Raw genomic sequence first — 1,153,433 nt, 5'->3', positions numbered from 1 at the left:
AATAGTGCTGGGAAAACTGGAAATCAATATGTAGCAAAATGAAATTAAGCCCCTGTCTTTCACCATGCACAAAACTCAACTCAAAGTGGATCAAGGACCTGGGAATTAAACCAGAGACCCTGCGCCTAATTGAAGAAAGAGTAGGCTAAATCTTCATCATGTTGGATTAGGCCTCAACTTCCTTAACAAAATTCTATAGCACAAGAAATAAAGAATCAATAAATGGGATGGATTCAAAGTGAAAGCTTCTGCTCAGCAAAAGAAACAACCAGGGAGGTGAAGAGAAAGCCTACAGAATAGGAGCAAATTTTTACCACACATACATCAGATAAAGCACCAATCTCCAGGATATAAAAAGAACTAAAAAAAATTAACACCCCCCCAAAAATAACAACCCAATCAATAAATTGGCCAAGGAAATGAACAGACACTTCTCAGAATATGATATACAATCAATCAACAAATATATGAAAAAATGTTTAACGCACATCTCTAGCAATTAGAGAAATGCAATTCAAACCTACTCTAAAATTTCATTTTACCCAGTAGCCTTCTTTACAGGACAAAGAAATGCTAGCTGGATTTTGATAGGGTAATTAGTTTTCCATAGTGAGGTACATCGAATTTATTTCTGGTTAAGCAGGGAGTTCCTAATTCAATCAAGGCATGTGATACATTTGCTTTTGTCAAAAGTTGTTGTTTTTTTTATTATATTCCTTAAGTACATATAACATTTTAAATTTAGCATTTAGGAAAATTCATGTCTTTGATATTACATTTTAAATTACAAGAAATTATATTTCAAAATATTTTTATAGCCAAAGTCAACTTTTTCTATATTCCATAATCCTGTAAATATGTTTTACTTGAAAAATAAAGGTATGCTTCATTGAGTGGCTTTTCAAATTTGAAATCTAAAATTTTGAAACCACCAGGATCAGTAGGCTGTCACTTCACAAATTTATTCTAGTCTGTAAGGCAAAGAAGCCAGACTAAAACTTGAGATGGGAAAGATTATTCATTTCATATATGTATAGAATCTTGCAGTAAGTCACAGTTGTAAATCTTTTCTTTCCTTTTTACAGTCAATTTGGCTGAGTTCAGGTTTGCTTTTTATTTAGCGTCTTTTCCAAGATACTTCAAATGGATAAAGCGAAAGCAAGAGAAGAGATTTATCAACACACATTGCTGTGACTTGTAAAGATGATGATACTCCTTCACAGCAGAATTGAGCCAGAGCTGACTACTCACTCCCCTGACATTGAATCACTGCCATGTTCACCACCCAGCTCCCAAATAAAGTGGCAGATTTTAAAGGGTGGAACAAGAAAATCACAGGTGGTACCACCTACTGTAAATCCTTTAGTTCTTCTTAGCTCAGTAACAGCTGTTGGTCTTTTCACAGTCTGTTAAAAGCAAAACAAGGAATAGAATGTGGGCTATTGACATTGTGCAACAATACCATTTGTTTGCTCAGATCATGACAACCAATCAAGTTGAAAAGGAGGGTTTCCTTTTCAGGCTTTGGGTAAAACTCTTCAGGCTTGACTGCCTACCTTGCAAACAGCACTGTTGATTCTATTGATTGTTTCTGAACATATTGCAAATTATATAACTACCATTTGTCTTAATCTCACCAATCTGAGAGTGTATATTATATATTTTAAAGGAATTTCAAGAATTAATGAGCATCTGTTTCACCCTGTCTAGGCATATGGGGGAGGGAGTTGAAAAGAAAAGAGAACAAACTGTGTTGAGCCTGGTAATGTTGCCTTAAATGCCCCCTTTTAGTGCAGATAGAACTTTTTTTTTTTTTAATCCTCCGCAACATCAAAAAAAAAAAAAAATTAAAAAGCAGGCTTTTTGTTCATAGAATCTTGGTGTATAGAGGGAGATGTGAATGCCATACCTTTTGAAAGAATTGAGCCAGTAAGGTAAAGTCATAGGTATAGTGTAGGCCCTGGTCCTGGATGAAAAGGAATTCTAATTAGAGCAATCTAAAGGAGGTGACCCATTGGGACTTGAGTATTTTCAAGATCCAAGATGCTTCATGTTAGTGTATAAAATACACAATAGGATACTCCATTAATCACACAGGTAAAATTCAGTTTCCATTTTGTCCATTTTAATAGAGGATCCTAATGAAGATATAAAGAGATAGTGAAATGCAGTTGCAAAATAGTGTCTAATGAACAATGCTTATATAAACAATAATTTAATAAATTATGATGTCATTTACAAAACATCAATCTGCTCTGACTGATGAGTCCGAGTATATTAATATATTGAAAACTTATTTAGGATTAGACAGGAAGCTACTTAAGGCTGAGGGTATGTATTGAACATTATTAAGAAAATGGTTTGAGAGAAGTTGGAGAAGATATGAGTGAATGAAAGAAATTAAAAGGATCCCCATAATACTAAGTATCAGTAGGAATGAACTTCAATAGGGCTGGGGATGTGGCTCAAGCAGTAGCGCGCTCGCCTGGCATGTGTACGGCCCGGGTTCAATCCTCAGCACCACATACAAACAAAGATGTTGTGTCCACCGAAAACTAAAAAATAAATATTAAAAATTTCTCTCTCTCTCACTCTTTCTAAAAAAAAAAAGGAATGAACTTCGATATATTATTTAAATGATAATCAAAAGTCACCCTGTGATTCTAGGATCAGTTCCAGGACTGCATTTTAATATTCCAAATTATTCCAGGGCAAATGATAGCGTCCATCCCAAGTCACAATTTTACAAAGTATTTAATGCCTGGAAAGGAAATGGTGAAGCAAGCATAAGAAAAAAAAATGTTAGTATAAGAGAGGTATGAATAGTGTTCTGGGCGTCAAGAAAGGTATTAAGGTTATTTTGAGCTCATTTGTCTTTAAAAATATTCATTGATAAAAGAGAATTGCACACAATGGAGAGTTGAAAGATGTTGTATGGAGAAGACAGGTTAACTTATGTTATATTCATCCTAAATAACTACTCCAGAGGAAATGCAGCTCCTATAAATATAATAGGGTGTCAATATCTGTCAATATCTAAGATAATGCTACTAAAGAGTAAAACTGAGAGATTGCTAGAGATCATCCAATCCATCCATATTACTTACTCTAGAGATGAGAACAAACCTAGAAAGCTGCCTCACTGCATCTTTGGAAATGCTTAATTACTCCTTCATGCCAATAGATAGTAGACTTGATTTTTACTCACTGATCTGGAACCATGCATATTTAGTCTGTTCTGTATTTTAAGAAAGTCTTCAATTAGTCAGACATTTAGAAATCCCACTCTTTTATTTCTAATTCATTCCCATCTCAACAAATTTTATTTTTTGTGTTTATAATTATGCTGAACACTATCCAACAAATGTTTTCCAACAATTTACAGGTTTTCTTTATTTTAAACATTAAAAGTCCACAAGCTCACAAATGAACTGAGAGAAGGAGGGAAAAAGGAAATGAAGGAAATGAATCCTCACTCATCTGGTAAAATAGTTCAATTCCACAAAGTTCTACCTCTTTCAATGTAAAATAGAAATTAGTACTCTTTTTTTACAGAGATTGAGCCTATTAAATATGAAAACTAGTAATTTATAAAGCATTATAGAGTCTATATTATCAATATTATATAAAGTAGAAAATAAAATACAGTGTAATAATCTTAAATTGGTATTTTTCCTCTTTGCAGGCTATTGCTTTGTGTTCAATATGGGATATTTAAGTATACTTTAATAATTTATAGGTCCAAAATTAGGTTAAAAATATAGAAGGATTTTAATATTACGCAGAAAGTCTTTAGTTTTAATGAGAAACCTGTTTTAAGGATTCATAGTATAAAGATTTTATAATGTTATTTACAGAAACACATCATGTTGCAACTGTTTGGTCTCTTGACTTCAGTGAGAAGAGGTATAGTAATCATTTGTTGCTAAATAGGACTGCCGATAAATTAAGTTGTCAAAGTTACATGCTCAAAGGTAAAACAGAGGTTACGTATACATTATTACACTGGTTCTTATTTAATTATCATCTAATTACCACAACGAGGAAAATCTACATTATATTATTTATTTTATTTATTATTTCTTTCTTTCTTTTTTTTTTTTGCCTTTTTTACTTTGTATGGTAAAACATCATCATACTAGCAATGTCCTTCATTGTTTGGAGCTGTGTGTGAATTTCGTGTGTGTGTGTGTGTGTGAACTACGGGCAAAGTTCACGCCATTAAGGCAGGGAAGCCGCTCTTTTGGGAACTCCAGGGTGAAATTCTCCAGTTGGAGAAAGCCCAGATCTTGCTGGCACCCCGACCTAGCTCACAACTCCAAGTTCAAACACAGCTGCCAGAGATGGGCATGATGGGCCAAACACAAACAACCTGTTTATCTCCATTCTTACCCTGTCCCCTCTGAAGGAGATCCCTATGGATCCCCTTTGGTCTACAAGGACATAAATAAAGCAAGCACAGGCTTTTTCTTTGTCAGAAAGTCAGACCCATCTGGTGGGCTCAATTCATAATGCCCCTGCTCCTAAGATAATTCTGGCTTTTGTGTTTATTTCATAATACTAATTCTATAGCTTTAATTTTTCAGCCAGCACACTCCTTGGAGTTACCCATTCCATCACCCACATAGGACACTGGGGAGACTTTATAGTACACGTATATAATGTTTTAATAATATAGATATATCATTCTTGGGATCCACCTGTTAATATATGATTGTCTTAAATGACCAAGGTAGTCCTGATAATGTATTTCTTTATCAAGCCTAATACCTTCCTACTATTATTTGTGTTTATATGATGGGGCGATATTATCAGGATTGAGTTTGCTTGCTATTTCTTATCTTTTACCTAGTGAATTTTTCTTAGTAAATCACATAGATTTCTATTTTATTGTCTATTTATGTATCTACATAAATATATAGAATGCTGTAAAACTAGACACTTGCCTAAAGATCATTCATGGGTATTTAACAAAAGCTATTATCATGGAAATGAACCACTTTTTTCAAATCTACCCACATTCATGGGGGAAAAATCCATAAGAAATGAATAGTTTCCCCTCCATTCTTTATTCTAAACCTAATCAGAACAAGTTAGTCATTTGGAACAAATATTTTGGAGATTATTGATAAACACCTTTGCTTCATTACCTTCATTGTATAATACAGAATTGAAGGGTAGAAGCCCCAGAAAACATAAAAACAGAAAATTCTGCATATGTATCCCTATTATGGTGGCTTTTTTTTTTTTAGTTAATCACCAAACTTATCTGTCATTCTTGACTGATGATTATTTTGCAGAATTTTTCTTAAAGAAACTATTATTACTTTACTTTTTAAATTGCACTGTAATTTTTCTTTTCCATATTCCTTTATTTCCCATATTATATTACACGTTTACTGTCACTTTCTTATGACTAACATTCTTCAATTTGATTAACATGATTGTAAATATTTTTGCATAGTTTTATTAAATTGTAGACAAATTAGCCTATTTAGATTTTACCCAGATGAAGTTTTGTTTTGTCATTTTACTTGCTTACTTTCTAACTATTAATTTTCAATTACCCTTGTTACTAATTTACAATTAGAATTTATAAATCTCATATTAATTTTAATTTTTGTTTATGTTCATATATAATTTAAATCTTATTCTTGTTAAGAAATATCACATAAATCTTTACCTTCAATATTCTATACTCTAAAAATTTTAATGCATCCTTATTGATAGCTCTTCCTATGATACATGATTAATAAAACTTGGTTCTTAATATTTTTATAACCTAATTTTCTCATAATTAGTATTAATTTAATTTTGTTTTTACTGTGATAAATGACAAACATAAAATCAACATATCTATACAAAATATATGTGTAGCATGAAGAATTTTTATAAAGGAAACAGCATTGAAGCATATCATCTAATCAAGAAATGTAATCTTGACAGCCATAGTAGATGCCCTGGTATATGCCTTAGCACCATGATAATCCCCTTCCTTCCTACCAAATGGATCTACTATCCTGAATTTTATAATACTCATTTTCTTTACCTGTAGCTATTCGAGGATCAGAGCCAAACTGCTTCATCTGAAAATTTCCCACACTGTGAGATTTGCCAACTGCATATTCATTGTATATTCGTTATTCAATACACAGCAACATTGTATATTCATTAGCAATACACAACATCCTTCTGTGTTGTGTATTGCCTACAAGGTGTCAGATGGATCTGAAGGCTTCACTAGACCTAGACCTAAGGCCTCTGGCTTGACCAAGGTGGTTCTCTGTACCCTTTCATCACAAGAGTAACTTTGTGTCCTGTGGAGCTGTTCTTAGTATCTACTGTATAGTTAGTTACCACTCTAATTCAGTTTCTATTAAAAAAAAAAAAGTTAAATGTTTTCCAACTTTGAAAATGATAATTGGCTTCTCGTTATTACCCATAAGTGATTAATTAGATTTTAAACAATATTAGCAAAATGATTTAAACAGTTATGGATTTCACTCATTTGCCAATATTATATTTATTGAAGTTCAAAAGGTCTCACCCTTAACTAATGGGGACCTCTTAAACATGGTCCCTAAGTTCTTTTGCTGTAACTCTAGTTTATTTTAGTAGGTTACTTAATATCTGTTTTTATAAGATATTCTGGTTCATTTTAAGTTTTCCAAAAAGTCCAGGTCTCTGTAGTGGGCAGTGGTATTTCAAAATTACAATTCTGAATGGTATAGATAATTCATTTCTACTGAGCTATTGATTTTATTTCCTTATGAAGAACAGAGTTAGGAAATGTGTTTGTATGTATTGTCTTTACCTTCTCTCTTTCCACACAAAGAAGCCTGGTTCTCAGTAACAAAGAGTGACATATTCTGAAATTAATCAATTGCTTTTTATCACATGTTAAACACACAATCATCTCAGTTTAATAATACTAATTCTACAATAAGCAATAAGTCTAATTAAAGCAGTTATAAAATTTTGGACACATGCTTTTTTTCATTTTCCTCACACTTTAGAAATAGATCTACCCTACTTAATAGTCACAACATATAGTTATTATATACTATATACCTTTAAAGCCCTCTGCAGTCTAAATTTACTGATAAATATACCTTTTATGCTTTTAGCTTGATCTTATGTCAAGTTTTCTCTTGTCCATTCGTTTTTCTGAAGCTAGCTTTGAAGGATATTCTTTAAAAAGTTCTTTCAGGAACAATAATCCCTGAATTCTTCGATGTTCATATTGACAACTGTCACTTGTGTGTTCATGTTATTAACTGTCACTTTTCAAACTAAAAATCAGTGTGTGTGCATGTGTGTATTCATGCATATACTTGTTTCCTCATATTTTCTTTTCTGGAATATTTTTAATCTGGAATATTATTAAACTAGAATCACATATGTCTTAATTTGGTATCACCTCTGTGAAATTGATGTTAAAAAGTATAAAAGACTCATGGTAAATTATCTGCCACCATCCCCAAATGTCTTTTTTTATTTTTCATATCTCCTTGCTCTTTTTCAATAGGCAAAGTTTTCTTAGTAATTTTTGACTTTTGTAATCTTGACATGTTTGAAGATTATGTGTTCGTTATTTTTATAGAATGCCCCTAAATTATAGTGACTTTATGCATATTATTTATGGATACATTCAGTTTAATAATTGCTGTTAAGAATATGAACTAGGGCTCTATTCTTCATGTGTCCTATTTGATTTTCCCCAGTATTGGAAAGGCTCAATTTTATCACTTGATCAAAGGAAGATATGCTGGATTTTGTCCAAGTTACTGCTTTCTCATTTAATTTAATAACTATTTCATAGACAGTTACATTGTAAATATACTATTCCTTATAAATATTTACCGTGTATTTTGTTATCTATGGATATTGCTTATCTAAATTCATTATTTCTTTGATGGCTAATGATTGACAATTTTAATGCCATTATTACTTTCATATTTATTTATTGCCATTCTAATTTAAATAGAGCTTTCTCATTTATATATTGGTTTATTTTTATAAGTGTTTGTATTCATGAAATTTTATTTAATTAAATGGATTGCAATCCTTTTCCATCATTATTATTTATTATTTATTTTAATTTTCTGAGATTTAGATACTGAGAACTATTTCAGGCAAGTTTCAGAGCCTATTAAGATTTTTATAGTCCTGCTATCTTATAGTGCAAAATTGTTTTAAAAAAACAAAATTTGGGTATGAATTTTGTAGTTCTGGCATCTTACAGTGAAGAATTGTTTTAGAAAATAAAATTGGGGTATGGGATCATAGTTGTTATTAACTGGTATTTTTTACAGGTATGTTAGTTAACTTTTCATTGTTGTGATTAAAAGAGATGAAAAGAACAACTTAGAAGAGGAAAAGTTTATTGTGAGCTCATGGTTTCAAAGGTTCAGCCCATGATAATTCAACTCCATTACTCTGGGCCCCAGATGATGCAGAACCTCATGGCATGGTGGAAAACAGCTGCTCTAGGTAAGTGGCAGCCAGGAAGCAGAGAGAGAGGATGAGGAGCTATTGACAAAATAAAATCCCTAAGTGCATGCTTCCCAAGACAGCCATGCCCCTCCTGTCTACATTTACCAGTAGAATACATTTTGTTTCTTATTTTACTTAATGATACCTAGTCCCATTAATGTTGTCACAAATGACAGAATTTCATTCTGTTTTATGGCTGAATAATACTGCATTGTACCCTATTTTCCTGTTTTCTTTCTCTCTCTCTCTCTCTTTTTTTTTTGCTATTGTGAATGGTTCAGCAATGGGATTGAAAATGTATTTAAGACATACTGATCATTTTCTTTGGATTTGTGCACAATGGTAGGAATGCTGCATTCTGTGGTAGTTCTGGTTTTTATTTTTTTTAAGAAACTCCATACTGTTTTTCATAATGACTATCATAATTTCCACCACCACTAACCATATGAAAGGGCTCCCTTTTTTCCATATTCTTGCAAGTACTTCTTAGTGTTCTGTCTTTTTGACAATAGCTATTCTTACTGGGTGAGGGTGATGTCTCATTTTGTTCTTATTTGCATTTCTTCTGGTGATTAGGGATGTTGAACATATTGTAATATGCCTATTGGTCATTTGTAAGGTTTCTTTTAATAAAAACCTATTTAAGTCTGTTGTCATTGTTTTATTGGGTCATTTAATCTTTTACTCTTAAGCTTTTGGAGTTCCCTATATCTTCTGAATGTCAACCTCTGGTAAGATGTATAGATTTGCACATTGTTTTTTCTCATTTTCTGTGTTGTCTCTTAGTATTTCTTTCCTTTGTTATGTGGACGATTCTTAACTTGATGTATTCCCGTTTATCTATTTTTGCTCTTGTATCTTATGCTTTGGGATTTAAAAAAAAAAACTTTGTCCCTTATAATGTTCTGAATTTTTTTCCTGTATTTTCATAGTTTCTGTTCTTACATTTAAGCATGTAATCAATTTTGAATTTTTTATTTTCTCTGTTTCCAATTTTTAAAGTGACCAAATTCCTTCCTGAGCTCTCTTATTTCAAAGATTTTCTAAGCCTGATTTATTCTTGTATAAATTTTGTTTCATTATTTTTTATTAAGTGGCACATTGTAGTTTATATTTGTTTTATGGACATGTCTTTCTGGAGTGCTTTGTTTACAGAAAGGTTATTGTATGTCTTTAACTCTTTTTCTCATAGTGAATATGAAGAGGATTTGTCTTAATAGTATTCTGCCGCTCATTTGTTTTCCTAGATTTTTAGAATGAGGTGTGGTTACTATTAGTATTGATACATTTGCAGACAATTCAAGACTTCACAAAGCATAGAGTTTTCCGAATTCTGAGGCCTTATATAGTGGTCTTCCATTCATATGCAGTTCTATATGGAGAAACATCCCAATTCAACTTCTGTTCTCATTTTCATGTAATATGCTCTTCAGTGAATATCTATTGGTTCTTTTTTTAAAATTTGTTCTAATTAGTTATACATTAAAAGTAGGATGCATTTTGACACACCATACATAAGTGCCATATAAATTCTCATTCTTCTGGTTGTACATGATGTAGAATTACACTAGTCATGTAATCATATATGCACATAGGGTAATAATGTCCAATTCATTCTACTATCTTTTCTACCCCTAAATTGCTTCCCCTCCCTTCATTCTCCTCTAATTCAAAGTACCTCTATTCTTCTCTAACCTCACCCACACATACCTTATTATGAATTAGCTTCTGCATATCAGAGAAACCATTGGGCCTTTGGTTCTTTGGGAATAGCTTATTTCACTTAGCATGATATTCTCCAGCTCCATTCATTTACCTGAAAATGCCATAATTTGATTGTTCTTTAAGGCTGAGAAATATTCCATTGTGTATATATACTACATTTTCTTTATCCATTAATCCGTTGAAGGACACCTAGGTTGGTTCCATAGTTTAGCTATTGTGAATTGAGCTGCCATAAAAATCAATGTGGCTGTGTCACTGTAATATGCTGATTTTAAGTCCTTGGGGTATAAAATAACTAGTGGGATAGCTTGGTCAAATGGTGTTTCCATTACAAGTTTCCTGAGGAATCTCTATACTGCTTTCCATAGTTTTTTCTTCAATTTGCAGTCCCACCAGCAATGTATGAATGCACCTTTTTCCCATCATCCTTATCTGTTGACTCTTTGGGGGCTCCATTTATCTAGTTTGTCAGATAATCTTTATTTTCTTCCCTTTAATACTTCATAGATGTTGGTGCCATCTGCATTTTTGCCTGTGGGTTGATTTTCTTTTCAGAGTTATATTTTATTGTTTAATGGGGAACATTTATCCCTAAGTTTTGTTTAAAAAATGTCATCCACACATATTCAGGTCTCCTGTCTTATTGCATTGCATGGTTTTATGTTGATATGGGAAGATGAAAATATAATATGTTACTGCTACCCCAACCATGTTTTCAGAACTCTAAACTGATACTTTTAGAAACTATCTTTCACAATAGAAGTAAAGTTCAATGTTAGTGAGGATGATATTCTTTGTAAAATTTTCAAACTGTTGTAAGCATTTTCCTGTGCCTGAAAGCAAACAAAAGCATTCTCAGCTTTTTCTTATACATCTTTCTATGGGAGAATAAATTTAAAATGAAGGGATTTTTATTAGACCTAAATTGTAAATCTTCCTCCAAATAGAAAAGGATTGAAGAAAATCAAAGTTGCATTTAATCAAAAAGAAAATCGACAAATATGCAGTTTTTAATCTTCAATAACCAATTTACTTTTATTTACTAATAAAGTAATTTTATATTACACATATAAGTTTGAAACCTACTTATGAATATTTTTCATGTCAAATCAGTGTACTCCTAGTTGATGTATTTAATACCTGGTGATTAATATTAGAAGCAAAGTCTCCTTCAGCTTCTTTCATAATGATTCTGAAAATAATGAATTTTTACTAAAAATAGATAATAGCATGCTATATTCTTAATATTTGAAAGTTGAATAAATGTAAGTGTATGAGTAAGAATGAGTAAATTATTGATATGTTTGTTATTTAGTTTGAAATTATCAACTCTGTCCAAAATGTTTGATTTTGCTATGACTTTTAGTGAATTTTCTTTTTGAGAGAATATTGACTATATTTCATCAGAAATAATTCTGTGGTCTATAAGGTTCCTAGCACTTATTTTTGGTTCATGCCATTTCAATGTGCTTTCCAAGCACAAGGTATCTTTTCAGCTCCCCTATTCAACCAGGTATGTTACAAAGTCTAATAGGTAAACTAAACACAAACTGTAATTGATTTCCTCAAGGCAATCAGAAGTGTATCCATTAATAGAACTCAGTAATTAGTAATCTTTGATATGCTTGGCAATATATTATAAAGATGCTTGAAGAAGAAATGATCAGCCAAATAGGTAAAAATTGTTCTCCATAGAGTATGTATATTATTTTAGTAAAAATGATATGAATTACTGGATGTTAGAACGTAATAAATATTTGGAGGCTGAAGAAGAAAATCAATGAAGTGTGAGAGTGGCAACTGTTAAAATTTTAAGCATGATAGAGAAGACTCCCTTGAGAAGGTGACTTTTAAGCAAAGATTTGAAGAATGCCAGTAGGTGAGTCATGAAACTATTTTGAGATAGTATCAGTGTGAACAGAACAAGTGCAGCTCTGAGCATGCTCAGCATATTCAAGGAACAAGGGAGAAGGTTCAGTCAGTAGCTGAGTGTAATTGGGGAAGAACAGCATAGAATAGACAAGGTTAAAGGGAGAGGGGGAGGAATAAATATAGGGTCTTGCAAGCAATTAATTTTGTGGAGGGGGGTACTGGGGATTGGAGTCACTTGTCCACTGAACCATATCCCCAGACCTATTTTCTATTTTATTGAGAGACAGTGTGTCATTGAGTTGCTTAGTGCCTCACTCTTGCTGAGGCTGGCTTTGAACTTATGATCCTCCTGCCTCAGCCTCTTGAGCTGCTATGATTATAGGCATGTGCCACTATGTTCAACTTGCAAGCAAATTTAAATGTCAAATTGTTCTCTGACTGAAATGGATCAGAGAGATAATATATTCCATTTTTAATTGCAGAAAGATCACCCCCATAGTTGTATTGATAATGTAGTTGAAAGAAATGTGTGGGAGGATCTGATTAAAATTACAGAGTCAAATTATTCAAATAGAGGGATAATCCAGGGAAACCAGAACAGATAGCTCACCCCTAGATACAGGAAGGTAAAAATGGGTATATATAGTGTCAGATATGCTAGGTGATATCACAAATTATGAGAACATATTTGTTTTCAATTAATTCTATCTTCTCATAAAACAGAGAAGTTTATCTTGGCCAAGTGAGAATGAGGAGGTGCTGAAGATCTAAGGGGAGAGGAATGAGAATGAGTGCAGTTCCATTGTAACCTCATCAGAGAAGATTCTCCTGTTCCCCTAAAATATTTATACTATGTTACCATCATCTTCTTTTTAATACGATTTTAATTTGTATTTATATATTTAATTTCATAGCTAAACCAAGTCTGGTCCTTCTAGTAGATTGTAAACCCTTTGATGATGGCAATACTGACTTCCTTTTCAAATGCTGTGCCCAGCAGTGTGCTGGACATAGTAGATGATAAGTACACAACTATGGAATTAATTAGTTACAAACTTGTTTCTTGTTTTTAAACTATCTTTCTTTTCAAATTCATTTAATTGACATAAAAAGATGTACATTATTCGCATAAATAACTTGGTCAGTTTGAAAGTAAGTATACACTAAATAAATCATAAAAAAAATCAATGAAATAAACATATTCATCACTTTCAAGTTTTCTTCCACCATATTTATTTATTACTTTTTTATGATTGGGACACTTACTATAAGATATAGAAACCATCTTCCCATGTGGCCAAAATATCAGATGATTTCTAAATGACATTTGATTCCAATTTTAAAGTCTCCTTTCTTGGCATGTCTAATTCTGTTCACAGAATTTCTGAAAACCCAGGTGCTATCATGCTTATGACTATACTTTTGTGTTTTAAAAGAGAAACAGAAATTGTGCCTTTTCAACTCTAAGAGGTATTTTGTTTCTTTCATTCTTGTCTAACACAGGGAAGTAAGGAAACACCTTCTTGATGTCTTATCCTTATAGTCAATGGTAAAGATGCTTTATGCATAGGATGCTTTAATGAAATTATTGGAGAAATGGGCATGGCATTTAAATCATCACAATGAAAACAATTAGAAATAGAGCAGACTAATCCATTATTTCACTGGCCACATTTCTGCTGAGAGCCACAGCTGAGTCGGAATGACCCCTGGCATTTTGCCAATAGTATTGGTTGACAGGCGAGGCATTACTATCCGCCTCGGCGGCTACTTTGGAGTTCTCGTGGGGATTCCTGGAGAGTTCCCATTTGTTGGGGACGTGCAGGAGAAGGGATTTCTGGAGGGGATATTTCCGGTTGCTGGTTCCTGGAGGAGCCGCATGGCGGTCGGCAGATTTCCCTGGAGCGTGTGTGGAGTGTGCTGGTAGAGCACAGAAATAAAGTTTGTTCCTGCTTCAGTGGCTCGTGATTTGTGCCCAGCCAGACTGCAGCATTCATTAGCCCAATGTCTCCCTCTACGGCATTGTGGGCAAATACCCGGTATTCTACTCCTTTGATACCTACCTTTGTTAAACCCTCCTCCTATGGGGCAACTCCTTTTAAAATGTCCTGTTTGTTCATAATTGTAGCATGTTTTTGGCCTGACATCTAAAGCCTGTTGTACTGCAGCTGCCAAGACTTGCCCTTGTTCATTAATGTCTCTACATAATTTAATATATGTGTTTAAATTTCCATGTTTCCATGGTCTAATGACCTCTCTGCACCAACGATTTGCTTGGTCATAAGCTAGTTGTTCAATTAATGGCATTGCTTGTTCTGTATCCCCCAAAACTCTGGTAGCTGTTTGAATAAGCCTATCTACAAATTCAGTGTAAGGTTCATTAGCTCCCTGTATTACCTTAGATAATTGACCTTGTAAATCTCCATGTCCTTGTAAAGTCTTCCATGCCCTAACTGCATCTGCAGCAATTTGTGCATATATAGCAGGATCATATTCAATTTGTTGTCGTTGACCCTCATAAGGTCCTTTTCCTAACAACATATCTAGATTTCTTTGAGGGTAACCGGCTGCTGCATTTCGCCTAGCCGTTTCCATGCAAAATTCCTCATTGGCAACCTTCCATAACAAATATTGTCCTCCATTTAGCACAGATTTACACATGCTAGCCCAATCTGCTGGAGTCATGTTCAAGTTGGTAATGGATTTGACCATGCTTACAGTGAAGGGTGCTTGAGGACCATAGGTTGTTACAGCCTCCTTTAACTGCTTCACTGTTTTGAAATCTAAAGCACGGTGAATTCGCTGCCCTCCTGCCTGCTCAAGTACAGGGCATGCTAATCTTTGAGGTGCTGTCTCAGGATCCCATCTATCAACTACAGGGGTTGAGGGCCACTCACCTGTCTCTATAGGTGGAGCTGTTGGTTGAATTACGCCCTCTGGTGATAGAACGGTGTTAGTAGCAGCCTCCTGTTGTAGCTTTTTCCCTAATAGCTGTTTCTCCTCTAAGCTTTCTTCCTTTAAATTTTCTTCCTCTATCTGACTAGCTCGAGAGACCTTCTCATTTACTTGATCTAAAATGTCTTTCTCTGTTAGAGTCTGTAAACAAGTCAGGATGGCGCCTGGCATTTTGCCAGAGAAATGTTAGAGTCTGTAAACAAGTCTAGATGGCGCCTGGCAAAATGCCAGAGGGAGTGGTTTGTGAAGTAACACCAGCGAGCCATTAAGTGTGGAGATTCCTTATTGGTTGACTGATGTATCTAGTTTATGCTAATTAGATAAGCTGTGTGGAATGTATAAATACTGCTCCTGTCCTGCAATAAACGGCTCCTACTCCTGCTGTATCAACGTACACAAGTTGTTCGTCACCCCTTGGTTATTTTGCTGCAGCCGGACTGCGGCATTTCTCCATGGTCTGAACCTCTAACAATTTACTTAACACTCTGTCGGTTTGTTTTTTACTAATTTCTAATCTACTCTAAAGATAACGCAACCCAATAAGATAACACAAAACAAAACCGAAACAGAATGAAACAAAAATCGTTGTATCAATTTTCCTATTTTCTTGACATGTGCATTTGTGGTCTATTTCTATCTCTTCGTCAGGGGCAAACAACTTCAAACCTTGAGCCAACCATTTTTCCCAGTTTGCCTGAGAAAGTTCTAGGGATAGGCAGCTTGAAACAAAAACAAAACAAATCAAAACAAGAACACATTGTTTTTTGAAATGGTCACCCATTCTCTCGCCTTCCCTTAGGGGCGAGCAATTTCACTTACCCCCGAGCTTCAGGTGTTCCCCGCACGGGCCACCAAATGCCGCAGTGGCTGTGCACAAATCACGAGCCCCTGAAGCAGGAACAAACTTTGTTTCTGAACTCTACCAGCACACTCCACACGCGCTCCCGGGAAATCTGCCGACCGCCACGCGGCTCCTCCAGGAACCAGCAACTGGAAATATCCCCTCCGGAAATCCCTCCTCCTGCACTTCCCGAACCAATGGGAACTCTCCGGGAATCCCTGGGAATCCCCACGAGAACTCCAAAGTAGCCGCCGAGGCAGATAGTAATGCCTCGCCTGTCAACCAATACTATTGGCAAAATGCCAGGGGCCATTTCAACTCAGCTGTGGCTCTCAGCACATTTCCATTATAATTTTCTTATAGAAAATTTTTCTTGAAAAGTATAGTGTCCTTCCTGATTCCTGGCTCTGTTCTCTCTACCTTTTCTAATTCATATCTTTATGATTGTCTTCCAAACTCCAAATCTGATTAACTCTTTTTTTATTATCATAGTTTGTCAGGCACTTCAAAAATCTAAATATCTTATTAAAGCAATTTCTGCACTTAAAATAATTTCTATCATTCATGTTCTGTAGCTCCTGTTAACCAAATTGTTTTCTTTTACTATGCTAGCACAGGATAGAATATCAAACCTCTTAATACTATTTTATAAAACTATATCCAATTATTTTATCCTCATTTATCTTTCAAAAATATAGTCTTTAAACACATTTTTTAAAAGCTATGAATAATTAATACATATAACTAGAGTATAAAAATAAAGATTATATCTGTGAGACCATCTCCAAAATATAGGCTATAAAAATGTTTTTATAATCTATACAAGTTTTCTCTAAACTTTTTGTGGGTTTTTTGGTGATAAATACAATTATCATAAAGTATACTGTATTTACAAGTTTTTAAGTATAATATTGCTAAGTATTGGCACCATACTGTTGTATTTGATCTCCAGAACTAATGCATCTTTTATAGTAAACTTTCTACCCTTTTATTAATACCTTCCCATTCTCGCTTTTCAAAATCCTGGCAATCCCTCACCCCCACACCAATTGTCCTCTGTGCTTCTATGAATTTGACTTTTTGAAAAATATTTTGAATTTTTTTTGTTTCTGTTGTTTTTCTTGTCATTTATTGCTAGGAATAAACCCCCAGGCTTTACATATACTAAGCAAGTGCTTTGCTCCTGATCTATTTCTCTAGCTCCTAGTTTGACTGTTTTGAAGTTCACCAAATACAGAGTATAATGTAGTATTTCTCCTTCTGTGTTTGACTTAGTTTTCTTAGTCTAATGCTCTCTGGGTTGATCCATGTTCTTGCAAATGGCAGGCTTTCTTTCTTTTTTGAGGATGAATATCTTTCCATGGTATGTATAAGCCACATTTTAATTGTTTATTCATCCATTGATTGGCATCTAGATTGCTTCCATATCTTGATGAGTACAAACAATGCTACAAATAAATAATGAATTGAGATATAACTTGGAGATCCAGATTTGAATTCCTTTAGACATATGCCCAGAAAAAGAATTAATAGCTCATATGAGAGTTCTTTAAAAAATGTAGGACATCCATTCAGTTTTCTATAATGGTCCTATGAATTTACCTTCCTACCCGTAGTACCATGGCTTCCCTTTGTCCTGTATCCTCACCAGAATATTTTTTCTTGTTTTATTTTTATAATAGTTATTCTAATATATGTAAGATGAGGTCTCATTGTGATTTTAATTTATATTTCCCTGATGATTAGTATTGTTGGACATAGTAGGACCTTTGTAGAAATGTTCATCAGGAACATTATTATGCAATTTTCTTGTGATACCTTTGTCTGCCTTTGTAACAGAGAAATGCTCGCTTCATGAAAACATATTTAAATATTCCTCTTTATTTATTTAAAAAAAATATATATTTTTTTTAATTTGAAGAGTTAAAGGAGGGTTGGAGTTAATTATTCTTTAAATGTTTGATAGAATTCAGTAGAGAATGGATAAATAAATGTGATATATATATATATATATATATATATATATATATATATATATATATATATATATATATATATCTCCCCATTACAGTTGTACTCAGGCATAAAGAAGAATGACATTATGGCACTTGTAGGTAAGTGGATGGACCTGGAGACTGTCAGGCTAAGTGAAATCAGTGTGTCTGAAAAATTCAAAGGTTGAATTGTTTCCCCCCGATATGTGGAAGCTAATCCAAAATAAAAGGATGGAAATTAAAAAAAAAAAAAAAAACAGAAGAAGCATAAGTGAAGTAGATAAAGGGGAATGAAGGGATGGGAGGAAGATTAGGATAGGGAAAGACAGTTGAATAGATCTGGCATAACTTTCTTATATACATATAGAAATATATCACAGTGAATCTCAACATCATGTATATTCACAAGTTTAAAAAAAAAAACTCTAAGTAAATAATAGAAAGTTCACTACAGGGAAGGGGACGTGGTGAATGAGGAGGAGAGGGAAAGGGAAGCACTGGGAACTGAAGTAGAAAAATTATATTCCATGCTTTTATAGTTACATCAAAATGAATCATAATGGTATATATAACTAAAAAGAACAATGAAAAATAAATTTTAGTTAACTTTTGTGCATGGCGAGAGAAAGGGATTCAGTTTCATTTTGTTGCATATGGATTTCCAGTTTTCCCAGCGCCATTTGTTGAAGATGCTATCCTTCCTCCATTGCATGCTTTTAGCCCCTTTATCAAATATAAGATAGTTGTAGTTTTGTGGATTGGTTTCTGTGTCCTCTGTTCTGTACCATTGGTCCACCCGCCTGTTTTGGTACCAGTACCATGCTGTTTTTGTTACTATTGCTCTGTAGTATAGTTTGAGGTCTGGTATCGCTATACCGCCTGATTCACACTTCCTGCTTAGAGTTGTTTTTGCTATTCTGGGTCTTTCATTTTTCCATATGATTTTCATAATTGCTTTATCTATTTCTACAAGAAATGCCGTTGGGATTTTGATTGGCATTGCATTAAACCTATAGAGAACTTTTGGTGATATCGCCATTTTGATGATGTTAGTTCTGCCTATCCATGAACAGGGTATATTTTTCCATCTTCTAAGATCTTCTTCTATTTCTCTCTTTAGGGTTCTGTAGTTTTCATTGTATAAGTCTTTCAACTCTTTTGTTAGGTTGATTCCCAAGTATTTTATTTTATTTTTTTTGAGGATATTGTGAATGGAGTGGTTGTCCTCATTTCCATTTCAGAGGATTTGTCGCTGATATACAGGAATGCCTTTGATTTATGCGTGTTGATTTTATATCCTGCCACTTTGCTGAATTCATTTATTAGCTCTAATAGTTTCTTTGTAGACCCTTTTGGGTCTGCTAGGTATAGAATCATGTCACCTGAAAATAGTGATAATTTAAGTTCTTCTTTTCCTATTTTTATGCCTTTGATTTCTTTCGTCTGTCTAATTGCTCTGGCCAGTGTTTCGAGAACTATGTTGAACAGAAGTGGTGAGAGAGGGCATCCCTGTCTTGTTCCAGATTTTAGAGGGAATGCCTTCAGTTTTTCTCCATTCAGAATGATGCTAGCCTGAGGCTTAGCATAGATTGTTTTTACAATATTGAGGTATGTTCCTGTTATCCCTAGTTTTTCAAAAGTTAACTCAAAATGGATCAAGGAGCTTGATATCAAATCAGAGACACGGTGTCTGATACAAGAAAAAGTTGGCTACGATCTACATACTGTCGGGTCGGGCTCCAAATTCCTCAATAGGACACCCATAGCACAAGAGTTAATAACTAGAATCAACAAATAGGACTTACTCAAACTAAAAAGTTTTTTCTCAGCAAAAGAAACAATAAGAGAGGTAAATAGGGAGCCTACATCCTAGGAACAAATCTTTACTCCTCACACTTCAGATAGAGCCCTAATATCCAGAGTATACAAAGAACTCAAAAAATTAAACAATAAGAAAACAAATAACCCAATCAACAAATGGGCCAAGGACCTGAACAGACACTTCTCAGAGGAGGACATACAATCAATCAATAAGCACATGAAGAAATGCTCACCATCTCTAGCAGTCAGAGAAATGCAAATCAAAACCACCCTAAGATACCATCTCACTCCAGTAAGATTGGCAGCCATTATGAAGTCAAACAACAACAAGTGCTGGCGAGGATGTGGGGAAAAGGGTACACTTGTACATTGCTGGTGGGACTGCAAATTGGTGCAGCCAATTTGGAAAGCAGTATGGAGATTTCTTGGAAAGCTGGGAATGGAACCACCATTTGACCCAGCTATTCCCCTTCTCGGTCTATTCCCTAAAGACCTAAAAAGAGCATGCTACAGGGACACTGCTACATCGATGTTCATAGCAGCTCAATTCACAATAGCAAGACTGTGGAACCAACCCAGATGCCCTTCAATAGACGAATGGATTTAAAAAATGTGGCATTTATACACAATGGAGTATTACTCTACATTAAAAAATGACAAAATCATAGAATTTGCAGGAAAATGGATGGCATTAGAGCAGATTATGCTAAGTGAAGCTAGCCAATCCCTAAAAAACAAATACCAAATGTTTTCTTTGATATAAGGAGAGTAACTAAGAACAGATTTGGGAGGAAGAGCATGAGAAGAAGATTAACATTAAACAGGGGTGAGAGGTGGGAGGGAAAAGGAAAGAGAAGGGAAATTGCATGGAATTGGAAGGAGACCCTCATGGTTATACAAAATTACATACAAGAGGAAGTGAGGGGAAAGGGAAAAAAATACAAGGGGGAGAAATGAATTACAGTAGATGGGGTAGAGAGAGAAGATGGGAGGGGAGGGGATGGGGGATAGTAGAGGATAGGAAAGGCAGCAGAATACAACAGACACTAGTATAGCAATATGTAAAACAGTGGATGTGTAACCGATGTGATGCTGCAATCTGTATACGGGGTAAAAATGGAAGTTCATAACCCACTTGAATCAAAGTGTGAAATATGATTTGTCAAGAACTATGTAATGTTTTGAACAACCAACAATAAAAATTTTAAAAAAAAGAAAAAGAAATTTTAAAAATTTATTCCTAAATACCTTTGATCCTATTAGTTTTTGTTTGCTAATTAAATGTACTTATTTGCCATTCATATTAGTCTTGATATTTTGTAATTAAGTATTGGTAGATTGTTGTTTCTGCAAATTTAAACTTTGCTTTTTGGGATGTCCCATTTATTGGTGTATGATAATCCTGTATAATAGGACTCATAATAGTACTGAATGATTTGTTTCTGCTTCCGTGACATTATGTATAGCTCCTTTATCATTTATGATTTTATTTTAGTCTTCTCTCTTTTTTTAGTTTAGGTAAGATTTGTCAATTTTGTTTATATTTTCAATAAAAAACTGCTACTTTTCCTTATTGTTTCTATAGTTTTTCTACTGTCTCCCATTTACTTTCTTCCACATTTTTTTTTTTTTTTTTGTACAAAGGATTTAACCCAGGAGTGTTTCACCACTGAGCAACATTTCCAGCTCTGTATTTTTTATTTTGAGACAGGGTCTCACTAAATTTATAAGGGCCTCACTAAGTTGCTGAGGTTGGCATTGAACTTGCAATTCTCCTGCCTCAGCCTCCGGAGCTGCTGGGATTATAGGTGTGTGCCACCATGCCTGACAATCTTGCTGCTTCTTGAACACTTATCATTTGTGGACATAAATATTATGTCCACTATTATAAGACTGTAAGGAGAGCACATAGATCTTCTTATGTTAGTGCATTACTGTCTGTTTCTCCTTTCAGATCTGCCACTGTTTCCTTTATAAATTTCAGTATTCTGATATTTTATACAAAATTGGTTGTTATAACTTCTTGTTAAATAGGCCCTTTTGACATTCTCTAACATCTTCCTTTTTCTCTGAAGATTTTTTTTTAACTTAAATGCTATTTCGTCTGATATAAATATGGTCACCACCCCTGCTCTTTTGTTAATTATTTTCACAAGAACATATTTTTCTATATATGCACTTTCAAATTACAGTGTCTTTCAATGAAAAATTCGCCCTTTTTGGACAAAAAAAGAAAATAGTTAAAGCTTTTTGTTGTTGTTTGATAAACTCAAACACTCTGTATCTTTGATTGGATAGTTTAATCCATTTACACTTAAGGTAGTGATTGGTAGATCAGAACTCACTGCTCTGTTCTGTTAATTTCTTTCCAATTGTTTTGTAGTTCTACAGTTTCTTCTTCCCTTTCTTGTCTTCGTCGTGACTGAATGATTTTTTGTGGTGAAATTCTTTGATTCTTTTCTACTTATCTTTTTTTATCTTTTCTTTATGGCTACCAGGAGATTTATGTAAAAAGTGTTATAGCTTTAATAGTCTTTTTAAGCTAATAATAACTTGCCTGGACACAAAAGTGCTGTACTCTATTTCATCATACTTTTTGTTATTGAAGACAGAATTTGCTTCTTTTTATTTTGTAACCATTAACCATTTCTATTGTTATGGTTATTCTTTGTACTTTTTTTTTCTAACTCTTGCACTACGACTAAAAGTGACATACACATCAATGCTATTCCCTTATTCTGTATTTGTTTGTATGCCTACTCTTATTGTTGAGATTTAGACTTTTATGTTGCTGTTAGGCATTCTTTCACCTCAACTGAAGGAACTTCCCAAGCATTCTTTGTAAAGCAGGTTAGTGGTGACAAACTTCCTCACTTTTTTTTTTTTGTCTAGGAAAGGATCTTCCCTTTGCTGTTAAAAGATGCTTTATTGGTGAGTACATTGTGTTTTGAAAGTTTTTATTTTATTCTTTCAGTATTTTGAATATGTCATCTCACTCTCTCCTAGTCTGCAAGATTTCTGTTGAGATATTTGCTAACATTTTGTCAAGTTTCCTTCCTATGTTATGAATCACTCCTCTCTTGCTTATTTCAAAATTCTCTCATTATGCTTATCTTTTTATAGACTTACTGAGGTTAGAACTATTTGGGGTCTTTTTTTAGCTTCATGAACTTTATGGACTTTCCCCCCACCATATTTCAAAAATGCTCAATCACTTATACTTTAAACAAATTTTATACCCTTTTTTCTTTCTTTTATCCATCTAGACTCACATAAGTCAGAGTTGTTTCATGTAATAGTGCTCTATCACTCCCATAACCTTTATTCACTGTTTTATTAATTCTTTTTTTGGTCTGACTGGATGATTTCAAATAGCCCATCTTAAGGTTTGTTAATTCTTTATTCTTCTTGATTAAATATGGTATAGAAAGTCTCCATTAAGCTGGGCATGATAGCATATACCAGTAATCAAAGCAACGTAGGAGGCAGAGGTAGTAGAATTGCAAGTTTGAGGCCAGTCTTAGCAACTTAGTGAGATCTTGTATCCAAAAACTAAAGGGCTGGGGATGTATGTCAGCGATAAAGCACTCTGAGTTCAATCCTTAGTCTCACACACATACACACACACACACACACACACACACACACGGAAAGAAAGAAAGATAAAAAAGGAAATTCCACAATTTTTCAGTTTAGTTATATCCCTCATCTCTAGAGTTTCTGTTGCTGTTGATGTATGCCTTATATTCTTATAATTCATTGAGCCTTTTTAATTGATTGTTTTGAATTAATCAATTAATGGTCCGGCAGTTTATAGAGATATCCATTTCATTAGAAATGGTTATAGGTGCTTTATTTTAATCTTTGGTTGTATCCAGTTTCCCTGGGTTGGGTGATTTTTATATTCCTGTATTGGCAGATGCACATTTTAAGAGATGTCACCTTTTCCATTAAAGACTGGCTTTCATTAAAAATCCCATCCCTAGTTGAGCAAGCCAGAGATTCTTAACGGATTCAGTATTATGTCTGTATGAGGTCTGGCACTGGAGACTATGGATGCATGGGAAGGTGGGTCTGATGTTGGGCCCACTTTGTGCTAGAAGCTTTTCATATGTGGACCCAGTTTCAGTATCCCACAGATAGGGAGAACTAGGGTCTTTGAATGAGTGGCTCTAGTGCCCCTGTTTGCTGAGAGGTGGCCCTACCACTTAGAGTCTGCAGTTGAGCCAACCTGCTGCCCAGATCTGCAATTAGTTTTGGTGCTAAGGTTTACAGACTATGGAACAGTTGCTAGTGTCCATGGTAAACTGACCTGGTTCTGAAGTCCATAAATGGGCCCAGGGCTGGTGTCCACAGGCAAATGGATCTGGCCTTAGGATCCATGTCAAAATCATATGCTCACTTTACTCATTTTTTTGGCTACTGGAATCTCCTGGCCAAAACGGTCTTTTGGCAGTATGCTCTGCAGGTTGAATTCTGTGATCTCATGGAGATATTTTTAGTTCATGGATGATAATTAAATTGGTGTTTCAATGGAAGGATAAAGTCTGAAATATCCTATTCTGTCATCTTGCCTCCATCACTCCTTAAAGTAAATATAGAAATGTCAACAGATTTAGCATTTTTTTTTGTTTTAAATTTAGGCATTCAAATTAATAATGATTCATTCTATATTTTATGATTCTAATGGCAATCTAGAAAGTGTTTGATTAGTCATGATGGTCCTTCTGCCACATCCTGGTATATACTCAAGAAGAAATCTCTTCTTATTCCTGAAAGAGTCATTAAACATATCTAGGCACAATGTAATATACTGTTATTTATAGTGTTATTTTTAAATTCAGTGTTCCTTTGTGAAGTTGCTGCTGTATTATAAGAATTTAATCACTTTTCCAATAATGAAAGTTGCTCCTCACAAATTCTTTATCAGTTACATAATGTGAGTGTTGCTTCTTTTTGTCGATGTCATGCACATCTTCCTTTTTAAGTTATAAGCTTTCCTATATTGTTTTTAATTTTCTTTTTGCCATTTAAAATTTTTCTCTAGCTTGAATTATTTTTCCAAATGTCCTTGGAACTCTTTAACCTTTCAAATGACATGGTAGGTGGAAAGACACTTTTTAAAACTTTCACTGTTTTCCACCTAAAGAAAAGTCAGCTTGCATTTAAAGCACACATAATTGGTGTTCACCTCATGCAGGAATACATACATACCACTCATTTGAAGTTTATTGGAACATTTCCTTCAGTATCTCTACCCAGTACCTCATGGGGAAACTATAGTCTTTTGTTAATCTCCCAAGAATGGTTTCTGAAAATAACTTTTTAGATTGCTCACACTGCTGTTCTTGAGATGCTTTGACTTCATTTCTTTTCATTTTTTACTCCAATAGAGCCTAACACACCAATTTAATGTTGACAATAATGTTTCAAATAGTTAATACACACAATCTCGAACACCCAAAACCAAGTTATCTCATGATTTCTGTAAACAATGCATTGATACAGAGAGAAGAATTTTAAAATAAATTTATCTTTGATACTAGACAAAAAAAACTGAATTCAGAGTATAGAATTTCTTTTTTAAATATGGAAACACTATGTTTACCACATGCTTCTATATTAATCATACCACCTGCTACATTTCCAGAGGAGTTTCCATTCAGCCTTTTAAAATACATTTCTGTACATAAAGAATAAATGTGCCAGAAAAAAAGGTCGGAAAGTAAACAACAGCAGGTTCAATTTGAAATATAATACTTGAAAATTTAGGCATGAAACTTTCAGTGACATTAATGAGGATGGTGGAACTAAATCTCCCTCTGCTTTACCAAGTCTATGTTTATATATAAGTGCACAGTAAAGCCTGAAATATTTGGCCTTAACTGACTCCATTATGATGAAATGTTGCAGTATAAGTGATGGGATATATATTCTTTAATGTGATTTCACATACTACATTGTTGTGTTAAAGTGATTCTTGCAGAGGCCAGCTTTGTTCATATGTGTATGCTCATGTGATATGATCAGTGTAAAGAGCTGCAGAATTTTCTAAAGATCACATAACTCATATCTTCTGGCAAGTAATTTCATGTCTCGGCATGTACTGATGAGGCAGAAGTTGTTTATGTGTAGAAATGGCACAACTAAGCAAATACCTATAGATATAACTAAATTAGGAGATTCCTTTAACTAGAGAAAAATATGATTCCACAAATCAATACACTCACTTTAACTTACTGGTCTCTACATCTTTTTCTCTTTAGTCCCACTTGGTGTAATGAATGTATATTTCATCAAAGTTATGTTAAATTCTTAAAATCTGTATCTCTGAGTAATTTTCTTTCAACTTCTATTTTTTTGTAATATATTGACTGGAGCTGTTTTGTGTTATATGAGGATCTATGGGATGGCATTTTCTGAAATCATGCAGAGAGCCCATATTTTATGTGCATATTTTCTCTGACTGGAGGAGAAAATATAAGCACTGTAAGTTAATTGGTGGAGTGGGCTACCTTCTTTGCCCTGTTTTCCTCAAGTCTGCATTTTCTTTTCCTCCTGAAAAAAAACAAAAAACAAAACAAAAAAACAAAAAACAAAACAAAAAAAAAAAACTTGAGATTGACCACTAGGCGGCACTGAATATATAGTAGCCCATTAGGACCTTGAATTTGACCAAGGGCTTTGCCTAACACAGGCAAAGGAAATAATTTAACAAAACAGAATTTTGTTTTTGGAATGCAGAGTTGATAAGAGTTAGGAGGAAAATAACAAGGTATTTCAGAGATACCACTGAGAAAAAAATTGTTGGAATAGACGAGATTTTGTTTCAGTTCAGAGGTGTCTAAAACAATTTGCCTTTTCCTGGAAGACTGAGTGCATCTTTGGTTATTAAACATTGAAAGGCCTAAGTAGCAGGATCTTATTTTTAGACAAATGACATCAGCAATATTAAGAATTTTTTATTTATTTTGAAAATATTATATGTCTATTACAATCTCTCAGATTTATAAAACATGGAAATATAAATCAATCAGCGATGATGATAAGTTTTGGTTAAGTTATTCTACAAAGTAATGGTTGTATTCATTATTTCTAATCTTTAGACAACTACCTGATAATTAAAAATATAAAAGGGTTTAATTCAAAAGTTCATTTTATCTTTGATATTTTGTTGTTTCCATTATTCAAATGATCTTTGTTCAGATTAGTTTAAATAATTTTAATAAATAGCTATAGTGTAGATATGGTTTACATTACTATTTAGCAAAAAATATCTCTTTAGCAGGTATTTTTACAGCTAGAAGGAGTACTATTATCATTAAATTTGATCAAAACTGCTATAAAAGCTCCAGGCTAATACCACTCTTTTTCTTTAACACTCTCATATTTTTAAATGTCTGAAGACTGAGCAGATTTGTTATATGTAAACATAAACAAAGATAAATTGCCACTTACCAGTAACACAAACAAAATCAAATACAAAATGTAAACTGGAAAATGTTTATAGAACACTATCATAGACATTAATTAGCTGGACTTCTCAACCATAAGAAGATAACCTGTAAAAATTACAACCACATTCTCACAAAATGAAAAATGAATAAGGAACAAAAACACAGAAACAAGGAGATTAAGAAAAAAAAAACATTTAATCATATTAAGATATATCTATTTCTATTTATTAAGACAAATATACATGAAATTATAGTAGATGACTTTTTACATACAAGACTGGCAAAATGTCAGTTAGATCCGACATCCTATTGGAAAAGACATTATAAAATTACTAATTCCCATTTATTCATGTTGAGGGTGAAGGCAAGTTGTTCAGAGTTGTTCATCTTGTACATTATACAGAAAATCCTCTTTTTAAGATTTTGTCCTACATATTGCTTATGGCATTACCTACATAGAAATGACCTGTTTTAATTTATTCTCTCTCTCTCTCTCTCTCTCTCTCTCTCTCTCTCTCTCACAAACACACACACACACACACACACACACACACACACACACATATATATATATTTTTTTTTTTCTGGAGCATAAAATTAGGTAGAGGATTGGAAAATTATTCCACAGAGAAATCACTAAAGTTTTTTGTGGTTAATTTAATGGAATGTCATATAACTATTTAAAAATGTAACATCTTTTTTGTCTGACTTGATTAGATCTGAGATACATACTATTATATGAAAAAAAATTGGTTCAGACAATCTGTCCTGTGAACTCTGGAAAAGGGGAGGAAAAATAATATATGCTTATAAACATAAGAATATTTGAAAGAATAAATAGGAGTTCAATAAAATGATGAAAGGAGAAATAAAATTATAAGGTCATTTTAAGTAATGTCATCAGGACACAGTTCAATTTTCTGAAGTTCATATGTGAGCTATAGATTCTTAAAAACTATTTTTAAAGAAATAAACAAAATAAGAGTGTTTGGTTTATACTGAAAAACTATTTAGGGAGAATCTATTATGTGCTAAGCTCTGGCATTAGCCATTTGGAATATAAAGGTGAACTGCAAACAATTTTTGCCTTCCAGGAACTCAATTCTGAACCTGGGAATGGGGAGAACATGTTCTTAACAGATTCCATACGTTCAGTGTATCAATATGAACCAAGTGTTATGGAAATTAGAAAGATATTTTCTAAATTATGTATCTGAATTTAAATGACACCTGCCTGATAAATGTGTTTTGAAATGAATTGTCACAAACATGAACAAAAGCAACTACTTGGCTTCTAATTTAGTATGTGGGACACAGTTTAATAAAAGATGGTGAATGGGCACATGTGTGTTTTATAAATTCTTCCAAAGTACAAGTGCCTATGGAATGACAGATTTAATTTTATCTTTTAGAGAACCTAGTAAACTTTGTTGTAGGCTGTGGTGAAACAAAGCAATAAGGAAGAAATAAGCCGTGATAGGATGACAAAATAAATTCTTTGGTTAACCTGAAAAGAAAATTTCTCTTAAGGAAGCTTAATTTTTTCTTTGACTGTCCAGTCACATAGAAGTGTATGTGCAATAAAACACCACCCAGCTTAAGAGAAAATGTTCTCAAATTGTGTACTTCAAGCTACTGTCAAATTTGGCCCTACTCTTTATCCTTAGGAAATGACTACAAATGAAAATGTAGTTTATTTTTTTATGATAATTGACTATTGTATAGGTAGACTAGGAAGAAAATTTTCTCACATTTGTTGTTAAATGTCTCTCAACATAATGAATAATTATGTATCTAAGTAATAGAATGTGATGGAGGGATCCAGATTATGCCACAATTCTAGGAAAGGGTGAAACAAACATGACTCTCTTGGGCTGCCATTCTCAATATATATTATCAGCTGTTAGATAACAAGCATCTATCAAGAGTCCAGAAACTTTTGATTATGTTGTCAGCCTTGTGCTGAGCATAGGGAGACAGTGAGCTTTGAATTCAGTAGAAGAACTGGACTGATGAATATGTTTGCCTTTATATTTTCATGGGAAACAACTTCTCATTTCTTCTGGAGGACAAGATGTTTTGAATTATTATTTTATTATTTTTTTGAGATGTATAAGATTCAGTTAGAACGTTCTACTGAAGAAGCCATAGTTGGAACATAAGTCATTTGACTTATGCCTCCTTAACATTAACAATGCATTAGTCAACCAAAGACGGACTTATGAAACAAATCTTCAAGTATATGAACATGCCTGTTTTTGTCAGAGATTTATATTGTGCAGTATGATATATATTAATATACTGGTGGCCCCTCAAAAGGTTATTTATACCTTTCACTCAATTCTGCTGTCAACAACAATCACTTTATATAGTTATTTCTTTTTCAAATTTTGACCTCTTTATACTCTACCAGTCAGCTTTCCATGGTAAATGACATCTTAATTATTTATTAATGCTTACAGAATTGCAATATATAGTATCTTTATTTTTAGAAAAATTAAAACAAAAAGAAAATTTACAGAATTCAGTTTTATGACAATCTTTATTTGTTTTTTGACCACATAGTCTCTACTCACTTTCTCTTGGTAAGGATACCCTGTCTTTGGAATTCATATCTATCATTTTGGGTTATGTGTTTAGTTATATTGGCATCACTATCCTAATTAACATAAATCCATCAGTGATCTCCCACTGTAAAGTGTTCTGTATTCTACACAGTGTTTTATAATTTATTGTGGGAGTCAGACATGAATGTTGCATGTACAACTTATGTATGTTGTAGGAGTAGAGGAGAAGGAAGCAACTATTTTAACATGGGGGTCCAGGAAAAATTATCATTCAGTAGTCATTGCAAGTCATCTCTCTGTTGCTTTGCACAGAGCCTATTCGATAATGTGTCATTGTCTATGGTGATGTTGGAAGTAGCAAGTCTTTCCATATTTGGAGGGACTGAAGGCAGTTCATCTAGATCTTGTTATTGTGAGCTCTAGATCACTAAAATGGCAATTGCCTTACAAATGTTGCATGGATGCATTTCAATGGCCAAGATTGACTAGCAGAGTGTTCACTGAAGTGTATTTTGGAAAACATAGTTTTTAGCTTTCAGATCTTTATGTTTTAGGAAGACATATTTGAGGGAAGTGTGCATGAAATCTGGGGGAAAATCAAACATAGCTAAACTAGAGAAGCATGTAAAACATTCATACCTCATATATTTTGAAGCAAGTCTTAATTCATCTTGCTTTTGAGTACAGCAAGTGAAGAAAAGAGGTGAAGAAAAGAGAGGAGGAAAAGATACTAAGTGGAACAAAGCATAAGGTAGGTGATAATTAGTGCAAGAAGGCTTCATTATTATATGTATCGCTCATCTTGAACATTGAGGATTTTCCCCAAAAAATATGTTCTTTCTCTTTAAATTTGCACATTCTCATAAAATTATATTTGAATGGTTATCACTTATGGTCTTATTTACTGATGTTTTGCAATTCTTTTCATCTGCATCAGTATTTCCATAAAATTTTAGTATGTGCTCTGTGAGAAAAAAAAGTTCTGCATTCAAACAAATTTAGGGCCTCTGATATCTATCTGTATTATCCTGCTTCTCTAAAAATTAATTCATCTCCAACTGCTGCTTCTCCAGTCCCTAAGAGGTAAAAGTCAAGATGTTTTCATAAAGACAATTTCTTGAACCTTTTGTTTTTCTTTTACTATAGTAAATAATCTTTTTTTTAATAGCATCTATCCATTACCAGCACATAGGAATCCCTTTGAACACCTCTGTCACTTTTAGATTTGGTACACCATTTTTTTCTGTGAGTGTGTGTGTGTGTGTGTGTGTGTGTGCGTGTGCGCACACATGTGAGGAGAGCCTTGTCTGCTTGACTAGATGTTACATTCTCTCTCTAGCTGTTTGGCCTAATATTGCTGCTTAATAAAATTTTTGTTAAATTATTAAAGTTAACAAAATATGAGTAAGCATTTTACAGTTTGACTTTTTTTGGAAAAAAAAATCTATTGTATGAGTATTATGTACACATTTGATAAAAAGAAGGTCAAACAAAGTAGACAAAACGTAATGTAATGTCCCCCAGAGTTCAATAGTATTGGGAGATGATTTTCCAAAGATTTCTCCATGTACCCATAGTTCATCTTTTATCAGTGAAGTACGTATTTGGAGACTGAATTGTGCCTTGGAAGCTACAGATAATACAGCCCTCGAGAGATTTGCTGACTGTAAAGCTGTTCTCTTATCCTTCCCTGAAGATTTGTTTACCTTCCTAGAAAATAAGCATAGAGATGCCTTTCCTCTCTCTATTAGAGAACTGCTTAATGAATAAGATCTCTTTCTCCAGTGCCATATAAATTTAGCATCAGGCCATTTAGGGTTTCCTTTTCTGTGGTGCAGCTACTTGCAGGCACAGGTAAAAAACTGGCCCTCTTCCTGCTCTTCTGTAGAAACCAGAGGAAGTTATCTGGCCACAGACTTTGCTGAGAGTAACAAATGGTCTACTCTTCTGGCCTTCTTATTTTCTTCTTTCAGTATAGGAATATGAGATTATAACATGCTAACTGCTAACAGTGTAAAATCTCAGATCTTGCAGAGTCCATATTGCCTCATCACTACAAAAGTTTATTTTGTGCTCTTCATTCTCATTGTAAATGAGCTGGAACATTCTTCTTACTGTCTCCACTCAAGACACATCTTATATAGCTTACACCAGCAACACTCACTTTCGACTCTCACTTTATTTGTCAAAATAACATAGGGAGTGAAATAAATATTCAGGAAGAGGTAGTGCTGGAAAAATTTAGTAAAAAAAAAAAAAAAAACTTTATCATAAAAAAATTAATTCAAGTAAATTCTTCTGTCCAATTATTTAAGGATTCGGGGCTACAAAAGACAAACTATGCTGGGAAATTAAGAAGTCCTCATTCTTAGGTTAAATAAATAATCGAAAGAGTTATAATTTAGCATCCAAACATCAGGATCTTGGTTGCCTGTTCAGTATGCAGAATGCAATTCTAATATCTAAGAAGAAGATGATCCAATATTTAAATAACAACAGCACATTTAAAAAAGGAGAGTGTGAGGGGATATATATTTTAGTTTAGAATATAATTAAATCTATGAATAATCAGAAAACAATGTATTTAGAAAATTCATTTTTCTTGTAACAGCAGCCATCAAGTTACCCCGAATTCTGAGTGACTCTACACATAGAATGATTATGATCACTGATATGAACATTGATTCCCCTCATTCATAGGAACTGCATGTCTTGATACTCAAATTGAGATATAGAACGTCCTCTTCTTTACCGCATTCCCTTTTCACAGGTAGCATGTAGTAAGATTCAGTACATTTGGGTTTGTCTGTTCATTTGTCTCTCTTCCAAGAAGGTTAATTTTGTCATTTTCCAATAAAAATTCCATGCAATGACTGTGTTCCTAGAAAGATTAGCCCTCTATTTGGCATATAAAAGCCTATCTCTCTCTCTCTCCTCTCTCTCTCTCTCTCTCTCTTTCTCATTCATTTTTCCCCCTAGAATTACAGAATGTTACTCTGAATGTCTTTTCAAGTTTTGGTAGCAGTGCCTTAAAGCACAGAAATTTTATACAATATCAGAGCCTGGAAAAGATCTATAGCTATAATTTATCAATAAGACAGTCACTGGCAAAAACCCAGTTAGTGTTTTTATAGAGAACTCTGTATATAAAAATTAGATTGTAAAGGAGTGGAAAGAAATGCTAAAACACAGAGAACATCCTGTTCGTAAATTTTAAATTTACATGCTATAGTTAAAATTAAAAAAAAAATGAGTGAAAATTATATTCTTTTTATGAATATAGACTTAAAAAGGTATGAAGATATAGGTGACCTTTTTAAAGCAATTTGTAAAATTAACTATGAACTAACTCAGCCCCTTCTTTTGCCGTGAGAAAGCTCCCTTGCCACACACAAAATTGCTGTGGCTAAAAATGTTAAACAAAATTAGTAAAATGCTTCAGTTTAAATTTTTAATGACATTGTGTTCAAAAGTGTGAGCTTGACTCCTATGATATTTTCCCACAACCCTTTATGTTATATTACTTTCACTTTCTTTATAACAACTGAACTTCACAGCCATCCTTGAAATATTCTGAAAACTTTGAATTAAACTCTATAGCCACAGCCCATCCCAATGGAAACTTGTGGAACACTGATCATTTGGGAATCTCTGCTCACGGAGAGCATGAAAACAAATCTCTCTTGAAGCTATAGCTATCATTTGAAAGTGTCCCTCAAAAAACATGTACCAGAAACTTTGTCACCAATGTAACTGTGCTAACAGTTGAGACCTTCAGGAGGGTATTAGGTAGGGGGTGTGACCTCATGAGTGGATTAATATTGTCAAGAAGGGACTGAGTGGCTTGTTATCACAGGATTGCTGTAGTATGATAGGAAAAGTGTGCTGCCTTCTCCTCTCCTTCACCTTCTCTTACCACCCTGTCATGTGGTGCCTTCTGCCACGGGTGATGCAGAAAGACAGTTCTCTCCACATGCTAGTCTCTCATTTTTCAACATCGTATCTCCAGAAATGTGATTCAATACACTTCTATCAATTATAAATAACTGGTTCTGTGGCATTGCTACAGTAGCACAAAACCAACTAAGACAGCTATGTATGTTTTTGTTTTCTGAGAGAAAATACAGTTCTAAAAATGTTATTGCTTATTTTTTATTGAAAAAAACACAACATTTAATAATATTAAATAATATTAAAGCACATACAAAATATGTGCTTACAATCCTTTATGGTATATAGTCAGCTCTTATGTAATAATCGGGGGCTCTGCAGGAAATGTAGTGAATAATTAAGCAAAGAAAGTGAAGCAAGTGTAATGTTCAAACTTTTTAAAGAGATTCAGAGATGGCAAGGGAAATAAAAATGAAGTGTTTCATACATTGATGTTATTGACTACAAGATTTTACTCTTTACTACTGAAGATGAATCCAGAGTTTGAGACAAACTCCTTCACTTGCTTCTACTGATGCTTATCAACTCAGAGGGTCACAGCCTGCAAGGACAGATTCTTCACTCCTATGAAGTACCATACTGCAGCTCTAAATGATGGACTATGCTCTCTAGTGTTGCAACAGACCACAGGAGCTCATAGCCATTTCTTTCCAGATTCCTGTATCACAAATCCAAAGAATGAAATTCACAAAAAAATAGAAGGCAAGAGTGAAAGGAGTAGGATTTATTCAAATGTGAAGAATAGAAACAGAACTCTTGCAAAGCCAAGAAGGGATTCTGATAGGGGTTGCTCCTGAGTGTGGTAGTCTAGGGGTTTATATAGCACTTGGGTCAGTGTGATAGATCTAAATTTATGCTAATCAGGGTTTGGAAAAGTACTAACACTACTGGTCAGCTTTAAGTCTGAACTTCCATTCTGGTTCATCCCAATTCCATTCTCTTGCTATTGGTAGGGAAATAGGAGATTGATGTTGGTGGGTTGTGGACACTAAGGGGTTCAGAACTGCAGCACTGTGTAGAGTAGCCATTGGCATGAGGCCTAGGCCAGTCCACCATGGCACAGAAGATTAGTGAAGCATAATTTGCCTTGGTAGCTCTTGGCAGAGGCCCAGCCCACCTGGGCGACCTCTCTCCAGCACCAGGACAAGGGCTTGGCTTAAAAGGGACAGGAAAGTGAGCAAATATAAGAACCCAGAGTATGGGCATTACCCAAGAAAAGTTATACATAAAATAACTCAATTCATGGGGGAAATGCTCTTGGTCTTTGTTCTGCTCTGTCTTGCCGTTTGTGGTGTCTACATGATTTCTTGTACTTTTTTGTCTGTGGGTTTTTTTTTCTTTTCGTCTTTTCCTTTCCAGGCAGGAGAATAAATGTAGTTTCTATTACCTAATCTTGTCAGAAGTAGAAGTCTTCTTGTCACGCTGCATTTGAATTTCTAATTTGGACATGCATTATTTTTTCTAATTTAAAAAAAATATAAAGTACGTAAAATACTTCATATTGAAACCTTATATAATTATAAATAAATATCAGTTTCTCCCATACGAATTTAATAAATTGTGATTTTTTCTTTCAATTAATAGATTTTACACTAAAAATAAAATATAGTCATCCAGAGAAATGGTTGTTGAGCTGGCACCCACAGAGATAATATTCAAATGGCAAATAATCACAGTAAAAATAATTGTCATTAATCATTAGAGTGATAAAATTAAAGTTGAATTGAAAAAAAATATTAAGTACAAACGAGCTTGCTAAAATTTAAAATATTGATATTGTCTATTGTTCTAAAGAATTCAGAGCAACTAGAACTTTCAAGGTCTTCTGTAGATGAAAAAATTGAATCATTAATTTAGTTTGCACTATGAACACATTTCAATGTATTTATACTTTATGATGAGAATGTTCACTGCTATGCATATACCAAGAGAAATATGAATATATGTTCACTAAAAGAAAAGCACATGAATATTCCCAGGTACATTATTTATAATAGTCAGACTAGAAACTATATAAATATCCCTTGGCTTTATAATGATTGAATGAATAAATATTAACCACAATAGAGTGAAATCCTTTAAGGCAATGAGAATTAAAATTCTACTATGAAGCACAGTACATACAAGTTATTTAAAATAAGTAAATTTTAGTGAAATATACCAGATGCAAAAAAGAATTTAGCTATAATTCCATTTCGATGAGTTCCAACAACAGCCAAAAAGAAATCTGTGGTGAGTCAGGGCATTAGGTGAAGTTTTTAGAGAAAATTTTGAAGCTATTATTCCATTGTTTTCTGTATTTCTATATTGCTATTGAGATATCTGTTATAAAGGGTCAGAAAGAAGGGCTTCAGGAAATCATTAATGTCCCCTATTCAGAGCTTTGTGACAGGCAGATGTGTTCTATTTATGAAGATTTATAGAATTAGACACTTAAGATTGGAGTATACTTAAGGCACATCACACTTCATAAATTAAAAAGTATAACCAAATATTTTTAGGAGAATTAAAATAACACTTCTCTTCCTTTTTCATATGTATAGACAGTATTCTGAATTTGGAATTTGTGATTTCCATATAAATTTTTATACTTTTGGTACACATTGACAAAGAGACAGATAAAGATTTAAATATAGTATGCAGTGCTGCTTGGAATCGTTAAAATTTTTTATATAAATGGATGAAAATGCATGTGTAATTTACAAACGTTGTATGGAATACATTTTAAAAGTTATTCATATATATGCATATGTTTTTATTCATTTTAATTACTGTTTATTTTCATTGCAAAAATATACTTAAATAATAATATACCTAAGATAATCATTTTCATCTTTTCTCGTGTATTTAGATGGCTTCCAGGGTTTTCTTATTATTACAGTGTTTTAAGGAATATTCTTTCACATCAGTATTTGTGGACTTCCCACAGTAATCAGACTAAGAGTGGAAATCGTGAGTAAAACTTTTTGAATATTTCAGACTTTACAAATTTTTTTCTAAGAAATTCCAAGTCATATATCTTACAATATTTAAATTGCAATGATTAGGAGCTCCCACCACCTAATATTCATATGCAGATTCTGAATCAGAAACCCTCTTTGCTGAACAACTATTGACTACATAAAGAAAAATTATGTGATTAGTTGATGGATTTTGTTGACTGTAATCCATTCCTGCTGTTGAGTTACTTCTCTAATTGTGCTTTATATCTCTGTCCAGAATACCAGATCCCCATAACTAATCACTAATGAGCAATACTACTATAGTCCATGTTCCTGGTACTTTTCCTTACTGTGCCTATAACCATAATTTCCTGATGTCACTTCATTTAGAACGTATTGTAGGAAATTATTTTTCCTCTCTCTAATTCTCAAAGCCTATATAACTTCCATTTCTAGGAAAAAAATATATTCCAGAAAATTTCATTTACCCTCTTTCTCTAATTTCCCATTAAATCATTGTAGACATATATATTTCCTCTGTCCTGAGATATTATTTTCTATATTTATGTAATATAGATATTTAATGAATTTATGGGAGAATAAATGAGAGGGAAAAAAAAAAAACTCCTCCAAAATGTATTTTTCCTTCTTATTTTAAAGTAAATTATCCTTTCTATCCAATGGCTTCTAATAGTTTTTATTAGTGTGCACTAGTCAGAACAATGTCCCTTCCCCCAAAAAATATCCACACTTTTGTCTTTAGAATTGTGACTACATGATCTTACAAAGCAAAAGGGAGGTTGTACATGAGAATAAATTAAGGATCATAAAACAGGTGATCCTGGGTTACATTGGTGGATCCAAGGTAATCACAAGAGTCCTCATAGGAGAAAGAAAGAGGCAGGAGTGGCAGATTGGGAGAAGCAGAATAGCATAATCACTGACTTTAAAAATTTAAGGATCCAGTTTGTGGTAATTTTGTTACAGCAGCAATAGTAAACAAGTATATTGTGTTTTCTGTTTCCCCAAATAATTTTAATTTAGATTTGTTTTTATTTATTTTGTTTAATGTTATCATATTTATTCAATGTCAGAACATGCTCAGGCATGGCTTCTAATAATACTTGTGGCATTCTAACAATCTACTTCCCATATCATGTATACACTCATACTCATTTTCTTTCACGGATTTGCTTCTTTTAGCTGATATATCTCCTCCTACCTTTTTTTTTCTTTTCTTTTTTGGCATCTCCTTTTCTAACTTCCTCTTCTTTCTCCCTTCTTTATTTCTATTATTTTTTTTTTTTATGTTGGGGTTTGAATCCAGGATCTTAGGCATGCTAAGCACTGTTCTTACCACAAAGTTATAACTCCAACCACTGTTGTATGATTTATATGTCATTGTTGTTTAATTCCACATTATTTCTTAGTTTTATGAGAAAACTTAGTTCATACTTTTACATAAATGAATGACTATAGTTATAGTCTAGATATTCATGGTCCTGAGGATGTTTTTATATATTTTATTTTGCTTTTTACTTTCCTTTCATGATTTCATGTTTCTTCTTTACCCCAATGCTCTGGTAGCCCTATGACACTAACGTATGTTGTTACGTATTTATTCAATGTGCATTTCATCATAAAATGCACAAACACAACCTTGCATAGATATGTAGCTTTTTAAATTTGTATTTTATAAAAATACATTCTGCATCTTGCCATTCTCCACTTCATATAATTATGGTGGTAATTTTTCTTGTTCGGTGATGAAAGGTTGCTTCCATCTGATCACTGAATTCCTCAGTTCAGAACTAGTTTGGACTTCATGACAATTTGGCTCTCTTAGTAATTATACCTAATATTCAGTCTCTAAGGTCAAGGAATAATTTAGTCTTTTTTATGAATCTGTGCATTATACTCCCAATTACTTATTCCCTGGGATGTTATAATATCCATGTCATTTGAAGTATTATTTTTTAGCTCCTTTCTCAGTTGAAAAAACTATTCAGTAGACTCTAAATTCAACCATGAATTCCAGTTCTATTTTACCATACAAAATGGGTCACTTTTAGCCATTCTGATCTAATAGAATCAAACTGTTGGCTACCACCATCTGTTCATACATCCAAAGTTTGTAGTTCTATAAATAGCTTTGCTCTTCACCCCAAATTTTTCTTCCATTTTCTCATCAATGAAATTATAAGTCTGCTTCAAGCCATCTTCAATTTTTGTTGTTGTTGGTGTTCTCTATTTAAAATTGCATTTATCACTGTTCAAAGCAGAGAATTCATTAATTCAAAACAGAGAATGTGAATCAGAGGATAAACTTCTATATGGACAGTACTGGAGCCTTCTATACCTTTTGCATTATTTACTTTTCCCACTCTTTTATAGCAATTAAAATATTTATTCTTATGGTTCTAAAATTCTATAACTATATGTTACAGAATATGTAATTGTTATTCTTTGCACTGGTTATTCTGTGAACTCTTTTAATCTTAAAATACATTTACTATGTTTGGAATAGGATAGTTGGTCTATTAATTCATTTACTTCCCATCATTTTTTCCCCTTTTTCTGGAACTCCTATTAGTTGAAATTTGGATCTCTTTCACTACTAAACTAATGACAAACATTTTTTTTTCACTCTTGATAGTGGCCTATCATTTTCTTTATGTCCTACATTATAGGTGATTTGCATGCCTTGTCCTCAGAATTTTGCATTGCACTTTTGTATTTGGTAATCTTATATTACCTTTCATAAGATAATCTGTATATTGTGAATGCTTTTTTTGTAATATCCTTTTCCTATTTTATATACACACGCCCTTCTCTTATTTTCTAATTAAGTTAATATGTTTAAAACATTTAAAATACTGCCAGCCACAAAGTCAGTAAGATATGTGTTTTTCATATAATGAACATATAAATAAAAATTTGAAAGATTAATTAATTGGTGGCAATTTTAAGATACTTTGTTTTATATGCTCTGGTCATATCCTTCTTATTTAATTTTATTCATATTCTTACTTTCTCCCACCCTTCCTTTCCACCTTCCTGAGTAAAATGACATCCTTCTACACTAATATCTTTAGAGGGAGAACACTGTCTATAATTACACTAATATCCTTAGAGAGAAAACACTGTCTGTAATCTCTTCTACAGATAGAAAAGTGTCCTTTCCTGCTTCCTCTAGAGGAAACTGGTGGCTAGATAGTGTGTTCTTTTTACATAGCCTTTGAAAGAATATTTTGACTATTAATGTCAAGTGCCACTTCCTCTTCTATATCGGACACTCCCATGATTTTGCAGATGACATAGGCCTGGTTTTCTTCAATCATAGGTTTTCTGGTCTGCTCACATTACTCTAGTAGAATTTCATTTTCACAAATGTATTCATATATTCTTCCCACTTTATTTTCTCTCCATTCTCTTTATTTTTATGAGTTTATGTTATTTACTCTTTAATTACTTCTTAACATGAGTTAGAAGGAAGCAGACTTTAATTTATATTCAGTTCGTGAAAAACTACATGTATTCTTTTGGGTTAATAAAAATATTTCTTACTCAGGGTTAGAAGGCCTTATGAGTGGCCTGATGAATATGAAACTATAAAGTTGCTGAGAAACATTTTTGTGTTTCCACTCAGCTAAAATGTACACAACTAATATTATTGTAACATAGAACCTGAAGTAAAAGAGCACTATTTGGACATTTATTTATAACTCTATACGTACCTAGTGTGAAAACATCAGAGAGGTTCACATAACTCAGCAGGTATCTGTTTTTACTGGTGAAAAGGGGGATTTAATATTGGAGGCATCCTAGGTTGTGAAACTGAGAAACGGAGACACTGGTATTATCACCTTTCCTCTGTAGAGATTTATTTATATTTGACATATGCATATGTGTGTATACATGTATATATATATATATATATATATATATATATATATATATATATACATGCATGTATATGTATGTATATGTGTATATATATATATACACATATAATCATATTTATGTTTCAATAGAAATAAGTCTATACACTTACTTATTTATAAATTTGTAAATTTATTTACATTTCAAAGGCCACTTTGGATCCTATCAAGGGGGAAAAGATTATTTTCTCCTTCTTTTAGGAAGTAAGTGGAAGAATAGTTATATAAATATCTGTATTTAAATTTATTTTCTTCTCATTCCTTGCCTACAAACTCCATGTGTGTTAGGTCATATCTTGCCATAACTTTACCACTCTAGGGTAAGAAATTAGGAAATCACACATTTGATATTTGCTGGAAAGTAAATAATATTAATATATATTACATAGATAAAATGTATTACCTTCTCATATATCATGTTTTATACAAATATATATGCATGTATAATCTATCTACTATCTATCTATATAGATATATAAAATTGTGAAGAATTTAGTGATTTACAGTGTTTATTTTAAATACAATATAACTGTCTACTATACTTCTAATGATAGAAATGTAGGTAAAAATGCAGTAAGACTCTTCTTTCATAGTATTTCCCCTGAGGTATTATCCAGTAGGCACTGCAATGCCACAGTGCATTAAAAGCTGAAGAAGCTCCAGGCTAAAGGGGCAATGCAAAATCTTCTTTTACACTTTCAATTGTCCAAGTTTAATAGAAGTGGTCTCCTTTTTCTTTTTGAAAAAAAATATCCAACATGGATATTTTGTATAAGAAATAATAACTTTCAAGGGAAAGAAAAAACAATTGATCATAATAGTACTATGCATCTATTTTTTAAATCATTTTTAGAGTCTCTCCTAATAGCAGTCTCTTTTCTTTTTAAAGGAGAAGGTTTAACCTTATTCATCTTGCGCTTCAGAGTGAACATATAATATGCAAAATAAATTGTGGTAAATAAAATTAATTTAAAAATTTGTCACATTTTTTCATCTGTCTCTCTGTCTCCCTCTTTCCCCTCTCTCCATATATGTATGTGTATGTATATATATACACACATATATATATATATTTATACGTTTTTACATATAAATATATATAAATTATATATAAGTACATAAAATATAATTTATGTATATACATATTAAATATATATAATATATAAGACATACACATTTTGTATATATTTATATATTTACATTTATAAATATTTATATTTAGGAATATATATTTTATGTATATATTATGTATACAGACACTTCATGTGTCTATGTATATTATATATTATACATATATATAATGTGTATATATGTAATACACACACACCATGTATCTATGGGTGTACACATACATATATACATGGAAAGGAGATTACACATATTTTACTATGCACCTATATAGGTATACGTACACATTCATATCATATATGAGAGGGAATATGGGGAAAGAGACACAGACTTCTACATATATATGATACATGTTGATCTAGGGAAACTACACACACAGGTACAAATTATTGATATTTCATAATATTTTCTAGCTTTCTTATTTGTGAAAATAAAAAGTGCCTTTTTTCATGAGAATAAAATAATCAGATCTATATTCCACATTATACCACTACAGGGTTCATGTAGAAGAAACAAGAGAGAGAAATAAGAGATAAATAAGAGATAAAATAAGAGAGAGTTATGGGTGTGTGGATTTCTGATATATTAAAGATTACCAGTACACATTTGTTATCTTCATGGAATTTTTTCTCTCTATTTTAATTTTATTAAGCCAAGTTTAATTACATATCTGAAATCTACTGAGGAATTTAACCCTAGCCCTAAACCCATTGTAGAGATTTGATGTTTCTCATACTACTTTGTAGTTCCACTCATGAGAAGCCTTTCATATGGACTAGAAACAAAAAAAGACCATATTTTTTCTATGCAAAGAAATGTTACAGAGCTAGGGACTTCCAGGAAACTGAGGCAATGTGAAGACCATCCTTCAAACACCAATTCCTGCAATCAAATCAGAAAGATTTCAGACATCTTAATCAGAGTAACAGGAATGAATTTACTGAAGAGAGGATAAAGGGAAAGGGGACACTCTCAAGGGAAAGTGTTGGTCTTCTCAGAAAGGAGAGTAGAGGGACAGTGTTCCCCTCCTGCACTTCAGTTTTATTGGGGAACCCAGGAAAGTTGTCAAAGAGTCTCACCCAGGTCCACCTCTTTATTTTTGAGAAACAGCAGAGTGAGTGACTTTAGACTTTCAATTCCCAATTACCATAACATTTCATCTTGGCCCATGCTGACTGGATATAATTGGTTTTGTAATCATAAATTCTTACAGATTTCATTGATAGGAGGAATTATCCTTAGTTCCCTGGGCTTGGGAATCTGTTCTATGAAAAGACAAACAAAATTCTCTCCTTCCATGTAATTTGGGTTTTTATTGACATCCTTTGGGGCCTGAATTTCTTCTGAAGATAACAGTTAGTTTGCTGAGGAATGTGACCACATGTAAAGGGACACCTGTGTGGGGAGACTTGTAGAGGAGGCACACAAAGGACAGACACAGACACACAGGGAAGGTGCAGACAGACAGAAGGATGGCAGAAAAAAAGGTTCCTTACCCCTCTCTGCCGTCATCCTTAATAACCCAAAAAGTTACATATTACCCACCATTAATGACTACACTTTAGCCAGTATTCCTTTTAATCCTGAGTGCTAGCTTACTGAAATAAGATGCAGGTTAATGCAAATACAGAGCCTCTCTCCTTCAAAGGATGTCACTGTGTAAACCAGGTAGTGCATCCTCATAGTTATCTTCATAGCCTCAGCTGGGATTTGCTGGGCATTTCCATCATGGGAATCAAGGCGCCAGTTACCCCCCACCTCTGGGGGGAGTTGGCTCACCAGGAGAACTCTTCCCTGTCTATTTCCATGGTCAGAATACCTACAACCACATGTTCACTTATACCAGGCAGGACTGCAAGTAGATTACTTATTACAAAAGAAAGCATATGGGGGTCAGCACAATGGGCTCATTTTATAGAATTATTCTCTTAACCTTGTGTTCCCACCCATTGCTTCTGTGTGTCCCCTAACCAAAAGCATTATATGTTTACTTAGAAGAGATTTGAAATAATGTTACATAGCAGAAACTATGACATCAGAATCTTTATTCACACTTTATAATATTCAAGCATTAATTCTGAAGCTGTTTATAGATTTATTTTCTTTATTTGTATCTGCCTTCATTTTCCCTATATAAGAACAACATTATATCTTGTATAAATATGGTTTTGGGGGTCACTCTTTAGGGGGGAATCTTACAACTAATTAAATTTTGTGCAAAATTATGACCTATTTTATAGAAGTAATAAAAAAAGTTAGCCTTAGCACTATTACATCTTCTTCACTCTATCATTTGAAGGTACCATATTGTCATACACTGGCAAAGCATAGGCTGCTTCATCTGGTCACCTGACCATCTTGGTTACCTGAAAATACCTAATGTTCTGCTCTCTAGGTCCAGTAGTTCTCCTAACACTTGTGCCAGGAGTGAAGCCATGATATATTGGCCATATTAAACAGTTTCATGCTTAGGGTCTCGCTTTTCGAGGATACCACTCAGTACTCTGAAGTCCTTATACCTCCCTTCTTCCCAAATAGTGAGTAATTCGCAGCTTTCCAAACTTCGAGTCACTTTCAAATTTGAGAGAATATTTTTCACCTCCATCATGATTCTTTGGGTAAAATATGGCTTTTACTCATTGAAATTCATAGCATATTTCAATTGGGCATTTTAGGATTTTACAAATTGCATGAAGAACCATAATCCTGAACCAATTTCTAACACTAGAACAGTAAAATTCTCCAGACAAATAAATGCAAAGATATGGCTAACTTATCAGAAGGGAGACTCTAAAATATCAAACAATCTGAATAAATTATCTTGTCTCATTTGTATTCACCAAATTAGTCCTTATTTTGTAGTGTTTAAGTTATTTATTTCACAGATTTCTCAAAGAGAAAAATCTGTGCATTTTCTAATAAAGATACTCGAAGCTTTAATGCTTTCAGACAGACAAAGAGTTTCTTTTGTTTTTAATGTTAAGGTTTGTTGTTTTCTTTTATGTTTGGCACATAAAAGGGATGATATTTCATGCCCAAGAGTATTGTATATTTTGAGCAAATACCTCTTGCACTATTGTGCTGCTTCCAGGAACATCGAGGGAGCTGAGAAACTTCTTGGCTGCCCTCTAATCCAATTCTCCTTCATTGCTTCCTGTACTTTAACTTCATGAACCATATTTTTTCAAATAAATGGTATCTATTTCTCTAAAAGGAGAGTCTGTAATTCCATTTGAAAGCTATAACAACTTAGATTTCCTTTCTTTTCACAACTCATATGATTTGAAATAAAGTAACAACTAAACTAGAAAGGAACTCTTTAGAGCTTTTACTCAGCGAGCCCCATTGGAGTCTGCATTTAAAATCCTGAAAATCAATCTGATAACAAAAGTATTATTATTATTAACATTGTTATTATTAGTAGTAGTATTACTACTACTACTACTACTACTACTACTACTTCTACCATTATTGTTATTACGGTGCTGTTGATCCAACTCAGGATCTCGTATATATGCTGGGTAAGTGGCTACTGCTGAGAGTCCTGCCCCAATTAGCTACTGACTATGGAATAAGAACAGAATCATCTTGGATAAAGATTGTTTCTGTAATATATATTATTTGTCACTCAATTTGATCATTTTTTATAATGAAAGAATATGTATTTAAGAGGTAGCTTATTTTAAAATATTTTATAGCATATTGAGGATCTTACTAGCAATCATAAGGAGTATCTAGACTGAAGTAATGTTTCAGATCTACATCTGTTGCTTCTCCCTGACATGGACTTTCATGACATTTCCTCATCTGTTAAGTTATAGCATTTTTTTCTTCTTCCCAGGGAAGGATGAAGAAGGCAATGGAGGGATAGAATGAGAAATCTAGCAGGAAACAAAATTTGAAAATTAATGATACCATAACTCACAAAGCAGATAAACTGAACATGCAAAGGCATGCACTGCAGCACATCTGAGTTCAAAGTATTTAGCAATGAAGTGTAAGGCCATATTATCCAGCATAACATAGACTGACTGACTCTTAACTTGACACAGATTCATGTTCCAAAGATAAATTGACCAACTTTTTCAGCAACTTGTCCATTTTGCCAAGTCACAACAATCCTACAAGCCTTCCCTTTGAGGTATTCCTGCAAAACCAGTGCTCTGCCTCACAAGTTTAATAAAGCCAAACTTCTGTGATAAACAAGTTTTCCCAAAGGTTTTTCTGAGGAAAATTGAACAGGAAGAACAGGTAGAAGTGACAGAAGTATGAGAGTACCATGGACTGATCACAATTCAAGCAAAATATAATTCAGAAGAAATAGAGAGACAGAGCAGAGAAACAGACAAAGACAATTAAAAAAAAAAAACAGCCAGGAAAAAGTATAGTGAAAGTTATATAAGCTGTGGTCATTTTAAAATTTTTTCCTCCAAGTACTGACCATAAGAATGACCTCATAAAAGAAATTTAAAAATGTATCCCTATGGGAGAAGGAGTATGAAGAACCAAAGAAAAAAAGAGAAGAAACAAAAATAAAAACCATTAACAGGAATGAAGAGAAAGTAAATATTTTAATGAATTTATGATTTCTTTCATTGTTTTTTTTTTTTTTTTTTTTTTTTTACTAAAGATTAGAAACATGAAATTTATGGAAGGTAAAAGAAATGTTTAGGCAGATTCTTTGAGGGGGTTAGGGAAACAGGAAACATGAGACTAGTTGTTTAGCAAAAGATAAATAATTAATCCAGTTGAAATAAATGTCAATATTTACACTTGCATGAATCCAAACTCTGGGAAATACAGCATTCAAAATTATGTTCATATCTTTAATACAAAAACACATTGATTTGGAGATTGTATCAGGTACAAAAAGAGTAATTCAGCTGAAAGAGGATCTGAAATTAGTGATAAATACTATTCACTCTGCTTAGGAAGAATAGATATGGAAAATGTTGTCACTTTGATATAAATTTTTTTTTTGCAGTTCTATTAAAAATGGTAAATAGACGTAAGATTAAGACATAATAAAAAGTTAAAAGATATTGACTACTGTATGTCAGGTTATGTTCAATAAACTTTAATATGACACATGTAATCCTACATAACACTATCAGGTAGTATTGTTGCCATGTTTTAGTGTAAGTATTTAGAATTCTGTTAGATTTAAATATTTCTTATGGATTCTATAGTTATTTCAAGTTATTTCATTCTGAGCCAAAGTTGCAGGCATTTTCTTTATTCTGAGCTACTTCAAAAAATGCATGCCTATCAATGAAAGATAATTACACACCTTGTAATTTTTTCTTTAATTTTCAGGAATTAAAACCAATAACAATTTTTGTTAGAATCAAAGTTATAAATTGTCAACAAAATTCTTAGCATGGAAAGAATAGTAATTTTTTTAGAGTATGGAATAAAGCATCCATCATATGGAGACTGCCCTGAAGCACTTCATAATCAATTTGTCATGAGAAAGGACTTGTACTAATACTACATTTTGTGCTAGTTCTCCTACCACCACCAATTAGATCACAACCACTGAAATACACAGCTTACTACACGTTTGCTGTATGTGAAGCTTTGCGTGAAGTGCTTAATGTACATTATCACAGAATCACTCCTATATTTTCTTCTAAGTGTTTCATAGTTTTAGATCTTACATTTAGATCTATGACCCATTTGAGTTAATTTTTATTTGCAGTGAGACTTAAGGTTCTAAATACATTATTGAATTGTGAGTATCTGGTTGAATAAGGACTACATTGTAAGAGATTCTCTTTCCTTATTCAATTGTCTTGGTACTCTTAATACAAATTAATTGGCCATAAATGCATATGATTGTTCTGGACTCCTGGATCTGTTTCACTAATTTATATCCTTTCATAAATATCTAGTCTTGAATACTGTAGTTTTCTACTAGGTTTCAAATTTAGAAAGAATGAATGTTCCAATTATTATGTTTTTCAAGATTATTTTAGCTCTTCTTGGTCCCTGGTATTTTCACATGAACTTTAGGAAATGAGTGTCTATTCTAAATTCAAAGATAACTGGGATTTTGATAGAAATTGTGAATTTCTAAATCAATCTTGGGGATATTTTATCTTAACAATATTGTCTTCCAGTTGATGAAACTAGAATTGCATTTCATTATTTAAATCTTTAAAAAAATTGCAATGATGAATTATAATTTTGTGTGCAACTTTTATACTTTTTGTTAATGTATTTCTATTAAATTATTTTAAATTTCATTTTCAGATAGAATTAAAATTGAGTTTTTATACATTTATAAAATATCCTGCAACTTTGCTAATCTAATTTAATTAGATTTTTTTATTATTTCTAAACTTTGTCTTTTTCTTTCTTTTGTTTTTCATAGTATTTAGTGGATTCCTTGTCATTTTTAACATACAAGAGTAGAGAGTACTTTGCTTTTTCATTAAAAATTTGGATGCCTTCTATTTCCTTTTTTGTCCATTTGTTATGGATAGAACCATCTGTACAATGTTAAATAGATGTGTTGAGAGCAGACCTGCTTGTGATTTTCCAGATGAAAGAGAAAGGCATGTAGCCTTTTAAATATTAAGAATAATGTTAGATGATTTTTTTTTGTTATTAAATGAATGTTATACAATTAAGGAGTTCCATCTGCTATAATCTAAGTTGTGTACCCTACCAAATTCATATGTTGAATTCCTAATCTTTATTGTGACTATATTTGTATATTTGGAATCCAAGGACTTAGGAATTAAAGTTGAATGAGGTTCTAAGGATGGGGCTCTAATCCCATTGGATTGGTGAGGTTGCAAAAACAAGAGGGCTCTTGCACTCCTGTGTCTCCACAAACACATCAAGGAAAAGCTGGGTGAACAAACAGCAAAAAGGCAGGCTTCTGTAAGCCAGGAAGAGTACTGTAACCAGAATCTACCCAAGTGGTACCCTGCTCTAAGGTTTCCATCCTGAAGAACAGTGAGAAAATAAATTTCTGTTGTTGACACCACCCATTTGGAGGTTTTATGTTATGGTAGCCCTAGTTTAATACCTCGTTTTGTTGAATATTTTCATTGTGAAAGAATGTTAGATTTTTGTCAACTTTTCCTTTATATTAAAATATCAATGTGTTATTTTTGTCCTCTATTTATATGGTGTAGTATATTGTTCAGTTTTTATGTTAAAGTAACTTCGCATCGCAACATAAATGTCTCTTAAAGGTGTTCCAAAATTTTGTTTACATTGCATTTGGTTTGGTAATATTTTGTTGAGCTTTTTAATAATTATATCTGTAAGAAATAATCCTCTGGTTTTCTTGTAACATATTTGTCTGGTTTTGGTTTTAGTGTACTACTGGCCTTGTGAAATAAATTTACTAGTATTCTGTGCTTGTCTATTTTCCAAAGAATTTGTGAATGATTAATGTTTTTCTTTAAATGTTTGTCAGAATTCATCAATAAAATTATCTGGACCTAGGATTTCTTTTAAGGAAATTTTAATTTTTTATTTTTTTCATATAGGGGACTGAACCCAGGGGTATTTTATCACTGAGCTATCTCCTGAGCCCTTTTTATTTATTTTTTTTCTTGTGAAATAGGATATGGCTAAGTTGTTTAGGGCCTTGTTGAATTGCTGAGGCTGGCCTTGAACTTGTGATCCTTCTGCCTCAGCCCATAGAGCTGCTGGGATTATAGGCATGTGCCACCACATGTGACTAGAGGAAAATATTTTTCATTACCAATTTTATTGTTTTATTCATAACATGTCTGTTCTAATTTTATTTTTATTTTTTCTTGACTTGATGTTTTAGGTTAAAATAAGAAATTCTTATATGTTCATACTTTGATTGCTGGAACATTTGAATATGTTAGGTGACATAGCAAAAGGGAATGAATGTAATAAATGATTGCTAATCCTATGACGTTTAAATAAATGAATTATTTTGAGTTTTTTAGTTATGCCCAATGTAATAATGAGGTTCCCTCAATGTGGAAAAGAGAGGCAGATAAGTCAGTCTTAGAGTGACTTAATACAAGAAAGATTTGACCAGTCAATGCTGTCTTGGAAGACAAAAGATGAAATTGAACTTTGAGGCAATAGTATGGACTGTGTCCAGAAGTTGGAAAAGGCAAAAACAAACAAATCAAAAACACCAAAAAAATTATTGCTTAGAGCTTTTACAGAGTAATTCAGTGAGACCCAGGTGGAGCTCTGAAGTACAGAATTATCTAGTGTCCATTTCATTACAATTGGTTGGGATATCCTTAGCTTTTCTTGAAGTACAGATATTTCAGAAAAAAAAATCTCAGTTTATGTCTATTTTAGAATAATTGTTTTGATTCTATTGTTTCTAGAAAAAAATTGTAGTATATAGAATTCTTGGTTGACCATCTTTTTTCTTTGAGCACTTTGAATTTCATCTCATTTTCTTTGAGTTTCTGAACTTTTTGATGAGGAATCTGTAGTCATTTTTATTGAGGGTCTTTTTTTTATAAGAGAGAGAGAGAGAGAATTTTAATATTTATTTTTTAGTTTTCAGCAGACACAATATCTTTGTTTGTATGTGGTGCTGAGGATTGAACCCGGGCCTCACGCATGCCAGGCGAGCGCGCTACCGCTTGAGCCACATCTCCAGCCCTATTGAGGGTCTTTTGTATGTGATATTTATTTACTTTTGCTTCTTGCAAGATTTTGTTTCTCTTTACCTTTGAACACTTTACCATGATAGGTATAGATGTGCAACTTTTTGATATTGTCTGTTGAATTAAGTGATCTTCTTCAAAGTGTTGGTTAATATATTTCATCAAATTTGTGAAGTTTGTGTAATTAATTTTTTGAATATACATTCTGCCCCTTTTTCTTATTCTTTCATTTCTGAGACTCTCATTATGCATGTGATAATATTCTTAATGATATGCCAAATGTTTATTCATATTTCCACATTCTTTTTCCTTTCTGTTTCTCAGACTGTATAGTTTCAGTTGACTTATTTCAAAGTTTGTTATTTCTATGTGCTAACAATTTTTAGTTGATGTTGAACCTCTTCAGTAATTCTTTTCAGATATTGTCCTTTCAATTACATAATTCATAGTTGGTGTTTTAAAATTGTCATATATTTAGTATATCTTCCCTGTTTGGTGACATGTAGTGCTAATAATCTTACTTAATTTTAGACATGGTTTGATTCAATTATTTTAACATGTTTTTAAATTAATATAATTCCCAGTAAGTCCAATATCTGGGCTGGTTTTAGAAACAGTTTTTATTGATTGAATTTTTGTATGTGTTTGGGAAACCTGCTTTCCTGTCTCTTTATATGTCTCTTAATGTCTTGATGAAAGCATACTTTTAAACTAGTACAATACAATTTAAAACATCCTGAAGTCAGATTACCTTCTTCCAAAGGTCTGATATTTCTGTTGTTTGTTATTGATGTTAGGTTTTTTTATGTTTGTTTATTTAAAGACTCTCTTGGATTAATTTTTTGAAATTTGTTTTCTTTGTTTATGTGATCATTAATGTCTCTGCTTGATTAATTCAATAGTGAGCTAAGGATTTGAAAAAGATTTACTTAAATACTATAAACCAATAAACATCCCAGCTTCTCAGACCAATGTTCGAAAATTCTATATTACTCTTCACTTTCTGCTTATGCAGACCTCAAGGTCAGCCAGAGGGAGAAGTAAGGGAGGAATCATATTTACTTTGGGCATTCACACAGCAATACCATTCAACCTCTGCAGACTTAGAGGGATATACCAGGGTTGCAAAACCTTCAATGAATATCTCTTCCTCTGAGTTTTCCTTTCATGTTTTCTAGTCAACCACTTTTTAACACCAACTGATTGTGCTGACTCAGGAAGCTGTAATTTTAACATTTGCTACTAATTGTAAAAACTGTCCTAGAATACAAATATTCACCTAGAGCATGCCTTGATTTAGATAAGCAAAAGAAAAACTCTGAGAATAAAGCTTTTCCTTATGCTGCCATAAATGTCTAATAATGACATTTTTCTGGATTGGGACAGATGTCCAAGTTCAAAGAAGTCAGGAGAAATTCCCTCTTATTCATAGGAGAGTCAGCTTTTCTGTTCCATAAGCCTTTGATTAATGAGATGTTTAATGTATCAGAAACATTTTAACTGTTAACATATGCATTAAAGTACTTATATTAGGTATTTAGAATGCTTATTTAAACATATTTTATTACAAACAACTGGCTTATTTTAAAATTATGTAATTTATGACATCAAAATTTTCATAAATGCCATATATTTTTACATGTCTTCATTTGTTTTATAAGTCACCTTACTATGCATATCTTTGAAATCATGATGATGTCTCTTCCATGTATTGCACAGCTCTAATGTACAAATGCTGTTAAGTCTAGAGTATTTAATCATTCAAGAAAAAGAATTAAAACATCTCTAATATTAATTTTATAACAATGTAACAGATCTTATTATAAAATGCAGCTTTCTAAAAATTAACAGTTTAAAATTCACAATTTAAAATTCAATAAAGTCAACTTCCTCAAGATATGAAGAAACCTAAAGGGTACCAAGGCCAATTTGAAAAAGGTTTGCAGAGGGAGCAATGACATATATAAGAATTATTATAGATGTAAATATTGGTGTGCAAAAAAATATTGATGCACTCTCTGGTCTTAGTCTCAGATGCAAGACAAATAGTAATATTTCATTGTTTTTAAAGCACTGTCATAAGGTATACCCATTTTGTCTCTGCTGTGAATCTATAGTCTGCCACCTTTAGAAGTTAACGTGTGGCAGATGTAGCTACTTTGCCAAGCAGAAAAGAAAGCACAACTGCAATACCAAACATAAAAGATGAAATATACCACTGAGATTCGTCAGATAAGGCAACTAAAGAGTACACTGCAGAAAGTGCTCAAATTAAGATGCAAACTTCTATGATAAGAATATCCTCCAACTTTTCAGTTTATTCCATCATCAATGAAACTAAACTTGTATCTTAATCTTTGATTTTACTCATCTACCTATATTCCATTGTTCCAAAAAACAAATTAATTGAAAAAGAAGGTATAAAATATATTATTTTAATATAAATCAAAGCCCACTCACTCTGAAAGGTGGTGAAAGAATTCAAAGTAAAGGGAACATTAGCTGAACATTTGAGCATTTATGCTATATTGGAAATATTATGTAAATAGCTCAGTTCATGAAGATTTTTTTTCTAGTTTTGAATCATAGTTTTTTTGTTATCTGACTTGAGTTCCTTTTAATTTATAATATGAAATCACATAATCATGTACTCTTTTTAGTTATATATTTAGTTATATGTTGTATATGAATTAATTACAAAAATAATATGAAAAATACTTGCTTTATCATTACAGCTTGAATAGCTTTAAGGACAACAGTATATCTAAATAATATATGTAATTGGTCCCCTTGCATAAATACGTCAAAACTTATCAATCACATGCTTTTATGTTTGTGAAATAAAATTATGCAGAGAAACCTTTGAAATAACTTTAAGAAGTCCTTCAAAATTAGTGATATGAGACAGGAGCCATGTTTATCATTCTTTTCTCATAATTTTTCCACTAATTCAGAGAAAAAAATAGCTAGGCTCTAAATACATCAAAATATAATGTGTAGGTTTTAAGGATTAAGCTTAAATGAGCATTGAAAAGGTTTTTGTATTAGGCTTTTTAAAATGGTCATAGTCAATTTGATTTAACTATTTGATCTTGAAATTTATGTTATTTGTGTGAATCAGTTAATTTCAAATCCGTAACACAGTTGAAATTGAAGTGACATTATATGGAATGCACTTTTTGTGTATGTTGGTAGTGATATCTCTTAGTAGGCTATTTTGCAAGTGTGAAAAGAAGCTGGGCATTCTTTAATTTATAGTCACATCTTCATTATTCAGAGTTGACTATGAGGTTATCAATTATCTAGGTCTCTTTCTAATTCATCTTCTTCCTATCATTGTCAGTTGTTTGGAAAGTTTGTTTGTTTATGCTCCCTCATGGAGACTATGCTCTACTTCATTTATCATTGATCTCTTCCTCATTGTCTTTTCTATTTCTCACCTCTCAGTTATTTAAATTATTAAAGAAATTTCCTTTGGCTCTGAAATGCAATAATATTTAAATGGTTCTAAGACCAGCATCATGACCCTCACCAACTTCATCATGGAAAAGCAATAAAGACAACAAATAAATGTTTGGGGGATTTTGTTGTTGTTTGTTTATTGTTTTTGCTTTTGGTCTTAGTCTAATGTACCTTTTCAAGTTTTCCCTTTATAATGAGTCATGTAATAAGTAATAAGACTTTTAAAAATTTTTAAAATTTATTTAGGAACATGTCGAATTACTTTTTAAATTTTATCCTCTTATTTCCTTGAAATTGCTTTGTAAATGTACTATTCCTTTTATTTATTAGTCTACTCTGATTTTATGTTATTATAGAGGAATGACACTTCTCATTTTTAGGAAATCCCCCCAAATTCTTTGTAGTCACATGACTTCAATACCAAAATCAAGTTTAGAAAATTTGAAATCCTTTATCATCGTAGAACCTAAATCCTCTTATCATATTGAGCACATTTTAGAAAAGTGTTTTGGTCATTGAACACCTTCTGGGCCAATTCAAACTCATTATCTTGTATCCCAAAGATATTATTCTCTTTTATTTGATAACCACATACATTATTAAACAAGTCACCAAGGAGAGACATTAAGGACAGTCAATGTAATAATGAATGATTGGGCCAGGAAGATGGGGACTGATTCAAAAGGAGCTAAAATTCTAATAGGTCCATAGAACTTCTCCCTCCTCCAACCTGTTGCCAAGGTAACCAGCCTTCAGGGGATTGTTCCTCCCTGCAAGCAGTTTTAATACGTCCTGGGCTGCTTCCTTCAGGACTGTGCACTCCCCACACATAAGACAGCTTCATTCTTGGCCTTGGATCACCCCATTTGGTCACTGGTTACATAGACACAAAAACAGGTGGAGGGTGCATGAGAACAAAAGAAATCTAAAATCTATATAAAGGGCACTCCCTTTGGCACCAACTTGGAACCACTGTTCTGCAGAGGAATCTCTGTCCCTCTCTCCATTCTGTCCTTTAAATAAAATGTTTTGTTCTTGCCTTAGTGTTTCTCCCATCTTCAATCTTCAACACCTGGGTAGGGAACAGAACTTGGAAACTGATTCTCACCAATGGAATCATCTCCTCATCAATCACTGATCTAAAATCCTTTCTTATTTAAATGAGTATGGAATTTAGAAGGTTGAAATCTAAAATTATATACGTGAGTTAACACAGTGTCACTTAATGTCAACACTCGGTGAGATTACCCAATTAGTGAGTTAGGTAGAGAACAGAAAAACATACAAAGGAGAGGAGAGGGAAGATGAGATAGAGGCTTTAACAGAAAAAAAAAAAAAGGTAGACTGTTGCCTATGAAAATCTGAGTAGTTTTTTTAACATGGAATGGGGAGGCAGAACATATTTAGACATCCCTATAAAGCAATGTGCTGCAAAGGTGAAGAAAAAAATAGACAACAGTGTAATCATTGAAATAATTGTGTTGTGTAAATTTCTTTTTTTCCCAAATAATAACACAGCTGATAATTTTTTTGTAGTGATGAGAAATTTTCAGTAAATTTGTTTTATGAAATTTTGCATATCATAACTTTGTTAAACTCTGTTGTTAGCTCTGTCAGGTCCTTGCTTAGTGTCTGGATGGCCATCTTAAGTGACAGCCACCATTTTAAGAAAAAATTTGCTTTCCCACCCAAGGGCGTTTCTGAGAAAGGTTCACCACTCCCTCATACCAACCTCATCCTTAACTGCCTGCATGAGTACCTGCCAGGCTCTAATCCCTGAGCCTGCCCCATAAAATCCAGAACCCCAAGCCTGTTTTGCCTCCCTCCATCTATAGAGAGACTTGCCTTTATTTGTCAGCTTTGTGTATCTCTGGCTGGTCTCCGTCTTTCATTTCTCACTTGCCCATCTCTTGGTTCCTCCTTTCCTTTCAAGCTGTGTTGCAGAGGAAGTGAGTACTGTGGAGCCAAAGCAGCAGCTGTCCTTCATTAACAGTTCTAGTAATCATACTAGTAAGATTTCAGGTGTGTGGCTAAGAGTAGCAGGCATGAGTTCATTACAAGGGATAGTAGAAGGGAAAGGGGAACACTCTCAAGAAAAAAAAATGTGGGTTTTCACAGACAGAAGAGTACAGTGGGCCTTTTCTCTTGTCCAGTTTTATTGGTGGGGTTCCAGGGAAGTTTCCAGAAAGTCACACCCAGGTCCACATCTTGACTTTTTTTAATTTTTTTTTTTTTTTTTGTACTAGGAATTGAACTCAGGGGCACTTGACCACTGAGCCAGGTTCCCAGCCTTATTTTATCTTTTGTTTAGAGACAGTGTCTCACTGACATTGCTTTGCATCTTGCTTCTGCTGAGGCTGGCTGTGAACTCCTGATCCTCCTGTCTCAACCTGACCAGATGCTGGGATTACAGGTGTGTGCCATTGCACCAGTCACATTTTGACTTGACTGATGGCAGAATTACATCAAACTTCCTTGCCGCCACTGTGCATGGCAGAGATCCAAGGCAACTCTGGGTCACTTTTGCCTATGCTGACCCATTGTAATTATCCTATCTCTCCAAGTTTTGGAATCTGGTCTGTGGAAGGATCACAAAAATCTCACTGTTCAGGGTAACTTGTATTCTTTTTACTGGAATTGAGGAGTCCTTTAGGTTCACATGCGGAGGTCAGCACAGTAGTCTGAATTTATAGAATTATCACCTTAACATCATGATTCTATGACGCATAACTGTTTGCTACCTATCAGTGGCATTATGTGTCCTTAATTTTGTTCTATTATTATGTATAAGCTTATGTATTCTTCAAATAATGTGATATTTCATTTTGATCCTTAGATCTTCTTTTTGTCTTTTTTTCTTTAAATATTTTAAGACTTCTACTAACATAAGCATTAATGAAGAATCGATGAAGTTAAAAATGAAGTAATATTTACGCCTTTACTTTTTGTATAGCTTAAATATTTTTATAAAAAGTATAGCTTAAATGTTTTTATCAAAAAGTCTTTTATTCTAAATTTTCTGTGTCAGGTTCGGCTTCCTTCTTATTAAGGTGGCTTCCTGCTTTTTAAAATATTCATTTTATTTTTTATTTGTAATTGGACACAATAGCTTTATTTATTTTTATGTGGTGCTGAGGATCGAACCCAGGGTCTTGCAAATGCTAGGCGAGGGCTCTACTGCTGAGACACAACCTCAGCCCCAAGGTGGCTTCCTTCTTATTAAGGTGTATTCTATACCAGATAAAAGTTATGCATATAGCAAGGAAAAAAAAAACTTTCAATCTAAAGAAACTCTAAAGGGAAATAATATTGGGAAATATAACTAGGGACAGAGAGAACCCTATGTTTTATAACTGAGGGTATAAAGACTATTTTGTTCAATTATTCACATTTCAGTAATATATCTAATAAATAGGTCTATTTGCAAATTTTAAGACTTGATTTGGAAATGGCAGAAAATTCTAACACTAGCAAACAAACCCCCCAACATTTATTTATTTATTTTTCTTTCCTGTTTATTCTTCTCTGGCTTTCTATAGAATGATTAGTTCTATTACAGAAGATATTGTCCTGTTCTAAAATGTAGTTACCAAGGAAACATGATATATGATGCTTTATTATTTCATTATAAGAGTCCATGTTTTGTTTTGTTTTTTGTTTTTGTTTTTGTCTTACAAAAACCCTTTTCAATGAGAGGTAAAAAATAGTCTTCCAAGAATTTTTGAAATGCTTCAATAAGCATTTCATCCTAACAAGTGTGGTCCTCAAAATTTCACACAAATAGTATCATTTTACTGCAAGACTAATTCAGTCAATCTTGTCCACTCTTCAAGTACCTATGTTAAAATTGGAGACTTAATTTGCTTTCCTTTGTGGAATCACTAGAAAATATATATTTTAATGATCTGAGAATACCAAAATTAGCAGAGCCACTCAATTCTTAACCAGAAAGACAATATCTTTGCCCTCAAAAACAGTATTTTGGTGTCCTCCACTCTTATTTAGTAATGAGGTCTCTGAATAGAAAAAAAAATTGAGTGAATTTTCCCTTCTTTAGCATTCTGCCCTTTTGTACTGTAGTGCTGCAAAAGCCTTTATAAGGCCACCATTGTCATCATTATCTTTGGTGAAAATCCTCTGTTTTTCCACTTCCAGGTCCTTTAGCCTAAGGCAAGAGTGCTTGCATTCATTCATCTCATTTTATAGGGGGCGCTCACCTGTACTTTTCATTTCCTGCCACTTTAGCAATATGCAGGTACCAGCTAAAAAGCCCAGAGAAAACTGTTGCCCTATTTCCATAATTGTTCATTCCTCCAATCATTTGAATACTTTGAGACATCTCACTAGAAATGTTTACAATTAAAGTGGCAATTTTGAGGAACTTTTGGCAAACAAATTTGTTCATTTGAAATGTGCCTTCGGACCAAAATGGTAGAAGCCCTCATGAGAAAAGTGCATAGGCAGATCCATGTAAAAGACGGATTACTCAGAGAAGAGATTTTTTTTTAATTTAAATAAGCTGTAATAACTTTCTTCTTTGTGAGGAGTGAGTCTCTCTCTCTCTCTCTCTCTCTCTCTCTCTCTCTCTCTCTCTCTCTCTCACTGTATGTGTGTGTGAAGCTTTTAAAATAGGCATTCTGTAACTAATCATTCTCTTTTTCTTGCAGAGGAAAAGTAATTAGCTTCTACAATGTCAATTTAATAGACAATTTAATATTTTCTAATGCTTTCTTCCTCTAATTTTCCTTCCTCTGTGCATGTATTTATATGCACATATGTTTCTGTTCTTTTTTTTTTTTTCCCTTCCTCTTGGTATACTTAATAGTAATTGAACAAGTTGTTTGTTATTAGTGATGCAATCTAAGCATAAATATATTTAAAGTAAAATTCGGAGTGTTTAAAAGAATTAAAACATTTGTAACTTTTATTGTGGAAGTTCAAGGCACTGGTTGATTTATAAAAACAAAACCATCAGCGGAAGGTACAAATGAGAAATAGTTGTATTCAGTAGTTACAAGGTGAGAAAAAGAAGTATGATTCTAAATAAGAAGAGTACTTCTAAACATGGTATAAAGACTCACTCTTGATTCAACTTTAAAAAAATATTCCTATGTTGATTTTTAAAATAAAATAAATTCTCATTGCTTCCACAAGTAAGACTTCAAATAGAAAAAAAAAAAGGTTCTGTTTAACTTATAATAATATATGGTATTTAAAAATGGAATATATAATTTAAATATTACAAATAACAAAGGCTTAATCTGTCAATACAAATTATAATTTCTAGATTTTAAGACATTAGAATAATATTAAATTCATTAAATTTTTTTTTGTAACAAAATATTTTCAAAGTAAGAAAAAAGTTGTAACAAGTTATAAATTTTAGCAACTCAACTTTGTTACTTGCCTTTTCCTGTATGTTATACTATGTGTGAATGCATTGTGATGGTTCCATGTTTGTGTATCTTTTTTGTCACTTTAAAATTTGTAAAGCTGTTATGCAATATATGCTCACAAACAAAGAATTGAGGTTAATGCTCATTTCAGCAAAACATAAGCTAAAATTGATATCATACAGAAAAGATTAACATCACTCCTGCATGGGGAAGACATGCAAATTCATGATGTTGTCTACATTTTTTAGAGAAAAGAAGAAAAAAGATCTCATCAAAATGGAAGAGAAACTCCAGAGGGGAGGACAAGTGTGGTATTGAGTAATGAAATTGACCAAATAATGTTATGTGCATGTATGCATATATCATAATGAATATCACTAATATGCATAATTAGTATACATTGATAAAAATTGATAAGTATTATGGAGTTTATTTCCTATCTTCTAGTTTTTCTAACTGTCTCTCATGGAAAAAAATCAAATTGATTACTTCAGATAAAGATGTAATTAGTTAAAAGTATTTTAGATGGCTCTTACTATAACATAAAAAATGTATGAATGCATAAAATAATGGATATGGTTTGTCTATTTCTTAAGAAACTAATTGAAGTTCATTTATATAAAAATTAACATAATTTTTTAAAAAATTTGTTGATAGAGTGCTGTATCTATTAAAGCTATAATTATGATTTACGAATAATATACATTAAAATAATAAAATACTGATATTTAACTAATTGTATTCAATATGAATATATTTACTAACAAGTTTTTTTCTAATTTTTACTATAAAATATTACTAGATAATATTAAAAAGTATAATTCATATTTGTTTCCATGTAATATTATAATTAAAAAGAAAACAAAATTATACTTTTTTAATGTAATTTTTTTTATATGTGACAGCAGAACGCATTACAATTCTTATTATACAGAGAGCACAATTTTTCATATCTCTGGTTGTATACATAATATATTCACACTAATTTGTGTCTTCATACATGTACTTTGGATAGTAATGATCATCACATTTCACCATCATTAATAACCCCATGCCCTCTCCCTTCCCCTCCAACCCCTCTGCCCTATCTAGAGTTCATCTATTCCTCCCATGCTCCTGCTCCCTATCCCACTATGAATCAGCCTCCTTATGTCAAAGAAAACATTCTTCAGCATTTGTTTTTTTGGGAGTTGGCTAACTTCACTTAGCATTATTTTCTCTAACTCCATCCACTTCCCTGCAAATGCCATGATTTTATTCTTAATATTCTTTAAATATTCTTAAAAAAAAAGAAGTTCCCAATAATGTGAGTTCAAAGGTTCTGATTTCCTGATCACTGTTTGTCCTACACAATGCTTTTTTAATTTTACTTTTCCTACATATAAGCTCAATTAAGAAGTATTTGTTAAGAGCCCTTTTATGTTTGATGGTCTCTTTGGGTTTGCTAACATACTCACCCTATAGCAAGATTTGCTTCTTTATCTTTTAAAAGGAAGGATAATAAAAATAATTAATTTGTCATTCTTCAAGTTTTAAGAAACTCCTGTTGTGTATAATTCTATTTTCACTAAATTTAAAAGCAAACAAAAACAAAACAAACCAAAAGAACAGACTATGAAAAAAAATGTTGTCATTTTTTAAAAATGATAAATAAGATATATTAATTATGAATACATGTTTCAATGATTATAAAACTCTCAGGTTACAAGAGATATTCAAGTTCAAGTATATGACCTTGCATAACAATACAAACAGGTACAATAACTGCCTACAAATTAATCTTTATTTATAGATAATAATATTTCATTTAGGAACAATAAGTGACAATTTTTCACATTGTTACATCAAAAGTCCTAAATATTAGTCAATAATGTTTGTTACCAAAGATGTAGTCAAGAAGTCCTGATTTCAGGAATCCTAACAAACCAGTTTTGGGCTACTCACCCCTAATATCAAAAGGAACAACTCAGTGAGACCCTGTCTCTAAATAAAATACAAAATAGGGCTGGGGATGTGGCTTAGTGGTCAAGTGCCCCTGAGCTCAATCCTCAGTACCCACCCTACCCCCCAAAAAATTATAAGTCAGAAAAAAAAATAGTCAATACAGCTATGTCAGGAAGTCAAAGGGCCTGTGTCCTCAATCCTATCTTTGGTGGTATTAACATGAGCTCCTAGATTATATGGGGAAGGGGGATGGAAGTATGCATAGTCAAGCCATCTTTGTCACAGTATGATCTAGATGATCATTATCCCAGGATTGGCCATGGTGAGCCTTGTTAGCAGTAGTGAGAAGTTTCTGTTCCCTGGGTGGTAGTTTCAACTCATCACAATATATATATATATATATATATATATATATATATATATATATATAGAGAGAGAGAGAGAGAGAGAGAGAGAGAGAGAGAGAGAGAGTAATTGAGTATATATATATCTCAGACCTGTAGTTCATGTACTCGCAGACAATTGCAGGAGAGAATGACTCAGAGAAAAGCAAGATGGTGTGAGATTGTTCAGGTTAGGACAATGACTGAAGGCTTTTAAGCACTGCTCTGTAGTCTAAAATAGAATTTTTTAAAAACTGAAAACTTACAATCGATTGATTATGATGTCCCTGAAGATCTTGAAAATATCTTAGTTATTTTTATTTTGGTGCCTTTTTCAACCTTGAAAGGAGAGGATCACCAGCTTTACCCAAGGCTCAAGTGAGAAAGAAACAGATCACAATGAAGGGAAGAAACTAAGCTTTTATCCTGCTTTTAGTTATACATTGGACATCTGCACCCATGTGAATAGTAAGTGCTTTGATCCAGAGCATCCTCTAAATTCGTAGAACACCATCAGCCAAATTTATAACCCTTACAAAATTTTAAAAAGATGGAACATGTAAGGTGATAGACAAAAATTGTCTTCATCCAAAGGATTTGTTTTTCAAGTTAAAACTAGAAACAGTAAGAGTGTATGAAAATATTTCAGGGTATATTAATGGTGCTACTTCATGAGCTCATCGGCATCACTGTACTGCTGTTAATATGCCCAGAATCATAAGTGCTTCTTATACAGCCACAAACTCAAGAGATTATTGCAGTCATTATGGAAAATCAAAGCACCAAATCTCATTCATCCTTCAAGAACCTTAGCTTCTTTCCCACCCACTTATTGGTAAATGCAAATTAGGAAGTCAACTCCTCTTAAACTGAGGTCTTATATTTTCTGTTTCTATATTCTGTCCCTCAATTAATATAATGAATCCCCCACTACTTTCTGAGTATTTGAACAGTGAACAACTCTCAGAATGAAACTAAACTTTGAGTGACCTTCCCCAGTTAGCTGTATAAAATCTTTCAGCTACTTGCTCCCTGTAGAATCCTTATTATAAGCGGCTTCCCTTATTTCTCCATTCTTAATAAATGCTTAAAATATTACCTTTTGGTTCTTTCTCTCTCTTTTTAAACCATACTTCTTATTTAAAAAATATTATAAAGGTAATATATGTATGCAAATCATTTAGCATATCACAGACTTTATACCAGGTCTTCATAAATGGCAGCACTATTGTTGCTACCAATACTTAAAAAATAAATAAAAATCATTGTCTGATTATATTAGAGGAAGAAAAAGAACAGGAGAATAAAACCCCAGAAAGGAAAACAATTGAGTCCTTGGTTCCTAACTCAGAATGATCACAATGGAATAATGAACCTTTTGAGTGTACATTATACTTCTCAAGTAAGGCAACAGTGTGGTCAGTAAATTGAAACCAAAAATAGTAGATTACTTTAGAAGTCTTAAATTATTATTTTCATTAGTAATATCACAGAATGTCACTGATTTCAAGTCCTTTTTTCTTTAGTAATATTTGTATCATCTCCAGATCTCTTTTGCATGAATTTTAAGAGAGTGAACTCAAGATTTATGGTGGAGGTTTCAATGCCAAACCCCTAGAAACCCAACCAGGACTTTCCCTTCCGTAATAAGGCTCTGACATTAGAGCAGGAACAATAACTGCTTTTTTTCTTGTCATTGTTGTTGTTTTTCTTATATATATTTTTTTTACTGTAGGTGGATGAGTCTAATAATGTGTAGTCTTACCCCTTGACAGCAAGTTTTATAGTGTTTAGTAAAGCGATTCCACATTTTTGAGAAAATTCTTAGATTCAGAGAATGCATTCATTTTTAAAAGGCTCAGGGAATCTTACACAAGAAACTCCAAACCACTGAAAGGCCAATCTTGCCTTGAGGGCACAGACCCATTAGTACTTGTTCAGGGTCCTGTTCTCTTCCCAAGAGATCAGGCTTTGAAAATAAGAAATCATTGGCCATTAATTCTTTGCATTTGTAAGAAAAGTTGCTTCTGAACTTTATTCTTAACCTAGTCCACTTGAGAATCAGATATCTTAAGTGAATTGGCCTTTGCTTTTATTGCCAGAATCTTTATAGAACTTTATGCTAGTTCGAGTTTGGAGAGGTTGGATCTGTACTTAATAGAGTTACCTCTCAACTTCTGAAGGTAAATGAGGGTTAAATTTTCCTAAGGCAATCAATTTCTAAAGGATATCTTTTCATACTATGATTGTTCAAAATTTTCTAGGGAACTGTTTCCGCATATTAGAGATTTATATATAAAGGATTGAATTATTTCAAACAAATTATTTGGATATAGTTTTTGCAAATTAACTATTTAAATACATGCTTGTATCATATTAAACAGTAAGGCTTTGACTATTCATATTTTTTTGTATATATATATATATATATACATATATATATATATATACATATATATATATATATATGTATATATATATATATAAATGTATATTAAGTTTTATTAGGTTTTGTGTTGGTTTATGTATTTCATGATTATAATGAATTATACCCTTGTAAATGCAAACTATTCTTTCATTGGGAGTTGGATTTTTTTCCTCCTATGTTTGAATATAAATTGATCTTAGAAACTTGTGAAACTAATAGAATTTAGAAAAAGTGACATTGGAACTAGGTAATGTTTTACAGCTTCTGCTGGATCTGGGATGCATATCATTAAAAAACTTGTGCTAGAATGCATAAGATAGTGTATAACACTTGGAATACTACTTAATTACTACAAGTGAGAAACACAGACCATGTGGAGAAGTATGGGAAGAGGAGATGACATGGAAAGATAGATCAACTAAGAAATACCAAAGCACTAGACCTATGAGATAAAAAACTATCTTTTAAGTGAATTTTTCTAGTTTAGCTATAGCAGTTGATGTCATTTGGATCAGATAAATTACCTATTAGAAACCATCCTTAATTTCTGAGCCACAAGATTATGAGCAAAATAAAGAAGTTCTATTAAACCTCTAAATTTCAGGATAGTTTTGAAGCCAAACCCTTGTTCCAGAGTTGCAGCCAAGCAGACCAGAATGCAGGGCAAGCCACAGCTGTGGGAAGACCACAATGGTGGCATAAGCCTGAGGGACAGTGAGTCACTGCAGAAGCAAGCCAGAGCATGCCAACCTATAGCATTGCTTCAGTCTTGTCCTGGCCCAGCCTCATGTGGAGGTCTACTCTACACATCATAGCTGATAGCTGCGTTCAAGCACCGAACATCCATAATCCACTGTCCTCAACCTCCTGGTTCCCAATGAGCAGCAGGAAAACGGAAATGGAGACAGACCTGAATGGAGATTGCAGGAAAGTTCCTCAAGGGCTAACCAATTGCGTGATGCTTTCCAAGATCCGATTTGTAAAAATTTTAACCAATAACATTGATACTTCCCAAAGCCTGTTCAACATAAGTTGGGACCAATAACATTGATCCAAGAGCTATAAAAATCTCTAGACTAGTACACTAAACCAGCAATTCCTGTTAGGTCTCCTCTCATCTTGTAAGAGATCTCTTTTTTCCTCCTCTAGAATAAATCCTACTCTTTTACACTCACTCACTTACTCTTGTCTGTGGATTTCATTTGTTAAATTTGTAAGACAAAAATCCATAAAGTAATTGGCAGTGAGCTGCTGGGGTCTAGAGTGATACTAGAGGGATGGCTTGCCATTAAGAGCACAAATATGCCATTCATGAAGAATGGTGAAGAAGAATCCTGCTTTACCAGCTGTGACCCTCAGAGTTGACACTGGCAGACAGCCCCTGCCTTGATTATATGCCAACACTAAAATGGGCTTTCTCAGCTGCAAAGGCCTGCAGTTTACACACACCCCAACCCCTAGCGCTAGTGGAGAAACTCAGGTTTCAATTTTAATTGAAAAATTGATAATTGGAAGAGATTTTGATAGTTTTGGTAGTTGGGTTTACTCTGTTTCTATAAATAATACCAAAAACAAGTTGTATTGCTTTGGATTGTATGTGAATCAGAAACTGGAAGTTGGAAAGACTTTTGATAATTATTTCAATGATAAATGGAAAAAATAAGATTAGAACCTAGAGAGAAGGGAATTTTCAAATATAGTAGATAAAATTTTAGCAATCTTGTTACCTATAGTAATGTAGATAATAAAATGGCTAAATAATGGATATTTTTATAGCTTAGAAGATTTGTGGACAATATTAAAAACGTTTTAACTCCTCTTTTTCTAGATACTTTTGATAAAATATTGAGAGAGAATGAAAGAAGGATCTGTTTAGTGTTTTAAACAGAATTTACAGGAACTATAAAGCACTCAAGACTTGCCAGTTTCAGAAATAAAACTAGTTTTAATCTTCATTAGCTCTTAGTAAAGATTCTCAAGAAGTGCTTTCAAGGAGAGAATTAAAGCTGGTGTGGTATCAACAAAGCAAGCTTCAGAGTAAATATAATAATAGATTGTCTCTAAGACCCTATGCAGAGACTTCAGAAAAGTTTAAGAACATATCTATTAACTGTCCCAAGAATCTTGCAATAGTATTCTCAGAATTCTTCTGCCATGAAATAGTTTCTCTGAGAACCGTTAATAACCTACCACATTAACCCTTTTAACTAGAAAAAAACTATACATAAGAAACTTGAAGATAATGTCACATAATACCTTGATTTTTGATCCAAGGTATTAGAGGACTTGTCATGCAAAGAAATGACTATTTTAAAATAATTTTTTTAGTTATAGTTGGACACAATACCTTTGTTTTAAAAAAATTATTTATTAATTTTTATGTGGTGCTGAGAATTGAACCCAGTGCTTCGCACATGCTAGGTAAGCGCTCTACCACTGAGCCATAACCCCAGCCCAAGAAATAAATTTCATACATTGGAGTAAGTTGAAACTTCATATACATAAAATATATCATATGCATAAAACACAAGATTTTAAATATATTTTAACAGCTGAGGCTAACAAGACTAACATGAAATGCAAAGAGGATTTTGAGCCTTAAACTTTTCGAGGCAGAAACCAGGCTGACAAGGTTACTTCATATGAACAGTACTCATTTCTAATGGAAAAGGAAGAACTGAACCAAAAGCTCAGAAGGTGGAATGAAGAGCAATGGGAAATTATTGCCAAAATCCTAAACCAGAAACTGCAGAGTAGACCAGTTTTGAGTAGCTCTGAAAGATAAAGTACCATATGGAGAAAGAGAAAGAGGCTACAGGGAACAGAGAAACCACCAAGTGAAAGAGAAAGTCATCTCAAAAGTGGATTATCTAGCACCAGTCATGCCACCTGAGGCCACATGAATTAGGAACAAACTGTCCAGCTGAGCCCTCTCTGAATGGTTGAACCACAGCATTGTAAGCTAAGTGAACTAGTAGTTTCAGCCCACTAAAACTTGGAAACATTTATTATACATTTGCAGACAAATATGCAATTGAAACTTACTTTTCTTTACTACATTTAGTATAATTAGCTTTTATTGTCAATTAATCTAGGCTTTTCCTCTTGAATTAGAAGTATTTAGGTTGGATAATAAGAGTTACAATCCTTATCTACTTTAGGTCTTCACATTTACAAAATAAATTATAACATTCTCCAGTATGTTATTAAATAAATTGGCTCCTTGCTCTTCCAACTTTAAGAAGACATTCTTGATATATTTGTTGCTTATCATGTCTTATTGTCCTAAGGAAAGGTCCTTTCAAAGGCCATTTTTAAATAAATTAATCACTCATCCTAGAAATTTAGTGATATTATGTTCCAGACACTACTTCAAGTGTTTTGTACATTGAATATAATGTTATCCTCACCAGAAACTTGATTTTAATTATTATTTTTAAGAGTTAGATTTCTTGTGGTAGGAGGTTAACAAAAAGAATGTTTATAGGAGCAATCTCTTGAGGCCAACATCTTTGAAAGGACGAAAAATGAAGCAGAAAAGAACAAAAGGGAGAGTACATGTAATGCCTTTTCATCAATAGTGTTGATCCACCCCATGGAGAGCTCTGGAGCTGGAAGAGTCCTTCAGAGTTGTTCCCAGTTGAGATGTGAGGACTTGGCATCATATTCCCTGTTTAGTTAGTGGAAACAGGCTGTTCTCTGGATGGACTATGATATTAAGCAAGGTGCCTATTTTCAATTGAAGCAACTGCTGATGAGGGTTTATGCAGCTTATCATATTACATAATTATTAACCCCATTTTTCTCATAAAATGGTACATAATATTAATTAGTTTATAAACCATGAATACACACTTCATTGTATAGATAACATTCACACCCAAGCGTTCACACTTCTAATCTAGTCAATAGAATTGTTTCAGAAACAATGAGACTGTATATTACACCTGTTTATGTATTCCACATTAAGTTGATGAAGCCAGCCAGCATAAACCTTCTAAGAAATGCTATTGCATCTATTTTTAAAAAGAAGAAAAAATATCAAAGTATTCTTCAGAAACATAAATGCAAAAGGTTATAACAACATAATAAATCTAGCAATAAATAAAAATGATAGAATGTTAAGATCAAGTTGAGTTTATCTCAAAATATGCAGGTGAAAAGAATAGTAGAATATCAGAGTATTATTTTATGATATTTTAGTATAGTATTTTCCAGTATGTTTCTACTTTTATTTCCAATGAAATTATAGTCTTTAAATTTGTGGTTTATTTATAATAAAATTACAATTTTTTTAATTAATTCTCTTAATATTTTCAACTATATAATTCTAATTTACATGGAAATCTCAGAGAATTGTGCTAAAAGGAAAATATCCTCCATCTTTTTTTTTAATTTTAGGTCATATTTAAGTAGATAAAAATTCATCCCTTAAGTTTTCAGATTTTTTTAATCTTTATTTAGAGAAACTTTCTATAAAAGATACATCTATAACTTCTTGAATAAAATAAATCTTTTAATTTTTACTTTTAAAATTTTGCCAATTTGAGTTTGGCAAATTTTGGACCATTTGAATTGAATTCTATTTCAGTATAGAATGTAAATTCACCCAATAAAAATAGTACTTATATAAAATATTTGTCAAAACATGTATATTAAAAAACAATTATAGAATTTCAGAATTAAGTTTTTTTACTTTATTTAATGTTCATTGATCAATTTGTTAATCTCTTAATTTCACTGTAATATATTTTAATATATTCTGTGAAACTCCACATCACATACAACCACAAGAATGGGTTCCTAATTAGAATAAGTTATATTCTATGTATGTATAATATGTCAAAATACATTCTACTGTCATGTATATCAGAAGAGAACAAATATAAATTTTCTGTAAATAGTATTTTTCATTTTGACATGAGGCACTTTTTATTGTGTTGAAATATACATTACAATGCTTTCTATTTTAACCATTTTTACATGTAAAGTTCTGTAACATTAAGGATGATTCTATTATTGTGCAAACAATACCACAATCCATCTCTAGAACTTTGTAAAGTTTCCCAACCAAAACTCAGTACTCAGGAAACAGCAACTATTTTTGCCTTCCCTGTGGGGCTTTCACAGATTTTGACTTCTCTAAGTACCTCATATGAGTACAGTCATGAAGTTGGTCTTTTTGTGACTGGCTTATTTGACTTACAAAGGTTCATCCATTTTGTAGTATTTGACAAACTTTCTTTTTTATTAAACTTTACTTTTAATTTGTATATAAATATTAAACGTGTTATAATGTGATATTTCAATGTATGTATACTTTGTGTGATATGTATATTAGGTTAAACATATCTTTCATATCATTTATCATTCAATTATCATATAAACATTCAAAATCAGATTTTCAATCTTTTTTAAATATATGGTATATTATTTTTATCTATACTCACTTTACTATGTAGTCATACACAAGAGCATCTTATTCCTATATAACTGTAACTTAGTGCCTGGTGATTAATCTTTCCTCATCCCTGCCTTGCTATGATAGCCACCTGTCTACTATTAATTGCCACGAATTCTATCTTTTTATATTCTGGATTTATTTTCAACTTTAAAAATTCTCTAAACCTTCAAAAGCTGATCCATTTTATCACTAATCAAATTCTTTTATTAAAGAGTTTGAACTGATTGTGAAACAAAGATGACCAAAAGAGAAGGACTGATTCATGAAAGGTAGGAATTATAGCTTACTGAAAGCGATTTATGAAGTATGTTTCTCATAATTTGAAACCTTTCTAAAATTTAACAGATGTTAGGCAACAAAGAGTAAATATACATACTTTTGTATGAAAGAAATTATTATTTAATATTTATTATTATTAAACACCAGCTTCATCACAAAAATTATGTAGTTCAGAGACTCTTGCCTATGCAAATTTTGACACTTATAAAGTCTATTTCAGTAACTAAAATATCACTGCTCATTTAGATGCAATTATAAATGATGTATTTACCCAACCAATTTAATCTGTATTTGGTTTCATAGGGTTCTTCATTTCAAAAACATTTTCTCCAATAATTCTGTGACTCACTAAAATTTATTATGTAGGTATTGATATTATTACTAATATTGTTATATCAATAAAATGAGTTATTTTTCCATATATAACTTTTTAACTGCATTTACAACGCATTAAAGCATTTTAAAGATGAAAATGTGCAAAATGAATATAACAGTGAAACTTTTTATCTAACTAGAATGCCATAATATAGAGTGATATAGAAATGCATTTTCTACAACTGCATATATTGTTGCCATCTCTCAGATTTTCAAAATTAGTAAAAATTCATATTTTTTACCAAATTTGTTTAGAGATGTAATTAAGTTAATTTTTCATTAAAACCACCTTGAATTTTTTGAGAATCACACCCTAAAAATAACAAGAATAATTAAAGAGCAAAATAAATAGTTGAAAATTTGTAATGTGCATGGAATTTATTAAGCTGGTCTTGCAAAAGCATTCAGATTTTTCATTATTTGCTTTATGATACTACTACTCACTCCATGTACCATTTATATTCCATATATATCTAACTGATAATTTGACACATTTCCTACTAGTCATATTAACTTATAGCTTAGGAGTTTCCTGAATATCACAAGCTGAAGTAAATTGATTGGCATATCAAATAGCTTACAGGAGAATCATGGCTGAATAATTTTTCTACAATTACACAAGACTGGAATTAGTTACCCCTATCTTATCCTATTCTGTAGCACTGTGCTTTTATTAGCAACTGGCTTTAGGAAAAGAGTGATGATTCATCTTTGGCCATTTTTCAAATTTAATCACATGCTAAATTGATAACTCTATTACTGAATATATATCACATATACTATTAGATAATACCTTGCCAGGTGATGGGAAAACTAAAGTTTCTTAAACCAGTTCTGGTTTATTTTATACAATTCTTGATAGTACTAATTCATTTTAAAAAATGAAATAATTTGGCACAATTCCTTCAGCAGTCAAATGCTCTTCCTGGACAACAGGCATAAGTTTGGACTTTCCAAGGCAAATGGCACATCTGGGTCCATTATTTGTAAGAAACATCATGAGTATTTAACTATATGTAAAGCTGTAACATTAAAGATAGGTGCTATTTAATATGTACTGAGAAATTGAGTGGGGGGTGAACAAGGAATTAATTGATTTGGTTCAATGAATGAACTATTTTCTAACATGGGGAGAAATCCAAATAAAATATAATATACTGAAAGTTGATATTTTGTTGGCATAAATGTTCTGGAAGATGAGAGAATATCTATGGAGAGTATTACTAATTTGGGTAGAAGTTTGAAATAGATGCCCTCTTGCCTCAGTCTGTCTATTACTGACAGCAATCAGATGTGCATCCCAATGTATCCCACTACAGTGAAATATAGCTTACAATGGGTTCAGTAAGTTACTAAAATTTGCATTTTGCTAAAGGCAATGAAACAATAAAATGAATTTATTCTAGTTTGTACAGTTTATGGAATCACCTTATAGCATAGAAAACCATGGACATAAAAAGAAAAACCAGGTACAAAAAGTAGCACACTTAAAAATGCTAGCAGCTGAATCATTATGAAGTAGAGGATTGAAACTTTTTTAGTGCAGAGCACAATTCAAATTTCATAACTTCTTTTTCAGTGCCAATACGCAGTCATCATTATCTTTGTCAAAATTATTTATTTAGCACCCACAGGTACATGCCACTCTACTAGGTGTTGAATGAAGAAAGTAAGATATACATATTCCATGCTCCTCTAGGCTCTCTGCCAGGGAAGCCTTTTGATTTTTAGATAGAGCTTATGAAATTTAAAGTTTTCTTATTTCCTCAATATGGACACAAGAGAAGATGTAATGTTTTGTTGTTTTAATATAGGTTTTATACACAGAATGCTCCTGGAACTAAGAAAATCCTGTTTTTAAAAAATGCATAATTTGGTTAATTTAACAAATAACATTAAATATTAGAATTGATTTAAGTTATATAAGTGTACTATATTTTAATATATACTTAATATATTTAATATATAAGTATATATACTAAATATATATACTTATATATTTTATATATATACTTTTCAAATCTATAACATAATTATTGTATAGGAATCACTTGTCCCTCTTCCAGTTTTTTTACTTTTTTCCTCCTAAACTATTGGCAGCATATGATCCTAGAAATCATTCTAATATAGGAATATTAAAGTATTTCTTGAATAATCTTATGATTATGATCTCTTGAATAATTTTATATTGTAGATTAAGATTGTAACATTATTTTATAAGTTCATAAAAATGTCTTTCATATATATAAAATAATTTTATATAAACAAACGATACTATAGTGATTTATAATATGCAAATATAGGAAATAATATATTAAGTGAAAACTGAATTCTTAACTCATTTCAATGTTGTTATTCAAATTGTTATGCCATTTCAAGTCAAAGAATTGATATGGGAGGGACAGTCAGAAAATAAAAATTAGTAAATTTTGGACTCAAAATAAAACCTTTAAAAGCAGAATAGAAAAATAAAAGATATTATATCACTAAAATATTTTCTTGAATTCAAAGGGAAAAAAACCCTATTACCTGCTAACTACAGTCTTTCTTAGATCTACTCTTTTCTATTATTCCTGTCACCCTACATTTAACCAGTCAGTCTGAGCTATGTCTCTTAATTGCCATAGCTATACTCTTGAAAATCAGATATATAACTATTCTCATTAAATCTTATTAGTTACAGGAGTCTAATTGTTATAAGTAGATATTTTCCTACTCTTTTACATCTTTGGGAAGAACAAATGATTTCTGCTAAGTGTTTAAATATGAGCTCTCAAATAGACTGTAATGGGTATATTTCATCTGGACATTTGTTGTATTTAGCTCTAGAAGAATAAAATGTTACAATATCAAAGCATATTTTCATACATTAAAAACTTTGACATTATAAAGAAACTGTACCTAAGAACAAAATTGTTCAGAAATCTGATCATTTGAAGTGAAGTACAGTAATTTCGACACTTTTCTTCATATTCTGGTGGAAGAAATATACTTTACTTCTCCACTGACAACCGTGCCATTTGTACAACAAATGATGTCCTCTCCTGTCATGCAAAGAAATGCACATTCTAAAACTCTAGCTTTTCTTCCCTTTCTTTCATTTCTTCTTTCTCTTTATCACATGAATCTACTGAAAACAAAGCAAAATGAGAAAACAAACAACAAAAGACCTGTCATCATAAAAGCATCTTTTCTTCCTGTAACTTAGCTTCCCTTGAGGTAACTGTGCTATCCACCTTCATTTCACAATATTTGTAAAAGCGTGCTCTGAAACCAGTGTTGCCACCTCTCCTACTGCATCCCTCAGTTTTCCCTGTTTTTTGCAATTTGCTTGCTATTCTTTCAGTTTCACTGACAAAATATCTCCAAGTTGATGACTTCTTTTTATTTTTCAATTTCATTAATTGTTCAAATTGCACATTTCTGTGTAAATATTTAATTTTCTATAAATTCTCTTCCATCTATTTTTCCATATCTTTATTTTAAAAATCCATGTGCTGTTTTTAGATATCCATGACAGTTGGGTGTATTTTGACATATTATGCATACATGGAGTATAACTTCCCAGTCTTGTGGTTGTACATGATGTGGCAATTCCTACAAAACCACTTATATCAATTTGGCAAATCTGTGTACTCTGTTCTGTACAACGGAGTTTGATTTGTTGTTGTTTCAACAGTTAGACCCCAATGTACTGAATTAATTCTGTAATCCATTCACGCATTCACTCTATAATTATCTTACAATATATGTACTTAAATTATCGTGGTTTCCACATGTCAGTACCACTTCAAATTATTTTAAGATAAGCATAATTCTTTAAAAATTTTAAGAAAATAAAAAGTATTAAATAAGATCTGAGTCATTATTCCATTTGCCAGTTGGTATAACATAACTTGTCATGGTTAGTCTATTATTTTCTGGATATTTTCCTTATTCTAAATTTAATTAAAATCTAATTTTACTGTTTTCCCCTCCTTTGCTAATTCATATTAGTTGTTACACATTATTACAGTGTTAATAGATTTCTCTTCAGTTTTTCTTAAAATCTATCTTTGGAAATAAGTTGTTTTTATTTTATTATTCAACTTGTTGTTCAAAACCTAAGTTGAACTAGACATGTTCTTTTGCATCCATTTGGGGTTATTCCTGTAATGGAAGCATTCAAAATTTAATAGTTTCAATACCACATTTAGAATTTGACTGCTAATCCTTTTTTTCACGTTTGGACACACTTTCGTATCATTTTAGAGGATTAAGATTCCAATGCCAATATATATGTGTGTATGTGTGTGTGGGGGGGGTCTGTCTGTCTGTCTGTGTGTTATTAGGTATTGAACCCAAGGATGCTGGGATTATACTGTACCTGGTTCAAATGCTATCTCCTGGCTATCTAAAATAAGAAAATGAAACAGGTTTCCATTTAAATTTTCAGAGTGCTTAAAATTTGTATTATTTTATTTTTGTTTTCCTCCTTTCTAGATCTATAAGAAACATTTATTTATTTATTTTTGTCATGAGTTATTAATGGTATTTACCTTTTTAAATCTGTAAAAAATTTACTGAGCTATTTCTTGATTCACCTTGTTAAGTATTTTATGAAAATAAATGTTTGTTTTCTTTCCTGACATGGCTCTTCTTGCTATTGCCTGAATTCAGCCACACTTGGAACAATTCTCAGAGGTTATTTCAAGATTATTCTTAAATTTGCAATTGGTAGTAATATAGTGTGAAAATCAAAATATACTATCACCTTTCTAGAAGAAATTTAAGAAAATACTCAAGGTTTTGGGCAATTTTTCAAATGTATTCTTTCTACTGTTAGAAATACATAACTGGTTGATTAAAGATGTATATATAGTCATATTTTTCTATAGTATTTATTATAATGCTGTAGGTATGAAAGTAAATCAGTCATTAATATATTTATTTAAAATGTCTATATTTTCTTACAAATGTAAAATTATCATAGGAAATTATAATGTTCATCTCTCTCTACTTTCAGAATCATTGTTAATGTAGCTTATGAATATCTTAATCCATAATGATGTTAATGTCTGTTAGTTGAAAACATTATATATCAGTCACTATCTTTGTTTGAATTCATAGGAAATATTTCATATCCAATTATTTCTGGCTGCCTCTTTCATAAAACTCTTACTTAATGTTTATCTAAGTCAATATTTCTACATCAATTGCTATATCCAGCTTGATGCCTCAACACAAAATATTTTGGACATTCTATATCCTGTATTTACAGACATACCTGGTTTTATTCTATGGACGTATAAAGTTACTCAATGCAGGAGGACTTTCTATCTTTCTTATAATACATTATACATGTATTTGTAAGGAATCATCTGTTAAAGAATGCAAGTTTTCTGTGAAACCATTCTCTTGGTGCTACAGAAACGTCTGCAGGCTTGTCAATGTGAGTTCCTGGGAGGGTTGAGAGCTCTGTTAATGATGGTAAGGTCAAAGGTAGCAGGATCCATAATACCAATATCCTGGTATTGTTTGAAAAAAAAATTCAACAAATGAATTATGTGTTGGCTAAATTAACAACTTAGTTTCTTATTTTGGTTCTTATTTCAAACTTTGCTTTCAGGGAACTTTCTGCCTTCCCTCCCAAGTACTTTTCCTTCAAAATAGTGTCACAAAAATCTTCCATAAATACAAAATTATTTTAGTTCAGAATTATATTTAAGTCTCAAGATATGAGTTTAACTAAAATTATTTAATATGTAGAATTACATTGACTTAAGACTTCAAGTTTTGTAGAAGTGGAAGTTTGCAAAGAGGAGCAGAGGATGATTTTTTTAAACTACATAAATTATGAAATTTGACTACAACAAACATAAATAATCAAAGACACCTACTTTTCAATAACTCCTGCTTCCATTTAAATTCACCTTGCATCATAATTGCATATACATAAATTTATTTCAAAATTAGAATTACTTACACATATTTTTGGAAGACTGAACTTTATTGTACAAATATAACATGAACAACATTTTAAGTTTATGTGTACAACATGCATTAGACATTGTTTGAAGGAATATCCACAGATATGAGTCATTATTTATTCTAAAATTAATCTTTTTTAGACATTCTTGGTTCTAGAAGGATAACACATATATCATTCATAAATGCCAAAGTTAGGTAATATTTGAAGTCTTTCAGGAATACTTGGTCAGAAGTATCTGTTGGGTGTCATATTTAATTCAAAAATTGTCTTTTGCTTTAAGGGAAAATCATGATATGCACATAAGAACTGAGTGATTTGAAAATCTATACATGATACAAATATAATATAATCCCCAAATGTGATACAAATGTGTTTACAAGTTTGAGATACAGGTATCTAAGTTTGATAATGAAATATCTTAGGATATACTTCTATGTTTTCTAGTTCATATTCATTACACTAAGATGGCCTCCAATCATTTTAGATTTCAGGTGCCTATTTATGCAAATTAAATTTATTTCTAAGTTGCATTAGAAACCAACTAAGTACCAGTTGGTCTGGCAACGATGTGGGAAAAATCAATCCTTTAGAAATAATGAAAAAGACTATCTTGGAAAAAAAAGAATGTGTAATATCTATATTGCTACCAGGTGTTGCTCTAAAAGATGTTATTTATAGTGAAATATGATTGGGTCACTTCCAGTGATGAGAATTTAGTTTCCTTATTATCTTAGACACTATGGCTCATCTCCTGTTTCAAATGTTGGCTGGATTTTCATGGTAATATCTTCATAATGATCAAAAGCAATGGCTCAGTTAATGGGGTTATCAGTACGACTGTAGATGCTGCCAAAATCTTTTGGCTTGAAATCAACAACTATAACTGTGTCCAATTTCTTTCCATATATATATCATAACATATAAGGGAAGAGAGTAATGCCATTAAGAGCTAGAATTATAAGGAATGTATAATATGATTATACAATCAAAATTTTAATGTGTGATTATTACCAGGGAAATAAATTACTTTTTCTTATTTACACATAGCCACCTGTTTCTTTCAAATGAATCAAGTATCAAAATCCATGAGGGTATTTGATCTTAATCAGATAAAATAGCATTTGCTTAATTTTTATTAAACATTTGTCAGAGACAAATATTTTCTTATTGAGTTAACCAAAAGAAGTTACAATATTAATAGATTCTTTTTTGTTACTCATTTTTAATAAAACGAGAATAAAAGTTAAGCTTCCCTAAGCTTTGTGAAGCATGGGAATTGGAAACAGAGTCACAAAGACTTTCTATGAAAAACATAGGAGGAAATCATTCCTGCATTCATGATTGATGTTTTAGGGACCAATCAAGAAAAAAATTCTTAAGTCCATAAACTATTAGAGCATAGAGCCTTCTCAGAAAATGTAGCAGATGTTTGTTCACTTTGGACAAATAGGAAAGCAAAGTCTTGGGGGAGATATTGATAATAAGTTAGTTATCTTAATTTTATCTTAGATCATTAGGTTTAATCAAGCTAGTTACAAGTAAGGATGCTTTCTTTTTGTGCTTCCTGCTGATCTACTGAATCCTTGTAATATTTTTTTATGCCACAGCTCAGTTGGATTCCTTGTCTGAAGCCATATTACTCGATGCGGGAAAGGGCTTTTGAGAAAATAGGATAATGTTATTCACATCGAATCTTTGAACTTTTTTTTTTTTCCAAGAAGGAATTATTGATTGTGTCAGCATCCTTCACACTGCATTGCAAAGATTCAATGTGGAACAATGATTTATTCTATAAAGGAACACAGGACATGATTGCCCTGCTTCCCACCCTATTAGTACTTTAACATTGGACTGCTTCACACAACCGCTTTGACATACAAATCATCCCTATTGGTTTCTAACCATATGAACTGTATTTGTATGCTGCTGTGATATTATTTTATCCCATTACACTCACAAACCTTATTTAAGTACTGAAGTTTGTGACCAGGTCTCTTGATATAAGGTTAATTGGAAAATTAAGGAAGAAAAAAATCAGTACTTCTCAATGCTCTGGTTCAAAACTAGAACTTATTGTAGCTTATATGAGAGACTACTTTTTTGGTGTTATTGTAAAGTCAGCTGTAGAATTAAAAATAAGATCAAGAAAATCTGCATGCCAGACATAGACACTTTTAAGGGTTATACTTTTCAAGACTTTTAAATGTATAGTGTGATGCATTGAGTAAATGATCATAATAAAATTATATTTTACATTGAAAATTTTATTGTAACAGCTTTCATGCAAAGGAGAGAGTTAATTAAAAGCTATTTATACATATGAAATATACTGGTCAATGATGGCAGTAAAAATAAATTTTACTTTTCCACAAAGTATCTTATATTTATGTATTAGTTATATGTTAACATGATTTTAGAAATTTTAAAACCCCTTAATTTCCAGAATTTAATCATTGTTTTTCAAAGGCCTTCAAATATTTCCTCTTTTAACAACATAAAATTATTTTACCTATATTTTTCAGTTTCATAACAATTCACAATAACATAGTACAATTAATTTTAGTACTATTTTATAAAATGATATTACCATATGAATGTTTGAGATGAGTTAAATAATGATGACTAATAGACATTTCCATTTCCTCATGGACTATTTATGAACTCACAGTCACACAAACGGAATAATAATAATTTGTAAAAATTTCCCAAGGTTTCAAATAATATTTTCACAATTTAATGGCTAGTTTGATTAAGAAGAGGAATAAGGGTAGAGGTATGGAAGCTAAGTCATCTTCTAAGCTTATAAACATGTGTTTGGTCATACAGACTAAGAAATTTAAAGATAGATTTCTTTTCTTCTATATTTCAATTGCATTATGTGCCTTATTCCTGACAAAGACAATATGTCAAATAAAAACATGCTTTTCATTATAGATCCGATATGCATTTCTGGGAAAACAAAATAATTACTTCTAAGAGAACAAAATAATTATTTCTATATTTAAAAGCTTCATCTGAAATTATAACATTTAATTTTTAAAATTTGGAAACATTTAATTTTATACTTATTCAGAAATACAAAATTACATGTGCTGTGGTGATACCTTGTAATATTTTCATATATGTATATATTGTATAATGTTTAAATCAAGTTGAATGTATCTATCTTCTCAAATATTTACCATTTCTTTATTGTCTTTGGTTTTAGTTTTTTAAAATGTACATCTGATTTTACTTAATCAGTTTATGGTTTGGATGTGAGGTGTCCTTGAAAGTTCACTGGTGAGACAATGCAAGAGGGTTCAGAGGGGAAAAGATTGGGCTGTGAGATTCTTAACCTAATCAGTGAATCAATCCCCTAAAGGGATTAACTGAGTGGTAACTAGAGACAGGTAGGGTGTGACTGGAGGAGGGTATTTGATGCATAACTTTGAGGTTTATATTTATATTTGGCAAGTTGAGATTGCTCCACAAAGCATACTACAAAGCAATAGTAGCAAAAACTGCATGGTACTAGCATAAACACACACACATAAAGCAATGGTACAGAATAGAAGTCAGATACAAAGCAACACAAATATAGTAATCTGATCCTTAATGGCATGCCTAAAACATACATTGGAGAAAAGATAGCCTTTTAACCAAATGATGCTGGAAAAACTGATTATTCATATATTGAAGAATGAGACTATATTCTTATCTCTTACCTGGTACAAAAGTCAACTCAAAATGGCTGAAAGACCTAGAATTACATCAGAAAACATGCAATTCTAAAAGAAAACTTAGGGCCAACACAACAACATATAAACACAGGCAATGACTTTCTCAGCAGAACCCTTAAAGCTCAGGAAATGATATGAAAAGTTAATAAATAAGATGTGATCAAATTAAACAGCTTCTGCACAGCAAAGGAAAAAATTAAGAATGTGAAGAGAGAGCCTACAGAACAGGATAAAATCTTTGTTAGCAATAGAGGATTAATAACGAGAATACATAAAGAATTCAAAAAACTTAACAAAAATAAAGCCCAATTAATAAATAGGCAAATGAACTAAACAGACATTTCTCAAAAAAAGAACTACAAATGTCCAACAAATATATGAAAAAAAATCTTAAACATCATTAACAGTGAAATGCAAATAAAAACTACACTAAGATTTCATCTCACTCCAGTAAGAATGGCAGTCATCAATAATACAAACAATAATTATTAAGGAAAAAGATGTGGAGAAAAAGGAACACTTTGACACTGTTGATGGGATTGTAAATTAGTACAAGCCCCTGTGGAAATCAGGATGAAGTTTCCTCAAGAGACTAGTAATGGTACTACTATATGACCAAGGTAGGCCACTCTTCAGCATTTATCTTAAAGGATTAGAATCATCATACTGTAGAAATACATGCATACTCATGTTTATTGCAGCAAAATTCAGAAGAGTCACAGCTATGGAATTAGCCTCAGAAGTCCCTCAATGGATGAATGGATTAAAAAAAGGTGGTATATATAGACACAATGTAGTTTTATTCAGCCACAAACCATGAAAGTCAGTCATTTGCAGGGAAATGGATGGAATTAGAAAACATTATTTTAAGTGAAATAAGCTAAACTCAGAAGTCCAAGGGTCATATATTTTCTCTTATATGTGGGAGATAAAGAAAGAAAGAAAGAAAGAAATAAAGAAAGAAAGAAAGAAAGAAAGAAAGAAAAGGTGGTGGTGGGGCTCTCATGAAAATCAATGGGAGATTAATAGAGTTAGTGGAAATGGACCACAGGGAATGAGGACAGGAGGGAAGCAGAAAATATCGGGAAATGATATTGGCAAATTATTTTGTTATATTTTGTGCATGTCCAATATTTGACAGTGAATTCTACCATTATATACTACTATAATGCACAGTAAAAGGGGAAAAGTAAAATTTAAAATGGTGATTGATACCTCAAAATGTCCCCATATTAATTTTGAATCCCCAAAATTAAAAAATATCCTATGAAGAACCAGAACAACAAAAACAAAATATTATCAGTATTTACCCCTCATTTTTCTCAAGGATGAAGAAAAATAATGTACAATGGTAAAAGTAAAATTAATAAAATTTCTCAGAAAATACAAAAGTACAAAAAAAAATGGTTGCTGTCTTAGACATGCAATTCTAGCTCAAATTCTGCCCATGGTTATGAGATATAACTTAGCAGATTTAATAACATACACAACAAAGAATTTGTTTATATATTTTAACTAGCTTGAAGGCAAAATTATGAAATTTAGTGGTATGGACCACATACAATCTTTGTTCCAGTTCCTCCAAAAGTAGAAAATATTTCACCAAATTGTCAAATCATTCTCAGACATTTTAAATGTTTCTCCCCAAGTTTTTGTGAATCACATATATATTAGTATGTTATATTGAATCATGACTTTTTCTTAAACTGACAAATTTTCTCACCATCTTCTTACAAACTCCTTTCATATTAAATTTTGGCTTAAATCTATGATGTCTGTTTTCCTCATTTAGAATTTTCTTCTCTGATCCCCATCACCTTTCCTTGGGTGTATCTACCACCAACATGATCATTCTTATCAATAGCATCATTATTTTAATCTAGAGTTTATATATATGAATTTGTGTATATCTAAAATAAGATTCAATAGTCAACAAATCCATGAAGACATTTCCTGATCTTCCCCCTTTTGGGTATTCTGAGTCAGAGCTTGAAAACTGGTGTGAACTGTACGGTAACATGAGTCAGTCATGAATGGATTCCAAAGGCAAAGTTACTACTACTTATGACTTCCACATGGAAACTGATACAGCTTGGGATTGATCCAGCTATAAATTGCCTTCTTTTTACCATCTTGTGCCCATAGACATCATCATTTTTTGTGTATGTTGTGTAAAAAAGTTTAGACCATCCTATTATAAATTGTGATATAGTTTTCATTGTGTTCTATTTATTTCACTTAATGTTTCCAAAAAAACCTCTTCTATTTTATGCAATCAATGATTTTTTAAGCCCTACATAAAATACAAATATTTCCAAATATACTTGAAAAGTTCCCAAAATGAACTTTTTCTTTTCTTTTCTTTTTTCTTTTTTTCCATTTTTGTGTTTGTGGGTAGACTATCATAAATTCTACACTGAATAAAGTGTCTAAGTACATTTTTTGTTGAGTGAATGAAGAAATGAAAAAAAAGTAGGTTAGACTACTGAAGGTAAAATATTAACAGAAACCTTTGGATACATTTAATTCTTTACATATTTTGTTGCCTGATATCACATGAGGTGTATCACATTAATTGTTATTCATAATTGAGGGAATGAAAATATACTTCAGTTCAGATTTCTATGTCTTTTTTTGTTCTGTAACTCGATTTACACAGATTTAATTCTGTTTAAGTTTTAATGAGTGGGCATTTTACTTATTTTAGAATCTGAAAACAGTTACCCAATCACAATGTACTTTGATAAATTAAAGAATCAAGGCTTTCCAATTTTCTCTTATTATGTGCTACCAAAACTAATTTACATTCTCGGTACTGGTCTTATCTCCTCTTTATGTATTTTTCTGATGTACTTTTTACTTCTTTTTAAAAATATGATGGGCAATTTAATCATGTGAGAAGACTAATTTCTCAATGATTCTTTAATTTCTATTATTTTCATATTACTGAATACATTTTCAAGATGAAAATGGAAGTCAGCTGTAAAAATTTAAATGTATCAATTCACTTGTTAAATTTAACAACTTTGATGGAAGTTGTTACATTTAACAACTTTTTGGAAATATTAGTAGAGAAGCCTACTATTTAATAGAAATGTAACTGGCATTCTTTTCTTAGCCTGAACTATAAAATCATTTTTGTCCTGCTGGTGTGTTTTTTCATTAATTCACTAAGATAATATCTATATCTATATCTATATATAGATATAGATATTATATTATATTATATATCATATACTATATATGTTATATAATTTTATATAATATTTAAAATTATATATTATTTAATATATAATTTCAATAATATATGATTAATTATAATATATTATAAATATATTACAATCATCTATACTATAATTCTATGTTTATAATATATCATATATAATATATATAATTATTTAAAATATATTAACATATAATATATAATATACATATTACATATATAAAATATATTTTGTATTTATATATAATTATATTATATATAATATAATTATAATTTATTTTCTACTACATAGGATGATATATTATACTAGACATATATAATATATATAATATGATATACTTATATAATATGATATATAGTATATTCATTATACAATGTGTAATATATTATAAATATATATCATATAATTGTATATATAATACATAATATACATATATGTACAACTGATTGTGTGTGTGTGTGTAGATATATATATATATATATCACATGCTAGGTGAGCGTTCTACTGCTGAGCCACAACCCCAGCCCCTAATTCACTAAGAAAAAATTGGTATCAAGTATATTTGAAAGAACAATTGATATACACCTACTGACAACTTAGACAGTTCCATGACTTTGGGTAATTTTGTTTGTGTTATTTAGAATACAAAGGGCTGGGGATGTGGCTCAAGTGGTAGCGCGCTCGCCTGGCATGCTTGCGGCCCGGGTTCCATCCTCAGCACCACATACAAACAAAGATGTTGTGTCTGCAGAAAACTAAAAAATAAATATTAGAAAAACAAATTTTTAAAAAATAGAATACAAAATATTGCATGAATATGGTTTTTAAAACTAACATTGTATTGTTTTTTATCTATAATTTAACAGCTCTTCTTGGTAAGTTCAAGGAAGAATTAGTAGTTAGTTATTAATCTTTTATTAATCTTTTTTAATATTGTACTTAACCACAATATTTACCAAAGTTAAAGAATTTCAAAGTAAGAGTAAAAATCTAAAATTGGTTTAAGATCTCAGGATCTCAACGCTTCTTTGGTGTTGGGTGCGAATTTAAATGTTCTTCCAGAAAAACAAAGCAAAACAAACATGTACCATGAAGTCTTAGTTCATTTTGTCTTCTTATTAGAGAATATATCTGAGATGTGATAATTTATAAATAGAAAGTTTACTTTTGTTTGTGGAGGCTTGGAAGTCCAGGAGCATGGTGCCAAAATCTCCTGATAGAGGATGTTACATAGCAAGGAAGTGGGAGTTTGCAAGATAGGTATCTCTGATCACATAAGAGTATTAATTCCCCAGTGAGGTCCACTCTCATAACCCCAAATAATCCAAATTAACTCCCAAAGGTTTACAGTCCAAACACCATTAAAATTTTAACTTTGGCATAAAATTTCCAACATGAGAACTTTGGCAGAACCGTAACAGATAGATCAGAAGTAACTCAAGGAGATATTCTATGACAGTGATAGGAAGTTTATGTCTCATGAAATAATGGGTTTGGTAATTTATTGATATCTTGATTTTTTAAATCTAATTTTGTTTGATTTTATAATGTTTTTTCTTAATTATTTAAATAAAAATGTCAAATGTATATTTATTTTCTAGTAAATAGGATTATGCATTACTAAACCATTAGTTTCTGGGAAGAAATAGTGAGTGAAGAAAATGAACCAATTGTCTATTTGTAAGTTCTGATCTATGTCCCTTGTTTTTTTCTCATTTATTCTACTTCTCTACTCGCCCTCAATCTTCCATTTGCATTTTTGTGTTCTCTACACAGAACAAGAAATTATTTGGGCTGTTAGAAAAAGGAGTTATGGAGGGAAAGGAACTGAAATTTCACAAGCTACACAGTTGAAACAAAGCATACACTTAAAAATATAGTGGGATGGTGGATGTACTGAATTTATGTAGTTAAAATGGGAAGACATTTTTTTAATCCGTTTTAAAACAATGAGAATTAAATACAGTTGTTTATGGGACTTTGTTATTTTTATTTTTCTATGAAGGATTTTTTTACTTTGTTTATATATTCATTCTCTAATTCAACAAGTTATTTATTTAGTAAATATTTATTAAGAATAGTTATATCCAGGTATATTCATGGTACTGGAGATAGATGATAAATAAGACAAAGGTGTCATAGGAAACTAAATATGAGCAAGCTAAACTAAAAATAAACAGGAAATGAATAATTAAATAAATACATAAATAATAATGATAGCTATAAATGCTATTCACTAAAATATTTCTCCATATCTAAAAATATCATTCACAAAAGCACATATAATATTTTGAAAGATACTATTTTTAATATCACCAAGAATGTTCAATAACTTGGAATAACCTAGGAAACTACATAAGATTATTGAAAGAAAGAATATCTACTTAAAAGGGAAAGTAGCACTTGCTCTTTTATTGAAAAAACATTAATTTAAATGTTAATATAAAATGTGTACATTTTTCCTGTATCACTTATTAGATATAATTCAATCACAATAAAAATCTGACAAAAATTAAATAAAACTGAACAAACTGATTGCAAAATTCACATGGAAGTGAAAATTAGCATGAATCATTAATTTTTAAGAAGGAAACAAAGGATGATTTACTCTACTTGATATCCAAGTGTATGATAAATTTATAACAATTAAAATATACCACATAACAATAGGCAAATAAACCAATGTAATAGAACAGCGACTCATTAACAAATTCACATGTATTGCCCTTCCTTTTTTCTATAGATTATCGGGAAAAAGGAGCATTGTATATCAGTAGCTCAATCTTGAACAATTTATTTTATATATAGGAACAATGAAATTATCTCTACCTTACATTATGCAGAAAAAAATAAATCCAGGTCAACTTATGTTATTTATGTACACAATATATTCATTTATTTATTTAATTTTCTAAAAATTAATATTTAATTATCTATGTTATTTTTATTTAATCAGATCACATTCCTCTTCCTCCTCATCCTCCATTCTTAGTGCTTTACAACAGTCTCTGGTTCACATATGGTGATATTCGTTCTGATATTCTCAGTATTTGCAGATAGCTGTATTCCAAAAGAAATAAAACTCTAACCACTATTACATACATCCATGTATGGACCTGGGCTCTGTTAGTTCTCAGGCTTCAGTCTGGACACTGATTTCATTTTCATCCTGTATTTTGGCCACAATTATATTTAGCTTGTTTCTTGAAATCAATCTCTGTCTCTCTATCTTCCATCCACCCACTTCGGGCTTCATAGTATTAGTTACAAGTTTAGACTATTTTTCTTAATGAATTATCATTTAATTGATTGAATGATAGGTCTCTGTTAGGCAGTGTTCCTGACAACTCTCTATGTCTCCTAACTATTATTTGGTGTAGAATTTTATGTAGACTCTAAAATTTTTACTTTATTCAAATGAAAAACTCTATCTCAGGTCTCTTGAGTATATTAAAAAAATATTTTGGTCATCAATTAAAAATAGCTATAAGTTTTTATGTACTTCAATTTAAAATTCCATGTGTATTTTGATGATGATATTGTTCAGATATCTCAAATTTAAATTGTGGTCTATCAATTATACCTACAAAGAACTTGACTTAGAACTGATGTTACATAGAAAATGTAGAGAAGACTTGAATATTTTTAGTGTTAATTTCAAGACTATTCCAATGAATAGTAAAATAATGTTTAAATATCAGCTTTCCAAAGTATTATTTATACATCTAGTTACTTTGTTAAAATTGACTACATTGCATATTTTTGTGGCAAGATATATTTAACAACAAGTAATGTAAAATTTGAACTGTAGTTATTGTAATTCATTCATTTCATTCTAAAATTAAGATCTAAAATTTTTAACTTCATATTTATTATCCTGCCACAACTTTTCAATTTTTTTGGATTCATTAATTTAGTATAACAGAAAATCTGATTTAAGCTAATATAGTCATTATCTATTTAGGAATTCTAAGTATAGTGTGTGCTTACTTTCCTTCCGAGAATCATTTGCCATTTCAAGTAGAGCCTTTATTTCATTCTTTATTTTCTAGGACTTCATTATCTATGCTAAGTCTGACATTTTCCAGATTGAAGATACTAAATTTGTCTTTTTCGACCATCTGTGTTAATTCTTGTGCTAAAACCATCACTTATCACTTTGCCCTAATTAAATCTAACTGTGGATATCATTCAATGCCCTAATAACTTCTCTGCAGTCTTTCCCTCCCTCCTTGACAAAACCAACTTGTATCAATGCTGATAGTAATTCCAGCTCAGTGTCTCTAAGATAGATGACCACATGCTCTAAAGAGGAACAACCCTGAGAAGGGCCTTCCTACTCTGATTGAGCCTTTCCATTTTTATCCACTATAAAATGTTTAAATTTGGAGCTTCCCCTTCTTGAATTTCTAATGAAAGGCCTACAGCTGTAATTACCTTTCACTTTGCCTTCTTTGCAGTTTATCAGTGTTCTCCATAGTCATCTTTCATGTAATTTTAATTTGTTATTGCTGCTCGCTTTTGTATCTCATCTGTGTGAATCACATGTCCAAAAGGCAGGTAGTGGTTTATATCATCATATTTTTGTGAGATGAGTTACTTGTTCAGTGATTGTGTCTTCATGTTTGTTAAAATTTCTAGACAATTAAATTTCTGTAAATAATAAGCTCTATTATTTATGTTCTACTACATTGGATTTCTAGTACTTTGAGCATTTTGTTGCTGACTGCCTGCTCTAATATGCAAAGAATTATTCCTGTATCACTGCACACTCAAATAACCAAATCCACTGTTTATATCCAGAAAAAAAAACTGTTGTTCTTCAGATTTAAGCAGTTTTGGAACTGCCACATTCTTATATATATGTTATAAATTTTAATTTTACCTTGATAAAGCAAATTTATATCTATGTAGAATGTGAGTCTATATATCCAAACAAGGTCAAATCTTATTTTATTTAAATTTAGTTTTAATAGACATTATCTATTTTTTGAGCACATTTAGGTTTACCATGATTTTTGTGAAGTTACAGTAGTTATCATATATGCTCTCCTCTACTCCTCCCAGTTTCCCTTTTACCAACACCTTCAATTAGTGTGATTCATTTGTTATAATTGATGAATAAATATTGATATAATATTATTAATTAAAGTACACAGATTCCATCAGGTTCACTTTTGGAGGGTCTGGGGGTACCAGGGATTTAACTCAGGGGCACTTGACCACTGAGCCACATTCTTATCCCTATTTTGTATTTTATTTAGAGTTGCTTAGCACCTTGCTTTTGCTGAGGCTGGCTTTGAATTTGCGATCCTCCTGCCTCAGCCTCGTGAGCCGCTGGGATTAAAGGCATGTGCCACAGCACCAGGCCCCTATGTCTGTAAACTTTGGTGTTCATACAGTCATGTATTCAGACAAAACTCAAGATATAAAATTGTTTTTGTGTTGTGTGAGATTCCTCTGGTGTATTATAGACAACTCTCTCACTCCTAACCTTGGCAACCACTAATCTGATATTTCTACCACAATTTTGTCTTTCTGAAACATCACATATATTGAGGAATATAGTATGTAAGTAGTTCAGGTCTGACTTATTTCAGGTAGAATAATCCATTTCAATCTTCTGTGTGAGTGTGTGTATCTTCAGTGTGTTCTATTATTTGTGTGTAAAATACAATTAAATGGATTCTTTTTCAATTTTAACCATTCCCCAATTGAAGGAGTCAAAATTCTTTCCAAGTTTTGGCAATTAAGATGCAAATTGTTGTAAGTATTGATATTCAAGACTTTTTAATAAAATTAAATATTTGGTTCACTTTAGTAAAGGGCTATAAATAGGACACTCACTTCATGTATTAAGAATGTTTAATTTTGTCAAAATCTGCCAAATTGTCTTTCAAGTGGCTGTCATTTAAGATTTCTTTCAACACAAAATATAAGGGTACTAGTCCTACAAATCTTTGCTAGCACTTGATATTATAAGTTTATTATTACTTTTTTAAGTTTTAGAGATTCTAAGATGTATGGAATGATCTCATTGGGGTTTAAATTTTGACTCCTTCAACAAAAATGTTTAGGGTATTTTATTGGTCTTATTTGCCACATGTGTACCATTTTAGTCAAGTATCCAAATCTTTATTCATCTCAGTAGTGCTCCTTTTCTTTCTTATTCTTGACCTTTTTATATATTCTAGATATAAGTACTCTATGGTTTCAATATTGGTCCCCTTAAAAACATATTTTGAAATTCAGTTGCTATCATAACAATGTTAACAGGTGGGACCTTTAATAGTTGATTGGGCCATAAGGAGGGATTGCTGCCATTATGAAAGGATGAGTTCAGTTTTGTCTCATTATTTCATTGTGTATATATACCATATTTTCTTTATCCATTCATTTACTGAAGGGCTTCTAGATTGGTTCCACAGTTTAGCTATTGTGAACTGTGCTGCTGTCATGTAAGTATGCAACAGTCCTCTCATCTCTGGAGGGCGCAGGGAACATGGCACCACTTGAAATCCAAGACAGTAGACCCAAAGTGCTGCTGCTCTGCTTATGGTTACTTTTCCTCATCAATGACCCACTTAAAGCAGCACAAGGCAGATTAAAATAAATAATTCATCAGAAGTTATCTTAGACTGTTGTTTAACTTTTAATCACTGAAGAGTATCATTCAAAAAGAAATCTTATATTAATAAATTTAAAAATTAATTTTGTTCTTTATTTCCATTCAGAAATTTTTGTTGCCAAGACCGTTAAGTTCCTCCTAGGTTGACTTCTAGAATTTTTATAATTTTATATTCTACATTAATTTTTGTTCCATTGATACACAAATATATACATATTATATGTGGCTAAAGTTAATTTTTGCCACATTTTACAATCCTCCATGACCATTTGTATAAAATAATATCTTTTCTCCGTTGAATTCCCTTGGTATTTTGGTCAAAAATTAATTAATCATATCCAAATTACTACTGTAATATATTAACATCATACATAAGATATGTATATGTTTTTACTTAATTCTAGACCCAGTTGTATTTTATTTTGTTCATTATTCTTAATCTTTCTTCCAATAATACACTGTCTTGACACCTATAGTTGATACTATAATTTGAAATCAGGTAGTATGAAGCCACTATCATTTTAATTATTATTTTCACTAAGATGTTTTACTTTCATGTAAACATCTATTTTAACATCTATTTCTGGATATATACAAAAAAATTGTGTTGTTTTCTTTCAGATGTCATTATTCTATGAGTCAAATTTGGGAAGAATTGAAAACTTACCTATATAGAGTCTATATCCATGAATATGTTCTATTTCTAAATTTATTTAGGACTAATGTGATACATTTTTATTATATAATTATTAACATATAATACACATATCACACACAAAAATATATGTGTATATATATGTACATCTATATAATGTTTTTGTTACCATTGTAAATCTTAATATTTTTATTTTCAATTTTTATTTTTCTATAAAAAATGATCGATACAAGAAAATTTTTGCTACATCACTAAACTCACTCATTATTGCTATTTGCTTTCCTCCAGATTATTTGTAATTAATCAGAAAACTGTGTTACACACCAATAGAAACAAGTTTTATGTTTTTCTTTTCAAAGTATATACATTTTGTTTCATGTTTATTCTTGACTTTGTACTGGCTAGAACCCCAGTATGCTTTTAAATAGATATAATTCAAGTAGACTTACTTACCTTTTTTACTGATATTATAAAAATAGCAATTATTCATTGAAGGAACTTTCATTTTTAATAGTTTTCTGAGAGTTTTTTTTTATCATGAGAGTTTATTTAATCATGAATTTTGTTGAATTTTCTGTAGTAATTTTGTGCATCTATTGTGGTGTTATTGTTTAGTGTAACAATATGATGAATTACATTTTTTTTGCTTTATAAATGTGGAACCAAACTTGCATTCATGGGATTAAATTCGCTTACTAATGATATACAATATATTAAATTTTCTAATATTTTGAAGAATTTTGTGAGTATGTTTTTTTACAGATATTCTTTTTTTAGTCTGATAACATATTTGTTTTGGGGGAAATATCAATATAATGATGTCTCAAAAATAATTTGGGGAGAATTTGTTTTAGTTTTCTTTTGAGTTTTTTTTTTTTTAGTGCTGGTGGAGAGTTTCACGTTAATTTAATTTCTTTAATAAATGTAGAATAATTAGGATTATCTATTTGTTCTTGATTGCATTTTGGCATTCTGTGTCTTTCATGGAATTTGTCCATTTCACAAAAGCTGTCAACTGAAGGACCTGCAGATGCTCATATAATTTCTGGATTTTCTATACTAATATGTAGGGTTAGGCAATGATGTCCCCATGTTTGGTTGTGATCTGTTTTTTGTTTTTATTTTATGTTTTTAGATTTAGAGTTTCATTTTATTGTTTAACAGTTAAATGAGCTTTATTTTAGCATTTGAGACACAGAATCATTTTCTTTATTGGAGATTCACCTTCTTCATTGCATTTTATTTCTTTTTGTTTAGTTGGTCTTTTTAGTTTTACATGACAATAGAATCAATTTTGACATATTTATACAAACATGGTGAGTGTAACTTCTTCTAAATAGAATCACAATCTTGTGGATATGCACAATGATGAGATTCACTGCGTTGTATTCATATATGTACACAGGAAAGTTATATTAGATTCATTCCTTTATCTTTCCTACTCCTGCCTGCCATCCCCTTTGTCTAATTCACTGAACTTCTATTTGCCCCCTTTTAAGTCAGCTTTTTTGTTGCTATAAAGAAAGGAGTTGACCAGAACCATTGTAGAGGAGGAAAAGTTTGAGGTCTCAAAGTTTCAGAGTTCTCAATCCATAGAAGTCTGGCCCCATGCCTTGGGGTTCCAGGTGAGGCTGAACATCTCTGCAGAAGAGTGTGGTGGAGGGAAGCATATGCCATGATGATCAGAAAGTAGAAAGAGAAACACTCTCAAGATACAAATATATCCCCAGATACAAATATATGCCCTAAAACCACACCCACAATGCCCCACTCTTCCAGCCACACCCACCTTCAATTACCACTCAGTTAATCCCTCTTAGGGGATTAATTCACTGATTGGATTAAGACTCTAACAACCCAGTCATTTCACCTCTGAACCTTCTTGCATTGTCTCACACATGAGTTTTTGGAAGACACCTGGCATCCAAACAAAAACCTCCTTCCCCCAGCCTTGTGTGGCAGCATTCACATATCAGAGAGAACTTTTGACCTTTGTGGTAGTATGTTTATACCTGGAAAATATCTTATTTTTAATTTAGCCATTCTTGCTAGAAATTTATCAATTATTTATCTTGTCATCTTTGACACCATTTGCTTTGATTCAATATTCATGCGTAGTACATCTGTGTATAAAGTTAACAATACCTTTTTCCCTTTTCATTTTCCCTTTTCGTTTCCCCCTTAATTTGTAGCTTTAGATAATTTTGATTTGAGGTGTCATTTTTTTCTATTATTAATTTTTAGCTAGAATTTCCCTGAAAGCACTGCTTTGGCCACATCTCTTCCATTTTGATATGTTAAATTTACATTTTTACTAAATTCAGTTAAGACAAGAATGATTAATGATGTCAGTAAGATCTTCTGGATTCTTATTGATTATTTTTTTATGCTGTCATTTTAATTTTAATAAAATAGATAATTTCATATTACATAGAGAGCAAGTCCATCCACTCATTGTTGATAAAATTTTAGAAATATTTTCTATAAAAAGTTTAGTATTTGATTGGGAATTAGTCCATTATAACATAACTTCTACAGGTACAGAGTTCCCATCCTCACTCCCATTCTTATTAACTTTGAGAAATTTTAAAAATACAGAAAAGTACAAAAAATAAGACAAGATATCCATATACCACAATCCAGAATTAGCCAGTATCTTCATATATTTACTTGCAGTCTTCAAGAGAAATGGATGTTTATATATAAAAAGCTGAAGCCCCCTCCCCACCCTACCTCCCATACTTATTCCCTACCCCTCTCAATCTTCACAGGCTACCACTATCAAAAGTTTGGCCTGTATTTCTCCATTTCAAAAACGTTAACATACACGTATGTATTCATTACCAATATAAAGTACTAAATTTCATGAAGTTTTAATTCAAATTTACAAAGTCACTATATGTATCATCCTGCAATTTTTTTTTCCCCCTCAATGCAATTTTTTTAGATCCTTCTGTTAATAACATGTGGATCTCATAGTTGCATTTTGCAGACGTATAGTGTCACATCATAAGAACTTCTTTTTGTTCCTGATGAACAATTAAGTTGTTTCCAATATTTGGCTACAAATCAAGCCACAATAAATTTCCTGGTATCTCCTGAGCATATACACTCACAAGTAAAACTGCTAAATATTTTTAAATTTGTTAAGAAGGAAAGTTTCTCTACTCCAAAGGTCACAGCCACTTTAGTGCATGGCTTTTGTATCTTTCAGTCTTCAATTCCCATGAATTTTGCTTGTGTGTTCATGGTCTATTTTCTTTCCCCTTTAGAGAACAAATTACCTCCGAATAATTTTTTAAAATAGTCCCATATTTTCTCACCTGATGGATTTATTTAATATTGTAAGTGCTACTAAATGCATAGGTCTCTTTCTAGAATCTCTTTCCCTCTGCTGAAGCAATACCAGAGTTTTATTACTTATAGATGATCATACCATCTGTTTTTGTCTCTTCCTTTCTAACACAACTTATTACACAGGTGAAGAACTTCACATCTATATTGATGGAGTTAATAGGCCTGTTTTCTGTTCCAATTTTAATGGAAATGTCTATTGTTTCAGCATTACCTTTACCATTGACTGTGGAATATTTTTTTTTTATTGGCAGTCTGTTTATCATACAAATGTCTTCCTCTTCAATATGAATTTTCAGTGTCCTCAAAGTTGTTAACATTTGTGTCTAAGTTCCCTTCATTTGTGGTACACTGCCTCAGAATGACTTTATGATATATAAATTTTTGATGTGTTCCCATCTTGAAGATATTCATAGGGTTTTTAATGAGTATGAATTTTCTGATGTCTAATATGGTGTGACTTCTGGCTGAAAGCTTTCCCACATTCACTGCATTGGTAAGGTTTCTTACCTCTATGTATTCTCAAATGCAGAGCTAGGGTTGAGATTTGAGAGAAAGCTTTTCCACATTCATTACATCCATAGGGTTTCTCACCTGTATGGCTTCTTACATGTACAGTGAGAGATGAACTCTGAGAGAAGGCTTTTCCACATACATTGCATTCATAAGGTTTATCACCTGAATGAATTCTCACATGCACAATAAGTGATTTTCGTTGAGGGAAGGCTTTTCCACATTCATTACATTCATAGGGTTTCTCTCCAGTGTGAATGTTTTGATGCTTTATGAGGTACTTCTTCTGGCCAAAAGCTGTACCACACTCATTACATTTAAAGGGTTTCTCTCCAATATGAATTTTCTCATGCTCAGTAAGATTTGATTTCCCACTAAAGGTTTTCCCACACTCCTTATATAAAGGGCTTCTCTCCTGTATGAGTTCTCTGGTGTCTGATAAGGTTGTACTTCTGAATGAAAGCTTTCCCACAATCTTTGCACTCAAATGGTTTCTCTCCAGTGTGGATTTTCAGATGGGTAAGGAGGTTTTCTTTCTGGCTGAAGCATTTTCCACAATCATTACACTCAAAAAGCTTCTCTCCAGTATGAGTATTCTGATGTTTAATGACATACTGCTTTTGGCTAATAGGCCTTCCCACATTCATTACATTTAAAAGGTTTCTCTCTATTATGAAAAAGCTCATGCTCAGTAAGATTGGATTTGTGGCTGAAGACTTTCCCACATACCTTACAGGCAAAGGGGCTTTCCCCACTATAAATTTTCTGCTGACTGAGGTGTGACATCTGAATGGAAGCTTTCCCACATTCACAAAGTTTCTTTCAGGTATGAATTTCTTGATACACGAGGATTTACTTTTGACTGAAGATATTTCCACATTTCTTACATTTAGAAGGCTTCTCTGTATGACCTCTCAAATGCAGAGGAATGGATAAGATTTGTGATAAAATGTTATCATCTAGCTAAAGGCTTTTCAATACTCTTTAGAAGCACAAGGTTTCCCATTCAGCATGACTTCTACGTTCAATAAATGTGATATATGGGTAAAAGTTTTCCCACCTTCAGTAAACTCATAAGGTTTTCCTCCAGGATGAATGCTCTGCTATCAGATGCTATATCACACTTTTTATACTGAAGGCATTTCACACTGCTTTACACTTATAGGGGGATATTACCATAAGAAATAAGCAGTGGTAGAGAACATGCAGCTAGTAAAATTGGAGACTCAACTACATACCTTCCCTCATGGTTAAGTCTAAACAGTTTCAACCTAAAACTTCAAAAATGTTTCCTTAAAGAAATGAGGTTGAGCAAACAAAGGATTTTTCCAATTTTCTTATATTCACATCCTTTTTTCCTTAGTCTGTAGTTTGATGAACACAACTTGCCTCCCAAGTTGTCTCTTGTTGCTTCTCTATCTGTTCATCATCTTCTCAGGCTTTTTCTGACAAGACTTCTTTTCCACTTTTCCCCCACCATCCAGTGGATCTTCTTGCTTCAGTGGAGGATCATACAGCTTGGTCTCTTTATCACCACTGGGCAATTCCTCTTGAAGAAATCTACTTTAGAGAGAGTCCCGCGCTCCACGTGAACCAAGAGACGGTCCTGACCCGCGGACAAAGACCAAAATGTCCACTCGGTGGGCCGCGCCTCTCTTATTGATTCTTTTCACTTTTCTGTAACTGAGAGATGTGTTGAAGTTTCTAATATTATTTTTATTTTGCATATTTCTCCTTCCATTTTAAACCATTTTTATGTATTTTAACTGAAATTTTCAGTGCTTATACATTTGCAGTTGTTATGTCTTCTGCAGAACTGATTTCATAACAAACCGACTCAATTTCTACTTTGATACCTTATTCAGAACTCTAGTCTGCTATTCATGTAGCTACACCAGCTTTCGTCTGATTATCATTTTCATCATTTCATTTGTATCATTTATGTCTGTGTTTGTATATTACAATCGGGTTTCTACTAGACAGTCTACTGAACGTGCTATATCATAAAATCTGAAAATTTCTGTTCTTTGCTTCTGGTAAACAGATTAAATGAGTTAATTTTAAGTGCTGGTAGAATTTTAAGTAAATCTACTTTCTTAATATTTATTTTCTATCTTCCCCACTTGATATTTTAATTTTTTTCTTTTACTATGTCACTCTCTGAGTTACTTATTTTTCTTTTTTTATGGCCACTATTCAAATAAGAACCATATATCTCTCATACTATGTTCATATATTTTCTATTGCTTGTACTATAAAAAAATATACTTTTATCAAGTGTATATATGGTGTTTTCAACATTGTAAATAGTGTAAAAATTATTTAGCTTACAAAACACACAATAAATGATGATGATGATGTTATGTTGTTTATATTTATTCACACAGTTATATTTTCCAATTCTCAACCCATTTTTGGATACATTCCAAATACTTACTTTGTCTTCTTCCATTTCTTCTTGGGAAAGATATTCCAACATTTCTTGTAGTGAAGTTCTGCTGGTGATGGATTGTCTGAGAAATATTTTTGTATGACTCTGATTTTTCTACCTTCATTTTTAAATAATGTGTTTATTGGGTAAAGAATTATAGGTTGTAATGTTTCTATCTAATCATGATGGTTTGCATGGTTTTGGAAAATATATTTCTCTCTCTTAGATTTGATGCCTTCCTCAAAATTATAATTTTGTTCCTGTCTATTTAAGATTATTATTGGTGCACTGATTTTTAGAATTTTAATCATATATTGCTGTCACATAATTACTTCATGTTTCATTTTATTTGGGGTTAATTGAGCTTCTTAGATCCATGGGTTTAAAGTTTGTATCAATTAAAAAAAAATCCATTAATTCTTAAAATATTTTCCTGCCATCTACTTTTCTTCTGGGAATACAACATGACATGTAGTATTTTTGGAGGTGAATACTAGTCCATTAATGCCCATTTTTTTATGTTTTTCACTTTGAATAATATCTTTGGGTTTGTCAAAACATTCATTCATCTACTTGTCTACTTTCTAATAAGATATTAATACAGGATTTTCTGAATTTTTTCAGTTAAGAAATTTTATTTTCATGTCTGTCTAGACTTTCCATTTAAGTTTTTATTGTAGTTGTTAATTATCTCATAAATGTTTTAATGTCATACTCTGTTAATCTCTATCATCTTTGTCATTTATGGTTTTGTTTATACTCATTAAAATTCATCTCATTCACTGTTTATATTTTATTGCTCTTTTGCTTCCCTCATAATTTTTAATTTAATATTTAACAGGATAAATTTAATGTTCTATTTTTCTATTAAAAACCTAATATACAATTTTGGCATTCTTGTGGAATGAGTATAATTTTTCATGATTTTTTTTCATGATTTTTTCTTTAAGATTTGTTAGTGTAAATTTAGAAGAATCTCAAATGTAGAGCTAATTTACTCTCACCACTGAAGTGATAACTTTGATTATTCTGCCTGGCCCTTTTGTTTATATGACCCTTTTAGTTCAGGGCACTATTTCTAATAAATTATTTCTAACTGCTTAGGTACTCTGAGTTGTTCTACTCTTCCTTTTGGTGATGTTTTCTTCTAATTCATGTAGTCTGTCCTCAGTTAGTTTTGTATTCAGCCAAAATCTTTCTTTTTTTCTCTCCCTTCAGTATGGGGACTGAACTCAGGAATGCACTCCGTTGACCTATATTCCCAACTCTCTGTATTTTATTGAGACAGGTTTGCACCAAGTAGCATAGACTGGACACTAACTTTTGATCCTCTTGCCTCAACCTTCCAAATTACTGGGATTACAGGTGTGTACTAGCAAAACTGGCTTCAGCAAAAATCTTGATGGACCTTTTTTTATTTTTTTGTATATTCAAACTTTCTGTTTGTGCACTTGCTTCCTCTATAGTACTCTGTCTACAAATGCTAGAGGATTTGATTTTTCTAACGATGATCTTTGTCTTCTCAACCTCATGTGATGCAGTGCTCTGTGAACTCCCCCTACTTGTGCTGAATCTTCTAATATGGTTCTAGGAAAAAATGTGTAACAATATAACTTACCTTGTTGGTTTTCCTTCTTTCAGTGTTCAATATTGAATAGTAATTAAAGTTTTCTATATTTTTCTCATTTTTTTAATAGCAGAAAAATAATCTGATATTCTTTCTTCTTTTTTGAATAAAATCAAATTTGTCAATCTTTGCTCTTTACAAATAGTCCATTTTTCTTAATGTATATTTTATAATATGTTCAAGTACACATTCTTATTCATTTTGTATTTTTTTCCTATGTATATTTTATCTGAGGTACTTTTATTTTACTTCTTTTTATAACACATGGGTATTTTTTTAACAAAGTATTCTGTTCTATTACCTGAGTATTTTTGTTTATACTTTTGTTTTTATTATTTGCTTAGTGGCTATATAAGAGATTATAATATGCATTGATGAATTACTACAGCCTACCTTTAAATATTATATTTCTATTACATAAATGATGTGGAAACTATATTAGTATTCAAATTGTAATCATGTAATTTCTTTTTACATTGCCAAAGTTCTTTGAGTGTTTCCAAATATTTCATTTCTACATATGTCTTAAACCCAAATATCAATTTATTATTAATTTTGTTGATATTCTTTTGAAAATATTCAGGTAAAAATAAATATGGGGACTGTGGCTGGGGGTCAGCAGTAGTGCATTTGCCTGACATGTGTGAGGCACTGAGATTGATTCTCAGCACCACGTATAAAAAAATAAAATAAAGGTCTATCAACAACTAAAAAAAATAATAAAAAATATAAACAAATATAAATATAATGATAGTTAAAATATATAGATGGTTGAATAAATAAATGTGTAGTTATAATTTATAAATAAATGTAGAAAATAGGTAAAGAAATGGAATATTTTATTCATTTTTCCTCTATTACTCTATTTAAAGTATTTGTTTAAGGTATATAACATAAATTATAAAATACTCATACATAGTAAAATGGTTACTATAGAAAAACATTAAAATACCCACCATTTCACATGATTAGCCTACATATGTGTGAATGATAAAAGCACCTAAAATGTACTCTTTCATTAAATTTTCAAATATTTGATACAATACGGTAGTTATGGTGACCATTTTGTACACTATATCTCTAGACTTTTTTAGTCTACATATCTGCTACTCTGTATACTACAACCTACTGCAGAAGATGAGCCTAAGAGGTGTAGCCATGACTTACACCCTTAATTGTAGGAGAAACATAGTGCTGACTCTTACCCATGAAACAGTGTGACATTGTGGTAGCTCATATTACAGAGACAAAGGTGTAATGGCAATAAGTATCCAAGGATGGAGGGGCCCAGTAATGACTCAGACGGAAAATTTGGTTGGTTCCCAGGAAGTAGGGCCTGGTTTTGTGACACTGCATAGTGGACTTGAGTCCCTGGGATGTTGGGATACTACAATTGCTAAGTAGGTTTCAGAGTACATGGTATAGCAGCAATTAGGTCTTAGGAATGGTAGGTAGAACAGAGTTGTAATTGAGGCCACCAAAAGCAAATAACTGTGCAGCAGCAATTTCATTCCCTTAGTATGTGTGCTTAGCAATTAAGACCCTGAAGGGCAGAGTGTAATGCAATGATGACATGGTCTCAAGAGTTTCCATCTCCAAAACCATGAGAAAATAAATCACTGATATTTGAGCAGTACCATCCATGATATTTTTGTATGGCAGATCTAGAAAACTTATACTCTTCCAAAATGATTTTTTTAATTATTAAAAAGCAGTGTATTTATTTCATTATCATAACCTCTTTTTTTCCAAAATGATTTTTTTAATTGCATATATCAATTCACTCTTCTTGCCATAAATCTTATGAATTTTGGTGAATTTGTACTATCACATATGTTCCATCACAGACAGCATCATAAAAAACATTTCAACATTTAAAAATTTTTCTCTATGGGTAGCAGTGATGGTTGTACAAGTTAACAACAACAAACTGATAGGCTAAAGCAGGAGGGCTGCAAGTTATTGAGAACCTTAGCAGTTTAGCAAAAACCTGTCTCTAGTGAAATAAGTAGTAAATGAATTAAGTACTAAAGTACTGGGGGTTGTAGCTCATTGGTAAAACACCAGTAGGTTCAGTCCCACGTACCAAAAACAAATAACAACAGCAACAAACTTCCCAGTACAGTGTTTCCCCTCCTTCCTTCCTACAGAACTCCTGTCATAAAGTAGTCCTTTTATTATCTATCTACATTTGCCATACTGTAATATAATTGTAATCTTATGACGTATATTACTTATTTTGGAGGGAGGTGTACCAAATATACAATCCCAGGGTCCTTAACCACTGAGCCACATTCCCAGCCCTTTAAACTTTTTTTTTTTTTTTTTTTTTTGAGAAAGGATCTCACTAAGTTGCTTAGGGCTTTGCTCAATTACTGAAGCTGGCTTTAAACTTGTGATCCTCTGGCCTCAGCTTACCAAGCCACAGGGATTGCAGATATGAATCATGGTACGAGGCTACATTACTTTCTGATGGACTTCTTTCACTTAAAAATAGGCACTTAAATTTTGTTCAAATATTCTTGTTGCTAGGAAGTTCATTCCTTTTTTTTTTTTTTTAATCACTGACTGGTAAACACCTTTAAGGATGTACCACAGATTATTTTTCCATTCGCCTATTAAAAGGCCACCTTGGTTGTTTTCACATATGGTAAATATAAGTGAAACTGATAAGCTTTCTTGTATAAATTTTTGTGTAAACTTTAGTTTTCATATAACTTAGGGATAAGCCTAGAGACATGATTGATAAATTATACAATAGGCTTATGTTTAGTTTTGTATAAAACTGCAAAAACTGTCTTCAAAGGAGTTGTCCATAATGCATTCCAATGAGCAGTGGCTGAGAGTTCCTGTTGTACCACAGCCTCATCTGTGTTATTGTCAGGTTCACTTAAACCACCAATTTTCCTAGTTCTTCCACAAATGGGATATTGTGGGAAGTTTTAGTCTTAAAACCACGTACATATTTGGTTAGATATATACATAAGCACAAGTACTTATTTTGGGAAGGGTAGTAACATTGTAACTTGTTTTATGTTTTTACTTTCAAATTTCTATGTTCCTTGCTAGTATGAAATGATTCAGTTTACTTGGGTCATTTGTATTGTTTAACCTAACAAAAGCCATGTATTTTTTAGATAATTTGCTTGTCTTTTCTTTGGGATTTTCTAGGTAGACCAGCATGTTATCTGAAATATAGAGAACTATATATATTTTTTTCCTTCCCAATCCACACATAACTTTTATATCTTTTTCTTTTTCTTTTTTGTATTTTTTTTTCATTGAGTTAGATGGGAATTCTGGTATCATGTTGAGTATTGGAATTAGTGAGAAGGAAGTTGTTCTCTTGTTTCTGATCTTAGATGAAAGGGATACTGGTCCCTATTATTAAGTAAGATGCTAATAGATTTTATATATATATATATATATATATATATATATATATATATATATGCACACACACATGCACACACACACACACAAACATATGGGAAGTTTCTAATTTGCTGAGAAATTTAACAAGAATTTTTGTTGGATCTTGTCAATTTTTCTGCTTTATTTAACAAATATTTTTTTCTTTATTTGGCTGATGTGATTACATTAATTTATTTATAAATTCTGTACGTACCTGTAATAAACTCATTTGGCCATAATGCATAATTTTCTATATTGTTGAATTTTATTTACTAATATTTTGTGATGACTTTGTAAATATATACATAGGAGATGTGTTTGTCAATAGTTTCCTTTCTATTTTTGGTGTGGGGGTACCTGAGATTGAATTCAGGGACATTCAAACAATGAGCTACATTATGGGCCCTATTTTGCATTTTATTGAGAGACAGGATCTCACTGAGTTACTTAGCGACTGGTTTTCGCTAATGCTGGCTTTGAACTTGCAATCCTCCTGCTTCAGCCTCTCAAGCTGCTGAGTTTACAGGCATGTGCCACTGCATCCAGCAAGTTTCCTTTCTAATAATGTGTCTATGTGCTTTTGGTATTAGAGCAAATTTGGTTTAACAGAGTAAGGAAATTTTACTTTTGTACCTAACTTCCAGAAAATATTATAGATTTTCCGTATCATTTATTACTTAAATGTTCAGCAAAATTCACTAATGAATTTATCTGGACTTGGTGCTTTCTTTTTTGAAACATTATAAATTTTAATATCTTTAATAGACATAGACAAACAAATTATTTATTCTTACTGGGTATGTTTTGATAGATTGTCTCTTTCAATTATTGTTTTAATTCATCTAAATTATCACAACTTGGTAAATATAGTTTATCATATTCTATTATTGTCATTTTAGTGTCCATGGTACTAGTATTGAGGTACTATGATTTTATTTCTGATATTAGTAATTTGTTTTTTCCTCTAATGTTCTTGGTGACTGTGGGAAGATATTGGTCAATTATTCGTAGCTAAAAAAAGAATATTAATGCCACTGATTATGTCTACTATTTTTTTGGTTTTAGTTTTATACATTTCTGCTCTAAATATTATTATTTCCTTTCCTCTCATGTTTTTGGAATAAATTTTCTCTTATGTCTAGTTTCCAATGATATTTTATAAAAATCTCTATTCTAACCTAAGCAGTATATGTGCAATGAATAATTTTCTCTCTAAAACATTTCCAATAAATTCTGATAATTCTCTTCTTGTTTTCATTTAGTTCAGAATTAACTTTTAACTTCTAATAATATATTTTCCTTGAGTCATATGTTCATTGGAAGGAAATTTTTTTATGATTTTTTAAAAATTTTTAATTTCATTATGATTCTTAATACACCGTTATACAATAACTTATCATATCTCTGATTATATATAAGGTATGTTGATACCAAATTCACATCTTCATACATGTATTTTGTATAATGATGAGAGTCTCCTTTCACCATCCATGCTATTCCCCTTCTCCCTCTCTTTCCCTCCCACCCCTATTCCCTATCTAGAGGTAGTCTTCCTCCCTTGCTCTCCCTCCCAACCCCATTTTGAGTCACCCCCTTATATCAGAGAAGACATTCGTCATTTGTTTTTTTGGGGATTGGCTAACTTCACTTAGCATAATCTGCTCTAATGCAATCCATTTCCCTGCAAATGCCATGATCTTATTGTTTTTTTTTTTTTTTTATTGCTGATTAATATCTATTGTGTATACATGGCACATTTTTTTTATCCATTCATCCACTGAAGGACATTTAGGTTGGCTCCACAGTTTAGCTATTGTGAATTGTGCTGCTATTGATGTGGCTGTGTCTCTGTAATATGCTGTTTTTAGGTCCTTTGGGTATAGTCCAAGAAGAGGAATAGCTGGGTCAAATGGTGGTTCCATTCCCAGTTTTCCAAGGAATCTCCATACTGCTTTCCAAATTGGCTGCACCACTTTGCAGTCCCACCAGCAGTGTACAAGTGTACCTTTTCCCCTGCATCCTCACCAGCACTTGTTGTTGTTTGTCTTCATAATGGCTGCCACTCTTACTGGAGTGAGATGGTATCTAAGAGTAGTTTTAATTTGCATTTTTCTGATTGCTAGAGATGATGAGCATTTTTTCATATATTTGTTGATTGACTGTATATCCTCTTCTGAGAAGTGTCTGTTCAGGTCCTTGGCCTATTTATTGATTGGATTATTTGTTTTTTTGGTGCTTATCTTGTTCAGCTCTTTATATAACCTAGAGATTAGAGCTCTATCTGATGTGTAAGGGGTAAAAATTTGTTCCTTCACATATTATTTCTTTTGCTGAGAAAAACTTTTTAGTTTGAATCCATCCCATGTGTTGATTCTTGGTTTTAATTCTTGTGCAATAGGTGTCTTATTAATGAAGTTGCGGCCTAGCCCCATGTGATGGAGATTAGGGCCTACTTTTTCTTCTATTAGACACAGAGTCTCTGGTTTAATCCCTAGATCCTTGATCCATTTTGATTTAACGTTTGTGCATGGTGAGAGATAGGGATTCAATTTCATTTTGTTGCATATGGATTTCCAGTTTTCCCAGCACCATTTGTTGAAGATGCTATCCTTTCTCCAGTGCATGGTTTTGGCACCTTTGTCTAATATAAGGTAGTTGTAATTTTGTGGGTTAGTCTCTGTGACCTCTGTTCTGTACCTTTGGTCTACTAGCCTGTTTTGGTGCCAATACCATGCTGTTTTTATTACTATTGCTCTGTAGTATAATTTAAGGTCTGGTATAGTGATACCACCTATTTCACTCTTCCTGCTTAGAATTGCGTAACTATTCTGGGTCTCTTATTTTTCCAGATGAATTTCATGATTGCTTTTTCTATTTCTATGAGGAATGCCATTGGGATTTTGATCGGAATTGCATTGAACCTGAATGGTGCTTTTGGTAGTATGGTCATTTTAATAATATTAATTCTGCCTATCCATGAGCAAGGTAGATCTTTCCATCTTCTAAGGTCTTTTTCTATTTCTCTCTTAAGGGTTCTATAGTTTTCATTGTAAAAATCTTTCATCTCTTTTTTTTAAGTTGATTCCCAAGTATTTTTTTTTTGAGGATATTGTGAATGGGGTATTTTTCTTCATTTCCTTTTCAGAGGATTTGTCCCTGATATATAGAAATGCCTTTCATTTATGGGTGTTGGTTTTATATCCTGCCACTTTGCTGAATTCATTTACTAGTTCTAGAAATTTCTTGGTAGAGTTTTTTGGGTCTTCTAGGTATAGAATCATATCATCAGCAAATAGTGCTAGTTTAAGTTCTTCTTTTCCTATAGTTATTCCTTTAATTTCTTTAGTCTGTCTAATTGCTCTTGCCAGTGTTTGAAGAACCATATTAAATAGAAGTGGTGAGAGAGGGCATCCCTGTCTTGTTCCAAATTTTAGAGGGAATGCCTTCAGTTTTTCTCTGTTTAGAATGATGCTGGCCTGAGGCTTAACGTAGATAGCTTTTACAATGTTGAGGTAAGTTCCTGTTATCCCTAGTTTTTCTAGTGTTTTGAACATAAAGGGATGCTGTATTTTGTCAAATGCTTTTTCTGCATCTATCTAAATGATCATATGGTTCTTTAAGTCTATTGATGTGATGAATTACATTTATTGATTTCCGTATGTTGAACCAACCTTGCATCCTGGGGATAAATCTCACTTGATCATGGTGCACGATCTTTTTGATATGTTTTGTATCCGATTTGCCAGAATTTTATTGAGAATTTTTGCATCTATATTCATTAGAGATATTGGTCTGAAGTTTTTTTTTTTCTTTGAAGTGTCTCTGTCTGGTTTTGGAATCAGGGTGATATTGGCCTCGTAGAATGAATTTGGAAGTACTCTCTCTTTTTTTATTTCCTGAAATAGATTGTAGAGTATTAGAATTAGTTCTTCTTTAAAGGTCTTGTAAAACTCGGCTGTATATCCGTCTAGTCCTGGGCTTTTCTTGGTTGGTAATATTTTGATGGCTTCTTCTATTTCCTCGCTTGATATTGATCTGGTTAAGTTGTGTATATCTTCCTGACTCAATCTGGGCAGATCATATGAATTAAGGAATTTATCGATGCCTTCACTATCTTCTATTTTATTAGAGTATAAGTTTTCAAATAATTTCTATTTATCTTCTGTATTTCTGTAGTGTCAGTTGTGATATTGCCTTTTTTGTCCCATATGCTAGTAATTTGGGTTCTCTTCTTCTCTTTGTTAGCATGGCTAAGGGTCTGTCAAACTCATTTATTTTTTCAAAGAACCGGCTTTTAGTGTTGTCAATTTTTCAATTGTTTCTTTTGTTTCAATTTCATTGATTTCAGCTCTGATTTTAATTATTTCTTGCCTTCTACTGCATTTGCTGCTGATTTATTCTTCTTTTTCTAGGGCTTTGAGATGTAGTGTGAGGTCATTTATTTGTTGGCTTTTTCTTCTTTTAAGGAATGAACTCCATGCAATGAATTTTCCTCTTAGTACTGCTTTCATACTGTCCCAGAGATTTTGATATGTTGTGTCAGAGTTTTCATTTACCTCTAAGAATTTTTTAATTTCCTCCTTGATGTCTTCTGTAACCCATTGTTCATTCGGTAGCATATTGTTTATTCTCCATGTGATGCAGGAATTTTTCCTCCTTATTTTATTATTGATTTCCAATTTCATTCCATTATGATCAGATAAAATGCATGGTAGTATCTCTACTCCTTTGGATTTGCTAAGAGTTGCACTGTCACATAATATATGGTATATTTTAGAGAAGGATCCATGTGCTGCTGAGAAAAAAAATGTATCTATCCACTTGATGTTGGTTGATACATTCTATATATGTCAATTAAGTCTAAGTTATTGTGTTATTGAGTTCTATAGTTTCTTTATTTAACTTTTGTTCGGAATATCTGTCCAGTGGTGAGAGAGGTATGTTAAAATCACCCATGATTATTGTGTTGTGGTCTATTTGACTCTTGAACTTGAGAAGGGTTTGCTTGATGAACATAGCTGCACCACTGTTTGGGACATATATATTAATGATTGTTATGTCTTGTTGGTGTTGGTTCCCTTGAGCAGTATGTAGTGTCCTTTTTTATCCCTTTTGATTGACTTTGGCTTGAAGTCTATTTTATTTGATATGAGTATGGACACCCCTGCTTGCTTCCGAGGTCAATGTGAGTGGTATGATTTTTCCCAACCTTTCACCTTCAGTCTGTGTATGTCTTTTCCTATCAGATGAGTCTCCTGTAGGCAGCATATTGTTGGATCTTTGTTTTAATTGGAAGGAAATATTTAATCTCAATAATATTGCAAATTTTTAGTTACTTTTGTGTTGTTACTGATTTCTAGATTAATTCCATTGAAATATAAACATGAATGAGGAATTTATGGGTATTATAGGATTAAGAAAACCCTGCACTTTCATGGACTTTATCTTCAATAAGTCTTTCTCATGGTAAAGAGACAAAAGGTATCTTCCTGTGGCTCTCATAGGAAAGATGAAGAAAATTAGAAACCATTGCTACAGAGTGTACTTTTTGTACTTTCTTTGTTTTTGTAGGAAGTTTGTGAAGAGGCAAGTTGACTTAATCTAATCAGTAGCTGAGGCTATTGGAAGCAATGCTTGAGTCTTCATTAAAGGTTGGGTGCTTCAGATTTATCTGTACTCTTATATCATAGCCTTAGGAAGTTCAAAATGGGAAATCCTAGGTATTTTCCAGATCTGCTTCTTATGTTCAAAGAACTCCTAAATATTTCCTCTTACTTGGAGTCTAAGATTTCCTTAGACTTCTGTAAATTTATGTGACATCTTTTGGCTTGGCAAAGCTTAAATAGAAAGAAAAAAATAAAAGAAATACAGAAAAACAAAAGAAAAAAAAAGAAAAAACCCACATTGTTGTCAAATGTCTTGTTCATTTCTCTGGGCCCCACTATAGGTAGTTAAACACTTGCTTTTATTTTTAATTTATTATTTCATTCCATAAGGTAACCAAGTGTCTTATGATATAATAAAATAATACCTGACAGACAAAATAAACTTTTACACTTGTAGTTGAGAAGAAAATCTTTGAAGAAAATTTGATATTGTGTTTGGAAACATACAATACCAGGAAAAGAACTTTGTTTACTTTTATATAGGAAAACAGGAGTGAAATACCAGATATACTTATAAAAAGTTTTGTTTCTTTTTTTTTGTATTAGAATTACTGTCAAACATAAAATCATATTTACTTATATGTAGTTACAGTTCTTAAAGTTCACACTCCATATTTTATTACAATTCGAGAAGAGCCTAGACTTATAAGAAATAAAAGCCTTCTAAAATTACAAGACCACATTCAGTAATATATTCAAGTTAAGAAAAAGAAAACTACCAATTTAACAAATAGGAAGACTGCTTATATAACTAAATCAATAATTTTAAGAATTTTTTCTAGGCTTTTAAGGAAAATGAAAACAATGACACTGAAGCTTAGTACATATGAGAGAGAAATTTAATAAACATATAAGGATATATATATATATATATATACACACACATATATAGTAGATTGGAAAGAAAATAATAGCAGTCGATTGAAATTTTAAAGTATAATTAAATTGAAAATTAGAAAAAAGAATACAAAAATAAAAATTTTATTACAATTTGAGAAGTCACATGTGCAATTGCCTTGATTCTATAAAATTATGATTTAAATTTAATTGTTAGAATTAAATTCATAATAGATGTAGAATTCAATTTAGAAATGGAATATTTAAAGTAGCATTTCCAAATAATTTTATTTTTTTAAATAGCAAACTTCTAGTATTACATTTGAATTTATAATCCAGTTACTAATTGGACAATACCATAAGCTTGTTACATTGTGTATAGAATATTTATTAAATGACTAATTAAGTCACATGTGCAATTGCCTTGATTCTATACAATTATGATCATTTCAAGGACATCCACAATCTTCATCTCCAAATCAGTTTACATATAATAATTCTCAAATAAATTTTTACTCACCTAGTGAAAATGTATGTAGATGAGTAGAGAATAGCACCTAATACACAAATCTATGGAACACTAACAGTCAACCTGTTACTAAGTAAATACTTCATTATTTATTTATAGTGAATATGTTCTAAAATGTATATTATATGCAGTAATAGTATAGAACTAATCAAGCAAATGATAGTACTAGCTTCAAGAATCTTTTTAGTAAAGAATAAAACATATATTTGATTGGAAATGCAATAGAAAATCAAGAGAGTGTGCAGTGTATGACATAAGAGAAAATTGCTTAGTCAGTCATTGTCATGAAAGTTCAAATAAAATAAAGATGGAGATGTCCTTCAGATTTAACAAGCTTCCCACTGTAAAATCAAGTTAAACAGTATTATGCTTTAGCTTTCACTATATGCACAAATCTGTGATGTTCTATAGTTATTATTCACTGCCTTTTAGTAAAATTAGTGAATGATCCATGAATTAATGGTACCTCTTCTTTTTTTTTTAATTTTTTATTGTTGGTTGTTCAAAACATTACATATTTCTTGATATATCATATTTCACACTTTGATTCAAGTGGGTTATGAACTCCCATTTTTACCCCATATACAGATTGCAGAATCACATCAGTTACACATCCATTGATTTACATATTGCCATACTAGTAATGGTACCTCTTCTAAAATAAAAACTCCTGTTATTTTTTGCTTAAAATACGGTTTTTGTTCAGTAATTTACATATTATGTCCAATGTGTTACAAATTAAAATTTAAAAAGTCTCCAAATTTTAGTTGAACCCTGATTATCTCCCTCTCTTTTTGGAGACTGCTTTGAAGAACTAAACTCTAATTTCAGACTCAATGTATGTTGCAACTTATTTTATATATAAATAATATTTATTCTATTTTAATAAACCCTCTGTTTCAATTTCCCTGGAGAATTAAAAAAGAAAATGGCAAAGCCAAAATCATGAATGACTTTTCATAAGAAAACTCTTCATTAACTGATAATAGAAACACAAATAATTGAGTCAATAAGAAAATAGATGTTTTAAGCAATATGATTAAACAATGGCAAGATGGCAGATTAGAGTGTAGCAGCATTTCAGATTGCTTGGCTACCTGCGACTCAAGCAGCAGGAATACTACTTCTCCCTGAGGTTAAAAAAGTAATAAAAATATTTTCACTAATATTCAATATTAGACCAAGAGCTTTAGAAAATAGAAAGTTTGGGTTCATTAAACAAGGAAAAGATATAAAATTAGAGATAAGCTGCTTGCAGGCGTAGTGGAATTAGTGCACAAGGATGGAAAAAGCTGAGAAATAGTAACAGGCTTAGCCCTGAAAATCCTAATACTACAGGGGCAGCCTTCTCTAGTCCATCCAGAAGCTGTTCAACTCATTAAAGGACTCATTAAAGGTCAACTCATAAAAGACCCTTCAAGTTTATCAATCATCCCAAATAGGAGCCATCTCAGGACAACTGTGCCTTGTTTTGTGCCCCTGGTAACTGGGAATGCAGTCCCAAGATTTCAAGATGGGTCCATGAGATCTTATCTGAGCCTACCAAAGATTTAACTGAGGTAGCAAGCCCAGGGAAAATCAGACAGTGAAAGCATTTTGCCTGGGGGAATACAAACTGGAAAGGCCAAAGAGAACCCAGCTACCTTTAACTCTTTGACTCCAGCAGCTTCCAGGGGCTACAAGTCCAGCTATAGCAGGTCAGCAATTTAAATGGTTGGGTGTGTTGGTGAACAGCATTCTACCTGCTATTCGGTCTTCTGCTAGGCACACAGTTCACTGCTCAGCACCTGGTCAGTTGCTCAGATCTCAGCTTCTTCCACTCCAGCACATAGTGCTTGCTGCTAAGCCTACCAGTTGGCCTCTGACCCACAATTCACTGGTGCCTGCTGCTTGGCCTCTGGCCTGCCTCTCACTCTGCAACCACCGCTCGGATTTTGGCCTGCCTCTGGGTGTTCAGTGACTAAACCCTGAAGGACAGAAGGGGCAATATCCTTGTGCAACAAAAACAGTGAAGGTTAAATTCTCCTGTCTCATGAGTGGAACCCTAGGGAGATTCCTGGGGTACAATGTCCCAATGTAGAGGCTCTAGAGGCATGTTGAATCAACACTATTGGACAACTCACCACACAATGAAACACTTGGAGCCTCATGAAACTTAAGCCCCACTCCCAGGAACTCCACCTACAGAAACTCCTCTCTCTCTCTCTCAAAATAAATAAATAAATAAATAAATAGCAACAGAAAACATGACCTGGGAATGGAATGACACTGTGGCAAGAAGCAAAGTTGAGAAGTCTTACACCCCAACATGCATCTTGATGTGCAACGTAGTAAAAAGGAAGGATTCAACAGCCCAAGGCCTATACTCCCAAACTCAGTTCAAACCTCAAGAAGATATGAAATGAAAATCAGTTGGACACAGGCAGGGAGAGTATTCTTATTGACTATTTTGTTCACTCTAATGGAAGTGTAAATGGCTGTTTAAATTTATGCCAAGATTTTTCTATTTTCTTTTTATTTATTTATTTGGTAGATATTTTTCCTTGCTCTCTTTTTTGAGGGTTAGGGTTTAATTAGTATATTTTAATTTTGTTTGACAATATATTGTCAGTATTAAGAGTTCTCTAGAGGAACAGAATCAGCAGGAAGTATAATTATAAAAAGGGGATTTATTAGATTGGCTCACATGACCAGAAACTGGATAGTCCACAATGGCTATCTGCAGGCTGGAGAGCTATAGAAACCAAAGCTGTTAAATACAAGAAGGTGAAGCCTCAGAACAAGAGGGATTAATGATGGTACCATAGTCTAAGACCAAAGCTTCTGGAAAGTCCCTGGAGAATCACTGTCAGAGTACACTTTGGAATAGTGAAGAAGCAAGAGTCTGAGGTCCTCAGGTTATCACAGCAGCAATCAAGAACACATTTAGAAAGAATTGTGCTTGCATCTTCTGTTGCTTCCTTGTTCTTTCAACTTTTATTCCATCCAAATTACCATCCTATTGGATGATGCTGCCACACTTAGGGAGGGTATCCACTTCAGTTGGATATCCCATATTCCAATCAGTCCCTCTTAATCTTTGGCATCTCTTAATCCAACTAAGTTGGCAGTTCAATTAACCATTACATTTTCTGATAAGGGCCACAGACAAGTCAAGATGGCGCCTGGCACTTTGCCAAGAGGAGTGGTTTGAGAAGTAAAGCCAGGGAGCCATTAATATGATGGAGATTCCTTAATGACTGACTGCTGTGTCTAGATTATGTCCATTAAGTTAAACTGTGTGTAATCATTAAGATGATGAGGATTCCTTATTGGTTGACTGCTGTATCTAGTTTATGTTAATTAAGTGAAGCTGTGTGTAATTAGTTGGGTATATATACTTCTCTGTCCCGTAATAAAGTGGCTCCTGCTGTATCAACCTTCACAAGTTGCTTGTCACCCCCCAGTTATTTTCCCCAGCCAGACTGCGGCAATTTTCTATTACACTACTCTGTTTCTCTTTTTTCCCTCTTTCTATTTTCCTTTGATAATAACCACAATCTACTCTTCTCTCTTTCATTTTTCCATTTCACTTCTATTTTCTGCCTTCCTCCTCATAACCAAGACATCCCATGTTACCACTGCATTTGTCCTATTCATCCCTTAATATTGCACATTTCTACCTTCTACCTCTTCTTCTTTCCTCTTAATTGACTCTATTCTTAACACCTCTTTACACTAATGAGTTTATATAAAGCCAGCCCCCACCACACATTCTATTGCAATCACTAATAAGGTGGAAGTCACATAGAACACTTACTGCTTGATCTTATGCCAAATAAAATTTATGATTATGTACTGTTTCTACTGATGGAAATTGCTGATTTTATGATTCCTGCTTATTGTGTCAAAGTTATGATTATATGTGAGGTATCTCACAAAAGCTCATGTGTGAGACAATGCAAATGATGGGATGTCAGGTCTTCATCAGGCTCTCCAGCTAGAGTGCATTCTTGTTTTGGCTGGCTGAATCCCTGTTCATTTGCTCTATTATTTATAGTAAATTTGGTTTTTTTTTTTTTGACCCCCTTTCAATCCTTATAAGCTACACTGGATTTCTCAATGACATCATTTACCCTGGGGTCAGAAACAACTGGTCTGGTGGTCCCCACCCTGATATTCTCACCTTTCCCTCTTATCAGGCCAGGACAGCCTGCAGGGGGCTTCACTCTGTTTATCAGGGTGAGGGGAAGTAACTTGTTTGAGGCCACACTAGAGGGATGGAGAAATGATTATGTAATGAAAACCTTAACACAATCAGTGAATTAATCCCCTGCTGGGATTAACTGAAGGAAGCTAGGGTATGGCTGGAGGGGGTGGGTCATTGGAGGCATGCTTATGGGGTATATACCTTGTACTGATAATTGGATTCTCTCTCTCTCTCTCTCTCTCTCTCTCTCTCTCTCTCTCTCTCTCTCTCTCTCTCTCTCCTGATCATAATGTGAGCTATTTCCCTCCACCACACTCTTCCACTATGGTATTTTGCCTCAGCTCCAGCTTCATGAAGTAGAGCTATCTCTCTGTCTTGAGGGGACAAAATTGCAATGTATGCAGTCGAGGGGAGAAATAAAGAATGTCCATGCACTTCTGCCCCTTTCAATGCCTTATTTACTCAAATTATTCAATACAATTTCACTCTATAGATTCTTAATCAAGAAAACAACAATCCTTAATGCTAGGCACTGCAATAGACAAAATCAACATACAACAGACAATTCTAGATTAATTAATTCACAGCAAACAATTCTAGATTAATTCTAAGCACTGCGAAACACACTTGATCATGATAGGCTAATGACAGACATGTCTTCTGCAAGCTAAGTTCAAAAGTCTTAAGTCTTAGGGTTTCAGTCCAGCAGATGCACACTCACTCAGACTGCAATGACCAGGTCCAGAACCAAGGCAGGCTTTTCCTGGCATGGAGTGGATAACCAGTTGAGGAGAGGGTCATAGGGAGAAGTTGAGGCTCTCACCAAGGTTGAGAGGAGGCAGTAGAGTTTGAAAGCAGTGAGGATCATGCAGAGGCTCAGAAAATGATGACAAGTGATGGGATGTCAGGTCCTCATCAGGCTCTCCAGCTAGAGTGCATCCTTGTTTTGGCTGGCTGAATCCCGGTTCATTTGCTCTATTATTTATAGTAAATTTGGGGGTTTTTGACCCCCTTTCAATCCTTATAAGCTACCACTGGATTTCTCAGTGACATCATTTACCCTGGGGTCAGAAACATCTGGTCTGGTGGTCTCCACCCTGATCTTCTCACCTTTCCCTATTATTAGACCAGGACAGCCTGCAGGTGACTTCACTCTGTTTATCAGGGTGAAGGGAAGTAACTTGTTTGAGGCCATACTGGAGGGATCTGTGGGTGTTGCATGGTGAAACTGTAGGTTTCAAACTGGAGTTTTTAAAATGGAGTTCTTAGGCTCAGGCCTAAGGCCATCCTAACAACATACTAGAAAAAAATGTAGCCTCAACACTTCAATATATTGGCTCAAGAACTGACTTCTTAACAACACTCCTAAAGAGCTGGGGATGTGGCTCAAGCGGTAGTGCGCTTGCCTGGCATGCGTGCGGCCTGGGTTCGATCCTCAGCACCACATACAAACAAAGATGTTGTGTCTGCTAAAAACTGAAAAATAAATATCAAAAGTTCTCTCTCTCTCTCTCTCTCTCTCTCTCTCTCTCTCTCTCTCACCTCGCTCTTTAAAAAAAAAAAAAAAAAAACACTCCTAAAGTGCAGGAAGGAGAATAATAATCAGTAAATGGAATGATATTAAGCTAAAAAGCTTCTTTAGAGCAAAGAAAATAATCAAGAGCATGAAGAAAGCCAACAGGATGGAAAAAAAATCTTTGCCATCTTCACCTCAGACAAGGCATCAATTTCCAGAATATATGAAGAATTCAAGAAATTTAACACCATAAAAGCAAATAACCCTGTCAATAAGTGGGAAAAGGAACTGATTATACCCTTCTCAAAAGATGAAATACAAATGGTCACCAATTATATAAATAATGTTCAATAATGTTCAATATCTCTAGCAATTAGAAAAATGCAAATCCAACTACACTGAGATTTCAACTCCAATGAGAATGGCAACTATGAAGAATACAAGCAAGAATAGATTTTGTCAAGAAAGTGGGGGAAAAGGTACACTCATGTATTGCTGGTGGGTCTCTGAATTGGTGCAACCATTCTGGAAAGCAGTATGAATATTCCTCAAAAAACTAGGAATACCATTTGACCCAGTACTTCTTCACATATATCCAAAGGATTTTAAATCAGCATGCTACAGCAATGCAGCTACACTAATGTTTATAGTAACACAGTTTACAATAGCTAAGTTATAGAAACAACCTAGGTGCCCTTAAACAAATGAATGGGTTAAGAAATTTTGTGTATATACACACAGCAGATATTACTCAACCATAAAAAGAATAATATTATGACAATTCCTAGTAAATGGATAGATCTGGGGATTATCGTGCTAAGTGAAATAAGCCAATTCCAAAAAAATCAAAGATTGGATGTTTTCACTGATATACAGAAAGTAAACCACAATAAAGGGGGAAAGGGGAAGTAATGAAGTTCAGTAGATTATAATAGGGTAATGAAGGGAAGGGAAGGGGAATGGGAATAGGAAAACCAGTAGAACAAATATGACATAATTTTGCTATGTACACAATTTGCTATGTACACATATGAAGAAACATAAGTGAATCCCACCATCATATACATCCACAAGAATGGGGTCCTAATTATAATAAGATATAATCTGTGCAAATATAATTTTTTTCAAAACAAATTCTACTCTCATATATATCTAAAAATAATCAATAATAAACAATATCATTAAAAACATTGACATAAATTATGTGTCAATCACTTCAAAACTACATGTTATGTATTCTTTTCAAATGTCAAAGGATTAATTAACAAAAACAGTCATAATGTGAGGGCCCTAGAGTCAAAAAACTCAAGTATCAGAGCTGAAAATAATACAGGATATATCACTGAATAGATTTTGTAAAATGCTGTAAGAAAAGCATGGCTAGAAAACAACTAATTCTTTGAATATTTAATAATACATGTATAAATAATCCACTAGATCAATCAATAAGAAATGATAGTAGAATTAAAAGTATATTGAATTCAATAAAATATGACATATAAAATTATTTTGTGATGCAGTTATAATCCTTAAAGATCACTTATAGTTTTAAATTTATTATAGTTCCTGGGTTTTTTATATATTTTTAAATTTTAAATGCTGTATTTATGAATGCTTATATTTAAAACATTTTACATTAGAAAAGAAGAAAGTGTTTGCTAATTGAAGTACAACAAAATCAGTTGTATTTTGAATCAATTTTATTTTGAAGAATGAGATCCATAAAAATAAAAATAATTGGTTAGGAAACTAATTTATTAGAGAAAAATATTTAAAAAATCTGAGCAATACAGAAAATTTTCAGAAAACAAACAAAAGAACACCAAATATCTTGAAAAAATTAGAAGAAATTAACTATATAATTCATTATCAATACTGGTTTCATCTCATTTTATAGCATAAAATGTGATTTTTTAATAAAAAGGTCAGTTATTAAATTATGTTTCTGATTAGATATGATAGCCTTCCTTCCTGTTTCATGGAAATCTAATGTTTGTCTACTTCTTTATCTTTATTCTCCTGTTAAAATGATAATATGATAGGTGTCAAATACATTATTAAGCTATGTTGTTGGTAGCACAATTCATTAGTAAAACCCATATAGAACGGTAGGAACTGCACATGAAATGCAAATACCTAATTAGATTTTATGGATTGTTTTCTTATAACCAACATGCCACTTTTGAAGAAAATGGAGCCAGGCCTATGGGATTATTACAAGATATTTTGGCTATTGTACAGCATGAGGTTTTTAACCAATAGTGTTTAAGTTAGGGCATCCCTTGTGGCTGCTTGATGGATAGAACATCTTTGCCCCATCTTTGGATATCTGTATTTTATTTGCTTCTAGTACTATTGAGTAGGAACTCCTGAAATTGTTGTACGAGTATTTGTTTTCTGTCAAAATCCTTCTGAGTAAACTGGTTGCAAGGGTGGTTTGCACTAGAATTATAACTTGGAATGTTTAGTTGAAAAGGAAAAACAACTCTTCTGAGTCGTGCAGGTGAGGAAGCTTGCTGCAGATCAATATTTCAGAAAGAATGAATAAAAAGCTTGATAATTATACCTGTATCTACTTGAAGTTGAATATCTGTTGGACCAAAGATTAAACCAAGGAGACAGATTCAGGATTCTGGCAGATAGAAGATAAAAAACAGTTGGAATAATAGACATGCTTCATTAAGTGGCAGCCCCTTGTGCCAGCTTCAGTCCCCAACCATTTCCACTTAATCTCCCAAGATTTTTACTCGTGAGCACAAACCACACATGCCTGGCAAGCCTCTACCAGGGCATCTGATGTTAAAGGCAGACCCCATGGTTTGACTACATTCCATAGAGTTCTCATATCTGCTTCATGTAGGTGGCAGTGCACCCAAGCTGCCACCACACCCTGAACAAAGGATCTTCTTCATCATTCCCAGGGCTAGTCCGGCAAACATGGCCAGTAACATGCCCAATAGTAATGTATTCCTTGTGGCTTAGCTCCCAAAACTTTTGCCACAGAACTTGCCCCTGGTACACAGCACAATTGTGAGTACATATCACTAAGGGGGATACTTCATTTGCTATCGCCATCCATTAAGTGTGTAGATCAACTCACTGGCTACTTTGTACTGCAGCAGTATCAAACTAGATTGTCTCAGGCTCCACAGTCACTGCCATCTACACAGGCAGTTGTCCATAGCTAGAGTTATCAGAGTACCAAACACTGGACAGTATCGGTGCCTTACCTTCAAGCAATGGACTGTTTCTGGATCAGCTATATAGGTAATAGGCCCTTGCACATTCGGAAGTTTCTTGGTCCCAGCCAGCTCTAACACACTTGCGCTCTTTCTTGGCCCCTGCTGGCTCCTAGCACTCTTGGGTTCTCATGACTCATGCTGGCTCCTGTCATACTTGAGTCCTATTGTTCCTGACAATTCCTGTCATACTTTGGGTCCCTTGGCCCCTACCAGCAGCTCCTGATATGCTTAAACCTTGCAGGCATAACAAAAAGTTGCCAGGGGCTTTCTTGCCCTCTATCCAAATTACTTTCCCAAGTCCACCAACTCCACTTGACTAGTGGAACATGATGAACTTGATTATGTGGTCTGGCACTGCTGGTGGCTACTCATGAAAGTCAATTGCTAATGCTGTTTCATTTTCTGTGTTACCACTGGCCTGGGTTACAGGTGTTAATAGTTTTCCTCCTCCTCTTCTAACTACATAAGTACTACAGGTGTGTGTGGGGGGGTATTTTCAAGGTATGGAGATCCTCCTCCCGCAACCATACCTTGGCTCTCAAAACCTGTCCCTTCTTGCAATTCCATTATCTTGATAGTGTCTGGTAAAGCGGCATCAGTGTTTCCTCTTGAAGCTGTAAGAGACATTCATTTCATGGGCCTAAATGATATTTGTGCAGCTTCTCAGGCTATTTCTCTATCTCCTTTTGGCTCCACTGCTCAGTTCACAGTCTGCTCTGAGCTGGTTCTATGTTCACCACAGAGAAATAGGAAGTTTTATCTATGCTCACAGGGAACCCATCTACCATATCCAAAATCTACACAGGAATGCATGCTAATAGGACATTGGTGACCTAGTGCCACATGCTTCTCAGTGGCCACAGGTCCCTCCTGTCTGCTGGGGTTGCTGCATCTCTCACCTGCAGAATATCCTGTGGACTACACCAGTTGTCAAATGGGGGCTCAGGCCCAGGAAACAGACTCAGGGTCCTGGCAGGTAGAGAAACGAGACACAGTTGAGATAGTAGATATGCTTTACCCAGAGGCAATAATAGCCTTTAGGCAGCCCCCACTTCAGATTTAGGCTCCAGCCATTTCATTTCTCTCTCCAAGTCTTTTCTATAAGCATTTTTTTTTAAATTAATGCAGGCCAGACAAAGAAGGCACACTGCCAACAGGTTACATCAGTGTACGCATGTTCACAATCAAATGCTTATGGCTTTGAGTACACATGCTGAATCAGAGTGTTCATAACTTTGGCTATATTCTAAAAGCAGCCTGCCAGAAGCCTTGCAGAGAGAGGCTAACTGTATGCATTTTTGGCTTTTCCTACAACACCGCAGAGTCACTAAATTAACTATTTTCATTTGGGTGAAGATTTTGAGAAGCTTAAGAACACAGAAAAGTAAAAAAAAAAAAAATGAAAGCTGCATTTTTTCCTCAGATATTTGATGATTTTGGAAATAGACAAAGACATTAAAAATCTGGGTTTTCCTTAGGCAAATGTTTGTTCCTGTAGAAAAGTCAAAAATCAACCTGTGTTCTTTAAATTATCATAAAGATTTAGAATAAATAATATGATGATAAGATAGTCTTCTCACTACAACATATTTTTAGGACATTTCCAAAAGTACGAAAAAGATGTACATATAGGAAGCTAAGCACAGAACATTAAATTACACACACACACACACACACACACACATTCATTCCATAAAACAAAGATAAAAATAAGATCATGCCTAGGCACAACAGAGTAAAGAAATTATTATTTTTTAACCAAAACATATAGAAATATTAAGTCACAGAGAAAAAAAATACATTCTTATCAAAGGTCCAACAATTGGACTTATAGCAGGTTCTTAACAATAATAATGCAAATTATAGAAAACAGACTTTTTAAAAATGCTAAAATTCAATAAGTGGCCACTTTGGAATTTCACCCAGTGAAAATATAACTCATTAAGGAAGAGAAATAAAAAATGTGTTTGTGGAAAAACAAATAATGAGAGCACATACAAAACATACATGCATATGTAATATATATGTCAATATATAAATATGATAATTCCAAACCAAATGATTCCATAGGAATCTCCTAAAAGAAATGAGTTAATTATATATATATATATATATATATATATATATATATATATATACACACATATTTACATATGTATACATATGTATTTTAAAACTTTATTCTTCACCATAAAAATATATTATTATAATTAAATATAAAAAAGAATAAATTAGACTATAAGGAATACATTTTTCAATAAATTTAAATAAAAATATACCATTAAAATAAAAAATAGCAAAGACATGTCAAGTTATATGTAGAATAAGAAAACATAAGATGAAAAGGAGAATTTCAAAGGGTGATAGATACATAAGTTTAATGTGTTCTAAAGGTGCTGGTATAGTAAAATGATTATTTTTACTTAATATCTAAGTAATGAAATTTGCAATGTCTATGGTATCCATTGTAAAAATAATAGAATGATAGAAAACATACAATTTAACAAAGGTGAAAAAATTAAAGGGCACAAATTATTATAAAGAGGGCAAAATATGGAAAAATAATAAAGTGCCAGTAGACAAAATAGTATATATACAGTAATATTGTGAAAATGAACCCAATTGTATCAGCAACTTAACTAAATTAACCAAATATTCAATTACACATGAAATTTGTCACTCTGGCATTATCCCATAATACTCAGTCTTGTAGCAATCAATTCTAAAGAAAAAAAAAATGGTGCTGGTTGTTTGGTAGTGTTGAAACCTCACAGATGTCTCTCAACTCTCTCTCAAAGAATGCTTTGGAACTTATTCTGAGCCTGTCTTAAAATCTATTCCTGAAATATTGTATTGGGGTATCCCTGATGAAAATACACTTTTATGGTACTCAAAAGTATGAGCCTATCAATATTATTATTTTTGGAAGTGGCTGCCTAAAACTAACCAAAAACGAATGAAGGAGGACAAAATCAAAAAGCAAGCAAGGCCACAAACAAACAAACAAACAAAATGCAACAGAGAAAAACAAGCAAGCAAACAAGCAATCAAAAATACAACAGAGAAAACCTAGAATTGTAGAAGACAATAACTCACTGGTATCATGAATATTCCTGAAATTTTCACCTTCAAGCTGTTGGAAAAATGGCTGTCACTTTTATACATTACTGTATTCACAGGAAGATGAGAGCCTATCCCCACTTATTTTATTCCTAAGAGTAAAAAAAAAAATGAAAAGAAATCCATTAATCAAAACCGGTCAAATCCTTCTTATACCTCATTGTCAGGAATTCAAATTAACTTACCTATTTCTGAATAAATAACAAGAAACTCTACTAGGAAATACTGATACATTAGTAAAATTACCATAGCTAATATATACTCAATCAGGTGAAATAGAATATAAATACAATCATGACTATACTTTAAATGGATTTAGTTAGGTAAATTATTTGTATATATAAGTTACATTATAATGTTGTCTTTGCAAATTCTCATTGAAATGATCAATTTGTTATTTGATTCAGCAAAGTTTGTAGGATACATATTATATGGTCTTAACAATAATTTTGTCTCTTCATTCCAAAATTTATACTTTTTATTGATTGAATTAGACAAAAATATTAATTAATAGGAATGATAAGTACTATGAGAACTATGTTTACAACTGAAGTAAATTCGGTTCAAATATACCTCCACTTAAAAGAGAAACAATAAATAAAATGAATAATCTTTTGACTAAAATTCCAGAGGAAGACTGACTTTAGGCATTGAAGCAATAACCTCAAAATATATTCTGAGAGATATTTCTTTTTTTCCATGTCTTTCAAGCCTTACTTATTTGTCTGTTGCCCCAATTCTTTCCTACAATAAATAGATTCTTTCATTCAGCTCAGAAAGATATTAATTATGCCATATAAGATCAATTCTGCTTCTAATCTTTAAGCTGGGGATAAGTCTGTTCTGAGTACCCTGGCAAAAGTGTTAGAGAATGTACTGATTGGCACCACTCAGGTTAATTTTCACTGTCAAATGTTTCATTGTGTCTGGCCTAGATATTGATGGACTTTTACTGATCAATTATGGGTCATAGATTCATCACAGAAGATGAAGAAAACAAACCACATGGAATATAAAAGAGTCCAAATAGGAAGTGTTAAGTAGGCTCTCCTATGTTAGTTAAAAAATAAACAGTTTGTTGTTTTTATATATCAAACCAGTATCATTAATGATGTAATCTTGGATCTGCTTCCTCCAATGTCTCAGGGACTCTGGATCCTTCCAAATTTTGAATTTGGTATTTTCTACAAATTGCTAAACAACTCAAGGTATGTAAGCTCAAAGCCAAAGAGAGAAGGAAAGTGAGGAAAAGGTAAACTTGTCTTGGCACAGACTTGACATGCCACTTATGTTTATATTTTATCTATAAGATCTAATCGCTGGGATCCACATACATTCAATGTAACTTGGAAATGTAGTTTAACTGTGTGCTCAGACAGAGTAAAAAGTGTTCTCTGATGATATTATCAGTCTCTTCCACAGAAGGTGGGAATGCAACTTCATCTGTTCAATACATTACCATACCATTTATTTTCTTTATTCAATTGAGAAATTTGCTGATGCTTCACAGTTAAGTACTACATTATATGTATTTGAAATTATATATTATAGATATTATATATTATATATTATGGGAATAAATCACGTTTTTTATGTCAGTAATTAATTATTGTGTAAACAACTTCAAAACTTAGTAGTTTAGGGCTGGGATTGTGGCTCAGCGGTAGAGCGCTCGCTTAGCACGGGCTGGACCCAGGTTCAATTCTCAGCACCACATAAAAATAAAGGCATTGTGTTGTGTTCATCTACAAAAAAAGATTCTCTCTCTCTCTCAAAAAAAAAAAAAAAAAAAAAACTTAGTTTAAACAGCATGATTTATATTTCCTCACCATTCCCTGCCTTGGCAATCTGGGTGTCTCTTGTCTAAGTCCCCTTTGTGATTGTCTGGTAAAGTGTCATCTCACAGCTTGACTGCAACTCAAGGGTTCCAGCAGGTTCACTCTTGTCTCAGGCAGGTGGAACATGTTAGTTGAGGTGCCCTCCATTTATTTCACCTTTATTATCTGGTAGCCAAAATGATATGCACAAGAAGATAGTCTTGGGGTTGTGGGAGGGTGAAAAGCAGAAGATGCAATACCTATTAAGATGTAGAATCCACAGGTCATATAAAACATTTGCTATATTCTATTGGTGAAGGCAAAATCAAAGGCCAGCACAGATTCAATAAGATAGGAAAAAAAATAGCACCCATTATTTAATGGTAACAGAACTCATATCACATTGCAGAGGAAGGTAAACCCAGGAAAGAGTGGTTCATTGGTATATTTCTGATCTTATTATTTTATTTTGAAATAAATCAGAACTGTTTACCAACTTTCTTTAATAATTAAGTTTGTAGTATTTGAGAATACCTATAATGATGTAAACTCTAAAAATATAATATCTCGGTATTCTTAGTACAAAAAATTATTCTCTTATACAGCTGCGTAGAATAATGTCTGAGAATATTGATTCAGGAGTAAGATAAAATATTTCAGAATCTTTTTTGCCTCATCTAATAACAACAATGTGGAGGGAATTTCTTAATATTTGTAAATCTCATTTCTATCTTATGTAAACTGGTTATTGTTTATTAGGATCTATTTTATGTTACTCATCTCCATATAATAGTTGGAAGGGACAATAAAATAAAAAGATGAATAGCACTTGTTGTTTAATAGAATTAGTAGTACATGCATTTTGCTTACTTTCTTATTCATAGAGACTCCTAGTGTTTAAAGTATCCTTTAGTCTAATCAATAAATGCTTTATAAAATCTAAACATAAATTCAACTTTTCTTCTACATTGTACATATTTTTTGTGGATTCACTTCAGCAGTTGTGATCATTAATCTGTAATGTTTGACAGTGGGTTGCATGTTCTCTGTAATTTAATGTGATTTGCATATGTGTCCTCCAAGCAGTAAAACCATTTCAGTATTCAATGGGAAAAGATGTAGCCCTTGGGAGTCATCCTATTAGCATGCAGAACAATGGTGTCTAGCAAAAGCATGTGTTAAAAGAATAATGTTCTCAGTAATACATTAGAAATCCTTTCCCAGTACACATGCACTTTTGTAAAAAAAAATGAAAAATGAAAAAAATTTTTAAAGTTTTACGATGCTCCATGACACCTTAAGAATTTAAAGAATGACATTTAAGATATTTATTAGTGTGAACATGATTCTAACTCAAATAATTTTATCTTACCTTATAAACCTTCAAACAAAAGTTGTGTGCTAAGTTATATACATAGTATAAATATTAATATACATTAAATTCTAAAGTACTTCTGAATAAGAAATAATATTTTCAGTTACTGTTTGATTTAGTTTGTTCAATTGATTATAGAATACCAAATTTCATGAGGAAAAATTGTGCAATTTTAAAACTTAATAATTTCATTGTTTTTTAAGAATTGTTAAACAGTACATTTATATACACTAATATCAAAAGAGTAGTACATTTTCCATTATTATGGCAATATTAATGTCATTGAAATCTATAAATTGTATAAACACTGGTTTTATTTAAACAATATTTACTATTCCACATACAATTAGTATATATAAAATTATATATACAATTTCATATACAGTTAGTATTTTTAAACTGCATATTATGTAACCACCCTTTTAGTAATGTTTTCTTTACACCCTCAGTTCATAATCTCTACCCATTTAAAATGTTTTATTTCCAAGTTTATCCTCTATTTTACATTCTCACTTCCACAGGCTGAGTGTAATCTTAACCACATGCCAGAGAAAACATTCCAGGTACTGTGCATGAATATTTACATAGAGAGAGTTAATGGATAAATACATGAGTCCTGATAAGTAATGCATCATGTCCTAATCTTTAGATTAAATCTAAACCATATTTTTTAAAAAAAGATGACCAAGTCGATTTTCAGTGAATGATTGAACACAAGTTTTATTCTTATTTCATCCTTAACAATTTAAGTAAACATAACTGAACTTCCTTATACTTCTTAATGTTAGCTTCTGAAGTGTGTAGCTAGTAATAATCTAATGATACTAATTGTATCCAAAATGACAACAACACATCATATAAAAAAGCCAGAAAATATTCAGAATGAAGGATGATGGATGCTAAGCATATGCTTTTGAATTAAGCAAATTGGTTGGATGTGTCCCCTAATGTTCTCATGTTGGAAGTAGCCCTCAATGCTACAGTTATGGAAGGTGAGGCCTGATAGGAAGTGATTAGGTCATAAGGGTATAGAGTCTTCATGATTATGAATAGATTAGTAGTTATCATGAGATTGGACTTGGCAGAAAAATGGATAGAACTGGAGAAAATCATGTTCAGCAAATTAAACCACACATAGAAAGACAAATTATAAATGTTTTCTCTAATATGTAGAAACATATATATAAAGATAAATAAGTGAAAGTCAATCTAAAAGAAGAAGAGGAATTGTTAAGCACTGGGAGGAATGGGTTAGGTAAGGAGGATGTGAAGATAATGTAAAAAGAGATGGACATTATTAATCCATGATATATGCATATATTTAAATATTACACTAAATCCCATTAATATTTGCAATTTTTTAAAAAGTGAATTTTGCCCTTTATTATTCTCACATTGCATGCGTTTTCTGTTTCTCTGTCCTCTCAGTTTTTTGCACTTCTCTCTTCCACCATGGGATACCAAAGAATGAAGGCCACTGTCAGATGTGCCAATCAACCATGGACTAACCAATCTCCAGAAATGTAAGAAATGTATTTAGTCTTTTTATAAATTATTCAGTCTATGCTATTCCTTTATATTAACAAAATGGACTATGACAACAGATGTCATGGGTTTTTATTAGGCTAAATGCGTGTTTATAAAAATAAAGATAACAAATTGTATGTCGTATTGTACATGAAGATAACAGCAACAAAATCAATATTTGTACATAATCTATATAATCTTTGAGAAGAGAGATGCCATTTCGTTAAATCATGATGAAGAAAAAAAAAAGATAAGCAAGAAGCAAACAATTATTGCATATAAAAACATTTCAAATAGACATTTTGACCAATCTTATTTAACAAAATAAGGCATTTCAGAGATCATCTTATTTGAAATATTTCTGTTTTGAACTCTATAGGAACTACAGTTGTTGAAGTAGTAAAATAAAAATACTGTTTTCAAAATTGTGGAATGAGAGTTTAACTATTGTCTTAGTCTTCAGTAGAGTAGCAACTTTTTTCCCTCATATTTTCCTATAGTACAAATGCCTTACATGGACACATTTCATAACTTTTATGTTGATAAAGCAGTTTTGTGTAATACGCTTTTGTAAAATCCTCATAACAATTCTGCAACTTTTTTTTAAACTAGCAGTTTACAGAGAAGGAAACATGCCACTAAAGGATACATAATTTTTTCATTATCACAATCCTGGTAAGTGGCAGATACAGAACTCAAAACAAGACATTTTGATTCTCAGGATAGGACTTTGCACTATACACTACATATTCTATGCTGAGTCACAGAGCAAACATATGCAATCAGAAATTCTCAGGTCCTTTGTAATGTATCTGCACTTAAGTTCATATGACGCACTGTCTATCTAGTTATTGCATATATACTATTTGCTTTGCATCACATGTGCTGAATTTCTGGAAATTCCACAGAAATGATCTAGGAAAGTTCCAAGAAGTTCAATATATTATATTTTTAATGTCTTTTTTTCTAAAAAAAATATCTGACAGATCAACTTATAAACTTTGTCTTTACAAATTTTCGGAGTGTTATATTATCTTTTTTTCCCTCCAAATAATTAAAGATTTTTAAATCTTAAAGATGTTTAAATTTTCAAACCCATTTTAAGCAATTTAAAATAGCTTCTTAGAAAGGTTTGTGATAAAAACACATTGTGTAAACATTTTTGACATGTCTGAAGAGTGGAAAAAGAAAATTATTTATAATAATCACAGATGATAGTACATTAGTTTATAATACTAACTGATAGCAAACCATCATTTAATTGATTTCTATTCTTCATTAACTGATATGAAATAGGAAAGTGGTTTAAAAACTTACAAAGAAATTAGTTAGAATAAAAACTGAGTGATGTACACATTATAACAATAAACACAATAATTTGTTTTAAATGAGTATCAAAAGGGTTTCAGAAATGAAATATATAGTAAGATAAACCTCTCCTAGGAAACTAAAATAAAAATAAATGTAAAAGTATAATCTAAACAATTGTAGCTTCTTTTGAAGACATAACACATTAGTAGATTAGTGGCTTTCATTAAATTGAGAAAGAGTAAATAGAAAGAACCAATGCTTTTTTATTCTTTAAAAAAGGTAAAGATTTTAAAAATTAGGCATCTAAGACGTCAAAATTTTATTATCATAACAAAAATCCATTCACTTGTGAAGTGGCAACGTTCACAAGGTTTAATCAGGGTTAACTTGAAATACTTTTCAATGCTACCCTTCTTCAATATATACTGAAATACTCTGTATATTAATGAGATTCCAAGTGATTAAGCCCATAAAAATACTTCCTCAGATAGGTAATGATGATTCTGAACAATGGGAAGGCACACATATTATTTTGTCAATAAAAAACATTTCACAGTAATGAAATGAATAGCTACTATTTAACCACTGTAAGAGTCAAAACCCATATTATATTTATTAGAGTATCAATGTATTAGGTCATCAAAACAAATTTATGCAACCCAATTAAGGACATGAAAAATGAGTCTTAAAGAGGTTTGGAAATTGGCACAAGGTCAAACAACTACTAAATATCTGAGAATTGGAGGCTATTTAATCTTTATTGCATTATTTTATTATAAGATATAGTGCAATGAACCTTATTTTTTTTCTTGCTTGAAGTATAATTTTAAAAAGTGTGTTTTCAATATTAAAGAATATTTTCCTTCAGGCTCTATATGAAGAGATTTCTTTTGTTTCAGCACTAAAGATCATCTCTCCTGAAAGAATGTAAATGACTTGCTTTTTTGTTCTTTGCACTTTACATTTTAAATCTTGCTGTGTATCAGAGTCACATTTGTAAGGTATATTTTTATTGATAATTTTGAACTTGTTTTGGGGAACTATGTGTTCTAAAATATGCTGTCCATTCTCTATTATAGGTCCAAATATTTATGCATTTTGCCTTTCAAACAAATCACTTTGTTGAGGCAAGAGATATAGTCTGATGGAACTAGTTCAGTGTGTGCTCCCAATTAAGTCAGAATGTATTCTAGCTGTCCAGAATAAGAAATCTGTCTTTTAGAACTCAAAGCTGTCATTTACTTCAGCTTGATCCATCACCCTAAACCATAACATCTATGTGTCCTGATTAAGGAGAGATACTTATAATGTTGTACAAACCACAGGCACTTCTGATATCTTTCTTTTCCTCATGTTATTTTATTTGATTTAAATATAAATTGTAGTATATTCTTCTCAAACCATCATATACTCTATGGTTCTAGTAATAGCTCATCTTTGATTGACTAGGTAGTGACTTGATTTCTGTCTTCAAAAATCCATGTTTACTTGATACCTTAAAATGTAAACCTATTTAGCAATAATAGTATTTTTGCAGATCAGATTAAGTTAAGATGAAACATACTGAATTAGAGTGAGCCCTAAATCCAATTACTGCTACTTTTATAAGAAAAGTAGACATGAATGTCACACAAAACCAGAATCATAATCAGGTATTTAATGAATATAGACTGAGAGCCTGGGAATCACATGTTAATGGAATATATATTTGCAGTAAATAGAAACTATGTACATTAATCAAATATATGATCACATTGTACTATGATGGACAGCTTCACCCATTCCACAAAAGGAGACCCTTGCAAATGGCAAAAGAACATTGGAAAATTTCTGGTTTTAAAATTCCCTTTCTAAAAACAGTGCTAAAACAAAGAGTGCAAAACTTTATCTCTGAATTTCTTTTGTTCTACTTTTTCTAATGTAGCCTAACCAACATTCTAGCCAATATGTTGCGCTTTGGGAAATATTAACACATTTAACAAATAAATTTTTAATCTTGGAGATTCAAATATGTTTTAAATAACCTTGTAGATCTTCATGCTGACCATTTTAATAGAATATATTATTCTTCTAATTACTTAGTTTTAAGGGACTCTCTATGCATTACTTTAAAAATGAAAATAGTCACCTTATATAATAGAAATTATAGAGAACAAGAATTGAAAATTTTATTAAGTTAAGCATAAATCTATCTCAAGAACATTTAGGATTCTAACATAACACCAGTAATTATAATAGTCTTGCTTCTACTTTGTTCAAAGATTCAAAAAAGTCTTTCTGCTTTCTTATCCTTTTCAACTAAATGAGTAGTGTGCTCTAATGCTGTATTCACTAATGCTGTGAAACTATTAAACTTGGAACTTTTCACTTTTGTAAATTTACTACAGTAATAGCAAATTTGAGCTAGTGGCATTTCATACATTCACATTCATAGAAAAAGAAGACTTTGAGTCAGGAGAATGATGACCTATTATCAACAAACACAGTGATGTGCAGTTTTATTTCTGCCATCACAGAAGCCCCTGCTAAATGGCTTTGTGTTCAATACACATTTGTTGGGCTGAATTGTGCTATAATTAGAGCTATCACAAAATCATTATCACATTAGACCACTTTCTAATGCCCTATCTGAAACCTTGTAAGGTAATTCCCTCTTCTCTCCTGGTGGAGAGCCACCATAATACACTGCCAGTCGGTGCTGCTCCGCTTCCTACTTGAAAACTCTGAAAAGTGCTCTCTGAGAGAGGAAAAATTGGGTACTTGAATGTTGGGTTGTTTTCTGATCAAGAAAAAAAGAAAAAGAAAACCTTCAAAGAACTTGAAGCCGTTTGGGGCAATCTTTCATTACTCAGCTGGGAGGGCATTAGCGAGGAGATGAGGAAAGGAAGGTTGATTTTAAGTAATTTTGGAAAGAAATTATAAGAATAAAGAAACTGAGTGGTCTGGTTTTAGAGTGGGAAAGTATTAGTATCCCATGATTGAAAGACTATAAAAATAATATATAATAAATTACTGAGGCACCTTTTTATAGACAATAAGAAAACAGATTATGATTCTGACTGTCCAGTTTACCTATACAACATCTCCCTCATTGATTGTGTTCTTTCAGATTTAAACAGTATTTCTTCCTTTTCATTCTATAATCTACCCTGTCCTTTTTATACTTTTAGTCCCAAACCTTTGAAATTCTCTCCCACTTTAAAGCTCCAGAAATGAGATTTCAGTTGCCATAAGGCAAAGCATTTTATAAATATAAATATAGCATGAGGTGTGAAAATAACATAACATGGTGGAAATAATATTGTGTGGGAATCAGAAAAAAAGGTACCTTGAAACCCACTATCATTACCCAAGAGGACTCAGTTTTCTTATTTTTAAATTAGAGTGCCATAAAGTACAAAAGATCAAGGTAGGAGAAGCCTTCTAAAGTTCAAAATTGCTGTAAAATATAAACATGAGGTGCTATCCTTATTGAGGAAGATGGTTAACTTGTCTATGACCAAGAAAAGCATTTTTAAAAGGATATAAAACTCATCTCTTGATTTAATATGTACTTCTTTATGTGCAATACATTTGGTGAAACGTTTTTGGTTTATTTTCGCCTTTACAGTTTGCAGCTCACCTCTGCATTATGTCCCGCTGAGATTTTCAGTATTTCACTCTAGGAAACAGCAGCATCCTTGCTGAATGGTTGCTATCCTTTCTGTGCAGATGTTGACTCATCTGGAGTGAATGCACTATTAGAAGGAGAATTGGAATTTTAATTTACTAAGCAGGGAGGCAAATTATATAATTAGCTGATAAGCAGTTAAGCAGAAAAGTAACAGAAGTAATCTTGTAGGCAATATGTTGAAATCTCAAAAAGATTTATAAATATTTCTGTGACTTAATCATTAAACATAAGAAATCTATACTGTGCATAGACTCATTGAAATATATTCCATGAAAAATGAACACCAAACTAGAATTTCCCATTATTTAACAGATAGTTCATCTTTATTGTTTATGATCCACTTTTTAACTTTTAAACAAATATTCTACTTTCTATGTAGCTATAGTTTTTAAGAAAAAAATCTTTCATCAAATTATAATAAAAAAACATCTCTTTATAGGACAGAGTTTATATAGAGATGATAGATCAGTTTATAGTAGTTTTACAGTCAACTGGGTAGAAGTTAATATTAGCTATGGGAGTATTATCTTTTGAGGAGATTGGTCCCAGTCCTGGATATGGTTACATGGCCATGTGTGGAAAAGCAATGGCAAGCCCTAGAGATCAGAATTATTACATTTAACATTTACGTAGGGCAGAATTCTTAATGATAAAGTTCAGGAACACATTGAAAAATATGGTCAGTAAAGGGCATAGTAAATAATTTTGCAAATTCATGCTCTATTGTCTTTCCAAAAAGTTAATATGCCTCTGTTAAGAAATATCCAGTATTTTTATAACACTTGAATTCCATTTTGATTATACTTTAAAAACTTAGAATTGAGCTTCATGTTTCCTTTCAAATGAAGATTTGTGGTTGTGGGGTAGTGTTGGTGGTGAATACCATTGGCCTTAAATGTGTCATCATTGTAGAATATGTGCAGTAGATGGAGAGTAGTTAGACATTGAAAAAGAGAACCTGTTTTAACTCAGAACAAACATCAGCAGTTCCTGAAGAATCACTGAAGACTCTGCAAAGGCTTCAAGGGAGACTAGTGCACTCATTCTGATGCTATTTTTATTTAGCCCTACCTCCTCCCAGAGATCATAAAATGATGAGAAATGCAATTGCTTTGGAGCTCAGTGTCACAGAATTCTGACCCTGAGAGCTGAGGGCTCAAGTTCTAATGAATGTGTGTGCCTCTGTGTGTTTTATTAGCATTATTTAGAGCAATGGATATTTTCTAAATAGATAACAATAAGTTAGTGCAGAAAACTCATGATAGCGATTAATTTTGATTTTATACAGCAGATGTTTGCTCAGTGCCAAATAAACCTGTTCAATTTACCCCATGTCTTAATGTACCCTATCTATTATTTACATGTGAGCACATGCACCACTGAGAAAAGGAATAGCAAGGGCATGGCAGGGGTATATCAAGACAGCTGGTGAGGTGATTGCTTACAAAATCAAAATTCTTGGCTGCAACTCAAGATTGAAAATAATTTAGAAACAAGAAATCTTCTCTGTTTTTTTTTCTTTGTTGTCTTGCACTTAAGAACTTAAACTTATTATCAGTGTATATTTTCTTATCAAAGGTATTAGGAAAATTTGAGAGAATAAAATTAATATTTTATTACATAAAATGTTTTGATAAGTTTTATATATATATATATATATATATATATATATATATATATATATATATATATATATCTCACTAATGCTACCAATGCTTGGTAGAATTTATACATAAAATATTAATCATAAATTTAAAAACATATTTAACTTCCAACTATTTGGTAAAAATAGTTTTGTGTCTTCTCTTCTATTTGGAAAGTGATTATAGCATAGGTGTAAACTAGAATCTAGAGTTTACACATTAGAAACTGCAGATGAGTTGAGTGTAAACATTAGTAGGAAATTTTTTTTTTAACAAAACAAAACTGGCCTGGAGGTAATTATAAAGTGATAAAAATTTAATATACTAACCATAGTTATTTGTAACTTTTTTCTTCCAGCTGCTTGCTTTTTTCCCCCATTTCCTACAACTGCCTCAAAGTTCCTCCAAGGTTAAATTTTCTTTCTTTCTTTCCTTATTTCTTTCTCTCTCTCTCTTTTTTTTTTTTATTTTGGCCCTAGATAAAACAGAAGTAGAAATTGAGAAAAAAATGCATTAGGTTTTTCTTTTCTTTTTTTTTTAACATCTTGCATTTAATTAACTTCTAATAACATTTATGGAGCCCACTGAAACTAGAATATTGGGTTATCTTCCTGAATGGTAAGAAGAAAACATTTGAGAATTAGAGTCTGGTGCTGACATCATACTATATGCAAAATGGAAATTATGAATAACAAAAACAAAGCTTTTTTTTTTTTTTTGACAATGGGAAACAGGGATTTGAGAAAAAGAAATTTGCCCATTTAAAATTAGGATGGGATGAATACACCATCATGGTCCTGAATCAAGTGCTGCTTAGAAAATGCAGTCCTGATCTAATGGCACATTAAACTTACCCCAGTCAACTGGATCAACTAATAATAGCTAAACTGAAATATAAAAAGTAAACAGCAATGTCATCTAAAGCCCAAAAGTTTAAAAGTTTTGTCCCAGATCAATTGTCTCATTTGAGTAGAGATTTTTGTTAATTTAATCCTTGCTTTAAAATATTGCTCTGTTGAATTATGAATCATCAAATTAGTCAATTCTGATAGCAAAATTCAGGGGAAAATGCACGTCACTGTTTTTCAGGATTTTTTTTTTTTTTTTTTTTGCCACAGCCATTGGACCTCACAATAGGATTTGAAGTGATTTTACCTGTATGCACTAACTCTTCACTAATGTAGAAAGCATACACATGTATATTAAACTTATGGACTTGAGACCGCATTTTTTTAAAGAGTTAAGACAGCACCTTACTTTTCCATTTCTTTTGAACCTATCATACACACTTAATTCAATCAGAAAATATGAATATTACATCATCTTTCATGTTATATTAGCAAAGTTATATTAGTTTATCCAAAATAGGAATGCAATGCAATATGTCTTAATTTAGTCTAGCCTTTCTAACAGCATACTGACTCTTTAATATGTGGCATTTTGAATATTTTAAATTATAAAATTATATTTTCTTTGTGTAGTCTTGTGATTATTTATTTCACTGAAAATTCATGAAACATTTTTGTGTTTCTATAATTAGGGCACTAAAGGCCAATCTTGACTATCACATACAAATTTGTAAAATGTATTTGGACACAATACAAGTTGTAAGTCTTCTAATTTTTCATTACTATTATTATTTTAATTTCACCAAAGTGACAGGCTAATGGTAGCTGTGAATATAGAAAGAGTGTATCAGTTTAATATTGCTGATGCATTTCATCTTCTGTGTTGTAATTTTTTTGTCTCTCAAAATGTGAAGAGCCTCATTGCATATTTAGTCTAGAAGAAATGACCCTGGAAAGGCTCTATTGGTGAAATTCATGGAGATTTATACTGGCAATAGCATTTCTATTGAAATCTGAAATATAGACAAGAAGCATCAATATACCTATCTTTCCTCATAAAGCCACAATAATCATTACTTTTGAAGTTTGATTTTGATAATTTTGTGTTGTGCTTCATTAAAAATTGAGTACTTTTTTATTTTAGATTTTGTATTATGAAATATAATTTAAAAACCTATAATTCAAAATCATTTTTATCATAAGTTCAATATTAATGTACACATATACAATTATAACTAAGTCATTCTGATTCATGTCTGGTGACAAAATTCATCTTTTTAATCTGTGAAAATATATTTTAATATCATTGTTTGTTAACCAGATCTTTCTTTATTTGTCTTTATGATCTGATTAATATTTTTTTTTAATTTTTAAACTATTATTTTAAGTTAATTTAATAAAAATGGTATTGTACTTCTTTTTTTGTCACTAAAATGTATTTTCACCATTTAAAAGATGGTCATATAGAATCAATAGATGAGTTTTCTCAGCAGCGCTACTGCAAGTATGTTACAACTCATTGGCCTCCAGGCAGCAATAGAGAACTTGAGAATGAAGTTCCCATATGTCAAGAACTACCCTTTTCTCGTGTATTTCTTGATTATAATTCCATATTCTTTTCTTTTTTTCTTCAAGTGCCTCACTTAATATGAAGGAATTCATTTTATTTCAAGAATTTTTTTTAACTCTGTCATATTTAAAACTGTATTTTACTTCATTTGTAAGTCACAATTTTGAGGAAACATTCTCTTTAATTTCAACTTCTATTCTTTTTAAAAATCATGGAGTGTAGGGCTGGGGATGTGGCTCAAGCCGTAGCTCGCTCGCCTGGCATGCATGCAGCCCGGGTCGATCCTCAGCACCCATACAAACAAAGACGTTGTGTCTGCCGAAAAACTAAAACAAATAAAAGTTAAAAATTCTCTCTCTTCTCTCTCTCTCTCTCTCTCTCTCTAAAAAAAAAAAAAAAAAAAAAAGATCATGGAGTATCTTAATATTTTATTTCTATAAAATATTTTAGAACATATTAGAAATGTTTGAAGATAGTAAATTCCTCCTCATAAAACTAATAAATGTTGTTTATTTAAAATTTAGGCAATAGAAAAAAAGTTTTGGAAACAGAGAAAAAATATATCCTAATTTTGTTGTTTTTTTTCCCCCAATTTTCTTGGTGAATTATAATTACATATAATGATGTTATTTATCTTTACATTAAAAACAATAATATAATCATATGATTTACTGAATAAACAGTGAATACACATAAAATATAAAATGGAATCCATTCAGTGGCTATGCTATTTTATATTTTAACCAATGGTGCCAATGGTGCACATAGGGCTCTAATTTCTCCATATCATAACCATTTTTTAAAATTTTTCTGATGTTTTGATAATGGCCATCTGAACTATGTGAAAGGTGATCAATCATTTCCTTGAGGCATTTATATTTGCAAATCCTGATAATTGGTGATGTTCAGCATCTCTTCATAGATTTCTGGTTATTCATGTGTCTCCTCTGGAATACTTTCTTTTCAAATCCCTTGCTCATTGTTTTAATTTGATTATTTGCTTTTGTTTTGTGTAGTTGCTATAGAGATATATTAATTCATTTTATATATTAACCCTTCATCAGATATATGGTTTGCAAATGTTTTCTCCTATTCTTTAGGGGGCTTTTTTTGGTTGTTTGTTTGTTTTTTAATTCTCTTGGTTGTTTGCTATGCAGAAACTTTTTGGTTTAATGTGGTCTCATTGTCTACTTTTGTTTTTGTTGCCTTTGTGTTTAGTGTAATATCCAAGGAATATTTGAAAAGACCAGTGTCATGGAGCTTTTATTCTATGGTTTTTTCAGTAGTTATGCAGTTTCAGGTCTTATGTATAAGGTATTAACCCATTTTGAGTTGGTTTTCTGTGCAGGGTATGGGAAAATGGCCAAAATTCCTTCTTCTACATGTGCATTTCCAGTTTTCCCATCATCATTTATTGAAGAGATTTTTCTTTACTCAATGTGTACACTTGGAATCTAGTCAAAAATCAATTGAATATAACTTCCTGGATTAATTCCAGGCTTTTTGTTCTGTTCCTGTGCTGTCACTTTTGAGTTGTTGTATACTGAATGACTACTGTAGCTTTATACTATAGTTTGAAATCAGGAGGTATTGTGACTCTACTTTTATTCTTTTTAGTTTTTATTTCAGATTGCTTTGACTATTTGGGTTTTTCTGTAGATTCCATTTAAATGTAATTTTTCATTAAATTTCTGTGAAAATGTTATTGAAATTTGTTTAGTAACTAGATTGCACTTGTAAACAAATTTAAATAATATGAGCATTTTAATAATATTAATACATCCAATCCAAGAACAGTATGTCTGCATTTAGGTACATCTTACTTAATTTTCTATAGCAGTGTTTTCAGTGTACAAGTTCCTTTCTCCCATCCTCAAATTTATTTCTAAGTTTTTTATTCTTTCTGATGCTAATGTAAAGGGAATTATTTTTTTAAATTTTTTTTTCAGATAGCTTATGCTTGGTTAGAGAAATTGGTTTTTGTATACATTTTGTATTCTACAACTTTACAGAATTTATCTATATATTCTAAAATTTTAATTCCTGGATCTTTATAGTGTTCTATGTATTAGGTCATGTCCATCTGCAGATGGAGATAATTTTACTAACTAATTCCTAATTTAGATACTTACAATTTTTTTCTTGCCTAATTGTTCTGTCAGGTACTTTCAGTACTTAAAAGAAGTGGTACAAATAGCCTTTCTTGCCTGTTTTTTTACTTTAAGGAAAGTTCATGATTATTTCACCATTGTGTATGACATCATATGTGCATTTTATTATGTTCAAGTATATTCCTTCATTACTCAATATATTGAAAGATTTTATTATGAAAAAATGTTGAATTTTTTCAACTGCATTTTCTGCATCTTTTGAAATGATCATATAATTTCACCCATTGTTCTGTTTCTATGTTGTGCCATGTTTAACGTATTTCTTCTGGCCAATTCAGTTTTTTTTTATTCTTTTGGTATAATATTTAAATTATGTTAGAGCATTTGAAATAAAACCAATATTTTTTGTTTTTTGAAATTTTTTTTGGGGGGAGTTCCAGTATAGTTTGTCTTACTAACATGACTTCAAGTTTGTAGAATTTTAGCCCATTTGCTTTGAATCAACTGATGAAAGAATATGGAAAATATTTTTCAACCTTATGATTACATTTTATTTTTCTTTTATGTCCTTCTAATGCTTTCTTATAATGTTCATATCTCTGCTACAATTCTGTATCTGGTATAGCATATTTTCAATGCAATCATTAACATGTTAACCATACTTATCTTAAATTCTCTGTTAGAAAGTCCCAACATCTGTACCATATGAAAGTATGGTTCAATTGAATGCTCCATCTTTTTACAATGTATTGACTTTCCTGTGTTAAGTACATTTCATAAATGTTTGTTGGAATGGGTATATCTTGTGCCAGAATATAGAGACTGATTCAATTTATTTTGACATTTCCTCTACTATGCCATTGTAAGGGGGTTTCAGTTAATCTAACCAGCATTTAACTATGTATGACTTTGTGATGGCTCAAGTTACTCTAAGTTGACCATAAGATTCAAATGCCTCTAGAAACATCCTCTCAATTTTTCTTTTTTTTTTTTATTGTGGTAACTTTAATTATCTGAAATTTGTTCTGAGTATCTCCTCTACCTACAGATACAAGGCTTTCCATTTCATTTCAACTCAGAGAGAATCTGATTACATCCTTTTAGTACTATCTCAGAAAAGAAGAGTTAATAAATGAGGTCCCCCCTTTTGTAAATAGAGATCCAGTCAGTATTCCATGCTAAAGAAAGTAAAGAAACATTATGTATTATACTAAATAGTATGTGTCCAAGTCACTGGAGAAATATGAGCAGTTTTTTAAATCACCAATATCCACGCCATTTAACACCAGGCTTTATTAAATGTTTTATGCATTTGTACCTATCTCTCCTGTGTTTGTACACAGTTATATAGTACAAGAGGAATGATTCAGTTCCAGATTGGTTTTATTCAAATTGATATCTTCTTTTTAATATCTAATATAAAATCCTGTTTTGACAAATTTAGAAAAACACTGTGGTATATATGACTCTTAGAGGAAGGAATAATGGCATTTCATAAATAGTTTAACTTAGATTTACAAAAAGAAATAAAATCTCAAAAATAATATTGTGTATCACTCTTAATGTATGTAAGAGAAAAAAGCATGAGTATAAGAATTCGAAGCTGGGGCTCGGGTGTAGCTTCATGGTAAAGTGCTTGCCTAGCATATGGGAGTCCCTGAGTTTAAACTCCTGAGTTTAAACCCCAGCCCCACAAAAAATAAAAAAATAAATAGGATTCCAATGTTTTTAAAAGGAAAGATAATTGCACAAAGAAAATCTAAGAAGACAAATATTGGAAAACAAAACAAAACAAAAAAACAATTTAGCACATTTAAAAAATTATATAGCTTTTATAATGTGAAAGACTATATTGTGCTTAATATATAATAAGGAAACACAACTGTCTCTATTGTTAGACCATTAACTACAGAAATATTCTGCTAACAAAATATTGCATAGTTTGTTAGACACAACATTGTTTTTGTTCTGCAAGCATGTTGTATTGCTTGTTATTAATGTTTTTAAGATTTTAACCAGAAAACGTTTTCCCTAATTTAAATATCATTAGTTGATTGCTGTGATATAAAAATTGAATTACTTGTTTTTAAATATATGTTTAAAGAAAAAAGTCATAGGTACATGCTTATAAAGTTGTAGCAGATTAAAAATTGAATTATTTAGATTTATTTTTGGTTTTTGGAAATAACAAAAATCAAGACACATACAAGCACAAATATCTGTGTGTGTGTTTACATATATATATATATATATATATATATATATATATATAAAATATATTATATATATATATATAATATATATATATATAAAGGTTTACATATATAATATATATTATATGTATATATAAAACATATATATATATAAAGGTTTACATATATAATATATATTATATGTATATATAAAACATATATATATATAAAGGTTTACATATATAATATATATTATATGTATATATAAAACATATATATAAAGGGCATATAATATTGGATGTGTTATATAAATAACATTATATAAATTAAATATAATATTCAATATGTAATATATGATGATATTTAAATTATTTTGCAATGTTAATGTATGTGTATCAGGTTCATGATTTCAGATTATTTTGATATTGCTGCCTGTGGGGAGCCACACCTGAGTTATTTGAGCATCTTCATTAGGCCTTGGAGCCAAGGAGATTTTGGTTTGGCATTGCAAGCTATTTTGTGGCTCCTCCCACTTAATGGATTGAACAATGCACATGACCTCTGTCTTCCCTTGTCTAGGAAGACTGATCTCATAGCTCCAGAGTTGGGTATGACCCATTGGGATCTGAACAGCCCACCTCCTACCTTAATTGACTAAGAACATTCTGTAGAAAGCCTTTGAAGTTCATATAAAAGCAAACTCAGGCTCTCGCTCTCTTTCCATCTTGGAAGTTCGACCCTTAATGTTGAAGAGCTGTACTGCCCCATCTTTAAAACTGTTTCCTATGTTTGATTGTTTACCATATTTCTCAGCCTGCCCACTCCACGCAGGGGAACCCAGCGTCTGTCATGGGTGTGGGTCTCAGGCAAGAGCTACCCTTGTATTTGTTCTTTTTTTTTGGATTTGAGAAATGTTTTAATGTTGAAAACAGTAAACATATATTGGCTATTTGAACTATTTTATGAAATATTCTTATAAGCAAAGCATCTTCCTTATTAAATGTGTTGGTATGTATTGTGGTAGATATTGTAGCTATATATGTATATTTGCAATATAAGGTAACCATACATTTAAAGGATTTAAAGGTAAGAATCCAGGATCTCAATAATCTAAAATTAAACAAAATTTATTTTATATTGAGAAATGCATATCTTCAAAAGGCTAGTTGAAAATGAAATTTTATCTAGCTTATGGTGTCACAGTTCTACCCAATGACAAAATATAACTCTTCAGGGATAATGTGAATGGTTATCTTTTTAATTCATTTTTTCTGGATATTATTGCTAAAGCATAGAATTATTGTGGTTCTTAGGAACAATTATCTTATAAATTTGATTTTAAAAAATAAAGTAAAGAGAGATACTCGAAGTACATTTGGAAATACTATACAGTACTTGAACTTTAATCAGTGATGAATATGTGTTCAATATAATTCCTTGCTGTCCTACTACTTTCAGTAAGTTTGAGATACACATATTACTAAATCTGATAACTGCTTAATTAGTCAAAAATCCATAGTTAGCAAAGTATAATATAAATTATATAGTGATGAATTTTAACTACATATAACATTTCATGTTTCTATTTTTATATTTTTCCAAACCCAGCAAAACATATTAAAATATGTTAATGAAATAAATTAAGATTCCCAAAATACCAATTCAACATAACTATTTTTGGATATTAAAAATTTTGGCCTCAATGGTACATGGTTTTATATATATATATATAATAAAAGCCAGGTTTTACATTTTTGTTTCCTAGCAGTAAATAACTTAAAGAAAATTGTCCTAGGTCTAAAAATGTAGTTCAGTCATAACATGAGGTTGAACTATAGCCAATACATTGCACAAGAAAATAAGAACTGGTTTCATTTACATTATAATTTTGCCCCACTCAATGCTTTTTGGAAAATATTGTATAATGAATGGGTAAATGAGAGAATGAAATAGGCAGATATTTTTACTATACTAGTTATAACAAAAATACCTCCCAAATTTATTCCTAGAACTGAGACACCTCTTGTCAACTCTATATATACAATTATTTTACAGCTATACTCACAGATATCTTAAATTTATTATGTAAAGAACTGAGTTCTTTATTTATTTCCAAAATGTGTTTCTCCCCCCAAATCATTTTATCTCAGTAATAAAAATGATTTAAAATAATCTTTCAAATAAAATGTATAATTCTTAAGCAAGGCCAGGAAGTCATGTATACCCTTCGTAGTAAGTTTCATGAAGGCATGGACAGGGTCTGACACACAGCATTTGGTAACAATTACTAAATGAGCAAAAGAACAAATAACTGAAAGATTATTCATCAAAATTACTTTGTACTTCTCATTCAAAAATATAAAACTTCCTTTGAATGTACATCTCTTCTTAGCAAAATTCAATTTCCATTTCTGTTACACACCAAATATTTCTGTTCATGGTTAAATACTTCATAATATCTCCCTGCACTATGCTACTCTGTTTTACCACTAAAATGAGATGAATATTATCCATTTGTCATTGACAACTATATTTCAAAATACTATGGTCACTTGTGGTATGTCTTAGATTAGTTTTAACAATATTATCCTGGTAAAAAATGCCTTCTATTAGCGTTACCAAAACTTTCATAAATATTATATAATTAGGTTTCAAATTCTATATGAGGATTTTTTTCTGAAGATTGTTGGCTTCAATAAAGATAAAAACCCTAAAATTGAGGTCTTAGTTATAAGTAGATAATACTCATATTACCATAATATAATGGACCCCACTGTTAGCTGTGTATAAAAATCTACTTTTCCAAAAACTTAAATAAACTTACTTTACTCCCTTAAGGGAAAAAGACTATCAAAACAGCTTAATGTTAACCTCTTTAATGACACTTTCAAAAGTTATAATGCATACTTTAAATGCAAAATTATGTACTGTTTTCACCAGTGCTCTAGTATATTCAATCCCATCTAAAAACAAATGTAATCTAATCGGATTGCTTCTTTTGAAATCACTCTCTTGAATTTGTGCCTCTTATTTTGAGGCATATGACACTTGTCCTCTTACAAATTATTTTACCTGAGACTTGATCTCATCTCTAAAATAGGTTTAATACTAATATATATTATAATTATATATTATATACTAATTAATACTAATATATATGCATATGTATATGCCTGTTACTTCAGTTCAAAAGAGCTAATGTTGTAAAATGTGAAATAAATTATAAGATTATATATGTATATCTGAATGTGTTTGTACATGTGTACACATGTGCCAATGATATTTTTAGTTGAGTTTACAGTTTAGGGAAGTGAATTTATGCGGGATAAACATATCTTGAGCATTTGTGTTCTCAAGTCTTGGCCATAGAGAGGATATTTTGCTGATTGTCCTGAGTAATAAATGACTCATAATAATGTGACCCACATGGCTTTTTACAAGCTCCAAGAGAAACACAGAATCTTAGGACAAACTAATGTCATTAATAGCAGATTTGAAACCTGAAAATTTTATTCCTGTGTGGTAAAATTATATGTATTATACCCTGTTTATAGTCTAACCTTAAAATAACACAAGTCTTTTAATTCCTAATGCAGCTAGTTCAGTTCAGACCTCCATTATGTTTCTTTTTGATCCCTGAAAAAATCTGTATTTTCACCTTACCCTTTCCTTTTTTATATTATATTTCAAATACTCCTGACAGGAGAAAGGTGTCACTTGAGTTCTATAAAAAGATAACAACAGTTATTTCTATTACATTTATATAATTGAAAGAACATTTAGAGAGAAATATGTATTTGTTAGACTTAACTGAGAAATAGACATAGCAGATGATATAGAAATTAACGTGTGTTTCCCGGAGGTTAACTACAAGTACCATGATTCCAATTGTGTGACAGCAATAGGAAATTGAACAATTTTTTTAAAAAAGCTTTAAGATAATTTTTACTTTTATAATATTAGAGATTAAGCGTTATCTCACAATAAAGTATATATGCAGTTGTTCTAGACTTTGTCACTTTGAGAGATACCATGACTTTCATCACATTTTTATATGGATTTTTGAGAAAGGTTTATAGCAGAATAATTAAAATATAAATTTAATATACTTAAAGTGTCTCATTTGATACTATTTTGACTCATTATAAAGGTTAAGGAAATCATTAATCCACCAATATAATTAAGAACCTGAAATAAATACACTGTGGAAGGGTTTTTGTCATGCCACTTTGTCATCTCTCCTATACATCACTCTCCCCAACACTTACCCTGTGAAGACAAAACCCACCAGTAATACAGAGGAAGCAACTTATTTGCTTTTTTAATTATTAGGCATTAATGTTCATTTTCTACAAATGTGTATATATGGAATCACTCAATATGTATATTTTTTGTCTGAACTTCTACACCTTGCATAATTATTTTGAAATTCCAATCATCTTGTAGTATATATACATGTGCACATCATGCATCGTAAGTTCCTTTTTTTTTTTTTTTTTTTTTTTTTTTTGGTACTGGGAATTGAACCCAGGGGGCATTTAACCACTGAGCCACATCCTCATCACTTTTTGCATTTTATTTTGAGACAGGGTCTCATTAAGTTGCTTAGGGCTTTGCTAAGTTGATGAGTCTGGCTTTGAACTTGCTATCCACCTGCCTCAGCCTCCCAAGCCACTGTGATTACAGGTGTATGCCACTGCATCCAGCTATGAATTTCTTTTTAATGATAAATAGTAAATCAGTGCATGGATATGCCACAGGTTATTTATTCAATTCAAATATATTGATGGACATTTGCGTTATCCTTAGTTTAATGTTTTATTGGATTTTACTTGTTAAATATGAATTTTGCATGTTTGCATTTATATTCATGAGGGATGTTGATATGTAGTTTTCTCTGACTTTTGTATCAGAGTAATGCTAGCCTCAAAGATATAATTGGAAATTATTCAATCTTTTTTTCACTTGTCAGGCAGGATTTGTGTAGAATTTCTATGATTGCTTCCTTAAATGTTTTGTTGAGTTTAATGTGTGAATTCTGTTATTTTGGGTGTTATCTATTTTTAATTGTTAATCAGACCAAGTTGTTTATAATGTTCAAATCTTTGATATTCTTACTCATTTTCTGTATGTATTTATTACAAAATAATTGTTTTGAAAATTAGTTATATTGAGCATCTTTCCACACGTGTGTTGTTCAGTTGTATGTGTTCCTTAGGGAAATTCCTATTCATGCCCTTTGTCCATTTGTTAAATCAAGTTATTTATTTTCTTGTCATTGAATCAAATGAGTTATTTATATATTTTTGATATTAATATTTATCAGGGATATGGTTTGAATTTTTTTCAATCCATTGACAGTTTTTTCTTTTTTTTTTCTTCTTCTTTTCTTATATGCTTCCATTTATTGTGAAAAAGCTTTTTAGGTTGATGTAGTCCCACTTACTTATTTTCAAATTTTAGCATGAGTTTTTAATATGACATCCCCCCCCCAAAATCATTGCCAACATCAATTTCAAGGAATTTTGCCCCTACGTTTTATTGTAGTAGGTTGGTTTCTGACCTGAGATTTTGGTCTTTGATAAATCAAATTTTAAAAATTATTATGTATGGTATGAAGTAAGGGCCTGATTTTATGATTTAAAATGTGAATATCTATTTTTATCAATGATATTTTCTGAAGAGACTGGCCTTTTCCCAACAAACCATCTTTTACCACTGTTCAAAATTATTTGATCATATATGTTTGTCTTAATTTCTGGGCTTTCTATTCCATTTCACTGGTTCCATACATCTTTAAGTTTGTTTTATCACAGCATATAATTTTTCATCCTCCTACGTTCTGTTTTATATTAAAAGTATTCATGATTGTTGCCACATAATTAGATTTAACTTATTCATTCCTCTGTGAATTTGTTCACTTTTGATCAGAGTTTATATTTCCTAATTATAAAAATGTTTTTCTTGTTTACTTGACAAGGTATAATTCTATCATTTTTCAAATTTTCTTTTTAATTCTTTGTTGATATTTATTTTCAATTCTCTTTCCTTGCTTTCTTTTGAGTTAATTAATCTTTCATTCTTTTTAAAAATATTGTTTAATTGTTGCAAGTTTTGTTATTTGAATGTTTTTTATAAAATTTATAGTATAAACTTCATTGCTTTTAATTTTTATAACACACCAAATACTTACACAAATTTGACATGAGTTGTAATTCAGATGTTGTCTTCTAAATGACTGCCATGATAAACCTTTACATGTAATAATGGTTTTCTTATTATTATTGGTCAAATTTATTCAGGAACATCTTCACCTCTCAGAAAATGCTAATTTCCAAAGCAAGTCAGTGTTCATCAGTAATAGTTGAAGTCTTTTTTTTTTTTTTTTCACTTAGGAAGAAACATTAAGTCACCACAAAACTTTACTACTTTCTAAACATCAAAATGCTCTCTGCTAGCCCAAATCAGAGTAATTAACTTCTATTTTTCAGAAACACTTGTGTAATTGATGATGGTCCAGTCCATAAGAACAAATGAAATTCATTATTAACACATCTCATTCAATCAAAATTACACATAATATAATCAAATATTTCTGCAAAGTACTTGATGATAGAAATACACTATTATTTGTACATCTTTGTAAATTTGCTTAGCTAAGTTTTTTTCTTTAATTATGTATGAACATATCTTAGTAGATCACACTTTAGGTTTTACTGAATTGGTATTTACTCAACTACTTTTAACATGTATTGTAGCTATTGACAGATTATTCACAGAGATTGATTTCTTTGTTAGTTTAAACTTTGTATTCACTGTTCAAATATCCAACAACTGAACAATATCAGAAATATTTTCCAAGGGCCAAGGAAACAATTTGAAATAAGGGATCATATTTTTTTTGTAAGGACAATGATATTGCTCCCAGTATCTTAAATAATTCCAAAATGGTTTTCATGGAAAAGCTAATAGTCTTAAAGACTTTTATTTTCTTTGAATGCATTTTTGTGACTTTTTCAAGCTTATATGATTTAATTAACTGAGCACAAGTAAATGACTTTTCTTGTTTAACAAGTTAGACACAGAATAGTATGTTATACTTTCTTTGTAAGATATTTTTGAAGGACTTCTTTGAGAAAATATAACATTTTACTTTAATATTTTCTTTACAGTATTGCTTTCCTGTGATGTGGGAATACAGAAAGACTGGTTTGCCAGTGTCAACTTATATTGCATTAATTTAGCACAGGTATGTTGGTAATGTAAAATCAACAGAAAGTTTTATTTTATTAGGAAAGAATCCACATTTATTTTATCTATAAGAGATTCACGTTCAAAGTACACTTTTCTCTTTCTCTTTTAGTATGATATTAATATTAGTAATAACAATAAAGGAATGGTTCAGTAATATGCATACTAAAATAAATATTATTTAGTTATAACTGTATTACTATACTATGTGCTTGGCAGCAATACAAAGTGGTAAAGACACCATATGTTCTTTGTTACACTGTTCCTCTCTTATTGTCATATGAAAATATCCATAAACAAATAGATATAGTTGTTTTTGAAGAAAGATATTTGTGGACATTGAAATTTAATTTAGGTAATTAAATTAATTAATTACATAGTATGATTTCAATTTCAAGTTAGGTAATTACATTAATTCTCACTCATACAAGAATAACATTCTTCTTTTCATTCTTCTTTTACTTATATGCAAAATGTTAGTACCATTATTAATTTATGACCTATTAAAAATAGGTGGTAGAAGAGTTTTGGCCATCTGATCCCAGTTTATTGAATTCAGCTTGTATTTAAAATAAGTTTTCTTAAACAGCACAAAATAATAAAGTCTATTTTTAAATAGTTACATTGAGTGGTGTAACCATAAAACAGTATGTTTTCAAATCTTCCATCCCATCTTTCAGGGTATTTTGCCACATATTTTCCTTTCATACCTGTTTCAACTTAAAAATATTGCGCATATATATATATATATATATATATATATATATATATATATATATATATTAAGAACAAAACTTAAATTAGCAAATAATCATATGAATCAAGGATCTCATATCACCTGTTTTGGTGTTTACCTAAACTTTAAACACTTATGGAGACCTTCATTTCATTGAGTAAAAACAAATCATCTGTTTAGTGATTTTTTTTGCTTTTGTTTGTCAAAAACTTTCCCTAATATTTGTCATAGTTTCAATTACTGGGTTGTATTTTCCTTTATGTGAATGATTATGGTTTTCTTTTAATATTTTCATCATAATAATTTCAAAGTAGTATCATCATAGTTAAAATATCCAGGGCTTATATGAGTTTGATCCTGTTTATTACTTTTTCTCTTTTCAGTAGATTTTGAGTAGGAGAGTGGGAGAGAATCTGTGTGTGTGAGACAATATTTTGACTGAATGACAGTCACTTTGTTTAGGACTGTGAGATGCATGATGCTATCATGATCCTTCTCTTTGTAAGTATTTATTTTGGAGTTTGCTAGCCATTGAGGTGAGTTTTCTGGTTGTGCTGTGACCTATAGATTTGGTACTGGGCAAGTCTAGTGTCTCCAGCTCTCAAAAGTAGCCCTTTCTCAGTGATCTATCACTGCTGAAATGTTGCAATATCACTAGTGATATGATTCAATGGCTATCTATTGCTATAACCCCAGTAGTTAATTCCTGTCATATACCTCTATTTCAAAAGTTTCCTTACCTCAGCAACTATAGTTCTGTGTTCTTTAGGTGAAATGGTGTTAAGCTTCACATCTATCTTTTATTTTATTTTATTTTTGCCGGGGGTGGGGGGGGGTAAGTTGGGAAGGGCTCTTGCCTTTTTCAAGAAAAACAAAAAACAAAAAAACTCATCTCTCCCAGACCTCTAGCACTGAGAAATGCTATTCATGATTTTTTACCCTGTCTTCCATCTGTTTTCTCTTTCTTGAGTATCTAGTGAAAAATCCATGATAAAGAATCTAAGAATGTTGGAGACATCTAGAATTCTATACTCTCATGAAACAAAACATTTAGCAAGAAAATATTTATAAAAATTCTATTCACTTGCAAGGCAGTCTAATCTTTATTCTTTTGCCATAGTCATGGCACATTTCTCATCCCTTCTTTCTTTAGAGACACCTGTCTTTGCTTAGATGCCAGGCTATTTGGGTAACCTGCAGCCTTACTTCCTGATGTATTCAAAAATATATTTAATTTCAAGATTATCTGGCATTTTCTGATTGTTAGATTTGAAGGAACACGTTTCCTCCTTCCTACATCTTAAGAGTAAGTGATAAGTAACCTTTTAGATATATTTTAATGTCCTTAATTGTAGTTTGCAGATGGCATACATTTGTCATTTGAACTTTGCAGGAACATTTGGAGATTTAAGTGTCTCTTCAGGGCACCAAAAAAGAATTGACATTTATTTAAGGAAGCAGACATCATGAAATCATTCCCAAGAATATTTTTGGTTTGTCTGTATTCTGAATCTGAAAAATCTTTTTCAACTCCATACATTTTACCCCTCAGATAGGCTTAATATCTCTCTACAATTGAGCTAATCATATATTTCAATTACTCCCAAACGGATATTTAAAAAAAAAAAGAAAACAAGTTTCCAATTGTAAACCATAACATTTTTACTGGGAAGCAAAATAAGAGATTATATTTAAGTCTCACTTTTATCAGTTATTATAAGTCAGGTGTCCTGACCTATCTCATGCTCAGAAAATATGGGCAATGATGTTTATTTCCATGGGTGTAAAAATAATAACAATCTAATAACAATGGCTAAGCACTGTAAACCTGTTTGGCTTTTCATCACTGTGATAAAATACCTGAGATACATAAACTTAAATGAGGAAAGGTTTATTTTCACTCACAGTTTTAAGGTTTTTGTCTCTAGTTGCTTGTTCCTGTTGCTTTGGACATGCATTGAAGCAGTACATCATGATAGAAATACATGGCAGAGGAGGTGTGGTCACCTTATGGTGGTCAGTAATCAAAAAGAGAATAAGGAACAAGGATCACAATATCCCCTTCAAGGCCAAACTCTCAATGGCTTTGAGGGTTCTGTCTTCTAGTAAATATTCCACTATCTCCTAACAGGTCTACAGGATGACAACCAAACCTTCAAAACATGGCCTTTGGTGGGGCCATTTAAGATCCAAACCATAACATTTTACTCCTGGTCCATTTCTCAGAGGTGCTCCATCCTCAGGGATGGATCTTACTTACATATTATTTGCAATCACACAGGATGAATTTCAAGTGAATAACACCATGTAATAGGCAGCAGTTTATTAGTAAGACAGAGAATAAAGTACCTTACAAAGTAAAGGGATTTTAAAGACTGAACATGGAAACCCTTGTCCAGTATGAAATTGGAATATGCTGGTGCTGACCCCATAAAATTTCACCCACTTTAGCATGACTTAGTAAGGGTCTGAGACTCAGCAGTTATCTGTGTAACTTCTTGGAAGTGAAAACTTGTTTAAAATCTGTGAAATTTTTTCTTTTGTTCTTCTAATTCTTTCGTTTGCTCTTTTCAAATCTTTTTTTCTCCCAGAAGATTTGGCAATGGATCTTTTAAAACAATAAAGCTTTTCCCATCCTCCCCCAAAGCTTGATTTTTTTTCTACCAATCTGATTTTACATATCTCTGGGACAGCTACCATTGTGGCTTAACTACCTTCCTCCATGGACCAATATTAGAGCTTGGGCCAGGTCAGTAATGGTTTCTTTTGTTTTAACCTGATTTAATAAAGTTTTCTATTATCTCTAATCATGTGACCCATGGACTCCTTTGATGCATATGTTTTATTTCCTCCTTGTAAGTTATCACCCTTTACTTTCCTCCCCTATTCACCTGTCATGAGTGAAAAACATACTTAAGAGTCCCCAAAGTTTGACCAGTACAAGCATTGCTCAAAAGCCTCAATTCAATGTCTGTTTTTCAAATCAAGGCAAACTCTTAGCTGCAAGTCTATGTAAGAATAAAATAATAATAATAGTTATTATTAGTAAACTTCCAAAACAAAATGGCAGGTCAGGTACAGAGGAAATATTCTCATTCTAAAAGAGAGGAATATGGACAAAGAAAGGATGAATGAGACCATAGTCAAATCGAGACTTAGCAGAGAAAACAATTCTATGACTGGAATACAGTAAAGGACAGAGAATGTTGAGATGTGGACATCAAAGGTCTGAACATACCTGTTCTTCTAGCCTTGGTAGCTATAGCCCACATGGCCTCTCTCTTGGGCTGTGTCTCCTGGCTGCTTGTGGCTTGATTTGGCAGGTGTTCCACATTTCCAGCATCTCTATCTTCCTGGGTTCTCCTTTGTAGCTTTGGCTTCACTCTCATACTCTTCATGTTCTTTATGTAGAATCATTGTATCACTGGGATTTGAAATGATATAATTGACATATGGACCCTTCAATGTTGGAGTAATAAATGAAGGACAGAATCGGGGCAAATGATCTAAGAGGTTATAGTGAATTTCCCAGAGACTATCAATAGCCTTAGATCTCTCTAAATTTGAAGTGTTAAAAATCAGAAGCAGCCAGGTGGGTGCACACACCTGGAAACTCAGTGGAGTAGGAGGCTGAGGCAGGAGGATCTGGAGTTCAAAGCCAGCCTCAGTGAGTTAGTGAATCCTTCAGCAACTTAGCAAGACCCTGTCTGTAATAAAATATTTTTTTTAAAAAGGTTGGGTACATGGTGGCTCAGTGGTTAAGCACCCCTGGGTTCAATCCCCAGAAACAGTTATTCCTATCTCTTGAGAATTTTAGTCCTAAAAGAGCAGTCATAATACAAGGGATAGAATTTTTAGTAGATGACTGGGGCCATTTTCAAACTGCAAGCCCTATGCTTCTTCAAAGAATGAACCCACCATCTGTCTCTCTTCTTATTCTTTGACTTCCTGTCAGTGCTCCATTGGCACAAAGTAATGAGACTCCAGAGGTTCACAGACCTTAAGTAAAAGCCTATAGAGATCAGATTCCTGTATTAGAGATGAGACAGAGAAAAGTCAAGAGTGGATCTGAAGAAGAAAATAATATCAAACTCACTAGGTTTATTAATAAGTATTTGTCTTCAATATTAGCTACTGAAAATGCACTGCCAATTCTATGTAAGCACTAGCTACTCTCTCATAAATTTCAAAAATATATATTATTCCATCTATACTGAATACTCATCTCAATATGTAATTAATGGTGTTCATCAGAAACATTTCATCAGAAATTTTATCATGTGAGGTTAAGGAGCAATTCAAAACAAAATTACCACTGTCTCCACTGGTAGCTACATACCTTTCCAATCCACACTAGTTCATTGTTGAGAACACTGAATCACTTATTTGGTCATTGAGACTCCTTTTTTTTTTTTAACAGATCTTCAGTTGTGGGTGTATTAGACAGTATTGAAGAAAGACAAACACCGATTAAGCCCTATCATTTGACTGTGGCTTATTTAAATGACAATCCTACTTACAGAGTACTGATATTAATAAATAACTTTAATGAATGTCCTATCTGATATTTTCACAACAGTTTATGTCCAAAACTATTTAAGAAAAGAGCTAGATATCTCATGGGATTTCTTCTCTGTTGGAAGTTTGTATGCATACCAATCACAGGAGATAATGGGTATAGATGTGAGGGGCATTGTGCCCAATTTGGGGGAATATTTCTGATGCTTCCTTTTTATCCCATGGAACTACATTTGAAAAACAAAAACTGACCCATAAATTTTCAAACATAAATCATAGAAATAAATCAATATAAAATGAATACATCATTTAATTGAAGAATACCACTAATAAGAAAAAGATTGTGTAACTTAAATAATAAAAGGTAGATTGAAATTTGAGAACTAAATGTCTTTCCTATATTTACATTAATATTTTTGAGAGGGCAGTGAATATTCCTAAATGGAGAAAATTAAATGTGACCCTCAAACTTCTGAACACTAAAGTATTTTTTTCTTCCTACCCAAGCAAACTCACTTTGATTATTAATACCATATTTATAAGTACAGTTTAAATTTCTAATTTGGCCTTAAAGCAATAGAGTTGTGAGAATATTTTTTTTGTTAAAATATCTGCTGATATGTAGTCTAATTTGACAATGATATAGTTAATATCAGAGCCCTGCTTATTAAAACTATAAACTGTATCATGAAATCTGTACTTGACAAGAGTTGTGCTTTTAAAAATATTCATGTGGAATATTTCCCAGATTATCCATCTGTGTTTCTAATTTATTCCATGAAGGCTAAGGATGCCAAGATTGTCGGGTGGGGATAATGATGACTGAATTCATGAGCAGTGGTTGGACTATACTTGCTATAAAATAATTATGGTGGATGTCCCTTCAGCAAAATGTCTGGCTGCCAATACATACAGCTATAAATAGAACTTTGGAGTCAAGCTTTCTAGAAGCAAAGCACACAGAGTACTATTTTATGAATTACAGAATAGAATGGGTTGACAGGATCATCATTTGAAGTGACTACTTCTTATAAGTAGCAAAAACTATGTCATCAGTTGGAAGAAATCATAAGTTGCCAGTTTCTACAAAAAAAAATCAAGGTTAATAAAGAATGATAATAAATACTGTAAGGCTTTCATGAATTATAAAACTTAAGTGGGAAAGAAAAGAGATTAAGGCTTATAATTAAAACATAAAGCCTTCTTAACTCAAGCAAAGTATTTGAAAAACTTAGTTTTAATGCTAAAATTTGAAATTTCCATTTGGAAGTGGGAATGAGAGTGGCAAAAAACAAAGCAGTGAAACTTGTTTTAGAGTAAATAATAGTGTTATCTGATTTTGATCAGCTCCATGAATATGATTCAGTCCCCAGAGATTAATTGATTATATTGCTTCACCTGTGATGAAGGCCCACAGTATGGAAGCTAAGCCTCCTGATGTATAATTATTATTAGAGCTCTACTCAGGACAGTCTGATTTCTCTAATTGTGTTTAAGGTTTTAGAACACCTTTGGTGGTCTTTTTTTCCCAAGCATGTTAGATGAAGTAGTACGATTAAAAGTCTCTAAGAATATTGTGGAAATGTATACTTGATTTATATCTTTGGAAACACTTAGTTTAAATTCTACATATTAGAGAAAGAGATACATTATTTTTAAAAACTCATTAACCATGGTACAAGTGAGAACATATAAAGCAATTAAAATACATGTTTAGTTCAGTGCACCTGTAAGTTTCAAGCCTATTCTTATGTGCTTTTGGTGTGATAACAATAGGAGATTCACATTAAATTATCCAATTTTCATTCATGCGTGCCTAGGTAGGAACGGGACTTGAATTAATTGTCCATGGAGTTGCTATTGGATCTAGAAAGGAAATCCTTTACAAATTGGTCCCAAAAGAATCAAAACCACTCTCATAACACCCAATTGATAATTCATTTGAATATACCATATAGAAAGAGCTTTTTTTATGTGAGAAATATTTGCCCATTGAGTCCACTGTTGGCCTCATTACCTCATTATGTTTTACTCAGAGTGAATTTGGAATGTGAAAGATTTTATAAGTTTTCCTGTCTATCATTATTTTATTAGCTAAACATTTTAACTTTAAAGCCCAGTGATTGTTTAAATGTTCAAATGTGACATAAATATGAAGATTAGGAACATATTTCCAGAACATCATCAAATCAATATGACTAAAATAATTCAAGCTTGATGAGCATTCTAAAACCAAATGAATGTGTCACATTGCTTGGGGTTCATGAATTGATTTGCCTGGCCAGAGGAATTTTGTCAGTTACTTTGGTTAAAATAAGGATACAACAAAAAATTGGCATGTAATATAATCTTTAATTTTTAATTAAATGTGGGTTAATATGTATTTAGCGCCTGTGATAATAAAATAATTCTTTAATAAAATTAATGATTAACTACTTTTATGCTAAAATGTCTGGATAAATACAATTGTCAGAAAACAACCTCATCATTAATAAAAAGTCAAAAATATATGAAGTAAGAACTAATGCTATCTATCTTTATATATGATTGAAAGCTCAGTTTTCCCCTAATTCTTCTTAATGTTAAGAAATTGTCATTATATCTTGAGAGAAAGTTATTATTTCCAGAAGAAAATCCTCTGTGGGAGCAGAGCCAGTACAGTGGAGAGGGCAGTGAAAGCAACTGCTCAGAAGATCAATCATCTTTCTGACAATACTTGGTATAATAATGAAAATGTGACTGTGATCAACCTTAGCTGTTGTCTTTGGAGATATCATTTCACTTCTGGAAAAGAATAATTATTCCTTCATAATAATAATCTTAAAATTCAGTAAAGGTTAATTAATTAGAGAAAATAAGGAATTATATACTAGCAGTAGAAAAATTGGAAGTAATTCATTTGACATGCTCTCTTATAGTATCTAGTGAGAAATCTATTAAAGGGAGCATATGGAAATAGTTCAATGACCCAATCTAATAAAAACAACTTTATAAGAAATACATTTACTTTTACCTTATATTTCTGTAAAGTCTTAAGCATGAGCTGAGTCAAGAAAACTACACCAGTCCTTAAAACATCACAAGATAATTAAGTTATTCTATAATATACCTTAAATTTCGTTCTGATAACCTTGTGTATACTTCAAATTTAGTGATACAGTATAGACCAGAATTTAAGATATTTTATCATAAACCTACAGATTCCATAACACAAAAAGAACAAAAATCCACATTTCTAAAATATCTGAGAAAGATGCATGTGGTTATGTAAATAGAAAGATCAAGTGTGTATGCAAGTGGTTGTGATCCAAGTAAACTGTATCCTGAATGTATGTAGAGGACTATGCAAAGCCTAAGGATCTGTGACAGAAGCTATTGAATTTTTAAGCCTACAAGGTTGAGGTTAATATGAAGTGAAAATATAAGGTTATGTAGTATTGGTACTGGAGAAGCTTGATTTATCTGTTTTTACCTCTTTCTTCTGAATCAATGTATCAGAATTAGAATAATCAGCAAATATTCATAAGCTTTCCCATATTTTCTAACATTCATGTGGCTACATGGGATCATGATGGGATAGATTTTGGTAATGGGTACGGACAGACATGATATGCTTCACTTAGAGACTAAAGCGATTATGATCTGGTTTTCCAATCATTTCTTCTCATGACACGTATTTCTAGATGTTCCACATACTATAGTTCAAAGAAGTTGAAGCTGATGTGAGGTTGGTGTTCTGCATGATTTTGTGAAACAGAGTCTCCAGCCAAATTAATGATGATAAGTAGCACAATAAATGGAAACTGGTTTTATTATGCTACTTCAATTTCAGATTAGTTTTTTTATGAGAAATAAAAATATCTAAAACATACATGAAAAAACAGTGATAAGGAGAAGATTATAATTTATCATTATTAATTAAATTAGTAAACCATGAGATAATTAATCAGGAAAAATATGTTTTTTTAAGAAAACCAGTACAACTTATCTACATCAACTCACACTTTATTATTATTTTGAATACTACAATGTTTATATAATAAAATAAGCATCTGTGCTACATATAAATGATGTACTATAATGGATTCTTAGTTTGTGCTTTCAGTATTTGTACCAGGATTCAACTAATTTTTAGTGAGTTATCTTCTAAAGTGGATTAGTTTATGTTTTTATATTAAAATTTTCCTTTATGCAAATTTTTGAAAACAAAACAGGGGAAAATGAATACCCAAACCATAACTTCTATAGGAAATCAGGATGATGTATGTTATTAACACGTGTAGAAACATGAATTGTCTTCCAGTTATTACTTTGAAAATTAATAATATGCATAATCTTTAGGAAAGATGAGACTGTTGAAGATACTCATAGCAACAGCACTGCAGTCAAATGATTTTATAAATATTTGCTATGGTTTTCTACTACACCCAGAATAAATGGCTTTTGGAAAATAATAGTTGATGTGAGGCTAAGGCGTTTAATCATTCTGAAAGCCTTTATTGTGTACGTATCACATAGCAATAGAGATGATTTCTATTATAGCACAAACCAAAACACAATTAAAAACAAATGGATTCTTCTCTATCAAAGTTTGAAATTTTTGCTACCCCTTTATTTCTTGAGACTTCACATGAAGGGGTGAATTTACAGGGCTAGTGTGTGAGAAAAATTACTGGGATCCCTGCTGCCAACAAGTCAAGCAATCTCATATCCTTGAAAACAAAGTGAAAATGAATTCTGTGATAAAACCTATTCCTGGCGATTGGAGTTGACAATTGTAGACTATGCAAATGGTTGTTGCCTTCTTTATTCTGTGTGTCTTCAATGAGAGTTAACCTGCATGTCTACACTTTGTAATGCAAAGTAATACTAAACAGGACCTCATAGTAAAGAATGGGTATAATTTCTATGTAAATTGAATATTGTTGCATGATATTCTCCTCTTGTTATTGACATGTATAACTAAAATATTAGGTATTCAACGATAATGGAAGACTAATCAATAAAAGATGTCTTCTGCCTTATCAAATATTTTCCTATAAATAGACGTAAGTTGAATAGTTAAGTTCTACTCACACATTAAATTTGATGAATACTATGCAGCAATATATACCCCACTTCACTTATGGGCAAGCATTTTGGAGGTGTGCTGCATTGAAGGTATGGTACAAACTTATTTTGAAATATTCTCATAATTATTTCAAGATGTAACAAAATCAAAATCAGCAGATAACTCATACACTTATAGTTTCTTAAAGATTCTAGTTGTGCCTTATGATTGGCAAAATTCAAATTATTCATAAGGATTTCTGTATTCCTCAAAAAGCCTCTAGGCTTGAAAGAAATTAATTTGTAATTTAAATTAAAGATAAGTTTTGATGACTCACAAAATTCTAAATGTTCTTTTTTTTCCAGCTTGCTTGACAGTGAATCAAGATTTAGGTATGTATTTCTTTTTAAACCTTCTGCCTCCAGTATTTTCTCTTTATGTAAGTTACTTCCCTTATATCTTTTGCCAATTTCTGTAGGCATTTTAAAAATGACTCTTACACTGGAATCACAATTGTGGCATTTCTCCACAAAACATTATTAGAAAGCAATAGAGAGAAAAGCGTTCTAGTATTCATAACAATATATTTTTTAATATTGGAAATCAAATCTTCAAGTTTTTACAGTGCAGTGTAGCTATTGAATGATACTCAGCTTCCTATTTTAAAAATATTCAAAACTCATGTTCGTAATTTCTCACTACAAAATACTGTTATGCCCAGGAAACCCGGATAACAGACATGAAAAAACATTGAATATAACCAGGTATCACTTGATCTGGCTACTACGTGCTTATTATTTGACTGCTTATTAGGAAAGAGGTAAATTCTCTCCTTACTATCATCTCTAGATCAAGGTGACACTCTGTCATGGATTAGCCTATTTGCAGAGACAGAATATTGTAATTACATTTCAGTATACTTAGATCAAAATATTCTTCCGTCAAGTATTCCTAATGTCTAAATTTTAATTATTATCCCCCTCTATTTATTCTCTCTAGTATTGTCCTATCTTTTCTGGATTCTTCCACTGACTTCTTCCTAACTACAATTTTTACCTACCCTGCAATAATCTTCCACATTGCTAATCAAGAAATCACACTAAAAATTAAATTTCTGACTGTCTAAAAATGTTAAAACCTTTAAATGACTCATATTCTCCCTAAAGTTAAGACCTGTAGTTAATATGGTATGTGTGATCATTTGAAAAATTGCTCTTTCCAAGGTCTTTCAGCTTTGTTGCTTAGGTGCTGTTGCCTCACTTTTTCTTGGATAGAATCTTTTGTCAAATTCTACAGTACCTGTACTTAGAAACTGTTTATAACATGATCCTACCCCCACAAGCTCAACTTTATTTAAGCATCTCTAGTATCTGCTAGGCAATTTGGTTGAAGGAAATCTGATTAGGTATTATCTCCCCACCCCCTGAAAATAAGTCATACTTTCTTCTTCTGAAACAAGAAGATACCAGTGCTCATGTTACATTTTTACCATTTTTTTTTTTTGCACATTTGAAAAGAAATATAGTATTCAAGTTTCCTAAATCAAAACCTTACAGCTGGATCCACAACAGCTAATCTCTGTGCAGGAAGATTTCAAGTAAAAACTTGGCCACTTTTCAGTGGTAAAGATTAAGAATAAACTTTCAGATTGTGATGAGTCATAGTAGTAACTTTGACACCATATCCTATGGAGAAGTGAAGAATTTAGAGCTGAATGTTCTAAGTGGAAAAGTAGGACCAAACTGTGATAAAGGTTTTGTCATGGGAAATCTGACCGTATCAAAGGCAGTATCAATGAAGTTTGGGCCGCATAAATCCATATCTTCAAATACAATGTTCTCAATGTAAACTAAATCAACTTTGTTTAGGTAAAATATCAGCCCATGGCTAAGATATTTAGACTGTATTATATATCAAAGCAGAACATGAACAAATGGTGAGTCTTCCAGAACAATCAACAATCATTGTCATCTGTAAGGGACTAATGCCATACAAGAACCTAAAAGTAACCAAATATAACAATAATTGCTCTCTTAACAGAGTCTCAAATCTATAGGCATTCACTCTGCTAAGAAAGATGTATTCCCACAGCTTCAACAGAGCAGTTCAAGCACAGAAAGAAAGAGCATTGTAGAATGGAGGCGTCAGAGAGGTTCTTTAAGTTCATTACATGAGATTCCTTGAGCATTATCTACTACAGATAAATGCACTTTTTAGCTACATCTCTTTGCTTGACAGGGATATGATTGTGTAAAAAATATGCTGGTCTACTAAACAAAATATATTGTGAAAAATTTTTATTTTCTAATAACAAGAAGAAACTGGCAATCAAGATCAAAATAGTGTATAAAATTATCATGACCTAATGTGAGTATAAAATTGACAGTAGTATAAATAGTAATATAAACAGTATAAAATTAACATAAGTTTACTGGAAAACATTTACAATCTTGTAGTGTCAAATAACCTCAAGCTTAATAAGTGGCCTGAGCATTTTAAAACTTTTACTGTACTGATAATGCAATGAATTATTGTGGAGTAGAATAATATAGGGGTAGTAAATCATTTTTAGGATTGGTTATGAAGAGAAGACAAATAAAATCTCAAGTCCTTGAGACTGGGGGCATAAAAGGGTGCATGATAAAATTTTGAGGTCTTAACCATTCTTGAAACTATTGATGCTCATAAACCCAAAGTCTCCTCCTGAGTGCCAGGAACCCCAGAGGTAGCTCAGATTATCTACTTCAACAATATCATGTGTTTATCTATAAAATCTATTTTTTATTCATGATTCCATTTATTTGTAATTTTAGAAGGGGTGAAATCATTCTGTAGTGGGAAACAAAATACTCCAAAGTTCAGGCAAAGATTGACTAGAAGAGGTGTGAGGGGCCTCTCTGGGTGTGAATTCTATTTTTAAATTTTATTTTAAAATTATATCTATACATTTTACTTTTGAGATAAAGGAAATTTGTGTGGTGATACCAAACTTCAAACTCCTATGGCAAATTGCGTGACTGAATTAAAAATATTGCCAGATATGTCCTTGAAACGTCTCACCCTTGACCTGGAGTTTGCTCTTCACACCTGGTTTCTCTCTCACACATTGTTTCAGGTGCAGCTTGAAATAAACAGGGAGGAGCAGACATGCAAAACTAGATATACTATCAGATATTAGCTAGAAATTTAGAAAAGTCTTTCTGTATCAAATGGTATTTATCAAAGTAAACAGGAGAAGAAACAGAAGAAAAAATTAACAGAGAAATACTAATTAAGTAATTTTAAAGGAATTTATAGACAGTGTGCATGAGCTTCAGTATGAAATAGAAGCAGGGACCTAGGACATTACCAAATCACGCACTCATTTTTGATGGACAATTCAAAAACAATTGCTCCCTTTACAGAGTCTCAAAGCTATAGGCATTCATTCTTCTATCAAAGCTATATTCCCACTGATTCTCTTCAAAATCTCAGTTCTTGTCACTATTACTCTCTTTTGGTATTCACTTGTATTTGAAGCTATCTAGACCTATAATCTTAAACCAGTTTATCTAAGTTTCCTTATAGTCTAATATGCATATCTGTGGCAAGCACTGAGGACATCCCTTATATGTTCATAAATATGCATGTCATGGTGGCTAGTCACACGGCATATTTTTATCTGCTAGTTGCTTTCTTCTTTTGATGGGTATTATCACATTCAGTCAATCCATGGGCACTGGTTTTGCTTTCTTCTGCGTGTTGACACTTTTCCCTTGCAGAGTCTTTGTATGGTAAGGCTATTTTCCAATCCATCCAAGAATACTAAGAAAACCCTTTTGGCCCTGATATACCATACTGGTAGATATGAATAAAATCAGTATGTGTTCCTGAATTTTAGGGCACCCTCCTGGGAAATGTTTCCTTCAACTTTACCCTTCATTAGGTTCAAATGGTTCTTCGGGGTTGTGAGAGGAAGAATGCTGCTGTTCTTTTATGTGATGTAGACACTTTCAGTGTCCTCAAGCCAAGGGATTTTAAAAATTTGATTATTTCCAGAAATAATCTTCCTTTTCATCAGGTATATTTTATCATATCAGTAGCAAACATAGCTCAGACTCAATTCAGGCTCACTCATGTATAAAATTATGTACATGGCAACTTCATCATGTGTGGTACACACAAGTTTAATGATAATAGTTCTAATCTAGAAGTTATATTCTAAAATGATTAAAAAATTGTCTTATATAATCCAAGCCATTTTCTCTGAAAATAGTAATAATTTGAATTCAAATTATATATTCATGTTTATGTATCAAATAGGTAAATATGTTACATATAACATGTTTTAGTATGTATACACACACACACACACACACACATAAAAGAAAAGCATAGCAAAACCAGTGCCCATGGATTGACTAAGTGTAATAATACCCATCAAAAGAAGAAAGCAACTGGCAGATAAAAAGGGTTAAAAACATCTAATTTGAATATGTTCCCTAAAAGACAGTTCTGAATTTTGGAGAGTATATGGTTGATGTTTCCTAAACTATAATAAAAACAAATTTATTTATGATTTTGTATCTCATATAGTATTAGTGGTTGTGTTTTAGGTTTTGTGAGTTTTACAGATAAATTAATAGTTTCCTTATTTTTGTGTTGTTTTTATCTTATTTTTATAAAATATAACATATGTGGGGAAATTCGGCAAAAAAATTCAATCTAACAAATGGGTTTTAATGATAATGAATATTTTATGCAGTAGAGGGTTGTTCCTGCATATATTTCCACTTCCTACAAGGTAACCCATCTAAACAATAGCTTGAACATTTCCAAATATTTATCATCTATAAAGTAATCCAAATCAGTCTATCATATAAAATTATGTCTTTAAAATACTAATGACAGCCAATGTTATTTTAAAATTAGGTGCTTGTTTATTAAAATACAATAAATTGGGACACTTAACAAAAGCAATAATAGTCTGCTTGAACAGAGAATTAAAAATTAAATAAATTTTGACTTAGTGGTTTTCCTGATTTGATTTGCTTAGGGAATATTCTACTTGTCACGTCCTCAGTTTTTCTTCTCCTGAGAGTCAGACTTAAAATGATTCTGAATAATTTGTTTTTATTTTATGTGATTTTATTTATTTAAAATATGGGAGTATTTTTTGATAAAAGTGAGTAGAGTTAAAATTCTACTTTTGTTGTAAGTTGATGAATTTTTTTTTACTATTATTAAATTTTTTCTCTCTGGGAAAGATTATTTACATTTTACTGTATATATGGAAAAATTAGAGGGTAACATTACCAAAAATGTTATCCATTACCCATAATAAAAAGATATTAGATTATATTCTTCCAGGATTTTATTTCTCCTACTGCTTGCATGAACAGACTATTATGTTTCATTCGAGATTTTATCCTCAAACTTGGGTTACTAGGAAAAGAAACAATTATTAAATCAAATTTTATAAGCTATCTTCACCTATTGATTCTTCCAATAACATGCTGCAATACACATGAGGTACAAAAATTTAAGAATGAAATTCCTAAGATTGTATATCAGGGCTGAACTTGTGTTTCTCTTTGTTTTCCATAAGTACTCTGCTTATATCTCTTCATTATATCTATTCATTTTCTTCCATACATATAGACCTACCAATAGCTGTATACTAGTCTGTTTCTAGGGACAGAAGATGGTGTCCAATTGCAAATACAAAATCTCTTTTTTTTTTAGAGATAAGGGTGTTAGATTATTGGTATAGTATTTCAAATTCTTAGTTCCTAACCACTGTTTATGAAAATACATTTGGATTGTTTTATTAACTGTAGCGCTGATGAAGTTTAGTAGTAACCAATTATATTTTTTCTTTTGGATTTCTTAAAGACCTGACATATGAATGTTCTAAAGCATGACATGAGCAAAATTATAATTTTGGAGAAACATGAGAGTTTTCAAGATATCCATCAAAATATTCATATTCATATTGAGTCATTTGCCTCTCCTGTCTTTATTCCTTCTAAGCTAAGAACTAAGTAAGTTTTTAAAAACAGTGGTAACTAGGTACCTGGTTATCTCTCTCACCAGGTACCTTCATAATCTCCCCCACAAATTCTCATAAACACCAACATAAAGAACTCTAGAAAAGAGAATCAACATGTATAAAAAGTTTCATTCCACCTACTTTCTTACTCTCATGGGTCCTTTTACCTGCTTCTCATTAGACTGCCCTGATTCCTTTGGACGCAAAGTGCATGGTTCAGTGCTTATTTTCATGGCTGAACTAATCCACATATTTCAATGTAATTAACATCAATAAAAGTGGTAGTAGCAAAAAAAAAAATCCCACTAGTAATATATATCAGCAGCAGGCATATGTATATTTAATGAAATTTTAAATACAATTCTTTATTTAAAATCTAAGGTAAGTGTAATATTGTTTAGTGATTCATTTCAAAAGTTAATATAAACTAAGTTGAAGCAAATAGTCTTTGTTGTATGAATTGTACATGTACTTATTCAAAGGAGGGTAACTTTAATCAAAATATTTTTGGTCATTTGACATTAAATACTGGAGTGAAAATGCTAGATTATTCATTTTTTTAATATTTCAGAGCACAGTAGAACTAGGTACTTAAGGAACTGATATTCTAAATGTCATTTCATTATTATTTAAAGATAAGAATATTGTACTATATTAAGTAATATATCATACTTACTTAAATATTAACCTACATGAATTATTTACATTTGCTAGGGAAAGTCTTTACATAGCTAAAATGTGGAAATTAGAAATATTGGTGATAAAATCCTGAGAAATTAAAAATAAGTTTTATTAGATGAGCAACTCTATTATAGAGTTCATGATCTTTACTTCTATTTTCTAGAATAGGTGTAAACTCTCTAAAACTTGATTCTTATTTATGAATCTATCCCGAGTTAAAAAAATACAAAAAAAAAAAAAAAACAGGAAGAAGACTAAGAGGAGGAGAAGCAAGAGAAAAGGAAAGACAAGAAAAAAATACTAATTTTCATAAACAACCATGTTTTCCTTAATATAAAAAATAAATAGAAGTTTATAAGTAATTGTTTCACTTCTTACCTATCACCACTATGATATAATCCTAGGAACACAATATATGATTTTTCACAAAGTTATATCCTCTGTGAGTTCCTCTGAGTCTATTAAATAAGCCCTCCAACCATGAGCCCAACATCCCTTTCCCTACAGTATAAATTGTATTCTAGATGTGGGTGGCAATGATGAGATTTAAGTAAATTAAGAGATCTCCATCTCAGTAGGACCGAAGGGTACTACTATTACATGTCTGGGCTCCAGTCATGTATTTGATTTGTATTTGGTTAAGCCCCCAGGTTAAGCTTGCCCAATATGAAAAAGTGTTTATACTTAAAGATATTTAAAAGGATACTATCCAGTATACTAACTATAAGTTCAAACTGTGAAGCCAAATTATCTAAATTTGAATACTAATCTCTTGCTAACTAGCTGGTTGACCTTAAGCCACACATTAAATGATCACATTTGGATATAGTCTTTTTATATCTCCATGTAATCATTTCTGAAATGGTGGTGACACTAATGATATCTATCTCATTGTGTCCTTGTGAGAAATAACAGATGTTGCCTGACAGAAAATTGGGTTACATCCTAATATATCCATCATAATTAAAAATAGTGAAAGTCAAAAGTGAATTTCATATACCCAACCTACCAAACATCATAAATCAGAACCACAAGAGAACAGTAAAATATTGGTTCTATATTCTTGTGATGGCCTGGCTGACTGGTTTGCTTCCAATGCTCAGGATTGCAGAAGAGTTTCATTCATAGAAGGAAAGAAAATATCAAAATTCAAAAATTGAAACATGGTTTGTAGTGAATGCATATCGTTTTTGGACCATTGTAAAGTTGAAAAATTCACCATCAGGGACTGTCATAAATATAAATTATTATTAAATTATAATAATTATAATGATAACAAGAAATATAATTATATAATAAAATTATTACATATTATATTAAATAATAATTATTTAATAATTGTTATTAAATAATTGCTTATTAAAACAAATGTTATTTTAAGTTTTCTTTACCAAGCTATTTAAAAATGATATAAATATTTTAAACTGAATCCATGTTAAGGTCAGGTGTTCATCTTTGCTTCTTAAAAAATAATGTGCTGACCACAGGACAAACAAATCTTGAATTTTAGGTAAAGTATATAAATTCCTTACTGTATTTGACCAGACATTCTTAAAGGATGCTCTATGCAAATAAATAACAGAACAACAACAAAAAAATTAAAATCCAAAACCTAAATGATTCATATGGGTTCATTGCCTCTATTGAGCCATGGAAATTAATTAAATATTTATTTATAAGAACTAGATGCTAAATATGAGTTTGGATTTTACTAGTGATTTGCATAGTGTCCATATGAACCTAAGTTAGGTTTGCTGATGTTTTGCTATTTAATACATCAATTTATTTTTATCTAGGTTAGAATTAATAATTTTTCCTGTTTTAAATACATCCCAATTTAGCAAAAATTAAGGTTTAAAGTGATGTCCTATTTATTTTTCTCTCATTTTATTAAGGAAGGAATTACAAAGCAACCTTGGACTTTATTCCCAGGGTATCTCATTAGAAACCTTGATATGAGTAAAATAAGGTATGTTTATTTTTATGGTTCATTTACAGCCCTTCAAAATATTTTCAATCTTGTGGAATATTTTTGTATTGACAATATTTTATTAACCTTTAAGATAATTTTACTTGGCAATTATATTTAGAGTTAACATAAATCTAAACTACTTGAGCATTTATTTTACAGCAGATACACCACTGATTTGCATTTATGTATTTATCATTTTGTAGCTACGTGTCACTGTCTTTTAAATAGCAATTTGTTTCACATCTTGTGTTGAAAGTAACTAAAATCCTCAGCTAGAAGTTTTCGTGTTTGATCTTTTAAAATATTTTATATAATTTTCCCGATTTTTTTCAAGTTTGTTTCTCTTTCTGTTCTAGAAACATATGAAGCTGAAAGTCTAAGCGCCCATTTTAATTTTAATTTCATATTTCTTTCTATCATCATTTGTACTGATATATGTCTTTTTCTGATATATTTGTTAATACTATTCTTATTCCCTTTGACCGAAATACCTAACACAGTCTATTAACTGCCCCTATCTTCTTCATGCATGGCAGATTATATTCTTTATTTCTTAGTTCCCTTTACTTATGTACTTCATTTTTGAGCACTTAATTTTTAGATAACATATTTCCAATGCATAAAACCAACTAATGAAATATAAATTAAAAATGTATGTATACATAGATTTGTATGTATGTATATTTATGATAGGAAAAATTATACTATTTCTGTTCTTTTTATTTTTCTCTAAACATAATATATTCTATTTTATTATTCTTATATGAATATTTGCAACACAGTATTATGAAAAAGAATTAATTCCACAAAATTTGACTAAAACTCATAGTTTGTTTTCTGTGAAAAATAAATTAAATCCATATGTAGTCAATAATTGTTATGGGAACAAGCACTCAAAGATGATTCTTGACTAAAAATTACTTTTATTATAATAATTTATTTTATGTTAATAGCTTTGGAAATATAGGAACTATACTAAGTTAGTTACAGTAAAAACAAAAGTCAGTTAAAATGAGGGTATTTATGTCATTTATATTTGTTTTGCTTAAAAAACATTACTCATGTTAAAGTGATACATTAAAGTAAAAATTTTCACTAAAAGAAAAAAAGTACAATTTTGTTTACACTTAAAATAAAGAGATATTATAAAAGAGATATATTTTCTCATTTTTGTAATACCTAGCTTTAAAACAGTAACAGAAGCAGGAATATTTTGTTGGTCTTTTAAAACATGTGATTCAGTAAAATTCACAATAGAAAAGTAAGCAATTACAAATATTAAATGTATCAAGAATCTATGTGCTAAAAAGAATAAAACTGACACATAATAAACAGAATACCATTTTAAACACAGTCATAAACTTGCCATATAATATGGCTTTTTATCTCATGACCTAATATTTTCTTTTGGCAGCCAAATTCATGCATTTTTAATGTTTACATTATAAAATTAAATCTATCCTTAAAATTTGGTAATAAAACATGTAAATAGTGGACATACTTAACGTTTTTCTTTAACTACATTATTTTTAAATTTATATATTTGATTCATGTTTATAACTCCTGTGTAATATTTGGAAAGAATAATTTTTTATTAGATCTTCTTTAGATAAGAAGTATTACCTTCGTTAGATAAGCATTAGATTTAAAAGAATTTTCTTGTTTGCATATGCTGCACATTTCAGACAATGTTAAAGTTTTGCCATTATCTAGGGAAGTATTTCTATTGCAGGATCTCATCAGCATCTGTGGTGTCAGGAGGGGCATTATCATTATAACCGCCCTTCCAGTTCGCCTACCTGGCATCTAACAGTGCTTTGGAGTGTTATTAATAAGAGTTTCTTTTTGTAATTTGCTACTTTTTTTGTTCCCCCCTCTTTTGCAGTTCTGGGAATTGAACCCAGGACCTTGTGCATATCAGGCAATATCTCTAACACTGAGTTACATTTCCAGCCCCAGTAGTAATTTATATTTCACAATGTCTTCAGTCCTATAAAACAACCATATTGTTGCATTGTGATGTCTACAATTACCTGAAAGAAAAAAATAAATTTTTACAACAATAGTAATTTCTAGATACAGTAAAATGCATTTAGCAAGAGGAAATAAATGGGCCATTTCTATCCTACTCAAATTTCTTCTCAGTTTTATTTATTAAGAATATTACTGTAATATAAAACATGACAAATCAACTCTTTCTTTTAGCTGTACCTAGTTCTCCAAAGTATTTGTAAGAATGGTATGTTTTTTCATGACTTAGAATTATACAATATAGGGGCTGGAGATGTGGCTCAAGCAGTAGCGCGCTTACCTGGCATGCGTGAGGCCCGGGTTCGATCCTCAGCACCACATACAAATAAAGATGTTATGTCTGCCGAAAACTAAAAAAAATATATATATATACATATATATATATATATATATATATATATACATATATATATATATATATATGTATATATATATATATAAAGAATTATACAATATATTCTTTCTAATATATAGAGTTAAGACATAATATAATCAGGAAAAATTAATGCTTTCATTATCTTTTTCTTTGCCCTACTATGTGATTGTGTTTCCATTAAATTTTGTCAAAAAGTCACTATATTTCCTAAGGTTCATTAAAAAATATTGAAAAGGTATCATAAGAGGGTCCATAGCCATGTGGGAAACAGTATGTCAAAATTTGATACTTGTAATAGAAAGCATACTTGTAATGAAAGCTGCATAAGTTACATAAATACATGAATTTACTCTGTGTGTTAAATACCTGGAAAAATTCAAATGACTTTTTCATAATACAGTTCATTATATCTCTTAAACACTTGGTTTGCTTTCAATCTTTGATTATTAAAACCAGTGCAGTGGCCAACATTTTGTACATTTTTATGTCTGTACATTTTACAAGTAAAGGCCTTGAAGTTGATTTGACAAGCCCAGTTGTATGTATGCATATTTAAAATCATCCTGTTTATTGTACAATTGAATTTCACATGTTACACCAAATTAAATCCATACATTATTTATAATACCAACAATGGAATTTCTGATATTTTTCCTTTATCTTCATTATAAAGATCACAACTCCAAAAACATATTGAAATATTCATACACTCCTATTTTTAAAGTGATCACCATTTATTCCAACTTCACTTTTACAACCCATATTTTCCTTGCTGATTTAAGAAAATAATTTAATTTTCTATGTATTCCTCTTTCCTTCTTTCCTTCTATGCATTTCCTTCTCTCTTCCTCTCTCTCTCCACCTATCCTCTGCCTATCTTATCCTTTTTTACTTGGCCCAGATGTTTGCTTCTGAATCTATATGGTGCATTGTTGATTATTAGAATACTATTTGATTACTAGAGATCACATTCTTTTGAAGAAATTTTTAACTTTTTTATATATTTTATTATTCTAATAACATTTGCTATACCATTTTTATAATACGTATATTAAAGGAATAAATAGAGTTTTAAAATTTCTTATACAATTAAACTCACACTATTCTCTCTCCCTGTGTGTATAAATATATATAAATTATAATATATGTATGGCTTACACATGTCAACAGAAAACAGTTTGCCTCTTGGTTTATATATATTTACATATATATATATATATATATATATATATATATATATACAGAAAATTTTATATATAATACAGTAATTTTTATATATAATGCAGTAAATTTTATAACTTTCTAGATAATCATTTTATTATTTTGGGGTGGGGTATTAGGAATTGAACTCAGGGGTACTCAACTACTGAGCCACATCCCCAGCCCTATTTTGTGTTTTATTTATAGACAAGGTCTCACTGAGTTGCTTAGTGCCTTGTAGTTGGTGAGGCTGGTTTTGAACTCACAATCCTTTTAAAAAGTTCAGAAGATAACATAATCAGGCCTCAGCCTCCTGAGCTGCTGGGATTACAGGTGTGCCCCACCACGCCTGGCTCATTTTAGTAATTATGTTCAACAGCTTCTTACTTGATCTTGAGATGAAATATCACTTATTTAATCTATAAATGTAGTATTAAATAAGATAATATATAAAATTTTAAAAAGGTAAACTATGTTGGCATTATTATTATCTCAGTTTACCAAATGACAAGGCTAGGACTAAAAGAAGTATATTCTCATAGTATATAGTTGATAAGTAGCAGAGCTGTATATTTTACCCTGGTTTCTAAAAATCCAGTGATTAATTTCTTGAAGCCATGTTGTATTGATTCTTCATATATTTAACTTCATATATTTAACTTTCACCTACTCAATTAACTATTCCTTGTTAATCATTCTATATGCATGTATCTATATTAATTTTCTTATGATTTTCTAATCTACAAATAATTATTTTTCTTCACCTTTTCAAATATTTGTACCAGTTATTTTGTTCTTTAAATATTATTGACTGGAATTTTCAGAATAAGGTAAAAACAATGATGGAAGCAGGCAACCTCTTTTGAATTCTCAGTTTAATAGAAATTCTTTTTACTTTCTCTATGCAACTATATTAATGACAGTTGAATGTGTTGCTACTATATTCATTGTGCTTCTCAGGAATAATATTTGAATTTTCTCAAAAGTCTTTGCTGCATATATTGAATATTTAGATATTTAATATATTTTCCAAATTTGCAATATCATTGCATCTTGTAATATTTCCTGTGTGATTAAGAACTTTATTCCCTATGTGGTTAAGGATTTTATTTTGCTATTAGATTATTTCATTTTAATTATGATTTTTCCATGTTGGAATATTTGAATAAATTTTTGTTGTATAATTACATATTATCCATTAGTTTCATATTCTATCTCTATGAATTCTCAGTCACAACATAATAGGAACTTTACAATTATAAGGAGATTTTCATCTTTATCATTTGAAACAATGTAAATGGTATATGGATCATCTTTATATTTATCATTTTAATAATTATATTTTATACTTATTATCGATCTTAATTGGGGTCCCTTATGATTTATTAAATTGAGGTTTGAAAGCTGTTTCAAGATTTCTTAGCTGTTTCACTTATTATAATCTTCTATAACTATTTTTTCTTCCTTAATAATTTTTTTTATTAAGTTGTTTGCTATATTCAATCTTTAATGGAATTTCTAGTTATTTTCATTTTAAATCACTTATGTTCAGTAACAAATTTTTTAAGTTCATAAATCTTCCTTAGTATGTATTTGGATCATTGTTCTGCAATAATATTTATTGTTCTTGGCATTGCTATACTCGTTTACTTCAAGGGTAGGCAAATGGCTCGCCGGGAATCAAATGATGCCTACTGCCTATTTTTAAAAATAAAATTTTATTTAAATACATCCATACCTTTGTGTTTATATTCCTCTATGGTTGCTTTCCTGTTGCAGTGGCTGAGTGGAGTCACTGGAACAGACATCAAATAGCCCACAAAGCCTGAACTATTTCCTTGCTTTCCTTCATAGAAGTGTATAGAGAGGAAAATTAGACAAGCCAAATGAGGCCTCAACTGTCGACCAACTTCAATCTTGTCCTGCTAATAGGCATGGCAGAGATAATTCCACACTATTGAAAGAGTCCCTGCTTTTTTACCCATATGTCAATCTGCCATTTGAAGTATAAGGTCTTCCTGATGAGAAAAGGGGTTTAATTTCACAGGTAAAGCAACTGCCATTTGTTTACAGAATATACCCTGTAGGGGCGGGGGGCGGGGGCGGTAGAGAATGCTGAGAACCTTCAAAACGCTAAAATGTATAACAGCTACAACTGGATGCACTTGCCTAGAGTGAGCTGGGGGATACCAACATCACCCACAGAACTCCATCCCTTGTTTGTCTTTGATTGGTCACACTTAACTGGAAAATGCATATGATGAAGATCAATTGGATGAACTCTAGTGTAGTTGTTTCTGAAAGTATAACTGATATTTCTTGTCTTTATTCTTGTTGTATATATGAAACATCATTCCCTCAGCACTTTTATAGGTGTAAATAGCTTGTCTGTAGTATTAATCTTGTTATCCCCAGGGAGTACTTACTTTCTGTTTATCTGGTAATTTTAGAAACAAAGGTCATTATATGTGTACCTTCACAGTTAAATGGGGGTAGGGCTGGGGATATAGTTCAGTTGGTAGAATGCTTGCCTTGCATGCAAAAGGCCCTGGGCTCTAATCCCCAGCACCCCCCCCCCCCCACACACACACAAATTATGTACTGAATACAGTTAAATGGGGTAATAGAATCCTAATTGGATAATCTGAGTAGCAAACAAAATTTTGCATATTTATTATCTTTCAGTGGTCCTGTATGTTCATATTGACCTCAGTAAATTACCTCTACCAGTATGACAAACTTTTTCTGTGAATTATTGTTTCCTGGCTTAAGGATTCAATAGTAACCAGTAGAACTGTATGAATGCCTCTTCTTGTGATAATGGTCAGAATTTGCACTTAATCTTTCTGCAAGTAGATGCTCAGTGAGGGAGAGAGAGAAAACCTTATTTATACTCTTATGTTTTGGTTCCATGTGTTTTCCCCACTGGGTCAAATGGTGTAAAATGGCATTTTTTGAAGCTGTCTCAATAGTTTTAAAATATTCCCTATTCTTTCAGAGTGCCATGGTTAAATTGCAATGTCAGTTATGCTCCAGTGATCATATCACTGTTTTAACTGATACCTTCTATGATGATGCAGTATTAATAAGGCTAGCTGACCCTTAGGCTATGCACCGAAACTAATTTGTTTTTCATAAAATAAATTTCGGTCAAAAAAGATGTACAGAAAATCATATTGTACATGTTTATCCCTTTCTCTCATATCTTTTTGGTCAGTACTCTCCTTCTGATTTATATGTTACCTGTACCTGCATGGAAAACCATTCTGGAACTCAGTGGACTGAAAGTTTCAACCTTTATTATTATAGCTTATTATCTTATGGGTATGTTATGGCTCATTTGTTCAGGAATCTCTTTTGTGTCTGTGATTAGATGGAGGGCCAGATGACATCTGGATCAGCTAGCATGGCCTTATGTGTTTGGCAGGCATCCGGATTTTGGCTGGGTCACTGTGGTTGTCCAGCATATGACTTCCTATCCTCCTGTGGATTGATTCTAAAGTTAGAAGAACAGTGAGACCGAAAACCTGCTGCGCAGCTGTTTTCCAAGATCTGCTTACATTACATTTCTTGATATCAAATTTGCCCAAACATGTCTCACTGCCACCACAGATTAAGGGATAAAGGAATACATATCAACTCCTTGTGTATGAGAGTGGAATAATTTGTGGACTGTTGTGTGATCCATTGCAGAGATCCTCCTGTTGATCCCATGTATAGCTTCTGAGGATACCATTGTAACTACTCAAGTAATAAACCCATGGAGACTGAAGACAGGTTTGCTGATAACCCATAATATTGTCCTACTATTTGTTTTACTGGTACTACTTCCATTGCAGTTGATATATCTGGTACCCATTGATGTGCAATATAAATCTTCTCATCCTTTGCATCTATGATTATAATTCCATACATACAATTCTCTAAAATTGTCTCTTTAAGTATGGCCTTTGAATATTGCTACTTTCAAGTTCCCAGTCAGTTGATTCCAATTCCACATTCCATGGTGTTATACCTATCTCTACATTAGGGTACTTCTGTCTATAAACGATGCAAACACCACAATGAATTGTATGCCATTATGTCCATTGGGAAAATTATTCCTTAATGCTGTCATTCAGGGGAAATGCTGAATGAACTTTAAAATAATAGTAGTACATTTTTGAAAAATACTAACTTTCTAAGATGCATCTTTGACGTAGTTTTGGGAATTTTCTTCTCATAGCTGTTTAGATAAACCCTCTCTCCTCCCCATGAAATCATACTGCAACTGAAATAGAGGAGTAGGTGAAATAATAGCATCCATGAGTAATATTGTGTAAATCTTGTATCCTCTTCAGCTCAATCTTGAATAGTCCATGATTTGGGATATCAGTCTCCACAATCCTATTGGAACATTGCAGATATTTCACATGTAAACTATCCCATTGCAGATATCTCTAATACCATAGGATCTGCCAAATCATTTGATCTTGGGCTAGTTAAGAAGCTCATTTTTGCTGTAATCCCATGAAAAAATTAGTAGCCTTCAATAATCCTTGACAAATATAACTGAGAAGCTTTCCTAATTATGGAAGATTACTTTTAAAAATTAGTCTAACAAGCACAATACTTTTTTTTTTTTTTATTAGAGTAAGGTAGTGTAAGGATCAGTATGTTTTCTTCTAAAATGAAGGTATATTCTGGACCACTATTCCCCTACAAATTTTCTGGCATAGAATGATCTTGAATTTTTGTAGCATGCCTTCCATTTTCTAAAGGATAAATGCATTTTCAACTAGTCTAAAGAATTTGTGGATTTGTGTGTGGTATGATGTCATGATAGCATCAATATCATGTATGAATGTAATATTCTATAGAATTTATTGATCACATTCATCTTATCCTTTCTTACTGATTTGTATTTTTAAATAAGCATTTACCAGATCAATTCAGCATAACAGCTAAAATTTGGGTTACTACTTGATTAATTATATTATTACCACGTTCTGCCATTCACTATGATTTATTAGACTTTTTCATGTGAAAGACAGGGAATTGAACCAGCCATTTATCATTTATTCAACAAATATTTGTTGAGACTTTACTATTGTTATATTGTTGTGAACCAATATTTAAATACTACAAAGACAGTGCTTACATTCACATATATTTATGTGTGTGTTACATATACATTTTAAAAACAATTTTTAATTAGGTATAGTCAGTATTCTGATATAGTTTGGTATAAGATATATAGAAATACAAGATAGAGTAACAAATCTAGGTTAAGACATGTAAATAGGTTAGCAAAAGTCTTCTTCTGTAACAAATGTTGAAGGCAAAAACTATAAGTAGGAAATAAGTAGATGAGAGATATGAGACTGTTAGTGATATTGCAGAAAGAAGAAATAGAATATTCAATCCTTGAACATGAAGTTATAAAAAACATTGTGAGTGACCATGATGTAAAGTGCAACGTGTTCAAACCAGGATTGACATGGTAATCTTTTAAAATAAAAATGCACTGAAACTGCAGTGAAATTAATTCAGTCAACTTGTATCATATCTGAAATATAAGCGAGAAATAATAGTAGGCCTAGAGTACATTAGTGAAAGTGACATTAAATATGACAAATTAGTCTAGAACATTTGTGAAATAATTTTGACAAGTACTCGTGATAGAATAGAATGAGTAAAAAACAGAGAGGCATCAAGGTAACCCTGATTTTGATCTTTTCAATGGGTAAAGTATAATGCAATTTCCTAGAATAGGCAGGTCAGAAGAAAATAAACCATGCTATATAAATGTGGTGGAGAAGAGAGATTTGAGAGTGAACAGTCAGAGGTGACCTCCAAAATATTTGAACTGCATTCAGAAAAATAAGGATCTAAGCTATCTTCAAGAGAAAAGAAAGTTCAAGGAAAGAGATGCAGCATTCACACTGATAAGGCAGAAAAGTTCATGATGCCTGTGAAGACAATAGAATCAACGAAATAAGGTAACAGGAAGAAAAGTAGAGATTTGTTTTAGTTAATCTTAGAGAAATAGACTAGGACCACAACATCAAAGGCTTTTTTTAAAAAATGCATTGTGTGTGTGCATATGCTTTATTTGAAGAATCCAACCCTAAACTCAGAATATGAAGATGTTTCTTCACATTTTTTTCTTAAGTATAATTCTACATTACCTCTGAAACTGAATTTTATATATGTAAGGAATTATTTGGCTAAAGGGACATATTTGTTTTTCCTGTATCATTTATTTCATTGTCACATTTTGATATCTAAGGGCAATCTCTATTTTTCTATAATTATTTTTTTCTTCCATGCTATTCACTCATTGCCAAACAATTTGAAGGTATCTCCAAATATTTAGTGTACATATTTCAATAAGCATATGCTCCCAATGAAAACTTTTTTGTAGTGCTAGTATTTTAGTTTACTTTTTTTTCTATTAAAACAGTCCTTATTCAAGTATTAGAAAATACTAATATTATAAAGATTTAAAAATTAACTTCATAGGATTTTCTTTGGATTCCAGTTGCTCTAGAACCCTGAGTTAGATATAAATTTGTACCTGTTTTTAGAGATGAGAGAGATGAAGCTCAGAGAAATTACTGACTTGGAGAAAAATGTAAATATATATATATATATATATATATATATATATATATATATATATATATATAATGTAAGTATATATATATATATATATATATATATAATGTAAGTATATATATATATATATATATATATATATATATCAAGCATAATTGTCTGATATCTATTATTTATCAGAAATAGGATATATTATGCCATCTTATTTACAGAAACAGAGGCACTGGTCTTGGTGAATTATTTCAGGGGGAATAAGTAGATACCATTAAGGTCTTATAATATGAACATAAAATAAATTTATTTTGTTTTGAAAATAAATTAGAAGATAAAATTATCATATCAAAAATATTCTGTTCTTTGGTTTTTACCAAGTAAGGATGTAAAATCCAGTAGTCTTTGTATATTCAGAATATTGTACAACAATAGCCACTATTAAAGTTTAGAATGTTGTCATGATTCAAAAAAAAAAAAAAAAAGAAGCAAACAAAAATACTATACTTATTAAGAAACAGATTTAACATTTTCATTATATTCCTTAATGTTGGATTTTTTTTTTTTAATTTCCCTTGTCATTTTTCACCCTTCTGCCCATTGACTATTCAGGAATATTTTTCATATTTTTTAATATTTTAAATTTCCTTCTGTAATTGATTTCTGATTTGTTTTATCGGGGTTGGCAAATGTGCTTTGTCTGATTTCCAATCTTGTTAAAATTATTGAGACTCCTTTTGTAGTCTAATGCATGGTCTGTCCAGGAGAATATCATATGTGCACTTAACAATATGTATTCTTTTAATAAGTGGAGCATTCCATAAATATCTTTTAGGAAAAGTTGATTAAAGCATTATTTAAGTCTGTTTCCTTCTTTATCTTCTATCTAGTTGTTTTTATTAATTAACAAAAGTGAGGTATTTAAGTGACTATCAATGGTAAACTGCTTATTAACTTGATTTTGTTAGTATTTATTCATTTTTCTTTTTTATTGCTAGGTGCATAAAAGATTATTATTGCTATATTGATTGTATTGACCCTATTATAATTATATAATATTTTTCTTTTAAGTTTTGTAGTACTTTTTAAATTTAAAGCCTATTTGTTCTTTTATTCTAATAGCTAATATAGCTTTCTTTTTTTCCTATTTCTATGAAATATTCTTTCCATCTCTGGTTTTTAAATGTAAAATTAGTTTTGTGAGAAGTTATTTTGTCAATGCCTGCCTTAATATTGGATATTTGTTCAATTCACACTTGATACAATTGCTGACAAGGAACAATTGACTGGTACATATGATATGTTTTTCTTTTCCTCCACTCTTTTCCTTTCTTCCTCCCTCCCTCCCTTCCTTCCTTCCTTCCTATCTCTTGGTACTAGGTAGAACCAAGTAGCACTTTAACACTGAGTGCATCCTTAATCAGTCCTTTTATTTTTTTTTAGACAGGGTATTTATAATTAATGAAGGTCTCAATGAGTTGCTTAGTCTGGCCTCAAACTTGTGATTCTCCACCTCCACGTCTCTGCTTGCTGGGATTTCAGGCATGCAACACTTCACCTGCATCCATATGGCAGTTTCTTTGCTACATATCTTACACATTTTTATTACTCTGTTCCTTCATTTCTGCTTTCTTTTTTGTTAAATAATATTTCTTAGTTACCATTAAAGTTTCTTCTTGTTCTTCAATATATTTTAGAATGATTTTATTAGTAATTGTCCTGGGTATTACTATTAGTATGTTGATTTATATCTATTAGATTAGTGGCAATTTAGTTCCAATACTGCAAAATTTTTACTCCTATAAAGTTCCTCCCTTCACTATATTTACCTGTATGTTTTATAATTTTTTTTAATTCTTCATATTGAATTATTTGACTGCCTAGTGTTATTCATTTAAGCCTAAAGTCTTAATGATTTCCTTTAGCACCTTGCAGCCAGGTCTGTGAAAAAGAAACTCAATTGTTATTTATCTAGAATATTTTATTTTTTCTGTCATTTTTGAAGGATAGTTGTACTGGATATAGAATTTACTAACTTATAGTTTCCATGATAGTGTCAATTTTGATGTTTCCTTTTATATGGTCAACCCTATTTATTGTTCTGTTTTCAACAATTTCTCTTTGGCTTTGGATGTAAAAACAATGATTAAACTGTGTGATTTTGTGTGTGTATCCTATTTGGAGTTTCTCAATCTTTTAGAATATGTGAATTAATATTTTTCATTAATTTGGGAAGTTTAGTTTTTCTTCAAATATTATTTATTTTTCTCCTTTTATTCTTTCTGCAGTTCTATTATGTATGTGTTAGCATATTGGTGAAATTCACATTTCTTACATTTTTCTTCACTTTAATTACTTAAAGTGAATTATTTCTATTGACATCTTCAAATTCACTAACATTTTAGGGAGTGTGGGGAGCTACTGGTCAAATCTCCCATTTAGCCCCTCTAGTGAAATCTCCTTTGTTTGTATTTTCTGTTGATGTCTGTTATAAATGTTTGTTTACTCTTTGACCTAATTTGATAGTATGTATGTTTGGTCATGTTTGGCTTAAGGGTCAGCTACTTGTTGAATAGATATTTCAGCCTGAAAATGGGGTTGATTGTGTAAAAGGAAACATCAATGAGATTAGTACCACCATGGAATCTAGAAGTTAGTGAACTGTTTATTGAAGTACTTAAAGAGAACAACAAATCATTTCAGAAATTTTTCAAGGATTAAAGAATATGGGCAAGATAAGGAAGAAAACAAAACAAAACAAAAATTGCATATGTGAGTTACTTATATGGCCAACTAGGGTTCAACCAAACTGGGAATCTTCTATAAGACCTTGGAACATGTCTTGGAATTATATTGAAGGGTGAGAAGATTGGGGTCTATCTACTAATATCCACCACTCATTTTTGAGATTTTTCTCTGGTGCTTCATTTATCTGCCATCTCTGTGATGTGTGGAGTCCAGGAAGAGCTTACTCCAAATGGCTGATTACACTGTCAGAGAGAATCAGAGGAAGTTACCCATGCATAAAGGGAAGATTCTGTGAATAATTTAGAGAAAGAACAATGGGGAGTATAAACAATTAAAATAGCTTCAACAATAATATTTAAAGCTTTAATATTATAAGATTAGAAACATTCAATATTACAAATAAGAAATGATATAAAATAAAAACTTTCTCTGACAGTTTTCCCCCAGTGGCATCTAAATGGTTATCTAGATTTTTTTAATTTTTAAAAAAAATTAAAATTATAAGAGACTGTGACAACCTAATTAAAGTTCATTTGATTCTACAATAAGACTGATTCAGGAGGTTCTAATAGATAGTCAATTCTGAGGTTCACGATGTAGGAAGAGTGAATACAATTAAAATGAATTGACACTTCAGCTTAATTACACAGCACAAATGCTTCCATCAGATAACACAAAGCTTTCCAGGGATGTACATAATAATTTTAATGTTACTATTTTATAAAGAATGCTTTAAATTGCTTTAGCAAACTAAAATTGGAAGAGTCTTAATTGCAAAATTCAAAAAGCAATATTTTCTTTTATGCTCAATGTAAAAATATTTATTTTGGTCAATAAAATAAAAATATAACTAATATTTAATAAGTCAAGGAAAGAACATAATACATTTTAATGGAAGATATGTTATGTAAATTTAAGGTCAAAAAATTTGCCTTGAAGAGATAATTTATCACATACAAGCTAACATGATATTTCTAAAAGGATTTATTTATCCCTTTTATTCTTCCATTTAATTCTTTTGAGTTTTTTTTTTAAGAAGTTTATATTTTAGTAAAATAAAAAGGCATTAAATTCACCTCAGGAAAATGCCTTAATATTTCAGGAATTGCTTGGAAATAAGAAGAGTAAAAATTATTTTATGTTCTCCTGGTGGTTTTTTTTTTGTTGTTGTTGTTGTTTTGCTTTCTCTTGTCTGTCTTTAAATTCCTGATATACTCTGAAGACTGTAGAGTCCAAGAGAGAATAATGTAGCAATTTTCACTTTACTGCCTTACAAATAGCAGCTTTTATACAAAGAAAATAATCATCAAGATATTATTAAGACCACTTGCTATCCTTTGCAAATAATGTTTGTATATTTTTGTTTTTTATTATTATTTTAATGTACACATTTTATGAGATACACTGTGATTATTTAAGCATATATGCAGGGTGTATTACTCAAAGTAGTTAATATTTCTATCTCCTTAAACTTTAAAAAAATTAGATTAACACATGATAATTACACATATTTCTGGAATGCAATGTAATATTTCAATACATGTTCACAATATATCATAATAAAGTTCGATTGTTTTGTTAAGCAGGTGACACTAGTTCACAGTAACCTATTATGTATTTTATGAATAATGGGCTGTGGGATATAGCTCAGAGATAGAGTGGTTGCCTAGAATGTGTAAGGCCTGGGTTAAATATCCAGTACAAAGGGGGCGGGGGAAGGAGAGGAGAGAGAGAAAATAAAATAGAAGAGAGGAGATTTAAAATTTCCAAGAACATTATATTAATGAATCAGGTATATATTAGTTCCTGAATTTAAGTATTAAATTACCAAGACCTTTTTGTGTGTGTGTGTGTGGTGATACAGGAGACTTAATCCAGGGACACTTAATCACTGAGCCACATCTCCAGCCCTTATTATTATTATTATTTTTTATTTTGAGACAGGTTCTTGCTAAATTGCTTAGGGTCTCTCTGAATTTGTGAGATGGGTCTTTATTTTCCAATCCTCCTGCTTCACTCTCCCAAATTTCTGAGATTACAGGCATGTACTACTGCATCCAACTATTTTTAACATAAAGTTATTGACTTTATATTATGTTTTCTCCATAATTTGTGAAAAATATCCTGATATTTTTCATGCTTGCAAGCAATACTACTTGCAAGCAAATATTTCAATCTTAATGGTGAAAAAAGTGTTATATGTACATTTTTATTTTTCTTACCACATACAATTTATACACACACACACACACACACATGAATTTGACTAATATTTTATTTTTAATGTAACATTGCTTGATGTTCTGTTATTATACTTGAGGACATTCCACAGTTAATGTTCTTATTCTCCCTAAAGAAACTTGAACTATATTCCCATATAAGTAAGGAACACAGCTTGCTTCTTTCCCTATCCCTCTTCTTTATCCAGCTATGTTGCCGAGTATGTGGGTGGTTACTAATTATCTAACATCATGTTGGTTCATGGAGAGTAGAATTTGAATACAGTTGAATTCCTACCACAAAGGAATTTTACATTTTAAAAACAGAAAACACTGATTTTTAACCTATAAGAAGTGAAAAATAAGAATAGCTAGATACAATAAGAAAGGTTAATTTTACCTAGTTTCATATACAATTTGATAAAATTTTCACCATTTTGTACTTATTTCTTAAATATTTGAACTTAGTGATAATTATTTTTTCCCAGCCCATAGTCACAATTCAAAAGCAGCAATCCAGATAAAGTAATGGATTTTGAATTAATTAACATGAAACTAATTTATACATGAAGTTATGAATATATTATTAGCATAAATTAATTGACATCAAATGAGACATTACACACTTATGTTTCTTTTCCTTTTTGCTCTTTTCTTCTGAGAAAGCTATCTATAAATCAAACAATTGCATAACTTTTATTTCATGTGTAATGGATGAATTCCTAAAAATTTCTGCTATTGGAAGAATACTAATTGTATTGTCAATCCATTTTTTAAATGTATTTCTTTTTTTTTTTTTCCAGTACTGGGGATTGAGCCCAAGAGTGCTTAATCACTGAGCCACATTTCCAGCCCTTTTATTTATTTATTTTGAGACAGGGTTTTGCTCAGTTGCTTAGGGTCTTGATAAATTACTGAGACTGTTCCAAAACTTGCAATTCTCCTGCCTCAGTCTCCAGAGCCACTGGGAATTTCTTAAATTTCATATACTTTCAAAAATGACAATTAGATGGAACATGTTCTTTTGTGATTTGTAATACTTTAAATTATCAAAATCTTCAATATTACAAAATAATGGTTTTAAGGAGTAGATCTCTAAGTTCATGAAAAGATACCAGAAAATCTCTATGTAAGAAAAATAAAGTTCATGTTTACAATGAATCTATAGCATTAATTCCATTCTGTGCCAAAAATAAAGTTTCAAGGAACCTATTCCTTTCCTTGTTCGGCTTTATCTATCTTCCATGTCCTAATTCTCCCTCATACATTACACCCCACTTGAAATAAAGTACGACATCACAAAATCTATTCACTTTGATCATGCTTTTTACATTTTTACGACTCTTGGAGATATTACAGAAAATTCATTCATAACGTCTTACAAATCTTGATGAGAGTGATAAAATTATGTCATCCTTAATAGTTTAAGTTTCTGTGTTTTATAAGAAAAATATTAAAGACCATAAAATCAAATTACTTAAAATATTAACCACGAGAAAGCAAATGTGGTAAACGTACAAAATTTCTATATAGAATATAAATTATAGAATAGTTAAATATAGAAAAGTAAAGTTAAATATTTGTTCTGTCTACCTTATCCAGATGAAAGTTTTCTCTTCATGTAGGAAGTTTAAAATGGGATCCCCAGGAATTTCACAATTTAGGGTATCTTGATAGAATGTTTAGAAGAAAATAAATAAACGTATATACACTTTTTATTTATTTATGTATTTATTTATTTTTTATTAGTTGTTCAAAACATTACAAAGCTCTTGATATGTCATATTTCATACATTTGATTCAAGTGGGTTATGAACTCCCATTTTTACCCCGTATACAGATTGCAGAATCACATCAGTTACACATCCACGTTTTGAAATGGATGGCATTAGAGCAGATTATGCTAAGTGAAGCTAGCCAATCCCTAAAAAACAAATGCCAAATGTCTTCTTTGATATAAGGAGAGCAACTAAAAACAGAGCAGGGAGGAAGAGCATAAACGTATATACACTTAATACAACACAATCATGCTTTTAAAGCATCATCATGACAAATAATCTAAATGTCTCTTAGGAAACAATATTTTGAAGAGAAGAAATGTCAGATTTACCATATATGAATGTAAGGTGAAAATTTTTCTAGTATAATCTTGTCTCAAATATTCATAGAACATTCTGATACTGCAATATTACTTGTTGTTTGCATGAAATTTATTTTTTTCTAGAATTCCTACTGAAAAGGTGAGTCAATAGTTTACATTTGAGGAAATGAGTTAAAATAAATGAACTGTGGCCAGAGATTGGAAAGATACATTTTTCATAATGAAAGTAAAACATAATTTTTACCATAGAAATTATTCAGAGTATAGAGCAAAGTGTAGGTTTAGGGGAGCATGAAATTATGGTGGCAGAGACAAATCGAGTACAGATTCTATAAGTAAGCCATGCAAAGAAATCTAAATATTTTGTTTAAAGTGTTAGGATAAGAAATCAGGGGAGATCTGACACTTCCATGAGGAAAAGGTGCGCAGAGATCTGGGTGGAATGGTTGAAGGAGGTTGCTAAGGATGCTCTTCATGTCTCTGCTCTTTCATTTCAGTCTGGTTTTACAACTTTTGTAATGATGAATGGTGCATACTGTATGCAACAGTGTTATAATCAATCAATATACTTATTTATTATTATTATTACTATTATTAGGTACCAGGTATTGAATTCAGGAGCTCTTAACTACTGAGCCACATTCCCAATCTTTTTTTTTTTTTTTTTTTTTTTTTTTGTATTTTGAGGCAGTGTTTCCCTAAGTTACATAGGACCTCTCTAAGTTGCTGACCTGGCTTTGAACTTGATATCCTCCTGCCTCAGCAGCAGGAGTCGCTGGGATTACAGGCATGCAACACCATGTACAGCAATTTACTGATTTATTAATCACAAAATAATAAAAATCTCTAGTTTCCTAAAAAGAAAAAGAAAAAAAAAATGAAAGGAGAAACATACTAGAATTAAAAAAAAAATATCTTTCTGGCCACAATGAGGACAAAGGAATTAAGCAGGTGAAATTGGAAATGGGGTATTCACTTAGGAGCCTGGATTATAGAAAATAAAATGTGTGCAAATATGTAATGGTTTTAAAGATGAATGGAAAGGTGGGAACTGTCTTTTGTTTATTATAGAAATATAAAAAATCTGGACTTACTTGCTAGTGAGATTTAGAGTGGTAAAAGTGAGGGAAACTTGGACTTTTGTCATTTAGGCAACAGAAATCATGACATCATCTGCTGAACTTGGTGCACAGTGAGAACATTGCCAAGGGAGAAGTGGTGACTACAGTCTTGGACATGTTGAATTTGTACAGGTAACACAATATTCAAAAGAAAGAATTGTGAAGTAAGGAGCTGGATATATTGCACAGTAATTTAATAAGATAATAATTGTTCTCTATAAATACTGTGAAATTATTGTCATAAAATTGTCTCTTCAATCATGGGAGAAGGTGTGGTGATTTGGTTATCAATCCTGTACCAGAATTAATTTACAAAACTTCTTTATATCTAATAGAAGAATCAAAGTACCGTGTGTTTAAGGAAATTATCCATAGATAGTATCTTAATACTCTTTTAAAGAACTTCACTAGGTCTATGTTAGGAATCCCAGTTTGAAGATGAAAAAACTCAAATTACGTAGGCAATTTGTTTACTATCGTACAATGAGTAAGAAAGAAAGGGACAGTTTTTTAACATAAGTCAATAAAACTTCAATTCCAAAATTAATGATGTTAATCTCTATTGACACAGCAACATGTATTAGCAAAGTAATATTTTAAAAAATGAAAATAAATTTTAATGTAGTATTTGAGCTTAAAAAATGAAATAAAATACAAATTACAATTTTTAAGGTAATATTTATATGCTATATGTACAAAGTGAGGAATTAGATATTTGGTAAAGTCAGTAAAGCAATAAGGATTCATATTTTCCGAGTAATGACATTTTAGATTGAAAGACTATAACATTACCCAAAATATAAGAATGATGCTAATAAAAATTAAGTTTAGAAGAAATAATCATAATATAAAGTTATTTTAATAGCTAAGCCAATAGAAAAATATTGATTTATCAATTTTATTTTTATCATTGCCAACAATGTAGTTGAAATGTAGAATTTATGATTAAGATGAAAATGTTTTCTGATTTGTAGATTGCCCTACTAACACCTGCTTTTTTGGTGTAGTTATTAATTACACCCACTTTCTCTCCTAAGTATGCCTTATTGGTACATAAATCATATGGTTTCTTCACATGTGAGCTATCCTAATGACATGCCAGAGTTAGAACTAAGGGAGCTAATAAGACACTGTCACAAAGCAATATTAGAGTTCAGTTCTCTTGCATCACATTTCCCCATCTATCAGTATTTATCTCTGACTAGTACCAAAGCAGGGATCCATCCATAAATCTAAAATCTCTCTCTCTTTTAGATGCTTCAGCATATTTATTGTTATTCCCTTTTTTATCTTATAGAGTGTGATCCCAGCACCAGTAATTATATAGTGCTCACATACTATTTTAATTGCTGTGTTTTTTTTAATTCTTACAATAAATATGGATGTTGGCAAAATTTTTATTGAAAGTTCAGATACAGTGAAAATATTCAAATGTTGAATGGATCTATTGCTTTTAGATTTCCTAAGCAGAAACGTAAGGGTTTCAACCTAGGTTTCCAGTCTATATGAGCAACATGCAGGTCATTAAAAGAAGCTTAAGAAATTTAATTGACCTAATTTTACATTTAATGACAATAAAATTAGAAGTGATGCTTTGTAAACTTATTAATAAATAAGATGTAGTTCCGACTAAGTAAGCCCAACCCTATAAAAATATCATAGATACATAGTAACTTGGTTAAAATTCCATTTGTGCAAACCAGAAGAAGAACCAATGATTTATCATTTCTCCATGCTTTTTACGGTGGAACAGACACTGAAGTGATACTTACTTAGAAGTGACATTGGCCCTCAGAAACATTACAAAAATGTGAGGAACATGTTTTGATCCCAGAGATTGTCCTTTGGAATTATATATTGGGATTATATACAGGAAACTGGCATTTAGTACATTGGCAAGTAATGAAATCTGCGACCATTCTTACACAGAAAAGAATCAGCCCTTCTTTCATACATATTTTAATTAGAAATTTATAGATATTAATAACGATGCTTTCATTGTTTCTTCCAGCCATCTTCAAATAAACCTAAAATTTAATTTTATTTACATATGAATTCAATTATGTTACAGATATAATGTACAATAAATTCCAAGAAAATTCAAATGCTCATAAAGTGGTAAGAAGATTTTAATTTGTTTTGTTCTGAAATTTCCTTAGCATCAATTATGAGTACAAGTCATCAATATCAACTCCCCAAAAGACACTGGGGGTATCTGACTCATGAGCTTTATAAATTCTGAGAATTTTATACTGTAACCAAACTTAAAATGGAAATTAAGTTAGGTAGTTTGTTTGGTTCTTAAACACCACACTCACTGTTGATTACCACCTCCGTATTTAAGGAGACAGGATATATTTCTTTGAAAAAGTGGACACCTCAAACATTGTATATATTGAGTCACAGTGCTGCATCCTGCAGAAGCCCTCCTCATGATTAAAGACTTACTCCAAATTTTCAAGAATGTTCTCATCTCACAGTCCTCAGATATCAGACCTTTCAAGAATTGTCTAGGCTCAAGATTATTTTTTCCCAAGATGTGTCTTCTGCTTGGCAGTCTGTGTTCATTTATTTGAAGTCACAGAATATGAAACACTGAGTCTTCAGCCCAATACTTTGAAGAGCTACCCTAGAATCAGCATTCTCTATGTGGTCACCTAAAGTCTTAATATATCTGCATGGGCAGTCCAACTCTGCTCAGTCATGCTATCTTCTTCTTGGGAATATCAATCCCAAATCTACGTTGGCCTCAACTTTCTGAGGAATCCAACCTATAGCATTCAGACTTTTAGGTATACAGGTATGTTTGAGGCAAAGATTATGGCACAGGAATAGATGCTTACATAAATACATAGCTGATAATGGTTAAAGTGATATGAATTGTATTAATTAATCCCTTCCTTTTAGAGATCAGGAGACAACCCCCCAATGTTAGATTACTCATCTAAAGCCACATGGCCAATAATTGAGAGAAGCCCAAGGTCCATGCCTCCAGACACCCAATCAGAGCTTTCTTCCACCCAACAGGATTAAAATATTTACACCCACAAAACCCCTTTATTCTTTTGGTCAAGTATCTGTACTATTTTCCTCTGTTACTTATCTCTTAAGAGTTATGTGAAATTAAAAATATGTATGTGTCTTCAGGTCATTGGGAGTGTGCCCTTGTGAGGCAGAATTTCACCCCTCTCTTCTTTCTCCTCTCTTTTGCATCCTGTCCTTGAGGTGAGCAACTGTGCTGTGTCATGCATTCCTGCCATGATGTGCTGCCTCACCACAAGCCCCAAAGCAAAGGGGCCAATAAACTATGTACCGAAACCTCTAAAACTGTGAACCAAAGCAAACGTTTTCTCTTAAAAAAAAAAAGTATGCATAGGTTTACTTTGAAAAATGATGATCTCCTTCATTGTAAACACATGTAATTATATGTCATATGACACACATTAATATAGTAAAATATACTTTATAAATTTTACAAAGTTATGAAACATTTTATTCCAATTATATGTGACCTACAGCACTTTTCATTTTCACATGAGAGTCTAAAGAAAATATTATTTTTTATCTATTTCCATTTTTATATACTGATTTTGCCTTTATCTCTGCTTTCTTGTTTTGTTTTATTACTTTCAGCCTGGTTCTTTATTTCTCATGTAACAAATAATGATATTAGAGACTGCTCTTCATCTTTTCATTATTCAATAGAAGTAGAAAGATGAAAAACACTACCATAAAAAATTAAAGTGGGTAAATAAAAATAAAAGAAAATATTGTAGATAAAGGTTGCTTCATACTCTATTTTTCAAAGAAGCATTCAAATTCTGTGATTATTAAAGTTTTTAAAAAATTATCTTCTCATTGCAATACAACACCTGTGCTTTGTCATTATGATCTTTTATCATGCTGAGTTATTAGACCTATCATTGGCAATGCCTATTTTATTCTATTTACAACTTTCAATGATGTATTTAGCTAGGCAAATAGAAGTTATTAAAAACAAACTAAAAAAAAAAAACTATCAGTAGAGCAGCAAAAATTATCTGTTGATACACTTATCTTTGGCAAATGCTTATGAATTTTCTTATTATTAAATTATATTATGGGTTTCATTGTGACTTTGACATTTGCACACACACTAATATTGTATGTTGGCGATGTCCAAATTCCCCTCTGCCCTCTTGTCCTCCCATCATTCCTTCCCTCCCCTGCAACCTCTGTCTCCATTGATTCCCTGGTATCCCTGGTAGTTCCTCTTATACTTTAAGGTCATGTTATTTTCTTTACTCTTTAATTTCTTCTTTTTTTTTTAGTTTTCACATATGAGAAAAAAAAATATGATTTCCTTTTCCTATGACTTGTTTAGTGTGCTTAATATGATGTATTTTAGTTACATTATTTTTCATTCCATCTTCTTTATGACTCAGTAATACTTCATTTTATGTGCAGTATTTTCACTATCCATTTTGTATGTTGATTTTGTATCCTGCTACTTTGTTGACATTGATCATCCATTCTGAGTATTTTAAAGGAGACTCCAGGGCTTTTTACATATAGACTCATATCATCTGACATACCTTCACTTTTCCCCATTTAGTATGATGTTGGCAATAGGTTTGTCATATCCTTTATAATTTTGAGGTATATTCCTTCAATACACAATTGACTCAGAATTTTTATGGTGAAGGAATGTTGAATTTTATCAAAGCCTTTTTCTATATCTATTCTGATGATCATGTCATTTTAATCCTTAATTTTATTTATGAGTTGCATTACATTTATTTATTTGGGAAAATTAATCCATCTTTGTATTCCTAAATGAAATGAACCTGATCATAACATATTATATTTTAATGTGTCATTGTGTTTTATTTATAATTATTTTATTGATAATTTTGTATCTATGTTTATCAGGGATATTGGTCTACACTTTTGTCTTTGGTGTGTCCTTAATGACCTTTTTGTGGTGCAATAATACTGGCTTCATAGTATTGGAAAGTTTTTTTTTTTTTTCTTCTTTCAATTTTATGTTGTAGTTTGAGGAAAAGTGAGACTAGAAACACCTGTGTTCAGATTTGTGTTTCTGTTGTGATGAATCCCTCTTCCAATTTAATGATGCTTTTATAGTAAGTAGAACACTTAGTGATGTGTCCTGGGATGTTGGATGTTGGTTTGTTGTGTGAACTTCATAGTGGCTGTTTGTGTGTGTGTGTGTGTGTGTGTGTGTGTGTGTGTGTGTGTTATTGTTGCTGTTGTTATTGGTGGATTTTATTTTCTCAATGTTGAGGACTGAACTTCTAAGGCAATCGGTCAACCACTAAGTCACATCCCAAACCATTATTAGTGAGTTTTAGCATAATGCATACCATGTTGGAAATTCAGGGGCCCATTTTGTCTACAGGTCTCACTATTTTGGGTCCCTCTGGGAGGGACAGCTGTGCTATAGAGAGGAGAATATGTGAAATGCATGTTTTGTGGTTACTCATATAATGAGGACAGAAGCCCACTGTTAGGTATTGGGGTTTCCTCAGGCTTTGTTGATATTAACTCCATTAGTTAAAAGTAGTTCTGCTACTGGCTGTTCCAATCATAGCAATGGGCCTGGAGCTTATACCCTCTGTTGTTAGTGCAGCTCCAGTTGTTTCATGGTGAGAAGGTTAGGTCAGGATCATAGCTCCCTCCCTGGCATACTCACCCCCAGTTTTGTAGCAATGGGCAATTTGACAGTATGGATATGGCCAATGCTAACTTTGCTCACAACTGTTGGGCCTGCAGTAGCTGTGTTATTTCATTCTGTTTTTGATATGGAGTTGAATCCAGTATCAGGACTTTAGACACACTCAGCCATGCCTAATTGGGAATAGATTGTCCACCAGAGGTTTTTATCCATGCCATGTCCTTAAGTTGTAGTGTCTGCCAAGTTCAACTGGGACTAGTTCATGGCTGGCACAAGATAACATTTTGTCGAGCTGGGGTTGTGGCTCAGAGGTAGAGTGCTTGCCTGGCATGTATGAGGCGCTGGGTTCAATCCTCAGCAACACATAATGGTAAAATAAAGATATTGTGTCCACCTATAACTAAAAAATAAATGTGTAAAAAACAAAAAAGATACGGTTTCTCTTAGCTAGGCTGGGAGTGTAGCCCAGTAATAAAGTGCCAGTACAACATGCACAAAATGCATGGCTCCTGATGATCAAAAGGTAAAAGAAAGAAGAGCAAAGTAAAGAAAGAAATATAATCTAAACAGCAAAAGCAAAATCAACAATACAAAGGAAAACAGAAAACATATATAAAATAAGATTAAAACATAACAAATATTAAATTAATAAAAATTGTAAAGTAAAACTAAACAAACAAAAAGCAGAATAGCCAAAAAAAGGAAGTAGGAAAATATTAGAAATTAAACAGTGGGGGAAAAAGAGGGCAAAGAGTAAACCATGGGGGTGGGGGGAAAAGAAAATAAAGAAAAACAAATAAAAATTAAATATTAAAAAGAGAAAACAAACAAAGGAATGCAAAACAGCACTAACAGAACAGAAATAAAGTTTCATTTCTGCCAAGATACTTAAATGAGTAAATTGTACAATTTTCACTCTATGCCAATCAAAGCTTTTCTTTGACTTTTTAGGATCTGTACCCTTGAATAGAGTATTACCCGAGGTTTTCTCCACCCTGTTCTTATAGTTTTGTCAAGTGACCAGTAAGAGTGATTTACAGCAGAACTCAGCTTAGAATACCTTTTAGCTTCTTTGAATGTTCATACAAGCTTGGGAAGATCATAGAACTCCCCAGATGAAGATTCCTTCCAAGCCTATTAGGACTATACACTCCAAGAGCAGCATGGATGCCAATACTGAAGTGTGTCAATGGCCTAGGGCAAAATGTAGAACTCCCCAAATAGTCTGTCTGCAACTCTTTGTGCCGCATGCTAATAGGGTGGCGATAACACCAACTCTGTGACATGACCTCCATATGGCCCTGAAGGCAGAAAGAAGACACATGGTCTCAAAGATATCTGAGGGGGGATAGCAGACAATTTTGCATAGTGTGCCACCCATGGTCCTGGTGTTCCCAACCCCTGCTTCAATGCAGTCACATGCTACTGCTATCTCCCCTGCTGCTATTGTCTGGATCTAGAATTTCACCCAAAGGTTCATTCTTTGAAAACAGGGTCCTCATTGTGGCAAGGTACAGAGGTGAGCTGTTTAGGCAATCAATGGGACTCTGACTTCATCAGGCCATAGGTAAATTGACAATGGAGTGGTAACTGTAGTCAGGTGAGGTGTGACTGAAGGAAATAGTCATTGAGGGTAGGGCCCTGGACAATATCTGCTGTAGTCCAGCTGGGCTGCCTAAGTCAGGCTGGGCAAAATAACCCAGAGGTGACAAGCAACTTGGAGGTTGAAGCAGGAACTACTTTACTGTGAGTGAACTCAGCAGGAACTGAGAACTCAAAGTAACGGGCACCCAAGGTAGCAGGAGCCATTTCTCTGCGGGACAGCAGAGGTACATATACCCAACTAATTACACACAGCTTAACTTAATTAACATCATCTAGATACAGCAGTCAGTCATTAAGGAATCCTCATCATCTTAATGGCTTGCTGGCATTGCTTTACAAACCACTCCTCCTGGCAAAGTGCCAGGTGCCATCTTGACTTGATTTGCATCCCCTACAAATATCTGTCCCTGGACAGATTGTTTTCTCTCTCTTTCTACTCACAGGCTGCCCTGAGGTACCAGCTTTCCATTATCATGCCTTTCTGCCATGATTTTCTACCTCTCCCTATGGACTCTGGCTTTTCCATCTCTAGCCCCATGAAGAGAATACTCCCTTTCCCTCTGCCTTGTTTTCATGTTAAGGGTGATGGAATGTTCTTTTTGATCCTCTCTTCTACTATCCAAAGTTTCTGGGTTTCCCTATGTGTCTGTCCACTATTGAACTCCAGCATTCTCCCATAGTTTCCCATCTCAATAAGCTGCTACAGTCCATTTGTTTTGATTCTATCTTGTAGAAAATAGGTAAGCATTGGATTTCTATAATATGAAATATTTCTACATACAGAGTTATGTCAAATATTGTTTAAGTATTACACAAATGTACTTAAAAGATGAACATTAATAATTTGTAAATTCGTACAAAAATATAAGACAGAAATGATAAAACAATAATTGGAAATATTTTCTTTAATTCAAATTTAGACTCTCATATAACCCCTGTGTATGTTTCCTATTTTATTTTCAAATTGCAGTTTACTTTAATTGTTTTTTTCTCAAGTTTTCTTAATCTTTCATAATTTAATTTATGAATTTTTTTTGTTCTTAATATCCTTCATAATCCATTTTGTAGAATTCTCAGAGGAATAAATAAATTCAAATTCACAGGTGTTTTATTCACAACTTTTAATATTTTCTAATTGTTTACTATACAATAATTTCTCTAACTTCTGGATTTTAGAAGAGTCTGGCCTCAGATTTTGCCCAAAAAAGTTTTAGTCATATGTATTAAGAATATTTAGTGCGCAAGGAAATTGCATTAAACAACTAGAAAAGAGAGAACCTATCTACTCCATATATATATATATATATATATATATATATATATATATATATATATTCATATATATATATATATATGTTCATGCAGTAATCATCAGCCCCAAATTTACCTTTTGTCTTGTTCCTGCTAGTTTAATATCCTTTTCTGGCCACTTGATTTTTTGTTTTATAAAGCAGATCTTCTATTTACAAGTTTCTTTTTTTCTTTTTCTTTCTTTTTTTTCTTTAGAGAGAGAGAGAGAAAGAGAATTTTTTAGTATTTATTTTTTATTTTTATTTTTTTTTTCCGGTGGACACAACATCTTTTTATTTTTATGTGGTGCTGAGGATCAAACCCAGCGCCCCGCACATGCCAGGGGAGCAGGCTACAGCTTGAGCCACATCCCCAGCCCTATTTACAAGTTTCTACCAGCAGAAATGAACTGTACATACTTTGTCATGTATGTTTTTTCAGTTAAAAATGAATTGTGTCCAAGTATCACCCCCCAAAACAACAACAACAACAACAAAGCAGACAGTAACTTTATTGAATCAGGTTTTCTCATATACACATGCATGAACCAATTACTACCATTGCCAATGAGAGCCAATTAGAGTTGACCAATTTAACAGAAACAAGGGTGTATTCCATGTACATGCCATGGCTGAGAATTTGGAAAGATGGAAAAGCACCCCACCAAACAAACAAACAAACAAAAATTAATTATTTTAGCCATTTAAGTATACAATTCAATGCACAATAGGTAGGCATTATTTCCTCTAGTTCCTTTTGGCCCCCTCTCCATGTCAAATACTTCTTCTAGAGGGCTAAGGAAGTATTTTATCCAGATGCTTTGATCACCCTCTAAATCTTTTGAAATTATCCTTTTTACATAGGTTACTGCCAGTCTTTCTGGGATTTTTCAGTTCTCAGGTGGCATATTGCCTTCTGAATGGATGTGATTATTTGATAGTTATGTTGAGTGTATTTTATTGTTACTTAGCTCTGATTTGTAAATAGTACTCTACAATTAAAATTTCAAAACTTCACAAGAGTGAAATTGAACTAATTATTTTGATATCTCCCCAAATATTTAGCTTTATGCAACCCTGTGCCACTTTATATCCAGAAAGACACTATCTAAAGAAAATAGAATATAGATGGCTAAAAATGATAAAATAATTCTCTTTTGGGCTCCATGAGACATGTAAATAAAAATCTTCTCTTTTTGGAAATATTACAAAGAGACTTATTTAAGAGTAATACTTCTCTTAATGCTTTATAAATAATTCTAAAGAGAGAGGCAATGTACTTTTATTTATTGGCCATGCAAAAAGTGAATTATTAATAAATCTGGCATGTAGAAAGAAGTGACTAAAGCACACTCTACAAAATTTAGAACAACAAAATTTAAAACACATGAAGTCATAATACCTTATTATTATTATTTTGTCATTACTGAAAATCATAAATAGCCTAGGATTTAAATAATACTAGCATAACAAAACCATGACAACATTAAAATTAACTGGAATTTTTCATAAAATTTAAAGAAACAAACATTAGTTGTAGGTTTCATGTAAAATAATACCAGGTGGATTAAAAAAATTTAAAAAGAAAATTAAATTTGTAATTAAAATTATTATTCCTTAGATTTGTGAGAAATTATATACTAAATTATATAAATAATATACAGATGCCTACATTACAGTTATATTTTGAATATATGTAAATATTTATAATTTATGCATTCATTTTTCAAATTTCAGTCTTTTGAGTAATTTTTTTTATAACTTTGAAATATGAATTTTATGTAGTAGACTGCTTAACAGTACAACCATTTTCTGTTTTATAGCTAATATCTTTTATAACAATATCTGAAATGTGGAATGAACTAAAGTAAATTAAAAGGAAAACAGTACTGATTATATATGTACTATAGGGATAATATTGCTCCCCAAAAAGTTATATTTCGGAGACAGTCACCCATTAATTGTCTTAGAAAATATTCTTTCATAACAACAAAATATTATCCATATCTCAATACTTGAAATTTAACTTGGGATAAATTCTTAACAAATTAGTTACAGAAGGAATGTATATGGTGTATGGACATAATAAGGTCATATGATAAATCCATTGCTAACTTCATATTAAACAGAGAAATGCTTAAGCATTTCCTCTAAAATTTGGGACAAGATAGACATGCTTATTTTAACCATTTCTATTCAACATAGTACTAGATGTCCTAGCCAGAGTGTTTAGACAAGGAAAAGAAATAGAAGGCATCCAATTTGGAAAGAAGTTAAATTATCCTTGTGTGAGAATGCCATTATTTTATCAATAAAAAAAAATGAAGACTCTACCAAAAAACTGTTAGGATAAACAAAATTAGTTATGTTTTAGGATACAAAATGCACTAACAAAATCACTATCATTTCTGGACTCTAATAACTAATTATCAGAAAAAGAAAATTTAAAAATAATCTAATTTGTAAAAGCAAAAACTAAAAAAGGTGTGGAAATAAATTTAAGCAAGGAGAGGAAAGACCCACACACTGGCAGCTATAAAATCCTGATGAAGAAAATTTGAGAAAATATATATAATTGGCAAGATATCTTATATTGATTATAATAAATAATAGTATTGCAATGTTCACATTACCCAAAGCAATCTAAAGATTCAATGCAATTCCTGTTAAAATACCAATGACATTCTTCGTAAAACTAAGAAATACAACTATAAAACTCATGAAGAAACAAAAAAGACCTGGAAAAACAAAAGCAATCTTGAGCTCAAAGAACAAAATTGGAGACATCACACTACCTGACTTCAAAATACACTACAATCTATAGAAACCAAACCACATGACATGGCCTTAAAAACAGACACACAGATGAGTGGAACAGAATAGAGAGCACATAAATAAATTCAGGACTTTATAGCCTACTGATTTTCCACATAGTTACCAAAAACACACATTGGAAAAAGATTGCTTATTTTTAAAAATGTTGTTAGGAAATCTGGACATTCACATGAAGAAGATAAAATTAGATCATTATCATTTACTACATACAAAATCCAATAAAAATGAATTAAAGATTTATTTGTAAGATTGAAACTATGAAAATACTAGAAGAAAGTGCAGGATAAATGTCTTATTATATTAGTTGGGGCAATGATTTCTTGAATATGACCTCAAAGCAAAGGCAACAAAACGAGACAAACAAACAAACAAAAAATCAATGAAAGTTGTCAAATCAAACCAAGATGCACAACCAAGGGAAATAATAAACAAAATGAAGGGACAACCTACAGAGTGGTAGAAAACCTTTGCCAACTATTTATCTGATAATAGTTAGTAATGAGAATTTATAAAGAACTCAACTCAGTAGCAAGAAGCAAACAAAACTATTTAAAGAGGGGGTTGGGCAAAGTGGAACAAACCTTGATCCCAAAGAATCAGGAGGCTAAGGCAGGAGAATTGCAAATTTCAGGCCATCCTCAGTAATTTAGCAAGACCCTTTCTTATAAATAAATAAGTAAACAAACAAACAAACAAATAGGTCTAAGGTTGTAAGAAGCCTCAAAAGTACACATGGGTTCAATTCCCAGTAATGATCAGGGAAGTGATCTACAGTGAAATTATAGCCTTAGAATGACTCTTAGAATGCTTTCTGTCAAAAAGCCAAAATACAACAGGGAAGCTGCTAGGGAGGATGAGAAAAGGGATCTTTACACACTTTTGATGGGAATGTAAATTAGTAGAGTTATTATGGAACCAGTATGGAGGTTCCTTAAAAAAGCAAAAGTAGAATTACCAGGTGCCTAAGAAATCTCACAACAGAGTCTAAATCCAAAGGAAATGAAATAATAAGCTGAATTAAAATCCATATTCCCATATCCAACATAGAAATATTTATACTAACAAAGATACAGAATCAACCTCAGGGTATTGAACAGAGAACAAATAAGTAGAATGTGGTAAATGCAGACACCATGAAACAGAGTTAGTCATAAAATAATAGGTGATCCTGTTATTTTTAATAATATAGATTAACCCAAGGAATATTATAGTAAATGGAATAAGCCAGGCAAAGAAAGAAAATATCAAATGATCTTGCTCATATATACAATTGCAAAACGTTAATCTCATTGAAGTAGAAAGTAAACTGGTGGTTATCAGGAGCCTGGGTGGTCAGAAGGATGTTGGTCAAGAGCTATGTTATTGCCATGGATAGGACAAATATATAACAAATGTGTTTAGAACAAGCAAAGGAATTATCCATAATGGGAATGAATTTTTATTTTTATGTGAAGACAATATTCTAAAATTGTTGTGATAGTAGTTGCACAACTCAGATATCATATTAAGAATTATTGGCTTGTATATATTAATGGATAAATTGTATGATACAAGAATAATGGCTCATAAAAGCTGTTTTTAAAACAACTAACTTCAAAGGAAAATTTAAAATTCTGAATCAGCACAGGTGTGCATAGTAACAGAGTTCTGTAAATAATTTCTATGGATATTACATAATATTCACATCTACTATTACATGAAATTAGTTACTAATCATAATTATCAGGGCAGTATTCAGACACAGAAAGATTAACCACCAGCACAAAGTTATGTGGCCCACATATTGGAGCATTGAACATAAACTACCAAACTCTGGAAAAGATCCTCTATCTCATGTGTTTATTTCAATACAGAATCAAAGGATCAAAGTTTTCTAGGAGATACACAGCTTTATGAAATGAATAAAACATTTTCTTATCATTCTTTGAATAGAAATATGTCATATTTGTGTAAAGAACTGCTCAAATTATTAATAGTAAGATTTCTCACTTATAAGAGAAAAATTTTCAAATTGTTTGGGTTTTTGTTGTTGTTGTTTGTTTGTTTGTTTGTTTTGTTTTTGTTTGTTTTAAGAGGCTGAATGTTCTGGGGATTGAAACCAGAAGCTTTCCAACACTGAGGTACATCCTCATCACTTTAAAAAAAATTTTCATTTTGAGACAGGGTGTTGCTAAATTGCTAAGGCTATCTTTGAACTTGCAGTCCTCCTTCTTCAGCCTCCTGAGTTTCTGTGATTACCAATGTGCACCACGATGCCTGGTAAATTGTCCCTTTGTACTATTAAAAAAATACTTTGTATAGTTAATGATTTTGTAAAGAAATTTGTTCTACCCTTACTACAAATTATATTATGGTCTTTCAATTTTAATACTATCACAAAGGTTAGATAATATTTATAGAAATGTTATTCAACTGATAATAGCATTAATTATCAACATTATTTTTTACATTATTCAAATTTGGTGATAATTTTTAATGACCTTTAAGAAATTTTTTAATTGTTTTGGTAACTTTATATCACAATTTGAACTTATTGCCTTAGTGGATTGTCTGCATAAACAAAGCAATTTCTTATCATTGTAACAAATTTCTTTGATTTAACATGTTTATGTCTATCACCAAATGCAAAGATTTGATTAAGATGTTTTTGTTGATCAGAGATAACATGTTTTTCAAATTCTCACTTCTTTGTATGACCAGCAGCTGGTAGCCTGTTGCTTCCCTATAACTTTTATAATTCAGTGAAAGTTGGTGGCTGATGTCCATTTTTAAGGATACACATTACTCAGTAAAATGTTTGATGAGATACAAAGTATTTGCCAATGCCCAGTGATTGAAAAAGTGCAAACATTGCTTTATGAGGTATTCTTTCAAAGATGTCTAGTATAAAGTTTGAGATGGAATGGAGATGTGTAATTACTGTCAGTGGTATCAGCTTTTTTAAATGAAAGACAATAGTGAAGATGTTATGAAGTATCATAATTAGAAAACTTCACTCTGGCTCTATTGATAAGCTGTCTTTCGTAAATGGAAACACGATCCTGATAGAAATTGATATGCCTAAATTTTAATTATTTTAGGCAAAAAAGGAAGCTACTGAGAGAGCTATAAAGAACTCAGAAGATAAATAAATGAATGAAGTTAAACTATAATACTAATTTATATGCTTTCAGGACGAACTTTTCAAAGTGTGTTACTTGGATTGAACACAGTTACTTTCAATATTTGGGGACATTTTTAAAACTCATGAGTCCTCTTATAATTACTACAATGTTTACCAAGTCAACTTCATGTCTAGAGAATATATGACTGCATAGAATAATTCACTTAAATCTCTATAATAGAGATGTCTAGTCCAGAAGTTTTATTATATGTCTAGTTCTATCTCATTAGCATATATTGTTTATTAAGTAGTTTTAATATAACTTATTTTATTTTCAACATTATTATATAATTTTGATAGTTCACATGTCTGAGTTTTTGTTTCCTTATCACATCAATATGACAGAAAAACAACAGTGTATTCTCCCATCAAACTCCGGCATTTATGAGAGACTTTAAGGAAATTGAGGAGAGAAAGCAAGTGAAGGTATTTTATAAACTGTGGAATCATAAAAATAATACTACTACACTAATTACATAAGTACAGGTGTAAGAAATAAAAAAAAACAGTATTTTACAGAAATTAGATTATTTAGCCAGGTGTGGTGGAGCATGCCTGTAATCCCAGAGGCTCTGGAGGCTAAGGCAGGAGGATCTCGATTTCAAAGCCAGCCTCAGCAAAAGTGAGGCATTAAGCAACTCAGTGAGAACCTGTCTCTAAATAAAATACAAAATAGGGCTGGGGATGTGGCTCAATGGAGAAGTGACCCTGAGTTCAATCCCTGGCACCCTAATAATAATAATAATAATAATAATAATAATAACAACTTATTACCATAAAGGTGTACAGAAACCTTCTACTCTACCTTTTTTCAAAACATAAATCCAAGAAATAATCACACAGCTTCAGCTTCAAATGCAGTGAATAGAGAGGTTTACTCCTTTTACCTGGAATCTTTAAATTATCAGTCTTATTTTGGACATCTAAAAAAAAACATAATAGATTATTCCTAAATGCTTGCTCTACTAAGTGCCATGTGATATGTTACTTGTGAAAGATTAGGGATGGTGAAGAAAGACACAGAAGCAAGATATGTAATTGTGCCAAAAGCTCCATAGTGTCAGATAAAGGTAGGAAGTCTGTTTCACTCAATTCCAGGTCTATACACAAATTTAATGATCCCCGAAAGATTCATAAAAGCAAATCAAATCTGGTGGCAATTGGAAATTCTAGGCAACTACTTAGGTTTAACTGCACTCCTTTATTTTCTGTAAACTCATTTGTACTTAGTTTCATAACAGGGGATGAAATTACATATATCCCTAACAACACTTCACGAGAAGCACCTCCATCTCAAATATTGGTATAAAATTTATATTAAGAATAGTTGGAAAAAGTCCAATGATTAAAATTACACAAAATTCTGCAATCATTATGTAAATTAGGAAATAATATTTAGAGCTCTGTAACTGTGAGTAATCACAGATTGTTTCAACAAGGCAAAAAAAAAGGGGGGGGGATCCTTTTACTTAATGATCTCTTATAAACCTTAAAATTTTGTCAAATTAAAGCCATACTTGATAATCCTAATTCTTTGCTTCCTAACAGATGAGAACATGGAATTCAAATATTTTGCCTAATGTTTCTGAGAATCATTTATCACCTATTTGGAGGCAATGAATAAAATTGCAATTACTGTGCTCACTGGGTTTATAAAAGGCTATACCCAGGAAGTAAATTCAGGAATATGCTTATGTTTGGCTGAAACTAGAAATGAATGAACAGAAGTTAAAGGGAAGTTCCTGGCAGCAACCAAGGACATTAAATAAGATGCTGTCTGCCTGACTCTGCTTTTTCCTTGAGGGGGATAAGCAGGGAATCCTAGTGAAGTTATGAGATATCCTCACAACTGCCACTATATATAGCAACGCAGGGATCAAGTATTATCAAGAATCTAAATTACTGAAATTATTTTTGCCCTAATACTAGTGAAAGCTGAGAGATGGACTTTTCCTGATAAAAAGCAATAGCCATGGCTCTTGCACTAAATTAAGTGGATTTTCATTCAAACATCGAAGCTCATTGCACTAAAATCTGTACTTTGTAGACTACGAACTTGAATGACATTTTAGAGTATATTTTATCTTTGAGGAATATCAAGGAGGAAATAATTATTTTGCATTTATTAGAGAAATTGATTGATAGAAGCTGAGTTTCCTTTACATTGTGAGTCTTAATGTGATATCTTCCTAAGTTACTGGGTAGGTTTCAAAACCCCTAAAGCAAATGGCTTCAAAAACTGACCATATGAAAATAAGTGGACAATTTGACTCACAAAATTAAAATTGTACACACACATACACACATATGTGTGTATATATATATATATATATATATATATATATATGAATGAAATTTGCTAATTTGAACTAATGTTCAAGGAAAATGTTTCAATAAATATGATTTAATTAAGGGAGTGCCTTTGTCTGCTTACTTTGTGTGGAATTTTCAGTCTGTCTCTAACTTTTCTGTATTCAGCTAAGATAAAGCACTAGAGGGCAAGGGCCATTGTCAATTTGACGTTTTAATGCACTTAATATTTTTCACAATTAAGTGAATTAATATATGAAGACAATAATACATTTGACAATATTGCTTCTCCTGGAAATAAATAGACTAAAGGTAGGCAAATGCTTTATGTATAATATTTGGTTTAGAAGACCATAACATCTCTGACACAACTACCAAAAGCTGTCACTGTGATCAAAAGAAACCAAAGATATTATATTTTTAAAATGAATGACTGTGGTCCAGTAAAACTTCATCTACTTTAACAGGCAGTTACCGGGATTTGTCCATGTGGGTCATAGTTTACCAATATCTTATCTGGACAATAAATTCTATGTTTATATCTGCATATATGTATGCATACATGTGTCTATTGTGAATAAGTATCATTATTCATATATGTTTGAGTGTATATATAGATACATATACACAGTGCATATGTGTATACACACAAAGTATTTATATAGTAAATATTTATACAATAAATATAAACATAATTTAAAAAGTGTTTATATTATATATAATGTAATATATATACAATATATTATATATAAATATATATGTGGGATATATATATATATATATATATATATATATATAATATATACACATACCCACACACCAATGTATACACATTCGACTAAGAATCAATTGTTTGAGCAATAGGTACAAATACAAAAATAAGAAAAATAAATACATAGTTGAGAGATATGACACAGTTGTCTAGCATATTAATTGAAAACTAACATGTGCTAGATAAACAGTGTGAATAAAGAATAGCAGGAAAGAAAAATTAAAGGTTAAGAGAAGATATGGGCTTAGGCAGAATAGAAGGGAAGGGAAGGGAAGAAAAGGAAAAGAATTAGGAACATAATTTTTATAAAAATATGAATAAAGTATGAATAAATATGAAATAGTTTATCATAAATACAATGATAGGTTTTTATAATAACTTTTAATTTAATAAATATTTTATTGTCTTAAAAATAGAAAAGTAAAATGCATTTGTTAAAGCAAGAGATTAGGACAGCAGAACTTCTATAGTGTGCTTATTGGCTTTATCATGATATCTGTTTGTCATATTCTCATAATTATTTAAAAAAATATATCAAAGTAATTGACTTATAAAAGGAAAAGATTAATTTTGGCTAAATGTTTTGGAAGTTCCAGTCCAAGATCTCTGGGGTAGTGGGGCTCAAGGCTGTCAGCCTGTGAGAAGTCAGAAAATCTACCTCATGAGCCAAAGAGCAAAGGGGAAGCTGCAGAGCTGGTGTCCCACAATCTCTTTCAAGGCATGCTGCAGTGGCCTAAGGAGCTCCCACTAGGCTCCACCTGATAAGGCTTCCTTCCCTTTCCAATAGAACCAAGTCTTTACCACAGGGCTTTTGGGAAACATTCAGCATCTACATTGTAACATCATCTGTTGCCAATTATAGCTTTTCACATCACAGATAATAGTGCTTGACATAAACTTCTCCATTTGTAGCAAATAATATCTTTACTACTTTAGGTTTTATTATTTCTTCTTTGGGCTTCTTAACCTTGGCTATGTATTCCTGTAAACTCTGTTGCCCTAGAATTTATTATGGAGGTACACATATTTTTCTTGAACCATACATTAAGATTGTGTATCATTCTTTGTTCTTGGGAATACAGCTTAAAAAGACTCAATGTACCCTTGATTTTCTAGCTGAAAAAAAAAATTTCTATAGAAAGTTTCTTATTTTGCTAGCATAGATTAAATTTAAAGCACTGCCTCGGTGGCTAATCAGAAACTTCTTTGCTCTAAAATCAATAGTGTTGATTATTTTTAGCTCTTTGATATTTACCTTTGGCATTCTCAATGTTGCTCTTATTTTCTTGATTTTCTTTTCATCTTAATGTAGTGTGTTTTTGGGTCATATCCTCTCTACTATTTAATTCTTTTACCTTTTTCTTTCAATTTCCAGGATTCAATTAGACAATGGTGCCAGCATTGTTACTTGATCTCAGGAACTTTATTTTTATATTAGATTTTTTGAAATATGTTTTTGCATTTTGTTTTTGTGCTGACTTTGGTCTAGATTCAAATCCCTATACAAAGCCTATCAATGCAGAATACTGGAATCTTTCAGAAAGATGGCAAAAAGAAAACTTTCTATCCATTTGAGCTTCTGTATTTGTACCTGGGTAAAGTCAACCTAAATCCAGTTATTCAGATTGCCCATGTGCCATTTTTTTTCATAGTTTAAAACAATGCTTAATTGCTGAGGTAGAAGCAGAATAGGATGTAACAGAACATGGAAACTGGGGAATTATCATGGGGAAATAACCTAGAAAGACACTGATTTTTCCTTAGATTGATAGGAAAATATGACACTGAGGATTTAGAGGGAATGAAAATTCAAGATTTCCTTTAATATGCCAGATCCTGACCAAGAGTGGTGATCACTAAGAAGATTGTTGGGTCCTAATTCGTGTGGCTATGAATAAACCTATCATGTATTTCTTGATTTTGAGCAAGGTAGATCAGAATTTTAGATGGCTGTTGAACTAATTCTGCAGGTTTGATTATTCAGTGCCCAAGTTATGAGAAAGTAAAAGATAGGCAAAGTAGAAAAGATTCAAAATTTCTGGGTTTTTATTTCAGTTGATTTCTCATCAAATATAGTGGTAAGAAATCACTTCATAAACTCGGTGGGTAACAGTTATTCCTTCTAATTGTGAAATGATATCTTTGGAGTATATTTGATGTTGATACTGAAGTTCAGGAGGAGTGGTGTGCAGGGTTCCAAAGGTCAAGGCTATTGGTAAAGATTTAATTTTGAACATATAATATTCAAATACTTGAAATATATGCTATTATTTTAAATACTTATATTGTTAGTCACATTGATTAATATTATTTTTTCTTTATGAAATATCGCTTATTTCTCACTTCTAAACAGATTTCTTTGAAGATTCACCTCAGTTATACATGGTTTTATTTTCCATGGAATCTTCTACAATTATTATAGAAGTTTCTACTTTTTCTTTAAGGCCTTATGTGCTCCAGTTTATTAGGTTTAACAGTTTTCTCTTTTTTATTGATTACTTTGTTTTATTTCTCCTATGAATGATATCATATGAATATTAAACATTATGTTGCTTCCCTTAATTTGCTTTTCTTTTCTCCCTTTATTACCCTATGACACTTATTGGGCACATTTATTAAAAGTTAATGTTTAATTCAATAATAATTATCATCAAACCTTATGGTAAACTTTATATTTGAAAATAAAGAATCATTAAAGAGTAACATTATTGAAATTTTTAATACTCCGAAATGATAATAAATATATAAATATTCAAAGCATAGTTTAAGATGATCATTACTGTCTTTTCATTTCCCATATTAATGAACAGAGCAGGATCAGGAAAAAAAATAAGTAAATGTTTCTAGTAATATCTATTTAGAAAATATGTCAACCAAATAATAATCAGAAGAAGAATATTAATAAAATAATGATTATTCTGCTGAATGTTAGCAAGTAGAATCCTGAAACAGACATCCTAACTGGCCTCAATTTATCCTAAAAATGAACTAAAAGCTCTGAATTATCTTCTACTATGATGCCCACATCAGTAGATTTCTAAAAAGCACCATCCTATTTGTAATAGTCCAGTCCTTCAGAGAAAGAATAACAACATGATCTGAAGGTGAAAAAGTAGATAGGCACTTGCTGAACTAGATTTTCTAAACTTGGACATTTTTTCAGTCCTTTTGATTTTGATGTACCAGGAGATCAGTTTGATGATATGTGCGTTTTATTTATTTTTTAATTCTCTGACCTAGAATGGTAAACAGAGAGAACCAGAACCAACCAAATCAGAACCACTGCATTCAACAATGTAAGATGAAATCTGGATGTATGTGCCTCCACTTGCTGAGATTCAAGTAAATTTCTTAAAAAGTTCTGAACTCCAAAATGATTAATCATATTTACTATATATCTACTCTATTCCATTATAATGGTTTACATTGTGAAGGGTGGAAGTTTTTCAAAAGACATGGGTGATATGAATACAAATGTAATCTGTCTTGGTGTGTCCTTATTTTTCCCTCTCTATGGTTGGACATGTTAGTATTGGAAAATAAATAAAGTGGTTCATTTTATTAAAAGTTCCAGTTTTTCACCTTTCCTTGGAGTTATATTTTTTGTTATGTATCTCTGCATTTTTCTTCCATTCTAACTGTAGTCTTGGTTACATGATTTGCTTTTTCTAATGGAATTCCGGAAGATATACTACAAACAGAGGCAGGATAAAACATTTGCATATTTGTATTTATGCTTTTCCTTCTCTTGAGTTTTTTTCCATCACCATGAATATTACATACACTTAACCAGACTGCCAACAGATAAGGTCCACAGAGTATAGGGAGAGTGCCCCCATCATCCCTGTTGAGGCCATCTTACATCATTCAACAACTGGTTGACCTGGGCAGTATCAACAGATCCACATATCCAGTTGCCCTGGGTTTATGACCAGTGATATTTGTTGTTGTATTTCAATGAGGTTTTCTTTACATATAAGACTTTATTTTGGCAATACAAATGGCATTGAATTACGGTATAAGATTTGCAGAAAAGTATGAAAATTAAGGTTTCTATGAAAACTAAAACAGAAAATAAATATGAACCTTCTGCAATTAATAATCTTTCGTTAGATGACTACCATTACTTTGCTTCTTACAAATCCCCAAATAATATTTTTAAACTCAAAATAGTATATAAGAACTCAAATATGAGTTATAAATCACTGTGAAGTACACATTTACATTGTCACATATATACCACATAGCATGTGCGTGGACAGACACATATATGTCACCAAACTTTCACTATTAATGACATAGTTCCTCCTCCAACTTCTAGACAGAATATCACAAAGCCTTATTCTATAACTTTTGCAGTTATCATCTCCATATTTCTGAAGAGTCTGCAGGGTGGGAAAATAGGCATGAGGGATTAAAATATGTTCTAAATTGACACATTAGTCATCTGCATCTCTGATGCCAAAATTCGTTAATAATCTAACTTTAATAATGTTCTCCAGTGGATACCATCTTCTATTACAACTTTCCTTCATCTCAGGATATATTTCTCTTTCCCCACCATAGTATCATTATATATATAAGACTTTTGAATGTTTCAATGGCAATATAATTACAACAAAGGATATAATATCTATCTATCTATGTATATGTATGCAGATAGATAGATAATGCCACTGCCTTTTATCCCTAGATAATTGTCATTCTACTTGTCTTTGTTAGTATTCAAAAAAATGATTAAAGTAACAACATTCCTTTTGAAAAATTTCTATCCCAAATATTAATATAGTATTGTAGGACACAGAAGATATGACCTACATGTATTTATATGGATTGTAGGACAAATTGAATTCTTTTGCATAACCAATTTAAAAATTATATTTCATAAGCTGGTGTTCTATTTTGGTTTTCGAAATGGATTAAATTTTTTTTCTCAAGAGACTAAATTTTCTTTTTAAAAATCTGCTTAGGGAGTTTTAAAGTTGGTGTTGGGAGTAGAATGGTAGTTATCAGAGGTATGTGTGTGTAGTAGGGGTGAGAAGTTAATAACCGATGGCTAAACTTTTCAGTTAAGCGAGACAAATAAGCTTTAGAAATCTGTGTAAAATATTATGCCTGTAGTCAATAATAATGGCTTATACACTTAAGATTTTGCTAAAACTCAAGTTAGCTTTTCTTACCACAATAAAGTAAAATAATGAAAAGGGAACAAAAGAACTGGAAATAAAAGTAAATGGAAATAGCATTGTCATAACACTGAAATTGTCTCAGCCAGATATGTTGTTGGTAGTGCATAAGCTCCATGAGGGCAAGACCAAGGTCCTTCTTTTTTTTCTCACTGAATCCATGACAAAATACAGTATGTGGGTAATGATAGGAAGGAAGAATATTTTTTCAAGAAAATATATGAATGTGGACATTTTGGTTTAAAAGTACTCATTAAAGAATAAGTCAATTCCAGATTTGGTTAAATTCCTTAAAATGGTTCCACTTTGTATTTTTATTTTTTAAAAAAGTAAAATTAGAAGAAAGTAAAAAAGAAAAATGAACCAAAGATGTCCAAACATTTTTCTATATCATAAAAATTATGAAACAGCTTTCTTTTTAAAACCTAGGAAACAATCTAGTAACATGACTGCTCATGAATAGTTTAGGTTTATTACAAAGTTTCATTAAAAATCTGAAAAGACTGCACAAGTATGTAAAAAATATGTCTAAAGAGAATGGCATTCATCCACTAATGGTTGCTCCCGAGGAGAGAGCATTTCTTCACAGCCTCTGTTGGACATGGGTGAACTCTGTTGTTAATGGTCTGTGAATAGCATCATGGATCCTCTCCTGGGGACAGGCCTAGTTGCTAATAATTTCTACCATGCAAATATGCTCATTGACCTACAATAGGGATGAAAGTGCAGCCTTCTGGAGCTGTTTGCAGCAATTAAACTCAGTGCCCAGGGTGGATAATTTCCACTGTAAGAACAGGGAGTGTGGCTAATGCTATGCTCTGCCTTTGTCTCACATCCTATAATTCTTACTGCTTTTCTCCTAAACTGCCAGTGTCAAGTGGCTTCTTCTGGTGAGATTTTCTAGCACAGTCAATGTGTCTACATTGTCACATATATGAAATTAGGCAGTTCAGAACATAATAAGACTAATGGGAATACAGGGAACTTTTCTGTACATTAATGCCTGTGTTTTTGATGTACTTTCACTACAGTCGTGATGCTGTGTAGGTGGAAACGACAGCTTAATAGAGCTGAATATGGGATCTAAATTGGAAGAGAGCCAGGGAGGAAGCCAGCGAGACTTTATTTCCCTCAACAAACGCATTCACTATTATTCCTCATTGAGCAGAACAAATATGCAGCATGTTATTCATTGTTAATTGTCTATATGGTTTTGGAAATTTAATAAAGTGATGGACATACTCCTCATACTCCAAACCCAAATTAGAGAGGAAAGAAAAATGTGACTACCATTGCCACAAAAATTAAAAAGTATAAAACAAAAGGTGTATGTTTACTAATTCCTGTTTCCTTTTAAGCAATCAGAAGAGATCAAAACAGAGTCTCCTATTCATTGTCCTATCACTTTAATGTCAGAAATTGTACTTTTTAATTAATATGTGTATGTATATAAACAAGCATACACATATATAGACACATGCATACATATGTAATCAGAACTTTAGTTTTACATATAAATATATGTTCTTAAAATAGAAAACTAATATAAGCCTTAGCTTCATTCCCTAAAAAATCATTATATTTGAAACCTAAGAAAAATTTGTGTTTCATTGTATGAGTGGAAGAGATCTCAATACATTTACTCAATTGTGTTTGTTGAGGTTGCTTTCTGATCTTTGTATAATGATGTATGTCAAGAAGAATTTCCTAATAGGAAAAAATAATATTGGCATTTTATATTAGAACTTTAATTATTATCAATAAACTGTTCAAAAATACTTGAAGGATATACTGCCCATAGATTTCTTAGAGAAAACATATTTGTTTTTAGTTAAATCCAATGTATTTTTCTCTTATCACTTATCACAAACCAGCATACTTTATTTATATTTAGAGCTTTTTAACTCTCTAAATTGTAAGCCTCAACATATTGATCTTGTTCACTGTGGCAAATTCTATATTCGGAAACCTAGACCAATTTCTGGCACCAACAAGTGCTCATTAATATATTTGTAAAAAGGATGAATGTCTATGAAACATATTCTTTGATTTCCACTGACATTTAAGTTTATACAATAGATACCATAGATCTTTAAGAATGATTTCTTTATTTAGATTACTGGGAGGTTTAAGATCAAATGCTTATTTCATATTCAGCAAATAGGTAATACCAGCTCAATGCATTTTGATCTTTATATCATCCTTTTACTTTATTTATGTTTTTATTCTCATAAATATTTAAGGTGACTTTCTATTTTGTTATTATAGTATTTTTATATATAAATCAGGAAAGTGAAGAGAATAAAAGAAAGACTATAAGAGGAAAATAAGATACTAATGCCATAGGAGAAAAAAGTAACAAATAAAAGAAGAAACAAAAGGGAGGGAAAAAAGAAGAAATAAAGAGGACTGAAGATTGTGTTTAAAAAAAGGAATATACAGGAGAGACAAATAGAAAAGTTAAATGTAAAAAAAAATAGTAGAAAATGGAAATGAGAGGAAGTGACCTTGGTGGTGAGGAAGAAAGCAATAATTGACAAACAATTCTAAACTGGACATGCTAAAATATTTATTGACTAAACATGCTATATTATGGGTAAGCACATAATCTTTATGGTTAAGTGCACTTTTCTTAAATTTTGCAAGACTTGTGGAGATTTTTTACATTCTCACTGCACCTCCACCTTTCTCAATAAACAAACAAATTCGAAAAAATGATTTACATTTCTGTGGTAAATCCAGAGTCTAATTTAGTGATTGTCTTTATGGCTGTGTAGTATTAGAAAGAGTTTATCCATTTTATAAGTCTAGCGGTATAAAATTGTAGGCATAACATAGGTCACTTTTGCTTTCAACATCTGAATAATAACTGATAAAATTTTATAGCCACAAACAGGTTAATTGGGAGAGTTAAAGTTGTCCTCCAAATACAGCCATCTCATAACAGGAACAAAAATTCATAATGTGTTTAAAGATCAAAGTACAATAAACTGTAATTTAATTACACAATGCTGTCATTGGTTTCTCCTGGCCATAAATGTGGAGAGTGATACTCAAGCATTTGATGAAATTCAGTTACAAGTGAACAAGAAGTACTTTTACCCTGGTCTCTAAAACTAGTTCAAAATTGTTTTAGAGTGAGTAAGAGCTGTGCCTTGTCATGTGGTTCCTCCCATCTTGTCTCCTCCTTCTAAAATCTACTATAAATGAAGAATGTAATGGGAAAGTATGTGTTTTGAACACACATACTCTTGTATCACTACATCCACCTGCTCCTTCTCCCTTTTTGGTCTTCTATGGAGGATTTTACATCACAATGCCTAATGATAGTGGACTAGAAAGTGTCTGGCTAGCCTCTGACTATCTTCCCCTTGTTCTTTGTCTTTATAGACTACTGTGGACTGAAATCAACTGAATGCCCTTGCCTGGTGCTTTCCAGATGGATTTGACCTTAAGCAGTAATAACAGGAGATTAGAGGGTTGGAGCAAAGCAGAGACAGATTATTTATTTCCAAATGCACTTCTAGATTTTATCAGTGTCCACAATACTCTGAGATTGTGACTTCTATCAAGTACTCTTACTTCCAGTGCACTGATTTTCTTCGGCTCATGTGGAATCTCTTCCTCCTCTGTTCCTTAAGAGCTGGGAAGATAAACATTTTCAACTACTGCTAGTGCCTGTGTACCTCAACATCACTTATGGTCATTATTTTCATCCTGCATTGCACTACACTGTCCCTATTAATTTGTCTCCAAGTGATCAACTTCTGTGTCCTTTAAGGAATGGTGACACTTCCGTTCCCTCAACATGTACAAGACTTGATGGTTTCACTAAGTTTTTCTTCTGATATCCTGTTTTTTTTTTCTCCCTCTCTTTCTTTCCCTCATTTTCATTTATGCTATTTATGTACCACCTAATAATATATAAACAGTTGTTTGGTCTCTGACTTCAGGGAAATTCAGAGTTAGAATTCCAAAAATCAGTTCTAGCGTGGTGAACTGGGTAGCACAGAGGCCATATATAACTGAAATTGAAAAGTAATACAGAAAATAAATAAATAAATAATCACATCTTGAGTTTTACACCACCATTATGAGAATAAAAAATGATATTACAAATCTGCCATCATTTTAAATAATTTTACACAAAATGATTTTCTTCCTAAGTAAAAACTGTTAATATAATTATAAATCTGTGATATTCTGCCTCCCAGCTGTGGAGAGGCAAATTCAAAGAAGTTGCACTTCAAAACTACCAAGCATGCATAAGAGTACATGATTTCAGTGAGTACTGCATCCCACTAACTGCCCCTTTCTTTTGATTTTTTTTTAAATCTTTGCTACTTATGTACAAACTAATAATATGTAAACATTTGGTTGATTTCTCTTCACTTGACTAAATACTTCAGGGATCCTCAGATTTCTTTGTCTCCCATTCTCCATCAACTGTTATAATAACAATGCATTAAAAATACTAGAAAGATTGAACCTTGGCTCATATCAACATTACCTGAACTCATTTTGCCCATACTGTTGAGAGCCACAGCCAAAGGGGCCCCAGCAAACTTCCAGCTGCCAGCAAACTTCCAGCTGCCAGCTGATGATTGGCTCACAGCGGCCCCAGCAAACTTCTAGCTGCCAACTGATTGGCTCCTCTGCGGTGATGCTCATTGGGCTGTTTCCCCGCCCTTTCAGACCACGGAGATGCTCATTGGGAGACTTTTTTGGCTCCGCCCACACGACCCAGCCAAACGGCCTCAAGAGCAGGAGGAGTGGGGGAGGTGGAGAGGCTTGTGGGAAGCCGGTGGTGGCAGTTGGGCTCTGAGGGTTTTTCCTGAGGAGCTGTGTGGTGTGGTGTGTGTGTTCTAAAAATAAAGTTCGTTTCTTTTGACAAGTGGCTCCTGAATTGTGCCCAGCCAGACTGCGGCATTTGGTGGCTCACACGGGGAACCACTGAGGGTAAGTAATAAGGTAAACTGCTCGCCTCTGAGGGCAGGGCAAGAGGATGGGTAGCCATTTTAAGATTTTTCTTTTGTTTTGCTTCACTTTTGTTTTAAGTTGCCTGTCCCTGGAGATGTGTAAGATGGAAGAAAAACCGCTCACATCTGAGGAACAGATAGGGAGAAAGGACAGATGGACATTTCAGAGGCTATTATAATGATTTTTTGTTGTTCCAATTTTGTTTCACTCTGTTTCAGTTTTGTTAGGCATTATCTTGTTGGGTTGTATTATACTTATAGTAGAAAAATTCAAGTAAAAGAGAAGGTCTCTCGAGCTAGTAAGACAGAGAAAAAAATTCAAGTAAAAAAAAAAAGGTCTCTTGAGCTAGTCAGACAGAGGAAAAAATTCAAGTAAAAGAGAAGGTCTCTCAAGCTAGTCAGACAGAGGAAGAAAGATTAGGGCAGAAAAAGCCATCAGGGGGAAAGTTACAACAGGAGACTGCTACTAACACCTTTCTATCACCAGAGGGCGTAAGTGTCAAACCAACAGCACCACCTATACAGGACACTGCTACTAACACCTTTCTATCACCAGAGGACGTAAGTGTCCAAAAAACAAGTCCACTTCTATATGCTGGGAGGCCCCCAACCCCCGCAGTTGATAGATGGGATCCTGAGACAGGATCTCAAATATTAACATGCCCTGTATTTGAGGCAGGAGGGCAGCAAATTCACAATGCTTTAAATTTCAAAACAGTGAAGCAGTTAAAAGAGGCTGTAACAACCTATGGTCCTCAAGCACCCTTCACTGTAAGCATGGTTGAATCCATTAACAACCTGAACATGACACCAGCAGATTGGGCTAATATGTGTAAAGCTGTGCTAAATGGAGGACAATACCTGTTATAGAAGGTTGCCAATGAGGAATTTTGCAAGGAGACGGCTAGGCGAAATGCAGCAGCTGGCTATCCTCAGAGAAATCTAGATATGTTGTTAGGAAAGGGACCTTATGAAGATCAGGAGCAACAAATTGCATATGATCCTGGTGTATACGCACAAATTGCTGCAGATGCGGTTAGGGCATGGAAGACTTTACAAGGACATGGAGGTTTACAAGGTCAATTATCTAAGGTAATACAAGGAGCTAATGAATCTTATGCTGAATTTGTAGATAGGCTTATTCAAACAGCTACCAGAGTTTTTGGGAATACAGAACAAGCAATGCCATTAATAAAACAACTGGCTTATGAGCAAGCAAATCGTTGGTGCAGAGAAGTCATTAGACCATGGAAACATGAAGATTTATACACATATATTAAATTATGTAGAGGCATTAATGAACAAGGGCAAGTCGTGGCAGCTGCAGTACAACAGGTTTTAGATTCCAGAGACATTAATGAACAAGGGCAAGTCGTGGCAGCTGCAGTAAAACAGGCTTTAGATGCCAGGCCAAGAACATGCTACAGTTGTGAACAAACAGGACATTTTAAAAGGAATTACCTCATAAGAGGAGGGTTTAACAAAACTAGGTATCAAAGGAGTAGAATACTGGGTATTTGCCCATGATGCCATAGAGGGAGACATTGGGCTAATGAATGCTGTTCTCAAACCACCATAGAGGGTACTCCATTATCAAAAAATGAACAAGTACCAGGTGTTTATCCACGATATCATGGAGAAAGGCATCGGGCTCCATTGCCAAAAAATGGACAGGGGGGCCCAATGCTCCGGGGCCCAAGACCACAAATATACGGAGCACTGGAGGAACCCAGCAACCCCATCAGGGTAGTGCCCAGGACACATTGTCCATTAGATCCCTCATCAGACAAACCAGTGGGAGTGCAGGGTTGGACATCTGTGCCTCTGCCAGAACAGTACTAACTCCAGAGATGGGAGTTCAAATCATTCCCACAGGGGTAAAAGGACCTCTTCCCAAAGGAACAGTAGGCTTATTATTGGGACGCAGCTCTTCTACTCTAAAAGGACTTATGATAAGTCCTGGGGTAATTGATCCCGATTATGAAGGTGAAATAAAAATTATAGCCAGTTCTCCAAAGGGTGTATCAGTAATTTCACCTGAAGATATAATAGCACAGTTACTAATAATACCCAGCCTACATGATAAATTTTCCAGTCGTACTGTAGAAAGAGGTTCCAAGGGATTAGGCTCCACAGGTGTAGATTGGGCTATGCTTTCTTTAAATTTAGATTCTCGCCCCATGCTAAAACTAAATATTCAAGGACATGAATTTAATGGTCTACTGGATACAGGTGCAGACCTTATCTCGTCAAGAATGGCCAAAACATTGGCCATTACAACAAGCCACACAAACACTTTGAGGCCTAGGAGTGGCGACTAATCCCCATAGAAGTGCAATGGTATTAGATTGGAAGGATCCTGAAAGATGTGAAGGAACTATACAGCCATATGTATTGGATCATCTTCCCGTAAATTTATGGGGACGAGATGTCCTAGATAATTTAGTTTTGACATTAACAAATAACATCAATCAAAATGCACCCACTGTTATGACTAGACAAGGTTTTAGGAAACGAAAAAGATTAGGAGAACAAAGACGAGGTATAGCAGCACCAATACAAAGAAATCAAGGAACGGACAGACATGGGTTGGATTTTCAGAAAGGGCCACTGAGACAATAAAAATTACTTGGAAATCAGAAAGACCAGTATGGGTTCCCCAGTGACCCCTGACTAAAGAAAAGATACAAGCAGCCCATGTCCTGGTCAAACAACAATTAGCGGAAGGACATATACAACCTTCTGTATCTCCCCATAATACTCCCATTTTTGTCATCAAAAAGAAATCTGGTAAATGGAGATTATTGCAAGATTTAAGAGCCATTAATAATGAGATGGTTATTATGGTACCTGCTCAATCGGGGATTCCTCAATTGTCTGCTTTGCCAAAAACCTGGTATGTTTTAGTTATAGATATTAAAGATTGTTTTTTTTCAATTCCAATTCATCCTGAGGATAGTCCAAGTTTTGCATTTACTATACCTGCACTGAATCATGAAGGTCCTGATCAGAGATATGAATGGAAAGTACTCCCTCAAGGGATGGCTAACAGCCCAACTATGTGTCAAATTTATGTTAACAAAGTAATCCAGCCACTTAGAAATCAAAATCCTGAACTACAAATATTTCACTATATGGATGATGTATTATTATCACACAAAAATAAAAACACATTGCTAGAATGTTATGCCACACTTACAAACTTATTAAAAATTATAATCTAGAGATAGCAATAGATAAAGTACAATTAAATTTTCCAATTAATTATTTAGGAGTTCTATTATCCTCAACCATGGTCCATCCACCAAAAATTCAAATACGAGTAGATCAACTCAAATCACTTAACGACTTTCAAATGTTATTAGGATACATAAATTGGATAAGGCCTTACCTAGGTATACCAACAGGAGAGTTGGGACCTTTATTTGATATCCTAAAAGGTCCATCAGATCCAAATTCACCCCGAATGTTAATGCCTGAAGCAAGAAACACATTAAAAATCATTGAAACATATATGGAAAATATGCATTTGGATAGAATTGCCTTTATTATTTATTGTACTAGCAACAAAAAATATTGTTACAGGAGTATTTTGGCAAGAAGATCCATTATTATGGATACATTTATCTTATTCTCCTAACACTATTCTTACTAGGTATCCTGAGGCTGTAGGACAATTAATACTCAAAGGAATAAAAGTAGGAAAGGGAGTGTTTGGAATTTCTCCCAATAAAATTATTACTCCATATACTATGAATCAAATTGATGAGTTAGCTAATGAGTTAAATACTTGGGCAATAATCATGTGCAAATCTAATGTTTCATTTGATAACCACTTACCATCTAATCCTTTATTGTCTTTTTGGTCATCACATCCTGTAATTTTTCCAAAAATGACAAGAAAAACACCTATAATGAATGCTCCAAATATATTCACTGATGGGTCAAATAATGGTACAGCAGCAATAGTTACACCTGATCAAACTTTTACATTTTTAGTACCCAAACAATCAGCCCCAAAGGTAGAGCTTAATGCAGTATTACAAGCTTTTGTGATGTTTAAAGATTCTGTATTTAATTTATTTTCCGATAGTCAGTATATAGTTAATGCTACAGTATCCCTTGAAGATGCTGGTAGGATTTCCCCTTCCTCTACTGTTTTCTCTTTGCTTTCCACTATACAAAGTCTAATCTGGGACAGAAAAGATCCGTTCTTTATAGGACATATCAGGGCACATACAGGATTGCCTGGAGCCCTTAGTTTGGGCAATGATTTAGCAGATAAAACTACACATGACATACATATTTTCTCTACACTAGAAGAAGGTACAAATTTTCATAAAAAGTTCCATGTCAATGCTAATACTTTACAAAAGTGTTTTAAAATAACTAAGGGACAAGCTAGACAAATAATAAAACAATGTCAAAATTGTGTGACCTTTTTACCACAAGTTAATCTTGGAGTCAATCCTAGAGGACTGATACCTAACCATATTTGGCAGATGGACATTACACACTTGCCAGAATTTGGAAAATTAAAATATTTGCATGTTACAGTTGATACTTCTTCTGGATTTTTGATGGGCTTCCTTTATGCCAGAGAAAAACCTAAAGATATTATAGCTCATTGCTAAATTTTGCCACTGTGGGTGTTCCAAAACAGTTAAAAACAGATAATGCCCCTGGTTATACTTCTACCTCTTTTAAACAATTTTGCTCATCATTTGGCATTACTCATGTAACAGGAATGCCATACAATCCACAGGGACAAGGCATAGTTGAAAGAGCTCATCAAACTATTAAAATGTACTTATTAAAGCAAAAAGAGGGAATTTGGAAGGGGTATATATTCCCCAAAGATAAACTTAAAATAACCCTTTTTACTCTAAACTTTTTAAATTTGGATTCATCAGGACTTAGTGCTGTGGAAAGGCATATGTGTCCAAAAATTGTACATAAGCCCAAGGTACTTTGGAAGGATATTCTAACAGGACAAAGGAAAGGTCCTGACCCAGTGATTGTCTGGAGTTGGAGGTCTGTTTGTGTGTTTCCACAGGGAGAACAGCAGCCGATTTGGATTCCAGAGAGATTAACTAAAGCGATTTCTACAGACCAAAAAGAAGATGATTTGGCTCAAATCCATAATAGCTGATATCCAAAACTCCAGTTTGGCTATCCTTACATATGTGACAGAACCAGGATGCTTTTTTCAATATCTATTTTATTATTACCCTTTCCCACATCATGAAGTTCTATTTTGTTTTTTGAGCTCATACAGACCTAGGTTAATGTTTTGCTGATCAGTTCTATTTTTTGACTATAGAGTTTTTAAACATTGCAATGGAGACTTCACCTGTAAAAAATTATAAGGCCTTTACTATTATGTTATGTGTTGTATGTATTATATTATGTGTGCACACTTGTGTTTTATGTTGTATGTTTGTATGTATGTATGTCCATATATCATATATGATGAGCACTCATGAAAAAATGGATCCAAATATTTTTTTTTTTATTCATGTGATTTAAATGGTTTAAATTGGGTAAACAGCTGTTGAGGATTGTTTTAATATGTGAACAAAAAAGGAGGCTAACAGATCTGTTTGTTTACTTTCACCTTTCCTTTTTATTATATTTAATAATTCTGTTCAAGATAATGTAAATTGTTAAGAAAATTGTTTTTAGTGCCTTCTGGAATGTTACATAATTTTTTCTTTAGCCATTATTGCCAGAATTCCTATCTTCATCCCAGTGCCAGTGAAGACAAAGATAAAACCAATCTACAGCTTCTGCAATAGCCATCACTGATCTGCTTGCAGAACTTGCCGGGACTATGTATCACTTGTATGCATTGTGAATTCACTTATATGCATTGTGAACTATCTGTTGGTGCAGCGACTTGTGGTAGTGTTGGGGTATTTTTGCTGATGGTGTCATCGGTGGTACAATTTTTCCAAAAGGAGTCATCAATTGGCTTGGTGTATCTCCCTCCCTTCTGCTTGTCATGGTCATTCAGCTAAAATTTGGGGGCCAACAGAGGTGAGGCAAAGAACCTCACCCCCCGCTGATACAAAGACCTATCCACAGATGTGGCTGTATGCTGGACCAGTAGTCAATGACGGGTAAGATCCAATTGCAATGGTACAAACCTAAGACAGGAGGCTGACGCCTTGAGGTCAGCTCATCTGATGACGGGTGAGGACCATATGTACTATTGGACAACTTAAGGCAGGCACAGTCCCGAAGCCACATGCTTGTTGTTTAAACAGAGAGGGGGAGATGTTGAGAGCCACAGCCGAAAGGGCCCCAGCAAACTTCCAGCTGCCAGCAAACTTCCAGCTGCCAGCTGATGATTGGCTCACAGCGGCCCCAGCAAACTTCTAGCTGCCAATTGATTGGCTCCTCTGCGGTGATGCTCATTGGGCTGTTTCCCCGCCCTTTCAGACCACGGAGCTGCTCATTGGGGGACTTTTTTTGCTCCACCCACGCGACCCAGCCAATCGACCTCAAGAGCAGGAGGAGTGGGGGAGGTGGAGAGGCTTGTGGGAAGCCGGTGGTGGCAGTTGGGCTCTGAGGGTTTTTCCTGAGGAGCTGTGTGGTGTGGTGTGTGTGTTCTAAAAATAAAGTTCGTTTCTTTTGACAAGTGGCTCCTGAATTGTGCCCAGCCAGACTGCGGCACATACTGCACCTAATGTCTGGGAATCTTCCTTTTCGTGCTCCACAACATTGTCCAGCTCTTCCCTGCCCATGGTCTTATGGTTTGGAGATATAAGGTGTAGGCTTGGAATCTAATATTAATATAATTTGTTTTGTGGTATTGTTTATTTTATGATAATGAGTTTCAATTAGCTATATATGATTCTAATAGCCTGGTATGATATTGCTAATATAATAAAAATACAAAGTGTCAAGGAACACCCTTACTATCTGAACATTTTTCTGTATTTATTAGCTGTCCCACATTTTTTTATATGTTATTCCTAGAAGACAAATATGTTTTTAACATCGTGGATAAAATACTTGAATTGACAGAGAGTCTTCTGAATTTAAGTCCACTAATATAAAGTTTCATTTATTTCAGTTTTTCAAAATTACTGTCATGTTTCACTTGTCATAAATTTTTAGCAAAGGAATTTTGCTTTAAAAAGTTAATAATGACTTCTATGTTTAAAAACTTACTTGAAGAAAATCCTTCCTTATTTGTATTAAATATATAATTATGATTTGAAATATATGGAAAACAATCTTTTAATAGAGTCCACTTTCACATTTTGCTTTTTACATTTGTTTTTCCTTAATTTAATTTTAAATAAGGTTTTTTAAGTTCAAAATATTTTATGTCATAGTTAGAAATTATTGTATCATCCTGAGATAATTCACTTAATAACTATGAGAACAAATGTTAAGTACTGACTGGGAAAACATTTAATTCTCCACTGATTTATCTTTTTTCTCTTAAAGAAGATGTCCACCTCAAGTAGATAAAATATAAATATTAAACAATTATCAAATGAAAGCACTAAAGAGAGATTTAAAACATAGGTGTATTCTGGCTGTTTGTATTTTGCACAATGGTTAAAGATTTTTAAAACTCTTAATTTTATTTTGAGAGGTAGCAGCAATTATGGGTAATGAAACCAATGGCATGTCATTTGAAAGTGAAGTTTCATGTGAAATAAAAACTCTACTGGGCATTGAAAGATAACCTGACCTAGTAATGATGAAAGAGTTTCAAACAAAGGAAGCAGCAAAGTGCAAAAGAGAAGTCTAAGGATTTCAAAGTTGCTTTTTCCAGAATGAAGGAAACTATGTTATATATTTGTCAATTTACCTTGTTGGAGGAAGAGAACAAAGATTTCATTGTTTAGAAGAAAGGAGCAAATAAGAGTCCTTTTGGAAACAAAGCAAAACAAAATAGTAATTCCCATAATATAGCATGTGTTTCTCATTTGTGATTTAAATTGGTATATTTTAAATAGAACTTGGGAAATGTAATTTCTAAATGGTACATAAGATTAATTTCTATTGGTAGGGGTAGACTAAAATTTAATCCAAAAATACTCATTTCATGTATGCCATTCTTAGTATGAGTTAAATTTCTTGTGGGATTTTTCATATGAAATTTTCCTTGTGCCCCCTAATCACTATGTCATGTCTTGCTTTGTCTCCCACACCAAAACACAGACAATATTAATATGCTTTCTAGATTAAATTCAACATTCTAGAATTTTATAGAAATTGAAACTTAAACTACTGCAAATATTAAATCATGCTGGAGGTGTCAGTGGCAAATACGGATATTGATTGGAGCATTTGTGCATTCCTATGAGTGAGTCTTAGCACAGTTCCTTAGGATTTTGAAACAAAACTCTGCCGTTTCCTACAGATAATTGCCCCCCTTTGAGAAAGAGTTCACTGCCTGCTACTAGGCATTAGTAAATAAAACATGCTTATCTAAGTATTGCATAGTAACCTTGAAATCTGAGTTGCATCTTGAAATGATACTTTTCTGACCCACCAAGCCATACATTTAGGCATTCAGAGCAGCACTGTGTCCTTAAATAGAATGTAACCAAGCTCAACAGGCCCTAAAGGTACAATTACATGAAAAAATGGCCCATATCTCTTTGGTCCCCTCTACTGTTGCCCTGCCTTCTCTCTCCCAGTCTTCACTTATGACCTCATGAAGAGTTTATCATAATTGGTTAGCAAAGGAAAAGAGGAATCCATCCTGGTCTACAAATGGTTCTATATAACACTGAACATAACTGAAAAGTGAACAGTGACAGCACACCAGCCTGGTTGAAGGACACTCCTGAAGGACTCTAAGTCGGAATAATTTTAAACAGTGCTCCTGTTTTTTTCACTTTGTTTGTTAAGCCAAAGTAGCTAGTTATGTGCCAATGTACTGATATGCAAATCATTGCCAACTATATGGTCATGGACTTGAAAGCACTGTGACTGGAAAATTAGTGACCAGGATATTTAAAGAAGAGGCACATGGATAAAACTATCTTTGAATAGGTAAACAATGGATATATTTGTGTCCTATGTGAATGCCTACTAAGAGTTGAAACATCACTGCTGGATTTTAATAACCAAGTAAATGTAATGTCATCTTATATGAATATCAGTCAGGCTCTTTCTTCAACCATCCCTGTTATCATCACATGGGCTCATCAAAAAAGTGGTCATTGTGGCAGGAATGGAGTTTATGCATAGAAAAATCAATGTGGATTTTTGCTTACCAAGGTCAACTAGTTATTGGCACTGCAGATTACCCAATCTGCCAGCAGCAGAGACCAACTGTGACTCTCAGATATGACACCATTCCATGGGTGATCAGCCAGCTACCTGATGGCAGGTTGATTACTTAGAACAGCTTCCATAATACAAGGGACAGCATTTTTTTCCTTATTGGAATAGATGCTTACCCTGGATATGGATTTGTCTTCTCTGCATGCAATTTTTCTGCCAGAACTACCATCTGTGAATTTATAGAATGACTTACCCACAATTATGATATTCTCATAACACTGCTTCCGATCAAGGAGTTCATTGCACAGAAGAAGAATTATAGTTATAAGCCCATGCTCATGAAATTCACTGGTCTTACCATGTTACCCACCGTCCTGATTCAGCTGTGTTAATGGAATGATTGAATGGTCTTTGGAGAACTTGCATAACCAGTTATGTGTCAATATTTTGATGGGCTGTGTAGGATTCCCCTAGTCTGTGTAGCTCTGGATTAGGGTCTAATATATACTACTGTTTCTCTAATATTCAGGATTCATAAGTCCAGTGAAGGGAATCATAAATTGGAATTTGGAGTGGGAACAATCACTATTACCCCAGTGATCCACCCGATCAAAATATCACTCCCTATTTCAAAGATCTTCTACTCCCCTAGCCTGGAGGGAGGAGTGCTTCCAGCAGGAAGTGTAACTTTGATTCCACTGTCCTGGAAGTTGAGTATTTCACTTGGACCATTTGGGCTCCTTCAGAAATGAAGTTTTGGATCATCAACACAGCTAGAGAAGCAAACCAGCTGGCATGATTGTTGAAAGAGAATACAGAATGGTGGTGGAAAATTATAGTTAAAAACACTTGCTACTACCATGTGACCAGTTTTAGAAATCAAGACTGTATTTTTTTAAAAGTGTTCTTTCTTTCGCATATTCGTGTATATATATATATATATATATATATATATATATATATATATATATATATATAATATATTTTCTTCTCTCTTTTACTCTTTTATAATGTAACAGAAAATGTATTGATTTTACATCATAATATTCACAAATTATTAAATTTACATTATAGTATTTAAGTTATGGAATATCAAGAATAAGAATAAAAATCAAAGACCTTATTTATTCTTCTGGGGAAAGAGTTGGTGTGCTTTAAGTTCTACAAAGGATTATTATATTATGTTTGGTAGAATTATATGGTTAATATTTTATTTAAAAGTTAGATATGGTAAAGGAGAATGCATATGAATATTCAGCTGATAAGAGCTGGATGGCTTGTTATAGCAAATTATATATACTAACTTGACTACATCACAGGATGCCCTGATAGCTGGGCATGTCTATGAAGAGCATTTCCAGAAAAAAAAAAAAAAAACACTTAAGTTGATAGACTAGGTAAAATGGATTGTCCTTCTCATTTTTGGTATGCATCATCTGATTCCTTAAGAGAAATGAATAAAAGTAAAAGGTGGGTCTCTCTCTCTCTCTCTCTCTCTCTCTCTCTCTCTCTCTCTCTCTCTCTCAGACTTATCACTTGAACTGAGGCTGAGTGATTGCCTTCAGTGATCCTGATTCTCAGGACCTCAGAATTGTACTGTTATCTGCACTATCAGTTTTCAAGCCTTTTTACTCTATCATCAGCCATCTTGGTTCCAGACTGAAGGGGGAGGATTATGGTATTTCTCAGCTTTTGTGATCCTGTGTGTCAATTTATACCTTGCATACACACACACACACACACACACACACACACACACACACTTTTGATTCTATTTCTTAGAAAAACTTTAATATAACTATATAATCATATTTTTCTAATTTCCTTAATATAGAAAATTACATTAAAATATTTCCACGTTTACTTGTGAATGAGTAGTTTATTCCTTTATCTTTGGTGAGTAGTGTTTCACTATATAAATATGCAATGATATGTTTTTCAATAACCTGCTACTAAACATTTGTGTTCTTTTTAATTTTGGATAGTAGAAATAAAAGTGCTAAAAATTCTTACATAATACTTTGTATGGTCTTAAATTTTTAATCTCTTGAATAAAAATTAAAAATAGAATGACTGGTGCATTTTAAAGAAACTGCCAAACATTCTCCATAAAGTTTTTGTACCATTTTACATTTATACCCTTGGTTCTGGAGAAGTTATTCCAGGTTTTAAGCTTTTATAGACTTGGAGACAACATTAGGGTGGGATTACTTTTACATTATTACTGATTTAGAATATTTCTCATCATTCTACCTAATTTCCCATAAATCATGACCATTCTTTTATAGGTTAGGAGAAGACCCATTCTTTTATTCTGTTATATTATATATTAATTTGTTATATTCTGTGATTGTTCCCTTTTATGTTGGGTGATTTTTTTTCCTCCTGGTCTCTGGTATTTTCTTAACATTGATTCAGGAAGAAGTCCCCAGTTGAAGACTGAGAACCTCTGCAGATGTCCACAGCAATCTTCTCTCAAGTTTTTCTCTCGTCTTCTGTTCTGTAAACTGTTCCTCTTTTTCTGCCTTATAGTAGAACTGCTAACTCCTCAATTCACAGAGAATGTCACATTCTGTCTTGATTTCCCCTCCTTTACTACGATTCACATTTTTTTAGTCAGGAAGCTCTGGTGATTGAGAATTCACATATTTCATTTTAGGCTGAAAAATAAATTCCTGCTATTTCACTATAAGTAGAAGTTTTCATGTTTTTCTTTGTATATTTGTTTCCTTTTTAATTATTTATTTCTGTGATAATATAGGTGTTGATATGATCTATGAACTGAGAACATTTAATATCAAAGGAACCGAAGATACCATATTCGCTTCAATTATATGGGCATAAATAGACATATTAATAGAGCAAATATTTTATGTGAATCTTCAGAATAACAAGAAAATACATTTTCTAGTTGTTTGAGTACTCTAATTCTAAAAAAATCTAAAATGTGTATTTCAGTGGATGTGTCTTGAGTAATGTAAGAAAGACTCAGCCTGATTTTTAAAGCTTCTTGCATTGTGGTACTGCCCCTTGAATTAAAGAAGAATCTATGGGATTTAGACATCAGTATTAGTATTCTTAAAGAATTCCCAGTATGATTGATTGTAATAAATGTAACAACTACTGACCTGATTTCTCAAGAGAGATATGTATGTATGTGTGTGCATAATTGTGAATCAATTCTGAAAACTAAAGAATGAAAATGCTGCTAGATACAAGTAATTTCCTCAATGTTATATAAACTTTAGAAAGCACAGAAAATAATGAAATAAATTATTATTGATTATCTGAAAACAATTTTATGTGAGATAAATTTTAAAAGCAGATAGGATTTTATTTGAAGTAAATAACTGGAAAGCATTATCAGTAAATGGCATGATCAAATGCACGCAAATACCACCAAAATCTAGAAATTATGCTCAGCGTGTATTTTAGAAACATTTGTGTGTATGTGTATATATTTTTTGTATTTTTATGCTTGTGTCTGGCAAAATAATGGAATTTTGAGACATTGAATGACAGAGATTTTGCTTCAAATGTAGAGAATATTGTAATCTATACTTAGAAAATTTACTTTCTTGTGCGTGTAACAGAGTTACTTGTAAAATCACTAGGTCAAATAAATGTAAGTGCACCTCCTGAATATGGTGTACTATGACATCAGGTAGGCCTGGATATAGATTGAACCCATTTCTGCTATATTATCCAGAATTCCATGGCAGTTTTTTTAAATTGTCTAAGGCTCACAAGAATATGCTCAATTAAATAAGAATTTGTGTGTATTAGGAATCAATATTTTAGTTTTTTACATCTATTAAAAATTAATATATTAAATAGCAATTATTTATCTGTTCATGCTATATAGATAGAAGCTATAAGATGTATAAGTTTTTCTGATAAATATATTAATCTAGAATATAATGTTGTAAAAGACTATAAAACCACTCAGTCCCTATAAATAATCTTCTTTTAATATGTGGTTGTTATTCTATCTTAGGTCCAGTTAGAATTTTTTTTTTTGTCTTTTTAAGGGGGGAAATGGGGGTCGAACCTGGGGCTTTGCTAATGCAAGGCAGATGCTTTGCCACTGAGCTACATCCCAGCCCCAGTGGGAAGATTTAAGTAATTGGTAGATAAGTTGTAAATTTTATTTTGTTATTATTATTATTATTATAGTACCTGGGATTGAACACAGAGGTCTTTAACCACTCAGCCACATCCCTATCCCTTTTAATTTTTATTTTGAGACAGTGTTTCACTAACTTGCTTACCGCCTTGCTAATTTACTGAGGCTGGCTTTGAACTTTCTATCCTCCTGATTCAGCTTCCCAATCTGCTGGGATAACAGGTGTGTGCCACCATGCTCAGGGGAAATTTTATTTTGAATAAATAAATACTATGCTAGTGTAATGCAATTGGGAAATCATTTTGAACTTTGCTTTACTGAAATATACTAGCACTGTGTTAAATATATGATTTATTTTGATGAAATAAGCAATGAAATACATAGCAATATATGTTTGTTACCAATGGCATGCAGTAGAGTTAAATATTCTCTCAAACTGGGATGTAAAATTAGTCTAACCACTAAAAGGTAAAACCTACCAAGAAGCAAAATTTTAAGAGTGAAAAATTGACTATTTAGGATAATTGTAACAATTTAGGGTAACTAGAAAACACATTTAATCTAATTGTTTAATACTGAGGGTGCTAGCAATTCTGGGAGTAATCTGTAAGTCTTAGAGAAGAGTGTGGAAAGGATATACACTCACATTCACTAACTTGAGTGAAGTACAGTACAAGATAAATGCAAAGTAATATTCTAAGTAATGTTATTTTATTCCCACCTAAAAGGATCAAATTCTAAAGACAGAACAGACCCAGTTGTTAGTGATGCTTTAAAATACTAGAATTTTCCTAACTTCCTGATTAGTAGAAAGTTGCTAGACTACATAGGATGTTATTTTGCATGACTTACTAATGTTAAAATGTACCTACCTGTCTGTCATATGAGCCAGCATTTTACTTTGAAGTAAGTACCAAAGAGAAAACCATACATATGTTTGCTAGAATACATGCAAACACCTTTTTGAGGTGGTATTATTGTTTCAAGTTACTCTGAACTGCAAACAATCTACATATACATCAACAGAATGAATAAGGTGATTAGAAGCCAAGGTTAGCAAGGTTGAATCTCACATATGCCATACAAACATAGAAAAACACAAAGGTAAAAATGTATATTTCTACTTTAAAAATTCTATGATATTACAATTCAGAATGTTGGATATTTTGAACAAAGAGAATGCATAAGTTGCAAATTTTCTAATGTGTTTGTATATATTTTAAATCTTAAAATGTGAGATACCTTAAAATGATATAACCTATCTTTACCCTCAGAGTTGTTATATATTAAAAAATTAACTTTTTTCCAGTTCAACTCCTAGGAAGAAATTTAATTTCCTGCAGCAGATTTTGATGAGTTTCCAACCTCACTATGTACACATAATCATCAAGTACTACTATTTATAAAGTACAATTCCAGCATTGAGGATTTATTTTCAGTGAACAATTTCAAAGAAACTATATAAACTGTCAATTTATGCTTATGTTCAATGGTACAGTATTTTTCTTGACTAACTAACTATGGGCTTTGCCTCTTCTGACTTTATTGATTACCTAGCAACCTTGAAAAAAGACTAATAATCAAATGAGAAAGGCAAAATGGACAAACAAGGGAAAAAAAAAAACTAGTTACAGGAAAAGTTTACATGCCTTATGTCAGAATTACTCTTCCAGTGTAGTTCTAGACAGTGTCTGTGAAGCCAACATAAACAGAATTGTCAGTGCTGCTGATTCAGTTGTGTCCCTGATTATAAGAATAAAAGTATACAGTTAGGCAAGATCATGCCCTAGAGATTCCTTCTAAGATTGGCTATTCTTTGCCCTACATTTCCAGACATGAAACTGAACTTGAAACTTCAGTAATAACAAATGTATGAGAGTAAAAATTTTGAGCAGGCAACACACATACACACACACACACGCGCGTATAAATATTTCATCTATCAATAATAGTGGTCATCAAAATTTTATCTAAATATGATCCATAAGGACAATCTAAGATCATTGAAACTGTCATCTCAACATAACAGTTCTAGAAAGGAAGGCCTAATATGCATTTAATGCAAATACATTTTTTAATCATATTGTTTCTATTTCAGGGTATTGTAAACCCACTTAAGATGCTGAAATTTTCACCTATTATTATTTTACATCTAATATTAGAAATAATGAATTATTGATGTTTATTTTTCAAATAAGTGTAAAAATATGTACCTTTCAAAATCATTAATACTTTTACTTGTTTATCTAAGGATTATTTAATGGCTTTCTACCATGCAGCAGAAGAAGATTACTTTACATTTTAATGAAATTTTATAATAAACATTTAGTAAACATTGATTATAATTCTTACTTAGGTATATTAAATAGACAAATTTATATAGTATGCTTCGATGTCAACATTAGGTATTACATTTTTTACATGTCTAAAGAAGAAAATTAGCTAAAACATAACATTTATATTTTTATTACCTGTATGTTTGTACACATTAATATATATGTGTCTATATCAGCAGGTGATTTTCAAATAAGCTTTACTACTAGCACAATATTTTGTAGGGTCAATTGAAGCAATTTAGTTTCAAAATATTTGTTGGCAATATGGAGGATACAATGAATTAAAATTGTTTCTGGTTATTTAGGAAGATTTAATTTCTACCTGAGAAATCAGGAATTGATTATAACTGCAGAAAAATTACTGTAATTTACCAAGTTAATGGAATTGATGAAATCAGCAATATTTTGTAGGTGCAGACAGGATTATAGTGATAGTAAAAAGAAGGATGGAAGAGGTTTAGAATCTTATAATAAAGATTGAAATTAAGTGAGTGGTTTGAACTCATCAAAGTATAATGGCAAGATAAAAAAGGTGACAACTGATTCTACATTAAAGATAATGGAAGAAAAAGAAATCTTTGGTTTATAATCACCATTTATCAAAACAGCATAACATGAAACATCAAATTGATTTTGTGAACCACCCACACTGGCCTACGCAAGACCCAGGCTTACAGTAGGCCCAGGTCCATTTCTCTGTCAGTGGGCATCCACCAGAGCCCATCCTCAGGCACAGACAGAGCTGCCCCTTCCAACCAGCAGACTTCTGCAGGAAGTCAAGCCCAACAGCCCAGAGCCGCCCACACTAACTTGCATAGGACCCAGGTTCACAGTAAGGTCCTGCTCCATCACCTCCACCAGGAGGGCAGATACCCACCATAGCCCAGCCTCCACCATAGGACTGTCTCATCCAACCAGCAGACTTCCAAAGGAGGTCAAGCCTAGTGGCCCAGATCCACACACAGACTTTTGGAGAACACAGGTGCAGGATAGGTCCAATTCACTGCGCCCCCACCTGGGAGCCTAAGCCTAATCCACTTTCATCTTGGGACACTGCAGTCATCACCATAGCCTTCCCCACATGGTAGCCTTTAACTTTTTCACAACGGACAGGACCTAGAAGAATCTGGGTCTCAGAGTAGGCATCTCAAAAGAGAGTGAGAGGCCTACCCTTTCACCCCATCTCTGTAAGACATTGCTTTCATCTTCAGGCACCTCGATTATGATCTAAAGTTACCTTGGCTGTTATCATACATTGAGGGACACCAGTAGGGTCCGTAAGCCCAACACCAAGGTGAGGTACAATCTGCACAAGTACTATAAGAATATAGGGTAGAAACTGTAATATCTCAGATCCACACTGCAAGAAAGAAGGCACATAGACAACATGAAAAAACAAGGGATGAAGGTGCCCCAAACAGACCAGGACACTATAATAACAGAACCCATGGATAGCAAAGTTGATGAAATATCAGAGAGGGAGTTTAGAGGAGTTCAGAATGACCTAAATGAGCAAATACTGGCAAAAATTAATCACCCCAACAAAGAGATAAGAAAGCAAATACAGTTAGCAAAAGATTACTTCAAGAGAGAGAAACTCTGGGAAAAAAAAGTCAAAAATCCTTGAAATGAAGGATACAATAAATCAAATAAAAAACTCAATAGAAAGCAAAACCAACAGACTGGATCACATGGAAGAAAAACATCAGATAATGAAGACAAAGTATACAATATGGAAAATAATGTTCATCACACAGTGAAGATACTAAGAAACCATGAACAGAACATCCAAGAGTTATGGGACAGTATCAAAAGACCAAATCTAAGAGTTATTGAGATAGAGGAAGGCACAGAGTTTCAAACCAAAGGAATGCACAAACTCTTCAATGAGATAATAGCAGAAAATTTCCCAAACATGAAGAACGAGTTGAAAAACCAAATACAAGAGGCTTACAGAACATGAAATGTACATAATAACAACAGATCTACACCAAGTCACATTATAATGAAAATGCCTAGCATACAGAGTAAGGATAGAATCTTAAAAGTCTCAAGAGAGAGGAATCAGATCACATATAGGGGGAGACCAGTTTGTATGTCAACAGATTTTTTTTAACCCACACTTCTAAAACCAGGAGATCATGGAACAACATATACCAAGCTCTGAAAGAAAATGAATGACAACCAAGAATCTTATATCAAGCAAAACTAAGCTTTAGATTTGATGATGAAATAAAAGCGTTCCATGATAAATAAAAGTTAAAAGACTTTAAAATTAGAAAGCCTGCACTACAGAATATCTTCAACAAAATATTCCACATAGAGGAAATGAAAAATAATGATGAAAATCAGCAGAGCAGGTATTACACTAAAGGAAAATCCAATCAGAGGAGAAACCAAGTCACATTAAATACCCAAAATAAACAAAAAATGGCTGCAAATACAAATCATGGCTCAATAATAACCTGAAATGTCAATGGCTTAAACTCACTCAACAATCAAAAGACATAGACTAGCAGATTGTATCAAAAAAAAAAAAAAAAAAAAAAGACCCAACAATATGCTGCCTCCAAGAGACTGATCTCATAGGAAGACATCCACAGACTGAAGATGAAGGCTTTGGAAAAATCATACCACTCATATGGATTGAGGAAGCAAACAGAGGTTTTCATCCTCATATCAAATAAAATAGACTTCAAGCTAAAGTCAATTGAAAAGGATAAAGAAGGGCACTACATACTACTCAAGGGAACAATACACCAACAAGACTTAACAATTATAAATATATATGCCCCAAACATTGTATCTACATTCACCAAACAAACTCTTCTCAAGTTCAAAAGTCAAATACACCATAACACAATAATTTTGGGTGACTTTATCAAACCTCTTTCATCACTATATAGATCTTCGAAAAAAAGGTGAACAAAGAAACTATAGAACTCAATAATACAATCAGTAACTTAGACTTAACTGACACACACACACACACACACACACACACACACACACACACATATATATATATATATATATATATATATAATATTTCATCCTTCAGTGAGAGAATACACTTCCTTCTCAGCAGCATATGGATCCTTCTCTAAAATAGACCATATATTATGACACAAAGAAACTCTTAGCAAATATGAAAAAGTAGAGATACTACCCTGCATTCTATCAGATCACAATGAAATGAAATTAGAAATTAGTGATAAAATAAGAAATAAAAGCTACTCCAACACCTGGAGACTAAATAATATGCTACTGAATGAACAATGGGTTGCAGAAGACATCAAGGAAGAGATTAAAAAATTTTTTAGAGATGAATGAGAATACATATACAACATATTGAAATATTTGGAACACTATGAAAGCAGTTCTAAGAGGAAAGCTCATTGTAAGAAGTTCATTCATTATAGGAAGAAAAAGTCAACAAATGAATGATTTAACATTACATCTCAAATCCCTAGAAAAATAAGAACAAATCAACACCAGAAGCAGTAGAAATCAGTAAATAATTAAAATCAGAGCAGAAATCAATGTAATTGAAACAAAAGAAAAAATTGAAAAAAATTGACAGAACAAAAAGTTGGCTCTTTGGAAAAATGAATAAAACTGGCAGACCCTTAGCCATGCTACTGAAGAGAAGGAGAGAGAAAACTCAAATTACTAACATACATGATGAAAAAGGAAATATAACAACAGACACTATGGAAATACAGAAGATAATTAGAAATTATTTTTAAAAACTTGTACTCCAAAAAAATAGAAAATATTGAAGGCATCAACAAATTTCTAGAGTCATATAATTTGCCCAAATTGAATCAGGATGGTACACAATTTAAAAAGATTAATTTCAAGTGAGAAAATAGAAGACAACACCAGAAGTGTACCAACCAAGACAAGCCAAGGACCGGATGGATACAGAGCTGAGTTCTACAAGACCTATAAAGAATAACTAATACCAATACTCTTCAATTTATATCAGGAGACAAAAAAATGAGGAAGCACTTCCAAACTCATTTTATAAGTGAACATTTCCCTGATCCCAAAACCAGACAAAGACACAACAAAGAAAGAAAACTTCAGGCAATATCTCTAATTAACATAGATGCAAAAATTTTCAATAAAATTCTGGCAAATTGAATACAAAAACATATTAAAAAGATCATGCACCATGATCAAGTGGTATTTATCCTAGGGATGCAAGGTTGGTTCAACATACGGAAATCAATAAATGTAATTCATCACATCAATAGACTTAAAGATAAAAATCATATGATCATCTCAAAAAACACAGAAAAAGCATTTGACAAAATACAGCATTCCTTCATGATCAAAACACTAGAAAAATTATGGATAACATCATTCTACATGAAGAAAAATTGAAGGCATTCCCTCTAAAAACTGTAACAAGACAGGGATGCCCTCTTTCAACACTTCTATTTAACATAGTTCTTGAAACACTGGCCAAAGCAGTTATATGAAAGAAATTAAAGGGATACACATAGGAAAAGAAGAACTCAATTTGACACTATTTGCTGATTATATGATTCTATACCTAGAAGAACCTAAAATTTCTTAGAATTAGTAAATGAATTCTGCAATGTAGCAGAATATAAAATCAAAACCCATAAATCAAATGCATGTCTGTATATCAGTGACAAATCCTCAGAAAAAGAAAGAAGAAAAACTACCCCATTTACAAGAGCCTCAAAAAAATACTTGGGAATCAACAAAAGAGGTAAAATATCTATATAATGAAAATTACGGAACCCTAAAGAAAGAAATCAAAGAAGACCTTAGAAGATGGAAAGATTGATCTTGCTCTTGGATATGCAGAATTAATATTATCAAAATGGCCATGCTGCCAAAAGCACTATACAGATTTAATACAATTCCAATCAAAATCGCAATGACATTCCACATAGATATAGAAAAAGCAGTAATGAAATTCATATGGAAAAAATAAGATCCAGAATAGCTAAATCAGTCCTTGGCAAGAAGAGTGAAGCAAATGGCATCACTCTACTAGTATTTAAACTATACAACAGAGCAATAGTAACAAAAACAGCATGATATGGGCACCAAAACAGACTGGTAGACCAATGGTACAGAATACAGGACACAGAGATTAACCCACAAAATTACAATTATCTTATATTAGAAAAAGGTGCACTGGAGAAAAGATAGCCTCTTCAACAAATAGTACTAGAAAAACTGTAAATTCATATGCAATAAACCCTTGTCTCTCACCATGCACAAAACTCAACTCAGAATGGATCAAGGACTTAGGAATAAAACCAGAGACCCTGTGTCTAATAGAAGAAAAAGTAGGCCCTAATCTCCATCATGTGGATTTAGGACTCAACTTCCTTAATAAGACTCCTTTGGCACAAGAATTAAAGTTAAGAATAAATAAATGGAATGGACTCAAACTAAAAAGTTTCTTCTCAGCAAAAGGAATAAACTGTGAGGTGAATAGAAAGCCCACATCTTGGGAACAAATCTTTACCCCTCACACATCAGATAGAGCTCTAATCTCTAGAGTATATAAAGAACTCAAAAAGCAGAGCACCAAAAAATCAAATAACCCAATCAATAAATGGGCCGTGGGCCTGAACAGACACTTCTCAGAAGATGATATACAATCAATCTATAAATATATGAAAAAAATATTCATCATAACTAGCAATTAGAGAAATGCAAATCAAAACTACTCTAAGGTTTCATCTCACTGCAGTCAGAATGGCAGCTATTATGAAGACAAACAACAAGTGTTGGTGAGGATGTGGGGAAAAGGGACACTCATACACTTCTGGTGGGACTGAAAATTGGTGCAGCGAATATGGAAAGCAGTATGGGGATTTCTTGGACAATTGGGAAGGGAAACACCATTTGACCCAATTATCCTTGTCCTCAGTCTATACCCAAAGGACTTAAAACAGCATACATCACAACCACATCAATGTTTATAGCAGCACAATTCACAGTAGCTAAACTGTGGAACCAAAAAGTAGGCGAATAGATAAAAAAATGTGGCATATATACACAATGGAATACTACTCAGCAATAAAAGAGAATAAAATCATGGCATTTGCAGGTAAATGGATGGAGTTAGAGAAGATAATACTAAGTGAAGTTAGCCATTCCCAAAAAGCCAAATGTAGAATGTTTTCTCTGATATAAGGAGGCTGATTCATAGTGGGGTAGAAAGGGAGAGCATGAGAGGAATAGATGAACTCTAGATAGGGCAGAACGGTGGGAGGAGAAGGGAGAGGCCATGGGGTTAGAAATGATGGTAGAATATGATGGTTATCATTATCCAAAGTACATGTATGAAGACACCAATTGGTGGGGATATTCTTTGTATAAAACCAGAGATATGAAAAATTGTGCTCTACGTGTGTAATAAGAATTATAATGCATTCTGCTTTCATATATAAATAAAAAACAATTAAAATAAAAAAAGGTTTTGATTCCTCTACTTGTTAGTAAAATGTTCTTTTCCTTTTGCTCCAAGGATTAAATAAAAATATTTATTATCCAGGAAAAGGAAGTAGATAAGTTCTGTATTCTTTAAAGGCCATTTTCTTGATTTTGTTACTATAACAGTTCATTACATCAAATTGGAGCCAATATGTTTCCTAACATAGAAGGTAAGATCCATTCTGTTTATATCACTCAGAAGTAATAGTTTTGTGGATAATTGTATTTCAGTTTTTGAAGTCTTATTCCCTGGCGTATATACTGATGATATATACTTGTATCTTCTATTCATGTTTAAAATTATGTTTTAAATCAAAGAAAATGAATACATTTATTTCTGAGATTATGTACCTTTAGCTCCCCGCCATGAGCTGTTTTCTCTTTAAGAATTTTATTTCTGATGTGTTTTGTTAATACGCATGTGCTCTGGAACAAAATTGCTTGGATTTAAATTTTGGCTCCACCTCCTATTACCTTAGCATTCTATTACAAATTTCTCAGACTCTATGCCTCAGTAATACTACCTATGATTTGGAAATAGTGTTCATGCCAATTTAAGGTAATTAACATGGGCTTTAAAAAAAACCCAACATACACAAAGCTGTATAGAAGAGACTCAGACATATTGTATACATTCAGTATATGTTATCTATTTTAAACTTTCATAAATTCATTCTTTTATTTGACCTTTTAACTTGATAGAAAAAAATAAAGTTCAATGAATGTCCACCTATTCTTTATAGCAAGATTCTTATGATGGGAAATAGTTTCGTAAGTAAAAGTGAGGAATTGACAAACTCTTCAACTTTTTAAATTATAAACAGAAATTTAGAAACGTTCATTGCTAGAAAAAAAATCCAAATAATAGGCAATCTCTTAAAGATATTGCTGCAACATTTCTGTATTTGAGAAATTATAGCATGATTTCTTTCTTCTTCTTCTTTTCTTGTATGTAACTGCAGCTTTATGTGTAACATTAACTAAATGATTTTCTACTGAATTAAAGAATATAAAAAATATAATAGTTTTGAATAAACAACGATAAGATTTTTTTTGCAGGCTATGTTTAATAGGCAACACTATAGAATTAAGGCATGGAAAAGGGAAGAATAAGTCTCTTTAAAAAGGGTTCACTTAATAATTTAATTTAAGAAAAAAAGGGGGTGCTGAGATTGTGGCTCAATGGTACAACATGTGTGAGGCATTGGGTTTGATCCACAGCACCCACATAAAATAAATAAATAAAGGTATTATGTTCATCTACAACTTAAAAAATATTTTAGAAAAAGAATTTTAAACTTTCACAATTTAATAGGTTAATTTGAGCTTTTCTTATTTTCAATAAAATGCATTTACATTGGCATGATAAAACTTAAAAGTTTTTGTGTTTTCCATTTTTTCACACAGGAAAAAAAATTTAAAAATAATTAATCAAACAAAGAAGTTTCTGAGGGAAAAAAATAAGGTATTTATTTTACTAATTCAATGAAATATAAATTACTAAATACATATTATTTTCAACTCTTACACAGTATAAGGAAAATATTGTAAAATAAGAAATCTACATTGAAATTTCAAATCAAATTTTGTAAAATAAGAAATCTACATTGCAATTTATAATCAAATTTTCAGTTTAAATTTAATTACATCTATAAAATATATATATTTGATGGTACATTTGAATACATGCTATCACATCTCTTTTTATAATATTATGGCATTGATATATTTTTCTCTCAAATGTTAACAGACAAAATAATATGCTTTTTTATTTGTATTTCATTTTATAAAAAGAAAATCTTCAGAAACTATATCTACAAATTTCCCAGAGATTGTTATTCAGTATAATCACCTATTCTAAGCTATTCTATGTATAGATTTTATTCCTTATAGAGAATTTTCTCAATTTTCCTTTGAGTGACAGATGATAACAGATTCAATATATGCCTATTTTTTAAAATTAATTTGTTTTAATTGGTTGTACATACCAGCGTAATGCACTTTGATACATCATGTATAATGGAGTATAATTTCTCATTCTTCTGGTTTTACATGATGTAGAATCACACAGGTTGTACAGTTACATATGTACATAGGGTAATAATGTCTGATTCATTCTACTGAATGAATACCTTCATACTGCCTCCCATTCCTTCACTCTCCTCTATGTAATCTAAAATACTTCTATGTTGGGACCCTTTACCTCCTTTGGGACCGTGGCCATTATTGGGTGTTGGCTGAGAAGGCCTCATGGGTTAGCATTTCCCTATATGTGACCTGGCTGGATTGGTGTTCTCAGGCTTTTAGCCCACGTGGGGGCTTTTGACTTTAGTCCCGCCTAATGGTTTAATCTGAAATCTGCCTAGGCCCCTTAGTGATAGTGACATAACTGCTCCTTATTGGTTCTTGCTACTGTCTCTTCTTAGTCCCTCCTATCACTATATAACTTTGTCCCTGACACAATAAAGTTGAGACTGTTGCACCTTCATGGTTGATTCATCTCCCCACTCGGTGTGATTGTGTGGGCCAGGTTGGATGGCAGCCTGGGTAGAGACACTTAACCCTCTCGCTCAGCCCCGGAGACACTAGCTGGTCTAGTGTGCTTCATTACCCCTGTCAGAGGACGGTTCCAACAGTTGGTGTTTGGAGATGATAGGCTGGTCTCCCACATACCCTTGTGGGGGGGGGGGGGAGGGACACACCTCTATTCATCCTGAGCCTTGTGCATTATAATTTATGCATCCACATATCAGAGAAAACATTTGGCTTTTGGTTTTGGGGGATTGTCTTATTTTGCTTTGCCTGATACTCTCCTGCTGCATCCATTTACCAGCAAATGCCATAATTTCATCCTTAAGTCTGAGTAATACTCAATAAAATATGATAGATATGAGGGTTGGTTTCACTTACTTGCATTAAAAGGATAGGAAGGGATATGTCTAAAATGAAATGCTACTAATTATTGTTAGTAGTATATATATATATATATATATATATATATATATATATATATATATACACACACACACACACACACACACACACACACATATATATACACACACATATATATATATATATATATATATATATATATATATATATATAATCACATTTTTTTAATTCAACCACTATTTGACCTATCTATCCCACTTCTGGGCATATATGCCTAATTTTGTAAGACACACCTGCAAAAGTTTTAATTTAAAATCTGTGAAAGATTTATAACAACAACAAATTAAATTCCAAAATGGTCTAACAAATGAAGATCAAGACAAATCATCAAGTCATTTTCCTAAAATTAAAGAATATTTTAAGTTTCTCAAGCTATCATGTCTGACTACTGATAAATTAAAATCCTGGATGTATGACCATGACCTACAATCCAGTGGTTATATCCACTAAATGATCTGCTTTATAATTGGTGGTTTATTTTGAACTGATTCTCCATTTCATCTAGAATTTTACTGAAATATAGAAACCAGGAATGCTTTAACACTGAAGAAAATCAATAAAATCCCCAATCCTTTTTATTTTTTTATTTGAGACAGGATATTGCTAATGTGCTGAGGGTCTCTCTAGATTGCTGAATCTGGCCATGAATTTGAGATCTGCTTGCCTCAGCCTCCTCAGATCCTCAGATGTGAAGCATGTACCATTGATTCCAGCTTGTTTTTAACTTTTAATTTGTCATTTTATTTTAGTTCCCTGGTGAATCTTCAAGTATATGCATGCTAGATTGCATATAGAACAATTTTAAAGTAAAACAAGTAACTTTGACTGCATGGATTTATTATCTTCTATAGAATAGGAAGTCCTAGTAGGATGTTAACTTCATAACAATAATTAGTAGCATTTCATTTTAGACATATCCCTTCCTTTCCTTTTAGTAAGTGATACCAACCCTCATATCTGTCCATGTAACTTATGAGTGCTGCTCTAACTTGAGCCCTTGCATTTGTATTTTTCTGGCTGCCTCCTTGTGAGTTGTACATATTGGTATTTAGCACTAGTCCATCATCCTGTCGTAGCAGATTTCATGGACTGATGAGTTTTAGTCACAGAAGACTAGCCACTGACATTTATAGAAGGCAATTCTGCCCTCACCAGGCAGCATAGCCACTCATGTGCCAGCACTTTTTTTATTTAGGAATGTAAGGTAATATAAGGTAAGTATCAATTATAATACTAAGGTACAGAGAAACATTGACATATAAATATGTTACATAACCAAGAATATGAAAATTATATTATACCTCACCTGACTATACTTCAGAAGCTTACAGCTTCTTGTGTCTAGTTCTACTAGCACATTTATAATAGTAATGCATAACCATCTCTTCTCTGAACTATGAAATCATTGTCTAGAAAAACTTTTGTCTTCTTCAGTATCAATCACAAAAGCACTGCAGTGTGCGTGTGTGTGTGTGTGTGTGTGTGTGTGTGAATCAATGAATTAATGGTTGAATAAGATAAAGAAAGATTTCATTTATATATTCTATAAATAATAGATCAGCATTTCCACACTACCCTGTCTTATCTCTTTGACCACAGGGGTACTAAAACCAAGGAAGGATCTGGTATACAAAACACAATTTCGGTGGTTTCTCCCTCTGACTCCAAACCTGATTACTTCTGAATATTCTTTTTCTCTTAGAGCTCATCTTCTAGTGAGTTGTCCTGGTTTAACCTTATTAATGTGCACAGAATGCACACACACATAGCTGCATTCACCCACACATACTGAACCAAACATTCAGTTATAATGCCAGAGATTTGTCATTTTTCCATTTGTTGTCTGTTAATTGCTCAGGAAAAAAAATAAGATAGCTGAATAAAAATAGACAAAACTTTTATCTTGGCCTGAAATTTAAGTGTCACTTAATATTTTTTGAGCAATTCAAAGACAAGCAACTTTCAGTCAATTTTATTTTCATTCTCCACCTGCTAGCACTCCCACTGTATTCTTGCACTGATATTCATAAAGATTTAGCCTTTTCATTGTATAAGCAGTTTGGGTTTTAAAGAAAATATAATATATATGAAGCATTAGGAAAAAAATCATATTAATTTGCTCCAATTACTTTAAATGTCAAAAGCTCTGTGCTTAGATGAGCAATACTTACCTGCCTCCTCAATCAGGATGGAACTCCACAGAAGCAGAATAAAAGTTTTAATGTTGATGTGTTGGCAGGAGGATGGGGGTGGCAATATTAAAATAAAACTTCAGTTTCAATTATTTTAGTATTAAATTTGGAATGAAGATTACACTAAAGCAAAGTATGGCTTTCAAATGAGAAATACATGGCATAAGAATAATTTTAGCATTCATCCATCTCTAATAATTATTTTAAATTACAACCAAGACTGCAGAATTGCAAAAGCCTCAGGCTTCTTCTAATTTGACTGAAAAAGGAAAATATAAGTAAAATAGGATAAGCAAGCACTAAGGTGGACTCAAGACAATCGTACATTGCATTTGGGAAGTTCTAGAATCTCAAATTTCTTTGACCAGACACTTTCATTAGGATATGAAAAAATGTGGACCCAGCTTTAACAAAAGTTAAATTTTGCAGTAATACCATTTGCAGTAAGAGTTAACTCTTAATTGTCATAGTATTGTAGATGCTGAAAGTGATTGAGAAGCATTTAATCTTGATCAGTTCTCCAGAAATTAAAAGTGGGGATTAAAGACAATTTTGAGCCTTCTGAATTAGTTGTTGTTATTGATTTGTTTTGTTTTTCTAAAACCAGGACACACTTATCATTGGCAGCCCTGGTTTCAGAGTTTTCATCCTTAGCATGATAGGGACTTGAAATATCTGTGCTTAAGAATGCTGGAACAAAAACAGGATATCAGGAATGGGGGTGGAGTGGGAAGTATTCCTATGAGTTTTAAAGAAATTATATTCTAATAATTTTAGACATTGATAGGGAGGAAAAATATGAAAAATCCAAATAATTTGATAATTTATTTTTCAACTTTTTATGAATATATGTTAGAGTCTTATATTATGGTGGGGTTCATTTTGACATATTCATAAGTGCATGTAACATAGTTTGCTCCATTTCAATCCCCAGTACCCTCTTCTCTCTCCTCCTCCCTCCCCCAATCCTCTTTATCTATTCCAGTGTCTCCTTTACATTTATTAACTCCCTTATTTTTAAGGGCTTTCAAATTAAATTCACTTTGGAAACATTATAGGGGAAAAAACCCACAAATATTTGTACAGTATTTCAAACTCCTGTTGCCTGTTTACTCATGCCAGCTGAATGGGTTTGCCATTTCATATAAGCTTTGAACACTTCAGCACAAATTGAATTGGACAATGCCTAGGTTCAAACAGGCCACTTTCCCTTTTGGAAGTTGCTATTGGAATAGGATGCAAGGAGAATGTGCTATGTATTCATGTATCCAAGCACAGGCTAAAAGTAGAGACCAGAAAATTCCTGAAAGGATCTTAACCACCCTGGTAAATGGGCAGTGAGAATGGATGGATAAATGTGTCCTTCCTTTCTTTCCTAGATAGGCACTGACTCTATTTAATCCCTCTGCTCTATATTTCTGCTCCCTCATATAACACTGGAAATAAAATACTGCAGACAATTATTTTTCCTTAGGGCTTAATTTCAGGAAACTCAGGCTAAGAAAACAGTCTCATTAATGGACTTTTAAATATGCATAAATAATGAAAACAAATGTAGATATATCACCAAGAATGTAAATGATGTATTTGGATGCTTTGGGTTGCTTTGAGGGAACAATGTTAAGTATATACAAATGTGGACATTGAAGGACAAATCAGGACACATAATTACTGTCTGCCTCTCAAGGAAGAACTGGCCTCTGGTTGAAGAGTATATCATAAATTAAGGTATTAATGTTATGTAATAGTTATTTTGGTAGGGACAGACAGGCCCATTGTTTAAATGGATAGTTTAGAACTCAAGTCAAAAACAAAGCTGCATTGTAACACATGTAAAATCACTTGGCAGAAAAATGTGAAGCCATTCCTTTTGTCATTTTTTACCTGGACCATACCAAGACTCAAGAACCATAGCACGCTGTTCAAATTGGTAGCTGCTAGGTACATATACCTGTTTAAGCACTTGAAACATGATGAACCCAAGTGGAATATGGTTAGGGTATAAAATTATATGCTGCAATTAGCATGAAATAATCTTGAATAGCAGAGTATGGTGACCCACATTTGTGATCCCAGTGGCTCTGGAGTCTAAGGCAGGAGGATTGTGAGTTCAAAGCCAGCCTCAGCAACTTAGTGAACACTAAACAACTTAGCAAGGCACTGTCTCAAAACAAAACATAAAAAAGGGCTGGGGATGTGATTCAGTGGCTAAGAAGCTCTGGATTCAATCCCTGGTACAAGAAAAAAAAAAGCAAAATAACTCATTAAGCTTGTATTTTATTGATTGTATATTGTCAATATGGAACATATTGAGTACATAATGAGCTAAATAAAACACATTATCAAAATAATTTTACTAGTTTAGATTTACTTTTGTGAAATATGGCTATTAAAAATTAAAATTCCTGGCTATCTATTTTACTTATTTTGAATGAATATGTTCTAAAAGACATATTAAGTACTAGGTAAGTACTATAGATAGTGTTTTGAAGTTTATAACTTTCATTCAAATATTAATGGAGGAAGAAATGAAATTATGCACCACATATCAATGACAGACAACATGTAAGATGGGGGTCCTATAAAATCAGAATGGAACAAAACAATTCCTATCATTTAGTGGTGTTGTAGTCTTTGCAATGTCATATCAAAATGTATTACTCGTGTGTTTGTGGTGATGCTTGTATAAGCAAACCTACTGTGTTGTCAGTCGTATAAAAGATATATAGATATATGAGTTAGTTCACAGACCACTGTAATAAAGCAAAACTCACAAAAATAAAGTTGGTCAGATATTTTTATTGATTTTCCAGTGATATGAAAGGCATTATTATATTACAGTGTACTCTATGAAATATATGTTAACATTATCATTAGAAATGTACATAACTTAATTAAATAATACTTTATTGTTAAAAATGTCAATAGTAGTTGGGCACAATTTTGCACACCTGCAATCCCAGTGGCTCAGGAGTCTGAAACAGGAGGATCGCAAGTTCAAACCAGCGTCATCAAAAAACGAGATGCTAAGCAACTCAGTGAGACACTGTCTCTAAATAAAATATAAAATAGGGCTGGGGATGTTGTTCAGTGGTCAAGTGTCTCTTAGTTCAATCCATGGTACCCAACCCCAAATACTATTAATCATCTGAACCTTCACATTTCCAGTGTTTTTGTCTTCAGAGGGGTTTGCATCACTGTTGATAACTGCTGACTGAAGAGGGTGATGATTTCTGAAGATGAGAATGGATATGGCAATTTTTTAAAATAAGACAAAAGTGGTATGATTTTTCCATTTTTCCTCACCTCACTAACAGATTTGGTCCCCATTTTTTGAACTTTTACCAAATTGTAAAATAAAAATAGTATGTAGCATTTTAATTTTGATTTTTCTTATTAAGAATGAGGTTAGGCATCTTCCATAATTTCAAGAACAGAGTCAACCTATTTACTTGAAATCAATTTTGAACAGCTGATTTTTGAAATCCATTTTTTTATCAAAATGAATAGATTGAACATATATATGAATATTTGTCTGTTTATGGATGCCATTGTCAAAATTCTTTGGTCATTCACATCATTATTTCATTCTTTCAATCAGATTTTTTCCTAAATTTTAATCCTGTTTTTTTTTCTTTTCTTTTGCTTTCTTAATTTTCTATCATAGTCTTTCTCTGATCCAAGTTTATAAGTAAATTGCCCCATGTTTCCTTCTAGTATTTTAATGATTAGGATTTACATTATCATTCATCTATTTATAATTTATCTATGGATATGAATATATATATATCTTATATATTATATATATTATATATATATATAATTTTAGCATGTATTTTTGTTTGTTTTTCAGAATTACTTGGGTTTATCCAAAAACTTTATTACATTTTCTTATTTTGCTCCACTGATTGCACATTACACTCTTATAAATGTAGTTAATTTTCTTTTGATCTATTTTTAGATATTATGTACTTTATTGAAGTGTCAGATTATTTGTGAACTACTAATATTCTGATTTAATAATTAGGGCTTATTAAAATGCTTTAACATCTGATACAGTTTGTCTTCTATCATTTATTTTCTTATTCAGAGATTTTTCTGTCATTTACATTATGATTCATTTTATTAGAAAAAAGTCAAACTGTTTAACTCTAGGAAAATCTGCTGGTATTTTTATCGATATATTGAATTGTTAAATAAATTTAGGGAGAAAAAATGTGTCTTGGCTTGAATAGATTAAATAAAATTGACCTAGAATTTTAACTTTGTTCAATATTTATGCATATGTTTGAGGATAGCATGTTTGTTTTCTAGATGACTGTTTTGAAATTTTCTTCTAAAATATTTTAGCTTTATCAATAATCTTATTTCTAAATATATTATGTTTTATTATCACTAGTATTATAAGGGTCTTTTCCATACTTCTTTAAAATATGCAAAAGATATATTTTCAATAAAATAATTTTTTATCTTTACAGTTGCATCTCTTTTATTTTACAAGAAAAGATTTATACTTTTGCATACAGTTATTTATCTGTTTTTATTTTCTTCTAATTTCTGAAATCCTTCTCTTAATTTATCAATAAATATTGGATCAGGTTGTTAAATATTATTTTATTACCTAAGAAGGATACTGATAATGAAAGACCTACACATTTTTTCTCTATACCAGGACACCAGAGAGGTTCAAATTTTCTCAAACATGTATGCTTATAACAAACAAATTAATGATCACTTGCACAGAACTCCCAGTGAACATTGTAATAGGTATTTGCTAGTAAATTTTTTGAAGAATTCTCTTCAATGAAATGTTTTTAATAGGATGCATAAACTTTTTGAGATTGCTTAATGTAAATAAAAATAGTATATATGGGTTTATGAAGCATTGTTGGCTTGATGTTATGCAGGCTGTGCAATTAATGGAACATAAAATGAAGAATTTCATAAATGTGAATATCATATCTCCTTTTGTGTGAATATCATGTCCATATACATTGCTCCACAAAATTTTGTCTGTTGTACCTGAATTAAAAATGAATTTTCATAGATGAAAAAGGCCATTTAATGGAATTTATGTTAATAGTTTCTTAATTTGCCAATATAAATATATTTCAACTCCTGAGCATAATAACTGCCTGTAACTTCTTAAACACCAAAAAAATATGATTTGTATAGTCCATGTTTGTCCAATTAATGCTTTTTCATTATAAAAAAGGTGATGCAGCTATCAGAATAACACCATTAGATTAATAGAAGATTTTTTAGTATTAAACGTTACTTACATTCCTAAAATAATCCACACTTACAATGAATTATATTTTATTAATAAATTTCTGTAGTTTTATGAATTTGAAAAAAAAGCTATTAGTAGAGTTTCTTTTTCATATGATGCTTGTGAAATGTAACACTAATGAATAAGAAGTTGTGTTCTTACAAATCACTTAAAATATCTCTTATTTTCAGAAACATTTAGCTTAATAGTTTATATACCATTAATGTCCTAATTTTTCTGTGAATCTGCCTAAGTATGGCGTTTCATGAGTTGTGTTTGTTCTTTGACAGAAGATTATGGTTCTGCTACAAAAAAAAATGGATGTGTTATAGTAAGGTGTACTTCCAACTCTATGTAGTACATTTTGATATATTTTCCTCTAGTAAGAAATATTTTGCATACTTGAGAAAAGGAGATTTTAAAAATTTTCTTTTTTGTGATTATTTTTCCAGAATCATCTCTATTTTTGAGTTTGCTTAGTGATCTATGCTTTTCTTCATTAGGGAAGCTAGTGGGATATCATATCATTATAGTTACTCCTAAGGATCAGCTTTTGATTGTATCTACTAGTTTTAAATTATCTGTAATGCATATTAGTAGTTTTGTGTTTATACCTATATTTTTTATTTCACTTTCTGAAATATACATACTTTTCCTTGTATACATTCTTTTGTAGATGGATATTTTATATTATTTTGGCCTTGATTTCTTTTTTATGTAATTATTTTTAAAATATTTTCTATATTTTTTGTTTTGTTTCTTCAAGTTCAAGATTATATAGTGATTTTCCCTTCTTTCTTTATTGAATGCTTTATGTATTTTATCTTTTTTCCCCTGTTTTTATAGTCTTTACATAACTGTGTATATTAATGTTTTCATCTGTTTGTTTTGGTTGTTTGTTTAATTGTAAATGTTTGATATTTTCCCTTAATGCTTGGCAACAGCTTTCTCATAAACGCTCTTCATTTGATGGTAAGGATTAATGCTCAATCACATTCACACATTTTTCCTCATCATACTTATTGATTACACACATGCTGCATTTTTCCTTTATTCATAATTGAATAATAATGACTACACAAGTAGTATATATAGTAAACCCAGGACCTTGTACTTAATATGCAAGTACTCTACCTGAGCCATATCCCCCCAGGTCTACAACTAGCGATTTTTAATCTTTCTTTGTTTTTATTAGTTCCAGTGGACTTGCTTAGTACGTCTTTGCTTCCACATTTAGACTTGCAATCTCTGTGTGATACTATAGGAATTTCTCAAGTTTTTATTTTCAAAAGTAAATTTATCAGTGCTTCTGCCACCAACTTTCTCCATTCTGTTTCTGCATTCATTATTGCATATAAAATAAGTTTGCTTTATAGGAATCAATTCTCTTCTCCAGAAAATATATACTTTCTCTTCTTTGTAATGTGATGCAGATGGTATCTCTCACTCCTTTATTTCTTTATTTTACTTCCATCAAGATCTAAGCAACAACTCATGATTTTGGTAGACTATCTATATATTGTAAAGTCTGCAGATTGTATCTGTCTCCTAGTTATTTTTTAAAAATTGATTTCTCAAAGTTTTTTGTGTGTTTTTTTCTTGTTCTTTGTCACTATTTTCATATTTTCTATGAGAATAAGGAGAAAGATGCTGAACTAAGCAACCATGTTTCCACCAGAATTTTTTTGAAATAATTGGAAAACATATAAATACTTAAAAAGGAAGTAGACATATAACCCATTCCATCTGGTATAAACTAAAGGTTGAATATAACATTCTAAGCAGAAAAATATGTTATCCTGCATTGTTTAATTCTATCAGAACTAGTAATAAAAGTCATTTAAAAATGGTTGACATCTGGTTTCTAAAATAAAGAACCTTAAGTGAACAATTACACCGCAGGCAATATGTGTTATTCTCGGTTTTCATACAGCATGGGTTTTCAAAATTCTGAAGGAAAATGAATGATTTAAAATTAAGGAATAAATTCCACTGTAGATCAGCATGAGGTGAAACTATAAACACCTAATAATATTTCAGGAATTGTATATTATTTTTGTCCTTATTTCAAAGTATAATAAAATAGAAAATGTGTTGCTTTTAAAGTTTATTTTTTTTAATGAATTATATTGGGCCCATCCCTGCTGAACACAAAGAATACTAGACTTTGGAAGGTTCTACTGTACAAAAAGTTTGTTTTTTACCTGCTGATATTGTCTTCCTCAGCTCTATGGAAGAGAGAATAAAGCCTATTCACTTGCAGTCAGAGTTGGAATTCGAATTGGAATAACTTATTTATTTATTTAAAACTTTTGGTAAGGGAGGGAGATGACCTTTAGGCAATCCTGCTAATTTGTTTGTTTTATGACACAAAGCATATATTCCTTGGACAATGATGTTAAAGAAGAAATACATATGTAATAGAAAGAAAATATACTAAAGTGTAGGACACATTATGCTATCAGAAAGGTCAAAATTAACTCTATCTAGATTTAAGCTTCAAATTTGGGTCAGCTAAGTCTCATATCTCATTCTTTTTGTTTGCTTTTAAAAACTGTAAGTAAATGACATAACTCAACATTGTAGAGGGAAACTGCTCAGTAGAACATTTGGTTTGGGCTCAGTCACAACTAAATATTAAATATATTATGGAAAAATAAATCTAAGATTTGTGATCATTATGTTTAATTTAATATATTTGGTAGTGTTATAATATTGTGACTACATGATTTACTTTAAAAAATCATTATGCTTAGCAATTCTCAATCATTAAATCAAAGGAAGTTTTAAGGGTTAATTAGAAAGAGTTACAGTAAATATAAACTTATATTTTTCTACTTTTGGAAGCAAAATATGATGATATTTGCTTTTGGAAATGAAAAAAATTCCAGAATGACAATAACACTGATATTAGTGACAGAAAATCTAGGACTGATCATTTTAGACATGATCCAATCAATAGAATGATGAAAGCTATGGAATCTTGGTCGAGTCATTAAACACTGAGCCCTGGGAAACTCAAATAAAGTAACCAAGCATTTTGTTTCTGAATTTCTCAGTGTAATTTGTGTGTATTTCAGAATAGAAAGTTAATAGACTATACTTGAAGGAGAAATTGTTAAGCAAATGGAGAGAGGAAGACTTGGTCAATTGAATGATTTGCCTTTTGGCTATCTAAGGAAATTTATGAATCACTGCACTCAAGGTAAACCTCTTGGAACAAAACTCTTGGTATTATAATCTTCAGAGTTTAAACAAGCAGTTGTGGAGTCTGGGATTGTGGCTGATCCATAGAGTGCTCGCCTAGCATGTGGGAGGCCCTGGGTTCCATCCTCCCCACCACATAAAAATAAATAAATAAATACTTGCTGTGGTGGAAACCTTAGGAATAGCAGGTTTGAAAAGTGCCTTTATGCATCTCTTCCAAAAGAGTCAATTCTATCTTAGAAGAGAGTTGCAAGAATCTAAAAAGTATTTAAGTTTATAAAGGAGTTTCATCTTGTAAGCATATGCTTTTTGTATTGGGATATTTGAGGCAACAAATTTTAGGGAGAAAGAAATAAGAAATATTATAATAAAGGAAAATAACACATTCAAGCACTAAACATTTATTACATATATCTTACAGTGGTGCTAACACTAGGACTTCAAGAATTTACACTACATGTCTGAGCTTGTGCTATTTATCTAGTATGTGACTTAGAACTTATACACAAAGGGTCTATAAAACTCTAAAATAAACAAAACCATTTGTCAACTATCCATTCCTGAGGTAAAGGCATGTGGTTTTTGTTGTTTTGGGGTATGGGACATTTTTTGTTCTATATCACTTAAGGAATTTAAATAAAAACTGCAATATAGCCAAGATATTTCATAGCAACAGATGTGTGTGTGTGTGTGTGTGTGTGTGTGTGTGTGTGTGTGTGTGTACTGAATACATTTAGGCTTTATTAGAGTACATATTAATGTACTAAGGGGAATTTAAAGGGTTGAGCTTGGGATTTATTTTTTCGTGGTATAACAAGTAGTATTCACATAGGACTCTAGCAATAGGTGGTGAACAGGAATGTGTTACACAAGAACACCAATATTAGGAAATTACAATATTATATAAGGCCATTCCATCAAAACCTATCTAACATCCCCCTCAAGATAAAGGCATTATCTTCAATACAGAGAGAGAAAGGGAGAGAGAGAGAGAGAGAGAGAGAGAGAGAGAGAGAGATCAGAAATATCAGCAGCTATAGGGAAGTAAACAAACATCTTGCCTTTCAATGGTATTTGTTTATACAAACATCTTTGTAAAAGTAGCCTGCAGCAAACCTGCTTTTAATGCTCAGATGTTAAAGAATGTGAAAGATCTATGGAGAATAGCCACTCATATCAAGATTCTTCTTTTACCTCTTCTATTGCCACTAAATGGTGAAGATAATATTTGTGCAGTGTCTCTGTCCCCAACAATAAACAGAAGAATTACCAACTTTCCATAAAGTTGACAGTTCAGTACTAGACACTAGGTTAAACTAAAATTCAAATTAATAAAACTATTACACTATTTTTTAGTATAAGTATATCCCATATAGCATTTGGTTCTTAATAATGCCAAAATGTACTCTTGGCTCATCTTAAATTCAAGTCTAACTGGTTTTCACTTTATTTGCTGAATCTGGGAACTTTAATTATTCCTCATGAAGCAAATGATACATAGGCTTTGGTCTCTCTAATTGGGAAAGGTTCTTCCGCAAGGCCTTGTGAAGGGATTTAATGATCTTATATTAATAATTTTGAATCACTTTCATTAAACAGGACCTCCCAAATAATTGAAGCTTTTGGCTATTAAAAAAGCATCTTCCATACACTCAATAATTTCTCTAATAAAATGCCATAGTAACAAGAAAATTTGCTCCTTAGTAGATACAACCAAGAATGGTAGCTTCCCCATACCCATGATTTTGATTTCTACAGTTTATTTTATCCATGTAAACTGTGGTCTGAAAATATGAATGGGAAATTCTGGAAATAAGTAATTCAAAAATTTTCAATTGTGATTTCTTTAGAGTAGAGTGACTAAATCTTGCACAATGCTGCCTCAAATTGCCCTGTGCTTGACTCCTGCTTGGTTCAGCCTATACATGTTGCATCTGCCATCTTTATGTCATGCACTTAGTAGCCTTCTCAGTTATCAGATCAACTCTGTGGTATGTCTGTGCTTGTTCTCAAATAGCACCTATTTTACTTAATAATAGCTCCAACACGCAAGGTAACAATGTCAGCAATTTTATTATGATATATTGTTATAATTCTTCTGGTTTATTATCATGTGATATGTCTAATTTTTCATTAAAATTCATTTAATATTTAATTTAATATATACGTACTTATCATAAGTATGTATATATACTAAGTATGTATACATATATTACTATATTATTCTCCTGATAGTTAAGAGCATTGTGTTCCAAAATGTATGAGTGTTCATTTTTTTGAAGTTAGCTTCTTGAATTGATTTTAAATTTTGTGAGTGTAATTTTATTTACATTGTATGTATAAGTATATACATAATTATCATAAGTATGTATATATAGGGAAAAAAGTCTATATAGGCTATAGCAGTATCCATGGTTTTAAGCATCCACTAAGGTACCTTGGAAATATATTCCTTCAAGGAGAAGGATAGATTAGTATGCCATTCTGGTGTGAATGGAAGCTCAGAATTAACACGTGCCTTTCCCATTGGACCTTTGAGCCAGTTTCCTTACGAAAAGCACAAGCAGATATTTAGTTATACCTACTTATGTGATATGAATTATTTTCGGCCTTTAGAGATCAGCTCAAAGGCCACACTTCTAACATCATGTGAAGTCTTTCAGTCCACACAGCAGCATTATTCATCATATCACTTTCATTCCCCTGTGGCAGGAAGCAGTGACATGTTTACCTTTCTCTCATTAGAACATAAGCTCTATACTTTTCAACTCATCATTTTCTCTTTTATCTTCCTCATAGTACACGGAAAACCTTATACCATCTAATATATCTTGTAATAAAAGATGCACTTAATGCATTTGTTAGGTTCTATTTGTGTAGGCACAATGCCAGGATGAAGAATTTCAATGTAAATAAAATTACACTCACAAAATTTAAAATCAAATCAAGAAGCTAACTTCAAAAAATGAACACATTTTACCTTTTGGAACACAATGCTCTTACTTATCAGGAGAATAAAAGAGAAGCCTAAATATTATCATTATTATTAATTCTTAGTATTTACATTGTTGGTGTTGCTATGAGAAGCAGCTCAAGTTTGCTTTGTGTCTTTCCTGGGTCTTAGCTCTGAATAGAATCTAATTTGTGTATTTCTTTCTTTGATCATGTCATTCATATATAAAAACTTTAACCTTTTGAAAACATTTTATTGCCTTCTGACCATCCGAGGCTGAATCTTATCAGTAGTAACCCTTACAAACTCTTAGATTTAGACTTACTCCTCTCTTCAACTGCAATTTTCTATAAACCTGGGCAAAATAGTTTACCTAAGGGGCCAAAAATTTGTTCAGCTCCCCAAGCCAAAACATTTCATTAGTATACCATTGTTCAGCTATATGTATTTGTGACAGAAAAGCCTGTAAAATTAATACTTTTCTATATGTTCATGCCTTGTAGCCCAAACCAAATTCTAGGAATCACATTTAACAGTGTCTGTTTAGGTAGAGACTGAATGCAACAGTTTCTCTGCATGAATGCAAAGGACTTCCCTCTGTAAATAGCAGCCTTAGCAAGGGACATAAACACTTTCTAAAAAAAAATAAACTTGAATATATCAAGGGAATATGTTACAATACCTGCACACTCATAGCAAATTAATAAAAATATCAATACACCTTTTCCAGAAGTTTAAGTAGTTAAATATATTTTAACTGATACAGAAAAACAAAATTGCATGTACTAAAAATATACAAATGTTTTATATATATATATATATATATATATATATATATATATATATATATATAATGCATATATATATAATATGTATGATTGACATATATATATATATATATATATATATATATATATGGGGGGTGTATAATGTTTAAATTAGGTTAAACATATCTTTCTAATCAAATATCATTTCTTTATGATTAAAATATTCAAAATTCTTTCTTATAACTTTTAGAAATATATAATACATTACCATTTTCTATAAGCAGCATAGTGAAATACAACACAAGAACTTCTTACTCCTATTAAATTGAATCTTGGGCCCCATTGATCAATCACACACAACCCTCACCTTAGTATCTTTTTCTTACTCTCCTCAGCTATTGCTGCTAACCATTCTACTCTCAACTTCTGTGAGATCAATGATTTTACCTTCCATATATGAGGAAAGTATGTGCTACTCATGTTACTGTGCATGGTTTATTTCACTTCATAAAATTATCTCAGTTTCACCCATTTTTCAAATATAATAGACTTTTTAAAATTTTTATAGTGTAATAATATTCTATTGAATACATACACCACATTTTCCCCCATTTATCAGTTGATGAGCACTTTGGATTTTTTCCAATTCCTGGCTATAGTAGTGCTCTGATGAATACGGGCATCCACATGTCTGGTAGGTCACAAGATAGCTGTAGGTTTAAAATTTTGAAGAAGTTACATACTGTTTTCCATAACAGGTGTGCTATTCTACATTCCCATGCAAAACATGAAAGGATCCCCTTTTATTCACGGTACTTGTTATCTTTTGTCTTTTGATAATAGCCACTCTTACTAGAATAGGTGATGTGTTATGTGGTTTTGATTTGCATTTCTCTGATGATTATTGATGGGGAGTACTTATTCATTGGAATGTCTTCTGAATGGTCATGTTGACAACAAAGAAATGAGGCACCCATTTCTCATTACTTACAAAAACCAACTCAAAATGGATTAAAGAGATAAATGTTAGCCCTAGAATTGTGGAACTAGTAGAAGACAACAGGAACAAATTCTGTAACATATTCAAATGGCTAAGGATCTGGGGGACATTACCCCAGAAACTCAGGAAGAAAAATTGAACATAGACAAATATGATATATCAAATTAAAACACTTGCTCCATGAAGGAAATATTCAGAAAACTAAAGAGACAGCATATAGAATGGGAGAAAATATTTGCAAACTATAAATGTGATGAAGAGTTAATATTGAGTACACTTAATAACTCCAAAAAATACAATATAAAAAAGTAAAAAATAGGCAATAGCCTTAAGCAGATATTTCTGAAAAGAATAAAACAATTGCTAAAATAATCACTCAATATGTGTGTGTGTGTGTGTGTTTCTTTTTTGTTGTTTTGGGGAGGAAAACGCTAAGGCTATATTAAAAAGTCATTCAAAACAATCAAGCACTACACAGTACTTTTAGAGAAATTACAAAAACACTATTTTAACATATGACATACTGATTTATGCCTTGAAGTTAAAACACATATATTCAAATTTTTATTTTTAATTAACTTCTCTTTTTCTATTTTTTATTATTTCACAATATACTACCATTTAGTTTTAGCTTTTATTATAAATCTTGGTAAGGTTTGGGTGTGAGTTGTTCCTCAAAAGTTCCTGTATTTAACCAGGAATGTTTGAAGGTAAAATGGCTGGATTTTGAGAGCCATAACCTAAAACAGTTCATCTTAGTTTGAATGGAGTGATTGGAAGATAATCGTAAAGTAGATGGGCTGTGACTGGTGAAAGTTGGTCACTAGGAGTGTGCCCTGGAAGGGTTCATCTTCCTTGTGGCCACTTTCCCTTTCTCCATCCCTACAAGTAGCTGACTTTTGACAAAGTGCTAAGAATACCCATTGGAGAAAGGACATGTTTTCAATAAGTGGTGCTTAGAAAATTAGATATCCAACTGCAGAACAATAAACCTGGTCTCTGGTAGGTTATGAAAAATCAGAATGGATGAAGACTTAAATATAAAAAATGCTGAATCTGTGAGACCACAAAAGAAAGAAAGCACAGGAAACAAAAGAAAAATAAATAAGAAGCTTATATCTAATTAAAACTCTTCTACAAAAGCAAAGGAAACAACCAACAAACCACAGAGATAGACATCCTAAGGAATGAGGGAAAAAAATTTAAACTATAAGATGAACAAAGTATAGATATGCAGAGTGTAGAAGGAACTACAAATTCTCAATACTAAAAATACAAATAACCTGGCTTAAAATTGGGTACTAGATCTAAATAAACGATCCTCTAGAGAAGACATAAAAAACGGCCATCAGCTTTATGAAAAAATGGTCAGATCATCAGAGAATGCAGGTCACAACTATGATAACATATCACCTCACTCTAAGAATTGCTGTTATCAAAAAGACAAAATGTTTTGATTTGCATTTCACTAATTGCTAGAGTTGATGACCATTTTTCATATATTTGTTGATTAATTATATATCCTCTCCTGAGAAGTGTCTGTTCAGGTCCTTGGCCCATTTGCTGATTTTTTGTTTTGTTTTGTTTTTTTGGTGCTTAGCTTTTGAGTGCTTTATATTCTCCAGAGATTAGTGCCCTATCTGATGTGTGTGGGGTAAAGATTTGTTCCTTAGATGTAGGCTTTCTATTCACCTCACAGATTGATTCTTTGGCTGATAAGATACTTTTTAGTTTGAGTCCATCCCATTTATTGATTCTTGGTTTTAATTCTTGAGCGATAGGAGTCTTATTAAGGAAGTTGGGGCCTAATCCCACATGGTGAATATTAGGACCTACTTTTTCTTCTATTAGATGCAAAATCTCTGGTTTAATTCCTAGGCCCTTGATCCACTTTGAGTTTTGTGCAAGGTAAGAGATAGGGGTTTTATTTCACTCTAGTCAGAATGGCAGCTATTATGAAGACAAACAACAATAAGTGTTGGCAAGGATGTGGGGAAAAAGGTACACTCATACATTGCTGGTGGTTCTGCAAATTGGTGCAGCCAATATGGAAAGCAGTATGGAGACTCCTTGTAAAATTGGGAATGGAACCACCATTTGACCTAGCTATCCCTCTCCTAGGCCTATACTCAAAGGACTTAAAAGCAGCATATTACAGGGACACAGCCACATCAATGTTTGCAGCAGCATGATTCACAAAAGTGAAACTGTGGAATGAACCTAGATGCCTTTCAGTAGATGAATGGATAAAAAAAATGTGACATATATACACAATGGAATATTACTCAGTCATAAAAGAGAATAAAGTCATGGCATTTGCAGGTAAATGGAATAAAACCATGGCATTTACATGTAAATGAGTGGAGTTAGAGAAGATAATACTAAGTGAAGTTAACGAATCCCAAAAAAACAAATGCTGAATGTTTTCTCTGATATAAGGAGGCTGATTCATAGTGGCGTGGGGAGGGGGAGTATGGAAGGAATAGATAAACTCTAGATAGGGCAGAGGGATGGAGGGGGGAAGGAGCATGGGGTTAGCAAGGATGGTGAAATGCGATGGATATCATTATCCAAAGTACATGTAAAAAGACACCAATTGGTGTGAACATACTTTATATACAATGAGAGATATGAAAAAATGTGCTGTATATGTGCAATAAGTGAAAAAAAAAAGAAAAAAAGAAAAAAATTTGCAAGTACTGGAGAAGATGTGGAGAAAGGGAACACTCCCACACTCTGTGTGGGAATATATTTGAAGAGAAGCCTGCACTTACATATTTATTACAACACTATTTTCAACAGCCAGGAAATGGTGCCCATCAACTGATGAATGGATAAAGAAAATATGGTACATATTCACAATAGGTTACTATTTCATCATAAAAATAGAATAAAATCCTGTTATTTATGGCAACATGAATGGAACTGGAGATTATTGTTGAATGAAATAAAACAGGCACAGAAAGACAATTAGTAGATAATCTCATGCTTTTGTAGAATGTAAAATGATTTATTCCATAGAAGATGGGATAGAATGGCCATTACCAGAGGCCAGGGAAAGTAAGGGAATGTGAATGGTGGGGAGTATTTGATCAATGGGTTCTATTTTAGCTCTACAGGAGTAAGAAGTTTTGGTGTGCTATCATTTTATGATGATTACAGATAGTAATTACGATAATGCACCATATATTTAAAAAAAAAACTATAAGGAAGAATTTTAAATAGTTTGGGCAAATTTAAATGACATTTGAGGAGATAGATAAGTTTAACCTGATTCACGCAATGGTAACTGTATAAGTGTATCAAAACATCAGATGGCACCTACATTGATAGGTTAATTTTTTATGTTTTTATGTATCAGTTAAAATTTTTTTAAAATAATCATCACTGAATGGAGGCAATAAATATTTCCAGTAATATTAAAAAAATATTTATGAATATTTATTCAGGTATACAAAATGTAAGGACTTTTATTGTAAGCCTTGGAATTCTACTATGCAAAAATAGAAACCTTTTCAAATAAAACAATTTACAGGAATTCTATGTCATTGATGGTTATAAAATCCATGGTATTTTAACTAACACATTAAATAAACTACTTAAGGTCCTTAAATTTCTGCACCATTTATTTATAGTAAATTATACTCTAGGGGAAATAAAACCTACTAAGTTTATAAATGTATAAATTGATGATAAAATGCTGTGTTTGGCATAGGTATATTAGACATGGACTAACTGACCTATTAATACCATTTCTACCTTTATATGCTTACTATATAATATACTTGGTATTTCTTTCAGGGATAGACACAGTCTACCTGGATGACGTTTAAACAATTCTTCTTTATATAAGTAATATATTTTCCCTACTAATGCATCTGCATAAAGCTATTAATAATTCTTTTAGGCATTGATAAATTCATCTCAGTTTTTTAAACCTTTAGAGACTTGAACATGTTAGTCATGAAGAATAGCTGTTACTATTAATAGCAAGAATAATACTGAGCATTAACATTTTATATTTGACTCATATCATTACCCTACCTAGAATATATTTTTCTTCCATGTCTGCCCATCAAATATTCTACAATTTTCAAGACCTAGTACAAATATGCCAGTCTTTTTGAAACTTTTTCCAATTTCTCATTCTAGGAGTTATCTCTTATACTTTTTAATACTTTAGAAACTTCTTAAGGATTTTTTTGATGGTACTCATCATATCCTACATTTTATCAAATTTATATTCAAAGATTTAAAATCTGCAAAAAAATTGAAGAAATGGTGTAAAAAACACTTATGTACTAAAACATTAATTGTTAGAGGTATTTTTACAGGTATTTTGCCCTATTTTTATGCTGAATATCTAAAAGCAAATTGAAGACACCATGGCATTTCTTATATATACTTCATATATTGCTAGGAACAGGATTATTTTCATATATAATCATGATATTATTGTATTACCTCTAAAATTTAGCATTAGTACAATACCATTAATTAAAATAGAGTTTTTATTTAAATTTGTGTATTTGTACTAGTATTCTCTTACCATCTGCAACAGTACCCTAAGGATTTTACTAAGGTTTATATATTGCATTTATTTTTCTATTTCATTGTTGTTCTTTTCCCATAATAGTTTTTTTCTGTTTTGTGCTTTATCTCAAATTGTGTGTATGTGTGTGAGGGAGTGTGCATGTGCATTGAATTACTCATGTATAAATAACTTAGGTCAGTTGTTCAACTTACTTAAATATTAAAGATAGAGATTTGGTATAAAACTACCTAGCTACTTTGCCATGCCACACTAGAAAGCATGTTAGTGTGTTATCAGTGATTCAGAATCTGATCATCTAGCTAAGAATACTCTCCAAGTCTCTCAAATATATTTGTTCACTTTTAATTAATAAGAAATAGGTGAGGTAGTATTTTGAGATAATGCATATATATATATTCTATATTTCAATAGTTTTCATATTTTTCTATGTTCATTGATATATTTGATTAAACAAACTGTATATGTAAATATCAAATGAATCCTGTTTCTCTCCTTACATAATCTAGGAAAGTGGTGAAAATATGATATGCCAGTTTAATGATTTCCAGGGAAATTTAAAAAATTAAAATTCTCATATTTTATACCACAAACCTACTAAATAATGCAGTCTGTGGGTGGAGCCTAGAAATAAATAATTTGACACATAATTTCTTCTAGTGATTCTAAAGTGAAACGAAGTTTGGTAACCAGTGCTTAGAACTATTTTAATTCTAAATGCTGCCATGGCTACCATCTGTTTATAGGCATAAATTAAAAACGACTTAGACCAGTTACACCACATGTTTTATGTTCTTTTTAGGGCTTTTCTGCCTCTATGTAGGTTGCTTGTTCTCCCGTATACAAACCTAGAAGTGCCAGGAAGTTAATAATTTATGGAATAGCCCTAAAAATTCTTGGATAAATTTCTTTTTTTTTCCCCTAAAGACACCTTTTCCTTCCCTGATATTACTTTCTAAAGTAATCTAACTTAATAAAACCATTGATTCAAGATCTGCTTTGTATACATAATAATGTTTATTTATATTAGAAACAGAAGAGTCACTGAAAGTCTGATCCTGAGTTGGTATGCTAGAAGTGGTTCACTCATCCATCAGATGGTAGTGGGAATAATGAAGGTGGTAATCACTGGAATACTGTAAAATTGCAATTATTATTGTACCTGGAAGTGATTTGATTTTAGGAGCTGGTATAATTGAAGCATAGGCTTATGTGGTAATAGAGGATTGAAAGCAATGGGGCAATGGTAATTATAAGGTTATAACTTTACATGATCCTTGGTTAATAGCAGGAAAACCATGAAAAAATAAAATGACACATTTAGATTATGGAACTTAAAATTCAAAGCATAATATAAAAGTCAAAGTGCCTCCACAGCAATATTTAAAGACATTATACTCTACTGGGTCAACTAAGCTGAAAATTGGGCCCAGGAATTAATTGTAAGTGTAGTGGAGTTACAGAAGATACTAAATGCATGCATAGTGTATAGAGATCTTTTAAGTTTAATTCAGGTCTCTAACAGGAAAAGACAGGGCCATGTAGCCTATCTAGGATGAGGATATTTGAATGATGAGTCTAAGATAAATGAACCAATATTTTGCCTGCTGTCTCTATGCTGATATAAGCAGCTACCCCCATCGAACAGGAGGATACTCTGCCCTCACAAACTTTTCCCTTATGCCGAGATCTTATGCTCTTCTCAAGATTCTCATTTGCATCTATTCTCTCCCTCCAATCCAATAATTTGGATCAAAGCATTACATAGAATAAAAGACAATTCAATTCTGATAGTTATAAAAAATGCATATCCAGAGAGTTATTAAGATCTGCAGTATGTCTTTGGCAGGATCTGAGTGAACACATAAGAAAATTGACCATAAAAGTATTAAATATGAGAATATAGAATATAAGGCTGGATAGGGGGACGTTTATTAACTCCTTTGAAATTCTGGATGTTTTGTCTTAGTATGGACAGGTTCTGTTCCTGATATAATTTTAGGGATGTCCAACTAAAGCATGAATGTAATTATGGTTTATGGTAAATAAAATAGAGATTTTATAACTAACTTATCATTGAATACCAAAAAGGACCAGAAGGTTAATGGAGGTGTAAAACTTGACTCATATTACTGTAAAATAATCTAGAAGTAACAATTAAAAGTTGAAGTCCTTTCAAATAGTATAATTAAAATCCTTCAGTTTTCACATTTTTCCCCCCTTAGGGCTACTCTTCATTGATTAGAAATCGAGTCTTGAAGAAGGCCACCATAAATATATATGTGCAATATTGAAAATATTTTCTAATTAGTTTTCAAAGCAACCTATGGTAGATTAACAAACATTGCTTTCAGAAAAGGGACATTGCTATGGTTTAGATATGAGTTGTCCTCTGAAAACTCATCTGTGAGACAATGAAAGAATGTTTAAAAGTAAAATGATTACATTCTGAGAGTTGTGATTTAATCCGGAGATTAACCCATTTATAGGGATTAACTTTATGATAGCTTTTGGCAAGAAGTTTATGACTGGAGGATGTGATTCTCTGGGTTATGTCTTTGGGGATTACATTTTGTTCTTGATACACAAAGTTCTCTATGCTTCCTGTAGCCCTGTCCTTAGCTGCTTTCCTCCACCAATTCCTTTCCACATTGAGGTTCTTCATTATTTGGCCCTAGTTCTATGAGTTAAGACAATTGTGGATTGAACCTCTGAAATTGTGAGCCCCAAATAATCTTTTCCTCCTCTGTGTTGCTCTTGTAAGATATTTTGCTTACAGTGATGTAATAATAATTGACTAAAAGTAGATATTTTCAAATATATGTAGCCAATACAATATGTAGAAGGTTCTCTAAATTTACAGTATCTCACCTCTTAAAATGAAGAAGGAGAAAGCCTAGATGTTTACATGAATTCTGTTCAATTACAGTCAGCCCACAGTGTTCCCTCATCCACTATGATCCATTACCCCCATCCACTATTACCATCTGCTCAGGTCCTAGTGCATAGTAGTATGGATAGCAAAAGGATTGAATGAACTCACACAAAAGAGAGCCTTATGCTAAGAATGATTAAGAGAAACTCCTGTATCTGTCCAAGATTCTCCAGCCAAGATAGCGAATCAGAAAAAATATAACATCTTGATGGGGAATGTACCACACCAAACACTTGAAAAATATTGGAATATTGACCCCTATCTTAACCACATTCAATTTATCTTTCTTGTCTCTGAAGAAACCATGGAACATTGTGAGATATTTTGAATAGTTTGATTGCTCATTATGTATGTCACTATTAGTTTTTCTCTACTATGTTGTAACTCTGCTTGGCAAAACTGTCAATTTTTCTTTTTTTTATGTTTCTTTGCATTTGTATATTAGAAAGTAAAAACTGTGTATTTATTTCCCAGAGTAACCCTAACAAATTACCACAGATTTGATGATGACAAATTTATTATCTCACAGTTCAAGAAGACAGAATTATAAAAGTCACAGAGTTGGCCAAGTCTCTTTCTTTCTAAATCCCATAAGATATTATTTTTCTTTACTTTTCTAGCTTCTTGAGACTCCTAGTATCCCTAAGCTTGTCCCTGCATATATAGCTCTTCCATTTTCTTCACATGGCTTTCTGTGTACCCATGTGTCCTTTTCTCTCTCTTACAAGGGCACTTTGTGTTGGATTTAGAGTGTACCCTAATCTACTCTGACTTCAACTCCATTTTTACCTGAATAACTTCTTCAAATATCCTTCCTAAATATGATCCCTTTCTGAGAATATAGATAGACATGAATTTGGGGAGGTGCAGTTTAAAACATGATATAATTATAATCATTTAATGATTTATAATGGGATTTTCTGTCTCTCTAATGGACTTCATTTAGACTTTCAAATGACAAATTTAAAAAAAATATTCTTTCTAATGCACTCTATATTTTAGATGCATAATATAGAAAGTATTATTCATTATTCATTTAAGTGTAAGATGTGATTTCACATATGAAATTTTTTCAATAAATCTATTTTAACACACTATGAAAATATTAAAAAATTAGCTTAATGTTGAGCCCTTTAACTATAATATTGTGCTTTAGATGCATGGTTGTAATAGGTTGAATCTTACCTCCTCCCCATACAAAAAAGTTTTGAAATCCTAAATTCCAGTACCTCAGAATGTGATCTTAATTGGAAATAGGGTCATTACAAAAGTAATAAGATTAAAATGAAGTTTATAAGGGTGAATTGTAATCCAAAATGACTAGTGTACTTTTAAAAGTGTGGGGGACTTGAACACAGGCATAAACTGAAGGAAGAAAATTGAAAAATACATGGTGAAAAGTCTTACCTGTAATGATGGTGATGCATCTTCAGACTAAGGCGTCCAAGGATTCTAGTCAAGCAAGCTGGCAGAGGGAAGAGGGAAGGATTTCCCTTTAGAGCCATCTGTCACAAAGGGCATGGCCTTGATGACACCTTGACTTCAGCAAACCTTGATTTCTAGTGTGCAAAACTAGGAAGCAATACATTTCTGCTCCCTTAAGACACCAAGCTTTAGGTTTATTTATTTATTTATTTATTTATCTTAATGTCAGACCTGGAGAACTACAAGTGACCTGCATTATGTTATAGAATGTTGTGTAGATTTTTATGATATAGATCCCATATCTCTATAATGTGTTTTAAAGTTTTTAATATGTAAATTTGAAGACAATTTCTCTATCATTTGATTATTAAAATATAACATCAGTCACTGAAAAAAGAGGAAGATGGTTATAGGAATTATTGTTTTAAAAAAACTCCCTTATAGTTCCAGATATAATATGGTGTTTCACTGCCAGTCTGGAACATGCAATGGCAATGGAACAGATAAATGAATTGATGAAATCAAGCTGTGTCTTCCTGTGCAGTATTTATGCAGTGAAACAAGTGATGACAGATTAACTGATGTTGGAATTTGACACGTATGTATTTAACATACATTGGATGTTTATCATGATTGACAAATATTGTGATAAATTATCAAAACTTGTTTGGGTCATCTTTTTAAATTTTTTTTAAAAATCCAACTTTATTTTCTATATAAACCATTTATTTGCTGACACTTTGTAAATATTTTATTTTAAACTTATGATACATGTACATTTAGTCTAATTAAAATTAGTTGAATTATCTTAGTTGTAATTTCTTGGCAACCTATTATGTTATACACTAGATTTTGTTGGTGCAACAATGAGAGGTGGATAAGTGTCAGTTACAGTGCAGAGAGATGAATCTTTAACTTTCAAGATTTTTATACAATTTAATCAAATTCCAATCTTATTAACTATACTAGAACTTTTGAAGTTCTTTCACTTGTTAAATGGTAACTTTAACATTATAATTTTGAAATATTTAATTAAATTTTTTATACCAATTTTAAAAAGAAATAAATTTGTTTCACTTCCCCTATAATATATATGTTTAATTCCAATAAGATTATACTTACTTTAGCAAGATTGAGGATATTTCAAAATATTGTTTTGTTTAAAATATACCCAATCTTGGTGGGAGGGAAAGGAAATGGGAGGTGGGAGGGAAACGGAGTGGGAAGAGGAATTGCAAGGATGGGGGAATGTGATGGTCATCATTATGCAAAATATATGTAAGACAATTTGAAGTTGGTGTCAACATACCTTATATACAAACAGAGATTTGAAAAATTGTGGTATATATGTGTATTAAGAATTGCAATGCAATAAAAAGTACGTGTATAAGGCCATGAATAGACATGAACATACTCTATATACAAAGATATGAAAAGTTGTACTCCATATGTGTAATAAGAATTGTAATGCATTCCCCTGCCATGTATTTAAAAAATAAAATCAATAAAACTAATAAATAAATATATAAATAAAATGCAATGAAGAGAAAAATAATAATAATAAAATATACCCAATCTTTTTAGTTTTACCTTTTTAATTTATTTTTAGTTGTGGCAACAAATAGCATTGAATTTATCATCTTAAACATTTTTAGGTGTAAAGTTCAGTACTATTTAACACATAGACATTGTTGTAAAACAGATTTACAGAAACTTTTCATTTTACAAAACTGAAAAATCGATTGTGTCCATTAAATATACTACCCCTTCCCCTGCCCTCCAGCTGTTGGCAAACACCTTTGTACTTCTGTTTTCATGACTTCTATGACATAGAATCATCTTCTGAGTAAAGTCATGAAGTGTTTGTCCTTTTGTGATTAAATATTTTACTTAGCATGATGTCCTAAAAATTCATTCATGCTTGTGATGGCTTGGATATAAAGTGTCCACCAAAGAGTCATGCTGAAGTCTTGGTCTTAAATATTTTTATATTCAGAAACGGAGCTTTGTGGAAATAGGGTGATCATGAGGTTCTGACTTCAGCAGTAAATTAACCCATTGATTGCTGAATGGATTACTGGAAGTTGGTACAAACAGTAGAAGACACGGTTGGGGGAGGAATATTATAACTGTGGATATGACCTGGGAGGATATTTCTTGTCCTAGTTCCTTTCACCCTTGAGTTCTCTCTTTCTTTCTCTGTCTCTTTGACTTTTTTCCCCAGTTGCAATGAGCTTAATAGTTTACCTCTACCATGCCCTTCCACATCATGTTTCTGCCTCAGAGCCACCTGCCCACAGACTGAAACATCTGAAACTGTGATCTAAAACAAAAACTTTTCCATTTCTTAAGTTGATTATGTCAGTTGTTTTCATCATGGCAAGAAAACACTGACACAATTTTTTAGCATGTTGCAGAATATTTCTTTTTTGGCTGCATAATATTCCATAGTATTCATAAAACACATTTTACTTATTTATAGATCTAATATTTAAAAGTTAATTTTCATTAAATATGATGCTGCTGTTTTTAAACCCAGAAAACCTATTTAAGAATTTAAATAAACGGTTTCATTAAATTCTTTCAACCTCCCTGTATTAATGTGCATAATTTTACTATAAATGTTTTTTTTCTACTTTCCTTAACTATCAACTTCATATTGATAGATTTGGCAACAGTGCAGTGTATGACTTGAGTTCCTATGTTGTACTCCAATATCTTTAAAATACCAAAGGCAGATAAAGTGAGAAAACTTTTCTAGAGTTAATGGTAAATCATAGTAGTTAAATATAGCTATGTATCTTCAGGGAATGGATGCTGGACTACTCAGCTGTTTGATCACAACATGAAGGTTTCATATAGGGAAAGGGTATCCACTAATAGTGTGTAAAATGCTCTGAGATTTATTCATTTAAATAGACCCTAATCTCCCCTAATTAAAACAGGAATCCTCATCTTTAAAATGGTATACTTGTTCTGTTATTTGTGTTTTGTTCTAGCACATTAATTCAAACTAATATTTATTATCATGTCCTAACCAATAACTTTTTCTTATGTGAATAATTTGTTTATTTTCTAATCCTCAAGTAATATGCTCAACTTTTCTTCTTATAAACATCAGAAAACCTGTCTCCTCCTATTCTAGCAAAGGAGAGTGTTATTAACCAAACTTTCCCAGAGTTCTTATACAGATTACAGCATTGGTTAGTATCACCAGCAAATAAAATATAAGAAAAAATTAAGATTTAAAGTAGCATATAATACCAGAATGATCTTGAAGAGTAACTTTTGCTATTTTTGATTTTTTTGAGGTATATCTTTAACACATCTTCAGTCTGAAAAAGAGGATTAATTTTGTGTTTTTTTAAAATGCAAGCTGCAGAGTTGGACTTTTTGCCTAAGTTTAAAACTAGACTTCTCATTTGTTCGTTATGTAACGCTGAGTAAAATATAATTTATCTTCAATGTTTCTATGTAGAAAAGCAGCACTACTATTATTATTAAAGTATTTAGTTTTTCTTCTTCTTCTTTTTTGTGCTGGGGATTGAATCCAAGGGCACTTTGTTTCCAAGCTACATCCCCAACACTTTTTAATTTTTCCTGCAAGAATTGGTCTCGCTAAATTATTTATGTCCTTACTAAATGGCTGAGGCTGACTTTGAACTTGAGATCCTCCCGTCTTGACCTCCCACATCAGTCACCTGGATTACAGGCATGTACCTGAGTGCTCAATAATAGTGTTTCATATGGATTAGATAAGACAGTGTTAGGAATTAAAAATAGTACCTATCTCAAATAAACTTCCCCCAAATATGAGCTACTCAACATTATTATTAATTCAAGGGAAATGTGAAATTTTATTCTTAATTATTTAAACACTATTTTCTGCCTGTGAATGCCATATGTGCAAGGATGTAAAATTTAATTTTCTGTATTTGTAGAATGGTCTTGAGAATCAAACTAGACAACATAAGACAGGTCATTGTAAACTGCTATATGGATATACAGTTTTATTGTATTATCATTATCACACAAGAATAGAGATAGGATGGTTTATACATTCCTTAGGCAGTGTATTTTTCTATTTTTTCATTCAAAGTTGCCTTTGGCATGTGGTGAGACAGATATCTCCTTGTGAAATTCTTCAAGAGCAAAGGAGAAAGCAGTGTAATTTGTTCTTGATCCCTTGGGCTCTCAGAAAACTCTCTGGAGATAAACTTTGAAGTTTTCTTAGATTCTACTATACCCTTAATTTAATTGTACTATAAAATGTTTATAGATATATCTTAAAGTCTAGATGACAGTGAATGATGATTCAAGCTTTTAAAATTTTCATGGAAGATACACATGAAATACATGTTTTAGACAGGGGGGATATATGGCTTGAATTTATCATTCTTTCTGGAGTTTTGCTGGCTTTGAAGATCTTGTTTTGGACATGCTGATGTTTGATAAGTAATTTGTCAATTTGAGTTACTCGGGTTAAGTTAATAACATTGCCATGATTAGAAGTAGTTGCTAAAATTAAAACACTTTAAATCTTAATTATTAAGTAAGATCTTTCTTATTAACAAGTTAATATCAAGCAAATAGTATAACTTCTCAAGAGCCTCATCTTCTTATGTAAAAAGAAAGAGTAATGAAATGCTATAAATTTATGATCTTTACATAACATTATATTCTGTAACCCAAAAGAAAAGTAAATATAAATATTAGAACTGTATTTTTAATGTAATGTATGATGTTTCCTGTTAACATTTTTTTTTCAGTTTTTTAAATGTAAATATTCATTGATACTCAAGGTATTATTTTGTGGTTTTCCTAAGCATTATGAGACTACCTCTCTGTGCTGTGCTTCCTCAAATTTACATTCTGTTATTTGCAAGCATCATTAGCAATAAGCCATTATGCCAAAATCAACAGAACGGTTCTTTAAAAGGTAAGAGGAGCAAAAGTACATACACTTGGTGCTAAGATGCCTTTTTATTAAGATGCTCTTTTTGAAGCTTAGCTTCATACACTTGCCTGTTCAGTGCTATCTTTCTAGTTTATATGCAACTTTTAATTTCTTTCCCCAGCTGAATTCTGCTCTATCTTTGCTTAATTGCTTGTGTTTTGGGGAGGGGAGATGACATATACTTTGCTCATCCAATCTTATTGGATTCTCTAGTTATTTTATTTTGCAAAAGGTCAATGCTTACTTGGCTTCTGATTCACACTTCCTTGGCAACCAGTGAAAATAGTTGCAGGTTCATGATGCTGATAAACACAGGCTCCCGTCCCAGCTCTTCTACTTAAAACTGCACGCCATTTGGCAAGTCCCTTAAAATTTCTGGCCCTTCATTTACTGCTTTATTAAGTGATTATAGCAATTCCAGAATACCCAGTATTTAACAAATACTAGTAAGTATTTAACAAATACTAGTAAGTATTTAACAAATATTAAGACAGAAAAGAAAAAGAGGTACCTTTGTTCCTGGTGCTGTACTTTTTAGAAAATTCTCTTAATTGCTACAATCCACCAAGTTACAGACCACTAAACTTCTGTTAAATGCTAACTTATCTAGATGATTTTTTTTTTTTTTAATTTAGGAGTACAAGGCAGAGATCTCGGTGAAGAATCAATTGTGGAGATGGTAATCAATTTATAATTTGTGTGTGTGTGAGTTTAGGTATTTTAAGTCTTAACAAACATGAGTTCAGGTATATACAGATCTTAACACCATGCCATTGGGCTAAGAAATAGAACAAATCTTACTATTATATTGTATGAAATATTTATTATTATCTAAACTACAAATTAAAATTTCCAAAAAAAACATCTTTCAAATTAACCCTTTGGATGGGTGCTGTGGCTCATGCCTGTAATCCCAGCAGCTTGGGAGGCTGAGGCTCTGAGCACCATGGCAAAACCCTGTCTCAAAATCTCTCATAAAAGTATAAAAACCTGGCTGGGAGATGTGGCTTAGTGGCTAAGTGCCCCTGGGTTCATTGGTACCCTAATCCACTTCTCACCATCTCACTACAACATGTTATTACCATAAAAGAACTCACAGTTCTGAAGGATATTTTCAAACCAACCCCTAATAGATGCTCATATGCAATCATGATCTCAATAGTCAAGTTATCAACAATAGAGAGGTGTTGACTTCTCCATTCAACACAATCACCAAGAACAATGAGAGCCCCACATCTGGACCACAACTTTTGACTCAATAATTTCTATTTGGGACTCACCTGGGATGATTGTTTGGCATTTAGTGCCAGGTCACTTCCCTGGACTGATAAAACAGATGTGGCCTCATGTCTCCTATAAACCATTTCTCAATCTAAAGAATTCTCAAAATACTATTTTGTTTCATCTGCCAAAGATTAGGATGATATTATAGTATCTAAATTATTATTTAGAATTTTCTTCATTTTGATGTGATTGGTGTGGTGGGTGTGTTTTGCAGGAAAGCATGTGTATTTGTAGCATCATTAAATCCATGTTAATCAGATAAATAAAGGCAAGGGAAGAAGGGAGTATTTGGGGCTGAAGAGGTAATGTAATTTCTAAAACACTAAACTAGGCTAACATCTGGAATTGTCTGTTGGATTAATCATTATCTCAGCACAGTGGTTCAGATTTGTATATATGGCTCAGATATACATATCCTAGGAGACATTATCACTTATCAGATTTGAAAGCTGCATAACAACCTAAGGGGAAAATAACTGCAAAGAAAAATAGATTCGTGGAGACTTGGAACCTTCAGGGTATGACAAATCTGTCTTTGGAGAATTTGTAAACAGTGTATAAGGACATTTCCCAAATGTAGAGAGACTATATAAATATACTCAATGCAAAAATGGGGGTTATATTTATATTTCAAGAAAAAACTCTGAAATGACTAAAGTCTAAGAAACTTAAAATATAAACTAGGAAATGAAGATTCTAAAGTTGTAATGTTTAAGAATCTCGGTAATTTTTAATTAATATAGGGATAAAATCACCAATAACATCCTCATTTTTGTACGAGGAAAAATGCTTCCAAAATACAAAAGACCATACTGTCTAGTAATATCTAATTGAGTTTAAATAATTTGAATGCCACTGTGTTACACACTAATGAATGATTATCAAAAAATGTGGGTTCTCTCATCTTTTTCTCACAATAGTCCTAAGTATCAATAGGGCTGATAGGCATTTTGTCAATTACCATATGAGTCAAAACTTTCCATATAATCTGATAGAATTTCTCTTGAAAACATGGAATGTAGCTAAGGTACTTTTGGGGAAGTGAAGTTTCTGATTTAAAGAGAGTGGGGGGAGAGAGAGGGGGGAAAGAACAAACCTTCATTCTCATTTTAGTTGAGAAAACTAAGCCTTATGAATCCTTCTTTGTGAGCTAAAGAGACAGGTAAAAAAAATCCTTGAAATCTTTAGTGTTGAACTAATGTAAAGTACTACCTCATTCATTTCTACTATACAATAACAATAATCTTTTGTTTCTTTAAAATCCAATGTTAGTGTATATTTCTATTGAAATAGTTCTGATTCCTAAATCTATTCATCTGTATGCACAATTTGTGATAAATATTACTGATTTTGAGTATGTTACTTTTAAAATTTGTTTTAATTAGTTATATATGATAGTAGAATGTATTTTGATATATTATACACATATAGAATATAACTTCTCATTCTTCTGGTTGTACATGATGTAGAATTACACTGGTTGTGTAATCATATATGCTGTTCGTCTCTGTGCATCCATAGGCAAGTCGGGATTAGGGGTGACTGTCTACTGAGGCCAGATGTGCTCCAAGCCTGGATAGGGCAGTGAGAAATGGTTTGGGCAGAACCGAACATAGCTTCCACACCGAGGAAATGTGAACCTGAACTCAATTTCCAAGACTGGTGTCACTTTTACAATAAACACAAACTGAAAACCCATCCTCCTGAAGTGTTCTCAGTGCATTATTATTTTTTTCAATCTTCTTCAAGGAACCCTAGTTATACTCAGGTACTGGAAACCATAGTATTATAAGTACATGGAAAGAACATATAGAATGACAGGTTACTCCAATTTCAACTGCAAACGTTCTATTTTAATTCACAAATTCCTGTGGTAATATTCTTTTGAAAAAGAGTGATTGAGTAATATTTTTCTAAAAACCATTAGTAGAAAGGAAAAATATTAGAATATGAATTGAAAATCCTAGATTCTTTTTGGACCTACACTTGTCAACTTATTAGCCATATTATCTCTGAGGGAAGAATTTTTAAATCTTCAAATACATAGATGCACTCTCTCTCTCTCTCTCTCTCTCTCTCTCTCTCTATATATATATATATATATATATATATATATATATATATATTCATATAATAATTTGCTGACTCTTACTGAAATATTTGTGGTGAAGACACATAAACTTCTAAGGATTGCCTCTTTTATTTTGGGAGTGGGATTTATTTACATATGTGCACAATATTTAAAATCTAGTGAGTTGCCTAATATTTTGAAAATGTTATTAATCATTGGAACATAAATTTTAGCAGATGAATATTTTTGCATAAGCACATCTATCTCACATATAAAGGAAGAGAATTGCATGGAGAGCTTGATTCTCTTTGAAGAAATGAAGATAAATTAGGTAAGTTAATTTGAAAAGGTAATATTTTCTGTATATATTGTTTCTGTAAATACTTCACATATTTTTATGCTTTCGATACTAATATCCTTAGATAACCCCTAAAAAGTAGACATAAAAGTGAAAAAAATAGGAATAATCAATGTATATGAAAATCATAAAATTCCATTCATTTGAATACTAAAAATAATTTGTGGCCCTTTATACACTTTACATGAACCTCAAAAGGTTGTGAAATTCAAAACAATCTCTCTCATGTAATTAGTTTTAAAATTCCTCTTTAAATTACTTCATGTCAATTTTGAACTAAAATTAAGTTGGAAACTGTAGGAAGATATAAATTACCATAGTAACCCAAAATTGAAAGATGAAATCTTTAACAAGCAAGAATTTTATTTCTCCAGAAAAAGAGAAAATATTCCCCCAAGGTTATGTAACACTTATACCATTATCACTAATGATTATCGCAGGAAATAGGTGAAAATTGTAGGTCTAACATTTGTTCATTCTATGGCAAAGTCTCCCAGGGTGGCCAAGTGGCTGAGACCCTATGTTAATAAAGTAATTCACCTTCTGACCTTCTGGTATTGATGGGAGGAATAGTCTCATCTTTGAGATGATGCTTATGTTTTATAAATTTTTATAAATGGGAAGTACCTACATTAATCTTTAAAGGAATAAAAACATGAAATAATGTAACCTATTTCTAATTCTACTATGTGTTCTAAGATTCTTTTACATGTTTCTTTGTCAATTTCTGATAATGGCTCTACTCCCTTCCAAATTTCTATTCTTATTTGTAATTTTTTTACTTAATCTCCTGTCCTGATACTCACCAATTGTCATTACCTTTGACTTTTTAAATACAGCTCTACTTATATTGACCCTCTCTTTTGCTTCCATCTCTTCTTTTATTCTCATTTTTTCTCACTAGCATGTGACAACCAAAATCTTGAAGCAGTCAATTTTCTTTTAACTGCAGTTTATCTGCTACTCTTAATGAAACCTTTCCATCCCAATAGCTACAATAGCCTTAGTATTGTCATAAAATGACACATTTTTAATTAATGAAGTAGTACAAAGACTGCGTTATTGGTGTCTATGAGCTATCATTTTCTTTATACATTTACATTTTTTCAAATGTGTTTCAATACAAACTCTTTGGATTTTTTTAAGGTCATAGTCCTGATAAAATCAAAATTCTTCAAGGGAACATCTACATATAATCAATTTATTAGACACATTGTAACAGTGATTAGTTTGTATAGAATGCTTTTTTTGGTACATGCAAAATTCTTAACATTAATTTTTTTCATTTGCACTTCAAAGCAACATTTTGGTTAATGGAAACTTGACCAAAATTTTACTTAAATAAAATTAATTTTCTGATCCCTTAACTCAATTTCCAATTTTTCAACTCTACTCTTCCTTTATCAACTTTTTCAATATTTACATTCTGTTCCATAGCCATAAATTTATCATGCTTTGCATATAAATGATTCTAAGTACTGAAAATAATAATGACAACAAAACTTTCATTATGGTACAATAAACATTTAAGTTATTCTTAGCATTCAGTTTAAATAGAATATCTTTTTTGAATTTCTAATTAATTGTAAGTACATTAAAAATCTCATATTTTTGTAGTGTCTGGATAACTTTTTCATTTAACTGGAAAGAGAAGCATCACAAACTTTTTTTGTCTTTCATTTTCTCATACTATTTACTACTGAATAACACCCATTCAACTTACTTTTAGATATTTTACAATTAACTGGAAATTTTGAGGACAAATGCTCTCTGAACTTTCTACTCAGCTGTTTTACTTGTGAGTGCATTCCAATCACTTTGTACACCAAACATTTACATTTCTTGAATTTTACATTTATATTTCTGGTAAAGTCACTTACTCAAAAAGATGACTAGAACGTAAATATGTTAGACCTTGCTGGTCTGAAAATGGCTCTATTTGATTTTGTACTTGATTGATAAGAGATTTAACAAAGGTTCAAAACTCAAAATGCATTTTTCCCCCTAAAAATATGAAGAAATTTGTATCCAAGTTACTGCAGGAAAAGTATAATTGACAAACCTATTTTTCAGTCTTTTTTTCCCATTTAAACTTTTAAAAAAAGTTTCCATAAAATTTTTGATTATTTTCTGTGATCAGGGCATTACAATTTTATGATTGGAATTCAACCTATTGCATGGCTGTTACATATTTAAAAAAGATTTAATCCAAGAGATCCTTTTAACTTCATTGCCATTCTAGGGTAATTGAGTACATAATCAATATAAATACCTGATAAAGAAAAACAGCTGAGGCTTTACTTTGGGAAAAGTAGACTTTCCTAAAATTACCAGCTAAACCAGTAAACTTGCTACAATATAATATTTAAAATGTCCAGTTTCAACAACAAAAAATGAGACATGAAAAGAGGTTAAAAATGGATTCATGCAATAAAAATCAAAGATAAATAACAGAAACTACCAGAGAGCTTCAATGTAATATATAATGCAAAAACCTTTAAAATAGCCATTACAAAAAAATTATACATCCAAAAGGTTTAATAGAATAAAGATAATAAATTAAAAATTAGCACATCATATTAGAAGTGTTTTTATGCCAAAGACAAAGCAAATATTATGAGTTAAACAAGAATAAGGTGACTCATTATATGCATCAGAACCACAATAAAATTAATGGCTGACAGCCATGGTCTGGTAGAATTCTTGTGGCGTAAATGAGTAGTAGGACCTACTGCATTTTCTGAGACATTTGTTTCATCAAAAAAAAAAAAAAATGGAGACTACAATGAAGTAGAATGACAGTTGAAGTGCCAAAACAAACAATAAAATGCCAATCAATAATCTCATATCCAGTAAACTGTCTTTTAAAATTAATGGTAAAAAATCAATCCTCATAAAAGCAAAAATTGTGAAAAATTATAAGCCTTACTTTATAGGAAGTGTTGAAGGAAGTTCTTCAGGCTAAAAAGAAGTGACACAGCACAGTAATTCAAATCCCACATAACACAAAATAAAATCACAAAAAAAGTTTACTGTGAACACGTTTTTACCCAGTTACTGTGTCCCACAATACATTAAGCAAGAACTGACAGAAATGAAATAAAAAAATAAATAATTTAACAATGATATTTAGGGATCCAAATAAGTCATTTTGACAAGGAATAGAACAACTGTGCAGAAGATCAAGATGGAAATAAAGACTAAAATAAGCTTACGACCCAACATAAAATTCATACACACACACACACACACACATGAAACACTACTACTATTCTGTTATTCTTAAATATCAGAATATACGTTTTTTTATTACAAATTCATTTAGAACATTGTCCAGAAAAAACGATATGGTAGATCATAAAACAATCAGTCAATTTAAAATAATTTAAATAAATGTGTTATTTGCACAAACTAGAATGAAAATTAAAAAAAATATATAATGCAAAGAAACTTGAAAAATGTACAGGCATGTGGTAAGTAAAAAAATTATAAGATAATTGCCTGAAGAAATTATTGAAAGTTATAAATATTCTGGATAAATGAAAATGATTACAAAGCATATTAAAAAATTAAGTGACACAGCTAAGAAGTGAATAGAAAAAAAAATATATGAACATCCATAATGAGTTACAAAAAAACCCTCAAATTAGTTTTCTAATATACCATTCTATATATATATATATATATATATATATATATATATATATATATATATATATAACCATTGGTAAGATAAAGCACGTTAAATAAAGGGAATAATAAATATTAGAAAAGAATTAAAGAATTGAAAAGCAAACAGTAAACCAAATTTGGATGTTTTGAAAAGATCAACAAATTGACATTTTTTTCTTCATCAAGGTAAAATGTGGACTCTATAAGTAAATTCTTGAATGAAAGAGGGGATATTTCTATAGACATCACAGAAAGAAATTAATTGTAAGTTAATTATATAAACTACATATTACAACAACTTACATAATTTAAATGGAATATATTCATTCCTAAATATCCACAAACTACTGAGAATGACTCAAGAAGAAACAGAAAATTCAAATACACTTGTAATTAAGGAAGAGATTAAACTCATAATCTAAATACTTTCACAGTCCAGATAGCTCCACTGGTGATTCTACCAAATAAGGAATTTATACCAATTCTCCATAAACTGTTAAAAAAATTGTCAGAGCAAGAACACTTTTCGACTCCATCTATAAATCCAGTAATACTCCATCACCAAAATCAAAACATTTAAAAAGAAATGATACAACAATATTATATTCAATTTATCCAAAAAAAACTTAATAAAATATTACTGCAACAAAAATACAGTATATGAAAAACAAAAATACAGCATATGAAAACGATTGATCATCACATTTTAGGTAGGATTTATGCCAATCTTTCAAGATTGATTTAATATGTATAAATCAATTAATGTAATATAACATATCATGTGAATAAAGAACATAAAAATGTCCATCTCGATAGCGTCATAAAATAAGTATTAAAGAGAATCTTGAATGGTTTTGAGTTGTATCTATTTTTTATTAAAAAATTACCAAAGTAAGAATAAAACGAAGTTCCTTTTAATTTCAGTGTCTCTAGAGGCTGAGACAGGAGGATCATTGGTTCAGAGCCATCAATTGTGAGGTGCTAAGCAACTCAGTGAGACCCTGTTTCTAAATTTAAAAAATAATACGAAAAATAGGGCTAGGGATGTGGCTCAGTGGTTGAGTGCCCCTAAGTTCAATCCATGAATCACCAACTGCCCTCCCCCCATGCCTGAAAAAAAAAGGAAGTTCCTTAAACTTGTGTAGATAATCCATGGAAAACCCACAGTGCTTTTTACCAAGTAAGAGAAACCAAAGCAGGATGTACACTCTCAGACTTCTCACAATATTTTACTGGAGAATCTAGCCTGGACAATTTCACAGGAAAATAGAATTAAATAATCCATAAAGGAAAATAAGTAAAGTAGCCTTTACTCATAGATGACATTATCATGTATATTGAGTGCCCCAATGAATCCACTAAAGACAATTGAAACTAGTAGAAGACTTCAGCAAGTGTTCAGGAGATAAGATCAGTATAAAAAAATTATTGCATTTCTATATACCATATACCGGCAAGGAACAAAGCAGAAATGTGATTTAAATTAATTTCATCTATAACAACTTTATAAGAAATAAATTATTAAGAATGTACAAATAAATAGAACAAATCAAAGGTAAAACATATACTCTTAAAATTAGAAAATATTGAAATTTTTTTAGGTTAAAGAAGACCTATGTCAATGAAAAGTTTTCACATGTTCATATATCAAAATGATAATAATATGAAGTTAATAATCCCACATATACCCATAGATTCAAGTCATCCCATACCAAAATCCCACTGTGCATATCTACAGTCAGTTGATTTCGACAAACATCCCAGGACAATTCAGTCAGGGAAAGAGATATCTTCCAGACATGGTCCTGGGACAAGGGAACACTGATAAGGCATACAAATGAGGCAGGGCCACTTCATTACAACACACAAAAAGATTGTTTCAAAATGCACCATAGTAAATCAATGGATGTGTAACTGATGTAATTCTGCAATCTGTATATGGGGTAAAAATGGGAGTTCATAACCCACTTGAATCAAAGTGTGAAATATGATATATGGAGAACTTTCTAATGTTTTGAACAATCAACAATAAAAAATTTAAAAAAAATGCACCATAGACCTAAAAGTGAAGCCAAAAATAATCCTTTGGTGTAAAATGCAAGGGTACATATTCTTCACTGTGGGTTTGAAAGACTACTTAGACATCCCAGGGCTTAAGTAACAAAATAAATAATATGGCTGCCATCAATATTAAACAATTTTGAGTCACAAACCCTACATTGAGAAAATGAAAATACAACCTATAAAACGAGAGTAAATATTTGCAAAATGTACACCCAATAAGGAAATTAGAATATATTTAAATATATAAATAAAGACCTGTTATAAGTCAAGAATAAAAAGATAACTAATTCAGATAAAAATTTGGCAATGAGTCTACATTGACAATATTCCAAAGAAAATTAAAAGTAGCTAATGAACACATGAAAAAATACTCAAATCCAATAGCCATCAGGGAACTGCAAATTGAAACACAACAAGATACTACTTTAAGTCAAAGTGAATGGTCATAATCAAGAAGAAATTGAATATCAAGTGTTGGTGAGGATGTTGAAAAATTAAAGCCCTGATACCTTACTGGTTGAAAAGAGAGAATGCAATCATACTGGAAGATGGCCTATCAATTTCTCAAAATGTTAAACAAAGCAACAATATCTCCCAAATATTGCAACTTTCTACACCTAAGAGAAATGGAAGCATATAACCCACATACACACACAAAAAAATAACTTGTACACAAATCTTCAGTGTTGTCTTACTCTTAGTGGTCAGGATTGTATACCAATTTGATGAATTAGTGAAAAAATACAGCATATACATATCATGTGCTTTGAATCAGTCATATAAAGGAATGTGATACAGGTACATGATATGAACATGTATTAACCTTGAAAATATCATGCTATGTGAGGAGAGATAAAAAAAAAAAAACTAATATACAATTCTCTTTATTTGAAGCATTCAGACCACCAAATCCATAGACACAGAAAGTAGCCTAGTGGGTATGGAATTTTCTTTTAGGATAATGGAAATGTTTGAAATTGATTGTAGTGAAGATTACAAAAGTCTGCAAATACATTAAAAATTGTTAAATGGTACATTTCATATAGATGAATTGCATGGCACACTAATTAATAATAATTTTGTGTGTGTGTGTGTGTATGTGTTCTATTATAATGTACCTTGAGGAGACACTATTTCCATGAGTCAAGGAAAGGGAGCTTTTAAAAAATGAATATAAAAATTTAATTTCCACTGTTCTAGGTATTCTTTTATCCTCAACATTTTACCTTTTTAAAAATCTTGTTATTGTTTGGTTTAGATATAATGCCTCCTTCTTTCGTGCTACTATTTACTTCAAATAATAGACAAGCAATAAGAAGACATTTCTCTCAGAAGACTTATTAATAGACTATTTTTAAAATAACCATATGTGTTATCTGTCTTTTGGGGTCGGTTATCCAAAAATGATAAAAGAAAGAGGACTTTATTCTGGAATAGAATACCTTGTTCAATTTCTTCAGAGGTCATTTGATTTTTTCATTTGATGGAGTTACTGGTAAACTATTACATGACACTCTGAACACAACCAGAGAAGCATAGTGGATTACTGCCATCTATGTCAACCATCAATTAAAACTTAGCTTTAAGTTTTATTTAGTGTTTCTAACCAATGTTGGCACAATCTGTTCTGAAAACAGATTTCTCTTTAAATTCTGCAGGGTAGAGTATATTCATTCTTCTTTAAAAACCTTTCTCATAAGTTCCCAAAAAAACATATGTTGTGTTTCATCTACAACATGGTTTGCATGGTTTTTCTTCAGAAATGAATTGTAATCTATCTTCCATTGACAACCCTCCCCTCATGTTTTAATTTTTATCAATTTAAACATTTCAAGGTCTTCAATAATAATATTGGTATTTCATAAATCATGGACATCAACCTGTGTTCTTTCCTTCACACCAGTCCTCAGGTTTCTTGACTTGTTCCACAGAATTTATCCATTGTTATTATAGTATAAAATATTTGTTTTAAAAGTGGGTACTTCATAAGATTGACATTTCTATTACCCTGGTCAAAAACAGGAATTGTGTTATTATGAAAATCTAATGGTTTCACATATTCTGTGAAGGAAATAAAGTCATGGTAGAAAAACAAAAACATCATAGCTGTTCTGAAGATGATATTCATTGATATAAGTGAAGCATAATACTAGAAATACATGTTAAAAAAATGTAATGGCCCTAATGTATACATTCAAAGTGAGAGCTGAACGAAAGAATTATTAGACTCAGATGAACATTTATTCCCATAATTATTACTGCCTGTTAGGAAAGCACTTCAAAGGTGATGAACTGAATCCTTTCTCAAACAATTCTCTTCCTTAGAGTTGCTACAGAAATTAGAAGCTTTATAATGGAACAATTAAGACTCTATCAATTGTGGAATTCCAAGAGAACCTGGTGTCTGTTATCTGCATGTTAGCATCATTATGTGATAAATAAACACTAAATAACAGTTTTTCACTGAGGAATAGAATCAGCTAATAGACCAGATTTTCTCCTAAGAAATTTTCAGGAACAATCTATCTTTGGTCAGCCTCCAGGCTATCTGGGACTCACTTGCCATTATATAGGACCTCTTGACCCTATATCTCTGGCAAAATCCTAGCAAATTTCACAATAAAATAAAAATTAAAAGAAAAGATAGCCTGCGATTTATTTTTAAATATTTACACATGATTCCTTATAAAAGGAATCCATGCTATTGTATAACATCTGGTTGCATTTTAAAAACTATATACTAATTATTAAAATGATTTGACCCTTCAGCCTGTAATAAAAATATCATAACAAAACTCAAAATTATTACATGTTTAGATGGGAGAATAATATTGTACAGCAATTGGAAGAAATATGATAAATTTTATGTTTCAAAATTGAATAAGAATACATTCAATTTTTAAAAAATAATCTTGAAAATACAAAAGTAATGACAGGCTCAATGGACTTTGTTCTTGTTTTAACTAAATACTATTTAATTTTATTGAACTCCAATTTTTTCAAAATGATTTGATCATATAATCAACTTTAGTAAAATAAAAACAATAAAATATGACATGGAAATGGCATCCCATACATACTATAAAAGTCAATAGTTTAAAAAAATGTATCTCCCTTCCCCATTTTCTTTCAATTCATTTATAGTAGTGATAAAATACACATGAAATTTCCTTTCAATACCATGTAGTACCTTGATAATGATGTTTTATCATCACCACTAACCAGTTCCAGAATGCTTTCTTTAGGACAAGATGAAATCATATAGCAGGAGTTTTATCAGAAGATATTTTTCTGAATGAGAAGGAGAATGAAGATAAGTAGAGCTACCAGATTGACATGCAGTTGTGACCTTTATGAAAGATCAAAGTGGGGGGAAAATGATTGTTACCTAAGTAGAGTCCCGAAGTAGATTGGAGTTAATAGGGAATTCTGACTGGGCTACTGGGGAGCTATTAAACCGAACAGCTATTGGAGGAGTTTTGTCTCTGGCAGAAATGGGCCATCTGTGTAGTTTTCCTTAAATTCAGTGAAAAAGAAACACCATGGATATAGTTAATAATATTTCATGAAAGTTGATAAAACAAAATTGTGATTAAATTACTTACTAACAATTATCCTACATGCTCAAAAATAAAAGCACAACCAGTGGTCTTTTGAATATATAATATATTGCACAAGAAAGCAACATATTATAGAAAACTCCTCTTGAAGCCAGCTTCTAATAAGCAGAAAAATATCCAACTTTTACTCATATTAATTAAAACATGGTAAATTACACATTTTCCATATCAAATGACACTATTATTTGCTTTCTTAATTAAAAAAAACCAAAATTATTAAACTAGGAGAAAATTGAGTATTTCCATGAGACATAATGCACATCTTTTTTATAAACAAAAGGACAAGGCTATATTTAATGTATTGGGACTTTTACTAAAAGTATAAAAAATGAGAATGTTGTAGGTATGCTCGTTAAAATCTGCTCAACATTTCATCATCCAAAATGTTTATAAAATATATTTTTTTCTTGTGTCTAAAACCACCACAACTTTAAAATATTATGTGGTGATTGTGGGTTTGCAGGGCAGAATTACAATTCCAAGATGAAAAAATGTACTGCCCTTGTACATGCTACTGGCTGGTTTATTGTTTTCCTTCATGCTTATTCATTCACATTAAGTAAAATAAATTCTTTTGTTTTTGTCATTGTTGTTTTTTCTGGGGGGGAGCTAATTTTAAACTGGTGCTCTTTCTATTTGTCTTTAATCTTTTCTAAGATGCACGTTTATTCAAAGTTTAATATATATGAAATCAGAATACATTTTCAATGGATAATGTCTTTTATTTGATAAAATGAAACAAACTTTTTGTGAAGACAAACAGCAAAGAGTTTTGCTTACATCAAAAGACACTTTTGTCATCATATATGGATTCTATTCTCTAAAATCCTGGTGAAGAATCCATAAGATGTTTTCTCTGGTTAGTCCAGCACCATGTCCTGAGTTTTAGTCTGCTTAGATTCCTATAACAAAGACTGAGCAGTGATGAGCTGAAATTTATCCCCTGGGCTTTTGGTAGTGAGGAAGACCAATATTAGGACACTAGAAGATTGTGTTTGTGACAAGACCTCTTTTCTGGTTCACTTTCTTGCTGCATCCTCACACAGTGAAAGAGGTGAGTGTCTCTCTGGTTTTCTCTTTGTATGGGGACAGATACCAGGAAAAAAGTCTCTATTCTGAGAACCTACTCATCTGCCAAAGGCCCTACCTCCAAATACTACCACACTGGGGAATAGAGTTCAACATTTGAAATTTGGGGGAAGTATAAACATCAATCTCTAGCACACAGTAGAAATATGAATGGTATTTTGCTTTAGATTCAACTGTATTTTTCTTAGTAAGGTCAGTAAGGGCTAGATTTTTAAAGATAACCATTTATCCTAAAAGTTCTTTCAATCCTTTACCTGCAAAAATATTTAAAGATTTAACCATGTTCTCAAAACCACAAAATCAATTTAAATTATATTTCTGTAATCTTTTTAGAGAAAGTGACCTTGTGGAATTATTTTATCATTTTTAGTAAGTGACATTGGATGATAAAGATTATATTATTGCTTTAAAAATTCATCTTTTGTAATGTTCTAGATTATATATGATAAAATTATTTATATTGTTGCTAATTTGTCAAAAATCATTGTGATTGATATATCTCAATTTATCTATTGGAATTATCTATCAAATGAGTGGCACTAATCAGAGGAAAAAAAATGTGTGGGTTTGACATACTTCAATTCTCTATACTGGAGAGTAGAAAAAGTACTGTCTGCTTTAAGACAAGTTTCTCCATCAAATGTGTCCTTACCTAACTCACTTTTCCTTATTCAACACTGTGCCAGGGATTTTTTTTAAAAGAATCACCAGTTTTTAAATATAGGAGGCATATTTTTTTTTCCTTTTTTGAATATTTTTTATATGCCTGATGACAAATTCTAAAAGATGATATGGTGAATCAATGACACAGGAAAAGAGGATCTGTTAAATGAAGTAGTCTTCAGTTCTATTTCCCAGTTGGCTTTTGGAGAGACAAATGTAAACATTAAAAATGACACAATAATTATTTTATAGATTATTCCATGTTTAGGGGATTCTAAATGGATAATATGGGCTATATCAAGAGGTATACTACATATATTTCTTTAATGGATTGTGACAAATGCCTATGATTTTATAATTTTTGCATAGAAAGAAGTAGGAAGATTCTAATCCCTGTAACTACCTGGAGCAACTGAGTTAAGGAAAATGTTTACAGTAAAAAGAAGCTTCATTAAAACATAATGAATATTTTTAAGTGGAAAGAAAGAATTAAAGTGTTACATTCTTCTTCTCTTTAAAGTTAGTTTCATGTTGGTCATTTTCCATATAAGCATACATTTATCAATGATTACATTACCAAGATTTTAAGTATATTAGAAAAAAATATTTAACTTTGATTAAATAAAATTATTAATTTTACTATACTGGTCCTGCTTTAAAGATATCCAATATTCTTCTTAAACATATTTAGGGAGATATTTAAAATAAAAATATATTCATAAATTATGTACAATAAAATATGATGTAGGAAAACATATCACACTTTTCTGTTATTTGTTTCATTTATACATTGTCATATGTAAGTGATTAGAAAGAGTGATAATATTTTATGAAACAAAATTTATTTTTAATCACAAATTAGTGAAAGAAAGCATATACTATAAAATATCCACACATTTAATTATCAAAAGCAGAAGAGTCTAATTCAAATCTGAGATGCATGTATTGATATGTGTGTCTATTTAATGCATAGAAAGTTTATTTCTCTCCTAAATTTTATATTTCCCTGAATTTCCAACAAAACTACTCAGGAAAGAGAAAATGATCAAATAAAATATAAATAGGATCCATGCTTTTCTACTTTTCTAGAAAGGTGTGCACGCACACACACACACACAAGGGACATAGGATTTTTAATCAGAAATGATAGGTAAAAGTTGGCATGGCCAGGAGCAAAATGCATTTGAAAGCTTTGGTCATGCTGTGTGAAAGAAAAGAAAGCCAACTTTAAAAATGAAGCTGTTAGCATAAACTTTTTCTTCCACTAGAATTTCAACTGCATCATTTTAACTGAATTTCTATTTCAAAAATAAATGCATCTGTAATGTATAATGTGTTCCAAATGGTAATCTTGAATAAAATACAAATTTAAGGGTTCATTTGCTAACAAATATTCCTCCAAATTATATTATCAATATATAGATTTACAGTTATGTTTATATATACATATGTATGTGTGTGTGTGTGTATACACACACACATACACACACACACACACACAAAGGAAAAGAGTAAGGCAGAGCAGGGACCAGTAGAGAATTGATATATACAAATAGAGAAAGGGAGAAAAGATGGGGAATATGAGAAAAAGAATGTATTAGGTAAGCTGGATAAAAACTATTTGGAAAGAAAATTTCATATGTTTTTCACATTTTTATTGATATCTAAATCTGCAAAACCAAAAGTGAGTAGAACTAGAATTTTGGGGATGTAAAATTAATATTCAGTAAGACTGAATTGCTGGAAACATCACCTGCTCATCAGATATTGCATTGTGGTTTAGGAAATTGACTTCTAACCTATAAAACCATAAATTTTATAATTTCAGAGTCAAACACAAACCTGTATCTTATATTCATTTAAAATATAGGCAATATGATTTCAATTTATTGTTTGTTTACTTTTACTACTATCACCATAAGTGTTAAAGTTTAGAAACTCTCAAAGGACGTTTCCTTTATGATACATAACATAGTCTAACAGATAATTAGAAGTATAAATGCCTTATCATCCAAATAATTTTTTGCATCACAGATAAACTGTTTTACATCAAAACTAAGTTTAAAGAACATTTAAGGAAATATATTTGTGTACACAACTGCAGATAAATTTAACTTTACACAAATGAGAGGAAGGAAAGAAGAGGATGTAATGCATGGTGGTTTTAGCTTCCTGTCTTTTATAGAAGAATCAATAGATGATGCCTAAAATTGCTAAATTAAAAAAAATAGGTGTACTGTACAAACATAACTTAGACATACAGATGTAATAATTTCAGATTTCTCAACAGAACCAGTGGAAAACAATGATTTCTATGGAGGTGGTGAAAAGTCTGTTACATTTCAATAGAAACACTTCAATATCTTCTAGTTTTGATAATGCAGAGGTTTTTCCTGGTTGAAAAATATAACCTAAAAACCAATCCAACAAGCATACTAAAACAGAAGATATTACATTTCTGAGAGTTGTAGAATTAAGGATAGCTTATATAATTCTGAAATACAGCTTTACTCATACACCAAAAAAAGTATGAGAAAACACTGGATTTGGAATGCAACACAAAGGATCTGTGATGTAAAGATGAAAGTTCTAGAGAAAACAAAATGTAGCCTAGAGAATAGCATTTTTGAAGGCTGTTAGAAGTTAGTTGTCAGATATTATATATGATCAAAGGACTTTTGAAATACTAATTTTATGGGAAGAAGAAATTAATAAAGGCAGGAAGAGAAGGCTTGGAGGCCAAATTAGGATGAGGCTTGATTATAAACATCATTTTATGCTACAATGAAGAATTAAAGTATTTTCTGATAAAGATGTATAATTATCAAATATATTTCAGATCAATTTGAATTATATAAAGAGAAGTATTAGTGATGATTTTTAATGAACCAAATATGATGATTTCAATTATTAGCCAATGAAATAGGTAAAATGAGAATGTGTATTATAGACAGTATCAAAGGAGATGGATCAAGAAGGAAAGATGGAAATAAGAGAATGAGGTAAAGAACTTAATACCTGAAGAGCTCTGGTGATGAGAAAGATGATCTGAAAATTATAATTAAAGATTTCCAGTTTGATAATTGTACCAAATCAATTACATTTTTTTAAAAAAAGATGACACTTTTCAAATTCCAAATATGACAACACAATTTTATGTAAAATCCAAGCAAGTACACCAGATATAAAAGTGTTTCAAATTCAATTATTGACAAAGATTTACTAGTGTTAGTCTATAAATGAAGATAGTCCTGTTTAGTTGTATCCATCAAATTTAGTAATTGGGCCACATAAATTATCATTTGAGCTACTGTAAACAAATGGGTGGTGACTGTGATAAGTGACTGCAAGATTGGGACAAACTTCTCCTATCACATTAAATCATATTGAAAGAAGTTTTAAGTTCTTCCTACTTGAACCATTTTTGTCAAAAAATTCTCATGAATGAGATACACCATAGCATAAAAGAATGCATATTTATTATGCATGAAAATGTAACAGAGGGAAAATATTATATATTCAAATGATAAGATTAGCTTGGTTTTTGCCATATGGTTATACATTTTTTATTACTTAAAGTTTTTTGATGGATAATTCAAAAAGTGTCAGAGTTTAAAGCAAAAAAGTATATCTTAAATTCAAAGAACATAATTATGAAGATTGATTAATTACTGGCATGTGGCCATTTTTATAACTTTGGTTTTGTATACATATTTTGCTTTAATTTTTGATGAAAAACTTGTGATTATAATTAGGAATATTTTGTTAACTGATTTTGTTTATTTAAGTGTAAGGTTTGTTTATATACTGGAAGGCTTGGATTTTTAATAAATGAAAACTTAAAATCACAAAAGAAGCAAATCAGAAAATCTATGTTTTTAACTTAGGTATTAATCATTATAATTTCAGACTTTGAAAAGGAATTTTCATTTTCCCAGAGCTAATAGACATATTTTCCTAGAGAAAGTGCTTTAGATTGAGTTAAATACCTTTGAAGATAAAGCAGTTAAGATATCTAAGAGTATCAAACTGATGCCTAGTGTTAGGCAAGGATTAAAGAAATGCATTGGCCAGGAAGGGGGTTAAGACTTTCAAAATCAAATCATGGTGTTGGTAGAAAAGTAAATACAACTATGCATTTTATAGCAACATTTCAATAAGATGTTATAATCAATTTACTTTAATTGATTCTTAAAATCAGTTAAAATTCTAAGCCTACTTATAATTTACTTTGCTCAAATGTAAAAAACAATTCAAATTTACTTGCTCCTTAAATAAGAGTAAAACTAAACTTTCATAAGGCCATGAACTCAGGAAGTTCTTGAGAAAAAAAAAATGAGGCTTGAGATTCAGACTGTGATTTCAAACTTTCACAACTATTGCAAAGATCTGAGAAGGAGATGACAGAGGCAGCTGGTTAAAGATGGAGAAAAGCTTTAACCTCAGACTGTTATATTGCATGCATGCTTCTTTGAGAAGCTATGTTCTAACTTGAGTAGCCTCGTGGATTTCAAAGGTGGTTTTAGAGAATTATAGACAAACATTTAAAACTATTTGGGTAACTTTGGGAACATACATAGTGATGGTAAAGTGAATAATAATAATTTTGGAATTCTTCACTAAATACATTACCCAAACAATTAGCAATTATTTAAGAAGAAAGTACAAACCCATGTAACTATGTTCTCTTAAAATGAATAATGATTCTAATAATGGAGATTAGAATTATATTTTTATATTTCTAAATAATTTTGTATTTTTATCTTGCAATACTCTATAACCATTTTAGCCTTGTGAAGAAAAGCACTGTATGGAAGTAACCATTTAAGGACATTTCATACAGGAAATTAAATGTATTATCTATGATACCTCATGTCTTAATGATAATTTTATTGGTTAACACTGTTGCCAAAATGCAAATTACAGTTTTGTTGTTTATTTTTAGAAATAACAAAACTAAGTAAATATTGTAGGATAATTATAATTTCTTGGGGCTTTATATTTGCTTGTTTAATTTGTGTACATCTTTTAGAAGAGAATATATCAAAATATGTTTTGGCACCTATCTTGAAATAAAGCATTCTTGTCCTTATTACAGTTTGTATAGAGAATTCACTTATGCTTTGGAAATATATAAGAGTTTTATTCACCATGATAATATAGGTAATATCACTGTTGTAATTTATATACTTGTTCAAATACTTGGGTTTTCCCTGTGCACATTAAAAAAGCCCAATAGCCAATTATTTATGTCAATATAAAACATGATACTGATATCAGAATGTCAATTTAATGTACCTATTTATTTCAATTATCAAGTATTTGTTATGCAACACGAGCTATAACAGTTTCTGAGAATGTTCAGATAAGTAGTCTCTATATCTATTTGCAGTTAAGTTTACAGTCTAACAAGGGATGGTAAGAGTATATAATACTATATGACAGAGTTGGAATCAAGTTTTGTGGATGCTGCAAATATAGAGAAGCTCAGTTCCTGGAGATGTGAGTCAAAGACAGGACTCAAGACTTGAACCAAAAGAAGGATGGTGCCTTACACATTAAAATGAGAGTATGACCCAGTCACAGATAATGTTGCTGGAAAGACCAAGATGATTTCTGGAAATTATTTGAAACTAAGATGACTCTGATATTAAGTGGTATATTTGTTTCAGAAACATATTGAGTCCTGTGATGACCAGTTATTAGGTAACTGAACATAAGAGAAGGAAAAATTCATGGCAATCAATGAAAAAAATGCGTGACCATATCATGAACTTTTATTCAATTATAAATAGTATTTTATTGAAATTAATATATATATATATATATATATATATATATATATATATATATATATATATATATCTTAAATATTTGATAGGTATTTTTAATTATTTTTACAAGTTTAATAGTGTAAATATTTTCCTTAAGGTTTCAAAAGGGATTACCATAAATAATACAGAGAAACATGTAAGACAGAATGTTGGAATATGAAAATTCACAGATCATTACAAGTTTACATAGTTTTTAAAAAATTCATATGCATGATTGGAATGATTAAATGTATGTTGGGGCTCTAATTACACAAAACATATCATTTGAAAATTGCTTAAATCCAAAGAGGATAAAGAGGGAAAGTAATTGTAATGTCATAATGACTTTTAGCTAATGTATGCATTTTAGAAAAGTAATGATCCACATTAAATTCTTGTCTCAGTTATAAGTATCAAAAATGACAATTCAAGAACATATATTTTACTATGTATTGATTATATTATGTCCTGTTTGATATTATAAAATCAAAACAATTGATTTTTAAGTGATTCAATCATAGTAATAATAAACTTTGAAGTATAAATACCTTACATTAAATATGAACAAAATATAAAAATTAATATTTCATTATATGCCGTGATATTTAACATGAAATGGTTGTGATAAAGCAATGACAAACATAAAAATCAGCAAAGGACCCTGGGCTGCTGTTATCTAATTATTATTGACAGAAATATTATATTTTACATGTAGAAGAAATTTTACATGCATATGTACTTTGTAATATATAAATATTAAAAATTTTAGATTTATGTTTCTATTTGTATATAACACTTCTTTATTTAATTATTTGCAGTTCTAGAGTTTGAGCTCAAGGCATTTTGCATGCTATGAAAACACTCGTCCAATAAGCTATAACACAACCAGGCATTTAATTTTAAAATATTTACTTCTTTAACGACCATAAAGCACTATGGATAAAATACTGTGCTAGGAGCTTTGCAAACATTATTAATTCAGTATTTATAAAACACTAATTGACCGTACCACTGTTATCTCCATTTAAAGATGAAGAAGGCTATATAATTAATCAGATATTATAACCCTGTGTGCATCTGTGACTATGTGACTGGTGTGATTCTACATCACATACATCCCAGAGAATGAGAAGTTATACTCCATTTAAGTACTAGGTGTCAAAATGCATTCTGTTGTCATGTATAACTAATTAGAACAAATTTTTAAAATATTAATATGAAGAAGACAGGACACTGAATGTCACTTCAGAGAGTAAGTAATAAAATTGGAATTTGAAAAAAGTTTGAATGTAGATTAAGCAGCCATCTTTAACTCTAGTTTACATATTTTTCTTTATATTTGACCTTTCTATATTGAAATGTAATGGTAGATAAATAACAGACATCATCATATGTAATAAAGTAAACATTTGCAATATAGGTTTCTTCCTTGTCCTACTTTCTGTCTACCCTGTAATGACAGTCCCCCCACCCCCCCCCACACACAAAACACAGGTGACATTGCACAGGTGCAGTGAAAATGGAGGGGGGCAAACAAGGATAATATACAATAGAAACAACATAGCTCATTTGAGAATGCATGATTACTTTATTAGGATTAAATGAACAAGAAGCATAGGGGAAGGAAGAGTACATGTGTATTAATGCAGATTTGGTGCTATGTCAGAAGCATAGTACAACTCATCTAACTATGCTTCTTTGAATTATTTTATTTTAATTATTTATTTATTTTTGGTTCAGGGATTAAAATCAGGGGCATTCAAGCACTGGGCCACAACCCTAGCCCATTTTTGTGTTTTATTTAGAGACAAAGTCTCACTGAGTTGCTTAGCATCCTGCTGTTTTTGAGTCTGATTTTGAACTCAGGTTCCTCCTGCCTCAGCCTCCTGAGCTGATAGGATTACAGGCATGTGCCACCAGCTGAATTATTTTAGTTAGAGTGACTAACCTCAATCTCTGCATAAGCTCTTTTTGGACATTATTTATTTATTTACAGTTCCTATACAATTATTTATTTTAGTGTGTGTCTGTTGTATTTTTCTTTTTGTTCTTTTTAGTTACACGTGACAGTAGAGTATAATTTGACTGACTTATCCAAACATGGAGTACTTCTGGACATTTGTTCTTCCCCTCCCCACCAGGTTGTGTGCCAGCACCCACATATCAGTGAGAACATTTGACCTTTGTTTTCTGGGGATTGGCTTATTTTGCTTAGCATAAGTTTGAGTTTTGCGCAAAGTGAGATATAGGGGTTAAATTTTATTCTGCTACATATGGATTTCCAGTTTTCCCAGCACCATTATTTGAAAAGGCAGTCTTTTCTCCAAAGTAGGTTTATGGCACCTTTGTCTAGTATAAGATAACTGTATTTAAGTGGGTTTGAATCTGTGACTTCTTTCTGTTTGATTGGTCTTCACGTCTGTTTTGGTACAAATAATGTGCTGTTTTTGTTACAGACTTCTGTAGTATAATTTGAAGTCTGATACTGTGATGCCTCCTGAATCAGTTTTCTCATTAAGGATTGCTTTGCGTATTCTGGGCCTCTTATTTTTCCAAATGAGTTTTATGATTTCTTTCTATTTCTATGAAGAACATTATTGAAATTTTAGTAGGAATTACATTAAATCTGCAGAGTGCTTTTGGTAGCATGGTCATTTTGACAATATTTATTTATTCTGCCTATTCAAGAATATGGGAGATCTTTTCATCTTCTAATATCTCCCTCAATCTCTTTCTATAGAGTTATATAATTTCCATTGTAGAGGTCTTTCATCTCTTTTGTTAGATTGATTCCAAAGTATCATTTTTTGAGGCCATTGTGAATGGGATAGTTTTCCTAATTTTTCCTTCACTTGATTCATCACTGATATATATGAATGAAATTGATTTAGGTACCTTAATTTTATATCCTGCTACATTGCTGAATTTATTTATCAGTTCCAGAAGTTTTCTGGTAGAGTTTTCTGGATTTTCTATAAAAATAATCATATCCTCGGCAAATAGGAATAGTTTGTGTTCTTTTTCTATTTGTATCTCATTGATTTCTTTCTTCTGCCTAACTGTTCTGGCTAGAGTTTTGAAGATTATTTCGAATATAGGTGGGGAAAAAGGGCACCTCTGTCTTGTTCCAATTTTTAGGATTAACACTTTTAATTTTTTTTTTTTTCATTTAGAATGATGTTGGCCTTTGGGTTAATGTGTAAAAAGCTTTTACAATATTGAGGTTTGTTCTTATTATACTTAGGTTTATAGTGTTTTGAACATGAATTGATGCTGTATTTTTTCAAAAGCTCTTTGGATTCGTGTTAGGTTTTCTTTGAAGGGCTGGTAGATTTGGGCTGAAAATCCATATGATCTTGGCTTTTCTTTGTTAGTAGACTTTTGATGGCATCTTCAATTTCATTGCTTAAAATTAATCTGTTTAAATTTTCTATGACTTGTTGATTGATTTGATTGTACATCATCTTCTGAGAAGTGTCTCTTCAGGTCCTTGGCCCATTTATTGATTTTTTTTTTTTTGGTGTTTATCTTTCTGAGTTCTTTATATACCCTAGGGATTAGTGCTCTATCTGATATGTGAGGGGTAAAGATTTTCTCCCAAGATGTAGGCTCTCTATACACCTCACAGATTGTTTCTTTTATTCAGAATAAGCTTTTTAGTTTGATTCCACCCCATTTATTGATTCTTGATTTTAATTCTTGTGCCACAGGAGTCTTATTAAAGTGTTTGGGGACTAATTCCACATGATGGAGATTAGGACCTACTTTTTCTTCTATTAGACATAGGGTTTCTGGTTGTATTTCTAAGTCCTTGATCCATTTTGAGTTGAATTTTGTGTATGGTGAGAGATAGGGGTTTAATTTCATTTTGTTGCATATGGATTTCCAGTTTTCCCAGCACCATTTATTGAAGAGTCTAACTTTTCTCCAATGCATGTTCTTGGCATCTTTGTTCTATAAGACAATTGTAGTTTTGTGGGTTAGTTTCTATGTCCTTTAGTCTGTACCTTGGTCTACCAGATAGTTTTGATGCCAATACCATGTTGTTTTTGTTACTATTGCTCTGTAGTATAGTTTAAGATCTGGTATAATGATGCCATCTGCTTCACTCTTTCTGACAAGGACTGCTTTAGCTATTCTGGATCTTATTTTTCCAGGCAAATTTTATTACTGCTTTTTCTATTTCTATGTGGAATGTCATTGGGATTTTGATTGGAATTGCATTAAATCTTCATAGCGCTTTTGCAAATATGGTCATTTTGATAATATTAATTGTGCCTATCCAAGAGCAAGGTCAATCTTTTCATCTTCTAAAGTCTTCTTTGATTTCCTTCTTTAGGGTTTTCAATATATATATATATATATATATATATATATATATATATATATATATATATATCTTTCACCTCTTTGTTGATTCTCAAGTGTTTTTTTTAAGGCTCTTTGGAATAAAGTAGTTCTTCTCATTTCCCTTTCTTTGGATTTGTCATTGATATACAGAAATGCCTTTGATTATAGGTGTTGTGTTCATCATCACTAGCATTTAGAGAAATGTAAATCAATCAAAACCACTCTAAGATTTTATCTCACTCCAGTCAGAATGGCAGCTATTATGCATACAAACAACAATAAGTGTTGGCAAGGATGTGGGGAAAAACGTACACTCATACATTGCTTGTGGGACTACAAATTGGTGCAGCCAATATGAAAAGCAGTATGAAGATTTCTTGGAATATTGGGAATGAGACTACCATTTGACCCAGCTGTCCGTTTCCTTGGTCTATACCCAAAGGACTTAAAAACAGCATACTATAGGAACACAGCCACATCAATGTTTATAGCAGCACAATTCACAATAGCTAAACTGTGGAACCAAACATGATGACCTTCAATAGATGAATGAATTTTTTTAAAAATGTGGCATAGATACACAATTTAATATTACTCAGCAATAAAAGAAAATAAAATAATGGCATTTGCAGGTAAATGGATGGAGTTAGAGAAGATAATGCTAAGTGAAGTTAGCTAATACCCCCCCCCAAAAAAATGCCAAATGTTTTCTTTGATATAAGGAAGCTGATTCATAGTGTGACAAACAGCAGGAGCATGGGAGGAACAGACAAACTCTAGAGAGGGCAGAGGGATTGGAGGGGAAGGGAGGGGGCATTAGGTAATTAATAATGATGAAATGTGATGATCATTACTATCCAAAGTACATGTATGAAGACACGAGTTGGTGTGAATACACTATGTAAACAACCAGAGATATGAAAAATTGTGGTATATATATATATATATATATATATATATATATATATATATATGAAATAAGAATTGTAATGCATTCTTCTGTCATATATAAATAAAAAAAATACATAAAAAATACAGATGAAGAAATTTAAAAAAATTTCTATGACAACCTGGTTCAATTTGGGTAGGTTATATTTCTCTGGAAACTTATTAATATCATCATAATTTTGTATTTTATTGGAGTATGGGTTTTCAAAATAGTTTCTGATGAAAATCTATTTTAGTAGTGTTCATGGTGATATTTTCTTTCTCATCATGTATTTTAGAAATGTGTGTTTTTTTCCCTCTTTCCCTTGAATAGCATGGTTAAGGATTTATCAATTTTCTTATGTTTTTCTAAAACTAAATTGTTGTTTTACATATTTTTTGAATTATTTGTCTTTGTTTCAATTTTATTGATTTCAGGTCTAAAATTAATTAAAATTAATTATTTTTTGTCTTCTACTCATTTTGGTGTTGATTTGTTCTTCTTTATTTTATGAACTTGAGATGTAATGTTAGCTCATTTATTTGGTGACTTTCTTTTGTTTTAATGAATAAGCTCAGTGATATGAACTTTCCTTCTAGAACTGCCTTCATACTGTCCCAGAGATTTTGATATGTTTTGTTCCTATTATTATTTATCTCTAATGAATTTTTTATTTTATCCCTGATTTCTTCTGCTATCCCTTGATCCTTTAGCAACATATTATTTAGTCTTCAGGTGTTATAGTTGCTTCTATTTTTTATTATATCTTTGATTTTTAATTTCATTCCATTATGACCTGTTAGAATAAATGTATACCTCTAATTTTGTATCTGCTAAACATTGCTCTGTGGCTTAAAGTGTAGTCTGCTTTAAAAAATTATCCATGTGATGCTGAGAAGAAAGTGTATGTAGGCCTTGATGGGTGAAATATTCTATATGTGTCTGTTAAGTCTAAGATGTTAATTGTATTTCTTAGTTCTGTTGCTTCTTTGTTTAGTTTTTGTTTGGAGAAACTATCCTGTGGGGAAAGAGTTTTGTTAAAGTCACCCAATATTACCGTGTTGTAGACTATTTGGTTCTTGATTTTGAGAAGTATTTGTTTGATGTACATAGGTTCTCCATTATTTGGGGCATAAATATTTATGATTGTTATAACTTATTGATTTATAATTGTCATAAGTAGTATAAAATTGCCTTCTTGGTCTCTTCTGTTTAACTTTGGTTAAATGAACACTTTCTCTTATTATGAGAATGTAAACCTTGCTTGTTTCTGAGATCCAAGTGAATGATATGATTTTTCACATAATTTTCCTTCAGTCTATGAATGTCTTTCCCTATGAGGGGAGTATCTTAGTATATTTTTGCATCTTGATTTTTAATTCATTCAACCAGTTTGTATCCTTTAATTGTAAAGTTTAGGCCATTTACATTCAATTTTATTATTGAGAAATTATTTGTAATTTTTGTCACTTTGATTTATTACTGGTTTTTAATTTCAGTTATTTTCTTTTTTGGTTAACTATTCTTCTAGTGTCATTCTCCCTTTGTTAGTTTTCAATTTCTTTTTCATGAAATATGTTTTTAGTGCAGTCTTTCTAGTTCTGAATTCTTTAAAGTTTTATTAACCATGCAAGTTTTTAATTTCATCATCAAATCTGAACCTTAATTTTACCATATATAGTATTCTTGATTCATTATTTTCTTTCAGGGCTTGGTTTATATTATTCCAAGATCTCCTAGTTTTGAGAATCTGGGTTGAGAAATCAGCTGATATCCACATTAGTGTCCCTCTAAGTTTGCACTGTCATTTTTCTCTAGCAGTCTTTAAAATTTTATCCTTAATTTGTACGTTAGACATTTTCATAACGATGTGCCTTGGTGTAGGTCGGTTATAATTTTGCCTAATTGGGAGGCCTGTAAATCTCCTGTATTTTAAAATAACTTTATTTCATTCGTTTATTTTTATATGGTGCTGATGATTGAACTTGATGCCTCACACATGCTAGGAAAGTGCTCTGCCACTGAGCCCAAACCCTAGCTCCCAAGACTCCTACTTTTGATGTTGCATTTCATCCTGAGAAATTTTCTGATATAATTTTTTTTAAGTTGTACATTCATTGGCTTTATATCTCTAAATGTCATCTATTTCAATAAAAATTATATTTGGTCTTTTATGATAATATATTTCTTGAAAGTTCTGTTCACTCTTAATATCTTTTCTCCATAATCAACTTGATTTTCCATATTATATATTTTGTCTTCTATGACTGAAACTCATTTAAGTGGTCTGATGGTGATCCTTTTCATTGAATTTTTAATTTGATTATTGATTCTTCATTTTGAGAATTTCTGACTCATTCTTCTTCAGGATTTCTATCTCTTCATTGAAGTGATCTGTCCCTTCCTTTATTTTATCCCTGATTTTACTCCTTACATTGTCTTTTAACTCACCGATCAGTTTAACTATAAACTTTGTAAATTTCTTCCTTAACCTTTTCTCACTGTGATATTGCATTATCTTTAAGAGTTGTTTTTTTATGTTGTTTGTGTATACTCATTTATCAGTAAGAATATGAGGAGGAAGAGCTTCTACTCTATGAATTTATAGTGTTCTTGAAGATTTCTAGTACCTCACATTTTCAGGGGGTACGAATAACAACAACAAACAATGCAATCAATATTCAGCATTAAAATAATTAGTTCTGATTTTGACATCTACAGTGGTATGGTTGTCAATTGCCAAGAGTAGAGATGTTTTATTTATAAAATGGGTTGCTATTTCAAAAAGGTGGAGAGGGAAAAATGCAGAGAATATGTAGCATGTTATAATTGAGAGGGAGGATGAGAGAGAATACTAGTGAAAAGTTAAAGGAAGAGTAAAAGAGAGAACAATAGAATGTGGCTGTTTAAAAAAAGAGAGAGGAAGAGAACTAGGAGATACAGAAAAAAATAATATTCAACAAAGTATATATATATATATATATATATATATATATATATATATATAGACCAAGGTATACTAATCAAAAACACTAGTCCTCAAAAGACAGAGTCAATAAAATAACTACTTTCAGGAAATGCTTGAAATAAGAAATGTGATATATATATATATATATATATATATATATATATATATATATATACATACATACATACACACACATACATACATACATATCCATAGACCATTCAGCACAGAAAATTTTAACAAAAATGATTCTTGATTGAAGATTGAGGGATTGTTTCTGTTACAATGGTCAAAAAATTGCCTATAAATTTATATGCATATGTTGGTTATATATCCATATGTTGGTTGTTAGTTCCCAGTTGTCTCTTCCCATTTATTCTCATGGTATTTACTATGTGCAAGAGCAGTATTTGGGGACTATCATGTCTTTATTTTTGTGGAGCTCGTCTTTTGTTGCCTGATCTCAGCTTCCTTTTTTTAGTTTTTGGTGGACACAACATCTTTGTCTGTATGTGGTGCTGAGGATGGAACCCGGGCCGCACGCATGCCAGGTGAGCGCACTACCGCTTGAGCCACACCCCCAGCCCTCAGCTTCCTTTCTTAGCAGTATGAGATGGGTCGGGTTGGAGGGTGTTATATCTTCTCAGCGAGGAGTTGCTATAGAGTTCTATAGAAGGGGTGCCCAGAGGCAGAACTCCTAGAGGCAGGTGTTTAGCTAGACCCCTGATCCTTGTGGAATAATATTTGATGGAACTTTAAATCAGAACATCTCCAGAGTCCAGCTGCTGTCAGTTCTCAGGGACATCTATCCTGGGTTCCACTGGAAGAGTGGAAGAGCCAGTCTTTCACCTTCCTCTGCCTCCCATGGGTCCGTATCTTGGCCACATGGGTTCAGTCCCAAAGTGAACTTCATGCCCCCAGCCACCCAATTAAGTCCCTGTTTGTTCCCAGCTGGTCCTGCTAACCAAGAGATTCAAACAATGAGACATATCCACAGTCTCTCATAACTGAGTGTCTCAAATTCCATTACATGCCTGAATTCCACCTGTTTCTTTGTCACCTTCTGGGTTGTGTGGCAGGCCTCAGCCAGGTCAAGTTTTTGGGCCCAGACAGAATTACACAGGTCTGGGCATCTGGATTTGGACTCACACTCACTCACCAACATAACATAATGGAAAAAGGTGGTGGATGATCCTGCTCTCTCCATGTCATGGGAGAGTGCAGCATATCTGTCACATGACAGTAAAGTGCAGCACATCCACTGGATTAGCTCAATAGTTTCCCTGATCACCTTTCTCTCTGCTTTAAAATATGTCTCAGTGCCACCAAAAATGAGCACTCTCTTAATCTCTCTCTTTGACTTGCCCTGGTTCCACATCTGCAGCCCCTGGTGCCAAGGATAGTTTTTTTTTTTTTTATCCTAACTTTCTTTTACTTTTTTTTTTTTAATTCTATCTAAACTTCTATGTCCTTAAGCCATTCTGAGAGTCCATTTTTAAATTGCAATATCATTCATTCATTCATTCATTTCTTCCTTTTTTTTTTTTTTTTTAAACTGACCTCAAAGAGAAGCTGTTTGTCTTCTTTCCTGTCCCATGCCACAGATCAATTTGGACAGTGACTTTCCTGGTTCCGTGCCACAGACCAATTTGGACAGTGACTTTCTCTACTCTGGCATGTCAACACCATTCTCTGCATAGGCTCTTTACAATACTTTGTATTATTTTAAAATTGAAAACACAACTGCAATGTACATCTAGATTATTGTTTACACACACACACACACACACACACACACACCACACCACACACATATATTTTCTAATGAAGTGAGCATGGAACATTAGTGTTACAAGGCAAAAGTCCACACAAAGCCAAGGCACTCAAAGAGATCATGCATTACAGGTTCTTGCAATCATTTTGGAAAGATTTCAGACAGGTAGGTCAGAGTAGCAGGAATGAGTTTATTACAAAGGATAGGGAAAAGGTAATGGGGGAAACAATCAAGGGAAAAATGTGTCCTTTCAGACAACAGAATTATGCAACCCTCTTGTTGTCCAGTTGGGAATCCCAGGGATGTTTCCAGAGAATAGTACCCACCTCTACCTCTTGACTTTGACAGACAGCATCAGACTTCCAAAACACCATTGTGCATGGGAAACAACCAAGATAAATCCAGATCACTTTGGCCCGTTCTGAATGGTTCTAATTTGAACTCATTCTTGCAGATTTTATGGTTAGCAGGAATTATTCTTATCTCTTTGATTTCTAGAACTTCCTTGTGGAATGGTCACAAAATTAACCCATTCAGGGTAACTTGACAGGGCGGAGACTTTTAAGTCTGAATTTTGCCTGCAGATAACAGGGCTGTAAGTAAATTGCTTTTTAAAAGAAAGTATGTGGGGTAAACACAGTAGGGACAGTATATAATTTTGTGTGTGTGTGTGTGTGTGTGTGTGTGTGTGTGTGGTACTAGGCATTAAGCCCAGAGATATCACCAACCTTTTTTGTTGTTGTTATTGATTTTTTCATTTAGATGCAGGGTCTTACTAAGTTTCCACTGTTAGTCTTGAAATTAAGATCCCTGCCTCAGCCTCCAGAATTACTAGAATTATAATTGTGTAACACTATACCACCATGCCCAGCTCTAGTTTGTTTAATTTTTAATCACCTGTAAAGAATACAATTGTAGGGAGGGTATGTCAACTCAGATGAAAGCTCCAGCTCCATCTCTTCAGTTGTCCTTCCCCTCCACCCCTGCTTAATTAAAATTATGTTCTTACAAAGGCAGATTTTCAGTGTGTACCTAACTTTTTGGTACCAACTGTGAACATGTTATTATTGTTATTGATCAGAATCCCCCCTTCTACAGCTCTTGTTCTCTGTCCCACAGATTGTACTATAGTAATCTTTCCTTTTCTTTCTTACCACTGATTTCAACAGATAGGTCAAGACTCTTCTTTGATTATGTCCTAACAAATTTTTTAAATGACTTACATGTTCACACATTTATTTTCAAACTTCTGCAACTTTTCCTAAAAGAAAGCCAATGCACCTATTTGTCTTTTTTGTTTTGGTTTGTTAGAGGACAAAAGAGCTTTAAGCTTTTTTATTGCAGAAGAGTAGCAACAGGAAAACTACTGAGCCTGCCATACTTTGATCCCTTACGATAAATATGTGTCTATCTCTACTGCTTATTGATGTGTGTACTGAACTGATTTTTTTTTTTTTTTGTAAATTCTCCACTTCTATAGCCCAACTGGAGATAAATTGACAAGTGGTAAATATCACAGGTGAGAATACATTCACTAAACTTTCCAGAAGTCACAATAGGGGGAAAGTGATCATTTCTTTTTCCTAAATTGACTTACGTCTCATTGTTGGAACACTATTAGGAAATAATGAAAGAAACATAAAATTACCAAATAATAAAATGATAGGTGTTCAATATTATATACATAATGAATTATAAGTTAACCAAAATTTAAAATGACAGAATCACTGATTTAGTAAATGCTATGGGATGGATACATTATGAAGAACCTAAGCAAGAAAATAAGAGTTTCAAGAGTAGAGAAATGACCAGAAATAAAGACTCCAAAATTATGCATCTTGTTATGAATAAACATCCAAAATAACTTTCTCTGATAATCTTTGTGCAGCTTTCTGCTTTCATGAAATCATAAAATAAACTCAGGTTCATATTGTCACTGAATTGCTTTTGTATCCGCCCGCCTTATACACATGAATCCACCTAAACTATGATCCAGTATCTGGCTGTTGAATTCACCAGGAATATCATAATAAAGATTCCCGAATTGTGTACCACAGTAGGGCCAGCCTAAAAATACATCCACACATGTGCACACACACACACACAAAAAAAAACATGGGTTAACTATATTCAAGTATACATGTATTTTTCTTATTGTTTCTCTTCTTTTTGAACAATTTAAAACAAAAGATAAATTAATTTTTACCAAAGGACTATTAAATCATGATGTTTTATTCTCATGTCTTATGTGTACCACATTTCTTCCTTTATAGAAAACTGTAAAGTTGTTTACAGTTTACATCTTCAATGACAAGATATTGAAGTATGGGGGCATGGTTTATCTACCAATATATCTTACCCATTAGACATACAACAGTATCAAATACCTGTTAAAAATTTTCCCATCTGGGTAAGTTGAACTTAGGCCTAAAGTACCAAAATTTAAAATTCAAGATGATTTCTGGTAAAAGTATTCAGGTTCCCCAAGAGGCAGACTAATTTGAGCAACAGCAACTTTGAAAAGACAGCCACTGCATTTCTCTTTGACCCCTGAGCCAGGCACTGAATCCTGCCTGTGGCTATATCATGCACTTACTGAGGGTTGCATAGGAGAGGTTGATGCTGCATATTTCAGCATTTAGTTTGTTCTTATTAAAGAAGCTTCCTCTTGTCCCCAGCTATCAGCTGGAATTACTCCCTAAAACTGTAAGCCTTATATGAAGAAATCACTTTTATTTACATGGTAAAGTCTTATAAAATGTGTATATATGCATTTTAGCTATGCCTCAAATGATTTCCTATCTTATAAGGTTGGAAAATCACCTGCTTAAAATTAGAGAAAGTGTAGGAGGAATGGGATATGCATTTTAAAAGCAGATTGAGTTACATTGATATCATAATTTGACAGAATAAGCTTAATCACTAAAGAAAACTATTTTCTCTTTGGAAAAATTCATAGGCCAATGCTTATCATCCATTTTCCTTGTTAAATGATTATCTATAAATAGGTGTATATTCTCCCACTAGTGTTAAATATGCTTTATTTTTATGACACATTGAGATGTTTTCCTCATGTCAGTTTTTATTTGATTTTTGCCTTTCCCAAGAACATTTTGTAAAAGTGTAAGTTAAATTAAAAAAGATAGATCTAAAGATAGAACTTGTACCATAAATTCAAAACTTAATGTGGTTTTATACATTTAGTATTGCAAAGTTGTGAGTTAAGGATTGACCTTGACATCTAAATTACTTTATGAAACAAGATAAGTATAATTTTTTAAAAAGTGAGATTTTAGTATTACAGTAATTACGTCAAGTAGTCTATTGCACAAAATTAACAAACTGCCTAATTTAAAATAATTTCAAGTGTAAAATTATTAAAGTGTGATACATGTCTAGATTTCTGATTTTATTAAGTGAAATAGGATAAAATGAAGTAGACATTAATAGCTATTTCTTCAGTTTAAAAATTTTTCTAATGAAGTAAAATATTTTATAATTTAAAATTCTCTTGACTAATTTTATCACATGGATCAAATAGATCAAATGTTAGTTTCAAAACAATGTAATCCATACTTCATATATCTGACATAGTTTCTGATCTTTAAATTTAAAGTTCCAGAATAACACTTGTATCCTTCAATCACTGTTACCATATTTGCTTATATTATCATGTAATAAAAGATACAACTCTCAAGTTGAGTTGGAAATAACTGGCAATGACTGCTCCATTTTAGTGGCTGTATGAATATATTAATTATATGATCAAATATATATATATATATATATATATATATATATATATATATATATATATATAATATACAGGTGCATTTCTGGTGTGTATGTACCACAATATTAAAGTGATTATCTAGAAAAATTTAGAATGAAAACTCAGGTTTCTTTACATCATAAAATAAAGAATCAAATGGCTTAATCCTTTTTCAAAAAGTAAAAATCAAATCTTTACCATACTTATTAAATAATTCATTTCTAATTGTGTCTTATATTTATCTTAAAATAGATGTCAGAAAAGCCTAAAATACCATAAAATTCAAAATAATTCAAAATCCGGTAATAGAGTTAATAAACAAACAAATAGAAAGTTATGGGTGCACTTTACTGACTTTTTTTGAAAGAAATAACTCACAATAGTACATAGGAAAAAAAAGTGCCACTAGTTTTTAAATATACACTGGAATGGTAATTATTCTACTTCCTGTAGGGGAAAAAAATGAAGAAAATTTAGAATTTAACTGCACCCAGAAATAATCTTTTATAAAATACTGCTACTGATTGTTCTTCTAGAACTTTCCTAAAACCTTAGACTAACAGAGGGTACAATACATCACAAATAGTCTTTTTCAAGAGTTAGATCTTGTAACATTATTATTGATCTATGATTACTTTTAAAAACATCTCTTTCCTACTGCCACCTTCAACTGTCAAAATGGAGAAAGCATTTTGTTTGCTCGATGAACTCTTGGTATGTCCTACCCTTCAGAATAACTAAGAGCAAATTTAATAAATTCATGCAATGAAGAGCTGAGATAGAAGGGGGAAAATAGCTAGCAGTGCCTAACAAGAGGTTTGGAGAATAAAGATTGAGAGAATTCTTCAGCAGTTGCTAGGTGCAGCAATTGAAAATTTAAAAAAAAAAAAATTATAAAAGGAAAAAAGAAGAATAACTATAAGTGTTATCCAAAATAATGAATGGTATTACTTTTAATGTTTTTCAAGTAATACAATAAAGAAATACTTCAAATTGTATTTGATAATAGCTTTAAAATCTCAGCTCTACACCAGGACTGGAAAGAGTGATAATGTTATTACTATTTGTGACAATGTTATTACTATATGACAATGATATTATCAATTAAAATCTAAATCTATAGGGAAAATCAATAAACCTACAGTCTTTTAATATTTACTCAAATATGTAAAGTTAGCTTACACGTATTTTATATCTCTATTTCTCTAATATATATATAATGTTTCTACTCCCATTTAATGTCTTTATTTCTTGAAACTCCCCTTACATGCCAAACTTTCAGATTCCTCTTCATCCTCCTCCCTTTCTGAAAGTATTTTATTTTAATGTGACTAAGAACCTCTAATGTGTTCACAAATTGAATTTATTTTATCATGAACTCATCATAGGCTCACTTCTTGTTTTGACTGGGTGCGCTCTACTAATATGTTCTAATTACAACATAGCAGACATCAGCACAGCAAACTCTGTCTCATAAGGTGTTGGGGGTCAATTAAATTTCTCATATTTTATACAAACTACTGTCAAACAAAATGTCCTCCATGCTATTTAATTACTTCTTTAATTTATATGCAAAGACTTTAATTCATGTTAAATCATTTAAATTGCCAAAATGCTATTTTGTTATTTAAAACATTTGGAAAATGAGCCATCAATTTCACTTGTGTCATCTGCCATTTCCATTATATTAGATAATTTGTATCTCTGAACATGGAATAAATTTTCCATTCCATCTGCATTACCAAGCTGAGTACACAACTCACACATTTGTCTAATTCTACATACTACTGTATAACTAAAATCCAGTTGGTAAAATAGTCTAAAATCAGGACATACATACTTCAAGTCATTTGATGGAGGAGATGAGTAAATATAACTGTTCTAGTAGGGTAAGTTTAATCTAATAAACACTTAATTCTCTCCAATAATATGGGAATTTATTGTAAATCCTATTTGAATTCTACTTGCATTTGAAAGTCTTTTAAAATTTAAAATGATTTCAAGTTTAAATGAAGGATTAACATTCAAGAACATAACTTTAAAATAGCAATAATGAAATATTTCCATATTAGTAAACATTTATTATAAATATACTTCTGATGTAGATCAGGGTCACAGAACAGAGAAGCTATATTTGATTCTCATATATAGGAGAATTCAATATCTGAAAAAATAGTAGTTTAACAAATTGGGCAAATGCACTCCATTATTTAACAGATATGCTGGCACAACCATCCATTTGATGAAAATCCATAACATGGTTCGCTATTTTGCATTTTTAAAGCTATAATTGTCTTATTTCCTGTCTTTCCTTGTATCACTTCAAATGGTGATAAGTGTTTGTTTCAATCAGCAAGTAAGTATAATATATAGTACATGAAAATTCAGTCTATCAATCATATTCCCTCCTGTGTTTGTTTTCCCATTCTAATTTTCTTTTCTTTCTGAAATCTAAATTCTCTTTCGTTATCATTTCTTTGCTTTTTATTGTTTAGAACACCCCCTTTAGTGACTTGTTAAGAATAAGGTTGCAAGCAATAATTTTATGTTTTCTTCCATGTAAAATTGCCTTTATGTTGCTTGCAATCCTAAAGAATATCTTTGCTGAATACAGAATTTGGATTTTACAAAGTTTTTCTTTGAATACTTAAAAAATGTCATGTTGCTTGCCTCGGGTGTCCATGGTTTCAGATGAGAAATCCATTATTTTTCCATCTTGCTTTTCTTTTCAAAGTAAGTACTTTGTTTCTCTGTAATTGCTTTTTTTTTTAAATGTTTTTGTATTTTTAATATCTCTTGAACTTTCAGTAATTTAACTATGATGTGTATTGGAATAGGTATTCTCTATTGGATTCACTGGACTTCTTAAACTTTGTTTAGAACTTTCACCACATTTGGAAAATAATTTAGAAATTATTCTCTGTAACTATTTTTCAGTCCACTCCTTCTTTGGGACCAAAATGATTAAAATATTAGTTCTTTTATTATTGTCTCATAGTTTTCTAAGGGTCTGTTCATTCATTCATATCTATCTGTCTGTCTGTCTATCTATCTATCTATCTATCTATCTATTTATCTTGTGTTACTAGGACAGAAAACAGATCTTTTCCCAAGCTAGATATGTTCTCAACCATTGAGCTATATCTGCATTCCTTCATTCCTTTTTATTTTGAGACAGAGGTCAGACTAGCTTGAACTTGAAATCCTCCTGTCTCAGGCTCCTGAGTACTGGGATTATCAGCATGCACCACCTCACCTGACTATTTTCTTTCTGTTTTATATGCCTATTTTCTCTCTTATTTTATCTGCATAAGTTCCACTGATCTGGAATTCCACTTGGGAGTCTTAAGTCTGCAAATAATTTATTGCTTTGAACCCCATTGGCTTGGACAACTTGACTGCCACATCTGGGAATCTTTCCATGTGAAGATGTAGAAAGACGCCCATTTGCAGACAGCCACTGGTAACAGGGTGGATTCCACTCCTGACACAGAGTTTCTTAGCTTTGAATTTAGATGTTGGCTAGCCTTGGATAAGAGATAACTGCCCACCTAAACAGCCTTCAGGCTCTAGGTGCCTGGAGGAGGAAGAATCACTTTGGAAATGATAAGGTCCCAATCAGACCAACATCCCCACAACCGCTAGCTTCTTGTTTACCTTGAAGAACCCTTCTCAACAATAAATTTCTTTAATGTGTTCCCCTATAAAGTAAAGGTTGGCAAGCTTTCTCTCTTTGTTAGAAGCAGACCAATCAGGTCTTTTCCACCCATAAAGCCCCAGCTTTAATTATATTTCCTGTGTCCTGAGTATTTTTGTTGTTGTTGTTAGTACTTTTTTTTTTTTTTGGCCTTTTATTCCCTGCAGGCCCACATCTCCATATGGTTTACTGATTCCCTCTCAGAGCAGGATGTGATGAGAATTCTCATTTCTAAAATTTTCTGAGGCTTTATTTTTAGCTTAATTTATCACACTTTAATATTATTTCTTTGCATTAAGGGAAATGTACAGAATCTATAGATGAGAACTCTTTTATGTAAAAAGTAAATTTTTTTAGGACTGGGGTTGTGGCTCAGCAGTAGAGCTTGCCTAGCACATGTGAGGCGCCGGGTTCTATCAGCACCACATAAACAACAACAACAATAAAAAGTTTAAAAAAATTAAAAAGTAAATGTTTTAATTGTAATTTATTTGTCATACATCATTGCTAATATTGAATCTGTTCATTTTATGAATACTCAAGAAATTCTCAAGAAAAATATGTACCTTAGAGATATATTAATTTTCTTTGTAGTCATTTTTTTTGGTGCATGTGTTTTATGTTTTATAAACATATAACAATATTTTAATTTTTTTAAGACAGATTTATTTTCATCTGGTATACATATATTTGAAATAGGCAAATCTTCATATCAAATATGTTAATCCTTTCTGGTTGTACCAGTTTTACTCTTATTATTCTTTTATTTATTTTACAGAAAGTATTAATTTCCTAGCTTTCACTCTGTTCATGCTTTCTTTCTCTTTTTTCTTTTTTCGTTTTTTAAATTTTAGTATTCCTTTTAGACATTTAGGACAAAAGGTTTTGGTTTCACCATGGACTAAGTGCACTAGGTTGATGTGTAATTTTTTTCCATATTTGTAACTAATAAATAATTTTTGTACAGAAGAGAAGTGCCAGAATCATGAAAAAATATTTCTTGCAAAAGAAAAGGTGGTTACAGGGCATAGTGGTGCCTGCCTTTAATCTCAACAACTGGGAAGCCTGAGGCAGGAGGCACATGAGTTCAAAGTCAGCCTCAGCAACTGGCTAGGTGCTAAGTAACTCAGTGAGACCCTGTTTCTAAATAATAATAAATAATGATAAAAAGTAGGGCTGGTGATGGGATTGAGTAGTTGAGTGCCCCTGAGTTCAATCCCTGATACCTCCAACCCCTACCTCACCCCCCAAAAAAAGAAAAAAGTGGTTTTATCAATTGATATTATAATTATTAATGCTAAAATTTAATAAATTATTCTTGATTAAGCATTCAAAAAAAAAAAATCTTGGACTATTAGGACTGGCATTTCCATAGTTCAGAGTCAAAAAAGTAACACAACTTTGTAGTAGGACATTTTACACCCTATACAATTTCCTCTGCACATGAGACATAAGAATCAGGATGTCAAGCAAAAATTAATTTTAAAAAGTATACTTGGTGGAACACTCTTAAGAGTGAAGAGCCAGATATCTCTTCATACAAATTTGAGAATTTCATTATAAACTTATTTTCTTTTTTAAGAGATTAAAAAAAAGAATCTGAAAATCAAGGTGAATATAAGTCTTTTAGATTTCTACTGGGAATATTATTAATAATATAAACATTTGATGTTTAAAATTATATTCTTTAAAGTCTTCTTATTTGTTCAAATAATATTTTTAATGTTCTCATTAAACTCATAAATGTTTATAAAGTAACATCTGGAAAAGGTTTCAGTCAGGTCAAAGCCATTATTTTGTACATTATGAACTTCCTATTTTTCTTGATATTAAAGTAGTTCATGATTTCAGACAAGTATGTTGTCATGGTTTAAGCCAAAAAAAAAAAAAAAAAAGGGTAGTATGAAGTTGAATTAAGCATTCTCTCTCTCTCTCTCTGCCTCTCTTTTATATTTATACTAGAGATGGAACGATGGAACACAGGTGCACTCAAACACTGAACCATATCAACCAGCTCCTTTTTTAGTTTTTATATTGAGACAGGATTTTGCTAAGTTGCTAAGGTCCTTGTAAAGTTTTTTAAGGCTTTGAACTCACTATCCTCCTGTCTCAGCCTCCTGAGCCACTGGGATTACAAAAATGCATCACTGCTCCTGGCCCAAGAGCTACTTTTAAAGATGTGTTAGTTAGAAATTTTAATTTCTAGTTTACATAATCAGAATTATTTCACACAACATAATACTGAGTAATATTGTAATATATTTTCTTAGCATAATGGCATGGTAATGAGATCTATAAATACCTGAACTCAGTTAGTTAAGACTCAAAATACCTAAACTTACACACATACATATCAATTATAACTTGATTATCAACTGGTCATTTTCTTATATTTTAGAACTAGGTGTTGAAAATATCTCAATGAATAATCATAAATGAGATTATAAAGTAAAATTTCTAATTACATATAGAAAATATTCTGGGATAATAGCTTACTCACTAGTTTCTTGAAGTTGGAGAACTTCATGTCAATATAGGAGAGTTTTGTTACAACTTACTGCTTATGTTATAAAAGTTAGTAAATGTTATCTGAACTAGATGGAACTTATAAATAAGAACTGGAGAAGTATATAGATGTCATGCACTTTAAAATTTTATTATAATGATGACAATAAATAAAAAAATAAAGTAACAAATATCTGGAGGATGATAACTCTCAGTATAAAAGAATTAATGAGATATGAGGCATTGATAGTTGATTAAAACATGGCCTAGACCCTGCTGAGAATGTGAAAAAATAATTTATACTAGTATAAAATTAATTACATAAAAATATAGGATATCTGAACTGGGCATTTTAGATTTGAGATATTGCAATAATCCATGTGCACTTGATTGGAGTTGTCACTAAAATAGTAAAGCTGGTGTTGGGAACAGGCCATATGATTCCTCCTTTTTAAATTTCTATTAAACTTAAAAAAAATCACATCAGAGGTGGGTACAATTATCCCACTTTTACAGAAAAGAATACTAAGGCACTGCAAGTCATAGAGCCACACTCAAGTTAATATAGGGAACTAGTGCCAGAACTTCCATATAAGTACTTTCCTGAATTTTAATAAAAGATGTCCACTCTTACTATATTAAGGTACTATCAAAAAAAAAAAAAGAATGGTTTAGTTAATATAGAGAGAGGCTTCCAATATAAATTATCTTTCCTTCAAATATATATGAATTTTATGCCATTGCAATATTAACAATTTGTTGCATTATATAAATATGTTAAATCAAAATACTTGAGACATTTATTAAAAATATTTTATTAGCAAAAGCTCACACTTTAATTGAGGAAGTCATGAGGATGTATGAATTATGTTTTGCTTTATTTACTAAAACATTAATATGGTTAGAAAGAGATTTTTGTAAATTAACTGTTAATAACTTTTATTAGTAGTAATATTTTTCCTTGCAGTTCTATTAATATTTCATTGTAAGTGACTGCTAACAAGACTTAAAGGCATGGCCATCCAGTAATCATTGTGTTAAAATTCTCTAAATCAACAGTTAATAACAGAATTGTCAGTAGGAATTGTAAAGAAAAACATTTTGTAAAAACAAACAAACAAACAAAAAAACAATTATCAACTTGTGCAAAAAGGGAACTGGTAAATATTCTTAGTAGTAATTTTCTCTAAGTATTATGCATAATAAAGTGACAGTTACAATAAATACAAATCTAAGACTTTTTTAAATCACAAATTTCATATCTAGAATCTGATTTTTGTGTGTATCGATGTACATTTTCAACTATACTTTATTAACATTTATGTATGTAAATATACAGTATGCAATTTACAAGGAAGAATTCAAAAGACATAAAATATTATTTTAGAAATATGAATTTTTAAAATTTGTTCTCTTTAGTAATACATGATAGCAAAATGCATTTCAGTTCATTGTACACAAATGAAGCACAGCTTTTCATTTCTCTGGTAGTGTATGATGTAGAGCTGCACCATATGTGCAGTCATACATGTACCTAGGGTCCATCTCATTCAATCATCTTTCCTACCCACTTTTGCCCAAAGTTCCTCCATTCTTCTCTTGCTACTGCCACCCTCCCCCAACCCCATTATTAATCAGCATCCATTTATCAGAAGGAATATTTGGCCTTTGGTTTCTTGGGATTGGCTTACTTCACTTAGCACGAAATTCCTCAATTCCATCCATTTACCTACAGATGCCATCATTTTATAATCTTTTAAAGCTGAGTAATATTCCATTATGTATATATAGCACATTTTCTTTATCCATTCATCTATTGAAGGGCATCTAGGTTTGTTTCACAGTTTAGCTATTGTGAATTTAGCTGCTATAAACATTGATGTGGCTATGTCACTGTAGTATGCTGATTTTAAGTCTTTAGTGTACAGACTGAGAATGGGAATAGCTGGGTCAAGTGGTGGTTCCATTTCAAGCTTTTTAAGGAATCTCCATACTGCTTTCCAGAGTGGTTGCACCAATTTGCAGTGCCATCAGCAATGAATGAGTGTGCCTTTTTCCCTACATCCTCACCAATTCTTATTGTTGTTTGTATTCTTGATAATTGCCATTCTTACTGGTATGAGATGGAATCATAGACTAGTTTTGATTTGCATTTCTCTAATTACTAGTGCAGTAGAACATTTTTTATATATTTATTGATCAATTGTATCTCTTCTTCTGTGAAGTGTCTGTTCATTTCCTTAACCCATTTATTGATTGGGTTATTTATTCTTATGGTGTTGAGTTTTTTAGTTATTTATATATGCTGGAAATTAGTGCTTTATCTGGTGTACATGTTGTAAAGATATTCTCCAACTCTGTGGGCTCTCTCTTCACATTATTGGTTGTTTCTTTTGCTGAGAAGAAGCCTTTTAGTTTGAATCCATCCCATTTATTATTTTTTTGACTTTATTCCTTGCTCTTTAAGAGTCTTGTTAAGGAAGTCAGGACCTAATTCAACATGTTGAAAATTTGGGCCTACTTTTTCTTATATTAGGGCAAGGTTCTGGTCTAATTCCTAGGTCCTTGATCCACTTTGAGTTTTGTGAAAGGTGAGATACAGTGGTTTAATTTGAATTTGCTGCATATGGATTTCCAGTTTTCCCAGCACCATTTGTTAAAGAGGCTATCTTTTTTTCCATGTATGATTTTGGTGACTTTGTCTATTATGAGACTGTATTTATGTGGGTTTGTCTCTGTGTCCTCTATTCTGTACCATTGGTCTACAAGTCTATTTTGGTGCCAATACCATACTGTTTTTGTTACTATAGCTCTGTAGTATATTTAAAGGTCGGGTATTGTGATGCCTCCTCATTTAGTCTTCTTGCTAAGAATTGCTTTGACCTCTTATTTTAACAAATAAATTTCATGATTGTTTTTTCTATTTCTATGAGAGATGTTGTTAGCCTTTTTATAGGAGTTGCATTAAGTCTGTGTAAGGCTTTTGGTAGTATGGCCATTTTGACAGTATTAATTCTGCCTATCCTAGAATATGGGATGGTTTTTTCCATTTCCTAAGATCCTATTAAATTTCTTTCTTTAGTGTTTTTATAGATGATTTAATTACTGGAGCTTTAGAAAGATGTAATTACAATTATTAAACTCAGTGAAGAAATTTTCACACATATATGTGATACCAAATGATTAAAGCTTATGTAATTTTCAAATTGTTTAATACATATTTCTTTTAGCTTTCTTTTTAAAATTTTTTTTTATGTAAACCATGTCCCACGAATGTCTTCAAATTGGTTTCCTAAGTATTCTTTAAAAACTATGCACTGTTATTCTATTTGTTGCCATAAGCAATTCAAATTATTTGCTTTCTTGTGATGCTTTGATCCTCTTGTTTTATATCCTCAAATTATTTAAAAAAAAACTTTGATTCAATTCAAGTTTAGAGTGAAATATATTTATCCACAGGAAATTTAAAGACTTTTAATCATCTTCACATTAGTATTGTATGCTTGACTTTTAAAACATAAATTTATCAAGTTTCTTATATAAAACTAAAATTAGATAATAAATTAAAACTTGATGCTTTCCAATGTTACATTTTCTTATTAAAATTGCATTAAATTGCTCATGCTGCTTTTGCAATTATGTATTCCAAGATAACTCTTTGTGTCTTCAATTTATTCTCTTTACATTCATCCAGGATGAAGATGTCAAGAGAAGGCTTATGGGAGTTTTTCATTTAACCAACATTGAGATACAAAGGATCTCTTAATTACAGTACTCCAATTTACATTTTTTTAAATTTATGATGGTGCAGGAATAATACACATTTAGTAAAATTTTAAATTTTGACTTATTTTCTTCTTGGGCTAGTAATAGAGGGTAAGATACTTTCTCATGATGCAGTGCAGCAGCAGTGAGCTGCAGCTCCCAATCAGCCATAAGATCACAATTTAAACAACTGATAAGCTGTAGTCCACTGGTTGCTAAACTATGATGCATGGTAGGTTAGGATTCTTGAATGCATTTTGACTTACAATATTTTCTAATTATGGTGGGATTTGGTAGATAGCCAAATCATATGTTGTTGAGTGTCTCTACATATATTTAGGCAGGACAAATATCTTCTCTTTTACCAAAAACAAAAACAAGCAAAACTCTTCTGAAGTTAAACATGTGATAAAAATAGTAGATAATAAGAAATATCTCTTTGAAATTGTGGTATTATGAAATATGTATCCGCTTTTCTTCCCTGTTTCTCGACATACACCTCCTGAAGCTTTTGTAGTTTCTGGGTGATAATAGTGTCTTCTGTATGCTGCTCAGATGATAGAGGATTGGGGCTCCTGATGGCTGAAGGAAGGGGATAATCAGGAGACAGTTTAAAGCATGTTTGATAGATTGGGATTTTCCACCCTACCATTCAACCTGCAAAGAAGGGAAAGGGCTAAAGATTAGTTTGATAGCCAATGGCTAATAATTTCCTGAATCATTCCTGTTATGGTTTGGATGTGAGATGTTCCTCAAATTTCAAGTCTGAGATAATACAAGAAGGATTGTATAAGAAATGATTGGGTTATAGTCTTAAACTAATTAGTGAATTAATCCCTGGTGGAATTTACTGAGTGATAACTGGATGCCTGTGGGGTGTGGCTGGAGAAAATGGATCATTGGAGGTGTGGCTATGGGGTATATATTTTGTATCTGGAAAGTGGAGTCTCTGCCTCTGCTTTCTAAACATCATGTGAGCTGCTTTTCTCTCCCACATTCTTCTGCCATAATATTCAGCCTCACCTTGAGCCCCAAGGAATGGAGCCTACTGTCTATGGATTGAGACCTCTGAAACATTGAGCCCCAAATAAACTTTTCTTCCTTTAAAATTGTTCTGATAAGATCTTTTAGTCCCAGGAGTGAAATAATGACTAAAACAATGCCTATGTAATGAAGCTTCCATTTAAAAATAAAGGACAGAGTTTTGATATTTTCCAAATTGCTAAGCATCTAGAGGTTCCAGGAGGTAGCTCACTTGCAGAAAGAATGGAATTCTGTGCCACCACCCACATAGCTGTTCCACAAATCTCTTCAATCTGTATCTTATTTAATGCCCTTTTTAAAATTAACTAATAAAGGCAAATAAAGAGAGTTCTGTGAAATAATGTGGCAGATCAACTAAACATAAAGAGCCGGGTCATGAAAAAGAAGCCTCAATTTACCTGAAGTGGTGGTCAGTCTTGTGGGACTGAGCTCTCTACCTTAGGGATCTGACACTATCTCTGGTGGATATAATCAGAAGACATCCATCTAATATCCCCAGAAAAATCTGTAGGAGAATTGCTTGGCAAGTGGGGTAATAACCCCACATATCAGGTTTCAGAAATTTTGAGTGACTTTGTGAGAATAGAGATTAAATAAATTTTTACCTTTTTTAAGAGGAATTAAGTTTTGTTTTTTTTTCTGGACATAGTGCATGATGCGTTAGCAGAAGTGCACACACATGAGTTAACTTCTAGATGCTATGAATTAGTGAGAGGAAAAACTAGAATATAGAGCAGTTTTCAGAATCCTGCCATCAATGCAAAGAAACTTGAGGTCTATCCTGTGACCAATCGGCCCAATTAAAGGCTTTTAAGCAGGGGAATTAGTTGGTCAGATTTGTATTTATGAAAGATGATTCTGGCAGCAGTGTAAAGAATGAATATGTTTTGGGCATGACTAGAGGCAGGAAAATTCATTAAGAAACATTTGCAAAGAGACCACTGACATGACACTGAGAATACAGGGCTCTGATTCTAGCTCAGACACTAACTGTTGGTAGTGTCACCTCTGGCAAGTCCATTGGCCTCTCTTGAGGTCCCACAGCTGTGTGTAAAATGAAGGAGTCTTGGACTAGTTAGTCTCCAAGGTTCTTCCTGTTCTGATAGGTAATATTATAGTAGCTTCCACAATGTACATCATAAATTACAGGAAAGAAACCGTTTTCTCTGTGGAGCATTTGTGTCTTTTTCAATATAATTGTTGTTACTGCTATTCATATATTCATATTCAGAGTACAAGTAGTTAATACAGAAACCCAAAAAAGCCACTGATATGAAATTTAAATTTAGTATTAGCAACACATGTTGACAGAAGGCTAGTTTTTTAGTACTCCTTTTATGAAGTTCTATTTTGACTTTATATTAAACTTTTAGGAAAAAAGATCTTTGTCTAAAGTGATATCATATAGTTAGTATTCTATTTTATTTTTTTCCCTAGGGGAATGGTTACAGGGGATTGAACTCAGGGACACTCAACTACTGAATCACATCACCAGCCCTATTTTGTATTTTTATTTAGAGACAGGGTCTCACTTCTCACTGAATTACTTAGTACCTCACTGTTGCAGAAGCTGACTTTGAACTAGTGATCCTCCTATCTCAGCCTCCTGAGTTGCTGGGATTATAGGCATACTCCACTGTGCCTGACAGTATTCTTAATTTTTAAGAGATGGCGGGTGTTAATTTATTAGTCATAATTCTTAAAACATCATATACACATAGAGACACTAGTAGAGTGGTTATAATGTTCTTGTAAAAATACAAGGAAATATGTTACAAATATAGTTGGTAACAGTTTTTAAACACATCCCTGAATTTAACTAACATGTAGCAGTTCACATTTTGAATCATAGAGTTATATAAATTTTAACTTATTTCTCTTAAGTATATATTTTCACTGTTGAGACAAATTGATATAAATGATTTAAATTTAAAGTAGCAGAAGTTTGGATATTATAGAATAACAATACTTGTTATACTCCACATTATAAAGTCACAGAAACCGAAACTGGAATTGTGTGTTCCTTGATCATTTTAAAAGACTTGACTATTAATATTTGCTGCACCAGTAACATTTGACTTAGTTATAGCTATTTTTAAAAAAAATTCATTATTGACTTACATTGCATTATATGACTATGACAAATTCACTTGGCATTGATAATTCACTTGCTTTTATTTTAGGGACAACATTAGAAGTGACAGAATCTGATGTTATTTTTATTTTATATTAGCTTTGATCATCTGATGTTTTTGTTATGGAAATTTCTGAAATAATACTACAAATACCTTAAAATTTTAGCATTGGATTTCCTGGAGAAATCTACATATGCATCTGCATAACACAGTATATGTCTTCAGGGCTACTCTTTTTAAGGGATCATAAAATAACAGTGTCTCTGGTTGTATGGCTATTTTAACTCTTCAAATTTCTTTGCCCTGCTTTTCATTTACTTTCTTTTGTCCCTTTCTATGTGAACTTCTTAGTGGGCCGATTTCGGTGGTTTTGCCTAATCATGGCCTTTTTGTGAACCCTTGGTGAGGATTAATGTTTCATACAATAAATAAAATGTCATGTATTAAAATATTAGAAAAAGAAATACCACATAAATTTTATATTCCTAAAACATGTAACCTATTAAATAGACTATGCTTATGAAAAATAGTATTATTAGTTATTCATGCTACTGTTAATGGAATATAGATAGAGATTTTACAATTTTTATGGTATCAAGCATCTGGAGAATCATGGGTTTGAGTTAGTCCCAAAAGAAATAGTTCCAGACACCATAATCCCAAATGTTGAAATCTTGAAAGAAATGCGAAATTCCCCAAAGCCTAAATTAATTCATTAAAAAGTCCTCCAACATAAAAAATGTGAAAATACATTTCTGGACAAAATAAAGAAGTATTTTCAAACATTTTAAAATCTATTTGTAAATGTAGTTTCATTTTTATTGGCACATTGTGAAAATATATATTTATGGGGTAAGTGTGACATTTTAATACAAGGTGTAATGATCAGATCAGGGTAACTAGTACATCTCTGACCTCAGATATATGTTCTTTCTCTTTGTTTGAAGAATTTGAAACCCTCTGTATTAGCTATATTGAAATATTCATTAATTGCTGCCAATCGTAGTTATAATGCTGTGCTACCCATGACTTTTTTCCTAATGCAATCACATCCCTACAACCATTAACACTTCTGTCTTTATCCTGTCACCTTATCAGTTCTATCAATTCTAATAGTTCTTGCTTGAATATTTAGGTTTTTATGCACATAAAATAGTATTGATGCAAACCAGGATTAATTTGACCTTCACTTTTCCCATTTGGATGCCTGCCTTTCTGCCTTCCTTTCCTTCCCTCCCTCCTTCCCTCTTTCCTCCCTTCCTCCCTCCCTCCCTCCCCCCATCTCTCTCTTTCTCTCTTTCTTTCTCTCTTTCTTTCTCTCTCTCTCTCTTTCTTTCTTTCTTTCTGGAATTTTCTTTAAAAGGAAAGTAAGAGAAACACTTAGAAATCTCAGTGCAGCATATCTGGGCAGGGCAAGACTGACTATCTTTGTTTCTTTATACTGTGTTGTAACTTGGCCTGTCTTCCACTAAGTTATTTAATACAAAGTCATTCAAGCAGACTTGCTTGTATTGTTAATGATATTAACGTAAATGATTTCAGCTTTTCCCCATCCATTATGATGCAGAATATGGGTTTTGCCATATATAGCTTTTATTCTGTTTAAATATATTCCTAGTATAAAACTAATTTTAAAGAATTTAATTATAAAAGAATGTTGAATTTTATCAAATATTTTTCTGCATATACTTAGATAATCATATGATCATTATAATACATTTTGTTTATATGATCTAATACTTTTGCTGATAAACATTATGTTAAACATACTTGCATGTTTGGGGTAAATCATACTTGATCATGTTGCATAATCTTTTTTATGTTCTGTTTAATTAAATTTGCTAGTGTTGTGCTGAGAATTTTTACATATATGTTCATCATGTATATTGATTCATATTTTCTGTGTTTTTTTTTGTTATTTCCTTGTCTGCTTTTAGTATCCATATGATTCTGTTCTTGTTGAATAAGTCTGAAAGCATTCCTTCCCTTTGATACATTAAAATAAATACAGTAGAATTGTATTAGCTATATTAAAGTCAGCTAAAATTCAGCAGTGGCGCCATTTCATTCTGGGTTTTACGTCATTGGGAGAGTTTATTACTGATTCAAACTCCTTACTTATTGATTTTCTGTTTAGTTTTTTATGTCCTCTTAGTTTAATTTTGGTAGATTAAATGTGATCAGAAATATGGTCAATTTTTCCTGATGTTTCAGTGTATTGGCATGTTGTTATTTATAGCAGTCTGTAATGAGTCTTTGAATTTGTGTTATCACTTTTTATTTTCTGATTTTATTTATTTGGGGGTTTCCTCTCATTTTATGGTTAGTTTAAGTAAAGTGTTATTAATTGTTTACCTTTTAAAACAAACCAATTTATTGCATTGATCTTTTTGCATTTTTTAATCTTTGTTTATTTCTACTCTGATAACTTATTTAAGTTTTCTTTGTACTAACTTGAGTTTTGTTTTTTCTTGATCTTTTAGCTTCATAAGTCAAATTATTAGGCTCTTTATTTGAATTTTTTTCTTCCATTTTCAATGTATGCCCTCTCACTCTAAACTACCCTTAGTATTGCTTTTGTTACCTTACATGCATTTTGGTATTGTGTTTTTATTTCATTTGTTGCAAACAAATTTTTAATTTCTCTTTTGATGTCTTCATTGACCTATTGGTTATTCAAGAAACTATGGTTTAATTTCCATTTCCATGTATTTGTACCAATTTAAATTTTTTTCTTTTTGTTGATTTCTCATTTTATTCTGTTGCAGCCAGGAAAAGTGCATACTATGATTTAAATGTTATTTTTAATTTTATAGATTTGCTTTATGAGTTACCATAGAGTCTATTCAAAAGAGAATATCCCCTGAGTCCAGAAAAATAATATGTATCCTTATGCTCTTAGATGAAATTCTGTAAATATCTCTTAGACATATTAAAATCTATCTCAGCTTTTTATAATTATGGATTTTTATTCTTTACATTTTTGTTCATAATTTTTGGTCTTCCTCATTGTTCATATGAATTTGACTTACCAATGGATGTTAGTTCTTTTCAAATTTATTCCACCTGTAAACTTTTTGCAGCTATTGTCAAATATATTGTCAAATATATATTTCAATATGTTATAGATCTAATGACACAATTAAATACATATATATATATACATATATACATAGCCACATGTATGAATATTTATGTAATTATCACTCAATATATGTAAAAGAGTGGTTTCATAAACTAACATGGACTTTTAAGAAATCCATGAATATCAAGTCTTTTATATGAAATAGCAAAATATTTTCATTTGAATTATACATATACTCCCATACTTATAATCATCTCTACATTACTTACAATACTTAATGCAATATAGATTCTACATATAATTATTATACAATATTGTTTAGGGGATAATAACATGAAATAATGGTCTGTATCTCTTCAGTACACATGCAACTCTTTTCCCAAATATTCTTTTTTTAAAAAAATATTTTGTTAGTTGTAGTTGGACACAATACCTTTATTTTATTTTTATTTGGTGCTGAGGATAGAACCCATCACCCCGCATGTGCTACTGCTAAGCTACAATCCCATCAGTTCCCCAAATTTTCTTAATTTACAGTTAGTTCAACCTGTTGATGCATAACCCATTCATATTGTATTTTTTGTATATAATAATCTTTGTTTTGTATAAATGTTTGCCCATGCTCAGACACTGGGTGCATATATAATTGCAATTGTTTTTTCTTCTTGTTAATGGTTAAATCATACTATTAACATTCTGTTATTTTTTTTTTCTAATTGTTCTGCATATCATTTGTTCTTTTCTTTATTTTTTAACTTTTGGGCTGGTAGTTTTCTGTATTGATAATTTCATTCGCTTCCCCTTCGTGCTCTCTCTCTTCTCTTTTTTATTGTCAAGTTTTATACTTTAATTTATTTTCTTAAGGTAGTTATCATCTTTTTACTTATACTATACTACTCCTTTATTTTTATTTTAATTTTTTTTATTGTTGGTTGTTCAAAACATTACATAGTTCTTGATATATCATCTTTCACACTTTGCTTCAAGTGGGTTATGAACTCCCATTTTTAGCCCATATACAGATTGCAGAATCACATCAATTACACATCCATTGATTTACATATTGCCATACTAGTGACTGTCGTGTTCTGCTACCTTTCCTATCCTCTACTATCCCCCCTCCCCTCCCCTCCCCTCCCCTCTTCTCTCTCTACCCCCTCTACTGACCTTCATTTCTCCCCCTTGTATTATTTTTCCCTTTCCCCTCATTTCCTCTTGTATGTTCTTTTGTATAACCCTGAGGGTCTCCTTCCATTTCCATGCAATTTCCCTTTTCTCTCCCTTTCCCTCCCACCTCTCATCTCTGTTTAATGTTAATCTTCTTCTCATGCTCTTCGTCCCTACTCTGTTCTTAGTTACTCTCTTTATATCAAAGAAGACATTTGGAATTTGTTTTTTAGGGATTGGCTAGCTTCACTTAGCATAATCTGCTCTAGTGCCATCCATCTCCCTGCAAATTCTATGATTTTGTCATTTTTTAATGCAGAGTAAAACTCCATTGTGTATAAATGCCACATTTTTTTAATCCATTCGTCTATTGAAGGGCATCTGGGTTGGTTCCACAGTCTTGCTATTGTGAATTGAGCTGCTATGAACATCGATGTAGCAGTGTCCCTGTAGCATGCTCTTTTTAGGTCTTTAGGGAATAGACCAAGAAGGGGAATAGCTGGGTCAAATGGTGGCTCCATTCCCAGCTTTCCAAGAAATCTCCATACTGCTTTCCAAATTGGCTGCACCAATTTGCAGTCCCACCAGCAATGTACAAGTGTACCCTTTTCCCCACATCCTCGCCAGCACTTGTTGTTGTTTGACTTCATAATGGCTGCCAATCTTACTGGAGTGAGATGGTATCTTAGGGTGGTTTTGATTTGCATTTCTCTGACTGCTAGAGATGGTGAGCATTTTTTCATGTACTTGTTGATTGATTGTATGTCCTCCTCTGAGAAGTGTCTGTTCAGGTCCTTGGCCCATTTGTTGATTGGGTTGTTTATTCTCTTATTGTCTAATTTTTTGAGTTCTTTGTATACTCTGGATATTAGGGCTCTATCTGAAGTGTGAGGAGTAAAGATTTGTTCCCAGGATGTAGGCTCTCTATTTACCTCTCTTATTGTTTCTTTAGCTGAGAAAAAACTTTTTAGTTTGAGTAAGTCCCATTTGTTGATTCTAGTTATTAACTTTTGTGCTATGGGTGTTCTATTGAGGAATGTGGAGCCCGACCCCACAGTATGTAGATCGTAGCCAACTTTTTCTTCTATCAGATGGCGTGTCTATGATTTGATATCAAGCTCCTTGATCCATTTTGAATTAACTTTTGTGCATGGCGAGAGAAAGGGATTCAGTTTCATTTTGTTGCATATGGATTTCCAGTTTTCCCAGCACCATTTGTTGAAGATGCTATCCTTTCTCCATTGCATGCTTTTAGCCCCTTTATCAAATATAAGATAGCTGTAGTTTTGTGGATTGGATTCTGTGTCCTCTATTCTGTACCATTGGTCCACCCGCCTGTTTTGGTACCAGTACCATGCTGTTTTTGTTACTATTGCTCTGTAGTATAGTTTGAAGTCTGGTATCGCTATACCGCCTGATTCACACTTCCTGCTTAGAGTTGTTTTTGCTATTCTGGGTCTTTTATTTTTCCATATGAATTTCATGATTGCTTTCTCTATTTCTACAAGAAATGCCATTGGGATTTTGATTGGCATTGCATTAAACCTATAGAGAACTTTTGGTAATATCGCCATTTTGATGATGTTAGTTCTGCCTATCCATGAACAGGGTATATTTTTCCATCTTCTAAGATCTTCTTCTATTTCTCTCTTTAGGGTTCTGTAGTTTTCATTGTATAAGTCTTTCACCTCTTTTGTTAGGTTGATTCCCAATATTTTATTTTTTTTGAAGATATTGTGAATGGAGTGGTTGTCCTCATTTCCATTTCAGAGGATTTGTCGCTGATATACAGGGATGCCTTTGATTTATGCGTGTTGATTTTATATCCTGCCACTTTGCTGAATTCATTTATTAGCTCTAATAGTTTCTTTGTAGAGCCTTTTGGGTCTGCTAGGTATAGAATCATATCATCTCCAAATAGTGATAATTTAAGTTCTTCTTTTCCTATTTTTATGCCTTTAATTTCGTATGTCGAATTGCTCTGGCCAGCGTTTCGAGAACTGTGTTGAACAGAAGTGGTGAAAGAGGGCATCCCTGTCTTGTTCCAGATTTTAGAGGGAATGCCTTCAGTTTCTCTCCATTCAGAATGATGCTAGCCTGAGGCTTAGCATAGATTGCTTTTACAATATTGAGGTATGTTCCTGTTATCCCTAGTTTTTCTAGAGTTTTGAACATAAAGGGATGCTGTACTTTGTCGAATGCTTTTTCCGCATCTATCAAGATGATCATATGGTTCTTATTTTTAAGTCTATTGATGTGGTGAATAACATTTATTGATTTCCGTATATTGAACCAGCCTTGCATCCCAGGGATGAATCCTACTTGATCATGGTGCACAATTTTTTTGATGTTTTTGTATCCGATTCGCCAGAATTTTATTGAGGATTTTTGCATCTAGGTTCATTAGAGATATTGGTCTGAAGTTTTCTTTCTTGGAAGTGTCTTTGTCTGGTTTAGGTATCAGGGTGATGTTGGCCTCGTAGAATGAATTTGGAAGTTCTCCCTCTTTTTCTATTTCCTGAAGTAGCTTGAAAAGTATTGGTGTTAGTTCCTCTTTAAAGGTTTTGTAAAATTCTGCTGTATACCCATCTGGTCCTGGGCTTTTCTTAGTTGGTAGTCTTTTGATGGTTTCTTCTATTTCCTCAACTGATATTGGTCTGTTTAGGTTGTCTATATCCTCCTGACTCAATCTGGGCAGATCATATGACTTAAGAAATTTATCTATGCCTTCACTATCTTCTAATTTATTGGAGTATAAGGATTCAAAATAATTTTTGATTATCTTCTGTATTTCTGAAGTGTCTGTTGTGATATTGCCTTTTTCATCCCGTATGCTAGTAATTTGAGTTCTCTCTCTTCTTCTCTTCGCTAGCATGGCTAAGGGTCTGTCGATTTTGTTTATTTTTTCAAAGAACCAACTTTTAGTTTTGTCAATTTTTTCAATTGTTTCTTTTGTTTCGATTTCATTAATTTCAGCTCTGATTTTAATTATTTCTTGCCTTCTACTTCTTTTGCTGTTGTTTTGCTCTTCTTTTTCAAGGATTTTGAGATGAAGTATGAGATCATTTATTTGTTGTTTTTTTCTTTTTTTAAGGAATGAACTCCAAGCAATGAATTTTCCTCTTAGAACTGCTTTCAATGTGTCCCACAGATTCCGATATGTTGTGTCTGTGTTTTCATTAATCTCTAAGAATTTTTTAATTTCCTCCTTGATGTCTTCTATAACCCATTGATCATTCAGTAACCTATTGTTCATTCTCCAAGTGATGTATGCTTTTTCCTTCCTTCTTTTATCGTTGATTTTCAGTTTCATTCCATTATGATCAGATAGGATGCATGGTATTATCTTTACTCCTTTATATTGTCTAAGAGTTGCCCTGTGACATAATATATGATCTATTTTTGAGAAGGATCTATGTGCTGCTGAGAAAAAAGTGTAACTGCTTGATGTTTGGTGGTATATTCTATATATGTCAATTAAGTCTAGGTTATTAATTGTGTTATTGAGTTCTATAGTTTCCTTATTCAACTTTTGTTTGGAAGATCTGTCCAGTGGTGAGAGAGATGTGTTGAAGTCTCCCATGATTATTGTATGGTGGTCTATTAGACTCTTGAACTTGAGAAGAGTTTGTTTGATGAACATAGCTGCACCATTGTTTGGGGCATATATATTTATGATTGTTATGTCTTGTTGGTGTATGGTTCCCTTAAGCAGTATGTAGTGTCCCTCTTTATCCCTTTTGATTAACTTTGGCTTGAAATCTATTTTATTTGATATGAGTATGGACACTCCTGCTTGTTTCCGAAGTCCATATGAGTGATATGATTTTTCCCAACCTTTCACCTTCAGCCTATGTATGTCTTTTCCTATCAAATGCGTCTCCTGTAGGCAGCATATTGCTGGCTCTTGTTTTGTGATCCATTCTACTAGCCTGTGTCTCTTGATTGGTGAGTTTAAGCCATTAACATTTAGGGTTATTATTGAGATATGAGTTGTTGTTCCAGCCATATTTGTTTATTTATGTTTCTAAACATGGTTTGTTTTCCTCTTTGATTATCCCCCCCCTTTACTGTCCTACCTCCCACTGTTGGTTTTCATTGTTATTTTCCATTTCCTCTTCCTGTAATGTTTTGCCGAGGATGTTTTGAAGAGATGGTTTTCTAGCTGCATATTCTTTTAACTTTTGTTTGTCATGGAAGGTTTTAATTTCATCTTCCATCCTGAAGCTTAATTTCGCTGGATACACAATTCTTGGTTGGAACCCATTTTCTTTCAGTGTTTGAAATATGTTATTCCAAGATCTTCTAGCTTTCAGAGTCTGTGTTGAAAGATCAGCTGTTATCCTGATTGGCTTACCCCTAAATGTAATCTGCTTCCTTTCTCTTGTAGCTTTTAAAATTCTCTCCTTATTCTGTATGTTGGGCATCTTCATTATAATGTTTCTAGGTGTGGATGTCCTATAATTTTGCACATTCGGCGTCCTGTAGGCTTCTAGGATTTTGGATTCTGTCTCATTCTTCAAGTCTGGGAAGTTTTCTCGTATTATTTCATTGAATGAATTGCTCATTTCTTTGGTATGGAGTTCTATACCTTCCTGTATCCCAATGACTCTTAAATTTGGTCTCTTAATGTTATCCTATATTTCTTGGATGTTCTGCTCATGGTTTCTTAACAGTCTTGCTGAGCTTTCTATGTTCTTTTCAAGTTGAAATAGTTTGTCTTCATTGTCTGATGTTCTATCTTCTAAGTGTCTACTCTGCTGGTAGTATTCTCCATTGAGTTTTTAAGTTGGTTTATTGCTTGCTGCATTTCTAGGATTTCTGTTTGTTTGTTATCTATAACCTCTATCTCCCTGTATAGTTGATCCTTTGCTTCCTGGATTTGTTTGTGTAATTCATTGTCAAAGTGATCTTTCATTGTCTGATTTTGCTGTCTAATGTCTTCCTTGATACTCCAGATCATCTGAAGCATATATATCCTGAATTCTTTATCTGACATTCCATCTGCTGCAGCTGTTACCTCTTCTAAAGTTGAGTTGACCTGCATTGCTTGTAGTCCTTTCTTTCCTTGTCTTTTCATACTGCTTGTGTTTCTTTCTTCTTGGTGAAACTGTTGTGGTTTTGAAATTCCCCCCCCCATATATTTATATTGCTCTTGTATAGTTGAAAAGTCTCCCTTGCAGGTGCGGGCGGGGGCTCTGCTCTACCCCTCCTCCAATTGGTGTGAGGTGTCTACCACGCCCGCGGACCCCTGGGCCTGATCTGCCGTTCTGTCGCAGGTCTGCCTACCTTGCAGGTGGGGGCGAAGGCTCTGCCCTGCCCCTCCTACCACGCCTGGGGACCGCTGGGCCTGATCTGCAGGTTGGTTGTCGGTCTACCCACCTTGCGGGCACGGGTGGCAGTTCCGCTCCGCCCCCACTCCAATTGGGGTCACTTGACCACCACACAGGCCTGATCTGGGCGCGGGCGGCGGCTCTGCCCTGCCCCTCCTACCACGCCCGCATACCTCTGGGCCTGATCTGCAGGTTGGTCGCAGGTCTGCCTACCTTGCGGGCGCGGGCGGCGGCCCCGCTCCTCCCCTCTGGCTCGACGACAAAGCGAGAGAGACTCGGGTATCTGTGACTCACCCTCCCTACCAGGAGACCAACTGTTTCCGTCACCGCTGGCACCGATGAAGTTCTCTCCTCGGCCGCTCTCCGATGACATCAGATCTCTGCCATGCTGGCATCCCCTGTTCTATGGCTGAATCCCATTTTCTTCTCTTCCAATAGGCGGAGCTGTGCCCTCCGAGCCGAGCTTCTGCCCTCTATGTGCTGACAGAAATCCCTGTAAGGTGGCTCCTGGGAGTCTCTCAATCCTGTTAGTCCAGAGCCCTTTCACTTATCCGGCCCCTCCCCCTGTTCCTCCTCCCAGCCAGCCAGCCAGGTCCTGTTCACTGGAGGTGGTTCCCCAAGGATCTGATTACACTTGCAGCCCCACCGCATGTCCTATATCCCGAACGATGAACACCCTCTCTGTCATTCATCTAAGCCCCAGTGCTGTGGTGGGGTGATCTGGGAACCAACAGTTTAATTTTTCCGGACCCCTTTGGTGGGCACACCCCCAGAAACTGGCGGCTAAGATCTTGGGTGTCGCCGCTGGTGTTAAGGGGAGGTGGGGATCTGGAATCCCCTCTGCTTCCTTATAGACACGCCCCCGGAGAGATTCCCGAGGTTTCCGCTGGGAAGGAATTCTGTCAGCGGAACTCTGGTGATGTGACCTCTCTGCTATGGCGGGCCCCAGGCTCCTTGCCAGAGTGTCCGAAGGGAGGGGTGGGACTGGTCTGTCTCTGGTTGGTTTCAGCTCCCGGTTCGCTATTTCATGAAGGCTTGGCGAGAGATCTCTTCCTAGAGTCCCTGCACCGCTCCTGCTGCGCTGCGCCTCAGAGGCTATCCGCCCTGACGCGGGGGCCGCGTGCAGGCAGCCGACAGTTGCCGAGTCGCGCGGGCAGCGGCTGGCGGGTCTGGACCTCTGCGCTGCATGGCGGAGATTCACTCCTCTAGGGCAAACTGTCATCTCCAAAAATCCTACCAATTCCTGGCCGGTCTCTCTTTAGTGGAATTTTGCTAGGAGTTTCTCAGCAGGTCGAATCTAAGCGTATCCATGCGTCTCTCTGACCCCATTGTTGAGGAGGTACTGAAAGCGCTGCCTCCCCACTCTCCGCCATGTTGGATCCCCCAGTATACTACTCCTTTAGCTATTTTTTATAGTCTTCTGATGATGAATTTCTTCAGTTTTTGCTTGTCATGGAAAATTTGTCTTTCATTCCTGAAGGATAGCTTTGCTAAGAATAGTACTCTTGGTTGAAAATTTTTGTTTTTGTTTTATTTCAGTATTTTGAACATACCATCTCATTGTGTCCTTGCTTGCAAATTTTCTGCAGAGAAGTCTATTGTTAGTCTAATGAGTGTTCCATTACAAACACCTGATATTATTCTTTTATTGTTTTTAGAATTCCATTTGTCTTACAGTTTTAATATTATATCAGTAACATATTTTGGAGATAATTTTTTAGTCAAATCTTTTAGGAATTCTTTGAACTTTCTGTACCTTAATGTCCATGACTTTCCCAAGATTTGGAAAATTTTAAACAATTATTTTGTTAAATGATTTTTCTATTTATTTTTTCTTCTTTTCTCATTTTGGAACACCTATAATATAGTATAAATGGTTGCTTACTTAATAGGATCCCGTCAGTCTCTAAGTCTTTTGTCATTTTTTTTCTTTTTTCATATATATATATATATATATTTCATATATATATATATATATAATTTCAAATATTTTGTATACATAAATAACCTGCTGGTTTATTTCAAAAGAACTAACTTATAGCTCATAAAGTCTTTCTTCTTCCTGAACAACCTTTCTGTTCAGGGTCATTCACTGCCTTTTAAATTTACTTGTTAAATTATTCAACTTCAAGATATCTTTTATTGGACCTTCTTTATAATCTTTGTCTCTGTTCTGACTTTCTTATTCATATCATAATATGTCTTCATAACTTATTAAATTGTCTTGGGCTGGGGATGTGGCTCAAGCGGTAGTGTGATCACCTGGCATGCGCAGGGCCCTAGGTTCGATCCTCAGCACCACAGAAAAATAAAATAAAGATGTTGTGTCCACCGAAAACTAAAAAATAAATAAATATTTTAAATTCTCTCTCTCTCTCTCTCTTAAAAATGTCTATATTCAAATATATTTCATTAAATCATTCTTTTAAAATTTTTTGTCAGTTTCTTTGTTTTTGCTACACAATTATTATATTTTCTCTTCAAGGTGTCACATTACCTTTTTTTTTTTTTTAATTTTCATGCTTCTTATACCCATATGTTGGTATTTTTGAATCTGGTCAAATAATTGCTTTTATTATGTTTTAAAGTGACCTTTATAATGAATATCTTTTTGCTGTGAATGTGTCCTAGGTTGTCAGTTCAATATGCTGTGTTGGCTTCACTTATAGTTAGTTGCTTCAGTATTGCACCCATATATCTTCTTCAGCTGTAATTGATATTGTCCTAGGCTGTAAGGGTTGTGGAATTTTTCTACTCTCTGAGCCAGAACTCCCTTAAGAGGAGTAGGTTTGCTGGCAACTCTGGGTTTGAGGAATCTGGTTTCAAATGTGAGGTGCCCATCCATTTCCATGGATCATATGAGAATGTGGCCATACTGGTGGGCACAGGATGGTGCAACAAGGCATGTCAGGTAAAAAGCTGAGATGCCCTCTATGTCTGAGGGTCACACAGGGGCCTGGCTACACCATCAGACTAGATATAATACATCTCACTGACTAGATATTGCTGCAGCCCAGCTGCAGCAAAGTAACCGGGGGGTGACAAACAACTTGTGTACATTGATACAGCAGGAGTGGGAGCCGTTTATTGTAGGACAGGAGGGGTGTATATATATATATTACACACAGCTTATCTTAATTAACATAAACTAGATACAGCAGTCAACCAATAAGGAATCTCCACACTTAATGGCTCGCTGGCTTTACTTCACAAACCCCTCCCTCTGGCAAAATGCCAGGCGCCATCTTGACTTGTTTACAGACCCTAACAAGATATAACATACCTCATTGTCTGAGTGCAGCTCGAGTAACTCTGTGGGGCTTTGCAATGCTGAACCTCAGATAGTTTTGCCCAGTTTCTTTCTGGGACACAGAGTGGCTGGACTAAAGAACTACCTCTTAGGGTTTCAAAGACTGAGCTTTTGTCAATAGGCCGCTTAAGTGTTTTGTGGGAACATAGAAGGATGGATGAAACTGGTAGCTTTCTGGAGGACGTGAAATGCCATATTACTCAGGAAAGTTTGCTTTGCCACTTTCTGGCATTGTAGGTGGTTAAAAAGGGCTGTTTGATTCCATGGGCTTCTGTGGCCTGAACTATTTAGGACTGGCTCCCTGCCTATATTCTAGGGCTGAGAGTTGGTAAATGGGGCCACCTAGATGTTTCCCAGGAGTTTTAGAAGGTCAAAATGTTCATGGTAGGTGTAGAGAGTTAACCTACTGCTTCCAGAGGACTTGAAGGCTCAGAGATTTTCTGGCAATGTCCTGGGGCTGATGGTGTATGAATGGGGCTTCCTGGTTACAACAGGGCAGTGGGAGAGTAGGAAGGGCTATCCAATCATTTATTGGTGACCTCCACTGTCTGAGATTCTTTGGGCCAGCCATCTAGTTGATTCTTGAGTAGTTGGTATTTAAGCAGAGTACATTTGGGTGGTTTACAGAGATGGTGGAGATGGGTGAGGTAGCTACCCAGATGCTTCATAGAACCCAGGATGGCAGCTTCTCAAGATGCCTCAGTGTAAAAAACACCTGGATGGTGGAGAGGCCAACATGCACTAACCTCTTTGTCAAGGGAAATGCAGTGAGGCGGTTGTCCAAAAATATGTAACTGGATTTACAGTTTGGGAGTGCTGCATGTTTATCCAGCAGTAAATGCCTCAGGTTTCAGTGGCATGAGTGAGGATTACCAGAGGACTTCGCTTACTCTTTTTCATCCAAGCCAATTCCATCATCATTCAAGGTTCTTTTTGAGAGTTCGGAAGGTGAATATTGTGTGTTTGGTTTCCTTTTTTATAAATTCTGTGTGCGTATCTATGTTCTGCAATGTCTTTGCTACATCCCTACCATACTGACGCTCTCCCTCAAACAATGCAGTCACATAGCTGATGGTTTTATTTTGTTTTGTTATTTTTACTTGTTTGGGAGCTTTGTTGTGGAGAAAAGCATTCCAGACACCATCAATCGATCATCTTGCTCATGAAGTGCTAAAATTTATTTTTAAAATGTTTACGTATATTTTTAAAAGGCGATTGATTTGAGAAACGCAACTGTGTAGACTATAGTCCCCTTTATATAATAAAATAGGCAATAAGAACACATTTTATAAGCATAAAACATAAACACTCAGGTACTTTCCTGACAGGCACAAGGGTATAATATTTATGAGCAAATGAGACATATTTATAAATAAGTAGATCATGAAGCAACATATATCAAATCAAATCATTATGCTTAATAATTGGGTGAATCTAACCTTATAATTATGAATATCTGAAACCCAGTGCTTTCAAAGTAAGACTTTGAAAAGACCAATTAAAAACTTCAATATATCATCTCTACACATGCATTCACTCAAAGAGCTGAGATTTTGTGGAATTTTATCTTTCACCAATACAGATATAAAAAGAGGATACATTTTCATTTACTGAGTAAGCTTCAAGGTTTTTATGCCCAAGTACAGTGCCCATTCGGACAAAGGATAGATTTTTTACTAATGTTTCCATTGTTGCTGTATTGTATGACCAATCCCATCCCCAGAACTGGACTTTTACCCCTGAAATAGATCACTTTTTATGGAAACTGGAGCTTTTAAATTTTCAATATTAAAGATTTTATTATTTTGGGATTGTGATTTTTAGAATTTTAGGATTTACAGACTTTAGAGAAATTTTCTTTCAGGTTTTCAAAATTTAGGATTGTGGCATTGTGATTGTATTTTTTTATTTAACCTGTTGTATAAGATCCATAGGCTTCCTATGCACATATGTCTAAGCACATGGGTAATTTTTAAAATTTTTACTACCATTCCTCTGCAGCTTATCTGCAATTATACTTCTTCTAAGAGATAGTTATTAATCTTTGTTTTCATTCCTAAAAACTGAATAGCTATATCTTTGATTTGCTTTCAAGTAGGCCATATATATATCTCAGTGGGTATCTTCTTTATTCCAGGGTTGAGAGGCTTCTGATCTTGGCCAGTGCATTAAAGAATTCATGATTTAAAACCATTGAGAAAAATATAACTTTATAACTGAATCACTTGGAATTCAGTACTCACGATGGCTTGGGAGAACATAACCCTAAATGGTCACATCTGTGAGAAATGCCATTTTGAAATTGGGGTAACACTTCACCACATCAGTCTTTGAAATAAAGAATTTCTGAACATTGAGAACATTTGTGCATTGTGTTGCTGCCTATATTACAAAATGCACTTCAGTGAAGTGTGAAGACAATTTGAGCAGCAGAAACATTAAGGTAAGAGAAAAGACAAATTAATTAACTTGTCAAATCCTTTTTCTCAGCATGAATGCAAAGGATTCCAACATAACCAGGTATCATTACCCAGTAATGTGGAGTGACCTTTTTTCTTTCTTCACTTTCAATTCAATTTCAGGATCCAGTGATGCTTCAGAAACACAGGGTATTCAAATGAGTTGCATGTAGTGATTGAAAATATAGCTTCATATTTAATAATAATTTATTGTGATTGTATATCAAGATGATATGTGTATACCATGGTACCAGCTGTCTATGTTACTAACAAGATACAATTGATCAGTAGAATTTTGACTAGTTGTATTTTTACTAAAACTTAATAGTTTTATTTTTTTTAAAGATTAAATTGAACCCTAAGTACATTTGTGAAGATAAGAATGGTGTACAACCAGGGTTATGAAAAATTGTGCTCTCTATGTATTATATGAATTGTAATGCATTCTGCTGTCATATATAGCAAGTTAGAATAAAAATAAATAAATAAATAAAAACAAAAATCAAGTGATGGAAGAATATCACTTTAAAGTGTAAAGTAACACATTTCAATGTGTAATTAGGTTTTGCCATAATATTGATAAAGAGAATCATCATATTGATATGAAAAAAATATTAAATTGACAGTGTCATTTCCTTTTAAGTTTGAAGTACTAATGTTTTAAGTATAATTTTTGAAAATTGTTGTGCTATTTGAAAATTTTCCTCAAATAAAATATTTGAATTTTACATATATCTTAATTTATTTTTGTAGATATATATATATATATATATATATATATATATATATATATATATACATATTGTCCATTTCATGTACAACTATTTTCATTCTTAGATTGGTACTACTTATAAAACACAATATCTATAAAAATTTATCAATATGCAAAGCAAGTTGAACAATATTTTACTACTATAAAGTTGAAAATTAAATATAACAGAATAATTATCAAGTAATTTATCAGTTATGATTATTTTTGCTATATGTCCAAGTATATTTGTTCTGCCCATGAAAATAATTAATCCTTGAAATATTAATAATAAATAGTCTATGGTACTTTTCTGATATTCAGTCATACAAATATAATTTTTCATTTAACTTTTCTATTTTATTGGTATGAAGATATAATCATACAAGGAAGAAGGAAGAGCCTATTTTAATGGTCATATAACACATAGTTTGTCTTTTTCCTTTCAGCTCTGTAAATTTAATGTATGGAAGTGATTTGACATCAATGATAAACATCTTCCTATTATGTTGAAGTAATATTTTACCTTTTTTCTCCAGGCCACTATAGCAAGGAAGAGAAAATAATCCATGCCTATGGGTTAGCTTAAGAAATGCAATCTATATTTTGTGTGTATTTATTTATTTATTTTAAATTTTTTTAATGTACATATGACATCAGAATGCATTACAATTCATATTACACATATAAAGCATAGATTTTTCATATCTCTAGTTGTATACAAAGTATATTTAGCATGGATTGTGAAAGGAGACCCTCATTACTATACAAAATACATTTATGAAGATGTGAATTTATTGTCAACATACCTTATATATAATCAGAGATATGGTAAATTATAATATAATGGTGTATTAAGAATTGTAATGCAAAAATAAATAAATAAATATTTAAAAAACCCAAAGTATATTTACAACAATTTGTGTCTTCATACATATACTTTGGATCATGATGTTCATCATATTCCACCATAATTTATAACCCCATGCCCTCTCTCTTCCCCTCCTACCTCTCTGCCTTATCGAGAGTTCATCTACTCTCCCATGTTCCCCCTCCCTATCCCAATATGAATCAGTCTCCTTGTAACAGAGAAAATATTTGGCATTTGGTTTTTTGGAATTGGCTAATTTTACTTAACATTATCTTCTCTAACTCCATCCATTTACCTGCAAATGCCATTATTTTATTCTCTTTTATTGCTGCTTAATATTCCATTGTGTATATATGTCACATTTTTTATATATTCATCTACTGAAGGCCATCAAGGTTGATTCCACAGTTTAGCTATTGTGAATTGTACTGCTATAAATATTGATGTGGCTGTGTCCCTATAGTATGCTGTTTTTAAGTCTTTTGAGTCTAGACCAAGGAAAACTTACCAGCTCCAACCCAGAAAGATGTATTATAGAAACTTTTAATAACCAATAACCATGTTAGTGGTTGTCATCTGGAATCCTAAAATCTAAACTCAGGTTCAATATCAGTTTTTTATAAAAATATATCAGAATCCTCTTTTGCCTTAGTAAACCTCATCTTCCATTGTTGTTTTCTAAGACTTTTTTCTGAGGCACTTTATTCTTTAACTCTGAATCTGAAATGCTATATTGAACAAGGCTTATTCCTTGACTTTTTTGAGAATGCAAGAATAACCTGAAAATATTTCATGAAGAAAATGAACTCTTTAATTGGTGTGGCTTATTTTAATTTATCTTCATATCTTTAACACCTAACTCAGGGCTTAGAATATAGTGGGGTCTCTATATATACATGTCAAATGTATAAATTAATGGAAAAATAAATGAATCAGAAATAATGCTATCATTCACATCTACATTCAATCTACATCTATCTATAGGTTTTCATTTTCCATTTATGAACTTATATTTTAAGGTATGAAATATATGCAAAGTTGTATTGAGGAGAGGCAAGCTCTTTCAGACATTTCAAACACTCATACAATAAAAGGCCAATAGATTTTAAGCAGAGTTTTATGTTAACACACACACACACACACACACACACACACACACAAATTGAGTGGAATGTACAGAGATTTTCTCGAAGCCTTGATCTTTCCTCATATATATACATCCCATTTGTTACAATTGAAGAACATACATCAACTCATCATTATCACTCAAAATAATTTACATTAAGACATATTTGCTATTATGTGTTTTATGGCCTTGAACAACTGTATAATATAACACCAGTATTACTAATAGTAGTATCACTGCCCTTAAAAGTTATTTATGCTCCATCTATTCATGCCTGTCTCTTGCTTAGGTTTTGAAAATAAATGAGTTTTTACTGCTTCAATACTTTGTCTTTTCCAAAATTTTATGAGTTTTTTCCAGTTTTTTTTCTAGATTTTATGAGTTTTTTTTCCACTTTTAATTATCAATATGCATTTATGACATATGCATAACATACCATGATCTGTTCCTTTTTAGCACTAAATAATACCATATTGTCTAGATGTAGCTCAGGTTATCCATTCACATGCTTAAGGATATCTTGGTTGTTGCCAATATCATCAATCATGACTATAGCTTTCATAAATGCTAAGGTATATTTTTGTGTATACATAGTTTACAGTTACTTTGGGTAAAAATCAATTTTTGTTTGGCTTCTAAGGTAAAAAGTATGTTAAGTTTTTCATGAACGTATCAAATGTGTCTCCAAATGTGGCCAAATAATTTTGCATCCCCACCAATAACGAATGAGATTCTCTGCTAATTCACATCCTCCTCACAATTTGGGGGTTTAAATGTCTAGATTTTTGACATTCTAATAGGTGTATAGAAGTATCTTATTATTGTTTTGATTCATTTTGCCCTGATGAACTATGATGTATACCATCTTAGATAAGCATATTTGCCATGTATGTATTTTTTTGGTGAAGTTCCCTCAACTCCCATTTTTACATTATTTGTTTTCTTAATGTATTTCAGAGCTCTTTGTTCAGTTTAGTTTTTAATTCTTATTTGTTCTTTTTAGCTATACATGATAGTACAATGTATTTTAGCAAATAATACATACATGGAGTGTAATTTATTCTATTTAGGATCCTGTTCTTGTGGTTATAATAATGCAGAGTTACCCTGGTCATGTATTCAAATACAAGGTTGGAAATTATGTCTGATTCGTTCTACTGTCGGTTCTACTCTCCTTCCACTTCCCTTCCCTTATTTTCCTTTTTCTAATCCAATGGATTTCTATTATCCCCCACCCTCACCCCACCAACCTCCCTTGTTTTGGGTTAGCATCCACAAATCAGAGAGAACATTCAGCCTTTGGCTTTTTGGAATTGGCTTATTTTACTTAGCATGATAATCTCCAGTTCCATCTATTTACAAACAAATGGCATCATTTCATTCTTCTTTATGGCTGAGTAATAGTCCATTATGCATATGTACCACATTTTCTTCATCCATTAATTTGTTGAAGGACACCTAGTTTGGTTCCATAGATCGGCTATTATGAGTTGAGCTGCTATAAACATTGATGTGGTGGTGTCACTATAGTATGCTGATTTTAAATCCTCTGTGTATACTGAGGAATGGGATAACTGGGACAAACGGTGGCTCCATTCCAAGTTTTCTGAGGAATCTACATGCTGCTCTCCAGAGTGGTTGCCCCAATTTGCAGTACCATCAGCAATGTATGAGTATACCTTTTTCTATGCATCCTCATCAATATATATTGTTAATGTATTCTTGATAATTGTCATTATGATTGGAGTGAAGTGAAATATCAATGTAGTTTTAGTTTGGATTTCTCTAATTGCTATAGATGTTGAACATTTTTTTCATATATTACAAACATGAAACTTGTATATTTCACAATTTAATTATTTATATTATTTCTTTATTACAATTTGCACATTTTATCCTATAGCTCTTATACTAATTATTTATATTTATAAATGTCTTAGGGGTGTACTAATAATGTAAATAGAATTATAGATTTAAAATTTCCAGTTTTTCACTTCATAGGAAAACCATTGACTATTGCATATGAAACTTGTCTCACACAATCTTCCTATAATCACTAAATAATTTGAGAGTTTATCTTTAAAATATTTTCTATGACATAGATAATTATGTAATCTGCGAATAGAACAGTTTTATTGTCATCTGTGAACATTTATTTTTCCTTTTCTTGTAGCATTGGCTAGAACTTTCAGTACTTTGCTGAAAAGCAATGGTTGAGAGTAAACACCCCTTGTTTCATTCTTGATATTTTGGGGAAAACTATAGTTTCTCCCCTGTAAAATAATGCTAGCTATAGGATTTTTGTAGATTCTCCATACCAAGATTAGGTAGTTTCTTTATACTCCAAGTGTACATAGAATTTTTATCATAAATAATTTAATTTTCAAAAATACTTTTAGGCATCTATTATGTTTTTTTGCTATATGAGACAGTTGATATGATTAATTACTTACACTAATTATTTTTCCAATGCTAAAGTAGCCACACATACCAGGCATAAATCATACTTGATCATAGTACATAAATTTTTTACAATCTATTTGGATTCAAATTTCTCATATTTTATTGATAATTTCTTTCACCTATGTCGTTAGAGGAATTAATATGTATTTCTCTGTTTTTTTATGTTTTTCTCTGATTTTAACATTGGATTATTGACAAACTTACAGAATGAGTGAGAAAGTAATCCTCTGATATTATATATTAAAAGAGAAGGAAGATAATTGATGTAATTACTTTTTAAAATATTTGTGCAGAATTAAATGATTACCAATCTAGGCTTAATGTTTTCAGGTTTTGAAGGTTATTATATAGTGATTTGATATCATTAATATGGACAATCCTATTCAGATAACATACCTCTTCTTGTGTGATTTTAGTGGATTCTCTTTTTCAAGAAATCTATCCCTTTTATCTAGGTTGCCAAATATATGGGTATAAAGTGCCCACAGTAATCATGGATTTTATTTGAAATATCTATGGAAGCTGAAGTGGTATTCCAGTTTCATTTGTAATATTCATAATATGTTTTCTTTTGTATATTTTCCTGGTTTGGCTGACAACAGGATTACTTTTGAAAAAATCTTTTTAAAGAATCAGTTTTTAGTTTTCTTGGTTTTCTCAACTGATTTACTGCTTTTAATTCTATTGATTCCTGTTTTAAGCTTGATTTTTATTCTTTTCTGCTTATTTTGGATTCTACTTGCAATTTTTTTCTAGCTTCCTAGAAGATGAAATTATTTATTTTTTTATGTTTTCCTAATATTAAATTATTTAGGTTTCCCTCCAAGCAAACTATTCACTGTAAACCACATATTTTCTAAATTGTATCTTTATTTTCATTTAGTTCCTAATAATTTTTAATTTTTTTGCAATTTATTCTTGGATTTATGCATTATTTTAAATGTGTTACTTATCTTCCAAATATTCTGGATTATTCAGCCATTATTATGGAGTGTCCAGCTATTTAACTAATTTATTTAGGTACCAGGGATTGAACCCAGGGGTGCTTAACCACTGAGCAACATCCCCAAATCCTTTTTTAAAAAAAAAATATTATTATTTACTATTTGTAGCAGTATATCACCAAATTGCTTAGTGTCTAACTAAGTTGCTGAGGCTCTGCTTTAAACTTGTGATTCTCCTGCCTCAATCTCCATAGATATTGGAATTACAGGTGTGTGCCACAGTACCCAGCCTTTCCCATTGTCGAAATGTGTGGAGTTTGCAAATTACATTTACAGTCAATCCCAGTATATTTTCAAACAACGCTATATTGATTCACAATAATGTAAGACATTTATAATAACAAGATAATATTATCTCTTCCCATCCCTTTTATATTACAATTATTAATTTTCACTTATGTGTAGGCATGCATAAGCATGTGTAGGCATGAAAAAACAAATATGTTATTATGTCGATATTGCTCATATCTATTATGAACAATGCGTACTTAATACATGTCCTTTAAAATTATTTGGAATTTATTGTAATGGAAATGGAAAATATTAAAGAATATTAAATATATGGCTCAAAATTATATTTGTATTCTCTAAGATATTATATAGACATGATAGCAAGGGAAGAATTCCAGTGTAAAAAGATTAAATTTAAGCATATTCAGTTTAGTGTTGGGAAAATAATAGATAAGGAATGGGATTCCAGTAAGAAGAAATGGCATGTAAAAATGGGAAAAAACAAAACAATCATAAGAAATGTAAATATATGCATTGTGATTATAACTGAAAAGAGAGGAGTGTGATTAGCTTGACACTTTAATGGTGTGACTGATGTGTTTGGTTAAAGCCACATGATACAAGTCCTTGTTGGCCATCCTCGTAGTGAGCAATTTGTTTTAGATGGTTAAATGGCTTTATATATTTTATACATTAAGGCTTTAGTTGCTCTATCAATGACATATTAAAACTTTAGTTGATATATCAATGATTTATTGAAAACAAGAGCAGTGGGAAAAAATGTGGATGCCCAAATCTCATTTAATTTCTATAGAAGTTTCAATTTCATCATTTTGCTTAAGTTTATTGCAAGTCTAAGAATATAGAATTAACAATGTTTAATATACAAAATTTATAGGAAGGAAAGTGTATTTTGCCTTAAGATTTTTAATATGAGATCTCAGATTTAATATTTGAGCTTGAATATTTTCCAATCCAGGATAAGAATCATTAGATTAGTTGTAAATGTTTTGATCTTAGCAGAAAAAAAGTCATGAGATGTATGCTGAAAATGCTAAATTCGTGGAATTTCAGATCAAAAGTTTGATTATGTAACTTGCTATGTATGTCCATTGTTCAATATAAAAAGCAAACAATGTAAAGCAATCAATATCATGTAGACTTCATTGAAGTCATAAGAATTTGAAGAGTTCTTTTAAAACAAGGGTTTCATAGGGTAGAATATTATACTAGAAATTTTGAATTAGTTATCTCAGAGGTTTCATAAGTTTTCATAAGTTTTATCATTGACCCCAAAGTGTAAACTGGGTGAGGAAAACTAGACAAAGGATATAAAAATGTAAAGAGATAGTGGAAAATCCTGAACAATTTTGACTAAAAGTTTGGGTGAAGTGATAGAGTAGAAAAAACTTGGACCACAGAAACTAAGTGACAAACCAAAAAAAAAAAAGTAAAGGAACAAAGAAATATGGCACAGATAATTAAATTGTCATGCTTCAAGAAAAGGGTAAAGGTACTTTGTCAAAAATTTAAAAATGTATTAATTCTTAAAAGCTATCTATGACAAAGCTATCCAAATGGATAAGAAATACAAGATTAGCAAAGCATAATTTTGATTTATGACATTTGTTTATGACTTAACAGTGGTCAGGAGGAAGACATGTAGATAAGTTCTGTGAATTAGAGGATGAGTTTCTGTAACTTATTAAAATACGATTCCTATTATTACACTGGGAATAAGAATACACCAATAAATGCTACATTTGTCATTAAGAACCTTTTATTTATTTATTATTTACTTATATTTAGATTATTTCCTAGTTGACACATAACAAATATTTCATATGTCAATAGAATAATGTGATATTTCAATCTATGAAATCATTGTGTAATCATTAAGTGGGGTTAAACATATCTATCTCCTCAAACATTTTCATTTTTTAAAATATTTTTAATTGTTGATGAACCTTTATTTTATTTATTTGTATGCAGTGCTGGGAATTGAACCCAGTGCTTCACACATGCTAGGCAGGCACTCTACCACTGAGCCACCACCCCAACCCCAAACATTTTCATTTCTTTATGGCAAAAACTTTCAAAATACTTTATTCTAACTTTTTTAAGTGAATGGGACATTTATGTTATCCATAGTCATGCTACTTTACAGTAGCTCACCGATCTTCTTGCTTTTTTAAATTATAGCTTATTAACCATTGATCGATATTTCCCATACCTCCATCCCACTTACTTCTACCAGCCATTGGTAATGACCATACTACTCTCCAACAAGATCAACATTTTTAGATTCCACATAAGTGATATCATGTATGTGTCCTTCTGTGCCTAGCTTTGTTCACTTAACATAATGATTTGTTTACACACATGGTGTTGAAAATGACAGAATTTCATTCTTTTTAGTGTTGAATAGTATATATATATATATACACACACACACACACACACACACACACACACACATACCAGATTTTATAATGCATCCTTCCCTTGATGTACACATTGGTTCCATTTATTGGCTACTGTGAGTAAGTAACAGAATGAATAGAGAGTGCAGATATGTACTCTGATATACCCTTTCCTTTGGATATTTGTACCCAATTGCAGGATTGGTGTATTAGGTGGTAGTTTTACTTTTAATTTTTTGAGGAATCTTTATAGACAGTTTTTCACAATGGCTATATTCATTTATATTTCCATCAACATGTATAAATGTTTTCTTTTCTCAAAATCCTCACCAGAACTTTCTATTGTTAACTCTTTTTGATAAGACATTGTTTTATTTTTTTCTTTAGTTAGATGTAGATGGACACAGACATTTATTTTATTTACTTACTTTTGTGTGGTGCTGAGGATCAAACCCAGTGCCTCACATGTGTCAGGCAAGCACTCTTCCACTGAACTACAACCCCAGCCCTGATTAGACTCATTTTTACTAGAGTGAGCATATATGCCATTTTCATTTTAATTTGTGCTTCCCTGACAATTAATGACACTGTGCAGTTACTGATATATCTGCTGAACATGTGTATGCCTTCTTTTGAGAAATGTCTAGTTAATCAATTGACCATTTAAAAATGTCTTTCTTTGGTATTTTGTTACTGAGTTTTTAGAGTTCTTAACATAGTCTGGATATCAAACATGTCATATATATAGTTTTAATATATTTTATATAATTATGCAGGTTGTCTGTTCACTCTACCATTTCCTTTTTTGTACAGTAGCTTTTTCATCTGATATAAATTTTCATTTTGCTTTCCATGCTTTTAAGGTCTTATTCAAAATATATTTGCCTACGTGAATGTCTTGAGATATATCCACTAAGTTTTCTTCTGGTAGTTTCATATTTTAGGTCTTATTTCGTATTTCAAGAAGCTTTAAATTGAGAGTATTATGAGGAGCTTCTGTTTATCAGTGCAGTTCGAAATTACTAGTTATGAAAGATGGTGAAGAAAAATGTATATGCTTAATATTTCCCTCCAGATATTAGAACGGCTTAGTATAAGACATTTAAAACAGTGCTATCTCTATTTGATCTTATTGTTTGCTTCCACATAACCATATACCTAGCTTTTTTCTTTTTGCATATGTACTTTTTAAAATGTTTATCTGCCTGTAATGGACATTATTGAATAATAGTATATGACTACAAAAATTTTATACTAATTTTAATTCACTAATTTATATGTCTTTTAGTTATATACAGTATATATAAATAAAATATTTTTTATATATATATATATATATATATATATATATATATATATATATTATATCCAAATCTTAGTTACATCTACAGTTTGTAATGCAATACTTTTTTTTGTATCACAATGGAAAGTTTTTTCAAGGTCACACAAGAAAAACATATTGTCATAGTTGTAAATAAATTATAAATATTGTTTACTTGAAAAACAGTGTTTCCTTCAGTCTAGATTTTTCATCAGGATAGCATTATTGCTTTTGTTCTTATCACTCATTCTTCTTTACCTTATGTTGAAAAGTATTTGTTGGTGTAAACTGTGTGTTTCCAGAGACAGTTAAGATTGATAAAGATTGAGAAAGGTCAAATAAAGAAGCCAAAGACAACACTTAGTATTTTGGAGCTTCCTAGGGGAATTGGGAATTAAGATGACACCAGTAATTTCTTAAAATCACCTAAAACTTTCATAGTACAGCAGTGTGCCAAGGAAAAATCATAAAAATTCAGCTCATGCTGGAAGGTTTTTTTGTTTGCTAATCTTTTGAACATTCATCCCATTAAAGGAGACTGTGTCACTTTTCATTTAAACAATGTTTAATAACAACCATCTGATAAAAATTCCACATATCATACAGCCTGCAGTAAAAGTAATTTCTCATGTCCTCATCAACAGTGAAACTGCCAAAGAAGTAAATAATCTCACTGAAGAAGACAATGTATTTACTAGCACAGTCATTGTTCAATTTTCACAAGCTTCTAAATGCAAATGTTGTCACCATTTTCTTTGATGTGCTTGTAGAAACAAACTGGTGAAAATAAGCTGAAATATTATGTTTTGGTTTGTGAAAAACTGTAGATGACATCCTGAGTTTTTTTTTTTATTTATGGCTTAATCTGCATAATAAAAATTTTTCTTTCTTTTTTTCTTTTGGTAGTAGACATATTTTCTTTACAATTATAAAATATTTAGAGATAGGACTCATTAAACATAAGATAAAACCTTTCATAATATATTTTTTGTTTACTAATGCAAATGCTTGACCATTGATGGCACTGGACCAGCTGTTCTGTATTTCAAACTCTTAAGATACACTCTGCCTTTCACAAAGCCATCCTTCATTTCTGGATGTTTGTACAAAATTAACAAAAAAAAATATACAAAACCATGATATGTTTTATTTTTTAATGTAATTTTCTTGTTGTACTCCATCAGTCTTTCATTTAATGTAATAAAAAAGTCTCTCTTAGTGATTATTTTCTCTCTTTGTTTGAATGTCAGATTAGTTGGTTTATGGTCTTGGATAGATTATTTTTCTTAGAATTACAAAACAAATAAATGTTGCTTTCACTTTTAAATCTAGATATCTTCATTGACTCCATCCCTATGCATCACATCTGTATGCTCTTGAAGTATAAACAGTAAGAAAGGTTTTAGTTCCTTTTTAATGTCAGGAACTAACAGTAAGCCTAAGAAATATAGTGTGGATGGCAGAATTTGGTATATAAGGTGGTATAGCTGGCTTTCTATCTTTCTTTTCTGTTTTATTATTATTATTATTATTATTATTATTATTATTTATACACTTAGTAATTTGCTGTGAGTTTTTCAATTTAAATTGGAAACTCTTATCTACATAATTTGACTCTTAAATATCAGTTGTATTTTCCCTATGGAAAATAGGCTTAAAAAATTTTTATTGAAAAAAAATGAATAGTAAATAGTCTCGACCAAATGTTTGACTTATCCTTCTTATTTCTTTTTGCATTTAATCTATTTATGTAAAATATATCAGGTTAATAAAAATCACAACAATTTTAACTTTCAGTTAAAACTGGGCCAATAGGATCATAGACAGTGCACTCATTAAAATTTTTCAAGTTATTTTTTTTTCTAGATATTCTTTTTGGGGGTGATTGGGTGTACTGGGGATTGAACTCAGGGGTACTTGACCACTGAGCTACACACCCAGCCATATTTTGTATTTTAATTAGAGGCATAGTCTCATTGAGTTTTTTAGTGCCTTGCTTTTGTTGAGGCTGGCTTTGAGCTTGCTATCCTGCCTCATCCTCATAAGCCACTGTGATTACAGGCATGCATGCCTGTGTCTGGGGGCTTAAGCATTCTTTTATATATATCCTCAAACCTATAAACAAGAAGTCTCTGGAATTGTATTAAGAACATATAGCACTGATTACACTGATGATTAAGAATCAAAATTCTACCTTGTTTAAAGGTTCAATTTTTTCTTTCTCTTTAAATTGCCAGGAATTCCCCCACATTTGTAGTGCTTTCTTAATAGTGTTTGTATCATGAATTACTGTGATAACCTATTTATGATATTACAATATTTAATAGAACCATTTTATTGGATGTTTATTCATATGGGCAAGTGAATGAGAATCAGAAACACCTGGGGGTAATCTACCTGAAATTTCATTTTGATTTTGTGAAAGATAGAGAACTATGTCTACAGCTCAGTACACTTCAAAAATAGGAATAGTCTAAGAATTCTGCCATGCTTTTATTTCATTCAGCTAAGTGCTACTTGAAGATTAGGGGAGGTGAAATTGGCAGATAAAAAGGAAAAAGGTGAAAAGAAAAAAAAAAATACATTGTAGGTTCACCTGCTTACATTGGTAAAAATACATGGAAAGTTTTATGTTATAAAACTTAAGTTTTGTCATATTTTAATATTAAACTCTTCTTGAAGGTGTTAAGAAATAGCACATGGAACCTCTCTATCCAAGTTCAATGTCATCTGAATAGTAGTCAAACTATTCACATACATGGAGTCCATGATACCAAGGTATTAATAATAAAAGCATTTTTTGAGTATGCAGTTATAACTCTTGGTGACATTCTCCTGAATTTATTGTACCCCTAAATTGCAGAGCTCAGCTAGAGATGACACCAGTGTTCTCGCTGAAGAAGGCATCTAGACAAAACTGGTGAAAGAGGGAGACTTGAAGTGGATATATTTTTAGTTTTCTCTCCCCAAATCCCCATTTAGGAATAGAGAGGGCAGAGGTTTTACTCTTTTTTATTTTCTAATATTCCATATATAAATATGATGTATAGTGAATAGATTTGGTATGTTACTTTCCACAGTATAAGGTTTTAACATTAATTCAATTATTTATTGAATATAAATGTTAATTCCCATTCATGAATGTTACAGAGTGATAATCTAAATTGGCTATAGCTAGGCTATGGAATCAGAGTGAAGTGATTCAGCTAGCTTTATCAACTAGTTTCCTAGAAAACCTGCAGTCAATTGGAAGTGGAAGATATTATTGTTTAGATATGTAGTATGCCCCCAAAACTCACGTGTGACAATGCATAAAGTTTCAGAAGTGAAATGATTAGGTAATGAGAGTTGTGAACTAATTGGTGGCGTCAGCCACTGATATGGATTAGCTGAGCTGTACCTGAAGGCAGGTAGAGTACGGATGGAGGAAGTAGGTCATTGGGGGCATGTCTTTCAGGTTTATATTTTGTCTCTGGCAAGCAGAGCTCTCTTTCCTTCCTGTTTTCCATGTTCTGAGCTGTTCCTCACTTCCGCCATGCCCTTCCACTGTGAAGTTCCCTCTTTCCTTCCATCCTTCCTTTTTTTTTCTTTTTCCATTCTAGGTGTGATGATTAAAGAAAGGATTGCACTTTGCAGCCCATAAAGCAAACAGTTGTTACTGCATCTAATGACTATATAATAATATAACAAAGTCTTGAGTTATGGAATTCAGAATAATACATCATCTTGGAGTAAGAAACAAGATGTGTTGAAAGCTGCTTAGTAAAAGATGAGGATAGGAAACAACTCTTGGTAGTTGAGATAAGTTCAGTAGACCCCTTAAGTCATTTCAGAGGGATTATGTGGACCAACAGCTAAATGGAATAGTCTAGGAAGAAAATGAGAACTGAGAATGTAGAATTATAATTATAAATGTGACTTTTGTGAACATTTTCTGGCTGAAGAGCAAAGTGTTCATGGGGTCAATGAGATTTTCTTTTCCTCTTTTACCTTTCTTTGATGTTTTGTACTTTTTGTGTTCTATTTAAGAAATCTTACCTACTCAAAGGATAAAAGGATGTTCTTATGTTCTCACTTGCTGAAACTTTCTTGGTTTAACAGTAATGTTCAGATATAAAATCCTCCTGGAATTAAATTTTTCTGCAGAATGTAAATTGTGTTTAGAGATAATTTATTTTTTCCCATATATATGTACAATTGACGCTTCCGTTTTATTGAAGAGTTTCTTTTGTTCAGTGTTCTGTAACTTTGCCCTAAATGAAGTATTCCTTCATGTTATATAACTCCATTTTCAAATATTGCTTTGTTTCTCTCCCAGGGGATATGTATTTTCCTTTTTGCATTAGGACCACACTATCCTAATTTCTATAGCTTTACAGGAAGACAAGATAACCCTCATAATGATACTCCGAACTTGTTCACTTTTTTAAAGATTTTCTTTCTTCTTGTTCTCTTTTAACTTTGTAAAATTTTTTAGCTTAATAAATAATATTTATAATTAGCCTTCTCCCACCTGATCTGCCAATACATAAATAATTTTCAGATATGTACATTATGCACTACACATATTTTGAACTTTTGAATTGACAGTGGTAATATATAACCATAGAACCACAAATTACAAATACAATTCCTATATTAAAGTCATTCATTTACTTATGTACATTCATTAACTCTTTTGGGTCTTATGCACAGTTTAGAATCTGATGAAAGCTAGTGAAATTTCTCCTTAGAACAATAAACATATGCTCCTAATTAAACATGCAAAATTTGAGGATTCAAGGACTTACCTGAAACACATCCAAGAATCTCTGTTACAAAGACTTGCTTGAGATTTATTTTTATGTGCTTCATTTCCTTTAATAGAGTTCCTTTATTAAACACATACTTTTATTGAGTATGTATGAAAGTAAATCTGCATTAATTTCTAGCTTATATTTCTAGCTATCAGCATCCCATTTCAAATAACACAAAACTCCAGACTTGATTCTAGGAAGGTTTCCATGTAGTTTTGATAAATGTACAATAGAAAGAATGTATTGTAAGATATTATAGAAAAACTTTTGTATGTCAGTCATTCCCCTGCAATTGAAGGGTCACTGGCCAGAATATACAAGGAAGCTTCTCATCTTTGACAGTTTATATTGAAGATTCAATGACAGTGCAATACTTTCATGCTGCTGGGCATTATATTAGGTGTCAAGAGCCCAGCAAAAATCTAAAATTCTTTGTACTGTGATTCTGAAGTCAGGGTTGCAATTAGCTTCCTTAAGTCTTTCTGTTAATCATTTGAAGTTCTTTTTCTTTCTTCTAGATGTAGTAAAGCCTAATACTAACTTTTCTTTTTTCTTAATGTTTTGTGCTAACATGAATCACTGGACTTTGTTTAAACTAAACTTAGGAAACAAAAATGTCAATTGTTCCCCAAATCAAGTAATTTTTAATGCATATAAAAATAATTCAGTTTTTCATTTAAATGGGTGCAGTTGAGAATTGTAGCATTTAATCAATAGTATTAGAATATGTTAATTGTATCATGTCTAATCATCATAACAATACCCTAAAGTCCACTAAAATTTTTCTTACTAATGTATAGTGTTAAAATCATCCTTATTTAAAGGGTTTAGATAAGATCAGAAAATGTTTGGTGGAAATATCAGAGATTGTGTAATAAATTTTAATATATACATCAGGAAATTTATATATGGCCATTTTAATTTTTATAGTAAGCTGTCTCATTTTTAGTACTTTAGTATTTTTAAAGAATAAAAAACATGTCTGAGGTAAAAAAGAACAAACAAAAAAAGCAATCAAACAAGCAGTATTTAGATAAAATTGAAATAAAATTTTAATAGAGTGTCTTAATGTCCCATCTCCTACCCTTTCCTATTTTATAAAAATATACACGTCTACAATCTCATTCATTTTAAAATGACATTTAATTTTAATTTATGCTGGAGAAAATATTATACTACCAGTCTAAAACAATGTGTGTTTGTATGTGTGTATGGTTTTACAATGCTTAAATGTGTCATAGTTTATTTGTATTATGATTCTCAGGGAAGATGTTTCAAATGTCACTATGGATTTTTTTCTTCTTGTGAAGAGTGAATATTGAATTTCATTGAAAGCCTCTGCAACACTGAAAAGACCTGTTTTGATCTTTAAAATTATCACTGTAACAAATAATATAATTAGAATTACTAATATTAAAACATCCTATAATTTCTGCAAAAACTATAATTTTTTAATATACTGCAACATTCTGTTAGAATTTACTGAAGATTCCATATTCAAAATGAGACTTTTGTTTTGTGTACTTTATCAGATTTTGTGTCTGATTCAAGGACTTGAGATCTTCATGGGCTGTATCAGTAAAACAAAACAAAACAATAACAACAACAAAAAAACACAACTCTGTCAAAGGCTACATCTTGCATGTCTAACAGGATTCCTATGTGAAACTGACTAGCCTACTGATTTTGGAAATGTCAACACTGATGATTTTTCCTTTTTCTATCATAGTAATTAAATTGTGTGCATTTTCTAGTTTGCTTTGAATCAATGTTTTATGCCATATTTTTCTATACAGAGAAGAATTTCATTAATATGTTCAAATACATAAGCTTACATATGCTTCTTTTACTTCTTTCACATTTCTACTTAAAATTTTACATGCAAAATCTTATGCACCCCTTTTATTGCTGTCACTAAGCACAGACTTTAATATTGCTTTGTTTAGAAAAAGAGCAGCTAACTTTTGTAATTATTTGTTAATTCTATCTTGTAAAGCATCTACACATGTTTTATCTCAAAATTACTTTGTTTTCTTCAGTCTTATGATTATTTTACAAGTTTTATATTTTTCTTAATTTACACTTTTTCTATGAATTTGCCTCTCATTACCTGTTTATACATAATCTTTGGATACAAATGCAATATTATTATGATTATTATTATTAGGATTGATTTACATCTTAATAATGTAAGTAATAATTTACCAAAGATTTACATCCCAGCCTTTTTTGGTTTTTATTTTGAGACAGTTTCTCACTAAGTTGCTTAGGGCTCTGCTAAATTGTTGATGCTGTCCTTAAGCTTGTAATCTTCCTGCCTTGACCTCCCAGGTGTTGAGAGGCTGGTACCACCACTCCCTGCATTATTTTTATTATTAATATTTCTTTCTTTCACCCACTGATAATGCTGTTTCTCCCCGTCCTTTCTCTTCTCCTTCTCCTTCTCTTCCTCTGCCACCTCCCATTCTGTCTTTATCCTCAGATATGACACTGAGTTAATTCTATCTCAGTGCTCATAGATTATCATAATCATCATTCTTCAATTTTTCTCATTTTCTTGATACATTTATTTAATCTCTATATCATTTGTTTTCATTTTTCTATCCCCTGTACTCTTCCTCATCATATGCAACATCTACTAGTGTTCTAAGTAAATATTCTTAAAGTAATATGTATATTTTCCAAAGAGTAGTTCCAATTTAGTCTTCTGCACTCTGGCTCTGAGGGCTACATTTGTTGCTTATCACTTTCTGCAATGACATCTGATGCTGAGATAAAAATCTCTGGACATACCCCTCTCACTGGCTACAACAATATTTTAGTTCAGACTGCTATGTAGTTCACCTGCACTTGTTCAGAAAGACAAATATCATTAATTCTTCAATAATTTAACTTATAAACATGAATAAGCACTATTATAATTCATCACTAAGAATATTAAAATCCTTTAATCAAAAATATCATTATGGCCAAGCATGGTGGTGCACACCTGTAATCCCAGTGGCTCAGGAGGCTGAGACAGTATAATCATGATTTCAAAGCCAGCCTCAGCAACAGCAAGGTGCTAGTGAGATTCTATATCTAAATAAATTACAAAATAGGGCTGGGGGTGTGGCTCAGTGGTTGAGTGCCTCTGAGTTCAATTCCTGGTACCCAAAACCCCTCAATTAAAAAAAATATATATTTATATATATCTATATATCTCTATATATCTCTCTCTATATATATATATATCCATATATATATATATTATGAATATATATATATTATGAATCTTCAAGAAAGATTATCACTTTTATCTCTCAATAATTGTTATTTTAATGATTATCTCAATAAATATATCAATCACATATTAAAAATATACATTCTCATCCAATGACAAGTACATACCTCTCTCTTCTTACAGAAAAGTATACACTATCTCAAGTATGTTTATCACTGTTTGTCTTAGTCAGATTTTTGCCTAGTGTGACCAAAAGACCTGGAAAAACCAATTTTATAGGAGAAAAAGTTCATTTGGTGTTCATCGTTTCAGAGGTCTCAGTACAATGACGGCTGACTCCATTTCTTAGGGCCTGAGATAAGGGAAGACATCCCTTATCTCAGGGAAGAGTGTGGTGGAGGAAAGCAGATCAGGACTTGACATAAGGAAGCAGAGAGAGAACAAGTTCAGTTTGCAAAATATGTAACCCAAAGGCATGTCTACAGTGACCTACCCAATCCATCCATGGGCCTATCTACCTGTTAGGGGATTAATGCATTGATTGGTTTAAGGAGCTCATAATACAATCATTTTACCTCTTAAGTTATCTTGCATTGTCTCACACATCAGCTTATGGGGGATACCATATATCTAAACCACAACTCTTTTATTAAGGAAATAAATATGATATGTACAAATCACATATTAAATAATGTAGTTTTTGTTTTATTCAAATGCAATTACAAAATCTAATTCTGCTACTTGCTTCTTTGTCCCAACATTATTTTTTTGAGACTTGTTCATATAGAAAATGTGAGTACTTCATTATTGAAACCACTGTATCATATCACATTGAATGAATACAACACAATTGATGACTCTTTTCATACATTTGAGTTGTTTTGAATTTTCTTATATTGCACATAATGAAGAAACAAGGATCTGTAGACATATGCATACTTTTCCTTTGAATAAATATGTAAATATTGACATATTAATTTGGAAATATTCAATGCTTATTCATGGTTTGACTATTTCTCTGCTATATTCCTTTTTAATGTTCATTATTGTATAGTAGCATCATACATGAGCAAATATTTTAATGTCAGGAAATAATAAATAGAGAAGAATATGAAAATATAAAGGCAAACTGCAGAAAACAATTCTTTATTTGAAATGTGAACACAAATGTTCAACATCAATTACAACCTTTGAAATATTATGTCACCAAGAGAAAATTCTGAAAACAAGGTAGAATAAAAAATTTACAAAATCCGTCTTGTTACCTAGAAAACAATAGGACTGAAATAATTTGTCTGATGCAACTCTTGGAATTCTGAGTCTACTATAAGCTTACATCCTCAAAGGAAGACCTGGTTAGTTGTCGCGACCCCTTGCCCGCAAGGAAGACGCAACTCAGGAATCTTCTTTCAGCAGTTTATTCAGGTCCTTGATATTTCTTCTTCCTCCTTCTCGGATGCCCCTCCCAGCCTTAATAAAGCATCTCAAGCCCCAATGCAAAGCTGCCACGTGGAGCTTTCTCATAGGGTGATAAGGGATTACGTGCCAACTCTCCAAAAAAGGAGTTGTTTATCACAGGCCACAGTGGAAGCTGGTGCCATCTTCTAATGGCGGCCACGGTCTATAGGAACGGCTCACCACAGTTAGTCACATTCAATTTCAGTCCATAATATATGTAGTAACAACTAAAGATCCTTGTCCCAGTCCAAAGGTAGGTTGCTTTGCATGTGTTTTTGGAACCGCCTGCACACAACTTGAAGGAGCCAGAGTGTACAAAAAGAAACCTATCTTCTAAATGTCAGAAGCACATGATGTGTTACTGCTTCTGATAACACAGTCAAACAAAAAAACGAGGGAGGCTGATTATCATTGTTCATTTCCCCCATTTTCCTAAGCCCTTTGGCCTCCTGATGATATTACTTCCCAGGGATTGAAAGAGCCAGTGGCCTATCTCTTTTTTTAAAGTATGTTTTTAGACATTGATGAACCTTTATTTTATTCATTTTATTTATATGCGGTGCTGAGAATGGAACCCAGTGCCTCACATATGCTAGGCAAGCTTTCTACCACTGAACCACAACCCCAGCCCGGCCTATCTCTTTTACCTCACTTTTTCTATTTTCTACTTTTTGTTAGGCAGATATTAAAGACAAAGGCACTCTAAAGCAGTTGTACATATTGTAAGAAATAGAATCCAATTGCACATATCTGAAAAAAATCTCACATGATCTAATCCTGAAGACCAAATTTTCTATTGGTTCTTTGTAGTTACACATGACAATAGAATGTATTTTTACATATCAAACATACATTGAGTATAATTTCCCATTTTTGTGGTTGTATATGATGTGGACTTACACTAGTCATATATTCATATATGAACATAGGAAAGTTATGTGTGGTTCATTCTACTGTCTTTCCTTTTTTCACCCCCTCCCTTACCTTCATTCCCCTTTGTCTAATCCAATCAACTTCTATTCTTCTCCTCCCCCACCCACTAATAGTGAATTAGCATCCTCATATCAGAGTGAATGTATGGCCTTTGTTTTGGGGAATTGGCTTATTTTACTTAGCATGATAATGTTCAGTTCCATCCACTTACTGGCAAATGTCATACTATTCCATTGTGTATATGTACATTTTCTTTATTCATTCATTTGTTGAAGGGCACCTAGTTTGGTTCCATAGCTTATTTATTGTGAATCAAGCTGGTATAAATTTTGATGTAGCCGTGTCACTACAGTATGCTGATTTTAAGACCTTTTGGTATATGCTGAGAAATGTGATAACTTGGTCAAATGGTGGAATCACTCCAAATATTCAGAGGAATCTCCATACTACTTCCAGAGTGGTTACCCCAATTTGCAGTTCTACCAGCAATGTATGAATGTCCCTTTTTCTACACATCTTCATTAACATATATTGTTAATGTATTCTTGATAATTTCCATTCTGATTGAAGTGAGATGAAATCTTAATGTGGTTTTTTAAAAAATTATTTATTCTAATTTGTTATATATTATAGCAGAATAAAATTCAGTTGATATTACACAAATGGAGCACAATTTTTCATATATCTGGTTGTACACAAAGCAGAGTCACACCAGATGTTTGTCTCATTCTGCTGTTTTTTTTACCCCCATACCCCCTTCCTTCCTCTCCCTACCCTTTGACCTATGTAAAGTTCACCTATTTCTCCCACACTGCCAACCCCATCCCCATTATGAATCATATCCTTATATCACAGAAAACATTCAGCATTTGTTTTTTGGGGGTTTTAGCTTACTGCACTTAGCATTATATTCTCCAACTCCATCCATTTTCCTGCAAATGCCATTATTTTATTCTCTTTTAATGCTGAGTAATATTTTATTGTTTATATACACCACATTTTTTATCCATTCATCTACTGAAGGAAATCTTGATTGCTTCCACAATTTAGCTATCATGAATTGTGCTGCTATAAACATTGATGTGACTGCATCACTGTAGTATGCTGTTTTTGAGTCCTTTGGGTATAAACTGATAATTGGGATGGCTGGGTCAAATGATGGTTCCATTCCCAGTTTTCTAAGGAATCGCCATACTGCTTTCCATATTGGCTGCACCAATTTGCAGTCCCACCAGCAATGTATGAATGTGCCTTTTCCCCCACATCCTCTCCAACACTTACTCTTGTTTGTACTTTGAATAGTTATCATTCTGACTGGAGTAAGATGAAATATTAGAGTGATTTTGATATGTATTTTTCTAATTGCTAGAGGTATTGAACATTTTTTTCATACATTTGTTGATTGATTGTATATCATCTTTGGAGATCTGGAAAAAATTAGAGACCAAGAATAGTTAAGCCATCCTTACCAAGAAGAGTGAAGCAAGTGGCATCACTATACCAGACCTTAAACTATACTACAGAGAAATAGTAACAAAAATGGCACGGCATTGGAACCAAAATAGACTTGTAGACCAGTAGTACAGAATAGAGGACACAGAGACAAACCTACATAATTACAGTTATCTTATGTTAGACAAAGGCACCAACAACATATTGAATAAAAGATATCCTCTTCAACAAATGGTGCTGGAAAAACTAGAAATTTATATGCAACAAAATGAAATTAAGCCCCTATCTCTCACCATGCACAAAAATAAGCTCAAAGTGCATCAAGGACCTATGAATTAAATCAGGGACCCTGTGCCTAACAGAAGGAAAAGTAGGCCCAAATATCCATCATGTTGGATTAGGCCCCAATTTTCTTAATACGACTCCTATATAGCAAAAATTAAAATCAAGAATTAATAAATTGGATGGATTCAAACAAAAAAGGTTCTTCTCAGCAAAATAAACAATCAGGGAAGTGAATAGAGAGCCTACAAAATGGGAGATTTTTACCACATGTACATCAGATAGAGCACTCATCTCTAGGATATATAAAAAAGTCAAAAAATCTTAACACTAAAAAAACAAATAATCTAATCAATAAATGGGCCCAGGAGCTGAACAGATACTTCTCAATGTAGTATTAATTTGCATTTTCCAATTTCTAGATATGTTGAACTATTTTTTTTTTAACTGATTATATTTCTTCTTGTGTGAAATATCTGTTCAGTTCATTAGCCCATTTATTGATTGGGTTATTTGGGTTTTAGTTTGTTTTGGTACAGATGGCAAAGATTTTTCTCCCATTCTATAGGCTCTCTGTTCATGTTCTTGACTGTCTCCTTTGTGTGAAGAATCTTTTTACTTTAATACTATCTCATTTATTGATTCTTCTTTTTGCTTCTTGTGCTTTAGGAGTCCTTTTGAGGAATTTGCTTCCTCCTACACAGATAAGATGGAGATTTGGGCCTACTTTTTCTTCTAGTAGGTGAGGGTCTCTGGTCTAATGCCTTCATTCTTGATGCACTTTGAGTTGTTCAGCTCCTAATATTATCACCGAGTTGGCTAGATTTCAACATATGAATATTGAAAGGAGGGGATCCAACATGGTGGCGAGTGGGGAGGCAACGCTTTCAGTACCTCCTCAACAACGGGGTCAGAGAGACGCATGGATACGCTTAGATTCGACCTGCTGAGAAACTCCTAGCAAAATTCCACTAAAGAGAGACCGGCCAGGAATTGGTAGGATTTTTGGAGGTGACAGTTTGCCCTAGAAGAGTGAATCTCCGCCACGCAGCGCAGAGGTCCAGACCCACCAGCCTCTGCCCGCGCGACTCGGCGACTGTCGGCTGCCTGCACGCGGCCCCCGCGTCAGGGCGGACAGCCTCCGAGGCGCAGCGCAGCAGGAGCGGTACAGGGACTCTAGGAAGAGGTCTCTCGCCAAGCCTTCATGAAATAGCGAACCAGGAGCTGAAACCAACCAGAGACAGACCAATCCCACCCCTCCCTTCGGACACTCCGGCAAGGAGCCTGGGGCCCGCCATAGCAGAGAGGTGACATTACCAGAGTTCCGCTGACAGAATTCCTTCCCAGTGGAATCCACGTTAGCAGGTGTGTGACTCCCACCCCCTCCAGATACAAGCAGCCGGGAAACCTCGGGAATCTCTCCGGGGGCGTGTCTATAGGGAAGCAGAGGGGATTCCAGATCCCCAACTCCCCTTAACACCAGCAGCGACACCCAAGATCTTAGCCGCCAGTTTCTGGGGGTGTGCCCACCAAAGGGGTCCTGAAAAATTAAACTGTTGGTTCCCAGATCACCCCACCACAGCACTGGGGCTTAGATGAATGACAGAGAGGGTGTTCATCGTTCGGGATATAGGACACGCGGTGGGGCTGCAAGTGTAATCAGATCCTTGGGGAACCGCCTCAGGTGAACAGGACCTGGCTGGCTGGCTGGGAGGAGGAACAGGGGGAGGGGCCGGATAAGTGAAAGGGCTCTGGACTAACAGGATTGAGAGACTCCCAGGAGCCACCTTACAGGGATTTCTGTCAGCACATAGAGGGCAGAAGCTCGGCTCGGAGGGCACAGCTCCACCTATTGGAAGAGAAGAAAATGGGATTCAGCCATAGAACAGGGGATGCCAGCATGGCAGAGATCTGATGTCATCGGAGAGCGGCCGAGGAGAGAACTTCATCAGTGCCAGCGGCGACGGAAACAGTTGGTCTCCTGGTAGGGAGGGTGAGTCACAGATACCCGAGTCTTTCTCGCTTTGTTGTCCAGACAGAGGGGAGGAGCGGGGCCGCCGCCCGCGCCCCCAAGGTAGGCAGATCTGTGATCAACCTGCAGATCAGGCCCAGCCGTCCCCGGGCGTGGTAGGAGGGGCAGGGCAGAGCCTTCGCCCCCACCTGCAAGGTAGGCAGACCTGTGACAGAACGGCAGATCAGGCCCAGGGGTCCGCGGGTGTGGTAGACACCTCATACCAATTGGAGGAGGGGCAGAGCAGAGCCCCCGCCCGCACCTGCAAGGGAGACTTTTCAACTATACAAGAGCAATGTAAATATATAGGGGGGGGGAATTTCAAAAACACAACAGTTTCACCAAGAAGAAAGAAATGCAAGCAGTATGAAAAGACAAGGAAAGAAAGGACTACAAGCAATGCAGGTCAACTCAACTTTAGAAGAGGTAACAGCTGTAGCAGATGGAATATCAGATAAAGAATTCAGGATATATATGCTTCAGATGATCTGGAGTATCAAGGAAGACATTAGACAGCAAAATCAGACAATGAAAGATCACTTCGACAATGAATTACACAAACAAATCCAGGAAGCAAAGGATCAACTATACAGGGAGATAGAGGTTATAGATAACAAACAAACAGAAATCCTAGAAATGCAGCAAGCAATAAACCAACTTAAAAACTCAATGGAGAATACTACCAGCAGAGTAGACACTTAGAAGATAGAACATCAGACAATGAAGACAAAGTATTTCAACTGGAAAAGAACATAGACAGCTCAGCAAGACTGTTAAGAAACCATGAGCAGAACATCCAAGAAATATGGGATAACATTAAGAGACCAAACATAAGAGTCATTGGGATACAGGAAGGTATAGAACTCCATACCAAAGGAATGAGCAATTTATTCAATGAAATAATACGAGAAAAATTCCCAGACTTGAAGAATGAGACAGAATCCCAAATTCTAAAAGCCTACAGGACGCTGAATGTGCAAAATTATAAGAGATCCACACCTAGACACATTATAATGAAGATGCCCAACATACAGAATAAGGAGAGAATTATAAAAGCTACAAGAGAAAGGAAGCAGATTACATTTAGGGGTAAGCCAATCAGGATAACAGCTGATCTTTCAACACAGACTCTGAAAGCTAGAAGATCTTGGAATAACATATTTCAAACACTGAAAGAAAATGGGTTCCAACCAAGAATTGTGTATCCAGCGAAATTAAGCTTCAGGATGGAAGATGAAATTAAAACCTTCCACGACAAACAAAAGTTAAAAGAATATGCAGCTAGAAAACCATCTCTTCAAAACATCCTTGGCAAAACATTACAGGAAGAGGAAATGGAAAATAACAATGAAAACCAACAGTGGGAGGTAGGACAGTAAAGGGGGGAGGGAATAATCAAAGAGGAAAACAAACCATGTTTAGTAACATAAATAAATAAATATGGCTGGAACAACAACCCATATCTCAATAATAACCCTAAATGTTAATGGCTTATACTCACCAATTAAGAGACACAGGCTAGTAGAATGGATCACAAAACAAGACCCAACAATATGATGCCTACAGGAGACGCATTTGATAGGAAAAGACATACATCGGCCGAAGGTGAAAGGTTGGGAAAAATCATATCACTCATATGGACTTCGGAAACAAGCAGGAGTGTCCATACTCATATCAAAGAAAATAGATTTCAAGCCAAAGTTAATCAAAAGGGATAAAGAGGGACACTACATACTGCTCAAGGGAACCATACACCAACAAGACATAACAATCATAAATATATATGCCCCAAACAATGGTGCACCTATGTTCATCAAACAAACTCTTCTCAAGTTCAAGAGTCTAATAGACCACCATACAATAATCATGGGAGACTTCAACACACCTCTCTCACCACTGGACAGATCTTCCAAACAAAAGTTGAATAAGGAAACCATAGAACTCAATAACACAATTAATAACCTAGACTTAATTGACATATATAGAATATACCACCCAACATCAAGCAGTTACACTTTTTTCTCAGCAGCACATGGATCCTTCTCAAAAATAGATCATATATTATGTCACAGGGCAACTCTTAGACAATATAAAGGAGTAGAGATAATACCATGCATCCTATCTGATCATAATGGAATGAAACTGAAAATCAACGATAAAAGAAGGAAGGAAAAAGCATACATCACTTGAAGAATGAACAATAGGTTACTGAATGATCAATGGGTTATAGAAAACATCAAGGAGGAAATTAAAAAATTCTTAGAGATTAATGAAAACACAGACACAACATATCGGAATTATGGGACACATTGAAAGCAGTTCTAAGAGGAATATTCATTGCTTGGAGTTCATTCCTTAAAAAAAGAAAAAAACAACAAATAAATGATCTCATACTTCATCTCAAAATCCTAGAAAAAGAAGAGCAAAACAACAGCAAAAGAAGTAGAAGGCAAGAAATAATTAAAATCAGAGCTGAAATTAATGAAATCGAAACAAAAGAAACAATTGAAAAAATTGACAAAACTAAAAGTTGGTTCTCTGAAAAAATAAACAAAATCGACAGACCCTTAGCCATGCTAGCGAAGAGAAGAAGAGAGAGAACTCAAATTACTAGCAGCATACGGGATGAAAAAGGCAATATCACAACAGACACTTCAGAAATACAGAAGATAATCAAAAATTATTTTGAATCCTTATACTCCAATAAATTAGAAGATAGTGAAGGCATAGATAAATTTCTTAAGTCATATGATCTGCCCAGATTGAGTCAGGAGGATATAGACAACCTAAACAGACCAATATCAGTAGAGGAAATAGAAGAAACCATCAAAAGACTACCAACTAAGAAAAGCCCAGGACCGGATGGGTATACAGCAGAATTTTACAAAACCTTTAAAGAGGAACTAATACCAATACTTTTCAAGCTACTTCAGGAAATAGAAAAAGAGGGAGAACTTCCAAATTCATTCTACGAGGCCAACATCACCCTGATACCTAAACCAGACAAAGACACTTCAAAGAAAGAAAACTTCAGACCAATATCTCTAATGAACCTAGATGCAAAAATCCTCAATAAAATTCTGGCGAATCAGATACAAAAACATATCAAAAAAATTGTGCACCATGATCAAGTAGGATTCATCCCTGGGATGCAAGGCTGGTTCAATATATGGAAATCAATAAATGTTATTCACTACATCAATAGACTTAAAAATAAGAACCATATGATCATCTTGATAGATGCGGAAAAAGCATTCGACAAAGTACAGCATCCCTTTATGTTCAAAACTCTAGAAAAACTAGGGATAACAGGAACATACCTCATTATTGTAAAAGCAATCTATGCTAAGCCTCAGGCTAGCATCATTCTGAATGGAGAAAAATTGAAGGCATTCCCTCTAAAATCTGGAACAAGACAGGGATGCCCTCTTTCACCACTTCTGTTCAACATAGTTCTCGAAACACTGGCCAGAGCAATTAGACAGACGAAAGAAATTAAAGGCATAAAAATAGGAAAAGAAGAACTTAAATTATCACTATTTGCAGATGATATGATTCTATACCTAGCAGACGCAAAAGGCTCTACAAAGAAACTATTAGAGCTAATAAATGAATTCAGCAAAGTGGCAGGATATAAAATCAACACGCATAAATCAAAGGCATTCCTGTATATCAGCGACAAATCCTCTGAAATGGAAATGAGGACAACCACTCCATTCACAATATCTTCAAAAAAAAATAAAATACTTGGGAATCAACCTAACAAAAGAGGTGAAAGACTTATACAATGAAAACTACAGAACCCTAAAGAGAGAAATAGAAGAAGATCTTAGAAGATGGAAAAATATACCCTGTTCATGGATAGGCAGAACTAACATCATCAAAATGGCGATATTACCAAAAGTTCTCTATAGGTTTAATGCAATGCCAATCAAAATCCCAATGGCATTTCTTGTAGAAATAGAGAAAGCAATCATGAAATTCATATGGAAAAATAAAAGACCCAGAATAGCAAAAACAATGCTAAGCAGGAAGTGTGAATCAGGCGGTATAGCGATACCAGACTTCAAACTATACTACAGAGCAATAGTAACAAAAACAGCATGGTACTGGTACCAAAACAGGCGGGTGGACCAATGGTACAGAATAGAGGACACAGAGACCAATCCACAAAATTACAACTATCTTATATTTGATAAAGGGGCTAAAAGCATGCAATGGAGAAAGGATAGCATCTTCAACAAATGGTGCTGGGAAAACTGGAAATCCATATGCAACAAAATGAAACTGAATCCCTTTCTCTCGCCATGCACAAAAGTTAATTCAAAATGGATCAAGGAGCTTGATATCAAATCAGAGACACGCCGTTTGATAGAAGAAAAAGTTGGCTACAATCTACATACTGTGGGGTTGGGCTCCAAATTCCTCAATAGAACACCCATAGCACAAAAGTTAATAACTAGAATCAACAAATGGGACTTACTCAAACTAAAAAGTTTTTTCTCAGCTAAAGAAACAATAAGAGAGGTAAATAGAGAGCCTACATCCTGGGAACAAATCTTTACTCCTCACACTTCAGATAGAGCCCTAATATCCAGAGTATACTAAGAACTCAAAAAATTAGACAATAAGAGAACAAACAACCCAATCAACAAATGGTCCAAGGACCTGAACAGACACTTCTCAGAGGAGGACATACAATCAATCAACAAGTACATGAAAAAATGCTCACCATCTCTAGCAGTCAGAGAAATGCAAATCAAAACCACCCTAAGATACCATCTCACTCCAGTAAGATTGGCAGCCATTAAGAAGTCAAACAACAACAAGTGCTGGCGAGGATGTGGGGAAAAGGGTACACTTGTACATTGCTGGTGGGACTGCAAATTGGTGCAGCCAATTTGGAAAGCAGTATGGAGATTTCTTGGAAAGCTGGGAATGGAGCCACCATTTGACCCAGCTATTCCCCTTCTTGGTCTATTCCCTAAAGACCTAAAAAGAGCATGCTACAGGGACACTGCTACATCGATGTTCATAGCAGCTCAATTCACAATAGCAAGACTGTGGAACCAACCCAGATGCCCTTCAATAGACGAATGGATTAAAAAATGTGGCATTTATACACAATGGAGTTTTACTCTGCATTAAAAAATGACAAAATCATAGAATTTGCAGGGAGATGGATGGCACTAGAGCAGATTATGCTAAGTGAAGCTAGCCAATCCCTAAAAAACAAATGCCAAATGTCTTCTTTGATATAAGGAGAGTAACTAAGAACAGAGTAGGGACGAAGAGCATGAGAAGAAGATTAACATTAAACAGAGATGAGAGGTGGGAGGGAAAGGGAAAGAAAAGGGAAATTGCATGGAAATGGAAGGAGACCCTCAGGGTTATACAAAAGAACATACATGAGGAAATGTGGGGAAAGGGAAAAATAATACAAGGGGGAGAAATGAAGGTCAGTAGAGGGGGTAGAGAGAGAAGAGGGGAGGGGAGGGGAGGGGAGGGGGGATAGTAGAGGATAGGAAAGGTAGCAGAACACGACAGTCACTAGTATGGCAATATGTAAATCAATGTATGTGTAACTGATGTGATTCTGCAATCTGTATATGGGCTAAAAATGGGAGTTCATAACCCACTTGAAGCAAAGTGTGAAAGATGATATATCAAGAACTATGTAATATTTTGAACAACCGACAATAAAAAAAATAAAAAAACAAAAGTATAGAACAACTTGGGGAAAGTATAGATGTTTATTTTTTCAATTTAAAAGAAAAGACGGGTTATTTTGAAATCATTTTATAATTGACATTTTAATGGATTAATAAATATTTTTAAATAAAAAAATATTGAAAGGAGATTAATATTTGGATAATGTTAGACTCAGTTATTTCCTCCCTACAGGTATAAAGATGGCCAACAGGCACACTAATAGATGTTCAACAACACTAATCATTCAGTAAATACAAAACAATACTACAGTCAGATATTTTTATAGCCATTTTCTTATATTATGGTACTAATATAAGAAAAAAAAAATATATCAAACATCGCAAGTATCGAAATAGGGAACATTTTGTGCACTACTGTTAGGAAACTACAATATTATAGCTACTATGAGAAAAGTATGCCATTTCCTCAAAAAGTTAAAAAAGTAGGATTCTTATGAATTATTTTCTGAATATATATAACCAAAATATTTTAAAGCAATTCTCAAGTCAATAGTAGTACATCTATGTTCATAGCAGCATTATTCACACTAGCTAAAATGTACAAATAGGCTAAATATCAATTGATGAATTTTAACAGAAATATTATATATAGTATGTATACATAAATATCTAAAATATATATATATACAAACATTCAAATTTACAAAGGATAATAATCAGTCCCCCCCAAAAAATGCAATTCTTACATATGACACAATATGTGTAAATCTTGACATTATGCCAAGGGAAATGAGTCACAAAAAAGACAATTACTATATGATTTCAGTTATAAAAGTAGACAAAATAATAGATACAGAAAGTAAAATGCTTGACGCTAGGTCTAAAGTCAGGAGAAATAGAAAAGTATTGCATAATTGAGAAAAAATTTAGTTTTTAAAATTGAAAGCAGTATAGAGGTGGATGACACTAATGGTTATATAACATCATGATTGTGTCTAATAATATTAAACTGTATACTTAGAATTGTTTAAATTGGTACATTTCTTCATGTATTTTACCACATTGTAAAATGGAAAAAAATGTATTGCCCCCTTTTTTTAATAAATCTGACAACAATGATACACCAGTTGAGAATATGACTCCTACTGCCTACATCTAATTAAAAAAGTATGGTTATATGCCAATTTAAAAATAACTTTTTTTTTGTCAGAAGAAATGGCTACCATTTGTGGGGAGCAAGTCAAGTACTAAATAACTTTGGAATGCTTTATACCAAAAATGTGTTTAAAGATTAGAGGTGGTGAAATAAACAGATAGCCAATCATCAAATTAAAGATTATTGGAATGTTAATAGTGATTATTGTGTTACTTGATTTCAAACACTGAATAAATAAAAATCCAAGAATCCAAATTGCTACCAAAGAACAATTTGGAATTATATTTGTCACTGCTACATACTACATATCAACTAGTTAATCTAAAACTTGATTAAAATTTCTGGTCCAATGGGGACTTACAGAATGATTTCCATAGCATTTAGCAATATGGAAGTAATATTCCAGGTTGCCCATTCACATGAAATAATAGGTATATTTATGCAGTACTACTGCAGCTTTGCAAATGACTAGTTATATAATGCCCCTAGGGAAAAAATTAAGAAAGCTCTAATATAGAAATTTAGATAAAAATAGAGATATAGTTTTCCCTCAATATCTGCCGGGGATTGGAGCTTAGTACCCCCATAGGTACTGAATTCTATGAATCCTCAACTCTCTTATATAAATTGATTGTATTTTTGTATAACCTACACAAATCCTCATGTATACTTTAAATAATCTAACTTACCTGTAACATTTAATATAATGGAAATGCTACCTATTTACTTGTTATGCTATATTTTTCAGGGAATAATGACAAGCAAAAATTTTATATGTTCATTACAGACACCATTTTCTCCAACTCTTTTCAATTCTGGAGTTATGTGGGATCAACTGTATAAGGACATGCTATTCAAAACTGCTCTTTACATTGTGTTATCAGGCATGATCGTATTTAAGAAACATGAGACATGTAGAAATGATTGGTGCAACAGCCTTAAAGAGTATTTTTTCCTATTTAGGTTGAATATTTATTTACATTACAGGAATATTATAAATGTTAGTTGCTTACCTTGTTTCGCTTTGTGTTAGAAAAGACAGGCAAGGAGTTTTTGGTTTAGATATGGGGTCTCTCCCAAAAGCCCATGTGAGATAGATAATCCAATAAAGCTCAGAGGTGAAATGATTAGATGATGAGAGTTGTAACTAAAAAACTGGCTTTACCCACTGAGATGGATTAACTGGGAGGAAAGTGTTGGCAGGTAGGATGTGGCTGCAGAAAGAGGTCCCAGAAGGTGTTCGGTGTTCATTTTGAGGTATATATTTTTATTATTGGTGAGCTGAATGCTCTCTCTCTCTCTCTCTCTCTTTCTCTCCCCCTTCCTGTTGCCATGTTCTGAGCTAGTTTCCATTGTCTTGTCCTTCTGCTGCCTCATTTGGGTTTAGAGCAATGGAATTGGCTATCAGACCTCTGAAACTTTGAGTCTCAAATAAACTTTTCTTTTTCTACATTCTCTTTGTCAGGTCTTTTGGTCACAGCAGCAAAAATGCTGACTAAAACACAGGTTAGGGGAAAAAAGAGCATAAAATTACTTGAAATGTGTTAATGAAACAAATAAATGCTATTTGTATAAAAGATTGAGTACTGTTAATAGAGGAAAAGCTATAAACATCCTTTCTTTCATTTTATATTTGTTAAATTACAACTGATGAAGAAAATTCTATTTTATAGAGGAATCCCAAATAATAAATGTGGAGAAGGGATAAAATTAACAGATAATTTCTTTGTAACTTTAAGCAAGTACATATTCTGAAAAAAGTCCACTAAATATTAGATATGATATGGTGATAAACAGGGTATTCACATAATGTGACATTATTACATAATAGATGAATTGCAAATTGCATATCTAATCAAGCTTAGGATCAATAATTGTAAGACTTTTGATGTGATTCAATATGAATTGCTTAACATTATTTACTGGTATTGAAATATTACTTTAGCTTAATTTAATTCTCTTGGTATAGGTTCTGATCTGTATGAAATTTAGGAAATGAAACATTTTATAAGAGATTTTATATATATACATACATATTTATATATGTATGTATTATCAAAAAGTTAATGGGTAAAAAGTGTCATACTTCTAAATAAAAAAATTAAAATGTATATAATATCAAGTAACAGGACACATAACTGGATATTTGATTAAAATATATAACATTTTGAGAAAAGTTTAGTAACATTAAATATTAAGAAATGTAGATTTATTATTACTTTAAGTTTAATAAAAATGAATTCTTGTAGGAGAAATCCCATGTGCTTATGAAATGCATACTAATGTATTTAGGAATAAAAAGTCATTTTGTGAGAAGCATTTTTTCCACAAATACTTTAAATAGGTGAGCACACACACACACACACACACACATACACGCACCCAGAAACGCACAAATATATGATAATACAAATGTGTTGTGATTACTTTGGAATATCAACTTTATTTACTTAAGAGATGTTTAGAATTAAGAGTTTCCTGGGTGTGTCAATGAGCGTGTTTCAGAGATAACTGGTATTTGGGATATCAAAATAAAGAGGGAGACCAGTGCTGAGTATGAGCAACAGTGTCTAATAAACTGGGATTCCCAGATGAAGCAAAGGGTCGAAAAAGGAAGAAGCCCAGACTGATGCAAGCATGATTCTTGAATGTGTACAGAGATTGCTGCAGCCATCATCAAAGGACAGCAGACTTCAACTCCTTCATTCTTCTAACATGAACTCTGACCAGTTATTCTACAGGTATTTTCCAGGCTTCAGTCACATACTTGGACGGCATTGTTGGTTCATGGCTCCATCTCCTTGAACTGAGCAGCTGCTAGTACCCCCAGCTCTCCAGTGTGCAGTGGCCATTATGATTCACCTTCCAAACACGTAAACAAATCTAGGAAATCCCCTTTTATAATCTTACATGGAGATATCCTATTGGGACTAGAAGTGGTTCTAGAGAAATAAAATTGTAAGTTTATATTTTCTTAGTTGATTTTGTGGTTTCTGGAGTTGATTGTCTAAATTGGATAGACCTAATGTTCCTAAAGCTGTTAGTAAGGAGAACACTGACAATTCATGTCATGAACTCTTTAAAGCTATATACATAGTGAATGCATTTGATACTCATAATATGCCACTTGTGAGAGTCAAAATGTCTAGTGACTCTACAAATGATATTTTTAACAGTTCTGGAAAACTAAGGAATATAATAATGTTCCTTGGTTACTTCTTCACTGAACAACAACAAAAAAGTAGCTCAGGAACTCATTTTTTTTTCAGCTCTAGGTGTGCATATGCAATCTAAAGCCTTCTTAGTGTGTACTGAAGGAGAAACTTCTATCTTTCAGTCATGGGAATGGGGTTTGCTGAAAATTGATCATAAACCCCCCAACCTGTCATAGATTGAATTACGATGCAATTTTAGCTCTTATCCATAAACAGTGTCTGCAATGAAAGTAAAGTTACTGCTAGGGGGGAAAAAGGACATTCTGTAATTTCTAGAACAGGTTAGAGGACACTGAATAGGCTTGGGAAATTCCTACATTCTGTTGGGTTTATTTGCTAGAGGAAGTGACTTTCCAGTCGTTAGTGCCAGTGTCATCTCCACCCCCAACTACACACTCTGGTATTGATCTCTTCATCTCTCTGAAAGAATGGATTCTTCATTGCCTGTGGAAAAAATAAGGATCTTTCTTGATGATATTGCCCAGACAGACAATGCTGGTACTCCTCAGGACCCACCTTTACCACCCACTTTTACTTCTAGACCTATAACTAGACCCAAATCTAAGCAGGCTCCTAAAGGAGAGTTATAAAGTGTGAACTATGAGGAAGTGCATCACACCAAAGGACCATCCTGAGTTTTACAATGTAAACAAACAGAGGTCTGAGGAACATGTATGTGAATGGATTTTAAGCATGTGGGATAATGGTAGAAGAAACATAAAATTAGACCAGGCTGAACCTATTGATATTGGCTGGTTAAGCAGATATGCTGAATTTAATGTAGCAGTTTAAATTGCTAAAAATAATGTACTAATAATTTATTCAGTGGGTTGGCTGAAAAAAGGATCAAATTGTATAATTGTGAATGAGCTGGAAATGCCTGATATTCCTTGGTTTACTGTTGATTATATGACTTAAATTTTCAGAGAAACTGGAATGCTGGATTTTCCAAATAAGACCTTCTTCTCCACAATATAAAGGTCTAGAAGATGTGCATTCATTACTACTTTAAGAACGATTTATGAGGGGAGAATCAGTCTGTCATTGCTCTTCTTTATATGCCATATCTTACCATGAGAGCTGAAATTACCCAATTAGAAAACTGAAATACAATGAGTATTATTGGATCTCAAAGTATCAGAGACCAAGTGATAGCACTCAACCACGACAAGCAAGTTGATTCATACCATAATGCATAGCAAAGTAGAAGCAATGACTAGATTCTTCTGACTTATGTACATCTAAGACATTGGCTAATCAATCATGATATTTTCAGAAGTCAATAAGATGGGAAATTAAAGTTCATACTCAATTTATATAAGCATAAAAATTTCAGGGCAAATGTACAAGCAGAAAATCCTGGTTTCTCAGCCAATTCCAAGACTTGAGTCAGTTTAAGTCTCAAGGGAATAAATTAAGGGAAAGCAAGTTACTTTTGAAGAAGGACTTTGGTACAGCACCAAAAAGTTAAAATGTTAATCTTTCTCCCATTCTTCCCCTAAGGGGCCTATGGACTTGAACCAAGATAAATATACATTAGGGGAAAGGCAATGATCTAGTCTTTGGGGGACTATTCAATACCATCTCTGAATTGACATTGATCCTGGGAGATTCAAAATGTCACTGTTACCCTCCAGTCAAAATAGGGACTTAGAGAGGTCAGTGATTTATGGAATGTTAGCCATGGTTTGACTAGGAGTATGTTTAGTGGGTCCCGTAATGCATCTTGTGGTTGTTTTCACACTCCCAGCATGCACATTTGGGATAGAAATACTTAGAATATTGTTTTTCTAACCTGTGGATTGATGGTTACTAAGGTGCAGGAAAGGCTAAATCAAAGCTGGTAGAACATCCTTTGCTTGGGACAATAGTAAATCAAAAACAATGTTGCATCACTGGTGGGATTACATAGATTAGTGTGACCACCAACAACTTGAAGGATGCAGGTGTGGTAGTTCCTACTACAGCCCCATTTAACTCCCCTATTTGACCTGTGCCGAAGGTAGATGTATCTTGGAGAATAACAGTTAATTTTCATTAGCATAATAAGGTAGTGACACCAATAACAGCTGTTGTAGCAGATGTAGTTTATTTTCTTGAGCAGATTAATACATCTCCTACTACCTGGTAAGTAGCTATTGATCTGGCAAATGCCTTTTTATCCATACCTATTCATAGGGCTTATTAGTAGTAATTTCATTTCATCTGTCAAAGCCAGTAATACAATTTTGATGTCTTTTTTCAGGGGCATCAATTCTCCAACCTTGTTTTATAACTTAATTCACAGAGATTTTTTACAAAGTGTCACACTGCTCCATTGCATTGATGACATTAGTGACCTGTCTTTGAGTCTCCTAATGTTTTCTTCCATATCATCTAATCATTTTAATTCCTCTATGAGATTTTTAATTTCAGTTATAAGATTCTTCATCTCAATTATGTGATACTGCTACTTTGTATCTTTTCACTTAAATTCTCATCATTTTTCTTGCATTGTTTTCCTGACCCCAGTGAGTATCTTTATGTTTCTTCTAATTCTTCATAAATCAAATATCTCTGCTTAGTTCCTAAGATTTATTTTAATACTTTACTTGGGATATATTCCCCAATTTTTTTCATGTTATTTTACTCTTTCTGTTGTCTTCTATGCATTAGATCACACAACTACTTCTCTCAATCTTGTCAGAATGGCCTCATACATATGTATTTCACTAATTTATCCACCCAAAGATTTTTAAGCTATCATATCTTTATTCTTTTCCAGAGTGCTGTCTCTTTTGTGGTTGCCCACTGGACCTTCAGATATGCCACATTCTGTTAGTTTCCTAAGACTGAAAATGAGGAAATGAGACATTCTAGATGTAACTAGAAAGGTTGGAGTGTTGGATATGCATTGTGGTTTCTTCTTTTTTTCACAATGAAACTGAGCAGAGGCATTTGTTTCTCATTATCTCTGCAGCAAGTTACAAAAGGATCCATAGGTAATTCTGAGGTAACATTCAGGCTGAGTTTGTTAGTCCTGGGAAGTAGATACTTAAAGTTAGCTCTTTGCTTCTCATGCTCCTTATTTTCTGTGGTCTAGTATCAATAAGGAGTACAAAGTATCATTAATTCCTAGTTTTAGTCTTTAAGAGAACTCTTTGACTGAGATGTATGGAAATTGCGACATCCATTGAAGAACCAAATGTATAATAGGAAAATTGATAGACTCAGCTTTGTCACTGGGGTGAGCTGAAAGAAAATACCAAGAAGTCATGCCAAGGTCTGACCCAGTTTGCCAGAAGGCAACTATTAGTTATTTCTGTTTGCTTCCAAATACATGCTTGTTAGAAGTGAGACTGTCAAGTAGCCACTGGAAATATGTTCTATAAGTTCCCTTTAGAGATTAAGTAGGAGCTCTACATTTTTGCCCCCTTTCTACGCTATTCCAGTAGGTTATAGCCCAGGGAAGTGTTCACATATCTGTTTAAAAACATGTCTTTTTATGTGATCTAGAGATATTAAATTATACACCTTGCCCTTTATGATGCCAATCTAAGTGGTTCATGATGAAGTACTTGGAAAGGTGGTTATAAAAGATGGAGCATTCAAGTCATGAAATAAGCCAATTTCAGGCAAAAATGGGGAGCTAAATATTTTAAAACCCTTCTCTGCTCTACTACTGGAGCTATGAAACCACTAGAAGTGCACACAAGCCCATAAAAACTTTTTTGGGGATTTGGATACAATTACGTATAATTAGTTTCTTGTGCTTCCAGCATTAGGAAGTTTAGGATACAATCCTGTTAAAACTGTAAGATTGGGGTAATCAATGCCTTGACAAACTCCTTCAGGTGGGTATTAATATACCTGGAGTTATCACTGGGGTGAGCTGAGGCAGAAAGTTTGGAAGTGCATATCATCCTACCCCAAGCTGGGCACAGGATACTAGTTGTCTACCTCTTTAATTACTAGATACAAGTTAGTCAGAACCATACCGCCAAGTAAATACTGGGAGAGGATGATTGTCTCTTCCAGAGAGAAACAAGGGGCTGCACTTCAAAACTGCATCTCTAAACAACTCCTGGGAGATGAAGTGCCTGAATATGCTGTGATTCTTGTATAACATTGCCACGTTTATCTGTGGTCTAGTGTGTTTCTAATCCCTTTCCAGCCCAGAGTTGATAAAATAAGATTTAAATTGTGGGAAACTTTAGCATTAGGTACATAATTGAGGTCAAACATTTCTCTCCAAGTGGTGCAGTTGAATGTTGGGGATGGATTCTCATTGTGGCACAGTGACAAGAATACAGTCTGAATCCAAGGATGCCTTAGCTTTTATTATTTACTTGACATGGATGTTTTCTTTGTTGATTGGTGGTTCAGAGACTCTCAGTTGGTCTCTGACAATCTCTGAGTGACCTGATCTATGATGAGAAGTTTATTTGGTGTGTCTCTTGGTGGAGGTAGTCTGCCATGTGTCTTGCATCCCCTCTGCTGATTCCATCTATATTTATCCCTATAACTCAAAAACCCATGAGATTTCCTTTTCACAGCTTTTACTTTTTCTTTATTAGGCAAAAAATAATGTTTATTTAATTTTCAGTCTTACAATATCTTTCCTTTGTATTTATATATAATCATTCTTCAGTATGCACAGGGGCTTATTTCCATGACTATCCCCTTCCAGATAGCAAAATCTATGGAATCACAAGTTCTAATATAAAAAAGACATAGTATTAACATACAACTTACACACATTTTTTTTCGTATACTGGGAATTATGTCTAGTTTACTTATGTTAATAAAATCTTAATATTATGAAAATATTGATATTCTGTATCATTTAGTGAATAATGACATAATATACATATTCAGAACAAATGCAATTTCCTTAAAATAATTTTGATCTATGCTTGGTTGATGCAGAACTTACAGCTTCAGATACTGACCTGTATTTATGTTTTGTTGCTCCATTTGCTTGCTATGTTGTGTGGTCAACAAAAAAATAGCATTGTTATCACATGGAGATTATTAGATGCAAATACTTTTGTGCCTCAGCTCAGGATCTCTGAATTAGAATTTGCATTTCACATTGTTTTTAAATGGCTCTGATAATTTTTAAGAAATGCCAGTTTAAAGGAAAATTACCTATTGAGATAAATTTCACTACTTACTCCTGACAAAGATCTAGGAACATATTACAGAAAAATAAAAGGTTAGTTTACTTTTTGAGTAGATAGAACAGATTTCATTCTGCAATATTTGCACATAATTTTGATTGATTGTTACACTATTTGGCATAAAAACAATCATGTCCACATTGAAATACAATTTTTCTTCTTGTTTCTAGTTTTTCACATTATAGAGAATACTTACAAAGATATTTTATTTTGGTTTTGTGTTTACTTTTCTCACCAGATATTTATCTTCTTTTATTAGCATTCAAAGGGATTTTACTTTTGTGGTTTTTGCTAGAATTATAGTGAACATTATCAATCTATAGGTTTAGATATTTTAAAATGATATAAATATATTTTTCTATTGGCTATAGTCTATGTTTGTTATAAATATGTCAAGTAGGAACTAAAATAATTTTTGTTCTCTTATGTATCATGAGATACATGTAATTTAAATTATAAAACAATTGCAGCAGGTGCAAATACTTTATAAAATTTTTGGAAGCTAATCAAATAATCAAACCTCTCAATGAATATGTAGATTATCTAAAGAATTGTATCTTACAGCAAATTTATCTTTGGGAGAAAACCATATTATACAGATGGTATAGAATGCTATGATTTTCTGGACTATATATGAGTATACAGATTCTAGATTGTAACAGACATGATATAACTCTATGTGAAAGTATGAAATAAAAAACTATCCTGAAGTGGCAAACTGCAGAAAGTTACAGTGCTGTTACGATGCAGTGGAACTTGAACTTCATTCATTTATTCATGCTGTTATTTCTCAAATATTTATTTAACATTTGATATAGGCTGGACACTGTCATATCTATTGTGGATAAAGCATTGAACAAAATACTAAATGATGTCTATAGTCACACACCTAATTTTAGTGATAGGTGATGCAATGTAAACAATTAAGGAACCAACAGATATACTAAAAAGGGGAAGGTAAGTGATATGAAGAAAAAATATTCCTAAGAGAGTAATAAAGGGAACTATTGTAAGTAAAAGTGACCAAAGAAGTCATCACTGTTAGAATGACATTTAGATGATTATCAAAATGCAAGGGAGTGAGAAATTCAGATATGGAGAGTGATAAAAAGGAGAATATTCCATGCACAAAGAATTTCAAGGCAAAGCTATTAAAGGATGAAAATCTTGCCATTGTAGATGTTACAAGGAGTATATGGTAGTAATAAATATCTGGGTATGAAATATAAAAATGCCAAATGACAGTGTATATACCAGTTTAATGACATTAATTTTGACTATAATAGGCAGACACAAATTTTTTGAGCAAAATAAGATGATGTTACATTTGAAAAATGTTTAATTTTGTTTGATTTGTTGAGAATACAGTTTAGATGCACAAGGATAGTAACACAGAGACTATTTGGGGGTCTACTGTGAAAGTAGTGTTCTGTGAAAGGGATGATTATGTTTTGAACAGAGTAATAATACAGGATATACTAATTCTGGAGACTTTTGTTAATCTCTATCTATATACATGTTTTTATATATAAATAGACACATTTTAAGAAGCTATAGTAGACAGAACAATAATCTCCTAAATATGCTTATGTCCTGTTCTAAACACAAGAACCCATGAATATACAACTTTACCTGAGACAGGGACTTTGAATTTAAGGAACTTGAGACAGGGGTATCACACTGGATTATCTGCACATACCCAATGGTCCTGAAAAGTTGGAAAGGGAGACAGAAGTAGAGAGTCAGAAGGATAAACCACTACAGGAAGAATACACAGAGATAGGCAGCATTTTTTTTTGAAGATGTTGAAAGGGAACCAATTATTTTGGAAGAGGCAAGGAAAATTGCATCTTTACATTCCTAAAAGGGATAAAGCTCTACTAATAACTTGATTTCAGATTAGTGAGACCTGCCTAAGATGTCTGACCTACAGAACTGCATGGTGATACACTTGTGCTATTTTATGCCATTGTTTTTGGTCACTTACATGCCATTAGTAGACAGATTCTGTCACCTGAATGTGAAGTATTTTGATAACAAACACCTGAAAAAGTGGGTAGAGCTTTTCAATTGGGTGGTAGGCAGAGACAAGGCAGATATTGAAAAGCAAGACAGAAAAGACTCAGATTGTTTGAAAAGACTATGAATAAAGACAAGGATGTTAGCAATTCTGCTAGAGACTCTTCAGTAGGAAATGAGGATCATGGTAGAGAACATACTTCACTAAACACAATACTCAAATCATCTGCTGATAGGAATATGTTTGTTAAGGACACTGCTGATGAGGGCTGAATAGGAAATGAGGAATTCCTTATCAGAAATAGTAGGAAAGAGAATCCTAATTATATAGTGATGGACAGTTTAGCAGATTGTGTCCTGCAGTTAAGTGAAAATCAGAACCTGAAAACATTTTTATAAGACATTTATCTGATGAGATTTTTAAAGCAAAAATGTTCGAAGTGTGCACTGATTTTTTTTCCTGATGTGAATAGTAAAAAATAAGAGGAAAAAAATAAATTTGGGGGAAATTGCTAAACAAAAGAAACAAGAATTGATAATGTGGGAAGTTCTTAATCTATCAGGATTGAAAAAGATGCTAAATTGTGTATTCTATGAGGTATGTTGATGATGTGTCTATGTTACCCTTAGGAAATACCATAAAAGGCCAAAAGATCTACATACATATTCAGTAAAGACTCTAGAAGATATTAAGGGTATAACTCACACATTCTGTTAATGAAATAAAAAATCATTTTGGAAACATAATTGTTATTCCTCCAGTAAAATAAAAATAAATGGGTTAAATTATATTTAAAATGTTCTGTGGATGACCTTGTATATAATGGAAGAGTCTTTATGATATGCATTAGACAGCTACAAAGTCATGAAAATTTTATACCAGCACAAATATGAAAAGTAAAGAGAGACTACAAACTACAAGAAGGCTATCAGATCCCTCAAATATCTATAGGCAGAAACTACGGTGATAAAACTACTCAACTGTAAGTACCATCTTTCATTAAAAGAAGTATGAGTCTGAAGGTAGAGGCAGAAATCCAGAGGGTGGAGCCACCCATCACATTATTTCCAGACCTTAAAACTTAGTGGTATTTTACTGACTGGTTTTCAAAAATTATTTGCAATTGGCAACTCCTTTGCTTTTTTTCATTTTATCCATTTTGGGACTGGAATGTCTACAACAGTTATAGTAAGCCAATTCTGTCATCATATTTTGGAATAAGACAGTAGGGAATTTTGTTTTAGTATCAGAAGTCCACATATGATGAGACTCTGTTTCAGGAAGAGACACAATGAGATTTTCACCCAGGCCTAATTTAGATGAATTTGATAATATTATTTGAAATTTTAACTAATGATATTTTATGAGATTTTGTACAATAAATGGATCCCATAAGAATTCAGGCTTTTTGTGAGCTTGGATAAAGTAAACATATTTTACACATGGATGAACCAGAATCTTTGGGAGGCATATGGTGGACTGTGATGGAGAGAATAAGAATCCCTAAAATATGTTTCCATTTGTCTTCAGAAGTTGTGATATGTTACCTATGAAATTTTATACATCTGATTAAGTTAAAACTGGAGAAGAAGGTTAAAAATCAAATCAAAGGAAGTGTGAATACCTAAGCCAGGGACACATGAATTGCTATGATTGTTCTGAATATGGAAGGAGACCTTTAAGAAGCTGGGAAAGTCAAGGAAATGTATTCTCCCATTTAGTTTCCCAAAATGAATATAGCCTGTTGACACAGTGATTTTAGTCTCATAAAATCTGTGTAATATCAGACCCATGGGATTATATGTTAACAAATTTGGGGACTTTTTTAAAATCTGCTAAGTCTGATATGAAAAAAATGTGCTCTATATGTGTAATAAGAATTGTAATCATTACTTTGTCATATATAAATAAAAAATTTAAAAAAAATCTGTAGTCATTTGTTATGGTAGCAAAGTGCAAGCTAATTCAAAAGACATTATTTACTAATGGTTTAGATATAAAAGATGAAAGTAATAATTCAAAGAAAAATTTCAAGTTTCTAGTAATAAGGAAGAAACAATTCTTGAAGACAAAATGTTTACATTAGAACACGTGAAACTGATGATGACTCTTAGAAATCCAAGCAAAGGTATTAATAAATCTCCTCTACCAGTAGCTAAGGAACATGGGGGATGATTCAAGTTGCAGATTCACATGTGGGGGTCCACTTTATCTAAATGATATTTTGAGCCACAAGAAAGAGTATTATCACCTTTCAAGTAAATATACAAACAACATGTTCAAGAAATAAGGAGTAAAATCTAAGACATTTTAAACTTTAGAAGTCAGGATTATGAAGAAAATATAGGAAACAGCATTTTTAAATCAATAAAAAAGAGAATACTGGTTTTCTAAAAGCTATAAAAATAATAACAACATAATAAGGAGAGGGACACGATTAAGTGAGAACTGATGTTAGAATGAATAAATCAGGATTAAAAAGTGACATTATATTTAGTAATGTGAAGTTCATAGGTTTTTTTAGTCATCTTTGCATTGTTAAAATCCAAGGACCTGACAAGCACAAGATAGAGGAGGAAAAGTTTAATTGTCACTCATGTTTTAAGAAGTCTCAGTCCATATATGATTGACTTTCTTGTTCTGGTCCTAAGTTGAGGCAGAACATGTGTCAGAAGAGTGTAACTGAGATAATGAACTGGGCACAGAACTTGGCAATCAGGAAGCAGACGGAGCTGAACTCATCAGAGGCAAAATATAAATCTCAAGGGCATGCCCCATAAGGTCCCACCTCTCCCAGCTACACCCTAGTGGCCTACAATTACCACCCAGTTAATCCATGTCAGTAGATTAATGCACTGAGTAGGTTAAGGTGCTCCTAACCCAATTATTCCACCTCTAAAGTTTTTTGCATTGTCTCACGCATGAGCTTTTGGGGGATGCTTCACATTCTAAACTATGACAATAGGTTATCTTAAAATGGACAATTTTGTGTGATGTAAGAAAAATAACTCTGGTCATAAATAATTTTACCAGGGGTTAATATATATATTTCTTTTTGCTTGCTGATGATTATTCATTTTCTCATATTTTAAAGACTGTTTTAAAGGCAATTTAGTGGAAGAAATTTCTCATTTTATATTCAGTGTTAATTTGCTATGGAATAGTTTCTTCTGTTGTTAATAGAATGAACTATTCCATTTTGGTTTAATATACACCATAGCCCAATATTGCTTCACTTAAAGTCAAAATATAATAATAACAACACTTATTTTATTTTTCCCTTTTTCTAAGGCACAACCATGGAATTTACTATTTCATTAACAATAAATGTCATCTTTTCATTGGTAAAATCCAAGGACCTGACAAGCACAAGATAGATATATAATGGTATTTGCTGTGTCATTATGAGTAAAGAATCAATAATGTAATGCCGCAGTCTTGCTGGGCACAATTCAGGAGCCACTTGTCAAAAGAGATGAACTTTATTTTTAGAATGCACACACTGCACCACACAGCTCTTCAGGAAAACCCTCAGAGCCCAACTGCCACCACCGCTTCCCACAAGCCTCTCCACCTCCTCCACTCCTCCTGCCCTTGAGGCTGATTGGCTGGGTCCCCTGGGCAGAGCCAAAAGAAGTCCCCCAATGAGCAGTTCTGTGCTCTGAAAGGGCGGGGAAACAACCCAATGAGCATCACCACAGAGGAGCCAATCAGTTGGCAGCTAGAAGTTTGCTGGGGCCGCTGTGAGCCAATCATCAGCTGGCAGCTGGTGCTGGCAGCTGGAAGTTTGCTGGGGCCCCTTTGGCTGTGGCTCTCAACAATGTACTCTTTAAAAAATAAATAAAGTAAACCTAGACATAATTTTTGAACATATTTTGTATGGAATGTTTGCCTACATTATTTGAATGATGTTTTTAATGTTTAATTCTTTGACAAGGATGTTTTAATACTAATAATATATGTTTAAGATAGTTTATTGAACTGCCAGTTGAACGAGAACTATGGCCCCTTAAGTAGCATAGACATGGTATATTACAAAGCAGAACTTCTACAACCAACATAAGATACTTGAAGTGAAGGTGTGTTATTAATGTTTCATGCAAGCTCAGCCCATTCAACTTTGTAGTTTTCTGTGTTCTTCTAATAGATTTTCAGAATTTGAATTGGTGGGGAAACATTCAGCTTAAAACTGTAAGGACTATTTTACCCTCAGAGTCTTGATGATGGAACCATAGACACCAATACCACATATAATAACAGGAGCACGGGGTCATTTATTACCTGACCTGACTTCAACTACAGGAATTTGTTTCTTAACTTTCAATATAATTAAAATATATTTATTTTCAGAAATCACTGATGTACATTCTTAATCATTTATTCAAAAATATATTCAAATATCAGTTTCTCAAAACTTAAAAACCATTAATGTAATAAAAATAACTACTGCCTAATTAGCAAACTGAGCTTTTGAAAAGAATGTACATGCATGGAAACATATATTTCCAAAATTAGTTCTTTGTGAAAGAAGATTTCCAATATTGATTTTTTTTTTAGATGTGGCCACTGCTATTATTATATTTTGACTTTAAGTGAAGCAATATTGGGCTATGGTGTATATGAAACCAAAAAAGAAAAAGTGGGTAGTTAATACTTAGAATAATTGGTCTACTATAGATACAAATATCTATCTCTTTTAGAAAACATAATTATGTGGTTGAAAAGATTGAGGACATGGAGGAGAAAAATAGTTGGTGTCTTCATTTGAAGATGACAATTCAGTTGTCCCCCAATCTCTAAAATATGAGTTCTTTTAACTTTATTGTCTGAATATGTAAGGGATTTTTGTTTCTCTATAATTCAAGAAAGAGAAAAGGGAGTACACACTCCAGTTTTATTGGGAACCACTTAAGTGTTCTAATAGTTTGTTTTTATTATTTTTGCTTTTTCTTCACCATTATTACTTTATTATAATTTATTCAAGTATTTGTAGGAAGCCACTCTGAATGATTCGTGTCTTCCTTCCCAGAGCGAAAAGGCATTGACCTTCCCTATATCTCATAGAGAACTGGACGTTGCCCCATCCAGGAAGTTTGAGTATGTGTCTTCAGACATAGGTGTCACCATACAGCCCTTGGGTTGAATTACACTCACATGTCCCTTGTAACTCTGCCCCTTCTTAGCTTTTCTTGGATGGAACTTTCTAAGAATGAGGGTCCTCCTAATAAAAGCCCATTTCCAAATGTCTTTCTCTCTCATCAGTCTCTTGTGACTATCCCTCACTCTCCCATTTGGAGAGCTTGAGGCCAAGAGAGGAAGAGCAGTCCTGAAGCTTGTTGAAATGTAAAGTGTATGTCTGTGTTTTGTTTGGTGTCCCTGGAAATTTACATGAGAGACTTTAAGTTCAGCTGCCCCCATGGGTTGGGAGCAGCTATTATTTGCATTATTATTATTATTATTATTATTATTATTATTATTATTTACTTTTAAAAGTAATTATAAAACTGAGGTGTTTTAGCAAAACATGATGTTACAACATATCCTTTTTAAATTTATTTTTAATTAATTTCTGCATGAGAGCAGAATGCATCACAATTCTTATTACACAAATAGAACACAATTTTTCATATCTCTGTATATAAAGTATGTTCACACCAATTCATGTCTTTATACATATACTTTGGATAATGATATTCATCACATTCCATCATTATTGTTAACCCCCTGCCCCCTCCTTTCCCCTCCCATCCCTTTGGGGGGATTCACTAACTTCACTTAGCATTATCTTCTCCAGCTGTATCCATTTACTGGCAAATGCCATGATTTTACTCTCTTTTATTGCTGAGTAATATTCCGTTGTTTATCTATGCCACATTTTTAATCCATCCATCTATTGAAGGGAATTTAGGTTGGTTCCACAGTTCAGCTATTCTGAATTGTGCTGCTATAAATATTGATGTGGCTGTGTCCCTGTAGTATGCTGTTTTTAAGTCCTTTGGGTATAGACTGAGGAGAGGGATAGCTGGGTCAAGTGGTGGTTCCATTCCCAGTTTTCCAAGGAATATCCATATTGCTTTTCATATTGGCTGCATCAATTTGCAGTCCCACCAGCAATGTATGAGTGTGCCTTTTCCCCCACATCCTCACCAATATTTCGTTGTTTGTATGCATAATAGCTGCCATTCTGACTGGAGTGAGATGGTATTTTAGAGTAGTTTTGATTTGCATTTCTCTAATTGCTAGAGATGATGAATATTTTTTCATATATTTGTTGATTGATTGAATATCCTCTTCTGAGAAGTGTCTATTCAAGTCCTTGGCCCATTTGTTGATTAGTTTGTTTGTTTGTTTATTTATTTATTTATTTATTTATTTTTGGTGTTTAGTTTTTTGAGTTATTTATATATCCTAGAGACTAGTGCTCTATCTTATGTGTGAGGGGTAAATATTTGCTCCCAAGATGTAGGCACTCTATTCATCTCATAGATTGTTTCTTTTGCTGAGAAGATACTTTTTAATTTGAGTCCATCCCGTTTATTGATTCTTGGTTTTAATTCTTGAGCTATAGGAGTCTTATTAGGGAAGCTGGGGCCTAATCCCACATGATGAAGATTAGGGCTTACCTTTTTGTATCCTTATTAATTTTACTGCATATATAAGTCCCTAGAATTTTATAGTCAAATGTTTTAAATCTACTTGTGAACATAGGGTTTATGTATGTTTGTTAGTGTGTTTTAAATTAATGCTTTATATATCTGGTTTATATTTTTTATTTTTGTTGTTTTAATTTTATAGTGTTAGTTTTTAAATTACTCATGAGCTAGTTTAATCATGTTAATTTATCTTTAAATAAAAAGCAATATTTATTTTATTTTTCCCTTTTTCTGAGGCACGACCATACTAGGTTTATTTAATACACTATAAATTCAATAGATTTTCTTAATGCTTTTTTATTTTATTCTAGTTATACATGATAGTGGATTTCATTTTGACATAATCACACATTAAAGGTAGAAAATTTATTACAATTTAGTCCTCAATACTTTAACTTACCTCCCCTTATTCCCTTCCTCTACTCTAAATAGCCTTCCATTTATTTATAGAATATAAATTGATGATTCATACATAGAGGTGAAATTCACTATGGTATATTTATTTATGTATATAGCAAAATTTGCCAATTTTATATTTTATTTCACCATTTTTTTTTCTGTCTCCCCTCCCTCCCCACTTATCCACCTCCTCTACTCAACTAATCTCCCTTTATTTTCATGGTGTCTCCCCCACCCGTTTTTTTTTTTTCTTATTTTGACATAACTTTCCCATGTGGGGGAAGAAATTTGATTCTTGACTTTCTGAGTCTGCTTATTTCACTTAGTATGATGCTTTCCAGTTCCATCAATTTACCAATAAATGCCATAATTTTATTCTTTGGGGCTGAGTAAAACTCCATTATGTATATATGCCATATTTCTCAGTCCATTTGTTTGCTGAGAGGCACCTAGACTTTGTAACTTGGCTATTGAGAACTGTGCTGCCATAAACATTGATGTGCCTGTATCACTATAGTGTGTTGAATTCAGCTTTTTAGGATAAATACCAAAATCAGAGTAGCTAGGTCATATTGTTTTTCCATACTTTGTCTTTTGCAGAATTACCATACTGCTTCCAAAATGGTTATACAAGTCTAGAGTCCCACCAACAATTTTTGAGAAAGTCTTTTCCTCTACATCCTTGCCAGCATTGATTATTATTTCTATTCTTTATAATTGCACCCTAACTCAAGTGAGGTGGAATCTTGGTGGTGTTTTGATTTGCATCTCCATGATTGCTAGGGATGCTGAATTTTATTTTTTGTATGTTTGTTGTCCATTTGTATTTCTAATTTTGAAAAGTGTCTACTTAGTTCTTGTGTCCATTTGTTACCTGGGTGATTTGTTTTTTATGGTGTTGAGTTTTGTGATCTTTATATATATTCTAGACATTAATCTCCTATCAGAGAAAGATCTTGCAAAAGATCTTCTACCATTATTAATTGTCTCCTGTGCTCTATGGAAACTTTTAAATTTATTGCCATACCACTTATTGATTCTTGGTTTTAATTCTTAAGTTTTAAGGGCTGCATACTTTCCTGTCACTGGTGTGGTCAATTAGTCTCTCAGCTACCTCAGTCACAGTGGGTAGAGATGCGGAATCAACACTCAGACTCCAGGAGCTTGTGAGAGAACTGGCTGGTTACAGGCCTCAAGTTGACATCCAGTAGCTCAGTTTATTTTTGGAATGCACACAACTGTTACAGGGTTTGAGTGGAGCGTGCCTGTCAATCATACATAAGCAAGATAATATTCATAAGCCAATCATATTCTGCCTAATGTAATCACACTGTGAGGAAACTCTAAATATTGCTTTCATGGTGGAAAGCAATCGGGAAGGGTCTTTGACCCTAAAGGAGGGGCTTACTGAGTCAGGGATTTCATTCCCTGAAGCCCCTGGCCTGGTTTGGCAATGCTAACCACTAGTGCTCCTGTCAGGCCTGAACGAACATGGATATTTCAAGCACTTCTGAGCTGCTCGTGGCTGCTAGCTGCGACTGAAAATTATTCCAACATTTCCTCCCCTTTTATTAAATTTGTTGCCAAAGGAGAACCATGATGAGAGAAGAAAGGAAAAGGGGAAAGCATAGAAAAAGGCAGAAAACCCAAAAAAGAGAAAAAGGGAAACATCCAGACATGGCCCTTTCTTATAGCTGCTAGTAGTGTCCTGCTGTGGTGAGTGGGCAGCCGCTGCTGACTAGGTCTCTATCTGTCACTTGGGTCCCAATCTGAGCTGGGCATGGAAAGTAAAGCAGCCATGGGAGCAAGAGACCTTTCTCAGAAGGGGTGAAGACTTAGGCCTTTGCACAGTTGGGGGGGGGGGTGAGGGACTGTGCCCCACCTCTGTTGGCCCCCAAGTTTTCTCCTGATGGCCCCTATGTGACTGTGCCTGTCTTAGGTTTTTCCTCCCTTGAGAAACCTTACCCGTCATTGACTAATCAGCCATCCTCCAGGGCCAAACAGGGTGATGTGGAGTGTGCAAAGCATTGCCCCTGAGAGGGCTCTCTGTCTCCTTGATAGATAATGCCCCGTGGCCTCCAAGCCTGCATTTACCTTAGGATGAGGAAACTCAGGTTTCTTCTTCATGGAGGGCCCAGCTCACAGCACTGGGCTGGTGAGGCTGCATTCAGGAAGGAAGGAGAAAGGCCATAGACAGAGAACAGTAATATTGTGACAGAGCTGAGAGACACGGATAGATGAAGAACAGAGCAGTTCTAAGACTCAGGGCATGATCCCTCATAGAAAACTGGCCCTAAATTGGTATTACTTAAATCCTATCCATAGCTTCCATCTATACACATGTGGGAGAATCATTACTTCACTTTTAACTTTCCTTACATGCATGAACTAACATAGCTTGCTTTGTTTCTACTTTGTTGAGCTTTTTTTGGAAGCATCTTAAAAGAACATATACTAAAACAAGAAAAAACTATGCCAGTACCAGTGAGGATCCAATTAGCATGATCAATTAAACCTGACAATTTATCCCATAGATGATGTAAGATTGAGGGGTTAAAAATTAGCTCTGCTCTAGTCTCATTTAGGCTGAGAATCTGAGCATGCAGCATCATAGTGAAGTTTCTAAAAGTCATATCCCAAGTTCCCTTAAGTCTATTTGTCAGTTCAAGCTGAGCTTCTGTTACATTTTTTTTTTCTGAGACAGGGGTTTGACAAACATACAGAAATTGAGGACTGCAGGGTACCCTAACATTCAATTGAAGCTTATCAATTTTTTCATCAATAAGATCAATCTGTTGTTGTAACATTAAGATACCTCCTTGCAAGTGCAGGAGTGGTCAGGGCTGCTGCAACTGCAGTGAGGGAGGCAGGTATAATGGCTGCAGTAATCCCAAAATGTCGCCTAACTCTGGGAAGGGAAATATCTTTTGTAAAGTGAACCTCATGAATGGAGGAGTCATCCTTTGTTGGAAACCATAACATGGGGGTGTTCTCATTAGCAGTACTGTCTTAACAGAGGAATTCCAGCAATTGGTTAATTCACATTGGGAATTATCACAATTAAAACCACAATTTTAATGATTTTGAGTGGAAGTTCAAAGAAGAAGGGTAGCTTAACACATACATGGCCTTTAGTAGCACGTTTAGCTGAGGGTTTTTCAAAAGAGCCGAAAACCAAATGACATCCATGGTGACAATAGGACTGATATCTATACATTTGTAAGCGCCACATAACAATTGTTTGCCTAATTGCAAAAGGTCTCCTGACTGTCTTTCTTTTGTATTTTGAGCATTTGTTTCTGTTGAAAATTCCATTCTCTGTTCACCTTTTGTATAATATCTGGGCCAACTAATAAGCTCATCAGAAATGAAATAGGGTCTGGAAAGGGAAAGACAGTTTCTCCAAGATATAACTCTTAGAGGTATACCTTCACTGATATCTTTAAATTTTCTCCATGGACATCTCTGTAGAAAGGGTTAAGGCCAGTAATGTGAGTCTTTAGCATGAGGGGGCATGGCCATTGTGTATAGTAGGAATTTTAAGTTCGTGCCTTGGAGAGAATCTATTTTGATGCTGCCTACTTGGAGTTCCTAATGAAATAATGTAAAATTTTCCAATCCTTAGGAAAGAGATGAGAATCCAAAATTTTACCTTATTTTAATGAAAAGGTTATATGTTCCTTTACTTTTTATTTTGGTGCATACATCTATAATGTTATTCCAGATTTCTTGAATATTCCTGTAATCATCTCTTAACAACTTTTCTTTATCATTTACTTTATTTTCATGATTATATACTTTGTCTTCAAAGCCTGAGCATGTGTATTCTATGTGGTCTATTCTATTGATGATACTTTTGACTGAATTTAATTTGATTTATTGAGTCTTTCATTTCCAGAATTTCTTTGGGTTTCTCTTTTTATTTAAAATCTCTATTTCTTATTAAAATGATCTTTTACTTCCTGTATTTTCTAAGTTTATTCCTTACATCTCCTTTTAGCTCATTGAGTATTCTAACTTTGAATCTTCTATTTTTCCAACATTTCCTTCACAGTGGTGTTCATGGAATCAGTCGTTGAGTGTTGTGGGCTGTTTGAGTGGTTTGTTTGAGCATTTGTTTCAGCTCCACCCTTGCTTTTAAAAATTCCTTTTATTTCTACTTATCTTCTGGGATGATTATCTCTTCTACTTTGAGCAAGAAACTATTGAGCTTCTTTCTCTTTTGCCCCAGGCTGGACAAAGATATATCCAGTTATTGATACTTCCAATCCATGAGTATTGTCTTTTATTCATATTATCAGTATTAATTTGAAAGAAAATACCAAGCCCTATTCACTGCAGTCCATTTAGAGCAAAGTCATGTAATAAGCTTTGGCGGGTGTTGGTGGGGGTGGCAGCGGTGGGGCTGAGGGGCTGTGGAGGGGAGGACTTGTTGAAAATGTTCTCCACGGTTCCCCTAGTCTGTGTTTATAATTGTACTTATATGTTTATTAAAAATAATATGGTTTTTATTAAAGATCATAAAATTATTATATAGGAGTTGAAAAAATGGATGAAAGAAAAAAAATTCAAAGGAAAAAATGAAGACAAAAGAAAAGAAAATAATAATACAAACCAAGGTAAAAAAAATAAAAGGATGGGTGGGAAGAATGTTTCAGACAGAAGTAGGTGGCACAAGAAATAAAAATGAGAATAAGAGAAGTAAGCATAAACCAGAACTAATCAAAGATGGATGTTTTCATTTAATTCTTCAAAACATAAGAATAAATATAATCAAGTGTCATGACAACAAAATATTGAATAAGAAGGCAGCATCTATCAATTGAAAATGATAAGTAATATATGCAAGCTCACAATTAACATCAGACCTATTTATAAGAATAGATGTTGATTTAGAGACATTTCTTGAGTCTTCCTGATTTGGATTTCATTACTATTCGGATCTTTAGAAGATGGCCACCACTCTTCAGCTTTATCTGTGATTTCCAAGGTGTGGAGGTAGTGACCATAACAAGTTTACTCACATACAATTCTAAGAGTTCTCCTTATATCTTTGGTGTGTCGAGCTTTCTGTTGGGTCAGAGTAAATGATCCCTAATTGTGACTTAGTAGCCTGGTTATTCCCAGTTAGTGGGTATAGTCTTATGGACCCATCTGAAGAAAAGTTCCATGTATCCACTGCTGTCAAATCCAGTGTGGGCTACCCACATATATCAGAGTGCATGGGATTTGGCACTCTAAGTAGAGGCACTGAAGTTTTTTGTTGTGCCACTGGGTGGCTCAGAGGTGATAGTGATATAGGGATGTTGTCCTCTTTAGACTGCATGCATTGCAGAGTAGCTGGCTTATATCAGGGCTAACTGGTTGGTAACTAGTGTCTTTGGGGTGCTCCTCTTTAAGCACTTTTATGGGATTCACAGCTGGTATGTGTTCATGAGGTTCTCTGCTAGCTGCTTGGTATTATGCTCAGGAAGGGATCTTTGTGGATCTGTGCATCTGAAGAAAAACTGAGTTAACTAGAAACTCTGGGAATTTAAAACTGTGGATGCTCCCGGAGGTACAAGAGCACCAAAAATTACTTCCTTGATCACTGTGAATATTTTTATTAGTGGTTTCATTGGCACAGGGGCCCAAGCCTGCAATGCTGTTTGTGGGCTGTTTTTGTTGGATGCAGGACTCAGAGCTCTAACTAACTTCTGTAAAATGTTGTGTGTCTGATTTCATTGACAGTACTGTCTTTAATGTGTCATAAAGTTTGATGACTGTCTGCAAGTGGGCTATCTGTGAGTGAGTTGTGGTGCAGAAGCCTCCACCTGTCTGATGTAGATCATTAGGGTATGATCCCTATGACTTTGCTCTGGCTGAATTTGACTGCCATTGCCAGTGTTCAGGAACCATGGGTCCCTTCTCCCTTCCACAGGAACTTCTATGGAGTGGTGCTATGTAAGCACTTTGTGTCTGTCTGCAACTGCCAGCCCTATGGGTGCAGGCTCTGTGGGATATCTGTGGCACAGAAGCCTCTGTCATGGCTGGTACAGCTCAACAGGGTTTCACGTGAAACTATAGGATGTCAGTTGTTCCATCTTTGCCTGAGCTTCGGAGGAAGCTATGGGGAGGGCTGGCTTAGGGTTAGCACTCCCAAGAGGGATTAACTCTTGATTCAGCTCCACCAAGGTCCCCTTGTACAAGGTGGTGGGGGGTTCAATAACTTTCAGCTAGCAGTGATTCTTCTGCAAGTTCCTTCTAGAGAGATTACTGTGACAACACGTTTTAAATGTAATTCATTTATTTTTGTTTGTTACTATCTTAAGGAGCAGAGAAGCTATATTGATTTAATTTCTTAATCTGGCTAGGTATAGACTCTACAGAAAGGCTGACCTTCCTAGTACAGCTTTCAGTTCACAATTTGATATAATCTGTGTGATTCCCTTCACTGTCTCTGAGGCTTCTGTCTTGTTTTAACTTTGTCTGTTTTTCTTTGCAGCTGTTGTTGAAAAGGTAAGATTATGGGCTTTCCCCTTCCTTCTTTCTATGTTACCTCTCCCTTGACCCCTGTCTAATAAGTGTTCAGGTCAAAGAATTCTGTCTTTATTTTCTGTTCCATTAACCAAATTTCAAGTCCCTCTAGGTCTTAAACTGTCCATTCTTAAGTTTTAGAAGTTTTGTAAGTTTTATTTACTCTGTCACCCACCTTTCTGTCAGATTTTCTTTACTGGTTACTTTCTGGTATTTGGAAGGGACAAGGGTAACTGTCTAGATCTACTGCACCACCTTCTGTCCCCAATACTGGGAACAATCTCTTACCTCAGTAGAATGTTATCAATTTTATCATAGGGAATTGAATATTTCCCATCCCATTAGAAGTCTGAGACCTGAAAATCTTAACAGCTCTCTGGTAGTTGCTATTACCTCAGATGTTTAGTTGTTAGACTTGAAAGCTAAAAATTCTTACTCCCTCAAAGGCCCTCTCTAATGCAACATTTATTTTCTCACCTTATCAAAATTGGGGATCTGGTTAGAGTTATTTTGCTAATATGATAGTTTATAAATTTCATCAAGGTATACATTTAAACTGCCAACATAAAATAACTAACTTTATTGCTTTGACTATTCATATTAATTTAATATGAAATCTCCAATAAAGTGGTTAGAAGTCACTTGCAATTATTTCTATAATGCAAACATTTTATTTTGGTTTTCTCAGTTTCACAAAGCATCATGCATTAATCAAATATCTTTCATTTTCACTGAATTTTAAAAAATCTTAAATATTGCTAAATAATTACATTATATAAAATGTAAAATAGAACAAGAGAAGTTACCACAGGGTGGTCAAATAATTTTTTTAAAAAATTTTAGAATAAAATCGGGCATGGTGCCTCACACCTGAAATCCTAGCAGCTCAGGAGTCTCAGGTAGAAAGAACGCAAGTTTGAGGCCAGCCTTGGCAAATTAATGAGGCCCTAAGAAAATGAGTGAGACCCTGTCTCAAATTTAAAACATAAAAAGAGTTAGGGATGTAGCTCAGTGCTTAAGCACTCCTAGGTTCAATTCCTGGTACAAAATAAATAAGTAAATAAGTAAAATAGATATGTTGCATTATGATATCCCTAGAGAACTTTTTTGTATTAAAATATATTGTTTTACCCTGAATCCATAAATATTAAGTTCATTAATAATATTTTAAAAAGAAGTTAAAAACCTTTGTTTAAATACAAATATTTACAATTTTGAGGGCTTTATTATGGTTCCTGTGAGGATTCCTTTTGTTTTCTCCTACTCAATTGCACTGGAAATGAGTTTATATGTCACATTATAAAAGCAAGGTAAATGCCAAGCCTGTGATGCACACCTGTAATCCCAGTGGCTTGAGAGGCTGAAGCAGGAGGATTGTGAGTTCAAAGTCAGCCTCAGCAAAAGTGAGGCTTTAAGCAATTCAGTGCAAGCCTGTCACAAAATACAAAATAGAGCTGAGGAGGTGGCTTAGTGTTCAAGTGCCCCTGAGTTCAATACCCAGTATCACTTTCCCCCCCAAAATCACTGTAAACACATACTTTTGATGCGAACTTTAAGCATTATTTCAGTGATTTTTCCCTCAAATTTTCTAATTAGTGATTAAAATGATGTTTGCAATTTAGATAATGAAAAATCTAAATTTTTCCCTTATTTTTGTTTGTTATGTTTTTCACTGTACTTAGGAGGATACAATGATGCCTTCCCTTAAACCTAAACCTAGAGATGCCACAGAAGAGGGGTAAGGTTTACTGCCCACCTGAAAAATAAAATAAAATAAAAACACTGAGAACTCCTTGGAGAATTATATATCATCTTCCAGTAAAAGTGAATGATTAGCACGCATGCAGTGTTCCCAGTCTCCGTACCACTGTCTCGCACAGGTCTCCAAACTGCCATTGGCAAAAGTGAAGAGGGGTCCCATACCTTTAAAGACTCTTCAATTTTCTCTCTCCTGATACAACCTCATTACTATTTTCTCCTTGGTAACTGACTGCATTAAGTTTAAAATAAAATTTATCATTTCTTATATTATTCCCAAAATAAGCTACACATTTTGTTATTTTGTATCCTGTAAATTCACCACTCCAAATGACAATTTATAGTCTCTTATCTGACCTCATTTTGCAACACTCCCTCCACTTCTTATAATTATTATCCTAAGCTCACTATCATTTCTTATTAGCTATCAACAAAATAGTGTATCTTTACACTTTTCTAATGTCTCTTTTAAGCTTTTATTATAACTGTAACCTGGTGATATTCATCTCCTGGAGTGATTTGAAGGTATTTTGTGTCATATCCCTAATATCAACAAAGAGATAAAATTTTAGTGATAGCTGCCTCTAGGTCACTGAGAATCATTGTCATCATCATCATCAGTCTTGATTATGAGGTGGTCATAATCCAAGTTGTGTTACTTTTTGAAAATTTTGATATTTAGAATAACCTATATTTTCAAGTCCTTGCTTACCTTACCTCTGGTTATCCTATCCTATACTTTACTTTACCTTCTACTATTGTTATACATTAGATTTTCATCATTACTAATATTTATAGTTGCTTCATCATTTTCACCTTTAGCCACCCATTTGCTGGAATGAATTTTTTTATATTTTAGTATCCTTTCACTAGAGTTGACTCCAATAACCCTGTGACATCACTAAGACCTAGAGCTATTTAATCTGAACACTCTCTTGTTGATAATTATCCTCTTTACCACGCTTAAATACTAGAAAATATTTTTCTCATTTCCTATTCACTTTCTGTATCTTACTTTCCAAGCAAAACTACAACTCCAGCTAAATCTGACTTTCTCTTACTCTTACTTTCTTAGCACATAGTATTAAGAGCACTTTTACTATACAACACAGAGAAAATTAACCTTGGCTGAAGGAAAACACAAAACCAATGCTAACTTATCAATCATTCAATAATCTTAATTACTTATTGGTGCTTGGAAAATCTATCTGTATTCTTGTATACTCTTTAACATTTACCTCTTTGATAATATTTTATCATCTGCACTTTCAGGTGATTGATATTTTTAATGATTTTTTAGTTACACATAAAATAATCAGAAAAGAACATCCCAATCTTCTATAACCACTCATTAACAGTATACGTCTTTACTAATATACTCTGCTTATTATATTTTAGTGAATAAGCTATGCATTATACTATACACTATATAGTAAGTCCAAAATCTCTGTATAGGAGTGTCCCTTCAACAATTTCCACATTCTAGCATGTATAACCAGCTTTTGTTTGTTTGTTTGCATAAGAAAACAAAGATTCTGTATATATTCACTATTTTTCTATTAGTGGAATTTTTACTAGTCTTTTGCCATATTGACAATAAATAACATTTATATAACTTTTTAAACACATAAAATGCATATGCATGTAAGTTCCTGTAATGATACTTCTGTCTGAAAGGGTAAGTACATTTGAAATTTTGATAAATATTGCTGAAATGGCCTTATGAAATATATTAAAGGGTTCCTGTTTATGCATGGTTAGCCAAAGGACACACTATTAAACAGTACACCCATTTTGTTTGTCAATCGAGAATATGAAAATTTCTATTTCAGTACAGTTTTAATGTGTATTTTTATTAAAGTAGAAAGATAAAAAAAAATCCCAATCCTCTATTTTCCCTATATCCAAATCTTATGAAAGGTGATGTCATGCTTAGTACTACTAAAAAGTAAAATATATTTCTCCACTTATTGACACTGAACTGGCCTTGTGACATACTCTGGCAACTACAATTTGGAAAAACATTAATGATCTGCCAGTTCTGAACCTGGGTCTCAAGAAATACTGTGTACATGTGTGTTATTTTTTGTGTGGTACTGGGGATCGTACCCAGGGTCTGACACCAGCTAGACTGGTACTGTACCATTGAGGTAAATCCCTAGCCCATGATCCTGTATTCTTCTGATCATTTTCTTTTGTGTTATTCTACTATCACCATATGAAGAAGCTTGGGCTAGCTTGCTTGATGATGTGGTTCATTGACCCATATTTCCTTAGTTAATTATCGATCAGACAATAAACTTCTAATTACCAATAAGATCATCAATGCCATTCTACATGAGCCTGCTCCTCTCTGTACATCAAGCTGGCCACAGATAAATGAGTAAATCCATCCCAGGTCAGTTTGTTCAGGTGATCTAGCATAGGTACATATTTGGAATTTCAAAATAAAAGGAACAGAATGAAAACATAAAAGCATTTCATTTTGTTTTTCAGTGTTGAGGTACTTTTCTACATGCAAATCCCTAAGTGTATTTGTTTTTTGTCTCTGCACATTATATATATATATATATATATATATATATATATATATATATATATATATATATTTTACTTATCTGTCATGTTCAGTGATACATTTCTTATGTTACTGCAAATTTATACTGTGTTTTAATATCTGATTTCACTGATCCTCACTTATTCTCTTTCTTTGCATTGCTTTTCTTTTCCTTTTCTTTCCTTTTTTTGGGGGATTGGGTGGGGGTAGTACCAGGGATTCAACTCAGGGGAACTCTACCACTGACCCACATCCTTAGACATATTTTGTATTTAATTTAGAGACAGTCTTACTGAGTTGCTTAGCGCCTTGCTTTTGCTGAGGCTGGCTTTGAACTCATTATCCTTCTGCATCAGCCTCCTGAATTGTTGGGATTATAGGCATGAGCCACCATGCCTGACTACATTGCTTCTCTTAATGTTGGTTTTAATACTATTTTCTTTGTAATGTATAGAACAGCTCATTTTAAGTGAATATGTATCCTTTTGTAATTCTTTGGAATTACATTCATGAATAAACATTAGTGGAACTTCATGTATTTGATATAGAAACTTTCCTACAAAAATTAGGTCTTCTCATTTTTAAAGACTATTTTAGTGCATTTGACCATATTTTGAAGGTTTCATCCTATAGGGTTCTGGATAGTCATTTAGTTTTAATGGAAAATATTTCCATGAATGTCTAGGGAATGTAGTTGCATGCTTTTATTAATATCACTATTCTAGAATGCTAATTCACTGAATGGTGATTGGGTGAGGAACTAACTAAAGCTTGGAAGTCTTTATTATTCTTAGGTGACAAATAGTACTAAGTATAACCTATTAATTTATATCCCTCAAGTGAATATGTTAATTTGATGTTATAGTGAATTTTTTATGTAAGCACTTTCTTTAGTTCTTATTTTTCTATGACAGACCCTTTAGTTCTCCATGGCTTATATAAATTATGATCTGTACAAAGGGTTATAAAAACAATTTAGATAAATATGAGATAATGCAATTAAATTGCTCTGTGAGTCCTAGTGTATAAAAAAATTCTACAGATGGTTTTTTGACATAATTGTATTTTGAGCAATTAATAACTTACTGATGATTTTTTCCTATATTATGACATAATTCATCTTCCCATTGATTTATACTTCTATGCTAATTTTCAAAATTTTTGTATTTTGCATTTAAAATTTAACTTTCTCTTTGAAGATTAATTTATCCATAACAAATTTAAATTAATACCTAAACAGTAAGATATTTTCCCTGACTATATTATTTCAAATCATTAAAAAGAGGAAGAATGGCAATCATTGATTTTCTTACATTAGTCATGGTTATTCCTGACATATTTTAGAAATGGAAATTGTTATACTTTGTAACCAGACCATATTTAATCTTTTAGTATCATGAAACAATATGATAGTCAAATGGAGTATTAAATAATTGGATTATTTTTTAACAAAATTAGTTGTCTTTCTTCAAATAAACTATTTCAGGATTCAACTTAAAGAATTTTATACATATAGGCCATATTTGGTGGATGTCTTGTAAGTTGGAGGATAAATTACAACTCATTTAGTGTCAAATGTAATTAATTTACATAATAGAAAGCTTAAGTAGAATCTGGGGTTCAAAAACAAAACTCATGTTAATTAGAGAGTTGTGAAATAATTTAAAATAGTTGAAATTTTATTATCAATACTCATTTGGTCAAAATTATTTAATAATATAACTTAACCTTTGAGAGGTTAAAATTCATCTTAGTGACAAAACATCAAGTATCAATGGATATAAAGGTATTTCTACATTTAAATTGGAAAAATATATGAAAAGGAAAATATAATTTATATTATATGTACAAGAAATTTTTCTTCTGATGAAGAAACTAAGAATCACTTTCACATTTTAGACCAGTGAAAGTATTTTTTTCACAAAAGAAATAAAATATCAGCTAGCTATATAGCATACTGGTTGTAAAAACTTAAGGGCAACTATTACTTTTAGGAATAATTTTAAATAAAATTTTTAGTAATGTAGGAATCATATATTTTAGAGACAAAGTTATCTTTAAATAACATAATGTTCATTCAAAAATATAATAGAATAGAAGGTTCTCAGAGGACATTTACTTCACATAAACAATGATATGACAGATATCTACTGACTAAAGCCCCTCTGTGGAAGCTTTGGAATCTAGGTGGGATATTCTGAAGCCGCAGTGAAACCAAAGACTTGAAAGCAATTATCCTGGCAACCAGCCCCATTATTCAAGGAATACTGTATTAGTCAGCTTTCCATTATTATTACAAAATACCTGATAAAGAAATTTTAAACTAAAAAGGGTTATTTTGGAGGTTCCAGTCCATGATCAGTAGGCCCCATCAGATTGGTCCTATGACAAGACAGCATATCATGGCAGCAGCATAAGTGAAGACAAATCCATTGCCTCATCTGTCAGGAATTCCATAATACTATCCAAGGACATGTGCCCAATTTAAGGGCATTCCACTAGGCCTCACTCTTACAAGTTTCACTACCTACCAGTAATGCAACACTGGAAAACAAGCCTTTAATATATAGACCCCGTTGGACAATTATCCAAATCATAACAGATCCAGAGAGAACCACATTTGGCTGTGACTCTGTAACACGCCTGATGATTTGAATTCCAACTATGACCTATGAAGCAACTCTGAATCCCAATTCCAGGCCCATTGTGACATATTCTTGAGTCATCAGTATTCAGTGATGTCTGTCTGTGATCATGGTAGCAAGCTCACCAAATAAAGACCCAGCTATGAAGTAGGCCAATCCCTCAAAAACCAAAGGTCAAATGTTTTCTCAATAAGTGGATGCTGATCCATAATGGTGGGGTGGGGTGGGTGAGCAAGGAAATAATGGAGGAACTTTGGATTGGACAGAGGGAAGAGAGGGTGTACTGATGTGGGAAATATGGTGGAATGAGAGAGACATTATTACCCTATATATCAGTATGGTTACACGAATGGTGTGACTCTACATCATGTACAACCAGAGAAATGAAAAGTTGTGCTACATTTGTGTACACTGAATCAAAATGCATTCTCCTGTCAAGTACAACTAATTAGAAAAAATAAAAATTAAAAACATAAAGACCCACTGTAGCCTTTAAATTTTGCCTAAGATTTTTTCGCCCCCTGTCCTACTCTTCTGTAGTCTGGAGGCATTCCTACCTAGTCATGGGTTAGAGAGAGACACACTTCAGGGTATTCTACCAGTAGTTCTGCCAAACTTGAACTGACTTCGGATCTTTAAGGAATCCTGTGCTACATTTTTGGCCATCCTTGACCATAGTCTAAGAGAAATTCTATCTACCCAGGACCTAATCAGAGATAATACTATCTATGCACTTGGTAACAGACCATCCGATCTTGACACTGATTGTGGTCCTTGGAACAGTCTATGACCTGCTCCAGTTTTGTTTAACTGCAATTCTAGATATAATCTTGTTTGACTGAGGCTCCTGTAGGAGGTCTTTACCTACCTACAACCAGTGTATGAAAACAGAAAATGGTACTTGCTATTCAAATGCACAGACACCAAAGCAAAGCTACAAGGGTCATTGAGAATCATACAACTATGATGGTACTAAAGGAAATAATAAAGTGCCAGCAACTACCTCCAGGAAATGAAAATGGAAGCATGTTCTGAGAAAAAAAATGTAAAATACTTATATTAAGGGAGCTCAAAGATGTACAAGAAAGAACAATAGGCAAGTTAATGAGATCAATAAAACAATATGTAAAAAAATAATAAATTCAACAAAATAAATACTTATAGGTATAACATATATATAATTATAATTTATATATACATACAAAAATTATAAAGAAGTATATAGAGAGGCATAAATATAAACAAAGTATTGATGAAAATAATCTAATAATGCAACATAAGTAAATGGAAAGATATACCATGTTAATGGGCCAGAAGAATTAATATAGTTCAAATATGTATACAACTTAAAATAACAATATTCATCAAAATAAAATGTCAATCTTAAAGAAATAGAAAATATAATTTTACAATATATATTGAATCACAAAATACTCCAGATAAACAGAACAATCCTGAATGAAAAGAGCAAAGCTGGAAATACTTTATTTCCTGATTTCAAAACATTACAAAGATACATTAAAGAAAACAATATACTACTGGCATAAGAGACCTAGACCAATAGAGAGCCCAGAAATAAACCACTCATCTGTATTTACTGGACCTTTGACAAATTCAACAGGAACATATAATGGCAAGAGGATATACTCTTTTATAAATGATAAGAAAACTGAATTTCCACAATAACAGAGTAGAAAGATAGACTATGGAATGGGAGAAAATATTTGAAAGCCATATATCTGATAAGGTGCTAATATTAAAAAATTTATTTGGAACACAAACCATTCAATAACAAGTGAAACAACATTTCTAAAAATATAGGTGAAGGACTCAAATAGATTATTTCTCCGAAAAAGACAAAAATGACTAACAGATATAAAAAAATGTTCAATATCATTAAGGATATACAAAGCAAAACCTTAATACAAGTTGGCATATATTGCAAAGTTACATAAAAAATAAAATTATTATTAACAAGTATGTGTAAAAAAGAAAAAAAATTAAACTTTTTGTTGGATTACAATTTAGTATAGCTATTACATAAAATATATAGAGGTTTCTCAAAACAATTTAACAATTAGAAGTATCACACAATCTGAGAATTACAGTTCTGTGTATACCACCAAAGGAAGGAAACCAGCATCTCAAAGAGATCAGCATCTTAAACTATCCATGAAAAATTATTCTAAGTCAAAGATTTTAGAATCTATAATAAATCAGTGAAAAAAATCACATACATTCCAAACATTGATGTTGCTTTTGAGGCTGAACTCTACCTTTCTTAGAGCATAATCAAGTATAATTCATAAAACTTTCTAATCTCCCAAGAAAATATACTTTTATGATTTTCAGATGATAGTACATACCTAAATATATTTCCACAAATCACAATGCAAATGTACGTATTTTGTACTCTAAAGTATTGTTTTATTCCCTCATACAGTCATTTAAAATATGATATGAATAAGGAATTAGCCAAGAGTTGATAACTTTATTCTGTAAGGGGTCAGATGTAAATGTTTTAATCTTTCTGAGTCATATGGACTCTGAAAACTACTGAGGTCTGCCATTCTAGTATGATACTAGTTGAAGACAAATACACAGATTAATAGCCATATTTTTGCCCTATTAAAACTTAATTTACATAAATTTCTTGTGAAACAATTTTAGGTCACAGGTCATTGTTTGTGGAAATGTGAGTTGCACACCAATCCAAAATAAAAACTGCAAACCATGTGAAAATCCATATTCTAAAATAATTCTTAAATAATGATATTACAAGTAGAAAGTTTTAAAGATTTCAACTAGTTACCAAGTATTTCCTCTTGCCCAGCATTTTTTTTTTCTTTTTAAAAATATTCGGAAAGTTAAAAAATGCCATCCTGAGTGTAGAATAGTGTTTAGCAGAGATTGGGGAAAGTAGGCAAATGGAGGGCAAATTTGATGAGTGCAAGTTGAACACAGGGATGGAAATATCACTCTGAATCGCACTTCTATGTACAATCAATATGTGTTCATAATAAAAAGAAAGTAAAAGATTATTCATTTGTCTCCAAAACAAAATGTCTAATTCTTCTTTGCACTGCCTCTCAAAATACATCTCTAGTTGACACCTTCTGCACTCCTTATTATCTTCATCTTATTTCATTTTCTTTACTTTTTTCCTGGACAATAAATTAAAATTAAAAATGAGGAAAATGCTAAGTAATTAAAATCATAGAGATGATTCTGTTACATTTGGTTTTATTTCTTGTCTTCTTCTAATGTATTATTTTTTCTTGCTTAGTATTTCTAATAAAACCATGAAAGAATATTGTGGGTGGGGGAAACTAAGACACTGAGAAGTTTAAATTCAGAGACAACACATTTTATAATCCAAGTGGATTTGATATGGTGGAGACCTGTTGGTTAAACCAACGTGAAATGATATATATGTCAAAATGGACTGGCGGGTAAGAAGACAATCTCATTCAAAAATAATTTCTGGAGGTCAAAACCTAACCATCATACAACTTGTCTCACTCTAAGTGATGTATTTGAAATGGATTTGGCATATTTGCACATAAGTGCAGGAATATTTTGAAAATTTTATTAGGTTCAAAGAACTTATAAATGCATATTTCAAGGGACATGGTATTCATGTCAAAATGGCATTAAAAATGAAGAGCTGTCAAATAGTCCTTCAGGAGTAAATAGAAATGCAGGCATCAATCTTAATTCAGTTCCTGGGATTCTCAATCAATTTTTGAAGCAGTTTACTGATCTACCCTAAAGGGGAAAAAATCACAAATATATTGAATTGACTTTTATCCTTTCATGCTTTGAAAATTACAATTTTCACACACTTTTGAAGTATTCATGATATTATGTTATTTGTGTTTCTAATGAATTTTAGGTAAAACATGAATTTCATCTTTTTAAACATATGTTAAACAGTCGTGTGTACTGCATAGCACTGACTATCCTTTACTAGGTTTAAAAATAATAATTGATGTTCAAAACTCAAACTTAAGTGGAATAATATAAAAAAATTATACATATAAAAACTATCACATGTAAATATGTACACATGGATGGTCCCTCAGTTTCAATGATTTGACTTATAAATGTTTTATTTAATGCTGGTGAAAAAATGATGCAATTCAATAGAAATAATACTTCAGATTTGATCTATCTCCTTCTCTGGCCCATAATAAACAATATGAAGCTCTTCCAGGGTGCTGGGCAGTAGGGATAAGCAGGAGCTCCCAGTTAGCCATGAGATTTATAAAATTAATCAACTGGTACTCTACAGCACACTGCGTTGCTAAGTTATGATTTTTACTACATTACTAGTATTAAATGTGTTTTTTATGACATTTTCAAATTTAGATGTGTTTATTGGGATGTTACCCCATCATAAGTTAAGAAACATCCATACACACACACACACACACACACACACACACACTCAAACACAGGTGTGTATATGTGTGTGTTCATCTGATTTCTTCAAGTATTATAATATCTAAATCATCCAGCTTGGCTTTAGAATTACTATTACTATTTAAAATTAAATGCCATCTTTAATATCTAGTTAGTTTTATTTTTATACACTCTAATGGGGGTTTGTCAGCAATTCTCTGCCCAAAATAAAATGTTAATAAAATAGTTTTATATTCTTACAAATTAGTAAATAATAAGAAAATATTTTGTACTTCATATATTTGGATTGATTTTCTGAAATTAAAACACCACCAATAATGAAACTAGGGTGACTATTTTTCTTGGACATTATTGTTATTCAAAATTTAAAGGCCTTGATTCATGAATGGCTTCATACAAAATAGTCAAATGAAAAATTTTAGGAAAATCTTCATTATTTCTCCTTTCATTCTTCTTAAGCAATTATGAACACTGACTTCCTTTGAGCTTATTAAAAAGCACTTATGAGTTTGAAATCACTAGGATAAACTCCTCTTGGGATTGACAGTAATTTTCTATATATATCATCCATAGATCAAAAGACTGCACATCATGCCATGTTACTGTTTATTTTTTCATAAATTTGCTTTTATAGTATTTCCTTTAGCTATACTTCTTTATATTTATCCAACACATCACTCTTGATTTATGTCAAATATAAATTTTGTTGTTTGCAATCAGACTTTTATTTAGACATATTTAAATTTCATTTCTCTTTATAAAAATAATTTTGTCAACTGTCTGCATTTTCTAACTCAATTGAGCTAATGTTAAGTAAAGATATTAACATAATATATGCTTTTAGTATAAACATTTCAATTTAAAAACCATCATAACCAAATTTTTTCCACTTATTGAAATAAATGGATTTTATTATTGTTGTTATTATTGTTATTTAGCAGTGTGTTGAATCCTGGGTTTACTGTGGCCCACAGTAACTGATAGAGTGAAATTTTCCAAACTGTATCCATGCAATAATATATGTAAATAATGTGCTTTTCCTTATAGTTCTAGTCATTATTATAAATATAGATTTGCTGGCGTGATTATTTTATATATTCAAATCTATTAGAATTAGAAAACATTAGTGCTTCAGATTTCTCATTTTTAAATTAAAGTACCTATCTCAAAAGGTCATTAATATTTTATGTCACTTTGTCATTTTTATTTCTAATCTGAGGGTTTATAGTCAAAGTACTGATTGGTTGGCCACCCACATCTGCAATCATCTGAAATAAAGTTGAACTTATTCGGTCTTATTTTTCATTATAAACCATTTCTACATTCCCAACCATCTTCTTCAGGTTATTATTATCAATAATTTCTGGCTTATCTTTCTTCCTTTCTTATAATAAAAATAAGCAGTTATTTGGAATTTAAAATTATTTGTTATACAAAATTACTGCTATCATACTATTAGTTTTTCCTAAACATTCTCATTAAGCTACATCTTAGAAATTATTCCTTGTTAGTTCAGTACATATTCTACATTTTTGAAAGTTATATAACAAAAACTTATATATTTTATATATATATATATATATATATATATATATATATATTTAGTTTATGTTATGGTTTTGATATGAGATGTTCCCCAAAAGCTCATGTGTGACGCAATGCAAGAAGGTTTAGAGGTGAAGAGGTGAAATGATTGGGTTATGAGATCCTTAACTGGATCAGTGCATCAATTAACTGGTTGGAAACAGTAGGTAGTTAGAGTGTGGTTGGAGGAGGTAGATCATAGGGATGTGCCTTTGGGGTATATATTCTGCTGGAGAGCAGAGCTCACTCTACTTTCTGGTGTCCATATACTAACCTGCTTTTTTTCTGACATGAAGTTCTACCCCATCTCAGATCCAGAGCATTGGAGTCAGTCCCTTATAAACTGAGACCTTTGAAACTGGGACCCCTAAATAAACATTTCCTGCTCAAATATTCTTGCCATGTGTTCTGGTACAGTGATGAAAAAGCTGACTGAAAAAGTTGATGTATATAAACAGTTTATTGTTGAGAGTCATATATTATGGTTTGAATATGAAGTATTAACCCCCCCCCAATCCCTATGTAATTGAGGAGAAATGATGGGACTGTAAGAGCTGTCATCTAATCAGTCCATCCTAGTTTGAATGACCAATTGAGTAGTAACTGTAAGTAGGTATAGCATGGTTGGGGGAGTTGGGTCACTGAGTGTGAGTTCTGGAAGATTGCATCTTCTCTACCGCTTTTTCACCTTTTTCTCTCTGCTTCCTAGCTGCCATGAAGTGATCAGTGCTCCTCCGCCATAGCCATTCGACATGAATGATCTGTCTTACTTTGGGCCCAGAGCAATGAACTTGGCTGAAAGTGGACCTGTGAAACCATAGGCCAAAATAAATTTTTCCTCTATTATGTTGTTCTTATAGGGTATTTTGGTCATAGCAATAAAAATCTGATACATTATGCTTCAGCATAGTCATTTTCTTATAATTTAAATTCACAATATTCCAAATATATTGCATTTTTTTAACAAAGAAATAAGCATATAGGTATGTATTTGGTATTGTTGGGGAATTATAACCAAAGAAAATAAATTTAGAATTGTAGTTGCCAGGTCAAAAACTAAGCCCATTTTTTCATTTTATTACATATTGTCAAATTCTCCTCTGCAAATGTACTCATTTCATCTTCCATAGGTAATATGTGAGAATTTTTCTTTCCCCTCAGCTTCATCAGTAGAATGTACTGTCAAGTTTTTAAAATTTCCAGTCTGATAATTGAGTGTGTTTCAGGGTGCTATTTTTAACTATATTTTTATTGAGTTAATTATAGATTTACTTGTGCTTCTAACAAATAACAGAAATCTCATCTATACTTTCACAAGTGTTCTCAAGTGGGTAACATGTCTTGAAACATCTTATGAAATGTCTCAACAGGATATTGAAATTGATAAAACTGATTAATCTTGTTCCAGATATCCTGTTTTTCTTGTACTCATTTACCCTGCATGTGCATATTTGATTCTATATTATTTTATTATATATATATATATATATATATATATATATATATATATATATATATATATTAGATCCACTACTACAGTGTATGTACAAAACAATTCTATCACTCAAAGAATCCTGCTGTTTGCAAGTAAATGAATGGAGCTGGAAAACATAATGCTAACTAAAGTTAGCTAATCCCAAAAAACCAAATGCTGAATGTTTTCTCTGATATAAGAATGCTGATTCATACTTGAGTTGGTGGAGAGAACATGGGAGGATTAGTGACTAGTGACTTCTAGATAGAGGAAAGGGGAGGGATGGGGAGGGAGGAGGACCAGGGGTAGGAAAGATGGTGGAATGAGATGGACATCATTACCCTAAGTACATGTATGAAGACACAAATTGTGTGACTCTACTTTGTGTACAATCAGAGATATGAAAAATTCTGACTCTATATTGTATAATATGAATTGTAACACATTCTTCTGTCATATATAGCAAATTAGAATAAAAATAAACAGAAAAAAGAATTCTGCTGTTGTCCTATTATAGGACATGTCTCCCCCACCCTATCCCCAAGTAACAAATAAACTGTTCTCCATTTCTAAAATGTTTTCATTAGAAAAATGCAAATAAAAACTACTCTAAGATTTCATCTCACTCTGGTTAGAATGACAAGTATCAAGAATATAAGCAACAATAAATGTTGGTGAAGATGTGGGGGAAAAGGTGCACTCTTGCTGGTGGTACTACAAATTGGTAGAAATATTAGGGAAAGTAGTATGGAGATTGCTCAGAATACTTGGAATGGAACCACCATTTGAACCAGCTGTCTCACCTCTCAGTTTATATCTGAAGGACTTAAAATTAGAATACTACAGTGATACAGCCATATCAATGTTTACAGCAGCTCAACTCACAATAGTCAAACTATGGAACCAACCGAGGCGCCCTTCAACAGATAAATGGATAAAGAAAATGTCATATATGTAAACAATGGAATATCGCTCAGCCTTACGGATGAATGAAATTATGGCACTTGCCAGTAAATGGATGAAGCTGGAGAATATCATGGTAAGCAAAATAAGCCATTCCCCCAAAAGCAAAGGCTGAAAGTTTTCTCTGATATTTCGATGCTAATTCACAATAAGAGTGAGGGTGAAGGAAAAAATAGAAGTACTTTGGATTAGGCAGAGGGGAGTGAAGGGAGGGGAAAAGGACTGTGGGGAGGAAGGATAGTAGAATAAATCAGGCATCATTACCCTATTTGCATATATGATTACATGACTGGTGTCATTCTACAACATGTACAACTAGAAGAATGAGAAATTACACTTCAATTATGTATGATGTGTCAAAATGCATTCTACTATATGTATAACTAATTAGAACAAATTAAAAATAAGTAAAAGGTTACATAAATAAAATCCTATGGTATGAATTGGGAATCTTTCACAAAGCCAAGTTGTCATGTGAATGGATAAATCGTTTCTTTATGTTGCTGATTAGTATTTCATGGCAGGGATGTTTCACAGTTGTTTTAACCATCATTTCATTTAAAGACATCTGGTTTGTTTACAGATATTAGCTATTACAAAAAAAAAAAGTTTATCTAAACATTTATAGAAAGGCTTTTGTATAAACATAATTATCTTTATTTGGGTTAGATTCACAATAATGAAATTGCTTGGAATTGAATGTTTAGTTTTATAAGAAATTTTCAAATTGTTTTATGAAGTAGCTGTGCTACTTCCCATTTTTACCATCAAAGTGTGGTTGATTTTATTTCTCTGTGAAAGTACCAACATTTGAAGTTGCCATTAGTTTTCATTTTATACATCCTAATAAATGGTAGATACATAGCATTGTTGTTTTATTTTGAGTTTTCCTGGTGGATAATTACGTTCAACATCTTTTTATTGGTATTTGCCACCTGCGTATTCTAACCAATATAATGTTTGTATATAATGTTTGCCTATTTACCCATTAGATTATCCAGTTTTTAAGTGTTGAAATTTAAAAATTTTCTACAGTGCATGCCTTAGTTGTTTGTCATAAAAGTGGTTTTCAGATATTTTTTACACACATGCAGCTGGTGTTTTTAATCCTCTTTATATTGACTTTCAAAAACCAAAAAATTTCATTTGTGTGAGGCAAAATTTCATTTTTTCTATGTCATTTTTAACTATGTTGTTTTCAAAATCAACCCAGTCTTAAAACCAAAATAATTTATATTTTTTCTAAAGATGTTATATATAGTTATGTGTTTTAGAATACTTATGATATTATAAATTTTGTAAATATTTAAAGTCTTTTTATTTTTGCATAAGTTAAAAGCTATATTTTAGTTAGTTTTTTATTGTCTTGCTTATGGATATTTGATTACACTACTTGCTGAAAAAATAATCTTACTGTTAACTGCTTTTGAATCTGTCAAATATTTAATATAACTGTGTTGATCTTTTTCTGGATTCTGTGTTTCATTCATGATTTTGATGATTCCTCTTCAACACCATACTGTTTCATTATTCAGCTCTAGGATAAATCTTCATATCAGGTAGACCAATTCCTCCTATTTTTATTCTTCTTTTATAAGTTTCTTTAGCTAAACTCTGGCTTATGAATTTTCATGTAGATATTATACTACGTTTGTATTTGTCTGCAGAAAACCTGAGGTTCTGATAGGATCTCTGTTAAAACCATAGATCAATTAGAGTAGAACTTATTTCTTTGCCATAATAACTCTTCTGATTTAGGAAAAATAGTACCTATCTCCATTTTCAAAAAAATTGATTTATTTCATCAATTTTTAAAAATTATCAACACAAATATTTGGCTATGTTTATCCCTAAACATTTCTATTTACTTTCATTTATTATAAGGGATACTTTTTTATTTTGGTATCTTCATGTTTATTGTTGGTATATCAAAAGGTGATTGATTTTTATAGTTTGATTTTTTTTTTTTTTTGGTACTGGGGATTGAATTATTGGCACTCAACCACTAAGACGATACATCCTTAGTCTTATTTTGTATGGTATTTAGAGACAGGGTCTCGCTTAGTTGCTTACTGCCTCATTTTTGCTGAGGTTGGCTTTGAACTTGTGATTCTCTTGTCTTAGACTACACTTATTTTTATTTTTTATCCTCTGACCTTACAGATATCACTTACAAATCTATGAATGTTTTTCAAGATTTATAAAATTATTTACAATATTTCCTTTTGTATAAGTTAGTTAGAATTATAAATTATTTGGAATAAAATTTGTGAATTTGTGGATAATTGCCATGTTACAGAAGCAAACATTTAGTTCTTACCACAATGTAGATTGCAGTATAATTTTTATTTTTATGTTTCTTCTTTTCCACATTTAAAATTTTTAATGGTCATTTTTATGTTCTCTTTTGAGAATTGTTTACTTATGTCTTTTTACACAATTTTCTGTTGGGTAATATCCCAATAGCTCTTTCACTCACCCTTAATATTTTAGTTCTACAAATATTAGGACTATTAACATTTATCCGTGATATACATTGAAAAGTTTTATTCCAAGTATTATTTTTTCTTTTCCCCTTTCTTGTGATATTCGTCATTTGTTAAAATGGAAAAGCCTGAGACTGAATTTTGGGGCTTATTTTTATAAATCTTTTTATGTCTTCTTTCATTGAATTTATCATATTTATTCATATCTATGGGAATTTCCCTGGTTATCATATCATTTGAATGCTTTTCATTATGATATTCAGATGTCTTCTTTGTGGTAGATAGGCAGCACTAGTTTGTTTTTGATTTTTCAAAACTAAACTTGTCAAATGTATCAACTTACCCAATTATTTCAGCATCATTTACTTAAATATTTTTGATAAATTAATGTAATGTAATCTTTATCATTTAACATTCTGCATATATATTTACATAGTCTGAATTTTCTATTTAATATTTAATCTGTCTATTCATTAGCCAAATCCACAGTGTTTTAATTATAAAATATAGCACATTTTATATAATATATTTTTGTTTTCACATTTTGTGGCATATTTTAATATGTTTTGGAAGTACACTTTAATATATCATAGAAATAGTTCCTACAGTTTTTTTTCCATTGTTTTTCTGGTAAGTATTTTTATTTTGTAAAAACTTTTGAATTCAGCAAAGTAGCAGAATATGAAATCAACACCCATAAATCAAAGGCATTTCTGTATATCAGTGACAAATCCTCTGACAGAGGAATGAGGAAAACTACTCCATTTACAATAGCTTAAAAAAAATAAAATAGTTGGGAATGAACTTCACAAAAGAGGTGAAAGATCTATACAAGGAAAACTACAAAATCTCTAAAGAAAGAAATCAAAGAATAAGTTAGAAGATGGAAAGATCTACCTTGCTCTTGGATAGGCAGAATTAATATTATCAAAATAACCATACTACCAAAATTACTATAGAGATATAATGCAATTCTGATCAAATTCCCAATGGCATTCCTCATAGAAATAAAAAAAAAATCATGAAATCATCTGGACTAATAAGAGACACAGAATAGCTAAAGCAATCTTTAGCAGGAAGCATGAAGCAGGTGACATCACAGTACTAAAGAGCAATAGTAACAAAAACAGCATGGTATTGGCACCAAAACAGACTGGTGGTATACCAATGGTTCAGAATAGAGGACACAGAGATGAACCCACAAAATTACAATTATCTTATATTAGACAAAGGTGTCAAAAACATGCACTGGAGAAAAGATAGCCTCTTCAGCAAATGGTGCTGGGAAACCTGGAAATCTATATGCAAAAAAAAAAAAAATGAAATTAAATGCCTATCACCCACTGTGCACAAAACTCAACTCAAAGTGTATCAAGGACCTAGGAATTAAACCAGACACTCTGAATCTATTAGAATAAAAAGTAGGGCCTAATATTTACCATGTGGGATTAGGTCCCAACTTCTTTAATAAGACCCCGATAGCACAAGAATTAAAACCAAGAATCAATAAATGGGATGGATTCAAACTAAAATGTATCTTCTCAGCAAAAGAAACAATTCGTGAGGTGAATAGAAAGCCTACATCTTGGGAGCAAATTTTTACTCCTCACACATCAGATTGAGCACTAATCTCTAGGGTATATAAAGAACTGAAAAAGCTAAGCACCAAAAACCAAATAACCCAAGCAATAAATGGGCCAAGGACCTGAACAGACATTTCTCAGAAGATGATATACAATCAATCAATAGATATATGAAAAAAATGTTCATCATCTCTAGCAGAGAAATGCAAATCAAAACTATTCTAAGATAAGATATCACTCCAGTCAGAATGGCGGCTATTATGAATACAAACAACAATAAGTGTTAGCCAGGATGTTTAGAAAAAGGTACACTCATACATTGCTAGTAAAACTGCAAATTGGTGCAATCAATATGAAAAGCAGTATGGAGATTCCTTGGAAAACTGGGAATGGAACCACCATTCGACGCAGCTATCCCTCTACTTGGTCTATACTCAAGGATTTAAAAACAGCATACTACAGGGACACAGCCACATGAATGTTTATAGCAGCAAATTCACAATAGATCAACTGTGGAGCCAACGTAGATATCCTTCAGGAGATGAATGGATTAAAAAAATGTGGCATATATACACAATGGAATATTACTCAGCAATAAAAGAATAAAATCATGGCATTTGCAGGTAAATGGATGGTGTTGGAGAAGATAATGTTAAGTGAAGTAAGCCAACCCCCCCGAAATAAATGCTGAATGTTTTATGTGATATAAGGAGGCTGATTCATAGTGGGATAGGGAGGGGGAGCATGGGAGGAATTGACAAACTCTAGCAAGCATGGTGAAATTTGATGGACATCATTACCCACAGTACATATATGAAGATTCGAATTAGTGTGAACATACTTTATATAAAACCAGAAATATGAAAAACTGTGCTGTATATGTATAATAAGAATTGTAATGCATTCTGCTGTCATTTATTTTTAAAAATGAATTAATTTTTTTTTTAAAAAAAGCTGTATTTATATATCTTTTATTTAAAACTACAAAAAAAACCTCTTTAGGTTCATCTTATTTAACTCCATATAAAGGCTTGTGGTACATTAAAATGTACATATTTCAATGCGATAATGGTCTATATTTTTATTGGTGTATTATAACTTGACATAACTGGTTTCATCTTTACATAGTCATAAATGTACAGAAATAAATTTAATCAATCTTGTCCCCTAGTATCTCCCATTTCCCTCCCATCTTTTCTCTCCATGTCCCCCTTTACTCACTGATCTGTCTTCTATTTGCTAACATACTGCTATCCAGTTCCATCCATTTTCCTGCAGATGACATGTTTTGTTTTTCTTTGTGACCGAAAAAATCTCCATTGTATATATACATGCCACCTTTTCTTAATCCATTCAACTGTTGATGGGCATGGTATGAAAGCTTGTTCCATAATTTGGCTATTGTGCTTTTTTTTTTCTATACATAAGGATATGCTTACATCAGTATAGTATGATGACTTTATTTTGGATAAATATTGAGGGATGGTACAGCTGAGTCATATGGTGATTCATTCCTAATCTTTTGAAGAACCTCTATATTGGTTTTCATAGTTGTGTTTAATTTACTATCCTATCAACAAGTTCCACTACAACTTAAATCATTAGGATAGTCTCTAGTGCACAAATTGTGCTTAACATGATTTTTCAGAAACATTGCAAATCCTATAGATGCAAATTGTTTTTATTCACATTCCAGTGTTTGAGAATATTTATATGTAATACTGGTATTTTTTTCAAGCTGTGGACTATAAAGCACCAATTGTCAATGCTGGTGAGTATTCTCCTTTTTAAAAAGAAATATTTTGATGTGACTCATTTATCATACACTTTATAAAATATAGGTTTCTTTTATAATATTATGTATTATACATAGTTGCACATATAGTTCTATTCTAAGGAGTTAATACAATTTCTAATTCTTTTTTAAAACATTTTGTATGAACTCTATTTTGACTAATTCTGAGTTACAAATAAATATGATGTCAATATGTCCTTGAAATATTACCTATTAATAAATAATTTAACATAATATTTTATTGTCAGTAATTCTGAAGTAACAACCCAGGCTTAAAAAATGTTTTCATCAGTAAATCTATTAGCATATTTTATTAAACATTTCTGAAAACCAAAAATGATATATTGTAACATCAAATGCTTAAGCTAAGAAAAATTTTTGTTAAAATAATGGGTTCACTAATTTGTAATATTATTGTTAAAGAAATGAATTTTAAACATAAAGAATCTTTGTTGAAAATTATATTTACAAATTAAGATAATATATCAATATCTAATATCACCTAGAGAAAACAAAACTGTACTTGAAAACCACATTCCTATGCCAAGTTTAATCATGCTGTAGTCCCATTGTCCCAAATTCCAAATATTGAGCTAAGAACTCAAAACTCTTAATATCCTCTAGTGTTTATTTTTTTTCTTCTTATGAAATGTAGAAGTAATTATTAGAAATACTGAAATTACACATTATTAAAAAAATCTTAAATTCATCTATATCAATATTGTATCTGTAACCAGCACAATATTTCTAGAACAGAACTTCAATTGCTGCAAATGATAATTGAAAACTGCATTTTCTCACAAGACATTTTATACTTGAAAAAAATGATTTCATTAGAGAAGACCATTTAAGTTGTGCTATTTCATACTTTTTGTGATATTACACTCTTCAAGGCAAGTTGTAAACCTAGAGAACAAATAGGACCTTTCTCACACATATAATTATATACACAAAATATGTACCTAGAAGGAACACTTGAAACAAACAAAAAACTAGTTGCTAGTAATCAAGTTAGAGTGCATCCAACCCTTGTACTTGATGTACTTTTTAGGCTTTACAGAACCACGTGTCCATTGTCCAATCTTATATTTTGGAAAAAAAACCTGGAAAGTTGTATTGTTATAAAAAGATGTTTTAACAGTGGAAATAATCCAAATCTGCGGTAGTATGTAGGGCAAATAATATTAACTCCAGGGCCAGTTTCGAACATGAGGTGGCCAACTTGCAGCTATTATTCAAGATATCACAAATGCTATTTTTGGAATGCTTCAGATCATGTGCTACAACTACAAAAATATCTGATGCCTATTTCATAAAAATAGTAAATGCTGGAGAATATGATTAGGGATATAGAAGTCATTGAGTAGATGTATCACAAATGGATGTTTTTCTGATGTGTATTGGATGGAGGAAGAAGGAAAACTTTGGAGAGGTGGTAAAATGAAGGATATGAATATACTATTTTAAGTCTTTCCAGAACAGCTAACAAATAAATAAAAGCAAAATCAGGAAATGTCATAGTGGACAAAATAATACATATGAATAGGAATAAAATAATATATAATCTTTTAAGCTTAAACATGATGATTTCCAAGGTATTTTTCCAAGTGTGTTGTATGGTGTAATTATTCATGCATATTTTGCGTATTTTAAAATTTTTTATTAAATATTTAAAATGTTTTAAATATGTTGATGCTGTATATTTTTGTTAAGAATCATTGTTGAAAGTTTCTGCCTCTACCCTTTTTATCTGTGCATAGAATTGAAATATCAGGTAACAGAACATTTTAATAACTTGATATTTTGCCTATTCTTCCAAAAATTCTAAAATAATCTATGTTCAAATTAAACATATGTGATACTTATTTTAAATACTCTGATAACATTTTGCATTTTATTTCTAATCACATTAATTTGATACATTTTATAATGGCATTATGTTTTAATTAGCAGCTATTCGGTATGGCAATATATTTCCCCCATTATTACTGGATAATTATGCTTCATGTTATCTTTTTTACCATGTCCTCTATCATTTTTTGCCATGATAATTCATTTTTAATTTTTCAACATCTGCATACACATTTTCCATATATAATAGTTCTCTGTTATTTCAGCATATATGTATATGAATGTAATGATTAAAATTAAAATGTTGATAAGCACCTAATACTGTCACAGATGTGGCAGAAGAGCAATTATCTTACCTTACTGCTGGGAATAAAACAATAAATCCCCACTTTGAGTAACAGGTCAGCAGTTTTTCTAACATCAAACCTATCTTATGAAACTACTATTTTGCAAGTTTATTCTAAAGAAATGAAAAGAAAACATGTGTTCACAAAACATAATTTGTTCATAAGTAGCATTATTTACAATGTCAAAAGCTGAAAGCAGCGGAAATATTCATCCATCTGACAGTGTGTATACAATGTGGGGCATATCCATACAAATGAGTAATATCCTATTAGATATAAAAGAGCACAAATGTGTAATTCCATTCACATGAAATTTATGTAGAAATAAAACTAATGTATAGTTTTCAAAAATCAACTGTGGACACTCCCCAAGTATAGAACTTGATTTCTAAAGTGATGCAAAGGACATTTCTGAGATTGTTTTGGTCATTTTTAAAAATATCTGTAATCAAAATGCCTGACAACGACTGTGTAGAGGAGGAAAAGTTTATTTGGAACTCACAGTTTTAAAGGTTGCAGTCCATAGATGGCTGATTCGATTGCTCTGGGCCCGAGTTGAGAGAGAAGATCATGGCAGAGGGACACAGCAGAAGAATGCAACTCAGATTGTAACAACTAGGAAACAAAGAGAGAGAACTCCACTTATCAAATTGTAAACCCCAGTGACCTCTCTCCTCCACTCACACTATACCTGTCTATAGTTGCAAGTTAATCACCAGAGAATTAATCCAGAACTTTGGTGGTACCTCTCATAATCTAAACATTTCACTTCTGAAAATACTAGCAGTGTTTCACCTGTGACCTTGTGGGGGATATTTCATATCTAAATCATAAGAGATATAATGGAGTTCTATTCTTGACTTCAACATGTGTCATGTGGGTATATACATTAGTCACAAGGGATCAAAATATACATATTTCTATGCATTTAATTGCATCATTAAATTATAATTGTAAACTTTGAAGCATGAAGTATAAACAATAAATACTGAAACTAAATTAAAAAATATAAGAACAAAATAGAAAAAACTGGGAAGAAGTTTCATTCTGATCATTGCTTTAGGAAACTTAATTTAAAAAATTTAAAATTTCTGCTTAATATTAATACTTAATATAATTCTAAGTGTCTCTTCTTGGAAGAGTTAAATTAAGAGAAACCCTTATTTTTTTTTTTTAAAGTGATGTAAAGACTAGGAGCCATACCTCAATTTATTCATGTTATCTTTTTCTGTTGGTGTTTGATAATTTGTAGTAAATGAACTCCATCCTTGAAAAATGCCATGAAATACTTCCAAGATATAATATTGATCACTTTGAAATAATGTTATACTTTATAAAGTACATCTATTTTATTTTAAATTTGAGTAGGTTATTCAATAGTCTTTAACAATTTAATGACTGCTAATACACTATCAACTTAACCTTACTTTCTGTTTCACCAAAGCATACACGTATTATAAAATTTGTCTTATGTTAAACAGGTTTTTATTTAACATACATAATATTTAGGTGTATTTTTATCTTAAAAGTAAGGAAGAAATATGTATTGTAGCCTCTTTTGTTTTCGGGGATACACAAATTTCAATGCTTACAACACCACATTTTAACTCATTATTTTCTATTTCTATATTTTCCAATGATAATATGTATGCTAAATTAGATTTTTCCCTGCTATGAATTCTTATGTTTAATTGACATTTTCTAATATCTATGAATCTATTCTACTCAGGTACACAAAGATTAACAAATATAATTCTCAAGGATGCTGCTTCTGTTCTTAATTATAATGAAATATTTCATGATATCTATATTTGAAAAGTATATATAGTCACATTTTCAAGTAAAGTATAATAAAAAGAAAGGCATGCTTGTCTAATTGTGCTATACTATTCTTCCCTCCTTCTCTCCATTTTTCTAGGATTATTCTCTTTATTCCTTGCTTCCCTCCTATACCTTTCCTTGCCACCTCATTTCCCTCTCCTTTTCCTCCCTCTCTATGTATGTATGTATGCACACAAATATGTGTGTGTATGTTTCTTTGAAATAATCTAGTAATTTATTTCAATCGCATTAATATTAATTGATGGAATTTTTATTTTATTATTCTTGCATAAAAGGTATACTTTCATGTAATAAATATTGTGTATGCAATATATTTGCGAACATACATTTCTAAAAACAAAATGCTAAATACACTTCTTCCCAAAGGAACAGATGTTATTGCATGCAAATATTGAGAGAATTCAGTTGCACATTGCAACAGTCAAAATAACTTACACACATATATTTATACAAATGATTCCTAATACTGTTAAAAAGACTAATTACTTTTTAAGCAACTTCTTTAAAATACAATAGTTGAAAAGGCCATCAGAATAATTTATGAGAATAGCATTATGGAAGAAAGTAAAGTACAAAATTATCTATGTAGCAAATTTTAAAATAATTCACATAAGTAATGGTAATAAATTGTCAGAATTTTTTTTTGAATTTTTGTGTTTTTTCATAAAAATAGATTTTGGTGTGTACAACCAAGTTTGTTGATTTTAACAGGACTGAAACTTTCTACCACATCATTCAATTCACCTTTTGTTTTGATATTCCTTTATTTCCATTCTCAAAAACATGAATGAGAAAAAATCCTGTGAGTATAGTCTTATGTAATTAGAAATATGTATTCTTTAGATTTTTGGTACATTTAAAAATCCATAGAAATCATATTTTCCTATCATCATTTTAGAAGAAATGAATAATTATATAATGACCTCATATATTATAGTTTCAGTACACATAATTCCTGTTTGTCATACTATTTATTAAATAATGTTTGATACAAATTACAAAAAATACAATAAGATTATTACATCTAACCACAGTATAAATTTTGTGATGTTCTGTACACAAAACTCTACAAAAATGGAAAACTTCAAGCTTATAAAAGTAACAAGCTGTATATTTTTAATAAAAATTACTGATTTGAATGACATTTCCTATTATGTAATTAAATGTTAATGAATTAATGACTTATACTTCTATTGACTGAATCAACAGTGGAGATACATCAGTGATTGATTATATAAGGAAAAGCAGTTGGCTCTGACATTTTAACATTTTCTTAAAATAACCTAGATTTGGAAACAATTCTAACTTGTAATAGTTGCACTTTCTTCAAAAATGTCTAAAATATCCACCTTAAAACTTATAGTGTTGTCACTTAAAGACATCTTATAAAAACAGGAGAAAAAGAAATACAGTCACACCTTTAGTGGAGAATTGAGCCAACCTAGGCAATTTTGGTAGATGTATTAGTGTTCAGTTATTTCTTAACTTAACCTCTAGGGAGTAACTGTAAAAAACTTACTCTGAGAGTATTCTCTAAGGATAAATTTTCTCCTCATCTTCTACTTGGACTGAAAACCCTGTCTGGTAAAAAGACCATTTCACCTTGCTGCCTGTTTGTTCTAACACCTATAAATAGGGGTGCTCTTTGGAACTAATATAAAAGAAAATTCGGGATCTAAAGAATGGGATTATTTTATTTCATTTCGTTTGTGAATAGTTGTATACTATAGGAAAGAAAAATGGAATATTTAACAATCAGAAAAACACACACAAAATTGTAGATATTTCTCTGCAAAACTTTTCAATCCATCATTATGAGATTGAAAATCTTTGTATTTACCTTTATAACTTAAGTACTGGTAACTTTGGTATAGAACATTACAGTTGGTAAAGCACTACTTAATCCCCCCAAAATCAATGTGATTATTTTCAATGGGGACATCTCCCTTCACAGCAATAGTAATAAATAATTGGAAACTTAAAATTATGAAGTTTAATTCTTATAGTCTGTGTTAATACTTAAATTAAAATCAAGCAACCCATAGTCAATATTTCTATTAACTTGTAATGCAACAATCATATTATAATTATATGTAGGTGGTACCAAATTGTTTATTTCTCAAGAAAAACACTGCCTTATTCTGTTTTCATCATTCTTATTTCTAAGTTCTTTTATTGTCTGGGAGGTGTCAAAAACATGCTGTTTTTGTTACTACAGCTCTATAGTATAGTTTAAGGTCCAGTATTGTGATAACTCCTGCTTCAGTTTTCTTGCTAAGAATTGTTTTGGCTATTTTGGGTGACTTATTTTTCCAAATGAATTTCATGATTGCTTTTTCTATTTCTATGAAGAACATCATTGGAATTTTAATAGGAATTGTATTAAATTTGTATAGCACTTTTGGTAGTTTGGCCATTTTGACTATATTAATTCTGCCTATCCAAGAGTATGGAAGATCTTTTCATCTTCTGAAGTCTTCTTCATTTTCTTTCTTTAGTCTCCTGTAGTTTTCATCATAGAGTTCTTTCATCTTGTTTGTTAGATTGATTCCCGAGGGTTTTTTGTTTTGTTTTGTTTTTTGTTTTTGAGATTATTGTGAATGGAGTAGTTTTCCTAATTTCTCTTGAAGGAGATTAATCACTTATGATAGAAATGCATTTGATTTATGGGTATTGATTTTATATCCTGCTACATTACTATATTCATTTATTAGTCCTAGAAATTTTCTGGTAGATTTTTTTTCTAAATATAGAATCATTTCTTCTCTTCCTATTTGTATCCCTTTAATTTTTTTTCATCTGTCCTATAGCTCTTGCTAGATTTTCAAGGAGTATGTTGAATGGAAGTGGTGAAAGATGGCATCCCTGCCTTGTTCCAGTTTTTAGAGGGAATGCTTTCAATTTTTCTCCATTTAGAATAATGTTGGCCTAAAATTCTTGTATTATAACCTGTAAGAAAAAGAATGAGCACTTTCAATTTAGCATAACATATTGTCAGCAAGCCATGTGAAAGAAAATCTGCTTTGTGTTGAGGAAATGATTGGAAAAAAAAGCTGAGCTTCAGTCCCAGAGAATTTTACAGTCAAATTATAAATCTGGCAATAATACAACAATATAAATCAAGAATGATAAAAGTAGCACTTGTGTACTTGTGAAAGCTCAAATAACCCTTGATGAGTGGGGCAACCAAATATAGGCAAGCTGGTATTGAAGAAGGGAAGGGATGTTTTAAATGAATTATTGAATATTTGTGAGATTTCACCATGTGATGTTGAGACTGAATATTCCATAGAAAGGCAACAATATAGTGTGACTCCAGAGTGCAAATGCTAATCACAAAGTAATCAAAGAAATATTTATTCAGTGTACTTTTTTATATCTTTGTTTTATTTATTTATTTATTTTTTAATGTAGCACTGAGGATTGAACCCAGTGCCTCATGCATGAAAGGCAAGCACTCAACCATTGAGCTACAACATTTTAATGTCAGAAAATGGGCAAACTCCTGGATTATGAGTGCAATATGTCTTTCCTCAAATTATCAATGGAGAAAATACAGGGAACTATCTCTGATGATCCAAGACAACATAGTGTAACAATGGACTGTTGGAAATACACACACGAGGCCCTTAGAAAACATATAGAATCAAGTCTTTAAATAACATAAGGTTTTGGTAAAAAGTAAAATTCAAAATTAAAATATTGAAGCATTCTGAAGGTAAGCATTAAAATCCAACAGATTCCCTTTAAAGGCATAACCATGTGTGGCAATATAGCAGCTCAGAAATGGGAATAAATTGATTTCCACTCTTACTGTGAAGGAGAGACACCATGCCAGACCTCACACAGGAGAGAAAGGCCATGTGGTCATAGCAAGAGCTTAACATTTTGGAACACAGCAAATCTGAACATTAAATTTAGTTTAGCTAGTAATAAAAACACATTCCTGTGATGTCTGATTTATAAAATAATTTTTATGGACTTTATAAATTGATTGTGCCTGAATGAATCCAGGATTTGAAAATGTTAACTTATTATAAAATATTACGAAGCACCTAACATGTCTCAGGCTTTATGTCTTAGGTCAATGCTTGGAATGCCCAAAGTAATTTATTGTTTTTTCTATTTCCTCAAGTCATTAATACATTGATGAGACAGACAGTCAAGTACTTAAGTGAGTACAATTTAGAGACAAAATTAATTATTCTTTATGCTTGACGAATGCTAAGTCTCAAGATATTTTGTTTAAACTTGTAGAACAAATTTGTCAGAAAGGTATAGGGGATGGGCAGAAGAAAAGATTTTCCATAATTTGTGAGTATTTGTGCAAAGTAACAGAAGCAAAAAAAAAAAATATATGAAATTTTTGAAGAGTTTGAAGTTTTTAGTATGACAATACAAATGTAGGAAGAAAAAAATTCAAGATAATCAGATGAACCTAGAACATAAGAAAAGTGATCCCAGAAAAGCATGTGTACTCTAATAAAGATTTCAAAATTTAATCTAAGATAGCTTTCAAATGCAAGTAATGAGGAAGAGTATACCATCATATGTAAGTACTGAATAAAGCACTTTCATAAAGTATGAACAGAAACAATTTATGTGAGAAAGCATAATTATACATTATTGTAGCAATGCAGTAGAGAAAAGATGCTGATCTACATACACAAAAGTAAATTTTGAGGTTTGGGGCAATTGCTACGACTAACTGAATACATGATTCTTGGAGTAGAACAAGTACCCATGGGGCAAAAAAAGACTTATTAATTTATGATTGCCCAACCCCAGAGGGCTAGAGATTTGTTTATCATACTCTTGAGAAACAATGAAGTTAAAGTAGCATAGATAATCAGAATGTCAAGGAGACTACCTGAGATAAGACCAAAATTTGAGGCAAAAATTATTCTGCTAGTTAATGGTTGATAAAAGTGAAAAAATAGTTTCATTGTACCTTCAATGTCAAAGATTACATTTTCCAGAGCAAGCCAAAGGGGCAAATGTAAGAGAATTATTTGAAAATATAAAGATAACAAAAATTGATCATTGAATTTGTAAAGTAATGGACACCAATGGCCTTGGCAAAGCAATTGCATTGGGATAGTGGGAAGATAATATACATTGCTGATTAGTAATAAACGTGAGTAAGAAAGAAGAAGAAAAGGATGAAGAGTTCAGGGGAGCACAAATAAGAGATAATGATTCAATTCTGATAGAAGTAATTAAACATGTCTGTATTCTAAAACAATAAATTAAAACATAACACTAGTGAGGTTACTTAAGCATAATATCTGCTTCAGCAAGTAAAAAAGTTACACTTCTCTCACTCTGATATTCTTTTCTATGCAAAGTGTGTGTGAGAATTTTTAAACAAAAATATTTATATAGCAATAAATTTATTTTAAGATGCCTAATTAATGCTATTTAATTGGTGACATCATTTTATGCAGCTACATTTTGTATTGACAAGTAATTGCAACATATTCTATTCTGTGATTCCTTTCCTTCTAAACTTAAACACATTTCATATGGTCAGAATCAAGGGTAATCTATCTGTGATGTTTTAAAAAAATGGCTATAGGATTTTATTGGTGGTGATAGTTTTTATGACACACTCAGTATAGAGGTTTAACATAGTCATTTTGGAGATAACAGTGGAATCATGATGAAACATCTTATAAAATAAGAAAAACAGAAAATGTGAAATGGCTACATAAAACAACACTACAAAATATTTTTGTCCTACAGCCAGAAACCTCTCATTTATGATGGTAATAATTATGTATTAACTACTTAACTAATTGGTTACATATAGAAATTGATGTTTACTCATCCCTTTATGTAAAATGCTGTCATTTTATCCTAGTGCTTACAAGAATTTACTTGAAAAAGCTTATTTTCAAAATTAAGATCTACTAGAAGGAGTATAAGTTTCATAATTTTTCTTCAGGGGAAATAATATAAGCTGCAATACTGTAAGTGATGGTTTATATGTTGAAGAAAATTCAACTTGAAAATATTAATAATGTACTTTTAAAAATAAATAACAATATTATTTGTATTTTAATATTTTGTTTTGATAATAGTATTCATCAATGTACTTTTAGTTAAAGAGATATTAACAATCAATTTTGCAAATTATATTTTTCATGTCCTGACAAAACTAATAAAGTAATATTTTCCTTTGAAATAGAAATTAGAATGGCTATGACACTTACATTTGAAAATTATAAAATTCAAATATTATTTAAATACTTAAAATTCTATACATAAAGAAATAAGTAAAAGCCACAATATTGCATTCTTATTAGCTATTTGACCCTGTAAAATTCATTAATATTTATGGTATGTTTGTATAATGCTGAGCAAAATGGTACTGATTCCATGAAGTTATTTTGACAAATAAGTTTCTCATTCTATTGTGTAGACCTTGTCTACACCTCTCTTTCCAAAAGATTCTCAAAAAAAATAGCTAGTTCTATAGAAGTGTTAACTATAACATATTGAGTACATTAATTATTACCAAATATAAATTAATATTATATACATTTCTATTATTTAATATGAATTATATTCAGTTTCATTCATTAACATTAATTTGACTTTTCAATTAAAATGTATTTTTTAAATTTTACAATCTCCTTGGTACTACATTTACTCCATTTTATGATTTCAAAAGGAAAACAAAATCTAGACCCAGTCAGTCTATCTTAAATAAAATAGGCAATTAATATTGCCATGTTCCTTTAAGTGATAGTTTTAAGTAATTTTGAGTAAGTTCCTTTGGACTAACCAAGAAGGATTAAAGTTAAATGTGAAAAATATTGTTCAAAAATTTGCTTTATAATAATCAGTATTATGAAAAAAATTTAATTTAAAAATAATTAAAGGAAAAAGATATTTAAATGAACCGAGTTTCATTTTCAATTTTAAATTTAAGTTTTTGATTAAATGGCATTTAAATTGCTGTATCAAATTACTGCATCTTTTTAAAATTATAAGTGCATATTAATTGTACAAAATAATAGGTTTCATTGTAAAATTTTGATGTGAATATAACATGTTTTGATCATATCCCCTTCCTATTAGTCTCACTAATTCCCCACCTTCCCAGCTCCCCTTACCTTTTCCTCACAGTTTCTCTATTTTTTTTTCTAGATCACATGAGAAAAAAGGATGCAATACTTGTCATGATGAGTCTTCAATTTACTGTATCTTGACCATCAACATTTGTGTAATCAAAGTACTAATATAAATTATCATGTAAAATATCATTTTATAGGTTTTTCTTGTTCTTATCCAGCAAATAGTGATGTTTAAAAATTATATATAGAGAAATAAAAATCTAAATGTAGAAATCTTGAAATACCAAAATAAGTGTGTATATCTGATATTTTTTTTCTGCCAAATGTTAGTCATATCAATATTCTCAGTGTAGATGAGGAAATTGAAACTCAAGGCAATAGTAATTTTTACATAGTCATCTCACCTATGTGTGACAGAAGTACAAGATAAATATAATAGCACTCTCTTTTTTGATTTCATGATCTAATCAGGATACACTCTTGAAATGGATCTTTCCTCTCTCCTTCTAAGTCACTATGTACTATTATTTGCCCAGCATAAACACCTGAAATGTGTTTCCACTTTAATTATTGGCTGAAGTTCTTGTAGAATCAGATATTCAATATGAAAACCTGTGATGTGGCAGGAATTTATGAAATATATGACTAGGTGAGAAGAAACATGACACTTACTTCTACATTTCAAAAAAGATAAGTGATGACATTTGGGACCAAGTGAGAATCACTTAGTAAATGTGAAAATTGTTCAGTGTTGCTAGAAGCAGCTGTAAAAGTCAGACATCAGTGTTGACTTTTGATAAGAATTAAGCCATAGACTTCAGGCAATTGACGTTCTCAAAGCTGTTCATATTTTCTATTGTTCATTTCAGTAACCTGAAATAAATATAAAAATTATATCAAGGCTTCAAGAAAACCATCTAAATTCTCTCTCTCTCTCTCTCTAACACACAGACACACACACACACACACACACACACACACAAAGTAAAAAAAAAAAGATGTAAAGGATAAAAAAATAAATATTAAAGAAAGGATGCTAGTGTTACAATATTAATAGTAGACAAAATTTAAGACGCCATTATAAAGTTCTATATATGAAAATGAAACAATTCAACAAGAAAATGTAATAAAAATTTGAATGAGGCTTTTAAATAAAATTGATGATTTTATGTGCATGCATATTATTGAATTATATAAGATCCACTTATGTAAACACAAAATAAAAGAATGATTGACACAAAGAGATTTAGAAAGAGACACAACTAATAAATACTATTTATTCAAATAATATAATTTAGGCAGGGTGAACATACATCAAGAAACTGCCCTGCTAGTTCCAGTCAGGCTAATTTTAGATGGTCTATAGATGGAAGGGAAAATATTGTTAACTCAAAGTCAATTTTCAGAGTTCAGCTAAGGAATATTCTTTTAGGTCTTTTTGTAAATGGACATATTATATACATATAATTAATTTAATATAATATGCAGCACAGAATGAGTTTTCTGTTCATGAGACACATTTCTCACTCCTCCTCATCTCACAGCTAGACAATATTTTCTAGTATATGCTGGAATTTGACCATGCCATGCATCCAAATTCTGCTTGATGTGATATCATTAGAAATAAAGTATGCCACCTTAGTTTAGGCCAGTAAAAATTATTGCTGCATATTGGTAGCCATGGAGACCTATAAAAGCAGACCTTTTTTGTTATTTCAGAATTGAGAGAGATACATAGATAGGTATGTTTGTATGTGTGTGGGAGGGTGTATGTGTGTGTCTATGTGTGAATACCCACAATATATAATATTTGCTATAAATATATTCACAGAGATATATATGTAATATATATCAGATATATCACAAGTATATCACATATATATCTGTGATACATATATCTATATCTATCTTTATATATGTTTATATCTATATACATCATAAGAACTACAGATGTAGACTTAAATTTAATATGGATGACTTCCATCCTTCCAATAAATTTATTAGTGTCTAGAGCTCCAAAGACGTTTTGGAAATATAAAGCTCTACCAAGACATTGTAAGGGAAACTTTAATCTTTGTTGAAATAGGCAACAAAGACCAGAAACAAAGACCAGAAACAAAGACTCATAAACTTTTAGAGCAGAAGCCTATGAAACTCTTGAACTATATTACTGGTTTCAACATAGCTTGTGGATTTACTTGACAGAAAACATCCTAAAAACATGTCCTGGTCACTGAAATAAAAACAGGTACAAGCTAAAAAATGTAGAAGAAGAACTCAGCAATGAGCCTGAAAGAGACCAAGCTGGAGTTCTAGACAGTAATGTTTTGGTGAAATAAAAAAGCTATAAAAAAAAGAACATTAGATTCTCAGATATAAAGAACTTAATTTTAAATTTCAGAAAAACATGTTCTAGAAAAATGAATTTGAATTAATTACAACAATAAGCTACAGGAAGAAAAAAAGTTATATTTTTGTGCTAACGTATGAGTCTGGAATCTCAACGGGAAAAATCAGTACAAGAAGATAATGCAGAAATACAAAATAGACATGACAGTTATTATACAAGAGAAAATTTTTTAAAAAGGAAAAAAAGTATCTTAGAAACTGTATTTTGAATTCTACAAAAGAAATGAGTGGAGAACATACAATAAAAAAATGGCAACAGCATCTATAGATACCTTTAGATTAAAACAATTCCTCCAGCTCTAAATAGGATGGATTAAAAAAGAAAAAAAAAATGTTGGTGTATTAAGATTGATGCTGTATTACATTATCTCATTATTTGAGGGTGGGTAGAATTTTTTTACTTTTTCCAATGTATTATTTAACCAAGAATAGAATAGTTTACTTTCAGTATAATACATATTACCAAAAAAAAAAAAAAAAAAAAAAAAAAACCACATAAAATGGGCTAGGCACGTAATTCAGAAGTTAAGTGCCCTGGCGCCCTGGGCTTAATTCCCAGTTCTGAAAGAAAATTTTAAAATTATAAAAAAAAACTGAAAGAAAGAAAATAAATTTTCAGGCTCTGCTCCGAAGGACCTCATAGTAGGATGAAAGAAATGTGTCTTTTGAAAAATATAAATATCAGGATTTAAAACAAAAGTTTTTGTAGCACAGCTTCAGGTAATTTTCTGGATTAATCTATGTATTTTTGTTTTTTGCTTTGATAAACCACTGATTATGAAAACAAAAATTTTGCTGTGAAAATTTGAAGAAACAAAGAGAAATTTTATTGAAGGCTATCACAGTAAGTTAAAGAGACCAGAATTCTGTGTGGATTCATCTGAGACCAAAGGGTGGAGATCTGGGGTGAAAATCATTATATGTGTGTATTTGCTAATTGACTTTACACAAAGTCAAAGTAAACTTTCTAATTACAGGTAGTTTTATAACTTGGAGCAAGGTACCTTCTGAATTTAGGCTCCTAACCATTCGCAAAAGCTTAAAGATATGAGAGCTTTTTGTTTTTGCTTTTGTTTTTTTTATAAGAATGACATATTTTCCTTTTTAATTTTTTATATCAGGATATTTTGATGTATATTGACAGACATCTTTCTTTATGATTACTTTACAAAGTAATAATTCCAATTCCTATATCTTGAGGAAGATATTCCTGGGTGCTAAATATAACAAGATATTGAAAATATTTACATTTCAAGGAGGCAGAGAAGGAATATATAATTTCAAATTTTTAAGGCAAATGTTCTAAGAAGAAGGACTTTGGAACCAAGAATTTTGAAATATTATGAGTCACGAATCATGTCTAGAGTTGATTAAGCAGAAGAGAAAGCTAAGGCTTTTTTTGTACTATTTTAAACACAATGTATTTACAAAATAATCCATAATAGCATCTTTTCACTACAGAAAAGGGTCTCTGTTGTAATGTATTACTGAATTTTCCTATTGCTTCCTTTTGAATTCCATTAATCTTATTTAGTCAAAGACTAGGGGAGAAGGTAAGGAACCTCTGAATACAAAATTATTTCAGCTTTCTGATTGCTGGGTTATTATAGGTTGGCTACCTCTCTATAATGACCACAGTATCATGTATAAACCTTCCCACTATCTGTATCTTCTTCATATTCTAGAAACAGATATATTCTTGTTTCTTCAAGCCATTGCCATAGGGTGGCAATGACTTCTACTATTGCTATTCTCAAGTACTTAATATACCTTGTTGGCTTCTTTAATTTCTGAGCACATATATGTGGTCAATAATCAATTTGTCAAAGACTCCACAAATGACAGCACTTGGGAAAGTCATACCTTTGTTAACAGGAATCTAACCAGAATAGTTAAAGTGTCATACAAGTATAACTAAAATACAATTACCACCAGATATAACTTAATAGTGTCTTGTGTATTGTTATTTTAATGGAATGTTTTAATACTATTAAGTTGCTATTGATCAGAGCAATGCATAAACTTTTAAAATCTTATAAAATATTAATCTTATAATATTTTATTTTTAATAATATAGCAATGAGGTTACTTGACATAAATAATACACTATTAAGGTTTGATAGTGATCATTGAAAAATGATGATACTACAATAGGTTTCCAATGGAATTAGTTCTGCACAAAAATAGCAAACTTCTATGAAAGAAGAGAAAATCTTAAGAATTCTTATGTAGGTTTCCCTGCCTTGAAGTGTGCTTTATGAAAATTATAGTTGTAAAGAGAGTAGGTACTCATGAAGTTCGGAGGAAGAACACTATTTGTTGGTTTAGATTTATTTTCCATTCATGCTGAGTTGATCTCTGAAATTATTAAGACCTTTTTTTCAAAAACCTCAATCACATTCAAGCCATTATAATTGTCACATTTATTACATAACTAACTTATTCTATTTTAAAAAATATGGTCTTTTAAACTTTTGGTTTGAAATCATATATGAAAGAATTAATTGCAATTCTTAGAATGCTGTGTTTTAAGAGGTACTATGCAACTCTGGTTAGTGATGGACTTCACGTCTACTCTGAAGTTTTACATAATCTTTGATTCCTTATGTGTGTATCATGAATATTCTGTTGCATTCTTTCATTGAGTTGTAGGCAAATTTAGAAAATAATGGATAGACTCTGTTATGTTATCTACACATTCCTAGTTGGGAAGCACTGAGAACTGCATTTTCAGAGTTTTAACAACTTACAGAAAAAGTGAATTGAATTTCTGAAGCCTGGGAAATGATAAGAGGGAGGTGAATGAGAGATAGTGTGCTAATAACCCTGGAGAGTTTGAAAAATGTTGTGGTCATGCCTTTTGAGAGAATCTCTTAAAAGGAGATAATGGGCATGGCCAAATCTGTAAAGAAAGGATCTTGTTATCAAGTGCCTGAGAACATGGCAATCAAAAGCAGGGGCAGTCAACCAGAACAGCCCCTGAGAAAGACATTTGATTCCTTCACAGAGAGGCTTTGCCTGTGCCACTGAAAATGAATTAGCCAGTACCATTTCTCTCTTCCCTCACCACACAAAAATTAACAACTTTTTTTGTAATGCATAAGTGGTAAACTCACACATGATGAGAGATAAATAAAGCATATTTCATGAAATTTCCTGACATGATACTTGGGAAATGGAATATCAGATTTAATGATTCTTAAACATCATTAAGTTCAGAGTTCTTTGACCTGTTCAATTAATAAATTTAAATCAATGCATTTTATTTCTGCTTCATTTCAGCCACGCATCAAAATAGCTATCCTTTAGGTGTTACCATCCAGAATTATGCAATATTTGAAATTCCAAACTTTGTTGATCAGTTCTAATAAACTATCTTCCCTGCCTTTTTTTATGCCAAATTTTCTGTGTTCTCCCATATCTTATTCTCAGTCTTTGATGTTTCTTCTCATCAGTTATATCCTCTTTATATCCACCAAATCATGCAATCAACCCACTATGCTCTTGATACTGTCATGGATAATGACTCTCAATTCTTAATAGATGTTTTGGCTTCTATTAGGGTATGAAAAGTGGGACAATTAAATGTACATTTCATGGCTATTTTTACCTTCCTCTAAATGGCTTAAAGAAATTTCCTCTTCACTCAGTTTTCTTTATGTGTCTGCCTCAAGATAAAAGAAAATTTAAAAAATAGAGTCTCCTTATGAGTAGCAACAGTGCCAGTCTCGGACAGAATATATAAAGGAGTCTTTTAAATAGCCAACTGATGTTCCTTAAGTCATTCATAAAATGCTTCTTCAAGGCAGTTTCAGCCATCTTCCTCAAGTTATATTTTGGCTTATTATAAAATTTTGGCTCCATTTTCTTCCAAAACTAAAATCTCCATGTCAGATCATTTATATAATCTGTGCTTTCTTTTTTCTTTCTTTCTCCCCCTCCTCCTTCTCCTCCTCCTTCTTTTTTTCTGTTTCCCTCTGTATGGGCTATATGCATTTATTGAATTCTTTTTTTTTGAGAAATACTAAACTGAATTTTCCCTTCAAACTGTCAATAATCTACTGATCAAAATAATTGAGACTTAACCTGTAAGCCCTTTGACTCTTTTTATGATATCTCTTAACGTCTTGGCATTCAGAACTCCATATTCATCATTCCATGATTCATATTGGTTTGTAAGAACTCAGTTTGCCTTGATGAAGTTTATTTTTATAAATTGATTTTTGTAAATTTTAAAAAATTGATTTTGTAAATTATGGTTCATATATATAGCTGTAAAAAATAAATGGAGTGATCCCTTGTGTATTTTCTTCAATTTCTCTCAATAATTACATTTTGTAAAGCTATATACTATGAAAGAGAGGAAGATGGTGGAAGCTAACTCGATTGGATGTTGTCCTTGGAGGAGGAGAAGGATTGAGTAGAAAATGGAAATAAGGAGGAAAAGTCTTTCCAGAAACTCTATGCACAACCCCTACATGGGAGCCAAATGTTCCCATCTCATGCAATATTCATGGTATTACTAAAGGTCCTGCTCAGCATAGTTCACAGGCATGGAGTTAGAAAAAACAATGGAGCCTCATAACAAAGCTAGGAATTTCCAGAATCCTGAGTATGTCACCATAAAGAACCAAGAAGACATATCACCATATTACCAACAGGAAGTTTGAACTGGTATAATTCCAAAATCCTTTCAGATGTCTCCAGGTTTATTTGTACGTGTGTGTGTGTGTGTGTACGCATGCACATGTGTGTGTATGCACTCAATTTCATACAATTAGTCACCAGTATAGGTTCTGTGTTTACCACCACAGAAAAGATACTGAGCATTTCCAACACTACAAATAATCTATCTTTTTGAAGCCACGCTTCTGCATCCTTTCCGTATCTATAATACCAGGCATAACAATATTCTACTCAGTTATTTTCTATTTGATGAATAATCTTTCTGATTTCCTTAATTTTTTTGTTTGTTTTGTTTTGGATGCTGTGGATGAAACCCAGTTCTTTTGGCCTTGCTCAAAAGTCAAGTGCTCTACCTATATCCCCAAACTCTCTAATATCTTCCTTGATGAACTTCTTCTTGGTTCTTTATGGTGACATACTCAAGATTATGGAAATTCCTAGCTTTGTTATGAGGCTCCATTGTTTTTCCTGACTCCATGCCTGTGGACTATGCTCAGCAGGACCTTCAGTAACCCCATGAACATTGCATGAGAGGGAGCATTTGGCTCCCATGCAGGGGTTGTGCGTAGAGTTTCTGGAAAGTGTTTTCCTCCTTGTTTCCATTTTCTACTCAACCCTTCTCCTCCTCTAAGGACAACATCCAATCTAGTTAGCTCCCACCTTCTTCCTCCCTTACATAGTACATGCTCTGCAATTATGGACGTTTAAAAGTCCAATGACTTTTAAAACAGCAAAATTTCATGAAGGATAATTTGGGACTTTTAGGACTTTTTTCAAAAAATTGAGTTCTTTCCAAACTGGCTCATCTAAGACCCATCCCTTCCTGTTACTTTCCCATTACCATGTTTTTTAAAACCAACTTTGATCATCCTTTATCTCCCTTCAATATATTATATCATATATTATATATATATATCATATATATTATATCATATATTCCCCCTTTCCAACTTTACCCCTGACAGACTTCCCATCCCACCCCAGCTCCTCAAATACTTATCAGTAGAACTCTATGACTCTTGCCACCAAATAAATACCTTCAGTGTCTCTGAGACTCCTATACAATTACCTGAAGCAGAAAAAAAAAGGATATTTGAAACATATTGTACATTTTATCCACACCAATAACTTTGGAAATATCCAGATGATTGTGTGGTGTTTTTCAAAACTTCCATCAGGTTATATATCCTGCTAAAGAAAATCTTAAAAGTTCCCTCTACAAATATTGATGAGGACTCTTTAATTCTTATATTTTGTAATTTCAACCAATTCCATTTTTTTAAAAATACTGATGAGAAACACAGTAATAGGGCAAAGACAATACAAATTATATTACAAAAAACAATGGCTTTTATATTTCTGCTTTTGCCTGGCTCATCTAATGTTTAATATTAAATGTATAAACTATTTGTGTCTTATTTATGTGTGTATATGTTTGTATATGTGTGTTAATGTGTGTAGACTGTGTATTTACTCATCATATATTTATATATGCACACTATTTTATTACCTCCAGTGGTATTGCCAAGTTAATTTATAAAATACATTAATAAAATTCTATTCCAAGTGTTTATAGATAAGCACTTATATAAAGGTAGTATTACCAAAGCATTCAGAAATTACAAAAAAGAATCCTAAATTTCTCAAACTGACAATGTAAATTATTTAAAAAAAATACAAAAGGTTGCTCAAGTCTTTTAAATATTCAAGTTCACATTCACACAATCTTTGTCAAACAAGTCTATTTTAATATCATTGGTTTAATAAGAAAAGCCGTAGGCTCCAACTTATCAATCTTAGGTATAAAACAAACACGTATTTTCATCTAGTTGAATATTTTCTTCACAAATGTATACAGGTACTCAACTAATAAAGTAGAATTATAACTAGAAGGAATTAAGGATTTTTAAAAAATAAATGTACTCTACGTAAATGTATGAAGACATGAATGGTGTGTCTGACTCTACTTTGTGTACAACCAGAGATATGAAAATTGTGCTCTATATGTGTGATATGAATTATAATGCATTCTGCTATCATATATAACAAATTGAAATTTAAAAAGGAAGATAAAAATATAAATGTGAATTTGATCAAATTTAATTATTATTTTGACAAACTAAATTTCAATATAATCATGTTGTATAAAATATATATGTCATTTTAAGGAGAGTGTCCAAGTTCTTCTTTGTAATTTGTACTTTGTAAGCTAATTTAAGGTATTCTAGGTTTACAGGATATGTTTGTTACTATTTTAGGGAAAATATTAATGTCTTTCTAAAATAAAGTGACTAGTTATTATTTGGCTTTTTTTTTTTTTGAGAAAATATAGGCTAAAACCTGAGTTGATATAAAAAGTTATAATGGTTTTGCAGAAAAATAATTGAATTTGTTATGAAAAAGTTAGTAATGGGCATAACATTTTAAATAAAACTACTTTGACAAAATGAAAACATGGTTTTCTTTCAGTTAAAATGTCAAAATATATTGGTTATTGGCCTTACCTTAAAAAAGAGTTTGTAAATTCTTTTCTTTGTCTTCTGAGTAATGTGCCTAGAAGGCAGATTCTGTATTTGATTAGAGTTTATTTCCGTTTTAGATTGAATTTTTCACTTTCTTATTACTTGAGACAACCAAATTTTCCCATTTTACAAAACATGATAATTTTGCAATCATATTTACCTTACATATCCACTTTTAAGACAGTTTGTTTATTGTCATTGTAATTAAATAGGTATATAAGTATTGCTTCTCTCTTACTCAGGATCCTTTTTAGCCAAATTATCAAACCTACAGACAAGTTTGACATTTTGCCTTCCCCAAATCTGGTATAAATGACATCTTTTACACATAAAACTAATTGGTATTTTCCAGAAGGACCCAGGACTATCAAAATGATTTTATCTTCCACCTTATACAAGGAAATATGGCAAAATAGTTAGGTTTATTTACTGTAACTTAAATTGCATAGGTAATATTAAAAAAATGATTAGCCTTCCCTATATCAAACATGTTTATGGTTAAAATATTCTTAATATGAATATTTATAAATTTGTAAAGTTGCTAGTGTTTAGACAATGCTGCAATAGGCTTCTATTTATCGGAAACTCAATCCTTTTATATCTGATATTAAGACAACAATGTAATGTAATTTATTGATTACAATTTCACTTACTTCTTTCAATGTGAACTTGATCATAATTTAATTTCTTTAATTTAAATCTAGTGTATTCCAAGCCAACAATTTCCAATGCAGTTTCACATGAGTTTTCTATTCAGTTTCATTAATATAAAGATATTTAAATTCTTTCTTCATTTTCAATTAGATTTTATTCAAGTCCTCAAATCTCATTGTTAAAAATATGTTCTTATACTCATATGCATGTTTTGTCACTGTCTTGAAACTGTCACTCATAGAAGGACCACTGCCACTATTGTTGCTAAACTTTGATCATAGCAAGTATTCTCCACATGAGAAAAATCTCAGTAAAACCATTCAAGAAATCTAGTGATCCGTTCCTTTGTGACAAAAATTTCCTTGTCCTAATCATCCCCAATCATCTGAAGTAATATAGAGAGCTAACAGATTATTAGTATCGAAACTTGCCAAACTTAGAGAAAAACTCAAACTTCCATCATCTATTTTTATCCTCAGTCCTGATAGTACTCCTGTCTTTTTGGTGGGTTACACCAATGGCCACATGGAAAATAATAAACAGGGTGACTCATAATATTTTTCCATTATGCCTGGGACTTTAACCTAGGCAAAGAGATATTCTAAAACATTTTAGAGATTGATTAAATATACACATATTTATCACAAAGAGGTTAAAGCTCTACTTTTTCTAGTGATAGAAACATAATTCACTAGGAGCAAAATCATTGCAAAACAAATATTGAACCCCACTGGAACCTTATACCCCTTATATTCCAAAGGTTCCAAATTTAGACACTCAAGTAATATCTTCTCAAATTGGAGACTTGACAGGAGACTCTCTGAAAAGTCCTCAGAAACAGCCAACACCACAGAATTAATAGCTTTATGGAGAACTTGGGGCAAAGGAAATAATATCACAAATTGGTTCACTTATACCCAAGACATCAATACAAGACCCCCTAGGAACCCTTTTTCTATTTACTATCTTCACCATTTCCATTAACTTTCTTTGCTTTGTCTTTGCTTCTCTATTGAATTATTTCTTCTTTCCCCTCACTGATGCCATGCCTTGTCTAACCATTTATCTATAATAACAAAGATGCTAAAGTCTATGCAATTCCCTTGACCAACTCATAGCATCATTTCATAATACTGATTTTGATCATTGGTTTTGTTTTATTTTTCTTTTGTCCACTTTCAGTTTCTCTCAAATTAACATATTATTCTCACATTTGAGGAATCCTTCATGTTTTGACTTCAGTGAAGGCTATTAGGTGTAAAAGTTCATCAGTGTATAAAAATTGTTACAACTGCAAGTTGGGTATAGAATCACAGTCCTGGAGAGAGGCGATGATTTCCCTTACCTCCCTTATCCTCCAGAAACATAAGAACAAAGCAACTTGGAAGGCTGAGGATGGAGGGCTGCAAGTGTGAAGCCTGCCCAGGCAACTTTGTGAAATCATGTCTCAAAATAAAAATATAAAAGGATGGGGAAATCTATCGAAGGTAGAGTGCTTCGATTTTCAATTCATGTACCCTACCAGCCCCTCTCCCCTACATTTTCATACAAACACAAATGGCCTAAAAGACTAGGAGTCAACCTGAAAGATTCTGGTGCTGTATTGGATCATGTATGGGCAATCTTTGTACCTGAAGGCAATAATGGATAGATCATTCAAAAGTACATCATAACTCCTTAATTTTACGACTCTTCAGTGTACAATAAATGAAATTGTGTATAATCATATTACATTCACTAATAGCATCTCTACGTATCTATGAAGACTCTAGTGAGTTTCCTTTCACATTGTTTGGCCTTGCAAGTGATTCTGGCTCTGTTGGAAAACACTGGTGAAGTAGTAGAAGTAATTGCTGTAGATATATTTTCTAAAATGTTTTTGATGTCTATGTCATTACACAAAATATGCAAAGTAGAAGTTGAAAAGTACTTCAGAATGCTGTTGTCACCCTTAGTGTACTTTTTTCTCTGGGATTTGAGTACAAACATTTAAGGAAACTCTCAACTGCCTCCCTTTAAAGCACAGATTGCTTTACTCCTCTATTCTACTTTTAATAATTTTTCCATTTATTAAGTCCTTAGGTGTAGCTTTCATTAAAAACGTGTTCTCTGAGATGTTTTATTCAGGCAGCAAAGTAAACATACCATGCAATTGGTCCTTAAGGGCCGACAAAACCATGCCTATTGGCTCAACCTCTGAAAACTACTTGGATGAACTGCAACCAAGGTGTTGAGGCATATGTTCCATCAGTAATTATGGTTAAGCATAGGCTTTGTGTGTCTAAAACAATAGGGGGGACTGACCAAGTGTTTGTAGTAGCCCATTTCTTACTCTTTACTTTGTCTTGAGCAAACTTTCATCAGGGCTCTAACCCCCACAGATGTCATGGAACTCTGCTTGTCCCTGAGACTGAGCAAACACAAAAAAGAATCTACCTCCTTATCAATATACACTAATATCAATATACAATTATATCAATATACACTAATAAATACAACATATTTCCTGTCAGAGCCTTGTGGATATTTCCCTTGCATGCCAATAGCCTAAAAGTTTCTGCTGATCTCTGCTATATGATACAATAAAAACATTTTTTTTTTCTTTTTGATTTTGAGATGCTTGCAGTTACTGGGTTTATAGTATTCTTTCTATTGCAACATCTTTCTGAGGAAAGTCTCCACTTATGTAGCCTAAATTTGATTTTATTTGACACTAGAACAAACATTCATATACAGGTTTTTGTATAAATTTTCATTTTTCCCCCAGATTGCAATTGCTGGGTCTCATAGCAATTGAAGGCTATATGTTATTAGGAACCTAACAAAACTGTTCCCAGAATAACTGTAACATTTAATATTTCCAATATAAATCTAACTCGGTTAGATTAGCAATCTCAGTTAGCAATCTAACTCAGTTTCAACTCATTCTAACCATCATTTGATATTTTCACTATTTTTGTTCATTTAGCCATTCGGATACATGAGCAGTGATATCATATTGAAGTTTATTTTGCACTTCTTTATGATTTATTTTATTGAACATCTATGTCTGCTTTTATGAAATGTCTGTTCATGCCTTTTGGCTATTTAATTATTTCTGTATTATTGGATTCTGAGAGATCTTTATAATTTATAAATATGTATCCTTTTATGGATATGTGATTTGTAAATGTCATCTCCAAATCCATTTTTAATCTTCACTTGGGCTTTTCAGATCAAGTATTTGATTTTGCTTAAGCAGAGTTGATTTTTACTTTCTATACTTTTTTCTCTCTTCTTTTTTACTTTAACTCTATTTTTATTTTGCTGGGTATCAACACTAAGAAGTATTGCCTAGCCCTAGAATCTGGAGATTTTCTTCTAGATTTTTTAAAAATTTTTATCCTTTTTTGTTTTGCATATAAACCTATTACTCATTCTCACTTAATTTTCTTTACATAGATTTTAGGTTGATATTCAGTTTGGGGCCTATAGCTGTTTGAACTGTTTTAGCAACATTTGGTGAAAAAGCTAGGATTCCATTAGACACTGTTTCCACCTCTAAAAAAAAAATCAAGTTCACTCTAATATTGCAGGTGTATTAATGGGTCCTCCATTCGGTTCCATGGATATCTCTCCAATAAGAGCAACATGTCTTTAGTTCCATAGCAGTGTTCAGGACTATTTCTTCTTGTTACTTTTCTGTGCCAGGATTATTTTTCAGCTATTTTTTTACCTATAATTTCCACATATATTTAGAATAAATTTGCAAACGAGTATAAATTTTGCTATAATTCCAAAAGCAATTATATAAAATTGTAGATCAATTTATTAACAACTGAGTTCATTATTTGTCTGAATTCTCCAAAACATGCAAAGTGTAATTTTCACTTATTAAGGTCTTCTTTGAAAACTTTCATCAGAATTTTGAAATGTCAGCATACTGATCCTCTATATGTTATATTTATGTCTAAGTAATTAATTATATTTGGAAAGACTATATATAGTATGTTCCTAAGAAAGCCTATGTTTTGAAAAAAAAAATGGTCACTAATGCATCAAGATAAAACAGAGGGCTTTTAGGCAATGAAGAGACCTGTAACCACATCATTGGATTAATCTATTTGATGGTTTAATAATTTGAATGGACTACAAGTAAGCAGGTGTGTTGTAGGTAGAAGAAGTATGTCAGTAGGTTCATGCAAGCTCTTGGGGATTGTATCTTCTATTTCTCTCTTTGCTTCCCAACTTCCATGAGCTGAGCACTTTCCACTTCCACCATGTTGTTCCACCTCACTGTGGGCCCAGATCAGTGGAGTTTGGCTGATTGTGGACTGAACATAGGAAACTCTAAGCTAAAAATAAACTTTTCTTCCTCTTTTTCTTGCTGGTTATTTAGGTCACAGTGACAGATATATGCATAGAGTCATAGAGTCGCTGTTTCCAGGTAGAAATGCAAATATTTTGTTTTGTTTTAGTTTGGTTTGGTTTTGTATACTGTGATATGGAGCTCACTTATTCTTAACGTGTATTTTTAAAATATTCTTTGTTTTCTCTATTAAGAAAATCATGTTGTCTGCAAATAGTTTCCTAATTCATTCACATTTTATTTTTATTACTAATGTTTTCCTTACTGCAGGGCTAGAACTTTCATTACTTTGTGAATAAGAATTGTGTCCTAGTTTCCTGTCTTAGGTGGATGGTAGAAGTAGAAATTTTTCTTGTCTTTTTGTTTGCTTATTTATATTAGATGCTTACTTTCAAAGTAAAGTTCTCTTCTAATCCTATCTTGTTTGAAGTCTTTATTATTAAAAGATGTCAGACTTTGTCAAGTGCTGTTTGGAACTCCATTGATGATCATATGTTTTTTCTTCTTTAGCTTGTTGTTTTGAAGCCTTACACTGAAAATTTTTTGAATTTTGAATCAGCTTTGAATATGAGGAATAAATCCCACTTGGTATTTTGACATAATTCTTTATATATATATTTCCAAACTTGCTTTACTGATATTTTATGGAGAGACTTAATTTCTCAGCCCATGAGAGACAGTGGCTTAAGTTTTCTCTTTTTCTCTTTTCTTTATTGTATCATAGTACTAAAGGCCTGATAAAGTGAGTTGGGAATTAGCAAGTGTTCCCTCTTCTATTTTCTTGTTGAAATAGTTGCAATTGCTGTTAATTCTTGTTTAGATATTTGTTAGAATTCTCCAGTGCTAACATTGAGATCCCAATATTTTTTCCAGTAATTTTTAGTTACTTCTTACCTTTAATGATCATAACATTATTCAAATCATCTTTTAATTACTGGTTCAGTATTATTAGTTTATTGTTTTCTAGGAATTATTGTATTTCTTCTGTATTATTGTATTTATATGCTGTTATTTATATGTTATTATTGTATTTATATTATTGTATTTATATGTATTTATATGCTGTTAAAATATATGAGCATATAGTTGTTAAAATAACTGTATAAATATCCTTAAAATGGTTAAAGGATCTGTAGTGATGTCTTCTATTTCATTTTATATCATTAATTTAGTGCTCTTGCTCTTTTTCTTTTATATCATTTGCGACTAATTAATTTTGTTGACACTTTCTGAAATGTAATCTTTTTATTTCAATGTTTAACTCTTTTTCTATTTTCATTTTCAGTGATTTCTATTTTTACTGTTTTCTTCCTTCTGTATGGTTTATTTTCTTGATTTCTCTAATTTCTTGAGAAATGAACTTCAATTATTGAAGGTCTCATGTATGTATGAGAAAAGGAAACAAAACAAGACAAAAAGAAGTAGTGTATTTTTGAGTGAAGGGTTTTATATGTTTCAATTAAGTCCTGTTAGAGGATTGCACTGCAGATCTTCTTTATCTTTGCTAATTTAACTTTAGAAGTTTTATCACTTGCTAAAATGAAGAGAGAGGTGTTCAAATCCCTGATTGCAATTGTAAGTTTCTGTTTTTACTTTCAGTTCTGTCAGCTTTGCTTTATGTAAGCCTTTATTATTTGGTACAGATTTATTTAGGATTCTTATACCTTTCAGATGAGGTAAGTCTTTTTTATATTACATAATGTTTCTCTTTGTCTCTAATAATTTTCTTTTATTACTTATTGGATAGTTCAATACATGATTATGACTACTTTATAGGATTAATATTCAGATATTTAGTTTGTAAATTTTTTATTAGCTCTGCCAAACTGAATAGCCTATTTATATCATATACACCTATTCCAATTATTAATATGTTAACAGTTTAGTGTGCTATTTTATTATTCATTTCCTATTTATTTTATTTTATTTGTATTCCTCTTTTCTTGTTATGGTTTGGATATAAAGTATCCTCTAAAACTTCCTGTATTAATACAGAAAGTAAAATCATAACATTATGAGAGTTGTAATCTAACCAATAGATTAATCAATTTGATGGGTTAAAAATATGAATGCATTAGTGGGTGGGGACATAGTTGAAGCAGCTGGATTACTGGTGGTTGGCCTTGGGATTACTTGTTTTGTACTACGTTCCAAGGCTTTCTCTACTCCCAAGCTGCTGTGAACTGACCAGCTTTCCTCCATCATGCCTTTCCACCATTCTGCTCTGCCTCACCTAGAGACGAGAGCAGTGAAATTGGTTGACCATGGACTGAACCTCTAAAACCATGAGCAAAAATATACTAGTTCTCCTCTAAGTTTTTCTTTGAGCATTTTCACCACAGTGACAAAAATCTAACAAGCATCATTCTTTTGCTTGCCTTCATATAGAGATGTTATTATCATTATTATTATTAAAGATTCCATTTTGGTTTACTTAAGTCATTCTTAGCCTATATCTTTGCATATTTTTACAGAGTGTTTATCATGGTTTAATAGTCGTTTTTATAGTAGTAGATTTTATACAACATGCATTTACACATATGAATTACAATGTATTGATAGTGACATTTTGTCATATTGAGTAAGTGTGCCAATTTCACTTCCATTTAGTCTTCTCCACTATTTCCATTTTAAATTCCATTTTCTGAGCATCAGGTAATGCCATAATTTTTATTTCAATTTTCATTTGATTTATAATATTCATGAAGAAAAATATGACCTATTGTTTGTACCTACATTTGCCCCTTCCTTTGTTCCCTTTTTTTTTTCTTCTGATGTTTGAAAATTCTTCCTTTGTCATTTCCTTCAGTTAAAAGTACTCCTTTTAGCCAGTCTTTAAGGATTTATCTGGTAGAAATAAATTAATTCAATTTTTTTTTCAGATTGACTCTATTGTCTCTTCACCTCAGAAATTTAATTATACTACTTACAGAATTTGCAATTCATTGTCTTTTCCACACTTAGAAATACATTACTTTTTTTTTTTAATCCTCATAGTTTCAGACTAGTAGTTTATACCATTCGTATTGAAATCTCTCATAGGTAATGTGTGATTTTTTTTGATGCTTTCAAATTATTTATTTTTTAATTTTCAAATGTTATAATATATGTTATCATAAATTTCTCTCAGAGTTCATTCAGCTTTTTGAATCTCTATTTTTTTTCTTGTACTAAATAATGAAAAAGCTTTAGAAATTATTTCATTCCTATTGTAATTCATTTTCCTTATGGAATGTCAATGGCACACATGTTAGTTCCTTTGTTAATTCCCTCAAGTCTCTGGAAGCCTGCTTTTTTCCCTCTCTCTCTTCATTTTTTCTCCATTTTACAGATAGAGTAAATTTATTTTTTTGTCTTCAAATACTAATTCTATTTTTTATTATCTTCACTCTCTTACAGGTCCCATCCAGTGAGTATATGTTAGTGATCTTTAGTATTTGATTTTTAAAATTTTATTATTAGTTCAAATTTTTTTTTCAAAATTTCTTTCAAGACAATTAATTTGTTATTGAAGCATTTTTGTGATGGCTAATTTAAAGTCCTTGGTATATAATTGTAATAACTGTATCACTTGCAGTTTGGTACCAGTTATGATAATTCTAATTTAGGCTATGGTTTCTTGGTATCTTGATATTATAAGTATCATATCCATTTTATTCTGCATTTCTCTCTGTGTCAGGACACTCTGAATCCTATTACAATATTTTACTTTTTTATATTAGAATATTTGATTTTATTTTGAAATGGGCATGCTATACTTATATCATAATAATTTAATTTTCAAATCATTTAGTAATATATTGTGGCCTGCTTGGATTATCTGGTGTCACTATTGCTTCCTGAGAGAATGGAAGAAATTTTCCCAGGTCAAGGTACTGGGTGTCACTTGGTGGTAGGAGAGGAATATTGGAGTTCCATTATGGGTGTCCACTGTGTATCAGGAAGGGAAAGGACAGTCTTAGGGCCACAGACATTCTTGGTTTGGGCCACTCGCTTTTTTTGTTCAATCCACTTTTCCCAGTGATTTGTTGTAAAGGAGAATGGTCTTGGAACATTATTATTTTTCATTTTAATTGTGAATTCTAACAATTCCTATTTCAGTCTTTCCGCCTCCATAAATCATGACCTTGCTCACAAAATATTCCTATAATAACTTTCCAACAGCTCTTTTTATCTCTACTCTTCCTCTTATGGTCTATCCCCATATTTCCATCTAAATCAAACATTGAAACATCTTCCCATGTAAACTAGTCTTAAATCCCTTCCTCTTGTTATTCTTGACTAAATTTCAGAATTTGTATCTTTCTCAAAATTAGCATCCATTTAATTAAAGTTCTCAACTATACTGATGTTTCTTTAGTTTTAATTTACATTTTATAGGATTTTCTACTCTGTAAGTCTTTCTAAACAAATCATGTATGTTCTTTCTTTCTTCTCTGGTGGGATCATGAGCTGGTCTCAGGCCTATTTGTTTCCTGGTGTTTGATATAACAAAGCTCTTCTGACACTCTTTTTGTGGCCTCTCTCACCTTTCTGCTTTTTCCTCACATGTTCATTATCTAGATTCTTTTGAAGACAAAGTTTGAGTCCTTACCCGATATCCAGAGCCTTCCCTCTTTTTGTTCACCTCTCTTTTCTCTAATAATTTTTCATTGGAATTTTACACATGTTGACCTTCACTAGTTCAGAACCTGTCTCTTACTTGAAGAGACTTCCTGTTTATGTTGAAGTAGCGCTTCCCCATATCATAGCAGAATTTCCATGTGCAAAACCAAAGCCATCATGAGTTCCTCATTCTTTTCATTTTAGTCAGGGATATCTGCACCTAGTTGCTTGATGGCCAATATCTGAAAAGAGTGTGTGTGTGTGTGTGTGTGTGTGTGTGTGTTGTGTTTGCCTTTGTGTGAATGTTTGTAAGATCAGGGTTTCTTGATTTCATCATGATTGGAAGATAATGCCTAAATGTCAGGTATTTATAGAAATTGTAAAATGGCAGCTCAAGATGAAAGAATATTTTACACAAACATACATGGGATATTAAAAATTTTTATGCACCCATCATACTTTTGTTTGCCTTCTCTTTTTATTTATATGTTTGTTACATTAAATTTAGTTATATACTTAGTTGATTAGGTTAGTTGATTTGGTCAAGATATGAAATTAATTAAAAATAAGTGATATAATTTAAAGAATAGGAGTATAAATCAAACATTGGATAAAATATGTTTTTGAATAAAGGAAGATATAATTCTATTTTAATATATAGTGTGACAATTTTATAGCAAATTTCAAAGCTTCTTGGCAATATAGAAACCTATCTGACTCACTGATTTATATTTTATTTCAGTAAAGGAGAAAAGTACAGGTGCTTTGGACCTTAGTTCAGAGCTCAATTAACTTTGAAAGGTTTGAAAGTAATTTCCAAGGCCATACAAGTATCTAATGAATCAAGTGCCAAGGGAGGTGAAAGTGCTTGAGCAAGAGATAATAATAAACCTCCCCCTTTTTGACCCACAAATCATAGATGACTTTATTTAGCTTGGTAAGTAGGACAACAGATTTTTCATTTTCAGAATAAAGAAGATTGAAAAAATATGAGAAAATAAGTATGCTTCTTATAGAAAAAGTGAAAAAATGCAATTATAACAAGTAAAATTCGAATAATTAAAGCCCCTCTACTTCAAGTAGCTTCATTCTGAAATGTTTTGACATCGTCTTAGAGTATAAAGTTATTTGTAGTAGTAGCTTCTTTGACTAGATTTTTTTTCTGTTTCTCTACTTCATTTCAAAATATATGACTGCTTGTTAAAAATTACTGATTTTTTTTTGTTATTTTGATGCTCTTTTAGATGGCGTGTCACTATCATATTTATGGATTGCAGTAACTTAAACTAATCATGTCTGTCTGCCCTCCAGTCTTTACTTAGGTTTACTAAATTTCTGAAAAGTATTTTTAAGGAAGTAACACTGCCCATCTCATGCAAATTACCACTCTCCTCTCTGATATGAAACTCTTTTATGATGAAAATTCATGGGGCATCTCAGGTAACTTCAATTATATTATAATTTTGTATATTATATGATTAGTGATAATTGTTGCCATCCAGAGTCACTTGCTTTTGAATATGTAACAGTGAAATAGTAGTGAATTTTTGTGTTCTAGTGGAGCACATTGGTTTTGGTTTATACACTAATCTTTAGTCAGAATTAAATGACTTTTACCCTCAAAATTGCTTACATCATTGATAAGACTATATCAAACAAAAACATTCTGAACAATAAAGAAATCAATCAACAGAATAACACAAATATGAATAAAATATTTGCAAACCCATTTTTCTGGCAAGAAATTTATATACAAAATATATAATTACATCGAACAAATAAGCAGAAAACAAACCTCAAGTAATTCTATTAAAAATAGAAAATAATCTAAAAGGGTATGTTGAGCAGAAGACACATAAATACTCAAGTTTATGAAATAAATGCTCAAAAACACTTATCACCAAGGAAATGCCACAAGGGGATATTTCTACTTACATAGAATGACTTTTATTTAAAAAAAGTGTAAATGAGCATGAGGAGAAAGGAAACCCTTATATACTGAAGGGGTGTAAATTAGTACAGCTATAATGGAAAACAGTATGAAAATTCCTCAAAAAACTGAAAATAGAAGTAGCATATGATTCAACAATCCCTTACTGGCACATACCTAAAATAAGAGAAATCAGTCTGCAGAGAAGTTCCTTCTCTTCCAAGTTCATTGTAGCACTATTTACAAGAGTCATGATTCGGAATCAACCTTGTTGTTCATTGACTAGTGAATGATAAAGAAAATATGATATATGTGCAACAGAATATTATTCATAGAACGAATGAAATCTTGTCATTTGATGCAACATGGATCAGCCTGGATCATGTTAAGTTAAAGAAACAAGAAATAGAATATCAAATACCACATGTTTTGACTTTAACTTGGAAGCTAAAGAGTTGATCTCATGGATGTTTAGCATAAAATCATGCTTACCATACACTAGGAAAAGTAGGAATAAATGAGGCATAAGAAAGACTGAATTAATGGATGCAAAAATACAGTTTGATAGAAGGATCAAGTTTTAGTTTTCTATACCTTAGTTAATTGACTATAGTTAAAAATTTACAATATATTTGAAATAACTGGAAGAAAAGATTTTAATTATTCCCAACACACAAAAAAAGTGATGAGTGCTTGACATAATTGTCATGTTAATTACTTCGATTTGATCATTATACATTGTATACATATATCAAAATATCACACTATACCCCATTAATATGTACTACTATTGGGTCAGTTAAAATGAATTAAAAATTTCCTACATTGAAATATGTAATAGGAAGTAAGAGCTATTTTTTTTCTCGTTTTATGCAACAGTTAAGAAATTAATAGATTTAAATACATTTAGGACAAAAGATACCCCACAATTATTTAAAATTTTATGTAGAAATGATGAGATACATGTTTGAGAAATGAACCATGGCAATATAATCTATATTCTTAGAATTTAAGTACTTAAGTAAAGGAGGAGTTGGTTGAACCATGTTAAATAAAGATGATTTTTAACATAAGGTTTCAATTTGAGAATCTAGTCCTAAAACTTTCTTACTTCTAGTCAGTGGTCTTACAACTGTGACACTCAGATACATCACATTTGGTGACAAAGTACAAGAAGAATATTTATAACTCACTAAGTTTTAATTTCATGTAGCAAACATGTAATTTAGTTTCAGAATCCAAATGTTCTAGATTAATTTTAACTAGTGCCTACATTTTTAAAAATCTAGCTTATGATATTCTTTTCATAATACATATGTTTCCAAGATTGTTAAAATCACTGTATTTTCTGGATTTTGGATAAAATAATTATGCTGGGTAATTTTGTTTGTAAATTTTCATAGATTAAAGTATACCTGAAGAATTGTGTAAGTATATTTTGGGTATGTCTGTAAAGTTATTTCCAAAGAAGTCTGGCACGCAGGGCAATGAACTGAGAGAAGAAGACCCTTTCTGAATGTGGGTAGCACATTTCAAGAGCTTGGGGACCCAGATGTAGTAAAACAGAAGTGGGAAGGAAGCTGTCACTAGTTTTCTATGCTTCTATTTTTTTTTTTTTTTCCCTGCTGGAGTCAGCTATGGACACTGACTCAAGGCTCTTCAGTCCTTTGAAAGCAGACTTGCAACAATGGATTCAGGGACTTTAAGGACTGTGGCCTAAGGCTGGGGCTGAATCACTGACCTCTCTCATTCTGAGGTTTCTGGCTTCTTCATTAAGCAGTTTGGGGTTTGCCTTGCTTTCCAATATGCAAACAGTGAAAGTGGATATCTCTAGCTATGTGAGTCAATCTAATAAATTCTCTTTCATAACTATGTATATTCTATGGGTTCTATTTCTCTAGAGAATACTAATTCATTAATCTCGTTTAAAAAAATCTTTTATAGAACAAGAAATGTTTTTGAATGCATAATGTTAAAACAAGCTTCATTTTGAAACTCTGTTTTTGTCCCAAATGTCACGCCTTTTATGTAAGTAATTTTTTTTCTTTTGTTATATACACATATCTCAGGTGAAATAATTGAAGTTCCAAAATGTTGTTTACCTATTATTATAGTCCTTAAATCAAACTTTGGCACATTAAAATGAAAATTTAATTGATATGCAATAAATGAAAGAAATTGTAAAATGGAATTTGCAAAACACATTTGGGATTCTTAGAAAGTCCAGCCATCTTGCAATGAAGTGTGAATATATTCAGAGATCACGTATGTAATTAGAAATAATCAAAATAATATAAATTGGAGGTATTTGTAGTATTATTCAAAATTACGCACTAGCTTAACCTTTGACTATATTATATTAAAAATATAATTACATTTATTGGAAATATTTACATCTGTTAGTCATATATAAGAATATGAGAATAATGTTAATTATCAGTAATTAATGTCTTTTATTAAAATCATAAATACATGCAAGAAGAATAAACTTTAATAAAATATTTTAATCACATTTGTGAAAGTAAATTTGAAATATGACCATAATATTAAATTGCTATATGTTTAAGTTAGAGAAGCAAATATATTCTTTGATGCGGTAGACAAATAAATATATTTTATACTGATAAACAAAATAATATTTTATAAAACTCTAGCAGTGAATAAGAGGCACATATTTTATAATATTGTTATGACAGTTTGCTTTCATTTGTCTCAATTTCTAGAAAACTAGTTAATTAACATGTATTCTCTGGAAAAAAAGGTAATCATCATGGAAAATAAAGTTTGCTAAAGTCTAAAATCTTTAAAATTATATAGATTTATATAGCATAATGTTTATTTTAACCTGTATTGTACTATCATTTTCAATCTCTGCATCTCACCTCATCATCGACTCTATTTTATTTTTGATATTAGAATATGAAATGTGTTACACAAAACATGTACTAAAGTATTTTTTAATTACTAAGATGAAATGTGTCTATAATAAAAAAGAAGGATACTTATATTTAACATACCAAATATTGAAAAACCAACAAGAGAAACAACAATGCTGTTAGTGAAGTACCTAATATATAGGTATTGAAAATACTCATCACACTTCCCAGATATTTCTATAGGGAAACCTATAAAGAGAAAAATGTAAGGACCTAGTTAATGGATTTGTTTAAATTGAACAGATGATAAAGCAATGGTAAATGATTTTTTTCCAATATTTTGAATGGTACATGTTATAAGGGGAGGAAAACAAAGAAATAAAAATTAATTTTCTTAATTAAATCTTTATATATATCATTTGCTTTGCTTTTGAAAACATGGTCCCTATGCTTAATGACAAAGTACTCAACATGTTTTGGCAATTGCTGTGAGCAGAGTATGAGTTTCAATACAACATGCAATATTATCAAAACTTTTCAAAATCCTAAAAATACATGGCAGATTACAAAAAAGTAATGATTGAAAGTAACTTTATATGAAGATAAATAATTATATTTTCTAATTTTATATAGAATCAACTATTTGATTCCTTCAAATTAATTTGAGATTTTTTTTCAGTATTAGAGTTAAGAAAAATCTCTCCCCTCCTTTTACTTATTTATCTATCTATCTATTTATGTTTTCAGTTGTAGTTGGACACAATGCTTTTATTTTATTTATTTATTTTTATATGGTGCTGAGGATGGAACCCAGGGTCTTGCATGTGCTAGACGAGCACTCTACAGCTGAGCCACAATCACAGCTCTCCTTTTATTTTTGATTGATTGTTTAAGCACAGTTATAGGTAAGTCTTATGTTGTGTATTTTTAATTCATAACATTAATGAAATGATCAGCTACTATTTTAAAATCAAAATATGATTTACAAATATGCTCATTAGATGAACTTGTATTATCTCATTTTTTTCTTGTATTTGATATAAAATAGGAAAGAATACATTGTTTAAATGTATTTACTTTACTGTTTAAAGCCGTGTACTTGGTAGTTCTATCATATCAGTCCAAACTGAGATAGATTTGATATATAATCACTCAATCATGTTTCAATATTAGGCTTAATATTACTGAACAACAATTTAATTGTAATAATGTATATAAGTATGTTGAATAGAACAATGGTCAAAGATCACAAATGAAAGCTTCCCTTGACCATTATTATATGTCCTTTATTTAGGCTACAATTTTCACTTCTACCTGTAATTACTTTTACATAGATCTATAACACAACAAAGAAAAAACATCTGATGTAAACTTCAAATAATAGAGCCATGGTTCAATTATTTATATAATAGCAGCACCAGGGTATTAGTACCAGTCTCTATTTGTAGGAGAGATAAAGGGATGTTATTTTTCTGCTGATGGATCTTTCCGATTTTGACCTACAGTACATTTGGGGGTTAAAATTAACATCTTGCCAATTCCTCTCTCTCTCTCATACACACACATACACACACACACATACACACACTTGTGTGTGTACAAGTTCATTTAAGATTACAATCTCATTTACAGATGTAAAATTACCTTTAGTTTACAGTTTGCTCTAATATCAACCTGAAGTTTAAATAGAGATCTTGAGTGACATAATATTATTTTATGAACAAATGTTCAATGAACTGTTTTGAGTTTGACTTTCATACTGTGTAAGTCACATAATGATTTTAAATATTTCATATTCTAATCTTACAAATAGTAAGTAATATATAACCAACAGCATGCAGTTGATTCAAACTACAATTGAGCACGTTTTAGAAATAACCTCATTTAGAATAACATGCACAATTCCAGTGTTGAATACTTTCATTCTTAGTAAAATATATACTTCATTGGTCTTCTGATTCAAACTTAGAAGGACAATTCAAGAAATAAATATAATTATTGGTTAGTAGATGATATAACATTTAATTCTTTGAAGTTATAATCTATTATGTTAGAATTGAATTCTTATTAAATATGAAAGAGAAGATGGAAAACCAAGCTCTATAACATTTAAATACAAGCAAAATTCTCTTGAGAACATCATGAAATTGTACACAAGTCATATCTTGACTTGAATCTTGAGTTTTAACTCAAGTGTAAAATTTTTAATGAAAAAAATTCTGAAAACTTTAGATACACATTCTTCATTCTTTGTGCCTTGAGGTAGTGATAATACAAAATAACCACTATTAATCTATTTAATTACCAGTAAATAATATGGGCAATGACTATAAATATAGTATCATTTTAGGTATTTTATAGAAAATGTTTTAACAACCATGTACATGCCTATTACACATGAATTAATAATATGAAATTTCCTTGGATGTTAAGGATCTATAAAAAAAAGGAAAGCGTATTTTGAATTCTTAGACCTAATTTTAGATTCTCCATTATAAAACTTTACAGATAAGTATCTCAAATTATTGCATTTTTGTAGTAGGGATATGCAAATAATTCCCTTCTATATTTACAGTTCCTTTGTGTTTTAGTAAATACTTAAAAGAATAACAATTAGATAATTATATCATTGCATTTCTTGAAAGCTGACACTCTATAATAGTTCAAATTTATTAATAATGGAAAATGTACAATTCAGTTTTAAGTTGCTACAGTCATATAAAAATCTTTGATTAAAAAGAAACATGCAGAGCTGTTGTTTTGTCATATTTAAACCTCAGAAAATCCTAAGAAATTTATTTACTAACTAATAATTCTAAAAATAATTACATTAAATTTGATCTCATGAAGAATTCATAAGATCTAATTTAACATTATTCCTGTTTTTGAAATTCAGGTTTTTTTCATGCTGGTTTGTAATGAGTTTACAAAATAGAAATAGTAAACCAATACAGGTTCATGTTTAAAATTAAAGTTTGAAACAATGCTTTAAAGTAGTGAAAATATAACATTTTCTAAATATTTTGTAAAAAATGATTTTAGTTTCTTGTTCTATATTGAAACATATCTTTAAAATAATGTTGCCCCTTTATGTGCCATGAAGAACAAAATGACAACTTTGCACTTTTACATTAACTATTCACCAAAAATTTACACACACAATCCGTTGGCATGGTGGAACATCTCTGTTGTCCCAGGTACTCAGGATGCTGAGGCAAGATGATCACCAGTTCAAGGCCAGCCTGGACAACTTAGACAGGCTCTGTACCTAAACTAAAAAAACTAAACTAAAATAAAAAGGTCTGTGGATGTAACTCAGTGGATATAGCTCAGATTAAATTCCCAGTGCCACAAAAAAAGAAGAAGAAATTAACAATTACAGATATTACTTTGTATCTATTTTTACAGATTAAATTATTTTCAAGAACAGTGAGGAATAAAAAACATACTTCACTTCCTTCCTTTAAAGTCTAGAGACTTTCCAAAATTCCTCCTTCTATCTATTTTTTATATACTTTGCTTCCTGACTGCTGGCCTTTTTGTCTTTTTATCTGAGAACTCTATTTTGGGACAATTTGATTTAGATTGAACATCACTGCTTAGGATATTTTTGATTTAACACCAATGCAGGGTAATATTCTTGAACTCTATGAAATGTTCATATCTAGGAGTAATCACATTACTTGCTATTAGAGGTATTTAGATAATCATGGTACCTCTTTCTCTAAAAACAAAAAGAAAATCATACTCACTTCTACTTTGGCATCTCCAATGGAAATTTTTTTCAGTTTGGGAGTGGCATCATGCATTTATAAAGATCAACTTGCATTTTAAATCTTTCATAATGTTTTCATGGGTAAGATAATTTTTTCGTAAGTCCTACATTGAAGAAAAGAAATAAATCCCAGCAAATGAAGTCAAGAAGTCATGTTATATGGAAATTTTTGTGTGCTATCCGAAATGACCTGGATAAGTTTTTAGGTGCAATCAATCTTCTTGTCTGTAATTCTTCTTAGGTTCAACATTGATTTCTATAGCCTTTTCTAGTAGACAATGAATTTTAAATGTTTGCCAATAACAGTTGGCACAGAGTCATATAAAATGGATGGATGCTTTTCACATTTTTGACTTGAATTCTTTCCACTATTCCTTTCTCAAAGCTATATAGTTCTTTCCTTGTTGGAAAACCAAAAGTCTAGTTCTCAAGTTTTATTTTTTTTCTTTCCAGTCCCCCTCTCTTGAGGATATATAGAAGAGCTCTGTGACCTTGTGTATGTTGAGGAATACACAACTATTTGTCACTCTAAGCTGCATTGTAGCATACTCTATCTTTCCTCAGGAAATCCAGGGCTAAGGTAAGGATTTGAATTCAAAACTGTTAATGCTCTATAACATTGTAAAATATTGAAAGGAGAAAGGATAATAAATCATTTGCTGATTTTCTTGTTTTATCTAAAAGAAAACAGTTTCAAAGTGATTGTCTTTCACCAAGTCACAGTATCTGTTTGCAACTAAAGAAGGACAGACACCTAGACCTGCTGATCTGAACATAACCTCTTACAGTTAAATGAATATGGAATCTTCTGTATGTCAAAGTAGTGATAGTGGAACAATGCATCATCTACCTTGATTAATAACCATAATGGAAGGTTTTATTACACCATGGAAGTAAATGCAGCAAACAAATTGTTGGGTTTTTTTTGCAAATAAATTTATTGAATCTTAAAACTTGTAATGTCTATCTGGAGTGTACATGTAGTATAGCATGATCTTTTTAATTGACTTATAGTTGTCTAAAATACTTCCAAGGCTGGAACACCTGGTTATTCGGGTGACTATGAAGAAGGAAAACAAAACAAAAAATTCCTAGATATGGATAATTGTGTCAGAAAACTGTGTTGTTTTAAAAAAGTAAACTTATATGTCAGAGAAAGGTATGTCTGTGTTTATATGTTTGTATGTAATTTTTAATTATAATAAGGAAAATATTCTCCCTCTATGTTCATTTGGAAATATTGGTAAAATATTAAAAGAAAGCTGAAAAATAATCCTAAAAACTGCATAATGTGGCTTTATAAAAGGAATAATATTAAATTTAGATATTTATGAGGGAATGTTAATATTTACAATTACAAGGATATATGATTTTTTATTAGAATTTTATTTTCTAAGAGCCTTTGTAGATGCCATCTTAACTTGTCCCCACAGTTGATGTGGGAACTCATCAAGGGAGATTTTTATGATTTACCTATTGCTGATAAAACAACAGGGCTAAAATGATTAAGTGATTTGCTCAATTTGAATAAACTAGCTCAAGTAAAAGAAGAAAATATTTTTTTTTCTTCCCATTTTGGATTTCCGACAGACACCCTCTAAATGAAAGTATTAAAAATAGACTAACAAACAAGTTTATTAGTGTATGCATTATGCTTACACATGAGCACAGAGGAATGGGTACCTCTAAGAGATAGATAATTAATAAGAAGTTGGACATATACCATATCTTAACAAAAGAATAACACATTTAAAGTGAATGACAGGACAAAGGAAAAAAGATTTCCAGATTCCTAGACAAATTCTGAAAAAAGAATTCTTACTCTATTATGTAGATTCCTCTAGTGTCATTCCAAGGTTAAGTGTCTAGAGTTGTTTTAGTAATTGACTTTTGCCCTTCATGGTAGAGAGTAAAGAAGGGGGCACCTTTGTAATTTGTGTCCTGCTTGTATGCAAATAATGAGTGAGTAGAAAGTCCTATTTTTCTTATTAATATATAACTATCATTTATTTTTTTATCTTTTGAAACACTTTTAAGTGTTGGATTATCACAAATTGTGTATATTTATGACATACAATGCATATTTCAATACATGTATTCAATGTGTACTAATCAAATGAGGTAATTAAATTTCTCCAGACTACTACTTTTTGTCTTGAGCCTTTAAACTCTTTTGTTCTAATTATTCATAAATACATTGTAGGTAACTGTGAACCATAATCATCTATTCCAATACACTAGAACTTAGTACTTTTATCAAGTCTATTTTGTTTCCCATTGTGGAATTTTTTCAGTTGTCTTCAGTTTCCAAATGCTTTATTTCAAAATGGCATATTTCAGGTGGTGTATTCTGCTACCCTTCAGTTGTTCAGACCCTTGACCTATAATCATCTATAATAAACTAAATTAGCAGTTTTACTCAATTTCAGTGCCATATTTTTTTATAAAAATACAATCATCTACATACATCTCACTATGATTATCTTACTATGAAAGTAAAATCACTCTGTTATCAATTACTGAGGTTAATTTAATACACTTCATAATTGTTTTTTGCATCCCAATCCCTTTATTACAAAGAAATATGAGATTTTTATTTATAACTCTTACTGAATGTATTCTAATAGTGAATTCTACTTATAAAACATTGTCAAACTAGGGTCCTGCATACAACCTGCAATTCAATATAATACATAAAAAAAATGGGTGAGAACTAACAGCAGGAATTATCAGCTTATAGTCAGCCTTAAGAATTATGTAATACTATGCTACCCTCAATTCATATTAATAACAATCAATAATAAGATGATTTTATTATATAGTTGAATTCTTGACACATTCCCAAATCAGTGCTTATTTAGAAAATATGGTTAGTTTCTGGATTAGATAATGGATCTTGGATTTGTCTTGCTGTTTTAGTCCCAACATACAGAGTAGTTACAGTGAGGCAGTATCCTTACCACAATGTGGGTATGTAGTATGTTCAGTCTTACTACATGAGGAGAAACTATCTTATCAAGTCTCAAATGTATATGGTATTTTCCAGTTTCTGGAATAATTATGACAGGAGATAATGGTTTCCTTTTCTCTCTACATCAATGAAAGCTGATTTTCCCATTTCACAAGTAGCGTGGTACTTGAACTCACTGGTGCAATATTAGCTCCTTCCTTTGAGCAATGATCTTCCTCAAACCACCTCTCCATCTTCAAGAACCTTATATTTTAAAATGTTCTTTGAAAGTGCTTAATTCAGTATGGTGTAGAGCACAAAACCTTACATTTTTAATGTGATTTCCAAGAAATTGTATTCACATTTAAAATATTTCATGCATTTTTATTGTGTTTACATTTACTGCTGGGTAATAAAATATTTTTTCAGTTTTTTCAAAATTTTTCAAATTAAAAGAATTATCTAAAATATCATCTAATCTCTATCTCCTTCTACCAGTTTATGTGTCAAATGACAGACTGTTGAATACAATGTTATTAAAATAGAACTCAAGGACAGCAAAATAATTAGAAACCATCAAAATGCAAACATTTTTTAAAAAGTTGTATATGATATATTAATGGTAGAACAAATCAAAATGGTACTTAAAATATGTTCAATTTTTCAAAGAACAAAACATTTGTAATATAGCAGAATATAAAATAAGTATACAGAGAACTACACCTTTCTTTACATCAAAATAACTACTTAGAATATATAATTATAGAGAAATAGAAAAATGTAGTTGGAGAAAAAAATAATAAAAATAAAATTGACCAAATACACAAAACATATAAGTTGAAAACTTAATGAAATTCTCAAAAGTAACACAAGTAGAATTCAACAGAATAATATTCTCTTTTACAGGATACTCAACATTACAAAAATGTAAGTTATAAGCTAATTTATAGATTTAAAATAATTTCATTAAAAATAACTGCAATTTTATGGACCTTGATAAGTTGAAACTAGTTATCATAGATAAAAAACATTAAAAATTGTTAACAACAAAGAAAGAGAAAATATACAAGTGTGACTAAATATATCACAAGCTAGAATATATTTAATGTTCCTATAGTCTAAACATTATCATTTTGGTACAGGAATAGACACAAAGAGATAAAATGTGAAATACAGAAATAGTTGCAAGTATACCCAGAAATTTCACATATGTAAAACTGCCATTGCAAATCATTTGGTTAAAGGAAACTTTCATAAATGGTTCTGAGATAGACAGACTGGTAAAATAGAGATACAAATTGACCTGTATCTGAAAATAAGTTCTAAATGAGAGCCATAAATTTAAATATTTTTTAAAATGTGATTTTTAGAACACTATCATAGGTGAATTATCTTTAACATGAATGTAGGAAAATATTTTTCACTATGACTCAATATTCTACAACAATAAAGACTGATAAAATTGATAAAATAACACTGTACACACACATAAATTTCATATGTGAAAACCATCAGGAATGATCTGAAGACATTTTAAAATATAAACAAGATATTAGCAAAATATGTCAGACAGACGATTAATATTCAATATTTACAAAGGATACTTAATGACTGGGGAAAAAGAGACTGAAAGCAAATTGACTATGGACATTTTAATGGGCCAAAATTAAAGTAAGTAACTTCAGAAAATAGTGTTTCAGTCCTCCCTACACAGCCTAAATATGAATGGGGAAAAATTTAAAAGTAAAATACAGAAAAAGTTAAACTGTAATTATTGCTAATTTGATTTTATTCTTCACCAATATGGCTTATTTTAAATATGGGTCAACAATTTTTAAGTCACTGCCTATTTTATGACTGAGCAAAAGTATGAATATTGAGAATGTTGGGAAGTAATGGTTCTCTTTGTTGGAGAAGGAATTTAAACATATAGAATACAGGAACCTAGAAAATTGAGCCTTGAAATGTGATTTTTGAAATTACATAAGCATATGCTTATATATCTCTGTTAATGTGTATATTTGTGTAACTCTCACGAGAGAGAGACTAGAATCTATAGTACCAAGGAGTATACTTAAGACCTAAGACTTGATTTGGAGAATACTAATTGGGATATTACCATGGTTTGAAAGTCACCACCAACATTGCAGAGCCTTTCTGAGGGTGAAGCCTTGTGGTGATTAGTGCATTAACACATTCATGGATTAATAGGTTAATGATTTCACTCCAGAGTGGGTCTTTTATTAAAGTCAGTTGATTTCTGTCCCTTGCATTTACCCCCTCACATGTGAAGGCCTAGTGCCTAGGACTCTACAGAGAGGCCTTACCAACAAGGAGGCCTTTAGCAGACTCAGTCCCTTGACCTTGGACTTCCCAGCCTCCACAACTATGAGCTGAATAAACCTTTATTCTTTATAAATTACATAGTCTGAAGTATTGGATTATAAAAATAAAAAATACCCTAAGAGAGACATTGAATTTTTAAAAAACAAGTACATTTTCAGAAAAACTAATAATTAATAAAATGTTTTAAAAACAATGAATAATTAAAGAAATAAAAAGTTTTGTCAATCATATGATTGAAAAAAAAAAAGCATTGACTTTAAGTAGAGACCTTCCAAAATAAGCAGATGTAAAAACTGTAACTGTAATAATAACTAAAATTGCTTTTAACTATAATTGATATTAGAACACATTAATTTTATAATTACTTACTTGTTATGTGTCCACATAAATTCCATGCTTTCTATACTGCACATCTCTTAATCATTACAATAATTTTGTTATGAAATCGCACAGGAAAATTCTCCTGATTTCCCTTTTCAACTGTGTCAATTTCATTCTCTTCTCTATTTCTTATATATCATAAAGACCCTCATATCCACTTATTTTCTTCATACAAATTCCAAGTTCCCCTTAATTTTGTCCTTCAGTCATGTTCTCCTCTATCAAATTCATCATTACATGGGGAGCTTTCAGACTCTAGCATATATTTCAAATTTATTTCCTTATTTTTTCATAGGCTATAATTCTACTCTATGGCCACATCATATCTACACTACAATTTTAAATTTTGGTTCAAAGTGATAAATATTTGTAAAATATAGGTCATTTCTTTGCAACATAAGATTTATCTTTTCTTCACTGGATTCATGTCCTCTAATATCTTCCCACTACATTTCCAGTACAATTTAACTTCCATTAAGATAGTCTTCTAATTTTTACAGAATGGAATCTCTGTTCATACTCCTACTTTCTCATACAAATGTTACACTTAATTTGGCCACACTACCCATATTCCTATTCCTCATTTGAGTAAAGAATTTTGTCTTTTCATTGTTTGGAAGGCTGTCCCCAAGGTGATCCCATTGGTTGGCAAATTTCCATTTTTTCAAATTTGTATTCAAATGTCACCTCCATAGAAATGTTTTCCCTAAGTATTCCATCTGAAGTAACACTTTATTACAATCTATCATGCTTTTTTTCTATTTTTTCCATAACATATTGACAGGGACAAATTATTTTATTTTGTTTTTCCTGAACAGCACTGAAATCCTAGATAGATCCGACATTGCTTATCTTTGTTTTAATATCTTTGGGCCTAAAAATCTGCCTTCAATAAAGAAAAGTAATAAACAGGTGTAAAACAATATTTTTATTGGGAATTATATATGTATTGGGTTTTGACCCCCACAGAGTATAATTGTAATGTCAAACATGAAAGTAAAATTACATATACTTAATGTTATCTTCAAATATCCTTTTTTTTTTAACTGTTAATGAGAGGGTAAAAACTTTTGTCAATGGAATAGCATTGTATAATAGAGCAGTAGTACTGGTACTTCTAACTCTTCACAAATCATGTATCTACATGGCAGTCAATCAAATATATGATGAATTCTTTCTGAGATATTCATAATTTTCTCCAGCCAAAATTGAAAACTAGGGGTTTAATCACAAGTCATTTTCCAGTACTGAACTATTTTAATTGTTATTCAAATTGCTTTATTCTTGTTCTCTCTCTTTCTCTCTTTTTTTTTTCCTAAGAGTTTTAGTTTGGAGGAAAAGTTATCATTATTTTTGCCCAAACAATTTTTATCACCTAAAATGAATCAAAGTCTGAAATGTAAGATAGAAAATTATAAAAGTCTTAAGAGGCAACACAGGAAAAATGAGTGTGACTTTATGTTTGATAATCACAGGCATGCTCCATGAAAAAAAAACATAGAGATATGAACTTCATAAAATTAGAAATATATGCTCTGCTAAAGACATTGTCCACAGAATGAAATGACAAGGCACAAAATGTTAGCTCAACATATGGAAATCAATAAGTGTAACTCACCACATCAATAGGCTTTAAGACAAGAATCACAAGAAAATCTCAATAGACACAGAAGAAACATTTCACAAATTTCAGCATTCATTCATGCCCCCAAACTAGAAAAACTATATAAAAAGCCATATACACAAACCCCATGGCCAACATCATTCTAAATGAAGAGAAACTGAAAGCATTTCCCCTAAAAACTGGAATAAGATAGGGATGCCTTCTTTCTTTACTCTTATTCAAAATAGTCCTCAAAACTCTAGTCAGAGCAATCAGACAAAAGAAAGAACCTAAAGAAATACACATAGGAAAAGAAGAGCTCAAAATATCCCTATTTGCCAATGACAGATTCTATATTTAAATGACCCAAAAAGCTCTACTAGTAAGCTCCTAGAACTCATAAAATAATTTAACAAGTAGCAGGGTTTAAAATCAACACCAACAAATCAATCTAATTTCTACAAACCAAGGAAATATTAGCTGAAGTAGAAATCAGGAAAATTATTCCCTTTAAAAATAGCCTCAAAATGCATTTGGGAATCAATCTAACAAAAGAGGTGAAAGACCTCTATAATGAAAACTATAGAACACTAAAGAGTGAAATTCAAGAACTCAGAAAATGGAAAGATATCCCATGTTCCTGGATAGACAGAATCAATATCATAAAAATGTACACCAAAAGCTCTATAAACATTTTATGCAATTCCTGTAAAGATCCCAATGATGTTGTTTACAGAAATAGAAAAATCAATTATTAAATTCACTTGGAAAAATAAGAGGCCCAGAATAGGCAAAGCAATCCTTAGCCCAAAATAACTGACATAGGAACCATCACAATACAAAACGTAAATTATACTACAGAACTATTAAAACAGCATAGTATTGGCATCAAAACAGACATGAAGACCAGTGGAACAGAATAGAAGACACAGAGACACACCCACATAAATACAGTTGTCTCATCCTAGACAAAGACACCAGAAGCATACATGGGAGCTGGGCGCCATGGCGCATAACTAAAATCCAAACAGCTTGGGAGGTTGAGGCAGGAAGATGGCCAGCCTTAGCAATGATGAGATGTTAAGCAACTTAGTGAGACCCTGTCTCTAAATAAAATAAAAACAGGGCTGGGGATGTGGCTCAGGAATTGAGTGCCCCTGATTTCAATCCCCAGACCCTCCCCCTACAACGCGCCCCCCCCAAAAAAAAAGAAAAATAAACATACCTTGGGTAAAAAAATAGTCTCTTCAACAAATGGTGCTAGGAAAACAGGAAATCTATATGTAGTAGAATTAAATGGAACCCTTGTATCTCACCCTGCACAAAACTCAACTCTAACTGGATCAAACAACTAGGCATGTGACCACAGATCCTGCACTTACTAGAAGAAAAATTAGGCCCAACTCTGTAACATGTATATTTGGGAACTAAATTCCTCAACAAGACTCCTAAAGCACAAGAAATAAAATCAAGAATCAATAATGGGATGGTATGAAACTGAAAACTTTCTTTATATCATAGAAAACAATCAAGAATGTGTACAGAGATCCTACAGATTAGACAAAACGGTCCCCACCAGAACCTCAGATAAGGCACTAATTTCCAGGATATACAAAGAAGTAAAAAAACTAACCACTAGAAAAATAAATAGCTCAATCAATAAAGGGACAAAGGAACTAAACAAAAACTTCACAGAAGAAGAAATACAAATGGTCAAAAAGTATATGAAAAATTTTTAAACATCTCTAGCAATTAAAGAAATGCATATTAAAACTACCCTGAAATTCCATCTCACCCCAGTCAGAATGGCAATTATAAAGAATACATGTAGAAGAATGAATTTCGGGAGGATGTGGGGATAACTCTCATATATTGTTGGTAGGACTACAAATATGTGCAACCAGTATGGAAAGTCCTTAGAAAACTTGTAATGGAACCACCATTTGAACCAGTTATCTCACTGCTCGGTCTATACCCAAAGGACTTAAAAACAGTATACTATAGTGTCATAGCCACATCTATTTATAGCAACTCACCTCACAATACCCAAGCTATGTAAACAACCTAGGCATCCTTCAACAGATGGATGGATAAAAAAGAAAGTATGGTATGTACACACAATGAAATATTACTCAGCCATAAAGAAGAATGGAATTATGGCATTAATGAATGATAAATGAATGTAACTGGATTAATGCTGATAAATGAATGTAACTGGAGAATGTCTTGCTAAGTGAACTAAACCAATCCCCCAAAACCAAAGGCTGAATGTTCTCTATTATTTGTGGATGCTAACCCAAACAAGGGAGGTTAGGGAGGGGAATAATAGAAATTCGTTGGATTAGACTAAGGGAAGAGAAGGGAGAGGGCAATAAGAGAGTAGAATTGATAGGTCAAAATTTCCCTAGTCTTACATTTGTATATGTGATCAGGGTAATTCCACGTGATGTACAACCATAAGAGTGGGATCCCAAACAGAATAAGTTATAGTATATGTATGTATGATCTGCCAAAATACATTCTACAGTCATATATAACTAACAAGAACACATTTAAAAAAAGTAGTATCATCTATTTTGCCAAAGACTCTGTCAATAGAATGAAATAACAAGGCAAAGACTGGAAGAAAATACTATAAAAGTCATATTTGATTAGAAAAACTGCTATTAAAATAATAATATTCTCAAATATTAACACTAAAGGAAATAAACATCAAACATGCTTATTATAAACGGGTAAAATATTTTAACCTACGCCTCACAAAAAAAAGATACATACATGTAAAATAATCATATTCACAGATGTTCCACACAATAGACAATCATGGAAATGCAAATAAAGCAGCATTTATGTAACTGCAATTATTTAACAATCATATTAATAATGCTCCTAAATGGCAAATATATAGCATACTGACGCTATCAAGAGCTGGTAAAGATTGGTTCAAGAATGACTCTCATTCATTTCTGGTGGAAATACACAGTGGTATAGCAACTTTGGCAGACAGTTTGGCAATGTCTATGAAATTAAACATACAACCCTGTCTTGCAATCACACACTTTGGAATTTACTCCAAGGAATTGAAAGGTAATGTCACCAATAAAAGCTGTACATATATATTCATAGCAGAATCTTTTTTCATAATTGCTAAAACTTGGAACAATTCACTAATCAAATAAATTAATGGACTAATAATTTGGAGGTGGTACATCTAAAAAATGAAATGGTGATATAAAAATAAATAATAAGCCATGATAAGCCTAAAGAAATATTTGTCTTTTAAGAGACTTAAATGAATATTATTAAATAATTGAAGCCAGTCTAAAAAATTTACATACTGTAAGTTTGCAATTTATAACATATATGAAAGGAAAACTATGAAAATGATAAAAAATATGAGTGTTTGCTTGGGGATAAGGGAAAGGAGGGTGTGTAGGAAGAGCACAGAGGTTTTTAGAGCTGTTAAAATCCTCTTCATGATACTGCAATGGGATAGGTGTCATGTCATGGTTGTCCAAACCCACAAAATGTTCAACATTGTAAAATAAATTATAGACTTTGGGTGATAATGAATTGTCAATGGAGGTCTATCAATTATAACAAATTAATCAGTTTTGTAAGGAAATTAGTAAGAGGGGAAGCTATGCATCTCTGGGTCAGAGAGTATATGAGATATTGATATTGATATATCTTCTTTATAGGGTCAATGTGAACCTAAAACTGTTCTTTCTTTTATTTTTAAATTCCGAGTTATTCTGAAGTAATAAGAGCAGGGATCTGGGTGAGGCAGCTGAATGAGTGGTGATCTTATGTATGAATACGGGGTGGCAAAGTTATGAGGTAAGAAGATCCAAATGATTTCTGTTAAAATTAAAAAAAATAAAGATCAATGCTGCAACTTTATAGATAGAGGCAGAGTTCAGGAAAGAAATTTGAGATTAAAACTCTGTGGTCATCATTTTACAGGTGGTATATAAAAGGTGGACATTCATGAGATCACTCAGGGATTGAACTCAGAAAAAAATGAGCACTGTCAATTGCCCCAGATAATTCAAAATTCACTACTGTGCAGGTGGGAAAAGTAGGAAGAGCTGGTGAAGGAGAATGAGAAGGAGGGGGAAAATGAACGAGTGTTATATTTTGATGGAATCTCTGATTCAATGTTGTATTTTTCTGAAGCTTTCCTTGCTACACATACCTAAAATTGATAACTTATAATTTATTTCTTCCCCACCCTATATCCATGTGGGTATGTATATGTGAGTGCATTTGTCTGTGCTAGATTATAATGTTTCATAGTCAAAACAAATTTTGGGACCTTAATACTATGCACATTTTCTAAATCTTGTATATTTCTCCTTTTGCATAGATACTAAACTTTTTATATCCATTGCTAATGAGTTAAATGGATTTTTTTTATTATTTTGTGCTCAGCTGTCCTCCTGGATAATAAATTAAGGGAACATTGTTTTAATTTTAATATAACTTGTTTTCCTATTTTAATTTAATACATGAGCATGAATCAAACTAAAGGGTTATTTTTATGTTTTTTTCCATTGTTTATGCCACAGGCCAATGTCCCTCAAAGTATACTTTTACTTTTTTTTTTCCACATAGCATAGAGTAAATATGAAGCCATATATATATTTGCCATGTCTGTGTCTAAGTTGGCTGCATTTTCTAGAGTAGATAATTGAAGCTTCGAATTTATGTAAGAAATTCTGTTCACAATGTAACTATGTTTTGGAGGTCAAGAAACTATATTCACAAACTCTGCATTAAAGCACGTCAAAGATACTTGGGAGGCTGAGACAGAAGAATAACAAGCTCAAGGACAACTTGGGCAACTTAGCAAGACCCTGTCTCAAAAATAAAATTAAAAGAGCTGAAAATGTAGCTCAGAGCTAGGGCATATGCTAGACCTCCCATGCATGAAACCCTGGGTTAAATCTGCAGTACCACATGCACACATACACACACCAAAAAAAAAAAAAAAAAAAAAAAAAAAAAAAAAAAAAACTACAAAGACTTTTCCAAGATTTATTACTTGGACATAGTTTATCATATACAAAATATTGAAAATTTCCTAAAATAACATAAGAATTCAAAGATTATGTCATACCCATAAGCATGCCAACTGATATTTTCAAGTTATCAGTATTTCTCAGGAGACAGTCTAAAATTCATTTTAGATAACATAAATAATATATATATATATATATGAAGGAAAATATTACCTTGGTATGATTTCTTTTCAGCAATATGGAATTTGCTACAAAAATATAGCTGTTATATCAATTACCAATTTAATTAAATTTATTTGTATGTCTATCAGTTATAGTTAAAATAAATTTTTCATCAGAAAGTTCTTGTTTTTTCACATAATTTTTTCAGGATTTTTTTAAAACTGTGGGTCTATTTACATTTGATATTAAAATATCTTGTCTAGATGACAGGGTTAGCATTCTATTTAAAATACAGCCAAACTGTAACTAAGATCTGTATTTCCTAAGCTATTTGTGTGTGGTGACAGGTATTTCTATGTATATGTCAGTGTACATACATATCATTTTATATAATTTTATATAATTTCAGTGATTGCATTTTAGAGCAAAAGCAGAGACAAGATTAGTTAACTCAAAATCATGAATACTTATACTATATTTTAAACAAGATAATACTTAAATAGTTATTGGATATGTATTATAATGTGAACAACAATATTTTCTGCTAATGATAGAAACATGAGTAAAATATAATCCCTAATTTTAAGGACATCAAAATGAGAGGAGAAAGGAAGTTTGCAACCAACTGCATCTCATAATTATCAGAGGTGTTCCAGTAAAATGGATAAATTATTATGGGAATACAGAGACAAAAAAATGAGTGCTTGAATTAGCTTTTGGAAATGGATTCCCAGAAAAATCAGGTTGGGACAAAACTTGCGTTGTTTCTCTAGTGTGAAAGAAGCAGAACAGAAATGTGATAGAGCATGATTCAAGCAGATATACAAGTAAGTAGAAACTATGTCTTATTTATATTTGCATTATTATGGCTTAATATACGTTTGGGTATAATAATAAATAATAAGTAAATTTACTGCATTAAGATTTATAGGCTCACTAAAAAGTGGAAGCAAGTGACTGAAGAAGATTGACAAGGGAGACATTGCGACAATGACAGAGGCTGAAGAAAGTAAATTATGATGAGATTGATATTGCCATTAGACTACCTACTTTAGAATTTAGAAGTTTTTCTGTAGAAAACACGAAATTTGGGGAAATTTTTAAACGCATCTTCAACATTTTTAGTACTCTGAAAGATTTAGAAATGGAAAGTGGTAACATAGCAGAGTACCATGAAGTAAAGAATTTGAGAAATGAAAGAGACTATAATACTTCTTATTTGAAACTAAGAGGAGATGAGAGGAAGATACAAAAAGTAGAGCAGTTACCTATATTTTGAGAGATAAGTAACAGGAGAATATTGCCCAAAGCATTGAGTTAATTTATTTAACAAACAATTTATAAGCCTTTATAATATGCAAGAAATCATAGTCTGCAATAAATTGTAGTGGCAATCCTTTACAAGTATAGGAATATAATCATAAGTACTGTCTTCTCATTATAATGAATAATGAAATATATAATACAATGCCACAAGTGCCTAGAAAATATATAATCAGTCCAATTTTCTCAAAAAAAGAAAATGAAGTGCGATTTTTCAATTTTTCTTCTTTAAGGACACTTAAAATCATTTAGTTAATGAAAGTGTTTGTTGTTTTTGAAATAGTATACAACTGGCCTCCATAACACACACACACACACACACACACACACACACACACATTTCCCCCCCTGAGAACTGGGGATATTTTTCTAGGACACTTCCTATGGATAGCAAAATCCATAGATGTCCACATGTCTTGTGGAAAATGGTGTAGTGTCTAGATATAAATAGTGCATAGTCTCTTATTCACTTTAAGTCATCTCTGCACTATTCATAATACCTAACTAACACAATGTAAATGCTATTCAAATAGGTTGTTGTTTTACTGTATTTTAGGGAATATTGACAAGAAAGAAGTATGTATATGTCCAGTACAGATTATTTTTTTTCTAATTTTTCTAGCTATAGTTGGTTGAATCTATGGATGCACAACCTATGCTTATGGAGGGCTGATTCTATATGTGTATATCTTCTTATGTGTGTCTATACATTATGTGTGTCTATAAAACAAAATATTGTGATATGTTGGATTTTTTTTTTCTCAAAGAGCATTTTTAGTTATCTATGGCCAAACAAATGTCGAAAGTGAAACAATGAGTTTAGATAATTTGTTGACTTTTTTGGATACTCAATATGCACAATTTAAAATATAACCTACTACTTTGCATACTGACTAATACATTGGTGTTTCCACCATTTAAATATAGGTTACTTATTATTTCAAATATGTATTTCTTACTAGGATTTTTCAGGAGGTTTGGTCTAACACGGGAAAATAAAATATGATTTTATGGAAATTTGGGTTTTTTTCCTGTTTTTATTTTATAACAGTTGAATATAAAAAGTTGAAAGACAACACAAATAGTGAACTTCCTTATATTATTCTCTTCTACACAATACTTCCAGGTTATTTTTTCTTCTTCCTAAGGATTTGCATTGCAATGATTCTATAAATCTTTCTTAACTCCTACAAGGATGGTTGATTTTTAGAATGCTATTGAAAACGAACTTGTGGGACAGGTAATTCCTATGTGGCAAACCTATTTGCACACTGCCATCAGCATGCAATGACAAGATATAAAAACTGTCAGAGCAATTCATGTGAAGAACATCACACCAAATAACATCATAGAGGACCCATGTAACCAATAATAACACATTTTTCTTGATCTGTTTAACACTGTACATATAATAAAATATTCGCCTGATTGCATTTATTTGCATTTACATTTTATTCAAAGCATGTCATGTGTTTCTATAAACAATAAACATACACACATATACACAAAGTTTCCAGTGCATTAAGTTCCATTGATAAGAAATATGAGACACAGGCAGAAGTGGAGACTCTCTGAGAGATGCAAACCTTTATTACCCCATGGCACTGCTGTAGTAGTTCTAGCCAGCAATTCCACAGACACGTAAATCTAAATTAGTTAATGGTCCTTGTCAGCAGCCTGCCGTTCTAGGGACACTACAAAGTATTTCTTTCTTCCAGTCACAGACAGCCTTGGCTGAAGTATATTGAAGTGAAGTATATTGAGGAATGTGTCATCAATGAAATATATTGGATCTCTAATGTGTATTTCCTGGAAGCTGTTATTAATCCCAAATTTCTCAGACTGAATGTCTAGTAGCTGCCAAAAGGAAATAGTGGTGATAACAGAGCAACCGAGACTTTAAAAGTTAAATATCTTCCAAGTATAGGTAATTGATTACTAGAACTCAAAAGAAATATATATATATATATATATATATATATATATATATATATATATATATATATATACCTTTGAATAAAAACTTATTTTAAAGCAGAACTACATTTTGTTTAAGAAGTAGTGATTTAAAACAATAGCACACTATTTAGCTTAACATTAAATTGTAGTCACATCTATCATTGTATTGAAAATAAAGTATTATTGAGTCTTGGTCATTTGGCTAATATCAAGTTAAAAGAAAATATTGATAAGCTGTGCCTCATTGGGCTACTTATTAAACATTTCTTGCCCCAGAGTAGTCTTCTCTTAAAAAAGTATAATAATGCACTTTTTATAAGGGTTTTTTTTTTTTTGGTGTGTGTGTGTGTGTGTGTGTGTGTGTGGTGAAAACATACTTAAAGTTCTTAGAAGAGTGCCTGGCATCTAGTGGACAAAATAAGAGTATATGGCAAATGGCAAATAAATGAATGAAAGAGTTAAGAGAACTAATCACAGAAAATTCAGCTTGAATGTCTGTTTAAGGAGACAGGATCAGGGAGATATCACTCTATCATTTGGGAGCTCAAGGTTCATGTATAAATTCCTTAATCTTGCTACACAGCATCTGTGAAATGGAAATACTAGTTTCATGATGATAATATGGGAATTAAAGGAGCAAGTTCCTATAATGCGGTATATTGGTTAAAACAGATGTTCAATAAAGAAGAGGAAACATTTTCTATCTTCTCTTACCACTAATTAGTGCTGGGCTCATCTCTAGGTTAGTCTCCACTTGTTCATCTTTCTGACCTATTCTGAACCAGATTCAAACTTCTATCAGCACTTTGATACTAAGTCTTTCTAAGCAGTACTTGTAGTGCAAACCTAGTGGAAATGAAACTGTTAAGAAGAAAAACCTCAGGGTGCTACTGCCAGAGGCATGTCTGAAAGTATTAACCTAAGAAGTTACTTAGAATCAATGCCTTCTGAAAAATGGAGAAGACTTGATCTGCTAGAATTCACCTTGGAAGTCATTCTCTTTTTTATCAAAAGCAGGAGCCAAAGAAGATTTATAGAATGAATGAGATGAAGTTCAACACAGCACAGAACTGCACTTACAATGGGTGAAGTCTCTACATTTTTGTTCAAAGAATCAGCAATTGCAGACATAAAATGAAGTTAATTTCCAAGCACCAATATAATAATATGACCATTTAAACTCAGCCTAACTTACAATATATAAAATGATCAATTGATGAAAAAAAGCACAAATGAAAAATAAGATAACTCATAGAGCACAAAAGTAAAATTATTAATCTTAATAGCATCTACATGAAGAATATGTTTGTTTATGTTAAGAGCTGTTTGCTAACATGACATTATGGTGGATACTATATGATACTATTTGAGTGCAAAATCAGGAATATTTATATTGTATTTATGGATTTTATGCATATTAAGTACATGAAATAAATACAGAGGTAAATAAAAGCAATATAATTGTAAATAAAAATATATTTGAACAGTTTATGAAGAAAAGGAAAACTAACAAGTTGAAGGGATTATTCTAAAGTCATCATGGGAAAAGGACCAAAGAAAGAAAGTATGACCACAACTATATGAAAGTGAATTGATTATTTCCCTGTTATCTGTTCAGTATACCAAAGAATAAAATTTTGAAAATAAGCAGGAAATAGAGCTGGATAAGTAGGAGTGGGGCCATAGAACCCTAAACGACTACAATAGCAGTCTTAACTGGTAGTAATACCACAAGGCTGAAAGAGTCCTAATTAAGAATACAATGCAGAATTTAGGGGAAAAAAATCATAACAGTTGTACTGCATGTGATCTGGGAGGAAACTTTGGATATATGAACATACATGTAGAGACTCTAGATTTTAAATATGCAGTCAAATTGTATTCACAAAATAATTCATCAATAAATCAACAGTCATAAAATTTCAGATACCATTGTACAAGAATTGAGGGAATTTCTTTTTCTTAAACTGGGGCTGGAAAACTTTAGAATCTGATGGAGTGGAGTTCAAAACATAACAATGCATTCACACTTTTTTAAGTATGAAGAATTCTTAATCTGTAAGGTTCATAATTTATATAAGAAAATATATTAAATGACTATTGTGTGTTAAAATACATGATACAGAGATAAAGGGCCTCTGACCCTGTTGATAAAAAAAAAAAAAAAAAAATTGCTCATTCAGGTGACAGAATGTTGAATAGAATCTGACAAAGAGAACTAGAAATGTTAAAGGAAATTTATAGAAATGGTATGATCAAGGCAAAAGTTAGGGCATTGAGGATGTGTTTAGGTAGTTAGCAGGAAATTAAGCTTTTGTTATACTAAGAAAGCCAGAATTTACTAGTAACTATATGTTCAATTTTTCAAAGACTATTCTTCAAAGATGGAGCAGTCTATCTAAAAAGTATACAAATACATTCAGAAGATGGCACTTTAAAATATTACAAGCAGATCCTTATGAATACCATATAAGGATGAAGAAATTAAAGGGAAACAAAAGCAAGCTATTATAACTAATGTGGAACTAATGTGGAAGCATGCAGGAAGCCACTGATGAAGTATAATTAGGGAATTGAAAGGGTTTTAGAAACTTACCTGGATGGTGTAGTGAATACAGTTGATATTCTGCCCAGTTGATAACTATCTTTTTTCAAAAATATTAAATCTATTTTTTTGTAATACAGCTTCCACTGTGGCTATATCCGCCTGGATCCCAGCTGCCAAACAGTAGAGAACTGCCCTCAGTCATGGTGACCTGCTTAGCATGTCCTTATAATCCCGACTATCTAAGAAATTCCATAGCCAAAAGGCTGTGGGGTATACAAGGCTGGTCCAAGGGAAGCAGAAACCCTGTGGAATACCTCATGCTTTAGCAGACCCCAAGGGATCCAGCTGAAAGAAGGATTCCTGCTAAGACCTGGTTGCACTTTTGCTGCATCTAGAATCTCTCAATTCCCTTCTCTAAATTAGAGCACTACCTCACTGAGTTGTTTGCAAGACCATTACCAAGTGAGAATTTTCTTTAGAGAATCAAACCTAAATAAGTCATTTGTGTACAGAATGGGCCCGCATGGCAGTCAGAAGATTGGGGAGGAATAGTGAAGTCTATAATCGAAGTACTTATAGGGATCCTACCAAAACTTAGATTAGAAATAATGAAGAGAAAGAATAAAGCATAGCACATAGAATAGTAAGAAGATAATTTCCATTTCCATGCAGGGTTGAATTGATAAAACAAATATTCATGTTAAGGGATAAGGGAAAGTCAAAGATAACATCAAGCTCTGGTTGTTGGTCTTAGGACACTCTACAACATAATGCATTCAATAAATTTATGCAAACATTCAAATACACAGAAATAAGACTAAATTTTTAAAAATATGTATGCACTTAAAAAGTCATCAAAAACAGTAAAATAGGTATCTGGATTGAGGACAGGGCATGGGATCAAGGATGAAGAAGAAAATTACAGCATCATAAGAAAGGGTTTTATGCTAGAGAAATAATAATGATGTTTTATGATGTCAAGTATGTAATTATCTTAGCATTCCTTTTTTCTACTACTGAAGTAGGAAAACCATGAAAGAGAAGATGGTAGACTAAGTGAAAAATAATTGAAGAGAGAAGAGGTTAGGCATCAAAATTTGGATATTCTAGCAAAAAGCTAAAGATTATAGAGTAGACTTGAGAAAATCCTTGACTCCAATTTATTCATCTGTAATGAGAAAGCACTTACTATATACAGTGAGACATAAATTCTATACTATGTGTAAAAATGTCAATTTCAGCATACCATGCTTATCTCTTTTCCTGTGATCACAGCTAATTATGCATTGATACACTGAAAACTCTGTATATTTGTTTTTTCTTCTTAATATCAGAGCTCTTGAATTTGCCCTTCCAACTTGCTAGCATTTCTTTTTACCTGACCCACTTCTGAACTATGGACTTCTCTAGCCTTACGCCCTCCACTTTAGTATTCTCTGTTCATCCCTGTGGTGAGCCATTCCTATAGACCGTGGCCGCCATTAGAAGATGGCGCCGGCTTCCACTGTGGCCTGTGATAAACAACTCCTTTTTTGGAGAGTTGGCACATAATCCCTTATCACCCTATGAGAAAGCTCCACGTGGCAGCTTTGCATTGGGGCTTGAGATGCTTTATTAAGGCTGGGAGGGGCATCCAAGAGGGAGAAGAAGAAATATCAAGGGCCTGAATAAACTGCTGAAAGAAGATTCCTGAGTTGTGTCTTCCTTGCGGGCAAGGGGTCGCGACAAGTGGTGCTGAGACCCGGGAACCAGAACTTTCAGCAGTCAGGGGTGGTGCACCGGTTAGTCCCAGGTAAGTGGGATCCGCGACCAAAGCGGGGTTAGTCCCAGGTGAGTGGGATCCGCGACCAAAGCGGGGTTAGTCCCTAGTAAGTGGGACCCGCGACCAAAGCGGGGCAGCTCCTCTGTAAAGAAAGAGAGAGCATTACATTTTATTGCAGCTGCACTGCGTACTTTCGCTTTTGTTTTCTGTGTTTCTTTTGTTGTGTCATTTCGCTTTTGTTTTTTGTGCTTCTTTTGTTGTTGTGACGACAGGGACGCTCCCCTGTAAAAGGAAGAGAGCGGGGACTTTTGTACTTTCACTTTCTTTATAGCTCTAAAAACATTATGGGTGTTGCTTCTTCAAGCCCAATTTTGTTGGCCCTAGATGGGTTGTTACATTCAAAAGGACTTAAGATAAAGCAGAGTACTTTGCAGATGTTTTTAAGAGAAGCTGATATAGCGGCTCCTTGGTTTGCTTTTTCAGGGAGTCTTACGGTTCCCAGCTGGGACAAATTAGGGAAAGATCTAGATTTCGCTCGTGAGCAAGGCACCTTAGAGGGTGGTGTTATACCACTTTGGAAGTTAGTTAGAGGTTGTATAGCAGATAGTAAATGCCAAGAAGCTGTGAGTGAGGGTCAAGCTGTTCTTGAGCAACTACATGAGGAAAAATCTGAAGGATCACATAGTGAAGTGGCAGAGAGTATCAAAAGTAACAGTAGTGAGAAGGCAAAAGAGCCTGAAGATAAAAATAGGAGAAGGCTCTACCCAGACTTGACCGAATTCAAAACGCCTGAGAACACAAGCGACTCAGAGAGTTCTGAGGACCTTGATATATTGTTGCACCAACTACGCAAGATAAAAGTAAAAAAGAAGAAAAAGGAGACACAAGGCGCGCATGCCTACTGTAAGAAGGGGGAGGGATCTAATATTGGTCAACAGAATTCTGAGGAGGAGGAGGTTGAAAATTTAGAAGAAGATATGATGCCTGTTGCCCCACCCCCGTATGTGGGGGGGAGCCAAGGTTCCGGGAGATCTTTTCATACGCAAGTTTGGAGGACAGTCAATACAGATATGGGACTTGCATACCCTGTATTTCAGGACAATAACAGGGGAAGATATCATGAGCCTTTAGACTTTAAGATAGTTAAAACCTTGGCAGAATCTGTCCGCACTTATGGCATAGATGCCGCTTTCACTCTCACTCAGGTGGAGGGACTTACTAGATTTTGCATGACTCCTTCAGATTGGGCTAGTCTAGTCCGCGCTTGTGTTTCCCCAGGGAAATATTAGGAGTCCAAAGTTGGCTGTTTAATGTTTCTGGCACTACCCAAGACTCGGAGCGAGGTAGGAGGCTTAAAATTTTTGCAAATAATTCACAATTATCTAATGCTACATTACCCTCCGCAGCAGTCTGTCTCCAATCTCCGTTCCTGTTTATTTTGGCTAATGTTACATTACAGGGGATGCTTAATTGTTCTAATGTTACTTGTTACTTGTCTGAGTGTTGGAATGGCTCCTGGACTATGGCAGTGATTATGAAAATTCCAACCTTTGTCCCGATCCTGGTTACTGCAGATCCAGAATCCTTTCCTATTGTTGAATTGATTAGAACCCGTAGAGATTTTGGAATTACGGCAGCTATAGTGACAGCTGTGGCGGTATCTGCTGCTGCAGCAGTTACAGCTGGAGTAGCCATGGCCAGCCAAGTACAAACTGCTGCCACTATTAATCAGGTTATTCAACAAACATCCACCGTACTTGAATCCCAAAGTAAAATTAATCAACACATTTTATCTGGGATTTTGGCTGCTAATCAAAGGATAGATCTGCTTCAAGCTCAAGTTGAGGAGTTGTCTGATCTAGTACATTTGGGTTGTGTCGACCAACGTGCACATTTATGCATAACCTCTGTCAGATTTAATGATTCCAGGAATGCCTCCCGCATCATTGGCGAATATTTGGCCGGAAATTGGTCCATGGCAGCGGAAGACATGATCCAGTCTCAACTAACCCAGATAGCTGTTTTGAACAGTACCCATGTCGATCCCGTGACTTTGGGTCGATTCACCGATTGGATATCTTCTGCTTTTTCCTTCTTCAAAGAGTGGGTGGGGGTAGGCATTTTTGGTGCAATGTGTTGCTTCGGTGTTGTACTTTGTTTGTGGCTTCTCTGTCGCCTTAAAGCTCGCCATGCGCAAGAGAAAGCTATGATTGTACAGGCTCTTGCGGCCTTAGAAAATGGCATTTCTCCACAAATCTGGCTTGCACATCTTAAACAGTGATTTCTGGGCATGGTCATTGCACCCCAAGTTAGTTTCACATTGCACTGGGATTGGCATGTCCTCTTCCTTACTCTCTCCCAGTGCTGAATAGCCCTTGCACTCTGCAGGTCTTGTTACCATTGCACGCAGATGGGTTTCAGGACTGGTCTTTCTTCTCGGCTACAGACTCTTTACCTTCCTCTGGGGCTTAGGGATTGTGTTACCAACTTAAATTTTGTCATCATTACCAGGCTACCTGTATTACCCTACTTCTCATCGTCGTCACGATGCAGGATGCGAGGCAAGGCACTGCACTTGAGTGATCCCTCAACGGACCTCAAGGAAAGCATGTCCTATTGCATGCGGGTTTGACGTCCACGCCCCGCCCTACGAAAAAAGGCGTCGGCTGATATGGGATCAGGTCTGGGGAAGGCGCCTCCTTAGGACTGAACCATACATTGCAGCCACTTCTGCACAGTGGGATAGGACCTCTACTTTCGCCTGCATTGTTTTATAAAACAGAAGGGGGAACTGTGGTGAGCCATTCCTATAGACCGTGGCCGCCATTAGAAGATGGCGCCGGCTTCCACTGTGGCCTGTGATAAACAACTCCTTTTTTGGAGAGTTGGCACATAATCCCTTATCACCCTATGAGAAAGCTCCACGTGGCAGCTTTGCATTGGGGCTTGAGATGCTTTATTAAGGCTGGGAGGGGCATCCAAGAGGGAGAATAAGAAATATCAAGGGCCTGAATAAACTGCTGAAAGAAGATTCCTGAGTTGTGTCTTCCTTGCGGGCAAGGGGTCGCGACACATCCCGGCCAATTTGCCAAAATAACTAGCATATAACTACCAAATACATTTGCTTCATGAATCAATTTGACTATTTTAAAAGTGCAAACCTAATTTTTTTGTGTGTAAACAGGTAAGGCGGAAAGGGAATCTATTATTCTCCATATAATTTCTTAGTTTGTGTTATTGCTACCTAAGATTAAGTCCCTTAATCCAAAGAACAGAAAATAATTCCCTGGTAATTAATTGGTGTATATAAAGTACACTTAACAAATAAAGGTAGGGAATTATTTGATTATGTTTCTATAGGTTCATAAATACATATTGGCCAAACTACTTAATGAAGAAGATTTAGATCTCATAGTGGCAGTTTAAGTTAGAGCAGGTTGTGGACTATATACAGAATGTGAACTGAACAAATATATAAAACTGACATTTTTTTTAACTTGCTTATGTTACTTTATTTTTTTATTTGTTTTAATTAGTTATACCTGACAGTAGAATGCATTCTGACACATCATACATAAATGGAGTATAGCTTCTCATTCTTCGGGTTGTATACGATGAAGAATTATACCAGTCATGTAATCATATATGCACATAGGGTCATACCTCTGATTCATTTTATTATCCTTCTTAACCTCATACCTCCTCCCCTCTCTTCACTTCCTTTTGTATAATCTCAAGTACCTCTATTCTTCCTAAACTGTCACCCACATTGTGATTTAGCATATGCATATCAGAGAAAACATTAGGCCTTTGGTTCTTTGGAACTGGCTTATTTCATTTAGCTCCACTTATTCGCCAGCTTCATCCCTTTACCAGTAATAATTCCATTCTTTCTGAAATATTAGCTTTATTTCAGTGTAAACAATTTATTACAGGTGTAACAGAAGTTATGTCTGTATCTATGCATGAAATTTCAAAACTAAAATTAGAAGTAATATTCCATTTTGTACAAAAACCACAACATTTTTACCCATTCATTTATTTCAGGACACCTAGGTTGGTTCCATAATTTAGTTGTTGTAAATTGAGCTGCTATAAACATTGATGTGGCTGTGTCACTGTAGTGTGCTGTAGTATCCCTTGGGTATAAACTGAGGAGTGGGATAACTGGGTCAAATGACAGTTCCATTCCAAGTTTTTTGAAGAATCTCCATACTGCTTTCCATTGTGGTTGCATCAATTTGCAGTCCAACTGACAGTGTATGAGTGTACCTCTCTCCCCACTTCCTCTCCAACATTTACCGTTGCTTGTATTCTCCATAATTGCCATTCTGACTGGAGTGAGGTGGAATCTCAGTGTAATTTTAGTTTACATTTCTTTTTTCATATATTTGTTGAGTGGTTGTATTTCTACTTCTGTTAACTGTCTATTAAGGGACCACACACAGCAGGGCTGGATGTAATCCAAATGGTTTGGGAGGCTAAAGAAGGAGGATCACAAGTTCAAAGCCAGCCTCAGCAAAATGAAGCACTGAGAAACTCAGTGAGACTCTGACTCTAAATAAAATCCAAAATAGGACTAAGGATGTGGCTCAGAGATTGAGTGCCCTGAGTTCAATCCTGGGTACCAAAACAAACTAATAAAAATAAGAGACCACGTACAAAAGCCAAGGCTACCTTGAGAGGTCTTAGTCAACTATAACATAATAACAAACAGTTTCTTATAATCTGGACCAGGTAGCATTCATTCCTTTCAAGCACAACTATTAGGGAAGAGATGGAGAACAGATCCTGAAGGATAGATAACAAGGAAAAATATTGGGACTGAGATACTGACTTATAAACCCATCCTTCTGGTTTCAAGTCAAATCTCTCATAAAATAATGCTTATTCTCCCTGTTTACACAGGCACAGAAAAATGTACACATGAGAACATATTACACAATACCCACCTGGAATAGAAATCTATCTGCAATAACAAAATGATATCTTGTCTACATAATTTAGATCTTTCCAAAATAGAGAAGGCTGGTGCTAGAGAGTAGTTTCAAAGTTGTTTTTTTTAAAATGTTATTATTATTATTTTCTCTATTACTGATATTAAAAAATATATTATTATATAATATGATTGAATACTCATTCATTCACAAATATATACAATTATATAACATTTATCTTTTGATTTTCCTTCCCTTTTTCTTATTTCATTATTACCACACTATCCTTCTTTTACTTCCTTTCCTCTTCATTCTTTTTCTATTTCTATTTCTAAACCTTTACATTCTTCATTTTTCTTCCTTCCCTAAGTACAAAGGACATACAAAGCAAAAATCTAAATTGTACTAACAACTTGTATATTGGTCAGTACTAAATTTTACCCTAAACTCAAACATTAGGCCCATAAACTTCTGTCAGTTATACTCAACATGAATGACCAGCAATTGCAGTAGACACACAAGCTATAGTAGAATTAATTTTGAAATTTCATGCATAGATACAGACATAACTTCTGTTATAACTGTAATAAATTGCTTATTACAATTTAATATTTCAGAAAATAGACCTTTTAGCATCATCAATTTTCTTTTCTTAACAAAGCTAACACTACAGATGTATAATTCTTTATTGAGTGTATGTATGTGCGTGTTTCTCCCTAAGTAAAAAAGATTACCTTTAAGACTACTTGGCTAAAATGGCTAACTTAATTTATGTTATCTTTTCCTGTAATCATTGTTTTAAATGCTCTAAAAACAATACTACATCACAGCATTAGGATGACTGAAGGGATTCTAATAAGTTAAAGAGTGATTGCCTATAATTGAGATTTAAAACATATCCTAAAACACAGCCATTTCTCCAAAGTATTAAAACATATAGAAAACATTTAACAAAATTTACAATCATAATTTTACTACTGATTATTTTTACAATGTAAACAGAATATTGGAAAATGTGTACTAAATTAAGAGGTTTTTTTTTTCTGTATTTCTCTATTTTTTGGCCAATTTATTAAAATAATACATTCACTAATTGGCTAAACAGCTAGTTTTTTTCTATTATTTTTCCAGCTTCTTTTAGACAAAAAATATGAACTGAAATACACATACTTTATTCTTTACACTATCAAATATTGATAAATTTATGACTTGTGTCATCCTTATAAACTAAAAGCTTACAACTGATTCATGCAACTATACACCTGAAAACCCATATACAGAATCTCAAAAGGTCAGGTCATGTGGCAAGCAAAGGCAATACAAATCAGATTACCATTTGAACAATGAGTTGATATTGATGAAGGAACAAAACTTGTAGATACCTGAAACATTGTATGATAGGGGGAAAGCAATTACAGTTGGGCTGAAAGCAGCCTGTAAGTGGCATTCTTGAAGCTTGATGACTGGAAAAGAAGCTAAGGTTGCTGCAGTGGAAAGAGAAAGAGGGAGTTGACATTAGAAAAGTAAGGCAGGCCATTTAGTGGGATCCTTGGATTTTATTCCGAGTGAGATAGGAATCAGTGGAGTACTTTGAACAAGGTCAAATAAACTGTCTTATGTTTTGTCATGACCTATATGCTGTGTTTTTTTTTTTTTTTAACTTTCTTTTAGTTGTAGATGGACACAATACCTTTATTTTGTTTGTTTACTTTTACGTGGTGCCAGGGATCAAACCCAGTGTCTCATGCATGCTAGGCAAGCACTCTACCACAACCCAAGCCCCCATTATAATGGTTTTATTAAAGAAAAGATTGACATTTGGATGCCAGGATATTAGTAGAATGGCAGTGCAGTTACCAAATTATGAAAAAACGGTTAGTGGAAATTAAAGGTATAAGGTCTGTAATTTTCAGTATTTCTTTCCTTTTTTCAAAAATATTGTATCAATTTATTAAATTATACTTCTAAGTTCTCACCTATATTTTGCCTTATATATGCTTTGAAGCTTAGTGAACACTTTCATCAATCTTAGTGATCAGGGCAAGAGTAAAAACAAAAACAAAAAACTTAAACATATTTCCACAGTGTAGAAAAATCTTTTATAGCATTGTGTTATGGATGATTAGGAGACGGTCAGGCTCAGAGGGGGGAGAAAAAAATATTAGAGATTTAAAAGAGCAAATGTAAAGAACCAGAGAGAGGAAAGATCTTATCATAGTCCAAAAAGTGAAAGAAGTCAGAGTGACATAAAAATAAGGGTGAAGTGAGTGGCTACAAAGCTGAAAATAAAGGCAGGAATCAGGTAATGCAACTCAAAATTAGATTATTGAGTTAATTTCACATTTTATCCTAAAAGAAAAGACACTCATTGAAAGATTTCTATTGGACAGCTTATACTATACTGTTTCATTTTTTAAAAAATTACTCTGAGCTCTCCAAGGCATAAAACTGGGACAGGGAAGGACATGTAAAAAAGAGAAAGTGAACATAGATCATTGAAGAAGACTGACACTACCAGACTTCACTATTCACCTTAAAGCTTCAGTAACCAAGGCATGGTACTATTTGAGAAAGAATAGACAATAAATAATGAAAGGAATAGAAACATAATGCACCAAAATAATAGCTAATAGAACTTTGATAAAGGAGCAAAGACGATCCAACCAAGTTAAAAGAATATTTTTCAACAAGCGGTAGTAGAACAAGTGGACATCCACATGCAAAAATTCAATCTAGACATAGACCTAACACCTTTCAGAAAAAAAAACAAACAATCATAACTCAAAATGGACCACAGACTTAACTATGAAACACACACACAAAAAAAATCAACTTCTATAAGATAACATAGGAGAAATCTAGATAGATAATCTTGTGTTTGACAATGACTTTTCAGATCCAACATGGAAAACACTTTGCTCAAAATAATTGATAAGATGGACTTTTTAAAATTAAATTCTTCTTTTTATGAAATTAAGTTCTCCTCTGGAAAGAATGAGAATATTCACAGAATTGAACAAAATGCTTGCAAAAACACATTTGATATAAGAATATTATCTAAAATATGAAAAGTAACTTCTAAGACTCAACAATAAGAAAACAAACAATTCATTTCAAAAATGGACAAAAGACATTAACAAATACCTCAGCAAAGAAGATGGTAAACAAGCATATGAAAAGATCTAAACTACAGGTTAAAACAAGGAGATTCCACTGTACAGTAATTAGTTCGATTTCAAAATTGTAAGTGAAAGGAAAAAAATGATAAAGTTACATAAATGTAGGGTTGGAATGGAATGCTAGAATATTGTAATGACTCCTGATATAGTATTACTAATGTTTTTATAATTAAGAATTAAGTCCATCATGTAAACTGAAACGGGGAATATCATGTGAAGACCCAAGAAGACATAGGTATGATGCCTCTATAAACCAGTGATTTTCGGTAAATGCTGACCGCTAGGAAAAAGGCTTGGTACACATTCTTCCTCATAGCTCTCAGAAAGAAACCGTATGGAGGACATTTTGATTTGAGAATTTAGTTTCTAGAAGTATAATATAATAATATGCAATTATATTAAGACAGTAGTAGCTCTTTGATAGAGCAGCCCTAGCAAATGAACAAAAGAAGTGTTAAAGCTAATATTATTTAAATTATCCTTGTATAGAAAAATCACATAATGTACTCATAACTAGATCATCCTAATGGATAAAATTTTAATAGGGGGATATGTACACATTTAAAGGTTGCTTTTATTCTGCAAAATGTCATAAGTTCAACTATAATGTTTTTAGTATATCCTGTGTGCTTAAAGAATGTTAATAAAAAACGAGTAAGTTTTATTATATATTTTATGTCTGTTTATACTATCCATATGAAATAAGAACCTGTACACATCACAAAATTAACATAAAATTGCTACCAATCCTATGAAACCCAAAACAACTATATGAAACACAAACCAAACACAAAAATTCCACTATAATAGTGGAATTTCAGTCTTCATCTTGTATGATGCCCAGGTGAAAAAAAAATCTTTAATTTCCCAGGATAAATCCCACTTGATCAAGGTACATAATCCTTTTGTTCTGTTGTTGGTTTTAATTTGTTAATATTTTGTTGGGGACTTTTCCCCTTTCTGTTTATCAGGAATACTGAACTGTTAACTTTCTGTTGTTGTAGTGTTCTTGTCAGGTTTTGGAATCCAAATAATTCTGGCTTCATAAAATGAGTTTTGAAGTTTTTTCTTCAACTTTTTGAAAAGTTTAAGAATTGAAATTAGTTCATTATTTGGCATTGAAGACTTTGATGATCTGGATTTTTCTTTGATAGCAGACTATTTATTAATGACTCAGTCTCCTAGAGTTATGTTCAGATTATCTATTGCGTCATGATTCTTTCTTGGAAGGCTGTATGTTCTAGGAATTTATCAATTATTTCTAGGTTATTAAGTTTATTGCTACATAGTTGTTCATGGCAGTCTTTTATGATCCTTTGGTTTTCTATAATGTCAGTTGTAATGAATCCTCTTTCATTTCTGATTGTGAGTCTTCCCTTTCTTTCTCTTAATATTTTTTTCAAGATTTGCTGATTTTATTGATTTCTTTAAAAAAAAAAAAAAAAAGCTAAGGCTGGCCTTAAACTGGTTATTCTCTCGTCTCAACCTCCTGAGTTGCTAGGGTTAAAAGTATATGCTACCATTCCCAGTTACCCTGCTTTCCTTTTATGTTTGTCCTTACCTATGAAGTGAGTATCATGTAGGCAACAATCTACATAATGGGATAAAATATTTGCAATTCATATATCTCATATGGGATTAATACTCAAAATATATAAGGAATGTATAAGGAATTCAAATAACTCAATTAAAAATGGTCAAAGAATTTGTATGCACATTTCTCAAAAGAAGATATACAAGTGACCAACAGGTATGTGAAAAAAAAAAAAGTGCAACATTATCAATTACCAGACAAATGCAAATAGATACTACAACATGATGTTAATTTATTTCCACTAGAATGACTAACAAAAGACAATAAGTGTAGCATACATTGTAGAAGAAAATGAATCCTCTATATATTATTGGTGTAAATATACATTAATACAGCCATTATAGAAAATATAATGGAAGTTCCTCAAAATCTAAAATAAAAATAGATATACTATACAATCCAGCAATTCCACTATTATAAGTTGCTGAGAGCCATAGCCAAGTAGGAATGATGCATGGCAATTTCCTTGTCAGCCTACCCAATGTTGCTTAGAGGGAGGACTCTCCATTGTGGAAATGGGCTTGCCTTGGACCCAGGTCATTTGCAGTGACATTGCATGAATGTTTGAGAAAGGTGACCCTGCTCAAGGACCAGGGTGGATCCGGGTTTTGGGGAGACCTGTGTTTAGGGTTGATCCTGCTGGGAATACGGCGTATCCTGCTGCCTCAGGCACCGCCCGCTCCTTGAGTTCCCCTTGAGTTCTCGCAGGAGAGTATTTTGGTACGCAGAGCCCGGTGGAGGGTGAATTTTCCCAGAACGTGCGTGTAGAGTGCCGGTGAGAGTCGGGAATAAAGAGTTGCTGTTTGAATCTACAAGGCGGTGTGGTGGTCCGGTTATTTTGTGCCCAGCCAGACTGCGGCAATAAGTAAACCTAAAGGAAATGATAAGTGTTTTAAAGAGATACATGCACTGCCATTTTCTTTGCAGCAGTATTCACTTTGACAAGAGATTGAAAAAACTGTGTCTCCCAATTAGAGAATAAATAGAGAAAATGTGGCATAAATCGAAAATGAAGTACTATTCTATTTTGCCATTTGAAACAATATACATAATCTAAGATGGCATGTTAAGTGAAATAAACCAGGCAGATTGACAAACATCACATACTTTCACTTACATGTGGAGTAAAAAAGAAAAAAAGCTGAACTCATAGAAGTAGATATTAGAGTGGTATATATCAGGGCTAAGAACGGGGGAGGGGAAATATGGAAGAGGCATTGCTCAAAAGATACAAAATTTCCATTTGATTGATAGGAAAAAATAATCTGGTTATTTTGTTAAAGAATTGTGACTGTATTTCATAATAATGTATTATATTCTTGAAAATGACTAATGAGTAGATATTAATTATTCTCACCACACACACACACAAAAGATTATTACTTACGTTAATTAGCACAACTGAGCCATTACAAATTGTGTATGATTTCAAAACAATATGTACATGGTAAATATACTCAATTTTTATCAATTACATTTTAAAAGTGTTATTAATAAAAAAGACAGGAAATTTTAAGCTATTTCTATAGAATTCCATGTTTTTAAATTCAAAATATTTGATGATTTCAGTAAAAAAAAAGTAAGTTAATGTTAATTAGAAATGATTTATAGCTTCTCTTAAACTTCACCTAATAGATTCTGTTATATCTCTACATTTGTCTTTATTTTGATCTTTTCTTCTTCTACTTTTTGACATTATTAGGCATTTGTTATAGACATAAATGTTTTGTTTTCAATTTTATGGTTGGGTACTCAAGTTAAAAACGTAAAATTATAACCCAAACATAACTTGGGTCTTATTAGCTTAATATCATTAGAAACTCTAATCACTGAAAGTTACCCACCTTCTCTGATTTGTATGAAATTCACAAATTTATTCTGAAGAAAAAATATAAATTTAATACCTATTTGTTATTTACAATATGAAAATAAGTATTGCATAATCATATAGATTACTAAATATTTGAAGCTAATCCAAGCATTCAAAAATAAAATAACTAACATCAAGTGACTAATGTTCACAATGATCAAAGTCAAGTGATAAAATCAAATCAGATCAAATTCATAATATGGATGATAAGAAAACATTTTTTACTAGGTAAAGGGATATTTCATGAAATTTTACTCAGCGGAATTAATCATCTAAAAATAAAATTAAAAAGGGTCAAAAAGTTTCACATGCACATAATGATAAAGTAACAAGGTATACATATTATCATATGTTTTCGTACATATAAGAATCTAAGTACTTTCAAGGAAAAAAAAAAAACAGACTTTATTTTTTTGTATGGTAAGAAAAAAGCAGGCCTAATAACAAATGACATAATGGAAAAATGGAGCCACATAAGAACTCATGGCACTCTGTGAGTGCTCTCTCACCTGTCATAATTTCTGAAATTCTTTTTTTTTTTCCTACAAGAACAGTATAGTGTGTCCTTAGGAAAACTGCCTATTATGATTGTTATCTCTTCACTTTTCACTTTAATAAATCCAATTTCTTCTCATAAATTGCTTAAGATTTTGATTAACCAGGAAAAGCAGTCATGTCACATATATCCTTCTTTCTCCCTACCCATATGAACATTCTTAATTGGATTGATCTGAGCATTCTTTAATAATATATCTGACATTGATCCTAGAACCCTCAATGTAAAGCCTCAGCCGACCAGCTTGAATTAGCTCATGGAAAAGTCTGTGTAGTCAATTAACAATAACTATTTCATGCTGCTACTCATCAATCTGGGTAAAATAACTGTCTCTCCAAATTTATTTTAAATGTGAGTACTAAGTAAGTGTGTATTGTGTCTTTTAAGACAAGATTTTACTTTTAATAGGTGTGCAACGAACATACACTCATAATAATGGTTATAAAAGGAGTGGGCTAGGACTGGGCAATAATCAGTATTTTTACATATTTCAACTCATGAAGTGTCACTATTGCTGGTCATTAAATGTCTTTTATTCTTTTCAGAATATTTGGCAGTATATTGTATATCCCCACTTCTTTGATGTTAAATTTAGTCAAGGTTTGCCAAGTTCAGTGTTTCTCAAATTTCATTATTCCTCAGAATCTACAAAGGGCTTCTTGAAATAGATTTCTAGGTTTCAATTCTAGAATAACTGAGAGGAATAGAAACTAAATTTCTAATAAGTTAATAAGTTGTTCTGATGTTGCTGGTCAGGCAACAAACTTTTGGTACCATATTTTATGAATTTTTACTGGAAAAGACAATAATTTTTGAAAGCCAGTGAATGATTGGCAAAACTCTCTTTTAGAGAGCTCTCTCTCCTCTGTGGAAACCTGCAACATCCAACTGGCAGTGTGTGTTGGGTTGTTATGGTTAGGATATATAGTGTCCTCAAAAGCTCCTGTGTTAATGCAGGAAAGTTCAGAGGTGAAATATTTGATTATGAGAGCTGCAACCTATTTTGTCCATTATAGTTTCAGTGAACCACTGGGCTAGGTGCTAACTCTGGGCTTCTGAGGTATGGCTGGATGAAGGTGGGTTGCTGGGGAATGTGCTCAGATAGGGGTTACCTTCCTTATGGCCCCTTCCTCTCTCTGCTTTGTGGCAACCATCAGGTAAACAGCTCCCCTCCACCATTACATTCTGCTATGATATTCTGCCTCACCTCGGACCCAGATCAGGAGGACTTGGAGGACTTATAGACTAAACCTTTAAAAAGGTAAACTAAAATATACTTTCCTTCCTCTAAGTTGTTTTTGTCAGGTATTCTGGTCAGAGTGATCCAAAGTTGACTACCACAAGGACATGTCTACTAGCTTGGGTGCTACACTGAAGACATGCATCAGAGATCATACTTGGTAAATATGTAATGTGAGTGACAGTTAAAACTTTTTGTTCAAGTAACTAAAATTTTCCTGTTGTTGGTTTTCAAAGCATGCGCAGAGATTGAAGTAGTAGCTCCCTGGTATGTCACCTGCTAAGCATGCAATTCAATCCCCAGCACTGATTAAAAAAAAAAAAAAACTAACTGAATCTAATTGACAATTATGTTTTACAAATTTTTAAATATCAATTTGTGATTTTTAAAATAAATGATTCTAAGCAGGAGAAAATAAATTAATTCACTTTCTTTTTCTTGTATAAGTGTCTCAGAATAAAATGTGAATTGATTTTTTTACATTAGAAAAGTGAAATTATTTTCTTTGCACATTTAAATGTATATAAGAAAAATTTATTAGGAGTGGGCTAGGACTGGGCAATAATCACTTTAAAGAAGTGTACATTTTTTATTAGGAGTGGGCTAGGACTGGGCAATAATCACTTTAAAGAAGTGTACATTTTAAAAATAGTGTTTGGTAATATTTATTTGATAATTATTTCATAAAATCTGATTTTCGTTAGCTATAATATTTGTGCAAAATTTTGAAATGAGTGGGATAATAAATGTTTAAAAGAAAAATAATGATGAAAAGTGGAACTATAATATATAAAATACAATACAGTATGCATAAAATAAAAGAATGATACTGTAGTTTCCAAATACATGAATTTAAATTAATAAATAAAATTTACTCTTAAGTTTAGGGAAAGTTTTCCTATACTTTTTCAAAGTCATGATCTATTAGATAAATAAAATACTTCCTACAAATAAAATATATAAAACCCAAATAGTAGCATTTTAAAATACTTCAGGATACCAATTCCTATTTTTCTCTTAAGCCATAGGTATTTTTACTTTGGAAATACAAAACTGAATAATCTTTCATATCTCATATTTTGTGTATTGGCACTTAGATAGTAGCACTGGAAACATTTGAGCTACTATAAAGAAAACAACCTTTAAACCAATTTCATTTGACATATCTTGAAAAATCAAATTACACTTATGAATCAGATTAATGTGTCTTAAATATCCTCTGATTTCTTAGAAGATTATATCAGCATTACGAGATCATTCAATTCTAAATGATTAAAGTACAAGGAGCTACAAATTGAAAAGATAAGACAATTTTTCATTGTGAAAGCTATCTGATTAAAGTACAACAAACCGCACATCACATGCTGCTGAAGAAAATATTTTTTTTACCACCAACGCACTGAAGAGTTTTGTATTTATTAAATCACTTCTTAAGAAAATGTCTGTCTATACAATATTATTTGAAATTTTCAATAATAAAATCTATATTAAACTATCATTATATAAATGATATAATGCTTTGTCATGCTAAGTTATTTATACTCTGTGATGCAATGGTGGATCACTTATACAACAATTTTACCAGGATGAAAACTTTTTCATCATGAAGTATATTTTTTGAAATAGTAGAATCTTCAAATAACAAAGAAGAATTCAACTAGTTTGATAATTGTGAATTCTCTTAAGGATGCTTGTTCACACTATGTAATTTGGAAGAAAGGAAAGGTGTCTAATTCAACTAAATTTTATTTTTTTTTAAATTCACAATTTGTAATCTTAGTAAATCCTCATGAGATTTTATGTGTCATTTTCCATAACAGACTTCAAATAAATCAATGATTTATTTAGTATATATACTATCATAACATTAAAATCAAATACTTTAAATCTGTAAGTGTAGTCTAAAAGATATTCACAAGTCTCATAGAAGATTATGTATAAATCTAATTTGGGTGTATAAACATAGATTTGGAAGTATATACATGAATTTATGTAAATATAAAAAATAAACATAATTTCTTTAGTTGGCATTTAATTTCTAACTCTTAAATACTGTTATTTGGATATATGTTTTGTGAATTTCTCCTTCTTTTAATTGACTAATTGTAATTCCCCAATATTAGATATTTTCTCAAAAATCTTGTGCCTTAGCCAGATGTGTTGTCACATGCCTGTACTCCCAGTGGCTCAGGAGGTTGAGACAAGAGGATCCAGAGTTCAAAGCCACCCTCAGCAAAAGCTAGGCACCAAGCAACTCAGTGAGACCCTGTCTCTAAATAAAATAAAAAATAGGCTGGGGATGTGGCTCAGTCATTGAGTGCCCCTGATTTCAATCCCCAGTACTAAAAATAAATATATAAATAAATAATAAAATCTTGTGTCTTTCATAAATATTCTACATGTTAAATGTCTAATATTACTTGTATAATAAAATCATAAGAGTGTGATATAGTCATGTATTTTATAGTCTTCTATCATTTTGCATTTGTTTCAGAAATTACACACTTTCTATTAATTTTGTTTATAATTATATACAATTTTATTTCACAACTTATTTGAAGAACATTTTAGATTACACCATGTTGTTTCAGTAGAGAGGAGTAAATCCTTATCTTCTGAAATAGCCAGAACTTTCTGTAGATTAAGTAAAATCAACTCACTAGTGTCCAAAAGTACAGTGTTCAAAGTAGATCTTTCAGGACCTAAAAAGTGTTTATAAATATAATATGAAATGTGAAAACAGAAAAAGTTTGTCCCTTTGACAACATCTATGTTTGGAAAACAGCAATAATGATTGAATCTATAATTAAACATAAATTTCTGATGCAATCCCTACTCTAGATTTCTTTTGAATTTACAAATAGAAATAAAATCGCCAGTTGCGTTTTCAGTACTCATGTGGTTTTAACATACGTAAGTAAATATAATTTTTAAATTTTAACTTATATTTTATTTGCTTACCTTTTTAACCAAGTGCTGATAATATATAGATTGATAATTAAATCCAGTAATGTGTAAATACTAGACAGGTGCTGTACTACTGAGCTCCATACCTAATTAAAAGAAATATTTTTGACAAAGGTGTTAAAATAGGCATTTGAGAAATGTCGTGTCATATCCACATATGGTAGAAGGATACTAGATTATTCTCTCACCAGTTATCAAAAACTGGTTAAAGTGGATTAAGATTGAAAATTTAATTAAGATGAAACTACTAGAAGAAAACATAAAGGAACACCTCTGGACATGGTAAAATACCAAGGTTTTATTTTGCAAAAATACCTTCCGAACACTGGAAACATAAATAAAATTTGACAAACAATATTACCTTAAATTTAAAAGTTTGCACATATTAAAGGATAGAATCAACAGTATGATAAGAAAACCTGTGAAATGGAAAAACGGTTTTGCCAACTATATCTGACAATATCTAATGAAGTCCCAAAACTACATAGGTGAAAATAAAATTGCTTTAAAAAGAATGATAGACCTAAGTATAATTTTTTTAAAAATTAATATCCAACAGATATATGAAAAATTGTTCACATCAATAATCAACAGGGACACCCCCTAAAAAACAAATAGATAGCACCTCATCCCAGTAAGAATGGTTATTAATGAAATTAAAATACATTAAAAGTGTTTATAAAATGTTGAGAAAGGAAGATATTTGCATACTGTTGGTGGAAATGTAAGTGCAGACATTATGTAAAATAGTATGGAGGTTTCTCAAAAAATTAAATATAAAACTACTGCACATCTTCATCTCACTAATGGATATATAATAAAAGGAAATACAATCAGAATATCATAAAAAAATCTGTACACCCATATTAATTTCAACAATATGCATAATAGTCAAATAATGGAAGCAAAGTGTTGAATACATAATGAATAGATAGAAATATGCTACCTATACACAATTGAATACTGTTCAGTCATAAAAAATAATGAAAATCCTATCATTTGTAGCAACTTGGATAGGACTGGCAAAATTATGTTACATAAACCAATCAAAAAAGACAAGTACCACATATGTGGAACTTAAAAAAGGTGATCTCATGGAAGGTAAGAATATAATGGTGGTTATCAGAGTATGGAGAATATGAATGGAGGATGGGGAAAGTTTAATCAATTGTACTAAATTATTGTTAGGAACAAGAGGTTAAAAAATGTATTGCATATATCATGAAACTACAAGATAGTTTCACCATGATATGTGTGAAAAGGTAGATACATTGTGAATACTACACAATGTACACATGTATCAAACATTAAAAGGAACTCTCTTAATATGTGCAATTTGAATGTTTTTAGGTACCAACTTAATATTTTTAAGGAATCAAAAAAATAAAATCTAATACTTTAAACAACATGTTTCATTTTATCAATGTTAGGAAGAAGGACAGAATCAAACAAATTTATTATGCATCATGTTTAGGCATGTTCAGAGATTTTTTACAACCTAATTTTACATGATTTTATTTGAAGAGATACTTTTTTTCTAACATAAATTAAACAATAAATAAGAAAAAGTGAGCATCTATAAAAATTCCTCTAACTTCATTTATTTTAATAAGGCACACATGAGATTTGTCATCATGTTCTCCTTGAATTTTGTCAAAATTCATTGCTGCTAATTCTGTCAGAATGATCAATAGTCAAGAATGAACACTGGGAAATACTAAAATATGTAGATATCTATCAATCTAGTGTCCATCATTTTATCTGAATATTTATATACAATAGAGACATTTGAAATACACATAATTAATAATATTTAACCCAAATTTATTACTTTAGATAAACTTTTGTTTTATAACTCTTCCATGTTTAATTATTTGTTACAACTATTGAATTATACATTTCATTTTCTTGCAGGTATGATTGTTTTTATTAAAGGTTATTTTCATGGTTTTCAAAGTTTGGTATTTTTTAAATTTATTATATGATGCAAAGAAATGCACAATTCGTAAATCACATTAAAATACTTACATGGCATTTGACTATCTAGCAGATTTTTTTTGTCTAAGAGTGAGCATCATTTTGAAATTAACTGCATTTTATATAATCCTTGACACTTAGGCATTACTATATTTTTAATTTTAGCTATAGATAAAAGTAAAGATTTGGAGGTGATTAATTGTGGGGAGCGGCAAATAAATTATCACTTTGAACTCCAGAGCCTTGAACAGTTAGAGTGCTCTTTTGGATTTCTTTCAATACAACAGTGCTGAAAGACACGCCCATTTGCAGGTAGCGCATGGTAATGAGGCGAATTCGGGCGGGGAATGGGATTTATGAGCTGGATATGAACTTAGATGCCTCCTAACTTTGGGGGATACCAGTACACCTACATATCCTGGAGGCGCCTGCTGCCGGGAGGAAGACAAATTACTGCTCAAGTGATAAGTCCTCAACCAGGATAATTCCCCACAGCTCCTTTGTTCTTATTTACCTTTGAAGAACCCTTCCTCATTAAAAAAAAAAAAAATATATATATATATATATATATATATATATATATATATATATATATATACAGGTGTGTTTCCCTATAAATAAAGCATTATCGGGCTTTTTTCCTTTATTCGAATCAGACCCATCAGATCCTTTCCCCCAATTAAGCCCCTGATTTCAATGTAAATATTTTCTGTGTCTTTTGCTTTGTTTCTTGGTATTACTTTTTCAGACTCTTGTTTCCAGCCCGTCCATATCTCTGAGGTTTACTTATTCCATTCCAGGCAGGCCACGTTGGAGAATGAATCTTTTATTATTATTATTGTTTCATCAGCATATGTATTTATTCTGTGATAAAATGACAACAAACCAAAAAATTAGTATTAATAATATGAGCTCATGCTGTAAATGAATATTCCTATAATGTAGGTAACCTAAATTAATCAAGTTGAGTTGTTGACATATTAAACAGGTAGGGAGGATATTACTTCCACAAAATATTTTAAATGCATTACCTCAGAGTTTTTCTTTTGTATTTCCATTTTTATTAGAAAAACAAATACAGTCAGTCTCCATATACCCAGGTTCTGCATCTGCAAATTTGAACAATCAAAAATAACACAAATTTTTAATAATTACATATGCACTAAAAATGTTGATACTTTTCTCATTATTCTTCCGAAATACCTAAGAACAAGCTATTATAAGTAATGATTCTAAGTACAAGAGACGTTGTAGACATGTTATATACTAGAATTATGCCATTTTACTTTAGCATTCATGGATTTTTTGGGGCGGTGGGAGTCAGGGCTCATTGAACCAACCCTTCATGGACATTAAGGAATAGCTGTATTAGAAATATTCAACTTACTTTTTAACACCTATAATTTTAAGCATCATCACATGGGCAATGATAAATGATATGTCACTTAAATATATCTCTGGGTGAAAATAAGAAATGATGAAGAAACATTTGTTTTTTCTAGCTATTGCCTTTCTTTTGAAACATGTGGATCACTTTTTCCAGATCTTCTATCAGTAAAGAGTTTCCAGCAATCTCAAATATTTTGATGGCAGTGCTATTATTAAAATTATAATTCTACATAACATGAACTTGTTTAATAAACTTATCTATTAGTACCATGTAGATCAAGTCTATAAATTAACTTAATGTGTATATAAACTGAGTACTATCATTTGAGCTGTTTCACTTGAAACAGAGGTAAATTAAAGATAAAACAAAATTATAATTTATGCTGATACATCTAAAAATCCTTTTAGGACTAGAACCTAATGCATGATTCTGCACTTGGCATGTAGTTTATTTCATACTAAGACATTAATTTATTGTAATTAGATAAAGATATCATCCACACATACTAGATTTATCTTTAGGCAACAAATTGAGATTTAGGATACTGCAAATTGAATTAAACATATACTTTACCATAGAAAATATTTTCTTATTTATTCTGGGCTTTTCCACAAACTTCATAAGTAATATTCAGAATTTGTATATATAGTATTCTATGTTGTAAAATCCATTATTTTATTCATTTCTGACTTGATTTGCTTAGTTTTGGAGACATACTTCTGTCTGAGTTGGGAAATATTATTTCATACTGAAGGTTTTCAGCATATATTTTTCATCTTTAAATTATTTTAAGTGACAATTTTTAATTCTTAGCAACACACAAATATTGACTGAATTACTAGAAAATTGTACTTAAATAGTTTACAAATACAAGCATTTTTATTTTAAGAACTGCAGTTTTAGGATATGAGAAATTACAGTTGAAAGATACATTAACTTTTCAATAATTGAACAGTTTCTATTAACTTTGTTCTCTTTGATGACACACTAGATTTTTGAAGTTTTAGTTCATTTGGTACCAATTTCAATATTACTCTGTGACCTTGCATATGCCTCATGACCCTTTATCTTATGAATATGTCTAGGGAATATTTTCAGTGCACTAAGTGGAACACTTAAATCATTAACAGATGTGTTTGATTTGTTTTTAACCATTCTGAAGGCCACAAATCACTCTTATCATATTATTTTTAGTTCACCATCACATATATTTTTATCTGAATTTTTCACTCCTTGGCATTATTCCATATACCTCTCAGCACACCTGTACCCATTATATTTGATTTAATGTGACAATGGAGAGAAAATGGTATTGACAGATCCTTCTTGGATGTAATTACTCAACAAGAGCCATCCTGAATCAATTAATCATAGTTTAACTGAAATTTGATGTTCTGAAGCTACAGGAAAGTAATCATTCATAAGTTTTCAAAGAAGAGGTGCATCCACCTTATTTACAATTTTTCACTTGTTTTGGAATCACCTGGACAACTGTTGTATCATTTTTTGATGAATAATATACTGAAAAATTGCATTAATGCTAGATTAATGCACATAAAAGAAAATACCAGTTTCTCATTTTAATCACATTATCCTCATGATTTATTTTGTCCTTCAATAGTCCTGCAGAAAAATCCAAGCTTTTTACTAAAAATTAAGACCTCCAGTTTTCAGTATTTGTAATAAAAACTATATTAGTTCTAGTAATAAAATTAAAAAGGTAATTATTTATAACAGTCATTTATTTATATGTGAACATAGGAAATTAATGGAATTTTACTGTAAATACATGTGCTATCATTATAGTATAAAGATTAATACAAATTTATTAACGTTAATATAAAATTTTAAGACTTTCATTTTTTCCATTGTAGAATAAGTAAAATTGTCACTTCTAAAACAGTCTTATTTATTTCAAATTATCAGATTATTACTAAATATTCATTTTTAATCTTCACCTAGGCATGATTTGAATACATAACAAACTACTGTGGGATCTTACATATTGATTTCTCATGCCTTTCAGAGTGAAGTAATAATTATTAAGTTAAAATTATTTTAAAGAGTCTAAAAGTAATATATATGTAAGGATACACAACAAAATAAAAACTCAAATGTTATGAAAACATTGTGTAAATGTGCAAAGACAAGAAAAAAATCATATAAATTTGACAAAAATAATGGAAAACAAAGATTTTTTTTTGTACTAAATTAGAATCAAGTGATGAGCAATGTTGTGTTTCATGCATGCAACCTAAGTTGCTAAAAACATGAAAAGTTTACTGTTTAATGGTGATGCAACTTGATCTTCATGTTTTTAAATTGGATATTACATAACAAAATTAAAAAAACAGATATAAATGTGTATAAACATATTGCAAAAGTGTTTTTAAGGATTGTCATAATTTTTTTCATTGAAGTCCATGTAACACCAAAGTTTATAGTAGTAATAGTAATTGATTGCAAAATGAAAGTACAAGAGACAGTGGCTTTAAGGTTATGTCTGGCAATAATAATTGTATTGATTTTTGTTAAACGCGAATCTTCATAGAATTAGAGAAACTCAGGAAGAGTTATTTATGTTGATCAAACTTATTAATATTTAATATTAACAAATAATTAGTTTTGCAAACTTTGGATGTTGCTCATCTGTAGAGCAATTGCTTGGCATGTATGTGTATATATATTCATATATATGTACATATGTATATATGCTTGGGTATATATATGTATGTATGTATATATATATATACATATATATAATTTTTCCATTTTTTAATTAGAAAATAATAACTTAACTTTTCATGAGGTTAAAAATTTCTTAGATTTCCTTATCTAAAATAAGCAGTTGTTTCTTTGTTTTATGATTTTATCTTCATAAAGTTAAACAAATTAAAATGTTTCCAATAATTTCAATATGATTAAATCCTTCCAATAAACTTATAAATTAATTTTATATGCTTTTCATTGTTAAAATTATTATTTTTTTTAATTTTTTATTGTTGGCTGTTCAAAACATTACATAGTTCTTGATATATCATATTTCACACTTTGATTCAAGTGGGTTATGAGCTCCCATTTTTACCCCATATACAGATTGCAGAATCACATCAGTTACACATCCATTGATTTACATATTGCCATACTCCTGTCTGTTGTGTTCTGCTGCCTTTCCTATCCTCTACTATCCCCCCTCCCCTCCCCTCCCCTCCCCTCTTCTCTCTCTGCCACCTCTACTGACATTCATTTGTCCCCCTTGTATTACTTTTCCCCTTCCCCTCACTTCCTCTTGTATGTACTTTTGTATAACTCTGAGGGTCTCCTTCCATTTCCATGCAATTTCCCTTCTCTCTCCCTTTCCCTCCCACCTCTCATCCCTGTTTAATGTTAATCTTCTTCTCATGCTCTTCGACCCTACTCTGTTCTTAGTTACTCTCCTTATATCAAAGAAGACATTTGGCATTTGTTTTTTAGGGATTGGCTAGCTTCACTTAGCATAATCTGCTCTAATGCCATCCATTTCCCTGTAAATTCTATGATTTTGTCATTTTTTAATGCAGAGTAATACTCCATTGTGTATAAAGGCCACATTTTTTTTATCCATTCATCCATTGAAGGGCATCTAGGTTGGTTCCACAGTCTTGCTATTGTGAATTGTGCTGCTATGAACATCAATGTAGCAGTGTCCCTGTAGCATGCTCTTTTTAGGTCTTTAGGGAATAGACTGAGAAGGGAATAGCTGGGTCAAATGGTGGCTCCATTCCCAGCTTTCCAAGAAATCTCCATACTGCTTTCCAAATTGGCTGCATCAATTTGCAGTCCCACCAGCAATGTACAAGTGTACCCTTTTCCCCACATCCTCGCCAGCACTTGTTGTTGTTTGACTTCATAATGGCTGCCAATCTAACTGGAGTGAGATGGTATCTTAGGGTGATTTTGATTTGCATTTCTCTGACTGCTAGAGATGGTGAGCATTTTTTCATGTACTTGTTGATTGATTGTATGTCCTCCTCTGAGAAGTGTCTGTTCAGGTCCTTGGCCCATTTGTTGATTGGGTTGTTTGTTCTCTTATTGTCTAATTTTTTGAGTTCTTTGTATACTCTGGATATTAGGGCTCTATCTGAAGTGTGAGGAGTAAAGATTTGTTCCCAGGGTATAGGCTCCCTATTTACCTCTCTTATTGTTTCTTTTGCTGAGAAAAAACTTTTTAGTTTGAGTAAGTCCCATTTGTTGATTCTAGTTATTAACTTTTGTGCTATGGGTGTCCTATTGAGGAATTTGGAGCCCGACCCCACCGACTGTAGATCGTAGCCAACTTTTTCTTCTATCAGACGGCGCGTCTCTGATTTGATATCAAGCTCCTTGATCCATTTTGAATTCACTTTTGTGCATGGCGAGAGAAAGGGATTCAGTTTCATTTTGGTGCATATGGATTTCCAGTTTTCCCAGCACCATTTGTTGAAGATGCTATCCTTCCTCCATTGCATGCTTTTAGCCCCTTTATCAAATATAAGGTAGTTGTAGTTTTGTGGATTGGTTTCTGTGTCCTCTATTCTGTACCATTGGTCCACCCGCCTGTTTTGGTACCAGTACCATGCTGTTTTTGTTACTATTGCTCTGTAGTATAGTTTGAAGTCTGGTATCGCTATACTGCCTGATTCACACTTCCTGCTTAGCATTGTTTTTGCTATTCTGGGTCGTTTATTTTTCCATATGAATTTCATGATTGCTTTCTCTATTTCTACAAGAAATGCCGTTGGGATTTTGATTGGCATTGCATTAAACCTATAGAGAACTTTTGGTAATATCGCCATTTTGATGATGTTAGTTCTGCCTATCCATGAACAGGGTATATTTTTCCATCTTCTAAGATCTTCTTCTATTTCTCTCTTTAGGGTTCTGTAGTTTTCATTGTATAAGTCTTTCACCTCTTTTGTTAGGTTGATTCCCAAGTATTTTATTTTTTTTTGAAGATATTGTGAATGGAGTGGTTGTCCTCATTTCCATTTCAGAGGATTTGTCGCTGATATACAGGAATGCCTTTGATTTATGCGTGTTGATTTTATATCCTGCCACTTTGCTGAATTCATTTATTAGCTCTAATAGTTTCTTTGTAGAGCCTTTTGCGTCTGCTAGGTATAGAATCATGTCATCTGCAAATAGTGATAATTTAAGTTCTTCTTTTCCTATTTTGATGCCTTTAATTTCTTTTGTCTGTCTAATTGCTCTGGCCAGTGTTTCGAGAACTATGTTGAACAGAAGTGGTGAGAGAGGGCATCCCTGTCTTGTTCCAGATTTTAGAGGGAATGCCTTCAATTTTTCTCCATTCAGAATGATGCTAGCCTGAGGCTTAGCATAGATTGCTTTTACAATATTGAGGTATGTTCCTGTTATCCCTAGTTTTTCTAGAGTTTTGAACATAAAGGGATGCTGTACTTTGTCGAATTCTTTTTCCGCATCTATCGAGATGATCATATGGTTCTTATTTTTAAGTCTACTGATGTGGTGAATGACATTTATTGATTTCCGTATATTGAACCAGCCTTGCATCCCAGGGATGAATCCTACTTGATCATGGTGCACAATTTTTTTGATATGTTTTTGTATCTGATTCGCCAGAATTTTATTGAGGATTTTTGCATCTAGGTTCATTAGAGATATTGGTCTGTAGTTTTCTTTCTTTGAAGTGTCTTTGTCTGGTTTAGGTATCAGGGTGATGTTGGCCTCATAGAATGAATTTGGAAGTTCTCCCTCTTTTTCTATTTCCTGAAGTAGCTTGAAAAGTATCGGTATTAGTTCCTCTTTAAAGGTTTTGTAAAACTCTGCTGTATACCCATCCGGTCCTGGGCTTTTCTTAGTTGGTAGTCTTTTGATGGTTTCTTCTATTTCCTTGACTGATATTGGTCTGTTTAGGTTGTCTATATCCTCCTGACTCAATCTGGGCAGATCATATGACTTAAGAAATTTATCGATGCCTTCACTATCTTCTAATTTATTGGAGTATAAGGATTCAAAATAATTTTTGATTATCTTCTGTATTTCTGAAGTGTCTGTTGTGATATTGCCTTTTTCATCCTGTATGCTAGTAATTTGAGTTCTCTCTCTTCTTCTCTTCGCTAGCATGGCTAAGGGTCTGTCGATTTTGTTTATTTTTTCAAAGAACCAACTTTTAGTTTTGTCAATTTTTTCAATTGTTTCTTTTGTTTTGATTTCATTAATTTCAGCTCTGATTTTCATTATTTCTTGCCTTCTACTTCTTTTGCTGTTGTTTTGCTCTTCTTTTTCAAGGATTTTGAGATGAAGTATGAGATCATTTATTTGTTGGTTTTTTCTTTTTTTAAGGAATGAACTCCAAGCAATGAATTTTCCTCTTAGAACTGCTTTCAATGTGTCCCATAGATTCCGATATGTTGTGTCTGTGTTTTCATTAATCTCTAAGAATTTTTTAATTTCCTCCTTGATGTCTTCTATAACCCATTGATCATTCAGTAACCTATTGTTCATTCTCCAAGTGATGTATTCTTTTTCCTTCCTTCTTTTATCGTTGATTTTCAGTTCCATTCCATTATGATCAGATAGGATGCATGGTATTATCTCTACTCCTTTATATTGTCTAAGAGTTGCCCTGTGACATAATATATGATCTATTTTTGAGAAGGATCCATGTGCTGCTGAGAAAAAAGTGTAACTGCTTGATGTTGGGTGGTATATTCTATATATGTCAATTAAGTCTAGGTTATTAATTGTGTTATTGAGTTCTATAGTTTCCTTATTCAACTTTTGTTTGGAAGATCTGTCCAGTGGCGAGAGAGGTGTGTTGAAGTCTCCCATGATTATTGTATGGTGGTCTATTAGACTCTTGAACTTGAGAAGAGTTTGTTTGATGAACATAGCTGCACCATTGTTTGGGGCATATATATTTATGATTGTTATGTCTTGTTGGTGTATGGTTCCCTTGAGCAGTATGTAGTGTCCCTCTTTATCCCTTTTGATTAACTTTGGCTTGAAATCTATTTTATTTGATATGAGTATGGACACTCCTGCTTGTTTCCGAAGTCCATATGAGTGATATGATTTTTCCCAACCTTTCACCTTCAGCCTATGTATGTCTTTTCCTATCAAATGCGTCTCCTGTAGGGAGCATATTGTTGGGTCTTGATTTGTGATCCATTCTACTAGCCTGTGTCTCTTGATTGGTGAGTTTAAGCCATTAACATTTAGGGTTATTATTGAGATATGGGTTGTTCTTCCAGCCATATTTGTTTATTTCTGTTACTAAACATGGTTTGTTTTCCTCTTTGATTATTTTCCCCCCTTTACTGTCCTACCTCCCACTGTTGGTTTTCATTGTTATTTTCCATTTCCTCTTCCTGTAATGTTTTGCCAAGGATGTTTTGAAGAGATGGTTTTCTAGCTGCATATTCTTTTAACTTTTGTTTATCGTGGAAGGTTTTAATTTCATCTTCCATCCTGAAGCTTAATTTCGCTGGATACACAATTCTTGGTTGGAACCCATTTTCTTTCAGTGTTTGAAATATGTTAATCCAGGATCTTCTAGCTTTCAGAGTCTGTGTTGAAAGATCAGCTGTTATCCTGATTGGCTTACCCCTAAATGTGATCTGCTTCCTTTCTCTTGTAGCTTTTAAAATTCTCTCCTTATTCTGTATGTTGGGCATCTTCATTATAATGTGTCTAGGTGTGGGTCTCTTATGATTTTGCACATTCGGCGTCCTGTAGGCTTCTAGGATTTGGGATTCTGTCTCATTCTTCAAGTCTGGGAAGTTTTCTCGTATTATTTCATTGAATAGATTGCTCATTCCTTTGGTTTGAAACTCTGTCCCTTCCTGTATCCCAATGACTCTTAAATTTGGTCTCTTGATGTTATCCCATATTTCTTGGATGTTCTGCTCATGGTTTCTTAACAGTCTTGCTGAGCTGTCTATGTTCTTTTCAAGTTGAAATACTTTATCTTCATTGTCTGATGTTCTATCTTCTAAGTGTTCTACTCTGCTGGTAGTATTCTCAATTGAGTTTTTAAGTTGGTTTATTGCTTCCTGCATTTCTAGGATTTCTGTTTGTTTGTTTTTTATAACCTCTATTTCCCTGTATAGTTGATCTTTTGCTTCTTGGATTTGTTTATGTAATTCATTGTTGAAGTGATCTTTCATTGTCTGATTTTGCTGTCTGATGTCTTCCTTGAGACTCCAGATCATCTGAAGCATGTATATCCTGAATTCTTTATCTGACATTCCATCTGCTGCAGCTATTACCTCTTCTAACGTTGAGTTGACCTGCATTGCTTGTGGTCCTTTCTTTCCTTGTCTCTTCATACTGTTCGCGTTCCTTTCTACTTGGTGAAACTGTTGTGCTATTGAATTTTCCCCCTATATATTTATATTGGTCTTGTGAAGTTGCAAAGTCTCCCTCGCAGGCGAGGGCGGTGGCTCTGCCCCTCCTCCAATTGGGGCAATGTGCCTACCACGCCGGCAGGCCGCTGGGCCTGCTCTGCTGGTTGGTAACAGGTCCGCCTACCTTGCAGGCGCGGGCGGTGGCTCTGTCCCTCTGCGGGCCGCTAGGCTTGTTCTGTCGGTGGTCGCAGTTCTGCCTACGTTGCAGGCGCAGGCAGCGGCACTGCCCCTCTGCAGGCCTCTGGGGCTGTTCTGCCAGTGGGTCACAGGTCCGCCTACCTTGCAGGCGCAGGGGGGGGCACCTCTACCCTTCCTCAGGCCACTGGGCCTGTTCTGTCTGTCGGTTGCAGCTCTGGCCTGTTCTGATGGTGGTCACAGTTCCGTCTACCTTGCAGGCGCGGTGGGGAGGGGGCGGCTCTGCCTCTCAGCAGGCCGCTGCTCCTCTTCTGCTGGTGGGTCGCAGGCCCGCCTACCTTGCAGGAGTGATTGGAAGGTCTGTCCCGCCGCGGGCCACTGGGCCTTTTCTGTCGGTGGTCACAGTTCCGCCTACCTGGCAGGCACGGGGGGTGGGGGGCGGCTCTGCCCCTCAACAGGCCACTGGGCCTGCTCTGTGGGTGGTCACAGTTCCCTCTACTTTGCCGGCGCAGGGGGAGGGGGCGGCTCAGCCTCTCAGCAGGCAGCTGCTCCTCTTCTGCCGTGTTAAAATTATTTTGTTTAATATATTTTAAATACCTATTTCTTCATATTGCATTTTATTTATTTCGTTTTATACACTCCTTTCATTATGTAATTACAATGTGATAAACAGTGTCCTAATTATTTTTAATAGATAATTTCCTGTTATACCTGCTACGCCCCTATGAGATAGATAATCTCACCATTAGTTGCATATGGAGAAATCTGAACCTGAAATATTTTGTGACTTTCCAAATCAATCGTACACCTATTAAGTATCAAGATTAAGATACAGTCTCTGCTTTCTTAATACTAAAGTTTATTTTTTGACATTACAGAATACACTGACAAAGTTCTTGATAAGAGTTCTCCACATTTGCTGTCTTTATTCCTCACTTCCTATTTTCTCTTTAGTTATTTGAATGTTCTTTTTTCACCTATCTGTGGCAAATCTTCTCTATAAGGTTATACACAAACTCTTCTTGGATAAATCATCTCTAAAGTGCCAAGTCCCTGAACAGTTGTTTATTATACCTTACTTAGTTGGCCTCTCTCAGGAGCTCTTTTTTTTTTAAATAAATGATTCTCACTTCATTTTTCCAATTATTTAACTTAATGATTATCTTTAGCAGAATAAACAAAAATGTAAATTTTCTAGTTTTAAGTATAGGGTAAGATTTTCTTTTCTTTCTTTTTTTTTTTGTACAGGATTGAACTCAGGGATTCTTGACCATTGATCAACATCCCCAGCCCTTTCTAGTTTTTATTTTGAGACAGGGTCTCACTGAGTTGTTTAGTGCCTAAATTTCGGAGGCTGCCTCAGCTTCCCCAGCCGCTGGGATTACAGTGGGGTGCTAATGTACCTGGCTAGTAATTTCCTTCAAAAGAGAGCTTCATGGAATCGATAACACAGGATGGACTGTAAACCTGTAGTCATTGAGTTTAATGTGGTTGAATGCATAATGAATAAATGCTTTAATAAAGAGAAAATTAACTTTTCATCTTGAGAGTCAATTTCCCAATTAAAATGATATATAAGGATGTTTCCAACATTCTATCACTTTTCAAGTGGTAAGCAAATACATACACACCTATATGCAGACATGCAGACCTATATGCAGACCCACAAGTGCTCCAAAGTATGGTGCTCCATTTGAAACCATCATAAAGTTAAAAATTTGGGAAATTAGACACAACACACTATTATATAATTTAGAGCCACTTGATAACCTGAATATTTTCATCAGTTAAAATATGGCAATAAAAATTGAGTAGGGTAAAAATAGTGTCTCTAAAACAATAGTCTGTGTTTTTTTTTATGTTTTCAATGTTAACAGTCAACCAATATTAAAGCTCTCATGTATAAAGTAGAAATAAAATCCTTTAGGCTTATGCCCTCCACCAAAATTTTATAAAGAAAGTTTTTGCTTACTCATATGGCTTTAGTTGATGTCTAACATTTTAATGTAAATATAAATATTGTAATTTTAATATATTTTAAACATAAGTGTTTTAAACAAACTATTACTTCAGTATTTCAATACAAAAAAATGAATTCTACTAGTAAACTTTTTGCAAATACATAAAAGTTCATTTTTAATGTTGGAAAATTTTCTTCATTCAATGAAAGTTTATCTGCATTTTTATTTTATCACAACCAGATAATTTTATCAAAGTATGTCTTTTTTTGTTGTTGTTTATTTGCTTGTTTCTTGGTACTGGGCTTTGAACCTAGGGGAGTTTTACCACTGAGAAATAGTCCTCTTTTTATTTGTAATTTGACACAGGTTTTTGGGGCTGGCTTAAAATTTGCACTCCTTTTGCCTCTTGTTCTTGAGTCACTACAGTAGCTATAGGTATATGCCACTGTGCCATTTCCAAGTATATTCTTATACATCGCTGTCTTTTGTTGCTTTCTTTATTATAATTTTCTTCAAAAATATAGATTGAAAATTGAAATTGTTTGTTGAAAAAATATTGGTCTGTGTGACTTCAAGTATTAAAAATTTAGTCATGTCTGAATTATCATTAAAATTACTAATATGGTATTCATCAAATATAAAATGAATTTAAAAATAAATAGTAAACTTTAACAAGTCCACTTCTTAGTGGTAAAATACCTTTACAATTTTATTTTAATTATTTTTAATATTTTACCTATATTATTTCATTTTCTGTGTATAACTATCATTTAAAGGTAAATATAACAGTGTTCAATCTATAATACTATGTTTTGCTTTATTCCTGTTGTTTGGTTATATGCCATTAATAAGTTAGATATTTGTTTACATTTAAGTGTTTAAGAATATAATTTTTAAAAGATTGTCATTCACATTTTTTAACTGATTTGTAAAAAGCCAACCAATAACTTAGAAATCTAGCATTAAAACTTTAGTGTTTAGGCCAGGTGTGGTGGTGCACACCTGTAATTCCAGCGACCTAGGAAGCTGAGGCAGGAATATTGTTAGTTAAAAGCCAGCCTCAGCTGGGAATGTGGCTTGGTGGTTAAGTGCCCCTGAGTTCAATCCCTGGTAAACTTTAGTGTTTAAATTTTCTGAAAGCAAATCTTTTGGAATTATTCAGTTTTCAAAAGATTTTATTTTTCTACAATCAGTGCTTAGTTCACTGTGTAAATTTCTCCCTTCACACTTGCTAGAGGAAACACCTGTTAATACTTGACATGGTCACCCTAAGGCATGTCTTTGATCTGAGCTGTTAAGTCAAAGAGGTTTGAAGGAATGATCTAGGTAATGTGTAGAGACCAAGTTTCTTCTTTCATATTCTCAGATATGAAAAATCAGTACTAAGTAAGTGGATAAATGTATGATAGAATAGAGCAAGGGCTATCATATTACTAGAAGGAATATTAGAGTAGGAACTGACAATGTTCTGTCAGCATTATCTTAATGTTATGCTAATGTTTTGTTAACCTTGTCAACACAAAAATTATTTGAGTTTTTGAGTCATTTTAATCATCACCTTTATTCATAAATGCATGTCATGTAAATATATGTATATGGATGACTGCATAGGTGCATATATATATATATATATATATATATATATATATATATACATCTCCTTTTGTACATATTTAATAAAATCAATGTATCAAAGATTATTAGGCTATTTTTCTTCATTTCATAGTACATTTTAGAATGCTTTGTGTATCCAGATGCATGCCCTTTTTACAATATATTATTCTCCATTTCAAGTTATTCATTCCTTAAAATTGTCTTAGAGATTTTGAAAGTTTCAGTAAGAGGAGATGACAAACGTTTGAAGAGATAAATATGTTTTACCTGATTTAAATAATATGTTACCTAATTAATATGTACAATTTTTAATGTTTTGTGTATGTATCAGGTAAAAATAAAATTTAAAAACCTATATAGAGGGCTCATTATATTTTACAGGGTAAAAGGTCCTTCCATTATTTTATGAAAATCACAAATCACTTATCACTTTACATACATTATCATACATTGTTATAAATTTTTTTCACAATTTGTTATTCTGAGATCAGTTTAATAGAGAAATATTTTTTTCAATAAGAATTCTCCATGTGACTAATTTTTATAATTTTCATCTTTAGTTTTTCCATTCTCATGCATCACAAAACACTGGAGTCATTTTCAGTAATCTTTGTGTCTCATGTATTTTCTTTCAAATTCATATAAGCTTTTACAAAATATATTAAATATCCCAGATATCCCCATTCACCCTATTTCATTTTCCCTTTAAAAATGTAACTATTTAGAAATGTGTTATATTAGAGGGAAACTAAAATTATTAGCAGGAAATATGTCCATTTAGGGATAATTAAATAATTTAGATGTTTAATTGTGATGTGATATATAAAGATCTCAAATATAATAATAAAATTTTTGATAATTTTAAGATTGTTATGTATAATACTACCGTGACACTATGGTGTCAATATGAATGAACCAAACAGGTGTTGTTGGTCTTCATTAGTTTGCTCACATTGCAATTTGTTTATTGAAATGTAAAGCCTTTTGTATTAGTTTGACTCGTTTATGTTTTGTTTCTACTGTGTAAAACTAATTTATGAGAGCTACATTGTACACTACAGAAGTACACAGGGAAACAGAGTGGTATGAGATATGGGTTCTCATAATTTACATTACTTATTTTCAGGATATGATATGAATATCATACAAATTTTATATCCTTTTTCTTTACATCTCCTTTCTTAAATACTGTCTTGTTAGCTTATCCTAATAAAGGCTAAGGTTAGAATATTTGGTATCTTATTATTATAAGATATATAATACCTGTCATTATTTCAAGTATAATGCCTAAATTAATTTTGATTGTTGTGAAAATTAAAAGTCACTGACTGACAGTTTTTAAGATTACATGTTTTCTTTGTTTTAAAAATACAGGGTTATTTTTTCTTAATTAAAAGATAGAGATTGTTTTCTGGCTGTCATGGTAAGACTAATATGTATTATACACCTGGCAAAGTTCTTCTATATGCTTCATTCTATACAGGTGTTTGTTCTAATGTAGAGATAAAGTTTCATAGGAATGTTTTTTTCTACCTTCATGGCTTTTAAATTAAAAAAAAAAATAAATGAAGTCACAAAATATCTATAATAGGTAACAAATCAATTCTAGTTTAAAAAGCATAGGACCAGAACATCATTTTTAGTATATTGATATTTAATTCACTACATTTATTAATGTAGTGGATAAATTACTAGAAAAAGTGTAATAATAAAGTATTAATTAATTTTATATACATCTTCATTAGTAGAAGGTATATACTAGTGGCTATTTCCTTATTTAGTAATATGCCAAGGTTTGAAAGACAAAAATGTACAGTATTACATAGAATATTTTACATTACAAATGTTATTTTATGAGAAATTTAGTAGTATCTACTTCTTCTCCTCTTTTATTTTAATGGCTTTCCTGTTATGCTAAATTTGTGATGTTTGATGAGAAAACAGAAATAAACATATATATGTTAATTATGTAAAACAAATTTAAAGATTTTTAAAGCATCATCAAAACTTTAACAATTATAGAACAATAAGTTTATTAGTTCATGCTTCATCAAGAACAATGGGTATTCTTAACACAACAATAAATCAATTAGTTAGGGCTCAGGTAAATATTTGAAAAAATAGAACTTTTTCAATACAGCATTATGTAATGCTCTAATAGACCATAAAAAGAAAGAATGAGGCAAAAAGAAATTATGACTAGAAATAAAAAGGATAAATTTTAATACACTATTTAAAAAATGAGATTAGATCAACATCTTATTACTTTATTGTAATTATTTATTTTAAATAATATTCTGTAAGTTCCTTTGGATCATTAGTTGTTCCATCAGATATGTGGTGAAAGAGACAATGACAGGGATAAAATTCATGATAGAAACAGAAAAACCAGCTTTCTGCAAATATTTCAGTGATTACAGAAGTATACAGATTTAATTATGATGTGTTCATTCATGAATTCAGCTCATAAATTTGTTGTGCTATTATTCATTTTTCAATCACTAAAGGACTTATCTGTGCTCCTGGAAGTGAAATTTCAGTAAGTGTTATCAAAAAGTTTAAAACATTATTAAACACATATTTTAGAAATGTGTAATTGGAGTAAATATGTTCATGAGAATAGACATCTAAATATTGGTATTAAAATATATTCTGCAGGAAATATTCCGTTTAAAAATATCATTAGATATATTTGGTGGAAGTTTAAAATAATATATCCACTCTATAAGGTAGAAGGGAATTCAAAAGTTTTTCTAAGTTTATAATAATATGCCTAATAACAAATATAGAAGAAATTTTGAAATACAAATTCACTCTTGACAACTACCATAAAATTATCTTTTGTTGTGTTACATTAATTGTTGCTAAAAATCTTAACTTGAAATTGGATGAGAAATAAAATATCAACCTAGTCTCTATTTATCTTTCCAATATATAAAATAACTTCATAAAAATTGTAAAAGAAAAAAAATAACTTCATAAAAGGAAAGAGAATCCTTTCTGAAGCTACCTCAAGTATTTAAATCAAACATCACTAATGATGGAACTCATTGACATCACAGGAACTTCTTAGAAAACAGTGATAATAATATGGTAGTATTCCTGTGATATTTTTGCCCCAAAGGCATAATTAAAACATAATCAAGAGGAGATAAACAGAAACTAAAAATGTTCTAAAAATACATTTTTATATTCTTCAAAATCATGTAATTCATATATAAGAATTGAAGAACAGTGGTGCTTGCCTATAATCCCAGCAACCCTGGAGCCTAAGGCAGAAGTGTCTCATGTTTGAAACCAGCCTGGACAATTTAGAAAGAAATGTTCTGGATTAAATTATACCAAAGGGCCAAATTTAAGAGTGTGTATTATAATTTAAATAGAAGTTACATTACTGAGATAAGTTTCACATTTTGAATGAAGTATCTAAGATGAAGGATAAATAGACTTTTTTTTCCCTGTTCTTTATCTTGCTCTGTAGTTTTGAAATGAATTTAAACTAGATTAAAAACAGAAGACAAAATCCTATAAAATCCTGCTTCTCATTCACACTGTACTTGTAATGTATACCTTACTATAAACTAGACCTTATTATCCTTATAAAAAGAAAAGGAAAAGAAGAAGGAATCATAGAATTAGGTGCTCAAAGGGAGCAATTAGTACATAGAAATAAACAGCATATGACCAATAAAGAGGGAAAAGAGGACCAATTTATTCATGCTGTAAACAATGTCAGTTAATGTTTATTTGATTGACAAATATTTTGAAATTTTAAAATGTTCAATAATGTAAACATTTAATTGTATGCCCATATCATTAGCATAGGTATGGGATATTATAACTGGAGGTCAGTGTGGAAAGAGACATAACCAGTTGACATAACCTATGACAATATTCCGTTTCACTTTAATCAAAAGACATCATATTATTCTTTTTTAACCTTGTTTTATTTTGATGGTGAATTTTAGAAAATGCTTTCCTCTGTACAATATTCTTGACTATCAAAACATATTCTGTTTGATTTTTTGATCAAAGATTCAGTCATTCTGAATCCTTATTCATCAAACCAATGACACTATTGAATTTTGAATGCAATTTTTCAGCCATATGAAAGTTTAACTCCATATGCTAAAATATTTTTCCACCATAATTTTAGTGACTTTACTTTCCTTAGGTATTGATAATGGATCTTTTTCTCCTTCTAGAAATCATCATTGATTTATCTAACTCTTAGAAATATGATTTTTAAATATCATTTTGGGTACATAATAGATGTGTGTGTAGTTTTTATGAATTTATTTTTCATCAGTTATGATTTGTTTATACTCTTTATGAGTCCGTTCACTTTTTTTAACAGATTTATTTATTGCTGTTGAAAGATATATTAATCTAGAAAAGCAGATCAATGACATTTAATAATTATATTGTTTTGAAGGCCTAAAGCTATTTCTATCCAGTTTGCAGAATCCATGTTCAGGTGCATGTGTTTCCCCCTCTATGTATGCCACTTTAGTACTTACTGGATTCCTAGGTGCACCCAATTTTCCATCTTTTACTGGTGTTCTGGTGTTAGGTGGTTGTGACAATTTACATAGGTCACATGAAGGAGCTTAGGAGCCCGAGCCAAGTCACAAGGGATCATAAGTTTCCACTGAATACAATTCAGGAAAGCTGCCAGCTGCTCTTGAGTTAAACTTTAAATACAGCCAGAAAAAAAAAAAAAAAACCTTAGAAAGCGGCAAAAGACAAGTGAGGCACACTTAAGTAAAGGCTGAGGAGAGGTTTCAATTTGTCAGATTATTCTGTTTCCTGTTGGCCTTCCCTAATGTCTCATCTGAATCTTCTCCCTGTGAATACTATTCTTACCCACATTCTTCTTTCTCACCCTTTCCAAATAAACAATCCTAAAATGATTTCTGTGAATGTTTCTGCTTTATGCATGCTTGGCATGTACGTATTATTGTTTTGGGTGCTCATATTTTCATTTTATCATAATATTATGTCATATACCTCATTCTATTTATTACATTTTTTTATTACTATTACCTTTTAAAGACTTATCCCCATTATTAGTGTAGACTAGCTAGTTGTCTCTAACCAATACTACTATTCTATAACAGACCTACATCGAATTTTAATAACTCAGGGTTACAAGGTTAGTCAATGAAATTCCTTGTATGTAAGGACTTAATTGAAAATAGTTGGGAGATATTTACTAAGGATATAATTCTTGGGTCATTAGTTGTGCATATGCTTAATTTGACCAACCAAGCCAGGTGCTCTGGTTGTACCAGTAGATCACCAGGGACTCTGCGTCCCTATTACCCCAAATACTCACCATTAGTATGTGATAAGGTCAATATGATATCGGATATTTATTTTCACTTGATTACAAAGTGAAATGTTACAAAATATTTTTAAAAATCTTCATATCTTTCTTAGTTTGTGAATTTCCTTTTCTACCCACTACCTATCCCTTGGCTTATTTTCCTATTTTTAGTGCTCTATTTCTAGTTGCTTTTCAGTTATTAGTATATTTTAGTATAACCTCTATATGCAAAATGTTAATCTTTCTCTGTTTTCTCATTCTTCCCTTACAATTTTTCATGATATCTCTATTAAACATCACTCTTCCAGCTCTGTTTGTTGTTTAATCTTAAGTACTTAAAAATCTTGTTTAAGAAATTCTTGGTTGTTTTTCAGTAACAATGATAGTCTTTAACATTTTCATTTATTGACTTTATAATTTTACTTTTCATTAAGTTTTCAAACCATCTGGAGTCCACCTTTCTATGTGGTATTAGGTAGAGATCCAAGTTTATTTTTCTCCACTTAATGAGCCAATTTCCCAAACATTATCTAATAAACAATCTGTTCTTTCCACATTCATTTGTGATGCCATCTTTATTGTGCATTACGTGTTCGTATATTGATGAGCATGAGTGAGAAACACTCAGAGCTGGCACTTGGCAAAGTTTGTGATCCAGGAGAAAACAGTGGAAAAATAAATGCCTGTGAATGGCTGGTTAGGCCGGACCTGTTTCCACTAAGTTTGCCCTTCCATGTGGCATTGGTCCTGTCCTAATACTATTCACATCATTTTCAATTGCTAAGATACCGAGTCAATAAGGAAACACTGGTATTTTTAAAAAAATTTAAAGTATTCTCTCTGGCGAAGGCATCAGAGGAAAGGAGGAGGGAAGAGAGAGGGAAAACACTGGGGAATGAAAAGGAGCAATTTATGCTTTGTGCATGTATGAATATATCACAATGAACGCCACTACCATGTATAATTATAATGCACTAATAAAGTCATAATAAAAGGAAAGTATTCTTTCTCTGCTCCTCTAAAGTTCTATAGCATCCATTCTCCCACATATACTGACCCTAGAGAGACTTCAGTCTCCATAGAGATTTCTTAAATTAGTTACATTTGTTGCTGTTAGTTACTGGAATTAGCATTTCCCTTTAACTAATATTGTTGCTCCAGGCTTGTTTCTCTCAGCCTGCTGAACTTTCTGCTGATTTGCTGTAACCCAGAATTTCCTCCAGGGTTTCTTCACATACACCTCAGTTTAACATTTTCCAGACTTTTCTCTCATACTCTCTTCTACTCTGCAACCAAGGAGTTTCTCTTCTTAATTTGTAGGAAACTATCTCTTCTCACACGGTCCTTTTTTGGTAAGCCCAGATTTTTTTAAAACAAATATCTGCTATGATTTTTATTTGAGAGAAGGAATCTCAGAAGCTGAAACCTAATTAAATGAGAAACAAGAAAGGGGAAAGCAGTAAAACAACATTAAAAAGGCACTTTCCACATGTATATTGATGAGAATTAAATGAATACATGAACCACACCAAAAAGCCACAGTACAGTGACATCCAATGCAGCATATATTTAAGTAACACTTTCTGATTTATAAATCACTTTTAAATTCAACTATTTATGGGAGACTTGCCTAGGAAAGTCTGTCTACCTCAGTGGTGTGGATATGTATAAAATCTGGTCAGCATCTCACAATAAAGGCCAGTTGCCTTGATTCACTGGTTTTTATCACAGCAAGATTTTATAGTATTAATAATTTTGAATTCTCCACTTTGGGATGTACTGTTTAAGAAAATGTTCATGTACACTAACAAAAGTGCCTGACTCTCTTATCACACATTATTTTACTGGGCTACCAATTATTATGCCCTAAGGAAAGAAAAACTAATTTTATTATTAGCTTAGGTACAACACAACTAGGAAGTAGAATCTACTACTTAAAATTATTTCATATAACTTCTTTTAAAATTAACTGCACTTTTAGATTATTCATGCCTCTGCAGCTCTCCAATAGCGTGGATAAGTGAAAGTTGATGAAATTGCTAAATTGAGTTCTTCAGAACAGCAAACTGGAAACTTTCCAGGAAGTTAACACTTTTCTTGATTGAAGATCAAATCATTTATTTTAAGGAATAGTCTCTTCATGGCATCACCCCAGAGCATTTGAACTGGGGGTTTCAAAATCACAGTTTGAAGTTTCTCATCTCACCAACTCCCACAATAAAGCTAGGGTCAAGTATGTTGAAGTTATGAAACAATATACTCTAAACTAGAATCAAAAAATAATAAAAAAGTAGGAGTTGTTAGAAAGTCAAGCAAATGTAATTTATTTTTCTTGCTTACAGACTTTTAAATTTTGATTGATAGTTTTGATATCTTTGCTTTTTTGAAATCATTATGTAGTCTCCATTTTAAAAAGATAGCTAATGTTCTGTTTAGATGATATAGTTATTTAATCTTTTTGATGGAATTACATGAATAATTTTGAATTATTCCAACTGGCTAAAATGGAAAGACTTGTTTATTGAATGAGTAGAAAATAATTATTACTTATTTGAAACTGTATAAGCAGTCAGATTATTTTGCTCTCTTTTGGTTCATTTGTTGTAATCACAATATACACAAGCATTCTATCAAATATTCTACCCACTTTCATTTTTTAACATTTTGTTTTTAAAAAAGCTTCAGAAATTAAATAGATAGTGTATCTCTCTGCATTCTTGGTAATAAAACCCAAATGCAAATCCCTATTTGGTAGTTTTTTGTGAAGTCCCTTTGATGATACATCTCCTGTGAGAAATTTTGCCTGGCATTCTAAGGGGTAAAATTATGATTAAACTCTTTAGGACAATGTTCTAGCCATTTCTGCTAGTTGCATGCCAGTAACTTTGCTACTCAGTGCCTAAGGAGGTGTATTGGCAACAATGTCTGGATCAAGTCCTGGGGTCTCCTGTTTCATGGATATTCTACCTCAGCTCCAGGGATAGTAGCTGCATTTCCGTATACTATTCCTTCATTCTTCACAGTTCTCATTACATTTTAATTGCTGGTTCATTATTACAGTAATCCATGTAAAAGTTGATACTTCTTGTATTAAATTCTTCAGTTTTCTGAATGTCTATTTCCTGATTAGATCCTGACTAATACACATGGATGGCAGAATGAGGTTGAAGAAAAATTTTACTTCCTGTTGACTGCTCACAAATACAGATTGACTTTAAAAGTAATAAATGCAAAAAGTTTATTCTCATGGGACATATAATCTCATAGACCAATATAAGACTAAAAATATAGAGGGAAGGAGACAAATACCATTGTTCTCAATTAATGCAACAGAGTAAGCAATAAGTCACACACACACACACAAAAAAAAAAAAAAAAAAAAAACAATGACCAGGATACAGGGAAAGACCGTTCACTTTTTTCAAGGAATGCCTTCAGAGTCTTATCTCAGAATAGTTAAACTAGATATCAAGTGCCCAAAGAACATGCGGATTTCATTAGTGTGAAACTCACTTTTAAACTAAAACTAAAGAATTGGGAAGAGATGGTTATTGCCATATAGCTTCTATTAGCCTTCTTTTTTATGTAAATTTTTAATTTATATATGACAGCAGAATGCATTACAATTCTTATTACATTTATAGAGCATGGTTGTATACATAGTATATTCACACCAATTTGTGTCTTCATACATGTACTCTGTATAGTAATGATCATCACATTTCACCATCACTAATTACCCAATGTCCCCTCCCTCCCCCTACAACTCCTCTGCCCTATCTAGAGTTCCTCTATTCCTCCCATGCTCCCACTCCCTATCCCACTATGAATCAGCCTCCTTATATAAAAAAAAAAAATAAACATTTGTCTTTTGATTTTTTGGGATTGGCTAACTTCACTTAGCATTATCTTCTCTAACTCCATCCACTTACCTGCAAATGTCAAGATTTTATTCTTATATTGCTGAGTAATATTCCATTGTGTATATTTGCCACATTTTTTTATCCATTCATCTACTGAAGGGCATCTAAGCTGGTTCCACAGTTGAACTATTGTGAATTGTGCTGCTATAAACATTCATGTGGCTGTGTCCCTGTAGTATGCTGTTTTTAAGACCTTTGGGTATAGACTGAGGAGAGGGACAGCTGGGTCAAATGGTGGCTCGATTTCCAATTTTCCAAGAAATCTCCATACTGTTTTCCTTAATAGCTGCACCAATTAGCAGTCCCACCAGCAATATATGAGTGTACTTTTTCCCCCACATCCTCGCCAACAATTATTGTTATTTGTATGGATAATAACTGCCATTCTGACTGGAGTAAGATGAAATCTTAGAGTGGTTTTAATTTGCATTTCTCTAATTGCTAGTGATGATGAACAATTTTTTCATGTATTTGTTGATTAAAAATATAAGCCAATGCAACAGTTTTACTAAAAACAATTCTAGGAAAATTGGTGCCCTTGGAGATCTTAGGTTCACTTACTAGTTTTTTTTTTTTTCTACACTAAAGGAGTTCCCTATTTTTAATCATTGTTTATTTTGTAAAAGTATTCAGCTAACATTTTTAAGGCCAATAATAGCTACAGATTTTTGGATAATGTCCAGTAACCTTGGATATGTAATTAGAACAGATGGCAATGTAAACAAAATAATATATTTCTAGCTGCCTAAGCACAACCTTTAATTAATTTAACATATATTGTGACGATTAATTTTTAGATTTCAATTGGAGTAGTTATTGAAAATATTTTGATCTTTTAAAAAATTGCATGGAGAACTATAAATGTATTGTATTATCTAATGTAGCATTTAAATGGCTTCAAATTTGGTTGAATTGCTGAATAATTACATGAGGTAACCATGTAAACAGAAGAATTACAAAGTGTTAAATCACCATAAGAAATAGTTTATTCAGGGCTGGGGTTGTGGCTCAGTGATAGAGTACTCGCTTAGTATGTGAGAGACCCTGTAGTACATGAGAAGCCCTGCAGTATGTGAGAGGCCCTGGGTTCTGGGTTCAATCCTCGGCATCAAATATAAATAAATAAAATAAAGGTATTGTGTCCATCTACAAATATATATATATATATATATATATATATATATATATATATATATGGTTTATTCAGCAGACTCTTAAAAAAAATCCAAGCAACACTTAAAAGAAATCTAGGCTAATATTTAACGGTACTTGAATTTTAAAATTTTAGATAATTTATAACTATGAGCAAACTAAAATATCTTATGAATAACTGAAAATCAAACTTACAAAAACTTATCACAAATATAACAAATCCTGTTTTCCTTTGTAAATATATATTTTTAAAACTTTTTTGAATAATTTCAAGATTAAATATTTCCAATAAGTTTTCAGGGCAATCTAGCCTAAAAGTATTATATTGACTAAGTATCTCACTGCCTTTGAATGCATATCTTTTTCAAATATGCTCTGTGGGAGACTAAATTATTGCCCAGTTACCACATCTCCTGTTGGATGGGACTTTGTCAGAAAAGAAGCAGACATTCTTTAGGATCCATTTATGAACTACAAAACTGACATACATTCTATTATGTTGCTCCAACAATTTTTGTCTAAACATTATAGGATACCATTATTCTGCAAACATATAGAGTTTTAATGTACAACATTTTCAATAGGTTTGTTTTATTTTACTAGGTCTGAGAGCATTTATTTAATAGAGTTAGCACCAAGCCTAGTCATTAAAAATGGCCCAAATAATTCTGCAAAAGGCAACATCCACCCCAATAATCACCGCCATTTATATTTTCCTAAACACAAATCCAGGAATAAACTTCAAGAATCATGTGTATTCAAGAATCTATAGCTATATTTTTTTTATTTTGTAGTTTTCTGATATGTTTATTTTTTCATTTCTTCATTAATGCACTATAATTATACATAATGGTGTAATTCATTGTTGCAGATACCTTAATGCATACCATAAAGCAAAATAATTTGGACAATATCTTTCCCAGTATTTCCCCTGTCCCTTCCCTCCTCTTTTTCCCTGGCCCCCTTTCTGTACTCTACTGATTTGTCTTTGATTTTCACAAACTTTCCCCTCTCTTTTCTTTCCTCCTCTTTAACTTCCAAATGTGAGAGAGAAAACACAGCAATTGACTTTCTGAGTTTGGCATGTTTTTCTTGGAAATTACATTATTTCAATTTTCTTAATAGTTAAATTATACTCTATTGCATATACATACCACATTTTCTTTATCCATTCTTCCATTGACAGACAACTAGACTGATTACCCACTTTGGCCATTGTGAATTGTACTGCTATAAACATGGGCATGAATGTATCACTATAGCATTCTATCCTTAATTCTTTAGGTTAATAGCAAAGAGTGCTATAGCTGGGTTATATGATGCTTCCATTCCTGGTCTTTTGAGGACTTTTCATCCGAATTACCATATTTGTTGTGCTAATTTAAATCCCACCAGCATTGTAAAAGTGACATTTTTCTTCACATCTTCACCTGTGTTTGCTATTGTTTGTATTCTTGATGACTTCTATTCTGGCTGGAGTGAGATGAAATCTCATTGTAGTTTTGATTTGCACTTCCTTAATGATAAAGATGTTGAACATTTTGTTTTTTATACATTTGTCTTTTCTCTTTTGAGAAGTGTCTGTTTAGTTCATTTGCCCACTTATTAATTGGGTTATTTGTTCTTTTGGTGTTAAGATTTTTGAGTTCTGGGTATTAATTCTCTGCCAGCAGAGTAGCTAGCAAAGACTTTCTGCCATTTTGTGGGTGATTCTTAATATCCCAAATTGTTTATTTTGCTGTACAGAAGCTTTTTAATTTTAGGTGATCCCATTTGTTAATTCTTGGTATTATTTCCCAAGCTTTTAGGAGTCCTATGTGTTAGGGTCTGTAAACAAGTCAAGATGGCGCCTGGCATTTTGCCAGAGGGAGTGGTTTGTGAAGTAATGCCAGTGAGCCATTAAGTGTGGAGATTCCTTATTGGTTGACTGCTGTATATAGTTTATGTTAATTAAGATAAGCTGTGTGTAATGTATATATACCCGTCCTGTCCTACAATAAAGGGCTCCCACTCCTGTTGTATCAATGTACACAAGTTGCTCCTCACCCCCCTGTGTTATTTTGCTGCAGCTGGACTGTGGCAGAGTAACGGGGGGGGGGGTGACAAGCAATTTGTGAAGACTGATACAGCAGGAATGGGAGCCATTTATTGTAGGACCGGAGAGGTATATATACATTACACACAGCTTATCATAATTAACATAAACTAGTTACAGCAGTCAACCAATAAGGAATCTCCACACTTAATGGCTTTCTGGCATTACTTCACAAACCACTCCCTCTGGCAAAATGCCAGGCGCCATCTTGACTTGTTTACAGACCCTAACACCTATGAAAATTTGCTGCCCCTACATATATGTTGGAGTGTTGGACCTGCATTTTCATCTAGGAATTTCAGTTTCTAATTCCTATGGCTTTGATGCATTTTAAGTTGGCTCTTTTTTTTTTTTTTTCCTTTTTTGCTGGGGGCAGGTGTTGATTCTCATTCTTCTACAAATGGTTTTCAATTTTCCTAGCACCATTTGTTAAATACCTTGTATTTTCTCCAATGTATATTTTTGGTCCCTTTGTCAAGGAGCAAATGATCAAGAATGGGATGACTATTTCTGCGTCTTCTATTCTAGTCCATTGGATTATTTGTCTTATTTTATGCAAGTATCATACAGCTATTCTTTTTTTTTTCTTTTTCTTTCTTTTTTGTTTTAAAAATTATAGCTCTGTAGTACAATTTGAAGTTAGGTATGAAACCATCAGCATTGATTTTTGTGACTTAGAATTGCTTTGGCTATTCTTGGTTCTTCTTCTCCCTCCCCCAATTAAATTTTGAACTGTGTTTTCTAGTTCTACAAGGATGTCATTGACATTTTGATGGGGATTTTGAACCTCTATGTTGTTTTTAATAATAGACTCTTTCAAAAATATTAATTCTGCCTATCCATGAACATAGGAGGTCTTTTCATGTTCTTGTCTTCTTTTTCTTTTTTCAATATTTTATTATTTTCATTGAAGAGGTCTTTTACAACATTGGATAGATTTATTTCTAAGCATTTTTTGTAATTTATTTTTTATTTTATTTATGTATTATTTTTACTTATACATGACAAGTAGAATGTATTTTGGCATATTATACATACATGGAGTAAAACATTCTAATTATGATCCTACTCTTATGATTGGGCATGATGTGGAGTTACTCTGATTATGTATTCAAATACAAGGCTAGGAAAGTTATGTCTAATTAATTCCACTGTCTTTCCTATTCCCCTTCCCTTTCTTCTCTTTGTTTCCTTTTGTCTAATCCAATGGACTTCTATTCTTTCCACACACCCTTCCTTGTTGTTGGTTAGTAACCACATGTCAGAGGAAACATTCAGCCTTTGTTTTGGGAGGATTGGCTTATTTCACTTAGCATGATATTCTCCAGTTCCATCCATTTGCCAGCAAATGCCATAATTCCATTCTTCTTTATGGTTGAGTAATAATCCATTGTGTATCTATACCACATTTTCTTTATCCATTTTATTGAAGAATATCTAGGTTGGTTCCATAGCTTGGCTATTGTGAATTCAGATGCTATAAACACTGTTGTGGCTGTGTCACTGTAATATCTTAATTTTAATTCCTTTATGTATAGACAAGGATTGAGATATCTGGATCAAATTGTGGTTCCATTCCAAGTTTTCTCAAAAATCTCCATACTGCTTTCCATAGCGGTTGCACAAATTTGAACTCCCACTAGCAGTGTATGAGAATGCTTTTTTCCCCCAGACCCTTGCCAATATTTATTCATCTACTTGTATTCTTGACAATTTCCATTCTGACTGGAGTGATATGGAATCTCAATGGAGTTTTAATTTTAATTTCTCTAATTGCTAGAGATGTTGACCTTTTTTCCATATAGTTTTCACCATTTGATCTCTTTTTCTGTCAAGTACTTATTTAGTTCCTTAGCCCATTTATTGATTGGGTTGTTTTTGGTGTTAAGTTTTTTGAGTTCCTTGTATAACCTGGAGATTAATGCCCTAATTAAAGTGCAGGTAGTAAAGATGTTCTCTATATCTATAGGCTTTCTGTTTGCATTCTTGATTATTTCCTTGCAGTGAAGAAGTTTTTTAGTTTGATACAATCCCCTTTATTGATTCTTGATTTACTTCTTGTGCTTTGGGAGTCTTATTGAAGAAGTAAGTTTCAAAGGCAACATGAGGTAAGATTAGGCCTACTTTTTCTTCTAGTAAGTGCAGGGTCTCTGGTCTAATGCCTAGGAACCTGATCCACTTAGAGTTGAGTTTTGTGCAGAGTGAAAGAGGGGTAAAATTTCACTTGCTACATATGGATTTCAAGTTTTCCAAGCACCATTTGTTGAAGAGGCTAGCTCTTCTGCAATGTATGTTAATTGTGCCTTTTGCTAGTATGAGGTAACTACATTTATGTGGGCTTGTCTCTGTATCTTCTCTTCTGCTCCATTGGTCTTCATATCTGTTTTGGTGCCAATACCATGACATTTTTGTTACTATATCTTTGCAGTACAATTTAAAGTCTGTTATTGTAATGCCTCCTACGCCACTTTTCATGTTAAGGATTGCTTTGGCTATTTTCATACCTCTTATTTTTCCAAATGAATTGCATGATTGCTTAACATTCTCTAAAATAGATCATATCTTAGGCTACAAAGCAACTCTTAGCAAATACAAAAAAAAAAAAATAGAAATAATACCTGGCATTTTATCACATCATACTTAAATGAGATTAAAAATTAATGATAAAATTAAAAACTAGAAACTACTCTAACACTTGAAGACTTAATAATACACCATTATATGGCCAATGCATAGCTTGAAAAATCAGGGGTGAAATAAAAAAAATTCTTAGAGGTAAATAAGAATAGCAACACAATAGGTCAAAATTTCTGGGATACTGGGAAGGCAATTCTAAGAATAAAGTTCATTGTGTTAAAATCCTTCATTAAAAGAATTGAAAATCACCAAATAAATAACTTAAAATTACCTCTCAAAGTCTTAGAAAAAATAAGAACAAACCAACATTAAAAACAGAAGACAACAAATGATTAAAATCTGAGATGATATTAATAAATTTGAAAAAAAATTCAAAAAATCAGTAAAACAAAAAGTTCATTCTTTGGAAAAAAAAGAGATACTCTTTAGCCAAACTAATGAAGAAAAAGAGAAAACCAAAATTACTAAAATTTGAGATAAAAAAGGAAATATTACCAAGGACACAACTAAAATACAGATATCAGAACCTAGTTTGAAAATCAATATGCAAATAAAATAGAAAAATCTTGATTAAATTGACATATTTCTAGAGATACATGGTGTACACAAATTGAATCAAAAGCATATGGAAAATTGAAACAGATCAATTTCAAGCAATGAAACTGAAAGAACCATCAAAAGCCTACCAACAAAGAAAAGCCCAGACCAGTTGTATTCTCAGCTGAGGTCCATAAGATGTTCAAAGAATAACTTAAACAAATTCTTCTCAAATTATTCCATGAATTAGAAAAAGAGGGAATCCTTTCAAATGCATTATATAAAGCTAGTATCACCCCGATACTCAAACCAGACAAAGACTCATTAAAGAAAAAGAAAACAAAACTTCAGTCCAATGTCCCTGATGAATATTATCATAAAAAATTTCAAAGAAATACTTGTAAAATGCATACTAAAACATATTTAAAAGATATTGCACTATGATCAAGTGGGGTTCATTCCAGAAATGCCAGATTGGTTTGACATATGAAAATCAATACATGTAATTCACCAAGTCAAGAGACTTAAGAATCACATGATTATCTCAATAGATGCAAAAAAAAAAAAAAAAAAAAAAAGACAAAATTCAGCTTCCATTCATACTCAGAACACTAGAAAAAGTAGGGCTAGTAGGAATATATCTCAACACTGTAATAACTATATACATTAAACCCAAGGCTAATATATCACTCTATGCATTTTTATTTTGAGGCTGTTGTAAATAGAATTGCTTCCTTGATTTCTCAACACATTTATTATGTGTGTGTAGGAAAGCCACTGATTTTTATGCATTGATTTTGTAGTCTGCTACTTTGCCAAATGTATTTATTGACCATAGCAGTCTTCTGGATAAGCTTTTTAGATCTTCTAAGTAGAAGATCATATCATTTGCAAACAGGGATAATTTGCATACTTTCCTATTTCTAGTGCATTTATTTCCTTGTCTTGCTTAATTGCTGTAGCTAGAATTTGTAGTACTACCTTGAATAGGAGTTGAGAGAGTGAATATCTTTGTCTTGTGCCAGATTTTAAAGGAAATGCTTTTCTTAAAAATTTTTCTCCATTCCTTAGGATGTTGGTTTGGAATTCATTATATATAACCTTGAAATGTTGTGGTATCTTCCTTCCACACCTAGTTTCTGCAGTTTAATTTTCAATTTTATTTTTTTATGAATAGTCATCTCAATAGATCAACAATGTTGGCTGGGGATGTGGCTCAAGCAGAAACGTGCTCGCCTAGCATGCGCGGGGCACTGGGTTCAATCCTCAGCACCACATAAAAAATAAAATAAAGATGTTGTGTTCACTGAAAACTGAAAAATAAATATTAAAAACTTCTCTCTCTCTTTTTTCTCTTTTTTTAAAAAAAGAATGTATAATTATTTTTTAAAAACTTTCTAGTTAATACATTTGCCTAATTCTATAAATATAAGTGGCTTTATAAATTCTAATGGCCCCAGTGTTCTAACAATTAATTTAAAGTAGTTTGCTGGGAAAAATATTTTTTTCAAAATATGTGGCTTCAGTGAAAATTATTTATAATGTTGACTTTTCCACTATGTCATCTTCTGCCTATGGTCACCTGGTTGGACATAGAAGGCAAGGGGAATTTTATTGTCCTTTCTAAGTTGTGTTAACTTGGTACTAATTTGCTGAATGGTTATCTTCTCTAACTCTTTCTTCCAACCTAAGATAGTTTAGATTTGTTTTCTGTTATTTTCAATTTAAAAACCCCGACTATTTTAACACCCAACATTTAACCTTTTGGTTTTATGACCACTTCAATGCCAATAATCTTTCTTTCCACTCTACCCTTGTCACTACTCCTCTAGAATTTTTATGCAATTTCTATGGTAGAACAATTTTTCTGATAAAATAATAGGCTTTAGTGCAGGACTAACAGGAGATAATAATATAATAACAGAAATTAAAAATTAGGCCCTGTTAGATGTGATTTACAGGAAGCAGCTGGTAGGAATATGGTGTTCAAATTCATTGAAAGACAGGGATGTTGTACATACAGTTGTTTACAAGAATTTTAGTCAACACCATGCACATAGGGAAGATAGAAAAAAAACTTGAGAAGACAATTTTTAATCGCTCTCCATAATCTCTTAAGATTTACTCTAGCAAGAAGAGATTTGGATAATATCATGAATAATTAACTCAGTATTAAGAGCAGGACTATAAAAAAGTATTTATTATGTAGTTGACCTATTTTCCTTCAGACTGGTAGTAGAATGTGGAGCAATGTTTCTAAAAGTTATTAATAAAGGGTCATCTTTGAATCCCTCTCAGGATTATTGAAAATAGTGGCTTCCAAACCAGTCAAGAGTGGGCATAACTATATTTCCTTATTCTTGTTGTAGTATGTTGCACTATTTTCAAGCTTGCTAACTACCTTGAAAAGTTGGCAAATTATATAAGTATAGATCATTCTACTATCATGGTACATTTGCAGTTATTTAAGGCATAAGGCATTAAATTGAGTACATTAGATAAAAGTTTATGACTTCATAAAAATAAAATCACTAGTGGCATTGGCTGAGTAGGTAAAATTGTTGTATATGACTTACTCCTGCACTTGGGCAATACTTGCTTTTAAAATATATTAATACTTTTTTTAAAAGTCTCATATACCATTTTACATAGATATTTTATATCATTGGTACCATTACTCATAAAAATATATAATATTTTGTCAGATTAACAAATTCAGCTCATCAATTTTGAATGATACTTCATGTTTCATACATATAACTATACACTTTTTTTTATCAATTCCTGAGGTAAGAAAATAAAAAGAACATAAAATACCTTGTAATTTTAGTGAGAATCACGTTTCTTGATATTCTTAGTTCTTGTATATATCTTTACACATATGTATGATTTAATATTGAAGTTATTTACTAAGATGTGAAAATGGTTAAATCAAATAATCATACGAGGAAGCATTTAGATTTCATTATTTTAATTGTAAGAAAGAGCTGCTTCTTAATGCTATTCTAGTTATTTTTGTTTTACCTTAAAATAAATATACCCAAAATTTTATTTCTTGTGATTTGTGAGTTAATATTTTCCTTAGAGTTAAGGAAAAAATATAAATTTTAAAGTACAATCAAATAATTGTCTTAGGGAATATCAAAACAGCTTCTCTAATGTCTGATGAAATTAATTCTTAGGTTTCTATGAAATATTCTTTTCTGCAAATACACAAGATAAAACCATCAGAATTTATGGTTAGGAGTTTTTATTAATTCTGTTTACTAGTGTAGCTTCTGGAACTTTTCACAACCACAGTGAAAATGACAGAATACTGGTTAAGTCTAACATCTTTCATGATTTAAAACCAACCCTGAAGCACAACATATATAGGTTTTATCATCTCACATTTACCATAGGTAAAATGTCTGGCATGTTTTAGCTGAAATTTCCTGTTCAGAATCTGACAAGGCTGAAATCAAGATATTGTGTGTGACCTCAGCTTGGAGTTTGAATAGAATCATCTGCTTTGCAGCTTCCTTGGGTTTTTGGTAGAATTTATTTCCTTGGGGTTGTGTAACTAGCATTCATATTTTCTAATAGTATCAAAATAAGCCCATTCTCACTTCCAAGAGATAACACTCAGGTCCTTGTCACATGACACTCGCCATAGGCCCTCTCTAACTGTTACCGCTGTTGACCGGTGATGACCGGTGACGAGTTCTTGCTTCCCCAATGTGGAAGAATAACACCAAAGAAGCACACCGAGGCAAGGTCAGAGTAGAAATTAGAAGTTTATTAAAGGACAGCAGAAAAGACTTCTCCCGGAGGAAGAAGGGGACCCAAGAGGTGGAATCCTGGAAGGGATGTTGTCTCCCCTTTTTATAGTTCTTTCAGTGATGGAATGTAGGTGGGAAGGACCGAGGGGTGGGACACAGGTGGGCCAAAGAAGTAATCTGGTCAGGAAGGACTTCTGAGTCAGCACCTTTTTGCTGGGGGCTGTTCATTAACATTTCTTTGAGGTGGACTTTGGCCTAGGGCCTTTTCGGGACTTCATTAACATTCCATGAGTTGTCCTATGTTTTCCCTGAGTCATTCTCCGCATGGCCTCCATTTTAGATTTCACTCGATATTAGACCCCATTTATCTAACTACACTGACTACCTAACTTTAAATCTGGCTTCATTCCCCCCTCTAAGTTGGGAACTCCTTACTGCTGTAAGGAAGGGGGGCGAAGAAGATCTTTCTGGCTTCTTCAGGCTGAAAATGGACGATGTGGGGCAAGCAGTTTGGAGTCCCCCTTTAAAAATCGGGTCTATCGAGTGGTCCATGATAGAAGTCTGATTGAGAAGTAATAGTCTGGAGGGCCATTTGAGTGATGGATGGTCTATAAGAGAAACAAGAATTCATTAGTACTGGAACCATATCGATGCAGCAATAAATGCCATAACACAGGAATATGCCAATGAGTATGATGGCAAAGACAAAGACTAACAATGTTTTCCACCAGGAAGTACCAAGAACTAGGAGCTAAGATACTGTTTCCATGACAGAGTTGCTGAGGACATGGCTTCTATCTGAGCATGTAAATCTTTAAGGATATTTGTCACATTGCGAGAAATGTCAGAGATGTAAACACAACATTTAACTTTTAGGGTTACAGACGGTTCTTTCCCTTAAGATATAGTTTAATAATTTAATGTCATCTGATCTTGCAAAATCCTTTTACAAGTATGACCTCTGTGTCTAATAGAGAAATCTTTAATTCTGTTACTTAGGGCTGGATAACCATACTTGCAAACACTAAGCCTACCTGTGTAAGTTAGAAATAAAGGCCTTAAACTAAAAACTACTCTGGCAGTTCCTTTTGATAGTTATCAGGCATTCCTGTCTGAGAATCTCTTTTGTAGCCTCCAGTTTACTTATTTTTGGAAGTTACATTTAACTATTATTATTATTTAAAATGTTCAGGAACAGCTGTGCTTTGGCTTTGACTGTCTTTGCTAAGTGTTTAAGATGAAGCAAGTCAAACTGACTTTTGTTTTTATCTATTGTTAACAGCTGAGCTTCCCTGGGAGTCCTCGGGGAACTTCACAGCAGCTTCTCAGTTCTGCTAGTGCCATTGCGCTAGGATGGGTCCAGGCCTTGCTTGACCTTGTGGCTTCCCTTGGAAGCATCAGGGATGTCTCCCTTTTCTGATGACCCTCCTCTTCACAGCAAATGCACTGATTGGCTTTCTGTCCTCCACTGGTCTCATTAATCTCCCTGATCGGGAGGTTATGTGGCCTAGAGTTGCAAAGCTTTTTGGAGAAGTCCCCTATTCCCTGATTCAGACTGACTCAGAGGGCAAGAGCCAAATATTGGTTTTCTTGGCCCTTTTAATTTAACTAATTTTAAAACTTAATCTTAAACATCCAGCAAATAAGTTTCAACAGCCTTATACTAAGAGTACTGGGCTTTAATGTCTATCTCTCTCTCCTGTAGGTGATAACTCCTTATCTTAAATTAACCCAGGTTGTGTGTTCTTAAAGTAGCACCTCTGCAAAACATTAACAGGCAATCTTAAATCATTTATAAGAAAACTACAAAATAAAATTATCAAGAGTAAAAACATATTTAGTTCATGTAATAGCTACCTTGAATTTTGGCAGAGTTATACATTATAATCCCTTGTTTGAGATCCTGGTAATCGTGACAAAAACCAACTTTTAGACACAACTTTAAATGTACTGAAATCTAGCCTACTTCTTCCATAGTCACTTTCACATGTAGTGAGATGGGACAGAGCCTTATCTCAAGTAAGGCAGGGCTCTTCATAAATCTTAAGTACTGTAGTTCTGAAACTGATCTTTGCTTTTTAAACATCATTTTACAAAGCCTTCATAAATTGTTGCTCAAGTTCACATGAATATTAGCTAACACAATATAATATCACACCTAAAACATGAATTAAAGAAAAGCTGAAAGCTTTTAACCTTTTGTAGAAAAGTAGTAATGTACTTTTGTGTTTTGCAATAAAATCTTCACACAGATTAGGCTCTCATTAACTTAAAAATACATTTAAATTGTATCTCAGTGTAAAAAGTAACATAGAACTTTACATAACTATGGATAACAAGTCCAGTTATAGAACACAAATGATATAAATAAATCAACATGTTTTTCTTTTTAAATCTAAAATTACCATACAATTTTAGAACACCAGCTTGATATAATGCTCTTTCTAAAGCTTCTACCTTATAGACTTGTATACCTGGAAGATATGGACACATTAACACCACAATTACATTGATGTTTTTATATTAACCAAGTTTAGCTTTTAAAGAAATAACATAGCACAATTCTCTAAAACAACAGCACTTGTTTGACCAGCTGTTTAATTTCTTTAAGATTACTTGCTCAAAAACTTACACTTATAAGCAACTTACACAGACCTTTTTTATATCATTTACTTAATCCCTCTTAATCATATAGACTCTTATCCAGAAACACATTTTTCCTCTATTAAATCTATATCTAGAACCTTTTAGTTTCTCTTTTTATCTGTTAACCTCCTTCTGTTTACATTTTGAAACAATACTTGTAAATTTTTGAATTTAAGTAGATTTAACATTTTATTAGGGCCTTTTTGAACATCTAGAAAAACTTATAAGCTTAATTTTAAAGACATCTTTACTTTCATCTGTTTACCAAATTTAAATTGAACCATTTGAATCTCGTGAATCAAAGATATTTGGATCCATTTTTTAAATTTTTTATGAGCGCTCCTCATCTGTCAATTGTCATATCACTGCACGATATATGGACATACACACAGACATACCGACATACAACACGTAACACAAGTGTAACACAACACAATAGTAAAGGCCTCGTAGCTTTCTCAGGTGAAATCTCATTGCAATGTTTAAAAAAAACTCCAGTTGATCAAAAATAGAACTTATCAGAAAAACATTAACTTGTCTGTAGGATCAAAATCATGAGCTCAAAAAAAAAAATACAGAATCTAAGAAAAAGCAAAAGTCCTAGAAAAAATTGACCGGCCAGTAATTAGTAAATGCCATACAATTTACTCTTTGGTTTAATCTAGTTTAAAGTGAACTCACTCTTTTTTTTTCTTGGGCCTCAGATCTGTCTCCTACTGATTGCTCCAGGCTTCTTTTATTTGCATATCAACTTAAGTCCTGGCTGAGGTCTGGAAGGAACTGGGAAAACTGGAATTCTGAGCAGAAACCTCATGCCTAAGGCATTTTAACCATAAGTCACAATTTTCAGGTTTGGATGTTGAAAATTATGATACAAGTTTAAGATACAATTTACAATTTCATATCTTTACATTTTCCTACACTAGAAAAACTTGCTCACACAAAACTGAAAATAGGATCTTTCTTGATAATATAAAAGCCACCATCAGAAGAAATTCCTTCAGGATCATTAAGCTACTTCCTTTGTTCTGACGTTCCTATAGTATTAAGCTACATTAAATCATTTAAAAAAAATCTTAAAATAGAACCACACACTACCATGTATATCCAAAATTAAGCTTTAAAAATTTAAGACTGTTGCTATTCAATGTTATTTCAATAAACCAGACCAACGTTCCAATTCAACATTTTTTTCCTAAATCTTACACACTGAGGGGAACAGATACCATATCATAATTTACTATCCTTGCCCAAGTTAATGCACTGGTACACCTAGTGAAATCTTCTCAGGCTACCCAGTTCAAAATAAAACTAAATGATTGGGAGTTACTTGCCAACTTGGAAGTAGAATTCTTTTAATTTTCTATCCTAAGTATTTAAGTTCTCTGGCATGAATTATCTGAAATCACAAACTAAACAATTACCTAACCACAACTTTTAACTGCAAGATTATGCAATGCTTCAAACTCATTTAGATACCAGATTGTTACAATAAAAAATCATCTTTTAGATACACATTTAGCCAAGATCATCCCCAAGAAACAATCTATAATAACCTTTAAAATAGAGAGACTAGATAAGAGAAAAATCTCTCCAGGTTTTTAACTTCCATTTAATTATAACTCCTATCAGTGGCACCATAGATTTCCCCATGAGTGGACCAGATGTTTTCACAGAGGGGCAACTATAGGTGTAAAATCAAGGGTCTCAGTGTGACTGACTTTACTGCATTCAGTGTCCCTTCTTTTTAAGTGGACAGAGATGGAGCAATCCTTACAGTGCAGGGAAGAATGAGGAAATTCCCCAAAGCGAAAATGGCTCTGGCAGCTGCTGGGAATCCTCAGTTTCCCTTTTACTTACAGGATTAGCTCCTTTGGATAGATCCAATCCCAGGCAATCTGGCATATCTCCTAACTTTCCAGTAGAGTCAGTTTTTATATGCCTTAGGTCTTGAAGGGGGAAGGGGGTATGTACTTTGATCGACCCAAATTTTTCTCCTGATTCTTTTTCCTCAGTGAGCCCAAGATTTTTTCTCTTCATGGCAGATATCATAGCTAAGTCTACTTTACACTGTTGGCATAATTTAGGATTTTCCCTTAGAGCAAAGAAAATCTGAACATACAGCACCTCACACCATTTCCTTTTTTGTAAATTTTATCAAACTGTAAAATTGTATTAAAATTGATATTTCCCTCTGGTGGCCAGGTTTCTCCAGAGAGTTTGTATTGAGGCCAGGCCAAGAAAATGAGGCGCTTTTTCTTGAGCGTCTGAGGTTCAAATTTATCCCAATTTTTCAATATGCAGGCTAGTGGTGCACCTGGCGTATTGGAGAGAGAGAAGCTCCCGTCTGAGTGAGAAGAAAACAGGACTCAGGCGCCCACTCCGCGCCAGAGAAAACTGTTCTCATTAGGGACGTCTCCCTAAGCTTGAGCTTCCTAAACGGTCCAGAAAACCCGTCTCTCACCTTGCTTTGCCAAGGGGTTTCTGGTCCCCTTTAGCAAAGTGCTAGGGTCTCAGTTTGCCCTATGCCAGAGACCCTGGGAGGATTCAGACTTAAGGGCATTACTGCATCCTCCCGGCCACTAAAAACCCATTGCAAAAGAGAATTGTGTGCTCTTTTGTTGCCTTTGCTCTGTAGACTAAAGGAGCCGCCTAAGTGTTAAGGGATATCTACTGGTTGTAAGGTAGCAGATTACCAGAGGAGTTGATTCTAAAAATGCCTCTCTAGCAGCTTAGGGAACACAACACATTTTAAACATTGGGGCGATAAAACAGACTAGTGAAAGTTACCTATGCATCTTAGAGAACCTGGGCAGATTTTACTAATTATCTCATGCCTTTCTCAGTCCTACAACCTGAATTGCTAACATTTCTGACCTGCGAAGGAAGGGGAGCATCCAGGAGGAATGGATGCGAGGTTGGGAGTGTTGCATGGCCCATACGGAGGCAAATGTAATCGATTGGGGCTTTCCCTCAGTGCCATTCATCTACCGATCACCCTAGATACCCCTGAGGGCTGTTGGGAGGGGGCTCAAGAGAAAGGAACCTTAGGAATCGTCTGAGTGTAGCCCAGACCGGAATTCCTCAGTTGTTCCAAACTCCTTCCTCCACCTCCACGCATCCAAGGCAGATTGGGATTCGGGACACTGTGTACTTACGCCAATTGCTCTCCAGGCCCAGACAGAAAAGTTGGAAGCGGCTTTGGCAGAACCCAACATGCCTGCTCTGTATTGAACAGGTGATTGAGAGCTGCCTAGGCCGGGAAACCTCTCACCCGAGTCTTGAAGAGTGGTGGCTGCACTAATTGCGTTTAAGTAGCCGTCTGGTGCCCACCTTACCCTCCAGAAAGAAAGAGAGAGAAAGATGCACCTCAAACAGACATGGGGTGCGTGCACTTACCTCGGTGTAGAATCTCGGTCTGGGACCTCCAATATGTTACCGCTGTTGACCAGTGACGAGTTCTTGCTTCCCCAATGTTGAAGAATAACACCAAAGAAGCACACCGAGGCAAGGTCAGAGTAGAAATTAGAAGTTTATTAAAGGACAGCAGAAAAGACTTCTCCCGGAGGAAGAAGGGGACCCAAGAGGTGGAATCCTGGAAGGGATGTTGTCTCCCCTTTTTATAGTTCTTTCAGTGATGGAATGTAGGTGGGAAGGACTGAGGGGTGGGACACAGGTGGGCCAAAGAAGTAATCTGGTCAGGAAGGACTTCTGAGTCAGCACCTTTTTGCTGGGGGCTGTTCATTAATATTTCTTTGAGGTGGACTTTGGCCTAGGGCCTTTTCGGGACTTCATTAACATTCCATGAGTTGTCCTATGTTTTCCCTGAGTCATTCTCCCCATGGCTTCCATTTTAGATTTCACTCGATATTAGACCCCATTTATCTAACTACACTGACTACCTAACTTTAAATCTGGCTTCATAACTTCAAATATCTCCCTCAAAAAGGGTTTAGTCTCTTTCAAGGGATCACCCATTGGATCCCTGGCTGTCTGCGATAATCTTCTTTTTGATTAACTCAAAGTTAATTCATATGGGATCTTAATTAAATCTGCAAAATTATGTTAATTCTGCCCAAAATCAAAGGGAGGGAATAATACAGGGTATTTACACCAAGGGATAGAAATCTCAGGAGACATTTCAAAACTCTGCCTGCAGTAGAGGCTTTGCTGATAGAATGTGATTGGCTAAGGGAATTGCAAAGGAGAACTGAACAAAATCAGATATTTCTTCATTTTAAAGAGTTGAATGAAGTAAGATTGGACTATTAAATGTCTAAAATATTTTAAATTAATTTCCTTCATCCTGTGTGCTGTACTCAATTAAGATTTTTATTTAACACTATTTTAATGGATATATAAAACCATAAAATAAAACATACTAAAGGTGTACTATATGATGTTTAAATATATGTATTGTATATATTGTGTAATGTTTTAATCTAGTTAAGTTTATCCATTTCCTAAAGCATTATCATTTCTTTACAATATACACTTTCAAAATCTTTACTTTCATTTGCTTGAACTGTATAGTACATCATTGTTGGCTATAGCATGCTAAGAGCCACAGCCAAGTAATATGATGCATGGCATTTTTGGTTGAAAGGTGAAGCCAGCAAGCCATTGAGATGATATGATTATGTTAAGATCTGCATTCATATGGATATTAGACTCCTGCTGTCCACCTCAGCCCGCTACAGGAATCCTGGAGAGTTCCCATTGGTTGGGGAAGTGCGGTAGGAGGGAATTCCGGAGGAGGGACTTCCTGTTGGGGTCCGGGAGAACGCTGAGTGGGTCGGTTGGCAATCTTGCCGGGAGCCTATGGGGCATTGGTGGCAGTTTCAAAAATAAAGTTTGTTCCTGCTTGAGTGGCTCGTGATTTTGTGCCCAGCCACACTGCGGCAACAGCACACCAAAGTCTCCTGCTCATATTTCACTGTAGTGGATGCACATTGAATAAGCTTTTCCATCTCTCTGTGGCCCCTACTCTCTCTAGTCTCTGGTAACCACCTTTATTATCACTATTATGTGATTAAATTTTTATATTCCACACATGAGTGAGATCATACAATATTTGTTTTTCAGTGTCTGACATATTTTATTTAACATAATCTAAACACCTTTTCATGCCTAATAAATATTTTATTTCATATAAAATACATCATCAAATTAATCACTAGAATAATAAAATTTCCATTAGAGAATAAAAATTGTTTCTTTACTGTATTCTAAACTTTTTGAAATGTTTAGCTAAGGTGATGATGATGATGATGATAATAATAATAATAATAATAACAAAAATATTGTACAATTTCATATTTCCTGGACTTTTCCCACAGGTAATTTTATCTCTTAGTATCCCTTTCTCATGAAATCTTCAATAATATCTGAAAAGATATTTATGCTTTACTCCATTATTTAATTATTATTTATTTAATTTTGAAACAATTCATATTATGAAAATTTTAATGATTCGCTAATATATTTTCTTTTTTGTTTTTTGATTTTTGGTGCTGGGGATTGAAACCAGGGCCTTATGCACGTGAGCCAAGCACTCTGCCCACCCTTATACTTTGCTTTTAATGCACACTGTCTTACTTTTCTTCTCATCTATTGCAAAGATTTATTGCAAAGCATGCATTAGTAATTCAGATAATCATTTTTGACACATATAGTTCTTATATTAAAAATCACAGTGTAATTTTTTTAAATTAGTAATATAAGGTCAAAACTAGATGCACATTACATTCCATGCACTACTCTAACTATTGAGAATACAGTAATATTGTAGTAAATATATAGAAAATGTTCCCAAAAGTATGAATTTTTTTTCTCCTGGACTGAGAAAAATTATCAAAATATGTTGGTAAAATAATCATAGGTTGGGGATGATTACAATATATGTAATAAGTCACTCTAGCTGCAATAGACAAAATTAGAAAATTTGTATTTTTATTAACATTCTAAAGTCTGAAGAAATTTTTTTTCCAAATTTTAAGTAACTTAAAATATTGGCCTTTTTCATGATCAAAAAACAATTAACCACAAAACTCTAATCCAATTATACCAGTTTGTTTGCATTTTAAATGTTGTGCACATTAGTTCATCTATTTATGCTTTCATTTCTCCTTACATAAGTTTTGATAACATATTGTGCTGTGAAATACATAAATTTTTATTTGGGAATCTTGTGCACCTCTAGATGTAGCTTCTAATATATCTATCAATGATCCATGCCTCTTCCTGATTATATAACCTCATGTAATCACACCTTCTTGTGTGTGAGCAGCTCCTCAGAGAAGAATAAGACCAAAGTGATTGTATGCTACTTCTGAGATTAGAACACATACAAAAAAAAAAAAAATACCTGTGGATATTGTCTTATTTCTCCCCTTCCTCTGTTTCTCTTTTTTTTTGTTCTGTCTCTCTTTTTGCTTACTCATTCTAGTGAAGTAAAATCTCCATGTTGTGAGCTGCCCCATGGTGAAAGTCTCCCTTGGCAAGGAGCAGAGGAAAGCCAAAGACTAACAGCCAACAGGGAACCAAGGACTATCTAACACAGGAGGAACTGTATCCTACAACTCATGTTTGAGCTTTAAAGTAAATGTTGCCTCAGTTGAGATTTGAGATGAAGCAACCCCTGCTGACCTTTTCAGAAGCCTGAGAGACCCCGAGCTTCTGACTCCCACCTGGAATCCTAGGCACTGAAACTATGGATTGATAAATGTTTCTGTCATAAAGTCACTAAGTTTGGAGTTCACTTGTTATACAATAATTACCACCACAAAGTTGTTTATATTAATCTCTTCTGATTGTGTGTTTTACTCCTTCTTGCATTACTAATCTACATATTTTGTCCTGTACTTTCCCTTGACTGTTTTGGAGGTAATTGGTATCGTATTTTGTTCTTTTATTTTTAGCATTAAATAAACAACTTATAGATTATCTGGTATTAATTTATTCATTCATAGCTTTATTTATTGATTTATTTAATCTTATTTTTAATTGATTTTATTTTTAAAATACATGATAGCAGAATGTATTGCCATTCTTATTACACATATAGAGCACAGTTTTTTATACCTCTGTATATAAAGTATGTTCACACCAATTCATGTCTTCATACGGGTACTTTGGATAATGATGTCCATCACATTCCACCATTTTTGCTAACCCCCTTTCTCCCCTCTTCCCCTCCCACCCTTCTGCCCTATTTAGAATCCATCTATTCCTCCCATGCTCCCCCTCCCTACCCCATTATGAGTCAGTCACCTTATATCAGAGAAAATATTCAGCATTTGTTTTTTTTTTGGTATTGGCTAACTTCACTCAGCATTATCTTCTCTAACTCCATCCTTTACCTGCAAATGGCATGATTTTATTCTCTTTTATTGCTGAGTAATATTCCATTGTGTATATATGCCACAATTTTTTTTTTTTTTACCCATTCCTCTACTTAAGGGCATCTAGGTTGGTTCCACAGTTGAGCTATTGTGAATTGTGCTGCTATAAACATTGATGTGGCTGTGTCCCTATAGTATGCTGTTTTTAAGTCCTTTGGGTATAAAGGACTTTCTTTTTTGATGCTTAGCTTTTTGTCCCTCCTTACATTTCTAATAATCTTTTACAATAATGAGTTGCTGTAGAGTTTGATATTAACTACCTTTCAACATTATCTAATACATTTCTTTGTCCTGTTTGTAATGGCAATAATATATCTCATCTTGTTTAGCATATGATTTTTCAGTTCTTGATTTCTGTATCAGCATAGGCTAATAGTAGAAAATACTGTATATAGACTGAGTGGCTCATAAAACATGAATATATTTCTTACAGTTATGATGGGCTGGAAATCTAAAATCAAAGTGCTATCTGATTAAGCTCATGGAAAGAGCACCCATTCAGGTTTCCTGATGACTGATTTTTCGTGTGGAATTTCTGTTTAAGAGCACTTCTTCTCTTCATCTAACAAACCATAAATCCCACCATGAAAGTCTATCACTTATGAACTAATCAAATCCTAATTAACTCCTGTGTACCCCATTTCTAAATATCATAATATTGGGAGTTAAACTTTCAACACATGAACTTGGAGAATACAAACATTCAGTTCAGAACAATGTTGAAAACCAGATTAAGTATAATTAAAAAAAATGTATATATTTATGGTGGAAAACATGAAGTTTTCATACACATATTCATTGTAAAATTATTAAGTGAAGCTACTGAACATATACATCACTACATTTATCTATCATTTCTGTAATTAGAAGATTTAACATTTACTCACTTAGCAATTTTCAAGTTACCTTTTAATCACAATGATGTAATCTAGATCTCTAAAGTTTATTCAGCATTAAAATTTTGTTCCCCATAGACTAACATCTCCTTATTCCAAACACAACTCCTGGTAACTATGCTTATACTTTCAGTTTTCATGAATGCAACTCTTTCAAATTCAGTGCGTGTGTGTGTGTGTGTATACATGAGATAAATTTATGTACATATATATGTATATATACACACACATATATACATATATAGTTTTGTGTGTATGTGTGTATATATATACATATACATTAATGGCAATAATGTATCTCATCTCATCATGTGGTATTGTTTTTCTATACCTGACCTATTTCATTTAACAAGATGTACTACAGGTTGATCCATGTTGCCAAATATAGTGTGTACTTTTTAAGAGTATTGTGTGTGTGTGTGTGTGTGTGTGTGTGTGTGTTTAAAGCCAACATATTGGACAATGTGGAAAAAAATGGATAAAGTTATAGAAACATACGTTAATGAGACAGAATCAGAAAGACAAAGAGTAAGGAAATTGAATCAGTAATAATAATGTACCAAAAAAAGTCCAGGATTTGATACATTCATTGCTGAATCCTGCAAAATATTTAAGGAATTATCAATACCAGTGTTGGTCAAGATGTAGAGAAAAAAGAATCCTTATATTGTTTTAGTGGCTGTTATAGAAAACAATTTGGAGGGTTCTCAAAAATATAGACTATCTGATTCATCAATCATACTTTTGAATACATATCCAAAGAAATGACAATCAGGTTATGGAGGACACCTTCACTCCTGACTTCTTTGTAGCATTAATAACAATAGCACAGTTAAGTTACCACCTTAAGTATATATCAATAAATGGGTGGAAAAAGAGAATCATACATATATTTACACGAACACACTCATATGGTGATTTTAGCGTATTTTATGATCCTTAAATAAATTGATTATTTCATAAGAGGTTGAAAATATGATGATTTAGTAGTTTTATCATTATATATTTATTTGTTATTCTTTTGCTATCTGAATTGTACTACTGTTTTTTATAAACTCATGATAAATATTTCTTATTATAATTTGTATAGAGAAAAAAAATCAGTATAATGTTTGCTACCATTGTTGGGAAAATGGATGCTTATTTAACTGCTTTGATTACTTTTGTAAACATATTACTAAAATTTAAAAATAGGAGATGAAAATTAAATGTGTAGATTTATTATAAATATCTTTGTAAGTGGATACAATTTTTTTCCTTTTGAGCATGATTTAAAAGATATTAATCTATAATAACAAGTTCCATTCAGATCTCCTGATATTTAAATTATTGAAAATTTGACCATTGTTGTATCTTTAAACTGGATCATTTTTCCATTTGATATGATTCTTCCCATTAGTGTTTAAATGCTTCCTTGATTTTTGATACAAAGATCAACAAATATCAACTTTAATTTAATCCATTCAGACATAGAATCAATCATTTTTCCAGAGCCTTGGTTTGTCAGTTTCTTTAAAAAAAGAAAGAAAGAAAAAAAAAAACAGCTTGGATTTTGATAGGGACTATGTTGATATAAAGATCAATTTATAAAAGTTTGTCATCTATGCAATATTAAGTACTTTTTTTCTGAACCATAAGTGTGGGATATATTTCCATTGATAAGTTTGTCTTAATTTATTTATTTTTGTAATGTAAATATTGATGGGTGATTTTGCTCATTTTTTAATTGATGCATATTTATTATACAGAATAGAGGCTTTCATAATGGCACACTCATACATGAATATAACACAACTTGATCAGTTTAACCCCCTTTCCTTTACTCTCACACCAAACCTTTACTGTTCTTCTACTCCAATGGTCTGCCTTCCACTTTCATGTTATCATTTCTCCCCCTACATCTACCACATATAAAAGAAAGCATTTATCTTCCTGAATATTGGTTATTTTGCTTAACAGGATGCTCTTTAATTCCATCCCTTTGCCCCTTAAATGATGTCATTTCATTCTTTTATATGATTGACTAGAACTCCAGTATGTATATATAACACATTTATTTTCTTTCATCAATTGAACAATGAGAATTTTGCAACTTCTAGAAGAAATCATAGAATAAATGCTTCAACATATAGGCCTAGGCAATGAATTCCTGAATAAAACTTCTACATCTCAGGAAATAATAGAATAAATAAATGAAATGGAATCAAATTAAAATGCTTCTTCACAGCATTTGGAAACAGCAACATGAAGAGAAAATCTTTGCCAGCTACTTTTCCAACAGAGTATTAACATCCAGAATATATAAAGAACTCCAAAAGCTCACCACCAAAATAAAAGAACAAATAATATATTTTAAATTTGTTTTAAGATGCCTGTTTAAATTTTTCAATAAGATACAGTGAACTTATAGTACAAAGGTCTTTTGTAGCATGAAATATTTGACTTCTCAATCATTTGCCTTGTATCTTCTAGAAATTTTAATTAATATTATCATGAAACTTTTGTTGAATTTTCTATACTGTTGTGTCCATATTTTTACTTCTATGTCTCATAAAATATGAATTCAATGAAAGTAGAAAATGATATAATTGTGTATACACAGTTTTTCAGGATGCTTTTTATTTCTAAAATTTTCTCAACTCTTACTTATCTTGTGAACATCCAAAAGACCTTATGCAAATTACATACATTTTTAAAGTACAGTTTAATATTTTATAGATTTCTATTTGCACTTATGATACAATAACTGCATGTTTTCATGGCTATTTCCCATACTTAGAAAAACAGTCATAATTATTTTAGGATGCTTGTATTATAGCAGGTTTTAAAAATCTATACCAAAATAATTTGCTAATCTTACAGCCATTTTCTTAATGAACATTTTATTAAATATACAGAGAATTGTAGCAAACATTCACAAAACACACAGCTTTTCAATTCTAGATTATCATATTAATACATTATTAAATAGACGATAATATGCATCCAACTGATATATGTCTGCATCAAATTAAGTAAAAGAATATATAAAATCTGTGTTACCTGTTAAATATTTTAAATTACTCATATAATAATTATTTAAACTTTCTGAGCCTCATTTTATCTATGTATAAGCTGAGGATTATGATGTCCACTTACTTTAATTAATTTATTTGTATCTGCTTTTCCCTAATAGACTAGACACTATGCCTGATTTTTTAACATTGAGAAGATAACTTGAAAAATAAACTATCCATGCATTTAAAAGCAAAAGTGTAAGAAAAATGACACAAAATCACATGAAACTACATAGAACATATTGACTAATATTCAAACATAAGGCATTATAATTTCATGTGTATCCTTTTAAAACTAAGTTAAAACATAAACAAAGCTATATCCTGTAGAAATGGTCTGATATATCAAGCATAAAACACCCCTTTTTAAAATTTACTGTTACTTTGTTGTTTAGATATAAAATTAAATTTTAATGTACACAGTATCTTGTAATTACTAAAGTGTCATTATACTTTAATGTAATTTGATTCTTAGTATTCAGATGCAAGCACAGCTTAAGGAGAAAAAAATGGGCTTCCAGGGTTGGGTTTGGCAAACCAAAAGCCTTGAGTGAATTCTGCCCTGCAGCTTGTTTGTATGGCCGAAGAGCTAACAATGTTTTCACAGTTTCAAACATTTAAAAAAAAATGAATAGAAAAAAAAATGGCTTGTCAGGACACTTGAAAGCTATATAAATTTCAAGTTTTATTGGCTGAATTGTTTCTTCATAATCTAAAACATGTTGAAGGTATAAACCCTAGTACTTCAGAATGTGCCTTAATCACCCTTACAGGTGAATAAGTCAAAAAGAAGCCTTAGAGAAAGCTCTAATTCAATCTGACTTTATGTCCTTATAGGAAGAGAAAGTTTCGACTTACAAAGAGGCACCAACAGATCTGTGCACCATCGAGGACATAGAAGGCTATCACCCCAATTCAAGAACAGAGGCTTTGGAATAAACTAACCTTCCCATCAACTTCTAGCCTGAGAACCGTGGGAAAATAAGTTCCTGTTGTTTCAACTACCTACTATCTGGTTTTTTGTCATTGCACCTATAAAAACTAATAAAAGTGTTCAGAAACTGAATGATATAAACCGCAAAGCCCCTTCATTACTGTTATGTCTCCTTCATAACTTAAAAACTGTGTTGTGGTTCTAATGAAATAATTTGGCCTGGAATCCTAAAATACATACTATCTATCCCTTTAAAGAAAATGTTTACCATTTCCTAGTTAATTATGTCAGAGAAATGTCCATTAGAAGGGAAACTTGCATAATGCTGTGATTTTTAAAGACTTTCAAAAAAGTTTTAAACATCATCTACAGAAACTCCTCATAATAGTATCTTTCTTCTTTCACTGTTCTGTAGCATGAGAGAAAGAGAAGAAAGTCTCTAAATAAATCAGGGCTGCTAGACTCTAGAAGCTAATGTGTAAAATATTTCCTTAATTAAAATTACCATTACTGATAATAGAGAGAAACTGATTATTACTTTCATAATAAAACTGTAAAATTTTGAAAGGTTAAGGATAAAGATCCCAAAGATAGTTTTGATACTGACATTTATAATTATTATGCTAAGTACCATAATAAAGATTATTGTTAAAGAAAGACTCCAATGAATCCAAATGAAATACAAAAGAAAGAGAAAGCTAAAAATAAAGGAAGTTACAAAAACTAGATTAAGTTGTGGTAATTAGTGTAAAGAGTTAATGACAGAAGCAGCCATATCACCATGGTTGTTGTCACCAAGTGGTTCTTATTTTCTTGAGAGTTAGAAGTGTGAAAAATAATGTGAGAAAATGTCAATCCAACTTTTCTGTTGAAATTTGGGGAAATAATATATCTCAAGGGGCCACAGTAGGTGTAAAGAATAGCAAATGCTAGGTCTTCCAAGAAGAGAAGATTCTCCAAGTCCCAAGGGAGGGAGGGAGGTGATAAAGGGAGCTTCCTTGCCAAAAACTGTTGGATTTCATTTCTGTAGCTTTATTCAGAACAAAAACAAATTGTAGGCAGTAACCTAGGTCTCCCAGCAACACAGGCACACAAGAGGATGCAAGGTCGCATCTCATGAACTCACACAATTAAAGCCTCTAAATAATTCTGTTTCTATTCAGTATCAAAAGGATAAAGAAAAACAAATGAACAGGCATAGTACCATTGTATTCTTCCCTTCTATAAATGGATGCTCCTACTATGTGCCAAGTGCTCTCATTGGATGTGAAAAAGAGAAGAGTGAAGGAGAATCCTGTGCTCATGTAGGTAACAGACTAACTAAAGCAATGTAGTTTTTTCTAACCAATGAGACTGCTGATATTGTTTCTTTAAATTAAAAAAAATCCAGCAATTTAAACTTGGTGAAAGTAGCATGTATAAGTTGTTTAATATTTTTTTTTTTAAAAATATAGAAAACTGTAATCCCAGGGACTTGGGGGGCTGAGACAAGAAGATCCTCAGTTCAAAGCCAGCTTCAGCAACAGCAGGGTGCTATGCAACTCAGTGAGAACCATTCTCTAAATAAATTACAAAATAGGACTTGGGATGTGTCTCAGTGGTTGAGTATCCCTGAGTTCAATCCCGAGTATCTCCCAAAAAAAGAAAAAGAAAAAGAAAAATTAAAGGAAAGCAAACAAAACCCTTAATGGAAATTCCTCTTCAGAATAAACCTAATATCTACTTTATAACTGCCAAGAATATAATATTAAAGTTTAGTTTAGTGACAGATGAAAGTTAAAACAAAATTTTCAAATAATTGATTTAGCTGTGTCATATGCTTAAGGTCTTTAACAGTGGTTGTTTAGTAGCCTTTGGGGAAAGTATCATATGCATTTTATGTGTGTGTGGGGTGTCTGTGTGTAGAAATAGAATTTTAACTTGATAGGCATACTGTACATAATTTTATTTCTCATACATACATTCCCTATGAATGAATCAGCCAGAAGTTGGAAAGTATGAGACATATACATTTTATAAAATGGAAAGTGGGGACTTGAATAAAATGTGGAAATGGTGATCAAAATTAGCTTTTCCCTTTTAATGTCATGAATTGAGGGACTTTAACTTGTCTGTCTGTTCAACATGTTATAGGTCTGCAGTAATTTTCTCCTTTCCATCATTTACAATTAAACATACCACATATATTTATAGGAGACACTCATGAAAATTTACAGCTCAGTTGTTGGAGTAGATGCCGAGGCTTCGCACCTTTGCATTCCTGGCTCCTACAAGTTGGCAGCAATTCAAACTTTACTATGCCCTAGTATCAAGTTCTTGTTTAATTGTGATAATCTTGTCCTCAGTGATTTTTACCAAATCATAACATTTTGCACTGCTCCTGACATAGGAATTTTTTTTGTCATTTTTATAGTAAGATTAAGTGTCAAATCTGAAAACAGAACCTAACCTCATCTCCTTGAGTAATTCCTTCAAATAACATTTAAATTCAGATAGAACAGCTAGGCCCCATTGTCATTGCTTCTGCATTCCCTAAGGTAAGAGAATTTACTAGCTCATCATCTCTTTAGTCAGGAAAACCAATAGTGATCAGTAAAAAACAGATGCTGTTTAATCTTATTTCTAACTGTTTTCCAGTTAATTTCATTTATCTGTTTAATTATCTGCCATTATTTAGTCATTTTAATCATTTTACCTGTTTTTGCTTTCTATTAAAGATAGTAATGGTAAGGCTTTTAATAATAACTCTAATGAGACTTCCAATTAAAAACTCTGAAACCTCACCTGGTGATCTCAAGGTATACTTTTGCACATGATTAGAAGAAATTAGTTAACATAGGAAGGCAATAAGAGAAGCAGGTAAAAGAAAAGAAAAAAAATAAAGAAGATATATAAGGAAAGTTGTAAGGGAAAGAGACAAAGTAAAAAATAAGAAAAAAATTAGCCTTGGAGAAGATGCAGCAATTTTCACAGAAGTAGGCATTCTTAAATTTGAATACATAAAATAAAAACAATGTAAAATCGGTAGCTACAGGGCTGGGGATGTGGCTCAAGCGGTAGCGTGCTCGCCTGGCATGCGTATGGCCCGGGTTCGATCCTCAGCACCACATACAAAGACGTTGTGTCCGCCAATAACTAAAAAATAAATATTAAAAAAACTCTCTCTCGCTCTCTCTCTCTCTTAAAAAAAATGGTAGCTACAAAGGGACCAGTATAGATTATCTATCAAAAATGTTGATACAGTTTTTAAAAATATAAACTTATCTTATTTTGGGGAAATAATATTCACATCAGATTGGTAAGCATGAGATTTAATTGAATGTGACTGTTGGTGGTATAAAATACAAATAAGCCATTATAACACTCCTAAGTATAATTTTTCCAATTGAGACTTCTATCAATTACATGTGTGTATGTATGTATGTATATACAATTTTATATATATATAATTGTATATATATTGTATTGTACAAATTTTCCCTCTTCTGTCCTTCCTTTCTTCTTCCATTTTTCCTTATCTTCCTCTCTTCCTTTTTTTATATCTTAATCTCTCTCTTTGCTTTCTCTCTCTTTTTTTCTTTATCCATTTCTCTTTTATTCTCTCCCCACATAGGACAAGTAACTATTGACAATGGGTCCTACAGAAATTGCTTATAGAACCACTGGAAACTGATAAGAAGGCATTTACTGATGTGCTTGAAATGTCCTTTAACTATAAATTCACCTCTAATTTTCTATATTAGAGAAGTAAGTAGAATAGCATGCATTTTGCAAATCTTTAACAAACCCATGTGTGTATATTTCCCTGTGTGTTAAAAATTCTATATTTAGCTATTGATAAAGGAAATTCTGAATCATTCCCTAAGCATAGATAGAACATATTTTTTATGACTCCTTTATGGTCCAGGTTTATGCTCAAGGGAAATGGATCCATTATTAAGTCACTGCCAATCTTCATTCACCCAACTGTGTCATAGAAGAAAGCGACAAGCTTTGCCTATGACATTTTTTTTTCTATACCAGCCTTACATTTTGCTCTGGGTCTACACAGTGGAATATTTTTCTTCCTTTTCCTCAGGCAGAATATTTCATGAAAAATTCATTTTTTTCCAACACCCAACTCTATGTAACTCTTTATAAGAAAGGTAGACAAAAGCAAGTGACCTTGAGTCCATTTGAATGACTAGTTCTGAACTGTTGGCTTGCTGTTTCCTGCTTTCACAGTGAGTGTCATACTTCTTATGATGACTCTTGCATACAAATTTAGCTTCTGTATTCCACTGTGCTTCACTCATACCAATTAGGTAGTCCACACAGACCTCAGAAAGTTGGCTATTTTTAAAGTAGGTTGAGTTCAAAGTTCTTCCAAATACTAGAGCACAAATGTCTCAGTCTTTCAAATGTGTTAAGCGTAAGCATTGAAATGAGAAAAATGCTGTTGTTTTTACACATTCAATAAGCCCAGAAATTTGAAGTCAGAAAGTTATTGTGATTATGCATTATTCTTTACCTAACAATGATTATAATTAATAGTTCAGGAATAACAATGCAGTGTTCAAATATATGAAACATAAAATAAAATCAAACCAGAACTGTGATGTATTTGTGAATAAAATCAAATAGATAAAAAATGGCATTGAACTAAAACTGATATATACATCTAACATTGTAGATATATTCTTATCATTTTTTGATCACAGTAAATATAGATACTTGTAATCATGTCAATTATTTTCAAAAGAATAAATCTTCATCTAAAAAACTTAGACATAAATCCATTGCTCAAAAATTATCAACATGGAATTTCAGACAAAATACTGAAGGTAAACATGGAGAAATTTAGAAATTTGAGAGGAGGTGACTATACTTAACCTGGAAAAACTCCAAACTCTTAATATCACCTTTTTCTTAGAATTTGCTTTAAGTACAAAGACAGAACACATTTTACTTTGTTTTAGAATTCTTGTTTTAATATTATGGTATAGAATTAGTATTATCTTGTACGGGTCTTTTGATTTGTTCAAATAGCCCAAGAGTTACACATGTAGCCTTCCTGGTATGACTATTAAGCACAATGTGACCCTTATTTTTCATTTGATACTTATTAGTTATAAATTTTCAAGAACTATATTTTTTATGACAAAGATATTCCATGACTTGAACATGATTCAGAAATAGAAGAATTTTGCTGTCAACATTTCACTTAAGTATGAATCCAAGTAGCATTTTATCATGATTTACAAGACCCATCGTATTATAGCATCAATTAATTTACACTATTTCTTCTTCTACTTTCATTTTAATTTCACATCTGTATGCTTCCAATACAAAGTTTCTCCAAGGCAATATTTTCATGTTTTCTAAATTACATGCACTTTGATTTCTCTTTAATAGAATGTCCATCTTAGTTCAGCTTGAAATCCATATCCTCAATCAATTTTTCTTATGTCTATAAAGCTGGAATTTTGTCCTTTCTTTTGATTCTCACAGCCTCTTATATTTAATACATAGATTTTTTATCACTTCTACTGAGATGTTTCACCATATTTTTTATCATCATTGATTTATCTGTTTCCTCAATACAGTAATTCTGATTGCTCAACATAAATATCTATCCCATAAATATAACATAAATAAACCTTGCTTAACATAAATATCTATACCAGTTCTGGAAAAATTGCTCTAGTTTATCTCCTATGATGCTCTTCCACCAGAGCCATCTAGATGATTTCTCTCTATTTTGAACATGACATAGTTTAGTTCCTCCTTTGTCCAGGATATATATATTTCTCTGTTCCCTTAAAGTCAACTTTAGGATTCAATGGATTCCTCTCTTTTTCTATTCCTTCATTTAGAATCCTTATTTGTCAATATTTAATGCTATTTAAGAAGGCTCAAAACATATTCCATAAAGTAACAGACTTGTGAAGGATTAAAAAGGAGTCACAAGCTGGGCACTGTGGGTCACACCTGTAATCCTAGCATCTCAGGAAGATCATGAGTTCTAAGCCAGCCTCAGCAAAGGCGAGGTAGCAAGCAACTCAGTGAGACCCTGACTCTAAATAAAATAGAAAATAGGGCTGGGGGTGTGGCTCAGTGGTTGAGTGCCCCTGAGTTCAATCCCTGGTAAATTAAAATGGTTAGAAACTTGTTGTAAAGAGTGACTACCTGAAAGATCAGTTAAAGTAGCACACACATGTTATTTTTTGGAAGTCAGTGATCCAAATAAGAATAATGGCATAGGGTATTTAAGTTAAATTATACCATATGTTTTGTATATCAAAATAAAAGACCAGCAGAAGGATTAAATTGAATAGAGGAAAAAAATGTTGAGAAAGCAAGAGAGTGAAAAGTACAAAAAGAGAAAAACAGGCAGAGAAAAGTAAAGGTGGTTATTTTTTGACCTGGTTCTCTGATGGACTTTATTTTTGGAAATATTTGAGAAATTATCAATTATCCTTCATGGAGGGTAGAATCCATGGTTTGTAGCTTTCTACAAACTTCTTAAGCTCAGTTTAAATAATATTCCAATTTTCACTTTTGTAAACTAGTCTGAACATCATACTTTTGAACTTTTTAGCACTTTAAGTTTGGGGCATCCTAGTTTATGAACTATTTTTTTGTATGCATGATGAACTTTTGTACTTTTAAGCTGATGTAATTTTATTTTCAATGGGATTTTGTATCAGGTAAAGGGTCAAAGAAGACCCTGATGCCAATGAGTAATCAGATGTTGATACTCAAAATCTCTTGAATTTACTGCTTTCTCATTGACCAGGAGGAGAATTCATGAATAGGTCTATTGAATCTAAATTTTACTGCCTGTGTTATGATTTTTCTGATTATGCTATGTATATTTTTTTCTTTGTTTTTCTGAGTTTAAGTAAATCACTCCTCTCTTCTCAATATGGGTAAGGGAGGGCATGTTTCACTGTCTAGACTCCCATAGTTTATATGGTATTGAGAAAACTGAGGAAAACATAGGTTTCACCCAGTGTAAGAGTCTGGGATCTTATTTTTTTCTAGAGAAAAATATGTGAATTTTGAGGGACAATTCAGAATTTAGAAGGGATAATTTAGAACTGCAGTAGGTACTTAACCTTTAACTTAGTTAAAATAGTCCATCTTAGGAACTCATTTAAAAGAGGTCATCCCAGACTTCTCAAAAAAAAAAAAAAAATAGAATGTATTCTTTAATTGATATGAAGCTTTAAAAAGACAAAATGACTCAAAATATTTAAAAAGTAAACAAGGATAACCCTTACTGTCCAAAAATAAACAATCTTTAGTTAAAAGCTTTGGCTATATAAACAAGTAATCTTAATATATGTTATCTAACCGGAACAAAATTTGAACTCATTTTTTCTTTTATAATCTAGTGAAGTTTGTTTTATTGCATTACAATACTTGGCATATGGCTTAAATTTATTAAATGAAAATTCTAATATTTTTATATGCATGTTTGAAAGAAGAAAAGTACATAGGTGTTGTGGTTTGGATGTGAGATATCCCCCAAAAGCTCACGTGTGAGACAATGCAAGAAGGTTAAAAGAACAAATGATTGGGTTATGAGAGCCTTAACCCAATTAATAAATTATCCCGCTCATTAGATTAATTGAGTGGTAACTGGAGGCAGGTGGAGCATTGTTCGGGTCTGTAAACAAGTCAAGATGGCGCCTGGCATTTTGCCAGAGGGAGTGGTTTGTGAAGTAACACCAGAGAGCCATTAAGTGTGGAGATTCCTTATTGGTTGACTGCTGTATCTAGTTTATGTTAATTAAGATAAGCTGTTTGTAATGTATATATACCCCTCCTGTCCTACAATAAATGGCTCCTACTCCTGCTGTATCAATGTACACAAGTTGCTCGTCCCCCCTCCCCTTCCCCGGTTATTTTGCTGCAGCCAGACTGCACCAGAGCATGGCTGGAGGAGGTGGGGCATTGGGGGCAAGGCTTTGGGGTATATATTTGTAGTTGACAAGTAGACATCTCTAACTCTCTGCTTCCTGGCTATCATGTGGGCTGCTTCCCTGAGTCATATTCTTCTGCCATGATGTTCACCCTCACCTTGAGTGCTGACAAATGGAGTATGCTGTCTATGGATTGAGACCTCTGAAACTCTGAGCTCCCAAATAAACTTTTCCTCTGCAGCTGTTCTGGTTAGGTCCTTTTAGTAACAGCAGCAACAAAGCTGAATAAAATAACAGATGTTTGTTATTTTTCCATATCTGGATGATATTGTCAAACTCCATTTGTAATCTTTTACAAATTAACACTTGATATAAATTAAATATTCTCTCAGAGAAAATAAAAATTACCCCACATGTTTTTTCAAACCTTATGTCTTAGGAAATCTTTACTAAATAAAAATGCTATGGGTTTTGTAAACAAACAAACAAAAAACCCCACACAAATTAAACAAAAACACAAAAATCAGACATTCATTTTTCAAAGTTATCTGGCTCAAATATAATGCAGAAACACAATTTTATTTGAATTATGTTTAAAATCTAATAAGTTCAAATTATCTGGAATTAAATTTATTGCAATGAAAACAATCTTTGTTTAATATTTCTTTAAAAAAGTTTTTAAAATTCTTTAGATAGCTTTAAATTTTAATGTTATTACTAAATTTAAATTAAATGATAAACATTCATTAAATTTCTGAATCATCTCCAAATAAGATAAACTACTGAAGCATTAATTACTGAATACAAGTTTAAGCTTATCTTTTTTGACTACTTATTAAAGAGGAACTGAAGATATTTGGGTTTGCTGGTAAACAAGTTCAGAGCCACATGTAAAAATATTCCATCATTAGGATGCATATATTTTAAAGAGTATGAAATGGTTCACTTTCTATTTTTTGCTCAAGATTAACATTATGAAGGCTTAAGAATTCTAATCAATATATAACATCAAAACTAGAAGTAATAAGATGAAAAAAAATAAATTTTTGCATGAAAAATATGCAAGAAATTGTGAATATAGGTTTATATAATTGATCATATGTACATAAACATTTAAGTAAATAGTACATATGAATATATAAGCATATATATATGGTATGAGAAATAAAGTGTATATGTTTATTGTGAAATAGAGCAATTTTTGTCCTAACATAGAATGTTTTGTTGTTCCACAATGGAAAAGAGTAAAAGCATAGGATCAAAACCTGAATGTATATGAAGAATATAGAACACTTATGGAAAAAGAATTCTTGGAAAATGAATATCATTTATAATAAGTTGTTAAGATTGGATGATTGATTTATGAGACTTAAGCTTGAAAATGTACTGATAGATAGCTAGAATTTAATGTACTGATGGAAAGCTAGGTTTCCATAATAAAAATTCTGAGTTTTCTTGGATGACTCTGTTCTTATTAACAGTTTGTAAAAATGTTTTATTTTGCTTATTACATAGTCACCCTAGAAAACAAGATTTCTGTATCTCTGTCAAACAGTTTCTTCTGCTTTATTTTGTCTTCATCAGGTCTTGGATTATTAAAAAAAAAGCTCTCTGTTAAAGAGCTAAGAATTATTTACAAGTTGAGTCTTTCAACATTAGTTATTAAATATTTTGTCACTCTATTTGAATGGATGACTAAGTATTTTTAGAGTAATGTGATTATATTAAATCAAGTGTTTTAAAACTTTGACTGTTTTCAAAATTTCCCAAAGTCATATTCTAACTGAAGAGTTTTTCAGAAAAGCCCAAGAAGTTCTCAAAGGAACTTGTTTTCTCACCTATAAAAAATAAATGTGAAACTAATTAGACTTACTTAGTATGTTAAAGTTACTGGAAAACAAAGTCAAGGAAAATATAATGCTAATTCTAACATAGGCTAACTTTGTTGCAAAATGTGTTATTGATAAAGCCAAAATTATGCAAAATTTCTAAAAATGTTCTTACTGCCAATATTCTTTTTATATTAAAATGTATATCACCAAAATTTCTACATCCATTGCATTGTAATGAATTTTCTTCATATTCTTAATTATGAACACTTTAACTCTTCTGTCATGTGAAATGCACTTATTGTCTTAATCTGATGGTTTTCTCAAATTTTCTGCAAAAACTATGATAAAATAATCATAAATTTGTGGAAAAGGCTCTGATATATTTCAAATGACTTTATGATGATACAATCAAACTAGGTAGGAATTTCTAGAACTTTAATGGATAAACCAATTACTAAAACATCTAGCCCCATATTAAGAAAACATAAGCTAATTACATGAGACTCAAATTAATAATGATAATTGAACTTTTCATAAGCTTTCTTTTAAAACATTGCTGATTAAAAACATTTTTTTAAATTTTTTGTTTTCTTGATTTAATCACATTTTTTTCCTTTCTTTTCTCTTATGGTATCTATAACCTACAGCAACTTGTTTATACTTTTATTAACAAAAAATTAATATTGGTCTTTCTCTCTCTCTCTCTCTCTCTCTCTATATATATATATATATATATATATATATATATATATATATATATAAACATATTATGTATAAACACTAATATATTTTTTTATTTTATGGAAGTATACATATTTGCATTAGGTAAAAAGAAGTTATTCTTTTTGTAAATTGCATGTAATCAATCAACTCTATAGATTGGCTTTTTACTTTGAAGAGGCTTTTAAAAAATCTAATTTAATATTCCTACTACTTGACAGTTTTAGGAAATTAAGGTTGATTTTTATGGAGTTGAAGAAACTCTTGCTCCATGGATATTTCTGCAGCTTCTACTGAAATTTCATATTTTAAAAAATACATTGAATCACAACTTTTGTTCCGATTAGAGACTGGGTTTATTTTACAAATTACTCTCACCATAATTATTTTTTTTTGTAAAAAATGGTGATGACTATAGAGGGAAAGATTATATTTCTGTAGAAAATTACGGTGCACTTTTTATCTGTCTTTTTGGATGTTAATTAACTTTAAGATTTTGTTTTCTATATGTAAACTTGGTTGGATTCTTAATTCCCCTTGGTTCACTAAAATCTAAAACTATAGTTTTCCAAATTCATGAAGCTGAAACTAGATGATTAAATATGAATTTCAGATGAATCTCCACAATTGATTATACATAGGTAAATTTTATGTCTAATAATTTGTGTGCCCATCAGAGAATCTGACAGTATATCCCATGGTAAAAACCAGAAATATTCAAATGAGGAACCCAAAGAATCCATAAGATTTTAACTACTATTGCATTTCACCATCTAAAAATGATTGGAGTTACAATATGCAAGTCTTGACTAACTTCCTTCTTGACTCAAAACTAAGTTAATGTTTTGCTCTCCCCATCAATAATTTTCTTTTTTATACAATTTAATATAATTATCTTCAAACAGTAAAATTTAAAATGAAAAATTTAGTTTCTACTTTACTATAATTTAGAAGATTTAAAACATACTAATTCCTCAGTGAGGAAAACCCTGTGCTCTTATCAGAAAAAAAAAAGTGCTTTTTAGATATAAAGTTAGGTATCATTAACCAATGTTTAAATTTTTTTAATGCTCATATAATAAATATTTCATTAGATCAGTGGTTCTTTTCTTGAAATATTTGGTCAATTTTGGCTCTTAGAAGTCATTGGTTCTGTGTGTATTTCAAAACTTTTATGTTGTCTTCTATTAGATACTTTGACAATATCCTCTGTGTAACATGTTTTCTCAAGAGTCTTAAATGCTTGGCAGCAGTCACTGACTTCTCAAATGATCTCCATGGGGATTGAGCAACAAAAGTGATAAAAGGAAACAGAGGAAAAAACCCATTGAAATCCTGTTTGATGACCTTTAGATGATCTCTATCAGTTAATCAGAAAGGCTAAGCAAAAGAGAGAAATATTAAAATAAAATAAAAATGAGCCCAAAGTTTAGACTCTCCTGAGCAGGCAAAAACAGTTAAATCATGAAATAAAATCTTAGACTATTTCCTGTAAATGTCCTTGATAAATACAAAATTTTAGTAGCCTTCCAAAAATGTATAAGAATCACACTTTAAAATAATCCCCTGACATATGAAAAGCCCCATTACAGCCATCAATCATTATAAAGCTTAAAGAAATTTGTTTCCATTTGATAAGACAGTTTGTGGGGCCATGCCTCTGTGTTTCCCCTACCCATTGTCACTGGTTAAGGGCCACTGGTACCAAATAATAATAATAATAATAATTAACTTTATTATTCTATCATTTTGGTCTCATTCACTTGAGAGCTTTTCTTTTCTTCAAATGTGATATAAACATTCAATCTAATTTCTCTCAATTATTTCTTATAGGAATACAAGATGTTGTTCAACATATTATTACATTACTGAGTAAATGTTTCTTTAGTGAATATAGCTTTTTTTCTTTCCTGTTTAAACTCTCTGAATGAGAGACAATTTTGATATGTATTTATTCTGATTTCTATATTCTCATAATAGACAATATGTAAGACCTCATACTTATGAGAAGCAGACCTTCGTAACTTATGGCAGAGTGGAGGATGCCCCCTTAACAAGCCAGTATCCAGGGAGACAAAGAAGTTAAAGCAATTTTCAGTGGTCAAATTCTTGGTCAGGTAATGGATAAACTGATGTTCTGATGAGACAGCCATTTGCCCAGACAGAAAAACGGATTGTTTATCAATGTAAACTGGTTTGCAAGAATTTCCTGATACTAATTATGATGTTACTTAGTGTTTTATAACTCCAATTTCCTCAATTGGATTTTCTTGAAGAAAATAGTTGTGATGATATGTTATATAAGGTCTCAGAAAATTTTAGTGTGTCAAAGCAAGCAGTCTTCTTTCATCTTTATTTATGTTGTGATTTTAAACATTCTGTATCATTTTCTGTTAGAAATTTGACTTCTAAATTATATATTAGTATAGCTATTTTTGCATTCTCTATCCTGTTCCTTGGATCTGTATTTCTAGTCTTGTCAATACCACAAACACATTTTCTTCTGCAAGCTCTTACATTTGTATCTTTGATCAATTTGAAGTGAACTTTTGTGTATGGGATTAGGTAAAAGTTGTGATTTTTTTTTATATTTTTACTAGTATTTCAACTTCTTAAACATTTTTTAGGGAAAGGCCATATTTTCCAAATTTCTTCTTTAAAATTTTATTTGTTTCCTGAAACTAAATTAATTTTATACAGATAGATCTATTTCTGGGCTTTTTTTTTTCTTATATCAATAACCCATTTTTGTGATTGTTGTGGCTTTATGGGGGGTCTTAATATCAGATCCTTAAAAAGTGTCATTCATTGATGAAATTTTTGCAATTCTAGATTTTGTGATTTTCATATCAAATTTAAGAATCAGATTGTCTTGGCTTCTGGACCCAGAGTAAAATCCTCTGGCTGCAGCGCTGTCACAGTGGCATCTGTAGCAGTGGCACAAGAGAGCCTACAGAATGGGAAAAAATCTTTACCACACACACACCTCAGATAGCATTAATCTCCAGGATATATAAGGAACTAAAAATACTTAACACCAACAAACAAACGACAACAACAATAACAAAAATAACTCAATCAATAAATGGGTTAAGGAGCTGAACAGACACTTCACAGAAGAAATACAATGGATCAACAAATATATGAAAAAAATGTTCAACATCTCTAGTAATTAGAGGAACACAAATCAAAACTACTCTAAGGTTCCATCTCACTCCAGTCAGAATGGCAATCATCAAGAATATAATCAACAATAAATGTTGGTGAAGATGTGGGGGAAAAGGTATATTCATACATAATTGGTGGGACTGCAAATTGGTACAACCACTACGGAGAGCAGTATGGAGATTCCTCAGAAAACTTGACCCAGCTCTCCCACTCCTGGATTTATACCCAAAGGACTTAAAATCAGCATACTACAGTGACACAGCCATGTCCATGTTTAAAGCAGCTCAAATCACAATAGCTAAACTGTCTATGGAACCAGCCTAGGTATCCTTCAATAGATGAATCAAGAAAGAAAATGTGGCATATATATTTAATGGAATATTACTCAGCTTTAAAGAAGAATAAAATTATGACATTTGTAGGTAAATGAGTGAAGTTGGATAATATCATGCTGAGTGATATTAGCCAATCCCAAACTACCAAAGTCCAGCTATATTCTTCTATATGTGGATGCTAATTCACAATGGAGTGTGAAGAATAGAGTTACCTTAGATTAAGTACAGGGGAGTGAAGTTAGGGGAGGGAAGAGGACAAAGGGATAGGAAGGATATTAGAATGAAATAAACATTATATATATATATATATATATATATATATATATATATATATATAAATGTATATAAATAAATATTATATATATATATGTATATATATAAAATAACATTATATATATAAAATAACATTATATATAAACATTATATATATATATATATATATATATATATATATATATATAAAGCCAATATGATTCTACAAAATGTACAATCAGAAAATGAGAAATTATATCCCATCTATGTATGATATATCAAAGTGCATAAATGTATTCTATTGTCATGGAAAAAATGTAGCTACTTCCCCATTTAAAGTTTTGTAAAATGTCAGAAAGAAAAGAATCAGATTACAAATTTTTATTCCATTGGTTAAAAAATTGCCTAATTGACATTATTTAGAATGACTATCTGTCAATCAATTAATTGTGTACTCCATAATATTGTGCTTCATTCTTTTTAAAAATTTTTAAAGTTTCTTTTTCTTTCTTTCATATCATTATATTTTATGTATTTATATTTTATATCCCTATTGCACTGGCTAGGACATGCAACATAATGTCATTTGAAAGTATGGAAAAGTATATTCTCTTTTGGTTCTTGACATTTGCACGAATTCTTTAGCCTTTGTATTATGAGTATTATGTAGCTGTATGTTTTCATAAATGATGAGGAATATTTGTTCAATTTTGAATTTTGAATTTATTAAAGATTTTATCATAAATGTATATTGAATTTTTCATATGTTTTTCTACATTTATATAAGTAGTCCAATGGTATATATTTTTGAATGTGTTAGGAACATAATTTATATTAATTGAATTTTCATTTTTAGTCTATGTGTATATCTGGGAAAAACTTAAGTCTGTATGACGTACCAGACTTTCAAAAAGTCAGTGAATTCAACCCTTTAAAAATTTTAAAAAATATTTTTTAGTTGTCAATGGACCTTTATTTTATTTATTTACATGTGGCGCTGAGAATCCAACACAGTGCTTCACACATGCTAGTCAAGCGCTCTACCTCTAAGCCACAACCCCAACCTCAACTCATTGAAATTTTAAGAATTTGTGGGACTGTATTCATGATATACAATAGTCTTTTTGAAATTTTCCTTTGAGTTCTTTGTTTTTAACAATGCTGTGATTCTAATAAAATAAGTTGGGAAGTTTTACTTTCTTTATTTTGTAGAAAGATTTGGTCAAAAATTTTAACACATTTTCCCTTGTTCTTGGGTAAGATATTTTTCTGGAGTTAGTTTTAAAATAGGTGTGAAATAGCTGAGATTATTTCTTCTATAGAGGATATTTTACATAGATAGGAATATATAATTGGGTTGACAGTGCTTATCTTTCAAAGAATACATTTATGTTTCACATAATGAGCTTATTAACATAAAGTTTTTCATAATATTTCCTTATTGTCTTTGAAATACCTGTAGTACCTGTTGTGTGTTTCCTTTTCATTAACATTGATCTTTTTCCTGATTTGCCTGTCTGTACCTTAGTAAACATTTTTGATGTTTCAAACAGTGAGAAGCTTTCAGATTCTTTATTTTCAAGTTTTTGTTTCCTATTTCATTGTTTCATTTTTTATTATTTTTTGCTTGATTTGAGAATAATTAGATTTTTTTTCCAGATTCTAAATATGTAAGAAAGTTTACACTATTGAGTTGACTTTTATACCTCTCTAATAAGTTATTATTCCTGTAAGTTTGACTTAGTAATGCTATATCTACATCCTAAAAATTCTAAAAATTAAAAAAATATATTGTTTGAAATGTATTTTATTTCATTTCATTTGTGCTTTTAGTTCTTTTTAAATGTATGATTACTCGGAAGTTTATTTATTAAATTTTCAATATGTGGGCATTTTCCAAATAGCTTTCTAAAATAGATTCCTTTTCACATTTAGTTAGTTTTGGATAATGGATATTATATGATTTCTTTAGTTTTACATTTATTGACCCTTGTTTTATGGTGCATAGTGTGATTTATCTTGATTTTTGGTTCAGATTATGAATTATCTTGGGAAATATTCCATTGCCACTTGGAAAACAATAAATGAATTATCCCATTTCTAATAATAGTTTTATATAAGTATCACTTAGGGAAAATATTTAATTTCCCATATTCCTTTTGTTTTGTGTTTTTTGTTTGTATTTATGTATTTATTTATTTATTTATTTCTGGGTGTGGGTGGTACTACAGATTTAACTCAGGGTTATTATTTTCACTAAGCATTCTGCCTTTCATTTTTGGGGGATGGGCTTACTTCATTTAGCATGATATTCTCCAACTTTATCCATTTACCTGTAAATGCCACAATTTTATTCTCTTTTAATGATGAATAATATTTCAATGTGTATACACACCATAGTTTCTTTATCCATTCATATATTGAAGGGCATCTAGCTTGCTTTCAAAATTTAGCTGTTGTGAATTGAACTGCTATTGATGTGGCTGTGTTACTATAGTAGGCTGATTTTTAAGTCCCTTGGGTATGGACTGAAGAGTGGGATAGCTAGGTCAAATTGTATTTCCATTATGAGTTTTCTAAGGAATCTACATACTGGTTTCCAGAGTGGTTATGCCAATTTTCAGTTCCACCAGCCATGTATGAGTATGCCTTTTACCCCACATCCTCACCAAAACTTATTGTTGTTTATATTCTTGATAACTCATTTTGACTAGGGAGAGATGAAATATTAGAGTAGTTTTGATTTTCATTTCTCTAATTACTAGAGACATTGAACATTTTTTCATATATTTGTTGAACAATTGTGTATCTTCTTCTGAGAATGTTCAGCTCCTCAGCTCATTTATTCCTTGGCTTGTGTGTGTGTGTGTGTGTGTGTGTGTGTGTGTGTGTGCTAAGCCTATTGAATTCTTTATATATCCTGGAGATTAAGGTTTTGTGGCAAACAATTTTTCCCCCAAATGTAGGTATTCTCTTCACACATTGTTTCTTTTGTTGAGAAACATTTTAGTTTGAATGCATCCCATTTATTAATTCTTGGTTTTATTTCTTGTGCTTTAGGAGTCTTGTTAAGGAAGTCAGGGTCTACTCCAATGTGATGAGGATTTGAACATACTTTTTTCTCTATTAGGCACAGGGTCTCTGGTCTAATTCTTAGGTCCTTGATCCAGTTTGAGTTGAGTTTTATTCATGGTGAGAGATAGAGGTTTATTATTACTTTGCTGCATATGGGTTTCGAGTTCTCCCAGCACCACTTATTTTAAGAGGCCATCTTTTCTCCAATGTATGTTTTGGGCTCCTTTGTCCAATATGAGATAACTGTATTTATGCGGTTTTGTCTATGTTTTTTCTATTCTGTACCATTGGTCTACATGTCTATTTTGGTGCCAATATCATGCTATTTTTGTTACTATAGCTTTGTATTATAGTTTGAGGTCTGGCATAGTGATGCTGCCTGCTTCACTCTTCATGCTAAGGAATGCTTTGGGTATTCTGGGTCTCCTTTTTTCCAAATGAATTTTCTGATTGCCTTTTCCATTTCTATAAGGAATGACATGGGAATTTTAATTGGAATCACATTTTTTTTCTTTCTTTAGTGTTCTGTAGTTTTCATTGTAGAGTCTTTCACCTCTTTTGTTGATTCCCAAGTACTTCTTTTTTCTTTTCTTTTTTTTTTAAGGCTATTGTGAATGGGGCAGTTTTCCTAATTTCTCTTTCAGAGAATTCATCACTGATGTATAGACATGCATTTGATTTATGGGTATTGATTTTATATCAGGGTACTTACTGATTTTATTTTGAATCCTCTAAGTCAACAGCAAATAATGATAGTTCAAGGTCTTTTTTTCTCTTCAGATCCCTTTAATTTCTTTCATCAGTCTAACTGCTCTGGCTAGAGTTTCAGGGACTATAATGAATGCTTCCAGTTTTTCTCCAACTAGAATGATATTGGCCTTGGGTTTAACCTAGATAGCTTTTACAATGTTAAGGTATGTTCCGACTATCCCTAGTTTTTCTAGTGTTTTGAAAATAAAAGGGTACTGTATTTTGACAAATCATTTTTCTGCATCAATTGATATAAGCATATGATTCTTATATTTAAGTCTATTGATGTGATGAATTATATTTATTGATTTCCATATGCTGAACTAATCTTGCATCCCTGGAATGAACCCCACTTGATCATGGTGCACTATGTTTTTAATATGTTTTTGTATGAGATTTGCCAAAAGTTTATTGAGGATTTTTGCATCTAGGTTCATCAGGGATATTAGTCTAAATTTTCTTTCCTTGTTGTGTCTTTTCCTGTTTTTGATATCAGGATGATACTGGCTTTGTGGAATGAGTTTGGAAGCATTCTCTACTTTTCTATTTCATGGAATAATCTGAGTAGTATTGGTACTAATTCTTCTTTGTAGGTCTTTTAGAGCTCAGCTTTGAATCTGTCTGGTCCTGGGCTTTTCTTGGTTGATAGACTTTTGATGAAGTCTATTTCCTTCCTTGAAATTGATCTGTTTAAATGTGTATGTCCTCTTGAATCAGTTTGGGTTGATCATATGCCTCTAGAAATTTGTCAGTATCTTCCAAGTTTCTATTTTATTGGAGTATAAATTTTCAAAATACTGTCTAATTATCTTCTGTATTTCAAAAGTGTCTGTTGTGATATTTCCTTTTTCATTATGAATTTTAGTAATTTGAGTTTTCTCTCTCCTTCTTTTCATTAAGGTAGCTAAGCATTTGTCAATTTTATTTATTTTTTTCCAAGAACAATTTTTGGAATTGTTTCTTCTGTTTCAAATTCATTGATTTATGCCATGATTTTAATTAGTCCCTATCTTCTACTACTTAGCACCTCACTTTTGCAGGGGCTGGCTTTGAAATTCTGCCTCAGATCCCCAGCTGCTGGGATTATAGGCATGCATCCCTGCACCCAGCTTCCCAACTGTTTTTTTCTTACTTTTTCAATTACTTATTATTGTGACAGTGGTTCTTTTTGAGTTACCCATTTCTTTGATAAAACTTTTAAAACATCCTATGGAAGCAAGTAGAGTATCAACTATCAAAGGACATCACCCTTATAACTTCTCACAGAGACTCATAATCATGTTCTATATGTTGATGTCTATATAAAAACAGTTTATCATGTATGTTATTTAAATTTCTTTTGATTTATGTTAGGAATGGTAAATATGCCTCCTGATAATATGCTGTTGTTAGACACAGAAAACATTCTTTTGTTTAAAAAAAAAATATTGCCTTTCCATCTCTCTCTCTCTCTCTCTCTCTCTCTCTCTCTATATATATATATATATATATATATATATATACATATATATAATACACACATGCATATACATATATCTTATATCATGCTTATATCAAATTATTTCCTCTAGAAGAAAAATTATAAGCAACTTTTATTTTTCCTTTATTCATGTTTTGTAGCATGTTTTGCAATGTGATAATATTTAGATAAATAAAACCTATTTTACATGCAATTGATAATCTATATACATTCCAGTTTTGCAGAATACTCTCAGTCTTAAATCTTTTGAATTATTTAAATCTTTTGAACTATTTTAATATTTAGTAACAGGACTTAACTCTATTTGGAGAATTAGAATATAGAATATTGACATACATAATTTAGAATATAATGTAAAACATTTTCAGAATTATACATTTGTTTACTTTGTACTACTTATCTTTAATATACATTAAATCCATAACTGCATTTTTATTTCCAAATCAAATTAAACTTCAAAATAAATATAATTTCAACTTTCAGAAACTGTAAAAATAAAGAATAGACAATTGAAAAATGACAAAGTTACTGGATTTAAACATTTCCTAGGTGACTGCTTTGAAAGTTATTTTTCTTTCCTGAGTGTGTTTAAAAGTTAGTAATATTTATATATCATCAGTCATATTAATTATCAACAAAATAACACTTAAGTCAAAATAGAATATACATCTATATGCCACAATATACTGTGTCAATGAGTTAAAAGAACCAGAATTTGAAATGCACTGATACGTTTGCCTCCATACTCTAATAAATATCACTGAAGAATTTTTTAGAGGTAGGGGATGTAATTATCAAATCAATGGCGTAATTCAAAGATAAGCAATGTTCAAAAATACGAGTTAATATTCCTTATGGAAACTGGCATAAATAGGATTATGGAGGGATAAGAATAGTGGAAATTAATTATCTTTCAATTTTGAGATATTGAGAATGAGCAAAATGCATTTAAAATATGTGTAAACTCATCATTCTATGTGCAATTGAGCTCATGAATCTCATTTTTTCTCTTTCTTTTTTCAACCTAAATTCGTTTTGAACCATTTTACTGTGACTCATTAAATTGAAATTTTATTTTATAGAAATTCTTAGCAATGACAGTGAAAATATGTAACTTTACAGCACATAAAATGATTCATGCTTAGAGCAAGTAAACAAAAAATGTAAATATAAAAATAAAAGCATATCCTTTATACAAAGATGCAATATCTGCCAAATTAATCTGGGCTTAAAGACAATTAATGAACATGCTTTTCCTCTTATGGGCTAGGCTCTGTGAAAAAATCATTTACTTACAATTGTCACATTAAACCCCTATTGACAGTCAACAGATTAATTTCAAGGATATTTGATTTGTAGTAAAAGTAGATTTATATATATTTTAGATACAGACACAGATACCTTGCTTACCTTAACACAGAAAGATTGAAGACTACTCCACAAGCAATTTTCATTAGAAGCAACCTCAGGTTTTAATAGGCATAGTTTTCTTCTTAGTTCTTAGTAGTTCTCAAATCTTATTAGTTCTCAATTCTTTATGTACTAACTTTAAATTAATAGTATTTTTTATACCTACCTAGTGCTATATCATCCTTAACTATACAACTTAAATTTGGAAAGCTAGCAAATGGCATTCTTCCAATACTTATTGTCAATACAAATTATTATGTACCATAAGAGGTACCCCAGTGGTATGGGAATGCAGTTTCTTGGTAGTTTTCTTTTCAGAAAAAGCTTTAAGTAAAAACTGAATACCTCTGGCTCCCATACAGAATACATGAAAACATTTGTGCCATTTTTGTTGTCTCTGATGGTATGTACTAATTTACTCTACAATATTCTAATTTCTATTATGCAAAGAAAAATGTGAAAAAAGCAGAATAATTGACTGCTGTCTCTCTCTTCTTGTCTTCAAATTAGAAGTATTGGCAATATTAGTAAACTCATTTATGAAGAACTCTTTCTTCACAGTAAGATAGTGAACACTTTATAAAAAAATTTCCATTTGTTCATTTTTGTTGTACATAACAGTAGAATCTATTTATACAAATATGGAGTATATCTTATTTTAATTAGGATGCCAGTCTTGTGTATGTATATCATGTTGAGATTCACTATGGTTTATTCCTAACCTGTACGAGTAGGAAAGTTATGTCAGATTCATTCCACTGTCTTCCTAATCCTGTCCCTCCTCCTGTCCCTCTATTCTCTTTTGTCTAATCCTATGAATATTTATCCCTACCCCCTTGTATGTTAGCATCCATATATTAGAGAGAACATTTGACATTTGTTTTATAGGAGATTGGCTTACTTCATTTGGCATGATATTCTCCAGATCCATCCATTTACTAGTTAGTGTCATAATGAGATAGGGCAAAGGGCAGATAATTAGCATAGACAATTAATTATTAGGTGAGGAAGATGGGGGCTAATTAAAATAAAGGGAAATCAAACGCTATTATCTTCTGAGCACCTCTCCCCACTGAAGTTTACCACTACCTCTGGGCAATCACTCCTCCCAATCCATGCAGTTTCTGGGTGGCTCTTTTACTGCCTTTTGGTCACATAGGCAAAACAGAAATGGAGAGGGGTCAGAGGATAGGAAACCTGATATATATAAAGGGACAAGACACACCCCCTCCCAAAAGCACCAGCTCTGATTCCCCAATCCTCTCCAGAAGAGGATTCTCTCTCTCTCTCTCTCTCTCTCTCTCTCTCTCTCTCTCTCTCTCTCTCTCTCTCTCAAATAAAATTTGCTTCCTATGCCTGCCTTGGCATTTCTTTGGTGTTTAAACTTCAATACCAAGGGTATCAGAACCCAATCCTGACTTCCAAGACCAGTATCAATGAAGCCATCCTTCTTTACGGCTGAACAATATTCCAGTGTATATAAACCACATTTTCTTTATCCATTCATCTGTTGATGGGCTTCTATGTTGGTTCTATTGTTCATATATTTATTGTCCTTTGGCATTTGCATTTATTTCTTTGAGATATATGTGTTCAGGTTGGTAGTTTATTTATTAATTGGATTACTTATTCTTTTTTCCCACTTTTTTTGAGTTCTTCATATATCCTGGATACTAATCCTCTGTCAAATTAATATCTGGCAAAGATTTTCTCCTGTAGTTTGTATCTTCACTCTATTGATTAATTTTTAATTTGATGTTATCTCAGGGGTTAATACTTGCTCTTATTTCCTGAGCTATCAGAGTCCTATTGATACTTTACCAGTCCTTGCTTCCCGAATGCTAAAGTATAACACCAGAGAAGCATGTCAAGGCAAGCAGAGAGTGGAAAGTAAAAAGGCTTATTAAAGATAGCAGAAAAGACTTCTCCTTGTGGAAGAAGGGGACCCGAAATGTAGAATCTGTGGGATGGGGAGGTCTCATTCCTTTTATATCTAAGGTTTTCTTTTGGCCTCCTACATTCCTGTCTTTCATCTTGATTATTTTCCTCTATCCTGCAACTGATTGGGGATGCAGGTGGGAATTTGGAAAACAGGTGACCAATGGGTCAGAGAGAAGTGATCCAGGCTGGAAGGGCCTAGGGTGATTTGATGACCACCTTCCTATTTGCTGGGAGCTGCTTCATTAACAGTTCTTTAGGACAACTGGGGCCTTGAGAACATTAACATTTCAATCTCCCAGGCATAGTTACAATGATTTCCCTGGCTCAGATTAGACTTCATTTTTCTCTGTTAGACTTGATATCAGACCAGATTTACCTAGGGACACTAACTACCCATCTTTAAATCTGGCTTCATTATTTAGGAAATCATTCTTTGTGCCAGTATCTTGAATTGTTTTCCCCTGTGTTTTCTTCTAGCTGTTTCCATTCCATGTCTTATGTTGAGGTCTTTTATCCATTTTCAGTTAATTTTGTACAGTATGTGTAAGGATGGCTTTAGAACTTAGACTCAGCAACTCCATTTTAAAACCCCAGTCTGAAACCTTCAGTCTTACCGGGCATACCTATGGAGCCCTCCAGTATGGCCCTCAGGTACAAACAAGTCAGTTTTTGCCTCCCTGACATACTCAGAGTGAAGTCTCTGGCATGTTGCCCTCACTCTGATAAGTAGGAGAAGCAAGAAAATTAGATTGGGAACTACCAGACCAAGTGCTTTAACCTCAGGATGAATGATGTCACTGAGGAATCTGATAGCAGCTGTTAGGAATTGAAAGGGTGGTCAGAAGCCCAAAAATTTAGTATAAATGATGGAGCAAATGACAGATATTGAGCCAGCTGACACTGATGTACACAAGCCTGAGAACCTGATGAGGACCTGGACTGACATCCCAACTCTTCTCATCTCATCTCATCTGTTGTTCTCACAGCTCTCAAAGTGTATAGCAGCCTCTTGACTCTGGTGAGAAAAGGACTTCTCCCTATAACCACCTCCTCAACCAGCCATCATCTCCACCCCAGGAGAAGCCTGCCTTGGTTCCTGACCTGATCATCACAGTCTGAGTGAGTATGCATCTGCTGGACATAAAGCCTAAGGCTTAAGACTTTGAAATCTAGCACTTAAACTTAGCATGCAGAGGGAATGTCTATAATCGCTGTGTCAGGATTAAGTGTCTTTGCAATGCTTAGAATTAATCTAGAATTGTTTTCTGTGAATTGATTATGTCTATTGCAGTGCCTAGCATTAAGGATTGTCATTTTCTTGATTTAGAACCTATAGAGTGAAATTGTATTGAGTGACTTGAGTGAACAAAGGATTGAAAAGGGCAGAAGCTCATGGACATTCTTTATTTCTCCCCCTTGACTTTATAAGTCGCACCTTTTGGCCATTGTGACAGTATGAAAGACAATGGTCTGTTTTCAATCTGCTACACGTGGATATCCATTTTTTTAATAATTTATTTTTTTTAGCTGTAGATGGACATGAAACCTTTATTTTATTTATTTTTATGTGTTGCTGAGGATCAGACCCAGTGCCTCACCCATGCTAGGCAAGCGCTCTACCACTGAGCCACAATCCCAGCCCCCCTTCCCCCCCATATCTAGTTTTTAAGCACTGTTTGTTAAACAAGCTATTCTTTCTCAAGTGCATATTTTTGTTACTATGGTCAGGGAACATTTGGCTGAAGACATGATGATGTGTGGATTTGCTTCTGATTCCTTTGCCCTGTTGTGTTGCTCTAGATTTCTGTATTTTATGCCAGTGCTGTGCTGTTCTTGTCACTGTGGTTCTGCCATTTGTTTTAAAGCCAGGTGTCATGATGCCTCCAGCATTCCTCTTTGTACTCAGGATTGCCTTGGCTATTTACTCTTTTGTGCTTCCATTTGAAATTCAGAATTGATTTTTCCCAGGTTTAAAGAATACCAGTGGCATTTTGATGAAAGTTCAATTGAATCTGGAGATTTCTTTGAGTCTATGGCCATTTTAACAACTTTAATTCTCCTAATCCACAAACATGGGAGGTCTTTCAGTCTTCTAGTGTCTTCTTCAACCTCTTTCTTCACTGTTTTGTTATTTTAATTGTAAAGGTCTATCACATTGTTAGTTAGGTTTATTTCTAGCTTTTGATTAATTTATTTTTTGTGGCTAGTACCAATGGTATTACTTTTTCTGATTTCCTTTTCAGGGAGATAATTATTAAGGTTTAGAAAAAAATACCAATTTTTGTTTCAGTTGTCTTTACTGAATCGGTCTGTCAGTTCTGAAAGTCATTGGGTCTGTCTGATACTGCCCTTTCTCCAATGCCTTTCTTTGTTGGGATACTTTTTTTTACTGCTTCACTCTCAGTGTGCAAAAAGTTCCAAGACTGATCCCTATTACACACACAAAGAAAAAAAAGGTAACAACAACAAAACAATAGCAGCAATAAGATGCAAGAGGAAAAGTACACAATACATACATAAATGAAAAAAATTAAATTATAACAAGTAAAAAAGGGGAAAAAAGCAGTGGAAAAGCAAAAAAAAGGAGGGGAGGTAGAAATTTTTTAAATTAATAAAAAGAATAGAAAAAGAGATATAAATAAAAATAAATAAATAAAAGCTTCCTCCTTAATGAAGCACTTGAATCAGGAGGAAGCATGCTAATGAAAGTTTCTCTCCAGGTCTCCTTAGGCTCTGTGCCCTGTGGACCACGTGAAAGCTGGGGGCAATTGAACCCTAATTCTTCACACTGTGGTGCCTGCCAGATCACCAATGAAAGTGATTGATGGAATCACAGACTAGTTGAAATTTCACTCAGCTAGTTTGTATTCTGGAACAATCTAGCAGAATGCAGAGCTTGCCAGGCAAAGTTCTCTCTGGAGAATTTTTAGTGATTCCATTCAAGGGTGGGACAACTATTGGTGCTGAGGTTTGATGATGACTAAGCTGGTATAGAACACAGAGGTCTCTAAGCAAATAATTTCTCTAGAGTACTTTGGATTATGTGTCCTGGGGCAGGGGAGAGGTTGACCCTGCAGCTAGGAAAAGGCAGTGGAGTGGTAGGGGGAGATGCATGGTCTATCAGCTACAATTCTGGTATCCCAGACCTGTCTGAGAAGTGAAATCACACATGACTGTTCACTCCTCCAGGATCTCTCATCAGGTCCCTAAAATCACCAGTATTAAAGGGAAGTGTCTTCTGCCCTTCTCTTTGATACAGTCTGGTTTCCCACCACATAGAATTCTCAAAGCACTTGTGTCAAAGTCTCTTCATTGAGCCAAACTGACCCACAAGATACCAGCCCACTGATCCATGGCTGCAGAACTGCAATGAAGTCTGGGTTCTGAGAGACAGGAAAATGGCACAGGTCTCTGATTCCCAGAGTGGGAAGCTCAGACAATAGAACCTTTTTCAGGAATGCTCCCAGTCATAGCTCCTTGAGAATACACTGGTTATTGTGGAGTACTTCTCCAGTGCCATCTTGTTATGCAGTTCCTAGACCTCTTATCTGTTTAAGATTATGCCTGCAAGGTGCTGAAATTTGCACTCATGTAGCTCATTTGGACTTTCCATCTTTCATCTTTCTTCATCTCACTTATTTCCCTAAAGAGGGGGTATTCTCTCTCTGTGTCCTCTGTTCTGTTATCCAGTTGGTGCTGAGGTGCTCTGTTTCTCACACTATTCTATCATCCAAAATCTCTGGGCATCTCCATGTCTCTCTTTCTCTATTATTGAAGTCAGTGCTCTCCCACAGCCACCCGTCTCGTCTCAAATCCACCATAAATGATTTTCTTTAAAAAGAAAGTTTCTTCTTGCATGACAAATTATTATATTGAGTTCTCATGTGTCATGGAACATTGTGTTTTAGGAAAATTAACATTTATCCATTTTCCTCAGACAGATACAGATATGGTAAAACATAATTTAAGATCATGAGTGAATTCTGGATATTCAGACCATTATTAAAATATGTTTAACAAATGAACATATAGTTACTTTGCTTCAAAACTCTGTACCATGAAGAGACTGAAAGGCACACAAATTCAAAAGTCTTTATGATATTAAAATATGTATTTTTAAAAGTTCATTTTTCTGGAATACATAACATGTATATTTCAAAAAAAACTTTATTTTTAAGCAAAGAGGAGGCTTAGAACCTCCTGTTAGATATATTTCCATGCCATCAAGATATAATTTTAGTTTTTCATGTACAATTATTTTTTGTTAATTAGCACATTCCTAATAATAAAATTTACACATCACTAGAAGTATAAGGGAACATTATAAGCTTTCTTCTTACCACTTAAATTCTTTCTTAATCTCAATAAATTTTGAGAAACTAATATAATATCATTGTCCATGATTTAAATATAAAGTTTCTTAACTATGATACAAAGGTTAAAATGAAAAAAAAAAAAGTCCATGATGTTATTAACCTTGCTGTAAGTGTATTTGCCAGAGTTATTTCAGGATATTTAGTTTCTTTTCAAATATCTATCACTTTATTTAGGCAATTTTTATTCTTGATTCCATTTCATACACTTGCCAAAGATGTCTGTCACTTCTCAATAATGTTTATCTACATTATCTTCTCAAAAGATTCTTCTATCATTGCCCTATTTTCAGAATAAAATAAGCTCCTTGGCTGACAACTCTCTTTTCTATGGAATTTTCCTCTTTTATCCATGCTTTGCCAAGTCATGTCAAAAGGCCATTACAAAAATCAGGACTGAACAAACAACTAAGGAACCTGCAGAAGAAGGAACACATACACATCATGACCAACACATCATTGATGTGAATAAAGTTATTTTTTGTGCAGCTGTTTATGTAGAAAAATAAATAGCTGATGTGTTTCACAAACATTAGTTTCTTTTGTTGGTACAAATGCAAAAGTGGTCTATTTTTTAATGTACCTTCCTAAATTCAGTATTTCTTTCTTGGAATACTGGATTGGAGAAATTACTACTTAGAAATTAAAAATGTTTAAATAAAAAAAATGTTTAAATAAATTTTAGTATCTTGATTTCCCACTTTATTTCATATTATTGATAACACCATTCTTTAGCACTAAAAAGGATAACTAGAATGTAATTTTGAAACTCATGACTTATCTTTTTCAATGATTAAAATGAGAATAATTAAAAGCAGAAAATGTAAAGGCCAGTTTACTCTTTTCAGTTTAGTTCACTAGTTCAATTAATACTGTTGTCTAATCAATTACATTAGATTGATCAATTACTGTGTACCAACTCTAACTTGTTCTCTGAAAGCTGATGACAGAAAAGTTCTAGTTCTCATGTTTTTTTTTTTTTTTTTTTTTTTTTTTATTTTAGTGGGAAAGATTGACAAAACATGGCAAACAGGTAAGGGAAACTACAGTGAAAAACAAATGTAATTAAGAGCTGATATTAATTAGCTAAACATATAGAACATATATAAAAGGAAACAGCTAATACAAAGGCTCTGCACTCATTTTATAAGGCTACCATAGCAAATTTCTAAAAAAATATTTAGGCTTAAAACAACAGAGACTTATTCACATATTTTTAAGGGCCAATGTCTGAGATCAGATTTTCAACAGAGCCACACTTCTCTGAAGCACTAGTAATGAACTCTTAATTATCTCTTTCAAATCTTAGTGGAATTTCCAAGTTCCAATTTCTTGCCTCTGCTTTCACAGAGTCTTCTCCTTTGTTTTACCTTCTTGTGACTCTTATAATGTCATTGGATTTGGGGGCCACCCAGATAGATAATCTAGGTTAATCTCAGTATGAAATGATGAACTCATTTATATCTACATTTTCCAAACAAAGTCACATTCACAAATTCCAAGAAGTAGGGCTAGATACAAGTTTTAGGGGACACCATTATACACATGCCATAATGCAAGGAAAATTCACACTTCACATATTCAAAAGAATACCATAATGCTATATTAGTGTGAATATAAAGTATAAAAATTAGCAGAGGCAGTGTTATGGCAGGAATTGTGAACCCACAAAGAACATGTGAAGTCCTTGTCCCCAGTATCTATGAAGTGCTCTTTTTTGAAAAATATTAACTATGATGAATATGAAGTGAGGTTTATTGAGTCCTAATCAGATATGACTGGACAAGTGATGATGCAAACAGAGTTTTCACTGCTATATCTACAAGAAAAAATGGCAAGAATTGCCACAAGCACCAGAAACTCAAAAGTGGTAGTGAAATGTTGTATTCAATGTCTTACAGGAAGTACAGCTCTAACAAAACTTTGATTTTAGGTTTCTGGCCTCCAGAATTGTGAAAGAATTTTTATTCATTGTTTTAATTCCACCAATTTTATCCTAGTTTATACAGCATCCCTAATAAACAAATACTAGCAGATAACTGAATTAGGTGTAAATAAATCTAAGGATCTAAAGACCACATATATCTGTTAGGAACTGAGTTCAGGTTCATGGAATAGAAAACTTAAATAGTAACTCATTTAGGCTTTGAATAATATATATTTCAAAACATTTTCTTGTTACATTGTTTGTGAAACAAGAGACCCAGGAATGTTTTAATAGCTTCAATATTTCAACAAAGTCTTAGGATCACACTATCATTTATATCATCCATAGGGTGTGGTTCCTAGCCACATGCTTACAAAACAGCTAAAAAGAATGAATGATACATGTAGAATGTAGAAGGAGGAAAGACCAACCAAAATATAGGAGTACCACCTGAACCTGCTATCCTTGTATAACATTCCTGGAAGTTGCATGTTGCAATTTCTGGTTATCAATTTTTGTTCTCTATTTTATGTATCTCAGTAAGGAATGCAGTAGGGAATATGTTCAGGGAATAATTACAGTGCATAATAGGCACAGACTGGTAGCCAGGAGTCTATGTATTACTATGATAAGGATGTGAAATTTTATGCAGCTAAACATTACAAGTCATTTCTGATTATTTCAGAGAGTGTGCAAAACTGATCTATATTTTAAAGATTTCTTCTGTCTCAATTGTTTGGTGTAAACCTTAGAAGACAGGGATACCAGTTAAGGTTTTAGAGAGATGACAGCAGCCTTGACTAACATGACACCAATATAGGTGGGGAAGTATAGTAATTCTGGATCTGTTTCAATTTTAAAACTGAAAAGATTTTGTCACAGTTTGAATTTGGAGTATTTGCTGTAAAGTTGTGTCAGAGATGGCCATAAGATGTTTGGTCTCAGAGATTAGAATTTTCCCTTACTAAGATGAATGAGTATTGTGGAACAAACAAGTATCATGACAGAAGTCAACAGTTTGGTCTTAATGTTAATATTAAATGCCATTTACACTTCTAAACATAGAATTTTCCCCAATACAAAGAGGAGTTTTTGAATCTAGAAACATTTGAAGTTTGGAAATCTATACTTAAGAATCATTATAAAATATATTTTGTCTTATTGGTTATAAAATCATCAATATGATAAAACACTTTGCAAAAATTACAGGCATAAAATTTTAATTTATTCATATTATCATCATTCAACTATTAGTAATAATTATCCAGACTTTGTCTATTTATGTAATGAGATATATATGTAAAATATAGTATTATATAATATATATATATATATATATATATATATATATATATATACAAGAAATTACTTTTATTCTTAACATTGTTTTGAAATAATGATTTTGAAGGATATTTTGTGAGTACTAAACTCTCTTTAAAAGTCAAATTATAAAAATCTTATATGAAGACTTTGTTGATTAGACAGTGATTAAATATAGTATTGGAAGAACCATTTAGTACTTCACTATTTAATTAGTTATTTTTATTTGAAAATGCAATCATCATGGTTTACTTCTCCTCCAAAATGAAGTACTCTGGTGCTTTCCACTTTCAATTATGTTTGTAGGTTGGGTACTTAATTAATTTTATTCCTACTCCTGACATTTCCATGCATTTTGTATCAGACAGATACTCAAGCAGCTAAGGCTTCACAAAGATATCTCAGGAGCTATGAAAATCCCTTCTGCCATTTTGGTTTTTCTTCTTAGCAGGAGGATGGAAGGTTGTGATTTCTGTGCAGCTCAAGGCAGTTGATCTTCAGTAGGAGAAAATGTGAACAGCAACCATAAAAGTTAAAAAGAGCGTAGTCTGTACTCAGATACGCGTTTTTCAGATGAAAACCAAGCTTTTGAATGCCGCAGATAGCTGTAGGGATTTAAGCTGTTTTTGAAATAAATTTCATAAAGTAGCACAAGTTATGAGGGTTGTATGTAGGTAGGATTATTTTTAAAAAGTCCATGAATATTTTATTTTTCTTTATTATCTATGAAAGAGGCTTACAATAGCATTAGTCATAAAAAGTAAGTATGACTCAACATCCTGTTGCATACTGCACCATTATAAAAACATTTGTTTCACAAGTACTTTCGGTGATTTATTTAAATAAAATTAAAATAATAAGTGAAATGATTTTCACCAAGGATAATGTAAAATTTGACTAAGTCTGCTAATTTCTATGTAAATAAGCTTTTATTTAATCAAACATGGGTGCTTGCTTTGTAAACAATGGAATTATTTATTTTTTATGAGTTGATAATTTATATTTAAAAACAAAAAAATATATTAACGTGGTACCATAGTTCTGTTCAATATGTGTACATTATATATATGTTTCAATCAGGTAAATATATTTAACTCCTCAATCTTATTTCTTTATGGTGAAACTTTCAAAATCCTTCCTTCTAGCTTTTTGGAGCTGTTTTCCTTTTCCAGGTGCTGAGCATAAATTGTTATTTCTAGTTGTTATTTATTTCTAGTTGCCCTAGTTGTTATTGTTATTTCTAGTTGCCCTATTGTGCACTGGCACACCAAAGCATCTTGCTCCTATCTAACTATGACTTAGTATCCATTGATCAACTTTTCCTTGTCCCTGCATTCTTCCATTCTATTCTCAATTATATGAGATCAGATTGTTTATGTTCCACATATGAGCGAGGTCATATGGTTCTCATATTCCTGTAACTGACTTATTTCACTAAACATAATGATCTCCATCCACATTGTTGCAATAGACAGAATTCTATTCCATTTTATTGTTGTGGTTGTTGAATAGTATTCGTGTGTGTGTGCGCGCGCGCGCGTGTGTGTAGAACATTTCTTTACCCAAGAAATTTCCTATTGTTAAAATAATACCAACATCATTTTCCAATATTTGGAGATATGTGTCTTTACTAATTAAACATTTTTTTGTGGCCAAGCAATAAAAATGTAAAAGATGTCAGATTATCTGTTTTTTAGCCTGCTCTATGAAATGCATTTGAAAAGTTCATTTTACATGCTTTAGTTTACAATTTATAAAATGAAAAGAGTTATCCATGATAATTAGAGATCCTCAGAGGGACCTCAGTAACAAACCTCAAAATGTAGTTATGCTAAAGTTTTAAGTGTGCATGACCTAGACAGGCCATTTGGCAGAGATGCTGGTGATTCCATATGGTGGATCTAATTATTTTAGATAATTATGATTGTAAAATGTGTAATTTGAAAACCTTCTGGATTATGTTTGTGGCTTTAAAATAACACTGGTTCCTGTCTTGAACATTTTTTGTTGTTTCTTATTATTGTTTGATAATCCATGTTACCTATGAGTATAATCCATGTTCTCTGTGAGTATGAAGGATGTCAACATTAGCAGTCAATGACTAATTGGATAATGACTGGGAAGCTGAGAAATGTGTATAGAATGCTGGAACATAAATATTATAAATTACATTAGATCTGAGTTTGCATTTTTACATATTCTTAGGTCTATGGAATACGTTATTTATTTTGGCATTGGGATAAATAATATCATTGTTTTTATTTTCTTATTTTAGTTTTCTTGTTTTTGCTTTTCTGTGATTTTTTTAAAGTCAAACTGTGATCATGGTGCATTTAAATCAGTGGGAAAAGAACGACAAAATTTTGAATGATTAAAGACTCAAATATTCAAATGTGCTTATGAAGGTGATTATATTAGAATTGGTGAGCCCAAATTGAATGTTCATTCAAAGGATTGTTTTTAAGACCAGAAGGTGTGATTATTTTTTTTCCAATTGATCACTATACAATAAACAGGTCTTAGAATTCAGACTTTATTCACAAATGTAAGTAGTTGAATATTTCCCTATCATGATTGAAGCCTAGGATTTGGTTCCCAAAATCTCAAAAAAAAAAAAAAAAAAGCTATGTAATGTTCATCAATAAAACTTAATCTGATTGTGTGTGTGGGGGGGTGGTGGATGAAGCTGCTGGGAAACAAACCCAGAGCCTCATGGGTGATAGCCAAGCACTCAACCACTTAGTCATACCTACAGCTCAGGTGTTTTTCTTTAGTTCATTAATATAAATTTTCATTCTATAATGAATTCACAGTTTAAGTAGTCCCAATATGTCAATAAATAACATAGGGCAATATAAGGGCAATATGTCAGAATAGTGCCTACCTCAATTTTATATGTTCAATTTCTAATGTCCCTTTTCCACAGAATGTGAGTATAGTGGTAGCCAGGACCTTTAAGGCAATAATTAAAGTTTAATCAGGCTATTGGGTAGTTCTTAATCAAACATACTTGATGTCCATAGAAGAATAAGAAATTCTCTCTGTGCATATGCACAGGGAGAAGACTATTTGAGACAAAATGAGAAGACAACCATCTACAAGATAGAGATTAGAATAAAATCAACCATGTGGACACTTTGATTTTGAATTTTCATGCTCTAGATATAAGAAATAATAAATTTATTTTTGAAATTCCTAACATTTGGTATTTTTTACAGCATCCCTATCAAACTAATACATATATATTATTTTTTTTTACATAAAGGAAGGCAACTGAATACTGTTTTTCATGCAAGGTTTCCTGTTGAAAACCCAACCATTTGTAGAATATTAAAGGAATGATAAGAAAAACATGAGTGATATTATTTCCTAACATTCTTTAGCTATCATAATCTTTATTATTATAACTATATTCAAATCATATTGTTGATGTTATAATATATATTACTGCTTTATTAAATCATTTAATTTAGTATATTGCTTTATAAAATAATTTTTAAACAATCTTATGCACTGTAATAGAAAAAAAAGCTCTACTTTCTCCATAGATTACTGTTGATTTTAGGTATTAATTATAAATTTAATTTAATGATTTATATAAAACTAAAGGGATATCTTGGAGATATTGTGAGTTTATTTCTAGACCATTATACTAAAAGAAAGAATGCAATATAAGGAGGTAAATACATATTTTTTTGTTGTTGTTTTCCAGTGCATGTAAAGTGTACATTAAGACCACACTGTAGTCTATTAAATGTGTAAGAGCTTTAGGCAAAAAGAAAAATGTGCAATCCTTAAATTAAAAAAAAAAAAAAATGCCCCATTGCTTAAAATTCTGGCAATTATTTAAGTGTTCATAAAGTTCTAGTCATTTTGCTGGTGGAAGGTTTTGTCTTAAAAATGATGAATGCTAATGGATTAGTGTGGTTGTTGGTGAAGGGTAGGGTAGTTATGGAAAATTCTCAAAATAGAATGACAATGAAGCTTGCTTCATAATTGACTGCTGCTATCATGAAATATTTCTCTGAAGCATATGATGTTATTTGATTCTGTTGGTGCATTATCAGCTAACTCTATGAAATATTCTAAATCCTTTGCTGTCACCTCAAAAATGAGGTATGCCATCTCCAAAAACAAATTTCTGTGTTCACCCATAAGAAGCAACTTCTCTTCTGTTCAACATTTGTGACATTGCAGCAATTGATTCACATTTGCAGACTCTATTTCTGTTTCTCTTGCTTTTTACCATGTGTGTGGTTGCTTCCTTCACTGGAAACTTGAAGTACTGAAAGTTATTTATGCTTTTTCCAAATAGCTATTAATTTTAACATTTTGAACTCTTTTCTTGATTCTCTCTCTCTCTTTTTTCTTTTTGAACTGGTGATAGAACTCAGGGGCACATAACCACAGGCCACATTCTCAATCCCTTTTTATATTTATTTAGAGACAGGGTCTCACTAAGTTACTTAGGGCCTTACCAAGTTGCTGAGTGAGGCTGGCTTTGAACTTGCAACCCTCCTGCCTCAGCCTCTGGAATCTCTGGGAATACGGGCATGTGCTACTACACCTGGTGATTCACTAATATTCTTTTTATTTCCCCTACACTTTTCCTGATTGTCCCACTCACCACAGAGACTTTGTATATATTATATTAACTATTACCATCATCTTCTTAAAACCAGCTAACTGTTTAAAGCTCAACTCAAAAAATCTTTCAGGGAAAGACTTCCCTTGACCTCTCAGGCTAGGTCAAAGTGCTTCTGTTGCAATCACAGCTTAGTACAAGTTAATTTCAGTCATAATTTTTATGTTTATTTTTATAATTATTCAATATAACTCAGGTATGAATTACTAGAAAGTAATGCAGAGGAGGTCAGGGAGCCGCCTTCTTGGTTATCATTGTACCTCTTGCATTAGCCCAGTGCCTAGAATATGGAAAGCACTTCTTTAATCTTCATTGAAGGAATGAATACAAAATTTGTCTGTACCACATGAACTCTGAAAATGATTGTTAGTCAGTAGGGTATATATATTTTTAAATTATTTTTATTTATATATGAAAGCTGAATGAATGCATTACAATTCTTATTACACATATAGAGCACAATTTTTCTTCTCTGTTTTATGCAAAGTATATTTACACCAATTTGTGTTTTCATACATGTACTTTGGATAATAATGTCCATCACATTCCATTATCATAACCCCATGACACTTCCCTTCTCTCCCACCCCTCTGCTCTATCTAGAGTTCATCTATTCCTCCCACACTCCCCCTCCCTACCCCATTATGAATCAGCCTCCTTATATCAGGGAAGACATCGGCATTTGTTTTTTGGGGATTGACTTAACTTCTCTATCTCCATCCATTTACTTGCAAATGCCATGATTTTATTCTCTTTTATTGCTGAGTAATATACCATTGTATATATATGCCAATTTTTTTATCCATTCCTCTACTAACGGGCATATAGGTTGACTCCACAGTTGAGCTATTGTAAATTATGCTGCTATAAACATTGATGTGGCTGTGTCCCTGTAATATGTTGCTTTTAAGTCCTTTGAGTATAGAACAAGGAGAGGGATAGCTGGGTCAAATGGTGGTTCCATTCCCAATTTTTCAAGAAATATCCATACTGTTTTCTATATTGGCTGCATCAATTTGCAGTTCCACCACCAGTGTATGAGTGTACCTTTTTCCCCACATTCTCACCAACACTTATTGCTGTTTGTCTTCATAATAGCTGCCATTCTGACTGGAGTGAGATGAAATCCTAGAGTAGTTTTGATTTGCATTTTTCCTAATTGCTAGTGATGAGGAACATTTTTTCATATGTTTGTTGATTGATTGTATATCATCTTCTGAGAAGTGTCTGTTGAGTTCCTTGGCCCAATTATTGATTGTTTTTTTTTTTTTTTTCTTTTTTTTTGTGTGTGTGGTGTTTAGCTTTTTGAGTTCTTTTTATACCCTAGAAATTAGTGCTCTATTTTATGTGTGAGGGGTAAAAATTTGCTTCCAAAATGTAGGCTCTCTATTCACCTCACAGATTGTTTCTTTTGCTGAGAAGAAACTTTGTAGTTGGTGACCATATGATTTATTGATTCTTGATTTTAATTCTTGTGCCAAAGCAGTCTTATGAAGAAAGTTGGGCCCTAATCCTACATGATGGATATTATGGCCTACTTTTTCTACCATTAGATCCAGGGTCTCTGGTTTTATTCCCAGGTCCATGATCTATTTTGAGTTAAGTTTTCTGCATGGTGAGAGATAGGGGTTTAATTTCATTTTGTTGCATATGGATTTCCAGTTTTCCCAGCACCATTTGTTGAAGAGGCTACATTTTCTCCAACGAATGTTCTTGGCACCTTTGTCTAATATAAGATAATTGTAATTTTGTGCGTTAAGTCTCTGTGTCCTCTATTCTCTACCATTGGTCTACAGTCTGACTTGGTCTGATACTATGCTGTTTTTGTACTGTTTTTGCTCTGTAGTTTAAAGTCTGGTACAGTGATGCCACCTGCTTCACTCTTCCTGCTAAGAATTGCTTTAGCTATTCTGGGTCTCTTATTTTTCCATATGAATTTCATGATTGCTTTTTCTATTTTTATGTGAAATGTCAACGGGGATTTTGATCAAAATGTATTAAATCTCTATAGTGCTTTAGGTAGTATGGTCATTTTGATAATATTAATTCTGCCAATCCAAGAGCAAGATAGATTTTTCCATCTTTTAAGATCTTATTTCTTTAGGATTCTATAATTTTCATTATATAGAAATTTCATCTCTTTTGTTGATTCCCAAGGGTTTTTTTTTTTTTTTTTTTTTTTTTTGAGGCTATTGTAAATGGGATAGTTTTCCTCATTTCCCTTTCTGAGGATTTGTTGCTAATATATAAAATGCATTTGATTTATGGGTATTGATTTTATAATTACATTTATTGATTTTCATACATTGAAACAAACTTGCATCCCTGGGATGAATCCCACTTGATCATGATGCAGGATCTTTTTGATATGTTTTTGTATTAGATTTGCCAGAATCTTATTGAGAAATTTTCATCCATGTTCATTAGAGATATTGGTCTGAAGTTTTCTTTCTTTGATGTGTCTTTGCCTGGTTTTGGAATCAGGGTGATATTGGCCTCATAGAATGAGTTTGGAAGTGATCCTTTTTTATGTTTCCTGAAATAAATTGAAGCATATTTGTATTAGTTTTTCCTTAAAGGTGTTGTAGAACTCATCTGGGTATCCATCGTGTCCTGGGCTTTTTTTGGTTGGTTGATTTTTGATGGTGTCTTCTATTTCTTCAATTGAAATTGATCTGTTTAAATTGTGTTTATCATCCTGACTCAATTTTGGGAAATTATATGACTCTAGAAATTTGTGGATGCCTTCAATATTTTCTATTTTATTTTATTTTATTTTTTTATGACAAGATGTTTTACTATTAAAATAAAAACCTTTGTATAAAAGTATTACAGATCAAAAGCTATATTTACACTTATTGATTGAAAGTCCAAAAATAAGCATCAAACTCTGAAAGGGTACAGCAACAGGCTATACATGCAATACACTGGACACACAAACACTTAAAATTCCACTTCTACCATATAATGATTTATGTGAAAGGAAAGAAAAAGATAAAATCTTTTAACACCTCAAATTTTCCAAATAGGCTGAGGATGTAGTTCAGTGGAATATGGGCTTGGCCAGGAACAAGGTTCTGGGTTCAAATCCCCAGCACCACACAGACACAGACTCCAAATAAGTAGCAATTTGCATAACCTCTAAACATTTAAAACTTCCCATTTACATATCTAATAAGACTGAATTAAAATCTAAAATTCCAAGAAATCTGCCCAGAATCTACAATGGTAGAGATACCAAGTTAAAAAACCATTGAAAAAGTTACTCATCTCTGAAAAGGCATTTATCATTGTTATAAAAAAGTGCTTAAAACCTGAACAAAAGGTTACTTCCTTATGCCAGACTTTCTAACTGTGTAATATTTTCTATTTTATAGGAGTACAAGTTTTCAAATAATTTCTAATTATCTTTTCTATTTCTGTAGTGTCTGTCATGATAGTTTCTTTTTTATCATGTATGTTAGTAATTTGAGTTTTATCTCTCCTTCTCTTCATTAGCATGGCTAAGGGTCTGTCAATTTTATTTATTTTTTCAAAGAATCAACTTTTTGATCTGTCAATTTTTTTAATTATCTCTTTTATTTCAATTGTATTGATTTCAGCTCTGATTTTAATTATTTCCTGTCTTCTGCTTTAGGTGTTGATTTGTTCTTCTTTTTCTAGCACTTTGAGATGTAGTGTTAAGTCATTTATTTGTTGACTTTTTCTTCTTTTAAGGAATGAACACCATACATTGAACTTTTCTCTTAGAATTGCCTTCATAGTACCCCAGAGATCTCGATAGGTTGTATCTGTGTTCTCATTCACCTCTAATTTTTTTTTAATTACCTCCTTGATGTCTTTTGCAACCCATTGTTCATTCAGTAGCATATTATTTTTTCTCCAAGTGTTGGATTAGATTTTATTTCTTATTTTATCATTGATTTCTAATTTCATTTATTATGATATGGTAGAATACAGGGTAGTATCTCTACCTTTTAATATTGCCTAAGAGTTGCTCTGTGGCATAGTATCTGGTCTATTTTAGAGAAGGATCCATGTGCTGCTGAGAAGAAAGTATATTCTCACATTGAAGGATGAAACATTCTATATATGTCAGTTAAGTTTAATTTATTGATTGTATTATTGAGTTCTATAGTTTCTTTGTTCAGATTTTGTTTGTAAGATCTATTCAGTGGTATAAGAGATATGTTAAATACACCCAAAATTATTGTGCAGTGGTCTATTTGACTCTTGAGAAGAGTTTGTTTGATGAACATAGATGTTTTATTGTTTGGGGCATATATATTTATAATTGTTAAGTCATGCTGGTGTAGGGTGCCCTTGATCAGTATGTAGTGTCCTTCCTTATTCTTTTTGATTGATTTTAATTTGAAGTTTACTTTATTTGAAATAAGGATGGAAACCCCTGCTTGCTTCCGCAGTCCACGTGAGTGGTATGATTTTTTTCCAATCCTTCACCTCCAGTCTGTGGATGTCTTTTTCTATGAGTCTCTTGGAGGCAGCATATAGTTGGGTCTTTCTTATTTTTTATGTATTTTTATTCAATATACTAGTCTATATGTTTTGATTAGTTAATTTAGGTCATTAACATTCAGGGTTATTATTGAGACATGGTCGTATTTCCAGCCATTTTTGTTTATTTTTGGTATTTTATGTGACTTGGTTATCTTCTGAGTAGATTTTCTTTTAGTGTAATACCACCCTTTCAGATTTTCATCATTGTTTTTCATTTCCTCTTCATGAAATATTTTGCTGAGGATGCTCTGTAGTGCAGGCTTTCTAAAATTATTTTAACTTTTATTTATCATGAAAGGTTTTTATTTCATCATTAAATATAATGCTTGCTTTTGCTATAAGATTCTTGGTTGGCAACCATTTTTTTAAGAGCTTGTTGTTGTTGTTTCACAATCTCTTGGCTTTGAGGGTCTGGTTTGAAAAGTCTGCTGATATATGAATTGGTCTTCCCCTATATGTGATCTGATTCCTCTCTCTGTGGCCTTTAAGATTCTAAACTTATTCTGAATGCTAGGCATTTTCATTAGAATGTGCCTTGGTGTAGATCTGTTGTAATTTTGTACATTTGGTGTTCTGTAAGCCTCTTGTATTTGGTTTTCCAATTCGTTTTTCATGCTTGGAAAATTTTCTGATATTATCTCATTGAAGAGATTGTGCATTCCTTTGGTTTGAAACTCTGTGCGTCTATCCTAATGAATCTTAGATATGGTCTTTTGATGCTGTCCCATAATTCTTGGATGTTCTGTTCATGGTTTCTAACTTTCTTCACTGTGTGATCAACTTTATTTTCCATATTGTATACTTTGTCTTTATTATCTGATGTTCTTTCTTCTAAGTGATCTAGTCTGTTTGTTATGCTTTCTATTGAGCTTTTTATTTGATTTATTGTATCCTTCATTTCAATATTTAAAAAATTTTTATTATTAGTTGTTCAAAACATTACATAGTTCTTGACATATCATATTTCATACATTTGATTCAAGTGGGTTATGAACTCCCATTTTTACCCCATATACAGACTGCAGAATCACATCAGTTACACATCCACTTTTTTACATATTGCCATACTAGTGTCTGTTGTGTTCTGTTGCCTTTCCTATGCTCTACTATCCCCCCTCCCCTCCCCTCCCGTCCCATCTTCTCTCTTCATTTCAAGGATTTCTGGTTTTTTTTTCAGAGTTTCTATCTCTCTCTTGAAGTAATCTTTTGTACCTGTATTTGCTGTCTTATCTAATTGTTGGAGTGATCAATTTTTGCTTGTATTTTCTCATTTATGTCATTCTTTAATTCATAGATCATTTTAATTATGAACCTTCTCAACTCTTTCTCTGACATTTCATTAAATTCACTGTCCGTGGGTTTTGTTCTTATAGTATCCTGGTTTGTTTGGGGCACTTTCCTCTCTTGTTTTTTCTTGTTGTCTATCTGTCTTCATTTCTTGCAGTGTGGATCTGAGATATTATAGATTTTTTCCTTATATTCTTGTTGTACCCATGCAGATTGTCTGTACCTCATCTTGATGTTGGGCTTCCAGACCCTGCTGGTGTCCCTGAATATATGCTACTGCATCTAAACGTGGTGGAGGCAATAGCCAAGGTAACTCAAGATAATACTTAAGGTGCCCCAATATGGAAGAAATGTCTTACAGAGATAGGGCTGAAAAGGTGGGACTCACACTTTCTTTGGGATGTCTGCTCTGAGATGTGGCTGCTTCTAGGTGCTGTGTATTGTCAAAAATTTAGGGACCACTGCATAGGGAAGGCTGTGGAGATGACTACAGTGTCCACAGATGGAAGTGGGCTAGGCTTAGGCTCCCAGGTGTGTGGGGGGTGCAAACTCAGACCTACCCTTGACCTGGATCCTGCACAATAGGATGTGGGATTATCTGGGATGGGTCTGGACTTCTTTGATAGTCTGCTGGTCTAAAGAGGCAGTCCTGTGCCAGAGGCTGGGTTCTGTCAGGTATCTTGCCCTGATGGTAAAGAGGTTGACCCAGGCATACTGTGATCCTAGGTCCCGCGAAGGCTGGTGTGGGGGGATCTGGGCTGGGCCTGGACTCCTATGGTAGTCTGCTGGTCAGAAGGGGCAGTCCTGGGCTCCAGAGGGTGTCTGTCCCGCTGGTAAATTGGTGGACCTGGGCCTACTGTGGGCCTGGGTCCTGCACAGGTTGGTGTGGGTGGATCTCACAGATATTCTTAATGACATCTAGTAGATGATGAAGTCATTTAGTCATTTCCAGAAGGCTTTCAGTTTATTTATTTATTTATTTTTTAGTTGTAGATGGACAGAATGCCAGCCCCTCAGTTTACTTTTACCAAGTTCATCAGAGGAATCAATATTTAGGGCAGCTGTAATTTTACAACATTCATTTCTTGAGTATTAAGACTTGAAATCAAAATTACTCTTTACTAGTAATAAATATTTGATCAAAACTGCTCATGTTGTTTAAATCAATGTAACAATTATATAATGCTGCACAATATCAACTTGGTGAAATTTAAAAAAATGTGATTACTATTATTCTGTAGTATTGCAGAAAAAATAAAACTGGCATAGAATGATTTTGAAGGAAAGTAATTACTCATCAAAATTAAAAATACATGTTAAAACAAAGTAATTCATTCAAGAAGAAACTGATAACATCAGTAATCCTTTATCTATCAAATAAATTGAGTTTCTGGTTTAAAATTTTCCAGTAAAAAAAAAAAAAAAAAAAAAAAAACCCTGAACTGGTATGCTTATGAGGAATATTGGACTATAGGTAAATTATTTGAAATATCTTTATCTCATTTTGGTATTAGGATAATGTTGGTATCAAAATCAGTTGGGAAGCATTTCTTTCTCTTCTATTTTCTGGAAAAGTTTTATAGGCAAGTATTAATGTCTCTTTCCTAAATACATACAAAGATATAATATATACTTCGTTTGGAAAATTGAACTTTCTTTAAGTTGATAAAGATTAAAAGCAAAGCTAATCAAAACACAATAAAATTTTTGCAGATATTGGTAAGTTTTTTCTAACATTTATATGGAAAAATATTAGAGAAATAAAACTCTTTTTGGAAATTAAAAAAAACAGCTTTGTAGGGCTCCCACTAGTCAATATTAATATTTGGTATGAACATTTTTAATATAGCAATAGAGACAGTATACTAATTGTGGAAGAATAAACAAATATATAATTGAATAAAATACAGTATACAGAATAAACCCTAACAAATATGGTCATTTTTTAAATGTATAACTGAAATATACTTCCTGATAATCCTTTAAAAATTAATTTGTTAATCAAATTTATAAATGAAAGGTCAGAATAAGAATATTTGAATTTTTAACATTTCCAATCAACTTGTCACACATCAATGTAAGGTGTCATCTTAGCGCTCAAATCCAAATTTGTATCACATAAACCATAAATATTGGGAAGATTACAGAATTAAAATATACATTTATACTTTTATGGAATCGCATACCTGTAATTTCTGAACAAACTTACAAACCATGAATAAAGTCAGAACTGTCATACCAAATAGCCTTTAACATTCTAATAAAATAAAGTGAAAGAAATAAAAAGAAACAATGATCTTCTAAGAATAAAAATGGTTATTTAAGAGAACCATGAAAATGGCAACAATACTTAAGTTCTTTACAGATTATTTTACTTTAAAATATTTCACTTTAAATGTATAAATGTATTTGTCAGCTATCAATGAAGGAAAGGCACTAATGTGCTGTGGACAACTTTTAAAATATAAATCCATGACTACTATCCCCCTTTATTTTACATGAACTTGACCTAGCAATTATCAGAATGAATATTATATAATGTATATTGAGATGTGCTATGACGTTTATGCTACTCCTATTAGAAGGGTATCAGGTGAGGAAGGATGAGAAGATTTGTAGTGCTTTCAACAGCTTCAGTTGATATTAATTATGAATGCTATTTGTTTAATTGTGGTGACTGAACCTCTCGGGATTCCTTTTCTTGAGCACTGGTGATAAAGCAGCATTGGTGACTGGCACACTTTTTGAGAGGTGGAGATGGGGAGACCCTGTGTCTACAGTATAGGTGGTGATGCTTTTTTATTTAGGAAGGTCATGGAAGCATACTTTTCCTTTAGGAAGTTGAGAAGAATAGTGTATATAGAAGAATATCTTTCTGGGAGAAAGGAGAAGGAATCTTTGTTTATGGTAATGAGTGGAAGACCTGAATGGCTGAGGAATAGGAGAGGAAAAAGGACAATTTTCTGCTGAGATTTCTGCTGCACAGTGGAAAGCAATTCCTGCATCATCTACCAAAAGGTAATAATCTTTAGAAACTTTTATGGGGAGTCACTCAAGGAAGAAAAATATAGTAAAAGATCTACCTATAGTTCAGAAGTTTACGTAAGACCTCTTGGGTCATTCATCCTCTGACTGAGAGGAGTCAGATGCAGACAAAGATTGCTAGTTTGTCCCATATGTTTGTTATTCTGATGAATGGAACCTGTTGCTCTGTTGCCACTTTATCTTTCTCTAATTTAGACAACTCTCCTTTTCTAGATTTGGGTACTGTGGAGGGAATCTTCTTTCCTCAGTGCCTGTAAATCTTGCCATTTTATATGAAGTTCTCATTGACAAGATAGACATGACTTTCTCTTGTGTGTATTGACTATTTGGTGTTTGGAAATGAAAAGATTGGGGTGGAAATATTGCTGGAGGTGACAAGAAATGCATTCCTCTTAGACAACTTGCTAAATTGGATAACCAGCCCCCCACCCCAAATCCCTCAGGAGGACTTTTGTTATGTGGGGAAGTTTCTTTGATAATGACCCAGATAATGAGTGACTTCAAGACAAAGATATAGATTTGTGTGTGTGTGTCTCACTGGAGTGTTACTGCTTTTATATATGGATGAAGTAACATTCATATCTGATAGAGTTCTTCCTTGAGGAATGGCATCTGTCTGAGTTGGACCACTTGCTTGAAGAATAAGACCTTTATGAAGATCTGTAAGGCTCAGTCACGCATGAGAAGAAAAACTACCATGTGATTGGTTTATAAATTTGGAATGGCCAAATTATTATCTACCTTTCCCTTCCCTGTTTTGACTTTTATTTTTCCTCAGAGATGATTCTCTATTGTCTGTACAGGTTAATGTTTGAGAAGTTATAGGATGCCACTGAGGAGAATGACTCTTGCATTAAAGGCAGTTTTACTTTCACTGAAGGTTTTGGAAGTTGTCCTGATCAGATTATTTTTTTTTTCTGTGACAACTGTCTTAGAAAAACAATTTAAAGCTGATAGGATTTATTATGCCTCATGGTTTCAGTCCATGATTTGTCCAGCTTTGGGCCTGAGGCAAGGCAGAAGGTCAATTCAGAAGGAAGGAAGAGAATGCTTACTTCATAGCAGTCAGGAAGTAGAGGAAGAGATAAAGGGTCGGGGATAAGAAATATCCTTCTATGATCCATTTTCTCCAACCATACCCCTCTACCTATAGTTTCCATCACTTCCCAGTTTTCTATGTAGCTTCCAATGGATTCATCCCCTGAAGAGGTCAGAACCCTCATGAACTGATCACTTCCTCAAAGTCTCAAATCTTAACATTGGTGTGTTGAGGACCAACTTTTCAATATATGAGTCTTTGGGAGTCATTTCATATCCAAACAATAAGCAAAAGCTCTGGGTTTTCCTTTTTCAGGAGTAAGGGAAGGACTCATCCACTCTTGGTTCTGTGATAGAAAGATTGAGAGTGATTGCCCTCAATCTTCTAAGGTAGAAAGACATTCTTCAAGAGGAGGGTAATCCTGATTATGTTTTCTTGAGTTTCTAGATGACTGTGTTCTTCTTTTCACTTTCCTTTTTCTTCCTTCTTTTGTTATATTTGGCTTTGTTTTGCTTTTGTTTTTAATAGATACTAAATTTCTTTGACACTGTATGTATTTTATTGACTCTTCCTTGAATTTAAGACAAATAGCACCCAGGATTTATTTTGTAAAAGTAGAGTTCACACTTCTTTATACATTTTACAGATTTTTTTTTAAATCCAGACACATGGATTTATTTTAGAATTTTGGAGTCTTCATTTAACAACTGCATGAATATAAGCTTGTTCATAGTTTTATTTTTATTTGTTTTTTGGTATTGGGCATTAAACTCAGGGATATTCAACCATTCAGCCACAAACCCATCCCTATTTTATATTTTACTTAGAGACAGGGTCTCACTGAGTTGCTTAGTGCTTGCCATTGCTGAGACTGGCTTTGAACTCATGATTTCCTTCATTCAGCCTCCCATGCCATTGGGATTACAGGTGTGTGCCACTGTACCTGCCTCACAGTATGATTTTTAAATTCAGTGTTTCCTTAACTCATTTTGACATTCAATGCTTTATAATCTCCAAATTTGCTTTGTCTATGTCTACCTTTTTTGTTTATTTCTAGGCATTCTATAAATTTCATTTTCTTCAGTAGTTTTCTCTGTGCATTGAGGAAACTACTATTCTCTTATGGTTTTGTTTCTGCCAGCACTTTGTCCACCCATATCATAGGGACTTTGTTCTTGTTTCTAGACTGGATCTAAAGTCCCTGTGAAGCACTTGTAACTGTGCCTGATGTCACACCAATATAAACAAGTAGTGGGATACTGCCTTGGCCCATTCCTCCCATCATCATCTAGTGATTGCTCACTCCATATAAGCTCATTGATCCTTGGCATAGGTTCAAAAACATTTCAATGAAGACTTGATCATATTTTTAAACAAATGGTGTTAGGACAATTGGATGTCAATGAGAAAATATTAAACTTCATCCTGTATTTGATACTTTGTACCAGATAAACTATAAGTGGATTATGGATTTAGAAGTCAAGAATAAAACAACTGAATTTCTAGTAGAGACAAATCTAGTAGAGACAAATCTAGTAGGGAAAAAATCTTTGGGTAAGAATTGTCTGGACACAATGTCGGAAGCATGATCAATTTTTCTTTGTTTTGAATGGTAAATTTAAGTTAATTTAATTAAAACAGTTTGCTATATAAACATCATTGTTAAAGAAATGAAGAAATTACCTACAGACGAGAAGAAAATACTTAGATATAATACTTGTGACAAGAGTATTATAATCCAAATGTATAAATAGCTCTCAGAAAAACAATAGTTATAACAGCACAACTCAATTTCAATATTGGCCAAATTATGAAAATATACTTCATTCAAGAGTATATCTTAAAAGCAAATATAAATACAAAAGGAGGCACAATGTCAATAATCATTAGAAAACTGTAAATTAAAATGGCAATTGGATAATACTGCATAAATTTTAAATTGGCTAAAAAAGAAATAACTGGTAACATTTAGGGATAGTAAATGTGTGGAATAGCTTAAGCACTAGGCATCACTAGTAAAAAAGAAAATGGAGTAGAGCCACTTTTGAATCTCAGTCACTTTGAGCTACTGCAAAAAAACACCATAAACTTGGTGACTTATAAAATGTTGGAATAACTTTCGGTTCACAGCTAGTAGCTATGAGCAGCTCAGAGTGTAGGAAAACCTACACTTGTACAGGCCTGAGAGGAACACCTGCAGGACGGGGCGCTCTGCTCTAGCAAGCCATCCGTGAAACCACATCCTCAGTACTTGTGGTTAGCATTGCCAAGCTACTAGACTACCAGGTCAGGAAACCGAGGGTCAGATGCTTCAGGGCATGTAACTCCCCAACTCATAAAGACCCCCTCCATTAGGGACAAAGACACTTCCAGACTGCCTTCCATCAAGACAGCAATATTTAGTGCTTCCTCATAGTGTGGTTACATTAGGCATAAGATGATTGGCTTATAGACATTAAGGTGCGTATGTGATTGGCGGGCACACCCTACCTGAACCCTATAACAGCTGTATGCATTCCAAAAATAAATGAGCTTGAGCTTGCTGAATGTCATCTGCGGTTTCTCATCAGTCAGTTTTCTCACCAAGCTCCTGGTGTCCGTGTGTTGATTCCATGTCTCTAAGCCCCCGAAACAAGGTAGCCAATTGACCATTGAACCCATCAGTGACAAGGAACACATACAATAAAGAAGTGAAAATTATTTTTTATAATTATGGAAGCTGGGAATCCAAGACCAGGGTGCCAGTGTAGTTGTGTTTTGCGAAAATTATTTTTTTCAGTCTGCATGCTGTCAATTTCTGGTTATATCCTCACTTGGTAGAGAACAGAAGGAGAAAACAAACTCTCTCATGAATTATTTTAGGGTAAACTAATTTAATTCACAAAAGCATCACCTTTATGGGCTTATGTAATCTTAATTATCTATTAAGGACCCACTTTCAAATACCATGATTTTAAGGGTAGAATTTTTTTTTAGAGAGAGTTAGAATTTTTAAATATTTATTTTTCAGTTTTCAGTGGATACAACATCTTTATTTTATTTTTATGTGGTGCTGAGGATCGAACAGCACCCCGTGCATGCCAGGCGAGCACATTACTGCTTGAGCCACTTCCCCAGCCCAGGGTAGAATTTTAATAAATACATTTTGAGGGGATACAACCTCCTAATACACAATATGTTGTATAACTTAATTTTTGTAGCATTCTGGAAAATGGAAATATATATATAGGAATCAAAACATATTAGTAGATGGATTAGTACAAAGGTGGATTTTGCAATTAAATGTAAGAAAACACAGACCCAGACAGATGATAGATAGATAGATAGATGGATAAACAGAGAGGAAGAATGAATGACTATATACACAGATAACAAGATATGTTAATCTGCTTTTCATCATTATGACCAAAGTGTCTTAAAAAATCCACTTAATATAGGAAAAGTTTATTTTGGGCTCAACATTTTCAGAAGTTCAGTTCTTGGATGACTGGCCCCATTACTTTGGGCCTAAAATGAGGCAGAACATTCATGGCAGAAGAGCATGGATAAAGAAAACTGTTCAGCTCATGGCATCTGAGAAGGAGCAAGTGGAAGGAGCCAAAAATAAAATATACAAGATCCAAGGTATGATCGTAGGGACCCACTTCCTCTAGCCACATCCCTCTTACCTACAGTTACCACCCACTTAGGCCATTCAAATTATTAATCCATCAAATGGATTTTTCTACTAATTCAGTTTCAGTTCCCATAATCTAATCATTTCACCTCTGAACATCCTGCATTAATTCACATTAGATTGGTGGGGGAAGACCTCATATGCAAACATAACAGGAGGAAATATATAAATGTTTCCATGTGTATAACATGCATAACTATGACACATAATTATATTTCCTAGTTTAGTCTAGTGAGAGAATCTAGAAAAATAATGCCCTGTAGCAATGAAAATATTTATTTACTTACTTTGAGTCTCTAAATTCTATTAAAAATAAATAAATAAAACTCCTTTGATAATGAATTGATTCTAGAGTTGATATAGGGAAAATCAAGTAAAGCCTGGGGCAGCTTAGAGTATCAGAAGTATAGAAATGCTCAGATAAATAATTATGTAGATCCAGAGATACATACATAGAAACAGAGACATTGATTTGGAGAAAGAGATGATGCATGTATGTGAGAAGAGTTTAGAAGAGATTTTGAAAGAACTCCAACTCCTAAGCCTTAAACAATTTAAACAACAACAACAATATTATTATTTTTGTTTTACTGAATTATAGAATATATTTATTTATGTATTTATTTGAATAAATATATTTGTAAAGAAGGAATATATTATTGGGGAATGTGGCACAGATCTCCCTTACAAAAAATATCCAGAGAATAGTATTTAAAAATCATCCTTAGAATAACAGTAAAAATTGAAGAAGGGAAGGTCTATAATGAATACTAAAATATGCAACCAAATCTTGAAAAGAAACAAATATAAAAGAGGGGAGAAAAATGGAAGGGGAATGGGAATTGAAATCAAATACTTTGTATGTATAATTATGTAAAATGAAATCAGATATTTGAATAAATATAATGCTCTAAATAATAGCTAAAAAAGAAAAAATACATATATATGCATATACACATATTTATGTATTTATGTATGTATGTATATATTTATTTATTTATTATAATACTGGCAATTGAGCTCAGGGCCTCACACATGCCAGGCAAGCATTCAAACACTGAGTTACATCCCCACCCCCCAAAAGAAATATTTTTTATAGTCTCAAATGATCTTCTTCAAGATATTTATTAATTACAAAGGAAAAATTACAGAATTTACAAAAATTAAAAAATAAGAAATTGTATTTCAATACAATTTCAACCAAGTGATTGATGTCATCATCTTCAATAACCATACTTATTGACAAAATTCACAGAGAAAGGCAAATTTGTGTACATCATTCCTATAAAACATTTAATAAAATTGATGTAGTATAAAAAAACAAAAACAAAACTTCAGACAAACGCAATCTGAGGGGCATTCTATATAATATCTTACCAGCCTTCTTAAAAAGTGTCAGGGTCATGAAAGACAAGGAAAGACTGAGAGTTTTTGAGAGAATATGCAGACATAACAGCTAAATGCAATTTGGATCTTGAATTTATTGTGAAGCAGAAAAATAATATTAGTAGAAAAACTGGTGGAATCTAACACTTTAACTATTTAATGTTAAATTTAGTTTCTTGATAGTCACCATGGCATATTATGATTGTTAATACTTGAAGATGCTGAGTGAAGGACGTAGAGAAAATAACTGTACTGTTCTGCAACTTTCCTATTTATATTGTTGTCATTTGGATATGAGAGTCCCCTAATGCTCATGTGTTGAAGTTTCAGTCTCCAATGCAGCAGTGGTCAGGGGTGAGGCTTTGGGGAGGTTGTAGATTAAGAGATAAATAGCATTATTGGAAGGTGGTAGAAACTGGAGGAGGTGGGACCTCCTTGAAGGGTATGTGTCCTTCCAGGCATTCCCTTAGGTATTGTACCTTGTCCCCAGTGCCTTTCTGCTTTCTGACTCCCAAGAAACGAACAGCTTTCTTCTGCCATGCTCTTTGGCCTCCATGTTCTGTCTCACCACAGGCCCATAGTAATGGAGCCAGCCAAACATGGACAGAAACTTTTGAAACCACAGGCCAAAAACCATATTTCCTACTTGAAATACTTTGTATCGGGTATTTTCCTTACAGTAATGAAAAGCTGAATAATACATATGTAAAATTATTCCAAATATTAAAATAAATGATGTGGGAATCATAAATTTATGTCTTATATTTTTAATATATATATTAAAAATAATAATAATATATATATTAAAATAATAATATATATATTAATATATAAATAATAATATATATATATATTAAAATAATAATATATATATTAAATAAATATATATATATATATATTTTAATGCGGTGCTGAGGATTGAGCCCAGTGCCTCACATGTGCAAGGTGAGCACTCTACCACTGAGCTACAGCCCCAGCCCCAACATTTATTTTTGAATTTGGAATTTCCTTACAATTTTATTGCTGTTTAGAATTTAATATTTTCTTGTTGTTAATGTTACCAGCAACTAAAATGCTTTGTATATACATTTGAGTTGCATATATTAAATATTTTAGACATGTACTTTGAGTTTTTGTTTATAGTTATCAAGTCTCTAAGATACATTTTGATCGAAACTAAAACAAAGTATGTGAAAGTATTTTCAGAAAAAAAAAAGTAAGACCTATAATGACACAATCCTATTGAGTAGCTTTATTGTAGATGACTTTTACCATTTTTTTTTTTTCAAATTTGAGAAAGAAAAGGATGCTGTACTTTGGCTTCTTGGTGACATGACCTGTGGACCTTGTTAGCAAAGCATACTGCTGGAGCAGTAACAGGAGTGACTCTCTAATTGGCTTTGTTTCCCAAGAAGTCATTATGTACCCAGAATAGCATGTGTCTTTTCAATATGACAATAATTAAATCACCTCAACCACTGCACACAAGTGTGAGTTAGTTTAACGCATTGATGAGTACCTGAGTTTTACAATTCCAGGGAATGTTACCTGAGGTAAGCTTTCAATAGGTGATTTTAATACACATTAATTTGATATATTTCCCACTTCCCCTTGGCTCATAAATTTTAAAAAAGACTCTATTGCTGTTCTATCCTGATTAAAAATTCAATAAAACTTGTTCTTCCTTAATTAAACACTCTCTTTCCTACCAAACAAGGATGGCTTTGACTTTTCTCATTACTCTGTGTTGGTAGTAGGAGTAGTAGTTCCATAGGTTGAAAAATCATAGACTACTTAAATGGAAGAACACAGTGTTGTTGACTTTAGAAAGTGGCATGGTTAAGAAATTCTTTTAAAAAACTATAATAGATTTTTTTTTTCTGACCAAGGATGCAAATATTCAAAATGAAATAAGTTCAATTACCATTTCACCTAATGTTTAACCCAGAGGATCATTTGAAAAAGCCACTTGCATTAATCGGATATGAGGATAACTAGAAACTAATGGCTATATAGATGTATTGCTTTGATTAATAAAATGCAATTAAGAGAAAGTAAATAAGATTTTACTACTGAATAAAAGTAGCAGGAGCAAAGTAAATTTGAAGCAGCAAATAATGCTATAAGTATCTCCTCACCATACAGTTAAAAAGTATACAATTGACAGAATTAGAGGCATGGGGTATATATTGATTGTATTTCCTCTAATTTTTTCTTTGAATAATTAATATAAAATAGAATATATTTAGCCATCTATAGATTACTAAGAGGTTATAAGGTTTATATTTTGAATATTTTAGATAATGGTTTTTTAATGAATTATTTATTGTAAAATAAAATAATTTGTCTCTAACATTGGTTGATCAATTCAAATAAAATAAAATATTAGAAAATCAATTGAACTTTCTAGAAATGTTGATAAAATTATTTTAAACTTCTACAGACTAAAAGATATCCTAACAATGCTTACATCCTGAATATTTGAAATAATATTAAAGCATCTTTTAAGTAATTGAAACAGATTTACTTAATAAATGTCTACCAAAAGGATAATGCTTGCTTGTATCAATAGATATTTCTAAGTAGTTACATTAAAATTAATTTAAGCTTATGATCAATAAATTTTAAACTTTAATACAATTAACATTAATATCTTTCTAGAAAATTGTTAGTCTTCAAAGAAATGTATTGCAAATTTCACACAGCTTCTCCTCTCATCAGAAAGCAGACTGAGTTAGGTTTTTCACATAGTATTTGAGTGATGTTGCATTGATAAAGGTCCTCTAAGATCTAGCTTTTCAAGGTGAAGTCCAAGGACATATAACAACTATATAGCTTGGGAGCTTGTTAGAGATACAGATGCTGGGAATCTGCTTCAGACCTGTAAGAACAGAGATTGCATTATATGTTTGACAAATATTATTCTAAGATATTGATTCCTGATTTATTTATATATTGAGTATAAGAAGAATTTTTGAAAAACAGAGACAAGTACTGACGACGTTTCAATCTCATACATTTTGATTTACTAGGATGCAAGGCAAGTTGGACACAGATTTTTAAATGGCTCCCAGGTAATTTTAATAAGCAGGAAAGTTTGGGATCCGCAACTGCTACTCCAATTCATTATGGGGATCCATAATAATCACTAGTACTTAAATTTTTGATATTGTAAATGTATCAAAACAAAGATAATTACATTAATGGTAATCTTTATTTCTGTTAAAGAGGAAATAATTTGTTTCAGTCCATTTAAACAATATGTTCTTGAAAAGTTTCACATAATTCAAAGAATTATAAATCTGATAAGGGATTGATTTCATGAAGTTGCTTCTTTAACAAGATGGTTGTAAATATATTCATAATTGAAAGCTTTATTTTCATTATTACATTATTAGCATGATTATACCTATTTTAATTTAATTTAACTTTGGTTCTGAGGATTGAACCCAGGGACTTATGCTTGCTAAGTTTATGCTTTACCACTGAGCCAGATCTCCAGCTGTGTGACCATAATGTTTTAAGTTTTCTTAAATTAATTGTGGATTTGTGTTTTGTTTGTTTTGGGTACTGGGGATAGAACTCAGGGCACTTCACCACTGAGACACATCCTCAGTCTTATTTTGTATTTTATTTAGGAACAGAGTATCACTGGGTTGCTTAGCACCTTCCTGTATGTAGGCTGGCTTTGAACTTACTATCCTCCTACCTCAGCCTCCTGAGCTGCCAGAATTACAGGTGTGCTTCCTAGCTCCTTGCTTAAATTAATCATGTTTTAAGCAACTTTTTTTTCTTTTTTGTCCTGGTGGTCCTGGGGATTGTGCTATGCACAAATTCTACAATTGATTGAGCTATACCCCAATCCTACACAAGTCTTTTTCAATTTAAAAATATAATTGTTTTAAATAGGAAACACCATTTTTATTTATTTTTGATTATTTAAATATTTTTTATGCTGGAACTAGTGCCTATTTGCATGGTGAAAATAAAAAATTACCTAGAAGGTCACATATTGTTCTTCATTATCATGCACAGTGCACTTAAACTTTTGGTCCCAGTGAAAAATGAATATTTAAATCTATGCAAGGAATCTATTAATAGAGTTTTATTTAGCTCAAATATTATGCCCTTAGGGTACCAGTGTCAGGTATCACTCCTGAAACCTGTTTTGTGTAATTTTGGATAGTGGCATTTTAAGTGGCTATTTAATAAATAGCAGTGGTGATGATTAGTCTACAGTGCTTTTCCTGGGGCAATATAAGCAAACATCATGTGTAATAATGCATTTTTTATTTTAGTTGACCTATCTGAAGTTAAGAATTGCATATGATAGTGTAAATTCACCTCGATGACCTTACCCATAACATAAACAGCATATGTGTTTTTGTTTTATTAAGAACTATACAGTGATAATTCTTTTTTATAATTTTTGTTCAGAATAAATCCTTTAATTTACACTTGTCTTTGTGGGTAATATGCATTTTTGAGAGTTGTAATAATGGAAAAATAAATAAAGTAGAAAGAGATATTAAATATAGAAAAGTAGAGAATAGATGTAATTGCCTAAGCCAGCTAATGAACACCTTAATTAAATGTCTAAAAGCACTAATTTTAACTAAATTATACAGTATATGAAGTTACTCTTTAAAGTTGACATATTTTAAATTATCATTTATATGAAAACAAAAATCATTTTTTAAATTAATCATACATGTTCTCATTTTCATATAATGGTCAATACATAGGAAGCTCTAAAAATAGAATTATGTTTTGAATCTTCATTATTTTAAAGAGAACAAAAGTTATTACCTGTTTACAATCCAAACCTTATCACAACTTCAAAATTTTGAGACCAGAACTCCTAATGTGTAGATTAATGTCCAACTAGTTTTGGCCAATGTACTAATTAATGCACATAGTTTTGATCTGTGCTAAATTTTATTTAATATCTTAAATGAGATCTTAAATTAATTTTTACATTTTAAATCACAAAAATGTTTTAAAAGTTGTGCTTTGATATTTTATGGTATATAAGCTTTTGTTTTTTTTGACCCATTTTTATATAATTAATTGAAACATACATAAAAATGATAAATTATATAGATTACATTCCTGTACAAAATTATAGCAATTTTTCTATGAGATAGAAAATGAAGAAGAAGAAACTCCTGCCTATGAAAGACTTTTATTTAAAACACATGGGGATAGAATTATAGCTCAGTGTTAGAGTACTTGCTTAGCATGTATGAGTAGACTGGGTTCAATTCTTAGCACCACATAAATATAAATAAATAAAATAAAGGTATTGTGTCCAACTACAACTAAAAAATATTTTAAAAGAATAATTAAAATGCATGGACTGAAGGTGAGCTATCATACATTGGAAGTATGAAAAATGACATGGTGATGAAATAACATTATACTACCTAGATAAATTTCAATTTCAAGCAGACCATAGGATATGGACATGGTTGTAAGTACTCATTTAAGTATTTAAGTTTGTGTTAAATCTAAAATATCAATAGCATTGGTAGCAGAGACAACATTTGCCAGTTTTGTTTTCACAACTTGGAAATTGATATAGCCACCTACATCCATTTCTTATGACTGTTATGTACAAATTAAACACTATAAAGCATCTTGTAATAAACTGCTATGCACATGCCTAATAAGGCTAATAACATTTATAATGATGCCAGCTGTTAAAATCCAACAGATATACATAATTAATGGCAGTTGAAGCTTACCTACAGCTTTTCCATCTGCTTCATTAGAATACAATTTCCAAATTAAACAAAATACTTTTACAGTGGAAGGCAACAGTTTCTCCAAACCCATTCCAAAATATGTGAAGATTTTATATGTATCTTAAAAATATATTTATCTTTTAAGAAAAGACTCAAGAGATCTTGATACATACATATGGAAAAATATCATCTTTCTACAGAATCTAATCATATTTTTATATGTATCAATTCAATACCTTATTAATGAATAAAATCAATACTGATTTTGTGCATATACATCCATAAAATTATAAATAATAATATATATTATAACAGAACATACATATATATAGTCTTCAACAATCATGTAATATATATGTATGTTTACATGTGATTATCATCAATTTTGTACAAGACTTTGTATTAAACACTATACATTTATTTACTTTAGTAGTATTCAAAACAAAACAAATATTGTTGATACTAAAATTTATAATTAAAAAAAAACTAAGCATAAGAGATGTAATAATACAGAGATAGTTTTCAAATGTTAGAAAAAACAATACACAATTAACAAAGGACCAAAAAATAGAGGGAAGAAATATCAATTTTCTTTGGCAAAAATCAAGAGAAATTATGTAGAACTTATATTGTGAACATTCAAAGAACCAAATGTGTGGTTCAAAATGAGTTTGATGAGATTTCTATAACATCTCACTTTTTTAATGCAAAGCATTGAAAGTTGGCAGAGTATTAAAATTCATCAACAATGACTTTTGTTTTACTCTTTTCATTTTTTTTTCTGTAACCAAAAGATATGACAAGATCAATTAGAGAAGGACAAGTTTATTTGGGACTCATGTTTTCAGAGGTCTTAGTCCACAGATAGCCAGCTCCTTTGCTGAATTAAACAAAATACTTTAAAATTGGAAGTCAACACTTTCTCCAAACCCAGAGGTCTTAGTCCACAGATAGCCAACTCCTTTGCTCTGGGCTAGAGGAGAGGTAGAACATCATGGAAGAGGAAAGGCAATTGGGAACATGGCACCAGAAGCAGAGAGAGAGAGAGAGAGAGAGAGAGAGAGAGAGAGAGAGTCTACACTACTCACAGGGACAAAATATATATCCCAAAGGACTACCCCCAATGACCTGCCTCCTCCAGCCACACCCTCCCTGTCTTCAGTTACTACCCAGTTAATCTCAAGCAGATTAATGCCCTGATTAAGTTAAGGCTCTCATAACACAGTCATTTCATTGCTGAACTTTCCTGTATTGTGTCACATATGAGATTTTGGAGGACACCTCATATCTAAATCATACAACTTTAAACTTAGAAAAACAAAAACAAAAATGTATGTGAGTTAAGTAGATGTAGAAAGAATAATAAAAGCCCCTAAACTTGGGGGCTGGGGATGTGGCTCAAGGGATAGCGATAGCGCGCTTGCCTGGCATGCGTGCAGCCCAGGTTCAATCTTCAGCACCACATACAAACAAAGATGTTGTGTCCGCCGAAAACTAAAAAATAAACATTAAAAAAAATTCTCTCTCTCTCTCTCAAAAAAAAAAAAATTTTAAAAAGCCCCTAAACTCATTTTTTTTTTTTTTTTTTTTTTTTACTATTTGAAATAGATTTCAGTTGACAACTAGTAGGATCCAGGAAATTCATAAGCCATGAACCCATGCTGTGAGTGAAGCTCAGTATTATTTCTTCCCAATCTCTCAACTTTTGTGTTTCAGAAAAGTGAACAAAAATAAGATTCGTCCTTCAAATTCTAGCTTCAATTTAAAATTCATCTGATAGATGTGGACAAAAGTATTAATAAAAATTAAGAATGGAGAAAATATAAACAATATTAGTAATTAGAGACAGACCCTTGGAAAACAAAGAGAAAGCATCATATAAAGGAAGAACTCAGCCTCAGGAAACATAACCCTTTGTACTAAACATCACAGAACAAGAGAAAACATGGATAACTATACAACAAACAATAAAAATATAGAGTCAGCAAAACAGAAGCCCCAAATCCAGATAAATCAGACAGAGAGAGTATAACCAGAACTAATGAAAAGGCTGTTTGAACAGTTCAGAAAGGCAATTCAGAAAAATGAACAATACCTATATAATATAAGGAAAAAAAACATTCAAATTCGTAAATATTTTAAAAATAGAACTACAGCATGGAGGGATAGATTGAAATAATTACATTGAGTATGAAAATGAAGGTAAAATTAAAACATTTAAAGATGGACAAGAGTTCTGAATGAGTAAGATTATCTAACAAAGATAATTATTATTATCCAATTTGAATAATTTTAATAAGGGATAGAAAGTGTTCATGATGAAAAATACCCCAATAAATATGAGTTGTGAATCAAAAATGAATAAAACTTGAAAACTAAGGGTCACAGCATATTATGGGGAAATATTATAGCAATTACCATCAACTTGGAACTTGTTCGAGTTGTTTACTTGAAACCTAAGAGGACAATTCTTTGGATATCAACATGAAACAGTAAGTAACCTCAAGGGAAAAGATGATTAAACTACCTCTCTATCAATACTGTGATAGAAAAAAATAATTGTGGATATTGGAGTTTTGGATGACATTTGGTTTATGAATTTTTACTTGTGTAATTACTTGTTCTATTTGACTAAGAGAATGGATTTTTTGTATAAATATAAATTATCACCTACTTGTGCAAAGGCATCATGCAAGATAAATCCCTCTCTTAGGAGAAACTTTTACTCAGTGGTTTAGGAATCTTTTAAAAATAGTAATTTAATAAAGCAATAAATCTTAGAGTGATAAGACAAAGAAGTAAGAAATTTCAAACTTCAAATGATGGAAAAATCATGGGATGATTGTCACTATGCTCTTAGATTCTTCTGGTGTCTTCTGGGCACCAACTCTGGGCTAATGTGCAGCTTTCTCCAGCAGAGGGGTGTTTACGTATCTGAATTTAGGTGAAAAAAGGGAGGAAAAGAAGAACAATCTTTTATTATTTGTGTCAGTTTCTGTCTTGCTATCAGACTTGAGGAAAAGACAAAACTTGCTTTTCAACCACCTTCATCTCCATATTCCTCAATTTTAGGGAGAACTATTTTGGTTTGTTTCAATGTTACGTATGCTTGTGAAGTTACAGGAATAAATAGTTTTCAAGAAGTTTGCAAATTCCAGTGCTATATGGATGCCAGGGTGGGGGTGGTACGTGCCTGTAATCCCAGCAGCTATGGAGGCCAAGACATAAGGACCATGTTCAAATCAAGGTTCAAACCCAGCCTCAGGAAAAGTAAAGTGATAAGCAACTCAGTGAGACCCTTTCTCTAAATAAAATACAAAATAGGGCTGGGAATGTTACTCAGTGGTGTAGTCCCCCTGAGTTGAATCCCTGGTACTCTCCTCCTTCAAAAGACAAAAAAAAGATGTGGAAAAAAACTAAATGTCCACTGAGAAACGAATGAATAAAATAAGGATGGGATATTAATAAGCTTGTAAAAAAGGAGGAAACTTCACAATATGCAACCACGTGGATGAACCTTGAGAACATTAAGCCAAGTGCAATAAGCCAGTCACAAGAAAACAAGTACTGCATGATTGCATTTAAATTAGATTTCTAAAATGATCATATTCACAGAATCAAAGAGTGGAGAGGTGGTTTCCATGGATAGACAAAAGAGAAAATGGGGAGTTACTAATGTACATCAGTTAAGTAAGTTGAGTAAGCTGTTGATATTTATCATAAAACATTGCACCTATAGTCAGCAATAACAAATTTTATATTTAAAGTTTTAGTATTTTAAGTACTACATAAAATCTTGTGTTATCCACAATAAAATGTTCTTATCACGGTAAAATTTAAAAATAGCTACACAGAAATGTACAGAAAATATATAACTTATAATTGTGTTAGAAGTTGATATGTTCCATGACAAAATAGAAACCAGCTCTAAGGAATGCATGGTGATCATGATGGCATAAGGGTTTGGCATTTTAGATGAGTTTGTTGAGAAGAATCTCTGAAACAGCAATGTAGACTCATCTGTATGAGTCTACAGAAGTAGCCATGTGGACTTCTGAGGAAAGGACTCTGTGGAGAAAGAGAAAAACCTGATGAAATGTCCTGAGGGCAGAATGTGTAGGGGCATTATGCAGAAAGAACCAAGAATCCTGTGTTCCTGAAGTAAATCAAGAAGAGAAACTAAGAATTAACACTAACAGGTAAGGGTGTGTAGGGTAGACTGAGTAAAATGAGAATATTCTAAAAAAGGTGAAATGATTTCTGGTGCACACTGCAACATTCACTAAAGATGTCTTAGTGAGATTTTACTTTAGGGGGACAAATTTGACAAGAGGAAGAGTACTATGATAGCTAAAACAGTAACTCAATTAAATAAAATGGTTTCTCAGAATGAAAAAAAATAACACTGAAGATGGTATTGAAATATGCAGAGTTTGGTTATTAATAAGCATACAAATACATACATTGTCACCTTTATTGAGGCATAATTTCCATACAATAAAGCAAATCCATTTTAAATGTGATGTACAATGAGCTTTATAATATGTATAAATATACACCAATGGAATAAAAATGTGGAATATTTTAAAATATAGAATAAAATTTAAAAATAGAATATTACCTGCAAAATTTGTGTCATGTTATTTTCCAACCAATCCCCTACCAAAGATAATTGTTGGTAGTCATTAATGTGCTTTCTGAAATAAGTTTTTTTACTTATATAATTTTATATTAATAATGGGATTTTATAGCATGTCATTTTGAGATATGGTATCATTTGTACTGCATAACATTTTGGGATAAAGCCATGTCATTGCATTTATCAAGGGTTTGTTCTTTTATGTTATTACTGAGTGATGTTCTATTTACTGATAAACCACAATTTGTTTATCTGATCAGTGATTGTTAGAATTTTTGATTATTTTTAGTTTTGAGTTTTACACATAGGTTGCTATGAATATTCAAATCTAAATCATCTTGTGGACATGTGTTTTCATTTTTTTTACATAAGTATATAGGAATAAAACAGTGAGATCCATTGTTAAGTGTTTTCTTTTTGAGGAAATCCTCTGCAATGGAATTGTAACATTTTACAACTGCAGAAATCTATCAGCTGTGAAAGAGAGTTCCAGTTGCTCAAAGTTATTGCCAGAACTTGTTATTGTCAATCAATTTTGTAGTAGCATATAGTAGAATATGTTGATATTTTTAATTGTTGATGACTAGTGATGTTGAATGTGTTTCCCTGTGTTTCCTGTGCTTATTGAATATATTTGTTTGTGTGTGTCTATAGGATTATTTTGCTTATCATTTGTCTTATTGATATTTAGGAGTACCTCATATAACCTAAATTTCATTACTTGTTATGAACATGGTAAATAATAAATGCCTATTTTTCATCTAAAAAATGGATTAAGTATGAAGAAGTTCATAGACAATATACATGTTGGAAAAATAAAATTTAGAGTAAGTAGTATAGATTATATTCATATATATATATATTTATGGAATATCCAATGACTAATACATCATCAATAATATGTAGAAAATAAAGGATCCAGCCAGGAAAACAGAATGAATCGCCTGTATTATAGGAGGAAATAAAGTGTGTGTGTGTTTGCATGTGTGTGTTTTCTAGAAGGCAAGTGAAAACAGTGATTAAGGTTAGTACTAATCAACTCAAGCAAATATTGCTTATAGAGCAAAATAATTTATGGACACAAAATTTACCATTTTGTCTAATAACAGAGATCTTTGGTGACTAATGAGAATAGCATCTTTGTAGTTGAGAATCAAAATCACAATTTGGGTGAAATTAAGAGAAAAAAGATGACTAATGAATTAATAAAATCAAGCAGTGATCATCAGTTTGCTACTATCACAAAAAAATCATAGATTATTAACCTGAGGTAGATATTCCATAGAACCCTCTAAAGCATAAAACATAGTCTTAAAAACGTCAAACTTGAATCTAAAATATGTTGACACCGTAGTTTGTTATATGTAAAAATCCAGATTGTAGCAAAAATGATACCCCATTGGATTCAAATGTATGATATATCAAGATGATTGTATTGTCATGAGCAACTAATAAAAAAAGTAGATTTGTCCACAAAAGATATTTTGAGGAATAATTAAATATTTATAAAAAATGGGTTATATGTTCATCTTGAAAGCAGCACAGTACCCCCAGATGGCTTGAGTGTGTGTGTGTGTGTGTGTGTGTGTGTGAAGGAACACATATGCATGCATATACAAGAATTATAATAACATTTAAAAGAATATCTGTCAATTTTTAAGCATTAAATTATCCAAAACAATAAAAAATAATAATTTGAAATGAAATTAGCATTGTTTTAAACTGTTTTGTCCATGAATACCAACACTCTATCCTCATCCAGTTCTCACATCTCTGATGGGTTTCCAGATTATGATCAGTCTTCCTTTTAGAACTATTACATTTGATAATAACATTCCCCTCACACTTAATGGCTTTCTGTTTTTCTTGGGATAAAGAAAAATCTTTTAATATAAACTATAAGGACATATGTAATCTGATCTTTGCCTTCCTCTCCAGCCTTATTTCAGTCTTTTCCTAGTGGTTTCAATTCTATTCTCAAATGTCATCTTTACCTCCTCTGCTCAAATACTAGTTTCTCAACAACACGTACAGTTAAATAAATAAAGGAAAATATTAATTTGATGGTTAATATACAATTGTTAGTTAATATTATTTGTCAACCCTGTATCCTGGAAATATTTTATTCTGTAGACTAGAGACCATAGTTTATTTTAGCAATCCCAAGAAATAGTAAGATGCTTAAATAATGGGAGACACTTAAAGATATTTGATAAATTTATGTATTTTTATACAACTCTTCAACATCTTAATACATTGACTTTTACATGCAAAAAGTTGATCTTAAAATTTACTTGCAAAATATAAAATAAAGTGATCACATGCTTTATTATTGGCTTTTTGTAGATCTTAGCTATATATCTGTATTAAAAATAAAACTGGGTACAGTTGCTCAAGCCTGTAATCCCAGCAGCTCGGGAGGCTGAGGCAGGAGGATGGTGAGTTCAAAGCCAGCCTAAGTAACAGCGAGGTTCTAAGCAACTCAGTGAGACCATGTCTCTATATAAAATACAAAATAGGGCTGGGAATATGGCTCAGTGGTCTAGTGTCCCTGAGTTCAATCTCCAGTACCCTTTCAGAAATAAAATAAATATAAGATAATATGTAAATTAATTTACATTTACATTCAGATATATTATATCTACATTTTTAAAATCACCTATGTGCTCAGTGTTTAAAACCATAATTGTACATAACAGGGTAATACAAGCTCAATAAATACTTTTTCAATCAGTAAATAAAAGAATGAATGCACTAGATCAGAAGAGGAATCTCTTTTCTTAACCCATTATATTGATACTTGGGTATCCATCTATCTCTGTTTATGTGTGTGAATGTTGTTTCTTGTTTGTTACAATGTAGAGGGCATCTTCTCAAGTGAGCACACATGTCTCCTCTAGTGTTCCACATCTTCTTAGTGTCTTTTGAGAAGGCATAATTTTATTTATTGTACCATAGTATGTTACTCCTATTATCATGAGGCTTAACTTTTTGTTTGACTAGTCTTCCTTTTGGCAAGTGAGAGTTATCAAATATTATACATTAATGGGCATTTTTTTGGGGGGTACCGGTTATTGAGCTCAAGGGAACTCAACCACTGAGCCACATCTCCGGCCATATTGTGTATTTTATTTAGAGAGAGTGTCTTATTGAGTTGCTTAGCACCTCCCTTTTACTAAGGCTGGCTTTGAACTCGAATTCCTCCTGTCTCAGCTTCCTGAGCTGCTGGGATTACAGGAATTCAACACTGTGCCCAGCTGTGGGTATCTTTATAAGGTCTGGATGAGAACACTGAAACAAAGCATAATGGACAGGCTTAGCAAACTTTCATTCAGATAACTTCATGACTTGATTGGGAAAGATTCCAGAACTGTAGATCGCCAATCCATTTATGTTACATGATGTTCTTTCTTGAAAGATGCCAATAAACTCATATTTGAATTAATAACTTTATAAATATTTACTTAAAAGCAAATAGGCCGGGCATGGTGGCACACATCTGTAATCTCAGTGGCTTGGGAGGCTGAGACAGGAGGCTTGAGAGTTCAAAGCCAGTCTAAGCAAACTCAAGATGTTAAGAAACTCAGTGAGAACTTCTCTAAATACAATACAAGCTGGGAATGTGGCTCTGTGGTTGAGTGCCCCTAAGTTCAATCTCCATTACCAAAAAAAAAAAAAAAAAAAAAAAGCAAATTCATCATAGTGACTAAGAAAAAACCTTGAACCCAGATGCCTGAGTTCTATTTTTCTCACTTCTACCTATCTTTAACAAGTTACTGATCTCTCTGGATCTCTGTTTCCTCATCCATCAAATGGCAATGACAACAACAACAGTAATAATAACAACATGCCTCTTGAAATTGTTTACTGGCATTGAAATAAATGAAACATGATTTGTTAATGTGCTTAGAACACTGTCTGGCACATAACAAGTGACATATAAGTATATGCTACATAACTAAACATACATAGCGTTTTCTTTCCATTTTCAATGCTTTTGATTGCAAGAATGATTACAAACTGAATGCCCAACTTATATGTATATCTCACCTTGCTTAATTTGAGATCACAGAATCTGATAATAAAAAAGGGAAAAAATGATGAGATTCATTATTACTTATTATATATTTAATTGCAAGTGATGACATGTTTATAATGACAATATAGAGTTCTTTTACTGGAGTTTACTCAATTTATTTAAATTGTTTATGAAAAATTATACAGAATTTATGGATTGGGGGGCATGGCACACTAGGAAGTATGACTATTTACTTTTTGGTATATATGTGTTACTTAAAATTGAACTGCTGGCATCATACATGCTGGGAGAGAAATCTACACTGAGCTACATCCCCAATCCTTTGCATTTTTAATTTTGAGACAGGGGCTTATTAAGTTGCTGAGTTTGGCTCCACATTTGAGATTTTCCTGCCCCAGCATCCTGGATTCCTTGGATTACAGGTAAATGCTACCACACTCTATACTATTTTGGGAGAAAAATATGAAGATCTTTCATGATTAAAAAACTATCTTTGGGTAAGTAAAGGCCCACATTTATTACTTGAGTGTCGCAACTGCCAGAGTATATTGAATGAAGCAGATAAAGATGATGGAAGTTGTCTTTTTTGGCAGGGGTGGGGGTGGGGGGATTACCAGGGATTGAACTCAGGAGGATCTGACCATTGAGCCACATCCCCAGCCCTATTTTGTATTTTATTTAAAGACAGGTTCTCACTGAGTTACTTAGCACCTCGCTATTACTGAGGCTGGCTTTGAATTCACCATCCTCCTGCCTCAACCTCCAGAGGCACTGGGATTACAGGTGTGCTCCTCCGCGCTTGGTGGAAGTTGCTTTTTTGAGGTGACAAACTTCTCAATGACTTTCTCATATCTCATGATTATATAAAAATTCTGAAATCTTAGTGTAGTAGGATATTGAGGAAGATCTCTGATAAAGTTGTCCTTTGTTAACATAGATTTTTCACAGTGTGAACACTTATTTTTCACACTCACATTTCCTAAAAATCTCAATCTCCATCAGTCAGGAACCAGGAGGATATGAAAAAAAAAAAAAAAAACATAACAGGAATTTGATGTGCAGGTGACATTTTCCCTTCTTGTCATGTAGTGTGAACATCTAGAGGCAGGCTATGGGGGACTGATGAGATCTGAGACATATGGGAATTGCACAAATGGATAGGCAGGGGATATGCAACTAGGTAGAAGGAAAATTAACAAAAATTTTAATTTTGTACTTTTTGTCATCAGTTATGGTTAAAACTGGATGTTCAGAAGAAGTTTCCTTATTCTTATTTTAAAAAATAGTAGAACCAGGAGGTTCTGTCACTGGAAAAAACTTATGCTGCTTCCATAGTCACCTGGTCAGCTGGCACATTTATTGAGAAAATTAACTCAGTTAAAACCATTTATTAATCTAAAAAGTATACAAAAATAGAAGCCATGGCCTAGGTACCATAAAATACCAATAATAGCTTGTTTAAAAATTAAGCTTCTTATAGCACAAGCCTACCAAACCATCATTAGCATAGATACATAAATTCTTAAGATTAACCATAGGGTGTATGATGGAGAACTTCTCACATGCTACTTGGAAGAAATTATTTTTCCCTGAGTAAACAAATTGAGCAGATATTTCCCGAAAGTGAAGAAAGGCTTTTGGCAGACCTAGTGTAAAAGAGTTGACTGCCTACAAAATAGCTTTATGATGCCATGAGAGGAAAACTTTAATTTAATGTCATTGACAAAAATTATCATATATGTGGTAGGAACAAACACACACTTTCTGATCTTCCACGCCTTATTTAATCTAATTATTGGGGTCAAGCGAATATTTAGAAAGCAATAACTGATTTAGTTTTCATTCAAGAGGTTCAAGACATGAAAAAAAAATCCAGTAATGCACTAGGTAGCATAATAGGAAGGATAAACAAAAAACAGAAGAAAATTTCATGGGAAAAATATTTCAAATGGATAAAGTTGTATAGATATCTTATAAATAATGGCATAAAAATAAAGAAATTTGTTTGCATTTCTATTAAGGATTGTATAGCTCATTAACAATATGGGGTGGAAATTGGAGGTAAGAGATTTGTTCCATTTGGTTCTTAAATTGCCACACCAAATATTTCCTTTGTATCCTAGCTTAAAGGAATTCAAAACTTTTAAAAATTTTTAAATGAAATAAAAGTCCCAAATGAAATAAAAATCCTAAATTTGCTTGTCCAACTCCTGGGTTGGCATCCTACAACACATAAAGAACTGGGTGACATGTCCAGGATGGTGGTAGTGCATGACACATTTTAGAATTTCTGGATACAGAATTTCAATATATAGTAACCCTTCTGGTGAAAACAGCACACTCTAGGAGGCCTTAAGGCAAAGCATATGGAGCACTGGAGCATATGGAGATGTTTGGTAGAAGGAATTAAAGTGAAGTTTGAGTAGGAAAATGGAAAGTGAGATGGAAAGACCCATCTGTAATCACACAGATTCTACCTGAGTGAATCCTTTAGGTGGATAATTTAATCTGCAGATTAAATCTCTTTAACCAGCTAATAATCCATTGTTCATATATATTAAACATTATTACAGTATTCCAGAAGGCATTGGGAGATCACTACTATGATTAAGAGAATGATTGTATGGGTCTTTTTGAATCCCTGTAAAATCCTTTTTATCAACCCTGTATGACCACTATGGTCATAAAACAGTTGGTTCCTAGAGTTTAGCAATAGACTTCCAGGATTAGACAAGTTTCCCTGCATCAATTCAGCTGTACTTAATAGGGAGTAGGCTACACAGGAAGTACAAGAACCAAGAGGCATAGCAAGTCACAAGACAATTCTGTTTTCCTTACAGATCAGTAGTCGATCTAGTTACAAAAATAGGGTGCAGGGTTTATGAATTAAAACACAGGATTCTAGTTAAATTTGAATATCAGATAAAATAAATACATTTTTTAGTATAATTATTTCCCAGCTATTACATGGGGCAAATAACATATTTCACCTGTATACCTTCTGTGGAATCTTTATGGATCGAAATCTGGTATACAATTATTGCTTTCTATGGGAATATTTAAATTACTATAATAGAGTTGGTCAGGAATTAGACTTCATAACCACTTAAAATATGTGTATTATTCTATTTGTCTTGTTCTAACAAAGGCTGGGTAAGTTGTAAAGAAAAGAGAGTTATTTTTACTCATAGTTATGAAGTTAGGGAAGTTCCAGTTAGAATGGCTACAACTGGTGAGGACCTCATGTTGCATAACATGGGAGATGGTATCAGATGTTGGGAGCACAGGTAACATTGGGAAGCAGGATGTTCAAAGAGCACAACATTACCAGGACTAATCATGCTGTACAACAAAGTGTTCTCATGGTAACTAACCTTTTAGACTCAACTCACTCTCAGAAAATATAACCCACGATTTCAAGAAAGAAAATCCATTCATGAGGGCAGTGCCTTCATGAGTGTGATGATTTGGATATGAAGTGCCCTGCCAAAGTGCCTGCATTAATACAGGAATTTTCAAAGTCATATTGAGTTATGAAAGCTACACCCTGATTGACCATCCAAGTTTGAATGGACTAACTGTGTAGTTTCTGTAGGCAGGCAGGGCATAGCAGGAGGAGGTAGGTCACCTGGAGCTAGCCCTGGAAGGGTTCTTTTTTCCTTTGGACCCCTTTCCATTGCTTTATCTGTTTCTTGGATATCATGAGGGGAACTGGTTTTCTTCACCACTACCTTTTGCCATGATGTCCTGCCTTACCTTGAGCCCAGGCAAAAGGACTCAACCAACCATGGACTAAATATCTAAAATCATGAGATTATACTTTTACTTCCTTAAGTCATTCTTGTTGGGTGTTTCATTCACAGTGATGAAAGCTGGCTAACACTATGACCTAATCACTTCCCAAAGGCCCTACCTCCTGATACTGCCACATTGAGCAATTAAGACTCAAAATGAGTTTTGGTGCAGGGCATTCATATCTAAACCATAGTAGTATGCTATTGCACTACATGAGGATAACAATCCTTTCTTTCTCTGAGGAAGAGGTACAAGAATTAAGAACTGTAGTCAACCATACTACAAAATGACTGATAAATCCCACTGAAACAGAAGTCTTTGTCTATTCCATGCCCTCCACAAGAGTTCTGCATTCAAAGGCTGTCTGTTCAGCTGTTTTTCATAGCCCATTAAATAGCACTCCATACCTTTCTATGGGATGTTGATATGAACTGCCCCCACAGTTAATTCTGGGACCAGATTACTGATTAGGTCTTGGGTGATGTTAAAGATATTGATGAAGAAGTCCAGAAAAGATTGCTCATAAATGGAAGTGGTATATTACTGGACATACTAAGTAGGGAAATTTGAATGTCATCCACCTTGTTTATGGGCAGATATTAATTTACTGCCCATCAGACTAACTGTAGAGCACTCCAAGGACTTTTCTGGCCCTTTGCTGCATAAACTAAAATATATGACTCTGTGAGACAAAACCAGTTTCCTGATTCCCTTATTGAGGTTTTTTTTCTGGTGGCTTGGAAATTATCTGCAATGCATTCAGCAAACGGTAAAATCCTAGAGCCAGAAGGGCACAGTAAGAGACCGTTTTGTTGTCGTTGTAGTTCAGTAGAAAGAAGTTAGACTTGGCTTTTTAGGGCATTGTTTTAATATTTATATACCTTCGGACCTTGCAATATACACAAACAGATACTAGATAAATAGTCAAAACAAAAATCATCCTTTGGAATTCTCAATAGTAAAACTTTCTGTAGGAATTAACAGGCAAGATTAAAATGGGACACATAGACAATTGTGGGAAGGTGTGTGTGCAAGTGTGTGTATAAATGCATACATACATAGACACCTACAATCACACAATGTACATAAAAAAAATCAAAATGCAAAAATCATTTGTCAGTTCAAGGATTGGAACGCTGAGGCATGTGCCTTTGTCGGACCTCAAAGGTTTCTTCCCCATGCATATGGTGCATATACAAATGCATTTACTGGTAAAATGCAATAATGAGGGGAGAATACATATTATAAATGTTCCCCTTGGTAATCCAGGGAAGTGCTCTTAGGGGAAAACAAAACAAAACCTACCTCTACCCATTTGAAGAGGCAAGAACTCAGTTGAAAATAGCATTAGAAAAAATCTGTCACATTCAGGAGCTCCACCATATCTAGCAAATGGATTATTTTGGACATATGCCAATAGCCACAGGGTGCTACAAATTGTTGTTAACTGAAATTTTCACTTATTCTACTTTATGCTTAGCTTACCTTGTAAAAGAAGCAGCTTTGGACAATACAATTAAAAGTTTGAGAGAGAAAATTCTTTATCATTTTAGACTCCATGAATATATTTCTTCTAATCATATTATACACATTGCTGTTACCATTGTATAAAAAATATGCAAGGAAATAGTATACAGACACACTACATTTCTCCACACTCTCAGAACATTGTCTCATTTAAAATTAAAATGGGTGATTGAAGCACCTGTTATAAAAAATATGTGATAAAAATGCTTACATACAAGGGTTAATTTTTTAAATGATGTGTACTAAAGATACACATAGTTCCAAAGATCAAAAAGTGTAATAAGGAATGGGTGGAAGAAAATACAGAATTTTTCTATCTCATCTTATTAAATCTTTCTTTGATTTTGGTAGTTATATATCTATGAATATCCAAAGAAGTGGATACAAATGCAAGAGTCAAATTTTCCTTGCAATCATATGTGACAGTTTATGTTCCCAAATGTGCTTTAGACTGTATCTACACCCCTGCAGCCAAATTTGAACAAACTGACTACAACTCTATTACTACCAACAGAGACAGTTGTGTGATTTTTTTTTTAACTAGTGAAATCCTTTGGCATCCATCTCAAGAGAGTCTGACAGAAAAATGTCAGCCAGTTTCCAAAGTATCTGCCCTATGAGTAAGAGGCACAGTCAAGCCAGGGTGAGAAAGTCAGAACAAGTAGGGGTAGGAGGTCAAAGAGATAGTACACAGAAACAGCAGTGATTCTGAAAAATAAGAGAAATACCTGTATGTGGATGAAAGTCAGAGAATTTTCTTGAGAACCTCTTAGATCTTGAGAATAATACCATCCTGTACTCATTTTAGATCTGGTACTTTCTATGACTGATGCTAAGAGAAAACCCTTGTGAAGACCTGTGTCCTTCACAGGAGGAGTGTTACAATACTACTGGTTTATGAAGTCTGCCTGAATACTGCACTTGGATAATCTAAGAGTAAAAATGATGCTGTGTCTCCTGACCACTGAATTTCCTGGTAGCCAAAACCCATTAATCATCAACTTGTACTTACAGGTTATATTATATTAAAATTCTGACTAATTTTCAAATAAATTGAGAGAAATATTACCAATGAATCATAGGAAGGGATAATTCTGACCATCAGAACTTCTTTTCTCTTTGGGGTGACAATCCATGATTAAATTATGGTGTGGTAGGGAAAATGGTTGTTGTCAAGTCACTAAAGACAGTGGTTGATTTATTGATTTGATTATAGCAAAAGTGGGTTTATATGAAAAGTATTTGAGAAAAGTAGAAATGATAAGGACAATATTAAGAGATACAATCATGGATGTTGCATAGTTGCTGTTTATTACCCAAATCATACATGTTAAGTTTAGTAAAATAAGTTTATAGAAAATTTTGTGGTTTACCTGGAATGGAATTGCATGTGATACAAAGAATGTATCCTATAAGAGCTCCATGGGATATAAAATATTTTTGTGTTCAAATATTATATATTTAAGGGCAACATCATGTGAGGTGGGTTCATTCACTTTGGCGCATATATCAGTGGTTGGATGTTCTGTGTTTTCAGAGAATTTCAGGAGATTATCTAAGGGTCTGAGTAAGTCTATCTGTTTGTCACTCTCTTAATGCCTCTATAATAACATTTTAGAGACCCCCTCATAAGCATGAAAAAATAGCTACAAATTCAGATTTTATTAGAAAGCACCTCCCAAGAAAATGAGTGTATTGAACTTTGGAGAAAATAAAGCCATAAATAATTGGACTAAGAAAATAATTCCTGTAGTGTAGCAGTGTTAACAAATAGCTTAAACCCTCCTGTACAAAGGGCTAATGGGTGTTTTAATCATTGTGAAATCTGATGTATTTTAAAATCATCAGCCTGAGTTTCTAGAGGACTAAGTTAGAGATTCACAATTATGGGAAACTTATTCTCCATATGATGTGGCATACATTAGGGCAGATTCCATGTGACTAAGGAACTGATCATCTTTACTAACAGTCTAGAGACAGTATGGACAAAGCAATTTTTTCCTTTGTGTTGTAACTATTTGGGACAAGACAAATACAGGAATAGTCATGTCATCCTGATGGGAAATGAATAGACTATGTTACATACTGAGATCTGATAACTAATATATTAGTAACCTATTGCTGTGTAATACCCAAAATGGTCTCAACATTCTTAACAGTTTGCATAGACTTGAGATTTTTTTTCTTACCATAGACAACTAATCTACCTTCTACAGAGCACTTACCTCAGAAATCTTGAAATTATAAATTCTTTCTCTACCTTTTGAGAGATAAATATTCTACTACCCAGAATTGCCTTCCTCAAGACAATTCCGTGAACAAGAAATATAATTTCCCATTATCCCAACCTCTGTTGGAGAGTAAAAACATGCACATTAATAAGCAAACACATATAACAGGATCATTTTGAGAAATTTTCTGCAAACATTCTTCTGTACTCTTGCATAAACTCACTTTAGAGGTTAAAAATCCTCCTGCCTTCTGTTACAGAGAAGTTGAGTTCAATCTCTTTCCTATTGCAAAAGCCTTGATAAAGTATTGACATTTTTAGTATTTCTAAACACTTCTGTGTTAGCAACAAAACTATCATAAACTTAGTTGCACAAAACAAGACTCAGTTATTAGTTCTAAAGAAGTGTAACCAGGGCACTGGGTATTTGAGAATGCAAGAACTGTCACTAATTGGCTAATTTTTCTTTGGGCTATTAAAATATAATACTAATCATTTGGTGATAGGATAATGAGATATTTTAACCTGCTGCAGCTGATTAAACTACTTGTCACTCTCTTAATGCCTTGTACTGTTTTACTTTCATGCACTGATCACCATCTGTAACATTACATTTCTGTCCTTTTTATATATGCCCCTGTCCAATCCTATGTAAGCTCCATGAGTCATAGGGTTTTACATTTTTATAGTAATATATATTATCAGAAACTAGGAAAGTATAAAGCATATTTTATGGTCTAAATATATTTTCTTTGACTAAATTGTTATCATGGCAGGAAGTTTTGCTGTTGATAGTATCAAAAATCTATGTAAATATGTTTTTTGTAAAATTATTCGTTATTCTTTTATTTTGTTACTGTTATCATTGGGTTTTTTCACTACTGAGAAATTTGGAAAAAAATCACCCTTCATATTCTACTTTATAAATGTATGGTGAAAAAAAATCTTTTTTCAGTGTCTGCTAAAAGAGGAACAGCTAAAATGTATTTGCATAGAATTACAAGTTTAATGTTTCCTTGGGGCATTCAGTTCTAGAGCTTTCAATCATTTCCTCATCCTTGCTCTGAAATGCCTGAGTCTATTTAGGCATTTGGTAATTTCTGAAGCATTTTTCTCAGTCTGCAAATTCTTACTTGGATAGAGTACTTCTCTTCATGCTCTTTAAAAATCAATTTTACTTTTCTGCTTTAGCTTCATAGTTTTATCTATTTCGGTGAATGATGGTTGATTCTTCCCATTAAAACCTTCTCAAAGCTAAAAACCTTGAAGTTCAAAGCCCTGGATAATAATTTGACAACATTTTTGAAGTCTGTCAAAAATGTTAAAATACAAGAATGCTCAAGTGTTAGCATCCTACTACTCTATCATTTTGCTGATTCATACTAACTCCTTGTATGCCCACAGTTTCTTCAATTTTAGTTGAATACTGTTCTTGTAATAGAATGATATTTTCAGATGTTTGTGTGTGCCTGTGTGTATGAAACAGATATATAGAAGGCACACAATAAACCAGATAAATTTAAAAACATGAAGGGAAGATGTCTTTTTTTAATATTTATTTTTTAGTTTTAGGTGGACACAATATCTTTATTTTCTTTTATGTGGTGCTGAGGATCGAACCCAGTGCCTCATGCATGCCAGGCAAGCGCGGCACTTGAGACACATCCCAAGCCCAAGAAGACGTCTCTTTTGTGTAAAAAAAAAAGAAGAGAGAGAGAGAGAAAGAGGAAACAGAGGGAAAGATAAAAAATAGAACGGAATAGTGGAAGACACAAATATTTCATGACAAGAACTTTATTATTTTCTCTTCTATTCCTATTAATTGAGATATCTGATTATTATGTAGCTACTTTTGTACATTATGTCTTACTACCAATTACAATGATTCTTGTAAAACAGAATGCATGATGATTAGATGATGTCGGAACCCATAATAAAGGAATATGGCAATCAGTAGATGCTGATGTAAATCAAGGAAGAAAGCAAGAGTGTTTTCAACACATTCACAGATAGTTTGTCATTAACCTTCTTAGGACTGATGAGCTATGAAATTGTAGTAATAGATGATAACCCTAATTATATTTGATAGAAAACTATGGAAAAATGTCTAGCGAGGAGACTCAAGGAAGAGAATGGAAGGAATTTACCATGGATCAAGAACACATAGAGGGATATGTTTCTTTCAAATGGATTTGAAGACACAGGTTCTGATAGCATATAGTACAAATGGGATCTAAAGACTTAATAGATGTATAGTTAAGGTATATATAAAAGAATATTTAAAAACCCAGTTATTTTTAAGTTATGCATATTAGTGTAATGCGGTGATTGACCCAGTATTAGACAAAAATTGAATAAATCAGTGCTGGAAGCTACTTTTACTTTATTTTTTTTATTTAATTTATTTATTTCTTACATACATGACAATAGTGGAATGCATTACATTTATAATTATCCATTCACAGCACCATTTTTCATAACTCTGCAAAAAAAAAAAGAGAGCTCTTACTTTATATCTACTTGATTTCATATAGGCCACCTAAATATTCCTAGCTTTAGGTGAATATTGATGTATAACCAGCTAACTCAAATCTTAAAAACAAAAAATAAAATTTATTATTCTCCCTCACAATTTGGGGTTTAGAATGGGCCCAGCGGGGCAAGTTTCTTCAGCAGTCACTCAATCAATTGCCATTTTAGGTGAAGCTTGACTGGGATGAACACTGAAAATGACTTTTGCTCTTATGTCTGAAACTGGGAATGGGATGGTAACTCTATACAGCTATCTGAGATTTCCTAAAGAAAAGTGCCAGACTCATGGTAATTGGATAGTTTATTTAGTGGTGTTTTGTTTTATTCTACACAATGAGCTTTCCAAGTAGGAAGAAATTGTAAGGAAGAAAGTTTTTCCTCTTATTTGTCAAGAAAATCAGTCAGATCATTTTCTCATAAGAGGTAAAGTCAGTTCTCAAGATTTCCTTTTAAACATGGATTCCAGCTCTTACAGGGAAATGATATTGATGTACTGAGAGAAATAATGAAGCATAAACATTTTGGGAATATGCTATCACATTAAAAACCTCAAACCATTTATTTGCCTTTATCTAAATATAAGGAAATAGGAACAGGGTTAATATGTAGACTTGGGGAGACAAGCATATGAAGAATAGTTGGAATTAGTATACTTATAGTAATCATTCCAGAAATAGAGGTTACATAAGAGTAAAAATGTATCTAGAGGAAGTTGGCACATGACAATATTCAAGAACTGAATAACTAGAACTATATTATGTAGTGCTTTCAGTTTACTCTCCTTGAAAGTCTTGCATAATTTCATGGATGTTGGCATAGTACACAATATTTATGAGTCAGAAAAGATTGGTGATATTAATGACCTTCTTATTTTCATGAGTTCCCTCTTAGTCCCAAGATACGTGGTGATATGAATGAATATAGATGGACACTAATCATATACGAGGCTTGTGTCTCAGTTGAGTAGTCACCCTGTATATACTTGTACATATATGAATCAAAACATCAAAGGTAAAAATATACAATTACTGTATATTTTGTAAAAATATACAATAAAATATATATACAAAAAAATATACTGTAAAAATATACAATTACTATGTACCAATCAATAATTATATAACTAAAAACTAAAAATAATCTAAAAATAAATAAAAACGAAAAATAATCTAAAATGGTAAACCAGATCTAGAATAATTCAAAAGTTTTTTAAATAGGCAAACAGGGTTTTCTGGATTTTGCTTTTAACCATTAGAAATTAACAGATTTAAGTATAAATTTTATTTTAAAATATCCAGGTTTTTGTTTGTTTGTTATTTAATTTTTTTATGATGCTTATATTATAGCATCTTTTGACACTGGGAACATATTTTTAATATGACGAGTAGATTTTCAAGTTATTTTTGACTATCTTATGCTTTTTTTGCTCAGACATGAAATTAGTCATTTCTCCAAAGAACTTTTGTTCCTTTTGGAGAGCAAGAAAAACTTAGTGACCATCATCCAGCTCCTATAATTCCTCATTGTCATTGACTACTTAGTTTGCTAAAGCTGTCACAAAAAATTCCAGAGGCTAGGTGGCTTAGACAGTAAACATTTATTTTCAGTTTGGAGGCAGGAAGTCCACAGTAGGGTATTGATATTCTTCCATTGATTTGGTGAGGATTTTATCTTTGTACCTAGAGACACTTTTCTAATACAAATGAATTTCAGCAAAAGTGCTGCTATATGACTACTGAATCTACATCATCACAAGCAATGTGACATTCTTCTAGTTTCCTTTTCTCTGGGCATGCACCCTGGGAACTCTGAATCACAATGAAAATTGTCTTGAAGCTGCCATGCTAGACAGAGCACACAGAAGGACCAACTCATGGAGATTTCCTCTGCTACTAGATCCTATTCACAACAGGAAACAACCTGGTCTCCAAGTAACTCATTTCCAACCAAACTCATCTGATTGCAAATGCATGAGGCATTTCAAGCAATACTGCTTTGTTAAACCCAATCCACTTTTAAGACTGAAAGATAATGAATTATTAGTATTATGACTTTTTACTTATTACTAACCCAACCTATAAAAAATTTTAAATATACTAAAAAGTGTATTATTCAACAATTTTTCTCATTTGACTAGTCTCCTTTTTAGAATTCAGAATGATCTGAGTGAGTTCAGGGTACTCTAACAAAATACCATTAAAAAGGTAACTTATAATATAGATTTATTTCTCCTGGTTTGGGATATTAGGAAATCTAAAATGAAGACTTCAATAACTTCAAATTTTAATGAGGCTCAATTTCATAGTTTATAGATGGGGTCTCCTTTCTGTGTTCTAACATGATAAAAAAAGGGTAAGTCAGGTTTCTGGTATCTCTTTTTTTAAAAGCAAAAATTTCATTCATGACCTAATCTTCCACAAAGGACCTACTTCCTAATATTATCATCACATTAGGTATTAGGTTCAACATATGAATTTTTTGGAAGTGTAAGCATTCCAATGATAAAATGAATTACAAAGATGGTTTAGGTTTTAATTAACCAAGTTTGGGGATGGCTTGTTATTTAATTAAGGTGCCTGATACTTGATTTCTCATTTTGGCCAATGTGAATTTCTGTATCTTGACTGTATCTATAATGGATATTTTCAATTTGGCCCCCATATTTACTTTCTGTTCTTTTTCCTTAATTTTTCTCATTGTCTCAAGAGATTGACTTAAAATTGTATAACAGAATACTTTTGTCCTCAAGTTTCTAGTTGAGTTAAAACAATAGAGATTATGAGAAGAAGTTTGGAGAGAGATAAGATAATGTGATACTATATGTATTTCCCTGGCTAATTTAATGCTTTGAGGTCAATATTTTCTAGCCACATCTTCTAAATAAATTCACAGTGCCCAGAACTTTATATTCACACAGCCTGTCTGTCTCCACATTTCTCTAAGTAGCCCCTACTTTTCCCCTTTCAGATCCTAACAGTAACAGTGCCAATATTGCCATATAGTACTATTTGTGATTTCATTTCACCATTGCTCACATCTTTGAATATTGATCATTAAACACTCCATGAACTGCTGAATTTAATATACCCTCTATTCCTTTCAAGGGCCTTGACAGATTGTGTGACTTGGTTTGAATTTTTTCTAAGGACACAGTCTGTTGAGATGGGGTTTTGGACTTGGTGGCTTGGTTATTTGGGAAATAAATGGATAATTTACTGCTATGGACTACCATAGAATGTCTCCTGATTTTTATTTTATTTTATTTTTTTACTTTTTTCTCTCTTTAAACTGGAGATTACACCCAGGGGTACTTTAAAATTAAGCTTAGCTCTTTTATTTATTTATTATTTGGTGTAGTTTTCTCTAGTTGATGAAGATAGCCTTGTCATCCTTCTCCTAAGCTTCCCAGTACCTGAAATTACAGATATTCGCCAACAGGTCTAGCCATGGACCATTTTTATTGTCCCTATTTCTATTAATTTTTATACTAAAAAGTTTTGAAGACTATTTCATTTTTCTGGTCAACCTTCATGTTTTTTCGTCAGGTACCTTTCTCTTTGTGGTGACTTTTTTTTTTTTTTCTGTTCATTACCAGTGACATGTAGTTATTCACCTTCACTTTCAATGCTTTCCCAGAACAAAGTTACTGACTTTTTCCCAGTTTAAAATTCTTTTTGTTTTTAAGTCATAATGTGCCAGCACCAAAACTTGCAAATATAGCTAGGCAAAGGAAAGGAATATACATCACTGTCCACCTTTGATGTGTTAACTGGAAGAAGCAAAGGCTACAGAATGAGTGGAAAAGAGAGATTTCCTCCAAAATCTGAGCAAGGAAATTTTCCCATAGCCAAAGTGGAGGTTTTTGTAGCATTCACAGTGAAATGGACAGTGAAGCTTGGGAGCGTCTCCATCTTCTCTTTTTCTGGATGAAACTTTTAATTGATGCTGCCATGTCCTTATTTTAGCATAGCACAGTACACATGCATTGATTTTCTTAAGACAACGTGGCATGAAGAGGCTTAGCTGAAATTGGTGGAAATAATTCTTTATTATCCTACGTTTGGACTAAATTCAATGCCTTGATAGGATTTGAGTTGCTTCCCTTGCTAAGAGTTTAGTGATAACATATATAGTCAAAATAATGGCATACACCTCTGGCGGAAAATGTGTGCAGCATGTCAGATATCACCAACCTGATATTCTTTACTGACTGAGTGGTTCTGCTGGAGGAACATGAGTAAGAAAGTGGCATATTCCATGGAAACTTCCATGTTCTTCTACCTTCTTTAGATCAATGCTGCAGCTAATGCATAGCATCATGCCAATATTTTATTTTCAAGGAGACAAGAGAATCCTACTATAAGCTTAGAAGACAAAAACCCAATACTATTCAACAGAGGTACATGCAGACTCACCTTTACTGCAGCACTGCTCACAATAGCTAAGGTAAAGAATCAGCTCAGTTGCCTGTCAACAGTTGGATGGATAAAGAAAATATTTTACGTATACATAAGAGAGTATTATTCAGCCATAAAGAAGAATGAAAGCTTGATATTTGTAGGAAAATGATGAAAGTAGAGGACCTCATGCTCAGAGAATTAAGACAGGCATGGAATGACAAGTCTCGTATATTTTCTCTCATATGTGGAAAAAAAAGGCAACCTAAAATTAGAAGAGGTACTACTAGGGAAGAGGAAGGGAACAAGAGGAAGTGAGCAGAAGGGAGGACAAGAACAGAAGGTAACTTGAACATGATCACACAGAGTATGTGTAGGTAAAGGTTGCAGTGAAACCATCATTTGTATAGTTAATGCATGTTAATAATAAAAATTTTATAAAACAAAAACTCATATACCCATATGTCATAAAATGCATTGCAATCTGTCTAGACGCCAGTACAAATAGTGTTCACTGCCTAGCACCTAATTCAAAGCCACACATTTTAGGCTTTTGCTATGGAAGAAGCTAATAAGTGTTCATGCTGGGATGCTTAAAACTACTCTTGGATTTGATGATTCACTAAAATTAGTTACCTGGCTCAGGGACTGTTATACTCATGGTTATGGTTTATTACGGCTCAGGACAAAATTTAGAGGAAGCCTGGCAAATGTCCCAACTGTCTGTCTCAGTGAAGTCACATAGGACTTGCTTCATTCTCCTGCAGTGATGTGTGACAACATGTGTAAAGTGGTGACAACCATGGAAACTCACTTAAACTTGGTAGTCCAGGATTATTTTGGAGTATCACTCATTTAGGAATATAACATCAGTTATTCAAGCTCCAGACTAGGAGAAAGTAGGAGCTCACCATAAAAATCATGACTAATATAAAACTATTTGAAACAATACTGGTACTGTGCAGTTCCAGGCTTCACGCATGCTAAAATTCCCTTATCCAGAGGCAACACTCCAGGATCTAGTTCCAAAAAAGTTGGCTGAATGCTAATTCTCAAAATGCCCATGTTTTAAGCCAGACATCCCTGTATTTTAAACCAAACAGGCCTGCTGAGTAAAGAGTTCAAGAAAGTCACTTTCTTGAACAGTACCCTTTTCTGCATTTGTCAGAATACAACATCCTATGCAATCCCAGAAGTAAAATTTCACTGGTTAAAGAGTTCAAGTGTTACTACTGCACTAGGTCCCTATTGTGTAGGTATGGGTTAATAGGAACTCTATTATACTTAATTCTCATTCAGAAACCATAAAAAAGAGCAATGAAATCAAGTAGCAAACTCTGATCTAGCTTTTGAAAATTTAGCCTGGATATTACATGTACCATCCCCTTTTAAATTCTAACAATTAAAGTAAGTCACATGGCAATGCTTAACTCTTTCAGGTGCTTAGAAGTACACTTTTAAAATATGCATTAAGAGCAGAGGATCATAGAGATTTGTGATATGCTGCTAATATATTATTATTTTAAAATGTTCTCAAAAATTATTCTCACCAATTAATATCATCTCTGCATTAGCCATTAAATATGCTCTTCATTGAATTAATATATGAAAACACTCTCTTTACTTATAAATCCGTAGGTTTTCCTTTCAGAACCAAATATTCTATAGAGATGCTTCCTAGTTGATCTCTACTTTATCATATTTTTTTATTAGTAAGTTGTTCTGGTTAGCCTTTAATAGGTAAATATACATACTTGTGTGTGTGTATGTGTGAAATTTTTCCATGACATCTCAAAATTTACTTCTTGTTCACTATATATTTAATGCATTCCTCTCTTCCCCCCTTCATTTGACCCTAATTTTAGGTCACTTAATCTAAAAACAATTTGTTCCATTAGTTCTTATTTGAAGATATTCAGACATTAGCTGATCTTTGATTAGTCTTAAAACTTTTGTATCTGAAGGAAGTTGAATATAGAGATTTCTATTTCTTGTTTTGATATTAGTTTATATTTTATTCAATAAAAGCACTTATATTAATCTTATACTCAATCATTTTTTGTGAATCTTTCCCTAATTTAAAAAGTAAATTTCTTGATGTTTGTTGATATTGTTTTAATTTTATTTAGTATTCTAAGTAAAACTAAAATAGAAAACTAAAAGCTTTTTATTAATATATTTGTGTACATATTTTAGAAATCTTGTTTGCTAAGGATACTGTATTTTAAAATAGCATAGTATGAGCCATAAACTTGAATATTTTTATATCCTCCAACCGACACCTCCACAAATTAGTTTGAAGTCTAAGACCATTGTGGTAACAGTATGAGGACTTTGGGAAGTGGACTAGGTCATGAGGATTAGTACCCTTAACAAGTAGAAGTCAGACAATTCCTAAGAAGGCCTCCTCCTACATAAGGATACAGAACAAAGCACCAACTGTCTATGACCAGGTAAGTGCCCTGCACCCCAATCTGCTGGCACTTTGATCTTAGACTCCTAAGTATCCAGAGCTGTGAGAATAAATTTCTACTATTCAATGACATTGTACTATAGAAACCTGAATAGACTATGATAGTAGGCTTTTGCAAAAATAATATAAAAGGATATTAATAAGGAATGCTTTTATATTTATGAAAAACAAAAGATGTTTAAGAGTACTTGCATTAAAAACAAAGAAATAAAATGAAACTATAACATTTTTAAAATATAAGTTTTAAAACTTAAATTATAAAACATTTTCTAACTATGATAAAATTATTCAAAGTATTTATTCCCACGTCCCAAACTTTACATTTTATTCTCATACATTTATGAATTTTGTTTTTTTCTTAGCTGTAAAGTGGCCAAGATATTACGCCAAATGGTGTTTCCTATTTTTCAAATTTTAAGGTAGATAGTCAACTATATTTTTGTTTATTCTTCAAAAATTCCTAAATGACAGTTTAAACACACTGACTTTAAATTAGGAAGGGGACTTTATTATCATCTTCTTTATTAATTTTGTTTGATGCTTTTATTTTTTGAATTTTCTAAAAAGTGATCACATTTGAACTAAATCGTAGCAAAATGAATATCAGTTTTAGTCACAGAAATTTTCTTTTCAAGTACTGGAATTCCAGTTACCAGTACAAATGCACATGGAACTAATAAGAATGAACTTATGAGGTATTCTACTGCTTTACATAACTCTTTTAATGACTTTTATATCAATGGTCTGATGTGTAGAGTACATTATACACATAAATATTAAGGCAATATTTTCTTTATGATTTACAATGCCTCTTTCTTTTTTTTAAATAATTTTTTTAGAAGTTAATGGACCTTTATTTTGTTCATATATTTATATTTGTGCTGAGAATCAAACCCACATATGCTAGGCAAGCACTCTACCACTGGCCCACAACCCTAGTTGCTATAACAACTGTTTCTTAATAACTTTTATAACTTTCATCCTGTTAAGCATCTGGTCTTGAGGTTTCTTGTTTCACTTTTTGTTTTGTTTTTCCAGAAACATCCACTTTGATACTGTTTGCAGCATTCCGCCATCCTTGACACTCTGACCTTGATATTACAAAGTGGTATTTACTCCACCTTTCATCTTGAAATTCTTCTCAGGCTTTGTTTCAATGACACTGCACTTTTGTTTTTCACTTTCTGGATCTAAAACTGTACACTTTTTTTATATAGAACTTTTGAAATATTTTGCTTGTTTTAAGTAGCAAAGGGATAATTTAATGGAAACTACTTATATTTGTAAATTTAATATATATGATTTAAATAAGATATTGACGTGAACATTTTCTGAATTTTAATAATTTACAATTTTGATCAGACACATCAGTTATTCATTAGTTGTACTTTATTTTCTTAAAGATATTATTTTCTTAAATCCCTTTCTTTTATTGCCTTAGTCAAAGCCTGCTCTATGACTGATTTTCAGAAATGCATTTATTCATCCTCCTGACATAGGATGGAAACTAACAGAATAGACAGAAAGAAAATGTGTGACAAAAGAAGAGAGGCAGTGATTTAACATGCAAATTTAAATTCCAGATCCAAGGTCTACTTCTACGTACTTTGATCACAAACTATAGTATTAAATTCATTATAAGACTTTATCCACAGGTCCATGAATACCCTCTCTCCTAATCTGGATGTAAAAGAAAGACAGTTCCAGGAATGCTTTTGCTCAACAAATAAATTTCATTGTGACATACTTTTATGATCAGATTATTTTATCTATAGGCCATACTCTCCACTAAACCCTCAATGCTACTTCAATTTAGTACTGTTTAAATTCACAAAGCAGAACAAGGAAGTGCCCTGATGGAAATTAATGGAGGTCTTTCAACAAAAAAACAATGCCCAATAGGTGATGATAAATGTTTCCAACACAAAGGAGAACTAAAAATACCTCTTAGTTCACCTCTCTGTACTATAGATTTTACATAAATAAATATAAAGTTAAGCAACCAGCTTCCTCTCCAAAACCCATACTCTCCCCTGTCTCTTAGCATTTGTACTTCTTGCTTTCTCAATAAAATTAGTCAGTGCCTCAGTTTGACCTGTTTTCAAATTCCTTTCTGTAATGACATCAAAAATCCTCATGGTCTAATTTAAGGACCAATTTCCTTTTGGGGAACCTCCTTATGACCCCAGTTCTGGTGACATCTCTTTCCTGGAATTTATTTTTGTCTTTTGCTTAAAATTATGTATAAGTTTTATTTATTTATTATTGACTTTTTTATAAGCTTTTAAAAAATTTTGTTTAATCTTTTTTCTTCAAACTTTCTTAGGCAACTTCCTATGAAAAAATATTACTTCAAAGACAAATTTTAGAAAGTTGACCTGCCTAAAAATGTATTTATTCTTCCTTCATCCTTAATTGGTGCTTTGGTAATAAAATTTTATGCTCTGTTTTTCTCAGAAAGTTTCAAAAAATATTTTCTTCATGCCTTTCATTTTTAATATTGAAGCTGGACACATTCTTAATCCTTTAATTTATCTCAGAATACATTTGGTATTTCCCCATAATTTCAGATGATGATATATTTCATGGTCCATTTTTAAATTTATTATTCTGACTATTTATTTTAGTGAGCTTTTTCTATCTATGGATTAGTTCTGAAAATTTTATTAATTATAACTAATGTCTTCCATAACATCTGTTCTCTATTACTAAAAGTTTTATAATTAGCCTTTTAAATAAGCTATATTTTTTTAATAAAATTTTGATTACATTTCCTTCTACTGCTGTTTTTATTTATTCCAATTTTTGAGATATTTTAACAACATTTCTTTCAACACTTTATACTATTAGTGTCATTATATTTTTGACTATAAGACTTTAATGTTTTCTGAATATGATATTTTATGATAAGTTTTTTTTTCTTTGACGTAACTACATCTCACATCTCTGGTTTGTATTTATAGTTTGTTTGATGTTTTATCTATTTTTACCCTGTTTTTTTCTTTTCTGTTTGTTCTTTATCTTTCATGTTGCAGACTTCTCTCCCACATTTGATATTTACAAACAAAAAGTAGTGTCTTCAAAGTTTTCGCAGAATATTTCAGAACAAATTTGCATTCACAATTGGAGGGGGGAAGAAAAATAAATGCCAAAGTCTAAGTTTGAATATATTAGAAAAAAATGAAAGATTACAGGGTCTTAACCCAGAGAATGAGGAACTAAGTGTAGTGGGTGATATATGCTGCCTTTTATCTTCTTAGTATGACTGATGACTTTAAAGTGATGCCTGACATGCTGACTAGCACATTTAACAAACCTTAGAGCACACAATCTGTCACAGATTGGTCTTCAATACCTTCCTACAAGGCTTGGGGTTGTGATTCCATAGTTCTACATCATAGGACAAAAGTAACTGTGAAGTGAATCAGCTCCCATGATTTCAGCCCAAACATGTATTCAATTATTTGCATCTTTGAAAGGAATAAGCTCACTTGGTAATTCTAGTACATCTAATCTAACAGATTACAAAAGATTTCTTCTAATGAAGATAATATTATAATTGTATGATATAATTTCTTATTTTTATTATATATATATATATATATATATATATATATATATATATATATATTTCAGTAAAAGAATAAAGTTAAATGAGACAATGACACATGAATGAAACAAAAAGTATGATGATAGGAATAACAACTTAGCCAATGGAAAATTTGCTAGTGTTTAAAATTTGTTTTATTTGACAGTAGTATGTATTTTGATATATTACACATACATGTAATATAACTTCCCATTCTTATGGTTGTACATGATGTGGAATTACACTGGATACACAGGATAGTAATGTTTAATTCATTGTACTGTCTTTCCTATTCTCATCTCCCGCCCCTTCTCTTTCATTTCCCTATGTCTAAAGCAAAGTATTTCTGTTCTCCGAAATTTTCTAGACTTTACATGTGCTACCAAAATAATACTACAAAATACATAACTAAATTTGATAGGATATTAAATTATTACAGAAAATCAAAATGATCTTATATTTTTTTAAGAAATCAAATCTGTATATAAAAACATACCTACTTACAATTTTCTGCCTAGGCTTTCAATTCGAATACTAAAAAATTAAGAAATAAAATCAATTAAAAATTATTTCAGAGAATGGAAAATTAAAGAATGTCTCCAATCATATTTTATAAGGCCAATAGAACATTACTACTGAAACTTCATATGAAAGCTATAAATAAAAACAAATTTCAGGCAAATCATTTTGATTATAACACATGTGAAAATAAATGCCTATAAACAGATTCCAAATTTTTTATAAAAATTACTAAGTTTTAGCAGATATATATCTTGTGTTATTAAGGATTGAAGGAAAAAAATACATTATCTTTCACACCTTATGGAGTTCATTGTGGAATATATCTAACAGAAAGAAATATCAGAAAGATTAAAATATGTTGTCATAGATTTTGCAGTTACCTTTTTGTAGGTTGTTGCTGATTTCCTTTTTCTCAGTCTTGATAATATGTCTTTGCATCATAAAAAAAAACAATGTATCAGACAAATGGCATTCTTATTGCCAAGACAAATGAATAGAACTATATATGAGAATGGAAAAAATGTGTTATTTAATTAGTTTTCTCACATTACCTGCTTGTTCTATTTGTTTATTTATTTAAGTATACATCTTTTCTATGGTATGGTTACCTTTTTCCAGATGGAAGCAAAGTGAATTGTAATCGTGGAGAATATTTGAGAAATACAAAACAACATGAACAGCATTGCAATTAATATTATATAATTTTACAGCTGTTTCTGTACTTTGAGAGATCCAAAAATGTCAAGAATAATTTACTTATGGTGGCAAAGAAAAATGAAATAATGTACAAGTGCAATTTCCATAACAAATTCATTTGGAACCTGTAACTTAGCCAGAGAAAGCCCATTTATATTGAATTCCAAATGAGGTGAAGGGGCATGCAAATGAAACCAAATTAAAAATATGGAGAAAATACTGAGAAAAAGTTCCTTCCAGTCTCATCTTGGAGTTCTCTTGAGAATCCATGAAACAACAACATAGAGCACAGATCCACAAGCTATCTTAAAAATAAAGTAAGAATAACACCTTCACATGAAATCCTACATGATATATTCAATGAAAAGTGTCCAAGTCCAGTTTGTGTTGCTACATCAGAATACCAAAGAATAGGTGATTTATAAGAGATGGAGAAAATCACGACCTGTGTGATGTTTACTCAGTTTCCCCAAACTAGCACAGTGAGTTAGAATACAAATATTTGAGGTATGAGAAATTTAAGAAATAAAAACAAGATTCAGAAATAAGTGAAAAATGGGGCACAGTGGTATGATCCGGCTCTGGTGGAGACTGGATCTAACAACAAAATGAAGCCCACCATGCTATATTTAAATGTGTAGCAAAACCAGTGGGATTCAGTGTGAAGAACTTCCTGAGGAAAACAGGAAAAAGATTTCAAAGACAACTTGCTTGGGGCTTAATAGGTTATGCCCACCTCCTCTACTTTCAGGCTCCAGGAAAATATAGTACTACTTTAAAAATATAACTGGGATAATAGAAGTGTAGGAGAAACTACATAAGTGAAAAATTATGAAAAAGTAGTTTTATGTCATGTTTTAATATACTAATAATCCCTCATTAATATGCTATGTTGATTGTAGTTAAAGTTTTTTTTTATTTTTTGATTTTCTTCTAATTCTTTTATTCAGTCATCAAAATATAGAATGTTAAAACTTTATTTTCAATTAATAAAAATAAAAATATTAGTGGTTGCTCTTGGCAAAGATAATCTCACAACTTGATAAATTTTAATGTTGAGAAGGATCTCTCTGCTTATGACATTTAATTGTATTTTTTGTGTAGTGGTGAATTTTGAGATTTATCTATTTATTTTTGATATCCAAGTATACCACCACCATTTTTAAAAAGTACAAGATTTTCTTTTGTGTTGTTCTTGAACCATTTTATAAAAATAGTCAGCCACACTTGTATGTTTCTAGTTTGAGGCAACATATTTCATTGCATTGATATATGTGTCCTAGTTATCCACAGTACCACACTCTTGATTTCTACAGTTATATAATTAACTTTTAAAGCAAATAAAGTGATCCTTCCCACTTCTTTTTCAAAATTATTATAGTCATCCTACTTCATTTTTCATGTTAATTTTATCATGGTCTTGTCAATACTTATATTGTGTTTTTAAAATTTAATGGGAAATACATCTTTGCTATAGTGAGTCCTCCAAGAGATGAACACAGAATATCACTCCACTTACTTAGAATATCTTAGATCTCTTTCATTAGCATTTTGTAATTTTCTGAATACAAGTGCTATACATGATTTTTTATATATATATATTTGAGTTTGAAACATGTTAACAGTAAAATAAGTTTATGTATAATTAATCTTGTATTTTAATACTGTGTCCAGAAACTTCAGTAAAGGCATTTGTTTTAATTATTTTTTGTAGGTTTTTTAAAATTGTCTACATTGCAATTTTATCATCTGTAAATTAACTTATGTAGTTTAACTTTTCCATATTATAGTTTTAGGAGTTCTATCATATACCTCCACAACTGATTTTAAAAAATGTTTAAGAACTGAATTTTGGTATTGAACATTAATAATTTTAATGAATAATTTTTGAAATTCTTCAATTTCATAATTATCTCATGCAAAAATACTGTGGCATAAGTATTATAGAGAGAATTATAAGTTAAATAGAACCTTTGCTAACATGTTGTAAGTTAAATCACAATATATATGATTTTCTTGGCAAATGTAAAATAATTCAATATATGATCCATGAATTTCTTAATATTAATAGAATAGCCCCAATTATTATGAATTTATTTTACTTATCAGATCTTTTATTCTGTTGTTGCCAATTCTCTCAATGCTAGCTATACAAAGAGTATTATGAAATAACTTTACCAACTTTTAAAAATGTGAATTGCGTGCTTCCATTTCTTAATTTCCAAATTAAATTTGTTTGGTTTTAAGGTTCTGAAATAATTTTTTTAAAGCTCCTAAATTACAAAAAAATTAATAATATATTATTTCTTTTACATAACATTTATGAAATAACATAATTAATGATATGGAAGAGTTATTTTTCAATGATTTGAGACAAAGGGTGGAGTTCAAGAAATTATCTAAAAAGGCATAAATTTTTTTTTTCATGTTACAGTTAGGTTTCTTGATTTTTGAAAGGGTTGCATGAACCCATACATTGGATAAAATTGCATAGGGATTTGCATACAAATACACACAGATATAGATTCCCAGATCTACATTCATTGAAATCTACATTCATCTAAATTTATGTAGCTTCTATAACTCATTAGTGCAGAACAAGCTCTATGAATTGTACCAATGTCAATATCCATGTTTTTTTTTTTTTTTTTTTACTATATTGTAGTGTTGCAAGATGTTAATCTGGGGAAAGGTTGTGTGACATTCCCATAAGACGTCGATATATCCCTTCCAAAATTCGTGTTATTCTATAATTAATTTAAAACATACATTCTAAAAGTAAATAACAACAAAAAAAAGTGTGCCTTACTAGACAAATTTTATGCTCCCCTACTCTGCCCTGACTAGTGTTTGGGAATTCCTTTATAAGAATCCTTTAGAGAACTTTATGAAACTGTTACGTAAACACTTCTTATTTTGGTAGTAGAATATCATGAAACTGTTATTCAAGAAATGTCACTTTTAGTCTGAGTGTTTTAAAATAGCAAAAAAAAAATATTGTTCTCTGGCATATGTTGGAAATTATTGCTTAATTTAAAAATCGATCCACCCACCTTTTTCTGCTCCATGTTGGGCTGCCCAGACCTTTCAATATAGTGATAGAAGATAAAATGAGCCTTAAACTATCCATACTGGTAGATAATATGTCCAAGGTAAGCTATAATTGATAGTCATTTCAGTATTGAGGAAAGTCACTGGATTTGCATGATTCTTCTTTTATTGTGAAAGGATAATTCACATTTGATCCTATGAAGTGATGCCTTTGGTTCTCTGCTTCATAATCCCAATGGGAGCTATTCATTAGCAGTGGGTAACAAGATGAACTAACATGATGAACGTGAGTGCACAATGTTATTCCTTAGTTATTAAAATGTGCAATTCTGGACACATGGAGAGAAGAAGAATGTGTTGATACCATGAGATAAATTTCCTATTATACTCTACATCTTAACACAGTTAAAACCTTTCATGGGTACCACATTTAGTTTTTGCTCTGCAACTTAAAAGAGAACCACAGAGGATTAAGAGAGAGTCCCCCAAATGATTAAAGGATTAAGAATATGACCCTAAAAGAAGGTTAAGGGATGATAATTGTTTAGCCTGGAGACTAGGAAACCAAGAGATAAATTGGAATTATATATTAAGAATATATCAGATGACAGACAATTAAAAAAGAACATTTTTATGTATTTTCTAATTCTGCCTACTATGCCCATAATAACAGATCATAAATTACAGAAGAAAAAAATAGATTGTATTTTAAATGGAATTTCAAGAAAATTAGGTCTTTTAAATATTTAAAATTATTGTCTATGGATAATGTGTCAATTCCATTGTGAAAGCAAATAAAAAGAATATTCAATCAAAATGAGCCTAATCTGACAGGGAATGAAATGCATTTTCTGTCATAGAATCCCCTCAGCAAAGAATTGCTCTAATGTTAGGCAAAAACAATACAAAATACTTATACAAATCATATAAAGCAGACATATCTATTTTTTCGCTGGTATAAAAAATACTTCTTGGCACTAAATGATTGTATGCGAGATTATGTTCTCCCTCTGCAGAGTGTGGGGTCTACTCTCTTTCCCTGTGTGGCATATTTTCCCTCTTTAAAAACTTTAGGGTTCTACTTCTTTCCATTCTTCCTGCCTATTGTCCTAAACCTGTGAAGCCATCTAGTTGTTTATTTCACAGATATTTCCTGAATATCTCATGTTCTATAAAAACTGTTTTGTCTGTTAAAAACACAATAGATAGCAAATAAAATAATAAATTCTGTAACATGGAGTTAAGGGTCTAGTAGCCATACAGAGAAGTAAATAGGTATTAGAATGAAGAGTGCCATTAGACCATATAATTTGTAAAGATTATGTTTAAAGTACAATAGTTACTTTAAGGTAACTGCTCAGTCTTTCTGAATACTAACTTTTCCATCTGTTTCTTTCCCAGATGGAAAGTGTTCATTATATCTTCTTGACATATGGAGTGAGGTCTTGAATTTGCACAACGAATCTGTGCTACATTTTGGGCCTCTGAGGTTCTTTGAGGTGAGGATTTCCCTTGGCTGGTCTAATCATTACCCATGGGTCAGGAGTCTGTCTAGGTGACCCTATTCTCCTTCAGGTTTAATTTATTCCCCTGATATCTGGCTGTGATTCCCATTTGATTCTTGAACTGTTTCAGGTCACACTGGACTCCACTTATAACTCTATTTAGTCCTTTCCAAGGCAAATTTGTGAAACACTGACCAACAAACATATTAGTTACATTTTTATTTAGCCAAAAATTATCACAATCTTTTCAGCAGATGGCTCTTCATGAAAGTGGATCAATGTTAAAGAAAGGATTAGTATATTCATGAGTACAAATGCTCTTGATGATCAAGAGACAATTGGATATATCCCACATTTTCTTTATCCTTTCATCAATTGATGGAAACTGAGACTGATTTCATAGTTTGACTTTTGTGAATTATGCTGCTATAAATGTAAGTTTGCAGGTATCACTATAGTGGATGGCTTTAATTCCTTAGGATAAATTCCAAATAGTGGTAAAACTGGCTAATATGATGGCTTCATGTCTAGTCTTTTAAGAAGCTTTATACTGATTTCTGTATTGGTTATCCTAATTTACAATCCCACCTAAAGTGTAAAACTTTTCCTTTTATTCCACATCCTCTCCAGCATTTTTTATTTGTATTCTTGATGATTTTAATTCTGACTGGTGTCATATGAAGTACTATAATTTTGATTTATATTTTCCTAATTGCTCATAATGTTGAACATTTTTTCACATATTTGTTGACTATTTGTATTTCTTTTTTTGAGGGTCCTTTTGAGAAAGTGTCTATATTGCTGGAATGTTGAAAATATATATTTTTTCCCAGGAGTTGCATAACATAATTTCTATGTCTTTCATCCATTTTGAGTTGTTTTTGTGAAGGGTGATAGATAAGGGTCTAGTCTCATTCTTCTACATATAGATATCCAGTTTTTTCCAGCAACGTTTGTCAAAGAAATTATCCTTCCTCCAGTGTATGTTTTGGCACCTTTGTCAAGGACCAGGAGACTTTAGAAGTATCTTATCTTCTGTACCATTGGTGAAAGATCCACAGATCCCAAACCCGGAACGAACCACACGAGACACTGGCTGCAAGAGCAAGAGGCAAGTTTATTGATACACAGGCGCCTGCGGGTGCTCAGCAACACCTCAGCCGGAGCTTCGGTGAACTGGCACACCGGGCTCTGGGGCACAGATCTTTTATATGGAGCAGGGGGTTAGTTTTCAGCTTAGCACAGCAGCAGCCTTTCTATTGGTTTCCCTGAATCCAGCAGCGGGGTCACCTGGGGGGTAAACTTGTTTTTTTTAACTTTTTGTTCTCAGAAAAACCATAAAATTGCACCCTGCTCTTTTTGGTTCCTGTTTTCTCCCTGTTTGCTCAAGTTTGGCCCTCCCGGGGTTATCTATATGGAACATCTTGTGGTTGCCATTGTGCAAGACTTGAAATGCTACGTGCAACTAGTGGGGTTTTGACATGGGGGTTGGGTAAGAAAGCTTCCTGCAGCTTCAAGGCACAGGGGTTGGATTTCCTAATGTGGGGCCTGGGTCCTTGAGGTCCTTCATTGGTCTATGTGTCTGTTTTCCATGAAGTTTTTTTTTTCAGTCATAAGTCATAAAAAAGTAAAATTATGCCATTTGTAGAAAAATGTACAGAACTTGCCACCATCTTGTTAATTGAAATAAGCCAAACTCACAGAGTCAAGGGTTATATGTTTTCTCTCATATGTGTGGGCTAGAGAGAAAAAATGAAAAGAAAGGTGAAGGTATGATTTTATGAAAAGTAAAGGATATCAGTAGAATAGAGGAAAGGGATTAGGGGTAAGTAAGGAGGGGATAGGAGAGAAGTGTTCTGATGGGATATTGCCCAAACTGTATTATTACTTGTATGTGTATATGTGTGTGTTTGTGTGTGTGTAATAATATGTAGCAACAAATATCACCATATGTACAACTGTAATGTACCCATAAAAATGAGAGAGAGAGAGAGAGAGAGAGAGAGACAGACAGACATTTGGATTGCTGTTGAGTAGCAATAGGATGGGTCTCTCAGGAGTGCAGGTGATCCCCTGCTGGTACTTTCAATACTGTCCTGCCCTGTCATTAACAAGGTCAAATTACAGCCCCCAAAATGCAGAACTTCCCTATAATGTAACACAGTGTGTACATCTAGCAAAATATCACATGGTACCCATAAATATGTATGCTTATTATGATAGCATATATCAGTTGAAAACATTTAGTTTTAGAAAAGCAAAAGAAAAGTGATGGAATATTAATGATTCAAAAGGGTCCAAATCTTAAGCTTATGTGTCATCAAAATTTGTTTTCTATTTAAATAAATCTAATGAAAAATAAAATCAACAAGCCATGATATTTGTTGAAGTAAAGGAATTATAAAACAAGCACTAGAAAAAATATATACAAGTTGCCACTATGTGATCACTTGCTACAGATGTTTTTTTTTTTTTTTTTTTTTTTCTGATTTTTCATATATGTGTACATATATGGGGAAAATTAAAATATCTATGTATCTATATATATACATATATATTTAACATTGCTAAAATGGTCATGCTACAGAAGGTAATATGCAGATTCAATAAAACACAATCCAGGTACCAAAGGTTCTTCAAAAAATAGAAAACATACCGTAAAATTTATATAAAACTAAAAAAAAAAAAAACTTCAATAGCCAAAACCATTTTCAACAAAGAAAAGAAAGCATTAGGCACTATAATATGAGAGGTCAAAATATACTGCAAAGAAATCTTAGTCAAAACAGCATTGTATTTTCTGAAAAACAGAAATATATATGAGAAAAATACAATATTTAAACTATTAGTAAACCCATTTATCCAGAGTTATCTGATTATCAGAAAAGGTGCTATTAACACACACTGGATAAATCAGTCATTTCAATAAACAGAATTAGTCTGGGAAAATTAAATATGCACATGCAAAAGACTGAAACTAAACCCCATCAGTTACTAGTTACAAAAATCTATTCAAAATAAGTTAAAGACATAAATGTAAGATTTGATCTATGAAACTTCTGAAATTCATACAGAGAATGATTCAGGACATTGTAATAGGAAGATTTTTAGTGAAGATCTAAAAGCACAGGAAGCAAAAGCAAAAATGAAAAAAAGAGAATGGGCTTATATCAAACTTATAAGCTTCTGCCCCCAAACCAACCAACCAATCAGAAAATGAATTTTTGACATTTGCCAGTAAATGGATGGATCTGGAGACTATCAAGCTAAGGGAAATAAGCCATTTCCAGTAAACCAATGATTGATTGTTGTTTCTGATATGTGATAGAAGTTCACTAGATTAGATAAACTGGAATGAGGAGAAAGGATGGAGGAATAGGAGTGAATTTGACATAATTTTTCTATGTACATGTATGAATAAACCGCAGTGAATCTTACCATCTTGTATACCCACAAGACTGGGATCTTAATTAGAATAATATACATTACATGCTTGGACAATTATATCAAAATGGATTTTACTGTTATATATAACTAAACATAACCAATAAAAAGTGCAATATATAGAACAATCTAGACAATGGGAAAATGTGTGCAAAACACACATTTGAGAAAAAGCTAACATTCAAAATGCATAAGGAACTCATGAAACTCAAAAATGATTCATATAACCTCTTTTAAAAAGGAGCAAATTAATGTACAGACATTTCTCAAAAGAGATACAAATGACCAGCAGAAATTAAAATTTGCTCAACATCACTAATTTTCAGGGAACTGCAAATTAAAACCATAATGGGATATCATCTTATCCTAGTAAGAATGCCTCTTATCAGAAAGACAAAGGATAAGTGCTGGCAAAGGTGTGGAGTAAGGAAATGCTTGCACACTGTTGGTAGGAATGTAAATGCGTACAGCTTTATGGAAGACACTATGTAAGTTTCTTAACAAAATGAAAGCAGAACTGCCATATGACCTACCGATCCCACTATTGGTATATATAAAAAGGAAATTAATTTTAAAAATCAATTTAAGAAGCATCTATATTCAGATATTGATTGCTAAAGTATTTACAACAGCCAATAAATAAATTAAAAAAAACTAAGTGTCTATTAACTGATGAATAAAGGAAATGTGATGTATATACACATTGGAATTCTATCTTCTTATAAATAAACAATAAAATTCTGTCATTTTGGATGACATGGATTGAACTGGAGATTGTTATGTTAAGTGAAATATGCCAGGCACACACAGACAAGCACAGCATGAACTCACTTATATGGAATCTCAATTTTTTTATCTCACTGAAGTTGAGAATCAAAAGGTGGTTATCAGAGACTGGGGAGCATAAGGGTGAGGGGATGGGCAGAAAGTTTCTCAATGGTTTCTAAGTTACAGTTATAAGAAAGAAGCTCTGAAGTGCTATTTTACAGTGGGGTAACTATAAATAGTGATAATGTGTTGTGTATTTTTTAAAAGGTTGAAGAAAGGATTTGAAAGCTTTTAACATAAATAAATATTAAATGTTTGAGGATTCTGAAAGATATTACCATAAATAATATTAAATGTTTGAGGAGATAGGTATGTTTAATCTTAAATAAATGTTTAATTTAAACATTATGTAATGTATACATATATTTCAACCATCATGTTACTCTATTGATATGCATAATTTTTATTTTATATATAAATTGAAATAAATACGATTTAAAAATTTTAAAAATGAGATTTTTCTCCTCTGTACTATAGGTCTTAAATCATAATATATTTGCATATTAATGTGATATGTTATACAATAACCCATTATATATTATTTTTAATGTATTAAATAAAAAAACATTTTTATACCATTTTGAAAGGATGTTAAATCTGCTTGAAAAAAATTAAATAACTGTATTGGTGTTGTTTAACATTATTGACTTCATTTACAATAACACTTTGCTGAGGGAGTTTTTAACAGAGAAGTTACTTGGTACCAAATATCCCTTCAAGTAATTATTTGAACTTATCCCATTACATAACTGATTAAGAAGTCTTTGAGAGACTGCTAGTGGTTCTAATTGTTTTATAAAAACTTTAAGATCAAACTTGTTTTATCATATGTGGATAACAATGCGATAATAATGAGTAAAATGTGAGTAATAGTTACTAATAGAAGTTAGATTTAACATGTTATTACCTTACTCATGGAATCAATGTGACAAATAATTGTAGCATTACAAAGACCTTGGAATAATCCTGACCCATAATAAACACTGTTTATAGTATGCTATTTTATTAATGCTCTGAGCAAAAAAATTATGTATATACATAAAATTAAAAAAAATACATATTAGGTGGTCAGAGGGTTACATCTAGTGTTTAAAACTATTTTCTCCTACTTATTTTATATTCTTTTCATCCCCAGCAAAAATTTTGGCTGAAGTGTGTGGACCAATATAAAATTTCACTGTATTTGATAGTTATAATTTTACTTTGCTAATTACAGGGCAGCATAGCACCAAGGGGTTCCCCAGAATATCTTTGAACCTTAGGAGAGATATTCTGCACTCCCACAGTGAGCAATAGGAATATGAATCTTTCTTGATCTTGAGTTTTATATTGAAAATATTAGGTCATTTTAAATATTTTTTCATATAATGAACAGTCCTATTTAGGCATATCTGTTGCTCAGGAATAAATCACCTCATAAGTTAGTATTTAGAAACAATAATTATTTATTTACTCATAAAATTTTGGGTGAGAATTTGTTTTTTTTGGGGGGTACTGGGGATTGAACTCTGGGGCCCTTGACCACTGGGCCACATCCCCAGTCTTATATTGTACTTTATAGAGAGACAAGGTTTCACTGAAATGCTTAGTACCTCGCTTTTGCTGAGGCTAGCTTTGAACTCACCATTGTCCTGTCTTAGTCATCCGAGGCACTGGGATTGCAGGCATATGCTGACACCCCACTTGGGTGTGAATTTTTAATTCGACTTTTCCTAGCAAAAAAAAAAAAATCATTTTGTATCATGTACTGTTTGGTAGAATTAAACCTACATTTAGGGCATCATTTGGGATGGCTGGTATGGCTAGATCTTTTCTTCTACATCCACTAGAGTAAACTAGAAATTACAGGGTTGTTCATGTAAAATCAACATTCAAAAGGGCAAAAAAACAAACAAAAAAACAAACAAAAACCTGTAAGGATTCTAAAGACCTCATCTTAGAACATACAGAGCATTATGAATTTTATTGTCAAATAAACATGCAAACTAGACTTAAATAGTAAAGAAAGACTCCATATTTTGATAGCAAGAGTTGCAAAGATCTGAAAATAACAAAGTACTCACATTATTTACTGCATTAAAATATTCTTATGCTTGTTCCCCTAAAGTATTATCCAATCGTAACAAGTTTTAAATTCCAGTTCTTTAAGTCCAGCATTAGGTCTTGATGTGGGTAAGACTCTTGAGAGAAAGTTTTTCTTAATTAGGATAATTGCAATTTAAAAATACAGATTTATCATCCTCCTTCATACTCAATTGACAAGGAAAAGACATGCAGACTTACAGCATAAGATAGTACCAATCAAACTGAAGAACAATGAAAATACACTTAATAGTAACTAGTCCATAGAAATTTTTAAATGTACACAGACACACATTTATAACCGTTATATTCTGCACTCAAAGCATTTTTTGACCATGAACCATTTCTACAAAGAGAGAGAAAATAAATGTGGCATTCCCATTTTTTTTTTCCTCTCTGATTTATGGGAATACATTCTGGGCTCTGGGATCCATATCTGAGGTATATTTCTTTTAAATAAGAAATTGTTCACGTTTTTAATACTGTGGCATTTACATCTTTCTTCTGTCATACTTCAAGGTCCAGAGGCTTCTTTGGTGTTTGAACAGTATTTGTCAATTTTAGTATATAGGTGTTTCTTTCATTACTACAACTCCCTTAAAATTTGCATGAGTTTCATTTGCATCTTGAGTGTATCAGTATTTGAAAATAATAGAATTCATGTTTCTTTGTGAGAAAAGCTTCATTCTCTTTTAGCTTGATTCTGTCTTGGGATGATGTTTCAAATTCTTAGAAGCTTAATATACATAGCCAAGATTTACATTAAATGAGTAGATTATCAATAGTTTTGTCAAATGGAGGAAATGTGGGTAACTATATGAAATGATGAATATATCAATTTGTTCCACTTCAGTAAATACACACACATATAAAATCATATACAGCCATTATAGAGATATTGCTTATAAAGTGACATACAAATGATATACATATAATAAAACATCATGCTATATGCCTATAGAGCATGCAGTACACTTTATTTTTAACAAAAATACTTGAAACATAATAAATGATATGTTCTTTTTTAAATTTTTTTTTAGTTTTAAATGCTTTATTTTACGTGGTGCTGAGAAGTGAACCCACTGTTTCACACATGCTAGACAACTGCTCTATCAATGAGCTACAATTCCAGCCCCATGATATTTTCTTTTGACATATCTTTTATGAAATGGTCACTTGGGCATGTGAATTATTATTTCCAAATACACATATTGTTTATTTAACCTTTTAATTTTTTTAGAATAATTACCAATTAATGAGAAATGATATTCTTTATGATTTACTGTTGATATTTACTGTTGATATGATTTGCTTCATGGTTGAAAATGTTATAAATATTAAAATTGCCTTTTTGTTTTAAAGACAACATATATTATTCTTTTTTTGTTGTAGCATTGTATGTATGTCCATTAGGTATTTTCATTGATTATATGGTTAAAATTTTCTATGCTCTTATATGTACAATTCTGGTTATATATTCAGCTACTATTTTGGTCTTATTTCTTCTATTAGTTCTATTAATTAAATATATATATACATATATACATATTGTATAAACATATATTCATATACACACAAAATATACATATATAAATACATCTATACATATATTTGTATATATATATATATGTAAAATATGTATGCATATATAAATACATATATATGTAGTTATTGTATTTCCTTTTATGATATGAAACTCCTCTTCTAATATTTTAATACATCCTTATCCTGGTAAAGACACATTGGGTCCAGAATGGCAAATCCTGTGAATGTCTTAGTCCTCTAATAAATCTTAGCTCTTATTCTCCTATATGCAGGAAGTGGGATGAGTGCTATTAGCTTCCAGAGAAGAAAGAATATGACCTAAGAATTATTCCTAAAACCAATGTAAGAGTACTGTTTTAGAACAAGGGTCCATGAAATTTCTTACTAAAGACTTTAATAAATATTTTATATTCATGTATCATAAAGTCTCTGTATGAGGACTCAATCCTTATACAGAGAGAAGATTAGAGCATGAGCTATAAAGCATGTTTCAGTCAAAGTTTGTAGCTATGTTCTAATAAAATTATTTAAAAATGTAAATGGTCAAAGGTCAGGTTAGAATCTAAGACTGTGGTTTGCTGACTTCTTATCTAGGAGTTGAACTAAGAGTCATGGTAATATTTGTAGAAGTGATTATGTCCCCCAAATTAGGATCTGGTAATTATGCAGGATAGGAGGCCCATATCTGTTAAAGAATATTCCCGAGTAGATTGCACGTGATTATGCATGTATTTCATACTTTTCCTTTTTGAATCGGAAAATTTATTTTTTTCCTTATGGCATTTTACATTACACTTATAAATTATATTTTATATTACATTTATACATTACTCGTGATAACAGGAGTTCTAACTTAGGCATGATCTACTCCATACTGGCTGACATTTAAATTTGACAAATATACCTTCTTGTAGTCTTGATGGTCATATCACTGTAATTTTATGTTAACGATTGCTATTGTAGTTATTTTTATAAATATAAATATTCACTTTGGAAGGTAATTTCTTATTTCAGGCTGTTGTTTTGATCTGTAACACTTTTGGCATTCTCCATAATAATGCCTGTATGATAATTTTTGTTTAATTTAATCTGATTGAGTTTTTTTTTTTCCTCAGATCCTTTGGTTGCTGTTTATTGTCACTGAACAGAATACAGAAAACTATCTTTTCCTCTGTCAATCCTCATTCTGCTTCCAGCAACAATCATTAAAAAAATTTAGGATCTTATACTATCTTTGTGTCTCTGAAATTGTCTTTCAGGTTTTGTTTCTCGTACCTCACCAAGATCAGCTCTGGAAAATTACTTCTAATCTTTCTTAATCTCTAAACATTATCTATTGAAATTTAATTGCAACACATACATAATCATAAAATTATTATAATATCAATTACTATTTAAAAATATATTATAAAATTATCCTATCTTTTTTTAAGGAGACTTTATTTCAGAGCAGTTTTCTGTTCACAGTACAATTGAGCAGAAATTACAAAAATTTTTCAAATATGATTTATCAGGTATGTAAATAGCCTCCTCTATTATTAAAATACTCCATAAGAGTGGTACGTTTGTTACAAATAAAGAAACTACATTAGCACACCAGTATCACACAAAGACCATATCATACAATAGGGTTGATTCTTACTGTTATACCTTCCATGGATTTAGATAAATATATAATCACATGCATCTACCATTATAGAATTATACCGTAATATAGTCACCTTAGGCATTTTTTGTTCTTCAATTCTTCATTCTTCTCTCATCCCTACTCCCTGTCAACTACTAATCTAGTTACTAACTCCATGATTTTCCATTTTCAGAATCTCATATAATTGGAATCTACAGTATTCTAAAAGTACACTTTTTAGAATGCTTTCTTTTACTTGGTATTATGCAATTAAGTTTTCTTTACGTCTTTTTCTGGATAGATATTTCTTTCTTACTACTGAATAATATTGTCTTATCTGGATTTACCACATTTTATATATCTAGCTATTGTGATGATTAATCTGGATTGTCAGCTTCACTGGATTGAGAGAGATTTATAATTAAGAGTCTTTTGCTGGCCCAGCTGATTGAACATGTTCAAAGTCAACCTCAGCAATTTATTGAGGCAATAAGCAACTTAGGAGAGTCTGTCTCAAAAACAAATAAATAAATAAATAAATAAATAAATAAATAAATAAATAAATAAAATAAAAAGGGCTGGGGATGTGGCTCAGTGTTTAAGCAGCCCTGGGTTCAATCCCCAAGTAACAACAACAAAAAAAATAATAAAAAAAAAATCTTCTAAACTTGGCATGGCAATGGAAGCCTATAATTCCAGTGACTCAGGAGACTGACAGAGTAGGAGGATTGAGATTTAGAGACCCATCTATAGTGATCATTGCCTGAAACACAAAAAATTATGAACCCAAACATATTCTCTTATAAATTGATCACTTCAGGTATTATGTTATAATGATGGAAAGCTGACAAGCATAGTGTCTGTTCATGAGTTGGCCCATTTAATGAAACTTATCAAATTTGGGGAATAGAGATGTCAATAGCATTCTCTTATTGTTATTTTAATATTTGTCAGATTGGTAGTCATATTCTCTCTTTAATTATATTCTTAATAATTTTTGTCTTTTCACCTTCTATTTTTTCTATTTTTCTTAATTATCCTAAAAGAATTTTATATTTTTTTCAAAAAAAAAAACAAAACCTTTTCTTCACAAAGTTCTTGTTTACAATTTTATTAATTTCTGTTGTCAAATTATTGTGTTTTAATTTTTTATTTTTTTTTGTAGCAGGGATTTAATTCAGAGGCAATGTGACCACTGAGCCACATCCTCTGTCCTTTTATTTGTATTTTATTTATATCATCATCTTACTGAGTTGCTTTGTGTCTCGCTTTTGCTGAGGCTGTCTTTAGACTCATGATCCTCTTGCCTCAGCCTCCCGCACCTCTAGGTTTATAGGCATGTGCCACTGTGCCAAGTTTCAGTTAACTTTTTTTTTAAATATGTGACTTTGTATTTAATTTTTTTCCACTTTTACTAGTTTCCTAAGGTGAACATTTCCATCATTGATTTAGATTTTTTTCTTTTCTAATATATGCCTTCAATACCATAATTTTTCCTCTAAGTACTATTTTGCTTCATCAAATATATATTAATACTTTGGCTAGAGATATGACTAAATATTAGTTTGGTAAGGATATTCAAATCCCTGAACTCTTCTCAAAAATTGATAACTTGCATTTTTGTTTTCATTTAGCTTAGACTGCTTTTTTCAGTATTCTGTTATAAATTTTGTGTTACTTAGTTATCTTTTATAAATCTTCAAGAATTACGATTTCCCAGCTATCTTTCTGTTATTGATTTCTAATTTATTTCTACATAATTTCAGAAAAGATATATGATTTCTACTTTAAATTGTCTGGGTGTGTTTTATGGCATGGAATGTGTTTAGTTTTGGTGAATATTTCTAATGAATTTGAGAAGAGTATAAATTCTGCTATTGTTGGATGAAGTAGTCTAAAGATATCAAGTATATCTAACTTATCATTGTTATTTTTGACTAAGGATGTCCTTACTGATTTTTGCTTATTGTATCTGTCCATTTGAGATTGAAATGATGTTCAAGCCATAAGATTGGATTGATTTATTTCTTTTCACAAGTATACCAATTTTTACATCAAGTATTTTGATGCTCCATTGATAGGTGTTAGCATGTTCTTCATTGGTATAATCATCTTTGACAATTGACCACTTTATTACTGAATGATGACTGCCTTTAATCCTATTAACATTTTTAGCTCTGAAATTTGCTTTGTCTGAAATTAATAGAGTTATTGGTCTTAAAATCAATGTTACGACAGCATATATTTTTCAAAGTATTTTGTTTTTTATTCATTTATTATTTATTGTAGTGCTGGGATTGAATTGGTGCTTTGCCATCAGCAGTCTACCACTGATCTACATTAACTAACCCAAACCATTCATTTTTAATACATATTGTTTTCCTATTTCAAATACATTTCTCTTAGACACCATACAGTTGAGTGATGCTTTTAGTCCACTATATTATCAGTTTTTTAATTGATACATTTAGACAATTGATGTTAAACTTGAATATTGATACAGTTGTATTATAACCTACAAATATCTGTTCATGTCTTCTATTTCTTAACCTAATATTTACTTATATATTTGTTTTACACTCTTTTTTGGTTTTTGTGATATTGATTGAGCATTCAATATGATTATCTTTTCTCTCCTTTTCTTAACATATATGTTTAATTGCTTTTTTCTTTTTCAAATCTCTTAATATTATTCTAACGTTTACTACATATACTTACACCTAATCTATGTTCATGTTTTTAATAATATATTTATAAATAACTGCCCTGTTTGTGAGTAGGGCAAGGAATTTATAATTGCACAATGATTCTAACTACTCCCTCCTATCCTTTGCATCATACATAATTTGTTTCACTTTTCCATAAGAATACATTATGGATTATATTGTCACTATTATTATTTTGAATTACTTAATATTTGCTAGATTAAGAATAATTTTAAAATGTTGTATTTCACCCTCTTTTATTTCTTTACTAATGTTCCTTTCTTTACGTGGATACTTGTTTTCCAAGTATATCATTTTCTTTATCACTGGAGAACTTCTTTAAACATGTCTTGCAAGGCAGGTCTAGTGAAAAAAAAAAAAAAAAAAACTCTTGTCTTTTCTGTTTGTTTGTGTTTTTGGTCTATTTCTTGTTCATTATTGGATGATAATTTATCATGCTATGAAATTCTAAGTTGCCTCTTTTTAATTTTTTTTCTTTTGTTTCAAACTACTAAACATTTTTGTACTCCTTCTCTTGCATGATTTCGGAGGAGAAATCAGATATAACTTTTATCTTTTTTTTAAAGAGAGAGTGAGAGAGGGAGAAAGAATTTTAATATTTATTTTTTAGTTATCGGCGGACACAACATACCTTTGTTTTGTATGTGGTGCTGAGGATCGAACCTGGGCCGCACACATGCCAGACGAGCACGCTACCGCTTGAGCCACATCCCCAGCCCATAACTTTTATCTTTATCTGCTGATAATGAGTTTTTTTCCTCTCTCTCTCTCTCTCTCTCTCTCTCTCTTTCTCTCTCTCTCTCTCCCTCTCTCTCTCTCTCTCTCTATCTCTCTCTCTCAGTTGTGTGTGTGTGCGTGCGTGTCTTCCATCAGGCTACTTTGAAGGATTTTTCTCTATATTTAATTTTATGTTTGAAAATTATATGCCTATATATGTTTAAATGTGTTCTATGAACTTCCTAGATCTGTGGTTTGGTATCTCACTTTAATTTGGCAAATTCTTAATTTCATTATTGTTTTAAATATTTATTCCTCCTTTTGTTCCTTTCTTCTCCTTCTAGTATTTCCATTATATGATTGTCACATCTTTTGTAGTTGTTCCATAGTCATTGAATATGCTGTTTTTCTTTTTCTTGTTGTTCAATATTTTGTGATTATATTTCAGTTGTGGAGCGTTGTATATGATAATCCTCAAGTTCACACATTTTTCTCACAATATTGTCATCTACTAATAAGACCATCTAAAGCATAATTTATGCTCTTATTTTTTTTTTATCTATAACATTACTTTTTGGTTCTTGGCATTTCCCTCTGTTTGTACTATCCATATGTTTTTGGATGCTCTCTATTAGAGTCATTAGCATATTACTCAATGTTTTTTTCCAATTCTCAATCTGATAATTTGAACACTACTGCCATGTTTGGTTTTGTTGCTTGCTCAGCCTCTTTAAAATGTGTTATTTCTTTTAAGTACATCTTGTAATTATTTTTTCCCTTGGTAGTTGGGCCTAATATCCTGGGTAAAAGATATTGCTGTAAATAGGATCTTAGTAATCTGGTAAAAAGTATGACAGGGCAGGAAATAACCTATAGTTCCAGTTATGTTTCAGTCTTATTAATGAGCCTGTGCTCCTGGACTGTAAAATTCGCATGTGCTGCTCTGCCTACTCCCCCTTGCATGGGGCAGGATACCTAGAGTGGGCTAGGATTGTGTATTTTCATACTTATACATGGATAGATAGAAGGGAGTGGAATTCAGTATTTCCCTATTCCTAGGACAATTAGGCTCTAATAAAATCCCAGTATTTTATATTCTGAGAATAAATCATTTTCCCTTAGGTTAGTCCTTATTAAGAAAGATGAAACACTCTAGGATATTTCAAAATTGGGCCTTTTTTCTCCTTCCCTTGGAAGAAGTAAGAAGGAAAAACTCACTGATAAACAATGTGTGAAACCATTGGAATACTAAGAGGTAAAATTCAGTATGGCTCCTTTTCTACATTTGGATTTCCCTAGAGTTTTACCTCTTACACATGTCCAGAGAAGGCTTTGGCAATTCATCAGTTGTAGTTCAGGTTTCCCTAGCCTTTCATTGGTACCATCAGAGGTTACCTGGGCTTCTGTTCTAGTAGATTGTTATTCTCTGCACTCTCCTGTCATTCTCCAATTTGGTGAGTAAACTATGTCCCTTTACTTTACTCTTCTTATAAATGCAAGTAAATCTGCTGCTTTTTCAGTTTTTTGAAATCTTTATTTGCTATTAAACGAGAGTGTTGACTTCCAAAAATTCTTAAATTCCACATCTGAAGCTGGCTTCTTAGTCATTTTTTGATATTCTCTGCAGATATATTTGAGTATTCTTTCTTTAAACTTGTTAAACATATTTCTTTTCTAAAATCCATGTTTGATAATTTCAATGCTTCAACTAATTTGGGACCTTATCCACTGTTTATTATTTATTTTGCTTCTAAGTAGTGAATCATTTACTTGTTTTTCTGCCTGTGAGCTTGATTTTCATGGTCATTTTTAGTTGTTCCCTGATTTGAGGATCTATAACAGGATTTGCATTTACTTCTGTCTCCTAACCACCCAGAGCCATTAATAACCAGGACCATTTAAATTTAGTTCTTTGATTGCTCCTGTTTTTCAGAGAACACAAGTAGTAAATTTGGGTTAAAAAAAAAAAAAAAAAAAAACATAGAAAGTTCAGAGTATGGCCACTTAAGGATTTTAAGTTTTCAAAAGAGTTTTGTATTTATTTCTTGTTGAATCTTACCCTGAGGGTGTAAGATTCTAAGTTTGGAATACTGCTTCATAAAGTGGACCTTTATAAAAAGTTTATGCAGTATTATACCTTCTCATGCGTCCCTGCATTCAACTGTTAATTTAGAAAACCCTGGTCCAGAAAAATCAAAACAAAACAAACAAACAAACAAACAAAAATAAACAGATGAAAGCTATCTTCTACATCCACTGTTTTTTAATACATAATTCATATTCCCAATTCACTTGTGAATTTTTTTCAGCAACTTGAAAAGATGTTTACAAAAGTATCTTTTTTGTTTATCTAACATTTTTGCTATTTAATTTGGGGGAACTAACCAGAATTATAAACTTTCCAACTATATCAAATATAAGTTTATTTTATCTAACCTTTTTTTTTATTTGTAAACTCATTTCTTCAGTATTCCCACCATTGCCCACTTGCCTTCTTGTGGAAAGGCTTTCTTTGTAGAATCATGAGTGAGACAATATGTGTGCTGCATGTAATAGAAAGTCAGCAAAAGTTAGTCATGACCTGTTCTATCCTAAGGTGTGCTCCAGTCTTTACTGGTCCTGTTTCACATTCTAAGGCTTATGATTTAATTTTGGCTTCCTTTCAATGAATCTTTTGTATTAACAGTAATATGATCGCATTTCATGTATTAGGCAGTAAAGCTGTACTAAGCAACTACATTTTGTTAATGGATATGTAGTCTCTAATGTAGATAAATACAATTAAAATCATGCAGTAATAAATATGCTATCGTGACATCAGTATCTTTTCCAGACCTTTTGTATATGTGACAATAAAGAATGAATTAGGTATATTCAAATAATATAATAATATGTGTAGATAATATTCACTTTTTGGTGAAAATTAAAATGTAAAAGGTAGTATTTTTTTGTAAACACTAGCTTGTATTATCACTTTTGCTATCAAATTGTGGTTAGTTCTTGTTTTGGGAACTGTATCAATAATTGAGATTTGAAACTTATCATTTTAAAAATTCCCATTTAATACACAGTGTTGTAGTAATTGTGACCTTTAATTCTACATATGTCCATTTAAAATATTCTTTGTAATATTTTTTATCTGGAACTTTCCCTCAGTTTCAATTAGTCCGTAATACTTATCCTTTGGTGGATACTTTTTGCATTAATTAAAACATAAATATCAAGTAAATTTGGCAATTTTCTTACACAATTAATCTATTGAAAAAACAAATGGCACTCTGCAAATTAAAGCTTAAGATGCACTTTTATTAAACTGGACCTACAAATAGAAACACTAATTTTACCTGTTTCTATGATGTCATTCCCTTGGTTTCAAATGCAGTCAGAAAAGAAAGAGATGACAGAAGGAAGACGAATCACTTCTCCTTAACAGAATACATCAGAAAAATATGATTCTAACCCCTGTGTATGTGAGGTAAAATTTTCAAGCTACAAAGTTTTCATTTAACCTAGCAAAAACTCAGTCTGTATAAAGAAATAAGCTTTGTTGTGGGACTCAAGAGAATTTTTAGCAAAATATTTTTGTAAGTATACCCTCCAGGAATCTATACTGAAGAAAATACAGGTATAATTACTATCCTGCCTTGAAAAAAAGGTGCTGTTCCACAAATCAGCAACTTACACAAATGAATAGAGAACGCAAAGATAGGAAGTAGTGATATTCTGTTGTTCTTTAAAGTCCAGTGACTATTAAAAACAAAAAGATCACCATGTGAACTGCTTCCCTCTGATACACTCTTCCACCATGGTGTTCTGTCTCACCTCAAGCCCCAAGGAAAGGAGCCTACTGTCTATGGAGGGAGACCTCTGAAAACACGAGCCCCTAAATAAACCTTTTCTCCTCAACAGTTGTGCTGGTTGGGTTCTTAAGCACAGTGGCCAAGAAAGCTGATCAAAACAGGAAGAAATTGGATACAACAATATAGTTGATTGACAATCTAATATCCTTAAGTATGTGAGAGTTACAAGAATTAAAACATAGAGGAAATACTGAACTTCGATGATATACTTCATGAAGAAAAAAAGTTCATGGTTAAAATTTGAATAAGTTGCAGCTTAGTAGTTTATATTTAACTGGTACTTTAGAAGATGAGCTCATCTGCTAAAATGTGGGAAAGTAGTGGTGGAGAGATAGCAACTTGCAAGAGATAAGAAATATTTTGAAAGCAATTATAGAGAAGATAATTAACTGAACAACTATTATAAGATTGAGAGGAATCACTGGTGGTACTGTTAAGGCAAGCAATATTGAATGTTTTTCAACTATTTATTTTTAGTAATAATGATGACACTAACATTGATAGCAAACACATATAACTTATTGTGAATCAGTCGTTCTTATATTCTTTATGTGTTTCAATTTTTATCGCGTAATTCTCACAGTCTAGTGAGATATACCCACTACATATATTTTAGGGGTAAAAAGTAGATTATTAAAAATGATATGTAATTTGTTTAAGGTTAGACAGCTAATAAGTGTTGGGTCTGTATCCCAAATTTGTACTATATATTAATAGGTTACTTAGTGGTATGTACTGTTACTGCTGAATAAAGTTTTAAATTATCTTTCTTGGGCATATTTCAATCAATTTTTTCAATACCTGCATTCAGAGAGAGAAAACACAGCCTGGCAAACATCTCCCTACATCCTTTAAACCTTCAATAATGGTATACTTCTTTACTTTAGATACAAATCTTCCTTGATAAATATTTCCACTCCCTGTAGACTTTTCCTGTGTTTTCAGTTTGCTTTGAGTAAGGGTATTTGTCAATTTTCACATCTTCTCAAGATTGTGCTAGGGAAATATTTATAATTGCATTGAGAGAAAGCCCAAAGGCAGAATGAACTGGCACAGCATCCTACCTGTTTCTCCTTATTGGTTGAAGGGGAGAACATCACACTCTAGGACAACAGGGCAACTACGCTTCATAGGAAATTTCTATTGCAAGGGATATACACAGAAAAGCAGTGAACACATTTCCCTGACACATGCAAATAACCCTGCCTTCCTGGGTCAGCAGAATTACAAAGTGATTTGCTGTCAGTCATAGCCATGCATTATTAGTCTTCTGATAATTGAAGGTATCATAAGCAGCACATAGCATGATTTCTCTTATTCATAGATCCTCCAGTAAAAGCGGCCCAGTGAATACCAAAACAATGTTGGTACGCAAGAAAATTAATTGAATTTTTGTATAATGTGAATTAGTTAAGAACAAAAGTTTTTCTAATTTGCTAGCAATTTATCATTTTAAGTTACCAGATCTTTATACGTAAAATTGTGTATTGCATTGGATAAGGCCTCAGATACAGATGGTGTGGTTCAAAGGTGCAAATGTAGGGAGTTCACTGAAAAGACTATTTACAAATGTTTGGCTGAGTGAAAGAGAAGTCAAGCAGGGATGGTAGAATACCATGGGATGCTGTTAAGCCTGAAGGAGCAAAGCTAGCAGATGCTGAAGTTCTTTTTTTAGCATATTGAGTTTAAAATACTCATTGATTCATTCAAATGGAGATGGAGACAAATTGGAATTGTTATTTGTCTAGAGAAACTTTTATTTTTTACATGAGTAATTTGAGTAAGGTAGAGAAAATAGTTTTTCAGACTAGGGTGATGTGTAGGTTCATTTTTGTTGTTGTTTTTGTTGTTTTTAACTGTACTAACAAGCCTGATTTTCAGGGTGAATAACAATCTTCCATTCCTTTAGTATGACAACTGAGCAATGTGAAAGAATAAACTAATAAAATAAAGGTGGACTAATAAAGTAAAATCCAGTTCTTACTTTGTTTCCATACATGAGGACTATTATTCTATATTTTGAAGTACAATTTAAATGTAGTAAGGTTCCAAACAGTGAATTTTGTCACATTTGTTCTAAAGAAACCGAATAAGGGAACAAATGGTAGGGATGAGAGCATAGCAGAGCTTGCCACAGTGAACAGTCAATACCTAAATTCATCAAAGATGTGGGGTTTTCAAAGATATTTGCTATATGAATAATGATTTTTGTGTGAACATTTCAGATTATGTTAAGGTGAGATTTATGTTGATACTGAAAATGAAAATTAATGCTTATTCTGTTAGCTGCTGTGATGTCAGGAAATGTAGAGAGCTGAGGCATATTATCTTCCCAGCTAGAGTGAGGTATAAAAGGAATGTGAGGTATAAAATGGAATAGAGGAATTGAAGAGGGTGAGTCAGGCAAACTTAGGGAATATGGGAAAAGGGAAAAATAATAGAGAAAAGGCAGAGGAGACTGTAACATGACTTGGGATGCAGAAACATTTAAAAGAAATAAAAATGGTGCTGATTTCATATTTTAAAAAGCAGAAAAATATCAATGGAAAGAATAAAAATATAGAAAAACTGACATAAAAATAGTCTTTTTAAAAATTTTTACTATACAATATTCAACATGTATTCTTTTATTAATATTTTATATAACCACAGTACAATTTCACAATTGGTAAATTAATATCGGTAATGGTATTTGCTATTTACTTTGATTTCATGGCTAATAATTTTAAAATTCCTTTTCTTAGAAGTTAGTTATTTAACTGTACAATCTTCAGTCCAACTATCTGCCCAATTAAGCCTTATTTAACTTTTCATAAACTATTACAAGGGAGAGGCTATGCAGCACAGTGAATATAAGCTAAGTCTTCGTGATTTCAAAGTTCTTTAGCAAAATATTCTTTCTCTGTACCTCAATTTCTTCAAATGAAAAATGTGGATGGTGAAATAGTACTTATTTCATGCTGTAGCCATAGGTATTAAATGACTTAATTTATGAAGTCTCATAAATTGATGATTGCTAAATAGAATATGTTTAATCATATTGTTATTAATACCAAGAGAACACCAGTTTATGCCTGTGAATAAACTTCTCCAATAACTTTTGATACAGTATTTTGAATTAATTTAAGTCCTCTATGGAAGTTATCAAAATCAGAAAAAAAAAATTGTTTTCTCTATTCCTTCATTCTTTTTTTCTTTATTTTAATATTTTATATAACCACAGTACAATTTCACAATTGGTAAATTAATATTGGTAAAATACTTTAAACTATATTGAAAAACTAAAAAAATTCACATAGTTTTTCATGAACATTCTTTTTTTTTCTCTTCAAGGATTCTATTCATTCTCCATATTCTTTTTCTCTTACTACTTATTTATGTATGACAACATTCTCCATATTATTTATAGTTACTGTTTCTCCAGCCTATAACATTTCCTCATCCTTTATCTTTCAGCACTTTAACACTTGAAAAATATTGATCAATTATTTTGTGAAATGGCCCTCAATTTGGATTGTCTAATCATGTCTTATCATAGCAGTGGTGTAATACATTTTTTGAAATGACATTATGAAAACCTATTTGGTGCCTCATAGCAAGTGGTTTCTAATATTAATATATCACACTTAAGCTTAATAACCTGAGTAAGGTGGCATCTTCCACATTTCTCCAATTTTCAGCTTCTCCCTTTATAGTTAATAAATAATCTTGGATGATAGTATGAGATTATTAGAGCCTCATTCTGACTATAACTTTTGCCTTACTATTTTATAATCCATTAGTGCATATTATCTTCAAGAGTTATAATGATAGTGTTTGCCTGATTGGAATTTTGTATTTTCTTCTTACCTTCTGAGTTTATCAATTGAAAGTGTAAGAGTAGATGGTCTTCCCCAGATATTAATTTAAGAAATTATTTAATCTATTAATCCATTATTGATATTCATATTAAAATATTCACATATATTTAATTATATAAAATTGTGTATATTATATGCCATATTTTAATTAAACATATTTACATTTACTAATTTATATTTATTATTATAATTCATTTGATATTTTATTTATTTATTTTTGGTATTAGGGATTGAACCTAGGGGTCCTTTGCTTATAAGCTATATCCTAATCCTCCTTTTTTTAAAAAAATGAAATTGGGTCTTTTTGTTGTTTTTGTTCTTTTTAGAATGTACTTTAACATATTATACATACATAGAGTATAACTTATTCTAATTATCACCCGATTTTTGTGGTCATACATGATGCAAAGTTACTCTGGTCAAGTATTCAAATACAAGGATAAGGAAGTTATATCCTATGAATTCTACTGTTCTTCATATTCCCCTTCTGCCTCCTTCGTTTCATTCTCCTTTGTCCAATCCAATGGACTTCTATTCTTCCTCTCCAGAATTACTGATGTTCTTGCTAACTTGCCAAAGTTGGCCTTGAACTTACATTTTTCTTGCTTCAGCCTCCTGAGTTGTTGGAGTTACAGGCCTGCATTACTCAACTTGGTTAATGATTTTTCTGTTAATATAAAGATATGAATATTGATATTTTTATGGGATTCTTATTTTTCTGTTTTTTTTTCTAACTTTAGTCACTTAGAGAGTTTTCAGATTAACGTCTTTTGTCTTCTTTCAACAGCTCCTATTTTTTAAAAAACTTTTGTTTCTCACTAAATAAGATATCCCAGTTAATATTGCATTTCCTTTGCTCTGAGGTCATTCCCTTCTCTAAGAATCATGAATCCTTTTATTGGGGAGGTATATTTAGAAAGCAACATCATATGCTCACTTTTAATAGAGTATTTTGCATCACTATATATCACATCTGTATAACTATATTCATGTTCATATGCACATATACATACATGAATATGTGCATATATATAAACATGTGGATTCATGTATTGAAAATTATGAATTTTTACTCTGATTTTACAGTATATATTTCAGTACAAAGTTTATTCTGCTAAATTTTGAAAACATATCTCGATATATGCCTATTGTACAAACATTCAGTGCAGAAGTTGGGGGTATTCTAGTCCATGGTTGCATGAACATATATACCATAAAATAATCACATATGTAGAAGAGGAATAAGTTTAACAAAATAATAGTAACCATCAGGAAGAGAACACTGAAGAAGAAATCAAATTAATAGAAAGGAGTTAAGCAGATGAATGAGTCAGTGTGACAATAGAAAACAGGGTAAGGCTTAAAATTCTTTACTATCAGAGAGATTTCTCTGGCAAGAATTGGAGAGGGATTTCAGCCTCACAGTGGCACATGCATGCAATTCCAGAGATGCAGGAGCCTGAGGCAAGGTGATCTCAAGTTCTCAGTAAATTAGTGCAACCCTCAGCAACTTAGATCCTGCCTCAAAATAAAAACTAAAATGGACTGGGAAGCCTAGTAGTAAAGTGTCACTGAGTTGGATTCTCAGTAAATAACAATAATAATGGAAGTGAAGACTGAAAGAAAATTATAACAAATTAATTTTTTATCCTAAATCTGGATGAAAAAATAGAAAAAAATAATGACCATGATGGTTTCCTAAAATACTGACAGAATGAATAAAATGTAAAATACAAAATAAGCATTTCTTGCATCTAATAGTATTACTGAGAAATGGAGACACAGATTGGAAATCCATTAAAAGAAAATGCAAAATAAAATCTGAGAATTATTCTTTAAATTGGTCCCAATAAGAAAACTGTAGCAATATGATGATAATTCAGTTTAAAAAGTCACAGCTTTACCTCTTTAATTATGAGTAGTAACAAGAAAGATTGAAATGAGGCAGTAAGTCTTCACAGTTGATAGATAATAGTGACTCTTCAGACAGAATACATGTGGGACAATTCAAGCAAGAAAAGGCAAGGTAGATAATCATTTTTGTTCATGCTGCAGGTCAACACTGTGAATCAGCCAACTATTTAGAAGGGAAACTATCTCTAACTTTTGGTAGCACTTCTCCAAAATGGAATTAACTGCTAGTTATCAGATTTGGCATAGTAGGAATTATGTGCTTGTGTGAATATAAGTTGTCCAAATAATAAGTCCCATAATATGATCCTACTCAGTTTGTCAGTAGAATGATAGCCATTTGTAAATGTCCAAATCCTAATCTCTGGAACATATGAATATATAACAAAATGTTCAAGGAAATTTACATATTTGTTGTATTATAAGTCTTGAGTTGAGAAGATCATTCTTATCTACATGGGACTAATCTAATAATAGGAACCCTTAAAATCCAAGAAGATATAAGAGAAGAACTTGAATTATTGTTGGCTTTGGATAGTATGAAATGAAGGAAACCACAGAACAAGCACTGGTATTGCCTATAGTCTATACAGCCTGCAAGAAAACTGATTTTGGTTCTGAAACTGCAACAAACAGAAATTGAATCTCACAGGAGATTCTCCCCTAGAGCTCCTGAAAGGAACACATTGCTTCTTACATTTTGATCTTAGCCTAATGATACCCACATCAAACTTCTGATTCATAGAATATTCTATTACCAAAGAATAGTATAGAAATAGATTTGTGCTATTTTAAGCTACTAAGTTAGTGGCAATTTATCACAGAAACATAAAATTAATGCACTGGTTTCTGCCTCAATTCTGTATACATTTAGAAGACGAGAGAGCTTAGCAAGTCAAAATCATTAATTTTAAAGAAGTGTTACACTAAAATACTGGAAGGGAACTGGATCTTTTCTAAGCACCAATTATATATCAAATATGTTAAGCATCTTAAAAAGTGGTTGGTTATAATCATCTCAATAACCCTTTAACATCTCATTTTGATCATTATCTATATGGAAAAACTAATGCTTGGTTGGAGAGTTGGAATAATATTCTGAAGGATGCATAATTACTAAAGTGTGATACTGCGATTTCCAGCTAATGTAGGTCAGACTGCATAGCCCATATGCAATAAGAGGTCATATTCCCTTAAATGTCTGGACTGTGTCAAGCCCTGTGATAATAACTTTATAAACATTATTTTATTTACCATCCATAGGAAAAATTATGTTGAAACTGGTTGTAAGCAAGCACTTTAAAAAAAAAAAAAGAATATCAGTGATTAGAAAGACTGAACCCTGAAGAATTGGATGTGGGTGACATTGAAGTTGCTGGAAAATAGTAAGGACAGCAGCAAGAAGATTAGAGATGCTTTTGTCTTTAGTGATTTTGTTTTAAAATATCAAAAGTATTAGAAATACTAAGGATTATGTGTGTGTGTGACATAAAATGTGTACATACAGCTATGCACATTTTATAGTTTGAGTTTTGCTTTTTGATGTTATTGATATGGTCTTTTTTTCTCCCCTAGAACCATTCTGTGGTTAAATGTAACTGACCATTAAATCGAGAAAACATGAAAATTTAGCTGATTAATGGAAGACAATGTTAAAAAGTATATCACACATGAAGCTAAGAGAAATATAGCTCATATTTATATTCTAGCAGAAAGAAACTATATTCAAGAAGCACAATGCAGAAATAACTTTCAAGATGCAGTTATAAGAACATGAGTGGCTTTCTATTTTATAGGAAATAGCTTGCTATGAACTTAAAATTTTAGCTAGATTTTACCTGATACCTTGAAACCGTGAGACAATTTTACTCAATTTTATTTTATTTTTCCAAAGGTTTTTTTTTCCAGAATGAAATATTGACATTTGCATGCCCCATTTATTCTGGGAAGTATAGTAATATTCTGTACTATTTTGACCTTTTTCAAAGTGAAATTTAATTAGTTGACTATTTTCCACTAGTCATTACCTTAACTTCATTGAGTTGTGAGAAAGGATAGGCTACCTATAAAATGTATGAAAAATGATTAAGGATTTAACATATCATATGTCTTTAATCCTTGTGATACTCTCAGTTCTGTTTCAGTAATCTCAGATACAGAACCAGTATTTGATCATATTGAAGTCATGATAATATAGCACAGTGTTCATTACAGCACACATATCATAATGCTTAAAACATTTAACTCATTCTCACATTTCAAGAAGTGATGCTTTTTTAGTGTGGTATATAAGAGAGAGAGAGGAAGATATTTAGAGTATAAGAAATTAATCATTTTGCTATCTAGGGGTTTTGTTCTTTCCTGCTACTCACATGAAGGGCAGTTAAATAAAGAAGAGCTACCGTAAATCATAAGAAATAGTTTATCTAGTCTGTGCTGCTATTTCTTTAAAATAAACTGCTATTACTTTTAAATGTTTCTCACAGAGTATATTAATTGATATAAAAATCTGCCTTTCTACAAAATAATGAATAAAACACTTAAGCTCTAGATTCTATCTGGAAAGAATGCATGGATAAGAGAAATTAGATATTCAGTGCTTTCAATAACTACATTTTAGCAGATGTGTTTCTTATACTGAAAATAACTTGAAAACATATATGAGATTGATAATAATGACTCACATTTCGTATTTGAGTTTGGACTCTTTCAGTGCAACACTAAACTCTAGTCATCATTAAAGCCTGGGTTTTTTTAAGGTTAATGTGATATTACAGTTTTCTCATTCATATCAAAGGAAGATCTTCAGAAAATAGAAGTTTTCTTTGTCACATCCTAGTGATCATATAATTCATTCCTGTGTACTGCATATAAATCCGGTTAAGGATAAAAGTGGTTTCTTAACAAAAAATACATTGCTGTAGCTATGAGCACTTAAAATGATCTGCCATGAAACATCAAGATTTTTATATACAGTATACAATTTTAAACCTGCCATCTGCATGTTACTGATGAATCTTAGGAGCAGGAGACTTATTAATTACTTTCATCGTGAACTACTTGTTCCATATAATAATAATAATAATAATAATAATAATAATAATAAAAGATGTAATACATCTTTCCTTCCCTAATAACTTGGAGACACGGACACAAAGTCAAAATATTTTCTTTTCCATATGTTCATATGTTTACCTTCTCCAACATTCTTATTTGTTCTCCAGACTGTACACCTTGTGACTAAATTCAGATCTCCCTGCTGCTGAATCAAGTACTAATCAGATTCTCTCCCCTAAAAATGACACATTTTAAATAATCATATTTCACTTATGCCCTTTTTAAGAATGAGAACACTTTAATTAAGCCAAGTGAGCAGGCCTTGAATTGATACAAAGTAATTCACACCAACAGCACAGTTATAAATAGTATAATAATTCAAGTCTATGAATATATTATTATTATTATTACAAAGTGGTATTTTAAAAACACTCATTTGTTTGAGAAATCACATGAGAATATATTATACTTTAAAACACCAGTTTCCAAAAATGAAAATGACTATGTGAAATATGGAGACAAAGGCCAATGGAGAAATCTCTAGATGCCAAATTCATTAATCTTCCCTGAACCAACATGTAGAGTAATGATTGTTGACTTCTATCTTGCAACAGCAGAATACAGGAGAGAATACAAAATTATGTACATATATGTATTTTGATCTTTTTCCAAATAGAAACAAACATTCTACATGCCAATTGTGGCACCTTTTAAAAATTATTTACCAGCCTCAATGAATGTCTGGTTTCATTTATAAGCATAGCAGCAGGTTTTGTTGTTCCTCTAGAGTCTACATGTGACATTCATGAGTGGATGTAGAACGTGGCAGGGGTTGTGTTATTTTTTGTTGTGACAGAGCTCTCGCCAGGCAATTTTTTTATTTTTCTATTAAGACTTATAGTTTCCTATGGAATATGTATTTTATTTCTCTTTTTTTTGTCTAAATTCACATTTCAGAGTGGTAGTCAAAATGCTCAAGTCTTTCTCTTCCACTCTAATTCTGCCAGCATAGTTAAAACTGAGGTGCCTGAAATAATGTGTTCTCCAAAGTAAATACCAGGAGTCTTCTTCTTTAAAATTATTATTATTATTATTATTATTATTATTATTATTTAGGATTAGTGTCTAATTTTTGATTTAGGGAAGAATTGGTGACAGCTTTATTTTAACTAACCTTTCCTTCGATTTAATATACTTAATAATTTTCATAGTATGCTAAATCCTATATAATAATTTGCAGATTAGTTAATTTAGAATGTATCTATCGGAGCTCACTGATAAAGCTGGCTCTTCTTTCTTACATTACATTTTCCCATTTATTTGAAATTATAGAAGACACAGTGAATTGCTTTGGAAGCAGAACTTTGTGTGTGTGTGTGTGTGTGTGTGTGTGTTTTAATAGTTGGATGAATTGAGTACTTGAATGATAGTTTGACAGTTGCTGATTTCCCAGGCCTTTTTACCTAGGTCACAGTAATAGCAGAAACACATATAAATGTGGGTACATCACAAATTTAGGGTATTTTGGAATGAAACACTACCACCTCACCTCTAGAAGGGTTGTTCTCTGTATTAGTTAAGTTTTGTTACTGTGACCGAAATACTCAAACCAGAACAATTTGGAAAAAGCAATGTTGGTTTTACTGTATTTCAAAGTACCAATCCGTGGTCAGCCTACTCTGTTGCTCTGGCCTCAAAGCAAAGTAGAACTTCACAGAGGAAAGGCAGGGCTAAAGAAAGCTACTTCAGCCCATGATGGCCAGAAAGTAGAGAGCAGGATTCAGGGGGACAATGTATAAAACTCAAAGTCACACCTGAAGTGACCTACTTCTTCCAGTCATATGTTATCTCCCTACACTTATCACTCAGTAAAGTAATCCTTCCAAACTATTAACTCATTAAATGAATTAAACTATTGATTAGATTATAGATCTTAAAAACTAACATTTTTACCTATTGCTACATTGTTTCATTAGCTATTGGGGGACACTTTAGGCAAACCATAACAGGCTTTCAGAGAATTGCCTGCCCTCAAGAACCAAGAATATTCTGGGTTCATGTAAGTCACTGATATTAGTGGATTACTTGTTATTGAAGATTGATTTACATATCCTGAAAATACTGATGCCAATTTCTAGGTGAGACTTTACCAATGGTACAGACAGAAGGTGTGTGTGTGTGTGTGTGTGTGTGTGTGTGTGTGTGCGCACATGTGCGCACGCACGTATGTTTATTAAGTATTAGTAAATATTATTTGAAGAACTGTATGAGCAAATTGACTGACACGATTGTGTGAATGGAGACAAGGAATAAAACTCGATATTACAGATGACATTTTTCTGTGAAGATTTCCATAGAAAGTCAGAGGTATTGATTTCAGAAATTTTCTCAAGTGACAAATCTTCCCAGAAGCCTCAGATTTTTGTAAATGTGACTAGTCATATGTTGCCAATTGGACGTTTCCAAGTTCTAACACATTATTTATTCTCCCAAACGATTCAATAATTTATATTTTATTTGAATACCTTCACTCTTTTGATCACCTAATCTAAACATCCAGAAGTAATTGACTTATTTTTCCCCTCCTTTTCTTACACTTTTAAGTCCAATGAATCTCAATTCCTTAATATATTTCATGTGTTCTTCACAGAATTTGTAATACTTTTTAATCTCTTGCCTGCTCTAGCCAATTACCTGGCCTTCCTATATCCATTTATTTGAACCTTTAATCAAGTCTCCACAAAAATCCACCAATAATATTATGAACTTAAAACCTGGTCTTGTTGCTTAAACATATGTATGCTTCAATGTTCCCCATCCTTTCTAGAACTTTTAGTGAATCGTAGATCTACAAAAATACTTAACAAGTGGGAAAAATTACTGAAAAAAATATTCAGAATCATTTGTTTGACAATTTATAAAACAGATACATCAAAGCTTCAAAGAATGTTTGGTTAATTGATATTCATAAAATTGTTTGACTTTTCCTTTGTTTATAATAGTTATTAACACCTTAAAATCTGCTTTTCTGGATGGACACAAGGATAAATGACAGGTCTCTTTGCACTTTGTGCTAGGCCCTGTTTCTACCCTGAAACTATCTGTACTTTTATTTTGTGTCTTGGAAATTATAAATTATAAATTACTTCAAGTCTCTAGATATTATAAGTAGTTTCACTGTCATCCCAGTGACTTGGGAGGATGAGGCAGGAGAATTGTGAGTTCAAAGCCAGCCTCAGCAAAAGTGAGGTGCTAAGCAACTTAGTGAGACCCTGTCTCTAAATAAAATACAAAATAGGAATGGAGATGTGAAGTAGTTGAGTGCATCTGAGTTTAATCCCTGGTACACCCCCCCCAAAAAAAAATCTAGCTAGTGACTATTAAACCTTTGTTTCAAATCAATGTGAATTACTAATAAAAATCTTCCTGATATTTACCTATTTTGCTCATTATAATTTTTGTAATAAATAGTTATTCCTTTTCCCAGAATATAGTCTTTGAAGAATAAGAACATCCTTTTATTTCTTGAAGTTCAGTGCCTATGGGATAGTTTTTGTTCAATTCATATATACAGAATGAAAGAATGAATGAACATATAGATCTACAAAAATGACTAGTGTGAAAAGTGATGATTTTGTTAATGATTATATATTTATACAAAAGTAAATGCTCATTAAATGTTAATATGAAAGTGAATTATATCTTCTTTCATATCTCCTTTTCTTGATCTTGATGTGATTTTTGTAAAAGCCCAACTCAGCACAATAGAGTTTCTAGGAAGCATTCAAAATGTGTAATATCCATTAATATTGTCAACCTCAACCATTGACAAAATTGTGGAATATTTTTTTCTTTGTTTGCCTTTGATTCTTTTCATAATGTGGATGTGTGTGTGTGTGTTTCCTGGTGAGCTTAAGTTGATTATAAAATTGTTGCACTACTGGGTTTACTACAGCCTAGAATTTATTAGAGTTTGGCTTAACAATAGATGTAATTAATTACAACAAATAAAAAATTATAAAAAATAACTCAATATTGAAGAACAAAGCTTCTATATATAATGTGAAGATTATCTTGACATATCATACATTTGAATCAGATGGGATATAATTTCTCATTTTTCTGAGTGTACAGGTTGCAAAATCACATTGGTCATACAGTCATCTATATACATACAGCAATACTAGTGTCTATTTTATTCTGCTGCCCTTCCTATCCCCCTTTCCCTTCCCCTCTCCTCCCATCACTTCTCTCTACCCAATCTAATGTGACACACTTCTTTTTTTTCCCCTTATATCATCATACATGTATTCTGTATAACGATGAGAGTCTCCTTCCATCTTCCATGCAATTCCCCTTCCCCCTTCCTTTCCCTCCCACCTTTCTTCCCTATCTAGAGGCAATCTTTTTCTCATTCTCTTTCTCACTATCCCATTTTTAGTCCCCCCACTTATATCAGAGAAGACATTCAGCATTTGTTTTTAGGGATTGGCTAACTTCACTTAGCATAATCTGCTCTAATGCCATCCTTTTCCCTGCAAATGCCATGATCTTGTTATTTTAGTGCTAAGTAATATTCCATTGTGTATATATGCCACATATTTTTTTAATCCATTCATCCATTGAAGGAAAGGCTAGCTATTTTGGATTGTGCTGTTGTAAACATTGATGTGGCTGTGTCCCTGTAGTAGGCTGTTTTTAGGTCTTTTGTGTATAGTCCGAGAAGAGGAATAGCTGGGTCAAATGATGGTTCCATTCCCAGATTTACATGGAATCTCCATACTGCTTTCCAAATTGGCTGCACCAATTTGCAGTCCCACCAGCAATGTATGAGTGTACCTTTTCCCCAGCATCCTCGCCAGTAGTTGTTGTTGTTAAAACAACATGGATAATAAAAACAGCATGGTACTGGCACCAAAACAGGCTATTAGACCAATGGTACAGAATAGAGGACACAGAGACCAACCCACAAAATTACAACTACCTTATATTAGACAAAGGTACTAAAAACATGCAATGGAGAAAGGACAGCATCTTCAACAAATGGTGCTGGGAGAACTAGAAATCCATATGCAACAAAATGGAATTGAATCCCTCTCTCTCACCATACACAAAAGTTAACTCAAAATGGATCAAGGATTGAGGAATCAAACCAGAGACTCTGCGTCTAAGAGAAGAAAAAGTTGGCCCTAATCTCCATCATGTGGGGTTAGGCCCCAAGTTCCTTAATAAGACACCTATAGCACATAAATTAAAACCAAGAATCAACAAATGGGATGAATTCAAACTAAAAAGTTTTTTCTCAGCAAGAGAAATAATATGTGAGGTGAATAGGGAGCCTACATCCTGGGAACAAATTTTTACTCCTCACACATCAGATAGAGCTCTAATCTCTAGGGTATACAAACAACTCAAAAAGTTAAATAACAAATAAATAAATAAATAACCCAATCAACAAATGGGCCAAGGACCTAAACAGACACTTCTCAGAAGAGGATATACAATCAATCAACAAATACACGAAAAATTTCTCACTATCTCTAGCAATCAGAGAAATGCAAATTAAAACTACTCTAAGATATTATCTCACTCCAGCAAGAATGGCAACCATTATGAAGTCAAGCAATATTGAGTTATTAACACTTTACAAACTCTTTATGGGTGGTCTCTTTATAAGTGGACTTGCATGTTTCCCACACAACTTTTAATTTTGCTTTCCAATATCATATATAAATGACAGCTTAATGATATCATACTAAATCTCAAATGATAAGTTTCAGGATGAATCATGTAATATTTATTTGTCTTATAATTAAAATTTTATATAAAGAACAACAATTAAAAACATCAACAATAAAACAATAATAAATGACTTATTGCTGTTTTGTTATGGGGCGACAATTTTACCCTGAGTAATTAAAAAAATGTGTACTAAGATTTATATCTCTCAAAATTAAATGATATAGAGAACATTTTTTTCAGTCTTAGTATTTAGTTACCATGACTATGAAATAAATATTAGGGTGTTGCTCAATCATATGGCTTTATGCTGTAGGAGTCAAAGCTTATATTCATAAGATTCATTCAAAATTAAATCTTTCTATTTATTAATCTGCTGATGCCTGTATACATCTTTCTATTTAGATTCATAGATTAACTTCACTTTTTATTATTCATCAATAAACTTTAATTAATTGAAATACACACATAACATCATAACAAATGGAGAAAAGCTGAGAGCATTCTGTTTAAGATCTGGAACAAGATCTTTAATTCAACATAGCACTGGAAGTCCTACTGAGAGTAATCAAGCAAAAGAAGGAGATAAATAATCTAAGTTGTAAAAGAAAATATCAAATTGTCACTGCTTGAAAATAATACTATTTTTTGTATGTTGATATAAAATCAACATACAAAAATTATTATTGTTTATGTCAATAGTGAATTGTATGAAGTGGAACTCAATCAATCCCCTTTATAACAGTTAAAATACATTTAGAAATAAATTTAATAAAGAAGTTGAAAGATCTTTATGATGGACTCCAATAAACTTTTATTAAAAATTAAAAAGATTATTAAAAAAATAAAATATATCATTAGTTCATGAGTTTGTATGAATCAGTATTATTCTTATTACACTTATCTCATTGCAGTGTGTGTGTGTGTGTGTGTGTATCCAAAGTGAATAAAATCACTTTGTCTTCGAGGTTTCTGCATTTCTAAGTTCATTACATTACTACTCACTTTAGCTAAGAAATGGAAACAAGCTATGTGTCTATCAATGTAGGAATGGATAAAGAAAATACAGTATTATATACATAATGGAATATAATCATCCTTAGAAAAAATAAATTTCTAAATCAATAACAAAAACTTTTAGAAATTACACAAATAACAAGAGATTTAATAACACACTTGTTAATGAATGGTGAATCATGGAAGAAAATATATGAAATTTTATTTTTAAAAATCTCAAACAAAAAATGAAAACACAATATACTCAAACTTGTAGGACACAGCCAAAACAATAGTCAGAGGAAAAATTATAGCAATGAGATGCCTTGCATACATAATTTAAAAAAAGAAAGTTATTAAATAAACATCTGAAGGATTTAGAAAAGCAAGAAAAAGAGACATAAAATTCATAGAAGGAAAGAAGTAACAAAATTCAGAACAGAAATACATGATATGAAGACTAAAACAATAAAAAGATCAATGAAGCAAATCTGATTCTTTCAAAACATTAATAAAATTAGCAAAGCTTTAGCTAGACTAATAAAAATGTAGAAAACCCAAATACAATTGATGATAAAAAGGAACATTACAATCAATACTGCAGAAATATATTAGGAATTCTTGAAAAACAATATATGCTAGCAAGTTGGAAATCCTAGAAGAAATTGATGAGTTTTGGGACATATATGTCCTATGAAAATTGACCATGAGTTCATAATAAAATAAGATAAAATAATATAAAATAAAAACTTTACTGGACTAATACCGAATAGTGAAATTGAGATAATAATAATTCTCCAGGTAAAGAAAGACTCAGGATCAGCTGACATTTACTGGTGAAATTTAACAAGTTTTTAAAGATGAACTAACACTAATCTAACACTAATGCTTCTCAAAATATTCCTTAGAATTGAAAGGTAGAGAACCCTTCCAAACTGATTCATTCTGTTAGTACTCTATTATTGAAACTAAACAAAAACACAACAATAAAAGAAAACTATAGACCAAAATCCTTAATGTACAGAGATTCAAAAATTATCACAAAATGTCAAATTGAATTTGAAAGCACATCAAAAAAATCATTCAGCACAATCAAGCTGGTTTCATCCTAGAGATGCTAGGAAGGTTCAACATACTCAAAATGAAAAACATAATGCCTCAAATCAGCAGAATGAATGACAAAAATTATATGATCATCTTAATAGATGTAGAAAAAGCATTTAATGAAATGCAGCAGCTTTTCATGACAAAAGCTTTGCACAGATTTGGTACAGAAGGATCTTATCACAATATAATAAAAGGTATATATGAAAACATATAGCTAACTTCATACTGAATGTAGAACAGGTGAAAGTGTTGTCTCTAGGACCAGAAATAAGACAAAATGACCACTCTCACTGCTATCACTCAGTTTAGTACTAGAAACTTTGGACAGAACAATTAACCAAGTGAAAGAAATAAGTTGTACAAATAGAGCAGGATTAAATAAAATTATCCTGTCTGCAGACAATATGATTCTGAACATAGGAAAATCAAGGACCCTATCAAAATCATTACAACTGATAAATACATTCAATAGCAGGATACAAAATCACCAAAGATAAGTAGCTTTTCTATAAACTGAAATGAATTTTTGATAAAGAAATCTCCAAAGCAATCCTTTTAATAATACCTACAAAAATACATGATAAAATACCTGAAAATAACTTAACTAAGGAAGCAGAATATCTCTACAATGAAAGTTATGAAACTGTGATCAAAGAAATAAAGAAGATCAAAAACAAACCAATTGAAAGATCACCCAAGTTCCTGGATTGGAAGAATTTGTATTGTGAAAACTTTCATGCTACCCAAACTGATCTACAAATTCAGTACAATTCTTAAGAAGATAGCAATGGCACTTTTTAAATAACTAGAAAAAAATCCTATTTTTTTTAATAGAACCACAAATGACCTTGAATAGACAAATCAGTTGCAATATACCAAAAAAGTATAAATCTGAAAACAGCATAACACCTGATTTCAAGGTGTACTGAAAAGTCACTGTAACCAAAGAAGTCTGATAATGGCATTATTACAGACATATAGACCAAGGAAACAGAACAAAGATGCCAGAAACAGACCCATACATTCATAGTCAACTGATTCTTTACAAGGGGCCAAAACATACATTGGAGAGAAACATTCTCTTTTGTAAATGTTACTGACAAAACTGGATATCCACACGTGGAAGACTGAAACATGATCCTCATCTCTGGCCTTGTACAAAATTATATCAAAGACCTACTGTAAGAATTGAATCTTTGAAACTGCTAGAAGGAAAAATACAGGAAACACATCAAGACATTGGTTCAGGCAATAATCATCCTGATAGGATCCCCCCATACATGCAAAACAGAGTCAAATACTGAAAAAGGTATTACATAAAAATCTAAAAAAAATCTCTGCAGACCAAAGGAAACAGCACAGTGAACAGAAAACATACAGAATGGAAGAAAATGTTGCCACCTACTCATCTGACAGAGGGGTAATACCCCAAATATATAAGGAACTTAATACAAAATCAAGTAATCCAATAAAATTTTGACCAATGATCTAAATAGAAATATTTCAAAAGAAATACTAGTGACTAAAAAACAATTGAAAATATGCATAATATAATTAGTTATCAAGGTAGTACAAATCAAACTATGAGATATTCCTTCATTCCACTTAAAATAGCTGGTAAACAATAAAAGTAACAAATACTGGCAAGATGTGGAGAAAAAGGGAATGTTCTACAGTGTTGATGGATAGAGTCATTATGAAACATACAGCCTTATGAAGCTATCACACTCCTGGATACATATCCAAAGAAACTGAAATCAACATACAAAAGAGATTCACGTACTTCTGTGTTTACTGGGGCACTCTTCATAATAGCTAAGTTATGCCATAATCATCCTAGGTACTCATTGGAATATTTTTTCAGCCATAAAGAATAAAATCCTGTCATTCGCAGCAAAATGAATTGAACTGGGGACATTATGTTAGGTGAAATAAACCAGACACAAAAAGAGAAGTAATATATGTTCTTTCTCATATGTGGAAGCTAAACATAGTAGGTATAATGATAGAATAATGATTACAAGTATTTGGAAGTGCCTGGGTCTTGGCATGGTGGAAATAAGATGGATCTATTTGATCAGTACATGCTTTATGCATCTAAGAACTAATATGTACAATTAATTAGTCCTAAATAAACACAATCTTGTAATTTGTGTGGATGGATGGAACTTGAGAGTATTAGGTTAAGTGAAACAAGCCAGGCACAGAAAAACAAGTACTGCATCATCTCAATTATATGTAGAGCTTAATAATTTAATCTCATAGAAGTTGAGAACACAAGAATGGTTAACAAAGACTGTGAAGAATAGAAATATTATGGTTTAGGTATGAGGTGTACTCAAAAAGCTTGTGTGAAACAATGCATGAGCATTTAGGGGTGAAATGATGGATTATGAAAGCCTTAAACCTAATGGGTACATTAATCCACTAATGTGGATTCACTAGGTGGTAGTTGTAGGCAACTAGGTTATGGCTGGAGAAGATAGGTCCATGTGGGTGTGTCTTTGGGGTATATATTTTGTCCCTGGTGAGCTGAGCTCTGTCTGCAGTATTCTAAGCTACTTTGCTTTTCTACACCCTACCATTATGATGGTCTGCCTTGCTTTGGACCTAGAGCTGTAGAGTTGGCTGACTGTGGACTGAGACCTTTGAAACAATGAGCGCCAAGTACCTTGTTATTGTCAGGTCTTTTAGTGACAGCAAAGATAAAGCTTCCTAATACTAGAGGTATTGATGCAAGAAGAAGATACTGATCAATAGGTACTAATAGAGGAGAAGAAGTTCTGATGTACCAGTACACAGTAGAATGACAATAAGTATGATGTACTTTGTAGTTCATAAAGCTGAAAGAAAGGATTTTGAATGCTTTCATCATGAAGAAATTATATATCTTTGAGGTATAAATGTTTGTACTGATTTAAATAGTATACAATGCATTCATAAATCAAAATCAAATTATATTTTGTTATATATATATAAATTTTATATTATCTCACATTGGTTAAAAGATAAAAAAATAATTTTATAAGAGTCTTACATTAAAGGATGAGGTTGTGGCTCAGTGATAGATTGCTTTCCTTGCACATGTGAGGCACTGGGTTTAATCCTCAGCACCACATAAAAAAAAAATAATAAACAAAATAAAGGTATTGTGTCTATCTACAACTAAAATAAATATTTTAAAAAATCTTCCATTAAGAAAAAATAAATGTTATTTGATAATTGAAGTTTTTATAATACACTCATTCTTACTCCAATGTCTATTTCTGGATGAAATACATTTATAAAATGAATTATATGCAGGCTGGGGTTGTGGCACAGTGAGACAGTACTTGACTAGCATGCATGAGGCATTGGGTTCAATCCCTAGCACCACATAAAAATAAACAAATAAAATAAAGATATTGTGTCCATTTACAAATAATTTTTTAAAGATAAATAATATGGGCTGGGGTTGTGGCTCAGCAGCAAAGTGCTCACCTAGCATGTGTGGGGCCCTGGGTTTGATCCTCAGCACCACATAAAAATTAATAAAATAAAGATATTGTGTCCAACTACAACTAAAAAAATTTAAAAATAATATTATGCATAGGTCATATTATTTTTATTCCATAAAACAGGACTGCCTAAACTAGTGCTTTATAGTTCACTACATCACAGTTATGCTAAAATGTGGCTTTGCCATTCCTTGAGAGGGTTATGGAGAACTGAGATGACAGTATCCCTTAAGTCATTTGCTTCTATTGAGGAGCAGCTGCAATTTAGAATAGAAAAGTACACAGATACTAGTTATTCTTTTTATATATCTCAGTTTGAGCCTCTCTTAAAAACACTGCTGTGTAACTCTTACAAACAGATTTGTCTTTGATATTGTTTCATGCATGTACACTGAACAATATTATATAGAATATGATACCATAATTACATTAAGTCTGTAAGAGACTGTATTAGTCAGGTTTTAACCATGACATGAAAATATGTGTATATATGTGTTTGTATGTGTGTATACATGTATACTTATTATAAATATATGTATGCAGATATATTTATTATGAAGAGAAACCCATTTCAAGCATTCAGATTATGTGATTATAGTGAAAGAGGGAGGTCTAAAATCCATAACAGGAATCAGGAAGAGCATGATAAAACTTTCAAGCATGATTTGAAACAGTAACCCATAATGGAATTTCTGGCTTGCTTAGAGAAGCCTCAGTTCTGCTTTAGAATGCTGAACAAATTGAATCAGTACTACTATATTAAGTAGGAAAATCTATATTAGGTTAAATCAACTGATTATGGATTTTAATCACATTTATACGTGATCTTCACAGAAACATTAAGTGTTTGATTAAATAATTGAAGACTATATACTAGTTAGCTGATTCATAATACTGAGAGACATGCAAACTCCTAATCTTTGTGATGTTCCAAAGTAGAATTTTTCACAATATTTGAGATCATGGATTTATATTATACTTTTGGGTGTTGAGGGCCACAGACATGTCAAGATAGCGCCTGGCACTTTGCCAGGAGGAGTGGTTTGAGAAGTAACGCCAGCGAGCCATTAAGATGATGGAGATTCCTTAATGAATCTGTGTCTAGATTATGTCAATTAAGTTAAGCTGTGTATAATTATTAAGATGATGAGGATTCCTTAATGACTGATTGCTGTAACTGTATGATGCTAAATTGAATCAAGCTGTGTATTCAGTTATGTATATATACCTCTGCTGTCCTACAATAAAGCGGTTCCCGCTGTATCAACCTTCACAAGTTGCTTGTCACCCCCCGGTTACTTTGCCCAGAAAGACTGTGGCATTTGGGAAAGGTACTTTTGGTTTTTTTTTACTTGATTTGAATATGTTTCTCGCCTTATTGGTACTAAGAATCAGGTAATTTACTATAAATTCTGTGGCAGATACACACTAAGGTGACTTTAGTGAGTCCCAACTTTGTATATCGCCCTTGAGTCTGCGCACAACATGTTACCTACTCTTAATTAATAGAAAAAGGTGAAGGAACTGGGATATAACTCCTGTAATTACAGTGCTTTATGTAAGACAGATAGGAAATGAGAGATTGTCCAGTTGGTCCTAAAAAAAACAGAGGAGTGAACTGTGTGACTCTTATGGAGAAGGCCAAGAATTAGGAAACTTCTATAACTTCTGAAATCACATGATGGCTGCTTATCAACATCCAGTAAAAAACCAAGAACCATAGTCATATGGCCAAAGGAAACTGGATCCTTCTAATAATATCAAAGAACTGAGAAGCAAATTCTCATATGGCTAAGTCTCTATGTGAAGACTTAATGTAACTGACCATCTGAGGACCTTGAGCAGAAAGCCCAGCTAGGAGGTACCTAATTCCTAACACATAGTATCAGAGCATGACCAGTGTGATTTTATATCATGTACAATCAGAAGAATGAGATGTTATACTCCATTTATGTATGATATATCAAAATGCATTCTACTGTCATGTATAACTAATTAGAACAAAAAAAATGAGCAATAAATACAACTGCTTTGTGAAGATAAATCCCAGTGATTTGTTATGTCCAAATAAAAATGTGTATTACTATCTTTCTCTATTTATGCATTGGAAGGATGAACTTTGAGCTGGTATTCTGTTAGCAAGACTCTCTAGCAATCAGTTCCATTAAGCTTCATTCCTCACACTAGTTCATATTAACAAGAAAGAAAGTTTGTGTGTATTGACTTTGATAAGTTTTAGTACTTATCATATTGTTGTGTTGGTTCAGAACTTACCCTAAATAGAGAGACAGCTTTAATTGAGAAAATGTGCAATCTGGTATGTGATACAAGCCTATAAGAAAATAAATAGCGTAAGAAATATACAGACCTAAATAATAACTGTAGAGGCCTTTGGGCTCTGGATTCCCATGTCTTTGTTTTGCTTTTTGTTTCACTGCTTTTTGTGGTGCTAGGAATTGAACCCAGGTCCTGGAGCCTGTCTCCCACTCAGCTACACCCTGGCCTCCAATAATTTTGAAATAAAATATTTTATTTACCTTTAATCATAAAGTCCAGTTTACATCAAATCATCTTGGTATCCTATACAGGCATTGGTAGATTTAACATTTTTCGTCACTCTAGTAAATTTTTTGTGCAGTCTTGATCCTTAAAAAAAATTTAGCCTTGGAATCAAAGCATTGACCTTTATCCAATGCCCAGGCAATAGTCCAGAAACTGTAGCTTGTCGGTCTTGGCGAAATTCTGAGACCTTCCTCACTCACCATGTGCTAATTATCCTTGTGAATATCTGAAAGCAAGATTCTGGCTTCATTTTCAGAAATACATTATTTAAAAATAAAAGGCAACAGGCAACCCTACCATTTTGGAGATAGAACCTCTACTTGGAAAAAGGTAGGAAAAGCCAAATCATTTCAAAGTAATTTTAAGGCCAAGATATCTTTCAGAGTATTTCTGAGATGATCAAGTGATTAGGCACACTACAGGAAAGTAGAACAACAACAACAAAATCACAGAAATTATGAAATGAATAGAGAAGAGTAGCTCAGGAAATAGTTTAAACACTGCAAAAAAATAGTTTAAATAGTTTCAAAAAAGCAAAAGGGTAGATTTCAAAGGAGATTTGAAGCTTCATAGAATAATTTAAATCTACAATGCAAATTCACAAAGATGTCTACTTAAGACAACTGTGTAGCTAATCTGTCTTTAACGATAATATTGCAAAGAGAAGTGCACATTGATTCTTTACCTGGTGAAAGCATGACCGGGAACCAAAGAGTTATAATTTTAAAAAGTAAGGAATTGGTTTAGGAAAAGACTAAAATGATAATTTTATTCAGAAAAAGGATCCAGGAAATTATGAATCACAATCCTTAGTCCAAAGTTCTGACATGGAAAATAATTTCAAAGACAAATGGTCTTTAATAACTTGATCTGAAAGCAAAGCATAACCTTATGTAAATCATGCTGGGAGAAAAGTGGACTTGAGGTTATTTATAATATTTTTAATCTCATTTTATGTGAATATTCACACATTTTTGCACAAATACTAATGAGTTTTATCATGGAGTATTTTCCAGGTCACTCTGGGTCTTTCAATATACACACACAGACAATACAATATTCTTAATATCGTAACAATCTCAAATTTTCCAATACTGAAATACATTTGACTTCTTTGTACATAATAAGAGTAGAAAACAAATTTAAGAAGCTCATGTTCGAATCTGAAGATAGAGAACCCACTACAAACAAAAAAAAGGAAAAGAAAATTATTTATTAGTGATTGAGAAAGAGTAGAGAAAGACATGGATTATGTTTGGTGGCATGCATATTGCCTATTCCCTGGTAGGAAAAAGCTAAGATATTTTTATCAAATAGAACTCTAAGGAATAGGAAAAATTATGATATCCATGCTAGGGGTCAAACTACAAAATTAGAAATTGAATTTGGGCCTAACTTAATGTTGGTTCTTGAGGAAATTACCATTTGCGTGGAATTACTTAAGCAAGGTGATTGAGTTAGCCTCCAAAGTCACCACAAGAGCTACCAGAAATCTTATGCAATAAAGGTCTGAAAATTCCCAGTGCATATTTTTTAAACTAGTTTTCTACTGGCTTAATCTCATTTTTTTCTGTCCTATGTATTTTCTCATATATATGTAGTTTTATTTTTTACTTTCCATTGTATATAATATGTCAGATCCTCTTCAATCATATTAAAATGATATATGAACAAATCAAATCAATATTCAACATATGATAGATTAACATTGTTAAAGAATAGTGAATAACAATTGTCTACTAAAAAAATCTTTATTGAATACCCTTTACTTTTTCAACATTAAGAAAGTTCTATATTTAAAGTTTTGTATCCACTACTCAAATATTCACTCTAGAATTGAATAAGCAGCTCTATTAAAAATAAGTTGTACTTTTCTGATAATTTTAATAAGGACTATTTTTGTTGTTGTTGTTGCTTTGTGTGTGTGTTTGTGTGTGTTTGTGTGTTACTGGAATTCCAACCCAGAGTTTCATGAGTGCTATGTACGTAGTCTACCATGACACCTCAGTCCTAATAATGAGTATTGATTAATTTATTTTTATTTTCAATTGGTATGTAATAAACTACTTTAGAATTTAATGCTATAAACCAAACATTATTTCTCATGTTGTGTGGATTAGTATTTGGGGCAGGGCCTTTTTAGTCCTTTTCATTTTACTCCTGTGGCATCAGCTTGGAAATTCATTTGGCTGCATTCAGCTGGCAGCTATGTTAGTTGGAAAGTCAAAGCAGGCTTAATTCACCTGTTTGGAAATTTCACTATTTCTGTACTTGGCCACCTTCTTTCTCTGTGGTTTCATTCTTTAGATTTTCCTCTTGTTTTCTGTCTATCGATCTATCCCCTAATGTATAACTTGACTTTTCTTATAGCCTTGGAAGTTGTTTCTACAAAACAGGAGAAATAAATATCGCCACCTTCTTAAGGCCTGGGTTTGGAAGCATCAAATATCAGCTGTGTTGCATTCTGTTGCCAAAGAAGCCCAAATGTGTATAGAAGGAAGGGTTAGTATTCCTATTTAAGGCTACCTTTTATTCAAAAATGTGTATTTTCATCTCTCATATGTTTGGCAATGGAGTGGCACTTTAATTCAAAACTGTTTATTTGCATTTATTTAAAGATATAAATATTCCTTTTTCCACTGAGCTGTGTATAATAAGGCAGATATTAATCAAATAATTATTTTAGAACACAATTATAAACTTTTTTATGAATAATGAAGAGAAAAACGGGTGGTGCATCATCCAATATGGAGGAATCAAGAACTTCAGAACTGTTATTTAAAAGACAAATACAAGTAACACTATGAAGTCCAGGGAGACTGATAGAGTTTCAGGCAGAGGTAATTCATACAGGCTGAGGTATGATGATTTATTAACCTTTAGGTACGATAGAGCTGCTAGATTGAAGAGACTAAGACAAAGAATGGCTTGGAATGATTTGGAGAGTCAGACTAGAACAGACAGCACTGGATATTCATTTGCAGCACAGGCTGAGTGAATGAAGACAGCATGCTGGTTTTCAAAATTTGAGTTATAGCCATAACATAGGAAGCCTCTTATAGAAGTGAGTTCTGAGTGATGAGGACTGACATTATTGTCTTTAATCATTATTAAACTTCACACTTGATGCAGGGCATACAGTGATTTAGATAAACAAAAGCACATGGGAAATAATATTTATTTAAATTGCTATTGTAGTAATTCAAGTGACAGATGCTGATAGGCCTGTCTGGTAGCTAAACATGGAGATGGGTAGAGGTTCATACATAGGAGATACTTTTAAAAGCAAAATGAAAAGAATTTGGTGAATTACTGGTCAGAGTAGTTAGCAACAAATATGTATCTATGTCAAGAATATATAACTTTCTCCGATCTTGTATTCTCTTTTCCTGGTGTCGCTTTGGACATTGAGTGAATTTTGGACATGTGGTTCTTGGATGCTTCTTAGATTTCCATGTTGAAATGTTAAGTAGTTTCTTGTATGTAAAGGTGGATAATTTTCTCCTTTCAATTTTATTAATTTAGTAATTGACTCCATAAATTTATTTATGAATACATTAATGTGTCTATGTATATGTTTACCATGACAATTATTACTGAAATATCATCATATAGCATCTTCTAAAATATACTTTAAATTGAATGAAACACTTCAGGAATTACCTAATCTTGGGGTTGTGGTCGTGGCTAGTGGTAGAGTGCTCACCTAGCACATGTGAGGCCCTGGGTTTAAATGTCCTCAGCACCATATATAAATAAATAAAATAAAGGTATTATGTCCAACTACAACTAAAAAATAAATATTTTAAAACAAGCTTAAAAAAAAGAATTACCTAATCTTAGTTTTTTGTCCTAGAAACTGTTCTTGAATAACCGGAGTATTTATTTTATCACATGCTTCCCAATATAATCCTCTACAACTGTCTAAAAGTCCAACTGTTATTGAAATAGAGAGAAAAAAAATAATAATAGCTAATAATTTTATTATTAAATATTATTAAAAATATGCCCAACATATGTGAATGCTAAATGCTGTATTTGTCCATCTAATACTTACAATAACATTTTGAGGTCAGAACTGACATTATATTTTTTACACATATAAAGAAAACCTATTCATGAAATGTTGAATATTCTATGCCTCAGATCACAGGTTATTTTGACAAAGCCAATATTGAACCTCAGCAAACTGATTTGGAGTCTTCCATATCATCATTCTGAGAAGGTACCTAAGAGAAAATTAAGAAAGAAATAGCTTTCCATGTCCTTGAGCATAGCAGCTGGTGTGGGTACAGTGGCCTGGTCATCAAGATCAAAACTGACCTACCTGCTGATAGAAAATTGGCAATCCCAGTGTCCCCTTTGCTGTGCCTGGATGAATCCCACCCAGATAGGAAGACTGTGAGTGAATAAGGATGTCATTCTAAATTCTTCAGGTTCTTCCCCCAGAAATAAAAACACAGATAAAAGATATTATCACACAGAAAAGAATTGAGTATTGATTTAATATGCTTATACTCTAATAATTATAATATTTTAAACAAGGTAGAAAATAGAATATTCCTTTTCTCAACTTAGAGGGACTTTCTTTGTTACTCTACATTTAGAATTTCAAAACCCACGTTATCTAAGTGAGAGGATATATGACTTAGCACTATTTCCTTTAAAACATCACACATCACACTTTTCCAGTAATGATCTCTAATGTCTGCATTTAAAGTCCGGATTTACTTTAATGATAACAGCATGAACATTATTCTATGCTTTAGGAAGAGAGACATATTTTTGTTCTTTACATTAACTTAAAAAGCCAAAGAAAATATTTCCTAAATGTAATGTGATCCAACTTCCCAGTTTGCCAGGAATTCTCTTGGCTTTCTTACCTTTATACATAAATATTGATTCCTAATCATTATGTTGTTTTCAATATCATCCCCGTTTGGGTGATAAACTACTTGATCACCTTACTTAAAACATCAGGGATTTCTTTCATTTGTTACAGATATACATGTGTGTGTGTGTATATATATATATATATATATATATATATATATATATATATATATAATATATTCAAAAGACCTTCTTAAAACTATACATTTTCTTGGATTGTGCAATGAAGTTAGAAATGTCATATCCTTGTTAAGTGCTGTGTAATGTATTTTTTTCAATTAACTTGTATCCTTGAATCTTTTACATTTGTCTCTTAAATTTTGATTGGTTAATAATAATTATTATTATTAGCTTTCCTTTGTCCAGATCATCAGAGTACTATTATGTTCAGTCATCTTTCATATCCTTTCACTCTTTAATTTTTCCTTTCTGGACTTAATCCAGTGTAAGTTCTTAAAATGTGATGACCTGGATGCATGAAGATCTTGTACAAGAAGAGAATAATATGGGCTCTTTTGTGTTTACTTTTGCTTTCATGTCTTCTGACTTCCATGAACTGTCTCAAGGGAGTTAAGCATTGTTTCCTCTCCTTTGTCTGCCTGCAGCACATTGCCGGGATCCCTCTAGAGATAAAGCTTCAGCTTCCCATATTAACACACATCATACTATCTTACTGGTGCCACAGAAGTGCTCAGATGTTGTTGAAAATTGGCAATCCCAATGTCCCCTTTGCCTTGCCTGGATGAAGCCCACCCTGACAAGAAGACTGTGAGTGAATGAGGATGACATGCTTTCACTGAAAGTCACTACATTTTTTCTAGCTATAAGTAGATTGCTAAATACTGACATTTTCTAAAACTGTACTCTCCAGAAAAAAAGTAATTTTTTAAAAAATATAAGGAGATATGCTACTGAAATCACTTAGTAAAACTTACTTGAATTTCATTCATACAAATCCAATAAATACTTCAAAAAGCCCATACATTTTATACTCCATTCATAGTTTAAGATAAGATGAAGATAGGTTAAGATGCACTTTTCCAAGGCATTATGAAATTAAGACAGAGAAATAACTTTGTTGTCAGAACTGTTATTTTATGTTTAGCTTCTTAAGTGAAAATTACAGTCTGAAGAGGCATTACCTCTATAATATTTTTAATCCCTTCTTTTCCCTTAATAATGGAAGGTTTTAAAGTTCTGTTTGAGTAGATTTTATGTCAGTATTTTACAGGCAGAAATTACTAAGGAGAACAATATTGAGTAATTTTCTCTTAAAAATAGGGGGAACAATCAATTCTGTGTATCTTTATTTATTAACTCAGTTTTCTATCTAACTTTATGAAAATGATTTATATAAATACCTGACAATAAAGACACTGGCAGTTGTCATTCTGTTACAAGACTTTTCATAAACTTGGCAAATCTCTTTAAGAACAACTGCTTTTTATTATAAGGTTACAGAGGGAACAGAAGCTACCTTTTAGAAAATACAGAGAAAAACATAAAACAGAAATAAATAAAAATAATGAATCTAGATTATAAAGATTACTCTCTGCCCACAGAAGTATATAAAGTTATAAGTAAAAAAATGCTTAGGAGTGATAGTTTTTGTTGTTCCTGGAAAAGATACTGTATTCCCTGCCTTTTCTTTGTGCATTTTAAACGAGATTACAGGCCTGTAACTAATATCTCACAAAGCATAAAAACAATACTGCCATGCATAACAGATACGAGGCAGATTTTGTTACTCTGGGTTAGTGATGAAAATGAGTACCAAAGGTTTATTTGCATGATAAGTCTTTTGGACTATACTTGAACATGAGTGATAAAGAAATATTTGGGTGGTTGGTTAAGCAGTAATTTAGAAAAGAATTGTTAATTAACTATATTTAAGTTTTAGCCCATGAAGCTGTTTTTAGATCTGTCTCTCAGTAATTTTTTGCTACCTAGAGAGCCTGAAAAGCCTGAAAACCACTGTTTCAGGAAGTAGGTAATGCAAACTATTATTGCAGTAGAGAGAATATATATATATATATATATATATATATATATATATATATATATATATATATATATTTAATAATAACTAATGCTTTTTAAACTTACAATGCCTAACATATGTGAATGCTAAGTGCTGTATTAGTTCATCTAATACTTACAATAACATTTTGAGGTCAGAACTGACATTATATTTTTTACATTTGAAAAGAAAACCTATTCATGAAATGTTGAATATTCCATGCTGCAGGTCACAAGTTATTTTGATACAGTCAATATTGAACCTCAGCAAACTGATTTGGAGTCTTCCATAGCATCATTCTGAAAAGGTACCTAAGAGAAAATTAAGAAAGAAATAGCTTTTCATGTCCTTGAGCATAGCAGCTGGTGTGGGTACAGTATGCCTGGTCACCAAGATCAAAACTGAACTACCTGCTGATAGTTCATGGGAAACATGAAAAGACATCAAAAAAATCCAAATTAACAGTAGGTAAAGTCCTACATATTATCTTGCAGTGGATCACCAAACTTAGATTTTAATTGGGAAATGGGCTTTTTGAATACTGTTTTGGAAACTAATAGGATACTATTTTTAATATATACCAGAATTATTTAAATTAGTATTTAAGATTCTTCCTTAGCACAATTAAATAAAATGTTTGGATCAAAAATCAATCAATAAAAGAACTAGAAATATATTGGGGCACTATATTGGGGAAGTGTTCAATGCTTAACCTGGTAAGTTTATGTTAATGAGAAGCCATCACAATGGATATATTTTAGCCACAGGTCTCTTGATGTGTGTTGCAGAAAAATAACCTTTTTCAATGTAGAAATTTCAAGAAACCACAGTATTTCTAAATGACCACTACATTCGAATTATATTTTAAATACTATAATAATAGGCTTTGATAGAATACAGGCAACCTTAGAAACATAGAAAGGAAAACATCTTTTGTTTTGTATTAAACTTTGAGCTAATAAACAAAATAATGTTTTCCATAAAGCACTCATATTTAAATATTTTAAAATATTTTAAAACTTATTTTATCACAAGCCACCTTTTATTTTATATTTTTTAGGTATTTAATGGATCTAGTAAATATGAGTGAATTCTAGTGTATTGCTCATGTACTATGATGCTTACGGTATAAAAGAAAAATAATAGTAATCCTTAGTAAAACATTAGACATTTTTGCTCTTTATTAATCAAGTAGAAAAGAAGCTTTTACACAGAGGAGATAGGAATGTAGATAAATATATGCACACAAATACATGAATAGATCTTTTAAAAACACACAGATGCTCTGATTCATCTGAACTATAGAAACATATTTGAGCACTGAAAATATCAGAAAATATATCATTGATAGAAATTATGGAAATTAGATGACATAAGCTTCTTTAATTTTTTAAATTAAAATGCACTATTCGGTTAGTAAATTGAAAACAAATCGCATCATACATTATACATACAGTCACTTAATATTGTTACATTTCATATCAGTATTAACCGTGTTTATTAATTAAATAATATATTTAAACTCCTTTTACAGGATACAATAATATCTTTTTTAAGCACAGTTTCATGCTAAGCATTGGCATATTATGTTCATCAAATATTTTTAATAGATAAAAATGATTTTGTCATAATTTCAGTTTTGATGTTAAAGATATTTCCAATGTTTATTCAGTATTTATTCAGGAATTGCTTCTGTATCTTCTTATTTACAATTCACATTAATTTTTATTAAAATTTCAATTTATTTTAATTTATGAATCTTTGAACAGATTATTCTTTATTTCTTCAAATGCTTAATATGATCTTCCTTATGTTGAAATTAGGTATTTACCAATATTTGCTTTAGTGTTGAATGTTTCATATTTACTTCTTTGAACAAAGTAGAGTTTATTTTCCATATCACCGAGAAAAGAGACTAAAGAATTTTTTCCTAAATACTTTATTATTTATGCTAGGACTAGCTATCGGTATAATTTAACTTTTCTCTAAGGATGTTTCATGGATCTTCCCATACCTCACAAATTCGTGTACATACTAGCTCTGTTGCTTGGAGGTTTTCTTAAATAAATTTTCCTCTCAATGCTTAAAGTATATTAGTGTTTTAATTGTTGCCTTATATTTTAATTCTTAATATATTAGTTTATCCATGTACTAATTGTATGTTATCATCTTCCCCTGTGGCTTTCACTTAAGTGTAAATACACTACATTCTATTACGGCTTCATGATGTGCAAAAAATCTGCAACTATCAGTTGGTAGCTACTATAGATAGTTTATATACACAAATGCATAAATGTACATATATACATATATTTATATTGTTATAGTTTATATACATATAAGCATGTTATTATATATACATGTATTATTGCGTATGTTTCACATATATATTTTTATATATGCATATTTTTACTGTTTTTCATGATGTTATATTTTTATACCATTCTTTTCTCTTTTTTAATTAATTTTTTTTACATATGACAACAGAATGCATTACAATTCATGTTACACATATATAGCATGGTTTTTCATATCTCTGGTTGTATACAAAGTTCATTCACTCAAATTCATGTCTTCATACATGTACTTTAGATAATGGTGACCATCACATTCCACCATCTTTTCTAACCTCCTTTCCCCTCTCACCCTCTGCCCTATCTAGAGTTCATTTATTCCTCTCTTGCTCCCCTTTCCTACCCCACTATTAATCAGCCTTCTTAGATCAGAGAAAACATTTGGCATTTGTTTTGGGGGGATTGGTTAACTTTACTTAGTATTATCTTCTCCAATTCCATCCATTTACCTGCAAATGTTGTGAATCTCTTTTATTGCTGAGTAATAATCTATTGTGTGTATATGACACATTTTTTAATCCATTCATCTATTGAAGGGCATCTAGGTTGGTTCCATAGTTTAGCTACTATGAATTGCGCTGTGATAAACATTGATGTGGCTGTGTTGCTGTAGTATACTGCTTTTCCTCTGTTTTTAAGTCCTTTGGATATAGAACAAAGAGAGGGATAGCTGGATCAAATGGTGGCTCCATTTCAAGTTTTCCAAGGAATCTCCATACTGCTTTCCAAATTGGCTCACCAATTTGCAGTCCCACCAGCAAATGTATGAGTGTACCATTTTCCCCACATCCTTGCCAATACTTATTGCTGTTTGTCTTCATAATTACTACCATTCTGACAAGAGTGATGAAGTCTTAGAGTAGTTTTCATTTTCATTCCTCTACTTGCTAGAGATGATGAACATTTTTATATACTTGTTAATTAATTGTATATCCTCTTCTGAGAAGTGTCTGTTCTGGTCCTTGGCCCATTCATTGATTGGATTATCTTTTTTGTTGTTGTTGTTTTGGTGTTCAGCTATTTGAACTCTTTATGTACCCTAAAGATTAGTGCTCTATCTGATGTGTGAGGGGTAAAGATCTCCCAAAATGTAGGCTCTCTTTTCACCTCACAGATTGTTTCTTTTGCTGAGAAGAAACTTATTAATTTAAATCCATCGAATTTATTGATTCTTGATTTTAATTCTTGTGCAATAGGAGTCTTATTAAGGAAGTTGGGGCCTAATCCCACATGATGAAGATTAGAGCCTACTTTTTATTTTATTAGATGCAGTGTCTGTGTTTTAATTTCTAGGTTCTTAATCCACTTTGAGCTTAGTTTTGTTCCTAGTAAGAGATAGGGTTTTAATTCCATTTTGTTGTATATGGATTTCAAGTTTTCCCAGCACCATTTGTTGAAGAAGCTACCTTTTCTCCACTATATATTTTTGGCATCTTTGTCTAATATAAGATAATTGTAATTTTGTGGGTTAGTCTCTGTGTCCTCTATTCTATGCCATTGGCCTACCAGTCTGCTTTGGTCTCTTATTTTTCCGAATGAATTTCATAATTGCTTTTTTCTATTTCTATGAGGAATAACATTGGGATTTTGATTGGAATTGCATTAAATCTGTATGGTGGTTTTGGTAGTATGGTCATTCTGAGAATATTAATTCTACCTATCAAAGAGCAAGGTAGATCTTTTCATCTTCTAAGGTCTTCTTTGATTTTTTCTTTAGTATTGTGTAGTTTTCATTCTATAGATCTTTTGCCTCTTTTAATAAGTTGATTACCAAGTATTTTATTTATTTATTTATTTATTTTTGAGGCTCTTGTAAATCAGGTAGTTTCCTCATTTTCATTTTAGAGGATCTGTCACTGATATACAGAAATGCCTTTGATTTATGGGTGTTGATTTTATATCCTGCTGAATTTATTTACTAGTTCTAGTTTTCTGTTGTAGTTCTTTGGGTCTTCTAGGTATAGAATCATATTGTCAGCAAATAGTGCTAGTTTAAGTTCTCCTTTTCTTATGTGTATCTCTTTAATATCTTCCATCTGTCTAATCCCTCTGGCCAGTGTTTCAAGAGCTATGTTACATAGAAGTAGTGAAAGAGGGCATTCATATCTTGTTCCAGTTTTTAGAGGGAATACTTTCAATTTTTCTCAATTTAACAAGATGTTGGCCTGGGGCTTAGCATAGATAGCCTTTATAATGTTGAGATATGGTCCTGTTATCTCTAATTTTTCTAATGTTTTGTACATGAAGGGGTGCTGTATTTTGTCAAATACTTTTTTTGCATCTTTTGAGATGATCATATGATTTTTATCTTTAAGTCTATTGATTTGATAAATTGCATTTATTGATTTTCGTATGTTGAGTCAAGCTTGCATCCCTAGGATGAACCCCATTTGATCATTGTGCGCTATCTTTTTGGTGTGTTTTTCTATATGTTTTGCCAGAATTTTATTGAGAATTTTTGCATCCATGTTCATTTGAGATATTCGGCTCAAGTTTTCTTTCTTTTATGTGTTTTGGCCTGGTTTTGGAATCAGGGTGGTGTTGGTCTTATAGATTGAGTTTGGAAGTGCTCCCTCTTTTCTAATTCTTGAAATAAAATGAAGAGTATTGGTATTAATTTTTCTTTAAAGATCTTATAGAATTTGTCTGAGTATCCATCTGGTCCTGGGCTTTTCTTGGTTGGTAGGCTTCTGATGGTGTCTTCTATTTTATCTCTTGATATTGGTTTGTTTCAATTGTGTCTATCATCCTCATTCAATTTGGGCAAATCATATGACTTAAGAAATTTGTCGATGTCTTTGGTATTCTCTATCTTATTGGAGTACAGGTTTTCAAAATAATTTTTAATTATCTTCTGTATTTCTATAGTGTCTTTTGTAATATTTCCTTTTCCATCATGTATGTTAGTAATTTGAGTTTTCTCTCTTCTTCTCTTCCTTACATAGCTAAGGGTCTGTCAATTTTATTTATTTTTTCAAAGAATCAACTTTTTTATCAATTTTTTAATTGTTTCTTTTGTTTTGATTTCATTGATTTCAGCTCTAATTTTAATTGTTTTCTGTCTTCTACTGCTTTGGGTGTTGACTTGTTATTCTTTTTCTGGGGCTTTGAGATGCAGTGTTAGGTCATTTGTTTGTTGACTTTTTCTTCTTTTAAGGAATGAACTCCATGCAATGAACATTCTTCTTAGTACTGCTTTTATAGTGTCTGAGATTTCGATATGTTGTATCCATGTTCTCCTTTACCTCTAAGAATTTCTTAATCTCCCCCTCAATGTCTTTTGAAACACATTGTTCACACAGTAGCATATTGTTTAGTCTCCAGGTATAGGAGTAATTTTTATTTTTTCATTGGTTTCTAATTTTATTTCATTATGATTTGATAAAATGCAGGGTAGTATCTCTACTTTTTTGTATTTGCTAAGAGTTGCTTTGTGGCATATTATATGGTCTCTTTTAGAGAAGGATCCATGTGCAACTGAGAAGAAAGTTATTTGCTTAATTGAGGATGAAATATTCTATATATGTCATTTAAGTCAGGTTATTGATTATATTATTGAGATCTATAGTTTCTTTATTCAACTTTTGTTTTGAAGATGTACCAGTGGTGAGAGAAGTGTGTTAAAGTCACCCAAGATTATTGTGTTGTGGTCAATTTAACCTTAAACTTGAGAAGAATTTGTTTGATTAACATAGATTCTCCATTGTTTGGGATATATATATATATATATATATATATATATATATATATATATATAGTCCTATTGGTGTATTGTTCCCTTGAGCAATATGAAATGTCTTTCTTTATCCCTTTTGATTAACTTTGGCTTGAAGTCTATTTATTTGATATGAGCATGGAAACCCCCGCTTATTTCTGCAGTCCATATGATTGGTATGATTTTCCCCAGACTTTCACCTTCAGTCTGTGTATGCCTTTTTCTATCAGATGAGTCTCCTAGAGGCAACATATTGTTGGGTCTTTTTTAAAAAAACCAAACTGCTAGCCTAAGTCTTATGATTGGTAAATTTAGGCCATTAATATTTAGGATTATTATTGAGACATGGTTTGTATTCTCAGCCATATTTGTTTATTTTGCTAGTAAACTTGACTTGTTTTCTTCTTTGATTGGTTTTTCTTTAAGGTTACTTGCTCTCTCTGCTGATTTTCATTATTGTTTTTCATTTCATCTTCAGGAAATATTTTGCCAAGGATGTTTTGTAGTGCTGGTTTTCTAGCTATAAATTCTTTTAACTTTCGTTTATCATGGAAGAATTTTATTTCATCTTCAAATCTAAAGCTTAATTTTACTAGATACAAGTTTCTTGGTTGTAATCCATTTTCTTTTAGAGCTTGATATATGATGTTCCAGGATCTTCTAGCTTTCAGGGTCTGTGTTGTAAAATCTGCAGATATCCTAATTGTTTTCCCCTGATATGTAATCTGATTATTTTTCTTGTGTCTTTTAATATTTTCTCTTATTCTGTGTGTTGGGTATTTTCATTGTAATGTGGCTTGCTGAGGATCTGTTGTAAATTTTGTACATTTGTGTTCTGTAGGCTTCTTGAACTTGGTTTTCCAAATCATTTTCCATGTTTGAACAATTTTCTGATATTATTTTATTGAATAGATGGTTCATTCCTTTGGTTTGGAACTCCATGCCTTCCTGTATCCCAATAACTCTTACCTTTGGTCTTTTTATGCTATCCCATATTTCTTGAATATTCTGCTCATGTTTTCTTACCATTTTCACTGTGTAAACTGCATTCTTTTCAAGATTATATATTTTGTCTTTATTGTCTGATGTCGTATCTTAAAAGTGGTTTACTCTGTTGGTGATGCTCTCAATTGAACTTTTAATTTGGTTTATTATTTCTTTCCTTTCAAGAATTTCTTTTTTTTAAGACCCTCTATTTCCCTGTTGAAATAATCATTTGCTTCCTGTATTTGCTCTCTTAAAATATTTTTCAATTCACAGAACTTTTTAATCATGGGCATCCTGAGTCCCTCTCTGTAATTTCTTCTGCTGTAATTGCCATTTATTCTAATAACATGTTATCTTGGATTTGGGGGGGTACTTTTTCCCTTGTTTTTTTTTTTATGTTGCTCATGTGTCTTTCCTTCTAGCTCTGTGGGTCTGGAATGTTACTGTTTTTACCCTATAGCTTTATAGTGCTCCTTTAGGGTTCCAATACCTATCATTTATGGGGAAGGACAATGTTAACAGATCCCAATATCAACTATATACCACCTATGAATAATTCATTGCTATTAAGACATTTACAGTTTGATCACAATGTACAGAAATGTTGAATTTGATTATTATCTATAATATAATCAGTAGGTTTATAAAAGGGTTTATAGTTTTTGATTGTGGAGAATGAAATGGAGGTGAGGTGTAGTAAGATATACTGAGGAGGTAGAATGTGTGACATAGAGTTAATATATCTTAGGAAGTATGAAAGAGAAATCTAATGAAGAGAGTTAGTAGTAAAAGAATAGACAGGAAGTAATTTTTGGTAGACATGTACGTGGGAAGACAGTAGCATACATAAAACCAACACACATATATATTCAGGAAATTAAAGAATGTTAAAATAGTAAAAATTGGAGGGGAAAAGAAAAATAAAAGAGAAAAAAAGGGGGGCATATACAGCACACCTATAATATATTATTTAGATTTTCCAGTCCTCAAAATTCTAATTTATACAAAGTTTTTGGTTTCACATATGTTGGTGATGTGAAGGCAGGAGGATAGAGGGGTAGAAGAAAAAGAGAAAAAAAATCTTGAAGGAAGAAACCAGGATTGTTCCTCTTTCCCTTCTCATGCAATAGGTGAGGTTGTCTGTTGTTAGCAAGTATCTATGACCTCAGGAAGGTGAACATAACCAGGTTGGGAAGGCTGGTCCTGGTGAAGGGTGCCTGGAAGTGAGGTGTGGCACCCACCAGTCCCTGCAGGAAGACCGTACCTCAAGGGTCTCTTTTTGAGTCCTCTCTTATGACTTGAGTATCCAGTCCTCTCTCCTATCTTGCCTGAATAATTCCCAATTCCTCATCTCTCTGTTAGTCTCCAAATTTTTACTCTGTTTTCCTCTCCCTTAGCAGTTCTCAATTGAGAGAACTCTCTTCTGAAGCTCCCATAGGCGGTGTCCTGGTCATACTGTGCACCTGTCCCACTGAGAGCTTTGAGATACTGTGCTGGGTTACTGCTGCAGGGGAAGGGGAGGGTTGAAAACCAGGTACCTGGCCAGCTGGAATTCCAATCTGGGAGCTGCCCCCACCAAATATGTTGAGGAAGGTGACCCAAGATAGAGGTGGGCTGCTTCCAGCACCGGGATGTTGGGGGAGGTGGGGGGAACTGGAAGATGGGTTGCACTGTGTGTTCAGTGATGAGCTCTGTGACAGTTCTGTGGCTTTTCCTGCCTCCAGATCCTGTGTAATGACTCAGGTGAAGGTAGATTACCAGATAGGAGACTATGGCCATACCTGCTGAGTTGAGTCACAAGATGGCGGCAACAAGCGTATTCCCTTGTTGGTAGAAGGGTGTCCTCAGGGTAGGTAGCAGTTGAGTGTCCCTCATGGGAGCAGAGCAACATGTGGGAGTTCTGTGCTGATAGGTGATCCTGCTAAGGTGTTCACCAGCCCTGCTAGGGCTAGAACTTCGGGAGTTGGGTATAGGGAGTCTGCTCGAACACTGAATCCCAGAGCACTGGTGATTTCTGCATGAAATCAGCTGTATAGGGATCCTCTATCACTCTCAGAGAAGTAGTATTCCCACTAGTTGAGACCTGGTTATGAAGCAACAGAGAATGTTGCCTCTCTTTGGGCTGCCATTTTGCATTATATCATACATTTTTTTTTAATTTTTTAATTATTTTGAAATGGTTTTGATTATTGGATGAGTGAAGGGAGACTAAGTGAAGTAGAGAGAGTGTTGGGGAAAGGGAAAACAGAGACTGATATAAAATGGGTAAGATTCCATGCATGTATGATTTTGTCAGGAAAAATCCAGTTACTATGTATTACTCCCAAACACTAATAAACAAACTTTTTTAAAAAGTGGATTTCAAATGCAGATTATTGTCTTGTTTTTGATCTTTAAGGAAAAGTTTTCTAATTTTCATCATTGAGTATGTTGTCTGTTTTGATATATGTGGTGTTTATCCCATTGAGGAACATTCCCTCAATACCTAACTCTTGACAGTTTTTATTATGAAGTTTTACTGGATTTGGTGAATTAGGTTTTTTTTTCCATCTACTAAGATGGTCATATAGTTATTTTTCTTCATTCCATTGATATCATGTATCACATTTATAAATTTGTGTTTGTTGAATCTTCCTTGTACATCAACAATAAATCCCACTTGATCTTGGTGAATGATTTTTTTAATGTGATGTGTTGCTGAATTTTGTTTCCCAGTACATTGAGAAGAAATTTTACTTCTATGTTCATCAGAAATATTGGCTTTTATTTTCTTATACTGTCCTTATACGGCTTTGGTATCATGGTCATTCTGCCCTCATTAAATGACTTTGGAATTGTTACCTCCTCTTAAATATTTTGGAAGTATTTGAAAAAGATTGGTACTAATTGTTTATTTACTGCTTGGTGAATGTGTAAGTTCCTGGATAGTAGTTATTTTTATTGGAGCCTTTTTATGTATTGGTTAAAAATGAAGTTCATGAATTAAAATAAATCACAACATTTTCAAATTTTATTGATTTCTGTATGTTGAACCTACCTTGCATCCCTGGGATGAAATCCACTTGATCATGGTACACTAAATTTTTAATGTTCTTTTGTATGCTATTTGCCAGTATCCTATTAAAATTTCTGCATCTATATTCATCAAGGATATTGGTCTAAATTTTTTTTTTCATTGATGTGTCTTTGGTTTTGGTATCAGCATGATATTTGTACTCATAGAATGAGTTTGGAAGAGTTCCCTCCCTTTCTATTTCATGTGCTAATTTAAGAAGTTCTTTAAAGTTCTATTATAAACATGGCTGAGAATTCATCCAGTCCTGGGCTTATCTTTGTTGGTAGGCTTTTGATAGCTTCTTCAATTTTGTTACTTGAAATTGATCTGTTTAAATTTGCGATATCCTCCTCATTCAATCTGGGTATGTTATATGTCTCTAGGAATTTGTCAATGTCTTCAAGATTTTCTAGCTTATTGAAGTATACATTTTCAAGATAGTTTCTGACAAACCTGTATATTTCAATAGTTTCTGTGGTGATCTTTTCTTTTTCATCATGGATTCTAAATAGTTTTTTCCTTTATTTTGGTTAGTTTGGTTAGGGTTTATCAATTTTGATTATTCTTTCAATAAACCAACTTTTTGTACTGATAGTGGTGTTGATTTGTTCTTTTTCTAGGGCCTTGAGATATAATATTAGCCTATTTATTTGTTGTCTTTCTATCCTCTTACTGTGTGGGCTCAATGTTATGAAGTTTCTTCTTAGACCTGCCTTCATAGTGTCCCAGGAATTTTGATGATGATATTTCTCCAATGTTTATAATTCTTAACTTTTATACAGTTTCTCTTTTTAATTTAAAAACATTATTTAATATGTTCCTTCAAAATAGAACTTTAATGGTTCCTATGGTTCCACTCATTCTATCTAAACATACCATCTTCTATTTTTTATTTCATTTATTTTATTTTTAAAATAACCTTACTCCTTTTTCTCATGCACACACACATATAAATACAAATGCATGTATATATGTCCATGCATTTCTTATATATAATTTTGTTTATATATGTATGTGTGTGTGTGTGTGTGTGTGTATATATATATATATATATATATATATATATATCCATATATAACACATATGTATGATTCTCTTTACATATTTCACTGCTTAGTTTACTGCTTATTTTTATGGTGCTCTGATATTATCATAGATATCAAATTATAAGTTACCTAAGAGTTAATGTTCCCTGAATATTTCAGCTATCTCCAATGGGTTACTAGAGTAGCAAATTAATTTTAAACTCCAGTTTGTTTCCTCTTGATGATCTAACATGGTGTTATAATGTAGGTAGATGATTCTAGGTAATATTCATTAACTGATGAACAGTTCAATTTACTACCACTGCCTTACACAATTAGAAAATGTTCAGATTGGCTGACATAAATATCAAAGGATAAAAGATAAACTCCATATCATGCATATGCCCAGAAGAGGAGAGGCTAGTGAATACTTGCTTGCCCAGTTGTTTTAATTAGCTTCTTTCTCAAGGAGGAACATAGCACTGTTTTGATATGATGCAAATAATTCCCATGTGAATGTGTTATTGCTACTTATTTCTGTCTCACAAAAGAAGTGGAGATGTTAATGTACCTTCTAAGAAAAGAAATTTAATCTCTCTTCCAATATAACCTTTCTCTGAGAAGCCTACACCCATATATCCCAGGATACAGATTACAACCCTCTTTTTAAACCAGTTCAAAGAGCTATCTATCCCAAGTACTTCTCAAAGCTATTTGTATTACGAAAATGTGTACTTCAGTAAGCTAGAAAATTACCTAAGGTTCACACTTCACTACTTTTTTTTCTAATTTCTATTGAATAGACTTGTAGAAGGAGCCATGATTCTACACCAGCTCCCTATCTCCCCATCTCCCCAGGAAGTAAAAGGACCAGGCTAAGCTTAAATTTAGGATTCTGTCTTTATTAACATTGTTGATAAGTTCATTTTTTGTGTGTACATATTGGAGATATTTTCTATAGCTTTGTAAAATTCATATCTTTTTCAAGTGTTAGCAGACTTTAAGTATTATGAACTGTATATAGTAAGTTAATACAGAAAAAAGCACTTTTGAAGCCATAAAAATTAATGTCCATGCATTATATATGTCCATACTTAATTGTCTATACACATGTATGTGTTCATAACATTTGCAATAACTTGAATAAAGGTATAAAATCAACAAAATTTATAATAATTAGAAAGTTATGAATTTATCATTTCCTTAAGAATCACACTACAGTAAGATTGTAAAGTATTTACTATTCATATATTTATAAATATCTAAAAAGTTGGTAGAAAAAGCTTTATTCAAATACATTATTGATTTAAATGCTAATTCTACCTAAAAATCAATGTATTTCGGCATGCAGTGTTATTCTCTTTTCTTTTGTAAACCATACAATCTATTGAAGTCACAGGGATGATAAAAGTTAAGAACAGCAGTAATTATGGTTTATAGCCTTTAGATAGTTGAAAATTTTATTCCATAATAAAAATAATGAAGCAGCATTAGCTTTCATATCATTTTAAGTGAATTTTATTCAAGAGAATAAGATTTTGTTTATTTCATTCAAGAGAATCAGATTTGTTTATAAACATGGTAAAACTACAATGAAAAAGTAGATCAGTTTTGTTAATTTAATATTCCATTGTTCACTGACTTTCTCATAATACTTGGGAACATATACATTCAATTGAACAGTGATTTTGTACCCAAGTAAAAAATGAAAATTTTAAATGTTTAAGTAATATAATCATGTATTACAAAAGATACTGTTATTGATAGATTTTTGGTCATACTATGAATCGCTAACCCATATAACTATGAATTAAAAATGAACTATCTACAGGAATCTGCTTATACCTCTATCAGAATAGTTTAAAGTACAGCAAGCTGGGTACAGTGGTGTACATCTGTAATTCAGACTACTTTGGAGGCTGAGTCAGGAGAATAGCAAGTTCAAGGCCAGCTTGGGCAAATTAGAGATAACGTGTATCAAAAATAAAAAGTAAAAAAGGGTTGAGGATGTATGTCAATTGTAGAATGCTCTGGATTGACTGCTAAGTACTACAAACAATAATAAAAAAATAAATAAATAATGCAGAAGCAAAATAATATTTAATAAAACATGTGAGTATTAACATTCAACATAATATTTCTATATATAATACATTGTAGAACATATAATATAATACCCTTATTTATGCTCCCTATTGCTTGATGTCATCCAATTCCTTGGGACAAATTTTGTAATAGTAGAGAATGGTGAAGTATAGAAGTGTAATTTTGCACATATCCAATGACACATGGAAAAAAAAAGCAGGAATACCAACACATTATATTCTGAATATTTTGTTACAGAGTAGCTCATTAAATGCATACTCTTCATGCCTGTATTATGGGCAATCCAACTTCAATGTTCACACTCTCAACCATCAGAGTGTCCTGAAATATTTCACCTGTGTATGTGAATTGAGCTTCATCATCTGAAGGTATTAATTAAGGTGTAGACTATCATATGTTTTGATGTTTATTACTATTATTATTTTGCCTTCAGAATCTGTTGGCTTTTCATTCATTTCCTAGTTTCTAACTCTTAGTTAATCTTTCTTCATCTTGTTCAGTCATTTCCATGTTTCTGTGTATATGTTATTACACATATGACTCCGTATATAAAATTTTTAGCTCCATTATCATAATTTTTATACTCTGTTTCTCTGTTTCTCCATACTGTCATTTTCTAATTAACAGCTATTGTCATTTTGTAGCTTATTCTGTGTAAGGTGACCAGCTACTTCAGTTATCTGATATAAAGCGGATTCACTGAATATAGAACTTCCAGGGTTAAAACCTGGAATGCCCCCCAAAACTGTGTGATTCCTTCCTCCTTCCCTTCCCTCCCTCCTTCCTTCCTTCCTTCCTTCCTTCCTTCCTTCCTTCCTTCCTTCCTTCCTTCCTTCCTTCCTTCCTTCTTTCCTTCCTTCCTTCCTTCTTTCTTAAACCACTAAACTACATCCCCAGTCTTTTTATTTTAATGTTTTATTTTGAGACACGGTATCTCTAAGTTGCTGGAGATCTTGTTAAATTGTTGATGTTGACCTTGAATTTGCCATCATCCTGCCCTCCAAATCATTGGGATTATAAGCATGCACCACCATGCCAGGCTTATGTACTTCATTGTTATGTTTTGCTGTGGATAGCTGGAAGCCATGGACATTCATAGCCCAGTCTTTCTTCATACATATTAGTTTGTTGTTGTTGTTGTTTGTTTATAAGTTGTGTAATAATCTACCTCATCCTCTAACATAAATGGAAATGAGTTACATTAATGTCTAATATACTTGGAACAAGTAAAGCTTCTCTCTTGTTTAAAAGCTTTAAAAAGAAATTCCATGGTTAAAGAGCATTCACAAGTTTTCATGAACAGGTTTCTTTGATAAGGATTGGTGTGTGTGTGTGTGTGTGTGTGTGTGTGTGTGTGTAAGAGACTTTAAGTAAATATCTGAAAGTTTTCAGTCTATCAATGTTAACCATTTTTCTATAGAGGCAACTCTTCCTATAAACTTTTGTATATAATCCTTAATTTCCATTTAAGAGTCATAAATTTTAAGAGACATTCCTTTGAGCAGAAAGATTATTCTAGCTCATTGCTTTCTCATATTCATCTGGACAGTCATACATCTTGCACTTTGATGGCTGCATGCTGAATGGCCATCAGGTAAAAATAATAATGTTACATGTATAGAGTATGTTTTCAATGATTCATGGGGTAAAATATAGATACAATTATTTCTACCAGTAATAGCACTTATGCTTGAAGTAATAGTTCTTTCCAATATGGAAAAAAGACCTTCATAATGTTTAATTCGAAATCTTTTAGACAATGGGCTCTCCATCTTGAGATTACTCAGGGTATACAGAGAGAAATCACTTATTTTGATGAGATCACCTTGTGCACACTGCACAGCTGAAGAATGTTTCAAATTCCCTAATGACAGGAAATACAATTATCATTTGTGATTTGTGTCTATTCATATATGTACCTGCATGACTCTTTCTCTTACAAATAGTAGTTATTGATGCATGTGTTTATTGATAAGACTTGCACTTCAATTTCCTGAAGACTGTCTTACTAAAGAAAGAAGGGAAGGGAGAAATCAATGCTATGAAACACTATGGTAATCTCTTGTGTATTCCATCCTCTGTACATAAACATATATTCTACAGCTTTTCCAGACAAGGCTCCCCTACAGATTCTTAGGAGACCTCCTATGGAAGTATATAATAAATGGGAGGTAAATTTCAAACAAATAGCTTATTTTTATTTCCAATTCAGTCATCCATTATGTTGGCCCATTATGTCTTGGCTCCTATGGAGCTGAGCACTGCAGGAACAATGAGTGGAGCAGTGCTGACTACTGTTCTGATCATGCCGGAAGCTGAGATAGGGTAATTTAAATACAATGAACTAGCCAATGGCTGGGTAGAGAGGGTTGAAAGAAGTGAGGAAGTCATTTACAGAATTGGGCAGCATCACAAAGGCAAGATTATCCAGGCTCCATCCCTCATCCACAGCTCATGCATTCCTCCTTGGAATACTGTGGCCATCACCTGCTGCTAAAACTCACTTTGCTCTCATGCAGGTTAGCAAATAACGTCTATTTGGAACTATTAGGATTTGCTATAGTTTGACTAAAGAAAAACCCCACCGAGCTTTAAATAAGAAACTGCACCTGTACTTATCTCATTCTGTCTTCATATAATCTATACTCTAGTAATTGAAAATCAAACAACAAATGTAAGAATGGAAGGATATTTAGGTCCAAGAGTTGAGAACAAATAATAATAAAAGCTCTAATTCACATTGCTGATGGAAGCAGAGATAAGTTTTGCAGATATTGGGTATATTTCTTTGCCTTTAGATACACTAGCTACTGAGAAAAAACTAGAGGACAACTTCAGGGGTGAATCTCAGTTAGCAAGTTTAAACATTTTTAGCAATGATTCTGATGATTCATTACAAATAAGAGTAGCTGCTCTTCGTGAGATATAAATTCAAAAACAAATTGAATGTCAATGTGTAGAAAAAGTAATGTGGTGAAGGTTCAAATCTGGATTGCTGCCCCTTAACAGGAAAGCCTGTTGGTCTCATTTAATGCAGTATTTTATTGATCTCTTATAATAATGTGGCAAAATTGGCATCATTATCCATATTAGAAGACCAAAATGTGAGCAAATTGTGTGCTATTGTGAAATTCATGGATTTGAACAATCACTGATTTCTTTGAAAATTTTCTTTGTTAATACTATCAAAAGCATATCACAAATTACAATTGTTACCTTTGCCCTGATAAATCAGGTTCGTTTGAGCAGTTTGAAAATAATTTGATTTCATCATAGAACTATTGACAATTTTACTTATCATTGAATCAACAGCGCTATCATATAAAATACAAAATTTTTCATTTATTATATATTTTTAAATTTAAGGGACAGTTAAATTTTAAAAATCTAGCAAATATTTTGACTGTGATTATGACCATTTCAAAAGTTTTCTTCCTTTTATTTTAAAACCCAATTAAGGTTTCATTTTTCTTAGGAAACAATGTGAAGCAAATTATTTCCTTCTTCTGACTTTTGGTTTTCAGAATATGAAGAGTCTTTTCTGCAGATTTTCTTATTGAAATTAATAACTTCTTTAGCATGAAAAATAAATCCAAAAGATCAAATATGGCATGTGTAGATAGTATTTAGCCCTTAAGACAGATCTTGCCTAAATCCTGCTTTCAAAAAGCTGAAGGCAAAATGATTCTGTGCAAAAGATTTTGAGTTAGAAATTTCCTCATTTAGTAGAGAGAATTATTCTGTACCTTAGGGTACAACTGGCAGATCATCATGCATTCCTCCCAATGCAAATTGAAAACAAAATTTGGTGGGTATGAATTAAATTAATGGTAGGAAAAACACACAGGACTATTTTATATTTTGAGATACAAACATAAAGTTGACAATTATTACTGAAGACTATTCCGGGGCTATTTTATCATGAATAGATTTATTTCATCTACTTTTTCTAGCATTAAACATGTAGCTAACGTACAGGGCATCATACACTTGGCATAGCTCTAACCAAAATATATCCAGAAAGAGGGAAAGCTTGACTGTGAGCTTGCTGCACAGTCTAATCCTATAATTTGGAATGAAGGAAGCAAAAGTTGCTTTACAAAGAGCAAGTGCTGTAAGAAAACTAGTCCAAGGTAAGAATCCTTGCATAATAATGTACTCCATTATTTGGTACACACCCTCTTTAAATATCTAAACAGAAAATTTCAACATCCCAACCCACTACAGAATACAGAGTGTGCTTCACAAATTAGTGTTTACATTATTTGTAAATTATTTGGCTCCTCTTACTCTACATGTTCACAAATATTAGCTCCTAAAGTCCACATTACTTCTGTAACATCTCACTAAAGCAAAACATCCTTACAAGAAACCAAATTACCCCATTCACTGGACACTATGCATATTACTTTCTGTAAAACAGATGTTTTAAAGTTTACCTTCAATATCATTCTCCTTTTTAATTACATATGAAAACAAAAAAGCACAATGCACAACTCTCCCATAAAGATAAGTTGTATATGGTTTAAATTTGTGTGTAATATATACTTTATTCCAAACAGAAACATCTGTTACATTATTTCTCCTATTGCAGAAATAAATCAACATGGGATGTCTTTCCCTGGGGAAGAATTTTCTGTTGCCTTTTCCTCTATGTAAACAAAACATAGGTTTCCTCTACAAACAGAACTTTCATTTCATTCATTTTTAGAGCAAAGTTCAAATGATGTATTGGTCCTATGAGTTTGCTTTGATTCTAAGGACTAGCCCCAAACTTAAATAGACAAACAAGCAAACAAAAGCCCCATTTCAGAGGTAGTAGACAAAAGAAAAGTAGTTTCATGAGGATTTTACAAACATCAAATCACACAGGATCCTGTTTTTAGGAATCCTTTTTTCCTCATAGATTTTGAGGATGGTAGAAGTCAAATTTAGTGTAAAAATATAACAGAATACAGTCTCCTTAAATAAGCCAAACTTCCAATTCCATAGCCTCAAACCATAGTAATTAATCCTATCTTCAATGTAGTCAATTCATGTTGAGGTTATTCATAATAAGAAGATTCAGTTCTTGGGTGAAGAAAATTTAACCATAATAGTTTCATTTGATTTGAAAATTAGTAAATCATACAATTTATAACTGAATTTATTTTGGAGTACTTGAAATTCACACGAGATTGTCATAGTCTTGATGATATGTTATGTGTTTTATGAATGTAAAATACAGGAATGAATTAAAGTGGAAAAATATATACCTGCCATTTATTTCACTTTCCCTGCTCTCATTTTCGTTCTTACTGCCGTGCATACTTAGTTCTTCTATAAACCTAGCTACTTGAGTAGTCTTTCTGGTTCCAAAACCATTCCTCCAACACATTTTCTACAGTGCTGTGAGTTAAATCGTGTTCAAATACAATTTTGTGTGTGTGTGTGTGTGTGTGTTTAACTTCATTTTTGTTGTCTATCCAATGCTTGCCAAATTACATCTGGATCTTGTGTTTTCGGTGAGAGCCTAGATCCCTGCCCTGTCTGTGTTTTCTTTCAAATTCCAGGAAGTTATTTATTCATCATTAAGTGAATCTCTATAATATTTTATTTATTGTCATCCCAAACATTTTTTGTACTCTCTATATTAACCCCATCTCTTCTACTCCTCTGCACCTTACTTTTCTTACTATATTTTGAGACAGAGGCTATTTGAAAGAAAACATTCCATTTTCTAATCTAAATATGCCTGTTCCTTTTCCCCTCTGGGTCCAGATAGGCATCTTTTAGTTTCCTTTACCATGGGCAGCCTTACCACTGGAGCTCTGACTCTGATATTCTCATGGATGACTTTGCCTCTTGAATAGCCTTTCCTTTACTGCACCCTTATTTTTTAGTCCACTAAAAAGTAAATTCAAGAGAGCCTCTTTCTAAAGTTTCCTAATGACAAAAATAAATTTCTCTATCTTAAAATTATCAGCCCATCAGGTGTGATAGACCTACCCCTCTACTGCTACAGTATGATACAAAAGCCATTCAGTGCGTTATAAATACACTCAAATCCCAAATCCCCTGAAATTTGGCTTGATTTCCTTCTGTCTTCACAAACTATTCTTATAATAATAATTAAATCATTATTGTTAAGCTGGTATTTATTGAAGGCTTTCTATGCAAAACTTAACTTGAAAGCTTAAAATAGATTATTTAAATTAATCCAAAGAAAATAAATTTGGAAATGTAGAAAGTCTAAGAATTGCCGGAACTAGCAATTGGCAGAAGTTGTGATTCAATCCAAGCTATCTAACTCCAGAACTCACATTCTAACTGACTCTTTTGAATTAGAATCCAGATTTTGAAATAAATAAGAAATGAAATAATTATCTTAGTTTATCATGAATTTTCTGTACCATTTAGCACTATTGATCGTTATATTATTAATTAAATTTTTCACTTCCTTGGTTTCTGAAATTGCAATTTTTTTTCATTTTTTTCCTCAAATTTCTTCCCTCATCTTTTAGTTTATTTTCTGTTAACTTTATTTCTCCTTTACTCCACTATTGCAGGAATCATCCAAGTGATCTCTTCATGACCTTCTGTTGTCACAATAATCTCTTCCTTTACCCTGTTACATCTTTTGATTGTTATTTGTATGTGGATGGCTGCCAATTTTATAAAGTTTACCCTGACTTTTCTGCTGACATCTGAATATGCATTTCCAGTACACTTGAGCAAGAATTTTTGCTCCTCGTTTAAGCTAAATACAGTCACCTCAAAATAAAAGGAAAAGTTTCAGTGTTCTCCATACTGTTATCAAAAGTGTTATCTTTTCTGGCCTCATATCTACTAATATTGATAAAATAAAGAAGTTTGAAGAACTGGTCCAAAAGATGAGATGTACTACCTAGCTTAATTTTAAAAGGGTTATAAAATATCAAAACAACAAACCATCATATTTAGCAGTAAAATAACTAAATTTTGTAAGTGAATAAAAGTTTGTTTTAATCTTTTGAGATAACATGGTATATTATAAAATGAACTTAGGTATTTAGATTTTTTTTTTTGACAATTTGGTCAGTTTTATTGATTCCTTGAAACCAATCATGGACTTAATTTTCATTTTTTTTCTGATTAATTCTCCCCCAAATATACTTGTTTGTCTTCCTATTCTAAGCCATCCATAATTATTAAACTCTTATGCTAAAAAAGTATATAATCTCATCAGGGTAGGGAATAATAAAACAGAAAGGAAATTCACAGGAGGCTGGAATTTTTCTTAAACTCTGATTACCATCCAAAGGTGGTAAATGATTAACACATGATGTGGTGAAGTCAAATGAGTAATGGATAAGACCATACATTAAAATTCAAAGAAAGACTGTGTGTTTAACCTGACATGAGCTGATATATAGATATCTGTTATTCACTTTTTGTGTTATTGTTGCTATCACTAGCATGGAGACAGATTTATTGTGCCACATTTACTTTAGTGAATTTAAAACATTTTAGGTTCCTTTATAACTTTCAGTCTGAAATATAAGACAATTAATTCATACATGGAAGACTTTGAGAAACAGTCTATTAAAGTAAGATATAAACTAGGGAGTCATGATCAATATTTTCTGTTGTAAAGGAAATTTTCACTATTGAATGCAGTATTAGTTGCTGAAGTGCATGGGTGACTAATGGAGTAGTAATGTACTATTATGGAAGAACTATTTATTTTACCTTGATATAATGGGAAATCTATGAAATGGGATGAATCTGAAATTAATTTCTCTGTGATAGGAATTTGAGGGTTCTTAGAAATTGGAGAGTTTTCAGTAATTTCTTTTACTTCTCACGTACGTTTGTGTTCTACAAATAAGTATCATGTAATATCTTAAGAAGAGGGTCAATCGATATTAATTTTAATAAATGATTTGTATGCATATTAAAGTTGAGAAGCTTTGCTATGAAGGCTCTTCTAGCAAGTGTCTCACAATGAGGACAATTTAGAAGAGTGGTGCAAAGCAACCCACTGCACTCCAAACATGTAGTGTAAGAGGAAATAAAATTGAGTTGTCTTAAGCCACATAAATATGGGGTTATTATTTATTTATTTATTTATTTAGTGGTACTGGGTATTGAACCCAGGGCTTTGTGCATGTGAGGCAAGCACTCTACCAACTATGCTACATCCCCAGCCCAGTAGGTTTATTTTTTAAGCATAATTTATCTTATTATGACCGAGACAAATATCAGAAGTCCTGTGTCATATGGAATAAATGATCCCATATAAACACTCGATATATGTTACCTGAAAATTAAACATGAAATATTAAAATAATTAGGTTGTTCCAGCTATAAGATGTCATATGTAAAAATTTTTAGAAATTATTTAAAATGTTTTAGAGTTGCACTAAAATAGGCACATTTATTTTTTCAATTCATTTAATTATATAAGGAGGCATAATTTCAAGTCACTGCAATTTTTCTGGTATTTGGTACCATTCAAAGTGACCATTTTAGAAATTCTTACTTTCTATTACATTCAAGAGAAATTTTTAGCAGAGTTTAGTTTGCAATTAAAAATACCATCATCAAATCATCAAATTTAAAACAATGGCTAGACAATTTTCTGAGGATATTCATATTATTAACAAAAGTAATTTTATAAGGTAAATCGAACACTAATGACCTGTGCCATAATTTGTTGTGATTTGTAGGGGACACAAACACAAAGAACTATCTTACTCTATATTCTATAAAACAACAACAAAAAATAACTGAAATGTTTTCTTTTTATTTTAAAATTTAAAGAATTTAAAGTGATAGCTTGATTGAAGATTTTCTACAATATGGGCCCATGTATGATACTTTTCTAAAAATCAGTAAGTAGATCTCTTTAGTAAGCCAGAAGAGTTTAGATAATAGGTTTTGATAATATCACTTAATAATTGGGGTAGAAACAAGATAGTGTTATCAATAACTGTCATCCCAGTAGAAATTGCCCTTTTGGAACTCTGAATGATCTAAAAAAAATTGAACTAGAGAAATTAGGATGATTTATATACAGATGTTCCTCAATTTACAATAAAACATGAAGTCTAACACACATATCAGAAATTTAAAATACCATTAAGTTGAATTTGCATTTAATATGCCTAATCTACCAAGAACAACAACATAGTACATTGTAGAGTCAGTGGTCTACTCTCTTGGTTACATGGTTGAGTGGTAACTGTGTCTCCCTACTGCTCAGCATCATGAGATGGTATCACGTTGCATGTGCAATCTTGAGGAAAGATAAAAAATAAAAGCAAAGTTTCTCCTGAATATGTTTTTTTTTGCACTATGATAAACTAAAAAATTACCAAACCATCTTGAAATTGGAGGCATCTGTACATGAAACCTATCATACCAGAAAACTCATATAATGCTCCAGTATGATCAAATATCAGTGGGATATAGTCACAAATTACTCGCCAATATCACTGTTATTGTATGCTAACACACTATCCAAAAACACAGGAAAGCCAAAACAGTAACCTCCACCCAGCTATCCTTTATATGCCATGCAAGGCATTTTATAGCATGAAATAAAATTTCATATTGAGAATCTTTAAGTTCAACATTATAAATATGATCATGTAAAGTAAAATATTATTTAATTTATATATTTTTTATTTAAAATATTAAAATATTTATTTATGCATGCAAATTTAGTGCTACACAAATCTATTTCTTCATGAGACACTGAAACCAGAACTCTTCATAGGTTTAAATAAATCTATTCTCTGAATTCAATCTAATTTCATTATATTTAGACTTTTTAAAATTAATATAAGATCTTTGTCAAATCAGAGTTCTGCAATATTAGCCAACTTACATAGTACAACTCAGGAAACAGAAAGTTTTCTGGAGAATAGAATGAAATCTGAATAACCCACAGAAAAATACAATAATTTTGTCATAAGATTATAACAAATGTTTTTGTTATAAGAAATAAAAAACTTGCTTATTTTACTGTTTTTTCCTATAAAGTATGGTAGAAGATAAAAGTTTATAATTATATAACTTGCTACAAGGACACAAGTACATATAAGAATGTGTACTGGAGAAATAAGAGCTACAACTGTGAGTTAAATTAAAAATTGTATGTAAATGTTTTGAGGTGGAATTACTGAGAATGGTTTCAGAAATCAAAACTTTTATTGAGATTGTAACAATGAAATATTTATTACAGTGTAACTGTAAGCAAGTTTCTCATTCTTTCAAACTTACAGTGTAACTGTAAGCAAGTTTATCATTCTTTCAAAGCTACCTCACTTCTAAAATTGAAAAAGCCTAATGAACACTTTATTCTGCAGATTAAAGAGATGAGACCCATGAGGAAGTGAAATCTAGAAGATTTTAAATGCTAACAAACTACCTCTTCCTAAAATAGTTATCCCTGGAAATTTGAATTTATTAACATTACAAAAGGTCTCTCTCTCTCTCTTTCTCTCTCATACACACACATACACACACGCACACACACATACAGTCATGTGTGTGTGTGTGTGTGCGTGCGTGTGCATACACGTGTATGCTTGTGATAATTTTTTTTGCCCATCAGAAAAAAAAAAACTGTGATCTAAAATTAATCAACCTCCACATAACCAACCAGTATTTCCAGTTAGGTTCTCCTAAAGAAATAAATTTCATTGATAATTTACACAGATTCTGAACTCTGAAGGAATATATATTTAATGGATAAATGTTTGATATCAAATATGTGAAATTATTTTAAATTTTTTACCATGATTTATCAACCAAGTGCAGATGGCAGGTTTCAGAAAACATAATTTTCTTTGAACAATTGGACAGAATTATTCTTGGCATATGAGAACATGTTAAATGATACAGAAAGAGGTTTGAGGTTTTCAATAGTCCTTGAGTATCAGCAATATCACATTGTTCAAATGTACTTAAAAACAGGTCTTTTGTGGTTTTCCTTGGTGAAATTTTAGTTCAGATTAGGTTATGTGCATATGATTTTTTTAAGCAATGATTATTTGCTGGGAGCCATTAGCCAAGTAGGTATGACAATTTCCTTGCCAGCGTACCCCATGTTGCTGACATGTTGCAGCGACATTGAATGTAGGTGACCTTGCTCAAGGACCAAGGCAGATTAGGGTGTTCCCGGTTTAAGATAATCGTGTTTAGGGCGTTCCCAGTTTAGGTTCCAGGTTTAAGGTTTAAGATTATTCCTCCTGGGAATAGGGCGTATCCTGCTGCCTGAGTTCCCCTTGAGTTCTCACGGGATTCAGACAGTATATTTTGGAGACAGATGCCCAGTGGAGGTGGATTTGGGCAGAGAACGTGGATTTCCCCAGAACGTGATTGTAGACGGCTGGTGTGAGTTCGGGAATAAAGAGTTGCTGTTTGAATCTACAAGCTGTGTGGTGGCTCGTGATTGTGTGCCCAGCCAGACTGCGGCATTTGTGCCCAGCCAGACTGCGGCATTTGGTGGTCCATGCGGGGAACGTCTAAAGCTTGGAGGTAAGTGAAATTGCTCGCCCCTGAAGAAGAGCGAAAGAATGGGTGACCATTTCAAAAAACAATATGTTCTCGTTTTGATTTATTTTGTTTTTATTTCAAGTTGCCTGTCCCTAGAAATTTCTCAGGCAAACTGGAAAAAATGGTTGACTAAAGGTTTGAAGTTTGTCGGCCCTGAGGAAGAGAAAATTGATACAATGATTTTTTATTCCGTTTTTGTTTCATTCAGTTTCGGCTTTGTTTTGTGCTATCTTATTGGGTTGCGTTATCTTTATAGTAGATTAGAAATTAGTAAAAAACAAACCGAAAAGACGTTAAGTAAATTGTTAGAGGTTCAGACCATGGAGAAAGACATTTTAGATCAAGCAAAAGAGAAGGTCTCTCGAGCTAGTCAGACAGAGGAAGAAAATTTAAAGGAAAAGGGGTTGTTAGGAAAAAGGCCACAACAGGAGGCTGTTACTAACTCCGTTTTATCACAAGAGGGCGTAATTCAACCAACAGCCCCACCGATGGAGACAGCTGAGTGGCCCTCAAACCCCGTAGTTGATAAATGGGATCCTGAGACAGGACCTCAAAGATTAGCATGTCCTGTACTTGAACAGGCAGGAGGGCAGCGAATTCACCGTGCTTTAGATTTTAAAACAGTGAAGCAGTTAAAGGAGGCTGTAACAACCTATGGTCCCCAAGCTCCCTTCACGGTAAGCATGGTCGAGTCCATTACTAACTTGGACATGACACCAGCAGATTGGGCTAGCATGTGTAAATCTGTACTAAATGGAGGACAATATTTGTTATGGAAGGTTGCCAATGAGGAATTTTGCACAGAGACAGCTAGGCGAAATGCAGCAGCCGGTTACCCTCAAAGAAATCTAGATATGTTGTTAGGAAAAGGACCTTATGAGGGTCAACGGCAACAAATTGAATATGATCCTGCTATATATGCACAAATTGCTGCAGACGCAGTTAGGGCATGGAAGACTTTACAAGGACATGGAGATTTACAAGGTCAGCTATCTAAGGTAATACAGAGAGCTAATGAACCTTACGCTGACTTTGTAGATAGGCTAATTCAAACGGCTGCCAAAATTTTTGGGGATACAGAACAAGCAATGCCATTAATAAAACAACTGGCTTATGACCAAGCAAATCGTTGCTGCAGAGAGGTTATTAGACCATGGAGACATGAAGATTTAAACACATATATTAAATTATGTAGAGATATTAATGAACAAGGGCAGGTCTTGGCAGCTGCAGTACAACAGGCTTTAGATGCCAGGCCAAAAACATGCTATGATTGTGAACAAACAGGACATTTTAAAAGGAATTGCCCCATAGGAGGAGGGTTTAACAAAAGTAGGTATCAAAGGAATAGAATACCGGGTATTTGCCCACGATGCCGTAGAGGGAGACATTGGGCTAATGAATGCCGTTCTCAAACCACCATAGAAGGTACTACCTTATCAAAAAATGGACAAAGACCAGGTATTTATCCAAGATATCGTGGAGAAAGGCATCAGGCTCCATTGCCAAAAAACGGACAGGGGGGCCCAATGCCCCGGGGCCCACAACCACAAATCTACGGGGCAGTGGAGGAACCCAGCAACACCATCAGGCTAGTGCCCAGGACACATTGTCCATTAAATCCCTCATCAGACAAACCCGAGGGAGCGCAGGGTTGGACATCTGCGCCTCTGCCAGAGCAGTATTAACTCCAGAGATGGGAGTTCAAATCATTCCCACAGGAGTAAAAGGACCTCTTCCCCAAGGAACAGTAGGCTTATTATTGGGACGTAGTTCATCTACATTAAAAGGACTTATGGTAAGTCCTGGGGTAATTGATCCCGATTATGTAGGTGAAATAAAAATTATAGCTAGTTCTCCAAGAGGTATATCAGTAATTTCACCTGGAGATAGAATAGCACAGTTGTTAATAATACCCAGCCTACATAATAAATTTCCTAGTCATAGTGTAGAAAGAGGTTCCAGGGGATTAGGCTCCACAGGTGTAGATTGGGCTATGTTGTCTTTAAATTTAGATTCTCGCCCAATGCTAAAACTAAATATTCAAGGTCATGAGTTTAATGGGCTACTGGACACAGGAGCTGACCTTAGCATCATATCTCGTCAAGAATGGCCAAAACATTGGCCATTACAACAAGCCACTCAAACGCTTCGAGGCCTAGGAGTGGCGACTAATCCCCATAGAAGTTCTATGATATTAGATTGGAAGGATCCTGAAGGATGTGAAGGAACTATACAGCCATATGTATTGGATCATCTTCCTATAAATTTATGGGGACGAGATGTCCTAGATCAATTAGGTTTGACGTTAACAAATAACATCAATCCTAATGCGCCCACTAGCTATCACAGTAAGCTGTATAAACTGATGCATCAATGAATATAACTCAACAAGTAATGCTCAATCAAGGAGTCAACTTACTTTGGGAGGAAACGGATTTTGGGAGGAAATGGACATATTGATAGATTCCTCTGCTTTGAACTGCTTGCAGAACTTGCCTCGACTATGTAACTATCGTTTGGTGCAGCGAATTGTGGTAATGCTGGCATATCTTTGCTGATGGTGTCACCAGTGATGCAATTTTTCCCAAGGAGCCGTCAATTGGCTTGGTGTCGTGGCATTTCTGTATCCTCCTCCCTTCTGCTAGTGATGGTCTAAAATTTGGGGGCCAATGGCTTATGCTGGACCGGTAGTCAGTGACGGGTATGATACAATTGCAGTGGTATCAACCTAAGACAGGAGGCTGACGCCTAAAGGTCAGTTTTCCAATGACGGGTAAGAACCATATGTTGAATTGGACAACCTACCAGGCACGGTCCATAAGCCACATTAACCTCACTCCCCCACTGGCACCAAGGCCAAATTTGGGGGCCAACAGAGGTGAGGCAAAGAACCTCACCCCCCCACTGGTGCATAGACCTATCCACAAGTATGGCTGTATGCTGGACCGGTAGTCAGTGACGGGTATGATTCAATTGCAGTGGTATCAACCTAAGACAGGAGGCTGACGCCTAAAGGTCAGTTTTCCGATGACGGGTAAGAACCATATGTTGAATTGGACAACCTACCAGGCACGGTCCTTAAGCCACATTGCTTGTTGTTTAATTAATCAGAAGGGGGGAGATGCTGGGAGCCATTAGCCAAGTAGGTATGACAATTTCCTTGCCAGCGTACCCCATGTTGCTGACATGTTGCAGCGACATTGAATGTAGGTGACCTTGCTCAAGGACCAAGGCAGATTAGGGTGTTCCCGGTTTAAGATAATCGTGTTTAGGGCGTTCCCAGTTTAGGTTCCAGGTTTAAGGTTTAAGATTATTCCTCCTGGGAATAGGGCGTATCCTGCTGCCTGAGTTCCCCTTGAGTTCTCACGGGATTCAGACAGTATATTTTGGAGACAGATGCCCAGTGGAGGTGGATTTGGGCAGAGAACGTGGATTTCCCCAGAACGTGATTGTAGACGGCTGGTGTGAGTTCGGGAATAAAGAGTTGCTGTTTGAATCTACAAGCTGTGTGGTGGCTCGTGATTGTGTGCCCAGCCAGACTGCGGCATTTGTGCCCAGCCAGACTGCGGCAATTATTTAGGATACACATATTTCTTCAGCTTCATGACTTTTAAGAACCAATAAAAGTCCCTCTTTCTGAAAGGCCTTCTTCCTATGTCTTCCCCTCCTGACAAGCAACTCAAAATACCATCTGGCACTCTGGTAGATCTGTCTGGTCCAAAACAAATTTCATATGAAAATCTATTAGTTTAATGATAGATACATGCAATATCTTTTCATTTATCAGAACAACCTTAGTTCAGTGAAGTCTTATTTTGGATTAAAGATGAGAAAATATTGCTGGTGAGTCATCTTAAATGTTTAAAATCCCTGAAAAGTACTTATAGCAAGTCATATTAAACAAATTTAAATTGGGAAGGCATTGTACTATGCCCTGACTACAGGAAGTAGCTTGTTCTTTATCAGGTACTGAGGGCTAAACAATGTTCTTATAATAATAACTTATTTTTCCTTCAACATATCAAATAATAACAAACTTGCTTATTTTAATGTAGAAGACAAAAGCTTATAATCTCTCTAGCTTTCTCTCTCTCCCTCTCATCACCCTGCAAATGCTTGTTTTTCCATGAAAGAAAGACACTAGATTGGATCATTGAAATTATATAATGAGATAATAATGAATTTTGTTAATCTGGAATCAAAAGTATAGAATGATCCTAGGCAAACATTTGTAAGAAAGGGGAAATTGTTTAACTGCCTACAGGATAGTTCTATGCCCAACATTTACAAATGAATTCTACTATAGCTTAGTGAGAAAAACACATTATTCTCAGTATTTTTGATAATAAAAATGTCTTATCTTTCATGACACACAATAAAAATATGCAATTATAAATTACTAAAATTAAAAAAGAATTCTAAAACAAAAGAACATAGATCAAACGCTAGTCCTAGTCATTGAACAGAATTTGAAAATATCATATAAAAGTATTCCAAAATAAAAATGTTCCAGAATATCATGTTGGTTTGTGTGACCTTCTCATGGCATTTTTTATTGCAGAAGGGGAAGGTTGAGGATATTCTAATCCCTTTCTCTTAAAAGGAAATTTAGAGCATTCATTCATTTTATTTAGTAATTATGAATTTGGGGATCTAAAACTTTCTCTTTCCCTAGGAAGCTGCATTATTTCCTGACTTCTGCTGTTAACTGATTTAACCCATGTCATGTGGTTTGTTCTCCTTCATAATTGCTATTTCTTCCTCTTAAATCTGGCACCATGTCAAGATACCACTAATACTGTTATTGTTAATATTTCCTTTTGTCAGGTATTAATATCTAAGGGAAAATCCCATGCCTTTCATTCCAGGTATGGTTTGGATATGATTTGTCTCCACCCAAGTTTTTATTTTATTGAAGTGTGATTCCTAGCTTGCAATACTGACATTTGGGGATTTTCAGAGGTGATTAAACCATGTGGACTTTATTTTTCCAAATAGATTAATGCAGTCTTGGGAGAAGTCTCACTTTTGTGAAAATGAATTATTTATATCCCAGAGTGAGCTGTTAGAACACTAACTTGGTACTTCTTCTTTCACATATGTGCTCTTCTTTTCATGTGCCCACTTGGTCTTTCCCCATGAGCCCCTTAAGCCCCTTACCAGACACCAAGCATATGCTATTGCCATGCTCTTGAATTTCCCAAACCAGGAACCAAAATAAACGTTTCTTTATAAATGATCCAGTCTCAAATACTTAGCTTGGCAAAGAATATGGACTAATAAAATCCATAAAATTCCTGTGCAAATTATTCTGTCTTTAATACCCTATGTGCAGTGCACATGGCATTATTTCTGTTTTCAGATATGTCAGACATTTGTTGAAAAAGTATTCATAGATCTCTAGTGTTTCAGTAACTGTTCAAAAAAATTCATATAATGAATAAGCTACCCTTTCTCTGAGGGATGACACACAAAATATCATGATTCAATCTACATTACAGGAATGTCCACTTACCTATATTTAGCAAGGTCTTTTTACAGAAGGTAGCTGAGTTGAATTTTAAACAGAACTGTTTTGACAATAGAACGATGATGTGATGTGTGTGTGTGTGTGTGTGTGCGCGCGCGCGCGCGCGCCTGCGTGCTCATGAGTGTGTGTATGTGTGTTGGTGTGGCACTAATGGTTAATGATTATGGATATGTTTCCAAATGACGAGAAAAATCTCATGCCAAGACGTACTTGTGTAAGGAGCCAACCTGCTTTTTTTTAATTGTAAATAGTTCAGCCTTGCTGGAATATAACAGAGTTACAACAAAAGTACATTTAGAGAGAGCAGAAAAGCAATCAGATAAACAGAGAACAAATTTGTTTGAAATATTTAGTTTAAAGACAAATTGTTACATATTTTGATGGTAGTGCTTTCTCTACTACTACACTTAATAATATCTTTAGTAAAAAGTCAACATGTACCAGGTTTTTTGCTGTTTTGTATACATGTGTCTTTTTAACACATCTCTAATAAAATTTATTATTATTTCAAATTTTCACATGGCTAATTTTAATATTATATCACTTAAGGTGTGCAGCCAGTAAGTGGTGGAGACTAGTTATGTGTTTTTTCTTCTGACCCCAGCTATTATTTTGACATCTGTCTTATTTAGTTGTCTATTAGTATACATTCATTACATAAGTTTGTCTTTTCAAATGACACAATTTGAATCTCCCTAAAAATGATAATTCATTGCTAATCATTTCTTCAAAACAGGATGAAGTATATATATCAGTACTGACTACTCTCTCACTTTTCCTTAAAGGCATTGTCACTATAATATTTTCTTTCTTTCTTTCTTTCTTCCTTCCTTCCTTCCTTCCTTCCTTTCTTTCTTTCTTTCTTTCTTTCTTTCTTTCTTTCTTTCTTTCTTTCTTTCTTTTTCTGTCTCAAACCTCTTAGGCCTTTGTAACGCCCCAAGCACACATGTTTAGTGGATCATATTGCCATAGAATTTATTGTAGAAAATAGAATTCATCAGATGGGAACTCCCTCCTCTCTCCACCAGAAGCACTAGAAACTTACAGCCATATGCCTCTGTTTAATCTTCCTTTTTTTTTTTAAAGACAAAGGATCCCTCTTCCTAATGGAGGCCAGTTCCTTCAGATGTGCTCTGGATTCCATTCTCTCTTGTCTTCTTAATGAATTTACACCTCAACATTTTCTTCTTTCTCCCATAGCTTAAGGCTATTTGTTTTCAACTAGATCATTGAATACTGTCTCATGTTTCCCTTTCTAGGAGCCTTCCTTGATTGTATTTTTATTTCTTCATTGCCATTTGTTGAGTTTCCTGCTCACTCTCAAAACAAATTTTTATGATAGAGTTTTTTTTTTCAATCCACATGGCCTTTAATTTCAAAATCTATTTCACTGCTGTGACTGAAGAACCAGACCATCACAATTATAGAGGAGGAATAGTTTATTAGAGGGCTCACAGTTTCAGAGGTCTTAGTCCATAAAAGGCCAGCTCCATTCCTCAGGGGTAGAGGTTAGGCTGAACATCATGGTGGGAGAGTATGGCAGAGGGAAGCAGCTCACATCACAGTGATCAGGAAGCAGAGAGAGGTTTCCACTATGGAGATATAAAATATATATTCCCATATCCATACCAAAGTCCCCACCTCTTCCAGCGACACCCTACCACTTCAGTTACCACTCAGTTAATCCCTATCAGGGGATTGATTCACTGATTAAGTTAAGATTCTTACCACCCAATCATTTCTCCTCAGAAACTTCTTGCATTGTCTCACATGTGAGTTTAGGGGAATACCTCAGATCCAAACCATAACATGTGTTGAGTGTGGAGAAGTGTTGGGTGGTTAGAGCAACACTATTTTATCAGAACTCCCTAATGAAAAATGGAGGAAGTTGAAATAAAGAATATACTGCTCCTGAGCATAGCATTTGGAGAACATGATAAGCTCACTGCACTCCTTCCCTCATTCCATGGTTGCTCTCACCATCATCATAATCAGGCCACTGTGGCAGGAAAGAAGAACAATGTCAAGATTTAGTAGCAGCAGTTAGCCTATTAATTCATCAACAGCTTCAGTGATATGACATCTTCAAGGCCTGGGCACTATAGTTTTGTAGATTTTGATTTTTTTATAGGGAGGCCAGTGAGAAGTGATTCCACTCAAAGAAAAGTTAGAACTTTCAGATTAATAAGTGGATGCCACTGGTCAAGTTGTTTAAGCCATTAAACAATAGAATTTCTATATCATGAATGTTCTGAGGTATGTGTGGTTCTCAGCTTGCCTGTGGAGCAGGGGTTCGATTATGCCCACCCGCTTTTTGATTCCCTAGACAGCTCCATCCACTGTACCCTTTGATGACCCTTCCTGTGCTCCAGTACAGCAAAATTTTTTTGTCAGTTTTTAGCACAGACAGTGTAGCTGATCATTTACTAATGATGGATTTTGAAATGCTGCAGTTAAAGTGCTGTATCCTTGAACTTGATTCCTGTTATCCTCCTCTGAAGAGAAAAATCTAAGAGTAAGCCGGCCTTTCTTGACAAGATCCCCTATGAGGAAGTCTCAAGGGTTCACTTTCTATCATATACCCTGGTATTTGGATGTGTTGAATTCAAACTGACAAACTTGTTCTCCTATGCTTCATGTTTTGTCCCACTTTCTGTCCTAGGTATCATATTTTTTCCCCCAAGAGTGAACATCATATATGATTTTCTACACCAAAACTTATCTTAATCATTCCACCACTCTGTAGATGGCTCACTCTTTTTAATTCATGAGAATTAAATCAAATAAAACTTCTGCTATTATTAAAACCAGAGCTATTATTTCAGAATCAGATTTAATTTTGGAGCTCCCTATTATTTATCTCTCCTGCAAAGTCATCCCTTTCTTTATTGTTTTTATCATTTTTCAGCTGATTTGTGTGTCAATATATTCTCAGCACTAGCACAGAATCTCAATACAACACATCATTAACTAGCATTTTTAATGAATAGATAAATGAATATATGAATTTTTGAAGAGTTCTGCACATATCCCAACCTGGAGATGATTGGTACTATACAACATTGGTCAGAAACATTATTTATTTAAAACTCTAGCTGGTTCCCTTTCCATTAATTTCCTACTGTATTACCAACAGAAACCTTGCATTTATGATAATTAAACCAGAATTTATATGAAGTCAGTAATCTCAGAGAAGTTCACAAATTTATTTGAGGTCAGAGTAAGTAGGTATTTACTTACTTACTACTTTAGTAGGCCTATTCAGTACCAAATACCATGCTCTAGCATTGAATGCATTGACATTTGCATTGAAGATACTTAATCTTGTTGCTAAATATCGTGATGCTATTAAAGCAAAATTTGGTACATTTTCTTCATCATAATCAAGGGATTTCATTCCTTAGATAGTGCTTCAAAGGAAAAGACATATGTTGAAGATTGAAATTTGCAAAAATTATTATCTTATACAGGGCTCACATCGAGAATATATAAAGAACTCTCAAAACTAATAACAAGAAAACAAATACCACAATAAAACTGAAAAGCCTCTTTGAACAAACACATAAATACTTATCATATATATGTGTGTATATATATATATATTTAGTTTATATATATATATATATATTTAGTTTATATGCATATATATGTATATATATGCATATAAACTAAATCAATATAAACAAATATTTAGGAAATGTAATTTAATAACAAATGTGATACACCACTACAAACCTAAAACGGAATAATTAAAATTAAAATAGAAAAGATGACCGAGTTGGCATAGTGCTTACTAATCCTAGTTACTAAGGAGGTTGTGTTGAAAGGATCATATAATAATGCCCATTTTGGGCAATATAACAAGACACTGTCTTAAAAATTAAAAAAAAAAATAGATGAACCATAAGAATTACAGACAAATTGTGGAACAATTTGATTTTCTGATTGAAGTACATATAAACTTAACATGTGACTAAAAAATCCAACTCTCAAGTAATTTATCAAGAAAAATAGAAATATATGCGGTGCACAAACACTTGTATACAAGTGTTTATAATCACTGTATGTATGATCATCAAAAATTTAACCTTTCAAATGCCTCTTAAAAGATGAGTGGATAAACAAACTATGACACGTTGATGCAACAAAATGCAATTCAGTGATAAGACAAGAAAAAATAACCAAAGCATGAAGCATCATAAATCCATCTCAAATGCATTATAATAAAGGTAAAAAAAGATAAAAGTGTATGGATAGGAAATAAGTTAATGGTTGTCACAGAGGGTGTAGGAAGGGTTGATTTTTTAAAAGATTAAAAAGGAGAATTATTTGGGAAGTAATGAAATATTTTTTCTTAATTTTGGCTAATGTGATATAATTTCATTGTTCAAAACTCATAGAATTGTTCACTACAATGGGAAATTTCATTCTACATGTTATATCCCAATAATCTAACTTTAAATTCTATTAATTATTGTAAAATATTTAATTCTCCCAAATTCGAAATGATGTCTTTCTCTTTCATCCTCTGAAAAATTTGCCAATGATCTGATTTCTGTCCTCTGTTCTTCTGAAAGTAGATATTCTAAGTAATAACCTTTAGAATTATAGATAAAGATATACACCTAAGAAAACCAAAGTTGGTAAGTCACATTATTTCATTTCTTACCTCCCATCTATATAACACATTTCTGTTCTTTATGTTTATATTTACTTAATTTTCTTCCAGTTAACATTTTTGTGGAGAACATAAAGTTCTCCACATAAATATGCTTTATCCACATGCTAACTAGGTAGGCCCTAGAGTCTTTCATTTATTTTAGAAGGTTTAAAGTGTTAAATTGATTTAGAGACCTTTGGTCACTCCAGCCGTGAATATAGAAGTAATAGCCTGCAGTGTCTGTTTTCACGTAATATTAAAGAAAAAATTTCCATATAAAGTGTATAGTCTATCAACCTCATTTTTGCTATGAAAAAATTATGGCTTTGAAAGGGAAAATGACAATTGCTCAAGGTCATAGGTTAGATGTCTAGGTATCTGCCTGCTACTAAGGAGTTCTTTCCAAATAATAATTCTGTCATCCTGAAGATGATATAGAGATATATGGAGGTAGAATTTTTTCAGAGATAATTTTACCTCTTGCTAAAACCAGAATGAAAGCAAAAATTCACAAACTATGACATAGAACAACTCTATTATTCATTGTTACTTGGTTGGAAAATACTGAGTCAAATTTCCTCCTGCCTAATAGTAGGTATAAGTAACTAATCAATACAATGCCAGGTGGTTGTTCCAGGAGCAATCATAGGAAATACCAGGTTTAATGATATCTACAAAAGAAGGGTGTATTTTTCTTGTTGGGTTCAATTAAAAAAAATTCTGCTAAAACCCAAATACAGATTCTCTCTTTGTATCACACAAAACTTGAGAAAAAACTGAAGTACTACACTTAGTATGAAAAAGACATCCTTCAGACAGAACAGGTTGCTGGCATTTTTCTATGTATGAAAGTAGCATAACAAATTAAATATTAAAGAATAAATAAAACCATAGGAATAAAATGATGAACATAATTATTCATTAACTTAATAAAAATATACTACTTTTGTAGTATAAAATGATAGTAAAATTTATCCACCATTTGTTTACATGTATCACCTTATTCACTTTCATTATTCAATAATTTTGATCACTGTTCAAGCAGCTCAAATAGGGAAGCCCAAAGAGATGCTGATGCTGATGTAGAGAATATTTTCCATTTTGGCATTGGATATTGGACTTTTGAAAATTTGGTCATGTCTTTTTCCTTGTATATTCTCTGGCATAGGACAGTTGAAGTCTTAAGAATCTTTGTTCTAGTTTGTTTTTGCTGGGATATCTTTCCATTTCAGTCCATATTCCTGGTATTTTCTCCTAATATCTTTTTCCTTTTATCATTTTTCTCTTGACTTAGAGTCAGGTGGCATCTTTTGTGACTGTGTAGCAACACAAAATCAAGTCCTCTGATAGATATGGCACCATGTAAGTAGATTGAAGTTTAAAGAGCTTAGCTGTGTTGTTGTTCATATGTAGAGAAGACTTCTCATACACTTTATTTAATACAATGATTTTTTTTAATACTCAGGAAATTCTGAGAATATAGGTACTAGTTGTGTAGGTATACATGTCTGTGGGTATGTAGTATAAATTTTAATTGTGGTTTACACATTTAAAATTTTTATATAAGTATTTATAGAAAAATGGGAAAATATTAATCCATTTGTATAGATTTAGGTTTATTATTGCATAAGAGTCATAAACTATATTAAAGTAATCCTTTAGGTTATCTTCTAGCACTAATACATTGCATCATATTAATATCAGCATTTTTTTGTCTCAGTGAAATCTACAATAAAATCAAAATAATTTGGGGCAATTTTTTTTCAGTAGAATATTCATGCAAGTAGAAAATGCTTCAATGTACTAAAGCCCAACAATGTTAATGTTGTAATTATGGAAGACTTGTTTAGAGGTAATGAGCTAAAGTTTTGGCAGAACTTGTGACCATGAAAGCCTAATTTTTGGACATGGAATCCACCTCACCACAGAAACACATATCAAAAATGCTTGGTTGTTGTAAATCCCTGTTAGTAGGGCATCCAGCAACATTTCCCTTTGGCTGGCAGTTTATGTGGGATTCAGCTGTATGTCCTGAATGCTTTGAGTCCTCATAATCATATTATGTCTGCTCTTGCTCATGCTGAAACTGGCAGCCTAAGACATGTTGAATTGATTTTTTTAGTTGGCTGTTTCCTGTTTATTTCTGGAATGGGAGTTAGTTGAATAGACTTCAATAATAGAAAATATACTTTCCCAAGTTTTACGATTAAGCTCTGTACTTTTGACTCTAATGAGAGCTCTCATACAAGAAGATCTAAAAAAAAAAATAAATAAATAAAAAGCATTTTATCTTGAAAACCTCATGCTCCAAATTCACGTTAATTAAAAACTCTGCTTTGAAGATTTGAGAGCTAATTGATAGTCTTCAAAAGATAGTAATATAATATTATGTTCACTCAGATATTTTCAAATACCATACTTGTGCCCAAAGTATTTATTTATATTTAGGTTACTCCTCCTCATAACTCTCCAGAATCTATATTCATTCATATGAGAGCAGGCTAAATAGAAAGTGGATAATATTAAGGTATATCTATTATATTGCTATATTTCTCAACCTCACCAAGAGTCAAGTTCAAATCCACCTTCTTTTCAATACCATTTATGGAAGATGGTAAGATAAAGATTAGTCCTGGAAAAATAGAAAGGTAAGTCATTTGTTAGCCTCATTATACCACTGATGGTCCTTGAAATCAAGGAGATATATGCATTTTTGCATGTATTAGAATATAATAGGTAGTAGAATATAACTCTTAAAAGTGGAAAAATATGGAAATCAGTCATATATTCTTATTTGTGGAGGCAAACCTGGTTTATCAGTACAGATGCCAGTTGAACAGATGCTATTAAGCTAGTCTTGGGCACCAGTAGAGGAATTACATGCAAACAACCAAACATTTAATCTGAAAGAAGATGGAAATATTCTTTATAATTTTCATTAAAGACTTTGGATCTTACATTCAACGGACAAATGACAGAGTGGTTAAAAGGTAAGCCCTGTCATAGTCTCATTATACCACAGATGGTATGGTCAATTTCAATTTATTTTATTTTATTTTATTTTTAGTTGCAGATGGACACAATGCTTTTATTTTATTATTTTATTTATTTATTTATTTATGTGGTGCTGAGGATTGAACCCACTGCCCCATGTGTGCAAGGCAGGCACACTACCACTGAGCCACAACTTCAGCCCCTGAATTTCAATTTTTTTTAGATTTATTTATTTATTTTTTTGTTTCCATATTTTTTAATATTGTTATTGCATAGGAGAAATAAGAATTAAATTGTCAAGTAGACAATTTTTTAAAGTACAGCAATGATCTTTGAAAGAGATCATTATAAGGGTGTGCCTCATTTTATGTTATAGATATTCAGAAAATATTACCTATGTATATATGACAGCAGGGGTTAACTCTTTGTGAAGAATTTTCTAATTGCCCTACCCATCTCGATCTTGCCAATTTTGAATGCTAATAAGATTCATCTAATCAGCACTGTTCTGATATACATGTTATATTTATATATTCTTTCTGACCTCTATGGCTTGATCATAAATGTATATCATAGACCACTTGGAACAATGTCAGATGCATTGCAAATACCAAATAATAAATACATATAAGATATTTAAATTTCATTTTAAGCTTGGAAACTAAAATGTGGTTTTAATGAGATAATACTTAGCCTTTGGTAAGCATACAAAGATAAAACTACAACTGAAAAAAATATATATTAAAAAAATGTTTTGAACAGCCAACAATAAAAAATTTAAAAAAAAAAAAAAAAAGACATGAATAGTTGTTTCTCTATCCCTGTAACAGATATCTGAAATAATCAATTTTTAAAAAAGATTTATTTTAGCTAACAATTTTAGAAATTTCAGTTCATGATCCTTTGGTTCTTTGGGCAACGGTACATGGTAGAAGAAACCTCTGGCCTCAGGACCAGGAAGAAAGAGAGTTAGAGGGAGGGAGGGAGAGAGAGAGAGAGAGAAGGCAATCAATCCCCTTTGAGCATATATCTCCAGGGAACTAAAACCTCCACCAGACCTGACCTCACAAAGCTTCCATTATCTCCCAATAGTGCCAAGTTAGGGACCCAGATTTACCATACACATCTTGGGAATATTTAAGATTCAAACTGTAGCATTCTGCTTCTAGTCCCTACATTTTCATGTTAATTTTATGATGCAATATACATTTAATTAATATACATTTAATTAATCCCCAATTGTCCCTAAGTCTTAACTCTTCCAGCATTGCTCCAAAGCCCAAGTCCAAAGTCCTTGAAAACTATAGAAAATTGATGATGTGACAGGCACAAGGTACACATTCCAATTCCAAAAAGAAGAAATGGAGAGAATGGAAAGGGAGATCAGACATAAGACCAAGCAGGGCAAACAAATACTCATGTTCCATGTTTGGAATATGGGGCATGCTGAAACAGGGAGAGGACTTGCAAGGGCTTGGGTGTATCCAACCCAAAAAGTTTACTGGTTGGAGGCCGAATTGCTTCTATCTCAGGCTGGTTTTGCATGTGCCTGGAGGCATCTCTTGGCGGGCATTGAATATTGATGGTATCTCTATTTTCTTTAGGTTTTTCACTATAGCTTCAGTTTTACTAATACAGTTCCACACACCAATCCTGTTGGGGGCTTCTTAAATGAAGGTCGAGCTTGTACATATTACTTTGCTTCCCAGCCATTCCTCTGAAATCCGAATGGAAGAATCCATGAAGGTATAATTTGCAATCTGTACACCTGAAAAATGAGCACCAGGTGGATGATGCCAAAGTGTACTGCCAATGCACACTGCATGTGGGTCTGCTTTATCAATGGATGCGATGTCCTCTCAGTAACTTGCTGGCTAAATGTAGGGAAATGAATCCCAGAGACAAATGATACCCGAGGTGGCTCTTGCAGGCAGGGTACTGTGGGCTCTATTCTCAAAAGACTATGCCTTGAAAGGCATTTTAAAAAACTGCATTTCTCTATCTTTGAGCCTGTGACGGATCCCTCCTTGTTGATTCCTGAGATGACCTCAAGGCATATTTCCTACTGACTCAGCGCAAAGTACTTGCTTTGTTTTCATACCTGTTATTAGCCACACCATCCTTGGCAACACCTTCAGTGATGCCTCTTTTCTGGCTATGCCACAAATGTTTCAAGTGTTTCTGCTTTGCTCTCCTTTGTTCCTGATTTTTCTCATAATTTTGGCAAATTAGAACAAATACTATTTTTTTTTTTTTAAAAAAAGCAGCCACTATTACTCATGCCACAGTCTGAGTGCTTTGCTGACTTGAAATATCCTCCATCAGATCAAGTAGTCCACCTCTTTTAAGCTCTGGTTTCCACAAAGAGCATAGACAAAATGTATTTAATTTTTCTGTTCTAGTGTAAGAAGGATAATCTCTGGTCTAGTTGCCCATAGAATCCTCATTCCTCTCTGAAACCTGTAGTATAGTGTTTACCATCCACATTTTTATCAGCATCCTGAATTTCTAAGCTTCCAATAGAATTGTCCAATAAGTTCCACAAACAGTATATTTTTCCAAATTCCTGTTCCAAGCTCCATCTGTAAACAAATTACAAAGTCTCTTCAATGTTGTCTGGTATAAGGTATTGTCAGATCTCCACTTCTCAATACCAATGTTCCTTGTTACTCTGCTTTTCATTACTATCAAAAACAAGGAAGATAATCAACTTACAAAGATAAAAAAGTTTTATTTTGGCTCACAGTCTTAGAGGTTTCAGTTCATGATTGTTGGCAAAGCAGGACCTCCTGGCAGGAGCATGCGGTAGTGCAGAACTATTCACCTAATATCCATGATGTGACAGAGAAAGAGGAAGTGTTTAGTTTAGATCCCACATTCCCTTTTGATGATATGACCTCTGTGACCTTTCACCAGGCTCTAACTCTTGTAGTATCTACTGCCTACCAGTGACACCAAATTAGACACCAAGCCTTTGCCATGGGGACCTTTGGGAAATTTTTAAGGTCCAAAGAATGGAGGCATGTTAAAAGGACTTGTAATTTAATCTCTAATGCAGTAAAGATTTTGTTTTGTATAAAAACATACTATACAAGGAGATTAGTAATTATATTGCTGTGAAAATACCAACATATCTGAGACTATAAAAATGAGTTCAGGCAAAGATATAACCCTTGTGTAATTATGAACAAGAGACTTTAACAAGTTTATATAAAGTTCTCACGTTTTTGTAATGTCTTTTTTCCTACCTTATCTTTTGGTTGGAGGGGGAAGATAAACAATGAAATTGCTGTACCTCATCATATAATTATGATTTGAATGTTTTAACTCATTACATCTTGAAAAATTCATTTAAATTGATGAGAACTTTATTTGAGCAATAACTAAAGAACACACCTCTCAGACAAATTGAGAATGACTAAAACAAAAGGGGAGGAGAAGGAACCATGGAGCTAATCTGAAATTTAAAAAAAAATTCCATTACTCACCTATTCAGCCTGGATATTAAGAATTTATGATTTTGTAGCAGTCATTTGTGGTAATCATAAGAAGTTGGAAGGGAAATGGATTTTATGTGCCCTTAAAAAATGTTCCTAGATTTATTTAAAGAGTAATGTGAAGCACCCAAATTTTTCATGAGGAAACCTAAATCATACTAAATATCTGAGTTCAGAAAGGAAAGCTGGGCAGAGTAGCAAACTGAAATACTGAGATCTCCATATAAAGGCATCCAATAACTGACAGTTTAAAATGAGATGTAAACAACTGAGGGTTTAGAACCTTAGAAGTGCTCCTTTAAACAAATGTGTACTCTTAGTGATAATTTTCATGCTTACTTAAAATATATGCTGCCCTATAGATTGTTAATGGCTTCCCTGAATCAAAGTTTATGTGATGCACTCTCGGATAATAAAACATCTAAAATGAGATTAACACAATGCAAATTATATTTTGCAATGTTTCCTCATATGAGTAACCTAGGAAATTTTAACAGGGTGGTATGTGAGATCAAGGGGAGTATATTACCTACCAACATTAATCACAGTTCATATCATGTCTATGTCCTCAGTGTATAGCAGAGAATGTCCAAAGTGAGCAAAACTAAAAGTTGGATTGATGAGTACCTCAGAAAATTCTTTATATAACAATACCCCTGGAGTCCAGTCTTTTACATATGCTTAAAGATGCATAAATAACCAGTATATTCTTTTGGCTTATTTCTTCAGGAATTGATTTATTGAATCATTGAATTTCTTCATTTATGTGCTTTTATATCCAAGAAAGATAATGAGATCTTCTCACATTTGAAAAACTGCTAGATTTTTAAATGTTACTAAATAAAAGTGCAGAAACAATATCTTAAGACAGCTTGAGCTTGAACACTTTATACAACAGAAAATAAGAGGTGATTTGATCATTATGACATTATTTTTTTACATATACTGACTCACCAACATAATAGACTAATATGTAGAGAATTCTTTATGAAATATGCTTTTTACTTGGCCTATATGCTTTAAGTACAGAGTTGCTATAGCATATATTTCTGCTTCTTATCCAGAAGGAAAATCCTTTCCATTTTAGTTTGGCATGTTTTAAGATCTTTTCTTTTAACAGAATTTCAGATAAAAAAAAAAAAAAACTTAAGATACCACTCAGCACTTTAAATGACTTTATTAGGCAAACCTATCACATTTCTAACTAAAAATTAAGCTAACATAGAAAGGATACAACTTTGTTTATGGGGAAAAGACATGTGACTTGATAATCTGATTTATATGAGATAGAATATTTTAAATATGCAATCATTAATTCAATGGGAAGATTTTCATGAGCAAATTATTGATAAAATTTTGCAGACAAAAAGCTGAAAAAAGGGCTTAAAGATGCATAAATATGCTTCTGGCTCAGTGGTAGAGCAACTGCCTAGCCCGTGTGAGGTACTGGGTTCGATCCTTAGCACCATATAAAAATAAAATAAAGGCATCGTGTCCATCTACAACTAAATATATATATTGATAAACTAAATATATTGATAAATTTAATATATATATATATATATATATATATATATATATATATATTTAAAAAGCTGAAAAAAGAAAAATGATCAAATATAAAGAATAAAACATGAAGAATAACACACAGAGACATCTGTAAGATCTTAATAATTCTCCATGTTAGCTATGCAAGAACTACAAAATATCTTGTTTGGTGACAACCACGTTGATAAACTTCATATATATATATATATATATATATATATATATATATATATATATATATTTAAAAAGCTGAAAAAAGAAAAATGATCAAATGTAAAGAATAAAACGTGAAGAATAACACACAGAGACAGCTGTAAGATCTTAATAATTCTCCATGTTAGCTATACAAGAAAATAAGGTTCACATGGTGCCTGTTTTCCTAAGCAATATTTAATAAATGTAATGTCTGAGTGTTGAAAACAATTGTTTCATGTATTAAAATTAAATTCATCATTATGTGAATACCTGCCTTAGACTAAATGAGCAAGTTCAAGTTCAAAAGTATAAGATGATAATTCAAGGTGGAGTGTTTCAATTTAAATCATCATAATGGTAATGAATTAGGTCTTCCATGAAAAGATTCATTTTCAAATGCTTGTGAGCCATGTAAAGATGTAGCCTATATTCCATTTTATCAAATAAATGAGATATATTTATCACTGATCTGAAAACTGGTAATCTGCTCTGATCTCAGTTTTTATTAAGTTCCACAAGGGTCAGAGTGGAATAGGATGGCTAAGAGTAGAAGTCTGAAGTGCTGTGAAAAAAGACTCTGACCTATTTTATTATTTAAGGTAGCCTGACAGCACCATACCAGTGAACATTTATGACAGGACTGTTGTAAAGAATGATGATTTCATTTGATCCACTCCATATAGTGTAGGTGGTATAGCCTTGAGGCAGTGCAGCTTAGTAAACATATTTTATTACCTAGAAATGTTTCTGTACTTTTAAGGTAAAACTAACAATGTTTAAAATGAGAACAATTTTCCTAACTCATACTCAACAGCAAATGAAATATGAGCACTAGGACAAGTTTGATCTTGAAGTGCTCAGAAGAAATGCTGTTGTCTAATGGGTCATTTTGTTTTTTATCCTAGTTCAAGCCACACATTAAGTTAGAGCAGAACTACAAAATATCTAGTTTGGTGACAACTTCATTTTGCAGTGTACAATCAAATTTATTAATATAGAAATTAGATGATATATAATTAATGTAGCTGTTGTGACAAATCAGGAATATCTGTACACAGTTACATTTTCCTATAAGAAATATACACCAAATATATTAAATCTACATATCAAATAAAGATGTTATAAAATAAACAAAATGAAGTTCTCTTTAAATGCTTCTATTGATAAGCCCATTTTATATCTTAATTTAAATACATTTGGGGCTGTGGTTGTGGCTCAGCAGTAGAGTGCTCGCTTAGCACATGCGAGGTCCTGGGTTCCACCCTCAGCATCACATAAAAATAAATAAAATAAAGGTATCTTGTCCAACTACAACTAAATAATAAATATTAAAAAATAAATAAATACATTTGACTAAGCACGTAGTATGAGTGTGTGTGTGTGTGTGTGTGTGTGTAGTATTTCCAAAATTTTACCACAGAGAGAGTAGAGTCTCTGGTTTGAAAGAAGTAGAATAATCAATATTCTATGACTTTCAAATGAACAAATTGGACAGTAGTTAAAAATTAAGACATCTGCACCTTCCTCACAAAGTCCCTTTAGTTGACAAATGGACCATATTCTTCCCGTGGACAATATTATTGCTCTGAGTGTTTTAATATTCTTCCTTCTACTGAAAACATGAAATAATTACTTGATATTTGCTTCAGGGAAAATGTTGAAATGTACTTCTACATGTTTTCCTGATGCTGATGTGTATCACTGTCTACTGGAAGGGTATTCTCATAAACATTTTACAGCTGGCAACATTATTATCCCTGTCCTCCTATATTTACCTCCATCTCACACACTTATCAAGTAATTCATGGATTTCCCAAACTCAGAATGTGTAAGATGTTGCAGAATGTGGATCAAGAAGGCAGCAAGCAGCAGCAGTAGCCAAATGAGTCCTAGTCTGTTTTCCAGGTTGTGCTCTCAGTAGTAAAGCTAGTCTTGCCTTCAGTTTCACTTCAGAGGCCATGCTCCCTTTTGAAATGACTACACAATAATGAGTAAGTAACAAAGTGACCACCTAAAGTCCCTTTCACAAAAGAGTTGACTTACAAGTTAACCTTCTTTCAAGATACAGTATGCTGTAGTGAGAGTTGATAAGCCAAATTCTACTTCTGATCCTAGTCCGAGACCAACATGTAAAGAGTTTTTTGCCTTTTGTTTTATCAATGATTTTTTAAAATTTTGGTGCATTGCTTTTATGATAACGAGGGAAAATGCACTCACTTCTGTGAGGAGCAGATTCTAATTTCCTTTTCACCATTTTGAGATGGTCATGCATCTTTATGTTGCAGCACCTTTTTATTTCAAAACAGATTATACCAGATATTCTTGGCTGAATTGACAGGGGCCCATGACACTAGGCCTCAGAATATCCAGACTTCTTATGCTTATCTTGTAAGAGTTATCAGCAGTGCTATCTAACAAGAGCTTAGCAGCTATAACATATCTTTAGAAGAACATCCACTTATCTTTGGGGCATGACATTTTTTGCAGAGATCTATGTCTAAAAGAAACTCCCTTATCTCATTTACATAGATTTTAGAGTCTCCAAAACTTCGATAAAGAACTCTAGTTCTCTATCAATGATTTAGGAATGTAGGCCAAGGAAAGAGCTAATGGTAAACTATTTTTCATTATCTAATATTATTGTATGTAACATTTATGAGTAGTCATCTGTAAGGAAAAGAATGTGCATCTTGAGGATATCAAGAAAATATTAATTTTTACCTTGTATGTGTTTTATAGTATACAGTGGAAAACAGTTTGAATAATACATGGTTATAATATATGGTTACACACCAAACAATAACATTTCAGCCAATGATGGACCCCATGTGCAATGGTAGTCCCACAAAGTTATTATGGAGCTGAAAATGTACCTAGTACATTGTGATCATGTTGGTGTAGTGAAACTGTTATATGTCTACTATTGTCAAAATTCAGCACATCATATATAATGCATAAAATTTGACAATATTGTAATTACTATATTACTAATTTATGTATTTACTATGATACACTTTTATCATTATTTTAGAAGATACTTTTATATAATAAAGTGAGGTGTAAAATAATATGCCATAATATTGTGGCCACAACATTACTCTGGCCACACCTTCTTATGTCTTCTCTTTTCTCTCTTCTCTTGATTGAATTAAAAGACCACAAAAATGAGTGATTGACTGATACCACTAGGTTTTTGTAAGTACATGCAAACAAAACCCAAAAGAGACAGAAGAAAGGTTCAGGGGCAAAGTAAAAGGGCTGTTCATCAGAGCTGCCAGCTCTATTTATATATATAGGTAACATTAAGTCATTAACATCATTAGAACAGATTGCTCATTGTATAAAGTTACTGTTATGTAGGCAGGTTTAGGCACAGTGACACATTAGTGTCATCTAAGACAGTTCCTTTATTCCCAGAAGCTGAATGAGTTCAAGGTTGAGGCTGATAAGACTCTAGCATAAACCTCCTCATAAAGGATATTACCATAGCAGCTAGGCAATGAGCATGTATTGGTCATCTTACTAGTTCCTGGGAAAGACTGCAGAATATTCCAACCATGGGAATCAGGGCACCTGTTATGCCCCAGGAGTTTCCTCACCATAGGAATTCTGCCTTGTACATTTCCACAGCCAGAATCCTTACAAATACACTCATTCTATGATGTGCACAAAAATGACAATAGCCTAATGGGCAACTTTCTAATGTTTGAAGTGTGTCATTAAAATTGAAAGACACTATACTAGAGGACTATTTGTTTCATCATCATTTTGCTTATTTTCAAGTACATTTTTAAAAGTATTTACAATGCTATGTATTCTTAGTTCTGTAAAATTCTTAGGTAAATCATAGATTTAAATAATAGAATATGAAAATCCATATTATCTCATCAATTAATTATGCAACCATTTTAATAATGCTCAGTATCTCAATGTTTTTCACATGTAATAAAATAAATAAAAATAAAATAAGTTTTCTCTACTTTTGAACTTTTTTCAATAACATCTGTATATATGAAACATTTTCATACACAACAAGCAGTACAATGTTTACATCAATAATATTCTTCCTATGAAATATTTAGTACACACATTTTTGATTGTTTTCTTAAATGAAATAAGTTCAAACTGTGGTATTTATATAACTGTTACAAAAACTTACAAACCTCAAAAGTTTCAAGAATCATCATTTCAAAGTTAAAGACCAGTCAAGAAATTTTGCATTTCCTTCAGATTTAAAGATAGCTATTGATCATTTAAAATATTCCTAATTCATTTCAGTCCATATAAATGTTTCTTTGTAACTGCAGTATATTATCTTACTAGGGAAAGCTTATATTCATCAGATTAAATGTTTTAATTCTTTTATTTTTTCCATATTTTTTGGTAAACTGTATTTGTGCATTATAATGGGATTCATTGTTACATGTTCATGCATGCATAAATATAATGTAGGCAAAATCAAATGAATAAAATTTTGAAGAAAATATTTTAAAAGAATGTTATTAACAAAGGCAGCAGAGTTACAATGGTAAGACTATATGACAATAAATTGAGATGGGCTTGCTTTAGTCTTTATTTACTTGCCAATTGTGTATTTTGAACATATCATGTGAGTTTAATAAACCTTCATTATGGTACCTGAAAAATATAGAATTCACTTTTTAATAATTTTCTGCTCAGGATTTTAATCTATAAATATTTCTAAATCACAGGTCAGTGTATGTTTATAATGTATTATTATGTTCACTATTCATTCTATGTGACATTATTAAGTTATTTCAAGAAAATTTTTTGTATTTCTTGAAATTTTGATTAGCAATGGAGTCATATAATTTTATTATTTTATAAATAATCATTTTATAAATAAACATGTTGGATTGAAGAAATTTGCTCTTGAGTAGATACATTTTAAATTTACTTTTGGTCAATTTTATATGCATAAATATTCTGTAAGTAATAAGTACTTTGTATTTCTGAAAATGTCTCTTGTGGGACAAAATCGAAAAGTGTGAGATGATGTGATGTAATGAACTCTTAATTTTCTTCCCTTGGAGAAAATTCTATTTTTTTTTCAGAGATGAGCAAGACCCATGCCTTATTCCAAGGATATTTTTTGTTTAAATGATAAGGATAAGTAAGGAATTTATCCAAAGCTTTGTAAAGTTTTCTTCACCATCAAGGCCATTTTTAAATAATAGTCCAAATGGAAACTTATCTAAATGTAAGGAATACTTTTTATGCCTATGTCACTGTGTGCTTACCACCTTTCTCTTGAACACTGTGTAATTTTCTACATCCCTAACACATCCAAGTGGAATCTCAGTTCACTGAAGACAAGACTTACATTTTCACATTAAGAATCTTTTCACATATTTAGAGCTCAATAAATACAGTTAAATAAATAGCAGTAAATAAATAAATAACAGAAAAGAACATTAATTTGGGATGACCTAGTAAAAGAGACTGAAAAGTCTCTTTTAGAACAACAACAACACCAAAAATACATTCATAGATGAAAAGAGATTTTAAGGAAATGGATTGTGCAATTCTGCAAAGAATCTGAGTATACTGACAAGTCAGCTATCAAGTTTGAAGATCTCTGGTAAGAAAGCAATTTTATCAGGGATGGATGTCAGAGTGAAAGAAGAATGAGTTGAGAAGAACAAGGGAAGCAGCAATTCCAAAAATCCTTTTTGTTGAAGAATTACAGGTGAAGAAAGAGAAATAATGGTATCATAGAAGAAAATAAAATAGGGATAAGGAGATTGTGGGGCATGGGGCCAGACCATAAAGGTACTTCAAAGTGCACTTAAGAACTGTATCCATTCTTAGATGGAACCTGACTGTGTCTGCTATCAATGCTCAATCTATAGTGTTCTATGGTTATGTTCACTTCCTGCACTTAAATTTTCTCACAGACTCTTACATTTCAACAATTCCCAAAAAGTTCAAATGCATTTTCCTTTTCTTCTCTAAGTCTTGCCTATGGCTGACACATTATTATCCTTTTTTTTTTCTCTTTCCACTGAATCTCTCCAATCTCTCCAAACTCATTTTATAATCTGAAATACTATTCAATGCATAAGAGTTCAATGAATTAAGTGCTTTTTAAATGAATTATACCGAATATGCACATATATGTGCAATTACATACATATCTGAGTACTTGGCAGGCATTGCTAATTTGTCTATGTACTTTTTATATTAATAACCAAAGCAATGTTAAAAAAAAAGAAAAGAAAGTAAGCTAGTAAGCTTGTACTAATCAACTAAGCACACATAGATAAATTCTTCCATTCCTGAGACAACATTTTTGGTTAGGTTAAGGTCTTATATTATACCCTCATCTCATTAAAAAAAAAAAAAACTTAATTTTTAATCTTAAAAAGAGTTAACATTATGATATGTATATATGTGTTGAAATATACTCTACCCTTTACTATATGCTATTTTTTAATTAGTTACAAAATGGGCATATGTACAAATATATGCGAGATCTCAGTGACTTAGTATTTTTAAATAATGTAAGATAAATCAAGAATAAGTTCTAAATTATTTTTTGTTAAAATGACAATATTCTTAATATGTTGTGCTACATTAAAAAATCAATACATTTTAAAAGACTATTATTTTTTGAGAGAGAGAGAGAGAGAGAGAGAGAGAGAGAGAGAGAATTTTAATATTTATATTTTTAGTTTTCGGAGGACACAACATCTTTGTATGTGGTGCTGAGGATCGAACTGGGCTGCACGCATGCCAGGTGAGCGCGCTACCGCTTGAGCCACATCCCCAGCCCAAGACTTTATTTTGTACTCTATACTGTTATCTTAAAGTTATATACTTTTATTCACAGTGAGATAATATGCACTTATTCACTATATTTTAAAATTTTTATTAATTTTTCTGTACTAGATATCCTGAAGGACATAATGGTAAGTATAAAAATATTTGATTTAGTCAATGTGTGGCTATTAGTGTAGAATTTATGCAAATTACATATTTATCAGGAAAATGTAAAACCCATCAAAATTCACCAAGACACACACTGAACAACATACACAGAGACATTACAGATGTATACACACATATACATATACACAATTAAGCAGTTAATCATAAATACTCCATCTATTTTAGAAGCACTAAAATTTTTAACATTTTTTTAATAAGTAACTAAACCCTAGTCCATTTATTATTCTTTGAGAGGAAAAATAAAAATATAGGCAATTTATAATTGCTTTATTCTGTGTAACTCTTCAAAGATTGTAAATGGTATTTCTACCTCTCTTGCTCTTCTGCCCGGCCCTGTTTTCTTTACTTTTGGCTAGAACTTCACCTGGATTGTTGCTTTTAAGTTAAAGTTAAATACGATTTAATTATCACTCCTGACAGTTGGGTCTAGTTGGTCCATACAACTTGACTTAGATATGTGTGGATGTGTGTGTGTGTGTGTGTGTGTGTGTGTGATAGAGAGAATATCTAATAGTCACACATTGAATAAATCAAATATTTTTATACTTACCATTATGTCCTTCAGGATATCTAGCACAAAGAAGTTAATAAATTTATTAAAATATAGTGAATAAGTACATATTGTCTCACTGAGAATAAAAGTATATACCTTTAAGATAACAGTATAGAGTGCAAAGTAAAATCTTTTAAAAAAATATTGATTTTTTTAAAGTAGCACAACATATTCAGAATATTGTCATTTTAACATAAAATCAATTTAGACTTATTCTTGATTTATCTTACATTATTTTAAAATCCTAAGTCATTGAAATCTAGCATATATCTGTACATGTGCACATTTTGATTTATCTTTAAGTCATTTTGTAATTAATACGAAAATAGCATATATTAAAGGGTAGCATACATTTCAACACGTGAATGTGTACCATAATTTTAACTCTTTTTAAGATTAAAAATGAAGTTTTTCTTTATGAGATGAGGTGTAATATAAGACCTTAACCTAACCAAGAATGTTATCTCAGGAATGGCAGAATTTATCTTTGTGTGCTTTGTTGACTGAGACAAGCTTACTAGATTTCAATTTTTTTTAATGTTGCTTTGGTTATTAATATGAAAAGTATATAGACAAATTAGCAATGCCTGCCAGTGAGAGAGAGGGGGAGGGAGAGACAGAGGGAGAGAGAGAGGGAGAGAGAGAGAGAGAGAGAGAGAGAGAGAGAGAGAAAGAGAGAGAGAGAGAAGGAGGAAGAGGAAGAGGAGGAGGAGGAGGAGGAGGAGGAGGAGGAGGAGGAGGAGGAGGAGAGTAGGGGAGGAGGGAAGAATGCTTAAGAAATAGCTACATGTCATATTCTAAATTCAATGACTAAGTTGATTTCTTATGATATAGACAACAAATGTGGGTTAACATTTTAAAATGATGTCTGTGAAAATTTTCCCATGGACACATATAGAAGAATTTTTTGTCCTCACCTTTGGTTAGATTTCTGGACCTCATACAAACAGTAAAGGCAAATATAGAATTATGAATTGTGAAGAAGTATTGAGTAATTTTACAGTTTCCAAATTTTAGCTTCAGGAGTCAGTCTGTTAGGCATTTTTGTATCCAATACTTCATAATTTCTTATGTCTATTTATTAATAACATTTTTAAATTCGATTTCTTGCCATCCCTGAATTTTTATTTCTAGTCATCTCTGAGTTCTTATTTATCATTAATTTCAGTCTTCTATCTAAATGTATTTTTTCCCTTCATAAATATATTTCATTGACTTTCTATTCATTAATCATCATTGTATTCTAGGACTGTATCAAAGAAAAAAGACAATAATTACTCATTTTGTCACTGTATGCACCTTCTCTCTTCTCTGTTACCCATATAAAGAGAAACATGCAGTTTTACCTAAACATTAACAAAAATATAACAAGAATATCTCTTTCTTCCCATTATTTCATCAAATACAAATAAGCAGTATTAAGAGAGTATAATATATATGCTCTGTACTTATAAATATGCCTTCTATATCTTCATGATATAAATTCTTTACTTCGAACTAGCTATTTACTCTTTGAATTGACCCTCATAGTTTTTCTCATTTCTTAAAGAATCTTCTCACTTCTGGTTACATGATTTCAAATGTCTCACTTCCTTCCATTGAGAGTCTATTTAATTGAACTTTCTTTAAGATATAATGTGGATACAGGTGTCATGCAATCAGTCCAGGATTTTTCAGTAGGTTGAAAAGATGACAGAATTAGTAGAGTTGCCCCTCAACCCCATTGGGTGTGACAACTGTGATATATAATAATGCTTAAGCAGTACACATGAAATGGAACCAGCCAGATACAATGTGTTTTGCAGAAAATTTTATTCATAACACCTGAAATGGTTAGTAAATTTATGAGGATCAGCACATCTTATACACACAGATTCCTCTTATATTGGTATCAAAAGTTTTATTAGAAGGCAATTAAGAAGCATATATTACAAATGTTATTCAAATAATCACAATTTACTATAGCTTCAGTTACTATCCAAGTGTATGCTTTTTAAATTTATATAAGAGTTTGATAATTGGTAAATAATTAAAAATTGTTAATATAGTGAGAAAATGTATATAATGTTTGCATTTAGAGGAAAAGAATATTGTTTTGAATTTATTTACTGTAATATGAAATTCAGTATACAAAGTCAATATTTTGTATATTGATAGAATAAATGATGTGTAAAAGTATAAACTGCTTATAAACACTAAAGTACTATTCAATCATATACTATAAAATTGTTTGTAGATATATTTTATAGTAGTATAATACATCAAATTCAACCTTACCCTGAATTTGTTGAATTTTTAGATTTATATTATAAAATGATACAAAATGAAGGAAAAAAATATACAAGGAAATCAAGGCCTACAATATTATATCAGTATTTTTTGTCATGCAAACATGCCAGTATGAACCATGGTTTAACCATCTTATAAAATGGGAGCATCAAATCTGTCAACACTTATATAAAAGTTCTACAAAAAAATGAGATTTTAATAGAAAATTCATAAGGTGGTGTCATTTATTTTGAATCACAAAAAAAAAAATAGTCCCTGGGAACTGTTAGAGGATATTAATTTGAAATTATATTTTGATTTTGGCTTGACATTCTGAAATTTCTTAACTTTTCTGTCACTTATTCTTGTCATTATTACATACTTCTTAAAAAACTTCAAGGAGACCCTCATTGTTATACAAAATACATGTATGAAGATGTGAGACAAAAATAGCGTTACCCTAGATTAGGTAGAGAGAAGTGATGGGAGGGGAGGGGAGAGGTTGGGGAGATAGGAAGGATAGTAGAATGAAACAGATATTATTATTACTGTGTGTATATATATGAATGCATAACCAATGTGATTCTGCAACCTGTATACTCAGAAAAATGAGATATTATATCCCATCTGATTCAAATGTATGATATGTCAAGGTCATTGTACAGTCATGTGTAACTAATTAAAACAAATTAAAAAATAAAAATAAAATTGTATCAATGGAAAAAAAAAAGAAGTCAATTCTAATAATTTCAGTGGTCTCCTCTCTAACTACTTTGACAATTTCCCACTTGATATATGCAATTTTCTCCACAACATTCTGTATTAAACAATCATTAATTTTATAGGTTTATCTTTTGCATTTTGGTCTTAATGTCTACCCAAATTTCCAGACTAAATGTTACAAAATTTTAAAACATTGTTGAGACTATGTATTTATTTTTATCTTTGTTTTATGTGTAGATAAATTATAAGGTGGCCTAGCCCTAAAATTCAACCTGCATATGTTTAATGAAGTTGATTTAAATAGTGTAGATATACACTCATGCATGCACATGAACACACACACACACACACACACACACACACACACACACACATGGTGCCTACACACCTATGAGATGTAGCAGGCCAGCAAGTGGGAAACAAATTTAGGTTGGATTCCCATGTTGCATTCTTGCGGTAGAATTCCTTCATTTTTGGGAAACTTCTACTTTTGCTTTAAGGACTTTTAACGGATTGTTTGAGGCCCATTTACATTATGAAAAGTAATCTACTTTAGGTAGAAGTCAGTTGATCACAAATGATAACTGCATCTAGACGGCCATTTTAGGGTTTCCTTTGAAAAGAAAAAAATATATATACTGTTGATATATAATGATATGACAACATTTTAGTAGGATCTTTCTGGCAACTGTGTTGAAATATATTCTTCTTTAATAGCAAAACTTCTGGATACTTCATTTTTTATCTTTGTAAAATTCATATTGATTTACATTTGAAAATGTACTGATTATCTTTCTGCCAACAAAATTTATAAATAAAATATATCTTTCTAAAGTTTTGTTTGATCAAAGTTTATGTTTGAAGTTTTAAGTGATAAAAGGTCCAGGAAGCTAAAAGAAAAAACAATGTCTCTGGATTAAATTACCATTAGGAGTAATAAAAATGTAATTGATCAACATACATTTTGATAAAGCATTTTAAACATAATAAATATTGAAGATTTATTTCTCAGTAAGGTGGCTATTTTAAAATTAGTTCATTGGGACAAGATTGAATATTGGATGTTGAAAAAACACTATTTACTGCTAAGATTCAGTGGAAAAGTTGACATCTAATAAAAATATAATTTGCAATTAACATGGGGCTTACAAAAAATTCTATTCATTTTTCTTTTTAAATGTATTACTAATAGGGAATATATTGATTGCCATTAAATTTACCTAAAAATATTATAACAATAACTACTTGGTTGTTTTGAGGTAATCCTAAAAGGGAGGGCATTCTAGACAAACAAAAGTCATTGCTCAAAACCTAAATTGGAGGCATGTCCTGTTTGGTTGAAGAGCAAAGATATCAATGTGATATTAGCTAAGTGAAGGTGAGGTTGCATTCTGGGAGATAAGGTCCAAGAGTTTACAGATCATGGAACATCTGGATGGCCATTTTAAGGGTTTCATTTTACAGAGAAAATATTTTATAGGGTTGATCTGATGTGACTTGACATTTTAATAGGATCACTCTAGCAACTGTGTGGAAAATAGACCGGGGGCAAAGGTGGAAGTGGGGAGATCAGTCACAAAGATATTGCAATAATTCAGGTGAGAGATGATGGTGACATAGAGTGAATTGTTAGCAGTGGCAGTGGTAGGAACTGATAGAAGTAATGGCATGTCCTGACAGAATTTAAAGGTGCAGCATGAGAGAGTCAGAGTAGTATCTAGATTGACCTCAAATGTTTTAATGTAAGAATCTGTGGGACTATTAATTGAGACAGGAAAACTTTCAAAGGAGAAAGTTTGAAACAATAATCATAGATTTCTGTCTGAAGTTTTAAGTGAATATATATATATATATATATATATATATATATATATATATATATAGTGAATAACCAACCAATGCTAATGATATAATGATAGAATTTCTGTAAGTGTAATAAACAAGGGGCTAATTCTTGAAGTTCGTATACAAATGTATAAGAAAACAAATATCTTGACTTCAAATTGTGCAAATGACATCAATATGCAATTCACAGAAATGGGAAAGTCAAATGATAATTTTTTTAAAAAGAATTCAAATTAAAGAGATATATAGAGGAAAAATAGAAGAAATGTTAATGTTTGCCTAATGTGCAGAGTGGTATGTCTATGTGTATATGTGTTACTGATTATACCCAATGCCAGGAAATAATGATGAGATGAAATGAGCATGGAATACAAGTGTTGAGGATACAATTGTTATTAATATGTTATTAAAAATGTTCAAATATTGATTTACTTTACCCAGAAAATTCAATAATTATTCAAATTTAAGAAAAAAAATGAATGCTATCACAATTTATTGTAATTGTAGAAAAAGGGAGAACAGTTTAAATGTCCAACAACAGAGACTAATTTAAAATAGTCAGGTATATGATTTTATATATTATAAATGTGCTATTTTGACTTACCTTCAGGTAGAAGGGTTCTTTGTAATCACTCTACTTTTTTATCTTTCTGTGTTTTTTAGATTCTTTTATAGTAAACATGTTTTACATTTTATGATCTGAAAATAACAAAATTATTATAAAATGAATTAGGAATGTTTTATAACAATGCATTGTTAAAAAGTAAAGATATATATATATATATATATATGATCATTAAAAGGGATATCAGAGGAAGCTGTTTTTTTCTGTCAGTCTACAGCCTATTTCCATCATTTTCTGGATTTCATATTTGTGAATTCATTAATAATTAAGATTGATTTGTAACCCACAATCAATACTCATGCCACTGCCAAGCTCTTTTGTAGACATTTTTTCAGAGATGTGAAAAGTTTTGAGTCACCCAAAGCATAACTTCCCAGCTATGTTTAAATGAGATGATGCTCTGATTTATTTTTCAAGTTTGATATTCTAAACAAGTATCATTTTTGTCATCTGTTTATGCCACAGTTTTCATACTTTTGTGCTTTCTGTCAGTGATTTGGGTTTTGAAAACAGTCCCCAAAATAGAGCTGAAGTGCTATCTAGTACTTCTCTAGGAAAGTCTTTATGAAGAAAATACATGTGTTCAATAACCTTTAAAAGGTGTCTTAAAACAGAAACATATATAAATAAGCTGTTTATTGACAAGCTGATAAAATGTGAACAGCAGCTCACAGGAACCTAACCTTGTATTTCTCCTAGGAGAGCTTCTTCAATATTTCTTATTTCAGCCTCCATGGTGACTTTCCTGTAGAATAAAACTACCAAATGCAATAAGTAACCATTTGCTATCTATATGAAATTCCCAATGGCAGGAAAATTATCTCCAGATAATTTTCCATAAATGTTACTAGAATAACTTGATAATATTGAGAGAACAATAAATATTTTTGATGTTTGCATATTTATAAGTTTTTTTTTTTAAACTGGGATAATATTGGTAGACTAAGATTCAGCAACATTTCCATGAAGAGATACACACTATCTTGAAGGGACCATTGTGAAGATTTAGGAAAGTTTCTAGTCACTGGTGAAGAAAATATATGTATTTCTTTCCTGGGGTCTACAGTGAACACTTACTGTAATTTTCCTTTGCTATCCTTGATGTTCTTATTTATTGATAAATAGAAAATCATACCTGGACTGTTCAGAATATTTTTGATTCAGTTTTGGGAAAAAGTATCTCCTAGAGTGGGAACTCTTGATCATGTGGAAAAATAAACAAACTTACAAATACCTTAGGTCCTGAATTCCAAATGCAATTACTTTCCTTTAGAAAGCTCTGCCATTTCAATAAGCTCTGAATATTAATACAGTAATAATTTTTCTGCATTGAATATGCAGGAAAAACATAATTTAGATAAGTTTCCAATTGGGTAAAGTGTTTGAATTAATAAATATGATCAAAATATAGCTCTTCAGGGTGAATATTTTATTTAAAAGAGAAAGATTAATTTTTATAGTGTATCGGTTACTGAAAGCTCTAATTTATATTAGAACAGTTCTATAGAATAAGAAAAGTTGATAGGATCTGAATGGGCAATATTTGATATAAATAAATTGAGTTTGATAAAGTAAACTAAGAATAAAGATCAGGAATTTTAAATACAATGTGTTATGAAATCAGTTGATGATTGTTGATTTGTTGTTTCTGATGAAGTTGCTTTAAATTTCTTTTTTTGTTTTTAAACATTCAAAATTATTTTAAAATTTAAAAGTTCATCAATATGTAATAATAATATATTGCTAAAGATTTTAAACAGTTGTTTCATGGTTCAATTTAAAAATTATTGAACATGTGGACAAAAAATATGTACCATGCCCTCTTATAAAACATCACTTTTATTTTAAGTGTACATTCTAATAAAATATAATAGAATGTCTGTACTTTTAAAATCCGATATTATCCAGCCTAAGGGACTATCTAAAAGAATTAATGTTCAGGTTTCAAAAACAAAAGTCTTAGAACATAGAATTTTATTCTCATCTTTTCAACTTTGAAATATGAAACTTGGCTTTATAGCTTAAAAAAATCAGACTATACCACAATTTCTATCAGCAAGTATAAAACTTTTATTTATTTACTGTTTTTCTAAAAGTAATAATTGCATCAAGCAAAACTAACATGTCAAAATCAATAGTTTCATATAAATGAATTAGAAATGCCCCTCCCATCTAGTAGGACTATAATAAGAGAAAGTAAATGCTACTTTTTGAGAAAGAAATATTAATGTGATCATCATGACTTTTAATAGTATACGAAAATGATGCTTTGCCTTGAATTCTGATAAAGGTATTTCAACAATCAAAATAGTCCTTCTGAATATCTATTGGTGCTTTTTAATTTAGAAACAACTTTTTTAAATGGGTCATTTGATGTATATTTTTCAGGGTGTAGTTAGTAGTATATTTTTCATGTAGATAGCATGAAAATATTCATTAAATGTTTAATTGGCTTAGAAATTAAATGTCATATGCAAACCTGTGAGTTTTTTTTTTTTTTTTTTTTACTCAAAAAGGTCAAATTGAAAACAAAAACACATTTTCCGTTTGTATTCTTATAGAAGTATAACGGTTTTTATTTCAATTTTTTTAAAGAAAAATAATAATACAGTAGGTTCTTTTCAGATACTAGATGCCGTGTTAAAATACCAATGCTGCCAGACCCCACATTCAAGCCGTGAGTGGACTTAGAAAGGTCTATAATTATTTCCACTATTTAGATCTCTGAGGCTTGTCTTCTCTGAATCATACACAAGAAGATAAGGATTTAACTTGGTAGCCTTTTGCAGCATCAAGGGAAACTGTATTTCCCACATATAGAGTTAGGAAGCAAGAAAGTGAAAACTTTCATCTCAATCTGACTGTACTTCTGGAAAATGAGGTCCAAGAACAGGTCAATGTCAGTATTACCTTGTTTATTTTTTTAAAGGAGATTCATATGATTTCTTTTGTAATGTGGTAAAATGTAGCAAAGGTTTTTGAAATTATGCATGGCTTTGCAATTGCCTTAAGTAAATTTTTACCGAGGAAAATAATCTTGTTTTTAATATTCTTATTGAATATTTTACCCAAAAGTGAAAATAGCTATAAAAATAAGGGGAAATATGCTATTTTATGTGACAGTATGGAGAGATTTCACAGTGATCATATATTCAAATTATAATGTCAACATTCAGAAAGCTGTATTTGCCAGTGTGGCAGAAACCTTCATAATACACAGTTGAGGTTACTGAGCTAGTTGCCCACAATGCATGTCTTAATCTTTCCACTTTGCTAAATTGATAGTACAGGGTGTAACCTCGCACATTCTTATGTTGGAGGACTGCTCCAGTTCCAAGCTTCCCATCCAGCACTGAGGCTAAGAAAAAGGGGAAAGGGAGAGAGAATAATAGTACTCACTCATTTTGCTCATTATTATCAAGACAGCAAACACTTTTCTTAAAACAACCCCTCCCTAGTGGTTAAATATTTATAGATATTGACTAAGGAGTGTTAAGTAACTGAAAGACACGCTGGACATCTGATGAGTAAGATTTGTGGTTATTTGTATAGGAAAAGAAAAAAAAAAGAGAGAAGAATTGGTCTTTGTATGCCCAGTTTGGGTGGTCTGGGCATTTTTCAAGTGTGACTAGAGAAGAAAAAAAGATGAGAACTTATTTTTACAAATCTCTAAGTGAACCAACTCAGTGTGCTAAATAATCTTGAATTTGACTCATTTCAGAACAATGAATGGTATATAAATGGCATATATATATATATATATATATATATATATATATATATATATATATATATATATCTCCCAGTGATTTAAATTAAATGATAGAATGATATACTCAATTAGTATTTAAAATTTTTAAAAATGAAATACTATGTGCCCAAATATCAGACAGATGTCAGAGAGTTTATCTGAAAATCATGGACTTTAATTCTGTCACTAGAGATTTTTATACAAATGTGGAAATAATTTTGTGCCTATAAAATAATACCTTCATTGAAGTTCGCATAAGATTAAAAAATGAAAAAATATGATACAACTAATAAGTTGTATGGAATTCAAAGATGATATAGATAAATATCTAGTCTTTGCACAAATCTGTAAAGGTGAGGAATATTTTGGGAGCAAGTGAGGACAAAGGACAGGGTTTCTGATTTTACAGATGACTTGGTGGCCTAAGGCCACTGAATTAGCAAAAGATTTTAATAGGACAAAAAGGTGGGGAATGCACCCATAATCATTTTTTTTCAAGTGACATAATATCTCTTACTTGTAGAGTTGCAAATAACTGTTTGAATATGATACTATTAAATTTGGGAGTCTGATTATCTATTAAGTCTGCCTGGAAATAAAGCAAGAATTACTTATCAAGGTCATGAAAAATATTAAATTTGAAACAAGGGCAAACAAATACACTTTTAAGCAGTAGAAAAGAGAATGAAATATTCTCTGATGGATGAGCAGAGAAAGTATGAGGATATTTGGGAAAATTTAAAGTATTTAAGATTAATTTAGTATCTGATAAAGTTGGTAGTTGCTAAAAAGGAAAGAAATTAACACATAAGAAACCATTTCCTAAGATAACATTTCAGGATCTTATTACATATAATAGTCTTTGACTTTTACTATTACATATAGATTTACCCAATAGCAGCTGTAAGAAATATTTTTAAATTGTTTCAAATGATAAAGTCATAGATTAGATTTTGTCATTCTATAGAAGCAGGGTGCAATTACACGTACCTTTCTTTCCCTTCTCTTCATGAGTCAGATGTTACTTTCAAAACAGTTTCTTCAGACATGGAAAAGGCATGTCAATATAGTAGTTCAAATTTTTTAAATTTATTAGATAAGAGTCAGATACTAGAGATAATAAAATCCAATAATGACTTTTAGTTCTGTATTAAAATGTAGATACATTCTAGCACACCCTGTTAATTTCATGAATAATTACAACAGATGACCAAGGATAGCAGTGGAGTGAGTCTTCTTTATAAAATTACTAAATAGATTTTTCAGACCTTGGGTATAATGGAAACAACTGATTACCAGGACACAGTGCTTCAGATGTTTAAATAGTCTTTTAATTGAGTACATCCATCCAATGTTAATTCTAAAATAAACTGTATCTACAAATCTTTTTAAAAAAATCAGAAACTAATTTTGCCTGTTGTTAATTTTAAACTAAGTAATTCTAGGGATTATGCTTCTTAAAAACATCATAATTATAATTATAAGACAAAGCAAGATGATTTTTCCTCTGATGATCATTTAAAATCTTAACTCTTAATCAATAAAAGTAGAGGGATTAGTTACTTAAAGATAGCATTTGTCTCAATAGAAAAAGAGGGTTTGTCTTAATAATTCTGTTGAGCTATGGCCATCCTAAATAGGAACAAGACAATGAATATAAAATTTACTGGTACATTTTAAGACATTGCAGCTTAATTCTGTGAATCAACTAAGCAACATTTTCTTTCATTTTATAAGCAAAGCATAGAAAAACCAAAACATTTGGAAAATTCCTATCTTATACTAATTTGGCTGAAGAATGTATGTCTATCCAGTGAATATAAATTTGCATCTAAGTGTTAGCATATATACACGTAAATAGTCTATTTCCTAGGTACATGGATGCGAACAAAAGAGGCATTCTTTTTTTCTGAATAAGCTGTCCTTATGGGTTATTTAGTTAAAACTTTGTGTGTTGACACTGCAAATAGGAAGGTGATTGCCTTATTCACTTTGACAGAAAGGGTTAGTTTTAATGGATATCAATTGTACAATTAATTCTTTGGGGGGAAAAGTGACTGATTGATAGCTTTCTATGAACAACATTAAACACATTCCCTGACTGCTACAAGTGGATATAACTGACTGTACAAGAGATTTTATATCATTTTCTTATGAACTCTATGTCATTCTCTACCTTATGATTCCCAGACATCTAGACAGAGAGTTTACATGGGAGTATGTTCAGTCATTCCTTCCTTCTTTTATTCATGATAATTTATTAGCTAATTCATTTTTCAAGTACTTATGAAGTAACTCTAAAGTGCCAATGAAAACTGGTCAGTAGGAAATTATTCATTTGCAAGACCCCATGAAAGTTGGAACAGTCTGAAGACACATACATTTGTGTTGAAACCTGAGATACACAGCTGATATTTAAAAGATGAAATAAACAAGCTGATATTCAAAATTTAAAGGGAAACACCTGTGCTGTCAAATATTCTGTCTAACATGCTCACTAGATTATTAAAAGCCTTAAATGATAAGAAGTCTGCTAAGCATATGACAGAGTTCTCACATGGTAGCTGTTCAACAAGCATTTGAAATAATCCACTTGGGTAAGATTTACTTACAAGGTGACAATTTGATATCATCAAATAACACTAGAAAAAAACAGATTTTATTTCAGATCTTCTTGTTTATTTGTTTTATAACCTTGGTCAAGTCACTTAAAATTTCTAGGCCCAAATTCCTCACCTATTATAAAGAAATCTAAATACTATATCCCAATTATTTGTAATGGATTCTACTGTCATGTATAACTAAAAAGAACTGATTAAAAAAAAATTGTCCCATAAACTCAAATAGGTATTGCAAGAGCAACAGAGAAAAAAGGAAGGTTAAAATGATCAGGAAACAATAAAATATAATTTTTAAAATGGTTCATATTTTGTTTTGTTCTTTATGTCTTTCAGTGCAGTACTTAAAGGAAATCATTTCAAAGTTAAGTTGACATTCATTATTGCCTTCGTAATCTTTCCTTTATTTGTTCTTTTCCTTACCTGTCTTAATTTGCATTCTTGCCCTTTTATTCTTTGTGTGTCTTCCATTGCTTTCTAATCTCTTTCATGTTTAATAAAATATTCCTTTTAGAAACCTCATTCTATTAAAAAAATACACATGCCCACCCATATACATACAATAAGTCACCAACATTTTTCTTCTCTTGTGTCGCACATACACAAAAAAATACTGTTCATATGGATAATATAATTCTTATAAAATTATTATAGGATAACAATTTGTATTTATCATATTCATAATGATAGCTGACATTTCTCAAGCTCTAATTATGTGGCAAGGAATATGATAAATATTTTTATTTAATTTAATTTTCACAACAACCTTAGGAGGTTAAAGTTTAGCCAAGTTAGATACAGATTATCAGATCAGAAGAAGGCCAATTCTAGTTATTTTATAGTAGAATGATTCACTATTATAATCCTAAGGATTCAAAGGAGAAAATATGAAAATCATAAGCTGACTTCTTTTGGGAAAAGGAAATTATAGAAAAAAGAACAACTAGATGGTTTAATTGTATTTAGCATTTTAGCATAAGTTAGTTTTACAAATGAATAACCTGTGTGTATCTATAAGTATTGTGTTCTATATTTTTGTTTTTTCCTTGTATTTCCTCCTCCTTTCCCTTTATTCTATTATACTCATTATTTTAATTTTTCTCAAAATAACTTTGCATTTGAGGATGTAAAGTGATTTCATTAACTATTTATAAATATATTTTAACAAATCCTAAAATCACTCTTATTTATATTTTTGTTAATATCAGTGAGGATGGCTTAGCATAAAGTACAGACCATTAAATTCTTTTCAGAAAAAAAACAATTGATGAGGGTACACTGTGTAACTATTTTTCAAATTGCAAGGTTATGTAAATTCTTAGTAATATCAAGCAATATATCAGAAAAGATCAGCCACCATGTACATTTATTTTATTAATAACAATTGCAAAAGTCTTTGAATTTTAGTCACAACAAACAAGACCTTTACTTTAAAAGGTTTCATTCAAAGTTCTGTGCACAGCAAAGTGCATGGCACTCAATTTATGTACCTAGGGAAGATGAAGGGCTTAACTGGCCGTGTGTGATTGGAAACTCTGACTTTAGGAAGTTTCTCAGAAATACAGCCTGGTAAGCCACCCCTCTGACTCTCACATTGTTATTATATAAATGCTATGATTTTTTTTTCTAAAGAAAGACTGGAATTGGCTATTTTTATCCCAAGACAAAGCACTTTAGATGGAAACAATATTATTTTTTCTGTCAGAAAACATTTTATCTAAGCACATTGAGTATTCTTCACTAAATCAGCACAAACAGCTACAAGAACAAAATCAAACATCTCCAAATCTAGATTTTATTAAAAAAGAGGTCATGCTTCTAGAAGTGAAAATGTTATGTAGACATATAGGAGGGAGAAATAATTTTGATCAACAATATTAAAAAGATAATGTTTCTCAAAATTCACCTCAATAACATTTTGATTTTGATTGTTTCTAAGTTTGTATTTTATTTTTTTCAAAAGGATAGTTTCTCTACTTTCTGAAAAATTTGGGAACTATTATATTTATATAGTTTATATAGTTTGTATAAATATTTACAAACCATTTAAAACAATGATTTTTGAAATTAAAAACTTTATCATCTAATATATGAATCCTTATCAGGTACTAAAATACTCTAAAATCTTACACTGAAACAAAACATTTTCTTGAATATTGACACTTAAATACATTGAGAGTTAGTTTCAGATTTATAATCTCAGTCACAAGTTAAAACAAACCTATAAATTAGAAACAAAGCAGGTCACATCTTAAGGATATGTTTTATTTTCCAGTGATGATGAAGTACTTTCTGAATGTATTCGGCTCACAAATATTTAAGCCCAAAAGCAAGAAATTAATAAACACTATCATCTCACACCTGAAAGAACATACATTCCCACCACACCCAAAATGATCACTAAGTGATCACCAGATTCTCATTAGTTTTACCACCAATTGAGGAAAAACCTGCTGAGCCTGAATGAATCAGTACTCGAACTAGACTTGGATAATAACTAAAACAAAAGATGGGATTGGGAGTGTGTAATGAGAAGGTTGGTTGAGATAGAACTGTGAAGGCCAAGTTCTGTTTGAACTTCTTATTTGCAAATCCAACTAAATCCGAGCAAATAATAAATTAATTTTCACAGCTGTCTACTTTCTCATGATTTAGGAATGCAGTAAACATAAATCCAGTAACATTGTTCTGGGTATTTCATGAAATCCACAGGTCTTTCCCAGAAGGTTTTGCAAAATATGACACCACAAGGCTCTGCCTAAAAAGCTTTATCTTTCTCCCTAGTGCATATTATACATTGAAAATATTGAAATTGTAACCTCCAGCACCTGTGAATGTAGCCTTACTTAAAATAAGGTCTTTAAATATGTAATTAAGTTAAAAGCAGCTATTTGTGATGTACACTAAAGTCAATATGACTGTGTCACTATAAAAAGGAAGAAATTTGGGTTGCACAGAGACAGATGGAAGATTAAAGACCCAGGCAGGTTATCTAAAAGCCAAGGGAAAGACTGAGGCTACCAAAAACCAACAGAGAAGCATTTAACAAATACTTACTTCTAATCATTAGAAGGAAGAAATTTTAACAACCCCTGGACTTCAGATTTCTAACATTCAGAACTGTGAAAGAATACTTATTATTTCTTCTAACTCACCCAGTTTGTTACATTTTTTACAGCAGCCCTAGGTGCTGTTAGAGCAGCACCTATACTTTTCTTCCTTTCAGAGAATCAGGGCTGAACTTTCATGCATATACTTCTGCCTTGAAAATACTGTAGTGACAAGATGTATAGTTTCCCAACTAATTCTGTATGAGAGATAATGATGGCAAAAAAAAAAAAAAAAAAACAGTAAATATTAGTTCTCTTTATCTAAAATAGAAGTTTCCTCTTAGTAGGTGTTTTAATGAATAGTTTGGACATTTAGAATGTGAATGAGAAAGATAATTGGGTGTAGCACTTCATAACCACCACATTGTAGATTAGATGATCAATATTTTAATTTGCTTAAAATAGTGTCAATGTTTATCAGAAAGTTTTGCAAACTGTAGTCATAGTGTCTAAACAAGACTGGTTTTCTGAGAGTTCAGGGATTTTTTTTTTTTTATACACATCTGGTAAACTTTGCTGAGGAAAAAAAAATACATTATTGGATTATAATGAATGACTGATTATTACAAAGCATAATCACTACCCTTTGTCTTATGGGTACTCTTGGAACATATCTTATACATTATCTGTACCCCTGAGTGTTGCACAAAATTACCTGCCTGTGGATATTAGAATCGCTCAATACAAAGGAACATGTTAATTATGCAGTCTTGATTCCACAACAAAAGCAAGTAAATTATAACTCAATACAAACACAATGAAAGGCTATTTTCTTGTTTTATACATTAATTCTACCTTAAAAAAATTCAAACACAAAAAATTATTCTTAAGTAATTATAAGCTATGAATCCAGGCTACAAATGTGAGAACATTCCATTGGCATGTGGAAAATCAGAGAATTTTATTTTCTCTTCTAGAGCTCAACAAAACTCACCCTGGCATACCACAAAGCAAATGTTTATATTGAATAAACACTAATTATAAAGCAGCATCTAAATGGCTCCCATATAATATTGTAGTACAATTTAAGGGACAAAAGGAGAACACTAAATGAGGAAAGTATTCTTCAATGAGCTGGTGATACATTTCTTAGTAAGTATGCAACATATTTAGCATCAGAATTTGCCAAAAGACACTTATATTAAAAATAATTGGTATTTTTTTCTTTTTTCTTAAGTGCATGGTATGATTTTTAACCTTTAGTATTTTCATGCTATTTTCTGAAATATTATGAAGTCTAATAAATGCAAGTCTCAAAGAAAAAATATTATTTATCTAGAAATAAAGAAACCATGACATTGTTATGAAATATACCATTTTATGGTTTAACTATTTTTTAATTAATTAATTAACTGTTAGAAATTATATATGATAGCACAATGCATTATAACTCTTATTACATATATAGAGCACAATTTTTCATAGTATATTCACACCAATTTGTGTCTTCATACATATACTTTGGATAATAATGATCATCACATTCAACCATCATTAATTACCCCATGCCCACTCCCTTCCCCTCCAACACTTCTGCCTTATCTAGAATTCCTCCATCCCTCCCATGCTCCCTCTCCCTATCCCACTATGAATCAGTTTCCTTATATCAAAGAAAATATTAGGAATTTGGTGTTTTTTGGAATTGGCTAACTTCATGTTGAATCATCTTTTCTAACTCCATCCATTTACCTGCAAATGCCAGGATTTTATTCTCTTTTATTGCTGAGTAATATTCCATTGTGTATATATGCCACATTTGTTTATCCATTCATCTATTGAAGGTTATATAGGTTGGTTCCACTATTTAGCTATTGTGAATTGTGCTGCTATAAACATTGACGTGTATGTGTTCCTGTATATGCTGTTTTTAAGTTCTTTGGATATAGACCCAGGAGAGGGACAGCTGGGTCAAATGGTGGTTCCATTCCCAATTTTCCAAGAAATCTCCATACTGATTTCCATATTGGCTGCACCAATTTGCAATTCCACCAGCAGTGTATGATTGTACCTTTTTCCCCACACCCTTGCCTACATTTTTTGTTGCTTGTATTCATAGTAGCTGCTGTTCTGACTGGAGTGAGATGAAATCTTAGAGTGATTTTGATTTCCATTTCTCTAATTGCTAGTGATGATGAACATTTTTTCATTTGTTTCTTGATTGATTGCACATCATCTTCTGAGAAGTTTCTCTTCAGGTCCTAGGCCCATTTATTGATTGGGTTATTTGTTTATTTGTTTGTTTGTTTTTGGTGCCTAGCTTTTGAGTTCTTTATATACCCTAGTGATTAGTGCTCTATCTGATCTGTGAGAGGTAAAGATTTGCTCCCAAGATGTAGACTCTCTATTTACCTCACAGATTGTGGAATACAACCAGAGACCTGCATCTAATAGGAGAAAAAGTAGGCCCAAATCTCCATCATATGGAATTTTGATCCCAACTTCCTTAATAAGACTCCTGTGGCACAAGAATTAAAATCAAGAATCAATAAATGAGATGGACTCAAACTATGGTTTAACTCTTGACTCTTGTAATTTAATTGTACTCAGAATATATATCCTAGGTTGTCTGCATTTGGTTATGACTACATAGTGGACTAAAAATTTCCAAGAAGTCAGTGTTAATGATGTGTACCCCATAGAAAGTTAAAATTGAAAATTACATAATGACAAGCAAAGTTTTAGTTTTAAATGTTTTTATTTTAATTTGTTATATATGAGAGCAGAATGCATTACAATCCATGTTATACATAGAGAGCACAATTTTTCATATCTCTGGTTGTATAGAAAGTATATTCACACCATTCATGTCTTCATATATATACTTAGGATAATGATTTCCATCTCATTCCAACATATTTTTAACCCCCTTACCCTCCTTTACTCTCTCTCCCCTTTCCCCTATTTAGAGTTTATCTTCCCTTGCTCCCCCTTTCAACCCTACTATGAATTGTGTATATATGCCACATGAATCATCCTCCTTATATCAAAGAAGACATTTGGCATTTGGTTTTTTGGGATTGGCTAACTTCACTTAGCATTTTGTTCTCCAACTCCATCCATTTACTTGCAAATGTCATGGTTTTATTCTCTTTTATTGATGAGTAATATTCCATTGTATATGTACACCACACTTTATTTATTCATTCATCTACTGAAGGGCATCTAATTTGATTTCACAATTTAGCTATTGTGAATTGTGCTACTATGAACACTGATGTGGCTCTTTCCCTGTAGTATGTTTTTCTTAAGTCCTTTCGGTATAGATGAGGAGCAGGATAACTGGTTCAAAAGATGGTTCCATTCCCAGTTTTCCAAGGAATCTCAATATTGCTTTCCATATTGGCTGCCATTTTGCAGTCCCACCAGCAATGTATGAATATGCCTTTTTCCCCACATCCTCGCCAACACTTGTTGTTGTTTGTATTCTTAATAGCTGCCATTGTGACGGGAGTGAGATGAAATCTTAAAGTAGTTTTGATTTGCATTTCTCTAATTGCTAGAGATCTTGAACCTTTTTTATATATTTGTTGATTGATTGTATAGCACCTTCTGAGAAGTGTCTATTCAATTCTTTGACACATTTATTGATTTTTTTTGATGTTTCACTTTTTGAGTTCTTTATATACCCTAGATATAAAGCAATGGTAACAAAAACAGCAAGGTATTGGCACCAAAACAGACTGGTAGACCAATGGTACAGAATAGAGGACACAGATACTAACCCACATAACTATATTAGACAGAGGTGCAAAAAACATACATTGAAGAAAAGATGGCCTCTTCAACATATGGTGCTGGGAAAATTGGAAATCCATGTGCAACAAAATGAAATTAAGCCCCTCTCACCATGAACAAAATAGTAGTTATGTATACTTTTACTATCCATACTTTTTTTAACAGGAAAAAAATATGTTGTTTTCCTGATGACCCAATTTCAAGAAGTAAAATCAGGATTCTTTTGATATTATGTTCATGTTTGCAATATTTTTTTAATAAATAGAAATTGTTTTTGCTTTTTTTTATGGTAGCAGAAACTCTAGTAATTATGGAGTGGGCTAGGCACACTAATTCAGTTGATTTGCTCTATTACAGATGAAAGTTTTAAAATGAATAAAGGATATGTCATAGACAGCAATACCTATATTCTGTGAGTAAAGCAAACTAAATCTTGTGAACTCCAGAATGATTTTGTTTCTGTGTAAAGAATATGATATTTACCTAAAAATCACTTTATAATGTTACTTATTATGGAAAATTACAAATTTTATATACACACACATACATATTTCCAATGAGAGAGAATTTATGCTGTTTCACTTTATAATCAAACAAATTTCATATCATTTTTGCACAACAGTATATTAGGTAACCCTGTTCATATATCTGGATCCAGGAATTAAGAACATGGTAGGTAGGTTTCTATCAGAAGTTATCATACTCCCTTTGATAATTTCATGGTCATACTCTAAGGAGTCAGAATAATCCATAGAGTGATCTCTTTGGGAAATATGGTATTACCACAAGAGTTACTAGACAATAAAGAGCATCTGTTGCTACCATGGGAATACCATGAATGAATAATGCCTGTTTCAATGTCCATCTCTGAGAAATCTTGAGATATGTGCAGTATCTGACCACAGCCATAACCTAAGGGAGAATACTCTGTTTAAAATCAGTGAAGCCCGGGCTGAGGTTGTGGCTCAGCAGTAGAATGCATGCCTCACATGTGCAAGGCCCTGGGTTCGATCCTCAGCACCACATAAAAATAAATAAAATAAGTGTATTTAAAAAATTAAATAAATAAAATAAAATCAGTGAACCCATAAAAGCATAATATAGTACAACATAATACTATAAGACACCATATTTTCATGTGATTTGGTTGCAAAAGTAGGTAACCAAAACTATCATTATTTTTCATTTTGAATGCATTATAGTTACACATAATATATATACATAACATTTGAAATAATCATACATGCATAGAATGTAATTTGCTCCCCTGTAGTCCCCATCTGTCTTTCCCTGTTCCCCTTCTTCTACTCTACTGGTCTTTCTTGTTTGTGTGTGTGTGTGTGTGTGTATAATTTTTTGCTTAGTGCTTTATAAGTATACATAAAAGTGAAATTCACTGTGGCATATTCATATATGTACATAGTATAAATGGGTCAATTTAATTCCAATGTCCCTTCCTTTTTAATAAGAGCCTCTATGATGTCAGTAAAATCATTAAGCTGTCATAATAAAGCAATATAAAGTCATTTTGCTTTTTGCACGGTTGTGTAGCAATATTTATGCCATATATCAATTTTCCAAATATGAACAGTTTGTTTCTACCCATTTAATTCTTCAGAATAACTGAAACCACTTAAGTTAAGTGTTAAAACTATAATTTCCCAAGGTTAAGCAACGTAAAAAGATGGGCAACAGCTTGAATTCCACCCATTAAGTTATACAATTGCACATCAAACTCTTTTCCATTCTCATTTTGAATTTTCAACTTATAACAGAATATTAACAAAATTGCCTTTGCTTCTGCTAACAATATGCCTTGTATCTAATTTGCTTTTTCCATGGATTATCATTATCGACAAAGAATAAATGAGAACCTGTCCTTATTTTTGTTACATTTAAAGTTTCACATAATTGCTCCCCTTTTAAAGGTCTTCTAATCCATGTGTTCCAAAATCATTTTATTCTTTAATTACTGCTTTTGTTAAGGTAAGTTTTTCCCCATGCTGTCAACATAACTAATGACCATTTCACCTTCATTTGGGTTAGTAGTTAGAAATTGCATATGGAAACCAATTGTGCTCTCCAGTCTCCCTCTGCAATGAATGAAACCCTCAAGCTAGCATGTTCTGTGGCCAAAGAATTATCATGTCTTGAAACAGAAAACACATCCAATATCTGGCCTTTGGGACAATCAGCAGCTGCCTCTGTCACTATTTATTGATGTTAACTATAGCTGTAATATTTTGGGAGATTAATTTAGGAGATTTTTTTTTAATGCTTCTACAATCATTTGGCAAAAACAACCAAACCAAAAATTTATTTCATAAATTAGCATAAACAGTATTTCATGACCTTTAACCTTGCACAAAATACAAATCTGCATTTCTGGAAGCACTAGATTCTTTGGGAAATGAGAAGCACTCTCATCTTTTCTGAAGTCCTAGAAAATCTATTCTAATATTCATTTTTTTTTTTGGCATGAAAATCAACTTGTAAAAGTTACAGTTTTAAGCCTGGTTATATAGTCTCATAATTTCTAAAAAGTAAAACATTATTCATTATTCTTTCATGTAATAACAAGCATTTTATAAAATATATACAATTAACATATGTAATTTAGTTAACTTGTCAATAGCAGTAAGGCCAAATTAGACATTCAGCACTGTTCTAGTTTCTATAGAGTCAAAATGTCAGTATAAATCTTTGCCTTTTCCTTAAGCTTTCTGCAATTTTATTGACTATAAATAAAAGGCATGAATTGTGGGGTAGACATCACATGGGTCAGGGAGTGCAGCAGAAGCTACAATATTCATGCTATTATCAATAGACAATAAGCAAACATACAGAGAAATGTTATGTTGTATTAAGAGCTAACCAGAAATGAATCTCAAGTTTTATACAGAAGTATAAGAATGAAGAGATGAATAGAGCCCACTAAACTTTAAGAAGTGTCCAGCCATAGGAGACAGACAAAGAGCCTTTTAGACAAAACTAAAGCCAACTATTGAAACTCTATATAATAGACTGCTTAGGTAGAGTTTAGAGTGAAAGAAAAGAATGTTTTGAAAACTGGAGAAGCAGAAAGAAGCTCACTGATATCAAGGATCTTATTTTATACATAAATATTTATACTGTATTATGAAGATATTTATTGGTGACTGAAACAAAGAGACACCTTAAAACAAGTATTTTGAGATCATGTAGGGGATTCTTCCCATCCATTTCTAGACTCCCTCTACTATGCTAAGAGGTCCCATGTTTCTGTGTTACACAGGTGCTAAAAGAACCATAGGGAGGGAATTGGGGATATAGCTCAGTTGGTAGAGTGCTTGCCTCACTTTCACAAGGCCCTGGGTTCAATCCCCATTCTCACCCCACCCCCAACAACAACAACAACAAAGATACATAGGGAGAACCCAGGACATCCTGAGAGCCAGGAAATGAAAACAACAGGTCATGGAACCAAAAAAGCAGACGCCTTCTAAGCAAGGTTGGTGAAAAGAAAAAAGAATTTAAAACTGGACATTCAAAACAGATCTGAACTCAGGATGTTGGATAGAAACTTATAAATGGATAAGAAAAAAAAAAAAAAAAACACAGCATTGCAGCTGCTTCTGTCTGAAGACACCAGCTTCAGCTCTCCCTCCATGAGCAAAGTGAAGAGATAAGGGAATTAAAGTAATCTGCATTACTTTAAGGCCCAAGGCATGTCTGGGTACAGAGAATTTAGAGATCAAAAACACTGCTCCACTAAACTGAAAAGCATGCCATACCATATCCTTGTATGGGAAAGAAACAGAATCTCTCAGGGCTGTGTTTGGAAGACAGAGGAAGAAACCATTTGGCAGCCGTGGTGATGGGGCTGGCCACTGGGGGAGGTGATTCCTGGCAAACCTGAGTCTGGCCTGAAATACAGGCCCAGTAAACACAAACTGCATGGCATAGAGTATGCCGAAGTGACCAAGAGAACATGAAATGTGGAGAGAATTTTACACAGGAAACAACAGGTCATGCAAACCCACATGGTTCTCCCCTCCCCCTTCAATCTGGCTGATTACAGAACCAGCTATGAGAGACACCCCTGGCAAGGAATTCAAAAAGGTGAGGAGGAAGAAATTGTGTTTGAGGACTGAATTTAAGATTAGGAAATATGGGGTCCTCATTTGATATAGTTAACTAAGAATTGGTTTCTCCACCACAGGAGTAGAACCTCAGAGGGATTCCCCGGGGGGTGCAGTCTTCCAGCATGAACTGGAATTTGCTGGGCCCTGGAGGTGCACTAAATATTTCCAGAGAAAAGAAGAGCCAGGAGCCTACCTAAGCCTAAACCCTGCCTCCAGAATTCAGTTTACTGGATTACTTCACTCACTCCAGAAATGCGGAGGGTGGAGCATCATGCTCCAGACAACATGACCTAATGCTGCTAAGAAGAGAAGTTAAGAATATTTGAACTCTAACAATTTTCTGTGGTATATATACACAATGGAATATTACTCAGTAATATTTTGCAGGTAAATGGATGGCGTTGGAGAATATAATGCTAAGTAAAGTTAGCCAGTTCCCCCCAAAAAACAAATGCAGAATGTTTTCTCTGATATAGGGAGGCTGACTCATAGTGGGGTTGGGAGGGGCATTATGGAAAATTAGACAAACTCTAAGTATGGCAAAGGGTTGGGAGGGGAAGGCAAGGGGCCTGGAGGTAGAAAAGATGGTGGAATGAGATGGGCATCATTACCCTAAGTACACATATGAAGACATAGATGGTGTAGCACTACTTTGTATACAACCAGAGATATATATATATAAAAAATGTGCTGTATATATGTACTATGAATTATAATGCATTCTTTTGTCATATATGACAAATTAGAATAAAAATATATTAAGATTTTTTTCTAAAAATATTAATTTCCAGTTGAGTATAGGCATGACTTTTGCTTTTGTTTGTACAAAATATGTAGGATCCATCAGTTTTTAGTCAATTAAAGGTCTTGAATATTAACATAATATCAAGATAATAATTGAAGGAGAGTAAAAATCCATAAAACTTCCATTTTTAACCACACTGTTCTACTTCTTTTCTCTGACTTATGTTATATTTTTCAACATTGATTTTCCTCATGCAAACATCTATTTCTCTTGTCTATACAATTCCTCTTAAACCATCTGGGAGCAGATAAATTTTCATCTTCTGTAAAATTTCTTTGCTAGCTAGGATTGTGCACTCTGAAGTAAGAACTCATTTGGCACTTTTAATTTTTCATATCAATTTGAAAGTATGTTAAGGCTGATGTTTCCAAGTCACCAGATAAAATACAAGCCAGTAAAGGGAGACATATATCTTATATTTTTTGTTATTTGACTTCCATTTCACATTTTTCTCAAAGATTTAACAGGATTATTGGAAAGATGTCTATAGCCCTAGAAAAACAACATGACACTAGGCTGACTGAAAAGTATGAAATTTATAGGGTGATGTTTTTACATACAGCAGGTGATAGCAGTCACAAGAACCATTTTCTGTTAACTTCAAGTCAGCACAAATTTATCCAATTTTTATAATAATCTCTAAGAAACAGGATATTGTTACATCTATTAGTACGATTGGTATTATACAGCCTTAATTTTCCTCTGAGGAATTTTTATACAGCCCTCTGCCCTTCTTCACTATTTTGGAAAAAAGAAAAAAAAACACACACACACATTTGCCTATTTCTAAGTACGCATAACAAATTGCAGATTCCAGTCAATCCTGAGACTTTACAGAGAGATAGGAAATCAAGGTCAATTTCACTGGCTTTCAGAATTCAGTGAACCCAGGCTTCAGGCTTGCCTGAAGCCATTTCTGAACCAGCTTAATTTAACACCACACCTTTACCAGATTAGTAACTAAAGTATCTGAGGAAACTCTTGGATGCTAGTGTTATCAGTAACTTCTAAAAGTTTGTTTCACAGTGTATCATTGTATCCTGTTTTATTTGCTTTATAATTCTCCTTGGAAATAGCTGGTCTGTGGTCCCTGATATATCTAGGCCAACAATAAAAGAAGGTTACTATTTTTACTTTCTGTGTCTCTACCCACTTACAAGCAGTATTTAACTTTCTCTCTTTAGGTTCTGAGTTCTTATTTCAGATAACAACAGTAAAAAAAAAAAATGTTGTTACTACTATGAGTTGTATGTATGTTGCAAAGGGTTGGGTGTGCTGTGGGGGAAGCCGAGATAAAAATTAATTTGATGGATGAAGCAAATATGTATAATATTTTCCTGGAGATGCTGTAACAAATTGCTACATACTCAAGTAGTTTAAAACAAAAGGAACATTATCTCACAGTTCAGGAGGCACTAAGCCTTAAATCAAGGTGTTCATAGGCCATATTCTGAAAGGTCTAGGAATCATTTTTATTGTTTGCCTCTTCTCAGTTCTTGATGATTATCTGAAATCTGGCATTCCTTGGTTTATGGTCACATCTTTCCAATTTCTGACTTTGTTGTCACATGGTATCTATGCCTGTGTGTTTCTGTACCTCATCACAAATCTTATTTGACTTACAACCTACCCTAAATCAATATGCCCTCATCAAAATAAATCCCTATGAAGTGAGTCTACATCTAAATAAGGTCCCAGTCACAGGTACCAGGAGTTGAGAATTAACATATCTTTTGGGGGTGTACAATTAAATAAGTAACAATATACTAAGAAAAAAATACAGAAAAAGGTGTTGGATGAAAATGTAAGAGTCTGTACAGTTTTGATTTTTCTGGGAGAAGTTTTTAATCTTGTTAGATCTGAACATTGCATATTGGAGATTAAGAAAGCTAAGTATATAAATTCTTACCTATAGAGAACATTCCTACAGAAGGTAACTTGATCTTTTTTACCATTCCAGCCCTCAGGATATTGAAGAGCATCATGATCACATTTTATTCAAAAAATTATTTAAGATACAGAAAAACAAGTTATCTCATGTTTTCTCTCATATGTGCAAACTGAAAAAAAGCTAAATTTAAAACATAAAAAGATTACCTGAGATTAGGAGGAATTACGGGAGGGACTATTACTAGGGACCAGAGGAATAGGGTTAGGAGAAGAGATAGTAAGGAGCCATTATAGAGGTAGTAGAAGAGAAGGTGGATGCAATCTGTTCAAAATATAAGCATGTAAGAAAATATCACGATGAAACTCATTATCTTGTACAATTAATATGTGTTACTAATTATAATTTTAAAAAATAATTTTAAATAAAAATGATAAATTAATCAATATATAAATTATGAAGATGTGCTATCAGTTGTAAATGGCATTCTTTTCTCAATAAAGTCTGGAATTTTTTAAGTTTTCATAGTCAAAGTGATTACTTCAATGTCACTTTGTAAAATATTAGTTTATAAAGTAGATAGATATGTTATTTTTATTATAATAGCATTATGGTACTAGAAAAAAATATTTACACTAGAGAATTAAAAAGCATCATTTGCATTCTTAAATATTTATCCTATCTCCACTATATAATAGCTTGTATCAGTTTATAGAATATACATATATTTTAAGTAGTTATTCCAAACTTATTTGATAGATTTCTGAATATAATTGTAAATGTTAAATCAAACAAATTCCAAATTATTTTCTGATCTGCACATATATGTTGCATAACTATACTGTTAAAATTTTACAGAATTGGGGCTGGGGATGTGGCTCAAGTGGTAGTGCGCTCACCTGGCATGCGTGCGGCCCGGGTTCGATCCTCAGCACCACATACAAACAAAGATGTTGTGTCCGCCTAAAACTAAAAATAAATAAATAAATAAATATTTTAAAAAATCTCTCTTCTCTCTCTCTCTCCCTCTCTCTCTTTTAAAAAAATTTACAGAATAATTTAGACTTAAAATTTATTTAATTTGCTTTTGTTATGTTTTGAGGTGTCCCCCCAAAACTAATGTGAAACAATGTAAGAAAGTTTAGAGGAGAAATTATTGGGTTATGAAAGCCTTAACACAATCAGTGAATTAATCCCCCTGATGGGATTGAGTGGTAACTGTCAGCAGGTAGGATATGGCTGGAGGAGGTGGGTATTGGGGGAATGCCTTCAGGGTATATATTTTATAGCTGGAGAGTAGAGAATCTTTTTCTGCTTTTGATCATCATGTGAGCTGCTTAATATTCCTCCACTCTTTTGCTCTTATGGTCAGCTTTCCCTGGAGCCCAAGGAATGAAGCCATCCTTCTATGAACTAAGACTGGTGAAAACATGTGCTCTCAAATTAACTTTTACTCCTTTATAATTGTTGTGATTCAGTCTTTTAGTCACAATAGTGGGGAAAAAAAATGACCAAATCAGTTTTTAATCCAGTTTTTAGTTTCCAATTTCAGGACTTTTTACATCATAAGACAACATAGTCATGCTGCAGTCATCCAATTAAGGATGGACAATTGTAACCAACTTGAAATTCTGTGCTATTCAAGATTATAGGTCATTTCCACAAAATAGATATGTTTGTTTAGCCATATGGCATTCTATTTTCACATTTTCCGATATAAAACATGATTAAGTCAATGTTTAACTGGTCTGTTTCATGTTTAATAATATTTCTACTTTTATAATTTTCAATAGATGATCTTTCACCCTGTATAGCTACTAAAAAAGAAACATTCAGTTATTTTTTAAACTAAACATCTTATTCAAAATAATTGTAGATTAGCATGAAGCTTTAGGAAATAATTCCTATTTCAGAATCATAGAGATTCCTTTACCCTTAACCTAGGTACCCTCAATGGTAATGGCTTACAGAATTATAATACAATATCACAACTAGATATTTATTTTGATTAATCAAGCTATAAAGTATTTCCATCATTGCAGTGAGCTTTGTGTTGCTCTTTAGTGCTATGGTTTTTTCATTTAGCTTAATTCTTTAAATGTTCCTTCAAGTTTATTAATATTTCATTAATATGTCCTTGTTTATTGTTGAGTAGTCTTCTACAGTGTAAATATACCACGATTTGTTAGTTTGTTTAACCATTTATCAGTTGGAAGGACTTGAGGTGGCTTCATTGTGGGGCTATTACAATTGTGCTACCATATACATTCTTGTATAGATTTTGATGATAATATAAATTATATTCATCTGGAAAATGCTTAGGAGTAAGATTGCTGGACTGTATGGTACTTACATTTTTAGTTTTTTAACAAAGTGCCAAGCTGCATTATAGAACGATGGTACCATTTTACATCCCCATCAGAAACATTTGAATAACCACTTTTTCTACATTCTCTTCTGCATTTGGTACTGTCAGTATTTTTGTTTTGTTTTGTTTTGTTTTAATATAGACATTCTGATGTACATTCCACATAGCAAACTTTTAAAATTTTTATTGAGTACAATTTTCCAGTCTATTCATTTCATGAGTTATGTTTTTGGTCCTAAATCTAGATCCTAAAGTTTCTTCTCTCACTGTCTCACTCTCTCATATCTATCTCAATCTATCTCTCTCTCTCTCTCTCTCTCTCTCTCTCTCTTTCTCTCTGTCTCTCTCGCCTAAAGTTTGCAGAGATTCCCATTTTATGCTTTATTTTCTTTTTGAGTTTTTAAATAAGCTGGGGTGTTTAGATTGAAGAGTTTTTATTTTTTGTTTGTTTGTTTTCTTTTTTTTCTTGCATGTTACTCTCCAAATGCTGCAGGGATATGGTTATCCCCTCCTAATTGAATCTGTACCATTGTCAAATAATTGGTTTCTGGGTTCTTGATTTTGTTCCATTTTTCATTCTTTGTGGTACTCTTCCAACATCACAGAGCCTTAATTCATCCCACTTTACAGTTATTTTTCAAATTTGTTTTAGCTAAAAATTTCTTTTTTGCATTTCCATATAAATTTTAGCAGAATCTTATCCAAACCTACAAAAATAATGATGGATAATCTTCTTTACTCAATGTTTAATAATTTAAAATATTAATCGTGTGTAATTTAAACAATATTTAAATTTGTATTTGATCAAATACTTGGGTGCTATGGCACAGCTATAAAATCACTATCATGAACTTACCCTTTTTAAAATTGGGACACATGTGAATATCTTTAAACCATATCCAATCTCCAAACAAAAACAAAAACAAAACAAGTTTGTATTTTCATGTAACATAACACTTCTCTTGTATATAACCAAAAGCAGACTAATCCTTTCTTCAGGAGATAATTTGAAGTTCATAGATGATGTTTATTTTTCATGATACAGTGTAATTTAAACATTATGAAGTAATGTTAACAATATTTAAAAAAAATAATAGAAAGTTGTGGTTCTTTACCTCTTAGGGTGGCCAAACTCTCATTAGTCAAGTTGAGGCCATGAGTAGCTTCTCTGAAATCAGTTGTTTTACACTTTTCATTGACTTTAGTTACTGGACATAGGGCTACTAAGAGACACCCTAAAGAATTTCATTACATATTCTTGTGTATTTCCATATCTGAGTAATAGGTCAATTTTCTTTGCTAAACTGATTTATCTGAGTAATAGGCCAATTTTCTTTGGTAAACTGATTCAAGTACCATAGCCAGTACCACTACTCGTATTTTGGAAAGTTGATTTAAAGGAATGATGAGCCCAGAGTAGCCAGGTAAGTAAAATAACTTCCACTTCAGTAAATTATTGGTATGTCTTCTGCTGGAAGCATTTCTCCTTTTGAATTTAAGATTTTTAACCCAGTAGAGCCTAAGGGGACAGGAAGCAAATATTTTTGCTAATAGTTGAAAAGGATAATACCATATTTTGCCACTCCCATTATTACCTCTTGATTCTTAGATTTATGAATTCTGTGCCTTGAAGAAATAGCACCATATTTTGGATACTCTTTTGTATGCCAAGCTATACAGCATTCTGGAGAACCTTGCCCTACAAGATATCACAACCTAACTGGAATTGGAACTGAGCCTTTTAAAGGCTACTTTAAAGCCAACTGCTTCATAATTGTGAAAATGTGGTGTGATCATTATTCTAGTTCATGAGCTTGGACCCATTGTTCATTTGCTAAGAAGTGACGTATTTGATCAGAAGTAAGTCATTCTATAGGCCCACAGATGGTTGTTTTGGCAGAAGTTACCATTTAGGAACACAAATATATATTTAGAGTCAGTGTCCATTATAGTAAAATTAACATGTTATTGCTTCCATGGTAAATCTGCAGTTTTAGGTCTCTCACACATTTGGAAGCTTTCTTTTGTTATTTCTTCAAGTACTTTTTTAGCTCTATCATCATTTTCTCCTTCTAGAATTCCAGTCAATAAGGGTCCATTTCTTTCTACATGTTCCTGAGTCTGTGTTTATTTATTTGCTTTAATCTATTTTCTCACTAGTTTCCTCATTGATTTTTTTTTTTTTAATTTTTTCTATCTTCTATTTTATCAATTCTTTCTTCTCCCAAATTTATGCTTCTGTTTAGGACATCTACTTTTTAACTTGTTCACTGTATTTGTCAGTTCCAAAACATAACTTTATTTCCCCCTTACCTTTCTTGATGATGTTTTCTATATTTTCATTTGTTTGAAATGTCATAATTATTGAAGCATTTTTATCATTGCTGCTTTAAAATAATTGTGAAATAATTTCTAGCATTTCTGTCATCTAAATTGTATTTTTCCTTTTGTATTCAGTTTGAAAACTTCCTTTTAGTATATTGTTGTTTTTTTTTTTTTTTTTAATGAGACCTATCTGGATATCTTAATTAACATAATCTGATCTTTCCAAATTATATGCATGTATCAAAATATAATACTGTACCCTATAAATGTATACATTATGGTTTGTCAACTATAAATAATATTAAAATATTTTTAAGTTTTTATTTTTTTATTTATCTTCTTACATATATATTAGAGTATATTTGACATACTTGCATGGAATATTATTCTATTTATGATTTCATTCTTTTTATATATATATATTTTTTTTAAAAAAAAATCTTTTTAATATTTATTTTTTAGTTATCGGCGGACACAACATCTCTGTTTTGTATGTGGTGCTGAGGATCGAACCCGGGCCGCACGCATGCCAGGTGAGCGCGCTACCGCTTGAGCCACATCCCCAGCCCTGATTTCATTCTTATGGTTGTATATGATGTGTAGTTTATTAAAATATTTTTTTTAAATGAGCATTTGGGGTATTGTGCAATAAGGTTCTGAATCTTAAATATATTAAGGTTCTGAATCTTAAATATATATATATATATATATATATATATATATATATATATATATATATATATCTAAATTGTTATTTTCAACATCATTTCAGAAAGAAGAAGAACACATTCTGCACATAGAAATCCAGATCCAATGTTTGGTCTCTGAATATGTATGGGGTGGAGGGGGTTACTTGAAGACCTCTAACCAGTTTACTATATACAGGTCATAATAGTTATGGCCAGACACCACCCTAGTGGGGATGTAAGATATTTCCTGTGTCCCTTATGACAATTGCCTGTTAAGTTATGAATTTGGCCTTTGTTGTCTTGGTTGGTGGTATAACAACAGCTTGTTGGATTTATTTTTTTGCTTGCTTTTCTTTTAAGGTTTTCAGCTTAAATAAATTCTTCATTCTAAGTTTTTTAACTGAAAATTTTCTATTTTTCCAAGTTGGCCTTTCCTAGCCCATTGGCTAGTGAGAGCAGGATTTTGCTGGAAATATATTTTTCCATTTGTACATATGTATTTACAGGTTGCTGGTTTCTTCAGTTTAATTATATGGAGGATATGAAATGAAAAATATCAATAAATTTACTATTGCACTATGATTTTTTTAATAGATTACTTTTATAGAGCAATTTTGTTCAAATGTCATGTTATTTTTCTGGTATCAAGTTCCCTAGTTGATCTGTCTACTACTACATTTTTAGAGTATTTTAATGATTGTTTCATATGTAATAGCCAATGTTATTATTTCCCTTTGCTGGTAAAATAATGAAAACTGTTTCTACTCCATCTTTCCAGAAGCAGAAGTCCTCTAATAAATTTCAGATTTTACATTTTATGATATCTTTATATAATAAATATTTATATATATATATATATATATATATATATATAATATTTATTTGTAATATATTTTTCTTGTAATTTCATGATTTAAGTAGTAATGCATTGCTTTATTAAGAGATAATATTCTTATTTGCCAATATTAATATGTATTTCAAAGTCATGCTGATACATATGTTTATATTTGTCTTGTCAAGTAGATTGTTTCCTAGAACTACATTAATTCACATTTAAACTAATACAGCAAGCTAAACAGAACAATTTGTATCATTTCTTTTTTCAAATCAAAATTTAATAATAAGCCAACTACTTGTTATGATTATTTGTTATAATTGAGTTATTTTTTTTAACTAGATTTATTTTATATTTGGCCTAATTACCAGTCATTTTGATTTTTAAAAATTATTTAGTCTCCCAGAATAGAGAAGCTATACATGTTTTAACATCTTAATTTTACTTTTTCACTTGCAAAATATCATTGATATATATGCTGCTTATTTACTGTGAGATAATAAAGAAGAGGACTACGAAATTAGACCAAAGATTTTTAGTTTCAACATGGATACAGATGAAGAGTGCCAACACACACTAATTTTTTAAACTCAAGAGCTAACATTGGTAAAATTCATATTTCAATAGTCTTACTGTGCTCAACTTTGTCATATAATCTAAAATTCATTATCTCTGACAATGAAGTTTTAGAAGGCTGAAGTCTCTTTTTAAAAAGCAGATGCTCTAACAAAGAGCCTTGAAGTAGGAATGAGATTTAAATGGTAAACACGAGAGGATTCCCCAAGAACATCAGAGTGATTAAGTGCTCTGTACAGATAGGGCATAGAATGGGAGAGCTATGCTTTCAGATATTACCTCTTGAAAATAAGAGTTTATAAAATATTAAAGTGCTTGAATTTTCACATTTTAAACAGCAAGTGTAATGGCTTCTCCTTCTTTTTGGTCTATGATCTAAATTCTTGATAGATATTAAAATACCCATCCCCCACACCAGGGTGGGGGGTACAGTCTTAGATGACTATCTGCCTTGCATGTCTAGTACCTGCTGTGCTGATTGTACTCATGGCATATGCTACGAAAATATGAATGAAGATGATATTGCATTCTTTTCTGTCCTTTTAAAGCTATTACTGCTATACTTATCTATTTCCTTATTAACCCAATGAGTTATTGCTAAATTATTTTGTATACTGTTATCAAATACATATTGATGAAAAAAAAACTTTTTTTTGCAAGTTTTAGATTAGGTTACTAATTTTATTTACACAAAAATCTATTTAAAATGATGATGATGACTTTTAGTAATAATAATAGAGCCAAGCAATAAATAACAACATATGTTAGGAATTTTTCTCTGTACTTTGTATTTACTCAAACCTTAATCCTCATAACAGTACAATAAAGTCAAGTATAACTATATCCCACACTTTATACAAGAGAAAAGTGGAGAATGGTTAACTCAAACAAGTTATTCAAGGTCATACAGCTAGAAGACAGCTGAACTGAAAATGAAGAGGAACATTCACAACAGGATCTTTCCTGTTCATGTCTATACTCCCACACTTCTCTAAAACTAATAATTGTTTATCCCTTACTGGTTTATTGAAATTTATACAAATTTTAAATAAAATCATGAATACTCAATCTTCAATGCTTTTAAAAAATTGTAGAATTATCAGTCTTTTCAAGTTATACATTTTCCACAAAGTCTTCCACATTCCAAGTTTGAAGTACTTTCTCCTTCTCTGTGACTGTTTGCTTATCTTATTAGACATACTGATTTCTACCTTGTAATGTTCTTAAGTGTCCTATAATGTATTGAAAAATTGAATCATAATCTTATCAGCCAGACATAACTAGCAGTTGCTAATTTCCCATATGTTTTAGTTTTATTGATTGGTTAACATATTCTTTTGATTAATTTGTTCCTTTAAACTAGTCTTTTTTGTCTTTATTATACATGTTTCCATATTCCATAAATGATAAAATTTTTTAAAATTAATCATACTAGTAATAATGTAATATTTTTTATTTTGAACATATGAATTAATAATCTTATCATCAATAAATTATTTCAATAATATGTATCAGGACCCCTACTGTATTGTATTCTTTATCTTGCCAATTTCCAATTTTAATTTTATCCCTAATCCTATTATAGAACACAATTATCAAAAATAGGAAACACAAAAGAATTTATACATTGATATATGCATTGAAGTGTTACTTCTACTAATGGAAAATTGAAAACAACCAAAATATTGAACTGGAAAAAAAAACAAAACTAAACCAAAGTTCCCCTTATTCTTATTAATATTCTACAGTTAGAACTATAGTTCATAGAGTCACTAATTTTAAGCAAAAATAACTATGCTTTCTAATTAAAGGATAAATGTTATTTATAATAGATACTGAGTCAATATTTTGAACTGTTCAAAACTGTACATAGGAAAATTATTGAAAGACACACCCTTAATATGTTGTGTTTTCCTCATGATTTTAGTCTGCTCAAAGCAGTGACTTCCCTATTTACCAATCCAGGGAGTGATTTGATATTTTATTTTCTGTCTCTCAATTATTGAATAGCGGTCTCCATTTCCTCCTTTCTAAAATACCTTCAAATTTCAGCCTTTAGAAATAATACTGACTTTTCTTTTTTTTCCCTGATTTTTTTCTATTCTTTCATGCCTGATCCATTTTCTTTTTCAGATTTTGAATGTTGGTTTCCTCAGATGTGTAATGTTCTCCCTCAGTTCACTTGTCCTGAACATTCTCATGCATTGTAATTGTTTGTATGAAGAATCACATCTATACCCACTCTCCATTTGATATTTATTAAAATTCTGCTTTTTTTTCACATTACAACCTACTTTTTCTAGCTGTCTGTTCTTTCCCCAGCCAAGTTTCCCTACACATATGTAAAATTCTATATTCTATACAACATTTATCCCTCTAAATCTACTTCTGTAATATTGCCTACATTAGAGAATAAAAAATTAAGAAAACCTTACAGCTTCTGTTTAATATCTTATATAGTTAGTAGTATTTGAAGTTTTTTTAATTTCTTAAATATATTTCTTCATCTTGGTTTTATATTTAACATCCTAATTTCTCCTATCACAGCCACCTATTTTTCTCTTGTCTCCTTTCCAAACTGCTTCATAGTTAATACTGATATTTTTTTTTCTCACAGAAAGGGAATTGAACCAAGGAGTGCTTTACCACTGATCTATATCCCAAGCCTTTAAAAACAAAAAACAAAAAATTGAGACAGGGTCTTACTAAGTGGATGAAGTTGGCCTTCAATTTGCAATCATCCTACCTCAGTTATTCTAGTGGCTAGGAATTAAGATATATGCCACCATGCCTGGCTCTGATTGTGCTTTTTATGTAAAGATAAATCTAATATCTATTCATGTAGAACATTTTGTTTTAGAACTACATCTTTTTGACTAGCACTTTCAAACATTTTTTTTTTACCAGTCATGATTTTCTACCATAAAGATCATATATTTGGGAGTGTTGCTTCTGGTCACTATTCTTCTCCATATGTCTATGGTACAAAAGAAATGCTTAAGATCACTTCTTCCACATATCATGTAAAAAGAACAGGTGTGGTGATGTAGTACTGTACCACACAGTCAATATTTTAGAATTAAACAACAACAGCAAAAAAGACCTTAAAGATAAATGATATTTGGGGGGTATTTACTGGTTCTTAAAAGCATTATATTTCTGAGAAAGGAAAGCAGAATGGGGATTATCAGTATCGAGAAATTTTCAATTAAGAAATTGATAGTTGAGGAAGACTTTGAAATTGGACTGGCTTCATAAATTACCTAAAATGTTGTTAAGTAATAAGGAAATACATTTATTTCAAGTAAAATCATACCACTCAATGTCCCTTCTGTTTGATGTTCTGGGGTGATGAAGAGAGCCTGGATTGGCAGGTGGCAGCACAGCAGGTTCAAAACAAACACAACACATTGTGCTCTTGCACTAAATATCAAGAAGAAAACACCTTCTCCTACTTTCCATATGCATAGAAATATATTAAACTACTAAGTTTCCACTTAAATAACATTCTACATTTTAAGTGTTATACAATTACATGCATATATACAACAATGAAATATTTATTTTTTAATAAAATTACCAATGTGAATTTGCACAATTCTGTAGAAAAATTTAAATTAGATTTCATACTAGCTAGGTAATTACCACATAAATTTTTCTCAAAATTATTATGCATCAAAAGTTTTCTGTAGTATATGTACAAAAATAAGAATAATTCAATTTTAATGAGTAGATACAGTATACAAGATACAAGAAAAATATTTTTTTTCATTGAAGTTTGTAACTACTCATAGGAATTGGCCATACAAAAGTATTATAAGGAGCTCAGTAATAGAGCACTTGCCTAGCACATGTGAGGCACGAGATTTGGTCATCAGCACCACATAAAAAATAAATAAATAAAGATATTGTGTCCATTTACAACTAAAAACAAAACACAACAAAAAGATGCTGCAAGAATATATTTTATTTAAAATTAATTTAATCCAGGAAAACTAATGACAAAGTATAAACATAATCTTCATTATTCTAGAGATAGGACAAAAGTGTCAGAGACAACATATTGGTTAAGTGCTTATGCTTATTATTTGGGAGAAATTCCCCAAGCAAAAAGTATGCTTCATTTAATATAAATAGTCATATTTTGGCTACAGGGATGCTTAGAGTAGTCCTGAACTTATAATGTTGAATATTTACATAGAAATTATCAAGACTGTTAGCGTCTGTAAACTAGTCAGGATGGCACCTAGCAAATGTTAGAGTCTGTAAACAAGTCTGGATGGCGCCTGGCATTTTGCCAGAGGGAGTTATTTGTGAAGTAATGCCATTAAGTGTGGTGATTCCTTATTGGTTGACTGCTGTATCTATTTTATGTTAATTAAGATAAGCTGTGTGGAATGTATATATACCATTCCTGTCCTACAATAAATGGCTCCTGATCCTGCTGTATCAATCTACACAAGTTGCTCCTCACCCCCCGGTAATTTTGCTGCAGCCAGACTGCAGCAAAGACAACCTCTGAAAACTTTACAAATTATTCCCATGAAATAATGTTGTAGTTTAAGATATTGATGGCAGTACATGAGATTTAATGTCTCTAGAATATAAGAAGCCTGTGTCATTTTAATCCTTATTACTGCTCCACATGTCACACATTTCCAGAGAGAAAGTTATTTCCACAATAGCTGAAGGAGATTGAGCAAGAGTTGAAGACAATGATCACCATCCCAAAGAGAGTAAGGTCTCTTGCTCACTGACATTTAGGCAGTATAAACTTCAATATACACTAAGGGGAAGAAATAGGAATTTCTTGATTGATCAAAGTTGTTGTTGGAGAAATAACTCTGGCAAACTCTGGCCAATAATCACAATATATTTCTTTCACAGTTAATAAAACTTCAAAATTTGTTATTGGAAAGTAATTGTAGCATGGTTCTTGGTTGACAGGAAGAACTTTAATGATTGCAGTTTAATAAGCATCTTTTTTAAATAAAATTCTCTTAATAGTGTATTTAGTTTGTTTATATTTTTTTAAAAACTAAATGACTCAATTCCCTTATTCTTTAATGGTTTATATATTGACTCATTCCCTATCACACTACCCAGTAATTAGACCTAACTGATCTGTTATTTGTTGACAATGACATTCTTCATACATTAAACATATTCATAATAAAAATCTAATGTTTCAATATTTCAAATTTCTCTCTTTAACATTTATTTATCCAACTTACCATAAGGTATTTCATTGTATTTTACTCTCTCTGTATTTTTTAAACAATAGGGATGAACCTGAAATTAAAGGCAGCTGTAAACATTAAAAGTTAATTTTCTCAGTTGCTGGGTTGAATTTTGTATAAAGTTTATAAATAGTTTATTGCATTGTAGCCAATATCAAGAGAGATTTAATCTAATTGTTGGATATCATTTGAGAATATTCCCCAATTTATACTTTTAAAATATTTTAAAAGTTGCAAGCTAAGAAGTATGGCATTTGGATGGAGATTTTTTAAAAATTATTCCACTCAGAAACCATCCTATCAATGCTTATTAGTTGTTGATTCCAGTTCAAAAATACTACTTACCATGATGGTATAGAAAAATATTACTCATTGCAACATTTCAATTATCATTAACCACAGTTCTCCATTGAAGGTATGTTCACAATTCTGTCACAGAATTTCCAACTTAAGTAATGGGAATAGGAATTTCTTGGTTTCCCTTAACTCTTGGATCCAGAATGAAGCTTTCCCAAGTTGATATTTTTATGTGCATGGACACTAGCAAAATATTGGACTTGTAAGAAGGCTTGAGAAAGATTACTTGATATAGTTTATTTGAAATTATTTTTATAAAAAGATAAATAAAAATTTTAACCAAAAATTTTCAAATTTTACTGTTTATATTAGACATCTCTGGCTTCCTTAATCTTGAGATTATTAACATTTCTCAAGAAAGTGCCCCATATTCCAAAATATCTATTCATTTGTATCAAATTTCTATAATAAAACTTCTATAATAAATGTTCTATAATTAAACTTCTGGAATAAAGTTTCTATAATAAAAATTTCAACTCTTCAGAGAAGATGGTTTAGAATAGTATGTTCAGAGGAGTCTGATAAATAATTTCACAAAAATACTTGAAGGTTAATTTCACAAAAATAGTATGTTCAGAGGAGTCTGATAAAATAATTTCACAAAAATACTTGAAGGTTATATTTCTCACACTTCATGATACATTTGCATTATCATTTCATAGTAGGGTTCTTACTTATAAAAAACCTTGTGAGGGATGATAAATTCCTCTATTAACATATGTAAAGTTATGTTTAAGGCCAATTCTTATATCATGTAAAGCATGATTATGCCTTGAAAAATAATGAATGATAGAAAATTCTTTATGATGTTGAGATATGTTCCTGTTATCCTTAAATTTTCTAGTGTTTTGAACATAAAGGTGTGCTGAATTTTGTCAAATGCTTTTTATGCGTCTATTGAGATGATCATATGATTCTTATCTTTAAGTCTATTGATGTGGTGAATTCATTTATTGATTTCTGTATGTTGAACCAATCTTGCATCCCTGGGATGAATCCCACTTGATTGTGGTGCATGATCTTTTTGATGTTTCTGTGTTCGATTTGCCAGAATTTTATTGAGAATTTATTTTTACATCTATGTTCATTAGAGATTTTGGTCTAAAATTTTCTTTATTCCTTTTTTAAGTTTTTTTTTTTTTTTTTTTTTGCCTGGTTTTCGAATCAGGGTGATACTGGCCTCATAGAATGACTCTAGAAGTGTTCCCTCTTTTTTATACTTCCTGAAATAAATTTAAGAGTATTGGTAGTAGTTCTTGTTTGAAGGCCATTGAGAACTCAGCTGTGTATCCATCTGGGCTTTTCTTGGTTGGTAGACTTTTGATGACATCTACTATTTCTTCACTTGAAATTGATCTGTTTAAATTGTGTATATCATCCTGATTCAATTTGGGAAAGTTATTTCACTCTAGAAATTTGTTGATGGCTTTGATATTTTCTATTTTATTGGAGTACAAGTTTTCAAAATAATTTCGAATTATCTTCTGTATTTCTGTAGTGTCTGTTGTGATATTTCCTTTTTCATCACATATGTTAGTAATTTGAATTTTATTCCTCCTTCTCTTCCTTAGCATGGCTAAGGATCTGTCAATTCTATTTATTTTTTTCAAAGATCCAACTTTTTGTTTTGCCAATTTTTTCAATTGTTTTGCTTCAATTTCATTGATTTCATCTCCGATTTAAATTATTTTTTGTCTTCTGTTGCTTTTGGTGTTAATTTGTTGTTCTTTTTCTAGGGCTTTGAGATGTAATGTTAAGTCATTAATTGTTGACTTTTTCTTCTTTTAAGGAATGAACTCCATGCAATGAACTTTCCTCTTAGAACTGCCTTCATAGTGTCCCAGAGATTTCGATATATTTTATCTGTGTTCTCATTCACCTCTAAAAATATTTTAATCTGCTCCTTGATGTCTTCTGCAACCCATTGTTCATTCAGTAACATGGCATTTGCAGATATATGGATGAAGTTAGAAAAGATAATGCTAAGTGAAGTTTGTCAATCCTCAAAATACAAATGCTGACTGTTTTCTCTGATGTAAGGAGGCTGATTCATAGTGGGGTGGGAGGGGGAGCATGGGAGGAATTCTAGATAAGGCAGAGGGGTGCAAGAGGAAGGGTTGGGGGCATGAGGTTAGAAATGATGGTGACATGTGATGGACATTATTATCCAAAGTATATGTATGAAGACATGAATTGGTATGAATATATTTTGTATACAACCAGAGATATGAAAAATTATGTTCTATATGTGTAATAAGAATTATAATGTGTTCCACTGTCATATATAAATAAAATAATAATGATTAAAAAATAAACAAGTAAATAAAAGAAAATTCCACATTATCATTTTGTTGACAATTTATAGAAATTTTGTCTTGAAACAATGCCTTTTACGATAGTTATTCATTTATCTTTAGAAAGAATATAACCAATTATAAAATTAAAATAGAATTAAAATTCCATAAATTTATTTTCTAAGTAAGATTATGAAACTGATAAAATATAAAAGAGGGCTGGGTTGTAGCTCAGTGGTACAGTGCTTGCCTCACATGTGTGAGGCACTGGGTTCGATCCTCAGTACCACATACAAATAAGTAAACAAAACAAAGATATTGTGTCCATCTACAACTAAAAGAAATATTAAAAGATATATAAAAGAGTTTTCTTTACTTAAGATAGCTTGTATTCATTTCTAACATTAATACTACATATTTTTTGAGAATGTGTCCACATTATAGAAATTAGGAAGTAATATCTATTTCTATATGTAATTATTATAATATTTAAAATTATTATTGCATTATTATTACTTATTATTTGAGAATAAATAAGTGCTAATAGTAACAGAGTCCTTAATGTGACACTGACACTATTCTATGTGCTATATTATGCAATTTTTGCAACCCTCTATAATAATATCTGCATTATATTATCTTCAATTTACACATGAGAAACTGAGGCATAAATAGCACAGTTAAGAAACTTGACCATGATTACACATCTAGCAAATGTTTAAGAAAAGATGATGTATTTTCCATACCCAAGATATTTTCAATTTTTCAGGCAAAGAAAAATTTCCAGAATACTTTTGAAATCCCCCATATTAAAAAGGTAGTCTATTTTAAAGAATGATATTCCTAAACATTTATACATTTAAAATAAATATGTGACTTAAATGCTTAGTGATAACTTACAAGATTAATTAAATAAAATATAAGTGAAACTGACATGATTGAATGTCTTCAAGAAAAAAAAGATCATATGATTTATTTATAATGTGAAAAATTACTTGACATAGGTAAAAATGATAACATCCAGCAATTAATAAGGCAGGACCAAGTTAGTTACAAGCAGTAAGATAAAAAATTAGGGAGCTATTATAAAATAGAATCCTCATGAGTTTTGTTATTTATGGAAGTAAAGAAAGGAAAGGGGACAGTGAACGATGACAGTTCTTGTCACAATGACAATTCTGTGTTGGACTGTAGGTGACTGCTGTTGGTATCACTCATTCAGACAATCTTAGAGTACAAGCATGAGCAGTAGCAGATTTGAGTAGGAGGATAAATGAATTCAAATACAGCCACATGGATTTCAGAGCAGTATAGAAGATTCTGTGCATGTGAAAGTACAGAGATATGTTAGATTTTAGTGTAAGTACTATAATTCAATTTTGAAATGAACTATAAGTTTAAAAATAATTTAAGGTATTATAGATGTAAGTAATTTTTATGAAAGTGCTCAGGATTTATGAAAAATATTGATAGATTATTTTGATTGCATGATTCAAAAATAGCAGGTTTTTGCATTTTATAAGTGTTTATATCATATGACATTTAAGTTTTACTTAGAAGTAATGGGCTTTAGGAAAAACAAAAATACTTCATTCATCCATGTATATTGAGTAGTAAAACTTGTAGAAAATGATACAAGTAAATTGATATTAAAAATAAGTAAGAATTAGAAATTAAGGGAAGAAAAATTTTCTCCTGCTGATTATTTCTTACTAATAAGAATTTTCTATGGTATTTCAGTTAACATATTTTTATGCAGTTTGCCATAAGTAAACACATTTATATCTTTTTCATAAAGACTTTTTATATTTTCTAAAAAAATAAGAATGAAAAACTTAGAGATTATGAATATGATCTTTCTTCTTAAATCAAATATCTTCTTATGGTTTTAGAATGGTAGTTTTCTGATATTTGTGGCAAGACAGTTTTAGAGGCATCATATTCTTTTTCTAATTTTTTTAATTATACTTTTTATTTTTTTAATTAGTTATACATGGCAGCAGAATACATTTATACACTTTGATATATCATACATAGATGGGATATAATTTCTCATTTTCCGAATGTACATGTTAAGAATCATATTAGTCACTTAGTCAAATATATACATATATATATAATGTCTGATTCATTCTACTATCTTTTCTGTCCTCACATTCCCTCCCCTTCCCTCCCATCACTTCCCTCTACATAATCTAAGGTAAAGCAATTCTTCCCTAGGGCCCCCCACATTATTGTAAATTAGTATTCACATATCAGAGTAAACGTTTGGCCTTTGGTTTTGTGGGTAGAAAAATATTGGCTAGAAGTATAGTCTTTTTAACATGTGGTCACATTTTACTTTGAATTTACTGTTATTTTGATATGTAAAATGTACATATCTGCTGGTAGTTCTTTTATAACTATGAGAAAAAGGAGTATTGTGGGAAAAAAAGGAATCAATACTTTATCAAGCAAGTATTCCATTCTTTATTGGATGCTTATTTGATTTTTTTATAGATGAGAAATATTTAACATTTTCTAGAAGATAGCTCACAGATATATATGAGCTCTTAGCATATACTTAATGAATTTAGTTGAATTATATTTCTTTATCACCATTTGCATGACCAATTTTTACCAGGAGTTAAAGATCATCCCCAAGAGGCTCCCCAAGCCACTGGGTGTTTTAAGATACATTTTCTTTTCTTTTTTTTTTCTTTCTTTCTTTTTTTTTTTTTACATACATGACAATAAAGAAATGTATTACACTCATTTTCAACATAAACATTTTTGAAAATGCTTTTTGTGGTGTAGTGAGCAGAACCTATAGGTTCAGAGTTTACTCAAAAGAAGTCTATCTGTACTTAGAGTAACTCACAATGAAATAAGAGTTAATTACAAAAAAATTCTGAAAATAAAATTCAGTTATATTAGGATGGTGAGTTGCTTGTGATTTCAAACTCTGGTTAAAGGTGAAATGTTTGCAAATAAAGTGATGTTTCCATGACATTGTGAATGCAATCAAAGCTATTATATTGTTCACTTAAGACAGTTAAAATGGTAAATTGTATTTATATATTTATCACAATTCAGCATTTTTAAAAACATTCAGTTATAAAGATAAAACGTGTGTAAGTCAACTTTTCATTGCTATGACCAAAATATCTGACAAGAACAACATAGAGAAGGAAAGATTTATTTTGGCTCACAGTTTCAGACTTTTCAGTCCATGGTTGGCTGACTCCATTACAGAAACATCATTTTGGAAGGGCACGGCAAAGGAAAGATTCTCAGCTTATGGCAGTCAAGAAGCAGAAGGGGAAGGGACTAGGGAGAAAATAAATGATTTCAGGGCATGCTGCCAGTGACCTACTTCTTCCAACTAGGTTTTCCTTCCCAGTAGTCCATTTACCCATCAATGTATTAATACACCCATAAGTTCAGGGCCTTCACCATCCAATCACAGACTAAAAGCCCCACCTCTTCACCTTTCCACATTGGAGACCATGCAATCCACATATGATCCTCTTTGAAGACATCTCAGATCCAAACCATAGCAAAAGGTATCTCTGTTTTTATTTTGAGGAATTACAAAAAAAAATTACTGGAAACTGAGTGAAATTCTAAATACAATGTAAATCTCATAATGTGTAGTATCTTCCATATTATCAATATCATGTTATACTATTTGCCTAACCTTAATTTAGGATGCCAAGATATATAACTTCATTTAATTCTAAACTTTTGTACTTGATTTTGATACTGGCTGTAGCATATGGATTCACAGAGAGCACTTTGGTAATATTTGCCTCTCTGAGATTATTTATATGACACAACTCTAAAAATAAATACATTCAAAAAGATGTTCAGTGAATAAAAATTATAGATAAAGTATGAGTTATTTCCTATGTATCTGTTAATAAAAAAATTAAAAAAACTAATTAATGTCATTATGAACATGAGTTTAATGAAGTTAGTATTAAGTAAAATTTCCAATTAGTTAGATTTCATTAGCTTGTCAAAGAAATTCTCTTGTGAGTTGTGGAAAATGTTAGAAAAGATTGAACACCTTTGAATGATGTATTATGTGCAGTTGTCAGTTTAAAATCTCAGTTGTAGAAGAGGGAGAGTATAATCTGATTTGTGTGTTTGGTCATATCACTCTATTGATCTTGTACATGATTACATTCCACTTGCAGATGAAATTGAAAATGAATGTCCAAAATGATGCATTTGATTTTCAGTGCAAGTGGTCATTAAGGCTGCAAGTCAGAATGCTAGCAGTTACTTTATCCTAATAGCTGTATTGCAAATATAGAAAGGAAATTCCACATCACCACTTTCTGCAAAGTATACAAAATAAGCAAAATATTTTATTTAAGAGCACTCGTATCCTAATATAAATAGGCATATTTCGCCACCAACATATAGAGTTTACCAAGTTTAGCTTGGTATAGTAATTTTATTTAAAGATACACACACTTTTATATTTCATCTCAGAAGGTCAAAGAACAAATAATTTTTACATAAAATATTGTAAATTGTGCAGATGGCTGTAATGCTTAGTACTGGACTGTCCTGATTTTGTGTACTTGTGCTTTATATTTACTTCAAAGTAAGGGCATGTGTTTGTCCTTTAGAGGTTTTGAAAATGTCTTAGTAATAAGTTCTTTATTGATAATTAATCAATTATCTCTCAATACTTGAAAATACAGCAAACTTACTTGATACTGGCTTCTATATTATGTCTAGCTTAGGAGTTCTCTGATATAGGGCATGAGGGAAGCAAGTTGTAATATAATTTTGAAAGCATATTTTTCTTACCAAAGATATTTTCTGTTTTTCAGCCACATAAGAATATATAGAATATTTTTGAATTTATCTAAAAATAATTTGAGAACTATTCTAATTTTGTTATTTTACATAATTAGTATATTTAAATAAGATTAAATGTGCATGAAAATGCATTTTTTCTGGACACCTAGTATTTAGTTTCATTAATATTTTTGTTAATAAAATACAGAAAATATATTTTCCTTATATACCTTAAATTTTATGTGATCACAAAAGTCCAATTAAGATACATAGTATCTGTGGACTCCTGTAGGAAAAAGTTATTACCCAAAGAAAGGTCTGGACTTTGATTTTATTTTCTCAGAGATAATCTTTAAATTCTTGGAATATCCTGATTTATAAAAATAAAAAAAAATATATGTTTTCTTAAAAACATGAGAAAAAGATATACATTAGTGATTTTAAAATCAAAAAACAAATTAGGCAAATAATTGAACTAAAATAGATCAAAGGAATAGTCATATCTTATAAGTAAGAGTAAAGGAGGCTTAATTAGATTTCTAGTAAAAATTCAATCACTGTGTAAAGATAACAATGAAGTATATTAAAAATATTTATACATTGGAGAAAATCTATATGTATACTATCCAAAAATGGACAATATATTAAATTAATATATAATTTTATAAGAATAAAATATAAGAGTTTGACATGAAGAATGCAAAAACAAGACAGAAAGCAACTATTGAAGAAGTTTGGCTTATAACTTCAGGAATAAATCTAGGAAAATATATGAACTCAGATCTGTGACAGGTTCAGTAGCAGAAACTTTATCACACTCACATGTAGAGATTCTAGAATAAAGAATCGTGGACTGAAAACTGAATCCCTTTATTTACAGAGTGAGTGGAGATTGATGATTGGAGACTTTGGCAGGTGATCAAAAGTCAATGAAAAAAGGGATTTAGATCATAACAATGTCTGACTGTGTTTACATGTCATTAACTAGTGCTTTCTATATTCAAGTCATATTTAAAAGACTTTTTTATATGTTAAGGAGTGGAAGACAATGAGGGATAATGTTTATAGAGTGCTTAATCTGAGTTTAGGCACTAATCTATATGCTTTAAAATATTAATTCATATATTCCTCACATCAAACTTCCAATTTTGACAGTTTCTTTATTTCCCTAAACCCAAAAAAAGATGTCCTAGAAACTTGTTCTCAACCACTGCCCAAACAGAAAGCCAAATTTATATTGATAACTATTTAGTTCTGCAATATTGCGAAGTCTCTATACCATTCATTTCTCCTATGCACAGCAAAACAATCCTGCAATATGATAATTGGCTAAGACTCACATAATTCATTGAAAGCTCTTGTATTCACATTTATCATTTAACATAGTGAAAAGTATGGTTGAAATAAGCCATAGGAAGAAGTGCATGAGATCAGAGATCAGGGTGTTTCCAAATGTGAAGCATCAATTTGTATGCAATGATGAAAATTTAGTACCTAGAAATCTTTAGGCCTCTTTTGTTCTTATTATGATGTGTCTGCTCATTTTTATTTAACAACAATTGTTTACATTTCTGTGTTTAATGATACATTATTAGTGTGTAATAATTTTTCTCAGGTTTTTATGAAAAAAAATTTTTATTTTTGTTATAAATTCCCTCATATATTATCTTCTTATAAAAATTTTAATCCTTGATATTTTAAGTGCATTACTCTAGATAATAAATAAGCCACAATGTATTAGTATATTTCCTACCTTCTTATGAAATTAATTTAAATTTTACTTTTTCTCTTTAAACAATTTATGCACATGGATTCTACTAATTTCATAAAATCATTATAACACTTAATATCAGTGATATTTATTTTCTTTTAGTGACTATCTGAAAATTATTCCAATAATACTTTATTTTACCAATCAGATGATTAATAAAAAATATTATTCTTAAATTAAATTTAAGGTATCCAATAATGAATTATTAAATGAACCTCATAACTTTGTTTGTATTTGGTGTTTTGGGTTAAAAAATTGAAACATTAAAGACATTCATATACATATATTTTTGTCTTTGATAGAATTTCTATTCTAGAGCAGGGGTTGGCCTAAACCTTTACTATAAAAAATCAAATAGTATATATTTCAGCCTCTGATCTTAGACTATGGTCTCTTTCAGGTAACTAACTTCACTATTATGATACAAAAATTGACATAAAAAATGAGAAAACATGGATCAATAGCCCAATAAAACTTAATTTAAAAAATAGATGATTAGTATATGGATCATAGTTTTAAAAATCTTTTCCTGGAATATATGTATATATATGTGTGTGTGTGTGTGTGTGTGTGTGTGTGTGTAGACATATAGATAGAGGTAGAGCTAGAGAAGCCACGTGGACTATATCCACCATAGTCAGACCCATCAAGATCACAGCGGAGGGATTATCCAAGTCCCTGAGAGTCTACATCCTATCATGTTTGCCCAAGATGTATAGCTGGAGATATACAACTTTGGTTTTTACATTTCTCACAGGCGTTCATAGCTGAAAGTTAACCTTGAGTTTCAGGAAAGACTTTGGCCTTGAACTTTTGAGCAGTATTCCAGTTAACAACTTTGGTTTCTTGAATATGAACTGAATATATTTTATACAGTGGGATGACCATGACACTTAGGGCTAGTGGTGTAAAGGCTTGGCCCCAGTTGGCACTATTTAGAGGTAATGGAACCTTTAGAGGGTAGAGCCCAAGAGAGATCTTTAGCTCACTGAGGGAATGACCTTGAAGTGTATTAGGGGACCCCAGTCTCTCTCTTCTTCATTCTCTGTTCATGACATCAGGAGTTGTATTCAGTTATGTGCTTCTGCTATGATATTCTGCCTTGCCACAAACCTAAAAGCAAAGGGATCAAATGAAAATGGACTAGAACTTTCAAAATGTGCATCAAAATAGTCTCTAAGAACATTTTCTAGAATTTGTCATACTAATGGAAAACTGACTGACATACTTGGTAAGCTACATTCACCCCAGTTTAGACAAATATTTAAAGCAAGTATATTGAGGTAAGTAGGCTATGGAAAAATAGAGGTAAGCAACTCAGAGAACTAGGAACAATAGGGTAGGGTCAAAGTCCCACTAGACTTGAGATAGAGAAGCAGGAAAACCACAACAACTTTGTTTGGAGTTCTTCAGAGAATAGAAATCCTTACAATTTGCCTTTGTTTTTCATATTTTATGCTTTTTGCCTTTTTCATCTTGTTCTTGGTGCACTTGATTTTGAAATATCAAACACAAAACAGCCACTTAGGCTTTATTTTCACCATGCTGGTGGCTGCCCATGGCTTCAGACTGTCTGGACATAGGAGAGAGATTGTAACATAGATTTGGGAGAAGCTTTGAGAGTTTGTGACCCACAGCTGCTAGTCCCTCAGTCTGCAGAGCAGAGAAGACAGAAGGGTAATATCATTTAAAATGGTGGTCAGATCTCTGGGATATAAAGTTTGTCTGAGCAGGATAGACATGGGAGAGATCCGGGTCAGGTAGAACATGGTGGTGGCCGGCCCCACTACAGCATACAGGAAGACCTGGAAAAACTCCCCATGCCCCAAAGGATCTAGAATATAGACTAACATGCTCCACATCCCTTATCCCAGTGAACAGACTAAATCTTTCAGAACCAAGTGTTCCACACAATCCAAGTTGTTTTATAGGTGATGTAGGTGAAAGGGCTGACACACAGTCCTGCCACACTTATACCCACACTGTCATTATAATAAAGCAATTTTAAGGATAAAGTCTACTCAGAATCAGAAAATGCTTCTCCAACAGATGCTGCCAGGCAAGAAGGGGGCAGAGCTCAGCCTTCAGACTCCCATGTCTGGTGTGAGTCAGAGCTGAGAACAAACAAACCGCATGTTATTTGTGTCACACAAACTCTCTCATAGCTGCAAGATATTAAAATAAAAACCTGGGGAAGAAATATCTCTGTCTTAGAAACCTCAGCAAGTAGAGACTCAACAGTCTTTATGACTGCTATTGCATTAACTGCATTAACTGATTCCCAGTATAGTCACATATTTTCTGTTGTATCGGAATTCTGATTTTACTATGTCAATTGATAAAATCCCCTCTTGATATCTACTCTCTCTTATCTCCATTCTCTCTCCCTTTCCTTGGTTCTTTTCTATTCTCTCATTTTCTCTCTCTTTTCACCCTCACACTTTTTCACTCTTTTTTCCTCTTTCTCTTTTACTCTCTATTGTCTGTTATCTTTATGTCTTCTTCCAATCCAATTTAACATACTAAGATTAATGATTAATCTTTTCAGTCTACTCTATATTCTCTCTCACCACTGTTTTGTTTGGTTAATGTGGTTATGGAGATTATTAGCATAAACTTTTATAGCATATGCTGATATATGGCTTGCTCTTAAATTACCACTCTTAATCACTGTTACTCATCAAAACACCAATATCATTCTTAACAGAACAAGAAAAAAAGTGTCTTAAAACTCACATGGAATAATAAAAACACAAAATAACCAAAGCTATTCTGAGAGACAAGATCAATACTGGAGAAATCACAATACCTAATTTGAAGTTATGCTACAGAGATATAGTAACAAAAACAGCTTTTATACTAGCATTAAAAACAAATAAGCAGAACAATGAAATAGAAGACACAGAAACAAACCCACACAGATTCCCATCTGAACCTTGACAAAAATTCTAAAAGCAAATGTGGAAGAAAAGAACTTTTTAATAAATGGTACTGGAAAAACTGGTTATCATTATGTAAAATATTGAAGAGATCCCTATCTCTCACCTTTCATAAATGTCAGTTCAAAGTGCATCACAGACTTGGATTAAAGACTAGGAATTAGATCAGAAGCTGCAACTGTACAAAAAAAAATAGAGCACCCATGTTTTGATTTATATGCACAGACAATAAGTTCTTTAATAAGACCACTAACACTCAGGAAATAATACCCAAAAGTAATAAATGAAATAGTATCATATATAAAAGATTCTGAACAGCAAGGCAAGCAAGACTATGAAGACTGAGCCTACAGAATAGAAAAAAATCTTGACTAGGTGTTCTTCTGGAAGGTGATTACTATCCAGACTAGATAAAGAAATATAAAACAACATCATAAACACAAATAGCATAATCAATAGATGGCCAAATAAACTAAACCAACATTTTTAAACAAAGAAGTTCAAATGCTGAACAATATATGAAAAACATGGTTAAAATCTGTATCAATTATAGAGATGCAAATCAAACTACACTGAGATGTCATTTTTCTCCAGTTTGAATGGCAATCATCAATAAAATAAATATAAATAAATGTTGGAAAAGATGTTTGGAGAAGAAAACACTTATGCAGTGTTAGTGGGGTTGTAAATTAATACAACAATTATGAAAATCATTGTGTTAGTTTTACAAAACCTGGGAATAGAACCTCTATTGACCTAATTATACCAATCTTCATTATTTATCCCAAAGAATGAAAGTCAGAACACTATAAAGATGCATGCAAACTCATGTTTATAACAGCACTATTAAAAATAGCAAAGTTATAGATCCAGCCTAGGTGTCCATCAATGGATGAATAAACAAAAAATGTGGCATAGATAAACAATGAAATTTTACTCAGTCATAAAGTATGGAATTATGTCATTTTGTAGGGGAAAGAATGGAACTGGAATACCATGCTAAGTGAAAAAAACTATCTCACATAATTAGAATTATGCAAAAAATTGTATTGCAAAAATTGTATTACAAGTATTGAGTGTAACCATTATGTGAATCTTTAAAAATGTCAGTATTACTTATGGATCTTTAATCACTAAACTGTCTTTAGTGCAAGACTACGATGTATGGAATACTTGTGAATAGCCACTAATGTGGTGGCAATAATTATATAGCAAAATATAGTATGCCAGATTCATAAAGTCAAGGGTCATACGTATGTTCTATTATTGAAAGCTAGAGAGAAATAAGGGAAATAAAATGGAATATCATTAATATAGAAGGGAGAACAATAGAGTAGAGAAAGAGGATCAGAAGAAGGAAAGGGCAGAGGAAAAGGAAGATACTGAAGAATAAAATGGACCAAATTATGTTATCTGCATGTACAAACAAATAACAATGAAACGTAGTGTGATGTATAATTATAATGCACTGATATTTTAAATCAGTATATTTCTTGTTATTTACAGATAATTGAAGCATAAGATCATTACAATAGGTGTAGAAATATCATGGGATTCAAATTCAGAACATGAATGACAAAATGTATGAATATAATAAAATTGTGGTAGTCACTTTAAAGTCTTCTAATAAAATATACAGCTATGGTCATACTATGTTGAAGACATTCCTGATACATTTTGGAAAAATAAAAAATTGCCTAATCTTACCACTTCTGTCTAACATTGTACCAGAGATCCTGGTTTTAGCAATAAGTCACATACACACACACACACACACACACACACACACACAAATAGATGAAGGGCTACTTATAGATAATGATTATTTACATATAAAGTGTCTAGAAATAACAATGAATATACCTAACTACTTTTATTTTTAAAGACTAAGAGCAAATTTTGTAAAGAAAGCTTTTAAAAATGAACAATTTGATATACATTTACACAAAATATAAATAAAACCAGAAAACTTAAGGACACATTTAGTAAATTTTGTATATGTCTTGGTACTGAAAACTACAAAACACTCTTGACAGAAATTAAAGAACAAAATTATAAAGATACATAGCATTTTATGGATCACTAAACCCAATGCACACAAAAAAAAATTAAAAACACTTCTCAAAGAAAGCTTTTAAGTAGCTAATAAGCATTCCCCCAAGAAACAAAAAACACTAAATATCTTTATTTATCAAGCAAATGCAAAGAAAATCCAAATTAAGACAATTTTGCATTCCCATCAGAATATATAACAAGACTAGTAATACCAAATTTTGATGAGAATGTAGAACAATGTTATTTTCATACATCGCAAGCCATTGTGCAAAATAATATCTTTGGAAAAGAATTTTTTAACAGAATCTGTTCAAAAGACTCATTAGATATAAGTCTTCTTAGTTGCCTGTTTACACTAACTCCAAACTAAGGTCCATTGACAAAAGAATGGAAGAAAAATGTGGTACATTTGCATGATGGAATATTTAAGAATTAAAAGGAATAAACTCTTCTTACTTACATCTGCTTAGGGTACCTAAAATACTTACCTGATCGATTATTGTATGACTACATTTAGATGAATTTTTATAACAAGCCAGACTGACCTGAGCTGGCAATTCATCTGAATTGTGACTGCCTCTTTGTGATCAAATACAAGAATTGAAAGAACTATGAGAAAACTTTCTGTGATGGACAACGTCCACTCTTGTGTGGGATTTCAGTTGCCAATTGTATGTTAATTGAAATCAAGTATCTCTCAGTATTATGGTTTAGATGTGAGATGGCCCCCAAAAATTCATGTGTGAGATAATTCAAGAAGGTTTAAAGGAAAAGATTGGGTTGTGAGAGTGTGTATCAATTCCTGATGGGATTGAGTGGTAACTGGAGGCAGTGGAGTATTGATGGAGGAAGTTGTTCATTGAGGGCATGGCTCTGAGGTATATATTTTGTATCTGGAGAGTGCAGTCTCTCTCTCTATCTGCTTTCTGATATTCATGAGAGCTGCTTCCCTACACCATACTCTTCTGCCATGTTGTTCTGCCTCACTGGAGCCCTCTTTCCATAGACTGAGACCTCTAAAACTGTGAGACCCCAAATAAACTTCCTTCTTTATTATTGTGCTTGCCAGGTCTTTTAGTTGAAAAAAAAATGACTAAAACACTCAGGTCACCACAAAAGACTCATAATAAGGGGCTGGGTATATAGCTCAGATGGTAGAATGCATGCCTAGCATGCAGAACGCCCTGGGTTTGATCCCCAGCATAAGAAGAAGAAGAAGAAGAAGAAGAAGAAGAAGAAGAAGAAGAAGAAGAAGAAGAAGAAGAAGAAGAAGAAGAAGAAGAAGAAGAAGAAGAAGAAGAAGAAGAAGAAGAAGAAGAAGAAGAAGAAGAAGAAGAAGAAGAAGAAGAAGAAGAAGAAGAAGAAGAAGAAGAAGAAGAAGAAGAAGAAGAAGAAGAAGAAGAAGACATACTAGGAAACTCATTCACTGACTACAATACAATTAATTAGAAATTTGTGACAAATTAAAAAAAAAAAAGCAGAAACGTTTTCTTCCTGGAAATTTCAAACTTACTTTTCTTCAACAGTTGGGTCTGAAGGAAAGCATATACTGAAATTTTAGAGCATTTTGAAAGAATAAAAGCAAACAATGGGAATTCATAGGATACTATTAATGCAAGCCTGAGAGAAAACTTACAGATCAGGTAAGTCAAAAAATTTGAACAAGTAGTGAAAGATGTATGAAATCCAAAACTCCTTCAATAAAGAATGAACTTAGTAAACTGTAGTACAAGCACTGAGTATAGTACTATGGAGCTTAAAAAGCATGAGGATCAGCTGAAACTCAGTTATTAACAGTTCCTTGGAATTTATTCTTAAGGAAAAATATAAAGTGTGTAATATTGTGAACAGCATGCTTCCTTTTATGTAAAAAACGTGGGTGGTACATGTATGAATGGGTGTATATATTTTAAAACAAACAAATGAACAAGAATATCAAATAAAAATATAGTGGGCATCTAATATTTATATAAAGAAAAAGGTAGAGGAAAGATGAAAAAATGCCATAATTCTGTGTTAGATAGGATTAACTTTTGGTGTATTATAAATATTTTTCATAATTATAAAACAAAGTATATTAGAAGAGCATAGTCTAATGAATGAAAGTAAAACAAATTAATTTATATGAGACTGTTTGTGGGGTATCACACAGAGCAGTTATCTCAAGTGATCTTAAAATATACTAATCCTACTGATGTGATACATTTTAAAGAGAAAAATAGCTGCAAAAATAATCATAAGCTATTTTCAGTAATTGTGTTATATTTATATTTTTATCCTGAAACTGGCATGTAGGATAAAGCAACCCATTAATTATGACAATGTGGCAATAAACCAAAGTTTTTAGCATAGAAAAAATATAAGTATAAAAACAAAGAAGCAAAAAACCTGAAAATATAGATCTAATCTAGAAATATCAGCGTGAACTTAATTCTTTCTTTTCTCTTTCAAATATATATTTCCGAGTTCTATTCAATGAAAAAGTAGAAATGATCACAATTTAGTAGCAGTGATCTTATTTCTTTGCTAGACTTGAACATTCTTATTGCTAGATTATAGTCTCTTGGTGTCATTTCTGTAGGGACAAGTGCATGGAGTACTGCATACATGGCATACCTTAAGGGCATCTGAGTGGCAGGCCACTCCCCTTGTGCTAGGTGTGTGAGTGGCAGACCGCTTACCCAGTAGGCACAGCCCTGGACATTAGGCCACGTGTTGCAGTCCCTGTGCTTGCTCCAGGGTCCACTCCTCGATTGGTGGCTGCAAGGACAGTTAGCAGAAATTGCATTGGTGCCTGCTTGTAATCTGCTTAGCTACTGCCTGAGTATATATACATGGTAACTGCACTATAATCAGACCTGCTCCTGTTTGGTCTCCTGAGGTCTTGATAAGCGATTTCGCAGCCACACTCTCCTCTACCCTGTTTCGTGGACCTCCTCGCTGGATGAGAGAAAGCCCACATACATTTCCACTAATATGAATGAGAAATCCTTGGAGAAATAGCTTATCCAATTTTATGATTAGAAATACACAAGCATTTCATATATATATATATATATATATATATATATATATATATATATATATATATATATATATATATATCAGAAACAAAGAGCATTGTCAAGTAGACTGAGAAAGTTTCCTGCATTCACTCCTCCTGGCCAAACATGGGACAATTTTGTGTGTCAGTGAGCATAATAATTGTGAAGTATTAGAACATAGTAAATACATTTGAATCCAGGAGACTGTTTCTCAAATATGTGTGGTAATAATATGTTGGTTACTTTTGAGTGATGCTGGAAGGCAACTCCATATTTGGAATAGTGGAAGATGAAGAGGAAAACCAAGCTTGTATTTTCCCTTCCCTGAAAAATTTCTGCCATAGGTAATAGGCAACTAATTCTTATGGTATAATTACTTTTAATAGTATTCCAATCAACGAGGAGAAAGGAATGCTAGAATTAGAATGTCACTCTTCCACATTTCATAATGAAAACTGTATCTGGGTAGCTAAGTCCCTTATTTCTTTATGGAATAAGAAATATAATGATCATTTATGTGCTTTCTGGTGGCAAACTGGACCATTAATGAAGTAATCTTGGGAGAAAGATCAGAATCAGTTCAAAACTACAGAGTTAACATCTGGTATAAACAAAATACAGGGATCAGATAAAGATGTTGACTTCAAATGCATGGAGATACCTAACAAAATCACAACTTAACAGAAGGAATAGATTTTCTTCAATCAATTCCAAAGTAATTAAAATACTAAGAGGCACAGTTACTCTCTCTCTCTCTCTCTCTCTCTCTCTCTCTCTCTATATATATATATATATATATATTATTATTATTTTATTTTTATTTTTTTGCATACAAAGGATTGAACCCAGGGGCTTTAAATTTCTGAGCCACATCTCCACCCCTTTCCTTTTTCATGTTTATTTTTATTTTGAGAAACAGTCTTGCTAAGTTGTTTAGGGCCTCACCAGCTTTGAACTTGAGATCTTTCTGCCTCAGCCTCCCAAGCTTCAGGGATTATAGGTGTCCTGTGCCACCTACCCAGACAGATATATATATATATATATATATATATATATATATATATATATATATATATATATATATATATTTTTTTTTTTTTTAATTCAGGAGAAATCTAAATGGGAAAATACTAGTTTTTGTCATTGTTCTCTTAATTGAAATTATGCAAAACGATTTTTTAAATTTTATTTTTTAATTGTTTATAGACTTTTATTTTTTATTTATTTATATACAGTGCTGAGAATTGAGCCCAGTTTGCCTCAGACTTGCCAGGCAAGTACGCTACCACTGAACCGCAGCCTCAGCCCAAAACAATTTTAAAACTTAAAAAAATTGGTAAATATTAACACTAACCAGATATTTAATAACAGATTGATTTTTTTAAGTCTGACTGTGGTTTTAAATGTGTGTATATATTAATTAGAGATTTTGAATTACAAGTTCTCAGAAATGTTCTCTTGATAAAAACTGACACATAATACGGACGGCCTCCAAAATAAAGAATTTTATTTATTTAAAGGCAGCAGAATACAACAGACACTAGTATGGCAATATGTAAATCAATGGATGTGTAACTGATGTGATTCTGCAATCTGTATATGGGGTAAAAATGGGAGCTCATAACCTACTTGAATCAAATTGTGAAATATGATATATCAAGTACTATGTAATGTTTTGAACAGCCAACAATAAAAAATTAAAAAAAAAAAAAAAATGAACATTCAACTTAAGTTGAAAATCAGTTGGCATTTATTAACTAAAGTTTTGGATTTTGTTATACTAGTAAAATGAGAGGGAGAGGAGGACGAGAGAGAGATATGCTGGTTGGATGGATAGATATAAATCTTTACATATATACACAAGACCTATACATACAGATGCAGATACATAGATGCAGATAATGAACTAATAGGTAGTACAATATATGGATGAATGGCTGAGAAAAGACAGAAAGATACAGTTAAGGGATGAGAGGGTAGAAGAGGAGAAGTAGTTATAGATGAACATATACAAGTGTACATATACCATATACTTTCCAATGCCCTTACTTGTTTTCACAAAATAACTTCCTATTCTTTGTAATTTAATTTTCCTCAATCCATTTTTCCACTTTTTAATGCCTTTCCAAATATAATGCCAGAAGTAAAGTAGCAAGAATATTGACCTCTAGCAAAATTGTGCTTACTTTAGTATCTAGGTTAAATGATTGCAACTGTTCCATAAATAATGGGGTGATTATATGAAAGCTTAGTAGAAGTATGATTTTATTGAAATTACCAAAAAAAGATGTATAGCCTGTGATTTAACAAAGAAAAAAAAAAGCTTTTATGTGGAATATTCATCATTGAATGATGGGGAATGGAAACATAATATTGCTTATATAAAATTTGAAACCAAAGAGCACTAGGGAATTAATTAAATGTGATATAGCTGTTGTGTGCACTGAGTGGGATTCTCTGGAGACTTAAAACAAAGAAATCCAAATATATAGGTATTTTAAAAGATATCAGGATTATCATTATATCTACAATTGGTTTATAATATGAGTTATATTACATTCAAACATTGTAACTTAACCAATAATTCCTTTAGTAAAATTTTTCTAGCAATATGTAATTGATTATATAAAGCAACATCTGGTGAAAATTTTGCTTTGAATGTTGCATAATTGTTTGTAAACAATTATGCCAAATTTCTTAACAAATAAGATAAAAAATATTTAATGCATAATGCCAAGAAATAGATGTTCACATTTCTTTACTGTATTAAATATCACTTTTTAGGAATTCAAGTACATTATTCAAGAAAAAAATGCACAATTCAAGAGTAAATTATTTATCATTATTTCAGCAACTCAGCACAAATATCAACTTAAAAATATGCATCCCAAAAATACATATCTGAAGACTCAAACAGTCCTATTTCAAAAATCTAAAAGAAAGAAAGAAAGAGCAAATTCAATTAAAGCATAATTTGATGATTTTTTAAATAGTTAACCCTGCAATTCCCTTTCTTTGTTTAAATACACTGTCCTTCTATTCCCTTTAAAAAGTACATAATAATGTATTATTTCTTCCAATTTAATTCAATTGTATTTTGAGATTTTTTTTTTTGGCATCTTCACAACATCTCATAGCTAACTGTTCATGTGCAGTGAAAGCCATAGGCCAATTTGTTATTCTTTTTATACTTTTTATTCTCATTTTCACTGAAGACAACTTAATTGTACCTGAATGAGTTAATTTTGCTATTCATCAATTATACAATGTAAATAAATGCCTATAATTTTCTCCTTTTTCAAATTTAACGTTGTTCAGACTGGCTATAATTGAGGTCACATATTAGGATTCAGTTCGTTTTTGTTTAACATTCCCAACATGAAATGTGAAATTTATGCAATTTAACATTTATATTTACACTACATATTGCATTGTGGAGCATTGCAAATGTGTAATGTTATAGACTCTAACATTCTAAGCTCAAAGTTTCTTTGCAAATTAAACAATAATTCTTTCAAAATCATGCTGTCTTAAACTTTGTTGAATATTCATGATAAAACATTATTTGTGGACTGAATAAATTGAAGACCTAAACTAGCCTCTTTTAAAACATTAAAGTATGCCTGAAGGATGCTATTGTAAAAATATAAACCACTTCATTTTTGAAGTATATATTTTTAACAGGGAAGCAGCAGCAGCTTCTTTTTCTCTCATCACAGACTTATATGAGTTTCTGTCTGTTTCTGATAATCTCTCTCTCTTTCTCTCACATTCTTTATCTTCTTCCTCCCTGCTGAAATAATACTACATTCAAATTTGATGCCAAATAGAACTCTTTTGCAATCCTTTAAACAATGGAAACTGTAAATTCAAAAAAGGGACATATTGTACATTTTTACAGTAAAGACAGGCATGATATTCCCTTGAGTATTTCTAAATCTTTTCTTATCTCTGAATGCTTGTCTTCTTCCATGTATATTAAAGTAGGTCTGTTTTTCTATATTCCCTGCTGGTTTCCAGTCTGGATTTTTTAAATAAATTAATCATGTAATTTAGTTATTTCAATCATTTTTAATCTTTTGTTTCTTTAATGCTATATAGTCTTTTTTTTTCATTCATTTTTGGATTCCAGAATTTTAAGGAATTATTAAGCCTAAGAGTAGAGCACAATTATACCTCAACTCAGAATTAACTTCTATCTCTTGGAATTTCAAGAATGCAGTATAAATTTGGAAATTCTATAGAACCTTACTGTAAGCTCTGATTAGAAATTAAGTCATGGTAGAGCTATAAGATCTTGCTTTTCCTAGATAAATTAGTTCAATATAATCTCCCTTTTCTGCTATTTGGCTATTTAAATATTGGTGTTCTCACTAAAATTCTGGGGTAGTAAGTTTTGGTCAGTATGCAGCAAAATTTATCACTGTGTTTTATTTTATCTCTTTCCTTTATGAAAACTTATACATTTGGCTATCTTATGCCTTCTGAGAATTCTTCAACCTCCAAGTATTCTCTTAAAGCCTTTTCTGAACTTTCTCTGCCTTTATTATGAGAATTGTGAAGTCTCTCCCTAAACCTTTTCCAGTTGATTAATGTGGTCAGTGTTAAGTCTTTGTGTGACTCACTTTGATTCCTCTCCCTGGGACTGTATTCACCCTTTTTTCATACTTTTTCTTTTTGTTGTTGTTGTTCCTTATTGATTCTCCTACTAAGAATTCCTCTTTTCTTTCTAGGATATTGAGATTCCATATTGCACATTCAATTCTTATAGTTTTTAAGAAGTCTTTTACTGAATTGTTCATGCAACAGCAAGTCTGGGAGCATTCATTAGACCACAGGATTCCATGTCTTCACACATTCTACAGAGAAAACCGAAACTACAGGGAAAATAAGTAAATCTCCATAAATTATTTAATTCCAAGTAGAGATTGTTGAGAGACTGCTATTGTCAATCTGGCATTATAGAATGTTGGAGACTTATGAAAAGTATTTGGTCCAACACTTCATTTTACAGAAAAAAAACCACAAAGACTAAACAATTTGATATTTACACACAAGGCATGCAGCCAATGAGCTACATCCCCAGGTTTTTTCGTTACTTTATTTTCAGACAGGATCTCCCTAACTTGCCCAGGCTGTCCTTAAATTTGCAATTCTTCTGATTCATCCTGAGTCACTAGAATCTCAGTGTTGTAGTCATGTATCATCATGCCTGGCAATTGCTCAATATCTTTAATCAGAAGACAATTATGGTAACAACATCAATGGAAATAGATCTTAATTTCTCCTTTCCAAATGTTTCCAAACTTTCAAATATCATAGAAAATTGCTAGTCTTTGATAAACGTTGTTACACTGCCAAATATTCCTGTTCACTCAAATGTATATCACATTCCCATTTCATATCTGATTATATTCTCTGCAATAGGAATACAATAATAGATAAGACATGCTCTTGCCAGTTAATGAATTTAAGTAAAAAGTGGAAGGATACATGTACAAGACATGACATAAACTTGTACATGTATTAATTTAGAAATGATCCATGTATGGCTTGAATATTAGCATCAAATTAGTATAAAATTTGGCTTTGTTTCTTCATAAAGTGTCTCTTAAAAGTTTTTATAAATTCTCCATCATTCTTTTTCCATTAACTACATTCTTGAGCAAACACTGATAATAAAGCATTATTATAATTTCCATAATGTTTTAAACTGCAGATTTACTTTTCACTACACTTAAACTTCCTGGAAAATATATAAAGGATTTTTAAATTTGTGTGTATTTAATCCATAGAAAATGCAAATTGCTTTGGATAGATTTCAAAACAGTTTAAGAAGTAATTTAACTATTGTCTTTACTTGCATTGAAATCATAAAAAGTCTCTTAATGAAGTCCTACCTAGCCACCTCTCTGAATTAATATTATTTACTATTTTAAAATATAATAGCTGATGTTCATAATATTCTGTGTAACATTAGGAAGTTCCTTGGTGCTTGAATTCTCACCAGGGGAAAATATGTTGATCCTAGGTCTATTTACCCCACATGGACCAGTTATATAATATTATATTATATTATATTATATTTGCTGATATTGTAAAAATACATATTGCTACATATTATAACAAAGATAATATAATACCAATAAAAGTTTAAATAGAATGGCAATTGCTTAACATATCTTTAATATGAAGACAACTGTAGTAACAACATCAATGGAAGTAGATCTTAATTTCTCCTTCCCAAATGTTTTCAAACGTTAATAACAAATCAAAAGGAATATCTAATAAAAGTTTAAGTAGAGATATAATAACTACAAATATTAGGGGAAATTAGAAAAAAAACATTTCTACTTCAAAATTTCACAAAACATATATAAAGTGAAACAAATAAAATATTAAAACATGTATGTACTATGATTTTGCTTAAAGAACTTTGTTCCATATACATATGTCTGTTAAAATTAACTTGAAGCAATGGACAGTATGATTTTTATTTTTATTTGTTTAAGTTTATTGGATTATTTAGTGATAATAGTAAAGAATATGATGCTATCATTATGAATATAAAATTTGGCTTTGTTTCTTCATAAAGTGTCTCTTAAAAGCTTTTAAAAATTCTCCATCATTCGTTTTCCATTAACTATATTCTTAAAAATGTTTTGTAGAATCTGAAAAAAAGAGTAAAAGAATAAAATTTTGCCATTTTCTACTTTTGTCAGGAAGATTAGACTCCTTGTCATCAATTAATTTATTTTGTAGAATGCAGGCTAATTCTACACGAACTGTTGCTAGCACCAAGTGTAGTTGGGAAAGATATTCTTACAAAAAATATAAAAAAAAAACCAGAAAGAAAACAATAGCACCAAAGGCAGCTTTTGTACATTTGGTATTTTGTATAGTTTTTACAATGACAAAAAGCACTGTCAAGCAATTCTCTGTTATTTTTCTCTCGCATTTCTCTTTTTTTATGATGTGGCAATATGTATTTGCATTTCAAAAGGAAAGAAAATGATGTGAGCCAAAATAAGAGTCATGATCTCTGATTATCATTAACTCAGAAAATATCAAAGATTAATGATGATTGATGAGCTTGAGGATAGAACAATACTCAGGAACATTATCTTTTATTCTGATGTTAAATTGAACAGAAAGGTTAAATTGGAAAATTAAAAGAATTCTTATTTTATATTTCTCCATAAAATGAGTTAATAACTCTATGTTGGTTAAAAAACAGGCAAAAAGAATTTCACATTAAAAAATGCTGAATTCTTATAAATATTAAGCACACTTTGTTAACAGTCTACTACAGATAAAATATAGTTTGGGATGTTAACGTGGGATGGCATAAATGTCACAGACCCCAAGTGAGTGCTTGCATTGATAGGCGAGAGAGACTTGTTAGGGCAGTTCTTCCTTCACAAATAGGAGTAAAAGTAATCCTGAGCTATGAAGGATTATTTAGATAGATATCTTCACAGAGTTCAGAGAAGTTGTAAGATAGTAGCATAAGGTCTAAGTTTTTTGATTAGATAGAACCAGGAGCAAATTCTTTAAGGCAAAAGAAAGAATGCTACATTATGATAAAATAAATACACTGAAATTTGGGTAGAGTGACAGTGTGTGCACGTGCATGTGTGTGCACCCAGGTGAGCACTTATTTATTTTGGAGGGCACCAAAGAAGGTTTTAGGAACATCAGTGTATTTGAAAAGAAAAGATTCTTGAGATTGTATTTGCTTCACCTATTTCAGAAATGAGTAAGTGCCCCACCTTTTTTTTTTTTTCTTTTTATCACAATAGTGACTGGGTCAGCCTCAAAAGGCACTGCCTCTCAAATTTTCCTTCCTCCAGACCTTTGTGTGAGTAGAAGCAGATGGGAGCACAAGGAGCCTAGACTTCATTCTGAAGGCAGACAAATGTCATTGAAGGATGAGCACAATCAGAATGTGTTTTTGAAATTACTGTGAAGTCTGGAGGGAGAATGATACAATTGAAAGTAGAAAACAAGTTAGGAGGATGACAATATTTAAGGTCAAAAATCTTAACATGATAGATAAAGAGATATATCAAAGTGTGTAAATGCATTCTACTGTCATGTGTAACTAATTAAAACAAATGAAAAATTAATAAATAAATATAATTGGTGTGGAGGTTGAGAGGTTGTGAAGAGTGTAAGATTCAATACTGGATTATCAGCTGTCAAAATTTGTTGATGGCTTAGATGTGAGAACAAAATGATGGAAACTTTTTATAGAATAACCCAGATGCCCATCAATAAATGAGTGGATTAATGCAAACTTTTTCAATTGGAAAGATAATTTAACGTTATGCCCTTTATCAATATGATAGGTAGATATTTTATTGAGAGCTGAGAGAAGTCTTGCACAAACTAGTGAGAAACTGACATGCGACCACTGACATCTGAGAGCTAGCCTTGCTCTTTCAGCTAGGTCTTGGTATACTGTCAAACAAAAAATTTCACAGATATCAGCATCAATAATGTCACTCTCTGACCATAATTGCTTAAGAACAAACAAGACTACTCTGTACAACATTGCTTAAATCATAAAAACTACCAAACATGCCCCTTTCCTGGCTAAAATGAGTGACCATTACTGCTAAGAGCCACAGCCAAGTAATATGATGCATGGCATTTTTGGTTGAAAGGTGATGCCAGCAAGCCATTGAGATGATATGATTATGTTAAGATCTGCATTCATATGGATATTGGACTCCTGCTGTCCACCTAGGCCTGCTACGGGACTCCTGGAGAGTTCCCATTGGTTGGGGAAGTGCCTTAGGAGGGAATTCCGGAGGAGGGACTTCCTGTTGGAGTCCGGGAGAACGCCTGCCACATAGGTCGGTCGGCAATCTTCCTGGGAGCATACTGGGCATTGGCGGCAGTTTCAAAAATAAAGTTTGTTCCTGCTTGAGTGGCTCGTGATTTTGTGCCCAGCCAGACTGCAGCACATTACCTCTTTACAAATGGTGATTTTAGTGTCAGTTTGCTTTCATTTTTCTTCTACATGAAAAGAAATACAATCTCAGAATTGCCATTGCTTCCTGACAGTAAATCATTCCAAATTTAAGAACAATGCCACACCTCTTTAAACTCTCCCCCAAATCACAAGGCATGAGTCCAAACCCTTTAATTAGCAAACACACTCTGGGCCAGAGGGCCCTTCCAGGTGCATGCCCTTCCTTACTGCCAAGTGTGCTCCTCCTGTTCTTCAGTATGAGGCCATTGACATTAGTAGAATATGTATTAATGAAAGCATCCAGTCATCAATTAAATTCAGATTTAATACTGAATCAAGTGTGTAATTAAACTTTCCCAGAGCAAAAGTAAAAGAGAAGTTCATAAGACATAGAAATTAGAAAACTTCTTTATGTAAGCTATTGGTCTCTCCCCTTCCACCCTCACACTCTGCAGATCTTCAACTAATATACCTTCAAATTGCTTTTAAAATATAAAATCTCACCATTGTGTACATCAAAGAGAAATTAATTTTAAAAATAACTATAATAAATTGCAGAAAGATCAGCAGAGGAAGGATGCAGGCTGTGAGGCAAGGGGAGATACTGGGAACTGAACTAGAACAAGATACATTCCATACTTTTATAATTATGTCAAAATGGATTCTAGTGTCATATATAAACAATAAAAAAACAAAAAATAAAATAAAATATAAAATTACATAAATATCAGATACCTTATTAAAAGAAATATGGTTTGTATTTGTTAGTCATGGTTACTGAATAGATTCTTAGTTTGTAAGTACTTTGCAATTATCTTCTTCATTAGGCTCATTGAAGGATGTCTTCTGAAGGAATGCATTTTGTTATCAATATATTTGTTCATATATGCTCTCAGTCCTGCTACATTGCGATGGCAGTGGTAAAAACATGTAAAACCTTATAGTTGTTAATTTTTTAAACTATTCATTTTTACCACATAAATATTGAAGGTATGCATTTTCCTATTAATTTATGATTAGTACAGGGGAACTGCAGTGATATGCAGAAATTAAAAGATTCCACATGTATTAAATACAAATCTCATTCATTGCTTGTTAGTGCTAATTTAAATTTTGTTAGTCATCTTAGATAAGCAATTGATATATTCTTGCTTGAAATATGACAGAAAATTTGTGTAGATTTGAACTAAAAACAATGAAAAATTAAAATATTTTCTTCATAAAGTTCTATTGTAGGAATAAAAATACAAATACTGATTTTATTAATAATTATATGATTCTAAAATTGACCACTAACTTCTGGGGGAAAGTTTTAGCATCTTAAATCTTTGTGTGTATATATTGCTTTGCAGTCATGTAATAGAAAGTTGTAGCTTGCAGTTGATGACCCAAGGAATATCAACCAACAGAAAGAATTAAAGCTTGCTCTCTTGAGGGAGATGAGGAAGCAGGAGGATTCCAAGTTCAAGGCCAGCCTCAAAAATTTAGCAAGGCTTATATTTCAAAAGAAAACAATAAAAAATGTTGCTTCATTTTGCACTACATTTTTTTCTCATCTCCTTTCCTCCCCCATTTTCTCCCTTCCTGCATTTTATTCCTTCCTTCTTTTATTTCTTCCTTTCGGTTCACTTTTACTTTACAACATTGTGTTTTTGTTTTCATAGAAGAGGAATAGAGTCTCTTTCCAGAGTGTCCTCAGTTTCAAATGAGAATCTTTTCTCTTCATTGCATTTATAAACACGTGGGCAGAGTATTTATTACTGAAGTTGACAATATTTTTACTACTGAACATTTAAATCCTTTTAACCATTTCAGAGTCCCAGTATATTTTTTGCAGTACATTTATTTTGTCTTAAATGCATATAATCTAAAGAATGAAAGCATGAGTTAGATGTTGAAATGACTTTTTAATCAGTTTTTATCAATTAGAAATCTATTTGATTACTATGATACACAATATTGATATCTATCATAGCATACATGTAATGAAAGTCCAATTTTGCTGAATCTTTTTCAGTACCTACCCAGGCATTGCTGATGTTGCTAAGTCCAATAGAGAAAATAGCAGAACAAAACCTTCAAATACAAGTTGATGACACTTCATAACACACTATATTCAATTGGAAATAAGCACACATGTAACAAGAATGGAAGTTTTAGCCAATAAATCTGTATGGTCTTTGATTTTATTTTTAATCCACACAGATATTTTTTCCATTTAACCATTTTTTTCCCTTGAACTATTTATGGATAGTTCAAGGGAAAAAAAACCTGCAGTGTTGAAAACACACATACACACATGAAAACACAAGATGACAAGGATAACATTTCTCATGACAATGGAATTTCCTTTATAGGAATTCCCTGAGTTCCCCAATGTATGTGGATGTTTCACGATGGTTTCAAACTTCAGATTGGCTTTATATGTGGGCATGATGTGTGTTTGTACATATGACACAGCATGCATGGTGTGTATCTTAATACTTGTACTTACACAAAGTAATAAAAATTTCACAATTACATGTTTGGTAATACCCAATTCTTGATTTAAAAATAGTGAAGATGGGTGCATAGTTTTATTCTCCTCAAGTGCCTATGTTTAAATAATCTTAGAATACGTATCCTTGAGACCAATGAAAAGGATCAGGGTTAATTGAATACCCTAGAGTTATGTGAAAAGTTTGTTTTGTCTTAATATACATTTAATTTTCTTCCTGAGCTTAAAAACTGATGTTCAAACAGTGTACCATCACTTGTTATCTAGTGCAGTTAGGTATGCATTTTGAATTGTTGAGGGTTTTTACGTATGTCAAATATCACTTTTACCTTTGCAACATCTGTGGTTCTAACTATATTTCAAGAAGTCAGGTTTCGCTCAAAAATAAACCAAATTATGCTATGTATAAAGATGAACATACCACAATGAATTCCACCTTTATGTAGTCTACAAAGCACAGCTTTAAAAAAAAAAAAAAAACACTTAAATGTTTTTGCTAATTCATCTAGAGTTTCTGGGGAATATCTGACTTTTTTGAGAAGTCAGATTGATAACATTTACACAATCTAAAAATATGGAAGAATCAACAGTGAATTAGATCATAGTAGGTTGATAATATAACATTATATTAACACCAGACAATGACACTTCCCATAGTTTATTCTAACAAATCTTCTCAAGCACTGACTTGAGATCTAACTTGAAATAAAATTTTAAAAAAGATAAGTCTTATCAACAGAAAAGAGCAGTGTTTCCACTTTCTTTTACTTCTTTTCTTTCTTTATTCTGCCCCTCTTTATTTTTTAGTGCAAAATAGAATTACATCATCTTTTCATTTCTAAAAGGTGGTCACTGTATTTGCTCAGATAAAAAGATCATTATGAAAAACTCTTTAAACTATGTCCATGACATAGGACAAGTTTAGGTATATTAATGCCATTAATTATTTTCCAGAAATGTTAAATATACAAAATATCTACAGGGAAGTACAGTAAAGATTTTATGTACTGAGTTAAGTGTCATGGACTTTTCTAATGCAAAATATGAAGACTTAATAAACAACTCAAAAGTAATTGAATACAAGGAATGCACAAAACAAAGAAAGTATAATGTTATACTAAAAAATATCAGTCAGTTCAATACATGGAATTTTCATTTTGCCTTTTATTTTATTAGAATATAATACATTTTTTTTTGTTTTGCACATTTCTGTATTCAATTTTTTTTAGAAAAAAGTTGTTAACTTGTAGGAATGCAACAAAACATGTAATAATCATGTTCTCAGAGTATTTGAAGACGAGGAGAAACACTAAGAGAAATAATGGCTGAAAATTTCCCCAAACTGGTAACATACACAAACCTAAAACCCAATGAGCTGTGTGAAACTCCAAAAGAATAAACCCAATGACATCCATGCCAATGGACACTATAATTAAACTTCTATAAACTAAATAATAAACAAATATTTAAAGCATCAAGGGAAAAATGTCATTTTAACTACATGAGGAAAATGGGACAGAGTATATCACTCATATGAAACAATAGAAATCAAAGCGGAAGCAGAATAATAATTTTAGAGTGCAAAAACACAAAAGAAACAAACAAACAAACAACAACAACAACAAAAACAACTTCACCAGGAAATATCCTTCAGAAGGCTTAAACATTAATAAGAAGATTAAATAACAAGGAAAATTTATTTATAAGAAAAGCATTGCCTATTTGTCATATATATTTATTCTGTCATGTATCTCTTTTTGCAAAAAGAAAAAAATAAGATAAAATTAAGTGGTTTATATTACTTAACTCAGGTTTGATTTTTTACTTTGATATAGAAAGAAAAATATAGAGGAAATTTACAAACAGTTCAAGAGCCAGAATTTATTTTTTAAAACTACCATACCTGGTAGGTATAGTGAAAGAATTTTGTGGATCACATTTGTGATTATGTCAAAGAAAATGCTTTGAATGTGTTGACTGTAAACAGCATCAACTAATAGAAGCATAGAGATACAGCAATCCTAAAATTTTTGGAAAAAAAGATAAAAATTTGCCTTACTACTCAATATCTTATGCTGAAACACTTTAAAATACTATAAAGCTTACATGTTTGTTTGGTTATTGTTTTGATTTGTTTTTGTGTTTCATTTTAGATATTTTCCTGATTTCTCTGCAAAGTTACTATAAATTCAAAAGGTAGTTTTCCTTCTTATGTTTCTCTCTTCTGAGGTCTCTGATTCAGTCATTCTTATAATATCAACAATAGACATGACTAGACAAAATTGTCTAAATCAAATTAGAAAAAGTAACGTTTCTTTCAGAAATCATTCTGATGCTCATTTTGACACTCAGTTTTTTATTACTACATTTTTTTCTCTCCATCTTAGTGTATGGTTATCCCTTAACATCTGTGGGGGATTGGTTCCAGGACCCCATGTGGATATCAAAATTTGCATATGCTCAAATTCCTTATATAAAATGTTATAGTTTGGAGATATCATCAATAAACATCCTTCCCTGTACTTTAAACCATCTGTACATTACTTATAATACCTAACAAAATATAAAGTCTGTATAAACAGTTGTCATACTGCTTTCTCTAGGGAATAATTGTAAGAAACAGAGTGTATATTTATTCAGAATATATGAGATATTTTTCCAAATGTTTTCAAACTACTGTTGGTTGAATGAATCTGTGAACTGGAACTCATGGATTCAATGGGCTCACTGAACTTATAAGAAGAAACACCAGAGAGCTTTCTCACCTAGGAAGGGTCATGTGAATACAAAGTGGCCATTTCCAGAATCCAGAACTCCAAAAAAAAAAAAAAATTTCTGCTGTTCAAGCCATTCAGTCTATGGCATTTTGTTATAGTACCCTGAACAAACTAATACACTCCCCCTACTTCTGGCCATGATTGCAAAAGTTATTTCAATATTTAGATTTGTTTTTGCTTGTTGTATTTCTTAATTAACTTATTTATTACCAAATCCAATTCTTTATATCAGATCCCACATGGTTTTATTTAGATTACCTTAATTGTCCACATTTCTGTTGCCCACTCTGGATACTTACTAACTACAAACATAAACTGTTACATCCACAGAGGGAAAAAAAAAAAAAAAAGAGTAAACTTGGTGATACAGAAGGATATTGTAGTCCCATAGGATAGATTTGGGGAATACTGGTAAGAGGTCCAAAAATGTACAACCCTTTTATACCATGGGGAAAACATGCAAACCGGAAGATTGCTATCTACTTATGCATCTTTATGAACTCTAATATATGCTTTTGTTCTGTTTTGTGAATGTTTTCTGACCTGTAGTGAATTTGATAACATTTATAACATGGTTTAATTATCCCTTTTTCCCTTGTAAGCAATGAAATCCTGAAGATAGCAAATAACTTTATTCATATCTGGTGCTATTTAAGACATCAGTGGTTTGATCATTTTTATTTAAAGGCATTTTGAATTCTGACCCAATTCTGTCATAGGTTGTTATTCATTTCATGTTTCCTGTATATTCAAAACTTTACATATTTTAAGAAGTCTCAAAGTTTTCTTCGGTCTCTTTAACATATTTGTTTTACTACAAATTTAATTTATTGTCATTTAAACTAGAGTGTTTATTAGATGCCTCTTTAGCTGATCTTGGAAAAGCATGAAACAATGATGATGCTGATCACTTCAGTGTTGTTTGTTTCCTTTGACATTTAATGAATAGGTGAATGATATATGAAAAGAGAAGATACAAAGGATGTAGGATGTCTGAAATGGAAAAATACAATACAAATCGTACTTTGATTTGGATTTAATTCTGATTTTGGCAGCATCCACTCCTCTACTTGTCTATATATGATTGTATAAGTGACATGTGCCTCAAAATTATTAACTTTTAAAATAAACAATTACTTTTCAGATTACTTCACATGGCTGCTTTTAAAATTCAAAGTACTTTTCACGGTATAAACAAAAATGAGTAGAGTAGCAAATCATATAACTGACAGATCTAAGTCTGTCTCAGGAATAAGGTAAACCTGACAGGTTGAGAAAACTATAAAACTATAAACAGTTTTCTTGGGATGAAAGGAGTGTGATAAACTGAATTAAAGAGAGAGGAGGGGAGGGTAACTTGTTACTTCATAGGAAGAAATCTACAGGTGAAGCCATATGTATACTGTCTGGATCCTACTTATACCTTTAGGTTCTTCTGAAGATCTCTGTTAAAAAAGACTATACAGATATGGTCAAATTCATTTAGTTTTAATTTAGCTTGTGGGAAGTTATAATATAGAGATTTCTACATAGAGCATATTTTATAGGCAGACTTGTGAGTAAAATGCATTTTGGCTGAACTATGTGCTCTTGTACTACTTTGAGGCTGATTTTTCAAATCCTTTAATCAAAAACAGTAATACAAAGGATAAAAACAACAAAAAATGAGAATCTATCCTGGACAATCCTATCCAAGTAACAGTTTATCTCATGATAAATTTTAAATCACTGTGAAAATTAACTCCCTATGTATTAGTTACCTTGTTTTACCTTCTGTTTAAAGAATTACAAAAGAATTGGCAAACTAAATTTATTTACCCCATTTCTTCTGAATGTGTATAATATTGAATTCTGGTTACTATTACATTTTAGAAAAAAAGTACCTAGGGCTCAATATTGTTTAATGGCTCTAATACCTTAAGGTACAAAGACACAATTATCTCTCTGACATCTGAAAAGGTGAATGATATTTATTCTCAAACCTGTTCTCCGTTTTCATGTCTGTTTCCTGTTTCTGGTCCTGAGACTTCTATGTACATCTTTGTAGAGTCATTCATACAGTGCTTTATTGGGAGTTGACCCTAGTGTATAGAAAAGGACAAGAGAACTCACCATTCTTTTTTATCTTAGATTCACCCAGGTGCATATCATATTGGTTTTTTGCTGGTTTGGCTTAGCTGAAGATTTAAAATCATACTTCATCCCTTGAGACCATTTTTCATCAAATTTTCTGCAAACAGACAAAAATTTTAAAAATGGTATCCTGTGCAATTACTGCAAATAGTTTTTGCCAGTCTAGTTGCTGGTGTCTCTTACTCTGCATTATTTTAGTTCCCAACAATATTTCAAGTTTGTTCTTTTAGAGATTCTCACCTCATTCTTAATTGGAATGAAGCTATACACATATATGTCAATTTTGACAGTGAGATAAAATTGCTCTTGTCAACATCACAACTAATATACTTTTGTGCTTCTGGAACTACACAGATATGTCACAGAAATTAAAGAAGATTTTGCCTTAGATATATAATGATTTTCAATTCAAAGCAAAAGGAAAAGCACTTTGAAGTCAAGAGGCTTGATATGTTGGTAAATTAAACTTATAATAATTACAAGAAAGAAGAAAAATCAGTGCTCTTAATTTGAAAATATTTTAAACTAAAAAATATGGCCCAGAACATGGTAGCACATTCCTGTTATCTCAGTTACTATGAAGGCTGAGGCAGGAGGATCCAAAGTTCAGGGCTAGCCTGGGTATCATAGTGAGAGCTATCTCTCAAAATAAAAACAAATAAATAAATAAAAAGGGCTAGGGAATATAGCTCAGCAGTAGAGTGACCCTGGGTTCAATTCCCAGTACTGCCAAAAAGAGAGGGAAGGGACGACAAAGAAAAAACTCTTGAATCCCATAACATTTTTTGACTAAGAAAGAAAACATAAAATTAATAACTAAGTATTCTAAGTAACAGTCACATTTTTATGTCTGTATTGATTACAACAAACTTTCTTTAGTGAAACAAGTTGGATGCAAACAGAGAACCTATATAAATATAAATACATTTTTGGATGAAATTATATATATTTTTTCTGGTGCGTTGCCATAAATTTCTTTGAGGAGGAAAATTCTGAGGAGGTTTCTAGATAGATGGAAGAATGGAGGTGACACTGAAGAAAAGTAAAGCAAGCAAAACTATAATTCTCTTCAAAGCTTCATAGAATCTAACCTTTTAAACTTGCATTTTGTGGGCACATAAATGACTAAGTTGGAAAATCTGTTTTTAGATTCATAGTAGTGTGATGAAGAAGGTAGGTGATAAATTTGTTTCTTCTCCACATGTCCTTAGAAATGATTCGGTGTTTTAATAAATGTGACTATTAAAAAACATTAAAAAAACAAAACAAAAATAAAATTAGACCTGGCCAGAAGAAAATTCTCTACTAACCATATACTAATTTAAGCAGAAAATTGAAGGCATTTTCTTATGCTAATATTACAAATTTAACTTCTACAATATTCAAAAGCAGTAGTTCAACATGTCTTATTGAAGCTGCTAGATGGTCAGTTATTTTTTTCATATAACAGGATGTTTCCTTTATTTATTTATTTATTTAAATTTGTAACATATGACAACAGAATGTATTACAATTTATATTACACATTTAGAGCACAATTTTTTCTTGTCTCTGGTTGTATACAAAGTAGAGTCACATCCTTCATGTCTTTATACGTGCAATTGAGGTAATGATGATCATCTCATTCCACCATCTTTCCTACCCTATTCAACTTCCCTATCCCTCCCTCTCCTTTTACCCTTGGCCCTATCAAGAGTTCATTTAATTCTCCCATCCTGCCTCCCATCCCACAGCATACTGAAATCAGAGAAATCATTGTGCATTTGCTTTTTTGAGACTGGCTAATTTCACATAGCATTATATTCTCAAGCTTCATCCATTTACCTGAAAATGCCATGATTTTATGCTAAATAATATTCCATTTTGTGTGTATAATATATATTAAATTTTGTTTATCTATTCATCTACTGAAGGGCATCTAGATTGGTTCTACAGTTTAGCTATTGTAAATTGTGCTGCAATAAACATTGATGTGGCTGTGTCCCTGTAGTATGTTTTTTTTTTTTTTTTTTTTTTAAGTCCTTTGGATATAGACCTAGGAGTGGGATAGCTGGGTCAAATTGTGGTTCCATTACCAGTTTTCCAAGGATTCTCCATAATGCTTTCCATATTGTCTGCACCAATTTGAACTTGAGAAAAGTTTGCTTAATGAACATAGCTGCTACATTGTTTGGGGCATACATATTTATAATTGTTAAGTCTTTTTGGTGTATGGTTCCCTTGAGCAGTAGGTAGTGTCCTTCTTTATCCCTTTTGATTAACTTTAGCTTGAAGTTTATTTTAATTGATATGAGGATGAAAACCCCTGCTTGCTTCTGCAGTCCATGTGAGTGGTATGATTGTTCCCAGCCTTTCACCTTCAGTCTGTGGATGTCTTTTCTTATGAGATGAGTCCTTTGAAGGCAGCACATTGTTGGGTCTTTTTTTTTTTTTTTTTTTTTTGATCCAATCTGCTAGTCTATGTGTTTTGGTGAGTTTAGGTCATTATATTCAGGATTATTATTGAGACATCATTTGTTTTCCCAGCTATTTTTGTTTATTTTCTGTATTTAACTTGACTTGGTTTCTCCTCTGATTAGTTTTTCCTTTAGTGTTATACCTCCCTCTGCTTATTTTCATCATTGTTTTTCATTTCCTCTTCATGGAATATTTTGCCAAGGATGTTCTTTAGTGCAGGATTCCTAATTGTAGATTCTTTTAAATTTTGTTTATCATGGAGTTTTTTTTTTAAATTTCATCACAGAGTCTAAAGTGATTTTTTTGTTGGATATAGGATTCTTGGTTGGATATAAGATTCTTGGTTGGCATCTATTTTTCTTTCAGATCTTGGTATATGTTGTTCCGTGATCTCCTGGCTTTAAGGGTCTGGGTTAAAAAATCTATGGAGATACAAATTAGTCTCCCCTATATGTGACCTGATTCCTCTCTCTTGGGGCTTTTAAGATTCTATCCTTATTCTATATGCTATGCATTTTCATTATAAAGTGACTTGGTAGAGTTCTGTTCTCATTTTGTACACTTGGTATCCTGTAAGCCTATTGTATTTGGTTTTTCAATTCATTCTCCATGCAAGGGAAATTTTCTAATATTATCTCATTGAAGAGATTGTGCATGCCTTTGGTTTGAAACTCTATGCCTTCCCAATTACTCTTATATTTGGTCTTTTGATGCTGTCCCATTATTCTTAGATGTTCAGTTCATGTTTTCTCACTATCTTCACTATGTGATCAACTTTTATTTTCCAAATTGTATACTTTGTCTTCATTATCTGATGTTTTTTTCTTCCAAGTGATCTAATCTGTTCCTTATGCTTTTTTATTGAGTTTTTTAATTTGGCTATTGTTTTCTTCATTTCAAGGATTTCTGACTTTTTTTTTCAGAGTCTCTGTTTCTTGAAGTAATCATTTGCTACCTGTATTTTCTCTTTGTTGGAGTGATCAATTTTTGCCTATATTTGCTCATTTATGCCTTTTTTTAAATTCACAGGTCATTATAATTATGAACCTTCTGAGCTTCTTATCTGACATTCCATCAACTTCACTGTCCATGGGTTCTGTTATTGTAGTATCCTGGTTTGTTTGGAGTACTTTCCTCCCTTGTTTTTTCATGCTCTCTTTGTGTCTTCCTTTCTTGCAGTGTGGATTGAGATATTATAGTTTCTTTCCTATATTCTTGTAGTACCCATACAGATTGTCTGTACTTTACCTTGATGTTGGGCTTCCAGACCCTGTGGTGTTCCTCAATGAATGCTACCGCAATTAAAGCTGGAGGCAGTAATAACCAAGGTAACTCGAGATAATAGTGGAGGTGCCCCAAGATGAATGCAATGTCTTACAGAGATGGGGCTGAAAGGATGGGCCTTAAACCATATTTGGGATGCCTGCTCTGAGATGCAGCTTCTTCTAGGCCCTGTCTATTATCAACAAGATGGGGGTCACTGTGTAGGGAAGAATATGGCAATGTCTATAGTGTCCCAAGATGGAAGTGGGTTAGGCTTGGGCTCCCAGGTTGGGGGTGATGGTGAACTCAGACCTACCCTGGGCCTGGGTCCCACATAGGTAGGTGTGGGTGGCTCTGGGCCATTCATGAGTTCCTGTGATGGTCTGCTGCTAAGAAGAGGCTGTCCTGTGCTATAGCCTGAGCTTTGGTGGTTTTTTGCTGGTGGCAGGAAGGCCCCGGGCCCACTGTGGGCCTGGCTTCTGTGCAAAGTGGTGAGGGTTAATTTCAATGTGTCAACATGATGGGGCTAAGGAATGCTTAAATTAATCATTTCTGGGTGTGTTTGAACTCCAAGAATGTTTTCAGATGAGAGTAACATTCATGCATCTGGTAGAGTTGGTTGTCCTCAAGTTAGGTGGGCATCATCTAGTCTGTTGAGGGACTGAAGAACAGAACCAAAGGCGAGGAAGGATGAATTGACTCCTTTTTGTTCTATTCCAGCTACTTGAGCTGGGACATCAGTCCTCTCTAGCAGTTGGAATGTTGTTTACTTCATCAAGTACCCTGCCCTTCAAGTTGTCAGAACTGACTAGAGTAACATTACAAGCTGTCCTGAGTCCCTGGATAGCACACATCTGATAGTAGAATTTCTAGCCTTCATGCTCACATGAGACAATTCCTCATAACCTTTTTTATATTTATATGCAAATAAATCCTTTTGTATACAATACATTATATAAGATCTCTCATATATATACATATGCATATATATGTCATTTGTTGTTAGTTACTCTTCTTTCTTCTTTCATACACACAAAGACACACACACACACACAAACTGTTCTATTTCTTTGAGAAAACTTGACTAATATAGGTTGTTTAGCATAAAAATTAAGAGGCCAGAATCTAAAGGATCTAAATTCTAAAACTGTGTTTCTCTTCCCTAATATGTTGTTTTGGAAAACTTAATTGACTTTTCTAAAGAAACTTGCTTTTGTAATCCTTAGGATGAAGCCAACATTATGTATTTCCTCACAGGGTTTTCTTAAAGATTAAATATGTTTTCATAAAAGTAATTATTTGTTTTTTATAAAATAATTATATTAATATTTGAGCAAATATTATAGACATTATTCAGAAATACGTGTGGGTAATTTTATTTTATAATTTAATATTTCAAAATTTCCAACATTTTTACAATTATTGATTTAATGTTATGTTTACATATTCTCCTCTTAATTATGTTGTGAAAATTATAAATCTATGAACTAATTTGTTGCATTAATTTTGCCACCATAGGTCTTAAAATGGAGGTATTTTGCTTATATGTTATATCTATGATCACTGCTGGGGATGGGGAACTCTGAAAAAATAAAAAGATATTAATTGTGTTTGAAAAGGAGAAAAACATATTAATTGGTTCTCCTTTTGGATAAAGATAACATTAGATCTTACTCATGTTTCTCACATGTTTCTACTGGGTGGAAACTGATAGGAAGCCACAAAATATAACACATAAAATACTTTTCTAACAAGCATGCCTATGACAAGGAGATTCAAGATAAGACTAAATAGAGGGTTAGGATAAATGAATTATACACTTGAGAAACTGAAAGAGATATAGAAACTTTCAACCAAGGCACAATATTTTCAACATACAAATCTACTGAAAAGGCAAAATAGCTTAAGGCTATTTTATCACCAAAGCTACTTGATTCTTCTGGAATCATTGAACTACAGAAGATACATAACTCCAAAGTTCATTAGAAAGTTTGGACTCAAAGGAAAAGGAGAAAAAGTAATACTGTGTCAAGGTTAGAGACAAAGTTTATTTATAAAACACATTTAATATTATATGGGGCCTAACTTGGAGGCTACATTAGTGAAAAGTACAAATTTATGAGTGTTATTCTTTTTAATCAAAAATCATTATAATTAGAGTATATTCAAAACTATGCTGTTTAATTATGAAATCTTTTAACAAAATACTTTTCAGATATAAGAAGCTAAAATTTTATTGGATGATTTGATAATCATGAGAAACAAAATATTTTTCACAAGTAGCAAAATATAGAATAATAGAGTGGCAGCACCTTAAAAGTTTGAAGAAACATTTTGGCTCATGGGCCTTATCTTATCCAGGTTCTATAAGTATCAGAAGTCCTGGGAAACTTAAAAAAAATACAAATTCTTTGACCTCTCTATGACTTAATAATATCAGAAATTTTGAGGATGGTATCCAGTAGTCTGTGTTGTATCCAGCCCTCCATGTTATTCATATTCACTCTAAACTTTGGGCACCACAAATCCATTACTATTACACATGCATTAGGAGCAACACAAGAAGGACATCACACAAATTTCAGAACAATAACAAATAAAAGTTTAATATAACCATGTTCTACATAGTGCATGGGATATTATTAGAGAAAAGCTCATTAATTGCTTGTCTAAAATTAAAATGTAATGCAATATCTTATATATATTTTATCGGACAAGTCAAGCTTGAACAGAAAGGACCAGTGATAGATTGGGCAATGAAACCTTCTCACTTTAAACATAGGAATATTTAAGTTCAAAGTGATAGGGCAAATGGTTGTTTTTTTCAAATGGTTTAGTTCAAGAAAGAACCTAGGTTTCAATACATGTGGAATCTCACTCAGTTTTCTTTCCCTTAACTCCTTTTAGTGTTTGCTAAACTCAAGGCTTGTCTGAGCCAGCTTCGATTCTTTCATTAAAATACTATAGACCTGATGATTTAAACATCAGAAATTTATTTTCTCTAGAAAAGAGAAAAGACTGGAAATCCAAGAATAGGGGGCCAGCATGATGAGGTTCTGATGAAAGTTGTCCACCTGGCTTGCAGATGAATGTCTTCCTGCTAGTTTCTAACTTAGCAGAGAGAGAGACATCATCTGGTGTCCTTTCTCATAAGGACACTAACCCTATCATATGTGTCCTATCATCATGACTTATCTATACCTAATTACTTTCCAAAGGCCCATCTCTAAATATTGTCACGTTGGGAGTTGGGGTTCTATGCATAAACTATGGTATTCTATAGTAAGTGTAATGTTTATATATTATAATTGAGAAAAGCATTGCAACTTGACCTTGAAATAATGTTTAGAAATTTGATGTAAAAAATGCACATTGAATTACCTAATAATATGCATCATTTATCAGAATAAAATCTAGTGTTTTTCAATTAAATTACATTTATGAAGTTCTATGCTCACTAAAGCCACACAATTTTGAATATATGTTGTTTGATTTTATTGTGTACATCAAACTGTACATCAACTAACAAGCAAAATACATTTTTAAAATTAATGGACTTTATCTTTTAAGCAGTTTAATATTTGCAGAAAATACAACATCCCCATATATATTCTTGCCTTTCCTTCTCAGATGCCCCAACTTTAACATCTTTTATTAGTATTCTGCATTTGTTACAATTGATGAGTTGATGTTTGTTTATTATGATTATTGATACATTATGATTAACTACAGTTTCTCAATTAAATCTCACAATTTGTATTACATATTCTATGGATTTTGACAAATATATATAACAGCATGAATCTACCATTATAGTATTACACATAATAATGTCAGTGCCCTAAATCCTGTGCTCAAAGATTAATTTCCAAATCATTGGAGAGATTGCAGGCATCTAAAAGGAATTATGTGAGCAATGAGGGAGCAATATCTTTAATTCTTTTTCCAGCAGAAGCAATTTATATAGTTTAATATTTGCAATGTATTCTTAGTTCTTTTCCTTTTTTCCAGCAAGTTCAAGGGCCCAGATTACATGGACTTTATGGATGAAATTTCTCATTCCACTAAATTCAACCAAAACACCACCAAAACATCACTAAAATTAAATGGACCACAGAAAATAAAAATAATTAGAAAAGATTCACAGAAAATCAGTATCTTCCTGTGTGAGTCTCTTGGTAACACTAAGTGACATAGAGGAGAAATTTATGCTACCTTTCTAATAGCAAGGCAATCTTTTTTATTTGTTTTATTCAAGCACTAGCATCTGGTTGGTTACATTTGAGCTAAATTTCATGTTCTTAATAGTCTGTTCAAAACAGCCACTTCAAAGATTTCTTTTTTCCATTGTATTTGATATTGGTATTTGTTCTTAGTCCTTTGTGGGGTGCATTAAATGGATCATTTTACACTAATCGAAACTGTTTGCCAAACAGTTACTTTGGCAATTTGGAATGGAATTTTTACTTTTGTTTTTCATGAAGGCTTGAGCTGGATCACAATATATACAAGAAAACTGATAAATATGCATTTTTTCTCACCATTTGTCAATATATTGGCTTCATGGTTAATTGTGCACAATCCATATGCTTTTGTAGATAATGGGAAATATTAGTAATAAAGCTTATCTTTATTGGTGAATGTTTCTACTTCAACTGCCCAAGAATATATAAATATATTTGTACATTTTGGATTTGTGTGTGTGTATGTGTGTGTGTGTGTGTGTGTGTGTGTATATATATATATATATATATATATATATATATATATATATATTCTTTTTAGTTCCTATTAATTATTTCAAATTAAAAAGAAAAAAAAGGCACTTATCTTGTTTGGTAAAAAATATTGTCAAGTAAATGTTACCTTATGAGATAGTCAATATTGTTCACAAATAGAATTCTAGCAGCTATTTTCCTAGGAAAATCTGACCTTTCATTTGGATTAGTAAGAAGCACTGTAGTTAAGTTATAATATAATAGTTCAGTGATTCATGGACATTCAGCAAGGAAGAAAGATATGGGAATAAAATATTAAATATAACATTATAACCATAAAATCTTTAGTGTTGTTTTAGGTGAATTCCTTGTGATATTTAAGAGCTAAGGATATTTTATGTAATTCAAGGATTTTAGGTTTCATTTTTAAAACAAAATTCTCTAAAATCATGTTTTTTTATCCTTATATACTGCATACCATATTAATCTTACTTGGCAAAACAAGAACACTTTTGAAAAAAATCGAGAACGGGGAAATGTATCTGCAGAAGTTTTATTTGCCGTTTCCTTTAGATTTTAGATCTATACTTATGTTGAATATCCCTTTTGCTTGTCAGTGATACTCTTCATTTCTTCTAACATTTATCAACACAGGGACTTCTCAAATAACCTACCTGTTTAGGTCAGTGTGGTTGAGTCTGCTTTGCTTTTTCTAAAAGCACAGAATTTTTAAACTTATATTCTATTAAGTGTTGTAGTCTAAACCAGATATTGGACCTTTTTGGTAATATTGGCCTCACACTCACTCTTGGTAGATTCTGCATTTCAAACTCAAATATCTTGCCTCTGCTTTTTAAAATTATTTTTATGAAGATGAGTCATAACTTCTTTTGAAGATGAGATTTAGAACAGAAGGACTCTGTTTTTTCTTCTAAAACAACATTTTCCAAATACACTCAATAGAAGAGGGATCACATGGTAATTGTGCTATGGAAATGCTGCACACATTTTTCTTTTTTTTTATTAACCAATATTATAGTAAATATTTTAATAAACATATAAAAATGGAAAGGTGATTAGTACACAATTTATTTAACACCATTCCTTTAGAACATGATCCCTCTCTTCTATTTAGGAGAACTAGGAACAACATGTAGAAACCACCGGAAGGAGCTGCTCTAAACATTGCTAAGGTACATTGCAAGGAAAAACACAGGGACTCTTGGTTTCTACCGAGATTTTGATGTCTTACAAGTAATTAAACTTTTTAGTTACATGGTTTGATCTTTCTTAGGATACTTCACAAAATCAAAGTAGGTGTACATGCACTATTGCAGGTAGACACTAATACTCACAGGAGGTTAGAGATTCTGCTCTTAGGTTTTATTCCAATCCAGCTTTGAAGAACGTTTTAATAAACTTAATTATTTCAAATGTTCTATCTCCAAAATTCCTGAAATTGAGAAGAAAATTTAAAGGTGATACTAGATGTAGGGGAACAGACAGTGGAAGAGAAGTGAGACCAAAGATAGGGAATGTACTTATGGGATAGACAAGCCTGTGAGGGCACTCTCTGCTCCCATCTTCTATGAAGCAGTCCACTGCCCAGCCTCCACTCTTAGCATGTGAGATCCTTTCCCATTTTCAGGTGCCCTTTCCTCCCAAAATCCAGTCTGTTTCAAAATGACAGTTCCTTAGTTAAAAGACACTGAGAAAGTATCAAGGGATGAGTTAAGAGTCTTTCAGAAAAACTCTCTCCCACCTAAATTTCATTTAAATAATATATTCCTCTCAGTAATGATCAAAGCACATTCCTAGAATTTTTATTTTTTGACAATGTAGCACAATATTAAACAAAATATAATAAAACATGAGTAAAACTACTTATTTGAAAGTGCTAACATACAAATATTCTACTGGAAGATAAAAGTGAAGAAAACAAACAATTCTCAGAAAAAGTATGAAGTGATTGAAAAAAACTCCCAGAAATAAGTGGAGAAAAGTTAGAGAAGTGAGACTGGTTACAATGACATATGAGTAATCCCAGTGACTTGGGTGACTGAGGCAGAAGGACTACAAGTTTGAGGACAGCCTGGTCAACTTAGGAGACACTGTCTCAAAAAAAAAAAAAAGAAAAAAAAAAAAACCAGAAAAGAACTGAAAGGGCAAAGTATAAATCCAAAATCCAACTCTGCCACTTGATAGTTCTATATGTCCATATCTACCTGACATCTCTACATTTTGACTTTTTGTGAACTAGGGATGTAAGTAGAAATCACCATTTGTCTGTTTGGATCTCAGATGAGATTTATAGATGTAGAAATCTTAGCACAGTGTCAGGCACATGGTAAACACACATGCTAGTAGTCTTCATCAAGCAAATCTGTCAACATGTCAACAATATAAAAGTTCTGTGCTCAAAAGAGAGAAGAGGTGTTTAAGACTTGTCTTTGACAAAAAAATAAAAGAAAGTCAAAGAGGCATATGATGTTCTAAATACTTAATTTTTTTTCTGAATATTTGCTGTTTATTTTTCTTGGAGGCTTGTATAAAAGGTGATAATTTACCATTGGTGAAGTAATTATGCCATAACCTATATTAAAGGTAATTCTTCATACCCAGGTAGTAGGTAAACAAGTAGCATCTCTTCACAAGCAAGGAAAATAAACCCAGGAGTGTTCTGAAGCATTTATTAAAATAAGCAGGTAATGGAGGGGTGTACAAAATGTAAGCTGGTGACTGCGTTTTCACGCTCATGGGGACAGTTTGGGATTAAAAGGTGTTTGTAATTCATGGATTCAGGAGTTCACATAAAGAGTTCTAAACACAATGTAAGGAGGTTTGAGACCTATAATTAGGAACTGATTTTTACCAGAGTATAAGGCTTTGCAAACTGGAAATATATATATATATATATATATATATATATATATATATATATACACAAAAATATGATATTAATAAAATATGCAATTATAAAAATTTTGAATGACAGGTAAGAAAGAAAAAAGCATAAAATATTGAAGCTATATAATTATAAATATATAGAAAGATTTTAATTTTTCAAAACCTTTCAATTAATATTAACAGTAAAGGGAAATCAAGTCACATATTATTAACTGATGTGTGTGACAGGGGAAGAAGTGAATTTTCATCTTGAGGGTTGGGGTTCTCCTTGAAATGAAACACCAAATTATAAGGTAGAAACCAAATTCTGGTGAATTAAAGAATCATGAAACTGGTTTTAGAAAGAAAAAAAAAAGTGATGCTAGTCACTATCATTCTAGGTGACAGAAATACAAAAATATATTATTTTAGTCTTTTCCATTGAAACTAAATGTTTAATAACTTATTTCATGTCTGTACCCTCGACCCTGCCATTTTCAACATTTTACTAGAAACACAATAAAACATCTTCATAAAATTTTGAATTGTTATTCAATAAATGGAAAATACACTGATATCAGTAGTAATCATAACTAATTAGAAATAATGCTCAAAATATAAAAATATTATACTTCACAAAGATAAATAAACTTTTTAGTAGTTAAGGAGAGAAGAAATCTTGCACATTTATGTGAGCTATTTGTAGAATGCACAACAAACATAATAACAAATTTTGTATAATATAATGTGAAATATAACCAGTAAATAACCTACCTTTTGCCTACATTGCCAGTTACATTCATGGTAAGAGAGGTGATAGGTCAGCTCTGTTAAAATATATTCAATCTTATTTGAAGAATTTTGTTCTTGTTTGTTTGTTTTTGCTTTGAGGCAGGATCTCTGTGTTGCCCAACTGGAAACACACAATCATTCCATCTGCCTCAGCCTCCTGAGTAGCTGGGGTTACAAGCCTGGGCCATGGTGCCCTACTTTTATGTTGTTTTTTACTGGCCACTTTGAAGAAGAGAGTGAGAAATTCAAATGTATCATTCCAATGACAAGGGTATCGATTTGAAGAAGAGAGTGAGAAATTCAAATGTATCATTCCAATGACAGGGGTATCAATGCAACTCAAAATTATACCTCAATGATAGGCATAGTAGTAGAAGCTGAGGCAGGAGGATTGTAAGTTTAAAGTAAGCCTCAGCAACTTAGTAAGGCCCTAAGTAACTTAGCAAGACCCTATCTTAAGATTAAAAATAAATAAATAAAAAGGGATGGAGATGTGGCTCAGTGGGTTAGTACCTCTGGGTTTAATCTTCTGTACCAAAAAAAAAAAAATTATATACATACACACACACACACACACACACACCTTATTAGTAAAAATAGATTACAAAAAGATTTGGGAAAGGAAAGCTATTATGACAATATTCATATAGTGAGGGATGCCAAATATGGCTGCGCTCACTTTGTTTTTTATTAAGGGTAATAAACAGAAACAAAAAATGGAAGGCATGGAAACTAATCTCATCTCAACAGCAAAAAGAAATCTCTGATGCAACTGTGTGTGAGGAATTTGCTACTCAGAAAGATAAAAGCTTCCTTTGAAAACCATTCTGTAGATAAATAGAGAAAATAGGAGGGTGATGGGGGAAGATAATCTGTATTTTCATTTTAATACTAAGATGCTATGATTCTCTGCTAACTTAAGTAGACCGAAGATGCTTGAAAGATTTAGTTAGTTATTCTAAACCAGAGAGTTAAAACCTGAAGGAAAATTACATAAAATGGCTTCATTTAAAACAATAAACTATGTCTAAAATATCAAGGATGTATTGAAATTTCTGGTAAGAATGTTTTGCCATACTTAAAACTTTTAACTTGCCTGAAGAATATATGCTGAGTCAAGCATTCACTGGACTGTGTGAATGGGTGCCTAAAACCACAGTTCATTTAATCCAAAGTAGATACTGCACTTGGGTATTTTATTTGTTAATAAAATATATAGATTTGATGATCTCTGCTATTTCCAATGTTGTATGCTTCCATGATCTGTTGTCGATCTAGGGTGTAATGATTTAAAATACAATTCATCAAGTAAAACTCTTTCTCAATAACACGTTGAAGATTTGCTTGCCCACCACCTATGACTGCTGACCCAACAAAACAACCAATTGAACATTTTTACTTTTCACTTTTCAAGCAAATATTTGACATCATAGTGGTAAAGTTTTAATCCTTTTGAATTACTTTTCTTATCTCTAAGATTGCTGTTACCTATATGCCTTTTGGAAAGGTTCTAAGTAATAACAAAAATATCTCTTATTGAAGTCTTTTGGAACAAGGAAGCATGTAGAAGATACTATTTAATGACTTTTTCATTAATCCTCATACTTCTGTGAGGAGTATATCCTTGATATGCAGGTGAAAGAGGATTATATGGCCAAGCAGTGAGCCAGAGTGTTTCAATATAGCTTATGGAACTATAGAAAGAGTTTCTTTTCTGATTAGGTTAACTGTTTGTGGAGAGTTGTTTTTGTTAAAAATAATCTCACAAACAAATTTAAGAATTCTTTTTATGACTTCTATGAAAGCTCACATTGTGCCTATGAAACCAAGTCACAATGAATCCACACCCAAGCAATAAGCTAATTTAAGACAATATTTGCTCTACCACTGGATAAATGAGATAAAAGCACTTTTTATTTTAGTGGCTATTTTAACTTTTATTAGTATGTCATGAATATTGGCTAAAATATTATAGGTATTCACATATCCTTTTTAATGAATTTGCTATTTTTCCAATTGTCCCTTAAAGAAAAAAGGTTTTTTTTTCTAGTTTTGTATTTATTTTATCTCTGTTTAATGAGCAAAAAAATTTACAATATTTCTAGGATGTAAAATCCAACATGAAGTGTGATTTTTATTCTTAAAGTGCTTAAAATTAATTGAGAGAAAAATTTAAACTCTGAGATACTTCAAACCAAAAAATTATTCATGTTCACAGTGTATAGTTAGATATTTAAGTTAACCATGATGCTTTTAGAAGTAATTTGTTTTCTAATGCTATCAGTATCATTTTTATTTAAATATACTTTTAAAATATAAATACTTTAATACATAATAAAATTTAAATTATTCCATTATCTTTTCTTTTTTTAATTGGTATATTTTATTGTTTTTGACAACTTATTGTAAAAACTGTAAAACCAGAATGTCTTTTATAAGAAATTTAAGTGGTTTTCCAAAATTTACATGAGTAATAAAAATCAGACTCGGTATTCTTGATTCCACATACTGTGTTCTTTTAACCCTCGTGTCTAAATCTGTGCTTTCTTCTTTGCTATAGGTTCCAGTCACAACATATGTACTCAGCCTTATAAATAAGCAGGTAGGGAAACCAGGAAAAACATTGGAGGGTAATTACAAGTCACCAAATCTTGTGATTAGTGACAATACACACTGACACATTTCTTCAAGTACTTTTTGGTCTGGTAAATTCTATTTTTAGTACATTTTCTTCTCTGGTTTTATTGTGAAATTTAGGTTTAGAAATCCTTTGATGAAAAGTTTGCCTGAAATTGCATGGTAAAAGAAAATTTCTTAGACTTATACTACCATGCATATAACCTGAAGTCCTACAAGAATTACCACATAAAATAAGAAAACAATTTTAACATTTAGCCAAAAATGAAGATTCAAATAAAAAAAGCTTGTGTTAACATCCTCAAAGTATATTACATATGATGATCAGTGTAAATAACATGTATTTTTATTAACTCTTACTCTCTGAATTGTTGTACTATTCTCATTTACAAGTTATTTACAAGATCTCTGTCTCTCCCTCTTTATTTCACCAGTATCCCAGGATCTATAATCAAAAAGCCAATTTTTTTATTTTTGGCTTCAATACATATGGCATGCCATCGTCAGACTAATTGTCAATTAAAACATGTCAAGAACATAGAGAATCTTAAAATTGTCTTTGGAGGAAGCATAAAAATCATCTGCTGCCTTTCAGTGCTTTAACAACCTAAAACAGTATATTCAGTAGGTCAATGGACAAATGAATCATGCACAAATGCAGTCAATCCAATTTGTGTAATGACCAGGTCCTGTTACCTCCATTTCAAAGTACTCTCCTAAAAACTTTATTTACACTGTATATTTGGTAATAAAAAGTCCTACAAGCTTATTGGTAAGAACTGCAATTTTTATATCAGACTAAATTATTAAGTATGTACACAATGAGATAATAATCTCAGGTTAAGACATAATACATGTAAACTTTATATATTTCCTAAATATCCTTTATGCAGGTTAATAAGAACTTGGGTTAAAAAAATCCTTGAAAGATAATATTTTAAATAAACAAATAGTTTGTATTTCCATAAATAACTTTTTTAGAAATTTCTTTAAAAATAAGGTTTATTTTTGAACTGTATGTTAAGGTTATTCCTATATATATGAATGAGATATATCCCTAATATATAGGGATAACCTAATATATAGAGATAACCTTAATATACCTTTCCAAGTTTAAATTTTTAGATGACAACAGTTCTTTTCATTTCTAAATTGCAGGAGATTCTACACTTTGAATTAATCAATTTCAGTTTAACTCCTTAAAAATGTCTTTCAGTTCAGTAATAAAGAGAGAAAGAAAAACAGAATTTGGAATCCAAAGTACTCTTGCAGACATTAAAAGAGGTAATTAATTTAAAGTAGTCACAAGGTCCTAATTAGTGGTTACCAATTTTGGAGGTGACATATTATTTGCTAGATTACGTTGTGGAAGCAAAGATTATGTTTGTTTTATTTGTTTTGTTTTTTTATTTTTTTAAGAAATTTTTTAATATAAAGAAATTTAAGAACATTTTATTATTTGAAGTTCTACTCTATTTGTTGCAATTCTTAAGGAATATTAAAATCATTATTATGAAAGTCAAAATATTGCTTATTGTTTAGGTATATATTGTTTAGGTATCTATTAGTCATTTTTGGAACATTACTATTATTTTGACACCCAAATATATTTCAAGCTTAGATTTCTTAAATGTAAGTTTAGGGTGTGTGTGTGATTTTGTATTTTTTTGTTTTACTTTCTTATTAGTTTTTCAGGGAAAAACACATCTAGTGATCCCCCCCCCAAAAAAAAAATGTTGGAAAAGTATCCTATATTTGGGAATTGTTTTTTCAAAAGGGACAGGTAACAGACAAACAAAATACTAGTAAAAGGAAGTTTTGTGTAGGATTGTAAGAGAGAGAGAGAAAGAAACAGGGAGCAGGGTACAACTGGTGGGTAGTGCTGGATTAGGAAAAGACTGATTCTTATCACAGTTTCCTGAGGTGTGTCAAGTGATATCCAGACCAAGTGACATAATGAAACTAGTGGGAAGATAAGATCATATATTCTAAAATTTATTTTGAAAAAAATATCTTTTGAGGACAGACACATTAAAGTCCAGGGAAAACATTCAATTTTGTGAGATTTAAAGTTCTCAAAAATAAAAATAAAATACACAGATGGTTAAAGTATACATAATCTTTGGGAAGTCTTGCTCCCTAATGCCTTTGGGTGGGATGTGCATTGTTTGTCAAAATGGTGTCATGTCTGTTAGAACAAGTTGGCCAATTTTGACTGCATTCCTTCCTAAATTAAATATAGCAAGATGAAACTTGTACTTTTTGTGGAAACTTGAGTTCTCTCACCAGCTCTCAATGAACATGTTATTTCTCACTGAATAATGTGCATTTTTTTTTATTTGAAAAAAAAGTCATTATTTTCAGTGACCTATTTAAATCCTTTACTGTGATTTTTTTATTTTTAGAAATTATATTATTTTGGGGGATTGGCTAAATTCACTTAGCATTATCTTCTCTAACTACATCCATTTACCTGCAAATGCTGTGATTTTATTCTCTTGTGTTGCTGAGTAATGTTCCATTGTGTATATATGCTACATTTTTTTTAATTCATTCATCTATTTAAGGGCATCTAGGTTGGTTCCACAGTTTAGCTAATTTGAATTGTGTTATAAACATTGATATGGCTGTGTCCCTGCAGTATGCTATTTTTAAGACCTTTGGGTATAAACCTAAGAGAGGGATAGCTGAGTCAAATGATGGTTCCATTCCCAACTTTCCAAGAAGTTGTCATACTGCTTTCCATATTTACTTTACCAATTTGCAGTTCCACCAGCAATATATGAGTGTACATTTTTCCCCATATCCCCGCCAACACTTATTGTTGTTTGTATGCGTAATAGTTGCCATTCTGACTGAAGTGAGATAAAATCTTAGAGTGGTTTTGATTTGCACTTTTAATTGCTAGTTATGATTAACATTTTTTCATGTATTTGTTGGTTGATTGTATGTCATCTTCTGAGAAGTATGGGTTCAGATCCTTGGCCCATTTATTGATTGGGTTATTTGTTGTTTTGGCGTTTAGCTTTTTGAGTTCTTTATATACCCTAGAGATTAGTGCTCTATCTGATATGTGAGGGGTAAAGATCTGCTCCCAAGATGTAGGCTCTCTATTCACCATACATATTGTTTCTTTTGCTGAGAAGAAACTTTTTAGTTTGAGTCCATACCATTTATTGATTCTTGTTTTTAATTCTTGTGCACCAGTAATCTTATTAAGGAATTTGGGGCCTCATCCCATATGATGGAGATTAGGGCCTACTTATTCTTCTATTAGATGCAGGGGCTCTATTTTCTTTGATGTAAGGAGGCTGATTCATAGTGGGATGGGGGAGGGAGAGTGGGTGGAATAGACAAACTCTAGATAGGGCAGAGTTGTTGGAGGGGAAGGTAGAGGGTATGGGGTTATAAATAATGGTGGAATGTGACGATCATTATTATCCAAAGAACATGTATGAAGACAGAAATTGGTGTGAATATACTTTGTGTACAACCAGATATATGAAAATTGTGCTCTATATGTGTAATAAGAATTGTAATGCATTCCACTGCTATATATATATATATATATATATATATATATATATATATATGAGAGAAATTCTATTATTCACATAGTTAAAACAATGTGAATAAGTATAATATTTCACCAGATGTAGAGTTGATGTTAGAGAATTTTTGAATTCTGCTTCTGCCAATTACCTGCATCACTAAATGACTTTGAAAAATGTTTCTGATTAAACTCACAAAATTATAAAATTTTTGTCAACATTTCATAATACAGTTGAAAAATATCTATTATCACTTTGAAACTTTATTCAGTTATTCACTAAACAAGTATTTATTGAACTTATATTTAAGTGGGAGAAAGATCATCAGAAAAAAAAAGTTTATCTCCTTTTTAGGAATTATATTCCATGTGGGAAGAGACAATTAAAAAACAAAATTTTAGTACTAACATGTTTAGTAGAGATAGAGAGAAAGAAACAAGGAGCATGGTACAACTGTTGGGCAGTGCTGGATTAGGAAAAGACTGATCCTTATCACAGTTTCCTGATTTTGCACCATGCTTTCATCTGCATGGCCCATCCTTTAATTCTTAGGTAGTTCCCTTTGTCAAAAGTCTTACCAGATCACTTAGATTTAGACTTTCTTTACCCTCAGAGGCATTAACCCCACACTGATTGTGAATTCAGGGCCTAATGATATTATAATGTAAGGTCCCTCTGGCTTTTGCAAATCCTGCTGAGAGCAATTAGGAAAGCAGAGTCAGGAGATAAGAAAGAGGTTGATTCAGTAGATATCATTGATAATACAATTATGGGGCTCATTTGTAATTGATGACATTTATTTATTTATTTATTTTTGTTCTTGTCACATATTTTATTCACAGCAGTGAAAAAAAGCTGACTAAAACAGTACTGGAGGTACTAGCCAAGATACTACTACTATTACTACTACTACTACTACTACTAATAATAATAATAATAATAGAAACAATGGGCTTACAGGTTAAAGAGGAATAATTTAATTCTTCTCAGATAATATGATTGTTTCATTAAGAATCTAAGAGAATCTATAAATGACTTGGGACAATAAGCAACTTTTACAATATTACTAAATATAGGTTAATGTATAAAAAATCAATTGTATTGCTATATTGGTGGCAATAATAGAAAATACAATTTAGAAATAACATAATAGCATCAAAAACACCAAATACCTACAAATGAATCTAAGAAATATGTATAAAGCCTCTATAACCACCACCTTCAAGAAAAATTTTGATTCTACAACACGCCTTCACTCATTATCAACCTTCACAAATCACCTTCCCTCATTATCAACTAAAAAGCAGGAATTAAGATACCTGCCAAGCAGAATCAGTTGCAACACTTAAGACTTCAGTCCAGTTGAGGGATGTGTTTCCATTGAGTGGAAAGGACAGGAAGAGAAATGGAACAGTGACATGGCAAGAGGAATTAGAAAGAAGGCACTGGAATTTGTGGAAACTTCAATAACAACCTTCACCTTTTTCACATTTTTACTTAAGACTGGCCTTGGTTAAAATCTTTGACATTTCTCTATGCAAGAAAAGAAGAATGATTTTTTTTTTCAAGTAGAGATTTTTGGTTAATCTATCTTGAAGACTGACACATAATTTTGTATTCTTCTGTAAATGATATGTTGATTTGAAGATATTTCTTTTCTTTTCCCAGTGGTTTCACTAACGATTTTATTCAAACATCTCATATTATACTTGTAGATAAGGTGAAGAAATGCTAAAATTTCTTTTGTCAAAAAAGAAACATTATATTCTTTTTTTTCCTCAATAAAAGGAAGACTGAACTGGGATTAAAGTGAAAGATGATACATCTGTGTAGGGTGATCAGAGCAAAAAAGGAAATAGGTAAAAGAAATACCTATTAGGATATTTAACCAGATAATCATATCATTAAAGTATAATCTTGTCTGAATGCCTGTCTGAGTGTTTGTTTTCTAACAAGAATCATACTACTGATGTTCTTGCAACAATTGACAGTCTCCTAATGTAAAACTACTACCTTTACCAATAAAATTCTGGGCTACTTTTTCAAAATTGTATGTGAGGAACATTCTAAAGGATTCATTCTTTATTATAATCCAAAGGGAATATGTAAGGTTGAAAGTGGTAATGAATGGAACACAAACAATATAATTATTCAGTCAAGGGCAGTTATTAATTCGCTTCAACTGGGTACATATGCCAGAAGCTCTATTTATGCAGCCCAGTCAAAGAGAAAGAAAGACATCTCTCAGCCCAAGGGAACATAGAAGCACATCTTTAAAACAAGATCCGTTCTTGACCATATGCAATGGCGCTTTCACAAGTTGATATTCAGAGAAACAAAGGAAAAATGGACACAAATTTTATTAGGTTTCTCTCTAAATAATTTAAATGAAAGTGTAGCAATGAGAAAAAAATTTCAATCCCCAACTTATTTCTCCTTCCACATATAGGAATGGTACTTAAAAAATTTGCTCCATTGCACACATGGTAGCATTCTTATCCTGACATGTGCCTTTTCACATTTAAATACTGAATAATCTTTAAAATAGACACTTGCCATTTTTGGCACTAAAATGTCTATTTAAAATTCACAGTAATATCAGTTTTTGAATTGTCTAGACAAGTATCTTTTGTGATTAAGGAGTTATTCCAGCCATGATCTGCCTTATTTTATTCTAATTTGAATATAGGAAATTTTATTTTCTATATTGCATGCTATTTTCATGTACAATCATATGTTTAGTATAACATGTTGGAAAAGTACTTTTCCAGTAATTGAATAGTGAATCATACCTAAATCTGTATCTAAACCATGCCAATTTTGCAGACTATCATATTGCTTTGGATGTTGGCTTATTTTGTTTTGCTTTCAGTATTCACAGTGAATTTTAGGCAAAAAAACTGTAAAGATCTTGTGATATTATTCTGAATCAGTAAGTTTTTATTTCCATGTAAACTGTGGGTAGTGTTCCGCCAAGTATTCCCTTCTTTCTAATTGTGAGACAATGGTGTTGCTTCCAGGAAACATTGAAAATTGTACACATAAACTTTTCACAATGTTTCTCAAAAGAATGTGTGTGTCATGAAGTATTTGTAAACATTCTTAACTATCCTATAGTATCTTTCATAGATCAATAGTCTTTAAAGTTTTGCTACATCAAAATCCATCAAAATAAACTTATCAATATGAGAAAAATTGATCCAAATAGTTAAAACTATTATTTTGGTGGCATACTCCAGATTGAACTCAGGAGCAGTTTACCACTGAGCCACCCCCTCAGCCTCATTTTCCATTTTATTTAGAAACAATGTCTCACTGAGTTGCTTAGCAACTTGCTTTTACTGAGGGATCCACCTGCCTCAGTCTCCCAAGTGGAGCCATTGGGATTATAGTCACATGCTACCACACCCAGTTAGTCAAAGTCATTCTATTCTCACTAGAAAAACACCAAGGGTCATTTACAAAGAAAATTAATATTTTCTCAATAGCCTAGATCTAATAAAATGTGGGAATATTAATTGTAACTTAAACGTTTAGGTTATCTAAAAATCATTAGATCACTTTTAGATTTTGCTTTAAATCATTAGGAATAAGTAGGAAATGACCAAGCTAGCTTATAGATGAATAGAAACTTGTGTATTCTTTTATTGGGCCATGTCAATAAGTTTTTAATGAGATATAACTTCTTATTATCGACATATGGTTTTAAACATAAATTATGTTGAATTTATACAAAAAGAACTAGGCATATAATACAGCCGATGAATATCCAACATCATGTTTTTTCCTGAGAGAGATGGTTTGTTTTGTGATGAGCAGGGGCATCCTCTAAAATTCATCTCCTATAGAATGAAGTATATGGAATATGAGGCAAGTGAAATAATTCTTTGATTTGAAAAGGTAAATATTTCAAAAACAACAACAAACAAGAAGTTAGAAATAAATCACATCTAATGGAATAAGATCCCTCTTTCAGAGATTTGTGCTACCATGTTTCATTATTGGCAATAACCAAGATAGGTGGATGGATGGATGGATGGATGGATGGATAGATAGATAGATATCTTGGAATATGTTTTCAGTCAGCTTTGAACAAACAACTTTCAGTTACTGTGATCAAACAACTTGACAAGAAAAATTTTATAGGAGAAAGTTTATTTGGGGCTAATGGTTTCAGAGTTGAGCCTCAAATACAGGATTGTCTTCATTGCTCTGGGCCTGAGAAGAGGCAGAACATCATGGTCGAAAAGCAGCTCAGGACATAGACATAAGGAAGCAGAGAGACATTTCACTCATCAGTGATAAAATATATACCTCAAAGGTATGCCTCTAATGATTCACCTCCTCTAACCACTCCCTAACTTTCTGTAGTTACCACCCAGTTAATCCCTATAAGTGGTTTAACACACTGATTAATGTAAGACTCTTATAACCCAATAATTTCACCTTTGAATATTCTAGTAATATTCCATACAGGAGCTTTTGGGGAGAGAATACCTTATATCTAAACCATAATGATATATATATATATATATATATATATATATATATATATATATATATATATATATATATTGGAGTATATACATGTGTGTTTGTGTGTGGGGGGGAGTTATATATAATGGAATATTATTTAGCTTTATAAAAAAAGGAAATCCTTCCATTTTTTACAACATGGATAAACAAGATGAATGTTCAAATGTTATACTAAGCAATATTAGCCTGACAAAGAAAGACAAATAGTGCATAGTCAAAATTATATGTGGAATTAAAAGAAGAAGAAGGATGAGGAGGAAAAGAGCAAAGGGAAGCATGCAAAGAAGGAGAGAAAAAGAAAAGAAAGAAAAATAAGGTAAACTTACAGAAATATACAGCTGGATGGAAAATACCTGGGTCTGGGGAGGGGAAGTCATTGGCCAAAAGCACCAAAGATCAGTTGCAAAATGTGTTTTGGAGACCTGGTCTTCTATATGATTATTATGGCTAATAATGTATTGTAAGTTTGATATTTGCTAAGAGAGTGTATCTCAAGTGTGCTTAACACACATACACACAGAAATAGGGAATAGGTGAGAGAATAGGTGGTTCTGTAACAGATATTGTGATGGGACATTTGGGAGAAGATATAGTACCTGAAGCTACATTGTTAATATTTGACTAAAGACTAAAGGGATAATTCAGATTTGTAGGAACACAGGAAAGGTGATCAAGAGTTGAACATAGGAGGAGATAATCTAGAAATCAGCATCACTAAAATGGAAGCAATAGTTGATTGTACAATTTTTACTGCTGTTCAAGCATAGTGCATACTCCTCCGGTACAGGTAAAGATCAAACAAAAAACAATACCAAAAAAAATCATATTTGAGAAAGGCTTTACTTCCAAGTTCCATGCTAAAATGACTCTATTGCTAAGACAGAGATGAAAATTGCCATTATATATATATTTTTTCAACAAAGCTATATACAACACTATCTGAAATCTTCCAGTGCATTAACTCAGTAAGAGATTAAAAATTTTGAATATACAGAAATGCTTAGATTGGAATGCTTTTTGCAACTTTTGGACAAATATGATTTGAAAAAAATTACAAAAGCAAATTAATTTCCTGTGGTTTTGCTCAGTATGTAAGAGAGCAAATTTCTAAAGAAACAGATTTGGTCTGATCCCACTAGGTCAAGGTGAGATCAGAATAAATGCAATTCTTTTCTACATTTCATTTTAATATGCTCTTTTCTCTCTATCCCTGCTCCCTCCCTTTCTCTCCCTCTTTCCTTTTGATTGATTCTTTGTCCTTGTAGGAGGTTTTTGGTCAAGCAGTGAATTGTTAATGTTAGTATTTTCACAAAGGTGTAAAATATTTTGCTTTGTTAGCTCTGATCTCTGGATGCTCACCTTACATGAGGAACCTGCCCTATTTATTTGGAGTCAGTAATGCATCTCCATGTGTTGTGAGCATGAGAATATTACCTTTGTGCACTAATTAATTGAATATGGTAATGAGGGCATGACCACAAAGTCAGAGTAGGAGAAAATGAGAAATTAGGCAATTTATTTACCACCGTAGAAACAGCAAAAGCCTGTCTTACTGTCCCTAAAACAATACTATTTACAAGTTATATTTTACTTATTAGTTATGTTAAAATTTGAATAGATTTGAGAATATTCCATTTTTTCTTAATTTCTTTATAATTAAAAATAGTGATTTTTTTAAACCTAAGATATCAAGTTGAATAATGGGACTACTATATTAATTATTCTTTCAAATTATGGTAAAAGTGCTTTGTTTCTTGTACCCTATATTTTATTAGCATACATTTGTTTCCCAACTACCACACAACATAGCTTTCATCTAAATCTTTTTATTATGAACTACTAAAGAGTTTCTTGATTACCTCCACTATAAGAGCAAATATAAAGTCTTAACTTTTGTATCACTAACAAAGTTTTATAATAATTCTACAATGACATAAGCAGACAATGTAATTTCTTAAAGCAAATCACTACTAATCAATATTCAATAACAAATGAAGCATTTTCTTCTTCATACAGTTGGTATTGTCTGCTTAATTTTAAGAAGTCCCTATTCAACCTATGCAACCCTCCACAATAGAATTGGTAGTCAACACATAGAAATAAGTTTTTGTTTTTTTTCAAATTGGAAACTCTATAATTTTTAAAAATATTTTCAGATGAATGTTTTTCATGCCAGATTGAATTCTATAATGTACATAAATTAAGTCAGGACAATGTGCATTATTTGTGAATTATCTTTGTCATTGCACAAAGTAGATATAGAGAACTAGGAAGACTGGAATTTAATGGAATTAAACATTTTTATTGGTGTATCTAAAAGATCTCTCTTATTTTCATATATGTGTTCATGGACAGCAATTATTGTGTTTTTTCACAAAATGTCACCTTGACCACCTAAAAATGATAATATCACCTACATAATTGTACTTATGACATATGTCATAATTACTTATTAAGTTAATAATGATGGACTATTATTGTTATTTTGACATGTATTTTTCTCGATTTGTATAGTTATGAGTACATTTAAAATCATATGAGGAAATATATATATACTTTTCAGCAGAGTTAGCTGCTCTAAACATAAAAAGTAGGGAGGAGTAAGGAAATTTAGTGTTTAATTTATACTTAATTCACTCATCACTTGTTTGGATCAGAATGAAAGCAGTGGCCAATTCTGGAAATATTCTCATAAAATGTAAAGATGCTCTATCATTTGTTATTGTCTCCAGAATTACCACTCGTATGAGGAGTTTTTCATTCCCTCAACACATGCATATATGTGTGCATGAGCATACATATAAACACACACACGTATATGTAGTGTATATTTACACACACTAGTCTCTATAGCTATCCACCCCTTACAATTTCATTTTTTATAGCTTTTATGGGTATGTTATGATTATACATATTAATATGTTTCATTGTGCCATAGTCAAACCTCACTTCCATCATTACACATATTGTTGAAAATAATTCCTCATGTAATATAAATATTTTGTGTAACTTGATTATTTGTTTTTTCAATGTCCTCATTTATATTTTTCCTCAAATAATGGCCATCACCTCAAGTTCTTTTCCCTTTCCACAATAATCTGTGAATGTTTAAACTCACTATTAGGATTTAACATACAGTTGGCAATCACTGTGGAAAATCTTTCTGTTTTTATAAATAATATATAAAAAATGTAGCCCATCTTTCTTATAACACAAATATAATAGGTACTATTAAGAAGAAAAAAAAACTCTAAGGATGTTTTCTTTATATATTTTTCCCTTTAGTCAAACACATCTAAAGTGATTTTTCAGAAAGGATTCATAGAACATTAATATTTCAGAACAAACTTATACAAAGCAGTAATGTGAGGCTTCTCTATCCAAAGCAGCGATTCATAAAATGCAATGTACATCTGAATCATCTGTGGTTGCTTGTTAAGCAGGCAGATTCTTGGATCCACCTCCACATTCATTGAAACAGAATTTCTGGGGAGAAAATCTTCATGCAGATAAATATGGATTATGATTTGGCAAAGAGTTAGCTGGCTGAATGAAAGTAGCTAGCCTCTTAAAAACTGCAGTTTAAATTCCTTCTGTGTTCTTGAAACTCATCTTAAAATTCGCAGAGTGCAACAAAATTAGCCAGTTTTCTTTTCTATAAAAGGGAAACTAACATTTGTCAAAAAGCTAGAAATTGGAAGACTAGGATTCAAATGCAGATCTGTCTGACTCCCAAATCTGTGCACTTTCTGCAACAATATGGACATCACTTTTAGTTTAAGTTTCTTGTATGAATTGATGAATTACTTTGGAATCTTTCATTGCATAATCATATAGAGAAGAAAGCAGGAAATCTGGAATTCGTTTTTGCCTACATTTAAGTTGCAGCCCTGACACTAACATTACTTTATACTATGGAAAAGAATAGAAATGAAAATCTTCCTACTGCCCCAAACCACTGCAACTGACATTTATATTTCATTTTTTCCTTCATATAATTAATTATTTCCCCATTTTCCTAATGTTCTAGGCCTTAAAGCTTTTTAGTCTGTGTACTTTGAGTCCTAAATTAATTTTACCTTGATGTCTTCATGATGTTTATCACTATGCTTAAAAAATGAATAAAAACCAATAAGTGTAAGTTCAAAATTACAATACATTTACAATTTTTATTTTGAGCATTTCCATATTTACAGAAGTTTCATGAAGAATATGAAAGCTTCCCATGTCTTTTATCTGCATTATACAAATATTAGCATTTTATTAGAAAGTTTATTTGTTTACTTTAACAATCTCTCTCCTTCTCTCTCTTTTCTCTCTCCCTCTCTCTCTCTTTCTGGAATGATTAAGGTAGACATTGTCATACATGTAATTATCAAAATAAGAAATTTAATATTAACACAAAGCAATTATTTCAAGCACAGACAGGACAATATCATCAATTGCCTTGCCAAAGTCCCACCATAAGCAAACTAATTATCATGGCCCAATTATGGATCACCTGGTGCACTAGTAATCATATCTTTTTAGTCTATTCTGGAAAATTTTCTCACCTTACCTTTCAGGACCTTGACATTTTGAAGAGAATAGAACAATTATTGAGTAAAATACCCCATAATATATAAATCCATCACAATTATATATTCAGTTTCTGCATTTTTGGCAGAAGTTCCATAGAAGAGCTTTATAATTCTTAATGAGTCACAGCAGTAAACATGATGAAGACATGTACTATTACTGTTGATGTTAACTTTGGTAACTTGTTTTAGCTCTTTTCCTTTCTTCATTTACAATTCTCAAGAAAAAGTACAAAATTTACTGGGACTGCAACATCATGAGATAGGAAAGGATGGACTGGAATAGTGCAGGCTCTGATCTAGAAACAAGATGTCCTCTGACACTCTACCCTGGCAAGTCACCTAATCCTGGGGTATAAAACACAGGAGGGGCTACTTTCCTGGATCTCACAGGAAACCATCCCTAGATTATTCCCAGGTTTCTGTTATCCCCTTGCCCCCTATCTGTTAGTAATCAACCCACATTATGCAACTCATGTGCATGGCTGTTCTGTCTCGTTAAACTGATAAATTGGTCAATAGTGAAGGAAAAACCTGCTTCACAGTGGGTGTTGGTTGACCAGTTTTTTCAATGTAAAATTTCTACCGTTTTCTTTCAGAATTTGTGGGGAGATACTTTGGGGCAGTATCATCTTATGTTTATCATTGTTTTGACCATAATACATGAATAATTAGTGCTTGAAATAATTATCAATCTTAGCATTATTGCTTGTTTCTGCTAGATTTATTACTTAGAAATAAATGTAAGTCAGAACTTTCCTTTCTTTTCTTCCTTCTTTCTATTTCGCATTCTTTCTTTTTTCCTCTCGTTATTTTTATATTTTCTATCACCACTGTCTAGTTACTCACATATTATCAATCCATTTCCTAATTAATTATTCATGTAAGTATTACTGCAAAACTTCTTATTTCATTTAACTATTTTGGGTCAGCATACTAAACGTCTAAAAGAATCCATTAAAATTTTATTACATTCAAGGTTCATTTTTTTTATGTTTAGCCACCTGATACAATTCAGGATGTATTCTTGTAAGAGGTATGATATATAGTTTTAACAATTCTTATATATTACCTACTTTTTCAGCACCATTTATAAAAAACTTTATTCTTTTATTGATCAGAAATTCTACTCTTAAGACATTCTGTTGTGCGTGAGTTTAAAATTTGATATGTATTTATGAGATATGACATCATTTATGTTATTTATGTCCTCTATATAATTTATGTTGTATCTTCTTGGTCTTTTAGTGAGAGACATTGCATTTCATTTTGCCTTGTAAAGATAGATGCATTATTTGGTTAAAGCATATTCATCTAAATTGTGAATTGTTTTTTTTTTTTTCCCCTTTTTGTAGGTGTGCATTTTCTGCTTGTAATTGAGTTTGGAGAAAACAAGTTCAAGTGATTCATTGTATCACATGATGACTGTGGTATTGTATGCTTGAAACTTTACATCTTCAACTTAGAGTCATTTCAACTCTTCTCACCAGGAAAAAGGTAAGTATGTGAGATAATACATATGCTAATTAGTTCAATTTAGCCATTCCACAATGAATAAATATTTTTAATTATTGTTGTGCACTATAAGTAGTCATGTTTTGCATTGTGATGATTCTGACAGTGAAAGACCACATGAGCAAAAATTGACTCTCATATCACCTACTGCTATTCGAGACAGCTTGCAGCAGCAAACGTGCTCTAAGGTGTTCCCACAGCAATACAAGTGCCTACTGATGCATTTCTGACCATATTTTCATCATTAAGTTACAAATATATATATAAAACATTGATTTGTCAATTAAAAAAAAAGAAAAAAAATTTCCTTCTTGGTCATGAGTAATGTGTTGTTATTAGGCATACATTTTCTAGTGAATGATAACCAAATCTGGATATTATTTCAACTTCTTTGGTACATCTTTGAGGAGCCCTTCAGTTTTAATGTACTTTTAATTACTTCATGTTTGTCTCTTCAATAAAGGAGGCAGTTATATCTTATTTTGAGAAAAATTTGGAAGTCATTTTTATAATAAATGCCTCGTATGTTTATTGATATATCTGATATATGTGGTCTTAATTTGTTTTATAAATTATAATTCTAGAAACTATACTATATTTAGAATTTCCATGCTTTCTGTATCTGTGACCTATTTTTATCATTCTTTAAATTCATTTTATTTTAAAGGAATATGTATATTTTATTCTATTACTTACCTTTATACTCATATCTTTTTTGAAGCTGGTATATGCAAGGCCCTAAGTTTGGTCATCAGCAACCCCCCCAAAAATCAAGTTTCTCATATCTTTTTTTAAAATGCATTTGCTTAATTTTTTACTTAGACTTTTGCTATCAGTTTTACTAGTTTCACATGGTATTATTGTTTGTTTCTCATATATTACCTATTTTGTAGCCAATAAATGAGTTCTACTTTTTTCTCCATTTTTCACAAATGTCTACTTGTATTATTTTTATTTTGTCAGGATACACAAAATTTGCATGCTAGTATTCCTCTTTTGTCCACACTTTATTTTTATTTTAATTCAAAAATTTGAAATATTAAATGCTTATCACTATTCCTTTAGTTGTATTTTTTTCTGTACTGTCTTGTTTTTTGTTTTTTAATAAATTTTCTTAGTAAATCTGCCAGTGGGGAGTTCAGAATAGTGAATTTCATAAGATATTTTATGTTTAACACTGTTTTTATATAATCCTGATGTACAGTGTATACTCTGGCTGGATATAAAATTCTTGCTTCAGACTTTTCTTAAAAGTTTTGAAAATGCATTCAATTTTCCCTTGCTTTATATGCTGTTTCTAATAACTTTGACCTGATATGATTCTTTTGTCCTCATAAAATGTATTTATTTTAGCCTGGAAAATTCAAAGTATTTATATATATATATATATATATATATATATATATATATATAAATATATATATATATATATATAAATTATATATACATAAATTATATGTATACATAAATTATATATATATACATAAATTATATATATATATATATACATAAATTATATATATAATTTTTTAATGCAAACAATTTCATCTTAATTTTTCTTCAATCTGATCATTCTGCATCAATGTTGAGTGCTTTGTGGGTACACTTTTTATGAAGGTTTTAAACCCTTTTATTAATGAAAACTTCTATGTTGTTGTTAGATAGAAACAAGAAACCCAGGAGCGCTATCATACAGTAAATTTCTAAATATCTCTTTTAGAGAATGGTTTGGGAGAAATCTAACAAATGACTATAACTTCTCTATTTTATTTCGTTATTCCTCCAAACTACAAAACTTTCCTTGGCAAGATAACATTCTTTTGCATTATACACAAAGACTTGTCATGGAATATAACAGAAGAATCACTAATACCAAGTTGTTTTTATTCAATTTAAGTTATTTTTTATTATAGTTACTGTTTTTTGAAACACCATGAAGAGGTGGCCAGCCCCTTGTTAGGGGGGTTCTTCCTGTTCAGGAGGATGTAAGCCACTTAAGAAATTACGGCCTAGAATAAATAGTAAAGAACCAAAAAAAAGTCAGAAAGATAGTTTCAAAAGATAGAGCCCTTGATAGGTCCAGTCCACATAGAAGCTGGAGCTAGCCAATGGCTCCTGGGGTTTATTTAAGGGGGTACATCAAAGTCAGGGATAAGGTTTTAGGGGTGGAGTCTTGCTTCATGATGTCTTGGAGTCAGCAGGTTGATTGGCATGTTGGCAGGTCACACCCATCTTTAAGAGGCTGTATGGCTGCAGCAGGTCATTCCATTTCTGGTGCTGTGTGGGACATAGGGCAGAACATAAATAGAGCTCAAAATGTGTCTGGACAATCGGCCAGAGGAAATGTCCCCTGCAAGTTCCCAGACACCAGATTCTTCTATTCAATAGGCTGCAATGCTGATGTAGTCCACAAGTAGCCCACAGATGCCTCTCCACAGTTGGCATTTTTGCTATTGTGGTTATGTTTTTTTTTTTCTTCCAAATATTGACTTATTAAGGGGAGTGATTGTCTCTAGCATATTCAACAGCATAAAAGGCACTATTTTGCTATTTCCAGTTGTTCTTTCTCTAAAGTACAGATAGATGTTCATGATTCTTGGAAGTTATAAACCAAATTTAGTGAATAATAAATCTGAGTCATAAAATTTGTTTTCCAAAACTCTCAATCTTTTTATACAAACTAAATATGTCAGGAAAGTATTTCTCCTCTGAACTTTCTAAAGAACTCTACTGTTTGTATAAAAGCAACATTCTTTTCCTTTTGGACTTGTCTTTAATAAAATTAAGCAATATTTACTGGAACTAAATAACACAGTAACAATACCCTTGGTATTTTTTTTTAAATAGACACAAATGATTTGATGGTATGTAACAACTGATAGATGTAAAGTAGGAGAGTATTTTATACCAGAGAGTAGTTCACTATTCATACCTGTTCAACATTGTACCCTTCATTGTATGTAATGAGAAATTCTCATCATTAGTTATTAGATAAAATTATTTAAGTAGATGTCAATTAAGAAATCCGTTTTATTTTCTAAAGAGAATAACATAGTTGTAGAAATATAACATTAAAATATTTAAAGATATAAATGTAAGAATTTTTAAAAATAGAAAAATTCACATACTGTAAATAATTACAAGCTAAAAAATTTCTTAACATTGACTTAAATTAAATTTTCTAAATAACAATTCAAAAATTGGTTACATATTAATCTAAATTTAAATTAAAATAAAGAAAGCTCTTATACAGTGTTTAAATAGCAATTGAGAGAACAGTGTTCTGCAAATTGATAAAAACAGACTAAGTCATTCGTACATGTTAAGGTATACATCCAATAAGTTTAAGAATTCATTTATAAAAGTTTATTTGAATTATTATATACATTATTCTATAATTGGCCTGTCATGCAGATATGAACTAATAGATGAATATTTCTCCAAATTATAGTTTCAGATAATTTATTGGTGACATTTTATTGGTATTTTAATAATGTTGTGATTTAAAAGTTAAATAGGATGCTAATAAAATATAACTTTGCCATAATACTAGAAAATATTTTTTCAAAAAAAAATAAGAAAATATATCTTAGAATTTTAATTTACTATTGAAATAGTATTTTTGTAAGAAAAAAAATAATGCATTCCAAACCCAAAATGTTCTAAAAATTAAATGTATAGGAAAGCAAGATTGATAATGAAGGTCAAATCTGGTCATTATTTACAATTATTCTGTTTGATAGAGACTTAGTAAACTACCCCTTCTTTCTCTCTCTCTCTCTCTCTCTCTCTCTCTCACACACTCACACACACACACACACACACACACACACACACACACACCAATAACTGCAAAAAGTTTTCCTTTAACATAACAGCATTTGGACATTGCAAGATAAACATTGTAATCTGGATCACAATATTTTCCCAAATTTAAGAACACTTATTTTTTTTTTACTTTTTTTTTTCTAACTAAACCCGTTATCTTTTACCCTTAAATTCCTTACTCCAAGACTCCTTAAAAAGAACATTTTTAATTTAATTATTTACAACTTACAGACTATGTGAAATGTAAAAATCTGTACTAATCATACTATGGTTTGAAGGGAACATAAAACTCAATGATACACCTACACAGAGTAGAAATAGAAAAGCTAATGTCATCATGATGGGTATAGGAAGAGTTCTCAGTAATAGGAAGTGAAATGGAAAGAATAAAATTAATGGCAAAGTACCAGACAGTATTAAAGTTTGTCATTAATCTATTAAGCTAGTGAAGAGCTTACTTTCAGAAGACATACAACTTTATTAATGGTTAGCTATATAAAGTTTGACAGGTTGAAGGAAATGTGCTGAAGGGAACATCTTGTCTCTGGCCCAATGATTTGGAGCAAAGAGGGAGCTTTATAAACTGAAATATATTTTGCATTTCTAATTTGGGCAATTATTTGATACCAATGACTTGATTACAATTTTTATATAAAACATAACATACGAATGCAGGAGTGCTGTGAGAAAGTGCTGTACAATATCTGAATAACAATACATCAAGAGGTAGAGGCTGAGTTGCTTTTTGAAAGAATGATTTCACATTATTCACCTCTTAAAGAAAATCAAGAATTATAAAAAGCCTTTAGTACTTCTTGATTAGTATACTCTCTTACTTATATATTATCATAAATTTATATTATTTTTATCCAGTTTAACATAAGAAAAAACATAACATTGCAAAATTCAGGTAATGAAAATTCCAGGGTTAACAAAAAGCTAACCTCAAAGGAACTATACAAATTAATTTACATGGAAAATCATAGTGAGTAAACAAATACTTTAGTTTTTAGCTGAAATATAAATTATGAAGCTTATAAAGTGAAATGGAAGGATAAAATCTGAATTAAAAATAAAGGAACAGTGCTCTAACATTGAACCAGTTAAGGTTTAGGTAGAAAAAAAATATTAAAGAAAGTTATATTTTGAAGATGCCATCTCTGCAGAGATTATGTTTTTACTGATTCCAAGACCATTACTTATTTTTGGAAATATGTCAAATGATTTTTTTCTAATAAGATAACCTGAAAGTTGAATCTCCTGTTGCATTTACCAACATGTTATGCACTCTTGAAGGTGATACTGTCTAACCACACCTCCTGTTTTCTTTGTTTACCATACCTAATTCCAAGACAAAGAAACTCAGAATCTAATCATTTCTTGACCTCGATCAGGCTGCTCAATCTTGCATAAACCACTTTTCACATTTTCATTTTTCTCAGTCTCTGTTTTTTTTTTTTTATTTCTGCCTTAGATTTTACTGTTCACCATTAAAATTACTCCATCAAAAATTTCTTTGACCCTCACTCTAAACTTTTGTTTAAATAAAAAAAAAATATATCTGTTTCAATCTTTTACTCCTCTTAATTCATGTATCGAAAAAGAAATGCAAATTCACATGGGCTGGTCTCACTATAAGTTCATGCTCATTAATGCATTATCATTTATTATTTATTTGGTGGTGCTGCTGATCAATCCCAGTGCCTCACTCATGCAAGGCAAATGCTCTGCCACTCAGCTACCTACTTTCCTGCCACCTTTCATATAATTTCAAATACACTAATTGAAGATTATGCATATTACCTTCTTCCTAGGTTGTTTTACTCTTCCATTTGTTTCTCTAACTTCTTCCCCATTCTGCTCCAGTCTCCAGTGTCTTACTCCCAAGAATATTTCATTATCCTTGATTTTTTAATGCAGTAGAAAAAGTATTGAGATTTTTTCCTGTATTTTCATTATTAAGTCTACAACATTCCTGAACCCACTATCCATATATTTTCTTTTACTTCTGTTAAACTTTTCAATCCTAACTGAAACCTTCTCCTCATCTTTGCTTTCTTTTCTGTATTATCTCCAGCAGATTATATATCATGATGGCAGTTGTAATGGAAGTAAATATCAAAGACACCATTATCTCCTCTGTTCAGTTCTTCTATACCTTAGTCCTAAAATTACCCCAAAGAATGGTATTGATATGTATTTCTTCTCTCCCCTTCTTCAATTTCATTATTTAATCAATCAATGCCATCATGCTATTACACCATCATTGTATCAAAAGAAATTTTGCCAATATCTGTCTCGTCCCCTCGCCAGCAAGGAAGACACGACACAGGATTCTTCTTTCAGCAGTTTATTCAGGCCTTGAGTCATGTATCATCTTCTAGCGCCCGCGCCCGACACACCCAAGCACAGCATAATAAAGCCCCCCGCAGCCCAATCCTAAGCCGCCACGTGGATCTCTCTCATAGGGTGGTAAGGGATTGCGTGCCAATCTCTCCATAAAAGGAGTTGTTTACCACAGGCCACAGTGGAAGCCGGCGCCATCTTCTAATGGCGGCCACGATCTATAACAATGGCTTACCACAAATATCAGTAATGACTGCCACAAGTCAACTTTATGGTTATTTCTGATTCAATTTGTCAGCAGAACTTGATGCTTTTAACATACTTACTTTTTGAAACCTTTTATGTGGCTTTTGAGATGGCAATCCAGCTTATATCTCTTTCAACCTCACGTGTCTCCTCTTTTTTTTGTTGTTATTGTTTTTATTTGTTTTACTTATACCTAATTGAGTCCCAAAGTTTTGTGTGAACCATTACACAGTCATCAATTCTATTCTCTATCTAGATATATCCACCAAAACACGCTGTTCTCCCTTTGGCATTCAGTGCACTTTATATATTGATGACTCCTGCATTTTTCTATCTAGCTCAGAATTCTGTCTTTAACTCCAAGAACATATAAAATCTCCTTTTTACATTTTTATCTAGAGATAGTTTATTATCAAATGTAGACCAAACTGTTATAATGAAAATACCTCAAAATGGAGAGATATAAGTGTACAAAATATTGTTGTTTGTTCACATTTTCATCTAGAAATAAGCATCAGATTATGTTGCACAAGGTGGAATAAAGACTTTGTTTATATTATTTTTTCTGTGATCTAATATGCTGTCCTCATATGCAAGGCCAAACCTGTGTTATCACCCTATCTAGTTTCCAGCATGCAGATAAAAATAAAATTGACAATGAGCTCACTCATATTTTAGTACAGTGCTTTATATTAAATATATCAAGCAATCAACCAACCAACAAACTAAGAGTAAAAAAAGGGAATGTATAAATGATTAGAGGAAAAAATTATTCAGAAATTATAACTTACATATTTTTATAATCACTTTTTAATCAAGCAGGTTTTCTGAATATAGTATTTTTGAAAATATCTTTATTTTGTTTATTTATTTTTATGTAATGCTGAGGATCAAACCCAGTGCTTCACATGTGCACATGTGAGGCAAGCTCTCTGCCACTGAGCTACAACCCCAGCCCTAAATATATTCTTAATTACATTTTCTCACCTTTTTCTATTCATCAGTAAACCTTACAATGTATTTTTTTACGTAGATCATTTACAATAACAAAAATAAAGCAAGAAACAGACACAAAAAACCCCTAAGAATCCAAGTATAACTCTAATGAAATACATATAATACTTCTAACAAGAACTCACAAAATATTACCTTTTAGTAAAAAGTTTACTTAAATGAGTGTGTTGTTTCAATTTTCAAACTGAGTGCTTTGTAGATCATTGTTTTTTGAGAAATATAGTCTAATTGTCTAACTCTACATTCATGTGGGCTATATTTCTTGAATCATTTGAAGAAAAATTTAGCAAATGTTACTTCAGAAGCGTTTCATAACATAATATTTGGGAATATGCTAAGCTAAAGTTATGTGTATAGACAATGTAAGTTTCACACAGAATTTAATCTTTCTCATTATTCTCCAAATACAGTGATGCGTTTTTTTAAAGCTAATATTATTTTGGTAACAATAAGATCTAAGATAGCCTACTGTGCATCTTGCTTGCATTAACTGGTATGATTTCTATGTTAAAGAAATCGTAAGTCAGGCTGAGTTTGCGGCTCAATGGTAGAGCACTTGCCTAGCATGTGTGAGGCACTGGGTTCAATTCTCAGCACCACATAAAACAAATAAAATAAAGGTTCATTGACATTTAAGTATCTAAAAGAGAAAGAACGAAAGAAAGAAACAAAGAAAGAAAGAAAGAGAGAAAGAAAGGTAGGTCACTGAAAATCTAAGCCAAAATAAACTAAAAGTCCAGGTATTTTCTATGTATTGTGAAAAATGGATAATATTACTTTATATGGAAAAAATAACTTAAAATGAATCTTTTAGAGTTTTGTTTCAGTGTTAAATGCTAACTGTACCTAATGAGCACTTTAAAGGAATCTTAAGAACAGACTTACCCTAGTTATTATTCTTAAGATCTTGCAGAAAATGATGTTTCAGGAAAGGGAAGAATGTACCTTCCCTTTGGTTTTAACAGAAAACTTCTAATGCTAAAATATTTCTCTGAAACAGAATTATTTGGGATGAAAAAGGGGAAATCTTTGATTTAAAGATAATAAAAATTTAATATAAAAATTTCTGAAAAAGTATTATTCTAAAAAACTCCAGAAGTACTTGAATTATGCCAACAAAAACTAAGATTGTTTCTAATTCAAAAGACCTTTGAAAATCAGAAAGATAATGAATTTGTTGACTACCATCATACCATTCTGCAACAACTAAAGGTATGCCTCCTCCAAAACGAAAAATGTGTAACCATTGAAACAACTTTTACTAACAAATAACATTTTAATTAACCACATATATTTTAATGTCAGATTTGTTTTCATGATTTTATGAAAAAATTGCAATAATTTAGAGATAATTAAAACCTTGAGAATTACAAAAAAAAAACCCAAATTTTATCCTTAATTTGTTTTGTACAAGCAAAGTAAGACATATTTTTACAAGTGACTTTCCAGAAAAATGTAACTAACATTTTAAGTTTTATTATTATTTATTAGAATTGAATATTTGAATATGAGGAAGGCAAAACAAGTATTAGTCATCAGAACAAACCTCTCAGTAGAACAACAAAGATTAGTTAGATTAGCTACTCATAAGGAGATGCTGCAATATATTTAACATAAATATGAAAAGGAGTTAGCATAATAACCAACAAGATTTTTTTCCCTTCCTGAAGTGAAAGACCCTGGTTGTTTCCCTTCAAATGTTGTAGAAGATAAAGCATAAAACAATAATAGACAAGAGAATTAAACATGCTCATGTAGGCAAACAGCACATTTCTCTTTTAAAGTATTTTTCAGAACTCTTAAAATTAACAATGGAAAATACTTTCAATTTATAAGAGCCTCAGAAAAACACTTATGAATAAATTTAACAAAGGAAGTAAACAGCATGTATAATAAAAACTATAAAACATCGCTTAATAAAATTCAAGTAAGTGGAAAATCATCCTGTGTTCATGAAGTGGAAAACATTTAGATGATGGTATTTCCACCTCTTAGTTAAAACAAAATATATGCTCATTTCAAATGTGAAAATTATAAAAAAAAAAAACAGAAGAGAAAAAAAATATATAACTTAGCATTTTCTTAACCACAAAATTACCAGAGAAATCTATTTTATCCACTGATTTATATTAATTATATATGACCCAAAAGCTTTCTCTATATCTGTAAACTCAATTTTAAAGACTTAATTTTTTTAAACAGATGTTACAATGTTTATTTTCTCCTTATATGTTAACTAGTTACTTAGAGAGAATTGAGAGCTACATCTCTGACAGAAATAGTTTTTAGTAGAGTCAAATTATTTTAATATATTGAGTACTCCCCCACATTGGTCCCGTTTTTAATCTATCAACTTAAAGTTTGTTCACATGCTTATTGAGAGTGCCTTTCTATTACATAGTAAATAATCTCCCAAAAATTTAATAGATTTCATACAAATAATTCTTAATTTTTGTGCACATATAGCTAGGCTCATTTTTTTCTGAATAATGCACAGGATCACTTATATTTTTTGTAAGTAATTAAGATCCAAATTTCCAGACAGAGAATAAGAAGAAGTTGTTTTTACCTATGTATCTATAAATATCTCTATTGATCTATCCATCCATCCATCCATATATATATATGTATATATATAATGAATTCATATATTCATGTGTACATATGTGTGTGATTCATTTGTAGATATATGAAATTTGAAAAAAAAAAATAGGCTATTGTAGAAGGCTAATTTTATTCTCTTTACAAGAGTGGGAAAGAGCTGAGATGCAGAAAATTGTATTACACAAAAGAGAAATCACTGTAGTCATTTCTAGTGGAATGTTAAAAGTGTCTTTCTTTTGACAATTTCATCATAGCAAAACAAATAACTCTAACTATATTGATTATAGAAATATGGGAACAAATATTTTCCATGTTAATACAGATAGTCTTCTCTATTTCAGACAAGACAGAATATTTCCACAGGGATATGAACCTCAGAGAGTGCATACCGATATAACAAGTTTTATACTTTTTATCTAGAAAAATAATTTATACAATTAATGCTATTGTCTAAGTCCCCTGAAAATTATGAAGGTCAGGAACGTGAAATCACAGAACACAAAAATATACTTAACATAAAATAAACCAAAAAGATGATAAAATCTTTTAGTAAAGCAGAGGCTAGACTATTAAACTCCCTAAAGAGCAACATCAAAGGAATAATCTTACAAGAGACTATTAATTCTCATTTAATAAAATTAACTCTCAAATCTGGTATTTAGTGAACAGAATTCAAATAACCTTTAAAATAATCATTGGCCATGAAAGGAACCAAAGGAGCTGGATCTTGAATAGAAAAGGGATTGAGAATATGTTCTCTTTATATCAGGAATTCTAATGTTCCAAGGGGAAAAATTTTCCAAGTTAACACCTATATGGAAACTCTAAATTCTCAAAACATGGTTTCAAATCTTGGAGACCATGGAGTTAACATAAATACGGAAACTGTGTCTCAAAATTCCTAACATGAATCTTTTTACCTTAATAGGTTAAGTTCCTTCTCTGTAGTCAAATTGATTGAAGTGTTAATAAAGTTTTCAGGAATTGTCCATGATGCTAATTAATCAAAGCAATTTTAATTAATTCAGATCTGCTTAAATTCTAATTCAACTCTTGAAATGATTTTTTCATTACTATACCATTTAATACTGAACTCTTGTACGTCTATGAGTATTTCTGTAACATTTCTTGAGATTCTGAGGGCACCTGTATCCAATGGCACAGTGCCATTTAATTTGTCATTAGGCAAGTATGGTTATTTGGTCATGTCTCTAAAAATGAACTATTGTGTGAAAACCCAAATTCAAATATAATTTTTGAAGTTTAGGTTCATTAACACCGCAACAATAATTATTATATATTATAACAGCCTATACCATGTTCCACTGCAACTCAGGCAGGTAGGCATATTACTTTAGGTTTTAATCTGTTTGATCACTACTTTCTTATAATAGACATTATAAGACATTCTGGGTACAAAACCCTAACTCATCTTCTTTTTTGCCTTTTCTATCAAATATTATTTTGCTACTGAAAGTCTCATTCTTGTTTAGTATTAACTCATTGTAGGAAAGTCTTTCTTATTATTTTTATTTAAAATGGAAAACTCTTTTATCAAACATCATATTGGTATTAAGTCTTGCTTACAGAGTCAATACAAATAGAAATATGTGGATTCAATTAGTATAGGGTCTGCTTTATCTTCTGTAGCAAGGATAAATGATAAATTATAGTTCTATCTAATACCTTCTGCCTTTCATCAGTGAAAGAATGTCATGGTAGGTCAAAAGGCACCTCTAGCAACTCATTAATAGCATGAAAATTCCCACAATCCTTTTAAGGTTATATTATTTTAGGTCCTTATTTTATTATATCTTCATTTATTTCATATATTTGTCTTTCTTACTGAGTCCCATTTTATTGCATTTATTTTAATTTTTGAATCATTTTCATGCATTCTTTTATTCAATAATATATTTTGCCTCTTTGTTCACCAGCATGAGCTTAGAGTCTATAACCATTTGATGTACAAGGTCGATCTTTTGTATTCCATAGAAAGTACCTTATTTTAATGCAAATAACACATAATATATAGAAAATAGCGAAAAGTGCTAAAGATGGTAGAAAGATCACAGATTTATTCATAATTTATTCATAATTGCAATATTTCCATGTGACATTTTAATGTTTCTTTTACTATTTTGCATATGAAATATATTCAGGCGTTGAAGAATGGGTTTGAATATAAGATGTCCCCCAAAAGCTCATGTGTGAGACAGTGCCAAAAGGTTTAGAGGAGAAATGATTGGATTAATAGACTCTTAACCCAATCAGTAAATTAATCCCCTGATGAAATTATCTGATTGGTAACAGTAAATGAATAGGATGTGGCTGGAGGAGGTAGGTCCCTGGAGTGTACCTTTGGGATATATATTTTGTATCTAAAAAGTGGAGTCTCTGCTTTCTGATCAACTTGTAAGCCACTTCCCTCCACCACACTCTTCCTCCAATGATGTTCAGCCTCACCTTGAGCCATGAGGAATTGAGCAAATGGACTATGAACTGAGACTTCTGACTGTGAGCCCTCAAATAAACTTTTCCTCCACTACAATTATTCTGGTCAGGTCTTTTAGTCATAGCCACAAAAAGCTGAATAGAACAGAGAGAATTTCTTAAACAAATATACTTCATTTAAAATATAACTTTAACCTCAAAAAGGTTAAAAATTTAAATTCTTTAACTTCAAGAAATTTTCTAAGGCTAAATATGTATCTATATATCTATGTATATATATTTAAGAAAACAATTCCACTTTTGTCTATTTTTCAAGAGTTCAAACCCTTTAAGGGTACAGCTTCACATGTACTTTATTTTCAATATGTAAAATTTTAATTGTATGCAATTATACCTTTTCATAATTGTTATTACTCTTTGGTATTTATCTCATAACATTAACATGTCTGAATCTTGTATACTTTCAAAGAAATTTTAATCTTTTAAAATTAACTTTGTAGTCCACATTAAATCTATTTGATGTATAACATAAAAAAATCTTATTTGTTTACCTTTGTCTTAAAAATTTTTCATATCATTGTTGTCACAGCATATTAAATTTAACCCTTTCATTTTAGTTATCTTTAAGGGTTTAAATTTAATCTTTCATTTTGAAATATTCTGTCATTTTAGGGTTTGTTTTAATTGATAGAATGAGTAAGAAATCTTATTTTTTATTATTTTTACATGCTTTTCATTTGTCTTCAATTTTATTCTCAATAAGATATTAAAGATAATATAAATTATAATTCATTTTATGTGCATTTTAGTGCACCGTCCTCAAATTGTAGCAGTAATAATTAACATAGCTTAGAGAAATACTTGTTTCACTTATTACTATGAGTCATGTAATTTTACTTTCTATAAAATATACTACCATTATCCCAATCAATAAGGATCAAAATATAGGAGACATCTTTGACTCCTACATTCACACAGTTTGAAATTGTTGGGTTCTTCACAGGCAATGGTTTTCTTACTGATCAATAAATTCTATCTATCTTCTTTGTCACCTCTGATTTAGTTTTCTATATATTTCACGAGAAATAGGATATTATAGCTCTTGTTTTTCCCCAATATTCTTTAACTCATTACTCCAATTTTCCTTCTCAATATATAAATTTTAAAAATTTTACTTCCAATATATATTTTTATTTTATTCTTACATCATTGAAATATATTTAGTGTTACTGCTTTGCTCACTGAACTGATATCAAGTTTTAAGAGATGAACTATACATATTTCAAGCTTCATTCTCCAAGGACCACACATCATTGATATAGTTTAATTTTCACTGCAACCTCAGTAAAACATTACTCTCTTTGTTTTTCATTGTTTTTTTCAAATAAGGTTTCATTTATACCTTCCTTTTTTTCTCTCTTTTAGGAAGCTGACTTCCAAATATTTCTCTTATTATTGTTATATCAACTCCATAAAATTTGCCCTTAACCAATTATGTTAATCTCTTCCAGAACTCATTATTTTTACTTCATTTTAACATTGTTACTTTAGCATATCTCTACTTTTTCTCTAACTGTAAGTGATTTGAATATTGATTCAAACTTTGATCTTTGCATGTAGTAAAACCTCTTTATATTTTTGTAATTATATACCCAGTAAGAATATCTGAAGTATGCATTTAAAAGCCAGGCATTCTTGCTGTTTTAGCTTGTTAAACATTTTTCTTAAAGATCAAGTTTTTGCAAATACTACTATACTACTTTGAATTGTGATTTTAATAAAATAGAAAACAAATGAAAATGGTAAATGGTATTTGCAAATGAGTATAAAATTTCAGAAAATCTAGCAATACTGCAGCAAAAACATTTTGACAAGTAAATAGTAAGTCAATAATGGCTAAGGATACCCTACCTTATTTATTTAATATTTGATGAAGTTTGTAGTTTATTTGAGGTTTTTTTTTCAAGCCAGAGTTCAGAGATTTTATGCATATTTTCCTGATAAATATCAAGTCAGTTATCTTAGCTCTGATTTATAGTAGTGAACCATATTTCAGTGATTAAAATAAACTATTTCAACAAGGTAAGTAAAAAAATAAGAATAGTAGGAGAACATAGATATTTAAAGTCTTGTTAATATAAACCATCTCAAAAAACACAATTTTCATAATAAAATGATTCAAATGACAGTGAATAGAGATAAAGCAATCATAATGAAATGTGAACATTTGAAATTTAATTTAACATTTAAGTAATTAAATTCATTTTTAATAATTTAGATTTTTGTCAAAGTATTTGTGAAATTTCTACCATAAATATTCTAATTTGTTATTCAAAATCACTGAGATAAATGGAAAATATCATTTAATATTTCAATGTATTTATACCAGATTATGATCAAATACATATAATGCTACCCTTTTGACACTATACTTACAATTATTTCTACATATCTTTTATTAAGAATGATATATGTATCTTATATCTCATAACTTATCACTTTTCAAAACATTTAGGGTATTTTAACAAAGAAATACAACAAAAGAAACAGGTTAAACAAATGATTCTTCATTGAAAAACTCCATTTCATAATATTAACTTTATATAAAATGTTATGGCCAAAGTTATATCTCTCATTTTTTTATCTTCTGATTTCTCAGAAATCTTGTAAAATAGTAAAAAATGATAAATTGTACTATTAATGATAACTGTTACAACTTAACTATAATTATAGCTACAACTACTAATTAATTATAACTATTAATTATAACTTTTCACTTGAAGTAGGAGGAAAATTTTATCCACATAATGATTTGTAGTAATTCAATAACACCAAACAATAACAACAAAACATTTTCTGACTTGCATCCTAAAGAGAAAGCCATTAAAATCATTTATGATCAGAATATGCACATACTTACAGTGAAAATGAGAGAAGTCATGGGATATTCTTGAATATAGACTTCTGGGGAGAAATCAAAGTATTAAAGACAGAAGTCAAGGTAAGTAACTGAAAACCAACAAAATATAGCAACCTCTTCAATTTTAGTTACTTTCAATCTTAACTTTTAACCTCAAGTTCTTACTATATATCTAATGAAAATTTCTAAAATCTATTGATCGGTCTTCTTTGGAAAGGTCTCCACTCCTATTGGCTGCAGGCATCCTAGGTTTCAAGACTTCTCATTTAGGGTTTTATCTTTCTGTACAATCTGAAATACAGTCTGCTTATCGATATTGTTTGTAACAGAGATATCTCTGCAATTATGCAGGATGTTATTGTTTTTAGAAATAAACAGTGCTTCATCAATTTGACACATGTAAGAAAAAACAAAAGACAGAAACAATGACCCCTAACATTAATCACACAAATAAATACATAGCTTAAGATTAATGGCAAACCAATGTAAATTGTGAACATAATAATGCTATTAGAAAGATTAGAAAGTTAATTATCTTCATGTTTTTTTTGACAGTACACAAAAATCATAAAAGATTAAGACACTGGACTCTACTAAAATTATGGAGTTCTGTTTATAAAAATATACTATTAAGAATGGTGGCTCAGTGGTAAGAGGAATTGCCTAGCATGTGTGAGGTCCTGGGTTCGATTCTCAGCAGCACATATAAATAAATGAATAAAATAAAGGTCTATCAATATCTAAAAATATATATTTTAGAAAGATTGCAATATTATGAAAAATGCAGTTGGAAAACACATGTAGTATCAATATCCAACCTAACTCACACCTAAAATATGCACTGCATTCCTGTTTCTTTATTATCTATCCTTATGCTAAAACTACACTGTCTTAATTGCCATGCCACTGACTGTTCATATTTGTGGGTTCCACATCCAGGGATTCAATCATCAATAATTTGAAAATACTTTTTATAAAATGTTTTTGAATATATGCAAACTATTTTTTCTTCTCACTATTCCTTACACATACAAAATAGCAACTATTTTTATAGAGTTCATATACTATCAGGTATTATAAGAAATCTAGTGATGGTTGTAAATATAAGAGAGCTGTGTATACTACACTATTATAGGGTACTTGAGCATCTGCAGATTTTGGTATCCACAGATGGTTCTGAAACCAATCAAGAGACTGGATATCAGGAGATGAATGCATATTTATACTAACTCTTGATATTTGAAAAAAAAGATTTCTTAAATTGGCTCTTCTTTAAGATTGTTAGACTATTGTGATATGTTTGCATTTTCAACATACATTTTAGAATCAGTTTGTATATTTCTTTTTTTATTTCTATAATAACAACAAAAAATTCTCTAATTGTTTTTGAAGGTACAAGGTCTTTACACAATATTATCAGTTGGCATCTTTATATTGAACTTGGTTTTAAAGGAATAGAATCTTAGGATGAGTATTTTTTGTTTTTTGTTGATTTTGACATTTCTGTAATTGGTTCTCTAACTTGACTAAATTTAAAAGCACTATTTTCAATAGTAAAGGGAACACTTATAGTCCATGACGTAATGTGGTAATTGAGATATGCAAATTATCAAAATTGTGTACACCTCCTCAAATTTTTTTAAGAAGTTCTGCTGTAGAGTCCCTTTGGACTTGAGTTACCACATCAACCAGCAACTTTTTTGAGGGTCTCCTTCTGCCATCAGATATGTATGTTTAATTTGCACTACATCATAGGAAAATTATATGTGTGTGTGTATATATATATATATATATATATATATATATATATATATATATATATTAGATGGTAGAGTAGATACCAAAACATTTTTCCTATAAAACTTCATTATAACTCTCTCTCAACACTTATTTCATATGGAGAAAATGTTTTACCAAATTTAAAATAATGTGAAAGAAATATCTGTAATGGTTTAAATAACTTAATAAAATTAAAAGTCTGTGTATCATGACACCTAAAATGTTCAATTGTTGATTGAAATTATCAATCACTTCTCATATGTTGAAACAACTAACTTTATTTCTTTTCTTCTCTACATTTATTTTCTGGGTCTTTGGAGACCAGGACTGATTGACAGGTGTGCAACTGCACTGACAAATACTGTGATCTTTGTGGAGTAGGTTTTTGCAACCCAGGAGGTATGACTATGCAAATACTAGCAGATGGCTATGCAAATGTAAATGTAGTTGTTCTACTAAAGCTTGACATAGTGATACATTTAATTAACTTTAAATATATTAATAATTGTTTTCTAGAAAATTTATATTAACAAACATTTTAGAGACTTTTCATCCATTGCAAAATTCTTCTTACCTGTTAGTTGGGCTGATAGGCATTGTGAAATCTTGGCAGAACATTTTCTAGTTGAAAGATTTCAATCTCTGAGAGTATTACATGGCAGATGGCAATGTAAAGGAACTACTCAACTATCTGAGGGCTGTGTTTACGTAGCCATCTGCTGGGTATTCATTCCCCTGGGCTTCACAACTTAGTAGAGGCTAGAAAGTATGCCTACAATTCAGCATTTAAGAGTCCACACACTGTATTTATGTATGCATATATATTTAATACAGATATTTGAAAATATTTTTCTGTTAGGTAGATAACAGAAAAAATTTTCTGTTAGGTAGATAATTCCTAACTTTATATAGTTTAAGAAGCCATTCACTTAATATTTTAAATAGATGCAACTGAGGTATCTTCTTTCATGTTTGAACTGAAAAATCCACCAATATTTAATATTAGTCTAGTTTATTTTTCTGCAGTATGTTAAAAAAATTGGAAAATAATACTTTGGAGATGAATATATTATTACATGGATATTTTGTAAATGAGTGTCTTTAAATAATAAAACGCTAAAAATAAGTTGCAATAAAAAATTAAGCCAAGAGTATTAGGGACATAATTGAAATATTTTCTCAGTGATTTATTATGTTAAATTTTATTTGATTTTGTTTTATCTCCTTTACTTATAGATGTTTTTAAGTAGTATCCAAATTCATTTGTGAACTACTCTTGTGGTTACTATATTATGTAGATTGGAAAATATTTATTCAAATACACATATTTGGGGAAAATCACATACTGTATGTTTTCCTTTATATTAAAATGATTTTGAAAATATCTGTTATTCTTGTTGAAGTTATATAAAATCTTATGCTTGAAAATTGAGTTAGAGTTGTTTGTTACCATTGAAGTAATTGAAAATTTTTATATATAATTTTGCCTCCATTAACATTGAGAATTGGCTGATGTTAATGTAAGGCTGGTAAATTATATAATTTGCTTTCAAATTTCAGGGATCAAATTATCATTTAGCTACAGCAAAACAGGGTTTCATATCACATGCTATATTTTGAGAGAAGCATTTTAACCATCAATAAACATAAAGGAGAAACTGAAGAAAAGGCAGCAAGTGTTTCATGAAGTACATAATGATGACCTCTCTGAATTCCAAGTACCCTGGTAAGTTTAGATGCCAGGGGAGTCAGTTATACCCTTGAGTACTGTTGTATGTAGGTCTTTTCTATATAAAATGGAAACTTGAAATTAATCATTTTAAACAGTTATAATTCATAGATTCTTCAAATAGTCTGTCCCTCAATAAACGAGGTTGAATATTCTTATAGTAGAAATTTTTTGCTTTGATACTTTATGCCAACAATTTTTGATATATGAAACATCTAAGGCGATTTTCTGATAGAAAATTATCTTATTGAAGTTCCTAGAATGCTTTCACAAATTTATTTTCCAGGATATCTCTGAGGATCCAAATCCTCTAGTTTAGCCAGTTGTGCCAAATAATTAATACTTTTTCTGATCTTTGTAAAAGAATTAGATCCATTCAGTAGCTTAGGGAATCCAAAAGGAATTTGTCTTAATATTAAGCTGTCTGATCTCATAACATAATGCTGCTAGGGGGACTAGAATTTTTTTGCACCAGGCAGGGGATCAAGGAGTAAATATATTAACAAATATTAACTACAGATGATTTCATTCTGCTGTACTTGAAATATGAGTGATAAATATGCTTTAAAATAAATTATCTTATTGTCCATGAATATGTAGAGTAAGAAACACATGTGGTAATCTAAATTAGATATCTAGTATGTTCATTTAGAAAACATTATTGGTCATCAGTAATCTAAAAATGTGCAGAAATATTTTCTAGGAAACTAGTATTTTTCTAATTTTACAGAAGTTTAATGTGTTTCAAATGATATTTTGCTTACATTATATCTGTGCATATCCTAGGTCAATTCAAGTAACTTGTTCAGTTACTCTCTCAGAATTGTAGAACAAGGAATTAACAATATTTAATCTTAGTTATTTTTCTCTGAAAATGTATGTAAATGTTTGAATATAAATTTTTAAAATGAATATTTTTAGAGATAAATATATGTATGCATATATAATAAATAATAAAATAAATTAAAAGAAGTGAACTAAGAAATAAGGTCCATAACATATTTATGGACAAGATAATTTATTTTAAAGCATATTTATCACTCATATTTCAAGTAGAGCAGAATGAAATATATATATATATATATATATATATATATATATATATATATATATATATATAATATATATGTATTTACTTTTGCATTTGTTTTTATTTTCCCCTTATCTCAGATTGAATTGTTTTATTTATTTATTTATTTTTTAATTTTTTTTTTATTGTTGGTTGTTCAAAACATTACATAGTTCTTGATATATCATCTTTCACACTTTGCTTCAAGTGGGTTATGAATTCCCATTTTTAGCCCATATACAGATTGGAGAATCACATCAATTACACATCCATTGATTTACATATTGCCATACTAGTGACTGTCGTGTTCTGCTACCTTTCCTATCCTCTACTATCCCCCCTCCCCTCCCCTCCCCTCCCCTCTTCTCTCTCTAGCCCCTCTACTGACCTTCATTTCTCCCCCTTGTATTATTTTTCCCTTTCCCCTCATTTCCTCTTGTATGTTCTTTTGTGTAACCCTGAGGGTCTCCTTCCATTTCCAAGCAATTTCCCTTTTCTCTCCCTTTCCCTCCCACCTCTCATCTCTGTTTAATGTTAATCTTCTTCTCATGCTCTTCGTCCCTACTCTGTTCTTAGTTACTCTCCTTATATCAAAGAAGACATTTGGCATTTGTTTTTTAGGGATTGGCTAGCTTCACTTAGCATAATCTGCTCTAGTGCCATCCATTTCCCTGCAAATTCTATGATTTTGTCATTTTTTAATGCAGAGTAATACTCCATTGTGTATAAATTTTTTTATACACATTTTTTTTAATCCATTTGTCTATTGAAGGGCATCTGGGTTGGTTCCACAGTCTTGCTATTGTGAATTGAGCTGCTATGAACATCAATGTAGCAGTGTCCCTGTAGCATGCTCTTTTTAGGTCTTTAGGGAATAGACCAAGAAGGGGAATAGCTGGGTCAAATGGTGGCTCCATTCCCAGCTTTCCAAGAAATCTCCATACTGCTTTCCAAATTGGCTGCAGTCCCACCAGCAATGTACAAGTGTACCCTTTTCCCCACATCCTCGCCAGCACTTGTTGTTGTTTGACTTCATAATGGCTGCCAATCTTACTGGAGTGAGATGGTATCTTAGGGTGGTTTTGATTTGCATTTCTCTGACTGCTAGAGATGGTGAGCATTTTTTCATGTACTTGTTGATTGATTGTATGTCCTCCTCTGAGAAGTGTTTGTTCAGGTCCTTGGCCCATTTGTTGATTGGGTTATTTGTTTTCTTATTGTCTAATTTTTGGAGTTCTTTGTATACTCTGGATATTAGGGCTCTATCTGAAGTGTGAGGAGTAAAGATTTGTTCCCAGGATGTAGGCTCTCTATTTACCTCTCTTATTGTTTCTTTTGCTGAGAAAAAACTTTTTAGTTTGAGTAAGTCCCATTTGTTGATTCTAGTTATTAACTTTTGTGCTATGGGTGTCCTATTGAGGAATATGGAGCCAGACCCCACCAAATGTAGATCATAGCCAACTTTTTCTTCTATCAGACGGCGTGTCTCTGATTTGATATCAAGCTCCTTGATCCATTTTGAATTCACTTTTGTGCATGGCGAGAGAAAGGGATTCAGTTTCATTTTGTTGCATATGGATTTCCAGTTTTCCCAGCACCATTTGTTGAAGATGCTATCCTTCCTCCATTGCATGCTTTTAGCCCCTTTATCAAATATAAGATAGTTGTAGTTTTGTGGATTGGTTTCTGTGTCCTCTATTCTGTACCATTGGTCCACCCGCCTGTTTTGGTACCAGTACCATGCTGTTTTTGTTACTATTGCTCTGTAGTATAGTTTGAAGTCTGGTATCGCTATACCTCCTGATTCACACTTCCTGCTTAGCATTGTTTTTGCTATTCTGGGTCTTTTATTTTTCCATATGAATTTCATGATTGCTTTCTCTATTTCTACAAGAAATGCCTTTGGGATTTTGATTGGCATTGCATTAAACCTATAGAGAACTTTTGGTAATATCACCATTTTGATGATGTTAGTTCTGCCTATCCATGAACAGGGTATATTTTTCCATCTTCTAAGATCTTCTTCTATTTCTCTCTTTAGGGTTCTGTAGTTTTCATTGTATAAGTCTTTCACCTCTTTTGTTAGGTTGATTCCCAAGTATTTTATTTTTTTTTTTGAAGATATTGTGAATGGAGTGGTTGTCCTCATTTCCATTTCAGAGGATTTGTCGCTGATATACAGGAATGCCTTTGATTTATGCGTGTTGATTTTATATTCTGCCACTTTGCTGAATTCATTTATTAGCTCTAATAGTTTCTTTGTAGAGCCTTTTGGGTCTGCTAGGTATAGAATCATATCATCTGCAAATACTGATAATTTAAGTTCTTCTTTTCCTACTTTTATGCCTTTAATTTCTTTCGTCTGTCTAATTGCTCTGGCCAGCGTTTCGAGAACTATGTTGAACAGAAGTGGTGAAAGAGGGCATCCCTGTCTTGTTCCAGATTTTAGAGGGAATGCCTTCAATTTTTCTCCATTCAGAATGATGCTAGCCTGAGGCTTAGCATAGATTGCTTTTACAATATTGAGATATGTTCCTGTTATCCCTAGTTTTTCTAGAGTTTTGAACATAAAGGGATGCTGTACTTTGTCGAATGCTTTTTCCGCATCTATCGAGATGATCATATGGTTCTTATTTTTAAGTCTATTGATGTGGTGAATAACATTTATTGATTTCCGTATATTGAACCAGCCTTGCATCCCAGGGATGAATCCTACTTGATCATGGTGCACAATTTTTTTGATATGTTTTTGTATCCGATTCGCCAGAATTTTATTGAGGATTTTTGCATCTAGGTTCATTAGAGATATTGGTCTGAAGTTTTCTTTCTTTGAAGTGTCTTTGTCTGGTTTAGGTATCAGGGTGATGTTGGCCTCGTAGAATGAATTTGGAAGTTCTCCCTCTTTTTCTATTTCCTGAAGTAGCTTGAAAAGTATTGGTGTTAGTTCCTCTTTAAAGGTTTTGTAAAATTCTGCTGTATACCCATCCGGTCCTGGGCTTTTCTTAGTTGGTAGTCTTTTCATGGTTTCTTCTATTTCCTCAATTGATATTGGTCTGTTTACGTTGTCTATATCCTCATGACTCAATCTGGGCAGATCATATGACTTAAGAAATTTATCTATGCCTTCACTATCTTCTAATTTATTGGAGTATAAGGATTCAAAATAGTTTTTGATTATCTTCTGTATTTCCGAAGTGTCTGTTGTGATATTACCTTTTTCATCCCGTATGCTAGTAATTTGAGTTCTCTCTCTTCTTCTCTTCGCTAGCATGGCTAAGGGTCTGTCAATTTTGTTTATTTTTTCAAAGAACCAACTTTTAGTTTTGTCATTTTTTTTCAATTGTTTCTTTTGTTTCGATTTCATTAATTTCAGCTCTGATTTTAATTATTTCTTGCCTTCTACTTCTTTTGCTGTTGTTTTGCTCTTCTTTTTCTAGGATTTTGAGATGAAGTATGAGATCATTTATTTGTTGTTTTTTTCTTTTTTTAAGGAATGAACTCCAAGCAATGAATTTTCCTCTTAGAACTGCTTTCAATGTGTCCCATAGATTCCGATATGTTGTGTCTGTGTTTTCATTTATCTCTAAGAATTTTTTAATTTCCTCCTTGTTGTCTTCTATGACCCATTGATCATTCAGTACCCTATTGTTTATTCTCCAAGTGATGTATGCTTTTTCCTTCCTTCTTTTATCATTGATTTTCAGTTTCATTCCATTATGATCAGATAGGATGCATGGTATTATCTCTACTCCTTTATATTGTCTAAGAGTTTCCCTGTGACATAATATATGATCTATTTTTGAGAAGGATCTATGTGGTGCTGAGAAAAAAGTGTAACTGCTTGATGTAGGGTGGTATATTCTATATATGTCAATTAAGTCTAGGTTATTAATTGTGTTATTGAGTTCTATAGTTTCCTTATTCAACTTTTGTTTGGAAGATCTGTCCAGTGGTGAGAGAGGTGTGTTGAAGTCTCCCATGAATATTGTATGGTGGTTTATTAGACTCTTGAACTTGAGAAGAGTTTGTTTGATGAACATAGCTGCACCATTGTTTGGGGCATATATATTTATGATTGTTATGTCTTGTTGGTGTATGGTTCCCTTAAGCAGTATGTAGTGTCCCTCTTTATCCCTTTTGATTAACTTTGGCTTGAAATCTATTTTATTTGATATGAATATGGACACTCCTGCTTGTTTCCGAAGTCCATATGAGTGATATGATTTTTCCCAACCTTTCACCTTCAGCCTATGTATGTCTTTTCCTATCAAATGCGTCTCCTGTAGGCAGCATATTGTTGGGTCTTGTTTTGTGATCCATTCTACTAGCCTGTGTCTCTTAATTGGTGAGTTTAAGCCATTAACATTTAGGGTTATTATTGAGATATGGGTTGTTCTTCCAGCCATATTTGTTTATTTCTGTTACTAAACATGGTTTGTTTTCCTCTTTGATTATCCCCCCCCCTTTACTGTCCTACCTTCCACTGTTGGTTTTCATTGTTATTTTCCATTTCCTCTTCCTGTAATGTTTTGCCAAGGATGTTTTGAAGAGATGGTTTTCTAGCTGCATATTCTTTTATGTTTTGTTTGTCGTGGAAGGTTTTAATTTCATCTTCCATCCTGAAGCTTAATTTCGCTGGATACACAATTCTTGGTTGGAACCCATTTTCTTTCAGTGTTTGAAATATGTTATTCCAGGATCTTCTAGCTTTCAGAGTCTGTGTTGAAAGATCAGCTGTTATCCTGATTGGCTTACCCCTAAATGTAATCTGCTTCCTTTCTCTTGTAGCTTTTAAAATTCTCTCCTTATTCTGTATGTTGGGCATCTTCATTATAATGTGTCTAGGTGTGGATCTCTTATGATTTTGCACATTCGGCGTCCTGTAGGCTTCTAGGATTTGGGATTCTGTCTCATTCTTCAAGTCTGGGAAGTTTTCTCGTATTATTTCATTGAATAGACTGCTCATTCCTTTGGTTTGGAGCTCTGTACCTTCCTGTATCCCAATGACTCTTAAGTTTGGTCTCTTAATGTTATCCCATATTTCTTGGATGTTCTGCTCATGGTTTCTTAACAGTCTTGCTGAGCTGTCTATGTTCTTTTCCAGTTGAAATACTTTGTCTTCATTGTCTGATGTTCTATCTTCTAAGTGTTCTACTCTGCTGGTAGTATTCTCCATTGAGTTTTTAAGTTGGTTTATTGCTTCCTGCATTTCTAGGATTTCTGTTTGTTTGTTTTTTATAACCTCTGTCTCCCTGTATAGTTGATCCTTTGCTTCCTGGATTTGTTTGTGTAATTCATTGTTGAAGTGATCTTTCATTGTCTGATTTTGCTGTCTAATGTCTTCCTTGATACTCCAGATCATCTGAAGCATATATATCCTGAATTCTTTATCTGACATTCCATCTGCTGCAGCTGTTACCTCTTCTAAAGTTGAGTTGACCTGCATTGCTTGTAGTCCTTTCTTTCCTTGTCTTTTCATACTGCTTGCGTTTCTTTCTTCTTGGTGAAACTGTTGTGTTTTTGAAATCCCCCGCCCCCCGTATATTTATATTGCTTTTATGTAGTTGAAAAGTCTCCCTTGCAGGTGTGGGCGGGGGCTCTGCTCTGCCCCTCCTCCAATTGGTGTGAGGTGTCTACCACGCCCGCGGACCCCTGGGCCTGATCTGACATTCTGTTGCAGGTCTGCCTACCTTGCAGGTGGGGGCGAAGGCTCTGCCCTGCCCCTCCTACCACGCCCGGGGACCGCTGGGCCTGATCTGTAGGTTGGTCGCCGGTCTGCCCACCTTGCGGGCACGGGAGGCAGTTCCCCTCCGCCCCCACTCCAATTGGGGTCACTTGACCACCACACAGGCGGGCCACTGGGCCTGATCTGGGCGCGGGCGAAGGCTCTGTTCTGCCCCTACCTTGCGGGCGCGGGCAGCGGCTCTGCCCTGCCCCTCCTACCATGCCCCCAGACCACTGGGCCTGATCTGCAGGTTGGTCGCAGGTCTGCCTACCTTGCGGGCGCGGGCGGCGGCCCCGCTCCTCCCCTCTGGCTCAACGACAAAGCGAGAGAGACTCGGGTATCTGTGACTCACCCTCCCTACCAGGAGACCAACTGTTTCCGTCGCCGCTGGCACCGATGAAGTTCTCTCCTCGGCCGCTCTCCGATGACATCAGATCTCTGCCATGCTGGCATCCCCTGTTCTATGGCTGAATCCCATTTTCTTCTCTTCCAATAGGTGGAGCCGTGCCCTCCGAGCGGAGCTTCTGCCCTCTATGTGCTGACAGTAATCCCTGTAAGGTGGCTCCTGGGAGTCTCTCAATCCTGTTAGTCCAGAGCCCTTTCACTTATCCGGCCCCTCCCCCTGTTCCTCCTCCCAGCCAGCCAGGCAGGTCCTGTTCACCGGAGGCGGTTCCCCAAGGATCTGATTACACTTGCAGCCCCACTGCGTGTCCTATATCCCGAACGATGAACACCCTCTCTGTCATTCATCTAAGCCCTAGTGCTGTGGTGGGGTGATCTGGGAACCAACAGTTTAATTTTTCTGGACCCCTTTGGTGGGCACTCCCCCAGAAACTGGCGGCTAAGATCTTGGGTGTCGCCGCTGGTGTTAAGGGGAGGTGGGGATCTGGAATCCCCTCTGCTTCCCTATAGACACGCCCCCGGAGAGATTCCCAAGGTTTCCTGGCTGCTTGTATCTGGAGGGGGTGGGAGTCACACACCTGTTAACGTGGATTCTGCTGGGAAGGAATTCTGTCGGCCGAACTCTGGTGATGTCACCTCTCTGCTATGGCGGGCCCCAGGCTCCTTGACAGAGTGTCAGAAGGGAGGGGTGGGACTGGTCTGTCTCTGGTTGGTTTCAGCTCCCGGTTCGGTTCGCTATTTCATGAAGGCTTGGCGAGAGACCTCTTCCTAGAGTCCCTGCACCGCTCCTGCTGCACTGCGCCTCGGAGGCTATCCGCCCTGACGCGGGGGCCGCGTGCAGGCAGCCGACAGTCGCCGAGTCGCGTGGGCAGCGGCTGGCGGGTCTGGACCTCTGCGCTGCGTGGCGGAGATTCACTCGTCTAGGGCAAACTGTCACCTCCAAAAATCCTTCCAATTCCCGGCCAGTCTCTCTTTAGTGGAATTTTGCTAGGAGTTTCTCAGCAGGTCGAATCTAAGCGTATCCATGCGTCTCTCTGACCCCGTTGTTGAGGAGGTACTGAAAGCGCTGCCTCCCCACTCGCCGCCATGTTGGATCCCCCCGGATTGTTTTAGTAAACAGAAATTTGGTCATCATCTACTCAAGTGCTGACTTCATTATCAATATTTTATATGTTGATATTGTTCATCTTGTGTATTATATTTTAATATTCAATTCAATATCAGTAGTGTCAACATTCCTCACTTTCTTGACAAGTAAAATTTCTGTTAGCTGTTTTGTTGTAACCTTCAGTGAAAGCCTAGAAAGGCAATACAGTATTTATTGAATTCAGTTTTTGAGATTCTAAGTAATACAAAAGTCTTTTCATTAGCCTTTTCTCCAAAGAATTTAAAATTTCCAAAATCAGTTAAGCAATTAAATCAAAGAAAAGAAAAAAAATGGTTTAATAGCACAACCCTATTGTAACTAACACTGGATAAGGAAACATTCAAGACTCCAAATTCTCTAAAAAAGCCACACAGTGCCAGTAACATTCATTGAACTGGGAAGTCATTATGACCCAATTCATTCTATTTATTTTTATTAAATATTGAAAATACCCAGGAAACCTGTAAATGTTTTCTCGAGTATGTATGGAATTATTTATTCATTTATTTACTTGGGAATTTTTAGGCTATTGTTAATATATAATGAATATGTGAATACCAAAATAGTTGTCTTACTGAAAGATGAATCCCTGATGTACAACTTTGTAAAGGAAAATAAGACAAAGGTCAAAGTTATTGAGTGCCTCAGACATCAAACACCACCTTTCTAGTTTCCAGGACTCTGTTTGAGAAAGAAAAGGAAGTCATGATTGAAGAAAATTATCAACTTGTTTTTCTTAAAATCCTAAATCAATACTAAAATTTAAAAAAAGAAATACCAGTAGCAATTCCTAGAATACAATGTCTGATGCTTTGCTATTATTCTGGAATTCAAATTGTTGCATAATCACTTTTTAATTTATGCTTTTAACACTAAGTATATATTGATAAAGGAAATACATGTCCCTATAATTTTAATAATGAAGCTATCATTAAATTGGTCTCATATTAGTGAACTCCATATGTTTTCTTTCTGTTATTTATCTGAAATTCATACAATGGTATATTCCTTTTAAAAATTCAAAACCTTGAATATAAATATTTGGGGGGTCTATTATGTGAATTTTACTGTGATTGATTGCCCATTTATAGGAGTCTTTTTCCAGAGTTAATTGAGTCTAACTCTGATATTTGACATTTTCAATTCCATGATGATATAACCTTTACTCTTTACTCTAAGGCAGGTTGAAGGTGATATACATGAAAGCCCTTTTACTTATTAAAGATAAAATAGGAAAGCACAGGTTCAATGTCAAAATGATTCTGTATTAAGGGATATTGTACTATGTTGTGAAGAAGGGAAATTAAAAAGTAATCAAATACTGCATGAAAAGTATTCATTTGACTTTTTTTTTAATTTGGTGCACGTAAACCAATGGAAGTTTAAGTAAAAGATTGGAAAAAAATGAATTTTAATCAAATAGGGACTAAATTTATTATTTTAAAAAGTTTTTAATAAGCATCAATCCCAGTTTTGAGGGAAAGATAGTGATATATTCTGATAAATTATACTGGGAAATAAATTCTGATAAATTACACATTTTAAAAGATAATACATACCACAAACCTCATAAAAATAACATATTGAAACAGCTTTACATAGCTATAAAATATAATCTTTATTATTTTGATTAAATATGATAGTTTCTATTTGAGAAAATAGAAACATTATTTATATTTCCCCTATTATTGTTGATAAAATATTTTTCATTGTTGGTAAAACTATTTTTAATATAATATATGCTTTTTCATACTCATGACTTATTAATATTGATTATAACTTGTTAGGATTTATAAAGTTGTCTTCATACATAAACTGTAATAAATGAAAAAAAATTCCCATGGTATACTTTCTATATCCCTCTATCAAGCATCATCCCTCTTCTACTAAGTACTTTTTCTACACTGGATAGTGATATAATTGATTTTATACTTTCTTGAGTGGTAAGGATTCACTTGTCCCAAATCCATTCCATGTAGATTAAACTTCAAGGAAATGGAACAGTTTCTTACAGTGCACCAAGGAAACTATCTAGTCCTTGTCAATCAGGACAAATGGATACTGGTACTTCCATCCTGCACTTTATTATCTCAAATTATATGAGGAGATGATGAAATGTGGGGGATTCCACCACTACTTTGTTTCTCAATCCAGAAGGCACCAACTTCTGATCCAAACAAAAAAGGGTGATGACATTACCAATACAACACTGAGTTGGCAGTACAGGGGGCAGTCAAGTTTCTACCAGTCTATATTGCTCTTATATTTGCTATGTTCTTAACAAGGAGAAATGCAAATATTTCTCAACTGTGCCACTCTAAGCACACAGATCCCAGTTTGTGATCACTCTCCACATTCTGATTTCCAGTTTTCTATACTTTCATGGTGAAGTCCAAAGTAGGTCACTTGCTAATGATCTTATATCCAAAATGTTCTCCAGATGAGACACTACTCCAGGCGATTGTGAATGTGTGCACTTGTGTGTGTGTGTGTGTGTGTGTGAGAGAGAGAGAGAGAGAGAGAGAGAGAGAGAGAGAGAGAAATAAGAGTCTCTTTGACTCCTTTGACTCCATGATAGGCACAGTAAATATGAATAAATTTCCTATTATCTTAAAGTGAAATTTTATTGGAAGTATACAGAAAATCAGTAAATACATAAATAATATATGTTGACATAATGATAAGTGAAGCAAGACAAGGAGATAGATCAGCATAGACTGATTAGCAATTTATAGGAACTGACAATGATATTGAAAGTCATGCTCTCATGTTTTAGAATGAGTAGTTAAACAGTAATACAAAATTAATAGTTCAAGTCAAAGTTGCTAATTTGTCCACTGTCAACGAAGAGTATTGCATGAAATAAACTTTTCCTAAATTATTTTTAATTGCATATTGAAACCAACAGCTTTGAAAGATACAAATGTATATAGGAAAATGCACCTTTATTATTAGGAATAGAAAATATGACCTAACATAACAATTTTTGACTATACACACAACTTTTCAAGAATAATGCAAATATAATTTAAAATGTTTTTGAAAGAAGCAGTGAAAATATCAGAATATTTTGGAAAGAATTTTCAACTCTGTAATATAAGAGTTCTGTTTTTTGGTCTTTTTTCTATTTTATTCCAAAGTAGCTTAATGCATTCAAATAGGTTCTGCATACTCTATGTCTTTCTCACATCATTAGTCCCGAACTACTGCTGAGAAGTGGCATTACAACATCAACCTCCACTGAGAGGCTATTCACACCACTGGAAATTATGGAAATTTGAAAGTGGTGACAGGTGTTTCTAAAAACTCTTTTGAATTGCTATGTTTACCTGCTAGGTAATATTGCCCAAAGACTGTGCCCTAAGTTTTAATGACATGTTAAAATCAGTGTTCAAAGATTTTTTATATCCAGCAATATCAATTCAAAGACACTTTACCAAATATCAACATAGGTAAATATTGAGATAAGAGTAGATAGATGAGTCTTGAGAGAAATTATGAGAAATGAGAGAACACGTTTGTAATATGTAAAAATTGCAATTTCAAAAATGAAGCAGATAGGAGAAAACAGTGATGCTGACAATTTATGAAATCCCATATATACATTTCTGATAGATAGTGAAATCTTGACTTTTAAAACCATGCTTCACACAGTTTAAAGAACAAGTAGCACCATCTTCTTCAGAAACACCTATTTTTCCTTGTGTACCTGGTGTCATAATTATACAACTCCTGTGTGTATCAGTGAATGAGAAGGAACTATATTACCAAAATAATGGTTTGTTTACTTTTGCTTTTGGGCATAATTTTAAAATCTGTATTTATCTATTATAGGAGGAAAACAAAGAACAATAATTATAGCTGAATAAAAATAAATTTTAAAAACAATTATCTGTTAACAAAAATTCAAAACCACTAGAGAGAAATTAATTTGGTCAATTAAAGTAACTAAACTAGACTTTACTAGTTTAAGGTTTATTATTTTTATTTAAATTAAATATATTCATTTATTTTTAAAAATTTATTTTAACTGATACATTAAATTTGCATATGTTAATGATGTATGATGTGATAGTTTATACATGTACATACTATATAATAGGTAAATAATGTTAAAAATATTTATCTCTTCAAACACCTATTATTTCCTGATAAAGAAATACTCAAAATTCTTTCCAGTTTTTTTGAAATGCACAGTACATTTTTGTTATCTATAGTCAACAACAAAATGCCAGATCTTCTCATTTCTAACTGTAATTTAGTAAATATTGATCTGCTTGACCCATCTCACCCACATCTCACTACTATTCCAGCCTCTTGTAATCACCACTCCACTCTCAACTTCAATGAGATCAGCTTTTTAGATTCCACATATGAATAAGATAATGTGGGACCCGTCTTTTTGTACCTGGATTATTTCATTTGACATAGTGGTCTCTATTTCCAGCCATACAGACTCAAATGGCACGACTGTTGTTCTTTCGTTTTTTGGCTGAATAATATTTCATTTGATAATTTCATGCCTCCTTTTTTTCTTTTTGCTCAAGTTTGCTTTGACTACTTTAATTTTCTCATGCTTCCCATACAAATTTTAGGGTTTTCTTTCTAATTCTATAAAGAATGCCAGTAATATTTTGATAGGGATTGCATTGACTCTGTGGATTCCATTGGCTAGTATAGACATTTTAGCAATAGACATTATTCCAATCCACGAACATGGAACGTTTTTCCATTTTTGTGTGCTATCTTTAAATTCTTTCACTGAGGTTTTATAGTTAAAATCTCCTGGTAAGTAACTTATAGAACATTTTACCATAATGATTTCCATAATATGAAAACATGACAAGGAGTTCCAAAACTAAAACCACAGAATGATTATTGAAACTGAAGATTAAAGCACATGTAATGATTCACTTTATGTAAAATAGTATTTAATAACATATCCAATACTAAAGACTTACTAGAAGCCATAACAGTTTGGAAGAGACAAATTACACAAACACAAACTCTCATATATATATATATATATATATATATATATATATATATATATATATATATATATATATATTCACACACACAGACACACACATACATATATCTATATATATAGTGTTGCTACATACATAAATTTCTCTGCAATTCATGAATTTTATAGATAACATTGTAGCATGACTAATGTAAAAAATTCTGTAGATAACACTGTAGATGACTAATATTTAGAATTTCTTAAAGAAACTTATACCTGGTTTTCCAAATATAGTATTTCAATGCCTCATGAATTTAAGTATAAGCTCTCAAATTTTGAACATCATTTAATTTAGTAGGTAAGTTGAATTAGCATTATCTAGACATGGTCTTCAGAAACAACAAAGCTCAATTTAGACACTATGCTTAAGTGGATCAGAACATTGCAACTTAGAGTTCTTCTAATTAATATCATTGCTAGATTCAAGAAGAATGACCTTGATAGAAGATGGAGTTTAAGATTTATTGACTCCAGGAATTCTCATGGAAGTTTTTTGTGTGTTTGGTTATTATCCTTCAGGGAAAGAAGTCATTAAATTTATTTCATATATCAAACATCAAGTTAATACATCTGCCCTAGTGGTATTCAATCCATTCTGGTGGGGTTTTTTTTGTTTTGTTTTGTTTTGTTTTAATATTTTTAGTTGTATATGAACACAATAACTTGTGTTTGCTTGATTTATGATTATCCTATTGTACTGAGGATTTCATAGATTCTATGAAGACCTGAGTTAAAACAAAATTTACCTGTGAAATTCTTTCACATCAAATGTGTATGGAATCTCTTTCCCTTTGTTATAGTGCCAATAAATATACACAAAAATAAACCTTATTTTATTCATTTATTTTTATGGGGTGCTGAGGATCAAACCAAGTGCCTCACACTTGTGCTAGGCAAGCACTTTACCACTGAGCTGCACCCCCAGCCCTATAACCACAACCTGCTTTTTTATTATTTATTTATTGTTATTGTTATTGTTATTGTTATAGAGGTACTGGCTTTGAGAAATTATCAAGTTTTATTAGATTTAGTTGTATGCTTGTCAAAAAAAAAAAATGTCAGACTCTTCATCTATTTCTCTCTCTCTCAGTCTGTACTGCAGATGACCTAATTCTCTGGGAAAATATATATTTATTTCTATTTTTGCTATCAATACATATCTGACAAAGGCTGTACTTTTAGAAGATTCTATGCTGGACATTGTGTGACTTTTACTTAGCATGAAACGATGTGATGATCATCTCAGAACAGAATCATTTTGCACACTTTGGCAGAAACATTATTTGCAATTCTAAGTATGCTAGATACTTTAATGGAAGATCATTGGAGCAGATTTAATTCTAGTAAAAATGTGCTTAAACACCCCCCAGAACACTCATTTATTTTTAAAGAAAACTTTGAATTCAATTGAAACTTTAAGTGTTTATGTTTTTAACAAGCTCAAATTGACTAATATTACATTTCACAATGAATACTTTGAGGACATGAATTCTTTTATCACTTACAAGATTTCATTTTTGCATCTTTGGCAGCTCTTACTCCTGTGGTTTTCAATGTTACAATTAACTCATGTTTTTATTAGAAAACTTGCCCTTCATCAGTCTTTTATTTAATTCATCCCATTTACATAATATATCTTATTATAAAGTAGTATGAAAAGTGACATGAAAATCCTCTTAAATTTGTCTGAATATATTGTTTGCTTGATTTATGATTATCCTATTGTACTGAGGATTTCATAGATTCTATGAAGACCTGAGTTAAAACAAAATTTACCTGTGAAATTCTTTCACATCAAATGTGTATGGAATCTCTTTCCCTTTGTTATAGTGCCAATAAATATACACAAAAATAAACCTTTGATCTGGATTTTGGCTCTTATTACTAATATCTGTCTTTAAAAATATTCAGGGGCATTAAATTAATATATATTGCTATTATACCTAATAAGTTAAATGTCTCTGATCAGGTACAAAACAAAGATGACATTAAAAAAGAATTCCAGTACTTGTATTGATGATATGGAACTTAGGAATTAAATATGAAATAGAGTTTCCAGACTCATCCCTTTATAATGGTAACACAAATATAAATGGCACTCAAAAAAGAAAACAAAAGAAAAGAAAGAAAGGAAACAAAAGATAAAAAGAACTCAAGAAGATTTTATAATCTTTGGATTATTGAGATGATTCTTATTCAACACCCAACATCTCAATAGATATGTTTTATTATTATTTTGTTTTACAGACATTTTAGTTTGTATGTATATATAAAGCATTTTTTCAGTCATTTTAGAATGTTTGGGGAATCATTATATAATGGAATTTTCAGAGACTATTTTCACAGGACCAGGGTCTTAGTCTTCCTATTCATTTTTTAATTTCTTTTTTGAAGAATTGAGTAGATTTCATTACAAAGGCATTAAAATCATATGCTTTTATCACAATAAAACTTAGTTTAGGGTGGCATATTATTTAACTTTATTCAATAAAATAATACATCATATGGGACTTGTATGAAACCGGTGTCCATGCCAAGAATAGATTTTAGATGAAAAAAATATGAGAGAAATTCTTACTAAAACCAGATCTGTTAAAAAAAAATTTGAAAGCTAATGTCAAAACCTGGGCTTAGGAAACTAAAAGATCATCTCATTCCTATTGATAGAGAACTATAGCAATTTTTCAGTCACCCAGAATTCAGTAGACAGGAAGGCTGGCTTCCCAACACTAGAGTTACAGATCTCAGCATCATAGTCCCAGAAAATAAAAGAAACCATAAGGGGACTTTAATGTCATTTATATAGAATAGCCTGTGACTGTTGTGAGGTTCACTAAGAGATGTACAGATTCTCTCAGATACAAGGGGCGTTTGAACAACATTGGCATATTTTTTTCCACTTGTTTGACAAAGATAGTAAATTGGGTAATATACAGCGAGGAATGCTGTATACTCATATTTACAAATAATTTCAGGAGGAAATACAACAGGTAGACATGCAGCAAAGCAAGTTTGGGTAGCAGAGGGCTGGGAGACTAGTTCATTCCAGCTTCTAATTTCAAGAATGTCAAAAATAAGACATTACCTGAAGAAAATACGTAATAATTTTAGTATGTTGATTTTAAGTCTAAGCTTTTCAGAAATAAAGTAAAATATCTTTCATTTGTCCTAACAAAGATATTGTGTCTTACATCACTTAAATGAGAAACACAATAAACACACATATACGTGCATGTCTAAGACAAATAACAAGCTTATATTCAATATATGTTTGATGAATGAAAGAACAAGGGTAAAAGTACAAGCTTCCCTGTATTTCCATACAATGTGACCCTGTCCATAATGTGCTAAGTACCTATACATGGTACATACTCTGCTTGTTTTCAGGAATACTAGAAAATACCATACTCTTTCATGAAGAAATAATGCATAGGAAATATAATACCTGAAAAAAATAAGCTCTGAAATTTTCATTATAACTATTTCTTCTTTGAGAATAGTGTTATTTAAATATACCAACTAAAACTATTTTCAAAATAAGAACATTGAGTAATATTCATACAATGTATATGGGATATATAACACATATCTTACTATTCACTAAATATCTTACTATTTATTCATGATATAAATCATATATGATGAATACCTTACTGCATTTACTTTTTTAAAAAACAGACACATCTTATAGTCTTATTTCACTTAGTAGTTTTGTAAATATTCTTAATATTTATTTGACTTGTTATATAATAATAGTGAACATAATTAGAATACTGTAAAATACAAATATATATCATTAAGTTCAATCTAGGCATTACATTTTGCAAAATTCAAATGAAGAACAAATAATTTTGTCATATTATATCCCATGAAATTAAGGTAAAACATCAGTGACTTCTGTGTAGATTTTAGAGGAGGAATAGACTTGTCATCTTATTATTGTGATCATAAGACATTCCTTTTCATAGCTGATGGCATGACATTTTTCAGGATCAGATTGATCCTATAGATCTAAAATATTTTCCAGTTTTGTCTGATGTATCAGAAACAAATAAAATAATTAAAAGTAATACAAAGTGTTTCTTTAAACATTTGATTTTGGTTGAATATATATTTATGAATTTACTAAAGCAAAGTTTCAAACTTGTTAAATCAAATTCTGTAGACTGTGTGCATTTTGTTAGTCAACTTTTTATCACTGTGACCTTACAAGGACAATGTAAAAGAGAAAAAAATTTACTTTGGCATTCTGTTTTTAAGTCCTTAAGTTATAAACTAAGGAGTGGGATAGCTGGGTTTGTGTGGGCTCTCTCTCCTCCAGCGAGGAGGTCCATGGAACAGAGTAGAGTAATGCTGCGGAATCGCTAATCAAGACCTCTGGAGACCAAGAAGGAAGCAGGTCTGATTTTATTGTACAATTACCACGTATATATACTCAAGTAGTATCTAAGCAGATTACAGGCAGCCACCAATGTAATTTCTGCTAACTGTCCTTACAGTGACCAATAGAGGAGTGGACCATGGAGCAAATACAAGGACTGCAACATGCGGCCTCACACCAAGGGCTGTGCTTATGGAGTAAGTGGTTTGCCACTCAGACACCCTTAACACATGCCATGTATGCAGTACTCCATGCACTTGTCCCCACATGGGTTACCATACTGCTTTCCATATTGGTTGTACCAATTTGCAGTCCCACCAGCAATGCATGAGTGTACCTTTCCCCCCACATCCTTGCCAACACTTATTGTTGTCTGTATTCTGAAGAGCTGCCACTCTGACTGGAGTGAGATGAAATCTTAGAGTAGTTTTGATTTGCATTTCTCTAATTGTTAGAGATAGTAAACATTTTTTTTTTTTTTTTTACAATTTACAATAGTTAAATTTTGGAACTAACCTAGATACCTTCAGTAGATGAATGGATAACAGAACTGCTATATATACTCAATGGAATATTACTCAGCAACAAAAGCTAATAAAATTATGGCATTTATAGGTAAATGAATGGAGTTGGAGAATATTAAGCTAAATGAAATAAGTCAATCCCCCACAAAATTAAAGGCTGAATGTTTTCTCTGATATGTGGATGTTGATCCATAATGGCCTGGGGAAGCCTGAGTGGAATAAAGAAATTTTAGATTGAGAAAAGAGGAGGGGGGGGAAAGAAAGGGGGAATGGGAGTAGGAAAGATCTTTAAATTAGATGGACATTATTACCCTAAGTACATGTATGAAAACACAAATTGTGTGACTCTACTTTGTGACCACCAGAGACATAAAAAATTGTGCTCTATATGTGTACTACGAATTGAAATGCATTTCTGCTGTCATGTATACAAATTAGAATAAATAAATTACTTAAAAAAGTGTACTTTGGGCTTAAGGGTAAATTTGAAACCTTACTTTCAGAGGTTCAATCCATAGTTGGCTGGCTCCACGGCTCTGAGTTTGAAGTGGGGCAGCACATCATGTCAAAAGGACAGAGTGGCTAAAGCAGTTCACATCAGTGTAGCCAGAAAGCACTGAGAGAGGTGAAGAATATAGGGGAACATGATATAATCCCCAAAGGTATTGCCTGAAAGACCAGCTTCTCTGTTCAATCCTACCTGCTTATAGTTACCACTGAGTACAGTAGTCCTTTCAAATTATAAATCCCTCAAGTGAATTAATTCATGATTAGGTTAAAGACTTCATAATCTAGCCATTTCACCTCTGAAAATTTCTACAGTAAATCGGGAGATTTGGGGGTACACTTCATATCCAAACCATATTTATACATCAGTTGATTTAATGGCATATTCAGCCTCTTTCTTTCTTTCTTTCTTTCTTTCTTTCTTTCTTTCTTTCTTTCTTTCTTTCTTTCTTTCTTTCTTTCTTTCTTCCTTTTTCTTTTAAGGTATACTTGACATTAGAGTACATTTTGACATATTATACTTACATAGTATATAACAACCCTTTCTTGTGGTTTTACATGATGTGGAGTTACACTGATTGTGTATTCATATATGAACATAGGAAAGTTATACCTGATTCCTTCTACTGTCTTTTCTCTTTTCATCCCTCCTTCCTTCCCTTCATTCTCCTTTGTATATCCATTCAACTTCTATTCTTCCCCTTCCATCCTTATTGTGTGTTACCATCCACATATCATAGAAGACATCTGGCCTTTGTTTTTTTGGAATTTACTTATTTCACTGAGCATGATAGTCTCCAAATGCATCCATTTACAGACAAATGCCATAATTTCATTCTTCTTTAGGGTGGACTAATATTCTAGTGTCTGTTAGCTATATATATCACATTTTCTTTATCCATCCATCTGTTGAACTGCACCTAGATTGGATCCATAGCTTAGGTATTGAGCTGCTATAAACATTGATGCTGTTTTATCACTGTAGTATGCAGATTTTAAGTCCTTTGGGTGTAGACTGAGTAGTGATATAACTGGGTCAAATGGTGGTTCTATTCCAAGTTTTTGAGGAATTCAATAATATCCATGAGGGTGGTTGTACCAATTTGAAGTTCCACCAGCAATATACAAATGTTGAATTTTCCCAACATCCTCACCAACATTTATTGTTACTTGTATTCTTGATAATTACCATTCTGACTAGAATAAATGGAATCTCAGTTTTTTTTTTTTTTTTTGCATTTCTTTAATTGCTAAAGATGCTGAACGTTTTTTCATATATTTGTTGACTGATTATATTTCTTCTTCTGTTAAGTATCTGTTCAATTCCTTTACCCACTTATTAATTGGGTAATGGCCTACTCCTTTGTTGGGTCCTTTTATACTGCCTCCAGATTTTCTCTTGAGACTTGTTTTGGATTGTGTTTACTGGCAGTCTCAACATCAGCAAAGTGTGATAAATCACTTTTATTCCTATGCACTTTCTGGTGTTTTTGTTATCTCTTTGGGAACATATTCAGCTGTTCTTTTGGAAGGTAAGAAATGCAAAGATAAGAGTTAAATTGTCCAGTTGTCCTAGGCATGGACAACCAGACATGTGAACAATCTCAGACAGTATTAATGCCTAGCCAATTACCCTACATAATCTTATGACTTATTTTTGTGTGCCTCTTCAATTCTATGTGGATTGTTTTTGTTGTTATGTACTTTTATTGTGTCAACAAATAATGAATACCAAAATACTCTCAAATTCCCTCCCCCAAATTTTGACATTGATCTTATTTGCAAGCCTCTTTGTTCTTCCAAGGTCTTTCTAATCTTACACTATAAACCCATGAACACACCATTTAAAAAAAAAAAAAAAAAAAAAAAAAAAAAAAACTTGGCAATAATTAATTCAAGCATGTTTAAATTCCATTAAAATATCTGAAAAGACTACCTGAACAGTAAGAGAATTGGTACTGTCCTTTGTCTTCTCATTGTGAACCAAAATTTGACCCCATCAACTATTCTATTGATATCCCAGATGAATTCTCTGAAGTATTTTCCCTATGGATTTATCTGCAATTTGTTCTCTGAGATATTTTAAGAATTCATTAGAAGTGATTAGAGAAAAATCTGCCTATTTTCATTTGTAGCAAGTGACTCTATCCTGGCAATTCATGACCTTTAAACTTGAAATTCATTGAAAAAAGGACATAAACAAATTTAATTTCACTTCTTTTACCAAGGTTATACAAAATGAAAAGATATTTGGGAGAAGTATGATAGACCATTACAATTTCCTCATAAAATATGTAAATGTCTTTCTGAATTTCATGATTAATGCCATACTCTAAACTTAAAATTTGATAATATGTGTACATATTTTTTTGGAAATTTCAGACTCAATGCAATGACCTAGTAATATAATTAATTCTGCATAATTTGAATTCCTATTCAATATAAAGATACACATTTGTATATATGTACAAACAAATAAATACATTTTGGTGTTATATGCTGTATAAGTATTTATCTGTGGTACACTGAAAAATGACCCTCAAATATCTTATATACCTGTCAGGACCTATGTAACCTGTGAGGTTTATATTACATGGCATAAAAGGGACTTTGCGATTATAATAAATCAAGGTTCTTGAGAAGGGGAGATAATATATTACTCATGTAGACCTGATGTGATATAATAAGAAGGGTCCTTATAAGAGATATTTAGAAGCTGGAGTCAGAAGACAGGGTGAACTATGATGGAAGCAAAAGTTGCAGTAGTGTATTTGAAGGTTGAAGAAAATGACATAAACATGGGAATACAGATGACCATTAGAAGGTAAAAGAGTCAAGGGGACATTATTTCATCAGGGAATCTAGAAGAAACCAGCCTTGCTAGCACCTGGATTTCAGCCTAATAATTCTATTTTTACACTTCTAACTTGTAGAAGAGTAAAATAATAAAATTGCATTTGTTTAAATCATTAAATGTGTAAAATTTAATTTGTTATAGCAGCAATTGGAAACTAATAAACCAGGGCTTGTGAGTTCCTAAATCAATCACCTGCTGGTTTACTGCAGTATTTAATTATTTTTTCTCTATTAAATAAAATACTTTTTAACATTCCAGTGTTGAATACATAAATATATATATTATCTTTTAGTCTTGAGAGGCATTCCCTTTTAATCTCTTTATCACCTTACTTATAAATAGATAAATACAATTCAAAATCTCCTCAGCTGGCTGAATCATAGTGCCATAAATTTGAATCTAATCTAAACATGTTTTAAAGTTGCAAATACTATTGATTACAATTTTCCATGAAATAGTGTGAGTAAACTTAGTTAACTTTCCTGCTTTCCTATGGTGACATCAAGGTTTAGATGTTCCACAGATTATTTCCCCTTACTGAAACTCCCAGAGGGTCTGTGGATTTTAATTAGAAATATTAAGTCATAAACTTCTTTCAAATTGAGATTTTTTAAAAAGTAAAACTTCACAGTTGGTCACATGTATTAAGAAGATTACTTTAGATAAATTTTCCCGTAACAAAATCTCAAACATCTGGACATTTCCCCTTTGTGGTAGCTTATTTGGGAATTCTGTAAGAATTAGCTGCATGCATACAGTAGAATAGGATTTTTCGCTGCACATGATGATTAATTCAGACTCATCACATTAATGCCTTCAGGTGAAAACAAAACATTGTTCTTTATCTTGTGTGCAACAGTAAGCATACTCTCATATAGAAATGGCCTGCTTATGAATTTCTTATATGTGTTAGACTATCTTTTTAGTTCTTTGTTGGATTTCTAATTCAATGAATGTTGAAAAATTTATTCATTGTTATTAGTGAATCACAAATAATTTTTCCTGATGCAGGTCAAAATTAAAAGCTAATATTTCACCTTTATAATTTTGAAGTCTATTTCAGCTTCAAAAAGAAAAAAAAAAACAAAACACACAAACTAAAGGATCTTTTGTTATTAAAAGTGCCACTATGGCTAGCATTATGGCATGCCTATAATCCCAGTGGCTGTGGAGGATGAGGCAGAGGATCACAATTTCAAAGGTAGCCTCAACAATTTAATGAGGGTGAGGCCATAAGCAATTTATTGGAATCTGGCTCAAAATGAAAAATAAAAATGGCTGGGGATATTGCTCAGTGGTTAATCACCCTTCCTGGTATCAAAAGAAAAACAATTTTAAAAAATGAAAATTTCACTATTGTCCAATAGCAAATATGGTGGTGGAAATCCTCTGGATATGTGGATGCATTCTAGTTTCAGTGTCCAATGTCTTTATTTCTGGGGCTTCTCAGTTACTGACATGGCATGTCTTATACCAACAAAAGTATTAGCCTAAATCTAATTGTTAATATTAGATATTCATATTCACATTAAATCTAAGTATTAATATGAATTACATGCAGAGTTGGCAATACTTAAACTTGGAAAGTTATCTTACATCTATTAACACCCAATGACTTGTAGTTTTCTATGCGTTTATTTTGCTGAAACAAATATAAGCTCTTAAGGGCCTTTATACAGTTTCCTGACTTGGAGCAAATATATCTACAATTGAAAACAAATCTTTATAAACATAAAAAAGGAAAAAAAGAAAGAAATGTATTAGAGATAGAGCAAAGATCTGTTTTTTTGTTTTTGGTATTGTTGTTTGTAATTTTGTTTTTGCTCTTGTTGAAGACATACAAAGTTGGTTCAAAAGAGATCAGAGAAAAGGTGCATGACTAAAAATAATATCCAGGGATCACTTATTTTCTGCTTTCTTTTGACCAAAGTGTAGGAAGGATATGATCTTGCCAGTTAAAAAGTTGTTCCTGCTGATTGTGGAATTAGGAGAAACTGTAGATGAAAAAAGTTAAGATGAATGAGGAGACTGGGTTAAAATACAGTGGAATAGAACTCTATTCTTCTTCTTTTAAGTACAATGTTTTAACTTACCAATGTTATTGTGCTATATTAAATGATTCCCAAACTAGTACAATTCCAAGACACATAAAATGTCTTTTTATATAATAATAATATAATAATATAATTTAAAATATTTAAATGTCTTGGCTGTATGGCCTAAATCTTTCATTAATTATATACATATTTAGATCCTCACAAAATTGAGATTCTTTAAAAAATAGATCATATACATTTTCTCTTAGATTATATATCCATTTCTCTTATCAGATTGATTATTGTGATTTCACAGTGCTTTTGTTCCAGTAATCCTTATTTTGTTTAATAGTGGACACATAGCATAAAAAAATAGTGATTCTGGAAATTTGTATATGGAAAAGAGAAATCATAAAGTGCCTTTTTTAAATGGAAAGGTATAAGTTCTTGACTTAATAAAGTATCATGTGCTGAAGTTACTAAGATCTATGAAAACAAAGGATATTCTGTCAAATTATGAAGAAAGAAAATGAAATTAGTACTTTTTTTCTCTCTAGCTGTGATATTATGGCCCTAAGGCATGGAAAGTTTTTAGTTAAGATGGAAAAATCATTAATGCATAGGGTCCCCTATTCTATGTAGTTGCAGACATCCACTCATGAGTTTTGGAACAGGTGTCCATCAAGCGGCACAACATGTCAGCTATATAGGAGGATTAAGTTCTGGAGATATATTTTATAGCATGGTGACTATAATTAATATATTGTATATCTGAAAATTGCTAAGAAAATATTTTTAATGTCATTAACACACACACAAAATCATAGTTTCATGAGGTTACAGATATACTAATTAGTTTGATTTAGTTATTTTAAAATGTAGACATATATCAAAACATGTATAAGTAAATATTATCAATTCACTAAATGAAAAGCTCAGTATACATATACAGATGTAGAAGCTGAGAGACATTGCTATGGAATGTCATTTAACTATAATAATTTTGTTAATACATTAGTTTCTTTAGTAATTAGAAACAATAATCCTAAATTCTTACAACTTGTTAAAATTTCACAAGATGTAATTACATAAACAATTTGAGTAACATTGCTCTATACACAGTGTATTCACATGTATGTGTGTGTGCTAAGACAACTACAAAATATTTCTACATGCAACACAAAGACACACAAAAATACAAATTACTATCTATATACTAGGGTACTGAAACACATACACACAGGACACTTGATGCAAAGATATGTATAGATGGTGTGTTGGATCCCAGAAATTTTGGTGTTATTAAGTAATTAACATAGGTCTATAGATATTTAGACAGTAAACAATTTTCTCTGCATATGTTGAAGTGATGTAGTTTCATCAAACATTGGCTAAGGTAAAGGTAAAGGTAAAGATATATATATATAAAATTCATTGAAATATGTCTGGATCCAACTGCCAGGAAAAAGTAAAATAAAATGTTAGTTTTGTTTTGCTCTTAAAGTTCATACACAAACAAATCTGGCTATGATCTAAGTATAATATATGCTAAACATAAACATAGGAGAAAGCAGAATTTGGCAGAATTGGTTTCACTTCCCATTCTCTATTAACATGTCCACTGTACACGCACTCACCAGCACAAAGAAAGATGGAAAAATAACCAAGAAAACCACAATCACATATTTACAACTATATAAAAAGCTTCCAAGTTTTGAGACCTGAAAAAATTGACAGAGACTGTGGAAAAGATCGGTAAAGACCACTGTCAAACCTTAATACATTTCTTGCCCCAATCTTGAGGTTAACTCCACAAAAATATTAGATAACCCTTAAAGAAGTTTGTGAATCGGGAGCAGAGGAGACCTGCAGTCTGTTTCACAGAATTCTGAGCAATTTTCTCCAACTCACCTCATATTAAAATGGCATGGGATTCTGTGAGGTAGACATAACAGTGTAGGACATAATTGTGTCAGAGTGGGAGTTCATGACCTAGAAGAATCACTACTGAGTTTCCAGTGTTCCTGGAAGATGAGCAGTGCCATGTTTTTTTATGGACAATTTATGTTTCAAATTATTAAAGAAATCAATATATAAAGAAATATTGTCATGTTACTGAAAATAGCACACAGTAATGACTGGAAGTGATTGCTGAAAAATTTGAGAGGTAACGCTATCTCACAGGGTTTGCTGCCAGGAGATGCAGAGGAGAAAGAAAAAATGCTGGTAAGACAAAGATAAGGATAATGATTTATTAATGCTCGACTCTGCAGCAAGGGGAGAAGAGGTGAGATTTAGACCCAATCACATTTGTCTCAGGTGGTTTAAATTAGAAAAGATGTTGCCTAAAGCCCAGATACAGCTATATGTTGTTATAATGTCAACATGGAGAGAAAAATGAAGAGAAGCGGGAGAAAATCAAAACAACAAAAAAGCAGAATTTTGAACTTCAGATTAAATGCTTGTCATTAAGGACAAGTTCTGTTGCACAGTTAAGAAGAGGATTACCTTCAGAATTCTGCTCTTCACTTCTAAACGTGGAGCCAAGCAAACTCACATCAAGAGAACATTGCACAAATTTAAAATGAAAAGCATTCAGAAATAGATATGGGATAATAACTAAATTGTCCATTTTTGCATAATATTTTTCATCATGTTAATAAGCCATAAAGATATTTAGATGCATAAGTATCATATTCTTTGTCAGGCCAGTATGTGAGCCGAGTGATATGCCTTACAGTTTGACTGTATATTAAGGGTGGTCAAAAAGACACAATAAAGATCTTTCCTCCATGTTTTGTGAGATAACTTTCTGTGTTCTTCCAAAAGATATAAAGAATAGTTGTTCAGATTAGACAATGAAGTGGTTAATAGGCAATATATAGGTACACATTGATAATAAGACACTATATGCATTTCTCAATTCATGTTTGTGTATGGAATTATCCCGGGAAACAATACAGCTGACCGATGTCCCCGATTCTTTCTTTTCTTTTCTTTTTTTTTCTTTTTTGGTAGTGGGGGAGCAGGTTCTCACTAAGTTGCTGAGGGTCTTACTAAGTTGCTGAGGCTAACCTCAAACTTGTAATTATCCTGCCTTAGCCTCCCAAATCTCTGGGATTGCAGGCATGGGCCATTGCACCCTTCTGTTTCAGTTGATGGCATATTAAACATCTACTTCGAATAGATTCTAAGACTGATGTTGTGTTTTAAAGTTCCCTCCAGAATTCATGTAGACATTTAATTGTAATTGTAATAGTATTAAGTGGTAGGGCCCATAGAGGTAATTAGGCCTTGATGGCTCTTCTCTTGTTAATTAATTAATACCATTATCACTAGAGAGGGCTTCTGATAAACTGAAGTTCACCACTCTGTCTTGTGTGTGCTTGCTTGCCCTTCCATTATGTTATAATACAGCATGAAGGTCCTTACCATATGTCAGGGTCATGCTCTTAGACATCCCATTGTCCCAAATTGTGAGTCAAAAACATATATAGCTTATAAACTTACCCAATCAGTTGTTGTTATATTTTGGATGTAAGGCATGCCCTAGAATGCTCCTGTTAATGCAGGAATTTTCACAGGTAAAATGATTGAATTGTAAGAACTATAACCTAATCAGTTCATTCTAATTGGAATTTGTCCAGGGGAGGTGTCTCACTGGGGGTGTGACATGGAAAAAATATTTTTTTATGTAGCCCCTTTTCTTTCACTCTTTCTCTGTTTACTGATCCCACCATGAATTGACCATCTTTCCTCTGCTGGGCCCTTGCCCCATGATGGACCACACCTTGAGCACAGTGCAATGGAGTCAGCCATCTATAGACTTGAGACCTCTAAAGCTCTGAGCTTCAAATAAACTTTTCCTCTCTCATTGTCAAGTATTTTGGCCATGGTGATGCGAAAGCTAACAAGACACTTGTAGTCTCTTTTAGCAGCATAAAATGGACTAAGACAACTAGTGTGATATTTCTCAGTAAATGGAACAGTCATCACCATTCCTTAAAAGGAGAGTCTATTCTGTGAAACCCATAAAGAAAATAAAGTCAAAATCCAGAAGAAAATAAAAGACAAGGTATTATAACAGTCTCTAAACATATATAATATTAGAGCTTTTAGTTATATTAGTTCATTTTCATCCTATAATGAAATACATGAGGTAAACTAACTTTATAAAGGAGTTTTATTTTGCTCAGTTTCAGAGGCTGAACTGTTGAAGACTGAACAACCTTATTTGGTTGGTCTCTGGTAAGAGCCTAACAGTGAGTGGATGGCATCATGATAGTTGGATATGTGGAAGAAAAATTATCACATTTCAAAACAGGAAACCAAAAGAGAGATTCTGATATTTAGCTTATTCTTGTAACAACTTGCTCTCCTGAGTGCTCAGGAGTTTCACAAGAACTTCATTCATCCCTTCTGAAGGCAGCTTCCCCAGGGATCTCTTAACATAGCCACATAGAGAACCAAGCTTCAACACATGAACTCTTGGCAGAGAAATTCAAACAATATCCATGATGCATGTTGTAAAGTGGCTGTTTCTTTTTTTTTTTTTAAATAGGAATGCACTTTATTTTTTTTTTTTATTTTTTATTTTTTATTTTTTTATTTTTTATTGTGGGTTGTTCAAAACATTACAAATTTCTTGACATATCATATTCCACACTTTGATTCAAGTGGGTTATGAACTCCCACCTTCACCCCATACACACGTTGCAGAATCACATCAGTTACACATCCATTGATTTACATATTGCCATACTAGTGTCTGTTGTGCTCCACTGCCTTTCCCATCCTCCACCCTCCCCCCTCCCCACCTCTCCCCTCCCCTCCCCTCCTCTCTACCCCCTCCACTGTATAACCCTGAGGGTCTCCTTCCATTACCATACAATTTCCCTTCTCTCTGCCTTTCCCTCCCACCTCTCATCCCTGTTAAATGTTAATCTTCTTCTCCTGCTCTTCGTCCCTACTCTGATCTTAATTACTCTCCTTATATCAAAGAAGACATTTGGCATTTGTTTTTTAGGGATTGGCTAGCTTCACGTAGCATAATCTGCTCTAATGCCATCCATTTCCCTGCAAATTCTATGATTTTGTCATTTTTTAATGCAGAGTAATACTCCATTGTGTATAAATGCCACATTTTTTTATCCATTCGTCTATTGAAGGGCATCTAGGTTGGTTCCACAGTCTTGCTATTGTGAACTGTGCTGCTATGAACATGGATGTAGCAGTGTCCCTGTAGCATGCTCTTTTTAGGTCTTTAGGGAATAGACCAAGAAGGGGAATAGCTGGGTCAAATGGTGGCTCCATTCCCAGCTTTCCAAGAAATCTCCATACTGCTTTCCAAATTGGCTGCACCAATTTGCAGTCCCACCAGCAATGTACAAGTGTACCCCTTTCCCCACATCCTCGCCAGCACTTGTTGTTGTTTGACTTCATAATGGCTGCCAATCTTACTGGAGTGAGATGGTATCTTAGGGTGGTTTTGATTTGCATTTCTCTGACAGCTAGAGATGGTGAGCATTTTTTCATGTACTTGTTGATTGACTGTATGTCCTCCTCTGAGAAGTGTCTGTTCAGGTCCTTGGCCCATTTGTTGATTGGGTTGTTTGTTCTCCTATTGTCTAATTTTTGGAGTTCTTTGTATACTCTGGATATTAGGGCTCTATCTGAAGTGTGAGGAGTAAAGATTTGTTCCCAGGGTGTAGGCTCCCTATTTACCTCTCTTATTCTTTCTTTTGCTGAGAAAAAACTTTTTAGTTTGAGTAAGTCCCATTTGTTGATTCTAGTTATTAACTTTTGTGCTATGGGTGTCCTATTGAGGAATTTGGAGCCAGACCCCACCGACTGTAGATCGTAGCCAACTTTTTCTTCTATCAGACGGCGCGTCTCTGATTTGATATCAAGCTCCTTGATCCATTTTGAATTAACTTTTGTGCATGGCGAGAGAAAGGGATTCAGTTTCATTTTGTTGCATATGGATTTCCAGTTTTCCCAGCACCATTTGTTGAAGATGCTATCCTTCCTCCATTGCATGCTTTTAGCCCCTTTATCAAATATAAGATAGTTGTAGTTTTGTGGATTGGTTTCTGTGTCCTCTATTCTGTACCATTGGTCCACCCGCCTGTTTTGGTACCAGTACTATGCTGTTTTTGTTACTATTGCTCTGTAGTATAGTTTGAAGTCTGGTATTGCTATACCGCCTGATTCACACTTCCTGCTTAGCATTGTTTTTGCTATTCTGGGTCTTTTATTTTTCCATATGAATTTCATGATTGCTTTCTCTATTTCTACAAGAAATGCCTTTGGGATTTTGATTGGCATTGCATTAAACCTATAGAGAACTTTTGGTAATATCACCATTTTGATGATGTTAGTTCTGCCTATCCATGAACAGGGTATATTTTTCCATCTTCTAAGATCTTCTATTTCTCTCTTTAGGGTTCTGTAGTTTTCATTGTATAAGTCTTTCACCTCTTTTGTTAGGTTGATTCCCAAGTATTTTATTTTTTTTGAAGATATTGTGAATGGAGTGGTTGCCCTCATTTCCATTTCAGAGGATTTGTTGCTGATATACAGGAATGCCTTTGATTTATGCGTGTTGATTTTATATTCTGCCACTTTGCTGAATTCATTTATTAGCTCTAATAGTTTCTTTGTAGAGCCTTTTGGGTCTGCTAGGTATAGAATCATATCATCTGCAAATACTGATAATTTAAGTTCTTCTTTTCCTACTTTTATGCCTTTAATTTCTTTCGTCTGTCTAATTGCTCTGGCCAGCGTTTCGAGAACTATGTTGAACAGAAGTGGTGAAAGAGGGCATCCCTGTCTTGTTCCAGATTTTAGAGGGAATGCCTTCAGTTTTTCTCCATTCAGAATGATGCTAGCCTGAGGCTTAGCATAGATTGCTTTTACAATATTGAGGTATGTTCCTGTTATCCCTAGTTTTTCTAGAGTTTTGAACATAAAGGGATGCTGTACTTTGTCGAATGCTTTTTCCGCATCTATCGAGATGATCATATGGTTCTTATTTTTAAGTCTATTGATGTGGTGAATAACATTTATTGATTTCCGTATATTGAACCAGCCTTGCATCCCGGGGATGAATCCTACTTGATCATGGTGTACAATTTTTTTGATATGTTTTTGTATCCGATTCGCCAGAATTTTATTGAGGATTTTTGCATCTAGGTTCATTAGAGATATTGGTCTGTAGTTTTCTTTCTTTGAAGTGTCTTTGTCTGGTTTAGGTATCAGGGTGATGTTGGCCTCATAGAATGAATTTGGAAGTTCTCCGTCCATTTCTATTTCCTGAAGTAGCTTGAAAAGTATTGGTATTAGTTCTTCTTTAAAGGTTTTGTAAAATTCTGCTGTATACCCATCCGGTCCTGGGCTTTTCTTAGTTGGTAGTCTTTTCATGGTTTCTTCTATTTCCTCAATTGATATTGGTCTGTTTAGGTTGTCTATATCCTCCTGACTCAATCTGGGCAGATCATATGACTTAAGAAATTTATCTATGCCTTCACTATCTTCTAATTTATTAGAGTATAAGGATTCAAAATAGTTTTTGATTATCTTCTGTATTTCTGAAGTGTCTGTTGTGATATTGCCTTTTTCATCCCGTATGCTAGTAATTTGAGTTCTCTCTCTTCTTCTCTTCGCTAGCATGGCTAAGGGTCTATCGATTTTGTTTATTTTTTCAAAGAACCAACTTTTAGTTTTGTCAATTTTTTAAATTGTTTCTTTTGTTTCGATTTCATTAATTTCAGCTCTGATTTTAATTATTTCTTGCCTTCTACTTCTTTTGCTGTTGTTTTTGGTCTTCTTTTTCAAGGATTTTGAGATGAAGTATGAGATCATTTATTTGTTGTTTTTTTCTTTTTTTAAGAAATGAACGCCAAGCAATGAATTTTCCTCTTAGAACTGCTTTCAATGTGTCCCATAGATTCCGATATGTTGTGTCTGTGTTTTCATTTATCTCTAAGAATTTTTTAATTTCCTCCTTGATGTCTTCTATAACCCATTGATCATTCAGTAACCTATTGTTCATTCTCCAAGTGATGTATGCTTTTTCTTTCCTTCTTTTATCGTTGATTTTCAGTTTCATTCCATTATGATCAGATAAGATGCATGGTATTATCTCTACTCCTTTATATTGTTTAAGAGTTGCCCTGTGACATACTATATGATCTATTTTTGAGAAGGATCCATGTGCTGCTGAGAAAAAAGTGTAACTGCTTGATGTTGGGTGGTATATTCTATATATGTCAATTAAGTCTAGGTTATTAATTGTGTTATTGAGTTCTATAGTTTCCTTATTCAACTTTTGTTTGGAAAATCTGTCCAGTGGCGAGAGAGGTGTGTTGAAGTCTCCCATGATTATTGTATGGTGGTCTATTAGACTCTTGAACTTGAGAAGAGTTTGTTTGATGAACATAGCTGCACCATTGTTTGGGGCATAAATATTTATGATTGTTATGTCTTGTTGGTGTATGGTTCCCTTAAGCAGTATGTAGTGTCCCTCTTTATCCCTTTTGATTAACTTGGGCTTGAAATCTATTTTATTTGATATGAGTATGGACACTCCTGCTTGTTTCCGAAGTCCATATGAGTGATATGATTTTTCCCAACCTTTCACCTTCAGCCTATGTATGTCTTTTCCTATCAAATGCATCTCCTGTAGGCAGCATATTGTTGGGTCTTGTTTTGTGATCCATTCTACTAGCCTGTGTCTCTTAATTGGTGAGTTTAAGCCATTAACATTTAGGGTTATTATTGAGATATGGGTTGTTCTTCCAGCCATATTTGTTTATTTCTGTTACTAAACATGGTTTGTTTTCCTCTTTGAATATTTTCCCTCCTTTACTGTCCTACCTCCCACTGTTGGTTTTCATTGTTATTTTCCATTTCCTCTTCCTGTAATGCTTTGGCGAGGATGTTTTGAAGAGATGGTTTTCTAGCCTCAAATTCTTTAAACTTTTGTTTATCGTGGAAGGTTTTAATTCCATCTTCCATCCTGAAGCTTAATTTCGCTGGATACACAATTCTTGGTTGGAACCCATTTTCTTTCAGTGTTTGAAATATGTTATTCCAGGATCTTCTAGCTTTCAGAGTCTGTGTTGAAAGATCAGCTGTTATCCTGATTGGCTTACCCCTAAATGTAATCTGCTTCCTTTCTCTTGTAGCTTTTAAAATTCTCTCCTTATTCTGTATGTTGGGCATCTTCATTATAATGTGTCTAGGTGTGGATCTCTTATGATTTTGCACATTCGGCGTCCTGTAGGCTTCTAGGATTTGGGATTCTGTCTCATTCTTCAAGTCTGGGAAGTTTTCTCGTATTATTTCATTGAATAGACTGCTCATTCCTTTGGTTTGGAGCTCTGTACCTTCCTGTATCCCAATGACTCTTAAGTTTGGTCTCTTAATGTTATCCCATATTTCTTGGATGTTCTGCTCATGGTTTCTTAACAGTCTTGCTGAGCTGTCTATGTTCTTTTCCAGTTGAAATACTTTGTCTTCATTGTCTGATGTTCTATCTTCTAAGTGTTCTACTCTGCTGGTAGTATTCTCCATTGAGTTTTTAAGTTGGTTTATTGCTTCCTGCATTTCTAGGATTTCTGTTTGTTTGTTTTTTATAACCTCTATCTCCCTGTATAGTTGATCCTTTGCTTCCTGGATTTGTTTGCGTAATTCATTGTCAAAGTGATCTTTCATTGTCTGATTTTGCTGTCTAATGTCTTCCTTGATACTCCAGATCATCTGAAGCATGTATATCCTGAATTCTTTATCTGACATTCCATCTGCTGCAGCTGTTACCTCTTCTAAAGTTGCGTTGACATGCATTGCTTGTGGTCCTTTCTTTCCTTGTCTTTTCATACTGCTTGTGTTTCTTTCCTGCAGGCGCGGGCGGCGGCTCTGCTCTCTCCTTATTCCAATTGGGGTGTTGTGGCTACCACGCCGGCAGGTCACTGGGCCTGTTCTGGGCGCTGGCGGCGGCTCTGTTCTGCCCCTACTCCAATTGGGGTGACGAGTGTACCACGCCGGCAGGCCACCAGGCCTGATCCGCCGGTCGGTTGCAGGTTTGCCTACCCTGCAGGCGCGGGCGGCGGCTCTACTCTGCCCCTACTCCAAATGGGGTGATGTGTCTGTCGTACCGGTAGGCCACTGGGCCTGTCCCGCTGGTCGGTCGCAGATCTGCCCACCTTTCCGGCACGGGTGGAGGCTCTGCTCTGCCCCTACTCCAATTGGGGTGCTGTGACTACCCCGCCTGCAGGACGCTAGGCCTGTTCCTGGCACGGGCGGCGACTCTGCTCTTCCCCTATTCCAATTAGGGTGGTGTGTGTACCACGCCAGCAGGCTCCTGGGCCTGATCTGCCAGTCTGTTGCAGGTCTGCCTACCTTGGAGGCGCGGGCGGTGGATCTGCCCTGCTCCTCCTACCACGACTGCGGACCCCTGGGCCTGATCTGCAGGTTGGTCACAGGTCTGCTCACCCTGCGGGCACGGGTGGCGGTTCCGCTCCGCCCCCACTCCAATTGGGGTCACGTGACCACCACACCGGCAGGGCCTGATCCGGGCGTGGGAGAAGGATCTGCTCTGCCCCTACTCCAGTTGGGGTGACGTGTGTACCACACTGGCAGGCCACTGGGCCTGACCCGCCAGGCTGTCACAGGTCTGTTTACCTTGCAAGCGCGAACGGCGGCTCTGCCCTGCCCCTCCTACCACGCCCATGTACCACTGGGTCGCGGGTCTGCCCACCTTGCGGGTGCGGGTGGCGGCTCCGCTCCGCCCCCTCTCCAATTGGGGTCACGCGGTCACCACGCTGGCGAGCCGCTGGGCCTGCTCCGGGCACTGGCGGCGGCCTGGCTCCTCCCCTCTGGCTCGACGACAAATTGAGGAGACTCGGGTGTCTGTGCCTCACCCCCCCTACCAGGAGACCAACTGCTTATGTCGCCGCTGGTATTGATGAAGTTCTCTCCTCCGCCGCTTTCTGATGACATCAGATCTCTGCCATGTTGGTATCCTATGCGAATGGCAGCATTTCGTTCCCCTTGCCGGGCAACCAAAGCACCGGGTGAGTCCTGACCGGCCCTCAGCAGGACCAGGACCGAGAAGCAGTTTCCGCGGGATCCTAGCCCCGGGCCAGGGAAGTTCCGGGAGCCGGAACTCGGCCGCTCCGTGCTCGGTGTAAGCTCCTATAAGTGTAGGCTCCAAGAAGCAGTCCCCGCGGGCTCAGTTCCGGGAGCCGTAATTCGGCCGCTTAGTGCTTGGTGTATGCTCTGATAGGAGCAGGGTCCAAGAAGCAGCCTCCGCAGGCTCCGCAGCCCTGGGCCAGGGCGGTTCCGGGACGGTTCCGGGAGCTGGAACTCGGCCGCCCCGCGCTCGGTGTTCGCTCCTATAAGATCAGGTTATAAGAAGCACCCAGGCACTGAACCCTAGCAATCTGTCTGCAAGCCGCAGGCGAATTGCAGCCTGAAATTACCTGTTCTATGGCTGAATGAGCTGCGGTCAGTCGAAAACAGGGATGGTGACGTCAGCTTTCCAACATGGTGGCTGCTGGCCTCCTCTGTGGTCTGACCGTTGTGGAGAACCGAGATGGACCGCTTCCTTCCCCCGTCTCGAACCCAGAATTCAGCCCTGAGTATGGTGCTTGCACGGCTGGCAGAAACTGCAGCGCTGTATCCCTGCGTCGCTATCTCCTCGTTTCCCAGCGCGCGCTGCAGACTCTAGCCGCGGGGCGATTTGCTGAATAAGCAGTGTTACCCTCCGTGCGACAAACCTCTCGCGTTTGAGTCCCCTTAGCCGATCCTCGTGCGATGGAAATCCTTCCTCCAGGTTCCGGAGCACCCCACTATTGCTGGAAATTCCTAACAAGATATCCTTTAGCTGTCCTGACTTGTCATACTCCCACACAGTGAAGCAGCACACGGGGGCAATGCACTCCCCTCGCCGACATCTTCCCTTACTCCAATGATGAATCAAGAGTAACTGTTCTTTTTTTTTTATATAATATTTATTATTTTTTAGCATTTGGCAGACACAACATCTTTGTTTGTATGTGGTGCTGAGGATCGAACCCGGGCCGCACGCATGCCAGGCGAGCGTGCTACCACTTGAGCCACATCCCCAGCCCCAGGCTGTTTCTAATAGTAGAAAACAAACAGTGTATTTCAAGAAAGAAGGCAAATTTAACATTTTCTTCAACACCATGATGACAGGGAACTTACAACTCATCCTGATATTTGGTGGATTATTTTCATTTTTTTAATATATTTTTTAAGATGTTGATGGATCTTTATTTTATTCATTTATTTTTATGTGGGGCTGAGAATTGAACCCAGTGCCTTGCATATGCTAGGCAAGTGCTCTACCACTGAGCCATAACCTCAGCCCCTATTATCATATTTTTTGTAGCCCTTTGGATAACTACTTTTTCTAGTCTACCTGAAATTTTTGAAGGGTCATTTAATTTGGAGCCAAATGTTCTCCTTTCTTAAATAACTTCTAAACCAGACCATAGATGTATATTTTTGTAGATCCTAATTGATGTCCTAAATTATTGATTTTTGAGGATAATGTGGGTTACCAGTGACATATAAGATATGCATTTTTCTCTTATTCTGGAAGAATTTGCCAATTTTTCCCTACCACGATGAGTGATATAACAGTTTTTACTACTACTTGTTGGAGACTATCTGATTTTACTAGTTGTATCTCATTTTTATGAGAAATCTCTTTGGTCTTACAGTCTCTGTATACTTTCCAGAGATTGCCCTCTTCTAAATTTTGGGCCAAATCTTGTCCCTTTCCCGGACAATCCTTATACAACTCCTTGGGCTTATACTGTGCTTTCTCAGAGACCCCTATACAGAAATATCAGTGAGTATAGTGTGTTGAGTAGAATAGCAAGCCCCCTCCAACAAAAAGAAAAAAAAATATATTTCTTTTTCATAACTATAAATACAAAGGTTTTGTAACAATCAGAAAGATCCAACACAGGAGGTTCATGGAGAAACCTTATTAAAGCCTAACTCAATTTCAAAATACAGAGAAAAAGTGCTCAATATTTGCAGTGTAGTTAAATTACATGAAAGTAATGCAATTTCAGAATATGTTGAAATCCATTATCTATAATTGCCAATGGGTTCTAAGAATAATTTAAATATTGTTTAGCTTTGGATAGTCCTTTAACGTTGATACTCTTTCTTTAGACAAGGCTCTCCTGCTACTGACAGGTGGCCAAGGTCATGAAAGTTTTATAAAACTTGAGGATTTTCTTTGAGATCTTATATCCCTTTTGAACTTATTTAAGATGTTAACTGTAGTCAACCTAGCAAACTTTTTAGAGCAGAAAAGTAAAATGCAATGATACTATTAAGTTCATGTGTCTCTACAAAGAAACACTATTTTCTTCTTGTCTGACTTAAAGTTTATATAAAAGTATCATGGAGATTTCTTAAAATGTTGATCACTTAATGTTCAAAGTATTTGTTTCTGCCTTGTAAATTTGCATAATACAGGCTATGGACATAAACTGTCACTTTAAATACATCTACATATACTTCCAGAGGGTAAACTTTTGCTTCAGGTATATTACATAGACTATAGTGAGATTGAAAACCATTTGCCAACAACATGATAATACAAATTTAAACTCACATAGTAAGCTTTACAACCATAGGGTAAGATAGTCCAAGGATAGTATAAAAATATGAATAATAAATATAAATATAAAAAATATGCACAAACCCTTCTTTAACTTGTATCTTAGTCAACTAATCATTTAGTTAATAACTTAAAATAACTATTCAGACTTCTGTGGGTTTTGCTCCTATTGTTCTGCCTATTGTGGAGACGTCAAATCCTAGTCCTAAATTTGACACAAAAATTGATTTTTTTCTTTCTTAAAATAGCAGTTGTGGAAGCAGTTATCTTTCTCAATCTCACTTAATTTTCATTAATATAATGTTCTCCTCTTCTATTCCGTTTTCTTGCCAATATCATAATTTATTTCTTCTTCATTGTCTGAATAAAATTCCATTGTACATATATACTATATTTTATTTACCTGTTCATTTGTTGGTGAATCACTAGGATGGTTTCATAACTTTCCTATTGTGAATTGTGCTGCTCACTATAAGCACAATTCTAGAGAATGTATTATATCTAGACAATGCTATTTTAATTATTTTGGACAGATAATAAGGAGAGGTATCTATCCACTGTTGGTTACTCCAGTTTTGGTTTTGGGCGTAACCTCCATACTGATTTCCAAAGTGACTGCACTTAGTTTCATTTCTACCTAGAGTGTGTAAGTCTTCCTCCACATTCTCCCAGCATTTATTATTACTTGTGTTCTTGATCATTGCCATTCTGACTGAAATGAGATGAAATCTCATTGTAGTTTGGATTTGCATTTCTGGGATGACTGGAGATGTTAAACATTTTTTTCTTAGTTTGTTGTTTATTTCTCCTTTTTTTAGGAAGTGTTTGTTTAGTTCATTTGCCTATTATTTGATTGGATCATTATTAATATTATCATCACCATTATTATTGTTTTGGTGTTGAGTCTTTAGAGTTCTTTTTATATTGTAAGTATTAATCCTTTTTTTGGAAGAGAAGATGGCAAAAACTTTCTCCCACTCTCTAGGTTCTCTTTTCATGGTTGTTTCCTTTGTTGTAAAGAAGCATTTTAGTTTGATGCCATTGTATTTATTGATTGTTGGTGTTATTTCCTGAGGTAGAGGAGTCCTATAGAGGAAGTTTTGCTGCCTGTGCCTATTATGTTGGAATGTTCCCCAATATTCTCCTCTAGTAGTTGCAAACATTTTGGTCTTATTCCTAGGTCTTGGATCCATTTTGAGTAAATTTTTTCTTTTTCTTTTTTTTTTTTTTTTTTTTTGGTACTGGGAATTGAACTCAGGGGCACTCGACCACTGAGCTACATCCCCAGCCCTATTTTGTATTTTATTTAGAGACAGAGTCACACTGGGTTGCTTAGTACCTCACTTTTTCTGAGTCTGGCTTTGAACTTGAGATCCTCCTGCCCCATCCTCTCCAGATGCTGAGATTACAGGCATGTGTCCATGATTTAACTTTTCTGCAGAGTGAAAGACAGGGATAAGATTTGATATTTAATATGTGAATATTCATTTTTCCCAACATTATTTGTTAAATGGACTATTTTTTTTTTCCAGCATGTTTTTGGTGCCTTGTTTTTTTGTTTGTTTGTTTGTTTGTTTGTTTCTTTTAGTTTTGTGGTACTAATGATTGAACCCAGAAGCAGTTTTTCACTGAGCCCCAGCCCTTTTTAATTTTAATTTTTAGACAGGGTTCATCTAAGTTCCTTAGGACCTCATAAGTTGCTGAGGTTGGTTTTGAACTTGTGATACTATTATGTCAGCATCCTGAGGCACTGGTGCCTTTGTGAAGATGCAGACAACTGGTGTGGATTTATTTCTTCATCTTCTATTATGTTCCATTGGCTATATGTCTAATTTTATTCCAGTTCCAAGATGTTTTTGTTACCATGACTCTGTAGTATACTTTAAAGTCAGGTATTGAGATGCCTCCAGGCTTACACCCTTTTTCTGAGAATTATTCAGAGCATTGAGCTTTTTGCTTTTCCATATAAATTTTAGGTATGTTTTTCTAATTCTGAGAAAAATATTATTGGTATTTTAACGTGGATTGCTTTGAAACTCTAGATTTCATTTTTGTACTATGATTGTTTTAACAATATCAATTCTCCACGTCAATGAACATGTGAGCTCTTTCATCTTCTGATGTCTTCTTTGTTTCCTTCCTTTCCTCCTTCCTTCTTCCTTCCTTCCTTCTCTTCCTCCTCTTCCTTCTTTTTTCCAGAATTCTGTTGCTATTCTTCCAAAGGTATTTTACCTCTACTTAAATCATTCATAAATACATTACTACTTTTAAAGAAACATCTTTGTGCTTTCACTTTTTCAAAATACACTTGGTTTTGAAAATTAATTTCTCTTTCTCCACTCTTTCATTCTCACCCTGCTAAACTAGCTAGCACTTTTACATCCACATTTCTCAATATTAATATGAATATACTACAATAAAGAGTAAACAATTTGTTTTTCTATTTATGTTTTTTACTTTTTTCCTACTGCTAAACTTTAGCAGTTTTGAATTGTATTCCATAATATTAAATGATCATAAAACTAAGTTATTTTATAAAAAGCACTCACTTAGCAAAAGAAATTTTATCTCCATGATTTTTCAATTTGAGGAATTGGGACTAACCAGCCATGGAGCTACAACTATGACTTTGCTTCACCAGCATGGAATAACAATTTTAGTGCTCCCACAACTCTGCCCTTGGCATTTACAATGACTCTGTAAACTCAGACTGTGGTACTGTTGGAAGATAAGAAATAGAGCAGCTAATTCATGTCACCTTAACATCCAGACTGGAAAGAGGCACTGTGTGGTTATGTGATGATTATAGGAACAAACACCAAGACAAATACCTCTGGAGTCCCAGCAAATAATCAATTGTATTGGCTAAACTGAAAATATAATTTTGAACCATTTACTACTTTGAGCATTAAAGAAACTGTGGTGTCTAGCCATCATAGATCATAGACATGTCCTCTCTCAGCTACCAAGGGACAAGTGGTAAGAAAGGGAAAGTGTATTTTAGATATTTTCCTGTTTTACTTCTAGTAAATACATTTTATTATAATATTTTTGTTATTGAGAATACTAGGAATTATTGAAAGTAAAGAAAGGGTTTCAAGGATTTTTATGCTCTGTGATTTAGATCTATTATCCTTTAAAATTTCAAATTTGAAAAGTAAAGGTTAAGAGCATATATACATACTTATTTTAGAAATAATTATATAAAATAATAACTAGTTTGTTGCCATAGTAAAAACATTGAAAATGACATTATTTTTTTTAGAAATAGTTGTTGATCTACTAATAGAAAAAAAGTCCTCATCATAATTAGAAAAAAGTTTAAATTGCAGATAATGCCATACGTAAAAATTAAATGTGTCATAGTAATTATTATTTAAAATTGTAATGTAAAAATATATTATGTGTATTTTGAAATGAATTTAAAATCAAAGTTTTTAAAATCTTGCAATAAATAAGAATACAATATTCTTCATATATGTGAACATAATTTATCTAATTTATGAATTAATTTTTGCATAATCACTAAAACTAAATTAAGGTAGCACTATGTTGTACTAATTTTATGTTAAACCTATGACTTGATTACTTATTTTAAGAATACCAAAATTCTTTAAAATGTATATTACCAGTATTTATTTATCATTACATCAATTGTAGAAATTGATAGATTTTATATGATACTTATGTATAAAGCCATTTTATTCACTGAAAATAAATTATGATTATAATACAATGTGATAACTAATGAAAGTATATAGTATAATTATTAAAAATCACTAAAACATATTTAGCTTCAAACATACACATGTATAACATATACATTCAAACACAATATTCAACTAATTATTTCAATTACAGAAGTTTTTAATTGAGTAATCTCTTAAAATAGCATTACATTTTAAGACTGAATGTATAGTTCACTTGTTTATTTATTTATTATATTTTTTTCTTTCTTTTACTGAAAAGCCCTGCCCTTTCTGTTCTCAAAATTCAGGATCCTCTTAGCCAACTTAACAGAATGTGCATATATATATATATATATATATATATATATATATATATATATTAATGAGATAGAAAGTCTTTGCTATGTAGAATAACTTGATCATGATCATATAAAATCAGATCATATAAAAGAGAATATTATTAGTTTTCATTATATGCCATCATATCACATAGAAACCTATTACTTTTTAATTTACACTCATTTAAAATCATCATTTAAACCACTTTTCAGGATTATGAGATTCAACATTTTATTATATAAAATTGGAAGCTTATCCTTGGTATACTTTACATTGTTGTCTTTATAATATATATATAAATTGTATGTATGTGTAATTTCCATATTATTTTGATAAATATATTTTCAACTTTTCCTAAATCTTAGAACCACTTAGTGATATTTTAACAGTGAATTAAAGGAGGGGGTGAAGATTGAGAATGGGTGTAATTTACTAGGGCCTTAAAAGGTTTATTGGGCATTGAAAGTTAAGAATGACTTGCCTAGAGTCTGAGTAGGTAATGGCTCAAGATTTCTAAATATTTCCTGCCACCACTAGAAAGAAGAAAGAGCAGTTGCTATCAGTTGAATTGCATTTGCTCTTTGCCCTAGTGAGGAAACAAATGTTGAGAGTGAGGGGGATCACTTGAAGCCAAAATCTTTTGGGGTCAATTCTCTTTAAGCTGATTTGAATAAGCCATGTGGATGACCATTTTCAGCATCTTTTTATAACTTTGGGGGGCTTTAGATATTCCCTGCATCATGTACTTTTATTTTTAGTAAGACCACATTTAGATTCACTTTTCAAAACTTTCTGCCTTTAGCCAGAAAAATAATAAAGGTTCAGCATCTGCCATAAATTTTATTTCCCTTTACAGAATGTACTAACATGGTTGTTTTAAGGTATCATAACATTTGTTGAATATTTTTATTTAATGTGAAATTCAAGGCTGCAAAACTTTGGAACATAAGGGCACAATCAGAAATATACAATCATTACATATGCCACAATGAAAATACGTTTCTTTTTTAATGCATGCATTCAACATTCTCATTCATGACTCCTTGCAGGCACTCTGGCAAGACCTATCAGTACTTTTAGTTAATACAATACTAGATTCAAATTTGCATGTTCTAGGTTTGAAATGCAGATGATGGATCTATTATCACATAACATCTGTATCAACTGCATGTCTGATTTTATTGTTATAATAAAAACAAAAAGCTAATAACTATTTTAACATACTCTTGCTTCAGGTGAAGAATGTGTCATTACCCTTTTGATGATACACTTTAGTTTTAAAAATATTATATATATAAATTGTGACCTCAAGGATAACTGCAATACAATGTGTCATAGTTTCCCCCACTAAATTCCTTTTTTTAAAGTTTTTCCACAGGAAAAGAGACCAATCAGAATTCTACAGGAGCTGCTCTGAAACATATCTGAGAAGGAGAACTGAACAATTAAAAAGGTGAAGTCCCAAATAGTTTTGTCAAGAAGGCTTAGCTGCCTAGCTGTTTATACCTCTGTGTTTTGTGTGGGTGGGGGTCAGTCCTTAGCAGACTAGATGTTTCTATTTCACTCTGTTTTAAACCGGGGAGAGTCCTAAACTATTGCCAATGAATAAAAGAGGAGAGAAGCAATGTGTTTAAAAGGATTGGGCCTTGTTAATGAGTGTGATTCAAACTGCCCAAATCCTTATTTACAGAAGAGGCAAGATATACAATACCCACTGATATATTGGTACAGTTCTGAGGTTAAATGTGATTTCTACAGGTGAGGAAAAATTTGCAACTGAATAAGATAGAAATGTTGAATACAAAAATGAAATTTTGTTTATAATCTGAGCAGTTCCCAATGTGTTTATTTAGAAAACTACCAAAATCTGTCATATACCTGAGAGAGTTTTATCCATATAAAAAAAAGAAACATTTTATACTGAACATATTTCCAAAGGGTGAGGGGAAACTAATATAAAATTATGCTTTGATTATGTCATTAATCTTACTTTATCATATTCATTATTTATTTATAAGGGTTATGTGTAGATATATTTTAAAATACATGCAGAGATATTATTTTTTAATTGTATTAGTAATGTAAGTATGGAAACGTATCAGGGCTACACATTTTCACTATTCCCACTCAATGCTGGAACACCGTTGTCTGAAATAGTGCCTAACATAGGCTAAACATCTATCTAATAAATATTTTGAATGATTGAATAAACAAACCAAGTAATTACAATTGACAAGCTATTTAGGATATCTTTCATCCTTAAAATCAAAATAATATTACCCAAACAGAATATTGCAAATCATGGATTAACATACATGTTTGTACATTTTTTATTTGCTTATACTTTTTTTCTCTTTCTTAGAAAACTTTTCTTCTTCTGAATCTCTGAAGTCTTTTGCCAGTAATGTAGATCCGCAACTCATCATACACTGCAGGACTAGCTATTTTAGACTAAACTCAATGCAATGTTAGCTCTTTTTTTTTTTCAATATTGAACATTTGCTCCAACCAGCAACACGTTATAACATTTTATTATTCTGTTTTTAACAATGTATTTTTCCTTTTATATTATTCTTTTTTAGTTACACATAACATTAGAATACATTTTGACATAATTATAAAAACAGGGAACATAATTTGCTCTAATTTCATACACAGTATTTCCTTTCCATTATCTGTTCCTTTACCTCTACTCAACTGATATTTCATCTATTCACTTTTTAGTTATTTTTTCCCTATATTTAGTGTCTGGTTGATGTACATGATGGTGAGATTCACTGGGTTATATTCATACATGTAGTTATGAATGTTAGGTCAGATTCATTCTACTCAACAATGTATTTTCAAGTATTATACTATATTGCAAGAACTAGAACTGTTTTCATTCTGTTTCTTTATATTTTTTATTGTTAACAAAATTAATCATTAATAATAATATTGTTATTATTCTGTTATTGTTATTTTTATCTTAGCCATCTATATCTGATGTTATTTTTTCAAAATAGGTACAGTAAACCTCTTGTGAGGTCATAATACAGATATGAAGAACCAACAGCCCCCACATCAGGCATTCTTTCCCATCTTCTGTGTTGTCTCCTGCTATACCTAATGCCTGTTTACGGAAATTTGGAAGTTTGGTTAGCCCCAAAACATATCAGCATACTAAACCCAGCCTCTGTGTCCTGTTGGAAACCTACTACACTCCTACCCCAAAATTCCTCAGCCAGATTGTCAGTTTTTACCTTGATATTTGTTCAGTAACACACTTTTTACTGGTTATTCACCCTTCACTTTATCAAGTTTTTTTTTTCTCTCCTCTCACTTTAACTTCTTGTTATCACCTTCCCCATAATGACCTGCCTTCTAGTCTCAAACTGAAGATCTCTTTTCCAGGGAAGCCAAACTATAACAAGGTCTTTCCTGTTTTCGCATGGCTGATTCCTTTTTTTCCTCCGTCAGATTTCAGCTTATATATCATGGTAGACTGAGTAAGAACTCTCAAAGGATGCCCACATGCAAATTCTTACAACCAGTGAATATGTTATTTTATGTAGTACAAGGATCTGTCCAGATGTGATTAAATTAAATATCTTAAAATGGGGAGATAATCTTAGTAACACATATAGGTCTGAGGTAATCAGAGTATTTAAAAAAACATATTTGACAAATTCAATTTAGCAGAAATCATTTGAGTAAAATATCAATCCTGAAGTAAGAGGTCAGCTTTCTGCTCCACAGAGCAATTTGATCAGTGAACTTTTATAGGCCAGACACAGAAACTAAGTAGATAGATTGCCTGATTGTCTGTGGCTAAGGATTTGCTTCATTTGGTCATGATGTGAGTTATCTGCCTTATTTTTATACAGTGTAATATGTTTTTTGGCTCTCTGTGATTGGAAGAAAACCACCTGTTGATGATTATCCCCAGCTCAGTTATTAGCTATATTTCTAAATTAGGCTGCAGTCCAGTATGTATAGATTCATGGTATGGAGGCAGCCTCGGGCCAAATTTAAATTCACAATGATTCTTATTGAGACAGAGAGAGAAGGTAAGGAAATGGAAGCAGATGCCAGAGGGAAGAAAAAGCTAGTTTTGAGGGTAGAGGAATGAATCACAGATCCAGGAATACAAGCGACCTCTAGAGGTAGATAAAGGAAGGCAGCAACTTCACCTACCAATGCTCCAGAAGGAATGGAGCCTTGCGGATCCATCCTTTAGACTTCTGATCTCCAAAGCAACAAAATCATAAATTTGTGCTGGTTCAGGTAACTGAATTTTTGGAAATGTGTTATGGCAGCAATAAAAAAGTGATACAAATATTTCCTCAAAAAATTTCCGTGACTGCTTTGCCAATGAGAAATTTTCCTTAATGAACATATGAGAAATATGATACAGTTTTGTTTTGCATGTAATATACTGCATTAATTTAAAAACAAAGATTTCAGGTACCCATAATTTATTTGATTATCCTTATAATATTATTTTTACTATCTCAATATTTTTTTTTCTTTTTTAAAGATGAACACAATAGTTTTATATTATTTCTTTATTTATTATGTGGTGCTGAGAGTCAAACCCAGGGCCTCACACATACCAGGCAAGTGCTTTACCGCTGAGCCACAACCCCAGCCCCTACTATATCAATATCCTGTAAAAATCTACATTCTTTTCTCAAATTTAAGAGTTAATATTTGAAATTACTTTTTTTTTCATGGACACTATGCCTTCTGTTTGTTTTTGTGGGGAGTCATATTAGTTTTTTGTTTTTTTTTAATTTATCTACTTTCTCAAACCTTGGGGCTGAGATTTGCTTTATAGCTTAGCCTGATCTGCAGTGACTTTCCAGTTGGGCTATCAAATGACATTTGAGGATGTCATCCTCTCAACAGATCCTCCCAGCAGGATTGCTTTATTACTCACACATTCAACCTCCTACCTTGTAACAAGGAGGACACTTATATATGATACTTCCCCATGTCTCTTAATGTACATATGTGGTCCTTGATATACAGAATTTAAAAAATAATAAAAAATACAAAAATAATCTTTAAAGACCAGAGAGGCAAACAATTGCTGCCTGTTCCTCAACATCATTCTTCAAGGTATGTATAAACCTATTTGTTCCTTGAGTAGATGCTCTAATTGATAGTGTCAATTGCTACCAAAAAGCCATGTTTTGATGTTTCATTTATTATATTGGAGATTAAGTTTTTTTTTAAAAAATGTTTATGTATATCTTCCAATCTTCAAAAGTAATTTTCAATATACTACTGGTTTTAATTATATTATTTCAGTTTAGACTAAATTTCAGTTTATTTTACCACATTTGGTTCATTGTATAATGTCATGATTAATAGAAACCCCACATATTATCTTTAAACAAGACCTCTGAAGGACAAAGAAGACACTAAGAACTACATGTGAACCAAGAAAATCTATACCACATTATAAATCTGATTCTTGGATTAATTGGTAGAAAGCTGCCTCAGGGTTGTTGCTTCTCAAACTTTCAAATAAGGCACCTGTTCAGTCATTCACTCCACAGTATTTAGTGAATGTCTGTTACTGAAGACACAGTTCTAATAGTTAGAATGCAGCACGAACAGAGTTCACATGTTACAGGGCTCTTGCCAAAAACAGTAATCCGGTGAGGCATAGATAATAAAAATTAAGCAAAAGAAAAAAAGAAAACGGCCTCAAACAAGAAATAAATAAATAAAAATAACAATTGTGGTACACACTCAAAGAACATGACAGTAGAACATAAGACAGAATAATGAGAATGAAGGTGTTCTTTTATCAAGATCCAACAGGAAAGATCTCTTTGAAGGAGGTATCATACAAAGAATAAACATTGTATTGGTCAAAAGATTTCTGTGACTGCTTTGCCAATAGGAAATTTCCCTTAACAAACATATGAAAAATATAATATTGTTTTGTTCTGCACATAATATACCATATATTAGGTTAAAAACAAAGATTTCAAGTACCCATAATTTACTTGATTATCCTTATGATATTATTTTCATGCACTATCTCAATATTCTTTTTTATTAAGAATAAGCATTGTATTGGCCAGCTTTACATCACTCTGACAAGAAGAATTTTTTTTTAAAAAAGTTTATTTTGGCTCTCAGATTCAGAGGTTCATTCCATGGTCAGCCAACTCCATACATAGCTGTAAGCCTGAGGTGATACAGAACATTATGGCAGAAGGGGGCTCAGTTCATGACAGCCAGGAAGCAAAGAGAGCTTCACCTTCACCAGGGAAAAAATATAAATCCCAAAGACATGCCTCTAGTAAAGCCACACCTACCTTCCAAAAGTCAACAGCCATTTAAACCATTCAAATGCAATCCTCTGATAATGCTACAACTTTTATAATCTGATCATTTTCTTATAAATATTATTGTGTTATTTCATACATTAGTTATTGGGGGACACCTCATATCCAAATCATAACCTTATACCCCTAACCCCTAAGAGCTCATGCCCAGCTCTCAATGCCAAATATATTTAGTTTCTTTCCAGTAGTCCCTCCCCATAGTCCTAACAATTCCAACATTACCCAAAAGTCCAAGTCCATAATCTTATCTAAGACTCAAGGCAAATTTTTGACTCTTAGCCCTATAAAGATCAAAAGCAAGTGACATACATTAAATATATACTGGCACAGAAAACATTTCCATTTCGGAAGGGAGAAATAAAGACATAGAAAAAAGGAATGGAATGAACACAAGACCAAAATGCAGCTAAACGAGCAAGTACTGTAGCATTACATCCAGAATCTGGGCACATAGGATTGTGATGTTCTCTCCAAAGTTTTATGTAGCTCCATTCCATGGCTTTGATGATTGCAACCCAGATGGCCTCTTTCTTATCTTGTTTCTGCTTGATTTCTGCACATTTCCATGGCAGACATTCCATATTGCTGATCTTTTAATCTTGGGTGTCTCCATTACAACTCTGGCTTCCTTCCTACATATTCCTGCATCTCCCTCTCAGAGGCTGCCTGAAGGGATTATGATACTGGTACTCTTTTCCTGCTCTCCCAGGCTTTCTTCTGTAATCTTGGTGAAAGCTGCCATGATCCCCTAACTCCAGTATACTGCATTCCTATAGAGCAAGCACAACATAGCTAATGCCAATATCTGACACCTTCTTGAGAAGTTACTAGGCCTCCTAAGGCTAGGAGGGTGCTGGTCCCTGAGTCTCTACATGGCTTAGCATGGTGAAACAACTTCCTAGGATGCTATGCAAGCAGGATTGCCCCACATGTTCTCAAAGGATTTTTTTTTCTTTTACACCCTTGAGCCTGCAATTGGTGTAATCTTGCAGATTACAGAGATGCCTTCAAATCATTTTTTCTATTGTTTCTGTGTAAAGTACTTAGGATTTCTTTAATGGATTTAGTATTTTCAACTACAATGCTTTCCTTGGCCCCAGTTTTACATGGATATTTTTTGCCAAATTGCAGGTTTTTGAAATCTTTATGCTGTACTTTCTGCTTTTGATTTTCACAATAATCTTGGCTAAAAACCACCAGCAAAATCACATTGGTGATTCTGCAACTTGTACACTTCGAAAAATGAGAATTCATACCCCATTTGATTCAAATGTATGATATGTCAAGATCATTGTATTGTCATGAGCAACTAATAAAAAAAAACAACAAAACACCAGCAATATTCATGCCAACTCATGAATGCTGTTTTGCCTTGAAATTTCCTCCACTAGATTGATTAGTTCACCATTTTTAAAATCGGTGTTAAAGAAAGTGTCAGTACATGGGTAAAAATGTGGACAACTTCTTCACTTAACATGAATGGCCTCTACCCAATATCTGGTAGAGTTCACCCTATCTTCTGAAATCTCATACGCCTAGTCTTTACTGCTTACATTTTCTTTGTTGTATTATACTTTTCTTTTTATATAGTTCCTGTTTTAATCTTGGGTACTAATTATGTTTTGATTATGAATAACATATTTCTAAACAAAATAATTAAATTTTGAATATTTTAATCATCATGTTGTCCTCTCCACCACATGATATTGATCCTAATTAAATTACAATATATACATAGTCTTCTTAATTGAGAATGTATCTGTTCTCATCTAATACCAATACTTCTAAAGAAGTAGACAAAATAAATAAATAAAACTCTAGAAAAATAGATGATTCCAATATGATAAGGGATTCTGCCAAATATCAGTTAAGAGAATGAACTTTGTCCTTATATTGGTTAATATAAATAATCAAAAACCAGTCAGCAAGTAATAATCAAACCAAACTTTAATATAATCTACATAGATACAGATGTCAAGAATGAAGTGACATATGTTAGTTGTATTAAAACTAACAGCAACAATAGTATTAAAATGAAGAGCATCAGTAGTAGTATTAGGAGTAAGAAGAGAACAATGTAGAATAGGAAGAAAGTAGGAATTAATAGGAAGAATAGCAGTAGAAAGACTGTCAGATGCAGTTACAATTAAAATGTGGGCATGAACAGTATTCTAGCCAAAAGTTACAGTTTCATTGGTCTTAAGCAGCTTGGGTAATACATGAGTAATATCTTTAATTCCATCCATTGATTTCACTTGGGTTTCATCAATCTAGATAATTCAAAATATGTATTTCAAAGAAGGATTATCCTGGTCAATTGTAAATTCAGTTAGAATTACTATCAGTGACAGCCTCAATGGTTTTATTCAGGTTGGAAGCAGTGAAGTTTAAATGAGTGATTAATTCATTAAAAATTATATCATGGAATACAGTAACAGACTGAATATACTTCTTACCTATAAAACTAATTAATTTGAACTAAATTTGTCTTGTAAACACTTGAGTCATAAAATAGAATTGACTTATAGAATTAAAGCAGATGGCATTCTTGTTTGCCTAATGATCTTTTTAGTGGAATGACTTATTAATAGAGGGCTATGAAATACGACTGCAACAAAACTTTGTTGTATGTTGGAGTGATATGGAGGCTGGTATAAATTGGTTCAGCTAAATAGGCATCCTTTTTGCTAGAAATGTTAGGATACCCTGCATATATTCCTTTTTTTCTTTGCATTAACTGGGTAAATGTTATATCAAGATGCTGGGTTGACTAATTAAGCAAATGATATCTGCATTTTTCATTAGTCTTTCAAGAAATTTTGCAATATGGCTCAAAGTATTAAGTTTTAGATATAAAGGCTAAATAAATATTAACATAGGTATCATTTAGTTTTTTTTAAATATTTGTCATGATCTATCAACTTCTAATTTTATGATAAATTTTCCTTTATTTGCTGACATTAATTTGACTGTGCTAGTCTTGCAAGTTTCATATTGATTTTCATCATCAAAATAAAAGCATACTTTTATGGTTTTTTTTTGTTGTTGCTTTTGTTGCTAAGATTCACATTTTAATTAAATCTTTATGTTAATGGATTTAGGACTAGTTGCCACCTTAATAAATCAGAACTACCAAATCTGTTCAGTTTACTCCAACTGCAATCAATGTTAATTTCCTTTTGGTTCGGCAACTTTATTTATTTTGTATTGGAAGTTCAATTACTTTCAATTACAGTTTCAATACATTAGGATAAATGTGAGATAGCATCTAAATTGTAATTTACAGAAGTTCAATTTTTATTATTTTATGCATTTGAACTTACTTATAAAATAATCTTTGGAGGCAAGTGTAAGTGTTATTAATTTGAATATATGTGTATTTTGCCCAAAACTATTTATGCAAATATAGGCACATGAATTCACTGAGAGTATATTGGTTTTAAATAATAGTAAAATCATGTAGCAAAAAATGAGTGGATTAAAACCACTGAATTACTCTTTCATAGTATGAATGTATTTACTGTAGATGTTATTCTATATTTCCTTTCCAATTTTTTTAGAATTTTGGTTTTGAACAGCACAAAAGTTATCAAATAGTAGCCAATTTTATCATTTTCTATAACTGTACTGGATCAATTCATTATATTTTGTATATCTGAAATAAGTTTGATCTTTACCTTTTATTTCTGTAAAATAAATCAACATTTTAATTTGCCATGTGTGTTATTGCAAAAATATTGCTTATCCTTCAATGAGGACTTTAAAAATTTAGTTTTTCTTTTAAATATTGAGAATGACACAGTAAGAGTATCTAAAAATCATATTATCATTGTAGTAAATATTTTACTGTATCATAATATTTTATAGGTTGCACATGAAGTTTTCAACTATTTATTATTTGTGAGAAGTAATGGTCCCTATGTATTTTGGAATAATAAAATTATACTAAAAATGATGTATCTTTTCTTAAAGAAAAAGTTGAAACAATCTGCTTGGTTTTCAAGTCAATTAAATATTTTTTAACAATCTGTGCTTAATATATTTTTTTAATTTTTTATTGTTGGTTGTTCAAAACATTACAAATTTCTTGACATATCATATTCCACACTTTGATTCAAGTGGGTAATGAACTCCCACCTTCACCCCATACACAGATTGCAGAATCACATCAGTTACACATCCATTGATTTACATATTGCCATACTAGTGTCTGTTGTGCTCCGCTGCCTTTCCCATCCTCCACCCTCCCCCCTCCCCACCTCTCCCCTCCCCTCCCCTCCTCTCTCTCTACCCCCTCCACTGTATAACCTGAGGATCTCCTACCATTTCCATGCAATTTCCCTTCTCTCTCCCTTTCCCTCCCACCTCTCATCCCTGTTAAATGTTAATCTTCTTCTCATGCTTTTCATCCCTACTCTGTTCTTAGTTACTCTCCTTATATCAAAGAAGACATTTGGCATTTGTTTTTTAGGGATTGGCTAGCTTCACTTAGCATAATCTGCTCTAATGCCATCCATTTCCCTGCAAATTCTATGATTTTGTCATTTTTTAATGCAGAGTAATACTCCATTGTGTATAAATGCCACATTTTTTTAATCCATTCGTCTATTGAAGGGCATCTGGGTTGGTTCCAGTCTTGCTATTGTGAATTGAGCTGCTATGAACATCGATGTAGCAGTGTCCCTGTAGCATGCTCTTTTTAGGTCTTTAGGGAATAGACCAAGAAGGGGAATAGCTGGGTCAAATGGTGGCTCCATTCCCAGCTTTCCAAGAAATCTCCATACTGCTTTCCAGATTGGCTGCACCAATTTGCAGTCCCACCAGCAATGTACAAGTGTACCCTTTTCCCCACATCCTCGCCAGCACTTGTTGTTGTTTGACTTCATAATGGCTGCCAATCTTACTGGAGTGAGATGGATTCTTAGGGTGGTTTTGATTTGCATTTCTCTGACAGCTAGAGATGGTGAGCATTTTTTCATGTACTTGTTGATTGACTGTAAGTCCTCCTCTGAGAAGTGTCTGTTCAGGTCCTTGGCCCATTTGTTGATTGGGTTGTTTGTTATTTTATTGTCTAATTTTTTGAGTTCTTTGTATACTCTGGATATTAGGGCTCTATCTGAAGTGTGAGGAGTAAAGATTTGTTCCCAGGGTGTAGGCTCCCTATTTACCTCTCTTATTGTTTCTTTAGCTGAGAAAAAACTTTTTAGTTTGAGTAAGTCCCATTTGTTGATTCTAGTTATTAACTTTTGTGCTATGGGTGTCCTATTGAGGAATTTGGAGCCAGACCCCACCAAATGTAGATCGTAGCCAACTTTTTCTTCTATCAGACGGCGTGTCTCTGATTTGATATCAAGCTCCTTGATCCATTTTGAATTAACTTTTGTGCATGGCGAGAGAAAGGGATTCAGTTTCATTTTGTTGCATATGGATTTCCAGTTTTCCCAGCACCATTTGTTGAAGATGCTATCCTTCCTCCATTGCATGCTTTTAGCCCCTTTATCAAATATAAGATAGTTGTAGTTTTGTGGATTGGTTTCTGTGTCCTCTATTCTGTACCATTGGTCCACCCGCCTGTTTTGGTACCAGTACCATGCTGTTTTTGTTACTATTGCTCTGTAGTATAGTTTGAAGTCTGGTATTGCTATACCGCCTGATTCACACTTCCTGCTTAGCATTGTTTTTGCTATTCTGGGTCTTTTATTTTTCCATATGAATTTCATGATTGCTTTCTCTATTTCTACAAGAAATGCTGTTGGGATTTTGATTGGCATTGCATTAAACCTATAGAGAACTTTTGGTAATATCGCCATTTTGATGATGTTAGTTCTGCCTATCCATGAACAGGGTAAATTTTTCCATCTTCTAAGATCTTCTTCTATTTCTCTCTTTAGGGTTCTGTAGTTTTCATTGTATAAGTCTTTCACCTCTTTTGTTAGGTTGATTCCCAAGTATTTTATTGTTTTTTTGAAGATATTGTGAATGGAGTGGTTGTCCTCATGTCCATTTCAGAGGATTTGTCGCTGATATACAGGAATGCCTTTGATTTATGTGTGTTGATTTTATATCCTGCCACTTTGCTGAATTCATTTATTAGCTCTAATAGTTTCTTTGTAGAGCCTTTTGGGTCTGCTAGGTATAGAATCATATCATCTGCAAATAGTGATAATTTAAGTTCTTCTTTTCCTATTTTTATGCCTTTAATTTCTTTCGTCTGTCTAATTGCTCTGGCCAGTGTTTCGAGAAATATGTCGAACAGAAGTGGAGATAGAGGGCATCCCTGTCTTGTTCCAGATTTTAGAGGGAATGCCTTCAGTTTTTCTCCATTCAGAATGATGCTAGCCTGAGGCTTAGCATAGAATGCTTTTACAATATTGAGGTATGTTCCTGTTATCCCTAGTTTTTCTAGAGTTTTGAACATAGAGGGATGCTGTACTTTGTCGAATGCTTTTTCCGCATCTATCGAGATGATCATATGGTTCTTATTTTTAAGTCTATTGATGTGGTGAATAACATTTATTGATTTCCGTATATTGAACTAGCCTTGCATCCCGGGGATGAATCCTACTTGATCATGGTGCACAATTTTTTTGATATGTTTTTGTATCCGATTCGCCAGAATTTTATTGAGGATTTTTGCATCTAGGTTCATTAGAGATATTGGTCTGTAGTTTTCTTTCTTTGAAGTGTCTTTGTCTGGTTTAGGTATCAGGGTGAGGTTGGCCTCATAGAATGAATTTGGAAGTTCTCCCTCTTTTTCTATTTCCTGAAGTAGCTTGAAAAGTATTGGTATTAGTTCTTCTTTAAAGGTTTTGTAAAACTCTGCTGTATACCCATCCGGTCCTGGGCTTTTCTTAGTTGGTAGTCTTTTTATGGTTTCTTCTATTTCCTCAATTGATATTGGTCTGTTTACGTTGTCTATATCCTCCTGACTCAATCTGGGCAGATCATATGACTTAAGAAATTTATCTATGCCTTCACTATCTTCTAATTTATTGGAGTATAAGGATTCAAAATAGTTTTTGATTATCTTCTGTATTTCTGAAGTGTCTGTTGTGATATTGCCTTTTTCATCCCGTATGCTAGTAATATGAGTTCTCTCTCTTCTTCTCTTCGCTAGCATGGCTAAGGGTCTGTCGATTTTGTTTATTTTTTCAAAGAACCAACTTTTAGTTTTGTCAATTTTTTCAATTGTTTCTTTTGTTTCGATTTCATTAATTTCAGCTCTGATTTTCATTATTTCTTGCCTTCTACTTCTTTTGCTGTTGTTTTGCTCTTCTTTTTCAAGGATTTTGAGATGAAGTATGAGATCATTTATTTGTTGTTTTTTTCTTTTTTTAGGAAATGAACTCCAAGCAATGAATTTTCCTCTTAGAACTGCTTTCAATGTGTCCCATAGATTCCGATATGTTGTGTCTGTGTTTTCATTTATCTCTAAGAATTTTTTAATTTCCTCCTTGATGTCTTCTATAACCCATTGATCATTCAGTAACCTATTGTTCATTCTCCAAGTGATGTATGCTTTTTCTTTCCTTCTTTTATCGTTGATTTTCAGTTTCATTCCATTATGATCAGATAAGATGCATGGTATTATCTCTACTCCTTTATATTGTTTAAGAGTTGCCCTGTGACATACTATATGATCTATTTTTGAGAAGGATCCATGTGCTGCTGAGAAAAAAGTGTAACTGCTTGATGTTGGGTGGTATATTCTATATATGTCAATTAAGTCTAGGTTATTAATTGTGTTATTGAGTTCTATAGTTTCCTTATTCAACTTTTGTTTGGAAAATCTGTCCAGTGGCGAGAGAGGTGTGTTGAAGTCTCCCATGATTATTGTATGGTGGTCTATTAGACTCTTGAACTTGAGAAGAGTTTGTTTGATGAACATAGCTGCACCATTGTTTGGGGCATAAATATTTATGATTGTTATGTCTTGTTGGTGTATGGTTCCCTTAAGCAGTATGTAGTGTCCCTCTTTATCCCTTTTGATTAACTTGGGCTTGAAATCTATTTTATTTGATATGAGTATGGACACTCCTGCTTGTTTCCGAAGTCCATATGAGTGATATGATTTTTCCCAACCTTTCACCTTCAGCCTATGTATGTCTTTTCCTATCAAATGCATCTCCTGTAGGCAGCATATTGTTGGGTCTTGTTTTGTGATCCATTCTACTAGCCTGTGTCTCTTAATTGGTGAGTTTAAGCCATTAACATTTAGGGTTATTATTGAGATATGGGTTGTTCTTCCAGCCATATTTGTTTATTTCTGTTACTAAACATGGTTTGTTTTCCTCTTTGAATATTTTCCCTCCTTTACTGTCCTACCTCCCACTGTTGGTTTTCATTGTTATTTTCCATTTCCTCTTCCTGTAATGCTTTGGCGAGGATGTTTTGAAGAGATGGTTTTCTAGCCTCAAATTCTTTAAACTTTTGTTTATCGTGGAAGGTTTTAATTCCATCTTCCATCCTGAAGCTTAATTTCGCTGGATACACAATTCTTGGTTGGAACCCATTTTCTTTCAGTGTTTGAAATATGTTATTCCAGGATCTTCTAGCTTTCAGAGTCTGTGTTGAAAGATCAGCTGTTATCCTGATTGGCTTACCCCTAAATGTAATCTGCTTCCTTTCTCTTGTAGCTTTTAAAATTCTCTCCTTATTCTGTATGTTGGGCATCTTCATTATAATGTGTCTAGGTGTGGATCTCTTATGATTTTGCACATTCGGCGTCCTGTAGGCTTCTAGGATTTGGGATTCTGTCTCATTCTTCAAGTCTGGGAAGTTTTCTCGTATTATTTCATTGAATAGACTGCTCATTCCTTTGGTTTGGAGCTCTGTACCTTCCTGTATCCCAATGACTCTTAAGTTTGGTCTCTTAATGTTATCCCATATTTCTTGGATGTTCTGCTCATGGTTTCTTAACAGTCTTGCTGAGCTGTCTATGTTCTTTTCCAGTTGAAATACTTTGTCTTCATTGTCTGATGTTCTATCTTCTAAGTGTTCTACTCTGCTGGTAGTATTCTCCATTGAGTTTTTAAGTTGGTTTATTGCTTCCTGCATTTCTAGGATTTCTGTTTGTTTGTTTTTTATAACCTCTATCTCCCTGTATAGTTGATCCTTTGCTTCCTGGATTTGTTTGCGTAATTCATTGTCAAAGTGATCTTTCATTGTCTGATTTTGCTGTCTAATGTCTTCCTTGATACTCCAGATCATCTGAAGCATGTATATCCTGAATTCTTTATCTGACATTCCATCTGCTGCAGCTGTTACCTCTTCTAAAGTTGCGTTGACATGCATTGCTTGTGGTCCTTTCTTTCCTTGTCTTTTCATACTGCTTGTGTTTCTTTCCTGCAGGCGCGGGCGGCGGCTCTGCTCTCTCCTTATTCCAATTGGGGTGTTGTGGCTACCACGCCGGCAGGTCACTGGGCCTGTTCTGGGCGCTGGCGGCGGCTCTGTTCTGCCCCTACTCCAATTGGGGTGACGAGTGTACCACGCCGGCAGGCCACCGGGCCTGATCCGCCGGTCGGTTGCAGGTTTGCCTACCCTGCAGGCGCGGGCGGCGGCTCTACTCTGCCCCTACTCCAAATGGGGTGATGTGTCTGTCGTACCGGCAGGCCACTGGGCCTGTCCCGCTGGTCGGTCGCAGATCTGCCCACCTTTCCGGCACAGGTGGTGGCTCTGCTCTGCCCCTACTCCAATTGGGGTGTTGTGACTACCCCGCCGGCAGGTCGCTTGGCCTGTTCCTGGCACGGGTGGCGACTCTGCTCTGCCCCTACTCCAATTAGGGTGATGTGTGTACCACGCCGTCAGGCTCCTGGGCCTGATCCGCCGGTCTGTCGCAGGTCTGCCTACCTTGCAAGCGCGGGCGGCGGCTCTGCCCTGCCCCTCCTACCACGCCTGCGGACCGCAGGGCCTGATCTGCAGGTTGGTCACAGGTCTGATCACCCTGCGGGCACGGGTGGCGGTTCCACTCCGCCCCCACTCCAATTGGGGTCACATGACCACCACACCGGCAGGGCCTGATCCGGGCGTGGGAGAAGGATCTGCTCTGCCCCTACTCCAGTTGGGGTGACGTGTGTACCACGCTGGCAGGCCGCTGGGCCTGACCTGCCAGTCTGTCACAGGTCTGTTTACCTTGCATGCGCGGGCGGCAGCTCTGCCCTGCCCCTCCTACCACGCCCGTGTACCACTGGGTCGCGGGTCTGCCCACCTTGCGGGTGCGGGTGGCGGCTCCGCTCCACCCCCTCTCCAATTGGGGTCACGCGGTCACCACGCCGGCGAGCCGCTGGGCCTGCTCCTGACACTGGCGGCGGCCCGGCTCCTCCCCTCTGGCTCGACGACAAATTGAGAGAGACTCGGGGTCTGTGCCTCACCCCCCCTACCAGGAGACCAACTGTTTCTGTCGCCGCTGGTATTGATGAAGTTCTCTCCTCCGCCGCTTTCTGACGACATCAGATCTCTGCCATGTTGGCATCCCATGCGAATGGCAGCATCCCGTTTCCCCTGTTTTATGGCTGAATGAGCTGCGGTCAGTCGAAAACAGGGATGGAGACGTCAGCTTTCCAACATGGTGGCCGCTGGCCTCCTCTGTGGTCTGACCGTTGTGGAGAACCGAGATGGACCGCTTCCTTCCCCCGTCTCGAACCCAGAATTCAGCCCTGAGTACGGTGCTTGCACGGCTGGCAGAAACTGCAGCGCTGTATCCCTGCGTCGCTATCTCCTCGTTTCCCAGCGCGCGCTGCAGACTCTAGCTGCGGGGCGATTTGCTGAATAAGCAGTGTTACCCTCCGTGCAACAAACCTCTCGCGTTTGAGTCCCCTTAGCCGATCCTCGTGCGATGGAAATCCTTCCTCCAGGTTCCGGAGCACCCCACTATTGCTGGAAATTCCTAACAAGATAGCCTTTAGCCGTCCTGACTTGTCATACTCCCACACAGTGAAGCAGCACACGGGGGCAATGCACTCCCCTGGCCGCCATCTTCCTCCCTATCTGTGTGCTTAATATTCTAATAAAATTTTAAAGAGCCACTAATAAAATTTAATTAAGGGATTCCTTTCATTGATTTCATCACAACTTTTTAAATTATTTTCCATTATAACCTGCCTATATTTTTTCTATTGAAAAAAATGAACCTCTTTAGATTTTGATTGGAAAAAAAATATAAAATCAGGGGTTCTGTAAGGAACCCAATATTTTAAGTTGAGAAGAAATGTGGAGGAAGAATTTGGTTCTTAATTTAACTTTCAAAAAATTGAGCCAGATTTTATATTTAGTTATTCACAACTCTAACACTATAAACAATTATTCATAACACTAATACTGCTGGATTTCTATTTCCTATACACAAATAGTTAAAATGCATAATCCTAATGATATATAAATATTAACTGTAATTTCTATTTTAATTGCTTTTTTAAAGATCTAAAACTATATGATGTTGAGTAGAAGGATAGAGAACTTAAAAAGAAAATTATTAATTATGATTTTTAAAGGGAATGGTAACATTTGGGAACTTGAACTAGTGGTTAACTCAAGGTATCCTAGCTAATAATAATTAAGGTGCTTGTCATAGAATTGAACTTGGTTTCCATTTAAATTTAAATTTATGTAAAAAATACTTCTTACTGTCTAATATTAAAAATATTTACTTAGGTTTTTTTTTTTAACCTTTAAGCCCATTTTGGTACAATCTTATATGCAAATTTTAATTATGGTAGAAAATATAGTTAGGACATAGAGTGTGAAGTAGTTCATTATATATTTATATATGTATATGTTATATATTTATATATGTACATGCTTACATATATAAATATGTAATGTGTATATATATATATATATATAAATATATGTATATATCATATATATAAATATTTATATATTTATATATTCATATATTTCATTTACTTTAGGGTAAAATAACACAGTACTTGAGACTAATTTATTTATCAAAAGCAGAAATTGAGTTGGAGGCAGTGGCACATGCCTGTAATCCCAGTTATTTAGGAGGCTGAGATAGGATAATATCAAGTTCAAAGACAGCTTCAGCAATTTAGAGAGACCCTGTCTCAAAATAAAATATAAAAATTGCTGGGTATGTGGCTCAGTGGTTAAATGCCCCTGGGTGCAATACCTGGTGCAATATATATATATGAAAACAAAAAGGAAAGGAAGCAGAGATTTATTTCTTAAAGATCAAGAGACTGGGAACTCCAAGATTATGGGTCCAACCTTTGACAGCAGGCTTTGTGCTGTGTCATCTCATGGCAAAGGCCAAAGGGCAAGAGAGCATGAAAGAGAAAGAGAAGGGAAGGGAGCCAAACACATCCTATTATCCAGAACACACACCTAAGAAAACTACCCATTCCTATGATAACAGCATTAATCCATTCCTGAGGCTCTGCACTCCTGATCACTTCCTCACAGTCTCACCTGTCACTACTCTTGCACTGGAGATTAAGTTTCCAAACCAGGACACTTTGGACACACATTCAAATTATAATAATGATGATGGTATTTATTAATCTTAATATTTTTTGAAATCAGAAAAAGTTCAAGTTTTGTATTAAAAGATACACTTGAAAATCTGTAGGCATTTAATAAACACTCAAGTTAAAGATAAGAATTTTCTATTTAGGAAAAATTCCCCATTAATAATTATCTAAGAGATTATGATTACACTTGGAAATATTCAGTGAGATAGGTGGACATAATGTAAAGCACAAATGAAGAATGCCCATGGTTAATTAAATTGCATTTCTTGAAAATACAGAACATAAGTCAATCAGATATGAAGCACTTGCTCTATCTCCCTGCTAAGCATTTAAGACTGAGAAAGAAAAAATAAAGGGATATGTTGGGTTTAGCAGTATTATAGATGTGAACCACATCACTAGGAGATAATACCATATTATTTTTCTGGAATGACAATGAGGACACTCACCTTAAGAGGCTCCCTTTGATGTGGTATTTAAAATCACAAGTGAGGGATGTGTTAGGAATAAAACAAAACCACAGGTGGTGTTTTGGTTCTCAAGTCCATAATTCTTCAAATAGAGTGAATTAACAGATGAGAACAAGAATCTGTATGAAGTCTGAAATAAACTGTTCAAATGCTTAATTTTCTTGTTTAGATCTTATTACCAGTAACAACAAAACACTATATCACAATGGTGAATAAGGTTCATGTAATTACTAGCTAGTGAATAATTATCACTTGCCTGCTATTATTTTAATTTGGGGTTTATTTTATGAGTAAACTATCTTTCTTTTTTGAGAATTTACCAGTGAACAAACACTTTTACTTAAAAATACTTTTTATCACACTTTCTTTAGACAACCCTTTTTTTTTTAAAATAAATCCATCAAGACTTTTCCCCTAGAGTAAATCTTGACCACAAAAAGGATATTTTGTTTTTCTTTCCCACATAGTAAGGTAATGAAGGTTCAGTAGCTACTGAGGGCCACAGGTCACATGACTTCCCACAAAGTATCATGAATTCACTTCCCCCTTCAGGATGATGAAAGATTGCTAGTTAAATTTTTTTTTAGCACTTCTGCAGAGCTGAAGTCATATTACTGCATTGATGATGATTAGAAATTATTAAAACAAGAATTATATTGGAGGCTGATTATCTTAGTGAGTAATAGGAGTAACAGTACTATTTTTTTTTCAGGGTAACATCAATGATATAGAAAGGGAGGGATAAATAAAAACCATTTGGATAATCTGGAAAAAAAAGTACCATTGTTAAAGAAATACAGTAAAAACTTAAGAAATTAAAATGAAAATTGTAATGAAGACCTTCCAGGTAACTTTCTAAAAATTTGAACATTATCATTAAAAAACATACACTTATCATGCATGGGTAACAGATTAGTGATTGGGTGATTAAAATCATTATTATTAAAACCAGGAATATTATGATTTATTACAACTTTTGTAGACTCACAAAAATGTTGGTTCTGAGATAAAGATATAAACTTCAATGATTGTTTCTCACTCTGGTTCAGTAAATTAATGTCTGAAAACTTATGAAAATACTATGTGTTTTCTTTATTAAAACACCTAAGTAATTTACAGTCTCACTTGATTCTTTTCTGGCTTGTGGCTGTTTCTCCAGTTCTTTCCCAAGAGGTTTAAACATGACCTTACTTCTTAAAATCACCTATGTGATCTTTAAAACAAGTAAAACTGTATAAAACATATCTTTGCTGAATTTTTGTGTAGCTGTGCTTTTAGTTCTTCTAGAAACAAAAACTGTAGCAAAAATTCAATATGAAATGTTAAGATAAATTAGAGAAATGAGCTACTGGACTAACAAACGCATGTTCTCTTTAAAAGGTGTGACCTGAACTCATAGACAACACATTATTTTCTTGTGGAATGTGGGGCCAGTGTTGTCAATAGTTTGACTTTTCCAGAGAGAACATAAATTTGTGTTTAATATTAAGTATCTTGAGCATCAAATGTAAGCAACAAATTGAAATATTTTTGAACATTCTGTGGAGAACAAAAAATTATAATTGAAGTCTCTATTTGGCATATATATCTCCAGGTTTGCTTCTCAAAGTCTAGAACAAAAGAGAGAAAAGGTGTGTTTCAAATGTGTCATTCTTTTCACTGAGATTAATTGTTCACTCATGAATATGTTCAAAACTTTAAAATATTACGTTCAAAAGACTGGTGTTTAGTTTTCTGAGCTGCAATAGTTTTATGGTTGTTGAATGCGACACTGCCTAACTCTATTGTAAAGTAACACCTGTGGAGGAATACCTGTGATAAGGCACACAAGGAACAGACACAGACACATAAAAAAGTGCAAGCAGACAGCAGGAGTGGAGAGGAGTGAAGTGAAATGGGGAAGAAGAAGTGCATAAGTTAAGGGTCTGCTCCTGTCTGCCTGGGAATTTATTAACTCAAAGAACATATACCTCCCGTTACCAAGATTATATTCTAATTAGTATTACTTTACCCTAAGTCCTAGCTAACTGAGATAAGATCCAGGCTAGAAGTAATATGGGGCTCCTACCTACCAATGCATATCCATGGAAATCAGATATTGCCTGCATTGTTGTCTCATTATCTCAGGAGGAAGCGGCTGGGCATTCCAATCATGGGAATCAGGGCTCTGGTTATTCTCCAGGAGTTTGCTCACCTGGGGAATGCCCCCCCTGTCTATTTCCACGGTCAGAATACTTACAGTCCCGCTTTGTTTGTTTGTTTGTTTTCTGAGGTCTTCTGGATGAATATATCTGTTTACTTCTTAATGCTGGCAAGGGCAGGCATTGACAGCAGCAAGTGCAACATAACAATCCCAGTAGCAGTAAACATCCACCTATGAATAATTGTTCGACCCAGATGAAATTGAGTAACCACAAAGTTAGTCAATCCAACAAGTCTAAACCTCCAACATCTTGTTGGACCTTATTAATAATATCTTTAAGGTAATCTAACTCCCTTGAAATAGAATTACTGTTATCAATTAAATTGAGGGGACACATATTATTAAACTCCTGACATCCTTTATGATGCAAGAACAACAGATAATCAATAGCAGCCTGATTGTCAAGAACGGTTTGACGGTGTTGTTTTTGTTCTTCATTAAGCATATTAATGGCCATAGAGGTATGATTAATACTTTTTACCATAACACAGGTCAGCTTCATTGTGATTTTGTAAGCCCTGACAGCTAGTCCAGGGAAACCACTAAGGAAAACGTCAAAGTATCAAATTCTGCCTTAGAGAAAAGATTTACTGAATCATCACTGTTTTCATCAAGGGGAACAGGCCTCTATGAATACATTGTGCAGGATGGTGGCCCATTAAATCCTACAAAGATGGTAGGAACACAGTCTGTTAAGACAACAATGGGTACCATGTAACAGGTATATAACAATTTCAGCCAAGCGAACCTAGGTATTATAATGGATTCTAGAAGTCCAGGAGTCTGACTGAACTAAGTTTCCCACTACTGGGGTACAACAGCAGAATAACATTACCATAAAGAGCAAAACATTTACAGAGTTTTCTGTGAGTTTAGCAAACAAAGCAGAAACTAAGTTTTCCAGAGTACTTTTTAACCCCTTTTGAGTCAACAGCTACTAAGCTGAGGCTGTTAATGATTTATATCCCCTCAAGTAACTGGAAGTCTCCTAGCTTGGGATCCTTTTTAAAGTTTCTTAGCTGTCCTCCTTTAATGTTTCCTCTCTTCTGAGGAGAGTGATCACTGTCCTCTTGTTTGGTGGAACTCTCCTCATCCAGGATCAAACAAAACTTGGGAAGTGGAAAGCGGATTGTAAAGTCCCTGAAGTCCATTCATAATTGATAGATATCATGCATTAAGCTGGAGTCTAAACAGGACCTGTTGGTGTAAGCATAGCAGTCTATCCTTTCCCCCATGTGATCAGAGGCATAGGGTCTTGTCATACTGGGTCTTGAACCCTATATTTTACATAAATTTTTAGCAATGACTGTTTGGGAATAAAATGTCTATCCAAAGCAGACAACCAATTGTGAATATTAACTTTGCATTGCACATCGAGTACATTAATTGTAAATAAAAAGGTATTTAAAGCATTGTTAATATGAGAGAGACTAGATTCCCCCTTTTTGGTTTTAATTTTAAAAGGCAAGTTTTAAGATTACAATGTGCTTATTTGATCAAAGTTTGTCCAGTAGGATTATAAGAAATATCATGATTTAAAATTATATTTCTTTGATTACAAAATTGTGCAAAAACACAAAATGTATACACATGTCTGTAGTGGCAAAACAAAGAAATAAATGAGAAATGCAAGCAGATACTTTTTTTTTTTCTTAGACTTGTGGGCACTAGCTTAAATAAACCCAGAATGAATATTAATAAAAACATGAAGACAGGAGAGAAGATGAAAAGGAGGGAAATGGGTAACGTCCATTTACCAAAGTACATAAGAATGTAGGCCCCATGCGTTCACTATATACGAGTGTGTCATAAGTTATAAATAAGATGGTTTGAGAGTTTAGAAGAGGACATATCTATTTGGTGGACCCTAAAAATGTCTCTCTAGAAGAGAAAGAATTTAAACTTGAATATTCTTTCCATTTCAGGAGAATATTTTGCTTTAACTAATACTGTAGACCATAATTGAACTAAATGGCATAATATTAAAAATATTTATAGTAAGACTCATAGTTTTGTTATTTAGTTAGTGATATAACTATCAAAGCATGAATATTTATGAAGTGCTATTTTGAGGTATACTAGTTTGAGCACTGATTATTCTATTAAGCCCTTATACTCATTCAAATTTCTCACATGCTGCTTCTATTTACTAAATGTTATCCTGGCCTCCAAAGTTTAATGAATTTTTAATTGTGAAGTGATGATATGGCTTTCTGCTAACACTCAAAAGCCATCCATCATCAAATATATTTTACTAACCAATTCCCTTTAGCTCCTGATCACCTGAAGCTTACCTCCTCCTTTGACAACATATACTTTGACTTGTTTGGAACAAAACAAGATATACACTAGTTTGCTTTTGGATTTCATCCTTATGGTGGTTACTTAAATTACAGTTTCTCATTTACATATAGTAACAGCCTAATTGGATTGTTATCTTAGTTTCTCCTGGGAAATCCATTCTGCATACAAAACTCTGCATTTTAGGCTCACCCATGTTGATCCTGTTTATTTGCAAACATATATCTATTTATTATTCATTGAAAAACTGCCTGTTCTTATTTTTGCATATTCTCATCTCTTTAGCTAAAAGAATCTTTGCAAATCATTTAAATATGTTTAAGATTCTGTCACCTTCCCAATTAAAATATGCTGTTAGCTTACCTAAAAAATACCATAAGTTTACTTAAAAATATAATTTTCATACTTCTACTTTTGAATAGTCTATTTTATAAATGATTACTAGCAATAAAAACTAATTTGACAATCAGTAATTATAAGTGCTGTATAACTAAGGTCAAAATTTTCATTTTATTAGTATACTTGTTTAAGATCACTTAACTTCAGATTTTAGTTTATAACATTATTATAGGAAAATAAAATGACTGATTAAAAAATGGTAAAAAGGTGTGAAGATATTAAAATTAGATAGTTGCAAGGAATTGCAAAAGGCATGAGTAGTGATTTTCAAATTCAATAAATTTCTCTGCATCATGGTGTTAGATGACTTGGATTTTTAATGAAAATTTCAGTCTTAATGATTTTCTAATATTTATAAATAATTCCAATTTAAGTTAATAATTTTGTGCATGTGTGTGTGTGTGTGTGTGTGTGTGTGTGTGTGGTGCTGGGAATTGAACCGGGGTCTTGTGCATGTGAGGCAAGCACAAAACCTATATCCCCAGCCCAATTCTGTGCAATTTTTAACCATAAAATTCATTGGGTTTTAAATATATACTATGTGTAAAATATAATTTTCCTTATTTATATGGATATTTATTATTTTCTCTTACCTTTATTAGATATGACTCTTATTCAAAGCCTTGAACATAGCAATAAATAACTCAATATACAATACTAGATAAGATATTAACACTTTCACCCACTTATTACATCATTACTTTTAAATCTTGTTTCCACATACCATGTGCATATCTAACCACAGTTTTCTAATAAAAGCATCCTCTTGTGTTGAGACAATGGTTCATTCTGGATATCATTTACTACCTCCAGACAAAAACTGGACTTTTAATTAGGAGGCTTCCTCATCTCTAATTTCTCACCTATATGCCAAAGTGTTGAAAGTTCTGACTAATAACCATTTCTCTGGGTTAATGTTTTGCCTACTGTTAGAGAACAAATTAAGCCACTTTGGTAATTAGCTTTATTGCCAATTCCTACAGCTTGAGTTATGATGCCCCAAACATGTGTCTGATTCCCTGTCATGTCAAAAAATAATGTTGAAAACATAAAGCCAGTAGAAAAGAAAATATATATACATACACGCACATATTTTTTTTTTGTTTGATTGTTTTTTGTAGGGTTTTTTTTTTTTGTAGCAGGTATTGAACCCAAGGGCACATTAACTACTGAGCTACATCTGCAACCCATTTTATTTTTTTATTTGGAAACAGGGTCTCACTAAGTTGCTGAGGTTGGCTTTGAACTTGTGATATTCCTGCCTCGGACCCTCATGAGATGCTGGGATTATGGTGTGCATCATCATCCCCTACAAAAATCTATTCTAATCTGTTGGAAAACACAGGATTGAGGGAAGAATGTTTTTTTTTTTTTTTTTAAACTTTGATTATTAGGTCTCCTACTTATGGGTAATTTGCATACCTCCTATATAAAATTAGAACCACACCACCTTATAGGGACATTATGGAAATGAAATAAAACAAATATGTATCAGGGTCTTTCCTAAATCATTGACTTCTCTTATTATTGAAGAAAAAAAAAAAGCAATGTGGAGTGGAATGGTAAAGGATAAAAGTGGAGCAAGGTTCAAAATAACAAAGAGCAGGACTTAGCAAGTGGAACAGGCAGAACATAACAGTAGAGATCAGATCATTTTCAGTGTTTTTCCTCATGCAATATGCTATTACACCACAGATGCAACTCTGTCTTCTCCAGCAGCCTCCAGCAGTTTGTTTCTTCAAAGCCTATAAAGTGAATCCTATCTTACTTTTTTGTTTCATAAATATTTGTAAATAACAAGAATAAAGAGACAATACACATTAGTAATTTCTCAATTATCTGTTTTCAGAGAGAATGAAGGCTGAAAGTCACATTAACAAATTAATTCAGGGATGTACTTGGGTAGTTTTTATGCCCTTGATTGCGAATGTCTGCAAATTTCCTATGCATGATTAAAACCCGTAATTGACCCCCAGAGAGAAGAAGAGAAAAGCTGTTGACTTCTAGGCCACTAATACAGTACACAGAAAAGCTAATTTTTGGATTTGCACCTTTCTTTCTTTTTTCTATTTCTTTTTTTTTTTTTTTTTTTTTATGAGCTATGGTCATTAGTGAGTCATCTAAAGTCCTTCAACTTTAGCAACTAGTAAGTATTTCAAGGAGTGGTTAAAAAAGATGTGAGATTATACTTAAGGGTGGTATGTAAAATAAGTATTTAATAACCATCATAACCAATTATGTTTAAGTGCTTACATGGATTAGCTTAATTTTCTGCCAATGCCATGATACAATTTTTATAATTATACCCAGTTTTCAGATTTAAAAACTATGTTATAGCTAGAGAAAATAATTTACTTTGGATTGCAAAGACGATAAGGAGTGAAGAGTTATCATGTCCAATCAATCCAACATCATAGTTTATGTTCTCAACAAATAGACTATAGTTATCCTTAATTGTAGTCATAATGTTTATGATTAGTGATAATGTCTACTTTATTTCCATGTTACCTTTACTCAAATAAAGGATTTTAATTTTATATCAGTTTAGACACAAGGTAATGGATTCTTACTTGAGTTTACGGCATAAGATTTGGCCTAAGATAAAAGACTTCATACAAAAGATTATCTATTTTTCATATTTACTTCATATTGGTTTAAGTACATTCTATGATTTTGTGACAAAATGCAAAGTAAAATCTTTGAATTTTTTCAGGTTAGACTATCCATTAAATGTCTAAATACAAATGTCTAAAACATTTTGTTTAGTGTCTGAGGATCAAATATAAAAAAAATTCTTTTGAATCTAACAAATGAATATAGGTTCTTTGAATCCTCCATGTAAATAGATTGTCCACTGAATTTTCTACCTATGGATCCAACTCATTGCAGCTTCGGAAACTCATCATTCTAGTAAAAGCAATTTCACATCTCAAATATATAAAAAAAAATTTACTCATTATTTGTCTTTACTCCTGGGAGCACTTAACTACAGTGTACTTTGCTTCACTGAAGTTTTCTCTTCATTTGAAGTCACTCTATTAATTTCCCCAGGCCCTTTGAGCATCTTTGCCAGCTCATCCTCTTCTGTATTTTATTTAATTGAAACCAAGCCCTGGGTTATTGTTTCCTCTCATTGTTTCTCTTCTTCACAAGAATTTATCTATGCCTATGACTCAATCCTTACCTTTCTGTCAAAAACACATTCACTGAATTTCAAAAGTTGTTTGAGTGGTCTATAAAATATTCCCATTTGAATATCTTTCAAATGTTGAATCATGATGGTGAAAACTAATCTCATCTCTTTTCTTAGTCGTGTTATACCAAAATCAAGCCTAAGACAGGGATTTTTGGAGCCATGGTTTACTGAGATGTGACTTTCCGAAGCAGAGGAAGCACTAGAGAGGGTACATTGGAATAGTCTCAGTTAAGATATTGGAACAGGAACAGAAAATTTCTGAAATAAAAGTATAACTTTTTTAATAAAAGGATAGAAAAAAAAATCAGGAGTAAATATTGATTGCTTTTTATTATGTTGGCCAGAAATGATTATACTTTATTCTGCATGAACTTCTTTCTGTGGCCACATGAAGGCTAAGGTTCCTTTCAATCTTGAAAATGTACATTATTGCAATTTACCTATCCAGACTGGACAATCATGTGCTTGTTATAATTGACTATGATAAACAACCATCATTTTTCCCTTTTCTCTTTTAATTTTTTTATAGTTGTAGATAGGCAGAATGCCTTTATTTGTGTATTTTTATATGGTGCTAAGTATCAAACCCAGTGCCTCACTCATGCTATGCATGTGCTTTGCCACTGAGGTACAGACTCAGCCCTCATTTTTCTTTTTGCATAAACAAAATTCACAGTATGAGGGAGAGACTATTTTGACATGTCTTGCTTTTGTAAATCCATTAACAAATTACAAATTGAACAGGGATTTGTTTATTTCAAATTAAAATCTGTTTCTTAAAGCTACTCTATGAATCCTCATTTCCCTATAAAAATGCTACTACAGAAAAGAACAGGTAAACAAAACACCTTCTTCATTATAATTTTTATTGATGACAATCTTCCAGTGAATGATTTGTATGTCAAAATCAACAGAATAAAACCAAATATTTTATTTTTAACCTAAAACATAAAAAAACCTTCCAATGCAACTAGATTTCAACTTAACTAAATTTAATATGGACAAAATGCAAAAAGTTTTATTTTTTTAAATTCTGCTTGCCTTTTTAAACATGTCTTTGATATAAAGAGGACACATCCTTTAAACTGGTGGTAGAATTATGTTTATTTGGCTATTTGAGTGTTTAAGCTAAACATTCATTTTTTTTAAACAGAGTAAATATGTTTTCAAGAAAAGCAAATAGAATCAATAGGAATATTTTCTAGTTTAATATGAACTACATAATACAATATTTGAATCTATAATTTTTTTAGATCCAGTCTGTAGTCTATTTTCTATGATGTTAATGTTATTAGCAAAATTTAGCCAAACAAAGCAAAGATCATGAAACTGTATATATTATTAGACTATACACACAATACTACAGCAGTGAGTTGTTTGTGATCTCTATATGTGCCCATATATTTGAACTCTATTGGGATTTCCCTGTAACTCCTTTTCTGATGAAGAGTGACTTTCATTTAACAGGATCATGGTAGCTATAGAATCAGCACAGGAAGATACTATGGTTTGAATGTGTTTATCTCCTCTATAATCTATGTTGAAATTTGATTCCAACAATAATCATTTTTGAGAGGTAAGACCATTGGGACATTACTGAGTCATGAGGTCTCTGCCTTCATGAATGGGATCAGGTGTCCTTGTAGAAGGTTTTAGTGCAAGGAGTTGGCTCTTTTTTTCCATTCTGCCATGTGAGAAAACAGCATCCCTCCCCTCGGGAGAACACACAATGAAGGTGCCAGCTTGGAAGCAGAACCTGACTCTTATCAAGCAATATTTCTGAAGATGCATTGGCCTTGAACCTCCAAGTCTCCATAATTGCGAGAAGTAAAGTTCTATTCTTTATAATTTACCCAGTTTTAGGTATGTTATTAAAGTAATACTGACTAAGAATTAAGACTCAGAGTTTTCTAGAAGAGATAAGGAGCCAGATAACTAGGCTTACTTCTCTTATCATATTTGCAGGTGTCCCAGATAGAAAGTTGTAAAAATCATGGAGATGTGTGGCTTACATACTTATTCAGGGGAGAAAAGGGTGTTTTTCTGCAAGGTCTCTATGGAGCTGCTACTCTCCAGGCTTGATATTTTCAGTATCCATCTCAGCTTTAGAACTGGGGCTATGCTCTTAATCTAAAGGCTCTCAGAACTGCTATGACTGGCCATTCCTGCATGGTTTAGTCTTCCCCTACTGGACAATCTTTGCTCTAAAACTGTGTTGAGGTGACTAAAATATTTTCAGATCTACTTTATCCTCTGTGGCACTCCATGACAATCCTCTTTTCCACCTCATTATTTTCATAGGTATCATATCTGAATCATGTTTCAAAGTCTTTCCCTATGCATCATTTCCTTTCTCTCTCTCTCTCTCTCTCTCTCTCTCTCTCTCTCTCTCTCTCTCTCTCGGTTGCTTTTGCTTTTTCTTACATAAACGTTATTCTAACCCCAAAAACTTTACTCTGAAGCTGGGTGCTGTAAATCTGTAATCTCAGAAGCTCAAGAGGCTTAGGTAGGAGGATTGTGAGTTCAAAGCCAGCCTCAGCAAAAGCGAGACACTAAGCAACTCAGTGAGACCCTGTCTCTAAATAAAATACAAAATAAGGTTGGGGATGTGGTTCAGTGTTTGAGTGCCCCTGAGTTCAAACTCCCATATTAAATAAATAAATAAATAACCAGAAACTTCACTCTGAATCTAGTCTTAAAAGTTGGTTCCCAAAGGCCCCAACTGAACACTAACACATCTCAAACCTCATCCATGAGACATTCACCAACATGTGGCCAGTCCTCACAAAATTACACTTACCCTGTAAGTGTTTACATTTAAAAATCTTTTCAAGGCTTCTGCTTTTAAGTTTGATATATAAAGACTTTGGAAGACATTACTGTCCTCCAAGAAAAATATGGACAAATTGAAAATCAATGATTCTGTTGTTGTTATTGTTGTTCCACAAAAAAATGAACAAACAACAACAACAAAACAGCTTAGTTTGTAGGACAAGCTACCACTCTGAAATCTAGAGGAAAAAGAGAATAGAGAATCACTGCTCAAATCTGCTTACTGAAATCAATATCCATGGGACTGAGAATCTGGTAAAGGCACAAAAAAATGGTAATTTTGTTGAATTAGTGAATGAACACTGCATAGAGAACAACATGAAGAAAGAAAACCACTGGGGCTGTAGTCAGGAGAGGTCTGACACCTATACAGACTAACTTTCAGCAACTTTATAAGGTTCTCACAGTAAATATCTGAAAAAAAGTTCCCTTTGTAAATTTCACAGTGTAAAAAGAAGAACAATCGTTGTGAAATACTTGTACAGCTTATCTTAACAAAGACATCCTCTCCAAGAGAAATATCCTCACTGGAGTCCTACCTTATAGACATGGAAGAGGGCATTCCTGTCACTCCAGCTAACCTGGAGAGGGAATAGTACTAACTAACCAACCAACCAACCAACATCTCAAGTCACAGATTAAAGACAAAAGACTACTAAAAGATCAGATGTAGTTGTAACATTATAAAACACACCTCACCATCCCAAGAGAGCTCTACTGTACAAATACTGGATTAGAAGTGAAAGGGTTGAAAATCATACACTCAAAGTCCAAAGGAGGAAACAAAAACAAGGACTCTAGAATAATGCACAGCCTAGGACAGCTGTAGCTGAAATAAACATTAAATTCAAGTCCAATTTCTAGTCATATTAACGTAAAACTTATGACACTTTTTTACCTCCATTTTTCTGTACAGCATGACTGATTTTCAACCAAAATAAATTACAAGACATATCAAAAAGCAATAAAAATGTATAGTCTGAGGAGGCAAATGCTTCAGAACAAGACTTAAATATGACATACTTATGGGATTAATCAGACAAGTCTTCCAAAATTATAATTAATATGTTAAGTGCACTGAAGAATAAGTAGACAATATGCAAGAATAAGTAGGAAATGTAATCAGAGGGATGGAAATTCTAAGAAAGGAACAAAATAAGATGATAGATATCTAAAGCACTTTAATACAAATGAATGATGCCATTAATGGTATCATCAGTATACTCAGCAAAAGAGAAAGCATCAGTGAGTTTGAAGACTGTCAATGGAAACTTTCCAAACTGGAATGCAAAAAGATATAAGAATAATACCATAGAGTGGAACACTCAAGTGAAGCTGGATCATTTTAGATGACATAACATTGGGCAATTAGCTCATCAGAAACATTATAAAAAGAAATGCAGCAGAAGAAATATTTAAGTAATAATGGCGTGGAGTTTTTCATACTACTAACAAGCACCAAAATGTTAGATTCAGAAATCTTAAAGAACTTCAACTTAGATAAATACCACTAAATACACATCTAGACATAGCATGTTCAAGTGGTCGACACACAGGACAAAGAGAGAATCTTGAAGAAAGAAAGTGGGAAACATCTTACCTATGAAGAAATAATAAAAATTACAGTGGACTTCCCTGTATAAATCAGGTAAGCAAAAATAGTAGAGTGTAATATTTAAAATGTTAAAATCATTAACAAAACAATGTCAAAATGAACCCCACTATTATGTATAACTACAAGGACTAAAAATTTTAAAAAAGCAAACCAAACCACTGGGCTTGAATTCTATATTCAATCAAATTACCTTTCAAAGTAAAGAAGAGAGAAGGACTTTCCTCAACTAGAAATGAAAGAAATGCATTGGTTTAAGATATGTCAGTAACAATTTATGCTACTGGAAAGAAAATTATATAAGTCAGAAGCAAGTCTACTTAAAAAAAGGAAACATGTTTAGAAGAAACAAATATGAGTAAATATTATTCTTAAGCTAAAAGGTAATTTTATGGTTTAGATACTAGGTATATCCCAAAAGCTTACATGTGAGACAGTAAAAGAATATTCAGAGGAGCGATGATTAAATTACAAGAGCTATAATGTAAACAACAGGTTCATTCACAGTTTCTGATTAACTGGACAGTAGTAGGGATGTGGGTGTGGCTTGAGGAAGTAGGTCTCTCAGGGGTGTGTCTTTGGGGTTTATAATTTGACCTTAGCCCACATAGTTGTTTCTCTGCATCTTGGCTGTTGTGTCCTGAGCTGCTTGCCTCTGCCTTGAATTTCTACCACAAATGTTCTGTTTTACTATGGGCCCAGAGCTTTGGAGTCAGCTCCACCATAAACTGAACCTCTAAAACTGTGAGCACCAAATAATCTTTTCCTCCTCTAAATTGCTCTTTTCAGATCTTTATTCATAGTGACAAAAAAGCAAACTAAAGCAGGTAACTATGAAGTCACAATAATGGAATAAATGTTTTGAGAGAATATACTACATGGACAAGAGCAACAAGCGAGCAATATCACTAGTGACAGGGTGAAAAGGAATTTTAATCCTATGATTTCATTTTCCTGCACAAAAGGTGAAAAGAATTGTATATTTTAAGAGATGGGCTTAGATTAATTTAAAATGTATATTTTACACTTTAGGAAATACACTAAAAACTTGTTTAGATAAATAAATTGATTACTGAGAGGAGATGAGGTGAAATCATAATGAAACTTTCACCAGAAAGTGAAAGAGGAACTTAAAACCACAGAAAAGAAAAAAGAAACAGTAACATAGAAAATAAAGATTTTTGCCAGGTGCCTTGGTGCACACCTGTAATCCCAGCATCTTGGAAGGCTGAGGCAGGAGGATCACGAGTTCTGAGCTAGCTTCACCAACAGTGAGGTGCTAATCAACTCAGTGAGACCCTATCTCTAAATAAAAAATATACAAAAAGGTCTAGGAATATGGCTCAGTAGCTAAGTGCCCCCTTAGTTCAATTTCCGGTACCCCCACCAAAAGAAAGTAAAATAAAAATCTAATTATATCAGCAATCATTTTCAATTACAGTGGTCTAAATACATCAACTATACAAATACTTTCAGAGTGAATATTTAAAAAGACACAACTGTTGACTGTAATACTTTAACATCTAAAATTCTAATAGATTTAAGATAGAAACACAAAAAGTGAACCAAGCTAATGCTAATCATAATAAATTTAAAGTAACTACATGGATTTTAAACAATGCAGGCTTCAGAACATGGAAATTAAACTATTCCAAGATGACAGACCAATTTTAAGAATATGTGCAACTAATAATTGGACATCAAAATTTGTGTGGGAAATACATATGTAAGTGAAAATAAAAACAGATACATCATTACTGTATTTTGAAACTTTACTACACTTTTATCTGTAAGTGTTAGATCAAGTGGACAGAGTTTAATAAGATACAGTTGACTAGAAATACACTAGATCTGATTGACACTTAGAAAACACTACATGTAACAAAAGCAGAATGCATATTCTCATACCCTCACATGAAACCATAAAACATACTTTGTCAAATGTAAAAGAGTGGTAAACATGCAAAGTATGTTTTCTTGTTTTTTTTTGGAGAGGGGACAGATACCTGGGGTTACAAGGGCACTTGAACACTGAGCCACATCCTCAGCCCTATTTTGTATTTTATTTAGAGACAGTGTCTCACTGAGTTGCTTAGGGCCTCGCCTTTGCTGAGGCTAGCTTTGCCCTCTCAATTCTCATGCCTCAACTGCTGGGATTACAGGTGTGAGTCACCAAGACTTGGCTCAAAGTAGTTTTTTACTATAATACAATAAAATAGGAATAATAATAATAATAAAACAGGAAAATTACTGAATTTTTGGAAATTAAACCACACATGTAAGTAGCACATGTGACAATGGAGACATAAGAAAAATTGAACAAGTATTTTGAACTTAGAACACAAATAAAATTTATCTAAAGTCATCAGAGCTTAGAGAAAAATAGGAAGTGTTCAATACCTATGTCAGAAAAGAAGAAATATTGAAGGAGTGAAATCAGAAGCAAGGTAAGATAGGAGTCTCCTGACTTTCTCCCTACCCACAAATGCTCTGAATAAGTATCTATAGAGTCAATTTTCTCAGAAAATTAGAAATTTTCTGAGTGTCTCTTACTGTCAGTCTATTTGTGTGCTACTCTAACAAATTATCATACCCTCAGTAATTTATCAATCATCAACAGTAATGCAGTCTGGAAAGTCCAAGATAGAGGTGTCACCAAGGAGTCTGGTGAGGGCAGCTCTCTGCTTCCAATGTGGCATTTTATTCTTGCACCCTCTGGAAGAGATGACCACAGTGTCCTCACATGGAAGAAAGGTCAAAAGTACAAAAGAGATGATCACTACTTCCCTTCAGCCCCTTTATAAGCTTCAGCCTTTATAAAGCTGCACCTTCATGACTTTATCACATTCTAAAGGTCCATAACTTGGCAATTAAGTTTCAATACAGGAATTTGGGAGGACATCCAGACTATATCACCTGCACAATAGATGACTGACAAAATGTGGATCAAATGGGTAGAAAAAGCTGATGCATACTTGGTTACAAATGGCACCCTTTCTCTAGGCCATACAAACAGAAATTTTCTAACAACCTCTTTCTGCCTAAGAAGAGAAAAATTAGGGCCAGATGTATAGGGTCTTATCTCTAATGTTTCCTAGAGCTTTTAATTCACATAGCTTTAGGAACAGTGGTGACTAGGCATATGTAAGTGTCTGTGGACCACAGAACAAATTATCAGCTTCATGTAAGAGCATGAGCACTTATAGAGATTTCCTTCTCTGTGATCAGGGCAGAGAAGGAACCAAAACATATGAATCTTAGTATCACCTTTAAGTGATATGCCAGCATATTCTTCTGTATGCTGCTGACACTCAAGTCTCTAACCAACCAGCATCAGACACTTAACTGGTCTGACAAACTAGTCTCTGGAACCTGACTGATAGCTTGTCATTTCACCAGACTTCTCCTATAGCTCACTCCAGCATTAAATCTGGGTTTACCAATTTCTCCTGAAAAAAAGTTTGTCCACCCAATAAATACCTCAAATTTTATAACTCCCACCAGAGGGACTGCATTCTAAATTTATTATCATGTAGACATGAACTCTTCCATGATTACAATATAAAATTTGATTTTAAACTCGTATGCGAGCACTTCCAGGGGCTACACCTACCTGTGAGTTTTAGTGACAGATAAGTAACAAAAAGGTACTATTTATGCACACGTAAGTCACTGAAATGCACAATTCCTGGGTTCTCCTGAAATAGTGCTTTGCTATTCATTCTTCCAGTTGCTATCTAATAGTGGCTTCTAATTCACCTATACTACAGAGTTATGGATCTAACAAACAGTCAACCTCTTGAGAACTGAAAGAGAACCTAAGTACTCCCTAAGTTACTTCCTTTGGCTCACTGTGGTGATACATCCTGGTCTGCCAATACTTCCTAGAAGGAAACTGTCCATATATTAGGCATTCCACATTTTTCATCTTCCATCCAAGAAACTGAATTCTAAAGTTCTGAGAATGAAAGGGACTTGGCTTTTGCTAGCTTTCAAAGATTATAGAAGATAGAGGTGGTTTTACACACTCATATGCATGCTTTCAGGAGCTACCCAACCTAGGATAGTATTCACATCTAGTTTCTCCATACAATGTGTTTAAATACTTTTTCGAGCTGCTTAGATCTTCTATCTAGGCTGCTTCTGAAAGTTCATACAGAAGACATACAACAGAGCACCAGGAAACTATATAGAAATTTGGGTATTTCCTGAGCCTTTTCCTCTGACTTGCTTTAGCAATAAAGCCAGATCTGTAAATTCTTTCTGAAAGGTATTTGCTCACACATCAAGCACCAAATCTTCTAAATCTACCTAAGAAATGACCTTTTTAACCGCCTTTGTCTAGGAATTGATAGGCTCTACATTCCTGAATCTCCCTAAATCGTGGAAAACAAAAATGTATATATTCAATATCCTAATTCATTAGCTTTATCTTCAGGATCAGTGAGTGTAATTTTTTGGGGGGGCAGGGAGGCTAGGAGAGTTGGAGGGATTGAACTCAGGGAAACTTGATCACTGAGCCGCATCCCCAATCTTATTTTATATTTCATTTAGAGACAGGGTCTCACTAAGTTGCTTACCTTGTTTTTGTTAAGGCTAGTTTTGAACTTGCGGTCCTTCTTCCACAGCCTCCTGAGCCCCTGGGATACAGTGCAATGTGCCACTGCAGCCAGCTTAGTGAGTGTAATCTTAATGAGAGTATAGGCCTTATTTGCAGGTAAATGGATGGAGTTGGAGAAGATAACGCTGAGTGAAGTTAGCTGATCCCCAAAAAAGCTATGCAGAATGTTTTTTCTGATATAAGGAGGCTGACTCATAGTAGGGTAGGGAGGGGAAGCATGGGAGGATTAGCGGAACTCTAGATAAGGCAGAGGGGTGGGAGGGGAAGGGAAGGAACCTGGGGTTAGAAATGATGGTGGAATGTGACGGACATCATTATCCAAAGTACATGTATGAAGACACAAATTGGTGTGAATATACTTTGTATACAACCAGAGATATGAAAAATTGTGCTCTGTATGCATAATATGAATTGTAATGCATTCCTCTGTCATATATAAATAAAAAAAAAAGAGAGAAAGTGTGTGTGTAGGCTTTTGCTACAGGTGTTCTACCCTGTTCAGTGTAGACAGAGTGTGAGATAAACTTCTATTCTCATGCTCACTCTAGGATAGAAAGAACTAAAACATAAATTTAACCCTACAATGTCACAGCTGCATCTGCAGGGACAGGCTTCTGATGACATTGACAGGATTTGGCACATCCTGATTTACTACTTTTAGAATTAGGAATACAGTGGTGCAGAACAACAGAAAGTTTTGAGAAGCAACTTAAATCTCTGGCCAGGCTGATTGGTTATGCTAGTCTCCTACATAAAGCCAGTCTTATAGAAATAAGAGAAATATTTCTTATTATGGCATCAGCTGTATCATTTGTAAATGACAATATGGAGAAGTTCAACTTTATCATATTAGAAAGTGTCTCCTCATTTGGACTGTCAATCAGGGAAATAGTTATACAGATTATAGGAAGAATCTATAACCTTGAGGTTTTAAATATGACCAATCCCAGTCACTGCTCCCTCCCTCCTCACCTCCTCACTATACTGTCATCTAACATCATAGTTTAATAAGATTCCTAACTTTAAATAACTAAAATTTACAGTATTTTTAAATCTGATATTTCTCCAATGTAATGTCCTCTGAGACTCATCTATGTTATCCAGGTCCATTAATTTGTTATCTTATATTGTTGTAAGGTGGTTGTTATATGGATATAATATTTGTTTATGCATTCTACTATTAATGAAAATTTTAGGATCTAGATTTACACTGCTATAAATAAAGATGTTATTAATATCGTTGTATATGTCTCTTAGAGCAAATGTGGACTCATTTCTGATAGGCTTGTAGCAAGCATTTGAGTTCTTGACTCAAAAGTTTGCATAAGTTCAATTCCACAACATTCAGGAAAAGAGTTTAACTCTGTAAGTCTGTATCACTAATTTATATTCCTGTCAGTAGTGATGACTGTTTCTCATTATGATTTCAATTTCTGTTTGTCTAAAGACTAAAAATGTAAAACATCTTTTCACTTGCTTCCAACCCATTTAGATTTTTTTGGCAAATTGTCTCTCTACTATTTCACTAACTGGTACAGGCAATCCAGAGTTTATCAGATGGTTCATGGACCACTTTATAAAGAATAGTAGAAGCATTATGAAAGATAACTGATCTCAAATGCTAGGCTCTGTTCTCTCTTTTCTTTTCCATCAAGTATAACTGTCATTTTTCAATGTGTCATAATTTCTCTAATGCTATCAAAAGGTATTTGTGGCTTGTTGGTTTTTTCTAATTCTTCTCAGTTGGAGTGTGTTAGTCATATTTACCTAGACCTCCTTTAATAGAAATGGAACACATATTGCAGAATCACATCGGTTACACATCCACATTTTTATATACTGCCATACTAGTGTATGTTGTATTCTGCTGCCTTTCCTATCTTCTACTATCCCCCCTCCCCTCCCTTCCCCTCCACTCCCATCTTCTCTCTCTACCCCATCTACTGTAATTCATTTCTCTCTCTTGTTTATATGGGGTAAAAATGGGAGTTCATAATCCGTTTGAATCAAATGTATGAAATATGATATGTCAAGAGCTTTGTAATGTTTTGAACAACTAATTAAAAAAAAAGAAATGGAACACACAATTCTGTTTTCAAGAATGTCAAGTATTTTTATTTCTAGAATCAATTATTTAGCCTAAAATTTTCCCTTATCAAAGTGAATGCCATGACAGAGAAGAAGAATGTCTTGGGGGTTTTATTTTAATCTCTAAGTTTTAGAATCCTTAAAAGAATTCTAGAATTTTAGAAATTGATTCTTTCAAACATCAAGAATTTGAGAATTCTTAAAAGTTTTAGAATTCTTGAAAACCTAGTATAATCTCTATTATATGGACAAAGTTTGTTGTTTGTTTTGCTTTGAATTCTCCAATGTAGTGATCTTCCAACAGCTTTAGAAAATGTGTGCTCAACAGTCAGTTTACCACCAAATTCCAATTTGTGATACTGAGAGGGAACTCTAAGAGTCCATTTAGATGACAAATGGAGACATTTTATTTGCCTTTTACTGAATATAACTTTAAGAACATAATATGAGCATTGTAGTTGTCACAATATCCTTTAGTTCAAGCATTCTGTGTTGTTAAATCTATCAGAAATAAGAAAAGGTAGATATCTGATTTTCCCCATTTGTTTGTACATTACATTTCTTCAGTATCAATTTCTACCTTCTAAAATATTGAAGGTGTTTATAGATAAACTATGAAGTGACTAACCTCTTTTTAGTTTCCTATTTTCTTATTTTGATTTTCATAATATGCTTTATCAAAATGAAATCCATAACTACAGTTTTTCATTAACATATATGACAATAATTAATAAATAAATGATGTAGGCTGCATTCCACTAGAATAAGTTAAATACAACTCATTAGAAAAGCTGAATAACTATTACCAAGAAAATATTTTAAATATCTTCATGCCCTCTGTGATTTACAAATTTATTTAAACTCTTCTCCATTTTGGGTCACATTTCAATCATTAGGCTTTAAAGATGCTTATTCTATAATCAAAGCATTTCACAGTATGAGACCCAAGGCATTCTGTGAATAAAATGCCTATGAACCACAGCACTGGGAATCACATCTGGTCAACATGCAATCTTTGTAGCGCTATGAGAAAGGTTCTTCCTCAGCAGAGAACTGGTGAGGTGAATAATTCAGGTAAGAATTGACATTGCTGGAGGCCAAATTGCTGAAATATTTCTCGATTAGAATTATAAGAACATGAGAGATTTTTGGAGAGAGAATAAAGGTCATTTGGTCCATCAAGACATATTCTTTTTAGTACTCCATTTCCCCAAGGATGGCATCTAATTGTTTCTTGAATGACATTCCTGCTTTTTGCCTCAACAACTTTGCCTGCAGGCTCTTCTAAGCATTTATTATTCTCCACATGAAAAGGTACTTTCTGAAATATGTGCTGAATTTATTTTTTAATTTCCATTTATGTCTTCTTGTCCTATAATCTGTGTTGAAATGGAAATAATAATTTGGGTTGACATTATCTATGGCAGTTAAGACTTTATATGCTTCAAATCAGACAGCTCCAACCCTGTCCTTAATATTATATGCCCAGATTTACAGTTCAGGCCACCAGCCCTGAATAATAAACAGTGGTAGAGGTCTCAGTTACAACACTGTTTCCAAAATGCAATATTCTTTCAACATACATTTTTTCTTTGCAGAATAAAGATTAGCACTTACTGAAAATAAGTGAAAAATTAACAGGTTAATAGTATTTCCAGGTCACTTGCAAATATGAATGAATGTGTGCAGGTATTATACACATGTGTATTAGGTGCAAACACATATACATAGTGTACATATATATTGTATTTGTGCACATATATGTGTAGTAATTGTATGTGTATATATATATATATATATATATATATATATATATATATATATATATATACTTGTATATATTTTTTTCTGATTTTCTCCTAGAAGGAGAGGACTGAGTTTAGTGTTATTAAGAAATTTATTAAATATTTGTAGCCCAAAGTTAAGTAACTATTTTATTGTTTTTTGAGTAAATAATTATAAAACACAAATCATAATAAAATCCCACAAATTCAAAAATATGCAAGTAGAATACATTATAATTTACTTGATTTAAAAATAGCAATAACTGTTTTATAGACTCAGAAAAGTTTTAAATATGAAAACTCAAGCCTATTTTGCTTTGATTTGTGGAAATTCTGGGCAAAAGAGCTAATTATTCACCTAATGATATCTTCTTATTTTTTCTTCTTCTTCTTTTTTGATACCAGGGATTGAACTCAGGGGCACTTAAACACTGAGCAACATCCCCAACCCTATTTTGTATTTTATTTAAAGACAGGGTCTCACTGAGTTGCTTAGTGCCTTACCTTTGCTGAGGCTGGCTTTGAACCTGGGATCCTCCTGTCTCAGCCTCCCGAGCCACTGGGATCACAGGCATGCACCACCACACCCAGCCTATCTCCCTTCTTGATATCAATAAAATTTAAAAAAAAAAAAAAAGTTAAACTTTCCCATTGTGTATAGTTGTTCTGTTTGTCTCTTTAGTTAAGCAGCCTTGTAATCACATCTTTACTACAATGATGGTTAGTTCTATAATGAGCAATAATCCAAGATAAAGGATTTAGTAAATCCATTCATCTCCTGACATTACATAGGCAGAGATGTCTGGTTTGGTTTATTGAATACAAGCAAATTTCAGGACCTTGTTGTCACTACGCAAAACAAGCATTTATTTTTCTCTTAAGAAAGCAAGCATATGACTTGTTACTGCTGGCATATTGCCATCATGAAAGAACTCAGGAGAGACCAACCAAATGTGAAAGAGGCAGACTCTCAAGGTGGGAATGAGAGTTCGTAGGCCAAATCTAACTTATGACTTCAGTGGCATAGCCATTACAACCTTGCATTGTTTAAACTGATGGAGCCTGGTATTTTTTTTTTTTACCAACAAATAAAAATATTCAAGTCAATAGTGTAAGTGTTGCTTTTAGTTTAATTTATATTACTTTGGCCTTACTGGTCTTTACATGTTTGTTTACTTTCCATATTTCTGTTATTCTGAATATTATTAGTTACCTCCATACTATTATGTAAATCAATTTTAAAGAACACACATAAAATCATTAAGAATAATAAAGACACTCCACAAGCAACAGTCTGTGCCTGGGCAAATACACGCACACACAAATGCGCTCGGGCACACACACACAGGCACATGAACACACATACAAACAAAAACACACTAAAAAAAAAAAAGCAGTATATGGGGTAGGGAGGCAACAAGCTTAATATACTGCTGGTCCTAGCAGTACATTGATCTCAATAATTGCTGGTATAAACATGAGTTCCAGACTTGGCTATTTTTTTTTTTTTTAGACAAGATGGGCAATACCAACCCAGTTACCTAAAGAAGCTTTAGCTGAAGAAATGAACATTCTTTCAGAATATTCTGAAATAGGATGACCAGTGTGGACTTCTCACTTATGTGTTGTTTCTAAAAAAGAACACAGAAGAAGAGATGTATTCTTTTTATTATCAGGGTCCTTGTCATTAGTTTTATTGTCACAAGAGTAGGGGAGACTTCCCTATGATCGTAAAAGATTCTTTAATCACAAAGGAAGAGGAAAGTTGTGACAAGAGATATATTTTTTTATTCCTTTTATCATAAAAGCAGCGGGATACTCTCCCTTTATCATGAGCAAAGTGAATCTCTTTTCCCATCTCTCCTTTGAAAGAACTTTTGGAAGGAGAGGGTCATAAAGTTTCAGAAGAAAAATGGTGATTCTGAGAATATTTAGAATTTCTAGGCCTATTTCCAAGTAGGAAATAATAATGGTTTGAATCTCTCAGATTTCATTTTAAACTAGAAAAGTCTTCATTAAGTCCCAATCCTCAATGACCAAAGCATTTTTTTTAATTAAATGATGTTTTGCATAAATTTATTACTCCATTCTGAGTTCCTCAGGACCCTCCAACAAGAGGTCTTGTATACATTATAAAACCTTCAAGCTTAGAGTGTATGCAGTATGAAATCATGTAAGATTTCAGAGTAAGAAGTGGGGAAATTGATAATTTTAAGTTCACTTCCTAGAAAATAAACTCTAGAATTCCTATCACATGATAGACACTATACACACTATCCAACTACGATTCATTTTGTATTGCTCATCTTTTAGTTAAAATTTAACTTAAGTGCCACATAAAAATATAAAATTTGGCTTTATTATACCAAGAAAGAAATCCACATTGTGTTAAGTGTATAAGGTTCAAATTGAAATGGATTATTAGGGTGAGAATAAGTCAATTTTTTTTTTTTTTAGTATTCATTATTTAGTTTTCGGTGGACACAACATCTCTATTTTTATGTGGTGCTGAGGATCAAACCCAGCACCCCGCGCATGTCAAGGGAGCTCGCTACCACTTGAGCCACATCCCCAGCCCAAGTCAATTGTTTCTACTAGGAAAGCTCAACTGAATTTAATATATTTTTTTCAAAATACTTTAGATATTTAAAGGGTTTGACCTATTATTTCAGTTTGCATCTACACTATGAGAAATAAAAAAATAAATGACAAGTAAGAGTTACTGAGTTACCATGTAAGATTTTTTTCTAAGTTTTAGTTCAAATATCTTGTTCAGGACAAACCTGCAGAGGGTTAAAAAGGTGTTAGGATAGGAATTAATGTAGCAGATGCTTTTACAGATATGGTCTCCTTGAACTCTCATGACCTTAGATGATAGGTATTATTCTCTTTTTATAGATGAAGAAATGGCTACCTTTTAAAAAAGCCAATTTGACTAAAAAGAGCTATATCTATCAAACAATCCCTTCCCATTCTAATGGCAAGGACACAACTTATCCAATTTATTCCACCCTCATTCCACTCCTTTCTCATTTGGCATGTAAGTAATCAGAAATAAAACCATAATTTGGGTCTAAAGGGAACAATGTATACAACTAATGCTGGGGTGGTATAGTTTCCTTTCAGAGGGTTCAAAACACACATTTTATCCACTAAAATGGAAACAGAAAAAAACAAAAACTACTAAAATTTAAATAACAATGAAAACAACAAAATATCAAAATACACATGGCCAAATAATATTAGATACACTCACTACACTCACCCCACCCAATCTCAGTCCCTAAACAAAGGGAGGGGAAAAATAAAACAAATCTAGCAGGAAAGGCAGTCATAATGTCAGGGTTGGAAATGATTTTAGAGAGGTCCCCCTCATTTCACAGGTGAAGCAACTGAGACTCAGAGGAGAGGTAATTTGTTCAAAGCTACATAACTAATCAGTGGCAGAGCCCTGACTGGGACATAGTTTGAAGGTGACAAAATTCACCAAAGCTACTTGTCCTGGGATGGGAGGTCTCAAATGTTTATTTTTCAAACTATTCTTTCTGCTATGCCCTAACTTTCACTAAATATTAATTGACAACTTTATAACTGATACATAGGACAATCTTAAATATATATGTCTTCAAATTAGACAATACTACATTAATGTTTGGGTGGTAAGATTGTATTTTGAAGCCTGATGCAGATAGGCATACAGATTTTTGGAATTTATTACGTTTATTATGTATCATTAATGTAACATTTAAAATTACTATACAAATATATTTTGCCATTTTGTCTGTACTTAGTAGCAAATTTGCATTTTTGATTTAATGTAACAAAGGCTTTGATGTAATTTCTGTTAGATTCTGCATTTTTAAATTAGTGTTGTACTTAACCTCAAGAATGACTGATTCTTATTGTATTAGTATTGTGAATAACCATGTGAAATGTTTTGAGACAGAGTACTATATTTGTGAATATAATTTTATGGCTTCTTTTTTTCACTTAGTAGGAACCTTTCCATCAGTATGGAAAAGTAAGAAAATTGCTTTTTGCTGTATAATCTGGCATTTGTTGTAGATTAAAGCTTATTTTTCTGTGAATAAAACTTATTCAATATAGTACTATTCTTTAAAATGAAAAAAAAAAATATATATATATATATATATATATATATATATATATATATATATATATATATATAACATTTGGGGACTGGGGTTGTTGCTCAGTGGTAGAGTGCTTGCCTAGAATGTGTGAGACACTGGATTTGATTCTCAGCACCACATATAAATAAATAAAGGTCCATTGACAAATTAAAAAAAAAAGAAATTAAAAAACATAACATTTGTACACATTAGTAGGGTATAATGTTATAATTTTGTCAATGTGATAATGTGATGCAGATATACATTGTCTGATGTTTAAATTATGTTAAACATATGTCCTCAAACATTTACCATTTATCTTTGATGAGAACATTGGAAATCCTTTCCTCTGTCTTAATTTTCTAATGTCACTCCTCTGTGCAAGGTGCTCCAGATCTTCTTACTCCTGTATAACAATTTTAGTGCCCATGGAGCAACTTTTATTCACCCATCCCTCCTCCCATATGTTGTTCTTTGATATGGAGTATCAGTGATTTTATTCAAAACTAACAAAAAAAGGATCAATAGCAATAGTATTTGATGCAGTACATTGTCAATTATGTATACTCCACATTTTATGACAATTTCAGGTATTTTCTGATATCTTAATATGAAAAAAACTGAATTCAGTATATGTTTATAAGGCCCATTATTACAAGAAATAAATGTATTCATATTTTACTTTAAAATATATATCAGCCAAGGAAATATATCTTGGAGTAAGTACAACTATGATCATTGTCAAAGGCTTAAGTATTACACAAATTATTGAGCCACATCTCAATGGTCAATAATTTCATGTATCAACATATAGGTATTTTATTAATGAATATGTTAGGAAAAGCCAAAATTTATATGTATAATTAGAAAAATGTATGAGATCCTGCCTTTATTAGTTCATTCTAAACTCTCAGATTTTACTATTTGAAGGAAATAAAGAGGCATTTGCTCTTTAGGTGTTAATTAGATTGGCACAATTATAAATCTGTAATTTACAATAAAGTGTAAAGATGACTGCTATGGCATGAAGTTCATGCATACCATACACCACAGTTATTCTAATAAATGACAACGGATTTTCTAAGGCAGATAATTATCTGTGAGTAAATTGCATGTTGGCTTGACACTGGCTCCCACAGAAGCTGGCATATCCCTCGCCAATCTCTTTCTTCCCCCTGATCTATCCCTTTTCAACAAACACATCTAACAGCTGTGAATGCAAACAAGGCGCATTTGGCAAAAGTGGGAACCAGATGCCAAAGTCTGAATGTATGTTCTATTCACAGCATCAGGGCCTGTTGCTAACTCCTTGGTGTCACCTCGGCTGGCTCCCTGTTTAGATTGCCTACTGGCAGGCAACAGAGGCGCATCTGGAGGTATTGTTGAGGTCATGCAGCTGTGGCCTGGTCTTGATTAATTTATTAGATTACACCCATTTTGAGGAGGTTTCTTGTTTCTAAGAATGTTTTGGAAAAATAAATACAACACCACCACATTTCATATATTTATGTAGCTTTTAAAAATAATACTAGTAATCTTTGATGATAAAATCCCCAATAATAATTTAAAATTTTGCCTATGGAACATTGATAACTGGAATAGCTAAAATGCAGCAGCATTTTAAATGATTTTGAACTAGTATAAAGAACAAATTAATGTTAGAATTTACATGATAAATGATTTTAATTACATAGGCAGAAAATTACCAGCTTGTCTTACCTCAGATGCTCTTTAAACCTAAGGTAGGCTTGCATGTACAAACTTTATGTGGGCACCAGTAAGTGAAACAGAGGGAGGAACAGCATGCCAGGTGGGAGGTTAGGAAAACAGGGAAGATGGGAAGTTCAATAACAGGGTACACAACTCTCATTTATTGCTGAATCTTACAATAATTTCTGGGAATCCTTCCGGGATATTTTGTTGAGAGATTCATACTTGAGGAAGAAAAGGGAGAATTATTGGTTTCCATTCCCCTGCAGCCAAAAATTATATATCATTCTCTTTAAAACCCTGGAAGTTCTAGGTTGTGTATGTGAGAATATTGGCCAGGTATCTACGATTGTTTTCATTGTATGGAATCATAATAAAAAAATGTGCACGGGGCCACATCAAGTTATTTTCAGATTACACTTGAAAGAAAAATGTATTCTTGGCTAAATAGTGTAACTTATAAGAGTGAAATAGTAAATAAGGACTAACAAATACCCAGACCCTATTAAAAATAAATCCTCTTTGATGGTCATTCAGAAAACCTAGGAATCAGAAATCATGCAAAAATAATAAATCTTGTTAAAGAATGTTTCTCTAAAGATGCTAAAGCATATTTAGATCATCTAAACTTATTGAAATCCATTTATAGAGGATTTCTTGGAGATCTTTAAATATATTATTGCACTCATTCTCACAATAACTCTAAATGTAGATATTCTTATAGTCATTATCACCCTTTATGGTTGAGAAAACAAAGATGTAGAAAAGTAAAGCAATTTTCTCAGAATTATTCATGTAATGAGGCCCAGACTAGAACTTGCTCTTTATTCTGGATATTGTATAAAGTATAGTATCTGCTAAGGAACTAGCTGTTCCTGAGTGGAGAAGAGATGCCTACAGACTTTAGAGCATGCGCATTATGCTGGAGTTTCCCACTCACAAGCAACTTGCTAAAGCTGGCATAGGTGTCCATGCCTTTCATCTTTCCCTCTTTCTCTGGCTTAGAAAATCTGCATGCAGTATGTCATTGACCTTCTTCCTCCACACATATCCACTCTTATTGTCATTTTCTATGTCTTTGCTTTCAAAGAAATTTTTGAAGAATAAATCATAATTAAAATAACCAATAATAATAGTAAAAGAATATTGGCTTTCTAAGATTTTTGCATTTCTAATCTGATAAACTTGCCTTTCTTCAAAGGAATAATGGATGCCTGACTCACTGGGAAAGGAAAAGTGAAGAGAAAAAAAAAAAAAAAAAAACAGAAAACAAACAAACAAACAAAAAAGCATACTTGACTAAATGTAGCTCTTTGCTGCAGTGCTTGGCTAGTGTGTGTGAGGTTCTGGGTTTGATCCTCAACTCCACAGAATCAACACCAGAAAGGCTAAATGGAAAAATACTGTTAATTTTTATATTATATTTTCAGATTTTTATTAAGATTGAAAGTCAGAAGAGAAAAAGGGTAAGTTAGTTATGCATTGGTATAGTGTACATCATTTGATTTACCAAGTGGAGAGTCATGTAAGAAAAATTCTATTATAGGTGACATGTACTATGTGGGAATAAGGAAGAACACTATGAGTTATCTTGAGTCTAAAAGAAGGGGAATTTGTATTTAGGAAGCAGAGTGGAATCAATTTAGGTCCCCAAACAAGAGTAGGAGTGTAGATAATATTTGAAAAAGAAAATTCTACTAATCAAGTTTGAGGTTAAGTTGAATTGGATAATGAAGAAACTGAAATGAAAAAATAAAAAATAGTTGATCTAAGTATTCAAATAAGAGAAATCCAGAAGATTCATCAAAAACATAGTTGCCAAAATGGGAAGAGTTCTGAAATATATGAATATGTGATTCTAAGTCAAATCTTAGAATGCTAAAACCTGTTTAGAATTTTAGAGACATTATACAAGAGATGCAATTTCAGGAAAAATAAGTGATGCACTTTAATTTGTTTTTTTAAACTGTGTTCTTATAGCTCAATCCACTTGGATTTGTGAATGAATGAATGAATGAATTAAAAAAAAAACTATTAATGAGTAAATAAATGAATATGAAGAGTAAAGAGGACATTCTGTATTACCTAAGCCCAGAATTTATACTTTAGGACTTCAGATATTTTCCATGTTAGTTGCTTAAAGAAAAAAAAAAAAAAAAAAAAAAACAGGAGAGCAGTGAAAAGAGACCATATAACCATATGTAGCCAAAAAGATCAGAGAAGTATTCTAGACAATATTATCAATGTAGAAAAAAATGAGAAATTGGTGTGCAATTCTATAAAAAAATAAACATAGAAATTGTTGAAAAAAATTTTGGTGTGAAAAAAATGGTACATCACAGAATGATGTCTGTGTTGCAGAAAGAAGAGGCCCTAGAATGCAAGAGACAAGATATATTAACAAATACAGTGCAATACTATGTTAAATTGGCTGCAAATTATGTTTCTAAAGGTATTTTTACCTGATTCATCTTCAAATCTCCAAAATTGCATATGGTTATGCATTTAGTTTTGCTTATAAAGCAAATTCTTAATTAAAACAAAACATTTGGACTGGCACTTTGTAAACTGAGTGAAATAAATGAAACATGTAGTTGTATTTTTTAGAATGGTCATAAAATATTAAGGTGCAATGAGACAAAAATATATCTAAGTTGGACTAGCATATTAAAAACATAAGCAATAAATACGTTAGGAATTGTGGAAATTTTGCCAGATAAAACAAAGTCCTTCATTTGTGGATTTAAAAATTTAACTTCTAGATAAGGATATGATGGAGAGTAACACTTCTAGTTCATCTTTCTGAGTAATATGATCACACACATTTCAATGCAGAATATTATCCAATAATGGGGTTCACAAAGCAGCAGCTATTCTGCCTCCTAGATGATTGGGAAAATGGTATTCTTAGACATGTTTTGTTGTTGTTGTTGTTCAAGTAGAACTTAAAAGATACCAGGAGTTTTTGAGAAGTATTATTGAGAAAGTGGGAGTTTTTATTTGAACATTTGAGGCAATTAACGAAACTATCTTTTCTAAACTTACATTAAGTTCACATGAATTTGCTAACAATTGTAGCAATGTCTCTTTTTCTACTTTATAACTATGAAGGAATTATTTTGAATAAGAAGTATTAATTGTGAAAGTTAACAATTATTTGTGAAAATTAAAGATGTTGCTCCATGTTAAAAAGAATTTGTGAGTTCAAAGTAATAGTCATGTAAAAATGGTTAAAACTTCATTTTGTTAGACAGGTATGATTATAAAGCACGAAGTTCAGATAAACTTTGTACATTAATTCCCTTATTTAAGATTCAATGTAAGATAGTCTTGTAATTTTAAATATAAAGTTATTACTGTATTTATAATGTGAAATACATGCATGTCTACTGGTTAAACAGGGTTTTTGTTTGTATTTTAATGATGAAGTTATAAGTAGCTGCTGGCAATTTAAAAATTGAAAACCTACATTATGAATATTAAATGGTCAAGAACTGAACATGAAGAATGAAAGAAAAAAAAAAGGAGAAGCAGATGGGGAGGATGTGAAGCCAACCAAATTTAAGAAGCTGAAACCAATTAGAAAGCTATCACTGAAGCCCTTCCACAGCAGACCTAAGATGGAGAGAGCAAGTATGATGATAAAATGCCCTGGATGAAAGCTTTCAAAGTTGGTAGAATGTCAAGAAGCAGGAATGGTATATAATGTTAGTGCCTTCATATGCAATTTATGAGAAGTTCAATGCAAGTCTGTTTCTGGTCTTGGAATCCAGATTGAGCACTGGATAAAATGGGGAAGAGATTGGCAATACTATCAATCTATGCCCTGGCCACATTCTCAGAGCTTCTGTGGGGCTGATAATTGGCAACGAGTTAAAAATGGAAGTTCAGTACATTGTAAGGACTTTAAACAATGTAATGTTATGCTCTTTGGAGGAAAGGGAAAAAATGAACCTAGGAAAAAATGAAAGATTGATGAATATGTTCAATTTTTTTCTACAGTATTCATATCTATTTTGGTAGACTTCAATTTTATCAAAATTAAAGATTCATATCTGTATTATTGAACCTAATAAGATATTTTGAAAAAAAAGTAAATATTCTTAACCTAATAAAATCTTCAAGAATAATTCAATTTTTTCAATGTTTATCACAAGAAAAATGTGTTTCGGTACAACGTTTTAAAATATGCACAATATGGTTTACTTTAATTTGTGTTCTACTGTAGTTTTGAAGATTAGATAGTAACATACATACTGATTTTGGTTATAGAGCATGGCTGATATGCTTGTTTAAGGTACTCTATATTGAAAAGAAGAAAAATAATAATTAAAATATGTTTGTTAGTTATTTGAAAAAAACATGCTAAACATATCAGTATTTACTTTAAACTTTGAAGAGAAGATAACTAACTCCATAAATTATTCAAATAGGTAGCAGATCAGATACTTTGAAGTGTATTTTTCAAGTGGCTTAAAAACAGTTGTGAATTCACAATATCCTTCTCATTATCATCAATGAAAGAATCACATATATGATCATTTGACCTAAATTCTCAGGTTCATTACCTATCAAAAATAAATGTATACAATTTTTGACTATTATAAGCATAAGCATTTATGTCTTATATTAATTTTGTTAATATTAAAGACTTGAAAATCAAATAAATTACAAAATATTTTGAAATTTAATAATGTAAGTTTTTCATGTCCATAGTTTCTATGAATTATGGAAAATAAAAGGCTTTATTTAGATCTGTCAACTGACTAGTAATTTTATGTCACAGTTTAATTGATAAGAGACATTTTTTAAATTACCACTAAAAATCTTTATGAAAATAAAAATATTGCTAATTTAAAATATCTTTAATATTAGCACTTTTGATAAAAAACAAAAAAACATTGTTATGTGCTTTCCATGTATTTCTGACTAAAAAGTACAGGTTTAGATCTTTCAGGATGTTTGAAGTATGTGATGTTTATCTAAGTTTGCAGAGATAATCAGTTAAGTAAAACCTATTTTAGCCATTTACCTCTCTTGAAATATAGCTGACTGTTCCAGGTGTAGTGGGTACACACCTGTAATCCTAGTAGCTTGGGAGGCTGAGGCAGGAGGTTCACAAGTTAAAAAGCCAGCTTCATCAACTTACTGAGGCATTAAGCAACTTAACAAGACCCTGTCTCTAAATAAAATTATAAAACAGGAGCTGGGGAGGTGACTCAGTATTTAAGTGCACCTGGGTTCAATTCCTGGTACCAAAAATAAATAAACAAACAAACAAATAAGCAGACAAATAAATGAGAAAGAAAGAATGAAAGTAAAAAGAAAGGAAAAAGCAGAAAAAAAGGAAACAAAGAAAGAAACTGTGTGTGTCTAGTTAGGAAATATATAAAAGACACAAGGTGTAAAATTGCACTTTCATTGGCAGATTATTAAATCTTTGGATTCCTTCTTAAATAATATGCTAGAAAACTACCCTCACCTCCTTTTTGCATCATTAGAAACCAAAGGGACAAATGGGAATCTTAACTTCAGTTTAGCAGAAACTTTCCTATATCCTCTAGTGATATTGGCACTCACTGGGGTGCCAATAAGACCTCTTAAACCAGCAGCTCTCATACTTGATTTCAGACTTCTTAAACCAGCAGAATCTCTTAAGTCAGCAGAGTCCAGATTTTGGTGTCAGAGAATAAGCATTTTACAAATAGTTTTGAGGATATAATATTGATAAATACTAGCCCCACTTCGACTCCTTGGGTTTGGACTCACACTCATGTATTCTGGTTGTGGGAATACAGGCTGTGGGAAAAATTATATCATGTATCATCCAGTGGCAAAGAGCACAGAGGACTGATAACCTAAATCTTTTTCTTTTTAATTGCTCTTTTTAGATCTACATGACAGTATAGTATAGTTTGACATATTATATATACATGAAGTATAACTTATTCTAATTAGGATTCCATTCTTGTGGCTGTACATGATGTGGAAATTCACTGGTTGTGTATTCATGAATGAGCATTGTAAATTTATGTCTGATTCATTCTGGTGTCTTTCCTATTCCCATCCCCTGCCCTGCCCTTCATTACCCTTTGCATAATCCAATGAACTTCTATTATTCGCCTCCCAACTCTCCCTTGTTGTGGGTTAGCATGCATATATCAGAGAGAACATTCAGCCTTTGTTTTGGGGGGACTGGATTATTTCACTTAGCATGATAGTCTCCAATTCCAACCATTTGATGGCAAATGTCATAATTTCATTCTTCTTTATGGCTGAGTATTATTCCATTGTGGATAACCTAAATCTCAATGTCATGCTCCAGTAAGCAAAGTAACTGAGTATTGAATAGACTGTTTAATAACTCTGAAAGGAAAGTTGTTGTTTTGGGAAGGTCGAGTGAAATCATTATTCCACTAGATGTAATCCTGGAGCTCCTGGCTTTATTATTTCTAATCATCATCATCATTATCATCATTATCATCATCATCATTCCTGTGCTAGTGAGACAAACACTTGGTTTTGGTTGTGACCATATCAGGTTTAGCAAAGGGAACCATGTTCTTGATATCCTGCTTATCCTACACTACTACCCACCATGACATATCTGTCCCTAAATCAATGAGTGAATATTATGGACTGAATTGTGCTCACTGCAATTTGTATGCTGGAGTCTTAAACACACATATCTCAGAATGTGACTTTATTTGGAGGCAGAGCCTACACAGAGAAAATTATAGTAAAATTAGATTGGGTGGATTTACCTTAATCTCCCATGATCAATGTGCTTATAAAGAACAGGAGATTATGTCATAGACAAGCACAGAGGAATAAGCTTATAAATGCCAAGGAAAGGGCAACATAATAAAACAAAAACAACAACCACACACACACACACACACACACACACCAAAAAAAAAAAAAAAAAAAAAACACATCTGCCAATACCTTACCTTGCACTTCTAGCCTTCAGAAGTATGAAATAGCTATTTGGCAATCCTAACAAGCAAACTAATGCACCAAGGGAAGAGGTAACTAATAACCCACATGGAAAGTCCAATTGTGCATTTGATCATCAAAAACCTTCTTCTCAGTGGGATCCTTTAATATATTCCTGTATTTTTCTGTATTGGGTCCAATTTTCGAGAACTATCATTATACCAAACCCTATGTACAGGTGGTACTTATTTTTTTGTGTTTGTTTTTTTCCTCTACTAAAGCTCAATACAGAGAATGAATTTGACATCAACTGAAAGACTTTGCTGTATGTATTTGGGAAATATTTCTGTGATTTCCCCATCAATGTTTTTGACAGTCAATGTTTATTTTGGGTTATATAGGTAAAGTGAATATATAATTCATTTCTAGGAAATATTTGATCAATTAGCCAACAGATCAGACATTTCCAAATACCATTTTACCCATCATCTATTATAGTGAATTTATCTTTCTTGTTCTTCTTGTTAAATACTTTTAAGTAGCTTCTTTCATGACTGCTTGTTTGCGTGGCAGCAACTCTGATTCCAAAACTAATATATGGAAGAGATACACTGTAGTGATTTTTCACAAATGCTTATGTAATCCTTATACTGTATTTCTCCAAATTCTCATAAATCATTTTCTATATGGTTTTATTTTAGCTTATATGTAATATTTTATATCATATATAATAAAATAATGAATGTATTTCTATTTCCCATCTTTAAATCTCTTCTACATTGCACTAAGATTGGATCAGCTTCATGAACATACAATCTATGATGTTGAACAGTGACATGCACTGGAAATTGTCTCACACAGAACAATGTTTGTATTACGCAGGGTTCTACAATTGGAGTCAATACCTGATTGGCTTATGGTAATTAACTTTCATTCTGGAAGATCTATCTACCTTCTGTGGATCTACCTTCTACCTCTTCTGTGGAGGCCAAACAGGATAGTTAAATGGAGATGTGATGGGAATCATCACACTTGCATCATTCAAGTTCTAGATGGTAGCATTAATTTCTTCAGTCCCTTCAGGTACGTGATATTGTTTTGATTTTTTATTCTCTCAGCTAGAGGAAGCTCTAGTAGCTTTCATTGACTTTTTCAATATAATAGTCTTCACTTCACATACCAGGAAACCAATATTGGGGTTATGTTATAAGACTAAAAACTCCAGTGATCACCTGACTTCCGTAAGCCTGTATTTTTATGGGAAGGCCACAATGATGTCTTGGATCTCCCAGAATCAAGGTCAGTTCAGAGTCAGTGTCTAATAGTACCTAAAATTATTAAAATAATAATATTTGGTTACCCTGGTAAAAATTCACAGGTAACTTTGGGAGAAAATGGAAGAAAAATTAACAGCAAAACTTTTTGATTCTATGCTAGTGTCCTTCCTTGGGTGGATTTGGCCCATCCTTCCTTAAAGGAATTCTGGATCTGTATACTGGCTCAAGTCTGGAAATTGCCTCAGATTTGAGATAGACTTTTGTACCTTTGTCCTGGAATTTTTCTGCTTACATAAGTCAATTAAGAATTTGGTGGGTTTTCTGTCTGTTTCGTTTCTGGGAACACCATAATTGATCACAGATCTACATGAGTCAGACCATTCTATTCATTGCTTCTCCTTTGCTGCGCATTATTATTGGTATGACTGATACCGCTGGTTATCAGTGACAAGTCCTGCTTCCCAACATGTTGAAGTTTGAACATTAGAGAAGCACGCTGAGGCAAGCACACAAAGCAGGGTTTATTTAAAAAGGGGGCAACCTAAGCTTCTCCTTGAAGGGAGAAGGGGGCCAGAGCTGGTATCCTGGAATCCCCAGAAAGGAGGTGTTCTGCCCTTTTTATATGTCCTAGGCTTCCTTTGTTCTCCTGTTTTTCCTCCTTCCTGCTTTTCTCCTTCCTGCTTATGTGATTAGGCCCCTGGAATGCTTGGTGGCATGGCCAAATGGTGGGAAACAGGTGGGCTGAAGGGGGAAGGGCAGATGGAATAGCCAAAGACACATTAACAACCTTATAGGTCCCAGCAGGAAGGGGAAATTCCTGGGACAGGTTACCTTGGCAACAGGTTGGAGCAAGGACAGGTTCTTGATAAGATCCCTGGAGGGGGGGGAGGGCAGTTTCCAACTTCCCAGACTCACTCAAAATTGGCCTCCTTGACTGGACCTGACTGGATTTACCTGCCTACACTGACTGCCTGTCTAATTCTGGCTTCATGATCACCCTGCCTTTGGTAATTGAGTGCCATCTTGTGGCTCCTGCCACGTCAGGATCCTATTATAATCATTACATTTTAAGTTTCCCCATTGAGTTTCTGTGGTTCCCATGGTAAGAGATGAACCATAAAAGAGCTCTTCCAGAGTACTGGTGCACTCATAGTAAATCTGTTTCTTAAATTTTTGATGAATGACACCACTTCTGGACCCTTTCAGTATGAAGAAGAAAGTTGTAAATGGTAACTACACTTCAGCACTTCAGAATCTTTGAGTCCTATTATCAATAGTAAACCAATGGATCTCACATATTTCCAGTTCATTCACAAATATGGATCACTCCATATTTCAGCCAAACAACCAAAAATTAAAAAAAAAAAAAAAAAACTCTTTGTATTTTTTTAATACTGTGAACTGCTATATTAAATCTGAAATCTCTGAATAATGGGCCCATGTTAATAGATTCAATCTACCTAATGTTATGTTCCTTCTACCATTTTTCCACATCCTTAAAATACATTTCCATGCATGTTCCCTAGAACTCTGCTTGTATGAATTAGAAAACTCTAGAAGCATGCATCTCTGCATGGGTCTTACTGTTCTTTAATCTTGGGGCCTCCTTAAACTTGCACCTAGCTATAGGTCTAGAGGCAAAAATGGATGGTAAGGGTGGATGCTGAGGAATTATCAGCATTGTTAAGCTGGGCAACTGCATCATGGAGTTCATTACTGTTTCCATAGGCAATGCAGAATTTGTTCCCTCAGAAGAGGTAGAGAGGTCAACACCACAGAAAGTGGAAGTGGGGATTCCACTTCCTTTGGCAAAAATAAACCCATCCGAGTATAGGAGTTCAATGTCCTCAGTCTGTTCAGGGTTCTTTTGACATAATCTCCATTCAAATTTACAGGATCCCTTTTCTTTCTAAGCTGAAGACACACTTCAAGGCTGAGAGTTAAACTTGCATTGCATTTCAGCCACTTGCAGGATGAGGGCCTGTGTTTGGTATTTAGTCCTCTCAGCCCTATGACTATAAAAGAAAATTCTCTTTCACTGTACACTGAGAAGGCTTTAGATTGATTATGCACATCTGGAGCTGAGAAACTTAATCTCTAAGCTCATCTTTCTCCTTTGTTGTTGTGTCCAGTGAAACCAGGAACAACCAGCAAACATTATTACAATCCTTAGTTTTCCTAAAATCTAGTCACTAAATTTGCCTCTCATAAGTGGAAAACCAGAAATACTAAATGTATTCAGTTTACATATCTTTTTTATACAGGCCACACCATGGATTATCAGTACTCTCTAAACTACCAAAGGGAGAGAGGTATGCCACTTTGTGACTAACCAGTTCAAAATGTTAACTCTAGGAATCACAAGGCCAACTCAGGAAATTCATTCTTGTTATTCTGTTTTTTCTCTGGAACCACTCCCGATACCAGAATCTTATTAGTTAGGGTTCTCTAGAGGAACAAAATCAATAGGTTGTGTATGTCTATGATTATGAAATGGGACTTATTAGATTGACTTACATGAGCAGAAGCTGGATAGTTCCACCGTGGTCATCTGCACTACGGAAAATGAAAGAAATCAGTAACCACTTAGTTCCATAAGCTGAACTTCAGAACAAGAGGGCTAATAATGTAGCCCCAGTCAGAGAATAAAGGTCTAAAAGCTCCCTACAAAATAGCTGTGAGAATCCACACTGTAAAAGTGAGGTTGCTGGAGTACAAAGTCCTTGGTTGACAGCAGTGGCAACAAAGGCACCCACTCAAAAAGAATTGAAGTTGCTTCACAGCAGCTTGCTCAATTTTCCACCTTTGATCCATGTGGCCACAGCCTGTCAGACAGCGCCACCCACATTCAGGGCAGGTCTCCCCTTTAGTTTATTGTTTCACATGCCAGAACCTCTGGAAACACACTCATTCACATATTTAATTCTCTTAATACTGAGCCTCTCTCTCTATTCAATCAAGTTGACAATCTAGATTTATCTCCAAATGTTCTACTGCCCAATTGGGACAAATAAATATGTACATAAGCACAGAAAATATGTACATATCTGTATTCTTCACTCCCTGCCTACCTCTCTGCATATTTTCAGTGTCCTATGAGCATGAATTCCACAGGATCCATAATTTCTGGTTATTCAAAAGACTCAAGACAGGTGCAAAGTAAATTTTTACCTGTATTATTAAACAAAAAAAATATAATTGTAAACCCTCTGAGAGTTCAGGGTTTATGTTTAAAAAAAAAAAAGAAAGTGTAATTCAAAAGCAGAAAAAAAGGTGATGATTTTTTTAAGAAACACAAATGACCAATGAACCCATTCCTTCCCTTGCTTGCTTGAGAAACTTCTCTTCATCATTAGCATTCTGAAAGTGGATAGTGTTGGTAGAATGAGTATTAAGAAGTAAAATAAAATCATTTGACTTAGCCTGGTGCAGCATTTCCACTGTTCTGGTAAAATTAAATGCATATGTATGATGAGCTATACAGATTTTAACAATTCAGCCTGAGTTAAATGTTCTTATATTTGCATCTAAAACTGGCATTTCAAAATATAAAAATGAACTCTAAAATTCATGCTAATCATTTAAAATTTTAAATAACAACAAAAACAAAACAAAAAAAAATCACTAGGGTCAAGAGAGGCCACAAGAGAAAGTGAAAAGCTTTCTATTTTCCTAGTTTTCACAGTTCAGCTTTCCTACTTTTTGAATATGAGAAACTCACATTTTCATTTTTATACTTGGTCTTAAAAATTATGCAGCAGAGCCAGCACAAATACATTTCTGGGATTTCAACCTCAGTAGGCCACTATGGAGTCCAAGTTTCAGTCAACCAACAAGCAAATAATTAGAAACACACTCAGATAGTTGCAAGAAGGATGTAAACAAGATTAACACTCAGTCTAGTTCATACACTCTCCTTGCTTGTTCTAATAGAGTTAGTATTTATTCCCACATGTATTTCCTATAATGTTGTATCTTTAATACATCGTTTCCTGGGTTTTAATTTGATTTTGTGATTACCACTCAGAATGGTAATATCTGGCTCTCATTCTAAATCTAAGGACATTCAATTACAATGTGTTAAAAATAAAACAAACAAACAACAACAACAACAACAAACCCTCTCCTGACCCTCAAGAAAAATCCAGAAGAAGTTTCATCAGATAAAAAATGTCTTTACTGTACATGAGTGAGGTGTTTGGGACATTTGAGTCATTTCCTCTTTCCCTACATCATTACAACAGTGTTGTCTGTCCTGTTGTTTCTTAATCGAGACTTGACTCCTTCCACTTGCACCTGTTGTTGTCCTTGATAGCGGTGTTAACATTTTCATGGTTTCCTGACCCTGGCCATCATGAGGATGTAGGGTTACTACAACATAATTGAGGAAGAAAAGAATATGTGTAACATTCAGGTGATCTACTGCAACTTCTCTTTGCAAGCTACACTTGTAAATGATTGTCTGCAATCACTTGTGTAGGCACAGACATGTAGCTTCTTTAAGGAAGGAGGTAGTGACCTATCTGGCTTCAGTCAGGATAGTCAGAAGATAGTCTCTATATCTAATCAGCTTTAATGTTGGCCTCAGCTATATAGTCACTTCTACACCAAATAACAATTTCCTGGGAAGTCTTCTTCTGCTGACTAGATGAATTTAAGGCAGAGGCCAGGGCATTTTGTCCTGATGAGGGAAAAATCTGGGTAGGTAGGATTATCTCCAAAACTCACTAATGATTTAGCCACAATATTATCAGTCTCAATTGTGTTTTCCTTCTGTATAATCCTACTGTCTTTTCTTGCTTTCATAAATAATGATCCTATTTATTTATTGTAGTACTGGAGATTGAAACTAGGGGCTCTTTACTGCCAAGCTATGTACCCAACACTTTTTAGTTTTTACTTCAAGATAGGGTTTCATAATTTGCTGGGCCTGGCTTCAAACTTGCCATTCTCTGCCCCAGCCTCCAGAGTTGCCAGGATTACAGGCATACGTCACTACATCTGGCATGAGTAATGATTTTTAAAGTAAATCATGGGTCCCAAACATTATAACTTCTTTTTTAAAGAGCTCAATCTGTCACACAGAGTCTCTGATCGTTCAGTGCCAAAAGCCTGTATCACTCCAACAGGCAAACTACCTATATCAGCAGAAGTACTAGATGCCAATTTGGAAAGGCTAGTTCACAAAGGTAAAGGCAAATGTGAATTATGGTTAGGGAAGCAAGATCAGCCCATTATCATTCTTCTATGTTAATTGATTTTCTCCTAATATATAAAAGATAAAAGTGAAATAGCTTTAATATGTATCCCTTTTTTAACTGATAGGAGAACATCCAAGAAACAAAATCACTGGGTCAACTTAAAAACCATTGCAATAGTTTTATATTACAGTAGAAGAAATGAATGTTATTCACTGTACCCAAACATGATATTTTTGTGGTTTGCAGTTTTATTTTTGAGTATAGTTATTAAATCAACTTTTAACAAATAAATGCAGTGTGGATGGCTATAGGATCTAGATTCATAAAATGGTGCTCAAAATAATTTGTAACACTACAGGAAAGCAAAAGTATGCAAAATGCTTGGCAAATTAGAAAAATCTTGATATCATTGCTCTTGTGAACTATTCTCAAATTAATTAGTTAATATATGTACAACTTTATGCTAAGAAATAATTTCTAATTATTTTAAATTCATGTTTGGAAATAACAAAATAGACATAATACATTTGTTTCTGAGAATAAAATGTAATTGACGATTTCTTCTTGAAACATATGCTCCAGAGAAAACACTGATTATCTTTCTAGGGTGCTACACTTCAAATGGCATGAACTTTAGCCTAGGAACCTGACATGTCATCTTTTGAGCAGCATAGGCATTGATATCATGCTTTCTCACTTGAAAGCACATTAACCCAAATGATTCATCTGTTTATTCTTTCATTATTTATGCATGCATGTATTCAACCATTTGTCCAACAATTGTTTGCAGGCCACTGACTATGACCTGGGCCTTGTTGTAGATTTGGAAATACTTTGGTGAAAAACAAAACAAGATACAATTATTTGTTTCTGCAGTAAGTGTTCTGTTGTATTGTTTTATTAGTAAAAGAATTACATTATTATTTGATTTTCAGAAAGAAATTTGATCTGAAACCTCAATGGGGGATTCTGTATTTTCCCCCCACTTATAAATACATTAAGATGCAAGTCTCTGATTATATCACTCGGAATTATGAATTTATTTTGTAGTATAAGCATTTGAAAGAATGAAAACTAGAAAATAATTAGTGGCAATGAAACTACATTTACATATCCAGTGTGTAACCAGGGTGGTAAATCCAGACACAGACATTGCTTGGTGGGAAGAAAGAACATCCAAAACTGAAACTGAGAGCCAGGGTGATGCAGATGGCTCCCCATGATCATGATCTTTTGATGTGGTTGTTCTTGTAGAATCACCTTGACATTGCCCTGCGCCCCTCCCCTTGTTACAGGACTCTAACATTGTGACCAATAATATGACAAAGTTGATGGAAGGTCACTTTTATAAAGAAGTTACCTTATACAATACTCCTTGATGTCAGACTCTTTCCACATTTTTCTTTCCCCTTGTTAGCAAAAGCTAGCTGCTATGATTGTTACTGTTACAATAATCATATGCTGACAATAGACACAAGAATGGAAAGTAGATGCTTTCCTAGTCAACCTTCCACAAATTAAGCTGATTTTTGACAACAACTAAGTTGCAGCTATGTATGACCTTCTGCACAGGACACAAGAATCCAAAGAAATTATAACATAATACATGCATGCTGTTTTAAAGTTAATGTTGTGATGATTTGTTATGTGATAGAGAAAAATAATCAAATTATTACAACATAATTTTTATTTTGCTTTGTTCACCAAAGTATTTCTATATCTACAACAACCCCCAGGTTGTAGTCAGTGGTGTACAAACAGTTGTTGGACAAATGCTTGAATACATGGAAGAATCATTTTGGTTAATGTGCTTCAAGGAGAAATGCATGGATGATAATCTCTGTTCTCATTATACTAGCAACAAGGAAAAGAGAAAGGAGAGAATAAACAAGACATATTTTATGCACTGCAATCTGGAATGTAAAGAGTAGGTCCTAATGAGAAATGAAGAAATAAGTTCTTACTTTTGGGGCCAATGGTGTGCCCAGTAGGCAATATTTCATCATTAAGTGCTTCATTATGTCACTCCTACTGCTTCAAATACTTAGTTTTCATTTATTTTTTTGCAACAAAATCATTAGAAAGTTTCAGAAAGCATGCATGATGCTTTCATTGGAAGTTATTAAGAACTCCTTGGTACCAGCTTCTCTTCTCACATGCCAGTACTCAAAAAAATCATGCTCATCTTTCCTTGAGATCTCACATGTCTCACATGTTGAATTAGGTTCTCTGAACTTAATTACTAAATTTTACCCATTTTTATAACTTTGTAACCAAGTGTTGTTCTTTCATGGACACTTTTCATGGTCCCTAGGACTAATACAAATCCTTTATTGTAAATCTTATTTCATCATGTATCTTGATGATATCTCAATATGATATACCACTTAAAACTCTGTATTTCATCATATATTAGAGAAGGTAAGGAATTGAATGGAAAAGCTTGAAATCAGATACAAGAAAGGGAGGCTTAAGAGAAATTAAGTATCCAAATATAATTTATTAGCTAAAAATTATTAAGGAATAATGAGAGAGTGATTGCTTTTCTCAGTGACAAACATATCTGAAATTATTCAGTAATATAGAAGATGCAAACTTCCAAAGAGGTCTGATGACAAGTCAAATATATGGTCGTTTCACAATCCATTTAACATGGCAATCAATACTGTTATGTCTCGGGAACAACCTCTTACAAAAATCATTCAAAATACTTGGTATAGTTTTAACATATGCCAAGAATATTGAACTCAAGGAAATTTAAAACACATATTACAACACTTTTATTTTCTTCCAGCACAGTAAACTTCTATGTTAAAAATTTAGCATTTTTAGACAGAAACAGAATTATTCAATAAAATATCTTTTATGAGATTTTTCTTTTTCTTTTTCTTTATAAAACTATCATAAAATATTAATATTTCATTTTACAAATATTCTTCAATCATGTACCATGTTCCAAGATTTATATTATTAAATTTAATTTAGAATAAATTTTCCACAATGATTGTTTATCAGTTGTGACAAATGTCAAGTGTTAAGAGAACTCATTGACAGTTGTGACCTGAGCATACACCACTGATAAGTCTCTGATTTATTTTGGACCATGTATTCATTAAAAACAAAGCATTGACTATGTATTTACTCTCTTATTATACTGAACAGCAAAGCTCTTCTAACAGTTGTGCCTTAAATAATTCTATTTTGTTTTATATTCAGCTTAGTCTAAAGTATATAGTTCTTCCAGTTTGATTTCAAAGTGTGCTGAAACAGAAGACAACATTTATTGAACATTTTCTGTTCTAGCCATCGAATAAAACACTTTTAAAAAGACTCACTGTATTATTTATTTTTATATTTTATACTATTTTCCCATCAAAAACACAAACAGTTGTACATAAAATTTTAAACATGTAAAATACCAAAGCAGCAAATGAAGAACCAGGATGTGAAGATCAATACAAAGAGGATTGTACTCAGGAAAATAAATGAAGAAGACAGAAGTCAAAATGAAGGAAAAGTAATCTTGGAAAGTATTAGTGAAGCATGTTTTGCAATACTTCTGTTGAGATTCATACTTGCCACCATTAAAAAAAATCTGTGCCATATTCAGAGCTAATGATCAAAGATGGTCACATGTGTCTGAAATCTATGACGTTTAAAATTAATGATAAGCAGTCAGAGTTTAATAATGTTATAACTATATTTTTAAACTCTATAATAACGTTGAATCTAAATCTAAAAGTTGTTTTATTAACTTCAATTTCTGTCATAGAAAAATACTATACACTTAGTGAATTAAAGTTGCGACCACTTCAGATATTAAATTTTCTGTGGTTCAGATATTCAGTGGGCTTGGCTGGAGCCCAGTTTAGAAATCCCCAAGACTAAAATCAAGATGCTTGTTGAACTGTATTGTTTTCGGGAGGCACTGTAAGAAAATACATCTTCAAATCAACACAAGTTGTTAACAGATAGCTTTTTCTTGGAGGTAAAGACTGAGTTTCTACTTCTATGTAATCAATGGTAGGAATCATACTTAGTTTCTGAAAAACACCTGCATTCTTTGGGTGATGGTGCCGGTCTTTCATATCTAAACTGAAATAGCTCATTAACTCCTTTTAGATTTCATATTTTCCTGACTTCACTTTCTGCTTGTCTCTTCTCTGTTTCCTTCTTCTGTGCCATCTCTAATTATTCAGAAACTCTGTTCGTAAACACACACACATGCATATACACACAGATATACAAGTTTAATCAACATTTTGAGACTATTTTGGAACAATGAGCAGATATCACTACTTTTCATTAAAACATTTTTAATAGCTGTATTGTTTGCTTAAAAAATTATATAGCCTTATTAATTGCAATTTATTTCATTTCTAATTTTAAGTCACATTTTAGTAGAGCACTTTTCTTTGTAACCATGAACAGTAATTAATTATCGCTCCAAATTTGTTAGATTACTTGTATTCGCAATATGATTCCTCCGAGAAAATTTTATACACCTGCTTGCCAATAACTAACTTTATCTTTAAACAATTTCATACTGAGTTTCTAAAAAATATAAATCTACATAGTAATTAATTTTAATTAATTTAATATTCAATTTAATTTTCATACTATTTCACTGTTCAGTCATTTTTTAAACACATAAATTATAAATTTCTCATTTGAGGTACTGGAAAACACACAATGAAAAAATTTATTCTCAATGAGATTATATTTAACATACCCATGAAAAACCATAAAAAAAATAGTATCTAATGATGGCTGATGGTGGTGTATTTTCAGAGAGACTCATGAATATAATGTTATCTGATATGGAATGGGTAAAATAATGGATATTGGAAAACATATAGATGCGCAATGGACATTATTGGAAGAAATGTACTGATTTAAAATGTGTGATGATAATAGAGTGAGATGAATAACTGCTAAATATTAGAGAATAGATTACAACAATATTGAAGCCTGACTGAAACCTCATCTTGAGGTCCAAGCATGAAAACATTCTCTGAACATTTTTTTTTGTCCAGAAAAAATTAACAGTTTTATTTATAATTGCTAAAAAGTCGAACCTCCGAAACTTGTTCACTGAAATATTTTGACTTTCATTAATGTTTTTCATCTCCATATTTATATTAAAAATTCACACACAAATGAAAATGAAAACAATGGTCAATACCCAATTTCTTCCCCCTATTTTTCCATTCACAATCATATATCAAGGTACCTTTTGACCTCATTGGGGGGGATATCTAATTTTTAGAACTACCAATAACAAGAAGAAGAAAGAAAAAAAAATTTTGAGATTGAAATACTTCCCATTATAGTGAATTCTTCTCCATGGATACAGTATGCTAGTTAGGGGTCTTTTGACATATTTGTTACACGTTTTGCATGGATAACACACAGGCTGATGTCTTCAAAAAGGCCAACCAGATAGATCTCACATGCCTCCTGTAAAGCATCCATAGCTGTGCTCTGAAACTGCTCATCTGTTTTGAAGTCCTGAGTAATTTTTTTTCTTTTTTTTTTTTTTGCATCAGGTGCTGGAAGGAGATTTTGCAAATCAGAAGCTCAGTGGACTTAGATAACATCTAATTTCACGAAGTACCACAGTACCAGGACTATAATGATGAAGTTTCTTCACCCCTCCTGTAAAGGGTGGCTTTTGTAGACAGTTGTTTCCTGGGTGCTTTACCACCAGTCAATTTGCAGGCATTCTGTTTCATAGGAGTCAGGGTAGAAAGACCTTACTTGGCCCACTTTACCTTCTACTGGAGCTCAACGAGCTAGAGGTGTTATTGGCATTAGGTCTCTTTTTATTGCTACTCTTCTTTATTAAAAACAAAAACCAAAAATCTATCTACAATGTGGCAGGAACTACTCCCTCAGACTAGTCTTTATTTCACCCTTAGTTGTACATTCAAGTTCTTCTTATAATTATAGCCTCCTTTTCTTCATTTTGGAGGCTAAAAGGCTGAACTCCAGGTGTCAGCAGTTTTGGTTCTACCTGAAGACTGTGAGAAATAACCTATTTTATGCATCTCACCTCACTTCTGCTGGATTCTGGAAATCATTTGTTTGGAGTTGAAAAACCATGTTGTCCTCATTATCTGTCTTTGTGTCTGTCTTTTTGTCTAAATTACCCCTTTTCATGTGATCGCCACTTATGGGATTGGGCGTTCTCCAATGACCTTGTCTTCAAAAATTAATTACATCTGATGTCATGTATAAATTGGCTCACATGCTCTGTGATCATAGGATTTATAATTTCAACATATGAATTTTGAGGGGACACATTTAACCCATATTACCACCTCATAATAGCATCACCCTGTTGATTAAGCTTTAACAAATGGAATTTTGGAAGAGATTATTTATATTCAAACAATACCTATAATGTGTTAGTTTTCTTATCTAGAAAGCAATAATAAGTATTATCTGCTTTATGGAATTATTATGGGAGTAAAATATATACTATGAATAAAGAATTAAGGGACTACATATTTGTCATCAATCATATTGATATTTTATTATTTTTTATTATATGACTTAATTTAAATTTTTTAAAAATTATTTATTTATTCTAATTTGTTATACATGATGACAGAATGAAATTCATTTCATGTTACACGTTTAGAGCACAATTTTTTCATGTTACTGATTGTACACAAAGTATTTTTATACCATTTATGTCTTCATACATGTACTTAGGGTAATGATGTCTAACTCTATCTCCATAGCCCCTTCGTTCTCCTACCTCCCCTTTGCCCTATCTAAAGTTCCTTCATTCCTCCCATGCTCCACTCCATCCCATCACCATTATGAGTCAGCATCCTCATATCAAAAAAAAAAAAAAAAAAAAATCAGTCTTTGTTTTTTGGGGATTTTCTTCCTTCACTGAGCATTATATTCTCCAACCATCTATGTACCAGAAAATGCCATGATTTAACTCTCTTTTAATGCTGAGTAATGTTCCATTGTGTATATATAACAAAGTTTCCCTATCCATTCATCTACTAAAGGGCATCTGGGTTGATTCCATAATTTAGCTATTGTGAATGGTGCTGCTATAAACATTGATATATCTGGGTCCCTGTCATATGCCGTTTTTAAGTCCTTTTGGTATAAACTGAGGAGTGAGATAGCTGGGTCAAAGGGTGATTCCATTCCAAGTTTTCCTAGGAATATCCTTGCTGCTTTCCAGCTTGGCTGCACCAATTTGCAATATATGAGTGTGCCTTTTCCCCCACATTCTCACCAACACTTTTTGTTGTTTGTATTCTTGATAGCTGCCATTCTGACTGGAGTGAGATAAAATACTAGAGTAGTTTTGATTTGCATTTCTCTAATTGCTAGAGATGTTGAACATTTTTTCATATGTTTGTTGGTTGAATATATATCCTCTTCTGAGAAGTATGTGTTTCAGTTCCTTGGCCCATTTATTGATTGGGTTATTTGTTTTTTTTTTTTTTTTTTGGTGTTAACGTTTTTCAGTTCTTTATATACTAGAGATTAGTACTGTATCTGATGTGCTTGTGATTAAGATTTGCTCCCATTCTGTAGATTATTTACCTTTTTGTTTCTTTTACTGAGAAGAATATTTTTTAGTTTGAATATATCCCATTTATTGATGCTTGGATTTAATTTTTGTGCTATAGAAATCTTATTAAGAAATTTGGGGCCTAATTCAACACCATGGAGATTTGGGCCTACTTTTTCTTCCATTAGGCTCAAGGTCTCTGGTTTAATTTCTGGGTCTTTGATCCACTTTGACTTGAGTTTTGTGCCAGATGAGCAATAGAGGCTTAATTTCATTGTGTTACATGTGGATTTCCAGTTTTCCCATCACCATTTGTTGAAGAGGCTATCTTTTCACCAATATATGTTTTTGGTGCCTTTGTCAAAAATAAGATAACTGTAGTTATGTGGGTTAGACTCTGTGTCCTCTATTCTGCACCCTTGTTCTACAGGTCTATTTTGGTGCCAATACCATAGTGTTTTTGTTACTATTGCTCTGTGGTATAGTTTAAGGTTTGAAATAGTAATGCCACCAGCTTAAGTCTTCTTGCTGAGGATTCCTTTGACTATTTTGGGTCTCCTATTTTTTCCAGATGAATTTCATGATTGCTTTTTTCTTTTTCTATTAGAATGTCATTGGAATTTTGATTGGGATTGCATTGAATCTGTATAGTACTTTTGATAATATGGTCATTTTGACATATTAATTCTGCCTATCCAAGAACAAAGTAGATCTTTCCATCTTCTAACATCTTTTTAAGTTCTTTCTTTAGCATGTTGTAGTTTTCATTGTAGAGGTCTTTCATCTCTTTCATTAAGTTTTTTTTCCCAAGTTTATTATTTTTTTGAGGCTTTGTTTTTTGGGAGGATTTTCTTCCTTCACTGAGCATTATATTCTCAGTAAATTGGGTGGTTTTTCTAGTTTCTCTTGCAGAGGATTTGTCACTAGTGTACAGTAATGCCTTTGATTTATGGGTGTTGATTTTATATCCTGCTACTTTGCTGAATTCATTTATTAGTACTACAAGATTTCTGGTGAAATGTTTTGGGTTTTCTAGGTATAGAATCATATCATATGCAAATAGTGATAATTTGAGTTCTTCTTTTCCTATCCATATCTCTTTAATTTCTTTCATCTGTCTGATTGGTCTGGCTAGAGTTTCAAGAACTATGTTAAATAAAAGTGGTGACAGAGGGCATCCCTGTCTTTTTCCAGTTTTTAGAGGGAATGCTTTCAATTTTTTGCCATTTAGAATGATATTGGCCTCAGGCTTAGTGGAGATAGCCTTTATAATATTAATATATGTTCCTGTTATCCCCAGTTTTTCTAGTATTTTGAACATGAAGGAATGCTGTATTTTATCAAATGCTTTCTCAGCAACTATTGAGATGATCATCTGATTTTTATCTTTGAGTCTATTGATGTGATGAATTACATTTATTGAGTTCTGTATGAACAAACCTTGTATTCCGGAGATGAACCCCACTCGATCATGGTGCACAATCTTTTTGATATGTTTTTATATTCAATTTGCCAGAATTTTATTAAGAATTTTTGCATCTATATTCATTAGAAAGATTGGTCTGCAGTTTTCTTTCTTTGGTGTGTCTTTGTCTGATTTTGGAATCAGGGTGATATTGCCCTCATAGCATGTCTTTGGAAGTGTTCCCTCTTTTTCTATATCATGAAATAGTTTGAAAAGTATTGGTGTTAGTTCTTCTTTAAAGGTCTTGTAACTCAGTTGTGCATCCATGGGGTCCTTGGCTTTTCCAGGTTGGTAGGCTTCTGAATTGTATATATCATTCCTGATTTAGTTTAGGCATATCATATGCCTTTAGAAATTTGTTAAGTCCTTTTGATATTTTCTATTTTATTGAAGTACAAATTTTCAAAATAATTTCTAATTATCTTCATATTGACATTTTTGAAAACTAAATATAAATGTTTCCAACAATGATGTCACCCAGGAATTTTTTACTCTGAGAGCAAAATTTTAACATCACAATTGTATGGCACATGAGTTTCCTCTTTATGAAGGATAGTCCTAAGTAATTTATTCCTCAAACATAAGTATTAGTTATCACCCATTTCCAAGAAAGTGTTTCTGTTTGGGTAATAGAAAACATGTGACATTTTTAATATAATGAATTGCCTATATCCTATAGTTTAATATACAGGTAACCCAAAGATTTAAACATAAATTCATTAGTTAAGTGTGACACATGATGAATAATTTCAAAGTGAATCTATCTAATATTCCCATTCTACTCCTTGGTCTAGAAATAAAATTGACAGGCAAATTTTAAGAACAATCTGGGGGCTAGAGATGTAGATCAGTAGCAGCCTATTTTCCTAGCATGTAGGGGGCCCTGGGCTTGATCCCCAGAATAGAGAAGAAAAGGGACAAGCAGAATTTGTACTCTTTGTACTTCACATATGGTGTAAGATTTCTAGATGCTAATTTAATTCTCACAATCGCCCTATGATGAAATACATGTCACTATTACCCCCCATTCTGTAGATGAGAGCACTGATTATTTAAATAGATAAATAAATAAATAAATTTAGGTCTCTTAGGTAGTCATTTATAAACTCGGTATTCAATTCAAGGAAGTTGATTCTTGAGTCTATGCAGACAGAATACTATTTTACTGCACCATCTCTGTGAATATCTTACTGCTTAATGTGTTAAAAGTGGTGGCATGGAGGCATGATAGATATCATCCAATGACTGTGGCCTTGTCACACTTTTCTCTTTCTTGACAATAGTTCCAGAGATTTACTTGGTTTTCGGTTGACTTGTATACAATCTAGTACATCTGTTGTTAGAAACTATTTATTTCATTTTCTTTTTTAAAAAATCAGTTTTTACAGCCAAGTAGGGCTCATGCCAGTAATCCCAGACACTCAGGAGACTGGGTCAGGATTGCAAGTTTGAGACCAGCCTCAGCAGTTTAGTGAGGCCTTGAGCACTTTAGCAAGACCTTATCTCAAAATCAAAAATAAAAAGATCTGGGCCCAGGTGTGGTGATTCATGCTTGTAATTCCATTGGCTCAGGAATCTGAGGCAGTAGAATCATGAGTTCAAAGCCAAACTCAGCAAAAGAAAGGTGCTAAAAAACTCAGTGAGACCCTGTCTCTAAAATACAAAGTAGGTGCTGGGGATGTTGCTCAGTAGTAAAGCCCTCCTGGGTTCAATACCAATAACCTACACAAATAATAAATAAGTAAGTAAGTAAATAAATAAATAAATATTAGTATATTTTTTAAAAAATTCTTAACAATATACAATAAACATTTAACTTGGTAATCATTAACAACTACCAGTGTTTTGTTTGTTTGCTTGTCTGAAAACAACCCACATGGCAACTGTGTAATTTTTTCCTTAACTCTTTAAGATATTAAAGTTTGAATTGTCCTTACCAATAGCATCATTCTCTGCTCTTTCCAAAACAAACAAAAAATACAAAAAAAAAATAGGTATATAGAAGAGTGACCTGAGAGTGAAATAATTCAAATTGTATTCATATGAATTCCCAAGTCATTTAGCTTTGATCCCTCTTACTTGTTCACCCTCTTTTATAGAACTCTATAGTGTGACTGTTTTCCTCTGGTGATAATCTTTCTCTAACCTCTGAAAGCTTGAATTTAGTATTTTTCTTATCATTGGAAACTCTTCTCCACCATTTTGCCTAGCTAACTCCTTTTCATTTTAATGGTTCAGTTTATGTGCAATTTATTTTGTGAATCATTTTATGTCTCTGCCAACTGACTTTTTCCCTCCCTGCTACATTGATCAACAAAAAAGATCACATTACATAAATCTTCTATTGATTTCCAAGTCACTTATCACTCTGAGGAGTTGCCCACTTATTTTCCCTGTTTTAAGTATAATTATGCTTCATAGGATAGTATCAATGCCATATTCACTACTAATGTGACTCTTATCAGCTTATTAACTAGTGGCCAACAAATGTATTCCTGACCTTATTCTTACTCTGTCACACAGTAACGTATGATCATATATTTCTGTATTTATTGAGTTATCTGTATGCAAAAAGTCAACATTACAATAATGAATAAAATTAAATATTCAAGATAAATTAAATGTTACTCTAAAATTCAATATTTGTTTGAAGTTTTCACTATTGAAAACATTACAAATGTGCTACATAATAATCATTCTAAAATGACAATGTTAACAAACAAGTGTGGTGGATACTAATTTAATTTAGATAAAGAAAAGAGAGAAGAATTAAGATATTCCAGAGTCTGTATTTTTTCTCCTCAAATGAATCTTGCCCTAGTCTAAAATTGCCAGTTCATCAGGCCTACATATAAGTTAATACAAAACATGGCAATGAGGAAAAAAACCCACATTATAATAAGTCTAGGAAGAGTTAGAAAAGAAAGCAAAGATATAAGAACAGCAGGGAATAGCTTAAGAGCCTGCTTCTTGTGATACCTGTGTTTTTAATCCAGTTTTGATTTTAATCAAAAAGTGAACACTCAGAGAATTAGAGATGGATAAGAGGAAAAGCCTGAGTTTGCTTTTGGACAAAAGTAATTGATTTCAATGTAATGACAAATTGTTAGTGAGAAGTGTGTGTGTGTGTTTGTAGGTGTGAAAATAGGATATGAATTCTACTTGCTGATCTTATATAGCTCAGAAAACATTTATTAGATTAGTATGAGATTGATGGAACCATAATAATATCTCATTACTTTATAACAACTATTTTTTATAAATTAATATCAACATTCATAATGGTTTTAATTCTACATGAAAATATATATTATCTCACTCTTGAAACATAATCCTAGTGTTGAAATTTATCAGGAAACAGAGGTCAATAATACTAACATCAAAGAATCTGGAAAATTATTTTTCTCATCATATATAATTGAATTTATAATTTATTAAGTAAATTATAAAACAAAATTTTTGGAAGATGCACTTTAATATTCAAAAAATTTTTTCAGGGTAGAATTAATTTTGACTCCAATATAATTTATAAAACTAAAATTTAGGTAGGAAAGGTAAATCTCATTTCATGAAAAAAGAGAAAAAAGATGCATATTTACTACTATCTAGAATAGTAGAATTCATTGTTATATAGTTAAATTTTAGCAATTGTAACAAATGCAGCAAACTGTATTAATAATTATTAATAGTTAATTGTCATTATAATTATATATTATATAATATAGTTTTATATATTATTATTTTTAATTATAATTAATGTAATTAATTAATGATTCAATTAATTAATTTTTGGAAATTATGAAAAACATTATTTTACTTTACATTACTAAATTCCTAAACTATATTATTTAACTGTCACTATTTATGCCAGTATCTAAATTTGATTAAATAGAGAATTTGTTTATATGGTTTGGAACCAGAGCTTTAATATCTCAGAGTATTAAGACTTAATAGTTTGAAATAATAAATAAAAATTTAAATACAAAAATCACATCACAAAATGTATTATATTTTCATCTTTATAAGTATGTGGTATAGCAGATAATTTTGAATATTCTGAGATAATTATAGTTGGATTTGTTCAATTTTATAATAAATATGCAATGGCCAGTTTTCAAAATATTAAATGTGGTAGAAAAATGCATATAGAATTAAATAAAATGTGTTTAAATTTTAGTATGTTGGCATTGAGAGGGAATAACTTTATACAACTGAAAAAAACTTTGACTAAAATTTTGCCTATTTTTTTCTTTTCATAAAGGTGCTATATAGTTCATAACAAGAAAAATCAAATATGTTTGTGGAAATTTTGTGTGTAGGAAAAGTTTGAAGGAAACTTGTCCCACTTCCTTTCCTAATCTTGAAAATAGTCCAGACAAATTTTTTAATTAAAGGGGACCAAAAGAGATAAATAATTCTTTATTTTTCATATATCATGTTCATATGTGACAGCCAATTATTCTGAGCATTATCAATAGTGATAAACTTGGAATGACATAATATTATATTTTCATATCTCTTGTTCTCTTTTGATTATATATATGAATATTTCTTTGCACTGATTTACTTTGTAGTTATTGTCTTTGTACAATTCTGTATAATTAATGACATATAAACAAATTTAAAAATTGATATGGGGATTGGGATGCAGCTCAGTGGTAGAGCATTTGTCTAGTATATGCAAGGCTCTGAGTTAAATCCTTAGTAAAAAATTTAAAAATGAGAGATAGATTAAAATAATAACTTTTTCCTCAAAAAAGTAACTGAGATTCTCATTTTATCCAGTAAAAACTATCAATTCATTTTATATATTTGCTAATTTAGTGCTAATTTATTTAAAGTAGATAAAGTGTACTTTCATTTAAGTGAAATTGTTTAAATACATATGTTGTTTTATTTTTTCAAAGAACTATAAAAAGTACCATGCACAGAGTAATATGTAAACTACAGAAAGGCTGGGTACAGTGGCATATGCCTGCAATTCAAAAGTTTAAGGGCAGCCTCATAAACTTACAAATACCCTGTCTCAAAATAATCCAAAAGAGTTCCTGATGTAGCTCAGTGGTAAAGCAACCCTATGGGTTCAATCCCTAGTACTTATAAACAAAAACAAAACCAAAACAGAAACGTTTTTCTCAAAATTCTGGAGACAGGGAAGCCCATGATCAAGGTATCAGCAGATTCCTGGTGATGGCCTGGACCTTTTGGATATGTCTTCACCTAATTACAGGTATGAACTTCTTCCCTTAGGACATAAACCCATTGATAAAGAGAGAGCATCAATGACTCATTCACTAACCCCAGCTCTTACCCTCAGTAATACTGTGTGAAGATTAGATTTCAATATAAGATTTTCTAGGGAAAACAAACATTTAGACAATATCATGAGTTTATTGGATCTTTTTATAACCCAAATTATTTACTTATTTATTTGTATTTTTTTTTTTTTACCAGGGATTGAACTCAGGCACTCGACCACTGAGCCACATCCCCAGCTCTATTTTGTATTTCAATTAGGGACAGGGTCTTGCTGAGTTGCTTAGCACATTGCAGTAGCTGAGGCTGGCTTTGAATTTGAGATTCTCCTGTCTCAGCCTTCCAAGCTTCTGGGATTACAGGCATGCGCCACTGGACCCGGCACCTAAACTTCTTTGCACCTAAAATTCTTTGACAGTAGAAATAAGTGGACATCATCACCCTAAGTATATGTATGAAGACATGAGTGGTTTGACTCTATTTTGTATACAACCAGAGATATGAAAAATTGTGCTCTATATGTGTATATAAATTGTAATGCATTCTGCTGTTATATACATTAAATTAAAATTAAAAAAATAAGAAACACACACATTGAAAAGAAATTAATAGACTGATAAATTATATAAATGAAAAATTTTATATATATTCATATTACATAATTTATAATATATATGTACAATTTCTATTGTATGCAATGCATAATTTATAATTTATGTCATATATAATGCATAATACATTATAATCAATTGATAATATATTTGTGCTACATATAGAATTTAAATATATACTGATATATTGGTATTTACAACTATCTAAGATACTCTTTTAATCAGTGTTTGCACTGGTGTAATTAAAAGACCTGGCAAGAATAATTTTAGAGGAAAAAATGTTTATTTGTGGGCTTGTGGGTTCAGAGGCCTCAGTCTATAGATAGCTGCCTCCATTCCTCAGGACGCCAGGTGAGGCCAAACATCTAATATTGTTTCAAATAGTGCTTATTAGAGTAAGGACTGATTCTACTGAAACAAGGAATATATATGATGATCCTCTAGCATTTTGTAGTGCAGAAAGTAAGAAAACTGCAAAGATGAAAGAAAGACAAAAGATCTTTATATAAAAGAGACAAAAGGACACAGAAGCCAAAAGAAAAAGGTTTTCACTGTCATGGCTGGAACAAAAAAACAAAAAAATAAATTGAGTATAATCATTTTTAATTGTACTCAAAGCATAAAAAAAAACCTATAAACTCATACTGATAAAATGAATGATTGACTAAATGAGAGAATAGAGACATGCCCCATAGAGAATTGCAAGTAACTGATGTGGTGATTCTTTCAGGAGATGGAGCATAATTCTCTACTTCTTTAGGATTCCCTGTATATAGTGACAGTAGTAACTTTATATTGTGATAAACATTCCTAAAGCCATATGATCAACGTTAACATGAACAGAGATAAGCCATGTATATTGTAAATACTTTTGCCATGATATTATAAAAATATCCTTTACCTCCGTGGCATTCCTTCTCTAAATTCATAAATCTAGTGTAATCATGAGAACAATACTAGACATATCTCAAGTTAGGAGTGCAGATAAAAGACTAGCCGGTAGCTCTCAAAACTGTCAAGGACATCAAAAAGAATGTTTCTAAGAAACTCTCACAGCTAAGGGGACATAGTAAGAAAATATTATGTGGTGTCCTGACTGGGACCCTAAAAGAGAAAATGATGAATTATGGTTTGGGTACAAGCTGTTCCCCCCAAAGCTTCTGTGTTAATAAAGGAATGTTCAGAGGTGAAATGATTATGTTATATCAAGAACTGTAATCAAATTTCTCCAAACACGTTTGAATAAACTAACTGGGTGCTAACAGGAGGCAGTTGAGGTATGGCTGGAGGAGGAGAGTCACTGAGGGTGTGCCCTGGAAGGATTCATCTTTCTTCTTTTCCCCTATCCTCTCTCTAATACCCAGCCACCATGAGCTAAGCGGTTTTTCTCCGCCTCAAATTTCTGCCATGATGTTGTTCCTTACTTTGGGCCCAGTACATGATTTAAAATAACCATGGATTAAACTTTTAAAATTGTGAACTAAAATATTTTTTTTCTTTAAGTTGTTCCTATCCAGTATTTTTGGTCACAGCAACAAAACAAAACAAACAAACAAACAAAATAAAAACTAACATAGACATTTAAATAGAAAAATAAAGAAAAATGAATACAGAATGAATGTCAGTTAATTATAATTTATCATTACTAGGTTGGTTAATTGTGACAAATGTACAATGCTAATGAAAAAGTATTAATAAAGAGAAAATTGGGTGTGACATATATTAGAAATCCTCTGTACTACAATTGCAGTGTTTCTGAGAAGTTAAAATTATTTAAAATACTGTGCAAACTACTTATGAGTAGTGTATAGTAAGCAATTAATATCCATTAGCTATTTGTTTTATTTATAATAGTGTTAATCTTTAAAATTATGAGTACTTTGATAATACCATAATACCAGGTAATAGGGTCAGGATTCAAACCCAGATATCCTTGTTTTCCTAACCATTAAACCAAACTGTGTCTCTTAATAGAAGTATAAAGAGTTCTGAGTTTTTGAAAACTGAATGTAAAAATTAGTAAAGAACATTCTCCTTTAAATAGCATATTTTTAATTAGCGAGGCTTCTGTTTTCTATAGTGTGTACTGATTGTGTCACATTTTCTCAGTCATTCATCAATTTCAGTAACAGGGTTCACTCATTTCTTTTTGTAATGTAAGACATTAAAACTCAATGTGAAACGATAAGTCCTTCAAACAATATCAAAATGTTTTCACTCATAAATAATAAAATCAATCAATTTTAGGATATAAGATTGTATCAATATCAAATTTTCAGGACCCTAGTTTTCAGCAATCATTTAAAATTTAACACCTATTTTTAATGTGTTTTAATATAAAGTAAAAGAAATTCTCTGCATCTAACTGTGATAAAAATCCTATAGAGGGAGTTTCTTGTGGCACTCTTATTATCTGGGAGAATTTCTTATTTTCTTTTATAACAAAAATAAGTCCAAATAGATGCTTTCTAGAAGAATGCATTATGATGTACTTAAATTGAGATGTCTTTTTCTATCAGATTTCAAGGTCATGGTAAGCATATCTCATCTAATATAGATTATTCCACCTATTTTTTTTAAATTCCAATGCTATTCTTGATGATTAATGCTGTCTCTGATGTGGACAAAAAGAAACACTCATACATTCTTTCTGGGACAGCAAATTAGTATAATCATTCTGGAAAACAGTATTGAGATTCTTAAAAAAAACTATGAATGAAACCACCACTTGACCCAGCTATACCAATCATTGGTAGATTTTCAAAAGATCTAAAATAAGCGTACTGGGCTGGGGATGTGGCTCAAGTGGTAGCCCGCTCGCCTGGCATGCATGCGACCGGGTTCGATCCTCAGCATCACATACAAACAAAGATGTTGTGCCCGCCAAAAAACTAAAAAATAAATGTTAAAAAAATTCTCTCTCTCTCTCTGTCTCTCACTCTCTCTTTAAAAAATAAATAAATAAAATAAGCATACTATAGGAATATAAACACTTGAATGTTTATAGCAGCATAACTGACAACAATCAAATTGTGGGATCAATAAAGATGCTCATCAGTGGATGAATGGATAAATAACTTGTGATATATATATATATATATATATATATATATATATATATATATCCCCTTCCACCCACACCATATATACTATACCATATATATGGTATAGTATGGGTGGAAGGGGATCTTGTGTATACACACACACACACACACTGACTCACACATAATGGAGCTTTACTCAGCCATAGAGAAGAATGAAATTATGGCATTTGCTGGTAAATGTATGGAAATGGAGAAAATCATGCTAAGTGAAATAAGTCAGATTCAAAGAATCAAGAGTTCAATGATTTCTCTCATATGTGGAAGCTAGAGCAAAACAGGGAAAGAAGAAGGCAAGGCAGGGGGGATGGGTGAGATATCATAAAGATTTAGGGAAAATCTACTGATATTCCCTAAGAGGGAGAGGAAAGAAAGACAAGAAAGGGAAGGAATTGTGGAATGCCTTCATGTTAAAAAAGCATGTTATGTGCATATATAAATAGACCACATTGAGTTCCTCCTTTGTGTGTGGAAGCAACAACCAAGGATAGACAAATGGGTAAGAAGGGGAGAATCAGTGGAGTGGAGGGGGTTTGGGGAATAAAATGAGTGAGGGAAGGAATGGATACTGAAACAGAGTGGGTCAGACTCCATGAATAAATGATTTTGTTGGGATGAACCCAGGTACTGAACACAGAGAAATCACTGGACTCTTGATTCTTTGAATCTGACTTTTATAATCATGAAAATAAACCATTTATTTGCCATTTGTAAAAATTTTGTTAATTGACCTTTATAAGAAGCAATAAAATTAAAACTATATATTATTACAATTTTCTGCACATCAATAGGCATCACTTTGTAGGTTTGATTGGGGATCCCTAGTTTTTGGTTTTTTTTTAATATACTTCTAAGAGTTTATTGGGCCCTTCTACATATGGCCATTACCATTCTAAATTAAGTTTAAGAAGAGTTTAACCATTTTGTAAAGGTTTTCAGCTCCTGGAACCCAGTATTTATAGATAGGTATATTCAGAAGGCAAAGTTTATTAGAAATCTCATTTCATGTTGAATCTTTTATTTCTCAGAGCTAAGATGAAAAGTTAAAAGAAAAACAGCATGGTACTAGATTATACAGTGCTTTCAAGTGTACCTCATTTCATAGACATTTTCTTGAAACCGTTAGGCAATACCTTGTTCTGGTTGCAACTCATCCTAACAGAAGAATCCTGTGATTGTGTGTTTTTGATGGTGACATGCTAATAGTTCTTAAGTGCTTGATTCCATTTTCATCCTCAAGTTGGAATTTGGTTCTGAGATCACCTTGAACAACCTAAATTGTTCGATAATTTTCCTTATCTAATCATACTGGGGTGGGGAGGGGGGATAATATACCTAATGTCTCTGAATTTCAGAAAGCTGGATTTCACACCCCCCAAGTAATTATGGTTCATTGCCCTTTTCTTTTTTAATCATGTCATAATGCATTGCAAGTGTTCAACTAAGAGGAAGGAAGAATTGCAATTATCTTAGTTTAAGTTAAAAAAGCTAGAAATGCTTAGACTTGGGAGGAAGGAATTCAAAGGCCATGAGCCAGGCGTGGTGGTGCACAACTGTAATCTTACAGACTTAAGAGGCTGAGGCAGGAGTGCTGTAATTTCAAGGTCCTAGGAAACTTAGGGAGACCTTGTCTCAATACAAATTAAAAACATCTAGGGGTATGGCTGACTGGTTAAACATCCTTGGATACAATCTCTGTGCATGTAAAGGTAAAGTTCTTAAAGACAACTAAAAGTTACTTTAGTAAGCATAGACATGTTAAGAAAATGAAGCATGTTTATTGCTTACAGAGAAGCTTTACTATTGTGAATAGATGAATCACAGCATTCCCTTAATCCAAAGCTTTATCCAGAGCAAGGCACTAACTCTTCAATTCTGTGACAGATGAGAGAGATGAAAAAACTGCAGAAAAAATGTTTGAAGCAAGCCGACTTTGGTTCTGGAAATGTAAAGAACAGAATTATCCCTACATCATCAAAATGCCATGTGAAGTAACAAATGCTGATATAGTAACTGCAGCAAATTATCCAGAAGATCTATTTTATGATAAACATTGAGTGTGGATACACTAAACAACATATTTTTGATGTGAATAAAGCAACATTTAATTGGAAGTTGTCATCTATAATTTCATAGCAAGAGAGGAGAAACCAACATCTCGCTTCAAAGCTGAAAAAATTTGGTATTATTTGATCTGGGGCAGTATTATTCCAATTTGTTATTTCACCTTCCCATGGACATTTACTCTCTGTATGAATCTTTGTGCAGAATTTCCTTTTAAGATTTAGGGCCACTCAATGCTGATGTTAATTGTTTACATCTGAAAAGACTCTACCTCCAAGTGAGGACACAATCACAGGTTACAAATGAACCCTAATTTTTGGAGGAGAGTATTTAATGGAGAAGAGATGACTCACCAGATTGAGAAAAAACTTTTAATAATATTATAATAATATATAATAATACTATAATATGCATAATTGTAATATCATTATAATAATAACATATAATTGTGATAATCCTTAATATAACAATTTAAATATATTTGCAAAAACTTTATTATTAAGCAAACAGAAGTAAATCTTCAAGTTCTTCAATGGGCAGTGAATTTGTAGATGTGACACCAGAAGAATTAGCCACAAAATAGAAAATAAATAATTTGGATTTCATGAAAATTAAATTTGTATGCTTCAGAAGACACTCTAGTGAAAGTCAAAAGACAAGTTATAGGACTGAAGACTATATCACATCATGTCTCATAAAAGACTTGTATAAACTATCCACATAATATTTAAAAAAAATAACACAAAACCTTATATCTCAACAATAGAGAATTCAGTTGAAAATAGGTAGATTTTCTTTTCTTTTTAAGGTAAATAATATTCCATGGTGTAAATGTGCCATAATTTCTTATCCATTTATGTGTTGATGGGTGTTTAATTTGGTTTCATTCCTTGGGTATAGAAAATCATGCTGCTTTGAACAAGGGAGTACAAATATTTCATCAACTTAAAGTTGTTTTTTCCTTTATGCATATGTGCAGAGACAGGAATCTTGGTGTTGTGGCAGTTCTATTTTTAAGCTTTTGAAGAACTCTCTTACTGTTTTCTACAACCACTATATTTACATGTCTAATAACAATGCACAAGAGTTCCTTTTCATGCATATCCTTACTAATACTTCGTCTTTCTTATTTTGGATAATAGGCTTTCTAACAGGTTCAACTTGCAGTCATCTTATAGATATAAAATAGATATAAATTACATTTCCTTTATGATTAGTAATGATCTCCATTTTTTTCCTAAACCCATTGGGCATTTGTATATCTTTTTTTGAGAGATATCTATACAGATCCTTTGCCCATTTTAGTTAGGTTGTTGTTTTTTGTTTGTTTTGTTTGTTTGTTTGTTTTTGTTTTCTTTTTCTTTTGCTGTTGAATTGTTAAGTTTTCTTATTCACGTTGCATATTAGTGTCTTATCAGATATACAGCTTCCAAAGAAGATATTCTCCCATTCTATAGGTTGTCTCCTTACTCCATTGATTATTCTCTTTGCTATGCAAAAAAAAAAAAAAAAAAAAAAAAAAAAAAGCTTATTTTGGTGCAATCCTATTTGTTAATTTTGTTTGTTGTCTGTGATTTGGAGATAACATCCAAAAAATATATTGCAAAACTAAAATCATGGAGTTTTTCACTACTTTATAGTTTAATGTCTTAAATTTAAGTCTTTAATTTATATTGAGCTCATTTTTTGTAAAGCATGAGAAAAGAGTCTGACTTTATTTTATCCATAGTAATTATCCATTTTTCCTAATACAATTTATTGAAGGAATTGTCCCTTCCCATTATATGATCCTGGAATCTTTTAATAATATGATTTTGCCCTAAATGCATAGATTTATTCCTGATCATACCATTTTGCCCCATTGATCTAGGTTTCTAACAATATAGATGAACATAGAAAACATTAAGTTAAATTAAATAGAGTAAGAAAAAATATGTATGCACAATAGAAAAAAAGTAAAAAAAAAGTGATACTCATATAAATATGAGTAGAATGGTGGCTACCACGGGCTTATCGAGGGTACAGGAATATAAATATGTTGGCCAAAGGATACAAAACTTGAGAGGAATAAATTCAAGAGATATATTTTTAATGTAGTGATTACATTATATTATATAGTGATTATAGCTAATAAAAATGCTTTGTTTATTAGAAATTTGGTAAAAAAATTAATTTTAATTATTCTCACTTCAAGAAATAAGTATGTGAGGTAATGTGTATGTCAATGTGCTTGAGTCAGGCATTGCATATATACATGTATATGTGTGTATACATATACATATATGGATATTATGTATTATATATTATACATGGATATATATTTTATATTATGTATTACAGACACTTGTATATCTGTATCAAAATGCTATATTGTACAGCATAAAATATATATTGTATGTCAATTTGGAAAAGGCAAGGAATATATATAGATATATCTCTAGTGTAGATAAGCAAGTAGCCAGTACACATGAAGGCATATTTATTACCAATAATCATCAGGGAAATATGAGTCAATAGCATTATACCATTTTATAACAATTAGGACAGCTAGGACCAAAAATTCAGATAACAATTGATGTTATAAAAATACAGAGAAATCAGAACCTTTATATGCTGCTAGTGGAAATGTAAAATGAAACAGTTACTTTGAAAAACTGTCTGGGTATTTCACAAAAGTTTAAACATAAAATATCTATGCAAGCCAATAATTTAACTCTTAAGTAATAATGAAGAAAAAATGTATGTCTGCAACAATACTTATGCACAAATTTTTATAACAACATTATTTGTGATATTGAAAAGATGAAAAATTTCTAACTGTCCAACAAGTGACAAATAGCTAATTAACATTCAAATTTATGCTGTGAAATATTATTTAGTTACATACAAGGATAAAGCACTCATATATTTATTCTACAACATGTATGTACCTTGAAAACTTTCTGCCAGATATTTAAATCAGTCACAAAAACTATATATTTTGTAATCTTAATTACATAAAAATAAAATTTAAAAATATACATAAAAAAAGAAATAAAATTAATAATCTAAAAGAAATAGTACAACATTCAAACATCTGTTGAAATTATTTATATCAGTTTTAAAGCTATTATTTTAGTTGCAAACTCATTTTGCACTGTTACTTCTAGATCTGTCTTCACCAGATTCCATCCCCACCCCACAGATATCAACAATTCATTGTCAGAAATCTGTGCCACAGTTTCATTATGCTGTTCTTCTAAATATTTATGTTCTGATAATTCTGAACTTTTACCTTCATTCTTCCGGGTCTAGAATGGTAGTTGCTTTCTGGAGTCATATTTATGTTACTCCAGTATTCCAGTTTCCATGTTACTGTTAGTCTTCTAATACATAAAACTTAGGGAATTTAAGCATTCTTTATAATAAAATTCATTCAACTAAAAACGAGTTATAGTTTGTTTTCTGAGTTAGTCTGAGTGATATAATCAATATGTTTTAAGTTATATTCTGCAATTATCCATTTTCTGAAATGTTTAGTAATAAACGAATGATATCCATTTATAATGATATCCTACATTTTTAATATAAATATGCCAGAGATAATATTTTTAGCAATCATACCACATAGGAGAGCTCATTGTTGATGATGAAAGAGTCATAATAGAATGCACATGTCTTAGCCCCCTCTAAGTTCTGTACTATCTTGTCAAAAGTTCCTGTAGTGCAATACACATTAGAACTGAATTAAGAGTATAGTTTTTGATGATTTCCATAAATATGCATTTATCTACAGAAAGATAGCTTTTAGATTTGAATTTCTCTATTTCCTATAGGTGTGGAATACCATGATTGTAAGACATATTCTTGCCATGTTATTTTTAATGTCAACAGAACTAAATAACATTAGTTTCTCTGTAATTTACATTTACACTACAAAGAAAGAATCTTCACCATGCCAGTTGCTTTTACTAAACATAATTAACAGAAATAGTTCAAAGGCTGTTTGATAACATATTTCAAAGGACCAATGGAGGTGTTATCCTTTAGGTATGAGGTGTACTCCAAAAGCTCTTATGTGAGACAATGCAAGAAAGTTAATAGGTGAAATGATTAGATTTTGAGAGTCTTAAACTAGTCAGTGCATTAATCCACTAATAAGAATTAAGTAGTTGGTAACTGTAGGTGGGGTTTGGTTGAAAAAAGTAGGTCACTAGGGCATGTCTTTAGGGTTTATATTTTGTCCTTGATGAGCAGAGCTTTACTGCTCAGGGGCCATGCTCTGAGCTGCTTTCCTCCTCCATACTCTTCTGAAAGAAGCTTCTGCTTTTTCTAGGGCCAGAGCTGTGGATTAAGCCATCTATGAACTGAGACTTCTGAGACCATGAGCCAAAATAAGCTTTTCCTTTTCTATTCATTCTTGTCAGGGATTTTGGTCACCTGTATGAAAATAAACTAAAATAAATTTTTACATAGAATTGGGTTTATTGCCATGATTAACCTGACCATGTGGTCCAGAAATCTTTGGAGCTGGTTTGTAGAGGAAGGGATTTTGAAAAATTTGGAGATTTAAGCTGAAAAAGTTTTAGAATGCAGTAAGCAGAGCTTAATAAGCAATTCTGGTGGGAATTCAGAAAACCAGAATGCCAATAAGACTATGGACAGTAAAACATGAGGTTTCAGAGGAAGAGGACTCTGTTGAAACTTGAGCCATTCATGTTATGTGGGCCCTTCATGTTATGTTGTGGAAAAGAATTTGTCTACATTTCCCCCAAACTTTCTCTGAGACTGAATTTAAAGATGATGGACTAATTAATCTGGTGGAGAATATTTCAAGGCAACATAGCATTGAGGCAGTAGTATAAATAGTGTTGGTAGCTTTTAGCCAAGTTTACTATTATATGAGGAACAGAAAGTGAAGGTGAAATATTAGAAAAACAAACAAACAAACAAACAAACAAACATGCAGTATGGCTAGAAAATTGTGATTTAAATTGAGTCTATAGAAGTGGGGATTGTTAAAGCCATAAAGTTCCTAAAGAAATGTTAAGTACTTTAAGAAATATAGGAAAGATAGGTTGAAGGTATTTCAAGAATTGACAAAACCACACCCATCAAAGACTAAAGAGTGTAAAAGTAGAAATTCTTTTGAGAAGATACTAGTGGGGCACCCTGTTTGCAGTGTGTGTGGGGGTGGGGGTGGGGGGGTTGATGCTAGCAAGACAGAGGATTCTAGCAACATTTCAAATGAAGACCTGGTAGGCCAGGCAAAGTTTAGCATGGTTGGGTCCCTGAGTGGTGTCCCTGAGAGGGTAATACCTCAATGTGTGAGAAGGACATCAGAGTTGAAATAAAGACAACCAAGATTAAGAGATGCTAGGATGCTAATACCTGAGATGTCTGCTTAGGAAAATTGCAAGAATGGACAAGAAAGAAATCAAGATAGAGGCCATGTGGACTACAAACAGTAAGTCCCCAGGGGCAGATCTGTACAAGCCCTCTGGAGAGAACACCCTGATACCATGTGTTCCAGATGCTGCATGTTGCGGCATAGGAATTGGCCCAGCTAAATTTCAGTTTTGCTTTGGTCACGCTCTTCTTTATGCCCCTATTTCTTTCTTTTGGAATAGAAATCTTTACTCTGTACCATCATATATTGGGTATATGTAACTTTCTTCTGGACTTTTTTGGCGAAAATATCCAAGAGAGAATGCCTTGAGTCTTATATGAGATATTGGACTTAGTCTTTTGGGTGATGTTTGAACTATTAAGAATATAGGGACTCTTGAAAATGGACTATATCTGTTTTGCATTGTGAAATGGGCATGCACTTTTGGGAACTGGGTGTAGAATTTTTGTAATTTAGATAGGAGGAGTCTCCCAAAAGTTCATGTGTGAGATAATGCAAGAAAGTTTAGAGGTAAAATGTTTGGGTTATGAGAGCCTTAACATAATCAGTATTTAAAACAACTGATATGGATTCACTGATTGGTAACTGTGGGCAGATAGGGTTTCCCTGGGAGAAGTAGATCACTGAGAATATGCCTTTGGGATTTATATTTTGTTCCTGGTCTCTGCTTCATTGTGGCCATATTATGAGGAACTTTTTTTCTACACACATTTCTGACATGATGTTTGGGCTCACCTTGGGCCTAAAGGCAAAGCTTTGACCATCTTTGGACTGAAACTTCTGGGACTGTGAGACAAAAATAAACTTTTGCTCCTCTAATTCTTCTTTTTAGTTGTTTTTGTTATGGAAATGAAAAAGTTGATTAAAACAAGAGGTATGTTAGCTTTTCAGGATTTGCATAACAAATTACCAGAGATTTGTTGGCTTTAACAACAGAAATTTGTTTTCTCACTGTTCTGAAGTCTAGAAACACAAGAACAAGTTATTAAAAGAAAAAGACTTGCTTTCTTCTGAATCCTCTGACCTTAGTTTTCACATGGCCACTTCCTTGCTATATGTTCATTCAGTCATCTCTCTGAGCATATATACCTGTGTCTGGTCTCTGTCTTGATTTTTCTCTCTGTCTCTTTCTTTCTCCATCTTGATCATATCCTATAAGCACACCAATCACATTGGAATATGATCCACTTTAAATTCCCCCATATTAATTTAATTTCCCATTTCAGATCCTATCTCCAAATGCAGTCACACTCTGAGGTACTGGGGGATAGGGCCTTAACATATAAATTCAGAGAGGGGATATAATATGACCCATACCAAGATGAAAATTATCTAAGAAATTATTTGACTTTTCATCAAAAATGAAAAGTCTACGAGATTGAGTGATTTTACCAAGTTCATTGAGATCTTTTGTGAAAGAACTGAATCCACTTCAAGATATTTTACATTTCACTTTTTTCCTAAAGTTCTTGAATCAAATGCACTAAGAAGTTTTACTAATACACCTAGTCATCATCATAAAATTATTTCAAGTTTTCTATTATTTTGTAATTGGTTTGACATTATTATCAACTTTGTAAAATTCAACTCTATGGGGGCAGGGAGGGGATATTATACAGGGAAAACACTTGTGAAGAAATTACACTATTGGCGTTCAGCAATATTTTTTTCATATCTAAAGATTCCTATGCTTTCCTAAAGACTCTACATGTGTTCTAGAGACTTTCACATTGGAATATTGCTAATTTCTAGATATGTCTCTATGATGAGGTAACATACAAAAAAAAATATCCATGTATATTTTATAAGCATATTTATAAACTGGGTACAATTCATACTAGATTTGTAATAACGTAAGAATAAGCAAGAGCCCCGTATCATATACAACCACAAGAATTGTATCCTAATTAGAATAAATTATGCTTCATGTATATATAATATGTCAAGACATAATTACTGTTATATATATCTAAAAAGAACAGATTTTAAAAAGACATTAATTTCTATTGCGTGAGGTGAAGTGAATTATAAAAATTAAGCAAAGGGTAGAAATACATAAAAATGGAAGCAAACACTTAAAATTTCAGCTAGTGCTAAACATATTAGTAAAAGATATTTTCATAATAATGTGGTAATCTACTGGTGGATTAATTTTGTTGAATTATAAATTACTTTTCCTTTAGATTTATCTAAATTAACTTAATCTTCATTTTCTCTCTTACTTTTGTTAAAAGTATTTAATTTTACCATGTATTTTAATCTTAAGATCTTTTTTTTCAAAAATGTCAGGAAAGACCAAGAAGTACTTCTGTTCTACTATCACAAATATAAATTTAGTAAACAATTTAGAAAAAACAGTAAAGATTTTTAATAAATACAAAGCAATATATTTATTTCAGTGCCTATAGCTCTGCTTTTATCTTAGAAACAAAAATAATATAATGTTTTATTCCTACTTTTTTTATATGGCTTTTTATTTGTGGTTCTTACTTTTCACTATGGATTGTGTTTAAAATTGTGTTTACACCTATTCCTTTTTAAATGCAGCTATTGAAAAATTGTGTATTTAGATATAGTTTGCCCTGATCTGGATATCCATAAAATTGGAAGTATTTTTTTCCTTCAATTTAAATTTTGTAACAGGAGAAAAATTTAGCATTTCAGTGTAAATGGTTATTATTGGTGGCAATAGAGATAATACTTTAGTATTTCTTCATATATAATCATTGTTATATGAATGATTATCTGAAATAGCTATAAAATGTAGACATAGATTTCAGGAGAATAAATTCATCATGAAAACTAACAACCAAATAAGCTTGAGGAAAAACACATACAGAAAATAAAATTTTTATAATTTCTAAAGAGTGATTAAATGAGATTCAACCTAAACCATACTCTATTCCATTGGACTATAATTGCATAGAAAATCAAGCAAATGAGCAACTAGCTGAACATAAACATAATGAAGGCTAAAGTAGAAGTGCTTAACACCAAATTGGAGGGGCCAATTTGTTATTAGGGAAAGAGAAGGCATATTGTTATTCAGAATGTTTATAAATAAATGTTTTCCCATATCATATTAAACTATACCAGTCATATTTTTAGTTTTTATATTTTTAGATCACAAGTTATTTTTAATTATCTTATAATCACTATGTACAGATTGATTTTCAAAATAAACTCTCACAAATTTACCATCTCTGGATCTGTGGTATTATTATTCTCTACAATGGCAAATACACCTCTCAGTAAACACATTCTTAAAGAAAAATATATAAACCCAAACATTTGCCTAGTTTTCTACAGATACTTGATTTTCCACAAAATGTTTCTTTATTCACTTTAGACAAACATCTTGAATTAATAAACATTAGTCTTGAGTTAATAAACATTAGCAAATCAGGTACCAGATATGATTGAATTTATAGCGTAAATGTTTTATAGCTCTTGGTAGATTGACTAAAATAAGAATGCAGACATATTCAAGGATCGACTGGAAAGCAGGGTTAAGACTTTAGAGGTAGGACAAATGTCAAAGCATGAATCAAAATAGAGATTTGAAACTAAAAATGATTCTCAGGTAAAAAGACAAGACATGGAATTATAATCTTAAGTGAAAGATTCAAATAATGACTAATACCCACATATCTACTTGCTGAGATTCACAGAAGGCAACAGAAAAAATCTGAAAGACTGATTAATGTTTCCACATTGGCAGCTAACATCACTAAGTCAGATATTTGGCATTGTGATGTAACATATGAATGGTGTTTCAATGGAGAAACCTAAACTGTGAAACTTAAGGACAAGAATATTCATCATAGCATGAGAAGAAAGACAGAGAGCTCTTTGTCAATCAGAACTATGATATGTTCATTTATTATTCAACAATGTGAGTAAGCTTATGTCTCAGTTGATATATGTGACTTTATTTCAAGGTACTCTGCTGACAGTGATGTCACAAATTCTGTGAAGGCTCTGAAACTTGTCCATGGGCATTGAACTCGTAATAAGTTCTTCTTCTTGATTATATCACTGCAAATGGAACAAAACAAATAATCTTTCGGACTGTGATTTAGCAAATGTGTTTCTAAACCAGGTTGTTTCAGAGTCAGAAATTCTAATACAGGATACTCAGAAGGTACATTTGAGATGTCTTTATAAAAATGATTGCAGAAGAACATATCAGAACAATTCAGATCAAGTTAGCCATTTCATTTTGACATATCTGAATATACTACTTCATTCCTACATCATCCTTATCATAGGACTAAGTGTCATTTTATAGATTCTATCTCTGGGAATCAAGGGTATCCAATGGCTCTACAAATTAAATTTTTCATGCTACTAATCCCTGATCCTATATTCTTCTACTCCATATACATTTAGATAACTCCAAAACCAGTTAATCCCTGGGCAGTAATTTATTGAGATTTCTACACATAAACATTGTTAGTTCTCTTTAGAAGTCCTTGACTTCATAAAACTCACACTGTAATGAATAATGATAGGCATTTGTTATGGTTTGGATGTGAGGTGACCCCAAAAAAGCTCACGTGTGAGACAATACAATACAGAGGAGAAATGACTGCATTGTAAAAGTCTTAACCAAATCAGTGATTTAATCCATGATGGGATTAATGCGGTGGGAACTGGAGTCAGGTGGGGTGTAGCTGAAAGAACTGGTTCACCGGGACGAGGCTACAGGGTACATATTTTGTATGTGGCGAGTAGAGTCTCTCTCTGCCTCTTGATTACCTTGTAAACTGCTTCTTTCAGCCACACTCTTCTGCCATGGATGTTTACCTCACATTGAGCCACAAGGAATGGAGTCTGCTGTCTATGGAATGAGACCTCTGAAACTATGAGCCCCCAAACTTACTTCTCCTCTTCTACAATTGTTCTGGTCAAGTTGTTCTTCAGTCACAGCAGTAAAAAAAAATCTGACTAAAACAGCATTCTTCACAGAGCCATGATGGTGAGAGAAGATTCATGAATTCAAGCTCAGAGAAGAGCAAATGTGTTGTCAGATAGGTATTTATCATTCTCTATGTAATCCTCAGTTTTTCAACTTCATGTATCTAGTTTTCTTAAGCAATTTTTAGATCTATGATTCACAGATCTGAAACTGAACTTAAAATTCTTGCTAGATCCCTTCAACAAACGCAGCAAATGATGCCAAACTGAACTCATCACATGTCTCTCACTCTTTAAATCAGTTTTTCTTCTAAAATCTCCCAGTTCACTCAGTGGTGTGTTTTTCAAAAACTGGAAGCCTGGGAGACTCTTCAGATCCCTCCACAACCATCATTCACCAAGTCTAGTCATTATGGTTTATTTTTTTCACTTCAAACATTGTTTTTTATTCTTTTTTCTACATCTCCATTGCTTTTCATTTTTATAACTGCTCTCTTTTATTGATTTTGTGATATTCTCCTCTCTTTCATTTTATTCCAATCAATGCTAAACTTTAAAATCAACTTTTTTGTCCTATAATATAAACTGAGTTTTTTAACTTCAACTTCTTTCCATATTTTTCATTTCTAAACATGCAGAGCCCTGCCCTTTTTCCAAATTTGTCTAGCATAAAACCTCCCTTATGTTATGGTCCGCAATATTTAGCCACAGACTTGGCCTGTGCTCATGTATCATCCAGCTTTTGCATATGCAATGTCCATTGTTTAGAACATGCTTAGACTTTTGTTTGATGACAAAATATATTCTTCCTTTGCAAATATATTCTTAACGCCCTCAGGCAGAGGTCTGATTTGTTTCTGCCAGACTTCACTTTTTACACATATGTCCATCAAAGCAACATGTACATTTTATTGATCTAATTTCTACTTTTGTTGGCCTTGTCTCTTCAACATAATACTTAAGCATGACTGGATATTTTAGAAAGCTTTTAAGATAGTTGCCTTTGTACCTCTTCTCAATACCATAGTAGGGTAATTTTAGACCTGTCAAGTAAGGAGTGGGAAGTGGTATCATCTAGTTGTGGGAATTATAGAAAAGCTGTGCATAAGCCAGGTTTCATTATGCTGAAAACTCCCTTGCCTTCACAAATTCTATAGTTTAATAATGATTCCTTCTTACTCATCACATCAGCTGTAAGTTAGAATGTCTTTCCAAAGCAACTCATCTCTATGTGGCATCTCAATAATCATATCGGAATCTCCATACAGAACATTGTTTTTACAATCAGCATGACAAGGAAGGCAAGAATGAAGAAACTTCACATAATTTATATGAATTTCTACCAGGAATTGAGTCTCATTTTGTCATTTTATATTGGCAAAACTAAATCACATAACTACATTCAACTTCAAAACAGCAGGTAAGTATTATCATCCTGCATACATAAAATGAAAGAGAGCAACAATATTGTTTTCTACCATAAAGAAACAGAAGATAATTGACAAACAGCAATTATTAATTAAACTGTCTGTTAAATATTTGTGCACCAGTATTAAACAGCAGTAACATTTCATACTGATAAAATATCGACAGTAATATTATTTAACTGTATAGTGGACCCTTTTGTAATCTAATTAGATAATGTCTGCTGGATTAGTTAATATCAATGAAATGTTATGATTCAACATAGAAGGATGGCTATCTTTAAAAAAAAAAAAAAAAAACAAAACACAGAGATTTATCCCAGTGTCACTTAACTACTGAGCTACATCTCACACACTTTTTATTTTTTGTTTTGAGAGAAGGTATAGCTAAGTTGCTTTAAGGCCTTACTAAGTTGCTGAAGCTGGCTTTGAATTTGTGATCCCCCAGCCTCAGCCTTTGGAGTAGCTGGAGATGACTGGTAAAAATAAATGACTATGTAATTACCCTAAAACATCTGGGAGCTATAAGAACTTCACATTTGACCATTGTCAAATGTATTAAATAATGGTACTAGTTTATTTGAATTTTGTTTTTTTTTTTTCAATATCTGAAACTCTATTTGAACATGTTTGTATGCCTGTATTACATAATGGTATTGAGAAGAGAAATTGTTTAATCCTCATTAAAGTACCAAGGTCACCCTTGTCATTTATTCTATAAACATAAGGATGTTACTACATTTAAGATGATTTTGAAGCAGCTATAGGTGCAAAATAAATTTGTATGCAATTAGTGTATAATTTCTTATACATTGTCTAATTTGTTGTGGTTTTAGTGGTAATAGTTATATGATCTACTGTGAACATCTTTATAGTTATAATGAAACTGTCCCTTTGACTATCTAACACACAAATGAAGAATTTTCTTGTCAGCATTACTATGGATTACCTAGTAGTTAAGCCTTTGTTTCTATTTTCTTTAATTTGTATTAATTCATTTGAAGAACTGCTAAATAATTCAATGTCCCTAAATACTTTGATTTGTACAGATGACAGCGAATCATGGTCTGGCGAATAGAGAATCCCTGTAGTTTTGTTTCTGCCTCCCTGTCCTATATCAATCATATATCAAATATTCATGACAGTTAACTTTCCTTCTCAGAAGTTCACTTGAGTTTTTTTTGTTTGTTTTTACCAGCTGCAATTAAACACTTTAAAATTCTATCCAAAAATGAGAGGACTAGCAATTTTTCCTTTTTGTCTTCCTCATCTTTTGATTTATGATATACATAGATCAGTGCCATCCCACATGGTAAATACACTCGACATTTCATGCTGAAGGAGAACTAAAGGGTAGGAAGAATATCTCCATTAGGTCTACTGCGGATGTTAAGAGTCTCTGGAGATACAAGATTATAAAATTATTTTAGAGTGATTCTTTGCTTGCTTCTCTTATTCTGCTTATTATTTCCTTATATTTTATAAGAATTTCCCTTAAGCATTAATTTGGAGTATGTTACTAGGTTACAAAATTATAACTTTATTAGCCCCTGGCCAGCCCTAAACTTAGTGAAATTTTTGATGTACTTCTCATTTAGTATTAGTAAAATCTACTGTTAATTTCACAGGCATCGGAGGAAGATGTGCAATGTAGTAGGCAATAAGAATCATTAGAGTTACACCAATGCATTTTACATCTCACGGCAGAAGGACACTCCATTTTGAAACATTGGTATAATGGAAAACTTAAAATTATGATATATTTAATTTGTAGTTCTGATCTTTTATTGTATCTCATTGATAGTCTAAGCATAGATTTGAATATAAATATTTTAAAATTAGCCTTGCTACTTTAAAGGGAGTTGCAATAAGATCTTTATAATTTTACTTTTTCTTTAAATAAGTTTATATGTATCAGAAGATGCCAGAAAGTATAAATTGATATTTCTTTGCAAAGAAATTGTTATAAGCATGTGTTCATGCTGTATATACATATTTTGTCATAAATTTAATATCTCTATGAAGACACAATTTTTATTTTCTTTTGTTAATATTAAGTAAGAAAAATTTCCAATTTTGTGTCCTCCTATTAGTGTCAATCATCCTCAATGTTAGTATTCATCAACTAAAATGTCTCAAAGGGGGTACTATAAAACCTTGATTTAGTTATTAAAAATATTGACTCAAAAATTATCTTTCATTATGTCCACTTAATGATGGAATTTGACTCCTGAGAAACCATTATGTCACTGACAAATTTAACCCTAGAAAATATAAAACCATAGGAGACATGTGTTTATGGGAGATGAAAGTAGAGTAATCCAAAATTATGCATATGTGTAAACTACACATCAAATATTATGCATGTGACATGTATACAAATGTGCATTATATATAATATATATTATAAATCTATATTATAGATTTTTATTTAACATACAGAAAATCTCTCAAGTTCACACTTTGTGTGAATTTTGAAGTGGCTAAAGTAACCTGAATGAGATTATAAACTAGCTATCTATGTTAGCTATCAAAAATATACTGTTGTAACTGATTTGATGAGTGAAAGAAAGTATTCATCTTTAGTATAGTTTGATAATTAAAAAATAACAATAATTTACTCAATATTTACTTTGAACCTCAAATTATGCTAACACTATCTTTACATTATTCATATGAGTTAATTATTATTGTGTAAATTTTTTTATGTACAGATATATTTTTAAAAATAATCTGATGCCTGAGAAGACTGCAACATTTTTAGTAAAAAGATAATTCACAATTCATCACTGAAGTCTCCACTGATCAGCAGGAAAAGATGCAGTGTCTTCTCTAATATGTTGTTTTCTTTTAACATAATAATGCATAAGAAGCAAACAAATCACACTGTGAGTAGCAAAATAATTAGTATCTTTAAATTCTGAAAAAATGTCATGATTATTAGAGAATTCAGCTACTATTTCAATTTTCTGTTTACTTCATGACTGTATTTTTGAAACTTTTGAATTATCATTTCAACTAATGTTTTCAATACTTTTTTTTAGTTGTGGATGGACACAACACCTTTATTTTGTTTTATTTATTTATTTTTATTTTACTTTATTTTTTTTTAATGTGGTGGTGAAGATTGAACCCAGTGCCTCACATGTGCAAGGCAAACGCTCTACCACTGAACCACAACCCAGCTCCAATGTTTTCAATTTTTAGGGTGATAAGATCAAGTTATTTATAATACACCTTTTGTGAAAAATGATTATTTAGTTTGTATAGTTACCTATTCTTTCAAGAAAATTAGTATGATGTGAAGACAATGACCACAAAATTTAGTTATAGTTTGGGACACATTTTCCAAGGCATCTAGAATATTGATTTATGGTAGATTATCTGAATTTTAATGTGATCTTATTAAACTTATTTCTGAGATAAAAATATATTAAAGCATGTTTTGTGCTGTATCAAGCTTACTTAGTCTGACACTACTGCTACTTCCATAGAAACTCTATCCAGACAACTAGGTTTACCAGCTTGGTTAAATTCACTGATTACCACTAAGCTAATAATTGTTTCATACATCCAGCATTTGTATTGCTTTCCTATGTGCAAACTTAGCTACTATGTCCTATAAACTTTTGCCAGAAGAAGCTTGATAAGTAATTATGTTCAAATGGACAATATCCAATTTTTTAGAGATGATGAAATGAATTTTTTTTTATGATCTAGAAGCTGCAAACTAGCAAACATGATACATAATTACATAATACATATATTTGTGTGTGTGTGTGTGTGTGCGCGCGCGCGCATGCGCGTGTAATAGCTATTTAAAAGCAATATTATTAAAAAAAGAAAAAAGGAATGTGTGTCTTCCCCCACCAATAAAAGCATACTGAATTTTGAGTTTTAAACAATTACAGAGAGATCTGAATCCGTATTGGGCAACTTCCCCACCATTTGGCACAGACTTCCAGAGTTGGCAGACTTTGATCTGCAAAGGCCCAGAACTGGACAAGAGGTTTTGGATGAAGGTGTTGCTGGCACAGCTGTATGGGGAACCTAACAGAAGATTTTGTCTAAAATATTTTTCTAACCAGTATTATCCACTATTTCTCTTTTTATTCTTCTTACATGTTATTAAATTATAAATAAACACTAAAGGTTGAGTAAGTGATATTGGTAAAATTGATTACATTTCAGTAGTGTTAAAATTAAAAACATGAATATCAACAGAAAAAGATATATGATAATATCAATAAAATAATGCAAAATAGGAAGATGGGTCTATGTGTGTTAGAGCATGTGTATGTGCTTGAAACTTTTATTAAATTCTTTGTCATTCAATTTTTTCATCTTCCATGTTTTTGGATCAAGTCAAGGTCATCTGAGGATATAACTATTCCTTTGCATAAATACAAAGAATAAAGAAAAAATGTCTGCTATTGTTCATGAGAAATTCAGAGATATTAAATTTTTTAAAATTAAACTACATTAAAAGTTATCAACAATTCACAAACTAGGACATCAGATATTTAAATCCATTCTGTCAGCAATAGGTAAATATTTAAATGCGTGTTTGTAGCACAAATACCTTTGAAGCACTTTCAATCTGTTTCTAAAAGAATTTTGAAAAAATAAAGTAGAAGATTGAAAGAAAATATGAGTTGAAAAAAAATTATAATCTCTGTACAAAAAAAATTATTATAATTGCATGGTGATTGGTGCTGCCCTTCTGAAAAGTTTTAAGGATTTTAAAATAATTAATCAAATTTTTAATCTTATTCCAAATATATGACATGAATATAAAAGTACATGAACATACAGATGTTGAGAAAAACAAGTTGTATCACATTTGATTAAAATATACTTAAGTAAAGATATATATATATATATATATATATATATATATATATATATATAGATATATATAGATATAGATATAGATATATTGTATTTTAGGGCAGTCTAGTATGTCTGATGTAGCAGAGTATAATATTTATGTTGACATAATTAGCATATTTTGTGTTTGCACTGCATCCAAATTTCTGAAATTGTAGCCAGAATTGTAAAGATGACAAAGACTACATGCTTATCCCAACTGAGACTGTACTCTATTGAAGATGTATGAAATTTTAAAAATTTGTGGTAAATGCTGTATTCATAAAGATAAAATCTTGTCATATATTTATAATGGACATAAAATTGTAACATAACACTGAACACATAAAAAAATGTGAAAATCTGAAAATGAGTGGGATTCAGGCAGAAGTAGAGTCAAAGGTGAAAAATTAAATGAAAATAAAACTATCCAAAGATGGTAGATTGCAAAAATATCCTGATTCTGCATTTTACCTTATAACCATATTCTATACTATTGTGAATTTTCATTTCCCTTCTACTCTTGACTCTGGGCCATGTGATTTACTTTTCTCAGTGATCTATTAGTAAACTAGATGAAAGCAGATATTTTAAAAGGCTGTGATCATTTTTTATTTCGATTTTGCCTCGGAAACTGTCATGAAAATAAACACAGTGTGATATAATATTGTAGGATGAGAAAAACATGCATAAGAGATGACCCTTTCCAGTGTGTTACTTTCTTCTGAATGGTGAAATAGGTTACCATAAACTAGGTGATTTTAAAAAGATGAAATATATTCTCTCACAGTTCAGGTAGACATAAGTTTAAAATAAACACCAGTAGAACAAAACTCAACACTTTTGCAGAACTCCCTCCAAAGGGTCTTGGACTAAACCCTCTATTTTTCACCCCTTCTGGCCTGTTTTTTGATCTCATCACTGGAATTCATACCTTCTTGCTCATGTTGTCTTCTTTTGCATGTGTGTCCCTGTACAGTATCCCTCTTCTAATGTCTTAAGACACTGTGATTGCATTTAGGTCCAGTACAGATAATTTCCCCATTTTAACATCTATAGCTTAATCATCTGCAAAGATCTGTTTTCCAAAAAGGGCAACATTTTCAAGCTTTTGAGAAAAATTCTTATATGTTTGTAATGCAAACTTTTAGCTTACAAAAATTTTCCTTCTGATACAAAAGATTTATATCTATAACACATATAAAATACTTTCACAATATCTCAATTTCACAAATATTTTTAAAATATTCAGTATTGCTAATCAGATAGTGCATGCCTCTAATCCCTGCAACTTTGGAAGGCTGAGGCAAGAGGACTGGGAGTTGAAGGCCAGCCTCATTAGTTTAGGGAAGCACTAAGCAACTCAATGAGACCTTGTTTCTAAATAAAGTTTAAAAAGAGGCTGGGGATTTAGTCAGTAGTTAAGCACCTCTGGGTTAAATCCCTGGTGAAAGAAAGAAAGAAAAGGAAGGAAGGGAGGAAATAAGGAAGGAAGGAAGGAAAGAAAGAAAGAAGGAAATTCAGTATCAATTCAACTTCAAAAACTTCATCAATGTATCATAATCTAAAGTTTCAAATTTTACGATCTAAATAATTCAAATAAAATGTGTTTTCTACTGCATATGATTCATCTGGGGAAAAACCTCTCTTCTATATGTGAAATTGTGGAACTAGATGACTGGTTATCTGCTTAAAAAATATCAGGACAAGTATGAGGACAAGTGTAGAATAAATTATAAACATTCCTATTATAAATGGGGAAAAGTGTAAGTAAGGAGAAGATCAACAATACCAAGTAATTTCAAGATCCAACAGAGTAAATTCAGTCAAATTTCTAGGCCTAGGAGTAACACCTGGAGACCAGAGATTGCAATCCCTAAGCTCTTTGTCCTTTGGTCCATAGATCTGACTTCTCCTTTGGAAGGATACATGAGACCGTATTTTTAGGGTTTTGGGTACAATGATGGTAATCTCCATCTCAAAATTCTTAGTTTAATCACATCTTTTTTTTTTTTTTTTAAACCCAGGGCACTTAACCATTGACTCACATCCCCAGCCATTTTTTGTATTTCATTTAGAGACAGGGTCTCAGCTTAGGGCTTTGCTAAATTGCTGATGCTGGCTTTAAACTCGAGATCCTTCCTCCTCAGCCTCTTGAACTACAGGCATGTGCCACCACACCTGGCTTAATCAAATCTTAAAAAGCACTATTTCCAAATAAGTAGAACCTGATGTCTTTAGGGTTTATTTTTTCAGTCTACCAGTGGGAATTCAAAGACAAGGCCATTTTAGTTTGGTAAGTACATACTATTGAGACTGGCCTAAATCACTGTTTTATAGACTTAAGCATTAAAGAAGTTTTTAGTGTGACACCATGAGGAATTAGTAATTGTTAATGACACAGTGCTTCTGCATACATAATAAAAATTCAAAGTGTAGAAAGCATGTCTTGTTTTCTAAGAACTGGAGGAAAAACAGCATAGTTAAAACATGGGAGTTGGAGTCAGAGATAACAAAAGAACTGGTTGTCAAAAGATGGACCACATACCATATAAAGATATTTGAAATTTATTATTACTACAAAGATAATGGGAAAATTATGAGACATTTTTTAAAAAGATATTTTCTTAATACCATTATGAAAGCAGATGGGATTAAACACTAGCTAAAACTTACCAACTACTAGCTCTAGAAAATAGGCACTTGGAACCTTTACATCATCAAGAAAGGAAGTCTCACATGCCTGAAGATATGTAGCTTGCACACCTTGCATTGTACTTATTTATTTATAAGAAAGATTGAGTGTTTTATATTGCACAGTAACTCCTCCCAGGGCTTGAATCTCTCCTCCATCAAAATATATAAATAAATAAAAATTAAAAAGGTCCAATAATACTTCTGAGCTACTTAGTACAGAAACAAAGAAACCAGTCTCATTCAAAGAGTAGTGCTTTTAGTGAGAAAGAAAGCATCTCTTTAGATTGGAACATTTTTAGTTGCTTACTTGTATTCTGGGATATGACATAAGAACAGAGAAGGCATTACATTAGATGGCAGTTTAACATTTTTCTTGACATAATGATTTATTTAAATGTCTCCAGCATTTCACAAAGTAGACCAAGGTTTCCTACAGAATTAGTGCAGGGGGAGGTCCTAGTAGAAATGGAAAAAAAGTAGAGACATTGTGTAGATGGTCATGGAAAACAATGAATTGGAGGTGTTAAGCAGAAAAGGTTGCTAAATCACATGCAATTCCATGACCATTTATTGCCTAAAAAGAAAGTGCCCATCAGAAACTTTTTTTTTAAGTTCATAAACATACATCTGTTTTTCAATTCTAACACTTTAATAAAAAAACTACATAAAATGTTAGTTTCTAGATCTGTCTATACTGGCCTGCATGGGACCCAGGCTCACAGTAAGCCCAGGTCTGTCTTGCCACCAGAAGAAGCTAGCCAGAGCCCAGCCTCCAGCACAGGGCTGCCCCTTTTGACCATCAGACTACCACAGGAGGTCAGGCCTGGACCAGATCTGCCCTCACCAACTTGCACAGGACACAGGTCCAGGATAGGTCCTAGTTTGCTGCCCCCACACACATGGGAGCCCAAGCCTAAGCCACTTCCATCTTGGGACACTGAAGTCATCACCATAGTCTTCCCCACATGTTAGCCCCTACCTTGTCGGCAATGGACAGGGCCTAGAAGCAGCTGCATCTCAAAGCAGGCATCCAAAGACAATGTAAGGCCTATCATTTTGGCTCCAAGACACTGCTTCCATCTTGGGCTATAACAACTATTATTTTGAGTTACCTCAGCTATTGCTGCCACCAACTTTAGTTGCAGTAGCATACAGTGAGGGACACCAGCAGTGTCTGGAAGCCTAACATCAAGGTGAGATAGAGACAATCTGCATGGGTACTACAAGAATATAGGAAAGAAACTATAATATATCAGATCCACACTGCAAGGAAGGAGGACACATAGACAACATGAAAAAACAAGGGAGGAAAATGTCCCAAACAAACCAGGGTACTACAATAACAAAACCCATGAACAATGAAGTTGATAAAATGTCAAAGAAGGAGTTCTAGAAGGTTCATAATTCCTTTCCTTGTGGGGCAGACACTTGCCAGAGCCTAGCCTTTGGTGCAGGATCACTGCTTTTGACCAGTGCACTACCCTGAGAGCCAATATCCAGCCCTGATGGCTCAAAACAACTCACGTGGGATCAAAGATTTCACTAGGCCCAGTTCACCCCTCCAAATGCTGGGCAGACACTGCCAGAGCCTAGCCTTTGGAGCAGGATCACCCCTTCCTACCAGAATATAATCACAGGAGGTCAAGCACAAAGCCCAGATCCTTGCACTTCAACTTATTCAGGTCCCAGACACAGGATGCAGTAGCATCCATTCAGGGACACCAGCAGGGTCTGGAAGCCCAACATCAAAGTAAGGTACAGACAGTCTGCACAGGTACTACAAGAATATATGGAAGAAACTATAATATCTCAGATCCACACTGCAAGACAAATAGACAACATGAAAAAACAAGGGAGGAGAATGCCCCAAACAAACCAGGACACTATAATAACAGAACCCATGGACAGCAAAGTTGATGAAATGTCAGAAAAGTAGTTCAGAATGTTCATAATTAAAATGATCTGTGAATTAAAGAATGACCTAAATAAGCAAATACAAACAAAAATTGATCATTCCAACAATGAGATAAGAGAGCAAATACCAGTAGCAAAAGATTACTTCAAGAGAGACATAGAGACTCTGGGGAAAAAAAAAGTCAGGAATCCTTGAAATGGAGGATATAATAATTAATAAATAAATAACTCAAGAGAAAGCATAACCAACAGACTAGATCACTTGGAAAAAAGAACATCAGATAATGAAGAAAAAGTATAAAATCTGGAAAATAAAGTTGATCTCACAATGACGAAAGTTAGAAATCATGAACAGAACATCCAAGAATTATGGGATAGCATCAAAAGACCAAATCTAAGAGTCATTGGGATACAGGAAGGCACAGAGTTTCAAACCAAAGGAATGCACAATCTCTTCAATGAGATAATATCAGAAAATTTTCCAAGCATAAAGAATGAATTGGAAAACCAAATACAAGAGGCTTATAGGACACTAAGTGTACAAAATTACAACAGATCTACACCAAGACACATTATGATAAAAATGCCTTGCATACAGAATAAGGATAGAATTTTAAAAGCCACAAAAGAGAGAAATCAGATCACATATAGGGTGAGACCAATTTGTATCTCAGCAGATTCTTCCACCCTCAAAGCCAGGAGATTGTGAAACAACATATACCAAGCTCTGAAGAAAATGGATGCCAACCAAGAATCTTATATCAAGCAAAACTAAGCTTTAGATTTGATGATGAAATAAAAACCTTCCATGATAAACAAAATTTAAAAGAATTCCTGCACTATAGAACATCCTCAGCAAATATTCCAAGAAGAGGAAATAAAAAACAATGATGAAAATCAGCAGAAGGAGAAATTACACTAAAGGGAAATCTAATCAGAGAAGAAACGAAATCACTGGTTAAATACCAAAAATAAACAAAAATGGCTGGGTAAATCATGTCTCAATAATAATCCTGAATGTTAATAGTCTAAACTCACCAATCAAAAGACATAGACTAGCAGGCTGGATTAAAAAAAAAACAAAAAACAATATGGTGCCTCCAAGAGACTCATCTCAGAAAAAGACACACTGAAGGTGAATGAAAGTGAAGAGGTGAAGGATTTGGACTGTGGAAACAAGCAAGAGTTACCATCTTCATATCAAATAAAGAAGACATCAAACTAAAGTCAATCAATAGGTAAAATAAGGACAATACATACTGTTCAAGAGAACCATACTCCAACAAGACTTAACAATTATAAATTTATATGCAGCTATGTTCATCAAACAAACTCTTCTCAAGTTCAAGAGTCAAGGAGAACACAACACAATAATTTGGGGTGACTTAACACCTCTTTCCTCACTAGATAGATCTTCCAAACAAACGCTGAACAAAGAAACTATAGAACTCAATAGTACAATCAATGACTTAGGCTTAACTGACATAGAGAGAATATTTCAACCATCAACAAGAGAATATAATTTTTTTCTCAATAATACTTAAATCCTTCTTTAAAATAGATTATATTCTTTGCCACAAAGCAACTCTTAGCAAATATAAAAAAATAGAGATACTACCCTGCATTCTATCAGATCATAATATAATGAAATTAGAAACCATAATAAAATAAGAAATAAAAGCCACTGCAACATCTGATGACTAAATAATATGCTACTGAATGAACAATGGCTTACAAGAGACATTAAGGAGGAGATTAAAGATTTTTTAGAGATGAATGAGAACACATATACAACATATTGAAATCTTTGGGACACTATGAAAGCAGTTCTAAAGGAAAGTTCTTTGCATGAAGTTCATTCCTTAAAAGAAAAAAAAAAGTCTTGTATTAACACTACATCTCAAAGCCCTAGAAAACAAAGAACCACTCAATACCAAAAGTAACAGAAGACAGGAAATAATTAAAATCAGGGCTGAAATCAATGAAATTGAAACAAAATAAACAATTGGAAAAAATTAACAGAACAAAAAGTTGTTTCTTTGAAAAAATAAATAAAATTGACAGACCCTTAGTCTTGCTAATGAAGAGAAGGAGAGAGAAAACTCAAATCACTAACATATGTGATGAAAAAGAAAATATCACAACAGACACTACAGAAATACAGAAGATATCCATGATGAAAAAGGAAATATCACAACAGACACTACAAAAATACAGAAGATAATTAGAAATTATTTTGAAAATCTGTACTCCAATAAAATAGAAAATATCTAAGGCATTGACAAATTTCTAGATTCATATAATTTGCCCAAATTGAATCAGGATGATATAAAGAATTTAAACAGATCAATTTCAAGTGACTAAATAGCAGACACCATCAGAAGTCTACCAACTAAGAAAAGCCCAGGACCTGATGTATACACAGACAAGTTCTACAAACCTTTAAAGAAGAACTAATACCAATACTCTCCATTTTATTTCAGGAAATAGAAAAAGAGGCGGCACTTCCAACTCATTCTATGAGGCCAACATCACTCTGATTCCAAAACCAGGCAAAGATACATCAAAAAAAGAAAACTTAAGACAAATATCTCTAAATAACTTAGAGATGCAAAAATTCTCAATAAAATTCTGGCAAATCGAATACAAAAACTTATCAAAAAAATTGTGCACCATGATCAGGTGGGATTCATCCAGGAATGCAAGGTCAGTTCAACATACGGAAATTAATAAATGTAATTCATCACATCAGTAGACTTAAAGATAAGAAGCATATGACCTTCTCAATAGATGCAGAAAAAGCATTTGACAAAATACAGCACCTCTTTATGTTCCAAACACTAGAAAAAACTTGGGATTAAAGGAACATATCTCAATATCATAAAGGCTATCTATGCTAAGCCCCAGGCCAATATCATTCATTATGGAGAAAAATTGAAGGCATTCCCTCTAAAAACTGGAACAAGACAAGGATGCCCTCTTTCACCACTTCTATTTAACATAATTATTGAAACACTGGCCAGAACAATTAGAAAGACAGAAGAAATTAAGGGATTCACATCAAAAAAGAAGAACTCAACTTAGCACTATTTGCTGATGATATGATTCTATACATAGAAGACCAAAAAAGTTTCCACCAGAAAACTTCTAGAATGAGTAAATGAGTTCAGCAATATAGCAGGATATAAAATCAACACCCATAAATGAAAAGCATTTCTGTATATCAGTGACAAATCCTCAGAAATAGAAATGAGGAAATTTACAACATTTACAATAGCCTCAAAAGAAAAATAAATAAATAAAATACTTGGAAATCAGTTTAACAAAAGAGGCAAAGGATTTATATAATGAAATCTACAAAACCCTAAAGGAAGAAATTAAATAAGACCTTAAAAGATGGAAAGATCTACCTTGTTCTTGGATAGGCAGAATTAACATTGTCAAAATGACCATACTTCCAAAAGCACTAAGCAGATTTAATGCAATTATGATCAAAGTTCCCATGACATTCCTCATAAAACAGAAAAAGCAGTCATAAAATTCATCTGAAAAAATAAGAGATCTAGAATAGGTAAAGGAATCCTTAGCGGGAAGAGTGAAGCAGGTAGCATCACTCTACCAGACCTTAAACTATACTACAGAGCAATAGTAATAAAACCAGCATGGAATTGGCACCAAAACAGACTGGAAGAACAATGGTACAGAATAGAGGACTAGAGACTAACCCACAAAATTACAATTGTCTTATATTAGACAAAGGTGCCAAAAACATGCATTGGAGGAAAGATAGCCTCTTCAACAAATGGTGCTGGGAAAACTGGAAATCCATATGCAACAAAATGAAATTAAACTCCTATTTCTCACCATGCACAAAACTCAACTCAAAATGGATCAAGAACTTAGGAATAAAACCAGAGACTCTGAATCTAAAAAAATGTAGGCCCTAATCTCCATCATGTTGGATTAGGCCCCACCTTCCTTAATAGGACTCTTATAGCACAATAATTAAAATCAAGAATCAATAAATGAAAAGGATTCAAACTAAAAAGTTTCTTCTCAGCTAAAGAAACAATCTGTGAGGTGAATAGAGAGCCTACATCTTGGGAGCAAATTTTTACCCTTCACACATCAAATAAAGCACTAATCCTAGAGGATATATATATATATATATATATATATATATATATATATATATATATATATATATATATATATATCAAAAAGTATATATATATATATATATATATATATATATATATATCAAAAAGCTAGAAAACAAACAAAACAAAACAAATAACAAATGAATAAATCAATAAATGTGTCAAGGATCTGAACAGACATTGCTCAAAAGATTATATACAATCAATCAACAAATATATGAAAAAATGTTGGTCATCTCTAGCAATTAGAGAAATGCAAATCAAACTACTCTAAGATACCACTCACTCCTGTCAGAATGGCAGCTATTATGAATACAAACAACAATAAGTGTTGGCGAGGATGTAGGGAAAAATATACACTCATACCCTGCTTGTAGGACTGCAAATTGGTGCAGCCAATATGGAAAGCAGTATTTCCTTGGAAAACTGGGAATGGAACCATCATTTGACTCAATCTATACCCAAAGGACCTAAAAACAGCATATTACAGGGACACAGCCACATCAATGTTTATAGCAGCACAATTCACACTAGCTAAACCAAGGAACCAACATAGATGCATGGATAAAAGAAAAATGTGGCATTTATATATAAATGAAATATTACACATCAATAAAAGAGAATAAAATCATGCATTTGCAGGTTAATGAATGGAGTTAGGGAAGATAATGCTAAGTGAAGTTGGCCAATCCCCCAGAAAACAAATGCAGAACGTTTTCTCTGATATAAGGAGGCTGTTTCATAGCAGAGGGGAGCATGGGAGGCATAGACAAACTCTAGATATTGCAGAGGGGTGGAACAGGAAGGGAGTGGTCATGGGGTTATAAATAATGGTGGAATGTTATGGACATTATTATCCAAAGTATATGAAGACACAAATTGGTGTACATACAGTTTGTATATGACCAGAGATATGAAAACTTTGTGCTCTACATGTGTAATATAAATTGCAATGCACTTTTCTGTCACATATACTAAAAAAATTTTAAAAATATGAAATAAGAAAATGCATGCACAACCACAAGAATTGGATCTTATACTCTATGTATGCATAGTATATCAAAATATATTCTACTGTCATATATGCCTAAAAATAAAACATAAAAAATAAAATAAATGTTAGGTTCTACCTTTAAAAACAAACTGTAGAAATAAGGTCTCAAGAAGTTCAATTGGCAGTGTATTGCAATAATGTGTAGGTCAAGCTTATTAAAAGACACAATGAAGGGTATATTAAATGGATTTAAATGTTATTTACACTATGAAGTAATCTATCATAATTTAAAAAGAAACAAATTATGGAGTTTTATCCTCACTTATAGTTTTTTAAAAAATATTTAACCCTTGAAATAAAATATTAAGGCTGAGGATCATACTAAAAATCAATTAGTTTCATTTTGTATATGGCCATGTTTGAGAAATCTGTGAAATTTCCAAATACAGATGACTAATGGTTATCAAATATGTGATCATATGTTTAAGAATGAAAAATGACTGTAAAAAGAATTTGGGAGTCAACAGGAAGTAAATGAAGGGAAAATAAGGCAAAGAATAGTTATGGTAGTTCCAGAAAATATGTGAAGTGCATAGGACATACTAACTTAGGATAACACTAAATTTAATAGTATATGTAAGATTAAGAATATTGATCATTAAGAAAGACTGAGAGGAAGTGCGAAACATACTTCAGGAAAGTCACAAATGTGTGCCTTCAAAGTAGCCAAGAGAAGGTTTTGTTTTGTTTTTTTAAGGAAAGATTATCTGTCATTATCTTGGTTTGTCACTTATATGTGACTACAAACATAGTCCAACAATTATTCTTATTCTTTATTCTTATTATTCTTATTAGCCCCATTTCCTGGCAATTCTTTAAAATATTAATTGCATTTTTGACTTCCCATATCTATTCTCAGATATATTCTTAACTCATTCTCAGAGAAAACTTGTCTCCTAATTTACAATAACAATTAAAAATGGAGCAAAAAACTTTCTTTCAGTTTTCTAATTGTCACTGATTAGATTCTCTATAACAAAGCATTGGCTTGCTATTTATTAGAAATCAACTGCACAGAGCACAAATATGCTAGGGAAATCTCTAAACTATATATGCCCCATCCGAGTTGTCCCATGTTGAAATAAAATGTACTCTAGCCGTAAACAGACATTGATGTCACTGAAAGCTCTTCTCTTTGAGCAAGGTGGCTGTTTGTAGCTGAACCTAGTAATAGCTTTGTCTACCAATACTTTCCTGAAGAGGAATGGGGGTAATGCATCTCTATGATCATGCTAATGAACATACTACCACAAGTATAATTCCCTCCCTTCCTTCCTTCCTCCCTTCTTTCCTTCCTTCTTTCTTTCTTCCTTCCTTCCTTCTCTCCTTCCTCCCTTCTTTCCTTTCTTCTTTCCTTCCTCCCTTTTTCCTTCCTTCCTTCCTCCCTTCTTCCTTCCTTCTTTCTTTCCTTCCTCCCTTCTTCCATCCTTCCTTCCTTCCTCCCTTCTTTTGTTCATTCCTCCCTTCTTCCCTTCCTTCCTTCCTTCCTTCCTTTCTTCTCTTCTTCCTTTCTTTCTTTTTTGAAAGATCTTCTTTCTAGAATAATTTTCTCTTTACAACTTTGTGTTTTCAAGTTTAAGTTCTCTTTTTCTGACTCTTCACCTATCTATACTTATTGTCTAGTTACAAACTATTCCTTAGAATAAAATACACAACACATAATTTATAAAGTTATGTGATTATTTTCACTGGTCTCTCTCTAATCCTATGTTGTTATGGCGAGGCTGCTCAGAAAACACAAATCAAAGAATTTTATTTTGCAAATTTTACCTGACGAAGGACTGCTTCTGTCAGAGACTGAGTAGCTCTCTGAAAGAACAGCAGCCCCAAGTTGTTCCTGACCAAAGTATTTAGGGAAGAAAATTATACCCTGGTGACTTTCCTATGGAATTTTGTAAGATTTTGCAAATTTCAAGCAAGCAGAAGACAGGGGCTGCAAATGCAGTTAGTAGAGCAGAAACAGAAAATCATATCTGAAAGAACTGAAACCGAGACCCGGAGTTACCCATTGGAGAAATCTGTTTATTCTAGTACAGCAGCGCCTTTTATCCAGGGTAGGTGGAGCCCCTTAGGACAGGAGGCAAATTCTCATTGGATTACAGTCATTAGAATGGTTTTGTCAGTTACCCATTGGTGACTTTTTGGCACCTAAATCTGCATAGAGCGGGAAACAGACCCAGAAGAGAAGCCTAGTCAGTGCCATCTTGGGGCGAGTAATCCAATATTCCCCCCTTTTTAGTTTAATAATGGGGGTAGGGTTATTGTTCATTCTGACTGCTTCCTACTGAGCGGGGTGTCGCCGGGAAGGGGTGGAGAGAACATTGGATAACCCTGATATTAATCCCCAAAGCAGCGCTGGCCTAAAAATTAAAGACTTCTGATGGGGCCAGGTCCAAAAAAGTACCCTGAAGCCATAGGTCCTGGATCGCATCACACCAATCCTCCTCAGTGTTCATGGGAGGGAGGAGCCATGCATCCTGGTGAAGAGTGTCCAAAAAGGTTTTCCATGGATCTGCCATTTAGCAGGTCGTGAGTTGAGTGGTGGAAGACTGGTCAGGATCTTCTGAGGCCAGTAGTTGGTAATTCCTAAGAAGGAGCTGGTTAAAAGATTGGTTAGAGATTTTTGCTATCTGATTTTGAGCAAATTTAATCATGTAAGGGAGAAAGAGGCAGGCCAACAGAATAATGGAAAGCAGTCCAATTATTGGCCACATCCATGCCAAGAAGTGTGACTGGAGCCAGAAGGAAAAAGGAGAGGTTTGGGATGCCTTTCGTAAGCCTGCTGCCAGATCATTAAGTTATTTTGAATCTGGCTAACATAGGAGAATATTTCCATGTTTAATTGGCCTGAGTATGGACATCCTCCATATACCTCTGGCCACCAGAGGCATCATTCATCCGGTTGATCATATAGGAAACAAAGATATGGCCTCAAGGACTGCTGAATAAGTTTTTTTGAGGCAGGTAAGGATAAGTCAGAGCAACCATGCAGGGGGCAGTCTGCCATTGTGGCTAGGGCTGTAGTTTTAGTATTTTTTTCAGTTTAGGTTTGTCTAGCCTTAAATCTCCAGACATAGGGGGAAGAAGAGACCATAAGAGTAAGGCTTATGAGAGTTAAGAAAAGGAGAGGCTTAGTGACTCAGGGGTTCATTTTCCAATATGGGTTCAAGAAGCGCGACCTGAGGGATGGGGATGTGGCTCAAGCAGTAGCACGCTCGCTTGGCATGTGTGCGGCCCGGGTTCGATCCTCAGCGCCACATACAAAGATGTTGTGTCCGCCAATAACTATATATAACTATATAACTATATAACTATATATATATATATATATATATATATATATATATATATATATATATATTCTCTCTCTCAAAAAAAAAAAAAAAAGAAGAAGAAGAAGAAGCACAACCCAACAACCCAAGACAGACGGAGCTTAGACTGCTCCACGTGCAGATGAATCATAGGTCGGCTTGAGCCTGAAAATATGAATCCAAGGAGTTAATTGGTTATTAAGGAGTGCTAGCCTGGTTGAATTTGGAGTACATAATACAACTTGTGTTGGACTTTCCCACTTCAGTAGTAGGGGACCCTTGTCTCCTGGCGGATTAAAGAGGACAGATTGGCCAGGTGACATGGAGAGAGGGATCTGGGAGGCTTCTGTATCTGGAAGAAGCCAGTCCTGATGTTTCCAGATCTCAGTACAGAGATGAGAAAGAAGTGGTAAGGCGTAGTGATTGGTGATGGGCCAAGATGATGTGGTAAGGCCCGGAGGAAGGAGTGGGCATCCATACAGGACTTCAAAGGGAGAGAGAAAGATGAAGGCTTCTTAGGCAGGGCTGGCAGACGGAGAAGGGCTAAAGAAGTAGTTTCATCCAGTCCACATGGAGTTCCATGAATAACTTTGTGAGTACCTCTTTCAGTGTCCTATTGGTTCTTTCTACCCTTCCTGAAGCTTGTGGATGGTATGGACAGTGGAAATGCCAAGGAAAGGACAATCCTCGAGCAACAGACTGAATGATATGTGAAACGAACTTGGGCCGTTATCTGACTGAAGGGAAGTAGGCATCCTGAATTGGGGAATAATATGGGTTAGTAAAGCATCAGCCACAGTGGTTGCCCTTTTATTTGTGGTGGGAAAGGCTTCTACCCATCCAGAAAATGTGTCCACCATTACTAGCAGATATTTGAACCTCTTGACTGGGGGCATATTGGTAAAATGCAGCTGCCAGTCTGCTGCAGGAATATGTCCCCTGGCCTGATGGGAAGGAAAGGACTTTACCTGTAAAGGGGTGTTAGGATTGGTTTTTTGACAGATAGCACATTTGAGGGAGATATCACGTAGAAGCTCCTTGTCTTGTGGGGACAGAGAAAAGAAAGATTAGTGGAGGGCAGGCCTGGAATGATAAAGAAGAATTTTGAAGAAAGGAGACAAGAAAAGACAGCACCCTAGAAGGCCAGAGCGACTGGAGTCCCTTGTAGGTCAAAAGATCCTTTAGATGATGGGGGGAGAGAATAGTGAGAGGGGATCCAAAGGTAAGTTTGTGGGCTTCCTTCTGTAAATCATGGGCAGCCACCAAAGCCCGCAGGCATGGAGCCCATCCCTTAACAGTAGGATCTAATTGCTTGGATAAGTAAGCCACGGGGGCAAAGGAAGGCCCATACTTTTGGCCAAAGACACCAAGACTCTGTCCACCACTTTCATGTATGTATAGGATGAAAGGACGGGTTAAGTCAGGTAAATGCAGGGCTGGAGCTTGAAGAAGGGCCTGCTTTAGTTTCTGGAAGAGCCATTTGGCCATGGAAAGCAGTAGTTCATGTATTGGTCCCTTTGTGAGGTCATATAGGGGTCTAGCCAGTAGGGAGTAGTTGGGGATCCAGGCTCTGAAGTATCCAGTCAGACCCAGAAAGGATAAGATCTCATTTTTTTGTTTTAGGGGTTGAGAGGGCATTAATAAGATTTTTCCTGTCTGTAGTAATGGCCTTTTTTTCCTTGTGATAAGGAAAATCCGAGGTATGTGACCTCGGGTGAGCAAAGTTGGGTCTTCTGGGGAGAAGCACGATATCCCCGACTGGCCAAATGATTCAGGAGACCAACAGTATCAGCGTTTGAGGCCTCCAAAGAGGAGCTACATAGGAGTAGGTCATCTACATATTGGAGAAGAGTAGAGGTGGAACAGGTAAGATAGCTAGTATCTGGCCAAAAATATGAGGGCTATCCCTGAACCCCTGGGGAAGTACAGTCCATGTGAATTGATGTGAATGCCTGGTTTTAGAGTCAGTCCATGTGAAGGCAAAAATATCTTGGGACTCCTTGGCTAGGGGTATGGAGAAAAAGACATCCTTTAAGTCTATGTCAGAAAAGTGGGTAGTTACGGCAGGAATTTATGACAACAGGATATAGGAGTTGGGAACCAGCGGGTGGATGGGTTTAACAGCGGGAGTTGCTGAGGCAAAGATCTTGAACCAGGCTGTAAGTGCCTTTGGGCTTTTTTACCACCAGTATGAGGGTGTTGAATGATGAATGTGTGGCCTAATGTATTCTTTTGTTAATAAGTCTTTTATGATTGGCTCTAAGCCAATGAGAGATGCTGTAGATAAAGGATATTAGGGCTGGCTGGGGAAGTAGGAGGGATCCTTAAGTTGCACCACAATGGGTAGGCAATTTACCCCGATGGAATTTGAATGTCCCATATTATGGGATCCACCAGTTGTACAGGTGTAGGAAACTGACTGTCAGAGTGGGCTTCTATTGATGTATCACATTGAGAGCAGAAGGGGAGCATAAAATCTTCAGGCAGAAGTGCTAAAAGGAAGGAGGGTGTGGATGAGACTGGCAATTGGATGGAGAGTGTAGCTTGGAGAGTGGAAAGAATATCTCTTCCCAGAAGGGGTACAGGACATTGAGACATAACCAAGAAAGAATGGGTGAATGGGAACTTTTCTATGGAACAAGTGAGAGGGGGGGGTTTATGAGGAATGATGATCTTCCCTCCTACCCTGACAATAGAAGAGGATGAAGGGAATGTGGGACCCCAATATAACCTCAGGATCAAAAAGGTGGCTCCGGTATCTATGAGGAAACTAATGGAGCTCTTGTCTACACAAATTTGTACCCCAGGTTCTTGCCTGCTGATGGTAACGATCGAGGAGGAGGACCCAGGGCCTTGTCAATCATCGAGCACAAGACCCTGGAGGTCAGAGCCAGGGTGTTTGGCCGCATTACCCCTTCGGGGATTGGGACAATCCGAACCCAATGGCCCATCTGTTGGCACTTCGGACAAGACATAGTTGGAGTCCTCGGGGTTGGGCAGCCCTTTGCCCAATGATCCTCTTTACCACATTTAAAGCAGGCACCCGGGGGACTCTTACCCCAGAAGGGCAGTTGTCATTGAGCTTGTGGAGCCCTTTGTAAGACCTGGGCCAGCATTTGAAATTTGGGGTGTTCAAATTTTTCAGATCTCTGATGCTTGTGGCACTCAGCCTCCTCATCCCAGTTATGATATACTTTAAAGGCTATGGCCAGAATTTCAGTCTGAGGCGTTGCAGGACCCTGTTTCAATTTCTTCAATTTAGCTCTTATGTCGGGGTAGCTTTGGGATAGGAAGTATGTCATAAGGTCATGTCTCCCATCTGGAGACTCAGGATCTAAATTTGTATATTGTTGGAGGGCTTTTGTAAGGCACTCCAGGAATTCTGAATAACTTCTTGAAGTTTTTGAAAGTTGACTGCTTTTCTGGAGGCTTTCTTAAGGCCTACCTATGGCAAATTGGTCCCTCAATTGGAGTCCAGCCGCGGTATTATAGTCCCAGTTCAGTTCCGGGTCTGGAACAGCATGGGGACCAGTAGGGTGATTAGGATTAACTCGGTGGGTCTCATGTACATGGGCCAGAGCCAAATCCCATACCCTCCTACGTTCCTCAGGGAACAATGTATTGGCCAGGATCATATATATATATCATGGTGGGTGAGACTATAGGCTTGTAGGACCCATTGAAATTCTCTAATATAAGTAGTGGGGTCAGTGGTGTAAGATCCCAGCCTCTTTTCAAGCTGAGTGAGATTGGACATATAGAAGGGAACATGGACACACACAATACCTTCAGATCCAGCCACTTCGCGTAAAGGGGCCATAGTAAGGGTTTGAGTAGAAGGATTATGAAGCATGCGAGATTGGGTTGCAGGGGGGGGCTGAAAGAGTTGGTTGGGGGTAAAGGTGAAGAAGGATGGGGTGCAGAAGGTGGTGAAGGACGATAAGGGGGTGGTTCATCAGCTGGGTCAAAAGAAGATATAAAAGAATCACCAGGAGGTGAGGGGACAGACTTACAGGCTAAGAGGACTTGTTGAGGACTGCATGTGGAGAAAAGTTTGGGATGGGTATGAAGAAGAAAAAAGGCTTCAACATAAGGAATCTTCTTCCACTTTTTTTGAGTGCTCTCAGTAGTTAAACAAGTCACGAAGAATTTGGGGATCTAAGGACCCTTCAGCAGGACATTTACTGAGATTGTCCAAAGGGTAGTATGGCCAGTCTTGGGTGCAAAATTTGATTAATAATTTAGGCTTAATGTCAAATTGGAAAGAAGGCATTTTAGAGGGGAGTCATTCAGAAGGGAAGGAGAGGCCCCCATGGTGAGGACAGACGAGAACGCGGAAAGTCAAGGAGAAGAAATTCCAGACCAGAATTATGAATGGGACCCAGTTGGGCGTCCCCAAGAGGTAGTTCCATTCGACAGACTCAGTAGAGTGAAAAACAGGAGGAGCAGTCGTGTTGTCACCCGAGGGCTCTTCCCGTAGGGCAAAAATACTGAAGGTCTTGGAGCACCTAGCGCTAGGCATTTGTCGGAGAAGAAAGAGAGGAGAGAGACAAAGAGACAGGCAAGGAGGGTTCTATTCTTCCCTCCGATTTTATCAGGGAAAGGCAGGGACCATCTTGGGAAGTGACCTAGGAGACCACTGTGGTCATGAAGACCTAGGTGGGGTGAATTCTCCTCCCACAGCCAAGCATCGGAGAGTTGCTGGACTATCACTGTCAAGTTTTCTGCAATAGCAAGACCGAGGTGGTCACTTCTTAGGGGGCACTCACCTAGAGATGGGCCAGTGTTGTTCAGGAAGAAGCCAGCGCTCGAGAAGGCGGACGAGGATGAGAAACTCTGGTAGGTTCGAATTGGGAGGGGTCCTCAGGGAGAGGTTGTCCCCTCCAGGGTTTCGGCACCAAGAAAGAACTGAAACTCAGACAAGGAGTTACCCATCAGAGAAGTCCGTTTATTCCAGTACAGCAGAGCCTTTTATCCAGGGTCGGTGGAACCCCTTAGGACAGGAGGCAAATTCTCATTGGATTACAGCCATGAGAATGGTTTTGTCAGTCACCCATTGGTGACTTTTTGGCACCTAAATCTGCATAGAGCGGAAACAGACCAGAAGAGAAGCCTAGGCCGCGCCATCTTGGGGCTGGTAACCCAATAATATCCTCATTTATGGGGGTCCATGTCCTCATTTGTACAGATCTACATCCTCATTTTTATGGGTCTCACACACACAAAAAAAATTAAATAACATCTTGTGCTGAGAGCCATAGCCAAGTAGGAATGACGCATGGCATTTTGGTTTGAAAGGTGACCCTGCTCAGGGATTAGGGTAGCTCCGGGTTTAGGGTGGATCCTGCTGGGAATAGGGTGGCTCCAGGTTTAGGGTGGATCCTGCTGGGATTAGGGCGTATCCTGCTGCCTCAGGCGCCCGCCCCTTTGGAGTTCCCCTTGAGTTCTCAAGGGGTTCTGAGAGTATTTGTACGCAGAGCCCGGTGGAGGGAGTGTATTTTCCCAGAACATGTGTGTGGAGTGTCAGTGAGAGTTCGGGAATAAAGAGTTGCTGTTTGAATCTACAAGGCTTTTGTGGTGGCTCGGTTATTTTGTGCCCAGCCAGACTGTGGCAATCTTGAGAACAGCTTGTAACAAGTTTCTCACAGGAACAAAGAAGATGGAGTCCATATGGCTATACTTACTTATGTTGGTCTATAGTTATTTCTTATACTTAACCACTGTTCCAATAACCTATATCCATCTTTATATTTATCTCTATCTGTAACTTATTAGACCCATGAGCTTATAATTATCACCTTACATTATCTATATATTTTTGTTGGCAACTTAAATCCTATGTCTTACAGTGATTACATTGTTGTGCTGTTACTTCTTCTATCTTAAAACTAGAGCACACTGGAGTAACAACATTACTAATTTTATAACACTTATAATCCTGTTAGGCTTAATATTTAATTAATATTTCATTAACCTATAATTTCTAATCTTTATAACTCACAACTTGTATTGATTAAATTCAGAGTATAACAATATTATGCCTTAACCTTAGTACTAATTTCAGCTTCACTCATTTTTTATAAGTATTTTTGTTTCCTCCTTTTGTTTTGTCGTCTTCTTTTTTTCTTTTCTCTTGGCACCAGAAATCAAACCCAGAGACACTTAACCACTAAGCAAAATTCCCAGCAATTTTTCTTTTTCTTTTTCTTTCTTTCTTTCTTTTAAATTTTGAGACAGGGCCTTGCTAAATTGCTGAGACTGGCTTTTCTTTCTTGATATTCCTGCCTCAGCCTCCTGAGCCACTGGGATTACGGGCATGTGCCACCATAATCAGTTGTTTTCTTTCTTCTTTTTTTTCCCCCTCTATGGTTTTACCTAGTTTGCTTAATTTTTTTGGAATGTTTCTCTTCCAAATAGTCATATATTAATACTGCCAAATGATGAAATTACAACAAATTTTGTTCAAAGATTTTAAGTGGTTTTATTTACAATTGAATGATTTTGCCACACATCATTCCAAAAAAAAAAATAGAGTAAATGTTTCAATGGACTGAGGGGAATTTGGTTTTATAGATAAGAAGGACTGAAAAAACACAGAAACAGAACAGGAAAATGGTTGATCGTTTCAAAGTTATTTTCTTTGTAGGATGGAACAGCAAGACAGAACAATAGAAAAATGACTGATTACAATGACATTATTTCAGGTTACATTTTTGGGAGGAATAAAGCAGAGAGAATTTCACTCTACTGATTGAAACTGGTCTCCTTCTGAAATCTGTTATCTCTCCCTGATTTCTCAGGTCAAAAAACAACTTTGTTTCTGCTTAATATATAGACTCTCAGCATGAATGATTCCATTTTAGATTTTAGTCTGCTATATTGAGTTTTATTGCAGAAATTTAGTTAAAAACAGTGACCTCCTGTAATTTATATTTGATGTTACTATCTGACTTCCTTTAAGGTCAAAAGAGAACCTCATCTTTCCATACCCCAAAATAATATTAATATTATTGGCCATTATTTCCTTCAAAGCACAATGTATACCTAAAAGTATATACACATATATATGTACATATATATACATATACATATATATATATACCATATACATATATACATACATATATATATATACCTGAAATTTTATATATACCTATGTTTATATAATTTGACTATGTGTTAAATAAATATGTGCATATATGTATGTGTGTTAAATATATATATATATATATATATATATATATATACCTTTGTGTGTGTGTGTGTATATATATATATATATATATGATATATATATATATATATATATATGATTATAATATATATATATATAAGATTATGTGTTAATATTCTTATCCCTCCTTGGATGCAATTACCATGAGAAAATAAAAAGTCTTTAACAATATATCATCAGTAACAATATATGATAATAACTTCAAAATGCATTTTTACCAGTTTCTTAATTTGGTCCTTTTAGTAGCATCACATAATATTTTAATTGTTAAATGGTAAATAAATAAATGTTATAGATTTAACTGATTACTATATACTAATTATGCCCTCTGATATGGGTATACAGAAAGTACATTTCATCAAAGACTTCACAATCTCTTGGAATCATATATATAAAAAGTAATAATATTCTAGTAATGATATTCAGATACATGAAAAACAATTGTAAATTAAAAATATAATTTTATAGTAAACATATTGGCAAAAATAGCTTTTCAATAATAACCTGTAGTATTTTAATAGGAACTAAAGTTAATTTTATAAATGACTTTGTAGCCAAGTTAACACTTTTCATTAACAATAAGTACTTTGATGCACACAAATAATTTCTTTTACCCAAATTTTGAGCTACCTATATTTTAGAGTACCTTAGAGACTTGTTGAATTGTTCAGTAAATTATTGTTATGCTCTTGAAATAGAAAAGCACAGGGTTGAACCATGGTACCACATCTGTGTTTTAATTTTGTTGTTGTTGTTGTTTTTCCACTGGTGCTGGGGATTGAACCCAGGGCCTTGTGCATGCAAGGCAAGCACCCTACCAACTGAGCTATGTCCCCAGCTTGGTACCATATCTCTTGAACATTTAACCACCCTGTTTGATTCTGAATCACAGCTTAATAGTATATGTTTTCACTTGATGTTTGTAGCCTTTCTTAAAGAGATGCTAGTGAAAATGAGGGTTCATGATATTTATCAAAGGAGCAGTAGCAGGAACCACTGGCAAAGAGAAGCCAGAGTGATGATGTCAGTAGAACCTGTGGAACAATGTAGAGAACCATCATGAGATATACATGGTGGGTAGTACATCACTTCCAAGCTTTCAGATAAAAGTCTCAAGGTGTTGCTTAATGTAATTATAGAAAGGGAAAATAATATTTTGTTATTCTCCCCTATATAACTCAGGTTAATGCATCTGAAAAACAGGGAAAGTTGGGGGAAATAAAGTCCCAATGCATATATTCATTTGGGAGAAAGATATATTATCTGAAATCTCACTCAATCGCTTTTCAGGCTAGTGGTGATATATAGCATATAAAATTATCATAACTCCAATCCTATATTTAAAGAAGTGGTTGTAATTAGAATAATTGTTCGTGACTTTGCTGAATAAGAGAATAAGCTGAGTGATTTCAGAAAAAGTTTTAAAGATTAACTAGCCCATGCCAACCTTAGTAATGATAAATTTTGATTATGGTGTACATGAATATTCAGTTTTTAAAAGCTTCATGGTGATTTGGTGATTACAAAATTTGGAACCTTTAAAAGTATTGATTGCATGAATTGTCATTCAGACATTTTCACTTACTTATCTAACACTGAATAAGGAAAGCTACAACTCATAATCAAAACTATCCAAGTATAGCAGAGTGTTTCAAACATTGATTATTTGATAACATCAGTTCTTCATAATTTATCAAAAGAATAAATTATAAAATAATTATAAAATAAATAAAATTATAAAATAAATGATAAAAGAATTCAGGTAAGTAGGATATAGTTTACACAAATATTCTGGTTAAGATAATGCATTGCATGTTATAGTTTGGAAATATTTTTGTAAAATCTTGGAAGAAATTGAAAGTTTAAAAAATTGCTTACCAAATATGCTCCAGAAAAAGTCCATTCTTTTTTCCTAAAATTATTTCCAAATACATTGTTGTACTCTGAATTGTCTAATATTCAAAATCATTTTACTTGTAAAACATGTAATAGTTGTCTACATATTTACTGCTGGGCACTCTTGTAATTCCATCAACTTGGGAAACTGAGGTAGGAGGTTGTCAGGTTTGAGTCTAGCCTCAGCAACTTAGTGAGATTTTTTTTCTCTCTCAAGAACTGAGAATATAGCTCAGTGATAAAGTGCCCTTGGTGAAAACAAACAAACAAACAAAACTATTACACTACATGTTTAAACATGATTAATTCATTGTTAAATTTCCATTTTGATAACAATAATGTGCATTAAAGTTTAATTGGAAACACTTCTCCACTTCATTCCAAAACACTGTGCCATAAAGCAAAAATTTTTTTATTGATTGACAATTATACACATTTTTATTGATTGACAATTATACATATTTACTCAACTTCTGCTGTTTGGTCAAACTCTTTGTGAAAGTATGAACTTCACAAAAAAAGACACCTGCTTTTCTTTCATATTTCCCTGGTTGTTTTTAGAACCATTTTTTTATATCATTGAGCTCCAAGGGCATGGAATAGCATTTCTTTTACATTCTTATTAATCACTCAAAATAATTATTTTTATTTTCCACTCAACATAGAAATAAACTTAAAAAGTAAATATATATATAACCCAAATCCTTCATCATGCCTTTTCAAAGTTCAAGACAGGACAATCTATATTAATTGGACATTATGACTAAATACATTATTTGAAAATTAGGCAAACACAAGTTTAAGGTGAAACTTACATTCGTTTAAAAAATACATTCTGAAGAATATTCAGGAGACTGAAATAGTAAAACCAAAAAACTGAAGCAAGGGAAATTGAACAGCTGGGAATAGGCCAGAGAACAGTACAAGGAATTATCAACATGGAGAAACATTTGTCCAGACAGCAGACCAGGACTGCCTAGGGGTTTGGTTGTGACAATGAAATAAACCAATATTTATGAAGATTTCTTATGAAGATGAGGAAAATGAATATTATATCAGACTGTAGCAATTCATATCACTTAAGTGATATGAATTTTTAAATTCCAATTCACCATCCATCCCATACATATTAGTCTATCTAATCTCAAATAAAAATGAGACAGTAAAAATACCAAAGCAAAATAAACAAAATGACACATATTTTAATGTGTCAAAGTTCTTAGAATTTGAAACACATTTTCTTGAACTACGTTTCTACTTTTCAAGACATTTTTTGATTCAAGAGTTGTCATACTTTCATCTTTTCAGAAAAATCTTTTTCAAATGAATCCTAGCAGGAGTGATAAAAGAAAAAAAAAAGAGTTGGCTATGTGTTGGTTTTCTGTGAAATATTTCTTTTTACTCTGTTCTTGATCTGAAAGAGCAATTTTGAGTAACCCAGGGTTCATAGAAAAAAAAAAAGGTGCAAAATAAACCTTGAAACTATCACTGTGGCTCTATATTCAAATATGTGAAAGAAAAAAAAAAAAAAAGGCATATGGCCATGACAGGGATCTCAAAGTGGAGCACTTAAGGAAATCAGCATGAAAAATAAAGTACCCATTACCAAGTGATGATTTACTGTATAATTTATGGGAAGGTAAAGTATTCTTGAAACTGCACTTAGCACCTGGATACCATGAAATATAAATTGAGATGAAATGTGTTCATGAAATTCCATTAATAAGAGGCATGATGCTGGTTTCCTTTCTATTTTGTTTTGAGTTTAACTGAAAGCAGTGGTAAGCCTAGGTAATATTCAGTATAATTTTGATTATTTTTTGGACTCATGAGATATTCGTTTTTGAAAAGAATTTGGAAATTATATAATTATATGGTGTAATCTCTTTCTTTCTCAATGTTCTTGATAGATTAATACTCAATATACTGAGTTCAATCCCTGATATCAAAAACAAACAAACAAACAAATAAAAACTTAAAATACAAAACTACATACATAATACATTATTTATCTACTATGTACCAGAATATGTACCAGAGTAATATAATTTAGGAAACATCAGTACTATAATCTAAATGTTTGTGTTGCTTCAAATTTGTATGCTGAAAATCCTAACCCCCAAGATGGTACTATAAAAAGGGAAAGTATTACATGTGATTAGTTCATAACATGTCATTATGAAAGAAAATTGAGAAGTCTTCTTCTCATCTTCAAGCATGTGAGAACACAGCAAGAAGAAGCCCAGTACCATAAAGCTGCCCTCACTAGTAATGGACATGTCAGGCACTTAAACTTTTCCTCTCAGCCTTCAAAACCATGGGAGATCAATTTCTGTTGTTGAGAAACTAATTGGTTTATTACATTGTGTAATAGCAACATGATTAGACAAAGAGAATTGATGAATAATATGGATGAGGACAGAATTGAGTTGTTGTTTTAGTATATTTAGCATGTTAGTTACAGTTCTCCCAAAAAAGACATGTGGGGGTGGGGGAGGTGTGGATGAATGAATTTGCTTAGGTGCTTATTGAAGCTGACAAGGCCAAAATCTGCAGGATAGATGGGTTGGTTGAGATTCAAGGAACAGCTGATGTTGTAATTCAATTCTGAATGCTCTTTATATGTATCAAAGCCTTAGTCTTCTGTCTGTGGCATTCTTGGGATGTGGTTGAACTTTTAGGAGGTAGAACATAATAGAAGGAAGCAAGGTCTTTGAGGGTATGTCCTTGAAGTAGATAGTGGGAACCTGAACCCTGCTGTTCACTTTGCCTCTTGTTATTAAGCAATTTTCTCTTCCACACACTCAATCATGATGTGCTCCTCACCACAGTCCCCAAAGCAACAGGCCCACGCACCTCTGAAACCATAACCCCCCCCCCCCCAAAAGAAAATTTTCTCCTCAGAAGTTGTTTATCATAAATGTTTCATTATAGTGACAGAAAGCTAATTAATAAAAGTGGAAAAAAAAGTAAGGGAAAAGTGACAGTAAGAAATAGAAAAGAAGAAATGTCAGCAACTATAAATTACTATCTTGAACAAAAATAAAAGTTATCTTTGGAAGGTAGATCACTCTAACTTTGGAAGAAATGGGAAGACTTTTGGGGAATTTTAAGTATTTCCTGTATCATGAGGATAAGGTAGTGGATGGCTTTAGCCCAGCCAAATGTGTTAGGATAAAGTCCTGTTAGCATAAAACTAAGTACATGGCTAAGCTTTGATGCACAGTTTAGTAACTCTTGGCTCATGTATATTATAACTAATTAAGACCATTTAAAAAAAAAAAAAAGAACCTAGGATTTGAAAGGGGGAAAGACATTCTGAAAAGACAATGGAGAGGATTTTCAGATTCATGAATCTAAATGGAAATCATCTTCCAAAAATTTTGGGATGGTTTTCTATTCCTTACTTGAGGCCAAGTGAGGGATACTTCAAGAACCTATCCAGAGAATTTCCAAGTGTTTTTCTGGAGTCTAAGTCCCATCCAGGATGTCTCTGGGCCAATAAAAAAGAGATAATTTCTTTTACATTAAGAATATGTCTATATCCATATTACAAAATAATGGACTTAAAGAATGTGTGAGCTTTTCTCATTACCAGACACAGACCGCATGTGACAGGCAACTGGCCTCAGCAATTTAAATTCTATCCAAGAAGCATACATGAGGCTTCTTTAAAGAGATCATAAAAATTTTAATAAGAGAAAGAATCAGATTTTAACCTTTCCCAATATTGCAAAAAAAATGCTGATTTAGGAAATATCATGTCTCCCCTTGTGCTTTTCATCATTACTATGTTCTAATTGTGGGTGAATGAATAACAACAAGTTCCTTCAGAAACAGGAAAAACAGAGAAAGAATGTCCTCCTGAACAAATCTGCCTCCCTTAGCCATTCCACCTGTCATGCCACACACAATTAAATGACACTGGCCTGTAGGTAAGAAAGGGAAAACACCAAATTGCTATTGAGGCTCATATAAAACTTTGTTACTTAAAATTTATCAGAACTATCTTTGAAAGTGGCCAAACTTTTAGTCACAGAAATATTAACATATTTACTATGGGATTAATTTAAAGAATTAGTAGAAATGAAAATGAAGTTATAATTTGATTAGGACTCGTGCTTTGTGTTAATTTCTTCTACTAATGATATTTTTTTTACTTTATTATTTATTTGTTAGTTTAATTACTTATTTGCTTATTTTTTAGATGAAATCATCCTGTATTGCCCAGTCTGGTCTTGAACTCCTAGGCTCAAGTGATCTTCCTGCCTCAGTCCACCATGAGCTAGGACAAGAGGTGTGCACCACTGTGACCAGTGTTATACTTTTAAAATTTCATCTACTCCACACATTAGAGTTAATGCTTTTAAAGTAATATCTCCATAAGTGAAGTCTGTGGCTGAGATTTCCACACCACAAAGATAATTTCAGTGTATTTCTTACATCTGCCAGTAAAATGACCATTTAGATTCTATAGTGGCCTGTCCCTAAGGTCACACCCTTGTGTTACTCTCCCCCATGCTGAATAACATCTGAAAGTCTATTGTGGTGGGTGGACAGGGTGGAGAGGGAAGCTATGAGGAAGTTTCCAATGATTGATTGTAAAATATTTGAAGGCAGAAGCATATTAAAAAGCCTATGGATACATTTACAGGGTGAGGAACTGAGGTTCCCTGCCCATAATCAATACCCCTTGCTAGGCACATATGTGAGTCACATGGATTTTTTCCATCAAGTCAAACCTTCAGAGGACTGTACTCTAAATTGTTATTGCATAAGAAATTCAGGACCAGGATTACTCTGCTAAATCATTTTCAGGATCCTGATACCACAGAAATTGTGAGATCCCTATTAAATTTAACCAATAACTTTTGAAGTAATTCAGCTATAGATAATATAGATTCTAATCTTATCTTAAGGTTGTCCAGACAAGGTGAGATCCACTTTGTGGATGGTGGAACACTATATTTCATTTCCCAACTTCATGCAAATAATCTTTAGCTCCCTACCACACACTAAACCTATGTTCTGAAGCCCTGTCTTTGCCTGAGTTTAAAAATTACAGTTTTTATGATTTAGAACTCCCAGTGGTTTACATTTGCTTCAGCAGTAGTAGTTCCCTTTTTATATCTAGAATACAATAATTTTCCATTTTTGTGAAAAATATTGCAGTCTGCGTCTTGGTAAGGAAATCCATTTTTTATGAGGATATAATAGAAAAATATTAATTTCTGCATCAACCCAAAGTTATGTGGAAGATTAAAACTGTTTGTACATCCAAACTCTGTTTGTCCATCTTTTTAATCACAAAGTGACCTTAGGCATATATCACACATTGCATTCCATCCAGGCCAGTTTATTATTTTGTGAAGGCCATTTTCCAAAATTACTCTTTCATTTTAAAAATTAATATTCTGAATCTCTGAATCCTCCTGATTCCAGTGGAAAGCATTAAAGAAAAGCATTTGCTAAATAAGTAAATTTATTAAAATCAGTGAATGTCTATTTGAAGCACAGGTTCATGGGCTCCCATCAGGTCTATCAAATTAAGTTATTAAATCTTTTGGGTGTCAACATCAAAGGAGAAATACCTTAAATGTTAATATATTCAGGTGCAGTACCCAGGAGAGTCTGCATTTTATAGTTCTCAGATAAAGCCCGGAAATCTGCATTATTAAAAATCTAAACAGGTTATTCTAATAAAAGTACAGCTGGTGACCATCTTAAAGGATCTATTGTCAATGCTATTCTTCTTTTTCATTGATTTTTTTTCACTTCTTGCCATCAATTCTTTAAAAGCATAGCTATTTATTTGTTTGCATTTGTGATTGATCTTCTCTGCTTATTTGTTTGATTTGATTTTATATGGGTTTTCATGATTGTGATAAAAGATTCTATGGTTATGAAGAAAGAGGAGAAAGAAAAAAGACAACAACATTGAATTATGGGTAGGGACATTAATAAATCAAGTTTTTAAAAGTCAGAAATTGCTCTATAAAATTTCTGTGAAAATGCAATTAAAATGTGTATAACATGGCAGTGCCCAGTAAATGATAATATGAACACTAGCAGACATTTATATTTTTCTTTAGTTAACTGCTAAATACTAACTTTATTACAAATATTAACAAAAAGAAAACTGATGTCAAGATTAGAACTGTTAGGACAGTTTCAGATAAAGATGACATTTTTTTGATTGAAGTTTGCAGTTGGAAATATCTTTTCAATTTAGAAAAGCAATTATGCCTCTTAGTGCACAGCAGGGTATATCAAGTTCATGATAAAAAGCTATGTATTTGATTGGCAACTGCAAGTACCTCATAACTAATTTGATGTGACACTCTTAAAGGGATACATGCATTAGTTTTTCTTTTATTCTATTGATGTAAATTGGTTTATGGTCACCATAAAGACAAGGAAGAGAATGTTTAATGCTTATTTTCAGAGAAACATTCAGAAAATAAAACAATAAATAATACACACATACACATACATATAAATTCTTAAAACATATTTGAATGCCCTGATACAGGCAAATTTTATTAAAAATATGATAGAAAAAAAACTAGAGAACACTTTGATATGCTTCTTATTTTACATAAAATATAATGAAATTATTGATATTCATGCTGAGGAGCTTACTTTTGCACTAATATATCAAGATGTTACATATTGATTAAATTATTTTTTTCTTAATGACAAGAAGGTTTGAAATGTAGGATTGTCATTTGAAGCTTGCAAAATTATGGCTTCAGCTATCTGTGAGTATCCCTGAATATTTTTGACTTTTCATATTAGTTTGTGACTTTGCTAAATTGAAGTACAAATTTAACTGCTTGTGTTTCAAAGCTGGTATGCAGTCTACAACAGTGTACGAAGAGAGGAAAACTATTCCATAGGGTATATTATCATCCCAAGCTGCTCTTTTGGCCTTTGTTAATTATGAAGTACACTCTACATGGGGAGAATGGGTTTGGACATAAATCTCAAGAACATATCTTGGTAATTAGTCTTTCCATTCTGTTGAAAATCTGCCTGAGATTCAGTTTGCTATAATAATAATAATAATAATAATAATAATAATAAAATCTAAATATAATAACGTCTAATTTTGGCAGACCTATGTAAGTTAGAAAAAAATAATGTATTTTTAAAATGACTATTCCTACTTGCTTTAAAAATATAATAAATATACAATAGACACATAATAATTTAAATGATGCATCAGTGATATAATTGTAAAATATACTCATATTTTTCATTGTCTTACAATTTGAAAATAACTGTTGATTACAAACAAAAGAAAACTAGATTCTAGTTATTAAAATTTTCTTATAGAATACTAATTGGAAGATAGGTAATCAGAATTAGATCAAATAAGATATAATAAAAATATTATTTATTAAAACTGGAGTCAAAATATTATAAGTATAAATAATAATATATGCTTTAGAAATAATTCCCTTTTCCATGTAGATTTTTATATAAGTTGCCAATAGTAAGAATGCCTCAATTATCCTATAAATTAATAAATTTATGGGAAAAAATACTTAATTGAAGTCATAGTTACACATATGAATAGATTTTAAAGTTGGAAACAGCTTTTAAAAGAGTTTTAACTTTAATTAGTTTATTAAGAACTTAGTATCATATACAGAATAAATGATATATTATTTAAAATTTTAAGTTCAGATAGCCAATATCTTTTTTAGTAAAATGCAACATTTTTAAGTACTTATTAGACATCAAAAGTTAAACAGATATTGAAGAATTTGTAAACAACTATATCAAATAAACTTAGATTTAAAAAGATAAAAATTTATGAGGAAAAAAACCCCTCAATTTACCAAAACTGACACTAGTATATGTTCTGTGTAATCCCATATACAAAAAACAAATCCCATAGAAGTCAAAATATTTGAACAAAGAAATATCAAGTCCTCCATGTTTTTTGTTGAATGTATTCGTTTATTTTAGAACAAAATTATAGTACTTTTAACATAGTTATTTCATGCTTTAACATTTTTCAAGTATTTATGACCAATACAATCTTCATATCAAACTCTTATGAGGAGGCATGATGAAAAGATAATTACATGACCATCTGTTTTGCAAACACAAAATTTGAAATTTAAAATAGAACAGTTAAGTTAAAGAATATAAAACTAAGTGAATTACAAGATATCCAACATTCTATGGACAAATTGTATTTGATTGAGGAATACAATATTATTTTCAAAAATCACTAAATAAATATTCACATTAATAGAATGAAAAATGTGGTCATCTCAATAAATATAGATGAAAATACTTTATAAAATTCAACATAAATGTAATGATCAACATAATGCCCCAGAAAGAGAAGTGGGCATTTTTTGTCTGGTCAAACCTATATTCAATTCCCCATCTAAGATTAGCAATGAAACAAAGACTTACTATCACTATTGCAGTTCAAAATCATACTTGAAATTTTAAAGGAGGCACAGATCAAGAAATAAAATGTTTGAAGCTGGAAATAATAACATTGACTTTTTATTATGTATGGTAAATGATTGTGTATGTACACAATACAGAAACATGAGAACAATATTCAAAATTAAAAAGTGACAACAATTTTATGTGATATAAGATAATTAAAAATAAACACCATTACTTATATATATCTGTGTGTGTGTGTGTGTGTGTGTGTGTGTCTGTGTGTCTGTGTGTATTCTAAAACAGCCTAAATACATCCTACAGTCTTTTGATTTCAATGTCTGGTGGAATGAGCGTATTCGCAAATTGTCTCTTTTGAAATCATTATTTTTTTTTTAATATTTATTTATTTATTTTTGTTTTTGGCGGACACAACATCTTTGTTTGTATGTGGTGCTGAGGATCGAACCCGGGCCGCACACATGCCAGACGAGCGCGCTACCTCTTGAGCCACATCCCCAGCCCAAGAGGGCGACTGCTGAAATCATTATTAACAGTTAAAAAAATGTTAAAAATTGTCCCCAAAACTCCCATTATTTCATATCCTTGGAAACTAAACAAAGGCAAATCAGAATGTGATAGTGTTCAAGAAAAATTGTTAAGTTATGGATGAGAACAGTGGGAGTCTGCAGCCTTTTTGTCTGGGGTAATACTTGTTTACCATTGCCTTGACTCAAGCTTCTTCCCAGCCAACCTTGATGTGGTAGTATTACCATAGTGGGCTGGAAATGGAAAAACAACAACAAACAAACAATAAATAAAAATTAAACAGCAACTTTACTCCCACAGAGAAGATTTGATTTGGAGAAGACAGTGAATTCCTATGTGTGGCTCTACTGTCAGTAAAAAACTCTTGACAAAAGCAATAAGAAAAACCATGACTCTGCTAGCCTGGGATTCATATCATGGTTAAATCACTGGTAATCCAGCCAAAAATTAATGTGAACTCTTTGAAATTAGAGAGAAATAAAAAGCTACATAACTCTTCACTTATCTCTTGCTGAGTAGGAAGCTACATATATGAGCCAGAGAGACCAAAGTTGGTCTAGAGAAAATAATTGCTGAGTAAGATATGAAAACGGCTTGAAATTTATTTTTTATTCTTAAAATCTATGTATTTTAATATATTTTTATTTTACTGCTGAATTATAATTATATATAATAGTGGAATTCATTATGCCATATTTTCACATGCTCATACACAATTTGATCATTTTAATTCCTCAGTGCCTTGCCTTCCTCTAACTCATACATAAACTTATTATTAGAGGTTGGGAAGCCTCTTATGTTTTAAATTTAAACTCAACTTCTTCTCAATTCTGATTTTACCACTATCTCTGTAAACAATACAGTGATACTAAGAATGCAGGAATTTAAAAAAAAAAAAGGAAAAACAATAGTGATATGTGCAATTATATTCTACAAGGGCTACAAATTCCACAGATTAAGTCCAAGAAAGTTATTAACATAAAAATGTCAATGCACAAATTAATAAATTAACAAAAAGTAAAATAAATAAGTAAAATCTATAGGGTGACAACTACCAACAAGGGAGAAGAAATGGCAAAATCCAGAGTTGTTACAAAATATTATCTAAAATATCCAGTTTTCAAAAGTAAATTATGATCTGCAAAGTAATAGGAAAGAATATTGAAGATGAGCTGACTATGAATTAATCCACATACTGGATTTATCAAACATAACCTTCAAATCATGTATTGTAAAAAGAATCCAATGGATAAAAAAAAAAAAACTATCTTTAAAAATAAATTACAACACTACAAGCATAGAAAATATCAATAATATGAAAACAAAAATGAAAAGTTTAGAATAAAATATCTAGAATTTTAAAGTAAAAGGTAATAATAACAGTGTAATAACAGAAAGCTATGTAAATCTTCACTTATCTCTTGCTGAGTAGAAAGTTATATACATGAGCCAGAGAGAGTAAAAGTGGCCTGGAGAAAATGATTGCACACATGCAAACACACAAAAGAAATATAAACATGGTAGGCTTAAAACTTACTCTCTTGGTTTTCTATATATTCCCTGAGAAACTATTTTTTTTTAAGTGTGGCTTAAAACTATGGAAATGTGTTCTCCACAGTTCTGAGAAATGGAAATCCAAAATCCAAATCTTGACATCAAAATCTTGATGTCAAGAAAATGTTCCTCCAAAGGCTCTAGGGAAGAAATTCTCCTAGTCTCTTCCCAGTTCTGCAATTGTAGGTGACCCCTGGTAATTTATGAAAGAATAACAATTTGTATCTCTACCTCAAAATGATCATGTTCTGTCTGTGCAATTGAGTCTCTGTGTCCAGATTACCCTTCCTTCCTCTTCCTCTTCAGCTTCCCTTTCTCCTCCTTACCATCTTCACCATAGTCATCTTTGTTGTCCTCCTTCTCCTCCTCCTCTGCCTCCTCTCCTTCTCCTTTTCTTATTAAGGACTGCAGATTGAATACAGGGCTTCTTGCTTGCTAAGTTCACTCTACAACTAAACTATATCCCCAGCACCTCAGTATGAGGATACCAGTCCCATTGGATTTATTTTCCACCTTAACTTAGCATGACTTCATTTTAACTTAATCGCATCTGAAAACACTTCAGATAAAGTTCCCAAACAAAGTCACATATATAGACTGTGGGTGGATATAAATTTTGGGCGAACATCATTCAGCCTAGTATAATCTTCCCTCTGGCTGCTATAAATCAGCACCATTCTCAAATTCCAAATGCATTCACCCCATCCTCAAATTCCCTAAACACTTTTCTCACTCATCAATTCTAAAAAGTTCCCAAACTCAGCATTTAAATCATGTAAATCATGCACGAGTGAAACTTCTCATTCCTGGGGAAATAGTTCTCACCATCTGTGATCCTGTAAGACTAGGAAATAGTCTGCTTCTAACATTGGCAGTATAAGTATGAGACCATCATTTCCATTCCAAAAGAGAGATACAGGAAGAAGTAAGGGTCATGGGTGTTGGGCAAATCTGAAATGCAGCAGGGGAACTTCCATTAGGATTTGAGGTTTGAGAATAATTCTTTATAACTTGATAATTCACCCCTCTGTGCACATGGAGGTTCTGCTAACTCCAGCCACTGATCCCCAGGACCTATGGGTACCCTGCCTCTGGGCCTAGAGTGGCAACCTTACCATGTTGACTATCAGTTATGGCTCTACACTCTCTTGGATCTTCAGTGATGGTTGTGGTCTTGAAATAATTCTTTGTTCATTTTTCCCCAGCTCTGCCCTCTTCAATTCACATTGGCAGTGTCTCTACTAACATAAAATTCTCAATACTCTATCATGGATTTCGGTAGAATTTAGCCATTTTATAAGAGGGCTCTCTATCAATAGTTTCTGAAAAACTCATCTTTATTTCTGCCCTTTAATGAGATGGTTGAATGGTTATATGCCTAATTTCTTAAGTGAATATCTTCCAGTCATACCTTTCTCTCTGCTTTCAGAGCAAGATGTCTGGATAGGACAATTATTTGCTAAATCTTTGCTTTGGTTTTAATGTGGTCTGTCCCCATCAAAACATGTTTCCCCAATCAACGTAAGGGTACTGAGAAGTGTTAGATTATTAAAAATAAGACCTAGTACAAGGTGGTCAAGTCATAGTGATACCACCAGTAACCAGTGACAATGAGTTCCGTTTCCCCAGGTGTTGAAATTTGAACATGTAAAAATTGCTGAGATATTTGTAGAGAAAGCAAATTTTATTTAAAGAATAGAAATAGACTTCTGGGGAGGAAGACAGGGACCATAGCAGGTATCCAAAGAAGTGGGAATGCCCTGCCCCTTTTATACCTCTTAGATTTTCTTTGGCCTCATGCCCTTCTTCTCCCTTATGGCTTCCTATCCTGTGTAAGTGACCAGTGGCCAGGGTGAGCCAAATGGTGAGAGCCAAATTTTGGAGTGGACCAGACAGTAAGGTAACAGCCAGAAGGTATTAATTAACAACTCCTACAAGTCATGCAGGGAGGAACAATTCCTGCGACAGGTTACCTTAGCAACAGGTTGGAGCAGGAGCAGGGGGAAGGGCTTTGGAAGGAGGAGGGAAAAAGTCAGCATTTGATTTTATTTCCTACCAGTCCCCCACCTTCCAGATAGGACTCAATTATTTATTTATCTACATTGACTGTCTTTTTGTTCCCTGGCTTCAATGGGGACACCACTCTGAGAGGAGATTAACATAATATAGGCCTTAGTCCTCACAAGTTTATTATTATAATGAGGGGCTACTGCACATATTCAGGCCCTTCCACATTTTACTGCTTCCCTTTCTACTTATCCATCATGTATAATGGAGCTAGAAAGCCCTAAATATTATAACAGCACAATGCTATTTGGACCTTTTCATACACCAAAATTGTGTGTGAGCCAAATAAATCTCCTTTTATTTATGCATTACCCAGCCTGAGGTATTTCATTATAGTGACAAAAATTGCACTAATATAATCATTGTGCTTATTTTAATTGAAAATCCCTTTCTTAATTTATCTATTTTTTTCACACTTAAATTAATTGAAAGATCAAGCCAGTTCATAGGTTTTATATTTTGCCTGGAAAGCTCAGTGAAATGAGCACATTCATGTTGCACAAGGTTGACTTTCCACCTAGTTATAGCACAAGATTCAGTCAAGTTTTCTTCCATTTCATAAGAAAATCGCTTTTCCCTTGTGCCTAAAGACTTGTTCTTCATTTCATCTGAATCAACTTTAGTATTCATAAATACTAAATTCTAGTAGCATTCTATTTATGAATTATTATGAATTCTAGTAGCATTCTATTTATGCAGATATATGTATTTTTAAGACAAAAAATGCTCTCTCTGTAGCTCTCTTTCTGTGCCCTCCTTATCATAATATTCGACATCCATACTTCTGTCAACAATCTCTGGAAGGGAATCTAAGATATTTGTCATATTATGCCTAAAAAATCTTACAGCATTTACCCTTTTCTCACTTCAAATATACTTTCATATTTTAGATATTCAGCATTGTTTAAGTAGTGTTATAATGCTTGCCACAAAGTCTATAGTAATTTCTTAGTGCTGACATATAACATACTTGAAATGAAAAAGACTGAATTCTCCCACAGTGCCGCAGTCTGGCTGGGCACAAATGCCACAGTCTGGCTGGGCACACAATCACGAGCCACCACAAAGCTTGTAGATTCAAACAGCAACTCTTTATTCCCGAACTCACACCAGCCATCTACAATCACGTTCTGGGAAAATCCACGTTCTCTGCCCAAATCCCCCTCCACTGGGCTTCTATCTCCAAAATATACTGTCTGAATCCCCTGAGAACTCAAGGGGAACTCAGGCAGCAGGATACGCCCTATTCCCAGCAGGAATAATCTTAAACCTTAAACCTGGAACCTAAACCGGGAACGCCCTAATCTGCCTTGGTCCTTGAACAAGGTCACCTACATTCAATGTCACTGCAACATGGGGTACGCTGGCAAGGAAATTGTCATACCTACTTGGCTAATGGCTCCCAGCACCACAGTTTGAGGGCTGAATGTCTGAAATACAGGAATCAATCATATTCTCTCCAAAATCTTTTGGCAAGAATCTTTCCAAGCCTTTTCTGTCTTCTGGTTTTTGTCAGCCATCTATGGTGTTCTTTGGCTTGTGGGAATATACATCTAGCTCATGATCCATGGCTGTATTCTTATTCTGCATCTATTTCTTTGTCCAAATTTTTTTCTTTTCATGTAAAGACACCAGAACACCTAATTTAGAACACCTAAAACTAATGACTTGACTATTTCCACAAAGAAATAATTTCCAAATAAGGTCATATTCTGTTTCCAGGTGGACATTGATTTTGGGGAGAAATCAGAATACAAATTCTACTTGCAATTAAATAATTTATAATTGATTCAAAAGTTCGAATTAGAAGGCTGAAAATACAATAAAAGATTAAAAAATACAAAGTCAACTATCTTCTCTCCAAGATAAACACATTTAAAGGTAATTATAATTCAAATTCCAAAGAAATCTGAGAGCTACATAATATCAAAGTTGAGCTCAAAAAATTTAGACTTTTTAATAACAAAGTCTCTGATTATTCACTTTAAATGCACATGATCATAAAAACTATATTTAAAACTACATGACACAAAGGTGAAAAATCTGAAAATAGAAATGGTTAAGGTCACAATCATAATTTGACATGTTGACTTTCTTCCATTAGCAATCTGTAGAAGAGATAGTAGATAAGATTCACTAAAGAGATAGACAACTGAAACAATACTATTAAGGCATTTGCTGTAATTGATCTTTTAGCAGATTATAACCAAAAAAATGCCAGAAAACACCTTCTATTAAAATGTATGTTAAATAATCACCAACATAGATAATACAAGGCTATAAAACAAATCTAAACATATGTAAATATATTGAAATAATAGGCTATATTTCCAGATCACCAAAAAATTTAATTATAAATCATAAATATTACATAAAATTTATTAATTTTGTGAAATTATTCAAAAGACTTATATATAGCCCATGCATAACATTAGGCCAGAATACCTTAGGATAAAGAAGCTTAAACTAATTAAAAATTACTTTTAAAAATTCAATTGAAATTTTTAATGCACTTTAAAATCTTAACAAAATGATAAATCAAGCCTCAGACAGGTTTAAAAATATATGGTTTGTGTATATGAAAGGAAATTGATAACTAGAAAATATGAAGAATCCTTAAGACCTTAATAAGACATACATTACCCTTAAAACTGCAAAATACTTCTATAGACAAATCAAGCAACACAATATATGAATTAATCAATAAACACATAAAAGATAAACATTTCTCATCAAAAATATGCATACTAAGATCATGATGAGATGCAACTATATGCCTATTTGAATTTCTAAAATAATTAAGTACTCCTGAGAATGTTGCAAAACCAGAACCATAATATAATACTGGTATAAATTCAAATTGTTGGGACTACTTTGGATAAATTTTATTGTAGTTTCTTATAAATTTAAAATTTTATCATATTAAGCTCTTCTGCTTCTTTATTACCAAAGAATATTGAAATATATGTACACACAAGACTTTTTAGTATACATTTATAGCAGTCTTATTCTTAGTAGCCCAGAACTATAAACAAACCTGAAGGAACCACACTAAATATAAGCTAAACAAATGAAATTATATTTAAGAATATTATCATATTCTTAAAACATTTTAGTCACTCGAATGAATTTATGATACACTTAAATTCCAAACGTTTCTAAGAAGGGCCTCAAATAATGGGTATTATGTATATTACCAAGCTCTCTTGAGCTATTTTTCTTTTCACTTTATTTCAAACATGATACCTCTTTTATTTTTACCAAATTTCTCTAAATTCTCTAAATTGTCTGGGTCTTTAATATATCATTGCCTATAAATATTGTACTCCTTTTGTTAATTATTTTTGGCTCATTCTACCTAATAATACTTAGTTTTTATTCTTCATGTCTGGTATACAAATATTTATTGAGTGTCTTCTATGTCTTTTGTTCTTCCAGGGTCTGGGACACAACAGTAAACAAGAGATAACCTCTATCCTTGTAGATCTTCACTGTAGAGTGTGGTAGAAAAAAGAAATATACAATAGTCCAACCAACTTTGAAATGTAATATTATATATTATATAATAATAATTTATTTATAATTATATGTAAATAATATGGCATCACATTCAAAACTAGTAAGTGATAAATAGTTATTCAATTATCATTAATAAATAAAGTTTTCTCTCTTAACATTCCTAACATAGGAGAAGTATTGATATTTTATATGGAAAAATGGTCTAAAGAACTATAAGAAAAGAAATATTATTATCTGGATTACATGTTCTAAACTGAATCCCCAAATGACTCCACAGCGCCTTTTAAAAATTTTTATCTTTATTATGATTTTAGAGTAATTACTCATCAGTTTTGTTTGCATTATATATGAACTTGTCTTTCTTCTGTGATGACTGGGAACTTCTTAAGGGAAGAATTATTTCTATTTTTTCACCATTATTTATATTTTTTAAAAAAGAATGAATGCCCATGGTGAGTACTAAATAGTAGTTGAATAAATGTTTCTATGTATGAATAAGTGTATTGTAGACATATTTAAATACTATGTAATTCATAAAGGCTTGTTTCAAATAGGTTCAGATGGATTAATTTCAATAGATTAGTAATGCATTCTATTATTCAACAGGAACTGCAAAACAGATTAAGACCCAATTTGCAACAGGGAGAGGAAGTAGATTTATTTTCAATATGTTAAGTTCAAGATGCCTATGAGGCATTCAAATGATGAGTTCACAAATGAGTATTTGAGTGACTTTATCTTTTTTTGTATTTCTTTTAAAACACTATTTTTCTTTCTGATATACTTTTTCTGTGTTTCTATTGCTTTCTACTTACTGTTTCTTATGTTACAAAATTGCCTATCAACCTTTCTATTTCCAATAATAAATTGGTTAAAACTCCTTAAATAATATCCTTCAATTAATGGAGGCCAATAAGTTGGACTTCAACAAACACACAAATGTCTAAAATTATTCTATTATAAATTACAAGAAACATATTATATGAAGGGTAAAGAAGCATTAAAAAATATGTCAATGGATATTGTGACTGTCATACTTCAGTTCAGGAAGCTGGATGGTATTTAGAATGAGTATAGATTTTGATGACCAATGGGAAATACTATTAAATATTTTCTGAGATATCACCAAATATTAGACACTTACCTACACAATTAATATAAATATCTTAGTTGAATGAAATAGTAAGATATTGGAATAAGCTGCTCACATTTTACAGACACAGAAATTAAGGAACAGAAAGTTCATGAAGTCTAAGTTTTGATCACTAATATGTGATCCCAAACAAATTTTGAAACAAAGTTGAAGGATTCCAGTCTATAGTTTTCCGTGCTTTGTTTTAATCAGTGCTCCAGTTCTTATTAGATTTATTCTTTTTCCATAGCTATCTAATTACGACATGACTAGATATATTTGATTGAAATTCTACAAGCAAACGTGGTGTTTTGGTAAATTAAATGAGAGTATTTATTTAAACACATGAAACATAATGCCTGATTATCAGAGAAGCTAAGAATTCTTAGTTCCCAGTTCCTTCCCTTAAACTCAAGGATGAGAGCTTCTGTTTTTTTTTTTTTTTTTTTTTACATTCTGTTTCTGTCTGTATCCAGTTTCCTGTGGGCTGTCAGGGCTGCTAAATCAGATATCTCTTCATACGTGCCACTTAGGAGAGGCAGGAACACTGTCTTCCTGCAGCTCTTGGGCCCTTTAAATACAGAGTGAGAGCCTCTCCTGGGTCTCTGGCAGCAGTTCACTGTCAGCATTTCACTGTGGTCTGACCTCCACAGGAGCCTGGAACTCCTTGATAATACAAAAAGAGAAATCTCTGCTCCCTGACAGACACTGATGGCAGAGGCCTCCAGTCCCAGCGGGCCGTGACTTGGGCCACAACCATCCACAGCATGCCACAGGCTGAGTCCACTTTGATGAAATCGGATTCTTTTCTCTAAAGAATGGTTCACTGGACTCATTTAAATTAGGCTATAATTCTCACTGGAGCACATAGGTTTTGGTGGCTAATTTTTTATTCCTTCGAAACCCAGTGGGTTGTGTGGGAATTTTATCCACAACCACTATTGCAATGTGACTTGCTATCAGAACTGCATTTTGAGATATGTTATTCTGATTTCTGAAACCACTGTTTTACTTAAAGTCTCATAGCAAATTGAAAGAAATATAGCAAAATCTCAATACATTAGACTTTCTTGAAAACATTTTAGATCTCCAATCTGCCATTGTATTGAGTTCGAATTTGTTAGGGTTTTTTATTTTTGTTATATTTCAAGAAGTGATAGGAAAATGGTGCCCTATCTACAATATTTGTTTATAAACAGAGAAAACAAGGACAGAGAATTCCTTGTATTCCATCTAGTGTAATTTTAAGCTTGTGGCACATTCACATTCAAGAAAATGAAAAAAAAAATTGGTGCTATGTCAGTATAGTAAACTCTGTTCTGTGATGTTACCACTTATGTAAGCATCACATCTTCTCTTCTTTAAAATTTGATTAAAAAATAACATCCAATAAACTTTGTAAAAAAGGAATTAATCATACTGCATAAAGGAAATGCTGAATTACTGCTTCAAAAATAATAGTTTGAGCTAAATCATCAATACTTTTCAGTTTCATTTAAAAAATTATTTGAAAAAAATATAATGAAACTTGTGAAGGGGAACTTGTGAAATGATGATGATGATGATGATGATGATATATGTATATATGTATTGAGGTTATTAATAATAGAATAGTTTCTTCTGATTTCTTTCTAGGCAGATTCATTATTAGAGTAGAGAAATATTTATTTTTCTATGATGCTTTTTGTATCTTGCTACTTTACTGAATTTGTTTATCTGGTCTAGAAAGTCTAAAGAAGGTTTTTGAGCTTTCTAGATACAGGATGAAATCATCAGTGGATGGATAATTTGAAGACTTCTTTTCCTATTTGTATTAGGTTGGAATACAATTTATCTGGTAATCAAAGAAAAACATGAAAATAAATGCATTAATTTCTAGGCAATGAATACTATTAAATAATTTGTGCAATATTTAAAAAGTTTAAAATTTCTTTTCTGTAAGAGCTTATTTCTAAATTCAAATCTTTTGTGTCCCTTTGAATCAATGATAAAAGTTCACCATTGTTTATGTTTGGAGCAGACCTCAAGTCTCTGTATACCTCATGATACTAGCTTTTCCATCAAAGATATCTAACATGAGAGTGATGGTAAGTTCCATCATTTGAAAATAAAATTTACTATGTAAAAAAGAGTGTGCTCACTAGATTCAAAGCTTAGACATATGAAAAAGGTAATTTTTCTTACCATTTTACTTGTCTTTAGCATTTTTTAAATTCCCTACATTTTCAGGGAAAATGTAGGGAATTTAAAAAATTACAAAATTTCTGTATTTCTGATAAGAGAAAAATTCTGGAGACTCTTTTTAAAACATGAAAATCAACAGAATGTCTGTTGATACATTTATTTCTGGATCTTTCTAAGATGTCAGTAGAGAACTGTGAAGCAAACAAAACCTATATTCAAGGCAGTCTATGAAATAATCACCTCATGGACTTATATTTTGATCATGCCATTACTTTAATTTCAATCTCCTTATCCAAACCTCCACTAAATCCAAAACATTTTTATGATTGGAGGAAGCTCTCCAATATAATATGATTATGACTTAGATAGGCAGTACATTAAGTAGTGACTAAACAGGGCATGGAGACCACATGTACACACAGGGAATATCAATAATGAATTACTTATTCTACTAAAAAGTATAACAAGGATAACAGAATAAATATCACGAAGCTGAGGTGGAAAAGATTCCAAATACATTCTACTAGCTTATAAAAGTAATCAACATATAGGTGAAGATTGGTCAATATATTGTACTAGTTTGTTTAATTGCCAATCCATACATGGAATAAGATTGATAAAAGTAGAAGAACTTATGAGTCACTCTCACTTGTGAACAATATGCAAAAATTATTAAATATTAAATATTATTAAAATGCAGGTCTAACACAGTACTATATAAAAAATATACACAATTACTAAGTGGATTTTTTTCAATAAGTGAAAGAACATACTAGCATCAGAATAGTTCTTAGGCATGTAAGCTTATAGTTATTTTCAGAAACTGATGCCGTGGTAAAGGGTCCTTTGTGATATCACTCACAGGTGTATTAATGACTTTGTTTTGCATTTGTAAACTGCTTATTACAAGAATTCCTGTGCATGGTCTTTGGTCACATAGGCCAAGAATTCAAACACACCAAAGTTGTAAATTTCCTATAAAGCCCCATTTAACTTTAGCTCAGGGCCCAGAATTTCAGAGCAATAGATCATCTGGGTCCATGGGATTAATAAACCTAAGTTCTCCAACAGTCTCAGTGGTGCTTGGTCCCTTGCTGAGTGCAATTCCCATGTTTCAATATAGTTCTTAAAACTCTAGCCAGAGAAATCAGACAGGAGAAGAAAATGAAAAGTATACAAATAGGAAAAGAAGTATTCAAATTATCCATCCACTGATGATTCCATCCTGTATCTAGAAAGCTCAAAAACCTTCTTTAGACTTTCTAGACCAGATAAACAAATTCAGTAAAGTAGCAAGATACAAAAAGCATCATAGAAAAATAAATATTTCTCTACTCCAATAATGAATCTGCCTAGAAAGAAATCAGAAAAAAACTATTCTATTATTAATAATCTCAATACATATATACATATATTATTATTATTATCATCATCATCATCATCATTATCATTATTATCATTTTCCAGGTGTGGGAAATTGATAGAAAATTTAAATGGTATCCGCAAGCCTGTGAAGCCGGTGTGCAACTGGAGTTTATACATTGTATAGCTATAAAGTTTTCACTCTTAAATAATGGTAATGATTCTGAGAACATGAAACATACCTTCTGAACATAGGTGTGGAAAATTGTTCAAATTTACAAATCATTGGAGATACTTCATATTGAAACAATGGGTTGCCATTTTATATACATAAGATTAGCAAACAAAAATATTGACAAAGATGTTGAAAAACTGAAACTTAATCATTAATATTAACACTGTCATAAACAACTTGGCAGCATGAAGTATTTTGTCTTATGCTACCAACACATGCCTTAAGGAATATGTATAAGAGCATTAATTAAATACCTTGTACTTGTATAGATAATGGTCTACCATTCAAATTTCCTCTGAATGAGAGTATCTATGTTTGTACCTTGCTTTAGAATTTGTAATATTAAATATATCTTTCAAGATTTATAAAGCATTTGTATATTAATATATTTTTCAACATTCATTGATTTTGACAATATTTTAAAAATGCAGAACATATCACAAAATTCTAGTGATGGATATAAATGCATTATAGTAAGCTTATTGTTATTTTTCAATGTTAAAATTACCAAAATATTTACTTTTATGGAAACAGTGATGATCTCACTTTTAAAAATTCATATTAAACATGTGAATTACTACCTAATTAGTTATACTCAGAATGACTATATAGAGAGTTCTGTTAGGTGACTTGATGATTTTCTAAATCATCTAAATGGGCTATCTCATTTAATACATACAACCATATCAATTAATACTGCAATTATCAACACTGTAAGGATTTAAAAACCTGATATTTTGGCATATATATGCCTTGCCCAAATTCATACAGTCCACAAGTGTAATAACCTTCTTGCCATAAAACACTCCTGACTGCTCTTTCTGAGCTTTTAATTTCCAGCTGCATTTTTACTGGTGAAATAACAGGTGGTGTGTATCTAGTTTCAATGTTATTAAGAAATACTTGTATCATACAACATCTATAAAAACACCAAAACATTATAGTTAATTCTACCGTTTTATGAAGTCAGCTAAAAATCTACTGGTATGTAAATGTATTACACAATAGCCTAGAATAAATATATTTTGCAAGTTATTAGCATAAACAATTATAGAACATTTGGTATTTATATATTTTAAAAAGTCCTTTTAAACAAAGGCAAAAGAAGAAAAATAAAGTAACTGCAGCATTTCATCCATAACCAGATGGCCAGGCATAGCAAATCAGTAGTATGTAAATAACAGCATTTCAAGGACACATAAAAAATGACTAGTTACTCCACATCTAGTTAAACATAGATGATCCTCATGTAGACAAGACAAAAATATGTACCTTTTATCGTGACTAATGTAGTCCCTGGAGTTGCCAGTATCATTTTCAAGTTCATTTATATAAAGGTATGAAAACAGATGTGTCAGGAACATCTGGATGCTTTGCTAAAATCTACTATGAAATATAGTACATCGGCAATTCCACATGCACATAAAATAAAATGGGAGAATTGTAGTCAACTCTAAGTCACTAAAAGTCAGCAGCATTTTTCTCTGTCTTGATGGCTGTAGCAAATATATTTTTCCTTTAGTATTAACAAATACTCAATGGAAACTCATATATATATATATATATATATATATATATATATATATATCCTAACCACTCAACAATTTTAATAATAACAAATAATTTTAGAAAGAATATGTGGGTACATTTTGCTATGAACATAAGTTTAGTAGTGACAGCAATATGCATCCCAGCAAAATTTTATCAAAATATTTACTTCAAAATAATCACTTGTGATGTATTGAGGAGAGATTTCCAGCGAAAACAGGTCATCCAAAGCTAATTATATGTCTTTTGTCTTTATGCATACATTATGACTGGCAAGCTGCCAATGGACATGTGTAAATAATGAACAAAATGATGAATTAAAAAATTCTAAACCACTGGACCAGGCTGTTGCCTTAATGGCAGAATATTAACTTCCACACCTGGTCCCCATTCTGATAATCCTGAAGTATCTTTATCACATTTATTTACATTGTTTGCTCTCAAATATTTACATAGTCATATAAAAGAGGATTATAATCCTTGGGAAATAAAACTTAAAAGATTAATAAAAGATTAACTTGACTGAAGAGATGTTTGCTTCAAAAAAATCTTATCTTTTTAAATAAATGCCTTAAGCAATTATTTAATTTTAACCTTTCTTTAAATCATTTCTCCCAGCATAGCCTATATGACATTGCTGCTTTATTCCCACTGGTTTATTCTAATCATAACTCCTGCATTTTAATATGTAGTCAAAGCAGAAACAAGTATTCAATACTCTTTTTATTCAATCCCTCATGTGTTTTTCAACCATTAAATCACTTCGCAGAGTCATGAAAAATGAACCTGCCAATTTAATTGTACTTTTAAGAATTCATTTTAGTTGAATTTTGTCAATGTTTATTAATGGTAGGTGTTAAGATTTTACCATAAAAATACATTTTATATTTCAGTAATTAAAAAAGAATACTGTATGCTAAGAGAATTTAATTTTCATCGTTTCTTAACATTATTCAACAAAATATCTCCCATCATTTAACCTTTATTGTATTCTTGATCTTTTTCTCTTTATGTATAATAAAAATTCAGGTACATTTGACATTTTTAGAATATTTGGTTTAGCTATTGCTATAAATGTTCACAATAAATTTCAAGCTTTTAAAATTTACTTTTAAGTAAACTTAAAAGACAAATCATATTCAGTTAGAGTGATGTATTACAGACATTAATCTTATCCAGCTCCTACTTTTAACTTTTAATGAGGACAGCACACATGCCATATCTCGTGTCACCATGACTTCCTATTCCATGGTAGGTGCTATTGATCCTTTAAAGCACTTTCAGAATTGGGCTAAACTTGTAATATGACTAAAACACATAACCAATTAATTAGATTTTGTGTTTTAAATCAGCTGTTTATCAATAGGTTTTCTTCAAAAATCATTTGGAAAGCTTTGTTACAATAATTTCTAAGACTGCTTCATAAAAATTTAGACTCAATGTATTTGAGAATCTATATTTTGGTAAAAATCTAATAATTTACCATGATTTAATTGTCATACAATCTATACATGTGTCAAAACATCATGTTATCTCATTAATGTCAAAGATTGTTATGCTTATTTCTTATTTTATTTTATTTTATTAGTTGTAGATAGACAAAATACCATTATTTTTATGTGGTGCTAAAGATTGAACACAGTAACATTCCAGGACCGAGCTACAAATCCAGCCCCGATTTTATGCTGTGATGTATCAATTAAAAATGAATTTAATTTGAATTTAAAAATAAATTACTGTGTGAAAAAAAAAATTGTGATCAATCTAAGAAGTAAGATGGTTGCACATTTAAGGTTATTTTTTAAGAATTGCTTTGAGGCTAGCCAAGCATTCAAATCAATGGTTCTCTCATTATATATCTTATTTGCTTACATATTTATACATTTAGTTGAGTAATTTGTTTTTAGTGTTCAAGAAATGTTATAAATATAATGTCTGTTTCTTCACTACCCAAACTCATATGTTGAAGCCCTAAACCCAATGAGACTGTATTTGAAGATGGAACCACTAAGGAAGAAACTAAGGTTGCAAGATGTCATAAGAGTTTGGGCACTGATCCAATAAAATTAGTTTCCCTGTAAGTAGAGATGCTTACTATTTTTCTTTCTCACATAGGCATATTGAAGACAGTGAGAGGGTAGTACTTTGACTACTATTAAAAGAAAGAGGGCACCAGAAGCCAACCAGGCTGGCCCCATGGCCTTGGACTTTTACATTAGAACTTTGGGAAAATAAGTTTCTGTTGTTTGACTTACCCAGTCTATAATATTTTATTATGGCAGCCCAAGACAACTATTATAAATATAAATTTGATAGTAATTTATTCCTATCTTTTTTTTATCAAATTACTCAATTGATAGCAAAATTTCTTATTTCCACAAAGAACACTAGCATGTTTCTTTCATTTTGTAGTCCAGAGGGGTAAAGCATAAACAAAATGGAAAAATATATACTACTTAGATGTTAATCAAGAAAACAAAGTAAATAATGACTATGGGAATAAGAGATTTCTTATATGAATCAGTCTTTACTGAAATGTACTGTGATGTTGAAAAAAAAATGTATGAACAAAAAATCCGTGAAACAGAGAAAAAGTCACTAGAATTTTTCCTATAATATTGGTGCACATGTCAGCACTCACAGGGAAATCTAAGAAATCAGGTACATTTGACAATTGAAGAACAATAGAGAGGAGAGAACTCAGGAGAGATCTATGGAAATTTCCAGGTTTGGGAAGTTTTTGCCTTTGTGTAACTGCCTGCTGTATGGGTCTGCCACCAAGCATCTGATGCTTAGCTTAGAAGTTGCCAAAATCAGCTGTCATGGCCTGCTCCACTTGTAAATGGAGTGAATTATACCACCCAGGGAGGTCTGTGACTGAGCTTACCTGGAGAATCCTCCAAGTTTTCAAGTTGAAGTTCCAATTTTTCCTTTCAAATATCAAATAATATTTTAGATTATTTTTTTTCCAAATCCTAATTAATCACTTGTAATTAATTCTAACCCAAAACCTAAAGGAGGAGATTCGGGGATGTATCAGTCTCAGTCTTCGTCCAGTCAAAATAATATGAACCAGTACAAGAACAAAACAAAATTGCAATTTAAGCATTCTTTGTAGGTTCAGGTTATTTTCTCCTTAAATTCTTCATGTTAAGGTAGAATGTAATAATAAAGTACTGGATGGGATAAAAAAAAATGGAGGATACTGCTATTTATTTTTCTCATAGCTGTATATACCAAAATGCAAGTCTTTTAGCATTTTTAGTTAAACATAGATGAAATGAGTCTAGTAAATTAATGCTGGCTGAGGTTCTGGCCCGAAATTTTGTTATTCTCTTTATTATCATTCTTAATCTCTTTGTTTGTCATAAGCAAAGAAAATCTTAAAATAGAGTATGCTTTTGGAATCTTTAATATATTAAGGATATCTGAGTCACTTAGCTACAATGTACATTGTTTACCCTTCACCTCATATAGTACATGCTAATCAAAGCCCTGCATTATTTGGCTTTATCCCAGAAAATATTTTTTTACTAACTTATTTCAGCTTCTGCTCTTTTGAAATATCTAGATCATTTCTGATTATGATATTTTACCAATATACACTCAATTTTAAAACCCATATTTGTAAAATGAGTTACAGAGTAGCTGAATTTAGAAAGTGAGATTTTAATTATCAAGATTCTTAGAATAAAAAGAAGAACAGTATATTTTCTCTTAAGGGTGTTACATTATGACAAATTGAAGTGGATTTTCTTTCTTTTTTTTTTTTTTAATTAAGGGACAGCATTGTTATAAGGAATAATAGACACATCTCTCCTACAGACGAATCTCCTTATCTGGGGTGAAGACTGTCTATTCTCAAGAAAGTAGAACCATTTCATCCTCTCTTGAATGTGCATTCTCCTTGGTGACTTGCTTTAAAAAGCAGAGTGTAAAAAGTGGGCAGAGGTAACTATGAAATGCAGAAAACAGACATACACTGCCTCATCAATGTAGAGCCCTATTGATAACATATATTTCCACATAATGGGGTAAGCTTGGTTCTTTGCCTACATAGTCTTCCTTCCAATTTCCCATAGTATAAACCAGCCTAAGGAGATACTGTTCTGGGCATGTCTCAGATAGATTCCTGAAAAATAATATTAGCTTTAAGGAAAACCTAGTAGAATCTAAAAAATTGTGAATTTTAATTCATAATCGTATATTGCATTCGGTTCCTTAGTTGTGACAAATTTGTTTTTACTCTAAATAAAATTGGAATATGTTGTTATATTATTATACCAATCATTTTGTAGGTTTGAAACATTTCTTTATGGCATCAATTTCTGGACTCAGCTCAGAACTCACATTTTCCTCATAAATCCAGCATACAACCAGACCATCTCTTGTACTTGCATTTCTGACATAGATATCTGAGTTACTTGTCCCCTATGGTTAACAGGGAATAATTGAGAAATTAAAGCAATTACCATTTCGTCATGTAAAGAAATTTCCATTTTTGTAGTAATTGTGTACAGGTATCATTTCATTTCTTATGTCACCTAAAGTATAAATTTTTAAAAAAGAATACATTTGGGTATATTTACATACAAATTTTGAAAAAAAATCTATTCAAATATATATCTTGATATTATAATATACTCTGGGAGAGGAAAATTGTCCCTCTGTCTTAGGCTCTGTGGCTAGAATTATATTTACCTAACAATTTAACAGACTATCAGAAGAAAAGCTTACCAATGTTAAGTGTAATTTTGCATGGACACTGAAATTCTCACCAAGACAAGAAAGAAAATATTTTTAAAAAAACAAGAACCAGAGAAATGGTTAGGACTAAGAGTTTATGTACATTTTTTTAACAATTTGTGGGAATGTGAAATGAAAATGAGATTTTGGCAAGGGACATAAATTTTGGGAAAGTAACTAGGAAATATGTAAGAAAATTAATGGAAGAATAAAGGCTATTTTTTTCTAGTAAAAGTAGGTTTGCTTGGGCAGAAATACTTGTCTACTTTCAGCTTCTGATATAAAGAATGTTCTTGACTTCATTCAAGACTGTACACCTTCCTTTTATAGATTTTATGGCTGTCTTTTATAGACAGTGGGAGGTAAGAGAGTCTTTTCAGTATTTGTTGTTTATCAAGTGCTTTCAAATCAATAATAGCATATTTTTAGGACACATGTTTTGAACCTCATTACATTTTGTTTTTAATTTTTTTCCAATAAATTTTAGATATTAATAACCAAACTCTGGTAGCTGTGTAGAGAAGAATTGGGTTCATAACTGAATGATAAATAACCTGCAATGATAGGAAAGAATGGAATCAGTATGAGAGCAAATAAACAGCAAGGAACAAATCTAAGAAAACTTCCCAAATTCCTTTTAATTATTCTCTTAATGCTGGGGATAGTTGGTCCCATAAAATGGTTGCATCTCCTTTATCTGATGAAGAATTTTGACCTTCTTTCTTTGAAGGTACAAATTAGACACTACTTGTCTCAATCAATTCACATTGAAGCTGCAGTTTTTAAGACTAGTTAAGAATTCCTGTTTTCAGGGAAATCAACTTATCTAGGACAACACAGAATGAACTATTAAATTTTGATTTGATGTTTCTAGTGCTTATATAGTGGTGTTGAGTTCTTGTTCTGTTACCATGAAAAGATTTTGGATTATTTTTTTCAAAATCCTAAATTCCAAGATGTAATAATAATGTCCTCAACAATGAAAAGAACTTGTAGTGACTATACACATGCGAATTTTCTCATCAGTTTTGTTTATGTGGCATATTCTTATGGAATATTCTATCTTTAATTTGGCTGTCATTACTGCATGAAGGCAGAAGCCAGGTATCTGATTCCACATAGTCATGACCATACATGGGAACCCTTTACTTACTTTGTAGTCACAAAAGATGAAAATTGTTAAAAGACAATGTCAGAATGGTACCTGTAGTTCTCGGCATGTTCCATGACCTTTGTTATTAGTCATGTTAGTATTTGCATTCTGAAACCCTGTCAATTTATAATAGGTTATAAAATATCAGATCTAGAAGAACAGACTATGACATTGTAAACTCTAAAACTTAAATTTGTCACCTAACCAAATGAGTATAGATTTTTAGTTTGCCCATATGTAATTTTTGGCGTCCTGCAGCCTAGTAAAGGGAGATGCTGGGGAACTCTCCAGTTCATGCAAGGGTGGCTTATCAAGGAACTGAAGGAATTATTGATTTGCAAATGTTTGTGTCATAAAAGGCAGTACTTCTTGAGCCTCTTATACACTTCATGAGTTTCTTTGGGATCAAACTGCAGGGTTTGATTAAAATATGGCTTTTAGATGTAAGGGTTGAAGGATCTCTACTTTTCAAACAAAGAGAAAAAAAAAATCCCTTCCAAAATTTTTCTCAGAAAAGAGGATAGGCCTTGAGCTTATGTAGATATTTTTCTCAATTAACACATGGCAGTAGAGTTGAGTCATTTTCTGATCCTGGATATCACACATCCATCCTCTATATTTCATTCAACCAGGTGTATACATTGATAGGAGCAAACCTGAGTTCACTTTTTTTCCTAAATGTTCTAGTTAACATGGAGAAGGTTTGAAAACCTGGTGTAAGGGGGTGATGGCTCTATATCTGACTCACTGAGAAAACAGTAGGGGTTAATAGGGAGCAAAATAAAGTTTGAAAGAAAGTACATATTTGAGATCCAGAGGACAAACAAGATAGATTGACAAAAGCAATCTCTAGTTGGCTTTTACACAATTGGGGAAAAAGGGAATACTTCACTGAAACAGATAATTTTTTTTCTCTTTTTCAGGGAGAAGAAAGACTACAAAGTTGGAAAAAGAAATAGCCATAGACAATATTTCTTGATATGTGATCTTAGGAATAACAGTTAGCTTTATGATGGTGTTAGAATTATCTGTGGCAACATTTTCTTGGAAACCATAAGGATGCTCTTCCTGTTTTCCTGAGAGCAGTGGTCTGAATCTTGCTTGCTGTGGCTTGTGTTAAATAAGGAGGATTTTTATTTTGCTCAAAATGGAGGTGGTTAGCCGCATATTATAAGTTTGTCCCAGCAAGGTGACACTGTGTGCTTTCTCCTAAAATCCTTAATGTATACTCATTCTCCTGGCTGAAAAGATGGCAAGACTTGTCATTTGACAGAGGTCACTCATTTTTAAATCTGTGATGATAAGGATGATATGCTCTAAGTATGAATTACTTCTTGCCTATAACTTCTCATAACACCAAATTATTCACTTATGCTGCATCATGTTCTCTCAATCCATAAATGAAAGTTTTAGAGATGTCAGTAGGTACAGGGTGACCTAAAACTATATCAAAAGAGGTTAATCCAGATGGATTTGAAGTATTATGGATTTAGAGCATTATGGATTTTTAAGGACAGAAATAGTGCTTTTGGCCATTTAATTCCAGTTAAGTCTAGATTTTTATATTTTGTATTTGTTGATGATTGAGAATGGTATAGGCTGTGAAAACTTAAGGAGTCCTCCATAGTTTTTGTAAACAAGTCATTTATTTGTGCCATGAAATGAATTCCTTAGTGTGATTCAGTCTATAAAAGAATTACCAAATGAGAAATATTTTCAGCTAATTTCTTTACCACTGCAGTGGAATCAATATACATAATCAGCAAACAAAAAGAATACCCTAAAGCTGGAGGAAAATATATAAAATCTATCTGGAGTGGTAGTAGCAATAGTTTGGAGTTTTGCAGATTTCCTGAGGTATGGTTGGTGAGATTTGCTAGTGAGTCCTCAATTTGGAGGGTTTCTACATTCATTTTTGAAACAAATTTTAAAACTTCAGTTTGTGCTGAACATGTACAGATATTTTCTTAACAATACAATATAACAACTGCTTATATAAAATTTACATTATGTGCTATAGAATACAGTTGATTTAATGTATATAGTTAAATGTGCATAGTTTATTCACAAATATTGTGCCATTTTATTCAAGGATATTGAGCATCTGTGGAATTTGGTATCCTCCATGGTCACTGGAAACAATTCCTCACAGATAGGGAATGGTAGTTAGTGCATTGGGGAAATAATTTGTTCATGCATACCATGATTTTGTAAATTCTGGAGCAGAACTAATTGTATTTTAAATACTTAAACTTCCTCCATCTGCACCTATGTCCCATTTTTTTTCATTAATTATTTTTAATAATACATATAGTTTTTTATGGTTACAAAAATAATACATGATCTGTGTTGAAACTATGGAACAGACAAATATTACCATAACAATTAACTGACCTCCTCCCCACCAAACCCAGGAGAATATCTGTTTTGTTGTAAGTATTTCCAATCTTTATAAGGATACTTACAAAGGCTTAGAGAGTTTAAATGATTTACCTAAGCTCTTTAGAACAAAATGTTAACAGTAGAGCTGCCTCTCGCTGGAGTGTAGGATTTTGTAGTTCGTGTACCACGTGTTCCATGTGGTCTCCATGATGGTGAGACCTCTTCACAACTCTGAGGCTGTAAGGAGAAGTTCTGTTACCTTCACTATAGTGAAGAGTGAACTCAAAAATATTCAGTGTTTCATTCTAATCACACAGCCTTCAGAGAGAAGACTTGGGATACACATGTCAGTCACTTGACTGCAATTAATGGGCCCCTGTACTGTAGACTCACACCCCACTGCCACACATAGTGGATCAGATATGTGAAAACAATGAGAACAGATGGCTAGATTCAGGGGTTGGTAGCTCATGTCCAGTGGAATATCTATTTTCATTTATTAGGCTGGCACCTCCACCTGATATTCAGTTCACTGATTTATTTGTAGATATAGTTTATGATGAGTAAGCTTGGGAATCTTCCCATATTTTTTTGGTGGGGGGGACTCAGTTGAAAAATCTACAAAATGGATATAAAATGAATAAATTCTCAGTATTTTGGATGTTTTTTGCCTCCTGAATGGAAAACAGCAACTTGCAATAATGAAGTTCTTCATTATTTCCTTTCACAATGGTTATTCAAGGCTCAAAGTGCCATGAAAGACATACCCAGAGCAGTATAATATCCCTTAGGATCTCATAATATCTGCCTTTGTTCCAAGAATCACTTCAAGATAGACCAGCCAATGGCTGAAATATACGTGTCTTTTCTGTAAATCTATTCTTTTTGGGTACACACAAATTGAACCCAGGGTTGCTTAACCACTGAGTCATATCCCCAATCTTTTTTTCATGTTTAATTTTGAGACAGGATCTTGCTTAGTTGATGAGATTGGCTTTGAAATTGTGATCTTCCTGACTCAGCTACCCAAGTCACTGGAATTACGGGCATGTTCCAGATACTAGGCTATAAATTCATTCTTAAAGGAAATTGTGTTGTAGATGTGGCTCAGGTCTCTTTGATATTAAATCAAATGCTAGCCCCTTTCTGATTGCTGGAAAAGTAAATTGTTGTCTTAGGGTATTTACAAAATTTGATTTAAAGAAGTAATTTAATTTTGCTTCTGAAGAGAGGGAAGGACAAAATTAAATCAGGAATTGCAGGATCATATTTTAAGTGCCCTATGATATATTGGATGCAAAGTGGGTAACAATTATTTGCATCCATTGAAATTTTGATCTGGAAACTTTCTAGTTTGAACAGCTAGTGGCTTTAGGAGAAATGAGAGAATCTATAAGAGGACTCTACTAGTTCAGCTACAAAAAGCTCTTCAACATACTAAACAAGAGTGGAGTCGTGGCTAAAGCCAAAAGGATTGACTATAAGGAATTGGGAAAATATTGAGGAGGCTTGCAATATCACTGAAGAATCCAAGTCCATGTTAAATGTTTTCCTCAAAATATAAATACAAAGAGAAATTACAATTCAAGTACAACAAAATTGAAAAGCAAACTGAGCAGATGTCAATAACTGTAAACCAGGTGCATTAGTGGGAATTGAGGTGAGAATAATAGCTGGAAAACAGACTGTAGGGTAGCAAGAAATTATAAGAGTTTATTACTTATATATTGTACAAATTGATAGAATTTGTTCCCTTCTGAATCAACCGTTTCTCTCTCTCTCTCTCTCTCTCTCTCTCTCTCATTAGTAAGGTTGCTATTGTAGGTGAGGAAGTAAAGAAAAGAATACTGTAATATAAGAGAAAATCCATTATTCAGCTCTTGTTGTTCTTGAGAAAGACATATAGGGCTCAAAATGGGACGAATTTTTTTTCTTGTGCAAAAAATGTGCATGGGCTTTGCTCTCTACAATAATCCAACCTCATTTGCATCTGAGGTCCAAAAAGTAATTGGGACATTTTTTTAAAGTTAGACCATTTCAGAAGATTCTAAATCAAGATGGGTCTCCATTAGGGACAGTAGGAAATTTTACCTTTATGATTGATAAAATGTTTGCCCAGAGAATTACACAGTTCAAATTGAATTAGGAGAGAAAGACAGAAATCCCCTCAGCTGAGGGTAAAGTCACACCAGGGTCAGTTAAGACCTTAATCATCCATTTTCAAATTTAAGATATGTAAGTGGGATCCAGTGAAGGATCTCAGCTGACCACGTCAATCAATAGGGAACTGTCTCTCAAATCTGGGAAAGCAGATCTCCCAGGGTTCTGGCATCTATAGAAGTTGTTATTTTAGCTTTCTTTTTCTTCAAGTGAAAGACATTATTTTTTCCTATCCTTTTTTTTTTTTTTTTTTTTTTTTTTTTTTACAGTATCTGCAAACATTTGGGGACAAATGGGGAGGCTTTGTTGTTTGTGAGAAAAAAACTTTAGACTTTGAGTAAGAGTTCTATTTATGTTTTTGTAAAGACTCAATTTACAAAGTGAGAAATGTTGATTTTAACTCCTTTTTCCTGTCTTTTTACTGCAAGCTATTTTCAATGAATTGAGTAGCAGCTTCAATAATAGAACTAAAAATTTGCCTTTAGCTCAAAATAATCAATATACTTAGATACTGTGTTTGAAGTAGCTAGTTTTGAACTTTTTCAATTCCTTTTTATTTATGGTTTAGGTATGAATTGTCTCTGAAAAAATTCATGTATGTGACAATGCAAGAAAGTTTAGAGGTGCAATGATTGGGTTATGAAACCCTTAACCTAATCAGTGCAGTGATATGGATTAGCTGGGTAGTTACTACAGGCAGGTAGTGTGTAGCTGGAGGAAGGAGGTCACTGGTCAAGTGTCTGAGATTTTTATTTTATCCCTGGTGAGGAGAACTCTTTCTGCTGCTGAGCACCATCTCCTGACCTGCTTTCTTCCTCCACACACCCTTCAACCATGATGCTCTTCCTCATCTTGGACACAAATGGAGATGGTCATCTGGAGACTGAGACCTCTGAAACTGAGTGCCAAATAAACATTTTTTTCCTCTACAAGTGTCATTGTCAGATCTTTTTGTCACAGCAGACCAAAACATTTTAAATGTGCAGATATCTGCTGTATTTATGACAGGATTATTGATAAATATTAATGCAGTTAAATTGATTATGTATTCTGACATACAGATGTTATACAAAATTAATTCTTCCCTCTTATGAGTAATATTATATTTACAATTTTAATTAACAAAGTATACTATACCATTATTTAGTGTTATTCCATGTTTAAATATGATATTATTTGAAATGGAAATAAATCTTGAGAATGAAGCAGCATTCACCTCTTGAAAAATGTAATCATAAAAATATACAAGGATTTTAAATAATATGCTAACTTGAATTGTCACTAAATATTAAAGTTTTTCTAACTTATATTGGTGGCTTTGATTTAGAAATATTTCCAGGTTTGTGATGAAAATAAATCTTTAAGATAGCATCCTGAGCAACTGTAAATGGATGCTACTGAGGAGGATTCTGGCAGCTCCAGGAGCAGTTATTTCAGGGGGGTTTCCAGATCTGTCTGCTACCAGGTGTTTGAAAAGAGAATGAAATCTCTTTAGATTAGACTGTACCCAGGACATAAGAGAAGATGCTTTGGGCAAAGTAGTGAGAAGAGAATGAGAAAAAGAATGCTCTTGTAATGAAAGTATGCATGCTATTTAAAAATCATAAGTAAAAACAAGTGAAACCAAGTCTAGTATTGGTCTCAGAGAAAGGGAAGCTCAAAGACAGATAACCATATATTTTCTTATAGCTAAACATATGAGCTATTCCAGTTGTAATTCTATTGCACATTTTATATATGCGTATATGCTTTCTGCTCAATTCAAAATTTATGACAGCAGGTGAGTTTTTGTAGTTTATTTCTATGATATTTAATCACAATAATTTAGAATAAAAACATACAATTACATTAATGGTATTTGTATTTGCTTATTTATTTTAGTGATTATATTTGGGGGTATTTACTTCTAAAGAAAATATATTTGTAAAAAGTACTCTATAATGGACCTGTCTGTGTTTCTATTTGGAGAATCATCATTTCTGCTTTCAAAATGAGAAAAGCTATTGAATTGACAATTTGATCATTTATGAAAGACAAACAATACCATGCAATATCGAAAGGAATTACCAACCACTTTATATTCCACATCCCTAGTGTCTTTTTTGACCCACAGTTTTTAAAGTTTTCTTTCTTTGAGCTTCCCTTTCTCTGAGACCAATGCTAGACTTGGTTTCATATTCTCTATACTGATAAATAGTTTTTCTTTTTTTAAACATCCTAAGGATTGTCTTGTTAAAACGTTTAACAGCAGTGAAGCTCTTTTGCATTCATCTTTGCCTTTGTGTCATTGTGAAGGTCAAAATCTGTCCGACTCCAGCACATGTACTCTTAATACGGTTGTCTTTCTTGTACTCCTTTACCCTCAGGCACAGCACATAATTCCTCATGAGTGTCTTCTGTCATAAAGAAATACCCAGACTCAAAAATACTTCAAATAAGGGGTTTGGTGGCTTAGTGGATAAAACCCCTGACCCTTTACCTCTGAGAACATGGCTTAAATTCAAACTTTCAATGTAAGTGAAAAGAGATTTACAGAGTTATAGATATTACCTGCGCAGAGTGTTCTAGAATAGGACAGAAATATCTGTAACAATAATAACAAAAAAATCTCAGCACTAAATTTACTCGAAACACCACTTATCTCCAGAGGACAAAGCTTTGGAATTTGAAATTAGGATTGCTATTTAATCCTGAGTTATTTATTATCAATTCTGCTTTTTAAACTGAGCATATTTGCCTCTGAGCCCTTGTTAATTTCTTCAACATCCCTGGAAAATACAAGGTCCTTAATTAAAATCAAAGCTTCTATCCATTTTAAAAAGAAAACTACCATTTTAATGACCAGTATTTGTCTAGTGTACTACTCTCAGAACACTTCTCCAAGGTTAGGAAATGGGGTATCTTCCTCATAGGGGCTGGACATCTGCCAGCACAAAATGTAAAATTGTCCTGTGAGAGAAGAGTCCATAATTGATTTTTTTTGGTAGTGCCTGGGTTTTCTACACTTCATCTTACGCTATAAATATGTTCTGATAGAGACTAAAAATAATTATATTACAGAAGTATGCATTGTACAACTTATCCAGCACAGTGTCAGAGAATCTATGAGTTAGCATCTGCATATAATGAAAATAATATAGCAAAGATGACATTTGCATATACAATCTGTAGTGAAGCCTTGAAAATAGGTCACATTTCTCTCTACAGGAAAATGATAACAAAGAAGCCTGAGGTAATACAGAAATATTAAAATGCTGATGTCATGTGCATGTATTAGCAACAAGTATTAAACCAAGCTCTTGTTTCTTTGCAAATACATTAAATGCCATTATGCTAACATTATATATTAAACACAGATGAAGTAAATATGTTTTAGTACTGAATGTGACATATAATTGTGTACATAATTTATAAGTGTCAGGTCCCACATAGTATAGAGTTACCTCTATTAAGTAAATATATATATATATATATATATATATATATATATATATATATATATATTATATTTATGTATAGTTTCTTCTTTTAATACCAAAAGATGCACAAAATAGAGAAAAATAAGACATATTTTGCCTCCCCAATATATTTATGCCCCCAAAATATATTTAATTAGAAAATGAGAACTTAGTGAATAAGATAAATAAGAAAAATAGAAAATATTTTAATAATGTTGCAAGCATAAAATATTTTAACAGTTCAGTAAATTGAAAATGTATTTGAAATTGGAAGAGATTCACTGAAAAGGCCACTCAAGTAAATTGAAGGTCATTTAATACAAACTGCTTTGTATCATCCAAAATTAACAATCACATATTTAATTCTACATTTATCTAATAATAAAAAAAGCAACTGCCATCATCCCTTTAAATATCCACTCTTCTTTATGATTCTGTAGGTATTTTTCATGATTCATGGTATGCCAAAGCTAAATTACATCTACTGAAAAATCTATAAATAAATTCTTAAATGCCATATCTGCTATCATGAAATAGTGAAGGTCTCTACAATGTTCATAAGAAATAATCAGATAAACCTTAGAGATTTTTAGATTTCTGTTTGTATTTGTTATAATGATTATTTATACTTGGTAAATGATTTTAATTTTCTACTTAAAATATATTTTACATTGACATTTTGGAATTAATTATGTGGTGTAACTTTGAAGTATTCTAAAAGATCATTCTGATTCTCAGAAATCACTCTGGTTTCAAACTATTTTTCTCATGCTTAAGGAATTCCAGAGTACCTTTATAACTTTATGCCCCATCATAACTTTATTACAACATTCTGGCACCATATGTAATCAGTTGATATTCTAATGTCCATAGTATTTTTTAGAGCTGCTATCCAATGTTGTATGCCAATGCTTTCTAGGGAATTATCTTTCTCTCTCTTTCTTACAATCTAAATCTTCCAGGGTTTTCTAGTATGGAGCATCCTTGGGAAGATAGTAGAACAAGGGGAAGTTAGTACCTCAATTACACAATAAGTAGAAACATCAGAAATCCATATCCAAGCATGCTGATGTAGAAATTTAAAGATCCAGCCACGACTTTCTTACACCAATTGGAACGCCTCTGCAGAACTGCCTGTAGAATTTTCTGAGACCTCAGTGATTATTTAGAAAGATAATTATTCCCTCTGCCTGATTCTGATTCCCTCACTCTGTTACACTTTTTTTCTCTCCAGATTTTACTGCCCCAATTAATTTTCTGCACTTAAATCTCCATTTTGTAGTGTTTCCTATCTAAGGCACCTCCTCACTTTGCTGAGTGAGGAGTCCATGAATTACCCCTGTTCAACTCCAGCATAAAAGCTTACCTCCTGAAATTTCACATGTGTAAGTAGATGTACATTGCACGCAGCTTGCTCAGAATGAATGAGCACCAATTATTTCTGACAAGAAGCAATTTCATCTCTTCCCAAACCTGTAATTAAAAATGGTAGGAATACTGGGCTTAACATCCCACAAACACTATTTCTTTTAACTAGCATGAATTTCTTCAGAGTTAAGAATATATCCTTTCTTACACAATAATTATAAAATTCTATAAGTTCATTTCAATTGCTATAAAAAGGCATTCAATAGATGTTTTAATACTCAAAGTAGAAATTTTAAATATATATATATATATATATATATTTTTTTTTTTTTTGAAGAAGAAGAATATTGGTCATTTTAAACTTAAGCTTTTATTCTAGAAAAATCATGTTTAATCATAAATATGTAATAACCATAATGTATAAATGATTAGCTTTTTTGAATTTATGATGTATATAGGTATAATTCATTTTCTAAGGTTTTATTATAAAACAATATTTAAATAATGTGATATATATATAGGTGTTTGTGTGTGTGTGCGCATGCGCAAATTTAGTAATTAAGTCCTTAAAAATGTTCAGTGCATACTCTTGTTAATTATAAACTGCTATTGAATTTTCATTAAGCACACAAAGCAAAACTAGGTGATTTATAGATGTAAATTGTGTTTGATAGAAAAGATATGATATGCATATGAAAAGTGAAGCTTTTATTTCAGTAGAGGAGCTACAAAAAATAATAAGATAAAGTGCAGAACTTTCCAATTTTACACAATCAAATTTATAGCATGTCATGTTTATGAGGTAAAAGAATATTGGAGCCACAATATTTCAATAAAATCACAGTGTTTCATCATCAGAGAAAAACCTAAGAAGTATGAACAAGTTTCTAGTAAAACTGTCTATACAGAGCTACTTTACAGATAATACTGGACACATTTGTAACTTAAAAAATGTTTTGACTGATATTGTAGAATATCACTGTCACCATGATAATAGTTACTAAAAATGATTTAAAATAATAAGGGTAGAAGATAAAATAATCTTTCAACATGCAAAACACAGTTTGAGTAGAATTTTATGCTGATTTATTGTGAAAATTTTACAGATGAAAACACTTCTCTAAAATTAAACATAATACATTTTGAACATATATAATTCAAATAACCAATTATGTGGTGATTTTAACAGTTGTTATTCACTAGGATGTTTTTGACCAAATGTATGTAACATTATCATAAAGTGTAGAAGTTTTATTCATGAAATGATTTTCAGATAAAACTTTCTTTATATTGCTAACCTCCTAAAATTCATGAGTAGGTTTTTTTTTTTTTTTTTTTTTTTTTTTTTTAATTAAGAAACAGGCTTTGACAATGAGAAGCATTTGAAAGAATAGTTGTAGAAGTGATAGGGGGAACTTCCTGTGAAAGCTGACAAGGAAGTCCTCAGGAACTTGTTGCTTGTGGAAGACACATTGTGGCTAAACTGGATCTGCTCCACAATCTGGAACCTAATTTACAGGTTCAAAACTGTCAGGAATCTAATGGAGAGAGAAGTGCTAGTGGTAGCAGTGACAGGGGGGCTCTCTGATCTTTTGAATTCAGGCACAGTACATTTATCTTAAAACTAATGCTAACATATTAATCCACAGTATCCACCCCTTCTACCTTATTAATTATGTTGTAGGACACTTGATCTGTAGGAAATAATCTCCTACTTGAAATGCTAACATTTATTTTACTGAACTTTGGCTATTAGAGCTAAAAAGTATGACCTTATTTATCCATGTATCTCATTTATAAATCATCTATCCTGAGGATAGATTCAAACTCTCCTGTAAATCTGGTCCGAATTATTATTTTTCAAAATTCTTCAACTAAAGTTAATTTTTACTTGGTCTTTGAAAGAATCATATCTGAGTACTGTAGTTAATTTATCTATACTGATCAAGTATCTGAAGCAAGACTTTCATTGGAAAACATGATTATGTAAGAAGTTGGTACTATAAATAATCTGATGTCAGAATGTAAAATTCTTACTCCTGGTCATTTCTATAATTAAATATAGCAAAAACTTACCTCCTCTTCGCTAGAGATCAAATTCATATGCATACAAGATGAATACCTTAGATAATACCTATAGTTAGCTTTAGCATTTCATATACTGTCCATCTTCTGGTTGGTTGATGCAAGCATAGAACAGCTTAAAGTCAAGAGATTACAGTTCATCAAAAAAGGGAACATGATTCTCTCATCATTTGTTGGTTTCCTTTATATAAATTTATTCACCTCCTACATAATAACACTGTTCCCTTAAAATTTGGTGACAATTGTAAAATTTTGTTTTATAACTATAACATCAAAAAGTGGAATAAAATAATTTGGAGGGGAGGGGATGTAGGGATAGGACAGATAGAAGAATAAAACAGACATTATTACTTTCCTACATATGTGACATCATGACCAGAATAATTCTACAACATGTACATGCAGAAAAATGAGAAATATATCCCATCTATATATGATATATTAAAGTGCATAAATGCATTATACTGTCATGTATAACTAATTAAAACAAATTAATTTTTTTTTGAAAAATGAGAATATCTTTGATATTTTTAACACCTGAAAACTTAATTTTTCTTTCAAAATACACAAAACTAATAAAACAATTTTTTTCAGAAGATTTTCTATTGGTGATAGCAGAGTAGATATGAACAAGAACAGGGTTTAACATTTAAAGGATTTAGTTACAGAGTCTTGAAAATCACTAGATTAGTGAAGAGAGCTGTGTACACATATCCATCTATAGGTCTGCATTATAGTTTTTAGCTTGAAGCTTTAATTAGCTATTGAATTTTGGTTATGTTAATCTTTCTGAATGTGAGTTTCCATATTTAAAAAAATGACACTATAAAAGTCATCTTGCAGATATTTTGTGAAAATCAACTAAAAATCATGTAAAACTCTTCCATAAAGGACATATTATTAAAATGATGTTATTTTATCTACATTGTGATTATTTGCTATTTCAAAAACTCGGCAAAGCTTTACTATAGAAGACATTCTATTTTGAGGTTTTTTTTTCTAAATAATCTAATTCTTGTTAGGTTGTTGATAACTATAAATTCCATCATTATATTTCATTTAGTTGCATTAACATGGGAGAAGTTAAAAACAGTATGCCCTTGACCTATCAAATTAGAATTGAAAAGCAAAGAGCACAGAAATCTTTACTGTAGAATTATGTAGGTGTACGTAGACTATACTGAGAAGAGAACAAGTTTACAGAGGTTTAGAAATGCTTGCTGTTTGGGAACACAATAAAATAAAAATAAGAATATGGTTAAAGTAAGTGGAGAATTTTAGTTTTTTATTGCTCCATAACAAATTACCGTACATTTGTTGGCTTTATTTTTTAATTAATTTTTTGTTATTTTTAGTTATATATGATAGTAGAATGTTTTTAATATACATGGAGTACAACTTCCCATTTCTTGTGGTTTTACATAACGTAGAGTTACACTGGTCATATATTTATATTTTAATATAAGAAAGTTAGGTCTGATTCATTATACTGTCTTTCCTATTACCATCCCTCTTTCCTTTCATTCCTCTTTGTCTAATTCAATGAACTTTTATTTTTCCCTCTGCCCTGCTTATGGTGAGTTAGCATCCACATATCAAAGCGAACATTCAGTCTTTGGTTTTGGGGATTGTCTTATTTCATTTAACATGGTAGTCTCCAGTTCCATCATTTAATGGCAAATGTCATAATTTCTTTCTTCTTTATGTCTGAGTAATATTCCTTTGTATAGATGAAACATATTTTCTTTATCCATTTATCTGTTGAAGAGGAACCTAAGTTGGTTCCATAGCTTAGCTATTGTGAATTGAGCCTCTATAAACATTGATGTGGCCATGTCACTAGAGTATGCTGATTTGAAGTCCTTTAGGTATATGCCAAGGAGTGGTATAACTGGATTAAATGGTGGTTCCATTCAAAGTTTTCTGAGGAATCCTCATACTGCTTTCCAGAGGGCTTGCACCAATTTGTACCCACCAACAATGTATGAGTGTACCTTTTTTTCTCACAAACTTCCCAATATTTATTGTTACTTGTATTCTTGATAATTGTCTTTCAAACTAGAGTGAGATGAAACCTCAATGAAGTTTTAATTTGTATTTCTCTATTTGCTAGATATGTTGAACATTTTTGCATATATTTGTTGATTGATTGTATTTCTTCTTCTGTGAAGTGCCTGTTGAGTTCCTTTGCCTGTTTATTGATTGCATTATTTATTCTCTTGGTGTTACGTTTTGTGAGTTTTTATATAACTTGGAGATTAATGTTGTGTTTGAGGTGCAGGTATGAAATTTTTTCCCTCCATTCTGTAGGCTCTCTCTTCATGTTCTTGATTGTTTCCTGTGAAGAAGTGTTTTAGTTTGATACCATTCCATTTATTGATTCTTGATTTTGCTTCTTATATCTTAGGGGTCTTTTGGAGGAATTCAGTTCCTATGCGAAAAATTGGAAGAGTTCAGTCTATTTTTCCTTCTAGGAGGCACATGGACTGTGATCTAATGCCTAGGTGCTTGATTCACTTTGAATTTAGTTTTGTGTAGGTTGAAAGATATGGGTCTAATTTCAGTTTACTGCATATGGATTTCCAGTTTTCCCGGAACCATTTTCTTGAAGAGGCTATTTTTTCTTCAATATATATTTTGGCACTTTTGTCTGTTGAGAGATAACTGTTTTTATGTGGGTTTATCTTTGATAAACATAGATGCAAAAATCCTAAATAAAATTCTGACAAATCACATACAAATCTTCTGAAAAAGATAGTGAACCATGGTTCATTCCAGGGATGCAAGTTTGGTTCAACATATGGAAATCAATAAATGTAATTTATCACATCAGTACAATTATAGCCACAAATCCCATGATTACCTCAATAAATGCAGCAAAAGCATTTGACAAAATATAGCATACATTCATGCTCAAAACACTAGAAAAACTAAGAATAGTACCTCAACATTTAAAAAGACATATTTGTTAAACTGAAGACCAACATTATTCTAAATGGAAAAAATTTGAAAGCATTTCCTCCAAAAACTGGAACAAACAGGGTTGTCCTCTTCTACCTGTTCTATTCAACATAGCCTCAAAACTCTAGCCAGAGCAATTAGATGAAATACATTAAAAGGCTATGAAGAGTAAAAGAACTCAAATTATCCCTATTTGCCAAAGACATAATTCCATATATTGAAGACCCCAAAAACTCCAACAGAAAAGTTCTAGGACATATAAATGAATTTAGTAAAGTAGCAGGATTTAAAATTAACACCCATAAATTAATTGCATTTCTATACATTAGTGATGAATCAACTGAAAGAGAAACTAGGAAAACTATTCCATTCACAATAGCCTCAAAACACTTTGTGGCTTTAAACACCACGTATTTATTATCTAGCGATATCTTTGGGTCAAGAGTTGGGTATGGCTTGACTAGATGTTTTTCTTCAAGATCAAGTGACACTGCAGTAAATTTGTCAATCAGGCTACATTCTCATCTGTGTGATTGACAGGAGGTAGATCCATTTTGATTCAGTTTGTTGAGGAAACTCAGTTTGTTTACTGTTGGCCCTAGGAAGTCCTCATTTTCTAGGAACAGCCCACATTCCCTCACATGTGGTTTGTACTGTAAGCCATTCCCACCCCAGCAACTTGTTTCTCCAGGGCCAGGGGGGACGTAAGGGACACATCAAAGCAAGTCCACATTGAATTTAACTTTCATATTCTCATGTAACATTTCCTTTCTTCTTCATCATAAATTATTTTATAAGATATAGTCAGAAAAAATTTTGTAAATAACAAAGAAATAGAATAATGTCTGCATATTAATGGAATATATAGCCTTATATCAATATTTCAAATATTTATCCTGAAAATTGATTATTATATTTATTATAGACATAAGAAAAACTTCATTGTAAATACCCATTAGTGATCAATCAATTAGGTATTTTTAGATGATATTTCATATATGTTATTTCATTGAATTCTCTCAGCAACTCCCAAATTTATGGCCTTTATGTTTTTTGTTTCTCCATCTAACACATTGGAAAACTTAGGCTCAAAAAATTGGCTTATCCCAGACCAAATATCTTGGGAAGTTAAATATCTATAATTTAAACTCCTTTCCATGGCTTATTCTTTTATTTATTATTATTATTTTCTTTAATGCCAGGCGGGTGCGCTACCACTTGAGCCACATCCCCAGCCCCCATGGCTTATTCTTATAACACTATGTTGCACTACTCTTCTGATTGATGAATAATTTATATAATTGGCAATGCTTTCTATCAAAAATTAATTTATTGAATAGATATTTCTAAGATCATGTCTCCCAACTCTAAGAATCTTCCTTGTCTTCAATTTGATTAAAAAAACAAACATAACATCAAAATATTACCTTAAATCCTACTCTACTCCAACAAACACTATCAACATGTATTTATTATTGTCACTGTCACCACAATGAAGAAAAAAAGTTTCATGTTCTGAATATATATTTTGTTCACAAGAAGACCAGGGTATGTACCTTTTTTGCTCAATAGTCTATCAACTTTGTCATGCTTTTTCAGTGTCCTGAATTTGCTATTCAATTTTACAAGGCAAACAAATCAAACAAAAAAGAAAAACAGCCATAAGAAAACCAGAGAAGGTGAAAACATTTTTAACACCAGAAGTTCATGTAGTATGCATGAAACTGCAATTTTTTTGGTCTAAATCTAAATTGTTTTATTCTTATTTTTAATGTTAAAATTTCTTGAAAACCTTGTCTTTTAATTTACCTTTCCTAAATTTCCAGGTTTTTTTTAAAATACTTTTTAGTTGTCAATGGACCTTTATTTTATTTATTTATATGTGGTGCTGAGAACTGAATCCAGTACCTCACACATGCTAGGCAAGTGCTGTACTACTGAGCCACAAATTTCCAGTTTTTGATACCAGACAGCCATCTTATGATCTTTGTCAATTTTCAAACTTATGACAGGAAACTCAATAGCAAAATTCAAAGATGATATTGTCAGTATTTTCCCTTGCTGAAATTTGTGAAGATTGTCTTTCTGATACACTTTTTTATAAATACTGGTAAATAGGTCTCAATTTTTGAGTATAAAATGAGACAAATAGTATTATAAGAGATATTCGAATAAATAGTAGTTATAAGATAATCAGTTTGTTTAGCTATTACAAAAAGGAGAAAAAATATCTTTGCTTAAATATATTATCAGGAGAAATGAAGTCATACAGATAAATATCTGATGATTAATTTGAGTTTCACTATTGTTATGTATACAGTGCAGAAAACCTTTCTCCAGTCAGTCCAATGTTTCATTTATCCCAAAATAATACCAAATGTTCTTGAAAGAAAAATATCAATTACAATCTTTTAAATTTGATAATTACTATTAAATTACAATCAATTACAATCAATTACAATCTTTTAAATTTGATAATTACTATTAAAGATGTAATAAGCACGTTGATCTGAATAAACCACAGAAAAATCTTAAAATAGTTTTAAAAAATTTCTTTTCTAACATATTGCCTCTGTATGTATATAGGATATTATCCAATAATTCTAATTGGTAACAGTTAAGATTTTAAAACATGTACCGTATTCCATTAATTTTAGAAATCATTTTATACTTTGTACATGGATATATATGATTGCACATGCTTATGTTTTAATTATAAACCCATTTCCCTAAAAAATACACAAACATGTTGTTATTAAAAATGAAAAGGAAGCTGGGCACGGTGGCATACTCCTGTAATCCCAGTGGCTTGGGAGGCTGAGGCAGGAGGATTGAGAGTTCAAAACCAGCCTCAGTAAAAGCGGGCTGCTGAGTAACTCAGTGAGACCCTGTCTCTAAATAAAATACAAAATAGAGCTAGGAATGTGGCTCAGTGGTCGAGTGCCCCTGACTTCAATCCCTGGTACCAAAAAAATAAAAATAAAAAAATAAATAAATAAAAATGAACAGGAAAACTTATCTAGTCTAAAATATTTTTGCATAAATAATATTTGATTGACAGATAAATCAATGTGTTTAAAACTCACCAACTAAAAAAATGAGGAACTCAGAAACAGAACTATTTTTCACTCCATAGATAATACTCACTTGTGGAAAATCAGGAAGACCAAACATTAAAAATATAGGTGATTTAATTCTCACATTAGATTTGAACTATTGGTTGTTGATTCACTAATATGTAAGGTAAAGAAATAATATGTTAATTAAATAATGTGGAATTTGAAAAATTAAGTGTTAGCCTAGGTTTTATAAATTAAAATATTTGTTCTAAGAATTCAGTGAAACATTCTAGCTCTGTCACTATATTCTTAATTCATTAAACTAATAAATTAATTCTTTAAGAAACTTGCATCTTTAATTTCTATGAGGTTGTTTACATTAAGAAAATGAGTAGGTGTTTAATAAAAAGAAGACACGTCAGTGTTAAGTAGTAATTATGTAGTTAGTAGAGTAAGGAAACTTAATGGTTGTTTTCTGCAATAGTGTTGAATGGAAATAATATTTAAATGATACATAAAATTGCACATACAACACTAGTATAGTGTAAAAAGAACTTTAAGTAAAACAAAAGTATAATATTTAAATATAATATTTCACAAAAATTTCATAGACAGCATGTTGAGGAAATAATCATAATCTATGAAATCTAGTCAATATCAAATTTTAAAACATTTGTACTTATTAGAAGTATTTAAAAATATAAAGCATGAACAGAATACCTTTTTCAAAATATTTTTGTGTAAGAAAATGTTTTATTGATAAATCGTCATTCTAAAAACTAATCTAAAACTGAGGATCTTATTTTTAAAATTAGCTTTTTGAAGTTTAATTTATTGGAAAAACATCTTTATATAATGTACTAAATGTATGAATAATATGCACTTTTTTTTTGGTCAATGTGGTTACAGGACATTGAACGTAAGTGCGCTTTACAACAGAGCTCCATTCACAGTCCTTTTATCTATCTATCTATCTATTTATCTATTTATTTGTTTAAATGTTGAGACAGGATCTTGTTAAGTTACACAGGGCCTTGCTACATTCCTGAGGCTAGCCTCAAACTTGTGATCCTCCTGCCTCAGTCTCCTGAGTTCCTGAGATTACAGGTGTGTGCCACTGTGTTAGGTAAAGCTAAACTTTTATAAATAACTTTCATACTTCCTAAAAATTATTACTGATTAAATTCAAACTGAAAACATCCCTTTCTCACCTTTGACAGATGAATAAGGATAAATATAAGCAAAGCAGAAATAACACATATATACATTAGCCCTGATATTACAAGAGGAAGCCCAAAATCATGGCATCAACTTTGAAGAACTTCTATTAGGGGGAAAAAGTAAGAAACGATAAAAGGAAAAGCAGATGAGATATGGCTGAAGGAAGCATCCCAGAAAAAAATGCTTTCAGAGCTGGAAGGTAGAAGGCATTCTGAAAAAACTTTTCAAAACCTTGCATTTTGGAGGGTTGACATTTGGAAAGTAAGCTGGCCCTATGTTAGGGCCCTGTAAACTAAGATGATTTTGTCTTCTGGGTAGATCAAACTTGCTAGGTAGTGCTACCTAGTAGTGGTTACCCAGAATAGGAATCAGCAGAGAACACAGAAACACTTAAATCCAGGATGGCAGTGCCTTCTAATTTAAAAATTAGCTATGTGACTGTTTTACACTTGTAATACATTTGCTAAATGGGCAGCATGGGTAATTTGTATAATAAAATATTATGAAATTGATCCCCAAATGGATCTGTGTAAAATAGGTAAAGTACCCATAATTTTACAAAGTCAAATAAAAATAAATAAAATTGAATGGACCTGTGTAAAATGGGTAAAGAAAACTTATGTAAGAATTCAACTTATTGATGTTGAAATTTTAACATTTCACAAACATATATTCTAGTTTTCATAAAATCTTGCTGATCATTTAAAATACATCCTAAAATTTCAAATTTAAATATTCAAATAAAAACATAGAGTGGCTGGGGTTGTGGTTCAGCGGTAGAGTTCTCACCTAGCATGTGTGAAGCCCTGGGTTTGATCCTCAGCACCGCAAAAAGTAAATAAATAAAATAAAAGTATTGTGTCCAACTATAACTAAAATATAAATATTAAAAAAAACATAGAGAGGGCAACACAAGTACTAGTTTATTTTAATTTCTCTAAAAAAATATAATGGATGCAGTGTAAACTGTAGTACTATTGCATACAGGAGAAATTATGTATTTGCTATTTAAGTGGAAAGAAAAGCCTCATATGTCTAGAAAGGAAAAAAACAAAACAATACAAAGGTAATTTTTTAAAATTAAGAAACAAAATTAACCATCCTTGCATCCCAGGGATGAATCCTACTTGATCATGGTGCACAATTTTTTTGATGTGCCTTTGTATCCGATTCGCCAGAATTTTATTGAGGATTTTTGCATCTAGGTTTGCTGGGAGCCATTAGCCAAGTAGGTATGACAATTTCCTTGCCAGCGTACCCCATGTTGCAGTGACATTGCATGTAGATGACCTTGCTCAAGGACCAGGGCGGATTAGGGTGTTCCCAGTTTAGGATAATCGGGTTTAGGGCGTTCCAGTTTAGGGCGTTCCAGGTTTAAGATTATTCCTGCTGGGAATAGGGCGTATCCTGCTGCCTGAGTTCCCCTTGAGTTCTCACGGGATTCAGACAGTATATTTTGGGAGACAGAAGCCCAGTGGAGTGATTTGGGCAGAGAACGTGGATTTCCCCAGAACGTGATTGTAGACGGCCGGTGTGAGTTCAGGAATAAAGAGCTGCTGTTTGAATCTACAAGCTGTGTGGTGGCTCGTGATTGTGTGCCCAGCCAGACTGCGGCATTTGTGCCCAGCCAGACTGCGGCATAGGTTCATCAGAGATATTGGTCTGTAGTTTTCTTTCTTTGAGGTGTCTTTGTCTGGTTTCGGAATCAGGGTGATGTTGGCCTCATAGAATGAATTTGGCAGAGCTCCCTCTTTTTCAATTTCCTGAAATAGCTTGAAAAATATTGGTATTAATTCTTCCTTAAAGGTTTTGTAAAACTCCATTGTATACCCATCCGGTCCTGGGCTTTTCTTGGTTGGAAGTCTTTTGATTGCTTCTTCTATTTCATCTATTGATATTGGTCTGTTTAAGTTGTGAGTATCCTCCTGACTCAGTCTGGGCAAATCATATGACTTAAGGAATTTATCGATGTCTTCACTATCTTCTATTTTATTGGAATATAGGTTTTCAAAATAATTTCTAATTGTCTGCTGTATTTCTGTAGCGTCTGTTGTGATATTGCCTTTTTCATCCCATATGTTAGTAATTTGAGTTCTCTCTTTTCTTCTCTTCGTTAGCATGGCTAAGGGTCTGTCGATCTTATTTATTTTTTCAAAGAACCAACTTTTAGTTTTCCCCCTAAAATCTGGAACAAGACAGGGATGCCCTCTATCACCACTTCTATTCAATATAGTTCTCGAAACACTGGCCAGAGCAATTAGAAAGATGAAAGAAATTAAAGGCATAAAAATAGGAAAGGAAGAACTTAAATTATCACTATTTGTGGATGACATGATTCTATACCTAGAAGACCCAAAAGGGTCTACAAAAAAACTACTAGAACTAATAAATGAATTCAGCAAAGTGGCAAGATATAAAATCAACACGCATAAATCAAAGGCATTTCTGTATATCAGCGACAAAACTTCTGAAACGGAAATGAGGAAAAACACTCCATTCACAATATCCTCAAAAAAAAAATAAAATACTTGGGAATCAACCTAACAAAAGAGGTGAAGGATTTATACAATGAAAACTACAAAACCCTAAAAAGAGAAGTAGAAGAAGATCTTAGAAGATGGAAAAATATACCCTGTTCATGGATAGGCAGAACTAACATCATCAAAATGGCGATATTACCAAAAGTTCTCTATAGGTTTAATGCAATGCCAATCAAAATCCCAATGGCATTTCTTGTAGAAATAGATAAAGCAATCATGAAATTCATATGGAAAAATAAAAGACCCAGAATTGCAAAAGCAATTCTAAGCAGGAAGTGTGAATCAGGTGGTATAGCGATACCGGATTTAAAACTATATTACAGAGCAATAGTAACAAAAACAGCATGGTACTGGTACCAAAACAGGCGGGTGGACCAATGGTACAGAATAGAGGACACAGAGACTAATCCACAAAGCTACAACTATCTTATATTTGATAAAGGAGCTAAAAGCATGCAATGGAGGAAGGATAGCATCTTCAACAAATGGTGCTGGGAAAACTGGAAATCCATATGCAACAAAATGAAACTGAATCCCCTCCTCTCGCCATGCACAAAAGTTAACTCAAAGTGGATCAAGGAGCTAGATATCAAATCAGAGACTCTGTGTCTGATAGAAGAAAAAGTTGGCTCCGATCTACATATTGTGGGGTCGGGCTCCAAATTCCTTAATAGGACACCCATAGCACAAAAGTTAATAACAAGAATCCACAAATGGGACTTACTTAAACTGAAAAGTTTTTTCTCAGCAAGAGAAACAATAAGAGAGGTAAATAGGGAGCCTACATCATGGGAACAAATTTTTACTCCTCACACTTCAGATAGAGCCCTAATATCCAGAGTATACAAAGAACTCAAAAAATTAAACAATAAGAAAACAAATAACCCAATCAACAAATGGGCCAAAGATCTGAACAGACACTTCTCAGAGGAGGACATACAATCAATCAACAAGTACATGAAAAAATGCTCACCATCACTAGTAGTCAGAGAAATGCAAATCAAAACCACCCCAAGATACCATCTCACTCCAGTAAGATTGGCAGCCGTTATGAAGTCAAACAACAACAAGTGCTGGAGAGGATGTGGGGAAAAGGGTACTCTTGTACATTGCTGGTGGGACTGCAAACTGGTGCCGCCAATTTGGAAAGCAGTATGGAGATTCCTGGGAAAGCTGGGAATGGAACCTCCATTTGACCCAGCTATTGCCCTTCTCGGACTATTCCCTGAAGACCTTAAAAGAGCGTACTACAGGGATACTGCTACATCAATGTTCATAGCAGCACAATTCACAATTGCTAGACTGTGGAACCAACCCAGATGCCCTTCAATAGATGAATGGATACAAAAAATGTGGCATTTATACACAATGGAGTATTATACAGCACTAAAGAATGACAAAAACATGGAATTTGCAGGGAAATGGATGGCACTAGAGCAGATTATGCTTAGTGAAGCTAGCCAATCCCTAAAAAACAAATACCAAATGTCTTCTTTGATATAATGAGAGCAACTAAGAACAAAGCAGGGAGGAAGAGCAGGAAGAAATGATTAACATTAAACAGATACATGAGGTGGGAGGGAAAGGGAGAGAAAAGGGAAATTGCATGGTAATGGAGGGAAACCCGCATGGTTATACAAAATTACATATAAGAGGTTGTGAGGGGAATGGGAAAATAAACAAGGAGAGAAATGAATTACAGTAGATGGGGTAGAGAGAGAAGATGGGAGGGGAGGGGAGGGGAGATAGTACAGGATAGGAAAGGTAGCAGAATACAACAGTTACTAATAGGGCATTATGTAAAAATGTGGATGTGTAACCGATGTGATTCTGCAATCTGTATTTGGGGTAAAATTGGGAGTTCAAAACCCACTTGAATCAAATGTATGAAATATGATATGTCAAGAGCTTTGTAATGTTTTGAACAACCAATAAAAAAAAGAAACAAAATTAATATGACATGTAATATCATTAATAATGAACAATTATTAATAGAAATAAATTGCATTAAATAAATTAATGGCAATAATAATATATAATATCAACAAAATATATTGCTTCAAGAAATGGTGACATGAATGATTATTAAATCAATTATTTAATAAAATTAATTTTGTATAATAGAACAGGTCCACTTCATTTATTGATGTCAAAATATATTTCACATGAATTCAACTAGGTTGCTATTAACAAAGGATCTATGAAATATTGAAGGAAAGGTAGGTCATTATGTGTAATTTAGGATGAATAAAACTGTTGAAGAAAAATAACAAAGTGTAAATACAAGAAAATACAACGACTGTGTAACTCTGTTGTATATATATTAAAATGTAAATAATTAAATGAACTTAGAATGTTTGATTTGAACTGATGTAATTAAAATGGACTTACATCATGAAAGAACATTCTTGAAAACATGGAATCTGATCATTTCATTTTTGAATCTGTCAACCTCATTATTGGAATCTATCTCAGAGCTAGGACTCTAAACAACTATTTTAATTTCAGCACCATCAAATGATTTTTTGACGGTTCAAAGGCTTTAAATATATGACTTTTAAATTTTACTTTCTAAATGAAAAATCCCAAACACCGTAAGTTTAATTCTACATACTGATATAGTATAATATTTAGATAAAGATGCATCTTCCTCTATTAACTCAGAGAATAAACAACCTGGTAACATAATTTTCAATGAATGAGAATAATATAGGCTTTTCCTGAAAAGTCAAAATGTACAAAGACATGAAAGATTCTTGCAATTACTGGTGTGTGCTAGGAGCACAAACTATATAACACAATATCCTAAAACCATTTGAACATTGTATGTTTAAAATGGCTATTAACTTGATCAGAGCCAATAGAATTAAAAGATTGATTCCTGGAATTAATGGGAACAAATGGAATGTAGGAATGTGAATCTTTAGTGATGTCATAGAAATACACATGAATATGAAGACCAGGAGACCCAGAAAGCTGAGAACTTTACTCATAAGAGCATGACTGGTTTCTGAACTTTCAGATATAGTTCAAGAAAAAAAAATATTTTATTCATCCAATTACACTTCACTTGGTCTTTCTGTCTATTCCAACATAAATTCTCATTTATTCAAGTGTGTTCAAGATAATACGACTGGATTACATTTCTAGAAAATATATGTGGAAAATCAACCTAAAAATTACAGACCCTAAATCAGTTTGTCAGTAATTTTTTGTCTTCATAGTACACATTCAAATACTAGAGTTATCTTGTCATCTATAAAGCAACTTAATTATTTAAGATAATACTAACATTACTGATAATAACGACACAACTGTACATCAACAGGATAACAGATATTCTATTTTTCTCTTTAACGTTCTCAATATTTTATAAATTTAGAGAAGGCAGTTTTATATTCCTGACCACAATCGCATATTGTGTTTATAAGAATGAGCAAGTTTTATAGCTTGCTTATTACTTTTTCTCTAGTTTCTATGCCATATTTTATTCTGTTTTCTACACGTCTCCAAATCAGTGTTTCCTAGTTGTTGCATTTCATAGCCTAATCACTGTTTCATTGCAGACTTGTGAAGGACCATGCTTTGAATTGTGTTTCATATATTGATGTTATTTTACCTACATTAAGAATGATTGTATAACATGCTCTTTAATATTACTATTAGGCAGTGTATCTCTATTTCCTTTCCCATATTCATGCATTTAATCAAATTATCTATGCCTTGATATTTGCTCTAAAATATGTGAAATATGTGGCCCACAGGGACAAATTGTTTAACTGATTCATAAATCATGGATATCAACAATTGTATAGGCCAGAATTCCAGCAAAAGCAATAGTTGCTTTCTCTGCTACTTCTGGGGAACATAAAAGTAGAAGATGAAATCACATATTCAGAGAAACACTGGCTTTTCAAAAAATGAAAGGATTCCTTTTGAAGAGAGACCTATGACAATGGGTAATTGTGGTGAATGCATCTCTATGAATAGTCATTTTTGTATTTTCATTGTACTATAGATTTTAAGGGTTCCTGATGAAAGCAACATTCAGAAGTGAGGTAGTAAATGAAAATGGTTTACGAAGTCAATGGATGGTTTGTTTGAAGCACTGACAACAATAGGATGTGTGTATTTTGAAATAAATGTCTAGTCCATTGGGAAAGGTAAAATGATTAAAAAATAAATAAAAGTACCTAAAACCAGAGTAAAAATTCATAAAAACAAGATAAAATTGTGCTTGTTAGTCCCACACAAAATTAGAGCCCAGAAATAGTAACAGGAGAGGTCTAATATTGGCTTGCCATTAATACTACTTCAGGGACTATCTAAAGTTCCATCAGGTTTCTTCTGGTTCTATATGCTTTGCACACCTGGTATGTGCAGATTTCTGTAACAAAGACTTTTTTGTTTGCTTTTATTGTAAGAGATAGATCCCTTATGTATTTCTTATGCTGGTCCTGAACTCCAGGGCTCAAGAGATCTACCTGCCATAGACTTTGGAGTAGCTGAGATGGCAGGAATGTTTCCACACCCACCTATAACAAAGGTTTTTGTTGTTGTTGTTGTTGTTGTTGTTGTTGTTATGGTTTTATTTTGTTTTGTTTTCCATTCTTTAAGAGTGCAAAAATTTAAATAAGTTGCTCTAACAGAAAACTTGTCCAACAACACCCCACCACCATTAAGCTGATGCCAACTTCTGTCTTGGCTCTCCAAGAACAATGAACTTTGTATTGAAGCAGGTTAAGAAAACTTTTTTGCTTTTAGAAGCTGTGCCTTGACTCAACCTCACTGAGTATACATACAGTTTACTCTTGCATGCATAATCCCAATGTAATTCTCTGTTAATCCCAAATAAATATCATTAATCTTTCTCTGATCATCATTTAGATTTGACACCACCAAACCTTAAAAATTACTAAAAAACAAAAACTAAAACTAAAACAAAAGACAAAATTTAACAACTTAAAACCGATTTTCAGGGATTAATCACTGTTATGGGTTAGATATATAATGTCCCCCCAAAATTCATGTGTGACACAATGCAAGAACATTCAGAAAAACAGAAATATAAATACTTAATACATCAATATCTGTGACTGTATAATCCAACAGATTACATAAAATGGGAAGGATTTTATCCACCACTTTCTAATTTTAGACCTCCCCTAACACTTTTTATAAGATCTACTGACCATAGATTTTAATCTTTTATAAAATGTTTGGTTAATTGAGGCCTTGACATCCTCCATTTTGCAAGCTAACAATGTCCCCTAAAATCTACTTAAATAGTAAATTGGAACCTACTACAAATAATCATTTTCTAGGGTTTGTGCATTAGAGTTAAGGCAAATTCTGAAGATATTTACATATGTAAAGGGTGTTCTGGGGATAATCATGTAATGTAGAGAGATGACAGCTTGTAATTTCTTTTCACTGTTAGTTGAGAATGAATACAGTCATGATCATCTGAGTACAAAGTAGGTAACTAGTATAATAAATTATTGACAGAAGTGGGAAAGATTGTCCTAAATAGACTAGATAATTTTCTCTTTCACATGTACTTGCTAATAAAAAACTAAAAATAGGCAAAAACGCTACTTACATGAAATATTATATTTTCATAATTTCCAGATGCTAATTCATATGAGAATATTAGTAAGTTAATATCATTAATCACCACTATTAATATAAGACACTGAGGTGATAACACACAATAACAAAATACATTGTATAACTTCTTCTAATTATTGAGAGATTAATAGGTAAAAAAGGAAAGTATATCAGAATCATTTGCTATCTCAAATTCAATGTAGGGGCTAAAAAGTTTTTAAAAATCTATCTGTACAAATTTGTATGAATTTGAAAGCACAGTTAAAATAAGTTCATAATAAACATAAATTAACAATAAGTTATATTTCTCTTTAGTAGCAAATATAGGTAATATTTTTCATTATTGATCATCATCATACAACCCATTGCTAATACTTTTTTAAATGTGCCTGAGCCACTGACCAATATGGGAAGATGTGAATTATGTAGCTACATTTCAATTCTAGGTAGTTTGACGTGAATATAGGATACAATTTCCATTTTTGATTCTTAGTCTCTATATCTCCATAATATCTATACAATGCTATCTGATCTGGTTGTCATTGTTAAATGCTAAATAAAAAAAATTGCTTCTAAAGATAAAAGCTTAATTCAAATAATGTTGCCTATCAATAAGTAGAAAGGAATAGATACTTCATCAAGATATTGAAACCTAAAAAGAAAACTTATGGAATTTCTAGCACAATGATTTACATAGTATATTACAAAAAACATGGTGTGTTGGGAATTAATCATTTTTAGTTTATTTATTTTGTATCATTTTTTTAGTTATACATGACAGTAGAATCTATTTTGATATATTTATAAAAGCATGGGATTTATAGTATTCTAATTAGAATCCCAGTCTTACAGATGGTGAGATACATTGTGGTGTATTCATATATGTTCATAGGAAAGTTATTCAGATTTTTTCCAGAGTCTTTCCTATTCTTATGTTGGGATTTTAAACACTAAACACTCTTCATGTGTTAGAATACTAGTCTTTAAATACTTTTTCCAAATACAAGCAATATTTTATTATTTCTTTTTGAAGATAGTTGACAATGCTAGAATAGAGTCTCTCTCTCTCTCTCTCTCTCTCTCTCTCTCTTGGTTGCACCCACATCCTTCTTTTGCTCTTTATTTTGAAAACAGAAGAAATTATGATATTATTGCATAATGTATCAGAAATATTTGTTTAATAAATATTTGCAAGCTTCACATATTTTTTAAGATTCAAATGAGTAACTTTTCAAATTTTCAATAAAATATTTTTAAGTTCCAGGTGGCTGGAGGACATATTTTTTCTAAATGATACTATTTAAATTGCAATTAATTTTTCTATCGCTTTGAGCATATTTAAGTTTGATTTTGTTACATTAATTAGAGTAAAGAATTTAAAAATAAAATGAAACTGCATAACCTCAACTAATTGAAAAGCAAGCAGGCTGAGAGCAAAATGTGAGGACAGATTTTAAAAAGTACAGTTCCATATAAATTTCATATTTATTTTAGAATGTCCTTAAAATTATATTCATAGGAATTTGAAGAAAAAGTGTTCATTTTTGGGTTAAAGGGATTTGCCCCATCAAAGCTCCTCCATTTTTCCCGTGTCTTCTCATTATGGACCAGCATCCACTTAGAGAACATTTGGCCTTTGAATTTTGGAATTGGCTTAATTCACTTAGCATGATATTCTCCAACTCCATCCATTTACCTGCAAATGCCATAATTTTATTATCTTTTAATGGTGAGTAATATTCCATTGTGTTTATATACCACAGTTTCTTTCCATTCTTCTATTGAAGGACATCTAGGTTGGTTCCAAATTTAGATATTGTGAATTGAGCAGTTATAAAATTGATGGAACTGCATTAAGGAGCTGAACAGACACATTTCAGAAGAAGATATATATTTTCGATCAACAAATATATGAAAAAATATTCAACATCTCTAATAATTAGAGAAATGCAAATCAAAACTACTATAAGATTTCAACTCACACCAGTGAGACTTGCAGTTATTAAGAATACAGACAACAATAAATGTTGGTGAGGATGTAGGAGGAAAGGCCCACTCATACATTGCTGTTGGGACTGAAAATTGGCACAACCAATCTGGAAAGAAGTATGGATATTCCTTAGAAAACTTGGAAGTTTGGAACCATCATTTGATCCAACTATTCCTCTCCTCGATCTATACCCAAGAAACTTAAGCATACTATAATAACACAAACACATCAATGTTTATATTTTTTTATATTGTACATTTCAAACATTTTCATATTTATTTGACTTATTTTGGTATAGATAAAATTATTGTTATTGACATTGAGATTATATAACAGAAATATACCTAAATTAAGATGTAAATAATACTAGACACAATCAATCTCATATCCTTACCAATACTGAAAGAAGTTGTGCTTATATTGAGACCTATTTATTAATACCCAGTAAAAGATATGTACCTAGAGCAAACTGTAGCTTTCATTCTGATACATATTTTCCCAAAAAATATAATTGCAAGGAATATAAATTTTTATTTGAAAAAATTTGTGTATGAATGTAGAATCAGATAAATGAAACTCAGATGATAATGATGTTTACTACAATATAATCATGATTTTATCTAAACATTTCCAATGTACTGAGAACTGCTGAAGAGAATAAAATTTTTCTTTATTTAACACTCTTCCAGGCCTGCTGAAGGCACACAAAGGTACATACTTCTCCATATTTTCTCTTAGTAATTCTATCACTCTGCTACTAAGAGAAACTTATAATTATTTAATTTATAACATTATTTTAATTCTGTCTCATAGAAAGTTCATCTTATTTACCCTAATTGATCTTCTAATTATATAAAATTAGAGTTTCATGGATATTATCTATTATCACACTGAACTAACAATTATTGTCATTTAATTTTTTTCCAGTATAACATGTTATGGTTTGCATATGAGATCTCCCCAAAAGCTCCTGTGTCAAAGAGGGAGATGGGATAATTAGATTATGAGAGTGATAACCTAACTCGTGGATTAATCCACTACATAGATCAATAATTTAAAATAATCAACTGTATGATAACTATAGGCAGGTGGCACATAACTAGAGCAGGTGTAGCACAGGAGGTATGCCCTTGGGCATTAAATCTTGTTCCCTATCATCCTACCTCTTTCTCTACTTTTAACTACCATGAGTAGAAAAACTTTCTCCATCATGCCCTTCCACCATGATATTCTTCATTACTTTGGGCCCACAGCAAGGAAGTCAGTCAAATATGGGCTGAATATCTGAAACTGGGAGCAGAAATATACTTTTTCTCTGCTAAGTTGCTCTTGTCAGGTATTTTGTTCACAGTGAAGAAAAGCTTAAACTACAGTGAAGACAAGCTTAAACTTTTCCTTTTATTTATAGTGAAGAACTCTGAAACTGTGATCACCAAATAAATATTTTCTCTTCTTTTAATGGGATATTTTGGTCACCATGATGAAAAGACACAATCAATCTCATATCCTTACCAATACTAAAACAGCACAATATTCATGAAGCAACATGGAGATTGTTATTGGCTTTTAGCAAGGTTTACTGTGAGAATCAGGAACAGAAAACAGAACTGAAGTATTTTTAAAAACTTGCAGTTTGGCCAGAAAAGTATGGAAAACTGAGGCTATGGAAGGTGGTGTAGTTAAAGAGATTACAACTACTAAGAAGATGATAAATACTTTACAAGGATAAAAGGAAAGGTCTCTTAAGGGATTCTCAGGAACTGACAAGACTAGACCAATCACAGGCTCCAGAGTATAAAAGTAAACATTTATTTTTGAAGAAACCAGGAAGGCATCTTGTTCATACACAGGAGCCTAATTGTTTGAACATGCTCAGCCAATCAGGAACTCAGTAACCTCTGCAGCCATTGTACAGGACCTAGCTACCTTTAGATCTTGGTTTTCCTCTGTTTATTTTTGTTTCTGTGACTAAAAAACCTGTCAAGAACAGTTATAGGAGAAAAAGTTTATTTAGAGACTGATGGTTTCAGAGGTCTCAGCCCATAGAGAGCTGACTGTTTCTTGAGCTGTGAAGTGAAGCTGAACATCATGGTGGAGAAGTGTGGCAGAGGGAAGTCACAGACATCACACCAGGAAGCAGAGATAGAGCAAGCTCAGCTCAAAAAATATATACCCCGAGGCACAATCTTTATGACCACCTCCTCTAGCCAAACCCTATTGGCTTACAGTCAACACCCAGTTACTCCTTGTGAAGGGAATAATGCACCAATTAGGTCAATGCTCTCATAATTCAATCATTTTACCTCTAATCTTTCTTTCATTGTTTCATACATGTGTTTTTGGGTACACCTAACATTTAAACAATGTGAGAAGGGCTTCCCAAATATTCTGGAAATCACATCTCAGAACATTTTACCCCAGGTGCCAGAGATGGAGTTACCAAAAAAAAAAAAAAAAAAAAAAAGTTTGCCTGGTTGCATTTAGGTCTTTCTTTGGTTTCTTCCCTTCTTTCTATGCTCCAGTTTTTTTTTTTTTCCTTTATCTTTTTAAAAGGGACTCTTTGCTCTGTTCCATAAATAACTTATTTTGATCTTTCCAGAGACTCACATCACAGCCAAGAGGCTGCCTTGTGTTTCAAAAGAGACATTGGACTTTTGGGCAATATTAGAATTGTAAAGATTATGGGGACTCTTGGACAGGAACTAAATGTATTTTTTAATTGTGAGATGAACATGACTTTGGGGGAGCAGGGAGATAATGTTATGGTTTGGATACAAGGAGTCCTCCAAAATCCTCTGTTAATGAAGGATGTGAAATAATCATATTGTGAAAGCTATAACATAATCAATGGATTAATCAACTTGATAGATTTCTAATTTAAAATAATTGTTGGGTTATAAGTGTAAGGAGATGGAGCATGACTGGATGAAGGGGCATGCTCTTGGAGATTGTATATTGTTTTCCTCTCTTTCTGTCTTTCTCTTCTCCCTTTCTATCTATCTCCCCTTTCTCTCTTCTCCTTTCTGGACATCATGAGAGGAGCAGCATTTCTCTTCTACACTTTCCAACATGATACTCTGTTTCACCTTGAGTTCCAGAGATATGAAGTCAGTGAAACAGGAGCTAAACATTGAAACTGTGAGTCAAAATGAACTTTTCCTCTGCTAAGTTCTTCTTATCAGATGTATTAGTCACAGTGATGAAAAGCTAACATCTATCAGATGAGTTGTAATTCCATTTTCTAACTATTTTGGATAGTTAAAGTGAGAAATTCATTACTTTGTTAATCTTTCATTTTTGATTTTAATATGTGAGTAGGAATATTACAGAAATGAAATAAATCAATCTCATAAATGAAATATGATGTTGATGTGTAAGTTTTAAAATAGCAATGATTATGCATTACAAAATATTGCCTCTTTTTATATTATAATTTATTTTATATAGGATTTTATAGAGAATTTCTGAATTTTCTTATATTTTATTTTATGATAATAAATGTACTGCTTATATTTACACTACTATTTTTTATATAATTATCAATCAGAGAGAGATCAATTACACTGGTTGAGAATTTAGTAGTTGTCTAGATATGGAACTTTAAAATAATTGGTTTTTATATTTTAATTACTTGTTAATTTTGCTCTGATTATGATAAAATTAATAATTTATATTTTGGCAAACAATATTGATTTTAATTTTACAATGTAAAAGAATTCCACTAAATGCTAAAATCCAAGGGACCAAATGAGAGCATAAATATAAGAAATAGTTGATAAAGAAAAAAAATAATTATTATCTCTAAAATTTTAGATGAATTTGAATAAAACCTATGGGGGGGTTATTTTAAAAATCTTCCCTTTGAAGAATGTGCTTAAGCCTTATTCATGATGCAGTTTTAATACCTCTGTGAAGTTAGAAATTTCATCTAACAATATAAAACATATTGTCACTATAAAATTTTTCAGAAGTAACAACAGAAATATGTATGGGATCTTTGGGAAAAGCGACTATACAATTTCTATCAATTCAGGTATTTATCACAAAAGAAAAAACTGAAGAGAATAAACCTCCCTTTAAACTGCTTTCTAGGTTACTTCAGGTTATTTCATTTTTTAGTATAGCCTATTAACATCATTTTTACATAAATGATTGGGTTATATTTCAACATATTCAATGAATAAGGAAGCAAAAATAATTTAAGGGAAACATCTCATTTCTGAAGAAATAAATTTTGAAGGAGAAATTGTAGGAATAAGAGGAGTGATAGATAATCCTCCTAAATCTAATTTTAAGTTTTTAAAGTATCTCACAAAGTGTTGCTTCAAATATTGCCAGTATATTCTTATATAGGCTCTCATTCTCACAAATATATTAACAGATAAATTGACTAGGATATCTTCTTTTAAGTCAATAAAGTATCTAAAATTTAGGACTACAAATATATCAAATGAACATATAAAAGTAATAAACACCAATGAGATTTCTGATTTAAAAGAAATGAAAATTTCAGCAATAATGGGAGGCTCAATAAATGAAATCAAAGACAATCTAAGTTATACATGCTTTCAATTTAGAAAATATGGGCTATTTATATTTCTTGCTTAAAGGCAAATAAACAAAAATCATAAGGCAGCTATTAAAGGATTTTTTTTAAAGAAAGCATAATACCAAGGATGATAAAAAGTAATTTAAATAAAGAAATCTATGGCACAGGAAATCAAATTTTAGAATGAAATGCTTTATGAATAATAATATTCAGGACAATAAAACTTTGATTTAAAAAAAAAACTAAAAAAAAATGAGTCTTTAAAAGACAACCCAGAAAATAGTGGAGATTAAAATTTTCTGGACAAAACAGTCTTGATCACTTTATGAAAAGGAACCATCACCATCAAGTACCAGGCAAAATTTAAGAACAATCTACATTCCAGTATACAAAGGTAAAAGTATTAATTTTAAGTTTAAAGAATTAACTCTTGCAGGTTTTGTAACTCAGTGTTAAAGCACTTGCCTAGCATATACAGGTCCTGGATTCAAACTCTAATACCACAAAAACAAATAACAACAATAAGAATAAACTTTGAAAGTTGAGTATGTAGCTCAGTTGAAGAGCACTTACCTAGCATTCATTAGACTTTAAGTTAAATGCCTAGCAGCAACTCCCCCACTACACACACATATAGAGAGTGCAAAGATAAATATTGCAATCGTTAGAAAAATCTATGCAACAAACATAGAGATAGTCTGACACTTCTTTATAATTTAATAGCTACTTAAATTATTGAGCAATATAAATTAATGAAGAGAAAATAATTGTGACAATTTTTCTATGCTAAGCCAGGTTAGGTTTTGTACATAAAGGAAAGCCAAATCTATTTTAAATTCCACAGACATAGTTGTTATTTTATTTAAAAATGAACATAAATATTGTCACAAAAATATGAAAAAAATATATTATAGATGTCCACATAAACATCATTTAATTAAAGTAGAAATTAGGAATTTTGTGAGCAAAAACTGTTAAATCAAAGTAGCATACACGCATCAACTATACTATTCCAGCTAACTTCATATCCCAGAAATAAAGCCATTGCTAGTGTTGAAGTTAGAACTGTGAACTTATTAATAAAATAAATACATTATGGTGTCACAAACTTTGAAGTTTTTTGTAATTTCTGATAATTTGTATAACTTGGAAAATTGCTTTTACTTAATGTTTAGAGATTTATTCATAATAGATTATGTAGAACTGCTTAATGAATTTTAATACTATATAGCACTTATTTGATTACTTAAGTTCATATGAAATAATATTTTTTTTATTTTATATTTTTGCTATGTTTTGTTTTGATTTGCTTTTGACTTTAATTTTTAGAGCAGATTTAGTTCTGAGAAAAAAGGAGAAGAGATTTTCTTTCTTTATATTTTCTTTCACTCATATGTATAGCTTCCCCCATTATCAATATTCTCCATCAGAGTGTTGTACATGGTACATTTGATAAATAAACCTATATATAGACATAATGTTATCACACAAAGTCATCATTTAAATTAAGTTTTAGTCTTGGTACTTTGTATTCTGTGGGGTTTGCACAAATATGTAATGACTGGTATCCACCAATTTAGTACCATATGGAATTTTTTACTCTCTTAAAAATCCTCTGTGCCCCATCTGTTAACCCTACCCTCGCACCTACCCATCAGAAATTAATAATACTTTTTTTTTTTACTGTTTCTGCAGTTTTGAGTTTCAATTTGTTGGCTTTTTTCCTTTTTTTCCATCATTAAGGCCACATTTCCATGCTTTCTGTAGCTGTAATACATCTTGAAGTAACATGTTGCTCATCTTATTACTTTGTTCTTTTTTCACGGATGTTAGCTATTGGATTTCTTTGCTGTTTCTTTTTTAAATATTTTTTAATTTGTTATTTTTAAATATACAGTACCATAGGGTGTATTTTAAAATATCATATATACATGCAGTATAACTACCCAGTCTTATGGTTGTACATAATGTGGTGTTACACTGGTTGTGTATTCATATGTAAATATAGAAAAGTTATGTCTGATTTATTCTATTGTCTTTTCTATACTTTTATTTCCTTTTGTCTAATCTAATCAATTTTTATGCCCTCCTACCCTGCCCCTTATTATGTGTTCACATCTGCATATCAAAGAGAATATTGGGCCTTTCGATTTGGGGGATTGGCTAAATTCACATAGCATGACAGTCTCCAGTTGTATCCATTTACAAGCAAATGCCAAATTTCCACTCTATTTCTTGGCTGATTAATATTCCATCATCTCCATATACCACATTTCACCTGTTGAAGGGTGCCTAAATTAATTCTTTAGCTTGGCTATTGTGAATTGAGCTGCTATAAACATTGATGATTATAGCACCTCATTCTAGTATGTTGATTTGAAGTCCCTTGGTTATATGCTCAGGAGTGGAAAACTTGGTGAAATGGTGGTTTCATTTCAAGTTTTCTGAGGAATCTCCATACTGCTTTCCAGAAGGGTTGCAGTAATTTGCAGTCCCACCAGAATTGTATGAGTGTACTTTGCTCTCCACATCCTTGCCAACTTTTATTTTTACTTGTATTCTAAATAATTACCATTCTGACTGGAGTGAGATGAAATTTCAGTGTAGTTTTAATTTACATTTTTTTATTTGCTAGATATATTGAAATTTTTATATATATTTGTTGACCAATCATATTTCTTCTGTGAAGTGCCTGTTTAGTTCCTTGGCCTATTTATTGATTGGGTTATTTATTTTTTGGTCTTAAGTTTTTAATCTCTTTGTGTATTCTGGAGATTAATACTCTATCTGATGTGCAGGTGGCAAAGATTTTTCTCCCATTCTGCAAGCTTGCTGTTCACATTCCTGATTGCTTCCTTTGCTGTGAAATCTCTGGTGTCTCAACACAAACTCTAGAATAGTTTGTTAACATTTATGAAATTATTGATGGGTTTTTGCTAGAGTTTGCTTTGAATCTCTAAAATTTGATTAAGCAGGTGTTTTGAAAATATTCCTTTCTCTGGACATTGTATATCTATTTAATTATATTTTTTATGGTGTTTTGTTTTGTTTTGTTGTTTTGGGGGGTACCAGGGATTGAATTCAGGGGCACTTAACCACTGAGCCACATCCCCAACCCTATTTTTTATTTTATTTAGAGACAAGGTCTCACTGAATTGCTCAATGCCTCATCCATTGCTGAGGCTGACTTTCAACTCAATATCTTCTTGTCTTAGCCTCCTCAGATTAGTCTCTCCTGGGATTACAGACATGCACCACCATGCCTGGATAATTCTATTTTTTTTTAAATCAGAATTTTTTTTCTTTTTATAGATCTTGCATAGATTGTGTTAGATTTATACTTTTGTAGGTTTACAGGAGTATATCATAATGAGTTTTTATTTTCAAATTCTAGTTGTTTATTTTTGTTGTACAGTACTGTGGTAAATTTATATATTGACCTTATAAATTAAAAACTTGATGTACTCACTTATTAGTTCCAAGTGTCATTTTTTCTTCTGTCACAGTTTCTACAGAATCAGTTGTTATTTACAAAGACAGTTTTAATCTTTTCTTCCTGATTTATATATTTTCAATTCATTTGTTCTGCAAATTGCAATACAAAAACTTCCAAAATTACATTAACAAGGATGCTTAAAAGTGGGCATTTTATATTGATTCTGATCATAATGGGAGAGTTCCCGGCTTATCATTATTAAATATAATGTTCTGTGTGTTTTAATTTTATTTTTGGTAAATATCTCTGTCAAATTGAGAAAATTCTCCTCTATTCCTACAATATAAAACAAGTTTTGTCTTTTTTTCATGATAAATAATTTGGGATATTTTTAAGTGCTTTTCCTGAATTTATTGATATGTGTATGGGATTTTTCTTCATTTGCTTCCTGTTCTGATAAGTTACATTAAAACATTTTTAAGTGATGAACAAGATTTACATACTTAGGATAAATTTTCCCTTTTGTGGTGTATAATTACATATATGGATGATCAAATTAGACTTGATAATATTTTTTTGAAGCATTTTGCTTTCATTTTCAAGAGGTATGTTGTTCTATATAATCGTTCATAATATCTTTCTGGCTTTGTCGTTAGCGTGAATGCCTTCATAGAAAAAAATAATATTTCCTCTACTTTTGTCTTTTGTGTACTTTCTGTCCAATACTAATTGTTGATTCTATTTCTTCATTAATTATTTGAGTGTTTAAATTGCCTAATTCTTCTTTGGTAAGAATTAGCCTATTAAAGCATGATTATGAATACAGAAATTTGTGTATTTTTTTCTTTCAATGTCCATTATACTTACAGTAATACACCACTTTCATTTCTGATACAAGAAACTTGTATTCTCTCTCTCTCTCTCTCTCTCTCTCTCTCTCTCTCTCTCTCAGTTATAATTGCTAGACACTTATTAATTTTATTGACCCTTTCCAAGAAGCAGTTTTCAGTTTTATTTTATCTATTGACTTCCTACTCCAATTTTATTGACATTGCTCTAATTTTTTTTATTCTGTTTGTTCTGTCTTTAATTTATTCTTCTTTTATTCAGTTTCCTAAGGATAAAATTTAGATGAGTATCTAGCCACAGTTAAGTATGTCTCTTCACCCAGGCCAGTTAAGCTTCAAGAAAATCTCTGCACAACAACAGAATGGTCAGTTGTAGTGGTGCATATCTATGGTCCCAGATACATGGGATGCTGGGACAGGAAGATTGCCTGAGAACTGGGGGACTACCTTGGCAAAACAGAGATCTTGCTCTTAAAATAAATGTTCTAGTATCTTTCTAAATGGCTTGTTTTTCTTCCCTGCTACCAGAAGTACTAGAATAGTTTCTACAATGTTATTTTGAGAATCTAATTGTACTCCTGTAGGTAAAACAAAACAATAAAAAGCATTACTAGTTCCCCCATAGTGCTAATTCTAAAACCTGTCCACATTGAGTTTCTAGTAATTCATCAACCAAAGTTTAAGTATTCTACACTGACACTTGTTGGAGACATCTATATTTCTATTATGGTAAATTGTGTTTTTCTGTATTTGCCTTTCTCTTCTATTTCGGTGACATAAAATTGCCCTGTGATTTTATTTCTGTTATAAATTTAAGAGCTGTTGATTTTTTCAGTTTGATCAGGTTTTTACTTATTAAATGATGTGGCGACATCCAAGTTTCTTATGTAAGCAATCAGGGGTCCAATTTTAAAAGAATACAAACTTTCTTTTTTGCAGTAAATACAATTTTAAACAAATTTCTCAATGGATCGACATAAGAAAATATCTCAGCTATGTTGCAGGAGTGAAATATTAAGATAGTAGTGTCTTTATCAGACTTGCATGACTGATTTTTACTTATTTCTAGCAATATCCATTGTACTTTAGATCAGAAGTTACTTTTATAATATTTTAAAATAGTTTTAAATATAGAAACAAGTTTTGTATTATTTATTTCTTACTTTGGAATTTCATATTATAGCCTTGCATTCAGAGAACTTACATTCTCTAAATATTATATTATTAATATAAAGTTACCTAATTCTGTAAAGTTAAGGATGTTTTTCAATATTTTTCTATTCTTATTATTTTTGTTTGATCTAGAAGCACATCAAAATTTTAGAAAGCATTCTAAAATTTATCAATGTCACTGTAAATATTCTTTTTCATCTTTTCAGCCTTTTTTACTAGATGCATTTATTATTATTATTCATTTTGTCCTTAAATTTTTCTATTATTTATCCTGAATAGAGCCTTTTAACCTTACAATTTGATTTTTCTGATGCTAGCATAACTTAAAATTATCTTTATTACTAATTTCCTAAAATGTATTTTCATCACTTTACATTTAATCTCTCTTTTTTTTCTGTTTAACCATGAGTAGATATTTTCAAATACTTATATGTGCTATTATTGCAATATTCTAATAAGCACTAGAAATGGGAACTGATAAGAGAAGTAGTTGTGAAGGGGCAAAATTGCAATGTATGCAGTCAAGGAGAGAAATAAAGAATTTCCACGTGCTTCTGCCACTTTCAATGCTATATTCACTCAAATTATTCAATACAATTTCACTCTATAGGTTCTTAATCAAAAAAAAACAACAATCCTTAATGCTAGGCGCTGCAATAGACATAATCTAATTCTTAGCATATCACTGCAATAGACATATCTATTGCAGTGATTATGCTAAGAATTAGATTAATTCTTAGCACTGCAAAACACACTTAATCATGATAGGCTAATGACAGACATTCCCTCTGCACGCTAAGTTCAAATATCTTAAGCCTTAGGCTTTAAGTCCAGCAGATGCACACTCACTCAGACCATGATGACCAGGTTCAGAGCCAAAGCAGGATTTTCCTTGGGTGGAGTGGATGACCAGTTGAGGAGAGGGTCATAGGGAGAAGTTGCGGCTCTCACCAAGGTCCAGATGGGGCAATAGGTTTGAGATAGGTGAGGTTCACGCAGAGGCTCAGGAATAATGACAAGTGATGGGATGTCAGGTCCTCATAAGGCTTTCCAGCTCAAGTGCATCCTTGTTTCAGCTGGATGAACCTCTGCTCATTTGCTCTATCATTTATACTAAATTTGGGGGGGGGTTGACCCCCTTTTTAATCCTTATCAGCTACCAATAGATTTCTCAGTGACATAATTTACCCTAGGGTCAGAAACATCTGGTCTGATGGTCTCCACCCTGATCTTCTTGCCTATTCCTCTTATCATGTGAGGACAACCTGCCAGGGGCTTCACTATTTTTAACAGGGTGAGGGGAAGTAACTTGCTTGAGGCCATACTGGAGGGCTCTGTTGCATGTGCCTGGTGAGACTGCAGGTTTCAAACTATAGTTTTTAAAATGGAGTTGCTTAGGCTGAGGCCGAAGGCCATCCTAACAGGAATATAAAGAATAAAGCTATTAAAATCAGTATTTTACTTATTATAAATTAAATTAAGGATGAATAGGAAGTTTTTCTAATTTTTCCATTGACATGAAGAAATTACATAAGATGTAAAAATAGCTGATGGCTGTCAAAAATAAATACTAAAACCACAATTGCTCAACGTTATAAAAATATTTTCCCTTAAAGTTCTGTAGGTGAGAAGCTGAAAATTAAAATGTTAACAGAGCAACTTTTACATTTCCAAATGGATTCTCTTAGAGGGGAATCATTTTTAAGTCTTTCTCAATTCTTTTGATTGCTGCCTTCAACTCTTGATATTTCTTGCCTGGTGGCTGAAACAATCCTATCTCTGTTGCTTCACACCAGCCCCTGCTGTGGTGTTGTTCCTCCTCCACTCTGCTTGTGTAATCTCCCTCTGCCTCACTCTTATATGGACACAAGTTCTTTAATTTAGGGCACAAGTGGACAAACTAGGATCATCATATCATCATATTAAAGTTCTCAAATTCTTAATAAATTATACATATTCCTACACCATCTTAATGTTAATGATGGTCTTCATTTTCATGTATTAGAATTTGGACATATATTTTGGGGCATACCAATAGGCTACTGAAAATCATTTTTATAAATATTCATTAAAATATTGTCAGTTTTCTGTTAAGAAAGATTTCTATGTTGTTACATTATTATAAACTTGAAAGTTACATTTCTACTGGAGTTACACAGTTGTGGGAAGTACAATAGTTCTAACTGACAAATATTAGAAAAAGATTTCACAGGAAAAGTAAAGTAGAAAATTTTCTTTCATTAATTTAAAAAAAACCCATCTGGTTAGGGGTTATATTACTAATTTAATATAATTATATTTAATTTATTGTTCATGTTAATTCCAATCTATTTAAGAGGATTAATATTTTAATTAACTTTTTAATTCAATTGCTGAGTATTTCAAAATTCATCATATTCTTCAAGCATCATAAATAAAAATTAAGGGCTGGGGATATAGCTCAGTTGGTAGAGTGCTTGCCTCACATGCACAAGGTCCTGGGTTCAATCCCCAGCACCACACACACACACACACAAAATCCAATAAATAAAAATTAAGATCATGTATTCATTTGATAAAAATTTATGCTAACCTATCAATGCTAAACTTCTGCAAATGAAATATCTTTAGATTTTAACCAGTTTCCAGATAACAGGCATTATATCAGAACAGCCTCTTATTTTTTCCCTATTGTTTCTATATATGTTATTCTAGTTAATGTTCATTTTTTTCACTCAGATGCAGCATTCAGTTTAAGAGTTATAATTTATGTTCTGTTCATTGTGTTACTGGCTTTTGGCAATGTATACTCTTTAAATAAACCAAACGAATAAATTAGTTTATCTGTTCAAACTGCCTGTTAACGCCAGTATTTCCTGAAAACACATTGCCTGTGTGTATATATGTGAATGCATCACCAATGTGATTCTGCAACCTGTATACTCTGAAAAATGAGATATTGTATCCCATGTGATTCAAATGTGATTCAAGATCATTGTACTGTCATGAGTAACTAATTAAAACAAATTTTTAAAAAATTGCCTAAAGAAATGTCTGAAGACCTATTGAGCTAGCAACTTTAGTAAATAAGGGGACACTGTTCTAAAATCTTTTGTAATGTAAATATTTATTTTAATTATATTTGTTTTAATTTATTTACGAGTAATGATTTTTCAAATACACAAAGTTGAGGGTCCATTCAGGAAAAAAATATTGACAGCATACTCTAAAATCCAGTATCTGGGGCAAGAGTTAGAAAAAAAAAATGGAACAATATTGTAAATGAAAATATCCTTCCTTTGAATTTTATATAATAACTATTTGAAATAGAGCTATAAAACCTTTTTATGGTGACTATTTATACTCCCCCAAATTTATGTTGAAGTCCTAATCATCAGTGTGATGTTACATGGATATGGGACTTGTGGCAAATGATTATAGTTATGTGAAATTGTAGGAAGGGGCCCTTGAAATCTATCTAATTAGTGACTTTATAAAACATAACAGAGACTGCTCTTTCTTTCTTATTATGTATGCAACTAAGAGAAGAGGAATTAAAGAATAAACAACAATTCTGGCACCCTGATCTTGAACTTCCATGCTCTATTACTGTGAAAAATTAGTCTACTTTCTAAGTTGCCAATCTAAGGGATTATTTTATGACAGCCTAAGCTGACTCATGCAAAGACAAAGAGTTAAAATGATATTTGTGTAATGATATTTGTGCAGCTAATTTTTTATTCCATTATATTTTATATATTTATGCCCCAATACAATGAAAATTAAAGTAACCTTTTTCCATAAATGCTAATTTAGACATAAATAACATTTGCCAAACAAATCAGTTCAAAAACCTTATTTGACAGTGTCATATGAGTTATAATTTTTTTTTTTTTGCTTTATTCTAGGTAAGGATAATAAGATAGCAATCAACATGCTAATTAAATATTTATTGAAGATCTATAAAATGAAAGACCCTTAATTCAACGTTGGAAAAGATATGGATTCTGAAGAAAGTGGAAACTGGCGACCCTCAGGGAAAATAGGAAACTGAGGACTCTAATCTTTCACAATTTTCCTTATCTGCCAATGTTCCCCTGGCAAAGTGAATGGCAAAAGTAAATGAGCCTGGCAAAAGTGAATGGCAAACTGCTCCCATGACCTGGCCCTGCTAAAGCATATAACATTCAGACCCTTGTTGTGTCCTGTTACCATTTTCCTCCCTAAAATAGGCTCCTCTGTTGCTTAATAAAGCATAGCTCATTCTGTTGAGGTCAGTCCCCATTTCTTTTTATTTTTGTATTTTCTTTCATTTGGTGCCAAAAACCCAGGACATGGTTTGGAGCTTTCCACCCCTCTCCATCCTAATAACCTCCATCATCTTTTATTATTCTATCTCCCCTCTATTTATTTTATTCTTCCCTCCTAATAGAAGAGATCCTTCAAACCCTCCAAGTCCACTACAGGTAAATGGTAGTGAGTAAAGGACCCAAAATCAACCCTATTCCTGGGCTAGATTTTTGCTGCCTCACTGCCATGTGGATGAAGCAAGGACCTGAATGGTTTTTGTTTTGTTTTGTTTTTTAGTTTGAAGGCAACTTTCTTCTAACCATACCCCCTCCAATTTCTCTCTTTCTTATACACTCAGACATCTGGATCTGGGGCTGCTTTCTGCCATTTTCTTCCTGCATGCAATGCCAACCTTCTCATTCTTTGGAAAGGTATGATCTCTCTTAGTTTCTCACAGAGGTGCTCTGCCCAAGACCTTCCACTTTTCAGCTCATCCAGATCCTCAGGGTTCTTCACTTTGAGATTGTAGAAGGGGATGGCCTCTCTTTCTCGGTTGGAACATTTCTGTTTGGTGAGGGGAGACATTATAGGATGTCTGATCTTGACCACCACCCCAGTCAAACATCTCCAACATGAGGGTTAACCATTCTGTCCAATGGGACTCCCCCTTAGGTTTTCTCATTAAAACTTTTTAAAATTCCCAACTTCCACTCCAATATCAAAAATAAACATCTTATTAGGCTGATGGGCCACAATATCAATTGGACAACATAAGTCAATGGCCCAAATTCAGAATTTGAGAACTTTGACCTCCAAATCCTCCAAGACTTAGACAAATGAAATGGTAAGTGGCCTTAGATTCCTTACCTCCAAGGTGTTTTTTTTTTTTTTTCTTACCTTCACTCAGGCCCTCACTATGCCAGCCTTGCTCTCCTCTACAATTAATCCTCATTGACTCCCCACTACAGGTGGGAAGATCAGGTCCTGACCCCCATCCTTCTTCTAAAATACCAGATGAGCCCCAACCAAAAGTATGCAAAGCTGGAAGCTATAAAGATAAGTTTCTTAGACAGTAGTGACTAATAACTATCAAAGAGACTGTTGGAATTACAAGCATTCTTCTGTGTCAATTTGAGACTTAAAAAACTTCCTAACCTCCTATGTAGGGGCTCCATTAGAGTTTCTGGATTTGCTAGTATATGACTAGCCCCAACATTTATCCTTAATATTGGTCTAGAAGATGTAATGTGGCATATAAAAATACTAACTACCTTTACCAAGAAAGCCCTGGTATTGGTAAAGGATCCTATACTAAACACAGAGGTATTGCCAAAAGAAATGTATTTTCCAAAAATAAAATGTCATTATACACCTTAACTTCAGCTCATGTGGATACCTGTGACATTGTAAAAGGTAAATTTTGTGTTTGTTTCTAAAAACTTTGCTAATGCTTCTAAAGCCTTAAATGGTCTCCACTCACAGATCAGTGGCATGTCAATCCCACCTAAAGTTTTAATGAGTTACAATATTCATGGTTTTCAGAGATCAGATGATATTACTGATTGTTTTCATGCTAATTGATTGCAAAAAAAATGCTTTGCTGTCATATTTTTTGTTGCCTTAGTATGATCCCTGCCCTTTGTACACCTCATCTAGTTACCCATCAACTGCCACCATGAACTTCTGGACTGTCCTGATGTTAAATAACCTTAAATCTACATGTTCCATATGATGAAGAACAAGGACTTTGGGTCACTTTACCCCAAACTCACCCTTTTTCACCAGAAACAGCCAGATGATAGAGTCATTGTCCAAATAACCTAAAAGAATTTAGGTCTGAAAGTCCTTGAGGGGAATGTTAGGGGACAGACAGATATGAATGGAGGGAACATGAAGTTAAGGGTATAATTCTATCAAGTAAGCTGCTCTGCTGACCCCCACGTGCTTTCTTTTCCAAGAAGCAATTTACCTTTAGCTCTGCCTGGCCTCTGTGAAAATTTTTATATCAGATTACTTGGCAAATTACCTGTTCACTGTAGGAGAAAATGCAGGCATAAAATAATGTTGATAAGAATCCAAATTACACTGAAGGAGGAGACTTTTGTGACCAGATCCTGAAACTTTGGGATATAAGGATAGTTGCTCCTAACCATAAAATGTGTAAGAATGTATGGTTAGAAACGCAGTTAGAATGGTCAGCATAGGTCAAGGTGACCTAGAGTTACCATGACAATGGGGACTTGAAAGTCTGAAGCCACCCTACTGTCAGTTAAAAATCAATATATAGAAGTTTGGAAACTTTTAACTCTTTTGAAAAGTCTCTGAAACTCCCCAAAACACTAAGTGGACCTACTCTGTCCCTTGACAGTGTCTCCTTTACCGGTTCTCTGTCCCTTCAATACACTTATTCCTGTTAGTCTGAGCAACATGCCTGAAATCTTTCTGACTTGATTGCTAGAATTGGGGTTTGAACAGGGAGTCATTGTGGAACCTCATTTTATTGGAATTTCCCCAGCTCCATAACATTTAAAATTGGACTACCTTCTCTAGACTCTCATAGAACACCTTTTTTTCTATTCTCCCCTCATCTAGCTGTAAAAAGACCAGAAAATATGTCTTACATAATTAGAGTTAAATACCCCTCATCTGTCTCAGTTGAGGAATCCAAATTATTAATTTTATCTACTGGAGATATCACCCACAGTACTAACAGGCCAACATAAAATTAAGAAACATGAAATCATTGTCCTGTAAGTATGAGGACCCAAAAGTACAAAGGGAATATCTAAGAAATTTTAAGGGTATATCTAGCTGGCAAATTTCTCCCTTAAATTAAAATAGTTATCAAGAAATTAATAGCCTTCATTCTGAGTGAGGCTGCAGGCAGAGGTGCAGATGGAAAGGTAGAAATTGCTAACCATTGGAGGCTGCAGGATTGGAGAGATGTCCCCTTAACAAAGAGAGAGTTTTCTTGGCACTGGCACCTGTGTTCTATTATCTTTCTTTTGTTATTTTTTTCTTATTCTTTTTGTTGTTGTTGTTATTGTTGTTGTTCAGCATAGATTCTTGTGCTTAAGAAAAAAAATTAGTAGAGGATGACCTAATCACATTTGAGATAAAGAAAGTGCCTAATAATTTGCTGCATCTAAACCTGGGCTGACTACTGACTGGGGAAATGAAAAATTGTTAAAATGCCCTAGGCATGAGGTTTTACTCAAAATGGCAGCTTCCCTTTCATGGCTTCTGCCAGATCTCTATCTCTCCAAGGCTTGCATTTAAGATATAAATTGCAGAGAATTACAGAGCTTGCAAGACTTACAAGACTTGCAGGTAACTGGTTTGAGACCAATGAAAAAAATGGTTTCACTTTTAAATTCAAACTGCTGTGGTACTTAAATGGCTAGCTGTCTTACCTACTCTTGCACTCTACCATCCTGCTTTCTTAACAAGTTCCTCCATAAATGTTAAAGCACAGGAAGGGAAAAATGAAATGATCTCATATACAAGTCTGCTTTTCTTGGAGATTCTTTATCTGAGCATTTCAGGACACTCACATTCTTTAGCTATCTGGAATGACTTTAATCTGAACTGAAAGTGAACTTTAGTCTGACAAAGATATTCTCCATGCTCCTTTACTAGAGTAATTATGATCATGTCATTTTTTTAGAACTTTTTTTTTTTTCTATTTTTTTGAGCTCATGGTTTTATGGTGAATTCACATTGGATCCTGCATGCTTAAATTATAGTTTTTTTCTGACCTGAGATATTTTATCAGACTATAGACGTTTTTACACTCTTTGTTCAGAGGACAATTTCAAATGTTAGGCTTCAAATACATTGGAAAATCTTCTTTTATAAAATGCTAAGAAGGAGAGAGACATGGTGGTTCTGGGGATAAATCTGATAGCCATCAAGTGACAACCCCCACCTGAAACTTTGATTTCAGTATCCACCATAGCTGTAAGACTTTACACCTAGCATTTCCAACTGTACATACCTGCCCCATATTTAAGTTATAATGTAAAACTCTAATAGGCTCTACTTTAATTTATAATTCGTTAAATTTAATAGAGGTTTTAAACATCTACCATGTTTTCTTCTACCTATGGAGATCTACCTACAGAAAGCTACAACATTTTTGTTTCCGGTTTTTTGTATGTGTGCACACCTGTGTATTGTATTGTTATGTCTATATATGTGCTGTGTCCATAAATCATGTACATTATATCAAAATTGGCATAGATAAATGACTGCTTATAAATAAAAATTTAAGGGAGAAATGAATCCAAATATCTCTTAGTGTACATGACTTAAAAAAAGACTCAATTTAAATAGGCAAACAGATGAGAGTAAAGGTGTCTTTAAAGTTACTAACTCACAAGTTTTTATAGGTAGTCAGACAATTAATAATGTTAATTTTTATAAAATATCCATAATATAATATCCATTGTTTCTAAGATTTTTCTTCAAAAGTGAAGAGATAGCTACTACTGTTAACTACACTTTTCTGATATCTTTGTTTGCAAGGTTAAACATGAGTAAATTAGATTTAACATCAACATCAATGAGATTAATCATTGATATGTTTTTTAGAGAAGACATCTGATTAGTTAAAGTGCTAAAACATCAATTGCTAAATATGAAATTAAATACTCTTGATTTCTTCAATTCCATAAAGTAATATATTTAAACATTAAATCTATTTTCACAAATTGGTAAGTGAATAGCAGCCACCTGAAAATAGGCCTGTCTTCTTACATCTTCACATAGAAAGATTCCCAGATGTGGCAGTCAAGCTGCCCAAGGCTATGTAGTTCAAAGCAATAATATATTTGGATTTCCCAACAAAATTTATTAAGGAGACAGTAGAGTCCACAAAGTCTTTTAAGATGGCTTTACTTTATTTTGTTTCATTTCAAATACAGAAATAAGTAAGAATAATCCTGAAAAGAAAGAATATTAGAAATTTCACAGAAAATATAGTTTGCCTTGAGCTACTAAGAAATTTTTTCTGGGAATCCTAAAAAAAAAAAAAAAAAAAAAAAAAACAAGGAAAATCAAAATCAAAATTTTAATTATCATGTCAATAGCAAATGGATGACAAATATGATGGTAGTGGAGTGGAAAATGAGATCAATTTTATATTAAAATATTGTTTTAGTCAGTTTTTTCACTGTTGTGACTAAAAGGATCTGATCAGAACAATTTTATAGGAGAAAAAGTTTGTTTGAGGGCTCATGGTTTCAAAGGTCTTAGTCCATAGAAGGTTGGCTCCATTCCTCAGAACTGGAGGTGAGGCTGAACATCATGGCAGAAGAGTATGGCAGAGAGAAGCAGCTCACATCACAGTGATCAGAAAGCAGAGACAGAGACGCCTTTTGCCAAATATACATACCCCAAAGCCACACCCCAATTCCCCCCTCCTCCAGCCACAACCTACCACTTCATTTACCACTCAGTTAATCCCTGTCAGGGAATTAAATAACTGATTTGGTTAAGACTCTCACAACTCAATCTTTTCCCCTCAAATCTTGCATTGATTCACATGTGAGCTATTGAGGACAGCTCACATTCAAATCCTAACACATATATTATCCAATTCCTAAGAAAGTTTGACCATCAGTCAAAAGAGAAGCCTGTGGAAATTTCACTTTTACATTCATAATATTGATTTTAAAAATTATAGAAGATTCAATAACACAAAGTTGGACAGAAATGTGGGGAAAAGAAAAACCTCTCATGACCTCCTAGTGCTAAGTCAAAGACAAACACCTATGTTTCAGATCAATACATATAGAAATGATTTAAATTTTAAAAAATATATGTCAATTTAATTCATCTAAAATACATTTAATGAAACATATCAAGATTTGTGTATTATAAATATGTCTCTCAATGATCAGAATATGAATAACTCATATTTTCCATATTTTTAATTTTATAATAAACTGCATAATATTATTAAATTAAATACTTTTATAAAGATAAATGAATTTAAAATGCTATTTAAAAGACTACACAGAAATTACACTAGGAAATGTACCAATTAAAATAATAATATTCAAAAGATCATTATCAATGTAAAGTAAAAATTAAAAATTATTACCAAAATCATGTGTCTTAGAAATGTAATTAATTGAATGAAATAGTTATTTTTTTATTATGTGACTATAATATTAACCACAATTATTAATTTGCAAACTACAGTTTTTCATTATTTAATAAAATTATGTGTATGTTTGCATGTGTTTTTCCATTTAGTGTCTGATGCAGATTAAAATATTTTTTTCAGGGCATTGGTCACAATATTTAAGTCTGAATTGAGTTCATGGCACCTACCTGCTAGATGTTAATCAGTGGTAAGATGGCAGGAATATAGATCATGAAGAATCAAAAAGGAACTCTTGAATGTGTCTTCTCTTAAGTAACATAGTTCCTTTCATCTCCCCCTTTATTGGTATAAGTTAAAAGATCATAACTAATTTCAAGAGTGTAGGGAAATAAAATATTCTTGTTTGTCTAAAAATTTGTTCCAAACTAAAGTTTTATTTGAAAGCCCTACATTTCTCAGATTCCTGTTTGTTTTAATCAGTTTTTCTCTGCTGTGACTAAAAGACCTGGAAGAAAAAAAAAAAACAAAAAACAATTTTAGACGAAAAGATTAATTGGGGGCTCAGAGTGTAAGACGTCTCAGTCCATAGAAAGCTGGCTCCATTCTTCAGAGATTGGGATGAGGGAGGACATCATGGCAGAAGACTGTGATGGAGGGAAACAGGTCACATTATGATCAGAAAGCAAAGAAAGACTCCACTCTCCAGATACAAAATATATACCCCACAGCTATATCCCCAAACCCACCTCCTCAGTCACACCCTACCTGCCTTCATTTATCACTCAGTTAATCCCCATCAGTGGGAGGCTCTCATAACCTATTCACTTCTCCTCTACTCCTTCTTGCATTGTGTCACACATGAGCTTTTGGGGGAATGCCTCACATCCAAATCATATCATTATTCAATAAGTCAAGTTATAGAAAAATAGAAACATACATCTCATAAAGAAATTATGTCACTGTCTAGTATATTACTTACTGAGCTCACTCATCATCTTGGATTTTTTTTTTCCTTTAGGTTGCTTAAAGTTAACTCTTTGTTATTTTCAATTCTCAGGGTTTCTACAAGTGCATAAAATCATGATCCCCCATTCTAATACTTCCAGAAATAGTTCTTTCACCCCAAAGTTTCTCTAGTATTTCCCTTTTACAGTAACTACTTCCCTAGCTCTGATCCTTGGAAACAACTGATAAGTTTTTGTCTCTATAGTTTTGTCTTTTTTAGAATATTTTATATATACAATCTTTGATATGTTATGCTTGAGTCTAGCTTCTCTTATTTAAAAATAATGTATTTATCTTTGAACTATGTTGTAATCAATAGGAAATTCCATTTTATAGGTGAATAGGTTTTCATTTTATTGATTTTCCATAATTTCCTCCCTTGTTGAGCCACATCTTGGAGGTTCATAGTTTTTAATGTTTAGGAATAGAACTTCTGTGATCATTCAGCTGTGGGTTTTAGTGTGTACATAGATTTCAAATTTGATTGAAGAATTTCTAGAAATAAGATTATGAGTCACATAAGACCATGCTCAACATTATGAAGAACTTCCAAACTCTCTCCCTAGGTATACAATTTAGCAACTTCTGCTGTAATAAATGCTTTGAATATTTACTAACATTTGAATATTTACTAATATTTGATTTGCTGCTATTTGCTAACATTTCTCAGGTTTTGCATTTTACCCTATTTAAAAGTTGCATAATAGTGGTGTTTTTCTATGATTTTAATTTGCATTTCCATGATGATTAATGTTGAGAATGTTTCAAGGGTTTTTTCACCACAGTTTTATTTTATTTTTACCTATAATTTATTTTACCACTTACCTTATTTTTGTCCATGATTTTTGCCTATTTTTACCATGCTGTTCATTGTTGATAATTTTGCTGCTGCTGTTGTTATTATTTTTACTATTATTATTGAGACTTATGTGTCCTTTATTATGATTATTCTTTATTAGATATGTGAGTTTTCAATATTTACCTTTATTTTTCTTCTTATTCTAACATCCTTTGGACAGTGCCTTTTTTACAGCAAAAAATGAAAATCATATTCATAAAATCCAAACTATTTTTTTTAATTTTATAAATAGTATTTTTAATATTTTGGCCAAATTTCACAAATTAAAGTCCACACACATTTTATCCTACTAATATTTAATTTTTTAATATTTAATTGTAATATACACTCAGTTAATTTTGATATGTTTTATAAGGTAACATTGAAGTTTGTTTTTTTGCTGTTTTTGCATATGAGTATCCAATACGTAGGTACTGTTGCTTGGCAAGTGTTAGAGTCTGTAAACAAGTCGGGATGGCACCTGGCATTTTGCCAGAGGGAGTAGTTTGTCAAGTAACACCAGTGAGCCATTAAGTGTGGAGATTCCTTATTGGTTGACTGCTGTATCTAGTTTATGTTAATTAAGATAAGCTGTGTGAAATATATATATATACCCCTCCTGTCCTACAATAAATGGCTCCCACTCCTGCTGTATCAATCTACACAAGTTGCTCATCACCCCCCGGTTATTTTGCTGCAGCCTGACTGTGGCAGGCAAGCATATTATTTTGTGAAAAATTCCCTGTTTAAAGCCAGATGTGGTAGTGTATGTGTGGAATCCCAGCAACTCTGGAGGCTGGTGCAGTAGGATGGCAGTTTGTTTTTAGTTTGAAGCCATTACATTTCTTAATTATTAGTGTTATTTCCTGAGTTAAAGGAGTCCTTTTGAGAAAGTTGCTGCCTATGTCTATATGTTGTAGTGTTTTCTCTGTCTCATAACAGTTGAAAACTTTCTGTTCTTATCTTAGGTCTTGGATCCATTTTGAGTTTTTCCAGGATAAGACATAGGGATCTAGTTTCAATATTTTACATGTGAATAACCTGTTTTCCTAGCATCATTTGTTAAATAGGCTGTTTTCTCTAATGTATTTTTTTTTTTTTGGCACTTTTGTCAAAAAACAGATTACTGTAGCTGTTTCAGTTCATCTCTGTCTTTTGTTCCAGTGGTCTACATGTGGATTTTTGTATTGTTTTATTTTTTTTTGTTTTTACATTTTCTAATTAGGGCAGTGTAGTTATGCATTATATTGTGGTTTATTTTGACTTAATTTTACAAGTATGGAATACAATTTGCTCAAAATTAGTCACCAGTACTTTCCTTTTTCCTCCCTTCCCCTGTTCCTTTGATCCCCTTCCTATACTCTGCTAGTTTTTCTTCTGTTTATTTGCATATATTTTATTAATTTGTGCTTATAGATATACCTGAAGTTAAAATTTAATGTATTATATTCGTACACATAAAGGTGAAATTCATTGTGCAATGTTCATTTAGGTACATAATATAGTTTGATCAATGTCAATCCTCTCTTTTTCCCATCCCCCCTCCATCCCCTTCAAGACCCTTTCTCTGCTCTACTGACTTCACTTTTATTTTCCTTTGAGTCCTGTCTCACCATCCCCACCCCCAACCTTATTTTGACCTAGCTTCTACATATGAGAGAAAATATTCAACTCTTGAAGTTCTTAGTCTGATTTCCAGTTGTTTTGTTTTAATTAATGTATTATAAATATAAACAAAGGTAAAATTTACTTGGTGAAAGGGATTGTATGTCTATTTTTATGCCAATACCAAGCCAACTCTTTTTCATTACTAAGCCTCTGTAGCATATAATTTGAAATCAGGTTTTATGATCCCTCCAGGTTTACTCTTTTTTTTCTCAGAATTCATTTGACTATTCTGAGTCTTCTTCTTTTTTTTTCAATAAAAATTTTAGAATTTTTTTTTTCTATTTCTAAAAAGCATGTCAGGTATTTTGTTGGAAATTGCAGTAAATATATAATATGATCATGTTTGGTAGTATATTTTTTTTAACCCCTTTGTTTAGATTATTCTTAATTTTTTGTTTTGTTTTGTTTTTAACTACTGTGAATGGGATTGTTTTATTGTTTTTTTCCCAGCAGATTCATAATTGGTATATAGAAAATCTATTGATTTTTATATTGATTTCATATCCTGCTACTTTTCTGAATTTGTTTATCAGCTCTAAAGTCCTACTTCTAGACCTTTTAGGATCTTCAAATACATAATCATATCTTCTGCAAACAGGGACATTTGACTTCTTCCGAAAGGCTTGTATCCTTTTTATTTTCTTCTTTCCCAATTGTTCCCACTTAATGTTTCAAGGGCTATATTAAATAGAAATATTAAAAGTGAATATTCTCATCTTGGAAATTTAAAATCTGTTATGATTAAGGTTAGTACTGAAAAGGATTCATGGATTTACATACATGTTTTGTCCTTTTCAAGTGCTCTTTTGTCTTATTCATGTATGGTCATCATTCCTTTCTCCTATGTGCAGTAGATAATTCTCAGGGTCCTCTATGCTACAATGCAGAAGCACTTCTGTTTGTAGTTTGAGTATTTTGTAAATAAGTTAGATAGTGAACTAGTAGTTTACCTTCCTCTCTTCTAAAAGTGCAAAGACTTATGGTTATTCTTGCCCTTTATTCTGCAGATTAAACCTTTTGTTCAATAAGGGAAATAGGAAAAAAGGTACAAATTTAGCATGGTAGTTATCTCCCAGCACTACCCTATACTGAATGAGGTTTTTCTGTCCTATTCTCCCTGTAGGTTCCTTGTAGATATTTTTCCTTAGCTTCCTTATAGATTAGTAGAAGAAAAGTCTAAAACTATTGAGCTTCTGCGCTATGGGACTTTAACATCATGATATTTAAATAATTTGAGATTAGTTAGTGATCTTTCTTAGCCAAAATAAAAAGCTAAATCAAAGTTTCATACTCTGGCTATAAATTTCACTCTTCAGATTTCTGAGGACTGGGAAGTTCCAGAACAAGTCCTTTAAAAATATCCTTTTGCTAGCAATTTTTAATGTGCACCCTCTTAATTTTTCAGGGTATTTCAATTTAGGCAAATCAAAGCTTCTGACTGTTGGCTTATTTAAGTAATAAAGCATTTGTATAATAATATTAGCTAATAATTCCATACTATCTAATAACAAAGGTACTTTTGAAAAGAGTCATCAGAAAATTTACTAAATAAATTTCCATATTTTGGGGCCGGTAAATAACTTATGATTTTGATTTTCTGATTTATTTTAAATATCCCAGTGTTTTCTCACTTTATTGGCATTTGAAACAATCTTTGGAACTCAAAGAGAGGATCAGAAATGAAACTTCAGACAATTTAAAGCTATTCTATAAATCATAAAAATTTCCATATTATTGCTATATTGAATTGTATCAAGGACTTAACATGCATTTTTGTTTTTGCATTCATTTTTCAAAACAAAAGCCACCATCAGCAGGATCTAACATTCATCAAAGTCTTTTCCATCCATATTGTTTACAATAGAAACACATTTAAAAGATGTGTTATGAAGTCAAAATTCAGTAGAAGATCAAGAGAAAGTACTGAGTATGTAGCTTAATTCATTCTTGATGTTGTTAATACTAGATAATGTTTTAAGCAAAGACATCATGTTTGTTTTGTATATTTGGCTAGGATGTTTCTTTGGTTTTAAACAGAATTATTCTTTATTCCTTTATAAACTTTATTGTGTTTATTTTTTGATGATAGAAAAATAGTTCTAAAAACAGGGCTCCAGAATTCTAACCTAAGAACATGAAAAAATCATCTTCAAAGCCAACATTTTGCTGAGCAGATTTGAAAACAAACTACCTTCCCTAAGGAGCCATTAAGCATGACTTTTTTTTTTTTTTTTTTCATGCTTAAAGAGCAAAGAAAATCTCTTCCTGGTAAGCACTATTGACAATCATGACCGTCTGGCAGCTTATTTCATTAAAAAGAGCTGTAATTTATTTTTCTTCATTTTTACAGATGCCCAAGCAGCTGCAAAGTTTTATAGCATTTATATGTGTTGATGTGGGAAATTCTGGTTTATTTTTATGTTGCAAACTTAAAAGTACATATTTATTATGATTTTTATAATTGTAAATTCTTTCTTTAATATTTTATTTCATTGTCTTCTTCAGAGTTCACTATCCTTATTAAAAACTTATAGATAGATGCATGTATCTTTAAATGATTTTTTATTCATATTTATTGTATTGACTGATTTATCTGCTTTTTCTTACTTATACAATAAAATAGACATGAAACATTTTTGTACTCTGGGTAAAAGTTTCATTTCACAATTTGATAACTCTTGCGCATAAACTTGCTTACAAACTTAAAAATATTAATCACTTATGTATTATGTAAGTTTATATAAAACACACATATAATATACATGAACATGCATATAATGTGTACGTTCATATACACATTTAATCGTTATATGTATTTGCTTTTATATTATTTACATACATGAACACTTATGTAATCTTACTAGAAATTGTGACTCAAATTATCTTGAATTAGATGTTGATTAAATGCCTTGTGCAATGTCTTTTGAAACTTCTATGCAATTCAGAAATCAAAGGCACTCTTTACTAACCTACTAGATTATTTCTTCTTCAAATTCTTTATTTTTCAAATGAAATGCTATTTTCAATAGGCAATTATATGTTTTTATATGGTAGGACTTGAAATCTAAATTTCAAAAGGACTGAAACATTTCTGTATTTAAAGATATAAAAAATTTTCAGTCAGAAAATTAATTTTAATTGAATTTAATAAAAAAATGTAAAGTAAATGCATAAGCATAACACTAAATTCGTTTTGAAGCACAGGTTTATAGATAATTATTTTTCTGAAATATTTTCATATTTTTTCGAACATTCTTTGTTGTCATGTGTAACTAAAAAGAACAAATAAAATTAAGTAAAATAAAAAAGAAGACAGTGAAGACGCAGACCAATTTTCACTTTTTGTTGCAATAATAGAATATTTGAAAGCTACTGTCTATAGTATGGTACCTTAATTATCTGTTCAGAATTTTACATGTCTTTGATCAATATCCTGGGCATATCCAAAATTCTTAAGGCACTGGTATACCCTTTGTCATTAGTATGTGTGTAATATGTATGTATGTATGTAATATATATATTGTTTTTAACCATACACTTAGTATATATATATATATATGAAAGAGACTTTTGGGGTGAATACATTCTCCATTTATCTCACTATTTTGTACTGAGCCTCTGCCCTGGACTCTAAAGAGGAACCAGGATCTTTAACTGCTTTTGTCTTAAATCTGACAGGTTCTTCTTGAAGCACTGACTGACTACTCCTTCCAGATATGCTTCTAGCATATCTTCATGAGCTTAGCTCGTTTTCTCCTCTTAGTGTGTTTATATATGAGAGCTGGTTCAAAGGAAGTGACCATCGTAACAGGCGTCCAGTAGTTATCTGTAAGGACATAACATGTCCCTAGTTCAAACATTTGAAATATGAAAGTGGGAAAACTGTACTTATCTACCACTATTCAGGAATGCACATGAATGTATTGAAAATCACTTGGAATAGTTCTTTAAGAACATGGTTTACATATTACCTTTCTTTACATTTCTTTATGTTCTAGGCTTTTGGTAAAGATAAATATTCTTCAAACTGATTTCTTAAAGAGAAAGAAACTGGATAGTGATTGGTAAAGTTTTGATTATCAAAATGTGATACTCAATTTAGAAACAGAGGACATCAATAATTATCTTTGTTTGAACATTACCCACATTTTATTAATTTCTAATCTTAAAAAATGAACAAACATATAGAGAATCATTGTATATTCTCACTCATCCATTAACTCAATTATAAAAATATGTGAAATTGAATAAATATTCTGTGTACCAAAGTATTATAACTTGACACAGACACAAACCTTTACGAGAAATGGCACTGACACTTATAATTTCTTAGTGTAAGTATCAGATTCATGGTTCATGTTTCCCTGCCTCACAAGTTCTATTAAAAATACATATGTGACTATAACACTGTATAACTAGAGTTAGAATTTATTGACTCATTTAAGGAATTTTATATCAGATATACATATGCTGAAAGCTCCATACCAATACAAATACAAATGTAAGAAATCAGAAAGAAAAGTTATATTTTACATTTTTATGTATTAAGTGCTTTTTCTAATTTGAGAAATATTGTATTATTACAGAGGCAAATTTATTTTAGTTATGAATAAATTTATAATTAAATATTTCCCTTTTTGTAAATATGACTGATAGATTAGTTCTGATTTTTCCTCAAATTATGGATATAGTTATTTGTGTTTTGTATACACTTGGTTTGTATGATAAGCTTTAGATAATTAAAAAAATTATTCAGAAGAATTACGTCTGTGGCATTGATTATTTTATTCTAGTTCTAGTGACATTTCTTTATGCTAATTAAAAAATGCAAGCATTTAAAATTTTTTAATGCTCTGACTCATTCAGAAATAGAATTTTTAACAGATTTCTTTTCCATTATAAAACTCTAAACTTTGAATGTCTTTTTTCCACTTATATAATTTCATCTTACATTTTTTTTCTTTTGATATGAAATATCTTAAATATTAACAGTTAAGTTACTAACACATTATTTAACAATCATCAGTTATTTATTGTTTTTAACCATTTTTTCATAAAATTTGGAATATAACTTATGCAAATTTCAATATTCTCATTTATTTAATATATTTTAAAAATGTGCTATTAATCTTATTGAAAGATATAATTTATTAGACATAAAATATTTTGTTGTGTAGACATACTGTATTGTGGATGTATGTAAAGTTGCTTTTAAAGTATAAAAATCATAGAGTCAGATTTTTTTCTGTGGTAAGTAAATAAACAAAAACAATAAAATGAAAATAAATAAATAAAAAGGTATTTTGGCAGCACTATCTTTGGAATTTCCTCTTATTTATGTCAAAACATTTATCCAAAATTTTTTTTTAATATTCTTTTCGCTGTCAATAACCTATATTTAATTAACTTTTTTATATGTGGTGCTGAGAATCGAACCCAGTGCCTCATACATGCTAGGCAAATGCTCTACCACTGAGCCACAACCCCAGGCCCTATCCAAACTTTTCATTACCAGTCTTTCAGATAATTATCTTCCTCTCTCAAGATAGTTCCTTCTTAGTTCACTCTCAAGATAGTTCCTTCTTGGTTCATATAAATGTCCATGCTTGCTTTGGTAAACTCAGTTGAATTGTCAAGCTTCAATTAGGTGTTAGTATTATATTATTTCTTCCAACTATGAAAAAAGAAAAGTTCTTACATGTATAAATCTGAAAGAAAACTTAATGATAGATGTCAATGAGTGAATACAGAATAGAGATTTCCAGGAATAATAGGTGATGTTTGCAATTTTTTTTTTTTCGTACCAAGAATTAAACCCCGGGGCACTAAACCAATCAGCAACATCCCTAGCCCATATATATATATATATATATATATATATATATATATATATATATATATACACACACACACACACACACACATACATACATACATACATGGTCTCACTAAGTTGCTTAGGGCCTTGCTAAGTTACTGGCTGGCTTTCAACTTGTAATCTTTCTGCTTGAACCTCCCAAATCACTGGGATTATAGACATGCAAAATAGTGCCTGACTGTGTTCTCTTTTTTATATTGTTTGGTAATATAAATAGAATAAATTTGAAATATTCAGGTCAAACATGTTGAGAGAGTAATTTATTTTATAGAAATATTATTTTGTTTTAGAACAGAGGAATGGAATCCATTTTAATTTGTACACTTATGAAATACTAATAGATCACTTATAATTTGTCTATCAAAGCTATTCATTCTTTGGAAAAATGAGCTTATATACTTTTCACTATAGCAGGAATAATACAAAACTAAACATTATCAGAAAGGATTAACTGCTGATGTAAAGATCTATGGTATGTGCCAGGGAAAAAGTCCTGTATTTACACACACAAACACACACTCTCACACAAACACACAATATTATATAGTATTCTGTGTTGATTAAATACAATATATTTATGAAGGTAAAAAAGAAAATCAAGTTGGGTTTATGTGTTTTATTCTGAAATATTTGGTTTTGGTTGTATCACCAGGACAAATTCAGTTAAGGAAGAATTAATTAATTCATGTATATATTAGAATCAATTTGCAAATAAAAATTAAAACTGTATTTCACTAACCAGTCAAATCTAAAGAAGGATGAGTAAGGAGTTTGAGTTGATGGAAGAAACGGTTTCCCCCCCCCCCCCCCGTTTCCAACATTTTAAAAATTCCAAGTAATTATCTACCTTCATTGCTTCTGATGAATAGTCAGCCACTTTTGTATACTTGGTTTCCTCTTGTTTAGGTAAAAATTTAATATTTCCTCTCCACATCTGTTTTGTGTGGGTTTGACTATTATGTAAGTAGTTGTGGTTTTCTTTGTATTATCCTTATAAGAAATCACAAGCTTTCTTGAATTTATATATTAGGAACTTTCTTTCTGAATATTAGAAAATTTTTGGTATTTTGCCTTTGAATCGTTTTTTGTGCCCCACTATCATCTATTTTCCTTTTAGTATTCTAGATATAGGTACATTAGATATTTGTTGTGTCACAGATTCCTTTAGCCTCTGCTAATTTTCTTTAATTTTGTTTCTCAGTTCCTCGGATTTGACCATTCATACCAATAACTTCAAATTCACTGAGTCTGTACTCTGAATATTTGTATGATGAATTGTTTTCAAATATAAAGCTCTTCAGTTTTTATATTTTTATTACATTGTTTATAGTATCTATTTCTATGCTGAAATTCCCTTTTAAATTCATTGACTATTTTTAATGTTTGTGAACATATTGTAAACAATTTCTTTTAAATCTTTTTCTCCTAGGGTCAATATTCGTGTCATCTAAGAGTCATTTTGTTAAGTGCTATAATTTTTTATAATTAATGAAATGTTCATGTGTTTCTGTATGTTTTTCTTTTTTATTGTATGCTTGGTGTTACAGATTTGTTATGTAACACCAAGCATACAATATGTTATGGTATTTTCCTGGGACATATGCTGATTTTATTTCTTGTAGGTAGTTGAATTACTGGCTAACTATCTTGATCTTCTGCTTGTTTAAACTGAGGATTTTTTAGGAAGGATTTTTTAAAAAGTCCAATGTGTCTCCAAAACTCTAACTCAGCAGGATTCAAACTGTAATATGTGTTTCCTTTGAAGATCTGTAAAATATTGAATTTATTTTTTAGAGCAGATTTAGATGATTAATTCTCACATATGATTATATGATTCTTATAAGTAAGAGTTGTCTCAGGCATGTGCCTTTTGTAATAAATGTATTACTCTATATGGAATGAACCAAAACTCCAAAATCTCCCAGTATTATTTGAGCTCCAGGACATTTATTTTTCTCTGAAATCTATGCTATGCTTGATAAGTGGATGTCCTCTTTTGAGTTTTCTGCTGTGGGAACACAGCCTCACTGCCATCCATGGATTCAGGGCGAACACTCACATGATATCTAAGCCTCCCCCACTTGTACAACCATATGCTCTAGGGACTTGAGGATTTCAGATGCATTTGCTTCTCTGTTTCTAACCTGAATCAGTTTTGCTCTGGGGAACATCATTTTTTTTTTAAATTTTTACCCCTACTCTTTACTCAATGCCGTATATAGCAATGTAGATCCAATGGATCACCACATGACCTTCTCTTCTACCATGAATTATAAACTTGAACCTGATCAATGACTGTAAAGAGCAAACTAAAATATTTTTTAAATATTAAATATTAAAATTATTGTTTTAATTAAATATTAAAATATTTTGTCTATTCTACAATCTGCAATTATGTAACTGATCAAGTAGTACTTAATCTGTTGTCACTGGAAATGGAGATTTATGTATTTTAAAAAAAGTCAAGATGAGAAAACAACAGTCTAATAAAAGTAGCAACCAGTATTTTCTCTTAATTAACCCATCTTCACTATATTTGGAAATGCCTTTGTTTGTACAGAGTTCATAGACGAGTTTGAAACAGCTAACATCCATTTCTTGGTACAGAATTTATAATGAATATTTGTTAACAGACTCTTAAGCTTTCCCTAGAGTTCCTTCCTCTTCTTTTGAGCACAGCAATGTTCTTTCTTAATTTAGCTGGGTTCTAAACTAGCTGAGCTCTGCCTAGTCTATCAGCATCATTGGTTCTGCTCCAGGGCTTACACACTTCCGTTTATTTCTTTGACACTCTTCAAGCTTAATTCTGTTCCTTAACCTTTCCTAATTTGTACATTTATACTGAAGACATAATTTCATGTTGTTTCTTCAGTAACTCTTTTGTTTAAGGTACTTAAGCTGAACTGAAAATGCCTCAAGACAATAGAATTTTAAAACAAAAAAAAAAATGTGTCCTTAAGATTACTTAGAAAATGTACAAAATTAATTTTACAATTACCTGAGTCATCTGCATAACTGATAAGTTAGATTCAGAAATATAATGTTGACTAGAAAAGCCAGTTTATTGATTCTAACAGTATAACGAATAATAAGACTTATTTAAACACTATTGATACCCAAATTCTAAATAATTTCAATGAGCTAATTTTAACAACAGCAACAACAAAAAATACATTTGGACATTTTTAACTTTTTAAATACTATTTGATAGTGAAATACTTATTGTGGTCAATTTTTTGGTCATTGATGCAGAAGAAGTTGTAAATGTGTAGTGTTTGTGTTTGACTGGAATTTTCTATGGATTTATGATATCCTGGCAACAGATGGCAATCCCCATAACAGGAATTTGAAGCACACAGAGAAGATCAGAACTAAACAAAGCATATATACAATTTACCTGTCCACACTCATCAGGCACAACAACAGTTTCTCAGATGTGAATTTTCACTTTCAGAATCAAACTGATTATTTTGATTTCAGAAAGAAATTGTGGATAATCAAGAATATATGCCATTAATCTAATTGATGTTTTTGTTATTTACTCTGAAGACATTCAGGCTATTATATGAAGTCAATGAACAAATAATACATATGAGAATGAAATTAATATATTTTATAAACTTTTTTATATAATAATCTTCTAATTATTACACAGATAAAAACATAGATTTACTATGCTATTACTAGCCTTAATATTGTGAGAGTAAAGTTTTAGCCTTTAACTAACTTATTGAAAGAACTTTTCAATAAATATGACTTCAAAAAATTAAGATATATTCTCTCAAATACACAGCCAGGAGCTGAAGACAATTTTGAAAATTTCATAAATGTACTCTCTTCTTGCTTGAGTTTTTGAAGTCTAGTTCTATGTGTTGTAGTTTTATTTGGCTATAGGTTACTTTATTTTTATTCCATTGCTGCTGAGGTGATATTATGAGAGAACCTATTGAAAATTGAAAGACAGAGAAGAAATATATATATTCCCCCTCAAGCAGCAGCAAATATATAGAAGAGCCTGGCTGGCAGATTGAATGACTACCATGTTTCCCAGCATGCCCTATTGAATCAAAATATGGCATGGTGCTATACACATCTATAGAAGTATACTGAATTTCCTGACCTAAATAACAAAAACGTCTTCTTGATTTTCTGAAAGCTATAGGTAAAGCCGAGAGTTAGTGCAAACATGTCGGACTTGATTGGGATTGCCCCAAATTACTTTGTTAAATCCTATGTTACACAGACAAGAATTCTAGGGAGGTTTCTATGTTGATCATAAAATTCGAACCCAAATATTCCAACTTGTTCCTGCTACTTTGCTTCAGTTCCTGCTCAAAAACAATTTATAATCCATGTGGGGAGACTATTTATATATAAATTGTAAAAAAAACATGAAATATCTCTGAAAATTGATATGATAGGCATCACAAAATTTGGTGATACCATTAGAGAATATGACAGTAAGATAGATGTCATAGTTCTGAAATCCATCTAATAGAAATAGTTTTTATAAGAAGTGGTCATTAGAGATACATTTTTCAAACAGTGAAAAAATGGGAGACATGCTGAATTAGAGAAGGCAGAGCATACATATTATAGAATAAAGTTAATCTCTACTTGTGGGCAATGCAAAATAAACTAGGGAAAATGAACTTAACTCTAATAGAAGTTTAACTCTGAAAGCTAATGAGAATATATATATTGAGGTTTGTATGCTAATTTAGATTTATTGTTCACAATAATTTCAGAAATGCTATTTTTACATTATAGTGGAGCATCTTCACCATAAGAGTTCTAAAAAAGTTAAACTACAATCCAGAACATAAAAATTAGATTGGATTTTTTAAAATTTACATGATTTATTATTCTCCTCTGATATTTTGAACGTCCATCATTTTGTGAACCATTTTTCCCCCAATCATTTCTTGTTGTGCTATCTACTGTTAAGATTGACTATAACACCTTTTTTTTTTGTTTGATTGTTTACTTTTTGTGTGTGTGTGTGTGTGGTTCTGGGCATTGAACCTAAGGTACTCTACCACTAACCTACATCCCCAATCCTTTTTTTTTTTTTTTTTTTGAGACAGGATGTCCCTAAGTTACCGAGATCAGATGTGAACATTTGTTCCTCCTAAATCAGCTTTCAGAATCATTGGGATTAAAAATGAGTGCCACAGTGCCTGGCCTAACACTTGTTTTAAACTGCAGTGATTTCAAGTATCCAGAAAAAAATATGACAGAATATAGCAAGACCATGGATTTTACAGTTATTAACACTTACCATTATTACTCCAATTAGAGTATTAAAACAAATAAACCAAACTGCCAGGCATTATACCAACAACATTACTATCTTAAGGCACAGATTTTAATAATATTTTGTCCTTTCAGAGAGTACTGATTTTTGTGTTGAAAGAGTGTTTTTGTTTTATTCAAGTCTTGTTTTTACAATCTGTCTCTATTTCCTAAAGTATAGCACATTAAAGGATGTAGGAATTACATATAGCGATGCACCCAGGATTATCAATTCTGTCTTCTCATTAATTCCAGTTTCTCTCCTAGCTATCTGTACTTCATGGAGAATCACCAATTTGATCTTTTTGTGTGTTTTTGCTATTGGAAACTTTTGAGTTTCTTTTACTTGGATTTTTCCCATTAAAATCCCATCACTGATTTCTTCACTACTCTAACATTTGTGAAGCAGATTGTATGAAATGCCTCACTATGTATTTGCTGAGAGAACATAAGAAAAGGTGTTACTGGGCTTCCTTGTTTTTTATTACCAAAATTTTGCCATTAATGATTAGACAAAGCAATGCTTGATGGAAATAATAATACTTGAATATTTTGTATTTTCTAATATAACTTTTAACAAATCATTTTGAACAACGTTTTCATCAAGGCAGCTTTCTGTTGGGAATTTATTTCATTAAGGTAGTAGTTTTCAGGTTTCTTTTTATTTTTTAGATTCATCTTCATTCCCTTATTTGTTTCCCCTTCCTTCTTTCCTTTCATCTTTTTACCTTTACTGATTTTCTGTATTGTAATCATACAATTTTAGGGAAGCTCTTCTTTGTTTGGCAATAGATAATAAATATGCCAAGGCTATATGTTAGAAGTATAGAGTTGAGGAGCCAATGACATTTTTAAAATTCTCACCTTGGTAAGTCAATTATTACTTTCTAGATCCAAATATCTTTAAGTTTCAAGTATAATGTCGTATCAAGAACCATTTTATTTTCATGAGAAAATTTATATTCTGTAATTTATTTTTGTTCTCCAAGGCTGATTTTATTTAAAAGTGTATACTTGCCATGCATTCATCTATCATATTTCCATTTCAGATCACTTAGTTTAGAGTTATTTGTGGTTATGTTAATTATTTTTATTTAATATTTTAAGAACTCCTAGTGGTCAACTAAAAGCAAAGGCATTCTATATTTAAGTTATAAGACAATTAGCAAAATAAAATAAATTATTGTACCATAAGCACACATAGATAGTAAGATAGTATAATAGGATAGCTGAAACACACAAAAATGTAAGAATAAAAGTGTTTAAATGAAATGAGAATATAATATGAGCCAACAAAATTTACCCTAAATACATATTCTTGAAATATTATGTGCTCAAATGAATTTTGGTTTTATTCAAAGAAAGTATAGATTTAATGTTTTCCAAAGATTAAGTTAGGTTTTCATATTCGTATTTACTTCTAAAAGTTAGGTTTTCATATTCGTATTTACTTCTAAAATAACATCTATGGAAATCACTTGAAGTGAAAATTTGTTAAAAATTCTTTTTTTCCTTTCTCTGGAACACTGATACTTAAAGAAAAGCTCTTTCCAAAGTTAGTAGTATGTACTTTTCTGTATTTTCTTCTAACTCAACCTTTTAACACTAGATTAATGAAATCATAACCCTCTCTCCCAGACTTTCTGCTTCTAAACTTCTTTCTCTTGTCCTACTTAGTTTCCCAGTTATTTTTTGACAGCTCCATCTCTAAGGAGGTTTATAGATCCATTTTTCCCCTGGGTAAAGGCTCTCCTGGACTTGAAACCCACTAAATAGGCTCTGTTGGTGACTTTAAAACTCATTCCTTTCATTGGTAAGCAATTTTAGCAAATTCTTCTCTCTCTCTCTCTCTTTTTTTTTTTGTATTCAGTGTTTTATGTTTGCTTGTTTTAATCATGATTTAAAGATTTATAGTTTTTACTTTATTATAATCTGAAGTACAAAGCAAATGTTTTTAACCATTTTAAACTCTCTAATATCAGTTTTTACTTTTTCTTATAGGCCCCAGCATTTATCAAAAGGTTAAAGTAATTTAAGTAATATGCATATTTTCAAGAACTTTTAAATTATGATTGATATATTTATTTTGAGGTATATGCTTCATATTTAGATCAAAAGAAGAATATTAAAGAAAATCCAAATTGTTTTCTGAACCCAGAACTCAAGTTCTCAAATGCAAAATTGAAGATAGGAACAATAATACAAAACATATTTGAAGGATAAGGACATTAATTTCCTTCAAGATAAAAACAACACATGAGAAATGGTTGTATAAAATTTATTAAGGAAGAAAAATATATGTATATTGTATATACTAAAAACAATAATAGCTGGGTACAGTAGTGCATGCCTGTAATCCCAGCAGCTTGGGAGGCTGAGACATGAGGATCACCAGTTCAAAGCCAGCCTCAGCAATGGCAAGATGCTAAGCAACTCAGTGAGACCCTGTCTCTAAATAAAATACAAAATAGGGCTGGGGATATGGCTCTGTGTTTGAGTGTCCCTGAGTTCAATCCTTGATACCAAGAAAAAAAAAAGTGAAATAATAAAGAAGAGTTCATCAGATCAGTAACTGTTAAAAATATACAAGTCCCTAATATGATTTTTGTGATACTATCATTCTGTTTATACAAATTTAAAAATATTTTAATCATATGTTACTTTAAGCATATTAGGCTTATATTCCCATATGAGTATAACACAATGAATTCCATCATTATGAATACCTATAAAACACCAATTTTAAAAAAAAGAATAAACAAATAAAAGCAAAACAAAACAGCCAAAACAAGAGATCGTTGGGTATTATAATGTTCATTAAGTATTTAAGTTAGATTATGGAATTATCTTAATTGTTTTTTTTTCCATTTTTTCATAAAAAAAACATAAGAAGTAGAAATGCATTTATTTTCTAGATGAAGAAATTGAAGGTTAAAGGGGTCTCTTGGGAGGAAACCTATACTCTTAGCAATAAAATTATACTAATATTTTATGTCAACTAAATAGAAGATAGTATATAGCAAGAAAGTCTCATCAATAGATAAAATGCTAGGGAAGTCTTAAGGGATGTGATAAATATTTAGTACTGAGTAACAACCACCGCACTTCTACATGCCAATTGATGCTAATGTTTTGTAAAAAGCTTCCTATAATGACTAAATAATTAATTGTAAAGCATATCTACAGTGAAAAACAAGCATTGGTAAAATAAACTATTAACAATGATATAGTATTTTGGAGAAAATATATTTTTTATTGTATTTTATATTTTCAAATTTAATTATTGGGGTTGACTCAATTAATACCAAATTATTTTATCTCAAATTACAAGGCTTTATAAAAAAAGTAAACATGAACTGTTGCAAGCCATCATGGGCTGTGTGGGTAAGCTATGTGCATTTGAGCATATGAGGAGACTGGTCTGGCATTGTCCACTGATTGGACTGTGTGTGCCTTTCTTCTCACTCTGCCTGTGATCTCACACAGCACCTGAAATGGTGCTGTGACTTGCCAAGATGTCAATCAATTTGCTGATCACCTAGCAAGACTCCACCTTTCAAAACCCTATCCCATGCCTTATTTGGTTGGAATATTCTATTGAACGTCTTTTCCCCAATAAAAAGGGGTATTCTGGGTGTTCTCTCTTTTGCTTTTTCCAATAGTATCCATCATGGAGCTGACCCTGGGGGTCACAGAGCAATTCCACTTTAGAAACTCATGTTTGAGTGTTGCATGGTTTCTTTGCTGTTTTCTTAGTTTGTTGTTGCAGCCAGCTCCTTTGAACCCAGCTCATCTCACCAGCCCAGCCAGCTGGCAACAATGAACCTGTGTAAGTTTAAACTTTCTTGTTTGAGCTCTATTAATGCTTTATGAAGGCTATAAGGCATTGAATTATTCTAGGCTTAGAAAAAGTGGATAACAGGTAAAGCTGTGATAACCTATTGTTACAGAAGTTAGGAGAGAGCTCTGAAGTTACGTTACCTATTTTACTGTTTTGTTTCACACAAAATAATAAAGAGACTAATAATTTACATTTGTTCTACCCTTCTCTTTTTAGTGTAACTACCATATGCATACCCTTCAAGTTTTGCTGCCTGCGTGTTAGCAAATTTTTTTTTTCTTGATATTGTCCTCAATATGGCAGAACAGACTGGTTCAAAGCAAAGTTTTGACGAAACATTTTCTCAGGAAAATCTGTTTCTGCTGCTAAAGAAACTGCCACCTACAACCATCTGTGGTTGTATGTTCCTTGCCAGACTTTTACGTTGTTTTTATATAGATGCTGCCTTTGTCTCTTTTGTGGTATCCAAACATGGCAAGCACCTCTATCAGTTGCATTCTTTTGCTGAATGTGTTTTACCCTCCTACTAAATATTATTACAGTCAATGTTCACAAACATATACACATGCATTACATATGTAGTACTTTATATTTTTTATGCTAAAGTGAACTTATATAAAAAGAAACTTAGCAATGTCTTAAAGACTTACTTCCAATGTTGGTAACAATGATTTACACAATTATAATGGATTTTAAAATAAATTAAAAATCATTAAAAAAAAAACTGTGTTCTTCAAAAATGCTGACTTTCAACTAAGGTAAATAAATATAAATTCTCAGTGTAGTCAAACCTCAACACATCTAGAAAGTGTACTTGCCACAAGGAAAAAAGTGAAGATTACCTATAAAGAAAATGAGATTTCTCCTTGCAGTGACAACAAGGTAACTCATATCAAATAAAACCTTCCACTGATAATACCTTGAAAACTAGATAAAAAAAAAAAAAAAATATATATATATATATATATATATATATATATATATATATATATATATATATATATTTACAAAAGATCAAACAAAAATATTTGTGAGACATTGGGGAAAAAATTGGAAATTGAGAAGCCAAGTTATAATGAAAAGTGTATTTTTTAATGATCTTTTTTTTTCCTTTCTATTGGTGCATTATAATTATATATAACAGTGGGGTTTGTTATAATCTATTTATATGAGCACACAATAATAAAGTAGAATCTGAACAATTTAATTCCCCAGTACATCCACTTTCCCTCTTCTCTCCCCCACATCTCCTTCTTCTATTCTACTGGTCTCGCTTTTATTTATTTATTTTTAAAAAATTTGTTCTAATTGGTTATACATAAGAGTAGAATTCATTTTGACACATTGTACACAGATGGAGCACAACTTCTCATTCCTCTGGTGCAGAATCACTCCTTCCCAACCCCACAGCCAGTGAGGGAAATGGTGGGGCTGTGGGGATGGGAAGGACAGTAGATTCATGATCTTTTTATTTGAAGTCTTTAGTGATTGGTAGTGTAGGCTCTCCTGACTAAATAGAATACAACCTATATTTGAGCAGTTTCAATGTCTTAAGGAAACACAAAGTCTTTGACTATAGTAATGTATAAGGATTAGTGAATCACGATTCTTCAAATAGAAAAACAGATTTGCAATTGAGAACACAATTTTCCTGAGGCATTTGTCTCATCAAAAGCTGTGTTTGTATATACATGTTTTGGGAGATGAGAGAAGCTGAGGACGCAAGAAATCAAAAATAAATAAGCTTTTACAAATTAAAAATACGAATTTTAGAAAAAAATTAAGCTTTTTTAAAATTTAACAGGAAGAGATTTAAAAAAAATAGAAAAAGAAAAAAAAATCATGAAAAGCTGTGCCCTAAGAAAAAGCTTCAATTTTTTGGTGAGAATCTGAACAATAACTCAAAAGCAAAGGCATATTAAAAAGATAATTAAAACTTTTTAGAACCTATGTTTGTCATAATAGAAAGCAATTGTTACAATGAGGCTGTGAAACAAAACACAACAAAACTCAATGGCTATAAAAAACAGTAACTTATTTTTGTCATCATAGGTTCAAAGAAAATCTAGGTCTTTAAATCATTTTCAGTTGATTTTGTATAGGAAAAAAGGCATGGGTCAAATTGTACTAAGAATACTTAACAAAGCAATTAGGGAAGAGTAAAGAATTTAAGGAGTACAAATCATATGGAAGAAATCAAATTATCACTGTAGATGATTTGATTCTATACAAAGAAAAACTAAAAACTCCACCAACAGACATTTAGAACTTATAAATGGATATAATGAGATAGCAGGATATAAAATCAACATAGAAAAATCATTAGGCTTTATATACCAAATATGTATTTGCTAAAAAAAAATTATGAAGGCAATCCCACTCAAAATAGTCACACACACACACACATACACACACACACACACATCCACACACACAGAATGAAGTACTTGAGAATAAACTAAGGGGTACAATTATTTTAAAATGTGAATTACAAGCACAGATGAAAGCAACTGAAGACACTAAATGGTTTAATGGGAGGAAAGCTGTACCATGGTTATGGATAATAGGTATTAATATTAAAATATTCATACTACCCAAAGTGACCTACAGTCACTGCAATCCCTACACGATATCAATGGCATTTGATATAGAACTAGAAAAATCTTCCAGTAGATATGGAGGCACCAAATACCCTCATACCATAGCAAACCTGAGCCAGTAGAGCAAAGCCAGAGGCTCCACAATATCTGATTTTAAGATATATTACAGAGCTGCAGTATCAAAAGCAGATAGAGTCATTAAATACATATGTGGGCCAACTGAACAGAACAAAGTACCAAAACTAATCCATGCATCCAAAGGCAGCTGATTCTTGACAAAAGTGACATAAATATACAATGGTGTTAGAACAGCCTCTTCAACAAATGATGTGGGAAATTTTTTTTTATTGAAATTAAAATTGCTGACACAGTGAAAACACAAATTATAACAAAGTAACAAATCCTTATTTGTGTCATGGGGAAACATTTAGTAGTCTGAATAAATCAAACCTGTGATCATATTCCCTTATGCCAAAGTCTAATCCAGAGATAGGAACTAACTCTTTTCAATTATCTAAAGGTTGAATGGGATGAGTAAACTGCCAAAAATCTAGCTAATATGACAGAAACCGATATCTATGTTAAACAACAGATTCTCAATATAGGCCAGATTATCTCATATTGGAAGAATTTACATTCTAGGACTTTCAAAGGTAAAGAAAATTTAATGTCTGTCTACAAAGCTTCAAAGGACAGGGGGACTTACATTTTAGAAGTCAGTCCACATTTACCAGTAGAAAAATCCTGTGGCTCTTGAGAATTTCACCAAATCTACTCTGCCCAGTGCTTATAAATGCAGGAACAAAGCCTGTATGAAAGAATATCTCTTTTCCACTATTGAGAAATATTGCTCAGTAAAAATGACTCTTTTTTAAAATATTACTGTTCACTGACAAGGCAGTAGCCACCCAAGTACTCTGTTGAAGATATGCAATAAAATTAATGGTGTGTTTTTCTGCATGCCAACACATTTTTCTGTGACCCATGGGTTGAGGTATAATTTCGAATTCTGAGTCTTATTATTTAAAAAATGAATTTTCTGAGGCTATAACTTTCATAGATGATGATTTCTCTGATGAATATGAGAAAATCAACAGTAATCTTTCTGATATATGTTCATTATTCTGAATGCTATTAAGATATTTGTAGTATAAAGGAGAAAAAATATCAACATTGATAGGATTTTGAAAGAAGTTGATTTTAACCTTCATGGATGACTTTGAAGGACTCAAGTCTTCACTGAAATAAGAAAATAAAAATATGATCGAAATAGGTAAAATTAAAAGTAGTGTTGCAATGGGCAAAACTATGACATCTGCAGTCAAGGGGGGAGATAAAGAATGCCTACAAGCTGTGCCCTTTTCAATGCTTTATTCACTCAAAACCACTCAACCCTATTACACTCTATAGGTCCTTTATCAAGGAATGACTATCCATAATGCTGGGCACTGCAATAGACATAATCCATTCAAAGCAAACAATTCTGTTATCTTCTATGCACTGCAAACACACTTAATCATGAAAGACCTATTACAGACATTCCCTTTGCATGCTAAGCTTAAATGTTAGATTTAAAGTCTTAAGTCTTACATCTTAAGTCCAGTAAGGGGATGTCACTTTTTTCACCAGAAGCAAGAGGCTGCTGTAGAGTTTGAAAATGGTGAAGATTATGCAGAGGATCAGGCAGATGATGAGAAGAGTTGGGCTATCAGTCCAGGTCATCTTCAGGCTCTTAGGCTTGTGTGCATCAGTGTCAGGTGGTCCAAATGTCTGTTTATTTGCTCCATCATTTTTAAGAAATTTTGGGAGTTACTTCTTGCCCTTTGGGTCCCTATCAGCTGTTACCAGGTTTCTAGGGACATCTCACATCTTAGAGAACCTATGGTCTTGAGATTTTGGCCCTGATATTACCCTATGACTCTTATCAGGGTTGTGAAAGTGACTTATTTTATCAGGTTATGCCTTATGACATATTGGAAGGCTCTGTAGGATTGTGGCTGGTGAGAGTGCAAATTTATTTTCATCCTTACAAGTAGACATGACTATGTGGCTGAACTGCATTCATGTAACAAAATTTTAATGGAAAAAGGGCAGCTTCTTATATATGAGCAAAGAAAGTATTTTTTTTTTAAATGAGGACTCCTCCTAATAAAGATCCTGTGAACATTGTTTAAATGCTAATAATGTATTTAGAATATTAAATAAGTTTACTTGATAAAATAGAGGCAGATTTGAAAGGAATCATTTTAATTTTTAATTAAGTTCAGTTTTAAGTAAAATGCTATGAAACAGCCTCATGACTATAGAGAAAACTTTCATAAAATAGAGCCAATTGATGTGGCAAACTTCATTGTTGTCTTATATTCAGAAATTGCCACTATCTCCTCTATATTAAGAGATTAAACATGACTATAGTTAGTAGCCATCAATATTGAGAAAACCCCTCCATCAACCGATAATTATAGCTTGCTGAACACTCAAATAATAATTAACATGTTGGGCAATAAAGTATTTTTTGGAGAGATAATGTTATTCTACCTTCAAATTTAGTGTAGTAAAGTCATAATATTTTATACACTGAGATATAAAAATTCATGTGACCCACTTTATTGTGATATTTGCTTTACTAATGTGGTCTGGAATAAAACCAACAATATTTCCAATCATGCCTGATACTCAATATATATATATATATATATATATATATATATATATATATATATATACACACACACACATATACACAAACATATAAATATATATGTGTTTATGTATGACATAAATCTAAAATCTACAAAATACAGACATTCTGAAAGAAAACACAGTAAGAAATAACACAAAAAGCACAGAAAGTGTTCATAACTTTTCTTTAATGAAAATTTAAAAAAAAAAGTCTGCCTTTCAAAGCTACTAAAAAGTCAGAATAGAGTGTACCTAGGCTTTTTCCATGCAGAAAGAAACAAGCATAGTAAACAAGGAGACAAAAATATAACTAATATTATTAGGCATTAGGAAATGAAAATTTAATCATGTCAGTAGGAACTTTACAGTGGCTACATCAGAGGGAGTGAGACAAAGATTGAAGAGCCAAAAATTTAACAGGATCAATTGCTGGTGAGAATGTGATTTGGATATCCAACAGAACTTACTACATTTCTAATAGGAATAAAACTTTGTTCAGTATAGTCGCATTTCACATTAGTTTCCCAATTTCAAAATAAATTTATACTTAAAATCATAAACTAGCAACTCATTCCTATGCATTTATCCAGTAGATATGAGAATGTATTACACTAAAACCTGTATGCAAATATGTCAATGGGTATTTTTATAACCAAAACAAAATTGGAAACAACAAACCTATTCTTTAACTAGTAAATAAATAAATGTTTTATAAAAGTAAAACTTTCCATACAATGCAATAACATTTAAATGAAGAGAAAGTAATTCTGAATGATTCTTCAACACATTATCCCAATTAAATTAATCATAGACAATTCTATTATACAATCTTTCTTTATATGATTTACTGGACAAAACTAACTGTGTAATGAAATAAATGTCACTTGCTAACAGGAGATATGGGAGGGGAAAGGCATTGTTTCTGAGTGGGCACTTGTGTAATAAAAAAATTCTTTATCTATGATATGGTAATTTTTAATTTTTAAAAAATTTTTAATTCTAATTTGTTATATATAACAACAGAATGCATTAAAATTTATATTACAAATATAGAGCACAATTTTTCATGTCTCTAGTTGTACACAAAGTAGAGTCACATTCTTCATGTCTTCATACATGTACTTAGGGTAATGATGACCATCACATTCCACTCTCTTCTACTCCTATGCCCCCTCCCTTCCCCTCCCTCCCCTTTCCCCCTTTGCCCTATCTAGAGTTCATTTAATCCTCCCATCCTCCCTTCCCACAGCATATTATGGATCAGCATCCTTAAATCAGAGAAATAATTTGCCATTTGGTTTATTGGGATTGGCTATTTTCACTTAGCATTATGTTTCCAGCTCCATTCATTCATCTGCAAATGCCATGATTTTATTCTCTTTTAATGCTCAATAATATTCCATTGTGTATATATACCACATTTTCTTTATCCATTCATCCACTGAAGGAAATCTAGGTTGGTTCCACTGTTTAACTATTGTGAATTATGCTGCTATGAACATAGATGTGACTGTGTTCCTGTAGTACGCTGTTTTAATTCATTTGTGTATAGACTGAGGAGAGGAATAGTTGGATCAAATGGTGGCTCCATTCTCAGTTTTCTAAGGAATCTTCATACTGCTTTCCATACTGGCTGCACCAATTTGCAGTCTCACCAGCAATGTATGAGTGTGCCTTTTTCCCCACATCCTCACCAACACTTATTTTTGTTTGTATTCTAATACCTGGCATTCTGACTGGAGTGAGATGAAATCTTAGAGTAGTTTTTATTTTCATTTCTCTATTTGCTATTGATGATGAACATTTTTTTATATATTTTTTAACTTATTGTATATCTTCTTCTAAGAAATGTCTGTTCAGTTCCTTGGCCATATTGTTACTTGGGTTATATTATTATTATTATTATTATTATTATTATTATTATTTTGGGGTTAAGATTTTTGAGTTCTTTGTATATTCTAGAGATTAGTACTCTATCTGGCATGTGTGTGGTAAAAATTTGTTCCGAATTAGTAGGCTTTCTATCCACCTCACTGATTTTTTACTTTTACTGAGGAGAAGCTTTTTGTTTGAATCCATCACATTTATTTATTTTTGATATTAATTCTTGTGCTACAGGAGTCTTATTAAGGAAGTTAGGGCCTAATCCAACATGATGGGGATTTGGGCCTACTTTAACTTCTAATAGATACAGTGTCTCTGGTTTAATTCCTAGGTCCTTGATTCCTAGTAGTTGAGTTTTGTGCATGGTGAGAGATAGGGATTGAATTTCACTTTGTTGCATATGGATTTCCAATTATCCCAGCACCATTTGTTGAAGAGGCTGCCTTTTCTCCAATGTACATCTTGTCAAATACAAGATAACTGTAATGATGTGGATTAGTCTCTGTGTTCTCCATTGTGTACTATTGGTCTTCAAGTCTATTTTGGTGCCAATACCATGATGTTTTTGTTGCTATTGCTCTGTAGTATAGTTTAAGCTCTGGTATAGTGATGCCGCCTGCTTTACTCTTCTTGCTAAGGATTTCTTTAGCTATTTTGGGTCTCTTATTTTTCTAGATGAATTTCAGGACAGCTTTTTTTATTTCTATGAGGAATGTCATTGGGATTTTTATTGGAATTTCATTGAGTCTGTATAGTGCTTTTGGTAGTGTGATCATTTTGACAATATTAATTCTGCCTCTCCAAGAACAAGGTAGATCTTTCCATCTTCTTTGGTCTTTTTTTTTATTTTTTTTTCTTTAGGGTTGTGTAGTTTTCATTGTAAAGGGTTTTCACCTCTTCCGTTATTTCCCAAGTATCTTATTTTATTTATTTTTGATGCTATTGTAAATGGAGTAGTTTTCTTCATTTCCCTTTCAGAGAATTTGTCACTTATATACAGAAATGACTTTGATTTATGGGTATTAATTTTGTATCCTGCTGCTTTGCTGAATTCATTCTCTAGTTCTAGAAGTGTTCTGGAAGAATTTTGGGGGTCTTCTAGGTATGGAGTTATACGTCAGCAAATATTGCTAATTTGATTTTTTCATTACCTATCCATATCCCTTTAATTTCTTTCATCTATCTAATTTCTCTGGCCAGTGTTTCAAGAACTATGTTAAATAGAAGTGGTGAAAGAGGATATCCCTGACTCGTTACAGTTTCTAGAGGGAATGATTTAAATGTTTTCAGCATTTAGAATTTTGTTGGCCTGGGGTTAGCATAGATAGATTTTATGATGTTGAGATAAGTTCCTGTTATCCCTAGTATTTCGAGGGTTTTGAACATGAAAGGGTGCTATGTTTTGTCAAATGCTTTTCCTGTGTCTATTGAGATGATCAATCATATGGTTTTGATCTTTAATTCTATTGACATGATGAATTACATTTATTGATTGATTTCCATATGTCAAATCAACCTTCCATCCCTGGAATAAAACCCACTTGATCATGGTATAGTATCTTTCTGATATGTTTTGTATTAATTTGCCAGAATTTTCTTGAGAAATTTGCACCTATGTTCATTAGAGATATTGGTCTGAAGTTTTCTTTTCTTTTTCTTTTTCGATGTGGTTTTGCCTGGTCTCAAAATCAGGGTGATGTTGGCCTCATAGAATGAGTTTGGAAGTGCTCCTTTTTTTTCTATTTCCTGAAATAAATTGAAGTGTATTTGTATTATTTCTTTTTAAAAGTCTTATAGGGCCAGCCTGTGCATCCATCTGGTCCTGGGATTTTCTAGGTTGGTAGACTTCTGATGATATCTTCTATTTCGTCACTTGAAATTGATCTGTTTAAATCATATATATCATCCTGATTCAATTTAGGCCAATTATATGACTCTAGAAATCTGATGATGCCTTCATTTTTTTAAATTTTATTAGAGTTACACGTTTTCAAAATAATTTCTAATTATCCTCTGTATTTCTGTGTTGTCTCTGTGATATTTTCTTTTTCATCATGTATGTTAGCATTTTGAGATTTCTCTCCTTCTCTTCATTAGCATGGCTATTGGCCTGTCAATTTTATTAATTTTTTTTCAAGGAATCCACTTTTTGTTCTGTCAATTTTTTCAATTGTTTCTTTTGTTTCAATTTCATTGATTTCAGCTATGATTTTAATTATTTCCTGTCTTCTATTGCTTTTGGTATAGATTTTTTTCTTCTTTTTCTAACACTTTGAGATGTAATATTAGTCATTTATTTGTTGACTTTTTCTTCTTTTAAGGAATGAACTCCATGCAATGGACTTTCCTCTTAGAACAGGCTTCACAGTGCCCCAGAGATTTTGTATTGTTCTCATTCACCTCTAAAATTTTTTTTAATCTCCTCCTTGATGTCTTCTACAACACCTTGTTCATTCAGTAGCATATTGTTTAGTCTCCCGGTGTTGAAGTAGTTTTTATTTTTTATTTTATCATTGATTTGTAATTTATTTCCATTATGATCTGATACAATGCAAGGTAGTATCTCTACTTTTTTATATTTGCTAAGAGTCACTTTGTGGCATAGTATATGGTCTGTTTCAGAGAAGAGTCAATATACTGCTGAGAAGAAACTGTATTTGTCCATTGAAGGATGAAATATTCTGTGTATGTCAGTTAAGTCTAAGTTATTGATTGTAACCTTGAGTTCTATACTTTCTTTCTTCAGCTTTTGTTTGGAAGATCTATTTTGATTTTTTTTCTTTAGGGTTGTGTAGTTTTCATTGTAGAAGTCTTTCACCTCTGAAAGTTAAAGTCACTCCAAATTGTTGTATTGTGGTCTATTTAATTATTGAACATGAGAAGAGTTTTTTTGATGAACATAGATACTCTATTGTTTGGGGCATATATATTTATAGTTGGTAAGCCTTTTTGTTGCATGGTTCCCTTGAGAAGTGTCCTTTTTTATCCCTTTTGATTGACATTAGCTTGAGGTCTACTTTATTTGAAATAAGGATGGAAACCCCTGCTTGCTGCTGCAGTATATGTGAGGGGTATGATTTTTCCCAATCCTCCATCTTCAGTCTGTTGATGTCTTTTCCTATGAAATGAGTCTCTTGCAGGCAGCATATCATTGGGTATTTTATTTTTTGATCCACTCTGCTAGTCTATATCTTTTTATTGGTGAGTTTAGACCATTAACATTCCGGATTATTATTGAGACATGATTTGTCCTTTAATGTAATACCTCCCTCTGCTGATTTTCATCATTGTTTTTTTTAATTTCCTCTTCATGAAATATTTTGCTGAGGATTTTCTGTAGTGCAGGTTTTCTATTTTAAAATTCTTTTAGCTTTTTTTTTAATCACAGAAGATTTTTATTTCATCATCTAAAGATTTATTTTCCTGGATATAATATTCTTGGTTGGCATCATTTTCTTTCAGAGCTTGGTATATGTTATTCCATGATCTCATGGCTTTGAGGGTGTGGGTTGAAATATCTGTTGAAATACAAATTCATCTCCCTGTATAGGTGATCTGATTCCTCTTTCTTGCAGCTTTTAAGAGTGTATCCTTTTTCTGTATGCTAGGCATTTTTATTTTAATGTGCCTTGATGTAGAGTTGTTTTAATTTTGTACATTTGGTGTCCTGTAAGCCTCTTGTATTTGGTTTTCCAATTCATTCATGATGCATAGGAAATTTTCTGATATTACCTCATTGAAGAGATTGTGCATTCTTTGGTTTGAAACTCTGTGCCTTCCTGTATCCCAATGACTCTTAGATTTGTTCTTTTGATGCCATCCCATTATTCTTGGATGTTCTGTTCATGGTTTATTACTATCTTCACTGAGTGATCAACTTTATTTTCCAGATTGTATACTTTGTCTTCATTATCTGATGTACTTTCTTCCAACTGATCTCATTTGTTGGTTATGCTTTCTATTGCATTTTTTATTTAGTTCTTTGTTTCCTTCATTTCAAGAATTTCTGACTTTTTTTTTCCAGAGTCTCTATCTCTTTCTTGGAGTAATCTTTTGCTACCAGTATTTGCTTTCTTTTCACTTTGTTGAAGTGATCAATTTTTGCCCATATTTGCTCATTTAGATCATTCTTTAATTCACCATTCATTTTAATTATGAACCTGTAAAATCCTTCCCTAACATTTCATCAACTTCACTGTCCATGGGTTCTGTTATTATAGTATCTTGGTTTGTTTAAGCACTTTCCTCCTTTTTTTTTTTTAATGCTGTCTTTGTGTCTTCCTTTCTTGCTGTGTGGATATGAGATATTATGGTTTGTACCCTGTATTCTTATAAAATCCGTGCAGATTGTCTGTACCTCAACTTGATGCTGGGCTTCCAGACCCTGCTGGTGTCCCTAATTGTATGCTACTGCAACTAAAGTTGGTGGTGGCAATAGCTGAGGTAACTCAAAATAATAGTTGATATGCCTCAAGATGGAAGTAATGTCTTGGGATCAAAAGGTTAGGCCTTACACTGTCTTTGAGATGCAGGTGCTTCTATCCCCTGTCTGTTGCCAAAAATGTAGGGGCTACTGCTTGGGGAAGGCTATGGCAATGTCTGCAGTATCCCAAGATGGAAGTGGGTTAGGTTTGGGCTCCCAGGTGTGTGTGGGGTGGCAAATTTGGATCTACCCTGCTGTCAGGTTGGGCAAGGGTGGTGGTTCTGTGCATGAGCTCTGGTGGGAGTCTGCTGGTGGCAGGATGTTTCTGAGCCTACTGTGAGACTGGATCCCATGCAGGTTTATGTGGGCAGATCTGGGCTGGGCCTGAGCTACTGTGGTGTCTTGTTATGGTAATTATTATATGACTCTAAAGCTACTGTGGTGTCTTGTTATGGTAATTATTATATGACTCTAAGTTTTTCTAAACTCATTCAATGGCACACTAACAAAAATTCTCATACCTAACAATTAAAAATTCAATAAAACCTATATAAAAACATTACAATTATTGATAGGTAAATTAACATAATAGGGGTTCGTGACAGAATATAATGAAATAAAACGATTAGAAATAATAAGAAAGAATCCTTAACTTAATAGTATCTACTCTGTAAATATATATATATATATATATATATATATATATATATATATATATTTGCATCACAAGATGGAGATTTTTTTGAGAAAACATTCTGAAGTTGTCATTAGGAAACAGACTCAAAGAAAGAGTAATCATAATGAATACAAGTAAAATAAAATGAGATTATGTAGTAAAGAATGAATTACAACAGAGAGTAAATATATGTGAATACTGGCTTTTTAAAATAATAAGTACAATGATATCTTCTGAAACTTAACTATTTGAGGTGGTAAATAAGTTAATAAACCTGATTGTGGTGATCATACAAAATGTGTATATATATCAAAATATCAAGGTATACTCCTTAAATATATACAATTAAAATGCATTAATTATATATCAATAATTCAGAAAAAAAGTCTCCTGAGGCTTATGAATGACAGCATTGATGTAAAATGTAAGTAGAATGTCAATGGGCTTAAAGAGCTAATAGGTTGTTGCATTGTATGTAAAGTTACTTAATGCAGTTCTTTCAAAAGATTTTCCAATCATTAATGATTCATATTGAATTATATACATATAAATGAAATAATAATATAAGAATGCATGAGTAAACACATTAATTGATGAAGGAATTCGATCAATCAAAAAAAGGCAAGAAGGAGAGGAAATTCAAAATAGAAGTTTAAATCAAGGTACTGCATTTAACTTAAAATATGAATTAACTATAAATTAATTAGTGAATTAACTATAAATCAAGTGAATATTCTAGTAGCAAATATTATCATACAATATAAAATATTTGGTGCTAGTGGGAGATAGCACTTTATATTTTTTATTTAAAAATTAAATATTTTAAATATTTTAAAATTATATAAAAAAGTCAAGGTACTATTTTTATACATCCCAGCATCCAACATGTTAAAATTCATAAGATTTGGCATTTGAACAAAAACACTCAGTGAATAAAAATCTACGCAATTATAGCCCATAAAGAGATGAACAAATTATTCCAAATTGATGTAAACACAACATAGATGATACAATGATTGCATCACAAAAATTAGAAAGCTGCTAAGTAGTCCATATGATCAAAAAGCTAGATAAAAGTTTAAGGAGGCTAAGAAGAGAACTGTTTTGTAAAAAAACACACAAAAAGAAAAGTAAATAAAATGTGAAATAAAGCTATATTTCCTTACATGTACTTTAAGGGAATCAGAAATATCATCATATCAGACGTGGTATAGGAAAAACTACTGTACACAAATAGCTGTATTCACTATCCAGAATAATCACACATAGAGTAAAGGGCTCAATACAAGGAAGAGATCACATATGTGGGATGACTTATTATCAAAATACGTGAAAAATTAGAATGCTGTAGGAGAATACGGAAAAAAGAATGAAAACCTTCTTAAAGGTCAATGGTAAAATTTGTTAAAGTTTGATTAAACTACAAACTCATAGATACATAAATCTGAATAAAACTGAAAGCGATAACAACTATAACTGAATTCATTATAAAAAAAAGTTGTTTGGAGAGAAAGAGAGATATACAGAGACAGTGCGCGAGAGAGCACAAAAAAACATGGAGGGAAAAACATTTTTTGTGCAAAGGAACAAAGAACTAAGCAGCACATCTCTTATGAAAAATACTGTAAACTAGCTGACAGTGAAACAACTGCTTTAAAATATCAAACGAAAATCCACTATCAACACGGACTTATTTTCCCTGTAGAAAAACCTTTAAAATTTAAAGTTCAATAAAAACTTCTTCAGACATACAAAAGTAGACAGAATTATCAATAGCATACCACACTACAAGAAATATGAAAGGAATTCTTTCAAGTAAAAGAAATATTGTTAACAGAGAAACTTGTACTCTCACAAAGAAATGAAAAATGATGAAGTGATTAAAGATTTCATTTAATAAAATTAACATATTTAAAATATAATCAACAGATAAAGCCATTCATTCATAATAATAATACATCATGGGATTTATAAAATATACGGAAATAATAAGTATGACAATAGTAATACTAGGACTGGAAGAAAAAGAATGGAAATGTACTACATTCATACTACATGCTAATTAGTATACATGTTAAATGAGTATATATATATTAAATCTTTTATATTACATGTGAATTAGTATAATATCACAATATGGAAAGTTATTATTTACAAAATGTAAACCATAAAGCAATAAAGAACGTGACCAGACAAAATATCAATGCTCAACATCACTAATCATCAGGGAAATGAAAATCAAAATCCCAAGAATATATTAACTCAGATATGTTGGAATGTAAACTATCAAAAAGTCAACATAAACGAGTATACATAAAGATACAGAGAATTGAGAACACTCATATGCTGTTGGTGAGAACTTAAAATAGTAAAACTGGTTTGGGAACCTGTATGGCAGTTTCTCGATAAATAAATAACTGAATTAACATAAAATTCTGCAATACTACTTCTGAATATTTAACTGAGAGATGATAAGGTGATGTCCAGATTGCCCAAGCTCAGTGCAACACAATTCATAACACCTGCTAAAAAGTCAACCTGTGTCCATTAATATCTGAATAGATAAAGGTAGTATAAAATATATACACAATATAATACTAATCAGTATCAAAATACAAGAAATTCTGTCCCTTGTGACACATGGATGGAATTAGAGAATATTGGCAAATTTACCAAACACAAAAGACCAATAATGCACGTACTCACTTATATGTAAAAAAACAGAACATCTGAAAACAGAAGCATAGATTAGAGTAGTGGTCATTAAAAGCTGGGGCTTGGGAGTTGGAACTTGATAATCAAGGGGTACAAATACTCAGGAGGAATGTCTGATTTCTTTTTTTTTTGGGGGGGGGGTGGGGTCTATCACACAGTGTGATGAATATAGATAATAGTTAAGGGCAGTGTTTAATATAAATAAGAGTAAATCTCAAATGTTCTTACAAAAAATTGTTAAATATTTGGTGTGATGAAGAAGTTAAGAGGTTAACTGGATTAATTATTTTCACTTTGTATTGAATATTATAACATGATTTTTACCTCACAAATATGTAAATGTCTGTAATGTTTCAATACATAGTAAACATTTAAAAGAATTAAATAAACCAAGGTGAATAAAAATAAAATATGAAAGAACTTATTTATTTAAAAAAATCTATTTCAGGGGCTGGGATTATAGCTCAGAGGTAGGGCGCTTGCCTAGCATGGGCAGGACCCGGGTTCAATCCTCAGCACCACATAAAAATAAAGGCATTGTGTTGTGTCCATCTACACCTAAAAAATAAATATTAAAAAAAAATCTATTCCAAACAACTAGTAAAAGTGAAAAGGAGATATGAAAAGAAGTTGTATCAAAGAAAGAATTACATATATATTATTATTAGGAATAAAAATATACATTGCATAATGCTAAACAGCTCAATTCACTAAGGAAAAGTAGTAAAAAACAAAGTGTTGTATCTAATATCAGTGATTAAAAATTCATGCAGCAAAACTTGATAGAACTCCAAGAAGAAACAGAGATTATATAACCTCTCTCTAATACATCAAACAAGTGCACATAAAGGCAGTAAAAAATGGAAGATTTGAACAATGCTATCAATTAATCTAACTGAATTGATATTCATATTAAATCTCATCCCAACAACAGAAGAGAAACATTCATTTTAAATATATGTGGAACATTTCCAACTTTATAAGATAATCTCAGGCCTAAAATAAGGTTTGATAAACTGAAAATATTCATCAATAATAATGTATTCTGTGGCAGGGATTGTGGCTCAGAGGTAGAGCACTCACTTAGCATGTGTGAGGCACTGCTTCAATCCGCAGCAACACACACAAATAAAATAAAGATATTGTGTCCACCTATAACTAAAAAATAAATATTTTTTTAAAATGTATAATGGCTATACATAATAACTTAAGCATCAATATAGGAAGGATATCTTGAAAATTCCCAAATATTTGGAAGTAGAATCATGATCATGGGGCAAAAACAATGAAATTACAATTTCAATTGAGTGAATGTGAAATTCCAAAGTGGGATATTTCTAGATATAAATTTATTACTACCTGGTTATGAGTAAAAAAATGCCTCAAATTAATTACCTCATATTCCACTGTTATGCAGTTTAAAAAGAGAAGTAAATTCGATTTAAACTAAGCAGAAGGTAGACTACTAAATACCCCAGAAGAAATTGTTTAAATATGAAACTAAAACAATAGAAAATCAATAAAACCAAATTAATTGTATAGATTAGCAAAATTAATTAAACTGTTAGCTAGATTAATTTTAAAAAGGAGAGAAGACATGAATTGTCAATACAGAATATCTAAATATTATCTTAAAATCATATATACCAAAAATTTGACAAAGATTTAAAGACAAAGATTACAAAGCTCATCAAATAAGTAATAGATAACCTGCATATACCTAATTTTAAATTATAGGTAAAAAAATCCTCATGCAAAGAAAACTCAAGTCTTCAATAGTTACACTGGTATATTCTATGGAACATTTAAAACAGAATTAATACCAAGTTTATAAGTATTTTCCCCAAAATTGAAGATAAAACATTTTTTGGGGAGCGGGGGCTGGTAATCAGGGATTGGATTTAGGTGCATTCAACCACTGAGCCACATCCCCATCCAGTTTTTTTTTTTTTTTTTTTTTTTTTTTTTTTTTTTTATTTTATAGAGAGAAAGGATCTCACTGAGTTGCTTAACATCTTACTGTTACTGTGGCTGGCTTTGACCTCACTCAGGATCCTCCTGCCTCAACCTCCCACTGGGATTGTAGGCATGAACAACCACTCTGCTAATGAAATATTTTAATTCATTATATGCTGACACAAATTCTCTGATAATGTAACCATAAATTCATTATGAATAAGTTAAACTACATATCAATGGATTTCTAAATAGCAAATTGGATTTAACAACATGCAAAAAAAGATAATATGGCAATATAAATGAGTCTATCCCAAGGATGCAAAGTTGGTTAAACATTAATATTCTAATCAGTGAAATTTAGAAAAAAAATGAGACATTGTTTTCTCAATAGATGCTTTAAATGCATTTAAGAAATTTACCATCCATTCCTGATTTCAAAATTTAAAAAAAAACTTTCAATAAACTAGGAATAAAAGGAAAACACTTAAACCAGGGAAAGGACATCTATGAAAATATTAAATATTTCAGCCACTAGGCTGCCAAGCCCCTCTCCTTTATTCAGCAATGTTATAGATGATCTAAACAGTGCAATTGCTTAAGAAAAAAAAAAATGTCAGCTAATTTGGAAATAAGGATATCAAAATTTCTTCTTTGTGAATGACATAATTATCTAGGGATAGAATGAAAAAATAATGTGAAGATTATTAAAGATACAGACTATATGCTTGATTTCTAACAATCATTTTTCCATATATTTATAATTAAGTAATGTAAACTGAAATTGAACCAGGACTGTTGTCAACATCATAAAAACATTGACTACTAGGGTTAAACCTAACAAAGCGTATATATGAAAGAACAAACAAGGCTGGTCATCAGAGAAAATGCCCATTTATTGAGGAACAGCTCTGCATATTTATAGAGCTGGGGGTGGTTTGACAGTTATGACAGTTTAATGGTTGAAAGGTTTGACAGTTGGCATGGGTAGCTTTCTGAATGGTGGGTAAGGATCATGTGAGCCAGCAGGGCTAGTCTGATTGGTGGGTAAGGATCATGTGAGCCAGCAGGGCTCACCATTGGATGGTTCTTCTTGGGGGATGGGGAAGTTAGTCTTTGGAGCCGGGTCGACTCCCAACAATATAAATCTTGTATTACTGAAAATTAAGTTTCAAACAAATGCAAAGATATGCAATGATCATGGCTAGAGAAGCAAAATTGTGAAGATTTCTCTTTTCCCTAAATTAGGATCTAGATTTAATATAATTCAAGAAAAAAATAGCATATTTTTTCACTTAAATTAACAAGCTATTCTGAAGTGAATATAGAAATGTAAAGAGCTAAAGTAGCCAAAAGAACACCATGTTGGAGGACTTTAACTATCACACATTGAGTTTTATTATGAAGATAGTGTGGTATTAATCTTAAAATGAGTGAATAGACCATTGTCAAAGAATACAACATTTATATGTGTATTACACATTTTTTTTCAACAGATGTCCAAAAGAGATTCATAGGAAAAAGTATATGCGGTTCAACTGATGCATTTTGGAAAATTGCTTAAACAAATCATTAAAATCATTATAATTAAAAAATGATAAATATTTGATTACATAAAAAATAAGAACTGCCATTTGAAAGATATTGTTGGCAATATAAAAAGACAATCCATAGACTGGAAGAAAATATTTTAAAATAATGTACCTGGTGAAGGATATTTAACCACATATTTAAAAGAACTCTGAGAACTTCATAAGCAAAAACCACCCTGTTTTAAAAAAGGGGAAATATTTGAATTTGTACTTCAATTTGAAATAATGTACAGATGGCAAATAGAATCATTAGAAAGTTCAACATCATGTCATGATATAGTCAATAATGGCAGAAAATAAATTAAACAACATTTGATATCCACTTACATTCAAAAAGTATATATTTCTTGGTAAAATAAGTAGTCCTGTAACATTTGATATTCTACTAAGCTATTTTATTTATTATATTTCAAAGGTTAGAATCATTACCATTACAGAGCTGGGGATGTGGCTCAAGCGGTAGCACGCTCGTCTGGCATCCGGGCGGCCAGGGTTCGATCTTCAGCACCACATACAAACAAAGATGTTGTGTCTGCCAAAAACTAAAAAATAAATATTAAAATTCTCTCTCTCTCTCTCTCTCTCTCTAAAAAAAAAAAAAAAAAAGAATCATTACCATTACAAATAGATGTTGTATAAAAGATCCCTTTTATGATTATTGAAATATGCCAATAAATATGCTGGATGGAAATTCTTCATATCTTTAAAATAATACTACATGTTTACTGTAATATAAACAGAACAATTAACTTGAAGTTGAAACTCAGAAACAGACTAAAACATATATATCAACTTAAAATAGATGTTGCCTTATGTATCATGTATCAAGGGGACAGAAATTGACTCCTGTTTATATACTTCTTAACAAATGAAAAAGTAAAATTAAGTTACCACTTCACTTTACACATCTTTATGATATTATAGATGGAGATCCCAAATAAAATGTTTAATGATATACCAAAAATGCCAAATAAGTTCAAATTTAACTGTGTCAGAATTTAATCTAAGACATCACAAAGACATGAGTCAGTAATTTAATGATAAAATATCATATTTTCAACATGTGTAGTAAATTAGGATTGATACATTATAAAGAATCTATCTAATGAATATGAATACCAAATTGAAAGTGGGATGAAATTTGGGAGTCTGTACAGAGAAATTTTTATTGTCACTAGTTATGTTAAAATATGGTAAACGTAAAATATTTTAAATTTTGATTGCTATCATATTGAAACATATAGATTTTGTTTCATACACATTATGTGAGTTAATTTGCAGTAAATTAAATAAATATTTTTTTTTCTGCCTTATTTTAGGGCATAGAAAGAGCAATAGAAAAATCAGAGATCTCAGAGAAGTAGAAAGAGAAATTACAAAAGAAAGCATTAGAGCTGGATATATGAGATCAAGAGGAATGATATACCATAATTATAAGAGATAAATAATAGATATAAGCAGGAATATTTTGCATCATGTTATTTTAAAATAACTGTGAGATACTGTAATCACTGAATTGTTTTCATTATTCTTTTTGACTATTCTGTAAGAAAAATTTCTCTCTAATACTTAAAATATAATTCAAATGAATGCTCTAAAATTATTCCCAAGGCTAAAAAAAAAATCAACAAAGAAGGAAAATAAAAAAAGGAGTAAAAGAAAAGAAAACTTTATATGCAAAGAATTATTCTAAGGTAAAAACATTTTATGTAATAAATGTATGGAAATACATAATTATTTCAATAATTTTGGGAGGTCCTGAAATTTATTGAGGACTATGTAGAACATCATTGTTCAAATTTCCAGTTAGGGTATTAATTCAATAACATAAATTTATAGACTTGTGCAAAATAAATTTGATAGGAATCAGACATTCTTTTGAAGGTCTATAGCACCCACTTAACTATTATATGACTAATACACATGTAGATTTGAATATTTTATATTTTTAGTATATTTCTCGCAGGATTTAAAATAAAAACCCAAAAATCTGTAAGCTTAATGTAAAATTCTAAAATTTTGTGTTCCTAAGATGAAATAATTAAATATTATTTTTAAGGACTATGCTTCAATAGTGCCTGGAAAGAACAGCATTTTATTAAAGGAATATGTTCTTCTTGGTAACTCAGAAACAAAATATGTTCAATTAGGAAATTAATAATATTGAAGTATAGATAATTTTCAAAGTACATATATATTTTAAAAAATATATCTCTGTGTATGTATATGTATATAATTGCAAACCAGAGAAAATCTGAACAAGGCTCAAATGTTATGTAATTCTTCCTGCTTTGAGTGCATGTGAATTTTTTATCAGGTATTTCATAATATCCAAAGATGAAACACTTCATTTCCTCCATTGGATTATTGAAGATATGTATCTTCTTCACTCCCAGGAAAGTTCATGAAGTAGAAGAGTAAGTACCATCCTCTGGCCAATATTTAATAGTATCATAAGTAATTCTGAAAGTAAGTTTAGGAAATATCTAAGAAACCAGAGTCAGTCTTGTTAATTATTTAACAAGAAATTAGCGTAGTTTCAATTGCTGCTATCATTTAGAAAATAAATAAATAAATAAATAAAAATTTACTATTTTTGTTTTTATATTGGTAAAACATAACTTGATGGAATAGGTCAGTTTTCCCAATGAGTCAGGTCTCAATGGGACTTAGTCCCAGTCACAAGGATTGTTTGAATGTATGGAGTTCTTGGGATTTCAGAACATTTGCCATACAACTTTATTTTTTTCTGTTTTTAGTTTTATCTTTTCCATATATTTTTATTGGATATATCTGAGTAACAGCCAAGTAAGATTCTCAGATGAAATTGAGGGTCTAAAAATGGTCTAACTACCATGTAAATATATATGTATATATTCTGCGTCTTGGTAAGATGCTATATGTTTTAGCTTCAAAAATGATCTTTCCATCAAAAGGGGCAGAGCCTCTTTGTAGTAGATATTGATTTGCTAAACAACTGGTTCCAAATATAGCAAAAGAAAGGACTTATGATCTCAATGGCAGAAATGTTTTATTCCATAATTATTTTGTAACTGTGACAATCAACGAATATTAGTTAATAATGTTGTAATTATGAATATATGTCAAACTTTCTTAAATATATATAATATAAAAATCTATACATTCAAAACTGTATAATAGAAAAAAATTTAAAAGATGAATGAACTTGTGGTTAAAAAATTTTTATATAAAATAAAAAGAAAGTAATAGCTATAGGATATTCAGATACTATAGATGTTGATAAAAATAAATATGCTTCTATAAATTAATGAAATATTGAAGGTAAATATATATGACAAATAGAGCACAAAACTAAAATATCAGTTTTTACAATATTAAAATATCAATTTTTGTTCAAGGAAAGTAGATCAATTTTTTTAAAAAAAAATATTTATTTTTTTTATTTTTTATTTTTAGGTGGACACAATATCTTTATTCTTTATTTTTATGTGGTGCTGCAGATCGAACCCAGCGCCCCACACATGCCAGGTACTACCTGCCGCAGTCTGGCTGGGCACACAATCACGAACCACCACACAGCTTGTAGATTCAAACAGCAACTCTTTATTCCTGAACTCACACCAGCCATCTACAATCACGTTCTGGGGAAATCCACGTTCTCTGCCCAAATCCACCCCCACTGGGCTTCTGTCTCCCAAAAAATACTGTCTGAATCCCGTGAGAACTCAAGGAGAACTCAGGCAGCAGGATACGCCCTATTCCCAGCAGGAATAATCTTAAACCTTAAACCTGGATCCTAAACCAGGAACGCCCTAAACCTGGATTATAAACCGGGAACACCCTAAACCCGGATCCTCCCTGGTCCTTGAGCAAGGTCACCTACATGCAATGTCACTGCAAAATGTCCTATTTCCACAAGTCCTTCCACTAAGCAACATGGGGTACGCTGGCAAGGAAATTGTCATACCTACTTGGCTAATGGCTCCCAGCATCTCCCCCCTTCTGATTAATTAAACAACAAGCAATGTGGCTTAAGGACCGTGCCTGGTAGGTTGTCCAATTCAACATATGGTTCTTACCCATCATCGGAAAACTGACCTTTAGGCGTCAGCCTCCTGTCTTAGGTTGATACCACTGCAATTGGATCATACCCGTCACTGACTACCGGTCCAGCATATAGCCATTGGCCCCCAAATTTTAGATCATCACTAGCAGAAGGGAGGAAGATACAGAAATGCCACAACACCAAGCCAATTGACGGCTCCTTAGGAAAAATTGCATCACTGGTGACACCATCAGCAAAGATATGCCAGCACTACCACAATTAACATGGGGTGCGCTGGCAAGGAAATAAAAATTGCATCACTGGTTAATCACTGTCGCAGATGTAAGAATGGCCAAGCTGGAGCTCTGGATATCAGCTGTTATGGATTTGAGTCAAATCATCTTCTTTTCCATCTGTAGAAATTGTTTTAGTTAATCTCTCTGGAATCCAAATCAGCTGCTGTTCTCCCTGTGGAAACACACAAACAAAACCCCGACTCCAGACAATCACTGGGTCAGGACCTTTCCATTGTCCTGTTAGAGTATCTGTTAGAGTACCTTAGGCTTATGTACATTTTTTGGATACATATGTCTTTCCGCAGCACTAAGTCCTGATGAATCGAAATTTAAAAAGTTTAGAGTAAAAAAAGTTTTAAGTTTATCTTTGGGGGATATATACCCCTTTCCAATTCCCTCTTTTTGCTTTAATAAGTATATGTCTATATCTAATAGTTGTCTTAGCCTTTTGCATTTTCTATCTGAAATACCTTACTTGACATTTTCAACCATTTTTTATCTTATTTCTATCTTCTAGTTTTTTGTTTTTTTTTTTTTAAGGTTTGTACATTCACCCTTAGTTGCTTTTTTTCCTCCTAGTTTTTTTTTTTTCTTCCTAATTTGTGGGTTTAAAATTCTTGTCTTTCTACATCTTTTTTATCTTCCTATATCTTTTTTATCTTTCTACATCTTCTCTCTTTTTTTTACCTTTCTGTACTTCTGTTTTTAAAGTTTTCCACTTCAAATTTTTAATCTTCTTTATCTAAATCTTTTATCCTATTATCTTCTCATTTTTTTAAAGCAATGCCTTTAAGATTAACTAAGCTTCTTTCCTCCATCATGAAGGCATTTTAACCACCTTCAATTTAACCTTTTAAAGCCTTTTAATTATCATCTATACTTTTAAATGTACTTTTTCACCACCTACAACTTCACTCTTTTAAACGAGGCTTAGATTTTGTTTAAATCGCTTCAATGTTAGTTTACATGGCTGCCCATCAACCAAAGGCTTTTTTTTTAAACTCCATTGAGAAGCTTTGTCTCAATCTGCCATGTACAAATACCTTTTTCTTCTTTCTTCCTTTCTCAAGCTTTTAAAGTAAGTCTAGTTTCCTCAAAATCTTTTTAAATGGCATTTACAACTTTTTACTTTACCACACAGAGATTATCTCATCTAGAAACATTTCTTTTTCCTTTAACCTTTTATATTAAAATATATTTCCACATCTTGAATCTTTTTCTTTCTCTTTTTTAACCGTTAACCTTTTTTATAAATTCACATTTTGAAACAACTCTTATAAACTTTCTGATTTAGACAAATTACTCCACTTTAATAAGATGAAAGACTTTAATTTTTTTATGGTACTATAATACTATGATTGAAACCCAACTGAAAATTTTTCTACTCTTTGTATATAAATTACATATGATAGAATCTTAACACTTAGTAACCTTGTTTTAGCAAAGACACAGACACAAAGCAATATTAAACATTTTTCCATTTACCAATTTATGAAAACACACATAATGTTTAAATATATTACCTTATGGAACTTAATAAGTAAAGAGTACTTGATTTCATATTTAGTGGTTGATTTAACACTTTACCTTTGTAAATTAATCAGATGTCTGTAGAAACCAAGATCTTAGACAAGTGTAGTAAACAAAACTAGCCATCTCTTTCTTGAAGAAAAATCCTTCTACAGGATACCATGATGGTCCCATTGATATACTTAAAAACTCGTCTTTAAAAAGCCATGGGCTACATTTTTGTATTGTATCAACATATGTCCTAACTGTTCTTGGTCTTACTGGAGTGCCTTCTTCCTCTAACAATTTCTTTTGCTCGGAGGCGAATAACTTCAAACCTTGAGTCAACCATTTTCCCCAGTTTGCCTGAGAAAGTTCTAGGAACAGGCAACTTGAAATAAAAACAAAATAAATCAAAACAATAACACATTGTTTTTTGAAATGATCACCCATTCTTTCGCTCTTTCTCAGGGGCAAACAATTTCACTTACCTCTAAGCTTCAGAAGTTCCCCGCACGGGATGCCAAATGCCGCAGTCTGGCTGGGCACACAATCACGAGCCACCACACAGCTTGTAGATTCAAACAGCAACTCTTTATTCCTGAACTCACACCAGCCATCTACAATCACGTTCTGGGGAAATCCACGTTCTCTGCCCAAATCCACCCCCACTGGGCTTCTGTCTCCCAAAAAATACTGTCTGAATCCCGTGAGAACTCAAGGGGAACTCAGGCAGCAGGATACGCCCTATTCCCAGCAGGAATAATCTTAAACCTTAAACCTGGAACCTAAACCGGGAACGCCCTAAACCTGGATTATAAACCGGGAACACCCTAAACCCGGATCCTCCCTGGTCCTTGAGCAAGGTCACCTACATGCAATGTCACTGCAAAATGTCCTATTTCCACAAGTCCTTCCACTAAGCAACATGCGGTACGCTGGCAAGGAAATTGTCATACCTACTTGGCTAATGGCTCCCAGCAACTACCCCTTGAGTAACATCCTCAGCCCCTCAATTTCTAAGTCTTGTAGTTACTATTTTAAAAAGTAATGTCTGGCTGGGATTGTGGCTCAGTGATAGTGCACTTTCCTGGCATGTGTAAGGCACTGGGTTCAAGCTTCAGCACCTCATAAAATGTAAATAAATAAAATAAAATTTTAAAAAAGTAGACTGAAATCAAATTCCCTAGTTCAATACAACACAGAAAATGGATAAATTTGTTAGAACCATAAAAATTTATATATTGTTTGTCACACTAACAAAATTATCCATTTTTCTGTGTTTCATTGAACTATTAAGCAGAAAAAAATATCCATTATTCTGCTTAAAAGTATTGGTATTATTTTTTTAGATAGAGCCATAAAAATTTATATATTGTTTGTCACACTATCTAAAAATATAATACCAATAGTTTTAAGCATTGACACATCAAGAAGGTTAGAATAACTTTAATAAATGAAATATAACATATACCCTGAAATGTATTGATCATTCTGGTATTTACAATACTGAATCACTTGCAACAATTTCCATATATAAAAATATAGAATTAAAGTATATATCTGTATACATATCTATTTATCCATCTCTCTCTCTCTGTATATATATATATATATATATATATATATATATATATATATATATATATTCTATCATAATAAATATTTGTGTGTACTGGTATGACAAATATATGTACCATTTATTTGTTAATTTGGCACATGAGGTTCATAATATGTTGTTTTTTTTCTCATTAAATTAGCAAATATTTGGTCAATTTTGATAATGTTTGAAGAGCAGTTTTACATAATTAAAATATGACATCAAATATAGCATAAATTAAGATTTAATTTTAAAAGATATTAAATAACCTTAAGAAAAGCTCCTAAAATATTGTTTTGTGAGGATAAAAAGTATCTATCCAGAATGATTGTAAGTCATGTTTCCTGTGACAGTGAGGATTGTGTCTTGTTTATCAATTCTTCTCTAATGCCTAAGAGAGTACTTCAGAAAGATAGCTCCTAAGTAAATATTTGTTGACTCTATAAATTAGCAGCTAATTTATATAGTGCTAAAAGTATTGCATTTTATAGGTAAATTTAATAATAAAGGAATTTTGTAGGTATCAATTAATTTAATAAACATTCACTACTGAAATCAGCAAGCAAACCCAAAACAGAATTATAATGTATAAACATAAAATTCCTTTTTGTGCTTTAAAAATTGAGGTACAAGAAACCACATCAATATATCTCACTGAAGAATTAATTTTATTTCATTAGTTAACAGATATTTGTGCCAGGTATTGTTTCAGGTGCTGAGAGTACAAATTATGAACATAGTCATAAATTCTTGCTTCTACTTAGAGTTTATTTTTCAGTCGTATGAGTTATAAAACTAGAAATCAAAAGTTAAATGTGGGCCCAGTGGTGCCTCTATTCCCAGCTATTTGGATGACCAAGGCAGGAGAATACCTTGAGCCAAAGAATTGAAACTCCTATGAGAAACAGACAAATAAATAAACTATCACAAATGCCTATCTAAAGAAAAGTAACTGATTTATAGAAGTATTGGTTTGAATATGAAATATTCCTGAAAAGCTCATGTGGCAATTCAGAACTGTTCAGAAGTGAAATGAAGCAGTGGATTTGTCCCTTTGAAGAATAAATAATTTGAATGGATTAGTATGGTTTGTAACTGTCCACAATTGGAACATGGCTAGAGGAAGTAGGTCACAGGAACCATACCCTTGTGGATTATATTTCAATGCTGCCTCCTCACATTTTCTCTCCACCTCCTGAATGCCATGGGGTGACCATCTTTCTTCCTTATGCTCTTCCACCATTATATTCCATCACACTGCAAGCCCAAAGCAATGCAGTCAGCCAACCATGGACTGAAAATGTGAGACAAAATAAATTATTCCTCCTCTAAATTTTTTATTGGGTATTTTAGTCACTGTGACAAAAAGTTGATTACACTTTTGTTTAATTCTCTGTTTAGCATATAAAATCTTTCTGTTCACACTGCTGGACAAACTTTCTGAACATAAACAAGTTAATTTGTGAAGAATTTTTTGTTTTGCATTTTGCAAAAAAATTTTACTATGCTTTTAAAACAACCTTTTCTTTCTCATACAAGATATGTAAAATATGTAGCCTCAATCTTTCCTTATGTATTCATTGTGTTTGTATGTGTGTGTGTGTGTGTGTGCATGCACATTTTTATAAAATCCATTGTTATGGTTTAAATATGAGGTGACCCCCAAAAGCTCAAGTATGAGACAACGCAAGAATATTCAGAGGTAAAATTATTAGATTAGTAGAGCCTTAATCTAATTAGTAAAATATCCAATAATAAATTCACTAGGTGGTAAATGTAGGCAGATAGGGTGCGGCTGGAGGAAGTAAGTCATTGGGAGCCTGCTTTTGTAGTTTATATTTTATACATGGTGAACAGAGTAGAGCCCTCTCTTTGATTCCTGGTTACCATGTCCTGAGCTGACTTCCTCTGTCAGGCATTTCCACCATGATGTGCTGCATCACCTACGCCCAGAGATATGGAGGAGTCAGTAAACAGTAGACTGAACCTCTGAAATTGTGATCCAAAATAAACTTGTCCTGCTCTAAGTTTTTGTCGTCATGTGTTTTGGTCAGTGTTGAAAAGCTAACTGAAACATCCATTAACAGATACTTTAAATACAAGTTAAAAACAAAAATCAAACACCAAAGAAAAACAGCAAAACTAAATTTTTTATTATATCTTCTTACATCTTAAACCAATATTTTTCATGAGGTTTGTCCTTTAAAACTTCACTTACAATAGAATATTAAATGGTAAATTTTATGTATCTGCAAATATTTTCATTTTGCATTTATTTTTGAAGGGTGTAATTGTTTATTTATATACCTCGGTAGACAATTACCAGTGATAGTTCTTTTTGTCTCCTCGGGAAAAAAGACTACCTTTTGTCCCCCAATTTTTTCATTGCTGTTCCTGCCAGATATGCTGTCATTTTAACCATATTTTTTCTAATTCATTGTTTTTCCCTTTGACTTTTGAAAATTATTTTTTTCTCAAATTTTTAGTTTCAGAAGACTAAGGAAACAAGACATTATGATTGTTACTTACATTATTCCTTTGATATGACATTAAAAGCATGCTTTTAATTTTGTTTTAATTAGTTGGGGAAACCCTGTAACCATTACCTCTTTATTTTTTGTTCTCTCTCCTCTATTTTCTCACATTTGTTCTCTCAATGTATGATCACATTCACACACACACACACACACACACAAACACACAAACACAATCTATTTCATTTTTTGATATTTTCTTATTATATTGCCTTATAAATGATTTTTTATATATTTCTTCCACATAATCTACATCACCTATTACATCTTTACCATTTTCAGTCATTTATATTGACTTTTGTTAGCAATTGTATATTTTGATTTTTTTTTTTTTTTTTTTTTGCTTTTTCTTGTAAACTCATCATTACTGACAGGTTCTTACTGTTCTAATAGCTGTGTACTTCTAGTCATTATTTCCTTCAAGATCACACACACAATTTTGTTTTCTAAATGTAGCAGATACAGCACATCTTAGTCCATTTTGGCTGCTGTTACAAAAATGCCATGAACTTGTACTTTTATAAACATCAAGAATCTATTTATTATAGGTACAATGGTTTGAATTATAAGATTAAGACACAAGCAGATTGAAAGTCTGCTGAGACTCTATTCTCCATTCTTGGTGCCGCTCATCTTCTGAATTCAGGGAGATATATCAGGAATAATCTTGTTATTGCAGTGGTAAAGTACAAAAAATATATAAACACATGGGGCTTCATAAAATATTAAGATTGTAATTAACGCTGTCATTCTATGTACATGTGTCCTCACTTGGTGGGGGAGGAGAATGAGAGCTCTTGAGCCTCTCTTTGAAGGTAGCTAGACCCACTCATTAGAGATGCGCTACCATGAGTGGCCATTTCCCAAACACCCTATCTCACTGATACCACAATGGAGATTAAGTTCAGTGTTTGAATTATGACTGGACATAGCATAGCACACTGTATCCCAAGTATAAATTTATTCTAACTATATTCCAAAATTTGTCAAGGTTAGAATAAATTTGTTTGATATTTGGGAAATCGTGGTGGATATATTGGGTTATTTTCCCAAAATTTTCATGGTGTTTAGCTTATCATATAACTGAATTATTATTATATTATATATATATATATATATATATATATATATATATATATATGAACAAGTATATATATATAAAGATATATATAGAGAGAAGTCCAACAACATGGTACTAGTATTTGGTGAGGGTTTTCATATTCTTTCGTATCATATGTATACATATATGAGAGAAGAAGAAGAAGAAGAAGAGAGAGAGAGAGAGAGAGAGAGAGAGAGAGATTGATTGCCGCAGTCTGGCTGGGCACAAATGCCGCAGTCTGGCTGGGCACACAATCACGAGCCACCACACAGCTTGTAGATTCAAACAGCAACTCTTTATTCCCGAACTCACACCAGCCGTCTACAATCACGTTCTGGGGAAATCCACGTTCTCTGCCCAAATCCCCCTCCACTGGGCTTCTATCTCCAAAATATACTGTCTGAATCCCGTGAGAACTCAAGGGGAACTCAGGCAGCAGGATACGCCCTATTCCCAGCAGGAATAATCTTAAACCTTAAACCTGGAACCTAAACTGGGAACGCCCTAAACATGATTATCTTAAAACCGGGAACACACTAATCTGCCTTGGTCCTTGAGCAAGGTCACCTACATTCAATGTCGCTGCAACATGTCAGCAAAATGGGGTACGCTGGCAAGGAAATTGTCATACCTATTTGGCTAATGGCTCCCAGCATCTCTCCCCTTCTGATTAATTAAACAACAAGCAATGTGGCTTAAGGACCGTGCCTGGTAGGTTGTCCAATTCAACATATGGTTCTTACCCGTCATCGGAAAACTGACCTTTAGGCGTCAGCCTCCTGTCTTAGGTTGATACCACTGCAATTGAATCATACCCGTCACTGACTACCGGTCCAGCATACAGCCATACTTGTGGATAGGTCTATGCACCAGTGGGGGGGTGAGGTTCTTTGCCTCACCTCTGTTGGCCCCCAAATTTGGCCTTGGTGCCAGTGGGGGAGTGAGGTTAATGTGGCTTATGGACCGTGCCTGGTAGGTTGTCCAATTCAACATATGGTTCTTACCCGTCATCGGAAAACTGACCTTTAGGCGTCAGCCTCCTGTCTTAGGTTGATACCACTGCAATTGGATCATACCTGTCACTGACTACCGGTCCAGCATAAGCCATTGGCCCCCAAATTTTAGACCATCATTAGCAGAAGGGAGGAGGATACAGAAATGCCACGACACCAAGCCAATTGACGGCTCCTTGGGAAAAATTGCATCACTGGTGACACCATCAGCAAAGATATGTCAGCACTACCACAATTAACATGGGGTGCGCTGGCAAGAAAATAAAAATTGCATCACTAGTGACACCATCAGCAAAGATATGCCAGCATTACCACAATTCGCTGCACCAAACGATAGTTACATAGTCCAGGCAAGTTCTGCAAGCAGTTCAAAGCGGAGGGATCTATCAATATGTCCATTTCCTCCCAAAATCCGTCTCCTCCCAAAGTAAGTTGACTCTTTGCTTGTTGAGTTAAATTCATTGATGCATCAGTTTATACAGTTTACTGTGATAGCTATCATAGAAGCTGTCTTCACCGGTACTGGGATGGAGATGGGAATTCTGGCAATGATGCTAAAAAGACATTATCCTGAAAAGAATTATTAAATATAATGAAAAGGAAAGGTGAAAGTAAACAAACAGATCTGTTAACCTACTTTAAAAACAATCCTTAACAGCTGTTTACCTAATTTAAATTAAACCATTTAAATCACGTGAATAAAAATAATAATAATTCGGATCCATTTTTTCATGAGCGCTCCTCATATAAGAAATATGGACATACGCACATACAGACATACAACACAAAACACAAGAGTGTACACAAACGTACAACACATAAGAAAATAGTAAAGGCCTTGTAGCTTTACCTGGGTGAAATCTCCATTGCAATGTTTAAAAACTCCACAGTCAAAAAATAAAACTGATCAGAAAAACATTAACCTAGGTTTGTATGAGCTCAAAAAATAAAAATAGAACCTTATGATGTGGAAAAATGCAATAATAAAATAGCTATTGAAAAAAAAAAAGCATCCTGGTTAATCACTGTCGCAGATGTAAGAATGGCCAAGCTGGAGTTCTGGATATCAGCTGTTATGGATTTGAGTCAAATCATCTTCTTTTCGATCTGTAGAGACTGTTTTAGTTAATCTCTCTGGAATCCAAATGGGCTGCTGTTCTCCCTGTGGAAAAACACAAACAGACCCCCGACTCCAGACAATCACTAGGTCAGGACCTTTCCATTGTCCTGTTAGAATATCTTTCCAAAGTACTTTAGGCTTATGTACATTTTTTGGATACATATGTCTTTCTGCAGCACTAAGTCCTGATGAATCCAAATTTAAAAAGTTTAGAGTAAAAAGCGTTATTTTAAGTTTATCTTTGGGGGATATATACCCCTTTCCAATTCCCTCTTTTTGCTTTAATAAGTATGTTTTAATAGTTTGATGAGCTCTTTCAACTATGCCTTGTCCCTGTGGATTGTATGGGATTCCTGTTATATGAGTAATACCAAATGATGAGCAAAATTGTTTAAAAGAGGTAGAGGTATAGCCAGGACCATTATCGGTTTTTAACTGTTTAGGAACGCCCACAGTGGCAAAATTTTGTAAGCAATGAGCTATAACATCTTTAGTTTTTTCTCCGGCATGAAGGGAGCCCATCAAAAATCCAGAAGAAGTATCGACTGTAACATGTAAATATTTTAATTTTCCAAATTCTGGCAAGTGTGTGACGTCCATCTGCCAAATATGGTTAGGTATCAGTCCTCTAGGATAGACTCCAAGATTAACTTGTGGTAAAAATGTCACACAATTTTGACATTGTTTTATTATATGTCTGGCTTGTTCCTTAGTTATTTTAAAACGCTTTTGTAAAGTATTAGCATTAACATGAAACCTTTTATGAAAATTTGTAGCTTCTTCAAATGTAGAGAAAATATGTATGTCATGTGTAGTTTTATCTGCTAAATCATTGCCTAAACTAAGGGCTCCAGGCAATCCTGTATGTGCCCTAATATGTCCTATGAAGAATGGATCTTTTCTGTCCCAGATTAGACTTTGTATAGTGGAAAACAAAGAGAAAACAGTAGAAGAAGGGGAAATCCTACCAGCATCTTCAAGAGATACTATAGCATTAACTACATACTGACTATCAGAAAATAAATTAAATACAGAATCTTTAAACATCAAAAAAGCTTGTAAAACTGCATTAAGCTCTACCTTTTGAGCTGATTGTTTGGGTACTAAAAATGTAAAAGTTTGATCTGGGGTAACTACTGCTGCTGTACCATTATTAGACCCATCAGTGAATATATTTGGAGCATTCATGATAGGTGTTTTTCTTGTCATTTTAGGAAAAACTACAGGATGCTTAGACCAAAAAGACAACAAAGGAATAATGGTAAATGATTATCAAATGAAATATTAGATTTACACATGATTATTGCCCAAGTATTTAACTCATTAGCTAACTCATCAATTTGATCCATAGTATATGGAATAATAATTTTATTGGGAGAAATTCCAAACACTCCCTTCGCTGCTTTTCTTCCTTTGAGTATTAATTGTCCTACAGCCTCAGGATACCTAGTAAGAATAGTGTTAGGAGAATAAGATAAATGTATCCACAATAATGGACCTTCTTGCCAAAATACTCCTGTAGGAATATTTTTTGTTGGTAGTACAATAAATAATAAAGGCAAACTTATATCAATTCTATCCAAATGCATATTTTCCATATATGTTTCAATAATTTTTAATGCCTTTCTTGCTTTAGGAGTTAACATGCGGGGTGAATTTGGATCTGATGGACCTTTTAGAATATCAAATAAAGGTCCCAACTCTCCTGTTGGTATACCTAGATAAGGCCTTATCCAATTTATGTCTCCCAATAACTTTTGAAAGTCGTTAAGTGATTTGAGTTGATCTACTCGTATTTGAATTTTTGGTGGACGGACCATGGTTGAGGATAATAGAACTCCTAAATAATTAATTGGAAAATTTAATTGTACTTTATCTATTGCTATCTCTAGATTATAATTTTTTTAATAAGTTTGTAAGTGTGGCATAACATTCCAGCAATATGTTTTTATCTTTATGTGCCAATAATACATCATCCATATAGTGAAATATTTGTAGTTCAGGATTTTGATTTCTAAGTGGCTAGATTGCTTTGTTAACATATATTTGACACATAGTTGGACTGTTAGCCATCCCTTGAGGGAGTACTTTCCATTCATATCTCTGATCAGGACCTTCATGATTTAATGCAGGGATAGTAAATGCAAAACGTGGACTATCCTCGGGATGAATTGGAATTGAAAAAAAAACAATCTTTAATATCTATAGCTAAAACATGCCAGGTTTTTGGCAAAGCAGACAATTGAGGAATCCCTGATTGAGCAGGTCCCATAATAACCATCTCATTATTAATGGCTCTTAAATCTTGCAATAATCTCCATTTACCAGACTTCTTTTTGATGACAAAAATGGGAGTATTATGGGGAGATATGGAAGGTTGTATATGTCCTTCCGCTAATTGTTGTTTGACCAGATCATGGGCTACTTGTGTCTTTTCTTTAGTCAGGGGCCACTGAGGAACCCACACTGGTCTTTCTGATTTCCAAGTAATTTTGATTGTCTCAGTGGCCCTTTCTGAAAATCCAACCCATGTCTGTCTGTTCCTTGATCTATTTGTACTGGTGCTGCTATACCTTGCCCTTGTTTTCCTAATCTTTTTTCTTTCCCAAAGCCTTGTCTAGCCCTAGTAGTGGGCACATTAGGATTGATGTTATTTGTTAACGTCAAACCTAATTGATCTAGGACATCTCGTCCCCATAAATTTATAGGAAGATGATCCAATACATATGGCTGTATAGTTCCTTCACATCCTTCAGGATCCTTCCAATCTAATATCATAGAACTTCTATGGGGATTAGTCGCCACTCCTAGGCCTCGAAGCGTTTGAGTGGCTTGTTGTAATGGCCAATGTTTTGGCCATTCTTGATGAGATATGATGCTAAGGTCAGCTCCTGTGTCCAGTAGCCCATTAAACTCATGACCTTGAATATTTAGTTTTAGCATTGGGCGAGAATCTAAATTTAAAGACAACATAGCCCAATCTACACCTGTGGAGCCTAATCCCCTGGAACCTCTTTCTACACTATGACTAGGAAATTTATCATGTAGGCTGGGTATTATTAACAACTGTGCTATTCTGTCTCCAGGTGAAATTACTGATATACCTCTTGGAGAACTAGCTATAATTTTTATTTCACCTACATAATCAGGATCAATTACCCCAGGACTTATCATAAGTCCTTTTAATGTAGATGAACTACGTCCCAGTAATAAGCCTACTGTTCCTTGGGGAAGAGGTCCTTTTACTCCTGTGGGAATGATTTGAACTCCCATCTCTGGAGTTAATACTGCTCTGGCAGAGGCGCAGATGTCCAACCCTGCGCTCCCTCGGGTTTGTCTGATGAGGGATTTAATGGACAATGTGTCCTGGGCACTACCCTGATGGTGTTGCTGGGATCCTCCACTGCCCCATATATTTGTGGTTGTGGGCCCCGGAGCATTGGGCCCCCCTGTCCGTTTTTTGGCAATGGAGCCTGATGCCTTTCTCCACGATATCTTGGATAAATACCTGGTCTTTGTCCGTTTTTTGATAAGGGAGTACCTTCTATGGTGGTTTGAGAACGGCATTCATTAGCCCAATGTCTCCCTCTACGGCATCATGGGCAAATACCCGGTATTCTATTCCTTTGATACCTACTTTTGTTAAACCCTCCTCCTATGGGGCAATTCCTTTTAAAATGTCCTGTTTGTTCACAATCATAGCATGTTTTTGGCCTGGCATCTAAAGCCTGTTGTACTGCAGCTGCCAAGACTTGCCCTTGTTCATTAATATCTCTACGTAATTTAATATATGTGATTAAATCTTCATGTCTCCATGGTCTAATAACCTCTCTGCAGCAACGATTTGCTTGGTCATAAGCCAGTTGTTTTATTAATGGCATTGCTTGTTCTGTATCCCCAAAAATTTTGGCAGCCGTTTGAATTAGCCTATCTACAAAGTCAGCGTAAGGTTCATTAGCTCTCTGTATTACCTTAGATAGCTGACCTTGTAAATCTCCATGTCCTTGTAAAGTCTTCCATGCCCTAACTGCGTCTGCAGCAATTTGTGCATATATAGCAGGATCATATTCAATTTGTTGCCGTTGACCCTCATAAGGTCCTTTTCCTAACAACATATCTAGATTTCTTTGAGGGTAACCGGCTGCTGCATTTCGCCTAGCTGTCTCCGCACAAAATTCCTCATTGGCAACCTTCCATAACAAATATTGTCCTCCATTTAGTACAGATTTACACATGCTAGCCCAATCTGCTGGTGTCATGTCCAAGTTAGTAATGGACTCAACCATGCTTACCGTGAAGGGAGCTTGGGGACCATAGGTTGTTACAGCCTCCTTTAACTGCTTCACTGTTTTAAAATCTAATGCACGGTGAATTCGCTGCCCTCCTGCCTGTTCAAGTACAGGGCATGCTAATCTTTGAGGTCCTGTCTCAGGATCCCATTTATCAACTACGGGGTTTGAGGGCCACTCAGCTGTCTCCATCGGTGGGGCTGTTGGTTGAATTACGCCCTCTTGTGATAAAACGGAGTTAGTAACAGCCTCCTGTTGTGGCCTTTTTCCTAACAACCCCTTTTCCTTTACATTTTCTTCCTCTGACTAGCTCGAGAGACCTTCTCTTTTGTTTGATCTAAAATGTCTTTCTCCATGGTCTGAACCTCTAACAATTTACTTAACATCTTTTCGGTTTGTTTTTTACTTATTTCTAATCTACTATAAAGATAACGCAACCCAATAAGATAGCACAAAACAAAGCCGAAACTGAATGAAACAAAAACGGAATAAAAAATCATTGTATCAATTTTCTCTTCCTCAGGGCCGACAAACTTCAAACCTTTAGTCAACCATTTTTTCCAGTTTGCCTGAGAAATTTCTAGGGATAGGCAGCTTGAAACAAAAACAAGATAAATCAAAACAATAACACATTGTTTTTTGAATTGGTCACCCATTCTTTCGCTCTTCCTCAGGGGCAAGCAATTTCACTTACCTCCAAGCTTTAGAAGTTCCCCGCACAGGCCGCCAAATGCCGCAGTCTGGCTGGGCACAAATGCCGCAGTCTGGCTGGGCACACAATCACGAGCCACCACACAGCTTGTAGATTCAAACAGCAACTCTTTATTCCCGAACTCACACCAGCCGTCTACAATCACGTTCTGGGGAAATCCACGTTCTCTGCCCAAATCCCCCTCCACTGGGCTTCTATCTCCAAAATATACTGTCTGAATCCCGTGAGAACTCAAGGGGAACTCAGGCAGCAGGATACGCCCTATTCCCAGCAGGAATAATCTTAAACCTTAAACCTGGAACCTAAACTGGGAACGCCCTAAACATGATTATCTTAAAACCGGGAACACCCTAATCTGCCTTGGTCCTTGAGCAAGGTCACCTACATTCAATGTCGCTGCAACATGTCAGCAACATGGGGTACGCTGGCAAGGAAATTGTCATACCTACTTGGCTAATGGCTCCCAGCAATTGATAACAACTGATAAACCATGTTTGATGTCAAAAAGCTTTGTGGATGTCAGAAAGTCATTTTCTGGAAGGTTTCTTCCAAATACTTTTTTTACTATGGGTAGCTGAACACTGGGATTTCCATTCAACTAGGCTACTACTAACTTCTCTTTACATGCTTTAGTTTTCAGCCTATTTGTGGCTGTATTGGTTAATATCACCAAGTCTAATGTTGTTATAATATAGAGTGTTCATCCCTTGTGGATGTAAGATTAGATCAGGTTCACTCATGTGCCTTTTCCTATTTCTCTGAAACAAATTCCCTGAACTCATTTCTCTGGATTATGTGCATTCCATCTTCTTTTCCAGTACACAGAAATTCAGGTTCTTTGCTGCCACTGTCACATTCTAGGCTACATTCTTATTTGTGTTTACCTTTCTGTTTGATTCCTTTAAGTTAAGTCCACAAACTATTATGATGCAATAATTGTTTTAAAAAGACTGTCTTAGATAATACTATGAATTTTTGAGTAAAATAGGACTTCTAATTACTAATAATTATCAAAAATACTGTCATGTCTATAATGACCTAAATCTTTTTCTTCAAAGAATGTCTCCAAAAGTTATAATTAAGACCATTTGGTTCAACTTAGATGATCTATGATGTGTGATATTGTTCACACATCAAAGTCACTGATGGAATCTAAGTATTCTCTGTAACTCAACAAATAAACATAGCCTCTCAACATCTTTGAAATTTCAGAAATTCTGTTTTTCTTCTGATATTTTTGTATCCTAATTCACATAAAAAGAATTATTTGATAAATTTTTTCTAGCATGTACTTTTCATTATTTTTTTCCTGCTACTATAATAGAATGATACAGATGGGGTGATTTATGGATAATAAAAGTTCATTTAGCTCTTAGTTCTGGAGGCAAGTCCAACAGCATAGTACTAGTATCTGCTGAGGGTTTTCATGTTCTTTCTTATCTGGTGGAATATCAAGCAATCATGCAAAATAGAGAAGTGAGGCTAAGCTCCCTCTTTCAATGAAGAATCCATGTTTGAGATAATTAAATAATCTCCAAGCCAATTTTATTAATCCATTAATGAAGTCAGAGCCTTTGTGACCTAATCACCTTTTAAAATTCCTATTTCTGAATGTTTTTACAATGACAATTAAACTTTAATATGAGTTTTGGAGGGAACATTCAAACTATAATTACATTCTCACCAAGTTTTCTAAAGGGATTGTGTTCCACTAAGCACACCTTAGCCTTTTTAATACTTCTTATTGAATATAAATGGAAATGGGGGTGTTAGAAAAAATGAAGCTAAATTTGTCTTTTTCCCGGAAGGTTGCTCAGTAATACATTTTTATAAGAATATTGTAATGATTTGAGTAAAAGTAGAATACAAGTTCAAAATATCTGGACTAAAGGGATCTTTTAAAATGTTTACATAAATATAAATGTGTTGACATATACAGTATATTTAATACATATGTTTCAACACACCAAACATGAAAATTTATATGTGTATAATTTTATTCTTATTTACATAACTTAACATGAAATTCTATAACTTTTTACTTGGATTGTACATGTTTCTATGGATGGATCTTTTCAGCAAGTGATACTACTAGTACCATAGGGATTTAATGAATATTTAATAAGGGCTCAGTAAATATTAGTTGTTTAAATGGAAATGTTTTACTTTAACATAATTGGTAGCATAAATTATTTGTAAACTCATACAATCCTCAGATTTTTATGTTTCAAAATGTCTTCTCACATACATACAATAATTTTAACTCCAAACTGTTATTCTGTTAGAAGTATTCTAATTTCAATATCTGCATCTTAGGAAAAGCCTATCTTTATCACAGCAGGAATCACCTCAGTCTATTAATTTGTGCCTCTGTGTGTGTGTTTGTGTGTGTGTGTGTGTGTGTGTGTGTGTGTGAGAGAGAGAGAGAGAGAGAGAGAGAGAGAGAGAGAGAGAGAGAGATTGTGTTTTTTCCAGGAGTTTTAATTTTATTTCAGTATTTTAAAATGCAGCTACTCTTAAGTTCCACAGCTAAACACTTGAAATAGATGAAAACTTACCTTTCCTGTATGTGATTTAAAGTCAATTCAGTAACTGTAAACATAGTTTTATAAAGAAAATCTGAAATAGGAAGTATTCTCTTTCTAGTCACCAAAACTAATTCTTAATACCCAATATAAAATGCTCTGACAGTTAACAGAAGCTATAATCAGGTTAAGACACTGTAAAAAAATCAAATGTGTGTGTTATATTTTAATTAATTATAACAATAATTTAATCAGATCATAAAGATTTCTATATGGTTATTGGTAAAAAGCTAAATGCCTCATTTAAAAATTGGGCATGTGAAATATTCTAATGAGCTCAGGATAAAGTCAAACATACCTAGTTGTATGTAGATCTCCCTAATTACCTAGGAGGAGATTGTCTTCATCATGAACATAAACATCTAAAATCCACAAATTATAATACTGATGCCATTTAAATATACGTGTCTCTGTAACATGCCTATGGGTTAATTTTTGCTGATGAGTTTATTACTCTGATTTCATTGCATTGCAATGAATTCCTATAGGCAAGCACCTGGAAGTAATTACATGAAAAACTTAACTATATGCACAGGTATGGCTTAGGAGAGCAAAAATATGCTTTAGCTCATGTAAAATTCAACAGCTTCCCTACTGTGTTAGATTTCTAAGTTAGTGAAAATCACCATACTCAACTTTTGGATCTAACTAAAGCAAATCTATAAAATTCAACCTGGTTTATTTGCCCATAAATATTTTTAATCTTCATGATTCTTTCTATATATAAGTAAAGCCAGTTTTGAAGATATAGCATAATTTTAGAAGCAGGAAATATGGACCCATACCCTGAGCTGTGGAATTAAGTTTTGGCAAGACTTTCTGATTTTTCTCATCAGTTTTTAAGCTCTCCAAAAACTTTTGTTAAGACCTTTATTATGTCCAAATGAGACAGAGAAATAGATTACAAAATAGTCTCAGATATATTGTAAAATCATTAAATAATTTTACAAACTATCATGATGGTCAGCATCTTTAGCACTGTATATACAATAATACTTATAATCATCAAAATGTTTCTTATTTCAGAATGGGTTTCTATGTATGAAAATTATTTACCTCAATTAGACCTAAATGTATTCTACTTTTCAGACTTGCTGAAAAATAACAGAAGAAACATGATTGAAAAAAACTTTGAAATAATTCAAATTGTAAATCACAAAGTCTCTGTCAAGCATTTTATGTCAACATGTTAGTGAAAATCATTGATCTCTGTTATAGTCTGTATACAAGGTGACCCCTAAAATGTCATGTGAGGGACAATGCAAGAATGTTCACAGGTGAAATGATTAGACTATGAGAACTATAACCTGATCAGTGGATCAGTTTGAGAGGAAACTGTAGGCAGGTAAGGTGTAGTTGGAGGAAATGCTTTGGGGTTTATAAATTGTCTCTGGTGAGTGGAACTCTCTCCCTGCTTCCTGGTTGCTGTGTTCTTTTCTTCACCAGGCCCTTCCACCATGCTATTTTACCTTACTACAGTCCCAGAACTATGGAGTTCATCTACTGTGGACTGAAATTGAAATCATGAGCCAAAATAAACTTTTCATCCACTAAGTTGTTCACATTGGGTATCTTGTCGCAGTGACACAAAAGCTAATTAAAAAAAATATCATGAGACTATCTTCATTTATTTTGTGAAGGCAATACCAGTATTTCGACACTGTTATGGCTCATTGACAATATCATGTTATTCCTTAACCACATTTTTAACCTTTACTTTACCTAACTTTGACATCTGATAGGAAGATTCTATACATAGACATCAATATAGCAATCTGTTTTAAGAATTATAAGAAAATAGCCTACAATTTCAAATAATTCCTACATACAGAAATTACCTACATTTTATGAGCCTTTATTGTAGTTGTAATTCTTAACCTTTTATTTATTGATCAATAAAATTATAGTTTTAAATCTGTATGCTTTAGCTTTTATGAATGTCAACATTTTATTTTTCCCTTTGATTTTCTTATGCTTACATTCTCAGGACTTTTAAATTTGTCATTCCTCAATTCAAGATTCTTCAAACAGATGAGTTTGCTTATTAAATTAACTATGAATAAGTTACTTAAAAACAAGAAACTGAATAGCAAATAGAAGATTTGACATATCAATAGCTGATATCAGGAATAGCTACAGGTCCATTGATATCAGCCAAAATGATGTGTGGAATGTGTCTTCAGTGATTTGATACCAGATAACCTTGTCCAGGAAGTCTCAACTCATGGCTCTGTTTTCAAAAAAATAGTATATGTTACTATTTTGGATCACTTGCTACCTCTTCTAGTCATTGGCGCTGGATCTTTTAACTGGCAATCCTTTAAGAACTACAAAACTACATTTATCATTTGCAAGGGTAGTAGATAGGTAATATTAACTAGTAACTATGTATGTCCTTTATTTTGTTCAGTGTAAGTGTACATTTCTTCCTGTAAACACAATTATCATACTTTAGAAAATATAACTCTATGATTTGAAACAATAATATTTTTAGTGAAGAGTAGCAATTTCTGGTTATTAAATCTAAAGAGGATGCTATTAGACATCTGGGCACCAGGATGTTTCAGTAATTTTGTTATCCTTTTTAGTTCCTCCCCCTAAACTTTTCTATCTTCTACAAGTTCTTAAGCAACTGTAAAATCCTAGCTAATTTCTTTTTAGTATACATATATAAATTCCACATCACAAGAGTTAAAATAAAGAGAAAAAAAATAGATAATTAGATAGAGTCAGATGGACAAGATTGGATAGGAGCTCAGAGTATAGAATTCAGTTAATTTTAAATTATTGAGAAGTGGCCATTGTTGTATAAGTGTCCTCCAGACATTAACCTGTTTAAGGTTTTGCCCCCAGCCTGTGAGGCTGAGAATCTTTTAAGAGGTTAGACCTAGTGGGAGACCTAAAAGTAATTTTTCCTCCTTGTCTTAAATGGAATTTTCTAATATCATGACTTAAAACAAACATTTTTTTTCTTTATAATTATGTCAGATATTTATTATAGTAATGAAAAGCTTACAAATGCAGATGGTATAACTACTATTTAAGTTTTATTAGCTACCTGGTGATTACTTTGTCTTCATTTGCACTTTAGAGAGTAAGTATATTAGTTCTAGAACGCTGACCCAAATTTTAATAATTTATGGTTCTAAGTCCCCAATGTTGTTAAGAAAATGCAATTGCAGCAATATTTGATGTTTTACACCACTGATAATTTAAATAAAAACTCTGTAGGGAGTTCCCTAGGTTTCATCCATGATACTTTTGACCCTCATTCCATCACAAATACTCTATATCTTCCATAGAATTTACCAGATAAGACAAATCATAAAACTTCTTTTGTATCTTTTAACATAGTAGGATTAAGGGTCCCAGATTGTTTTTAGTAAGAGCAAATTCACATTTTGATAGTGATGCATGAGTGATAGGTAAGATGTACATCACTCATACCTCTACAACTTAGCTCTGGAATTAATCATTCAGATATTTGGAATTGTTTATTCTTATGTAGTGTGCATTACAGTTAATGAAACTACCTTTGAAATCAGCATGCAAGAGACATGAAGTATAATTGGCCTGCTTATACCCATTTGCATTGCCATAGCATACTTCAGACTGTGGGGGCCTCTGTAATAAAATGCTATGAACAGAGTGGCTTATAAGCAAAAACTTATTTTTCACAGAACTGAAGGGTGAGAAATCCAATATCAAATTTTTAAATGACACATTCAGATCATAGCTACATAATACTTCTTGAAAGACACCAACACTTCAATTTCTTAAAGGAATTCTCATTCTATAATTAGCTAAATTTGATCATTCTTTTATTATGTGAATCATTTCAAGATTCAAAATTTCAAAATAATATTGTTTTCAATTTTTATTGTGGGTGATGTAAGTTGTTCTAAATGTTCACCCACTGAAATCGATTATCAAGGGGAAGCGTCACTAAAAGAGTTCCCATGTGACAGGGGAACAAGGAGACGTAAAAATTTCTATGTCCAACTCTGGATCAATTAAATGAATGTATTATTACCTGTGTACCAATTCTTGCTTGAAGGACCTTATGTTACTTTGATACCCAATGGAACAGATACTAAGACTTGGAGTCATGTAATTACTCCCCAAAGTAACACCTGAAGAAATACATTAACAGAGATTATGCCCAGGCAATCTATCTGCTTGGTATATGCTCCCTACTAATCTCATATTAATACAAATGAAAACCAAAGTAATTAATAAATCCTACTGTCATTATTTTTATGAGTTGCACTGTACCTCTAAAATTCTTATGTTTAAGTTCTAATTCTCAGTGCCTTAGAATGTGATTTTATTTGAAGACATAATTGATTATTTCCTTTATGGGAGTAATTAATTTAAAGTCAGTAAGGTTAACTAGATTAGCCTTAATCTAATACAATCAAATAAGAAGGGAAATTTAGACAGATGCACATTAATGGAAGAAAATACGAAGAGACGTAGGAGGAAGGGAATCATCTACAAGTAATAAATAAATAAATAAATAAATAAATAAATAAATAAATAATGGGAAAATAGCTTCCCTCAAAGCCGTCATATAGAGACAGGACTCTCTCAGTGTCTTGATTTTGAGCCTTTTCTTCCAGATCTGTGCTACAATAAATTTGTTATTTAAGCCATTCAGTTTGTGATGGTCTGTCACAGCATTCAAAGCTAACTAATATTGTAATTGTCAGAGGATTTGGCAGCATTGTTTTTTGTTGAGAAGAATGTTAAATTAGTAAAGAGTGAAGTTTAATATGAGGTGATATGTTTTATAAGCCTTTTTTTTGGACCAGGGATTGAAGTCATGGGTACTCAACAACCACTGAGCCACATCCTGGCCTTTTTTTTTTTTTTTTGGTATTTTCTTTAAAGGCAGGATCACACTGAGTTGCATAGTAACTTGATAAGTTGCTGAGGCTGACTTTGAACTCATAATTGACCTGCCTCAGCCTCTAGAGCTGCTAGAATAACAGGTGTGCACCAGCATGCCAGCTATAAACCAAATATTGAAGAAATGATATAGTGTAATCTTTGTATTTTGAATAAAATGTGAAAGCAGAAAGAAAAATTCAAAAGGAAGTGTTAAGCATAAAATAATCAATAATCAATAATTAAAGATTTGTATAAATAATTAAAGTTTTGTATAATTTTCAATGTATTGAGAGTACGTGCTCCAAAAACTGATCTGATGGTCCAGCTGGATGGGAGACAAGACATTTTAATTAGAGATTGAAACAATCACCTTACCAGAAATGCTGCCATTTTGGACTGAAGAAGATAGAGAATAGGCATTTTACAAGCATACTTAGGCTTAGAGTGCTAACCAGCCAATAACCAAGTGGTAGGAGCTGCGTTGTCTGCATGTCTGCAGTGCCTCAGTGAAGTGAACATAGCTACTCTGCCTGAGACCCTGCAGTGCATGAGTGTGTTTGCCTCTGTGTGTGTGTGTTTGTGTGTGTGTGTGTCTCAAAGGAAAGATCATACAATAAAAAAGGATTTTTCTAAGCACAAAATGAGATGGAATAAGCCCTGATAAGTTTTGTATTTTATTAAAAACTACAGCCTCTCTTTTTTGATCCAAATTTCTTCTTGGAATAGGAATTTTTACATTGTAGCTATTCACTCACCATTCTATTTTGGAGATATATAATTTGTCTGGTTTCTTAGGTTTACATAGAGAGAATTTGGTACCAGGATGAATTATACCCTGAGGCTTATCTATACATTTTGAGATAATATCTGTGATAATTTGAAGCTCTTTTTAATTTATGATATTTAGTTATGATATCATACTTGAATTTAATGTTGAAATGATAAAAACTTTTGCTGATAATGTCTTGGGTGAATGTATTTTCAAAAAAAAAAAAAAAAGAAAGAAAGAAAGAAACAAAGGAAAAAGATGTAGATTTAGGGGTGGGCAGAGGTCATACTTTTATATGTCGAATTGCATCTCCTAATATCCATATGTTGTAGTTATAACCTCATTACTTCCAAAAGTGAACTTAATCAGAAATAAAATTATTGCACACGTAATTAAGAGGGGTCACAATGGAGAACAGGCCTCTAGTTAGATATAACTGGTGTCTTTATGAAAGAATCTAATCATTAACATAGAGGTAGAATGTCATATAAAGAGGAGACAAAAATGGACATGACATGTGTATAAGAAAAGGAACAAAAAGATTGTGAGAAAATTACCACAAAGTAGGAAATACACATAAAATAAATTCATTGCCAAGATGCTCAGGAACCAAACTTGCTGACACTTTAATATTGGAATTCCATCCTCCTGAACTGTGAGACAATGTATTTCTGTTTGAACAGTTCAGTTGTGGTTCTTTGTTATGATATCCAGGATAAATTATAGAATTATTATTAGTCTTTCCTGATACAATATAACTCCAATAACATTCAGATTTTGCCTTCAAGTATGATATGTTCTCTGAAGTATTTATAAGGTAGGTGCTTTAAATACATTGAAAAAGTTTCCTTCGATTTTTAGTTTTCTGAATGATTTTATTGTAAAGGCATACTGGATTTTGTTACAAAATGCCTTTCTAGGTCTATTGATAATCTTATACTCTTCATAACGTTCAAATAACATGTGCATTACATTGCTTGATTTTTTTATGATGAGAAATTCTTGGAATAACTCTACCTTGTTCAAAACCTTTTGTTATAGCATTGAGTTTGCTATTATTTGCTTTGGTTGTTTTGAATATATATTCATAGTGAATATTAGTCCATAATTTTCTTTGGAAGTCTTTCCTCCAAAAATGAGTTAGCTAGTGTTCTGTCTTCAATTTTTCTGAATATTATGAGAGGAATTGGTATTAGTTTTTAAAAAGTATTTGGTAGAATCACTATCAGAGCCAACTGATCCTTGACTTTCTTTTGCTGGGAGTTTTTGAGTACTAATTCAATCTATATAGTCTTGAGTTAGTTTATGCAATTGAAGTATTTCAAGGAATTTGTGCATTCTTCCTTGATTATTTAATATTTTGGTATAACATGGTATGAAGAATTATCTTATGTTTTGCTTGTTTAAGATCAACAGTAAATGACCTTATTTTTATTTTGTATATTAGCCAATTGTTTCTTTTTCTATATCAGTTTAGAGTTTATAAATATTTTAAATATTCGAGAAAAAATAAGTATTGCCTTTAATGATTCTCAGCATTATATTTCTATATTATTTATTTCATTAATCTCTGTTCAAATTTATTTATTCTGATAATTTTGGATTGTCTTAGTCCTTCTTTTTTTTAGTTGCTCTAAATATAAAGGTGGTTAATTGACTTGAGATAATTCTTTAAAAATATATGGTTCTCACTATAAATTGTCCTCAGAACATTTCATTTACTGTAGATGATAATTTCAGATTATTTGTCTTTAAAGATTTTCTATTATCCCTTGTCATTTTTAATTGATAATATTTATCACTTGAGAGTTTGTGGGTTAATTTCTACCTGTGAATTTTTAATTTTCCTTTCCAATATATTTATTTCTAGTTCCATTGCATTAAAATGTTTATCCATTTATTTTATATGTAATATAGGAATGGGAAGAAGAGTCACAAACTAACAATATTGTTGAATTTTATATTTGCACATAAGATTGAGATTTTTGCTTCTTCATATGACTTGAATTACTATCCAGCATCTTTTCATAACTACCTGATGGAACTCCCATTACAAATTTTTTTTACAGATATAGTAGTAGCTGACTTCTGCAGATTTTATATTTACAGTGCTTGGAATTAAACAGGGTCTTGCTTGGTCTGGGCAATTTTTCTCTAATGGCCCTTGGCCCTAGTTGGATTTGTCTTTGATTTTAATTTTGATGTCCCTCTCATTTGTGAAGAAGGTTTATCTTCATATATAAATTTTGTTTGGCATTATTTTTTCTTTCTGCAGTTTAAATATATTATTCCACTGTCTTGTAACATTATAGATTCTTATAAAAAGTCAGCTGTAACTGATAATTGTTTTTATTAATAAAACCTTTCTCTCTTTTTGTTTTTAGGATTCTCTGTATCTTTCATTCAATAGTTTGATTAAAATGTGCTTCACTGAAGGTACATTTGTTTATGTTTCTTTCAGTTCATTAAGCTTCATACACATGTAGATTCAGAAAATTGGGGAACTTTTCTGCTGTTCTTTTTCTAATTTTTTTCCTGTTGTTTTACTTTTCTTTTGTTTTTTACCTTCCAGAATTCTAATTGCTTGTAATTTGATCTGCTTGATGTTGCATCAAAGGTCCCTTTAAACTATAGTCAATTTTACTTTATGCATTTGTTCTCAGAATGGTGAATTTCAATTGCCCTATCTTAAAGTTTTCTGATTATCCATTCTGCCCCACAGATCTTTTAAATCCCTCCAGTTAATACTTTATTTTAAATATTTCAGTTATTTTGCTCTTTATCTCCAAAAATACCTTTTGTCCTTTTCAAAATATTTACTACTTTATTGATTTGATAAACTTTATTGTTCATATATTGTTTTCCTGATTTCTTTCAATTTCTTCCCTTTGTTTTTTTAATTATAAAAATAAGTAAAACAGAAGATTTAAATGTTTTTTTTTTTTTTTCAAATAAAACAACAACTAATATTTCTCAGAATGATTTTGGTCAATTTACATTTTTCCCGTCAATACATTATCCTTTCTTATTTCTTCATATGCTATATGATTTTTTTGAAAAAATTAAACATTTGATTATTATCATGTAATATCTCTGGAAGTCAGATTTTCCTTTCTTCAGGATTCTTTTTCTTTTATGTATTGTCAAATTTTTTACTGACTTTTTTTTTTTTAAGTTGTCAATAGACCTTTATTTTATTTATTCATATGTGGTACCAAGAATCAAATTCAGGTCCTCACACATGCTAGGGCAAAATCTCTACCACTGAGCCACAATCCCAGATCTCCAAACAATTTTAATACATGTTTCTTGTTGAATGTGCTTATTGAAAAGCTCTACCAGTCTTCATAAATTCGTGATGGAAAACTTATTAAATGTTTAGCCAGATTTTAAGTGATCCTAGAAAGCAGTCTTACATGGATACTTATGGTTTTGTAAGGTGTTTTGGCCTCTCCTATGAAGGTTTGGGGATTTTGGAATTACTCCACATATACAAGTATTTAAAATGTCCTAAATTTCCAAAGAAATTCTCTTTAGAGTTCTCAATCCTTACTCTGATGAATATATTTTTCAATTAAGGTACTTTTCCCAGATTTCTGTAGATTATTCATCACTCCCACAATGTTTTTACCAATTCCCACTACTTTTTTTGGACTAGTCAAATTCTGAGTTAATTAAACAGAAATAATCACTGTGAATGAGTCTTTTAGGTAGCCTCTGGAGGTTAAAAAGACAATAACAATATTTAGTATGTAAGGTTTACTCTGCTGCCTCCAAAATAATGTTCCAGCATCCCATATAGAGGAAAAGAAAAAGATGTTCCATCTTCAGTACAGTCATGGACTTTGGGAGGACATGGGACAAAATCTTCTAAAGATGCCACCAAGCTTTCTTACTGTTTTCACTTTCCTTTTGCCTGATTTAGAATTTACTAGATTGATGTAAGCCTTGGATTGTTTTCCCAAGTTTGTATGAAGCTGGTTTTGACAGTTCATGCTTTTTTGTCAATGTTTTTGTTGGATGGTTGAAACTTCTTGCCACCTGCTCTGTGGTCTTCCTGTTGTCACTTCTAGATATGGTCATGTTTTAAAGATTTTTTTCCTGTTCAATGGGTATAATTGCTACTCATAAGTTTAGTGTTATAACAAGTCTCTTTGCACTTTCTTCTTATGCTAATTAGTGCTCTGGTTTCCTAATTATTTTTCTCTATCATCTTATTATTTATCATTGTATTAAACAATTTAATTTCTTCTGAAATTTATTGGTGCATAATATCAAAATATGCTTTGGAAATCAAGAAATAATTTTTGGTGTTCTTTTTTTTTTTGCTAAATTTTGAGTAGTAGAATTTAATATATTTGGATCCTAAAAAATTATGTAGACTTAGATTGCTATAGATATGAAGAAGTTCTGCTTATAAGCTAATCATTATTTTAATTTTTGTGTCTCAATATTATGGCCTATGTTTCTTATTATTAAGTCAGGTCTCACAACCCTAGCATAACATTGACATGGATTGAATGTGTTGCCCAGAGTTTATGTGTTAAAAACTTAATAACTAATACAATAATGTCAAAAGGCATATTCTTTAGAATGATTAGATCCTGTGTGTTCTACCTTCATAAGTGTATTCACGTTTTATAACAGGAGTGAGGCCATTATTATGATACCTGGCGTTTAAAGCAATAATTTTAATCCCTTCTTTTATAATTGCATTGCCCCTTGTCCTTCTAACTTCTACCCATAAGATGATAGAGGAAATCTCATACCAAATGTTGGGCCTGTGATCTTGGACTTCACTGCTTCCAGAAGTCTAAAAAAAAATGTTTTTTCTATTTTTCGTAAATTTCCCAGTCTCAAGAATACTCTCGTAAGGGCAGAAAACAAAGACATGAATGCTATTATTTCAGAATTTAGATTGAGAAAATTGAAGAAATTTTGAGTATGTGAACCACGATCAAAAACCTACAATATGAAAATACCAGTACTAAATAAAATTTTGCATTTCAAAATCAAAGTCTATTAAACAAGAAGCTACAATGATTCTCATGTTTTTGTTTCTATTTCATTGCACGTCTTTGAACATATATTGGTTTATTCAGTCCTAATGTTTGTGCAAAAATTTTATGCATATATATTTCTTGTCTTCCAATACAATATGTAAATTGTTCTGAAATTTAAGTTAGATGGCTAATTGACCGGAATTTACATTAACACTTTAGTGATCCATAAACCTGAGGGATTTGGAGAAAACCCCAGGATTATGAACAAACTGGTTCATATGGAGTTTCTTTGTATTTAATGAATTCAATCAAAGCCAAACTTTTAATTCTGGTATTTTGACTCTCGATCCAGCACAGTATGTGCCAGTCCTGCTCCCCAAAGTTATCATTCACTATTTCATGGCTGAATCAACTTCTGAGAGAAGATCTGCATGTTTCCAGTCTGTGTTTATGTATTGGCCCCCTTCTGTTGTCTGTGACTATTGTAAATAGAATTAACTGCAAGTGAATGGGATGTTGAGTCCCACAGTCATCTTGAATTTATAACTAACTTGTTCTTCATAGAAATACCAATTGTTTTGTCTGGAGAAAGATTTGCTCTGCGTCTTTTACATTTTAACCAGAAACAAGTCTAACATTCATTCAGGTATCAAATGACCTTTTCTGATTTCCATCTGAGATGCATTTCTCTCTAGTGTTTTCAGCAAAGTTCTGTTGGAAGGTAGTTGTCAAATTTTCCCTGTAACCCATAACTCTATATTTTAATTAAATTAAACCACTTAATAGGATAAACTGTTTGCATAAATGGAACTGCTGTTTCTCCATATGTTTCAAAATTAAGCACAGCCAAGCTATTTTATGTATTTACTTTCTAAGAAACATTATCTGCGCATAGACTTTAATAAGCTATGAATATTCAGTGGTTTTGCCAATATATTCCTTGCAGTGCTATTTATCTGTTCACAATCATAGATTAAGCCAATATTCTCTGGATAATTCCTTTGTTTCAGGCATTAGGCTTCAGCTGTGAATTCCTTAGTGTTTTACAAATTAGTACAAAAAATAAACATAAAAATATTATGTGGATACTAACATATACAAATATAAAATATATGAACAGTGCAAAATAAGGTTTTACACTAAAATAAGTACAATGTTATTACCAATAATCAAGTATTTTAAATCTACTTTTATTTCTAGTGTCTTATTATATGAGGAAAGATATAACAGATGTGGATTAAAAAATATATTTTTGGAAAGTGAATGGGCAACCATGGGGAAAATCAGTGGCCTTTGTGGTAGACAATTCATTTTAATCAAACTAACCCTCTGAACTTTACTTGATTCACTCATCCAATACAGTTTCCCAGTGTGGTTATATTTGATTCTGGGTTGAACTGACTCTGGGATTTATGAACTATTCAGTTCCAATTGAAATCTACTTTATGGTACACTGGTCTTCTGTGACTCAGAAATACATAATATTAAGAATACAAGCATTGTAAGCAAAAATTTTTGTGGTAAAATATGAACAAAAAAACAGTATCCATTACTTAATACAATCACTTGAATTAATTTGATTTGGTTAATGTAATTTGAGCCTAATAAATTTTAAAAACATCCACCTTGAAAATGATTTTTTTTTACATCTTTTAAGAGAAAAATAAAATGAAGGATTAGTTTTATTAGAAAATGTTTTATGTTTTATACTGAAGTACTTTAATATTTTTTATTCTTAGTAATAATGCATTTTTGTTCTTTGTAAATAGAAACATGCTGGATTTATGATTCATATAGATACTGTGTTTAAACATAAGTTAATTTTTGCTGGTCAAAGTGGCACACACCTGTAATCCTAGCAGCTTGAAGGCTGAGGCAGGAAGATCAAGAGTTCAAAGCTAGCCTTAGCAAAAGTGAGGCACTAAGCAAGTCAGTGAGATCCTGTCTCTAAATACAATACAAAATAGGGCTGTGGCTGTGGCTCAGTGGTTGAGTGTCACTGAGTTCAATTCCTGGAACCACAAAATATATCTATATAAAAATATATATATAGAGAGATAGATTTCTCAAAATATTTTTGTAGTTGTAGACAGAATGCCTTTATTTTATTTGATTATTTTTATGTGGTGCTAAGGATCAAACCCAGTGCCTCACACATGCTAAGCAAGTGCTCTGCTATGAGCTATAACATCATCCCTATATACATATATATTTTATAATTATCTAAAAAATTTATTTATTAAATATTTTCTTTGAAAAGTAGAATAAAACTATAGCTTACTATTATTTAAAGTTGCAAACATAATATTTTATTTAATTCTTTATATCAAAAGGAATGTTGGTTTTATATAAACTAAAATTCCTATGGCACAAATAAATTGATGATAACACTAAGACAAAATAGCTTGTTATGCTAAAAAGGTTTTAAATCATGCTTATAAACTTGTATTATATAAAGTGAAATATTTCCTGTTGGACAAAATATATCAGAATCAATTTCATAATTAATGACAGAGTAAATTAAGAAATAAACAAAGAAAGGCATCTTTTAAAATAAAATTATTTTTCAAAGGCCTTTCTTTAGCTTATATGATTTGACTATTTTTTAGTTTATATGAATACTGCTGACAATATAATTTCTACTCTCAAAATTCATGGAGCTGGGCACCATTATGAAACAAAGTGTAAGGAAACGAGCAAACTGTTATTGTATGGACAGTAATGCTCTGGCTGCCAAGTAAGAAATGCAGACCCTATCTGAAAGCTCTGCTTGTCAATTGCTTTATGTGAAGCTGAAAGAATCATACATCACATAGACTTGGGGATACCTATGAACAACATTGTTTTCTACTCTATTTACAGTATTCTCTGAATGTAAGATCAGGTTATTATGATTTAATGTCAAAGAATTTAGGTAGGTGCTCATATACAAACATAATATTTTAAAATATGTTCATTTCATTCAAAAAAAAAAGGCCAGATTTAGGGTTTTAGATGGATTTTCTTTCACACTAACAAAGATGGATATTTACTTTCCAGTGTATAGACATGAATAGGAAAATAATAAGATTTATTTTTTATTTTGTGGTCAGTACTTTTCAGGAAAATAAAGTTTGCCTAACAGAATTTCTCCACTGTCAATTGCATCATTGCATTACTTTATAATTGCCTGCACACATGTTAGGATTGTTACTATGTTGTAGACATGTTCTAATTATACTTAAAAATAGAGTAGAATATGGTATATTTGATATACTATTCTGTGATTTCCACAAGAAATTTGGCAAATTCCTTCAAAAAGAATGGCAAAGTGTAAAACAAATAATGAGCTTTTTATACTGGATGAATACTGAATATTTTCTAAGGTGTCAAGCCAGTGCCCTCCTAGTTTTCACACATTAAAGACAGATGTATTGCAAATAATCATGTACTTTTGTATTGCTTTGGATTAAGTGTATTTTATACCATTTTGTTTAGAATTCAATTCAACTGGAAGCATTTTTATGTGAATTGGATTTATTTACTGTATTTAGTAACAGGAATAGGCAACTAAGCAATAATAAATGCCTTCTTGTTAAACTGAGATTGGCACTTCGGCTGCCTAGTTATTTTTGATGAAAGAAAATAGAATATTATTGTAAATACTTCTGAAACTGTGGATAAGTGTTGACAAAAAATTACATTTACTTTTTTTTTCTTCAGATAAGAAAGAATGAGGTAACCCAGTAAGGCAGGACATCATGGCCGAAGAGTGTGGTAGAGGAAAGCTGCTCAGTACATGGCACCAGTTAGCAGAAAGACTCTCCTCACCATGACAAAATGTACACCCCAAAAGCATACCTCAATGACCTACCTCCTTCAGCCACACACCACATGCCTATAGTTACCACCCAGTTAATCCCTATCAGCAGATTAACTCACTGATTAACTTAATGCTCTAATAGTCCAATAATTTCATCTCTAAACATTCTTGCTTTGTCTCACACATGAAATTTGGGGGTGTCCACATCTTAACCTCTAAGAAACGTTAAACTAAAAACAGATGAAAGTCCACTGCATGCTTCTGCCAAAACAAGTGAGTCTGGTAGAGGACTCTTGCTTCCCTAATGTTTGCAGTGCTTTTTGTGCACTTGATTCTTTATCTGTTTTTACCATATTTTTTTATTGAATTATTTCGCCAAGTATCATTTTTCCACTATACCCATTAATTATTCTTTCATGCATTCTTAAAATACAACGACTTTATATGTTCTACCATTATTTACATTCAAGTCAGTAAAAAAAGTAGTTTTCCAGTATTTAGACTATAAAATTTCTGAATTTTAAGTTCTTAAAAGAAAGTTCAGTTGGTTTTAATAATGTTGGTGGAATGTATACGTCTGAAATTCTGACGTGCTAATATTATGCTCTAATGGCTTTATGTTTTGTTGATGTAAATGCTGGCCACAAATTACATTGATAGTAAAATTTATTGTAAGCTAAAAGAATTGTTCTTGTCATTTGATAATTTTCCTGAATTAAGTTAATCAATTTTGTGTTCAATATTTATTAAAATGGCAGATTGCTATTTTGTTGTCATTTCTCTGATAGTGTGTTTTCTATGAAAATTAACTTAGAAAAGTACAACAAAGAAGCAGGAAACCAAGAACAAGAAGTTGGGAAGAATAAGATATAAACTGAATAAACTGATAGCTTTCTCAAAGTCCCATTTTCTTTGTTCTGGATTTCTGCATAGTTTATTAAATTCCAATGAAGCTTGAACATGTTCTGAGCATTGAAACTGAAGTGTTACTTTTAATGGAAACAATAGAAACTTCAATTATATAGCACTTTCATACATATATCTGACATCTTGTCTGAAACTGCTTCAAAAAATAAAAATAACGAATCATAGATAGTAATTATCAGATGACTCAATTAAATGTGATGATAAATTTCAGCTTTTACAGTGCAATTAAAGTTTCTATTTAATAGGTTAAAAAAGAATTTCCTTTCATTTTATAAATTAGCAAGAAGTGTCCTAAATTCAGAAGTCATCACAGATACCACTTAATCCAGCTTACTAAAAAAAAAAAAGAAGGTATTATATAACACCAGTAAAATTCTCATTTACTATCATAAAGTTTATAAGTACTGTATTGAAGATTATTAATATAAACATTTTAATATTCCAAATTAAAATAATTAATTTAGCATCATACACAAGATTTTATTTGAGATTGTAAATAAAGTAGTATATGAATAAATGTATAAGTGTATATTATACTATAATGATTTTTGAAAATATTCTTATTTGTAGATGGACACAATACCTTTATTTTATTTTTATGTGGTGCTGAGGATTAAACCCAGTGCCTTCCACATGTGAGGCAAGCACTTTACCCCTGAGTTATAACCGAGCCATAATATAATGATTTTTATGATTGAAAAATAAAATATAAGATACTATCTTTTAGGAGAGCAGATCAAAAAATAATAAATTCTAACTAGGCAAATAATACTTTTTAAACATTTAACTCAATTAACAATATTCTTATTAAATGAACACATTTTTACTCCATTTTGAAAAATATGATTACTTTACTCAATGAATAAAATGTAGCTTTGAATTTCTGCACATTTTCAGACTGAGTATCAGCTTTCAACCATCTACTTAATTTCTGTTTTTATTTTATAAGATTTAAAAAAACTATTCTTGAAAAGTAATTTTAGGAGTATTTCTAAATTACTTTCCACACATACTGTGCTTTAATTCTCTTAATTGCATTTTTTTCTAAAATTCTTTCTTACTCTTTAAATCATCATTTTAGAAGATCATGTGACATGAGGTCCAAGATATCAAACAATTCAGTGAATGATTTCCCCAGCTATCAGATCACAGGCATATAGTTATCAGCCTTCTTAATATGGTGTTTTCTTAGTTGTTTAGCTCTCTGAATATAAAATTTAGATTACAAATATTTTGCAATTTCCATTGTGTGACAGGGTAAGAATTGTTTACAAAGTTTCTGGTTGAGACCACCAAGACTGAGAAAAGTCTAGAGATTAACTGGTAAAGTAGGCTATACCACCTAGGACACTAGCAATAACAGGAACTAATTACATTTTAAGAAGACAATGTTTAATAAATATGTTTAGGTTATATTTCACATTTATACATGTTATGAGCTTTTAAATAACATTAAAATACAAAATGACGATTTATAACCATTCACAACACAGAAAAGAAATAAATTAGCAGTTAGAATGTATTAAGTATTGTTGATATCAATAAAAGATAAGATTAAACTCCATTAAGAATTTTTTTTAAAGATCAGCTAGGCAATTTGTAGAAGAGGAAATGAAGGTGCATAAAAATTATGACTGTATCACATCCATCTGACTAGCAAAAAGCTTAAATGCTAAAAGTATTGGAGAGATGAAGTTGCATAGGTTCTAGTGGAAGTGTAAACCATTGGAATATTTTTAACAAATAATTTGATAATAGTTAAGAAAGTTTAAACATGTATCCTCAAAAAGAGTATCCACAGCCAATACCTGGCTGTGGAAAGAATTCAGTGCTAACATTCATCTCCTTCTCCCCTTTTCCCCATAATGTGGTAGATTCTATTTGGGTTGAATGATGTGGGTTTTTTCCTCTCTGATGGGTTGTGAGTAGAAATGTCATTTCTTATTTCAAACTAATACATTCATTTGCACATCTGAAACCTGTTGTTGTCTTGTTCTGTAGACAAAAAAAAAAACATAACAAACAAACAAAAACCTGCATGTTTTAGCTCTAAGATCCAGCAATTAAGAGATGTTCAATCATGAGGGACCATGTTGATTCAATAATCTGGAGAAATTTTGAACCATATGGGATTCAGGATGATTATATGTTGTCTTAAAACAGTGATATTTGAGTTTAATAATGTAGTATAACATGGATAATCCTTACTAATATAGTGATACTTCTTGACAATACATATAAAAATATAATATGTATTATAAAAACATTTGCAATTTTAAATAGGCAAACATTTAAATCATGTAATGGAAAATTATTCTGCAATTGAAAAGGTGATTATTTCTCCAAGTATGACCACAGTATTTCAATGAAAATCTTTTACTCACAGGCATACAAATTAGAAAAAAAAAACAAAAAAACATTTTTTCTATTTACATATATGCAACTGAGTTTCCAATTCCTTCTACTTAATGCCATAAATTGGTAAATAGCATCATCAGGTTTTCACATATTATTAGCTAAGAGTGAATTTGGTTTTGATTCTGATTTATTTTGAACAGTTCAACATAATATAAAGGTAATTTCAAACTAATATGTAGTTTAAGCTCACAAAGTACCTATAATGTGGGATTTCCTAGCAAACTGAGCATAAATATTTCCCAGTTTCTGTTTCCTGGGGACCTTTTCATAAAGCTTTCACCAGTGCAGTGTTTCTGCAGTGTAAAACAACCCCCACTGAGACTGGCCTCAGAACTGATATTTACCAGGTAAACATTAGTACAGGGTACCAACTAGTTTCATCCTGATTGGCCATTGACTTGTCAATATTTCTCAAATATTTTAAAATTTGCCCTATCACAGGTCATTATGAAGTTCAAATCCAGTTATTTTTTTTCCAAATGATCTTGAAGAGGCACTATCTAACCTTGTCTTGCTTACATCGTATCTGCCTACAGCATTACAAAATCTAAACTTGTGTTTACTAGATGAACCAGTCACACAACCAATTTTACATTTTTCAGGTTAAGACAAAGAAATACCTAAGTTAATGTGGGTGGCTTTCATTAAGTTAGGAGTTAGTTATAATTATGTTTGTCTATTGACTATGTTAAAGTCAATAGAGAAATTTTTTTTTCTATTTTTTTTAGTTTTATTGATTTCATTTTTTTAAATACACAAAAGTGGAATGCATTACAATTCTTATTACACTTATAGAACACAGTTTTTCATATCTTTGTATATAGAGTATGTTCATGCTTATTCATGCCTTTATATATGTACTTTGTTTGTTTTTGCATAACAATACTTATTACACATATACACCACAATTATTCATATCTCTGTTGGTATATAAAGTGTGTTGACACCCAATTTGAGTTTTCATACATGTAATTTGGATAATGATGTTCATCACATCCACCAATGAATTCTAGATAGGGAAGAGGGGTGGGAGGGAAAGGGTGGGGGCTGGGGATTAGCAATAGAGAAATTTTACATTTAACTTGAATAACTTATATGTTTATGAACATCTTTACAAATTTTCTTATTAAATGTGTTGCCAGGCATAGTGGTACATGATTATAATCCCAGACAGCAGAATTTCAAGTTGCAAAACAAAATAAAAAGGGCTGGGAATGAGGCACAATAGTAGATGGCCTTTGGGTTCAACCCCAGAAAAAACAAATAAAACAAAAAGTGTGTATCACAGACTTTTCATGAAATAGAAATGGTAAATAAAAGAAATATTAGTTAAATTGAGAAGTGATTCTAATTTTGAAGAAGCCAAATTATGATAGTGAGGCAAAATAAGTTTCCAATTTATATTCTTTAAAAATTACTAAATATATTCAAATCTAAATCTTTGTGATAGATTTATGCAACTTTTTCAGTTATTGTAATTATAAAAATATTATGAGTTATCAAATTCCTTTGGAAGGAACATGTTTTAGTTCTTTGTAAAACTTAGCTGACTCATCACCTGCAAAGCATCATTTGAAATTTAGGTTCAGAGTTCATGTTTCCATGCAACAATGTGGAAGAAAAGACTGCACAATTTGACAATATAAACCTTTCCTCACATGCTCTTGGGAGTTACTGCAATAATTAAGACATAATTGCTGACTTATTGTGGCATGAGATGACATGAATTCATATTAAACAAAGTGTACTACCTAGGACATATAAGTCCAAACAATATTTTAGGTAAGTTTTTGAAATTTCAAAAGGCATATAATTCCTATTTTCTACAAATTATTTCAGAAAGTAAAAATGAGAAAAACATGTATTCAACTCAGCTCATATTATTAAAATTTCACTGGCAAAACTGGGCTTGGGATGTAGATCAATGCTAGACCATTTGCTCAGCATGTGTATGTGCAAGGTCCCATGTCCAAACAACCAACAAAAAGCTTCAAATTTTTTTTTTTTTAAAGCCTGTTTTCTTCTCATTGGTACTGGGATTCTGGTCTAATGTGTAGGTCCTAGATAGATTTTGAGTTGAGTTTTCTGCAGGGTAAGAGACAGCAGTTAAATTTCATGCTATTATAATTTCCAGTTTTCCCAGCACCATTTGTTGAAGAGGCTATTTTTTTCTCCAATGATGTTTATGAAACCTTTGTCTAATATGAAATAACTGTATTTGTGTGGGTTTGTCTTTGTGTTTTCTATTTTGTTCCATTTATCTTCATATCTGTGTTTGTGCTGATGCCATGTTATTTTTGTTACTATAGAACTGCAGTATAATTAAAAGCAACTCAGTTCACAATATCTAAGCTTTGGAACCAACATAGGCGCCTTCAACAGATAGAGAAAATGTGGTATATATATACAATGGAATATTACTCCACCATAAAGAAAAATGGAATGACAGCATTTGCATGTAAATGGATGGAACTGGAGACTATCATGCTAAGTGAAATAAACCAGTCCCCAAAAATCAGAGGCTTAATCTCTCTGATGTGTGGGTTCTAACACACAATAAGGGGGGAATAGAAGTTAGTTGGTTAGACAAAAGACAATGAAGGGAAGGGAAGGGAAAGACAGTAGAATAAGTTGGACAGACCTTTTCTATGTTCATATACAAATACATAACCAGTGAAACTCCATATCATGTACTACTGCAGGAATGGGATCCTAATTAGAATAAGTCATACTCAGTGTGTGTGTGTGTGTGTGTGTGTGTGTGTATATATATATATATATATATATATATATATATATATGTATTTATATATATGTATTTATATATGTATATATAAATATAAAAATGTACTGTGCTATTATGTGTATCTAAAATGTACAAATAAAAAAAATCAAAAAGTCGATATCACTTAGGTTATTATAAGAAAATAAACTCATAAGGTATTTTCACTTGAAATATAGAAATGAAATTCCTAAAAAAGATAATAACAAATACATTCACCTATATATGAAGATTTTTAAAACATAAT

The 1,153,433-nt window shown here is 32.4% G+C and overlaps 1 non-coding gene and 1 pseudogene across 1 annotated transcript; one reads left to right on the top strand and one right to left on the bottom strand.

The window, feature by feature from the left end:
• The first annotated feature begins 59,318 nt into the window (after positions 1–59,318).
• On the top strand, positions 59,319–59,423 carry LOC114087839 (U6 spliceosomal RNA). Its single transcript, XR_003581900.1, has one exon. It is a non-coding gene; the product is annotated as a U6 spliceosomal RNA (small nuclear RNA).
• Positions 59,424–94,026: 34,603 nt separating this feature from the next.
• LOC139706771 (zinc finger protein OZF-like) lies at positions 94,027–95,057 on the bottom strand (annotated as a pseudogene).
• Between the last annotated feature and the right edge of the window lie 1,058,376 nt (positions 95,058–1,153,433).

This window comes from Marmota flaviventris, chromosome 8 (assembly GCF_047511675.1).
Source record: "Marmota flaviventris isolate mMarFla1 chromosome 8, mMarFla1.hap1, whole genome shotgun sequence".
Lineage (NCBI taxonomy): Eukaryota > Metazoa > Chordata > Mammalia > Rodentia > Sciuridae > Marmota > Marmota flaviventris.
This window is presented reverse-complemented; position numbering and strand designations above follow the sequence as displayed.